Genomic DNA, 1,153,433 nt, shown 5'->3' with positions numbered 1-1,153,433 from the left:
CACAATCCCGAATTAAGTACAAGAAGACTGACACTTCCTACTGTCTACGTTTTGAACCATTCCTGTGACACTAGTTACAGGTTCCGATGCTTCACTTCAGGTTTACTGTATCGCTCTGACCTTATTGCCGATGAAACACAGAAATTGCATCGGAATTAAATACAAAAGGCACAATGCCGACTTAACTAAAAGAAGACTGACTCTTCCTACTGTCTACGTTTTGACCTTTCCTGTGACACTACTTATAGATTCCGATGCTTCACTTCAGGTTTACTGTATCCCTCTAACCTTCTTATTGCCGATGAAACACAGAAATTGCATCGTAATTAAATACAAAAGACACAATGCCAACTTAAGTACAAGAAGACTGAATCTTCTTACTGTCTATGTTTTGAACCATTCCTGCGACACTAATTATAGATTCCGATGCTTCACTCCAGGTTTACTGTATCCCTTGGACCTTCTTATTGACGATGAAACACAGAAATTGCATCGGAATTAAATGCAAAGGGCACAATCCCGAATTAAGTACAAGAAGACTGACACTTCCTACTGTCTACGTTTTGAACCATTCCTGTGACACTAGTTACAGATTCCGATGCTTCACTTCAGGTTTACTGTATCGCTCTGACCTTATTGCCGATGAAACACAGAAAATGCATCGGAATTAAATACAAAAGGCACAATGCCGACTTAACTAAAAGAAGACTGACTCTTCCTACTGTCTACGTTTTGACCATTCCTGTGACACTACTTATAGATTCCGATGCTTCACTTCAGGTTTACTGTATCCCTCTGACCTTCTTATTGACGATGAAACACAGAAATTGCATCGGAATTAATTACAAAAGACACAATGCCGACTTAAGTACAAGAAGACTGACTCTTCTTAATGTCTATGTTTTGAACCATTCCATTGACACTAGTTATAGATTCCGATGCTTCACTCCAGGTTTACTGTATCCCTCTGACCTTCTTATTGACGATGAAACATAGAAATTGCATCGGAATTAGATACAAAACTCACAATGCCGACTTAAATACAAGAAGACTGACTCTTCTTACTGACTATGTTTTGAACCATTCCATTGACACTAGTTATAGATTCCGATGCTTCACTCCAGGTTTACTTTATCCCTTGAACATTGTTATTGACGAAGAAACATAGAAATTGCATCGGAATTAAATACGAAAGGCAAAATTCCGACTTAAGTACAAGAAGACTGACTCATTTTACTGACTATGATTTGAACCATTCCAGTGACACTCGTTATAGACTCGGATGCTTCACTTCAGGTTTACTGTATCCCTCTGACCTTCTTATTGACGATGAAACATAGAAATTGCATCGGAATTAAATAGAAAAGGCACAATGCCGACTTAAGTACAAGACGACTGACTTTTCTTACTGTCTATGTTTTGAACCATTCCTGTGACACTAGTTATAGATTCCGATGCTTCACTCCAGGTTTAGTGTATCCCTTGGGTCTTGTTATTGACGATGAAACACAGAAATTGCATCGGAATTAAATAGAAAAGGCACAATGCCGACATAAGTCATAGAAAACAGACTATTCTTACTGACTATGTTTGAACCATTCCTGTGACACTAGTTATAGATTCCGATGATTCACTTCAGGTTTACTGTATCCCTTGTACGTTCTTATTGACGATCGAACACAGAAATTGCATCGGAATTAAATACAAAAGCAAAATGCCGACTTAAGTACACGAAGACTGATTCTTCTTACTGACTATGTTTTGAACCATTCCTGTGACACTAGTTATAGATTCCGATGCTTCTCTTGAGGTTTACTGTATCCCTTGGACCTTCCTATTGACGATGAAACACAGAAATTGCATCGGAATTAAATACAAAAGGCACAATGCCGACTTAAGTACAAGAAGACTGACTCATCTTACTGTCTATGTTTTTAACCATTCCTGCGACACTAGTTATAGATTCCGATGCATCACTCCAGGATTACTGTATCCCTTGGACCTTCTTATTGACGATGAAACACAGAAATTGCATCGGAATTAAACACAAAAGGCACAATGCCGACTTAATTACAAAAAGACTGACTCTTCTTACTGACTATGTTTTGAACCATTCCTGTGACACTAGTTATAGATTCCGATGCTCACTTCAGGTTTACTGTATCCCTCTGACCATGTTTTTGACGAAGAAACACAGAAATTGCATCGGAACTAAATACGAAAGGCAAAATGCCGACTTAAGTACAAGAAGACTGACTCTTTTTACTGACTATGTTTGAACCATTCCTGTGACACTCGTTATAGACTCGGATGTTTCACTTCAGGTTAACTGTATCGCTCAGACCTTCTTATTGACGATGAAACACAGAAATTGCATCGGAATTAAATAGAAAAGGCACAATGCCGACTTAAGTACAAGACGACTGACTTTTCATACTGTCTATGTTTTGAACCATTCCTGTGACACTAGTTATAGATTCCGATGCTTCACTTGAGGTTTACTGTATCCCTTGGACCTTCTTATTGACAATGAAACAAAGAAATTGCATCGGAATTAAATACAAAAGGCCCAATTTCAGCCTAAGTACAAGAAGACTGACTCTTCTTACTGTCTATGATTTGAACCATTCCTGTGACACAAGTTATTGATACCGATGCTTCACTCCAGGTTTACTTTATCCCTTGGACCTTGTTATTGACGATGAAACACAGAAATTCCATCGGAATTAAATAGAAAATGCACAATGCCGACTTACGGACAAGAAGACTGACTCTTCTTACTGACTATTGAAGTGGACTGACAAGGCAGCCAGTCCACAGTGACGGGTAGCCGATAGAAAGGCACGCGTACACACTCACGCCGACGGGCGTCAATTCTGGATCAGGATAACTATTGAATGGTAGCAAGAAAAGTACGTAGCTGCTTTATACTTAACTTTATTATTTGATGACTACAGCATTCTTCTTGAGACATTTATACTATAACTCTCAAAGTAGGTAAGGCTAATGGCGCCTTGCTAGGTCGTAGCCATGGACTTAGCAGAAGGCTATTCTAACTGGCTCTCGGCAAATGAGAGGAAGGCTTCGTCCGTATGGTCGCTAGCAATCTCCTCGTACAACTGGGGCGAGTGCTATATCGTCTCTCGAGACCTGCCTTGTGGTGGCGCTAGCTCTGCGATCACACAGTGGCGACATGCGGGTCCGACATGTACTAAATGGACCGCGGCCGATTTAAGCTACCACCTAGCAAGTGTGGTGTCTGGCGGTGACACCACAACTATGTTTTGAACCATTCCTGTGACACTAGCTATAGATTCCGATGATTCACTGCAGGTTTATCTGTTTCCCTTGGTCCTTCTTATTGACGATGAAACACAGAAATAGCATCGGAATTAAATACAAAAGGCAATATGCGACGTAAGTACAAGAAAACTGACTCTTCCTACTGTCTATGTTTTGAACCATTCCTGTGACAGTAGTTTTGGATTCCGATGATTCACTTCAGGTTTACTGTATTCCTCTGACCTTCTTATTGACGATGAAACACAGAAATTGCATCGGAATTAAATACAAAAGGCACAATGCCGACATAACTACAAGAAGACTTACTCTTCTTACTGACAATGTTTTGAACCATTCTTGTGACACTAGTTATAGATTCCGATGCTTCACTCCAGGTTTACTGTATCCCTTGGACCTTCTTATTGACGATGAAACACAGAAATTGCATCGGAATTAAATGCAAAAGGCACAATCCCGAATTAAGTACAAGAAGACTGACACTTCCTACTGTCTACGTTTTGAACCATTCCTGTGACACTAGTTACAGATTCCGATGCATCACTTCAGGTTTACTGTATCGCTCTGACCTTATTGCCGATGAAACACAGAAATTGCATCGGAATTAAATACAAAAGGCACAATGCCGACTTAACTAAAAGAAGACTGACTCTTCCTACTGTCTACGTTTTGACCTTTCCTGTGACACTACTTATAGATTCCGATGCTTCACTTCAGGTTTACTGTATCCCTCTAACCTTCTTATTGCCGATGAAACACAGAAATTGCATCGTAATTAAATACAAAAGACACAATGCCAACTTAAGTACAAGAAGACTGAATCTTCTTACTGTCTATGTTTTGAACCATTCCTGCGACACTAATTATAGATTCCGATGCTTCACTCCAGGTTTACTGTATCCCTTGGACCTTCTTATTGACGATGAAACACAGAAATTGCATCGGAATTAAATGCAAAAGGCACAATCCCGAATTAAGTACAAGAAGACTGACACTTCCTACTGTCTACGTTTTGAACCATTCCTGTGACACTAGTTACAGATTCCGATGCTTCACTTCAGGTTTACTGTATCGCTCTGACCTTATTGCCGATGAAACACAGAAATTGCATCGGAATTAAATACAAAAGGCACAATGCCGACTTAACTAAAAGAAGACTGACTCTTCCTACTGTCTACGTTTTGACCATTCCTGTGACACTACTTATAGATTCCGATGCTTCACTTCAGGTTTACTGTATCCCTCTGACCTTCTTATTGACGATGAAACACAGAAATTGCATCGGAATTAATTACAAATGACACAATGCCGACTTAAGTACAAGAAGACTGACTCTTCTTAATGTCTATGTTTTGAACCATTCCATTGACACTAGTTATAGATTCCGATGCTTCACTCCAGGTTTACTGTATCCCTTGGACCTTCTTATTGACGATGAGACATAGAAATTGCATCGGAATTTAATAGAAAAGGCTCAATGCCGACTTAAGTACAAGAAGACTGACTCTTCTTACTGCCTATGTTTTGAACCATTCCTGTGATACTAGTTACAGATTCCGATGCTTCACTTCAGGTTTACTGTATACCTTGGACCTTCTTATTGACGATGAAACACAGAAATTGCATCGGAATTAAATACAAAAGGCACAATGCCGACTTAAGGACAAGAAGATTGACTCTTCTTACTGACTATGATTTGAACCATTCCTGTGACACTAGTTATAGATTCCGATGCTTTACTTCAGGTTTACTGTATCTCTCTGACCTTCTTATTGACGATGAAACACAGAAGTTGCATCGGAATTAAATACAAAAGGCACAATGCCGACTTAAGTACAAGAAGACTGACTCTTCCTACTGTCTATGTTTTGAAGCATTTCTGTGACACTAGATATAGATTCCGATGCTTCACTTCAGGTTTACTGCATACCTTGGACCTTCTTATTGACGATGAAACACAGAAATTGCATCGGAATTAAATACAAAAGGCACATTGCTGACTTAAGTACAAGAAGACTGACTCTTCTTACTGCCAATGTTTTGAACCATTACTGCGACACTAGTTATAGATTCCGATGCTTCACTCCAGGTTTAGTGTATCTCTTGGACCTTCCTATTGACGATGAGACACAGAAATTCTATCGGAATTAAATACAAAAGGCACAATTCCGACTTAAGTACAAGAAGACTGACTCTTCTTACTGACTATGTTTTGAAACATTCCTATGACACTTGTTATAGATTCCCATGCTTCACTTCAGGTTTACTGTATCCTTCTGACATTCTCATTGACGATGAAACATAGAAATTGCATCGGAATTAGATACAAAAGGCACAATGCCGACTTAAATACAAGAAGACTGACTCTTCTTACTGACTATGTTTTGAACCATTCCATTGACACTAGTTATAGATTCCGATGCTTCACTCCAGGTTTACTGTATCCCTTGGACCTTGTTATTGACGATGAAACATAGAAATTTCATCGGAACTAAATACAAAAGGCACAATGCCGACTTAAGTACAAGAAGACTGACTCTTCTTACTGACTATGTTTTGAACCATTCCTGTGACACTAGTTATAGATTCCGATGCTTCACTTCAGGTTTACTGTATACCTTGGACCTTCTTATTTACGATGAAACACAGAAATCTAATCGGAATTAAATAGAAAATGCACAATGCCGACTGAAGGGCAAGAAGACTGACTCTTCTTACTGTCTATGTTTTGAACCATTCCTGTGACACTAGTTTTGGATTCGGATAATTCACTCCTGGTTTACTGTATCCCTCTGACTTCTTATTGACGATGAATCACAGAAATTGCATCGGAACTAAATACAAAAGGCACAATGCCGACTTAAGTACAAGAAGACTGACTCTTCCTACTGTCTATGTTTTGAACCATTCCTGTGACACTAGTTATAGATTCCGATGCTTCACTTCAGGTTTACTGTATCCCACTGACCTCATTGCCGATGAAACACAGAAATTGCATCGGATTTAACTACAAAAGCCACAATGCCGACCTAAGTACAAGATGACTGACTCCTCTTACTGACTATGCTTTGAACCATTCCTGTGACACTAGTTATAGATTCCGATGCTTCACTTCAGGTTTACTGCTTCCCTTGGACCTTCTTATTGACGATGAAACACAGAAATTGCATCGGAATTAAATAAAAAAGGCACAATGATGAACTTAAGCACTAGAAGACTGACTCTTCCTACTGTCTATGTGTTGAACCATTTCTGTGACACTAGTTATAGAGTCCGATGCTTAACTTCAGGTTTACTGTATCCCTTGGAACTTCTTATTGACGATGAATCTCAGAAATTGCATCGGAATTAAATACAAATGGCACAATCCCGACTTAAGTACAAGAAGACCGACTCTTCTTACTGTCTATGTTTTGAACCAATCCAGTGACACTAGATATAGATTCCGATGCTTCACTTTAGGTTTACTGTATCCGTTGGACCTTCTTATTGACGATGATACAGAGAAATTGCATCGGAATTAAATACAAAAGGCACAATGCCGACTCAAGTACAAGTAGACTGATTCTTCTTACTGCCTATGTTTTGAACCTTTACTGTGACACTAGTTATAGATTCCGATGCTTCACTCCAGGTTTACTGTATCCCTTGGACATTCCTATTGACGATGAGACACAGAAATTCTATCGGAATTAAATACAAAAGGCACAATGCCGACTTAAGGACAAGAAGACTGACTCTTCTTACTGACTATGTTTTGAAACATTCCTGTGACAATTCTTGTAGATTCCCATGCTTCACTTCAGGTTTACTCTATCCCTCTGACATTCGTATTGACGATGAAACATAGAAATTGCATCAGAATTAGATACAAGAGGCGCAATGCCGACTTAAATAGAAGAAGACTGACTCTTCTTACTGACTATGTTTTGAAACATTCCTGTGACACTTGTTATAGATTCCCATGCTTCACTTGAGGTTTACTGTATCCCTCTGACATTCTTATTGACGATGAAACATAGAAATTGCATCGGAATTAAATGCAAAAGGCACAATCCCGAATTAAGTACAAGAAGACTGACACTTCCTACTGTCTACGTTTTGAACCATTCCTGTGACACTAGTTACAGGTTCCGATGCTTCACTTCAGGTTTACTGTATCGCTCTGACCTTATTGCCGATGAAACACAGAAATTGCATCGGAATTAAATACAAAAGGCACAATGCCGACTTAACTAAAAGAAGACTGACTCTTCCTACTGTCTACGTTTTGACCTTTCCTGTGACACTACTTATAGATTCCGATGCTTCACTTCAGGTTTACTGTATCCCTCTAACCTTCTTATTGCCGATGAAACACAGAAATTGCATCGTAATTAAATACAAAAGACACAATGCCAACTTAAGTACAAGAAGACTGAATCTTCTTACTGTCTATGTTTTGAACCATTCCTGCGACACTAATTATAGATTCCGATGCTTCACTCCAGGTTTACTGTATCCCTTGGACCTTCTTATTGACGATGAAACACAGAAATTGCATCGGAATTAAATGCAAAGGGCACAATCCCGAATTAAGTACAAGAAGACTGACACTTCCTACTGTCTACGTTTTGAACCATTCCTGTGACACTAGTTACAGATTCCGATGCTTCACTTCAGGTTTACTGTATCGCTCTGACCTTATTGCCGATGAAACACAGAAAATGCATCGGAATTAAATACAAAAGGCACAATGCCGACTTAACTAAAAGAAGACTGACTCTTCCTACTGTCTACGTTTTGACCATTCCTGTGACACTACTTATAGATTCCGATGCTTCACTTCAGGTTTACTGTATCCCTCTGACCTTCTTATTGACGATGAAACACAGAAATTGCATCGGAATTAATTACAAAAGACACAATGCCGACTTAAGTACAAGAAGACTGACTCTTCTTAATGTCTATGTTTTGAACCATTCCATTGACACTAGTTATAGATTCCGATGCTTCACTCCAGGTTTACTGTATCCCTCTGACCTTCTTATTGACGATGAAACATAGAAATTGCATCGGAATTAGATACAAAACTCACAATGCCGACTTAAATACAAGAAGACTGACTCTTCTTACTGACTATGTTTTGAACCATTCCATTGACACTAGTTATAGATTCCGATGCTTCACTCCAGGTTTACTTTATCCCTTGAACATTGTTATTGACGAAGAAACATAGAAATTGCATCGGAATTAAATACGAAAGGCAAAATTCCGACTTAAGTACAAGAAGACTGACTCATTTTACTGACTATGATTTGAACCATTCCAGTGACACTCGTTATAGACTCGGATGCTTCACTTCAGGTTTACTGTATCCCTCTGACCTTCTTATTGACGATGAAACATAGAAATTGCATCGGAATTAAATAGAAAAGGCACAATGCCGACTTAAGTACAAGACGACTGACTTTTCTTACTGTCTATGTTTTGAACCATTCCTGTGACACTAGTTATAGATTCCGATGCTTCACTCCAGGTTTAGTGTATCCCTTGGGTCTTGTTATTGACGATGAAACACAGAAATTGCATCGGAATTAAATAGAAAAGGCACAATGCCGACATAAGTCATAGAAAACAGACTATTCTTACTGACTATGTTTGAACCATTCCTGTGACACTAGTTATAGATTCCGATGATTCACTTCAGGTTTACTGTATCCCTTGTACGTTCTTATTGACGATCGAACACAGAAATTGCATCGGAATTAAATACAAAAGCAAAATGCCGACTTAAGTACACGAAGACTGATTCTTCTTACTGACTATGTTTTGAACCATTCCTGTGACACTAGTTATAGATTCCGATGCTTCTCTTGAGGTTTACTGTATCCCTTGGACCTTCCTATTGACGATGAAACACAGAAATTGCATCGGAATTAAATACAAAAGGCACAATGCCGACTTAAGTACAAGAAGACTGACTCATCTTACTGTCTATGTTTTTAACCATTCCTGCGACACTAGTTATAGATTCCGATGCTTCACTCCAGGATTACTGTATCCCTTGGACCTTCTTATTGACGATGAAACACAGAAATTGCATCGGAATTAAACACAAAAGGCACAATGCCGACTTAATTACAAAAAGACTGACTCTTCTTACTGACTATGTTTTGAACCATTCCTGTGACACTAGTTATAGATTCCGATGCTCACTTCAGGTTTACTGTATCCCTCTGACCATGTTTTTGACGAAGAAACACAGAAATTGCATCGGAACTAAATACGAAAGGCAAAATGCCGACTTAAGTACAAGAAGACTGACTCTTTTTACTGACTATGTTTGAACCATTCCTGTGACACTCGTTATAGACTCGGATGTTTCACTTCAGGTTAACTGTATCGCTCAGACCTTCTTATTGACGATGAAACACAGAAATTGCATCGGAATTAAATAGAAAAGGCACAATGCCGACTTAAGTACAAGACGACTGACTTTTCATACTGTCTATGTTTTGAACCATTCCTGTGACACTAGTTATAGATTCCGATGCTTCACTTGAGGTTTACTGTATCCCTTGGACCTTCTTATTGACAATGAAACAAAGAAATTGCATCGGAATTAAATACAAAAGGCCCAATTTCAGCCTAAGTACAAGAAGACTGACTCTTCTTACTGTCTATGATTTGAACCATTCCTGTGACACAAGTTATTGATACCGATGCTTCACTCCAGGTTTACTTTATCCCTTGGACCTTGTTATTGACGATGAAACACAGAAATTCCATCGGAATTAAATAGAAAATGCACAATGCCGACTTACGGACAAGAAGACTGACTCTTCTTACTGACTATTGAAGTGGACTGACAAGGCAGCCAGTCCACAGTGACGGGTAGCCGATAGAAAGGCACGCGTACACACTCACGCCGACGGGCGTCAATTCTGGATCAGGATAACTATTGAATGGTAGCAAGAAAAGTACGTAGCTGCTTTATACTTAACTTTATTATTTGATGACTACAGCATTCTTCTTGAGACATTTATACTATAACTCTCAAAGTAGGTAAGGCTAATGGCGCCTTGCTAGGTCGTAGCCATGGACTTAGCAGAAGGCTATTCTAACTGGCTCTCGGCAAATGAGAGGAAGGCTTCGTCCGTATGGTCGCTAGCAATCTCCTCGTACAACTGGGGCGAGTGCTATATCGTCTCTCGAGACCTGCCTTGTGGTGGCGCTAGCTCTGCGATCACACAGTGGCGACATGCGGGTCCGACATGTACTAAATGGACCGCGGCCGATTTAAGCTACCACCTAGCAAGTGTGGTGTCTGGCGGTGACACCACAACTATGTTTTGAACCATTCCTGTGACACTAGCTATAGATTCCGATGATTCACTGCAGGTTTATCTGTTTCCCTTGGTCCTTCTTATTGACGATGAAACACAGAAATAGCATCGGAATTAAATACAAAAGGCAATATGCGACGTAAGTACAAGAAAACTGACTCTTCCTACTGTCTATGTTTTGAACCATTCCTGTGACAGTAGTTTTGGATTCCGATGATTCACTTCAGGTTTACTGTATTCCTCTGACCTTCTTATTGACGATGAAACACAGAAATTGCATCGGAATTAAATACAAAAGGCACAATGCCGACATAACTACAAGAAGACTTACTCTTCTTACTGACAATGTTTTGAACCATTCTTGTGACACTAGTTATAGATTCCGATGCTTCACTCCAGGTTTACTGTATCCCTTGGACCTTCTTATTGACGATGAAACACAGAAATTGCATCGGAATTAAATGCAAAAGGCACAATCCCGAATTAAGTACAAGAAGACTGACACTTCCTACTGTCTACGTTTTGAACCATTCCTGTGACACTAGTTACAGATTCCGATGCATCACTTCAGGTTTACTGTATCGCTCTGACCTTATTGCCGATGAAACACAGAAATTGCATCGGAATTAAATACAAAAGGCACAATGCCGACTTAACTAAAAGAAGACTGACTCTTCCTACTGTCTACGTTTTGACCTTTCCTGTGACACTACTTATAGATTCCGATGCTTCACTTCAGGTTTACTGTATCCCTCTAACCTTCTTATTGCCGATGAAACACAGAAATTGCATCGTAATTAAATACAAAAGACACAATGCCAACTTAAGTACAAGAAGACTGAATCTTCTTACTGTCTATGTTTTGAACCATTCCTGCGACACTAATTATAGATTCCGATGCTTCACTCCAGGTTTACTGTATCCCTTGGACCTTCTTATTGACGATGAAACACAGAAATTGCATCGGAATTAAATGCAAAAGGCACAATCCCGAATTAAGTACAAGAAGACTGACACTTCCTACTGTCTACGTTTTGAACCATTCCTGTGACACTAGTTACAGATTCCGATGCTTCACTTCAGGTTTACTGTATCGCTCTGACCTTATTGCCGATGAAACACAGAAATTGCATCGGAATTAAATACAAAAGGCACAATGCCGACTTAACTAAAAGAAGACTGACTCTTCCTACTGTCTACGTTTTGACCATTCCTGTGACACTACTTATAGATTCCGATGCTTCACTTCAGGTTTACTGTATCCCTCTGACCTTCTTATTGACGATGAAACACAGAAATTGCATCGGAATTAATTACAAATGACACAATGCCGACTTAAGTACAAGAAGACTGACTCTTCTTAATGTCTATGTTTTGAACCATTCCATTGACACTAGTTATAGATTCCGATGCTTCACTCCAGGTTTACTGTATCCCTTGGACCTTCTTATTGACGATGAGACATAGAAATTGCATCGGAATTTAATAGAAAAGGCTCAATGCCGACTTAAGTACAAGAAGACTGACTCTTCTTACTGCCTATGTTTTGAACCATTCCTGTGATACTAGTTACAGATTCCGATGCTTCACTTCAGGTTTACTGTATACCTTGGACCTTCTTATTGACGATGAAACACAGAAATTGCATCGGAATTAAATACAAAAGGCACAATGCCGACTTAAGGACAAGAAGATTGACTCTTCTTACTGACTATGATTTGAACCATTCCTGTGACACTAGTTATAGATTCCGATGCTTTACTTCAGGTTTACTGTATCTCTCTGACCTTCTTATTGACGATGAAACACAGAAGTTGCATCGGAATTAAATACAAAAGGCACAATGCCGACTTAAGTACAAGAAGACTGACTCTTCCTACTGTCTATGTTTTGAAGCATTTCTGTGACACTAGATATAGATTCCGATGCTTCACTTCAGGTTTACTGCATACCTTGGACCTTCTTATTGACGATGAAACACAGAAATTGCATCGGAATTAAATACAAAAGGCACATTGCTGACTTAAGTACAAGAAGACTGACTCTTCTTACTGCCAATGTTTTGAACCATTACTGCGACACTAGTTATAGATTCCGATGCTTCACTCCAGGTTTAGTGTATCTCTTGGACCTTCCTATTGACGATGAGACACAGAAATTCTATCGGAATTAAATACAAAAGGCACAATTCCGACTTAAGTACAAGAAGACTGACTCTTCTTACTGACTATGTTTTGAAACATTCCTATGACACTTGTTATAGATTCCCATGCTTCACTTCAGGTTTACTGTATCCTTCTGACATTCTCATTGACGATGAAACATAGAAATTGCATCGGAATTAGATACAAAAGGCACAATGCCGACTTAAATACAAGAAGACTGACTCTTCTTACTGACTATGTTTTGAACCATTCCATTGACACTAGTTATAGATTCCGATGCTTCACTCCAGGTTTACTGTATCCCTTGGACCTTGTTATTGACGATGAAACATAGAAATTTCATCGGAACTAAATACAAAAGGCACAATGCCGACTTAAGTACAAGAAGACTGACTCTTCTTACTGACTATGTTTTGAACCATTCCTGTGACACTAGTTATAGATTCCGATGCTTCACTTCAGGTTTACTGTATACCTTGGACCTTCTTATTTACGATGAAACACAGAAATCTAATCGGAATTAAATAGAAAATGCACAATGCCGACTGAAGGGCAAGAAGACTGACTCTTCTTACTGTCTATGTTTTGAACCATTCCTGTGACACTAGTTTTGGATTCGGATAATTCACTCCTGGTTTACTGTATCCCTCTGACTTCTTATTGACGATGAATCACAGAAATTGCATCGGAACTAAATACAAAAGGCACAATGCCGACTTAAGTACAAGAAGACTGACTCTTCCTACTGTCTATGTTTTGAACCATTCCTGTGACACTAGTTATAGATTCCGATGCTTCACTTCAGGTTTACTGTATCCCACTGACCTCATTGCCGATGAAACACAGAAATTGCATCGGATTTACCTACAAAAGCCACAATGCCGACCTAAGTACAAGATGACTGACTCCTCTTACTGACTATGCTTTGAACCATTCCTGTGACACTAGTTATAGATTCCGATGCTTCACTTCAGGTTTACTGCTTCCCTTGGACCTTCTTATTGACGATGAAACACAGAAATTGCATCGGAATTAAATAAAAAAGGCACAATGATGAACTTAAGCACTAGAAGACTGACTCTTCCTACTGTCTATGTTTTGAACCATTTCTGTGACACTAGTTATAGAGTCCGATGCTTAACTTCAGGTTTACTGTATCCCTTGGAACTTCTTATTGACGATGAATCTCAGAAATTGCATCGGAATTAAATACAAATGGCACAATCCCGACTTAAGTACAAGAAGACCGACTCTTCTTACTGTCTATGTTTTGAACCAATCCAGTGACACTAGATATAGATTCCGATGCTTCACTTTAGGTTTACTGTATCCGTTGGACCTTCTTATTGACGATGATACAGAGAAATTGCATCGGAATTAAATACAAAAGGCACAATGCCGACTCAAGTACAAGTAGACTGATTCTTCTTACTGCCTATGTTTTGAACCTTTACTGTGACACTAGTTATAGATTCCGATGCATCACTCCAGGTTTACTGTATCCCTTGGACATTCCTATTGACGATGAGACACAGAAATTCTATCGGAATTAAATACAAAAGGCACAATGCCGACTTAAGGACAAGAAGACTGACTCTTCTTACTGACTATGTTTTGAAACATTCCTGTGACAATTCTTGTAGATTCCCATGCTTCACTTCAGGTTTACTCTATCCCTCTGACATTCGTATTGACGATGAAACATAGAAATTGCATCAGAATTAGATACAAGAGGCGCAATGCCGACTTAAATAGAAGAAGACTGACTCTTCTTACTGACTATGTTTTGAAACATTCCTGTGACACTTGTTATAGATTCCCATGCTTCACTTGAGGTTTACTGTATCCCTCTGACATTCTTATTGACGATGAAACATAGAAATTGCATCGGAATTAGATACAAAAGGCACAATGCCGACTTAAATACAAGAAGACTGACTCTTCTTACTGACTATGTTTTGAACCATTCCATTGACACTAGTTATAGATTCCGATGCTTCACTCCAGGTTTACTTTATCCCTTGAACATTGTTATTGACGAAGAAACATAGAAATTTCATCGGAACTAAATACAAAAGGCACAATGCCGACTTAAGTACAAGAAGACTGACTCTTCTTACTGACTATGTTTTGAACCATTCCTGTGACACTAGTTATAGATTCCGATGCTTCACTTCAGGTTTACTGTATACTTTGGACCTTCTTATTGACGATGAAACACAGAAATCTAATCGGAATTAAATACAAAATGCACATTGCCGACTGATGGACAAGAAGACTGATTCTTCTAACTGTCTATGTTTTGAACCATTCCTGTGATACTAGTTTTGGATTCGGATGCTTCACTCCAGGTTTACTGTATCCCTCTGAACTTCTTATTGACGACGAATCACAGAAATTGCATCGGAACTAAATACAAAAGGCACAATGCCGACTTAAGTACAAGAAGACTGACTCTTCCTACTGTCTATGTTTTGAACCATTCCTGTGACACTAGTTATAGATTCCGATGCTTCACTTCAGGTTTACTGTATCCCACTGACCTTATTGCCGATGAATCACAGAAATTGCATCGGAATTAAGTACAAAAGGCACAATGCCAACTTAAGGACAAGAAGATTGACTCTTCTTACTGACTATGATTTGAACCATTCCTGTGACACTAGTTACAGATTCCGATGCTTCACTTCAGGTTTACTGTATCTCTCTGACCTTCTTATTGACGATGAAACACAGAAATTGCATCGGATTTAAATACAAAAGCCACAATGCCGACTTAAGTACAAGAAGACTGACTCCTCTTACTGACTATGCTTTGAACCATTCCTGTGACACTAGTTATAGATTCCGATGCTTCACTTCAGGTTTACTGCTTCCCTTGGACCTTCTTATTGACGATGAAACACAGAAATTGCATCGGAATTAAATAAAAAAAGCACAATGCCGACTTAAGCACTAGAAGACTGACTCTTCCTACTGTCTATGTTTTGAACCATTTCTGTGACACTAGTTATAGAGTCCGATGCTTAACTCCAGGTTTACTGTATCCCTTGGAACTTCTTATTGACGATGAATCTCAGAAATTGCATCGGAATTAAATACAAAAGGCACAATGCCGACTTAAGTACAAGAAGACCGACTCTTCTTACTGTCTATGTTTTGAACCAATCCAGTGACACTAGATATAGATTCCGATGCTTCACTTCAGGTTTACTGTATCCGTTAGACCTTATTATTGACGATGAAACAGAGAAATTGCATCGGAATTAAATACAAAAGGCACAATGCCGACTCAAGTACAAGTAGACTGACTCTTCTTACTGCCTATGTTTTGAACCATTACTGTGACACTAGTTATAGATTCCGATGCTTCACTCCAGGTTTACTGTATCCCTTGGACCTTCCTATTGGCGATGAGACACAGAAATTCTATCGGAATTAAATACAAAAGGCACAATGCCGACTTAAGGACAAGAAGACTGACTCTTCTTACTGACTATGTTTTGAAACATTCCTGTGACACTTCTTATAGATTCCCATGCTTCACTTCAGGTTTACTGTATCCCTCTGACATTCTTATTGACGATGAAACATAGAAATTGCATCGGAATTAGATACAAGAGGCACAATGCCGACTTAAATAGAAGAAGACTGACTCTTCTTACTGACTATGTTTTGAAACATTCCTGACACACTTCTTATAGATTCCCACGCTTCACTTCAGGTTTACTGTATCCCTCTGACATTCTTATTGACGATGAAACATAGAAATTGCATCGGAATTAGATACAAAAGGCACAATGCCGACTTAAATAGAAGAAGACTGACTCTTCTTACTGACTATGTTTTGAACCATTCCTGTGACACTAGTTATAGATTCCAATGCTTCACTTCAGGTTTACTGTATCCCTTGGACCTTCTTATTGACGATTAAACTCAGAAATTGCATCAGAGTTTATTACAAAAGGCAAAATGCCGACTTAAGTACACGAAGACTGACACTTCTTAATGTCTATACTTTGAACCATTCCTGTGACACTAGTTATAGATTCCGATGATACACTCCAGGTTTACTGTATCCCTTGGACCATCTTATTGACGATGAAACACACAAATGGCATCGGAATTAAATACAAAAGGCACAATGCCGACTTAAGGACAAGAAGACTGACTATTCTTACGGACTTTTTTTTGAACTATTCCTGTGACACAAGTTATAGATTCCGATGCTACACTCCAGGTTTACTGTATCCCTTGGACCATCTTATTGACGATGAAACACACAAATTGCATCGGAATGAAATACAAAAGGCACAATGCCGACTTAAGGACAAGAAGACTGACTCTTCTTACTGACTTTGTTTTGAACCATTCCTGTGACACTAGTTATAGATTCCGATGCTTCACTTCAGGTTTATAGTATCCCTCTGACCTTCTTATTGACGATGAAACACAGAAATTGCATCGAATAAAATAGAAAAGGCACAATGTCGACTTAAGTACAAGGAGATTGACTCTTCTTACTGTCTATGTTTTGAACCATTCCTGTGACACTAGTTATAGATTCCGATGCTTCACTCCAGGATTACTGTATCCCTTGGACCTTCTTTTTGACGATGAAACACAGAAATTGCATCGGAATTAAATAGAAAAGGCACAATGCCGACTTAAGTACAAGAAGACTGACTCTTCCTACTGTCTATGTTTTGAACCATTCCTGTGACACTAGTTTTGGATTCCGATGCTTCACTTCAGCTTTACTGTATACCTCTGACCTTCGTATTGACGATGAAACACAGAAATTGCATCGGAATTAAATACAAAATGCACAATGCCGACTTAAGTACAAGACGACTGACTCTTCCTACTGTCTATGTTTTGAACCATTCCTGTGACACTAGTTTTGGATTCCGATGCTTCACTTCAGCTTTACTGTATACCTCTGAAATTCGTATTGACGATGAAACACAGAAATTGCATCCGAATTAAATACAAAATGCACAATGCCGACTTAAGTACAAGAAGACTGACTCTTCCTACTGTCTTTGTTTTGAACTATTCCTGTGACACAAGTTATAGATTCCGATGCTTCACTCCAGGTTTACTGTATCCCTAGGGGCCTTCTTATTGACGATGAAACACAGAAATTGCATCGGAATTAAATACAAAAGGCACAATGCCGACTTAGTACAAGAAGACTGACTCTTCTTACTGACTATGTTTTGAACAATTCCTGTGACACTAGTTATAGATTCCGATGCTTCACTTTAGGTTTACTGTATCCCTTGGACCATCTTATTGACGATGAAACACAGAAATTGTATCGTAATTAATAGAAAAGGCACAATGCCGTCTTAAGTACAAGAAGACTGACTCTTCTTACTGTCTATGTTTTGAACCATTCCTGTGACACTAGTTATAGATTCCGATGCTTCATTCCAGGTTTACTGTATCCCTAGGGGCCTTCTTATTGACGATGAAACACAGAAATTGCATCGGAATTAAATACAAAAGGCACAATGCCGACTGAGTACAAGAAGACTGACCGTTCATACTGTCTATGTTTTGAATCATTCCTGTGACACTAGTTATAGATTCCGATGCTTCACTTCAGGTTTACTGTATCCCTTGGACCTTCTTATTGACGAGGAAACACAGAAATTGCATCGGAATTAAATACAAAACGAAGAATACCGACTTAAGTACATGAAGACTGACTCTTCTTACTGTCTATGTTTTGAACCATTCCTGTGACACTAGTAATAGTTTCCGATGCTTCACTTCAGGTTTACTGTATCCCTTGGACCTTCTTATTGACGATGAAACACAGAAATTGCATCGGAATTAAATACAAAAGGCACAATGCCGACTTAAGGACAAGAAGACTGACTCTTCCTACTGTCAATGTTTTGAACCATTCCTGAGACCCTAGTTATAGATTCCGATGCTTCACTTCAGGTTTACTTTATCCCTCTTTTCTTCTCCTTGACGATGAAACACAGAAATTGCATCGGAAATTAATACAAAAGGCACAATGCCGACTTAAGTACAAGAAGACTGACTCTTCTTACTGTCTATGTTTTGAACCGTTCCTGTGACACTAGTTATAGATTCCGATGCTTCACTTCAGGTTTACTGTATCCCTTGGACCTTCTTATTGACGATGAAACACAGAAATTGCATCGGAATTAAATACAAAAGGCACAATGCCGACTTAAGTACAAGAAGACTGACTCTTCTTACTGTCTATGTTTTGAACCGTTCCAGTGACACTAGTTATAGATTCCGATGCTTCACTTCAGGTTTACTGTATCCCTTGGACCTTCTAATTGACGATGAAACACAGATATTGCATCGGTATTAAACACAAAAGGCACAAAGCCGACTTAAGTTCAAAAAGACTGACTCTTCTTACTGACTATGTTTTGAACCATCCCTGTGACACTAGTTATACATTCCGATGATTCACTTCTGGTTTACTGTATCCCTTGGACCTTCTTATTGACGATGAAACACAGAAATTACATCGGAATTAAATACAAAGTCACAATGCCGACACAAGGACAAGAAGACTGATTCTTCTTACTGACTTTGTTTTGAACCATTCCTGTGACACTAGTTATAGATTCCGATTCTTCAATTCAAGTTCACTGTATCTCTTGGATCTTCTTATTGACGATGAAACAAAAAAATAGCATCGGAACTAAATACAAAAGGCACAATGCCGACTTAAGTACCTGAAGACCGACTCTCCCTACTGACTATGTCTTGAACCATTCGTGTGACACTAGTTATAGATTCCGATGCTTCACTTGAGGTTTACTGTATCCCTCTTTTCTTCTCTTTCACGATGCAACACAGAAATTGCATCTGAAATTAATACAAAAGTCACAATGCCGACTTAAGTACAAGAAGACTGCCTCTTCTTACTGACTATGTTTTGAACCATTCCTGTGACACTAGTTATAGATTCCGATGCTTCACACCAGGTTTACTGTATCCCTAGGGGCCTTCTTATTGACGATGAAACACAGAAATTGCATTGGAATTAAATACAAAGGGCACAATTCCGACTTAGTACAAGAAGACTGCCTCTTCTTACTGACTATGTTTTGAACCATTCCTGTGACACTAGTTATAGATTCCGATGCATCACTCCAGGATTACTGTATCCCTTGCACCTTCTTATTGACGATGAAACACAGAAATTGCATCGGAATTAAATAGAAAAGGCACAATGCCGACTTAAGTACAAGAAAACTGACTCTTTCTACTGTCTAAGTTTTGAACCATTCCTGTGATACTAGTTTTGGATTCCGATGCTTCACTTCAGCTTTACTGTAAACCTCTGACCTTCGTATTGACGATGAAACACAGAAATTGCATCGGAATTAAATACAAAGTGCACAATGCCGACTTAAGTACAAGAAGACTGACTCTTCCTACTGTCTATGTTTTGAACCATTCCTGTGACACTAGTTTTGGATTCCGATGCTTCACTTCAGCTTTACTGTATACCTCTGACCTTCGTATTGACGATGAAACACAGAAATTGCATCGGAATTAAATACAAAATGCACAATGCCGACTTAAGTACAAGAAGACTGACTCTTCCTACTGTCTTTGTTTTGAACCATTCCTGTGACACTAGTTATAGATTCCGATGCTTCACTTTAGGTTTACTGTATCCCTTGGACCATCTTATTGACGATGAAACACAGAAATTGCATCGTAATTAATAGAAAAGGCACAATGCCGACTTAATTACAAGAAGACTGACTCTTCTTACTGTCTATGTTTTGAACCATTCCTGTGACACTAGTTATAGATTCCGATGCTTCACTTCAGGTTTACTGTATCCCTTGGACCTTCTTATTGACGATGAAACACAGAAATTGCATCGGAATTAAATACAAAATGCAGAATACCGACTTAAGTACAAGAAGACTGACTCTTCTCACTGTCTATGTTTTGAACCATTCCTGTGACACTAGTAATAGTTTCCGATGCTTCACTTCCGGTTTACTGTATCCCTTGGACCTTCTTATTGACGATGAAACACAGAAATTGCATCGGAATTAAATAGAAAGTCACAATGCCGACATAAGGACAAGAAGACTGATTCTTCTTACTGACTTTGTTTTGAACCATTCCTGTGACACTAGTTATAGATTCCGATTCTTCACATCAAGTTCACTGTATCTCTGGGATCTTCTTATTGACGATGAAACCCAGAAATAGCATCGGCATTAAATACAAAAGGCACAATGCCGACTTAAGTACATGAAGACCGACTCTCCCTACTGACTATGATTTGAACCATTCGTGTGACACTAGTTATAGATTCCGATGCTTCACTTGAGGTTTACTGTATCCCTCTTTTCTTCTCTTTGACGATGAAACACAGAAATTGCATCGGAAATTAATACAAAAGGCACAATGCCGACTTAAGTACAAGAAGACTGCCTCTTCTTACTGACTATGTTTTGAACCATTCCTGTGACACTAGTTATAGATTCCGATGCTTCACTCCAGGTTTACTGCATCCCTAGGGGCCTTCTTATTGACAATGAAACACAGAAATTGCATCGGAATTAAATACAAAAGGCACAATGCCGACTGAGTACAAGAAGACTGACTCTTCTTACTGACTATGTTTTGAACCATTCCTGTGACACTAGTTATAGATTCCGATGCTTCACTTTAGGTTTACTGTATCCCTTGGACCATCTTATTGACGATGAAACACAGAAATTGCATCGTAATTAAATAGAAAAGGCACAATGCCGACTTAAGTACAAGAAGACTGACTCTTCTTACTGTTTATGTTTTGAACCATTCCTGTGACACTAGTTATAGATTCCGATGCTTCACTTCAGGTTTACTGTATCCCTTGGACCTTCTTATTGACGATGAAACACAGAAATTGCGTCGGAATTAAATACAAAATGCAGAATACCGACTTAAGTACATGAAGACTGACTCTTCTTACTGTCTATGTTTTGAACCATTCCTGTGACACTAGTAATAGTTTCCGATGCTTCACTTCAGGTTTACTGTATCCCTTGGACCTTCTTATTGACGATGAAACACAGAAATTGCATCGGAATTAAATACGAAAGGCACAATGCCGACTTAAGTACAAGAAGACTGACTCTTCCTACTGTCAATGTTTGAACCATTCCTGTGACCCTAGTTATAGATTCCGATGCTTCACTTCAGGTTTACTGCATCTCTCTTTTTTTCTCCTTGACGATGAAACACAGAAATTGCATCGGAAATTAATACAAAAGGCACAAAGCCGACTTAAGTAAAAGAAGACTGACTCTTCTTACTGTCTATGTTTTGAACCGGTCCTGTGACACTAGTTATAGATTCCGATGCTTCACTTCAGGTTTACTGTATCCCTTGGACCTTCTAATTGACGATGAAACACAGAAATTGCATCGGAATTAAACACAAAAGGCACAAAGCCGACTTAAGTTCAAAAAGACTGACTCTTGCTACTGACTATGTTTTGAACCATTCCTGTGACACTAGTTATAGATTCCGATGCTTCACTACAGGTTTACTGTATCCCTCTGACCTTCTAATTGACGATGAAACACACAAATTGCATCGGAATTGAATACAAAAGGCACAATGAAGACTTAAGTACAAGAAGACTGACTCTTCTTACTGACTATGTTTTGAACCATTCCTGTGACACTTGTTATACATTCCGATAATTCACTTCTGGTTTACTATATCCCTTGGACCTTCTTATTGACGATGAAACACAGAAATTGCATCGGAATTAAATACAAAAGGCAAAATGCCGACTTAAGTACACGAAGACTGACTCTTCTTACTGTCTATGTTCTGAACCATTCCTGTGACACTAGTTATAGATTCCGATGCTACACTCCCGGTTTACTGTATCTCTTGGACCTTCTTATTGACGATGAAACACAGAAATTGCATCGGAATTAAATACAAAGTCACAATGCCGACATAAGGACAAGAAGACTGATTCTTCTTACTGACTTTGTTTTGAACCATTCCTGTGACACTAGTTACAGATTCCGATTCTTCAATTCAAGTTCACTGTATCTGTTGGATCTTCTTATTGACGATGAAACAAAAAAATAGCATCGGAATTAAATACAAAATGCACAATGCCGACTTAAGTACCTGAAGACCGACTCTCCCTACTGACTATGTTTTGAACCATTCGTGTGACACTAGTTATAGATTCCGATGCTTCACTTGAGGTTTACTGTATCCCTCTTTTCTTCTCTTTGACGATGAAACACAGATATTGCATCTGAAATTAATACAAAAGGCACAATGCCGACTCAAGTACAAGAAGACTGCCTCTTCTTACTGACTATGTTTTGAACCATTCCTGTGACACTAGTTATAGATTCCGATGCTTCACTCCAGGTTTACTGTATCCCTAGGGGCCTTCTTATTGACGATGAAACACAGAAATTGCATCGGAATTAAATACAAAGGGCACAATGCCGACTTAGTACAGGAAGACTGACTCTTCTTACAGACTATGTTTTGAACCATTCCTGTGACACTAGTTATAGATTCCGATGATTCTCTTCAGGTTTACTGTATCCCTTGGACCATCTTATTGACGATGAAACACAGAAATTGCATCGGAATGAAATAGAAAAGGCACAATGCCGATTTAAGTACAAGAAGACTGACTCTTCTTACTGCCTATGTTTTGAACCATTACTGTGACACTAGTTATAGATTCCGATGCTTCACTCCAGGTTTACTGTATCCCTTGGACATTCCTATTGACGATGAGACACAGAAATTCTATCGGAATTAAATACAAAAGGCACAATGCCGACTTAAGTACAAGAAGACTGACTCTTCTTACTGACTATGCTTTGAAACATTCCTGTGACAATTCTTGTAGATTCCCATGCTTCACTTCAGGTTTACTGTATCCCTCTGACATTCTTATTGACGATGAAACATAGAAATTGCATCGGAATTAGATACAAGAGGCGCAATGCCGACTTAAATAGAAGAAGACTGACTCTTCTTATTGACTATGCTTTGAAACATTCCTGTGACACTTCTTATAGATTCCCATGCTTCACTTCAGGTTTACTGTATCCCTCTGACATTCTTATTGACGATGAAACATAGAAAGTGCATCGGAATTAGATACAAGAGGCACAATGCCGACTTAAATAGAAGAAGACTGACTCTTCTTACTGACTATGATTTGAAACATTCCTGTGACACTTCTTATAGATACCCATGCTTCACATCAGGTTTACTGTATCCCTCTGACCTTCTTATTGACGATGAAACACAGAAATTGCATCGGAATTAAATACAAAAGGCACAATGCCGACTTAAGTACAAGAAGACTGACTCTTCTTAATGTCTATGTTTTGAACCATTCCATTGACACTAGTTATAGATTCCGATGCTTCACTCCAGGTTTACTGTATCCCTTGGACCTTGTTATTAACGATGAGACATAGAAATTGCATCGGAATTAAATAGAAAAGGCTCAATGCCGACTTAAGTACAAGAAGACTGACTCCTCTTACTGCCTATGTTTTGAAACATTCCTGTGACACTAGTTATAGATTCCGATGCTTCACCTCAGGTTTACTGAATCCCTTGGACCTTCTTATTGACGATGAAACACAGGAATTGCATCGGAATTAAATATAAAAGGCACAATGCCGACTTAAGTACAAGAAGACTGACTCTTCATACTGTCTATGTTTTGAACCATTCCTGTGACACTAGTTATAGATTCCGATGCTTTACTTCAGGTTTACTGTATCTCTCTGACCTTCTTATTGACGATGAAACACAGAAATTGCATCGGAATTAAATACAAAAGGCACAATGCCGACTTAAGTACAAGAAGACTGACTCTTCCTACTGTCTATGTTTTGAAGCATTTCTGTGACACTAGATATAGATTCCGATGCTTCACTTCAGGTTTACTGTATACCTTGGACCTTCTTATTGACGATGAAACACAGAAATTGCATCGGAATTAAATACAAAAGGCACAATGCCGACTTAAGTACAAGAAGACTGACTCTTCTTACTGCCTATGTTTTGAACCATTACTGCGACACTAGTTATAGATTCCGATGCTTCACTCCAGGTTTAGTGTATCCCTTGGACCTTCCTATTGACGATGAGACACAGAAATTCTATCGGAATTAAATACAAAAGGCACAATTCCGACTTAAGGACAAGAAGACTGACTCTTCTTACTGACTATGTTTTGAAACATTCCTATGACACTTGTTATAGATTCCCATGCTTCACTTCAGGTTTACTGTATCCCTCTGACCTTCTTATTGACGATGAAACATAGAAATTGCATCGGAATTAGATACAAAAGGCACAATGCCGACTTAAATACAAGAAGACTGACTCTTCTTACTGACTATGTTTTGAACCATTCCATTGACACTAGTTATAGATTCCGATGCTTCACTCCAGGTTTACTTTATCCCTTGAACATTGTTATTGACGATGAAACATAGAAATTTCATCGGAACTAAATACAAAAGGCACAATGCCGACTTAAGTACAAGAAGACTGACTCTACTTACTGACTATGTTTTGAACCATTCCTGTGACACTAGTTACAGATTCCGATGCATCACTTCAGGTTTACTGTATACCTTGGACCTTCTTATTGACGATGAAACACAGAAATCTAATCGGAATTAAATACAAAATGCACAATGCCGACTGAAGGACAAGAAGACTGATTCTTCTTACTGTCTATGTTTTGAACCATTCCTGTGACACTAGTTTTGGATTCGGATTCTTCACTCCAGGTTTACTGTATCCCTCTAAACTTCTTATTGACGATGAATCACAGAAATTGCATCGGAACTAAATACAAAAGGCACAATGCCGACTTAAGTACAAGAAGACTGACTCTTCCTACTGTCTATGTTTTGAACCATTCCTGTGACACTAGTTATAGATTCCGATGCTTCACTTCAGGTTTACTGTATCCCACTGACCTTATTGCCGATGAATCACAGAAATTGCATCGGAATTAAATACAAAAGGCACAATGCCAACTTAAGGACAAGAAGATTGACTCTTCTTACTGACTATGATTTGAACCATACCTGTGACACTAGTTACAGATTCCGATGCTTCACTTCAGGTTTACTGTATCTCTCTGACCTTCTTATTGACGATGAAACACAGAAATTGCATCGGATTTAAATACAAAAGCCACAATGCCGACTTAAGTACAAGAAGACTGACTCCTCTTACTGACTATGCTTTGAACCATTCCTGTGACACTAGTTATAGATTCCGATGCTTCACTTCAGGTTTACTGCTTCCCTTGGACCTTCTTATTGACGATGAAACACAGAAATTGCATCGGAATTAAATAAAAAAAGCACAATGCCGACTTAAGCACTAGAAGACTGACTCTTCCTACTGTCTATGTTTTGAACCATTTCTGTGACACTAGTTATAGAGTCCGATGCTTAACTTCAGGTTTACTGTATCCCTTGGAACTTCTTATTGACGATGAATCTCAGAAATTGCATCGGAATTAAATACAAAAGGCACGATGCCGACTTAAGTACAAGAAGACCGACTCTTCTTACTGTCTATGTTTTGAACCACTCCAGTGACACTAGATATAGATTCCGATGCTTCACTTCAGGTTTACTGTATCCGTTGGACCTTCTTATTGGCGATGAAACAGAGAAATTGCAACGGAATTAAATACAAAAGGCACAATGCCGACTCAAGTACAAGTAGACTGACTCTTCTTACTGCCTATGTTTTGAACCATTACTGTGACACTAGTTATAGATTCCGATGCTTCACTCCAGGTTTACTGTATCCCTTGGACCTTCCTATTGACGATGAGACACAGAAATTCTATCGGAATTAAATACAAAAGGCACAATGCCGACTTAAGGACAAGAAGACTGACTCTTCTTACTGACTATGTTTTGAAACATTCCTGTGACACTTCTTATAGATTCCCATGCTTCACTTCAGGTTTACTGTATCCCTCTGACATTCTTATTGACGATGAAACATAGAAATTGCATCGGAATTAGATACAAGAGGCACAATGCCGACTTAAATAGAAGAAGACTGACTCTTCTTACTGACTATGTTTTGAAACATTCCTGTGACACTTCTTATAGATTCCCATGCTTCACTTCAGGTTTACTGTATCCCTCTGACATTCTTATTGACAATGAAACATAGAAATTGCATCGGAATTAGATACAAAAGGCACAATGCCGACTTAAATAGAAGAAGACTGACTCTTCTTACTGACTATGTTTTGAACCATTCCTGTGACACTAGTTATAGATTCCAATGCTTCACTTCAGGTTTACTGTATCCCTTGGACCTTCTTATTGACGATTAAACTCAGTAATTGCATCGGAGTTTATTACAAAAGGCAAAATGCCGACTTAAGTACAAGAAGACTGACTATTCTTACGGACTTTTTTTTGAACTATTCCTGTGACACAAGTTATAGATTCCGATGCTACACTCCAGGTTTACTGTATCCCTTGGACCATCTTATTGACGATGAAACACACAAATTGCATCGGAATTAAATACAAAAGGCACAATGCCGACTTAAGGACAAGAAGACTGACTCTTCTTACTGACTTTGTTTTGAACCATTCCTGTGACACTAGTTATAGATTCCGATGCTTCAGTTCAGGTTTATTGTATCCCTCTGACCTTCTTATTGACGATGAAACACAGAAATTGCATCGGAATTAAATAGAAAAGGCACAATGTCGACTTAACTACAAGAAGATTGACTCTTCTTACTGTCTATGTTTTGAACCATTCCTGTGACACTAGTTATAGATTCCGATGCTTCACTCCAGGATTACTGTATCCCTTGGACCTTCTTATTGACGATGAAACACAGAAATTGCATCGGAATTAAATAGAAAAGGCACAATGCCCACTTAAGTACAAGAAGACTGACTCTTCCTACTGTCTATGTTTTGAACCATTCCTGTGACACTAGTTTTGGATTCCGATGCTTCACTTCAGCTTTACTGTATACCTCTGACCTTCGTACTGACGATGAAACACAGAAATTGCATCGGAATTAAATACAAAATGCACAATGCCGACTTAAGTACAAGAAGACTGACTCTTCCTACTGTCTATGTTTTGAACCATTCCTCTGACACTAGTTTTGGATTCCGATGCTTCACTTCAGCTTTACTGTATACCTCTGACATTCGTATTGACGATGAAACACAGAAATTGCATCGGAATTAAATACAAAATGCACAATGCCGACTTAAGTACAAGAAGACTGACTCTTCCTACTGTCTTTGTTTTGAACCATTCCTGTGACACTAGTTATAGATTCCGATGCTTCACTCCAGGTTTACTGTATCCCTAGGGGCCTTCTTACTGACGATGAAACACAGAAATTGCATCGGAATTGAATACAAAAGGCACAATGCCGACTTAGTACAAGAAGACTGACTCTTCTTACTGTCTTTGTTTTGAACCAATCCTGTGACACTATTTATAGATTCCGATGCTTCACTTTAGGTTTTCTGTATCCCTTGGACCATCTTATTGACGATGAAACACAGAAATTGCATCGTAATTAATAGAAAAGGCACAATGCCGACTTAAGTACAAGAAGACTGTCTCTTCTTTCTGTCTATGTTTTGAACCATTCCTGTGACACTAGTTATAGATTCCGATGCTTCACTTCAGGTTTACTGTATCCCTTGGACCTTCTTATTGACGATGAAACACAGAAATTGCATCGGAATTAAATACAAAATGCAGAATACCGACTTAAGTACAAGAAGACTGACTCTTCTTACTGTCTATCTTTTGAACGGTCCCTGTGACACTAGTTATAGATTCCGATGTTTCACTCCAGGTTCACTGTATCCCTTGGACGTTCTTATTGACGATGAAACAAAGAAATTGCATCGGAATTAAATACAAAAGGCACAATGCCGACTTAAGTACATGAAGACCGACTCTCCCTACTGACTATGATTTGAACCATTCGTGTGACACTATTTATAGATTCCGATGCTTCACTTGAGGTTTTCTGTATCCCTCTATTCTTCTCTTTGACGATGAAACACAGAAATTGCATCGGAATTAAATACAAAAAGCACAATGCCGACTTAAGTACAAGAAGACTGCCTCTTCTTACTGACTATGTTTTGAACCATTCCTGTGGCACTAGTTATAGATTCCGATGCTTCACTCCAGGTTTACTGTATCCCTAGGGGCCTTCTTATTGACGATGAAACACAGAAATTGCATCGGAATTAAATAGAAAAGGCACAATGCCGACTGAGTACAAGAAGACTGACCGTTCTTACTGTCTATGTTTTGAACCATTCCTGTGACACTAGTTATAGATTCCGATGCTTCACTTCAGGTTTACTGTATCCCTTGGACCTTCTTATTGACGATGAAACACAGAAATTGCATCGGAATTAAATACAAAACGCAGAATACCGACTTAAGTACATGAAGACTGACTCTTCTTACTGTCTATGTTTTGAACCATTCCTGTGACACTAGTAATAGTTTCCGATGCTTCACTTCAGGATTACTGTATCCCTTGGACCTTCTTATTGACGATGAAACACAGAAATTGCATCGGAATTACATACAAAAGGCACAATGCCGACTTAAGTACAAGAAGACTGACTCCTCCTACTGTCAATGTTTTGAACCATTCCTGTGACCCTAGTTATAGATTCCAATGCTTCACTTCAGGTTTACTGTATCCCTCATTTCTTCTCCTTGACGATGAAACACAGAAATTGCATCGGAAATTAATACAAAAGGCACAATGAAGATTTAAGTACAAGAAGACTGACTCTTCTTACTGACTATGTTTTGAACCATCCCTGTGACACTAGTTATACATTCCGATGATTCACTTCTGGTTTACTGTATCCCTTGGACCTTCTTATTGACGATGAAACACAGAAATTGCATCGGAATTAAATACAAAGTCACAATGCCGACATAAGGACAAGAAGACTGATTCTTCTTACTGACTTTGTTTTGAACCTTTCCTGTGACACTAGTTATAGATTCCGATTCTTCAATTCAAGTTTACTGTATCTCTTGGATCTTCTTATTGACGATGAAACAAAAAAATAGCATCGGAATTAAATACAAAAGGCACAATGCCGACTTAAGTACCTGAAGATCGACTCTCCCTACTGACTATGTTTTGAACCATTCGTGTGACACTAGTTATAGATTCCGATGCTTCACTTGAGGTTTACTGTATCCCTCTTTTCTTCTCTTTGACGATGAGACACAGAAATTGCATCAGAAATTAATACAAAAGGCACAATGCCGACTTAAGTACAAGAAGACTGCCTCTTCTTACTGACTATGTTTTGAACCATTCCTGTGACACTAGTTATAGATTCCGATGCTTCACTCCAGGTTTACTGTATCCCTTGGACCATGTTATTGACGATGAAACACAGAAATTGCATCGGAATGAAATAGAAAAGGCACAATGCCGATTTAAGTACAAGAAGACTGACTCTTCTTACTGCCTATGTTTTGAACCATTACTGTGACACTAGTTATAGATTCCGATGCTTCACTCCAGGTTTACTGTATCCCTTGGACATTCCTATTGACGATGAGACACAGAAATTCTATCGGAATTAAATACAAAAGGCACAATGCCGACTTAAGGTCAAGAAGACTGACTCTTCTTACTGACTATGTTTTGAAACATTCCTGTGACAATTCTTGTAGATTCCCATGCTTCACTTCAGGTTTACTGTATCCCTCTGACATTCTTATTGACGATGAAACATAGAAATTGCATCGGAATTAGATACAAGAGGCGCAATGCCGACTTAAATAGAAGAAGACTGACTCTTCTTATTGACTATGCTTTGAAACATTCCTGTGACACTTCTTATAGATTCCCATGCTTCACTTCAGGTTTACTGTATCCCTCTGACATTCTTATTGACGATGAAACATAGAAATTGCATCGGAATTAGATACAAGAGGCACAATGCCGACTTAAATAGAAGAAGACTGACTCTTCTTACTGACTATGATTTGAAACATTCCTGTGACACTTCTTATAGATACCCATGCTTCACATCAGGTTTACTGTATCCCTCTGACCTTCTTATTGACGATGAAACACAGAAATTGCATCGGAATTAATTACAAAAGACACAATGCCGACTTAAGTACAAGATGACTGACTCTTCTTAATGTCTATGTTTTGAACCATTCCATTGACACTAGTTATAGATTCCGATGCTTCACTCCAGGTTTACTGTATCCCTTGGACCTTGTTATTAACGATGAGACATAGAAATTGCATCGGAATTAAATAGAAAAGGCTCAATGCCGACTTAAGTACAAGAAGACTGACTCTTCTTACTGATTATGTTTTGAAACATTCCTGTGACACTAGTTATAGATTCCGATGCTTCACCTCAGGTTTACTGAATCCCTTGGACCTTCTTATTGACGATGAAACACAGGAATTGCATCGGAATTAAATATAAAAGGCACAATGCCTACTTAAGTACAAGAAGACTGACTCTTCATACTGTCTATGTTTTGATCCATTCCTGGGACACTAGTTATAGATTCCGATGCTTTACTTCAGGTATACTGTATCTCTCTGACCTTCTTATTGACGATGAAACACAGAAATTGCATCGGAATTAAATACAAAAGGCACAATGCCGACTTAAGTACAAGAAGACTGACTCTTCTTACTGACTATGTTTTGAACCATTCCTGTGACACTAGTTATAGATTCCAATGCTTCACTTCAGGTTTACTGTATCCCTTGGACCTTCTTATTGACGATTAAACTCAGTAATTGCATCGGAGTTTATTACAAAAGGCAAAATGCCGACTTAAGTACACGAAGACTGACACTTCTTAATGTCTATACTTTGAACCATTCCTGTGACACTAGTTATAGATTCCGATGATACACTCCAGGTTTAATGTATCCCTTGGACCATCTTATTGACGATGAAACACTCAAATGGCATCGGAATTAAATACAAAAGGCACAATGCCGACTTAAGGACAAGAAGACTGACTATTCTTACGGACTTTTTTTTGAACTATTCCTGTGACACAAGTTATAGATTCCGATGCTACACTCCAGGTTTACTGTATCCCTTGGACCATCTTATTGACGATGAAACACACAAATTGCATCGGAATTAAATACAAAAGGCACAATGCCGACTTAAGGACAAGAAGACTGACTCTTCTTACTGACTTTGTTTTGAACCATTCCTGTGACACTAGTTATAGATTCCGATGCTTCAGTTCAGGTTTATTGTATCCCTCTGACCTTCTTATTGACGATGAAACACAGAAATTGCATCGGAATTAAATAGAAAAGGCACAATGTCGACTTAAGTACAAGAAGATTGACTCTTCTTACTGTCTATGTTTTGAACCATTCCTGTGACACTAGTTATAGATTCCGATGCTTCACTCCAGGAGTACTGTATCCCTTGGACCTTCTTATTGACGATGAAACACAGAAATTGCATCGGAATTAAATAGAAAAGGCACAATGCCCACTTAAGTACAAGAAGACTGACTCTTCCTACTGTCTATGTTTTGAACCTTTCCTGTGACACTAGTTTTGGATTCCGATGCTTCACTTCAGCTTTACTGTATACCTCTGACCTTCGTATTGACGATGAAACACAGAAATTGCATCGGAATTAAATACAAAATGCACAATGCCGACTTAAGTACAAGAAGACTGACTCTTCCTACTGTCTATGTTTTGAACCATTCCTCTGACACTAGTTTTGGATTCCGATGCTTCACTTCAGCTTTACTGTATACCTCTGACCTTCGTATTGACGATGAAACACAGAAATTGCATCGGAATTAAATACAAATGCACAATGCCGACTTAAGTACAAGAAGACTGACTCTTCCTACTGTCTTTGTTTTGAACCATTCCTGTGACACTAGTTACAGATTCCGATGCTTCACTCCAGGTTTACTGTATCCCTAGGGGCCTTCTTATTGACGATGAAACACAGAAATTGCATCGGAATTAAATACAAAAGGCACAATGCCGACTTAGTACAAGAAGACTGACTCTTCTTACTGACGATGTTTTGAACAATTCCTGTGACACTAGTTATAGATTCCGATGCTTCACTTTAGGTTTACTGTATCCCTTGGACCATCTTATTGACGATGAAACACAGAAATTGCATCGTAATTAATAGAAAAGGCACAATGCCGACTTAAGTACAAGAAGACTGACTCTTCTTACTGTCTATGTTTTGAACCATTCCTGTGACACTAGTTATAGATTCCGATGCTTCACTTCAGGTTTACTGTATCCCTTGGACCTTCTTATTGACGATGAAACACAGAAATTGCATCGGAATTAAATACAAAATGCAGAATACCGACTTAAGTGCAAGAAGACTGACTCTTCTTACTCTCTATCTTTTGAACGGTCCCTGTGACACTAGTTATAGATTCCGATGTTTCACTCCAGGTTTACTGTATCCCTTGGACCTTCTTATTGACGATGAAACAAAGAAATTGCATCGGAATTAAATACAAAAGGCACAATGCCGACTTAAGTACATGAAGACCGACTCTCCCTACTGACTAAGATTTGAACCATTCGTGTGACACTAGTTATAGATTCCGATGCTTCACTTGAGGTTTTCTGTATCCCTCTATTCTTCTCTTTGACGATGAAACACAGAAATTGCATCGGAATTAAACACAAAAGGCACAAAGCCGACTTAAGTTCAAAAAGACTGACTCTTGTTACTGACTATGTTTTGAACCATTCCTGTGACACTAGTTATAGATTCCGATGCTTCACTACAGGTTTACTGTATCCCTCTGACCTTCTAATTGACGATGAAACACACAAATTGCATCGGAATTGAATACAAAAGGCACAATGAAGACTTAAGTACAAGAAGACTGACTCTTCTTACTGACTATGTTTTGAACCATTCCTGTGACACTAGTTATACATTCCGATAATTCACTTCTGGTTTACTGTATCCCTTGGACCTTCTTATTGACGATGAAACACAGAAATTGCATCGGAATTAAATACAAAAGGCAAAATGCCGACTTAAGTACACGAAGACTGACTCTTCTTACTGTCTAAGTTCTGAACCATTCCTGTGACACTAGTTATAGATTCCGATGCTACACTCCAGGTTTACTGTATCTCTTGGACCTTCTTATTGACGATGAAACACAGAAATTGCATCGGAATTAAATACAAAGTCACAATGCCGACATAAGGACAAGAAGACAGATTCTTCTTACTGACTTTGTTTTGAACCCTTCCTGTGACACTAGTTACAGATTCCGATTCTTCAATTCAAGTTCACTGTATCTCTTGGATCTTCTTATTGACGATGAAACAAAAAAATAGCATCGGAATTAAATACAAAAGACACAATGCCGACTTAAGTACCTGAAGACCGACTCTCCCTACTGACTATGTTTTGAACCATTCGTGTGACACTAGTTATAGATTCCGATGCTTCACTTGAGGTTTACTGTATCCCTCTTTTCTTCTCATTGACGATGAAACACAGAAATTGCATCTGAAATTAATACAAAAGGCACAATGCCGACTCAAGTACAAGAAGACTGCCTCTTCTTACTGACTATGTTTTGAACCATTCCTGTGACACTAGTTATAGATTCCGATGCTTCACTCCAGGTTTACTGTATCCCTAGGGGCCTTCTAATTGACGATGAAACACAGAAATTGCATCGGAATTAAATACAAAGGGCACAATGCCGACTTAGTACAGGAAGACTGACTCTTCTTACAGACTATGTTTTGAACCATTCCTGTGACACTAGTTATAGATTCCGATGATTCTCTTCAGGTTTACTGTATCCCTTGGACCATCTTATTGACGATGAAACACAGAAATTGCATCGGAATTAAATAGAAAAGGCACAATGCCGACTTAAGTACAAGAAGACTGACTCTTCTTACTGTCTGTCTTTTGAACCATTCGTGTGACACTAGTTATAGATTCCGATTCTTCACTTGAGGTTTACTGTATCCCTTGGACCTTCTTATTGACGATGAAACACAGAAATTGCATCGGAATTAAATACAAATGCACTATGCCGACCTAAGTTCAAGAAGACTGACTCTTCCTACTGTCTATGTTTTGAACCATTCCTGTGACACTAGTTTTGGATTCCGATGCTTCACTTCAGGTTTACTGTATCCCTCTGACCTTCGTATTGACGATGAAACACAGATATTGCATCGGAATTAAATACTAAATGCACTATGCCGACCTAAGTTGAAGAAGACTGACTCTTCTTACTGACTATGTTTTGAACCATTCCTGTGACACAAGTTATAGATTCCGATGCTATACTCCAGGTTTACTGTATCCCTTGGACCATCTTATTGACGATGAAACACACAAATTGCATCGGAATTAAATACAAAAGGCACAATGCCGACTTAAGGACAATAAGACTGACTCTTCTTACTGACTTTGTTTTGAACCATTCCTGTGACACTAGTTATAGATTCCGATGCTTCACTTCAGGTTTATTGTATCCCTCTGACCTTCTTATTGACGATGAAACACAGAAATTGCATCAGAATTAAATAGAAAAGGCACAATGTCGACTTAAGTACAAGAAGATTGACTCTTCTTACTGTCTATGTTTTGAACCATTCCTGTGACACTAGTTATAGATTCCGATGCTTCACTCCAGGTTTACTGTATCCCTTGGACCTTCTTATTGACGATTAAACACAGAAATTGCATCGGAATGAAATAGAAAAGGCACAATGCCGACTTAGGTACAAGAAGACTGACTCTTCTTACTGACTATGTTTTGAACCATTCCTGTGACACTAGTTATAGATTCCGATGCTTCACTTCCCGTTTACTGTATACCTTAGACCTTCTTATTGGCGATGAAACACAGAAATTGCATCGGAAATTAATACAAAAGGCACAATGCCGACTTAAGTACAAGAAGACTGACTCTTCTTACTGTCTATGTTTTGAACCGTTCCTGTGACACTAGTTATAGATTCCGATGCTTCACTTCAGGATTACTGTATCGCTTGGACCTTCTAATTGAAGATGAAACACAGAAATTGCATCGGAATTAAACACAAAAGGCACAAAGCCGACTTAAGTTCAAAAAGACTGACTCTTGTTACTGACTATGTTTTGAACCATTCCTGTGACACTAGTTATACATTCCGATGATTCACTTCTGGTTTACTGTATCCCTTGGACCTTCTTATTGACGATGAAACACAGAAATTGCATCGGAATTAAATACAAAAGGCAAAATGCCGACTTAAGTACACGAAGACTGACTCTTTTTACTGTCTATGTTCTGAACCATTCCTGTGACACTAGTTATAGATTCCGATGCTAAACTCCAGGTTTACTGTATCTCTTGGACCTTCTTATTGACGATGAAACACAGAAATTGCATCGGAATTAAATACAAAGTCACAATGCCGACATAAGGACAAGAAGACTGATTCTTCTTACTGACTTTGTTTTGAACCATTCCTGTGACACTAGTTATAGATTCCGATTCTTCACTTCAAGTTCACTGTATCTCTTGGATCTTGTTATTGACGATGAAACACAGAAATAGCATCGGAATTAAATACAAAAGGCACAATGCCGACTTAAGTACATGAAGACCGACTCTCACTACTGACTCTGTTTTGAACCATTCGTGTGACACTAGTTATAGATTGCGATGCATCACTCCAGGTTTACTGTATCCCTAGGGGCCTTCTTATTGACGATGAAACACAGAAATTGCATCGGAATTAAATACAAAAGGCACAATGCCGACTTAAGTACAAGAAGACTGACTCTTCTTACTGTCTGTCTTTTGAACCATTCGTGTGACACTAGTTATAGATTCCGATTCTTCACTTGAGGTTTACTGTATCCCTTGGACCTTCTTATTGACGATGAAACACAGAAATTGCATCGGAATTAAATACAAATGCACTATGCCGACCTAACTTCAAGAAGACTGACTCTTCCTACTGTCTATGTTTTGAACCATTCCTGTGACACTAGTTTTGGATTCCGATGCTTCACTTCAGGTTTACTGTATCCCTCTGACCTTCGTATTGACGATGAAACACAGATATTGCATCGGAATTAAATACTAAATGCACAATGCCGACTTAAGTACAAGAAGACTGACTCTACCTACTGTCTATGTTTTGAACCATTCCTGTGACACTAGTTATAGATTCCGATGCTTCTCCTCAGGTTTACTGTATCCCTTGGACCATCTTATTGACGATGACACACAGAAATTGCATCGGAATTAAATAGAAAAGGCACAATGCCGACTTAAGTACAAGAAGACTGGCTCTTCTTACTGTCTATGTTTTGAACCATTCCTGTGACACTAGTTATAGATTCCGATGATTTACTACAGGTTTACTGTATCCCTCTGACCTTCTAATTGACGATGGAACACACAAATTGCATCGGAATTGAATACAAAAGGCACAATGCCGACTTAAGTACAAGAAAACAGACTCTTCATACTGACTATGTCTTGAACCATTCCTGTGACACTAGTTATAGATTCCGCTGCTACACTCCTGGTTTACTGTATCTCTTGGACCTTCTTATTGACGATGAAACACAGAAATTGCATCGGTATTAAATACAAAAGGCACAATGCCAACATAACGACAAGAAGACTGATTCTTCTTACTGACTTTGTTTTGAACCATTCCTGTGACACTAGTTATAGATTCCGATGTTTCACTTCAGGTTTACTGTATCCCTTGGACCTTCTTGTTGACGATGAAACACAGAAATTGCATCGGAATGAAATACAAAAGGCACAATGCCGACTTAAGTACTAGATGACTGACTCTTCCTACAGTCTATGTTTTAAACCATTCCTGTGACACTAGCTATAGATTCCGATGCTTCACTTCAAATTCACTGTATCTCTTGGATCTTCTTATTGACGATGAAACACAGAAATTGCATCGGAATTAAATACAAAAGGCACAATGCCGACTTAAGTACAAGAAGACGGACTCTTAATAATGTCTATGTTTTGAACCATTCCTGTGACACTAGTTATAGATTCCGATGCTTTACTTCAGGTTTACTGTATCCCACTGACCTTATAGCAGATGAAACACAGAAATTGCATCGGAATTAAATACAAAAGGCACAATGCCGACTTAAGTACAAGTAGACTGACTCTTCCTACTGTCTATGTTTTGAACCATTTCTGTGACACTAGTTATAGAGTCAGATGGTTCACTTCAGGTATACTGTATCCCTTCGACCTTCTTATTGACTTTGAATCTCAGAAATTGCATCGGAAATAAATACAAAAGGCACAATGCCAACATAAGGACAAGAAGACTGATTCTTCTTACTGACTGTGCTTTGAACCATTCCTGTGACACTAGTTATTGATTCCGATGCTTCACGTCAAGTTCACTGTATCTCTTGGATCTTCGTATTGACGATGAAACACAGAAATTGCATCGGAATTAAATACAAAATGCAGAATATCGACTTAAGTACAAGAAGACTGACTCTTCTTACTCTCTATGTTTTGAACCATTCCTGTGACACTAGTAATAGTTTCCGATGCTTCACTTCAGGTTTACTGTATCCCTTGGACCTTCGTAATGACGATGAAACACAGAAATGGCATCGGAATTAAATACAAAAGGCACAATGCCGACTTAAGTACAACAAGACTGACTCTTCCTACTGTCAATGCTTTGAACCATTCCTGTGACCCTAGTTATAGATTCCGATGCTTCACTTTAGGTTTACTGTATCCCCCTTTTCTTCTCCTTGACGATGAAACACAGAAATTGCATCGGAATTAAATACAAAAGGTACAATGCCGACATAAGGACAAGAAGGCTGACTCTTCTTACTGACTATGTTTTGAACTATTCCTGTGACACTAGCTATAGATTCCGATGCTTCACTTCAGGTTTACTGTATCCCTCTGACCTTCTTATTGACGATGAAACACAGAAATTGCATCGGAATTAAATACAAAAGGCACAACGCCGACTTAAGTACAAGAAGACTGACACTTCTTACTGTCTATGTTTTGAACCATTCCATTGACTCTAGTTATAGATTCCGATGCTTCACTCCAGGTTTACTGTATCCCTTGGACCTTGTTATTGACGATAAAACATTGAAATTTCATCGGAATTAAATAGAAAAGGCACAATGCCAACTTAAGTATAAGAAGACTGACACTTCTTACTGCCTATGATTTGAACCATTCCTGTGACACTAGTTATAGATTCCGATGCTTCACCTCAGGTTTACTGTATCCCTTGGACCTTCTTATTGACAATGAAACACAGATATTGCATCGGAATTAAACAGAAAAGGCACAATGCCGACGTAAGTACAAGAAGACTGACTCATCTTACTGTCTATGTTTTGAACCATTCCTGTGACACTAGTTATAGATTCCGATGCTTCACTCCAGGTTTACTGTATCCCTTGGACCTTCGTATTGACGATGAAACACAGAAATTGCATCGGAAATTAATAGAAATGGCACAATGCCGACTTAAGTACAAGAAGACTGACTCTACCTACTGTCTATGTTTTGAACCATTACTGTGACACTTGTTATAGATTCCGATGCTTCACTCCAGATTTACTGTATCCCTAGGGGCATTCTTATTGACGATGAAACACATAAATTGCATCGGAATTAAATACAAAAGGCACAATGCCGACTTAGTACAAGAAGACTGACTCTTCTTACTGACTATGTTTTGAACCATTCCTGTGACACTAGTTATAGATTCCGATGCTTCACTCCAGGTTTACTGTATCCCTTGGACCTTCTTATTGACGATGAAACACAGATATTGCATCGGAATTAAATAGAAATGGCACAATGCCGACGTAAGTACAAGAAGACTGACTCATCTTACTGTCTATGTTTTGAACCATTCCTGTGACACTAGTTATAGATTCCGATGCTTCACTCCAGGTTTACTGTATCCCTTGGACCTTCTTATTGACGATGACACACAGAAATTGCATCGGAATTAAATAGAAGTGGCACAATGCCGACTTAAGTACTAGAAGACTGACTCTTCTTACTGACTATGTTTTGAACCATTCCTGTGACACTAGTTATAGATTCCGATGCTTCACTTCAGGTTTACTGGATACCTTGGACCTTCTTATTGACGATGAAACACAGAAATTGCATCGGAATTACATACAAAATGCACAATGCCGAATTAAGGACAAGAAGATTGACTCTTCTTACTGTCTGTGTTTTGAACCAATCCTGTGACACTAGTTTTGGATTCCGATGCTTCACTCAAGGTTTACTGTATCCCTCTGACATTCTTATTGACGATGAAACACAGGAATTGCATCGAAATTAAATACAAAACGCACAATGCCGACTTAAGTACAAGAAGACAGACTCTTCCTAATGTCTATGTTCTGAACCATTCCTGTGACACTAGTTATAGGTTCCGATGCTTTACTTCAGGTTTACTGTATCCCTTGGACCTTCTTATTGACGATGAATCTCAGAAATTTCATCGGAAATAAATACAAAAGGCACAATGCCAACATAAGGACAAGAAGACTGATTCTTCTTACTGACTTTGCTTTGAACCATTCCTGTGACACTAGTTATAGATTCCGATGCTTCACGTCAAGTTCACTGTATCTCTTGGATCATCGTATTGACGATGAAACACAGAAATTGCATCGGAATTAAATACAAAAGGCGCAATGCCGACTTAAGTACATGAAGACCGACTCTCGCTACTGACTATGTTTTGAACCATTCGTGTGACACTAGTTATAGATTCCGATGCTTCACTTGAGGTTTACTGTATCCCTTGGACCTCTTATAGACGATGAAACACAGCAATTGCATCGGAATTAAATACAAAAGGCACAATGCCGACTTTAGTACAAGAAGACGGACTCTTCCTACTGTCTATGTTTTGACCCATTCCTGTGACACTAGTTATAGATTCCGATGCTTTACTTCAGGTTTACATTATCCCACTGACTTTATAGCCGATCAAACACAGAAATTGCATCGGAATTAAATACAAAAGGCACAATGCCGACTTAAGTACAAGTAGACAGAGTCTTCCTACTGTCTATGTTTTGAACCATTTCTGTGACACTAGTTATAGAGTCCGATGCTTCACTTCAGGTTTACTGTATCCCTTGGACCTTGTTATTGCCGATGAATCTCAGAAACTGCAACGGAAATAAATACAAAAGGCACAATGCCGACTTAAGTACAAGAAGACTGACTCTTCTTACTGTCTATGATTTGAACCATTCCAGTGACACTAGATATAGGTTCCGATGCTTCACTTCAGGTTTACTGTATCCCTTGGACCTTCTTATTGACGATGAAACACAGAAATTGCATCGCAATTAAATACAAAAGGCACAATGCCGACTTAAGTACAAGAAGACTGACTCTTCTTACTGCCTATGTTTTGAACCATTACTGTGACACTAGTTACAGATTCCGATGCTTCACTCCAGGTTTACTGTATCTCTTGGACCTTCTTATTGACGATGAGACACAGAAATTCTATCGGAATTAAATACAAAAGGCACAATGCCGACTTAAGGACAAGAGGACTGACTCTTCTTACTGACTATGTTTGAAACATTCCTGTGACACTTGTTATAGATTCCGATGCTTCACTTCAGGTTTACTGTATCCCTCTGACATTCTTATTGACGATGAAACACACAAATTGCATCGGAATTAAATACAAAAAGCACAAGGATGACTTAAGGACAAGAAGACTGACTCTTCTTAGTGACTTTGTTTTGAACCATTCCTGTGACACTAGTTATAGATTCCGATGCTTCACTTTAGGTTTATTGTATCCCTCTGACCTTCTTATTGACGATGAAACACAGAAATTGCATGGGAATTACATACAAAATGCACAATGCCGACTTCAGTACAAGAAGACTGACTCTTCCTACTGTCTATGTTTTGAACCATTCCTGTGACACTAGTTATAGATTCCGATGCTTCACTTCAGGTTTACTGTATACCTTGGACCTTCTTATTGACGATGAAACACAGAAATTGTATCGGAATTAAATACAAAAGACACTATGCCGACTTAAGTACAAGAAGACTGACTCTTCCTACTGTCTATGTTTTGAACCATTCCTGTGACACTAGTTTTGGATTCCGATGCTTCACGTCAGCTCTACTGTATACCTCTGACCTTCGTATTGACGATGAAAAACAGAAATTGCATCGGAATTAAATACATAATGCACAATGCCGACTTAAGTACATGAAGACTGACTCTTCCTACTGTCTTTGTTTTGAACCATTCCTGTGACACTAGTTATAGATTCCGATGCTTCACTCCCGGTTTACTGTATCCCTAGGGGCCTTCTTATTGACGATGAAACACAGAAATTGGATCGGAATTAAATACAAAAGGCACAATGCCGACTTAGTACAACAAGACTGACTCTTCTTCCTGGCTATGTTATGAACCATTCCTGTGACACTAGTTATAGATTCCGATGCTTCACTTTAGGTTTACTGTATCCCTTGGACCATCTTATTGACGATGAAACACAGAAATTGCATCGTAATTAAATAGAAAAGGCACAATGCCGACTTAAGTACAAGAAGACTGACTCTTCTTACAGTCTATGTTTTGAACCATTCCTGTGACACTAGTTATAGATTCCGATGCTTCACTTCAGGTTTACTGTATCCCTTGGACCTTCTTATTGACGATGAAACACAGAAATTGCATCGGAATTAAATACAAAATGCAGAATACCGACTTAAGTACAAGAAGACTGACTCTTCTTTCTGTCTATGTTTTGAACCATTCCTGTGACACTAGTAATAGTTTCCGATGCTTCACTTCAGGTTTACTGTATCCCTTGGACCTTCTTATTGACGATGAAACACAGAAATGGCATCGGAATTAAATACAAAAGGCACAATGCCGACTTAAGTACAAGAAGACTGACTCTTCCTACTGTCAATGTTTTGAACCATTCCTGTGACCCTAGTTATAGATTCCGATGCTTCACTTCAGGTTTACTGTATCCCTCTGACCTTCTTATTGACGATGAAACACAGAAATTGCATCGGAATTAAACACAAAAGGCACAAAGCCGACTTAAGTTCAAAAAGACTGACTCTTGTTACTGACTATGTTTTGAACCATTCCTGTGACACTAGTTATAGATTCCGATGCTTCACTACAGGTTTACTGTATCCCTCTGACCTTCTAATTGACGATGAAACACGCAAATTGCATCGGAATTGAATACAAAAGGCACAATGCGGACTTAAGTACAAGAAGACTGACTCTTCTTACTGACTATGTTTTGAACCATTCCTGTGACACTAGTTATACATTCCGATGATTCACTTCTGGTTTACTGTATCCCTTGGACCTTCTTATTGACGATGAAACACAGAAATTGCATCGGAATTAAATACAAAAGGCAAAATGCCGACTTAAGTACACGAAGACTGACTCTTCTTACTGTCTATGTTCTGAACCATTCCTGTGACACTAGTTATAGATTCCGATGCTACACTCCAGGTTTACTGTATCTCTTGGACCTTCTTATTGACGATGAAACACAGAAATTGCATCGGAATTAAATACAAAAGGCACAATGCCGACTTAAGTACAAGAAGACTGACTCTTCTTACTGTCTGTCTTTTGAACCATTCGTGTGACACTAGTTATAGATTCCGATGCTTCACTTGAGGTTTACTGTATCCCTTGGACCTTCTTATTGACGATGAAACACAGAAATTGCATCGGAATTAAATACAAAATGCACTATGCCGACCTAAGTTCAAGAAGACTGACTCTTCCTACTGTCTATGTTTTGAACCATTCCTGTGACACTAGTTTTAGATTCCGATGCTTCACTTCAGGTTTACTGTATCCCTCTGACCTTCGTATTGACGATGAAACACAGATATTGCATCGGAATTAAATACAAAATGCACAATGCCGACTTAAGTACAAGAAGACTCACTCTACCTACTGTCTATGTTTTGAACCTTTACTGTGACACTTGTTATAGATTCCGATGCTTCACTCCAGGTTTACTGTATCCCTAGGGGCCTTCTTATTGACGATGAAACACATAAATTGCATCGGAATTAAATACAAAAGGCACAATGCCGACTTAGTACAAGAAGACTGACTCTTCTTACTGACGATGTTTTGAACCATTCCTGTGACACTAGTTATAGATTCCGATGCTTCTCCTCAGGTTTACTGTATCCCTTGGACCATCTTATTGACGATGAAACACAGAAATTGCATCGGAATTAAATAGAAAAGGCACAATGCCGACTTAAGTACCAGAAGACTGGCTCCTCTTACTGTCTATGTTTTAAACCATTCCTGTGACACTAGTTATAGATTCCGATGCTTTACTACAGGTTTACTGTATCCCTCTGACCTTCTAATTGACGATGGAACACACAAATTGCATCGGAATTGAATACAAAAGGCACAATGCCGACTTAAGTACAAGAAAACAGACTCTTCATACTGACTATGTTTTAAACCATTCCTGTGACACTAGTTATAGATTCCGATGCTACACTCCTGGTTTACTGTATCTCTTGGACCTTCTTATTGACGATGAAACACAGAAATTGCATCGGAATTAAATACAAAAGGCACAATGCCAACATAACGACAAGAAGGCTGTATCTTCTTACTGACTTTGTTTTGAACCATTCCTGGGCCACTAGTTATAGATTCCGATGTTTCACTTCAGGTTTACTGTATCCCTTGGACCTTCTTGTTGACGATGAAACACAGAAATTGCATCGGAATGAAATACAAAAGGCACAATGCCGACTTAAGTACAAGATGACTGACTCTTCCTACAGTCTATGTTTTGAACCATTCCTGTGACACTAGCTATAGATTCCGATGCTTCACTTCAAGTTCACTGTATCTCTTGGATCTTCTTATTGACGATGAAACACAGAAATTGCATCGGAATTAAATACAAAAGGCACAATGCCGACTTAAGTACATGAAGACCGACTCTCCTTACTGACTATGTTTTGAACCATTCGTGCGACACTAGTTATAGATTCCGATGCTTCACTTGAGGTTTACTGTATCCCTTGGACCTTCTTATTGACGATGAAACACAGAAATTGCATCGGAATTAAATACAAAAGGCACAATGCCGACTTAAGTACAGGAAGACTGACTCTTCTTTTTGTCTATGTTTTGAACCATTCCTGCGACACTAGTTATAGATTCCGATGCTTCACTCCAGGTTTACTGTATCCCTTGGACCTTCTTATTGACGATGAAACACAGATATTGCATCGGAATTAAATAGAAAAGGCACAATGCCGACGTAAGTACAAGAAGACTGACTCATCTTACTGTCTATGTTTTGAACTAATCCTGTGACACTAGTTATAGATTCCGATGCTTCACTCCAGGTTTACTGTATCCCTTGGACCTTCTTATTGACGATGAAACACAGAAATTGCATCGGAATTAAATAGAAGTTGCACAATGCCGACTTAAGTACTAGAAGACTGACTCTTCTTACTGACTATGTTTTGAACCATTCCTGTGACACTAGTTATAGATTCCGATGCTTCACTTCAGGTTTACTGTATACCTTGGACCTTCTTATTGACGATGAAACACAGAAATTGCATCGGAATTAAATACTAAATGCACAAAGCCGACTTAAGTACAAGTAGACTGACTCTTCCTACTGTCTATGTTTTGAACCATTTCTGTGACACTAGTTATAGAGTCAGATGCTTCACTTCAGGTTTACTGTATCCCTTGGACCTTCTTATTGACGATGAATCTCAGAAATTGCATCGGAAATAAATACAAAAGGCACAATGCCAACATAAGGACAAGAAGACTGATTCTTCTTACTGACTTTGCTTTGAACCATTCCTGTGACACTAGTTATAGATTCCGATGCTTCACGTCAAGTTCACTGTATCTCTTGGAACTTCGTATTGACGATGAAACACAGAAATTGCATCGGAATTAAATACAAAAGGCACAATGTCGACTTAAGTACATGAAGAACGACTCTCCCTACTGACTATGTTTTGAACCATTCGTGTGACACTAGTTATAGATTCCGATGCTTCACTTGAGGTTTACTGTATCCCTTGGACCTTCTTATAGACGATGAAACACAGAAATTGCATCGGAATTAAATACAAAAGGCACAATGCCGACTTAAGTACAGAAAGACTGACTCTTCTTACTGTCTAGGTTTTGAACCATTCCTGCGACACTAGTTATAGATTCCGATGCTTCAATCCAGGTTTACGGTATCCCTTGGACCTTCTTATTAACGATGAAACACAGAAATTGCATCGGAATTAAATACAAAAGGTACAATGCCGACTTAAGTACAAGAAGACTGACTCTTCTTACTGTCTGTCTTTTGAACCATTCGTGTGACACTAGTTATAGATTCCGATGCTTCACTTGAGGTTTACTGTATCCCTTGGACCTTCTTATTGACGATGAAACACAGAAATTGCATCGGAATTAAATACAAAATGCACTATGCCGACCTAAGTTCAAGAAGACTGACTCTTCCTACTGTCTATGTTTTGAACCATTCCTGTGACACTAGTTTTAGATTCCGATGCTTCACTTCAGGTTTACTGTATCCCTCTGACCTTCGTATTGACGATGAAACACAGATATTGCATCGGAATTAAATACAAAATGCACAATGCCGACTTAAGTACAAGAAGACTCACTCTACCTACTGTCTATGTTTTGAACCTTTACTGTGACACTTGTTATAGATTCCGATGCTTCACTCCAGGTTTACTGTATCCCTAGGGGCCTTCTTATTGACGATGAAACACATAAATTGCATCGGAATTAAATACAAAAGGCACAATGCCGACTTAGTACAAGAAGACTGACTCTTCTTACTGACGATGTTTTGAACCATTCCTATGACACTAGTTATAGATGCCGATGCTTCTCCTCAGGTTTACTGTATCCCTTGGACCATCTTATTGACGATGAAACACAGAAATTGCATCGGAATTAAATAGAAAAGGCACAATGCCGACTTAAGTACCAGAAGACTGGCTCCTCTTACTGTCTATGTTTTAAACCATTCCTGTGACACTAGTTATAGATTCCGATGCTTTACTACAGGTTTACTGTATCCCTCTGACCTTCTAATTGACGATGGAACACACAAATTGCATCGGAATTGAATACAAAAGGCACAATGCCGACTTAAGTACAAGAAAACAGACTCTTCATACTGACTATGTTTTAAACCATTCCTGTGACACTAGTTATAGATTCCGATGCTACACTCCTGGTTTACTGTATCTCTTGGACCTTCTTATTGACGATGAAACACAGAAATTGCATCGGAATTAAATACAAAAGGCACAATGCCAACATAACGACAAGAAGGCTGTATCTTCTTACTGACTTTGTTTTAAACAATTCCTGGGCCACTAGTTATAGATTCCGATGTTTCACTTCAGGTTTACTGTATCCCTTACACCTTCTTGTTGACGATGAAACACAGAAATTGCATCGGAATGAAATACAAAAGGCACAATGCCGACTTAAGTACAAGATGACTGACTCTTCCTACAGTCTATGTTTTGAACCATTCCTGTGACACTAGCTATAGATTCCGATGCTTCACTTCAAGTTCACTGTATCTCTTGGATCTTCTTATTGACGATGAAACACAGAAATTGCATCGGAATTAAATACAAAAGGCACAATGCCGACTTAAGTACATGAAGACCGACTCTCCTTACTGACTATGTTTTGAACCATTCGTGCGACACTAGTTATAGATTCCGATGCTTCACTTGAGGTTTACTGTATCCCTTGGACCTTCTTATTGACGATGAAACACAGAAATTGCATCGGAATTAAATACAAAAGGCACAATGCCGACTTAAGTACAGGAAGACTGACTCTTCTTTTTGTCTATGTTTTGAACCATTCCTGCGACACTAGTTATAGATTCCGATGCTTCACTCCAGGTTTACTGTATCCCTTGGACCTTCTTATTGACGATGAAACACAGATATTGCATCGGAATTAAATAGAAAAGGCACAATGCCGACGTAAGTACAAGAAGACTGACTCATCTTACTGTCTATGTTTTGAACTAATCCTGTGACACTAGTTATAGATTCCGATGCTTCACTCCAGGTTTACTGTATCCCTTGGACCTTCTTATTGACGATGAAACACAGAAATTGCATCGGAATTAAATAGAAGTGGCACAATGCCGACTTAAGTACTAGAAGACTGACTCTTCTTACTGACTATGTTTTGAACCATTCCTGTGACACTAGTTATAGATTCCGATGCTTCACTTCAGGTTTACTGTATACCTTGGACCTTCTTATTGACGATGAAACACGGAAATTGCATCGGAATTAAATACTAAATGCACAAAGCCGACTTAAGTACAAGTAGACTGACTCTTCCTACTGTCTATGTTTTGAACCATTTCTGTGACACTAGTTATAGAGTCAGATGCTTCACTTCAGGTTTACTGTATCCCTTGGACCTTCTTATTGACGATGAATCTCAGAAATTGCATCGGAAATAAATACAAAAGGCACAATGCCAACATAAGGACAAGAAGACTGATTCTTCTTACTGACTTTGCTTTGAACCATTCCTGTGACACTAGTTATAGATTCCGATGCTTCACGTCAAGTTCACTGTATCTCTTGGATCTTCGTATTGACGATGAAACACAGAAATTGCATCGGAATTAAATACAAAAGGCACAATGTCGACTTAAGTACATGAAGAACGACTCTCCCTACTGACTATGTTTTGAACCATTCGTGTGACACTAGTTATAGATTCCGATGCTTCACTTGAGGTTTACTGTATCCCTTGGACCTTCTTATAGACGATGAAACACAGAAATTGCATCGGAATTAAATACAAAAGGCACAATGCCGACTTAAGTACAGAAAGACTGACTCTTCTTACTGTCTAGGTTTTGAACCATTCCTGCGACACTAGTTATAGATTCCGATGCTTCAATCCAGGTTTACGGTATCCCTTGGACCTTCTTATTAACGATGAAACACAGAAATTGCATCGGAATTAAATACAAAAGGTACAATGCCGACATAAGGACAAGAAGGCTGACTCTTCTTACTGACTATGTTTTGAACCATTCCTGTGACACTAGCTATAGATTCCGATGCTTCACTTCAGGTATACTGTAACCCTCTGACCTTCTTATTGACGATGAAACACAGAAATTGCATCGGAATTAAATACAAAAGGCACAATGCCGACTTAAGTACAAGAAGACTGACACTTCTTACTGTCTATGTTTTGAACCATTCCATTAACACTAGTTATAGATTCCGATGCTTCACTCCAGGTTTACTGTATCCCTTGGACCTTGTTATTGACGATGAAACATAGAAATATAATCGGAATTAAATAGAAAAGGCACAATGCCAACTTAAGTATAAGAAGACTGACTCTTCTTACTGCCTATGATTTGAACCATTCCTGTGACACTAGTTATAGATTCCGATGCTTCACCTCAGCTTTACTGTATCCCTTGGACCTTCTTATTGACAATGAAACACAGATATTGCATCGGAATTAAACAGAAAAGGCACAATGCCGACGTAAGTACAAGAAGACTGACTCATCTTACTGTCTATGTTTTGAACCATTCCTGTGACACTAGTTATAGATTCCGATGCTTCACTCCAGGTTTACTGTATCCCTTGGACCTTCGTATTGACGATGAAACACAGAAATTGCATCGGAAATTAATAGAAATGGCACAATGCCGACTTAAGTACAAGAAGACTGACTCTTCTTACTGACTATGTTTTGAATCATTCCTGTGACACTAGTTTTGGATTCCGAAGCTTCACTCAAGGTTTACTGTATCCCTCTGACCTTCTTATTGACGATGAAACACAGAAATTGCATCGGAATTAAATACAAAAGGCACAATGCCGACTTTAGTACAAGAAGACGGACTCTTCCTACTGTCTATGTTTTAACCCATTCCTCTGACACTAGTTATAGATTCCGATGCTTTACTTCAGGTTTACATTATCCCACTGACCTTATAGCCGATCAAACACAGAAATTGCATCGGAATTAAATACAAAAGGCACAATGCCGACTTAAGTACAAGAAGACTGACTCTTCTTACTGCCTATGTTTTGAACCATTACTGTGACACTAGTTATAGATTCCGATGCTTCACTCCAGGTTTACTGTATCTCTTGGACCTTCTTATTGACGATGAGACACAGAAATTCTATCGGAATTAAATACAAAAGGCACAATGCCGACTTAAGGACAAGAGGACTGACTCTTCTTACTGACTATGTTTGAAACATTCCATTGACACTTGTTATAGATTCCGATGCTTCACTTCAGGTTTACTGTATCCCTCTGACATTCTTATTGACGATGAAACACACAAATGGCATCGGAATTAAATACAAAAGGCACAAGGCCGACTTAAGGACAAGAAGACTGACTCTTCTTACTGACTTTGTTTTGAACCATTCCTGTGACACTAGTTATAGATTCCGATGCTTCACTTCAGGTTTATTGTATGCCTCTGACCTTCTTATTGACGATGAAACACAGAAATAGCATGGGAATTACATACAAAATGCACAATGCCGACTTCAGTACAAGAAGACTGACTCTTCCTACTGTCTATGTTTTGAACCATTCCTGTGACACTAGTTATAGATTCCGATGCTTCACTTCAGGTTTAGTGTATACCTTGGACCTTCTTATTGACGATGAAACACAGAAATTGCATCGGAATTAAATACAAAAGGCACTATGCCGACCTAAGCACAAGAAGACTGGCTCTACCTACTGTCTATGTTTTGAACCATTCCTGTGACACTAGTTTTGGATTCCGGTGCTTCACTTCAGGTTTACTGTATCCCTCTGACCTTCGTATTGACGATGAAACACTGAAATTGTATCGGAATTAAATACAAAATGCACTATGCCGACATAAGGACAAGAAGACTGATTCTTCTTACTGACTTTGTTTGAACCATTCCTGTGACACTAGTTATAGATTCCGATGCTTCACTTCAGGTTTACTATATCCCTTGGACCTTCTTATTGACGATGAAACACAGAAATTGCATCGGAATTAAATACAAAAGGCACAATGCCGACATAAGTACAAGAAGACTGACTCTTCCTACTGTCAATGTTTTGAACCATTTCTGTGACCCTAGTTATAGATTCCGATGCTTCACTTCAAGTTTACTGTATCCCTCTTTTCTTCTTATTGACGATGAAACACAGAAATTGCATCGGAAATTAATACAAAAGGCACAATGCCGATTTAAGTACAAGAAGACTGACTCTTCTTACTGCTTATGTTTTGAACCGTTCCTGTGACACTAGTTATAGATTCCGATGCTTCACCTCAGATTTACTGGATCCCTTGGACCTTCTTATTGACGATGAAACACGGAAATTGCATCGGAATTAAATACAAAAGGCACAATGCCGACTTAAGTACAAGAAGACTGACTCTTCCTACTGTCAATGTTTTGAACCAATTCTGTGACCCTAGTTATAGATTCCGATGCTTCACTTCAAGTTTACTGTATCCCTCTTTTCTTCTTATTGACGATGAAACACAGAAATTGCATCGGAAATTAATACAAAAGGCACAATGCCGATTTAAGTACAAGAAGACTGACTCTTCTTACTGCCTATGTTTTGAACCGTTCCTGTGACACTAGTTATAGATTCCGATGTTCACTCCAGGTTTACTGTAATCCCTTGGACCTTCTTATTGACGATGAAACACAGATTTTGTATCGGAATAAAATAGAAATGGCACAATGTCGACTTAAGGACAAGAAGACTGACTCTTGTTACTGACAATGCTTCGCACCATTCCTGTGACACTAGTTATAGATTCCGATGCTTCTTTCCAGGTTCACTGTATCCCACTGACCTTCTTATTGACGATGTATCTCAGAAATTGCATCGGAATTAAATACAAAAGGCACAATGCCGACTTAAGGACAAGAAAACTGACTCTTCTTACTGACTATGCTTTGCACCATTCCTGTGACACTAGTTATAGATTCCAATGCTTCACTTCAGGTTTACTGTATCCCTCTGACCTTCTTATTGACGATGAAACACAGAAATTGCATCGGAATTAAATACAAAAGACACAATGCCGACTTAAGTACAAGAAGACTGACTCTTCTTACTGCCTATGATTTGAACCATTACTGTGACACTAGTTATAGATTCCGATGATTCACTCCAGGTTTACTGTATCCCTTGGACCTTCTTATTGACGATGAGAAACAGAAATTCTATCGGAATTAAATACAAAAGGCACAATGCCGACTTAAGTACAAGAAGACTGACTCTTCTCACTGACTATGTTTTGAAACATTCCTGTGACACTTGTTATAGATTCCGATGCTTCTCTTCAGGTTTACTGTATCCCTCTGACATTCTTATTGGCGATGAAACACAGAAATTGCATCGGAATTAGATACAAGAGGCACAATGCCGACTTAAGTACAAGAAGACTGACTCTTCTTACTGACTATGTTTTTAACCATTCCTGTGACACTAGTTATAGAGTCAGATGCTTCACTTCAGGTTTACTGTATCCCTTGGAACTTCTTATTGACAATGAATCTCAGAAATTGCATCGGAAATAAATACAAAAGGCACAATGCCAACATAAGGACAAGAAGACTGATTCTTCTTACTGACTTTGCTTTGAACCATTCCTGTGACACTAGTTATAGATTCCGATGCTTCACGTCTAGTTCACTGTATCTCTTGGATCTTCGTATTGACGATGAAACACAGAAATTGCATCGGAATTAAATACAAAAGGCACAATGTCGACTTAAGTACATGAAGACCGACTCTCCCTACTAACTATGTTTTGAACCATTACCGTGACACTAGTTATAGAGTCAGATGCTTCACTTCAGGTTTACTGTATCCCTTGGACATTCTTATTGTCGATGAATCTCAGAAATTGCATCGGAAATAAATACAAAAGGCACAATGCCAACATAAGGACAAGAAGACTGATTCTTCTTACTGACTTTGCTTTGAACCATTCCTGTGACACTAGTTATAGATTCCGATGCTTCACGTCAAGTTCACTGTATCTCTTGGATCTTCGTATTGACGATGAAACACAGAAATTGCATCGGAATTAAATACAAAAGGCACAATGTCGACTTAAGTACATGAAGACCGACTCTCCCTACTGACTATGTTTTGAACCATTCGTGTGACACTAGTTATAGATTCCGATGCTTCACTCCAGGTTTACGGTATCCCTTGGACCTTCTTATTAACGATGAAACACAGAAATTGCATCGGAATTAAATACAAATGGTACAATGCCGACATAAGGACAAGAAGGCTGACTCTTCTTACTGACTATGTTTTGAACCATTCCTGTGACACTAGCTATAGATTCCGATGCTTCACTTCAGGTTTACTGTATCCCTCTGACCTTCTTATTGACGATGAAACACAGAAATTGCATCGGAATTAAATACAAAAGGCACAATGCCGACTTAAGTACAAGAAGACTGACACTTCTTACTGTCTATGTTTTGAACCATTCCATTGACACTAGTTATAGATTCCGATGCTTCACTCCAGGTTTACTGTATCCCTTGGACCTTGTTATTGACGATGAAACATAGAAATTTCATCGGAATTAAATAGAAAAGGCACAATGCCAACTTAAGTATAAGAAGACTGACTCTTCTTACTGCCTATGATTTGAACCGTTCCTGTGACACTGGTTATATATTCCGATGCTTCACCTCAGCTTTACTGTATCCCTTGGACCTTCTTATTGACAATGAAACACAGATATTGCATCGGAATTAAACAGAAAAGGCACAATGCCGACGTAAGTACAAGAAGACTGACTCATCTTACTGTCTATGTTTTGAACCATTCCTGTGACACTAGTTATAGATTCCGATGCTTCACTCCAGGTTTACTGTATCCCTTGGACCTTCGTATTGACGATGAAACACAGAAATTGCATCGGAAATTAATAGAAATGGCACAATGCCGACTTAAGTACAAGAAGACTGACTCTTCTTACTGACTATGTTTTGAATCATTCCTGTGACACTAGTTTTGGATTCCGATGCTTCACTCAAGGTTTACTGTATCCCTCTGACCTTCTTATTGACGATGAAACACAGAAATTGCATCAAAATTAAATACAAAAGGCACAATGCCGACTTTAGTACAAGAAGACGGACTCTTCCTACTGTCTATGTTTTAACCCATTCCTCTGACACTAGTTATAGATTCCGATGCTTTACTTCAGGTTTACGTTATCCCACTGACCTTATAGCCGATCAAACACAGAAATTGCATTGGAATTAAATACAAAAGGCACAATGCCGACTTAAGTACAAGTAGACAGAGTCTTCCTACTGTCTATGTTTTGAACCATTTCTGTGACACTAGTTATAGAGTCCGATGCTTCACTTCAGGTTTACTGTATCCCTTGGACCTTCTTATTGCCGATGAGTCTCAGAAACAGCAACGGAAATAAATACAAAAGGCACAATGCCGACTTAAGTACAAGAAGACTGACTCTTCTTACTGTCTATGTTTTGAACCATTCCAGTGACACTAGATATAGGTTCCGATGCTTCACTTCAGGTTTACTGTATCCCTTGGACCTTCTTATTGACGATGAAACACAGAAATTGCATCGGAATTAAATACAAAAGGCCCAATGCCGACTTATGTACAAGAAGACTGACTCTTCTTACTGCCTATGTTTTGAACCATTACTGTGACACTAGTTATAGATTCCGATGCTTCACTCCAGGTTTACTGTATCTCTTGGACCTTCTTATTGACGATGAGACACAGAAATTCTATCGGAATTAAATACAAAAGGCACAATGCCGACTTAAGGACAAGAGGACTGACTCTTCTTACTGACTATGTTTGAAACATTGCATTGACACTTGTTATAGATTCCGATGCTTCACTTCAGGTTTACTGTATCCCTCTGACATTCTTATTGACGATGAAACACACAAATTGCATCGGAATTAAATACAAAAGGCACAAGGCCGACTTAAGGACAAGAAGACTGACTCTTCTTACTGACTTTGTTTTGAACCATTCCTGTGACACTAGTTATAGATTCCGATGCTTCACTTCAGGTTTATTGTATGCCTCTGACCCTCTTATTGACGATGAAACACAGAAATTGCATGGGAATTACATACAAAATGCACAATGCCGACTTCAGTACAAGAAGACTGACTCTTCCTACTGTCTATGTTTTGAACCATTCCTGTGACACTAGTTATAGATTCCGATGCTTCACTTCAGGTTTAGTGTATACCTTGGACCTTCTTATTGACGATGAAACACAGAAATTGCATCGGAATTTAATACAAAAGGCACTATGCCGACCTAAGCACAAGAAGACTGACTCTACCTACTGTCTATGTTTTGAACCATTCCTGTGACACTAGTTTTGGATTCCGGTGCTTCACTTCAGGTTTACTGTATCCCTCTGACCTTCGTATTGACGATGAAACACTGAAATTGTATCGGAATTAAATACAAAATGCACTATGCCGACATAAGGACAAGAAGACTGATTCTTCTTACTGACTTTGTTTGAACCATTCCTGTGACACTAGTTATAGATTCCGATGCTTCACTTCAGGTTTACTATATCCCTTTGACCTTCTTATTGACGATGAAACACAGAAATTGCATCGGAATTAAATACAAAAGGCACAATGCCGACTTAAGTACAAGAAGACTGACTCTTCCTACTGTCAATGTTATGAACCATTTCTGTGACCCTAGTTATAGATTCCGATGCTTCACTTCAAGTTTACTGTATCCCTCTTTTCTTCTTATTGACGATGAAACACAGAAATTGCATCGGAAATTAATACAAGAGGCACAATGCCGAATTAAGTACAAGAAGACTGACTCTTCTTACTGCCTATGTTTTGAACCGTTCCTGTGACACTAGTTATAGATTCCGATGCTTCACCTCAGATTTACTGGATCCCTTGGACCTTCTTATTGACGATGAAACACGGAAATTGCATCGGAATTAAATACAAAAGGCACAATGCCGACTTAAGTACAAGAAGACTGACTCTTCCTACTGTCAATGTTTTGAACCATTTCTGTGACCCTAGTTATAGATTCCGATGCTTCACTTCAAGTTTACTGTATCCCTCTCTTCTTCTTATTGACGATGAAACACAGAAATTGCATCGGAAATTAATACAAAAGGCACAATGCCGATTTAAGTACAAGAAGACTGACTCTTCTCACTGACTATGTTTTGAAACATTCCTGTGACACTTGTTATAGAGTCAGATGCTTCACTTCAGGTTTACTGTATCCCTTGGACCTTCTTATAGACGATGAAACACAGAAATTGCATCGGAGTTAAATACAAAAGGCACAATGCCGACTTAAGTACAGAAAGACTGACTCTTCTTACTGTCTAGGTTTTGAACCATTCCAGTGACACTAGATATAGGTTCCGATGCTTCACTTCAGGTTTACTGTATCCCTTGGACCTTCTTATTAACGATGAAACACAGAAATTGCATCGGAATTAAATACAAAAGGTACAATGCCGACATAAGGACAAGAAGGCTGACTCTTCTTACTGACTATGTTTTGAACCATTCCTGTGACACTAGCTATAGATTCCGATGCTTCACTTCAGGATTACTGTATCCCTCTGACCTTCTTATTGACGATGAAACACAGAAATTGCATCGGAATTAAATACAAAAGGCACAATGCCGACTTAAGTACAAGAAGACTGACACTTCTTACTGTCTATGTTTTGAACCATTCGATTGACACTAGTTATAGATTCCGATGCTTCACTCCAGGTTTACTGTATCCCTTGGACCTTGTTATTGACGATGAAACATACAAATTTCATCGGAATTAAATAGAAAAGGCACAATGCCAACTTAAGTATAAGAAGACTGACTCTTCTTACTGCCTATGATTTGAACCATTCCTGTGACACTAGTTATAGATTCCGATGCTTCACCTCAGCTTTACTGTATCCCTTAGACCTTCTTATTGACAATGAAACACAGATATTGCATCGGAATTAAACAGAAAAGGCACAATGCCGACGTAAGTACAAGAAGACTGACTCATCTTACTGTCTATGTTTTGAACCATTCCTGTGACACTAGTTATAGATTCCGATGCTTCACTCCAGGTTTACTGTATCCCTTGGACCTTCGTATTGACGATGAAACACAGAAATTGCATCGGAAATTAATAGAAATGGCACAATGCCGACTTAAGTACAAGAAGACTGACTCTTCTTACTGATTATGTTTTGAATCATTCCTGTGACACTAGTTTTGGATTCCGATGCTTCACTCAAGGTTTACTGTATCTCTTGGACCTTCTTATTGACGATGAGACACAGAAATTCTATCGGAATTAAATACAAAAGGCACAATGCCGACTTAAGGACAAGAGGACTGACTCTTCTTACTGACTATGTTTGAAACATTCCATTGACACTTGTTATAGATTCCGATGCTTCACTTCAGGTTTACTGTATCCCTCTGACATTCTTATTGACGATGAAACACACAAATTGCATCGGAATTAAATACAAAAGGCACAAGGCCGACTTAAGGACAAGAAGACTGACTCTTCTTACTGACTTTGTTTTGAACCATTCCTGTGACACTAGTTATAGATTCCGATGCTTCACTTCAGGTTTATTGTATGCCTCTGACCTTCTTATTGACGATGAAACACAGAAATTGCATGGGAATTACATACAAAATGCACAATGCCGACTTCAGTACAAGAAGACTGACTCTTCCTACTGTCTATGTTTTGAACCATTCCTGTGACACTAGTTATAGATTCCGATGCTTCACTTCAGGTTTAGTGTATACCTTGGACCTTCTTATTGACGATGAAACACAGAAATTGCATCGGAATTAAATACAAAAGGCACTATGCCGACCTAAGCACAAGAAGACTGACTCTACCTACTGTCTATGTTTTGAACCATTCCTGTGACACTAGTTTTGGATTCCGGTGCTTCACTTCAGGTTTACTGTATCCTTCTGACCTTCGTATTGACGATGAAACACTGAAATTGTATCGGAATTAAATACAAAATGCACTATGCCGACATAAGGACAAGAAGACTGATTCTTCTTACTGACTTTGTTTGAACCATTCCTGTGACACTAGTTATAGATTCCGATGCTTCACTTCAGGTTTACTATATCCCTTTGACCTTCTTATTGACGATGAAACAGAGAAATTGCATCGGAATTAAGTACAAAAGGCACAATGCCGACTTAAGTACAAGAAGACTGACTCTTCCTACTGTCAATGTTTTGAACCATTTCTGTGACCCTAGTTATAGATTCCGATGCTTCACTTCAAGTTTACTGTATCCCTCTTTTCTTCTGATTGACGATGAAACACAGAAATTGCATCGGAAATTAATACAAAAGGCTCAATGCCGATTTAAGTACAAGAAGACTGACTCTTCTTACTGCCTATGTTTTGAACCGTTCCTGTGACACTAGTTATAGATTCCGATGCTTCACCTCAGATTTACTGGATCCCTTGGACCTTCTTATTGACGATGAAACACGGAAATTGCATCGGAATTAAATACAAAAGGCACAATGCCGACTTAAGTACAAGAAGACTGACTCTTCCTACTGTCAATGTTTTGAACCATTTCTGTGACCCTAGTTATAGATTCCGATGCTTCACTTCAAGTTTACTGTATCCCTCTTTTCTTCTTATTGACGATGAAACACAGAAATTGCATCGGAAATTAATACAAAAGGCACAATGCCGATTTAAGTACAAGAAGACTGACTCTTCTTACTGCCTATGTTTTGAACCGTTCCTGTGACACTAGTTATAGATTCCGATGTTCACTCCAGGTTTACTGTAATCCCTTGGACCTTCTTATTGACGATGAAACACAGAAATTGTATCGGAATAAAATAGAAATGGCACAATGCCGACTTAAGGACAAGAAGACTGATTCTTGTTACTGACAATGCTTCGCACCATTCCTGTGACACTAGTTATAGATTCCGATGCTTCTTTCCAGGTTCACTGTATAGCACTGACCTTCTTATTGACGATGTATCTCAGAAATTGCATCGGAATTAAATACAAAAGGCACAATGATGACTTAAGGACAAGAAGACTGACTCTTCTTACTGACTATGCTTTGCACCATTCCTGTGACACTAGTTATAGATTCCAATGCTTCACTTCAGGTTTACTGTATCCCTCTCACCTTCTTATTGACGATGAAACACAGAAATTGCATCGGAATTAAATACAAAAGACACAATGCCGACTTAAGTACAAGAAGACTGACTCTTCTTACTGCCTATGTTTTGAACCATTACTGTGACACTAGTTATAGATTCCGATGATTCACTCCAGGTTTACTGTATCCCTTGGACCTTCTTATTGACGATGAGAAACAGAAATTCTATCGGAATTAAATACAAAAGGCACAATGCCGACTTAAGTACAAGAAGACTGACTCTTCTCACTGACTATGTTTTGAAACATTCCTGTGACACTTGTTATAGATTCCGATGCTTCACTTCAGGTTTACTGTATCCCTCTGACATTCTTATTGGCGATGAAACACAGAAATTGCATCGGAATTAGATACAAGAGGCACAATGCCGACTTAAGTACAAGAAGACTGACTCTTCTTACTGACTATGTTTTTAACCATTCCTGTGACACTAGTTATAGATTCCGATGCTTCACTTCAGGTTTACTGTATCCCTTGGAACTTCTTATTGACGATTAAACTCTGAAATTGCATTGGAGCTTATTACAAAAGGCAAAATGCCGACTTAAGTACACGAAGACTGACTCTTCGTACTGTCTATGTTTTGAACCGTTCCTGTGACACTAGTTATAGATTCCAATGCTACACTCCAGGTTTACTGTATCCCTTGGACCTTGTTATTGACGTTGATACACAGAAATTGCATCGGAATTAAATACAAAGGCACAATGCCGACTTAAGTACAAGAAGACTGACTCTTCTTACTGACTATGTTTTGAACCATTACCGTGACACTAGTTATAGATTCCGATGCTTCACTCCAGGTTTACTGTATCATTTGGACCTTCTTATTGACGATGAAACACAGAAATTGCATCGGAATTAAATACAAAACTCACAATGCCGACTTAAGTACATGAAGACCGACTCTTCCTACTGACTATGTTTTGTACCATTCCTGTGACACTAGTTATAGATTCCGAAGCTTCACTTGAGGTTCACTGTATCCCTTGGACCTACGTATTGACATTGAAACACAGAAATTGGTTCTGAATTAAATACAAAAGGCACAATGCCGACTTAAGTACATGAAGACCGACTCTTCCTACTGACTATGTTTTGAACCATTCCATTGACACTAGTTATAGATTCCTTTGCTTCACTCAAGGTTTACTGTATCCCTTGGACCTTGTTATTGGCGATGAAACACAGAAATTGCATCGGAATTAAATAGAAATGGCACAATGCCGACTTAAGTACCAGAAGATTGACTCTTCTTACTCTCTATGCTTTGAACCATTCCTGTGACACTCGTTATAGATTCCGATGCTACACTCCAGGTTTACTGTATCCCTTGGACCTTCTTATTAACGATGAAACACAGAAATTGCATCGGAATTAAATACAAAGAGCACAATGCCGACTTAAGGACAAGAAGACTGACTCTTCTTACTGACTATGTTTCGAACCATTCCTGTGACACTAGCTATAGATTCCGATGCTTCACTTCAGGTTTACTGTATCCCTCTGACTTTCTTATTGACGATGAAACACAGAAATGGCATCGGAATTAAATACAAAAGGCACAATGCCGACTTAAGTACAAGAAGACTGACTCTTCTTACTGTCTATGTTTTGAACCATTCCATTAACACTAGTTATAGATTCCGATGCTTCACTCCAGGTTTACTGTATCATTTGGACCTTCTTATTGACGATGAAACACAGAAATTTCATCGGAATTAAATACAAAAGGCAAAATGCCAACTTAAGGACAAGAAGATTGACTCTTCTTACTGACTTTGTTTTGAACCATTCCTGTGACAGTAGTTATAGATTCCGATGCTTCACTTCAGTTTTACTGCATCCCTTGGACCTTCTTATTGACGATGAAACACAGAAATTGCATCGGAATTAAATACAAAAGGCACAATAACGACTTAAGTACAAGAAGACTAACTCTTCGTACTGTCTATGTTTTGAACCATTCCTGTGACACTGGTTATAGATTCCGATGCTTCACTTCAGGTTTACTGTATCCCTTGGACCTTCTTATTGACGATGAATCACAGAAATTGCATCGGAATTAAATACAAAAGGCACAATGCGGACTGAAGAACATGAAGACCGACTCTTCCTACTGTATATGTTTTGTACCATTCCTGTGACACTAGTTATAGATTCCGATGCTTCACTTGAGGTTTACTGTATCCCTTGGACCTTCTTATTGACGATGAAACACAGAAATTGCATCGGAATTAAATACAAAAGGCACAATGCCGACTTAAGTACAAGAAGACTGCTCTTCTTACTGTCCATGTTTTGAACCATTCCTGTGACACTAGCTATAGATTCCGATGCTTCACTTCAGGTTTACTGTATCCCTTGGATCTTCTTATTGACGATGAAACACAGAAATTGCATCGGAATTAAATACAAAAGGCCAAATGCCGACTTAAGTACAAGAAGACTGTCTCTTCTTAGTGACTTTATTTTGAACCATTAGTGTGACACTAGTTATAGATTCCGATGCTTCACTTCAGGTTTACTGTATCCCTTGGACCTTCTTATTGACGATGAAACACAGAAATTGCATCGGAATTAAAAACAAAAGGCACAATGCCGACTTAAGTACAAGAAGACTGACTCTTCCTACTGTCTATGTTTTGAACCATTCCTGTGACACTAGTTATATATTCCGATGTTTCACTTCAGGTTTAATGTATCCCTTGGACCTTCTTATTGACGATGAAGCACAGAAATTGCATCGGAATTAAATACAAAAGGCACAATGCCAACTTAAGTACATGAAGACCGACTCTTCCTACATACTAATGTTTTGAACCATTCCTATGACACTAGTTATGGATTCCGATGCTTCACTCCAGGTTTACTGTATCCCTAGGACCTTCTTATTGACGATGAAACACAGAAATTGCATCGGAATTAAATAGAAAAGGCACAATACCGACTCAAGAACAAGAAGACTGACTCTTCTTACTGACTATGTTTTGAACCATTCCTGTGACACTAGCTATAGATTCCGATGCTTCACTTCAGGTTTACTGTATACCTCTGACTTTCTTATTAACGATGAAACACAGAAATGGCATCGGAATTAAATACAAAAGGCACAATGCCTACTTAAGTACAAGAAGACTGACCCTTCTTACTGTCTATGTTTTGAACCATTCCATTAACACTAGTTATAGATTCCGATGCTTCACTCCAGGTTTACTGTATCCCTTTGACCTTGTTATTGACGATGAAACATAGAAATTGCATCGGAATGAAATACAAAAGGCACAATGCCGACATAAGGACAAGATGATTGACTCTTCTTACTGACTTTGTTTTGAACCATTCCTGTGACAGTAGTTATAGATTCCGATGCTTCACTTCAGTTTTATTGTATCCCTTGGACCTTCTTATTGACGATGAAACACAGAAATTGCATCGGAATTAAATACAAAAGGCACAATAACGACTTAAGTACAAGAAGACTGCCTCTTCCTACAGTCTATGTTTTGAACCATTCCTATGACACTCGTTATAGATTCTGATGCTTCACTTCAGGTTTACTGTATCCCTTGGACCTTCTTATTGACGTTGAAACACATAAATTGCATCGGAATTAAATACAAAAGGCACAATGCCAACTTAAGTACATGAAGACCGACTCTTCCTACTGACTATGTTTTGAACCATTCCTGTGACACTAGTTATAGATTCCGATGCTTCACTTGAGGTTTACTGTATCCCTTGGACCTTGTTATTGGCAATGAAACACAGAAATTGCATCGGAATTAATTACAAAAGCACAATGCCGACTTAAGTACATGAAGACCAACTCTTCCTACTGACTATGTTTTGAACCATTCCTGTGACACTAGTTATAGATTTCGATGCATCACTTGAGGTTTACTGTATCCCTTGGACCTTGTTATTGACGATAAAACACAGAAATTGCATCGAAATTAAGTACAAAAGGCACAATGCCGACTTCAGGACAAGATGACTTTCTCTTCTTACTGACTATGTTTTGAACCATTCCTGTGACACTAGTTATAGATTCCGATGCTTCACTTGAGGTTTACTGTATCCCTTGGACCTTCTTGTTGACGATGAAACACAGAAATTGCATCGGAATTAAGTACAAATGGCACAATGCCGACTTAAGGACAAGAAGACTGACTCTTCTTACTGACTATGTTTTGTACCATTCCTGTGACACTAGCTATAGATTCCGATGATTAACTTCAGGTTTACTGTATCCCTCTAACTCTCTTATTGACGATGAGACACAGAAATGGAATCGGAATTAAATACAAAAGGCACAATGCCGACTTAAGTACAAGAAGACTGACTCTTCTTACTGTCAATGTTTTGAACCATTCCATTGACACTAGTTATAGATTCCGATGCCGCACTCCAGGTTTACTGTATCCCTTGGACCTTGTTATTGACGAAGAAACACAGAAATTGCATCGGAATTAAATAGAAAAGGCACAATGCCGACTTAAGTACAAGAAGACTGACTCTTCTTACTGACTATGTTTTGAACCATTCCTGTGACACTGGTTATAGATTCTGATGCTTTACGTCAGATTTACTGTATCCCTTGGACCTTCTTATTGACGATGAAACACTGAAATTGCTTCGGAATTAAATACAAAAGGCAAAATGCCGACTTAAGTACAAGAAGACTGACTCTTCTTACTGACTATGTTATGAACCATTCCTGTGACACTAGTTATAGATTCCTATGCTTCACTTCAGGTTTAATGTATACCTTGTACCTTCTTATTGACGATGAAACACAGAATTTGAATCGGAATTAAATACAAAAGGCACAATGCCGACTTACGTACAAGAAGACTGACTCTTCCTACAGTCTATGATTTGAACCATTCCTGTGACACTAGTTTTGGATTCAGATGCTTCATTTCAAATTTACTGTATCCCTCTGACCTTCTTATTGAAGATGAAACACAGATAATGCATAGGAATTAAATACAAAAGCACAATGCCGGCTTAAGTACAAGAAGACTGACTCTTCCTACAGTCTATATTTTGAACCATTCCACTGACACTAGTTATAGATTCCGATGCTTCACTTCTGGTTTACTGTATCCCTCTGACCTTATTGGCGATGAAACACAGAAATTGCTTCGGAATTAAATACAAAAGGCACAATGCCGACTTAAGGACAAGAAGACTGACTCTTCTTACTGACTATGTTTTGAACCATTGCTGCGACACTAGTTATTGATTCCGATGCTTCTCCTCAGGTTTACTGTATCCCTCTGACCTCCTTATTGACGATGAAATACAGAAATTGCATCGGAATTAAATACAAAAGCCACAATGCCGACTTAAGTATAAGAAGACTGACTCTTCCTACTGTCTATGTTTTGAAACATTCCTGTGACACTAGTTATAGATTCCGATGCTTCACTTCAGGTTTACTGTTTCCCTTGGACCTTCTTATTGACGATGCAACACAGAAATTGCATCGGAATTAAATACAAAAGGCACAATACCGACCTAAGTACAAGAAGACTGACTCTTCCTACTGTCTATGTTTTGAACCATTTCTGTGACACTAGTTATAGAGTCCGATGCTTCACTTCAGGTTTACTGTATCCCTTGGACCTTCTTTTACACAATGAATCACAGAAATTGCATCGGAATTAAACACAAATGGCACAATGCCAACTTCAGTAAAAGAAGACTGACTCTTCTTACTGTCTATATTTTGAACCATTCCAGTGACACTAGTTATAGATTCCGATGCTTCCTTTCAGGTTTACTGTATCCCTTGGACCTCCTTATTGACGATGAAACACAGAAATTGCATCGGAAATAAATACAAATGGCACAATGCCGACTTAAGTACAAGAAGACTGACCCTTCTTACAGTCTATGTTTTGAATCATTACTGTGAATCTAGTTATTGTTTCCGATGCTTCACTTCAGGTTTATTGTATCCCTTGGACCTTCTTATTGACGATGAAACACAGAAATAGCATCGGAATTAAATACAAAAGGCATAATGCCGACTTAAGTACAAGAAGACTGACTCTTCTTACTGCCTATGTTTTGAACCGTTCCTGTGACACTAGTTATAGATTCCGACGCTTCACTTCAGGTTTACTGTATCCCTCTGATCTTCTTATTGACGATGAAACACAGAAATTGCTTCGGAATTAAATACGAAAGGCATAATGCCGACTTAAGTACAAGAAGACTGACTCTTCTTACTGACTATGTTTTGAACCATTCCTGTGACACTAGTTATAGATTCAGATGCTTCACTTCAGGTTTACTGTATCCCTCTGACCTTCTTATTGACGATGAAACACAGAAATAGCATCGGAATAAAATGGAAAAGGCACAATGCCGACTTAAGTACAAGAAGACTGACTCTTTTTACTGTCTATGTTTTGAACCAATCCTGTGACACTAGTTGTAGATTCCGATGCTCACTTCAGGTTTACTGTATCCCTCTGACCATCTTATAGTCGATGAAACACAGAAATTGCATCGGAATTAAATACAAAATGCACAATGACGACTTAAGTACAAGAAGACTGACTCTACCTACTGTCTATGTTTTGAACCATTCCTGTGACACTAGTTATAGATTCCGATGCTTCACTTCAGGTTTACTGTATCTCTCTGACCGTCTTATTGACGATGAAACACAGAAATTGCATCGGAATTAAATACGAAAGGCATAATGCCGACTTAAGTACAAGAAGACTGACTCTTCTTACTGACTATGTTTTGAACCATTCCTGTGACACTAGTTATAGATTCAGATGCTTCACTTCAGGTTTACTGTATCCCTCTGACCTTCTTATTGACGATGAAACACAGAAATAGCATCGGAATAAAATGGAAAAGGCACAATGCCGACTTAAGTACAAGAAGACTGACTCTTTTTACTGTCTATGTTTTGAACCAATCCTGTGACACTAGTTGTAGATTCCGATGCTCACTTCAGGTTTACTGTATCCCTCTGACCATCTTATAGTCGATGAAACACAGAAATTGCATCGGAATTAAATACAAAATGCACAATGACGACTTAAGTACAAGAAGACTGACTCTACCTACTGTCTATGTTTTGAACCATTCCTGTGACACTAGTTATAGATTCCGATGCTTCACTTCAGGTTTACTGTATCTCTCTGACCGTCTTATTGACGATGAAACACAGAAATTGCATCGGAATTAAATACGAAAGGCATAATGCCGACTTAAGTACAAGAAGACTGACTCTTCTTACTGACTATGTTTTGAACCATTCCTGTGACACTAGTTATAGATTCAGATGCTTCACTTCAGGTTTATTGTATCCCTCTGACCTTCTTATTGACGATGAAACACAGAAATAGCATCGGAATAAAATGGAAAAGGCACAATGCCGACTTAAGTACAAGAAGACTGACTCTTTTTACTGTCTATGTTTTGAACCAATCCTGTGACACTAGTTGTAGATTCCGATGCTTACTTCAGGTTTACTGTATCCCTCTGACCATCTTATAGTCGATGAAACACAGAAATTGCATCGGAATTAAATACAAAATGCACAATGACGACTTAAGTACAAGAAGACTGACTCTACCTACTGTCTATGTTTTGAACCATTCCTGTGACACTAGTTATAGATTCCGATGCTTCACTTGAAGTTTACTGTATCCCTTGGACCTTCATATTGACGATGAAACACAGAAATTGCATCGGAATTAAATACAAAAGGCAAAATGCCGACATAAGTACACGAACACTGACTCTTTATACTGTCTATGTTTTGAACCATTCCTGTGACACTAGTTATAGATTCAGATGCTTCACTAAAGGTTTATCGTAACCCTCTGACCTTCTTATTGACGATGAAACACAGAAATTGCATCGGAATTATATACAAAAGGCACAATGTCCACTTAAGTACAAGAAGACTGACTCTTCTTACTGACTATGTTTTAAACCATTCCTGTAACACTAGCTTTAGATTCCGATGCTTCACTTCAGGTTTACTGTATCCCTCTGACTATCTTATTGACGATGAAACACAGAAATGGCATCGGAATTATATACAAAAGGCACAATGCCGACTTAAGTACAGGAAGACTGACTCTTCTTACTGTCTATGATTTGAACCATTCCTTTGACACTAGTTATAGATTCCGATGCTTCACTCCAGATTTACTGTATCCCTTGGACCTTGATATTGGCGATGAAACACAGAAATTGCATCGGAATTAAATAGAAAAGGAACAATGCCGACTTAAGTTCAAGAAGACTGACTCTTCCTACTGTCTATGTTTGAATCATTCCTGTGACACTAGTTATAGATGCCGATGCTTCACTTCAGGTTTACTGTATCCCTTGGACCTTCTTATTGACGATGAAACACAGGAATTGCATCGGAATTAAATAGAAAAGGCACAATACCGACTTAAGTACAAGATGACTGACTCTTCTTACTGACTATGTTATGAACCATTCCTGAGACACTAGTTATAGATTCCGATGCTTCACTTCAGGTTTACTGTATACCTTTGACCTTCTTATGGACGATGAAACACAGAAATTGAATCGGAATTAAATACAAAAGGCACTATGCCGACTTACGTACAAGAAGTCTGACTCTTCCTACTGTCTATGATTTGAACCATTCCTGTGACACTAGTTTTGGATTCCGATGCTTCACTTCAGATTCACTGTATCCCTCTGACCTTCTTATTGAAGATGAAACACAGAAATTGTATAGGAATTAAATACAAAAGCAAAATGCCGACTTAAGTACAAGAAGACTGACTCTTCCTACTGTCTATGTTTTGAACCATTCCTGTGACACTAGTTGTAGATTCCGATGCTTCACTTCAGGTTTACTGTATCCCTCTGACCTTATTGCCGATGAAACACTGAAATTGCATCGGAATTAAATACAAAAGGCACAATGCCGACTTAAAGACAAGAAGACTGACTCTTCTAACTGAATATGTTATGAACCATTACTGTGACACTAGTTATAGATTCCGATGCTTCACTTCAGGTTTACTGTATCCCTCTGACTATCTTATTGACGATGAAACACAGAAATGGCATCGGAATTAAATACAAAAGGCACAATGACGACTTAATTACAAGAAGACTGACTCTTCTTACTGTCTATGATTTTAACCATTCCATTGACACTAGTTATAAATTCCGGTGCTTCACTCCAGGTTTACTGTATCCCTTGGACCTTCTTGTTGACGATGAAACACAGAAATTGCATCGGAATTAAATACAAAAGGCACAATGCCGACTTAAGTACAAGAACACTGACTCTTCCTATTGTCTATGTTTTGAACCATTCCTGTGACACTAGTTATAGATTCCGATGCTTTACTTCAGGTTTACTGTATCCCTTGTACCTTCTTATTGACGATGAAACATAGAAATTGCATCGGAATCAATTCCAAAAGGCACAATGGCGACTTAAGTACATGAAGACCGACTCATCTTATTGACAATGATACGAACGATTCCTGTGATACTAGTTATAGATTCCGTTGCTTCACTTCAGGTTTACTGTATCCCTTGGTCATTCTTATTTACGATGAAACACAGAAATTGCATCGGAATTAAATACAAAGGCACAATGCCGACTTAAGTACAAGAAGACTGACTCTTCTTACTGTCTATGTTTTGAACCATTCCTGTGACACTAGTTATAGATTCCGATGCTTCACTCCAGGTTGACTATATGCCTTGGACCTTCTTATTGACGATGAAATACAGAAATTGCATCGGAATTAAATACAAAAGGCACAATGCCGACTTAAGGACAAGAAGACTGACTCTTCTTACTGACTATGTTTTGAACAAGTCCTGTGACACTAGTTATAGATTCCGATGCTTCACTTCAGGTTAACTGTATCCCTCTGACCTTCTTATTGACTATGAAACTCAGAAATAGCATCGCAATTAAATACAAAATGCACAATGCCGACTTAAGTACAAGAAGACTGACTCTTCTTACTAAGTATGTTTTGAACCATTCCTGTGAAAGTAGTTATAGATTCCAATGCTTCACTTCAGGTTTACTGTATCCCTCTGACCTTCTTATTGACGATGAAACTCAGAAATTGCATCGGGATTAAATTCGAAAGGCACAATGCCGACTTAAGTACAAGAAGACTGACTCTCCTTACAGATTATAGTTTGAACCATTCCTGTGACACTAGTTATAGATTCCGATGCTTCCCTTCAGGTTTACAGTATCCCTCTGACCTTCTTATTGACGATGAAACACAGAAATTGCATCGGAATTAAATTCGAAAGGCACAATGCCGACTTAAGTACAAGAAGACTGACTCTTCTTACTGACAATGTTTTGAACAATTCCTCTGACACTAGTTATAGATTCCGAAGCTTCACTTCAGGTTTACTGTATCCCTCTGACCTTCTTATTGACGATGAAACTCAGAAATAGCGTCGGAATTAAATACAAAAGGCACAATGCCGACTTAAGTACACGAAGACTGACTCTTCTTACTGAGTATGTTTTGAACCATTCCTGTGAAAGTAGTTATAGATTCCGATGCTTCACCGCAGGTTTACTGTATCCCTCTGACCTTCTTATTCACGATGAAACACAGAAATTGCATCGGAATTATTTAGAAAAGGCACAATGCCGACTTAAGTACAGGAAGACTGACTCTTCTTACTGTCTATGTTTTGAACCATTCCTGTGACACTAGTTATAGATTCCGATGCTTCACTCCAGGTTTAGCGTATCCCTTGGACCTTCTTATTGACGATGAAACACAGAAATTGCATCGGAATTAAATAGAAAAGGCACAATGCCGACTTGAGTACAAGAAGACTGACTCTTCTTACTGATTATAGTTTGAACCATTCCTGTGACACTAGTTATAGATTCCGATGCTTTACTTCAGGTTTACTGTATACCTTGGACCTTCTTATTGATGATAAAACACAGAAATTGCATCGGAATTAAATACAAAAGGCACAATTGCGTCTTAAGGAAAAGAAGACTGACCCTTCTTACTGACTTTATTTTGAACCATTCCTGTGTCACTAATTATAGATTCCGATGCTTCACTTCAGGTTTACTGTATCCCTCTGACCTTCTTATTGACGATGAAACACAGAAATTGCATCGGAATTAAAAACAAAAGCCACAATGCCGACTTAAGTACAAGAAGACTGACTCTTCGTATTGTCTATGTTTTGAACCATTCCTGTGACACTAGTTATAGATTCCGATGCTTCTCTTCAGGTTTACTATTTCCCTTGGACCTTTTATTGACGATGAATCACAGAAATTGCATCGGAATTAAATACAGAAGACAAATGCCGACTTAAGTACAAGAAGACTGACTCTTCTTACTGTCTATGCTTTGAACCATTACTGTGACACTAGTTATAGATTCCGGAGCTTCACTCCAGGTTTAGCGTATCCCTTGGACCTTCTTATTGACGATGAAACACAGGAATTGCATCGGAATTAAATAGAAAAGGCAGAATGTCGACTTAAGTACTAGAAAACTGACTCTTCTTACTGTCTATGCTTTGAACCATTCCTGTGACACTAGTTACAGATTCCGATGCTTCACTCCAGGTTTACTGTATCCCTTGGACCATATTATTGACGATGAAACACAGAAATAGCATCGGAATTAAATAGAAAAGGCACAATACCGACTTAAGTACAAGATGACTGACTCTTCTTACTGACTATGTTATGAACCATTCCTGAGACACTAGTTATAGATTCCGATGCTTCACTTCAGGTTTATTGTATACATTTGACCTTCTTATTGACGATGAAACACAGAAATTGAATCGGAATTAAATACAAAAGGCACTATGCCGACTTACGTACAAGAAGACTGACTCTTCCTACTGTCTCTGATTTGAACCATTCCTGTGACACTAGTTTTGGATTCCGATGCTTCACTTCAGATTCACTGTATCCCTCTGACCTTCTTATTGAAGATGAAACACAGAAATTGTATAGGAATTAAATACAAAAGCACAATGCCGACTTAAGTACAAGAAGACTGACTCTTCCTACTGTCTATGTTTTGAACCATTCCTGTGGCACTAGTTGTAGATTCCGATGCTTCACTTCAGGTTTACTGTATCCCTCTGACCTTATTGCCGATGAAACACAGAAATTGCATCGGAATTAAATACAAAGGGCACAATGCCGACTTAAAGACAAGAAGACTGACCCTTCTTACTGACTATATTTTGAACCATTGCTGTGACACTAGTTATAGATTCCGATGCTTCTCTTCAGGTTTACTGTATCCCTCTGACCTCCTTATTGACGACGAAACACAGAAATTGCATCGGAATTAAATACAAAAGGCACAATACCGAACTAAGTATAAGAAGACTGACTCTTCCTACAGTCTATGTTTTCAACCATTTCTGTGACACTATTTATAGAGTCCGATGCTTCACTTCAGGTTTACTGTATCCCTTGGACCTTCTTTTACACGATGAATCACAGAAATTGCATCGGAATTAAATACAAAAGGCACAATGCCGACTTAAGTACAAGAAGACTGATTCTTCCTACTGTCTATATTTTGAACCATTCCAGTGACACTAGTTATAGATTCCGTTGCCTCACTTCAGGTTTACTGTATCCCTTGGACCTTCGTATTGACGATGAAACACAGAAATCGAATCGGAATTAAATACAAAAGGCACAATGCCGACTTAAGTACGAGAAGACTGACTCTTCTTACTGACTATGCTTTGAACCATTCCTGTGACACTAGTTATACATTCCGATGCTTCACTTCAGGTTTACTGTATCCCTCTGACCTTCTTATTGACGATGAAACACAGAAATGGCATCGGAATAAAATGGAAAAGGCACAATGCCGACTTAAGTACAAGAAGACTGACTCTTCTAACTGACTATGTTATGAACCATTACTGTGACACTAGTTATAGATTCCGATGCTTCGCTTCAGGTTTACTGTATTCCTTGGACCTTCCTATTGACGATGAAACACAGAAAATGTATCGGAATTAAATACAAAAGGCAAAATGCCGACTTAAGTACACGCAGACTGACTCTTTATACTGTCTATGCTTAGAACCATTCCTGTGACACTAGTTATAGATTCAGATGCTTCACTTCAGGTTTACTGTATCCCTCTGACTATCTTATTGACGATGAAACACAGAAATGGCATCGGAATTAAATACAAAAGGCACAATGCCGACTTAATTACAAGAAGACTGACTCTCCTTACTGACTATGTTTTGAACCATTCCTGTAACACTAGCTATAGATTCCGATGCTTCACTTCAGGTTTACTGTATCCCTCTGACTATCTTATTGACGAAGAAACACAGAAATGGCATCGGAATTAAATACAAAAGGCACAATGCCGACTTAATTACAAGAAGACTGACTCTTCTTACTGTCTATGATTTTAACCATTCCATTGACACTAGTTATAAATTCCGGTGCTTCACTCCAGGTTTACTGTATCCCTTGGACCTTCTTGTTGACGATGAAACACAGAAATTGCATCGGAATTAAATACAAAAGGCACAATGCCGACTTAAGTACAAGAACACTGACTCTTCTTACTGTCTATGTTTTGAACCAATCCAGTGCCACTAGTTATAGATTCCGATGCTTCACTTCAGGATTACTGTATCCCTTGGACCTTCTTGTTGACGATGAAACACAGAAATTGCATCGGAATTAAATACAAAAGGCACAATGCCGACTTAAGTACAAGAACACTGACTCTTCCTATTGTCTATGTTTTGAACCATTCCTGTGACACTAGTTATAGATTCCGATGCTTTACTTCAGGTTTACTGTATCCCTTGTACCTTCTTATTGACGATGAAACATAGAAATTGCATCGGAATCAATTCCAAAAGGCACAATGGCGACTTAAGTACATGAAGACAGACTCATCTTACTGACAATGATACGAACGATTCCTGTGATACTAGTTATAGATTCCGTTGCTTCACTTCAGGTTTACTGTATCCCTTGGTCATTCTTATTTACGATGAAACACAGAATTTGCATCGGAATTAAATACAAAGGCACAATGCCGACTTAAGTACAAGAAGACTGACTCTTCTTACTGTCTATATTTTGAACCATTCCTGTGACACTAGTTATAGATTCCGATGCTTCACTCCAGGTTGTCTATATGCCTTGGACCTTCTTATTGACGATGAAATACAGAAATTGCATCGGAATTAAATACAAAAGGCACAATGCCGACTTAAGGACAAGAAGACTGACTCTTCTTACTGACTATGTTTTGAACAAGTCCTGTGACACTAGTTATAGATTCCGATGCTTCACTTCAGGTTAACTGTATCCCTCTGACCTTCTTATTGACGATGAAACTCAGAAATAGCATCGCAATTAAGTACAAAATGCACAATGCCGACTTAAGTACAAGAAGACTGACTCTTCTTACTGAGTATGTTTTGAACCATTCCTGTGACACTAGTTATAGATTCCGATGCTTCACCGCAGGTTTACTGTATCCCTCTGACCTTCTTATTCACGATGAAACACAGAAATTGCATCGGAATTAAATAGAAAAGGCACAATGCCGACGTAAGTACAGGAAGACTGACTCTTCTTACTGAGTATCCCATTCCTGTGACACTAGTTATAGATTCCAATGCTTCGCCGCAGGCTTACTGTATCCCTCTGACCTTCGTATTCACGATGAAACACAGAAATTGCATCGGAATTAAATAGAAAAGGCACAATGCCGACTTACGTACAGGAAGACTGACTCTTCTTACAGATTATAGTTTGAACCATTCCTGTGACACTAGTTATAGATTCCGATGCTTCCCTTCAGGTTTACAGTATCCCTCTGACCTTCTTATTGACGATGAAACACAGAAATTGCATCGGAATTAAATTCGAAAGGCACAATGCCGACTTAAGTACAAGAAGACTGACTCCTCTTACTGACAATGTTTGAACAATTCCTCTGACACTAGTTATAGATTCCGATGCTTCACTTCAGGTTTACTGTATCCCTCTGACCTTCTTATTGACGATGAAACTCAGAAATAGCATCGGAATTAAATACAAAAGGCACAATGCCGACTTAAGTACACGAAGACTGACTCTTCTTACTGAGTATGTTTTGAACCATTCCTGTGAAAGTAGTTATAGATTCCGATGCTTCACCGCAGGTTTACTGTATCCCTCTGACCTTCTTATTCACGATGAAACACAGAAATTGCATCGGAATTAATTAGAAAAGGCACAATGCCGACTTAAGTACAGGAAGACTGACTCTTCTTACTGTCTATGTTTTGAACCATTCCTGTGACACTAGTTATAGATTCCGATGCTTCACTCCAGGTTTAGCGTATCCCTTGGACCTTCTTATTGACGATGAAACACAGAAATTGCATCGGAATTAAATAGAAAAGGCACAATGCCGACTTGAGTACAAGAAGACTGACTCTTCTTACTGATTATAGTTTGAACCATTCCCGTGAGACTAGTTATAGATTCCGGAGCTTCACTCCAGGTTTACTGTATCCCTTGGACCTTCTAATTGACGATGAAACACAGTAATTGCATCCGAATTAAATACAAAAGGCACAATGCCGACTTAAGTACAAGAAGTCTGACTCTTCTTACTGTCTATGTTTTGAACCATTACTGTGACTCTTGTTATAGATTCCGATGCTTCACTCCAGGTTTACCGTATCCCTTGGCCCTTGTTATTGACGATGAAACACAGAAATTGGATCGGAATTAAATACGAAAGGCACAAAGCCGACTTAAGTACAAGAAGACTGACTCTTCTTACTGACTATGTTTTGAACCATTCCTGTGACACTAGTTATAGATTCCGATGCTTCACTTCAGGTCTACTGTATCCCTCTGACCTTCTTACTGACGATGAGACACAGAAATAGCATCGGAATAAAATAGAAAAGGCAGAATGCCGACTTAAGTACAAGAAGACTGACGCTTCTTACTGTCTATGTTTTGAACCAATCCTGTGACACTAGTTGTAGATTCCGATGCTTCACTTCAGGTTTACTGTATCCCTTGGACCTTCTTATTGACGATGAAACACAGAAACTGCATCGGAATTAAAAACAAAGGCACAATGCCAACTTAAGTACAAGAACACTGACTCTTCCTACTGTCTATGTTTTGAACCATTCCTGTGACACTAGTTATAGATTCCGATGCATCACTTCAGGTTTACTGTATCCCTTGAACCTTCTTATTGACGATGAAACACAGAAATTGCATCGGAATTAATTAGAAAAGGCACAGTGCCAACTTAAGTACATTAAGACCGACTCTTTTTATTGACAATGATTTGAACCAATCCTGTGACACTAGTTATAGATTCCGATGCTTCACTTCAGGTTTACTGTATTCCTTGGACATTCTTATTGACGATGAAACCCAGAAATTGCATCGGAATTAAATACAAAAGGCACAATGCCGACTTAAGTACAAGAGGACTGACTCTTCTTACTGACTATGTTTTGAACCATTCCTGTGACACTAGTTATAGATTCCGATGCTTCACGTCAGGTTTACTGTATCCCTTGGACCTTCTTATTGACGATGAAACACAGAAATTGCATCGGAATTAAATACAAAAGGCAAAAAGCCGACTTAAGTACACAAAGACTGACTATTCTTACTCTCTATGTTGTGAACCATTCCTGTGACACTAATTACAGATTCCGATGCTACACTCCAGGTTTACTGTATTCCTTGGTCCTTGTTATTGACGATGAAACACAGAAATTGCATCGGAATTAAATACAAAAGGCACAATGCCGACTTAAGGACAAGATGACTGACTCTTCTTACTGACTTTGCTTTGAACCATTAGTGTGACACTAGTTTTAGATTCCGATGCTTCACTCCAGGTTTCCTGTATCCCTTGGACCTTGTTATTGGCGATGAAACACAGAAATTACATGGGAACTAAATATAACAGGCACAATGCCGACTTAAGTACAAGAAGACTGACTCTTCTCACTGACTATGTTATGAACCATTCCTGTGACACTAGTTATAGATTCCGATGCTTCACTTTAGGTTTACTGTATCCGTAGGACCTTCCTATTGACGATGAAACACAGATATTGCATCGGAATTAATTACAAAACGCAAAATGCCGACTTAAGTACACAAAGACTGACTCTTCTTCCTGTCTATGTTTTGAACCATTCCTGTGACACTAGTTATAGATTGAGATGCTTCACTTCAGGTTTATTGTATCCCTCTGACCTTCTTATTGACGATGAAACACAGAAATTGCATCGGAATTAAATGGAAAAGGCACAATGTCCACTTAAGTACAAGAATACTGACTCTTCTTACTGTCTATGTTTTGAACCATTCCTGTGACACTAGTGATAGATTCCGATGCTTCACTCCGGGTTTAGTGTATCCCTTGGACCTTCTTAATGACGATGAAACACAGATATTGCATCGGAATTAAATAGAAATGGCACAATGCCGACTTACGTTCAAGAAGACTGACTCTTCCTACTGTCTATGTTTTGAACCATTCCTGTGACACTAGTTTTGGATTCCGATGCTTCACTTCAGGTTTACTGTATCCCTCTGATCTTCTTATTGACGATGAAACACAGAAATTGCATCGGAATTAAATACAAAAGGCACAATGCCGACTTAAGTACAAGAAGACTGACTCTTCTTACTGTCTATGTTTTGAACCATTCCTGTGACACTATTTATAGATTCCGATGCTTCATTCCAGGTTTACTGTATCAATTGGACCTTCGTATTGACGGTGAAACACAGAAATTGCATCGGAATTAAATACGAAAGGCACAATGCCGACTTAGAGACAAGAAGACTGACTCTTCTTACTGACTATGTTTTGAACCATTCCTGTTACACTAGCTATAGATTCCGATGCTTCACTTCAGGTTTACTGTATCCCTTGGACCTTGTTATTGGCGATGAAACACAGAAATTGCATCGGAATTAAAAAGAAAAGGCAAAATGCCGACTTAAGTTCAAGAAGACTGACTCTTCTTACTGACTATGTTTTGAACCATTCCTGTGACACTAGTTATAGATTCCGATGCCTCACTTCAGGTTTACTGTATCCCTTGGACTTTCTTATTGACGATGAAACACAGAAATTGCATCGGAATTAAATACAAAAGGCACAATGCCGACTTAAGTACAAGAACACTGACTCTTCCTACTACCTATGTTTGGAACCATTCCTGTGACACTAGTTATACACTCCTGGAAATTGAAATAAGGACACCGTGAATTCATTGTCTCAGGAAGGGGAAACTTTATTGACACATTCCTGGGGTCAGATACATCACATGATCACACTGACAGAACCACAAGCACATAGACACAGGCAACAGAGCATGCACAATGTCGGCACTAGTACAGTGTATATCCACTTTTCGCAGCAATGCAGGCAGCTATTCTCCCATGGAGACGATCGTAGAGATGCTGGATGTAGTCCTGTGGTACGGCTTGCCATGCCATTTCCACCTGGCGCCTCAGTTGGACCAGCGTTCGTGCTGGACGTGCAGACCGCGTGAGACGACGCTTAATCCAGTCCCAAACATGCTCAATGGGGGACAGATCCGGAGATCTTGCTGGCCAGGGTAGTTGACTTACACCTTGTAGAGCACGTTGGGTGGCACCGGATTCATGCGGACGTGCATTGTCCTGTTGGAACAGCAAGTTCCCTTGCCGGTCTAGGAATGGTAGAACAATGGGTTCGATGACGGTTTGGATGTACCGTGCACTATTCAGTGTCCCCTCGACGATCACCAGTGGTGTACAGCCATTGAAGGAGATCGCTCCCCACACCATGATGCCAGGTGTTGGCCGTGTGTGTCTCGGTCGTCTGCAGTCCTGATTGTGGCGCCCACCTGCACGGCGCCAAACACGCATACGTCCATCATTGGCACCAAGGCAGAAGCGACTCTCATCGCTGAAGACGACACGTCTCCATTCGTCCCTCCATTCACGCCTGTCGCGACACCACTGGAGGCGGGCTGCACGATGTTGGGGCGTGAGCGGAAGACGGCCTAACGGTGTGTGGGACCGTAGCCCAGCTTCATGGAGACGGTTGCGAATGGTCCTCGCCAATACCCCTGGAGCAACAGTGTCCCTAATTTGCTGGGAAGTGGCGGTGCGGTCCCCTATGGCACTGCGTAGGATCCTACGGTCTTGGCGTGCATCCGTGCGTCGCTGCGGTCCGGTCCCAGGTCGACGGGCACGTGCACCTTCCGCCGACCACTGGCGACAACATCGATGTACTATGGAGACCTCACGCCCGACGTGTTGAGCAATTCGGCGGTACGTCCACCCGGCCTCCCGCATGCCCACTATACGCCCCCTCTCAAAGTCCGTCAACTGCACATACGGTTCACGTCCACGCTCTCGCGGCAGGCTACCAGTGTTAAAGACTGCGATGGAGCTCCGTATGCCACGGCAACCTGGCTGACACTGTCGGCGGCGGTGCACAAATGCTGCGCAGCTAGCGCCATTCGACGGCCAACACCTCGGTTCCTGGTGTGTCCGCTGTGCCGTGCGTGTGATCATTGCTTGAACAGCCCTCTCGCAGTGTCCGGAGCAAGTATGGTGGGTCTGACACACCGGTGTCAATGTGTTCTGTTTTCCATTTCCAGGAGTGTAGATTCCGACGCTTCACTTCAGGTTTACTGTGTCCCTTGTACCTTCTTATTGACGATGAAACACAGAAATTGCATCGGAATTAAATACAAAAGGCACAATGCCGACTTGAGTACAAGAAGACTGACTCTTCTTACTGATTATAGTTTGAACCATTCCTGTGACACTAGTTATAGATTCCAATGCTTTACTTCAGGTTTACTGTATACCTTGGACCTTCTTATTGATGATAAAACACAGAAATTGCATCGGAATTAAATACAAAAGGCACTATGCCGTCTTAAGGATAAGAAGACTGACTCTTCTTACTGACTTTGTTTTGAACCATTCCTGAGACACTAATTATAGATTCCGATGCTTCACTTCAGGTTTACTGTTTCCCTTGGACTTTCTTATTGACGATGAATCACAGAAATTGCATCTAAATTAAATACAAAAGGCACAATGCCGACTTAAGTACCAGAGGACTGACTCTTCTTACTGACTATGTTTTGAACCATTCCTGTGACACTAGTTATAGATTCCGATGCTTCACGTCAGGTTTACTGTATCCCTTGGACGTTCTTATAGACGATGAAGCACAGAAATTGCATCGGAATTAAATACAAATGGCAAAATGCCGACTTAAGTACACGAAGACTGACTCTTCTTACTCTCTATGTTTTGAACCATTCCTGTGACACTAATTACAGATTCCGATGCTACACTCCAGGTTTACTGTAATCCTTGGTCCTTCTTATTGACGATGAAACACAGAAATTTCATCGGAATTAAATACAAAAGGCACAATGACGACTTAAGGACAAGAAGACTGACTCTTCTTAGTGACTTTGATTTGAACCATTAGTGTGACACTAGTTATAGATTCCGATGCTTCACTCCAGGTTTCCTGTATCCCTTGGACCTTGTCATTGGCGATGAAACACAGAAATTGCATAGGAATTAAATAGAAAAGGCACAACGCCGACTTAAGTACAAGAAGACTGACTCTTTTCACTGACTATGTCATTAACCATTCCTGTGACACTAGTTATAGATTCCGATGCTTCACTTCAGGTTTACTGTATCCCTTGGACCATCCTATTGACGATGAAACACAGATATTGCATCGGAATTAATTGCAAAACGCAAAATGACGACTTAAGTACACGAACACTGACTCTTCTTCCTGTCTATGTTTTGAACCATTCCTGTGACACTAGTTATAGATTCAGATGCTTCACTTCAGGTTTATCGTATCCCTCTGACCTTCTTATTGACGATGAAACACAGAAATTGCATCGGAATTAAATAGAAAAGGCACAATGTCCACTTAAGTACAAGAAGACTGACTCTTCTTACTGTGTATGTTTTGAACCATTCCTGTGACACTAGTGATAGATTCCGATGCTTCACTCCGGGTTTAGTGTATCCCTTGGACCTTCTTAATGACGATGAAACACAGATATTGCATCGGAATTAAATAGAAATGGCACAATGCCGACTTAAGTACACGAAGACTGACTCTTCTTACTGACTATGTTTTGAACCATTCCTGTGACACTAGTTATAGATTCCGATGCTTCACTTCAGGCTTGGTGTATACCTTGGACCTTCTTATTGACGATGAAACACAGAAATATCATCGGAATTAAATACAAAAGGCACAATGCCGACTTACGTACAGGAAGACTGACTCTTCCTATTGTCTATGTTTTGAACCATTCCTGTGACACTAGTTTTGGATTCCGATGCTTCACTTCAGGTTTACTGTATCCCTCTGACCTTCTTATTGACGATGAAACACAGAAATTGCATGGGAATTAAATACAAAAGCCACAATGCCGACTTAAGTACAAGAAGACTGACTCTTCTTACTGTCTATGTTTTGAACCATTCCTGTGACACTATTTATAGATTCCGATGCTTCATTCCAGGTTTACTGTATCACTTGGACCTTCTTATTGACGGTGAAACACAGAAATTGCATCGGAATTAAATACGAAAGGCACAATGCCGACTTAAGTACAAGAAGACTGACTCTTCTTACTGACTATGTTTTGACTTATTCCTGTGACACTAGTTATAGATTCCGATGCCTCACTTTAGGTTTACTGTATCCCTTGGACCTTCTTATTGACGATGAAACACAGAAATTTCGTCGGAATTAAATACAAAAGGCACAATGCCGACTTAAGTACAAGAAGACTGACTCTTCTTACTGTCTATGTTTTGAACCAATCCTGTGCCACTAGTTGTAGATTCCGATGCTTCACTTCAGGTTTACTGTATCCCTTGGACCTTCTTATTGGCGATGAAACACAGAAATTGCATCGGAATTAAATACAAAAGGCACAATGCCGACTTAAGTACAAGAACACTGACTCTTCCTACTACCTATGTTTGGAACCATTCCTGTGACACTAGTTATACACTCCTGGAAATTGAAATAAGGACACCGTGAATTCATTGTCTCAGGAAGGGGAAACTTTATTGACACATTCCTGGGGTCAGATACATCACATGATCACACTGACAGAACCACAGGCACATAGACACAGGCAACAGAGCATGCACAATGTCGGCACTAGTACAGTGTATATCCACCTTTCGCAGCAATGCAGGCTGCTATTCTCCCATGGAGACGATCGTAGAGATGCTGGCTGTAGTCCTGTGGTACGGCTTGCCATGCCATTTCCACCTGGCGCCTCAGTTGGACCAGCGTTCGTGCTGGACGTGCAGACCGCGTGAGACGACGCTTAATCTAGTCCCAAACATGCTCAATGGGGGACAGATCCGGAGATCTTGCTGGCCAGGGTAGTTGACTTACACCTTCTAGAGCACGTTGGGTGGCACCGGATTCATGCGGACGTGCATTGTCCTGTTGGAACAGCAAGTTCCCTTGCCGGTCTAGGAATGGTAGAACAATGGGTTCGATGACGGTTTGGATGTACCGTGCACTATTCAGTGTCCCCTCGACGATCACCAGTGGTGTACGGCCAGTGTAGGAGATCGCTCCCCACACCATGATGCCGGGTGTTGGCCGTGTGTGTCTCGGTCGTCTGCAGTCCTGATTGTGGCGCCCACCTGCACGGCGCCAAACACGCATACGTCCATCATTGGCACCAAGGCAGAAGCGACTCTCATCGCTGAAGACGACACGTCTCCATTCGTCCCTCCATTCACGCCTGTCGCGACACCACTGGAGGCGGGCTGCACGATCATGGGGCGTGAGCGGGAGACGGCCTAACGGTGTGTGGGACCGTAGCCCAGCTTCATGGAGATGGTTGCGAATGGTCCTCGCCAATACCCCAGGAGCAACCGTGTCCTTAATTTGCTGGGAAGTGGCGGTGCGGTCCCCTACGGCACTGCGTAGGATCCTACGGTCTTGGTGTGCATCCGTGCGTCGCTGCGGTCCGGTCGCAGGTCGACGGGCATGTGCACCTTCCGCCGACCACTGGCGACAACATCGATGTACTGTGGATACCTCACGCCCGACGTGTTGAGAAATTCGGTGGTACGTCCACCCGGCCTCCCGCATGCCCACTATACGCCCTCGCTCAAATTCCGTCAACTGCACATACGGTTCACGTCCACGCTGTCGCGGCAGGCTACCAGTGTTAAAGACTGCGATGGAGCTCCGTATGCCACGGCAAACTGGCTGACACTGACGGCGGCGGTGCACAAATGCTGCGCAGCTAGCGCCATTCGACGGCCAACACCGCGGTTCCTGGTGTGTCCGCTGTGCCGTGCGTGTGATCATTGCTTGAACAGCCCTCTCGCAGTGTCCGGAGCAAGTATGGTGGGTCTGACACACCGGTGTCAATGTGTTCTGTTTTCCATTTCCAGGAGTGTAGATTCCGACGCTTCACTTCAGGTTTACTGTATCCCTTGTACCTTCTTATTGACGATGAAACACAGAAATTGCATCGGAATTAAATACAAAAGGCACAATGCCGACTTGAGTACAAGAAGACTGACTCTTCTTACTGATTATAGTTTGAACCATTCCTGTGACACTAGTTATAGATTCCGATGCTTTACTTCAGGTTTACTGTATACCTTGGACCTTCTTATTGATGATAAAACACAGAAATTGCATCGGAATTAAATACAAAAGACACAATGCCGTCTTAAGGACAAGAAGACTGACTCTTCTTACTGACTATGCTTTGAACCATTCTTGTGACACTAGTTATAGATTCCGATGCTTCCCTTCAGCATTACTGTATCCCTCTGACCTTCTTATTGACGATGAAACACAGAAAAAGCATCGGAATTAAATACAAAAGGCACAATGCCGACTTAAGTACAAGAAGTCTGACTCTTCTTACTGTCTATGATTTGAACCATTTCTGTGACTCTTGTTATAGATTCCGATGCTTCACTCCAGGTTTACCGTATCCCTTGTACCTTCTTATTGACGATGAAACACAGAAATTGCATCTAAATTAAATAGAAAAGGCACAATGCCAACTTAAGTACATTAAGACCGACTCTTTTTATTGACAATGATTGGAACCATTCCTGTGACACTAGTTATAGATTCCGATGCTTCACTTCAGGTTTACTGTATCCCTTGGACATTCTTATTGACGATGAAACACAGAAATTGCATCGAAATTAAATACAAAAGGCACAATGCCGACTTAAGTACAAGAGGACTGACTCTTCTTACTGACTATGTTTGAACCATTCCTGTGACACTAGTTATAGATTCCGATGCTTCACGTCAGGTTTACTGTATCCCTTGGACCATCTTATTGACGATGAAACACAGAAATTGCATCGGAATTAAATACAAAAGGCAAAATGCCGACTTAAGTACACGAAGACTGACTCTTCTTACTCTCTATGTTTTGAACCATTCCTGTGACACTAATTACAGATTCCTATGCTACACTCCAGGTTTACTGTATTCCTTGGTCCTTCTTATTGACGATGAAACACAGAAATTGCATCGGAATTAAACACAAAAGGCACAATGCCGACTTAAGTACATAAAGACCGACTCTTCTTATTGACAATGATTTGAACGATTCCTGTGATACTAGTTATAGATTCCGATTCTTCACTTCAGGTTTACTGTATCCCTTGGACATTCTTATTGACGATGAAACACAGAAATTGCATCGGAATTAAATACAAAAGGCACAATGCCGATTTAAGTACAACAAAACTGACTCTTCTTACTGTCTATGTTTTGAACCATTCCTGTGACACTAGTTATAGATTCCGATGCTTCACTCCAGGTTGACTATATCCCTTGGACCTTCTTATTGACGATGAAACACAGAAATTGCATCGGAGTTAAATACAAAAGGCACAATGCCGACTTAAGGACAAGATGACTGACTCTTCTTACTGACTATGTTTGAACGATTCCTGTGACACTAGTTAGAGATTCCGATGCTTCACTTCAGGTTTACTGTATCCCTCTGACCTTCTTATTGACGATGAAACTCAGAAATAGCATTGGAATTAAATACAAAAGGCACAATGCCGACTTAAGTACATAAAGACCGACTCTTCTTATTGACAATGATTTGAACGATTCCTGTGATACTAGTTATAGATTCCGATGCTTCACTTCAGGTTTACTATATCCCTTGGACATTCTTATTGACGATGAAACACAGAAATTGCATCGGAATTAAATACAAAAGGCACAATGCCGACTTAAGTACAAGAAGACTGACTCTTCTTACTGTCTATGTTTTGAACCATTCCTGTGACACTAGTTATAGATTCCGATGCTTCGATGCTTCACTCCAGGTTGACTATATCCCTTGGACCTTCTTATTGACGATGAAACACAGAAATTGCATCGGAGTTAAATACAAAAGGCACAATGCCGACTTAAGTACAAGAAGACCGACTCTTCTTACTGTCTATGTTTGAACCAATCCTATGACACTAGTTATAGATTCCGATGCTTCACTCCAGGTTTACTGTATCCCTTGGACCTTCTTATTGACGATGAAACACAGAAATTGCATCGGAATTGAATAGAAAAGGCACAATGCCGACTTGAGTACAAGAAGACTGACTCTTCTTACTGATTATAGTTTGAACCATTTCTGTGACACTAGTTATAGATTCCGATGCTTTACTTCAGGTTTACTGTATACCTTGGACCTTCTTATTGACGATGAAACACAGAAATTGCATCGGAATTAAATACAAAAGCACAATGCCGACTTAAGTACAAGAAGACTGACTCTTTGTACAGTCTATGTTTTGAACCATTCCTGTGTCACTAGTTGTGGTTTCCGATGCTTCACTTCAGGTTTACTGTATGCCTCTGACCTTCTTATTGACGATGAAACACAGAAATTGCTTCGGAATTAAATACAAAAGGCAAAATGCCGACTTAAGTACATGGAGACTGTCTCTTCTTACTGTCTGTGCTTTGAACCATTCCTCTGACACTAGTTATAGATTCCGATGCTACACTCCAGGTTTATTGTATCCCTTGGAACTTCTTATTGACGATGAAAGACAGAAATTGCATCGGAATTAAATACAAAAGCCACAATGCCGACTTAAGTACAAGAAGACTGACTCTTCGTACTGTCTATGTTTTGAACCATTCCTGTGACACTAGTTATAGATTCCGATGCTTCACTTCAGGTTTACTGTTTCCCTTGGACCTTCTTATTGACGATGAATCACAGAAATTGCATCGGAATTAAATACAAAAGACACAATGCCGACTTAAGTACAAGAAGACTGACTCTTCTTGCTGTATATGCTGTGAACCATTACTGTGACACTAGTTATAGATTCCGGTGCTTCACTGCAGCTTTACTGTATCCCTTGGACCTTCTTATTGACGATGAAACACAGAAATTGCATCGGAATTAAATACAAAAGGCACAATGCCGACTTAAGGACAAGAAGACTGACTCTTCTTACTGATTATGTTTTGAACCATTCCTGTGACACTAGTTATAGATTACGATGCTTCACTTCAGGTTTACAGTGTCCCTCTGACATTCTTATTGACGATAAAACACAGAAATTGCATCGGAATTAAATACAAAAGGCACAATGCCGACTTAAGGACAAGATGACTGACTCTTCTTACTGATTATGTTTTGAACGATTCCTGTGACACTAGTTATAGATTCCGATGCTTCACTTCAGGTTTACTATATCCCTTGGACATTCTTAATGACGATGAAACACAGAAATTGCATCGGAATTAAATACAAAAGGCACAATGCCGACTTAAGTACAAGAAGACTGACTCTTCTTACTGTCTATGTTTTGAACCATTCCTGTGACACTAGTTATAGATTCCGATGCTTCGATGCTTCACTCCAGGTTGACTATATCCCTTGGACCTTCTTATTGACGATGAAACACAGAAATTGCATCGGAGTTAAATACAAAAGGCACAATGCCGACTTAAGTACAAGAAGACCGACTCTTCTTACTGTCTATGTTTGAACCAATCATATGACACTAGTTATAGATTCCGATGCTTCACGCCAGGTTTACTGTATCCCTTGGACCTTCTTATTGACGATGAAACACAGAAATTGCATCGGAATTGAATAGAAAAGGCACAATGCCGACTTAAGGACAAGATGACTGACTCTTCCTATTGTCTATGTTTGGAACCATTCCTGTGTCACTAGTTGTGGTTTCCCATGCTTCACTTCAGGTTTACTGTATCCCTCTGACCTTCTTATTGACGATGAAACACAGAAATTGCTTCGGAATTAAATACAAAAGGCACAATGCCGACTTAAGGACAAGAACACTGACTCTTCTTACTGACTTTTTTTTGAACCATTCCTGTGACACTAATTATAGATTCCAATGCTTTACTTCAGGTTTACTGTATCCCTATGACCTTCTTGTTGACGATGAAACACAGAAATTGCATCGGAATTAAATACAGAAGCCACAATGCCGACTTAAGTACAAGAAGACTGACACTTCGTACTGTCTATGTTTTGAACCATTCCAGTGACACTAGATATAGATTCCGATGCTACACTTCAGGTTTACTGTTTCCCTTGGACCTTCTTATTGATGATGAATCACAGAAATTGCATCGGATTAAATACAAAAGACACAATGCCGACTTAAGTACAAGAAGACTGACTCTTCTTGCTGTATATGCTTTGAACTATTACTGTGACACTAGTTATAGATTCCGGTGCTTCACTCCAGCTTTACTGTATCCCGTGGACCTTCTTATTGATGATGAATCACAGAAATTGCATCGGATTAAATACAAAAGACACAATGCCGACTTAAGTACAAGAAGACTGACTCTTCTTGCTGTATATGCTTTGAACCATTACTGTGACACTAGTTATAGATTCCGATGCTTCACTTCAGGTTTACTGTTTCCCTTGGACCTTCTTATTGACGATGAATCACAGAACTTGCATCGGAATTAAATACAAAAGACACAATGCCGACATAAGTACAAGAAGACTGACTCTTCTTACTGTCTATGCTTTGAACCGTTACTGTGACACTAGTTATAGTTTCCGGTGCTTCAATCAAGGTTTAGTGTATCCCTTGGACCTTCTTATTGACGATGAAACACAGATATTGCATCGGAATTAAATACAAAAGGCACAATGCCGACTTAACTACAAGAAGACTGACTCATCTTACTGTCTATGTATGAACCATTCCTGTGACACTAGTTATAGATTCCGATGCATCAAATCAGGTTTACTGTACCCCTCTGACCTTCTTATTGACGGTGAAACACAGAAATTGCATCGGAATTAAATACGAAAGGCACAATGCCGACTTAAGTACAAGAAGACGGACACTTATTACTGACTATGTTTCGAACCATTCCTGTGACACTAGTTATAGATTCCGATGCTTCACTTCAGGTTTACTGTATCCTTCTGACCTTCTTATTGACGATGAAACACAGAAATTGCATCGGAATTAAATAGAAAAGGCACAATGCCGACTTAAGTACAAGAAGACTGACCCTTCTCACTGTCTATGTTTTGAACCAATCCTGTGACACTAGTTGTAGATTCCGATGCTTCACTTCAGGTTTACTGTATCCCTTGAACCTTCTTATTGACGATGAAACACAGAAATTGCATCGGAATTAAATAGAAAATGCACAATGCCGACTTAAGTACAAGAACACTGACTCTTCCTACTGTCTATGTTTTGAACCATTCCTGTGACACTAGTTATAGATTACGACGCTTCACTTCAGGTTTACTGTATCCCTTGTACCTTCTTATTGACGATGAAACACAGAAATTGCATCGGAATTACATACAAAATTCACAATGCCGACTTAAGTACAAGAAGACTGACTCTTCTTACTGTCTATGTTTGAACCATTCCTGTGACACTATTTATAGATTCCGATGCTTCATTCCAGGTTTACTGTATCATTTGGACCTTCTTGTTGACGGTGAAACACAGAAATTGCATCGGAATGAAATACGAAAGGCACAATGCCGACTTAGAGACAAGAAGACTGACTCTTCTTACTAATTATGTTTTGAACCCTTCCTGTGACACTAGCTATAGATTCCGATGCTTCACTTCAGGTTTACTGCATCCCTCTGACTTTCTTATTGACGATGAAACACAGAAATGGCATCGGAATGAAATACAAAAGGCACAATGCCGACTTAAGTACAAGAAGACTGACTCTTCTTACAGTCTATGATTTGAACCATTCCATTGACACTAGTTATAGATGCCGATGCTTTACTCCAGGTTTACTGTATCCCTTGGACCTTGTTATTGGCGATGAAACACAGAAGTTGCGTCGGAATTAAATAGAAAAGGCACAATGCCGACTTAAGTTCAAGAAGACTGACTCTTCTTACTGACTATGTTTTGAACCATTCCTGTGACACTAGTTATAGATTCCGATGCTTCACTTCAGGTTTACTGTATCCCTTGGACCATCCTATTGACGATGAAACACAGAAATTGCATCGGAATAGAATACCAAAGGCACAATGCGGACTTAAGTACAAGAAGACTGACTCTTCTTACTGACTATGTTGTGAACCATTCCTGTGACACTAGTTATAGATTCCGATGCCTCACTTCCGGTTTACTGTATCCCTCTGACCTTCTTATTGACTATGAAACACAGAAATTGCATCGGAATTAAATACAAAAGGCACAATGCCGACTTAAGTACAAGAAGACTGACTCTTCTTACTGTCTATGTTTTGAACCAATCCTGTGCCACTAGTTGTAGATTCCGATGCTTCACTTCAGGATTACTGTATCCCTTGGTCCTTCTTATTGACGATGAAACACAGAAATGGCATCGGATTTAAATACAAAAGGCACAATGCCGACTTAAGTACAAGAAGACTGACTCTTCTTACAGTCTATGATTTGAACCATTCCATTGACACTAGTTATAGATGCTGATGCTTCACTCCAGGTTTACTGTGTCCCTTGGACCTTGTTATTGGCGATGAAACACAGAAATTGCATCGGAATTAAATAGAAAAGGCACAATGCCGACTTAAGTTCAAGAAGACTGACTCTTCTTACTGACTATGTTTTGAACCATTCCTGTGACACTAGTTATAGATTCCGATGCTTCATTTCAGGTTTACTGTATCCCTTGGACCTTCCTATTGACGATGAAACACAGAAATTGCATCGGAATTAAATACGAATGGCACAATGCCGACTTAAGTACAAGAAGACTGACTCTTCTTACTGACTATGTTTTGACTTATTCCTGTGACACTAGTTATAGATTCCGATGCCTCACTTTAGGTTTACTGTATCCCTTGGACCTTCTTATTGACGATGAAACACAGAAATTTCGTCGGAATTAAATACAAAAGGCACAATGCCGACTTAAGTACAAGAAGACTGACTCTTCTTACTGTCTATGTTTTGAACCAATCCTGTGCCACTAGTTGTAGATTCCGATGCTTCACTTCAGGTTTACTGTATCCCTTGGACCTTCTTATTGGCGATGAAACACAGAAATTGCATCGGAATTAAATACAAAAGGCACAATGCCGACTTAAGTACAAGAACACTGACTCTTCCTACTACCTATGTTTGGAACCATTCCTGTGACACTAGTTATACACTCCTGGAAATTGAAATAAGGACACCGTGAATTCATTGTCTCAGGAAGGGGAAACTTTATTGACACATTCCTGGGGTCAGATACATCACATGATCACACTGACAGAACCACAGGCACATAGACACAGGCAACAGAGCATGCACAATGTCGGCACTAGTACAGTGTATATCCACCTTTCGCAGCAATGCAGGCTGCTATTCTCCCATGGAGACGATCGTAGAGATGCTGGCTGTAGTCCTGTGGTACGGCTTGCCATGCCATTTCCACCTGGCGCCTCAGTTGGACCAGCGTTCGTGCTGGACGTGCAGACCGCGTGAGACGACGCTTAATCTAGTCCCAAACATGCTCAATGGGGGACAGATCCGGAGATCTTGCTGGCCAGGGTAGTTGACTTACACCTTCTAGAGCACGTTGGGTGGCACCGGATTCATGCGGACGTGCATTGTCCTGTTGGAACAGCAAGTTCCCTTGCCGGTCTAGGAATGGTAGAACAATGGGTTCGATGACGGTTTGGATGTACCGTGCACTATTCAGTGTCCCCTCGACGATCACCAGTGGTGTACGGCCAGTGTAGGAGATCGCTCCCCACACCATGATGCCGGGTGTTGGCCGTGTGTGTCTCGGTCGTCTGCAGTCCTGATTGTGGCGCCCACCTGCACGGCGCCAAACACGCATACGTCCATCATTGGCACCAAGGCAGAAGCGACTCTCATCGCTGAAGACGACACGTCTCCATTCGTCCCTCCATTCACGCCTGTCGCGACACCACTGGAGGCGGGCTGCACGATCATGGGGCGTGAGCGGGAGACGGCCTAACGGTGTGTGGGACCGTAGCCCAGCTTCATGGAGATGGTTGCGAATGGTCCTCGCCAATACCCCAGGAGCAACCGTGTCCTTAATTTGCTGGGAAGTGGCGGTGCGGTCCCCTACGGCACTGCGTAGGATCCTACGGTCTTGGTGTGCATCCGTGCGTCGCTGCGGTCCGGTCGCAGGTCGACGGGCATGTGCACCTTCCGCCGACCACTGGCGACAACATCGATGTACTGTGGATACCTCACGCCCGACGTGTTGAGAAATTCGGTGGTACGTCCACCCGGCCTCCCGCATGCCCACTATACGCCCTCGCTCAAATTCCGTCAACTGCACATACGGTTCACGTCCACGCTGTCGCGGCAGGCTACCAGTGTTAAAGACTGCGATGGAGCTCCGTATGCCACGGCAAACTGGCTGACACTGACGGCGGCGGTGCACAAATGCTGCGCAGCTAGCGCCATTCGACGGCCAACACCGCGGTTCCTGGTGTGTCCGCTGTGCCGTGCGTGTGATCATTGCTTGAACAGCCCTCTCGCAGTGTCCGGAGCAAGTATGGTGGGTCTGACACACCGGTGTCAATGTGTTCTGTTTTCCATTTCCAGGAGTGTAGATTCCGACGCTTCACTTCAGGTTTACTGTATCCCTTGTACCTTCTTATTGACGATGAAACACAGAAATTGCATCGGAATTAAATACAAAAGGCACAATGCCGACTTGAGTACAAGAAGACTGACTCTTCTTACTGATTATAGTTTGAACCATTCCTGTGACACTAGTTATAGATTCCGATGCTTTACTTCAGGTTTACTGTATACCTTGGACCTTCTTATTGATGATAAAACACAGAAATTGCATCGGAATTAAATACAAAAGACACAATGCCGTCTTAAGGACAAGAAGACTGACTCTTCTTACTGACTATGCTTTGAACCATTCTTGTGACACTAGTTATAGATTCCGATGCTTCCCTTCAGCATTACTGTATCCCTCTGACCTTCTTATTGACGATGAAACACAGAAAAAGCATCGGAATTAAATACAAAAGGCACAATGCCGACTTAAGTACAAGAAGTCTGACTCTTCTTACTGTCTATGATTTGAACCATTTCTGTGACTCTTGTTATAGATTCCGATGCTTCACTCCAGGTTTACCGTATCCCTTGTACCTTCTTATTGACGATGAAACACAGAAATTGCATCTAAATTAAATAGAAAAGGCACAATGCCAACTTAAGTACATTAAGACCGACTCTTTTTATTGACAATGATTGGAACCATTCCTGTGACACTAGTTATAGATTCCGATGCTTCACTTCAGGTTTACTGTATCCCTTGGACATTCTTATTGACGATGAAACACAGAAATTGCATCGAAATTAAATACAAAAGGCACAATGCCGACTTAAGTACAAGAGGACTGACTCTTCTTACTGACTATGTTTGAACCATTCCTGTGACACTAGTTATAGATTCCGATGCTTCACGTCAGGTTTACTGTATCCCTTGGACCATCTTATTGACGATGAAACACAGAAATTGCATCGGAATTAAATACAAAAGGCAAAATGCCGACTTAAGTACACGAAGACTGACTCTTCTTACTCTCTATGTTTTGAACCATTCCTGTGACACTAATTACAGATTCCTATGCTACACTCCAGGTTTACTGTATTCCTTGGTCCTTCTTATTGACGATGAAACACAGAAATTGCATCGGAATTAAACACAAAAGGCACAATGCCGACTTAAGTACATGAAGACCGACTCTTCTTATTGACAATGATTTGAACGATTCCTGTGATACTAGTTATAGATTCCGATTCTTCACTTCAGGTTTACTGTATCCCTTGGACATTCTTATTGACGATGAAACACAGAAATTGCATCGGAATTAAATACAAAAGGCACAATGCCGATTTAAGTACAACAAAACTGACTCTTCTTACTGTCTATGTTTTGAACCATTCCTGTGACACTAGTTATAGATTCCGATGCTTCACTCCAGGTTGACTATATCCCTTGGACCTTCTTATTGACGATGAAACACAGAAATTGCATCGGAGTTAAATACAAAAGGCACAATGCCGACTTAAGGACAAGATGACTGACTCTTCTTACTGACTATGTTTGAACGATTCCTGTGACACTAGTTAGAGATTCCGATGCTTCACTTCAGGTTTACTGTATCCCTCTGACCTTCTTATTGACGATGAAACTCAGAAATAGCATTGGAATTAAATACAAAAGGCACAATGCCGACTTAAGTACATAAAGACCGACTCTTCTTATTGACAATGATTTGAACGATTCCTGTGATACTAGTTATAGATTCCGATGCTTCACTTCAGGTTTACTATATCCCTTGGACATTCTTATTGACGATGAAACACAGAAATTGCATCGGAATTAAATACAAAAGGCACAATGCCGACTTAAGTACAAGAAGACTGACTCTTCTTACTGTCTATGTTTTGAACCATTCCTGTGACACTAGTTATAGATTCCGATGCTTCGATGCTTCACTCCAGGTTGACTATATCCCTTGGACCTTCTTATTGACGATGAAACACAGAAATTGCATCGGAGTTAAATACAAAAGGCACAATGCCGACTTAAGTACAAGAAGACCGACTCTTCTTACTGTCTATGTTTGAACCAATCCTATGACACTAGTTATAGATTCCGATGCTTCACTCCAGGTTTACTGTATCCCTTGGACCTTCTTATTGACGATGAAACACAGAAATTGCATCGGAATTGAATAGAAAAGGCACAATGCCGACTTGAGTACAAGAAGACTGACTCTTCTTACTGATTATAGTTTGAACCATTTCTGTGACACTAGTTATAGATTCCGATGCTTTACTTCAGGTTTACTGTATACCTTGGACCTTCTTATTGACGATGAAACACAGAAATTGCATCGGAATTAAATACAAAAGCACAATGCCGACTTAAGTACAAGAAGACTGACTCTTTGTACAGTCTATGTTTTGAACCATTCCTGTGTCACTAGTTGTGGTTTCCGATGCTTCACTTCAGGTTTACTGTATGCCTCTGACCTTCTTATTGACGATGAAACACAGAAATTGCTTCGGAATTAAATACAAAAGGCAAAATGCCGACTTAAGTACATGGAGACTGTCTCTTCTTACTGTCTGTGCTTTGAACCATTCCTCTGACACTAGTTATAGATTCCGATGCTACACTCCAGGTTTATTGTATCCCTTGGAACTTCTTATTGACGATGAAAGACAGAAATTGCATCGGAATTAAATACAAAAGCCACAATGCCGACTTAAGTACAAGAAGACTGACTCTTCGTACTGTCTATGTTTTGAACCATTCCTGTGACACTAGTTATAGATTCCGATGCTTCACTTCAGGTTTACTGTTTCCCTTGGACCTTCTTATTGACGATGAATCACAGAAATTGCATCGGAATTAAATACAAAAGACACAATGCCGACTTAAGTACAAGAAGACTGACTCTTCTTGCTGTATATGCTGTGAACCATTACTGTGACACTAGTTATAGATTCCGGTGCTTCACTGCAGCTTTACTGTATCCCTTGGACCTTCTTATTGACGATGAAACACAGAAATTGCATCGGAATTAAATACAAAAGGCACAATGCCGACTTAAGGACAAGAAGACTGACTCTTCTTACTGATTATGTTTTGAACCATTCCTGTGACACTAGTTATAGATTACGATGCTTCACTTCAGGTTTACAGTGTCCCTCTGACATTCTTATTGACGATAAAACACAGAAATTGCATCGGAATTAAATACAAAAGGCACAATGCCGACTTAAGGACAAGATGACTGACTCTTCTTACTGATTATGTTTTGAACGATTCCTGTGACACTAGTTATAGATTCCGATGCTTCACTTCAGGTTTACTATATCCCTTGGACATTCTTAATGACGATGAAACACAGAAATTGCATCGGAATTAAATACAAAAGGCACAATGCCGACTTAAGTACAAGAAGACTGACTCTTCTTACTGTCTATGTTTTGAACCATTCCTGTGACACTAGTTATAGATTCCGATGCTTCGATGCTTCACTCCAGGTTGACTATATCCCTTGGACCTTCTTATTGACGATGAAACACAGAAATTGCATCGGAGTTAAATACAAAAGGCACAATGCCGACTTAAGTACAAGAAGACCGACTCTTCTTACTGTCTATGTTTGAACCAATCATATGACACTAGTTATAGATTCCGATGCTTCACGCCAGGTTTACTGTATCCCTTGGACCTTCTTATTGACGATGAAACACAGAAATTGCATCGGAATTGAATAGAAAAGGCACAATGCCGACTTAAGGACAAGATGACTGACTCTTCCTATTGTCTATGTTTGGAACCATTCCTGTGTCACTAGTTGTGGTTTCCCATGCTTCACTTCAGGTTTACTGTATCCCTCTGACCTTCTTATTGACGATGAAACACAGAAATTGCTTCGGAATTAAATACAAAAGGCACAATGCCGACTTAAGGACAAGAACACTGACTCTTCTTACTGACTTTTTTTTGAACCATTCCTGTGACACTAATTATAGATTCCAATGCTTTACTTCAGGTTTACTGTATCCCTATGACCTTCTTGTTGACGATGAAACACAGAAATTGCATCGGAATTAAATACAGAAGCCACAATGCCGACTTAAGTACAAGAAGACTGACACTTCGTACTGTCTATGTTTTGAACCATTCCAGTGACACTAGATATAGATTCCGATGCTACACTTCAGGTTTACTGTTTCCCTTGGACCTTCTTATTGATGATGAATCACAGAAATTGCATCGGATTAAATACAAAAGACACAATGCCGACTTAAGTACAAGAAGACTGACTCTTCTTGCTGTATATGCTTTGAACTATTACTGTGACACTAGTTATAGATTCCGGTGCTTCACTCCAGCTTTACTGTATCCCGTGGACCTTCTTATTGATGATGAATCACAGAAATTGCATCGGATTAAATACAAAAGACACAATGCCGACTTAAGTACAAGAAGACTGACTCTTCTTGCTGTATATGCTTTGAACCATTACTGTGACACTAGTTATAGATTCCGATGCTTCACTTCAGGTTTACTGTTTCCCTTGGACCTTCTTATTGACGATGAATCACAGAACTTGCATCGGAATTAAATACAAAAGACACAATGCCGACATAAGTACAAGAAGACTGACTCTTCTTACTGTCTATGCTTTGAACCGTTACTGTGACACTAGTTATAGTTTCCGGTGCTTCAATCAAGGTTTAGTGTATCCCTTGGACCTTCTTATTGACGATGAAACACAGATATTGCATCGGAATTAAATACAAAAGGCACAATGCCGACTTAACTACAAGAAGACTGACTCATCTTACTGTCTATGTATGAACCATTCCTGTGACACTAGTTATAGATTCCGATGCATCAAATCAGGTTTACTGTACCCCTCTGACCTTCTTATTGACGGTGAAACACAGAAATTGCATCGGAATTAAATACGAAAGGCACAATGCCGACTTAAGTACAAGAAGACGGACACTTATTACTGACTATGTTTCGAACCATTCCTGTGACACTAGTTATAGATTCCGATGCTTCACTTCAGGTTTACTGTATCCTTCTGACCTTCTTATTGACGATGAAACACAGAAATTGCATCGGAATTAAATAGAAAAGGCACAATGCCGACTTAAGTACAAGAAGACTGACCCTTCTCACTGTCTATGTTTTGAACCAATCCTGTGACACTAGTTGTAGATTCCGATGCTTCACTTCAGGTTTACTGTATCCCTTGAACCTTCTTATTGACGATGAAACACAGAAATTGCATCGGAATTAAATAGAAAATGCACAATGCCGACTTAAGTACAAGAACACTGACTCTTCCTACTGTCTATGTTTTGAACCATTCCTGTGACACTAGTTATAGATTACGACGCTTCACTTCAGGTTTACTGTATCCCTTGTACCTTCTTATTGACGATGAAACACAGAAATTGCATCGGAATTACATACAAAATTCACAATGCCGACTTAAGTACAAGAAGACTGACTCTTCTTACTGTCTATGTTTGAACCATTCCTGTGACACTATTTATAGATTCCGATGCTTCATTCCAGGTTTACTGTATCATTTGGACCTTCTTGTTGACGGTGAAACACAGAAATTGCATCGGAATGAAATACGAAAGGCACAATGCCGACTTAGAGACAAGAAGACTGACTCTTCTTACTAATTATGTTTTGAACCCTTCCTGTGACACTAGCTATAGATTCCGATGCTTCACTTCAGGTTTACTGCATCCCTCTGACTTTCTTATTGACGATGAAACACAGAAATGGCATCGGAATGAAATACAAAAGGCACAATGCCGACTTAAGTACAAGAAGACTGACTCTTCTTACAGTCTATGATTTGAACCATTCCATTGACACTAGTTATAGATGCCGATGCTTTACTCCAGGTTTACTGTATCCCTTGGACCTTGTTATTGGCGATGAAACACAGAAGTTGCGTCGGAATTAAATAGAAAAGGCACAATGCCGACTTAAGTTCAAGAAGACTGACTCTTCTTACTGACTATGTTTTGAACCATTCCTGTGACACTAGTTATAGATTCCGATGCTTCACTTCAGGTTTACTGTATCCCTTGGACCATCCTATTGACGATGAAACACAGAAATTGCATCGGAATAGAATACCAAAGGCACAATGCGGACTTAAGTACAAGAAGACTGACTCTTCTTACTGACTATGTTGTGAACCATTCCTGTGACACTAGTTATAGATTCCGATGCCTCACTTCCGGTTTACTGTATCCCTCTGACCTTCTTATTGACTATGAAACACAGAAATTGCATCGGAATTAAATACAAAAGGCACAATGCCGACTTAAGTACAAGAAGACTGACTCTTCTTACTGTCTATGTTTTGAACCAATCCTGTGCCACTAGTTGTAGATTCCGATGCTTCACTTCAGGATTACTGTATCCCTTGGTCCTTCTTATTGACGATGAAACACAGAAATTGCATCGGAATTAAATACAAAAGGCAAAATGCCGACTTAAGTACAAGAACACTAACTCTTCCTACTATCTATGTTTTGAACCATTCCTGTGACACTAGTTATACACTCCTGGAAATTGAAATAAGGACACCGTGAATTCATTGTCTCAGGAAGGGGAAACTTTATTGACACATTCCTGGGGTCAGATACATCACATGATCACACTGACAGAACCACAGGCACATAGACACAGGCGACAGAGCATGCACAATGTCGGCACTAGTACAGTGTATATCCACCTTTCGCAGCAATGCAGGCTGCTATTCTCCCATGGAGACGATCGTAGAGATGCTGGATGTAGTCCTGTGGAACGGCTTGCCATGCCATTTCCACCTGGCGCCTCAGTTGGACCAGCGTTCGTGCTGGACGTGCAGACCGCGTGAGACGACGCTTCATCCAGTCCCAAAGATGCTCAATGGGGGACAGATCCGGAGATCTTGCTGGCCAGGGTAGTTGACTTACACCTTCTAGAGCACGTTGGGTGGCACCGGATTCATGCGGACATGCATTGTCCTGTTGGAACAGCAAGTTCCCTTGCCGGTCTAGGAATGGTAGAACAATGGGTTCGCTGACGGTTTGGATGTACCGTGCACTATTCAGTGTCCCCTCGACGATCACCAGTGGTGTACGGCCAGTGTAGGAAATCGCTCCCCACACCATGATGCCGGGTGTTGGCCGTGTGTGTCTCGGTCGTCTGCAGTCCTGATTGTGGCGCCCACCTGCACGGCGCCAAACACGCAATACGTCCATCATTGGCACCAAGGCAGAAGCGACTCTCATCGCTGAAGACGACACGTCTCCATTCGTCCCTCCATTCACGCCTGTCGCGACACCACTGGAGGCGGGCTGCACGATGTTGGGGCGTGAGCGGAAGACGGCCTAACGGTGTGTGGGACCGTAGCCCAGCTTCATGGAGACGGTTGCGAATGGTCCTCGCCAATACCCCAGGAGCAACAGTGTCCCTAATTTGCTGGGAAGTGGCGGTGCAGTCCCCAACGGCACTGCGTAGGATCCTACGGTCTTGGTGTGCATCCGTGCGTCGCTGCGGTCCGGTCCCAAGTCGACGGGCACGTGCACCTTCCGCCGACCACTGGCGACAACATCGATGTACTGTGGAGACCTCACGCCCGACGTGTTGAGCAATACGGCGGTACGTCCACCCGGCCTCCCGCATGCCCACTATACGCCCTCGCTCAAAGTCCGTCAACTGCACATACGGTTCACGTCCACGCTGTCGCGGCAGGCTACCAGTGTTAAAGACTGCGATGGAGCTCCGTATGCCACGGCAAACTGGCTGACACTGACGGCGGCGGTGCACAAATGCTGCGCAGCTAGCGCCATTCGACGGCCAACACCGAGGTTCCTGGTGTGTCCGCTGTGCCGTGCGTGTGATCATTGCTTGAACAGCCCTCTCGCCGTGTCCGGAGCAATTATGGTGGGTCTGACACACCGGTGTCAATGTGTACTGTTTTCCATTTCCAGGAGTGTAGATTCCGACGTTTCACTTCAGATTTCACTGTATCCCTTGTACCTTCTTATTGACGATGAAACACAGAAATTGCATCGGAATTAAACACAAAAGGCACAATGCCGACTTAAGTACATGAAGACCGACTCTTCTTATTGACAATGATTTGAACGATTCCTGTGATACTAGTTATAGATTCCGATGCTTCACTTCAGCTTTACTGTATCCCTAGAACATTCTTATTGACGATGAAACACAGAAATTGCATCGGAATTAAATACAAAAGGCACAATGCCGACTTAAGTACAAGAAGACTGACTCTTCTTACTGTCTATGTTTTGAACCATTCCTGTGACACTAGTTATAGATTCCGATGCTTCACTTCAGGTTTACTGTATCCCTCTGACCTTCTTATTGACGATGAAACTCAGAAATAGCATCGGAATTAAATACAAAAGGCACAATGCCGACTTAAGTACAAGAAGACCGACTCTTCTTACTGTCTATGTTTGAACCATTCCTGTGACACTAGTTATAGATTCCGATGCTTCACTCCAGGTTTACTGTATCCCTTGGACCTTCTTATTGACGATGAAACACAGAAATTGCATCGGAATTGAATAGAAAAGGCACAATGCCGACTTGAGTACAAGAAGACTGACTCTTCGTACTGTCTATGTTTTGAACCATTCCTGTGACACTAGTTATAGATTCCGATGCTTCACTTCAGGTTTACTGTTTCCCTTGGACCTTCTTATTGACGATGAATCACAGAAATTGCATCGGAATTAAATATAAAAGACACAATTCCGACTTAAGTACAAGAAGACTGACTCTTCTTGCTGTATATGCTTTGAACCATTACTGTGATACTAGTTATAGATTCCGGTGCTTCACTGCAGCTTTACTGTATCCCTTGGACCTTCTTATTGACGATGAAACACAGAAATTGCATCGGAATTAAATACAAGAGGCACAATGCCGACTTAAGGACAAGAAGACTGACTCTTCTTACTGATTATGTTTTGAACCATTCCTGTGACACTAGTTATAGATTCCGATGCTTCACTTCAGGTTTACAGTGTCCCTCTGACATTCTTATTGACGATGAAACACAGAAATTGCATCGGAATTAAATACAAAAGGCACAATGCCGACTTAAGGACAAGATGACTGACTCTTCTTACTGACTATGTTTTGAACGATTCCTGTGACACTAGTTATAGATTCCGATGCTTCACTTCAGGTTTACTGTATCCCTCTGACCTTCTTATTGACGATGAAACTCAGAAATAGCATCGGAATGAAATACAAAAGGCACAATGCCGACTTAAGTACAAGAAGACCGACTCTTCTTGCTGTCTATGCTCTGAACCATTCCTGTGACACTAGTTATAGATTCCGATGCTTCACTCCAGCTTTACTGTATCCCTTGGACCTTCTTATTGACGACGAAACACAGAAATTGCATCGGAATTGAGTAGAAAAGGCACAATGCCGACTTGAGTACAAGAAGACTGACTCTTCTTACTGATTATAGTTTGAACCATTCCTGTGACACTAGTTATAGATTCCGATGCTTTACTTCAGGTTTACTGTATACCTTGGACCTTCTTATTGGCGATGAAACACAGAAATTGCATCGGAATTAAATGCAAAAGGCACAATGCCGACTTAAGTACAAGAAGACTGACTCTTCCTACTGTCTATGTTTTGAACCATTCCTGTGTCACTAGTTATGGATTCCGATGCTTCACTTCAGGTTTACAGTATCCCTCTGACATTCTTATTGACGATGAAACACATAAATTGCATCGTAATTCAATACAAATGGCACAATGCCGACTTAAGTACAAGAAGACTGACTCTTCGTACTACCTATGTTTAGAACTATTCCTGTAACACTAGTTATAGATTCCGATGCTTCACTTTAGGTTTACTGTTTCCCTTGGACCATCTTATTGACGATGAATCACAGAACTTGCATCGCAATTAAATACAAAAGACACAATGCCGACATAAGTACAAGAAGACTGACTCTTCTTACTGTCTATGCTTTGAACCATTACTGTGACACTAGTTATAGATTCCGGTGCTTCAATCCAGGTTTACTGTATCCCTTGGACCTTCTTATTGACGATGAAACACAGAGATTGCATCGGAATTAAATACAAAAGGCACAATGCCGACTTAACTACAAGAAGACTGACTCATCTTACTGTCTATGTTTGAACCATTCCTGTGACACTAGTTATAGATTCCGATGCTTCACATCAGGTTTACTGTACCCCTCTGACCTTTTTATTGACGGTGAAACACAGAAATTGCATCGGAATTAAATACGAAAGGCAAAATGCCGACTTAAGTACAAGAAGACGGACACTTATTACTGACTATGTTTCGAATCATTCCTGTGACACTAGTTATAGATTCCGATGCTTCACTTCAGGTTTACTGTATCCTTCTGACCTTCTTATTGACGATGAAACACAGAAATTGCATCGGAATTAAATTGAAAAGGCACAATGCCGACTTAAGTACAAGAAGACTGACCCTTCTCACTGTCTATGTTTTAAACCAATCCTGTGACTCTAGTTGTAGATTTCGATGCTTCACTTCAGGTTTACTGTATCCCTTGAACCTTCTTATTGACGATGAAACACAGAAATAGCATCGGAATTAAATAGAAAAGGCACAATGCCGACTTAAGTACAAGAACACTGACTCTTCCTACTGTCTATGTTTTGAACCATTCCTGTGACACTAGTTATAGATTACGACGCTTCACTTCAGGTTTACTGCTTCCCTTGTACCTTCTTATTGACGATGAAACACAGAAATTGCATCGGAATTAAATACAAAAGGCACAATGCCGACTTAAGTACATGAAGACCGACTCTTCTTATTGACAATGATTTGAACTATTCCTGCGACACTAGTTATAGATTCCGATGCTTCACTTCAGGTTATATGTATCCCTTGGACATTCTTATTGACAATGAAACACAGAAATTGAATCGGAATTAAATACAAAAGGCACAATGACGACTTAAGTACATGAAGACTGATTCTTCCTACTGTTTATGTTTTGAACCATTCCTGTGACAATAGTTATAGATTCCGATGCTTCACTTTAGGTTTACTGTTTCCCTTGGTCCTTCTTATTGACGATGAATCACAGAACTTGCATCGGAATTAAATACAAAAGACACAATGCCGACAAAAGTACAAGAAGACTGACTCTTCTTACTGTCTATGCTTTGAACCATTACTGTGACACTAGTTATAGATTCCGGTGCTTCAATCCAGGTTTACTGTATCCCTTGGACCTTCTTATTGACGATGAAACACAGAGATTGCATCGGAATTAAATACAAAAGGCACAATGCCGACTTAACTACAAGAAGACTGACTCATCTTACTGTCTATGTTTGAACCATTCCTGTGACACTAGTTATAGATTCCGATGCTTCACATCAGGTTTACTGTACCCCTCTGACCTTTTCATTGACGGTGAAACACAGAAATTGCATCGGAATTAAATACGAAAGGCACAATGCCGACTTAAGTACAAGAAGACGGACACTTACTACTGACTATGTTTCGAATCATTCCTGTGACACTAGTTATAGATTACGACGCTTCACTTCAGGTTTACTGTATCCCTTGTACCTTCTTATTGACGATGAAACACAGAAATTGCATCGGAATTAAATACAAAAGGCACAATGCCAACATAAGACAAGAAGACTGACTCTTCTTACTGACTATGTTTTGAACCATTCCTGTGACACTAGTTATAGATTCCGATGCTTCACTCCAGCATTACTGTATCCCTTGGTCCTTGTTATTGACGATGAAACACAGAAATTGCATCGGAATTAAATAGAAAAGGCACAATGCCGACTTAAGTACAAGAAGACTAACTCTTCTTACTGACTATGGTTTGCACCATTCCTGTGACACTAGTTATAGATTCCGATGCATCTCTTCAGGTTTACTGTATCCCTTGGACCTTCTTATTGACGATGAAACACAGAAATTGCATCGTAATTATATACAAAAGGATAAATGCAGACTTAAGTACACGAAGACTGACTCTTCTTACTGTCTATGCTTTGAACCATTCCTGTGACACTAGTTATAGATTCCGATGCTACACTCCAGGATTATTGTATCCCTTGGATCTTCTTATTGACGATGAAACACAGATAATGCATCGGAATTAAATACAAATGCCACCATGCCGACTTAAGGACAAGAAGACTGACTCTTTTTACTGCTTTTGTTTTGAACCATTCCTGTGACATTAATTATAGATTCCGATGCTTCACTTCAGGTTTATTGTATCCCTCTGACCTTCTTATTGACGATGGAACACAGAAATTGCATCGGAATTAAATACAAAAGACACAATGCCGACTTAAGTACAAGAAGACTGACTCTTCTTACTGTCTATGCTTTGAACCATTACTGTGACACTAGTTATAGATTCCGATGCTTCACTTCAAGTTTACAGTATCCCTCTGACCTTATTATTGACGATGAAACGCAGAAATTGCATCGGAATTAAATACAAAAGGCACAATGCCGACATAAGTACAAGAAGACTGACTCTTCTTACTGTCTATGTTTGAACCATTCCTGTGACACTAGTTATTGATTCCGATGCTTCACTTCAGTTTTACTGTATCCCTCTGACCTTCTTATTGACGGTGAAACACAGAAATTGCATCGGAATTAAATACGAAAGGCACAATGCCGACTTAAGTTCAAGAAGGCAGACTCTTCTTACTGTCTATGCTTTGAACCAATCCTGTGACACTAGTTGTAGATTCCGATGCCTCACTTCAGGTTTACTGTATCCCTTGGACCTTCTTATTGACGATGAAACACAGTAATTGCATCGGAATTAAATACCAAAGGCACAATGCCGACTTAAGTACAAGAACACTGACTCTTCCTACTGGCTATGATTTCAAACATTCCTGTGACACTAGTTATAGATTACGACGCTTCACTTCAGGTTTACAGTATCCCTTTTACCTCGTTATTGACGATGAAACACAGAAATTGCATCGGAATTAAATACAAAAGGCACAATGCCGACTTAAGTACATGAAGACAGACTCTTCTTATTGACATTGATTTGAACCATTCCTGTGACACTAGTTATAGATTCCGATGCTTCACTTAAAGGTTAACTGTATCCCCTGGACCTTCTTATAGACGATGAAACACAGAAATTGCACCGGAATTAAATAGAAAAGGCACAATGCCGACTTAATTACAAGAAGACTGACTCTTCTTACTGACTATGATTTCAACCATTCCTGTGACACAAGTTATAGATTCCTAAGCTTCACTTCTGGTTTACTGTATCCCTCTGACCTTCTTATTGACGTTGAAACACAGAAATTCCTTTGGTATTAAATAGAAAAGGCACAATGTCGACTTAACTACAAGAAGACTGACTCTTCTTACTGTCTGTGTTTTGAACCATTCTTGTGACACTAGTTACAGATTCCGATGCTTTACTCCACGTTTTCTGTATCCCTTGGACCTTCTTATTTACGATGAAACACAGAAATTGCATCGGAATTAAATAGAAAAGGCACAATGCCGACTTAAGTACAAGAAGACTGACTTTTCCAACTGTCTATGTTTTTAACCATTCCTGTGACACAAGTTTTGGATTCCGAGGCTTTACTTCAGGTTTTCCGTATCCCTCTGACCTATGTATTGACGATGAAACACAGAAATTGCATCGGAATTAAATATAAAAGGCACAATGCCGACTTAAGGACAAGAAGACTGACTCTTCTTACTGACTATGCTTTAAACCATTCCTGTGACACTAGTTATAGATTCCGATGCTTCACTTCAGGTTTACTGTAGCCCTCTGACCTTCTTATTGACGATGAAAAACAAAAATTGCATCGGAATTAAATACAAAAGGCACAATGCAGACTTAAGTACAAGAAGACTAACTATTCTTCCTGTCTATGCTTTGAACCATTTCTGTGACACTAGTTATAGATTCTGATGCTTCACACCAGGTTTACTGTATCCCTTGGACCTTCTTATTGACGATGAAACACAGAAACTCCATCGGAATTAAATACGAAAGGCACAATGCCGACTAAAGTACAAAAAGACTGACTCATCTTACTGACTATGTTTTGAACCATTCCTGTGACACTAGTTATAGATTCCGATGATTCACTTCAGGTTTACTGTATCCCTCTGACCTTCTCATTGACGATGAAACTCAGAAATTGCATCGGAATGAAATACAAAAGGCACAATGACGACTTAAGTACAAGAAGACTGACTCTTCTTACTGACTATGTTTTGAACCATTCCTGTGACACTAGTTAAAGATTCCGATGCTTCACTTCAGGTTTACTGTATCCTTGTGACCTTCCTATTGACGATGAAACACAGAGATTGCATCGGAATTAAATACAAAAGGCACAATGCCGACATAAGTACAAGAAGACTGACTCTTCTTACTGTCTATGTTTGAACCATTCCTGTGACACTAGTTACAGATTCCGATGCTTCACTTCAGTTTTACTGTATCCCTCTGAACTTCTTATTAACGGTGAAACACAGAAATTGCATCGGAATTAAATACGAAAGGCACAATGCCGACTTAAGTACAAGAAGACTGACTCTTCTTACTGTCTATGCTTTGAACCAATCCTGTGACACTAGTTATAGATTCCGATGCTTCACTCCAGCATTACTGTAACCCTTGGGCCTTGTTATTGACGATGAAACACAGAAATTCCATCGGAATTAAATAGAAAAGGCACAATGCCGACTTAAGTACAAGAAGACTGACTCTTCTTACTGAGTATGCTTTGAACCATTCCTGTGACACTAGTTATAGATTCCGATGCTTCACTTCAGGTTTACTGTATCCCTTGGACCTTCTTATTGACGATGAAACACAGGAATTGCGTCGGAATTAAATACAAAAGGCACAATGCCGACTTAAGTACAAGATCACTGACTCTTCCTACTGTCTATGATTTCAAACATTCCTGTGACACTAGTTATAGATTACGACGCTTCACTTCAGGTTTACAGTATCCCTTTTACCTTGTTATTGACGATGAAACACAGAAATTGCATCGGAATTAAATACAAAAGGCACAATGCCGACTTAAGTACATGAAGACAGACTCTTCTTATTGACATTGATTTGAACCATTCCTGTGATACTAGTTATAGATTCCGATGCTTCACTTCAGGTTAACTGTATCCCCTGGACCTTCTTATAGACGATGAAACACAGAAATTGCATCGGAATTAAATACAAAAGGCACAATGCCGAGTTAAGGACAAGAAGACAGACTCTTCTTACTGACTATGTTTTGAACCATTCCTGTGACACCAGTTATAGATTCCGATGCTTCACTTCCGGTTTACTGTATCCCTCTGACTTTCTTATTGACGAAGAAACTCAGAAATAGCATCGGAATTAAATTCAAAAGGCAATATGCCGACTTAAGTACAAGAAGACCGACTCTTCTTACTGTCTATGTTTTGAACCATTCCTGTGACACTAGTTATAGATTCCGATGCTTCACTCCAGCATTACTGTAACCCTTGGGCCTTGTTATTGACGATGAAACACAGAAATTCCATCGGAATTAAATAGAAAAGGCACAATGCCGACTTATGTACAAGAAGACTGACTCTTCTTACTGAGTATGCTTTGAACCATTCCTGTGACACTAGTTATAGATTCCGATGCTTCACTTCAGGTTTACTGTATCCCTTGGACCTTCTTATTGACGATGAAACACAGGAATTGCGTCGTAATTAAATACAAAAGGATAAATGCCGACTTAAGTACACGAAGACTGACTCTTCTTACAGTCTATGCTTTGAACCATTCCTGTGACACTAGTTATAGATTCCGATGCTACACTCCAGGTTTATTGTATCCCTTGGACCTTCTTATTGACGATGAATCACAGAAATTGCATCCGAATTAAATACAAATTGCACAATGCCGACTTAAGGACAAGAAGACTGTCTCTTCTTACTGCCTTTGCTTTGAACCATTCCTGTGACACTAATTATAGATTCCGATGCTTCACTTCAGGTTTACTTTATCCCTTGGACCTTCTTATTGACGATGAAACACAGAAATTGCTTTGGTATTAAATAGAAAAGGCACAATGTCGACTTAACTACAAGAAGACTGACTCTTCTTACTGTCTGTGTTTTGAACCATTCTTGTGACACTAGTTACAGATTCCGATGCTTTACTCCAGGTTTACTGTATCCCTTGGACCTTCTTATCTACGATGAAACGCAGAAATTGCATCGGAATTAAATAGAAAAGGCACAATGCCGACTTAAGTACAATAAGACTGACTTTTCCAACTGTCTATGTTTTGAACCATTCCTGTGACATAAGTTTTGGATTCCGAGGCTTTACTTCAGGTTTTCTGTATCCCTCTGACCTATGTATTGACGATGAAACACAGAAATTGCATCGGAATTAAATACAAAAGGCACAATGCCGACTTAAGGACAAGAAGACTGACTCTTCTTACTGACTATGCTTTAAACCATTCCTGTGACACTAGTTATAGATTCCGATGCTTCACTTCAGGTTTACTGTATCCCTCTGACCTTCTTATTGACGATGAAAAACAAAAATTGCATCGGAATTAAATACAAAAGGCACAATGCAGACTTAAGTACAAGAAGACTATCTATTCTTCCTGTCTATGCTTTGAACCATTACTGTGACACTAGTTATAGATTCTGATGCTTCACTCCAGGTTTACTGTATCCCTTTGACCTTCTCATTGACGATGAAACTCAGAAATTGCATCGGAATTAAATACAAAAGGCACAATGCCGACTTAAGGACAAGAAGACTGACTCTTCTTACTGACTATGCTTTAAACCATTCCTGTGACACTAGTTATAGATACCGATGCTTCACATCAGCTTTACTGTATCCCTCTGACCTTCTTATTGACGATGAAAAACAAAAATTGCATCGGAATTAAATAGAAAAGGCACAATGCCGACTTAAGTACAAAAAGACTGACTCATCTTACTGACTATGTTTTGAACCATTCCTGTGACACTAGTTATAGATTCCGATGATTCACTTCAGGTTTACTGTATCCCTTTGACCTTCTCATTGACGATGAAACTCAGAAATTGCATCGGAATTAAATACAAAAGGCACAATGCCGACTTAAGGACAAGAAGACTGACTCTTCTTACTGACTATGCTTTAAACCATTCCTGTGACACTAGTTATAGATTCCGATGCTTCACATCAGCTTTACTGTATCCCTCTGACCTTCTTATTGACGATGAAAAACAAAAATTGCATCGGAATTAAATACAAAAGGCACAATGCAGACTTAAGTACAAGATGACTAACTATTCTTCCTGTCTATGCTTTGAACCATTACTGTGACACTAGTTATAGATTCTGATGCTTCACTCCAGGTTTACTGTATCCCTTGGACCTTCTTATTGACGATGAAACACAGAAATTCCATCGGAATTAAATACGAAAGGCACAATGCCGACTTAAGTACAAAAAGACTGACTCATCTTACTGACTATGTTTTGAACCATTCCTGTGACACTAGTTAAAGATTCCGATGCTTCACTTCAGGTTTACTGAATCCTTGTGACCTTCCTATTGACAATGAAACACAGAGATTGCATCGGAACTAATTAGAAAAGGCACAATGCCGACTTAAGTACAAGAAGACTGCCTCTTCCTACTGTCTATGTTTTGAACCATTCCTGTGTCACTAGTTGTGGATTCCGATGCTTCACTTCAGGTTTACTGTATCCCTCTGACCTTCTTATTGACGATGAAACACAGAAATTGCATCGGAAATAAATGCAAAAGGCACAATGCCAACATAAGACAAGAAGACTGACTCTTCTTACTGACTATGTTTTGAACCATTCCTGTGACACTAGTTATAGATTCCGATGCTTCACTCCAGCACTACTGTATCCCTTGGTCCTTGTTATTGACGATGAAACTCAGAAATTGCATCGAAATTAAATAGAAAAGGCACAATGCCGACTTAAGTACAAGAAGACTGACTCTTCTTACTGACTATGGTTTGCACCATTCCTGTGACACTAGTTATAGATTCCGATGCATCTCTTCAGGTTTACTGTATCCCTTGGACCTTCGTATTGACGATGAAACACAGAAATTGCATCGTAATTGTATACAAAGGGATAAATGCAGACTTAAGTACACGAAGACTGACTCTTCTTACTGTCTATGCTTCGAACCATTCCTGTGACACTAGTTATAGATTCCGATGCTACACTCCAGGATTATTGTATCCCTTGGATCTTCTTATTGACGATGAAACACAGAAAATGCATCGGAATTAAATACAAAAGGCACAATGCCGACTTAAGGACAAGAAGACTGACTCTTCTTACTGCTTTTGTTTTGAACCATTCCTGTGACATTAATTATAGATTCCGATGCTTCACTTCAGGTTTATTGTATCCCTCTGACCTTCTTATTGACGAAGAAACTCAGAAATAGCATCAGAATTAAATTCAAAAGGCAATATGCCGAGTTAAGTACAAGAAGACCGACTCTTCTTACTGTCTATGTTTTGAACCATTCCTGTGACACTAGTTATAGATTCCGATGCTTCACTCCAGCATTCCTGTAACCCTTGGGCCTTGTTATTGACGATGAAACACAGAAATTCCATCGGAATTAAATAGAAAAGGCACAATGCCGACTTAAGTACAAGAAGACTGACTCTTCTTACTGAGTATGCTTTGAACCATTCCTGTGACACTAGTTATAGATTCCGATGCTTCACTTCAGGTTTACTGTATCCCTTGGACCTTCTTATTGACGATGAAACACAGAAATTGCATCGGAATTAAATACAAAAGGCACAATGCCGACATAAGTACAAGAAGACTGACTCTTCTTACTGTCTATGTTTAAACCATTCCTGTGACACTAGTTATAGATTCCGATGCTTCACTTCAGTTTTACTGTATCCCTCTGACCTTCTTATTGACGGTGAAACACAGAAATTGCATCGGAATTAAATACGAAAGGCACAATGCCGACTTAAGTACAAGAAGACTGACTCTTCTTACTGTCTATGCTTTGAACCAATCCTGTGACACTAGTTGTAGATTCCGACGCTTCACTTCAGGTTTACTGTACCCCTTGGACCTTCTTATTGACGATGAAACACAGTAATTGCTTCGGAATTAAATACAAAAGGCACAATGCCGACTTAAGTACAAGAACACTGACTCTTCCTACTGTCTATGATTTCAAACATTCCTGTGACACTAGTTATAGATTACGACGCTTCACTTCAGGTTTACAGTATCCCTTTTACCTTGTTATTGACGATGAAACACAGAAATTGCATCGGAATTAAATGCAAAAGGCACAATGCCGACTTAAGTACATGAAGACAGACTCTTCTTATTGACATTGATTTGAACCATTCCTGTGACACTAGTTATAGATTCCGATGTTTCACTTCAGGTTAACTGTATCCCCTGGACCTTCTTATAGACGATGAAACACAGAAATTGCATCGGAATTAAATACAAAAGGCACGATGCCGAGTTAAGGACAAGAAGACAGACTCTTCTTACTGACTATGTTTTGAACCATTCCTGTGACACCAGTTATAGATTCCGATGCTTCACTTCCGGTTTACTGTATCCCTCTGACTTTCTTATTGACGAAGAAACTCAGAAATAGCATCAGAATTAAATTCAAAAGGCAATATGCCGAGTTAAGTACAAGAAGACCGACTCTTCTTACTGTCTATGTTTTGAACCATTCCTGTGACACTAGTTATAGATTCCGATGCTTCACTCCAGCATTCCTGTAACCCTTGGGCCTTGTTATTGACGATGAAACACAGAAATTCCATCGGAATTAAATAGAAAAGGCACAATGCCGACTTAAGTACAAGAAGACTGACTCTTCTTACTGAGTATGCTTTGAACCATTCCTGTGACACTAGTTATAGATTCCGATGCTTCACTTCAGGTTTACTGTATCCCTTGGACCTTCTTATTGACGATGAAACACAGGAATTGCGTCGTAATTAAATACAAAAGGATAAATGCCGACTTAAGTACACGAAGACTGACTCTTCTTACAGTCTATGCTTTGAACCATTCCTGTGACACTAGTTATAGATTCCGATGCTACACTCCAGGTTTATTGTATCCCTTGGACCTTCTTATTGACGATGAAACACAGAAATTGCATCGGAATTAAATACAAATGGCACAATGCCGACTTAAGGACAAGAAGACTGTCTCTTCTTACTGCCTTTGCTTTGAACCATTCCTGTGACACTAATTATAGATTCCGATGCTTCACTTCACGTTTACTTTATCCCTTGGACCTTCTTATTGACGATGAAACACAGAAATTGCACCGGAATTAAATAGAAAAGGCACAATGCCGACTTAATTACAAGAAGACTCTCTCTTCTTACTGACTATGATTTCAACCATTCCTGTGACTCAAGTTATAGATTCCTATGCTTCACTTCTGGTTTACTGTATCCCTCTGACCTTCTTATTGACGATGAAACACAGAAATTGCTTTGGTATTAAATAGAAAAGGCACAATTTCGACTTAACTGCAAGAAGACTGACTCTTCTTACTGTCTGTGTTTTGAACCATTCTTGTGACACTAGTTACAGATTCCGATGCTATGCTCCAGGTTTACTGTATCCCTTGGACCTTCTTATTTACGATGAAACACAGAAATTGCATCGGAATTAAATAGAAAAGGCACAATGCCGACTTAAGTACAAGAAGACTGACTTTTCCAACTGTCTATGCTTTGAACCATTCCTGTGACACAAGTTTTGGATTCCGAGGCTTTACTTCAGGTTTTCTGTATCCCTCTGACCTATGTATTGACGATGAAACACAGAAATTGCATCGGAATTAAATACAAAAGGCACAATGCCGACTTAAGGACAAGAAGACTGACTCTTCTAACTGACTATGCTTTAAACCATTCCTGTGACACTAGTTATAGATTCCGATGCTTCACTTCAGGTTTACTGTATCCCTCTGACCTTCTTATTGACGATGAAAAACAAAAATTGCATCAGAATTAAATAGAAAAGGCACAATGCAGACTTAAGTACAAGAAGACTAACTATTCTTCCTGTCTATGCTTTGAACCATTACTGTGACACTAGTTGTAGATTCTGATGCTTCACTCCTGGTTTACTGTATCCCTTGGACCTTCTTATTGACGATGAAACACAGAAACTCCATCGGAATTAAATACGAAAGGCACAATGCCGACTTAAGTACAAAAAGACTGACTCATCTTACTGACTATGTTTTGAACCATTCCTGTGACACTAGTTATAGATTCCGATGATTCACTTCAGGTTTACTGTATCCCTCTGACCTTCTCATTGACGATGAAACTCAGAAATTGCATCGGAATGAAATACTAAAGGCACAATGACGACTTAAGTACAAGAAGACTGACTCTTCTTACTGACTATGATTTGAACCATTCCTGTGACACTAGTTAAAGATTCCGATGCTTCACTTCAGGTTTACTGTATCCTTGTGACCTTCCTATTGACGATGAGACACAGAGATTGCATCGGAACTAATTAGAAAAGGCACAATGCCGACTTAAGTACAAGAAGACAGCCTCTTCCTACTGTCTATGTTTTGAACCATTCCTGTGTCACTAGTTGTGGATTCCGATGCTTCACTTCAGGTTTACTGTATCCCTCTGACCTTCTTATTGACGATGAAACACAGAAATTGCATCGGAAATAAATACAAAAGCCACAATGCCGACGTAAGTACAAGAAGACTGACTCTTCGTACTGTCTACGTTTTGAACCATTCCTGTGACACTAGTTATAGATTCCGATGCTTCACTTCAGGTTTACTGTTTCACTTGGACCTTCTTATTGACGATGAATCACAGTACTTGCATCGGAATTAAATACAAGAGGCACAATGCCGACTTAAGTACAAGAACACTGACCCTTCCTACTGTCAATGATTTCAAACATTCCTGTGACACTAGTTATAGATTACGACGCTTCACTTCAGGTTTACTGTATCCCTTTTACCTTGTTATTGAGGATGAAACACAGAAATTGCATCGGAATTAAATACAAAAGGCACAATGCCGACTTAAGTACATGAAGACCGACTGTTCTTATTGACAATGATTTGAACCATTCCTGTGACACTAGTTATAGATTCCGATGCTTCACTTCAGGTTAACTGTGTCCCCTGGACCTTCTTATAGACGATGAAACACAGAAATTGCTTCGGAATTAAATACAAAAAGCAATATGCCGACTTAAGTACAAGAAGACCGACTTTTCTTACTGTCTATGTTTTGAACCATTCCTGTGACACTAGTTGTAGATTCCGATGCCACACTCCAGGTTTATTGTATCCCTTGGACCTTCTTATTGTCGATGAAACACAGAAATTGCATCGGAATTAAATACAAAAGGCGCAATGCCGAATTAAGTACAAGAAGACTGACTCTTCTTACTGTCTATGATTTGAACCATTCCTGTGACACTAGTTACAGATTCCGATGCTACTCTCCAGGTTTACTTTATCCCTTGGACCTTCTTATTGACGATGAAACACAGCAATTGCACCGGAATAAAATAGAAAAGGCACAATGCCGACTTAATTACAAGAAGACTGACTCTTCTTACTGACTATGATTTCAACCATTCCTGTGACACTATTTATAGATTCCGATGCTTCACTTCAGGTTTATTGTATCCCTCTGACCTTCTTATTGACGATGAATCACAGAACTTGCATCGGAATTAAATACAAAAGACACAATGCCGACTTAAGTACAAGAAGACTGACTCTTCTTACTGTCTATGCTTTGAACCATTACTGTGACACTAGTTATAGATTCCGGTGCTTCACTCCAGGCTTACTGTGTCCCTTGGACCTTCTTATTGACGATGAAACACAGAAATTGCATCGGAATTAAATACAAAAGGCACAATGCCGACTTAAGGACAAGAAGACTGACTGTTCCTACTGTCTATGATTTCGAACATTCCTGTGACACTAGTTATAGATTACGACGCTTCACTTCAGTTTTACTGTATCCCTCTGACCTTCTTATTGACGGTGAAACACAGAAATTGCATCATAATTAAATACGAAAGGCACAATGCCGACTTAAGTACAAGAGACTGACTCTTCTTACTGCCTATGTTTTGAACGAATCCTGTGACACTAGTTGTAGATTCCGATGCTTCACTTCAGGTTTACTGTATCCCTTGGACCTTCTTATAGACGATGTAACACAGAAATTGCATCGGAATTAAATACAAAAGGCACAATGCCGACTTAAGTACAAGAACACTGACTCTTCCTACTGTCTATGATTTCGAACATTCCTGTGACACTAGTTATAGATTACGACGCTTCACTTCAGGTTTACTGTATCCCTTTTACCTTGTTATTGACGATGAAACATAGAAATTGCATCGGAATTAAATACAAAAGGCACAATGCCGACTTAAGTACATGAAGACCGACTGTTCTTATTGACAATGATTTGAACCATTCCTGTGACACTAGTTATAGATTCCGATGCTTCACTTCAGATTTACAGAATCCCTCTGAACTTCTTATTGACGATGAAACACAGAAATTGCATCGGAATTAAATACAAAAGCACAATGCCGACTTAAGTACAAGAAGACTGACTCTTCTTACTGTCTATGTTTGAACCATTCCTGTGACACTAGTTATAGATTCCGATGCTTCACTTCAGTTTTACTGTATCCCTCTGACCTTCTTATTGACGGTGAAACACAGAAATTGCATCATAATTAAATACGAAAGGCACAATGCCGACTTAAGTACAAGAGACTGACTCTTCTTACTGTCTATGTTTTGAACGAATCCTGTGACACTAGTTGTAGATTCCGATGCTTCACTTCAGGTTTACTGTATCCCTTGGACCTTCTTATAGACGATGTAACACAGAAATTGCATCGGAATTAAATACAAAAGGCACAATGCCGACTTAAGTACAAGAACACTGACTCTTCCTACTGTCTATGATTTCAAACATTCCTGTGACACTAGTTATAGATTACGACGCTTCACTTCAGGTTTACTGTATCCCTTTTACCTTGTTATTGACGATGAAACACAGAAATTGCATCGGAATTAAATACAAAAGGCACAATGCCGACTTAAGTACATGAAGACCGACTGTTCTTATTGACAATGATTTGAACCATTCCTGTGACACTAGTTATAGATTCCGATGCTTCACTTCAGGTTAACTGTATCCCCTGGACCTTCTTATAGACGATGAAACACAGAAATTGCATCGGAATTAAATACAAAAGGCGCAATGCCGACTTAAGGACAAGAAGACAGACTCTTCTTACTGACTATGTTTTGAACCATAACTGTGACACCAGTTATAGATTCCGATGCTTCACTTCCGGTTTACTGTAACCCTCTGACTTTCTTATTGACGAAGAAACTCAGAAATAGCATCGGAATTAAATTCAAAAGGCAATATGCCGACTTAAGTACAAGAAGACCGACTCTTCTTACTGTCTATGTTTTGAACCGTTCCTGTGACACTAGGTATAGATTCCGATGCTTCACTCCAGCATTACTGTAACACTTGGACCTTGTTATTGACTATGAAACACGGAAATTGCATCGGAATTAAATAGAAAAGGCACAATGCCGACTTAAGTACAAGAAGACCGACTCTTCTTACTGAGTATGCTTTGAACCATTCCTGTGACACTAGTTATAGATTCCGATGATTCACTTCCGGTTTACTGTATGCCTTGGACCTTCTTATTGACGATGAAACACAGGAATTGCATCGTAATTAAATACAAAAGGATAAATGCCGACTTAAGTACACGAAGACTGACTCTTCTTACAGTCTATGCTTTGAACCATTCCTGTGACACTAGTTGTAGATTCCGATGCCACACTCCAGGTTTATTGTATCCCTTGAACCTTCTTATTGACGATGAAACACAGAAATTGCATCGGAATTAAATACAAAAGGCACAATGCCGACTTAAGGACAAGAAGACTGTCTCTTCTTACTGACTTTGAATTGAACCATTCCTGTGACACTAATTATAGATTCCGATGCTTCACTTCAGGTTTATTGTATCCCTCTGACCTTCTTATTGACGATGGAACACAGACATTGCATCGGAATTAAATAGAAAAGGCACAATGTCGACTTAAGTACATAAAGATTGACTCTTCTTACTGTCTATGTTTTGAACCATTCTTGTGACACTAGTTATAGCTTCCGATGCTTCACTCCAGGTTTACTGTATCCCTTGGACCTTCTTACTGACGATGAAACACAGAAATTGCATCGGAATTAAATAGAAAAGGCGCAATGCCGAATTAAGTACAAGAAGACTGACTCTTCTTACTGTCTATGATTTGAACCATTCCTGTGACACTAGTTACAGATTCCGATGCTACTCTCCAGGTTTACTTTATCCCTTGGACCTTCTTATTGACGATGAAACACAGCATTTGCACCGGAATTAAATAGAAAAGGCACAATGCCGACTTAATTACAAGAAGACTGACTCTTCTTACTGACTATGATTTCAACCATTCCTGTGACACTAATTATAGATTCCGATGCTTCACTTCAGGTTTATTGTATCCCTCTGACCTTCTTATTGACGATGAATCACAGAACTTGCATCGGAATTAAATACATAAGACACAATGCCGACTTAAGTACAAGAAGACTGACTCTTCTTACTGTCTATGCTTTGAACCATTACTGTGACACTAGTTATAGATTCCGGTGCTTCACTCCAGGTTTACTGTGTCCCTTGGACCTTCTTATTAACGATGAAACACAGAAATTTTATCGGAATTAAATACAAAAGGCACAATGCCGACTTAAGGACAAGAAGACTGACTCTTCTTACTGACTATGTTTTGAACCATTCCTGTGACACTAGTTATAGATTTCGATGCTTCACTTCAGGTTTACAGAGTCCCTCTGACCTTCTTATTGACGATGAAACACAGAAATTGCATCGGAATTAAATACAAAAGGCACAATGCCGACTTAAGTACAAGAAGACTGACTCTTCTTACTGTCTATGTTTGAACCATTCCTGTGACACTAGTTATAGATTCCGATGCTTCACTTCAGTTTTACTGTATCCCTCTGACCTTCTTATTGACGGTGAAACACAGAAATTGCATCGGAATTAAATACGAAAGGCACAATGCCGACTTAAGTACAAGAGACTGACTCTTCTTACTGTCTATGTTTTGAACGAATCCTGTGACACTAGTTGTAGATTCCGATGCTTCACTTCAGGTTAACTGTAACCCCTGGACCTTCTTATAGACGATGAAACACAGAAATTGCATCGGAATTAAATACTAAAGGCACAATGCCGACTTAAGGACAAGAAGACAGACTCTTCTTAATGACTATGTTTTGAACCATTCCTGTGACACCAGTTATAGATTCCGATGCTTCACTTCCGGTTTACTGTACCCCTCTGACTTTCTTATTGACGAAAAAATTCAGAAATAGCATCGGAATTAAATTCAAAAGGCAATATGCCGACTTAAGTACAAGAAGACCGACTCTTCTTACTGTCTATGTTTTGAACCATTCCTGTGACACTAGTTATAGATTCCGATGCTTCACTCCAGCATTACTGTAACCCTTGGACCTTCTTATTGACGATGAAACACGGAAATTGCATCGGAATTAAATAGAAAAGGCACAATGCCGACTTAAGTACAAGAAGACTGACTCTTCTTACTGAGTATGCTTTGAACCATTCCTGTGACACTAGTTATAGATTCCGATGCTTCACTTCAGGTTTACTGTATCCCTTGGACCTTCTTATTGACGATGAAACACAGGAATTGCATCGTAATTAAGTACAAAAGGATAAATGCCGACTTAAGTACACGAAGACTGACTCTTCTTACAGTCTATGCTTTGAACCATTCCTGTGACACTAGTTATAGATTCCGATGCTACACTCCAGGTTTATTGTATCCCTTGGACCTTCTTATTGACGATGAAACACAGAAATTGCATCGGAATTAAATAGAAAAAGCGCAATGCCGAATTAAGTACAAGAAGACCCACTCTTCTTATTGGCAATGATCTGAACCATTCCTGTGACAATAGTTATAGTTTCCAATGCTTCACTTCAGGTTTACTGTATCCCTTGGACATTCTTATTGACGATGAAACACAGAAATTGCATCGAAATAAAATACAAAAGGCACAATGCCGACTTAAGTGCAAGAAGACTGACTCTTCTTACTGTCTATGATTTGAACCATTCCTGTGACACTAGTTATAGATTCCGATGCTACTCTCCAGGTTTACTTTATCCCTTGGACCTTCTTATTGACGATGAAACACAGCAATTGCACCGGAATTAAATAGAAAAGGCACAATGCCGACTTAATTACAAGAAGACTGACTCTTCTTACTGACTATGATTTCAACCATTCCTGTGACACAAGTGATAGATTCCTATGCTTCAATTCTGGTTTACTGTAACTCTCTGACCTTCTTATTGACGATGAAACACAGAAATTGCTTTGGTATTAAGTAGAAAAGGCACAATGTCGACTTAAGTACAAGAAGACTGCCTCTTCTTACTGACTATGTTTTGAACCATTCCTGTGACACAAGTTTTGGATTCCGAGGCTTCACTTCAGGTTTTCTGTATCCCTCTGACCTACGTATTGACGATGAAACACAGAAATTGCATCGGAATTAAATACAAAAGGCACAATGCCGACTTAAGGACAAGAAGACTGACTCTTTTTACTGAAAATGCTTTGAACCATTCCTGTGACACTAGTAATAGATTCCGATGCTTCACTTCAGGTTTACTGTATCCCTCTGACATTCTTATTGACGATGAAAAACAAAAATTGCATCGGAATAAAATACAAAAGGCACAATGCAGACTTAAGTACAAGAAGACTGACTATTCTTACTGTCTATGCTTTGAACTATTACTGTGATACTAGTTATAGATTCTGATGCTTCACTCCAGGTTTACTGTATCCCTTGGACCATCTTATTGACGATGAAACACAGAAATTCCATCGGAATTAAATACGAAAGGCACAATGCCGACTTAAGTACAAAAAGACTGACTCTTCTTACTGACTATGTTTAGAACCACTCCTGTGACACTAGTTATAGATTCCGATGCTTCACTTCAGGTTTAATGTATCCCTCTGACCTTCTTATTGACGATGAAACACAGAAATTGCATCGAAATTAAATACAAAAGGCACAATGCCGACTTAAGTACAAGAAGACTGCCTCTTCTTACTGACTATGTTTTGAACCATTCCTGTGACACTAGTTATAGATTCCGATGATTCACGTCAGGTTTACTGTATCCCTCTGACCTTCTCATTGACGATGAGACACAGAAATTGCATCGGAATTAAATACAAAAGGCACAATGCCAACTTAAGTACAAGAACACTGGCTCTTCCTACTGTCTATGTTTTGAACCATTCCTGTGACACTAGTGATAGATTCCGATGCTTCACTTCAAGTTCACTGTATCCCTTGTACCTTCTTATTGACGATGAAACACAGAAATTGCATCGGAATTAAATACAAAATGCACAATGGCGACTTAAGTACATGATGACCGACTCTTCTTATTGACAATGATTTGAACCATTCCTGTGACACTAGTTATAGTTTCCGATGCTTCACTTCAGGTTCACTGTATCCCTAGGACATTCTTATAGACGATGAAACACAGAAATTGCATCGGAATTAAATACAAAAGGCACAATGCCGACTTAAGTACAAGAAGACTGACTCTTCCTACTGTCTATGTTTTGAACCATTCCATTGACACTAGTTAATGATTCCGATGCTTCACTCCAGGTTAAGTGTATCCCTTGGACCTTCTTATTGACGATGAAACACAGAAATTGCATCGGAATGAAATAGAAAATGCACAATGCCGACGTAAGTACAAGAAGACTGACTCTTCTTACTGACTATGTTTTGAACCATTCCTGTGACCCTAGTTATAGATTCCGATGCTTCACTTCAGGTTTACTGTATCCCTTGGACCTTCTTATTGACGCTGAAACACAGAAATTGCATCGGAATTAAATATAAAAGGCAATATGATGACTTAAGTACACGAAGACTGACTCTTCTTACTGTCTATGTTTTGAACCATTCCTGTGACACTTGTTATAGATTCCGATGCTACACTCCAGGTTTACTGTATCCCTTGGACAATCTTATTGACGATGAAACACAGAAATTGCATCTGAATTACATACAAAAGGCACAATGCCGACTTAAGTACAAGAAGACTGACTCTTCGTACTGTCTATGTTTTGAACCATTCCTGTGCCACTAGTTGTAGATTCCGATGCTTCACTTCAGGTTTACTGAATCCCTCTGACGTTCTTATTGCCGATGAAACACAGAAATTTCATCGGAATTAAATACAAAAGGAACAATGCCGACTTAAGCACAAGAAGACTGACTCTTCCTACTGTCTATGTTTTGAAGCATTCCTGTGACACTAGTTATAGATTCCGATGCTTCACTTCAGGTTTAGTGTATCCCTCTGACCTTATTGCCGATGAAACACAGAAATTGCATCGGAATTAATTACAAAAGGAACAATGCCGACTTAAGGACAAGAGGACTAACTCATACTGCTGTCTATGTTTTGAACCATTCCTGTGACACTAGTTATAGATTCTGATGCTTCACTTCAGGTTTACTGTATCCCTCTGACCTTATTGCCGATGAAACACAAAATTGCATCGGAATTAAATACAAAAGGCGCAATGCAGGCTTAGGGACAAGAAGACCGGCTCTTCTTACTGACTATGTTTTGAACCATTCCTGTGAAACTAGTTACGGATTCCGATGCTTCACTTCAGGTTTACTGTATCCCTATGACCTTCTTATTGACGATGAATCACAGAAATTGCATCGGAATTAAATACAAATGCCACAATGCCGACTTAAGTACAGGAATACTGACTGTTCTTACTGTCTATGTTTTGAACCACTCCTGTTGCACTAGTTATAGATTCCGATGCTTCACTTCAGGTTTACTGTTTCCCTTGGACCTTCTAATTGACGATGAAACACAGAAATTGTATCGGAATTAAATACAAAAGGCACAACGCCGACATAAGTACTAGAAGACTGAATCTTCCTACTGTCTATGTTTTGAACCGTTTCTACGACACTAGTTATAGAGTCCGATGCTTCACTTCAGGTTTACTGTATCCCTTGGCCCTTCTTATTGACGATGAATCACAGAAATGGCATCGGAATTAAATACAAAAGGCACAATGCCGACTTAAGTACAAGAAGACTGACACTTCTTACTGTCTATATTTTGAACCATTCCAGTGACACTAGTTATAGATTTCGATGCTTCACTTCAGGTTTACTGTATCCCTCTGACCTTCTTATTGATGATGAAACACAGAAATTGCATCGGAATTAAATACGAAAGGCACAATGCCGACTTAAGTACAAGAAGACTGACTCTTCTTACTGGCTATGTTTTGAACCATTCCTGTGACAGTAGTTATAGAGTCCGATGCTTCACTTCAGGTTTACTGTATCCCTTGGACCTTCTTATTGACGATGAAACACAGAAATTGCATCGGAATTAAATAGAAAAGGCACAATGCCGACTGAAGTACAAGAAAAATGACTCTTCTTACTGGCTATGTTTTGAACCATTCCTGTGACACTAGTTATAGACTCCGATGCTTGACTTCAGTTTTACTGTATCCCTTGGACCTTCTTATTGACGATGAAACACAGAAATTGCATCGGAATGAAATACAAAAGGCACAATGCCGACTTAAGTACAAGGGCCTGACTCTTCTTACTGTCTGTGATTGAACCACTCCTGTGACACTAGCTATAGATTCCGATGCTTCACTTCAGGTGTACTGTGTCCCTTGGACTTTCTTATTGACGATGAAACACAGGAATTGCATCGGAATTAAGTACAATAGGCACAATGCCGACTTAAGTACAAGAAGACTGACTCTTCCTACTGTCTATGTTTTGAACCGTTTCTGCGATACTAGTTATAGAGTCCGATGCTTCACTTCAGGTTTACTGTATCCCTTGACCCTTCTTATTGACGATGAAACACAGAAATTGCATCGGAATTAAATACAAAAGGCACAATGCCGACTTAAGTACATGAAGACTGACTCTTCTTACTGTCTATGTTTTGAACCATTTCTGTGACACTAGTTATAGATTCCGATGCTTCACTCCAGGTTTACTGTATCCCTTGGACCTTCTTAGTGACGATGAAACACAGAAATTGCATCGGAATTAAATACAAAAGGCACAATGCCGACTAAAGTACAAAAAGACTGACTCTTCTTACTGATTATAGTTTGAACCATTCCTGTGACACTAGTTATAGATTCCGATGCTTTACTTCAGGTTTACTGTATATCTTGGACCTTCTTATTGACAATGAAACACAGAAATTGCATCGGAATTAAATACAAGACGCACATAGCCGACTTAAGAACAAGAAGACTGACTCTTCGTACTGTCTATGCTTTGAACCATTCCTGTGACACTAGTTGTGGATTCCGATGCTTCACTTCAGGTTTACTGTATCCCTCTGACGTTGTTATTGACGATGAAACACAGAAATTTCATCGGAATTATATACAAAAGGAACAATGCCAACTTAAGTACAAGAAGACTGACTCTTCCTACTGTCTATGTTTAGAACCATTCCTGTGACACTAGTTATAGATTCCGATGCTTCACTTCAGGTTTACTGTATCCCTCAGACCTTATTGCCGATGAAACACAGAAATTGCATCGGAATTAATTACAAAAGTCACAATGCTGACTTAAGGACAAGAGGACTGACTCTTCTTACTGACTATGTTTTGAACCATACCTGTGAAACTAGTTATAGATTCCGATGCTTCACTTCTGGTTTACTGTATCCCTCTGACCTTCTTATTGACGACACAGAAATTGCATCGGAATTAAATACAAAAGCCACAATGCCGACTTAAGTACAAGAAGACTGACTGTTCTTACTGTCTATGTTTTGAACCATTCCTGTTGCACTAGTTATAGATTCCGATGCTTCACTTCAGGTTTACTGTATCGCTTGGACCTTCTTATTGAAGATTAAACACAGAAATTGCAACGGAATTAAACACACAAGTCACAATGCCGACTTAAGTACAAGAAGACTGACTCATCCTGCTGTCTATGTTTTGAACCATTCCTGTGACGCTAGTTATAGATTCCGATGCTTCACTTCAGGTTTACTGTATCCCTCTGACCTTATTGCCGATGAAACACAAAATTGCATCGGAATTAAATCAAAAGGCTTAATGCCGACTTAAGTACAAGAAGACTGATTCTTCTTACTGTCTATGTTTTGGACCATTCCTGTTGCACTAGTTATAGATTCCGATGCTTCACTTCAGGTTCACTGTTTCCCTTGGACCTTCTAATTGACGATGAAACACAGAAATTGCATCGGAATTAAATACAAAAGGCACAATGCCGACTTAAGTACAAGAAGACTGACTCTTCCTACTGTCTATGTCTTGAACCGTTTCTGCAGCACTAGTGTTAGAGTCCGATGCTTCACTTCAGGTTTACTGTCTCCCTTGGCCCTTCTTATTGACGATGAATCACAGAAATTGCATCGGAATTAAATACAAAAGGCAGAATGCCGACTTAAGTACAAGAAGACTGACTCATCTTACTGTCTATACTTTGAACCATTCCAGTGACACTAGTTATAGATTCCGATGACTCACTTCAGGCTTACTGTATCCCTTGGACCTTATTATTGACACTGAAACACAGAAATTGCATCGGAATTAAATAGAAAAGGCTCAATGCCGACTTACGTACAAGAAGACTGAATCTTCTTACTGTCTATGTTTTGAACCATTCCTGTGACACTAGTTATAGATTCCGATGCTTCACTTCAGGTTTACTGTATCCCTCTGACCTTCTTATTGACGATGAAACACAGTAATTGCATCGGAATTAAACACAAAAGGCAAAATGCAGACTTAAGTACAAGAAGACTGACTCTTCTTACTGTCTATATTTGAACCATTCCTGTGACACTAGTTATAGATTCCAAAGCTTCACTTCAGGTTTACTGTATCTCTCTGACCATCTTATTGACGATGAAACACAGAAATTGCATCGGAATTATATACGAAAGGCACAATGCCGACTTAAGTACTAGAAGACTGACTCTTCTTAACGACTATGTTTTGAACCATTTATGTGACACTAGTTATAGAGTCCGATGCTTCACTTCAGGTTTAATGTATCGCTTGGACCTTCTTATTGAAGATTAAACACAGAAATTGCAACGGAATTAAACACACAAGGCACAATGCCGACTTAAGTACAAGAAGACTGACTCATCCTGCTGTCTATGTTTTGAACCATTCCTGTGACACTAGTTATAGATTCTAATGCTTCACTTCAGGTTTACTGTATCCCTCTGACCTTATTGCCGATGAAACACAAAATTGCATCGGAATTAAATCAAAAGGCTTAATGCCGACTTAAGTACAAGAAGACTGACTCTTCTTACTGTCTATGTTTTGAACCATTTCTGTGACACTAGTTATAGAGTCCGATGCTTCACTTCAGGTTTACTGTATCCCTCTGACCTTATTGCCGATGAAACACAAAATTGCATCGGAATTAAATCAAAAGGCTTAATGCCGACTTAAGTACAAGAAGACTGACTCTTCTTTCTGTCTATACTTTGAACCATTCCAGTGACACTAGTTATAGATTCCGATGACTCACTTCAGGTTTACTGTATCCCTTGGACCTTCTTATTGACGATGAAACACAGAAATTGCATCGAAATTAAATAAAAAAGGCACAATGCCGACTTAAGTACAAGAAGACTGACTCATCTTACTGTCTATGTTTTGAACCATTCCTGTGACACTAGTTATAGATTCCGCTACTTCACTTCAGGTTTACTGTATCCCTCTGACCTTCTTATTGACGATGAAACACAGAAATTGCATCTGAATTAAATACAAAAGCCACAATGCCGACTTAAGTACAAGAAGACTGAATCTTCTTACTGTCTATGATTTGAACCATTCCTGTGACACTAGTTATGGATTCCGATGCTTCACTTCAGGTTTACTGTATCCCTCTGACCTTCTTATTGACGATGAAACACAGAAATTGCATCGGAATTAAATTCGAAAGGCACAATGCCGACTTAAGTGAATAAGACTGACTCTTCTTACTGTCTATGATTTGAACCATTCTCTGTGACACTAGTTATAGATTCCGATGCTGCACTCCAGGTTTACTGTATCCCTTGGACCTTCTTAGTGACGATGAAACACAGAAATTGCATCGGAATTAAATACAAAAGGCACAATGCCGACTTAAGTACAAGAAGACTGACTCTTCTTACTGTCTATGTTTTGAACCATTCCTGTGACACTAGTTATAGATTCCGAAACTTCACTTCAGGTTTACTGTATCCCTCTGACCTTCTTGTTGGCGATGAAACACAGAAATTGCATCTGAATTAAATACAAACGGCACAATGCCGACTTAAATACAAGAAGACTGACTCTTCTTACTGTCTATGATTTGAACCATTCCTGTGGCACTAGTTATAGATTCCGATGCTTCACTTCAGGTTTACTGTATCCCTCTGACCTTCTTATTGACGATGAAACACAGAAATTGCATCGGAATTAAATACGAAAGGCACAATGCCGACTTAAGTACAAGAAGACTTACTCTTCTTACTGTCTATGTTTTGTACCATACTCTGCGACACTAGTTATAGATTCCGATGCTTCACTCCAGGTTTACTGCATCCCTTGGACCTTCTTATTGACGATGAATCACAGAAATTGCATCGGAATTAAACAGAAAAGGCACAATGCCGAATTAAGTACAAGAAGACCAACTCTTCTTACTGGCTATGTTTTGAACCATTCCTCTGACACTAGTTGTAGACTCCGATGCTTCACTTCAGGTTTATTGTATCCCTTGGACCTTCTTATTGACGATGAAACACAGAAATTGCATCGGAATTAAATACAAAAGGCACAATACCGACTTAAGTACAAGAAGACTGACTCTTCTTACTGTCTATGTTTTGAACCATTCCTGTGATACTAGTTATATATTCCGATGCTTCACTTTAGGTTACTGTATCCCTTGGTCCTTCTTATTGACGATGAAACACAGAAATTTCGTCGGAATTAAATACAAAAGGCACAATGCCGACTTAAGTACAAGAAGACTGACTCTTCCTACTGTCTATGTTTTGAACTATTGCTGTGACACTAGTTATAGAGTCCAATGCTTCACTTCAGGTTTACTGTATCGCTTGGACCTTCTTATTGAAGATTAAACACAGAAATTGCAACGGAATTAAACACACAAGTCACAATGCCGACTTAAGTACAAGAAGACTGACTCATCCTGCTGTCTATGTTTTGAACCATTCCTGTGACGCTAGTTATAGATTCCGATGCTTCACTTCAGGTTTACTGTATCCCTCTGACCTTATTGCCGATGAAACACAAAATTGCATCGGAATTAAATCAAAAGGCTTAATGCCGACTTAAGTACAAGAAGACTGATTCTTCTTACTGTCTATGTTTTGAACCATTCCTGTTGCACTAGTTATAGATTCCGATGCTTCACTTCAGGTTTACTGTTTCCCTTGGACCTTCTAATTGACGATGCAACACAGAAATTGCATCGGAATTAAATACAAAAGGCACAATGACGACTTAAGTACAAGAAGACTGACTCTTCCTACTGTCTATGTTTTGAACCGTTTCTGCGACACTAGTGCTAGAGTCCGATGGTTCACTTCAGGTTTACTGTATCCCTTGGCCCTTCTTATTGACGATGAATCACAGAAATTGCATCGGAATTAAATACAAAAGGCAGAATGCCGACTTAAGTACAAGAAGACTGACTCACCTTACTGTCTATACTTTGAACCATTCCAGTGACACTAGTTATAGATTCCGATGACTCACTTCAGGTTTACTGTATCCCTTGGACCTTCTTATTGACGATGAAACACAGAAATTGCATCGGAATTAAATACAAAAGGCAAAATGCAGACTTAAGTACAAGAAGACTGACTCTTCTTACTGTCTATATTTGAACCATTCCTGTGACACTAGTTATAGATTCCGATTCTTCACTTCAGGTTTACTGTATCCCTCTGACCTTATTGCCGATGAAACACAAAATTGCATCGGAATTAAATCAAAAGGCTTAATGCCGACTTAAGTACAAGAAGACTGACTCTTCTTACTGTCTATGTTTTGAACCATTTCTGTGACACTAGTTATAGAGTCCGATGCTTCACTTCAGGTTTACTGTATCCCTCTGACCTTATTGCCGATGAAACACAAAATTGCATCGGAATTAAATCAAAAGGCTTAATGCCGACTTAAGTACAAGAAGACTGACTCTTCTTTCTGTCTATACTTTGAACCATTCCAGTGACACTAGTTATAGATTCCGATGACTCACTTCAGGTTTACTGTATCCCTTGGACCTTCTTATTGACGATGAAACACAGAAATTGCATCGGAATTAAATAGAAAAGGCACAATGCCGACTTAAGTACAAGAAGACTGACTCATCTTACTGTCTATGTTTTGAACCATTCCTGTGACACTAGTTATAGATTCCGCTACTTCACTTCAGGTTTACTGTATCCCTCTGACCTTCTTATTGACGATGAAACACAGAAATTGCATCTGAATTAAATACAAAAGCCACAATGCCGACTTAAGTACAAGAAGACTGAATCTTCTTACTGTCTATGATTTGAACCATTCCTGTGACACTAGTTATGGATTCCGATGCTTCACTTCAGGTTTACTGTATCCCTCTGACCTTCTTATTGACGATGAAACACAGAAATTGCATCGGAATTAAATTCGAAAGGCACAATGCCGACTTAAGTGAATAAGACTGACTCTTCTTACTGTCTATGATTTGAACCATTCTCTGTGACACTAGTTATAGATTCCGATGCTTCACTCCAGGTTTACTGTATCCCTTGGACCTTCTTAGTGACGATGAAACACAGAAATTGCATCGGAATTAAATACAAAAGGCACAATGCCGACTTAAGTACAAGAAGACTGACTCTTCTTACTGTCTATGTTTTGAACCATTCCTGTGACACTAGTTATAGATTCCGAAACTTCACTTCAGGTTTACTGTATCCCTCTGACCTTCTTGTTGACGATGAAACACAGAAATTGCATCTGAATTAAATACAAACGGCACAATGCCGACTTAAGTACAAGAAGACTGACTCTTCTTACTGTCTATGATTTGAACCATTCCTATGGCACTAGTTATAGATTCCGATGCTTCACTTCAGGTTTACTGTATCCCTCTGACCTTCTTATTGACGATGAAACACAGAAATTGCATCGGAATTAAATACGAAAGGCACAATGCCGACTTAAGTACAAGAAGACTGACTCTTCTTACTGTCTATGTTTTGTACCATACTCTGCGACACTAGTTATAGATTCCGATGCTTCACTCCAGGTTTACTGCATCCCTTGGACCTTCTTATTGACGATGAATCACAGAAATTGCATCGGAATTAAATAGAAAAGGCACAATGCCGAATTAAGTACAAGAAGACCAACTCTTCTTACTGGCTATGTTTTGAACCATTCCTCTGACACTAGTTGTAGACTCCGATGCTTCACTTCAGATTTATTGTATCCCTTGGACCTTCTAATTGACGATGAAACACAGAAATTGCATCGGAATTAAATACAAAAGGCACAATACCGACTTAAGTACAAGAAGACTGACTCTTCTTACTGTCTATGTTTTGAACCATTCCTGTGACACTAGTTATATATTCCGATGCTTCACTTTAGGTTACTGTATCCCTTGGTCCTTCTTATTGACGATGAAACACAGAAATTTCGTCGGAATTAAATACAAAAGGCACAATGCCGACTTAAGTACAAGAAGACTGACTCTTCCTACTGTCTATGTTTTGAACTATTGCTGTGACACTAGTTATAGAGTCCAATGCTTCACTTCAGGTTTATTGTATCCCTTGGACCTTCTTATTGACGATGAAACACAGAAATTGCTTCGGATTAAATACAAAACGCACAATGCCGACTTAAGTACAAGAAGACTGACTCTTCTTACTGTCTCTGTTTTGAACCATTACTTTGACAATAGTTTTAGATTCCGATGCTTCACTTCAGGTTTACTGTATCCCTTGGACCTTCTTATTGACGATGAAACACAGAAATTTCATCGGAATTAAATACAAAAAGACACAATGCTGACTTAAGTACAAGAAGACTGACTCTTCTTACTGTCTATGTTTTGAACCAATCCTGTGACACTAGTTATAGATTCCGATGTTTCACTTCAGGTTTACTGTATCCCTTCGGTCCTTCTTATTGACGATGAAACACAGAAATTGCATCGGAATTAAGTAGAAAAGGCTCAATGCCGACTTAAGGACAAGATGACTGACTCTCCTTACTGACTATGTTTTGAACCATTCCTGTAACACTAGTTATAGATTCCAATGCTTCACTTCAGGTTTACTGTATCCCTCTGACCTTCTTATTGACGATGAAACACAGAAATTGCATCGGAATTAATTACAAAAGCCTCTATGCCGACCTAAGTACAAGAGGACTGACTCTTCTTACTGACTATGTTTTGAACCATTCCTGTGACACTAGTTATAGATTCCGATGCTTCACTTCAGGTTTACTGTATCCCTCTGACCATGTTATTGACGATGAAACACAGAAATTGCATCGGAATTAAATAGGAAATGCACAATGCCGACTTAAGTACAAGAAGACTGACTCTTCTAACTGTCTATGTTTTGAACCATTCCTGCGACACTACTTATAGATTCCGATGCTTGACTTCAGTTTAACTGTATCCCTTGGACCTTCTTATTCACGATGAAACACAGAAATTGCATCGGAATTAATTACAAAAGGCACAATGCCGACTTAAGTACAAGGGACTGACTCTTCTTACTGTGTATGTATGAACCACTTCTGTGACACTAGTTATAGATTCCGATGCTTCACTTCAGGTGTACTGTATCCCTTGGACCTTCTTATTGACGATGAAACACAGAAATTGCATCGGAATTAAATACAAAAGGCACAATGCCGACTTAAGTATAAGAAGACTGACTCTTCTTACTCTCTATGCTTTGAACCAATCCTGTGACACTAGTTATAGATTCAGATGCATCACTTCATGTTTACAACATCCCTTGGACCTTCTTATTGACGATGAAACACAGAAATTGCCTCGGAATTAAATACAAAAGGCACAATGCCGACATAAGTACAAGAGACTAACTCTGCTTACTGACTACGCTTTGAACCATTCCTGTGACACTACTTATAGATTCCGATGCTTCACTCAGGTTTACTGTATCCCTTGGACCTTCGTATTGACGATGAAACACAGAAATTGCATCGGAATTAAATACAAAAGGCACAATGCCGACTTAAGTACATAAAGACCGACTCTTCTTACTGTCTATGATTTGAACTATTCTCTGTGACACTAGTTATAGATTCCGATGTTGCACTCCAGGTTTACTGTATCCCTTGGACCTTCTTATTGACGATGAAACACAGAAATTGCATCTGAATTAAATAAAAAAGGCACAATGCCGACTTAAGTGCAAGAAGACTGACTCTTCTCACTGGCTATGTTTTGAACCATTTCTGTGACACTAGTTACAGATTCCGATGCTTCTCTTCAGGTTTACTGTATCCCTCTGACCTACTTATTGACGATGAAACACAGAAATTGCATCGGAATTAAATACAAATGGCACAATGCCGACTTAGGTACAAGAAGACTGACTCTTCCTACTATCTATGTTTTGAACCATTCCTTTGACACTAGTTATAGATTCCGATGCTTCACTTCAGGTTTACTGTATCCCTTCGGTCCTTCTTATAGACGATGAAACACAGAATTTCATCGGAATTAAATACAAAAGGCACAATGCCGACTTAAGTACAAAAAGACTGACTCTTCTTACTGTCTATGTTTTGAACCATTCCTGTAACACTAGTTATAGATTCCGATGCAGCACTTCAGGTTTACTGTATCCCTCTGACCTTCTTATTGACGATGAAACAGAGATATTGCTTCGGAATTAAATACAATAGGCACTATGCCGACTTAAGTACAAGAAGACTGACTCTGCTTACTGACTATGTTTTGAACCATTCCAGTGACACTAGTTACAGATTCCGATGCTTCACTTCAGGTTTACTGTATCCCTCTGACCTTCTTATTGACGATGAAGCACAGAAATTGCATCGGAATTAAATAGAAAAGGCACTATGCCGACTTAAGTACAGGAACACTGACTCTTCTTACTGGCTATGTTTTGAACCATTCCTGCGACACTAGTTATAGATTCCGATGCTTGACTTCAGGTTAACTGTATCCCTTGGACCTTCTTATTGACGATGAAACACAGAAATTGCAACGGAATTAAATACACAAGGCACAATGCCGACTTAAGTACAAGAAGACTGACTCTTCCTGCTGGCTATGTTTTGAACCATTTCTGTGACACTTGTTTTGGTTTCCGATGCTTCACTTCAGGTTTACTGTATCCCTCTGACCTTCTTATTGACGATGAAACAAAGATATTGCTTCGGAATTAAATACAAAAGGCACTATGCCGACTTAAGTACAAGAAGACTGACTCTGCTTACTGTCTATGTTTTGAACCATTCCTGCGACACTAGTTATGGATTCCGATGCTTGACTTCAGTTTTACTGTATACCTTGGACCTTCTTATTGACGATGAAACACAGAAATTTCATCGGAATTAAATACAAAACGCACAATGCCGACTTAAGTACAGGAGACGGACTCTTCTTACTGTCTATGTTTTGAACCATTCCTGTGACACTAGTTATAGATTCCGATGTTTCACTTCCGGTTTACTGTATCCCTTGGACCTTCTTATTGACGAAGAAACACAGAAATTGCATCGGAATTAAATACAAAAATTCACTATGCCGACTTAAGTAAAAGAAGACTGACTCTACTTACTGACTATGTTTTGAACCATTCCTGTGACACTAGTTATAGATTCCGATGCTTCACTTCAGGTTTACTGTATCCCTCTGACCTTCTTATTGACGATGAATTACAGAAATTGCATCGGAATTAAATTGAAAATGCACATTGCCGACTTAAGTACAAGAACACTGACTCCTCTTACTGTCTATGTTTTGAACCATTCCTGCGACACTCGTTATAGATTCCGATGCTTGACTTCAGTTTCACGGTATCCTTTGGACCTTCTTATTCACGATGAAACACAGAAATTGCATCGGAATTAAATACAAAAGGCACAATGCCGACATAAGTACTATAGACTGACTCTTCTTACTGTCTATGTTTTGAACCAATCCTGTGACACTAGTTATAGATTCCGATGCATCACTTCAGGTTTACTGTATTCCTTGCACCTTCTAATTGACGATGAAACACAGAAATTGCATCGGAAATAAATACAAAAGGCACAATGCCGACTTAAGTACAAGAAGACTGACTCTTCTTACTGTCTATGTTTTGAACCAATCCTGTGACACTAGTTATAGAATCCGATGCTTCACTTCTAGTTTACTGTATACCTTGGACCTTCTTATTGACGATGAAACTCAGAAATTGCTTCGGAATAAAATACAAAAGGCACAATGCCGACTTAAGTACAAGAAGACCGACTCTTCTTACTGTCTATATTTTGAACCATTCCAGTGACACTAGTTATAGATTCCGATGCTTCACTTCAGGTTTACTGTATCCCTGTGACCTTCTTATTGACGATGAAACACAAAAATTGAATCGGAATTAAATACAAAAGGCACAATGCCGACTTAAGTACAAAAAGACTGACTCTTCTTACTGTCTATGTTTTGAACCATTCCTGTAACACTAGTTATAGATTCCGATGCATCACTTCAGGTTTACTGTATCCCTCTGACCTTCTTATTGACGATGAAACAGAGATATTGCTTCGGAATTAAATACAATAGGCACTATGCCGACTTAAGTACAAGAAGACTGACTCTGCTTACTGACTATGTTTTGAACCATTCCTGTGACACTAGTTATAGATTCCGATGCTTCACTTCAGGTTTACTGTATCCCTCTGACCTTCTTATTGACGATGAAGCACAGAAATTGCATCGGAATTAAATAGAAAAGGCACTATGCCGACTTAAGTACAGGAACACTGACTCTTCTTACTGGCTATGTTTTGAACCATTCCTGCGACACTACTTATAGATTCCGATGCTTGACTTCAGGTTTACTGTATCCCTTGGACCTTCTTATTGACGATGAAACACAGAAATTGCAACGGAATTAAATACACAAGGCACAATGCCGACTTAAGTACAAGAAGACTGACTCTTCCTGCTGGCAATGTTTTGAACCATTTCTGTGACACTTGTTTTGGTTTCCGATGCTTCACTTCAGGTTTACTGTATCCCTCTGACCTTCTTATTGACGATGAAACACAGAAATTGCATAGGAATTAAATACAAAAGGCACAATGCCGACTTAAGTACAAGAAGACTGACTCTTCCTACTATCTATGTTTTGAACCAATCCTGTGACACTAGTTATAGATTCCGATGCTTCACTTCAGGTTTACTGTTCCCTCTGACCTTCTTATTGACGATGAAACAAAGATATTGTTTCGGAATTAAATACAAAAGGCACTATGCCGACTTAAGTACAAGAAGACTGACTCTGCTTACTGTCTATGTTTTGAACCATTCCTGCGACACTAGTTATGGATTCCGATGCTTGACTTCAGTTTTACTGTATCCCTTGGACCTTCTTATTGACGATGAAACACAGAAATTTCATCGGAATTAAATACAAAACGCACAATGCCGACTTAAGTACAGGAGACGGACTCTTCTTACTGTCTATGTTTTAAACCATTCCTGTGACACTAGTTATAGATTCCGATGTTTCACTTCCGGTTTACTGTATCCCTTGGACCTTCTTATTGACGAAGAAACACAGAAATTGCATCGGAATTAAATACAAAAATTCACTATGCCGACTTAAGTAAAAGAAGACTGACTCTACTTGCTGACTATGTTTTGAACCATTCCTGTGACACTAGTTATAGATTCCGATGCTTCACTTCAGGTTTACTGTATCCCTCTGACCTTCTTATTGACGATGAATTACAGAAATTGCATCGGAATTAAATTGAAAATCCACATTGCCGACTTAAGTACAAGAACACTGACTCCTCTGACTGTCTATGTTTTGAACCATTCCTGCGACACTCGTTATAGATTCCGATGCTTGACTTCAGTTTCACGGTATCCTTTGGACCTTCTTATTCACGATGAAACACAGAAATTGCATCGGAATTAAATACAAAAGGCACAATGCCGACATAAGTACTACAGACTGACTCTTCTTACTGTCTATGTTTTGAACCAATCCTGTGACACTAGTTATAGATTCCGATGCATCACTTCAGGTTTACTGTATTCCTTGCACCTTCTAATTGACGATGAAACACAGAAATTGCATCGGAAATAAATACAAAAGGCACAATGCCGACTTAAGTACAAGAAGACTGACTCTTCTTACTGTCTATGTTTTGAACCAATCCTGTGACACTAGTTATAGATTCCGATGCTTCACTTCTAGTTTACTGTATACCTTGGACCTTCTTATTGACGATGAAACTCAGAAATTGCTTCGGAATAAAATACAAAAGGCACAATGCCGACTTAAGTACAAGAAGACCGACTCTTCTTACTGTCTATATTTTGAACCATTCCAGTGACACTAGTTATAGATTCCGATGCTTCACTTCAGGTTTACTGTATCCCTCTGACCTTCTTATTGTTGATGAAACACAGAAATTGCATCGGAATTAAATACGAAAGGCACAATGCCGACTTAAGTATAAGAAGACCGACTCATCTTACTGGCTATGGTTTGAACCATTCCTGTGACACTAGTTATAGATACCGATGAGTCACTTCAGGTTTACTGTATCCCTTGGGCCTTCTTATTGACGATGAAACACAGAAATTGCATCGGAATTAAATACAAAAGGCACAATACCGACTTAAGTACAAGAAGACTGACTCTTCTTACTGTCTATGTTTTCAACCATTCCTGTGACACTAGTTATATATTCCGATGCTTCTCTTTAGGTTACTGTATCCCTTGGACCTAGTTATTATTGACGATGAAACACAGAAATTTCGTCGGAATTAAATACAAAAGGCACAATGCCGACTTAAGGACAAAAAGACAGACTCTCCTTACTGACTATGTTTTGAACCATTCCTGTAACACTAGTTATAGTATCCGATGCTTCACTTCAGGTTTACTACATCCCTCTGACCTTCTTATTGACGATGAAACACAGAAATGGCATCGGAATTAAATACAAAAGTCTCTATGCCGACTTAAGTACAAGAAGACTGACTCTTCTTACTGACTATGTTTTGAGCCATTCCTGTGACACTAGTTATAGATTCCGATGCTTCACTTCAGGTTACTGTATCCCTTGGACCTTCTTATTGACGATGAAACACAGAAATTGCATCGGAATTAAATACAAAAGTCACGATGCCGACTAAAGTACAAGAAAAGTGACTCTTCTTTCTGATTACAGTTTGAACCATTCCTGTGACACTAGTTATAGATTCCGATGCTTTACTCCAGGTTTACTGTATATCTTGGACCTTCTTATTGACGATGAAACACAGAAATTGCATCGGAATTAAATACAAAAGGAACAATGCCAACTTAAGTACAAGAAGACTGACTCTTCCTACTGTCTATGTTTTGAACCATTCCTGTGACACTAGTTATAGATTCCGATGCTTCACTTCAGGTTTACTGTATCCCTCTGACCATCTTATTGACGATGAAACACAGAAATTGCATCGGAATTAAATACGAAAGGAACAATGCCGACTTAAGTACAAGAAGACTGACTCTTCTTACTGACTATGTTTTGTACCATTTCTGTGACACTGGTTATAGAGTCCGATGCTTCACTTCAGGTTTACTGTACCGTTTGGACCTTCTTATTGAAGATTAAACACAGAAATTGCAACGGAATTAAACACACAAGGCACAATGCCGACTTAAGTACAAGAAGACTGACTCATCCTGCTGTCTATGTTTTGAACCATTCCTGTGACACTAGTTATAGATTCCGATGCTTCACTTCAGGTTTACTGTATCCTTCTGACCTTATTGCCGATGAAACACAAAATTGCATCGGAATTAAATAGAAAAGGCACAATGCCGACTTAAGTACAAGAAGACTGACTCTTCTTACTGCCTATACTTTGAACCATTCAAGTGACACTACTTATAGATTCCGAAGACTCAATACAGGTTTACTGTATCCCTTGGACCTTCTTATTGACGATGAAACACAGAAATTGCATCGGAATTAAATAGAAAAGGCACAATGCCGACTTAAGTACAAGAAGACTGACTCTTCCTACTGCCTATGTTTTGAACCACTCCTGTGACACTAGTTATTGATTCCGATGCTTCACTTCAGGTTTACTGTATCCCTTGGACCTTCTTATTGACGATGAAACACAGAAATTGCATCGGAATTAAATACAAAAGGCACAATGCCGACTTAAGTACAAGAAGACTGACTCTTCCTACTGTCTATGATTTGAACCGTCTCTGCGACACTAGTTATAGAGTCCGATGCTTCACTTCAGGTTTACTGTATCCCTTGGCCCTTCTTATTGGCGATGAATCACAGAAATTGCATCGGAATTAAATACAAAATGCACAATGCCGACTTAAGTACAAGAAGACTGACTCTTCTTACTGTCTATACTTTGAACCATTCCAGTGACACTAGTTATAGATTCCGATGACTCACTTCAGGTTTACTGTTTTCCTTGGACCTTCTTATTGACGATGAAACACAGAAATTGCATCGCAATTAAATAGAAAAGGCACAATGCCGACTTAAGTACAAGAAGACTGACTCTTCTTACTGTCTATGTTTTGAACCATTCCTGTGACACTAGTTATAGATTCCGATGCTTCACTTCAGGTTTACTGTATCCCTCTGACCTTCTTATTGACGATGAAACACAGAAATTGCATCGGAATTAAATACAAAAGGCACAATGCCGACTTAAGTACAAGAAGCCTGACTCTTCTTACTGTCTATATTTGAACCATTCCTGTGACACTAGTTACAGATTCCGATGCTTCACTTCAGGTTTACTGTATCCCTCTGACCATCTTATTGACGATGAAACACAGAAATTGCATCGGAATTAAATACGAAAGGCACAATGCCGACTTAATTACAAGAAGACTGACTCTTCTTACTGACTATGTTTTGAACCATTTCTGTGACACTAGTTATAGAGTCCGATGCTTCACTTCAGGTTTACTGTATCGCTTGGACCTTCTTATTGAAGATTAAACACAGAAATTGCAACGGAATTAAACACACAAGGCACAATGCCGACTTAAGTACAAGAAGACTGACTCATCCTGCTGTCTATGTTTTGAACCATTCCTGTGACACTAGTTATAGATTCCGATGCTTCACTTCAGGTTTACTGTATCCCTCTGACCTTCTTATTGACGATGAAACACAGAAATTGCATCGGAATTAATTACGAAAGGCACAATGCCGACTTAAGTACAAGAAGACTGACTCTTCTTACTGTCTATGTTTTGAAACATTCTCTGTGACACTAGTTATAGATTCCGATGCTTCGCTCCAGGTTTACTGCATCCATTGGACGTTCTTATTGACGATGAAACACAGAAATTGCATCGGAATTAAATAGAAAAGGCACAATGCCGGCTTAAGTACAAGAAGACCGACCCTTCTTACTGGCTATGTTTTGAACCATTCCTGTGACACTAGTTGTAGACTCCGATGCTTCACTTCAGGTTTATTGTATCCCTTGGACCTTCTTATTGACGATGAAACACAGAAATTTCGTCGGAATTAAATACAAAAGGAACAATGCCAACTTAAGTACAAGAAGACAGACTCTTCCTACTGTCTATGTTTTGAACCATTCCTGTGACACTAGTTATAGATTACGATGCTTCACTTCAGGTTTACTGTATCCCTCAGACCTTATAGCCGATGAAACACAGAAATAGCATCGGGATTAATTACAAAAGTCACAATGCCGACTTAAGGACAAGAGGACTGACTCTTCTTACTGACTATGTTTTGAACCATTCCTGTGAAACTAGTTATAGATTCCGATGCTTCACTTCAGGTTTACTGTATCCCTCTGACCTTCTTATTGACGATGAAACAATGATATTGCATCGGAATTAAATACAAAAGCCACATTGCCGACTTAAGTACAAGAAGACTGACTGTTCTTACTGTCTATGTTTGAACCATTCCTGTTGCACTAGTTATAGATTCCGATGCTTCACTTCAGGTTTACTGATTCCCTTGGACCTTCTAATTGACGATGAAACACAGAAATTGCATCGGAATTAAATACAAAAGGCACAATGCCGACTTAAGTACAAGAAGACTGACTCTTCCTACTGTCTATGATTTGAACCGTCTCTGCGACACTAGTTATAGAGTCCGATGCTTCACTTCAGGTTTACTGTATCCCTTGGCCCTTCTTATTGGCGATGAATCACAGAAATTGCATCGGAATTAAATACAAAATGCACAATGCCGACTTAAGTACAAGAAGACTGACTCTTCTTACTGTCTATACTTTGAACCATTGCAGTGACACTAGTTATAGATTCCGATGACTCACTTCAGGTTTACTGTTTTCCTTGGACCTTCTTATTGACGATGAAACACAGAAATTGCATCGCAATTAAATAGAAAAGGCACAATGCCGACTTAAGTACAAGAAGACTGACTCTTCTTACTGTCTATGTTTTGAACCATTCCTGTGACACTAGTTATAGATTCCGATGCTTCACTTCAGGTTTACTGTATCCCTCTGACCTTCTTATTGACGATGAAACACAGAAATTGCATCGGAATTAAATACAAAAGGCACAATGCCGACTTAAGTACAAGAAGCCTGACTATTCTGACTGTCTATATTTGAACCATTCCTGTGACACTAGTTATAGATTCCGATGCTTCACTTCAGGTTTACTGTATCCCTCTGACCATCTTATTGACGATGAAACACAGAAATTGCATCGGAATTAAATACGAAAGGCACAATGCCGACTTAATTACAAGAAGACTGACTCTTCTTACTGACTATGTTTTGAACCATTTCTGTGACACTAGTTATAGAGTCCGATGCTTCACTTCAGGTTTACTGTATCGCTTGGACCTTCTTATTGAAGATTAAACACAGAAATTGCAACGGAATTAAACACACAAGGCACAATGCCGACATAAGTACAAGAAGACTGACTCATCCTGCTGTCTATGTTTTGAACCATTCCTGTGACACTTGTTTTGGTTTCCGATGCTTCACTTCAGGTTTACTGTATCCTTCTGACCTCCTTATTGACGATGAAACACAGATATTGCATTGGAATTAAATAGAAAAGGCACAATTCCGACTTAAGTACAGGAACACTGACTCTTCTTACTGTCTATGTTTTGAACCATTCCTGCGACACTAGTTATAGATTCCGATGCTTGACTTCAGTTTTACTGTATCCCTTGGACCTTCTTATTGACGATGAAACACAGAAATTTCATCGGAATTAAATACAAAACGCACAATGCCGACTTAAGTACAAGAGACTGACTCATCTTACTGTCTATGTTTTGAACCATTCCTGCGACACTAGTTATAGATTCCGATGCTTGAATTCAGGTTTACTGTATCCCTTGGACCTTCTTATTCACGATGAAACACAGAAATTTCGTCGGAATTAAATACAAAAGGCACTATGCCGACTTAAGTACAAGAAGACTGACTCTGCTTACTGACTATGTTTCGAACCATTCCTGTGACACTAGTTATAGGTTCTGATGCTTCACTTCAGGTTTACTGTATCCCTCTGACCTTCTTATTGACGATGAAACACAGAAATTGCATCGGAATTAAATAGAAAAGGCACAATGCCGACTTAAGTACAAGAACACTGACTCCTCTTACTGTCTATGTTTTGAACCATTCCTGCGACACTCGTTATAGATTCCGATGCTTGACTTCAGTTTCACGGTATCCTTTGGACCTTCTTATTCACGATGAAACACAGAAATTGCATCGGAATTAAATACAAAAGGCACAATGCCGACTTAAGTACAAGAAGACTGACTCTTCTTACTGTCTATGTTTTAAAACAATCCTGTGACACTAGTTATAGATTCCGATGCTTCACTTCTAGTTTACTGTATACCTTGGACCTTCTTATTGACGATGAAACTCAGAAATTGCTTCGGAATTAAATACAAAAGGCACAATGCCGACTTAAGTACAAAAAGACTGACTCTTCTTACTGACTATTATTTGAACCATTCCTGTGACACTAGTTATAGATTCCGATGCTGCACTCCAGGTTTACTGTATTCCTCGGACCTTCTTATTGACGATGAAACACAGAAATTCACCGGAATAAAATACAAAGGGCACAATGCCGACTTAAGTACAAGAAGACTGACTCTTCTTACTGTCTATGTTTTGAACCATTCCTATGACACTAGTTTTAGATTCCGATGCTTCATTTCAGGTTTACTGTATGCATTGGACAATCTTATTGACGATGAAACACAGAAATTGCATCGGAATTAAATACAAAAGGCACAATGTGGACTTAAGTACATGAAAACTGACTCTTCTTACTGACTATGTTTTGAACCATCCCTGTGACACTAGTTATGGATTCCGATGCTTCACTTGAGGTTTACTGTATCCCTCTGACCTTCTTATTGATGATGAAACACAGAAATTGCACCGGAATTAAATACAAAAGGCACATTACCGACTTAAGTACAAGAAGACTGACTCTTCTTACTGTCTATGATTTGAACCATTCCGTTGACACTACTTATAGATTCCGATGCTTCACTCCAGGTTTACTGTATCCCATGGACCTTCTTATTGACGATGAAACTCTGAAATTGCATCGAAATCAAATACAAAAGGCACAATGCCGACTTAAGTACAAGAAGACTCTCAGTTCTTACTGTCTATATTTTGAACCATTCCAGTGACACTAGTTATAGATTCCGATGCTTCACTTCAGGTTTACTGTATGCATTGGCCAATCTTATTGACGATGAAACACAGAAATTGCATCGGAATTAAATACAAAAGGCACAATGTGGACTTAAGTACATGAAAACTGACTCTTCTTACTGACTATGTTTTGAACCATCCCTGTGACACTAGTTATGGATTCCGATGCTTCACTTCAGGTTTACTGTATCCCTCTGACCTTCTTATTGACGATGAAGCACAGAATTTGCATCGGAATTAAATAGAAAAGGCACAATGCCGACTTAAGTACAGGAACACTGACTGTTCTTACTGTCTATGTTTTGAACAATTCCTGCGACACTAGTTATAGATTCCGATGCTTGACTTCAGTTTTACTGTTTCCCTTGGACCTTCTTATTGACGATGAAACACAGAAATTGCATCGGAATTAAATACAAAAGGCACAATGCCGACTGAAGTACAAGAAGAGTGACTCTTCTAACAGATTATAGTTTGAACCATTCCTGTGACACTAGTTATAGATTCCGATGCTTTACTGCAGGTTTACTGTATATCTTGGACCTTCTTATTGACGATGAAACACAGAAATTGCATCGGAATTAAATACAAAAGGAAAAATGCCAACTTAAGTACAAGAAGACTGACTCTTCCTACTGTCTATGTTTTGAACCATTCCTGTGACACTAGTTATAGATTCCGATGCTTCACTTCAGGTTTACTGTATCCCTCAGACCTTAATGCCGATGAAACACAGAAATAGCATCGGAATTAATTACAAAAGTCACTATGCCGACTTAAGGACAAGAGGACTGACTCTTCTTACTGACTATGTTTTGAACCATTCCTGTGAAACTAGTTATAGATTCCGATGCTTCACTTCAGGCTTACTGTATCCCTCTGACCTTTTAATTGACGATGAAACACAGATATTGCATCGGAATTAAATACAAAAGCCACATTGCCGACTTAAGTACAAGAAGACTGACTGTTCATACTGTCTATGTTTGAACCATTCCTGTTGCACTAGTTATGGATTCCGATGCTTCACTTCAGGTTTGCTGTTTCCCTTGGACCTTCTAATTGACGATGAAACACAGAAATTGCATCGGAATTAAATACAAAAGGCAAAATGCCGACTTAAGTACAAGAAGACCTACTCTTCCTACTGTCTATGATTTGAACCGTTTCTGCGACACTAGTTATAGAGTCCGATGCTTCACTTCAGGTTTACTGTATCCCTTGGCCCTTCTTATTGGCGATGAATCACAGAAATTGCATCGGAATTAAATACAAAAGGCACAATGCCGACTTCAGTACAAGAAGACTGACTCTTCTTACTGTCTATACTTTGAACCATTCCAGTGACACTAGTTATAGATTCCGATGACTCACTTCAGTTTTACTGTATCCCTTGGACCTTCTTATTCACGATGAAACACAGAAATTGCATCGGAATTAAATAGAAAAGGCACAATGCCGACTTAAGTACAAGAAGACTGACTCTTCTTACTGTCTATGTTTTGAACCATTCCTGTGACACTAGTTATAGAGTCCGATGCTTCACTTCAGGTTTACTGTACCCATCTGAACTTCTTATTGACGATGAAACACAGAAATTGCATCTGAATTAAATACAAAAGGCACAATGCCGACTTAAGTACAAGTAGACTGACTCTTCTTACTGTCTATGTTTTGAACCATTCCTGTGACACTAGTTATAGATTCCGATGCTTCACTTCAGGTTTACTGTATCCCTCTGACCTTCTTATTGACGATGAAACACAGAAATTGCATCGGAATTAATTACGAAAGGCACAATGCCGACTTAAGTACAAGAAGACTGACTCTTCTTACTGTCTATGTTTTGAACCATTCTCTGTGACACTAGTTATAGATTCCGATGCTTCAATCCAGGTTTACTGCATCCCTTGGACGTTCTTATTGACGATGAAACACAGAAATTGCATCGGAATTAAATAGAAAAGGCACAATGCCGGCTTAAGTACAAGAAGACCGACCCTTCTTACTGGCTATGTTTTCAACCATTCCTGTGACACTAGTTGTAGACTCCGATGCTTCACTTCAGGTTTATTGTTTCCCTTGGACCTTCTTATTGACGATGAAACACAAAAATTGCATCGGAATTAAATACAAAAGGCACAATACCGACTTAAGTACAAGAAGACTGACTCTTCTTACTGTCTATGTTTTGAACCATTCCTGTGACACTAGTTATATATTCCGATGCTTCACTTTAGGTTACTGTATCCCTTGGACCTTCTTATTCACGATGAAACACAGAAATTTCGTCGGAATTAAATAGAAAAGGCACAATGCCGACTTAAGTACAAGAAGACTGACTCTTCCTACAGTCTATGCTTTGAACTATTCCTGTGACATTAGTTATAGAGTCCGATGCTTCACTTCAGGTTTATTGTATCCCTTGGACCTTCTTATTGACGATGAAACACAGAAATTGTATCGGAATTAAATACAAAAGGCACAATACCGCCTTAAGTACATGAAGACTGACTCTTCTTACTGTCTATGTTTTGAACCATTCCTGTGACACTAGTTATATATTCCGATGCTTCACTTTAGGTAACTGTATCCCTTGGACCTTCTTATTGACGATGAAACACAGAAATTTCGTCGGAATTAAATACAAAAGGCACAATGCCGACTTAAGTACAAGAAGACTGACTCGTTTTTACTGTATGGTTTGAACTATTCCTGTGACACTAGTTATAGAGTCCGATGCTTCACTTCAGGTTTATTGTATCCCTTGGACCTTCTTATTGACGATGAAACACAGAAATTGCTTCGGAATTAAATACAAAACGCACAATGCCGACTGAAGGACAAGAAGACTGATTCTCCTTACTGACTATGATATGAACCATTCCTGTAACACTAGTTATACAATCCGATGCTTCACTTCAGGTTTACTGCATCCCTCTGACCTTCTTATTGACGATGAAACACAGACATTGCATCGGAATTATATAGAAAATGCACAATGCCGATTTAAGTACAATAAGACTGACTCTTCTTACTGTCTATGTTTTGAACCATTCCTGCGACACTAGTTATAGATTCTGATGCTTGATTTCAGTTTTACTGTATCCCTTGGACCTTCTTATTCACGATGAAACACAGAAATTGCATCGGAAATAAATACAAAAGGTACAATGCCGACTAAAGTACAAGAAGAGTGACTCCTCTTACTGATTATAGTTTGAACCATTCCTGTGACACTAGTTATAGATTCCGATGCTTTACTGCAGGTTTACTGTATATCTTGGACCTTCTTATTGACGATGAAGCACAGAAATTGCATCGGAATTAAATACAAAAGGAAAAATGCCAACTTAAGTACAAGAAGACTGACTCTTCCTACTGTCTATGTTTTGAACCATTCCTGTGACACTAGTTATAGATTCCGATGCTTCACTTCAGGTTTACTGTATCCCTCAGACCTTATTGCCGATGAAACACAGAAATAGCATCGGAATTAATTACAAAAGTCACTATGCCGACTTAAGGACAAGAGGACTGACTCTTCTTACTGACTATGATTTGAACCATTCCTGTGAAACTAGTTATAGATTCCGATGCTTCACTTCAGGTTTACTGTATCCCTCTGACCTTTTAATTGACGATGAAACACAGATATTGCATCGGAATTAAATACAAAAGCCACATTGCCGACTTAAGTACAAGAAGACTGACTGTTCATACTGTCTATGTTTGAACCATTCCTGTTGCACTAGTTATAGATTCCGATGCTTCACTTCAGGTTTGCTGTTTCCCTTGGACCTTCTAATTGACGATGAAACACAGAAATTGCATCGGAATTAAATACAAAAGGCACAATGCCGACTTAAGTACAAGAAGACCTACTTTTCCTACTGTCTATGATTTGAACCGTTTCTGCGACACTAGTTATAGAGTCCGATGCTTCACTTCAGGTTTACTGTATCCCTTGTCCCTTCTTATTGGCGATGAATCACAGAAATTGCATCGGAATTAAATACAAAAGGCACAATGCCGACTTAAGTAGAAGAAGACTGTCTCTTCTTACTGTCTATACTTTGAACCATTCCAGTGACACTAGTTATAGATTCCGATGACTCACTTCAGGTTTCCTGTATCCCTTGGACCTTCTTCTTGACGATGAAACACAGAAATTGCATCGGAATTAATTACAAAAGTCACTATGCCGACTTAAGGACAAGAGGACTGACTCTTCTTACTGACTATGATTTGAACCATTCCTGTGAAACTAGTTATAGATTCCGATGCTTCACTTCAGGTTTACTGTAACCCTCTGACCTTTTAATTGACGATGAAACACAGATATTGCATCGGAATTAAATACAAAAGCCACATTGCCGACTTAAGTACAAGAAGACTGACTGTTCATACTGTCTATGTTTGAACCATTCCTGTTGCACTAGTTATAGATTCCGATGCTTCACTTCAGGTTTGCTGTTTCCCTTGGACCTTCTAATTGACGATGAAACACAGAAATTGCATCGGAATTAAATACAAAAGGCACAATGCCGACTTAAGTACAAGAAGACCTACTTTTCCTACTGTCTATGATTTGAACCGTTTCTGCGACACTAGTTATAGAGTCCGATGCTTCACTTCAGGTTTACTGTATCCCTTGGCCCTTCTTATTGGCGATGAATCACAGAAATTGCATCGGAATTAAATACAAAAGGCACAATGCCGACTTAAGTAGAAGAAGACTGACTCTTCTTACTGTCTATACTTTGAACCATTCCAGTGACACTAGTTATAGATTCCGATGACTCACTTCAGGTTTCCTGTATCCCTTGGACCTTCTTCTTGACGATGAAACACAAAAATTGCATCGGAATTAAATAGAAAAGGCACAATGCCGACTTAAGTACAAGAAGACTGACTCTTCTTACTGTCTATGTTTTGAACCATTCCTGTGACACTAGTTATAGATTCCGATGCTTCACTTCAGGTTTACTGTATCCCTCTGACCTTCTTATTGACGATGAAACACAGAAATTGCATCGTAATTAAATACAAAAGCCACAATGCCGACTTAAGTACAAGAAGACTGACTCTTCTTACTGTCAATATTTGAACCATTCCTGTGACACTAGTCATAGATTCCGATGCTTCACTTCAGGTTTACTGTATCCCTCTGACCATCTTATTGACGATGAAACACAGAAATTGCATCGGAATTAAATACGAAAGGCACAATGCCGACTTAAGTACAAGAAGACTGACTCTTCTTACTTACTATGTTTTGAACCATTTCTGTGACACTAGTTATAGAGTCCGATGCTTCACTTTACGTTTACTGTATCGCTTGGACCTTCTTATTGAAGATTAAACACAGAAATTGCAACGGAATTAAATACACAAGGCACAATGCCGACTTAAGTACAAGAAGACTGACTCATCCTGCTGTCTGTATTTTGAACCATTCCTGTGACACTAGTTATAGATTCCGATGCTTCACTTCAGGTTTACTGTATCCCTCTGACCTTATTGCCGATGAAACACAAAATTGCATCGGAATTAAATAGAAAAGGCACAATGCCGTCTTAAGTACAAGAAGACTGACTCTTCTTACTGTCTATACTTTGAACCATTCCAGAGACACTAGTTATAGATTCCGATGCTTCACTTCAGGTTTACTGTATCCCTCTGACCTTCTTATTGACGATGAAACACAGAAATTACATCTGAATTAAATACAAAAGGCACAATGCCGACTTAAGTACAAGAAGACTGACTCTTCTTACTGTCTATGTTTTGAACCATTCCTGTGACACTAGTTATAGATACCGATGCTTCACTTCAGGTTTACTGTATCCCTCTGACCTTCTTATTGACGATGAAACACAGAAATTACATCTGAATTAAATACAAAAGGCACAATGCCGACTTAAGTACAAGAAGACTGACTCCTCTTACTATCTATGCTTTGAACCATTCCTGTGACACTAGTTATAGATACCGATGCTTCACTTCAGGTTTACTGTATCCCTCTGACCTTCTTATTGACGATGAAACACAGAAATTGCATCGGAATTAATTACGAAAGGCACAATGCCGACTTAAGTACAAGAAGACTGACTCTTCTTACGGTCTATGCTTTGAACCATTCTCTGTGACACTAGTTATAGATTCCGATGCTTCACTCCAGGTTTACTGCATCCCTTGGACCTTCTTATTGACGATGAAACACAGAAATTGCATCGGAATTAAATAGAAAAGACACAATGCTGACTTAAGTACAAGAAGACTGACTCTTCTTACTGTCTATGTTTTGAACCAATCCTGTGACACTAGTTATAGATTCCGATGCTTCACTTCAGGTTTACTGTATCCCTTCGGTCCTCCTTATTCACGATGAAACACAGAAATTTCGTCGGAATTAAATACAAAAGGCACAATGCCGACTTAAGTACAAGAAGACTGACTCTTCCTACAGTCTATGTTTTGAACTGTTCCTGTGACACTAGTTATAGAGTCCGATGCTTCACTTCAGGTTTATTGTATCCTTTGGACCTTCTTATTCACGATGAAACACAGAAATTGCATCGGAATTAAATACAAAAGGCACAATGTGGACTTAAGTACATGAAAACTGACTCTGCTTACTGACTATGTTTTCAACCATTCCTGTGACACTAGTTATAGATTCTGATGCTTCACTTCAGGTTTACTGTATCCCTTGGACCCTCCTATCGACGATGAAACACAGAAATTGCATCGGAATTAAATACAAAAGGCACAATGCCGACTTAAGTACAAGAAGATTGACTCTTCCTACTGACTATGCTTTGAACCATCCCTGTGACACTAGTTATAGTCTCCAATGATTCACTTCAGGTTTACTGCATCCCTCTGACCATCTTATTGACGATGAAACACAGAAATTGCATCGGAAATAAATACAAAAGGCACAATGCCGACTTAAGTACAAGAAGACTCACTCTTCTTACTGTCTTTGTTTTGAACCATTCCTGTGACACTAGTTATAGATTCCGATGCTTCACTTCAGTTTTACTGTATCCCTTGGACCTTCTTATTGACGATGAAACACAGAAATTTCATCGGAATTAAATACAAAAGGTACAATGCCGACTTAAGTACAAGAGACTGACTCTTTTTACTGTCTATGTTTTGAACCATTCCTGTGACACTAGTTATAGATTCCGATTCTTCACTTCAGGTTTACTGTATCCCTTGGACCCTCTTATTGACGATGAAACACAGAAATTGCATCGGAATTAAATACAAAATTCACTATGCCGACTTAAGTAAAGGAAGACTGACTCTTCTTACTGACTATGTTTTGAACCATTCATGTGACACTAGTTATAGATTCCGATGCTTCACTTCAGGTTTACTGTATCCCTCTGACCTTATTGCCGATGAAACACAAAATTGCATCGGAATTAAATAGAAAAGGCACAATGCCGACTTAAGTACAAGAAGACTGACTCCTCTTACTGTCTATGCTTTGAACCATTCCTGCGACACTCGTTATAGATTCCGATGCTTGACTTCAGTTTCACGGTATCCTTTGGACCTTCTTATCGACGATGAAACACAGAAATTGCATCGGAATTAAATAAAAAAGGCACAATGCCGACATAAGTACTACAGACTGACTCTTAATACTGTCTATGTTTTGAACCATTCCTGTGACACTAGTTATAGATTCTGATGCTTCACTTCAGGTTTATTGTATCCCTTTTACCTTCTTATTGACGGTGAAACACAGATGTTGCATCGGAATTAAATACAAAAGGCACAATGCCGACTTAAGTACAAGAAGACTGTCTCTTCTTACTGTCTATGTTTTGAACCATTCCTGTGACACTAGTTATAGATTCCGATGCTTCACTTCAGGTTTACTGTATCCCTTGGACCCTCTTACTGACGATGAAAGACAGAAATAGCATCGGAATTAAATACAAAAGGCACAATGCCGACTTAAGGACAAGAAGACTGACTCTTCTTACTGTCTATGTTTTGAACCATTCCATTGACACTAGTTATAGATTCCGATGCTTCACTCCAGGTTTACTGTATCCCTTGGACCTTCTTATTGACGATGAAACACAGAATTTGCATCGGAATTAAATACAAAAGGCACAATGCCGACTCAAGTACAAGAAGACTGACTCTTCTTACTGTCTACGTTTTGAACCATTCCTGTGACACTAGTTATTGATTCCGATGCTTCACTTCAGGTTTACTCTATCCCTCTGACGTTCTTATTGACGATGAAACACAGAAATTGCATCGGAATAAATACAAAAGGTGCAATGCCGACTTAAGTACAGGAAGACTGTATCTTCTTACTGTCTATGATTTCAACCATTCCTGTGACACTAGTTAGCGATTCCGATGCTTCACTTCAGGTTTACAGTATCATTTGGACCTTCTTATTGACGATCGAACACAGAAATTACATCGGAATTAAATACAAAAGGCACAATGCCGACTTAAGTACAAAAAGACTGACTGTTCTTACTGACTATCTTTTGAACTATTCCTGTGACACTAGTTATAGATTCCGATGCTTCACTTCAGGTTTTCTGTATCCCTCTGACCTTCTTATTGATGATGAAACACAGAAATTGCACCGGAATTAAATAGAAAAGGCACAATGCCGACTTAAGTACAAGAAGACTGACTCTTCTTACTGTCTATGTTTTGAACCATTACTGTGACACTAGTTATAGAATCCGATGCTTGCCTTCAGGTTTACTGTATCCCTTGGACCTTCCTATTGACGATGAAACACAGAAATTGCATCGGAATTTAATACAAAAGGCACAATGCCGACTCAAGCACAAGAAGACTGACTCTTCTTACTGACTATGCTTTGAACCATTCCTGTGACACTAGTTATAGATTCCGATGCTTCACTTCAGGTTTACTGTTCCCTCTGACCTTCTCATTGAGGATGAAACACAGAAATTGCATCGGAATTTAATACAAAATGCACATTGCCGACTTAAGTACAAAAAGACTGACTCCCCTTACTGTCTATGTTTGAACCATTCCTGTGACACTAGTTATAGATTCCGATGCTTCACTTCAGGTTTTACTGTATCCCTTCGGTCCTTCTTATAGACGATGAAACACAGAATTTCATCGGAATTAAATACAAAAGGCACAATGCCGACTCAAGTACAAAAAGACTGACTCTTCTTACTGTCAATGTTTAAACCATTCCTGTAACACTAGTTATAGATTCCGATGCTTCACTTCAGGTTTACTGTATCCCACTGACCTTCTTATTGACGATGAAACACAGATATTGCTTCGGAATTAAATACAAAAGGCACTATGCCGACTTAAGTATAAGAAGACTGACTCTGCTAACTGACTATGTTTTGAACCATTCCTGTGACACTAGTTATAGATTCCGATGCTTCACTTCAGGTTTACTGTATCCCTCTGACCTTCTTATTGACGATGAAATACAGAATTTGCATCGGAATTAAATAGAAAAGGCACAATTCCGACTTAAGGACAAGAAGACTGACTCTTCTTAATGTCTATGTTTTGAACCATTTCATTGACACTAGTTATAGATTCCGATGCTTCACTCCAGGTTTACTGTATCTCTTGGACCTTCTTATTGACGATGAAACACAGAAATTGCATCGGAATTTAATACAAAAGGCACAATGCCGACTCAAGTACAAGAAGACTGACTCTTCTTACTGTCTATGTTTTGAACCATTCCTGTGACACTAGTTATAGATTCCGATGCTGCACTTAAGGTATACTGTATCCCGCTGACCTTCTTATTGACGATGAAACACAGAAATTCACCGGAATAAAATAAAAAAGGCACAATGCCGACTTAAGTACAAGAAGACTGACTCTTCTTACTGTCTATGTTTTGAACCATTCCTGTGACACTAGTTATAGATTCCGATGTTACACTCCAGGTTTACTGTATCCCTTGGAACTTCTTATTGACGATGAAACACAGAAATCGCATCTGAATTAAATAAAAAATGCACAATTCCGACTTAAGTGCAAGAAGACTGACTCTTCTTGCTGGCTATGTTTTGAACCATTTCTGTGACACTTGTTATAGATTCCGATGCTTCACTTCAGGTTTACTGTATCCCTTGGACCTTCTTATTGACGATGAAACACAGAAATTGCTACGGAATTAAATACACAAGGCACAATGCCGACTTAAGTACAAGAAGACTGACTCTTCCTGCTTACTATGTTTTGAACCATTCCTGTGACACTTGTTTTGGTTTCAGATGCTTCACTTCAGGTTTACTGTATCCCTCTGACCTTCTTATTGACGATGAAACACAGAAATTGCATCGGAATTAAATACAAAAGGCACAATGCCGACTTAAGTATAAGAAGACTGACTCTTCCTACTGTCTATGTTTTGAACCATTCCTGTGACACTAGTTATAGATTCCGATGCTTCACTTCAGGTTTACTGTATCCCTTCGGTCCTTCTTATAGACGATGAAACACAGAATTTCATCGGAATTAAATACAAAAGGCACAATGCCGACTTAAGTACAAAAAGACTGACTCTTCTTACTGTCTATGTTTTGAACCATTCCTGTGACACTAGTTATAGATTCCGATGCTTCACTTCATGTTTACTGTATCCCTCTGACCTTCTTATTGACGATGGTACACAGATATTGCTTCGGAATTAAATAGAAAATGCACAATGCCGACTTAAGTACAAGAAGACTGACTCTGCTTACTGACTATGTTTTGAACCATTCCTGTGACACTAGTTATAGATACCGATGCTTCACTTCAGGTTTACTGTATCCCTCTGACCTTCTTATTGACGATGAAACACAGATATTGCATCGAAATTAAATAGAACAGGCTCAATGCCGACTTAAGTACAGGAACACTGACTCTTCTTACTGTCTATGTTTTGAACCATTCCTGTGACACTAGTTATAGATTCCGATGCTTCACTTCAGGTTTACTGTATGCATTGGACCCTCTTATTGACGATGAAACACAGAAATTGCATCGGAATTAAATACAAAAGGCACAATGTGGACTTAAGTGCATGAAATCTGACTCTGCTTACTGACTATGTTTTGAACCATTCCTGTGACACTAGTTATAGATTCCGATGCTTCACTTCAGGTTTACTGTATCCCTTGGACCCTCCTATCGACGATGAAACACAGAAATTGCATCGGAATTAAATACAAAAGGCACAATGCCGACTTAAGTACAAGAAGATTGACTCATCCTACTGACTATGCTTTGAACCATCCCTGTGACACTAGTTATAGACTCCGATGATTCACTTCAGGTTTACTGTATCCCTCTGACCATCTTATTGACGATGAAACACAGAAATTGCATCGGAAATAAATACAAAAGGCACAATGCCGACTTAAGTACAAGAAGACTCACACTTCTTACTGTCTTTGTTTTGAACCAATCCTGTGACACTAGTTATAGATTCCGATGCTTCACTTCAGGTTTACTGTATCCCTTTCGGTCCTTCTTATAGACGATGAAACACAGAATTTCATCGGAATTAAATACAAAATGCACAATGACGACTTAAGTACAAAAAGATAGATTCTGCTTCTGTCTATGTTTTGAACCATTCCCGTAACACTAGTTATAGATTCCGATGCTTCACTTCAGGTTTACTGTATCCCTCTGACCTTCTTATTGACGATGAAACAGAGATATTTCTTCGGAATTAAATACAAAAGGCACTATGCCGACTTAAGTACAAGAAGAATGACTCTGCTTAGTGACTATGCTTTGAACCATTCCTGTGACACTAGTTATAGATTCCGATGCTTCACTTCAGGTTTACTGTATCCCTCTGACCTTCTTATTGACGATGAAACACAGAAATTGCATCGGAATTAAATAGAAAAGGCACAATGCCGACTTAAGTACAGGAACACTGACTCTTCTTACTCTCTATGTTTTGAACCATTCCTGCGACACTAGTTATAGATTCCGATGCTTGACTTCAGTTTTACTGTATCCCTTGGACCTTCTTATTGACGATGAAACACAGAAATTTCAACGGAATTAAATACAAAAGGCACTATGCCGACTTAAGTACAAGAGACTGACTCTTCCTACTGTCTATGTTTTGAAGCATTCCTGTGACACTAGTTATAGATTCCGATTCTTCACTTCAGGTTTACTGTATCCCTTGGACCTTCTTATTGACGATGAAAAAAAGAAATTGCATCGGAATTAAATACAAAATTCTCTATGCCGACTTAAGTAAAGGAAGACTGACTCTTCTTACTGACTATGTTTTGAACTATTCCTGTGACACTAGTTATAGATTCCGATTCTTCACTTCAGGTTTACTGTATCCCTCTGACCTTCTTATTGACGATGAAACACAGAAATTGCATCGGAATTAAATAGAAAAGGCACAATGCCGACTTAAGTACAAGAACACTGACTCCTCTTACTGTCTATGTTTTGAACCATTCCCGCGACACTCGTTATAGATTCCGATGCTTGACTTCAGTTTCACGGTATCCTTTGGACCTTCTTATTGACGATGAAACACAGAAATTGCATCGGCATTAAATACAAAAGGCACAATGCCGACATAAGTACTACAAACTGACTCTTCTTACTGTCTATGCTTTGAACCAGTCCTGTGACACTAGTTATAGATTCCGATGCTTCACTTCAGGTTTACTGTATTCCTTGCACCTTCTTATTGACGATGAAACAAAGAAATTGCATCGGAAATAAATACAAAAGGCACAATGCCGACTTAAGTACAAGAAGACTGACTCTTCTTACTGTCTATGTTTTGAACCAATCCTTTGACACTAGTTCTAGATTCCGATGCTTCACTTCATGTTTACTGTATCCCTTGGACCTTCTTATTGACGATGAAACACAGAAATTGCATCGGAATTAAATAGAAAAGGCACAATGCCGACTTAAGTACAAGAACACTGACTCCTCTTACTGTCTATGTTTTGAACCATTCCTGCGACACTCGTTATAGATTCCGATGCTTGACTTCAGTTTCACGGTATTCTTTGGACCTTCTTATTGACGATGAAACACAGAAATTGCATCGGAATTAAATACAAAAGGCACAAGGCCGACATAAGTACTACAGACTGACTCTTATTACTGTCTATGTTTTGAAACATTCCTGTGACACTAGTTATAGATTCCGATGCTTCACTTCAGGTTTACTGTATTCCTTGCACCTTCTTATTGACGATGAAACACAGAAATTGCATCGGAAATAAATACAAAAGGCACAATGCCGACTTAAGTACAAGAAGACTGACTCTTTTTACTGTCTATGTTTTGAACCAATCCTGTGACACTAGTAATAGATTCCGATGCTTCACTTCATGTTTACTGCATCCCTTGGACCTTCGTATTGACGATGAAACTCAGAAATTGCATTGGAATTAAATACAAAAGGCACAATGCCGACTTAAGTACAAAAAGTCTGACTCTTCTTACTGACTATGTTTTGGACCATTCCTGTGACACTAGTTATAGATTCCGATGCTGCACTTAAGGTTTACTGTATCCCTCTGACCTTCTTATTGACGATGAAACACAGAAATTGCATCGGAATTAAATACGAAAGGCACAATGCCGACTTAAGTATAAGAAGACTGACTCTTCCTACTGTCTATGTTTTGAACCATTCCTGTGACACTAGTTATAAATTCCGATGCTTCACTTCAGGTTTACTGTATCCCTTCGGTCCTTCTTATAGACGATGAAACACAGAATTTCATCGGAATTAAATACAAAAGGCACAATGCCGACTTAAGTACAAAAAGACTGACTCTTCTTACTGTCTATGTTTTGAACCATTCCTGTGACACTAGTTATAGATTCCGATGCTTCACTTCAGGTTTACTGTATCCCTCTGACCTTCTTATTGACGATGAAACACAGATATTGCTTCGGAATTAAATAGAAAATGCACAATGCCGACTTAAGTACAAGAAGACTGACTCTGCTTACTGACCATGTTTTGAACCATTCCTGTGACACTAGTTATAGATACCGATGCTTCACTTCAGGTTTACTGTATCCCTCTGACCTTCTTATTGACGATGAAACACAGAAATTGCATCGAACTTAAATAGAACAGGCACAATGCCGACTGAAGTACAGGAACACTGACTCTTCTTACTGTCTATGTTTTGAACCATTCCTGTGACACTAGTTATAGATTCCGATGCTTCACTTCAGGTTTACTGTATGCATTGGACCCTCTTATTGACGATGAAACACAGAAATTGCATGGGAATTAAATACAAAAGGCACAATGTGGACTTAAGTACATGAAATCTGACTCTGCTTACTGACTATGTTTTGAACCATTCCTGTGACACTAGTTATAGATTCCGATGCTTCACTTCAGGTTTACTGTATCCCTTGGACCCTCCAATCGACGATGAAACACAGAAATTGCATCGGAATTAAATACAATAGGCACAATGCCGACTTAAGTACAAGAAGATTGACTCTTCCTACTGACTATGCTTTGAACCATCCCTGTGACACTAGTTATAGACTCCAATGATTCACTTCAGGTTTACTGTATCCCTCTGACCATCTTATTGACGATGAAACACAGAAATTGCATCGGAAATAAATACAAAAGGCACAATGCCGACTTAAGTACAAGAAGACTCACTCTTCTTACTGTCTTTGTTTTGAACCAATCCTGTGACACTAGTTATAGATTCCGATGGTTCACTTCAGGTTTACTGTATCCCTTCGGTCCTTCTTATAGACGATGAAACACAGAATTTCATCGGAATTAAATACAAAAGGCACAATGACGACTTAAGTACAAAAAGATAGACTCTTCTTACTGTCTATGTTGTGAACCATTCCCGTAACACTAGTTATAGATTCCGATGCTTCACTTCTGGTTTACTGTATCCCTCTGACCTTCTTATTGACGATGAAACAGAGATATTGCTTCGGAATTAAATACAAAAGGCACTATGCCGACTTAAGTACAAGAAGACTGACTCTGCTTACTGACTATGTTTTGAACCATTCCTGTGACACTAGTTATAGATTCCGATGCTTCACTTCAATTTTACTGTATCCCTCTGACCTTCTTATTGACGATGAAACACAGAAATTGCATCGGAATTAAATAGAAAAGGCACAATGCCGACTTACGTACAGGAACACTGACTCTTCTTACTCTCTATGTTTCGAACCATTCCTGCGACACTAGTTAAAGATTCCGATGCTTGACTTCAGTTTTACTGTATCCCTTGGACCTTCTTATTGACGATGAAACACAGAAATTTCATCGGAATTAAATACAAAAGGCACAATGCCGACTTAAGTACAAGAGACTGACTCTTCCTACTGTCTATGTTTTGAAGCATTCCTGTGACACTAGTTATAGATTCCGATTCTTCACTTCAGGTTTAATGTATCCCTTGGACCTTCTTATTGACGATGAAACAAAGAAATTGCATCGGAATTAAATACAAAATTCTCTATGCCGACTTAAGTAAAGGAAGACTGACTCTTCTTACTGACTATGTTTTGACTATTCCTGTGACACTAGTTATAGATTCCGATTCTTCACTTCAGGTTTACTGTATTCCTTGCACCTTCTTATTGACGATGAAACACAGAAATTGCATCGGAAATAAATACAAAAGGTACAATGCCGACTTAAGTACAAGAAGACTGACTCTTCTTACTGTCTATGTTTTGAACCAATCCTTTGACACTAGTTATAGATTCCGATGCTTCACTTCATGTTTACTGTATCCCTTGGACCTTCTTATTGACGATGAAACTCAGAAATTGCATCGGAATGAAATACAAAAGGCACAATACCGACTTAAGTACAAAAAGACTGACTCTTCTTACTGACTATGTTTTGAACCATTCCTGTGACACTAGTTCTGATTCCGATGCTGCACTTAAGGTTTACTGTGTCCCTCTGACCTTCTTATTGACGACGAAACACAGAAATTGCATCGGAATTAAATACAAAATTCACTATGCCGACATAAGTAAAGGAAGACTGACTCTTCTTACTGACTATGTTTCGAACCATTCCTGTGACACTAGTTATAGATTCCGATGCTTCACTTCAGGTTTACTGTATCCCTCTGACCTTCTTATTGACGATGAAACACAGAAATTGCATCGGAATTAAATAGAAAAGGCACAATGCCGACTTAAGTACAAGAACACTGACTCCTCTTACTGTCTATGTTTTGAACCATTCCTGCGACACTCGTTATAGATTCCGATGCTTGACTTCAGTTTCACGGTATTCTTTGGACCTTCTTATTGACGATGAAACACAGAAATTGCATCGGAATTAAATACAAAAGGCACAAGGCCGACATAAGTACTACAGACTGACTCTTATTACTGTCTATGTTTTGAAACATTCCTGTGACACTAGTTATAGATTCCGATGCTACACTTCAGGTTTACTGTATTCCTTGCACCTTCATATTGACGATGAAACACAGAAATTGCATCGGAAATAAATACAAAAGGCACAATGCCGACTTAAGTACAAGAAGACTGACTCTTTTTACTGTCTATGTTTTGAACCAATCCTGTGGCACTAGTAATAGATTCCGATGCTTCACTTCATGTTTACTGCATCCCTTGGACCTTCTTATTGACGATGAAACTCAGAAATTGCATTGGAATTAAATACAAAAGGCACAATGCCGACTTAAGTACAAAAAGTCTGACTCTTCTTACTGACTATGTTTTGGACCATTCCTGTGACACTAGTTATAGATTCCGATGCTGCACTTAAGGTTTACTGTATCCCTCTGACCTTCTTATTGACGATGAAACACAGAAATTGCATCGGAATTAAATACGAAAGGCACAATGCCGACTTAAGTATAAGAAGACTGACTCTTCCTACTGTCTATGTTTTGAACCATTCCTGTGACACTAGTTATAAATTCCGATGCTTCACTTCAGGTTTACTGTATCCCTTCGGTCCTTCTTATAGACGATGAAACACAGAATTTCATCGGAATTAAATACAAAAGGCACAATGCCGACTTAAGTACAAAAAGACTGACTCTTCTTACTGTCTATGTTTTGAACCATTCCTGTGACACTAGTTATAGATTCCGATGCTTCACTTCAGGTTTACTGTATCCCTCTGACCTTCTTATTGACGATGAAACACAGATATTGCTCCGGAATTAAATAGAAAATGCACAATGCCGACTTAAGTACAAGAAGACTGACTCTGCTTACTGACTATGTTTTGAACCATTCCTGTGACACTAGTTATAGATACCGATGCTTCACTTCAGGTTTACTGTATCCCTCTGACCTTCTTATTGACGATGAAACACAGAAATTGCATCGAAATTAAATAGAACAGGCACAATGCCGACTTAAGTACAGGAACACTGACTCTTCTTACTGTCTATGTTTTGAACCATTCCTGTGACACTAGTTATAGATTCCGATGCTTCACTTCAGGTTTACTGTATGCATTGGACCCTCTTATTGACGATGAAACACAGAAATTGCATCGGAATTAAATACAAAAGGCACAATGTGGACTTAAGTACATGAAATCTGACTCTGCTTACTGACTATGTTTTGAACCATTCCTGTGACACTAGTTATAGATTCCGATGCTTCACTTCAGGTTTACTGTATCCCTTGGACCCTCCAATCGACGATGAAACACAGAAATTGCATCGGAATTAAATACAATAGGCACAATGCCGACTTAAGTACAAGAAGATTGACTCTTCCTACTGACTATGCTTTGAACCATCCCTGTGACACTAGTTATAGACTCCAATGATTCACTTCAGGTTTACTGTATCCCTCTGACCATCTTATTGACGATGAAACACAGAAATTGCATCGGAAATAAATACAAAAGGCACAATGCCGACTTAAGTACAAGAAGACTCACTCTTCTTACTGTCTTTGTTTTGAACCAATCCTGTGACACTAGTTATAGATTCCGATGGTTCACTTCAGGTTTACTGTATCCCTTCGGTCCTTCTTATAGACGATGAAACACAGAATTTCATCGGAATTAAATACAAAAGGCACAATGACGACTTAAGTACAAAAAGATAGACTCTTCTTACTGTCTATGTTGTGAACCATTCCCGTAACACTAGTTATAGATTCCGATGCTTCACTTCAGGTTTACTGTATCCCTCTGACCTTCTTATTGACGATGAAACAGAGATATTGCTTCGGAATTAAATACAAAAGGCACTATGCCGTCTTAAGTACAAGAAGACTGACTCTGCTTACTGACTATGTTTTGAACCATTCCTGTGACACTAGTTATAGATTCCGATGCTTCACTTCAATTTTACTGTATCCCTCTGACCTTCTTATTGACGATGAAACACAGAAATTGCATCGGAATTAAATAGAAAAGGCACAATGCCGACTTACGTACAGGAACACTGACTCTTCTTACTCTCTATGTTTCGAACCATTCCTGCGACACTAGTTAAAGATTCCGATGCTTGACTTCAGTTTTACTGTATCCCTTGGACCTTCTTATTGACGATGAAACACAGAAATTTCATCGGAATTAAATACAAAAGGCACAATGCCGACTTAAGTACAAGAGACTGACTCTTCCTACTGTCTATGTTTTGAAGCATTCCTGTGACACTAGTTATAGATTCCGATTCTTCACTTCAGGTTTAATGTATCCCTTGGACCTTCTTATTGACGATGAAACAAAGAAATTGCATCGGAATTAAATACAAAATTCTCTATGCCGACTTAAGTAAAGGAAGACTGACTCTTCTTACTGACTATGTTTTGACTATTCCTGTGACACTAGTTATAGATTCCGATTCTTCACTTCAGGTTTACTGTATTCCTTGCACCTTCTTATTGACGATGAAACACAGAAATTGCATCGGAAATAAATACAAAAGGCACAATGCCGACTTAAGTACAAGAAGACTGACTCTTCTTACTGTCTATGTTTTGAACCAATCCTTTGACACTAGTTATAGATTCCGATGCTTCACTTCATGTTTACTGTATCCCTTGGACCTTCTTATTGACGATGAAACTCAGAAATTGCATCGGAATGAAATACAAAAGGCACAATACCGACTTAAGTACAAAAAGACTGACTCTTCTTACTGACTATGTTTTGAACCATTCCTGTGACACTAGTTATAGATTCCGATGCTGCACTTAAGGTTTACTGTGTCCCTCTGACCTTCTTATTGACGATGAAACACAGAATTTCACCGGAATAAAATACAAAAGGCACAATGCCGACTTAAGTACAAGAAGACTGACTCTTCTTACTGTCTATGTTTTGAACCATTCCTGTGACACTAGTTATAGATTCCGATGCTTCACTTCATGTTTACTGTATCCCTTGGACCATCTTATTGACGATGAAACAGAGATATAGCTTCGGAATTAAATACAAAAGGCACTATGCCGACTTAAGTACAAGAAGACTGACTCTGCTTACTGACTATGTTTTGGACCATTCCTGTGACACTAGTTATAGATTCCGATGCTTCACTTCAGGGTTACTGTATCCCTCTGACCTTCGTATTGACGATGAAACACAGAAATTGCATCGGAATTAAATAGAAAAGGCACAATGCCGACTTAAGTACAGGAACACTGACTCTTCTTACTGTCTATGTTTTGAACCATTCCTGCGACACTAGAGATAGATTCCGATGCTTGACTTCAGTTTTACTGTATCCCTTGGACCTTCATATTGACGATGAAACACAGAAATTTCATCGGCATTAAATACAAAAGGCACAATGCCGACTTAAGTACAAGAGACTGACTCTTTTTACTGTCTATGATTTGAACCATTCCTGTGACACTAGTTATAGATTCCGATTCTTCACTTCAGGTTTACTGTATCCCTTGGACCTTCTTATTGACGATGAAACAAAGAAATTGCATCGGAATTAAATACAAAATTCACTATGCCGACTTAAGTAAAGGAAGACTGACTCTTCTTACTGACTATGCTTTGAACCATTCCTGTGACACTAGTTATAGATTCCGATGCTTCACTTCAGGTTTACTGTATCCCTCTGACCTTCTTATTGACGATGAAACACAGAAATTGCATCGGAATTAAATAGAAAAGGCACAATGCCGACTTAAGTACAAGAACACTGACTCCTCTTACAGACTATGTTTTGAACCATTCCTGCGACACTCGTTATAGATTCCGATGCTTGACTTCAGTTTCACGGTATTCTTTGGACCTTCGTATTGACGATGAAACACAGAAATTGCATCGGAATTATATACAAAAGGCACAAGGCCGACATAAGTACTACAGACTGACTCTTATTACTGTCTATGTTTTGAACCATTCCTGTGACACTAGTTATAGACTCCGATGCTTCACTTCAGGTTTACTGTACTCCTTGCACCTTCTTATTGACGATGAAACACAGAAATTGCATCGGAAATAAATACAAAAGGCACAATGCCGACTTAAGTACAAGAAGACTGACTCTTCTTACTGTCTATGCTTTGAACCAATCCTGTGACACTAGTAATAGATTCCGATGCTTCACTTCATGTTTACTGCATCCCTTGGACCTTCTTATTGACGATGAAACTCAGAATTGCATTGGAATTAAATACAAAAGGCACAATGCCGACTTAAGTAGAAAAAGTCTGACTCTTCTTACTGACTATGTTTTGGACCATTCCTGTGACACTAGTTATAGATTCCGATGCTGCACTTAAGGTTTACTGTATCCCTCTGACCTTCTTATTGACGATGAAACACAGACATTCACCGGAATAAAATACAAAATGCACAAAGCCGACTTAAGTACAAGAAGACTGACTCTTCTTACTGTCTATGATTTGAACCATTCCTGTGACACTAGTTATAGATTCCGATGCTTCACTTCAGGTTTACTGTATGCATTGGACCCTCTTATTGACGATGAAACAGAAATTGCATCGGAATTAAATACAAAAGGCACAATGTGGACTTAAGTACATGAAAACTGACTCTGCTTACTGACTATGTTTTGAACCATTCCTGTGACACTAGTTATAGGTTCCGATGCTTCACTTCAGGTTTACTGTATCCCTTGGACCCTCCTATCGACGATGAAACACAGAAATTGCATCGGAATTAAATACAAAAGGCACAATGCCGACTTAAGTACAAGAAGATTGACTCTTCCTACTGACTATGCTTTGAACCATCCCTGTGACACTAGTTATAGACTCCGATGATTCACTTCAGGTTTACTGTATCCCTCTGACCATCTTATTGACGATGAAACACAGAAATTGCATCGGAAATAAATACAAAAGGCACAATGCCGACTTAAGTACAAGAAGACTCACTCTTCTTACTGTCATTGTTTTGAACCAATCCTGTGACACTAGTAATAGATTCCGATGCTTCACTTCAGGTTTACTGTATCCATTCGGTCCTTCTTATAGACGATGAAACACAGAATTTCTTCGGAATTAAATACAAAAGGCACAATGACGACTTAAGTACAAAAAGATAGACTCTTCTTACTGTCTATGTTTTGAACCATTCCCGTAACACTAGTTATAGATTCCGATGCTTCACTTCAGGTTTACTGTATCCCTCTGACCTTCTTATTGACGATGAAACAGAGATATTGCTTCGGAATTAAATACAAAAGGCACTATGGCGACTTAAGTACAAGAAGACTGACTCTGCTTACTGACTATGCTTTGAACCATTCCTGTGACACTAGTTATAGATTCCGATGCTTCACTTCAGGTTTACTGTATCCCTCTGACCTTCTTATTGACGATGAAACACAGACATTGCATCGGAATTAAGTAGAAAAGGCACAATGCCGACTTAAGTACAGGAACACTGACTCTTCTTACTGTCTATGTTTTGAACCATTCCTGCGACACTAGTTATAGATTCCGATGCTTGACTTCAGTTTTACTGTATCCCTTGGACCTTCTTATTGACGATGAAACACAGAAATTTCATCGGAATTAAATAGAAAAGGCACAACGCCGACTTAAGTACAAGAGACTGACTCTTCCTACTGTCTATGTTTTGAACCATTCCTGTGACACTAGTTATAGATTCCGATTCTTCACTTCAGGTTTACTGTATCCCTTGGACCTACTTATTTACGATGAAACAAAGAAATTGCATCGGAATTAGATACAAAATTCACTATGCCGACTTAAGTAAAGGAAGACTGACTCTTCTTACTGACTATGTTTTGAACCATTCCTGTGACACTAGTTATAGATTCCGATATTTGACTTCAGTTTCACGGTATCCTTTGGACCTTCTTATTGACGATGAAACACAGAAATTGCATCGGCATTAAATACAAAAGGCACAATGCCGACATAAGTACTACAAGCTGACTCTTCTTACTGTCTATGCTTTGAACCATTCCTGTGACACTAGTTATAGATTCCGATGCTTCACTTCATGTTTACTGTATCCCTTGGACCTTCTTATTGACGATGAAACTCAGAAATTGCATCGGAACTAAATACAAAAGGCACAATGCCGACTTAAGTACAAGAAGACTGACTCCTCTTACTGTCTATGTTTTGAACCATTCCTGTGACACTAGTTATAGATTCCGATGCTTGACTTCAGTTTTACTGTATCCCTTGGACCTTCTTATTGACGATGAAACACAGAAATTTCATCGGAATTAAATACAAAAGGCACAATGCCGACTTAAGTACAAGAGACTGACTCTTTTTACTGTCTATGTTTTGAACCATTCCTGTGACACTAGTTATCGATTCCGATTCTTCACTTCAGGTTTACTGTATCCCTTGGACCTTCTTATTGACGATGAAACACAGAAATTGCATCGGAATTAAATACAAAATTCACTATGCTGACTGAAGTTAAGGAAGACTGACTCTTCTTACTGACTATGTTTTGAACCATTCCTGTGACACTAGTTATAGATTCCGATGCTTCACTTCAGGTTTACTGTATCCCTCTGACCTTATTGCCGATGAAACACAAAATTGCATCGGAATTAAATAGAAAAGGCACAATGCCGACTTAAGTACAAGAAGACTGACTCCTCTTACTGTCTATGCTTTGAACCATTCCTGCGACACTCGTTATAGATTCCGATGCTTGACTTCAGTTTCACGGTATCCTTTGGACCTTCTTATTTACGATGAAACACAGAAATTGCATCGGAAATAAATACAAAAGGCACAATGCCGATTTAAGTACAAGAAGACTGACTCTTCTTACTGTCTATGTTTTGAACCATTCCTGTGACACTAGTTATAGATTCCGATGCTTCACTTCAGGTTTACTGTATGCATTGGACCCTCTTATTGACGATGAAACACAGAAATTGCATCGGAATTAAATACAAAAGGCACAATGTGGACTTAAGTACATGAAAACTGACTCTGCTTACTGACTATGCTTTGAACCATTCCTGTGACACTAGTTATAGATTCCGATGCCTCACTTCAGGTTTACTGTATCCCTTGGACCCTCCTATCGACGATGAAACACAGAAATTGCATCGGAATTAAATACAATAGGCACAATGCCGACTTAAGTACAAGAAGATTGACTCTTCCTACTGACTATGTTTGAACCATCCCTGTGACACTAGTTATAGACTCCGATGATTCACTTCAGGTTTACTGTATCCCTCTGACCATCTTATTGATGACGAAACACAGAAATTGCATCGGAAATAAATACAAAAGGCACAATGCCGAATTAAGTACAAGAAGACTGACTCTTCTTACTGTCTTTGTTTTGAACCAATCCTGTGACACTAGTTATAGATTCCGATGCTTCACTTCAGGTTTACTGTATCCCTTCGGTCCTTCTTATAGACGATGAAACACAGAATTTCATCGGAATTAAATACAAAAGGCACCATGACGACTTAAGTACAAAAAGACTGACTCTTCTTACTGTCTATGTTTTGAACCATTCCTGTAACACTAGTTAAAGATTCCGATGCTTCACTTCGGGTTTACTGTATCCCTCTGACCTTCTTATTGACGATGAAACAGAGATATTGCTTCGGAATTAAATACAAAAGGCACTATGCCGACTTAAGTACAAGAAGACTGACTCTGCTTACTGACTATGTTTTGAACCATTCCTGTGACACTAGTTATAGATTCCGATGCTTCACTTCAGGTTTACTGTATCCCTCTGACCTTCTTATTGACGATGAAACACAGAAATTGCATCGGAATTGAATACAAAAGGCACAATGCCGACATACGTACATGAAGACTGACGCTTCTTACTGTTTATATTTTGAACCATTCCTCTGACACTAGCTATAGATTCCGATGCTACACTCCAGGTTTACTGTATCCCTTGGACCTTCTTATTGACGATGAAACACAGAAATTGCATCGGCATTAAATACAAAAGGCACAATGCCGACATAAGTACTACAAAACTGACTCTTCTTACTGTCTATGCTTTGAACCATTCCTGTGACACTAATTATAGATTCCGATGCTTCACTTCAGGTTTACTGTATTCCTTGCACCTTCTTATTGACGATGAATCACAGAAATTGCATCGGAAATAAATACAAAAGGCACAATGCCGACTTAAGTACAAGAAGACTGACTCTTCTTACTGTCTATGTTTTGAACCAATCCTTTGACACTAGTTATAGATTCCGATGCTTCACTTCATGTTTACTGTATCCCTTGGACCTTCTTATTGACGATGAAACTCAGAAATAGCATCGGAATTAAATACAAAAAGCACAATGCCGACTTAAGTACAAAAAGGCTGACTCTTCTTACTGACTATGTTTTGAACCATTCCTGTGACACTAGTTATAGATTCCGATGCTGCACTTAAGGTTTACTGTATCCCTCTGACCTTCTTATTGACGATGAAACACAGAAATTCACCGGAATAAAATACAAAAGCCACAATGCCGACTTAAGTACAAGAAGACTGACTCCTCTTACTGTCTATGTTTTGAACCATTCCTGTGACACTAGTTATGGATTCCGATGCTTCACTTCAGGTTTACTGTATGCATTGGACCGTCTTATTGACGATGAAACACAGAAATTGCATCGGAATTAAATACAAAGGGCACAATGTGGACTTAAGTACATGAAAACTGACTCTGCTTACTGACTATGTTTTGAACCATTCCTGTGACACTAGTTATAGATTCCGATGCTTCACTTCAGGTTTACTGTATCCCTCTGACCTTCTTATTGACGATGAAACAGAGATATTGCTTCGGAATTAAATACAAAAGGCACTATGCCGACTTAAGTACAAGAAGACTGACTCTGCTTACTGACTATGTTTTGAACCATTCCTGTGACACTAGTTATAGATTCCGATGCTTCACTTCAGGTTTACTGTATCCCTCTGACCTTCTTATTGACGATGAAACACAGAAATTGCATCGGAATTAAATAGAAAAGGCACAATGCCGACTTAAGTACAGGAACACTGACTCTTGTTACTGTCTATGTTTTGAACCATTCCTGCGACACTAGATATTGATTCCGATGCTTGACTTCAGTTTTACTGTATCCCTTGGACCTTCTTATTGACGATGAAACACAGAAATTGCATCGGAATTAAATACAAAATTCACTATGCCGACTTAAGTAAAGGAAGACTGACTCTTCTTACTGACTATGTTTTGAACCATTCCTGTGACACTAGTTATAGATTCCGATGCTTCACTTCAGGTTTACTGTATCCCTCTGACCTTCTTATTGACGATGAAACACAGAAATTGCATCGGAATAAAATAGAAAAGGCACAATGCCGACTTAAGTACAAGAACACTGACTCCTCTTACTGTCTATGTTTTGAACCATTCCTGCGACACTGGTTATACATTCCGATGCTTGACTTCAGTTTCACGGTATTCTTTAGACCTTCTTATTGACGATGAAACACAGAAATTGCATCGGAATTAAATACAAAAGGCACAATGCCGACATAAGTACTACAGACTGACTCTTATTACTGTCTATGTTTTGAATCATTCCTGTGACACTAGTTATAGATTCCGATGCTTCACTTCAGGTTTACTGTATTCCTTGCACCTTCTTATTGACGATGAAACACAGAAATTGCATCGGAAATAAATACAAAAGGCACAATGCCGTCTTAAGTACAAGAAGACTGACTCTTCTTACTGTCTATGTTTTGAACCAATCCTGTGACACTAGTAATAGATTCCGATGCTTCACTTCATGTTTACTGCATCCCTTGGATCTTCTTATTGACGAGAAACTCAGAAATTGCATTGGAATTAAATACAAAAGGCACAATGCCGACTTAAGTACAAAAAGACTGACTCTTCTTACTGACTATGTTTTGGACCATTCCTGTGACACTAGTTATAGATTCCGATGCTGCACTTAAGGTTTACTGTATCCCTCTGACCTTCTTATTGACGATGAAACACCGAAATTCACCGGAATAAAATACAAAAGGCACAATGCCGACTTAAGTACAAGAAGACTTACTCTTCTTACTGTCTATGTTTTGAACCATTCCTGTGACACTAGTTATAGATTCCGATGCTTCACTTCAGGTTTACTGTATGCATTGGACCCTCTTATTGACGATGAAACACAGAAATTGCATCTGAATTAAATACAAAAGGCACAGTGTGGACTTAAGTACATGAAAACTGACTCTGCTTACTGACTATGTTTTGAACCATTCCTGTGACACTAGTTATAGATTCCGATGCTTCACTTCAGGTTTACTGTATCCCTTGGACCCTCCTATCGACGATGAAACACAGAAATTGTATCGGAATTAAATACAAAAGGCACAATGCCGACTTAAGTACAAGAAGATTGACTCTTCCTACTGACTATGCTTTGAACCATCCCTGTGACACTAGTTATAGACTCCGATGATTCACTTCAGGTTTACTGTATCCCTCTGACCATCTTATTGACGATGAAACACAGAATTTGCATCGGAAATAAATACAAAAGGCACAATGCCGACTTAAGTACAAGAAGACTCACTCTTCTTACTGTCTTTGTTTTGAACCTATCCTGTGACACTAGTTATAGATTCCGATGCTTCACTTCAGGTTTACTGTATCCCTTCGGTCCTTCTTATAGACGATGAAACACAGAATTTCATCGGAATTAAATACAAAAGGCACAATGACGACTTAAGTACAAAAAGATAGACTCTTCTTACTGTCTATGTTTTGAACCATTCCCGTAACACTAGTTATAGATTCCGATGCTTCACTTCAGGTTTACTGTATCCCTCTGACCTTCTTATTGACGATGAAACACAGAAATTGCATCGGAATTAAATAGAAACGGCACAATGCCGACTTAAGTACAGGAACACTGACTCTTCTTACTGTCTATGTTTTGAACCATTCCTGCGACACAAGTTATGGATTCCGATGCTTGACTTCAGTTTTACTGTATCCCTTGGACCTTCTTATTGACGATGAAACACAGAAATTTCATCGGAATTAAATACAAAAGGCACAATGCCGCCTTAAGTACAAGAGACTGACACTTTTTACTGTCTATGTTTTCAACCATTCCTGTGACACTAGTTATAGATTCCGATTCTTCACTTCAGGTTTACTGTATCCCTTGGACCTTCTTATTGACGATGAAACACAGAAATTGCATCGGAATTAAATACAAAATTCACTATTCCGACTTAAGTTAAGGAAGACTGACTCTTCTTACTGACTATGTTTTGAACCATTCCTGTGACACTAGTTATAGATTCCGATGCTTCACTTCAGGTTTACTGTTTCCCTCTGACCTTATTGCCGATGAAACACAAAATTGCATCGGAATTAAATAGAAAAGGCACAATGCCGACTTAAGTACAAGAAGACCGACTCCTCTTACTGTCTATGCTTTGAACCATTCCTGCGACACTCGTTATAGATTCCGATGCTTGACTTCAGTTTCACGGTATCCTTTGGACCTTCTTATTGACGATGAAACACAGAAATTGCATCGGAATTAAATACAAACGGCACAATGCCGACATAAGTACTACAGACTGACAATTTTTACTGTCTATGTTTTGAACCATTCCTGTGACACTAGTTATAGATTCCGATGCTTCACTTCAGGTTTACTGTATTCCTTGCACCTTCTTATTGACGATGAAACACAGAAATTGCATCGGAAATAAATACAAAAGGCACAATGCCGACTTAAGTACAAGAAGACTGACTCTCCTTACTGTCTATGTTTTGAACCAATCCTGTGACACTAGTAATAGATTCCGATGCTTTAACTCATGTTTACTGTATCCCTTGGACCTTCTTATTGACGATGAAACTCAGAAATTGCAACGGAATGAAATACAAAAGGCACAATGCCGACTTAAGTACAAAAAGACTGACTCTTCTTACTGACTATGTTTTGAACCATTCCTGTGACACTAGTTATAGATTCCGATGCTGCACTTAAGGTTTACTGTATCCCTCTGACCTTCTTATTGACGATGAAACACAGAAATTCACCGGAATAAAATACAAAAGGCACAATGCCGACTTAAGTACAAGAAGACTGACTCTTCTTACTGTCTATGTTTTGAACCATTCCTGTGACACTAGTTATAGATTCCGATGCTTCACTTCAGGTTTACTGTATCCCTTGGACCCTCCTATCGACGATGAAACACAGAAATTGCATCGGAATTAAATACAATAGGCACAATGCCGACTTAAGTACAAGAAGATTGACTCTTCCTACTGACTATGTTGGAACCATCCCTGTGACACTAGTTATAGACTCCGATGATTCACTTCAGGTTTACTGTAACCCGCTGACCATCTTATTGATGATGAAACACAGAAATTGCATCGGAAATAAATACAAAAGGCACAATGCCGACTTAAGTACAAGAAGACTGACTCTTCTTACTGTCTTTGTTTTGAACCAATCCTGTGACACTAGTTGTAGATTCCGATGCTTCACTTCAGGTTTACTGTATCCCTTCGGTCCTTCTTATAGACGAAGAAACACAGAATTTCATCGGAATTAAATACAAAAGGCACAATGACGACTTAAGTACAAAAAGACTGACTCTTCTTACTGTCTATGTTTTGAACCATTCCTGTAACACTAGTTATAGATTCCGATGCTTCACTTCGGGTTTACTGTATCCCTCTGACCTTCTTATTGACGATGAAACAGAGATATTGCTTCGGAATTAAATACAAAAGGCACTATGCCGACTTAAGTACAAGAAGACTGACTCTGCTTACTGACTATGTTTTGAACCATTCCTGTGACACTAGTTATAGATTCCGATGCTTCACTTCAGGTTTACTGTATCCCTCTGACCTTCTTATTGACGATGAAACACAGAAATTGCATCGGAATTGAATACAAAAGGCACAATGCCGACTTACGTACATGAAGACTGACGCTTTTTTCTGTTTATGTTTTCAACCATTCCTCTGACACTAGCTATAGATCCCGATGCTACACTCCAGGTTTACTGTATCCCTTGGACCTTCTTATTGACGATGAAACACAGAAATTGCATCGGAATTAAATACTAAAGGCAAAATACCGACTTAAGGACAAGAAGACTGACTCTTCTTACTGCCTATGTTTATAACCTTTTCTGTGACACTAGTTATAGATTCCGATGCTTCACTTCAGGTTTACTGTATGCCTTGGACCCTCTTACTGACGATGAAAGACAGAAATTGCATCGGAATTAAATACAAAAGGCACAATGACGACTTAAGGACAAGAAGACTGACTCTTCTTACTGTCTATGTTTTGAACCATTCCATTGACACTAGTTATAGATTCCGATGCTTCACTCCAGGTTTACTGTATCCCTTGGACCTTCTTATTGACGATGAAACACAGAATTTGCATCGGAATTTAATACAAAAGGCACAATGCCGACTCAAGTACAAGAAGACTGACTCTTCTTACTGTCTACGTTTTGAATCATTACTGTGACACTAGTTATTGATTCCGATGCTTCACTTCAGGTTTACTCTATCCCTCTGACGTTCTTATTGACGATGAAACACAGAAATTGCACCGGAATTAAATAGAAAAGGCACAATGCCGACTTATGTACAAGAAGACTGACTCTTCTTACTGTCTATGTTTTGAACCATTACTGTGACACTAGTTATAGAATCCGATGCTTGACTTCAGGTTTACTGTATCCCTTGGACCTTCCTATTGACGATGAACAACAGAAATTGCATCGGAATTTAATACAAAAGGCACAATGCCGACTCAAGTAAAAGAAGACTGACCCTTCTTACTGACTATGCTTTGAACCATTCCTGTGACACTAGCAATAGATTCCGAGGCTTCACTTCAGGTTTACTGTTCCCTCTGACCTTCTCATTGAGGATGAAACACAGAAATTGCATCGGAATTTAATACAAAATGCACATTGCCGACTTAAGTACAAAAAGACTGACTCCCCTTACTGTCTATGTTTGAACCATTCCTGTGACACTAGTTATAGATTCCGATGCTTCACTTCAGGTTTACTGTATCCTTTGTACCTTCTTATTGACGATGAAACACAGAAATTGCATCGGAATTAAATAGAAGAGGCACAATGCTGACTTAGGTACACGAAGACTGACTCTTCTTACAGACTATGATTTGAACCATTCGTGTGTCACTAGTTATAGATTCCGATGCTTCACTTCAGGTTTACTGTATCCCTTGAACCTTCGTATTGACGATGAAACACAGAAATTGCATCGGAATTAAATACAAAAGGCACAATGCCGACTTAAGTTCATAAAGACCGATTCTTCTTACTGTCTATGTTTTGAACCATTCTCTGTGACACTAGTTATAGATTCCGATGTTACACTCCAGGTTTACTGTATCCCTTGGACCTTCTTATTGACGATGAAACACAGAAATTGCATCTGAATTAAATAAAAAATGCACAATGCCGACTTAAGTGCAAGAAGACTGACTCTTCTTACTGGCTATGATTATAACCTTTTCTGTGACACTAGTTATAGATTCCGATGCTTCACTTCAGGTTTACTGTATCCCTTGGACCTTCTTATTGACGATGAAACACAGAAATTGCATCGGAATTAAATATAAAATGCACAATGCCGACTTAAGTACAAGAAGACTGACTCTTCCTGCTGGCTATGTTTTGAACCATTCCTGTGACACTTGTTTTGGTTTCCGATGCTTCACTTCAGGTTTACTGTATCCCTCTGACCTTCTTATTGACGATGAAACACAGAAATTGCATCGGAAGTAAATAAAAAAGGCACAATGCCGACTTATGTACAAGAAGACTGACTCTTCCTACTATCTATGTTTTGAACCATTCCTGTGACACTAGTTATAGATTCCGATGCTTCACTTCAGGTTTACTGTATCCCTTCGGTCCTTCTTATCGACGATGAAACACAGAATTTCATCGGAATTAAATACAAAATTCACAATGCCGACTTAAGTACAAAAAGACTGACTCTTCTTACTGTCAATGTTTAAACCATTCCTGTAACACTAGTTATAGATTCCGATGCTTCACTTCAGGTTTACTGTATCCCACTGACCTTCTTATTGACGATGAAACACAGATATTGCTTCGGAATTAAATACAAAAGGCACAATGCCGACTTAAGTATAAGAAGACTGACTCTGCTTACTGACTATGTTTTGAACCATTCCTGTGACACTAGTTATAGATTCCGATGCTTCACTTCAGGTTTACAGTATCATTTGGACCTTCTTATTGACGATGAAACACAGAAATTACATCGGAATTAAATACAAAAGGCACAATGCCGACTTAAGTACAAAAAGACTGACTGTTCTTCCTGAATATCTTTTGAACTATTCCTGTGACACTAGTTATAGATTCCGATGCTTCACTTCAGGTTTTCTGTATCCCTCTGACTTTCTTATTGTCGATGAAACACATAAATTGCACCGGAATTAAATAGAAAAGGCACAATACAGACTTAAGTACAAGAAGACTGACTCTTCTTACTGTCTATGTTTTGAACCATTCCTGTGACACTAGTTATAGAATCCGATGCTTGACTTCAGGTTTACTGTATTCCTTGGACCTTCCTATTGACAATGAAACACAGTAATTGCACCGGAATTAAATAGAAAAGGCACAATGCCGACTTAAGTACAGGAACACTGACTCTTCTTACTGTCTATGTTTTAACCATTCCTGCGACACTAGTTATAGATTCCGATGCTTGCTTCAGTTTTGCTGTACCCCTTGGACCTTCTTATTGACGATGAAACACAGAAATTTCATCGGAATTAAATATAAAAGGCACAATGCCGACTTAAGTACAAGAGACTGACTCTTCTTACTGTCTATGTTTGGAACAATTCCTGTGACACTAGTTATAGATTCCGATGCTTCACTTCAGGTTTACTGTATCCCTTGGACCTTCTTATTGACGATGAAACACAGAAATTGCATCGGAATTAAATACAAAATTCACTATGCCGACTTAAGTAAAAGAAGACTGACTCTTCTTAGTGACTATGTTTTGAACCAATCATGTGACACTAGTTATAGATTCCGTTGCTTCACTTCAGGTTTACTGTATCCCTCTGACCTTCTTATTGACGATGAAATACAGAAATTGCATCGGAATTAAATAGAAAAGGCACAATGCCGACTTAAGTACAAGAACACTGACTCCTCTTACTGTCTATGTTTTGAACCATTCCTGCGACACTCGTTATAGATTCCGATGCTTGACTTCAGTTTCACGGTATCCTTTGGACCTTCTTATTGACGATGAAACACAGAAATTGCATCGGAATTAAATATAAAAGGCACAATGCCGACTTAAGTACAACAGACTGACTCTTCTTACTGTCTATGTTTTGAACCATTCCTGTGACACTAGTTATAGATTCCGATGCTTCACTTCAGGTTTACTGTATCCCTTGGACCTTCTTATTGACGATGAAACACAGAAATTGCAATGGAATTAAGTACACAAGGCACAATGCCGACTTAAGTACAAGAAGACTGACTCTTCCTGCTGGCTATGTTTTGAACCTTTCCTGTGACACTTGTTTTGGTTTCCGATGCTTCACGTCAGGTTTACTGTATCCCTCTGACCTTCTTATTGACGATGAAACACAGAAATTGCATCGGAAGTAAATAGAAAAGGCACAATGCCGACTTAAGTACAAGATGACTGACTCTTCCTACTATCTATGTTTTGAACCATTCCTGTGACACTAGTTATAGATTCCGATGCTTGACTTCAGGTTTACTGTATCCCTTGGACCTTCTTATTGACGATGAAACACAGAAATTGCAACGGAATTAAATACACAAGGCACAATGCCGACTTAAGTACAAGAAGACTGACACTTCCTGCTGGCTATGTTTTGAACCATTCCTGTGACACTTGTTTTGGATTCCGATGCTTCACTTCAGGTTTACTATTTCCCTCTGACCTTCTTATTGACGATGAAACACAGAAATTGCATCGGATTTAAATATAAAAGGCACAATGCCGACTTAAGTACAAGACGACTGTCTCTTCTTACTGTCTATGTTTTGAACCAATCCTGTGACACTAGTTATAGATTCCGATGCTTAACTTCAGGTTTACTGTATCTCTTGGCCCTCTTACTGACGATGAAAGACAGAAATTGCATCGGAATTAAATACAAAAGGCACAATGCCGACTTAAGTACAAAAAGACTGACTGTTCTTCCTGAATATCTTTTGAACTATTCCTGTGACACTAGTTATAGATTCCGATGCTTCACTTCAGGTTTTCTGTATCCCTCTGACTTTCTTATTGTCGATGAAACACAGAAATTGCACCGGTATTAAATAGAAAAGGCACAATACAGACTTAAGTACAAGAAGACTGACTCTTCTTACTGTCTATGTTTTGAACCATTCCTGTGACACTAGTTATAGAATCCGATGCTTGATTTCAGGTTTACTGTATCCCTTGGACCTTCCTATTGACAATGAAACACAGTAATTGCATCGGAATTTAATACAAAAGGCACAATACCGACTCAAGTACAAGAAGACTGACTCTTCTTACTGACTATGCTTTGAACCATTCCTGTGACACTAGTTTTAGATTCCGGTGCTTCACTTCAGGTTTACTGTATCCCTTGTACCTTCTTATTGACGATGAAACACAGAAATTGCATAGCAATTAAATAGAAAAGGCACAATGCCGACTTAAGTACACGAAGACTGACTCTTCTTACTGACTATGTTTTGAACCATTCCTGTGACACTAGTTATAGATTCCGATGCTTCACTACAGGTTTACCGTATCCCTCTGACCTTCTTATTGACGATGAAGCAGAGATATTGCTTCGGAATTAAATACAAAAGGCACTATGCCGACTTCAGTACAAGAAGACTGACTCTGCTTACTGACTATGTTTTGAACCATTCCTGTGACACTAGTTATAGATTCCGATGCTTCACTTCAGGTTTACTGTATCCCTCTGACCCTCTTATTGACGATGAAACACAGAAATGGCATCGGAATTAAATAGAAAAGGCACAATGCCGACTTAAGTACAGGAACACTGACTCTTCTTACTGTCTATGTTTTGAACCATTCCTGCGACACTAGTTATAGATTCCGATGCTTGACTTCAGTTTCACGGTATCCTTTGGACCTTCTTATTAACGATGAAACACAGAAATTGCATCGGAATTAAATATAAAAGGCCCAATGCCGACTTAAGTACAACAGACTGATTCTTCTTACTGTCTATGTTTTGAACCATTCCTGTGACACTAGTTATTGATTCCGATGCTTCACTTCAGGTTTACTGTATTCCTTTCACCTTCTTATTGACGATGAAACACAGAAATTGCATCGTAAATAAATACAAAAGGCACAATGCCGACTTAAGTACAAGAAGACTGACTCTTCTTACTGTCTATGTTTTGAACCAATCCTGTGACACTAGTTATAGATTCCGGTGCTACACTTCATGTTTACTGTATCCCTTAGACCTTCTTATTGACGATGAAACTCAGAAATTGCATCGGAATTAAATACAAAAGGCACAATGCCGACTTAAGTACAAAAAGACTGACTCTTCTTACTGACTATGTTTTGAACCATTCCTGTGACACTAGTTATAGATTCCGATGCTGCACTTCAGGTTTACTGTATCCCTCTGAACTTCTTATTGACGATGAAACACAGAAATTCACCGGAATAAAATACAGAAGGCACAATGCCGACTTAAGTACAAGAAGACTGACTCTCCTTACTGTCTATGTTTTGAACCATTCCTGTGACACTAGTTATAGATTCCAATGCTTCACTTCAGGTTTACTGTATGCATTGGACCCTCTTATTGACGATGAAACACAGAAATTGCATCGGAATTAAATAGAAAAGGCACAATGTGGACTTAAATACATGAAAACTGACTCTTCTTACTGACTATGTTTTGAACCATTCCTGTGACACTAGTTATAGATTCCGATGCTGCACTTCAGGTTTACTGTATCCCTCTGACCTTCTTATTGACGATGAAACACAGAAATTCACCGGAATAAAATACAAAAGACACAATGCCGACTTAAGTACAAGAAGATTGACTCTTCCTACTGACTATGCTTTGAACCATCCCTGTGACACTAGTTATAGACTCTGATGATTCACTTCAGGTTTACTGTATCCCTCTGACCTTCTTATTGATGATGAAACACAGAAATTGCACTGGAATTAAATACAAAAGGCACAATGCCGACTTAAGCACAAGAAGACTGACTCTTCTTACTGTCTATGATTTGAACCATTCCGTTGACACTAGTTATAGATTCCGATGCTTCACTCCAGGTTTACTGCATCCCTTGGTCCTTCTTATTGACGATGAACCTCTGAAATTGCATCGGAATCAAATAGAAAAGGCACAATGGCGACTTAAGTACAAGAAGACTAACTCTTCTTACTGACTATGTTTTGAACCATTCCTGTGACACTAGTTATAGATTCCGATGCTTCACTTCAGGTTTACTGTGTCTATTGGACATTCGTATTGACGATGAAACACAGAAATTGCATCGGAATTAAATACAAAAGGCACAATGCCGACTTAAGGACAAGAAGCTTGACTCTTCTTACTGACTATGTTTTGAACCATACCTGTGACACTAGTCATAGATTCTGATGCTTCACTTCAGGTTTACTGTATCCCTTTTACCTTCTTATTGACGATGAAACACAGAAGTTGCATTTGAATTAAATACAAAAGGCACAATGCCGACTTAAGTACAAGAAGACTGTCTCTTCTTACTGTCTATGTTTTGAACCATTCCTGTGACACTAGTTATAGATTCCGATGCTTCACTTCAGGTTTACTGTATCCCTAGGACCCTCTTACTGACGATGAAAGACAGAAATTGCATCGGAATTAAATACAAAAGGCACAATGCCGGCTTAAGGACAAGAAGACTGACTCTTCTTACTGTCTATGTTTTGAAACATTCCATTGACACTAGTTATAGATTCCGATGCTTCACTCCAGGTTTACTGTATCCCTTGGACTTTCTTATTGACGATGAAACACAGATATTGCATCGGAATTTAATACAAAAGGCACAATGCCGACTCAAGTACAAGAAGACCGACTCTTCTTTCTGTCTATGTTTTGAACCATTCCTGTGACACTAGTTATTGATTCCGATGCTTCACTTCAGGTTTACTCTATCCCTCTGACGTTCTTATTGACGATGAAAGACAGAAATTGCATCGGAATAAATACAAAAGGCACAATGCCGACTTAAGTACAGGAAGACTGTATCTTCTTACTGTCTATGTTTTCAACCATTCCTGTGACACTAGTTAGCGATTCCGATGCTTCACTTCAGGTTTACAGTATCATGTGGACCTTCTTATTGACGATGAAACACAGAAATTACATCGGAATTAAATACAAAAGGCACAATGCCGACTTAAGTACAAAAAGACTGACTGTTCTTACTGACTATCTTTTGAACTATTCCTGAGACACTAGGTATAGATTCCGATGCTTCACTTCAGGTTTACTGTTCCCTCTGACCTTCTTATTGACTGTGAAACACAGAAATTGCATCGGAATTTAATACAAAATGCACATTGCCGACTTAAGTACAAGAAGACTGACTCCTCTTACTGTCTATGTTTGAACCATTCCTGTGACACTAGTTATAGATTCCGATGCTTCACTTCAGGTTTACTGTATCAATTGTACCTTCTTATTGACGATGAAACACAGAAATTGCATCGCAATTAAATAGAACAGGCACAATGCCGACTTAAGTACACGAAGACGGACTCTTCTTACTGACTATGTTTTGAACCATTCCTGTGACACTAGTTACAGATTCCGATGCTTCACTTCAGGTTTACTGTATCCCTCTGACCTTCTTATTGACGATGAAACAAAGATATTGCTTAGGAATTAAATACAAAAGGCACTATGCCGACTTAAGTACAAGAAGACTAACTCTGCTTGCTGACTATGTTTTGAACCATTCCTGTGACACTAGATATAGATTCTAATGCTTCACTTCAGGTTTACTGTATCCCTCTGACCTTCTTATTGACGATGAAACACAGAAATTGCATCGGAATTAAATAGAAAAGGGAGAATGCCGACTTAAGTACAGGAACACTGACTCTTCTTACTGTCTATGTTTTGAACCATTCCTGCGACACTAGTTATAGATTCCGATGCTTGACTTCAGGTTTACTGTATCCCTTGGACCTTCTTATTGACGATGAAACACAGAAATTGCAACGGAATTAAATACACAAGGCACAATGCCGACTTAAGTACAAGAAGACTGACTCTTCCTGCTGGCTATGTTTTGAACCATTCCTGTGACACTTGTTTTTGTTTCCGATGCTTCACTTCAGGTTTACTGCATCCCTCTGACCTTCTTATTGACGATGAAACACAGAAATTGCATCGGAATTAAATACAAAAGGCACAATGCCGACTTAAGTACAAGAAGACTGACTCTTCCTACTATCTATGTTTTGAACCAATCCTGTGACACTAGTTATAGATTCCGATGCTTCACTTCAGGTTTACTGTATCCCTTCGGTCCTTCTTATAGACGATGAAACACCGAATTTCATCGGAAATAAATACAAAAGGCACAATGCCGACTTAAGTACAAAAAGACTGACTCCTCTTACTGTCTATGTTTTGAACCATTCCTGTAACACTAGTTATAGATTCCGATGCTTCACATCAGGTTTACCGTATCCCTCTGACATTCTTATTGACGATGAAACACAGAAATTGCATCGGAATTAAATAGAAAAGGCACAATGCCGACTTAAGTACTGGAACACTGACTCTTCTTACTGTCTATGTTTTGAACCATTCCTGCGACACTAGTTATAGATTCCGATGCTTGACTTCAGTTTTACTGTATCCCTTGGACCTTCTTATTGACGATGAAACACAGAAATTTCATCGGAATTAAATATAAAAGGCACAATGCCGACTTAAGTACAAGAGACTGACTCTTCTTACTGTCTATGTTTTGAACCATTCCTGTGACACTAGTTATAGATTCCGATGCTTCACTTCAGGTTTACTGTATCCCTTGGACCTTCTTATTGACGATGAAACACAGAAATTGCATCGGAATTAAATACAAAATTCACTATGCCGACTTAAGTAAAAGAAGACTGACTCTTCTTACTGTCTATGTTTTGAACCAATCCTGTGACACTAGTTATAGATTCCGATGCTTCACTACATGTTTACTGTATCCCTTAGACGTTCTTATTGACGATGTAACTCAGAAATTGCATCGGAATTAAATACAAAAGGCACAATGCCGACTTAAGTACAAAAAGACTGACTGTTCTTACTGACTATCTTTTGAACTATTCCAGTGACACAAGTTATAGATTCCGATGCTTCACTTCAGGTTTTCTGTATCCCTCTGACCTTCTTATTGACGATGAAACACCGAAATTGCACCGGAATTAAATAGAAAAGGCACAATGCCGACTTAAGTACAAGAAGACTGACTCTTATTACTGACTGTTTTGAACCATTCCTGTGACACTAGTTATAGATTCCGATGCTTCACTTCCGGTTTACTGTATTCCTCTTACCTTCTTATTGATGATGAAACACAGAAATTGCACCGGAATTAAATACTAAAAGCACAATGCCGACTTAAGGACAAGAAGACTGACTCTTCTTACTGACTATGTTTTGAACCATTCCTGTGACACTAGTTATAGATTCTGATGCTTCACTTCAGATTTACTGTATCCCTTTTACCTTCTTATTGACGATGAAACACAGAAGTTGCATCGGAATTAAATACAAAAGGCACAATGCCGACTTAAGTACAAGAAGACTGTCTCTTCTTACTGTCTATGTTTTGAACCATTCCTGTGACACTAGTTATAGATTCCGATACTTCACTTCAGGTTTACTGTATCCCTTGCACCCTCTTACTGACGATGAAAGACAGAAATTGCATCGGAATTAAATACAAAAGGCACAATGCCGACTTAAGGACAAGAAGACTGACTCTTCTTACTGTCTATGTTTTGAAACATTCCATTGACACTAGTTATAGATTCCGATGCTTCACTCCAGGTGTACTGCATCCCTTGGACCTTTTTATTGACGATGAAACACAGAAATTGCATCGGAATTTAATACAAAAGGCACAATGCCGACTTAAGTACAGGAAGACTGTATCTTCTTACTGTCTATGTTTGAACCATTCCTGTGACACTAGTTATAGATTCCGATGCTTCACTTCAGGGTCACTGAAACCCTTTGACCTTCTAATTGACGATGAAATACAGAAATTGCATCGGAATTAAATACAAAAGGCACAATGACGACTTAAGTACAAGAAGACTGTATCTTCTTACTGTCTATGTTTTGAACCATTCCTGTGACACTAGTTATAGATTCCGATGCTTCACTCGAGGTTTACTGTATCCCTTGGACCTTCTCATTGACGATGAAACACAGATATTGCATCGGAATTAAATACAAAAGGCACAATGCCGACTTCAGTACAAGAAGACTGTATCTTCTTACTGTCTATGTTTTAAACCATTCCTGTGACACTAGTTATAGATTCTGATGCTTCACTCTAGGTTTACTGTATCCCTTGGACCTTCTCATTGACGATGAAACACAGAAATTGCATCGGAATTAAGTACAAAAGGCAGAATGCCGACTTAAGGACAAGAAGACTGACTCTTCTTACTGACTATGTTTCGAACCATTCCTGTGACACTAGTTATAGATTCTGATGCTTCACTTCAGGTTTACTGTATCCCTTTTACCTTCTTATTGACGATGAAACACAGAAGTTGCATCGGAATTAAATACAAAAGGCACAATGCCGACTTAAGTACAAGAAGACTGTCTCTTCTTACTGTCTAAGTTTTGAACCATTCCTGTGACACTAGTTATAGATTCCGATGCTTCACTCCAGGTTTACTGTATCCCTTGGACCTTCTTATTGACGATGAAACACAGAAATTGCATCGGAATTTAATACAAAAGGCACAATGCCGACTCAAGTACAAGAAGACTGACTCTTCTTACTGTCTATGTTTTGAACCATTCCTGTGACACTAGTTATTGATTCCGATGCTTCACTTCAGGTTTACTCTATCCCTCTGACGTTCTTATTGACGATGAAACACAGAAATTGCATCGGAATAAATACAAAAGGCACAATGCCGACTTAAGTACAGGAAGACTGTATCTTCTTACTGTCTATGTTTTGAACCATTCCTGTGACACTAGTTATAGATTCCGATGCTTCACTTCAGGGTCACTGAATCCCTGTGACCTTCTAATTGACGATGAAATACAGAAATTGCATCGGAATTAAATACAAAAGGCACAATGCCGACTTAAGTACAAGAAGACTGTATCTTCTTACTGACTATGTTTTGAACCATTCCTGTGACACTAGTTAGCGATTCCGATGCTTCACTTCAGGTTTACAGTATCATTTGGACCTTCTTATTGACGATGAAACACAGAAATTACATCGGAATTAAATACAAAAGGCACAATGCCGACTTAAGTACAAAGAGACTGACTGTTCTTACTGACTATCTTTTGAACTATTCCTGTGACACTAGTTACAGATTCCGATGCTTCACTTCAGGTTTTCTGTATCCCTCTGACCTTCTTATTGACGATGAAACACAGAAATTGCACCGGAATTAAATAGAAAAGGCACAATGCCGACTTAAGTACAAAAAGACTGACTCTTCTTACTGTCTATGTTTTGAACCATTCCTGTGACACTAGTTATGGAATACGATGCTTGACTTCAGGTTTACTGTATCCCTTGGACCTTCCTATTGACGATGAAACACAGATATTGCATCGGAATTTAATACAAAAGGCACAATGCCGACTCAATTACAAGAAGACTGACTCTTCTTACTGTCTATGTTTTGAACCATTCCTGTGACACTAGTTATAGATTCCGATGCTTCACTTCAGGGTCACTGAATCCCTTTGACCTTCTAATTGACGATGAAATACAGAAATTGCATCGGAATTAAATACAAAAGGCACAATGCCGACTTAAGTACAAGAAGACTGTATTTTCTTACTGTGTATGTTTTGAACCATTCCTGTGACACTAGTTATAGATTCCGATGATTCACTCCAGGTTTACTGTATCCCTTGGACCTTCTCATTGACGATGAAACACAGAAATTGCATCGGAATTAAATACAAAGGCACAATGCCGACTTAAGGACAAGAAGACTGACTCTTCTTACTGACTATGTTTTGAACCATTCATGTGACACTAGTTATAAATTCCGATGCTTCACTTCAGGTTTACTGTATCCCTTGGACCTTCTTATTGACGGTGAAACACAGAAATTGCATCGGAATGAAATACAAAAGGCACAATGCCGACTTAAGTACTTGAAGACCGACTCTTCTTACTGACTATGTTTTTAACCATTCCTGTGACACTAGTTATAGATTCCGATGCTTCACTTCAGGTGTCCTGTATCCCTTGGACCTTCTTACTAACGATGAAACACAGAAATTGCATCGGAATTAAATACAAAAGGCACAATGCCGACTTAAGTACTGTCTATGTTTTGAACCATTCCTGTGACAGTAGTTATAGTTTCCGATGCTTCACTCGAGGTTTACTGTATCCCTTGGACCTTCTTATTGACGATGAAACACAGAAATTGCATCGGAATTAAATACAAAAGGCACAAGGCTGACTTAAGGACAAGAAGACTGAATTGTCCTTAATGACTACTACATCTACATCTACATTGATACTCCGCAAGCCACCCAACGGTGTGTGGCGGAGGGCACTTTACGTGCCACTGTCATTACCTCCCTTTCCTGTTCCAATCGCGTATGGTTCGCGGGAAGAACGACTGTCTGAAAGCCTCCGTGCGCGCTCTAATCTCTCTAATTTTACATTCGTGATCTCCTCGGGAGGTATAAGTAGGGGGAAGCAATATATTCGATACCTCATCCAGAAACGCACCCTCTCGAAACCTGGCGAGCAAGCTACACCGCGATGCAGAGCGCCTCTCTTGCAAAGTCTGCCACTTGAGTTTATTAAACATCTCCGTAACGCTATCACGGTTACCAAATAACCCGGTGACGAAACGCGCCGCTCTTCTTTGGATCTTCTCTATCTCCTCCGTCAACCCGACCTGGTACGGATCCCACACTGATGAGCAATACTCAAGTATAGGTCGAACGAGTGTTTTGTAAGCCACCTCCTTTGTTGATGGACTACATTTTCTAAGCACTCTCCCAATGAATCTCAACCTGGTACCCGCCTTACCAACAATTAATATTATATGATCATTCCACTTCAAATCGTTCCGTACGCATACTCCCAGATATTTTACAGAAGTAACTGCTACCAGTGTTTGTTCCGCTATCATATAATCATACAATAAAGGGTCCTTCTTTCTATGTATTCGCAATACATTACATTTGTCTATGTTAAGGGTCAGTTGCCACTCCCTGCACCAAGTGCCTATCCGCTGCAGATCTTCCTGTATTTCGCTACAATTTTCTAATGCAGCAACTTCTCTGTATACTACAGCATCATCCGCGAAAAGCCGCATGGAACTTCCGACACTATCTACTAAGTCATTTATATATATTGTGAAAAGCAATGGTGCCATAACACTCCCCTGTGGCACGCCAGAGGTTACTTTAACGTCTGTAGACGTCTCTCCATTGATAACAACATGCTGTGTTCTGTTTGCTAAAAACTCTTCAATCCAGCCACACAGCTGGTCTGATATTCCGTAGGCTCTTACTTTGTTTATCAGGCGACAGTGCGGAACTGTATCGAACGCCTTCCGGAAGTCAAGAAAAATAGCATCTACCTGGGAGCCTGTATCTACTATTTTCTGGGTCTCATGAACAAATAAGGCGAGTTGGGTCTCACACGATCGCTGTTTCCGGAATCCATGTTGATTCCTACATAGTAGATTCTGGGTTTCCAGAAATGACATGATACGCGAGCAAAAAACATGTTCTAAAATTCTACAAGAGATCGACGTAAGAGATATAGGTCTATAGTTTTGCGCATCTGCTCGACGACCCTTCTTGAAGACTGGGACTATCTGTGGTCTTTTCCAATCATTTGGAACCCTCCGTTCCTCTAGAGACTTGCGGTTCACGGCTGTTAGAAGGGCGGCAAGTTCTTTCGCATACTCTGTGTAGAATCGAATTGGTATCCCGTCAGGTCCAGTGGACTTTCCTCTATTGAGTGATTCCAGTTGCTTTTCTATTCCTTGGACTCTTATTTCGATGTCAGCCATTTTTTCGTTTGTGCGAGGACTTAGAGAAGGAACTGCAGTGCGGTCTTCCTCTGTGAATCAGATTTGGAAAAAGGTGTTTAGTATTTCAGCTTTACGCGTGTCATCCTCTGTTTCAATGCCATCATCATCCCGGAGTGTCTGGATATGCTGTTTCGAGCCACTTACTGATTTAACGTAAGACCAGAACTTCCTAGGATTTTCTATCAAGTCGGTACATAGGATTTTACTTTCGAATTCAATGAACGCTTCACGCATAGCCCTCCTTACGCTAACTTTAACATCGTTTAGCTTCTGTTTGTCTGAGAGGTTTTGGCTGCATTTAAACTTGGAGTGGAGCTCTCTTAGCTTTCGCAGTAGTTTCCTAACTTTGTTGTTGTACCACGGTGGGTTTTTCCCGTCCCTCACAGTTTTACTCGGCACGTACCTGTCTAAAACGCATTTTACGATTGCCTTGAACTTTTTCCATAAACACTCAACATTGTCAGTGTCGGAACAGAAATTTTCGTTTTGATCTGTTAGGTAGTCTGAAATCTGCCTTCTATTACTCTTGCTAAACAGATAAACTTTCCTCCCTTTTTTTATATTCCTATTAACTTCCATATTCAGGGATGCTGCAACGGCCTTATGATCACTGATTCCCTGTTCTGTACATACGGAGTCGAAAAGTTCGGGTCTGTTTGTTATCAGTAGGTCCAAGATGTTATCTCCACGAGTCGGTTCTCTGTTTAATTGCTCGAGGTAATTTTCGGATAGTGCACTCAGTATAATGTCACTCGATGCTCTGTCCCTACCACCCGACCTAAGCATCTGAGTGTCCCAGTCTATATCTGGTAAATTGAAATCTCCACCTAAGACTATAACATGCTGAGAAAATGTATGTGAAATGTATTCCAAATTTTCTCTCAGTTGTTCTGCCACTAATGCTGCTGAGTCGGGAGGTCGGTAAAAGGAGCCAATTATTAACCTAGTTCGGTTGTTTAGTGTAACCTCCACCCATAATAATTCACAGGAACTATCCACTTCTACTTCACTACAGGATAAACTACTACTAACAGCGACGAACACTCCACCACCGGTTGCATGCAATCTATCCTTTCTAAACACCGTCTGTACCTTTGTAAAAATTTCGGCAGAATTTATCTCTGGCTTAAGCCAGCTTTCTGTACCTATAACGATTTCAGCTTCGGTGCTTTCTATCAGCGCTTGAAGTTCCGGTACTTTACCAACGCAGCTTCGACAGTTGACAATTACAATACCGATTGCTGCTTGGTCCCCGCATGTCCTGACTTTGCCCCACACCCGTTGAGGCTGTTGCCCTTTCTGTACTTGCCCAAGGCCATCTAACCTAAGAAACCGCCCAGCCCACGCCACACAACCCCTGCTACCCGTGTAGCCGCTTGTTGCGTGTAGTGGACTCCTGACCTATCCAGCGGAACCCCACCACCCTATGGCGCAAGTCGAGGAATCTCCAGCCCACACGGTCGCAGAACCGTCTCAGCCTCTGATTCAGACCCTCCACTCGGCTCTGTACCAAAGGTCCGCAGTCAGTCCTGTCGACGATGCTGCAGATGGTGAGCTCTGCTTTCATCCCGCTAGCGAGACTGGCAGTCTTCACCAAATCAGATAGCCGCCGGAAGCCAGAGAGGATTTCCTCCGATCCATAGCGACACACATCATTGGTGCCGACATGAGCGACCACCCGCAGATGGGTGCACCCTGTACCCTTCATGGCATCCGGAAGGACCCTTTCCACATCTGGAATGACTCCCACCGGTATGCACACGGAGTGCACATTGGTTTTCTTCCCCTCTCTTGCTGCCATTTCCCTAAGGGGCCCCATTACGCGCCTGACGTTGGAGCTCCCAACTACCAGTAAGCCCACCCTCTGCGACTGCCCGGATCTTGCAGACTGAGGGGCAACCTCTGGAACAGGACAAGCAGCCATGTCAGGCCGAAGATCAGTATCAGCCTGAGACAGAGCCTGAAACCGGTTCGTCAGACAAACTGGAGAGGCTTTCCGTTCAGCCCTCCGGAATGTCTTTCGCCTCCCGCCACACCTTGAGACGACCTCCCACTCTACCACAGGTGAGGGATCACCCTCAATGTGGGCAGTATCCCGGGCAACCACAGTCGTAGTCCGATCAGGGGATGCGTGGGACGAGCTGGCCGTCCCCGACAAACCCCCATCCGGAACCCCACAGTGATGCCCATTGGCAACAGCCTCAAGCTGTGTGACCGAAGCCAACACTGCCTGAAGCTGGGAGCGAAAGGATGCCAACTCAGCCTGCATCCGAACACAGCAGTTGCAGTCCCTATCCATGCTAAAAACTACTTTGCAAAGAACGTCTGAACTAATCGACAGAGACCGCAAACAAATCGACAATATTTAAACGGTTATTAAAATACAAGACTGCCTAGTAAATGCAGTAATGCTGCTACTTGCGCACTGCTGACACTGCTCGGCGGCGGAAGGAGACTACGCGAATTTACACTATTCAGGTACTAAAACGCGATGCTACAACTCTCAAATACTATAATACGCCCGAAATTTATGAATGAAACAATGCAAGAACCAAAAACACGCAAAGAAATTAAGAATTAAACTATGTAACAAATGAGTGAGCTAGGAGTATACGACTTGCTGCTGCAGCTGCTTATCCAACGGCGGCAGGGAGCACACTGACTGCGACCAACCGACACTGGCCGTTCAAAACAAAACAGTAGACAAACGACTACGCGAATTTACACTATTCAGGTACTAAAACGCGATGCTACAACTCTCAAATACTATAATACGCCCGAAACGTATGAATGAAACAATGCAATAACCAAAAACACGCAAAGAAATTAAGAATTAAACTATGTAACAAATGAGTGAGCTAGGAGTATACGACTTGCTGCTGCAGCTGCTTATCCAACGGCGGCAGGGAGCATACTATGACTATGTTTTGAACCATTCCAATGACACTAGTTATAGGTTCCGATGCTTCACTCCAGGTTTACTGTATCCCTTGGACCTTCTTATTGACGATGAAACACTGAAATTTCATCGGAATTAAATAGAAAAGGCACAATGCCGACTTAAGTACAAGAAGACTGACTCTTCTTACTGACTATGCTTTGAACCATTCCTGTGACACTAGTTATACATTCCGATGCTTCACTCCAGATTTACTGTATCCCTTGGACCATCTTATTGACGATGAAACTCTGAAATTGCATCGGAATTAAATAGAAAAGGCACAATGCCGACTTTAGTACAAGTGGACTCACTCTTCTTACTGACTATGTTTTGAACCATTCCTGTAACACTAGTTATAGATTAGGATGCTTCACTTCAGGTTTACTGTATCTATTGGATCTTCTTATTGACGATGAAACACAGAAATAGCATCGGAATTAAATACAAAAGGCACAATGCCGACTTAAGTACATGAAGACAGACTCTTCTTACTGACAATGTTTTGAACCATTCCTGTGACACTAGTTATTGATTCCGATGCTTCACTTCAGGTTTACTGATCTCTTGGACCTTCTTATTGACGATGAAACACAGAAATTGCATCGGAAATAAATACAAATGGCACAATGCCGACATAAGTACAAGAAGACTGTATCTTCTTACTGTCTATGTTTTGAACCATTCCTGTGACACTAGTTATAGATTCCGATGCTACACTTCAGGTTTACTGTATCCCTTGGACCCTCTTATTGACGATAAAAGCACAGAAATTGCATCGGAATTAAATACAAAAGGCACAATGCCGACTTAAGGACAAGAAGACTGAATCTTCTTACTGACTATGCTTTGAACCATTCCTGTGACAATAGTTAAAGATTCCGATGCTTCACTTCAGGTATACTGTATCCCTCTGACCTTCTTATTGACGATGAAAAACAGAAATTGCACCGGAATTAAATACAAAATGCACAATGCCGACTTATGTACAAGAAGACTGACTCTTCTTACTGTCTATGTTTTGAACCATTCCATTGACACTAGTAATAGATTCCGATGCTTCACTCCAGGTTTACTGTATCCCTTGGACCTTCTTATTGACGATGAAACAGTGAAATTGCATCGGATTTAAATACAAAAGCCAAATTCCGACTTAAGTACAAGAAGACTGACTCTTCCTACTGTCTATGTTTTGAACCATTCCTGTGACACTAGTTATAGATTCCGATGCTTCACTCCAGGTTTACTGTATCCCTTGGACCTTCTTATTGACGATGAAACACAGGAGTGAATTAAACACAAAAGGCACAAAGCCGACTTAAGTACTGTCTATGTTTTGAACCATTCCTGTGGCACTAGTTATAGATTCCGATGCTTCACTCCAGGTTTACTGTATCCCGTGGACCTCCTTATTGACGATGAAACACTGAAATAGCATCGGAATTAAATAGAAAAGGCACAATGCCGACTTAAGTACAAGAAGACTGACTCTTCTTACTGACTATGGTTTGAACCATTCCTGTGACACAAGTTATAGGTTCCGATGCTGCACTCAAGGTTTACTGTAACCCTTGGACCATCTTATTGACGATGAAACTCTGAAATTGCATCGGAATGAAATAGAAAAGGCACAATGCCGACTTTAGTACAAGACAACTGACTCTTCTTACTGACTATGTTTTGAACCATTCCTGTGACACTATTTATAGATTCCGATGCTTCACTTCAGGTTTACTGTATCCCTCTTACCTTCTTATTGACGATGAAACACATAAATTGCATCGGAATTAAATACAAATGGCACAATGCCGACTTAAGTACAAGAAGACTGACTCTTCTTACTGACTATGTTTTGAACCATTCCTGTGACTATAGTTATAGATTCCGATGCTTCACTCCAGGTTTACTGAATCCCTTGGACCTTGTTATTGACGATGAAACACTGGAATTGCATAGGAATTAAATACAAAAGCCAAATTCCGACTTAAGTACAAGAAGACTAACTCTTCGTACTGTCTATGTTTTGAACCATTCCTGTGACACTAGTTATAGATTCCAATGCTTCACTTCAGGTTTACTGTATCCCTCTGACCTTATTGACGATGAAACACAGAAATTGCATCGGAATTAAATACAAAAGGCACAATGCCGACTTAAGTACAAGAAGACTGACTCTTCTTACTGTCTATGTTTTGAAACATTCATGTGACACTAGTTATAGATTCCGATGCGTCACTCCAGGTTTACTGTATCCCTTGGACTTTCCATTGACGATGAAACACAGAAATTGCATCGGAATTAAATACAAAAGGCACAATGCCGACTTAAGGACAAGAAGACTGACTCTTCTTAATGACTATGTTTTGAACCATTCCTGTGACACTAGTTATAGATTCCGATGATTCACTTCAGTTTTACTGTATCCATCTGACCTTCTTATTGACGATGAAACACAGAATATGCACCGGAACTAAATACAAAACGCACAATGCCGACTTAAGTACATGAAGACCGACACTTCTTACTGACTATGTTTCGAACCATTCCTGTGACACTATTTATAGATTCCGATGCTTCACTTCAGGTTTACTGTATCTCTTGGATCTTCTTATTGACGATGAAACACAATAATTGCATCGGAATTAAATACAAAATTCACAATGCCGACTTAAGTACAAGAAGACTGTATCTTCTTACTGTCTATGTTTTGAACCATTCATGTGACACTAGTCATAGATTCCGATGCTTCACACCAGGTTTACTGTATCCCTTGGACCTTCTTGTTGACGATGAAACACAGAAATTGCATCGGAATTAAATTCAAAGGCACAATGCCGACTTAAGGAGAAGAAGACTGACTCTTCTTACTGACTATGCTCTGAACCATTCCTGTGACACTAGTTATAGATTCCGATGCTTCACTCCAGGTGTACTGTATCCCTTGGACCCTCTTATTGACGATGAAACATAGAAATTGCATCGGAATTAAATACAAAAGGCACAATGCCGATGTTAAGTACATATAGACTGACTCATCTTACTGACTATGTTTTGAACCATTCCTGTGATACTAGTTATAGATTCCGATGCTTCACTTCAGGTTTACTGTATCCGTTGGACCTTCTTATTGACGATGAAACACAGAAATGGCATCGGAATTAAATACAAAAGGCACAATGCCGACTTAAGTACATGAAGACCGACTCTTCTTACTGACTATGTTTTATACCATTCCTGTGACACTAGTTATAGATTTCGATGCTTCACTTCAGGTTTCCTGTATCCCTTGGACCTGCTTATTGACGATGAAACACAGAAATTGCATTGGAATTAAATATAAAAGGGACAATGGCGACTTAAGTACGTTCTATGTTTTGAACCATTCCTGTGACACTAGTTATAGATTCCGATGCTTCACTCCAGGTTTACTGTATCCCTTGGACCATCGTATTGACGATGAAACTCTGAAATTGCATCGGAATTAAATAGAAAAGGCACAATGGCGACTTAAGTACAAGAGGACTGACTCTTCTTACTGACTATGTTTTTAACCATTCCTGTGACACTAGTTATAGATTGCGATGCTTCACTTCAGGTTTACTGTATCTATTGGACCTTCTTATTGACGATGAAACACAGAAATTGCATCGGAATTAAATACAAAAGGCACAATGCCGACTTAAGTACATGAAGACTGACTCTTCTTACAGACTATGTTTTGAACCATTCCTGTGACACTAGTTATAGATTTCGATGCTTCACTTCAGGTTTACTGTATCCCTCTGACCTTCTTATTGACGATGAAACACAGAAGTTGCACCGGAATTAAATGGCAAAGACACAATGCCGACTTAAGTACAAGAAGACTGACACTTTTTACTGTCTATGTTTTGAACCATTCCTGTGACACTAGTTATAGATTCCGATGTTTCACTTCAGGTTTACTGTATCCCTCTGACCTTATTGACGATGAAACACAGAAATTGCATCGGAATGAAATACAAAAGGCACAATACCGGCTTAAGTACAAGAAGACTGCCTCTTCTTACTGTCTATGATTTGAACCATTCCTGTGACACTAGTTATAGATTCCGATGCTTCACTTCAGGTTTACTGTATCATTTGGACCTTCGTATTGACGATGAGACACAGAAATTACATCGGAATTAAATACAAAAGTCACAATGCCGACTTAAGTACCAAAAGACTGACTCTTCATACTGTTTATGTTTTGAACCATTCCTGTGACACTAGTTATAGATTCCGATGCTTCACTTCAGGTTTACTGTATCCCTTGGACCTTCTTATTGACGAAGAAACACAGAAATTGCATCTGAATTAAATACAAAAGGCACAATGGCAACTTAAGTACAAGAAGACTGCATCTTCTTACTGTCTATGTTTTGAACCATTCCTGTGACACTAGTTATAGATTCCGATGCTTCACTCCAGGTTTACTGTATCCCTTGGACCTTCTTATTGACGATGAAACACAGAAATCGCATAGGAATTAAATACAAAAGGCACAATGCCGACTTAAGGCCAATAAGACTGACTCTTCTTACTGACTATAATTTGAACCATTCCTGTGAGACTAGTTACAGATTCGGATGCTTCACTTCAGGTTTACTGTATCCCTCTGACCTTCTTATTGACGATCAAACACAGAAATCGTATCGGAATTAAATAGAAAAAGCACAATGCCGACTTACGTACAAGAAGACTGACTCTTCTTACTGTCTATGATTTGAACCACTCCTGTGACACTAGTTATAGATTCCGATGCTTGACTTCAGGTTTACTGTATCCCTCTGACTTTCTTATTGACGATGAAACACAGAAATGGCCTCGGAATTAAATACAAAAGGCACAATGCCGACTTAAGTACAAGAAGAGTGACTCTTCTTACTGACTATGTTTTGAACCATTTCTGTGACACTAGTTATAGATTCCGATGCTTCACTTCAGCTTTACTGTATCCCTTGGACCTTCTTATTACCGATGAAACACAGAAATTGCATCGGAATTAAATACAAAAGGCACAATGCCGACATACGTACAAGAAGAATGTATCGTCTTACTGTCTATGTTTTGAACCAGTCCTGTGACACTAGTTATAGATTCCGATGCTTCACTCCAGGTTTAATGTATCCCTTGGACCTTCTTATTGACGATGATACACAGAAATTGCATCGGAAATAATTTCAAAAGGCACAAAGCCGACTTAAGGACAAGATGACTGACTCTTCTTCCTGACTATGTTTTAAACCATTCCTGTGACACTAGTCATAGATTCCGATGCTTCACTTCAGGTTTACAGTACCCCTCTGACCTTCCTATTGACGATGAAACACAGAAATTGCACCGGAATTAAATACAAAAGGCACAATGCCGACTTAAGTACAAGAAGACTGACTCTTCTTACTATCTTTGTTTTGAACCATACCACTGACAGAAGTTATAGATTCCGATGCTTCACTCCAGGTTTACTGAATCCCTTGGACCTTCTTATTGACGAAGAAACACTGAAATTGCATCGGAATTAAATACAGAAGGCAAAATGCCGACTTAAGTACAAGAAGACTCACTCTTCCTACTGTCTATGTTTTGAACCATTCCTGTGACACTAGTTATAGATTCCGATGCTTCACTTCAGGTTTACTGTATCCCTCTGACCTTATTGACGATGACACACAGAAATTGCATCGGAATTAAATACGAAAGGCACAATACCGACTTAAGTACAAGAAGACTAACTCTTCTTACTGTCTATGTTTTGAACCATTCCTGTGACACTAGTTATAGATTCCGATGCTTCACTTCAAGTTTACTGTATCCCTCTTACCTTCTTATTGACGATGAAACACAGAAATTGCATCGGAATTAAATTCAAATGGCAAAATGCCGACTTAAGTACAAGAAGACAAACTCTTCCTACTGACTATGCTTTGAAACATTCCTGTGACACTAGTTATAGATTCCGATGCTTCACTTCAGGTTTACTGTATCCCTCTGACCTTATTGACGATGAAACACAGAAATTGCATCGGAATTAAATACAAAAGGCACAATGCCGACTTAAGTACAAGAAGACTGACTCTTCTTACTGACTATGTTATGAACCATTCCTGTGACAATAGTTATAGATTCCGAAGCTTCACTTCAGGTTTACTGTATCCCTCTGACCTTCTTATTGACAATGAAACACAGAAATTGCATCGGAATTAAATACAAAAGGCAAAATGCCGACTTAAGTACAAGAAGACTCACTCTTCCTACTGTCTATGTTTTGAACCATTCCTGTGACACTAGTTATAGATTCCGATGCTTCACTTCAAGTTTACTGTATCCCTCTTATCTTCTTATTGACGATGAAACACAGAAATTGCATCGCAATTAAATACAAATGGCAAAATGCCGACTTAAGTACAAGAAGACTGATTCTTCCTACTGTCTATGTTTTGAACCATTCCTGTGACACTAGTTATAGATTACGATGCTTCACTTCAGGTTTACTGTATCCCTCTGACCTTATTGACGATGAAACACAGAAATTGCATCGGAATGAAATACAAAAGGCACAATACCGGCTTAAGTACAAGAAGACTGCCTCTTCTTTCTGTCTATGTTATGAACCATTCCTGTGACAATAGTTATAGATTCCGATGCTTCACTCCAGGTTTACTGTATCCCTTGGACCTTCTTATTCACGATGAAACACTGAAATTGCATCGGAATTAAATACAAAAGGCAAAATGCCGACTTAAGTACAAGAAGACTCACTCTTCCTACTGTCTATGTTTTGAACCATTCCTGTGACACTAGTTATAGATTCCGATGCTTCACTTCAGGTTTACTGTATCCCTCTGACCTTATTGACGATGACACACAGAAATTGCATCGGAATTAAATACAAAAGGCACAATACCGACTTAAGTACAAGAAGACTAACTCTTCTTACTGTCTATGTTTTGAACCATTCCTGTGACACTAGTTATAGATTCCGATGCTTCACTTCAAGTTTACTGTATCCCTCTTATCTTCTTATTGACGATGAAACACAGAAATTGCATCGGAATTAAATACAAATGGCAAAATGCCGACTTAAGTACAAGAAGACTGATTCTTCCTACTGTCTATGTTTTGAACCATTCCTGTGATACTAGTTATAGATTACGATGCTTCACTTCAGGTTTACTGTATCCCTCTGACCTTATTGACGATGAAACACAGAAATTGCATCGGAATGAAATACAAAAGGCACAATACCGGCTTAAGTACAAGAAGACTGCCTCTTCTTTCTGTCTATGATTTGAACCACTCCTGTGACACTAGTTATAGATTCCGATGCTTCACTTCAGGTTTACTGTATCATTTGGACCTTCTTATTGACAATGAAACACAGAAACAACATCGGAATTAAATACAAAAGTCACAATGCCGACTTAAGTACCAAAAGACTGACTCTTCTTACTGTTTATGATTTGAACCATTCCTGTGACACTAGTTATAGATTCCGATGCTTCACTCCAGGTTACTGTATCCATTGGACCTTCTTATTGACGATGAAACACAGAAATTGCATCTGAATTAAATACAAAAGGCACAATGCCAACTTAAGTACAAGAAGACTGCATCTTCTTACTGTCTATGTTTTGAACCATTCCTGTGACACTAGTTATAGATTCCGATGCTTCACTCCAGGTTTACTGTATCCCTTGGACCTTCTTATTGACGATGAAACATAGAAATCGCATAGGAATTAAATACAAAAGGCACAATGCCGACTTAAGGCCAATAAGAGTGACTCTTCTTACTGACTATGCTTTGAACCATTCCTGTGACACTAGTTACAGATTCGGATGCTTCACTTCAGGTTTACTGTATCCCTCTGACCTTCTTATAGACGATCAAACACAGAAATCGCATCGGAATTAAATAGAAAAGGCACAATGGCGACTTAAGTACAAGAAGACTGACTCTTCTTACTGTCTATGTTTTGAACCATTCCTGTGACACTAGTTATAGATTCCGATGCTTGACTTCAGGTTTACTGTATCCCTCTGACTTTCTTATTGACGATGAAACACAGAAATGGCCTCGGAATTGCATACAAAAGGTACAATGCCGACTTAAGTACAAGAAGAATGACTCTTCTTACTGACTATGTTTTGAACCATTTCTGTGACACTAGTTATAGATTCCGATGCTTCACTTCAGCTTTACTGTATCCCTTGGACCTTCTTAATAACGATGAAACACAGAAATTGCATCGGAATTAAATACAAAAGGCACAATGCCGACATAAGTACAAGAAGATTGTATCGTCTTACTGTCTATGTTTTGAACCATTCCTGTGACACTAGTTATAGATTCTGATGCTTCACTCCAGGTTTACTGTATCCCTTGGACCTTCTTATTGACGATTATACACAGAAATTGCATCGGAAATAAATTCAAAAGGCACAAAGCCGACATAAGGACAAGAAGACTGACTCTTCTTCCTGACTATGTTTTAAACCATTCCTGTGACACTAGTCATAGATTCCGATGCTTCACTTCAGGTTTACAGTACCCCTCTGACCTTCTTATTGACGATGAAACACAGAAATTGCACCGGAATTAAATACAAAAGGCACAATGCCGACTTATATACAAGAAGACTGACTCTTCTTACTATCTACGTTTTGAACCATTCCACTGACACAAGTTATAGATTCCGATGCTTCACTCCAGGTTTACTGAATCCCTTGGACCTTCTTATTGACGATGAAACACTGAAATTGCATCGGAATTAAATACAAAAGGCAAAATGCCGACTTAAGTACAAGAAGACTCACTCTTCCTACTGTCTCTGTTTTGAACCATTCCTGTGACACTAGTTATAGATTCCGATGCTTCACTTCAGGTTTACTGTATCCCTCTGACCTTATTGACGATGACACACAGAAATTGCATCGGAATTAAATACAAAAGGCACAATACCGACTTAAGTACAAGAAGACTAACTCTTCTTACTGTCTATGTTTTGATCCATTCCTGTGACACTAGTTATAGATTCCGATGCTTCACTTCAAGTTTACTGTATCCCTCTTACCTTCTTATTGACGATGAAACACAGAAATTGCATCGGAATTAAATACAAATGGCACAATGCCGAATTAAGTATAAGAAGACTGTATCCTCTTACTGTCTATGTTTTGAACCATTCCTGTGACACTAATTATAGATTCCGATGCTTCACTTCAGGTTTTCTGTATCCCTTGGACCCACTTATTGACGATGAAACACAGAAATTGCATCGGAATTAAATACAAAAGGCACAATGCCGACTTAAGTACAAGAAGACTGACTCTTCTTACTGACTATGTTATCAACCATTCCTGTGACAATAGTTATAGATTCCGAAGCTTCACGTCAGGTTTACTGTATCCCTCTGACCTTCTTATTGACGATGAAACACAGAAATTGCACCGGAATTAAATTTAAAAGGCACAATGCCGACTTATGTACAAGAAGACTGACTCTTCTTACTGTGTATGTTTTGAACCATTCCATTGACACTAGTTATAGATTCCGATGCTTCACTCCTGGTTTACTGTATCCCTTGGACCTTCTTATTGACGATGAAACACTGAAATTGCATCGGAATTAAATACAAAAGGCAAAATGCTGACTTAAGTACAAGAAGACTGACTCTTCCTACTGTCTATTTTTGAACCATTCCTGTGACACTAGTTATAGATTCCGATGCTTCACTTCAGGTTTACTGTATCCCTCTGACCTTATTGACGATGAAACACAGAAAATCTGTCGGAATTAAATTCAAAAGGCACAATACCGACTTAAGTACAACAAGACTGACTCTTCTTACTGTCTATGATTTGTACCATTCCTGTGACACTAGTTAGCGATTCCGATGCTTCACTTCAGGTTTACTGAATCATTTGGACCTTCTTATTGACGATGAAACACAGAAATTGCACCGGAATTAAGTACAAAAGGCACAATGCCGACTTAAGTACAAATAGACTGACTCTTCTTACTGACTAAGTTTTGAACCATTCCTGTGACACTAGTTATAGATTCCGATGCTTCACTTCAGGTTTCCTATATCCCTTGGACCTTCTTATTGACGATGAAACACAGAAATTGCATCGGAATTAAATACAAAAGACACAATGCCGACTTAAGTACTGTGTATGTTTGAACCATTACTGCGACACTAGTTATAGATTTCGATGCTTCACTCCAGGTTTACTGTATCCCTTGTACCTTCTTATTGACGATGAAACACAGAAATTCAATCGGAATTAAATACAAAAGGCACAACGCCGACTTAAGGACAAGAAGACTGACTCTTCTTACTCACTATGATTTGAACCATTCCAGTGACACTAGTTATAGATTCCGATGCTTCCCTTCAGGTTTACTGTATCCCTCTGACCTTCCTGTTGGCGATGAAACACAGAAATTGCACCGGAATTAAATACAAAAATCACAATGCCGACATAAGTACAAGATGACTGACTCTTCTTACTGTCTAAGTTTTGAACCTTTCCATTGACACTAGTTATAGATTCCGATGCTTCACTTCAGGTTTCCTATATCCCTTGGACCTTCTTATTGACGATGAAACACAGAAATTGCATCGGAATTAAATACAAAAGACACAATGCCGACTTAAGTACTGTGTATGTTTGAACCATTACTGCGACACTAGTTATAGATTTCGATGCTTCACTCCAGGTTTACTGTATCCCTTGGACCTTCTTATTGAATGTGAAACACAGAAATTGCATCGGAAATAAATTCAAAAGGCACAATGCCGGCTTAAGGACAAGAAGACTGACTCTTCTTACTGATTATGTTTTGAACCATCCCTGTGACACTAGTTATAGATTCCGATGCTTCACTTCAGGTTTACTGTATCCCTCTGACCTTCTTATTGACGATTAAACACAGAAATTGCACCGGAATTAAATACAAAAGGCACAATGCCGACTTAGGTACAAGAAGACTTACTCTTCTTACTATCTATGATTTGAGCTATTCCACTTACACTAGTTATAGATTCTGATGCTTCACTCCAGGTTTACTGTATCCCTCTGACCTTCTTAATGACGATGAAACACAGAAATTGCACCGGAATTAAAGAGAAAAGGCACAATGCCGACTTAAGTACAAGAAGAGTGACACTTCTTACTGTCTATTATTTGAACCATTCCTGTGACACTAGTTATAGATTCCGATGCTTCACTTCAGGTTTACTGTATCCCTTGGACCTTCTTATTGACGATGAAACACAGAAATTGCATCGGAATTAAATACAAAAGGCACAATGCCAACTTAAGTACAAGAAGACTGCATCTTCTTACTGTCTATGTTTTGAACCATTCCTGTGACACTAGTTATAGATTCCGATGCTTCACTCCAGGCTTACTGTATCCCTTGGACCTTCTTATTAACGATGAAACATAGAAATCGCATAGGAATTAAATACAAAAGGCACAATGCCGACTGAAGGCCAATAAGACTGACTCTTCTTACTGACTATGTTTTGAACCATTCCTGTGACACTAGTTACAGATTCGGATGCTTCACTTCAGGTTTACTGTATCCCTCTGACCTTCTTATAGACGATCAAACACAGAAATCGCATCGGAATTAAATAGAAAAAGCACAATGGCGACTTAAGTACAAGAAGACTGACTCTTCTTACTGTCTATGTTTTGAACCATTCCTGTGACACTAGTTATAGATTCCGATGCTTGACTTCAGGTTTACTGTATCCCTCTGACTTTCTTATTGACGATGAAACACAGAAATGGCCTCGGAATTACATACAAAAGGCACAATGCCGACTTAAGTACAAGAAGAGTGACTCTTCTTACTGACTATGTTTTGAACCATTTCTGTGACACTAGTTATAGATTCCGATGCTTCACTTCAGCTTTACTGTATCCCTTGGACCTTCTTATTAACGATGAAACACAGAAATTGCATCGGAATTAAATACAAAAGGCACAATGCCGACATAAGTACAAGAAGACGGTTTCGTCTTACTGTCTATGTTTTGAACCATTCCTGTGACACTAGTTATAGATTCCGATGCTTCACTCCAGGTTTACTGTATCCCTTGGACCTTCTTATTGACGATGATACACAGAAATTGCATCTGAAATAACTTCAAAAGGCACAAAGCCGACTTAAGGACAAGAAGACTGACTCTTCTTCCTGACTATGTTTTAAACCATTCCTGTGACACTAGTCATAGATTCCGATGCTTCACTTCAGGTTTACAGTACCCCTCTGACCTTCTTATTGACGATGAAACACAGAAATTGCACCGGAATTAAATACAAAAGGCACAATGCCGACTTAAGTACAAGAAGACTGACTCTTCTTACTATCTATGTTTTGAACCATTCCACTGACACAAGTTATAGATTCCGATGCTTCACTCCAGGTTTACTGTATCGAATGGACCTTCTTATTGACGATGAAACACTGAAATTGCATCGGAATTAAATACAAAAGGCAAAATGCCGACTTAAGTACAAGAAGACTCACTCTTCCTACTGTCTATGTTTTGAACCATTCCTGTGACACTAGTTATAGATTCCGATGCTTCACTTCAGGTTTACTGTATCCCTCTGACCTTATTGACGATGACACACAGAAATTGCATCGGAATTAAATACAAAAGGCACAATACCGACTTAAGTACAAGAAGACTAACTCTTCTTACTGTCTATGTTTTGAACCATTCCTGTGACACTAGTTATAGATTCCGATGCTTCACTTCAAGTTTACTGTATCCCTCTTACCTTCTTATTGACGATGAAACACAGAAATTGCATCGGAATTAAATACTAATAGCAAAATGCCGACTTAAGTACAAGAAGACTGACTCTTCCTACCGTCTATGTTTTGAACCATTCCTGTGACACTAGTTATAGATTACGATGCTTCACTTCAGGTTTACTGTATCCCTCTGACCTTATTGACGATGAAACACAGAAATTGCATCGGAATGAAATACAAAAGGCACAATACCGGCTTAAGTACAAGAAGACTGCCTCTTCTTACTGTCTATGTTTTGAACCATTCCTGTGACACTAGTTATAGATTCCGATGCTTCACTTCAGGTTTACTGTATCATTTGGACCTTCTTATTGACGATGAAACACAGAAATTACATCGGAATTAAATACAAAAGTCACAATGCCGACTTAAGTACCAAAAGACTGACTCTTCTTACTGTTTATGTTTTGAACCATTCCTGTGACACTAGTTATAGATTCCGATGCTTCACTTCAGGTTTACTGTATCCCTTGGACCTTCTTATTGACGATGAAACGCAGAAATTGCATCTGAATTAAATACAAAAGGCACAATGCCAACTTAAGTACAAGAAGACTGCATCTTCTTACTGTCTATGTTTTGAACCTTCCTGTGACACTAGTTATAGATTCCGATGCTTCACTCCAGGTTTACTGTATCCCTTGGACCTTCTTATTGACGATGAAACATAGAAATTGCATCGGAAATAAATTCAAAAGGCACAAAGCCGACTTAAGGACAAGAAGACTGACTCTTCTTCCCGACTATGTTCTAAACCATTCCTGTGACACTAGTCATAGATTCCGATGCTTCACTTCAGGTTTACAGTACCCCTCTGACCTTCTTATTGACGATGAAACACAGAAATTGCACCGGAATTAAATACAAAAGGCACAATGCCGACTTAAGTACAAGAAGACTTACTCTTCTTACTATCTATGTTATGAACCATTCCACTGACACAAGTTATAGATTCCGATGCTTCACTCCAGGTTTACTGAATCCCTTGGACCTTCTTATTGTCGATGAAACACTGAAATTGCATCGGAATTAAATACAAAAGGCAAAATGCCGACTTAAGTACAAGAAGACTCACTCTTCCTACTGTCTATGTTTTGAACCATTCCTGTGACACTAGTTATAGATTCCGATGCTTCACTTCAGGTTTACTGTATCCCTCTGACCTTATTGACGATGACACACAGAAATTGCATCGGAATTAAATACAAAAGTCATAATACCGACTTAAGTACAAGAAGACTAACTCTTCTTACTGTCTATGTTTTGAACCATTCCTGTGACACTAGTTATAGATTCCGATGCTTCACTTCAAGTTTACTGTATCCCTCATACCTTCTTATTGACGATGAAACACAGAAATTGCATCGGAATTAAATACAAATGGCACAATGCCGACTTAAGTATAAGAAGACTGTGTCCTCTTACTGTCTATGTTTTCAACCATTCCTGTGACACTAACTATAGATTCCGATGCTTCACTTCAGGTTTTCTGTATCCCTTGGACCCACTTATTGACGATGAAACACAGAAATTGCATCGGAATTAAATACAAAAGGCACAATGCCGACATAAGTACAAGATGACTGACTCTTCTTACTGACTATGTTATGAACCATTCCTGTGACGATAGTTATAGATTCCGAAGCTTCACGTCAGGTTTACTGTATCCCTCTGACCTTCTTATTGACAATGAAACACAGAAATTGCACCGGAATTAAATTTAAAAGGCACAATGCCGACTTATGTACAAGAAGACTGACTCTTCGTACTGTCTATGTTTTGAACCATTCCATTGACACTAGTTATAGATTCCGATGCTTCACTTCAGGTTTTCTGTATCCCTTGGACCCACTTATTGACGATGAAACACAGAAATTGCATCGGAATTAAATACAAAAGGCACAAGGCCGACTTAAGGACAAGAAGACTGACTCTTCTTACTCACTATGTTTTGAACCATTCCAGTGACACTAGTTATAGATTCCGATGCTTCCCTTCAGGTTTACTGTATCCCTCTGACCTTCCTGTTGGCGATGAAACACAGAAATTGCACCGGAATTAAATACAAAAGGCACAATGCCGACATAAGTACAAGATGACTGACTCTTCTTACTGTCGAAGCTTTGAACCTTTCCATTGACACTAGTTATAGATTCCGATGCTTCACTCCAGGTTTACTGAATCCCTTGGATCTTCTTATTGATGATGAAACACTGAAATTGCATCGGAATTAAATAGAAAAGGCACAATGCCGACTTAAGTACAAGAAGACGGACTCTTCTTATTGACTATGTTTTGAACCATTCCTGTGACACTAGTTATAGATTCCAATGCTTCACTTCAGGTTTACTTTATCACTTGGACCTTCTTATTAACGATGAAACACAGAAATTGCATCGGAATTAAATACAAAAGGCACAATGCCGACTTAAGTACATGAAAACTGACTCTTCTTACTGACTATGTTTTGAACCATTCCTGTGACACTAGTTATAGATTCCGATGCTTCACTTCAGCTCTACTGTATCCCTTGGACCTTCTTATTAACAATGAAACACAGAAATTGCTTTGGAATTAAATACAAAAGGCACAATGCCGACTTAAGTACTGTCTATGATTTGATCCATTCCTGTGACACTAGTTATAGATTCCGATGCTTCACTCCAGGTTTACTGAATACCTTGGACCTTCTTATTGAATGTGAAACACAGAAATTGCATCGGAAATAAATTCAAAAGGCACAATGCCGGCTTAAGGACAAGAAGACTGTCTCTTCTTACTGACTATGTTTTGAACCATCCCTGTGACACTAGTTATAGATTCCGATGCTTCACTTCAGGTTTACTGTATCCCTCTGACCTTCTTATTGACGATGAAACACAGAAATTGCACCGGAATTAAATACAAAAGGCACAATGCCGACTTAAGTACAAGAAGACTTACTCTTCTTACTATCTATGATTTGAACTATTCCACTTACACTAGTTATAGATTCTGATGCTTCACTCCAGGTTTACTGTATCCCTCTGACCTTCTTAATGACGATGAAACACAGAAATTGCACCGGAATTAAAGAGAAAAGGCACAATGCCGACTTAAGTACAAGAAGAGTGACACTTCTTACTGTCTATTATTTGAACCATTCCTGTGACACTAGTTATAGATTCCGATGTTTCACTTCAGCTTTACTGTATCCCTTGGACCTTCTTATTAACGATGACACACAGAAATTGCATCGGAATTAAATACAAAAGGCACAATGCCGACATAAGTACAAGAAGACTGTATCGTCTTACTGTCTATGTTTTGAACTATTCCTGTGACGCTAGTTATAGATTCCAATGCTTCACTCCAGGTTTACTGTATCCCTTGGACCTTCTTATTGACGATGATACACAGAAATTGCATCTGAAATAAATTCAAAAGGCACAAAGCCGACTTAAGGACAAGAAGACTGACTCTTCTTCCTGACTATGTTTTGAACCATTCCTGTGACACTAGTTATAGATTCCGATGCTTCACTTCAAGTTTACTGTATCCCTCTTACCTTCTTATTGACGATGAAACACAGAAATTGCATCGGAATTAAATACAAATAGCAAAATGCCGTCTTAAGTACAAGAAGACTGACTCTTCCAACTGTCTATGTTTTGAACCATTCCTGTGACACTAGTTATAGATTACGATGCTTCACTTCAGGTTTACTGTATCCCTCTGACCTTATTGACGATGAAACACAGAAATTGCATCGGAATGAAATACAAAAGGCACAATACCGGCTTAAGTACAAGAAGACTGCCTCTTCTTACTGTCTATGATTTGAACTATTCCTGTGACACTAGTTATAGATTCCGATGCTACACTTCAGGTTTACTGTATCATTTGGACCTTCTTATTGACGATGAAACACAGAAATTACATCGGAATTAAATACAAAAGTCACAATGCCGACTTAATTACCAAAAGACTGACTCTTCTTACTGTTTATGTTTTGAACCATTCCTGTGACACTAGTTATAGATTCCGATGCTTCACTTCAGGTTTACTGTATCCCTTGGACCTTCTTATTGACGATGAAACACAGAAATTGCATCTGAATTAAATACAAAAGGCACAATGCCAACTTAAGTACAAGAAGACTGCATTTTCTTACTGTCTATGTTTTGAACCATTCCTGTGACACTAGTTATAGATTCCGATGCTTCACTCCAGGTTTACTGTATCCCTTGGACCTTCTTATAGGCGATCAAACACAGAAATCGCATCGGAATTAAATAGAAAAAGCACAATGGCGACTTAAGTACAAGAAGACTGACTATTCTTACTGTCTATGCTTTGAACCATTCCTGTGACACTAGTTATAGAATCCGATGCTTGACTTCAGGTTTACTGAATACCTTGGACCTTCTTATTGAATGTGAAACACAGAAATTGCATCGGAAATAAATTCAAAAGGCACAATGCCGGCTTAAGGACAAGAAGACTGTCTCTTCTTACTGACTATGTTTTGAACCATCCCTGTGACACTAGTTATAGATTCCGATGCTTCACTTCAGGTTTACTGTATCCCTCTGACCTTCTTATTGACGATGAAACACAGAAATTGCACCGGAATTAAATACAAAAGGCACAATGCCGACTTAAGTACAAGAAGACTTACTCTTCTTACTATCTATGATTTGAACTATTCCACTTACACTAGTTATAGATTCTGATGCTTCACTCCAGGTTTACTGTATCCCTCTGACCTTCTTAATGACGATGAAACACAGAAATTGCACCGGAATTAAAGAGAAAAGGCACAATGCCGACTTAAGTACAAGAAGAGTGACACTTCTTACTGTCTATTATTTGAACCATTCCTGTGACACTAGTTATAGATTCCGATGTTTCACTTCAGCTTTACTGTATCCCTTGGACCTTCTTATTAACGATGACACACAGAAATTGCATCGGAATTAAATACAAAAGGCACAATGCCGACATAAGTACAAGAAGACTGTATCGTCTTACTGTCTATGTTTTGAACTATTCCTGTGACGCTAGTTATAGATTCCAATGCTTCACTCCAGGTTTACTGTATCCCTTGGACCTTCTTATTGACGATGATACACAGAAATTGCATCGGAAATAAATTCAAAAGGCACTAGCCGACTTAAGGACAAGAAGACTGACTCTTCTTCCTGACTATGCTTTACACCATTCCTGTGACACTAGTCATAGATTCCGATGCTTCACTTCAGGTTTACAGTACCCCTCTGACCTTCTTATTGACGATGAAACACAGAAATAGCACCGGAATTAAATACAAAAGGCACAATGCCGACTTAAGTACAAGAAGACTTACTCTTCTTACTATCTATGTTTTGAACCATTCCACTGACACAAGTTATAGATTCCGATGCTTCACTCCAGGTTTACTGAATCCCTTGGACCCTCTTATTGACGATGAAACACTGAAATTGCATCGGAATTAAATACAAAAGGCAAAATGCCGACTTAAGTACAAGAAGACTCACTCTTCCTACTGTCTATGTTTTGAACCATTACTGTGACACTAGTTATAGATTCCGATGCTTCACTTCAGGTTTACTGTATCCCTCTGACCTTATTGACGATGGCACACAGAAATTGCATCGGAATTAAATACAAAAGGCATAATACCGACTTAAGTACAAGAAAACTAACTCTTCTTACTGTCTATGTTTTGAACCATTCCTGTGACACTAGTTATAGATTCCGATGCTTCACTTCAAGTTTACTGTATCCCTCTTACCTTCTTATTGACGATGAAACACAGAAATTGCATCGGAATTAAATACATATGGCACAATGCCGACTTAGGTATAAGAAGACTGTATCCTCTTACTGTCTATGTTTTGAACCATTCCTGTGACACTAACTATAGATTCCGATGCTTCACTTCAGGTTTTCTGTATCCCTTGGACCCACTTATTGACGATGAAACACAGAAATTGCATCGGAATTAAATACAAAAATCACAATGCCCACTTAAGTACAAGATGACTGACTCTTCTTACTGACTATGTTATGAACCATTCCTGTGACAATAGTTATAGATTCCGATGCTTCACTTCAGGTTTACTGTATCCCTTGGACCTTCTTATTGACGATGAAACACAGAAATTGCATCGGAATTAAATACAAAAGGCACAATGCCAACTTAAGTACAAGAAGACTGCATCTTCTTACTGTCTATGTTTTGAACCATTCCTGTGACACTAGTTATAGATTCCGATGCTTCACTCCAGGCTTACTGTATCCCTTGGACCTTCTTATTGACGATGAAACATAGAAATCGCATAGGAATTAAATACAAAAGGCACAATGCCGACTTAAGGCCAATAAGACTGACTCTTCTTACTGACTATGTTTTGAACCATTCCTGTGACACTAGTTACAGATACGGATGCTTCACTCAGGTTTACTGTATCCCTCTGACCTTCTTATAGACGATCAAACACAGAAATCGCATCGGAATTAAATAGAAAAAGCACAATGGCGACTTAAGTACAAGAAGACTGACTCATCTTACTGTCTATGTTTTGAACCATTCCTGTGACACTAGTTATAGATTCCGATGCTTGACTTCAGGTTTACTGTATCCCTCTGACTTTCTTATTGACGATGAAACACAGAAATGGCCTCGGAATTACATACAAAAGGCACAATGCCGACTTAAGTACAAGAAGAGTGACTCTTCTTACTGACTATGTTTTGAACCATTTCTGTGACACTAGTTATAGATTCCGATGCTTCACTTCAGCTTTACTGTATCCCTTGGACCTTCTTATTAACGATGAAACACAGAAATTGCATCGGAATTAAATACAAAAGGCACAATGCCGACATAAGTACAAGAAGACTGTATCGTCTTACTGTCTATGTTTTGAACCATTCCTGTGACGCTAGTTATAGATTCCGATGCTTCACTCCAGGTTTACTGTATCCCTTGGACCTTCTTATTGACGATGATACACAGAAATTGCATCTGAAATAAATTCAAAAGGCACAAAGCCGACTTAAGGACAAGAAGACTGACTCTTCTTCCTGACTATGTTTTGAACCATTCCTGTGACACTAGTTATAGATTCCGATGCTTCACTTCAGGTTTACTGTATCCCTCTGACGTTATTGACGATGACACACAGAAATTGCATCGGAATTAATTACAAAAGGCACAATACCGACTTAAGTACAAGAAGACTAACTCTTCTTACTGTCTATGTTTTGAACCATTCCTGTGACACTAGTTATAGATTCCGATGCTTCACTTCAAGTTTACTGTATCCCTCTTACCTTCTTATTGACGATGAAACACAGAAATTGCATCGGAATTAAATACAAATAGCAAAATGCCGACTTAAGTACAAGAAGACTGACTCTTCCTACTGTCTATGTTTTGAACCATTCCTGTGACACTAGTTATAGATTACGATGCTTCACTTCAGGTTTACTGTATCCCTCTGACCTTATTGACGATGAAACACAGAAATTGCATCGGAATGAAATACAAAAGGCACAATACCGGCTTAAGTACAAGAAGACTGCCTCTTCTTACTGTCTATGATTTCAACCATTCCTGTGACACTAGTTATAGATTCCGATGCTTCACTTCAGGTTTACTGTATCATTTGGACCTTCTTATTGACGAAGAAACACAGAAATTACATCGGAATTAAATACAAAAGTCACAATGCCGACTTAATTACCAAAAGACTGACTCTTCTTACTGTTTATGTTTTGAACCATTCCTGTGACACTAGTTATAGATTCCGATGCTTCACTTCAGGTTTACTGTATCCCTTGGACCTTCTTATTGACGATAAAACACAGAAATTGCATCTGAATTAAATACAAAAGGCACAATGCCAACTTAAGTACAAGAAGACTGCATTTTCTTACTGTCTATGTTTTGAACCATTCCTGTGACACTAGTTATAGATTCCGATGCTTCACTCCAGGTTTACTGTATCCCTTGGACCTTCTTATTGACGATGAAACATAGAAATCGTATAGGAATTAAATACAAAAGGCACAATGCCGACTTAAGGCCAATAAGACTGACTCTTCTTACTGACTATGTTTTGAACCATTCCTGTGACACTAGTTACAGATTCGGATGCTTCACTTCAGGTTTACTGTATCCCTCTGACCTTCTTATAGGCGATCAAACACAGAAATCGCATCGGAATTAAATAGAAAAAGCACAATGGCGACTTAAGTACAAGAAGACTGACTATTCTTACTGTCTATGCTTTGAACCATTCCTGTAACACTAGTTATAGAATCCGATGCTTGACTTCAGGTTTACTGTATCCCTCTGACTTTCTTATTGACGATGAAACACAGAAATGGCCTCGGAATTACATACAAAAGGCTCAATGCCGACATAAGTACAAGAAGACTGTATCGTCTTACTGTCTATGTTTTGAACCATTCCTGTGACACTAGTTATAGATTCCGATGCTTCACTCCAGGTTTACTGTATCCCTTGGACCTTCTTATTGACGATGATACACAGAAATTGCATCGGAAATAAATTCAAAAGGCAATAGCCGACTTAAGGACAAGAAGACTGACTCTTCTTCCTGACTATGTTTTACACCATTCCTGTGACACTAGTCATAGATTCCGATGCTTCACTTCAGGTTTACAGTACCCCTCTGACCTTCTTATTGACGATGAAACACAGAAATAGCACCGGAATTAAATACAAAAGGCACAATGCCGACTTAAGTACAAGAAGACTTACTCTTCTTACTATCTATGTTTTGAACCATTCCACTGACACAAGTTATAGATTCCGATGCTTCACTCCAGGTTTACTGAATCGCTTGGACCCTCTTATTGACGATGAAACACTGAAATTGCATCGGAATTAAATACAAAAGGCAAAATGCCGACTTAAGTACAAGAAGACTCACTCTTCCTACTGTCTATGTTTTGAACCATTCCTGTGACACTAGTTATAGATTCCGATGCTTCACTTCAGGTTTACTGTATCCCTCTGACCTTATTGACGATGACACACAGAAATTGCATCGGAATTAAATACAAAAGGCATAATACCGACTTAAGTACAAGAAGACTAACTCTTCTTACTGTCTATGTTTTGAACCATTCCTGTGACACTAGTTATAGATTCCGATGCTTCACTTCAAGTTTACTGTATCCCTCTTACCTTCTTATTGACGATGAAACACAGAAATTGCATCGGAATTAAATACAAATGGCACAATGCCGACTTAAGTATAAGAAGACTGTATCCTCTTACTGTCTATGTTTTGAACCATTCCTGTGACACTAACTATAGATTCCGATGCTTCACTTCAGGTTTTCTGTATCCCTTGGACCCACTTATTGACGATGAAACACAGAAATTGCATCGGAATTAAATACAAAAGGCACAATGCCGACTTAAGTACAAGATGACTGACTCTTCTTACTGACTATGTTATGAACCATTCCTGTGACAATAGTTATAGATTCCGAAGCTTCACGTCAGGTTTACTGTATCCCTCTGACCTTCTTATTGACAATGAAACACAGAAATTGCACCGGAATTAAATTTAAAAGGCACAATGCCGACTTATGTACAAGAAGACTGACTCTTCTTACTGTCTATGTTTTGAACCATTCCATTGACACTAGTTATAGATTCCGATGCTTCACTCCAGGTTTACTGTATCCCTTGGACCTTCTTATTGACGATGAAACACTGAAATTGCATCGGAATTAAATACAAAAGGCAAAATGCCGACTTAAGTACAAGAAGACTGACTCTTCCTACTGTCTATGTTTATAACTAGTGTCACAGGAATGGTTCAGATTCCGATGCTTCACTTCAGGTTTACTGTATCCCTCTGACCTTATTGACGATGAAACACAGAAAATCTGTCGGAATTAAATTCAAAAGGCACAATACCGACTTAAGTACAACAAGACTGACTCTTCTTACTGTCTATGATTTGTACCATTCCTGTGACACTAGTTAGCGATTCCGATGCTTCACTTCAGGTTTACTGAATCATTTGGACCTTCTTATTGACGATGAAACACAGAAATTGCACCGGAATTAAGTACAAAAGGCACAATGCCGACTTAAGTACAAAAAGACTGACTCTTCTTACTGACTAAGTTTTGAACCATTCCTGTGACACTAGTTATAGATTTCGATGCTTCACTTCAGGTTTACTGTATACCTCTGACCTTCTTGTTGACGATGATACACAGACATTGCATCGGAATTAAATACAAAATTCACAATGCCGACTTAAGTACAAGAGGACTGTATTTTCTTACTGTCTATATTTTGAACCATTCATGTGACACTAGTTATAGATTCCGATGCTTCACTTCAGGTTTACTGTATCCCTTGGACCTTCTTATTGACGATGAAACACAGAAATTGCATCGGAATTAAATACAAAATTCACAATGCCGACTTAAGTACAAGAGGACTGTATCTTCTTACTGTCTATATTTTGAACCATTCATGTGACACTAGTTATAGATTCCGATGCTTCACTTCAGGTTTACTGTATACCTCTGACCTTCTTGTTGACGATGAAACACAGACACTGCACCGGAATTAAATACAAAAGGCACAATGCCGACTTAAATACAAGAAGACTGACTCTTCTTACTGTCTATGTTTTGAACCATTCCATTGACACTAGTTGTAGATTCCGATGCTTCACTCCAGGTTTACTGAATCCCTTGGACCTTCTTATTGACGATGAAACACAGAAATTGCATCGGAATTAAATTCAGATGACACAATGCCGACTTAAGTACATGAAGACCGACTCTTCTTACTGACTATGTTTTGAACCATTCCTGTGACACTAGTTATAGATTCCGATGCTTCACTTCAGGTTTCCTGTATCCCTTGGACCTTCTTATTGACGATGAATCACAGAAATTGCATCGGAATTAAATACAAAAGACACAATGCCGACTTAAGTACTGTGTATGATTTGAACCATTCCTGCGACACTAGTTATAGATTTCGATGCTTCACTCCAGGTTTACTGTATCCCTTGTACCTTCTTATTGACGATGAAACACAGAAATTCAATCGGAATTAAATACAAAAGGCACAAGGCCGACTTAAGGACAAGAAGACTGAATCTTCTTACTGATTATGTTTTGAACCAATCCAGTGACACTAGTTATAGATTCCGATGCTTCCCTTCAGGTTTACTGTATCCCTCTGACCTTCCTGTTGGCGATGAAACACAGAAATTGCACCGGAATTAAATACAAAAGGCACAATGCCGACATAAGTACAAGATGACTGACTCTTCTTACTGTCTAAGTTTTGAACCTTTCCATTGACACTAGTTATAGATTCCGATGCTTCACTCCAGGTTTACTGAATCCCTTGGATCTTCTTATTGATGATGAAACACTGAAATTGCATCGGAATTAAATAGAAAAGGCACAATGCCGACTTAAGTACAAGAAGACGGACTCTTCTTACTGACTATGTTTTGAACCATTCCTGTGACACTAGTTATAGATTCCAATGCTTCACTTCAGGTTTACTTTATCCCTTGGACCTTCTAATTGACGATGAAACACAGAAATTGCATCGGAATTAAATACAAAAGGCACAATGCCGACTTAAGTACTGTCTATGATTTGAACCATTCCTGTGACACTAGTTATAGATTCCGATGCTTCACTCCAGGTTTACTGTATCCCTTGGACCTTCTTATTGACAATGAAACACAGAAATTGCATCGGAAATAAATTCAAAAGGCACAATGCCGGCTTAAGGACAAGAAGACTGACTCTTCTTACTGACTATGTTTTGAACCATCCCTGTGACACTAGTTATAGATTCCGATGCTTCACTTCAGGTTTACTGTATCCCTTGGACCTTCTAATTGACAATGAAACACTGAAATTGCACCGGAATTAAATGCAAGAGGCAAAATGCCGACTTAAGTACAAGAAGACTGACTCTTCCTACAGTCTATGTTTTGAACCATTCCTGTGACACTAGGGTATAGATTCCGATGCTTCAATTCATGTTTACTGTATCTCTCTGACCTTCTTACTGACGATGAAACACAGAAATTGCACCGCAATTAATTACAAACGGCAAACTGCCGACTTAAGTACAAGAAGACTGACTCTTCCTACTGTCTATGTTCTGAACCATTCCTGTGACACTAGTTATAGATTCCGATGCTTCACTTCAGGTTTACTGTATCCCTCTGACCTTATTGACGATGAAACACAGAAATTGCATCGGAATGAAATACAAAAGGCACAATACCGACTTAAGTACAAGAAGACTGACTCTTCTTACTGTCTATGATTTGAACCATTCCTGTGACACTAGTTATAGATTCCGATGCTTCACTTCAGGTTTACTGTATCATTTGGACCTTCTTATTGACGATGAAATTCAGAAATAACATCTGAATTAAATACAAAAGTCACAATGCCGACATAAGTACCAAAAGTCTGACTCTTCTTACTGTTTATGTTTTGAACCATTCCTGTGACACTAGTTATAGATTCCGATGCTTCATTTCAGGTTTACTGTATCTCTTGGACCTTCTTAGTGACGATGAAACACAGAAACTGCATCGGAATTAAATACAAAAGGCACAATGCCAACTTAAGTACCAGAAGACTGCATCTTCTTACTGTCTATGTTTTGAACCATTCCTGTGACACTAGTTATAGTTTCCGATGCTTCACTCCAGGTTTACTGTATCCCTTGGACCTTCTTATTGACGATGAAACACAGAAATTGCATAGGAATTAAATACAAAAGGCACAATGCCGACTTAAGGACAAGAAGACTAACTCTTCTTACCGACTATGTTTTGAACCATTCCTGTGACACTAGTTATAGATTCCGATGCTTCACTTCAGGTTTACTGTATCCCTTGGACCTTCTTATTGTCGATGAAACACAGAAATTGCATCGGAATTAACTACAAAGGGCACAATGCCAACTTAAGTACAAGAAGACTGTATCTTCTTACTGTCTATGTTTTGAACCATTCCTGTGACACTAGTTATAGTTTCCGATGCTTCACTCCAGGTTTACTGTATCCCTTGGACCTTCTTATTGACGATGAAACACAGAAATTGCATAGGAATTAAATACAAAATGCACAATGCCGACTTAAGTACAAGAAGACTGACTCTTTTTACTGTCTATGTTTTGAACCAATCCTGTGACAGTAGTTATAGATTCCGATGCTTCACTTCAGGTGTACTGTATCTCTGATACCTTCTTATTGACGATGACACACAGAAATTGCATCGGAATTAAATACAAATGGCACAATGCCGACTTAAGTACAAGAAGACAGAGACTTCCTACTGTCAATGTTTTGAACCATTCCTGTGACACTAGTTATAGTTTCCGATGCTTCACTCCAGGTTTACTGTATCCCTTGGACCTTCGTATTGACGATGAAACACAGAAATTGCACCGGAAATAAAGACAAAAGGGACAATGCCGACTTAAGTACAAGAAGACTGCCTCTTCTTACTGTCTATGCTTTGAACCATTTCATTGACACTAGTTATAGATTACGATGCTTCACTCCATGTTTACTGTATCCCTAGGACCTTCTTATTGACGATGAAACACTGAAGTTGCATCGGAATTAAATAGAAAAGGCACAATGCGACTTAAGTACAAGAAGACTGACTCTTCTTACTGACTATGTTTTGAACCATTCCTGTGTCACTAGTAATAGATTCCGGTACTTCACTTCAGGTTTACTGTATCCCTTGGACCTTCTTATTCACGATTAAACACAGAAATTGCATCGGAATTAAATACAAAAGGCACAAAGCCGGCTTACGTACATGAAGACTGACTCTTCTTACTGACTATATTTTGAACCATTCCTGTGACACTAGTTACAGATTCCGATGCTTCACTCCAGGTTTACTGTATCCCTTGGACCCTCTTATTGACGATGAAACACAGAAATTGCATCGGAATTAAATACAAAAGGCTCAATGGCGACTTAAGGACAAGAAGACTGACTCTTCTTACTGACTATGTTTAGAACCATTCCTGTGACACTAGTTATTGATTCCGAAGCTTCACTTCAGGGTTATGTATCCATGTGACCTTCTTATTGACGATGAAACACAGAATTTGCACCGGAATTAAATACAAAACGCACAATGCCGACTTAAGTACAAGAAGACTGACTCTACTTACTGTCTATGGTTTGAACCATTCCATTGACACTAGCTATAGTTTCCGATGCTTCACTCCAGGTTTACTGTATCCCTTGGACCTTCTTATTGACGATGAAACACAGAAATTGCATCCGAATTAAATACAAAAGGCACAATGCCGACTTAAGTACATGAAGACTGACTCTTCTTACTGACTATATTATGAACCATTGCTGTGACACTAGTTATAGATTCCGATGCTTCACCTCAGGTTTACTGTATCCCTTGAGCCTTCTTATTGACGATGAAACACAGAAATTGCATCGGAATTAAATACAAAAGGCGCAATGCCGACTTAAGTACATGAAGACTGACTCTTCTTACTGTCTATGTTTTGAATCATTCCTGTGACACTAGTTATAGATTCCGATGCTACACTCCAGGTTTACAGTATCCCTTGGTCCCTCTTATTGACGATGAAACACAGAAATTGCATCGGAATTAAATACAAAAGGCTCCATGCCGACTTAAGGACAAGAAGACTGACTCTTTCTTACTGACTATGTTGTGAACCATTCCTGTGACACTAGTTACACATTCGGATGCTTCACTTCAGGTTCACTGTACCCCTCTGACCTTCTTATAGACGATCAAAAACAGAAATCGCATCGGAATTAAATAGTAAGAGCACAATGCCGACGTAAGTACAAGAAGACTGACTCTTCTTACTGTCTATGTTTTGAACGATTCCTGTGACACTAGTTATAGATTCCGATGCTTGACTTCAGGTTTACTGTATCCCTTGGACCTTCTTATTGTCGATGAAACACAGAAATTGCATCGGAATTAACTACAAAGGGCACAATGCCAACTTAAGTACAAGAACACTGTATCTTCTTACTGTCTATGTTTTGAACCATTCCTGTGACACTAGTTATAGTTTCCGATGCTTCACTCCAGGTTTACTGTATCCCTTGGACCTTCTTATTGACGATGAAACACAGAAATTGCATAGGAATTAAATACAAAATGCACAATGAGGACTTAAGTACAAGAAGACTGACTCTTTTTACTGTCTATGTTTTGAACCAATCCTGTGACAGTAGTTATAGATTCCGATGCTTCACTTCAGGTGTACTGTATCTCTGATACCTTCTTATTGACGATGACACACAGAACTTGCATCGGAATTAAATACAAATGGCACAATGCCGACTTAAGTACAAGAAGACAGACTCTTCCTACTGTCAATGTTTTGAACCATTCCTGTGACACTAGTTATAGTTTCCGATGCTTCACTCCAGGTTTACTGTATCCCTTGGACCTTCGTATTGACGATGAAACACAGAAATTGCATTGGAATTAAATACAAAAGGCACAAAGCCGACTTAAGAACAAGAAGACTGACTCTTCGTACTGACTATGTTTTGAACCATTCCTGTGACAGTAGTTATAGATTCCGACGCTTCACTTCAGGTTTACTGTATCCCTCTGACCTTCTTATTGACGATGAAACACAGAAATTGCACCGGAAATAAAGACAAAAGGGACAATGCCGACTTAAGTACAAGAAGACTGACTCTTCTTACTGTCTATGTTTTGAACCATTCCATTGACACTAGTTATAGATTACGATGCTTCACTCCATGTTTACTGTATCCCTAGGACCTTCTTATTGACGATGAAACACTGAAGTTGCATCGGAATTAAATAGAAAAGGCACAATGCCGACTTAAGTACATGAAGACTGACTCTTCTTACTGACTATATTTTGAACCATTCCTGTGACACTAGTTACAGATTCCGATGCTTCACTCCAGGTTTACTGTATCCCTTGGAACCTCTTATTGACGATGAAACACAGAACTTGCATCGGAATTAAATACAAAAGGCTCAATGGCGACTTAAGGACAAGAAGACTGACTCTTCTTACTGACTATGTTTAGAACCATTCCTGTGACACTAGTTATTGATTCCGAAGCTTCACTTCAGGGTTACTGTATCCATGTGACCTTCTTATTGACGATGAAACACAGAATTTGCACCGGAATTAAATACAAAAGGCACAATGCCGACTAAAGTACAAGAAGACTGACTCTTCTTACTGTCTATGCTATGAACCATTCCATTGACACTAGTTATAGTTTCCGATGCTTCACTCCAGGTTTACTGTATCCCTTGGACCTTCTTATTGACGATGAAACACAGAAATTGCATCCGAATTAAATACAAAAGGCACAATGCCGACTTAAGTACATGAAGACTGACTCTTCTTACTGACTATATTATGAACCATTGCTGTGACACTAGTTATAGATTCCGATGCTTCACCTCAGGTTTACTGTATCCCTTGAGCCTTCTTATTGTCGATGAAATGCAGAAATTGCATCGGAATTAAATACAAAAGGCACAATGCCGACTTAAGTACATGAAGACTGACTCTTCTTACTGTCTATGTTTTGAATCATTCCTGTGACACTAGTTATAGATTCCGAAGCTACATTCCAGGTTTACTGTATCCCTTGGTCCGTCTTATTGACGATGAAACACAGAAATTGCATCGGAATTAAATACAAAAGGCTCAATGCCGACTTAAGGACAAGAAGACTGTATCTTCTTACTGTCTTTGATTTGAACCATTCCTGTGACACTAGTTATAGATTCCAATGCTTCACTCCAGGTTTACTGTATCCCTTGGACCTTCGTATTGACGATGAAACACAGAAATTGCAACGGAATTAAATACAAAAGGCTCAATGCCGACTTAAGGACAAGAAGACTGTATCTTCTTACTATCAATGTTTTGAACCATTCCACTGACACTAGTTATAGATTCCGATGCTTCACTCCAGGTTTACTGTATCCCTTGGACCTTCTTATTGACGATGAAACACAGTAATCGCAACGGAATTAAATACAAATGGCAAAATGCCGACTTAAGTACAAGAAGACTGACTCTTCCTACTGTCTATGTTTTGAACCATTCCTGTGACACTAGGTATAGATTGCGATGCTTCATTTCAGGTATACTGTACCCCTCTGACCTTCTTATTGACGATAAAACACAGAAATTGCACCGGAAGTAAATACAAAAGGCACAGTGCCGTCTTAAGTACAAGAAGACTGACTCTTCTTACTGTCTATGTTTTGAACCATTCCATTGACACTACTTATAGATTCCGATGCTTCACTCCAGGTTTACTGTATCCCTTGGACCTTCTTATTGACGATGAAACACTGAAGTTGCATAGGAACATTGACACTATTTATAGATTCCGATGCTTCACTCCAGGTTTACTGTATCCCTTGGACCTTCCTATTGACGATGAAACACTGAAGTTGCATAGGAATTAAATACAAAAGGCATAATACCGACTTAAGTACAAGAAGAGTGACTCTTCTTATTGACTATTTTTTGAACCATTTCTGTGACACTAGTTATGGATTCGGATGCATCACTTCAGGGTTACTGTATTCCACTGACCTTCTTATTGACGATGAAACACAGAAATTGCATCGGAATTAAATACAAGAGGCACAATGCCGACTTAGGCACAAGAAATCTGACTCTTACTGTCTATGTTTGGAACCATTCCTGTGACACTAATTAAAGATTCCGATGCGTCACTTCAGGTTTACTGTATCCCTTGGTCCGTCTTATTGACGATGAAACACAGAAATTGCATCGGAATTAACTACAAAAGGCACAATGCCAACTTAAGTACAAGAAGACTGTACTTCTTACTGTCATTGTTTTGAAGCATTGCTGTGACACTAGTTATAAATTCCGATGCTTCACTCCAGGTTTACTGTATCCCTTGGACCTTCTTATTGACGACGAAACACAGAAATTGCATAGGAATTAAATACGAATGGCACAATGCCGACTTAAGGACAAGAAGACTGACTCTTCTTACTGACTATGTTTTGAACCATTGCTGTGACACTAGTTATAGATTCCGATGCTTCACTTCAGGTTTACTGTATCCCTCTGATCTTCTTATTGACGATGAAACACAGAAATTGCATCGGAATTAAATACAAATGGCACAATGCCGACTTAAGTACAAGAAGACAGACTCTTCTTACTGTCTATGTTTTGAACCATTCCTGTGACACTAGTTATAGATTCCGATGCTTCACTCCAGGTTTACTGTATCCCTTGGACCTTCGTATTAACGATGAAACACAGAAATTGCATCGGAATTATAGACAAAAGGCACAAGGCCGACTTAAGGACAAGAAGACTGACTTTTCGTACTGACTATGTTTTGAACCATTCCTGTGACACTAGTTATAGATTCCGATGCTTCACTTCAGGTTTACTGTATCCCTCTGACCTTCTTATTGACGATGAAACACAGAAATTGCACCGGAATTAAATACAAAAGGCACAATGCCGACTTAAGGACAAGAAGACTGACTCTTCTTACTGACTATGTTTTGAACCATTAATGTGACACTAGTTATAGATTTCGATGCTTCACTTCAGGTTTACTGTATCCATCTGAACTTCTTATTGACGATGAAACACAGAAATTGCACCGGAATTAAATACAAAAGGCACAATGCCGACTTACGTACATGAAGACCGTCTCTTCTTACTGACTATGTTTTGAACCATTACTGTGACACTAGTTATAGATTCCGATGCTTCACTTCAGGTTTACTGTATTCCTCTGACCTTCTTATTGACGATGAAACACAGAAATTGCATCGGAATTGAATACAAAAGGCACAATGCCGACTTAAATACAAGAAGACTGACTCTTCTTACTGTCTATGTTTAGAACCATTCCTGTGACAGGAGTTATAGATTCCGATGCTTCACTTCAGGTTTACTGTATCCATTGGACCTTCTTATTGACGATGAAACACAGATATTGCATCCGAATTAAATACAAATGGCACAATGCTGACTTAAGTACAAGAAGACAGACTCTTCCTACTGTCTATGTTTTGAGCCATTGATGTGACACTAGTTATAGATTCCGATGCTTCACTCCAGGTTTACTGTATCCTTTGGACCTTCGTATTGACGATGACACACAGAAATTGCACCGGAATTAAATACAAAAGGCACAATGCCGACTTAAGTACATGAAGACCGTCTCTTCTTACTGACTATGCTTTGAACCATTCCTGTGACACTAGTTATAGATTCCGATGCTTCCCTTCAGGTTTACTGTTTCATTTGGACCTTCTTATTGACGATGAAACACAAAAATTACATCGGATATAAATACAAAAGGCACAATGCCAACTTAAGTATAAAAAGACTGACTCTTCTTACTGTCTATGATTTGAACCATTCCTGTGACACTAGTTAAATATTCCGATGCGTCACTTCACGTTTACTGTATCCCTTGGACCATCTTATTGACGATGAAACACAGAAATTGCATCGGAATTAACTACAAAAGGCACAATGCCAACTTAAGTACAAGATGACTGTATCTTCTTACTGTCAGTGTTTTGAACCATTCCTGTGACACTAGCTATAGATTCCGATGTTTCACTCCAGGTTTACTGTATCCCTTGGACCTTCTTATTGACGATGAAACACAGAAATTGCATAGGAATTAAATACGAAAGGCACAATGCCGACTTAAGGAAAAGAAGACCCACTCTTCTTACTGACTATGATTTGAACCATTCCTGTGACACTAGTTATAGATTCCGATGCTTCACTTCAGGTTTACTGTATCCATCTGACCTTCGTATTGACGATGAAACACAGAAATAGCACCGGAATTAAATACAAAAGGCACAATGCCGACTTAAGTACATGAAGAACGACGCTTCTTACTGACTATGTTTTGAACCATTCCTGTGACACTAGTTATAGATTCCGATGCTTCACTTCAGCTTTACTGTATCCCTCTGACCTTCTTATTGACGATGAAACACAGAAATTGCATCGGAGTTAAATACAAAAGGCACAATGCCGACTTAAGTACATGAAGACTGACTCTTCTTACTGTCTATGTTTTGAACCATTCCTGTGACAGTAGTTATAGATTCCGATGCTTCACTTCAGGTTTACTGTATCCCTGGGACCTTCTTATTGACGATGAAACACAGAAATTGCATCGGAATTAAATACAAATGGCTCAATGCCGACTTAAGTACAAGAAGACAGACTCTTCTTACTGTCTATCTTTTGAACCATTCCTGTGACACTAGTTATAGATACCGATGCTTCACTCCAGGTTTACTGTATCCCTTGGACCTTCGTATTAACGATGCAACACAGAAATTGCATCGGAATTATATACAAAAGGCACAAGGCCGACTTAAGGACAAGAAGCCTGACTTTTCGTACTGACTATGTTTTGAATTATTCCTGTGACACTAGTTATAGATTCCGATGCTTCACTTCAGGTTTACTGTATCCCTCTGACCTTCTTATTGACTATGAAACACAGAAATTGCACCAGAATTAAATACAAAAGGCACAATGCCGACTTAAGTACAAGAAGACTGACTCTTCTTACTGTCTGTGTTTTGAACCATTCCATTGACACTAGTTATAGATTCCGATGCTTCACTCCAGGTTTACAGTATCGCTTGGACCTTCTTATTGTTGATGAAACACTGAAGTTGCATCGGAATTAAATAGAAAAGGCACAATGCGACTTAAGTATAAGAAGACTGACTCTTCTTACTGTCTATGATTTGAACCATTCCTGTGGCAGTAGTTATAGATTCCGATGCTTCACTTCAGGTTTACTGTATCCCTGGGACCATCTTATTGACGATGAAACACAGAAATTGCATCGGAATTAAATACAAATGGCACAATGCCGACTTAAGTACAAGAAGACAGACTCTTCCTACTGTCTATGTTTTGAACCATTCCTGTGACACTAATTATAGAATCCGATGCTTCACTCCATGTTTACTGTATCCCTTGGACGTTCGTATTGACGATGAAACACATCAATTGCATCGGAATTATATACAAAAGGCACAAGGCCGACTTAAGTACAAGAAGACTGTATCTTCTTACTGTCATTGTTTTGAACCATTTCTGTGACACTAGTTATAGATTCCGATGCTTCACTCCACGTTTACTGTATCCCTTGGACCTTCTTATTGACGACGAAACACAGAAATTGCATAGGAATTAAATACGAAAGGCACAATTCCGACTTAAGGACAAGAAGACTGACTCTTCTTACTGACTATGTTTTGAACCATTCCTGTGACACTAGTTATAGATTCCGATGCTTCACTTCACGTTTACTGTATCCATCTGACCATCGTATTGACAATGAAACACAGAAATTGCACCGGAATTAAATACAAAAGGCACAATGCCGACTTAAGAACATGAAGACCGACTCTTCTTACTGCCTATCTTTTGAACCATTCCTGTGACTCTAGTTATAGATTCCGATGCTTCACTTCAGGTTTACTCTATCCCTCTGATCTTCTTATTGACGATGAAACACAGAAATTGCATCGGAATTAAATACAAAAGGCACAATGCCGACTTAAGTACAAGAAGACTGACTCTTCTTACTGTCTATGTTTTGAACCATTCCTGTGACAGTAGTTATAGATTCCGATGCTTCACTTCAGGTTTACTGTATGCCTGGGACCTTCTTATTGACGATGAAACACAGAAATTGCATCGGAATTAAATACAAAAGGCACAAGGCCGACTTAAGGACAAGAAGACTGACTTTTCGTACTGACTATGTTTTGAACCATTCCTGTGACACTAGTTATAGATTCCGATGCTTCACTTCAGGTTTACTGTATCCCTCTGACCTTCTTATTGACGATGAAACACAGAAATTGCACCGGAATTAAATACAAAAGGCACAATGCCGACTTAAGTACAAGAAGACTGACTATTCTTACTGTCTATGTTTTGAACCATTCCATTGACACTAGTTATAGATTCCGATGCTTCACTCAAGGTTAACTGTATCGCTTGGACCTTCTTATTGTTGATGAAACACTGAAGTTGCATCGGAATTAAATAGAAAAGGCACAATGCGACTTAAGTACCAGAAGACTGACTCTTCTTACTGTCTTTGATTTGAACCATTCCTGTGAAAGTAGTTATAGATTCCGATGCTTCACTTCAGGTTTACTGTATCCCTGGGACCTTCTTATTGACGATGAAACACAGAAATTGCATCGGAATTAAATACAAATGGCACAATGCCGACTTATGTACAAGAAGACCGACTCTTCCTACTGTCTATGTTTTGAACCATTCCTGTGACACTAATTATAGATTCCGATGCTTCACTCCAGGTTTACTGTATCCCTTGGACCTTCGTATTGACGATGAAACACATCAATTGCATCGGAATTATATACAAAAGGCACAAGGCCGACTTAAGTACAAGAAGACTGACTTTTCGTACTGACTATGTGTTGAACCATTCCTGTGACACTACTTATAGATTCCGATGCTTCACTTCAGGTTTACTGTATCCCTCTGACCTTCTTATTGACGATGAAACACAGAAATTGCACCGGAAGTAAATACAAAAGGCACAGTGCCGTCTTAAGTACAAGAAGACTGACTCTTCTTACTGTCTATGTTTTGAACCAATCCATTGACACTACTTATAGATTCCGATGCTTCACTCCAGGTTTACTGTATCCCTTGGACCTTCTTATTGACGATGAAACACTGAAGTTGCATAGGAACATTGACACTATTTATAGATTCCGATGCTTCACTCCAGGTTTACTGTATCCCTTGGACCTTCCTATTGACGATGAAACACTGAAGTTGCATAGGAATTAAATACAACAGGCGTAATGCCGACTTAAGTACAAGAAGAGTGACTCTTCTTATTGACTATTTTTTGAACCATTTCTGTGACACTAGTTATGGATTCCGATGCTTCACTTCAGGGTTACTGTATCCCTCTGACCTTCTTATTGACGATGAAACACAGCAATTGCATCGGAATTAAATAGAAGAGGCACAATGCCGACTTAGGTACAAGAAATCTGACTCTTACTGTCTATGTTTGGAATCATTCCTGTGACACTAGTTAAAGATTCCGATGCGTCACTTCAGGTTTACTGTATCCCTTGGACCATCTTATTGACGATGAAATACAGAAATTGCATCGGAATTAACTACAAAAGGCACAATGCCAAATTAAGTACAAGAAGACTGTATCTTCTTACTGTCATTGTTTTGAACCATTCCTGTGACACTAGTTATAGATTCCGATGCTTCACTCCAGGTTTACTGTATCCCTTGGACCTTCTTATTGACGACGAAACACAGAAATTGCATAGGAATTAAATACGAAAGGCACAATGCCGACTTAAGGACAAGAAGAATGACTCTTCTTTCTGACTATGTTTTGAACCATTCCTGTGACACTAGTTATAGATTCCGATGCTTCACTTCAGGTTTACTGTATCCATCTGACCATCTCATTGACAATGAAACACAGAAATTGCACCGGAATTAAATACAAAAGGCACAATGCCGACTTAAGGACATGAAGACCGACTCTTCTTACTGCCAATGTTTTGAACCATTCCCGTGACACTAGTTTTAGATTCCGATGCTTCACTTCAGGTTTACTGTATCCCTCTGATCTTCTTATTGACGATGAAACACAGAAATTGCATCGGAATTAAATACAAAAGGCACAATGCCGACTTAAGTACAAGAAGACTGACTCTTCTTACTGTCTATGTTTTGAACCATTCCTGTGACAGTAGTTATAGATTCCGATGCTTCACTTCAGGTTTACTGTATGCCTGGGACCTTCTTATTGACGATGAAACACAGAAATTGCATCGGAATTAAATACAAAAGGCACAATGCCGACTTAAGTACAGGAAGACAGACTCTTCCTACTGACTATGTTTTGAACCATTCCTGTGACACTAGTTATAGATTCCGATGCTTCACTCCAGGTTTACTGTATCCCTGGGACCTTCTTATTGACGATGAAACACAGAAATTGCATCGGAATTAAATACAAATGGCACAATGCCGACTTAAGTACAAGAAGACAGACTCTTCTTACTGTCTATGTTTTGAACCATTCCTGTGACACTAGTTATAGATTCCGATGCTTCACTCCAGGTTTACTGTATCCCTTGGACCTTCGTATTAACGATGAAACACAGAAATTGCATCGGAATTATAGACAAAAAGCACAAGGCCGACTTAAGGACAAGAAGACTGACTCTTCGTACTGACATTGTTTTGAACCATTCCTGTGACACTAGTTATAGATTCCGATGCTTCACATCAGGTTTACTGTATCATTTGGACCTTCGTATTGACGATGAAACACAGAAATTACATCGGAATTAAATACAAAAGGCACAACGCCAACTTAAGTACTAAAAGACTGACTCTTATTACTGTTTATGCTTTGAACCATTCCAGTGACACTAGTTATAGATTCCGATGCCTCACTTCAGGTTTACTGTATCCCTCTGACCTTCTTATTGACGATCAAATACAGAAATTGCATCGGAATTAAATAGAAAAAGCACAATGCCGACTTAAGTACAAGAAGACTGACTCTTCTTACTGTCTATGTTTTGAACCATTCCTGTGACACTAGTTATAGATTCCGATGCTTGACTTCAGGTTTACTGTATCCCTCTGACTTTCTTGTTGACGATGAAACACAGAAATGGCATCGGAATTAAATACAAAAAGCATAATGCCGACTTAAGTACAAGAAGAGTGACTCTTCTTATTGACTATTTTTTGAACCATTTCTGTGACACTAGTTATGGATTCCGATGCTTCATTTCAGGGTTACTGTATCCCTCTGACCTTCTTATTGACGATTAAACTCAGAAATTGCATCGGAATTAAACACAAGAGGCACAATGCCAACTTAGGTACAAGAAGACTGACTCTTACTGCCTATGTTTTGAACCATTCCTGTGACACTAGTTAAAGATTCCGATGCTTCACTCCAGGTTTACTGTATCCCTTGGACCTTCGTATTGACGATGAAACACATCAATTGCATCGGAATTATATACAAAAGGCACAAGGCCGACTTAAGTACAAGAAGACTGACTTTTCGTACTGACTATGTGTTGAACCATTCCTGTGACAGTAGTTATAGATTCCGATGCTTCACTTCAGGTTTACTGTATGCCTGGGACCTTCTTATTGACGATGAAACACAGAAATTGCATCGGAATTAAATACAAAAGGCACAATGCCGACTTAAGTACAGGAAGACAGACTCTTCATACTGTCTATGTTTTGAACCATTCCTGTGACACTAGTTATAGATTCCGATGCTTCACTCCAGGTTTACTGTATCCCTGGGACCTTCTTATTGACGATGAAACACAGAAATTGCATCGGAATTAAATACAAATGGCACAATGCCGACTTAAGTACAAGAAGACAGACTCTTCTTACTGTCTATGTTTTGAACCATTCCTGTGACACTAGTTATAGATTCCGATGCTTCACTCCAGGTTTACTGTATCCCTTGGACCTTCGTATTAACGATGAAACACAGAAATTGCATCGGAATTATAGACAAAAGGCACAAGGCCGACTTAAGGACAAGAAGACAGACTTTTCGTACTGACTATGTTTTGAACCATTCCTGTGACACTAGTTATAGATTCCGATGCTTCACTTCAGGTTTACTGTATCCCTCTGACCTTCTTATTGACGATGAAACACAGAAATTGCACCGGAATTAAATACAAAAGGCACAATGCCGACTTAAGTACAAGAAGACTGACTATTCTTACTGTCTATGTTTTGAACCATTCCATTGACACTAGTTATAGATTCCGATGCTTCACTCAAGGTTAACTGTATCGCTTGGACCTTCTTATTGTTGATGAAACACTGAAGTTGCATCGGAATTAAATAGAAAAGGCACAATGCGACTTAAGTACAAGAAGACTGACTCTTCTTACTGTCTATGATTTGAACCATTCCTGTGAAAGTAGTTATAGATTCCGATGCTTCACTTCAGGTTTACTGTATCCCTGGGACCTTCTTATTGACGATGAAACACAGAAATTGCATCGGAATTAAATACAAATGGCACAATGCCGACTTAAGTACAAGAAGCCCGCCTCTTCCTACTGTCTATGTTTTGAACCATTCCTGTGACACTAATTATAGATTCCGATGCTTCACTCCAGGTTTACTGTATCCCTTGGACATTCGTATTGACGATGAAACACATCAATTGCATCGGAATTATATACAAAAGGCACAAGGCCGACTTAAGTACAAGAAGACTGACTTTTCGTACTGACTATGTGTTGAACCATTCCTGTGACACTACTTATAGATTCCGATGCTTCGCTTCAGGTTTACTGTATCCCTGGGACCTTCTTATTGACGATGAAACACAGAAATTGCATCGGAATAAAATACAAATGGCACAATGCCGACTTAAGTACAAGTTGACCGACTCTTCCTACTGTCTATGTCTTGAACCATTCCTGTGACACTAATTATAGATTCCGATGCTTCACTCCAGGTTTACTGTATCCCTTGGACCTTCGTATTGACGATGAAACACATCAATTGCATCGGAATTATATACAAAAGGCACAAGGCCGACTTAAGTACAAGAAGACTGACTTTTCGTACTGACTATGTGTTGAACCATTCCTGTGACACTACTTATAGATTCCGATGCTTCACTTCAGGTTTACTGTATCCCTCTGACCTTCTTATTGACGATGAAACACAGAAATTGCACCGGAAGTAAATACATAAGGCACAGTGCCGTCTTAAGTACAAGAAGACTGACTCTTCTTACTGTCTATGTTTTGAACCAATCCATTGACACTACTTATAGATTCCGATGCTTCACTCCAGGTTTACTGTATCCCTTGGACCTTCTTATTGACGATGAAACACTGAAGTTGCATAGGAACATTGACACTATTTATAGATTCCGATGCTTCACTCCAGGTTTACTGTATCCCTTGGACCTTCCTATTGACGATGAAACACTGAAGTTGCATAGGAATTAAATACAACAGGCATAATGCCGACTTAAGTACAAGAAGAGTGACACTTCTTATTGACTATTTTTTGAACCATTTCTGTGACACTAGTTATGGATTCCGATGCTTCACTTCAGGGTTACTGTATCCCTCTGACCTTCTTATTGACGATGAAACACAGAAATTGCATCGGAATTAAATAGAAGAGGCACAATGCCGACTTAGGTACAAGAAATCTGACTCTTACTGTCTATGTTTGGAATCATTCCTGTGACACTAGTTAAAGATTCCGATGCGTCACTTCAGGTTTACTGTATCCCTTGGACCATCTTATTGACGATGAAATACAGAAATTGCATCGGAATTAACTACAAAAGGCACAATACCAACTTAAGTACAAGAAGACTGCATCTTCTTACTGTCATTGTTTTGAACCATTCCTGTGACACTAGTTATAGATTCCGATGCTTCACTCCAGGTTTACTGTATCCCTTGGACCTTCTTATTGACGACGAAACACAGAAATTGCATAGGAATTAAATACGAAAGGCACAATGCCGACTTAAGGACAAGAAGAATGACTCTTCTTTCTGACTATGTTTTGAACCATTCCTGTGACACTAGTTATAGATTCCGATGCTTCACTTCAGATTTACTGTATCCATCTGACCATCTCATTGACAATGAAACACAGAAATTGCACCGGAATTAAATACAAAAGGCACAATGCCGACTTAAGAACATGAAGACCGACTCTTCTTACTGCCAATGTTATGAACCATTCCTGTGACACTAGTTTTAGATTCCGATGCTTCACTTCAGGTTTACTGTATCCCTCTGATCTTCTTATTGACGATGAAACACAGAAATTGCATCGGAATTAAGTACAGAAGGCACAATGCCGACTTAAGTACAAGAAGACTGACTCTTCTTACTGTCTATGTTTTGAACCATTCCTGTGACACTAGTTATAGATTCCGATGCTTCACTCCAGGTTTACTGTATCCCTGGGACCTTCTTATTGACGATGAAACACAGAAATTGCATCGGAATTAAATACAAATGGCACAATGCCGACTTAAGTACAAGAAGACAGACTCTTCTTACTGTCTATGTTTTGAACCATTCCTGTGACACTAGTTATAGATTCCGATGCTTCACTCCAGGTTTACTGTATCCCTTGGACTTTCGTATTAACGATGAAACACAGAAATTGCATCGGAATTATAGACAAAAGGCACAAGGCCGACTTAAGGACAAGAAGACTGACTCTTCGTACTGACATTGTTTTGAACCATTCCTGTGACACTAGTTATAGATTCCGATGCTTCACATCAGGTTTACTGTATCATTTGGACCTTCTTATTGACGATGAAACACAGAAATTACATCGGAATTAAATACAAAAGGCACAATGCCAACTTAAGTACTAAAAGACTGACTCTTATTATTGTTTATGCTTTGAACCATTCCTGTGACACTAGTTAAAGATTCCGATGCTTGACTTCAGGTTTACTGTATCCCTCTGACTTTCTTGTTGACGATGAAACACAGAAATGGCATCGGAATTAAATACAAAAAGCATAATGCCGACTTAAGTACAAGAAGAGTGACTCTTCTTATTGACTATTTTTTGAACCATTTCTGTGACACTAGTTATGGATTCCGATGCTTCACTTCAGGGTTACTGTATCCCTCTGACCTTCTTATTGACGATTAAACTCAGAAATTGCATCGGAATTAAATACAAGAGGCACAATGCCAACTTAGGTACAAGAAGACTGACTCTTACTGTCTATGTTTTGAACCATTCCTGTGACACTAGTTAAAGATTCCGATGCGTCACTTCACGTTTACAGTATCCCTTGGACCTTCTTATTGACGACGAAACACAGAAATTGCATAGGAATTAAATACGAAAGGCACAATGTGACTTAAGGACAAGAGGACTGACTCTTCTTACTGACTATGTTTTGAACCATTCCTGTGACACTAGTTATAGATTCCGATGCTTCACTTCAGGTTTACTGTATCTATCTGACCATCTTATTGACGATAAAACACAGAAATTGAACCGGAATTAAATACAAAAGGCACAATGCCGACTTAAGGACATGAAGACCGACTCTTCTTACTGACTATGTTTTGAACCATTCCTGTGACACTAGTTATAGATTCCGATGCTTCACTTCAGGTTTACTGTATCCCTCTGACCTTCGTATTAAAGATGAAACACAGAAATTGCATCTGAATTATATACAAAAGACACAAGGCCGACGTAAGGACAAGAAGACTGACTTTTCGTACTGACTATGTTTTGAACCATTCCTGTGACACTAGTTATAGATTCCGATGCTTCACTTCAGGTTTACTGTATTCCTGGGACCTTCTTATTGACGATGAAACACAGAAATTGCATCGGAATTAAATATAAATGGCACAATGCCGACTTAAGTACAAGGAGACAGACTCTTCCTACTGTCTATGCTTTTGAACCATTCCTGTGACACTAGTTATAGATTCCGATACTTCACTCCAGGTTTACTGTATCCCTTGGACCTTCGTATTGACGATGAAACACAGAAATTGCATCGGAATTATATACAAAAGGCACAAGGCCGACTTAAGGACAAGAAGACTGACTTTTCGTACTGACTATGTGTTGAACCATTCCTGTGATACTAGTTATAGATTCCGATGCTTCACTTCAGGTTTACTGTATCCCTCTGACCTTCTTATTGACGATGAAACACAGAAATTGCACCGGAAGTAAATACAAAAGGCACAATGCCGACATAAGTACAAGAAGACTGACTCTTCTTGCTGTCTATGTTTTGAACCATTACATTGACACTGGTTATAGATTCCGATGCTTCACTCCAGGTTTACTGTTTCCTTTGGACCTTGTTATTGACGATGAAACACTGAAGTTGCATCGGAATTAAATAGAAAATGCACAATGCGATTTAAGTACACGATGACTGACTCTTCTTACTGACTATGTTTTGAACCATTCCTGTGACACTAGTTATAGATTCCGATGCTTCACTTCAGGTTTACTGTATCCCTTGGACCTTCTTATTGACGATGAAACACAGAAATTGCATTGGAATTAAATACAAAAGGCACAATGCCAACGTAAGTACAAGAAGACTGTATCTTCTTACTGACTATGCTTGGAACCATTCCTCTGACGCTAGTTATAGATTCCGAAGCTTCACTTCAGGTTTACTGTATCCCTCTGGCCTTCTTATTGACGAAGAAACACAGAAATTGCATAGGAATTAAATAGAAAAGGCACAATGCCGACTTAAGTACAAGAAGACTGACTCTTCATACTATCTATGTTTGGAACCATTCCTGTGACACTAGTTATTGATTCCGATGCTTGACTTCAGCTTTACTGTAACCTTCTGACTTTATTATTGTCGATGAAACATAGAAATGGCATCGGAATTAAATACAAAAGTCACAATGCCGACTTAAGTACAAGAAGTGTGACTCTTCTTACTGACTATGATTTGAACCATTTCTGTGACACTACTTATAGATTCCGATGTTTTACTTCAGGGCTACTGTATCCCTCTGACCTTCTTATTGACGATGGAACACAGAAATTGCATCGGAATTAGATACAAGAGGCACAATGCCGACTTAGGTACAAGAAGACTGACTCTTCTTACTGTCTATGATTTGAACCATTCTTGTGAAACTAGTTATAGATTCCGATGCTTCACTTCAGGTTTACTGTATCCCTTGGACCTTCTTAGTGACGATGAAAAACAGAAATTGCATCGGAATTAAATACAAAAGGCACAATGCCGACTTAAGTACAAGAAGACTGTATCTTCTTACTGTCTATGTTTTGAACCATTCCAGTGACATTAGTTAGAGATTCCGATGCTTCACTCCAGGTTTACTGTATCCCTTGGCCTTCTTATAGACGATGAGACACAGAAATTGCATAGGAATTGAATACAAAAGGCACAATGCCGACTTAAGGACAAGAAGACTGACTCTTCTTACTGACTATGATTTGAACCATTCCTGTGACACTAGTTATAGATTCCGAAGCTTCACTTCAGGTTTACTGTAACCATCTGACTTTCTTATTGACGATGAAACACAGAAATTGCACCGGTATTAAATACAAAAGGCACAATTCCGACTTAAGTACATGAAGACCGTCTCTTCTTACTGACTATGATTTGAACCATTCCTGTGACACTAGTTATAGATTCCGATGCTTCACTTCAGGTTTACAGTATCCCTCTGACCTTCTTATTGACGATGAAACACAGAAATTGCATCGGAATTAAATACAAAAGGCACAATGCCGACTTAAGTACAAGAAGACTGACTCTTCTTACTGTCTATGTTTTGAACCATTCCTGTGACAGTAGTTATAGATGCCGATGTTTCACTTCAGGTTTACTGTATCCCTTGGACCTTCTTATTGACGATGAAACACAGATATTGCATCGGAATTAAATACAAATGGCACAATGCCGACTTAAGTACAACAAGACAGACTCTTCCTACTGTCTATGTTTTGAACCAATCCTGTGACACTAGTTATATATTCCGATGCTTCACTTCAGGTTTACTGTATCCATCTGACCTTCTTATTGACGATGAAACACAGAAATTGCACCGGAATTAAATACAAAAGGCACAATGTCGACTTAAGTACATGAAGACCGACTCTTCTTACTGACAATGTTTGAAGCATTCCTGTGACACTAGTTATAGATTCTGATGCTTCACTTCATGTTTACTGTATGCCTGTGACTTCTTATTGACGATAAAACACAGAAATTGCATCGGTTTTTAATACAAAAGGCACAATGCCGACTTAAGTACAAGAAGACTGACTCTTCTTACTGTCTATGTTTTGAACCATTCCTGTGACACTAGTTATAGATTCCGATGCTTCACTTCAGTTTTACTGTATCCCTTGGACCTTCTTATTGACGATGAAACACAGAAATTGCATCGGAATTAAATACAAAAGGCACAATGCCGACTTAAGTACATGAAGACTGACTCTTCTTACTGTCTATGATTCGAACCATTCCTGTGACACTAGTTATAGATTCCGATGCTTCCCTCCAGGTTTTCTGTATCCCTTGGACCTTCTTATTGACAATGAAACACAGAAATTGCATCGGAAATAAATTCAAAAAGCACAAAGCCGAGTTAAGGACAAGAAGACTGACTCTTCTTACCGACTATGTTTTGAACCATTCCTGTGACACTAGTTATAGATTCCGATTCTTCACTTCAGGTTTACTGTATCCCTCTGACCTTCTTATTGACGATGAAACACAGAAATTGAATCGGAATTAAATACAAATGTCACAATGCCGACTTAAGTACAAGAAGACAGACTCTTCCTACTGTCTATGTTTTGAACCATTCCTGTGACACTAGTTATAGATTCCGATGCTTCACTCCAGGTATACTGTATCCCTTGGACCTTCGTATTGACGATGAAACACAGAAATTGCATCGGAATTATATACAAAAGGCACAAGGCCGACTTAAGGAAAAGAAGACTGACTTTTCGTACTGACTATGTTTTGATCCATTCCTGTGACACTAGTTACAGATTCCGATGCTTCACTTCAGGTTTACTGTATCCCTCGGACCTTCTTATTGACGATGAAACACAGAAATTGCACCGGAATTAAATAAAAAAGGCACAATGCCGACTTAAGTACAAGAAGACTGACTCTTCTTACTGTCTATGTGTTGAACCATTCCATTGACACTAGTTATAGATTCCGATGCTTCACTCCAGGTTTACTGTATCCCTTGGACCTTCTTATTGACGATGAAACACTCAAGTTGCATCGGAATTAAATAGAAATGGCACAATGCGACTTAAGTACAAGAAGACTGACTCTTCTTACTGTCTATGTTTTGAACCATTCCTGTGACAGTAGTTATAGATGCCGATGTTTCACTTCAGGTTTACTGTATCCCTTGGACCTTCGTATTGACGATGAAACACAGATATTGCATCGGAATTAAATACAAATGGCACAATGCCGACTTAAGTACAAGAAGACAGACTCTTCCTACTGTCTATGTTTTGAACCATTGCTGTGACACTAGTTATAGATTCCGATGCTTCACTCCAGGTTTACTGTATCCCTTGGACCTTCTTATTGACGATGACACACAGAAATTGCATCGGAATTAACTACAAAAGGCACAATGCAAACTTAAGTACAAGAAGACTGTATATTGTTACTGTCAATGTTTTGAACCGTTCCTGTGACACTAGTTATAGATTCCGATGCTTCACTCCAGGTTACTGTATCCATTGGACCTTCTTATTGACGATGAAACACAGAAATTGCATAGGAATTAAATACAAAAGACACAATGCCGACTTAAGGACAAGAAGACTGACTCTACTTACTGACTATGTTTTGAACCATTCCAGTGACACTAGTTATAGATTCCGATGCTTCACTTCAGGTTTACTGTATCCATCTGACCTTCTTATTGACGATGAAACACAGAAATTGCACCGGAATTAAATACAAAAGGCACACTGTCGACTTAAGTACATGAAGACCGACTCTTCTTACTGAATATGTTTGAACCATTCCTGTGACACTAGTTACAGATTCTGATGCTTCACTTCAGGTTTACTGTATCCCTCTGACCTTCTTATTGACGATAAAACACAGAAATTGCATCGGAATTTAATACAAAAGGCACAATGCCGACTTAAGTACAAGAAGACTGACTCTTCTTACTGTCTATATTTTGAACCATTCCTGTGACACTAGTTATAGATTCCGATGCTTCACTTCAGGTTTACTGTATCCCTTGGACCTTCTTATTGACGATGAAACACAGAAATTGCATCGGAATTAAATACAAAATGCACAATGCCGACTTAAGTACATGAAGACTGACACTTCTTACTGTCTGCGTTTTGAACCATTCCTGTGACACTAGTTATAGATTCCGATGCTTCACTCCAGGTTTACTGTATCCCTTGGACCATCTTATTGACGATTAAACACAGAAATTGCATCGGAAATAAATTCAAAAGGCACAAAGCCGAGTTAAGGACAAGAAGACTGACTCTTCTTACTGACTATGTTTTGAACCATTCCTGTGACACTAGTTATAGATTCTGATGCTTCACTTCAGGTTTACTGTATCCCTGGGACCTTCTTATTGACGATGAAACACAGAAATTGCATCGGAATTAAATACAAATGTCACAATGCCGACTTAAGTACAAGAAGACAGACTCTTCCTACTGTCTATGTTTTGAACCATTCCTGTGACACTAGTTATAGATTCCGATGCTTCACTCCAGGTATACTGTTTTACTTGGACCTTCGTATTGACGATGAAACACAGAAATTGCATCGGAATTATATACAAAAGGCACAAGGCCGACTTAAGGAAACGAAGACTGACTTTTCGTACTGACTATGTTTTGAACCATTCCTGTGACACTAGTTATAGATTCCGATGCTTCACTTCAGGTTTACTGTATCCCTCTGACCTTCTTATTGACGATGAAAGACAGAAATTGCACCGGAATTAAATACAAAAGGCACAATGCCGACTTAAGTACAAGAAGACTGACTCTTCTAACTGTCTATGTTTTGAACCATTCCTGTGACACTAGTTATAGATTCCGATGCTTCACTTCAGGTTTACTGTATCCCTTAGACCTTCTTATTAACGATGAAACACAGAAATTGCATCGGAATTAAATACAAAAGGCACAATGCCGACTTAAGTACATGAAGACTGACTCTTCTTACTGTCTATGATTCGAACCATTCCTGTGACACTAGTTATAGATTCCGATGCTTCACTCCAGGTGTACTGTATCCCTTGGACCTTCTTATTGACGATGAAACACAGAAATTGCATCGGAAATAAATGCAAAAGGCATAAAGCCGAGTTAAGGACAAGAAGACTGACTCTTCTTACTGACTATGTTTTGAACCATTCCTGTGACACTAGTTATAGATTCCGATGCTTCACTTCAGGTTTACTGTATCCCTCTGACCTTCTTACTGACGATGAAACACAGAAATTGCACCGGAATTAAATACAAAAGGCACAATGCCGACTTCAGTACAACAAGACTGACTCTTCTAACTGTCTATGTTTTGAACCATTCCTGTGACGGTAGTTATAGATTCCGATGCTTCACTTCAGGTTTACTGTATCCCTGGGACCTTCTTATTGACGATGAAACACAGAAATTGAATCGGAATTAAATACAAATGTCACAATGCCGACTTAAGTACAAGAAGACAGACTCTTCCTACTGTCTATGTTTTGAACCATTCCTGTGACACTAGTTATAGATTCCGATGCTTCACTCCAGGTATACTGTATCCGTTGGACCTTCGTATTGACGATGAAACACAGAAATTGCATCGGAATTATATACAAAAGGCACAAGGCCGACTTAAGGAAAAGAAGACTGACTTTTCGTACTGACTATGTTTTGATCCATTCCTGTGACACTAGTTACAGATTCCGATGCTTCACTTCAGGTTTACTGTATCCCTCTGACCTTCTTATTGACGATGAAACACAGAAATTGCACCGGAATTAAATAAAAAAGGCACAATGCCGACTTAAGTACAAGAAGACTGACTCTTCTTACTGTCTATGTGTTGAACCATTCCATTGACACTAGTTATAGATTCCGATGCTTCACTCCAGGTTTACTGTATCCCTTGGACCTTCTTATTGACGATGAAACACTGAAGTTGCATCGGAATTAAATAGAAATGGCACAATGCGACTTAAGTACAAGAAGACTGACTCTTCTTACTGTCTATGTTTTGAACCATTCCTGTGACAGTAGTTATAGATGCCGATGTTTCACTTCAGGTTTACTGTATCCCTTGGCCTTCTTATAGACGATGAAACACAGAAATTGCATAGGAATTGAATACAAAAGGCACAATGCCGACTTAAGGACAAGAAGACTGACTCTTCTTACTGACTATGATTTGAAACATTCCTGTGACACTAGTTATAGATTCCGAAGCTTCACTTCAGGTTCACTGTAACCATCTGACTTTCTTATTGACGATGAAACACAGAAATTGCACCGGTATTAAATACAAAAGGCACAATTCCGACTTAAGTACATGAAGACCGTCTCTTCTTACTGACTATGATTTGAACCATTCCTGTGACACTAGTTATAGATTCCGATGCTTCACTTCAGGTTTACAGTATCCCTCTGACCTTCTTATTGACGATGAAACACAGAAATTGCATCGGAATTAAATACAAAAGGCACAATGCCGACTTAAGTACAAGAAGACTGACTCTTCTTACTGTCTATGTTTTGAACCATTCCTGTGACAGTAGTTATAGATGCCGATGTTTCACTTCAGGTTTACTGTATCCCTTGGACCTTCTTATTGACGATGAAACACAGATATTGCATCGGAATTAAATACAAATGGCACAATGCCGACCTAAGTACAACAAGACAGACTCTTCCTACTGTCTATGTTTTGAACCATTCCTGTGACACTAGTTATAGATTCCGATGCTTCACTTCAGGTTTACTGTATCCATCTGACCTTCTTATTGACGATGAAACACAGAAATTGCACCGGAATTAAATACAAAAGGCACAATGTCGACTTAAGTACATGAAGACCGACTCTTCTTACTGACAATGTTTGAAGCATTCCTGTGACACTAGTTATAGATTCTGATGCTTCACTTCATGTTTACTGTATGCCTGTGACTTCTTATTGACGATAAAACACAGAAATTGCATCGGTTTTTAATACAAAAGGCACAATGCCGACTTAAGTACAAGAAGACTGACTCTTCTTACTGTCTATGTTTTGAACCATTCCTGTGACACTAGTTATAGATTCCGATGCTTCACTTCAGTTTTACTGTATCCCTTGGACCTTCTTATTGACGATGAAACACAGAAATTGCATCGGAATTAAATACAAAAGGCACAATGCCGACTTAAGTACATGAAGACTGACTCTTCTTACTGTCTATGATTCGAACCATTCCTGTGACACTAGTTATAGATTCCGATGCTTCACTCCAGGTTTTCTGTATCCCTTGGACCTTCTTATTGACGATGAAACACAGAAATTGCATCGGAAATAAATTCAAAAAGCACAAAGCCGAGTTAAGGACAAGAAGACTGACTCTTCTTACCGACTATGTTTTGAATCATTCCTGTGACACTAGTTATAGATTCCGATTCTTCACTTCAGGTTTACTGTATCCCTCTGACCTTCTTACTGACGATGAAACACAGAAATTGCACCGGAATTAAATACAAAAGGCACAATGCCGACTTCAGTACAACAAGACTGACTCTTCTAACTGTCTATGTTTTGAACCATTCCTGTGACAGTAGTTATAGATTCCGATGCTTCACTTCAGGTTTACTGTATCCCTGGGACCTTCTTATTGACGATGAAACACAGAAATTGAATCGGAATTAAATACAAATGTCACAATGCCGACTTAAGTACAAGAAGACAGACTCTTCCTACTGTCTATGTTTTGAACCATTCCTGTGACACTAGTTATAGATTCCGATGCTTCACTCCAGGTATACTTTATCCGTTGGACCTTCGTATTGACGATGAAACACAGAAATTGCATCGGAATTATATACAAAAGGCACAAGGCCGACTTAAGGAAAAGAAGACTGACTTTTCGTACTGACTATGTTTTGATCCATTCCTGTGACACTAGTTACAGATTCCGATGCTTCACTTCAGGTTTACTGTATCCCTCTGACCTTCTTATTGACGATGAAACACAGAAATTGCACCGGAATTAAATAAAAAAGGCACAATGCCGACTTAAGTACAAGAAGACTGACTCTTCTTACTGTCTATGTGTTGAACCATTCCATTGACACTAGTTATAGATTCCGATGCTTCACTCCAGGTTTACTGTATCCCTTGGACCTTCTTATTGACGATGAAACACTCAAGTTGCATCGGAATTAAATAGAAATGGCACAATGCGACTTAAGTACAAGAAGACTGACTCTTCTTACTGTCTATGTTTTGAACCATTCCTGTGACAGTAGTTATAGATGCCGATGTTTCACTTCAGGTTTACTGTATCCCTTGGCCTTCTTATAGACGATGAAACACAGAAATTGCATAGGAATTGAATACAAAAGGCACAATGCCGACTTAAGGACAAGAAGACTGACTCTTCTTACTGACTATGATTTGAACCATTCCTGTGACACTAGTTATAGATTCCGAAGCTTCACTTCAGGTTTACTGTAACCATCTGACTTTCTTATTGACGATGAAACACAGAAATTGCACCGGTATTAAATACAAAAGGCACAATTCCGACTTAAGTACATGAAGACCGTCTCTTCTTACTGACTATGATTTGAACCATTCCTGTGACACTAGTTATATATTCCGATGCTTCACTTCAGGTTTACAGTATTCCTCTGACCTTCTTATTGACGATGAAACACAGAAATTGCATCGGAATTAAATACAAAAGGCACAATGCCGACTTAAGTACAAGAAGACTGACTCTTCTTACTGTCTATGTTTTGAACCATTCCTGTGACAGTAGTTATAGATGCCGATGTTTCACTTCAGGTTTACTGTATCCCTTGGACCTTCTTATTGACGATGAAACACAGATATTGCATCGGAATTAAATACAAATGGCACAATGCCGACTTAAGTACAACAAGACAGACTCTTCCTACTGTCTATGTTTTGAACCATTCCTGTGACACTAGTTATAGATTCCGATGCTTCACTTCAGGTTTACTGTATCCATCTGACCTTCTTATTGACGATGAAACACAGAAATTGCACCGGAATTAAATACAAAAGGCACAATGTCGACTTAAGTACATGAAGACCGACTCTTCTTACTGACAATGTTTGAAGCATTCCTGTGACACTAGTTATAGATTCTGATGCTTCACTTCATGTTTACTGTATGCCTGTGACTTCTTATTGACGATAAAACACAGAAATTGCATCGGTTTTTAATACAAAAGGCACAATGCCGACTTAAGTACAAGAAGACAGACTCTTCTTACTGTCTATGTTTTGAACCATTGCTGTGACACTAGTTATAGATTCCGATGCTTCACTCCAGGTTTACTGTATCCCTTGGACCTTCTTATTGACGATGAAACACAGAAATTGCATCGGAATTAACTACAAAAGGCACAATGCAAACTTAAGTACAAGAAGACTGTATATTGTTTCTGTCAATGTTTTGAACCGTTCCTGTGACACTAGTTATAGATTCCGATGCTTCACTCCAGGTTACTGTATCCATTGGACCTTCTTATTGACGATGAAACACAGAAATTGCATAGGAATTAAATACAAAAGACACAATGCCGACTTAAGGACAAGAAGACTGACTCTACTTACTGACTATGTTTTGAACCATTCCTGTGACACTAGTTATAGATTCCGATGCTTCACTTCAGGTTTACTGTATCCATCTGACCTTCTTATTGACGATGAAACACAGAAATTGCACCGGAATTAAATACAAAAGGCACACTGTCGACTTAAGTACATGAAGACCGACTCTTCTTACTGAATATGTTTGAACCATTCCTGTGACACTAGTTACAGATTCTGATGCTTCACTTCAGGTTTACTGTATCCCTCTGACCTTCTTATTGACGATAAAACACAGAAATTGCATCGGAATTTAATACAAAAGGCACAATGCCGACTTAAGTACAAGAAGACTGACTCTTCTTACTGTCTATATTTTGAACCATTCCTGTGACACTAGTTATAGATTCCGATGCTTCACTTCAGGTTTACTGTATCCCTTGGACCTTCTTATTGACGATGAAACACAGAAATTGCATCGGAATTAAATACAAAATGCACAATGCCGACTTAAGTACATGAAGACTGACACGTCTTACTGTCTGCGTTTTGAACCATTCCTGTGACACTAGTTATAGATTCCGATGCTTCACTCCAGGTTTACTGTATCCCTTGGACAATCTTATTGACGATTAAACACAGAAATTGCATCGGAAATAAATTCAAAAGGCACAAAGCCGAGTTAAGGACAAGAAGACTGACTCTTCTTACTGACTATGTTTTGAACCATTCCTGTGACACTAGTTATAGATTCTGATGCTTCACTTCAGGTTTACTGTATCCCTGGGATCTTCTTATTGACGATGAAACACAGAAATTGCATCGGAATTAAATACAAATGTCACAATGCCGACTTAAGTACAAGAAGACAGACTCTTCCTACTGTCTATGTTTTGAACCATTCCTGTGACACTAGTTATAGATTCCGATGCTTCACTCCAGGTATACTGTTTCCCTTGGACCTTCGTATTGACGATGAAACACAGAAATTGCATCGGAATTATATACAAAAGGCACAAGGCCGACTTAAGGAAACAAAGACTGACTTTTCGTACTGACTATGTTTTGAACCATTCCTGTGACACTAGTTATAGATTCCGATGCTTCACTTCAGGTTTACTGTATCCCTCTGACCTTCTTACTGACGATGAAACACAGAAATTGCACCGGAATTAAATAAAAAAGGCACAATGCCGACTTAAGTACAAGAAGACTGACTCTTCTTACTGTCTATGTGTTGAACCATTCCATTGACACTAGTTATAGATTCCGATGCTTCACTCCAGGTTTACTGTATCCCTTGGACCTTCTTATTGACGATGAAACACTGAAGTTGCATCGGAATTAAATAGAAATGGCACAATGCGACTTAAGTACAAGAAGACTGACTCTTCTTACTGTCTATGTTTTGAACCATTCCTGTGACAGTAGTTATAGATGCCGATGTTTCACTTCAGGTTTACTGTATCCCTTGGACCTTCTTATTGACGATGAAACACAGATATTGCATCGGAATTAAATACAAATGGCACAATGCCGACTTAAGTACTAGAAGACAGACTCTTCCTACTGTCTATGTTTTGAACCATTCCTGTGACACTAGTTATAGATTCCGATGCTTCACTTCAGGTTTACTGTATCCATCTGACCTTCTTATTGACGATGAAACACAGAAATTGCACCGGAATTAAATACAAAAGGCACAATGTCGACTTAAGTACATGAAGACCGACTCTTCTTACTGACTATATTTGAACCATTCCTGTGACACTAGTTACAGATTCTGATGCTTCACTTCAGGTTTACTGTATCCCTCTGACCTTCTTATTGACGATAAAACACAGAAATTGCATCGGAATTTAATACAAAAGGCACAATGCCGACTTAAGTACAAGAAGACTGACTCTTCTTACTGTCTATATTTTGAACCATTCCTGTGACACTAGTTATAGATTCCGATGCTTCACTCCAGGTTTACTGTATCCCTTGGACCTTCTTATTGACGATGAAACACAGAAATTGCATCGGAAATAAATTCAAAAGGCACAAAGCCGAGTTAAGGACAAGAAGACTGACTCTTCTTACTGACTATGTTTTGAACCATTCCTGTGACACTAGTTATAGATTCCGATGCTTCACTTCAGGTTTACTGTATCCCTGGGACCTTCTTATTGACGATGAAACACAGAAATTGCATCGGAATTAATTACAAATGTCACAACGCCGACTTAAGTACAAGAAGACAGACTCTTCCTACTGTCTATGTTTTGAACCATTCCTGTGACACTAGTTATAGATTCCGATGCTTCACTCCAGGTATACTGTATCCCTTGGACCTTCGTATTGACGATGAAACACAGAAATTGCATCGGAATTATATACAAAAGGCACAAGGCCGACTTAAGGAAAAGAAGACTGACTTTTCGTACTGACTATGTTTTGATCCATTCCTGTGACACTAGTTATAGATTCCGATGCTTCACTTCAGGTTTACTGTATCCCTCTGACCTTCTTATTGACGATGAAACACAGAAATTGCACCGGAATTAAATACAAAAGGCACAATGCCGTCTTAAGTACAAGAAGACAGACTCTTCCTACTGTCTATGTTTTGAACCGTTCCATTGACACTAGTTATAGATTCCGATGCTTCACTCCAGGTTTACTGTTTTCCTTTGACCTTCTTATTGACGATGAAACACGGAAATTGCATTGGAATTAAATACAAAAGGCACAATGCCAACGTAAGTACAAGAAGACTGTATCTTCTTACTGTCTATGTTTTGAACCATTCCTGTGACACTAGTTATAGATTCCGATGCTTCACTCCAGGTTTACTGTATCCCTTGGACCTTCTTTTTGACGATCAAACACAGAAATTGCATAGGAATTAAATACAAAAGGCACAATGCCGACTTAAGGACAAGAAGACTGACTCTTCTTACTGACTATGCTTCGAACCATTCCTCTGACACTAGTTATAGATTCCGAAGCTTCACTTCAGGTTTACTGTATCCCTCTGACCTTCTTATTGACGATGAAACACAGATATTGCATCGGAATTAAATACAAATGGCACAATGCCGACTTAAGTACAAGAAGACTGACTCTTCTTACTGTCTATGTGTTGAACCATTCCATTGACACTAGTTATTGATTCCGATGCTTCACTCCAGGTTTACTGTATCCCTTGGACCTTCTTATTGACGATGAAACACTGAAGTTGCATCGGAATTAAATAGAAATGGCACAATGCGACTTAAGTACAAGAAGACTGACTCTTCTTACTGTCTATGTTTTGAACCATTCCTGTGACAGTAGTTATAGATGCCGATGTTTCACTTCAGGTTTACTGTATCCCTTGGACCTTCTTATTGACGATGAAACACAGATATTGCATCGGAATTAAATACAAATGGCACAATGCCGACTTAAGTACTAGAAGACAGACTCTTCCTACTGTCTATGTTTTGAACCATTCCTGTGAAACTAGTTATAGATTCCGATGCTTCACTTCAGGTTTACTGTATCCATCTGACCTTCTTATTGACGATGAAACACAGAAATTGCACCGGAATTAAATACAAAAGGCACAATGTCGACTTAAGTACATGAAGACCGACTCTTCTTACTGACTATGTTTGAACCATTCCTGTGACACTAGTTACAGATTCTGATGCTTCACTTCAGGTTTACTCTATCCCTCTGACCTTCTTATTGACGATAAAACACAGAAATTGCATCGGAATTAAATACAAAAGGCACAATGCAGACTTAAGTACATGAAGACTGACTCTTCTTACTGTCTGTGTTTTGAACCATTCCTGTGACACTAGTTATAGATTCCGATGCTTCACTCCAGGTTTACTAAATCCCTTGGACCTTCTTATTGACGATGAAACACAGAAATTGCATCGGAAATAAATTCAAAAGGCACAAAGCCGAGTTAAGGACAAGAAGACTGACTCTTCTTACTGACTATGATTTGAACCATTCCTGTGACACTAGTTATAGATTCCGATGCTTCACTTCAGGTTTACTGTATCCCGGGGACCTTCTTATTGACGATGAAACACAGAAATTGCATCGGAATTAAATACAAATGTCACAATGCCGACTTAAGTACAAGAAGACTGACTCTTCTTACTGTCTATATTTTGAACCATTCCTGTGACACTAGTTATAGATTCCGATGCTTCACTTCAGGTTTACTGTATCCCTTGGACCTTCTTATTGACGATGAAACACAGAAATTGCATCGGAATTAAATACAAAAGGCACAATGCAGACTTAAGTACATGAAGACTGACTCTTCTTACTGTCTGTGTTTTGAACCATTCCTGTGACACTAGTTATAGATTCCGATGCTTCACTCCAGGTTTACTGAATCCCTTGGACCTTCTTATTGACGATGAAACACAGAAATTGCATCGGAAATAAATTCAAAAGGCACAAAGCCGAGTTAAGGACAAGAAGACTGACTCTTCTTACTGACTATGTTTTGAACCATTCCTGTGACACTAGTTATAGATTCCGATGCTTCACTTCAGGTTTACTGTATCCCGGGGACCTTCTTATTGACGATGAAACACAGAAATTGCATCGGAATTAAATACAAATGTCACAATGCCGACTTAAGTACAAGAAGACAGACTCTTCTTACTGTCTATGTTTTGAACCATTCCTGTGACACTAGTTATAGATTCCGATGCATCACTCCAGGTATACTGTATCCCTTGGACCTTCGTATTGACGATGAAACACAGAAATTGCATCGGAATTATATACAAAAGGCACAAGGCCGACTTAAGGAAAAGAAGACTGACTTTTCGTACTGACTATGTTTTGAACCATTCCTGTGACACTAGTTATAGATTCCGATGCTTCACTTCAGCTTTACTGTATCCCTCTGACCTTCTTATTGACGATGAAACACAGAAATTGCATCGGAAATAAATTCAAAAGGCACAAAGCCGAGTTAAGGACAAGAAGACTGACTCTTCTAACTGACTATGTTTTGAACCATTCCTGTGACACTAGTTATAGATTCCGATGCTTCACTTCAGGTTTACTGTATCCCGGGGACCTTCTTATTGACGATGAAACACAGAAATTGCATCGGAATTAAATACAAATGTCACAATGCCGACTTAAGTACAAGAAGACAGACTCTTCCTACTGTCTATATTTTGAACCATTCCTGTGACACTAGTTATAGATTCCGATGCATCACTCCAGGTATACTGTATCCCTTGGACCTTCGTATTGACGATGAAACACAGAAATTGCATCGGAATTATATACAAAAGGCACAAGGCCGACTTAAGGAAAAGAAGACTGACTTTTCGTACTGACTATGTTTTGAACCATTCCTGTGACACTAGTTATAGATTCCGATGCTTCACTTCAGGTTTACTGTATCCCTCTGACCTTCTTATTGACGATGAAACACAGAAATTGCACCGGAATTAAATACAAAAGGCACAATGCCGACTTAAGTACAAGAAGACTGACTCTTCTTACAGTCTATGTTTTGAACCATTCCTGTGACACTAGTTATAGATTCCGATGCTTCACTTCAGGTTTACTGTATCCCTTGGACCTTCTTATTGACGATGAAACACAGAAATTGCATCGGAATTTAATACAAAAGGCACAATGCCGACTTAAGTACATGAAGACTGACTCTTCTTACTGTCTATGATTCGAACCATTCCTGTGACACTAGTTATAGATTCCGATGCTTCACTCCAGGTTTACTGTATCCCTTGGACCTTCTTATTGACGATGAAACACAGAAATTGCATCGGAAATAAATTCAAAAGGCACAAAGCCGAGTTAAGGACAAGAAGACTGACTCTTCTTACTGACTATGTTTTGAACCATTCCTGTGACACTAGTTATATATTCCGATGCTTCACTTCAGGTTTACTGTATCCCTCTGACCTTCTTACTGACGATGAAACACAGAAATTGCACCGGAATTAAATACAAAAGGCACAATGCCGACTTCAGTACAACAAGACTGACTCTTCTAACTGTCTATGCTTTGAACCATTCCTGTGACAGTAGTTATAGATTCCGATGCTTCACTTAAGGTTTACTGTATCCCTGGGACCTTCTTATTGACGATGAAACACAGAAATTGAATCGGAATTAAATACAAATGTCACAATGCCGACTTAAGTACAAGAAGACAGACTCTTCCTACTGTCTATGTTTTGAACCATTCCTGTGACACTAGTTATAGATTCCGATGCTTCACTCCAGGTATACTGTATCCCTTGGACCTTCGTATTGACGATGAAACACAGAAATTGCATCGGAATTATATACAAAATGCACAAGGCCGACTTAAGGAAAAGAAGACTGACTTTTCGTACTGACTATGTTTTGATCCATTCCTGTGACGCTAGTTACTGATTCCGATGCTTCACTTCAGGTTTACTGTATCCCTCTGACCTTCTTATTGACGATGAAACACAGAAATTGCACCGGAATTAAATAAAAAAGGCACAATGCCGACTTAAGTACAAGAAGACTGACTCTTCTTACTGTCTATGTGTTGAACCATTCCATTGACAGTAGTTATAGATTCCGATGCTTCACTCCAGGTTTACTGTATCCCTTGGACCTTCTTATTGACGATGAAACACTGAAGTTGCATCGGAATTAAATAGAAATGGCACAATGCGACTTAAGTACAAGAAGACTGACTCTTCTTGCTGTCTATGTTTTGAACCATTCCTGTGACAGTAGTTATAGATGCCGATGTTTCACTTCAGGTTTACTGTATCCCTTGGACCTTCTTATTGACGATGAAACACAGATATTGCATCGGAATTAAATACAAATGGCACAATGCCGACTTAAGTACAAGAAGACAGACTCTTCCTACTGTCTATGTTTTGAACCATTCCTGTGACACTAGTTATAGATTCCGATGCTTCACTCCAGGTTTACTGTATCCCTTGGACCTTCTTATTGACGATGAAACACAGAAATTGCATCGGAATTAACTACAAAAGGCACAATGCAACTTAAGTACAAGAAGAATGTATCTTCTTACTGTCAATGTTTTGAACCGTTCCTGTGACACTAGTTATAGATTCCGATGCTTCACTCCAGGTTACTGTATCCCTTGGACCTTCTTATTGACGATGAAACACAGAAATTGCATAGGAATTAAATACAGAAGACACAATGCCGACTTAAGGACAAGAAGACTGACTCTACTTACTGACTATGTTTTGAACCATTCCTGTGACACTAGTTATAGATTCCGATGCTTCGCTTCAGGTTTACTGTATCCATCTGACCTTCTTATTGACGATGAAACACAGAAATTACACCGGAATTAAATACAAAAGGCACAATGTCGACTTAAGTACATGAAGACCGACTCTTCTTACTGACTATGTTTGAACCATTCCTGTGACACTAGTTACAGATTCTGATGCTTCACTTCAAGTTTACTGTATCCCTCTGACCTTCTTATTGACGATAAAACACAGAAATTGCATCGGAATTTAATACAAAAGGCACAATGCCGACTTAAGTACAAGAAGACTGACTCTTCTTACTGTCTATATTTTGAACCATTCCTGTGACACTAGTTATAGATTCCGATGCTTCACTTCAGGTTTACTGTATCCATTGGACCTTCTTATTGACGATGAAACACAGAAATTGCATCGGAATTAAATACAAAAGGCACAATGCCGACTTAAGTACATGAAGACTGACTCTTCTTACTGTCTGTGTTTTGAACCATTCCTGTGACACTAGTTATAGATTCCGATGCTTCACTTCAGGTTTACTGTATCCCTGGGACCTTCTTATTGACGATGAAACACAGAAATTGCATCGGAATTAAATACAAATGCCACAATGCCGACTTAAGTACAAGAAGACAGACTCTTCCTACTGTCTATGTTTTGAACCATTCCTGTGACACTAGTTATAGATTCCGATGCTTCACTCCAGGTATACTGTATCCCTTGGACCTTCGTATTGACGATGAAACACAGAAATTGCATCGGAATTATATACAAAAGGCACAAGGCCGACTTAAGGAAAAGAAGAGTGACTTTTCGTACTGACTATGTTTTGAACCATTCCTGTGACACTAGTTATAGATTCCGATGCTTCACTTCAGGTTTACTGTATCCCTCTGACCTTCTTATTGACGATGAAACACAGAAATTGCACCGGAATTAAATACATAAGGCACAATGCCGTCTTAAGTACAAGAAGACTGACTCTTCTTACTGTCTATGTTTTGAACCGTTCCATTGACACTAGTTGTAGATTCCGATGCTTCACTCCAGGTTTACTGTATCCCTTGGACCTTCTTATTGACGATGAAACACGGATATTGCATTGGAATTAAATACAAAAGGCACAATGCCAACGTAAGTACAAGAAGACTGTATCTTCTTACTGTCTATGTTTTGAACCATTCCTGTGACACTAGTTATATATTCCGATGCTTCAATCCAGGTTTACTGTATCCCTTGGACCTTCTTTTTGACGATGAAACACAGAAATTGCATAGGAATTAAATACAAAATGCACAATGCCGGCTTAAGGACAAGAAGACTGACTCTTCTTACTGACTATGCTTCGAACCATTCCTCTGACACTAGTTATAGATTCCGAAGCTTCACTTCAGGTTTACCGTATCCCTCTGACCTTCTTATTGACGAAGAAATACAGAAATTGCATAGGAACTAAATAGAAAAGGCACAATGCCGACTTAAGTACAAGGAGATTGACTCTTCTTACTGTCTATGTTTTGAACCATTCCTGTGACACTAATTATAGATTCCGATGCTTGACTTCAGGTTTACTGTATCCCTCTGACTTTCTTATTGACGATGAAACTCTGCAATGGCATCGGAATTAAATACAAAAGGCACAATGCCGACTTAAGTACAAGAAGAGTGACTTTTCTTACTGACTATTTTTTGAACCATTCCTGTGACACTAGTTATAGATTCCGATGCTTCACTTCAGGTTTACTGTATCCCTTGGACCTTCTTATTGACGATGAAACACAGAAATTGCATCGGAATTTAATACAAAAGGCACAATGCCGACTTAAGTACATGAAGACTGACTCTTCTTACTGTCTATGATTCGAACCATTCCTGTGACACTAGTTATAGATTCCGATGCTTCACTCCAGGTTTACTGTATCCCTTGGACCTTCTTATTGACGATGAAACACAGAAATTGCATCGGAAATAAATTCAAAAGGCACAAAGCCGAGTTAAGGACAAGAAGACTGACTCTTCTTACTGACTATGTTTTGAACCATTCCTGTGACACTAGTTATATATTCCGATGCTTCACATCAGGTTTACTGTATCCCTCTGACCTTCTTACTGACGATGAAACACAGAAATTGCACCGGAATTAAATACAAAAGGCACAATGCCGACTTCAGTACAACAAGACTGACTCTTCTAACTGTCTATGCTTTGAACCATTCCTGTGACAGTAGTTATAGATTCCGATGCTTCACTTAAGGTTTACTGTATCCCTGGGACCTTCTTATTGACGATGAAACACAGAAATTGAATCGGAATTAAATACAAATGTCACAATGCCGACTTAAGTACAAGAAGACTGACTCTTCCTACTGTCTATGTTTTGAACCATTCCTGTGACACTAGTTATAGATTCCGATGCTTCACTCCAGGTATACTGTATCCCTTGGACCTTCGTATTGACGATGAAACACAGAAATTGCATCGGAATTATATACAAAATGCACAAGGCCGACTTAAGGAAAAGAAGACTGACTTTTCGTACTGACTATGTTTTGATCCATTCCTGTGACGCTAGTTACTGATTCCGATGCTTCACTTCAGGTTTACTGTATCCCTCTGACCTTCTTATTGACGATGAAACACAGAAATTGCACCGGAATTAAATAAAAAAGGCACAATGCCGACTTAAGTACAAGAAGACTGACTCTTCTTACTGTCTATGTGTTGAACCATTCCATTGACAGTAGTTATAGATTCCGATGCTTCACTCCAGGTTTACTGTATCCCTTGGACCTTCTTATTGACGATGAAACACTGAAGTTGCATCGGAATTAAATAGAAATGGCACAATGCGACTTAAGTACAAGAAGACTGACTCTTCTTGCTGTCTATGTTTTGAACCATTCCTGTGACAGTAGTTATAGATGCCGATGTTTCACTTCAGGTTTACTGTATCCCTTGGACCTTCTTATTGACGATGAAACACAGATATTGCATCGGAATTAAATACAAATGGCACAATGCCGACTTAAGTACAAGAAGACAGACTCTTCCTACTGTCTATGTTTTGAACCATTCCTGTGACACTAGTTATAGATTCCGATGCTTCACTCCAGGTTTACTGTATCCCTTGGACCTTCTTATTGACGATGAAACACAGAAATTGCATCGGAATTAACTACAAAAGGCACAATGCAACTTAAGTACAAGAAGAATGTATCTTCTTACTGTCAATGTTTTGAACCGTTCCTGTGACACTAGTTATAGATTCCGATGCTTCACTCCAGGTTACTGTATCCCTTGGACCTTCTTATTGACGATGAAACACAGAAATTGCATAGGAATTAAATACAGAAGACACAATGCCGACTTAAGGACAAGAAGACTGACTCTACTTACTGACTATGTTTTGAACCATTCCTGTGACACTAGTTATAGATTCCGATGCTTCGCTTCAGGTTTACTGTATCCATCTGACCTTCTTATTGACGATGAAACACAGAAATTACACCGGAATTAAATACAAAAGGCACAATGTCGACTTAAGTACATGAAGACCGACTCTTCTTACTGACTATGTTTGAACCATTCCTGTGACACTAGTTACAGATTCTGATGCTTCACTTCAAGTTTACTGTATCCCTCTGACCTTCTTATTGACGATAAAACACAGAAATTGCATCGGAATTTAATACAAAAGGCACAATGCCGACTTAAGTACAAGAAGACTGACTCTTCTTACTGTCTATATTTTGAACCATTCCTGTGACACTAGTTATAGATTCCGATGCTTCACTTCAGGTTTACTGTATCCATTGGACCTTCTTATTGACGATGAAACACAGAAATTGCATCGGAATTAAATACAAAAGGCACAATGCCGACTTAAGTACATGAAGACTGACTCTTCTTACTGTCTGTGTTTTGAACCATTCCTGTGACACTAGTTATAGATTCCGATGCTTCACTTCAGGTTTACTGTATCCCTGGGACCTTCTTATTGACGATGAAACACAGAAATTGCATCGGAATTAAATACAAATGCCACAATGCCGACTTAAGTACAAGAAGACAGACTCTTCCTACTGTCTATGTTTTGAACCATTCCTGTGACACTAGTTATAGATTCCGATGCTTCACTCCAGGTATACTGTATCCCTTGGACCTTCGTATTGACGATGAAACACAGAAATTGCATCGGAATTATATACAAAAGGCACAAGGCCGACTTAAGGAAAAGAAGAGTGACTTTTCGTACTGACTATGTTTTGAACCATTCCTGTGACACTAGTTATAGATTCCGATGCTTCACTTCAGGTTTACTGTATCCCTCTGACCTTCTTATTGACGATGAAACACAGAAATTGCACCGGAATTAAATACATAAGGCACAATGCCGTCTTAAGTACAAGAAGACTGACTCTTCTTACTGTCTATGTTTTGAACCGTTCCATTGACACTAGTTGTAGATTCCGATGCTTCACTCCAGGTTTACTGTATCCCTTGGACCTTCTTATTGACGATGAAACACGGATATTGCATTGGAATTAAATACAAAAGGCACAATGCCAACGTAAGTACAAGAAGACTGTATCTTCTTACTGTCTATGTTTTGAACCATTCCTGTGACACTAGTTATATATTCCGATGCTTCAATCCAGGTTTACTGTATCCCTTGGACCTTCTTTTTGACGATGAAACACAGAAATTGCATAGGAATTAAATACAAAATGCACAATGCCGGCTTAAGGACAAGAAGACTGACTCTTCTTACTGACTATGCTTCGAACCATTCCTCTGACACTAGTTATAGATTCCGAAGCTTCACTTCAGGTTTACCGTATCCCTCTGACCTTCTTATTGACGAAGAAATACAGAAATTGCATAGGAACTAAATAGAAAAGGCACAATGCCGACTTAAGTACAAGGAGATTGACTCTTCTTACTGTCTATGTTTTGAACCATTCCTGTGACACTAATTATAGATTCCGATGCTTGACTTCAGGTTTACTGTATCCCTCTGACTTTCTTATTGACGATGAAACTCTGCAATGGCATCGGAATTAAATACAAAAGGCACAATGCCGACTTAAGTACAAGAAGAGTGACTTTTCTTACTGACTATTTTTTGAACCATTCCTGTGACACTAGTTATAGATTCCGATGCTTCACTTCAGGTTTACTGTATCCCTTGGACCTTCTTATTGACGATGAAACACAGAAATTGCATCGGAATTTAATACAAAAGGCACAATGCCGACTTAAGTACATGAAGACTGACTCTTCTTACTGTCTATGATTCGAACCATTCCTGTGACACTAGTTATAGATTCCGATGCTTCACTCCAGGTTTACTGTATCCCTTGGACCTTCTTATTGACGATGAAACACAGAAATTGCATCGGAAATAAATTCAAAAGGCACAAAGCCGAGTTAAGGACAAGAAGACTGACTCTTCTTACTGACTATGTTTTGAACCATTCCTGTGACACTAGTTATATATTCCGATGCTTCACATCAGGTTTACTGTATCCCTCTGACCTTCTTACTGACGATGAAACACAGAAATTGCACCGGAATTAAATACAAAAGGCACAATGCCGACTTCAGTACAACAAGACTGACTCTTCTAACTGTCTATGCTTTGAACCATTCCTGTGACAGTAGTTATAGATTCCGATGCTTCACTTAAGGTTTACTGTATCCCTGGGACCTTCTTATTGACGATGAAACACAGAAATTGAATCGGAATTAAATACAAATGTCACAATGCCGACTTAAGTACAAGAAGACTGACTCTTCCTACTGTCTATGTTTTGAACCATTCCTGTGACACTAGTTATAGATTCCGATGCTTCACTCCAGGTATACTGTATCCCTTGGACCTTCGTATTGACGATGAAACACAGAAATTGCATCGGAATTATATACAAAATGCACAAGGCCGACTTAAGGAAAAGAAGACTGACTTTTCGTACTGACTATGTTTTGATCCATTCCTGTGACGCTAGTTACTGATTCCGATGCTTCACTTCAGGTTTACTGTATCCCTCTGACCTTCTTATTGACGATGAAACACAGAAATTGCACCGGAATTAAATAAAAAAGGCACAATGCCGACTTAAGTACAAGAAGACTGACTCTTCTTACTGTCTATGTGTTGAACCATTCCATTGACAGTAGTTATAGATTCCGATGCTTCACTCCAGGTTTACTGTATCCCTTGGACCTTCTTATTGACGATGAAACACTGAAGTTGCATCGGAATTAAATAGAAATGGCACAATGCGACTTAAGTACAAGAAGACTGACTCTTCTTACTGTCTATGTTTTGAACCATTCCTGTGACAGTAGTTATAGATGCCGATGTTTCACTTCAGGTTTACTGTATCCCTTGGACCTTCTTATTGACGATGAAACACAGATATTGCATCGGAATTAAATACAAATGGCACAATGCCGACTTAAGTACAAGAAGACAGACTCTTCCTACTGTCTATGTTTTGAACCATTCCTGTGACACTAGTTATAGATTCCGATGCTTCACTCCAGGTTTACTGTATCCCTTGGACCTTCTTATTGACGATGAAACACAGAAATTGCATCGGCATTAACTACAAAAGGCACAATGCAAACTTAAGTACAAGAAGAATGTATCTTCTTACTGTCAATGTTTTGAACCGTTCCTGTGACACTAGTTATAGATTCCGATGCTTCACTCCAGGTTACTGTATCCCTTGGACCTTCTTATTTACGATGAAACACAGAAATTGCATAGGAATTAAATACAAAAGACACAATGCCGACTTAAGGACAAGAAGACTGACTCTACTTACTGACTATGTTTTGAACCATTCCTGTGACACTAGTTATAGATTCCGATGCTTCGCTTCAGGTTTACTGTATCCATCTGACCTTCTTATTGACGATGAAACACAGAAATTACACCGGAATTAAATACAAAAGGCACAATGTCGACTTAAGTACATGAAGACCGACTCTTCTTACTGACTATGTTTGAACCATTCCTGTGACACTAGTTACAGATTCTGATGCTTCACTTCAAGTTTACTGTATCCCTCTGACCTTCTTATTGACGATATAACACAGAAATTGCATCGGAATTTAATACAAAAGGCACAATGCCGACTTAAGTACAAGAAGACTGACTCTTCTTACTGTCTATATTTTGAACCATTCCTGTGACACTAGTTATAGATTCCGATGCTTCACTTCAGGTTTACTGTATCCATTGGACCTTCTTATTGACGATGAAACACAGAAATTGCATCGGAATTAAATACAAAAGGCACAATGCCGACTTAAGTACATGAAGACTGACTCTTCTTACTGTCTGTGTTTTGAACCATTCCTGTGACACTAGTTATAGATTCCGATGCTTCACTTCAGGTTTACTGTATCCCTGGGACCTTCTTATTGACGATGAAACACAGAAATTGCATCGGAATTAATTACAAATGTCACAACGCCGACTTAAGTACAAGAAGACAGACTCTTCCTACTGTCTATGTTTTGAACCATTCCTGTGACACTAGTTATAGATTCCGATGCTTCACTCCAGGTATACTGTATCCCTTGGACCTTCGTATTGACGATGAAACACAGAAATTGCATCGGAATTATATACAAAAGGCACAAGGCCGACTTAAGGAAAAGAAGACTGACTTTTCGTACTGACTATGTTTTGAACCATTCCTGTGACACTAGTTATAGATTCCGATGCTTCACTTCAGGTTTACTGTATCCCTCTGACCTTCTTATTGACGATGAAACACAGAAATTGCACCGGAATTAAATACAAAAGGCACAATGCCGTCTTAAGTACAAGAAGACAGACTCTTCCTACTGTCTATGTTTTGAACCGTTCCATTGACACTAGTTATAGATTCCGATGCTTCACTCCAGGTTTACTGTTTTCCTTTGACCTTCTTATTGACGATGAAACACGGAAATTGCATTGGAATTAAATACAAAAGGCACAATGCCAACGTAAGTACAAGAAGACTGTATCTTCTTACTGTCTATGTTTTGAACCATTCCTGTGACACTAGTTATAGATTCCGATGCTTCACTCCAGGTTTACTGTATCCCTTGGACCTTCTTTTTGACGATCAAACACAGAAATTGAATAGGAATTAAATACAAAAGGCACAATGCCGACTTAAGGACAAGAAGACTGACTCTTCTTACTGACTATGCTTCGAACCATTCCTCTGACACTAGTTATAGATTCCGAAGCTTCACTTCAGGTTTACTGTATCCCTCTGACCTTCTTATTGACGATGAAACACAGATATTGCATCGGAATTAAATACAAATGGCACAATGCCGACTTAAGTACAAGAAGACTGACTCTTCTTACTGTCTATGTGTTGAACCATTCCATTGACACTAGTTATAGATTCCGATGCTTCACTCCAGGTTTACTGCATCCCTTGGACCTTCTTATTGACGATGAAACACTGAAGTTGCATCGGAATTAAATAGAAATGGCACAATGCGACTTAAGTACAAGAAGACTGACTCTTCTTACTGTCTATGTTTTGAACCATTCCTGTGACAGTAGTTATAGATGCCGATGTTTCACTTCAGGTTTACTGTATCCCTTGGACCTTCTTATTGACGATGAAACACAGATATTGCATCGGAATTAAATACAAATGGCACAATGCCGACTTAAGTACTAGAAGACAGACTCTTCCTACCGTCCATGTTTTGAACCATTCCTGTGAAACTAGTTATAGATTCCGATGCTTCACTTCAGGTTTACTGTATCCATCTGACCTTCTTATTGACGATGAAACACAGAAATTGCACCGGAATTAAATACAAAAGGCACAATGTCGACTTAAGTACATGAAGACCGTCTCTTCTTACTGACTATGTTTGAACCATTCCTGTGACACTAGTTACAGATTCTGATGCTTCACTTCAGGTTTACTCTATCCCTCTGACCTTCTTATTGACGATAAAACACAGAAATTGCATCGGAATTAAATACAAAAGGCACAATGCAGACTTAAGTACATGAAGACTGACTCTTCTTACTGTCTGTGTTTTGAACCATTCCTGTGACACTAGTTATAGATTCCGATGCTTCACTCCAGGTTTACTAAATCCCTTGGACCTTCTTATTGACGATGAAACACAGAAATTGCATCGGAAATAAATTCAAAAGGCACAAAGCCGAGTTAAGGACAAGAAGACTGACTCTTCTTACTGACAATGTTTTGAACCATTCCTGTGACACTAGTTATAGATTCCGATGCTTCACTTCAGGTTTACTGTATCCCGGGGACCTTCTTATTGACGATGAAACACAGAAATTGCATCGGAATTAAATACAAATGTCGCAATGCCGACTTAAGTACAAGAAGACTGACTCTTCTTACTGTCTATATTTTGAACCATTCCTGTGACACTAGTTATAGATTCCGATGCTTCACTTCAGGTTTACTGTATCCCTTGGACCTTCTTATTGACGATGAAACACAGAAATTGCATCGGAATTAAATACAAAAGGCACAATGCAGACTTAAGTACATGAAGACTGACTCTTCTTACTGTCTGTGTTTTGAACCATTCCTGTGACACTAGTTATAGATTCCGATGCTTCACTCCAGGTTTACTGAATCCCTTGGACCTTCTTATTGACGATGAATCACAGAAATTGCACCGGAAATAAATTCAAAAGGCACAAAGCCGAGTTAAGGACAAGAAGACTGACTCTTCTTACTGACTATGTTTTGAACCATTCCTGTGACACTAGTTATAGATTCCGATGCTTCACTTCAGGTTTACTGTATCCCGGGGACCTTCTTATTGACGATGAAACACAGAAATTGCATCGGAATTAAATACAAATGTCACAATGCCGACTTAAGTACAAGAAGACAGACTCTTCTTACTGTCTATGTTTTGAACCATTCCTGTGACACTAGTTATAGATTCCGATGCATCACTCCAGGTATACTGTATCCCTTGGACCTTCGTATTGACGATGAAACACAGAAATTGCATCGGAATTATATACAAAAGGCACAAGGCCGACTTAAGGAAAAGAAGACTGACTTTTCGTACTGACTATGTTTTGAACCATTCCTGTGACACTAGTTATAGATTCCGATGCTTCACTTCAGCTTTACTGTATCCCTCTGACCTTCTTATTGACGATGAAACACAGAAATTGCATCGGAAATAAATTCAAAAGGCACAAAGCCGAGTTAAGGACAAGAAGACTGACTCTTCTAACTGACTATGTTTTGAACCATTCCTGTGACACTAGTTATAGATTCCGATGCTTCACTTCAGGTTTACTGTATCCCGGGGACCTTCTTATTGACGATGAAACACAGAAATTGCATCGGAATTAAATACAAATGTCACAATGCCGACTTAAGTACAAGAAGACAGACTCTTCCTACTGTCTATGTTTTGAACCATTCCTGTGACACTAGTTATAGATTCCGATGCATCACTCCAGGTATACTGTATCCCTTGGACCTTCGTATTGACGACGAAACACAGAAATTGCATCGGAATTATATACAAAAGGCACAAGGCCGACTTAAGGAAAAGAAGACTGACTTTTCGTACTGACTATGTTTTGAACCATTCCTGTGACACTAGTTATAGATTCCGATGCTTCACTTCAGGTTTACTGTATCCCTCTGACCTTCTTATTGACGATGAAACACAGAAATTGCACCGGAATTAAATACAAAAGGCACAATGCCGACTTAAGTACAAGAAGACTGACTCTTCTTACAGTCTATGTTTTGAACCATTCCTGTGACACTAGTTATAGATTCCGATGCTTCACTTCAGGTTTACTGTATCCCTTGGACCTTCTTATTGACGATGAAACACAGAAATTGCATCGGAATTTAATACAAAAGGCACAATGCCGACTTAAGTACATGAAGACTGACTCTTCTTACTGTCTATGATTCGAACCATTCCTGTGACACTAGTTATAGATTCCGATGCTTCACTCCAGGTTTACTGTATCCCTTGGACCTTCTTATTGACGATGAAACACAGAAATTGCATCGGAAATAAATTCAAAAGGCACAAAGCCGAGTTAAGGACAAGAAGACTGACTCTTCTTACTGACTATGTTTTGAACCATTCCTGTGACACTAGTTATATATTCCGATGCATCACTTCAGGTTTACTGTATCCCTCTGACCTTCTTACTGACGATGAAACACAGAAATTGCACCGGAATTAAATACAAAAGGCACAATGCCGACTTCAGTACAACAAGACTGACTCTTCTAACTGTCTATGCTTTGAACCATTCCTGTGACAGTAGTTATAGATTCCGATGCTTCACTTAAGGTTTACTGTATCCCTGGGACCTTCTTATTGACGATGAAACACAGAAATTGAATCGGAATTAAATACAAATGTCACAATGCCGACTTAAGTACAAGAAGACAGACTCTTCCTACTGTCTATGTTTTGAACCATTCCTGTGACACTAGTTATAGATTCCGATGCTTCACTCCAGGTATACTGTATCCCTTGGACCTTCGTATTGACGATGAAACACAGAAATTGCATCGGAATTATATACAAAATGCACAAGGCCGACTTAAGGAAAAGAAGACTGACTTTTCGTACTGACTATGTTTTGATCCATTCCTGTGACGCTAGTTACTGATTCCGATGCTTCACTTCAGGTTTACTGTATCCCTCTGACCTTCTTATTGACGATGAAACACAGAAATTGCACCGGAATTAAATAAAAAAGGCACAATGCCGACTTAAGTACAAGAAGACTGACTCTTCTTACTGTCTATGTGTTGAACCATTCCATTGACAGTAGTTATAGATTCCGATGCTTCACTCCAGGTTTACTGTATCCCTTGGACCTTCTTATTGACGATGAAACACTGAAGTTGCATCGGAATTAAATAGAAATGGCACAATGCGACTTAAGTACAAGAAGACTGACTCTTCTTACTGTCTATGTTTTGAACCATTCCTGTGACAGTAGTTATAGATGCCGATGTTTCACTTCAGGTTTACTGTATCCCTTGGACCTTCTTATTGACGATGAAACACAGATATTGCATCGGAATTAAATACAAATGGCACAATGCCGACTTAAGTACAAGAAGACAGACTCTTCCTACTGTCTATGTTTTGAACCATTCCTGTGACACTAGTTATAGATTCCGATGCTTCACTCCAGGTTTACTGTATCCCTTGGACCTTCTTATTGACGATGAAACACAGAAATTGCATCGGAATTAACTACAAAAGGCACAATGCAAACTTAAGTACAAGAAGAATGTATCTTCTTACTGTCAATGTTTTGAACCGTTCCTGTGACACTAGTTATAGATTCCGATGCTTCACTCCAGGTTACTGTATCCCTTGGACCTTCTTATTGACGATGAAACACAGAAATTGCATAGGAATTAAATACAAAAGACACAATGCCGACTTAAGGACAAGAAGACTGACTCTACTTACTGACTATGTTTTGAACCATTCCTGTGACACTAGTTATAGATTCCGATGCTTCGCTTCAGGTTTACTGTATCCATCTGACCTTCTTATTGACGATGAAACACAGAAATTACACCGGAATTAAATACAAAAGGCACAATGTTGACTTAAGTACATGAAGACCGACTCTTCTTACTGACTATGTTTGAACCATTCCTGTGACACTAGTTACAGATTCTGATGCTTCACTTCAAGTTTACTGTATCCCTCTGACCTTCTTATTGACGATAAAACACAGAAATTGCATCGGAATTTAATACAAAAGGCACAATGCCGACTTAAGTACAAGAAGACTGACTCTTCTTACTGTCTATATTTTGAACCATTCCTGTGACACTAGTTATAGATTCCGATGCTTCACTTCAGGTTTACTGTATCCATTGGACCTTCTTATTGACGATGAAACACAGAAATTGCATCGGAATTAAATACAAAAGGCACAATGCCGACTTAAGTACATGAAGACTGACTCTTCTTACTGTCTGTCTTTTGAACCATTCCTGTGACACTAGTTATAGATTCCGATGCTTCACTTCAGGTTTACTGTATCCCTGGGACCTTCTTATTGACGATGAAACACAGAAATTGCATCGGAATTAAATACAAATGCCACAATGCCGACTTAAGTACAAGAAGACAGACTCTTCCTACTGTCTATGTTTTGAACCATTCCTGTGACACTAGTTATAGATTCCGATGCTTCACTCCAGGTATACTGTATCCCTTGGACCTTCGTATTGACGATGAAACACAGAAATTGCATCGGAATTATATACAAAAGGCACAAGGCCGACTTAAGGAAAAGAAGACTGACTTTTCGTACTGACTATGTTTTGAACCATTCCTGTGACACTAGTTATAGATTCCGATGCCTCACTTCAGGTTTACTGTATCCCTCTGACCTTCTTATTGACGATGAAACACAGAAATTGCACCGGAATTAAATACATAAGGCACAATGCCGTCTTAAGTACAAGAAGACTGACTCTTCTTACTGTCTATGTTTTGAACCGTTCCATTGACACTAGTTGTAGATTCCGATGCTTCACTCCAGGTTTACTGTATCCCTTGGACCTTCTTATTGACGATGAAACACGGATATTGCATTGGAATTAAATACAAAAGGCACAATGCCAACGTAAGTACAAGAAGACTGTATCTTCTAACTGTCTATGTTTTGAACCATTCCTGTGACACTAGTTATATATTCCGATGCTTCAATCCAGGTTTACTGTATCCCTTGGACCTTCTTTTTGACGATGAAACACAGAAATTGCATAGGAATTAAATACAAAATGCACAATGCCGACTTAAGGACAAGAAGACTGACTCTTCTTACTGACTATGCTTCGAACCATTCCTCTGACACTAGTTATAGATTCCGAAGCTTCACTTCAGGTTTACCGTATCCCTCTGACCTTCTTATTGACGAAGAAATACAGAAATTGCATAGGAATTAAATAGAAAAGGCACAATGCCGACTTAAGTACAAGGAGATTGACTCTTCTTACTGTCTATGTTTTGAACCATTCCTGTGACACTAATTATAGATTCCGATGCTTGACTTCAGGTTTACTGTATCCCTCTGACTTTCTTATTGACGATGAAACTCTGCAATGGCATCGGAATTAAATACAAAAGGCACAATGCCGACTTAAGTACAAGAAGAGTGACTTTTCTTACTGACTATTTTTTGAACCATTCCTGTGACACTAGTTATAGATTCCGATGCTTCACTTCAGGTTTACTGTATCCCTTGGACCTTCTTATTGACGATGAAACACAGAAATTGCATCGGAATTTAATACAAAAGGCACAATGCCGACTTAAGTACATGAAGACTGACTCTTCTTACTGTCTATGATTCGAACCATTCCTGTGACACTAGTTATAGATTCCGATGCTTCACTCCAGGTTTACTGTATCCCTTGGACCTTCTTATTGACGATGAAACACAGAAATTGCATCGGAAATAAATTCAAAAGGCACAAAGCCGAGTTAAGGACAAGAAGACTGACTCTTCTTACTGACTATGTTTTGAACCATTCCTGTGACACTAGTTATATATTCCGATGCTTCACTTCAGGTTTACTGTATCCCTCTGACCTTCTTACTGACGATGAAACACAGAAATTGCACCGGAATTGAATACAAAAGGCACAATGCCGACTTCAGTACAACAAGACTGACTCTTCTAACTGTCTATGCTTTGAACCATTCCTGTGACAGTAGTTATAGATTCCGATGCTTCACTTAAGGTTTACTGTATCCCTGGGACCTTCTTATTGACGATGAAACACAGAAATTGAATCGGAATTAAATACAAATGTCACAATGCCGACTTAAGTACAAGAAGACAGACTCTTCCTACTGTCTATGTTTTGAACCATTCCTGTGACACTAGTTATAGATTCCGATGCTTCACTCCAGGTATACTGTATCCCTTGGACCTTCGTATTGACGATGAAACACAGAAATTGCATCGGAATTATATACAAAATGCACAAGGCCGACTTAAGGAAAAGAAGACTGACTTTTCGTACTGACTATGTTTTGATCCATTCCTGTGACGCTAGTTACTGATTCCGATGCTTCACTTCAGGTTTACTGTATCCCTCTGACCTTCTTATTGACGATGAAACACAGATATTGCACCGGAATTAAATAAAAAAGGCACAATGCCGACTTAAGTACAAGAAGACTGACTCTTCTTACTGTCTATGTGTTGAACCATTCCATTGACAGTAGTTATAGATTCCGATGCTTCACTCCAGGTTTACTGTATCCCTTGGACCTCCTTATTGACGATGAAACACTGAAGTTGCATCGGAATTAAATAGAAATGGCACAATGCGACTTAAGTACAAGAAGACTGACTCTTCTTACTGTCTATGTTTTGAACCATTCCTGTGACAGTAGTTATAGATGCCGATGTTTCACTTCAGGTTTACTGTATCCCTTGGACCTTCTTATTGACGATGAAACACAGATATTGCATCGGAATTAAATACAAATGGCACAATGCCGACTTAAGTACAAGAAGACAGACTCTTCCTACTGTCTATGTTTTGAACCATTCCTGTGACACTAGTTATAGATTCCGATGCTTCACTCCAGGTTTACTGTATCCCTTGGACCTTCTTATTGACGATGAAACACAGAAATTGCATCGGAATTAACTACAAAAGGCACAATGCAAACTTAAGTACAAGAAGAATGTATCTTCTTACTGTCAATGTTTTGAACCGTTCCTGTGACACTAGTTATAGATTCCGATGCTTCACTCCAGGTTACTGTATCCCTTGGACCTTCTTATTGACGATGAAACACAGAAATTGCATAGGAATTAAATACAAAAGACACAATGCCGACTTAAGGACAAGAAGACTGACTCTACTTACTGACTATGTTTTGAACCATTCCTGTGACACTAGTTATAGATTCCGATGCTTCGCTTCAGGTTTACTGTATCCATCTGACCTTCTTATTGACGATGAAACACAGAAATTACACCGGAATTAAATACAAAAGGCACAATGTCGACTTAAGTACATGAAGACCGACTCTTCTTACTGACTATGTTTGAACCATTCCTGTGACACTAGTTACAGATTCTGATGCTTCACTTCAAGTTTACTGTATCCCTCTGACCTTCTTATTGACGATAAAACACAGAAATTGCATCGGAATTTAATACAAAAGGCACAATGCCGACTTAAGTACAAGAAGACTGACTCTTCTTACTGTCTATATTTTGAACCATTCCTGTGACACTAGTTATAGTTTCCGATGCTTCACTTCAGGTTTACTGTATCCATTGGACCTTCTTATTGACGATGAAACACAGAAATTGCATCGGAATTAAATACAAAAGGCACAATGCCGACTTAAGTACATGAAGACTGACTCTTCTTACTGTCTGTGTTTTGAACCATTCCTATGACACTAGTTATAGATTCCGATGCTTCACTTCAGGTTTACTGTATCCCTGGGACCTTCTTATTGACGATGAAACACAGAAATTGCATCGGAATTAAATACAAATGCCACAATGCCGACTTAAGTACAAGAAGACAGACTCTTCCTACTGTCTATGTTTTGAACCATTCCTGTGACACTAGTTATAGATTCCGATGCTTCACTCCAGGTATACTGTATCCCTTGGACCTTCGTATTGACGATGAAACACAGAAATTGCATCGGAATTATATACAAAAGGCACAAGGCCGACTTAAGGAAAAGAAGACTGACTTTTCGTACTGACTATGTTTTGAACCATTCCTGTGACACTAGTTATAGATTCCGATGCTTCACTTCAGGTTTACTGTATCCCTCTGACCTTCTTATTGACGATGAAACACAGAAATTGCACCGGAATTAAATACATAAGGCACAATGCCGTCTTAAGTACAAGAAGACTGACTCTTCTTACTGTCTATGTTTTGAACCGTTCCATTGACACTAGTTGTAGATTCCGATGCTTCACTCCAGGTTTACTGTATCCCTTGGACCTTCTTATTGACGATGAAACACGGATATTGCATTGGAATTAAATACAAAAGGCACAATGCCAACGTAAGTACAAGAAGACTGTATCTTCTTACTGTCTATGTTTTGAACCATTCCTGTGACACTAGTTATATATTCCGATGCTTCAATCCAGGTTTACTGTATCCCTTGGACCTTCTTTTTGACGATGAAACACAGAAATTGCATAGGAATTAAATACAAAATGCACAATGCCGACTTAAGGACAAGAAGACTGACTCTTCTTACTGACTATGCTTCGAACCATTCCTCTGACACTAGTTATAGATTCCGAAGCTTCACTTCAGGTTTACCGTATCCCTCTGACCTTCTTATTGACGAAGAAATACAGAAATAGCATAGGAATTAAATAGAAAAGGCACAATGCCGACTTAAGTACAAGGAGATTGACTCTTCTTACTGTCTATGTTTTGAACCATTCCTGTGTCACAAATTATAGATTCCGATGCTTGACTTCAGGTTTACTGTATCCCTCTGACTTTCTTATTGACGATGAAACTCTGCAATGGCATCGGAATTAAATACAAAAGGCACAATGCCGACTTAAGTACAAGAAGAGTGACTTTTCTTACTGACTATTTTTTGAACCATTTCTGTGACACTAGTTATAGATTGCGATGCTTCACTTCAGGGTTACTGTATCCCTTGGACCTTCTTATTGACGATGAAACGCAGAAATTGCATTGGAATTAACTACAAAAGGCACAATGCCAACTTAAGTACAAGAAGACTGTATCTTCTTACTGTCAATGTTTTGAACCATTCCTGTGTAGTTATAGATTCCGATGCTTCACTCCAGGTTTACTGTATCCCTTGGACCTTCGTATTGACGATGAAACACAGAAATTGCATAGGAATTAAATACAAAAGACACAATGCCGACTTAAAGACAAGAAGACTGACTCTACTTACTGACTATGATATGAACCATTCCTGTGACACTAGTTATAGATTCCGATGCATCACTTCAGGTTTACTGTATCCATCTGACCTTCTTATTGACGATGAAACACAGAAATTGCACCGGAATTAAATACAAAAGGCACAATGTCGACTTAAGTACATGAAGACCGACTCTTCTTACTGACTATGTTTTGAACCATTCCTGTGACACTAGTTATAGATTCCGATGTTTCACTCCAGGTTTACTGTATCCCTAGGACCTTCTTATTGACGATAAAACACAGATATTGCATCGGAAATAAATTCAAAAGGCACAAAGCCGAGTTAAGGACATGAAGACTGACTCTTCTTACTGACTATGCTTTGAACCATTCCTGTGACACTAGTTATAGATTCCGATGCTTCACTTCAGGTTTACTGTATCCCTCTTACCTTCTTATTGACGATGAAACACAGAAATTGCACCGGAATTAAATACAAAAGGCACAATGCCGACTTAAGTACAAGAAGACTGACTCTTCTTACTGTCTATGTTTTGAACTATTCCTGTGACTGTAGTTATAGATTCCGATGCTTCACTTCAGGTTTACTGTATCCCTGGGACCATCTTATTGACGATGAAACACAGAAATTGCATCGGAATTAAATACAAACGGCACAATGCCGACTCAAGTTTAAGAAGACAGACTCTTCTTACTGTCTATGTTTTGATCCATTCCATTCACACTAGTTATAGATTCCCATGCTTCACTCCAGGTTTACTGTATCCCTTGGACCTTCTTTTTGACGATGAAACACAGAAATTGCATAGGAATTAAATACAAAAGGCACAATGCCGACTTAAGGAGAAGAAGACTGACTCTTCTTACTGACTATGCTTCGAACCATTCCTCTGACACTAGTTATAGATTCCGAAGCTTCATTTCAGGTTTACTGTATCCCTCTGACCTTCTTATTGACGAAGAAATACAGAAATTGCATAGGAATTAAATAGAAAAGGCACAATGCCGACTTAAGTACAAGAAGATTGACTCTTCCTACTGTCTATGTTTTGAACTATTCCTGTGACACTAGTTATAGATTCCGATGCTTGACTTCAGGTTTACTGTATCCCTCTGACCTTCTTATTGACGATGAAACACAGAAATTGCACCGGAATTAAATACAAAAGGCACAATGTCAACTTAAGTACATGAAGACCGACTCTTCTTACTGACTATGTTTTGAACCATTCCTGTGACACTAGTTATAGATTCTGATGCTTCACTTCAGGTTTACTGCTTCCCTCTGACCTTCTTATTGACGACAAAACACAGAAATTGCATCGGAATTTAATACAAAAGGCACAATGCCGACTTAAGTACAAGAAGACTGACTCTTCTTACTGTATATGTTTTGAACCATTCCTGTGACAGTAGTTATAGATTCCGATGCTTCACTTCAGGTTTACTGTATCCCTGGGACCTTCTTATTGACGATGAAACAGAGAAATTGCATCGGAACTAAATACAAATGGCACAATGCCGACTTAAGTACAAGAAGACAGTCTCTTCCTACTGTCTATGTTTTGAACCATTCCTGTGACACTAGTTACAGATTCTGATGCTTCACTCCAGGTTTATTGTATCCCTTGGACCTTCGTATTGACGAAGAAACACAGAAATTGCATCGGAATCATATACATAAGGCACAAGGCCGACTTTAGGACAAGAAGACTGACTTTTCTTACTGACTTTGTTTTGAACCATTCCTGTGACACTAGTTATTGATTCCGACGCTTCACTTCAGGTTTACTGTATACCTTGGACCTTCTTGTTGACGATGAAACACTGAAATTGCATCGGAATTAAATACAAAAGGCACAATGTTGACTTAAGTACATGAAGACTGACTGTTCTTACTGATTATACTTTGAACCATTCCTGTGACACTAGTTATAGATTCCGATGCTTCACTTCAGGTTTACTGTATCCCACTGACCTTCTTATTGACGATGAAACACAGAAATTGCACCGGAATTAAATACAAAAGGCAAAATGCCGACTTAATTACAAGAAGACTGACTCTTCTTACTATCTATGTTTTGAACCAATCCACTGACACTTGTTATAGATTCCGATGCTACACTCCAGGTTTACTGTATCCGTTGGACCTTCTTATCGACGATGAAACACTGAAATTGCAACGGAATTAAATACAAAAGGCAAAATGCCGACTTAAGTACAAGAAGACTGACTCTTTCTACTGTCTATGATTTGAGCCATTCCTGTGACACTAGTTATAGATTCCGATGCTTCACTTCAGGTTTACTGTATCCCTCTGACCTTCTTATTGGCGATGAAACACAGAAATTGCACCGGAAGTAAATACAAATGGCAAAATGCCGACTTAAGGTCAAGAAGACTGACTCTTCCTACTGTCTATGTTTTGAACCATTCCTGTGACACTAGTTATAGATTCCGATGCTTCACTTCAGGTTTACTGTACCCCTCTGACCTTATTGACGATGAAGCACAGAAATTGCATAGCAATTAAATACAAAAGGCACAATACGGACTTAAGTACAAGAAGACTGACTCATCTTACTGTCTATGTTTTGAACCATTCCTGTGACACTAGTTATAGATTCCGATGCTTCACTTCAGGTTTACTGTATCCCTTGGACCTTCTTATTGACGATGAAACACAGAAATTGCATCGGAATTAAATACAAATGACACAGTGCCGACTTAAGTACAAGAAGACAGACCCTTCCTACTGCCTATGTTTTGAACCATTCCTGTGACACTAGTTACAGATTCCGATGCTTCACTCCAGGTTTACTGTATCCCTTAGACCTTCTTATTGACGATGAAATACTGAAGTTGCACTGGAATGAAATAGAAAAGGCACAATGCGACTTAAGTACATGAAGACTGACTGTTCTTACTGACTATGTTTTGAACCATTCCTGTGACACTAGTTATAGATTCCGATGCTTCACTTCAGGTTTACTGTATCCCTTGGACCTTTCGTATTGACGATGAAACATAGAAATTACATCGGAATTAAATACAAAAGGCACAATGCCGACTTAAGTACAAAAAGACTGACTCTTCTTACTGACTATGTTTTGAACCATTCCTGTGACACTAGTTATAGATTCCGATGCTTCACTTCAGGTTTACTGTATCCCTCTGACCTTCTTATTGACGATGAAACACAGAAATTCCATCAGAATGTAATACAAAAAGCACAATGCCGACTCAAGTACAAGAAGACTGACTCTTCTTACTGTCTATGATTTGAACCATTCCTGTGACACTAGTTATAGATACCGATGCTTGACTTCAGGTTTACTGTATCCCTCTGACTCTCTTATTGACGATGAAACACAGAAATGGCATCGGAATTAAATACAAAAGGCACAATGCCGCAAAAAGTACAAGAAGAGTGACTCTCCTTACTGACTATGTTTTGAACCATTTCTGTGACACTAGTTATAGATTCCGATGCTTCACTTCTGGGTTACTGTATCCCTCTGACCTTCTTATTGACGATGAAACACAGAAATTGCATCGGAATTAAATACAAAAGGCACACTGAAAACTTAAGTACAAGAAGACTGTATCTTCTTACCGTCCATGATTTGAACAATTCCTGTGACACTAGTTATAGATTCCGATGCTTCACTCCAGATTTACTGTATCCCTTGGACCTTCTTATTGACGATGAAACACAGATATTACATAGGAATTAAATTCAAAAGGCACAATGCCGACTTAAGGACAAGATGACTGACTCTTCTTACTGACTATGCTTAGAACCATTCCTCTGACACTAGTTATAGATTCCAAAGCTTCACTTCAGGTTTACTGTATCCCTCTGACCTTCGTATTGACGAAGAAACACAGAAATTGCATAGGAATCAAATAGAAAAGTCACAATGCCGACTTAAGGTCAAGAAGACTGACTGTTCTTACTGTCTATGTTTTGAACCATTCCTGTGACACTAGTTATAGATTCCGATGCATCACTTCAGGATTACTGTATCCCTTGGACCTTCTTATTGACGATGAAACACAGAAATATCATCGGAATTAACTACAAAAGGCACAATGCCAACTTAAGTACAAGAAGACTGTATCTTCTTACTGTCAATGTTTTGAAACATTCCTGTGACACTAGTTACAGATTTCGATGCTTCACTCCACGTTTACTGTATCCCTTGGACCTTCTTATTGACGATGAAACACAGAAATTGCATAGGAATTAAATACAAAAGACACAATGCCGACTTAAGGACAAGAAGACTGACTCTACTTACTGACAATGCTTTGAACCATTCCTGTGACACTAGTTATAGATTCCGATGCTTCACTCAAGGTTTACTGTATCCATCTGACCTTCTTATTGACGATGAAACACAGAAATTGCACCGGAATTAAATACAAAAGGCACAATGTCGACTTAAGTACACGAAGACTGACTTTTCTTACTGTCTATGCTTTGAACCATTCCTGTGACACTAGTTACAGATTCCGATGCTTCACTCCAGGTTTACTGTATCCCTTGGATCTTCGTATTGACGAAGAAACACAGAAATTGCATCGGAACTATATAGAAAAGGCACAAGGCCGACTTTAGGACAAGAAGACTGTCTTTTCGTTCTGACTATGTTTTGAACCATTCCTGTGACACTAGTTATTGATTCCGATTATTCACTTCAGGTTTACTGTATCTCTCTGACCTTCTTATTGTTGATGAAACACAGAAATTGCACCGGAATTAAATACAAAAGGCACAATGCTGACGTAAGTACAAGAAGACTGACTCTTCTTACTGTCTATGTTTTGAACCATTCCATTGACACTAGTTATAGATTCCGATGCTTCACTCCAGGTTATTGTATCCCTTGGACCTTCTTATTGACGATGAAACACTAATGATGCATCGGAATTAAATAGAAATGGCACAATGCGACTTAAGAACAAGAAGACTGACTCTTCATACTGACTATGACTTGAACCATTCCTGTGACACTAGTTATAGATTCCGATGCTTCACTTCAGGTTTACTGTATGCCTTGGACCTTCATATTGACGATGAAACACAAAAATTGCATTGGAATTAAGTACAAAAGGCACAATGCCAACGTAAGTACAACAGGCCTGTATCTTCTTACTGTCTATGTTTTGAACCATTCCTGTGACACTAGTTATAGATTCCGATGCTTCACTCCAGGTTTACTGTATCCCTTGGACCTTCTTATTGACGATGAAACACAGAAATTGCATAGGTATTAAATACAAAAGGCACAATGCCGACTTAAGGACAAGATGACTGACTCTTCTTACTGAATATGCTTCGAACCATTCCTCTGACACTAGTTATAGATTCCGAAGCTTCACTTCAGGTTTACTGTATCCCTCTGACCTTCATGTTGACGAAGAAACACAGAAATTGCATAGGAATCAAATAGAAAAGTCACAATGCCGACTTAAGTATAAGAAGACTGACTGTTCTTACTGTCTTCGTTTTGAACCATTCCTGTGACACTAGTTATGGATTCCGATGCTTCACTTCAGGTTAACTGTATCCCTCTGACCTTCTTATTGACGATGAAACACAGAAATTGCATCGGAATTAAATACAAGAGGCACAATGCCGACTTAGGTACAAGAAGAATGACTCTTACTGTCTATGTTTTGAACCATTCCTGTTACACTAGTTATAGATTCCGATGCATCACTTCAGGATTACTGTATCCCTTGGACGTTCTTATTGACGATGAAACACAGAAATTGCATCGGAATTAACTACAAAAGGCACAATGCCAACTTAAGTACAAGAAGACTTTATCTTCTTACTGTCAATGTTTTGAAACATTCCTGTGACACTAGTTACAGATTCCGATGCTTCACTTCAGGTTTACAGTATCATTTGGACCTTCTTATTGACGATGAAACACAGAAATTGCATAGGAATTAAATACAAAAGACACAATGCCGACTTAAGGACAAGAAGACTGGCTCTACTTACTGACTATGCTTTGAACCATTCCTGTGACACTAGTTATAGATTCCGATGCTTCACTCAAGGTTTACTGTATCCATCTGACCTTCTTATTGACTATGAAACACAGAAATTGCACCGGAATTAAATACAAAAGGCACAATGTCGACTTAAGTACATGAAGACCGACTCTTCTTACTGACTATGTTTTGAACCATTCCTGTGACACTAGTTATAGATTCTGATGCTTCACTTCAGGTTTACTGTATCCCTCTGAACTTCATATTGACGATAAAACACAGAAATTGCATCGGAATTTAATACAAAAGGCACAATGCCGACTTACGTACACGAAGACTGACTCTTCTTACTGTCTATGTTTTGAACCATTCCTGTGGCAGTAGTTATAGATTCCGATGCTTCACTTCAGGTTTACTGTATCCCTGGGACCTTCTTATTGACGATGAAGCAGAGGTATTGCATCGGAATTAAATACAAATGGCACAATGCCGACTTAAGTACAAGAAGACAGACTCTTCCTACTGTCTATCTTTTGAACCGTTCCTGTGACACTAGTTACAGATTCCGATGCTTCACTCCAGGTTTACTGTATCTCTCTGACCTTCTTATTGTTGATGAAACACAGAAATTGCACCGGAATTAAATACAAAAGGCACAATGCCGACTTAAGGACAAGAAGACTGACTCCTCTTCCTGACTATGTTTTGAACCATTCCTGTGACACTAGTTATAGATTCCGATGCTTCACTTCAGGTTTACTGTATCCCTCTGACCTTCTTATTGACAATGAAACACAGAAATTGCACCGGAATTATATACAAAAGGCACAATGCCGACTTAAGTTCAAGAAGACTGACTCTTCTTACTATCTATGCTTTGAACCATTCCACTGACACTAGTTATAGATTCCGATGCTTCACTCCAGGTTTACTGTATCCGTTGGACCTTCTTATTGACGATGAAACAAAGAAATTGCACCGGAATTAAATACAAAAGGCACAATGCCGTCTTAAGTACATGAAGACCGACTCTTCTTACTGACTATGTTTTGAACCATTTCTGTGACACTAGTTATAGATTCCGATGCTTCACTTCAAGTTTACTGTATCCTTCTGACCTTCTTATTGACGATGAAACACAGAAATTGCATCGGAATTAAATACAAAAGGCACAATGTCGACTTAAGTAAAAGAAGACTGACTCTTCTTACTCTCTATGCTTTGAACCATTCCAGTGACAGTAGTTATAGATTCCGATGCTTCACTTCAGGTTTACTGTATCCCTTGGACCATCTTATTGACGATAAAACACAGAAATTGCATCGTAATTAAATACAATTGGCACAATGCCGTCTTAAGTACAAGAAGACAGACACTTCCTACTGTCTATGTTTTGAACCATTCCTGTGACACTAGTTATAGATTACGATGCTTCACTCCAGGATTACTGTATCCCTTGGACCTTCGTATTGACGATGAAACACAGAAATTGCATCGGAATTAAATACAAAAGGCACAAGGCCGACTTAAGTACAAGAAAACTGACTCTTCTTACTGACTATGTTTTGAACCATTTCTGCGACTCTAGTTATAGATTCCGATGCTTCACTTCAGGGTTACTGTATCCCTCTGATCATCTTATTGACGATGAAACACTTAAGTTGCATCGGAATTAAATAGAAAAGGCATAATGCAACTTATGTACAAGAAAACTGACGCTTCTTACTGACTATGTTTTGAACCATTCCTGTGACACTAGTTTTAGATTCCGATGCTTCACTTCAGGTTTACTGTATCCCTTGGACCCTCTTATTGACGATGAAGCACAGAAATTGCATCTGTATTAAATACAAAATGTACAATGTCGTCTTAAGTACATGAAGACTGACTCTTCTTCCTGACTATGTTATGAACCATTCCTGTGACACTAGTTATAGACTCCGATGCTTCACTCCAGGTTTTCTGTATCCCTTGGACCTTCGTATTGACGATGAGACACAGAAATTGCATCGGAATTAAATAGAAAAGGCACAATGCCGCCTTAAGTACTAAAAGACTGACTCTTCTTACTGACTATGTTTGAACCATTCCTGTGACACTAGTTATAGTCTCCGATGCTTCACTTCAGGTTTACTGTATCCCTCTGACCTTCTTATTGACGATGAAACACAGAAATTGCATCTGAATTAAATAGAAAAATTACAATGCCGACTTAAGTACAAGAATACTGACTCTTCTTACTGTCTATGTTTTGAACCATCCCTGTGACAATAGTTGTAGATTCCGATGCTTGACTTCAGGTTTACTGTATCCCTTGGACCTTCTTATTGACGATGAAACACAGAAATTGCATCGGAATTTAATACAAAAAGCACAATGCCGACTCAAGTACAAGAAGACTGACTCTTATTACTGTCTATGCTTTGAACCATTCCTGTGACACTAGTTATAGATTCCGATGCTTCACTTCAGGTTGACTGTATCCCTCTGACCTTCTTATTGACGATGAAACACAGAAATTGCATCGGAATTAAATACAAAAGGCACAATGCCGACTTAAGTACAAGAAGACTGACTCTTCTTACTGACTATGTTTTGAACCATTTCTGTGACACTAGTAATAGATTCCGATGCTTCACTTCAGGGTTACTGTATCCCTCTGATCATCTTATTGACGATGAAACACAGAAATTGCATCGGAATTAAATACTAAAGGCACAATGCCGACTTAAGTACAAAAGGACGGTATCTTCTTACTGTCTATGTTTTGAACCATTCCTGTGACACTAGTTATAGATACCGATGCTTCACTCCAAGTTTACTGTATCCCTTGGACCTTCTTATTGACGATGAAACACAGAAATTGCATCGGAATTTAATACGAAAGGCACAATGCCGACTTAAGGACAAGAAGACTGACTCTTCTTACTGACTATGTTTTGAACCATTCCTGTGACACTAGTTATAGATTCCGATGCATCACTTCAGGATTACTGTATCCCTATGCCCTTCTTATTGACGATAAAACACAGAAATTGCACCGGAATTAAATACAAAAGGCACAATGCCGACTTAAGTACAAGAAGACTGACTCTTCTTACTGATAATGTTTTCAACCATTCCTGTGACACTAGTTATTGATTCCGATGCTTCACTTCAGGTTTACTGTATCCCTTTGACCTCCTTATTGACGATGAAACACAGAAATTGCATCGGAATTAAATACAAAAGGCACAATGCCGACAGGTACATGAAGACCGGCTCTTCTTACTGACTATGTTTGAACCATTCCTGTGACACTAGTTATAGATTCCGATGCTTCACTTCAGGTTTACTGTTTCCCTTGGACCTTCTTAATGACGATGAAACACAGAAATTGCATCGGAATTAAATACAAAAGGCACAATGCCGACTTAAGTGCTGTCTATGTTTTAAACCATTCCTGTGACACTAGTTATAGATTCCGATTCTTCACTCCAGGTTTACTCTATCCCTTGGACCTTCTTATTGACGATGAATCGCAGAAATTGCATCGGAATTAAATACAAAAGGTACAAGGCTGACTTAGGGTCTAGAAGACTGACTCTTCTTACTGACTATGTTTTGAACCATTCCTGTGACACTTGTTATGAATTCCGATGCTTCACTTCAGGTTTACTGTATCCCTTGGACCTTCTTATTGTCTATGAAACACAGAAATTGCATCGCAATTAAATACAAAAGGCACAAAGCCGACTTAAGTACAAGAAGACTGGCTCTTCTTACTGACTATGTTTTGAACCATTCCTGTGACACTAGTTATAGATTCCGATGCTTCACTTCAGGTTTATTGTATCCCTCTGACCTTCATATTGACGATGAAACACAGAAATTGCATCGGAAAAAAATACAAAAGGCACAATGGCGACTAAAGTACAAGACGACTGACTCTTCCTACTGTCTATGTTTCGGACCATACCTGTGACACTAGTTATAGAATCTGATGCTTCACTTCAGGTTTACTGTATCCCTCTGACTATATGGACAATGAAACACAGAATATGCATCGGAATGAAATACAAAAGGCACAATACCGACTTAAGTACAAGAAGATAGACTCTTCTTACTGTCTATGTTTTGATCCATTCCTGTGACACAAGTTATAGATTCCGATGCTTCACTTCAGGTTTACTGTATCATTTGGACCTTCTGATTGACGATGAAGCACAGAAATTACATCGGAATTAAATACAAAAGGCACAATGCCGACATAGGTACATGAAGACCGACTCTTCTTTCTGGCTATGAACCATTCCTGTGACACTAGTTTTAGATTCCGATGCTTCACTTCAGGATTACTGTTTCCCTTGGACCTTCTTATTGACGATGAAACACAGAAATTGCATCGGAATTAAATACAAAAGGCACAATGCCGAGTTAAGTACTGTCTATGCTTTGAACCATTCCTGTGACACTAGTTATAGAATCCGATGCTTCACTTGAGGTTTATTGTATCCCTCTGACCTTCTTATTTACGATGAAACACAGAAATTGCACCGGAATAAAATACAAAAGGCACAATGACGACTTAAGGACAAGAAGACTGACTCTTCTTACTGCCTATGTTTTGAACCATTCCATTGACACTAGTTATAGATTCCGATGCTTCACTCCAGGTTTACTGTATCCCTCGGACCTTCTTATTGACGATGAAACACAGAAATTCCATCGGAATTAAATACAAAATGCACAATGCCAACTTAAGTACATGAAGACTGATTCTTCTTACTGACTATGTTTTGAACCATTCCTGTGATACTAGTTATAGATTCCGATGCTTCACTTCAGGTTTACTGTATCCCTTGGACCTTATTATTGACGATGACACACAAAATTGCATCGGAATTAAATACAAAAGGCACAATGCCGACTTAAGTAGATGAAGACTGACTCTTCTTTCTGACTATGATTTGAACGATTCCTGTGACACTAGTTATAGATTCCGATGCTACACTCCAGGTTTACTGTATCCCTTGGACCTTCTTATTGACGATGAAACACAGTAATTTCATCGGAATTAAATACAAAAGGCACAATGCCGACTTACGGACAAGAAGACTGACCCTTCATTCTGACTATGCTTTGAACCATTCCTGTGACACTAGTTATAGATTCCGATGCTTCACTTCAGGTTTACTATATCCCTCTGACCTTCGTATAGCCGATGAAACACAGAAATAGCATCGGAATTAAATACAAAAGGCACAATGCCAACTTAACGACAAGATGACTGACTCTTCTTACTGACTATGTTTTGAACCATTCCTGTGACACTAGTTATAGATTCCGATGCTTCACTTTAGGTTTACTGTATCCCTCTGACCTTCTTATTGACGATGAAACCCAGAAATTGCACCGGAATTGAATACAAAAGGCACAATGCTGACTTAACAACAAGAAGACTGACTCTCCTTACTGACTATGCTTTGAACCATTCCATTGACACTAGTTATAGATTCCGCTGCTTCACTTCATGTTTTCTGTATCATTTGGACCTTCTTATTGACGATGAAACACAGAAATTACATCGGAATTAAAAAGAAAAGGCACAATGCCGACTTAAGTACAAGAAGACTCACTCTTCTTACTGACAATGTTTTGAACCATTTCTGTGACACTAGTTATTGATTCCGATGCTTCACTTCATGGTTACTACATCCCTCTGACCTTATTCACTATGAGACACAGAAATTGCAATCGGAATTAAATACAAAAGGCACAATGCTGACTTAATGACAAGAAGACTGACTCTTCTTACTGAGTGTGTTTTCAACCATTCCTGTGACACTAGTTATAGATTCCGATGCTTCACTTCAAGTTTAGTGTATCCCTCTGACCTTCTCATTGACGATGAAACACAGAAATTGCACCGGAATTAAATACAAAAGGCACAATGCCGACTTAAGTACATGAAGACCGACTCTTCTTACTGACTATGTTTTGAACCATTCCTGTGACACAAGTTATAGATTCCGATGCTTCACTTCAGGTTTACTGTATCCCTTGGACCTGCTTATGACGATGAAACACAGTAATTGCATCGGAATTAAATACAACAGGTACAATGCCGACTTAAGTACAAGAAGACTGTATCTTCTTACTATCTATCCTTTGAACCATTCCTGTGACACTTGTTATAGATTCCAATGCTTCACTCAAGGTTTACTGTATCCCTTGGCCCTTCTTATTGACGATGAAACACAGATATTGCATCTGAATTAAATACAAAAGTACAATGCCGCCTTAAGGACAAGAATACTGACTGTTCTTACTGACTATGCTTTGAACCATTCCTGTGACACTAGTTATAGATTCCGAAGCATCAATTCAGGTTTACTGTATCCCTCTGACCTTCTTATTGACGATGAAACACTGAAATTGCACCGGAATTACATACAAAAGGCACAATGCCTACTTAAGTACAAGAAGACTGACTCTTCTTACTGTCTATGTTTTGAACCATTCCATTGACACTAGTTATAGATTCCGATGCTTCACTTCAGGTTTACTGTATCCCTTGGACCTTCTTATTGACGATGAAACACAGAAATTGCATCGGATTAAATACAAAAGACACAATGCCGAATTAAGTACTTGACGACTGACTCTACTTACTGACTATGTTATGAACCATTCCTGTGACACTAGTTATAGATTCCGATGCTTCAGTTCAGGTTTACTGTATCCCTTGGACCATCTTATTGACGATGATACACAGATATTGCATCGGAATTATATACAAAAGGCACAATGCCGTCTTAGGTACATGATGACTGACTCTTCTTACTTTCTATGTTTTGAACCATTCCTGTGACACTAGTTATAGATTCCGATGCTACATTCCAGGTTTACTGTATCCCTTGGACCTTCTTATTAACGATGAAACACAGAAATTGCATCGTAATTAAATACAAAAGGCACAATGCCGACTTAAGGACAAGAAGACTGACCCTTCTTTCTGACTATGTTTTGAACCATTCCTGTGACACTAGTTATAGATTCCGATGCTTCACTTCAGGTTTACTGTATCCCTCTGACCTTCTTATTGACATTGAAGCACATAAATTGCTTCGGAATTAAATACAAAAGGCACAATGCCGACTTAAGTACAAGAAGACTGTATCTTCTTACTGTCTATGTTTTGAACCAGTCCTGTGACACTAGTTATTGATTCCGATGCTTCACTCCAGGTTTACTGTATCCCTTGGACCTTCTTATTGACGATGAAACACAGAAATAGCATCGTAATTAAATACAAAAGGCACAATGCCGACTTAAGGACAAGAAGACTGACTCTTCTTACTGACTATGTTTTGAGCCATTCCTGTGACACTAGTTATAGATTCCGATGATTCACTTTAGGTTTACTGTATCCTTCTGAGCTTCTTATTCACGATGAAACACAGAAATTGCACCGGAATTAAATACAAAAGGCACAATGCCGACTTAAGTACAAGAAGACTGACTCATCTTACTGTCTATGTTTGAACCATTCCATTGACAGTAGTTATAGATTCCGATGCTTCACTTCAGGTTTACTGTATCATTTGGACCTTCTTATTGACGATGAAACACAGAAATTACATCGGAATTAAATAGAAAAGGCACAGTGCCGACTTAAGTACATGAAGACCGACTCTTCTTACTGACTATGTTTTGAACCATTCCTGTGACACTAGTTATAGATTCCGATGCTTCACTTCAGGTTTACTGTATCCCTTGGACCTTCTTATTGACGATGAAACACCGAAATTGCAATGGAATTAAATACAAAAGGCTCAATGCCGACTTAAGTACAAGAAGACTGACTCTTCCTACTGTCTATGCTTTGAAAAATTCCTGTGACACTAATTTTGGATTCCGATGCTTTACTTCAGGTTTACTGTATCCCTCTGACCTTATTGACGATGAAACACAGAAATTGCATCGGAATTAAATACAAAAGGCACAATACCAACTTAAGTACAAGAATACTGACTCTTCTTACTGTCTATGGTTTGAACCATTCCTGTGACACTAGTTATAGATTCCGATTCTTCACTTCAGGTTTACTGTATCATTTGGACCATCTTATTGACGATGAAACACAGAAATTACATCGGAAATAAATATAAAAGGCACAATGCCGACTTAAGTACAAAAAAGTGACTCTTCTTACTGACTATGTTTTGAACCATTCCTGTGACACTAGTAATAGATTCCGATGCTTCACTTTAGGTTTACTGTATCCCTTGGACATTCGTATTGACGATGAAACACAGAAATTGCATCGGAATTAAATACAAAAGGCACAATGCCGACTTAAGCACAAGAAGACTGACCCTCCTTACTGACTATGTTTTGATCCATTCCTGTGACACTTGCTATAGATTCCGATGCTTCACTTCAGGTTTACTGTATCCCTCTGACCTTCTTATTGACGATGAAGCACAGAAATTGCATCGGATTTAAATACAAAAGGCACAATGCCGACTTAAGTACAAGAAGACTGTATCTTCTTACTGTCTATGTTTTAAACCATTCCTGTGACACTAGTTATTGATTCCGATGCTTCACTCTAGGTTTACTGTATCCCTTAGACCTTCTTATTGACGGTGAAACACAGAAATAGCATCGGAATTAAATACAAAAGGCACAATGCCGCCTTAAGGACAAGAAGTCTGACTTTTGTTACTGACTATGTTTTGAACCATTCCTGTGACATTAGTTATGAATTCCGATGCTTCACTTCAGGTTTACAGTATCCCTTGGACCTTCTTATTGACGATGAAACACAGAAATTGCATCGGATTTAAATACAAAAGGCAAAATGCCGACTTAAGTACAAGAAGACTGACTCTTCTTACTGACTATATTATGAACCATTCCTGTGACACTAGTTATAGATTCCGATGCTTCACTTCAGGTTTACTGCATCCCTCTGACCTTCTGATTGACGATGAAACACAGAAATTACTCCGGAATTAAATACAAAAGGCACAATGCCGACTTAAGTACATGAAGACCGACTCTTCTTACTGACTATGTTTTGAACCATTCCTGTGACACTAGTTATAGATTCCGATGCTTCACTTCAGGTTTACTGTATCCCTTGAACCTTCTTATTGACGATGAAACACAGAAATTGCATCGGAATTAAATACAAAAGGTACAATGCCGACTTAAGTACAAGAAGACTGTATCATCTTACTGTCTATGATTTGAACAGTTCCTGTGACACTTGTTATAGATTCCCATGCTTCACTCCAGGTTTACTGTATCCCTTGGACATTCTTATTGACGATGAAACACAGATATTGCATCGGAATTAAATACAAAAGTACAATGCCGCCTTAAGGACAAGAAGACTGACTGCTCTTACTGACTATGTTTTGAACCATTGCTGTGACACTAGTTATAGATTCCGATGCATCACTTCAGGTTCACTGTATCCCTCTGACCTTCTTATTGACGATGAAACACAGAAATTGCAAAGGAATTAAATACAAAAGGCACAATGGCTACTTAAGTACAAGAAGACTGACTCTTCTTACTGTCTATGTTTTGAACCATTCCATTGACACTAGTTATAGATTCCGATGCTTCAGTTCAGGTTTACTGTATCCCTTGGATCATCTTATTGACGATGAAACACAGAAATTGCATCGGAATTATATACAAAAGGCACAATGCCGACTTAGGTACATGAAGACTGACTCTTCTTACTTTCTATGCTTTAAACCATTCCTGTGACACTAGTTATAGATTCCGATGCTACACTCCAGGTTTACTGTATCCCTTGGACCTTCTTATTGACGATGAAACACAGAAATTGCATCGGAATTAAATACAAAAGGCACAATGCCGAGTTAAGGACAAGAAGACTGACCCTTCTTTCAGACTATGTTTTGAACCATTCCTGTGACACTAGTTATAGATTCCGATGCTTCACTTCAGGTTTACTGTATCCCTTGGACCTTCTTATTGACGATGTAACACAGAAATTGCATCGAATTAAATACAAAAGACACAATGCCGACTTAAGTACTTGAAGACTGACTCTTCTTACTGACTATGTTTTGAACCATTCCTGTGACACTAGTTATAGATTCCGATGCTTCAGTTCAGGTTTACTGTATCCCTTGGATCATCTTATTGACGATGAAACACAGAAATTGCATCGGAATTATATCCAAAAGGCACAATGCCGACTTAGGTACATGAAGACTGACTCTTCTTACTTTCTATGTTTTGAACCATTCCTGTGACACTAGTTATAGATTCCGATGCTACACTCCAGGTTTAGTGTATCCCTCTGACCTTCTTATTGACAATGAAGCACAGAAATTGCATCGGAATTGAATACAAAAGGCACAATGCCGACTTAAGTACAAGAAGACCTTATCTTCTTACTGTCTATGGTTTGAACCATTCCTGTGACACGAGTTATTGATTCCGATGCTTCACTCCAGGTTTACTGTATTCCTTGGACCTTGATATTGACGATGAAACAAAGAAATAGCATCGGAATTAAATACAAAAGGCACAATGCCGAATTAAGGACAAGAAGACTGACTCTTCTTACTGACTATGTTTTGAACCATTCCTGTGACACTAGTTATAGATTCCGATGCTTCACTTTAGGTTTACTGTATCCCTCTGAGCTTCATATTGACAATGAAACACAGAAATTGCACCGGAATTAAATACAAAAGGCACAATGCCGACTTAAGTACAAGAAGACTGACTCTTCTTACTGCCTATGTTTTGAACCATTCCATTGACAGTAGTTATAGATTCCGATTCTTCACTTCATGTTTACTGTATGATCTGGACCTTCTTATTGACGATGAAACACAGAAATTACATCGGAATTAAATAGAAAAGGCACAATGCCGACTTAAGTACAAAAAGACTGACTCTTGTTACTGACTATGCTTTGAACCATTCCTGTGACACTAGTTATACATTCTGATGTTTCACTTCAGGTTTACTGTATCCCTCTGACCTTCTTATTGACGATGAAACACAGAAATTGCTCCGGAATTAAGTACAAAAGGCACAATGCCTACTTAAGTACTAGAAGACTGATTCTTCTTACTGTCTATGTTTTGAACCATTCCATTGACACTAGTTATAGATTCCGATGCTTCACTTCAGGTTTACTGTATCCCTTGGACCTTCTTATTGACGATGAAACACAGAAATTATATCTGATTAAATACAAAGGCACAATGCCGACTTAATTACTTGTAGACTGACTCTTCTTACTGACTATGTTATGAACCATTCCTGTGACACTAGTTATAGGTTCCGATGCTTCACTTCAGGTTTACTGTATACCTCTGACCTTCTTATTGACGATGAAACACAGAAATTGCATCGGAATTTAATACAAAAGGCACAATGCCGACTCAAGTACAAGAAGACTGACTCTTCTTCCAGTCTATGATTTGAACCATTCCTGTGACACTAGTTATAGATTCCGATGCTTCACTTCAGGTTTACTGTATCCCTCTGACCTTCTTATTGACAATGAAACACAGAAATTGCATCGGAATTAAATACAAAAGGCACAATGCCGACTTAAGTACAAGAAGACTGACTCTTCCTTCTAACTATGTTTTGAACCATTTCTGTGACACTTGTTATAGATTCCTATGCTTCACCAGGGTTACTGTATCCCTGTGACCTTCTTATTCGCGATGAAACACAGAAATTGCTTCGGAATTAAATACAAATGGCACGTTGCCCACTTAAGGACAAGAAGACTGACTCTTCTTACTGACTATGTTTGAACCATTCCTGTGACACTAGTTATAGATTCCGATGCTTCACTTCAGGTTTACTGTATGCCTCTGACCTTCTTATTGACGATGAAACACAGAAATTGCACCGGGATTAAATACAAAAGGCACAATGCCGACTTAAGTACATGAAGACCGACTCTTCTTAGTGACTATGTTTTGAACCATTCCTGTGACACTAGTTATAGACTCCGATGCTTCACTTCAGGTTTACTGGATCGCTTGGACCTCCTTATTGACGATGAAACACAGAAATTGCATCGGAATTAAATACAAAAGGCACAATGCCGACATAAGTACAAGAAGACTGTATCATCTTACTGTCTATGTTTTGAACCATTCCTGTCACACTAGTTATAGATTCCGATACTTCACTCCAGGTTTTACTGTATCCCTTGGAACTTCTTATTGACGATGAAACACAGATATTGCATCGGAATTAAATACAACAGGCACAATGCCGCCTTAAGGACAAGAAGTCTGACTCTTCTTACTGACTATGTTTTGAACCATTCCTGTGACACTAGTTATGAATTCCGATGCTTCACTTCAGGTTTACAGTATCCCTTGGACCTTCTTATTGACGATAAAACACAGAAATTGCATCGGAATTAAATACAAAAGGCACAATGCCGACTTAAGCACAAGAAGACTGACCCTCCTTACTGACTATGTTTTGATCCATTCCTGTGACACTTGCTATAGATTCCGATGCTTCACTTCAGGTTTACTGTATCCCTCTGACCTTCTTATTGACGATGAAGCACAGAAATTGCATCGGATTTAAATACAAAAGGCACAATGCCGACTTCAGTACAAGAAGACTGTATCTTCTTACTGTCTATGTTTAAACCATTCCTGTGACACTAGTTATTGATTCCGATGCTTCACTCTAGGTTTACTGTATCCCTTAGACCTTCTTATTGACGGTGAAACACAGAAATAGCATCGGAATTAAATACAAAAGTCACAATGCCGCCTTAAGAACAAGAAGTCTGACTTTTGTTACTGACTATGTTTTGAACCATTCCTGTGACATTAGTTATGAATTCCGATGCTTCACTTCAGGTTTACAGTATCCCTTGGACCTTCTTATTGACGATGAAACACAGAAATTGCATCGGATTTAAATACAAAAGGCAAAATGCCGACTTAAGTACAAGAAGACTGACTCTTCTTACTGACTATATTATGAACCATTCCTGTGACACTAGTTATAGATTCCGATGCTTCACTTCAGGTTTACTGTATCCCTCTGACCTTCTGATTGACGATGAAACACAGAAATTACTCCGGAATTAAATACAAAAGGCACAATGCCGACTTAAGTACATGAAGACCGACTCTTCTTACTGACTATGTTTTGAACCATTCCTGTGACACTAGTTATAGATTCCGATGCTTCACTTCAGGTTTACTGTATCCCTTGAACCTTCTTATTGACGATGAAACACAGAAATTGCATGGGAATTAAATACAAAAGGTACAATGCCGACTTAAGTACAAGAAGACTGTATCATCTTACTGTCTATGATTTGAACAATTCCTGTGACACTTGTTATAGATTCCGATGCTTCACTCCAGGTTTACTGTATCCCTTGGACATTCTTATTGACGATGAAACACAGATATTGCATCGGAATTAAATACAAAAGTACAATGCCGCCTTAAGGACAAGAAGACTGACTGCTCTTACTGACTATGTTTTGAACCATTCCTGTGACACTAGTTATAGATTCCGATGCATCACTTCAGGTTCACTGTATCCCTCTGACTTTCTTATTGACGATGAAACACAGAAATTGCAAAGGAATTAAATACAAAAGGCACAATGGCTACGTAAGTACAAGAAGACTGACTCTACTTACTGTCTATGTTTTGAACCATTCCATTGACACTAGTTATAGATTCCGATGCTTCAGTTCAGGTTTACTGTATCCCTTGGATCATCTTATTGACGATGAAACACAGAAATTGCATCGGAATTATATACAAAAGGCACAATGCCGACTTAGGTACATGAAGACTGACTCTTCTTACTTTCTATGCTTTAAACCATTCCTGTGACACTAGTTATAGATTCCGATGCTACACTCCAGGTTTACTGTATCCCTTGGACCTTCTTATTGACGATGAAACACAGAAATTGCATCGGAATTAAATACAAAAGGCACAATGCCGAGTTAAGGACAAGAAGACTGACCCTTCTTTCAGACTATGTTTTGAACCATTCCTGTGACACTAGTTATAGATTCCGATGCTTCACTTCAGGTTTACTGTATCCCTTGGACCTTCTTATTGACGATGTAACACAGAAATTGCATCGAATTAAATACAAAAGACACAATGCCGACTTAAGTACTTGAAGACTGACTCTTCTTACTGACTATGTTTTGAACCATTCCTGTGACACTAGTTATAGATTCCGATGCTTCAGTTCAGGTTTACTGTATCCCTTGGATCATCTTATTGACGATGAAACACAGAAATTGCATCGGAATTATATCCAAAAGGCACAATGCCGACTTAGGTACATGAAGACTGACTCTTCTTACTTTCTATGTTTTGAACCATTCCTGTGACACTAGTTATAGATTCCGATGCTACACTCCAGGTTTAGTGTATCCCTCTGACCTTCTTATTGACAATGAAGCACAGAAATTGCATCGGAATTGAATACAAAAGGCACAATGCCGACTTAAGTACAAGAAGACCTTATCTTCTTACTGTCTATGGTTTGAACCATTCCTGTGACACGAGTTATTGATTCCGATGCTTCACTCCAGGTTTACTGTATTCCTTGGACCTTGATATTGACGATGAAACAAAGAAATAGCATCGGAATTAAATACAAAAGGCACAATGCCGAATTAAGGACAAGAAGACTGACTCTTCTTACTGACTATGTTTTGAACCATTCCTGTGACACTAGTTATAGATTCCGATGCTTCACTTTAGGTTTACTGTATCCCTCTGAGCTTCATATTGACAATGAAACACAGAAATTGCACCGGAATTAAATACAAAAGGCACAATGCCGACTTAAGTACAAGAAGACTGACTCTTCTTACTGCCTATGTTTTGAACCATTCCATTGACAGTAGTTATAGATTCCGATTCTTCACTTCATGTTTACTGTATGATCTGGACCTTCTTATTGACGATGAAACACAGAAATTACATCGGAATTAAATAGAAAAGGCACAATGCCGACTTAAGTACAAAAAGACTGACTCTTGTTACTGACTATGCTTTGAACCATTCCTGTGACACTAGTTATACATTCTGATGTTTCACTTCAGGTTTACTGTATCCCTCTGACCTTCTTATTGACGATGAAACACAGAAATTGCTCCGGAATTAAGTACAAAAGGCACAATGCCTACTTAAGTACTAGAAGACTGATTCTTCTTACTGTCTATGTTTTGAACCATTCCATTGACACTAGTTATAGATTCCGATGCTTCACTTCAGGTTTACTGTATCCCTTGGACCTTCTTATTGACGATGAAACACAGAAATTATATCTGATTAAATACAAAGGCACAATGCCGACTTAATTACTTGTAGACTGACTCTTCTTACTGACTATGTTATGAACCATTCCTGTGACACTAGTTATAGGTTCCGATGCTTCACTTCAGGTTTACTGTATACCTCTGACCTTCTTATTGACGATGAAACACAGAAATTGCATCGGAATTTAATACAAAAGGCACAATGCCGACTCAAGTACAAGAAGACTGACTCTTCTTCCAGTCTATGATTTGAACCATTCCTGTGACACTAGTTATAGATTCCGATGCTTCACTTCAGGTTTACTGTATCCCTCTGACCTTCTTATTGACAATGAAACACAGAAATTGCATCGGAATTAAATACAAAAGGCACAATGCCGACTTAAGTACAAGAAGACTGACTCTTCCTTCTAACTATGTTTTGAACCATTTCTGTGACACTTGTTATAGATTCCTATGCTTCACCAGGGTTACTGTATCCCTGTGACCTTCTTATTCGCGATGAAACACAGAAATTGCTTCGGAATTAAATACAAATGGCACGTTGCCCACTTAAGGACAAGAAGACTGACTCTTCTTACTGACTATGTTTGAACCATTCCTGTGACACTAGTTATAGATTCCGATGCTTCACTTCAGGTTTACTGTATGCCTCTGACCTTCTTATTGACGATGAAACACAGAAATTGCACCGGGATTAAATACAAAAGGCACAATGCCGACTTAAGTACATGAAGACCGACTCTTCTTAGTGACTATGTTTTGAACCATTCCTGTGACACTAGTTATAGACTCCGATGCTTCACTTCAGGTTTACTGGATCGCTTGGACCTCCTTATTGACGATGAAACACAGAAATTGCATCGGAATTAAATACAAAAGGCACAATGCCGACATAAGTACAAGAAGACTGTATCATCTTACTGTCTATGTTTTGAACCATTCCTGTCACACTAGTTATAGATTCCGATACTTCACTCCAGGTTTTACTGTATCCCTTGGAACTTCTTATTGACGATGAAACACAGATATTGCATCGGAATTAAATACAACAGGCACAATGCCGCCTTAAGGACAAGAAGTCTGACTCTTCTTACTGACTATGTTTTGAACCATTCCTGTGACACTAGTTATGAATTCCGATGCTTCACTTCAGGTTTACAGTATCCCTTGGACCTTCTTATTGACGATAAAACACAGAAATTGCATCGGAATTAAATACAAAAGGCACAATGCCGACTTAAGCACAAGAAGACTGACCCTCCTTACTGACTATGTTTTGATCCATTCCTGTGACACTTGCTATAGATTCCGATGCTTCACTTCAGGTTTACTGTATCCCTCTGACCTTCTTATTGACGATGAAGCACAGAAATTGCATCGGATTTAAATACAAAAGGCACAATGCCGACTTCAGTACAAGAAGACTGTATCTTCTTACTGTCTATGTTTAAACCATTCCTGTGACACTAGTTATTGATTCCGATGCTTCACTCTAGGTTTACTGTATCCCTTAGACCTTCTTATTGACGGTGAAACACAGAAATAGCATCGGAATTAAATACAAAAGTCACAATGCCGCCTTAAGAACAAGAAGTCTGACTTTTGTTACTGACTATGTTTTGAACCATTCCTGTGACATTAGTTATGAATTCCGATGCTTCACTTCAGGTTTACAGTATCCCTTGGACCTTCTTATTGACGATGAAACACAGAAATTGCATCGGATTTAAATACAAAAGGCAAAATGCCGACTTAAGTACAAGAAGACTGACTCTTCTTACTGACTATATTATGAACCATTCCTGTGACACTAGTTATAGATTCCGATGCTTCACTTCAGGTTTACTGTATCCCTCTGACCTTCTGATTGACGATGAAACACAGAAATTACTCCGGAATTAAATACAAAAGGCACAATGCCGACTTAAGTACATGAAGACCGACTCTTCTTACTGACTATGTTTTGAACCATTCCTGTGACACTAGTTATAGATTCCGATGCTTCACTTCAGGTTTACTGTATCCCTTGAACCTTCTTATTGACGATGAAACACAGAAATTGCATGGGAATTAAATACAAAAGGTACAATGCCGACTTAAGTACAAGAAGACTGTATCATCTTACTGTCTATGATTTGAACAATTCCTGTGACACTTGTTATAGATTCCGATGCTTCACTCCAGGTTTACTGTATCCCTTGGACATTCTTATTGACGATGAAACACAGATATTGCATCGGAATTAAATACAAAAGTACAATGCCGCCTTAAGGACAAGAAGACTGACTGCTCTTACTGACTATGTTTTGAACCATTCCTGTGACACTAGTTATAGATTCCGATGCATCACTTCAGGTTCACTGTATCCCTCTGACTTTCTTATTGACGATGAAACACAGAAATTGCAAAGGAATTAAATACAAAAGGCACAATGGCTACGTAAGTACAAGAAGACTGACTCTACTTACTGTCTATGTTTTGAACCATTCCATTGACACTAGTTATAGATTCCGATGCTTCAGTTCAGGTTTACTGTATCCCTTGGATCATCTTATTGACGATGAAACACAGAAATTGCATCGGAATTATATACAAAAGGCACAATGCCGACTTAGGTACATGAAGACTGACTCTTCTTACTTTCTATGCTTTAAACCATTCCTGTGACACTAGTTATAGATTCCGATGCTACACTCCAGGTTTACTGTATCCCTTGGACCTTCTTATTGACGATGAAACACAGAAATTGCATCGGAATTAAATACAAAAGGCACAATGCCGAGTTAAGGACAAGAAGACTGACCCTTCTTTCAGACTATGTTTTGAACCATTCCTGTGACACTAGTTATAGATTCCGATGCTTCACTTCAGGTTTACTGTATCCCTTGGACCTTCTTATTGACGATGTAACACAGAAATTGCATCGAATTAAATACAAAAGACACAATGCCGACTTAAGTACTTGAAGACTGACTCTTCTTACTGACTATGTTTTGAACCATTCCTGTGACACTAGTTATAGATTCCGATGCTTCAGTTCAGGTTTACTGTATTCCTTGGATCATCTTATTGACGATGAAACACAGAAATTGCATCGGAATTATATCCAAAAGGCACAATGCCGACTTAGGTACATGAAGACTGACTCTTCTTACTTTCTATGTTTTGAACCATTCCTGTGACACTAGTTATAGATTCCGATGCTACACTCCAGGTTTAGTGTATCCCTCTGACCTTCTTAATGACAATGAAGCACAGAAATTGCATCGGAATTGAATACAAAAGGCACAATGCCGACTTAAGTACAAGAAGACCTTATCTTCTTACTGTCTATGTTTTGAATCATTCCTGTGACACTAGTTATTGATTCCGATGCTTCACTCCAGGTTTACTGTATTCCTTGGACCTTGATATTGACGATGAAACACAGAAATAGCATCGGAATTAAATACAAAAGGCACAATGCCGAATTAAGGACAAGAAGACTGACTCTTCTTACTGACTATGTTTTGAACCATTCCTGTGACACTAGTTATAGATTCCGAAGCTTCACTTTAGGTTTACTGTATCCCTCTGAGCTTCATATTGACGATGAAACACAGAAATTGCACCGGAATTAAATACAAAAGGCACAATGCCGACTTAAGTACAAGAAGACTGACTCTTCTTACTGTCTATGTTTTGAACCATTCCATTGACAGTAGTTATAGATTCCGATTCTTCACTTCATGTTTACTGTATGATTTGGACCTTCTTATTGACGATGAAACACAGAAATTACATCGGAATTAAATAGAAAAGGCACAATGCCGACTTAAGTACAAAAAGACTGACTCTTGTTACTGACTATGCTTTGAACCATTCCTGTGATACTAGTTATACATTCTGATGTTTCACTTCAGGTTTACTGTATCCCTCTGACCTTCTTATTGACGATGAAACACAGAAATTGCTCCGGAATTAAGTACAAAAGGCACAATGCCTACTTAAGTACAAGAAGACTGATTCTTCTTACTGTCTATGTTTTGAACCATTCCATTGACACTAGTTATAGATTCCGATGCTTCACTTCAGGTTTACTGTATCCCTTGGACCTTCTTATTGACGATGAAACACAGAAATTGCATCGGAATTTAATACAAAAGGCACAATGCCGACTCAAGTACAAGAAGACTGACTCTTCTTCCAGTCTATGATTTGAACCATTCCTGTGACACTAGTTATAGATTCCGATGCTTCACTTCAGGTTTACTGTATCCCTCTGACCTTCTTATTGACGATGAAACACAGAAATTGCATCGGAATTAAATACAAAAGGCACAATGCCGACTTAAGTACAAGAAGACTGACTCTTCCTTCTAACTATGTTTTGAACCATTTCTGTGACACTTGTTATAGATTCCTATGCTTCACCAGGGTTACTGTATCCCTGTGACCTTCTTATTCGCGATGAAACACAGAAATTGCTTCGGAATTAAATACAAATGGCACGTTGCCCACTTAAGGACAAGAAGACTGACTCTTCTTACTGACTATGTTTGAACCATTCCTGTGACACTAGTTATAGATTCCGATGCTTCACTTCAGGTTTACTGTATGCCTCTGACCTTCTTATTGACGATGAAACACAGAAATTGCACCGGGATTAAATACAAAAGGCACAATGCCGACTTAAGTACATGAAGACCGACTCTTCTTAGTGACTATGTTTTGAACCATTCCTGTGACACTAGTTATAGACTCCGATGCTTCACTTCAGGTTTACTGGATCGCTTGGACCTCCTTATTGACGATGAAACACAGAAATTGCATCGGAATTAAATACAAAAGGCACAATGCCGACATAAGTACAAGAAGACTGTATCATCTTACTGTCTATGTTTTGAACCATTCCTGTCACACTAGTTATAGATTCCGATACTTCACTCCAGGTTTTACTGTATCCCTTGGACCTTCTTATTGACGATGAAACACAGATATTGCATCGGAATTAAATACAACAGGCACAATGCCGCCTTAAGGACAAGAAGTCTGACTCTTCTTACTGACTATGTTTTGAACCATTCCTGTGACACTAGTTATGAATTCCGATGCTTCACTTCAGGTTTACAGTATCCCTTGGACCTTCTTATTGACGATAAAACACAGAAATTGCATCGGAATTAAATACAAAAGGCACAATGCCGACTTAAGCACAAGTAGACTGACCCTCCTTACTGACTATGTTTTGATCCATTCCTGTGACACTTGCTATAGATTCCGATGCTTCACTTCAGGTTTACTGTATCCCTCTGACCTTCTTATTGACGATGAAGCACAGAAATTGCATCGGATTTAAATACAAAAGGCACAATGCCGACTTAAGTACAAGAAGACTGTATCTTCTTACTGTCTATGTTTAAACCATTCCTGTGACACTAGTTATTGATTCCGATGCTTCACTCTAGGTTTACTGTATCCCTTAGACCTTCTTATTGACGGTGAAACACAGAAATAGCATCGGAATTAAATACAAAAGGCACAATGCCGCCTTAAGGACAAGAAGTCTGACTTTTGTTACTGACTATGTTTTGAACCATTCCTGTGACATTAGTTATGAATTCCGATGCTTCACTTCAGGTTTACAGTATCCCTTGGACCTTCTTATTGACGATGAAACACAGAAATTGCATCGGATTTAAATACAAAAGGCAAAATGCCGACTTAAGTACAAGAAGACTGACTCTTCTTACTGACTATATTATGAACCATTCCTGTGACACTAGTTATAGATTCCGATGCTTCACTTCAGGTTTACTGTATCCCTCTGACCTTCTGATTGACGATGAAACACAGAAATTACTCCGGAATTAAATACAAAAGGCACAATGCCGACTTAAGTACATGAAGACCGACTCTTCTTACTGACTATGTTTTGAACCATTCCTGTGACACTAGTTATAGATTCCGATGCTTCACTTCAGGTTTACTGTATCCCTTGAACCTTCTTATTGACGATGAAACTCAGAAATTGCATCGGAATTAAATACAAAAGGTACAATGCCGACTTAAGTACAAGAAGACTGTATCATCTTACTGTCTATGATTTGAACAATTCCTGTGACACTTGTTATAGATTCCGATGCTTCACTCCAGGTTTACTGTATCCCTTGGACATTCTTATTGACGATGAAACACAGATATTGCAACGGAATTAAATACAAAAGTACAATGCCGCCTTAAGGACAAGAAGACTGACTCTTCTTACTGACTATGTTTTGAACCGTTCCTGTGACACTAGTTATAGATTCCGATGCTTCAGTTCAGGTTTACTGTATCCCTTGGATCATCTTATTGACGATGAAACACAGAAATTGCATCGGAATTATATCCAAAAGGCACAATGCCGACTTAGGTACATGAAGACTGACTCTTCTTACTTTCTATGTTTTGAACCATTCCTGTGACACTAGTTATAGATTCCGATGCTACACTCCAGGTTTAGTGTATCCCTCTGACCTTCTTAATGACAATGAAGCACAGAAATTGCATCGGAATTGAATACAAAAGGCACAATGCCGACTTAAGTACAAGAAGACCTTATCTTCTTACTGTCTATGTTTTGAATCATTCCTGTGACACTAGTTATTGATTCTGATGCTTCACTCCAGGTTTACTGTATTCCTTGGACCTTGATATTGACGATGAAACACAGAAATAGCATCGGAATTAAATACAAAAGGCACAATGCCGAATTAAGGACAAGAAGACTGACTCTTCTTACTGACTATGTTTTGAACCATTCCTGTGACACTAGTTATAGATTCCGATGCTTCACTTTAGGTTCACTGTATCCCTCTGAGCTTCATATTGACGATGAAACACAGAAATTGCACCGGAATTAAATACAAAAGGCACAATGCCGACTTAAGTACAAGAAGACTGACTCTTCTTACTGTCTATGTTTTGAACCATTCCATTGACAGTAGTTATAGATTCCGATTCTTCACTTCATGTTTACTGTATGATTTGGACCTTCTTATTGACGATGAAACACAGAAATTACATCGGAATTAAATAGAAAAGGCACAATGCCGACTTAAGTACAAAAAGACTGACTCTTGTTACTGACTATGCTTTGAACCATTCCTGTGATACTAGTTATACATTCTGATGTTTCACTTCAGGTTTACTGTATCCCTCTGACCTTCTTATTGACGATGAAACACAGAAATTGCTCCGGAATTTAGTACAAAAGGCACAATGCCTACTTAAGTACAAGAAGACTGATTCTTCTTACTGTCTATGTTTTGAACCATTCCATTGACACTAGTTATAGATTCCGATGCTTCACTTCAGGTTTACTGTATCCCTTGGACCTTCTTATTGACGATGAAACACAGAAATTATATCGGATTAAATACAAAGGGCACAATGCCGACTTAATTACTTGTAGACTGACTCTTCTTACTGACTATGTTATGAACCATTCCTGTGACACTAGTTATAGGTTCCGATGCTTCACTTCAGGTTTACTGTATACCTCTGACCTTCTTATTGACGATGAAACACAGAAATTGCATCGGAATTTAATACAAAAGGCACAATGCCGACTCAAGTACAAGAAGACTGACTCTTCTTCCAGTCTATGATTTGAACCATTCCTGTGACACTAGTTATTGATTCCGATGCTTCACTTCAGGTTTACTGTATCCCTCTGACCTTCTTATTGACGATGAAACACAGAAATTGCATCGGAATTAAATACAAAAGGCACAATGCCGACTTAAGTACAAGAAGACTGACTCTTCCTTCTAACTATGTTTTGAACCATTTCTGTGACACTTGTTATAGATTCCTATGCTTCACCAGGGTTACTGTATCCCTGTGACCTTCTTATTCGCGATGAAACACAGAAATTGCATCGGAATTAAATACAAATGGCACGTTGCCCACTTAAGGACAAGAAGACTGACTCTTCTTACTGACTATGTTTGAACCATTCCTGTGACACTAGTTATAGATTCCGATGCTTCACTTCAGGTTTACTGTATGCCTCTGACCTTCTTATTGACGATGAAACACAGAAATTGCACCGGGATTAAATACAAAAGGCACAATGCCGACTTAAGTACATGAAGACCGACTCTTCTTAGTGACTATGTTTTGAACCATTCCTGTGACACTAGTTATAGACTCCGATGCTTCACTTCAGGTTTACTGGATCGCTTGGACCTCCTTATTGACGATGAAACACAGAAATTGCATCGGAATTAAATACAAATGCACAATGCCGACATAAGTACAAGAAGACTGTATCATCTTACTGTCTATGTTTTGAACCATTCCTGTCACACTAGTTATAGATTCCGATACTTCACTCCAGGTTTTACTGTATCCCTTGGACCTTCTTATTGACGATGAAACACAGATATTGCATCGGAATTAAATACAACAGGCACAATGCCGCCTTAAGGACAAGAAGTCTGACTCTTCTTACTGACTATGTTTTGAACCATTCCTGTGACACTAGTTATGAATTCCGATGCTTCACTTCAGGTTTACAGTATCCCTTGGACCTTCTTATTGACGATAAAACACAGAAATTGCATCGGAATTATATACAAAAGGCACAATGCCGACTTAAGTACAAGAAGACTGACTCTTCTTACTGACTATGTTATGAACCATTCCTGTTACACTAGTTATAGATTCCGATGCTTCACTCCAGGTTTAGTGTACCCCTTGGACCTTCTTATTGACGATGAAACACAGAAATTGCATCGGAATTAAATAGAAAAGGCACAATGCCGACTTAAGTACAAGAAGACTGACTCTTCTTACTGACTATGTTTTGAATTATTCCTGTGATACTAGTTACAGATTCCGATGCTTCACTTCAGGTTTACTGTATCCCTTGGACCTTCTTATTGACGATGAAACACCGAAATTGCATCGGAATTAAATACAAAAGGCTCAATGCCGACTTAAGTACAAGGAGACTGACTCTTCCTACTGTCTATGTTTTGAACCATTCCTGTGACACTAATTTTGGATTCCGATGCTTCACTTCAGGTTTACTGTATCATTTGGACCTTCTTATTGACGATGAAACACAGAAATTACATCGGAAATAAATATAATAGGCACAATGCCGACATAAGTACAAAAAGACTGACTCTTCTTACTGACTATGTTTGGAACCATTCCTGTGACACTAGTTATAGATTCCGTTGCTTCACTTCAGGTTTAGTGTATCCCTTGGTCCTTATTATTGACGATGAAACACAGAAATTGCATCGGAATTAAATACAAAAGGCAAAATGCCGACAAAGGTACATGAAGACCGACTCTTCTTTCTGACTATGAACCATTCCTGTGACACTAGTTATAGATTCCGATGCTTCACTTCAGGATTACTGTTTCCCTTGGACCTCCTTATTGACGATGAAACACAGAAATTGCATCGGAATTAAATACAAAAGGCACAATGCCGACTTAAGTACTGTCTATGCTTTGAACCATTCCTGTGACACTAGTTATAGAATCCGATGCTTCACTTGAGGTTTATTGTATCCCTCTGACCTTCTAATTTACGATGAAACACAGAAATTGCACCGGAATAAAATACAAAAGGCACAATGACGACTTAAGGACAAGAAGACTGACTCTTCTTACTGCCTATGTTTTGAACCATTCCATTGACACTAGTGATAGATTCCGATGCTTCACTCCAGGTTTACTGTATCCCTCGGACCTTCTTATTGTCGATGAAACACAGAAATTCCATCGGAATTAAATACAAAAGGCACAATGCCAACTTAAGTACATGAAGACTGATTCTTCTTACTGACTATGTTTTGAACCATTCCTGTGATACTAGTTATAGATTCCGATGCTTCACTTCAGGTTTACTGTATCCCTTGGACCTTATTATTGACGATGACACACAAAATTGCATCGGAATTAAATACAAAAGGCACAATGCCGACTTAAGTAGATGAAGACTGACTCTTCTTACTGACTATGATTTGAACGATTCTTGTGACACTAGTTATAGATTCCGATGCTACACTCGAGGTTTACTGTATCCCTTGGACCTTCTTATTGACGATGAAACACAGTAATTTCATCGGAATTAAATACAAAAGGCACAATGCCGACTTACGGACAAGAAGACTGACCCTTCATTCTGACTATGCTTTGAACCATTCCTGTGACACTAGTTATAGATTCCGAAGCTTCACTTCAGGTTTACTATATCCCTCTGACCTTCGTATAGACGATGAAACACAGAAATAGCATCGGAATTAGATACAAAAGGCACAATGCCAACTTATCGACAAGATGACTGACTCTTCTTCTTGACTATGTTTTGAACCATTCCTGTGACACTAGTTATAGATTCCGATGCTTCACTTCAGGTTTAGTGTATCCCTCTGACCTTCTTATTGACGATGAAACACAGAAATTGCACCGGAATTAAATACAAAAGGCACAATGCCGACTTAAGTACATGAAGACCGACTCTTCTTACTGACTATGTTTTGAACCATTCCTGTGACACTAGTTATAGATTCCGATGCTTCACTCCAGGTTTACTGTATCCCTTGGGCCTTTTATTGACGATGAAACACAGATATTGCATCTGAATTAAATACAAAAGTACAATGACGCCTTAAGGACGAGAAGACTGACTGTTCTTACTGACTATGCTTTGAACCATTCCTGTGACACTAGTTATAGATTCCGAAGCATCAATTCAGGTTTACTGTATCCCTCTGACCTTCTTATTGACGATGAAACATTGAAATTGCACCGGAATTACATACAAAAGGCACAATGCCTACTTAAGTACAAGAAGACTGACTCTTCTTACTGTCTATGTTTTGAACCATTCCATTGACACTAGTTATAGATTCCGATGCTTCACTTCAGGTTTACTGTATCCCTTGGACCTTCTTATTGACGATGAAACACAGTAATTGCATCGGAATTAAATACAACAGGTACAATGCCGAATTAAGTACAAGAAGACTGTATCTTCTTACTATCTATGATTTGAACCATTCCTGTGACACTTGTTATAGATTCCAATGCTTCACTCCAGGTTTACTGTATCCCTTGGACCTTCTTATTGACGATGAAACACAGATATTGCATCTGAATTAAATACAAAAGTACAATGCCGCCTTAAGGACCAGAAGACTGACTGTTCTTACTGACTATGCTTTGAACCATTCCTGTGACACTAGTTATAGATTCCGAAGCATCAATTCAGGTTTACTGTATCCCTCTGACCTTCTTATTGAGGATGAAACATTGAAATTGCACCGGAATTACATACAAAAGGCACAATGCCTACTTAAGTACAAGAAGACTGACTCTTCTTACTGTCTATGTTTTGAACCATTCCATTGACACTAGTTATAGATTCCGATGCTTCACTTCAGGTTTACTGTATCCCTTGGACCTTCTTATTGACGATGAAACACAGAAATTGCATCGGATTAAATACAAAAGACACAATGCCGAATTAAGTACTTGAAGACTGACTCTACTTACTGACTATGTTATGAACTATTCCTGTGACACTAGTTATAGATTCCGATGCTTCAGTTCAGGTTTACTGTATCCCTTGGACCATCTTATTGACGATGATACTCAGATATTGCATCGGAATTATATACAAAAGGCACAATGCCGACTTAGGTACATGATAACTGACTCTTCTTACTTTCTATGTTTTGAACCATTCCTGTGACACTAGTTATAGATTCCGATGCTACACTCCAGGTTTACTGTATCCCTTGGACCTTCTTATTAACGATGAAACACAGAAATTGCATCGTAATTAGATACAAAAGGCACAATGCCGACTTAAGGACAAGAAGACTGACCCTTCTTTCTGACTATGTTTTGAACCATTCCTGTGACACTAGTTATAGATTCCGATGCTTCACTTCAGGTTTACTGTATCCCTCTGACCTTCTTATTGACATTGAAGCACAGAAATTGCTTCGGAATTAAATACAAAAGGCACAATGCCGACTTAAGTACAAGAAGACTGTATCTTCTTACTGTCTATGTTTTGAACCAGTCCTGTGACACTAGTTATTGATTCCGATGCTTCACTCCAGGTTTACTGTATCCCTTGGACCTTCGTATTGACGATGAAACACAGAAATAGCATCGGAATTAAATACAAAAGGCACAATGCCGACTTAAGGACAAGAAGACTGACTCTTCTTACTGACTATGTTTTGAACCATTCCTGTGACACTAGTTATAGATTCCGATGATTAACTTTAGGTTTACTGTATCCTTCTGAGCTTCTTGTTAACGATGAAACACAGAAATTGCACCGGAATTAAATACAAAAGGCACAATGCCGACTTAAGTACAAGAAGACTGACTCTTCTTACTCTCTATGTTTGAACCACTCCATTGACAGTAGTTATAGATTCCGATGCTTCACTTCAGTTTTACTGTATCATTTAGACCTTCTTATTGACGATGAAACACAGAAATTACATCGGAATTAAATAGAAAAGGCACAATGCCGACTTAAGTACATGAAGACCGACTCTTCTTACTGACTATGTTTTGAACCATTCCTGTGACACTAGTTATAGATTCCGATGCTTCACTTCAGGTTTACTGTATCCCTTGGACCTTCGTATTGACGATGAAACACAGAAATTGCATCGGAATTAAATACAAAAGGTACAATGCCGACTTAAATACAAGAAGACTGTATCTTCTTACTGTCTATGTTTTGTACCATTCCTGTGACACTAGTTATAGATTCCGACGCTTCACGCCAGGTTTACTGTATCCCTTGGACCTTTTTATTGGCGATGAAACACAGAAATTGCATCGGAATTAAATACAAAAGGTACAATGCCGCCTTAAGGACAAGAAGACTGACTCTTCTTACTGACTGTGCTTTGAACCATTCCTGTGACACTAGTTATACATTCCGATGCTTCACTTCAGGTTTACTGTATCCCTCTGACCTTCTTATTGACGATGAAACACAGAAATTGCACCGGAATTAAATACAAAAGGCACAATGCCTACTTAAGTACAAGAAGACTGACTCTTCTTACTGTCTATTTTTTGAACCATTCCATTGACACTAGTTATAGATTCCGATGCTTCACTTCAGGTTTACTGTATCCCTTGGACCTACTTATTGACGAGGAAACACCGAAATTGCATCGGAATTAAATACAAAAGGCTCAATGCCGACTTAAGTACAAGAAGACTGACTCTTCCTACTGTCTATGTTTTGAAAAATTCCTGTGGCACTAATTTTGGATTCCGATGCTTCACTTCAGGTTTACTGTATCCCTCTGACCTTCTTATTGACGATGAAACACAGAAATTGCACGGAATTAAATACAAAAGGCACAATGCCGACTTAAGTACAAGAAGACTGACTCTTCCTACTGTCTATGTTTTGAAGCATTCCTGTGACACAAGTTATAGATTCCGATGCTTCACTTCAGGTTTACTGTATCCCTCTGACCTTATTGACGATGAAACACACAAATTGCATCGGAATTAAATACAAAAGGCACAATACCGACTTAAGTACAAGAATACTGACTCTTCTTACTGTCTATGGTTTGAACCATTCCTGTGACACTAGTTATAGATTCCGATTCTTCACTTCAGGTTTACTGTATCATTTGGACCATCTTATTGACGATGAAACACAGAAATTACATCGGAAATAAATATAAAAGGCACAATGCCGACTTAAGTACAAAAAACTGACTCTTCTTACTGACTATGTTTTGAACCATTCCTGTGACACTAGTTATAGATTCCGATGCTTCACTTTAGGTTTACTGTATCCCTTGGACCTTCTTATTGACGATGAAACACAGAAATTGCATCGGAATTAAATACAAAAGGCACAATGCCGACTTAAGCACAAGAAGACTGACCCTCCTTACTGACTATGTTTTGAACCATTCCTGTGACACTAGTTATAGATTCCGATGCTTCACTTCAGGTTTACTGTATCCCTCTGACCTTCTTATTGACGATGAAGCACAGAAATTGCATCGGATTTAAATACATAAGGCACAATGCCGACTTAAGTACAAGAAGACTGTATCTTCTTACTGTCTATGTTTTGAACCATTCCTGTGACACTAGTTATTGATTCCGATGCTTCACTCTAGGTTTACTGTATCCCTTAGACCTTCTTATTTACGGTGAAACACAGAAATAGCATCGGAATTAAATACAAAAGGCACAATGCCGCCTTAAGGACAAGAAGTCTGACTTTTCTTACTCACTATGTTTTGAACCATTCCTGTGACATTAGTTATGAATTCCGATGCTTCACTTCAGGTTTACAGTATCCCTTGGACCTTCGTATTGACGATGAAACACAGAAATTGCATCGGAATTAAATACAAAAGGCAAAATGCCGACTTAAGTACAAGAAGACTGACTCTTCTTGCTGACTATATTATGAACCATTCCTGTGACACTAGTTATAGATTCCGATGCTTCACTTCAGGTTTACTGTATCCCTCTGACCTTCTGATTGACGATGAAACACAGAAATTGCACCGGAATTAAATACAAAAGGCACAATGCCGACTTAAGTACATGAAGACCGACTCTTCTTACTGACTATGTTTTGAATCATTCCTGTGACACTAGTTATAGATTCCGATGCTTCACTTCAGGTTTACTGTATCCCTTGGACCTTCTTATTGACGATGAAACACAGAAATTGCATCGGAATTAAATACAAAAGGTACAATGCCGACTTAAGTACAAGAAGACTGTATCATCTTACTGTCTATGATTTGAACCATTCCTGTGACACTTGTTATAGATTCCGATGCTTCACTCCAGGTTTACTGTATCCCTTGGACATTCTTATTGACGATGAAACACAGATATTGCATCGGAATTAAATACAAAAGTACAATGCCGCCTTAAGGACATGAAGACTGACTGTTCTTACTGACTATGTTTTGAACCATTCCTGTGACACTAGTTATAGATTCCGATGCATCACTTCAGGTTCACTGTATCCCTCTGACCTTCTTATGGACGATGAAACACAGAAATTGCAAAGGAATTAAATACAAAAGGCACAATGGCTACTTAAGTACAAGAAGACTGACTCTTCTTACTGTCTATGCTTTGAACCATTCCATTGACACTAGTTATAGATTCCGATGCTTCAGTTCAGGTTTACTGTATCCCTTGGATCATCTTATTGACGATGAAACAAAGAAATTGCATCGGAATTATATACAAAAGGCACAATGCCGACGTAGGTACATGAAGACTGACTCTTCTTACTTTCTATGCTTTGAACCATTCCTGTGACACTAGTTATAGATTCCGATGCTACACTCCAGGTTTACTGTATCCCTTGGACCTTCTTATTGACGATGAAACACAGAAATTGCATCGGAATTAAATACAAAAGGCACAATGCCGAGTTAAGGACAAGAAGACTGACCCTTCTTTCAGACTATGTTTTGAACCATTCCTGTGACACTAGTTATAGATTCCGATGCTTCACTTCAGGTTTACTGTATCCCTTGGACCTTCTTAATGACGATGAAACACAGAAATTGCATCGGAATTATATACAAAAGGCACAATGCCGACTTAGGTACATGAAGACTGACTCTTCTTACTTTCTATGCTTTGAACCATTCCTGTGACACTAGTTATAGATTCCGATGCTACACTCCAGGTTTATTGTATCCCTCTGACCTTCTTATTGACAATGAAGCACAGAAATTGCATCGGAATTGAATACAAAAGGCACAATGCCGACTTAAGTACAAGAAGACCTTATCTTCTTACTGTCTATGTTTTGAACCATTCCTGTGACACTAGTTATTGATTCCGATGCTTCACTCTAGGTTTACTGTATCCCTTAGACCTTCTTATTGACGGTGAAACACAGAAATAGCATCGGAATTAAATACAAAATGCACAATGCCGCCTTAAGGACAAGAAGTCTGACTTTTCTTACTGACTATGTTTTGAACCATTCCTGTGACATTAGTTATGAATTCCGATGCTTCACTTCAGGTTTACAGTATCCCTTGGACCTTCTTATTGACGATGAAACACAGAAATTGCATCGGAATTAAATACAAAAGGCAAAATGCCGACTTAAGTACAAGAAGACTGACTCTTCTTGCTGACTATATTATGAACCATTCCTGTGACACTAGTTATAGATTCCGATGCTTCACTTCAGGTTTACTGTATCCCTCTGACCTTCTGATTGACGATGAAACACAGAAATTGCACCGGAATTAAATACAAAAGGCACAATGCCGACTTAAGTACATGAAGACCGACTCTTCTTACTGACTATGTTTGAACCATTCCTGTGACACTAGTTATAGATTCCGATGCTTCACTTCAGGTTTACTGTATCCCTTGGACCTTCTTATTGACGATGAAACACAGAAATTGCATCGGAATTAAATACAAAAGGTACAATGCCGACTTAAGTACAAGAAGACTGTATCATCTTACTGTCTATGATTTGAACCATTCCTGTGACACTTGTTATAGATTCCGATGCTTCACTCCAGGTTTACTGTATCCCTTGGACATTCTTATTGACGATGAAACACAGATATTGCTTCGGAATTAAATACAAAAGGCACAATGCCGACTTAAGGACAAGAAGACTGACTCTTCTTACTGACTATGTTTTGAACCATTCCTGTGACACTAGTTATAGATTCCGATGCTTCACTTTAGGTTTACTGTATCCCTCTGAGCTTCATATTGACGATGAAACACAGAAATGGCACCGGAATTAAATACAAAAGGCACAATGCCGACTTAAGTACAAGAAGACTGACTCTTCTTACTGTCTATGTTTTGAACCATTCCATTGACAGTAGTTATAGACTCCGATTCTTCACTTCATGTTTACTGTATGATTTGGACCTTCTTATTGACGATGAAACACAGAAATTACATCGGAATTAATTAGAAAAGGCACAATGCCGACTTAAGTACAAAAAGACTGACTCTTGTTACTGACTATGCTTTGAACCATTCCTGTGACACTAGTTATACATTCTGATGTTTCACTTCAGGTTTACTGTATCCCTCTGACCTTCTTATTGACGATGAAACACAGAAATTGCTCCGGAATTAAGTACAAAAGGCACAATGCCTACTTAAGTACAAGAAGACTGATTCTTCTTACTGTCTATGTTTTGAACCATTCCATTGACACTAGTTATAGATTCCGATGCTTCACTTCAGGTTTACTGTATCCCTTGGACCTTCTTATTGTCGATGAAACACAGAAATTATATCGGATTAAATACAAAAGGCACAATACCGACTTAATTACTTGTAGACTGACTCTTCTAACTGACTATGTTATGAACCATTCCTGTGACACTAGTTATAGATTCCGATGCTTCACTTCAGGTTTACTGTATACCTCTGACCTTCTTATTGACGATGAAATACAGAAATTGCATCGGAATTTAATACAAAAGGCACAATGCCGACTCAAGTACAAGAAGACTGACTCTTCTTCCAGTCTATGATTTGAACCATTCCTGTGACACTAGTTATAGATTCCGATGCTTCACTTCAGGTTTACTGTATCCCTCTGACCTTCTTATTGACGATGAAACACAGAAATTGCATCGGAATTAAATACAAAAGGCACAATGCCGACTTAAGTACAAGAAGACTGACTCTTCCTTCTAACTATGTTTTGAACCATTTCTGTGACACTAGTTATAGTTTCCTATGCTTCACCAGTGTTACTGTATCCCTGTGACCTTCTTATTCGCGATGAAACACAGAAATTGCATCGGAATTAAATACAAAAGGCACGTTGCCCACATAAGGACAAGAAGACTGACTCTTCTTACTGACTATGTTTGAACCATTCCTGTGACACTAGTTAAGGATTCCGATGCTTCACGTCAGGTTTACTGTATGCCTCTGACCTTCTTAATGACGATGAAACACAGAAATTGCACCGGGATTAATTATAACAGGCACAATGCCAACTTAAGTACATGAAGACCGACTCTTCTTAGTGACTATGTTTTGAACCATTCCTGTGACACTAGTTATAGACTCCGATGCTTCACTTCAGGTTTACTGGATCGCTTGGACCTCCTTATTGACGATGAAACACAGAAATTGCATCGGAATTAAATACAAAACTCACAATGCCGACATAAGTACAAGAAGACTGTATCATCTTACTGTCTATGTTTTGAACCATTCCTGTCACACTAGTTATAGATTCCGATACTTCACTCCAGGTTTTACTGTATCCCTTGGACCTTCTTATTGACGATGAAACACAGATATTGCATCGGAATTAAATACAAAAGGCACAATGCCGCCTTAAGGACAAGAAGTCTGACTCTTCTTACTGACTATGTTTTGAACCATTCCTGTGACACTAGTTATGAATTCCGATGCTTCACTTCAGGTTTACAGTATCCCTTGGACCTTCTTATTGACGATAAAACACAGAAATTGCATCGGAATTATATACTAAAGGCACAATGCCGACTTAAGTACAAGAAGACTGACTCTTCTTACTGACTATGCTATGAACCATTCCTGTTACACTAGTTATAGATTCCGATGCTTCACTCCAGGTTTAGTGTACCCCTTTGACCTTCTTATTGACGATGAAACACAGAAATTGCATCGGAATTAAATAGAAAAGGCACAATGCCGACTTAAGTACAAGAAGACTGACTCTTCTTACTGACTATGTTTTGAATTATTCCTGTGATACTAGTTACTGATTCCGATGCTTCACTTCAGGTTTACTGTATCCCTTGGACCTTCTTATTGACGATGAAACACCGAAATTGCATCGGAATTAAATACAAAAGGCTCAATGCCGACTTAAGTACAAGAAGACTCACTCTTCCTACTGTCTATGTTTTGAACCATTCCTGTGACACTAATTTTGGATTCCGATGCTTCACTTCAGGTTTACTGTATCATTTGGACCTTCTTATTGACGATGAAACACAGAAATTACATCGGAAATAAATATAAAAGGCACAATGCCCACATAAGTACAAAAAGACTGACTCTTCTTACTGACTATGTTTGGAACCATTCCTGTGACACTTGTTATAGATTCCGTTGCTTCACTTCAGGTTTAGTGTATCCCTTGGTCCTTATTATTTGACGATGAAACACAGAAATTGCATCGGAATTAAATACAAAAGGCAAAATGCCGACATAGGTACATGAAGACCGACTCTTCTTTCTGACTATGAACCATTCCTGTGACACTAGTTACAGATTCCGATGCTTCACTTCAGGATTACTGTTTCCCTTGGATCTTCTTATTGACGATGAAACACAGAAATTGCATCGGAATTAAATACAAAAGGCACAATGCCGACTTAAGTACTGTCTTTGCTTTGAACCATTCCTGTGACACTAGTTATAGAATCCGATGCTTCACTTGGGGTTTATTGTATCCCTCTGACCTTCTTATTTACGATGAAACACAGAAATTGCACCGGAATAAAATACAAAAGGCACAATGACGACTTAAGGACAAGAAGACTGACTCTTCTTACTGCCTATGTTTTGAACCATTCCATTGACACTAGTTATTGATTCCGATGCTTCACTCCAGGTTTACTGTATCCCTCGGACCTTCTTATTGTCGATGAAACACAGAAATTCCATCGGAATTAAATACAAAAGGCACAATGCCAACTTAAGTACATGAAGACTGATTCTTCTTACTGACTATGTTTTGAACCATTCCTGTGATACTAGTTATAGATTCCGATGCTTCACTTCAGGTTTACTGTATCCCTTGGACCTTATTATTGACGATGACACACAAAATTGCATCGGAATTAAATACAAAAGGCACAATGCCGACTTAAGTAGATGAAGACTGACTCTTCTTACTGACTATGATTTGAACGATTCTTGTGACACTAGTTATAGATTCCGATGCTACACTTCAGGTTTACTGTATCCCTTGGACCGTCTCATTGACGATGAAACACAGTAATTTCATCGGAATTAAATACAAAAGGCACAATGCCGACTTACGGACAAGAAGACTGACCCTTCATTCTGACTATGCTTTGAACCATTCCTGTGACACTAGTTATAGATTCCGATGCTTCACTTCAGGTTTACTATATCCCTCTGACCTTCGTATAGACGATGAAACACAGAAATAGCATCGGAATTAAATACAAAAGCCTCAATGCCAACTTAACGACAAGATGACTGACTCTTCTTACTGACTATGTTTTGAACCATTCCTGTGACACTAGTTATAGATTCCGATGCTTCACTTCAAGTTTAGTGTATCCCTCTGACCTTCTTATTAACGATGAAACACAGAAATTGCACCGGAATTAAATACAAAAGGCACAATGCCGACTTAAGTACATGAAGACCGACTCTTCTTACTGACTATGTTTTGAACCATTCCTGTGACACTAGTTATAGATTCCGATGCTTCACTTCAGGTTTACTGTATCCCTTGGACCTTGTTATTTACGATGAAACACAGTAATTGCATCGGAATTAAATACAACAGGTACAATGCCGACTTAAGTACAAGAAGACTGTATCTTCTTACTATCTATGCTTTGAACCATTCCTGTGACACTTGTTATAGATTCCAATGCTTCACTCCAGGTTTACTGTATCCCTTGGACCTTCTTATTGACGATGAAACACAGATATTGCATCTGAATTAAATACAAAAGTACAATGCCGCCTTAAGGACAAGAAGACTGACTGTTCTTACTGACTATGCTTTGAACCATTCCTGTGACACTAGTTATAGATTCCGAAGCATCAATTCAGGTTTACTGTATCCCTCTGACCTTCTTATTGACGATGAAACACTGAAATTGCACCGGAATTACATACAAAAGGCACAATGCCTACTTAAGTACAAGAAGACTGACTCTTCTTACTGTCTATGTTTTGAACCATTCCATTGACACTAGTTATAGATTCCGATGCTTCACTTCAGGTTACTGTATCCCTTGGACCTTCTTATTGACGATGAAACACAGAAATTGCATCGGATTAAATACACAAGACACAATGCCGAATTAAGTACTTGAAGACTGACTCTACTTACTGACTATGTTATGAACCATTCCTGTGACACTAGTTATAGATTCCGATGCTTCAGTTCAGGTTTACTGTATCCCTTGGACCATCTTATTGACGATGATACACAGATATTGCATCGGAATTATATACAAAAGGCACAATGCCGACTTAGGTACATGAAGACTGACTCTTCTTACTTTCTATGTTTTGAACCATTCCTGTGACACTAGTTATACATTCCGATGCTACACTCCAGGTTTACTGTATCCCTTGGACCTTCTTATTAACGATGAAACACAGAAATTGCATCGTAATTAAATACAAAAGGCACAATGCCGACTTAAGGACAAGAAGACTGACCCTTCGTTCTGACTATGTTTTGAACCATTCCTGTGACACTAGTTATAGATTCCGATGCTTCACTTCAGGTTTACTGTATCCCTCTGACCTTCTTATTGACATTGAAACACAGAAATTGCTTCGGAATTAAATACAAAAGGCACAATGCCGACTTAAGTACAAGAAGACTGTATCTTCTTACTGTCTATGTTTTGAACCAGTCCTGTGACACTAGTTATTGATTCCGATGCTTCACTCCAGGTTTACTGTATCCCTTGGACCTTCTTATTACGATGAAACACAGAAATAGCATCGGAATTAAATACAAAAGGCACAATGCCGACTTAAGGACAAGAAGACTGACTCTTCTTACTGACTATGTTTTGAACCATTCCTGTGACACTAGTTATAGATTCCGATGATTCACTTTAGGTTTACTGTATCCTTCTGAGCTTCTTATTAACGATGAAACACAGAAATTGCACCGGAATTAAATACAAAAGGCACAATGCCGACTTAAGTACAAGAAGACTGACTCTTCTTACTCTCTATGTTTGAACCATTCCATTGACAGTAGTTATACATTCCGATGCTTCACTTCAGTTTTACTGTATCATTTGGAGCTTCTTATTGACGATGAAACACAGAAATTACATCGGAATTAAATAGAAAAGGCACAATGCCGACTTAAGTACATGAAGACCGACTCTTCTTACTGACTATGTTTTGAACCATTCCTGTGACACTAGTTATAAATTCCGATGCTTCACTTCAGGTTTACTGTAACCCTTGGACCTTCGTATTGATGATGAAACACAGAAATTGCATCGGAATTAAATACAAAACGTACAATGCCGACTTAAAGACAAGAAGACTGTATCTTCTTACTGTCTATGTTTTGTACCATTCCTGTGACACTAGTTATAGATTCCGACGCTTCACGCCAGGTTTACTGTTTCCCTTAGACCTTTTTATTGACGATGAAACACAAAAATTGCATCGGAATTAAATACAAAAGGTACAATGCCGCCTTAAGGACAAGAAGACTGACTCTTCTTACTGACTGTGCTTTGAACCATTCCTGTGACACTAGTTATACATTCCGATGCTTCACTTCAGGTTTACTGTATCCCTCTGACCTTCTTATTGACGATGAAACACAGAAATTGCACCGGAATTAAATACAAAAACACAATGCCTACTTAAGTACAAGAAGACTGACTTTTCTTACTGTCTATTTTTTGAACCACTCCATTGACACTAGTTATAGATTCCGATGCTTCACTTCAGGTTTACTGTATCCCTTGGACCTACTTATTGACGATGAAACACCGAAATTGCATCGGAATTAAATACAATAGGTTCAATGCCGACTTAAGTACAAGAAGACTGACTCTTCCTACTGTCTATGTTTTGAAAAATTCCTGTGACACTAATTTTGGATGCCGATGCTTCACTTCAGGTTTACTGTATCCCTCTGACCTTCTTATTGACGATGAAACACAGAATTTGCACGGAATTAAATACAAAAGGCACAATGCCGACTTAAGTACAAGAAGACTGACTCTTCCTACTGTCTATGTTTTGAAGCATTCCTGTGACACAAGTTATAGATTCCGATGCTTCACTTCAGGTTTACTGTATCCCTCTGACCTTATTGACGATGAAACACAGAAATTGCATTGGAATTAAATACAAAAGGCACAATACCGACTTAAGTACAAGAATACTGACTCTTCTTACTGTCTATGGTTTGAACCATTCCTGTGACACTAGTTATAAATTCCGATTCTTCACTTCAGGTTTACTGTGTCATTTGGACCATCTTATTGACGATGAAACACAGAAATTACATCGGAAATAAATATAAAAGGCACAATGCCGACTTAAGTACAAAAAACTGACTCTTCTTACTGACTATGTTTTGAACCATTCCTGTGACACTAGTTATAGATTCCGATGCTTCACTTTAGGTTTACTGTATCCCTTGGACCTTCTTATTGACGATGAAACACAGAAATTGCATCGGAATTAAATACAAAAGTCACAATGCCGACTTAAGCACAAGAAGACTGACCCTCCTTACTGACTATGTTTTGAACCATTCCTGTGACACTAGTTATAGATTCCGATGCTTCACTTCAGGTTTACTGTATCGCTCTGACCTTCTTATTGACGATGAAGCACAGAAATTGCATCGGATTTAAATACAAAAGGCACAATGCCGACTTAAGTACAAGAAGACTGTATCTTCTTACTGTCTATGTTTGAACCATTCCTGTGACACTAGTTATTGATTCCGATGCTTCACTCTAGGTTTACTGTATCCCTTAGACCTTCTTATTGACGGTGAAACACAGAAATAGCATCGGAATTAGATACAAAAGGCACAATGCCGCCTTAAGGAAAAGAAGTCTGACCTTTCTTACTGACTATGTTTTGAACCATTCCTGTGACATTAGTTATGAATTCCGACGCTTCACTTCAGGTTTACAGTATCCCTTGGACCTTCTTATTGACGATGAAACACAGAAATTGCATCGGAATTAAATACAAAAGGCAAAATGCCGACTTAAGTACAAGAAGACTGACTCTTCTTACTGACTATATTATGAACCATTCCTGTGACACTAGTTATAGATTCCGATGCTTCACTTCAGGTTTACTGTATCCCTCTGACCTTCTGATTGACGATCAAACACAGAAATTGCACCGGAATTAAATACAAAAGGCACAATGCCGACTTAAGTACATGAAGACTGACTCTTCTTACTGACTATGTTTTGAACCATTCCTGTGACACTAGTTATAGATTCCGATGCTTCACTTCAGGTTTACTGTATCCCTTGGACCTTCTTATTGACGATGAAACACAGAAATTGCATCGGAATTAAATACAAAAGGTACAATGCCGACTTAAGTACAAGAAGACTGTATCATCTTACTGTCTATGCATTGAACCATTCCTGTGACACTTGTTATAGATTCCGATGCTTCACTCCAGGTTTACTGTATCCCTTTTACATTCTTATTGACGATGAAACACAGATATTGCATCGGAATTAAATACAAAAGTACAATGCCGCCTTAAGGACATGAAGACTGACTGTTATTACTGACTATGTTTTGAACCATTCCTGTGACACTAGTTATAGATTCCGATGCATCACTTCAGGTTCACTGTATCCCGCTGACCTTCTTATTGACGATGAAACACAGAAATTGCAAAGGAATTAAATACAAAAGGCACAATGCCTACTTAAGTACAAGAAGACTGACTCTTCTTACTGTCTATGTTTTGAACCATTCCATTGACACTAGTTATAGATTCCGATGCTTCAGTTCAGGTTTACTGTATCCCTTGGATCATCTTATTGACGATGAAACACAGAAATTGCATCGGAATTATATACAAAAGGCACAATGCCGACTTAGGTACATGAAGACTGACTCTTCTTACTTTCTATGCTTTGAACCATTCCTGTGACACTAGTTATAGATTCCGATGCTACACTCCAGGTTTACTGTATCCCTTGGACCTTCTTATTGACGATGAAACACAGAAATTGCATCGGAATTAAATACAAAAGGCACAATGCCGAGTTAAGGACAAGAAGACTGACCCTTCTTTCAGACTATGTTTTGAACCATTCCTGTGACACTAGTTATAGATTCCGATGCTTCACTTCAGGTTTACTGTATCCCTTGGACCTTCTTATTGACGATGTAACACAGAAATTGCATCGAATTAAATACAAAAGACACAATGCCGACTTAAGTACTTGAAGACTGACTCTTCTTACTGACTATGTTTTGAACCATTCCTGTGACACTAGTTATAGATTCCGATGCTTCAGTTCAGGTTTACTGTATCCCTTGGATCATCTTATTGACGATGAAACACAGAAATTGCATCGGAATTATATACAAAAGGCACAATGCCGACTTAGGTACATGAAGACTGACTCTTCTTACTTTCTATGTTTTGAACCATTCCTGTGACACTAGTTATAGATTCCGATGCTACACTCCAGGTTTAGTGTATCCCTCTGACCTTCTTATTGACAATGAAGCACAGAAATTGCATCGGAATTAAATACAAAAAACACAATGCCGGCTTAAGTACAAGAAGACCTTATCTTCTTACTGTCTATGTTTTGAACCATTCCTGTGACACTAGTTATTGATTCCGATGCTTCACTCCAGGTTTACTGTATCCCTTGGACCTTGTTATTGACGATGAAACACAGAAATAGCATCGGAATTAAATACAAAAGGCACAATGCCGACTTAAGGACAAGAAGACTGACTCTTCTTACTGACTATGTTTTGAACCATTCCTGTGACACTAGTTACAGATTCCGATGCTTCACTTTAGGTTTACTGTATCCCTCTGAGCTTCATATTGACGATGAAACACAGAAATTGCACCGGAATTAAATACAAAAGGCACAATGCCGACTTAAGTACAAGAAGACTGACTCTTCTTACTGTCTATGTTTTGAACCATTCCATTGACAGTAGTTATAGATTCCGATTCTTCACTTCATGTTTACTGTATGATTTGGACCTTCTTATTGACGATGAAACACAGAAATTACATCGGAATTAAATAGAAAAGGCACAATGCCGACTTAAGTACAAAGAGACTGACTCTTGTTACTGACTATGCTTTGAACCATTCCTGTGACACTAGTTAAACATTCTGATGTTTCACTTCAGGTTTACTGTATCCCTCTGACCTTCTTATTGACGATGAAACACAGAAATTGCTCCGGAATTAAGTACAAAAGGCACAATGCCTACTTAAGTACAAGAAGACTGATTCTTCTTACTGTCTATGTTTTGAACCATTCCATTGACACTAGTTATAGATTCCGATGCTTCACTTCAGGTTTACTGTATCCCTTGGACCTTCTTATTGACGATGAAACACAGAAATTATATCGGATTAAATACAAAAGGCACAATGCCGACTTAATTACTTGAAGACTGACTCTCCTTACTGACTATGTTATGAACCATTCCTGTGACACTAGTTATAGATTCCGATGCTTCACTTCAGGTTTACTGTATACCTCTGACCTTCTTATTGACGATGAAACACAGAAATTGCATCGGAATTTAATACAAAAGGCACAATGCCGACTCAAGTACAAGAAGACTGACTCTTCTTCCAGTCTATGATTTGAACCATTCCTGTGACACTAGTTATAGATTCCGATGCTTCACTTCAGGTTTACTGTATCCCCCTGACCTTCTTATTGACGATGAAACACAGAAATTGCATCGGAATTAAATACAAAAGGCACAATGCCGACTTAAGTACAAGAAGACTGACTCTTCCTTCTAACTATGTTTTGAACCATTTCTGTGACACTAGTTATAGATTCCTATGCTTCACCAGGATTACTGTATCCCTGTGACCTTCTTATTCGCGATGAAACACAGAAATTGCATCGGAATTAAATACAAAAGGCACAGTGCCCACTTAAGGACAAGAAGACTGACTCTTCTTACTGACTATGTTTGAACCATTCCTGTGACACTAGTTATAGATTCCGATGCTTCACTTCAGGTTTACTGTATGCCTCTGACCTTCTTATTGACGATGAAGCACAGAAATTGCACCGGGATTAAATACAAAAGGCACAATGCCGACTTAAGTACATGAAGACCGACTCTTCTTAGTGACTATGTTTTGAACCATTCCTGTGACACTAGTTATAGACTCCGATGCTTCACTTTAGGTTTACTGGATCGCTTGGACCTCCTTATTGAAGATGAAACACAGAAATTGCATCGGAATAAAATACAAAAGGCACAATGCCGACATAAGTACAAGAAGATTGTATCTTCTTACTGTCTATGTTTTGAACCATTCCTGTCACACTAGTTATAGATTCCGATACTTCACTCCAGGTTTTACTGTATCCCTTGGACCTTCTTATTGACGATGAAACACAGATATTGCATCGGAATTAAATACAAAAGGCACAGTGCCGCCTTAAGGACAAGAAGTCTGACTCTTCTTACTGACTATGTTTTGAACCATTCCTGTGACACTAGTTATGAATTCCGATGCTTCACTTCAGGTTTACAGTATCCCTTGGACCTTCTTATTGACGATAAAACACAGAAATTGCATCGGAATTATATACAAAAGGCACAATGCCGACTTAAGTACAAGAAGACTGACTCTTCTTACTGACTATGCTATGAACCATTCCTGTTACACTAGTTATAGATTCCGATGCTTCACTCCAGGTTTAGTGTACCCCTTGGACCTTCTTTTTGACGATGAAACACAGAAATTACATCGGAAATAAATATAAAAGGCACAATGCCGACTTAAGTACAAAAAGACTGACTCTTCTTACTGACTATGTTTGGAACCATTCCTGTGACACTAGTTATAGATTCCGTTGCTTCACTTCAGGTTTACTGTATCCCTTGGTCCTTATTATTGACGATGAAACACAGAAATTGCATAGGAATTAAATACAAAAGGCACAATGCCGACTTAAGGACAAGAAGACTGACCCTTCTTTCTGACTATGTTTGGACCATTCCTGTGACACTAGTTATAGATTCCGATGCTTCACTTCAGGTTTACTGTATCCCTCTGACCTTCTTATGGACGATGAAGCACAGCTATTGCATCGGAATTAAATACAAAAGGCACAATGCCGACTTAAGTACAAGTAGACTGACTCTTCTTACTGTCTACGTTTTGAACCATTCCATTGACAGTAGTTATAGATTCCGATGCTTCACTCCAGGTTTACTGTATCCCTTGGACCTTCTTATTGACGATGAAACAACGAAATTGCATCGGAATTAAATACAAAAGGTACAATGCCGCCTTAAGGACAAGAAGACTGACTCTTCTTACTGACTATGTTTGAACCATTCCTGTGACACTAGTTATACATTCCGATGCTTCACTTCAGGTTTACAGTATCCCTTGGACTTTCTTATTGACGATGAAACACAGAAATTGCATCGGAATTAAATACAAAAGGCACAATGCCGACTTAAGTACAAGAAAACATACTCTTCTTACTGACTATGTTATCAACCATTCCTGTTACACTAGTTATAGATTCCGATGCTTCACTTCAGGTTTAGTGTACCCCTTGGACCTTCTTATTGACGATGAAACACAGAAATTGCATCCGAATTAATTACAAAAGGCACAATGCCGACTTAAGTACAAGAGGATTGACACTCTAAGTTTCTATTATTTGAACTCTCCTGTGAGTCCAGTTTTAGATTCCGATGCTTCACTTCAGGTTTACTGTATCCCTTGGACCTTCTTATTGACGATGAAACACAGAAATTGCATCCAAATTTAATACAAAAGAAACAATGCCGACTTAAGTACAAGAGGACTGACACTCTAACTTTCTATGATTTGAACCTCTCCTGTGAGTCCAGTTTTGGATTCCGATGCTTCACTTCAGGTTTACTGTATACCTTGGACCTTCTAATTGACGATGAAACACAAAAATTGCATCCGAATTTAATACAAATTGCACAATGCCGACTTAAGTACAAGATTACTGACACTCCGACTTTCTATGATTTGAAAATCTCCTGTGTGTCCAGTTTTAGATTCCGATGCTTCACTTCAGGTTTACTGTATCCCTTGGACCTTCTTATTGACGATGAAACACAGAAATTGCATCTGAATTTAATACAAAAGGCACAATGCCGACTTAAGTACAAGAGGACTGACACTCTAACTTTCTATGATTTGAACCTCTCCTGTGAGTCCGGTTTTAGATTCCGATGCTTCACTTCAGGTTTACTGTATCCCTTGGTCCTTCTTAGTGACGATGAAACACATAAATTGCATCCGAATTGAATACAAAAGGCACAATGCCTACTTAAGTACAAGAGGACTAACACTCCGACTTTCTATGATTTGAAAATCTCCTGTGAGTCATGTTTTAGAGTCCGATGCTCCACTTTAGGTTTACTGTTTCCCTTGGACCTTCTTATTGACAATGAAACACATAAATTGCATCCGAATTTAATACAAAAGGCACAATGCCGACTTAAGTACAAGAGGATTGACATACTAACTTTCTATTATTTGAACCTCTCCTGTGAGTCCAATTTTAGATTCCGATGCTTCACTTCAGGTTTACTGTATCCCTTGGACCTTCTTATTGACGATGAAACACAGAAATTGCATTCGAATTTAATACAAAAGGCACAAAGCCGACTTAAGTACAAGAGGACTGACACCCTAAATTTCTATGGTTTGAACCTCTCCTGTGAGTCCAGTTTTAGATTCCGATACTTCACTTCAGGTTTACTGTCTCCCTTGGACCTTCTTATTGACGATGAAACACAGAAATCGCATCCGAATTTAATACAAAACGCACAATGCCGACTTAAGTACAAGAGGACTGACACTCTAACTTTCTATTATTTGAACCTCTCCTGTGAGTCCAGTTTTAGATTCCGATGCTTCACTTCAGGTTTACTGTATCCCTTGGACCTTCTTATTGACGATGAAACACAGAAATTGCATCTGAATTTAATACAAAAGAAACAATGCCGACTTAACTACAAGAGGACTGACACTCTAACTTTCTATGATTTGAACCTCTCCTGTGAGTCCAGTTTTGGATTCCGATGCTTCACTTCAGGTTTACTGTATACCTTGGACCTTCTAATTGACGATGAAACACAAAAATTGCATCCGAATTTAATACAAATTGCACAATGCCGACTTAAGTACAAGATTACTGACACTCCGACTTTCTATGATTTTAAAATCTCCTGTGTGTCCAGTTTTAGATTCCGATGCTTCACTTCAGGTTTACTGTATCACTTGGACCTTCTTATTGACGATGAAACACAGAAATTGCATCTGAATTTAATACAAAAGGCACTATGCCGACTTAAGTACAAGAGGACTGACACTCTAACTTTCTATGATTTGAACCTCTCCTGTGAGTCCGGTTTTAGATTCCGATGCTTCACTTCACGTTTACTGTATCCCTTGGTCCTTCTTAGTGACGATGAAACACATAAATTGCATCCGAATTGAATACAAAAGGCACAATGCCTACTTAAGTACAAGAGGACTGACACTCCGACTTTCTATGATTTGAAAATCTCCTGTGAGTCATGTTTTAGAGTCCGATGCTTCACTTTAGGTTTACTGTTTCCCTTGGACCTTCTTATTGACAATGAAACACATAAATTGCATCCGAATTTAATACAAAAGGCACAATGCCGACTTAAGTACAAGAGGATTGACATACTAACTTTCTATTATTTGAACCTCTCCTGTGAGTCCAGTTTTAGATTCCGATGCTTCACTTCAGGTTTACTGTATCCCTTGGACCTTCTTATTGACGATGAAACACAGAAATTGCATCCGAATTTAATACAAAACGCACAATGCCGACTGAAGTACAAGAGGATTGACACTCTAACTTTCTATTATTTGAACCTCTCCTGTGAGTCCAGTTTTAGATTCCGATGCTTCACTTCAGGTTTACTGTATACCTTGGACCTTCTAATTGACGATGAAACACAAATATTGCATCCGAATTTAATACAAAAGGCACAATGCCGACTTAAGTACAAGAGGATTGACATACTAACTTTCTATTATTTGAACCTCTCCTGTGAGTCCAATTTTAGATTCCGATGCTTCACTTCAGGTTTACTGTATCCCTTGGACCTTCTTATTGACGATGAAACACAGAAATTGCATACGAATTTAATACAAATTGCACAATGCCGACTTAAGTACAAGAGGGCTGACACTCTAAGTTTCTATGATTTGAACCACTCCTGTGAGTCCAGATTTAGATTCCGATGCTTCACTTCAGGTTTTTTGTATCCCTTGGTCCTTCTTATTGACGATGAAACACAGCAATTGCATCCGATTGAATACAAAAGGCACAATGCCGACTTAAGTACAAGAGGACTGACACTCCGGCTTTCTATGATTTGAAAATCTCCCGTGAGTCCAGTTTTTGATTCTGATGCTTCACTTCAGGTTTACTGTTTTTCTTGGACCTTCTTATTGACAATGAAACACATAAATTGCATCCGAATTTAATACAATAGGCACAATGCCGACTTAAGTACAAGAAGATTGACACTCTAACTTTCTATGATTTGAACCTCTCCTGTGAGTCCGGTTTTAGATTCCGATGCTTCACTTCAGGTTTACTGTTTCCCTTGGACCATCTTATTGACGATGAAACACAGAAATTGCATCTGATTTTAATACAAAAGAAACAATGCCGACTTAAGTACAAGAGGACTGACACTCTAACTTTCTATGAATTGAACCTATCCTGTGAGTCCGGTTTTAGATTCCGATGCTTCACTTCAGGTTTACTGTATCCCTTGGTCCTTCTTAGTGACGATGAAACACATAAATTGCATCCGAATTGAATACAAAAGGCACAATGCCTACTTAAGTACAAGAGGACTGACACTCCGACTTTCTATGATTTGAAAATCTCCTGTGAGTACAGTTTTAGAGTCCGATGCTTAACTTTAGGTTTGCTGTTTCCCTTGGACTTTCTTATTGACAATGAAACACATAAATTGCATCCGAATTTAATACAAAAGGCACAATACCGACTTAAGTACAAGAGGATTGACATACTAACTTCCTATTATTTGAACCACTCCTGTGAGTCCAGTTTTAGATTCCGATGCTTCACTTCATATTTACTGTATCCCTTGGACCTTCTTATTGACGATGAAACACAGAAATTGCATCCGAATTTAATACAAAAGGCACAATGCCGACTTAAGTACAAGAGGACTGACACCCTAAATTTCTATGGTTTGAACCTCTCCTGTGAGTCCATTTTTTGATTCCGATACTTCACTTCTGGTTTACTGTCTCCCTTGGACCTTCTTATTGACGATGAAACATATAAATTGCATCCGAATTTAATACAAAAGGCACAATGCCGACTTAAGTACAAGAGGACTGACACTCTAACTTTCTATGATTTGAACCTCTCCTGTGAGTCCAGTTTTGGATTCCGATGCTTCACTTCAGGTTTACTGTATACCTTGGACCTTCTAATTGACGATGAAACACAAAAATTGCATCCGAATTTAATACAAATTGCACAATGCCGACTTAAGTACATGATTACTGACACTCCGACTTTCTATGATTTGAAAATCTCCTATGAGTCCAGTTTTAGATTCCGATGCTTCACTTCAGGTTTACTGTTTCCCTTGGACCTTCTTATTGACAATGAAATACATAAATTGCATCCGAATTTAAAACAAAAGGCACAATGCCGAGTTAAGTACAAGAGGATTGACACTCTAACTTTCTATGGTTTGAACCTCTCCTGTGAGTCCAGTTTTAGATTCCGATGCTTCACTTCAGGTTTACAGTATCCCTTGGACCTTCTTATTGACGACGAAACACAGAAATTGCATCCGTATTTAATACAAAGGGCACAATGCGGACTTAAGTACCAGAGGACTGACACTTTAACTTTCTATGATTTGAACCTCTCCTGTGAGTCCAGTTTTAGATTCCGATGCTTCACTTCAGGTTTACTGTAACCCTTGGACCTTCTTATTGACGATGAAACACAGAAATTGCATCCGAATTAATTACAAAAGGCACAGTGCCGACTTAAGTACAAGAGGATTGACACTCTAAGTTTCTATTATTTGAACTCTCCTGTGAGTCCAGTTTTAGATTCCGATGCTTCACTTCAGGTTTACTGTATCCCTTGGACCTTCTTATTGACGATGAAACACAGAAATTGCATCTGAATTTAATACAAAAGGAACAATGCCGACTTAAGTACAAGAGGACTGACACTCTAACTTTCTATGATTTGAACCTCTCCTGTGAGTCCAGTTTTGGATTCCGATGTTTCACTTCAGGTTTACTGTATACCTTGGACCTTCTAATTGACGATGAAACACAAAAATTGCATCCGAATTTAATACAAATTGCACAATGCCGACTTAAGTACAAGATTACTGACACTCCGACTTTCTATGATTTGAAAATCTCCTGTGTGTCCAGTTTTAGATTCCGATGCTTCACTTCAGGTTTACTGTTTCCCTTGGACCTTCTTATTGGCAATGAAATACATAAATTGCATCCGAATTTAAAACAAAAGGCACAATGCCGAGTTAAGTACAAGAGGATTGACACTCTAACTTTCTATGGTTTGAACCTCTCCTGTGAGTCCAGTTTTAGATTCCGATGCTTCACTTCAGGTTTACAGTATCCCTTGGACCTTCTTATTGACGATGAAACACAGAAATTCCATCCGTATTTAATACAAAAGGCACAATGCCGACTTAAGTACAAGAGGACTGACACTCCGACTTTCTATGATTTGAAAATCTGCTGTGAGTCTAGTTTTAGATTCCGATGCTTCACTTCAGGTTTACTGTATCCCTTGGACCTTCTTATTGACAATGAAATACATAAATTGCATCCGAATTTAAAACAAAAGGCACAATGCCGACTTAAGTACAAGAGGATTGACACTCTAACTTTCTATGATTTGAACCTCTCCTGTGAGTCCAGTTTTAGATTCCGATGCTTCACTTCAGGTTTACCGTATCCCTTGGACTTTCTTATTGACGATGAAACACAGAAATTGCATCCGAATTTAATACAAAAGGCACAATGCCGACTTAAGTACCAGAGGACTGACACTTTAACTTTCTATGATTTGAACCTCTTCTGTGAGTCCAGTTTTAGATTCCGATACTTCACTTCAGGTTTACTGTATCCCTTGGACCTTCCTATTGACGATGAAACACAGAAATTGCATCCGAATTTAATAGAAAAGGCACAATGCCGACTTAAGTACAAGCGGATTGACACTCTAACTTTCTATGATTTGAACCTCTCCTGTGAGTCCAGTTTTAGATTCCGATGCTTCACTTCAGGTTTACTGTATCCGTTGGACCTTCTTATTGACGGTGAAACACAGAAATTGCATCCGAATTTAATACAAAAGGCACAATGCCGACTTAAGTGCAAGAGGACTGACACTCTAACTTTCTATGATTTGAACCTCTCCTGTATGTACAGTTTTAGATTCCGATGCTTCACTTCAGGTTTACTGTTTCCCTTGGACTTTCTTATTGACGATGAAACACAGAAATAGCATGCGAATTTAATACAAAAGGCACAATGCCGACATAAGTACAAGAGGACTGACACTCTAACTTTCTATGATTTGAACCTCTCCTGTGAGTCCAGTTTTAGATTCCGATGCTTCACTTCAGGTTTACTGTATCCCTTGGACCTTCCTATTGACGATGAAACACAGAAATTGCATCCGAATGTGATACAAAAGGCACAATGACGACTTAAGTGCAAAAGGACTGACACTCTATCGTTCTATGATTTGAACCTCTCCTGTGAGTTCAGTTTTAGATTCCGATGCTTCACTTCAGGTTTACTGTTTCCCTTGGACCTTCTTATTGACGATGAAACACAGAAATAGCATCCGAAATTCATACAAAAGGCACAATGGCGACTTAAGTACTAGAGGACAGACACTGTAACTTTCTATTATTTGAACCTCTCCTGTGAGTCTGGTTTTAGATCCCGAAGCTTCACTTCAGGTTTACTGTATACCTTGGCCTTCTTATTGACAATGAAACACAGTAATTGCATCCGATTTTAATAAAAAAGGCACAATTCCGACTTAAGTACAAGAGGATTGACACTCTAACTTTCTATGATTTGAACCTCTCCTGTGAGTCCAGTTTTAGATTCCGATGCTTCACTTCAGGTTTACAGTATCCCTTGGACCTTCTTATTGACGATGAAACACAGAAATTGCATCCGAATTTGATACAAAAGGCACAATGCCGACTTAAGTACAAGAGGATTGACACTCTAAGTTTCTATGATTTGAACCTCTCCTGTGAGTCCAGTTTTAGATTCCGATGCTTCACTTCAGGTTTACTGTATGCCTTGGACCTTCTTATTGACGATGAAACACAGAAATTGCATCCGAATTGAATACAAAAGGCACAATGCCGACTTAAGTACAAGAGGACTGACACTCCGACTTTCTATGATTTGAAAATCTCCTGTGAGTCTAGTTTTAGATTCCGATGCTTCACTTCAGGTTTACTGTATCCCTTGGACCTTCTTATTGACAATGAATTACATAAATTCCATCCGAATTTAAAACAAAAGGCACAAAATCCGACTTAAGTACAAGAGGATTGACACTCTAACTTTCTATGATTTGAACCTCTCCTGTGAGTCCAGTTTTAGATTCCGATGCTTCACTTCAGGTTTACAGTATCCCTTGGACCTTCTTATTGACGATGAAACACAGAATTAGTATCCGATTTTAAAACAAAAGGCACAATGCCGACTTAAGTACAACAGGATTGACACTCTAACTTTCAATGATTTGATCCTACCCTGCGAGTCCAGTTTTAGATTCCGATGCTTCACTTCAGGTTTTCTGTATCCCTTGGAGCATCTTATTGACGATGAAACACAGAAATTACATCCGAATTTAATACAAAAGGCTCAATGCCGATTTTAGTGCAAGAGGACTGACACTCTAACTTTCTATGGATTGAACCTCTCCGGTGAGTCCAGTTTTAGATTCCGATGCCTCACTTCAGGTTTACTGTTTCCTATGGACCTTCTTATTGACGTTGAAACACAGAAATTGCATCCGCATTTAATACAAAAGGCACAATGCCGACTTAAGTACAAGAGGACTGACACTCCTACTTTCTATGATTTGAAAATCTCCTGTGAGTCTAGTTTTAGATTCCGATGCTTCACTTCAGGTTTACTGTATCTCTTGGACCTTCTTATTGACAATGAAATACATAAATTGCATCCGAATTTAAAACAAAAGGCACAAAATCCGACTTAAGTACAAGAGGATTGACACTCTAACTTTCTATGATTTGAACCTCTCCTGTGAGTCCGGTTTTAGGTTCCGATGCTTCACTTTAGGTTTACTGTTTCCCTTGGACCTTCTTATTGACGATGAAACACAGAAATTGCATCTGAATTTAATACAAAAGAAACAATGCCGACTTAATTGCAAGAGGACTGACACTCTAACTTTCTATGATTTGAACCTCTCCTGTGAGTCCGGTTTTAGATTCCGATGCTTCACTTCAGGTTTACTGTATCCCTTGGACCTTCTTATTGACGATGAAACACAGAAATTGCATTCGAATTTAATACAAAAGGCACAATGCCGACTTAAGTACAAGAGGACTGACACTCCTACTTTCTATGATTTGAAAATCTCCTGTGAGTCTAGTTTTAGATTCCGATGCTTCACTTCCGGTTTACTGTATCCCTTGGACCTTCTTATTGACAATGAATTACATAAATTGCATCCGAATTTAAAACAAAAGGCACAATGCCGATTTAAGTACAAGAGGATTGACACTCTAACTTTCTATGATTTGAACCTCTCCTGTGAGTCCAGTTTTAGATTCTGATGCTTCACTTCAGGTTTACTGTATCCCTTGGACTTTCTTATTGACGATGAAACACAGAAATTGCATCCGAATTTAATACAAAAGGCACAATGCCGACTTAAGTACAAGAGGACTGACACCCTAAATTTCTATGGTTTGAACCTCTCCTGTGAGTCCAGTTTTAGATTCCGATACTTCACTTCAGGTTTACTGTCTCCCTTGGACCTTCTTATTGACGATGAAACATAGAAATTGCATCCGAATTTAATACAAAAGGCACAATGCCGACTTAAGTACAAGAGGACTGACACTCCAACTTTCTATGATTTGAACCTCTCCTGAGAGTCCAGTTTTAGATTCCGATGCTTCACTTCAGTTTTACTGTATCCCTTGGACCTTGTAATTGACGATGAAACACAAAAATTGCATCCGAATTTAATACAAATTGCACAATGCCGACTTAAGTACAAGATTACTGGCACTCCGACTTTCTATGATTTGAAAATCTCCTGTGAGTCCAGTTTTAGATTCCGATGCTTCACTTCAGGTTTACTCTTTCCCTTGGACCTTCTTATTGACAATGAAATACATATATTGCTTCCGAATTTAAAATAAAAGGCACAATGCCGACTTAAGTACAAGAGGATTGACACTCTAACTTTCTATGGTTTGAACCTCTCCTGTGAGCCCAGTTTTAGATTCCGATGCTTCACTTCAGGTTTACAGTATCCCTTGGACCTTCTTATTGACGATGAAACACAGAAATTGCATCAGAATTTAATACAAAAGGCACAATGCCGACTTAAGTACCAGAGGACTGACACTTTAACTTTCTATGATTTGAACCTCTCCTGTGAGTCCAGTTTTAGATTCCGATGCTTCACTTCAGGTTTACTGTATCCCTTGGACCTTCTTATTGACGATGAAACACAGAAATTGCATCGGAATTTAATACAAAAGGCACAATACCGACTTAAGTACAAGAGGATTGACACTCTAAGTTTCTATGATTTGAACCTCTCCTGTGAGTCCAGTTTAAGATTCCGATGCTTCACTTCAGGTTTACTGTATCCCTTGGACCTTCTTATTGACGATGAAACACAGAAATTGCATTCGAATTTAATACAAAAGGCACAATGCCGACTTAAGTACAAGAGGACTGACACTCCTACTTTCTATGATTTGAAAATCTCCTGTGAGTCTAGTTTTAGATTCCGATGCTTCACTTCCGGTTTACTGTATCCCTTGGACCTTCTTATTGACAATGAATTACATAAATTGCATCCGAATTTAAAACAAAAGGCACAATGCCGATTTAAGTACAAGAGGATTGACACTCTAACTTTCTATGATTTGAACCTCTCCTGTGAGTCCAGTTTTAGATTCTGATGCTTCACTTCAGGTTTACAGTATCCCTTGGACCTTCTTATTGACGATGAAACACAGAAATTGCATCCGAATTTAATACAAAAGGCACAACGCCGACTTAAGTACCAGAGGACTGACACTTTACCTTTCTATGATTTGAACCTCTTCTGTGAGTCCAGTTTTAGATTCCGATGCTTCACTTCAGGTTTACTGTATCCCTTGGACCTTCTTATTGACGATGAAACACAGAAATTGCATCCGAATTTAATACAAAAGGCACAATGCCGACTTAAGTACAAGAGGATTGACACTCTAACTTTCTATGATTTGAACCTCTCCTGTGAGTCCAGTTTTAGATTCCGATGCTTCACTTCAGTTTTACTGTATCCCTTGGACCTTCTTATTGACGATGAAACACAGAAATTGCATCCGAATTTAATACAAAAGGCACAATGTCGACTTAAGTGCAAGAGGACTGACACTCTAACTTTCTGTGATTTGAACCTCTCCTGTATGTACAGTTTTAGATTCCGAGGCTTCACTTCAGGTTTACTGTTTCCCTTGGACTTTCTTATTGACGATGAAACACAGAAATAGCATGCGAATTTAATACAAAAGGCACAATGCCGACTTAAGTACAAGAGGACTGACACTCTAACTTTCTATGATTTGAACCTCTCCTGTGAGTCCAGTTTTAGATTCCGATGCTTCACTTCAGGTTTACTGTATCCCTTGGACCTTCCTATTGACGATGAAACACAGAAATTGCATCCGAATTTAATACAAAAGGCACAATGCCGACTTAAGTACAAGAGGACTGACACTCCGACTTTCTATGATTTGAAAATCTCCTGTGAGTCTAGTTTTAGATTCCGATGCTTCACTTCAGGTTTACTGTATCCCTTGTACCTTCTTATTGACAATGAAATACATAAATTGCATCCGAATTTAAAACAAAAGGCACAATGCCGACTTAAGTACAAGAGGGTTGACACTCTAACTTTCTATGATTTGAACCGCTCCTGTGAGTCCAGTTTTAGATTCCGATGCTTCACTTCAGGTTTACAGTATCCCTTGGACCTTCTTATTGACGATGAAACACAGAAATTGCATCCGAATTTAATACAAAAGGCACAAAACGGCTTAAGTACAAGAGGACTGACACTCTCACTTTCTACGATTTGAACCTCTCCTGTGAGTCCAGTTTTAGTTTCCGATCATTCACTTCGAGTTTACTGTATACCTTGCACCTTTTTATTGACTATGAAACACAGAAATTGCAACGGAATTTAATACAAAAGGCACAATGCCGACTTAAATACAATAGGACTGACACTCTCACTTTCTACGATTTCAAACTCTCCTGTGAGTCCAGTTTTAGGTTCCGATGCTTCACTTCAGGTTTACAGTATCCCTTGGACCTTCTTATTGACGATGAAACACAGAAATTGCATCAGAATTTAATACAAAAGGCACAATGCCGACTTAAGTACCAGAGGACTGACACTTTAACTTTCTATGATTTGAACCTCTCCTGTGAGTCCAGTTTTAGATTCCGATGCTTCACTTCAGGTTTACTGTATCCCTTGGACCTTCTTATTGACGATGAAACACAGAAATTGCATCCGAATTTAATACAAAAGGCACAATACCGACTTAAGTACAAGAGGATTGACACTCTAAGTTTCTATGATTTGAACCTCTCCTGTGAGTCCAGTTTTAGATTCCGATGCTTCACTTCAGGTTTACTGTATCCCTTGGACCTTCTTATTGACGATGAAACACAGAAATTGCATCCGAATTTAATAAAAAAGGCACAATGCCGACTTAAGTACAAGAGGACTGACACTCCGACTTTCTATGATTTGAAAACCTCCTGTGAGTCTAGTTTTAGATTCCGATGCTTCACTTCCGGTTTACTGTATCCCTTGGACCTTCTTATTGACAATGAATTACATAAATTGCATCCGAATTTAAAACAAAAGGCACAATGCCGACTTAAGTACAAGAGGATTGACACTCTAACTTTCTATGATTTGAACCTCTCCTGTGAGTCCAGTTTTAGATTCCGATGCTTCACTTCAGGTTTACAGTATCCCTTGGACCTTCTTATTGACGATGAAACACAGAAATTGCATCCGAATTTAATACAAAAGGCACAATGCCGACTTAAGTACCAGAGGACTGACACTTTACCTTTCTATGATTTGAACCTCTTCTGTGAGTCCAGTTTTAGATTCCGATGCTTCACTTCAGGTTTACTATATCCCTTGGACCTTCTTATTGACGATGAAACACAGAAATTGCAACCGAATTTAATACAAAAGGCACAATGCCGACTTAAGTACAAGAGGATTGACACTCTAACTTTCTATGATTTGAACCTCTCCTGTGAGTCCAGTTTTGGATTCCGATGCTTCACTTCAGTTTTACTGTATCCCTTGGACCTTCTTATTGACGTTGAAACACAGAAATTGCATCCGAATTTAATACAAAAGGCACAATGTCGACTTAAGTGCAAGAGGACTGACACTCTAACTTTCTATGATTTGAACCTCTCCTGTATGTACAGTTTTAGATTCCGAGGCTTCACTTCAGGTTTACTGTTTCCCTTGGACTTTCTTATTGACGATGAAACACAGAAATAGCATGCGAATTTAATACAAAAGGCACAATGCCGACTTAAGTACAAGAGGACTGACACTCTAACTTTCTATGATTTGAACCTCTCCTGTGAGTCCAGTTTTAGATTCCGATGCTTCACTTCAGGTTTAGTGTATCCCTTGGACCTTCCTATTGACGATGAAACACAGAAATTGCATCCGAATTTAATACAAAAGGCACAATGCCGACTTAAGTACAAGAGGACTGACACTCCGACTTTCTATGATTTGAAAATCTCCTGTGAGTCTAGTTTTAGATTCCGATGCTTCACTTCAGGTTTACTGTATCCCTTGGACCTTCTTATTGACAATGAAATACATAAATTGCATCCGAATTTAAAACAAAAGGCACAATGCCGACTTAAGTACAAGAGGATTGACACTCTAACTTTCTATGATTTGAACCTCTCCTGTGAGTCCAGTTTTAGATTCCGATGCTTCACTTCAGGTTTACAGTATCCCTTGGACCTTCTTATTGACGATGAAACACAGAAATTGCATCCGAATTTAATACAAAAGGCACAAAACGACTTAAGTACAAGAGGACAGACACTCTCACTCTCTATGATTTGAACCTCTCCTGTGAGTCCAGTTTAGGTTCCGATGCTTCACTTCAGGTTTACTGTATACCTTGGACCTTCTTATTGAGGATGAAACACAGTAATTGCATCCGAATTTAATACAAAAAGCACAATGCCGACTTAAGTACAAGCGGACTGACACTCTCACTTTCTACGATTTGAACCTCTCCTGTGAGTCCAGTTTTAGGTTCCGATGCTTCACTTCAAGTTAACTGCATACCTTGAACCTTCTTATTGACGATGAAACACAGAAATTGCATCCGAATTTAATACAAAAGGCACAATGCCGACTTAAGTACACGAGGACTGACACTCTCACTTTCTACGATTTGAATTTCTCCTGTGAGTCCAGTATTAGAGTCCGCTGCTTCACTTCAGGTTCACTGTATACCTTGCACCTGCTTATTGACGATGAAACACAGAAATTGCATCCGAGTTTAATACAAAAGGAACAATGCCCACTTAAGTACAAGAGGACTGACACTCTCACTTTCTACGATTTGAACCTCTCCTGTGAGTCCAGTTTTAGATTCCGATGCTTCACGTCAAGATTACTGTATACCTTGCACCTTCTTATTGACGACCAAACACATAAATTGCATCCGAATTTAATACAAAATGCACAAGGCCGACTTAAGTAGAAGAGGACTGACTCTCTAACTTTCTATGCTTTGAACCTCTCCTGTGAGCCTAGTGTTAGATTCCGATGCTTCACTTCAGGTTTACTGTATCCATTGGACTTTCTTATTTACGATAAAACACAGAAATTGCATCCAAATTTAATACAAAAGGCACAATGCCAACTTAAGTACAAGAGAACTGACACTCTAACTTTCTATGATTTGAACCTCTCCTGTGAGTCCAGTTTTAGATTCCGATGCTTCACTTCAGGATTACTGTATACCTTGCACCTTCTTATTGACGATGAAACACAGAAATTGCATCGGAATTTAATACAAAAGGCACAATGCCGACTTAAGTAAAAGAGCACTAACACTCTCTCTTTCTATGATTTGAACCTCTCCTGTGAGTCCAGTTTTAGATTCTGATGCTTCACTTCAGGTTTACTGTATGCCTTGGACCTTCTTCTTGACGATGAAACACAGATATTGCATCCGAATTTGATACATAAGGCACAATGCCGACCTAAGTAAAAGAGGACTGACACTCTGACTTTCTATGATTTGAACCTCTCCTGTGAGTCCAGTTTTAGATTCCGATGCTTCACTTCAGGTTTACTGTATACCTTGCACCTTCTTATTGTCGATGAAACACAGAAATTGCATCCGAAATTAATACAAAAGGCACAATGCCGACTTAAGTACACGAGGACTGACACTCTCACTTTCTACGATTTAAACCTCTCCTGTGAGTCCAGTATTAGAGTCCGATGCTTCACTTCCGGTTTACTGTATACCTTGCACCTTCTTATTGACGATGAAACACAGAAATTGCATCTGAATTGAATATAAAAAGCACAATGCCGAGTTAAGTACAAGAGGACTGACACTCTCACTTTCTACGATTTGAACCTCTCCTGTGAGTCCAGTTTTAGATTCCGATGCTTCACTTCGAGTTTACTGTATACCTTGCACCTTCTTATTGACGATCAAACACAGAAATTGCATCGGAATTTAATACAAAAGGCACATTGCCGACTTAAGTACAAGAGGCCTGACACTCTCACTTCCTACGATTTGAACCTCTCCTGTGAGTCCCGTTTTAGATTCCGATGCTTCACTTCAGGATTACTGTATACCTTGCACCTTCTTATTGACGACGAAACACATAAATTGCATCCGAATTTAATACAAAAGGCACAATGCCGACTTAAGTACACGAGGACTGACAGTCTCACTTTCTACGATTTGAACCTCTCCTGTGAGTCCAGTATTAGAGTCCGATGCTTCTCTTCAGTTTTACTGTATACCTTGCACCTTCTTATTGACGATGAAACACAAAAATTGCATCCGAATTGAATACAAAAGGCACAATGCCGACTTAAGTACAAGAGGACTGACACTCTCACTTTCTACGATTTGAACCTCTCCTGTGAGTCCAGTTTTAGATTCCGATGCTTCACTTCAGGTTTACTGTATACCTTGCACCTTCTTATTGTCGATGAAACACAGAAATTGCATCCGAAATTAATACAAAAGGCACAATGCCGACTTATGTACACGAGGACTGACACTCTCACTTTCTACGATTTAAACCTCTCCTGTGAGTCCAGTATTAGAGTCCGATGCTTCACTTCCGGTTTACTGTATACCTTGCACCTTCTTATTGACGATGAAACACAGAAATTGCATCAGAATTGAATATAAAAAGCACAATGCCGAGTTAAGTACAAGAGGACTGACACTCTCACTTTCTACGATTTGAACCTCTCCTGTGAGTCCACTTTTAGATTCCGATGCTTCACTTCGAGTTTACTGTATACCTTGCACCTTCTTATTGACGATCAAACACAGAAATTGCATCGGATTTTAATACAAAAGGCACATTGCCGACTTAAGTACAAGAGGACTGTCACTCTCACTTCCTACGATTTGAACCTCTCCTGTGGGTCCAGTTTTAGATTCCGATGCTTCACTTCAGGATTACTGTATACCTTGCACCTTCTTATTGACGATCAAACACAGAAATTGCATCGGAATTTATTACAATAGGCACAATGCCGACTTAAATACAAGAGGACTGACACTCTCACTTTCTACGATTTGAACCTCTCCTGTGAGTCCAATTTTAGGTTCTGATGCTTCACTTCAAGTTTACTGTATACCTTGCACCTTCTTATTGACGATGAAGCTCAGAAATTGCATCTCAATTTAATACAAATGGCACAGTGCCGACTTAAGTACAAGAGGACTGACACTCTCACTCTCTATGATTTTAACCTCTCCTGTGAGTCCACTTTTAGATTCCGAAGCTCCACTTCTGGTTTACTGTATACCTTGCACCTTCTTATTGACGATGAAACACAGAAATTGCATCCGAATTTAATACAAAAGGCACATTGACGACTTATGTACAAGAGGAGTGACACACTGACTTTCTACGTTTTGAACCTCTCCTGTGAGTCCAGTTTTAGATTCCGATGCCTCACGGCAAGATTACTGTATACCTTGCACCTTCTTATTGACGATGAAACACAGAAAATGCATCCGAATTTAATACAAAATGCACAATGCCGACTTAAGTAGAAGAGGACTGACACTCTAACTTTCTATGATTTGAACCTCTCCTGTGAGTCCAGTGTTAGATTCCGATGCTTCACTTCAGGCTTACTCTATCCCTTGGACTTCCTTATTGACGATAAAACACAGAAGTTGCATCCAAATTTAATACAAAAGGCACAATGCCAACTTAAGTACAAGAGGACTGACACTCTAACTTTCTATGATTTGAACCTCTCCTGTGAGTCCAGTTTTAGATTCCGATGCTTCACTTCATGATTACTGTGTACCTTGCACCTTCTTATTGACGATGAAACACAGAAATTGCATCCGAATTTAATACAAATGGCACAATGCCGACTTAAGTAAAAGAGGACTGCCACTCTCACTTTCTATGATTTGATCCTCTCCTATGAGTCCAGTTTTAGATTCCGATGCTTCACGTCAGGTCTACTATATACCTTGGATTCTCGTATTGATGATGAAACACAGAAACTGCATAGGATTTCAATGCAAAAGTAACAATGCCGACTTAAGTACTCGTGGACTGACACTCACTCTTTCTATGATTTGAACCCCTCCTGTGAGTCCAGTTTTAGATTCCGATGCTTCACTTCAGGTTTACTGTATCCCTTGGACATTCTTATTTACGATGAAACACAGAGTTTGCTTACGAATTTAATACAAAATGCACAATGCCGACTTAAGTACAAGAAGACTGACACTCTCACTTTCTACGATTTGAACATCCCCTGTGAGGCCAGTTTTAGATTCGGATGCTTCAATTCAGGTTTACTGTATCCCTTGGAACTTCTTATTGACGATGTAACACAGAAATTGCATCCGAATTTAGTACAAAAGGCACAATGCCGACTTAAGTACAAGAGGACTGACACTCCAACTTTCTATGATTTGAACCTCTCCTGTGAGTCCAGTTGTAGATTCCGATGCTTCTCTTCAGGTTTACTGTATACCTTGCTCCTTCGTATTGACGATGAAACACAGATATTGCATCCGAATTTAATACAAAAGGCACAATGCCGACCAAAGTAAAAGAGGACTGACACCATCACTTTCTATGATTTGAACCTCTCCTGTGAGTCCAGTTTTAGATTCCGATGCTTCACTTCAGGTTATTGTATCCCTTGGACCTTCTTATTGACGATGAAACACAGAAATTGCATCCGAATTTAATACAAAAGGCACAATGCCGACATAAGTAAAAGAGGAATGGCACTCTCACTTTCTATGATTTGAACCTCTCCTGTGAGTCCAGTTTAAGATTCCGATGCTTCACTTCAGATTTACTCCATACTTTTGACCTTCTTATTGACGATGAAACACAGAGTTTGCATCCGAATTTAATACATAAGCACAATGCCGACTTAAGTACAGGAGGACTGACACTCTAACTTTCTAAGATTTGAACCTCTCCTGTGACTCCAGTTTTAGATTCCGATGCTTCACTTCAGGTTTACTGTATCCTTGCAACTTCTTATTGACGATGAAACACAGATATTGCATCCGAATTTAATACAATAGGCACAATGCCGACTTAAGTAAAAGAGGACTGACACTCTCACCTTCTGTCATTTGAACCTCTCCTGTGAGTCCAGTTTTAGATTCCGATGCTTCACTTCGGGTTTACTGTATGCCTTGGACCTTCTTATTGACGATGAGACACAGAAATTGCATCTGAATTTAATACAAAAGGCACAATGCCGACTTAAGTACAAGAGGACCGACACTCTAACTGTCTATGTTTTGAACCGCTCCTGTGAATCCAGTTTTAGATTCCGATGCTTCACTTCAGGTTTACTGAATCCCTTGGACCTTCTTATTTACGATGAAACACAGGGTAGGCATCCGAATGTAATACAAAAGGCACAAATCCGACTTCAGTACAAGATTACTGACACTCTCACTTTCTATGATTTGAACCTCTCCTGTGAGACCAGTTTTGGATTCTAATGCTTCACTTCAGGTTTACTGTATACCTTGGACCCTCTTATTTACGATGAAACAAAGAAATTGCTTCCGAATTTAATAGAAAAGGCACAATGCCGACCTAAGTAAAAGAGGACTGACACTCTCCCTTTCTATGATTTGAACCTCTCCTGTGAGTCCAGTTTTAGATTCCGATGTTTCACTTCAGGTTTACTGTATACCTTGCACCTTCTTATTGACGATGAAACACAGAAGTTGTATCGGAATTAAATTCAAAAGGCACAATGCCGACTTAAACACAAAAGTACTGGCACTCTCATTTTCTATGATTTGAACCTCTCCTGTGAATCCAGTATTAGAGTCCGATGCTTCACTTCAGGTTCACTGTATACCTTGCACCTTCTTATTGACGATGAAACACAGAAATTGCATCCGAATTGAATATAAAAGGCACAATGCCGACTTAAGTACAAGAGGACTGACACTCTCACTTTCTATGATTTGAACCTCTCCTGTGAGACCAGTTTTAAATTCCGATGCATCACTTCAGGTTTACTGTATTCCTTGGACCTTCATATTAACGATGAAACACAGAAATTGCATCCGAATTTAATACAAAAGGCACAATGCCGACTTAAGTACACGAGGACTGACACTCTCACTTTCTACGATTTGAACCTGTCCTGTGAGTCCAGTATTAGAGTCCGATGCTTCACTTCAGGTTCACTGTATACCTTGCACCTTTTTATTGACGATGAAACACAGAAATTGCATCCGAATTGAATATAAAAGGCACAATGCCGACCTAAGTAAAAGAGGACTGACACTCTCACTTTCTATGATTTGAACCTCTCCTGTGAGTCCAGTTTTAGATTCCGATACTTCACTTCAGATTTACTGTATCCCTTGGACCTTCGTATTGACGATGAAACACAGAAATTGCATCCGAATTTAATACAAAAGGCACAATGCCGACTTAAGTGAATGAGGACGGACAATCTCTCTTTTGTATGATTTGAGCCTATCCTGTGAGTCCAGTTTTTGATTCCGATGCTTCACTTCAGGTTTACTGTATACCTTGGACCTTCATATTGACACTGAAACACAGAAATTGCATCCGAATTTAATACAAAAGGCACAATGCCGATTTCAGTACTAGAGGACTGACACTCTCACTTTCTATGATTTGAACCTCTCCTGTGAGTCCAGTTTTAGATTCCGATGCATCACTTCAGGTTTACTGTATTCCTTGGACCTTCTTATTGACGATGAAACACAGAAATTGCATCCGAATTTAATACAAAAGGCACAATGCCGACTTAAGTACACGAGGACTGACAATCTCACTTTTTACGATTTGAACCTCTCCTGTGAATCCAGTTTTAGATTCCGATGCTTCACTTCAGGTTTACTGTATCCCTTGGACCTTCTTAATTACGATGAAACACAGAGTTTGCATCCGAATTTAATACAAAATGCACAATGCCGACTTAAGTACAACAGGATTGACACTCTAACTTTCAATGATTTGATCCTACCCTGCGAGTCCAGTTTTAGATTCCGATGCTTCACTTCAGGTTTTCTGTATCCCTTGGAGCATCTTATTGACGATGAAACACAGAAATTGCATCCGAATTTAATACAAAAGGCTCAATGCCGATTTTAGTGCAAGAGGACTGACACTCTAACTTTCTATGGATTGAACCTCTCCGGTGAGTCCAGTTTTAGATTCCGATGCCTCACTTCAGGTTTACTGTTTCCTATGGACCTTCTTATTGACGTTGAAACACAGAAATTGCATCCGCATTTAATACAAAAGGCACAATGCCGACTTAAGTACAAGAGGACTGACACTCTAACTTTCTATGATTTGAACCTCTCCTGTGAGTCCAGTTTTAGATTCCGATGCTTCACTTCAGGTTTACTGTATCCCTTGGACCTTCTTAATTACGATGAAACACAGAGTTTGCATCCGAATTTAATACAAAATGCACAATGCCGACTTAAGTACAAGAGGACTGACACTCTCACTTTCTATGATTTGAACCTCTCCTGTGAGACCAGTTTTAAATTCCGATGCATCACTTCAGGTTTACTGTATTCCTTGGACCTTCATATTAACGATGAAACACAGAAATTGCATCCGAATTTAATACAAAAGGCACAATGCCGACTTAAGTACACGAGGACTGACACTCTCACTTTCTACGATTTGAACCTGTCCTGTGAGTCCAGTATTAGAGTCCGATGCTTCACTTCAGGTTCACTGTATACCTTGCACCTTCTTATTGACGATGAAACACAGAAATTGCATCCGAATTGAATATAAAAGGCACAATGCCGACTTAAGTACAAGAGGACTGACACTCTCACTTTGTACGATTTGAACCTCTCCTGTGAGTCCAGTTTTAGATTCCGATGTTTCACTTCAGGTTTACTGTATCACTTGGACCTTCATATTGACGATGAAACTCCGAAATTGCATCCGAATTTGATACAAAAGGCACAATGCCGACATAAGTAAAAGTGGGCTGACACTCTAACTTTCTGTGATTTGAACCTCTCCTGTGAGTCCAGTTTTAGATTCCGATACTTCACTTCAGGTTTACTGTATCCCTTGGAACTTCTTATTGACGATGAAACACAGAAATTGCATCTGAATTCATTAAAAAAGGCTCAATGCCGACTTAAGTAAAAGAGGACTGACACTCTCACTTTCTGTGATTTTAATCTCTCCTGTGAGTCCAGTTTTAGATTCCGATGCTTCACTTCAGGTTTACTGAATCCCTTGGACCTTCTTATTTACGATGAAACACAGGGTAGGCATCCGAATGTAATACAAAAGGCACAATTCCGACTTCGGTACAAGAGGACTGACACTCTCACTTTCTATGATTTGAACCTCTCCTGTGAGACCAGTTTTGGATTCTAATGCTTCACTTCAGGATTACTGTATACCTTGGACCCTCTTATTGACGATGAAACAAAGAAATTGCTTCCGAATTTAATACAAAAGGCACAATGCCGACCTAAGTACAAGAGGACAGACACTCTCACATTCTATGATTTGAACCTCTCCTGTGAGACCAGTTTTAGATTCTGATGCTTCACTTCAGGTTCACTGTATACCTTGTACCCTCTTATTGACGATGAAACACAGAAATTGCATCCGAATTTAATACAAATGGCACAATGCCGACTTAAGTACAAGAGGACTGACACTCTCACTTTCTATGATTTGAACCTCTCCTGTGAGACCAGTTTTAAATTCCGATGCATCACTTCAGGTTTACTGTATTCCTTGGACCTTCATATTAACGATGAAACACAGAAATTGCATCCGAATTTAATACAAAAGGCACAATGCCGACTTAAGTACACGAGGACTGACACTCTCACTTTCTACGATTTGAACCTGTCCTGTGAGTCCAGTATTAGAGTCCGATGCTTCACTTCAGGTTCACTGTATACCTTGCACCTTTTTATTGACGATGAAACACAGAAATTGCATCCGAATTGAATATAAAAGGCACAATGCCGACCTAAGTAAAAGAGGGCTGACACTCTCACTTTCTATGATTTGAACCTCTCCTGTGAGTCCAGTTTTAGATTCCGATACTTCACTTCAGGTTTACTGTATCCCTTGGACCTTCGTATTGACGATGAAACACAGAAATTGCATCCGAATTTAATACAAAAGGCACAATGCCGACTTAAGTGAATGAGGACGGACAATCTCTCTTTTGTATGATTTGAACCTCTCCTGTGAGTCCAGTTTTTGATTCCGATGCTTCACTTCAGGTTTACTGTATACCTTGGACCTTCATATTGACACTGAAACACAGAAATTGCATCCGAATTTAATACAAAAGGCACAATGCCGACTTCAGTACTAGAGGACTGACACTCTCACTTTCTATGATTTGAACCTCTCCTGTGAGTCCAGTTTTAGATTCCGATGCATCACTTCAGGTTTACTGTATTCCTTGGACCTTCTTATTGACGATGAAACACAGAAATTGCATCCGAATTTAATACAAAAGGCACAATGCCGACTTAAGTACACGAGGACTGACAATCTCACTTTTTACGATTTGAACCTCTCCTGTGAATCCAGTATTAGAGTCCGATGCTTCACTTCAGGTTCACTGTATACCTTGCACCTTCTTATTGACGATGAAACACAGAAATTGCATCCGAATTGAATATAAATGGCACAATGCCGACTTAAGTACAAGAGGACTGACACTCTCCCTTTCTACGATTTGAACCTCTCCTGTGAGTCCAGTTTTAGATTCCGATGTTTCACTTCAGTTTTACTGTATCACTTGGACCTTCATACTGACGATGAAACACCGAAATTGTATCCGAATTTACTACAAAAGGCACAATGCCGACATAAGTAAAAGTGGGCTGACACTCTAACTTTCTATGATTTGAACCGCTCCTGTGAGTCCAGTTTTAGATTCCGATGCTTCACTTCAGGTTTACTGTATCCCTTGGACATTCTTAATTACGATGAAACACAGAGTTTGCATCCGAATTTAATACAAAATGCACAATGCCGACTTAAGTACAAGAGGACTGACACTCTCACTTTCTATGATTTGAACCTCTCCTGTGAGACCAGTTTTAAATTCCGATGCATCACTTCAGGTTTACTGTATTCCTTGGACCTTCATATTAACGATGAAACACAGAAATTGCATCCGAATTTAATACAAAAGGCACAATGCCGACTTAAGTACACGAGGACTGACACTCTCACTTTCTACGATTTGAACCTGTCCTGTGAGTCCAGTATTAGAGTCCGATGCTTCACTTCAGGTTCACTGTATACCTTGCACCTTCTTATTGACGATGAAACACAGAAATTGCATCCGAATTGAATATAAAAGGCACAATGCCGACTTAAGTACAAGAGGACTGACACTCTCACTTTGTACGATTTGAACCTCTCCTGTGAGTCCAGTTTTAGATTCCGATGTTTCACTTCAGGTTTACTGTATCACTTGGACCTTCATATTGACGATGAAACTCCGAAATTGCATCCGAATTTGATACAAAAGGCACAATGCCGACATAAGTAAAAGTGGGCTGACACTCTAACTTTCTGTGATTTGAACCTCTCCTGTGAGTCCAGTTTTAGATTCCGATACTTCACTTCAGGTTTACTGTATCCCTTGGAACTTCTTATTGACGATGAAACACAGAAATAGCATCTGAATTCATTAAAAAAGGCTCAATGCCGACTTAAGTAAAAGAGGACTGACACTCTCACTTTCTGTGATTTTAATCTCTCCTGTGAGTCCAGTTTTAGATTCCGATGCTTCACTTCAGGTTTACTGAATCCCTTGGACCTTCTTATTTACGATGAAACACAGGGTAGGCATCCGAATGTAATACAAAAGGCACAATTCCGACTTCGGTACAAGAGGACTGACACTCTCACTTTCTATGATTTGAACCTCTCCTGTGAGACCAGTTTTGGATTCTAATGCTTTACTTCAGGATTACTGTATACCTTGGACCCTCTTATTGACGATGAAACAAAGAAATTGCTTCCGAATTTAATACAAAAGGCACAATGCCGACCTAAGTACAAGAGGACAGACACTCTCACATTCTATGATTTGAACCTCTCCTGTGAGACCAGTTTTAGATTCTGATGCTTCACTTCAGGTTCACTGTATACCTTGTACCCTCTTATTGACGATGAAACACAGAAATTGCATCCGAATTTAATACAAATGGCACAATGCCGACTTAAGTACAAGAGGACTGACACTCTCACTTTCTATGATTTGATCCTCTCCTGTGAGACCAGTTTTAAATTCCGATGCATCACTTCAGGTTTACTGTATTCCTTGGACCTTCTTATTGACGATGAAACACAGAAATTGCATCCGAATTTAATACAAAAGGCACAATGCCGACTTAAGTACACGAGGACTGACACTCTCACTTTCTGTCATTTGAACCTCTCCTGTGAGTCCAGTTTTAGATTCCGATGTTTCACTTCAGGTTTACTGTATACCTTGCACCTTCTTATTGACGATGAAACACAGAAATTGTATCGGAATTAAATTCAAAAGGCACAATGCCGACTTAAGTACAAAAGTACTGGCACTCTCACTTTCTATGATTTGAAAGTCTCCTGTGAGTCCAGTTATAGATTCTGATGCTTCACTTCAGGTTTACTGTATACCTTGGACCTTCTTATTGACGATGAAACACAGATATTGCATCGGAATTTAGTACAAAAGGCACAATGCCGACTTAAGTATAAGAGGACTGACACTCTCACTTTCTATGATTTGAACCTCACCTGTGAGTCCAGTTTTAGATTCCGATACTTCACTTCAGGTTTACAGTATCCCTTGGACCTTCTTATTGACGATGAAACACAGAAATTGCATCAGAATTTAATACAAAAGGCACAATGCCGACTTAAGTACCAGAGGACTGACACTTTAACTTTCTATGATTTGAACCTCTCCTGTGAGTCCAGTTTTAGATTCCGATGCTTCACTTCAGGTTTACTGTATCCCTTGGACCTTCTTATTGACGTTGAAACACAGAAATTGCATCCGAATTTAATACAAAAGGCACAATACCGACTTAAGTACAAGAGGATTGACACTCTAGGTTTCTATGATTTGAACCTCTCCTGTGAGTCCAGTTTTAGATTCCGATGCTTCACTTCAGGTTTACTGTATCCCTTGGACCTTCTTATTGACGATGAAACACAGAAATTGCATCCGAATATAATAAAAAAGGCACAATGCCGACTTAAGTACAAGAGGACTGACACTCCGACTTTCTATGATTTGAAAATCTCCTGTGAGTCTAGTTTTAGATTCCGATGCTTCACTTCCGGTTTACTGTATCCCTTGGACCTTCTTATTGACAATGAATTACATAAATTGCATCCGAATCTAAAACAAAAGGCACAATGCCGACTTAAGTACAAGAGGATTGACACTCTAACTTTCTATGATTTGAACCTCTCCTGTGAGTCCAGTTTTAGATTCCGATGCTTCACTTCAGGTTTACAGTATCCCTTGGACCTTCTTATTGACGATGAAACACAGAAATTGCATCCGAATTTAATACAAAAGGCACAATGCCGACTTAAGTACCAGAGGACTGACACTTTACCTTTCTATGATTTGAACCTCTTCTGTGAGTCCAGTTTTAGATTCCGATGCTTCACTTCAGGTTTACTGTATCCCTTGGACCTTCTTATTGACGATGAAACACAGAAATTGCATCCGAATTTAATACAAAAGGCACAATGCCGACTTAAGTACAAGAGGATTGACACTCTAACTTTCTATGATTTGAACCTCTCCTGTGAGTCCAGTTTATGATTCCGATGCTTCACTTCAGTTTTACTGTATCCCTTGGACCTTCTTATTGACGATGAAACACAGAAATTGCATCCGAATTTAATACAAAAGGCACAATGTCGACTTAAGTGCAAGAGGACTGACACTCTAACTTTCTATGATTTGAACCTCTCCTGTATGTACAGTTTTAGATTCCGAGGCTTCACTTCAGGTTTACTGTTTCCCTTGGACTTTCTTATTGACGATGAAACACAGAAATACCATGCGAATTTAATACAAAAGGCACAATGCCGACTTAAGTACAAGAGGACTGACACTCTAACTTTCTATGATTTGAACCTCTCCTGTGAGTCCAGTTTTAGATTCCGATGCTTCACTTCAGGTTTAGTGTATCCCTTGGACCTTCCTATTGACGATGAAACACAGAAATTGCATCCGAATTTAATACAAAAGGCACAATGCCGACTTAAGTACAAGAGGACTGACACTCCGACTTTCTATGATTTGAAAATCTCCTGTGAGTCTAGTTTTAGATTCCGATGCTTCACTTCAGGTTTACTGTATCCCTTGGACCTTCTTATTGACAATGAAATACATAAATTGCATCCGAAATTAAAACAAAAGGCACCATGCCGACTTAAGTACAAGAGGATTGACACTCTAACTTTCTATGATTTGAACCTCTCCTGTGAGTCCAGTTTTAGATTCCGATGCTTCACTTCAGGTTTACAGTATCCCTTGGACCTTCTTATTGACGATGAAACACAGAAATTGCATCCGAATTTAATACAAAAGGCACAAAACGACTTAAGTACAAGAGGACTGACACTCTCACTCTCTACGATTTGAACCTCTCCTGTGAGTCCAGTTTAGGTTCCGATGCTTCACTTTAGGTTTACTGTATACCTTGGACCTTCCTATTGACGATGAAACACAGAAATTGCATCCGAATTTAATACAAAAGGCACAATGCCGACTTAAGTACACGAGGACTGACACTCTCACTTTCTACGATTTGAATTTCTCCTGTGAGTCCAGTATTAGAGTCCGCTGCTTCGCTTCAGGTTCACTGTATACCTTGCACCTGCTTATTGACGATGAAACACAGAAATTGCATCCGAGTTTAATACAAAAGGAACAATGCCCACTTAAGTACAAGAGGACTGACACTCTCACTTTCTACGATTTGAACCTCTCCTGTGAGTCCAGTTTTAGATTCCGATGCTTCACGTCAAGATTACTGTATACCTTGCACCTTCTTATTGACGACCAAACACATAAATTGCATCCGAATTTAATACAAAAGGCACAATGCCGACTTAAGTACACGAGGACTGACAGTCTCACTTTCTACGATTTGAACCTCTCCTGTGAGTCCAGTATTAGAGTCCGATGCTTCTCTTCAGTTTTACTGTATACCTTGCACCTTCTTATTGACGACGAAACACAGAAATTGCATCCGAATTTAATACAAAATGCACAAGGCCGACTTAAGTAGAAGAGGACTGACTCTCTAACTTTCTATGCTTTGAACCTCTCCTGTGAGCCTAGTGTTAGATTCCGATGCTTCACTTCAGGTTTACTGTATCCATTGGACTTTCTTATTTACGATAAAACACAGAAATTGCATCCAAATTTAATACAAAAGGCACAATGCCAACTTAAGTACAAGAGAACTGACACTCTAACTTTCTATGATTTGAACCTCTCCTGTGAGTCCAGTTTTAGATTCCGATGCTTCACTTCAGGATTACTGTATACCTTGCACCTTCTTATTGACGATGAAACACAGAAATTGCATCCGAATTTAATACAAAAGGCACAATGCCGACTTAAGTAAAAGAGCACTAACACTCTCTCTTTCTATGATTTGAACCTCTCCTGTGAGTCCAGTTTTAGATTCTGATGCTTCACTTCAGGTTTACTGTATGCCTTGGACCTTCTTCTTGACGATGAAACACAGAAATTGCATCCGAATTTGATACATAAGGCACAATGCCGACCTAAGTAAAAGAGGACTGACACTCTGACTTTCTATGATTTGAACCTCTCCTGTGAGTCCAGTTTTAGATTCCGATGCTTCACTTCAGGTTTACTGTATGCCTTGCACCTTCTTATTGTCGATGAAACACAGAAATTGCATCCGAAATTAATACAAAAGGCACAATGCCGACTTATGTACACGAGGACTGACACTCTCACTTTCTACGATTTAAACCTCTCCTGTGAGTCCAGTATTAGAGTCCGATGCTTCACTTCCGGTTTACTGTATACCTTGCACCTTCTTATTGACGATGAAACACAGAAATTGCATCAGAATTGAATATAAAAAGCACAATGCCGAGTTAAGTACAAGAGGACTGACACTCTCACTTTCTACGATTTGAACCTCTCCTGTGAGTCCAGTTTTAGATTCCGATGCTTCACTTCGAGTTTACTGTATACCTTGCACCTTCTTATTGACGATCAAACACAGAAATTGCATCGGAATTTAATACAAAAGGCACATTGCCGACTTAAGTACAAGAGGACTGACACTCTCACTTCCTACGATTTGAACCTCTCCTGTGAGTCCAGTTTTAGATTCCGATGCTTCACTTCAGGATTACTGTATACCTTGCACCTTCTTATTGACGATCAAACACAGAAATTGCATCGTAATTTATTACAATAGGCACAATGCCGACTTAAATACAAGAGGACTGACACTCTCACTTTCTACGATTTGAACCTCTCCTGTGAGTCCAATTTTAGGTTCTGATGCTTCACTTCAAGTTTACTGTATACCTTGCACCTTCTTATTGACGATGAAGCTCAGAAATTGCATCTCAATTTAATACAAATGGCACAGTGCCGACTTAAGTACAAGAGGACTGACACTCTCACTCTCTATGATTTTAACCTCTCCTGTGAGTCCACTTTTAGATTCCGAAGCTCCACTTCTGGTTTACTGTATACCTTGCACCTTCTTATTGACGATGAAACACAGAAATTGCATCCGAATACAATACAAAAGGCACATTGACGACTTATGTACAAGAGGAGTGACATACTGACTTTCTACGTTTTGAACCTCTCCTGTGAGTCCAGTTTTAGATTCCGATGCCTCACGGCAAGATTACTGTATACCTTGCACCTTCTTATTGACGATGAAACACAGAAAATGCATCCGAATTTAATACAAAATGCACAATGCCGACTTAAGTAGAAGAGGACTGACACTCTAACTTTCTATGATTTGAACCTCTCCTGTGAGTCCAGTGTTAGATTCCGATGCTTCACTTCAGGCTTACTCTATCCCTTGGACTTTCTTATTGACGATAAAACACAGAAGTTGCATCCAAATTTAATACAAAAGGCACAATGCCAACTTAAGTACAAGAGGACTGACACTCTAACTTTCTATGATTTGAACCTCTCCTGTGAGTCCAGTTTTAGATTCCGATGCTTCACTTCATGATTACTGTATACCTTGCACCTTCTTATTGACGATGAAACACAGAAATTGCATCCGAATTTAATACAAATGGCACAATGCCGACTTAAGTAAAAGAGGACTGCCACTCTCACTTTCAATGATTTGATCCTCTCCTATGAGTCCAGTTTTAGATTCCGATGCTTCACGTCAGGTCTACTATATACCTTGGATTCTCGTATTGATGATGAAACACAGAAACTGCATCCGATTTCAATGCAAAAGTAACAATGCCGACTTAAGCACTCGTGGACTGACACTCACTCTTTCTATGATTTGAACCCCTCCTGTGAGTCCAGTTTTAGATTCCGATGCTTCACTTCAGGTTTACTGTATCCCTTGGACATTCTTATTTACGATGAAACACAGAGTTTGCTTACGAATTTAATACAAAATGCACAATGCCGACTTAAGTACAAGAAGACTGACACTCTCACTTTCTACGATTTGAACATCCCCTGTGAGGCCAGTTTTAGATTCGGATGCTTCAATTCAGGTTTACTGTATCCCTTGGAACTTCTTATTGACGATGTAACACAGAAATTGCATCCGAATTTAGTACAAAAGGCACAATGCCGACTTAAGTACAAGAGGACTGACACTCCAACTTTCTATGATTTGAACCTCTCCTGTGAGTCCAGTAGTAGATTCCGATGCTTCTCTTCAGGTTTACTGTATACCTTGCTCCTTCGTATTGACGATGAAACACAGATATTGCATCCGAATTTAATACAAAAGGCACAATGCCGACCAAAGTAAAAGAGAACTGACACCATCACTTTCTATGATTTGAACCTCTCCTGTGAGTCCAGTTTTAGATTCCGATGCTTCACTTCAGGTTTACTGTATCCCTTGGACCTTCTTATTTACGATGAAACACAGAGTTTGCATCCGAATTTAATACAAAATGCACAATGCCGACTTAAGTACAAGAGGACTGACACTCTCACTTTCTATGATTTGAACCTCTCCTGTGAGACCAGTTTTAAATTCCGATGCATCACTTCAGGTTTACTGTATTCCTTGGACCTTCATATTAACGATGAAACACAGAAATTGCATCCGAATTTAATACAAAAGGCACAATGCCGACTTAAGTACACGAGGACTGACACTCTCACTTTCTACGATTTGAACCTCTCCTGTGAGTCCAGTATTAGAGTCCGATGCTTCACTTCAGGTTCACTGTATACCTTGCACCTTCTTATTGACGATGAAACACAGAAATTGCATCCGAATTGAATATAAAAGGCACAATGCAGACTTAAGTACAAGAGGACTGACACTCTCACTTTGTACGATTTGAACCTCTCCTGTGAGTCCAGTTTTAGATTCCGATACTTCACTTCAGGTTTACTGTATCCCTTGGAACTTCTTATTGACGATGAAACACAGAAATTGCATCTGAATTCATTAAAAAAGGCTCAATGCCGACTTAAGTAAAAGAGGACTGACACTCTCACTTTCTGTGATTTTAATCTCTCCTGTGAGTCCAGTTTTAGATTCCGATGCTTCACTTCAGGTTTACTGAATCCCTTGGACCTTCTTATTTACGATGAAACACAGGGTAGGCATCCGAATGTAATACAAAAGGCACAATTCCGACTTCGGTACAAGAGGACTGACACTCTCACTTTCTATGATTTGAACCTCTCCTGTGAGACCAGTTTTGGATTCTAATGCTTCACTTCAGGTTTACTGTATACCTTGGACCCTCTTATTGACGATGAAACAAAGAAATTGCTTCCGAATTTAATACAAAAGGCACAATGCCGACCTAAGTACAAGAGGACAGACACTCTCACATTCTATGATTTGAACCTCTCCTGTGAGACCAGTTTTAGATTCTGATGCTTCACTTCAGGTTCACTGTATACCTTGTACCCTCTTATTGACGATGAAACACAGAAATTGCATCCGAATTTAATACAAATGGCACAATGCCGACTTAAGTACAAGAGGACTGACACTCTCACTTTCTATGATTTGATCCTCTCCTGTGAGACCAGTTTTAAATTCCGATGCATCACTTCAGGTTTACTGTATTCCTTGGACCTTCTTATTGACGATGAAACACAGAAATTGCATCCGAATTTAATACAAAAGGCACAATGCCGACTTAAGTACACGAGGACTGACACTCTCACTTTCTGTCATTTGAACCTCTCCTGTGAGTCCAGTTTTAGATTCCGATGTTTCACTTCAGGTTTACTGTATACCTTGCACCTTCTTATTGACGATGAAACACAGAAATTGTATCGGAATTAAATTCAAAAGGCACAATGCCGACTTAAGTACAAAAGTACTGGCACTCTCACTTTCTATGATTTGAAAGTCTCCTGTGAGTCCAGTTATAGATTCTGATGCTTCACTTCAGGTTTACTGTATACCTTGGACCTTCTTATTGACGATGAAACACAGATATTGCATCGGAATTTAGTACAAAAGGCACAATGCCGACTTAAGTATAAGAGGACTGACACTCTCACTTTCTATGATTTGAACCTCTCCTGTGAGTCCAGTTTTAGATTCCGATACTTCACTTCAGGTTTACTGTATCCCTCGGACCTTCGTATTGACGATGAAACACAAAAATTGCATCCGAATTTAATACAAAAGGCACAATGCCGACTTAAGTGAATGAGGATGGACTATCTCTCTTTTGTATGATTTGAACCTCTCCTGTGAGTCCAGTTTTTGATTCCGATGCTTCACTTCAGGTTTACTGTATACCTTGGACCTTCATATTGACACTGAAACACAGAAATTGCATCCGAATTTAATACAAAAGGCACAATGCCGACTTCAGTACTAGAGGACTGACACTCTCACTTTCTATGATTTGAACCTCTCCTGTGAGTCCAGTTTTAGATTCCGATGCTTCAATTGAGGTTTACTGTATCCCTTGGACCTTCTTGTTTACGATGAAACACAGAGTTTGCATCCGAATTTAATACAAAATGCACAATGCCGACTTAAGTACAAGAGGACTGACACTCTCACTTTCTACGATTTGAACCTCTCCTGTGAGTCCAGTTTTAGATTCCGATGTTTCACTTCAGGTTTACTGTATCACTTGGACCTTCATATTGACGATGAAACACCGAAATTGCATCCGAATTTAATACAAAAGGCACAATGCCGACATAAGTAAAAGTGGGCTGACGCTCTAACTTTCTATGATTTGAACCTCTCCTGTGAGTCCAGTTTTAGATTCCGATGCTTCACTTCAGGTTTACTGTATCCCTTGGACCTTCTTATTTACGATGAAACACAGAGTTTGCATCCGAATTTAATACAAAATGCACAATGCCGACTTAAGTACAAGAGGACTGACACTCTCACTTTCTACGATTAGAACCTCTCCTGTGAGTCCAGTATTAGAGTCCGATGCTTCACTTCAGGTTCACTGTATACCTTGCACCCTCTTATTGACGATGAAACACAGAAATTGCATCCGAATTTAATACAAATAGCACAATGCCGACTTAAGTACAAGAGGACTGACACTCTCACTTTCTATGATTTGATCCTCTCCTGTGAGACCAGTTTTAAATTCCGATGCATCACTTCAGGTTTACTGTATTCCTTGGACCTTCTTATTGACGATGAAACCCAGAAATTGCATCCGAATTTAATACAAAAGGCACAATGCCGACTTAAGTACACGAGGACTGACACTCTCGCTTTCTACGATTAGAACCTCTCCTGTGAGTCCAGTATTAGAGTCCGATGCTTCACTTCAGGTTCACTGTATACCTTGCACCTTCTTATTGACGATGAAACACAGAAATTGCATCCGAATTGAATATAAAAGGCACAATGCCGACTTAAGTACAAGAGGACTGACACTCTCACTTTCTACGATTTGAACCTCTCCTGTGAGTCCAGTTTTAGATTCCGATGTTTGACTTCAGGTTTACTGTATCACTTGGACCTTCATATTGACGATGAAACACCGAAATTGCATCCGAATTTAATACAAAAGGCACAATGCCGACATAAGTAAAAGTGGGCTGACACTCTAACTTTCTATGATTTGAACCTCTCCTTTGAGTCCAGTTTTAGATCCCGATGCTTCACTTCAGGTTTACTGTATCCCTTGGACCTTCTTATTTACGATGAAACACAGAGTTTGCATCCGAATTTAATACAAAATGCACAATGCCGACTTAAGTACAAGAGGACTGACACTCTCATTTTCTATGATTTGAACCTCTCCTGTGAGTACAGTTTTAAATTCCGATGCATCACTTCAGGTTTACTGTATTCCTTGGACCTTCTTATTGACGATGAAACACAGAAATTGCATCCGAATTTAATACAAAAGGCACAATGCCGACTTAAGTACACGAGGACTGACACTCTCACTTTCTACGATTTGAACCTCTCCTGTGAGTCCAGTTTTAGATTCCGATGTTTCACTTCATGTTTACTGTATCACTTGGACCTTCATATTGACGATGAAACACCGAAATTGCATCCGAATTTAATACAAAAGGCACAATGCCGACATAAGTAAAAGTGGGCTGACACTCTAACTTTCTATGATTTGAACCTCTCCTGTGAGTCCAGTTTTAGATTCCGATGCTTCACTTCAGGTTTACTGTATCCCTTGGAACTTCTTATTGACGATGAAACACAGAAATTGTATCTGAATTCAATAAAAAAGGCTCAATGCCGACTTAAGTAAAAGAGGACTGACACTCTCACTTTCTGTGATTTTAATCTCTCCTGTGAGTCCAGTTTCAGATTCCGATGCTTCACTTCAGGTTTACTGTATGCCTTGGACCTTCTTATTGACGATGAGACACAGAAATTGCATCTGAATTTAATACAAAGGCACAATGCCGACTTAAGTACAAGAGGACCGACACTGTGTCAATTTTTTGAACCTCTCCTGTGAGTCCAGTTTTACATTCCGATGCTTCACTTAAGGTTTACTGAATACCTTTGACCTTCTTATTTACGATGAAACACAGAGTTTGCATCCGAATTTAATACAAAAGGCACAATGCCGACTTAAGTACAAGAGGACTGTCACTCTCACATTCTATTATTTGAACCTCTCCTGTGAGACCAGTTTTAGATTCTGATGCTTCACTTCAGGTTCACTGTATACCTTGTACCCTCTTATTGACGATGAAACACAGAAATTGCATCCGAATTTAATACAAATGGCACAATGCCGACTTAAGTACAAGAGTACTGACACTCTCGCTTTCTATGATTTGAAACTCTCCTGTGATTCCAGCTTTAGATTCCGATGCTTCACTTCAGGTTTACTGTATACCTTGGACCTTCTTATTGACGATGAAACACAGAAATTGCATCGGAATTTAGCACAAAAGGCACAATGCCGGCTTAAGTACAAGAGGACTGACACTCTCACTTTCTATGATTTGAACCTCTCCTGTGAGTCCAGTTTTAGATTCCGATACATCACTTCAGGTTTACTGTACCCCTTGGACATTCTTATTGACGATGAAACACAGAAATTGCATCCGAATTTAATACAAATGGCACAATGCCGACTTTAGTAAAAGAGGACTGACACTCTCACTTTCTATGATTTGAACTTCTCCTGTGAGTCCTGTTTTAGATTCTGATGCGTCACTTCAGGTTTACCGTATAGCTTGCACCTTATTATTGACGTTGAAACACAGAAATTGCTTCGGAATTTAATACAAAAGGCACAATGCCGACTTAAGTAAAAGAGGACTGACACTCTCACTTTCTATGATTTGAACTTCTCCTGTGAGTCCTGTTTTAGATTCTGATGCGTCACTTCAGGTTTACCGTATAGCTTGCACCTTATTATTGACGTTGAAACATTGAAATTGCTTCGGAATTTAATACAAAAGGCACAATGCCGACTTAAGTAAAAGAGGACTGAGACTCTCACTTTCTATGGTTAGTACCTCTCCTGTGAGTCCAGTTTTAGATTCCGATGCTTCACTTCAGGTTTACTGTATCCTCTGGACCTTCTTAATGACAATGAAACACAGAGTTTGCATCCGAAATTACTACTAAATGCACAATGCCGACTTAAGTACAATGGACTGACACTCTAAAATTCTACGATTTGAACCTCTCCTGTGAGTCCAGTTTTAGATTCCGATGGTTCACTTCTGGTTTACTGTATCCCTTGGACCTTCTTATTGACGATGGAACACAGAAATTGTATCCGAATTTAATACAAAAGCTCAATGCCGGCTTAAGTAAAAGAGGACTCACACTCACACTTTCTGTGATTTGAACCATTCCTGTGAGTCCAATTTTAGATTCCGATGCTTCACTTCAGGTTTACTGTATGCCTTGGACCTTCTTATTGACGATGATACACAGAAATCGCATCTGAATTTAATACAAATGGCACAATACTGACTTAAGTACAAGAGGACCGACACTCTAACTGCCTATGTTTTGAACCTCTCCTGTGAGACCAGTTTTAGATTCCGATGCTTCTCTTCAGGTTTACTGAATCCCTTGGACCTTCTTATTTACGACGAAACACAGAGTTTGCATCCGAATGTAATACAAAAGGCACAATGCCGACTTAAGTACAAGAGGACTGACACTCTCACTTTCTATGATTTGAACCTCTCCTGTGAGATCAGTTTTAGATTCCGATGCTTCACTTCAGGTTTACTGTATACCTTGGACCCTCTTATTGACGATGAAAGACAGAAATTGCATCCGAATTTAATACAAAAGGGCCAATGCCGACTTAAGTAACAGAGGACTGACACTGTCAGTTTCTATGATTTGAACCTCTCCTGTTAGTCCAGTTTTAGATTCCGATGCTTCACTTCAGGTTTACTGTATACCTTGCAATTTCTTATTGACGATGAAACACAGAAATTGCATTGGAATTAAATTCAGAATGCACAATACCGACTTAAGTACAAGAGTACTGACACTCTCACTTTCTGTGATTTGAAACTCTCCTGTGAGTCCAGTTTTAGATTCTGATGCTTCACTTCAGGTTTACTGTATACCTTGGACCTTCTTATTCACGATGAAACACAGAAATTGCATCCGAATTTACTACAAAAGGCACAATGCCGACTTAAGTACAAGAGGACTCTCACTCTCACTTTCTATGATTTGAACCTCTCCTGTGAGTCCAGTTTTAGATTCCGATACTTCACTTCAGGTTTACTGTATCCCTTGGACCTTCTTATTGACAATGAAACACAGAAATTGCATCCGAATTTAATACAAATGGCACAATGCCGACTTAAGTAAAAGAGGACTGACACTCTCACTTTCTATGATTTGGACTTCTCCTGTGAGTCCAGTTTTAGATTCCGATGCGTCACTTCAAATTTACCGTATAGCTTGCACCTTATTATTGACGATGAAACACAGAGATATGCATCGGAATTTAATACAAAAGGCACAATGCCTACTTACGTACAAGAGGACCGACAATCTAACTGTCTATGTTTTGAACCTCACCTGTAAGTCCAGTTTTAGATTCCGATGCTTCTCTTCAGGTTTACTGTATCCCTTGGACCTTCTTATTTACAATGAAACACAGAGTTCGCATCCGAATTTAATACAAAAGGCACAATGCCGACTTAAGTACAAGAGGATTGACACTCTAATTTTCTATGATTTGAATCTCTCCTGTGAGTCCAGTTTTAGATTCCGATGCTTCACTTCAGGTTTACTGTATCCCTTGGACCTTCTTATTGACGATGAAACTCAGAAATTGCATCCGAATTTAATACAAAAGGCACAATGCCGACTTAAGTACAAGAAGATTGACACTCTAACTTTCTATGATTTGAACTTCTCCTGTGCGTCCAGTTTTAGATTCCGATGCTTCACTTCAGGTTTACAGATTCCCTTGGACCTTCATACTGACGATGAAACACAGAAATAGCATTCGAATTTAATACAAAAGCACAATGCCGACTTAAGTACAAGAGGACTGACACTCTAAATTTCTATGATTTGAACCTCTCCTGTGGGTCCAGTTTTAGATTCCGATGCTTCACTTCAGGTTCACTGTATGCCTTGGACCTTCTCATTGACGATGAAACACAGAAATTGCATCCGATTTAAATAAAAAAGGCACAATGCCGACTTAAGTACAAGAAGTTTGACACTCTAAGTTTCTATGATTTGAACTTCTCCTGTGAGTCCAGCTTTAGATTCCGATGCTTCACTTCAGGTTTACTGTATTTGTTGGTCCTTCTTATTGACGATGAAACACAGCAATTGCATCCGAATTGTATACAAAAGGCACAATGCCGACTTAAGTACAAGAGGACTGACACTCCGACTTTCTATGATTTGAAAATCTCCTGTGAGTCCAGTTTTAGATTCCGATGCTTCACTTCAGGTTTACTGTATCCCTTGGACATTCTTATTTACGGTGAAACACAGAGTTTGCTTACGAATTTAATACAAAATGCACAATGCCGACTTAAGTACAAGAAGACTGACTATCTCACTTTCTACGATTTGAACCTCTACTGTGAGACCAGTTTTAGATTCGGATGCTTCAATTCAGGTTTACTGTATCCCTTGGAACTTATTATTGACGATGTAACACAGAAATGGCATCGGAATTTAGTACAAAAGGCACAATGCCGACTTAAGTACAAGAGGACTGACACTCCAACTTTCTATGATTTGAACCTCTCCTGTGAGTCCAGTTTTAGATTCCGATGCTTCTCTTCAAGTTTACTGTATACCTTGCACCTTCGTATTGACGATGAAACACAGATATTGCATCCGAATTTAATACAAAAGGCACAATGCCGACAAAAGTAAAAGAGGACTGACACTCTCACTTTCTATGATTTGAACCTCTCCTGTGAGTCCAGTTTTAGATTCCGATGCTTCACTTCAGGTTATTGTATCCCTAGGACCTTCTTATTGACGTTGAAACACAGAAATTGCATCCGAATTTAATACAAAAGGCACAATGCAGACATAAGTAAAAGAGGAATGGCACTCTCACTTTCTATGATTTGAACCTCTCCTGTGAGTCCAGTTTAAGATTCCGATGCTTCACTGTAGATTTACTCCATACCTTTGACCTTCTTATTGACGATGAAACACAGAGTTTGCATCCGAATTTAATGCATAAGCACAATGCCGACTTAAGTACAGGAGGACTGACACTCTAACTTTCTATGATTTGAACCTCTCCTGTGAGTCCAGTTTTAGATTCCGATGCTTCACTTCAGGTTTACTGTATCCTTGGACCTTCTTATTGACGATGAGACACAGAAATTGCATCTGAATTTAATACAAAAGGCACAATGCCGACTTAAGTACAAGAGGACCGACACTCTAACTGTCTACGTTTTGAACCGCTCCTGTGAGTCCAGTTTTAGATTCCGATGCTTCACTTCAGGTTTACTGTATCCCTTGGACTTTCTTATTGACGATGAAACACAGAGTTTGCATCCGAATTTAATACAAATATCACAATGCCGACTTAAGTACAAGAGGACTGACACTATAACTTTCTATGATTTGAATCTCTCCTGTGAGTCCAGTTTTAGATTCCGATGCTTCACTTCAGGTTTACTGTATCCCTTGGGCCGTGTTATTGAAGATGAAACACAGAAATTGCAACGGAATGAAATTCAAAAGGCACAATTCCGACCTAAGTAGAAGAGGACTGACACTCTCAGTTTCTATGATTTGAACACCTCCTGTGAGTCCAGTTTTAGATTCCGATGCTTCACTTCAGGTTTACTGGATACCTTGGACCTTCTTATTTACGATGTGACACAGAAATTGCATCCCAATTTAATACAAATGGCACAATACCGACTTAAGTACAAGAGGACTGACACTCTCACTTTCTATGATTCGAACCACTCCTGTGATGTCAGTTTTAGATTCCGATGCTTCACATCAGGGTTACTGTATCCCTTGGACCTTCTTATTGACGAAAAAACACAGAAATTGCATCCGAATTTAATACAAAAGGCACAATACCGACTTAAGTACAAGAGGAGTGACACTCTAACTTTCGTTGATTTGAACCTCTCCTGTGAGTCCAGTTTTAGATTCCGATGTTTCACTTCAGGTTTAGTGTATCCCTAGGACCTTCTTATTGATTATGAGACACAGGAATTGCATCCGAATTTAATACAAATGGCACAATGCCGACTTAAGTACAAGAGGACTGACACTCTCACTTTCTATGATTTTAACCTCTCCTGTGAGTCGAGTTTTAAATTCCGATGCTTCACTTCAGGTTTACTGTATCCCTTGGACCTTCTTATTGACGATGAAACACCGAAATTTGCATCCGAATTTAATACAAATGGCACAATGCCGTCTTAAGTAAAAGAGGACTGCCACTCTAACATTCTATGATTTGAACCTCTCCTGCGAGTCGAGTTTTAGATTCCGATGTTTCACTTAATGTTTACTGTATCCCTTGGACCTTCTTATTGACGATGAAACATAGAAATGGCATCCGAATTTAATCCAAAATTCACAATACCGACTGAAGTACAAGAGGAGTGACACTCTAACTTTCTATGATTTGAATCTCTCCTGTGGGTCCAGTTTTAGATTCCGATGCTTTACTTCAGGTTTACTGTATCCCTTGGACGTTCTTATTGACGATGAAACACGTAAATGGCATCGGAATTAAATTAAAAAGGCACAATGCCGACCTAAGTAGAAGAGGACTAACACTCTCACTTTCTATGATTTGAACCTCTCCTGTAAGTCCAGTTTTAGATTCCGATGCTACACTTCAGGTTTACTGTATACCTTGCACCTTCTTATTGACGATGAAACACAGAAAATGCATCCGAATTTAATACAAACGGCACTATGCCGACTTAAGTACAATAGGGCTGACACTCTGACTTTCTATGATTCGAACCTCTCCTGTGAGGTCAGTTTTCGATTCCGATGCTTCACTTCAGGTTTACCGTATCCCTTGGACCTTCTTATTGACGATAAAACACAGTAATCGCATCGGAATTAAATTCAAAATGTACAATGCCGATCTAAGTAGAAGAGGACTGACACTCTCACTCTCTATGATTTGAACCTCTCCTGTGAGTACAGTTTTAGATTCCGATGCTTCGCTTCAGGTTTAATGTATCCCTTTGACCTTCATATTGACGATGAAACACAGAGTTTGCATCCGAATTTAATACAAAAATCACTATGCCGACTTAAGTACAAGAGGACTGACACTATAACTTTCTATGATTTGAATCTCTCCTGTGAGTCCAGTTTGCGATTCCGAAGCTTCACTTCAGGTTTACTGTATCCCTTGGACCTTCTTATTGACGATGAAACACAGAAATAGCATCCGAATTTAATACAAATGGCACAATGTCGACTTAAGTACAAGAGGACTGACATTCTCACTTTCTATGGTTTGAACCTCTCCTGTGAGTCCAGTTTTAGATTCCGATCCTTCACTTCAGGTTTACTGTATCCCTCGGACCTTCTTATTGACGATGAAACACAGAAATTGCATCGGAATTAAATTCAAAACGCAATATCCCGACATAAGTAAAAGAGGACTGACACTCTCACTTTCTATGATTTGAACCTCTCCTGTGAGTCCAGTTTTAAATTCCGATGCTTCACTTCAGGTTTACCGTATCCCTTGGACCTTCTTGTTGACGATGAAACACAGAAATTGCATCCGAATTTAATACAAATGGCACAATGCCGACTTAAGTACAATAGGACTGACACTCTCACTTTCTATGATTTGAACCTCTCCTGTAAAGTCAGTTTTAGATTCCGATGCTTCACTTCAGGTTTACTGTATCCCTTGGACCGTCTTATTGACGATAAAATACAAAACTGCATCGGAATTTAATACAAAACGCACAATACCGACTTGAGTACAAGAGGAGTGACACTCTATCTTTCTATGATTTGAACCTCTCCTGTGAGTCCAGTTTTAGATTCCGATGCTTCACTTCAGGTTTACTGTATACCTTGGACCTTCTTATTGACGATGAAACACAGAAATTGCATCCGAATTTAATACAAAACTCACAATACCGACTTAAGTACAAGAGGAGTGTCACTCTAACTTTCTATGGTTTGAACCTCTCCTGTGAGTCTAGTTTTAGATTCCGATGCTTCACTTCAGATTTACTGTATCCCTTGGACCTTCTTATTGACGATGAAACACAGAAATTGCATCGGAATTAAATTCAAAACGCAATATCCCGACATAAGTAAAAGAGGACTGACACTCTCAATTTCTATGATTTGAACCTCTCCTGTGAGTCCAGTTTTAAATTCCGATGCTTCACTTCAGGTTTACTGTATCTCTTGGACCTTCTTATTGACGATGAAACACAGAAATTGCATCCGAATTTAATACAAATGGCACAATGTCGACTTAAGAACAAGAGGACTGACATTCTCACTTTCTATGGTTTGAACCTCTCCTGTGAGTCCAGTTTTAGATTCCGATGCTTCACTTCAGGTTTACTGTATCCCTTGGACCTTCTATATGACGATGAAACACAGAGTTTGCATCCGAATTTAATACAAAAGGTACAATGCCGACTTAAGTGCAAGAGGACTGACACTCTAACATCCTATGGTTTGAACCTCTCCTGTGAGTCCAGTTTTAGATTCCTTTGCTTCATTTTAGGTTACCGTATACCTTGGACCATCTTATTGACGATGAAACACAGAAATTACATCCGAATTTAATACAAAAATATCAATGGAGCCTTAAGTACAAGAGGACTGACACTCTCACATTCTATGATTTGGACATCTCCTGTGAGTCCAGTTTTAAATTCCGATGCTTCACTTCAGGTTTACTGTATCCCTTGGACCTTCTTATTGACGATGAAACACTGAAATTGCATCGGAATTAAATTCAAAAAACACAATGCCGACTTAAGTGAAAGAGGACTGACACTCTCACTTTCTTTGTTTTGAACCTCTCCTGTGAGTCCAGTTTTAGATTCCGATGCTTCAATTCTGGTTTACTGTATCCCTTGGACCTTCTTATTGACGATGCAACACAGAAATTGCATCGTAATTAAATTCAAAACGCACAATGCCAACTTAAGTACAAGAGGACTGACACTCTAACTTTCTATGATTTGAACCTCTCCAGTGAGTCCAGTTTTAGATTCCGATGCTTCACTTCAGGTTTACTGTTTCCGTTGGACCTTCTTATTGACGATGAAACACAGAAATTGCATCCGAATTTAATACAAATGGCACAATGCCGACTTAAGTACAATGGGACTGACACTCTCACTTTCTATGATTTGAACCTCTCCTGTGACGTCAGATTTAGATTCCGATGCTTCACTTCAGGTTTACTGTATACCTTGAACGTTCTTATTAACGATGAAAAACAGAAATTGCATCGGAATTAAATTCAAAAGGCACAATTCCGACTTAAGTACAAGAGGACTGACACTCTCACTTTCTATGATTTGAACCTCTCCTGTGAGTCCAGTTTTAGATTCCGATGCTTCACTTCAGGTTTACTGTATCCCTTGGACCTTCGTATTGACGATGAAACACAGAAATTGCATCCGAATTTAATACAAAAATCACAATGGCGACTTAAGTACAAGAGGACTGACACTCTCACTTTCTATGATTGGAACCTCTCCTGTGAGGTCAGATTTAGATTCCGATGCTTCACTTCAGGTTTACTGTATCCCTTGGACCTTCTTGTTGACGATAAAACACTGAAATCGCATTAGAAATTAATACAAATAGCACAATGTCGTCTTAAGTAAATGAGGACTGACGCTCTAACATTCTGTGATTGAACCTCTCCTGCGAGTCCAGTTTTAGATTCCGATGCTTCACTTAAGGTTTACTGAATACCTTGGACCTTCTTATTGACGATGAAACACAGAAAATGCATCCGAATGTAATACAAATGGCACAATACTGACTTAAGTACAAGAGGACTGACACTCTCACTTTCTATGATTCGAACCACTCCTGTGACGTCAGTTTTAGATTCCGATGCTTCACTTCAGGGTTACTGTATCCCTTGGACCTTCTTATTGACGATAAAACACAGAAATTGCATCCGAATTTAATTCAAAAGGCACAATACCGACTTAAGTACAAGAGGAGAGACACTCTAACTTTCGTTGATTTGAACCTCTCCTGTGAGTCCAGTTTTAGATTCCGATGTTTCACTTCAGGTTTAGTGTATCCCTTGGACCTTCTTATTGATTATGAGACACAGGAATTGCATCCGAATTTAGTACAAATGGCACAATGCCGACTTAAGTACAAGAGGACTGACACTCTCACTTTCTATTATTTTAACCTCTCCTGTGAGTCCAGTTTTAAATTCCGATGCTTCACTTCAGGTTTACTGTATCCCTTGGACCTTCTTATTGACGATGATACACAGAAATTTGCATCCGAATTTAATACAAATGGCACAATGCCGTCTTAAGTAAAAGAGGACTGCCACTCTAACATTCTATGATTTGAACCTCTCCTGCGAGTCCAGTTTTAGTTTCCGATGCTTCACTTAAGGTTTACTGTATCCCTTGGACCTTCTTATTGACGATGAAACACAGAAATTGCATCCGAATTTAATCCAAAATTCACAATACCGACTTAAGTACAAGAGGAGTGACACTCTAACTTTCTATGATTTGAATCTCTCCTGTGGGTCCAGTTTTAGATTCCGATGCTTTACTTCAGGTTTACTGTATCAATTGGGCGTTCTTATTGACGATGAAACACGTGAATTGCATCGGAATTAAATTAAAAAGGCACAATGCCGACCTAAGCAGAAGAGGACTAACACTCTCACTTTCTATGATTTGAACCTCTCCTGTAACTCCAGTTTTAGATTCCGATGCAACACTTCAGGTTTACTGTATACCTTGCACCTTCTTATTGACGATGAAACACAGAAAATGCATCCGAATTTAATACAAACGTCACAATGAAGACTTAAGTACAATAGGGCTGACACTCTCACTTTCTATGATTCGAACCTCTCCTGTGAGGTCAGTTTTAGATTCCGATGCTTCACTTCAGGTTTACCGTATCCCTTGGACCTTCTTATTGACGATAAAACACAGTAATCGCATCGGAATTAAATTCAAAATGTACAATGCCGATCTAAGTAGAAGAGGACTGACACTCTCACTCTCTATGATTTGAACCTCTCCTGTGAGTACAGTTTCAGATTCCGATGCCTCGCTTCAGGTTTAATGTATCCCTTGGACCTTCTTATTGACGATAAAACAAAGAGTTTGCATCCGAATTTAATACAAAAATCACTATGCCGACTTAAGTACAAGAGGACTGACACTATAACTTTCTATGATTTGAATCTCTCCTGTGAGTCCAGTTTTAGATTCCGATGCCTCACTTCAGGTTTACTGTATCCCTTGGGCCTTCTTATTGAAGATGAAACACAGAAATTGCATCGGAATGAAATTCAAAGGGCACAATTCCGACCTAAGTAGAAGAGGACTGACACTCTCACTTTCTATGATTTGAACCTCTCCTGTGAGTCCAGTTTTAGATTCCGATGTTTCACTTCAGGTTTAGTGTATCCCTTGGACCTTCTTATTGATTATGAGACACAGGAATTGCATCCGAATTTAATACAAATGGCACTTTGCCGACTTAAGTACAAGAGGACTGACACTCTCACTTTCTATGATTTGAACCTCTCCTGTGAGTCCACTTTTAGATTCCGATGCTTCACTTCAGGTTTACTGTATCATTTGGACCTTCTTATTGAAGATAAAACACAGAAATTGCATCCGAATTTAATACAAAAGGCACAATACTGACTTAAGTACAAGAGGAGTGACACTCTAACTTTCTATGATTTGAACCTATCCTGTGACTCCAGTTTTAGATTCCGATGTTTCACTTCAGGTTTAGTGTATCCCTTGGACCTTCTTATTGATTATGAGACACAGGAATTGGATCCGAATTTAATACAAATGGCACAATGCCGACTTAAGTACAAGAGGACTGACACTGTCACTTTCTATGATTTGAACCTTTCCGGTGAGTCCAGTTTTAAATTCCGATGCTTCACTTCAGGTTTACTGTATACCTTGCACCTTCTTATTGACGATGAAACATAGAAATAGCCTCGGAATTTAATACAAATGGCACAATGCCGACTTAAGTACAAGAGGACAGACACTCTCACTTTCTATGATTTGAACCTCTCCTGTGAGTCCAGTTTTAGATTCCAATGCTCCACTTCAGGTTTACTGTATACCTTGCACCTTCTGATTGACGCTGAAACACGGAAATTGCATCGGAATTTAATACAAAAGGCACAATGCCGACTTAAGTAAAAGAGGACAGACAGTCTAACTTTCTATGATTTGAACCTCTCCTGTGAGTCCAGTTTTAGATTCTGATGCTTCACTTCAGGTTTACTGTATCCCTTGGACCTTCTTATTGACGATGAAACACAGAAATTTGCATCCGAATTTAATACAAATGGCACAATGCCGTCTTAAGTAAAAGAGGACTGCCACTCTAACATTCTATGATTTGAATCTCTCCTGTGAGTCCAGTTTGCGATTCCGATGCTTCACTTCAGGTTTACTGTATCCCTTGGACCTTCTTTTTGACGATGATACACAGAAATTGCATCCGAATTTAATACAAATGCACAATGCCGACTTAAGTACAATAGGACTGACACTCTCACTTTCTATGATTTGAACCTCTCCTGTAAAGTCAGTTTTAGATTCGGATACTTCACTTCAGGTTTACTGTATCCCTTGGACCTTCTTATTGACGATAAAATACAAAACTGCATCGGAATTTAATACAAAACGCACAATACCGACTTAAGTACAAGAGGAGTTACACTCTTACTTTCTATGATTTGAACCTCTCCTGTGAGTCCAGTTTTAGATTCCGATGTTTCACTTCAGGTTTAGTGTATCCCTTGGACCTTCTTATTGACTATGAAACACAGGAATTGCATCCGAATTTAATACAAATGGCACAATGCCGACTTAAGTACAAGAGGACTGACACTCTCACTTTCTATGATTTGAACCTCTCCTGTGAGTCCAGTTTAGGATTCCGCTGCTTCACTTCAGGTCTACTGTATCCCTTGGACCTTCTTATTGACGATGAAACACAGAAATAGCATCCGAATTTAATACAAATGGCACAATGTCGACTTAAGTACAAGAGGAGTGACACTCTAACTTTCTATGATTTGAACCTCACCTGTGAGTCCAGTTTTAGATTCCGTTGCTTCACTTCAGGTTTACTGTATATGTTGGACCTTCTTATTGACGATGAAACACAGAAATTGCATCCGAATTTAATACAAAACTCACAATACCGACTTAAGTACAAGAGGAGTGTCACTCTAACTTTCTATGATTTGAATCCCTCCTGTGAGTCCAGTTTTAGATTCCGATGCTTCACTTCAGGTTTACTGTATCCCTTGGACGTTCTTATTGACGATGAAACACAGAACTTGCATCGGAATTAAATTCAAAAGTCACAATGCAGACCTAAGTACAAGAGGACTAACATTCTCACTTTCTATGATTTGAACCTCTCCTGTGAGTCCAGTTTCAAATTCCGATGCTTCACTTCAGGTTTACTGTATCCCTTGGACCTTCTTATTGACGATGAAACACAGAAATTGCATCCGAATTTAATACAAATGGCACAATGCCGACTTAAGTACAATAGGACTGACACTCTCACTTTCTATGATTTGAACCTCTCCTGTGAAGTCAGTTTTAGATTCCGATGCTTCACTTCAGGTTTACTGTATCCCTTGGACCTTCTTATTGACGATAAAATACAAAACTGCATCGGAATTTAATACAAAACGCACAATACCGACTTGAGTACAAGAGGAGTGACACTCTATCTTTCTATGATTTGAACCTCTCCTGTGAGTCCAGTTTTAGATTCCGATGCTTCACTTCAGGTTTACTGTATACCTTGGACATTCTTATTGACGATGAAACACAGAAATTGCATCCGAATTTAATACAAAACTCACAATACCGACTTAAGTACAAGAGGAGTGTCACTCTAACTTTCTATGATTTGAATGTCTCCTGTGAGTCCAGTTTTAGATTCCGATGCTTCACTTCAGGTTTACTGTATACCTTGAACCTTCTTATTGACGATGAAACACAGAAATTGCATCGTAATTAAATTCAAAACGCACAATGCCGACTTAAGTACAAGAGGACTGACACTCTAACTTTCTATGATTTGAACCTCTCGAGTGAGTCCAGTTTAGGATTCCGCTGCTTCACTTCAGGTTTACTGTATCCCTTGGACCTTCTTATTGACGATGAAACACAGAAATAGCATCCGAATTTAATACAAATGGCACAATGTCGACTTAAGTACAGGAGGAGTGACACTCTAACTTTCTATGATTTGAACCTCACCTGTGAGTCCAGTTTTAGATTCCGATGCTTCACTTCAGGTATACTGTATCCCTTGGACGTTCTTATTGACGATGAAACACAGAAATTGCATCGGAATTAAATTCAAAAGTCACAATGCAGACCTAAGTAGAAGAGGACTGACACTCTCACTTTCTATGATTTGAACCTCTCCTGTGAGTCCAGTTTTAGATTCCGATGCTTCACTTCAGGTTTACTGTATCCCTTGGACCTTCTAATTGACGATGAAACACAGAGTTTGCATCCGAATTTAATACAAAAGGTACAATGCCGACTTAAGTGCAAGAGGACTGAAACTCTAACATTCTATGATTTGAACCTCTCCTGTGAGTCCAGTTTTAGATTCCTTTGCTTCAGTTCAGGTTACTGTATACCTTGGACCATTTATTGACGATGAAACACAGAAATTACATCCGAATTTAATACAAAAATCACAATGGAGCCTTAAGTACAAGAGGACTGACACTCCCACTTTCTATGATTTGAACATCTCCTGTGAGTCCAGTTTTAGATTCCGATGGTTCACTTCTGGTTTACTGTATCCCTTGGACCTTCTTATTGACGATGAAACACTGAAATTGCATCGGAATTAAATTCAAAAAACACAATGCCGACTTAAGTGAAAGAGGACTGACACTCTCACTTTCCGTGTTTTGAACCTCTCCTGTGAGTCCAGTTTTAGATTCCGTTGCTGCACTTCTGGTTTACTGTATCCCTTGGACCTTCTTATTGACGATGAAACACAGAAATTGCATCGTAATTAAATTCAAAACGCACAATGCCGACTTAAGTACAAGAGGACTGACACTCTAACTTTCTATGATTTGAACCTCTCGAGTGAGTCCAGTTTAGGATTCCGCTGCTTCACTTCAGGTTTACTGTATCCCTTGGACCTTCTTATTGACGATGAAACACAGAAATAGCATCCGAATTTAATACAAATGGCACAATGTCGACTTAAGTACAGGAGGAGTGACACTCTAACTTTCTATGATTTGAACCTCACCTGTGAGTCCAGTTTTAGATTCCGATGCTTCACTTCAGGTATACTGTATCCCTTGGACGTTCTTATTGACGATGAAACACAGAAATTGCATCGGAATTTAATTCAAAAGTCACAATGCAGACCTAAGTAGAAGAGGACTAACACTCTCACTTTCTATGATTTGAACCTCTCCTGTGAGTCCAGTTTTAGATTCCGATGCTTCATTTCAGGTCTACTGTATTTCTTGGACCATCTTATTGACGATGAAACACAGAAATTGCATCGGAATTAAATTCAAAACGCAATATCCCGACATAAGTAAAAGAGGACTGACACTCTCACTTTCTATGATTTGAACCTCTCCTGTGAGTCCAGTTTCAAATTCCGATGCTTCACTTCAGGTTTACTGTATCCCTTGGACCTTCTTATTTACGATGAAACACAGAAATTGCATCCGAATTTAATACAAATGGCACAATGCCGACTTAAGTACAATAGGACTGACACTCTCACTTTCTATGATTTGAACCTCTCCTGTGAAGTCAGTTTTAGATTCCGATGCTTCACTTCAGGTTTACTGTATCCCTTGGACCGTCTTATTGACGATAAAATACAAAACTGCATCGGAATTTAATACAAAACGCACAATACCGACTTGAGTACAAGAGGAGTGACACTCTATCTTTCTATGATTTGAACCTCTCCTGTGAGTCCAGTTTTAGATTCCGATGCTTCACTTCAGGTTTACTGTATACCTTGGACCTTCTTATTGACGATGAAACACAGAAATTGCATCCGAATTTAATACAAATGGCACAATGCCGACTTAAGTACAATAGGACTGACACTCTCACTTTCTATGATTTGAACCTCTCCTGTGAGGTCAGATTTAGATTCCGATGCTTCACTTCAGGTTTACTCTATACCTTGAACCTTCTTATTGACGATGAAAATCAGATATTGCACGGAATTAAATTCAAAAGGCACAATTCCGACCTAAGTACAAGAGGACTGACACTCTCACTTTCTATGATTTGAACCTCCCCTGTGAGTCCAGTTTTAGATTCCGATGCTTCACTTGAGGTTTACTGTATCCCTTGGACCTTCGTATTGACGATGAAACACAGAAATTGCATCCGAATTTAATACAAAAATCACAATGGCGACTTAAGTACAAGAGGACTGACACTCTCACTTTCTATGATTCGAACCTCTCCTGTGAGGTCAGATTCAGATTCCGATGCTTCACTTCAGGTTTACTGTATCGCTTGGACCTTCTTGTTGACGATAAAACACTGAAATCGCATTAGAAATTAATACACATAGCACAATGCCGTCTTAAGTAAAAGAGGACTGACGCTCTAACATTCTGTGATTGAACCTCTCCTGCGAGTCCAGTTTTAGATTCCGATGCTTCACTTAAGGTATACTGAATCCCTTGGACCTTCTTATTGACGATGAAAGACAGAAATTGCATCCGAATTTAATACAAAAGGCACAATGCCGACTTAAGTACAAGAGGACTTACATTCTAACTTTCTATGATTTGAACCTCTCCTGTGAGTCCAGTTTTAGATTCCGATGCTTCACTTCAGGTTTACAGTACCCCTTGGACTTTCTTATTGACGATGAAACACAGAAATTGCATCCGAATTTAATACAAATGGCACAATACCGACTTGAGTACAAGAGGATGGACACTCTAACTTTCTATGATTTGAACCTCTCCTATGAGTCCAGTTTTAGACTCCGATGCTTCACTTCAGGTTTACTGTATACCTTGGGCCTTCTTATTGACGATGAAACACAGAAATTGCATCCGAATTTAATACAAAACTCACAATACCGACTTAAGTACAAGAGGAGTGACACTCTAACTTTCTATGATTATAATCACTCCTGTGACTCCAGGTTTAGATTACGATGCTTCACTTCAGGTTTACTGTATCCCTTGGACGTTCTTATAGATGATGAAACACAGAAATTGCATCGGAAATAAATTCAAAAGGCACAATGACGACCTAAGTAGAAGAGGACTAACACTCTCACTTCCTGTGATTTGAACCTCTCCTGTAAGTCCAGTTTTAGATTCCGATGCTTCACTTCAGGTTTACAGTATACCTTGCACCTACTTATTGACGATGAAACACAGAAATTGCATCGGAATTAAATTCAAAAGGCTCAATGCCGATTTAAGTACTAGAGGACTGACACTCTCACTTTCTATGATTTGAACCTCTCCTGTGAGTCCAGTTTTAGATTCTGATGCTTCACTTCAGGTTTACTGTATCCCTTGGACCTTCTAATTGACGATGAAACACAGAGTTTGCATCCGAATTTAATACAAAAGGTACAATGCCGACTTAAGTGCAAGAGGACTGGCACTCTAACTTTCTATGATTTGAACCTCTCCTCTGAGTCCAGTTTTAGATTCCTTTGCTTCACTTCAGAATACTGTATACCTTGGACCTTCTTATTGACGATGAAACACAGAAATTACATCCGAATTTTATACAAAAATCACAATGGCGACTTAAGTACAAGAGGACTGACACTCTCACTTTCAATGATTTAAACATCTCCTGTGAGTCCAGTTTTAGATTCCGATGCTTCACTTCAGGTTTACTGTATCTCTTGGACCTTCTTATTGACGATGAAACACAGAAATTGCATCGGAATTAAATTCAAAACACACAATGCCGACTTAAGTAAAAGAGGACTGACACTCTCACTTTCTTTGTTTTGAACCTCTCCTGTGAGTCCAGTTTTAGATTCCGATGTTTCACTTTAGGTTTACTGTATCCCTTGGACCTTCGTATTGACGATGAAAAACAGAAATTGCATCGGAATTAAATTCAAAAGGCACCATTCCGACTTAAGTACAAGAGGACTGACACTCTCAGTTTCTATGATTTGAACCTCTCCTGTGAGTCCAGTTTTAGATTCCGATGCTTCACTTCAGGTTTACTGTATCCCTTGGACCTTCTAATTGACGATGAAACACAGAGTTTGCATCCGAATTTAATACAAAAGGTACAATGCCGACTTAAGTACAAGAGGACTGACACTCTATCTTTCTATGATTTGAACCTCTCCACTGAGTCCAGTTTTAGATTCCGATGTATCACTTCAGGTTTAGTGTATCCCTTGGACCTTCTTATTGATTATGAGACACAGGAATTGGATCCGAATTTAATACAAATGGCACAATGCCGACTTAAGTACAAGAGGACTGACACTCTCACTTTCTATGATTTGAACCTCTCCTGTGAGTCCAGTTTTAGATTCCAATGCTCCACTTCAGGTTTACTGTATACCTTGCACTTTCTGATTGACGATGACACATGGAAATTGCATCGGAATTTAATACAAAAGGCACAATGCCGACTTAAGTAAAAGAGGACAGACAGTCTAACTTTCTGTGATTTGAACCTCTCCTGTAAGTCCAGTTTTAGATTCCGATGCTTCACTTCAGGTTTACAGTATACCTTGCACCTTCTTATTGACGATGAAACACAGAAATTGCATCGGAATTAAATTCAAAAGGCTCAATGCCGACTTAAGTACTAGAGGACTGACACTCTCACTTTCTATGATTTGAACCTCTCCTGTGAGTCCAGTTTTAGATTCTGATGCTTCACTTCAGATTTACTGTATCCCTTGGACCTTCTAATTGACGATGAAACACAGAGTTTGCATCCGAATTTAATACAAAAGGTACAATGCCGACTTAAGTGCAAGAGGACTGACACTCTAACTTTCTATGATTTGAACCTCTCCTATGAGTCCAGTTTTAGATTCCGATGCTTCACTTCAGGTGTACTGTATACCTTGGGCCTTCTTATTGACGATGAAACACAGAAATTGCATCCGAATTTAATACAAAACTCACAATACCGACTTAAGTACAAGAGGAGTGACACTCTAACTTTCTATGATTATAATCACTCCTGTGACTCCAGTTTTAGATTACGATGCTTCACTTCAGGTTTACTGTATCCCTTGGACGTTCTTATAGATGATGAAACACAGAAATTGCATCGGAAATAAATTCAAAAGGCACAATGACGACCTAAGTAGAAGAGGACTAACACTCTCACTTCCTATGATTTGAACCTCTCCTGTAAGTCCAGTTTTAGATTCCGATGCTTCCCTTCAGGTTTACAGTATACCTTGCACCTTCTTATTGACGATGAAACACAGAAATTGCATCGGAATTAAATTCAAAAGGCTCAATGCCGACTTAAGTACTAGAGGACTGACACTCTCACTTTCTATGATTTGAACCTCTCCTGTGAGTCCAGTTTTAGATTCTGATGCTTCACTTCAGGTTTACTGTATCCCTTTGACCTTCTAATTGACGATGAAACACAGAGTTTGCATCCGAATTTAATACAAAAGGTACAATGCCGACTTAAGTGCAAGAGGACTGGCACTCTAACTTTCTATGATTTGAACCTCTCCTCTGAGTCCAGTTTTAGATTCCTTTGCTTCACTTCAGAATACTGTATACCTTGGACCTTCTTATTGACGATGAAACACAGAAATTACATCCGAATTTTATACAAAAATCACAATGGCGACTTAAGTACAAGAGGACTGACACTCTCACTTTCAATGATTTGAACATCTCCTGTGAGTCCAGTTTTAGATTCCGATGCTTCACTTCAGGTTTACTGTATCTCTTGGACCTTCTTATTGACGATGAAACACAGAAATTGCATCGGAATTAAATTCAAAACACACAATGCCGACTTAAGTAAAAGAGGACTGACACTCTCACTTTCTTTGTTTTGAACCTCTCCTGTGAGTCCAGTTTTAGATTCCGATGTTTCACTTCAGGTTTACTGTATCCCTTGGACCTTCTTATTGACGATGAAAAACAGAAATTGCATCGGAATTAACTTCAAAAGGCACCATTCCGACTTAAGTACAAGAGGACTGACACTCTCAGTTTCTATGATTTGAACCTCTCCTGTGAGTCCAGTTTTAGATTCCGATGCTTCACTTCAGGTTTACTGTATCCCTTGGACCTTCTTATAGACGATGAAACATAGAAATTGCATCGGAATAAATTCAAACCGCACAATAACGACTTAAGTAAAAGAGGACTGACAATCTCACTTTCTATGATTTGAACCTCTCCTGTGAGTCCAGTTTTAGATTCCGATGTTTCACTTCAGGTTTAGTGTATCCCTTGGACCTTCTTATTGATTATGAGACAGAGGAATTGGATCCGAATTTAATACAAATGGCACAATGCCGACTTCAGTACAAGAGGACTGACACTCTCACTTTCTATGATTTGAACCTCATCTGTGAGTCCAGTTTTAGATTCCAATGCTCCACTTCAGGTTTACTGTATACCTTGCACTTTCTGATTGACGATGAAACACGGAAATTGCATCGGAATTTAATACAAAAGGCACAATGCCGACTTAAGTAAAAGAGGACAGACAGTCTAACTTTCTATGATTTGAACCTCTCCTGTGAGTCCAGTTTTCGATTCTGATGCTTCACTTCAGGTTTACTGTATAACTTGGACCTTCTTATTGACGATGAAACACAGAAATTTGCATCCGAATTTAATACAAATGGCACAATGCCGTCTTAAGTAAAAGAGGACTGCCACTCTAACATTCTATGAATTGAATCTCTCCTGTGAGTCCAGTTTGCGATTCCGATGCTTCACCTCAGGTTTACTGTATCCCTTGGACCTTCTTATTGACGATGATACACAGAAATTGCATCCGAATTTAATACAAATGCACAATGCCGACTTCAGTACAATAGGACTGACACTCTCACTTTCTATGATTTGAACCTCTCGTGTAAAGTCAGTTTTAGATTCCGATGCTTCACTTCAGGTTCACTGTATCCCTTGGACCTTCTTATTGACGATAAAATACAAAACTGCATCGGAATTTAATACAAAACGAACAATACCGACTTAAGTACAAGAGGAGTTACACTCTTACTTTCTATGATTTGAACCTCTCCTGTGAGTCCAGTTTTAGATTCCGATGTTTCACTTCAGGTTTAGTGTATCCCTTGGACATTCTTATTGACTATGAAACACAGGAATTGCATCCGAATTTAATACAAATGGCACAATGCCGACTTAAGTACAAGAGGACTGACATTCTCACTTTCTATGATTTGAACCTCTCCTGTGAGTCCAGTTTAGGATTCCGCTGCTTCACTTCAGGTTTACTGTATCCCTTGGACCTTCTTATTGACGATGAAACACAGAAATAGCATCCGAATTTAATACAAATGGCACAATGTCGACTTAAGTACAAGAGGAGTGACACTCTAACTTTCTATGATTTGAACCTCACCTGTGAGTCCAGTTTTAGATTCCGATGCTTCACTTCAGGTTTACTGTATACCTTGGACCTTCTTATTGACGATGAAATACAGAAATTGCATCCGAATTTAATACAAAACTCACAATACCGACTTAAGTACAAGAGGAGTGTCACTCTAACTTTCCATGATTTGAATCCCTCCTGTGAGTCCAGTTTTAGATTCCGATGCTTCACTTCAGGTTTACTGTATCCCTTGGACGTTCTTATTGACGATGAAATACAGAAATTGCATCGGAATTAAATTCAAAAGGCACAATGCCGACCTAAGTAGAAGAGGACTAACACTCTCACTTTCTATGATTTGAACCTCTCCTGTGAGTCCAGTTTTAGATTCCGATGCTTCACTTCAGGTCTACTGTATTTCTTGGACCTTCTTATTGACGATGAAACACAGAAATTGCATCGGAATTAAATTCAAAACGCAATATCCCGACATAAGTAAAAGAGGACTGACACTCTCACTTTCTATGATTTGAACCTCTCCTGTGAGTCCAGTTTTAGATTCCGATGCTTCACTTCAGGTTTACTGTATACCTTGGACCTTCTTATTGACGATGAAACACAGAAATTGCATCCGAATTTAATACAAATGGCACAATGCCGACTTAAGTACAATAGGACTGACACTCTCACTTTCTATGATTTGAACCTCTCCTGTGAAGTCAGTTTTAGATTCCGATGCTTCACTTCAGGTTTACTGTATCCCTTGGAACTTCTTATTGACGATAAAATACAAAACTGCATCGGAATTTAATACAAAACGCACAATACCGACTTGAGTACAAGAGGAGTGACACTCTATCTTTCTATGATTTGAACCTCTCCTGTGAGTCCAGTTTTTGATTCCGATGCTTCACTTCAGGTTTACTGTATACCTTGGATCTTCTTATTGACGATGAAACACAGAAATTGCATCCGAATTTAATACAAAACTCACAATACCGACTTTAGTACAAGAGGAGTGTCACTCTAACTTTCTATGATTTAAATCTCTCCTGTGAGTCCAGTTTTAGATTCCGATGCTTCACTTCAGGTTTACTGTATCCCTTGGACGTTCTTATTGACGATGAAACACAGAAATTGCATCGGAATTAAATTCAAAAGGCACAATGCCGACCTAAGTAGAAGAGGACTAACACTCTCACTTTCTATGATTTGAACCTCTCCTGTGAGTCCAGTTTTAGATTTCGATGCTTCACTTCTGGTTTACTGTATCCCTTGGACCTTCTTATTGACGATGAAACACAGAAATTGCATCGTAATTAAATTCAAATCGCACAATGCCGACTTAAGTACAAGAGGACTGACACTCTAACTTTCTATGATTTGAACCTCTCGAGCGAGTCCAGTTTTAGATTCCGATGCTTCACTTCAGGTTTACTGTTTCCGTTGGACCTTCTTATTGACGATGAAACACAGAAATTGCATCCGAATTTAATACAAATGGCACAATGCCGACTTAAGTACAATAGGACTGACACTCTCACTTTCTATGATTTGAACCTCTCCTGTGAGGTCAGATTTAGATTCCGATGCTTCACTTCAGGTTTACTGTATACCTTGAACCTTCTTATTGACGATGAAAAACAGAAATTGCATTGCAATTAAATTCAAAAGGCACAATTCCGACCTAAGTACAAGAGGACTGACACTCTCACTTTCTATGATTTGACCCTCTCCTGTGAGTCCAGTTTTAGATTCCGATGCTTCACTTGAGGTTTACTGTATCCCTTGGACCTTCGTATTGACGATGGAACACAGAAATTGCATCCGAATTTAATACAAAAATCACAATGGCGACTTAAGTACAAGAGGACTGACACTCTCACTTTCTACGATGCGAACCTCTCCTGTGAGGTCAGATTCAGATTCCGATGCTTCACTTCAGGTTTACTGTATCGCTTGGACCTTCTTGTTGACGATAAAACACTGAAATCGCATTAGAAATTAATACAAATAGCACAATGCCGTCTTAAGTAAAAGAGGACTGAAGCTCTAACATTCTGTGATTGAACCTCTCCTGCGAGTCCAGTTTTAGATTCCGATGCTTCACTTAAGGAATACTTAATCCCTTGGACCTTCTTATTGACGATGAAAGACAGAAATTGCATCCGAATTTAATACAAAAGGCACAATGCCGTTTTAAGTACAAGAGGACTTACATTCTAAGTTTCTATGATTTGAACCTCTCCTGTGAGTCCAGTTTCAAATTCCGATGCTTCACTTCAGGTTTACAGTACCACTTGGACTTTCTTATTGACGATGAAACACAGAAATTGCATCCGAATTTAATACCAATGGCACAATACCGACTTGAGTACAAGAGGAGTGACACTCTAACTTTCTATGATTTGAACCTCTCCTGTGAGTCCAGTTTTAGATTCCGATGCCTCACTTCAGGTTTACTGTATACCTTGGGCCTTGTTATTGACGATGAAACACAGAAATTGCATCCGAATTTAATACAAAACTCACAATACCGACTTAAGTACAAGAGGAGTGACACTCTAACTTTCTATGATTATAATCACTCCTGTGACTCCAGTTTTAGATTACGAGGCTTCACTTCAGGTTTACTGTATCCCTTGGACGTTCTTATAGACGATGAAACACAGAAATTGCATCGGAATTAAATTCAAAACACACAATGCCGACTTAAGTAAAAGAGGACTGACACTCTCACTTTCTTTGTTTTGAACCTCTCCTGTGAGTCCAGTTTTAGATTCCGATGTTTCACTTCAGGTTTACTGTATCCCTTGGACATTCTTATTGACGATGAAAAACAGAAATTGCATCGGAATTAAATTCAAAAGGCACCATTCCGACTTAAGTACAAGAGGACTGACAATCTCAGTTTCTATGATTTGAACCTCTCCTGTGAGTCCAGTTTTAGATTCCGATGCTTCACTTCCGGTTTACTGTATCCCTTGGACCTTCTAATTGACGATGAAACACAGAGTTTGCATCCGAATTTAATACAAAAGGTACAATGCCGACTTAAGTACAAGAGGACTGACACTCTAACTTTCTATGATTTGAACCTCTCCTGTGAGTCCAGTTTTAGATTCCGATGCTTCACTTCAGGTTTACTCTATCCCTTGGACCTTCGTATTGACGATGAACCACAGAAATTGCATCCGAATTTAATACAAAAATCACAATGGCGACTTAAGTACAAGAGGACTGACACTCTCACTTTCTATGATTTGGACATCTCCCGTGAGTCCAGTTTTAGATTCCGATGATTCACTTCAGGTTTACTGTATCCTTTGGACCTTCTTATTGACGATGAAACACAGAAATTGCATCCGAAATTAATACAAAAGTCACAATGGTGACTTAATTACAAGAGGACTGACACTCTCACTTTGTATGATTTGAACCTCTGCTGTGAGTCCAGTTTAGATTCTGATGCTTCACCTCAGGTTTACTGTATCTGTTGGACTTTCTTATTGACGATGAAACACAGAAATTGCATCCGAATTTAATACAAATGGCACAATGCCGACATAAGTACAATAGGACAGACACTCTCACTTTCTATGATTTGAACCTCTCCTGTGAAGTCAGTTTTAGATTCCGATGCTTCACTTCAGGTTTACTGTATCCCTTGGACCTTCTTATTGACGATGAAACACAGAGTTTGCATCCGAATTTAATACAAAATGCACAATGCCGACTTAAGTACAAGAGGACTGACACTCTAACTGCCTATGATTTGAGCCTATACAGTGAGTCTAGTTTTAGATTTCGATGCTTCACCTCAGATTTACTGTATCCCTTGGACCTTCTTATTGACGATGAAACACAGAAATTGCATCCGAATTTAATACAAAAGGCACAATGGCGACTTAAGTACAAGGGGACTGACACTCTCACTTTCTATGATTTGCACCTATCCTGTGAGTCCAGTTTTAGATTCCAATGCTTCACTTCAGGTTTACTGTATCCCTTGGACCTTCTTATTGACGATGATTCACAGAAATTACATCCGAATTTAATACAAATGGCACAATGCCGACTTAAGTACAAGAGCACTGATACTCTCACTTTCCATGATTCGAACTACTCCTGTGAGGTCAGATTCAGATTCCGATGCTTCACTTCATGTTTACTGTATACCTTGAACCTTCTTATTGACGATGAAAAACAGAAATTGCATCGGAATTAAATTCAAAAGGCACAATTCCGACTTAAGTACAAGAGGACTGACACTCTCACTTTCTATGATTTGAACCTCTCCTGTGAGTCAAGTTTTAGATTCCGATGCTTCACTTCAGGTTTACTGTATCCCTTGGACCTTCTAATTGACGATGAAACACAGAGTTTGCATCCGCATTTAATACAAAAGGTACAATGCCGACTTAAGTAGAAGAGGACTGACACTCTAACTTTCTATGATATGAACCTCTCCTGTGAGTCCAGTTTTAGATTCCGATGCTTCACTTCAGGTTTACTGTATCCCTTGGACCTTCGTATTGACGATGAAACACAGAAATTGCATCCGAATTCAATACAAAAATCACAATGGCGACTTAAGTACAAGAGGACTGACACTCTCACTTTCTATGATTCGAACCTCTCCTGTGAGGTCAGATTTAGATTCCGATGCTTCACTTCAGGTTTACTGTATCCCTTGGACCTTCATGTTGACGATAAAACACTGAAATCGCATTAGAAATTAATACAAATAGCACAATGCCGTCTTAAGTAAAAGAGGACTGACGCTCTAACATTCTGTGATTGAACCTCTCCTGCGAGTCCAGTTTTAGATTCCGATGCTTCACTTAAGGTTTACTGTATCCCTTGGACATTCTTATTGACGATGAAAGACAGAAATTGCATCCGAATTTAATACAAAAGGCACAATGCCGACTTACGTACAAGAGGACTTACATTCTAACTTTCTATGATTTGAACCTCTCCTTTGAGTCCAGTTTTAGATTCCGATGCTTCACTTCAGGTTTACTGCACCCCTTGGACTTTCTTATTGACGATGATACACAGAAATTGCATCCGAATTTAATACAAATGGCACAATACCGACTTGAGTACAAGAGGAGTGACACTCTAACTTCCTGTGATTTGAACCTCTCCTGTGAGTCCAGTTTTAGATTCCGATGCTTCACTTCAGGTTTACTGTATACCTTGGGCCTTCTTATTGACGATGAAACACAGAAATTGCATCCGAATTTAATACAAAACTCACAATATCGACTTAAGTACAAGAGGAGTGACACTCTAACTTTCTATGATTTTAATCACTCCTGTGACTCCAGTTTTAGATTCCGATGCTTCACTTCAGGTTTACTGTATCCCTTGGACGTTCTTATAGACGATGAAACACAGTAATTGCATCGGAATTTAATTCAAAAGGCACAATGACGTCCTAAGTAGAAGAGGACTAACACTCTCACTTTCTATGATTTGAACCTCTCCTGTAAGTCCACTTTTAGATTCCGATGCTTCACTTCAGGTTTACTGTATACCTTGCACCTTCTTATTGACGACGAAACACAGAAATTGCATCGGAATTAAATTCAAAATGCTCAATGCCGACTTAAGTACTAGAGGACTGACACTCTCACTTTCTATGATTTGAACCTCTCCTGTGAGTCCAGTTTTAGACTCCGATGCTTCACTTCTGGTTTACTGTATCCCTTGGACCTTCTAATTGACGATGAAACACAGAGTTTGCATCCGAATTTAATACAAAAGGTACAATGCCGACCTAAGTGCAAGAGGACTGACACTCTCACTTTCAATGATTTGAACATCTCCTGTGAGTCCAGTTTTAGATTCCGATGCTTCACTTCAGGTTTACTGTATCCCTTGGACGTTCTTATTGACGATGAAAAACAGAAATTGCATCGGAATTAAATTCAAAAGGCACAATGCCGACTTAAGTACAAGAGGACTGACACTCTAACATTCTATGATTTGAACCACTCATGTAAGTCCAGTTTTAGATTCCGATGCTTCACTTCAGGTTTACTGTATCCCTTGGACCTTCGAATTGACGATGAAACACAGAAATTGCATCCGAATTAAATACAAAAATCACAATGGCGACTTAAGTACAAGAGGACTGACACTCTCACTTTCTATGATTTGAACATCTCCTGTGAGTCCAGTTTTAGATTCCGATGCTTCACTTCAGGTTTACTGTTTCCCTTGGACCTTCTTATAGACGATGAAACATAAAAATTGCATCGGAATTAAATTCAAACCGCACAATATCGACTTAAGTAAAAGAGGACTGACACTCTCACTTTCTATGATTTGAAACTCTGCTGTGGGTCCATTATTAGTTTCCGATGCTTCACTTCGGGTTTACTGTATCCCTTGGACCTTCTTATTGACGATGAAACACATAAATTGCATCGGAATTAAATTCAAAAGGCACAATGCCGACTTAAGTACAAGAGGACTGAAACTCTAACTTTCTATGATTTGAACCACTCATGTATGTCCAGTTTTTGATTCCGATGCTTCACTTCAGGTTTACTGTATCCCTTGGACCTTTGTATTGACGATCAAACACAGAGTTTGCACCCGAATTTAATACAAATGGCACAATGCCGACTTAAGTACTAGAGGACTGACATTCTAACTTTCTTTGATTTGAACCTCTCCCGTGAGTCCAGTTTTAGATTCCGATGCTTCACTTCAGGTTTACTGTATCCTTTGGACCTTCTTATTGACGAAGTAACACAGAAATTGCATCCAAAATTAATACAAAAGTCACAATGGGGACTTAATTACAAGAGGACTGACACTTTCATTTTGTATGAGTTGAACCTCTCCTGTGAGTCCAGTTTTAGATTCCGATGCTTCACCTCAGGTTTACTGTATCTGTTGGACCTTCTTATTGACGATGAAACACAGAAAATGCATCCGAATTTAATACAAATGGCACAATGCCGACTTAAGTACAAGAGGACTGACACTCTCACTCTCTATGATTCGAACGTCTCCTGTGAGGTCAGATTTAGATTCCGATGCTTCACTTCATGGTTACTGTATCCCTTGGACCTTCTTGTTGACGATAAAACTCAGAAATCGCATCCGAAATTAATACAAATAGCACAATGCCGTCTTAAGTAAAAGAGGACTGACGCTCTAACATTCTGTGATTTGAACCTCTTCTGCGAGTCCAGTTTTAGATTCCGATGCTTCACTGAAGATTTGCTGTATACCTTGGACCTTCTTATTGACGATGAAACACAGAAATTGCATCCTAATTTAATACAAAAGGCACATTATCGACTTAAGTACAAGCGGAGTGACACTCTAACTTTCTATGATTTGAATCTCTCCTGTGAGTCCAGTTTTAGATTCCGATGCTTCACTTCAGGTTTACTGTATCCCTTGGACGTTCTTATTGACGCTGAAACACAGAAATTGCTTCGGAATTAAATTAAAAAGGCACAGTGCCGACCTAAGTAGATGACGACTAACACTCGCACATTCTATGATTTGAACCTCTCCTGTGAGTCCAGTTTTACATTCCGATGCTTCACTTTAGGTTTACAGTATACCTTGCACCTTCTTATTGACGATTAAACACAGAAATTGCATGGGAATTAAATTCAAAAGGCACAATGCCGACTTAAGTACAAGAGGACTGACACTCTCACTTTCTATGATTTGAACCTCTCCTGTGAGTCCAGTTTTACATTCCGATGCTTCACTTCAGGTTTACTGTATCCCTTGGACCTTCTTATTGACGATGAAAAACAGATATTGCATCCCAATTTAATACAAAAGGTACAATGCCGACTTAAGTACAAGAGGCCTGACACTCTAACTTTCTATGATTTGCACCTTTCCTGTGAGTCCAGTTTTAGATTCCGATGCTTCACTTCAGGTTTACTGTATCCCTTGGACCTTCTTATTGACGATGAAACACAGAAATTGAATCCGAATTTAATACAAAAATCACAATGGCGACTTTAGTAGAAGAGGACCGACAATCTCACCTTCTATGATTTGAACATCTCCTGTGAGTCCAGTTTTAGATTCCGATGCTTCACTTCAGGTTTACTGTATCCCTTGGACCTTCTTATAGAAGATGAAACACAGATATTGCATCGGAATCAAATTAAAACGCACAATGCCGACTTAAGTAAAAGAGGACTGACACTCTCACTTTCTATGATTTGAACCTCTCCTGTGAGTCCAGTTTTAGATTCCGATGCTTCACTTCAGGTTTACTGTATCCCATGGACCTTCTTTTTGACAATGAACCACAGAAATAGCACCGGAATTAAATTCAAAAGGCACAATGCCGACTTAAGTACAAGAGGACTGACACTCTAAGTTTCTATGATTTGTACGTCTCCTGAGAGTATAATTTTAGATTCCGATGCTTCACTTCAGGTTTACTGTAACCCTTGGACCTTCTTATTGACGATGAAACACAGAGTTTGCATCCGAATTTAATACAAAAGGCACAATGCCGACTTAAGTACAAGAGGACTGACACTCTAACTTTCTATGATTTGAACCTCTCCTTTGAGTCCAGTTTTAGATTCCGATGCTTTACTTCAGGTTTGCTGTATCCCTTGGACCTTCTTATTGACGATTAAACACAGAAATTGCATCCGAAATTAATACAAAAGTCACAATGGTGACTTAATTACAAGAGGACTGACACTCTCACTATCTATGATTTGAACCTCTCCTGTGAGTCCAGTTTTAGATTCCGATGCTTCACCTCAGGTTTACTGTATCCCTTGGACATTCTTATTGACGATGAAACACAGAAATTGCATCCGAATTTAATACAAATGGCACAATGCCGACTTAAGTACAAGAGGACTGACTCACTTTCTATGATTCGAACCTCTCCTGTGAGTCTAGTTTTAGATTCCGATGCTTCACTTCAGGTTTACTGTATATCTTGGACATTCTTATTGACGATGAAACACAGAAATTGCATCGGAATTAAATTCAAAAGGCACAGTGCCGACCTAAGTAGAAGAGGACTAACACTCTCACTTTCTATGATTTGAACCTCTCCTGTGAGTCCAGTTTTAGATTCCGATGCTTCACTTCAGATTTACTGTATACCTTGCAGCTTCTTATTGACGACCAAACACAGAAATTGAATCGGAATTAAATTCAAAAGGCACAATGCCGACTTAAGTACAAGAGGACTGACACTCTCACTTTCTATGATTTGCACCTCTCCTGTGAGTCCAGATTTAGATTCCGATGCTTCACTTCAGGTTTACTGTATCCCTTGGAACTTCTTATTGACGATGAAACACAGAAATTGCATCCGAATTTAATACAAAAATCACAATTGCGGCTTAAGTACAAGAGGACTGACACTCTCACTTACTATGATTTGAACATCTCCTGTGAGTCTACTTCGAGATTCCGATGCTTCACTTCAGGTTTAGTTTATCCCTTGGACCTTCTTATTGACGATGAAACACAGATATTGCATCGGAATTAAATTTAACACGCACAATGCCGACTTAAGTAAAAGATGACTGACACTCTCACTTTCTATGATTTGAATCTCTCCCGTGAGTCCAGTTTTAGATTCCGATGCTTCACTTCAGGTTTACTGTATCCCTTGGACCTTCTTATTGACAATGAAACACAGAAATAGCATCGGAATTGAATTCAAAAAGCACAATGCCGACTAAGTACAAGAGGATTGACACTCTAACTTTCTATGATTTGAACCTCCCCTGTGGGTCCAGTTTTAGATTCCAATGCTTTACTTCAGGTTTACTGTATCCCTTGGACCTTCTTATTGACGATGAAAACAGAAATTGCATCCGAATTTAATACAAAAGGCACAATGGCGACTTAAGTACAAGAGGACTGACACTCTCACTTTCTATGATTTGAACCTCTCCTGTGAGTTCAGTTTTAGATTCCGATGCCTCACTTCAGGTTTACTATATCCATTGGACCTTCTTATTGACGACGAAACACAGAAATTGCATCCGAATATAATACAAAAGGCACAATGGCGACTTAAGTACAAGAGGACTGACACTCTCACTTTCAATGATTTGAACCTCCCCTGTGTGTTCAGTTTTAGATTCCGATGCTTCACTTCAGGTTTACTGTATACCTTGCAGCTTCTTATTGACGATGAAACACAGAAATTGAATCGGAATTAATTTCAAAATGCACAATGCCGTCTTAAGTACAAGAGGACTGACACTCTCACTTTCTATGATTTGAACCTCTCCTGTGAGTCCAGTTTTACATTACGATGCTTCACTTCAGGTTTACTGTATACCTTGGACCTTCTAATTGACGATGAAACACAGAGTTTGCATCCGAATTTAATACAAAAGGTACAATGCCGACTTAAGTACAAGAGGACTGACACTCTAACTTTCTATGATTTGCACCTCTCCTGTGAGTCCAGTTTTAGATTCCGATGCTTCACTTCAGGTTTACTGTATCCCTTGGACCTTCTTATTGACGATGAAACACAGAGTTTGCATCCGGATTTAATACAAAAGGCACAATGACGCCTTAAGTACAAGAGGACTGACACTCTAACTTTCTATGATTTGAACCTCTCCTGTGAGTCCAGTTTTAGATTCCGATGCTTTACTTCAGGTTTACTGTATCCCTTGGACCTTCTTATTGACGATGAAAACAGAAATTGCATCCGAATTTAATACAAAAGGCACAATGCCGACTTAAGTACAAGAGGACTGACACTCTCACTTTCTATGATTTGAACCTCTCCTGTGAGTTCAGTTTTAGTTTCCGATGCTTCACTTCAGGTTTACTATATCCCTTGGACCTTCTTATTGACGACGAAACACAGAAATTGCATCCGAATATAATACAAAAGGCACAATGGCGACTTAAGTACAAGAGGACTGACACTCTCACTTTCAATGATTTGAACCTCCCCTGTGAGTTCAGTTTTAGATTCCGATGCTTCACTTCGGGTTTACTGTATACCTTGCAGCTTCTTATTGACGATGAAACACAGAAATTGAATCGGAATTAAATTCAAAATGCACAATGCCGTCTTAAATACAAGAGGACTGACACTCCCACTTTCTATGATTTGCACCTCTCCTGTGAGTCCAGTTTTAGATTCCGATGATTCACTTCAGGTTTACTGTATCCCTTGGACCTTCTTATTGACGATGAAACACAGAAACTGCATCCGAATTTAATACAAAAATCACAATGGCGGCCTAAGTACAAGAGGACTGACACTCTGACTTTCTATGATTTGAACATCTCCTGTGAGTCCAGTACTAGATTCCGATGCTTCACTTCAGGTTTACTTTATCCCTTGGACCGTCTTATTGACGATGAAACACAGGTATTGCATCGGAATTAAATTTAAAACGCACAATGCCGACTTAAGTAAAAGAGGGCTGACACTCTCACTTTCTATGATTTGAATCCCTCCTGTGAGTCCAGTTTTAGATTCCGATGCTTCACTTCAGGTTTACTGTATCCCTTGGACCTTCTTATTGACAATGAAACACAGTAATAGCATCGTAATTAAATTCAAAAGGCACAATGCCGACTTAAGTACAAGAGGACTGACACTCTAACATTCTATGACTTGAACCTCTCCTGTGAGTCCAGTTTTAGATTCCGATGCTTTACTTCAGGTTTACTGTATCCCTTGGACCTTCTTATTGACGATGAAAACAGAAATTGCATCCGAATTTAATACAAAAGGCACAATGGCGACTTAAGTACAAGAGGACTGACACTCTCACTTTCTATGATTTGAACCTCCCCTGTGAGTTCAGTTTTAGATTCCGATGGTTCACTTCAGGTTTACTATATCCCTTGGACCTTCTTATTGACGACGAAACACAGAAATTGCATCCGAATTTAATACAAATGGCACAATGCCGACTTAAGTACAAGAGGACTGACACTCTCACTCTCTATGATTCGAACGTCTCCTGTGAGGTCAGATTTAGATTCCGATGCTTCACTTCAGGTTTACTGTATCCCTTGGACCTTCTTATTGACGATGAAACACAGAAATTGAATCGGAATTAAATTCAAAAGGCACAATGCCGTCTTAAGTACAAGAGGACTGACACTCTCACTTTCTATGATTTGAACCACTCATGTAAGTCCAGTTTTTGATTCTGATGCTTCACTTCAGGTTTACTGTATCCCTAGGACCTTTGTATTGACGATCAAACACAGAGTTTGCACCCGAATTTAATACAAATGGCACAATGCCGACTTAAGTACTAGAGGACTGACATTCTAACTTTCTTTGATTTGAACCTCTCCCGTGAGTCCAGTTTTAGATTCCGATGCTTCACTTCAGGTTTACTATATCCTTTGGACCTTCTTATTGACGAAGTAACACAGAAATTGCATCCAAAATTAATACAAAAGTCACAATGGGGACTTAATTACAAGAGGACTGACACTCTCACTTTGTATGAGTTGAACCTCTCCTGTGAGTCCAGTTTTAGATTCCGATGCTTCACCTCAGGTTTACTGTATCTGTTGGACCTTCTTATTGACGATGAAACACAGAAATTGCATCCGAATTTAATACAAATGGCACAATGCCGACTTAAGTACAAGAGGACTGACACTCTCACTCTCTATGATTCGAACGTCTCCTGTGAGGTCAGATTTAGATTCCGAAGCTTCACTTCATGGTTACTGTATCCCTTGGACCTTCTTGTTGACGATAAAACTCAGAAATCGCATCCGAAATTAATACAAATAGCACAATGCCGTCTTAAGTAAAAGAGGACTGACGCTCTAACATTCTGTGATTTGAACCTCTTCTGCGAGTCCAGTTTTAGATTCCGATGCTTCACTGAAGATTTGCTGTATACCTTGGACCTTCTTATTGACGATGAAACACAGAAAATGCATCCTAATTTAATACAAAAGGCACATTACCGACTTAAGTACAAGCGGAGTGACACTCTAACTTTCTATGATTTGAATCTCTCCTGTGAGTCCAGTTTTAGATTCCGATGCTTCACTTCAGGTTTACTGTATCCCTTGGACGTTCTTATTGACGCTGAAACACAGAAATTGCTTCGGAATTAAATTAAAAAGGCACAGTGCCGACCTAAGTAGAAGACGACTAACACTCGCACATTCTATGATTTGAACCTCTCCTGTGAGTCTAGTTTTAAATTCCGATGCTTCACTTTAGGGTTACAGTATACCTTGCACCTTCTTATTGACGATTAAACACAGAAATTGCATGGGAATTAAATTCAAAAGGCACAATGCCGACTTAAGTACAGGAGGACTGACACTCTCACTTTCTATGATTTGAACCTCTCCTGTGAGTCCAGTTTTACATTCCGATGCTTCACTTCAGGTTTACTGTATCCCTTGGACCTTCTTATTGACGATGAAACACAGATATTGCATCCGAATTTAATACAAAAGGTACAATGCCGACTTAAGTACAAGAGGCCTGACACTCTAACTTTCTATGATTTGCACCTTTCCTGTGAGTCCAGTTTTAGATTCCGATGCTTCACTTCAGGTTTACTGTATCCCTTGGACCTTCTTATTGACGATGAAACACAGAAATTGAATCCGAATTTAGTACAAAAATCACAATGGCGACTTTAGTAGAAGAGGACCGACAATCTCACTTTCTATGATTTGAACATCTCCTGTGAGTCCAGTTTTAGATTCCGATGCTTCACTTCAGGTTTACTGTATCCCTTGGACCTTCTTATAGAAGATGAAACACAGATATTGCATCGGAATCAAATTAAAACGCACAATGCCGACTTAAGTAAAAGAGGACTGACACTCTCACTTTCTATGATTCGAACCTCTCCTGTGAGTCTAGTTTTAGATTCCGATGCTTCACTTCAGGTTTACTGTATATCTTGGACGTTCTTATTGACGATGAAACACAGAAATTGCATCGGAATTAAATTCAAAAGGCACAGTGCCGACCTAAGTAGAAGAGGACTAACACTCTCACTTTCTATGATTTGAACCTCTCCTGTGAGTCCAGTTTTAGATTCCGATGCTTCACTTCAGATTTACTGTTTACCTTGCAGCTTCTTATTGACGACCAAACACAGAAATTGAATCGGAATTAAATTCAAAAGGCACAATGCCGACTTAAGTACAAGAGGACCGACACTCTCACTTTCTATGATTTGCACCTCTCCTGTGAGTCCAGATTTAGATTCCGATGCTTCACTTCAGGTTTACTGTATCCCTTGGAACTTCTTATTGACGATGAAACACAGAAATTGCATCCGAATTTAATACAAAAATCACAATTGCGGCTTAAGTACAAGAGGACTGACACTCTCACTTACTATGATTTGAACATCTCCTGTGAGTCCACTTCGAGATTCCGATGCTTCACTTCAGGTTTAGTTTATCCCTTGGACCTTCTTATTGACGATGAAACACAGATTTTGCATCGGAATTAAATTTAAAACGCACAATGCCGACTTAAGTAAAAGATGACTGACACTCTCACTTTCTATGATTTGAATCTCTCCCGTGAGTCCAGTTTTAGATTCCGATGCTTCACTTCAGGTTTACTGTATCCCTTGGACCTTCTTATTGACAATGAAACACAGAAATATCATCGGAATTGAATTCAAAAAGCACAATGCCGACTAAGTACAAGAGGACTGACACTCTAACTTTCTATGATTTGAACCTCTCCTGTGAGTCCAGTTTTAGATTCCGATGCTTTACTTCAGGTTTACTGTATCCCTTGGACCTTCTTATTGACGATGAAAGAAGAAATTGCATCCGAATTTAATACAAAAGGCACAATGGCGACTTAAGTACAAGAGGACTGACACTCTTACTTTCTATGATTTGAACCTCTCCTGTGAGTTCAGTTTTAGATTCCGATGCTTCACTTCAGGTTTACTATATCCGTTGGACCTTCTTATTGACGACGAAACACAGAAATTGCATCCGAATATAATACAAAAGGCACAATGGCGACTTAAGTACAAGAGGACTGACACTCTCACTTTCAATGATTTGAACCTCCCCTGTGTGTTCAGATTTAGATTCCGATGACTCACTTCAGGTTTGCTGTATACCTTGCAGCTTCTTATTGACGATGAAACACAGAAATTGAATCGGAATTAATTTCAAAATGCACAATGCCGTCTTAAGTACAAGAGGACTGACACTCTCACTTTCTATGATTTGAACCTCTCCTGTGAGTCCAGTTTTACATTACGATGCTTCACTTCAGGTTTACTGTATACCTTGGACCTTCTAATTGACGATGAAACACAGAGTTTGCATCCGAATTTAATACAAAAGGTACAATGCCGACTTAAGTACAAGAGGACTGACACTCTAACTTTCTATGATTTGCACCTCTCCTGTGAGTCCAGTTTTAGATTCCGATGCTTCACTTCAGGTTTACTGTATCCCTTGGACCTTCTTATTGACAATGAAACACAGAAATAGCATCGGAATTTAATTCAAAAAGCACAATGACGCCTTAAGTACAAGAGGACTGACACTGTAACTTTCTATGATTTGAACCTCTCCTGTGAGTCCAGTTTTAGATTCCGATGCTTTACTTCAGGTTTACTGTATCCCTTGGACCTTCTTATTGACGATGAAAACAGAAATTGCATCCGAATTTAATACAAAAGGCACAATGGCGACTTAAGTACAAGAGGACTGACACTCTCACTTTCTATGATTTGAACCTCTCCTGTGAGTTCAGTTTTAGTTTCCGATGCTTCACTTCAGGTTTACTATATCCCTTGGACCTTCTTATTGACGACGAAACACAGAAATTGCATCCGAATATAATACAAAAGGCACAATGGCGACTTAAGTACAAGAGGACTGACACTCTCACTTTCAATGATTTGAACCTCCCCTGTGAGTTCAGTTTTAGATTCCGATGCTTCACTTCAGGTTTACTGTATACCTTGCAGCTTCTTATTGACGATGAAACACAGAAATTGAATCGGAATTAAATTCAAAATGCACAATGCCGTCTTAAATACAACAGGACTGACACTCCCACTTTCTATGATTTGAACCTCTCCTGTGAGTCCAGTTTTACATTACGATGCTTCACTTCAGGTTTACTGTATACCTTGGACCTTCTAATTGACGATGAAACACAGAGTTTGCATCCGAATTTAATACAAAAGGTACAATGCCGACTTAAGTACAAGAGGACTGACACTCTAACTTTCTATGATTTGCACCTCTCCTGTGAGTCCAGTTTTAGATTCCGATGATTCACTTCAGGTTTACTGTATCCCTTGGACCTTCTTATTGACGATGAAACACAGAAACTGCATCCGAATTTAATACAAAAATCACAATGGCGGCCTAAGTACAAGAGGACTGACACTCTTACTTTCTATGATTTGAACATCTCCTGTGAGTCCAGTACTAGATTCCGATGCTTCACTTCAGGTTTACTTTATCCCTTGGACCTTCTTATTGACGATGAAACACAGGTATTGCATCGGAATTAAATTTAAAACGCACAATGCCGACTTAAGTAAAAGAGGGCTGACACTCTCACTTTCTATGATTTGAATCCCTCCTGTGAGTCCAGTTTTAGATTCCGATGCTTCACTTCAGGTTTACTGTATCCCTTGGACCTTCTTATTGACAATGAAACACAGAAATAGCATCGTAATTAAATTCAAAAGGCACAATGCCGACTTAAGTACAAGAGGACTGACACTCTAACTTTTTATGATTTGAACCACTCCTGTGAGTCCAGTTATAGATTCCAATGCTTCACTTCAGGTTTACTGTATCCCTTGAACCTTCTTATTGACGATGAAAACAGAAATTGCATCCGAATTTAATACAAAAGGCACAATGGCGACTTAAGTACAAGAGGACTGACACTCTAACTTTCTATGATTTGAACCTCTCCTGTGAGTCAAGTTTCAGATTCCGATGCTTCACTTCAGGTTTACTGTATCCCTTGGACCTCCTTATTGACGATGAAACACAGAAATTGCATCCGAATTTAATACAAAAGGCACAATGGCGACTTAAATGCAAGGGGACTGACACTCTCACTTTCTATGATTTGAACCTATCCTGTGAGTCCAGTTTTAGATTCCGATGCTTCACTTCAGGTTTACTGTATCCCTTGGACCTTCTTATTGACGATGAAACACAGATATTGCATCCGAATTTAATACAAATGGCACAATGCCGACTTAAGTACAAGGGCACTGACACTCTCACTTTCCATGATTCGGACTTCTCCTGTGAGGTCTGATTTAGATTCAGATGCTTCACTTCAGGTTTACTGTATACCTTGCACCTTCTTATTGACGATGAAACACAGAAATTCCATCGTAATTAAATTCAAAAGGCACAATGCCGTCTTAAGTACAAGAGGACTGTCACTCTCACTTTCTATGATTTGAACCTCTCCTGTGAGTCCAGTTTTACATTCCGATGCTTCACTTCAGGTTTACTGTATCCCTTGGACCTTCTAATTGACGATGAAACACAGAGTTTGCATCCGAATTTAATACAAAAGGTACAATGCCGACTTAAGTACAAGAGGACTGACACTCTAACTTTCTATGATTTGCACCTCTCCTGTGAGTCCAGTTTTAGATTCCGATGCTTCACTTCAGGTTTACTGTATCCCTTGGACCTTCTTATTGACAATGAAACACAGAAACTGCATCCAAATTTAATACAAAAGTCACAATGGCGGCCTAAGTACAAGAGGACTGACACTCTCACTTTCTATGATTTGAACATCTCCTGTGAGTCCAGTTCTAGATTCCGATGCTTCACTTCAGATTTACTTTATCCCTTCGACCTTCTTATTGACGATGAAACACAGATATTGCATCGGAATTAAATTTAAAACGCACAATGCCGACTTAAGTAAAAGAGGACTGACACTCTCACTTTCTATGATTTGAATCCCTCCTGTGAGTCCAGTCTTAGATTCCGATGCTTCACTTCAGGTTTACTGTATCCCTTGGACCTTCTTATTGACAATGAAACACGGAAATAGCATCGTAATTAAATTCAAAAGGCACAATGCCGACTTAAGTACAAGAGGACTGACACTCTAACTTTTTATGATTTGAACCACTCCTGTGAGTCCAGTTATAAATTCCGATGCTTCACTTCAGGTTTACTGTATCCCTTGGACCTTCTTATTGACGATGAAACACAGAGTTTGCATCCGGATTTAATACAAAAGGCACAATGCCGACTTAAGTACAAGAGGACTGACACTCTAACTTTCTATGATTTGAACCTCTCCTGTGAGTCCAGTTTTAGATTCCGATGCTTTACTTCAGGTTTACTGTATCCCTTGGACCTTCTTATTGACGATGACAACAGAAATTGCATCCGAATTTAATTCAAAAGGCACAATGGCGACTTAAGTACAAGAGGACTGACACTCTCACTTTCTATGATTTGAACCTCCCCTGTGAGTTCAGTTTTAGATTCCGATGCTTCACTTCAGGTTTACTATATCCCTTGGACCTTCTTATTGACGACGAAACACAGAAATTGCATCCGAATTTAATACAAATGGCACAATGCCGACTTAAGTACAAGAGGACTGACACTCTCACTTTCTATGATTTGAACATCTCCTGTGAGTCCAATTCTAGATTCCGATGTTTCACTTCAGGTTTACTTTATCCCTTGGACCTTCTTATTGACGATGAAACACAGATATTGCATCGGAATTAAATTAAAAACGCACAATGCCGACTTAAGTAAAAGAGGACTGACACTCTCACTTTCTATGATTAGAATCCCTCCTGTGAGTCCAGTTTTAGATTCCGATGCTTCACTTCAGGTTTACTGTATCCCTTGGACCTTCTTATTGACAATGAAACACAGAAATAGCATCGTAATTAAATTCAAAAGGCACAATGCCGACTTAAGTACACGAGGACTGACACTCTAACTTTGTATGATTTGAACCACTCCTGTGAGTCCAGTTATAGATTCCGATGCTTCACTTCAGGTTTACTGTATCCCTTGGACCTTCTTATTGACGATGAAACACAGAGTTTGCATCCGGATTTAATACAAAAGGCACAATGCCGACTTAAGTACAAGAGGACTGACACTCTAACTTTTTATGATTTGAACCACTCCTGTGAGTCCAGTTATAGATTCCGATGCTTCACTTCAGGTTTACTGTATCCCTTGGACCTTCTTATTGATGATGAAACACAGAGTTTGCATCCGGATTTAATACAAAAGGCACAATGGCGGCCTAAGTACAAGAGGACTGACACTCTCACTTTCTATGATTTGAACATCTCCTGTGAGTCCAGTTCTAGATTCCGATGCTTCACTTCAGGTTTACTTTATCCCTTCGACCTTCTTATTGACGATGAAACACAGATATTGCATCGGAATTAAATTTAAAACGCACAATGCCGACTTAAGTAAAAGAGGACTGACACTCTCACTTTCTATGATTTGAATCCCTCCTGTGAGTCCAGTCTTAGATTCCGATGCTTCACTTCAGGTTTACTGTATCCCTTGGACCTTCTTATTGACAATGAAACACGGAAATAGCATCGTAATTAAATTCAAAAGGCACAATGCCGACTTAAGTACAAGAGGACTGACACTCTAACTTTTTATGATTTGAACCACTCCTGTGAGTCCAGTTATAGATTCCGATGCTTCACTTCAGGTTTACTGTATCCCTTGGACCTTCTTATTGACGATGAAACACAGAGTTTGCATCCGGATTTAATACAAAAGGCACAATGCCGACTTAAGTACAAGAGGACTGACACTCTAACTTTCTATGATTTGAACCTCTCCTGTGAGTCCAGTTTTAGATTCCGATGCTTTACTTCAGGTTTACTGTATCCCTTGGACCTTCTTATTGACGATGATAACAGAAATTGCATCCGAATTTAATTCAAAAGGCACAATGGCGACTTAAGTACAAGAGGACTGACACTCTCACTTTCTATGATTTGAACCTCCCCTGTGAGTTCAGTTTTAGATTCCGATGCTTCACTTCAGGTTTACTATATCCCTTGGACCTTCTTATTGACGACGAAACACAGAAATTGCATCCGAATTTAATACAAATGGCACAATGCCGACTTAAGTACAAGAGGACTGACACTCTCACTTTCTATGATTTGAACATCTCCTGTGAGTCCAATTCTAGATTCCGATGTTTCACTTCAGGTTTACTTTATCCCTTGGACCTTCTTATTGACGATGAAACACAGATATTGCATCGGAATTAAATTAAAAACGCACAATGCCGACTTAAGTAAAAGAGGACTGACACTCTCACTTTCTATGATTTGAATCCCTCCTGTGAGTCCAGTCTTAGATTCCGATGCTTCACTTCAGGTTTACTGTATCCCTTGTACCTTCTTATTGACAATGAAACACGGAAATAGCATCGTAATTAAATTCAAAAGGCACAATGCCGACTTAAGTACAAGAGGACTGACACTCTAACTTTTTATGATTTGAACCACTCCTGTGAGTCCAGTTATAGATTCCGATGCTTCACTTCAGGTTTACTGTATCCCTTGGACCTTCTTATTGATGATGAAACACAGAGTTTGCATCCGGATTTAATACAAAAGGCACAATGGCGGCCTAAGTACAAGAGGACTGACACTCTCACTTTCTATGATTTGAACATCTCCTGTGAGTCCAGTTCTAGATTCCGATGCTTCACTTCAGGTTTACTTTATCCCTTCGACCTTCGTATTGACGATGAAACACAGATATTGCATCGGAATTAAATTTAAAACGCACAATGCCGACTTAAGTAAAAGAGGACTGACACTCTCACTTTCTATGATTTGAATCCCTCCTGTGAGTCCAGTCTTAGATTCCGATGCTTCACTTCAGGTTTACTGTATCCCTTGGACCTTCTTATTGACAATGAAACACGGAAATAGCATCGTAATTAAATTCAAAAGGCACAATGCCGACTTAAGTACAAGAGGACTGACACTCTAACTTTTTATGATTTGAACCACTCCTGTGAGTCCAGTTATAGATTCCGATGCTTCACTTCAGGTTTACTGTATCCCTTGGACCTTCTTATTGACGATGAAACACAGAGTTTGCATCCGGATTTAATACAAAAGGCACAATGCCGACTTAAGTACAAGAGGACTGACACTCTAACTTTCTATGATTTGAACCTCTCCTGTGAGTCCAGTTTTAGATTCCGATGCTTTACTTCAGGTTTACTGTATCCCTTGGACCTTCTTATTGACGATGATAACAGAAATTGCATCCGAATTTAATTCAAAAGGCACAATGGCGACTTAAGTACAAGAGGACTGACACTCTCACTTTCTATGATTTGAACCTCCCCTGTGAGTTCAGTTTTAGATTCCGATGCTTCACTTCAGGTTTACTATATCCCTTGGACCTTCTTATTGACGACGAAACACAGAAATTGCATCCGAATTTAATACAAATGGCACAATGCCGACTTAAGTACAAGAGGACTGACATTCTCACTTTCTATGATTTGAACATCTCCTGTGAGTCCAATTCTAGATTCCGATGTTTCACTTCAGGTTTACTTTATCCCTTGGACCTTCTTATTGACGATGAAACACAGATATTGCATCGGAATTAAATTAAAAACGCACAATGCCGACTTAAGTAAAAGAGGACTGACACTCTCACTTTCTATGATTTGAATCCCTCCTGTGAGTCCAGTTTTAGATTCCGATGCTTCACTTCAGGTTTACTATATCCGTTGGACATTCTTATTGACGACGAAACACAGAAATTGCATCCGAATTTAATACAAATGGCACAATGCCGACTTAAGTACAAGGGGACTGACACTCTCACTTTCTATGATTTGAACCTCTCCTGTGAGTCCAGTTTTAGATTCCGATGCTTCACTTCAGGTTTACTGTATACCTTGCAGCTTCTTATTGATGATGAAACACAGAAATTGAATCGGAATTAAATTCAAAAGGCACAATGCCGTCTTAAGTACAAGAGGACTGACACTCTCACTTTCTATGATTTGATTCTCTCCTGGGAGTCCAGTTTTACATTCCGATGCTTCACTTCAGGTTTACTGTATCCCTTGGACCTTCTTATTGACAATGAAACACAGAAATAGCATCGTAATTAAGTTCAAAAGGCACAATGCCGACTTAAGTACAAGAGGACTGACACTCAAACTTTTTATGATTTGAACCACTCCTGTGAGTCCAGTTATAGATTCCGATGCTTCACTTCAGGTTTACTGTATCCCTTGGACCTTCTTATTGACGATGATAACAGAAATTGCATCCGAATTTAATTCAAAAGGCACAATGGCGACTTAAGTACAAGAGGACTGACACTCTCACTTTCTATGATTTGAACCTCTCCGGTGAGTAAAATTCTAGATTCCGATGTTTCACTTCAGGTTTACTTTATCCCTTGGACCTTCTTATTGACGATGAAACACAGATATTGCATCGGAATTAAATTAAAAACGCACAATGCCGCCTTAAGTAAAAGAGGACTGACACTCTCACTTTCTATGATTTGAATCCCTCCTGTGAGTCCAGTTTTAGATTCCGATGCTTCACTTCAGGTTTACTGTATCCCTTGGACCTTCTTATTGACAATGAAACACAGAGATAGCATCGTAATTAAATTCAAAAGGCACAATGCCGACTTAAGTACACGAGGACAGACACTCTAACTTTGTATGATTTGAACCACTCCTTTGAGTCCACTTATAGATTCCGATGCTTCACTTCAGGTTTACTGTATCCCTTGGACCTTCTTATTGACGATGAAACACAGAGTTTGCATCCGGATTTAATACAAAAGGCACAATGCCGACTTAAGTACAAGAGGACTGACACTCTAACTTTCTATGAATTGAACCTCTCCTGTGAGTCCAGTTTTAGATTCCGATGCTTTACTTCAGGTTTACTGTATCCCTTGGACCCTCTTATTGACGATGAAACACAGAAACTGCATCCAAATTTAATACAAAAGTCACAATGGCGGCCTAAGTACAAGAGGACTGACACTCTCACTTTCTATGATTTGAACATCTCCTGTGAGTCCAGTTCTAGATTCCGATGCTTCACTTCAGGTTTACTTTATCCCTTCGACCTTCTTATTGACGATGAAACACAGATATTGCATCGGAATTAAATTTAAAACGCACAATGCCGACTTAAGTAAAAGAGGACTGACACTCTCACTTTCTATGATTTGAATCCCTCCTGTGAGTCCAGTCTTAGATTCCGATGCTTCACTTCAGGTTTACTGTATCCCTTGGACCTTCTTATTGACAATGAAACACGGAAATAGCATCGTAATTAAATTCAAAATGCACAATGCCGACTTAAGTACAAGAGGACTGACACTCTAACTTTTTATGATTTGAAGCACTCCTGTGAGTCCAGTTATAGATTCCGATGCTTCACTTCAGGTTTACTGTATCCCTTGTACCTTCTTATTGACGATGAAACACAGAGTTTGCATCCGGATTTAATACAAAAGGCACAATGCCGACTTAAGTACAAGAGGACTGACACTCTAACTTTCTATGATTTGAACCTCTCCTGTGAGTCCAGTTTTAAATTCCGATGCTTTACTTCAGGTTTACTGTATCCCTTGGACCTTCTTATTGACGGTGATTACAGAAATTGCATCCGAATTTAATTCAAAAGGCACAATGGCGACTTAAGTACAAGAGGACTGACACTCTCACTTTCTATGATTTGAACCTCCCCTGTGAGTTCAGTTTTAGATTCCGATGCTTCACTTCAGGTTTACTATATCCCTTGGACCTTCTTATTGACGACGAAACACAGAAATTGCATCCAAATTTAATACAAATGGCACAATGCCGACTTAAGTACAAGAGGACTGACACTCTCACTTTCTATGATTTGAACATCTCCTGTGAGTCCAATTCTAGATTCCGATGTTTCACTTCAGGTTTACTTTATCCCTTGGACCTTCTTATTGACGATGAAACACAGATATTGCATCGGAATTAAATTAAAAACGCACAATGCCGACTTAAGTAAAAGAGGACTGACACTCTCACTTTCTATGATTTGAATCCCTCCTGTGAGTCCAGTTTTAGATTCCGATGCTTCACTTCAGGTTTACTGTATCCCTTGGACCTTCTTATTGACAATGAAACACAGAAATAGCATCGTAATTAAATTCAAAAGGCACAATGCCGACTTAAGTACACGAGGACTGACACTCTAACTTTGTATGATTTGAACCACTCCTGTGAGTCCAGTTATAGATTCCGATGCTTCACTTCGGGTTTACTGTATCCCTTGGACCTTCTTATTGACGATGAAACACAGAGTTTGCATCCGGATTTAATACAAAAGGCACAATGCCGACTTAAGTACAAGAGGACTGACACTCTAACTTTCTATGATTTGAACCTCTCCTGTGAGTCCAGTTTTAGATTCCGATGCTTTACTTCAGGTTTACTGTATCCCTTGGACCTTCTTATTGACGATGAAAACAGAAATTGCATCCGAATTTAATACAAAAGGCACAATGGCGACTTAAGTACAAGAGGACTGACACTCTCACTTTCTATGATTTGAACCTCCCCTGTGAGTTCAGTTTTAGATTCCGATGCTTCAATTCAGGTTTACTATATCCCTTGGACCTTCTTATTGACGACGAAACACAGAAATTGCATCCGAATTTAATACAAATGGCACAATGCCGACTTAAGTACAAGAGGACTGACACTCTCACTTTCTATGATTTGAACCTCTCCTGTGAGTCCAGTTTTAGATTCCGATGCTTCACTTCAGGTTTACTGTATACCTTGCAGCTTCTTATTGATGATGAAACACAGAAATTGAATCGGAATTAAATTCAAAAGGCACAATGCCGTCTTAAGTACAAAAGGACTGACACTCTCACTTTCTATGATTTGATTCTCTCCTGGGAGTCCAGTTTTACATTCCGATGCTTCACTTCAGGTTTACTGTATCCCTTGGACCTTCTTATTGACAATGAAACACAGAAATAGGATCGTAATTAAGTTCAAAAGGCACAATGCCGACTTAAGTACAAGAGGACTGACACTCTAACTTTTTATGATTTGAACCACTCCTGTGAGTCCAGTTATAGATTCCGATGCTTCACTTCAGGTTTACTGTATCCCTTGGACCTTCTTATTGACGACGAGACACAGAGTTTGCATCCGGATTTAATACAAAAGGCACAATGCCGACTGAAGTACAAGAGGACTGACACTCTAACTTTCTATGATTTGAACCTCTCCTGTGAGTCCAGTTTTAGATTCCGATGCTTTACTTCAGGTTTACTGTATCCCTTGGCCCTTCTTATTGACGATGAAAACAGAAATTGCATCCGAATTTAATACAAAAGGCACAATGGCGAATTAAGTACAAGAGGACTGACACTCTCACTTTCTATGATTTGAACCTCCCCTGTGAGTTCAGTTTTAGATTCCGATGCTTCACTTCAGGTTTACTATATCCCTTGGACCTTCTTATTGACGACGAAACACAGAAATTGCATCCGAATTTAATACAAATGGCACAATGCTGACTTAAGTACAAGAGGACTGACACTCTCACTTTCTATGATTTGAACCTCTCCTGTGACTCCAGTTTTAGATTCCGATGCTTCACTTCAGGTTTACTGTATACCTTGCAGCTTCTTATTGATGATGAAACACAGAAATTGAATCGGAATTAAATTCAAAAGGCACAATGCCGTCTTAAGTACAAGAGGACTGACACCCTCACTTTCTATGATTTGCACCTCTCCTGTGAGTCCAGTTTTAGATTCCGATGCTTCACTTCAGGTTTACTGTATCCCTTGGACCTTCTTATTGACGATGAAACACAGAAACTGCATCCGAATTTAATACAAAAATCACAATGGCGGCCTAAGTACAAGAGGACTGACACTCTCACTTTCTATGATTTGAACATCTCCTGTGAGTCCGGTTCTAGATTCCGATGCTTCACTTCAGGTTTACTTTATCCCTTGGACCTTCTTATTGACGATGAAACACAGATATTGCATCGGAATTAAATTTAAAACGCACAATGCCGACTTAAGTAAAAGAGGACTGACACTCTCACTTTCTATGATTTGAATCCCTCCTGTGAGTCCAGTTTTAGATTCCGATGCTTCACTTCAGGTTTACTTTATCCCTTGGACCTTCTTATTGACAATGAAACACAGAAATAGCATCGTAATTAAATTCAAAAGGCACAATAGCGACTTCAGTACAAGAGGACTGACACTCTAACTTTTAATGATTTGAACCACTCCTGTGAGTCCAGTTATAGATTCCGATGCTTCACTTCAGGTTTACTGTATCTCTTGGACCTTCTTATTGACGATGAAACACAGAGTTTGCATCCGGATTTAATACATAAGGCACAATGCCGACTTAAGTACAAGAGGACTGACACTCTAACTTTCTATGATTTGAACCTCTCCTGTGAGTCCAGTTTTAGATTCCGATGCTTTACGTCAGGTTTACTGTATCCCTTGGACCTTCTTATTGACGACGAAAACAGAAATTGCATCCGAATATAATACAAAAAGCACAATGGCGACTTAAGTACAAGTGGACTGACACTCTAACTTTCTATGATTTGAACCTCTCCTGTGAGTCAAGTTTCAGATTCCGATGCTTCACTTCAGTTTTACTGTATCCCCTGGACCTCCTTATTGACGATGAAACACAGAAATTGCATCCGAATTTAATACAAAAGGCACAATGGCGACTTAAATGGAAGGGGACTGACACTCTCACTTTATATGATTTGAACCTATCCTGTGAGTCCAGTTTTAGATTCCGATGCTTCACTTCAGGTTTACTGTATCCCTTGAACCTTCTTATTGACGATGAAACACACATATTGCATCCGAATTTAATACAAATGGCACAATGCCGACTTAAGTACAAGGGCACTGACACTCTCACTTTCCATGATTCGGACTTCTCCTGTGTGGTATGATTTAGATTCAGATGCTTCACTTCAGGTTTACTGTATACCTTGCACCTTCTTATTGACGATGAAACACAGAAATTTCATCGGAATTAAATTCAAAAAGCACAATGCCGTCTTAAGTACAAGAATACTGACACTCTAACTTTCTATGATTTGCACCTCTCCTGTGAGTCCAGTTTTAGATTAAGATGTTTCACTTCAGGTGTACTGTATCCCTTGGACCTTCTAATTGACGATGAAACACAGAGTTTGCGTCCGAATTTAATACAAAAGGTACAATGCCGACTTAAGTACAAGAGGACTGACACTCTAACTTTCAATGATTTGCAACTCTCCTGTGACTCCAGTTTTAGTTTCCGATGCTTCACTTCTGGTTTACTGTATCCCTTGGACCTTCTTATTGACGATGAAACACAGAAATTGCATCCGAATTTAATACAAAAATCACAATGGCGGCCTAAGTACAAGAGGACTGACACTCTCACTTTCTATGATTTGAACATCTCCTGTGAGTCCAGTTCTAGATTCCGATGCTTCACTTCAGGTTTACTGTATCCCTTGGACCTTCTTATTGACAATGAAACACAGAAATAGCATCGTAAATAAATTCAAAAGGCACAATGCCGTCTTAAGTACAAGAGGACTGACACTCTCACTTTCTATGATTTGAACCTCTCCTGTGAGTCCAGTTTTACATTCCGATGCTTCACTTCAGGTTTACTGTATCCCTTGGACCTTCTAATTGACGATGAAACACAGAGTTTGCATCCGAATTTAATACAAAAGGTACAATGCCGACTTAAGTACAAGAGGACTGACACTCTAACTTTCTATGATTTCCACCTCTCCTGTGAGTCCAGTTTTAGATTCCGATGCTTCACTTCAGGTTTACTGTATCCCTTGGACCTTCTTATTGACGATGAAACACAGAAACTGCATCCGAATTTAATACAAAAGTCACAATGGCGGCCTAAGTACAAGAGGACTGACACTCTCACTTTCTATGATTTGATTCTCTCCTGGGAGTCCAGTTTTACATTCCGATGCTTCAATTCAGGTTTACTATATCCCTTGGACCTTCTTATTGACAATGAAACACAGAAATAGCATCGTAATTAAGTTCAAAAGGCACAATGCCGACTTAAGTACAAGAGGACTGACACTCTAACTTTTTATGATTTGAACCACTCCTGTGAGTCCAGTTATAGATTCCGATGCTTCACTTCAGGTTTACTGTATCCCTTGGACCTTCTTATTGACGATGAAACACAGAGTTTGCATCCGGATTTAATACAAAAGGCACAATGCCGACTGAAGTACAAGAGGACTGACACTCTAACTTTCTATGATTTGAACCTCTCCTGTGAGTCCAGTTTTAGATTCCGATGCTTTACTTCAGGTTTACTGTATCCCTTGGCCCTTCTTATTGACGATGAAAACAGAAATTGCATCCGAATTTAATACAAAAGGCACAATGGCGAATTAAGTACAAGAGGACTGACACTCTCACTTTCTATGATTTGAACCTCCCCTGTGAGTTCAGTTTTAGATTCCGATGCTTCACTTCAGGTTTACTATATCCCTTGGACCTTCTTATTGACGACGAAACACAGAAATTGCATCCGAATTTAATACAAATGGCACAATGCTGACTTAAGTACAAGAGGACTGACACTCTCACTTTCTATGATTTGAACCTCTCCTGTGACTCCAGTTTTAGATTCCGATGCTTCACTTCAGGTTTACTGTATACCTCTCAGCTTCTTATTGATGATGAAACACAGAAATTGAATCGTAATTAAATTCAAAAGGCACAATGCCGTCTTAAGTACAAGAGGACTGACACCCTCACTTTCTATGATTTGCACCTCTCCTGTGAGTCCAGTTTTAGATTCCGATGCTTCACTTCAGGTTTACTGTATCCCTTGGACCTTCTTATTGACGATGAAACACAGAAACTGCATCCGAATTTAATACAAAAATCACAATGGCGGCCTAAGTACAAGAGGACTGACACTCTCACTTTCTATGATTTGAACATCTCCTGTGAGTCCGGTTCTAGATTCCGATGCTTCACTTCAGGTTTACTTTATCCCTTGGACCTTCTTATTGACGATGAAACACAGATATTGCATCGGAATTAAATTTAAAACGCACAATGCCGACTTAAGTAAAAGAGGACTGACACTCTCACTTTCTATGATTTTAATCCCTCCTGTGAGTCCAGTTTTAGATTCCGATGCTTCACTTCAGGTTTACTGTATCCCTTGGACCTTCTTATTGACAATGAAACACAGAAATAGCATCGTAATTAAATTCAAAAGGCACAATAGCGACTTCAGTACAAGAGGACTGACACTCTAACTTTTAATGATTTGAACCACTCCTGTGAGTCCAGTTATAGATTCCGATGCTTCACTTCAGGTTTACTGTATCTCTTGGACCTTCTTATTGACGATGAAACACAGAGTTTGCATCCGGATTTAATACATAAGGCACAATGCCGACTTAAGTACAAGAGGACTAACACTCTAACTTTCTATGATTTGAACCTCTCCTGTGAGTCCAGTTTTAGATTCCGATGCTTTACGTCAGGTTTACTGTATCCCTTGGACCTTCTTATTGACGACGAAAACAGAAATTGCATCCGAATTTAATACAAAAAGCACAATGGCGACTTAAGTACAAGTGGACTGACACTCTAACTTTCTATGATTTGAACCTCTCCTGTGAGTCAAGTTTCAGATTCCGATGCTTCACTTCAGTTTTACTGTATCCCCTGGACCTCCTTATTGACGATGAAACACAGAAATTGCATCCGAATTTAATACAAAAGGCACAATGGCGACTTAAATGGAAGGGGACTGACACTCTCACTTTATATGATTTGAACCTATCCTGTGAGTCCAGTTTTAGATTCCGATGCTTCACTTCAGGTTTACTGTATCCCTTGAACCTTCTTATTGACGATGAAACACACATATTGCATCCGAATTTAATACAAATGGCACAATGCCGACTTAAGTACAAGGGCACTGACACTCTCACTTTCCATGATTCGGACTTCTCCTGTGAGGACTGATTTAGATTCAGATGCTTCACTTCAGGTTTACTGTATACCTTGCACCTTCTTATTGACGATGAAACACAGAAATTCCATCGGAATTAAATTCAAAAAGCACAATGCCGTCTTAAGTACAAGAATACTGACACTCTAACTTTCTATGATTTGCACCTCTCCTGTGAGTCCAGTTTTAGATTCCGATGTTTCACTTCAGGTTTACTGTATCCCTTGGACCTTCTAATTGACGATGAAACACAGAGTTTGCGTCCGAATTTAATACAAAAGGTACAATGCCGACTTAAGTACAAGAGGACTGACACTCTAACTTTCAATGATTTGCAACTCTCCTGTGAGTCCAGTTTTAGATTCCGATGCTTCACTTCTGGTTTACTGTATCCCTTGGACCTTCTTATTGACGATGAAACACAGAAATTGCATCCGAATTTAATACAAAAATCACAATGGCGGCCTAAGTACAAGAGGACTGACACTCTCACTTTCTATGATTTGAACATCTCCTGTGAGTCCAGTTCTAGATTCCGATGCTTCACTTCAGGTTTACTTTATCCCTTGGACCTTCCTATTGACGATGAAAGACAGATATTGCATCGGAATTAAATTTAAAACGCACAATGCCGACTTAAGTAAAAGAGGACTGACACTCTCACTTTCTATGATTTGAATCTCTCCTGTGAGTCCAGTTTTAGATTCCGATGCTTCACTTCAGGTTTACTGTATCCCTTGGACCTTCTTATTGACAATGAAACACAGAAATAGCATCGTAATTAAATTCAAAAGGCACAATGCCGTCTTAAGTACAAGAGGACTGACACTCTCACTTTCTATGATTTCCACCTCTCCTGTGAGTCCAGTTTTAGATTCCGATGCTTCACTTCAGGTTTACTGTATCCCTTGGACCTTCTTATTGACGATGAAACACAGAAACTGCATCCGAATTTAATACAAAAGTCACAATGGCGGCCTAAGTACAAGAGGACTGACACTCTCACTTTCTATGATTTGAACATCTCCTGTGAGTCCAGTTCTAGATTCCGATGCTTCACTTCAGGTTTACTTTATCCCTTCGACCTTCTTATTGACGATGAAACACAGATATTGCATCGGAATTACATTTAAAACGCACAATGCCGACTTAAGTAAAAGAGGACTGACACTCTCACTTTCTATGATTTGAATCCCTCCTGTGAGTCCAGTCTTAGATTCCGACGCTTCACTTCAGGTTTACTGTATCCCTTGGACCTTCTTATTGACAATGAAACACAGAAATAGCATCGTAATTAAATTCAAACGGCACAATGCCGACTTAAGTACAAGAGGACTGACACTCTAACTTTTTATGATTTGAACCACTCCTGTGAGTCCACTTATAGATTCCGATGCTTCACTTCAGGTTTACTGTATCCCTTGGACCTTCTTATTGACGATGAAACACAGAGTTTGCATCCGGATTTAATACAAAAGGCACAATGCCGACTTAAGTACAAGAGGACTGACACTCTAACTTTCTATGATTTGAACCTCTCCTGTGAGTTAAGTTTTAGATTCCGATGCTTTACTTCAGGTTTACTGTATCCCTTGGACCTTCTTATTGACGATGAAAACCGAAATTGCATCCGAATTTAATACATAAGGCACAATGGCGACTTAAGTACAAGAGGACTGACACTCTCACTTTCTATGATTTGAACCTCCCCTGTGAGTTCAGTTTTAGATTCCGATGCTTCACTTCAGGTTTACTATATCCCTTGGACCTTCTTATTGACGACGAAACACAGAAATTGCATCCGAATTTAATACAAATGGCACAATGCCAACTTAAGTACAAGAGGACTGACACTCTCACTTTCTATGATTTGAACCTCTCCTGTGAGTCCAGTTTTAGATTCCGATGCTTCACTTCAGATTTACTGTATACCTTTGCTTCTTCTTATTGACGATGAAACACAGAAATTGAATCGGAATTAAATTCAAAAGGCACAATGCCGTCTTAAGTACAAGAGGACTGACACTCTCACTTTCTATGATTTGAACCTCTCCTGTGAGTCCAGTTTTACATTCCGATGCTTCACTTCAGGTTTACTGTATCCCTTGGACCTTCTAATTGACGATGAAACACAGAGTTTGCATCCGAATTTAATACAAAAGGTACAATGCCGACTTAAGTACAAGAGGACAGACACTCTAACTTTCTATGATATGCACCTCTCCTGTGAGTCCAGTTTTAGATTACGATGCTTCACTTCAGGTTTACTGTATCCCTTGGACCTTGTTATTGACGATGAAACACAGAAACTGCATCCGAATTTAATACAAAAATCACAATGGCGGCCTAAGTACAAGAGGACTGACACTCTCACTTTCTATGATTTGAACATCTCCTGAGAGTCCAATTCTAGATTCCGATGCTTCACTTCAGGTTTACCTTATCCCTTGAACCTTCTTATTGACGATGAAACACAGATATTGCATCGGAATTAAATTTAAAACGCACAGTGCCGACTTAAGTAAAAGAGGACTGACACTCTCACTTTCTATGATTTGAATCCCTCCTGTGAGTCCAGTTTTAGATTCCGATGCTTCACTTCAGGTTTACTGTATCCCTTGGACCTTCTTATTGACAATGAAACACAGAAATAGCATCGTAATTAAATTCAAAAGGCACAATGCCGACTTAAGTACAAGAGGACTGACACTCTAACTTTTTATGATTTGAACCACTCCTGTGAGTCCAGTTATAGATTCCGATGCTTCACTTCAGGTTTACTGTATCCCTTGGACCTTCTTATTGACGATGAAACACAGAGTTTGCGTCCGAATTTAATACAAAAGGTACAATGCCGACTCAAGTACAAGAGGACTGACACTCTAACTTTCAATGATTTGCAACTCTCCTGTGACTCCAGTTTTAGATTCCGATGCTTCACTTCTGGTTTACTGTATCCCTTGGACCTTCTTATTGACGATGAAACACAGAAATTGCATCCGAATTTAATACAAAAATCACAATGGCGGCCTAAGTACAAGAGGACTGACACTCTCACTTTCTATGATTTGAACATCTCCTGTGAGTCCAGTTCTAGATTCCGATGCTTCACTTCAGGTTTACTTTATCCCTTGGACCTTCCTATTGACGATGAAAGACAGATATTGCATCGGAATTAAATTTAAAACGCACAATGCCGACTTAAGTAAAAGAGGACTGACACTCTCACTTTCTATGATTTGAATCTCTCCTGTGAGTCCAGTTTTAGATTCCGATGCTTCACTTCAGGTTTACTGTATCCCTTGGACCTTCTTATTGACAATGAAACACAGAAATAGCATCGTAAATAAATTCAAAAGGCACAATGCCGTCTTAAGTACAAGAGGACTGACACTCTCACTTTCTATGATTTGAACCTCTCCTGTGAGTCCAGTTTTACATCCCGATGCTTCACTTCAGGTTTACTGTATCCCTTGGACCTTCTAATTGACGATGAAACACAGAGTTTGCATCCGAATTTAATACAAAAGGTACAATGCCGACTTAAGTACAAGAGGACTGACACTCTAACTTTCTATGATTTCCACCTCTCCTGTGAGTCCAGTTTTAGATTCCGATGCTTCACTTCAGGTTTACTGTATCCCTTGGACCTTCTTATTGACGATGAAACACAGAAACTGCATCCGAATTTAATACAAAAGTCACAATGGCGGCCTAAGTACAAGAGGACTGACACTCTCACTTTCTATGATTTGATTCTCTCCTGGGAGTCCAGTTTTACATTCCGATGCTTCACTTCAGGTTTACTGTATCCCTTGGACCTTCTTATTGACAATGAAACACAGAAATAGCATCGTAATTAAGTTCAAAAGGCACAATGCCGACTTAAGTACAAGAGGACTGACACTCTAACTTTTTATGATTTGAACCACTCCTGTGAGTCCAGTTATAGATTCCGATGCTTCACTTCAGGTTTACTGTATCCCTTGGACCTTCTTATTGACGATGAAACACAGAGTTTGCATCCGGATTTAATACAAAAGGCACAATGCCGACTGAAGTACAAGAGGACTAACACTCTAACTTTCTATGATTTGATCCTCTCCTGTGAGTCCAGTTTTAGATTCCGATGCTTTACGTCAGGTTTACTGTATCCCTTGGACCTTCTTATTGACGACGAAAACAGAAATTGCATCCGAATTTAATACAAAAAGCACAATGGCGACTTAAGTACAAGTGGACTGACACTCTAACTTTCTATGATTTGAACCTCTCCTGTGAGTCAAGTTTCAGATTCCGATGCTTCACTTCAGTTTTACTGTATCCCCTGGACCTCCTTATTGACGATGAAACACAGAAATTGCATCCGAATTTAATACAAAAGGCACAATGGCGACTTAAATGGAAGGGGACTGACACTCTCACTTTATATGATTTGAACCTATCCTGTGAGTCCAGTTTTAGATTCCGATGCTTCACTTCAGGTTTACTGTATCCCTTGAACCTTCTTATTGACGATGAAACACACATATTGCATCCGAATTTAATACAAATGGCACAATGCCGACTTAAGTACAGGGCACTGACACTCTCACTTTCCATGATTCGGACTTCTCCTGTGAGGACTGATTTAGATTCAGATGCTTCACTTCAGGTTCACTGTATACCTTGCACCTTCTTATTGACGATGAAACACAGAAATTCCATCGGAATTAAATTCAAAAAGCACAATGCCGTCTTAAGTACAAGAATACTGAAACTCTAACTTTCTATGATTTGCACCTCTCCTGTGAGTCCAGTTTTAGATTCCGATGTTTCACTTCAGGTTTACTGTATCCCTTGGTACTTCTAATTGACGATGAAACACAGAGTTTGCGTCCGAATTTAATACAAAAGGTACAATGCCGACTTAAGTACAAGAGGACTGACACTCTAACTTTCAATGATTTGCAACTCTCCTGTGAGTCCAGTTTTAGATTCCGATGCTTCACTTCTGGTTTACTGTATCCCTTGGACCTTCTTATTGACGATGAAACACAGAAATTGCATCCGAATTTAATACAAAAATCACAATGGCGGCCTAAGTACAAGAGGACTGACACTCTCACTTTCTATGATTTGAACATCTCCTGTGAGTCCAGTTCTAGATTCCGATGCTTCACTTCAGGTTTACTTTATCCCTTGGACCTTCCTATTGACGATGAAAGACAGATATTGCATCGGAATTAAATTTAAAACGCACAATGCCGACTTAAGTAAAAGAGGACTGACACTCTCACTTTCTATGATTTGAATCTCTCCTGTGAGTCCAGTTTTAGATTCCGATGCTTCACTTCAGGTTTACTGTATCCCTTGGACCTTCTTATTGACAATGAAACACAGAAATAGCATCGTAATTAAATTCAAAAGGCACAATGCCGTCTTAAGTACAAGAGGACTGACACTCTCACTTTCTATGATTTCCACCTCTCCTGTGAGTCCAGTTTTAGATTCCGATGCTTCACTTCAGGTTTACTGTATCCCTTGGACCTTCTTATTGACGATGAAACACAGAAACTGCATCCGAATTTAATACAAAAGTCACAATGGCGGCCTAAGTACAAGAGGACTGACACTCTCACTTTCTATGATTTGAACATCTCCTGTGAGTCCAGTTCTAGATTCCGATGCTTCACTTCAGGTTTACTTTATCCCTTCGACCTTCTTATTGACGATGAAACACAGATATTGCATCGGAATTAAATTTAAAACGCACAATGCCGACTTAAGTAAAAGAGGACTGACACTCTCACTTTCTATGATTTGAATCCCTCCTGTGAGTCCAGTCTTAGATTCCGACGCTTCACTTCAGGTTTACTGTATCCCTTGGACCTTCTTATTGACAATGAAACACAGAAATAGCATCGTAATTAAATTCAAACGGCACAATGCCGACTTAAGTACAAGAGGACTGACACTCTAACTTTTTATGATTTGAACCACTCCTGTGAGTCCACTTATAGATTCCGATGCTTCACTTCAGGTTTACTGTATCCCTTGGACCTTCTTATTGACGATGAAACACAGAGTTTGCATCCGGATTTAATACAAAAGGCACAATGCCGACTTAAGTACAAGAGGACTGACACTCTAACTTTCTATGATTTGAACCTCTCCTGTGAGTTAAGTTTTAGATTCCGATGCTTTACTTCAGGTTTACTGTATCCCTTGGACCTTCTTATTGACGATGAAAACAGAAATTGCATCCGAATTTAATACATAAGGCACAATGGCGACTTAAGTACAAGAGGACTGACACTCTCACTTTCTATGATTTGAACCTCCCCTGTGAGTTCAGTTTTAGATTCCGATGCTTCACTTCAGGTTTACTATATCCCTTGGACCTTCTTATTGACGACGAAACACAGAAATTGCATCCGAATTTAATACAAATGGCACAATGCCAACTTAAGTACAAGAGGACTGACACTCTCACTTTCTATGATTTGAACCTCTACTGTGAGTCCAGTTTTACATTCCGATGCTTCACTTCAGGTTTACTGTATCCCTTAAACCTTCTAATTGACGATGAAACACAGAGTTTGCATCCGAATTTAATACAAAAGGTACAATGCCGACTTAAGTACAAGAGGACAGACACTCTAACTTTCTATGATATGCACCTCTCCTGTGAGTCCAGTTTTAGATTACGATGCTTCACTTCAGGTTTACTGTATCCCTTGGACCTTGTTATTGACGATGAAACACAGAAACTGCATCCGAATTTAATACAAAAATCACAATGGCGGCCTAAGTACAAGAGGACTGACACTCTCACTTTCTATGATTTGAACATCTCCTGAGAGTCCAATTCTAGATTCCGATGCTTCACTTCAGGTTTACCTTATCCCTTGGACCTTCTTATTGACGATGAAACACAGATATTGCATCGGAATTAAATTTAAAACGCACAATGCCGACTTAAGTAAAAGAGGACTGACACTCTCACTTTCTATGATTTGAATCCCTCCTGTGAGTCCAGTTTTAGATTCCGATGCTTCACTTCAGGTTTACTGTATCCCTTGGACCTTCTTATTGACAATGAAACACAGAAATAGCATCGTAATTAAATTCAAAAGGCACAATGCCGACTTAAGTACAAGAGGACTGACACTCTAACTTTTTATGATTTGAACCACTCCTGTGAGTCCAGTTATAGATTCCGATGCTTCACTTCAGGTTTACTGTATCCCTTGGACCTTCTTATTGACGATGAAACACAGAGTTTGCGTCCGAATTTAATACAAAAGGTACAATGCCGACTGAAGTACAAGAGGACTGACACTCTAACTTTCAATGATTTGCAACTCTCCTGTGACTCCAGTTTTAGATTCCGATGCTTCACTTCTGGTTTACTGTATCCCTTGGACCTTCTTATTGACGATGAAACACAGAAATTGCATCCGAATTTAATACAAAAATCACAATGGCGGCCTAAGTACAAGAGGACTGACACTCTCACTTTCTATGATTTGAACATCTCCTGTGAGTCCAGTTCTAGATTCCGATGCTTCACTTCAGGTTTACTTTATCCCTTGGACCTTCCTATTGACGATGAAAGACAGATATTGCATCGGAATTAAATTTAAAACGCACAATGCCGACTTAAGTAAAAGAGGACTGACACTCTCACTTTCTATGATTTGAATCTCTCCTGTGAGTCCAGTTTTAGATTCCGATGCTTCACTTCAGGTTTACTGTATCCCTTGGACCTTCTTATTGACAATGAAACACAGAAATAGCATCGTAAATAAATTCAAAAGGCACAATGCCGTCTTAAGTACAAGAGGACTGACACTCTCACTTTCTATGATTTGAACCTCTCCTGTGAGTCCAGTTTTACATCCCGATGCTTCACTTCAGGTTTACTGTATCCCTTGGACCTTCTAATTGACGATGAAACACAGAGTTTGCATCCGAATTTAATACAAAAGGTACAATGCCGACTTAAGTACAAGAGGACTGAAACTCTAACTTTCTATGATTTCCACCTCTCCTGTGAGTCCAGTTTTAGATTCCGATGCTTCACTTCAGGTTTACTGTATCCCTTGGACCTTCTTATTGACGATGAAACACAGAAACTGCATCCGAATTTAATACAAAAGTCACAATGGCGGCCTAAGTACAAGAGGACTGACACTCTCACTTTCTATGATTTGATTCTCTCCTGGGAGTCCAGGTTTACATTCCGATGCTTCACTTCAGGTTTACTGTATCCCTTGGACCTTCTTATTGACAATGAAACACAGAAATAGCATCGTAATTAAGTTCAAAAGGCACAATGCCGACTTAAGTACAAGAGGACTGACACTCTAACTTTTTATGATTTGAACCACTCCTTTGAGTCCAGTTATAGATTCCGATGCTTCACTTCAGGTTTACTGTATCCCTTGGACCTTCTTATTGACGATGAAACACAGAGTTTGCATCCGGATTTAATACAAAAGGCACAATGCCGACTGAAGTACAAGAGGACTGACACTCTAACTTTCTATGATTTGAACCTCTCCTGTGAGTCCAGTTTTAGATTCCGATGCTTTACTTCAGGTTTACTGTATCCCTTGGCCCTTCTTATTGACGATGAAAACAGAAATTGCATCCGAATTTAATACAAAAGGCACAATGGCGAATTAAGTACAAGAGGACTGACACTCTCACTTTCTATGATTTGAACCTCCCCTGTGAGTTCAGTTTTAGATTCCGATGCTTCACTTCAGGTTTACTATATCCCTTGGACCTTCTTATTGACGACGAAACACAGAAATTGCATCCGAATTTAATACAAATGGCACAATGCTGACTTAAGTACAAGAGGACTGACACTCTCACTTTCTATGATTTGAACCTCTCCTGTGACTCCAGTTTTAGATTCCGATGCTTCACTTCAGGTTTACTGTATACCTTGCAGCTTCTTATTGATGATGAAACACAGAAATTGAATCGGAATTAAATTCAAAAGGCACAATGCCGTCTTAAGTACAAGAGGACTGACACCCTCACTTTCTATGATTTGCACCTCTCCTGTGAGTCCAGTTTTAGATTCCGATGCTTCACTTCAGGTTTACTGTATCCCTTGGACCTTCTTATTGACGATGAAACACAGAAACTGCATCCGAATTTAATACAAAAATCACAATGGCGGCCTAAGTACAAGAGGACTGACACTCTCACTTTCTATGATTTGAACATCTCCTGTGAGTCCGGTTCTAGATTCCGATGCTTCACTTCAGGTTTACTTTATCCCTTGGACCTTCTTATTGACGATGAAACACAGATATTGCATCGGAATTAAATTTAAAACGCACAATGCCGACTTAAGTAAAAGAGGACTGACACTCTCACTTTCTATGATTTGAATCCCTCCAGTGAGTCCAGTTTTAGATTCCGATGCTTCACTTCAGGTTTACTGTATCCCTTGGACCTTCTTATTGACAATGAAACACAGAAATAGCATCGTAATTAAATTCAAAAGGCACAATAGCGACTTCAGTACAAGAGGACTGACACTCTAACTTTTAATGATTTGAACCACTCCTGTGAGTCCAGTTATAGATTCCGATGCTTCACTTCAGGTTTACTGTATCTCTTGGACCTTCTTATTGACGATGAAACACAGAGTTTGCATCCGGATTTAATACATAAGGCACAATGCCGACTTAAGTACAAGAGGACTAACACTCTAACTTTCTATGATTTGAACCTCTCCTGTGAGTCCAGTTTTAGATTCCGATGCTTTACGTCAGGTTTACTGTATCCCTTGGACCTTCTTATTGACGACGAAAACAGAAACTGCATCCGAATTTAATACAAAAAGCACAATGGCGACTTAAGTACAAGTGGACTGACACTCTAACTTTCTATGATTTGAACCTCTCCTGTGAGTCAAGTTTCAGATTCCGATGCTTCACTTCAGTTTTACTGTATCCCCTGGACCTCCTTATTGACGATGAAACACAGAAATTGCATCCGAATTTAATACAAAAGGCACAATGGCGACTTAAATGGAAGGGGACTGACACTCTCACTTTTTATGATTTGAACCTATCCTGTGAGTCCAGTTTTAGATTCCGATGCTTCACTTCAGGTTTACTGTATCCCTTGAACCTTCTTATTGACGATGAAACACACATATTGCATCCGAATTTAATACAAATGGCACAATGCCGACTTAAGTACAAGGGCACTGACACTCTCACTTTCCATGATTCGGACTTCTCCTGTGAGGTCTGATTTAGATTCAGATGCTTCACTTCAGGTTTACTGTATACCTTGCACCTTCTTATTGACGATGAAACACAGAAATTCCATCGGAATTAAATTCAAAAAGCACAATGCCGTCTTAAGTACAAGAATACTGACACTCTAACTTTCTATGATTTGCACCTCTCCTGTGAGTCCAGTTTTAGATTCCGATGTTTCACTTCAGGTTTACTGTATCCCTTGGACCTTCTAATTGACGATGAAACACAGAGTTTGCGTCCGAATTTAATACAAAAGGTACAATGCCGACTTAAGTACAAGAGGACTGACACTCTAACTTTCAATGATTTGCAACTCTCCTGTGAGTCCAGTTTTAGATTCCGATGCTTCACTTCTGGTTTACTGTATCCCTTGGACCTTCTTATTGACGATGAAACACAGAAATTGCATCCGAATTTAATACAAAAATCACAATGGCGGCCTAAGTACAAGAGGACTGACACTCTCACTTTCTATGATTTGAACATCTCCTGTGAGTCCAGTTCTAGATTCCGATGCTTCACTTCAGGTTTACTTTATCCCTTGGACCTTCCTATTGACGATGAAAGACAGATATTGCATCGGAATTAAATTTAAAACGCACAATGCCGACTTAAGTAAAAGAGGACTGACACTCTCACTTTCTATGATTTGAATCTCTCCTGTGAGTCCAGTTTTAGATTCCGATGCTTCACTTCAGGTTTACTGTATCCCTTGGACCTTCTTATTGACAATGAAACACAGAAATAGCATCGTAATTAAATTCAAAAGGCACAATGCCGTCTTAAGTACAAGAGGACTGACACTCTCACTTTCTATGATTTGAACCTCTCCTGTGAGTCCAGTTTTACATTCCGATGCTTCACTTCAGGTTTACTGTATCCCTTGGACCTTCTAATTGACGATGAAACACAGAGTTTGCATCCGAATTTAATACAAAAGGTACAATGCCGACTTAAGTACAAGAGGACTGACACTCTAACTTTCTATGATTTCCACCTCTCCTGTGAGTCCAGTTTTAGATTCCGATGCTTCACTTCAGGTTTACTGTATCCCTTGGACCTTCTTATTGACGATGAAACACAGAAACTGCATCCGAATTTAATACAAAAGTCACAATGGCGGCCTAAGTACAAGAGGACTGACACTCTCACTTTCTATGATTTGAACATCTCCTGTGAGTCCAGTTCTAGATTCCGATGCTTCACTTCAGGTTTACTTTATCCCTTCGACCTTCTTATTGACGATGAAACACAGATATTGCATCGGAATTAAATTTAAAACGCACAATGCCGACTTAAGTAAAAGAGGACTGACACTCTCACTTTCTATGGTTTGAATCCCTCCTGTGAGTCCAGTCTTAGATTCCGACGCTTCACTTCAGGTTTACTGTATCCCTTGGACCTTCTTATTGACAATGAAACACAGAAATAGCATCGTAATTAAATTCAAAAGGCACAATGCCGACTTAAGTACAAGAGGACTGACACTCTAACTTTTTATGATTTGAACCACTCCTGTGAGTCCACTTATAGATTCCGATGCTTCACTTCAGGTTTACTGTATCCCTTGGACCTTCTTATTGACGATGAAACACAGAGTTTGCATCCGGATTTAATACAAAAGGCACAATGCCGACTTAAGTACAAGAGGACTGACACTCTAACTTTCTATGATTTGAACCTCTCCTGTGAGTTAAGTTTTAGATTCCGATGCTTTACTTCAGGTTTACTGTATCCCTTGGACCTTCTTATTGACGATGAAAACAGAAATTGCATCCGAATTTAATACATAAGGCACAATGGCGACTTAAGTACAAGAGGACTGACACTCTCACTTTCTATGATTTGAACCTCCCCTGTGAGTTCAGTTTTAGATTCCGATGCTTCACTTCAGGTTTACTATATCCCTTGGACCTTCTTATTGACGACGAAACACAGAAATTGCATCCGAATTTAATACAAATGGCACAATGCCAACTTAAGTACAAGAGGACTGACACTCTCTCTTTCTATGATTTGAACCTCTCCTGTGAGTCCAGTTTTAGATTCCGATGCTTCACTTCAGATTTACTGTATACCTTGCGGCTTCTTATTGACGATGAAACACAGAAATTGAATCGGAATTAAATTCAAAAGGCACAATGCCGTCTTAAGTACAAGAGGACTGAAACTCTCACTTTCTATGATTTGAACCTCTCCTGTGAGTCCAGTTTTACATTCCGATGCTTCACTTCAGGTTTACTGTATCCCTTGGACCTTCTAATTGACGATGAAACACAGAGTTTGCATCCGAATTTAATACAAAAGGTACAATGCCGACTTAAGTACAAGAGGACAGACACTCTAACTTTCTATGATATGCACCTCTCCTGTGAGTCCAGTTTTAGATTACGATGCTTCACTTCATGTTTACTGTATCCCTTGGACCTTGTTATTGACGATGAAACACAGAAACTGCATCCGAATTTAATACAAAAATCACAATGGCGGCCTAAGTACAAGAGGACTGACACTCTGACTTTCTATGATTTGAACATCTCCTGAGAGTCCAATTCTAGATTCCGATGCTTCACTTCAGGTTTACCTTATCCCTTGGACCTTCTTATTGACGATGAAACACAGATATTGCATCGGAATTAAATTTAAAACGCACAATGCCGACTTAAGTAAAAGAGGACTGACACTCTCACTTTCTATGATTTGAATCCCTCCTGTGAGTCCAGTTTTAGATTCCGATGCTTCACTTCATGTTTACTGTATCCCTTGGACCTTCTTATTGACAATGAAACACAGAAATAGCATCGTAATTAAATTCAAAAGGCACAATGCCCACTTAAGTACAAGAGGACTGACACTCTAACTTTTTATGATTTGAACCACTCCTGTGAGTCCAGTTATAGATTCCGATGCTTCACTTCAGGTTTACTGTATCCCTTGGACCTTCTTATTGACGATGAAACACAGAGTTTGCGTCCGAATTTAATACAAAAGGTACAATGCCGACTTAAGTACAAGAGAACTGACACTCTAACTTTCAATGATTTGCAACTCTCCTGTGACTCCAGTTTTAGATTCCGATGCTTCACTTCTGGTTTACTGTATCCCTTGGACCTTCTTATTGACGATGAAACACAGAAATTGCATCCGAATTTAATACAAAAATCACAATGGCGGCCTAAGTACAAGAGGACTGACACTCTCACTTTCTATGATTTGAACATCTCCTGTGAGTCCAGTTCTAGATTCCGATGCTTCACTTCAGGTTTACTTTATCCCTTGGACCTTCCTATTGACGATGAAAGACAGATATTGCATCGGAATTAAATTTAAAACGCACAATGCCGACTTAAGTAAAAGAGGACTGACACTCTCACTTTCTATGATTTGAATCTCTCCTGTGAGTCCAGTTTTAGATTCCGATGCTTCACTTCAGGTTTACTGTATCCCTTGGACCTTCTTATTGACAATGAAACACAGAAATAGCATCGTAATTAAATTCAAAAGGCACAATGCCGTCTTAAGTACAAGAGGACTGACACTCTCACTTTCTATGATTTGAACCTCTCCTGTGAGTCCAGTTTTACATCCCGATGCTTCACTTCAGGTTTACTGTATCCCTTGGACCTTCTAATTGACGATGAAACACAGAGTTTGCATCCGAATTTAATACAAAAGGTACAATGCCGACTTAAGTACAAGAGGACTGACACTCTAACTTTCTATGATTTCCACCTCTCCTGTGAGTCCAGTTTTAGATTCCGATGCTTCACTTCAGGTTTACTGTATCCCTTGGACCTTCTTATTGACGATGAGACACAGAAACTGCATCCGAATTTAATACAAAAGTCACAATGGCGGCCTGAGTACAAGAGGACTGACACTCTCACTTTCTATGATTTGATTCTCTCCTGGGAGTCCAGTTTTACATTCCGATGCTTCACTTCAGGTTTACTGTATCCCTTGGACCTTCTTATTGACAATGAAACACAGAAATAGCATCGTAATTAAGTTCAAAAGGCACAATGCCGACTTAAGTACAAGAGGACTGACACTCTAACTTTTTATGATTTGAACCACTCCTGTGAGTCCAGTTATAGATTCCGATGCTTCACTTCAGGTTTACTGTATCCCTTGGACCTTCTTATTGACGATGAAACACAGAGTTTGCATCCGGATTTAATACAAAAGGCACAATGCCGACTGAAGTACAAGAGGACTGACACTCTAACTTTCTATGATTTGAACCTCTCCTGTGAGTCGAGTTTTAGATTCCGATGCTTTACTTCAGGTTTACTGTATCCCTTGGCCCTTCTTATTGACGATGAAAACAGAAATTGCATCTGAATTTAATACAAAAGGCACAATGGCGAATTAAGTACAAGAGGACTGACACTCTCACTTTCTATGATTTGAACCTCCCCTGTGAGTTCAGTTTTAGATTCCGATGCTTCACTTCAGGTTTACTATATCCCTTGGACCTTCTTATTGACGACGAAACACAGAAATTGCATCCGAATTTAATACAAATGGCACAATGCTGACTTAAGTACAAGAGGACTGACACTCTCACTTTCTATGATTTGAACCTCTCCTGTGACTCCAGTTTTAGATTCCGATGCTTCACTTCAGGTTTACTGTATACCTTGCAGCTTCTTATTGATGATGAAACACAGAAATTGAATCGGAATTAAATTCAAAAGGCACAATGCCGTCTTAAGTACAAGAGGACTGACACCCTCACTTTCTATGATTTGCACCTCTCCTGTGAGTCCAGTTTTAGATTCCGATGCTTCACTTCAGGTTTACTGTATCCCTTGGACCTTCTTATTGACGATGAAACACAGAAACTGCATCCGAATTTAATACAAAAATCACAATGGCGGCCTAAGTACAAGAGGACTGACACTCTCACTTTCTATGATTTGAACATCTCCTGTGAGTCCGGTTCTAGATTCCGATGCTTCACTTCAGGTTTACTTTATCCCTTGGACCTTCTTATTGACGATGAAACACAGATATTGCATCGGAATTAAATTTAAAACGCACAATGCCGACTTAAGTAAAAGAGGACTGACACTCTCACTTTCTATGATTTGAATCCCTCCTGTGAGTCCAGTTTTAGATTCCGATGCTTCACTTCAGGTTTACTGTATTCCTTGGACCTTCTTATTGACAATGAAACACAGAAATAGCATCGTAATTAAATTCAAAAGGCACAATAGCGACTTCAGTACAAGAGGACTGACACTCTAACTTTTAATGATTTGAACCACTCCTGTGAGTCCAGTTATAGATTCCGATGCTTCACTTCAGGTTTACTGTATCTCTTGGACCTTCTTATTGACGATGAAACACAGAGTTTGCATCCGGATTTAATACATAAGGCACAATGCCGACTTAAGTACAAGAGGACTAACACTCTAACTTTCTATGATTTGAACCTCTAGTGTGAGTCCAGTTTTAGATTCCGATGCTTTACGTCAGGTTTACTGTATCCCTTGGACCTTCTTATTGACGACGAAAACAGAAATTGCATCCGAATTTAATACAAAAAGCACAATGGCGACTTAAGTACAAGTGGACTGACACTCTAACTTTCTATGATTTGAACCTCTCCTGTGAGTCAAGTTTCAGATTCCGATGCTTCACTTCAGTTTTACTGTATCCCCTGGACCTCCTTATTGACGATGAAACACAGAAATTGCATCCGAATTTAATACAAAAGGCACAATGGCGACTTAAATGGAAGGGGACTGACACTCTCACTTTATATGATTTGAACCTATCCTGTGAGTCCAGTTTTAGATTCCGATGCTTCACTTCAGGTTTACTGTATCCCTTGAACCTTCTTATTGACGATGAAACACACATATTGCATCCGAATTTAATACAAATGGCACAATGCCGACTTAAGTACAAGGGCACTGACACTCTCACTTTCCATGATTCGGACTTCTCCTGTGAGGTCTGATTTAGATTCAGATGCTTCACTTCAGGTTTACTGTATACCTTGCACCTTCTTATTGACGATGAAACACAGAAATTCCATCGGAATTAAATTCAAAAAGCACAATGCCGTCTTAAGTACAAGAATACTGACACTCTAACTTTCTATGATTTGCACCTCTCCTGTGAGTCCAGTTTTAGATTCCGATGTTTCACTTCAGGTTTACTGTATCCCTTGGACCTTCTAATTGACGATGAAACACAGAGTTTGCGTCCGAATTTAATACAAAAGGTACAATGCCGACTTAAGTACAAGAGGACTGACACTCTAACTTTCAATGATTTGCAACTCTCCTGTGAGTCCAGTTTTAGATTCCGATGCTTCACTTCTGGTTTACTGTATCCCTTGGACCTTCTTATTGACGATGAAACACAGAAATTGCATCCGAATTTAATACAAAAATCACAACGGCGGCCTAAGTACAAGAGGACTGACACTCTCACTTTCTATGATTTGAACATCTCCTGTGAGTCCAGTTCTAGATTCCGATGCTTCACTTCAGGTTTACTTTATCCCTTCGACCTTCCTATTGACGATGAAAGACAGATATTGCATCGGAATTAAATTTAAAACGCACAATGCCGACTTAAGTAAAAGAGGACTGACACTCTCACTTTCTATGATTTGAATCTCTCCTGTGAGTCCAGTTTTAGATTCCGATGCTTCACTTCAGGTTTACTGTATCCCTTGGACCTTCTTATTGACAATGAAACACAGAAATAGCATCGTAATTAAATTCAAAAGGTACAATGCCGACTTAAGTAAAAGAGGACTGACACTCTCACTTTCTATGATTTGAATCTCTCCTGTGAGTCCAGTTTTAGATTCCGATGCTTCACTTCAGGTTTACTGTATCCCTTGGACCTTCTTATTGACAATGAAACACAGAAATAGCATCGTAATTAAATTCAAAAGGCACAATGCCGTCTTAAGTACAAGAGGACTGACACTCTCACTTTCTATGATTTGAACCTCTCCTGTGAGTCCAGTTTTACATCCCGATGCTTCACTTCAGGTTTACTGTATCCCTTGGACCTTCTAATTGACGATGAAACACAGAGTTTGCATCCGAATTTAATACAAAAGGTACAATGCCGACTTAAGTACAAGAGGACTGACACTCTAACTTTCTATGATTTCCACCTCTCCTGTGAGTCCAGTTTTAGATTCCGATGCTTCACTTCAGGTTTACTGTATCCCTTGGACCTTCTTATTGACGATGAAACACAGAAACTGCATCCGAATTTAATACAAAAGTCACAATGGCGGCCTAAGTACAAGAGGACTGACACTCTCACTTTCTATGATTTGATTCTCTCCTGGGAGTCCAGTTTTACATTCCGATGCTTCACTTCAGGTTTACTGTATCCCTTGGACCTTCTTATTGACAATGAAACACAGAAATAGCATCGTAATTAAGTTCAAAAAGCACAATGCCGACTTAAGTACAAGAGGACTGACACTCTAACTTTTTATGATTTGAACCACTCCTGTGAGTCCAGTTATAGATTCCGATGCTTCACTTCAGGTTTACTGTATCCCTTGGACCTTCTTATTGACGATGAAACACAGAGTTTGCATCCGGATTTAATACAAAAGGCACAATGCCGACTGAAGTACAAGAGGACTGACACTCTAACTTTCTATGATTTGAACCTCTCCTGTGAGTCCAGTTTTAGATTCCGATGCTTTACTTCAGGTTTACTGTATCCCTTGGCCCTTCTTATTGACGATGAAAACAGAAATTGCATCCGAATTTAATACAAAAGGCACAATGGCGAATTAAGTACAAGAGGACTGACACTCTCACTTTCTATGATTTGAACCTCCCCTGTGAGTTCAGTTTTAGATTCCGATGCTTCACTTCAGGTTTACTATATCCCTTGGACCTTCTTATTGACGACGAAACACAGAAATTGCATCCGAATTTAATACAAATGGCACAATGCTGACTTAAGTACAAGAGGACTGACACTCTCACTTTCTATGATTTGAACCTCTCCTGTGACTCCAGTTTTAGATTCCGATGCTTCACTTCAGGTTTACTGTATACCTTGCAGCTTCTTATTGATGATGAAACACAGAAATTGAATCGGAATTAAATTCAAAAGGCACAATGCCGTCTTAAGTACAAGAGGACTGACACCCTCACTTTCTATGATTTGCACCTCTCCTGTGAGTCCAGTTTTAGATTCCGATGCTTCACTTCAGGTTTACTGTATCCCTTGGACCTTCTTATTGACGATGAAACACAGAAACTGCATCCGAATTTAATACAAAAATCACAATGGCGGCCTAAGTACAAGAGGACTGACACTCTCACTTTCTATGATTTGAACATCTCCTGTGAGTCCGGTTCTAGATTCCGATGCTTCACTTCAGGTTTACTTTATCCCTTGGACCTTCTTATTGACGATGAAACACAGATATTGCATCGGAATTAAATTTAAAACGCACAATGCCGACTTAAGTAAAAGAGGACTGACACTCTCACTTTCTATGATTTGAATCCCTCCTGTGAGTCCAGTTTTAGATTCCGATGCTTCACTTCAGGTTTACTGTATCCCTTGGACCTTCTTATTGACAATGAAACACAGAAATAGCATCGTAATTAAATTCAAAAGGCACAATAGCGACTTCAGTACAAGAGGACTGACACTCTAACTTTTAATGATTTGAACCACTCCTGTGAGTCCAGTTATAGATTCCGATGCTTCACTTCAGGTTTACTGTATCTCTTGGACCTTCTTATTGACGATGAAACACAGAGTTTGCATCCGGATTTAATACATAAGGCACAATGCCGACCTAAGTACAAGAGGACTAACACTCTAACTTTCTATGATTTGAACCTCTCCTGTGAGTCCAGTTTTAGATTCCGATGCTTTACGTCAGGTTTACTGTATCCCTTGGACCTTCTTATTGACGACGAAAACAGAAATTGCATCCGAATTTAATACAAAAAGCACAATGGCGACTTAAGTACAAGTGGACTGACACTCTAACTTTCTATGATTTGAACCTCTCCTGTGAGTCAAGTTTCAGATTCCGATGCTTCACTTCAGTTTTACTGTATCCCCTGGACCTCCTTATTGACGATGAAACACAGAAATTGCATCCGAATTTAATACAAAAGGCACAATGGCGACTTAAATGGAAGGGGACAGACACTCTCACTTTATATGATTTGAACCTATCCTGTGAGTCCAGTTTTAGATTCCGATGCTTCACTTCAGGTTTACTGTATCCCTTGAACCTTCTTATTGACGATGAAACACACATATTGCATCCGAATTTAATACAAATGGCACAATGCCGACTTAAGTACAAGGGCACTGACACGCTCACTTTCCATGATTCGGACTTCTCCTGTGAGGTCTGATTTAGATTCAGATGCTTCACTTCAGGTTTACTGTATACCTTGCACCTTCTTATTGACGATGAAACACAGAAATTCCATCGGAATTAAATTCAAAAAGCACAATGCCGTCTTAAGTACAAGAATACTGACACTCTAACTTTCTATGATTAGCACCTCTCCTGTGAGTCCAGTTTTAGATTCCGATGTTTCACTTCAGGTTTACTGTATCCCTTGGACCTTCTAATTGACGATGAAACACAGAGTTTGCGTCCGAATTTAATACAAAAGGTACAATGCCGACTTAAGTACAAGAGGACTGACACTCTAACTTTCAATGATTTGCAACTCTCCTGTGAGTCCTGTTTTAGATTCCGATGCTTCACTTCTGGTTTACTGTATCCCTTGGACCTTCTTATTGACGATGAAACACAGAAATTGCATCCGAATTTAATACAAAAATCACAATGGCGGCCTAAGTACAAGAGGACTGACACTCTCACTTTCTATGATTTGAACATCTCCTGTGAGTCCAGTTCTAGATTCCGATGCTTCACTTCAGGTTTACTTTATCCCTTGGACCTTCCTATTGACGATGAAAGACAGATATTGCATCGGAATTAAATTTAAAACGCACAATGCCGACTTAAGTAAAAGAGGACTGACACTCTGACTTTCTATGATTTGAATCTCTCCTGTGAGTCCAGTTTTAGATTCCGATGCTTCACTTCAGGTTTACTGTATCCCTTGGACCTTCTTATTGACAATGAAACACAGAAATAGCATCGTAATTAAATTCAAAAGGCACAATGCCGTCTTAAGTACAAGAGGACTGACACTCTCACTTTCTATGATTTGAACCTCTCCTGTGAGTCCAGTTTTACACTCCGATGCTTCACTTCAGGTTTACTGTATCCCTTGGACCTTCTAATTGACGATGAAACACAGAGTTTGCATCCGAATTTAATACAAAAGGTACAATGCCGACTTAAGTACAAGAGGACTGACACTCTAACTTACTATGATTTCCACCTCTCCTGTGAGTCCAGTTTTAGATTCCGATGCTTCACTTCAGGTTTACTGTATCCCTTGGACCTTCTTATTGACGATGAAACACAGAAACTGCATCCGAATTTAATACAAAAGTCACAATGGCGGCCTAAGTACAAGAGGACTGACACTCTCACTTTCTATGATTTGAACATCTCCTGTGAGTCCAGTTCTAGATTCCGATGCTTCACTTCAGGTTTACTTTATCCCTTCGACCTTCTTATTGACGATGAAACACAGATATTGCATCGGAATTAAATTTAAAACGCACAATGCCGACTTAAGTAAAAGAGGACTGACACTCTCATTTTCTATGATTTGAATCCCTCCTGTGACTCCAGTCTTAGATTCCGACGCTTCACTTCAGGTTTACTGTATCCCTTGGACCTTCTTATTGACAATGAAACACAGAAATAGCATCGTAATTAAATTCAAAAGGCACAATGCCGACTTAAGTACAAGAGGACTGACACTCTAACTTTTTATGATTTGAACCACTCCTGTGAGTCCACTTATAGATTCCGATGCTTCACTTCAGGTTTACTGTATCCCTTGGACCTTCTTATTGACGATGAAACACAGAGTTTGCATCCGGATTTAATACAAAAGGCACAATGCCGACTTAAGTACAAGAGGACTGACACTCTAACTTTCTATGATTTGAACCTCTCCTGTGAGTTAAGTTTTAGATTCCGATGCTTTACTTCAGGTTTACTGTATCCCTTGGACCTTCTTATTGACGATGAAAACAGAAATTGCATCCGAATTTAATACATAAGGCACAATGGCGACTTAAGTACAAGAGGACTGACACTCTCACTTTCTATGATTTGAACCTCCCCTGTCAGTTCAGTTTTAGATTCCGATGCTTCACTTCAGGTTTACTATATCCCTTGGACCTTCTTATTGACGACGAAACACAGAAATTGCATCCGAATTTAATACAAATGGCACAATGCCAACTTAAGTACAAGAGGACTGACACTCTCACTTTCTATGATTTGAACCTCTCCTGTGAGTCCAGTTTTAGATTCCGATGCTTCACTTCAGATTTACTGTATACCTTGCGGCTTCTTATTGACGATGAAACACAGAAATTGAATCGGAATTAAATTCAAAACGCACAATGCCGTCTTAAGTACAAGAGGACTGACACTCTCACTTTCTATGATTTGAACCGCTCCTGTGAGTCCAGTTTTACATTCCGATGCTTCACTTCAGGTTTACTGTATCCCTTGGACCTTCTAATTGACGATGAAACACAGAGTTTGCATCCGAATTTAATACAAAAGGTACAATGCCGACTTAAGTACAAGAGGACAGACACTCTAACTTTCTATGATATGCACCTCTCCTGTGAGTCCAGTTTTAGATTACGATGCTTCACTTCATGTTTACTGTATCCCTTGGACCTTGTTATTGACGATGAAACACAGAAACTGCATCCGAATTTAATACAAAAATCACAATGGCGGCCTAAGTACAAGAGGACTGACACTCTCACTTTCTATGATTTGAACATCTCCTGAGAGTCCAATTCTAGATTCCGATGCTTCACTTCAGGTTTACCTTATCCCTTGGACCTTCTTACTGACGATGAAACACAGATATTGCATCGGAATTAAATTTAAAACGCACAATGCCGACTTAAGTAAAAGAGGACTGACACTCTCACTTTCTATGATTTGAATCCCTCCTGTGAGTCCAGTTTTAGATTCCGATGCTTCACTTCAGGTTTACTGTATCCCTTGGACCTTCTTATTGACAATGAAACACAGAAATAGCATCGTAATTAAATTCAAAAGGCACAATGCCGACTTAAGTACAAGAGGACTGACACTCTAACTTTTTATGATTTGAACCACTCCTGTGAGTCCAGTTATAGATTCCGATGCTTCACTTCAGGTTTACTGTATCCCTTGGACCTTCTTATTGACGATGAAACACAGAGTTTGCATCCGGATTTAATACAAAAGGCACAATGCCGACTTAAGTACAAGAGGACTGACACTCTAACTTTCTATGATTTGAACCTCTCCTGTGAGTCCAGTTTTAGATTCCGATGCTTTACTTCAGGTTTACTGTATCCCTTGGACCTTCTTATTGACGATGAAAACAGAAATTGCATCCGAATTTAATACAAAAATCACAATGGCGGCCTAAGTACAAGAGGACTGACACTCTCACTTTCTATGATTTGAACATCTCCTGTGAGTCCAGTTCTACATTCCGATGCTTCACTTCAGGTTTACTTTATCCCTTGGACCTTCTTATTGACGATGAAACACAGATATTGCATCGGAATTAAATTTAAAACGCACAATGCCGACTTAAGTAAAAGAGGACTGACACTCTCACTTTCTATGATTTGAATCCCTCCTGTGAGTCCAGTTTTAGATTCCGATGCTTCACTTCAGGTTTACTGTATCCCTTGGACCTTCTTATTGACAATGAAACACAGAAATAGCATCGTAATTAAATTCAAAAGGCACAATGCCGACTTAAGTACAAGAGGACTGACACTCTAACTTTTTATGATTTGAACCACTCCTGTGAGTCCAGTTTTAGATTCCGATGCTTTACTTCAAGTTTACTGTATCTCTTGGACCTTCTTATTGACAATGAAACCAGAAATTGCATCCGAATTTAATACAAAAGGCACAATGGCGACTTAAGTACAAGAGGACTGACACTCTAACGTTCTATGATTTGAACCTCTCCTGTGAGTCAAATTTCAGATTCCGATGCTTCACTTCAGGTTTACTGTATTCCTTGGACCTCCTTATTGACGATGAAACACAGAAATTGCATCCGAATTTAATACAAAAGGCACAATGGCGACTTAAATGCAAGGGGACTGACACTCTCACTTTCTATGATTTGAACCTATCCTGTGAGTCCAGTTTTAGATTCCGATGCTTCACTTCAGGTTTACTGTATCCCTTGGACCTTCTTATTGACGATGAAACACAGATATTGCATCCGAATTTAATACAAATGGCACAATGCCGACTTAAGTACAAGGGCACTGACACTCTCACTTTCCATGATTCGAACTTCTCCTGTGAGGTCAGATTTAGATTCCGATGCTTCACTTCAGGTTTACTGTATACCTTGCACCTTCTTATTGACGATGAAACACAGAAATTCCATAGGAATTAAATTCAAAAAGCACAATGCCGTCTTAAGTACAAGAATTATGACACACTAACTTTCTATGATTTGCACCTCTCCTGTGAGTCCAGTTTTAGATTCCGATGTTTCACTTCAGGTTTACTGTATCCCTTGGACCTTCTTATTGACGATGAAATACAGAAATAGCATCCGAATTTAATACAAAAATCACAATGGCGGCTTAAGTACAAGAGGACTGACCCTCTCACTTTCTATGATTTGAACATCTCCTGTGAGTCCAGTTTTAGATTCCGATGCTTCACTTCAGGTTTACTTTATCCCTTGGACCTTCTTATTGACGATGAAACACAGATATTGCATCGGAATTAAATTTAAAACGCACAATGCCGACTTAAGTAAAAGAGGACTGACACTCTCACTTTCGATGATTTGAATCCCTCCTGTGAGTCCAGTTTTGGATTCTGATGCTTCACTTCAGGTTTACTGTATCCCTTGGACCTTCTTCTTGACAATGGAACACAGAAATAGCATCGGAATTAATTTCAAAAGGACAATGCCGACTTAAGTACAAGAGGACTGACACTCTAACTTTTTATGATTTGAACCTCTCTGTGAGTCCAGTTTTAGATTCCGATGCTTCACTTCAGGTTTACTGTATCCCTTGGACCTTCTTATTGACGATGAAACACAGAGTTTGCATCTGGATTTAATACAAAAGGCACAATGCCGACTTAAGTACAAGAGGACTGACACTCTAACTTCCTATGATTGGAACTTCTCCTGTGAGTCCAGTTTTAGATTCCGATGCTTTACTTCAGGTTTACTGTATCCCTTGGACCTTCTTATTGACGATGAAAACAGAAATTGCATCCGAATTTAATACAAAAGGCACAATGGCGACTTAAGTACAAGAGGACTGACACTCTCACTTTCTATGATTTGAACCTCCCCTGTGAGTCCGGTTTTAGATTCCGATGCTTCACTTCAGGTTTAATGTATCCCTTGGACCTTCTTATTGACGACGAAACACAGAAATTGCATCCGAATTTAATACAAATGGCACAATGCCGACTTAAGTACAAGAGGACTGACACTCTCACTTTCTATGATCCGAACCTCTCCTGTGAGGTCAGATTTAGATTCCGATGCTTCACTTCAGGTTTACTGTATACCTTGCACCTTCTTATTGACGATGAAACACAGAAATTCCATCGGAATTAAATTTAAAAGGCACAATGCCGTCTTAAGTACAAGAATACTGACACTCTAACTTTCTATGATTTGCACCTCTCCTGTGAGTCCAGTTTTAGATTCCGATGTTTCACTTCAGGTCAACTGTATCCCTTGGACCTTCTTATTGACGATGAAACACAGAAATAGCATCCGAATGTAATACAAAAATCACAATGGCGGCTTCAGTACAAGAGGACTGACCCTCTCACTTTCTATGATTTGAACATCTCCTGTGAGTCCAGTTTTAGATTCCGATGCTTCACTTCAGGTTTACTTTATCCCCTGGACCTTCTTATTGACGATGAAACACAGATATAGCATCGGAATTAAATTTAAAACGCACAATGCCGACTTAAGTAAAAGAGGACTGACACTCTCACTTTCGATGATTTGAATCCCTCCTGTGAGTCCAGTTTTAGAGTCCGATGCTTCACTTCAGGTTTACTGTATCCCTTGGACCTTCTTCTTGACAATGGAACACAGAAATAGCATCGGAATTAATTTCAAAGGCACAATGCCGACTTAAGTACAAGAGGACTGACACTCTAACTTTTTATGATTTGAACCTCTCTGTGAGTCCAGTTTTAGATTCCGATGCTTCACTTCAGGTTTACTGTATCCCTTGGACCTTCTTATTGACGATGAAACACAGAGTTTGCATCTGGATTTAATACAAAAGGCACAATGCCGACTTAAGTACAAGAGGACTGACACTCTAACTTCCTATGATTGGAACTTCTCCTGTGAGTCCAGTTTTAGATTCCGATGCTTTACTTCAGGTTTACTGTATCCCTTGGACCTTCTTATTGACGATGAAAACAGAAATTGCATCCGAATTTAATACAAAAGGCACAATGGCGACTTAAGTACAAGAGGACTGACACTCTCACTTTCTATGATTTGAACCTCCCCTGTGAGTCCGGTTTTAGATTCCGATGCTTCACTTCAGGTTTATTGTATCCCTTGGACCTTCTTATTGACGACGAAACACAGAAATTGCATCCGAATTTAATACAAATGGCACAATGCCGACTTAAGTACAAGAGGACTGACACTCTCACTTTCTATGATCCGAACCTCTCCTGTGAGGTCAGATTTAGATTCCGATGCTTCACTTCAGGTTTACTGTATACCTTGCACCTTCTTAATGACGATGAAACACAGAAATTCCATCGGAATTAAATTTAAAAGGCACAATGCCGTCTTAAGTACAAGAATACTGACACTCTAACTTTCTATGATTTGCACCTCTCCTGTGAGTCCAGTTTTAGATTCCGATGTTTCACTTCAGGTCAACTGTATCCCTTGGACCTTCTTATTGACGATGAAACACAGAAATAGCATCCGAATGTAATACAAAAATCACAATGGCGGCTTCAGTACAAGAGGACTGACCCTCTCACTTTCTATGATTTGAACATCTCCTGTGAGTCCAGTTTTAGATTCCGATGCTTCACTTCAGGTTTACTTTATCCCCTGGACCTTCTTATTGACGATGAAACACAGATATAGCATCGGAATTAAATTTAAAACGCACAATGCCGACTTAAGTAAAAGAGGACTGACACTCTCACTTTCTATGATTTGAATCTCTCCTGTGAGTCCAGTTTTAGATTCCGATGCTTCACTTCAGGTTTACTGTATCCCTTGGACCTTCTTCTTGACAATGGAACACAGAAATAGCATCGGAATTAATTTCAAAAGGCACAATGCCGACTTAAGTACAAGAGGACTGACACTCTAACTTTTTATGATTTGAACCTCTCCTGTGAGTCCAGTTTTAGATTCCGATGCTTCACCTCAGGTTTACTGTATCCCTTGGACCTTCTTATTGACGATGAAACACAGAGTTTGCATCTGGATTTAATACAAAAGGCACAATGCCGACTTAAGTACAAGAGGACTGACACTCTAACTTCCTATGATTGGAACCTCTCCTGTGAGTCCAGTTTTAGATTACGGTGCTTTACTTAAGGTTTACTGTATCCCTTGGACCTTCTTATTGACGATGAAAACAGAAATTGCATCCGAATTTAATACAAAAGGCACAATGGCGACTTAAGTACAAGAGGACTGACACTCTCACTTTCTATGATTTGAACCTCCCCTGTGAGTCCAGTTTTAGATTCCGATGCTTCACTTCAGGTTTATTGTATGCCTTGGACCTTCTTATTGACGACGAAACACAGAAATTGCATCAGAATTTAATACAAATGGCACAATGCCGACTTAAGTACAAGAGGACTGACACTCTCACTTTCTATGATTCGAACCTCTCCTGTGAGGTCAGATTTAGATTCCGATGCTTCACTTCAGGTTTACAGTTTACATTGCACCTTCTTATTGACGATGAAACACAGAAATTGCATCGGAATTAAATTCAAAAGGCACAATGCCGTCTTAAGTACAGTAATACTGACACTCTAACTTTCTATGATTTGCACCTCTCCTGTGAGTCCAGTTTTAGATTCCGATGCTTCACTTCAGGTTTACTGTATCCCTTGGACCTTCTTATTGACGATGAAACACAGAAATTGCATCGGAATTAAATTCAAAACGCACAATGCCGACTTAAGCAAAAGAGGACTGACACTGTCACTTTCTTTGCTTTGAACCTCTCCTGTGAGTTCAGTTTTAGATTCCGATGCTTCACTTCAGGTTTACTGTATCCCTTGGACCTTCGTATTGACGATGAAACACAGAAATTGCATCAGAATTATATTCAAAAGGCACAATGCCGACTTAAGTACAAGAAGACTGACACTCTAACTTTCTATGAATTGAACTTCGAAAGTGAGTCCAGTTTTAGATTCCGATGCTTCACTTCAGGTTTACTGTAACCCTTGGACCTTCATATTGACGATGAAACACAGAAATTGCATCCGAAATTAATACAAAAGTCACAATGGTGACTTAAGTACAAGAGGACTGACACTCTAACTTTTTATGATTTGAACCACTCCTGTGAGTCCAGTTATAGATTCCGATGCTTCACTTCAGGTTTACTGTATCCCTTGGACCTTCTTATTGACAATGAATCACAGAAATAGCATCGTAATTAAATTCAAAAGGCACAATGCCGACATAAGTACAAGAGGACTGACACTCTAACTTTTTATGATTTGAACCACTCCTGTGAGTCCAATTATAGATTGCGACGCTTCACTTCAGGTTTACTGTATCCCTTAAACCTTCTTATTGACGATGAAACACAGAGTTTGCATCCGAAATTAATACAAAAGTCACAATGGTGACTAAAGTACAAGAGGACTGACACTCTCAATTTCGAACGTTTGAATCTCGCCTGTGAGTCCAGTTTTAGATTCCGATGCTTCACTTCAGGTTTACTGTATCCCTTGGCCCTTCTTATTGACGATGAAACACAGAAATTGCATCCGAATTTAATACAAAAGGTACAATGCCGACTTAAGTACAAGAGGACTGACGCTCTAACATTCTGTGATTTGAACCTCTCCTGCGAGTCCAGTTCTGGATACCGATGCTTCACTTAAGGTTTACTGTATCCCTTGGATGTTCTTATTGACGATGAAACCCAGAAATTGCTTCGGAATTAAATTCAAAAGGCACAGTGCCGACCTAAGTAGAAGACGACTAACACTCTCACATTCTATGATTTGAACCTCTCCTGTGAGTCCAGTTTTAGATTCCGATTCTTCACTTCAGGGTTACTGTATACCTTGCACTTTCGTATTGACGATTAAACACAGAAATTGCATCGGAATTATATTCAAAAGGCACAATGCCGACTTAAGTACAAGGGGCCTGACACTCTCACTTTCTATGATTTGAACCTCTCCTGTGAGTCCAGTTTTACATTCCGATGCTTCACTTCAGGTTTACTGTATCCTTGGCCCTTCTTATTGACAATGAAACACAGAAATTGCATCCGAATTTAATACAAAAGGTACAATGCCGACTTAAGTACAAGAGGACTGACACTCTAACTTTCTATGATTTGCACCTCTCCTGTGAGTCCAGTTTTAGATTCCGATGCTTCACTTCAGATTTACTGTATCCCTTGGACCTTCGTATTGACGATGAAACACAGAAATTGCATCCGAATTTAATACAAAAATCACAATGGCGACTTTAGTACGAGAAGACCGACAATCTCACTTTCTATGATTTGAACATCTCCTGTGAGTCCAGTTTTAGATTCCGATGCTTCACTTCAGGTTAACTGTATCCCTTGGACCTTCTTATAGACGATGAAACACAGATATTGCATCGGAATTAAATTGAAAACGCACAATGCCGGCTTAAGTAAAAGAGGACTGACACTCTCACTTTCTATGATTTGAACCTCTCTTGTGAGTCCCGTTTTAGATTCCGATGCTTCACTTCAGGTTTACTGTATCCCTTGGACCTTCTTATTGACAATGAACCACAGAAATAGCACCGGAATAAAATTCAAAAGGCACAATGCCGACATAAGTACAAGAGGACTGACACTCTAACTTTCTATGATTTGTACCTCTCCTGTGAGTTCAGTTTTAGATTCCGATGCTTCACTTCAGGTTTACCGTATCCCTTGGACCTTATTATTGACGATGGAACACAGGGTTGTCATCCGAATTTAATACAAAAGGCAGAATGACGACTTAAGTACAAGAGGACTGACACTCTAACTTTCTATGATTTGAAACTCTCCTGTGAGTCCAGTTTTAGATTCCGATGCTTCACCTCAGGTTTACTGTATCCCTTGGACCTTCTTATTGATGATGGAACACAGTAATTGCATCCGAATTTAATACAAATGGCACAATGCCGACTTAAGTACAAGAGGACTGACACTCTCACTTTCTATGATTCGAACCTGTCCTGTGAGTCCACTTTTAGGTTCCGATGCTTCACTTCAGGTTTACTGTATCCCTTGGACGATCTTATTGACGATGAAACACAGAAATTGCATCGGAATTAAATTCAAAAGGCACAATGCCGACCTAAGTAGAAGAGGACTAACACTCTCACTTTCTATGATTTGAACCTCTCCTGTGAGTCCAGTTTTAGATTCCGATGCTTCACCTCAGGTTTACTGTATCCCTTGGACCTTCTTATTGACGTCGAAACACAGAAATTGCATTCGAATTTAATACAAATGGCACAATGCCGACTTAAGTACAAGAGGACTGACACTCTCACTTTCTATGATTCGAACCTCTCCTGTGAGGTCAGATTTAGATTCCGATGCTTCACTTCAGGTTTACCGTATACATTGCACCTTCTTATTGACGATGAAACACAGAAATTGCATCGGAATTAAATTCAAAAGGCACAATGCCGTCTTAAGTACAATAATACTGACACTCTAACTTTCTATGATTTGCACCTCTCCTGTGAGTGCAGTTTTAGATTCCGATGCTTCACTTCAGGTTTACTGTATCCCTTGGACCTTCTTATTGACGATGATACACAGAAATTGCATCGGAATTAAATTCAAAACGCACAATGTCGACTTAAGCAAAAGAGGACTGACACTCTCACTTTCTTTGCTTTGAACCTCTCCTGTGAGTTCAGTTTTAGATTCCAATGCTTCACTTCAGGTTTACTGTATCCCTTGGACATTCTTATTGACGATGAAACACAGAAATTGCATCAGAATTAAATTCAAAAGGCACAATGCCGACTTAAGTACAAGAAGACTGACACTCTAACTTTCTATGATTTGAACTTCTCCAGTGAGTCCAGTTTTAGATTCCGATGCTTCACTTCAGTTTTACTGTTTCCCTTGGACCTTCTTATTGACAATGAAACACAGAGTTTGCATCCGAATTTAATACAAAAGGCACAATTCCGACTTAAGTACAAGAGAACTGACACTCTCACTTTCTATGATTTGAACCTCTCCTGTGAGTCCAGTTTTAGATTCCGATGCTTCACCTCAGGTTTACTGTATCTGTTGGACCTTCTTACTGACGATGAAACACAACAATTGCATCCAAATTTAATACAAAAGGCACAATGCTGACTTAATTACAAGAGGACTGACACTCTAACTTTCTATGATTTGAACCTCTCCTGTGAGTCCAGTTTTAGATTCCGATGCTTCACTTCAGGTTTACTGTATCCCTTGGACCATCTTGTTGACGATAAAACACAGAAATCGCATCCGAAATTAATACAAATAGCACAATGCCGTCTTAAGTGAAAGAGGACTGACGCTCTAACATTCTGTGATTTGAACCTCTCCTGCGAGTCCAGTTTTGGATTCCGATGCTTCACTTAAGGTTTACTGTATCCCTTGGATGTTCTTATTGACGATGAAACCCAGAAATTGCTTCGGAATTAAATTCAAAAGGCACAGTGCCGACCTAAGTAGAAGACGACTAACACTCTCACTTTCTATGATTTGAACCTCTCCTGTGAGTCCAGTTTTAGATTCCGATGCTTCACTTCAGGGTTACTGTATACCTTGCACCTTCTTATTGACGATTGAACACAGAAATTGCATCGGAATTAAATTCAAAAATCACAATGCCGACTTAAGTACAAGAGGCCTGACACTCTCACTTTCTATGATTTGAACCTCTCCTCTGAGTCCAGTTTTACATTCCGATGCTTCACTTCAGGTTTACTGTATCCCTTGGCCCTTCTTATTGACGATGAAACACAGATATTGCATCCGATTTTAATACAAAAGGTACAATGCCGACTTAAGTACAAGAGGACTGACACTCTAACTTTTATGATTTGCACCTCTCCTGTGAGTCCAGTTTTAGATTCCGATGCTTCACATCAGATTTACTGTATCCCTTGGAACTTCTTATTGACGATGAAACACAGAAATTGCATCCGAATTTAATACAAAAATCACAATGGCGACTTTAGTACGAGAGGACCGACAATCTCACTTTCTATGATTTGAACATCTCCTGTGAGTCCAGTTTTAGATTCCGATGCATCACTTCAGGTTTACTGTATCCCTTGGACCTTCTTATAGACGATGAAACACAGATATTGCATCGGAATCAAATTGAAAACGCACAATGCCGACTTAAGTAAAAGAGGACTGACACTCTCACTTTCTATGATTTGAACCTCTCCTGTGAGTCCCGTTTTAGATTCCGATGCTTCACTTCAGGTTTACTGTATCCCTTGGACCTTCTTATTGACAATGAACCACAGAAATAGCACCGGAATTAGGTTCAAAAGGCACAATGCCGACATAAGTACAAGAGGACTGACACTCTAACTTTCTATGATTTGTACCTCTCCTGTGAGTTCAGTTTCAGATTCCGTTGCTTCACTTCAGGTTTACCGTAGCCCTTGGACCTTATTATTGACGATGGAACACAGAGTTGTCATCCGAATTTAATACAAAAGGCAGAATGACGACTTAAGTACAAGAGGACTGACACTCTAACTTTCTATGATTTGAAACTCTCCTGCGAGTCCAGTTTTAGATTCCGATGCTTTACTTCAGGTTTACTGTATCGCTTGGACCTTCTTATTGACGATGAAACAAAGAAATTGCATCCGAAATTAATACAAAAGTCACAATGGTGACTTAAGTACAAGAGGACTGTCACTCTCACTTTCTATGATTTGAACCTCTCCTGTGAGTCCAGTTTTAGATTCCGATGCTTCACCTCAGGTTTACTGTATCCCTTGGACCTTCTTATTGTCGATGGTACACAGAAATTGCATCCGAATTTAATACAAATGGCACAATGCCGACTTAAGTACAAGAGGACTGACACTCTCACTTTCTATGATTCGAACCTCTCCTGTGAGTCCACTTTTAGATTCCGATGCTTCACTTCAGGTTTACTGTATCCCTTGGACGTTCTTATTGACGATGAAACACAGAAATTGCAACGGAATTAAATTCAAAAATCACAATGGCGACTTTAGTACAAGAGGACCGACAATCTCACTTTCTATGATTTGAACATCTCCTGTGAGTCCAGTTTTAGATTCCGATGCTTCACTTCAGGTTTACTGTATCCCTTGGACGTTCGTATTGACGATGAAACACAGAAATTGCATCAGAAATAAATTCGAAAGGCACAATGCCGACTTAAGTACAAGAGTACTGACACTCTAACTTTCTATGATTTGAACTACTCCAGTGAGTCCAGTTTTAGATTCCGATGCTTCACTTCAGTTTTACTGTTTCCCTTGGACCTTCTTATTGACGATGAAACATAGAATTTGCATCCGAATTTAATACAAAAGGCACAATGCTGACTTAAGTACAAGAGGACTGACACTCTCACTTTCAATGATTTGAACCTCTCCTGTGAGTCCAGTTTTAGATTCCGTTGCTTTACTTCAGGTTTACTGTATACCTTGCACCTTCTTATTGACGATGAAACACAGAAATTGCATCGGATTTAAATTCAAAAGGCACAATGCCGTCGTAAGTACAAGAATACTGTTATTCTAACTTTCTATGATTTGCACCTCTCCTGTGAGTCCAGTTTTAGATTCCGATGCTTCACTTCAGATTTCCTGTATCCCTTGGACCTTCTTATTGACGATGAAACACAGAAATTGCAACCGAATTTAATACAAAAGGCACAATGGCGACTTAAGTACAAGGGGACTGACACTCTCACTTTCTATGATTTGAACCTATCCTGTGAGTCCAGTTTTAGATTCCGATGCTTCACTTCAGGTTTACTGTATCCCTTGGACCTTCTTATTGACGATGAAACACAGAAATTGAATCCGAATTTAATATAAATGGCACAATGCCGACTTAAGTACAAGGGCACTGACACTCTCACTTTCCATGATTCGAACTTCTCCTGTGAGGTTAGATTTAGATTCTGATGCTTTACTTCAGTTTTACTGTATACCTTGCACCTTCTTATTGACGATGAAACACAGAAATTGCATCCGAATTTAATACAAAAGGTACAATGCCGACTTAAGTACAAGAGGACTGACACTCTAACTTTCTATGATTTGAACCTATCCTCTGAGTCCAGTTTTAGATTCTGATGCTTCACTTCAGGTTTACTGTATCCCTTGGACCTTCTTATTGACGATGAAACACAGAAATTGCATCCGAATTTAATACAAAAATCACAATGGCGACTTAAGTGCAAGAGGACTGACACTCTCACTTTCTATGATTTGAACCTCTCCTGTGAGTCCAGTTTTAGATTCCGATGCTTCACCTCAGGTTTACTGTATCTCTTGGACCTTCTTATTGACGATGAAACACAGAAATTGCATCCGAATTTAATACAAATGGCACAATGCCGACTTAAGTACAAGAGGACTGACACTCTCACATTCTATGATTCGAACCTCTCCTGTGAGGTCAGATTTAGATTCCGATGCCTCACTTCAGGTTTACTGTATCCCTTGGACTTTCTTGTTGACGATAAAACACAGAAATCGCATCCGAAATTAATACAAATGGCACAATGCCGTCTTAAGTAAAAGAGGAGTGGCACTCTAACTTTCTATGATTTGAATCTCTCCTGTGAGTCCATTTTTAGATACCGATGCTTCACTTCAGGTTTACTGTATCCCTTGGACGTTCTTATTGACGATGAAACACAGAAATTGCATCGGAATTAAATTCAAAACCCACAGTGCCGACCTAAGTAGAAGACGACTAACACTCTCACTTTCTATGATTTGAACCAGTCCTGTGAGTCCAGTTTTAGATTCCGATGCTTCACTTCAGGTTTACTGTATCCATTGGACCTTCTTAATGACGATGAAACACAGAAATTGCATCCGAATTTAATACAAAAATCACAATAGCGACTTTAGTACAAAAGGACAGACAATCTCACTTTCTATGATTTGAACATCTCCTGTGAGTCCAGTTTTAGATTCCGATGCTTCACTTCAGGTTTACTGTATCCCTTGGACCTTCTTATTGACGATGAAACACAGAGTTTGCATCCGAATTTAATACAAAAGGCACAATGCTGACTTAAGTACAAGAGGACTGACACTCTTACTTTCAATGATTTGAACCTCTCCTGTGAGTCCAGTTTTAGATTCCGTTGCTTTACTTCAGGTTTACTGTATACCTTGCACCTTCTTATTGACGATGAAACATAGAAATTGCATCGGATTTAAAATCAAAAGGCACAATGCCGTCTTAAGTACAAGAGGAGTGACCCTCTCACTTTCTATGATTTGAACATCTCCTGTGAGTCCAGTTTTAGATTCTGATGCTTCACTTCAGGTTTACTGTATCCCTTGGACCTTCTTATTGACGATGAAATACAGAAATTGCATCGGAATTAAATTCAAAACGCACGATGCCGACTTAAGCAAAAGAGGACTTACACTCTCACTTTCCAGGATTTGAACCTCTCCTGTGAGTCCAGTTTTAGATTCCGATGCTTCACTTCAGGTTTACTGTATCCCTTGGACCTTCTAATTGACGATGAAACACAGAGTTTGCATCCGAATTTAATACAAATGGCACAATGCCGACTTAAGTACAAGAGCACTGACACTCTCACTTTCCATGATTCGAACTTCTCCTGTGAGGTCAGATTTAGATTCCGATGCTTCACTTCAGGTTTACTGTATACCTTGCACCTTCTTATTGACGATGAAACACAGAAATTGCATCGGAATTAAATGCAAAAGGCACAATTCCGACTTAAGTACAAGAGGACTGACACTCTAACTTTCTATGATTTGAACCTCTCCTGTGAGTCCAGTTTTAGATTCCGATGCTTTACTTCAGGTTTACTGTATCCCTTGGACCTTCTTATTGACGATGACACACAGAAATTGCATCCGAATTTAATACAAAAGGCACAATGGCGACTTAAGTACAAGAGGACTGACACTCTCACTTTCTATGATTTGAACCTCTTCTGTGAGTCCAGTTTTAGATTCCGATGCTTCACTTCAGGTTTACTGTATCCCTTGGACGTTCTTATTGACGATGAAACACAGAAATTGCATCCGAAAGTAATACAAAAGTCACAATGGTGACTTAAGTACAAGAGGAGTGACACTCTCACTTTCTATGATTAGAACCTCTCCTGTGAGTCCAGTTTTAGATTCCGATGCTTCACCTCAGGTTTACTGTATCCCTTGGACCTTCTTATTGACGATGAAACACAGAATTTGCATCCGAAGATAATACAAATGGCACAATGCCGACTTAAGTACAAGAGGACTGACACTCTCACTTTCTATGATTTGAACCTCTCCTGTGACTCCAGTTTTAGATTCCGATGCTTCACTTCAGGTTTACTGTGTCTCTTTGACGTTCTTATTGACGATGAAACACAGAAATTGCATCGGAACTAAATTCAAAAGGCACAGTGCCGACCTAAGTAGAAGAGCACTAACACTCTCACTTTCTATGATTTGAACCTCTCCTGTGAGTCCAGTTTTAGATTCCGATGCTTCACTTCAGGTTTACTGTATACCTTGCAGCTTCTAATTGACGATGAAACACAGAAATTGCATCGGAATTAAATTTAAAACGCACAATGCCGACTTAAGTAAAAGAGGACTGACACTCTCACTTTCTATGATTTGAACCTCTCCTGTGAGGTCAGATTTAGATTCCGATGCTTCACTTCAGGTTTACTGTATCCCTTGGACCTTCTAATTGACGATGAATCACAGAGTTTGCATCCGAATTTAATACAAAAGGTACAATGCCGACTTAAGTACAAGAGGACTGACACTCTAACTTTCTATGATTTGCACATCTCCTGTGAGTCCAGTTTTAGACTCCGATGCTTCACTTCAGGTTTACTGTATCCCATGGACCTTCTTATTGACGATGAAACACAGAGTTTGCATCTGAATTTAATACAAAAGGCACAATGCCGACTTAAGTACAAGAGGACTGACACTCTAACTTTCTATGATTTGAACCTCTCCTGTGAGTCCAGTTTTAGATTCCGATGCTTCACATCAGGTTCACTGTATCCCTTGGACATTCTTATTGACGATGAAACACAGATATTGCATCGGAATTAAATTTAAAACGCACAATGCCGACTTAAGTAAAAGAGGACTGACACTCTCACTTTCTATGATTAGAACCTCTCCTGTGAGGTCAGATTTAGATTCCGATGCTTCACTTCAGGTTTACTGTATCCCTTGGACCTTCTTATTGACAATGAAACACAGAAATAGCATCGGAATTAAATTCAAAAGGCACAATGCCCACTTAAGTACAAGAGGACTGACACTCTAACATTCTATGATTTGAACCTCTCCTGTGAGTCCAGTTTTAGATTCCGATGCTTCACTTCAGGTTTACTGTATCCCTTGGACCTTCTTATTGACGATGAGACACAGAGTTTGCATCCGAATTTAATACAAAAGGCACAATGCCGACTTAAGTACAAGAGGACTGACACTCTAACATTCTATGATTTGAACCTCTCCTGTGAGTCCAGTTTTTGATTCCGATGCTTTACTTCAGGTTTACTGTATCCCTTGGACCTTCTTATTGACGATGACACACAGAAATTGCATCCGAATTTAATACAAAACGCACAATGGTGACGTAAGTACAAGAGGAGTGACACTCTCACTTTCTATGATTTGAACCTCTCCTGTGAGTCCAGTTTTATATTCCGATGCTTCACTTCAGGTTTACTGTATCCCTAGGACCTTCTTATTGAGATGAAACACAGAAATTGCATCCGAAATTAATACAAAAGTCACAATGGTGACTTATGTACAAGAGGACTGACACTCTCACTTTATATGATTTGAACCTCTCCTCAGAGTCCAGTTTTAGATTCCGATGCTTCACCTCAGGTTTATTGTGTCCCTTGGACCTTCTTATTGACGATGAAACACAGAAATTGCATCCGAATTAAATACAAACGGCGCAATGCCGACTTAAGTACAAGAGGACTGACAGTCTCACTTTCTATGATTCGAACCTCTCCTGTGAGTCTAGCTTTAGATTCCGATGCTTCACTTCGGGTTTACTGTATTCCTTAGACCTTCTAATTGACGATGAAACACAGAGTTTGCATCCGAACTTAATACAAAAGGTACAATGCCGATTTAAGTACAAGAGGAATGGCACTCCAACTTTCTATGATTTGCACCTCTCCTGTGCGTCCAGTTTTAGATTCCGATGCTTCACTTCAGGTTGACTGTATCCCTTGGACCCTCTTATTGACGATGAAACAAAGAAATTGCATCCGAATTTAATACAAAAATCACAATGGCGGCTTAAGTACAAGAGGACTGACACTCTAACTTTCTATGATTTGAACCTCTCCTGTGAGTCCAGTTTTAGATTCCGATGCTTTACTTCAGGTTTACTGTATCCCTTGGACCTTCTTATTGACGATGACACACAGAAATTGCATCCGAATTTAATACAAAAGGCTCAATAGCGACTTAAGTACAAGAGGACTGACACTCTCACTTTCTATGATTTGAACCTCTCCTGTGAGTCCAGTGTTAGATTCCGATGCTTCACTTCAGGTTTACTGTATCCCTTGGACTTTCTTATTGACGATGAAACACAGAAATTGCATCCGAAATTAATACAAAAGTCACAATGGTGACTTTAGTACAAGAGGACGGACACTCTCACTTTATATGATTTGATCCTCTCCTCTGAGTCCAGTTTTAGATTCCGATGCTTCACCTAAGGTTTACTGTATCCCTTGGACCTTCTTATTGACGATGAAACACAGAAATTGCATCCGAATTTAATACAAATTGCGCAATGCCGACTTAAGTACAAGAGGACTGACACTCTCACTTTCTATGACCGAACCTCTCCTGTCCGTCCAGTTTTAGAATCCGATGCTTCACTTCAGGTTTACTGTCTCCCTTGGACGTTCTTATTGACGATGAAACATAGAAATAGCATCGGAATTAAATTCAAAAGGCACAGTGCCGACCAAAGTAGAAGAGGACTAACACTCTCACTTTCTATGATTTGAACCTCTCCTGTGAGTAAAGTTTTGGATTCCGAAGCTTTACTTCAGATTTACTGTACACCTTGCAGCTTCTTATTGACGATGAAACACAGAAATTGCATCGGATTTAAATTCAAAAGGCACAATGCCGACTTAAGTACAAGAGGACTGACACTCTCACTTTCTATGATTTGAACCTCTCCTGTGAGTCCAGTTTTACATTCCGATACTTCACTTCAGGTTTACTGTATCCCTTGGACCTTCTAATTGACGATGAAACACAGAGTTTGCGTACGAATTTAGTACAAAAGTACAATGCCGACTTAAGTACAAGAGGACTGACACTCTAACTTTCTATGATTTGCACCTCTCCTGTTAGTCCAGTTTTAGATTCCGATGCTTCACTTCAGGTTTACTGTATCCCTTGGACCTTCTTATTGACGATGAAACACAGAAATTGCATCCGAATCTAATGCAAAAATCACAATAGCGACTTAAGTACAAAAGGTCTGACACTCTCAATTTCTTTGATTTGAAAATCTCCTGTGAGTCCAGTTTTAGATTCCGATGCTTCACTTCAGGTTTACTGTATCCCTTGGACCTTCTTATTGACGATGAAACACAGAAATTGCATCGGAATTAAATTCAAAACGCACAATGCCGACTTAAGCAAAATAGGACTGACACTCTCACTTTCTATGATTTGAACCTCTCCTGTGAGTCCAGTTTTACATTCCGATGCTTCACTTCAGGTTTACTGTATCCCTTGGACCTTCTTATTGACGATGAAACACAGAAATTGCATCGGAATAAAATTCAAAAGGCACAATGCCGACTTAAGTACAAGAGGACTGACACTCTAATTTTCTATGATTTGAACCTCTCCTGTGAGTCCAGTTTTAGATTCCGATGCTTCACCTCAGGTTTACTGTATCCCTTGGACCTTCTTATTGACGATGAAACACAGATAATGCATCGTATTTAAATTTAAAACGCACAATGCCGACTTAAGTAAAAGGGGACTGACACTCGCACTATCTATGATTTGCATCTCTCCTGTGAGCCCAGTTTTAGATTCCGATGCTTCACTTCAGGTTTACTGTATCCCTTGGACCTCCTTGTTGACGATAAAACACAGAAATCGCATCCGAATTTAATACAAAGGGCACAATGCCGTCTTAAGTAAAAGAGGACTGACACTCTAACATTCTGTGATTTGAACCTCTCCGGCGAATCCCGTTTTAGATTCCGATGCTTCATTTCAGGTTTACTGTATACCTTGCACCTTCTTATTGACGATGAAACACAGAAATTGCATCGGAATTAAATTTAAAACGCACAATGCCGACTTAAGTAAAAGAGGACTGACACTCTCACTTTCTATGATTTGAACCTCTCCTGTGAGGTCAAATTTAGATTCCGATGCTTCACTTCAGGTTTACTGTATCCCTTGGACCTTCTTATTGACAATGAAACACAGAAATAGCAACGGAATTAAATTCAAAAGGCACAATGCCGACTTAAGTACAAGAGGACTGACACTCTAACTTTCTATGATTTGAACCTCTCCTGTGAGTCCAGTTTTAGATTCCGATGCTTCACTTCAGGTTTACTGTATCCCTTGGACCTTCTTATTGAAGATGAAACACAGAAATTGCATCCGAAATTAATACAAAAGTCACAATGGTGATTTAAGTACAAGAGGACTGACACTCACACTTTATATGATTAGAACCTCTCCTCTGGGTCCAGTTTTAGATTCCGATGCTTCACCTCAGGTTTACTGTATCCCTTGGACCTTCTTATTGACGATGAAACACAGAAATTGCATCCGAATTTAATACAAATGGCGCAATGCCGACTTAAGTACAAGAGGACTGACACTCTCACTTTCTATGATCGAAACTCTCCTGTGAGTCCACTTTTAGATTCAGATGCTTCACTTCAGGTTTACTGTTTCCCTTGGACGTTCTTATTGACGATGAAACACAGAAATTGCATCGGAATTAAATTCAAAAGGCACAGTGCCGACCAAAGTAGAAGAGGACTGACACTCTCACTTTCTATGATTTGACCCTCTCCTGTGAGTCCAGTTTTGGATTCCGAAGCTTTACTTCAGATTTACTGTATACCTTGCAGCTTCTTATTGACGATGAAACACAGAAATTGCATCGGAATTAAATTCAAAAGGCACAATGCCGACTTAAGTACAAGAGGACTGACACTCTCACTTTCTATGATTTGAACCTCTCCTGTGAGTCCAGTTTTACATTCCGATGCTTCACTTCAGGTTTACTGCATCCCTTGGACCTTCTAATTGACGATGAAACACAGAGTTTGCACCCGAATTTAATACAAAAGTACAATGCCGACTTAAGTACAAGAGGACTGACACTCTAACTTTCTATGATTTGCACCTCTCCTGTTAGTCCAGTTTTAGATTCCGATGCTTCACTTCATGTTTACTGTATCCCTTGGACCTTCTTATTGACGATGAAACACAGAAATTGCATCCGAATCTAATGCAAAAATCACAATAGCGACTTAAGTACAAAAGGACTGACACTCTCAATTGCTATGATTTGAACATCTCCTGTGAGTCCAGTTTTAGATTCCGATGCTTCACTTCAGGTTTACTGTATCCCTTGGACCTTCTTATTGACGATGAAACACAGAAATTGCATCGGAATTAAATTCAAAATGCACAATGCCGACTTAAGCAAAATAGGACTGACACTCTCACTTTCTATGATTTGAACCTCTCCTGTGAGTCCAGTTTTAGATTCCGATGCTTCACTTCAGGTTTACTGTATCCCTTGGACCTTCTTATTGACGATGAAACACAGAGTTTGCATCCGAATTTAATACAAAAGGCACAATACTGACTTAAGTACAAGAGGACTGACACTCTAACTTTCTATGATTTGAACCTCACCTGTGAGTCCAGTTTTGGATTCCGATGCTTCACTTCAGGTTTACTGTATCCCTTGGACCTTCTTATTGACGATGAAACACAGAAATTGCATCCGAATTTAATACAAAAGGCACAATGGCGACTTAAGTACAAGAGGACTGACACTCTCACTTTCTATGATTTGAACCTCTCCTGTGAGTCCAGTTTTAGATTCCGATGCTTCACTTCAGGTTTACTGTATCCCTTGGACCTTCTTATTGACGATGAAACACAGAAATTGCATCCGAATTTAATACAAATGGCACAATGTCGACTTAAGTACAAGAGGACTGACACTCTCACTTTCTATGATTTGAACCTCTCCTGTGAGTCCACTTTTAGATTCCGATGCTTCACTTCATGTTTGCTGTATACCTTGCACCTTCTTATTGACGATGAAACACAGAAATTGCATCCGAATTTAATGCAAAAGGCACAATGCCGACTTAAGAAAAAGAGGACTGACATTCTAACTTTCTATGATTTGAACCTCTCCTGTGAGTCCAGTTTTAGATTCCGATGCTTCACTTCAGGTTTACTGTGTCCCTTGGACCTTCTTATTGACAATGAAATACAGAATAAGCATCTGAATTAAATTCAAAAGGCACAATGCCGACTTAAGTACAAGAGGACTGACATTCTAACTTTCTATGATTTGAACCTCTCCTAAGAGTCCAGTTTTAAATTCTGATCCTTCACTTAAGGTTTACTGTATCCCTTGGACCTTCTTATTGACGATGAAACACAGAGTTTGCATGCGAATTTAATACAAAGGGCACAATGCCGACTTAAGTACAAGAGGACAGACACTCTAACTTTCTATGATTTGAACATCTCCTGTGAGTCCAGTTTTAGATTCCGATGCTTCACTTCAGGTTTACTGTATCCCTTGGACCTTCTTATTGACGATGAAACACAGAAATTGCATCCGAATTTAATACAAAAGGCACAATGGCGGCTTAAGTACAAGAGGACTGACACTTTCACTTTCTATGATTTGAACCTCTCCTGTGACTCCAGTTTTAGATTCCGATGCTTCACTTCAAGTTTACTGTATCCCTTGGACCTTCTTATTGACGATGAAACACAGAAATTGCATCCGAATTTAAAACAAATGGCACAATGCCGACTTAAGTACAAGAGGACTGACACTCTCACTCTCTATGATTCGAACCTCTCCTGTGAGGTTAGATTTAGATTCCGATGCTTCACCTCAGGTTTACTGTATCCCTTGGACCTTCTTATTGACGATGAAACACAGAAATTGCATCGGAATGAAATTCAAAAGGCACAATGCCGTCTTAAGTACAAGAGGACTGACACTCTCACTTTCTATGATTTGAAACTCTCGTGTGAGTCCAGTTTAAGATTCCGATGCTTCACTTTAGGTTTACTGTATCGCTCGGACCTTCTTATTGACGATGAAACACAGAAATTGCATCCGAATTTAATACAAAAATCACAATGGCGTCTTAAGTACAAGAGGACTGACACTTTTACTTTCTATGATTTGAACCTCTCCTGTGAGTCCAGTTTTAGATTCCTATGCTTCACATCAGGTTTACTGTATCCCTTGGACATACTTATTGACGATGAAACACAGAAATTGCATCCGAATTTAATGCAAATGGCACAATGCCGACTTAAGTACAAGAGGGCTGACACTCTCACTTTCTATTATTCGAACCTCTCCTGTGAGGTCAGATTTAGATTCCGATGCTTCACTTCAGGTTTACTGTATCTCTTGGACCTTCTTATTGACGATAAAACACGGAAATCGCATCCGAATTTAATACAAATGGCACAATGCCGACTTAAGTACAAGAGGACTGACACTCTCACTTTCTATGATTTGAACCTCTCCTGTGAGTCCAGTTTTTGATTCCGATGCTTCACTTCAGGTTTACTGTATCCCTCCGACCTTCTTATTGACGATGAAACACAGAAATTGCATCCGAATTTAATACAAAAGGCACAATGGCGTCTCAAGTACAAGAGGACTGACACTTTTACTTTCTATGATTTGAACCTCTCCTGTGAGTCCAGTTTTAGATTCCGATGCTTCACCTCAGGTTTACTGTATCCCTTGGACATTCTTATTGACGATGAAACACAGAAATTGCATCCGAATTTAATACAAATGGCATAATGCCGACTTAAGTACAAGAGGGCTGACACTCTCACTTTCTATGATTCGAACCTCTCCTGTGAGGTCAGATTTAGATTCCGATGCTTCACTTCAGGTTTACTGTATCTCTTGGACCTTCTTATTGACGATAAAACACGGAAATCTCATCCGAATTTAATACAAATGGCACAATGCCGACTTAAGTACAAGAAGACTGACACTCTCTCTTTCTATGATTTGAACCTCTCCTGTGAGACCGGTTTTAAATTCCGATGCTTCACTTCAGGTTTACTGTATACCTTGCACCTTCTTATTGACGATGAAACATAGAAATTGCATCGGAGTTTAATACAAAAGGCACAATGCCGACTTAAGTAAAAGAGGACTGACACTCTAACTTTCTATGATTTGAAACCCTCCTGTGAGTCCAGTTTTAGATTCCGATGCTTCACTTCAGGTTTACTGTATCCCTTGGACCTTCTTGTTGACGATGAAACACAGAAATTGCATCCGAATGTAATACAAATGGCACAATGTCGACTTAACTACAAGAGGACTGACACTCTCTCTTTCTATGATTTGAACCTCTCCTGTGAGTCCAGTTTTAGATTCCGAAGCTTCACTTCAGCTTTACTGTATCCCTTGGACCTTCTTATTGACGATGAAACACAGAAATTGCATCCGAATTTCATACAAAAGGCACAATGGCGGCTTAAGTACAAGAGGACTGACACTTTCACTTTCTATGATTTGAACCTCTCCTGTGAGTCCAGTTTTAGATTCCGATGCTTCACTTCAGGTTTACTGTATCCCTTGGACCTTCTTATTGACGATGAAACACAGAAATTGCATCCGAATTTAAAACAAATGGCACAATACCGACTTAAGTACAAGAGGACTGACACTCTCACTCTCTATGATTCGAACCTCTCCTGTGAGGTTAGATTTAGATTCCGATGCTTCACTTCGGGTTTACTGTATACCTTGCACCTTCTTATTGACGATGAAACACAGAAATTGCATCGGAATTAAATTCAAAAGGCACAATACCGTCTTAAGTACAAGAGGACTGACACTCTCACTTTCTATGATTTGAACCTCTCCTGAGAGTCCAGTTTTAGATTCCGATGCTTCACTTCAGGTTTACTGTAAACCTTGCTCCTTCTTATTTACGTTGAAACACAGAAATTCCATCCGAATTTAATACAAAAGGCACAATGCCGACTTAAGTACAAGAGGACTGACAGTCTAACTTTCTATGATTTGAACCTCCACTGTGAGTCCAGTTTTAGATTCCGATGCTTCACGTCAGGTTTACTGTATACCTTTGACCTTCTTAATGACGATGATGCACAGAAATTTCATCCGAATTTAATACAAATGGCACAATGCCGACTTAAGTACAAGAGGACTGACACACTCACTTTCTATGATTTGAACCTCTCCTGTGAGTCCAATTTTAGATTCCGATGCTTCACTTCAGGTCTACTGTATACCTTGCACCTTCTGATTGACGATGAAACACAGAAATTGCATCCGAATTTAATACAAATGCCACATTGCCGACATAAGTAAAAGAGAACTGACACTCTAACTTTCTATGATTTGAACCTCTCCTGTGAGTCCAGTTTTAGATTCTGATGCTTCACTTGAGGTTTACTGTATCCCTTGGACCTTCTTATTGACGATGAAACACAGAAATTGCATCGGAATTTAATACAAAAGGCAAAATGCCGACTTAAGTAAAAGAGGACTGACACTCTGACATTATATGATTTGAACCTCTCCTGCGAGTCCAGTTTTAGATTCCGATGCTTCACTTAATGTTTACTGTATACCTTGGACCTTCTTATTGGTGAAGAAACACAGAAATTGCATCCGAATTTAATACAAAAGGCACAATACCGACTTAAGTACAAGAGGAGTGACACTCTAACTTTCTATGATTTGAATCTCTCCTGTGAGTCCAGTTTTTGATTTCGATGCTTCACTTCAGGTTTACTGTATACCTTGGACCTTCTTATTGACGATGAAACACAGAAATTGGATCCGAATTTAATACAAAAATCACAATGGCGACTAAAGTACAAGAGGACTGACACTCTCACTCTCTATGATTTGAACCTCTCCTGTGAGTCCAGTTTTTGATTCCGATGCTTCACTTCAGGTTTACTGTAACCCTTATACCTTCTAATTGCCGATGAAACACAGAAATTGCATCCGAATTTAATACAAATGCCACAATGCCGACTTAAGTACAAGAGGACTGACACTCTCACTTTCTAAGATTTGAACCTCTCCAGTGAGTCCAGTTTTAGATTCCGATGCTTCACTTCAGGTTTACTGTATCCCTCGGACCTTCTTATTGACGATGAAACACAGAAATTGCATCCGAATTTAATACAAAAATCACAATGGCGTCTTAAGTACAAGAGGACTGACACTTTTACTTTCTATGATTTGAACCTCTCCTGTGAGTCCAGTTTTAGATTCCGATGCTTCACCTCAGGTTTACTGTATCCCTTGGACATTCTTATTGACGATGAAACACAGAAATTGCATCCGAATTTAATACAAATGGCACAATGCCGACTTAAGTACAAGAGGGCTGACACTCCACTTTCTATTATTCGAACCTCTCCTGTGAGGTCAGATTTAGATTCCGATGCTTCACTTCAGGTTTACTGTATACCTTGCACCTTCTTATTGACGATGAAACACAGAAATTGCATCGGAATTAAATTCAAAAGGCACAATGCCGTCTTAAGTACAAGAGGACTGACACTCTCACTTTCTATGATTTGAACCTCTCCTGTGAGTCCAGTTTTTGATTCCGATGCTTCACTTCAGGTTTACTGTATCCCTCCGACCTTCTTATTGACGATGAAACACAGAAATTGCATCCGAATTTAATACAAAAGGCACAATGGCGTCTCAAGTACAAGAGGACTGACACTTTTACTTTCTATGATTTGAACCTCTCCTGTGAGTCCAGTTTTAGATTTCGATGCTTCACCTCAGGTTTACTGTATCCCTTGGACATTCTTATTGACGATGAAACACAGAAATTGCATCCGAATTTAATACAAATGGCACAATGCCGACTTAAGTACAAGAGGGCTGACACTCTCACTTTCTATGATTCGAACCTCTCCTGTGAGGTCAGATTTAGATTCCGATGCTTCACTTCAGGTTTACTGTATCTCTTGGACCTTCTTATTGACGATAAAATACGGAAATCGCATCCGAATTTAATACAAATGGCACAATGCCGACTTAAGTACAAGAAGACTGACACTCTCACTTTCTATGATTTGAACCTCTCCTGTGAGACCGGTTTTAAATTCCGATGCTTCACTTCAGGTTTACTGTATACCTTGCACCTTCTTATTGACGATGAAACATAGAAATTGCATCGGAATTTAATACAAAAGGCACAATGCCGACTTAAGTAAAAGAGGACTGACACTCTAACTCTCTATGATTTGAAACCCTCCTGTGAGTCCAGTTTTAGATTCCGATGCTTCACTTCAGGTTTACTGTATCCCTTGGACCTTCTTGTTGACGATGAAACACAGAAATTGCATCCGAATGTAATACAAATGGCACAATGTCGACTTAACTACAAGAGGACTGACACTCTCTCTTTCTATGATTTGAACCTCTCCTGTGAGTCCAGTTTTAGATTCCGATGCTTCACTTCAGGTCTACTGTATACCTTGCACCTTCTTATTGACGATGAAACACAGAAATTGCATCCGAATTTAATACAAAAGCCACAATGCCGACTTAAGTACAAGAGGACTGACACTCTCACTTTCTATGATTTGAACCTCTCCAGCGAGTCCAGTTTTAGATTCCGATGCTTCACTTAATGTGTACTGTATACCTTGGACCTTCTTATTGGTGATGAAACACAGAAATTGCATCCGAATTTAATACAAAAGGCACAATACCGACTTAAGTACAAGAGGAGTGACACTCTAACCTTCTATGATTTGAATCTCTCCTGTGAGTCCATTTTTTGATTCCGATGCTTCACTTCAGGTTTACTGTATACCTTGCACCTTCTTATTGACGATGAAACACAGAGATTGGATCCGAATTTAATACAAAAGCCACAATGCCGACTTAAGCAAAATAGGACTGACACTCTCACTTTCTATGATTTGAACCTCTCCTGTGAGTCCAGTTTTAGATTCCGATGCTTCACTTCAGGTTTACTGTATCCCTTGGACCTTCTTATTGACGATGAAACACAGAGTTTGCATCCGAATTTAATACAAAAGGCACAATACTGACTTAAGTACAAGAGGACTGACACTCTAACTTTCTATAATTTGAACCTCACCTGTGAGTCCAGTTTTGGATTCCGATGCTTCACTTCAGGTTTACTGTATCCCTTGGACCTTCTTATTGACGATGAAACACAGAAATTGCATCCGACTTTAATACAAAAGGCACAATGGCGACTTAAGTACAAGAGGACTGACACTCTCACTTTCTATGATTTGAACCTCTCCTGTGAGTCCAGTTTTAGATTCCGATGCTTCACTTCAGGTTTATTGTATCCCTTGGACCTTCTTATTGACGATGAAACACAGAAATTGCATCCGAATTTAATACAAATGGCACAATGTCGACTTAAGTACAAGAGGACTGACACTCTCACTTTCTATGATTTGAACCTCTCCTGTGAGTCCAGTTTTAGATTCCGATGCTTCACTTCATGTTTGCTGTATACCTTGCACCTTCTTATTGACGATGAAACACAGAAATTGCATCCGAATTTAATGCAAAAGGCACAATGCCGACTTAAGTAAAAGAGGACTGACATTCTAACTTTCTATGATTTGAACCTCTCCTGTGAGTCCAGTTTTAGATTCCGATGCTTCACTTCAGGTTTACTGTGGCCCTTGGACCTTCTTATTGACAATGAAATACAGAATAAGCATCTGAATTAAATTCAAAAGGCACAATGCCGACTTAAGTACATGAGGACTGACATTCTAACTTTCTATGATTTGAACCTCTCCTAATAGTCCAGTTTTATATTCTGATCCTTCACTTAAGGTTTACTGTATCCCTTGGACCTTCTTATTGACGATGAAACACAGAGTTTGCATGCGAATTTAATACAAAGGGCACAATGCCGACTTAAGTACAAGAGGACTGACACTCTAACTTTCTATGATTTGAACATCTCCTGTGAGTCCAGTTTTAGATTCCGATGCTTCACTTCAGGTTTACTGTATCCCTTGGACCTTCTTATTGACGATGAAACACAGAAATTGCATCCGAATTTAATACAAAAGGCACAATGGCGGCTTAAGTACAAGAGGACTGACTCTTTCACTTTCTATGATGTGAACCTCTCCTGTGACTCCAGTTTTAGATTCCGATGCTTCACTTCAAGTTTACTGTATCCCTTGGACCTTCTTATTGACGATGAAACACAGAAATTGCATCCGAATTTAAAACAAATGGCACAATGCCGACTTAAGTACAAGAGGACTGACACTCTCACTCTCTATGATTCGAACCTCTCCTGTGAGGTTAGATTTAGATTCCGATGCTTCACTTCAGGTTTACTGTATACCTTGCACCTTCTTATTGACGATGAAACACAGAAATTGCACCGGAATGAAATTCAAAAGGCACAATGCCGTCTTAAGTACAAGAGGACTGACACTCTCACTTTCTATGATTTGAAACTCTCCTGTGAGTCCAGTATCAGATTCCGATGCTTCACTTCAGGTTTACTGTATCCCTCGGACCTTCTTATTGACGATGAAACACAGAAATTGCATCCGAATTTAATACAAAAATCACAATGGCGTCTTAAGTACAAGAGGAATGACACTTTTACTTTCTATGATTTGAACCTCTCCTGTGAGTCCAGTTTTAGATTCCGATGCTTCACCTCAGGTTTACTGTATCCCTTGGACATCCTTATTGACGATGAAACACAGAAATAGCATCCGAATTTAATACAAATGGCACAATGCCGACTTAAGTACAAGAGGGCTGACACTCTCACTTTCTATTATTGGAACCTCTCCTGTGAGGTCAGATTTAGATTCCGATGCTTCACTTCAGGTTTACTGTATACCTTGCACCTTCTTATTGACGATGAAACACAGAAATTGCATCGGAATTAAATTCAAAAGGCACAATGCCGTCTTAAGTACAAGAGGACTGACACTCTCACTTTCTATGATTTGAACCTCTCCTGTGAGTCCAGTTTTTGATTCCGATGCTTCACTTCAGGTTTACTGTATCCCTCCGACCTTCTTATTGACGATGAAACACAGAAATTGCATCCGAATTTAATACAAAAGGCACAATGGCGTCTCAAGTACAAGAGGACTGACACTTTTACTTTCTATGATTTGAACCTCTCCTGTGAGTCCAGTTTTAGATTCCGATGCTTCACCTCAGGTTTGCTGTATCCCTTGGACATTCTTATTGACGATGAAACACAGAAATTGCATCCGAATTTAATACAAATGGCACAATGCCGACTTAAGTACAAGAGGGCTGACACTCTCACTTTCTATGATTCGAACCTCTCCTGTGAGGTCAGATTTAGATTCCGATGCTTCACTTCAGGTTTACTGTATCTCTTGGACCTTCTTATTGACGATAAAACACGGAAATCGCATCCGAATTTAATACAAATGGCACAATGCCGACTTAAGTACAAGAAGACTGACACTCTCACTTTCTATGATTTGAACCTCTCCTGTGAGACCGGTTTTAAATTCCGATGCTTCAGTTCAGGTTTACTGTATACCTTGCACCTTCTTATTGACGATGAAACATAGAAATTGCATCGGAATTTAATACAAAAGGCACAATGCCGACTTAAGTACAAGAGGACTGACACTCTCACTTTCTATGATTTGAACCTCTCCAGCGAGTCCAGTTTTAGATTCCGATGCTTCACTTAATGTGTACTGTATACCTTGGACCTTCTTATTGGTGATGAAACACAGAAATTGCATCCGAATTTAATACAAAAGGCACAATACCGACTTAAGTACAAGAGGAGTGACACTCTAACCTTCTATGATTTGAATCTCTCCTGTGAGTCCATTTTTTGATTCCGATGCTTCACTTCAGGTTTACTGTATACCTTGCACCTTCTTATTGACGATGAAACACAGAGATTGGATCCGAATTTAATACAAAAGCCACAATGCCGACTTAAGCAAAATAGGACTGACACTCTCACTTTCTATGATTTGAACCTCTCCTGTGAGTCCAGTTTTAGATTCCGATGCTTCACTTCAGGTTTACTGTATCCCTTGGACCTTCTTATTGACGATGAAACACAGAGTTTGCATCCGAATTTAATACAAAAGGCACAATACTGACTTAAGTACAAGAGGACTGACACTCTAACTTTCTATAATTTGAACCTCACCTGTGAGTCCAGTTTTGGATTCCGATGCTTCACTTCAGGTTTACTGTATCCCTTGGACCTTCTTATTGACGATGAAACACAGAAATTGCATCCGACTTTAATACAAAAGGCACAATGGCGACTTAAGTACAAGAGGACTGACACTCTCACTTTCTATGATTTGAACCTCTCCTGTGAGTCCAGTTTTAGATTCCGATGCTTCACTTCAGGTTTATTGTATCCTTTGGACCTTCTTATTGACGATGAAACACAGAAATTGCATCCGAATTTAATACAAATGGCACAATGTCGACTTAAGTACAAGAGGACTGACACTCTCACTTTCTATGATTTGAACCTCTCCTGTGAGTCCAGTTTTAGATTCCGATGCTTCACTTCATGTTTGCTGTATACCTTGCACCTTCTTATTGACGATGAAACACAGAAATTGCATCCGAATTTAATGCAAAAGGCACAATGCCGACTTAAGTAAAAGAGGACTGACATTCTAACTTTCTATGATTTGAACCTCTCCTGTGAGTCCAGTTTTAGATTCCGATGCTTCACTTCAGGTTTACTGTGGCCCTTGGACCTTCTTATTGACAATGAAATACAGAATAAGCATCTGAATTAAATTCAAAAGGCACAATGCCGACTTAAGTACATGAGGACTGACATTCTAACTTTCTATGATTTGAACCTCTCCTAATAGTCCAGTTTTATATTCTGATCCTTCACTTAAGGTTTACTGTATCCCTTGGACCTTCTTATTGACGATGAAACACAGAGTTTGCATGCGAATTTAATACAAAGGGCACAATGCCGACTTAAGTACAAGAGGACTGACACTCTAACTTTCTATGATTTGAACATCTCCTGTGAGTCCAGTTTTAGATTCCGATGCTTCACTTCAGGTTTACTGTATCCCTTGGACCTTCTTATTGACGATGAAACACAGAAATTGCATCCGAATTTAATACAAAAGGCACAATGGCGGCTTAAGTACAAGAGGACTGACTCTTTCACTTTCTATGATGTGAACCTCTCCTGTGACTCCAGTTTTAGATTCCGATGCTTCACTTCAAGTTTACTGTATCCCTTGGACCTTCTTATTGACGATGAAACACAGAAATTGCATCCGAATTTAAAACAAATGGCACAATGCCGACTTAAGTACAAGAGGACTGACACTCTCACTCTCTATGATTCGAACCTCTCCTGTATCGTTAGATTTAGATTCCGATGCTTCACTTCAGGTTTACTGTATACCTTGCACCTTCTTATTGACGATGAAACACAGAAATTGCACCGGAATGAAATTCAAAAGGCACAATGCCGTCTTAAGTACAAGAGGACTGACACTCTCACTTTCTATGATTTGAAACTCTCCTGTGAGTCCAGTTTCAGATTCCGATGCTTCACTTCAGGTTTACTGTATCCCTCGGACCTTCTTATTGACGATGAAACACAGAAATTGCATCCGAATTTAATACAAAAATCACAATGGCGTCTTAAGTACAAGAGGAATGACACTTTTACTTTCTATGATTTGAACCTCTCCTGTGAGTCCAGTTTTAGATTCCGATGCTTCACCTCAGGTTTACTGTATCCCTTGGACATTCTTATTGACGATGAAACACAGAAATTGCATCCGAATTTAATACAAATGGCACAATGCCGACTTAAGTACAAGAGGGCTGACACTCTCACTTTCTATTATTCGAACCTCTCCTGTGAGGTCAGATTTAGATTCCGATGCTTCACTTCAGGTTTACTGTATACCTTGCACCTTCTTATTGACGATGAAACACAGAAATTGCATCGGAATTAAATTCAAAAGGCACAATGCCGTCTTAAGTACAAGAGGACTGACACTCTCACTTTCTATGATTTGAACCTCTCCTGTGAGTCCAGTTTTTGATTCCGATGCTTCACTTCAGGTTTACTGTATCCCTCCGACCTTCTTATTGACGATGAAACACAGAAATTGCATCCGAATTTAATACAAAAGGCACAATGGCGTCTCAAGTACAAGAGGACTGACACTTTTACTTTCTATGATTTGAACCTCTCCTGTGAGACCGGTTTTAAATTCCGATGCTTCAGTTCAGGTTTACTGTATACCTTGCACCTTCTTATTGACGATGAAACATAGAAATTGCATCGGAATTTAATACAAAAGGCACAATGCCGACTTAAGTACAAGAGGACTGACACTCTCACTTTCTATGATTTGAACCTCTCCAGCGAGTCCAGTTTTAGATTCCGATGCTTCACTTAATGTGTACTGTATACCTTGGACCTTCTTATTGGTGATGAAACACAGAAATTGCATCCGAATTTAATACAAAAGGCACAATACCGACTTAAGTACAAGAGGAGTGACACTCTAACCTTCTATGATTTGAATCTCTCCTGTGAGTCCATTTTTTGATTCCGATGCTTCACTTCAGGTTTACTGTATACCTTGCACCTTCTTATTGACGATGAAACACAGAGATTGGATCCGAATTTAATACAAAAGCCACAATGCCGACTTAAGCAAAATAGGACTGACACTCTCACTTTCTATGATTTGAACCTCTCCTGTGAGTCCAGTTTTAGATTCCGATGCTTCACTTCAGGTTTACTGTATCCCTTGGACCTTCTTATTGACGATGAAACACAGAGTTTGCATCCGAATTTAATACAAAAGGCACAATACTGACTTAAGTACAAGAGGACTGACACTCTAACTTTCTATAATTTGAACCTCACCTGTGAGTCCAGTTTTGGATTCCGATGCTTCACTTCAGGTTTACTGTATCCCTTGGACCTTCTTATTGACGATGAAACACAGAAATTGCATCCGACTTTAATACAAAAGGCACAATGGCGACTTAAGTACAAGAGGACTGACACTCTCACTTTCTATGATTTGAACCTCTCCTGTGAGTCCAGTTTTAGATTCCGATGCTTCACTTCAGGTTTATTGTATCCCTTGGACCTTCTTATTGACGATGAAACACAGAAATTGCATCCGAATTTAATACAAATGGCACAATGTCGACTTAAGTACAAGAGGACTGACACTCTCACTTTCTATGATTTGAACCTCTCCTGTGAGTCCAGTTTTAGATTCCGATGCTTCACTTCATGTTTGCTGTATACCTTGCACCTTCTTATTGACGATGAAACACAGAAATTGCATCCGAATTTAATGCAAAAGGCACAATGCCGACTTAAGTAAAAGAGGACTGACATTCTAACTTTCTATGATTTGAACCTCTCCTGTGAGTCCAGTTTTAGATTCCGATGCTTCACTTCAGGTTTACTGTGGCCCTTGGACCTTCTTATTGACAATGAAATACAGAATAAGCATCTGAATTAAATTCAAAAGGCACAATGCCGACTTAAGTACATGAGGACTGACATTCTAACTTTCTATGATTTGAACCTCTCCTAATAGTCCAGTTTTATATTCTGATCCTTCACTTAAGGTTTACTGTATCCCTTGGACCTTCTTATTGACGATGAAACACAGAGTTTGCATGCGAATTTAATACAAAGGGCACAATGCCGACTTAAGTACAAGAGGACTGACACTCTAACTTTCTATGATTTGAACATCTCCTGTGAGTCCAGTTTTAGATTCCGATGCTTCACTTCAGGTTTACTGTATCCCTTGGACCTTCTTATTGACGATGAAACACAGAAATTGCATCCGAATTTAATACAAAAGGCACAATGGCGGCTTAAGTACAAGAGGACTGACTCTTTCACTTTCTATGATGTGAACCTCTCCTGTGACTCCAGTTTTAGATTCCGATGCTTCACTTCAAGTTTACTGTATCCCTTGGACCTTCTTATTGACGATGAAACACAGAAATTGCATCCGAATTTAAAACAAATGGCACAATGCCGACTTAAGTACAAGAGGACTGACACTCTCACTCTCTATGATTCGAACCTCTCCTGTGAGGTTAGATTTAGATTCCGATGCTTCACTTCAGGTTTACTGTATACCTTGCACCTTCTTATTGACGATGAAACACAGAAATTGCACCGGAATGAAATTCAAAAGGCACAATGCCGTCTTAAGTACAAGAGGACTGACACTCTCACTTTCTATGATTTGAAACTCTCCTGTGAGTCCAGTTTCAGATTCCGATGCTTCACTTCAGGTTTACTGTACCCCTCGGACCTTCTTATTGACGATGAAACACAGAAATTGCATCCGAATTTAATACAAAAATCACAATGGCGTCTTAAGTACAAGAGGAATGACACTTTTACTTTCTATGATTTGAACCTCTCCTGTGAGTCCAGTTTTAGATTCCGATGCTTCACCTCAGGTTTACTGTATCCCTTGGACATTCTTATTGACGATGAAACACAGAAATTGCATCCGAATTTAATACAAATGGCACAATGCCGACTTAAGTACAAGAGGGCTGACACTCTCACTTTCTATTATTCGAACCTCTCCTGTGAGGTCAGATTTAGATTCCGATGCTTCACTTCAGGTTTACTGTATACCTTGCACCTTCTTATTGACGATGAAACACAGAAATTGCATCGGAATTAAATTCAAAAGGCACAATGCCGTCTTAAGTACAAGAGGACTGACACTCTCACTTTCTATGATTTGAACCTCTCCTGTGAGTCCAGTTTTTGATTCCGATGCTTCACTTCAGGTTTACTGTATCCCTCCGACCTTCTTATTGACGATGAAACACAGAAATTGCATCCGAATTTAATACAAAAGGCACAATGGCGTCTCAAGTACAAGAGGACTGACACTTTTACTTTCTATGATTTGAACCTCTCCTGTGAGTCCAGTTTTAGATTCCGATGCTTCACCTCAGGTTTGCTGTATCCCTTGGACATTCTTATTGACGATGAAACACAGAAATTGCATCCGAATTTAATACAAATGGCACAATGCCGACTTAAGTACAAGAGGGCTGACACTCTCACTTTCTATGATTCGAACCTCTCCTGTGAGGTCAGATTTAGATTCCGATGCTTCACTTCAGGTTTACTGTATCTCTTGGACCTTCTTATTGACGATAAAACACGGAAATCGCATCCGAATTTAATACAAATGGCACAATGCCGACTTAAGTACAAGAAGACTGACACTCTCACTTTCTATGATTTGAACCTCTCCTGTGAGACCGGTTTTAAATTCCGATGCTTCAGTTCAGGTTTACTGTATACCTTGCACCTTCTTATTGACGATGAAACATAGAAATTGCATCGGAATTTAATACAAAAGGCACAATGCCGACTTAAGTAAAAGAGTACTGACACTCTAACTCTCTATGATTTGAAACCCTCCTGTGAGTCCAGTTTTAGATTCCGATGCTTCACTTCAGGTTTACTGTATCCCTTGGACCTTCTTGTTGACGATGAAACACAGAAATTGCATCCGAATGTAATACAAATGGCACAATGTCGACTTAACTACAAGAGGACTGACACTCTCTCTTTCTATGATTTGAACCTCTCCTGTGAGTCCAGTTTTAGATTCCGATGCTTCACTTCAGGTCTACTGTATACCTTGCACCTTCTGATTGACGATGAAACACAGAAATTGCATCGGAATTTAATACAAAAGGCACAATGCCGACTTAAGTAAAAGAGAACTGACACTCTAACTTTCTATGATTTGAACCTCTCCTGTGAGTCCAGTTTTAGATTCTGATGCTTCACTTGAGGTTTACTGTATCCCTTGGACCTTCTTATTGACGATGAAACACAGAAATTGCATCGGAATTTAATACAAAAGGCCAAATGCCGACTTAAGTAAAAGAGGACTGACACTCTGACATTATATGATTTGAACCTCTCCTGCGAGTCCAGTTTTAGATTCCGATGCTTCACTTAATGTTTACTGTATACCTTGGACCTTCTTATTGGTGAAGAAACAGAAATTGCATCCGAATTTAATACAAAAGGCACAATACCGACTTCAGTACAAGAGGAGTGACACTCTAACTTTCTATGATTTGAATCTCTCCTGTGAGCCCAGTTTTTGATTCCGATGCTTCACTTCAGGTTTACTGTATACCTTGGACCTTCTTATTGACGATGAAACACAGAAATTGAATCCGAATTTAATACAAAAATCACAATGGCGACTAAAGTACAAGAGGACTGACACTCTCACTCTCTATGATTTGAACCTCTCCTGTGAGTCCAGTTTTTCATTCCGATGCTTCACTTCAGGTTTACTGTAACCCTTGGACCTTCTAATTGCCGATGAAACACAGAAATTGCATCCAAATTTAATACAAATGCCACAATGCCGACTTAAGTACAAGAGGACTGACACTCTCACTTTCTAAGATTTGAACCTCTCCAGTGAGTCCAGTTTTAGATTCCGATGCTTCACTTCAGGTTTACTGTATCCCTTGGACCTTCTTATTGACGATGAAACACAGAAATTGCATCCGAATTTAATACAAAAGCCACAATGCCGACTTAAGTACAAGAGGACTGACACTCTCACTTTCTATGATTTGAACCTCTCCTGCGAGTCCAGTTTTAGATTCCGTTGCTTCACTTAATGTGTACTGTATACCTTGGACCTTCTTATTGGTGATGAATCACAGAAATTGCATCCGAATTTAATACAAAAGGCACAATACCGACTTAAGTACAAGAGGACTGACACTCTCACTCTCTATGATTTGAACCTCTCCTGTGAGTCTAGTTTTTGATTCCGATGCTTCACTTCAGATTTACTGTAACCCTTGGACCTTCTTATTGACAATGATGCACAGAACTAGCATCCGAATTTAATACAAATGCCACAATGCCGACTTAAGTTCAAGAGGACTGACACTCTCACCTTCTATGATTTGAACCTCTCCAGTGAGTCCAGTTTTAGATTCCGATGCTTCTCTTCAGGTTTACTGTATACCTTGCACCTTCTCATTGACGATGGAACACAGAAATTGGATCTGAATTCAACACAAAAGGCACAATGCCGACTTAAGTACAAGATTACTGACATTCTAACTTTCTATGTTTTGAACCTCTCCTGTGTGTCCAGTTTTAGATTCCGATGCTTCACTTCAGGTTTACTGTATACCTTGCACCTTCTTATAGACGATGAAACACAGAGTTGGCATCCGAATTTAATACAAAAGGCACAATGCCGACTTAAATACAAGAGGACCAACACTCTAACTTTCTATGATTTGAACCTCTCCTGTGAGTCCAGTTTTGGTTTCCGATGCTTCACTTCAGGTTTCCTGTAATCCTTGGACCTTCTTATTGACGATGTAACACAGAATATTGCATCCGAATTTAATCCAAAAGCCACAATGCCGACTTAAGTACAAGAGGACTGACTCTCTCACTTTCAATGATTTGAACCTCTCCTGCGAGTCCAGTTTTAGATTCCGATGCTTCACTTAATGTGTACTGTATACCTTGGACCTTCTTATTGGTGATGAAACACAGAAATTGCATCCGAATTTAATACAAAAGGCACAATACCGACTTAAGTACAAGAGGAGTGACACTCTAACTTTCTATGATTTGAATCTCTCCTGTGAGTCCAGTTTTTGATTCCGATGCTTCACTTCAGGTTTACTGTATCCCTTGGACCTTCTTATTGACGATGAAACACAGAAATTGGATCCGAATTTAATACAAAAATCACAATGGCGACTAAAGTACAAGAGGACTGACACTCTCACTCTCTATGATTTGAACCTCTCCTGTGAGTCCAGTTTTTGATTCCGATGCTTCACTTCAGATTTACTGTAACCCTTGGACCTTCTTATTGACGATGAAACACAGAAATTGCATCCGAATTTAATACAAATGCACAATGCCGACTTAAGTACAAGAGGACTGACACTCTCACTTTCTAAGATTTGAACCTCTCCAGTGAGTCCAGTTTTAGATTCCGATGCTTCTCTTCAGGTTTACTGTATTCCTTGTACCTTCTCATTGACGATGGAACACAGAAATTGGATCCGAATTAAACACAAAAGGCACAATGCCGACTTAAGTACAAGAGGACTGACATTCTAACTTTCTATGATTTGAACCTCTCCTGTGAGTCCACTTTTAGATTCCGATGCTTCACTTCAGGTTTACTGTATCCCTTGGACCTTCTTATTGACGATGAAACACAGAAATTGCATCCGAATTTAATACAAATGGCACAATGTCGACTTAAGTACAAGAGGACTGACACTCTAACTTTCTATGATTTGAAACTCTCCTGTGAGTCCAGTTTTAGATTCCGATGATTTACTTAAGGTTTACTGTATCCCTTGGACCTTCTTATTGACGATGAAACACAGAAATTGCATCCGAATTTAATACAACAGGCACAATACCGAATTAGGTACAAGAGGAGAGATACTCTAACTTTCTATGATTTGAATCTCTCCTGTGAGTCCAGTTTTAGATTCCGATGCTTCACTTCAGTTTTACTGTATCCTTTGGACCTTCTTATTGACGATGAAACACAGAAATTGCGTCGGAATTAAATTCAAAATTCACAATGATGACTTAAGTACAAGAGGACTGACACTCTAACTTTCTATGATTTGAACTTCTTCTGTGAGTCCAGTTTTAGATTCCGATGCTTCACTTCAGGTTTACTGTATCCCTTGGCCCTTCTTATTGAGATGAAACACAGAGTTTGCATCCGAAATTAATACAAAAGGCACAATGCCGACTTAAGTACAAGAGGACTTACACTCTAACTTTCTATGATTTGAAACTCCCCTGTGAGTCCAGTTTTAGATTCCGATGATTTACTTAAGGTTTACTGTATCCCTTGGACCTTCTTATTGGTGATGAAACACAGAAATTGGATCCGAATTTAATACAAAAATCACAATGGCGACTAAAGTACAAGAGGACTGACACTCTCACTCTCTATGATTTGAACCTCTCCTGTGAGTCCAGTTTTTGATTCCGATGCTTCACTTCAGACTTACTTTAACCCTTGGACCATCTTATTGACGATGAAACACAGAATTTGCATCCGAATTTAATACAAATGCCACAATGCCGACTTAAGTACAAGAGGACTGACACTCTCACTTTCTAAGATTTGAACCTCTCCAGTGAGTCCAGTTTTTGATTCCCATGCTTCTCTTCAGGTTTAATGTATTCCTTGTACCTTCTCATTGACGATGGAACACAGAAATTGGATCCGAATTAAACACAAAAGGCACAATGCCGACTTAAGTACAAGAGGACTGACACTCTAACTTTCTATGATTTGAACCTTTCCTGTGAGTCAAGTTTTTGATTCCGATGCTTCACTTCAGGTTTACTGTACCCCTTGGACCTTCTTATTGACGATGAAACCCAGAAATTGCACCCGAATTTAATACAAACGGCACCATGCCGACATAAGTACAAGAGGACTGACACTCTAACTTTCTATGATTTGAACCTCTGCTGCGAGGCCAGTTTTAGATTCCGATGCTTCACTTCAGGTTTACTGTATCCCTTGGACCTTCTTATTGACGATGAAACACAGAAATTGCATCCGAATTTAATACAAATGGCACAACGTCGACTTAAGTACAGGAGGACTGACAGTCTCACTATCTATGATTTGAACCTCTCCTGTGAGTCCAGTCTTAGATTACGATGCTTCACTCCAGGTTTACTGTATACCTTGGACCTTCTTATTGACGATGAAACACAGAAATTGCATCTGAATTAAATTCAAAAATCACAATGTCGACTTAAGTACAAGATGACTGACACTCTAACTTTCTATGATTTGAACTTCTTCTGTGAGTCCAGTTTTAGATTCCGATGCTTCACTTCAGGTATACTGTATCCCTTGCACCTTCTTATTGACGATGAAACACAGAGTTTGCATCCGAAATTAATACAAAAGGCACAAATCCGACTTAAGTACAAGAGGACTGACACTCTAACTTTCTATGATTTGAACCGCTCCTGTGAGTCTAGTTTTAGATTCCGATGATTTACTTAAAGTTTACTGTATCCCTTGGACTTTCTTATTGACGATGAAACACAGAAATTGCATCCGAATTTAATACAAAAGGCACATTACCGAATTAGGTACAAGAGGAGAGACACTCTAACCTTCTATGATTTGAATCTCTCCTGTGAGTCCAGTTTTAGATTCCGATGCTTCACTTCAGTTTTACTGTATCCTTTGGACCTTCTTATTGACGATGAAACACAGAAATTGCATCGGAATAAAATTCAAAAGGCACAATGCCGACCTATGTAGAAGAGAACTGACACTCTCACTTTCTATGATTTGAACCTCTCCAGTGAGTCCAGTTTTAGATTCCGATGCTTCACTTCAGGTTTACTGCATACCTTGCACCTTCTTATTGACGCTAAAACACAGAGTTTTCATCCGAATTTAATACAAAAGGCACAATGCCGACTTAAATACAAGAGGACTGACACTCTCACTTTCTATGATTAGAACCTCTCCTGTAAGTCCTGTTTTAGATTCCGATGCTTCACTTCAGGTTTACTGTATCCCTTGGACCTTCTTATTGACAATGAAACAAAGAAATAGCATCGGAATTAAATTGAAAAGTCACAATGCCGACTTAAGTAAAAGTGGACTGACACTCTAACTTTCTATGATTTGAACCTCTGCTGTGAGGCCAGTTTTAGATTCCGATGCTTCACTTCAGGTTTACTGCATACCTTGCACCTTCTTATTGACGATGAAACACAGAAATTGCATCCGAATTTAATACAAATGGCACAATGTCGACTTAAGTACAAGAGGACTGACACTCTCACTTTCTATGATTTGAACCTCTCCTGTGAGTCCAGTTTTAGATTCCGATGCTTCACTTCAGGTTTACTGTATACCTTGCTCCTTCTTATTGACGATGAAACACAGAGTTTGCATCCGAATTTAATACAAAAGGCACAATGCCGACTTAAATACAAGAGGACTGACACTCTAACGTTCTATGATTTGAACATCTCCTGTGAGTCCACTTTTGGATTCCGATGCTTCACTTCAGGTTTCCTGTATCTCTTGGCCCTTCTTATTGACGATGTAACACAGAAATTGCATCCGAATTTAATACAAAAGCCACAATGCCGACTTAAGTACAAGAGGACAGACACTCTCACATTCTATGATTTGAACCTCTCCTGCGAGTCCAGTTTTAGATTCCGATGCTTCACTTAATGTGTACTGTATACCTTGGACCTTCTTATTGGTGTTGAAACACAGAAATTGCATCCGAATTTAATACAAAAGGCACAATACCGACTGAAGTACAAGAGGAGTGACACTCTAACTTTCTATGATTTGAATCTCTCCTGTGAGTCCAGTTTTTGATTCCGATTCTTCCCTTCAGGTTTACTGTATCCCTTGGACCTTCTTATTGACGATGAAACACAGAAATTGGATCCGAATTTAATACAAAAATCACAATGGCGACTAAAGTACAAGAGGACTGACACTCTCACTCACTATGATTTGAACCTCTCCTGTGAGTCCAGTTTTTGATTCCGATGCTTCATTTCAGATTTACTGTAACCCTTGGACCTTCTTATTGACGATGAAACACAGAAATTGCATCCGAATTTAATACAAATGCCGCAATGCCGACTTAAATACAAGAGGACTGACACTCTCACTTTCTATGATTTGAACCTCTCCAGTGAGTCCAGTTTTACATTCCGATGCTTCTCTTCAGGTTTACTGTATACCTTGCACCTTCTTATTGACGATGAAATACAGAGTTTGCATCCGAATTTAATACAAAAGGCACAATGCCGACTTAAATACAAGAGGACCAACACTCTAACTTACTATGATTTGAACCTCTCCTGTGAGTCCAGTTTTGGCTGCCGATGCTTCACTTCAGGTTTACTGTATCCCTTGGGCCTTCTTATTGACGATGTAACACAGAAATTGCATCCGAATTTAATACAAATGCCACAATGCCGAATGAAGTACAAGAGGACTGACACTCTCACTTTCTATGATTTGAACCTCTCCAGTGAGTCCAGTTTTAGATTCCGATACTTCTCTTCAGGTTTACTGTATACCTTGCACCTTCTTATTGACGATGAAACCCAGAAATTACATCCGAATTCAATACAAAAGGCACAATGCCGACTTAAGTACAAGAGGACTGACATTCTAACTTTCTATGATTTGAACCTCTCCTGTGAGTCCAGTTTTAAATTCCAATGCTTCACTTCAGGTTTGTTGTATCCCTTGGACCTTCTTATTGACGATGAAACACATAAATTGCATCCAAATTTAATACAAATGCCATAATGCCGACTTAAGTACAAGAGGACTGACACTCTAACTTTCTATGATTTGAACCTTTCCTGTGAGTCAAGTTTTTGATTCCGATGCTTCACTTCAGGTTTACTGTACCCCTTGGACCTTCTTATTGACGATGAAACCCAGAAATTGCACCCGAATTTAATACAAATGGCACCATGCCGACTTAAGTACAAGAGGACTGACACTCTCACTTTCTATGATTTGAACCTCTCCTGTGAGTCCAGTTTTAGATTCCGATGCTTCACTTCAGGTTTACTGTATCCCTTGGACCTTCTTTATGACGATGAAACGCAGAAATTGCATCGGAATTAAATTCAAAACGCACAATGCCGACTTAAGTAAAAGAGGACTGACACTCTCACTTTCTATGATTTGAACATCTCCTGTGAGTCCAGTCTTAGATTACGATGCATCACTCCAGGTTTACTGTATACCTTGGACCTTCTTATTGACGATGAAACACAGAAATTGCATCTGAATTAAATTCAAAAATCACAATGTCGACTTAAGTACAAGATGACTGACACTTTAACTTTCTATGATTTGAACTTCTTCTGTGGGTCCAGTTTTACATTCCGATGCTTCACTTCAGGTTTACTGTATCCCTTGCACCTTCTTATTGACGATGAAACACTGAGTTTGCATCCGAAATTAATACAAAAGGCACAATGCCGACTTAAGTACAAGAGGACTGACACTCTAACTTTGTATGATTTGAACCGCTCCTGTGAGTCCAGTTTTAGATTCCGATGATTTACTTAAAGTTTACTGTATCCCTTGGACCTTCTTATTGACGATGAAACACAGAAATTGCATCCTAATTTAATACAAAAGGCACAATACCGAATTAGGTACAAGAGGAGAGACACTCTAACTTTCTACGATTTGAATCTCTCCTGTGAGTCCAGTTTTAGATTCCGATGCTTCACTTCAGTTTTACTGTATCCTTTGGACCTTCTTATTGACGATGAAACACAGAAATTGCATCGGAATTAAATTCAAAAGGCAAAATGCCGACCTATGTAGAAGAGAACTGACACTCTCACTTTCTATGATTTGAACCTCTCCAGTGAGCCCAGTTTTAGATTCCGATGCTTCACTTCAGGTTTACTGTATACCTTGCACCTTCTTATTGACGATGAAACACAGAGTTTGCATCCGAATTTAATACAAAAGGCACAATGCCGACTAAAATACAAGAATACTGACACTCTAACTTTCTATGATTAGAACCTCTCCTGTGAGTCCAGTTTTAGATTCCGGTGCTTCACTTCAGGTTTACTGTATCCCTTGGACCTTCTTATTGACAATGAAACAGAGAAATAGTATCGGAATTAAATTCAAAAGGCACAATGCCGACTTAAGTAAAAGTGGACTGACACTCTAACTTTCTATGATTTGAACCTCTGCTGTGAGGCCAGTTTTAGATTCCGATGCTTCACTTCAGGTTTACTGTATCCCTTGGACCTTCTTATTGACGATGAAACACAGAAATTGCATCCGAATTTAATACAAATGGCACAATGTCGACTTAAGTACAAGAGGACTGACAGTCTCACTTTCTATGATTTGAACCTCTCCTGTGAGTCCAGTTTTAGATTCCGATGCTTCCCTTCAGGTTTACTGTATACCTTGCACCTTCTTATTGACGATGAAACACAGAGTTTGCATCCGAATTTAATACAAAAGGCGCAATGCCGACTTAAATACAAGAGGACTGACACTCTAACTTTCTATGATTTGAACATCTCCTGTGAGTCCAGTTTTGGATTCCGATGCTTCACTTCAGGTTTTCTGTATCCCTTGGACCTTCTTATTGACGATGTAACACAGAAATTGCATCCGAATTTAATACAAAAGCCACAATGCCGACTTAAGTACAAGAGGACTGACACTCTCAATTTCTATGATTTGAACCTCTCCTGCGAGTCCAGTTTTAGATTCCAATGCTTCACTTAATGTGTACTGTATTCCTTGGACCTTATTATTGGTGATGAAACACAGAAATTGCATCCGAATTTAATACAAAAGGCACAATACCGACTTAAGTACAAGAGGAGTGACACTCTAACTTTCTATGATTTGAATCTCTCCTGTGAGTCCAGTTTTTGATTCCGATGCTTCACTTCAGGTTTACTGTATCCCTTTGGACCTTATTAGTTGACGATGAAACACAGAAATTGCATCCGAATTTAATACAAATGCCACAATGCCGCCTTAAGTACAAGAGGACTTACACTCTCACTTTCTATGATTTGAACCTCTCCTGTGAGTCCAGTTTTAGATTCCGATGCTTCACTTCAGGTTTACTGTATCCCTTGGACCTTCTTATTGACGATGAAACACAGAAATTGCATCGGAATTAAATTCAAAACGCACAATGCCGACTTAAGTAAAAGAGGACTGACACTCTCACTTTCTATGATTTGAACCTCTCCTGTGAGTCCAGTCTTAGATTACGATGCTTCACTCCAGGTTTACTTTATACCTTGGACCTTCTTATTGACGATGAAACACAGAAATTGCATCTGAATTAAATTCAAAAATCACAATGTTGACTTAAGTACAAGATGACTGACACTCTAACTTTCTATGATTTGAACTTCTTCTGGGGGTCCAGTTTTAGATTCCGATGCTTCACTTCAGGTATACTGTATCCCTTGCACCTTCTTATTGACGATGAAACACAGAGTTTGCATCCGAAATTAATACAAAAGGCACAATGCCGACTTAAGTACAAGAGGACTGACACTCTAACTTTCTATGATTTGAACCGCTCCTGTGAGTCCAGTTTTAGATTCCGATGATTTACTTAAAGTTTACTGTATCCCTTGGAATTTCTTATTGACGATGAAACACAGAAATTGCATCCGAATTTAATACAAAAGGCACATTACCGAATTAGGTACAAGAGGAGAGACACTCTAACCTTCTATGATTTGAATCTCTCCTGTGAGTCCAGATTTAGATTCCGATTCTTCACTTCAGTTTTACTGTATCCTTTGGACCTTCTTATTGACGATGAAACACAGAAATTGCATCGGAATAAAATTCAAAAGGCACAATGCCGACCTATGTAGAAGAGAACTGACACTCTCACTTTCTATGATTTGAACCTCTCCAGTGAGTCCAGTTTTAGATTCCGATGCTTCACTTCAGGTTTACTGTATACCTTGCACCTTCTTATTGACGATGAAACACAGAGTTTGCATCCGAATTTAATACAAAAGGCACAATGCCGACTTAAATACAAGAGGACTGACACTCTCACTTTCTATGATTAGAACCTCTCCTGTAAGTCCTGTTTTAGATACCGATGCTTCACTTCAGGTTTACTGTATCCCTTGGACCTTCTTATTGACAATGAAACAAAGAAATAGCATCGGAATTAAATTCAAAAGTCACAATGCCGACTTAAGTAAAAGTGGACTGACACTCTAACTTTCTATGATTTGAACCTCTGCTGTGAGGCCAGTTTTAGATTCCGATGCTTCACTTCAGGTTTACTGTATCCCTTGGACCTTCTTATTGACGATGAAACACAGAAATTGCATCCGAATTTAATACAAATGGCACAATGTCGACTTAAGTACAAGAGGACTGACACTCTCACTTTCTATGATTTGAACCTCTCCTGTGAGTCCAGTTTTAGATTCCGATGCTTCACTTCAGTTTTACTGTATACCTTGCTCCTTCTTATTGACGATGAAACACAGAGTTTGCATCCGAATTTAATACAAAAGGCACAATGCCGACTTAAGTTCAAGAGGACTGACACTCTAACGTTCTATGATTTGAACATCTCCTGTGAGTCCACTATTGGATTCCGATGCTTCACCTCAGGTTTCCTGTATCCCTTGGACCTTCTTATTGAAGATGTAACACAGAAATTGCATCCGAATTTAATACAAATGCCACAATGCCGACTTAAATACAAGAGGACTGACACTCTCACTTTCTATGATTTGAACCTCTCCAGTGAGTCCAGTTTTACATTCCGATGCTTCTCTTCAGGATTACTGTATACCTTGCACCTTCTCATTGACGATGAAACACAGAAATTGGATCCGAATTCAATACAAAAGGCACAATGCCGACTTAAGTACAAGAGGAATGACATTCTAACTATCTATGATTTGAACCTCTCCTGTGAGTCCAGTTTTAGATTCCGATGCTTCACTTCAGGTTTACTGTATTCCTTGGACCTTCTTATTTACGATGAAACACAGAAATTGCATACGAATTTAATACAAATGGCACAATGTCGACTTAAGTACAAGAGGACTGACACTCTAACTTTCTATGATTTGAAACTCTCCTGTGAGTCCAGTCTTAGATTCCGATGATTTACTTAAGGTTTACTGTATCCCTTGGACCTTCTTATTGACGATGAAACACAGAAATTACATCCGAATTTAATACAAAAGGCACAATACCGAATTAGGTATAAGAGGAGAGACACTCTAACTTTCTATGATTTGAATCTCTCCTGTGAGTCCAGTTTTAGATTCCGATGCTTCACTTCAGTTTTACTGTATCCTTTGGACCTTCTTATTGAAGATGAAACACAGAAATTGCATCGGAATTAAATTCAAAAGGCACAATGCCGACCTAAGTAGAAGAGAACTGACACTCTCACTTTCTATGATTTGAACCTCTCCTGTGAGTCCAGTTTTAGATTCCGATGCTTCACTTCAGGTTTACTGTACCCCTTGGACCTTCTTATTGACGATGAAACCCAGAAATTGCACCCAAATTTAATACAAGTGGCACCATGCCGACTTAAGTACAAGAGGACTGACACTCTCACTTTCTATGATTTGAACCTCTCCTGTGAGTCCAGTTTTAGATTCCGATGCTTCACTTCAGGTTTACTGTATCCCTTGGACCTTCTTTATGACGATGAAACGCAGAAATTGCATCGGAATTAAATTCAAAACGCACAATGCCGACTTAAGTAAAAGAGGACTGACACTCTCACTTTCTATGATTTGAACATCTCCTGTGAGTCCAGTCTTAGATTACGATGCATCACTCCAGGTTTACTGTATACCTTGGACCTTCTTATTGACGATGAAACACAGAAATTGCATCTGAATTAAATTCAAAAATCACAATGTCGACTTAAGTACAAGATGACTGACACTTTAACTTTCTATGATTTGAACTTCTTCTGTGAGTCCAGTTTTACATTCCGATGCTTCACTTCAGGTTTACTGTATCCCTTGCACCTTCTTATTGACGATGAAACACAGAGTTTGCATCCGAAATTAATACAAAAGGCACAATGCCGACTTAAGTACAAGAGGACTGACACTCTAACTTTCTATGATTTGAACCGCTCCTGTGAGTCCAGTTTTAGATTCCGATGATTTACTTAAAGTTTACTGTATCCCTTGGACCTTCTTATTGACGATGAAACACAGAAATTGCATCCTAATTTAATACAAAAGGCACAATACCGAATTAGGTACAAGAGGAGAGACACTCTAACTTTCTATGATTTGAATCTCTCCTGTGAGTCCAGTTTTAGATTCCGATGCTTCACTTCAGTTTTACTGTATCCTTTGGACCTTCTTATTGACGATGAAACACAGAAATTGCATCGGAATTAAATTCAAAAGGCACAATGCCGACCTATGTAGAAGAGAACTGACACTCTCACTTTCTATGATTTGAACCTCTCCAGTGAGCCCAGTTTTAGATTCCGATGCTTCACTTCAGGTTTACTGTATACCTTGCACCTTCTTATTGACGATGAAACACAGAGTTTGCATCCGAATTTAATACAAAAGGCACAATGCCGACTAAAATACAAGAATACTGACACTCTAACTTTCTATGATTAGAACCTCTCCTGTGAGTCCAGTTTTAGATTCCGATGCTTCACTTCAGGTTTACTGTATCCCTTGGACCTTCTTATTGACAATGAAACAGAGAAATAGTATCGGAATTAAATTCAAAAGGCACAATGCCGACTTAAGTAAAAGTGGACTGACACTCTAACTTTCTATGATTTGAACCTCTGCTGTGAGGCCAGTTTTAGATTCCGATGCTTCACTTCAGGTTTACTGTATCCCTTGGACCTTCTTATTGACGATGAAACACAGAAATTGCATCAGAATTTAATACAAATGGCACAATGTCGACTTAAGTACAAGAGGACTGACAGTCTCACTTTCTATGATTTGAACCTCTCCTGTGAGTCCAGTTTTAGATTCCGATGCTTCCCTTCAGGTTTACTGTATACCTTGCACCTTCTTATTGACGATGAAACACAGAGTTTGCATCCGAATTTAATACAAAAGGCGCAATGCCGACTTAAATACAAGAGGACTGACACTCTAACTTTCTATGATTTGAACATCTCCTGTGAGTCCAGTTTTGGATTCCGATGCTTCACTTCAGGTTTTCTGTATCCCTTGGACCTTCTTATTGACGATGTAACACAGAAATTGCATCCGAATTTAATACAAAAGCCACAATGCCGACTTAAGTACAAGAGGACTGACACTCTCAATTTCTATGATTTGAACCTCTCCTGCGAGTCCAGTTTTAGATTCCAATGCTTCACTTAATGTGTACTGTATACCTTGGACCTTATTATTGGTGATGAAACACAGAAATTGCATCCGAATTTAATACAAAAGGCACAATACCGACTTAAGTACAAGAGGAGTGACACTCTAACTTTCTATGATTTGAATCTCTCCTGTGAGTCCAGTTTTTGATTCCGATGCTTCACTTCAGGTTTACTGTATCCCTTTGGACCTTATTAGTTGACGATGAAACACAGAAATTGCATCCGAATTTAATACAAATGCCACAATGCCGACTTAAGTACAAGAGGACTTACACTCTCACTTTCTATGATTTGAACCTCTCCTGTGAGTCCAGTTTTAGATTCCGATGCTTCACTTCAGGTTTACTGTATCCCTTGGACGTTCTTATTGACGATGAAACACAGAAATTGCATCGGAATTAAATTCAAAACGCACAATGCCGACTTAAGTAAAAGAGGACTGACACTCTCACTTTCTATGATTTGAACCTCTCCTGTGAGTCCAGTCTTAGATTACGATGCTTCACTCCAGGTTTACTTTATACCTTGGACCTTCTTATTGACGATGAAACACAGAAATTGCATCTGAATTAAATTCAAAAATCACAATGTTGACTTAAGTACAAGATGACTGACACTCTAACTTTCTATGATTTGAACTTCTTCTGTGGGTCCAGTTTTAGATTCCGATGCTTCACTTCAGGTATACTGTATCCCTTGCACCTTCTTATTGACGATGAAACACAGAGTTTGCATCCGAAATTAATACAAAAGGCACAATGCCGACTTAAGTACAAGAGGACTGACACTCTAACTTTCTATGATTTGAACCGCTCCTGTGAGTCCAGTTTTAGATTCCGATGATTTACTTAAAGTTTACTATATCCCTTGGAATTTCTTATTGACGATGAAACACAGAAATTGCATCCGAATTTAATACAAAAGGCACATTACCGATTTAGGTACAAGAGGAGAGACACTCTAACCTTCTATGATTTGAATCTCTCCTGTGAGTCCAGTTTTAGATTCCGATTCTTCACTTCAGTTTTACTGTATCCTTTGGACCTTCTTATTGACGATGAAACACAGAAATTGCATCGGAATAAAATTCAAAAGGCATAATGCCGACCTATGTAGAAGAGAACTGACACTCTCACTTTCTATGATTTGAACCTCTCCAGTGAGTCCAGTTTTAGATTCCGATGCTTCACTTCAGGTTTACTGTATACCTTGCACCTTCTTATTGACGATGAAACACAGAGTTTGCATCCGAATTTAATACGAAAGGCACAATGCCGACTTAAATACAAGAGGACTGACACTCTCACTTTCTATGATTAGAACCTCTCCTGTAAGTCCTGTTTTAGATACCGATGCTTCACTTCAGGTTTACTGTATCCCTTGGACCTTCTTATTGACAATGAAACAAAGAAATAGCATCGGAATTAAATTCAAAAGTCACAATGCCGACTTAAGTAAAAGTGGACTGACACTCTAACTTTCTATGATTTGAACCTCTGCTGTGAGGCCAGTTTTAGATTCCGATGCTTCACTTCAGGTTTACTGTATCCCTTGGACCTTCTTATTGACGATGAAACACAGAAATTGCATCCGAATTTAATACAAATGGCACAATGTCGACTTAAGTACAAGAGGACTGACACTCTCACTTTCTATGATTTGAACCTCTCCTGTGAGTCCAGTTTTAGATTCCGATGCTTCACTTCAGGTTTACTGTATACCTTGCTCCTTCTTATTGACGATGAAACACAGAGTTTGCATCCGAATTTAATACAAAAGGCACAATGCCGACTTCAGTACAAGAGGACTGACACTCTAACGTTCTATGATTTGAACATCTCCTGTGAGTCCACTATTGGATTCCGATGCTTCACTTCAGGTTTCCTGTATCCCTTGGACCTTCTTATTGACGATGTAACACAGAAATTGCATCCGAATTTAATACAAATGCCACAATGCCGACTTAAATACAAGAGGACTGACACTCTCACTTTCTATGATTTGAACCTCTCCAGTGAGTCCAGTTTTACATTCCGATGCTTCTCTTCAGGTTTACTGTATACCTTGCACCTTCTCATTGACGATGAAACACAGAAATTGGATCCGAATTCAATACAAAAGGCACAATGCCGACTTAAGTACAAGAGGAATGACATTCTAACTTTCTATGATTTGAACCTCTCCTGTGAGTCCAGTTTTAGATTCCGATGCTTCACTTCAGGTTTACTGTATCCCTTGGACCTTCTTATTGACGATGAAACACAGAAATTGCATACGAATTTAATACAAATGGCACAATGTCGACTTAAGTACAAGAGGACTGACACTCTAACTTTCTATGATTTGAAACTCTCCTGTGAGTCCAGTTTTAGATTCCGATGATTTACTTAAGGTTTACTGTATCCCTTGGACCTTCTTATTGACGATGAAACACAGAAATTGCATCCGAATTTAATACAAAAGGCACAATACCGAATTAGGTATAAGAGGAGAGACACTCTAAATTTCTATGATTTGAATCTCTCCTGTGAGTCCAGTTTTAGATTCCGATGCTTCACTTCAGTTTTACTGTATCCTTTGGACCTTCTTATTGAAGATGAAACACAGAAATTGCATCGGAATTAAATTCAAAAGGCACAATGCCGACCTAAGTAGAAGAGAACTGACACTCTCACTTTCTATGATTTGAACCTCTCCTGTGAGTCCAGTTTTAGATTCCGATGCTTCACTTCAGGTTTACTGTATCCCTTGGACGTTCTTATTGACAATGAAACACAGAAATAGCATCGGAATTAAATCCAAAAGCACAATGCCGACTTAAGTAAAAGAGGACTGACACTCTAACTTTCTATGAATTGAAACTCTCCTGAGAGTCCAGTTTTAGATTCCGATGATTCACTTCAGGTTTACTGTATCCCTTGGACCTTCTTATTGACGATGAAACACAGAAATTGCATCCGAATTTAATACAAATGGCACCATGTCGACTTATGTACAAGAGGACTGACACTCTCACTTTCTACGATTTGAACCTCTCCTGTGAATCCAGTTTTAGATTCCGATGCTTCACTTCAGGTTTACTGTATACCTTGCACCTTCTTATTGACGATGAAATACAGAGTTTGCATCCGAATTTAATACAAAAGGCACAATGCCGACTTAAATACAAGAGGACTAACACTCTAACTTTCTATGATTTGAACCTCTCCTGTGAGTCCAGTTTTGGCTTACGATGCTTCACTTCAGGTTTACTGTATCCCTTGGACCTTCTTATTGACGATGTAATACAGAAATTGCAGCCGAATTTAATACAAATGCCACAATGCCGACTTAAGTGCAAGAGGACTGACACTCTCACTTTCTATGATTTGAACCTGTCCAGTGAGTCCAGTTTTAGATTCCGATGCTTCTCTTCAGGTTTACTGTATACCTTGCACCTTCTTATTGACGATGAAACACAGAAATTGCATACGAATTCAATACAAAATGCACAATGCCGACTTAAGTACAAGAGGACTGACATTCTAAATTTCTATGATTTGAACCTCTCCTATGAGTCCAGTTTTAGAGTCCGATGCTTCACTTCAGGTTTACTGTATCCCTTGGACCTTCTTATTGACGATGACACACAGAAATTGCACCCGAATTTTTATACAAAAGGCACAATACCGAATCAAGTACAAGAGGAGTGACACTCTAACTTTCTATGATTTCAACCTCTCCTGTGAGTCCAGTTTTAAATTCCGATGCTTCACTTCAGGTATATTGTATCCCTTGGACCTTCTTATTGACGATGAAACACAGAAATTGCATCTGAATTAAATTCAAAAATCACAATGTCGACTTAAGTACAAGATGACTGACACTCTAACTTTCTATGATTTGAACTTCTTCTGTGAGTCCAGTTTTAGATTCCGATGCTTCACCTCAGGTTTACTGTATCCCTTGCACCTTCTTATTGACGATGAAACACAGAGTTTGCATCCGAAATTAATACAAAAGGCACAATGCCGACTTAAGTACAAGAGGACTGACACTCTAACTTTCTATGATTTGAACCGCTCCTGTGAGTCCAGTTTTAGATTCCGATGATTTACTTAAAGTTTTCTGTATCCCTTGGACTTTCTTATTGACGATGAAACACAGAAATTGCATCCGAATTTAATACAAAAGGCACAATACCGAATTAGGTACAAGAGGAGAGACACTCTAACTTTCTATGATTTGAATCTCTCCTGTGAGTCCAGTTTTAGATTCCGATGCTTCACTTCAGTTTTACTGTATCCTTTGGACCTTCTTATTGACGATGAAACACATAAATTGCATCCGAATTTAATACAAATGGCACAATGTCGACTTAAGTACAAGAGGACTGACACTCTCACTTTCTATGATTTGAACCTCTCCTGTGAGTCCAGTTTTAGATTCCGATGCTTCACTTCAGGTTTACTGTATACCTTGCACCTTCTTATTAACGATGAAACACAGAGTTTGCATCCGAATGTAATACAAAAGGCACAATGCCGACTTAAATACAAGAGGACTGACACTCTAACTTTCTATGATTAGAACCTCTCCTGTGAGTCCAGTTTTAGATTCCGATGCTTCACTTCAGGATTACTGTATCCCTTGGACCTTCTTATTGACAATGAAACAGAGAAATAGCATCGGAATTAAATTCAAAATTCACAATGCCGACTTAAGTAAAAGTGGACTGACACTCTAACTTTCTATGATTTGAACCTCTGCTGTGAGGCCAGTTTTAGATTCCGATGCTTCACTTCAGGTTTACTGTATCCCTTGGACCTTCTTATTGACGATGTAACACAGAAATTGCATCCGAATTTAATACAAAAGCCACAATGCCGACTTAAGTACAAGAGGACTGACACTCTCACTTTCTATGATTTGAACCTCTCCTGCGAGTCCAGTTTTAGATTCCGATGCTTCACTTAATGTGTACTGTATACCTTGGACCTTCTTATTGGTGATGAAACACAGAAATTGCATCCGAATTTAATACAAAAGCCACAATACCGAGTTAAGTACAAGAGGAGTGACACTCTAACTTTCTATGATTTGAATCTCTCCTGTGAGTCCAGTTTTTGATTCCGATGCTTCACTTCAGGTTTACTGTATCCCTTGGACCTTCTTATTGACGATGAAACACAGAAATTGCATCCGAATTTAATACAAATGCCACAATGCCGACTTAAGTACAAGAGGACTGACACTCTCACTTTCTATGATTTGAACCTCTCCTGTGAGTCCAGTTTTAGATTCCGATGCTTCACTTAATGTGTACTGTATACCTTGGACCTTCTTATTGGTGATGAAACACAGAAATTGCATCCGAATTTAATACAAAAGGCACAATACCGACTTAAGTACAAGAGGAATGACACTCTAACTTTCTATGATTTGAATCTCTCCTGTGAGTCCAGTTTTTGATTCCGATTCTTCACTTCAGTTTTACTGTATCCCTTGGACCTTTTTATTGACGATGAAACACAGAAATTGGATCCGAATTTAATACAAAAATCACAATGGCGACTAAAGTACAAGAGGACTGACACTCTCACTCACTATGATTTGAACCTCTCCTGTGAGTCCAGTTTTTGATTCCGATGCTTCATTTCATATTTACTGTAACCCTTGGACCTTCTTATTGGCGATGAAACACAGAAATTGTATCCGAATTTAATACAAATGCCACAATGCCGACTTAAGTACTAGAGGACTGACACTCTCACTCTCTATGATTTGAACTTCTCCAGTGAGTCCAGTTTTACATTCCGATGCTTCTCTTCAGGTTTACTGTATACCTTGCACCTTCTCCTTGACGATGAAACACAGAAATTGGATCCGAATTCAACACAAAAGGCACAATGCCGACTTAAGTACAAGAGGACTGACATTCTAACTTTCTATGATTTGAACCTCTCCTGTGAGTCCAGTTTTAGATTCCGATGCTTCACTTCAGGTTTACTGTATCCCTTGGACCTTCTTATTGACGATGAAACACAGAAATTGCATCCGAATTTAATACAAATGGCACAATGTCGACTTAAGTACAAGAGGACTGACACTCTAACTTTCTATGATTTGAAACTCTCCTGTGAGTCCAGTTTTAGATTCCGATGGTTTAGTTAAGGTTTACTGTATCCCTTGGACCTTCTTATTGACGATGAAACACAGAAATTGGATCCGAATTTAATACAAAAGGCACACTACCAAATTAGGTACAAGAGGAGAGAAACTCTAACTTTCTATGATTTGAATCTCTCCTGTGAGTCCAGTTTTAGATTCCGATGCTTCACTTCAGTTTTACTGTATCCTTTGGACCTTCTTATTGAAGATGAATCACAGAAATTGCATCGGAATTAAATTCAAAAGGCACAATGCCGACCTAAGTAGAAGAGAACTGACACTCTCACTTTCTATGATTTGAATCTCTCCTGTGAGTCCAGTTTTAGATTCCGATGCTTCACTTCAGGTTTACTGTATCCCTTGGACCTTCTTATTGACAATGAAACACAGAAATATCATCGGAATTAAATTCAAAAGGCACAATGCCGACTTAAGTAAAAGAGGACTGACACTCTAACTTTCTATGATTTGAAACTCTCCTGAGAGTCCAGTTTTAGATTCCGATGATTCACTTCAGGTTTACTGTATCCCTTGGACCTTCTTATTGACGATGAAACACATAGATTGCATCCCAATTTAATACAAATGGCACAACGTCGACTTAAGTACAAGAGGACTGACACTCTAACTTTCTATGATTTGAACCTCTCCTGTGAGTCCAGTTTTAGATTCCGATGCTTCACTTCAGGTTTACTGTATACCTTGCACCTTCTTATTGACGATGAAACACAGAGTTTGCATCCGAATTTAATACAAAAGGCACAATGCCGACTTAAATACAAGAGGACTGACACTCTAACTTTCTATGATTAGAACCTCTCCTGTGAGTCCAGTTTTAGATTCCGATGCTTCACTTCAGGATTACTGTATCCCTTGGACCTTCTTATTGACAATGAAACAGAGAAATAGCATCGGAATTAAATTCAAAATTCACAATGCCGACTTAAGTAAAAGTGGACTGACACTCTAACTTTCTATGATTTGAACCTCTGCTGTGAGGCCAGTTTTAGATTCCGATGCTTCACTTCAGGTTTACTGTATCCCTTGGACCTTCTTATTGACGATGTAACACAGAAATTGCATCCGAATTTAATACAAAAGCCACAATGCCGACTTAAGTACAAGAGGACTGACACTCTCACTTTCTATGATTTGAACCTCTCCTGCGAGTCCAGTTTTAGATTCCGATGCTTCACTTAATGTGTACTGTATACCTTGGACCTTCTTATTGGTGATGAAACACAGAAATTGCATCCGAATTTAATACAAAAGCCACAATACCGAGTTAAGTACAAGAGGAGTGACACTCTAACTTTCTATGATTTGAATCTCTCCTGTGAGTCCAGTTTTTGATTCCGATGCTTCACTTCAGGTTTACTGTATCCCTTGGACCTTCTTATTGACGATGAAACACAGAAATTGCATCCGAATTTAATACAAATGCCACAATGCCGACTTAAGTACAAGAGGACTGACACTCTCACTTTCTATGATTTGAACCTCTCCTGTGAGTCCAGTTCTAGATTCCGATGCTTCACTTAATGTGTACTGTATACCTTGGACCTTCTTATTGGTGATAAAACCCAGAAATTGCATCCGAATTTAATACAAAAGGCACAATACCGACTTAAGTACAAGAGGAGTGACACTCTAACTTTCTATGATTTGAATCTCTCCTGTGAGTCCAGTTTTTGATTCCGATTCTTCACTTCAGTTTTACTGTATCCCTTGGACCTTTTTATTGACGATGAAACACAGAAATTGGATCCGAATTCAACACAAAAGGCACAATGCCGACTTAAGTACAAGAGGACTGACATTCTAACTTTCTATGATTTGAACCTCTCCTGTGAGTCCAGTTTTAGATTCCGATGCTTCACTTCAGGTTTACTGTATCCCTTGGACCTTCTTATTGACGATGAAACACAGAAATTGCATCCGAATTTAATACAAATGGCACAATGTCGACTTAAGTACAAGAGGACTGACACTCTAACTTTCTATGATTTGAAACTCTCCTGTGAGTCCAGTTTTAGATTCCGATGGTTTAGTTAAGGTTTACTGTATCCCTTGGACCTTCTTATTGACGATGAAACACAGAAATTGGATCCGAATTTAATACAAAAGGCACAATACCGAATTAGGTACAAGAGGAGAGAAACTCTAACTTTCTATGATTTGAATCTCTCCTGTGAGTCCAGTTTTAGATTCCGATGCTTCACTTCAGTTTTACTGTATCCTTTGGACCTTCTTATTGAAGATGAATCACAGAAATTGCATCGGAATTAAATTCAAAAGGCACAATGCCGACCTAAGTAGAAGAGAACTGACACTCTCACTTTCTATGATTTGAATCTCTCCTGTGAGTCCAGTTTTAGATTCCGATGCTTCACTTCAGGTTTACTGTATCCCTTGGACCTTCTTATTGACAATGAAACACAGAAATATCATCGGAATTAAATTCAAAAGGCACAATGCCGACTTAAGTAAAAGAGGACTGACACTCTAACTTTCTATGATTTGAAACTCTCCTGAGAGTCCAGTTTTAGATTCCGATGATTCACTTCAGGTTTACTGTATCCCTTGGACCTTCTTATTGACGATGAAACACAGAAATTGCGTCCGAATTTAATACAAATGGCACAAATTCGACTTAAGTACAAGAGGACTGACACTCTCACTTTCTATGTTTTGAACCTCTCCTGTGAGTCCAGTTTTAGATTCCGATGCTTCACTTCAGGTTTACTGTATACCTTGCACCTTCTTATTGACGATGAAATACAGAGTTTGCATCCGAATTTAATACAAAAGGCACAATGCCGACTTAAATACAAGAGGACTAACACTCTAACTTTCTATGATTTGAACCTCTCCTGTGAGTCCAGTTTTGGCTTACGATGCTTCACTTCAGGTTTACTGTATCCCATGGACCTTCTTATTGACGATGTAACACAGAAATTGCAGCCGAATTTAATACAAATGCCACAATGCCGACTTAAGTACAAGAGGACTGACACTCTCACTTTCTATGATTTGAACCTCTCCAGTGAGTCCAGTTTTAGATTCCGATGCTTCTCTTCAGGTTTACTGTATACCTTTCACCTTCTTTTTGACGATGAAACACAGAAATTGCATCCGAATTCAATCCAAAAGGCACAATGCCGACTTAAGTACAAGAGGACTGACATTCTAACTTTCTATGATTTGAACCTCTCCTATGAGTCCAGTTTTAGAGTCCGATGCTTCACTTCAGGTTTACTGTATCCCTTGGACCTTCTTATTGACGATGACACACAGAAATTGCACCCGAATTTAATACAAAAGGCACAATACCGAATCAAGTACAAGAGGAGTGACACTCTAACTTTCTATGATTTGAACCTCTCCTGTGAGTCCAGTTTTAAATTCCGATGCTTCACTTCAGGTTTATTGTATCCCTTGGACCTTCGTATTGACGATGAAACACATAAATTGCATCCAAATTTAATACAAATGCCACAATGCCGACTTAAGTACAAGAGGACTGACACTCTCACTTTCTATGATTTGAACCTTTCCTGTGAGTCAAGTTTTTGATTCCGATGCTTCACTTCAGGTTTACTGTACCCCTTGGACCTTCTTATTGACGATGAAACCCAGAAATTGCACCCGAATTTAATACAAATGGCACAATGCCGACTTAAGTACAAGAGGACTGACACTCTCACTTTCTATGATTTGAACCTCTCCTGTGAGTCCAGTTTTAGATTCCGATGCTTCACTTCAGGTTTACTGTATCCCTTGGACCTTCTTATTGACAATGAAACACAGAAATTGCATCGGAATTAAATTCAAAACGCACAATGCCGACTTAAGTAAAAGAGGACTGACACTCTCACTTTCTATGATTTGATCCTCTCCTGTGAGTCCAGTCTTAGATTACGATGCTTCACTCCAGGTTTACTGTATACCTTGGACCTTCTTATTGACGATGAAACACAGAAATTTCATCTGAATTAAATTCAAAAATCACAATGTCGACTTAAGTACAAGATGACTGACACTCTAACTTTCTATGATTTGAACTTCTTCTGTGAGTCCAGTTTTAGATTCCGATGCTTCACTTCAGGTATACTGTATCCCTTGCACCTTCTTATTGACGATGAAACACAGAGTTTGCATCCGAAATTAATACAAAAGGCACAATGCCGACTTAAGTACAAGAGGACTGACACTCTAACTTTCTATGTTTTGAACCGCTCCTGTGAGTCCAGTTTTAGATTCCGATGATTTACTTAAAGATTACTGTATACCTTGGACTTACTTATTGACGATGAAACACAGAAATTGCATCCGAATTTAATACAAAAGGCACAATACCGAATTAGGTACAAGAGGAGAGACACTCTAACTTTCTATGATATGAATCTCTCCTGTGAGTCCAGTTTTAGATTCTGATGCTTCACTTCAGTTTTACTGTATCCTTTGGACCTTCTTATTGACGATGAAACACAGAAATTGCAACGCAATTAAATTCAAAAGGCACAATGCCGACCTATGTAGAAGAGAACTGACACTCTCACTTTCTATGATTTGAACCTCTCCAGTGAGTCCAGTTTTAGATTCCGATGCTTCACTTCAGGTTTACTGTATACCTTGCACCTTCTTATTGACGATGAAACACAGAGTTTGCATCCGAATTTAATACAAAAGGCACAATGCCGACTTAAATACAAGAGGACTGACACTCTAACTTTCTAAGATTAGAACCTCTCCTGTGAGTCCTGTTTTAGATTCCGATGCATCACTTCAGGTTTACTGTATCCCTTGGACCATCTTATTGACAATGAAACAGAGAAATAGCATCGGAATTAAATTCAAAAGGCACAATGCCGACTTAAGTAAAAGTGGACTGACACTCTAACTTTCTATGATTTGAACCTCTGCTGTGAGGCCAGTTTTAGATTCCGATGCTTCACTTCAGGTATACTGTATCCCTTAGACCTTCTTATTGACGATGAAACACAGAAATTGCATCCGAATTTAATACAAATGGCACAATGCCGACTTAAGTACAAGAGGACTGACACTCTCACTTTCTATGATTTGAACCTCTCCTGCGAGTCCAGTTTTAGATTCCGATGCTTCACTTAATGTCTACTGTATACCTTGGACCTTCTTATTGACGATGAAACACAGAGTTTGCATCCGAATTTAATACAAAAGGCACAATGCCGACTTAAATACAAGAGGACCGACACTCTAACTTTCTATGATTTGAACATCTCCTGTGAGTCCAGTTTTTGATTCCGATGCTTCACTTCAGGTTTACTGTATCCCTTGGACCTTCTTATTGACGATGAAACACAGAAATTGGATCCGAATTTAATACAAAAATCACTATGGCGACTAAAGTACAAGAGGACTGGCACTCTCACTCTCTATGATTTGAACCTCTCCTGTGAATCCACTTTTGGATTCCGATGCTTCATTTCAGATTTACTGTAACCCTTGGACCTTCTTATTGACGATGAAACACACAAATTGCATCCGAATTTAATACAAATGCCACAATGCCGACTTAAGTACAAGAGGACTGACACTCTAACTTTCTATGATTTGAACCTCTCCTGTGAGTCCAGTTTTAAATTCCGATGCTTCACTTCAGGTTTATTGTATCCCTTGGACCTTCGTATTGACGATGAAACACATAAATTGCATCCAAATTTAATACAAATGCCACAATGCCGACTTAAGTACAAGAGGACTGACACTCTCACTTTCTATGATTTGAACCTTTCCTGTGAGTCAAGTTTTTGATTCCGATGCTTCACTTGAGGTTTACTGTACCCCTTGGACCTTCTTATTGACGATGAAACCCAGAAATTGCACCCGAATTTAATACAAATGGCACAATGCCGACTTAAGTACAAGAGGACTGACACTCTCACTTTCTATGATTTGAACCTCTCCTGTGAGTCCAGTTTTAGATTCCGATGCTTCACTTCAGGTTTACTGTATCCCTTGGACATTCTTATTGACAATGAAACACAGAAATTGCATCGGAATTAAATTCAAAACGCACAATGCTGACTTAAGTAAAAGAGGACTGACACTCTCACTTTCTATGATTTGATCCTCTCCTGTGAGTCCAGTCTTAGATTACGATGCTTCACTCCAGGTTTACTGTATACCTTGGACCTTCTTATTGACGATGAAACACAGAAATTTCATCTGAATTAAATTCAAAAATCACAATGTCGACTTAAGTACAAGATGACTGACACTCTAACTTTCTATGATTTGAACTTCTTCTGTGAGTCCAGTTTTAGATTTTGATGCTTCACTTCAGGTATACTGTATCCCTTGCACCTTCTTATTGACGATGAAACACAGAGTTTGCATCCGAAATTAATACAAAAGGCACAATGCCGACTTAAGTACAAGAGGACTGACACTCTAACTTTCTATGTTTTGAACCGCTCCTGTGAGTCCAGTTTTAGATTCCGATGATTTACTTAAAGATTACTGTATACCTTGGACTTACTTATTGACGATGAAACACAGAAATTGCATCCGAATTTAATACAAAAGGCACAATACCGAATTAGGTACAAGAGGAGAGACACTCTAACTTTCTATGATATGAATCTCTCCTGTGAGTCCAGTTTTAGATTCTGATGCTTCACTTCAGTTTTACTGTATCCTTTGGACCTTCTTATTGACGATGAAACACAGAAATTGCATCGCAATTAAATTCAAAAGGCACAATGCCGACCTATGTAGAAGAGAACTGACACTCTCACTTTCTATGATTTGAACTTCTCCAGTGAGTCCAGTTTTAGATTCCGATGCTTCACTTCAGGTTTACTGTATACCTTGCACCTTCTTATTGACGATGAAACACAGAGTTTGCATCCGAATTTAATACAAAAGGCACAATGCCGACTTAAATACAAGAGGACTGACACTCTAACTTTCTATGATTAGAACCTCTCCTGTGAGTCCTGTTTTAGATTCCGATGCATCACTTCAGGTTTACTGTATCCCTTGGACCATCTTATTGACAATGAAACAGAGAAATAGCATCGGAATTAAATTCAAAAGGCACAATGCCGACTTAAGTAAAAGTGGACTGACACTCTAATTTTCTATGATTTGAACCTCAGCTGTGAGGCCAGTTTTAGATTCCGATGATTCACTTCAGGTTTACTGTATCCCTTAGACCTTCTTATTGACGATGAAACACAGAAATTGCATCCGAATTTAATACAAATGGCACAATGTCGACTTAAGTACAAGAGGACTGACACTCTCACTTTCTATGATTTGAACCTCTCCTGTGAGTTCAGTTTTAGATTCCGATCCTTCACTTCAGGTTTACTGTATACCTTGCACCTTCTTATTGACGATGTAACACAGAAATTGCATCCGAATTTAATACAAAAGCCACAATGCCGACTTAAGTACAAGAGGACAGACACTCTCACTTTCTATGATTAGAACCTCTCCTGCGAGTCCAGTTTTAGATTCCGATGCTTCACTTAATGTCTACTGTATACCTTGGACCTTCTTATTGGTGATGAAACACAGAAATTGCATCCGAATTTAATACAAAAGGCACAATACCGACTTAAGTACAAGAGGAGTGACACTCTAACTTTCTATGATTTGAATCTCTCCTGTGAGTCCAGTTTTTGATTCCGATGCTTCACTTCAGGTTTACTGTATCCCTGGGACCTTCTTATTGACGATGAAACACAGAAATTGCATCCGAATTTAATACAAATGCCACAATGCCGACCTAAGTACAAGAGGACTGACACTCTCACTTTCTATGATTTGAACCTCTCCTGTGAGTCCAGTTTTAGATTCCGATGCTTCACTTCAGGTTTACTGTATCCCTTGGACCTTCTTGTTGACGATGAAACACAGAAATTGCATCGGAAATAAATTCAAAACGCACAATGCCGACTTAAGTAAAAGAGGACTGACACTCTCACTTTCTATGATTTGAACCTCTCCTGTGAGTCCAGTCTTAGATTACGATGCTTCACTCCAGGTTTACTGTACACCTTGGACCTTCTTATTGACGATAAAACACAGAAATTGCATCTGAATTAAATTCAAAAATCACAATACCGACTTAAGTACAAGATGACTGACACTCTAACTTTCTATGATTTGAACTTCTTCTGTGAGTCCAGTTTTAGATTCCGATGCTTCACTTCAGGTAAACTGTATCCCTTGCACCTTCTTATTGACGATGAAACACAGAGTTTGCATCCGAAATTAATACAAAAGGCAAAATGCCGACTTAAGTACAAGAGGACTGACACTCTAACTTTCTATGATTTGAACCGCTCCTGTGAGTCCAGTTTTAGATTCCGATGATTTACTTAAAGTTTACTGTATCCCTTGGACTTTCTTATTGACGATGAAACAAAGAAATTGCATCCGAATTTAATACAAAAGGCACAATACCGAATTAGGTGCAAGAGGAGAGACACTCTAAATTTCTATGATTTGAATCTCTCCTGTGAGTCCAGTTTTAGATTCCGATGCTTCACTTCAGTTTTACTGTATCCTTTGGACCTTCTTATTGACGATGAAACACAGAAATTGCATCGGAATTAAATTCAAAAGGCACAATGCCGAGCTATGTGGAAGAGAACTGACACTCTCACTTTCTATGATTTGAACCTCTCCAGTGAGTCCACTTTTAGATTCCGATGCTTCACTTCAGGTTTACTGTATACCTTGCACCTTCTCATTGACGATGAAACACAGAGTTTGCATCCGAATTTAATACAAAAGGCACAATGCCGACTTAAATACAAGAGGACTGACACTCTAACTTTCTATTATTAGAACCTCTCCTGTGAGTCCTGTTTTAGATTCCGATGCTTCACTTCAGGTTTACTGTATCCCTTGGACCTTCTTATTGACAATGAAACACAGAAATAGCATCGGAATGAAATTCAAAAGTCACAATGCCGACTTAAGTAAAAGAGGACTGACACTCTCACTTTATATGATTTGAACCTCTCCTGTGAGTCCAGTTTTAGATTCCGATGCTTCACTTCAGGTTTACTGTATACCTTGGACCTTCTTATTGACGATGAAACACAGAGTTTGCATCCGAATTTAATACAAAAGGCACAATGCCGACTTAAATACAAGAGGACCGACACTCTAACTTTCTATGATTTGAACATCTCCTGTGAGTCCAGTTTTTGATTCCGATGCTTCACTTCAGGTTTACTGTATCCCTTGGACCTTCTTATTGACGATGACACACAGAAATTGGATCCGAATTTAATACAAAAATCACAATGGCGACTAAAGTACAAGAGGACTGACACTCTCACTCTCTATGATTTGAACCTCTCCTGTGAATCCAGTTTTTGATTCCGATGCTTCATTTCAGATTTACTGTAACCCTTGGACCTTCTTATTGACGATGAAACACAGAAATTGCATCCGAATTTAATACAAATGCCACAATGCCGACTTAAGTACAAGAGGACTGACACTCTCACTTTCTATGATTTGAACCTCTCCAGTGAGTCCAGTTTTACATTCCGATGCTTCTCTTCAGGTTCACTGTATACCTTGCACCTTCTCATTGACGATGAAACACAGAAATTGGATCCGAATTCAACACAAAAGGCACAATGCCGACTTAAGTACAAGAGGACTGACATTCTTACTATCTATGATTTGAACCTCTCCTGTGAGTCCAGTTTTAGATTCCGATGCTTCACTTCAGGTTTACTGTATCCCTTGGACCTTCTTATTGACGATGAAACACAGAAATTGCATCCGAATTTAATACAAATGGCACAATGTCGACTTAAGTACAAGAGGACTGACAATCTAACTTTCTATGATTTGAAACACTCCTGTGAGTCCAGTTTTAGATTCCGATGATTTACTTAAGGTTTACTGTATCCCTTGGAACTTCTTATTGACGATGAAACACAGAAATTGCATCCGAATTTAATACAAAAGGCACAATACCGAATTAGGTACAAGAGGAAAGACACTCTAACTTTCTGTGATTTGAATCTCTCCTGTGAGTCCAGTTTTAGATTCCGATGCTTCACTTCAGTTTTACTGTATCCTTTGGACCTTCTTATTGAAGATGAAACACAGAAATTGCATCGGAATTAAATTCAAAAGGCACAATGCCGACCTAAGTAGAAGAGAACTGACACTCTCACTTTCTATGATTTGAACCTCTCCTGTGAGTCCAGTTTTAGATTCCGATTTTTCACTTCAGGTTTACTGTATCCCTTGGACCTTCTTATTGACAATGAAACACAGAAATAGCATCGGAATTAAATTCAAAAGGCACAATGCCGACTTAAGTAAAAGAGGGCTGACACTCTAACTTTCTATGATATGAAACTCTCCTGTGAGTCCAGTTTTAGATTCCGATGATTCACTTCAGGTTTACTGTATCCCTTGGACCTTCTTATTGACGACGAAACACAGAAATTGCATCCGAGTTTAATACAAATGGCACAATGTCGACTTAAGTACAAGAGGACTGACACTCACACTTTCTATGATTTGAACCTCTCCTGTGAGTCCAGTTTTAGATTCCGATGCTTCACTTCAGGTTTACTGTATCCCTTGGACCTTCTTATTGACGATGTAACACAGAATTTGCACCCGAATTTAATACAAAAGGCACAATACCGAATCAAGTACAAGAGGAGTGACACTCTAACTTTCTATGATTTGAACCTCTCCTGTGAGTCCAGTTTTAAATTCCGATGCTTCACTTCAGGTTTACTGTATCCCTTCGACTTTCTTATTGACGATGAAACACAGATATTGCATCCGAATTTAATACAAAAGGCACAATACCGAATTAGGTACAAGAGGAGAGACACTCTCACTTTCTATGATTTGAATCTCTCCTGTGAGTCCAGTTTTAGATTCCGATGCTTCACTTCAGTTTTACTGTATCCTTTGGACCTTCTTATTGACGATGAAACACAGAAATTGCATCGCAATTAAATTCAAAAGGCACAATGAAGACTTAAGTAAAAGTGGACTGACACTCTAACTTTCTACGATTTGAACCTCTCCTGTGAGTCCAGTTTTAGATTCCGATGCTTCACTTCAGGTTTACTGTATCCCTTGGACCTTCATATTGACGATGAAACACAGATATTGCATCCGAATTTAATACAAATGGCACAATGGCGACTTAAGTACAAGAGGACTGATACTCTCACTTTCTATGATTTGAACCTCTCCTGTGAGTCCAGTTTTAGATTCCGATGCTTCACTTCAGGTTTACTGTATACATTGCGCCTTCTTATTGACGATGAAACACAGAAATTGCATCCGAATTTAATACAAAAGGCACAATGCCGACTTAAGTACAAGAGGACTGACATTCTAACCTTTATATGATTTGAACCTCTCCTGTGAGCCCAGTTTTAGATTCCCGATGCGTCACTTCAGGTTTACTGTATCCCTTGGACCTTCTAATTGACGATGAAACACAGAGTTTGCATCCGAATGTAACACCAAAAGTACAATAACGACTAAAGTACAAGAGGACAGACACTCTCACTTTCTATGATTCGAACCCTCTCTGTGACGCCAGATATAGATTCCGATGCTTCACTTCAGGTTTACTGTATACCTTGCGCCTTCTTATTGACGATGAAACACAGAAATTGCCTCCGAATTTAATACAAAAGGCACAATGCCGACTTAAGTACTAGAGGACTGACATTCTAACTTTCTATGATTTGAACCTCTCCTGTGAGCCCAGTTTTAGATTCCGATGCGTCACTTCAGGTTTACTGCATCCCTTGGACCTTCTTATTGACAATGAAACACAGAAATAGCATAGGAATTAAATTCAAAAGGCCAATGCCGACTTGGGTACAAGAGGACTGACACTCTAACTTTCTATGATTTGAACCTCTCCTGTGAGTCCAGTTTTAGGTTCCGATGATTTACTTAAAGTTTACTGTATCCCTTGGACTTTCTTATTGACGATGAAACACAGAAATTGCATCCGAATTTAATACAAAAGGCACAATACCGAATTAGGTACAAGAGGAGAGACACTCTAAATTTCTATGATTTGAACCGCTCCTCTGAGTCCAGTTTTAGATTCCGATGATTTACTTAACGTTTACTGTATCCCTTGGACTTTCTTATTGACGATGAAACACAGAAATTGCATCCGAACTTAATACAAAAGGCACAATACCGAATTAGGTACAAGAGGAGAGACACTCTAAATTTCTATGATTTGAATCTCTCCTGTGAGTCCAGTTTTAGATTCCGATGCTTCACTTCAGTTTTACTGTATCCTTTGGACCTTCTTATTGACGATGAAACACAGAAATTGCATCGAAATTAAATTCAAAAGGCACAATGCCGACCTATGTGGAAGAGAACTGACACTCTCACTTTCTATGATTTGAACCTCTCCAGTGAGTCCACTTTTAGTTTCCGATGCTTCACTTCAGGTTTACTGTATACCTTGCACCTTCTCATTGACGATGAAACACAGAGTTTGCATCCGAATTTAATACAAAAGGCACAATGCCGACTTAAATACAAGAGGACTGACACTCTAACTTTCTATTATTAGAACCTCTCCTGTGAGTCCTGTTTTAGATTCCGATGTTTCACTTCAGGTTTACTGTATCCCTTGGACCTTCTTATTGACAATGAAACACAGAAATAGCATCGGAATGAAATTCAAAAGTCACAATGCCGACTTAAGTAAAAGTGGACTGACACTCTCACTTTATATGATTTGAACCTCTCCTGTGAGTCCAGTTTTAGATTCCGATGCTTCACTTCAGGTTTACTGTATACCTTGGACCTTCTTATTGACGATGAAACACAGAGTTTGCATCCGAATTTAATACAAAAGGCAAAATGCAGACTTAAATACAAGAGGACCGACACTCTAACTTTCTATGATTTGAACATCTCCTGTGAGTCCAGTTTTTGATTCCGATGCTTCACTTCAGATTTACTGTAACCCTTGGACCTTCTTATTGACGATGAAACACAGAAATTGCATCCGAATTTAATACAAATGCCACAATGCCGACGTAAGTACAAGAGGACTGACACTCTCACTTTCTATGATTTGAACCTCTCCAGTGAGTCCAGTTTTACATTCCGATGCTTCTCTTCAGGTTCACTGTATACCTTGCACCTTCTCATTGACGATGAAACACAGAAATTGGATCCGAATTCAACACAAAAGGCACAATGCCGACTTAAGTACAAGAGGACTGACATTCTTACTATCTATGATTTGAACCTCTCCTGTGAGTCCAGTTTTAGATTCCGATGCTTCACTTCAGGTTTACTGTATCCCTTGGACCTTCTTATTGACGATGAAACACAGAAATTGCATCCGAATTTAATACAAATGGCACAATGTCGACTTAAGTACAAGAGGACTGACAAATCTAACTTTCTATGATTTGAAACTCTCCTGTGAGTCCAGTTTTAGATTCCGATGATTTACTTAAGGTTTACTGTATCCCTTGGAACTTCTTATTGTCGATGAAACACAGAAATTGCATCCGAAATTAATACAAAAGGCACAATACCGAATTAGGTACAAGAGGAAAGACACTCTAACTTTCTGTGATTTGAATCTCTCCTGTGAGTCCAGTTTTAGATTCCGATGCTTCACTTCAGTTTTACTGTATCCTTTGGACCTTCTTATTGAAGATGAAACACAGAAATTGCATCGGAATTAAATTCAAAAGGCACAATGCCGACCTAAGTAGAAGAGAACTGACACTCTCACTTTCTATGATTTGAACCTCTCCTGTGAGTCCAGTTTTAGATTCCGATGCTTCACTTCAGGTTTACTGTATCCCTTGGACCTTCTTATTGACAATGAAACACAGAAATAGCATCGGAATTAAATTCAAAAGGCACAATGCCGACTTAAGTAAAAGAGGGCTGACACTCTAACTTTCTATGATTTGAAACTCTCCTGTGAGTCCAGTTTTAGATTCCGATGATTCACTTCAGGTTTACTGTATCCCTTGGACCTTCTTATTGACGACGAAACACAGAAATTGCATCCGAGTTTAATACAAATGGCACAATGTCGACTTAAGTACAAGAGGACTGACACTCTCACTTTCTATGATTTGAACCTCTCCTGTGAGTCCAGTTTTAGATTCCGATGCTTCACTTCAGGTTTACTGTATACCTTGCACCTTCTAATTGACGATGAAATACAGAGTTTCCATCCGAATTTAATACAATAGGCACCATGCCGACTTAAATACAAGAGGACTAACACTCTAACTTTCTATGATTTGAACCTCTCCTGTGAGTCAAGTTTTGGCTTCCGATGCTTCACTTCAGGTTTACTGTATCCCTTGGACCTTCTTATTGACGATGTAACACAGAATTTGCACCCGACTTTAATACAAAAGGCACAATACCGAATCAAGTACAAGAGGAGTGACACTCTAACTTTCTATGATTTGAACCTCTCCTGTGAGTCCAGTTTTAAATTCCGATGCTTCACTTCAGGTTTACTGTATCCCTTCGACTTTCTTATTGACGATGAAACACAGAAATTGCACCCGAATTTAATACAAAAGGCACAATACCGAATCAAGTACAAGAGGAGTGACACTCTCACTTTATATGATTTGAACCTCTCCTGTGAGTCCAGTTTTAGATTCCGATGCTTCACTTCAGGTTTACTGTATCCCTTGGACCTTCTTATTGACGATGAAACACAGAAATCGCATCCGAATTAAATACAAAAGGCACACTGGCGACTTAAGTACAAGAGGACTGACACTCTCACTTGCTATGATTTGAACCTCTCCGGTGAGTCCAGTTTTAGATTCCGATGCTTCACTTCAGGTTTGCAGTATACCTTGCACCTTCTTATTGACGATGAAACACAGAAATTGCATCCGAATGTAATACAAAGGCACAATGCCGACATAAGTACAAGAGGAATGACATTCTAACTTTCTATGATTAGAACCTCTCCTGTGAGTCCACTTTTAGATTCTGATGCTTCACTTCAGGTTTACTGTATCCCTTGGATCTTCTTATTGACAATGAAACACAGAAATAGCATCGGAATTTAATTCAAAAGGCACAATGCCGACTTAAGTAAAAGAGGACTGACACTCTCACTTTCTATGATTTGAACCTCTCCTGTGAGTCCAGTTTTAGATTCCGATGCTTCACTTCAGGTTTACTGTATCCCTTGGACCTTCATATTGACGATGAAACACAGATATTGCATCCGAATTTAATACAAATGGCACAATGGCGACTTAAGTACAAGAGGACTGACACTCTCACTTTCTATGATTTGAACCTCTCCTGTGAGTCCAGTTTTAGATTCCGATGCTTCACTTCAGGTTTACTGTATACATTGCGCCTTCTTATTGACGATGAAACACAGAAATTGCATCTGAATGTAATACAAAAGGCACAATGCCGACTTAAGTACAAGAGGACTGACATTCTAACTTTATATGATTTGAACCTCTCTGTGAGCCCAGTTTTAGGTTCCGATGCTTCACTTCAGGTTTACTGTATCCCTTGGACTTTCTTATTGACGATGAAACACAGAAATTGCATCCGAATTTAATACAAAGGCACAATGGCGACATAAGTACAAGAGGACTGACACTCTCACTTTCTATGATTTGAACCTCTCCTGTGAGTCCAGTTTTAGATTCCGATGCGTCCACTTCAGGTTTACTGTATCCCTTGGACCTTCTAATTGACGATGAAACACAGAGTTTGCATCCGAATTTAACACCAAAATTACATTATCGACTTAAGTACAAGAGGACAGACACTCTCACTTTCTATGATTCGAACCTCTCCTGTGAGGCCAGATTTAGATTCCGATGCTTCACTTCAGGTTTACTGTATACCTTGCGCCTTCTTATTGACGATGAAACACAGAAATTGCCTCCGAATTTAATACAAAAGCACAATGCCGACTTAAGTACAAGAGGACTGACATTCTAACTTTCTATGATTTGAACCTCTCCTGTGAGCCCAGTTTTAGATTCCGATGCGTCACTTCAGGTTTACTGTATCCCTTGGACCTTCTTATTAACAATGAAACACAGAAATAGCATCGGAATTAAATTCAAAAGGCAATGCCGACTTGGGTACAAGAGGACTGACACTCTAACTTTCTATGATTTGAACCTCTCCTGTGAGTCCAGTTTTAGGTTCCGATGCTTCACTTCAGGTTTACTGTATCCCTTGGACCTTCTTATTGACGATGAAACACAGAAATTGCATCCGAATTTAATACAAAAGGCACAATGGCGACATAAGTACAAGAGGACTGACACTCTCACTTTCTATCATTTGAACCTCTCCTGTGAGTCCAGTTTTAGATTCCGATGCTTCACTTCAGGTTTACAGTGTCCTTTGGACCTTCATATTGACGATGAAACACAGAGATTGCATCCGAATTTAATACAAATGGCACAATGCCATCTTAAGTACAAGAGGACAGACACTCTCACTTTCTATGATTCGAACCTCTCCTGTGAGGTCAGATTTAGATTCCGATGCATCACTCCAGGTTTACTGTAAGCCTTGCACCTTCTTATTGTAGATGAAACACAGAATTTGCATCGGAATTAAATTCAAAAGGCACAATGCCGTCTTAAGTACAAGAGGACTGACACTCTCACTTTCAATGATTTGACCCTCTCCTGTGAGTCCAGTTTTAGATTCCGATGCTTCACTTCAGGTTTACTGTATCCCTTGGACCTTCTAATTGACGATGAAACACAGCGTTTGCATCCGAATTTAACACCAAAAGTACAATAACGACTTAAGTACAAGAGGACAGACACTCTCACTAACTATGATTCGAACCTCTCCTGTGAGGCCAGATTTAGATTCCGATGCTTCACTCCAGGTTTACTGTACACCTTGCACCTTCTTATTGACGTTTAAACACAGAAATTGCATCGGATTTAAATTCAAAACGCACAATGCCGACTTAAGTAGAAGAGGACTGACACTCTCACTTTCTATGATTTGAACCTCTTGTGTGAGTCCAGTTTTAGATTCCGATACTTCACTTCAGGTTTAGTGTATCCCTTGGACCTTCTTATTGACGATGAAACACAGAAATTGCATCGGAATTAAATTCAAAAGGCACAATGCCGGCTTAAGTACAAGAGGACTGGCAATCTAACTTTCTATGATTTGAACCACTCCTGTGAGTCCGGTTTTAGATTCCGATGCATCACTTCAGGTTTTCTGTATCCCTTGGACCTTCTTATTGACGATGAAACACAGAGTTTGCATCCGAATTTAATACAAAAGGCACAATGCCGACTTAAGTACAAGAGGACCGACACTCTAACTTTCTGTGATTTGAACCAGTCCTGTGAGTCCAGTTTTGGATTCCGATGCTTCACTTCAGGTTTACTGTATCCCTTGGACCTTCTTATTGACGATGAAACACAGAAATTGCATCCGAATTTAATACAAAAGGCACAATGGCGACTTTAGTACAACAGGACTGACACTCTCACTTTCTATGATTTGAACCTCTCCTGTGAGTCCAGTTTTAGATTCCGATGCTTCCCCTCAGGTTTACTGCATCCCTTGGACCTTCTGATTGAAGATGAAACACAGATATTGCATCGGAATTAAATTCAAAAGGCACAATGCCGACCTAAGTAGAAGAGAACTGACACTCTAACTTTCTATGATTTGAACCTCTTCTGTGAGTCCAGTTTTAGATTCCGATGCTTCACTTCAGGTTTACAGTATCCCTTGGACCTTCTTATTGACGATGAAACACAGAAATTGCATCCGAATTTAATACAAATGGCACAATGCCGACTGAAGTACAAGAGGACAGACACTCTCACTTTCTATGATTCGAACCTCTCCTGTGAGGTCAGACTTAGATTCCGATGCTTCACTCCAGGTTTACTGTACACCTTGCACCTTCTCATTGATGATGAAACACAGAATTTGCATCGGATTTAAATTCAAAACGCACAATGCCGACTTAAGTAGAAGAGGACTGACACTCTCACTTTCTATGATTTGAACCTCTCCTGTGAGTCAAGTTTTAGATTCTGATGCTTCACTTCAGGTTTACTGTATCCCTTGGACCTTCTTATTGACGATGAAACACAGAAATTGCATCGGAATTAAATTCAAAAGGCACAATGCCGGCCTAAGTACAAGAAGACTGACAATCTAACTTTCTATGATTTGAACCTCTCCTGTGAGTCCAGTTTTAGATTCCGATGCTTCCCCTCAGGTTTACTGCATCCCTTGGACCTTCTTATTGACGATGAAACACAGTAATTGCATCCGAATTTAATACAAATGGCACAATGCCGACTTAAGTACAAGAGGACAGACACTCTCACTTTCTATGATTCGAACCTCTCCTGTGAGGTCAGATTTAGATTCCGATGCTTCACTCCAGGTTTACTGTACACCTTGCACCTTCTTATTGATGATGAAACACAGAAATTGCATCGGAATTAAATTCAAAAGGCACAATGCCGTCTTAAGTACAAGAGGACTGACACTCTCACTTTCTATGATTTAACCCTCTCCTGTGAGTCCAGTTTTGGATTCCGATGCTTCACTTCAGGTTTACTGTATCCCTTGGACCTCCTAATTGACGATGAAACACAGAGTTTGCATCCGAATTTAACACAAAAGGTACAATACCGACTTAAGTACAAGAGGACAGACACTCTCACTTTCTATGATTCGAACCTCTCCTGTGAGGTCAGATTTAGTTTCCGATGCTTCACTCCAGGTTTACTGTACACCTTGCACCTTCTTATTGACGATGAAACACAGAAATTTAATCGGATTTAAATTCAAAACAAACAATGCCGTCTTAAGTAGAAGAGAACTGACACTCTCACTTTCTATGATTTGAACCTCTCCTGTGAGTCCAGTAATTGATTCCGATGCTTCACTTCACGTTTCCTGTATCCCTTGGACCTTCTTATTGACGATGAAACACAGAAATTGCATCGGAATTAATTTCAAAAGGCACAATGCCGGCCTAAGTACAAGAGGACTGACACTCTCACTTTCTATGATTTGAACCTCTCCTGTGAGTCCAGTTTTAGATTCCGATGCATTACTTCAGGTTTACTGTATCCCTTGGACCTTCTTATTGACGATGAAACACAGAGTTTGCATCCGAATTTAATACAAAAGGCACAATGCCGACTTAAATACAACAGGACAGACACTCTAACTTTCTATGATTTGATCCTGTCCTGTGAGTCCAGTTTTGGATTCCGTTGCTTCACTTCAGGTTTACTGTATCCCTAGGACCTTCTTATTGACGATGAAACACAGAAATTGCATCCGAATTTAATACAAAAGGCACAATGGCGACTTAAGTACAAGAGGACTGACACTCTCACTTTCTATGATTTGAACCTCTCCTGTGAGTCCAGTTTTAGATTCCGATGCTTCCCCTCAGGTTTACTGCATCCCTTGGACCTTCTTATTGACGATGAAACACATAAATTGCATCCGAATTTAATACAAATGGCGCAATGCCGACTTAAGTACAAGAGGGCTGACACTCTCACTTTCTATGATTCGAACCTCTCCTGTGAGGTCAGATTTAGATTCCGATGCTTCACTTCAGGTTTACTGTATCCCTTGGACCTTCTTATTGACGATGAAACACAGAAATTGCATCGGAATTAAATTCAAAAGGCACAATGCCGACTTAAGTAGAAGAGGACTGACACTCTCACTTTCTATGATTTGAACCTCTCCTGTGAGTCCAGTTTTAGATTCCGATACTTCACTTCAGGTTTACTGTATCCCTTGGACCTTCTTATTGACGATGAAACACAGAAATTTCATCGGAATTAAATTCAAAAGGCACAATGCTGGCTTAAGTACAAGAGGACTGACAATCTAACTTTCTATGATTTGAACCTCTCCTGTGAGTCCGGTTTTCGATTCCGATGCATCACTTCAGGTTTACTGTATCCCTTGGTCCTTCTTATTGACGATGAAACACAGAGTTTGCATCCGAATATAATACAAAAGGCACAATGCCGACTTAAGTACAAGAGGACAGACACTCTAACTTTCTATGATTTGAACCAGTCCTGTGAGTCCAGTTTTGGATTCCGCTGCTTCACTTCAGGTTTACTGTATCCCTTGGACCTTCTTATTGACGATGAAACACAGAAATTGCATCCGAATTTAATACAAAAGGCACAATGGCGACTTAAGTACAAGAGGACTGACACTCTCACTTTCTATGATTTGAACCTCTCCTGTGAGTCCAGTTTTAGATTCCGATGCTTCCCCTCAGGTTTACTGCATCCCTTGGACTTTCTTATTGACGATGAAACACAGAAATTGCATCCGAATTTAATACAAATGGCGCAATGCCGACTTAAGTACAAGAGGGCTGACACTCTCACTTTCTATGATTCGAACCTCTTCTGTGAGGTCAGATTTAGATTCCGATGCTTCACTTCAGGTTTACTGTATACCTTGGACCTTCTTATTGACGATGAAACACAGAAATTGCATCGGAATTAAATTCAAAAGGCACAATGCCGACCTAAGTAGAAGAGGACTGACACTCTCCCTTTCTATGATTTGAACCTCTTCTGTGAGTCCAGTTTTAGATTCCGATGCTTCACTTCAGGTTTACAGTATCCCTTGGACCTTCTTATTGACGATGAAACACAGAAATTGCATCCGAATTTAATACAAATGGCACAATGCCGACTTAAGTACAAGAGGACAGACACTCTCACTTACTATGATTCGAACCTCTCCTGTGAGGTCAGACTTAGATTCCGATGCTTCACTCCAGGTTTACTGTACACCTTGCACCTTCTCATTGATGAAGAAACACAGAAATTGCATCGGATTTAAATTCAAATCGCACAATGCCGACTTAAGTAGAAGAGGACTGACACTCTCACATTCTATGATTTGAACCTCTCCTGTGAGTCCAGTTTTAGATTCCGATGATTTACTTAAAGTTTACTGTATCCCTAGGACTTTCTTATTGACGATGAAACACAGAAATTGCATCCGAACTTAATACAAAAGGCACAATACCGAATTAGGTACAAGAGGAGAGACACTCTAACTTTCTATGATTTGAATCTCTCCTGTGAGTCCAGTTTTAGATTCCGATGCTTCACTTCAGTTTTACTGTATCCTTTGGACCATCTTATTGACGATGAAACACAGAAATAGCATCGGAATTAAATTCATAAGGCACAATGCCGACCTATGTAGAAGAGAACTGACACTCTCACTTTCTATGATTTGAACCTCTCCAGTGAGTCCAGTTTTAGATTCCGATGCTTCACTTCAGGTTTACTGTATACCTTGCACCTTCTTATTGAAGATGAAACACAGAGTTTGCATCCGAATTTAATACAAAAGGCACAATGCCGACTTAAATACAAGAGGACTGACACTCTAACTTTCTATGATTAGAACCTCTCCTGTGAGTATTGTTTTAGATTCCGATGCTTCACTTCAGGTTTACTGTATCCCTTGGACCTTCTTATTGACAATGAAACACAGAAATAGCATCGGAATTAAATTCAAAAGACACAATGCCGACTTAAGTAAAAGTGGACTGACACACTAACTTTTTATGATTTTAACCTCTACTGTGAGGCCAGTTTAAGATTCCGATGCTTCACTTCAGGTTTACTGTATCCCTTGGACCTTCTTATTGACGATGAAACACAGAAATTGCATCCGAATTTAATACAAATGGCACAATGTCGACTTAAGTACAAGAGGTCTGACACTCTCACTTTCTATGATTTGAACCTCTCCTGTGAGTCCGGTTTTCGATTCCGATGCATCACTTCAGGTTTACTGTATCCCTTGGTCCTTCTTATTGACGATGAAACACAGAGTTTGCATCCGAATATAATACAAAAGGCACAATGCCGACTTAAGTACAAGAGGACAGACACTCTAACTTTCTATGATTTGAACCAGTCCTGTGAGTCCAGTTTTGGATTCCGATGCTTCACTTCAGGTTTACTGTATCCCTTGGACCTTCTTATTGACGATGAAACACAGAAATTGCATCCGAATTTAATACAAAAGGCACAATGGCGACTTAAGTACAAGAGGACTGACACTCTCACTTTCTATGATTTGAACCTCTCCTGTGAGTCCAGTTTTAGATTCCGATGCTTCCCCTCAGGTTTACTGCATCCCTTGGACTTTCTTATTGACGATGAAACACAGAAATTGCATCCGAATTTAATACAAATGGCGCAATGCCGACTTAAGTACAAGAGGGCTGACACTCTCACTTTCTATGATTCGAACCTCTTCTGTGAGGTCAGATTTAGATTCCGATGCTTCACTTCAGGTTTACTGTATACCTTGGACCTTCTTATTGACGATGAAACACAGAAATTGCATCGGAATTAAATACAAAAGGCACAATGCCGACTTAAGTACAAGAGGACAGACACTCTAACTTTCTATGATTTGAACCTGTCCTGTGAGTCCAGTTTTGGATTCCGATGCTTCACTTCAGGTTTACTGTATCCCTTGGACCTTCTTATTGACGATGAAACACAGAAATTGCATCCGAATTTAATACAAAAGGCACAATGCCGACTTAAGTACAAGAGGACAGACACTCTAACTTTCTATGATTTGAACCTGTCCTGTGAGTCCAGTTTTGGATTCCGATGCTTCACTTCAGGTTTACTGTATCCCTTGGACCTTCTTATTGACGATGAAACACAGAAATTGCATCCGAATTTAATACAAAAGGCACAATGCCGACTTAAGTACAAGAGGACAGACACTCTAACTTCCTATGATTTGAACCTGTCCTGTGAGTCCAGTTTTGGATTCCGATGCTTCACTTCAGGTTTACTGTATCCCTTGGACCTTCTTATTGACGATGAAACACAGAAATTGCATCCGAATTTAATACAAAAGGCACAATGACGACTTAAGTACAAGAGGACTGACACTCTCACTTTCTATGATTTGAACCTCTCCTGTGAGTCCAGTTTTAGATTCCGATGCTTCCCCTCAGGTTTACTGCATCCCTTGGACCTTCTTATTGACGATGAAACACAGAAATTGCATCCGAATTTAATACAAATGGCGCAATGCCGACTTAAGTACAAGAGGGCTGACACTCTCACTTTCTATGATTCGAACCTCTCCTGTGAGGTCAGATTTAGATTCCGATGCTTCACTTCAGGTTTACTGTATCCCTCGGACCTTCTTATTGACGATGAAACACAGAAATTGCATCGGAATTAAATTCAAAAGGCACAATGCCGACCTAAGTAGAAGAGAACTGACACTCTCACTTTCTATGATTTGAACCTCTCCTGTGAGTCCAGTTTTAGATTCCGATGCTTCACTTCAGGTTTAGAGTATCCCTTGCACCTTCTTATTGACGATGAAACACAGAAATTGCATCCGAATTTAATACAAATGGCACAATGCCGACTTAAGTACAAGAGGACAGACACTCTCACTTTCTATGATTCGAACCTCTCCTGTGAGGTCAGATTTAGATTCCGATGCTTCACTCCAGGTTTACTGTACACCTTGCACCTTTTTATTGATGATGAAACACAGAAATTGCATCGGAATTAAATTCAAAAGGCACAATGCCGTCTTAAGTACAAGAGGACTGACTCTCTCACTTTCTATGATTTGACACTCTCCTGTGAGTCCAGTTTTAGATTCCGATGCTTCACTTCAGGTTTACTGTATCCCTTGGACCTTCTTATTGACGATGAAACACAGAGTTTGCATCCGAATTTAACACAAAAGGTACAATACCGACTTACGTACAAGAGGACAGACACTCTCACTTTCTATGATTCGAACCTCTCCTGTGAGGTCAGATTTAGATTCCGATGCTTCACTCCAGGTTTACTGTACACCTTGCACCTTCTTATTGACGATGAAACACAGAAATTGCATCGGATTTAAATTCAAAACGCACAATGCCGACTTAAGTAGAAGAGGACTGACACTCTCACTATCTATGATTTGAACCTCTCCTGTGAGTCCAGTTTTAGATTCCGATGCTCCACTTCAGGTTTACTGTAACCCTTGGACCTTCTTATTGACGATGAAACACAGAGTTTGCATCCGAATTTAATACAAAAGGCACAATGCCGACTTAAGTACAACAGGACAGACACTCTAACTTTCTATGATTTGAACCTGTCCTGTGAGTCCAGTTTTGGATTCCGATGCTTCACTTCAGGTTTACTGTATCCCTTGGTCCTTCTTATTGACGATGAAACACAGAAATTGCATCCGAATTTAATACAAAAGGCACAATGGCGACTTACGTACAAGAGGACTGACACTCTCACTTTCTATGATTTGAACCTCTCCTGTGACTCCAGTTTTAGATTCCGATGCTTCCCCTCAGGTTTTCTGCATCCCTTGGACCTTCTTATTGACGATGAAACACAGAAATTGCATCCGAATTTAATACAAATGGCACAATGTCGACTTAAGTACAAGAGGACTGACACTCTCACTTTCTATGATTTGAACCTCTCCTGTGAGTCCAGTTTTAGATTCCGATGCATCACTTCAGGTTTACTGTATACCTTGCACCTTCTTATAGACGATGAAATACAGAGTTTGCATCCGAATTTAATACAAAAGGCACAATGCCGACTTAAATACAAGAGGACTAACACTCTAACATTCTATGATTTGAACCTCTCCTGTGAGTCCAGTTTTGGATTCCGATGCTTCACTTCAGGTTTACTGTATACCTTGGACCTTGTTATTGACGATGTAACAAAGAAATTGCATCCGAATTTAATACAAGTGCCACAATGCCGACTTAAGTACAAGAGGACGGACACTCTCACTTTCTATGATTTGAACCTCTCCAGTGAGTCCAGTTTTAGATTCCGATGCTTCTCTTCAGTTTTACTGTATACCTTGCACCTTCTTATTGACGATGAAACACAGAAATTGCATCCGAATTCAATACAAAAGGCACAATGCCGACTTAAGTACAAGAGGACTGACATTCTAACTTTCTATGATTTGAACCTCTCCTGTGAGTCCAGTTTTAGAGTCCGATGCTTCACTTCAGGTTTACTGTATCCCTTGGACCTTCTTATTGACGATGACACACAGAAATTGCACCCGAATTTAATACAAAAGGCACAATACCAAATCAAGTACAAGAAGAGTGACACTCTAACTTTCTATGATTTGAACCTCTCCTGTGAGTCCAGTTTTAGATTCCGATGCTTCACTTCAGGTTTATTGTATCCCTTGGCCCTTCTTATTGACGATGAAACACATAAATTGCATCCAAATTTAATACAAATGCGACAACGCCGACTTAAGTACATGAGGACTGACACTCTCACTTTCTATGATTCTAACCTTTCCTGCGAGTCAAGTTTCTGATTCCGATGCTTCACTTCAGGTTTACTGTACCCCTTGGACCTTCTTATTGACGATGAAACCCAGAAATTGCACCCGAATTTAATACAAATGGCACAATGTCGACTTAAGTACAAGTGGACTGACACTCTCACTTTCTATGATTTGAACCTCTCCTGTGAGTCCAGTTTTAGATTCCGATGCTTCACTTCAGGTTTACTGTATCCCTTGGACCTTCTTATTGACGATAAAACACAGAAATTGCATCGGAATTAAACTCAAAACGCACAATGCCGACTTAAGTAAAAGAGGACTGACACTCTCACTTTCTATGATTTGAACCTCTCCTGTGAGTCCAGTCTTAGTTTACGATGCTTCACTCCATGTTTACTGTATACCTTGGACCTTCTTATTGACGATGAAACACAGAAATTGCATCTGAATTAAATTCACAAATCACAATGTCGCCTGAAGTACAAGATGACTGACACTCTAACTTTCTATGATTTGAACTCCTTCTGTGAGTCCAGTTTTAGATTCCGATGCTTCACTTCAGGTTTACTGTATTCCTTGCACCTTCTTATTGACGATGAAACACAGAGTTTGCATCCGAAATTAATACAAAGGCACAATGCCGACTTTAGTACAAGAGGACTGACACTCTAACTTTCTATGATTAGAACCTCTCCTGTGAGGCCTGTTTTAGATTCCGATGCTTCACTTCAGGTTTACTGTATCCCTTGGACCTTCTTATTGACAATGAAACACAGAAATAGCATCGGAATTAAATTCAAAAAGCACAATGCCGACTTAAGTAAAAGTGGACTGACACTCTAACTTTCTGTGATTTGAACCTCTACTGTGAGGCCAGTTTAAGATTCCGATGCTTCACTTCAGGTTTACTGTATCCCTTGGACCTTTTTAATGATGATGAATCACAGAAATTGCATCCGAATTAAATACAAATGGCACAATGTCGACTTAAGTACAAGAGGACTGACACTCTCACTTTCTATGATTTGAACTCCTTCTGTGAGTCCAGTTTTAGATTCCGATGCTTCACTTCAGGTTTACTGTATACCTTCCACCTTCTTATTGACGATGAAACACAGAAATTGCACCCGAATGTAATACAAAAGGCACAATGCCGACTTAAGTACAAGTGGAATGACATTCTAACTTTCTATGATTAGAACCTCTCCTATGAGTCCACTTTTAGATTCCGATGCTTCACTTCAGGTTTACTGTATCCCTTGGACCTTCTTATTGACAATGAAATACAGAAATAGCATCGGAATTAAATTCAAAAGGCACAATGCCGACTTAAGTAAAAGAGGACTGACACTCTCACTTTCTATGATTTGAACCTCTCCTGTGAGTCCAGTTTTAGATTCCGATGCTTCACTTCAGGTTTACTGTATCCCTTGGACCTTCTTATTGACGATGAAACACAGATATTGCATCCGAATTTAATACAAATGGCACAATGTCGACTTAAGTACAAGAGGACTGACACTGTCACTTTCTATGATTTGAACCTCTCCTGTGAGTCCAGTTTTAGATTCCGATGCTTCACTTCAGGTTTACTGTATACCTTGCGCCTTCTTAATGACGATGAAACACAGAAATTGCATCCGAATTTAATACAAAAGGCACAATGCCGACTTAAGTACAAGAGGACTGACATTCTAACTATCTATGATTTGAACCTCTCATGTGAGCCCAGTTTTAGATTCCGATGCGTCACTTCAGGTTTACTGTATCCCTTGGACCTTCTTATAGACAATGAAACACAGAAATAGCATCGGAATTAAATTCAAAAGGCACAATGCCGACTTGGGTATAAGAGGACTGACACTCTAACTTTCTATGATTTGCACCTCTCCTGTGAGTCCAGTTTTAGATTTCGATGCTTCACTTCAGGTTTACAGTATCCCTTGGACCTTCTTATTGACGATGAAACACAGAGATAGCATCCGAATTTAATACAAAAGGCACAATGGCGACTTAAGTACAAGAGGACTGACACTCTGTCTTTCTATCATTTGAACCTCTCCTGTGAGTCCAGTTTTAGATTCCGATGCTTCACTTCAGGTTTTCAGTATCCCTTGGACCTTCTTATTGACGATGAAACACAGAAATAGCATCCGAATTTAATACAAATGGCATAATGCCGACTTAAGTACAAGAGGACAGACACTCTCACTTTCTACGATTCGAACCTCTCCTGTGAGGTCAGATTTAGATTCCGATGCTTCACTCCAGGTTTACTGTACACCTTGCACCTTCTTATTGATGATGAAACACAGAAATTGCATCGGAACTAAATTCAGAATGCACAATGCCGTCTTAAGTACAAGAGGACTGACACTCTCACTTTCTATGATTTGACCCTCTCCTGTGAGTCCAGTTTTAGATTCCGATGCTTCACTTCAGGTTTACTGTATCCCTTGGACCTTCTAATTGACGATGAAACACAGAGTTTGCATCCGAATTAAACACAAAAGGTACAATACCGACTTAAGTACAAGAGGACAGACACTCTCACTTTCTATGATTCGAACTTCTCCTGTGAGGTCAGATTTAGATTCCGATGCTTCACTCCAGGTTTACTGTACACCTTGCACCTTCTTATTGACGATGAAACACAGAAATTGGATCGGATTTAAATTCAAAACGCACAATGCCGACTTAAGTAGAAGAGGACTGACACTCTCACTTTCTATGATTTGAACCTGTCCTGTGAGTCCAGTTTTGGATTCCGATGCTTCACTTCAGGTTTACTGTATCCCTTGGACCTTCTTATTGACGATGAAACACACAAATTGCATCCGAATTTAATACAAAAGGCACAATGGCGACTTAAGTACAAGAGGTCTGACACTCTCACTTTCTATGATTTGAACCTCTCCTGTGAGTCCAGTTTTAGATTCCGATGCATCCCCTCAGGTTTACTGCATCCCTTGGACCTTCTTATTGACGATGAAACACAGAGTTTGCATCCGAATTTAATACAAAAGGCACAATGCCGACTTAAGTTCAAGACGACTGACACTCTAACTTTCTATGATTTGAACCTCTCCTGTGAGTCCAGTTTTAGATTCCGAAGCTTTACTTAAGGTTTACTGTATCCCTTGGACCTTCTTATTGATGATGAAACACGGAAATTACATCCGAATTTAATACAAAAGGGACAATACCGACTTAAGTACAAGATGAGTGACACTCTAGTTTTCTATGATTGGAATCTCTCCTGTGAGTTCAGTTTTAGATTCCGATGCTTCACTTCAGGTTTACTGTATCCTTTGGACCTTCTTATTGACGATGAAACACAGAAATTGCATCGGAATTAAATTCAAAATGCACAATAACGACTTAACTACATGAGGACAGTCACTCTCACATTCTATGATTTGAACCTCTCCTATGAGTCCAATTTTAGATCCCGATGCTTCTCTTCAGGTTTACTGTATCCCTTGGACCTTTTTATTGACGATGAAACACAGAGTTTGCATCCAAATTTAATAAAAAAGGTACATTGCCGACTTAAGTACAAGGGGACTGACGCTCTTACTTTCTATGATTTGAACCTCTCCTGTGAGTCCAGTTTTAGATTCTGATGTTTCACTTCAGGTTTACTGTACTCCTTGGACCGTCTTATTGACTATGAAACACAGGAATTGCATCCGAATTTAATACAAATGGCACAATGCCAACTTAAGTACAAAAGGACTGACACTCTCTCTTTCTATGATTTGAACCTCTCCTGTGAGTCTGGTTTTAAATTCCGATGCTTCACTTCAGGTTTACTGTATACCTTGCACCTTCTTATTGACGATGAAACATAGAAATTGCATCCTAATTTAATGCAAAATCCACAATGCCGACTTAAATAAAGGAGGAATAACACTCTAACATTCTATGATTTGAACCTGTCCTGTGAGTCCAGTTCTAGATTCCGATGCTTCACTGCAGGTTTACTGTATCCCTTGGACCTTCTTATTGACGAAGATAACACAGAAATTGCATCCGAATTTAATACAAATGGCACAATGTCGACTTAAGTACAAGAGGACTGACACTCTCACTTTCTATGATTTGAACCTCTCCTGTGAGTCCAGTTTTAGATTCCGATGCTTCCCTTCAGGTTTTCAGTATACCGTGCACCTTCTTATTGACGATGAAACACAGAAATTACATCCGAATTTAATACAAAAGGCACAATGCCGACTTAAGTAAAAGAGGACTGACACTCTAACTTTCTATGAGTTGAACCTCTCCTGTGAGTCCAGTTTTAGATTCCGATGCTTCACTTCAGGTTTACTGTATCCCTTGGACCTTCTTATTGACGATGAAATACAGAAATTGCATCCGAATTTAATACAAAAGGCACTATGCCTACTTAAGTAAAAGAGGACTGACACTCTAACATTCTATGATTTGAACCACTCCTGTGAGACCAGTTTTAGATTCCGATGCTTCACTTCAGGTTTACTGTATCCCTTGGACCTTCTTATTGACAATGAAACACAGAAATTGCATCCGAATTTAATACAAAAGGCACAATACCGACTCAAGTACATGAGGAGTGACACTCTCACTTTCTATGATTTGAACCTCTCCTGTGAGTCCAGTTTTAGATTTCGATGCTTCGCTTCAGTTTTACTGTATCCCTTGGACCTTCTTATTGACGATGAAACACAGAAATTACATCCTAATTTTATACAAAAGGTACAAAGCCGACTTAAGTACAAGAGGACATACACTCTTACTTTCTATGATTTGAACCTCTTCTGTGAGTCCAGTTTGAGATTCCGATGTTTCACTTCAGGTTTACTGTATTCCTTGGACCATCTTATTGACTATGAAACACAGGAATTGCATCCGAATTTAATACAAATGGCACAATGCCAACTTAAGTACAAGAGGACTGACACTCTCTCTTTCTATGATTTGAACCTCTCCTGTGAGTCCGGTTTTAAATTCCGATGCTTCACTTCAGGTTTACTGTATACCTTGCACCTTCTTATTGACGATGAAACATAGAAATTGCATCGGAATTTAATGCAAAAGCCACAATGCCGACTTAATTAAAAGAATACTAACACTCTAACTTTCTATGATTTGAACCTCTCATGTGAGTCCAGTTTTAGATTCCGATGCTTCACTTCAGGTTTACTGTATCCCTTGGACCTTCTTACTGACGATGAAACACAGAAATTGCATCCGAATTTAATACAAATGGCACAATGTCGACTTAAGTACAAGAGGACTGACACTCTCACTTTCTATGATTTGAACCTCTCCTGTGAGTCCAGTTTTAGATTCCGATGCTTCACTTCAGATTTACAGTATACCTTGCACCTTCTTATTGACTATGAAACACAGAAATTGCATCCGAATTTAATACAAAAGGCACAATGCCGACTTAAGTACAAGAGGACTGACATTATAACTTTCTGTGATTTGTACCTCTCCTGTGAGTCCAGTTTTAGTTTCCGATGCTTCACTTAAGGTTTACTGTATCCCTTGGACCTTCTTATTGACGATGAAACACAGAAATTGCATCTGAATTTAATACAAAAGGCACAATACCGACTCAAGTACCAGAGGAGTGACACTCTAATTTTCAATGATTTGAATCTCTCCTGTGAGTCCAGTTTTAGACTCCAATGCTTCACTTCAGGTTTACTGTATCCCTTGGACCTTCTTATTCACGATGAAAAACAGAAATTGCATCGGAATTAAATTCAAAAGGCACAATGCCGACCTAAGTAGAAGAGGACTGACACCCTCACTTTCTATGATTTGAACCTCTCCTGTGTGTCCAGTTTTAGATTCTGATGCTTCACTTCAGGTTTACAGTATACCTTGCACCGTCTTATTGACGATGAAACACAGAAATTGCATCAGAATTAAATACAAATGCACAATGCCAACTTAAGTACAAGAGGACTGACATTCTAACTTTCTATGATTTGAACCTCTCCTGTGAGTCCAGTTTTAGTTTCCGATGCTTCACTTCAGGTTTATTGTATACCTTGCTCCTTCTTATTGACGATGAGACACAGAAATTGCATCCGAATTTAATACAAAAGGCACAATGGCGACTTAAGTACAAGACTACTGACACTCTCAATTTCTATGATGTGAACCTCTCCTGTGAGTCCAGTTTCAGATTCCGATGCTTCACTTCAGGTTTACTGCATACCTTGCACCATCTTATTGACGATGAAACAAAGAAATTGCATCGGAATTAAATTCAAAATGCACAATACCGACTTAAGTGCATGAGGAATGACACTCTCACTTTCTGTGATTTGAACCTCTCCTATGAGTCCAGTTTTAGATCCCGATGCTTCACTTCAGGTTTACTGTATCCCTTGGACCTTTTTATTGACGAAGAAACACAGAGTTTGCATCCAAATTTAATACAAAAGATACAATGCCGACTTAAGTACAAGAAAACATACACTTTTACTTTCTATGATTTGAACCTCTCCTGTGAGTCCAGTTTTAGATTCCGATGTTTCACTTCAGGTTTACTGTATTCCTTGGACCATCTTATTGACTATGAAACACAGGAATTGCATCCGAATTTAATACAAATGGCACAATGCCAACTTAAGGACTAGAGGACTGACACTCTCTCTTTCTATGATCTGAACCTCTCCTGTGAGTCCGGTTTTAAATTCCGATGCTTCACTTCAGGTTTACTGTATACCTTGCACGTTCTTATTGACGATGAAACATAGAAATTGCTTCGGAATTTAATGCAAAAGCCACAATGCTGACTTAAATAAAAGAGGACTAACACTCTAACTTTCTATGATTTGAACCTCTCATGTGAGTCCAGTTTTAGATTCCGATGCTTCACTTCAGGTTTACTGTATCCCATGGACCTTCTTATTGACGATGAAACACAGAAATTGCATCCGAATTTAATACAAATGCACAATGTCGACTTAAGTATAAGAGGACTGACACTCTCACTTTCTATGATTTGAACCTCTCCTGTGAGTCCAGTTTTAGATTCCGATGCTTCACTTCAGGTTTACAGTATACCTTGCACCTTCTTATTGACGATGAAACACAGAAATTGCATCCGAATATAATACAAAAGGCACAATGCCGACATAAGTACAAGAGGACTGACATTCTAACTTTCTATGATTTGAACCTCTCCTGTGAGTCCAGTTTTAGTTTCCGATGCTTGACTTCAGGTTTACTGTATCCCTTGGACCTTCTTATTGACGATGAAACACAGAAATTGCATCGGAATTTAATACAAAAGGCACAATGCCGACTTAAGTAAAAGAGGACTGACACTCTAACATTCTATGATTTGAACCTCTCCTGCGAGTCCAGTTTTAGATTCCGATGCTTCACTTAAGGTTTACTGTATCCCTTGGACCTTCTTATTGACGATGAAACACAGAAATTGCATCCGAATTTAATACAAAAGGCACAATACCGACTCTAGTACCAGAGGAGTGACACTCTAATTTTCAATGATTTGAATCTCTCCTGTGAGTCGAGTTTTAGACTCCGATGCTTCACTTAAGGTTTACTGTATCCCTTGGACCTTCTTATTGACGATGAAACACAGAAATTGCATCGGAATTAAATTCAAAAGGCATAATGCCGACCTAAGTAGTAGAGGACTGACACTCTCACTATCTATGATTTGAACCTCTCCTGTGAGTCCAGTTTTACATTCTGATGCTTCACTTCAGGTTTACAGTATACCTTGCACCTTCTTATTGACGATGAAACACAGAAATTGCATCCGAATTTAATACAAAAGGCACAATGCCGACTTAAGTACAAGAGGACTGAAATTCTAATTTTCTATGATTTGAACCTCTCCTGTGAGTCCAGTTTTAGTTTCCGATGCTTCACTTCAGGTTTACTGTATCCCTGGGACCTTCTTATTGACGATGAAACACAGAAATTGCATCCGAATTTAATACAAAAGGCACAATGCCGACTTAAGTAAAAGAGGACTGACACTCTAACCTTCTATGATTTGAACCTCTCATGTGAGTCCAGTTTTAGATTCCGATGCTTCACTTCAGGTTTACAGTATACCTTGCACCATCTTATTGACGATGAATCACAGAAATTGCATCCGAATTTAATACAAAAATCACACTGCCGACTTAAGTACAAGAGGACTGACATTCTAACTTTCTGTGATTTGAACCTCTCCTGTGAGTCCAGTTTTAGTTTCCGATGCTTCACTTCAGGTTTACTGTATCCCTTGGACCTTCTTATTGACGATGAAACACAGAAATTGCATCCGAATTTAATACAAAAGGCACAATGCCGACTTAAATACAAGAGGACTGACACTCTAACATTCTATGATTTGAACTTCTCCTGCGAGTCCAGTCTTAGATTCCGATTCTTCACTTAAGGTTTACTGTATCCTTTGCACCTTCTCTTTGACGATGAAAAGCAGAAAATGCATCGGAATTAAATTCAAAAGGCACAATGCCGACCTAAGTAGAAGTGGACTGAATCTCTCATTTTCTATGATTTGAACCTCTCCTGTGGGTCCAGTTTTAGATTCCGATGTTTCACTTCAGGTTTACTGTATACCTTGCACCTTCTTACTGACGATGAAACACAGAAATTGCATCGGAAATAAATTCAAAAGACACAATGCCGACTTAAGTACAAGAGGACTGACACTCTCACTTTCTATGATGTGAACCTCTCCTGTGAGTCCAGTTTTAGATTCCGATGCTTCCCTTCAGGTTTACAGTATACCGTGCACCTTCTTATTGACGATGAAACACAGAAATTACATCCGAATTTAATACAAAAGGCACAATGCCGACTTAAGTAAAAGAGGACTGACACTCTAACATTCTATGATTTGAACCACTCCTGTGAGACCAGTTTTAGATTCCGATGCTTCACTTCAGGTTTACTGTATCCCTTGGACCTTCTTATTGACAATGAAACACAGAAATTGCATCCGAATTTAATACAAAAGGCACATTGGCGACTTAAGTACAAGTCTACTGACACTCTCAGTTTCTATGATGTGAACCTCTCCTGTGAGTCCAGTTTCAGATTCCGATGCTGGACTTCAGGTTTACAGTATACCTTGCACATTCTCATTGACGATGAAACACAGAAATTGCATCCGTATTTAATACAAAAGGCACAAAGCCGACTTAAGTACAAGAGGAATGACATTCTAACATTCTATGATTTGAACCTCTCCTGTGAGTCCAGTTTTAGTTTCCGATGCTTCACTTCAGGTTTACTGTATCCCTGGGACCTTCTTATTGACGATGAAACACAGAAATTGCATCCGAATTTAATACAAAAGGCACAATGCCGACTTAAGTAAAAGAGGACTGACACTCTAACATTCTATGATTTGAACCTCTCATGTGAGTCCAGTTTTAGATTCCGATGCTTCACTTCAGGTTTACTGTATCCCTTGGACCTACTTATTGACGATGAAACACAGAAATTGCATCCGAATTTAATACAAATGGCACAATGTCGACTTAAGTACAAGAGGACTGACACTCTCACTTTCTATGATTTGAACCTCTCCTGTGAGTCCAGTTTTAGATTCCGATGTTTCACTTCAGGTTTACAGTATACCTGCACCTTCTTATTGACGATGAAACACAGAAATTGCATGCGAATGTAATACAAAAAGCACAATGCCGACTTAAGTACAAGAGGACTGACATTCTAACTTTCTATGATTTGAACCTCTCCTGTGAGTCCAGTTTTAGTTTCCGATGCTTCACTTCAGGTTTACTGTATCCCTTGGACCTTCTTATTGACGATGAAACACAGAAATTGCATCCGAATTTAATACAAAAGGCACAATGCGGACTTAAGTAAAAGAGGACTGACACTCTAACATTTTATGATTTGAACCTCTCCTGTGAGTCCAGTTTTAGATTCCGATGCTTCACTTCAGGTTTACAGTATACCTTGCACTTTCTTATTGACGATGAAACACAGAAATTGTATCCGAATTTAATACAAAAGGCACAATGCCGACTTAAGTACAAGAGGACTGACATTCTAACTTACTATGATTTGAACCTCTCCTGTGAGTCCAGTTTTAGTTTCCGATGCTTCACTTCAGATTTACTGTATCCCTTGGACCTTCTTATTGACGATGAAACACAGAAATTGCATCCAAATTTAATACAAAAGGCACAATGCCGACTTAAGTAAAAGAGGACTGACACTCTAACATTCTATGATTTGAACCTATCCTGCGAGTCCAGTTTTAGATTCCGATGCTTCACTTAAGGTTTACTGTATCCCTTGGACTTTCTTATTGACGATGAAACACAGAAATTGCATCCGAATTTAATACAAAAGGCACAATACCGACTCAAGTACCAGAGGAGTGACACTCTAATTTTCAACGATTTGAATCTCTCCTGTGAGTCCAGTTTTAGACTCCGATGCTTCACTTCAGGTTTACTGTATCCCTTGGACCTTCTTATTGACGATGAAACACAGATATTGCATCGGAATTAAATTCCAAAGACACAATGCCGACCTAAGTAGAAGATGACTGACACTCTCACTTTCTATGATTTGAACCTCTCCTGTGAGTCCAGTTTTAGATTCTGATGCTTCACTTCAGGTTTACAGTTTACCGTGCACCTTCTTATTGACGATGAAACACAGAAATTGCATCCGAATTTAATACAAAAGGCACAATGCCGACTTAAGTACAAGAGGACTGACATTCTAACTTTCTATGATTTGAACCTCTCCTGTGAGTCCAGTTTTAGTTTCCGATGCTTCACTTCAGGTTTACTGCACCCCTGGGACCTTCTTATTGACGATGAAACACACAAATTGCATCCGAATTTAATACAAAAGGCACAATGCCGACTTAAGTAAAAGAGGACTGACACACTAACATTCTATGATTTGAACCTCTCATGTGAGTCCAGTTTTAGATTCCGATGCTTCACTTCAGGTTTATTGTATCCCTTGGACCTACTTATTGACGATGAAACACAGAAATTGCATCCGAATTTAATACAAATGGCACAATGTCGACTTAAGTACAAGAGGACTGACATTCTAACTTTTTGTGATTTGAAACTCTCCTGTGAGTCCAGTTTTAGTTTCCGATGCTTCACTTCAGGTTTACTGTATCCCTTGGACCTTCTTATTGACGATGAAACACAGAAATTGCATCCGAATTTAATACAAAAGGCACAATGCCGACTCAAGTAAAAGAGGACTGAGACTCTAACATTCTATGTTTTGAACTACTCCTGCGAGTCCAGTCTTAGATTCCGATGCTTCACTTAAGGTTTACTGTATCCTTTGCACCTTCTTTTTGACGATGAAACGCAGAAAATGCATCGGAATTAAATTCAAAAGGCACAATGCCGACCTAAGTAGAAGGGACTTACACTCTCATTTTCTATGATTTGAACCTCTCCTGTGAGTCCAGTTTTAGATTCCGATGTTTCACTTGAGGTTTACTGTATACCTTGCACCTTCTTATTGACGATGAAACACAGAAATTGCATCGGAAATAAATTCAAAAGACACAATGCCGACTTAAGTACAAGAGGACTGACACTCTCACTTTCTGTGATGTGAACCTCTCCTGTGAGTCCAGTTTTAGATTCCGATGCTTCACTTCAGGTTTACTGTATCCCTTGGACCTGCTTATTGACGATGAAACACAAAAATTGCATCCGAATTTAATACAAAAGGCACAATGCCGACTTAAGTAAAAGAGGACTGACACTCTAACATTCTATGATTTGAACCTCTCCTGTGAGTCCAGTTTTAGATACCGATGCTTCACTTCAGGTTTACAGTATACCTTGCACCTTCTTATTGACGATGAAACACAGAAATTGCATCCGAATTTAATACGAAAGGCACAATGCCGACTTAAGTACAAGAGGACTGACATTCTAACATTCTATGATTTGAACCTCTCCTGTGAGTCCAGTTTTAGTTTCCGATGCTTCACTTAAGGTTTACTGTATCCCTTGGACCTTCTTATTGACGATGAAACACAGAAATTGCATCCGAATTTAATACAAAAGGCACAATACCGACCCAAGTACCAGAGGAGTGACACTCTAATTTTCAATGATTTGAATCTCTCCTGTGAGTCCAGTTTTAGACTCCGATGCTTCACTTCAGGTTTACTGTATCCCTTGGACCTTCTTATTGACGATGAAACACAGAAATTGCATCGGAATTAAATTCAAAAGTCACAATGCCGACCTAAGTAGAAGAGGACAGACACTCGCACTTTCTATGATTTGAACCTCTCCTGTGAGTCCAGTTTTAGATTCTGATGCTTCACTTCAGGGTTACAGTATACCTTGCACCTTCTTATTGACGATGAAACACAGAAATTGCATCCGAATTTAATACAAAAGGCACAATGCCGACATAAGTACAAGAGGACTGACATTCTAACTTTCTATGATTTGAACCTCTCCTGTGAGACAAGTTTTAGTTTCCGATGCTTCACTTCAGGTTTACTGTATCCATGGGACCTTCTTATTGACGATGAAACACAGAAATTGCATCCGAATTAAATGCAAAAGGCACAATGCCGACTTAAGTAAAAGAGGACTGACACTCTAACATCTATGATTTGAACCTCCCATGTGAGTCCAGTTTTAGTTTCCGATGCTTCACTTCAGGTTTACTGTATCCCTTGGACCTTCTTATTGACGATGAAACACAGAAATTGCATCCGAATTTAATACAAAAGGCACAATGCCGACTCAAGTAAAAGAGGACTGACACTCTAACATTCTATGATTTGAACTTCTCCTGCGAGTCCAGTCTTAGATTCCGATGCTTCACTTAAGGTTTACTGTATCCTTTGCACCTTCTTTTTGACGATGAAAAGCAGAAAATGCATCGGAATTACATTCAAAAGGCACAATGCCGACCTAAGTAGAAGTGGACTAGCACTCTCATTTTCTATGATTTGAACCTCTCCTGTGAGTCCAGTTTTAGATTCCGATGTTTCACATCAGGTTTACTGTATACCTTGCACCTTCTTATTGACGATGAAACACAGAAATTGCATCGGAAAAAAATTCAAAAGACACAATGCCGACTTAAGTACAAGAGGACTGACACTCTCACTTTCTATGATGTGAACTTCTCCTGTGAGTCCAGTTTTAGATTCCGATGCTTCACTTCAGGTTTACTGTATCCCTTGGACCTGCTTATTGACGATGAAACACAGAGTTTGCATCCGAATTTAATACAAGAGGTACAATTGCGACTTAAGTACAAGAGGACTGACCCTCTAACTTTCTATGATTTGAACCTCTCCTGTGAGACCAGTTTTAGATTCCGATGCTTCACTTCAGGTTTACTGTATACCTTGCTCCTTCTTATTGACGATGAGACACAGAAATTGCAACCGAATTTAATACAAAAGGCACAATGCCGACATAAGTACAAGAGGACTGACATTCTAACTTTCTATGATTTGAACCTCTCATGTGAATCCAATTTAGGATTCCGATGCTTCACTTCAGGTTTACTGTATCCCTTGGACGTTGTTATTGACGATGAAACACAGAAATTGCTCCCCAATTTCATACAAAAGCACAATACCGACTCAAGTACAACAGGAGTGACACTCTAACTTTCTATGATTTGAACCTCTCCTGTGAGTCCAGTTTTAGATTCCGATGCTTCACTTCAGGTTTATTGTATCCCTTGGACCTTCTTATTGACGATGAAACACAGAAATTGCATCCGAATTTAATTCAAAAATCACAATGCCGACTTAAGTACAAAAGGACTGACACTCTAACTTTCTATGATTTGAACCTTTCCTGTAAGTCCAGTTTTAGATTCCGAAGCTTCACTTCAGGTTTACTGTATCCCTTGGACCTTCTTATTGACGATGAAACACAGAAATTGTATCCGAATTCATTACAAAAGGCACATTGGCGACTTAAGTACAAGTCTACTGACACTCTCAATTTCTATGATGTGAACCTCTCCTGTGAGTCCAGTTTCAGATTCCGATGCTTCACTTCAGGTTTACAGTATACCTTGCACATTCTTATTGACGATGAAACATAGAAATTGCATCCGTATTTAATACAAAAGGCACAATGCCGACTTAAGTACAAGAGGACTGACATTCTAACTTTCTATGATTTGAACCTCTCCTGTGAGTCCAGTTTTAGTTACCGATGCTTCACTTCAGGTTTACTGTATCCCTGGGTACTTCTTATTGACGATGAAACACAGAAATTGCATCCGAAATTAATACAAAAGGCACAATGCCGACTTAAGTAAAAGAGGACTGACACTCTAACATTCTATGATTTGAACCTGTCATGTGAGTCCAGTTTTAGATTCCGATGCTTCACTTCAGGTTTACTGTATCCCTTGGACCTACTTATTGACGATGAAACACAGAAATTGCATCCGAATTTAATACAAATGGCACAATGTCGACTTAAGTACAAGAGGACTGACACTCTCACTTTCTATGATTTGAACCTCTCCTGTGAGTCCAGGTTTAGATTCCGATGCTTCACTTCAGGTTTACAGTATACCTTGCACCTTCTTATTGACGATGAAACACAGAAATTGCATCCGAATGTAATACAAAAGGCACAATGCCGACTTAAGTACAAGAGGACTGACATTCTAACTTTCTATGATTTGAACCTCTCCTGTGAGTCCAGTTTTAGTTTCCGATGCTTCACTTCAGGTTTACTGTATCCCTGGGACCTTCTTATTGACGATGAAACACAGAAATTGCATCCGAATTTAATACAAAAGGCACAATGCCGACTTAAGTAAAAGAGGACTGACACTCTAACATTTTACGATTTGAACCTCTCCTGTGAGTCCAGTTTTAGATTCCGATGCTCTACTTCAGGTTTACAGTATACCTTGCTCCTTCTTATTGGCGATGAAACACAGAAATTGCATCCGAATTTAATACAAAAGGCACAATGCCGACTTAAGTACAAGAGGACTGAAATTCTAACTTTCTATGATTTGAACCTCTCCTGTGAGTCCAGTTTTAGTTTCCGATGCTTCACTTCAGGTTTACTGTATCCCTTGGACCTTCATATTGACGATGAAACACAGAAATTGCATCCGAATTTAATACAAAAGGCACAATGCCGACTTAAGTAAAAGAGGACTGACACTCTAAAATTCTATGATTTGAACCTCTCCTGCGAGTCCAGTTTTAGACTCCGATGCTTCACTTCAGGTTTACTGTATCCCTTGGACCTTCTTATTGACGATGAAACACAGAACTTGCATCGGAATTAAATTCCAAAGGCACAATGCCGACTTAAGTAAAAGAGGACTGACACTCTAACATTCTATGATTTGAACCTCTCCTGTGAGTCCAGTTTTAGATTCCGATGCTTCACTTCAGGTTTACAGTATACCTTGCACCTTCTTATTGACGATGAAACACAGAAATTGCATCCGAATTTAATACAAAAGGCACAATACCGACTCAAGTACCAGAGGAGTGACACTCTAATTTTCAATGATTTGAATCTCTCCTGTGAGTCCAGTTTTAGACTCCGATGCTTCACTTCAGGTTTTCTGTTTCCCTTGGACCTTCTTGTTGACGATGAAACACAGAAATTGCATCGGAATTAAATTCAAAAGGCACAATGCCGACCTAAGTAGAAAAGGACTGACACTCTCACTTTCTATGATTTGAACCTCTCCTGTGAGTCCAGTTTTAGATTCTGATGCTTCACTTCAGGTTTACAGTATACCTTGCACCTTCTTATTGACGATGAAACACTGAAATTGCATCCGAATTTAATACAAAAGGCACAATGCCGACTTAAGTACAAGAGGACTGACATTCTAACTTTCTATGATTTGAACCTCTCCTGTGAGACCAGTTTTAGTTTCCGATGATTCACTTCAGGTTTACTGTATCCCTGGGACCTTCTTATTGACGATGAAACACAGAAATTGCATCCGAATTTAATGCAAAAGGCACAATGCCGACTTAAGTAAAAGAGGACAAACACACTAACATTCTATGATTTGAACCTCCCATGTGAGTCCAGTTTTAGATTCCGATGCTTCACTTCAGGTTTACTGTATCCCTTGGACCTTCTTATTGACGATGAAACACAGAAATTGCATCCGAATTTAATACAAATGGCACAATGTCGACTTAAGTACAAGAGGACTGACACTCTCACTTTCTATGATTTGAACCTCTCCTGTGAGTCCAGTTTTAGATTCCGATGCTTCACTTCAGGTTTACAGTATACCTTGCACCTCCTTATTGACGATGAATCACAGAAATTGCATCCGAATTTAATACAAAAATCACAATGCCGACTTAGGTACAAGAGGACTGACATTCTAACTTTCTGTGATTTGAACCTCTCCTGTGAGTCCAGTTTTAGTTTCCGATACTTCACTTCAGGTTTACTGTATCCCTTGGACCTTCTTATTGACGATGAAAAACAGAAATTGCATCCGAATTTAATACAAAAGGCACAATGCCGACTCAAGTAAAAGAGGACTGACACTCTAACATTCAATGATTTGAACTTCTCCTGCGAGTCCAGTCTTAGATTCCGATGCTTCACTTAAGGTTTACTGTATCCTTTGCACCTTCTTTTTGACGATGAAACGCAGAAAATGCATCGGAATTAAAGTAAAAAGGCACAATTCCGACCTAAGTAGAAGTGGACTGACACTTTCATTTTCTATGATTTGAACCTCTCCTGTGAGTCCAGTTTTAGATTCCGATGCTTCACTTCAGGTTTACTGTATACCTTGCACCTTCTTATTGACGATGAAACACAGAAATTGCATCGCAAAAAAATTCAAAAGACACAATGCCGACTTATGTACAAGAGGACTGACACTCTCACTTTCTATGATGTGAACCTCTCCTGTGAGTCCAGTTTTAGAATCCGATGCTTCACGTCAGGTTTACTGTATCCCTTGGACCGGCTTATTGACGATGAAACACAGAGTTTGCATCCGAATTTAATACAAAAGGTACAATGGCGACGTAAGTACAAGAGGACTGACACTCTAACTTTCTATGAATAGAACCTCTCCTGTGAGACCAGTTTTAGATTCCGATGCTTCACTTCAGGTTTACTGTATACCTTGCTCCTTCTTATTGACGATGAGACACAGAAATTGCATCCGAATTTAATACAAAAGGCACAATGCCGACTTAAGTACAAGTGGACTGACGTTCTAACTTTCTATGATTTGAACCTCTCATGTGAATCCAATTTTAGATTCCGATGCTTCACTTCAGGTTTACTGTATCCCTTGGACATTCTTATTGACGATGAAACGCAGAAATTGCTCCCCAATTTAATACAAAAGCACAATACCGACTCAAGTACAACAGGAGTGACACTCTAACATTCTATGATTTGAACCTCTCCTGTGAGTCCAGTTTTAGATTCCGATGCTTCACTTCAGGTTTACTGTATCCCTTCGACCTTCTTATTGACGATGAAACACAGAAATTGCATCCGAATTAAATTCAAAAATCACAATGCCGACTTAAGTACAAAAGGACTGACACTCTAACTTTCTATGATTTGAACTTTTCCTGTGAGTCCAGTTTTAGATTCCGAAGCTTCACTTCAGGTTTACTGTATCCCTTGGACCTTCTTATTGACGATGAAACACAGAAATTGCATCCGTATGTAATACAAAAGGCACAATGGCGACTTAAGTACAAGTCTACTGACACTCTCAATTTCTATGATGTGAACCTCTCCTGTGAGTCCAGTTTCAGAATCCGATGCTTCACTTCAGGTTTACTGCATACCTTGCACCATGTTATTGACGATGAAACACAGAAACTGCATCGGAATTAAATTCAAAATGCACAATACCGACTTAAGTACAAGAGGACTGACACTCTCACTTTCTGTGATTTGAACCTCTCCTAAGAATCCAGTTTTAGATCCCGATGCATCACTTCAGGTTTACTGTATCCCTTGGACCTTTTTATTGACGATGATACACTGAGTTTGCATCCAAATTTAATACATAAGGTACAATGCCGACTTAAGTACAAGAGGACATACACTCTTACTTTCTATGATTTGAACCTCTCCTGTGAGTCCAGTTTTAGATTCCGATGTTTCACTTCAGGTTTATTGTATTCCTTGGACCATCTTATTGACTATGAAACACAGGAATTGCATCCGAATTTAATACAAATGGATTATTTGCCAACTTAAGTACAAGAGGACTGACACTCTCTCTTTCTATGATTTGAACCTCTCCTGTGAGTATGGTTTTAAATTCCGATGCTTCACTTAAGGTTTGCTGTATCCCTTGGACCTTCTTATTGACGATGAAACACAGAAATGGCATCCGAATTTAATACAAAAGGCACAATACCGACTTAAGTACAAGAGGCCTGACACCCTCACTTCCTATGATTTGAACCTCTCCTGTGAGTCCAGTTTTACATTCCGATGCTTTACTTCAGGTTTACTGTATCGCTTGGGCCTTCTTATTGATGATGAAACACAGAAATTGCATCCGAATTTAATACAAATGCTACAATGCCGACTCAAGTACAAGAGTACTGACACTCTCACTTTCTATGATTTGAACCTCTCCTGTGAGTCCAGTTTTAGTGTCCGATGCTTCACTTCAGGTTTACTGTATCCCTTGCACCTTCTTATTGACGATGAAACACAGAAATTACATCCGAATTTAATACAAAAGGCACAATGCCGACTTAAGTACAAGAGGACTGACATTCTAACTTTCTATGATTTGAACCTCTCCCTTGAGTCCAGTTTTAGTTTCCGATGCTTCACTTCAGGTTTACTGTATCCCTGGGACCTTCTTATTGACGATGAAACACTGAAATTGCATCCGAATTTAATACAAAAGGCACAATGCCGACTTAAGTAAAAGAGGACTGACACTCTAACATTCTATGATTTGAACCTCTCATGTGAGTCCAGTTTTAGATTCCGATGCTTCACTTCAGGTTTACTGTATCCCTTGGACCTACTTATTGACGATGAAATACAGAAATTGCATCCGAAATTAATACAAATGGCACAATGTCGACTTAAGTACAAGAGGACTGACACTCTCACTTTCTATGATTTGAACCTCTCCTGTGAGTCCAGTTTTTGATTCCGATGCTTCACTTCAGGTTTACAGTATTCCTTGCACCTTCTAACTGACGATGAATCACAGAAATTGCATCCGAATGTAATACAAAAGGCACAATGCAGACTTAAGTACAAGAGGACTGACATTCTAACTTTCTAAGATTTGAACCTCTCCTGTGAGTCCAGTTTTAGTTTCCGATGCTTCACTTCAGGTTTACTGTATCCCTTGGACCTTCTTATTGACGATGAAACACAGAAATTGCATCCGAATTTAATACAAAAGGCACAATGCCGACTTAAGTACAAGAGGACTGACATTCTAACTTTCTATGATTTGAACCTCTCCTGTGAGTCCAGTTTTAGTTTCCGATGCTTCACTTCAGGTTTACTGTATACCTTGCTCCTTCTTATTGACGATGAGCCACAGAATTTGCATCCGAATTTAATACAAAAGGCACAATGCCGACTTAAGTACAAGAGGACTGACATTCTAACTTTCTATGATTTGAACCTCTCATGTGTATCCAATTTTAGATTCCGATGCTTCACTTCAGGTTTACTGTATCCCTTGGACATTCTTATTGACGATGAAACGCAGAAATTGCTCCCCAATTTAATACAAAAGCACAATACCGACTCAGGTACAACAGGAGTGACACTCTAACATTCTATGATTTGAACCTCTCCTGTGAGTCCAGTTTTAGATTCGATGCTTCACTTCAGGTTTATTGTATCCCTTGGACCTTCTTATTGACGATGAAACACAGAAATTGCATCCGAATTAAATTCAAAAATCACAATGCCGACTTAAGTACAAAAGGACTGACACTCTAACTTTCTATGATTTGAACTTTTCCTGTGAGTCCAGTTTTAGATTCTGAAGCTTCACTTCAGGTTTACTGTATCCCTTGGACCTTCTTATTGACGATGAAACACAGAAATTGCATCCAAATTTAATACAAAAGGTGCAATGCCGACTTAAGTACAAGAGGACATACACTCTTACTTTCTATGATTTGAACCTCTCCTGTGAGTCCAGTTTTAGATTCCGATGTTTCACTTCAGGTTTATTGTATTCCTTGGACCATCTTATTGACTATGAAACACAGGAATTGCATCCGAATTTAATACAAATGGATTATTTGCCAACTTAAGTACAAGAGGACTGACACTCTCTCTTTCTATGATTTGAACCTCTCCTGTGAGTCCGGTTTTAAATTCCGATGCTTCACTTCACGTTTACTGTATACCTTGCACCTTCTTATTGACGACGAAACATTGAAATTGCATCGGAATTTAATGCAAAAGCCACAATACCGACTTAAATAAAAGAGGACTAACACTCTAACTTTCTATGACTTGAAACTCTCATGTGAGTCCAGTTTTAGATTCCGATGCTTCACTTCAGGTTTACTGTATCCCTTGGACCTGCTTATTGACGATGAAACACAGAAATTGCATCCGAATTTAATACAAATGGCACAATGTCGACTTAAGTACAAGAGGACTGACACTCTCACTTTCTATGATTTTAACCACTCCTGTGAGTCCAGTTTTAGATACTGATGCTTCACTTCAGGTTTACAGTATACCTTGCACCTTCTTATTGACGATGAAACACAGAAATTGCATCCGAATTTAATACAAAAGGCACAATGCCGACTTAAGTACAAGAGGACTGACATTCTAAATTTCTATGATTTGAACCTCTCCTGTGAGTCCAGTTTTAGTTTCCGATGCTTCACTTCAGGTTTACTGTATACCTGGGACCTTCTTATTGACGATGAAACACAGAAATTGCATCCGAATTTAATACAAAAGGCACAATGCCGACTTAAGTAAAAGAGGACTGACACTCTAACATTCTATGATTTGAACCTCTCATGTGAGTCCAGTTTTAGATTCCGATGCTTCACTTCAAGTTTACTGTATCCCTTGGACCTACTTATTGACGATGAAACACAGAAATTGCATCCGAATTTAATACAAATGGCACAATGTCGACTTAAGTACAAGAGGACTGACACTCTCACTTTCTATGATTTGAACCTCTCCTGTGAGTCCAGTTTTAGATTCCGATGCTTCACTTCAGGTTTACAGTATTCCTTGCACCTTCTAATTGACGATGAAACACAGAAATTGCATCCGAATGTAATACAAAAGGCACAATGCCGACTTAAGTACAAGAGGACTGACATTCTAACTTTCTATGATTTGAACCTCTCCTGTGAGTCCAGTTTTAGTTTCCGATGCTTGACTTCAGGTTTACTGTATCCCTTGGACCTTCTTATTGACGATGAAACACAGAAATTGCATCCGAATTTAATACAAAAGGCACAATGCCGACTAAACTAAAAGAGGACTGACACTCTAACATTCTATGATTTGAACCTCTCCTGTGAGTCCAGTTTTAGATTCCGATGCTTCACTTCAGGTTTACTGTATACCTTGCTCCTTCTTATTGACGATGAGACACAGAAATTGCATCCGAATTTAATACAAAAGGCACAATGCCGACTTAAGTACAAGAGGACTGACATACTAACTTTCTATGATTTGAACCTCTCATGTGAATCCAATTTTAGATTCCATTGCTTCACTTCAGGTTTACTGTATCCCTTGGACCTTCTTATTGACGATGAAACACAGAAATTGCATCCGAATTTAATACAAAAGGCACAATGCCGACTTAAGTAAAAGAGGACTGACACTCTAACATTCTATGATTTGAACCTCTCGAGTGAGTCCAGTTTTAGATTCCGATGCTTCACTTCAGGTTTACTGTATCCCTTGGACCTACTTATTGACGATGAAACACAGAAATTGCATCCGAATTTAATACAAATGGCACAATGTCGACTTAAGTACAAGAGGACTGACACTCTCACTTTCTATGATTTGAACCTCTCCTGTGAGTCCAGTTTTAGATTCCCATGCTTCACTTCAGGTTTACAGTATTCCTTGCACCTTCTAATTGACGATGAAACACAGAAATTGCATCCGAATGTAATACAAAAGGCACAATGCCGACTTAAGTACAAGAGGACTGACATTCTAACTTTCTATGATTTGAACCTCTCCTGTGAGTCCAGTTTTAGTTTCCGATGCTTCACTTCAGGTTTACTGTATCCCTTGGACCTTCTTATTGACGATGAAACACAGAAATTGCATCCGAATTTAATACAAAAGGCACAATGCCGACTAAACTAAAAGAGGACTGACACTCTAACATTCTATGATTTGAACCTCTCCTGTGAGTCCAGTTTTAGATTCCGATGCTTCACTTCAGGTTTATTGTATCCCTTGGACCTTCTTATTGACGATGAAACACAGAAATTGCATCCGAATTAAATTCAAAAATCACAATGCCGACTTAAGTACAAAAGGACTGACACTCTAATTTTCTGTGATTTGAACTTTTCCTGTGAGTCCAGTTTTAGATTCCGAAGCTTCACTTCAGGTTTACTGTATCCCTTGGACCTTCTTATTGACGATTAAACACAGAAATTGCATCCGAATGTAATACAAAAGGCACAATGGCGACTTAAGTACAAGTCTACTGACACTCTCAATTTCTATGATGTGAACCTCTACTGTGAGTCCAGTTTCAGAATCCGATGCTTCACTTCAGGTTTACTGCATACCTTGCACCATGTTATTGACGATGAAACACAGAAATTGCATCGGAATTAAATTCAAAATGCACAATACCGACTTAAGTACAAGAGGACTGACACTCTCACTTTCTGTGATTTGAACCTCTCCTATGAATCCAGTTTTAGATCCCGATGCATCACTTCAGGTTTACTGTATCCCAAGGACCTTTTTATTGACGATGATACACAGAGTTTGCATCCAAATTTAATACAAAAGGTACAATGCCGACTTAAGTACAAGAGGACATACACTCTTACTTTCTATGATTTGAACCTCTCCTGTGAGTCCAGTTTTAGATTCCGATGTTTCACTTCAGGTTTATTGTATTCCTTGGACAATCTTATTGACTATGAAACACAGGAATTGCATACGAATTTAATACAAATGGATTATTTGCCAACTTAAGTACAAGAGGACTGACACTCTCTCTTTCTATGATTTGAACCTCTCCTGTGAGTCCGGTTTTAAATTCCGATACTTCACTTCATGTTTACTGTATACCTTGCACCTTCTTATTGACGACGAAACATAGAAATTGCATCGGAATTTAATGCAAAAGCCACAATACCGACTTAAATAAAAGAGGACTAACAGTCTAACTTTCTATGACTTGAAACTCTCATGTGAGTCCAGTTTTAGATTCCGATGCTTCACTTCAGGTTTACTGTATCCCTTGGACCTTCTTATTGACGATGAAACACAGAAATTGCATTCGAATTTAATACAAATGGCACAATGTCGACTTAAGTACAAGAGGACTGACATTCTCACTTTCTGTGATTTGAACCTCTCCTGTGAGTCCAGTTTTAGATTACGATGCTTCACTTCAGGTTTACAGTATACCTTGCACCTTCTTATTGACGATGAAACACAGAAATTGCATCCGAATTTAACACAAGAGGCACAATGCCGACTTAAGTACAAGAGGACTGACATTCTAACTTTCTATGATTTGAACCTCTCCTGTGAGTCCAGTTTTAGTTTCCGATGCTTCACTTCAGGTTTACTGTATCCCTTGGACCTTCTTATTGACGATGAAACACAGAAATTGCATCCGAATTTAATACAAAAGGCTCAATGCCGACTTAAGTAAAAGAGGACTGACACTCTAACATTCTATGCTTTGAACCTCTCCTGCGAGTCCAGTTTTAGATTCCGATGCTTCACTTAAGGTTTACTGTATCCCTTGGACCTTCTTATTGACGATGAAACACAGAAATTGCATCGGAATTAAATTCAAAAGGCACAATGCCGACCTAAGTAGAAGAGGACTGACACTCTCACTTTCTATGATTTGAACCTCTCCTGTGAGTCCAGTTTTAGATTCCGATGCTTCACTTCAGGTTTACAGTATTCCTTGCACCTTCTAATTGACGATGAAACACAGAAATTGCATCCGAATGTAATACAAAAGGCACAATGCCGACTTAAGTACAAGAGGACTGACATTCTAACTTTCTATGATTTGAACCTCTCCTGTGAGTCCAGTTTTAGTTTCCGATGGTTCACTTCAGGTTTACTGTATCGCTTGGACCTTCTTATTGACGACGAAACAAAGAAATTGCATCCGAATTTAATACAAAAGGCACAACGCCGACTAAACTAAAAGAGGACTGACACTCTAACATTCTATGATTTGAACCTCTCCTGTGAGTCCAGTTTTAGATTCCGATGCTTCACTTCAGGTTTACAGTATACCTTGCACCTTCTTATTGACGATGAAACACAGAAATTGCATCCGAATTTAATACAAAAGGCACAATGCCGACTTAAGTACAAGAGGACTGACATTCTAACATTCTATGATTTGAACCTCTCCTGTGAGTCCAGTTTTAGTTTCCGATGCTTCACTTCAGGTTTACTGTATCCCTTGGACCTTCTTATTGACGATGAAACACAGAAATTGCATCTGAATTTAATACAAAAGGCACAATGCCGACTTAAGTAAAAGAGGACTGACACTCTAACATTCTATGATTTGAACCTCTCCTGCGAGTGCAGTTTTAGATTCCGATGCTTCACTTAAGGTTTACTGTATCCCTTGGAATTTCTTATTGACGATGAAACACAGAAATTGCATCCGAATTTAATACAAAAGGCACAATACCGACTCAAGTACCAGAGGAGTGACACTCTAATTTTCAATGATTTGAATCTCACCTGTGAGTCCAGTTTTAGACTCCGATGCTTCACTTCAGGTTTACTGTATCCCTTGGACATTCTTATTGACAATGAAACACAGAAATTGCTCCCCAATTTAATACAAAAGCACAATACCGACTCAAGTACAACAGGAGTGACACTCTAACTTTCTATGATTTGAACCTCTCCTGTGAGTCCAGTTTTAGATTCTGATGCTTCACTTCAGGTTTACAGTATATCTTGCACCTTCTTATTGACGATGAAACACAGAAATTGCATCCGAATTTAATACAAAAGGCACAATGCCGACTTAAGTACAAGAGGACTGACATTCTAACTTTCTATGATTTAACCTCTCCTGTGAGTCCAGTTTTAGTTTCCGATGCTTCCCTTCAGGTTTACTGTATCCCTGGGACCTTCTTATTGACGATGAAAGACAGAAATTGCATCCGAATTTAATACAAAAGGCACAATGCCGACTTAAGTAAGAGAGGACTGACACTCTAACATTCTATGATTTGAACCAATCATGTGAGTCCAGTTTTAGATTCCGATGCTTCACTTCAGGTTTACTGTATCCCTTGGACCTACTTATTGACGATGAAACACAGGATTTGCATCCGAATTTAATACAAATGGCACAATGCCGACATAAGTACAAGAGGACGGACATTCTAACTTTCTATGATTTGAACCTCTCATGTGAATCCAATTTTAGATTCCGATGCTTCACTTCAGGTTTACTGTATCCCTTGGACATTCTTATTGACAATGAAACACAGAATATGCTCCCCAATTTAATACAAAAGCACAATACCGACTCAAGTACAACAGGAGTGACACTCTAACTTTCTATGATTTGAACCTCTCCTGTGAGTCCAGTTTTAGATTCCGATGCTTCACTTCAGGTTTATTGTATCCCTTGGACCTTCTTATTGACGATGAAACACAGAAATTGCATCCGAATTAAATTCAAAAATCACAATGCCGACTTAAGTACAAAAGGACTGACACTCTAACTTTCTATGATTTGAACCTCTCCTGTGAGTCCAGTTTTAGATTCCGAAGCTTCACTTCAGGTTTACTGTATCCCTTGGACCTTCTTATTGACGATGAAACATAGAAATTGCATCCGAATTTAATACAAAAGGCACAATGGCGACTTAAGTACAAGACTACTGTCACTCTCAATTTCTATGATGTAAACCTCTCCTGTGAGTCCAGTTTCAGATTCCGATGCTTCACTTCAGGTTTACTGCATACCTTGCACCATCTTATTGACGATGAAACACATAAATTGCATCGGAATTAAATTCAAAATGCACAATACCGACTTAAGTACAAGAGGACTGACACTCTCACTTTCTGTGATTTAAACCTCTCCTATGAGTCCACTTTTAGATCCCGATGCTTCACTTCAGGTTTACTGTATACCTTGGACCTTTTTATTGACGATGAAACACAGAGTTTGCATCCAAATTTAATACAAAAGGTACAATGCCGACTTAAGTACAAAAGGACATACACTCTTACTTTCTATGTTTGAACCTCTCCTGTGAGTCCGGTTTTAGATTCCGATGTTTCACTTCAGGTTTACGGTATTCCTTGGACCATCTTATTGACTATGAAACACAGGAATTGCATCCGAATTTAATACAAATGGCAAAATGCCAACTTAAGTACAAGAGGACTGGCACTCTCTCTTTCTATGATTTGAACCTCTCCTGTGAGTCCGGTTTTAAATTCCGATGCTTCACTTCAGGTTTACTGTATACCTTGCACCTTCTTATTGACGATGAAACATAGAAATTGCATCGGAATTTAATGCAAAAGCCACAATGCCGACTTAAATAAAAGATGACTAACACTGTAACTTTCTATGATTTGAACCTCTCATGTGAGTCCAGTTTTAGATTGCGATGCTTCACTTCAGGTTTACAGTATACCTTGCACCTTCTTATTGACGACGAAACGCAGAAATTGCATCCGAATTTAATACAAAAGGCACAATGCCGACTTAAGTACAAGAGGACTGACATTCTAACTTTCTATGATTTGAACCCCTCCTGTGAGTCCAGTTTTAGTTTCCGATGCTTCACTTCAGGTTATACTGTATCCCTTGGACCTTCTTATTGACGATGAAACACAGAAATTGCATCCGAATTTAATACAAAAGGCACAATGCCGACTTAAGTAAAAGAGGACTGACACTCTAACATTCTATGTTTTGAACCTCTCCTGCGAGTCCAGTTTTAGATTCCGATGCTTCACTTAAGGTTTACTGTATCCCTTGGACCCAGTTTTAGTTTCCGATACTTCACTTCAGGTTTACTATATCCCTGGGACCTTCTTATTGACGATGAAACACAGAAATTGCACCCGAATTTAATACAAAAGGCACAATGCCGACTTAAGTAAAACAGGACTGACACTCTAACATTCTATGATTTGAACCTCTCCTGCGAGTCCAGTTTTAGATTCCAATGCTTCACTTAAGGTTTACTGTATCCCTTGGACCTTCTTATTGACGATGAAACACAGAAATTGCATCCGAATTTAATACAAAAGGCACAATACCGACTGAAGTACAAGAGGAGTGCACTGTAACTTTCTATGATTTGAATCTCTCCTGTGAGTCCAGTTTCAGATTCCGATGCTTCACATCAGGTTTACTGTATCCTTTGCACCTTCTTTTTGACGATGAAACACAGAAAATGCGTCGGAATTAAATTCAAAAGGCACAATGCCGACCTAAGTAGAAGTGGACTGACACTCTCATTTTCTATAATTTGAACCTCTTCTGTGAGTCCAGTTTTAGATTCCGATGTTTCACTTCAGATTTACTGTATACGTTGCACCTTCTTATTGACGACGAAACACAGAAATTGCATCGGAAATAAATTCAAAAGACACAATGCCGACTTAAGTACAAGAGGACTGACACTCTCACTTTCTATGATGTGAACCTCTCCAGTGAGTCCAGTTTTAGATTCCGATGCTTCACTTCAGGTTTACTGTATCCCTTGGACCTTCTTATTGACGATGAAACACAGAAATTGCATCCCAATTTAATACAAATGCCACAATGCCGACATAAGTACAAGAGGACGAACACTCTCACTGTCTATGATTTGAACCTTTCCTGTGAGTCCAGTTTTCGATTCCGATGCTTCACTTCAGGTTTACTGTATCCCTTGGACCTTCTTATTGCCGATGAAACACTGAAATCCCACCCGAATTTAATACAAATGACACAATGCTGACTTAAGTACAAGATGACTGACACTCTCACTTTCTATGATTTGAACCTCTCCTAAGAGTCCAGTTTTAGATTCCGATGCTTCACTTCAGGTATACTGTATCCCTTGGACCTTCTTATTGAAGATGAAACACAGATATTGCATCCGAATTTAATTCAAAAGGCACAATGCCGACATAAGTACAAGAGGAGTGACACCCTAACTTTCTATGATTTGAACCTCTCCTGTGAGTCCAGTTTTAGATTCTGATGCTTCACTTCAGGTTTACTGTATCCCTTGGATTTTCTTATTGACGATGAAACACAAAAATTGCATCCGAATGTAATACAAATGGCGTAATACCAACTTAAGTACAAGAGGAGTGACACCCTAACTTTCTATGATTTGAACCTCTCCAGTGAGTCCAGTTTTAGATTCTGATGCTTCACTTCAGGTTTACTGTATACCTTGCACCTTCTGATTGACGATGAAACACAGAAATTGCATCGGAATTTAATACAAAAGGCACAATGCCGACCTAAGTAAAAGAGTACTGACACTCTAACTTTCTATGATTTGAACCTCTCCAGTGAGTCCAGTTTTAGATTCCGATGCTTCACTTAAGGTTTACTGTATCCCTTGGACCTTCTTATTGACGATGAAAGACAGAAATTGCATCCGAATTTAATACAAAAGGCACAATACCGACTTAAGTACAAGAGGAGTGACATTTTAACTTTCTATGATTTGAATCTCTCCTGTGAGTCCACTTTTAAATTTCGATGCTGCACTTCATGTTTACTGTATCCCTTGGACCTACTTATTGACGAAGAAACACAGAAATTGCATCGGAATTTAATTCAAAAGGCACAATGCCGACCTAAGTAGAAGAGGACTTACACTCTCACTTTCTATGATTTGAACCTCTCCTCTGAGTCCAGTTTCAGATTCCGATGCGTCACTTTAGGGTTACTGTATACCTTGCACCTTCTTATTGACGATGAAACACAGAAAATGCATCGGAATTAAATTCAAAAGGCACAATGCCGACTTAAGTACAAGAGGACTGACACTCTCACTTTCTATGATTTGAACCTCTCCTGTGAGACCAGTTTTAGATTCCGATGCTTAACTTCACGTTTACTGTATCCCTTGGACATTTTTATTGACGATGAAACACAGAGTTTGCATCCGAATTTATTACAAAAGGTACAATGCCAACTTAAGTACAAAAGGACTGACACTCTAACTTTCTATGATTAGAATCTCTCCTGTGAGTCCGGTTTAAGATTCCGATGCTTCACTTCAGGTTTACTGTATCCCGTGGACCTTCTTATTGACGATAAAACACATACATTGCGTCCGAATTTAATACAAAAGGCACAATACCGACATAAGTACAAGAGGTGCGACACTCTAACATTCTATGATTTGAAGCTCTCCTGTGTGCCCAGTTTTAGATTCCGATGTTTCACTTCAGGTTTACTTATCCCTTGGACCTTCTTATTGACTATGAAACTCAGGAATTGCATCCGAATTTAATACAAATGGCACAATGCCGACTTAAGTACAAGAGGACTGACACTGTCACTTTCTATGATTTGAACTTTTCCTGTGAGTCCAGTTTTAGATTCCGATGCTTCACTTCTGGTTTACTGTGTCCCTTGGACCTTCTTATTGACGATGAAACACAGAAATTGCACCCGAATTTAATACAAATGGCACAATGCCGACTTATGTACAAGAGGACTGACTCTCTCACTTTCTATGCTTTGAACCTCTCCTGTGAGTCCAGTTTTAGATTCCGATGCTTCACTTCATGTTTACTGTATCCCTTGGACCTTCTTATTGACGATGAAACAGAGAGTTTGCATCGGAATTTAATACAAAAGGCACAATGCCGACTTAAGTACAAGAGGACTGACACTCTAAATTTCTATGATTTGAACCCCTCCTGTGAGTCCAGTTTTAGATTCCGATGCTTCACTTCACGTTCACTGTATCCCTGGGACCTTCTTATTGACGATGAAACACAGAAATTGGATCCGAATTTAATCCAAAAGGCACAATGGCGACTTAAGTACAAGAGGACTGACACTCTCACTTTCAACGATTTGAACCTCTCCTGTGAGACCAGTTTTAGATTCCGATGCTTCACTTCAGCTTCACTGTATACCTTGCAACTTCTTATTGACGATGAAACACAGATATTGCATCGGAATTAAATTCAAAAGGCACAATGATGACTTAAGTACAAGAGGACTGACACTCTAATTTTCTATGATTTGAACCTCTCCTGTGAGTCCAGTTTTAGATTCCGATGCTTCACTTCAGTTTTACTGTATACCTTGCACCTTCCGATTGACGATGAAACACAGAAATTGCATCGGAATTTAATACAAAATGCACAATGCCGACCTAAGTAAAAGAGGACTGACACTATAACTTTCTATGATTTGAACCTCTCCAGTGAGTCCAGTTTCAGATTCCGATGCTTCACTTAAGGTTTACTGTATCCCTTGGACCTTCTTATTGACGATGAAACACTAACATTGCACCTGAATTTAATACAAATGGCACAATGCCGACTTAAGTACAAGAGGACTGACACTTTCACTTTCTATGATTTGAACCTCTCCTGTGTGTCCAGTTTTAGATTCCGATGCTTCACTTTAGGTTTACTGTATATCCTGCACCTTCTTATTGATGATGAAACACAGAAATTGCATCGTAATTAAATTCAAAAGGCACAATGCCGACTTAAGTACAACAGGACTGACACTCTCACTTTCTATGATTTGAACCTCTCCTGTGAGTCCAGTTTTAGATTCCGATGCTTCACTTCAGGTTTACTGTATCCCTTGGACCTTCTTATTAACGATGAGACACAGAGTTTGCATCCGAATTTAATACAAAAGGTACAATGCCGACTTAAGTACAAGAGGACTGACACACTAACTTTCTATGATTGGAACCTCTCCTGTGAGTCCAGTTTAAGAATCCGATGCTTCACTTCAGGTATACTGTATCTCTTGGACCTTCTTATTGACGATGAAACACAGAAATTGCTTCCGAATTTAATACAAAAATCACAATGGCGACTTAAGTACAAGAGGACTGACACTCTCACTTTCTACGATTTGAACCTCTCCTGTGAGTCCAGTGTTAGATTCCGATGCTTCACTTCAGGTTACTGTATCCCTTGGACCTTCTTATTGACGATGAAACACAGAAATTGCATCCGAATTTAATACAAATGCCACAATGCCGACTTAAGTACAAGAGGACTGACACTCTAACTTTCTATGATTTGAACCTCTCATGTGAGTCTAGTTTTAGATTTCGATGCTTCACTTTAGGTTTACTGTATACCTTGCACCTTCTTATTGACGATGAAACACAGAAATTGCACCCGAATGTAATACAAAAGGCACAATGCCGACTTAAGTACAACAGGACTGACATTCTAACTTTCTGTGATTTGAACCTCTCCTGTGAGTCCAGTTTTAGATTCCGGTGCTTCACTTCAGATTTTCTGTATACCTTGCACCTTCCGATTGACGATGAAACACAGAAATTGCATCGGAATTTAATACAAAATGCACAATGCCGACCTAAGTAAAAGAGGACTGACACTATAACTTTCTATGATTTGAACCTCTCCAGTGAGTCCAGTTTCAGATTCCGATGCTTCACTTAAGGTTTACAGTATCCCTTGGACCTTCTTATTGACGATGAAACACTAACATTGCACCTGAATTTAATACAAATGGCACAATGCCGACTTAAGTACAAGAGGACTGACACTTTCACTTTCTATGATTTGAACCTGTCCTGTGAGTCCAGTTTTAGATTCCGATGCTCCACTTCAGGTCTAATGTATCCCTTGGGCCTTCGTATTGACGATGAAACACAGAAATTGCATCGGAATTAAATTCGAAACTCACAATGCCGACTTAAGTAAAAGATGACTGACACTCTCACTTTCTATGATTTGAACCTCTCCTGTGAGTCTAGTTTTAGATTCCGATGCTTCACTTCAGGTTTACTGCATCACTTAGACCTTCTTATTGACGATGAAACACAGAAATTGCATCGGAACTAAATTCAAAAATCACAATGCCGACTTATGTACAAGAGGACTGACACTATAACTTTCTATGAATTGCACCTCTCCTGTGAGTCCAGTTTTAGAATCCGATGCTCCACTTCAGGTTTACTGTATCCCTTGGACCTTCTTATTGACTATGAAACACAGAGTTTGCATCCGAATTTAATACAAAAGGCACAATGCCGACTTAAGTACAAGAGTAATGACACTCTAACTTTCTATGATTTGAACCCCTCCTGTGAGTCCAGTTTTAGATTCCGATGCTTCACTTCAGGTTTACTGTATCCCTTGGACCTTCTTATTGACGATGAGACACAGAAATTGGATCCAAATTTAATACAAAAGGCACAATGGCGACTTAAGTACAAGAGGACTGACACTCTCACTTTCAATGATTTGATCCTCTCCTGTGAGTCCAATTTCAGATTCCGATGCTTCACTTCAGGTTTACTGTATACCTTGCACCTTGTTATTGACGATGAAACACAGAAATAGCATCGGAATTAAATTCAAAAGGCACAATGCCGACTTAAGTACAAGAGGACTGACACTCTCACTTTCTATAAATTTGAACCTCTCCTGGGAGTCCAGTTTTAGATTCCGATGCTTCACTTCAGCTTTACTGTATACCTTGCAACTTCTTATTGACGATGAAACACAGATATTGCATCGGAATTAAATTCAAATGGCACAATGCCGACTTAAGTACAAGAGGACTGACACTCTAATTTCCTATGATTTGAACCTCTCCTGTGAGTCCAGTTTTAGATTCCGATGCTTGACTTCAGGTTTACTGTATCCCTTGGACATTCTTATTGACGATGAAACACAGACGTTGCATCCGAATTCAATACAAAAATCACAACGGCGACTTAAGTACAGAAGGACTGACACTCTCACTTTCTATGATTTGAACCTCTCCTGTGAGTCCAGTTTTAGATTCCGATGCTTCACTTTAGGTTTACTGTATACCTTGCACCTTCTTACTGACGATGAAACACAGAAATTGCAACCGAATTTAATACAAAAAGCACAATGCCGACTTAAGTACAAGAGGACTGACATTCTAACTTTCTATGATTTGAACCTCTCCTGTGAGTCCAGTTATAGATACCGATGCTTCACTTCAGTTTTACTGTATACCTTGCACTTCTGATTGACGATGAAACACAGAAATTGCATCGGAATTTAATACAAAATGCACAATGCCGACCTAAGTAAAAGAGGACTGACACTATAACTTTCTATGATTTGAACCTCTCCAGTGAGTCCAGTTTTAGATTCCGGTGCTTCACTTAAGGATTACTGTATCCCTTGGACCTTCTTATTGACGAAGAAACACAGAAATTGCATCCGAATTTAATACAAAAGGCACAATACCGACTTAAGTACAAGAGGAGTGACACTTTAAGTTTCTATGATATGAATCTCTCCTGTGAGTCCAGTTTCAGATTCCGATGCATTACTTCATGTTTACTGTATCCCTTGGACCTACTTATTGTCGATGAAACACAGAAATTGCATCGGAATTTAATTCAAAAGGCACAATGCCGACCTAAGTAGAAGAGGACTGACACTATCACTTTCTATTATTTGAACCTCTCCTGTGAGTCCAGTTTTAGATTCCGATGCTTCACTTCAGGTTTACTGTATCCCTTGGACCTTCTTATTGACGATGAAACACAGAAATTCACCCGAATTTAATACAAAAGGCACAATACAGACTCAAGTACAAGAGGAGTGACACTCTAACTTTATAAGATTTGAACGTCTCCTGTGAGTCCAGTTTTAGATTCCGATGCTTCACTTCAGGTTTACTGTATCCCTTGGACCTTCTTATTGACGATGAAACACAGAAATTGCATCCGAATTTAATACAAATGCCACAATGCCGACTTAAGTACAAGAGGACTGACACCCCCACTTTCTATGATTTGAACATTTCCTGTGAGTCCAGTTTTAGATTCCGATGCTTCACTTCAGGTTTACTGTATCCCTTGGACCTTCTTATTGACGATGAAACACTAACATTGCACCTGAATTTAATACAAATAGCACAATGCCGACTTAAGCACAAGAGGACTGACACTTTCACTTTCTATGATTTCAACCTCTCCTGTGAGTCCAGTTTTAGATTCCGATGCCCCACTTCAGGTCTACTGTATCCCTTGGACCTTCGTATTGACGATGAAACACAGAGATTGCATCGGGATTAAATTCGAAACTCACAATGCCGACTTAAGTAAAAGAGGACTGACACTCTCACTTTCTATGATTTGAAACTCTCCTGTGAGTCTAGTTTTAGAATCCGATGCTTCACTTCAGGTTTACTGTATCACTTAGACCTTCTTATTGACAATGAAACACAGAAATTGCATCGGAACTAAATTCAGATATCACAATGCCGACTTAAGTACAAGAGGACTGACACTCTCACTTTCTATGATTTGAACCTCTCCTGTGAGTCCAGTTTTAGATTCCGATGCTTCACTTCAGGTTTACTGTATCCCTTGGACCTTCTTATTAACGATGAAACACAGAGTTTGCATCCGAATTTAATACAAAAGGTACAATGCCGTCTTAAGTACAAGAGGACTGACACACTAACTTTCTATGATTTGAACCTCTCCTGTGAGTCCAGTTTAAGAATCCGATGCTTCACTTCAGGTATCCTGTATCCCTTGGACCTTCTTATTGACGATGAAACACAGAAATTGCTTCGGAATTTAATACAAAAATCACAATGGCGACTTAAGTACAAGAGGACTGACACTCTCACTTTCTATGATTTGAACCTCTCCAGTGAGTCCAGTTTTAGATTCTGATGCTTCACTTCAGGTTTACTGTATCCCTTGGACCTTCTTATTGACGATGAAGCACAGAAATTGCATCCGAATTTAATACAAATGGCACAATGCCGACTTAAGTACAAGAGGACAGACACTCTCACTTTCTATGATTCGAACCTCTCCTGTGAGGTCAGATTTTGATTCCGATGCTTCACTCCAGGTTTACTGTATCCCTTGGACCTTCTTATTGACGATGAAACACAGAAATTGCATCCGAATTCAATACAAAAATCACAATGGCGACTTAAGTACAAGAGGACTGAGTATCTCACTTTCTATGATTTGAACATCTCCTGTGAGTCCAGTTTTAGATTCCGATGCTTCACTTCAGGTTTACTGTATCCCTTGGACCTTCTTATTGACGATGAAACACAGAAATTGCATCGGATTTAAATTCAAAACGCACAATGCCGACTTAAGTAAAAGAGGACTGACACTCTCACTTTCTATGATTTGAACCTCTCCGTTGAGTCCAGTTTTAGATTCCGATGCTTCACTTCAGGTTTACTGTATCCCTTGAACCTTCTTATTGACGATGAAACACAGAAATTTGAACGGAATTAAATTCCAAAGGCACAATGCCGACTCAAGTACAAGAGGACTGACGCACTAACTTTCTATGATTTGAACCTCTCCTGTGAGTCCAGTTTAAGAATCCGATGCTTCACTTCAGGTATACTGTATCCCTTGGACCTTCTTGTTGACGATGAAGCACAGAAATTGTTTCCGAATTTAATACAAAAATCACAATGGCGACTTAAGTACAAGAGGACTGACACTCTCACTTTCTATGATTTGAACCTCTCCAGTGAGTCCAGTTTTAGATTCTGATGCTTCACTTCAGGTTTACTGTATCCCTTGGACCTTCTTATTGACGATGAAACACAGAGTTTGCATCCGAATTTAATACAAACGGTACAATTCCGACTTAAGTAAAAAGAGGACTGACACACTAACTGTCTATGATTTGAACCTCTCCTGTGAGTCCAGTTTAAGAATCCGATGCTTCACTTCAGGTTTACTGTATCCCTTGGACCTTCTTATTGACGATGAAACACAGAAATTGCACCCGAATTTAATACAAATGGCACAATGCTGACATAAGTACAAGAGGACTGACACTCTCACTATCTATGATTTGAACCTCTCCTGTGAGTCCAGTTTTAGATTCCGATGCTGCACTTCAGGTTTACTGTATCCCTTGGACCTTCTTATTGACGATGAAACACAGAGTTTGCATCCGAATTTAATACAAAAGGCACAATGCCGACTTAAGTACAAGAGTAATGACACTCTAACTTTCTATGATTTGAACCCCTCCTGTGAGTCCAGTTTTAGATTCCGATGCTTCACTTCAGGTTTACTGTATCCCTTGGACCTTCTTATTGACGATGAGACATAGAAATTGGATCCGAATTTAATACAAAAGGCACAATGGCGACTTAAGTACAAGAGGACTGACACTCTCACTTTCAATGATTTGATCCACTCCTGTGAGTCCAGTTTCAGATTCCGATGCTTCACTTCAGGTTTACTGTATACCTTGCACCTTGTTATTGACGATGAAACACAGAAATTGCATCGGAATTAAATTCAAAAGGCACAATGCCGACTTAAGTACAAGAGGACTGACACTCTCACTTTCTATTATTTGAACCTCTCCTGGGAGTCGAGTTTTAGATTCCGATGCTTCACTTCAGGTTTACTGTATCCCTTGGACCTTCTTATTGACGATGAAACACAGAAATTGCATCGGAATTAAATTCGAAACTCACAATGCCGACTTAAGTACAAGAGGACTGACACTCTAACTATCTATAATTTGAACCTCTCCTGTGAGTCCAGTTCTAGATTCCGATGCTCACTTCAGATTACTGTATCCCTTGGACCTTCTTATTGAAGATGAAACACAGAAATTGCACCCGAATTTAATACAAAAGGCACAATACAGACTCAAGTACAAGAGGAGTGACACTCTAACTTTATAAGATTTGAACGTCTCCTGTGAGTCCAGTTTTAGATTCCGATGCTTCACTTCAGGATTACTATATCCCTTGGACCTTCTTATTCACGATGAAACACAGAAATTGCATCCGAATTTAATACAAATGCAACAATGCCGACTTAAGTACAAGAGGACTGACTCCCCCTCTTTCTATGATTTGAACATTTCCTGTGAGTCCAGTTTTAGATTCCGATGCTTCACTTCAGGTTTACTGTATCCCTTGGACCTTCTTATTGACGATGAAACACTAACATTGCACCTGAATTTAATTCAAATGGCACAATGCCGACTTAAGTACAAGAGGACTGACACTTTCACTTTCTATGATTTGAACCTCTCCTGTGAGTCCAGTTTTAGATTCCGATGCTCCACTTCAGGTCTACTGTATCCCTTGGACCTTCGTATTGACGATGAAACACAGAGATTGCATCGGGATTAAATTCGAAACTCACAATGCCGACTTAAGTAAAAGAGGACTGACACTCTCACTTTCTATGATTTGAACCTCTCCTGTGAGTCTAGTTTTAGGTTCCGATGCTTCACTTCAGGTTTACTGTATCACTTAGACCTTCTTATTGACGATGAAACACAGAAACTGCATCGGAACTAAATTCAGAAATCACAATGCCGACTTAAGTACAAGAGGACTGACACTATAACTTTCTGTGATTTGAACCTCTCCTGTGAGTCCAGTTTAAGAATCCGATGCTTCACTTCAGGTATACTGTATCCCTTGGACCTTCTTATTGACGATGAAACACAGAAATTGCTTCCGAATTTAATACAAAAATCACAATGGCGACTTAAGTACAAGAGGACTGACACTCTCACTTTCTATGATTTGAACCTCTCCAGTGAGTCCAGTTTTAGATTCTGATGCTTCACTTCAGGTATACTGTATCCCTTGGACATTCTTATTGACGATGAAACACAGAGTTTGCATCCGAATTTAATACAAAAGGTACAATGCCGACTTAAGTAAAAAGAGAACTGACACACTAACTTTCTATGATTTGAACCTCTCCTGTGAGTCCAGTTTAAGAATCCGATGCTTCACTTCAGGTTTACTGTATCCCTTGGACCTTCTTATTGACGATGAAACACAGAAATTGCACCCGAATTTAATACAAAAGGCACAATGCCGACTTAGGTACAAGAGGATTGACACTCTAACTTTCTATGATTTGAACCTCTCCTGTGTGTCCAGTTTTAGATATCGACGCTTCACTTCAGGTTTACTGTATACCCTGCACCTTCTTATTGACGATGAAACACAGAAATTGCATCGGTATTAAATTCAAAAGGCACAATGCCGACTTAAGTACAAGAGGACGGACACTCTCACTTTCTATGATTTGAACCTCTCCTGTGAGTCCAGTTTTAGATTCCGATGCTTCACTTCAGGTTTACTGTATCCCTTGGACCTTCTTATTAACGATGAAACACAGAGTTTGCATCCGAATTTAATACATAAGGTACAATGCCGACTTAAGTACAAGAGGACTGACACACTAACTATCTATGATTTGAACCTCTCCTGTGAGTGCAGTTTATGAATCCGATGCTTCACTTCAGGTATACTGTATCCCTTGGACCTTCTTATTGACGATGAAACACAGAAATTGCTTCCGAATTTAATACAAAAATCACAATGGCGACTTAAGTACAAGAGGACTGACACTCTCACTTTCTATGATTTGAACCTCTCCAGTGAGTCCAGTTTTAGATTCTGATGCTTCACTTCAGGTTTACTGTATCCATTGGACATTCTTATTGACGATGAAACACAGAGTTTGCATCCGAATTTAATACAAAAGGTACAATGCCGACTTAAGTAAAAAGAGGACTGACACACTAACTTTCTATGATTTGAACCTCTCCTGTGAGTCCAGTTTAAGAATCCGATGCTTCACTTCAGGTTTACTGTATGCCTTGGACCTTCTTATTGACGATGAAACACAGAAATTGCATCCGAATTTAATACAAATGGCACAATGCTGACTTAAGTACAAGAGGACTGACACTCTCACTATCCATGATTTGAACCTCTCCTGTGAGTCCAGTTTTAGATTCCGATGCTGCACTTCAGGTTTACTGTATCCCTTGGACCTTCTTATTGACGATGAGACACAGAAATTGGATCCGAATTTAATACAAAAGGCACAATGGCGACTTAAGTACAAGAGGACTGACACTCTCACTTTCAATGATTTGATCCTCTCCTGTGAGTCCAGTTTCAGATTCCGATGCTTCACTTCAGGTTTACTGTATACCTTGCACCTTGTTATTGACGATGAAACACAGAAATTGCATCGGAATTAAATTCAAAAGGCACAATGCGGACTTAAGTACAAGAGGACTGACACTCTCACTTTCTATTATTTGAACCTCTCCTGGGCGTCCAGTTTTAGATTCCGATGCTTCACTTCAGGTTTACTGTATCCCTTGGACCTACTTATTGACGATGAAACACAGAAATTGCATCGGAATTAAATTCGAAACTCACAATGCCGACTTAAGTAAAAGAGGACTGACACTCGCAATTTCTATGATTTGAACCTCTCCTGTGAGTCCATTTTTAGATTCCGATGCTTCACTTCAGGCTTGCTGTATCCCTTGGACCTTCTTATTGACGATGAAACAAAGAAATTGCATCGGAATTAAATTCGAAACTCACAATGCCGACTTAAGCAAAAGAGGACTGACACTCTCGCTTTCTATGATTTGAACCACTCCTGTGAGCCCAGCTTTAGATTCCGATGCTTAACTTCAGGTTTACTGTATCCCTTAGTCCTACTTATTGACAATGAAACACAGAAATTGCATCGGAATTAAATTCAAAACTCACAATGCCGACTTAAATACAAGAGGACTGACACTATAACATTCTATGATTTGAATCTCTCCTGTGAGTCCAGTTTTAGATTCCGATGCTTCACTTCAGGTTTACTGTATCCCTTGGACCTTCTTACTGACGATGAAACACAGAGTTTGCATCCGAATTTAATACAAAAGGCACAATGCCGACTTAAGTACAAGAGGACTGACACTCTAACTTTCTAAGATTTGAAACTCTCCTGTGAGTCCAGTTTTATATTCCGATGCTTCACTTCAGGTTTACAGTATACCCTGCACCTTCTTATTGACGATGAAAGACAGAAATTGCATCGGAATTAAATTCAAAATGCACAATGCCGACTTAAGTACAAGAGGACTGACACTCTCACTTTCTATGATTTGAACCTCTCCTGTGAATCCAGTTTAAGATTCCGATGCTTCACTTTAGGTTTACTGTATCCCTTGGACCTTCTTATTGGCGATGAAACACAGAGTTTGCATCCGAATTTAATACAAAAGGTACAATGCCGACTGAAGTACAAGAGGACTGACACACTAACTTTCTATGATTTGAACCTCTCCTGTGACTCCAGTTTAAGAATCCGATGCCTCACTTCAGGTTCACTGTATCCCTTGGACCTTCTTATTGACGATGAAACACAGAAATTGCTTCCGAATTTAATACAAAAATCACAATGACGACTTAAGTACTAGAGGACTGACACTCTCACTTTCTATGATTTGAACCTCTCCTGTGAGTCCAGTTTTAGGTTCTGATGCTTCACTTTAGGTTTACTGTATCCCTTTGGACCTTCTTATTGACGATGAAACACAGAGTTTGCATCCGAATTTAATACAAAAGGTACTATGCCGACTTAAGTACAAGAGGACTGACACACTAACTTTCTATGATATGAACCTCTCCTGTGAGTCCAGTTTAAGAATCCGATGCTTCACTTCAGGTTTACTGTATCCCTTGGACCTTCTTATTGACGATGAAACACAGAAATTCACCCGAGTTTAATACAAATGCCGCAATGCCGACTTAATTACAAGAGGGCTGACACTCTCACTTTCCATGATTTGAACCTCTCCTGTGAGTCCAGTTTTAGATTCCGATGCTTCACTTCAGGTTTACTGTATACCTTGCACCTTCTTATTGACGATGAAACACAGAAATTGCATCCAAATTTGATACAAATGCCACAATGCCGACTTAAGTACAAGAGGACTGACACCCCCACTTTCTATGATTTGAACATTTCCTGTGAGTCCAGTTTTAGATTCCGATGCTTCACTTCAGGTTTACTGTATCCCTTGGACCTTCTTATTGACGATGAAACACTAACATTGCACCTGAATTTAATACAAATGGCACAATGCCAACTTAAGTACAAGAGGACTGACACTTTCACTTTCTATGATTTGAACCTCTCCTGTGAGTCCAGTTTTAGATTCCGATGCTCCGCTTCAGGTCTAGTGTATCCCTTGGATTTTCGTATTGACGATGAAACACAGAAATTGCATCGGAATTAAATTCGAAACTCACAATGCCGACTTAAGTAAAAGATGACTGACACTCTCACTTTCTATGATTTGAACCTCTCCTGTGAGTATAGTTTTAGATTCCGATGCTTCACTTCAGGTTTACTGTATCACTTAGACCTTCTTATTGACGATGAAACACAGAAATTGCATCGGAATTAAACTCAAAAATCACAATGCCGTTTTAAGTACAAGAGGACTGACACTATAACTTTCTATGATTTGAACCTCTCCTGTGACTCCAGTTTTAGATTCCGATGCATCACTTCAGGTTTACTGTATCCCTTGGACCTTCTTATTGACGATGAAACACAGAGTTTGCATCCGAATTTAATACAAAAGGCACAATGCCGACTTAAGTACAAGAGGATTGACACTCTAACTTACTATGATTTGAACCTCTCCTGTGTGTCCAGTTTTAGATTTCGATGCTTCACTTCAGGTTTACTGTATACCCTGCACCTACTTATTGACAATGAAACACAGAAATTGCATCGGAATTAAATTCAAAAGGCACAATGCCGACTTAAGTACAAGAGGACTGACACTCTCACTTTCTATGATTTGAACCTCTCCTGTGAGTCCAGTTTTAGATTCCGATGCTTCACTTCAGGTTTACTGTATCCCTTGGACCTTCTTATTAACGATGAAACACAGAGTTTGCATCCGAATTTAATACAAAAGGTACAATGCCGACTTAAGTACAAGAGGACTGACACACTAACTTTCTACGATTTGAGCCTCTCCTGTGAGTCCAGTTTAAGAATCCGATGCTTCACTTCAGGTATACTGTATCCCTTGGACCTTCTTATTGACGATGAAACACAGAAATTGCATCCGAATTTAATACAAATGGCACAATGCCGACTTAAGTACAAGAGGACTGACACTCTCACTTTCTATGATTTGAACCTCTCCTGTGAGTCCAGTTTTAGATTCCGATGCTTCACTTCAGGTTTACTGTATCCCTTGGACCTTCTTATTAACGATGAAACACAGAGTTTGCATCCGAATTTAATACATAAGGTACAATGCCGACTTAAGTACAAGAGGACTGACACACTAACTTTCTATGAATTGAACCTCTCCTGTGAGTCCAGTTTAAGAATCCGATGCTTCACTTCAGGTATACTGTATCCCTTGGACCTTCTTATTGACGATGAAACACAGAAATTGCTTCCGAATTTAATACAAAAATCGCAATGGCGACTTACGTACAAGAGGACTGACACTCTCACTTTCTATGATTTGAACCTCTCCAGTGAGTCCAGTTTTAGATTCTGATGCTTCACTTCAGGTTTACTGTATCCCTTGGACATTCTTATTGACGATGAAACACAGAGTTTGCATCCGAATTTAATACAAAAGGTACAATGCCGACTTAAGTAAAAAGAGGACTGACACACTAACTTTCTATGATTTGAACCTCTCCTGTGAGTCCAGTTTAAGAATCCGATGCTTCACTTCAGGTTTACTGTATGCCTTGGACCTTCTTATTGACGATGAAACACAGAAATTGCATCCGAATTTAATACAAATGGCACAATGCTGACTTAAGTACAAGAGGACTGACACTCTCACTATCTATGATTTGAACCTCTCCTGTGAGTCCAGTTTTAGATTCCGATGCTGCACTTCAGGTTTACTGTATCCCTTGGACCTTCTTATTGACGATGAAACACAGAGTTTGCATCCGAATTTAATACAAAAGGCACAATGCCGACTTAAGTACAAGAGTAATGACACTCTAACTTTCTATGATTTGAACCCCTCCTGTGAGTCCAGTTTTAGAATCCGATGCTTCACTTCAGGTTTACTGTATCCCTTGGACCTTCTTATTGACGATGAGACACAGAAATTGGATCCGAATTTAATACAAAAGGCACAATGGCGACTTAAGTACAAGAGGACTGACACTCTCACTTTCAATGATTTGATCCTCTCCTGTGAGTCCAGTTTCAGATTCCGATGCTTCACTTCAGGTTTACTGTATACCTTGCACCTTGTTATTGACGATGAAACACAGAAATTGCATCGGAATTAAATTCAAAAGGCACAATGCGGACTTAAGTACAAGAGGACTGACACTCTCACTTTCTATTATTTGAACCTCTCCTGGGAGTCCAGTTTTAGATTCCGATGCTTCACTTCAGGTTTACTGTATCCCTTGGACCTACTTATTGACGATGAAACACAGAAATTGCATCGGAATTAAATTCGAAACTCACAATGCCGACTTAAGTAAAAGAGGACTGACACTCGCACTTTCTATGATTTGAACCTTTCCTGTGAGTCCAGTTTTAGATTCCGATGCTTCACTTCAGGTTTGCTGTATCCCTTGGACCTTCTTATTGACGATGAAACAAAGAAATTGGATCTGACTTAAATTCGAAACTCACAATGCCGACTTAAGCAAAAGAGGACTGACACTCTCGCTTTCTATGATTTGAACCACTCCTTTGAGCCCAGCTTTAGATTCCGATGCTTAACTTCAGGTTTACTGTATCACTTAGACCTACTTATTGACAATGAAACACAGAAATTGCATCGGAATTAAATTCAAAACTCACAATGCCGACTTAAGTACAAGCGGACTGACACTATAACTTTCTATGATTTGAACCTTTCCTGTGAGTCCAGTTTTAGATTCCGATGCTTCACTTCAGGTTTACTGTATCCCTTGGACCTTCTTACTGACGATGAAACACAGAGTTTGCATCCGAATTTAATACAAAAGGCACAATGCCGACTTAAGTACAAGAGGACTGACAGTCTAACTTTCTAAGATTTGAACCTCTCCTGTGAGTCCAGTTTTATATTCCGATGCTTCACTTCAGGTTTACAGTATACCCTGCACCTTCTTATTGACGATGAAAGACAGAAATTGCATCGGAATTAAATTCAAAAGGTACAATGCCGACTTAAGTACAAGAGGACTGACACTCTCACTTTCTATGATTAGAACCTCTCCTGTGAATCCAGTTTAAGATTCCGATGCTTCACTTTAGGTTTACTGTATCCCTTGGACCTTCTTATTGGCGATGAAACACAGAGTTTGCATCCGAATTGAATGCAAAAGGTACAATGCCGACTGAAGTACAAGAGGACTGACACACTAACTTTCTATGATTTGAACCTCTCCTGTGACTCCAGTTTAAGAATCCGATGCTTCACTTCAGGTATACTGTAATCCCCCAGACCTTCTTATTGACGATGAAACACAGAAATTGCTTCCGAATTTAATACAAAAATCAAAATGGCGACTCAAGTACAAGAGGACTGACACTCTCACTTTCTATGATTTGAACCTCTCCTGTGAGTCCAGTTTTAGATTCTGATGCTTCACTTCAGGTTTACTGTATCCCTTGGTCCTTCTTATTGACGATGAAACACAGAGTTTGCATCCGAATTTAATACAAAATGTACAATGCCGACTTAAGTACAAGAGGACTGACACACTAACTTTCTATGATTTGAACCGGTCCTGTGAGTCCAGTTTAAGAATCCGATGCTTCACTTCAGGTTTACTGTAACCCTTGGACCTTCTTATTGACGATGAAACACAGAAATTGCACCCGAATTTAATACAAATGGCACAATGCAGACTTAAGTACAAGAGGACTGACACTCTCACTTTCTATGATTTGAACCTCTCCTGTGAGTCCAGTTTTAGATTCCGATGCTCCACTTCAGGTTTACTGTATCCCTTGGACCTTCTTATTGACGATGAGACGCAGAAATTGGATCCGAAGTTAATACAAAAGGCACAATGGCGACTTAAGTAGAAGAGGACTGACACTCTCACTTTCAATGATTTGATCCTCTCCTGTGAGTCCAGTTTCAGATTCCGATGCTTCACTTCAGGTTTACTGTATACCTTGCACCTTGTTATTGACGATGAAACACAGAAATTGCATCGGAATTAAATTCAAAAGGCACAATGCCGACTTAAGTTCAAGAGGACTGACACTCTCAATTTCTATTATTTGAACCTCTCCTGGGGGTCCAGTTTTAGATTCAGATGCTACACTTCAGGTTTACTGTATCCCTTGGACCTTCATATTGACGATGAAACACAAAAATTGCATCGGAATTAAATTCGAAACTCACAATGCCGACTTAAGTAAAAGAGGACTGACACCCGCACTTTCTATGATTTGAACCTCTCCTGTGAGTCCAGTTTTAAATTCCGATGCTTCACTTCAGGTTTGCTGTATCCCTAGGACCTTCTTATTGACGATGAAACAAAGAAATTGCATCGGAATTAAATTCGAAACTCACAATGCCGACTTAAGCAAAAGAGGACTGACACTATAACTTTCTATGATTTGAACCACTCCTGTGAGTCCAGTTTTAGATTCCGATGCTTCACTTCAGGTTTACTGTATCCCTTGGACCTTCTTACTGACGATGAAACACAGAGTTTGCATCCGAATATAGTACAAAAGGCACAATGCCGACTTAAGTACAAGAGGACTGACTCTCTAACTTTCTATGATTTGAACCTCTCCTGTGAGTCCAGTTTTAGATTCCGATGCTTCACTTCAGGTTTACTGTATACCCTGCACCTTCTTATTGACGATGAAAGACAGAAATTGCATCGGAATTAAATTCAGAGAGCACAATGCCGACTTAAGTACAAGAGGACTGACACCCCCACTTTCTATGATGTGAACATTTCCTGTGAGTCCAGTTTTAGATTCCGATGCTTCACTTCAGGTTTACTGTATCCCTTGGACCTTCTTATTGACGATGAAACACTAACATTGCACCTGAATTTAATACAAATGGCACAATGCCAACTTAAGTTCAAGAGGACTGACACTTTCACTTTCTATGATTTCAGCCTCTCCTGTGAGTCCAGTTTTAGATTCCGATGCTCCACTTCAGGTCTAGTGTATCCCTTGGACCTTCGTATTGACGATGAAACACAGAAATTGCATCGGAATTAAATTCGAAACTCACAATGCCGACTTAAGTAATAGAGGGCTGACACTCTCACTTTCTATGATTTGAACCTCTCCTGTGAGTCTAGTTTTAGATTCCGATGCTTCACTTCAGGTTTACTGTATCACTTAGACCTTCTAATTGACGATGAAACACAGAAATGGCATCGGAATTAAATTCAAAAATCACAATGCCGACTTAAGTACAAGAGGACTGACACTATAACTTTCTATGATTTGAACCTCTCCTGTGAGTCCAGTTTTAGATTCCGATGCATTACGTCAGGTTTACTGTATCCCTTGGACCTTCTTATTGACTATGAAACACAGAGTTTGCATCCGAATTTAATACAAAAGGAACAATGCCGACTTAAGTACAAGAGGACTGACACTCTAAGTTTCTATGATTTGAACCTCAACTGTGTGTCCAGTTTTAGATTCCGATGCTTCACTTCAGGTTTACTGTATACCCTGCACCTTCTTATTGACGTTGAAACACAGAAATTGCATCGGAATTAAATTCAGAAGGCACAATGCCGACTTAAGTACAAGAGGACTGACACTCTCACTTTCTATGATTTGAACCTCGCCTGTGAGTCCAGTTTTAGATTCCGATGCTTCACTTCAGGTTTACTGTATCCCTTGGACCTTCTTATTAACGATGAAACACAGAGTTTGCATCCGAATTTAATACAAAAGGTACAATGCAGACTTAAGTACAAGAGGACTGACACACTAACTTTCTATGATTTGAACCTCTGTTGTGAGTCCAGTTTAAGAATCCGATGCTTCACTTCAGGTATACTGTATCCCTTGGACCTTCTTATTGACGATGAAACACAGAAATTGATTCCAAATTTAATACAAAAATCACAATGGCGACTTAAGTACAAGAAGACTGACACTCTCACTTTCTATGATTTGAACCTCTCCTGTTAGTCCAGTTTTAGATTTTGATGCTTCACTTCAGGTTTACTGTATCCCTTGGAGCTTCTTATTGACGATGAAACACAGACTTTGCATCCGAATTTAATACAAAATGTACAATGCCGACTTAAGTACAAGAGGACTGACACACTAACTTTCTATGATTTGAACCGGTCCTGTGAGTCCAGTTTAAGAATCCGATGCTTCGCTTCAGGTTTACTGTATCCCTTGGACCGTCTTATTGACGATCAAACACAGAAATTGCACCCGAATTTAATACAAATGGCACAATGCAGACTTAAGTACAAGAGGACTGACACTCTCACTCTCTATGATTTGAACCTCTCCTGTGAGTGCAGTTTTAGATTCCGATGCTCCACTTCAGGTTTACTGTATCCCTTAGACCTTCTTATTGACAATGAAACACAGAGTTTGCATCCGAATTTAATACAAAAGGCACAATGCCGACTTAAGTACAAGAGTAATGACACTCTAACTTTCTATGATTTGAACCCCTCCTGTGAGTCCAGTTTTAGATTCCGATGCTTCACTTCAGGTTTACTGTATCCCTTGGACCTTCTTATTGACGATGAGACGCAGAAATTGGATCCGAATTTAATACAAAAGGCACAATGGCGACTTAAGTAGAAGAGGACTGACACTCTCACTTTCAATGATTTGTTCCTCTCCTGTGAGTCCAGTTTCAGATTCCGATGCTTCACTTCAGGTTTACTGTATACCTTGCACCTTGTTATTGACGATGAAACACAGAAATTGCATCGGAATTAAATTCAAAAGGCACAATGCCGACTTTAGTTCAAGAGGACTGACACTCTCAATTTCTATTATTTGAACCTCTCCTGGGAGTCCAGTTTTAGATTCCGATGCTTCACTTCAGGTTTACTGTATACCCTGCACCTTCTTATTGACGATGAAAGACAGAAATTGCATCGGAATTAAATTCAAAGAGCACAATGCCGACTTAAGTACAAGAGGACTGACACTCTCACTTTCTATGATTTGAACCTCTCCTGTGAATCCAGTTTTAGATTCCGATGCTTCACTTCAGGTTTACTGTATCCCTTGGACCTTCTTACTGACGATGAAACACAGAGTTTGCATCCGAATATAGTACAAAAGGCACAATGCCGACTTAAGTACAAGAGGACTGACTCTCTAACTTTCTATGATTTGAACCTCTCCTGTGAGTCCAGTTTTAGATTCCGATGCTTCACTTCAGGTTTACTGTATACCCTGCACCTTCTTATTGACGATGAAAGACAGAAATTGCATCGGAATTAAATTCAAAGAGCACAATGCCGACTTAAGTACAAGAGGACTGACACTCTCACTTTCTATGATTTGAACCTCTCCTGTGAATCCAGTTTTAGATTCCGATGCTTCACTTTAGGTTTACTGTATCCCTTGGACCTTCTTATTGGCGATGAAACACAGAGTTTGAATCCGAATATAATACAAAAGGTACAATGCCGACTTAAGTACAAGAGGACTGACACACAAACTTTCTATGATTTGAACCTCTCCTGTGACTCCAGTTTAAGAATCCGATGCCTCACTTCAGGTTTACTGTATCCCTTGGACCTTCTTATTGACGATCAAACACAGAAATTACTTCCGAATTTAATACAAAAATCACAATGACGACTTAAGTACAAGAGGACTGACACTCTCACTTTCAATGATTTGAACCTCTCCTGTGAGTCCAGTTTTAGATTCCGATGCTTCACTTCAGGTTTACTGTATACCTTGCACCTTCTTATTGACGATGAAACACAGAAATTACATCCAAATTTAATACAAATGCCACAATGCCGACTTAAGTACAAGAGGACTGACACCCCCACTTTCTATGATGTGAACATTTCCTGTGAGTCCAGTTTTAGATTCCGATGCTTCACTTCAGGTTTACTGTATCCCTTGGACCTTCTTATTGACGATGAAACACTAACATTGCACCTGAATTTAATACAAATGGCACAATGCCAACTTAAGTACAAGAGGACTAACACTTTCACTTTCTATGATTTGAGCCACTCCTGTGAGTCCAGTTTTAGATTCCGATGCTCCACTTCAGGTCTAGTGTATCCCTTGGACCTTCGTATTGACGATGAAACACAGAAATTGCATCAGAATTAAATTCGAAACTCACAATGCCGACTTAAGTAAAAGAGGACTGACACTCTCACTTTCTATGATTTGAACCTCTCCTGTGAGTCTAGTTTTAGATTCCGATGCTTCACTTCAGGTTTACTGTATCATTTAGACCTTCTTATTGACGATGAAACACAGAAATTGCATCGGAATTAAATTCAAAAATCACAATGCCGACTTAAGTACAAGAGGACTGACACTATAACTTTCTATGATTTGAACCTCTCCTGTGAGTCCAGTTTTAGATTCCGATGCATTACTTCAGGTTTACTGTATCCCTTGGACCTTCTTATTGACGATGAAACACAGAGTTTGCATCCGAATTTAATACAAAAGGAACAATGCCGTCTCAAGTACAAGAGGACTGACACTCTAACTTTCTATGATTTGAACCTCAACTGTGTGTCCAGTTTTAGATTCCGATGCTTCACTTCAGGTTTACTGTATACCCTGCACCTTCTTATTGACGATGAAACACAGAAATTGCATCGAAATTAAATTCAAAAGGCACAATGCCGACTTAAGTACAAGAGGACTGACACTCTCACTTTCTATGATTTGAACCTCGCCTGTGAGTCCAGTTTTAGATTCCGATGCTTCACTTCAGGTTTACTGTATCCCTTGGACCTTCTTATTAACGATGAAACACAGAATTTGCATCCGAATTTAATACAAAAGGTACAATGCAGACTTAAGTACAAGAGGACTGACACACTAACTTTCTATGATTTGAACCTCTGTTGTGAGTCCAGTTTAAGAATCCGATGCTTCACTTCAGATATACTGTATCCCTAGGACCTTCTTATTGACGATGAAACACAGAAATTGATTCCAAATTTAATACAAAAATCACAATGGCGACTTAAGTACAAGAGGACTGACACTCTCACTTTCTGTCATTTGAACCTCTCCTGTGAGTCCAGTTTTAGATTCTGATGCTTCACTTCAGGTTTACTGTATCCCTTGGACCTTCTTATTGACGATGAAACACAGAGTTTGCATCCGAATTTAATACAAAAGGTACAATGCCGACTTAAGTACAAGAAGACTGACACACTAACTTTCTATGATTCGAACCTCTCCTGTGAGTCCTGTTTAAGAATCCGATGCTTCACTTCAGGTTTACTGTATCCCTTGGACCTTCTTATTGACGATGAAACACAGAAATTGCATCCGAATTTAATACAAATGGCACAATGCCGACTTAAGTACAAGAGGACTGACACTCTCACTATCTATGATTTGAATCTCTCCTGTGAGTCCAGTTTTAGATTCCGATGCTCCACTTAAGGTTTACTGTATCCCTTGGACCTTCTTTTTGACGATGAAACACAGAGTTTGCATCCGAATTTAATACAAAAGGCACAATGCAGACTTAAGTACAAGAGTAATGACACTCTAACTTTCTATGATTTGAACCCATCCTGTGAGTCCAGTTTTAGATTCCGATGCTTCACTTCAGGTTTACTGTATCCCTTGGACCTTCTTATTGACGATGAGACACAGAAATTGGATCCGAATTTAATACAAAAGGCACAATGGCGACTTAAGTACAAGAGGACTGACACTCTCACTTTCAATGATTTGATCCTCTCCTGTGAGTCCAGTTTCAGATTCCGATGCTTCACTTCAGGTTTACTGTATACCTTGCACCTTGTTATTGACGATGAAACACAGAAATTGCATCGGAATTAAATTCAAAATTCACAATGCCGACTTAAGTACAAGAGGACTGACACTCTCACTTTCTATGATTTGAACCTCTCCTGGGAGTCCAGTTTTAGATTCCGATGCTTCACTTCAGGTTTACTGTATCCCTTGGACCTTCTTATTGACGATGAAACACAGAAATTGCATCGGAATTAATTTCGAAACTCACAATGCCGACTTAGGTATAAGAGGACTGACACTCGCACTTTCTATGATTTGAACCTCTCCTGTGAGTCCAGTTTTAGATTCCGATGCTTCACTTCAGGTTTGCTGTATCCCTTGGACCTTCTTATTGACGATGAAACAAAGAAATTGCATCGGAATTAAATTCTAAACTCACAATGCCGACTTAAGCAAAAGATGACTGACACTCTCACTTTCTATGATTTGAACCACTCCTGTGAGCCCAGTTTTAGATTCTGATGCTTAACTTCAGGTTTACAGTATCACTTAGTCCTACTTATTGACAATGAAACACAGAAATTGCATCGGAATTAAATTCAAAAATCACAATGCCGACTTAAGTACAAGAGGACTGACACTATAACTTTCTATGATTTGAACCTCTCCTGTGAGTCCAGTTTTAGATTCCGATGCTTCACTTCAGGTTTACTGTATCCCTTGGACCTTCTTATTGACGATGAAACACAGAGTTTGCATTCGAATTTAATACAAAAGGCACAATGCCGACTTAACTACAAGAGGACTGACACTCCAACGTTCTATAATTTGAACCTCTCCTGTGAGTCCAGGTATAGATTCCGATGCTTCACTTCAGGATTACTGTATACCCTGCACCTTCTTATCGACGATGAAAGACAGAAATTGCATCGGAATTAAATTCAAAAGGCACAATGCCGACTTAAGTAAAAGAGGACTCACACTCTAACTTTCTATGATTTGAACCTCTCCTACAAGTCCAGTTTTAGATTCCGATGCTTCACTTCAGGTTTACTGTATACCTTGGATCTTCTTATTGACGATAAAACACAGAAATTGCATCCGAATTTAATACAAAAGGCACAATGCCGACTTAAGTACAAGAGTAATGACACTCTAACTTTCTATGATTTGAACCTCTCCTGTGAGTCCAGTTTCAGATTCCTATGCTTCACTTCAGGTTTACTGTATACCTTGCACCTTGTTATTGACGATGAAACACAGAAATTGCATCGGAATTAAATTCAAAAGGCACAATGCCGACTTAAGTACAAGAGGACTGACACTCACACTTTCAATGATATGAACCTCTCCTGGGAGTCCAGTTTCAGATTCCGATGCTTCACTTCAGGTTTACTGTATCCCTTGGACCTTCTTATTCACGATGAAACAATGATATTGCATCGGAATTAAATTCTAAACTCACAATGCCGACTTAAGCAAAAGAGGACTGACACTCTCACTTTCTATGATTTGAACCACTCCTGTGAGCCTAGTTTTAGATTCCGATGCTTAACTTCAGGTTTACAGTATCACTTAGACCTACTTATTGACAATGAAACACAGAAATTGCATCGGAATTAAATTCAAAAATCACAATGCCGACTTAAGTACAAGAGGACTGACACTCTCACTTTCTATGATTTGAACCTCTCCTGTGAGTCCAGTTTTAGATTCTGATGCTTCACTTCAGGTTTACTGTATCCCTTGGACCTTCTTATTGACGATGAAACACAGAGTTTGCATCCGAATTTAATACAAAAGGTACAATGCCGACTTAAGTACAAGAGGACTGACACACTAACTTTCTATGATTTGAACCTCTCCTGTGAGTCCAGTTTAAGAATCCGATGCTTCACTTCAGGTTTACTGTATCCCTTGGACCTTCTTGTTGACGAAGAAACACAGAAATTGCATCCGAATTTAATACAAATGGCACAATGCCGACTTAAGTACAAGAGGACTGACACTCTCACTATCTATGATTTGAACCTCTCCTGTGAGTCCAGTTTTAGATTCCGATGCTTCACTTCAGGTTTACTGTATCCCTTGGACCTTCTTATTGACGATGAGACACAGAAATTGGATCCGAATTTAATACAAAAGGCACAATGGCGACTTAAGTACAAGAGGACTGACACTCTCACTTTCAATGATTTGATCCTATCCTGTGAGTCCAGTTTCAGATTCCGATGCTTCACTTCAGGTTTACTGTATCCCTTGGACCTTCTTATTGACGATGAAACACAGAAATTGCATCGGAATTAAATTCAAAAGGCACAATGCCGACTTAAGTACAAGAGGACTGACACTCTCACTTTCTATGATTTGAACCTCTCCTGGGAGTCCAGTTTTAGATTCCGATGCTTCACTTCAGGTTTACTGTATCCCTTGGACCTTCTTATTGACGATGAAACACAGAAATTGCATCGGAATTAATTTCGAAACTCACAATGCCGACTTAAGTATAAGAGGACTGACACTCGCACTTTCTATGATTTGAACCTCTCCTATGAGTCCAGTTTTAGATTCCGATGCTTCACTTCAGGTTTGCTGTATCCCTTGGACCTTCTTATTGACGATGAAACAAAGAAATTGCATCGGAATTAAATTCTAAACTCACAATGCCGACTTAAGCAAAAGATGACTGACACTCTCACTTTCTATGATTTGAACCACTCCTGTGAGCCCAGTTTTAGATTCTGATGCTTAACTTCAGGTTTACTGTATCACTTAGAACTACTTATTGACAATGAAACACAGAAATTGCATCGGAATTAAATTCAAAAATCACAATGCCGACTTAAGTACAAGAGGACTGACACTATAACTTTCTATGATTTGAATCTCTCCTGTGAGTCCAGTTTTAGATTCCGATGCTTCACTTCAGGTTTACTGTATCCCTTGGACCTTCTTATTGACGATGAAACACAGAGTTTGCATCCGAATTTAATACAAAAGGCACAATGCCGACTTAACTACAAGAGGACTGACACTCTAACTTTCTATAATTTGAACCTCTCCTGTGAGTCCAGGTATAGATTCCGATGCTTCACTTCAGGTTTACTGTATACCCTTCACCTTCTTATCGACGATGAAAGACAGAAATTGCATCGGAATTAAATTCAAAAGGCACAATGCCGACTTAAGTACAAGAGGACTGACACACTCACTTTCTATGATTTCAACCTCCTCTGTGAATCCAGTTTTAGATTCCGATGCTTCACTTTAGGTTTACTGTATCTCTTGGACCTTCTTATTGGCGATGAAACACAGAGTTTGCATCCGAATTTAATACAAAAGGTACAATGCCGACTTAAGTACAAGAGGACTGACACACTAACTTTCTATGATTTGAACCTCTCCTGTGAGTCCAGTTTAAGAATCCGATGCCTCACTTCAGGTTTACTGTATCCCTTGGACCTTCTTATAGACGATGAAACACAGAAATTGCTTCCGAATTTAATACACAAATCACAATGACGACTTAAGTACAAGAGGACTGACACTCTCACTTTCTATGATTTGAAACTCTCCTGTGAGTCCAGTTTTAGATTCTGATGCTTCACTTCAGGTTTACTGTATCCCTTGGACCTTCTTATTGACGATGAAACACAGAGTTTGTATCCGAATTTAATACAAAAGGTACAATGCCGACTTAAGTACAAGAGGACTGACACACTAACTTTCTATGATTTGAACCTCTCCTGTGAGTCCAGTTTAAGAATCCGATGCTTCACTTCAGGTTTACTGTATCCCTTGCACCTTCTTAATGACGATGAAACACAGAAATTGCATCCGAATTTAATACAAAAGGCACAATGGCGACTTAAGGACAAGAGGACTGACACTCTCTCTTTCTATGATTTGAACCTCTCCTGTGAGTCCAGTTTTAGATTCTGATGCTTCACTTCAGATTTACTGTATCCCTTGGACCTTCTTATTGACGATGAAACACAGAAATTTCATCCGAATTTAATACAAAAGTCACAATGCCGACTTAAGTAAAAGAGGACTGACACTCTAACTTTCTATGATTTGAACCTCTCCTACAAGTCCAGTTTTAGATTCCGATGCTTCACTTCAGGTTTACTGTATACCTTGGACCTTCTTATTGACGATAAAGTACAGAAATTCCATCCGAATTTAATACAAAAGGCACAATACCGACATAAGTACAAGAGGAGTGACACTCTAACTTTCTATGATTTGAATCTCTCCTGTGAGTCCAGTTTTAGATTCCGATGTTTCACTTCAGGTTTACTGTATCCCTTGGACCTTCTTATTGACTAGGAAACACAGGAATTGCATCCGAATTTAATACAAAAGGCACAATTCCGACTTAAGTACAAGAGTAATGACACTCTAACTTTCTATGATTTGAACCCCTCCTGTGAGTCCAGTTTTAGATTCCGATGCTTCACTTCAGGTTTACTGTATCCCTTGGACCTTCTTATTGACGATGAGACACAGAAATTGGATCCGAATTTAATACAAAAGGCACAATGCCGACTTAGGTACAAGAGGACTGACACTCTCACTTTCAATGATTTGAAGCTCTCCTGGGAGTCCAGTTTCAGATTCCGATGCTTCACTTCAGGTTTACTGTATCCCTTGGACCTTCTTATTGACGATGAAACACAGAAATTGCATCGGAATTAATTTCGAAACTCACAATGCCGACTTAAGTAAAAGAGGACTGACACTCGCACTTTCTATGATTTGAACCTCTCCTGTGAGTCCAGTTTTAGATTCCGATGCTTCACTTAAGGTTTGCTGTATCCCTTGGACCTTCTTATTGACGATGAAACAATGAAATTGCATCGGAATTAAATTCTAAACTCACAATGCCGACTTAAGCAAAAGAGGACTGACACTCTTATTTTCTATGATTTGAATAACTCCTGTGAGCCCAGTTTTAGATTCCGATGCTTAACTTCAGGTTTACAGTATCACTTAGACCTACTTATTGACAATGAAACACAGAAATTGCATCGGAATTAAATTCAAAAATCACAATGCCGGCTTAAGTACAAGAGGACTGACACTATAACTTTCTATGATTTGAACCTCTCCTGTGAATCCAGTTTTAGATTCCGATGCTTCACTTTAGGTTTACTGTATCCCTTGGACCTTCTTATTGGCGATGAAACACAGAGTTTGCATCCGAACTTAATACAAAAGGTACAATGCCGACTTAGTACAAGAGGACTGACACACTAACTTTCTATGATTTGAACCTCTCCTGTGAGTCCAGTTTAAGAATCCGATGCCTCACTTGAGGTTTACTGTATCCCTTGGACCTTCTTATTGACGATGAAACACAGAAATTGCTTCCCAATTTCATACAAAAATCACAATGACGACTTAAGTACAAGAGGACTGACACTCTAACTTTCTATGATTTGAACCTCTCCTACAAGTCCAGTTTTAGATTCCGATGCTTTACTTCAGGTTTCCTGTATCCCTTGGACCTTCTTATTGACGATAAAACACAGAAATTGCATCCGAATTTAATACAAAAGGCACAATACCGACATAAGTACAAGAGGAGTGACACTCTAACTTTCTATGATTTGAATCTCTCCTGTGAGTCCAGTTTTAGATTCCGATGTTTCACTTGAGGTTTACTGTATTCCTTGGACCTTCTTATTGACTATGAAACACAGGAATTGCATCCGAATTTAATACAAATAGCACAATGCCGACTTAAGTACAAGAGGACTGACACTCTCTCTTTCTATGATTTGAAGCTCCCCTGTGAGTCCGGTTTTACATTCCGATGCTTCACTCCAGGTTTACTGTATACCTTGCACCTTCTTATTGACGATGAAACATAGAAATTACATCGGAATTTAATACAAAAGGCACAATGCCAACTTAAGTAAAAGAGGACAAACACTCTAACTCTCTATGATTTGAACCTCTCCTGTGAGTCTAGTTTTAGATTCTGATGCTTCACTTCAGGTTTACTTTATCCCTTGGACCTTCTTATCGACGATGAAACACAGAAATTGCATCCGAATTTAATACAAATGCCACTTTGCCGACTTAAGTACAAGAGGACTGACACTGTCACTTTCTACGATTTGAACCTTTCCTGTGAGTCCAGTTTTAGATTCTGATGCTTCACTTCAGGTTTACTGTATCCCTTGGACCTTCTTATTGACGATGAAACACAGAAAATGCACCCGAATTTAATACAAATGGCACAATACCGACTTAAGTACAAGAGGACTGACACCCTCACTATGTATGATTTGAACCCCTCCTTTGCGTCCAGTTTAAGATTCCGATGCTTCACTTCAGGTTTACTGTATCCCTTGGACCTTCTTATTGACGATGAAACACTGAAATTGGATCCGAATTTAATACAAAAATCACAATGGCGACTTAAGTACAAGAGGACTGACACTCTCACTTTCTATGATTTGAACCTCTCCTGTGAGTCCAGTTTTAGATTCTGATGCTTCACTTCAGGTTTACTGTATCCCTTGGACCTTCTTATTGACGATGAAACACAGAGTTTGCATCCGAATTTAATACAAAAGGTACAATGCCGACTTAAGTACAAGAGGACTGACACACTAACTTTCTATGATTTGAACCTCTCCTGTGAGTCCAGTATTAGATTCTGATGCTTCACTTCAGGTTTACTGTATCCCTTGGACCTTCTTATAGGCGATGAAACACAGAAATTTCATCCGAATTTAATACAAAAGGCACAATGCCGACTTAAGTAAAAGAAGACTGACTTTCTAACTTTCTATGATTTGAACCTCTCCTGCAAGTCCAGTTTTAGATTCCAATGCTTCACTTCAGGTTTACTGTATACCTTGGATCTTCTTATTGACGATAAAACACAGAAATTGCATCCGAATTTAATACAAAAGGCACAATACCGACTTAAGTACAAGAGGAGTGACACTCTAACTTTCTATGATTTGAACCTCTTGTGTGAGTCCAGTTTTAGATTCTGATGCTTCACTTCAGGTTTACTGTATCCCTTGGACCTTCTTATTGACGATGAAACACAGAGTTTGCATCCGAATTTAATACAAAAGGCACAATGGCGACTTAAGTACAAGAGGACTGACACTCTCTCTTTCTATGATTTGAACCTCTCCTGTGAGTCCACTTTTAGATTCTGATGCTTCACTTCAGGTTTACTGTATCCCTTGGACCTTCTTATTGACGATGAAACACAGAAATTTCATCCGAATTTAATACAAAAGTCACAATGCCGACTTAAGTAAAAGAGGACTGACACTCTAACTTTCTATGATTTGAACCTCTCCTACAAGTCCAGTTTTAGATTCCGATGCTTCACTTCAGGTTTACTGTATACCTTGGACCTTCTTATTGACGATAAAACACAGAAATTGCATCCGAATTTAATACAAATGGCACAATACCGACATAAGTACAAGAGGAGTGACACTCTAACTTTCTATGATTTGAATCTCTCCTGTGAGTCCAGTTTTAGATTCCGATGTTTCACTTCACGTTTACTGTATCCCTTGGACCTTCTTATTGACTAGGAAACACAGGAATTGCATCCGAATTTAATACAAATAGCACAATGCCGACTTTAGTACAAGAGGACTGACACTCTCTCTTTCTATGATTTGAACATCCCCTGTGAGTCCGGTTTTAAATTCCGATGCTTCACTCCAGGTTTACGGTATACCTTGCACCTTCTTATTGACGATGAAACTTAGAAATTGCATCGGAATTTAATACAAAAGGCACAATGCCGACTTAAGTAAAAGAGGACAAACACTCTAACTTTCTATGATTTGAACCTCTCCTGTGAGTCTAGTTTTAGATTCTGATGCTTCACTTCAGGTTTACTGTATCCCTTGGACCTTCTTATCGACGATGAAACACAGTAATTGCATCCGAATTTAATACAAAAGGCACAATGCCGACTTAAGTACAAGAGGACTGACACTCTAACTTTCTATGATTTGATCCTCTCCTGTGAGTCCAGTTTCAGATTCCGATGCTTCACTTCAGGTTTACTGTATACCTTGCACCTTGTTATTGACGATGAAACACAGAAATTGCATCGGAATTAAATTCAAAAGGCACAATGCCGACTTAAGTACAAGAGGACTGACACTCTCACTTTCTATGATTTGAACCTCTCCTGGGAGTCCAGTTTCAGATTCCGATGCTTCACTTCAGGTTTACTGTATCCCTTGGACCTTCTTATTGACGATGAAACACAGAAATTGCATCGGAATTAATTTCGAAACCCCAATGCCGACTTAAGTAAAAGAGGACTGACACTCGCACTTTCTATGATTTGAACCTCTCCTGTGAATCCAGATTTAGATTCCGATGCTTCACTTCAGGTTTACTGTATCCCTTGGACATTCTTATTGACGATGAAACACAGAAATTGCATCCGAATTTAATACAAATGGCACAATACCGACATAAGTACAAGAGGAGTGACACTCTAACTTTCTATGATTTGAATCTCTCCTGTGAGTCCAGTTTTAGATTCCGATGTTTCACTTCACGTTTACTGTATCCCTTGGACCTTCTTATTGACTAGGAAACACAGGAATTGCATCCGAATTTAATACAAATAGCACAATGCCGACTTTAGTACAAGAGGACTGACACTCTCTCTTTCTATGATTTGAACATCCCCTGTGAGTCCGGTTTTAAATTCCGATGCTTCACTCCAGGTTTACGGTATACCTTGCACCTTCTTATTGACGATGAAACTTAGAAATTGCATCGGAATTTAATACAAAAGGCACAATGCCGACTTAAGTAAAAGAGGACAAACACTCTAACTTTCTATGATTTGAACCTCTCCTGTGAGTCTAGTTTTAGATTCTGATGCTTCACTTCAGGTTTACTGTATCCCTTGGACCTTCTTATCGACGATGAAACACAGTAATTGCATCCGAATTTAATACAAAAGGCACAATGCCGACTTAAGTACAAGAGGACTGACACTCTAACTTTCTATGATTTGATCCTCTCCTGTGAGTCCAGTTTCAGATTCCGATGCTTCACTTCAGGTTTACTGTATACCTTGCACCTTGTTATTGACGATGAAACACAGAAATTGCATCGGAATTAAATTCAAAAGGCACAATGCCGACTTAAGTACAAGAGGACTGACACTCTCACTTTCTATGATTTGAACCTCTCCTGGGAGTCCAGTTTCAGATTCCGATGCTTCACTTCAGGTTTACTGTATCCCTTGGACCTTCTTATTGACGATGAAACACAGAAATTGCATCGGAATTAATTTCGAAACCCCAATGCCGACTTAAGTAAAAGAGGACTGACACTCGCACTTTCTATGATTTGAACCTCTCCTGTGAATCCAGATTTAGATTCCGATGCTTCACTTCAGGTTTACTGTATCCCTTGGACATTCTTATTGACGATGAAACACAGAGTTTTCATCCGAATTTAATACAAAAGGCACAATGCCGACTTAACTACAAGAGGACTGACACTCTAACTTTCTATGATTTGAACCTCTCCTGTGAGTCCAGTTTTAGATTCCGAAGCTTCACTTCAGGTTTACTGTATTCCCTGCACCTTCTTATCGACGATGAAAGACAGAAATTGCATCGGAATTAAATTCAAAAGGCACAATGCCGACTTAAGTACAAGAGGACAGACACTCTCACTTTCAATGATTTGAACCTCTCCTGTGAATCCAGTTTTAGATTCCGATGCTTCACTTTAGGTTTACTGTATCCCTTGGACCTTCTTATTGGCGATGAATCACAGAGTTTGCATCCGAACTTAATACAAAAGGTACAATGCCGACTTAGTACAAGAGGACTGACACACTGACTTTCTAAGATTTTAACCTCTCCTGTGAGTCCAGTTTAAGAATCCGATGCCTCACTTCAGGTTTACTGTATCCCTTGGACGTTCTTATTGACGATGAAACACAGAAATTGCTTCCGAATTTAATACAAAAATCACAATGACGACTTAAGTACAAGAGGACTGGCACTCTAACTTTCTATGATTTGAACCTCTCCTACAAGTCCAGTTTTAGATTCCGATGCTTCACTTCAGGTTTACTGTATACCTTGGACCTTCTTATTGACGATGAAACACAGAAATTGCATCCGAATTTAATACAAAAGGCACAATACCGACATAAGTACAAGAGGAGTGACACTCTATCTTTCTATGATTTGAATCTCTCCTGTGAGTCCAGTTTTAGATTCCGATGTTTCACTTCAGGTTTACTGTATTCCCTGGACCTTCTTAGTGACTAAGAAACACAGGAATTGCATCCGAATTTAATACAAATAGCACAAGGCCGACTTAAGTACAAGAGGACTGACACTCTCTCTTTCTATGATTTGAAGCTCCCCTGTGAGTCCGGTTTTACACTCCGATGCTTCACTCCAGGTTTACTGTATACCTTGCACCTTCTTATTGACGATGAAACATAGAAAGTGCATCGGAATTTAATACAAAAGGCACAATGCCGACTTAAGTAAAAGAGGACAAACACTCTAACTTTCTATGATTTGAACCTCTCCTGTGAGTCTAGTTTTAGATTCTGATGCTTCACTTCAGGTTTACTGTATCCCTTGGACCTTCTTATCGACGATGAAACACAGAAATTGCATCCGAATTTATTACAAAAGGCACAATGCCGACTTAAGTACAAGAGGACTGACACTCTAACTTTCTATGATTTGAACCTCTCCCGTGAGTCCAGTTTTAGATTCCGATGCTTCACTTCAGGTTTACTATATCCATTGGACCTTCTTATTGACGATGAAACACAGAAATTGCATCCGAATTTAATACAAATGCCACATTGCCGACATAAGTACAAGAGGACTGACACTGTCACTTTCTACGATTTGAACCTTTCCTGTGAGTCCAGTTTTAGATTCTGATGCTTCACTTCAGGTTTACTGTATCCCTTGGACCTTCTTATTGACGATGAAACACAGAAAATGCACCCGAATTTAATACAAACGGCACAATACCGACTTAAGTACAAGAGGACTGACACTCTCACTATCTATGATTTGAACTCCTCCTTTGCGTCCAGTTTAAGATTCCGATGCTTCACTTCAGGTTTACTGTATCCCTTGGACCTTCTTATTGACGATGAAACACAGAAATTGGATCCGAATTTAATACAAAAGGCACAATGGCGACTTAAGTACAAGAGGACTGACACTCTCACTTTCAATGATTTGAACCTTTCCTGTGAATCTAGTTTCAGATTCCGATGCTTCACTTCAGGTTTATTGTATACTTTGCAACTTCTTATTGACGATGAAACACAGAAATTGCATCGGAATTAAATTCAAAAGCCACAATGCCGACGTAAGTAGAAGAGGACTGACTCTCTCACTTTCTATGATTTGAACCTCTCCTGTTAGTCCAGTTTTAGATTCCGAAGCTTCACTTCAGGTTTACTGTATCCCTTGGACCTTCTCATTGACGATGAAACACAGAAATTGCATCCGAATTTAATACAAAAATCACAATGGCGACTTAAGTACAAGAGGACTGACACTCTCACTTTCTATGATTTGAACCTCTCCTGTGAGTCCAGTTTTAGATTCTGATGCTTCACTTCAGGTTTACTGTATCCCTTGGACCTTCTTATTGACGATGAAACACAGAGTTTGCATCCGAATTTAATACAAAAGTACAATGCCGACTTAAGTACAAGAGGACTGACACACTAACTTTCTATGATTTGACCCTCTCCTGTGAGTCCAGTATTAGATTCTGATGCTTCACTTCAGGTTTACTGTATCCCTTGGACCTTCTTATAGACGATGAAACACAGAAATTTCATCCGAATTTAATACAAAAGGCACAATGCCGACTTAAGGAAAAGAGGACTGACTTTCTAACTTTCTATGATTTGAACCTCTCCTGCAAGTCCAGTTTTAGATTCCGATGCTTCACTTCAGGTTTACTGTATACCTTGGATCTTCTTATTGACGATTAAAAACACAGAAATTGCATCCGAATTTAATACAAAAGGCACAATACCGACTTAAGTACAAGAGGAGTGACACTCTAAATTTCTATGATTTGAATCTCTCCTGTGAGTCCAGTTTCAGATTCCGATGTTTCACTTCAGGTTTACTGTATCCCTTGGACCTTCTTATTGACTATGAAACACAGGAATTGCATCCGATTTTAATACAAATAGCACAATGCCGACTTAAGTACAAGAGGACTGACACTCTCTCTTTCTATGATTTGAAGCTCTCCTGTGAGTCCGGTTTTAAATTCCGATGCTTCACTCCAGGTTTACTGTATACCTTGCACCTTCTTATTGACGACGAAAAATAGGAATTGCATCGGAATTTAATACAAAAGGCACAATGCCGACATAAGTACAAGAGGACTGACACTCTCACTTTCAATGATTTGAACCTTTCCTGTGAGTCCAGTTTCAGATTCCGATGCTTCACTTCAGGTTCACTGTATACCTTGCACCTTCTTATTGACGATGAAACACAGAAATTGCATCGGAATTAAATTGAAAAGGCACAATGCCGCCTTAAATACAAGGGGACTTACACTCTCATTTTCTATGATTTGAACCTCTCCTGTGAGTCCAGTTTAGCTTCACTTCAGGTTTACTGTATACCTTGCACCTTCTTATTGACGATGAAACACAGAAATTGCATCGGAATTAAATTCAAAAGGCACAATGCCGCCTTAAATACAAGGGGACTTACACTCTCATTTTCTATGATTTGAACCTCTCCTGTGAGTCCAGTTTAAGATTCCGAAGCTTCACTTCAGGTTTACTGTATCCCTTGGACCTTCTTATTGACGATGAAACACAGTGTTTGCATCCGAATTTAATACAAAAGGTTCAATGCCGACTTAAGTACAAGAGGACTGACACTCCAACATTCTATGTTTTCAAACTCTCCTGTGAGTCCAGTTTTAGATTCCGATGCTTCACTTCAGGTTTACTGTATCCCTTGGACCTTCTTATTGACGATGAAACACACAAATTGCATCCGATTTTAATACAAAAATCACAATAGCGACTTAAGTACAAGAGGACTGACACTCTCACTTTCTATGATTTGAAACTCTTCTGTGAGTCCAGTGTTAGATTCCGATGCATCACTTCAGGTTTACTGTATCCCTTGGACCTTCTTATTGACGATGAAACACAGAAATTGCATCCGAATTTAATATAAATGCCACAATGCCGACTTAAGTACAAGAGGACTGACACTCTCACTTTCTATGATTTGAACCTCTCCTGTGGGGTCCAGTTTTAGATTCCGATGCTTCACTTCAGGTTTACTGTATCCCTTGGACTTTCTTATTGATGATGAAACACAGATATTGCATCCGAATGTAATACAAATGGCACAATACCGACTTAAGTACAAGAGGACTGACACTCTCACTTTCTATGATTTGAACCTCTCCTGTGAGTCTAGTTTTAGATTCCGATGCTTCACTTCAGGTTTCCTGTATCCATTGGACCTTCTTATTGACGATGAAACAAAGAAATTGCATCGGAATTAAATTCGAAACTCACAATGCCGACTTAAGTAAAAGAGGACTGACACTCTCACTTTCTATGATTTGAACCACACCTGTGAGCCCAGTTTTAGTTTCTGATTCTTAACTTCAGGTTTACTGTATCACTTAGACCTACTTATAGACAACGAAACACAGAAATTGCATCGGAATTAAATTCAAAAATCACAATGCCGACTTAAGTACAAGAGGACTGACACTATAACTTTCTATGATTTGAACCTCTCCTGTGAGTCCAGTTTTAGATTCCGATGCTTCACTTCAGGTTTACTGTATCCCTTGGACCTTCTTATTGACGATGAAACACAGAGTTTGCATCCGAATTTAATACAAAAGGCACAATGCCGACTTAAGTACAAGAGGACTGACACTCTAACTTTCTATGATTTGAACCTCTCCTGTGAGACCAGTTTTAGATTCCGATGCTTCACTTCAGGTTTACTGTATACCCTGCACCTTCTTATTGACGATGAAAGACAGAAATTGCATCCGAATTTAATACAAAAGGTACAATGCCGACTTAAGTACAAGAGGACTAACACACTAACTTTCTATGTTTTGAACCTCTGCTGTGAGTCCAGTTTAAGAATCCGATGCTTCACTTCAGGTTTACTGTATCCCGTGGACCTTCTTAATGACGATGAAACACAGAAATTGCATCCGAATTTAATACAAAAGGCACAATGGCGACTTAAGTACAAGAGGACTGACACTCTCTCTTTCTATGATTTCAACCTCTCCTGTGAGTCCAGTTTTAGATTCTGATGATCCACTTCAGGTTTACTGTATCCCTTGGACCTCCTTATTGACGATGAAACACAGAAATTTCATCCGAATTTAATACAAAAAGCACAATGCCGACTTAAGTAAAAGAGGACTGACACTCTAACTTTCTATGATTTGAACCTCTCCTACAAGTCCAGTATTAGATTCCGATGCTTCACTTCAGGTTTACTGTATACCTTGGACCTTCTTATTGACGATGAAACACAGAAATTGCATCCGAATTTAATACAAATGCCACATTGCCGACATAAGTACAAGAGGACTGACACTGTCACTTTCTACGATTTGAACCTTTCCTGTGAGTCCAGTTTTAGATTCTGATGCTTCACTTCAGGTTTACTGTATCCCTTGGACCTTCTTATTGACGATGAAACACAGAAAATGCACCCGAATTTAATACAAACGTCACAATACCGACTTAAGTACAAGAGGACTGACACTCTCACTATCTATGATTTGAACTCCTCCTTTGCGTCCAGTTTAAGATTCCGATGCTTCACTTCAGGTTTACTGTATCCCTTGGACCTTCTTATTGACGATGAAACACAGAAATTGGATCCGAATTTAATACAAAAGGCACAATGGCGACTTAAGTACAAGAGGACTGACACTCTCACTTTCAATGATTTGAACCTTTCCTGTGAATCTAGTTTCAGATTCCGATGCTTCACTTCAGGTTTATTGTATACTTTGCAACTTCTTATTGACGATGAAACACAGAAATTGCATCGGAATTAAATTCAAAAGCCACAATGCCGACTTAAGTACAAGAGGACTGACTCTCTCACTTTCTATGATTTGAACCTCTCCTGTTAGTCCAGTTTTAGATTCCGAAGCTTCACTTCAGGTTTACTGTATCCCTTGGACCTTCTCATTGACGATGAAGCACAGAAATTGCATCCGAATTTAATACAAAAATCACAATGGCGACTTAAGTACAAGAGGACTGACACTCTCACTTTCTATGATTTGAACCTCTCCTGTGAGTCCAGTTTTAGATTCTGATGCTTCACTTCAGGTTTACTGTATCCCTTGGACCTTCTTATTGACGATGAAACACAGAGTTTGCATCCGAATTTAATACAAAAGTACAATGCCGACTTAAGTACTAGAGGACTGACACACTAACTTTCTATGATTTGAACCTCTCCTGTGAGTCCAGTATTAGATTCAGATGCTTCACTTCAGGTTTACTGTATCCCTTGGACCTTCTTATAGACGATGAAACACAGAAATTTCATCCGAATTTAATACAAAAGGCACAATGCCGACTTAAGGAAAAGAGGACTGACTTTCTAACTTTCTATGATTTGAACCTCTCCTGCAAGTCCAGTTTTAGATTCCGATGCTTCACTTCAGGTTTACTGTATACCTTGGATCTTCTTATTGACGATAAAACACAGAAATTGCATCCGAATTTAATACAAAAGGCACAATACCGACTTAAGTACAAGAGGAGTGACACTCTAAATTTCTATGATTTGAATCTCTCCTGTGAGTCCAGTTTCAGATTCCGATGTTTCACTTCAGGTTTACTGTATCCCTTGGACCTTCTTATTGACTATGAAACACAGGAATTGCATCCGATTTTAATACAAATAGCACAATGCCGACTTAAGTACAAGAGGACTGACACTCTCTCTTTCTATGATTTGAAGCTCTCCTGTGAGTCCGGTTTTAAATTCCGATGCTTCACTCCAGGTTTACTGTATACCTTGCACCTTCTTATTGACGACGAAAAATAGGAATTGCATCGGAATTTAATACAAAAGGCACAATGCCGACATAAGTACAAGAGGACTGACACTCTCACTTTCAATGATTTGAACCTTTCCTGTGAGTCCAGTTTCAGATTCCGATGCTTCACTTCAGGTTTACTGTATACCTTGCACCTTCTTATTGACGATGAAACACAGAAATTGCATCGGAATTAAATTCAAAAGGCACAATGCCGCCTTAAATACAAGGGGACTTACACTCTCATTTTCTATGATTTGAACCTCTCCTGTGAGTCCAGTTTAAGATTCCGAAGCTTCACTTCAGGTTCACTGTATCCCTTGGACCTTCTTATTGACGATGAAACACAGTGTTTGCATCCGAATTTAATACAAAAGGTTCAATGCCGACTTAAGTACAAGAGGACTGACACTCCAACATTCTATGATTTGAAACTCTCCTGTGAGTCCAGTTTTAGATTCCGATGCTTCACTTCAGGTTTACTGTATCCCTTGGACCTTCTTATTGACGATGAAACACACAAATTGCATCCGATTTTAATACAAAAATCACAATAGCGACTTAAGTACAAGAGGACTGACACTCTCACTTTCTATGATTTGAAACTCTTCTGTGAGTCCAGTGTTAGATTCCGATGCATCACTTCAGGTTTACTGTATCCCTTGGACCTTCTTATTGACGATGAAACACAGAAATTGCATCCGAATTTAATATAAATGCCACAATGCCGACTTAAGTACAAGAGGACTGACACTCTCACTTTCTATGATTTGAACCTCTCCTGTGAGTCCAGTTTTAGATTCCGATGCTTCACTTTAGGTTTACTGTATACCTTGCACCTTCTTATTGACGATGAAACACAGAAATTGCATCCGAATTTAATACAAAAGGCACAATGCCAACTTAAGTACAAGAGGACTGACATTCCAACTTTCTATGATTTGAACCTATCCTGTGAGTCCAGTTTTAGATTCCGATGCCTCACTTCGGGTTTACTGTATCCCTTGGACTTTCTTATTGACGATGAAACACAGAAATTGCATCCGAATGTAATACAAATGGCACAATACCGACTTAAGTACAAGAGGAGTGACACTCTAACTTTCTATGATTTGAACCTATCCTGTGAGTCCAGTTTTAGATTCCGATGCTTCACTTCAGGTTTACTGTATCCCTTGGACATTCTTATTGATGATGAAACACAGAAATTGCATCCGAATGTAATACAAATGGCACAATACCGACTTAAGTACAAGACGACTGACACTCTCACTTTCTATGATTTGAACCTCTCCTGTGAGTCTAGTTTTAGATTCCGATGCTTCACTTCAGGTTTCCTGTATCCATTGGACCTTCTTATTGACGATGAAACAAAGAAATTGCATCGGAATTAAATTCGAAACTCACAATGCCGACTTAAGTAAAAGAGGACTGACACTCTAACTTTCTATGATTTGAACCACACCTGTAAGCCCAGTTTTAGTTTCTGATTCTTAACTTCAGGTTTACTGTATCACTTAGACCTACTTATAGACAACGAAACACAGAAATTGCATAGGAATTAAATTCAAAAATCACAATGCCGACTTAAGTACAAGAGGACTGACACTATAACTTTCTATGATTTGAACCTCTCCCGTGAGTCCAGTTTTAGATTCCGATGCTTCACTTCAGGTTTACTGTATACCCTGCACCTTCTTATTGACGATGAAAGACAGAAATTGCATCCGAATTTAATACAAAAGGTACAATGCCGACTTAAGTACAAGAGGACTGACACACTAACTTTCTATGTTTTGAACCTCTGCTGTGAGTCCAGTTTAAGAATCCGATGCTTCACTTCAGGTTTACTGTATCCCGTGGACCTTCTTAATGACGATGAAACACAGAAATTGCATCCGAATTTAATACAAAAGGCACAATGGCGACTTAAGTACAAGAGGACTGACACTCTCTCTTTCTATGATTTGAACCTCTCCTGTGAGTCCAGTCTTAGATTCTGATGATCCACTTCAGGTTTACTGTATCCCTTGGACCTCCTTATTGACGATGAAACACAGAAATTTCATCCGAATTTAATACAAAAAGCACAATGCCGACTTAAGTAAAAGAGGACTGACACTCTAACTTTCTATGATTTGAACCTCTCCTACAAGTCCAGTTTTAGATTCCGATGCTTCACTTCAGGTTTACTGTATACCTTGGACCTTCTTATTGAAGATAAAACACAGAAATTGCATCCGAACTTAATACAAAAGACACAATTCCGACTTAAGTACAAGAGGAGTGACACTCTAACTTTCTATGATTTGAACCTCTCCTGTGAGTCCGGTTTTAAGTTCCGATGCTTCACTCCAGGTTTACTGTATACCTTGCAACTTCTTATTGACGATGAAACATTGGAATTGCATCGGAATTTAATACAAAAGGCACAATGCCGACGTAAGTACAACAGGACTGACACTCTCACTTTCAATGATTTGAACCTTTCCTGTGAGTCCAGTTTCAGATTCCGATGCTTCACTTCAGGTTTCCTGTATACCTTGCACCTTCTTATTGACGATGAAAAACAGAAATTGCATCGGAATTAAATTCAAAAGGCACAATGCCGACTTAAGTACAAGGGGACTGACACTCTCACTTTCTATGATTAGAACCTCTCCTGTGAGTCCAGTTTTAGTTTCCGAAGCTTCACTTCAGGTTTACTGTATCCCTTGGACCTTCTTATTGACGATGAAACACAGTGTTTGCATCCGAATTTAATACAAAAGGTTCAATGCCGACTTAAGTACAAGAGGGCTGACACTCCTACATTCTATGATTTGAAACTCTTCTGTGAGTCCAGTTTTAGATTCCGATGCTTCACTACAGGTTTACTGTATCCCTTGGACCTTCTTATTGACGATGAAACACAGAAATTGCATCCGAATTTAATAGAAAAGGCACAATGCCAACTTAAGTACAAGAGGACTGACACTCTAACTTTCTATGATTTGAACTTCTCCCGTGAGTCCAGTTTTAGATTCCGATGCTTCACTTCAGGTTTACTATATCCCTTGGACCTTCTTATTGACGATGAAACACAGAAATTGCATACGAATTTAATACAAAAGGCACAACGCCAACTTAAGTACAAGAGGACTGACACTCTAAATTTCTATGATTTGAACCTCTCCCGTGAGACCAGTTTTAGATTCCGATGCTTCACTTCAGGTTTACTATATCCATTGGACCTTCTTATTGACGATGAAACACAGAAATTGCATCCGAATTTAATACAAATGCCACATTGCCGACTTAAGTACAAGAGGACTGACACTGTCACTTTCTATGATTTGAACCTTTCTTGAGAGTCCAGTTTTAGATTCTGATGCTTCACTTCAGGTTTACTGTATCCCTTGGACCTTCTTATTGACGATGAAACACAGAAAATGCACCCGAATTTAATACAAATGGCACAATACCGACTTAAGTACAAGAGGACTGCCACTCTCACTATCTATGATTTGAACCCCTCCTGTGCGTCCAGTTTTAGATTCCGAATCTTCACTTCAGGTTTACTGTATCCCTTAGACCTTCTTATTGAGGATGAAACACAGAAATTGGATCCGAATTTAATACAAATGGCACAATGGCGACTTAAGTACAAGAGGACTGACACTCTCACTTTCTATGATTTGAACCTTTCATGTGAGTCTAGTTTCAGATTCCCATGCTTCACTTCAGGTTTACTGTATACCTTGCTCCTTCTTATTAACGATGAAACACAGAAATTGCATCGGAATTAAATTCAAAAGGCACAATGCCGACTTAAGTAAAAGAGGACTGACACTCTCACTTTCTATGATTTGAAACTCTCCTGTGAGTCCAGTTTTAGATTCCGAAGCTTCACTTCAGGTTTACTGTATCCCTTGGACCTTCTTATTGACGATGAAACACAGTGTTTGCATCCGAATTTAACACAAAAGGTTCAATGCCGACTTAAGTACAAGAGGACTGACACTGTAACTTTCTATGATTTGAACCTCTCCTGTGAGTCCAGTTTTAGATTCCGATGCTTCACTACAGGTTTACTGTATCCCTTGGACCTTCTTATTGACGATGAAACACAGAAATTGCATCCGAATTTAATACAATAATCACAATGGCGACTTAAGTACAAGAGGAGTGACACTCTAACTTTCTATGATTTCAATCTCTCCTGTGAGTCCAGTTTTAGATTCCGATGTTCACTTCAGGTTTACTGTATCCCTTGGACCTTCTTATTGACTATGAAACACAGGAATTGCATCCGAATTTAATACAAATAGCACAATGCCGACTTAAGTACAAGAGGACTGACACTCTCTCTTTCTATTATTTGAACCTCTCCTGTGAGTCCGGTTTTAAATTCCGATGCTTCACTCCAGGTTTACTGTATACCTTGCACCTTCTTATTGACGATGAAACACAGAAATTGCATCCGAATTTAATACAAATGCCACATTGCCGACTTAAGTACAAGAGGACTGACACTGTCACTTTCTATGATTTGAACCTTTCCTGAGAGTCCAGTTTTAGATTCTGATGCTTCACTTCAGGTTTACTGTATCCCTTGGACCTTCTTATTGACGATGAAACACAGAAAATGCACCCGAATTTAATACAAACGGCACAATACCGACTTAAGTACAAGAGGACTGACACTCTCACTATTTATGATTTGAACCCCTCCTGTGCGTCCAGTTTTAGATTCCGATGCTTCACTTCAGGTTTACTGTATCCCTTGGACCTTCTTATTGAGGATGAAACACAGAAATTGGATCCGAATTTAATACAAATGGCACAATGGCGACTTAAGTACAAGAGGACTGACACTCTCACTTTCTACGATTTGAACCTTTCATGTGAGTCTAGTTTCAGATTCCGATGCTTCACTTCAGGTTTACTGTATACCTTGCTCCTTCTTATTAACGATGAAACACAGAAATTGCATCGTAATTAAATTCAAAAGGCACAATGCCGACTTAAGTACAAGAGGACTGACACTCTCACTTTCTATGATTTGAAACTCTCCTGTGAGTCCAGTTTTAGATTCCGAAGCTTCACTTCAGGTTTACTGTATCCCTTGGACCTTCTTATTGACGATGAAACACAGTGTTTGCATCCGAATTCAACACAAAAGGTTCAATGCCGACTTAAGTACAAGGGGACTGACACTGTAACTTTCTATGATTTGAACCTCTCCTGTGAGTCCAGATTTAGATTCCGATGCTTCACTACAGGTTTACTGTATCCCTTGGGCCTTCTTATTGACGATGAAACACAGAAATTGCATCCGAATTTAATACAAAAATCACAATGGCGACTTAAGTACAAGAGGAGTGACACTCTAACTTTCTATGATTTGAATCTCTCCTGTGAGTCCAGTTTTAGATTCCGATGTTCACTTCAGGTTTACTGTATCCCTTGGACCTTCTTATTGACTATGAAACACAGGAATTGCATCCGAATTTAATACAAATAGCACAATGCCGACTTAAGTACAAGAGGACTGACACTCTCTCTTTCTATTATTTGAACCTCTCCTGTGAGTCCGGTTTTAAATTCCGATGCTTCACTCCAGGTTTACTGTATACCTTGCACCTTCTTATTGACGATGAAACAGAGGAATTGCATCGGATTTTAATACAAAAGGCACAATGCCAACATAAGTACAAGAGGACTGATACTCTCACTTTCAATGATTTGAACCTTTCCTGTGAGTCCAGTTTCAGATTCCGATGCTTCACTTCAGGTTTACTGTATACCTTGCTCCTTCTTATTGACGATGAAACACAGAAATTGCATCGGAATTAAATTCAAAAGGCACAATGCCGACTTAAGCAAAAGAGGACTGACTTTCTAACTTTCTATGATTTGAACCTCTCCTGCAAGTCCAGTTTTAGATACCGATGCTTCACTTCAGGTTTACTGTATACCTTGCACCTTCTTATTGACGATGAAACACAGAAATTGCATCGGAATTAAATTCAAAAGGCACAATGCCGACTTAAGTACAAGGGGACTGACACTCTCACTTTCTATGATTTGAACCTCTCCTGTGAGTCCAGTTTTAGATTCCGAAGCTTCACTTCAGGTTTACTGTATCCCTTGGACCTTCTTATTGACGATGAAACTCAGTGTTTGCATCCGAATTTAATACAAAAGTTTCAATGCCGACTTAAGTACAAGAGGGCTGACATCCCACATTCTATGATTTGAAACTCTCCTGAGAGTCCAGTTTTAGATTCCGATGCTTCACTTCAGGTTTACTGTATCCCTTGGACCTTCTTATTGACGATGAAACACAGAAATTGCATCCGAAATTAATACAAAAGGCACAATGCCGACTTAAGTACAAGAGGACTGAGATTCTAACTTTCTATGATTTGAACCTATCCTGTGAGTCCAGTTTTAGATTCCGATGCTTCACTTCAGGTTTACTGTATACCTTGCACCTTCTTATTGACGATGAAACACAGAAATTGCATCGGAATTAAATTCAAAAGGCACAATGCCGACTTAAGTACAAGGGGACTGACACTCTCACTTTCAATGATTTGAACCTTTCCTGTGAGTCCAGTTTCAGATTCCGATGCTTCACTTCAAGTTTACTGTATACCTTGCTCCTTCTTATTGACGATGAAACACAGAAATTGCATCCGAATTTAATACAAAAATCACAATGGCGACTTAAGTACAAGAGGACTGACACTCTCAATTTCTATGATTTGAACCTCTCCTGTGAGTCCAGTTTTAGATTCCGATGCTTCACTTCAGGTTTACTGTATCCCTTGGACCTTCTTATTGACGATGAAACACAGAAATTGCATCCGAAATTAATACAGAAGGCACAATGCCGACTTAAGTACAAGAGGACTGAGATTCTAACTTTCTATGATTTGAACCTATCCTGTGAGTCCAGTTTTAGATTCCGATGCTTCACTTCAGGTTAACTGTATCCCTTGGACTTTCTTATTGACGATATAACACAGAAATTGTATCCGAATGTAATACAAATGGCACAATACCGACTTAAGTACAAGAGGAGTGACACTCTAACTTTCTATGGTTTGAACCTATCCTGTGAGTCCAGTTTTAGATTCAGATGCTTCACTTCAGGTTTACTGTATCCCTTGGACTTTCTTATTGACGATGAAACACAGATATTGCATCCGAATGTAATACAAATGGCACAATACCGACTTAAGTACAAGAGGACTGACACTCTCACTTTCTATGATTTGAACCTCTCCTGTGAGTCCAGTTTTAGATTCCGATGCTTCACTTCAGGTTTACTGTATCTCTTGGACCTTCTTATTGACGATGAAACACAGAAATTGCATCCGAATTTAATACAAAAGGCACAATAGCGGCTTATGTACAAGAGGAGTGACACTTTAACATTCTATGATTTGAATCTCTCCTGTGAGTCCAGTTTTAGATTCCGATGCTTCACTTCATGTTTACTGTATCTCTTGGACCTACTTATTGACGATGAAACACAGAAATTGCATCGGAATTTAATTCAAAAGGCACAATGCCGACCTAAGTACAAGAGGACTGACACTCTCTCTTTCTATTATTTGAACCTCTCCTGTGAGTCCGGTTTTAAATTCCGATGCTTCACTCCAGGTTTACTGTATACCTTGCACCTTCTTATTGACGATGAAACAGAGGAATTGCATCGGAATTTAATACAAAAGGCACAATGCCAACGTAAGTACAAGAGGACTGACACTCTCACTTTCAATGATTTGAACCTTTCCTGTGAGTCCAGTTTCAGATTCCGATGCTTCACTTCAGGTTTACTGTATACCTTGCACCTTCTTATTGACGATGAAACACAGAAATTGCATCGGAATTAAATTCAAAAGGCACAATGCCGACTTAAGTACAAGGGGACTGACACTTTCACTTTCTATGATTTGAACCTCTCCTGTGAGTCCAGTTTTAGATTCCGAAGCTTCACTTCAGGTTTACTGTATCCCTTGGACCTTCTTATTGACGATGAAACACAGTGTTTGCATCCGAATTTAATACAAAAGTTTCAATGCCGACTTAAGTACAAGAGGGCTGACACTCCAACATTCTATGATTTGAAACTCTCCTGAGAGTCCAGTTTTAGATTCCGATGCTTCACTACAGGTTTACTGTATCCCTTGGACCTTCTTATTGACGATGAAACACAAAAATTGCATCCGAATTTAATACAAAAATCACAATGGCGACTTAAGTACAAGAGGACTGACACTCTCAATTTCTATGATTTGAAACTCTTCTCTGAGTCCAGTGTTAGATTCCGATGCATCACTTCAGGTTTACTGTATCCCTTGGTTCTTCTTATTGACGATGAAACACAGAAATTGCATCCGAATTTAATACAAATGTCACAATGCCGACTTAAGTACAAGAGGACTGACACTCTCACTTTCTAGGATTTGAACCTCTCCTGTGAGTCCAGTTTTAGATTGCGATGCTTCACTTTAGGTTTACTGTATACCTTGCACCTTCGTATTGACGATGAAACACAGAAATTGCATCGGAATTAAATTCAAATGGCACAATGCCGACTTAAGTACAAGAGGACTGACACTCTCACTTTCTATGATTTGAACCTCTCCTGTAAGTCCAGTTTTAGATTCCGAAGCTTCACTTCAGGTTTACTGTATCCCTTGGACCTTCTTATTGACGATGAAACACAGTGTTTGCATCCGAATTTAATACAAATGGTTCAATGCCGACTTAAGTACAAGTGGAGAGACACTCTAACTTTCTATGATTTGAACCTCTCCTGTGAGTCCAGTTTTAGATTCCGATGCTTCACTACAGGTTTACTGTATCCCTTGGACCTTCTTATTTACGATGAAACACAGAAATTGCATCCGAATTTAATACAAAATTCACAATGGCGACTTAAGTACAAGAGGACTGACATTCTAATTTTCTATGATTTGAACCTCTCCTGTGAGTCTAGTTTTAGATTCCGATGCTTCACTTCAGGTTTACTGTATCCCTTGGACCTTCATATTGACGATGAAACACAGTAATTGCATCCGAATTTAATACAAAAGGCACAATGGCGACTTAAGTACAAGAGGACTGACACACTCTCTTTTTTATGATTTGAACCTCTCCTGTGAGTCCAGTTTTAGATTCTGATGCTTCACTTCAGGTTTACTGTATCCCTTGGACCTTCTTATTGACGATGAAACACAGAAATTTCATCCGAATTTAATGCAAACGGCACAATGCCGACTTAAGTAAAAGAGGACTCACACTCTTTCTATGACTTGAACCTCTCCTGTGAGTCCAGGTTTAGATTCCGATGCTTCACTTCAGGTTTACTGTATCCCTTGGACCTTCTTATTGACGATAAAACACTGAAATTGCACCCGAAGTTAATACAAATGGCACAATGCCGACTGAAGTACAAGAGGACTGACACTCTCACTTTCAATGATTTAAACCTCTCCTGTGAGTCCAGTTTTTGTTTCCGACTCTTCACTTCAAGTTTACTGTATCCCTTTGACCTTCTTATTGACGATGAAACACACAAATTGCATCGGAATTAAATTCAAAAGGCACAATGCCGACTTAAGTAAAAGAGGACTGACACTCTCACTTTCTATGATTCGAACCTCTCCTGTGAGTCCAGTTTTAGATTCCGATGCTTCACTTCAGGTTTACTGTATCCCTTGGACCTTCTAATTGACGGGAAACACAGAAATTGCACCCGAATTTAATACAAATGGCACAATGGCGACTTAAGTACTAGAGGACTGACACTCTCACATTCTATGATTTGAACCCCTCCTGTGAGTCCAGTTTTAGATTCCGATGCTTCACTTCAGGTTTATGTATCCCTTGGACCTTCTTATTGAGGATGAAACACAGAAATTGGATCCGAATTTAATACAAATGCCACAATGCCGACTTAAGTACAAGAGGCCTGACACCCTCACTTTCTACGATTTGAACCTTTCATGTGAGTCTAGTTTCAGACTCCGATGCTTCACTTCAGGTTTACTGTATACCTTGCTCCTTCTTATTAACGATGAAACACAGATATTGCATCGGAATTAAATTCAAAAGCCACAATGCCGACTTAAGTACAAGAGGACTGACACACTCACTTTCTATGATTTGAAACTCTCCTGTGAGTCCAGTTTTAGATTCTGAAGCTTCACTTCAGGTTTACTGTATCCCTTGGACCTTCTTATTGACGATGAAACACAGTGTTTGCATCCGAATTTAACACAAAAGGTTCAATGCCGACTTAAGTACAAGAGGACTGACACTGTAACTTTCTATGATTTGAACCTCTCCTGTGAGTCCAGTTTTAGATTCCGATGCTTCACTACAGGTTTACTGTATCCCTTGGATCTTCTTGTTGACGATGAAACACAGAAATTGCATCCGAATTTAATACAAAAATCACAATGGCGACATAAGTACAAGAGGAGTGACACTCTAACTTTCTATGATTTGAATCTCTCCTGTGAGTCCAGTTTTAGATTCCGATGTTCACTTCAGGTTTACTGTATCCCTTGGACCTTCTTATTGACTATGAAACACAGGAATTGCATCCGAATTTAATACAAATAGCACAATGCCGACTTAAGTACAAGAGGACTGACACTCTCTCTTTCTATTATTTGAACCTCTCCTGTGAGTCCGGTTTTAAATTCCGATGCTTCACTCCAGGTTTACTGTATACCTTGCACCTTCTTATTGACGATGAAACAGAGGAATTGCATCGGATTTTAATACAAAAGGCACAATGCCAACATAAGTACAAGAGGACTGACACTCTCACTTTCAATGATTTGAACCTTTCCTGTGAGTCCAGTTTCAGATTCCGATGCTTCACTTCAGGTTTACTGTATACTTTACTCCTTCTTATTGACGATGAAACACAGAAATTGCATCGGAATTAAATTCAAAAGGCACAATGCCGACTTAAGTAAAAGAGGACTGACTTTCTAACTTTCTATGATTTGAACCTCTCATGCAAGTCCAGTTTTAGATTCCGATGCTTCACTTCAGGTTTACTGTATACCTTGCACCTTCTTATTGACGATGAAACACAGAAATTGCATCGGAATTAAATTCAAAAGGCACAATGCCGACTTAAGTACAAGGGGACTGACACTCTCACTTTCTATGATTTGAACCTCTCCTGTGAGTCCAGTTTTAGATTCCGAAGCTTCACTTCAGGTTTACTGTATCCCTTGGACCTTCTTATTGACGATGAAACACAGTGTTTGCATCCGAATTTAATACAAAAGTTTCAATGCCGACTTAAGTACAAGAGGGCTGACACTCCAACATTCTATGATTTGAAACTCTCCTGAGAGTCCAGTTTTAGATTCCGATGCTTCACTACAGGTTTACTGTATCCCTTGGACCTTCTTATTGACGATGAAACACAGAAATTGCATCCGAATTTAATACAAAAATCACAATGGCGACTTAAGTACAAGAGGACTGACACTCTCAATTTCTATGATTTGAAACTCTTCTCTGAGTCCAGTGTTAGATTCCGATGCATCACTTCAGGTTTACTGTATCCCTTGGTCCATCTTATTGACGATGAAACACAGAAATTGCATCCGAATTTAATACAAATGTCACAATGCCGACTTAAGTACAAGAGGACTGACACTCTCACTTTCTAGGATTTGAACCTCTCCTGTGAGTCCAGTTTTAGATTCCGATGCTTCACTTTAGGTTTACTGTATTCCTTGCACCTTCGTATTGATGATGAAACACAGAAATTGCATCCGAAATTAATACAAAAGGCACAATGCCGACTTAAGTACAAGAGGACTGAGATTTCAACTTTCTATGATTTGAACCTATCCTGTGAGTCCAGTTTTAGATTCCGATGCTTCACTTCAGGTTAACTGTATCCCTTGGACTTTCTTATTGACGATATAACACAGAAATTGTATCCGAATGTAATACAAATGGCACAATACCGACTTAAGTACAAGAGGAGTGACACTCTAACTTTCTATGATTTGAACCTATCCTGTGAGTCCAGTTTTAGATTCAGATGCTTCACTTCAGGTTTACTGTATCCCTTGGACTTTCTTATTGACGATGAAACACAGATATTGCATCCGAATGTAATACAAATGGCACAATACCGACTTAAGTACAAGAGGACTGACACTCTCACTTTCTATGATTTAAACCTCTCCTGTGAGTCCAGTTTTAGATTCCGATGCTTCACTTCAGGTTTACTGTATCTCTTGGACCTTCTTATTGACGATGAAACACAGAAATTGCATCCGAATTTAATACAAAAGGCACAATAGCGGCTTATGTACAAGAGGAGTGACACTTTAACATTCTATGTTTTGAATCTCTCCTGTGAGTCCAGTTTTAGATTCCGATGCTTCACTTCAAGTTTACTGTATCTCTTGGTCCTACTTATTGACGATGAAACACAGAAATTGCATCGGAATTTAATTCAAAAGGCACAATGCCGACCTAAGTACAAGAGGACTGACACTCTCTCTTTCTATTATTTGAACCTCTCCTGTGAGTCCGGTTTTAAATTCCGATGCTTCACTCCAGGTTTACTGTATACCTTGCACCTTCTTATTGACGATGAAACAGAGGAATTGCATCGGAATTTAATACAAAAGGCACAATGCCAACGTAAGTACAAGAGGACTGACACTCTCACTTTCAATGATTTGAACCTTTCCTGTGAGTCCAGTTTCAGATTCCGATGCTTCACTTCAGGTTTACTGTATACCTTGCACCTTCTTATTGACGATGAAACACAGAAATTGCATCGGAATTAAATTCACAAGGCACAATGCCGACTTAAGTACAAGGGGACTGACACTTTCACTTTCTATGATTTGAACCTCTCCTGTGAGTCCAGTTTTTGATTCCGAAGCTTCACTTCAGGTTTACTGTATCCCTTGGACCTTCTTATTGACGATGAAACACAGTGTTTGCATCCGAATTTAATACAAAAGGTACAATGCCGACTTAAGTACAAGAGGGCTGACACTCCAACATTCTATGATTTGAAACTCTCCTGAGAGTCCAGTTTTAGATTCCGATGCTTCACTACAGGTTTACTGTATCCCTTGGCCTTCTTATTGACGATGAAACACAAAAATTGCATCCGAATTTAATACAAAAATCACAATGGCGACTTAAGTACAAGAGGACTGACACTCTCAATTTCTATGATTTGAAACTCTTCTCTGAGTCCAGTGTTAGATTCCGATGCATCACTTCAGGTTTACTGTATCCCTTGGTTCTTCTTATTGACGATGAAACACAGAAATTGCATCCGAATTTAATACAAATGTCACAATGCCGACTTAAGTACAAGAGGACTGACACTCTCACTTTCTAGGATTTGAACCTCTCCTGTGAGTCCAGTTTTAGATTGCGATGCTTCACTTTAGTTTTACTGTATACCTTGCACCTTCGTATTGACGATGAAACACAGAAATTGCATCAGAATTTAATACAAAAGGCACAATGCCGACTTAAGTACAAGAGGACTGACACTCTCACTTTCTATGATTTGAACCTCTCCTGTGAGTCCAGTTTTAGATTCCGATGCTTCACTTCAGGTTTACTGTATCCCTTGGACCTTCTTATTGACGATGAAACACAGAAATTGCATCCGAATTTAATACAAAAGGCACAATACCGACTTATGTACAAGAGGAGTGACACTTTAACATTCTATGATTTGAATCTCTCTTGTGAGTCCAGTTTTAGATTCCGATGCTTCACTTCATGTTTACTGTATCTCTTGGACCTACTTATTGACGATGAAACACAGAAATTGCATCGGAATTTAATTCAAAAGGCACAATGCCGACCTAAGTAGAAGAGGACTGACACTCTCACTTTCTAGTATTTGTACCTCTCCTGTGAGTCCAGTTTTAGATTCCGATGCTTCACTTCAGGTTTACTGTATACCTTGCACCTTCTTATTGACGATGAAACACAGAAATTACATAGGAATTAAATTCAAAAGGCACAATGCCGACTTAAGTACAAGAGGACTGACACTCTCACTTTCTATGATTTGAACCTCTCCTGTGAGTTCAGTTTTAGATTCCGATGCTTCACTTCAGGTTTGCTGTATCCCTTGGACCTTCTTACTGACGATGAAACACAGAGTTTACATACGAATTAAATACAAAAGGTACAATGCCGACTTAAGTACAAGTGGACTGACACACAAACTTTCTATGATTTGAACCTCTCCTGTGAGTCCAGTTTAAGAATCCGATGCTTCACGTCAGATTTACTGTATCCTTGGACCTTCTTATTGACGATGAAGCACAGTAATTGCATCCGAATTTAATACAAAAGGCACAATGGCGACTTAAGTACAAGAGGACTGACACACTCTCTTTCTATGATTTGAACCTCTTGTGTGAGTCCAGTTTTAGATTCTGATGCTTCACTTCAGGTTTACTGTATCCCTTGGACCTTCTTATTGACGATGAAACACAGAAATTTAATCCGAATTTAATACAAATGTCACAATGCCGACTTAAGTAAAAGAGGACCGACACTCAAACTTTCTATGATTTGAACCTCTCCTGCAAGTCCAGTTTTAGATTCCGATGCTTCACTTCAGGTTTACTGTATACCTTGGACCTTCTTATTGACGATAAAACACAGAAATTGCGTCCGAATTTAATACAAAAGGCACAATACCGACTTAAGTACAAGAGGAGTGACACTCTAACTTTCTATGATTTGAATCTCTAATGTGAGTCCAGTTTCAGATTCCGATGTTTCACTTCAGGTTTCCTGTATCCCTTGGACATTCTTATTGACTATGAAACACAGGAATTGGATCCGAATGTAATACAAATGGCACAATGCCGACTTAAGTACAAGAGGACTGACACTCTCTCTTTCTATGATTTGAACCTCTCCTGTGAGTCCGGGTTTAATTTCCGATGCTTCACTCCAGGTTTACTGTATACCTTGCTCCTTCTTATTGACGATGAAACATGGAAATTGCATCGGAATTTAATACAAAAGGCACAATGCCGACTTAAGTAAAAGAGGACAAAAACTCTAACTTTCTATGATTTGAACCTCTCCTGCAAGTCCAGTTTTAGATTCCGATGCTTCACTTCAGGTTTACTGTATACCTTGGACCGTCTTATTGACGATAAAACACAGAAATTGCATCCGAATTTAATACAAAAGGCACAATACCGACTTAAGTACAAGACGAGTGACACTCTAACTTTCTATGATTTGAATCTCTCCTGTGAGTCCAGTTTTAGATTCCGATGTTTCACTTCAGGTTTCCTGTATCCCTTGGACCTTCTTATTGACTATGAAACACAGGAATTGCATCCGAATTTAATACAAATGGTACAATGCCGACTTAAGTACATGAGGACTGACACTCTCTCTTTCTATGATTTGAACCTCTCCTGTGAGTCCGGTTTTAATTTCCGATGCTTCACTCCAGGTTTACTGTATACCTTGCACCTTCTTATTGACGATGAAACATAGAAATTGCATCGGAATTTAATACAAAAGGCACAATGCCGACTTAAGTAAAAGAGGACAAACACTCTAACTTTCTATGATTTGAACCTCTCCCGTGAGTCCAGTTTTAGATTCCGATGCTTCACTTCAGGTTTACTATATCCCTTGGACCTTCTTATTGACGATGAAACACAGAAATTGCATCCGAATTTAATACAAATGCCACAATGCCGACTTAAGTACAAGAGGACTGACACTGTCACATTCTATGATTTGAACCTTTCCTGTGAGTCCAGTTTTAGATTCCGATGCTTCACTTCAGGTTTACTGTATCCCATGGGCTTCTTACTGACGATGAAACGCAGAAATTGCACCCGAATTTAATACAAATGGCACAATACCGACTTAAGTACAAGAGGACTGACACTCTCACTTTCAATGATTTGAACCTCTCCTGTGAGTCCAGTTTCAGATTCCGATGCTTCACTTCAGGTTTACTGTATACCTTGCAAATTCTTATTGACGATGAAACACAGAAATTGCATCGGAATTAAATTCAAAAGGCACAATGCCGACTTAAGTACAAGAGGACTGACACACTCTCTTTCTATGATTTGAACCTCTCCTGTGAGTCCAGTTTTAGATTCTGATGCTTCACTTCAGGTTTACTGTATCACTTGGACCTTCTTATTGAGGATGAAACACAGTGTATGCATCCGAATTTAATACAAAAGGCACAATGGCGACTTAAGTACAAGAGGACTGACACTCTCACTTTCAATGATTTGAACCTCTCCTGTGAGTCCAGTTTCAGATTCCGATGCTTCACTTCAGGTTTACTGTATACCTTGCAAATTCTTATTGACGATGAAACACAGAAATTGCATCGGAATTAAATTCAAATGGCACAATGCCGACTTAAGTACAAGAGGACTGACACTCTCACTTTCTATGATTTGAACCTCTCCTGTAAGTCCAGTTTTAGATTCCGAAGCTTCACTTCAGGTTTACTGTATCCCTTGGACCTTCTTATTGACGATGAAACACAGTGTTTCCATCCGAATTTAATACAAATGGTTCAATGCCGACTTAAGTACAAGAGGAGAGACACTCTAACTTTCTATGATTTGAACCTCTCCTGTGAGTCCAGTTTTAGATTCCGATGCTTCACTACAGGTTTACTGTATCCCTTGGACCTTCTTATTTACGATGAAACACAGAAATTGCATCCGAATTTAATACAAAATTCACAATGGCGACTTAAGTACAAGAGGACTGACATTCTAATTTTCTATGATTTGAACCTCTCCTGTGAGTCTAGTTTTAGATTCCGATGCTTCACTTCAGGTTTACTGTATCCCTTGGACCTTCATATTGACGATGAAACACAGTAATTGCATCCGAATTTAATACAAAAGGCACAATGGCGACTTAAGTACAAGAGGACTGACACACTCTCTTTTTTATGATTTGAACCTCTCCTGTGAGTCCAGTTTTAGATTCTGATGCTTCACTTCAGGTTTACTGTATCCCTTGGACCTTCTTATTGACGATGAAACACAGAAATTTCATCCGAATTTAATGCAAACGGCACAATGCCGACTTATGTAAAAGAGGACTGACACTCTTACTTTCTATGGGTTTGAACCTCTCCTTTGAGTCCAGTTTTAGATTCCGATGCTTCACTTCAGGTTTACTGTATACCTTGGACCTTCTTATTGACGATAAAACACAGAAATTGCATCCGAATTTAATACAAAAGGCACAATACCGACTTCAGTACAAGAGGAGTGACACTCTAACTTTCAATGATTTGAATCTCTCCTGTGAGTCCAGTTTTAGATTCCGATGTTTCACTTCAGGTTTCCTGTATCCCTTGGACCTTCTTATTGACTATGAAACACAGGAATTGCATCCGAATTTAATACAAATGTTACAATGCCGACGTAAGTACAAGAGGACTGACACTCTCTTATTCTATGATTTGAACCTCTCCTGGGAGTCCGGTTTTAATTTCCGATGCTTCACTCCAGGTTTACTGTATACCTTGCACCTTCTTATTGACGATGAAACATAGAAATTGCATCGGAATTTAATACAAAAGGCACAATGCCGGCTTAAGTAAAAGAGGACAAACACTCTAACTTTCTATGATTTGAACCTCTCGTGTGAGTCTAGTTTTGGATTCCGATGATTCACTTCAGGTTTACTGTATCCCTTGGACCTTCTTATTGACAATGAAACACAGAAATTGCATCCGAATTTAATACAAAAGGCACAATGCCGAATTAAGTACAAGAGGACTGACACTCTAACTTTCTATGATTTGAACCTCTCCCGTGAGTCCAGTTTTAATTCCGATGCTTCACTTCAGGTTTACTATATCCCTTGGACCTTCTTATTGACGATGAAACACAGAAATTGCACCCTAATTTAATACAAATGGCACAATACCGACTTAAGTACAAGAGGACTGACACTCTCGCTATCTATGATTTTAACCTCTAATGTGAGACCAGTTTTAGATTCCAATGCTTCACTTCAGGTTTACTGTATCACTTGGACCTTCTTATTGACGATGAAACACAGAGTTTGTACCCGAATTTAATAGAAAAGGCACAATGCCGACTTAAGTACAAGAGTAATGACACTCTAACTTTCTATGATTTGAACCTCTCCTGTGAGTCCAGTTTGAGATTCCGATGTTTCACTTCAGGTTTACTGTATCCCTTGGACCTTCTTATTGACGATGAAACACAGAAATTGGATCCGAATTTAATACAAAAGGCACAATGGCGACTTAAGTACAAGAGGACTGACACTCTCACTTTCAATGATTTGAACCTCTCCTGTGAGTCCAGTTTCAGATTCCGATGCTTCACTTCAGGTTTACTGTATACCTTGCAAATTCTTATTGACGATGAAACACAGAAATTGCATCGGAATTAAATTCAAAAGGCACAATGCCGACCTAAATACAAGAGGACTGACACACTCTCTTTCTATGATTTGAACCTCTCCTGTGAGTCCAGTTTTAGATTCTGATGCTTCACTTCAGGTTTACTGTATCCCTTGGACCTTCTTATTGACGATGAAACACAGAAATTTCATCCGAATTTAATACAAAAGGCACAATGACGACTTAAGTAAAAGAGGTCTGACACTCTAACTTTCTATGATTTGAACCTTTCCTGCAAGTCCAGTTTTAGATTCCAATGCTTCACTTCGGGTTTACTGTATCACTTGGACCTTCTTATTGACGATGAAACACAGAGTTTGTACCCGAATTTAATAGAAAAGGCACAATGCCGACTTAAGTACAAGAGTAATGACACTCTAACTTTCTATGATTTGAACCTCTCCTGTGAGTCCAGTTTGAGATTCCGATGTTTCACTTCAGGTTTACTGTATCCCTTGGACCTTCTTATTGACGATGAAACACAGAAATTGGATCCGAATTTAATACAAAAGGCACAATGGCGACTTAAGTACAAGCGCACTGACACTCTCCCTTTCAATGATTTGAACCTCTCCTGTGAGTTTAGTTTCAGATTCCGATGCTTCACTTCAGGTTTACTGTATACCTTTGACCATCTGATTGACGATGAAACACAGAAATTTTATCCAAATTTAATACAAATATCACAATGCCGTTTTAAGTACCAGAGGACTGACACTCTCACTTTCTATGATTTGAACCTCTCCTTTGAGTGCAGTTTTAGATTCCGATGCTTCACTTCAGGTTTACTGTATACCTTGCACCTTCTGATTGACGATGAAACACAGAAATTGGATCGGAATTTAATACAAAAGGCACAATGCCGACCTAAGTAAAAGAGGACTGACACTCTAACTTTCTATGATTTGAACCTGTCCAGTGAGTCCAGTTTTAGATTCCGATGCTTCACTTAAGGTTTACTGTATTCCTTGGACCTTCTTATTGACGATGAAACACAGAAACTGCATCCGAATTTAATACAAAAGGCACAATACCGACTTATGTACAAGAGGAGTGACACTTTAACTTTCTATGATTGAATCTCTCCTGTGAGTCCAGTTTTAGATTCCGAGCTTCACTTCATGTTTATTGTATCCCTTGGACCTACTTATTGACGATGAAACACAGAAATTGCATCGGAATTTAATTCAAAAGGCACAATGCCGACCTAAGTAGAAGAGGACTGACACTCTCACTTTCTATTATTTGAACCCCTCCTGTGTGTCCAGTTTTAGATTGCGATAGTTCACTTCAGGTTTACTGTATACCTTGCACCTTCTTATTGACGATGAAACACAGAAATTGCATCAGAATTAAATTCAAAAGGCACAATGCCGACTTAAGTACAAGAGGACTGACACTCTCACTTTCTATGATTTGAAACTCTCCTGTGAGTCCAGTTTTAGATTCCGATGCTTCACTTCAGGTTTGCTGTATCCCTTGGACCTTCTTACTGACGATGAAACACAGTGTTTGCATCCGAATGTAATGCAAAAGGTACAATGCCGACTTAAGTACAAGAGGACTGACACTCTAAATTTCTATGCTTTGAACCTGTCCTGTGAGTGCAGATTAAGATTCCGATGCTTCACTTCAGGTTTACTGTATCCCTTGGACCTTCTTATTGAAGATGAAACACAGAAATTGCATCCGAATTTAATCCAAAAATCACAATGGCGACTTAAGTACAAGAGGACCGACACTCTCACTTTCTATGATTTGAACCTCTCCTGTGAGTCCAGTTTTAGATTCCGATGCTTCACTTCAGGTTTACTGAATCCCTTGGACCATCTTATTGACGATGAAACACTGCAATTGCATCGGAATTAAATTCGAAACTCACAATGCCGACTTAAGTAAAATAGGACTGACACTCTCACTTTCTATGATTTGAACCTCTCCTGTGAGTCCAGTTTTAGGTTCCGATGCTTCACTTCAGGTTTACTGTATCCCTTGGACCTTCTTATTGACGATGAAACACAGAAATTGCATCCGAATATAATACAAGAGGCACAATGGCGACTTAAGTACAAGAGGACTGACACTCTCTCCTATGATTTGAACCTCTCCCGTGAGTCCAGTTTTAATTCCGATGCTTCACTTCAGGTTTACTATATCCCTTGGACCTTCTTATTGACGATGAAACACAGAGTTTGCACCCGAATTTAATACAAAAGGCACAATGCCGACTTAAGTACAAGAGTAATGACACTCTAACTTTCTATGATTTGAACCTCTCCTGTGAGTCCAGTTTGAGATTCCGATGTTTCACTTCAGGTTTACTGTATCCCTTGGACCTTCTTATTGACGATGAAACACAGAAATTGGATCCGAATTTAATACAAAAGGCACAATGGCGACTTAAGTACAAGAGGACTGACACTCTCACTTCCAATGATTTGAACCTCTCCTGTGAGTCCAGTTTCAGATTCCGATGCTTCACTTCAGGTTTACTGTATACCTTGCAAATTCTTATTGACGATGAAACACAGAAATTGCATCGGAATTAAATTCAAAAGCCACAATGCCGACTTAAGTACAAGAGGACTGACACACTCTCTTTCTATGATTTGAACCTCTCCTGTGAGTCCAGTTTTAGATTCTGATGCTTCACTTCAGGTTTACTGTATCCCTTGGACCTTCTTATTGACGATGAAACACAGAAATTTCATCCGAATTTAATACAAAAGGCACAATGACGACTTAAGTAAAAGAGGTCTGACACTCTAACTTTCTATGATTTGAACCTTTCCTGCAAGTCCAGTTTTAGATTCCGATTCTTCACTTCAGGTTTACTGTATACCTTGGACCTCCTTATTGAAGTTAAAACACAGAAATTGCATCCGAATTTAATACAAAAGGCACAATACCGACTTAGGTACAAGAGGAGTGACACTCTAACTTTCTATGATTTGAATCTCACCTGTGAGTCCAGTTTTAGATTCCGATGTTTCACTTCAGGTTTCCTGTATCCCTTGGACTTTCTTATTGACGATGAAACACAGAAATTGCATCCGAATTTAATACAAAAGGCACAATGCCGACTTAAGTACAAGAGGACTGACACTCTAACTTTCTATGATTTGAACCTCTCCCGTGAGTCCAGTTTTAATTCCGATGCTTCACTTCAGGTTTACTATATCCCTTGGACCTTCTTATTGACGATGAAACACAGAAATTGCACCCTAATTTAATACAAGTGGCACAATACCGACTTAAGTACAAGAGGACTGACACTCTCGCTATCTATGATTTTAACCTCTAATGTGAGACCAGTTTTAGATTCCAATGCTTCACTTCAGGTTTACTGTATCACTTGGACCTTCTCATTGACGATGAAACACAGAGTTTGCATCCGAATTTAATACAGAAGGCACAATGCCGACTTAAGTACAAGAGTAATGACACTCTAACTTTCTATGATTTGAACCCCTCCTGTGAGTCCAGTTTTAGATTCCGATGCTTCACTTCAGGTTTACTGTATCCCTTGGAACTTCTTATTGACGATGAAACACAAAAATTGGATCCGAATTTAATACAAAAGGCACAATGGCGACTTAAGTACAAGCGCACTGACACTCTCCCTTTCAATGATTTGAACCTCTCCTGTGAGTTTAGTTTCAGATTCCGATGCTTCACTTCAGGTTTACTGTATACCTTTGACCATCTGATTGACGATGAAACACAGAAATTTTATCCAAATTTAATACAAATATCACAATGCCGTTTTAAGTACAAGAGGACTGACACTCTCACTTTCTATGATTTGAACCTCTCCTTTGAGTGCAGTTTTAGATTCCGATGCTTCACTTCAGGTTTACTGTACACCTTGCACCTTCTGATTGACGATGAAACACAGAAATTGGATCGGAATTTAATACAAAAGGCACAATGCCGACCTAAGTAAAAGAGGACTGACACTCTAAGTTTCTATGATTTGAACCTGTCCAGTGAGTCCAGTTTTAGATTCCGATGCTTCACTTAAGGTTTACTGTATCCCTTGGACCTTCTTATTGACGATGAAACACAGAAATTGCATCCGAATTTAATACAAAAGGCACAATACCGACTTATGTACAAGAGGAGTGACACTTTAACTTTCTATGATTGAATCTCTCCTGTGAGTCCAGTTTTAGATTCCGAGCTTCACTTCATGTTTACTGTATCCCTTGGACCTACTTATTGACGATGAAACACAGAAATTGCATCGGAATTTAATTCAAAAGGCACAATGCCGACCTAAGTAGAAGAGGACTGACACTCTCACTTTCTATTATTTGAACCCCTCCTGTGTGTCCAGTTTTAGATTCCGATAGTTCACTTCAGGTTTACTGTATACCTTGCACCTTCTTATTGACGATGAAACACAGAAATTGCATCAGAATTAAATTCAAAAGGCACAATGGCGACTTAAGTACAAGAGGACTGACACTCTCTCCTATGATTTGAACCTCTCTTGTGAGTCCAGTTTCAGATTCCGGTGCTTCACTTTAGGTTTACTGTATACCTTGCTCCTTCTGATTGACGATGAAACACAGAAATGGCATCGGAATTTAATACAAAAGGCACAATGCCGACTTAAGTAAAAGAGGACTGACACTCCAACTTTCTATGATTTGAACCTCTCCTGTGAGTCCAGTTTTAGATTCTGATGCTTCACTTCAGGTTTACTGTATTCCTTGGACCTTCTTATAGACGATGAAACACAGATATTGCATCCGAAATTAATACAAAAGGCACAATGCCGACTTAAGTAAAAGTGGACTGACACTCTAACATTCTATGATTTAAACCTCTCCTGCAAGTCAAGTTTTAGATTCCGATGCTTCAGTTAAGGTTTACAGTATCCCTTGGACCTTCTTATTGACGATGAAACACAGAAATTGCATCCGAATTTAATAGAAAAGGCACAATACCGATTTAAGTACAAGAGGAGTGACACTCTAACTTTCTATGATTTGAATCTCTCCTGTGAGTACAGTTTTAGATTCCGATGCTTCACTTCAGGGTTACTGTCTCCCTTGGACCTTCTTATTGACGTTGAAACACAGAAATTGCATCGGAATTAAATTCAAAATGCACAATGCCGACCTAAGTAGAAGAGGACTGACACTCTCACTTTCTATGATTTGAACCTCTCCTGTGAGTACAGTTTTAGATTCCGATGTTTCACTTCAGGTTTGCTGTATCCCTTGGACCTTCTTATTGTCGATGAAACACAGAGTTTGCAACCGAATTTATTACAAAAGGTACAATGCCGACTTAAGTTCAAGAGGACAGACACTCTACCTTTCTATGATTTAAACCTCTCCTGTGAGCCCAGTTTATGATTCCGATGCTTCACTTCAGGTTTACTGTATCCCTTGGACCTTCTTATTGACGATGAAACACAGAAATTGCATCCGAATTTAATACAAAAATCACCATGGCGGCTTAAGTACAAGAGGACTGACACTCTCACTTTCAATGATTAGAACGTCTCCTGTGAGTGCAGTTTCAGATTCCGATGCTTCACTTCAGGTTTACTGTATCCCTACGACCTGCTTATTGACGATGAAACACAGAAATTGCATCCGAATTTAATACAAATGCCACAATGCCGACTAAAGTACAAGAGGACTGACACTCTCACTTTCTATGATTTGAACCTCTCCTGTGAGTCCAGTTTTAGGTTCCGATGCTTCACTTCAGGTTTACTGTATCCCTACGACCTGCATATTGACGATGAAACACAGAAATTGCATCCGAATTTAATACAAATGCCACAATGCCGACTTAAGTACAAGAGGACTGACACTCTCACTTTCTATGATTTGAACCCCTCCTGTGAGACCAGTTTTAGGTTCCGATGCTTCACTTCAGGTTTCCTGTATCCCTTGGAGCTTCTTATTGACGATGAAACACAGAAATTGCGTACGAATATAATACAGGAGGCACAATGGCGACTTAAGTACAAGAGGACTGACACTCTCTCCTACTATGATTTGAACCTCTCTTGTGAGTCCAGTTTCAGATTCCGGTACTTCACTTTAGGTTTACTGTATACCTTGCACCTTCTGATTGACGATGAAACATAGAAATTGCATCGGAATTTAATACAAAAGGCACAATGCCGACTTAAGTAAAAGAGGACTGACACTCTAACTTTCTATGATTTCAACCTCTGCTGTGAGTCCAGTTTTAGATTCTGATGCTTCACTACAGGTTTACTGTATCCCTTGGACATTCTTATTGACGATGAAACACAGAAATTTCATCGGAATTAAATTCAAAATGCACAATGCCGACCTAAGTAGAAGAGGACTGACACTCTCACTTTCTATGATTTGAACCTCTCCTGTGAGTCCGGTTTTAGATTCCGATGCTTCACTTCAGGTTTACTGTATACCTTGCACCTTCTTATTGACGATGAAACACAGAAATTGCATCGGAATTAAATTCAAAAGGCACAATGCCGACTTAAGTAAAGAGGACTGACACTCTCACTTTCTATGATCTGAACCTCTCCTGTGAGTCCAGTTTTAGATTCCGATGTTTCACTTCAGGTTTGCTGTATCCCTTGGACCTTCTAATTGACGATGAAACACAGAGTTTGCAACCGAATTTAATACAAAAGGTACAATGCCGACTTAAGTACAAGAGGAGAGACACTCTAACTTTCTATGATTTAAACCTCTCCTGTGAGTCCAGTTTAAGATTCCGATGCTTCACTTCAGGTTTACTGTATCCCTTGGACCTTCTTATTGACGATGAAACACAGAAATTGCATCCGAAGTTAATACAAAAATCACAATGGCGGCTTAAGTACAAGAGGACTGACACTCTCACTTTCTATGATTTGAACCTCTCCTGTGAGTCCAGTTTTAGATTCCGATGCTTCACTTCAGGTTTACTGTATCCCTACGACCTGCTTATTGACGATGAAACACAGAAATTGCATCCGAATTTAATACAAATGCCACAATGCCGACTTATGTACAAGAGGACTGACACTCTCATTTTCTATGATTTGAACCTCTCCTGTGAGTCCAGATTTAGATTCCGATGTTTCACTTCGGTTTACTGTATACCTTGCACCTTCTTATTGACGATGAAACACAGAAATTGCATCCGAATTTAATACAAAAAGCACAATGCCGACTAAAGTACAAGAGAACAGACACTCTAACTTTCTATGATTTGAACCTCTCCTGTGAGTCCAGTTTAAGATTCCGATGCTTCACTTCAGGTTTACTGTATCCCTTGGACCTTCTTATTGACGATGAAACACAGAAATTGCATCCGAATTTAATACAAAAATCACAATGGCGGCTTAAGTACAAGAGGACTGACACTCTCACTTTCTATGACTTGAACCTCTCCTGTTAGTCCAGGTTTAGATTCCGATGCTTCACTTCAGGTTTACTGTATCCCTTGGACCTTCTTATTGACGATAAAACACTGAAATTGCACCCGAAGTTAATACAAATGGCACAATGCCGACTGAAGTACAAGAGGACTGACACTCTCACTTTCAATGATTTAAACCTCTCCTGTGAGTCCAGTTTTAGTTTCCGACTCTTCACTTCAAGTTTACTGTATCCCTTTGACCTTCTTATTGACGATGAAACACACAAATTGCATCGGAACTAAATTCAAAAGGCACAATGCCGACTTAAGTAAAAGAGGACTGACACTCTCACTTTCTATGATTCGAACCTCTCCTGTGAGTCCAGTTTTAGATTCCGATGCTTCACTTTAGGTTTACTGTATCCCTTGGACCTTCTTATTGACGAGAAACACAGAAATTGCACCCGAATTTAATACAAATGGCACAATGGCGACTTAAGTACAAGAGGACTGACACTCTCACTTTCTATGATTTGAACCTCTCCTGTGAGTCCAGTTTTAGATTCCGATGCTTCACTTCAGGTTTATGTATCCCTTGGACCTTCTTATTGACGATGAAACACTGAAATTGCATCCGAATTTAATACAAATGCCACAATGCCGACTTAAGTACAAGAGGCCTGACACCCTCACTTCCTATGATTTGAACCTCTCCTGTGAGTCCAGTTTTAGATTCCGATGCTTTACTTCAGGTTTACTGTATCGCTTGGGCCTTCTTATTGATGATGAAACACACAAATTCCATCCGAATTTAATACAAATGCTACAATGCCGACTCAAGTACAAGAGTACTGACACTCTCACTTTCTATGATTTGAACCTCTCCTGTGAGTCCAGTTTTAGTTTCCGATGCTTCACTTCAGGTTTACTGTATCCCTTGCACCTTCTTATTGACGATGAAACACAGAAATTGAATCGGAATTTAATACAAAAGGCACAATGCCGTCTTAAGTACAGGAGGACTGACATTCTAACTTTCTATTATTTGACCTCTCCTGTGAGTCCAGTTTTAGATTCCGATGCTTCACTTGAGGTTACTGTATCGCTTGGACCACCTTATTGACGATGAAACACAGAAATTGCACCCGAATTTCAACAAAATGCACAATACCGACTCAAGTACAAGAGGAGTGGCACTCTAACCTTCTATGATTTGAATCTCTCCTGTGAGTCCAGTTTTTGATTCCGATGTTTCACTTCAGGTTTACTGGATCCCTTGGACCATCTTATTGATGATGAAGTACAGAAATTGCACCCGAATTTAATACAAATGGCACAATGCCGACTTAAGTACAAGAGGACTGACACTCTAACTTTCTATGATTGGAACCTCTCCTGTGAGTCCAGTTTTAGATTCCGATGCTTAATTTCAGGTTTACTGTATCCCTTGTACCTTCTTATTGACGATGAAACACAGAAATTGCATCGGAATTAATTTCAAAACGCACAATGCCGACTTAAGTACAAGAGGACTGACACTCTAACTTTCTATGATTTGAACCTCTCCTGTGAGTCCAGTTTTAGATTCCGATGCTTCTCTTCAGGTTTACTGTATCCCTTGGACCTTCTTATTGACAATGAAACACAGAAATTGCATCCGAATTTAATACAAATGGCACAATACCAACTTGGTACAAGAGGAGTGACACTCTAACTCTCCATGATTTGAACTTCTCCTGTGAGTCCAGTTTTAGATTCTGATGCTTCACTTCAGGTTTACTGTATCCCTTAAACCCTCTTATTAACGAAGAATCACAGAAATTGAATCCGAAATTAATACAAAAGGTACAAAGCCGACTTAAGTACAAGAGGACAGACACTCTCACTTTCTGTGATTGGAACCTCTCCTGTGAGTCCAGTTTTAGATTCCGATGCTTCACTTCAGGTTTACTGTATCCCTTGGACCTTCTTATTGAAGATGAAACACAGAAATTGCATCCGAATTTAATACAAATGGCACAATGCCGACTTAAGTACAAGAGGACTGACACTCTCACATCCTCTGATTTGAACCTCTCCTGTGAGTCCAGTTTTAGATTCCGATGCTTCACTTCAGGTTTACTGTATCCCTTGGACCTTCTTATTGAAGATGAAACACAGAAATTGCATCCGAATTTAATACAAATGGCACAATGCCGACTTAAGTAAAAGAGGACTGACATTCTAACTTTCTGTGATTTGAACTCTCCTGTGAGTCCAGTTTTAGATTGCGATGCTTCACTTTAGGTTCACTGTATCCCATGGACCTTCTTATTGACGATGAAACACAGAAATTGCACGCGAATTTAATACAAAAGGCACAATACCGACTCAAGTACAAGATGAGTGACACTCTACCTTTCTATGATTTGAATCTCTCTTGTGAGTCCAGTTTTTGATTCCGATGCTTCACTTCAAGTTTACTGTATCCCTTGGACCTTCTTATTGATGATGAAACACAGAAATTGCACCCCAATTTAATACAAATATCACAATGCCAACTTAAGTACAAGAGGACTGACACTCTCACTTTATATGATTTGAACCTCTCCTGTGGGTCCAGTTTTAGATTCCGATGCTTCACTTCAGGTTTACTGTATCCCTTGGACCTTCTTATTGACGATGAAACACAGAAATTGCATCGGAATTAAATTAAAAACGCACAATGCCGACTTAAGTAAAAGAGGACTGACACTCTAAGTTTCTATGTATTGAACCTCTCCTGTGAGTCCAGTTTTAGATTCCGATGCTTAACTTCAGGTTTACTGGATCCCTTGGACCTTCTTATTGACGGTGAAACACAGAAATTGAATCTGAATTAAATTCAAAAATCACAATGCCGACTTAAGTACAAGAGGACTGACACTCTAACATTCTATGATTTGATCCTCTCCTGTGAGTCCAGTTTTAGATTCCGATGCTTCGCATCAAGTATACTGTATCCCTTGGACCTTCTTATTGAAGATGAAACACAGAGTATGCATCCGAATTTAATACAAAAGGCACAATGCCGACTGAAGGACAGGAGGACTGACATTATAATTTTCTATGATTTGAACCTCTCCTGTGAGTCCAGTTTTAGATTCCGATGCTTCACTTCAGGTTTACTGTAACCCTTGGACCTTCTTATTGACGATGAAACACAGATACTGCATCCGAATTTAATACAAAAAGCACAATGGCGACTCAAGTACACGAGGACTGACACTCTCACTTTCTATGATTTGAACCTTTCCTGTGAGTCCAGTTTCAGATTCCGATGCTTCACTTCAGGTTTACTGTATCCCTTGGACCTTCTTATTGACGATGAAACACAGAAATTGCATCGGAATTAAATTAAAAACGCACAATGCCGACTTAAGTAAAAGAGGACTGACACTCTAAGTTTCTATGTATTGAACCTCTCCTGTGAGTCCAGTTTTAGATTCCGATGCTTAACTTCAGGTTTACTGGATCCCTTGGACCTTCTTATTGACGGTGAAACACAGAAATTGAATCTGAATTAAATTCAAAAATCACAATGCCGACTTAAGTACAAGAGGACCGACACTCTAACATTCTATGATTTGATCCTCTCCTGTGAGTCCAGTTTTAGATTCCGATGCTTCGCATCAAGTTTACTGTATCCCTTGGACTTTCGTATTGAAAATGAGACACAGAAATTGCATCCGAATTTAATACAAATGGCACAATGCCGACTTAAGTACAAAAGGACTGACACTCTCACTTTATATGATTTGAACCTCTCCTGTGAGTCCAGTTTTAGATTCCGATGCTTCACTTCAGGTTTACTGTATCCCTTGGACGTTCTTATTGACGATGAAACACAGAAATTGCATCCGAATTTAATACAAATGTCACAATGCCGACTTAAGTACAAGAGGACCGACACTCTCACTTTCTATGATCTGAAACTCTCCTGTGAGTCCAGTTTTAGATTCCGATGCTTCACTTCAGGTTTACTGTATCCCTTGGCCCTTCTTATTGACGATGAATCACAGAAATTGCATCGGAATTAAATTGAAAAGGCACAATGCCGACTTAAGTAAAAGAGGACTGACACTCTCATTTTCTATGATTTGAACCTCTCCTGTGAGTCCAGTTTTAGATTCCGAAGCTTCGCTTCAGGTTTACTGTATCCCTTGGACCATCTTATTGACGATGAAACACAGAAATTGCATCGGAATTAAATTCAAAAGGCACAATGCCGACTTAAGTACAACAGGACTGACACTCAAACTTTCTATGATTTGAACCTCTCCTGTGAGTCCGGTTTTAGGTTCCGATGCTTCACTTCAGGTATACTGTATCCCTTCGACCTTCTTATTGACGATGAAACACAGAGTTTGCATCCGAATATAATATAAAAGGCACAATGCCGACTTAAGTACAAGAGGACTGACACTCTAACTTTCTATGATTTGAACTCTCCTGTGAGTCCAGTTTTAGATTCCGATGCTTCACTTTAGGTTCACTGTATCCCTTGGACGTTCTTATTGTCGATAAAACACAGAAATTGCACCCGAATTTCAACAAAAGGCACAATACCGACTCAAGTACAAGAGGAGTGACACTCTAACTTTCTATGATTTGAATCTCTCCTGTGAGTCCAGTTTTTGATTCCGATGCTTCACTTCAGGTTTACTGTATCCCTTGGACCTTCTTATTGATGATGAAACACAGAAATTGCACCCGAATTTAATACAAATGGCACAATGCCGACTTAAGTACAAGAGGACTGACACTCTCACTTTCTATGATTTGAACCTCTCCTGTGAGTCCAGTTTTAGATTCCGATGCTTCACTTCAGGTTTCTGTATCCCTTGGACCTTCTTATTGACGATGAAACACAGAAATTGCATCGGAATTAAATTCAAACGCACAGTGCCGAATAAAGTAAAAGAGCACTGATACTCTCACTGTCTATGATTTGACCTTTTCCTGTGAGTCCAGTTTTAGATTCCGATGCTTCACTTCAGGTATACGCATTCCCTTGGACCTTCTTATTGACAATGAAACACAGAAATTGCATGCGAATTTAATACAAATGCCACAATGCCGACTTAAGTACAAGAGGACTGACACTTTCACTTTCTGTGATTTGAACCTTTCCTGTGAGTCCAGTTTTTGATTCTGATGCTTCACTTCAGGTTAACTGTATACCTTGTACCTTCTTATTGACGATGAAACACACAAATTGCATCGGAATTAAATTCAAAAGGCACAATGCCGACTTAAGTAAAAGAGGACTGACACTCTCACTTTCTATGATTCGAACCTCTCCTGTGAGTCCAGTTTTAGATTCAGATGCTTCACTTCAGGTTTACTGTATCCCTTGGACCTTCTTATTGACGAGAAACACAGAAATTGCACCCGAATTTAATACAAATGGCACAATGCCGACTTAAGTACAAGAGGACTGACACTCTCACTTTCTATGATTTGAACCTCTCCTGTGAGTCCAGTTTTAGATTCCGATGCTTCACTTCAGGTTTCTGTATCCCTTGGACCTTCTTATTGACGATGAAACACTGAAATTGCATCCGAATTTAATACAAATGCCACAATGCCGACTTAAGTACAAGAGGCCTGACACCCTAACTTCCTATGATTTGAACCTCTCCTGTGAGTCCAGTTTTCGATTCCGATGCTTTACTTCAGGTTTACTGTATCGCTTGGGCCTTCTTATTGATGATGAAACACAGAAATTGCATCCGAATTTAATACAAATGCTACAATGCCGACTCAAGTACAAGAGTACTGACACTCTCACTTTCTATGATTTGAACCTCTCCTGTGAGTCCAGTTTTAGTTTCCGATGCTTCACTTCAGGTTTACTGTATCCCTTGCACCTTCTTATTGACGATGAAACACAGAAACTGAATCCGAATTTAATACAAAAGGCACAATGCCGTCTTAAGTACAAGAGGACTGACATTCTAACTTTCTATTATTTGAACTCTCCTGTGAGTCCAGTTTTAGATTCCGATGCTTCACTTTAGGTTCACTGTATCCCTTGGACCACCTTATTGACGATGAAACACAGAAATTACACCCGAATTTCAACAAAAGGCACAATACCGACTCAAGTACAAGAGGAGTGGCACTCTAACTTTCTATGATTTGAATCTCTCCTGTGAGTCCAGTTTTTGATTCCGCTGCTTCACTTCGGGTTTACTGTATCCCTTGGACCTTCTTATTGATGATGAAGTACAGAAATTGCACCCGAATTTAATACAAATGGCACAATGCCGACTTAAGTACAAGAGGACTGACACTGTAACTTTCTATGATTTGAACCTCTCCTGTGAGTCCAGTTTTAGATTCCGATGCTTAACTTCAGGTTTACTGTATCCCCTGGACCTTCTTATTGACGATGAAACACAGAAATTGCATCGGAATTAAATTCAAAAATCACTATGCCGACTTAAGTACAAGAGGACTGACGCTCTAACATTCTATGATTTGATCCTCGCCTGTGAGTCCAGTTTTAGATTCCGATGCTTCACTTCAGGTTTACTGTATCCCTTGGACCTTCTTATTGAAGATGAAACACAGAGTATGCATCCGAATTTAATACAAAAGGCACAATGCCGACTTAAGTACAAGAGGACTGACACTCTAACTTTCTATGATTTGAACCTCTCCTGTGAGTCCAGTTTTAGATTCTGATGCTTCACTTCACGTTTACTGTATCCCTTGGACCTTCTTATTGACGATGAAACACAGATACTGCATCCGAATTTAATACAAAAGGCATAATGGCGACTTAAGTACAAGAGGACTGACACTCTCACTTTCTATGATTTGAACCTTTCCCGTGAGTCGAGTTTCAGATTCCGATGCTTCACTTCAGGTTAACTGTATACCTTGTACCTTCTTATTGACGATGAAACACAGAAATTGCATCGGAATTAATTTCAAAATTCACAATGCCGACTTAAGTACAAGAGGACTGACACTCAAACTTTCTATGATTTGAACCTCTCCTGTGAGTCCAGTTTTAGATTCTGATGCTTCTCTTCAGGTTTACTGTATACCTTGCACCATCTTATTGACGATGAAACACAGAAATTGAATCCGAATTTAATACAAAAGGCATAATGCCGACTTAAGTAAAAGAGGACTGACATTCTAACTTTCTATGATTTGAACTCTCCTGTGAGTCCAGTTTTAGATTGCGATGCTTCACTTTAGGCTCACTGTATCCCATGGACCTTCTTATTGACGATGAAACACAGAAATTGCACGCGAATTTAATAGAAAAGGCACAATACCGACTCAAGTACAAGAGGAGTGACACTCTACCTTTCCATTATTTGAATCTCTCTTGTGAGTCCAGTTTTTGATTCCGATGCTTCACTTCAGGTTTACTGTATCCCTTGCACCTTCTTATTGACGATGAAACACAGAAACTGAATCCGAATTTAATACAAAAGGCACAATGCCGACTTAAGTAAAAGAGGACTGACACTCTAAGTTTCTATGATTTGAACCTCTCCTGTGAGTCCAGTTTTAGATTCCGATGCTTAACTTCAGGTTTACTGGATCCCTTGGACCTTCTTATTGACGATGAAACGCAGAAATTGCATCTGAATTAAATTCAAAAATCACAATGCCGACTTAAGTACAAGAGGACTGACACTCTAACATTCTATGATTTGATCCTCTCCTGTGAGTCCAGTTTTAGATTCCGATGCTACACTTCAAGTATACTGTATCCCTTGGACCTTCTCATTGAAGATGAAACACAGAGTATGCATCCGAATTTAATACAAAAGGCACAATGCCGACTTAAGGACAAGAGGACTGACATTATAATTTTCTATGATTTGAACCTCTCCTGTGAGTCCAGTTTTAGATTCCGATGCTTCACTTCAGGTTTACTGTAACCCTTGGACCTTCTTATTGACGATGAAACACAGATACTGCTTCCGAATTTAATACAAAAAGCACAATGGCGACTCAAGTACAAGAGGACTGACACTCTCACTTTCTATGATTTGAACCTTTCCTGTGAGTCCAGTTTTAGATTCCGATGATTCACTTCAGGTTTACTGTATCCCTTGGCCCTTCTTATTGACGATGAATCACAGAAATTGCATCGGAATTAAATTGAAAAGGCACAATGCTGACTTAAGTAAAAGAGGACTGACACTCTCATTTTCTATGATTTGAACCTCTCCTGTGAGTCCAGTTTTAGATTCAGATGCTTCACTTCAGGTTTACTGTATCCCTTGGACCTTCTTATTGACGAGAAACACAGAAATTGCACCCGAATTTAATACAAATGGCACAATGCCGACTTAAGTACAAGAGGACTGACACTCTCACTTTCTATGATTTGAACCTCTCCTGTGAGTCCAGTTTCAGATTCCGATGCTTCACTTCAGGTTTCTGTATCCCTTGGACCTTCTTATTGACGATGAAACACTGAAATTGCATCCGAATTTAATACAAATGCCACAATGCCGACTTAAGTACAAAAGGCCTGACACCCTCACTTCCTATGATTTGAACCTCTCCTGTGAGTCCAGTTTTAGATTCCGATGCTTTACTTCAGGTTTACTGTATCGCTTGGGCCTTCTTATTGATGATGAAACACAGAAATTGCATCCGAATTTAATACAAATGCTACAATGCCGACTCAAGTACAAGAGTACTGACACTCTCACTTTCTATGATTTGAACCTCTCCTGTGAGTCCGGTTTTAGATTCCGATGCTTCACTTCAGGTTTACTGTATCCCTTCGACCTTCTTATTGACGATGAAACACAGAGTTTGCATCCGAATTTAATATAAAAGGCACAATGCCGACTTAAGTACAAGAGGACTGACACTCTAACTTTCTATGATTTGAACTCTCCTGTGAGTCCAGTTTTAGATTCCGATGCTTCACTTTAGGTTCACTGTATCCCTTGGACGTTCTTATTGACGATAAAACACAGAAATTGCACCCGAATTTCAACAAAAGGCACAATACCGGCTCAAGTACAAGAGGAGTGACACTCTAACTTTCTATGATTTGAATCTCTCCTGTGAGTCCAGTTTTTGATTCCGATGCTTCACTTCAGGTTTACTGTATCCCTTGGACCTTCTTATTGATGATGAAACACAGAAATTGTACCCGAATTTAATACAAATGGCACAATGCCGACTTAAGTACCAGAGGACTGACACTCTCACTTTCTATGATTTGAACCTCTCCTGTGAGTCCAGTTTTAGATTCCGATGCTTCACTTCGGGTTTCTGTATCCCTTGGACCTTCTTATTGACGATGAAACACAGAAATTGCATCGGAATTAAATTCAAACGCACAATGCCGACTAAAGTAAAAGAGCACTGATACTCTCACTGTCTATGATTTGAACTTTTCCTGTGAGTCCAGTTTTAGATACCGATACTTCACTTCAGGTATACTCACTCCCTTGGACCTTCTTATTGACAATGAAACACAGAAATTGCATCCGAATTTAATACAAATGCCACAATGCCTACTTAAGTACAAGAGGACTGTCACTTTCACTTTCTGTGATTTGAACCTTTCCTGTGAGTCCAGTTTTAGATTCTGATGCTTCACTTCAGGTAAACTGTATACCTTTTACCTTCTTATTAACGATGAAACACAGAAATTACATCGGAATTAATTTCAAATGGCACAATGCCGACTTAAGTACAAGAGGACTGACACTCTAACTCTCTATGAGTTGAACCCCTCCTGTGAGTCCAGTTTTAGATTCTGATGCTTCACTTCAGGTTTACTGTATGCCTTAAACCTTCTTATTAACGAAGAATCACAGAAATTGCATCCATATTTAATACAAAAGGCACAAAGCCGACTTAAGTACAACAGGACTGACACTCTCACTTTCTATGATTGGAACCTCTCCTGTGAGTCCAGTTTTAGATTCCGATGCTTCACTTCAGGTTTACTGTGTCCCTTGGACGTTCTTATTGACGATGAAACACAGAAATTGCATCCGAATTTAATACAAATGGCACAATGCCGACTTAAGTACAAGAGGACCGACACTCTCACTTTCTATGATTTGAACCTCTCCTGTGAGTCCAGTTTTAGATTCCGATGCTTCACTTCAGGTTTACTGTATCCCTTGGACCATCTTATTGACGATGAAACACAGAAATTGCATCCGAATTTAATGCAAAAAGCACAATGGCGGCTTAAGTACAAGAGGACTGACACTCTCACTTTCTATGATTTGAACCTCTCGTGTGTGTCCAGTTTTAGATTCCGATGCTTCTCTTCAGGTTTCCTGTATACCTTGCACCTTCTTATTGACGATGAAACACAGAAGTTGCATCGGAATTAAATTCAAAAGGCACCACGCCGACTCAAGTACAAGAGGACTGACACTCTAACTTCCTATGATTTGAACCTCTACTGCGAGTCCAGTTTTAGATTCCGATGCTTCACTTCAGGTTTACTGTATCCCTTCGACCTTCTTATTGACGATGAAACACAGAGTTTGCATCAGAATTTAATACAAAAGGCACAATGCCGACATAAGTACAAGAGGACTGACACTCTAACTGTCTATGATTTGAACCTCTCTTGTGAGTCCAGTTTTAGATTCCGATGCTTCACTTCAGGTTCACTGTATCCCTTGGACCTTCTTATAGACGATGAAACACAGAAATTGAATCCGAACTTAATACAAATGGACCAATGCCGACTTAAGTACAAGAGGACCGACACTCTCATTTTCTCTGATTTGAACCTCTCCTGCAAGTCCAGTTTTAGATTCCGATGCTTCACTACAGGTTTGCTGTATCCCTTGGACCTTCTTATTGACGATAAAACACAGAAATTGCATCGGAATTAAATTCAAAAGGCACAATGCCGACTTAAGTAAAAGAGGACTGACACTCTCACTTTCTATGATTTAGATATCTCCTGTGAGTCCAGTTTTAGAGTCCGATGCTTCACTTCAGGTTAACTGTATCCCTTGGACCTTCTTATTGACGATGAAACACAGAAATTGCATCCGAATTTAATACAAATGGCACAATGCCGACTTAAGTACAAGAGGACTGACACTCTCACTTTCTCTGATTTGAACCTCTCCTGCGAGTCCAGTTTTAGATTCCGATGCTTCACTTCAGGTTTGATGTATCCCTTGGACCTTCTTATTGACGATGAAACACAGAAATTGCATCGAAATTAAATTCAAAATGCACAATGCCGACTTAAGTAAAAGGGGACTGACACTCTCACTTTCTATGATTAAAATCTCTCCTGTGAGTCCAGTTTCAGATTCCGATGCTTCACGTCAGGTTTACTGTATCCCTTGGACCTTCTAACTGACGATGAAACCCAGAAATTGCATCCGAATTTAATACAAAAGGCACAAAACCGACATAAGTACAAGAGGAGTGACACTCTATCTATGTTTTGAAACTCTACTGTGAGTCCAGTTTTAGATTCCGATGCTTCACTTCAGGTTTACTGTATCCCCTGGACCTTCTTATTGACAATGAAACACAGAAAAAGCATCGGGAATTAAATTCAAAAGGCACAATGCCGACTTAAGTACAAGAGGACTGACATTCTAACTTTCTATGATTTGAACCTCTCCTAAGAGTCCAGTTTTAGATTCCGATGCTTCACTTAAGGTTTACTGTATCCCTTGGACCTTCTTATTGACGATGAAACACAGAGTTGGCATTCGAATTTAATACAAAGGGCACAATGACGACTTAAGTACAAGAGGACTGACACTCTAACTTTCTATGATATGAACCTCTCCTGTGAGTCCACTTTTAGATTCCGATGCTTCACTTCAGGTTTACTGTATCCCTTGGACCTTCTTATTGACGATGAAACACAGAAATCGCATCCGAATTTAATTCAAAAGGCAGAATGGTGGCTTAAGTACAAGAGGACTGACACTTTCACTATCTATGATTTGAACCTTTCCTTTGAGTCCAGTTTTAGATTCCGATGCTTCACTTCAGGTTTACTGTATCCCTAGGACCTTCCTATTGACGATGAAACACAGGAATTGCACCCGAATTTAATACAAATGGCACAATGCCGACTTAAGTACAAGAGGACTGACACTCTCACTTTCTATGATTTGAACCTCTCCTGTTAGTCCAGTTTTAGAATCCGATGCTTGACTTCAGGTTTACTGTATCCCTTGGACCTTCTTATTGACGATGAAACACAGATATGCATCGGATTTAAATTCAAAACGCACAATGCCGACTTAAGTAAAAGAGGACTAACACTCTCACTTTCTATGATTTTAACCTCTCCTGTGAGTCCAGTTTTAACTTCTGATGCTTCACTTAAGGTTTACTGTATCCCTTGGACCTTCTTATTGACGAACAATCACAGAAATTGCATCCGATTTTAATACAAAAGTCACAATGCCGACTTAAGTACAAGAGGACTAAAACTCTCATTTTTTATGATTGGAACCTCTCCTGTGAGTCCAGTTTAAGATTCCGATGCTTCACTTCAGGTTTACTGTATACCTTGCACCTTCTTATTGACGATGAAACATAGAAATTGCATCAAAATTTAATACAAAAGGCACAATGATGACTTAAGTAAAAGAGGACTGACACTCTAACTTTCTGTGAATTGAACCTCTCCTGTGAGTTCAGTTTTAGATTCCGATGCTTCACTTCAGGTTTACTGTATCCCTTCGACCTTCTTATTGACGATGAAACACAGAGTTTGCATCAGAATTTAATACAAAAGGCACAATGCCGACATAAGTACAAGAGGACTGACACTCTAACTTTCTATGATTCGAACCTCTCCTTTGAGTCCAGTTTTAGATTCCGATGCTTCACTTCAGGTTCACTGTATCCCTTGGACCTTCTTATAGACGATGAAACACAGAAATTCCATCCGAACTTAATACAAATGGACCAATGCCGACTTAAGTACAAGAGGACCGACACTCTCATTTTCTCTGATTTGAACCTCTCCTGCAAGTACAGTTTTAGATTCCGATGCTTCACTACAGGTTTGCTGTATCCCTTGGACCTTCTTATTGACGATGAAACACAGAAATTGCATCGGAATTAAATTCAAAAGGCACAATGCCGACTTAAGTAAAAGAGGACTGACACTCTCACTTTCTATGATTTAGATATCTCCTGTGAGTCCAGTTTTAGATTCCGATGCTTCACTTCAGGTTAACTGTATCCCTTGGACCTTCTTATTGACGATGAAACACAGAAATTGCATCCGAATTTAATACAAATGGCACAATGCCGACTTAAGTACAAGAGGACTGACACTCTCACTTTCTCTGATTTGAACCTCTCCTGCGAGTCCAGTTTTAGATTCCGATGCTTCACTTCAGGTTTGATGTATCCCTTGGACCTTCTTATTGACGATGAAACACAGAAATTGCATCGGAATTAAATTCAAAATGCACAATGCCGACTTAAGTAAAAGAGGACTGACACTCTCACTTTCTATGATTAAAATCTCTCCTGTGAGTCCAGTTTCAGATTCCGATGCTTCACGTCAGGTTTACTGTATCCCTTGGACCTTCTAACTGACGATGAAACCCAGAAATTGCATCCGAATTTAATACAAAAGGCACAAAACCGACATAAGTACAAGAGGAGTGACACTCTATCTATGTTTTGAACCTCTACTGTGAGTCCAGTTTTAGATTCCGATGCTTCACTTAAGGTTTACTGTATCCCTTGGACCTTCTTATTGACGATGAAACACAGAGTTGGCATTCGAATCTAATACAAAGGGCACAATGACGACTTAAGTACAAGAGGACTGACACTCTAACTTTCTATGATATGAACCTCTCTTGTGAGTCCCCTTTTAGATTCCGATGCTTCACTTCAGGTTTACTGTATCCCTTGGACCTTCTTATTGACGATGAAACACAGAAATCGCATCCGAATTTAATTCAAAAGGCAGAATGGTGGCTTAAGTACAAGAGGACTGACACTTTCACTTTCTATGATTTGAACCTTTCCTTTGAGTCCAGTTTTAGATTCCGATGCTTCACTTCAGGTTTACTGTATCCCTAGGACCTTCCTATTGACGATGAAACACAGGAATTGCGCCCGAATTTAATACAAATGGCACAATGCCGACTTAAGTACAAGAGGACTGACACTCTCACTTTCTATGATTTGAACCTCTCCTGTTAGTCCAGTTTTAGAATCCGATGCTTGACTTCAGGTTTACTGTATCCCTTGGACCTTCTTATTGACGATGAAACACAGATAATGCATCCGAACTTAATACAAATGGCACAATGCCGACTCAAGTACAAGAGGACCGACACTCTCACTTTCTCTGATTTGAACCTCTCCTGCGAGTCCAGTTTCAGATTCCGAAGCTTCACTTCAGGTTTGCTGTATCCCTTGGACCTTCTTATTGACGATGAAACACATAAATTGCATCGGAATTAAATTCAAAAGGCACAATGCCGACTTAAGTAAAAGAGGACTGACACTCTCACTTTCTATGATTTAGATATCTCCTGTGAGTCCAGTTTTAGATTCAGATGCTTCACTTCAGGTTTACTGTATCCCTTGGACCATCTTATTGACGATGAAACACAGAAATTGCATCCGAATTTAATACAAATGGCACAATGCCGACTTAAGTACAAGAGGACTGACACTCTCACTTTCTCTGATTTGAACCTCTCCTGCGAGTCCAGTTTTAGATTCCGATGCTTCACTTCAGGTTTGCTGTATCCCTTGGATTTTCTTATTGACGATGAAACACAGAAATTGCATCGGAATTAAATTCAAAATGCACAATGCCGACTTATGTAAAAGAAGACTGACACTCTCACTTTCTATGATTGAAATCTCTCCTGTGAGTCCAGTTTCAGATTCCGATGCTTCACTTCAGGTTTACTGTATCCCTTGGACCTTCTTATTGACGATGAAGCACAGAAATTGCATCCGAATGTAATACAAAAGGCACAATGCCGACTTAAGTAAAAGAGGACTGACACTCTCACTTTCTATGATTTAGATATCTCCTGTGAGTCCAGTTTTAGATTCCGATGCTTCACTTCAGGTTAACTGTATCCCTTGGACCTTCTTATTGACGATGAAACACAGAAATTGCATCCGAATTTAATACAAATGGCACAATGCCGACTTAAGTACAAGAGGACTGACACTCTCACTTTCTCTGATTTGAACCTGTCCTGCGAATCCAGTTTTAGATTCCGATGCTTCACTTCAGGTTTGATGTATCCCTTGGCCCTTCTTATTGACGATGAAACACAGAAATTGCATCGGAATTAAATTCAAAATGCACAATGCCGACTTAAGTAAAAGAGGACTGACACTCTCACTTTCTATGATTAAAATCTCTCCTGTGAGTCCAGTTTCAGATTCCGATACTTCACGTCAGGTTTACTGTATCCCCTGGACCTTCTAACTGACGATGAAACCCAGAAATTGCATCCGAATTTAATACAAAAGGCACAAAACCGACATAAGTACAAGAGGAGTGACTATCTATGTTTTGAACCTCTACTGTGAGTCCAGTTTTAGATTCCGATGCTTCACTTCAGGTTTACTGTATCCCTTGGACCTTCTTATTGACGATGAAACACAGAGTTGGCATTCGAATTTTATACAAAGGGCACAATGACGACTTAAGTACAAGAGGACTGACACTCTAACTTTCTATGATATGAACCTCTCCTGTGAGGCCACTTTTAGATTCCGATGCTTCACTTCAGGTTTACTGTATCCCTTGGACCTTCTTATTGACGATGAAACACAGAAATCGCATCCGAATTTAATTCAAAAGGCAGAATGGTGGCTTAAGTACAAGAGGACTGACACTTTCACTTCCTATGATTCGAACCTCTCCTGTGAGTCCAGTTTTAGATTCCGATGCTTCACTTCAGGTTCACTGTATCCCTTGGACCTTCTTATAGACGATGAAACACAGAAATTGCATCCGAACTTATTACAAATGGCACAATGCCGACTCAAGTACAAGAGGACCGACACTCTCACTTTCTCTGATTTGAACCTCTCCTGCGAGTCCAGTTTTAGATTCCGATGCTTCACTTCAGGTTTGCTGTATCCCTTGGATTTTCTTATTGACGATGAAACACAGAAATTGCATCGGAATTAAATTCAAAATGCACAATGCCGACTTATGTAAAAGAAGACTGACACTCTCACTTTCTATGATTGAAATCTCTCCTGTGAGTCCAGTTTCAGATTCCGATGCTTCACTTCAGGTTTACTGTATCCCTTGGACCTTCTTATTGACGATGAAGCACAGAAATTGCATCCGAATTTAATACAAATGCCACAATGCTGACTTAAGTGCAAGAGGACTGACACTCTCACTTTCTATGATTTGAACCTTTCCTGTGAGTCCAGTTTTAGATTCCGATGCTTCACTTCAGGTTTACTGTATCCCTTGGACCTTCTTATTGACGATGACACACAGAAATTGCACCCGAATTAAATACAAATGGCACAATGCCGACTTAAGTGCGAGAGGACTGACACCCTCACTTTCTATGATTTGAACCTCTCCTGTGAGTCCGATTTTAGATTCCGATGCTTCACTTCAGGTTTACTGTATACCTTGCACCTTCTTATTGACGATGAAACATAGAAATTGCATCGGAATTTAATACAAAAGGCAAAATGTTGAGTTAAGTAAAAGACGACCGACACGCTAACTTTCTATGTTTTGAATCTCTCCTGTGAGTCCAGTTTTAGATTCCGATGCTTCTCTTCAGGTTTACTGTATCCCTTGGACCTTCTAACTGACGATGAAACACAGAAATTGCATCCGAATTTAATACAAAAGGCACAATACCGACTTAAGTACACGAGGAGTGACACTCTATCTATGTTTTGAACCTCTCCTGTGAGTCCAGTTTTAGATTCCGATGCTTCACTTCAGGTTTACTGTATCCCCTTGACCTTCTTATTGACAATGAAGCACAGAAAAAGCATCGGGAATTCAATTCAAAAGGCACAAGGCCGACTTAAGTACAAGAGGACTGACATTCTAACTTTCTATGATTTGAACCTCTCCTAAGAGTCCAGTTTTAGATTCCGATGCTTCAATTAAGGTTTACTGTATCCCTTGGACCTTCTTATTGACGATGAAACACAGAGTTTGCATTCGAATTTAATACAAAGGGCACAATGCCGACTTAAGTACAAGAGGACTGACGCTCTAACTTTCTATGATATGAACTTCTCCTGTGAGTCCAGTTTTAGATTCCGATGCTTCACTTCAGGTTTACTGTATCCCTAGGACCTTCCTATTGACGATGAAACACAGAAATTGCACCCGAATTTAATACAAATGGCACAATGCCGACTTAAGTACAATAGGACTGACACACTCACTTTCTATGATTTGAACCTCTCCTGTTAGTCCAGTTTCAGATTCCGATGCTTGACTTCGGGTTTACTGTATCCCTTGGACCTTCCTATTGACGATGAAAAACAGATATTGCATCGGAATTAAATTCAAAACGCACAATGCCGACTTAAGTAAAAGAGGACTAACACTCTCACTTTCTATGATTTTAACCTCTCCTGTGAGTCAAGTTTTAACTTCTGATGCTTCACTTCAGGTTTACTGTATCCCTTGGACCTTCTTATTGACGAAGAATCACAGAAATTGCATCCGATTTTAATACAAAAGTCACAATGCCGACTTAAGTACAAGAGGACTGATACTCTAACTTTGTATGATTTGAACCTCTCCTGTGAGTCCAGTTTTAGATTCCGATGCTTCACTTCAGGTTTACCATATCACTTGGACCTTCTTATTGACGAGGAAGCACAGAAATAGCATCCGAATGTAATACAAAAGGCACAATACCGACTTAAGTACAAGAGGAGAGACACTCTAACTCACTATGATTTGAACCTCCCCTGTGAGTCCAGTTTTAGATTCTGAAGCTTCACTTCAGGTTTACTGTATCCCTTGGACCTTCTTCTTGACGAAGAATCACAGAAATTGCATCCTATTTTAATACAAAAGTCACAATGCCGACTTAACTACAAGAGGACTGACACTCATTTTTTATGATTGGAACCTCTCCTGTGAGTCCAGTTTTAGATTCCGATGCTTCACATCCGGTTTACTGTATCCCTTGGACCTTCTTATTGACGATGAAACACAGAAATTGCATCCGAATTTAATACAAATGGCACAATGCCGACTTAAGTAAAAGAGGACTGACACTCTCACTTTCTATGATTGAAGTCTCTCCTGTGAGTCCAGTTTCAGATTCCGATGCTTCACTTCAGGTTTACTGTATCCCTTGGACCTTCTTATTGACGATGAAGCACAGAAATTGCATCCGAATTTAATACAAATGCCACAATGCTGACTTAAGAACAAGAGGACTGACACTCTAACTTTCTATGAATTGAACCTCTCCTGTGAGTTCAGTTTTAGATTCCGATGCTTCACTTCAGGTTTACTGTATCCCTTCGACCTTCTTATTGACGATGAAACACAGAGTTTGCATCAGAATTTAATACAAAAGGCACAATGCCGACTTAAGTAATAGAGGACTGACACTCTCACTTTCTATGATTTAGATATCTCCCGTGAGTCCAGTTTTAGATTCAGATGCTTCACTTCAGGTTTACTGTATCCCTTGAACCATCTTATTGACGATGAAACACAGAAATTGCATCCGAATTTAATACAAATGGCACAATGCCGACTTAAGTACAAGAGGACTGACACTCTCACTTTCTCTGATTTGAACCTCTCCTGCGAGTCCAGTTTTAGATTCCGATGCTTCACTTCAGGTTTGCTGTATACCTTGCACCTTCTTATTGACGATGAAACACAGAAATTGCATCGGAATTAAATTAAAAAGGCACAATGCCGACTTAAGTAAAAGAGGAGTGACACTCTCACTTTCTATGATTTAGATATCTCCTGTGAGTCCAGTTTTAGATTCCGATGCTTCACTTCCGGTTTACTGTATCCCTTGCACCTTCTTATTGACGATGAAACACAGAAATTGCATCCGAATTTAATACAAATGGCACAATGCCGACTTAAGTACAAGAGGACTGACACTCTCACTTTCTCTGATTTGAACCTCTCCTGCGAGTCCAGTTTTAGATTCCGATGCTTCACTTCAGGTTTGCTGTATCCCTTGGACCTTCTTATTGACGATGAAACACAGAAATTGCATCGGAATTAAATTCAAAATGCACAATGCCGACTTAAGTAAAAGAGGACTGACACTCTCACTTTCTATGATTGAAGTCTCTCCTGTGAGTCCAGTTTCAGATTCCGATGCTTCACTTCAGGTTTCCTGTATCCCTTGGACCTTCTTATTGACGATGAAGCACAGAAATTGCATCCGAATTTAATACAAATGCCACAATGCTGACTTAAGTACAAGAGGACTGACACTCTAACTTTCTATGAATTGAACCTCTCCTGTGAGTTCAGTTTTAGATTCCGATGCTTCACTTCAGGTTTACTGTATCCCTTCGACCTTCTTATTGACGATGAAACACAGAGTTTGCATCAGAATTTAATACAAAAGGCACAATGCCGACATAAGTACAAGAGGACTGACACTCTAACTTTCTATGATTCGAACCTCTCCTGTGAGTCCAGTTTTAGATTCCGATGCTTCACTTCAGGTTCACTGTATCCCTTGGACCTTCTTATAGACGATGAAACACAGAAATTGCATCCGAACTTAATACAAATGGCACAATGCCGACTCAAGTACAAGAGGACCGACACTCTCACTTTCTCTGATTTGAACCTCTCCTGCGAGTCCAGTTTTAGATTCCGATGCTTCACTTCAGGTTTGCTGTATCCCTTGGACCTTCTTATTGACGATGAAACACATAAATTGCATCGGAATTAAGTTCAAAAGGCACAATGCCGACTTAAGTAATAGAGGACTGACACTCTCACTTTCTATGATTTAGATATCTCCTGTGAGTCCAGTTTTAGATTCAGATGCTTCACTTCAGGTTTACTGTATCCCTTGAACCATCTTATTGACGATGAAACACAGAAATTGCATCCGAATTTAATACAAATGGCACAATGCCGACTTAAGTACAAGAGGACTGACACTCTCACTGTCTCTGATTTGAACCTCTCCTGCGAGTCCAGTTTTAGATTCCGATGCTTCACTTCAGGTTTGCTGTATCCCTTGGATTTTCTTATTGACGATGAAACACAGAAATCGCATCGGAATTAAATTCAAAATGCACAATGCCGACTTATGTAAAAGAAGACTGACACTCTCACTTTCTATGATTGAAATCTCTCCTGTGAGTCCAGTTTCAGATTCCGATGCTTCACTTCAGGTTTACTGTATCCCTTGGACCTTCTTATTGACGATGAAGCACAGAAATTGCATCCGAATTTAATACAAATGCCACGATGCTGACTTAAGTGCAAGAGGACTGACACTCTCACTTTCTATGATTTGAACCATTCCTGTGAGTCCAGTTTTAGATTCCGATGCTTCACTTCAGGTTTACTGTATCCCTTGGACCTTCTTATAGACGATGACACACAGAAATTGCACCCGAATTAATTACAAATGGCACAATGCCGACTTAAGTACGAGAGGACTGACACCCTCACTTTCTATGATTTGAACCTCTCCTGTGAGTCCGATTTTAGATTCCGATGCTTCACTTAAGGTTTACTGTATACCTTGCACCTTCTTATTGACGATGAAACATAGAAATTGCATCGGAATTTAATACAAAAGGCAAAATGCTGAGTTAAGTAAAAGACGACCGACACGCTAACTTTCTATGTTTTGAAGCTCTTCTGTGAGTCCAGTTTTAGATTCCGATGCTTCTCTTCAGGTTTACTGTATCCCTTGGACCTTCTAACTGACGATGAAACACAGAAATTGCATCCGAATTTAATACAAAAGGCACAATACCGACTTAAGTACAAGAGGAGTGACACTCTATCTATGTTTTGAACCTCTCCTGTGAGTCCAGTTTTAGATTCCGATGCTTCACTTCAGGTTTACTGTATCCCCTGGACCTTCTTATTGACAATGAAACACAGAAAAAGCATCGGGAATTAAATTCAAAAGGCACCAGGCCGACTTAAGTACAAGAGGACTGACATTCTAACTTTCTATGATTTGAACCTCTCCTAAGAGTCCAGTTTTAGATTCCGATGCTTCACTTAAGGTTTACTGTATCCCTTGGACCTTCTTATTGACGATGAAACACAGAGTTTGCATTCGAATTTAATACAAAGGGCACAATGCCGACTTAAGTACAAGAGGATTGACGCTCTAACTTTCTATGATATGAACCTCTCCTGTGAGTCCAGTTTTAGATTCCGATGCTTCACTTCAGGTTTACTGTATCCCTTGGACCTTCTTATTGACAATGAAACACAGAAATTGCATCCGAATTTAATTCAAAAGGCACAATGGCGGCTTAAGTACAAGAGGACTGACACTTTCACTTTCTATGATTTGAACCTTTCCTGTGAGTCCAGTTTTAGATTCCGATGCTTCACTTCAGGTTTACTGTATCCCTAGGACCTTCCTATTGACGATGAAACACTGAAATTGCACCCGAATTTAATACAAATGGCACAATGCCGACTTAAGTACAATAGGACTGACACACTCACTTTCTATGATTTGAACCTCTCCTGTTAGTCCAGTTTTAGATTCCGATGCTTGACTTCGGGTTTACTGTATCCCTTGGACCTTCTTATTCACGATGAAAAACAGATATTGCATCGGAATTAAATTCAAAACGCACAATGCCGACTTAAGTAAAAGAGGACTAACACTCTCACTTTCTATGATTTTAACCTCTCGTGTGAGTCCAGTATTAACATCGGAAGCTTCACTTCAGGTTTACTGTATCCCTTGGACCTTCTTATTGACGAAGAATCACAGAAATTGCATCCGATTTTAATAAAAAAGTCACAATGCCGACTTAAGTACAAGAGGACTGATACTCTAACTTTGTATGATTTGAACCTCTCCTGTGAGTCCAGTTTTAGATTCCGATGCTTCACTTCAGGTTTACTATATAACTTGGACCTTCTTATTGACGAGGAAGCACAGAAATAGCATCCGAATGTAATACAAAAGGCACAATACCGACTTAAGTACAAGAGGAGAGACACTCTAACTCACTATGATTTGAACCTCCCCTGTGAGTCCAGTTTAAATTCTGAAGCTTCACTTCAGGTTTACTGTATCCCTTGGACCTTCTTCTTGACGAAGAATCACAGAAATTGCATCCTATTTTAATACAAAAGTCACAATGCCGACTTAACTACAAGAGGACTGACACTCATTTTTTATGATTGGAACCTCTCCTGTGAGTCCAGTTTTAGATTCCGATGCTTCACTTCAGGTTTACTGTATCCCTTGGACCTTCTTAATGACGATGAAACACAGAAATTGCATCCGAATTTATTACAAATAGCACAATGCCGACTTAAGTACAAGAGGATTGACACTCTCACTTTCTATGATTTGAACCTCACCTGTGAGTCCGGTTTTAGATTCCGATGCTTCACTTCAGGTTTACTGTATACCTTGCACCTTCTTATTGACGATGAAACACAGAAATTGCATCGGAATTAAATTCAAAAGGCACAATGCCGACTTAAGTAAAAGAGGACTGACACTCTCACTTTCTAAGATTGAAGTCTCTCCTGTGAGTCCAGTTTCAGATTCCGATGCTTCACTTCAGGTTTACTGTATCCCTTGGACCTTCTTATTGACGATGAAGCACAGAAATTGCATCCGAATTTAATACAAATGCCACAATGCTGACTTAAGTACAAGAGGACTGACACTCTCACTTTCTATGATTTGAACCTTTCCTGTGAGTCCAGTTTTAGATTCCGATGCTTCACTTCAGGTTTACTGTATCCCTTGGACCTTCTTATTGACGATGACACACAGAAATTGCCCACGGATTAAATACAAATGGCACAATGCCAACTTAAGTACAAGAGGACCGACACCCTCACTTTCTATGATTTGAATCTCTCCTGTGAGTCCGGTTTTAGATTCCGATGCTTCACTTCATGTTTACTGTATACCTTGCACCTTCATATTGACGATGAAACATAGAAATTGCATCGGAATTTAATACAAAAGGCAAAATGCTGACTTAAGTAAAAGAGGACCGACACGCTAACTTTCTATGTTTTGAACCTCTCCTGTGAGTCCAGTTTTAGATTCCGATGCTTCTCTTCAGGTTCACTGTATCCCTTGGACCTTCTAACCGACGATGAAACACAGAAATTGCATCCGAATTTAATACAAAAGGCACAATACCGACTTAAGTACAAGAGGAGTGACACTCTATCTATGTTTTGAACCTCTCCTGTGAGTCCAGTTTTAGATTCCGATGCTTCACTTCAGGTTTACTGTATCCCCTGGACCTTCGTATTGACAATGAAACACAGAAAAAGCATCAGGAATTAAATTCAAAAGGCACAATGCCGACTTAAGTACAAGAGGACTGACATTCTAACTTTCTATGATTTGAACCTCTCCTAAGAGTCCAGTTTCAGATTCCGATGCTTCAATTAAGGTTTACTGTATCCCTTGGACCTTCTTATTGACGATGAAACACAGAGTTTGCATTCGAATTTAATACAAAGGGCACAATGCCGACTTAAGTACAAGAGGACTGACACTCTAACTTTCTATGATATGACCCTCTCCTGTGAGTCCAGTTTTAGATTCCGATGCTTAACTTCGGGTTTACTGTATCCCTTGGACCTTCTTATTGACGATGAAACACAGAAATTGCATCCGAATTTAATTCAAAAGTCACAATGGCGGCTTAAGTACAAGAGGACTGACACTTTCACTTTCTATGATTTGAACCTTTCCTGTGATTCCAGTTTTAGATTCCGATGCTTCACTTCAGGTTTACTGTATCCCTAGGACCTTCCTATTGACGATGAAACACAGAAATTGCTCCCGAATTTAATACAAATGGCACAATGCCGACTTAAGTACACGAGGACTGACACTCTCACTTTCTATGATTTGAACCTCTCCTGTTAGTCCAGTTTTAGATTCCGATGCTTGACTTCGGGTTTACTGTATCCCTTGGACCTTCTTATTGACGAGGAAGCACAGAAATAGCATCCGAATGTAATACAAAAGGCACAATACCGACTTAAGTACAAGAGGAGAGACACTCTAACTCACTATAATTTGAACCTCCCCTGTGAGTCCAGTTTTAGAATCTGATGCTTCACTTCAGGTTTACTGTATCCCTTGGACCTTCTTCTTGACGAAGAATCACAGAAATTGCATCCTATTTTAATACAAAAGTCACAATGCCGACTTAAGTACAAGAGGACTGACACTCATTTTTTATAATTGGAACCTCTCCTGTGAGTCCACTTTTAGATTCCGATGCTTCACTTCAGGTTTACTGTATCCCTTGGACCTTCTTATTGAAGATGAAACACAGAAAGTGCATCCGAATTTAATACAAATGGCAAAATGCCGACTTAAGTACAAGAGGATTGACACTCTCACTTTCTATGATTTGAACCTCACCTGTGAGTCCATTTTTCGATTCCGATGCTTCACTTCAGGTTTACTGTATCCCTTGGACCTTCTTATTGACGATGAAACACAGAAATTGCATCCGAATTTAATACAAATAGCACAATGCCGACTTAAGTACAAGAGGATTGACACTCCCACTTTCTATGATTTGAACCTCACCTGTGAGTCCGGTTTTAGATTCCGATGCTTCACTTCAGGTTTACTGTATACCTTGCACCTTCTTATTGACGATGAAACACCGAAATTGCATCGGAATTAAATTAAAAAGGCACAATGCCGACTTAAGTAAAAGAAGACTGACACTCTCACTTTCTGTGATTTAGATATCTCCTGTGAGTCCAGTTTTAGATTCCGATGCTTCACTTCAGGTTTACTGTATCCCTTGGACCTTTGTATTGACAATGAAACACAGAAAAAGCATCAGGAATTAAATTCAAAAGGCACAATGCCGACTTAAGTACAAGAGGACTGACATTCTAACTTTCTATGATTTGAACCTCTCCTAAGAGTCCAGTTTTAGATTCCGATGCTTCACTTAAGGTTTACTGTATCACTTGGATCTTCTTATTGACGATGAAACACAGAGTTTGCATTCGAATTTATTACAAAGGGCACAATGCCGACTTAAGTACAAGAGGACTGACACTTTAACTTTCTATGATATGAACCTCTCCTGTGAGTCCAGTTTTAGATTCTGATGCTTCACTTCAGGTTTACTGTATCCCTTGGACCTTCTTATTGACGATGAAACACAGAAATTGCATCCGAATTTAATTCAAAAGGCACAATGGCGGCTTAAGTACAAGAGGACTGACACTTTCACTTTCTATGATTTGAACCTTTCCTGTGAGTCCAGTTTTAGATTCCGATGCTTCACTTCAGGTTTACTGTATCCCTAGGACCTTCCTATTGACGATGAAACACAGAAATTGCACCCGAATTTAATACAAATGGCACAATGCCGACTAAAGTACAAGAGGACTGACACTCTCACTTTCTATGATTTGAACCTCTCCTGTTAGTCCAGTTCTAGATTCCGATGCTTGACTTCAGGTTTACTGTATCCCTTGGACCTTCTTATTGACGATGAAACACAGATATTGCATCGGAATTAAATTCAAAACGCACAATGCCGACTTAAGTAAAAGAGGACTAACACTCTCACTTTCTATGATTTTAACCTCTCCTGTGAGTCCAGTTTTAACTTCTGATGCTTCACTTCAGGTTTACTGTATCCCTTGGACTTTCTTATTGACGAAGAATCACAGAAATTGCATCCGATTTTAATACAAAAGTAACAATGCCGACTTAAGTACAAGAGGACTGATACTCTAACTTTGTATGATTTGAACCTCTCCTGTGAGTCCAGTTTTAGATTCCGATGCTTCACTTCAGGTTTACTATATCCCTTGGACCTTCTTATTGACGAGGAAGCACAGAAATAGCATCCGAATGTAATACAAAAGGCACAATACCGACTTAAGTACAAGAGGAGAGACACTCTAACTCACTATGATTTGAACCTCCCCTGTGAGTCCAGTTTTAGATTCCGATGCTTCACTTCAGGTTTGCTGTATCCCTTGGACCTTCTTATTGACGATGAAACACAGAAATTGCATCGGAAATAAATTCAAAATGCACAATGCCAACTTAAGTAAAAGAGGACTGACACTCTCACTTTCTATGATTGAAATCTCTCCTGTGAGTCCAGTTTCAGATTCCGATGCTTCACTTCAGTTTTACTGTATCCCTTGGACCTTCTTATTGACGATGAAGCACAGAAATTGCATCCGAATTTAATACAAATGCCACAATGCTGACTTAAGTACCAGAGGACTGACACTCTCACTTTCTATGATTTGAAACTTTCCTGTGAGTCCAGTTTTAGATTCCGATGCTTCACTTCAGGTTTACTGTATCCCTTGGACCTTCTTATTGACGATGACACACAGAAATTGCACCCGAATTAAATACAAATGGCACAATGCCGACTTAAGTACAAGAGGACTGACACCCTCACTTTCTATGATTTGAACCTCTCCTGTAAGTCCGGTTTTAGATTCCGATGCTTCGCTTCAGGTTTACTGTATACCTTGCACCTTCTTATTGACGATGAAACATAGAAATTGCATCGGAATTTAATACAAATGGCAAAATGCTGACTTAAGTAAAAGAGGAGTGACACTCTATCTATGTTTTGAACCTCTCATGTGAGTCCAGTTTTAGATTCCGATGCTTCACTTCAGGTTTACTGTATCCCCTGGACCATCTTATTGACAATGAAACACAGAAAAAGCATCAGGAATTAAATTCAAAAGCCACAATGCCGACTTAAGTACAAGAGGACTGACATTCTAACTTTCTATGATTTGAACCTGTCCTAATAGTCTAGTTTTAGATTCCGATGCTTCACTTAAGGTTTACTGTATCCCTTGGACCTTCTTATTGACGATGAAACACAGAGTTTGCATTCGAATTTAATACAAAGGGCACAATGCCGACTTAAGTACAAGAAGGACTGACACTCTAACTTTCTATGATATGAACTTCTCCTGTGAGTCCAGTTTTAGATTCCGATGCTTCACTTCAGGTTTACTGTATCCCTTGGACCTTCTTATTGACGATGAAACACAGAAATTGCATCCGAATGTAATTCAAAAGGCACAATGGCGGCTTAAGTACATGAGGACTGACACTTTCACTTTCTATGATTTGAACCTTTCCTGTGAGTCCAGTTTTAGATTCCGATGCTTCACTTCAGGTTTACTGTATCCCTAGGACCTTCCTATTGACGATGAATCACAGAAATTGCACCCGAAATTAATACAAATGGCACAATGCCGACTTAAGTACAAGAGGACTGACACTCTCACTTTCTATGATTTGAACCTCTCCTGTTAGTCCAGTTTTAGATTCCGATGCTTGACTTCAGGTTTACTGTATCCCTTGGACCTTCTTATTGACGATGAAACACAGATATTGCATCGGAATTAAATTCAAAACGCACAATGCCGACTTAAGTAAAAGAGGACTGACACCCTCACTTTCTATGATTTGAACCTCTCCTGTGAGTCCGAATTTAGATTCCGATGCTTCACTTCAGGTTTACTGTATACCTTGCACCTTCTTATTGACGATGAAACATAGAAATTGCATCGGAATTTAATACAAAAGGCAAAATGCTGACTTAAGTAAAAGACGACCGACACGCTAACTTTCTATGTTTTGAATCTCTCCTGTGAGTCCAGTTTTAGATTCCGATGCTTCTCTTCAGGTTTACTGTATCCCTTGGACCTTCTAACTGACGATGAAACACAGAAATTGCATCCGAATTTAATACAAAAGGCACAATACCGACTTAAGTACAAGAGGAGTGACACTCTATCTATGATTTCAACCTCTCCTGTGAGTCCAGTTTTAGATTCCGATGCTTCACTTCAGGTTTACTGTATCCCCTGGACCCTCTTATTGACAATGAAACACAGAAAAAGCATCGGGAATTAAATTCAAAAGGCACAATGCTGACTTAAGTACAAGAGGACTGACATTCTAACTTTCTATGATTTGAACCTCTCCTAAGAGTCCAGTTTTAGATTCCGATGCTTCACTTAAGGTTTACTGTATCCCTTGGACCTTCTTATTGACGATGAAACACAGAGTTTGCATTCGAATTTAATACAAAGGGCACAATGCCGACTTAAGTACAAGAGGACTGACGCTCTAACTTTCTATGATATGAACCTCTCCAATGAGTCCAGTTTTAGATTCCGATGCTTCACTTCTGGTTTACTGCATCCCTTGGACCTTCTTATTGACGATGAAACACAGAAATTGCATCCGAATTTAATTCAAAAGGCACAATGGCGGCTTAAGTACAAGAGGACTGACACTTTCACTTTCTATGATTTGAACCTTTCCTGTGAGTCCCGTTTTAGATTCCGATGCTTCACTTCAGGTTTACTGTATCCCTAGGACCTTCCTATTGACGATGAAACACAGAAATTGCACCCCAATTTAATACAAATGGCACAATGCCGACTTAAGTACAAGAGGACTGACACTCTCACTTTCTATGATTTGAACCTCTCCTGTTAGTCCAGTTTTCGATTCCGATGCTTGACTTCGGGTTTACTGTATCCCTTGGACCTTCTTATTGACGATGAAAAACAGATATTGGATCGGAGTTAAATTCAAAACGCACAATGCCGACTTAAGTAAAAGAGGACTAACACTCTCACTTTCTATGATTTGAACCTCTCCTGTGAGTCCGAATTTAGATTCCGATGCTTCACTTCAGGTTTACTGTATACCTTGCACCTTCTTATTGACGATGAAACATAGAAATTGCATCGGAATTTAATACAAAAGGCAAAATGCTGACTTAAGTAAAAGACGACCGACACGCTAACTTTCTATGTTTTGAATCTCTCCTGTGAGTCCAGTTTTAGATTCCGATGCTTCTCTTCAGGTTTACTGTATCCCTTGGACCTTCTAACTGACGATGAAACACAGAAATTGCATCCGAATTTAATACAAAAGGCACAATACCGACTTAAGTACAAGAGGAGTGACACTCTATCTATGATTTCAACTTCTCCTGTGAGTCCAGTTTTAGATTCCGATGCTTCACTTCAGGTTTACTGTATCCCCTGGACCCTCTTATTGACAATGAAACACAGAAAAAGCATCGGGAATTAAATTCAAAAGGCACAATGCTGACTTAAGTACAAGAGGACTGACATTCTAACTTTCTATGATTTGAACCTCTCCTAAGAGTCCAGTTTTAGATTCCGATGCTTCACTTAAGGTTTACTGTATCCCTTGGACCTTCTTATTGACGATGAAACACAGAGTTTGCATTCGAATTTAATACAAAGGGCACAATGCCGACTTAAGTACAAGAGGACTGACGCTCTAACTTTCTATGATATGAACCTCTCCAATGAGTCCAGTTTTAGATTCCGATGCTTCACTTCTGGTTTACTGCATCCCTTGGACCTTCTTATTGACGATGAAACACAGAAATTGCATCCGAATTTAATTCAAAAGGCACAATGGCGGCTTAAGTACAAGAGGACTGACACTTTCACTTTCTATGATTTGAACCTTTCCTGTGAGTCCCGTTTTAGATTCCGATGCTTCACTTCAGGTTTACTGTATCCCTAGGACCTTCCTATTGACGATGAAACACAGAAATTGCACCCCAATTTAATACAAATGGCACAATGCCGACTTAAGTACAAGAGGACTGACACTCTCACTTTCTATGATTTGAACCTCTCCTGTTAGTCCAGTTTTCGATTCCGATGTTTGACTTCGGGTTTACTGTATCCCTTGGACCTTCTTATTGACGATGAAAAACAGATATTGGATCGGAGTTAAATTCAAAACGCACAATGCCGACTTAAGTAAAAGAGGACTAACACTCTCACTTTCTATGATTTTAACCTCTCCTGTGAGTCCAGTTTTAACTTCTGATGCTTCACTTCAGGTTTACTGTATCCCTTGGACCTTCTTATTGACGAAGAATCACAGAAATTGCATCCGATTTTAATACAAAAGTCACAATGCCGACTTAAGTACAAGAGGACTGATACTCTAAATTTGTATGATTTGAACCTCTCCTGTGAGTCCAGTTTTAGATTCCGATGCTTCACTTCAGGTTTACTATATCCCTTGGACCTTCTTATTGACGAGGAAGCACTGAAATAGCATCCGAATGTAATACAAAAGGCACAATACCGACTTAAGTACAAGAGGAGAGACACTCTAACTCACTATGATTTGAACCTCCCCTGTGAGTCCAGTTTTAGATTCTGATGCTTCACTTCAGGTTTACTGTATCCCTTGGACCTTCTTCTTGACGAAGAATCACAGAAATTGCATCCTATTTTAATACAAAAGTCACAATGCCGACTTAAGTACAAGAGGACTGACACTCATTTCTTATGATTGGAACCTCTCCTGTGAGTCCAGTTTTAGATACCGATGCTTCACTTCAGGTTTACTGCATCCCTTGGACCTTCTTCTTGAAGATGAATCACAGAAAGTGCATCCGAATTTAATACAAATGGCACAATGCCGACTTAAGTACAAGAGGACTGACACTCTCACTTTCTATGATTTGAACCTCTACTGTGAGTCCATTTTTACATTACGATGCTTCACTTCAGGTTTACTGTATCCCTTGGACCTTCTTATTGACGATGAAACACAGAAATTGCATCCGAATTTAATACAAATAGCACAATGCCGACTTAAGTACAAGAGGATTGACACTCTCACTTTCTATGATTTGAACCTCACCTGTGAGTCCGGTTTTAGATTTCGATGCTTCAGTTCAGGTTTACTGTATACCTTGCACCTTCTTATTGACGATGAAACACAGAAATTGCATCGGAATTAAATTAAAAAGGCACAATGCCGACTAAGGTAAAAGAGGACTGACACTATCACTTTCTATGATTTAGATATCTCCTGTGAGTCCAGTTTTAGATTCTGATGCTTCACTTCAGGTTTACTGTATCCCTTGGACCTTCTTATTGACGATGAAACACAGAAATTGCATCCGAATTTAGTACAGAAGGCACATTACCGACTTAAGTACAAGAGGAGTGACACTCTATCTATGTTTTGAACCTCACCTGTGAGCCCGGTTTTAGATTCCGATGCTTCACTTCAGGTTTACTGTATACCTTGCACCTTCTTATTGACGATGAAACACAGAAATTGCATCGGAATTAAATTAAAAAGGCACAATGCCGACTTAAGTAAAAGAGGACTGACACTCTCACTTTCTATGATTTAGATATCTCCTGTGAGTCCAGTTTTAGATTCCGATGCTTCACTTCAGGTTTACTGTATCCCTTGGACCTTCTTATTGACAATGAAACACAGATATTGCATCCGAATTTAATACAAATGGCACAATGCCGACTTAAGTACAAGAGGACTGACACTCTCACTTTCTCTGATTTGAACCTCTCCTGCGAGTCCAGTTTTAGATTCCGATGCTTCACTTCAGGTTTGCTGTATCCCTTGGACCTTCTTATTGACGATGAAACACAGAAATTGCATCGGAATTAAATTCAAAATGCACAATGCCGACTTAAGTAAAAGAGGACTGACACTCTCACTTTCTATGATTGAAGTCTCTCCTGTGAGTCCAGTTTCTGTTTCCGATGCTTCACTTCAGGTTTACTGTATCCCTTGGACCTTGTTATTGACGATGAAGCACAGAAATTGCATCCGAATTTAATACAAATGCCACGTAGCTGACTTCAGTACAAGAGGACTGACACTCTCACTTTCTATGATTATAACCTTTCCTGTGAGTCCAGTTTTAGAATCCGATGCGTCACTTCAGGTTTACTGTATCCCTTGGACCTTCTTATTGACGATGACACACAGAAATTGCACCCGAATTAAATACAAATGGCACAATGCCGACTTAAGTACAAGAGGACTGACACCCTCACTGTCTATGATTTGAATCTCTCCTGTGAGTCCGGTTTTAGATTCCGATGCTTCACTTCAGGTTTACTGTATACCTTGCACCTTCTTATTGACGATGAAACATAGAAATTGGATCGGAATTTAATACAAAAGGCAAAATGCTGACTTAAGCAAAAGAGGACCGACACGCTAACTTTCTATGTTTTGAACGTCTCCTGTGAGTCCAGTTTTAGATTCCGATGCTTCTCTTCAGGTTTACTGTATCCCTTGGACCTTCTAACTGACGATGAAACACAGAAATTGCATCCGAATTTAATACAAAAGGCACAATACCGACTTAAGTACAAGAGGAGTGACACTCTATCTATGTTTTGAACCTCTCCTGTGAGTCCAGTTTTAGATTCCGATGCTTCACTTCAGGTTTACTGTATCCCCTGGACCTTCGTATTGACAATGAAACACAGAAAAAGCATCAGGAATTAAATTCAAAAGGCACAATGCCGACTTAAGTACAAGAGGACTGACATTCTAACTTTCTATGATTTGAACCTCTCCTAAGAGTCCAGTTTTAGATTCCGATGCTTCACTTAAGGTTTACTGTATCCCTTAGATCTTCTTATTGACGATGAAACACAGAGTTTGCATTCGAATTTAATACAAAGGGCACAATGCCGACTTAAGTACAAGAGGACTGACACTCTAACTTTCTATGATATGAACCTCTCCTGTGAGTCCAGTTTTAGATTCCGATGCTTCACTTCAGGTTTACTGTATCCCTTGGACCTTCTTATTGGCGATGAAACACAGAAATTGCATCCGAATTTAATTCAAAAGGCACAATGGCGGCTTAATTACAAGAGGACTAACACTTTCACTTTCTATGAATTGAACCTTTCCTGTGAGTCCAGTTTTAGATTCCGATGCTTCACTTCAGGTTTACTGTATCCCTAGGACCTTCCTATTGACGATGAAACACAGAAATTGCACCCCAATTTAATACAAATGGCACAATGCCGACTTAAGTACAAGAGGACTGACACTCTCACTTTCTATGATTTGAACCTCTCCTGTTAGTCCAGTTTTAGATTCCGATGCTTGACTTCAGGTTTACTGTGTCCTTTGGACCTTCTTATTGACGATGAAACACAGATATTGCATCGGAATTAAATTCAAAACGCACAATGCCGACTTAAGTAAAAGAGGACTAACACTCTCACTTTCTATGATTTTAACCTCTCCTGTGAGTCCAGTTTTAACTTCTGATGCTTCACTTCCGGTTTACTGTATCCCTTGGACCTTCTTATTGACGAAGAATCACAGAAATTGCATCCGATTTTAATACAAAAGTCACAATGCCGACTTAAGTACAAGAGGACTGATACTCTAACTTTGAATGATTTGAACCTCTCCTAAGAGTCCAGTTTTAGATTCCGATGCTTCACTTCAGGTTTACTATATCCCTTGGACCATCTTATTGACGAGGAAGCACAGAAATAGCATCCGAATGTAATACAAAAGGCACAATACCGACTTCAGTACAAGAGGAGAGACACTCTAACTCACTATGATTTGAACCTTCCCTGTGAGTCCAGTTTTAGATTCCGATGCTTCACTTCAGGTTTGCTGTATCCCTTGGACCTTCTTATTGACGATGAAACACAGAAATTGCACCGGAATTAAATTCAAAATGCACAATGCCGACTTAAGTAAAAGAGGACTGACACTCTCACTTTCTATGATTGAAATCTCTCCTGTGAGTCCAGTTTCAGATTCCGATGCTTCACTTCAGTTTTACTGTATCCCTTGGACCTTCTTATTGACGATGAAGCACAGAAATTGCATCCGAATTTAATACAAATGGCACAATGCCGACTTAAGTACAAGAGGACTGACACTCTCACTTTCTATGATTTCAACCTCTCCTGTTAGTCCAGTTTTAGATTCCGATGCTTGACTTCAGGTTTACTGTGTCCCTTGGACCTTCTTATTGACAATGAAACACAGATATTGCATCGGAATTAAATTCAAAACGCACAATGCCGACTTAAGTAAAAGAGGACTAACACTCTCACTTTCTATGATTTTAACCTCTCCTGTGAGTCCCGTTTTAACTTCTGATGCTTCACTTCAGGTTTACTGTATCACTTGGACCTTCTTATTGACGAAGAATCACAGAAATTGCATCCGATTTTAATACAAAAGTCACAAAGCCGACTTAAGTACAAGAGGACTGATACTCTAACTTTGTATGATTTGAACCTCTCCTGTGAGTCCAGTTTTAGATTCCGATTCTTCACTTCAGGTTTACTATATCCCTTGGACCTTCTTATTGACGAGGAAGCACAGAAATAGCATCCGAATGTAATACAAAAGGCACAATACCGACTTAAGTACAAGAGGAGAGACACTCTAACTCACTATGATTTGAACCTCCCCTGTGAGTCCAGTTTTAGATTCTGATGCTTCACTTTAGGTTTACTGTATCCCTTGGACCTTCTTATAGACCAAGAATCACAGAAATTGCATCCTATTTTAATACAAAAGTCACAATGCCGACTTAAGTACAAGAGGACTGACACTCTCATTTTTTATGATTGGCACCTCTCCTGTGAGTCCAGTTTTAGATTCCGATGCTTCACTTCAGGTTTACTGTAACCCCTGGACCTTCTTATTGAAGATGAAACACAGAAAGTGCATCCGAATTTAATACAAATGGCACAATACCGACTTAAGTACAAGAGGACTGACACTCTCACTTTCTATGATTTGAACCTCTACTGTGAGTCCATTTTTCGATTCCGATGCTTCACTTCAGGTTTACTGTATCCCTTGGACCTTCTTATTGACGATGAAACACAGAAATTGCTTCCGAATTTAATACAAATAGCACAATGCCGACTTAAGTACAAGAGGATTTACACTCTCACTTTCTATGATTTGAACCTCACCTGTGAGTCCGGTTTTAGATTCCGATGCTTCACTTCAGGTTTACTGTATCCCTAGGACCTTCCTATTGACGATGAAACACAGAAATTGCACCCCAATTTAATACAAATGGCACAATGCCGACTTAAGTACAAGAGGACTGACACTCTCACTTTCTATGATTTGAACCTCTCCTGTTAGTCCAGTTTTATTTTCCGATGCTTGACTTCAGGTTTACTGTGTCCCTTGGACCTTCTTATTGACGATGAAACACAGATATTGCATCGGAATTAAATTCAAAACGCACAATGCCGACTTAAGTAAAAGAGGACTAACACTCTCACTTTCTATGATTTTAACCTCTCCTGTGAGTCCAGTTTTAACTTCTGATGCTTCACTTCAGGTTTACTGTATCCCTTGGACCTTCTTATTGACGAAGAATCACAGAAATTGCATCCGATTTTAATACAAAAGTCACAATGCCGACTTAAGTACAAGAGGACTGATACTCTAACTTTGAATGATTTGAACCTCTCCTAAGAGTCCAGTTTTAGATTCCGATGCTTCACTTCAGGTTTACTATATCCCTTGGACCATCTTGTTGACGAGGAAGCACAGAAATAGCATCCGAATGTAATACAAAAGGCACAATACCGACTTCAGTACAAGAGGAGAGACACTCTAACTCACTATGATTTGAACCTTCCCTGTGAGTCCAGTTTTAGATTCCGATGCTTCACTTCAGGTTTGCTGTATCCCTTGGACCTTCTTATTGACGATGAAACACAGAAATTGCACCGGAATTAAATTCAAAATGCACAATGCCGACTTAAGTAAAAGAGGACTGACACTCTCACTTTCTATGATTGAAATCTCTCCTGTGAGTCCAGTTTCAGATTCCGATGCTTCACTTCAGTTTTACTGTATCCCTTGGACCTTCTTATTGACGATGAAGCACAGAAATTGCATCCGAATTTAATACAAATGCCACAATGCTGACTTAAGTACAAGAGGACTGACACTCTCACTTTCTATGATTTGAACCTCTCCTGTTAGTCCAGTTTTACATTCCGATGCTTGACTTCAGGTTTGCTGTGTCCCTTGGACCTTCTTATTGACGATGAAACACAGATATTGCATCGGAATTAAATTCAAAAGGCACAATGGCGGCTTAAGTACAAGAGGACTGACACTTTCACTTTCTATGATTTGAACCTTTCCTGTGAGTCCAGTTTTAGATTCCGATGCTTCACTTCAGGTTTACTGTATCCCTAGGACCTTCCTATTGACGATGAAACACAGAAATTGCACCCCAATTTAATACAAATGGCACAATGCCGACTTAAGTACAAGAGGACTGACACTCTCACTTTCTATGATTTCAACCTCTCCTGTTAGTCCAGTTTTAGATTCCGATGCTTGACTTCAGGTTTACTGTGTCCCTTGGACCTTCTTATTGACGATGAAACACAGATATTGCATCGGAATTAAATTCAAAACGCACAATGCCGACTTAAGTAAAAGAGGACTAACACTCTCACTTTCTATGATTTTAACCTCTCCTGTGAGTCCCGTTTTAACTTCTGATGCTTCACTTCAGGTTTACTGTATCACTTGGACCTTCTTATTGACGAAGAATCACAGAAATTGCATCCGATTTTAATACAAAAGTCACAAAGCCGACTTAAGTACAAGAGGACTGATACTCTAACTTTGTATGATTTGAACCTCTCCTGTGAGTCCAGTTTTAGATTCCGATGCTTCACTTCAGGTTTACTATATCCCTTGGACCTTCTTATTGACGAGGAAGCACAGAAATAGCATCCGAATGTAATACAAAAGGCACAATACCGACTTAAGTACAAGAGGAGAGACACTCTAACTCACTATGATTTGAACCTCCCCTGTGAGTCCAGTTTTAGATTCTGATGCTTCACTTTAGGTTTACTGTATCCCTTGGACCTTCTTATAGAAATTGCATCCTATTTTAATACAAAAGTCACAATGCCGACTTAAGTACAAGAGGACTGACACTCTCATTTTTTATGATTGGCACCTCTCCTGTGAGTCCAGTTTTAGATTCCGATGCTTCACTTCAGGTTTACTGTAACCCCTGGACCTTCTTATTGAAGATGAAACACAGAAAGTGCATCCGAATTTAATACAAATGGCACAATACCGACTTAAGTACAAGAGGACTGACACTCTCACTTTCTATGATTTGAACCTCTCCTGTTAGTCCAGTTTTAGATTCCGATGCTTGACTTCAGGTTTACTGTGTCCCTTGGACCTTCTTATTGACGATGAAACACATATATTGCATCGGAATTAAATTCAAAACGCACAATGCCGACTTAAGTAAAAGAGGACTAACACTCTCACTTTCTATGATTTTAACCTCTCCTGTGAGTCCAGTTTTAACTTCTGATGCTTCACTTCAGGTTTACTGTATCCCTTGGACCTTCTTATTGACGAAGAATCACAGAAATTGCATCCGATTTTAATACAAAAGTCACAATGCCGACTTAAGTACAAGAGGACTGATACTCTAACTTTGAATGATTTGTACCTCTCCTAAGGGAACAGTTTTAGATTCCGATGCTTCACTTCAGGTTTACTATATCCCTTGGACCTTCTTATTGACGAGGAAGCACAGAAATAGCATCCGAATGTAATACAAAAGGCACAATACCGACTTAAGTACAAGAGGAGAGACACTCTAACTCACTATGATTTGAACCTTCCCTGTGAGTCCAGTTTTAGATTCCGATGCTTCACTTCAGGTTTGCTGCATCCCTTGGACCTTCTTATTGACGATGGAACACAGAAATTGCATCGGAATTAAATTCAAAATGCACAATGCCGACTTAAGTAAAAGAGGACTGACACTCTCACTTTCTATGATTGAAATCTCTCCTGTGAGTCCAGTTTCAGATTCCGATGCTTCACTTCAGTTTTACTGTATCCCTTGGACCTTCTTATTGACGATGAAGCACAGAAATTCCATCCGAATTTAATACAAATGCCACAATGCTGACTTAAGTACAAGAGGACTGACACTCTCACTTTCTATGATTTGAACCTCTCCTGTTAGTCCAGTTTTACATTCCGATGCTTGACTTCAGGTTTACTGTGTCCCTTGGACCTTCTTATTGACGATGAAACACAGATATTGCATCGGAATTAAATTCAAAAGGCACAATGGCGGCTTAAGTACAAGAGGACTGACACTTTCACTTTCTATGATTTGAACCTTTCCTGTGAGTCCAGTTTTAGATTCCGATGCTTCACTTCAGGTTTACTGTATCCCTAGGACCTTCCTATTGACGATGAAACACAAAAATTGCACCCCAATTTAATACAAATGGCACAATGCCGACTTAAGTACAAGAGGACTGACACTCTCACTTTCTATGATTTGAACCTCTCCTGTTAGTCCAGTTTTAGATTCCGATGCTTGACTTCAGGCTTACTGTGTCCCTTGGACCTTCTCATTGACGATGAAACACAGATATTGCATCGGAATTAAATTCAAAACGCACAATGCCGACTTAAGAAAAGAGGACTAACACTCTCACTTTCTATGATTTTAACCTCTCCTGTGAGTCCAGTTTTAACTTCTGATGCTTCACTTCAGGTTTACTGTATCCCTTGGACCTTCTTATTGACGAAGAATCACAGAAATTGCATCCAATTTTAATACAAAAGTCACAATGCCGACTTAAGTACAAGAGGACTGATACTCTAACTTTGAATGATTTGAACCTCTCCTAAGAGTCCAATTTTAGATTCCGATGCTTCACTTCAGGTTTACTATATCCCTTGGACCTTCTTATTGACGAGGAAGCACAGAAATAGCATCCGAATGTAATACAAAAGGCACAATACCGACTTAAGTACAAGAGGAGAGACACTCTAACTCACTATGATTTGAACCTTCCCTGTGAGTCCAGTTTTAGATTCCGATGCTTCACTTCAGGTTTGCTGTATCCCTTGGACCTTCTTATTGACGATGAAACACAGAAATTGCATCGGAATTAAATTCAAAATGCACAATGCCGACTTAAGTAAAAGAGGACTGACACTCTCACTTTCTATGATTGAAATCTCTCCTGTGAGTCCAGTTTCAGATTCCGATGCTTCACTTCAGTTTTACTGTATCCCTTGGACCTTCTTATTGACGATGAAGCACAGAAATTGCATCCGAATTTAATACAAATGCCACAATGCTGACTTAAGTACAAGAAGACTGACACTCTCACTTTCTATAATTTGAACCTTTCCTGTGAGTCCAGTTTTAGATTCCGATGCTTCACTTCAGTTTTACTGTATCCCTTGGACCTTCTTATTGACGATGAAGCACAGAAATTGCATCCGAATTTAATACAAATGCCACAATGCTGACTTAAGTACAAGAGGACTGACACTCTCACTTTCTATGATTTGAACCTCTCCTGTTAGTCCAGTTTTACATTCCGATGCTTGACTTCAGGTTTACTGTGTCCCTTGGACCTTCTTATTGACGATGAAACACAGATATTGCATCGGAATTAAATTCAAAAGGCACAATGGCGGCTTAAGTACAAGAGTACTGACACTTTCACTTTCTATGATATGAACCTTTCCTGTGAGTCCAGTTTTAGATTCCGATGCTTCACTTCAGGTTTACTGTATCCCTTGGACCTTCCTATTGACGATGAAACACAGAAATTGCACCCCAATTTAATACAAATGGCACAATGCCGACTTAAGTACAAGAGGACTGACACTCTCACTTTCTATGATTTGAACCTCTCCTGTTAGTCCAGTTTTAGATTCCGATGCTTGACTTCAGTTTTACTGTGTCCCTTGGACCTTCTCATTGACGATGAAACACAGATATTGCATCGGAATTAAATTCAAAACGCACAATGCCGACTTAAGTAAAAGAGGACTAACACTCTCACTTTCTATGATTTTAACCTCTCCTGTGAGTCCAGTTTTAACTTCTGATGCTTCACTTCAGGTTTACTGTATCCCTTGGACCTTCTTATTGACGAAGAATCACAGAAATTGCATCCGATTTTAATACAAAAGTCACAATGCCGACTTAAGTACAAGAGGACTGATACTCTAACTTTGAATGATTTGAACCTCTCCTAAGAGTCCAGTTTTAGATTCCGATGCTTCACTTCAGGTTTACTATATCCCTTGGACCTTCTTATTGACGAGGAAGCACAGAAATAGCATCCGAATGTAATACAAAAGGCACAATACCGACTTTAGTACAAGAGGAGAGACACTCTAACTCACTATGATTTGAACCTTCCCTGTGAGTCCAGTTTTAGATTCCGATGCTTCACTTCAGGTTTGCTGTATCCCTTGGACCTTCTTATTGACGATGAAACACAGAAATTGCATCGGAATTAAATTCAAAATGCACAATGCCGACTTAAGTAAAAGAGGACTGACACTCTCACTTTCTATGATTGAAATCTCTCCTGTGAGTCCAGTTTCAGATTCCGATGCTTCACTTCAGTTTTACTGTATCCCTTGGACCTTCTTATTGACGATGTAGCACAGAAATTGCATCCGAATTTAATACAAATGCCACAATGCTGACTTAAGTACAAGAGGACTGACACTCTCACTTTCTATAATTTGAACCTTTCCTGTGAGTCCAGTTTTAGATTCCGATGCTTCACTTCAGTTTTACTGTATCCCTTGGACCTTCTTATTGACGATGAAGAACAGAAATTGCATCCGAATTTTATACAAATGGCACAATGCCGACTTAAGTACAGGAGGACTGACACCCTCACTTTCTATGATTTGAACCTCTCCTGTGAGTCCGGTTTTAGATTCCGATGCTTCACTTCAGGTTTACTGTATACCTTGCACCTTCTTATTGACGATGAAACATAGAAATTGCATCGGAATTTAATACAAAATGCAAAATGCTGACTTAAGTAAAAGAGGACCGACACGCTAACTTTCTATGTTTTGAACCTCTCCTGTGAGTCCTGTTTTAGTTTCCGATGCTTCTCTTCAGGTTTACTGTATCCCTTGGACCTTATAACTGACGATGAAACACAGAAATTGCATCCGAATTTAATACAAAAGGCACAATACCGACTAAGTACAAGAGGAGTGACACTCTCTCTATGTTTTGAACCTCTCCTGTGAGTCCAGTTTTAGATTCCGATGCTTCACTTCAGGTTTACTGTATCCCCTGGACCTTCTTATTGACAATGAAACACAGAAAAAGCATCAGGAATTACATTCAAAAGCCACAATGCCGACTTAAGCACAAGAGGACTGACATTCTAATTTTCTATGATTTGAACCTCTCCTAAGAGTCCAGTTTTAGATTGCGATGCTTCACTTAAGGTTTACTGTATCCCTTGGACCTTCTTATTGACGATGAAACACAGAGTTTGCATTCGAATTTAATACAAAGGGCACAATGCCGACTTAAGTACAAGAGGACTGACACTCTAACTTTCTATAATATGAACTTCTCCTGTGAGTCCAGTTTTAGATTCCGATGCTTCACTTCAGGTTTACTGTTTCCCTTGGACCTTCTTAGTGACGATGAAACACAGAAATTGCATCCGAATTTAATTCAAAAGGCACAATGGCGGCTTAAGTAAAGAGGACTGACACTTTCACTTTCTATGATTTGAACCTATCCTGTGAGTCCAGTTTTAGATTACGATGCTTAACTTCAGGTTTACTGTATTCCTAGGACCTTCCTATTGACGATGAATCACAGATATTGCACCCGAATTTAATACAAATGGCACAATGCCGACTTAAGTACAAGAGGACTAACACTCTCACTTTCTATGATTTGAACCTCTCCTGTTAGTTCAGTTTTAGATTCCGATGCTTGACTTCAGGTTTACTGTATCCCTTGGACCTTCTTATTGACGATGAAACACAGATATTGCATCGGAATTAAATTCAAAACGCACAATGCCGACTTAAGTAAAAGAGGACTAACACTCTCACTTTCTATGATTTTAACCTCTCCTGTGAGTCCAGTTTTAGATTCCGATGCTTCACTTCAGGTTTACTATTTCCCTTGGACCTTCTTATTGACGAGGAAGCACTGAAATAGCATCCGAATGTAATACAAAAGGCACAATACCGACTTAAGTACAAGAGGAGAGACACTCTAACTCACTATGATTTGAACCTCCCCTGTGAGTCCAGTTTTAGATTCTGATGCTTCACTTTAGGTTTACTGTATCCCTTGGACCTTCTTATAGACCAAGAATCACAGAAATTGCATCCTATTTTAATACAAAAGTCACAATGCCGACTTAAGTACAAGAGGACTGACACTCTCACTTTCTATGATTTGAACCTCTACTGTGAGTCCATTTTTCGATTCCGATGCTTCACTTCAGGTTTACTGTATCCCTTGGACCTTCTTATTGACGATGAAACACAGAAATTGCATCCGAATTTAATACAAATAGCACAATGCCGACATAAGTAAAAGAGGACTGACACTCCAAATTTCGATGAATTGAACCTCTCCAGTGAGTCCAGTTTTAGATTCCGATGCTTCACTTCAGGTTTACTGTATCCCTTGGACCTTCTTATTGACGATGAAACACAGAAATTGCATCCGAATTTAATACAAAAGGCACAATACCGACTTAAGTACAAGAGGAGTGACACTATATCTATGATTTGAATCTCTCCTGTGAGTCCAGTTTTAGATTCCGATGCTTCACTTCAGGTTCACTGTATCCCTTGGACCTTCTTATTGACGATGAAACACAGAAACTGCATCCGAATTTAATACAGATGGCACAATGCCGACTTAAGTACAAGAGGACCGACACTCTCACTTTCTATGATTTGAACCTCTCCCGTGAGTACAGTTTTAGATTCCGATACTTCACTTTAGGTTTACCCTATCCCTTGGACCTTCTTATGGATGATGAAACACAGAAATTCCATCAGAATTAAATTCAAAAGGCACAATGCTGACTTAAGTAAAAGTGGACTGACACTCTCACTCTCTATGATTTGAACCTCTCCTGTGAGTCCAGTTTTAGATTCCGATGCTTCGCTTAAGGTTTACTGTATCCCTTGGACCATCTTATTGACGATGAAACACAGAAATTGCATCGGAATTAAATTCAAAAGGCACAATGCCGACTTAAGTACAAGAGGACTGACACTCAAACTTTTTATGATTTGAACCTCTCCTGTGATTCCAGTTTTAGATTCCGATGCTTCACTTCAGGTTTACTGTATCCCTTGGACCTTCTTATTGACGATGAAACACAGAGTTTGCATCCGAATTTAATACAAAAGGCACAATTCCGACTTAAGTACAAGAGGACTGACACTCTAACTTTCTATGAATGGAACCTCTCCTGTGAGTCCAGTTTTAGATTCCGATGCTTCACTTCAGGTTTACTGTATCACTTGGACCTTCTTATTGACGATGAAACACAGAAATTGCATCCGAATTTAATACAAAAGGCACAATACCGACTTAAGTACGAGTGACACTATATCTATGATTTGAATATCTCCTGTGTGTCCAGGTTTAGATTCCGATGATTCACTTCAGGTTTACTGTATCCCTTGGACCTTCTTATTGACGATGAAGCACAGAAATTGCATCCGAATTTAATACAAATGCCACAATGCTGACTTAAGTACAAGAGGACTGACACTCTCACTTTCTATGATTTGAACCTTTCCTGTGAGTCCAGTTTTAGATTCCGATGCTTCACTTCAGGTTTACTGTATCCCTAGGACCTTCCTATTGACGATGAAACACAGAAATTGCACCCGAATTTAATACAAATGGCACAATGCCGACTTAAGTACAAGAGGACTGACACTCTCACTTTCTATGATTTGAACCTCTCCTGTTAGTCCAGTTTTAGATTCCGATGCTTGACTTCAGGTTTACTGTATCCCTTGGACCTTCTTATTGACGATGAAACACAGATATTGCATCAGAATTAAATTCAAAACGCACAATGCCGACTTAAGTAAAAGAGGACTAACACTCTCACTTTCTATGATTTTAACCTCTCCTGTGAGTCCAGTTTTAACTTCTGATGCTTCACTTCAGGTTTACTGTATGCCTTGGACCTTCTTATTGACGAAGAATCACAGAAATTGCATCCGATTTTAATACAAAGGTCAGAATGCCGACTTAAGTACAAGAGGACTGATACTCTAACTTTGTATGATTTGAACCTCTCCTGTGAGTCCAGTTTTAGATTCCGATGCTTCACTTCAGGTTTACTAAATCCCTTGGACCTTCTTATTGACGAGGAAGCACAGAATTAGCATCCGAATGTAATACAAAAGGCACAATACCGACTTAAGTACATGAGGAGAGACACTCTAACTCACTATGATTTGAACCTCCCCTGTGAGTATAGTTTTAGATTCCGATGCTTCCCTTCAGGTTTGCTGTACCCATTGGACCTTCTTATTGACGATGAAACACAGAAATTGCATCGGAATTAAATTCAAAATGCACAATACCGACTTAAGTAAAAGAGGACTGACACTCTCACTTTCTATGATTGAAATCTCTCCTGTGAGTCCAGTTTCAGATTCCGATGCTTCACTTCAGGTTTACTGTATCCCTTGGACCTTCTTATTGACGATGAAGCACAGAAATTGCATCCGAATTTAATACAAATGCCACAATGCTGACTTAAGTACAAGAGGACTGACACTCTCACTTTCTATGATTTGAACCTTTCCTGTGAGTCCAGTTTTAGATTCCGATGCTTCACTTCAGGTTTACTGTATCCCTTGGACCTTCTTATTGACGATGACACACAGATATTGCACCCGAATTAAATACAAATGGCACAATGCCGACTTAAGTACAAGAGGACTGACACCCTCACTTTCTATGATTTGAACCTCTCCTGTGAGTCCGGTTTTCGATTCCGATGCTTCACTTCATGTTTACTGTATACCTTGCACCTTCTTATTGACGATGAAACATAGAAATTGCATCGGAATTTAATACAAAAGGCAAAATGCTGACTTAAGTAAAAGAGGACCGACACGCTAACTTTCTATGTTTAGAACCTCACCTGTGAGTCCAGTTTTAGATTCCGATGCTTCTCTTCAGGTTTACTGTATCCCTTGGACCTTCTAACTGACGATGAAATACAGAAATTGCATCCGAATTTAATACAAAAGGCACAATACCGACTTAAGTACAAGATGAGTGACACTCTATCTATGTTTTGAACCTCTCCTGTGAGTCCAGTTTTAGATTCCGATGCTTCACTTCAGGTTTACTGTATCCCCTGGACCTTCTTATTGACAATGAAACACAGAAAAAGCATCAGGAATTAAATTCAAAAGGCACAATGCCGACTTAAGTACAAGAGGACTGACATTCTAACTTTCTATGATTTGAACCTCTCCTAAGAGTCCAGTTTTAGATTCCGATGCTTCACTTAAGGTTTACTGTATCCCTTGGACCTTCTTATTGACGATGAAACACAGAGTTTGCATTCGAATTTAATACAAAGGGCACAATGCCGACTTAAGTACAAGAGGACTGACACACTAACTTTCTATGATATGAACTTCTCCTGTGAGTCCAGTTATAGATTCCGATGCTTCACTTCAGGTTTACTGTATCCCTTGGACCTTCTTATTGACGATGAAACACAGAAATTGCATCCGCATTTAATTCAAAAGGCACAATGGCGGCTTAAGTACAAGAGGACAGACACTTTCGCTTTCTATGATTTGAACCTTTCCTGTGAGTCCAGTTTTAGATTCCGATGCTTCACTTCAGGTTTACTGTATACCTAGGACCTTCCTATTGACGATGAATCACTGAAATTGCACCCGAATTTACTACAAATGGCACAATGCCGACTTAAGTACAAGAGGACTGACACTCTCACTTTCTATGATTTGAACCTCTCCTGTTAGTTCAGTTTTAGATTCCGATGCTTGACTTCAGGTTTACTGTATCCCTTGGACCTTCTTATTGACGACGAAACACAGATATTGCATCGGAATTAAATTCAAAACGCACAATGCCGACTTAAGTAAAAGAGGACTAACCCTCTCACTTTCTATGATTTTAACCTCTCCTGTGAGTCCCGTTTAAACTTCTGATGCTTCACTTCAGGTTTACTGTATCCCTTGGACCTTCTTATTGACGAAGAATCACAGAAATTGCATCCGATTTTAATACAAAAGTCACAATGCCGACTTAAGTACAAGAGGACTGGTACTCTAACTTTGTATGATTTGAACCTCTCCTGTGAGTCCAGTTTTAGATTCCGATGTTTCACTTCAGGTTTACTATATCCCTTGGACCTTCTTATTGACGAGGAAGCACAGAAATAGCATCCGAATGTAATAAAAAAGGCACAATACCGACTTAAGTACAAGAGGAGAGACACTCTAACTCACTATGATTTGAACCTCCCCTGTGAGTCCAGTTTTAGATTCTGATGCTTCACTTTAGGTTTACTGTATCCCTTGGACCTTCTTATAGACCAAGAATCACAGAAATTGCATCCTATTTTAATACAAAAGTCACAATGCCGACTTAAGTACAAGAGGACTGACACTCTCATTTTTTATGATTGGCACCTCTCCTGTGAGTCCAGTTTTAGATTCCGATGCTTCACTTCATGTTTACTGTAACCCCTGGACCTTCTTATTGAAGATGAAACACAGAAAGTGCATCCGAATTTCATACAAATGGCACAATGCCGACTTAAGTACAAGAGGACTGACACTCTCACTTTCTATGATTTGAACCTCTACTGTGAGTCCATTTTTCGATTCCGATGCTTCTCTTCAGGTTTACTGTATCCCTTGGACCTTCTTATTGACGATGAAACACAGAAATTGCATCCGAATTTAATACAAATAGCACAATGCCGACTTAAGTACAAGAGGATTGACACTCTCACTTTCTATGATTTGAACCTCACCTGTGAGTCCGGTTTTAGATTCCGATGCTTCACTTCAGGTTTACTGTATACCTTGCACCTTCTTATTGACGATGAAACATAGAAATTGCATCGGAATTTAATACAAAAGGCACAATGATGACTTAAGTAAAAGAGGACTGACACTCCAACTTTCTATGAATTGAACCTCTCCTGTGAGTCCAGTTTTAGATTCCGATGCTTCAGTTCAGGTTTACTGTATCCCTTGGACCTTCTTATTGACGATGATACACAGAAATTGCATCCGAATTTAATACAAAAGGCACAATACCGACTTAAGTACAAGAGGAGTGACACTATATCTATGATTTGAATCTCTCCTGTGAGTCCAGTTTTAGATTCCGATGCTTCACTTCAGGTTCACTGTATCCCTTGGACCTTCTTATTGACGATGAAACACAGAAACTGCATCCGAATTTAATACAGATGGCACAATGCCGACTTAAGTACAAGAGGACCGACACTCTCACTTTCTATGATTTGAACCTCTCCCGTGAGTACTGTTTTAGATACCGATACTTCACTTTAGGTTTACCATATCCCTTGGACCTTCTTATGGAGGATGAAACACAGAAATTGCATCAGAATTAAATTCAAAAGGCACAATGCTGACTTAAGTAAAAGAGGACTAACACTCTCACTTTCTATGATTTTAACCTCTCCTGTGAGTCCAGTTTTAACTTCTGATGCTTCACTTCAGGGTTACTGTATGCCTTGGACCTTCTTATTGACGAAGAATCACAGAAATTGCATCCGATTTTAATACAAAGGTCAGAATGCCGACTTAAGTACAAGAGGACTGATACTCTAACTTTATATGATTTAAACCTCTCCTGTGAGTCCAGTTTTAGATTCCGATACTTCACTTCAGGTTTACTATATCCCTTGGACCTTCTTATTGACGAGGAAGCACAGAAATAGCATCCGAATGTAATACAAAAGGCACAATACCGACTTAAGTACAAGAGGAGAGACACTCTAACTCACTATGGTTTGAACCTCCCCTGTGAGTCTAGTTTTAGATTCCGATGCCTCCCTTCAGGTTTGCTGTACCCCTTGGACCTTCTTATTGACGATGAAACACAGAAATTGCATCGGAATTAAATTCAAAATGCACAATGCCGACTTAAGTAAAAGAGGACTGACACTCTCACTTTCTATGATTGAAATCTCTCCTGTGAGTCCAGTTTCAGATTCCGATGCTTCACTTCAGGTTTACTGTATCCCTTGGACCTTCTTATTGACGATGAAGCACAGAAATTGCATCCGAATTTAATACAAATGCCACAATGCTGACTTAAGTACAAGAGGACTGACACTCTCACTTTCTATGATTTGAACCTTTCCTGTGAGTCCAGTTTTAGATTCCGATGCTTCACTTCAGGTTTACTGTATCCCTTGGACCTTCTTATTGACGATGACACACAGAAATTGCACCCGAATTAAATACAAATGGCACAATGCCGACTTAAGTACAAGAGGACTGACACCCTCACTTTCTATGATTTGAACCTCTCCTTTGAGTCCGGTTTTCGATACCGATGCTTCACTTCATGTTTACTGTATACCTTGCACCTTCTTATTGACGATGAAACATAGAAATTGCATTGGAATTTAATACAAAAGGCAAAATGCTGACTTAAGTAAAAGAGGACCGACACGCTAACTTTCTATGTTTAGAACCTCACCTGTGAGTCCAGTTTTAGATTCCGATGCTTCTCTTCAGGTTTACTGTATCCCTTGGACCTTCTAACTGACGATGAAACAGAAATTGCATCCGAATTTAATACAAAAGGCACAATACCGACTTAAGTACAAGATGAGTGACACTCTATCTATGTTTTGAACCTCTCCTGTGAGTCCAGTTTTAGATTCCGATGCTTCACTTCAGGTTTACTGTATCCCCTGGACCTTCTTATTGACAATGAAACACAGAAAAAGCATCAGGAATTAAATTCAAAAGGCACAATGCCGACTTAAGTACAAGAGGACTGACATTCTAACTTTCTATGATTTGAACCTCTCCTAAGAGTCCAGTTTTAGATTCCGATGCTTCACTTAAGGTTTACTGTATCCCTTGGACCTTCTTATTGAAGATGAAACACAGAGTATGCATCCGAATTTACTACAAATGGCACAATGCCGACTTGAGTACAAGAGGACTGACACTCTCACTTTCTATGATTTGAACCTCTCCTGTTAGTCCAGTTTTAGATTCCGATGCTTGACTTCAGGTTTACTGTATCCCTTGGACCTTCTTATTTACGAGGAAGCACAGAAATAGCATCCGAATGTAATACAAAAGGCACAATACCGACTTAAGTACAAGAGGAGAGACACTCTAACTCACTATGATTTGAACCTCCCCTGTGAGTCCAGTTTTAGATTCTGATGCTTCACTTCAGGTTTACTGTATCCCTTGGACCTTCTTATTGACGAAGAATCACAGAAATTGCATCCTATTTTTATACAAAAGTCACAATGCCGACTTAAGTACAAGAGGACTGACACTCTCATTTGTTATGATTGGCACCTTTCCTGTGAGTCCAGTTTTAGATTCCGATGCTTCACTTCAGGTTTACGGTAACCCCTGGACCTTCTTATTGAAGATGAAACACAGAAAGTGCATCCGAATTTAATACAAATGGCACAATGCCGACTTAAGTACAAGAGGACTGACACTCTCACTTTCTATGATTTGAACCTCTACTGTGAGTACATTTTTAGATTCCGATGCTTCACTTCAGGTTTACTGTATCCCTTGGACTTTCTTATTGACGATGAAACACAGAAATTGCATCCGAATTTAATACAAATAGCACAATGCCGACTTAAGTACAAGAGGATTGACACTCTCACTTTCTATGATTTGAACCTCACCTGTGAGTCCGGTTTTAGATTCCGATGCTTCACTTCAGGTTTACTGTATACCTAGCACCTTCTTATTGACGATGAAACATAGAAATTGCATCGGAATTTAATACAAAAGGCACAATGATGACTTAAGTAAAAGAGGACCGGCACGCTAACTTTCTATGTTTAGAACCTCACCTGTGAGTCCAGTTTTAGATTCCGATGCTTCTCTTCAGGTTTACTGTATCCCTTGGACCTTCTAACTGACGATGAAATACAGAAATTGCATCCGAATTTAATACAAAAGGCACAATACCGACTTAAGTACAAGATGAGTGACACTCTATCTATGTTTTGAACCTCTCCTGTGAGTCCAGTTTTAGATTCCGATGCTTCACTTCAGGTTTACTGTATCCCCTGGACCTTCTTATTGACAATGAAACACAGAAAAAGCATCAGGAATTAAATTCAAAAGGCACAATGCCGACTTAAGTACAAGAGGACTGACATTCTAACTTTCTATGATTTGAACCTCTCCTAAGAGTCCAGTTTTAGATTCCGATGCTTCACTTAAGGTTTACTGTATCCCTTGGACCTTCTTATTGACGATGAAACACAGAGTTTGCATTCGAATTTAATACAAAGGGCACAATGCCGACTTAAGTACAAGAGGACTGACACACTAACTTTCTATGATATGAACTTCTCCTGTGAGTCCAGTTATAGATTCCGATGCTTCACTTCAGGTTTACTGTATCCCTTGGACCTTCTTATTGACGATGAAACACAGAAATTGCATCCGCATTTAATTCAAAAGGCACAATGGCGGCTTAAGTACAAGAGGACAGACACTTTCGCTTTCTATGATTTGAACCTTTCCTGTGAGTCCAGTTTTAGATTCCGATGCTTCACTTCAGGTTTACTGTATACCTAGGACCTTCCTATTGACGATGAATCACTGAAATTGCACCCGAATTTACTACAAATGGCACAATGCCGACTTAAGTACAAGAGGACTGACACTCTCACTTTCTATGATTTGAACCTCTCCTGTTAGTTCAGTTTTAGATTCCGATGCTTGACTTCAGGTTTACTGTATCCCTTGGACCTTCTTATTGACGACGAAACACAGATATTGCATCGGAATTAAATTCAAAACGCACAATGCCGACTTAAGTAAAAGAGGACTAACCCTCTCACTTTCTATGATTTTAACCTCTCCTGTGAGTCCCGTTTAAACTTCTGATGCTTCACTTCAGGTTTACTGTATCCCTTGGACCTTCTTATTGACGAAGAATCACAGAAATTGCATCCGATTTTAATACAAAAGTCACAATGCCGACTTAAGTACAAGAGGACTGGTACTCTAACTTTGTATGATTTGAACCTCTCCTGTGAGTCCAGTTTTAGATTCCGATGTTTCACTTCAGGTTTACTATATCCCTTGGACCTTCTTATTGACGAGGAAGCACAGAAATAGCATCCGAATGTAATAAAAAAGGCACAATACCGACTTAAGTACAAGAGGAGAGACACTCTAACTCACTATGATTTGAACCTCCCCTGTGAGTCCAGTTTTAGATTCTGATGCTTCACTTTAGGTTTACTGTATCCCTTGGACCTTCTTATAGACCAAGAATCACAGAAATTGCATCCTATTTTAATACAAAAGTCACAATGCCGACTTAAGTACAAGAGGACTGACACTCTCATTTTTTATGATTGGCACCTCTCCTGTGAGTCCAGTTTTAGATTCCGATGCTTCACTTCATGTTTACTGTAACCCCTGGACCTTCTTATTGAAGATGAAACACAGAAAGTGCATCCGAATTTCATACAAATGGCACAATGCCGACTTAAGTACAAGAGGACTGACACTCTCACTTTCTATGATTTGAACCTCTACTGTGAGTCCATTTTTCGATTCCGATGCTTCTCTTCAGGTTTACTGTATCCCTTGGACCTTCTTATTGACGATGAAACACAGAAATTGCATCCGAATTTAATACAAATAGCACAATGCCGACTTAAGTACAAGAGGATTGACACTCTCACTTTCTATGATTTGAACCTCACCTGTGAGTCCGGTTTTAGATTCCGATGCTTCACTTCAGGTTTACTGTATACCTTGCACCTTCTTATTGACGATGAAACATAGAAATTGCATCGGAATTTAATACAAAAGGCACAATGATGACTTAAGTAAAAGAGGACTGACACTCCAACTTTCTATGAATTGAACCTCTCCTGTGAGTCCAGTTTTAGATTCCGATGCTTCAGTTCAGGTTTACTGTATCCCTTGGACCTTCTTATTGACGATGATACACAGAAATTGCATCCGAATTTAATACAAAAGGCACAATACCGACTTAAGTACAAGAGGAGTGACACTATATCTATGATTTGAATCTCTCCTGTGAGTCCAGTTTTAGATTCCGATGCTTCACTTCAGGTTCACTGTATCCCTTGGACCTTCTTATTGACGATGAAACACAGAAACTGCATCCGAATTTAATACAGATGGCACAATGCCGACTTAAGTACAAGAGGACCGACACTCTCACTTTCTATGATTTGAACCTCTCCCGTGAGTACTGTTTTAGATACCGATACTTCACTTTAGGTTTACCATATCCCTTGGACCTTCTTATGGAGGATGAAACACAGAAATTGCATCAGAATTAAATTCAAAAGGCACAATGCTGACTTAAGTAAAAGAGGACTAACACTCTCACTTTCTATGATTTTAACCTCTCCTGTGAGTCCAGTTTTAACTTCTGATGCTTCACTTCAGGGTTACTGTATGCCTTGGACCTTCTTATTGACGAAGAATCACAGAAATTGCATCCGATTTTAATACAAAGGTCAGAATGCCGACTTAAGTACAAGAGGACTGATACTCTAACTTTATATGATTTAAACCTCTCCTGTGAGTCCAGTTTTAGATTCCGATACTTCACTTCAGGTTTACTATATCCCTTGGACCTTCTTATTGACGAGGAAGCACAGAAATAGCATCCGAATGTAATACAAAAGGCACAATACCGACTTAAGTACAAGAGGAGAGACACTCTAACTCACTATGGTTTGAACCTCCCCTGTGAGTCTAGTTTTAGATTCCGATGCCTCCCTTCAGGTTTGCTGTACCCCTTGGACCTTCTTATTGACGATGAAACACAGAAATTGCATCGGAATTAAATTCAAAATGCACAATGCCGACTTAAGTAAAAGAGGACTGACACTCTCACTTTCTATGATTGAAATCTCTCCTGTGAGTCCAGTTTTAGATTCCGATGCTTCACTTCAGGTTTACTGTATCCCTTGGACCTTCTTATTGACGATGACACACAGAAATTGCACCCGAATTAAATACAAATGGCACAATGCCGACTTAAGTACAAGAGGACTGACACCCTCACTTTCTATGATTTGAACCTCTCCTTTGAGTCCGGTTTTCGATTCCGATGCTTCACTTCATGTTTACTGTATACCTTGCACCTTCTTATTGACGATGAAACATAGAAATTGCATTGGAATTTAATACAAAAGGCAAAATGCTGACTTAAGTAAAAGAGGACCGACACGCTAACTTTCTATGTTTAGAACCTCACCTGTGAGTCCAGTTTTAGATTCCGATGCTTCTCTTCAGGTTTACTGTATCCCTTGGACCTTCTAACTGACGATGAAACAGAAATTGCATCCGAATTTAATACAAAAGGCACAATACCGACTTAAGTACAAGATGAGTGACACTCTATCTATGTTTTGAACCTCTCCTGTGAGTCCAGTTTTAGATTCCGATGCTTCACTTCAGGTTTACTGTATCCCCTGGACCTTCTTATTGACAATGAAACACAGAAAAAGCATCAGGAATTAAATTCAAAAGGCACAATGCCGACTTAAGTACAAGAGGACTGACATTCTAACTTTCTATGATTTGAACCTCTCCTAAGAGTCCAGTTTTAGATTCCGATGCTTCACTTAAGGTTTACTGTATCCCTTGGACCTTCTTATTGAAGATGAAACACAGAGTATGCATCCGAATTTACTACAAATGGCACAATGCCGACTTGAGTACAAGAGGACTGACACTCTCACTTTCTATGATTTGAACCTCTCCTGTTAGTCCAGTTTTAGATTCCGATGCTTGACTTCAGGTTTACTGTATCCCTTGGACCTTCTTATTTACGAGGAAGCACAGAAATAGCATCCGAATGTAATACAAAAGGCACAATACCGACTTAACTACAAGAGGAGAGACACTCTAACTCACTATGATTTGAACCTCCCCTGTGAGTCCAGTTTTAGATTCTGATGCTTCACTTCAGGTTTACTGTATCCCTTGGACCTTCTTATTGACGAAGAATCACAGAAATTGCATCCTATTTTTATACAAAAGTCACAATGCCGACTTAAGTACAAGAGGACTGACACTCTCATTTGTTATGATTGGCACCTTTCCTGTGAGTCCAGTTTTAGATTCCGATGCTTCACTTCAGGTTTACGGTAACCCCTGGACCTTCTTATTGAAGATGAAACACAGAAAGTGCATCCGAATTTAATACAAATGGCACAATGCCGACTTAAGTACAAGAGGACTGACACTCTCACTTTCTATGATTTGAACCTCTACTGTGAGTACATTTTTAGATTCCGATGCTTCACTTCAGGTTTACTGTATCCCTTGGACCTTCTTATTGACGATGAAACACAGAAATTGCATCCGAATTTAATACAAATAGCACAATGCCGACTTAAGTACAAGAGGATTGACACTCTCACTTTCTATGATTTGAACCTCACCTGTGAGTCCGGTTTTAGATTCCGATGCTTCACTTCAGGTTTACTGTATACCTAGCACCTTCTTATTGACGATGAAACATAGAAATTGCATCGGAATTTAATACAAAAGGCACAATGATGACTTAAGTAAAAGAGGACCGACACGCTAACTTTCTATGTTTAGAACCTCACCTGTGAGTCCAGTTTTAGATTCCGATGCTTCTCTTCAGGTTTACTGTATCCCTTGGACCTTCTAACTGACGATGAAATACAGAAATTGCATCCGAATTTAATACAAAAGGCACAATACCGACTTAAGTACAAGATGAGTGACACTCTATCTATGTTTTGAACCTCTCCTGTGAGTCCAGTTTTAGATTCCGATGCTTCACTTCAGGTTTACTGTATCCCCTGGACCTTCTTATTGACAATGAAACACAGAAAAAGCATCAGGAATTAAATTCAAAAGGCACAATGCCGACTTAAGTACAAGAGGACTGACATTCTAACTTTCTATGATTTGAACCTCTCCTAAGAGTCCAGTTTTAGATTCCGATGCTTCACTTAAGGTTTACTGTATCCCTTGGACCTTCTTATTGACGATGAAACACAGAGTTTGCATTCGAATTTAATACAAAGGGCACAATGCCGACTTAAGTACAAGAGGACTGACACACTAACTTTCTATGATATGAACTTCTCCTGTGAGTCCAGTTATAGATTCCGATGCTTCACTTCAGGTTTACTGTATCCCTTGGACCTTCTTATTGACGATGAAACACAGAAATTGCATCCGCATTTAATTCAAAAGGCACAATGGCGGCTTAAGTACAAGAGGACAGACACTTTCGCTTTCTATGATTTGAACCTTTCCTGTGAGTCCAGTTTTAGATTCCGATGCTTCACTTCAGGTTTACTGTATACCTAGGACCTTCCTATTGACGATGAATCACTGAAATTGCACCCGAATTTACTACAAATGGCACAATGCCGACTTAAGTACAAGAGGACTGACACTCTCACTTTCTATGATTTGAACCTCTCCTGTTAGTTCAGTTTTAGATTCCGATGCTTGACTTCAGGTTTACTGTATCCCTTGGACCTTCTTATTGACGACGAAACACAGATATTGCATCGGAATTAAATTCAAAACGCACAATGCCGACTTAAGTAAAAGAGGACTAACCCTCTCACTTTCTATGATTTTAACCTCTCCTGTGAGTCCCGTTTAAACTTCTGATGCTTCACTTCAGGTTTACTGTATCCCTTGGACCTTCTTATTGACGAAGAATCACAGAAATTGCATCCGATTTTAATACAAAAGTCACAATGCCGACTTAAGTACAAGAGGACTGATACTCTAACTTTGTATGATTTGAACCTCTCCTGTGAGTCCAGTTTTAGATTCCGATGTTTCACTTCAGGTTTACTATATCCCTTGGACCTTCTTATTGACGAGGAAGCACAGAAATAGCATCCGAATGTAATAAAAAAGGCACAATACCGACTTAAGTACAAGAGGGGAGACACTCTAACTCACTATGATTTGAACCTCCCCTGTGAGTCCAGTTTTAGATTCTGATGCTTCACTTTAGGTTTACTGTATCCCTTGGACCTTCTTATAGACCAAGAATCACAGAAATTGCATCCTATTTTAATACAAAAGTCACAATGCCGACTTAAGTACAAGAGGACTGACACTCTCATTTTTTATGATTGGCACCTCTCCTGTGAGTCCAGTTTTAGATTCCGATGCTTCACTTCATGTTTACTGTAACCCCTGGACCTTCTTATTGAAGATGAAACACAGAAAGTGCATCCGAATTTCATACAAATGGCACAATGCCGACTTAAGTACAAGAGGACTGACACTCTCACTTTCTATGATTTGAACCTCTACTGTGAGTCCATTTTTCGATTCCGATGCTTCTCTTCAGGTTTACTGTATCCCTTGGACCTTCTTATTGACGATGAAACACAGAAATTGCATCCGAATTTAATACAAATAGCACAATGCCGACTTAAGTACAAGAGGATTGACACTCTCACTTTCTATGATTTGAACCTCACCTGTGAGTCCGGTTTTAGATTCCGATGCTTCACTTCAGGTTTACTGTATACCTTGCACCTTCTTATTGACGATGAAACATAGAAATTGCATCGGAATTTAATACAAAAGGCACAATGATGACTTAAGTAAAAGAGGACTGACACTCCAACTTTCTATGAATTGAACCTCTCCTGTGAGTCCAGTTTTAGATTCCGATGCTTCAGTTCAGGTTTACTGTATCCCTTGGACCTTCTTATTGACGATGATACACAGAAATTGCATCCGAATTTAATACAAAAGGCACAATACCGACTTAAGTACAAGAGGAGTGACACTATATCTATGATTTGAATCTCTCCTGTGAGTCCAGTTTTAGATTCCGATGCTTCACTTCAGGTTCACTGTATCCCTTGGACCTTCTTATTGACGATGAAACACAGAAACTGCATCCGAATTTAATACAGATGGCACAATGCCGACTTAAGTACAAGAGGACCGACACTCTCACTTTCTATGATTTGAACCTCTCCCGTGAGTACTGTTTTAGATACCGATACTTCACTTTAGGTTTACCATATCCCTTGGACCTTCTTATGGAGGATGAAACACAGAAATTGCATCAGAATTAAATTCAAAAGGCACAATGCTGACTTAAGTAAAAGAGGACTAACACTCTCACTTTCTATGATTTTAACCTCTCCTGTGAGTCCAGTTTTAACTTCTGATGCTTCACTTCAGGGTTACTGTATGCCTTGGACCTTCTTATTGACGAAGAATCACAGAAATTGCATCCGATTTTAATACAAAGGTCAGAATGCCGACTTAAGTACAAGAGGACTGATACTCTAACTTTATATGATTTAAACCTCTCCTGTGAGTCCAGTTTTAGATTCCGATACTTCACTTCAGGTTTACTATATCCCTTGGACCTTCTTATTGACGAGGAAGCACAGAAATAGCATCCGAATGTAATACAAAAGGCACAATACCGACTTAAGTACAAGAGGAGAGACACTCTAACTCACTATGGTTTGAACCTCCCCTGTGAGTCTAGTTTTAGATTCCGATGCCTCCCTTCAGGTTTGCTGTACCCCTTGGACCTTCTTATTGACGATGAAACACAGAAATTGCATCGGAACTAAATTCAAAATGCACAATGCCGACTTAAGTAAAAGAGGACTGACACTCTCACTTTCTATGATTGAAATCTCTCCTGTGAGTCCAGTTTCAGATTCCGATGCTTCACTTCAGGTTTACTGTATCCCTTGGACCTTCTTATTGACGATGAAGCACAGAAATTGCATCCGAATTTAATACAAATGCCACAATGCTGACTTAAGTACAAGAGGACTGACACTCTCACTTTCTATGATTTGAACCTTTCCTGTGAGTCCAGTTTTAGATTCCGATGCTTCACTTCAGGTTTACTGTATCCCTTGGACCTTCTTATTGACGATGACACACAGAAATTGCACCTGAATTAAATACAAATGGCACAATGCCGACTTAAGTACAAGAGGACTGACACCCTCACTTTCTATGATTTGAACCTCTCCTTTGAGTCCGGTTTTCGATTCCGATGCTTCACTTCATGTTTACTGTATACCTTGCACCTTCTTATTGACGATGAAACATAGAAATTGCATTGGAATTTAATACAAAAGGCAAAATGCTGACTTAAGTAAAAGAGGACCGACACGCTAACTTTCTATGTTTAGAACCTCACCTGTGAGTCCAGTTTTAGATTCCGATGCTTCTCTTCAGGTTTACTGTATCCCTTGGACCTTCTAACTGACGATGAAACAGAAATTGCATCCGAATTTAATACAAAAGGCACAATACCGACTTAAGTACAAGATGAGTGACACTCTATCTATGTTTTGAACCTCTCCTGTGAGTCCAGTTTTAGATTCCGATGCTTCACTTCAGGTTTACTGTATCCCCTGGACCTTCTTATTGACAATGAAACACAGAAAAAGCATCAGGAATTAAATTCAAAAGGCACAATGCCGACTTAAGTACAAGAGGACTGACATTCTAACTTTCTATGATTTGAACCTCTCCTAAGAGTCCAGTTTTAGATTCCGATGCTTCACTTAAAGTTTACTGTATCCCTTGGACCTTCTTATTGAAGATGAAACACAGAGTATGCATCCGAATTTACTACAAATGGCACAATGCCGACTTGAGTACAAGAGGACTGACACTCTCACTTTCTATGATTTGAACCTCTCCTGTTAGTCCAGTTTTAGATTCCGATGCTTGACTTCAGGTTTACTGTATCCCTTGGACCTTCTTATTTACGAGGAAGCACAGAAATAGCATCCGAATGTAATACAAAAGGCACAATACCGACTTAAGTACAAGAGGAGAGACACTCTAACTCACTATGATTTGAACCTCCCCTGTGAGTCCAGTTTTAGATTCTGATGCTTCACTTCAGGTTTGCTGTATCCCTTGGACCTTCTTATTGACGAAGAATCACAGAAATTGCATCCTATTTTTATACAAAAGTCACAATGCCGACTTAAGTACAAGAGGACTGACACTCTCATTTGTTATGATTGGCACCTTTCCTGTGAGTCCAGTTTTAGATTCCGATGCTTCACTTCAGGTTTACGGTAACCCCTGGACCTTCTTATTGAAGATGAAACACAGAAAGTGCATCCGAATTTAATACAAATGGCACAATGCCGACTTAAGTACAAGAGGACTGACACTCTCACTTTCTATGATTTGAACCTCTACTGTGAGTACATTTTTAGATTCCGATGCTTCACTTCAGGTTTACTGTATCCCTTGGACCTTCTTATTGACGATGAAACACAGAAATTGCATCCGAATTTAATACAAATAGCACAATGCCGACTTAAGTACAAGAGGATTGACACTCTCACTTTCTATGATTTGAACCTCACCTGTGAGTCCGGTTTTAGATTCCGATGCTTCACTTCAGGTTTACTGTATACCTAGCACCTTCTTATTGACGATGAAACATAGAAATTGCATCGGAATTTAATACAGAAGGCACAATGATGACTTTAGTAAAAGTGGACTGACACTCTCACTCTCTATGATTTGAACCTCTCCTGTGGGTCCAGTTTTAGAATCCGATGCTTCGCTTAAGGTTAACTGTATCCCTTAGACTTTCTTATTGACGATGAAACACAGAGTTTGCATCCGAATTTAATACAAAAGGCACAATTCCGACTTAAGTACAAGAGGACTGACACATTAACTTTCTATGATTGGAAGCTCTCCTGTGAGTCCAGTTTTAGATTCCGATGCTTCACTTCAGGTTTACTGTATCCTGTGGACCTTCTTATTGAAGATGAAACACAGAAAGTGCATCCGAATATAATACAAATGGCACAATGCCGACTTAAGTACAAGAGGACTGACACTCTCACTTTCTATGATTTGAACCTCTCCTGTGAGTCCATTTTTAGATTCCGATGCTTCACTTCAGGATTACTGTATCCCTTGGACCTTCTTATTGATGATGAAACACAGGAATTGGATCCGAATTTAATACAAATGGCACAATGCCGATTTAAGTACAAGAGGACTGACACTCTCACTTTCTATGATTTGAACCTCTCCTGTGAGTCCGGTTTTAGATTCCGATGCTTCACTTCAGGTTTACTGTATGCCTTGCACTTTCTTATTGACGATGAAACATAGAAATTGCATCCGAATTTAATACAAAAGCACATTGATGACTTAAGTAAAAGAGGACTGACACTCTAACTTTCTATTATTTGAGCCTCTCCTGTGAGTCCAGTTTTAGTTTCCGATGCTTCACTTCAGGTTTACTGTATCCCTTGGACCTTCTTATTGACGATGAAACACAGAAATTGCATCCGAATTTAATACAAAAGGCACAATACCGACTTAAGTACAAGGGGAGTGACACTATATCTATGATTTGAATATCTCCTGTGTGTCCAGGTTTAGATTCCGATGATTCACTTCAGGTTTACTGTATCCCTTGGACCTTCTTATTGACGATGAAACACAGAAATTGCATCCGAATTTAATACAGTTTGCACAATGCCGACTTAAGTACAAGAGGACCGACACTCTCACTTTCTATGATTTGAACCTCTCCTGTGAGTACAGTTTTAAATTCCGATACTTCACTTCAGGTTTACTGTATCCCTTGGACCTTCTTATTGACGATGAAACACAGAAATTGCATCAGAATTAAATTCAAAAGGCACAATGCCGACTTAAGTAAAAGTGGACTGACACTCTCACTCTCTATGATTTGAACCTCTCCTGTGAGTCCAGTTTTAGATTCCGATGCTATACTTCAGGTTTACTGTAACCCTTGGACCTTCTTATTGACGATGAAACACAGAAATTGCATCCGAATTTAGTACAAACGGCCCAATGGCGACTAAAGTACCAGAGGACTGACACTCTCACTTTCTACATTTGAACCTCTCCTGTGAGCCCAGTTTTAGATTCCGGTGCTTCACTTCAGGTTTACTGTATACCTTGCACTTTCGTATTGAAGATGAAACACAGAAGTTGCATCGGAATTAAATTCAAAATGCACCAAGCCGACTTAAGTACAAGAGGAGTGACACTCTAACTTTCTATTTTTTGAACCTCTCCTGTGAGTCCAGTTTTAGATTCCGATGCTTCACTTCAGGTTTACTGTATCCCTTGGACCTTCTAATTGACAATGAAACACAGAGTTTGCATCCGAATTTAATACAAAATCCACAATGCCGACTTACGTGCAAGAGGACTGACACTCTAACTTTCTATGATTTGAACCTCTCCTGTGAGTCTAGTTTTAGATTCCGATGCTTCACTTCAGGTTTACTGTATCCCTGGGACCTTCGCATTGAAGATGAAACACAGAAATTGCATCCGAATTTAATACAAATGGCACAATGCCGACTTAAGTACAAGAGGACTGACTCACTCACTTTCTATGATTAGAACCTCTCCTGTGAGTCCAGTTTTAGATTCCGATGCTTCACTTCAGGTTTACTGTATCCCTTGGACCTTCTTATTGACGATGACACACAGAAATTGCACCCGAATTAAATACAAATGGCACAATGCCGACTTAAGTACAAGAGGACTGACACCCTCACTTTCTATGATTTGAACCTCTCCTGTGAGTCCGGTTTTAGATTCCGATGCTTCTCTTCAGGTTTACTGTATCCCTTGGACCTTCTAACTGACGATGAAACACAGAAATTGCATCCGAATTTAATACAAAAGGCACAATACCGACTTAAGTACAAGAGGAGTGACACCCTATCTATGTTTTGAACCTCTCCTGTGAGTCCAGTTTTAGATTCCGATGCTTCACTTCAGGTTTACTGTATCCCCTGGACCTTCTTATTGACAATGAAACACAGAAAAAGCATCAGGAATTAAATTCAAAAGGCACAATGGCGACTTAAGTACAAGAGGACTGACATTCTAACTTTCTATGATTTGAACCTCTCCTAAGAGTCCAGTTTTAGATTCCGATGCTTCACTTAAGGTTTACTGTATCCCTTGGACCTTCTTATTGACGATGAAACACAGAGTTTGCATTCGAATTTAATACAAAGGGCACAATGCCGACTTAAGTACAAGAGGACTGACACTCTAACTTTCTATGATATGAACTTCTCTTGTGAGTCCAGTTTTAGATTCCGATGCTTCACTTCAGGTTTACTGTATCCCTTTGACCTTCTTATTGACAATGAAACACAGAAATTGCGTCCGAATTTAATTCAAAAGGCACAATGGCGGCTTAAGTACAAGAGGACTGACACTTTCACTTTCTATGATTTGAACCTTTCCTGTGAGTCCAGTTTTAGATTCCGATGCTTCACTTCAGGTTTACTGTATCCCTAGGACCTTCCTATTGACGATGAAACACAGAAATTGCACCCGAATTTAATACAAATGGCACAATGCCGACTTAAGTACAAGAGGACTGACACTCTCACTTTCTATGATTTGAACCTCTCCTGTTAGTCCAGTTTTAGATTCCGATGCTTGACTTCAGGTTTACTGTATCCCTTGGACCTTCTTATTGACGATGAAACACAGATATTGCATCGGAATTAAATTCAAAACGCACAATGCCGACATAAGTAAAAGAGGACTAACACTCTCACTTTCTATGATTTTAACCTCTCCTGTGAGTCCCGTTTTAACTTCTGATGCTTCACTTCAGGTTTACTGTATCCCTTGGACCTTCTTATTGACGAAGAATCACAGAAATTGCATCCGATTTTAATACAAAAGTCACAATGCCGACTTAAGTACAAGAGGACTGATACTCTAACTTTGTATGATTGGAACCTCTCCTGTGAGTCCAGTTTTAGATTCCGATGCTTCACTTCAGGTTTACTGTATCCCCTGGACCTTCTTATTGAAGATGAAACACAGAAATTGCATCCGAATTTTATACAGATGGCACAATGCCGACTTAAGTACAAGAGGACCGACACTCTCACTTTCTATGATTTGAACCTCTCCTGTGAGTACAGTTTTAAATTCCGATACTTCACTTCAGGTTTACTGTATCCCTTGGACCTTCGTATTGACGATGAAACACAGAAATTGCATCAAAATTAAATTCAAAAGGCACAATGCCGACTTAAGTAAAAGTGGACTGACACTCTCACTCTCTATGATTTGAACCTCTCCTGTGAGTCCAGTTTTAGATTCCGATGCTATACTTCAGGTTTACTGTAACCCTAGGACCTTCTTATTGACGATGAAACACAGAAATTGCATCCGAATTTAGTACAAACGGCCCAATGGCGACTGAAGTACAAGAGGACTGACACTCTCACTTTCTACATTTGAACCTCTCCTGTGAGCCCAGTTTTTAATTCCGGTGCTTCACTTCAGGTTTACTGTATACCTTGGACCTTCTTATTGACGATGAAACACAGAAGTTGCATCGGAATTAAATTCAAAATGCACCAAGCCGACTTAAGTACAAGAGGACTGACACTGTAACATTCTTTTTTTGAACCTCTCCTGTGAGTCCAGTTTCAGATTCCGATGCTTCACTTCAGGTTTACTGTATTTCTTGGACCTTCTAATTGACAATGAAACACAGAGTTTGCATCCGACTTTAATACAAAAGGCACAAGCCGACTTACGTGCAAGAGGACTGACACTCTAACTTTCTATGATTTGAAGCTCTCCTGTGAGTCTAGTTTTAGATTCCGATGCTTCACTTCAGGTTTACTGTATCCCTTGGACCTTCGTATTGAAGATGAAACACAGAAATTGCATCCGAATTTAATACAAATGGCACAATGCCGACTTAAGTACAAGAGGACTGACTCTCTCACTTTCTATGATTAGAACCTCTCCTGTGAGTCCAGTTTTAGATTCCGATGCTTCACTTCAGGTTTACTGTATCCCTTGGACCTTCTTATTGACGATGACACACAGAAATTGCACCCGAATTAAATACAAATGGCACAATGCCGACATAAGTACAAGAGGACTGACACCCTCACTTTCTATGATTTGAACCTCTCCTGTGAGTCCGGTTTTAGATTCCGATGCTTCTCTTCAGGTTTACTGTATCCCTTGGACCTTCTAACTGACGATGAAACACAGAAATTGCATCCGAATTTAATACAAAAGGCACAATACCGACTTAAGTACAAGCGGAGTGACACTCTATCTACACTCCTGGAAATGGAAAATAGAACACATTGACACCGGTGTGTCAGACCCACCATACTTGCTCCGGACACTGCGAGAGGGCTGTACAAGCAATGATCACACGCACGGCACAGCGGACACACCAGGAACCGCGGTGTTGGCCGTCGAATGGCGCTAGCTGCGCAGCATTTGTGCACCGCCGCCGTCAGTGTCAGCCAGTTTGCCGTGGCATACGGAGCTCCATCGCAGTCTCTAACACTGGTAGCATGCCGCGACAGCGTGGACGTGAACCGTATGTGCAGTTGACGGACTTTGAGCGAGGGCGTATAGTGGGCATGCGGGAGGCCGGGTGGACGTACCGCCGAATTGCTCAACACGTGGGGCGTGAGGTCTCCACAGTACATCGATGTTGTCGCCAGTGGTCGGCGGAAGGTGCACGTGCCCGTCGACCTGGGACCGGACCGCAGCGACGCACGGATGCACGCCAAGACCGTAGGATCCTACGCAGTGCCGTAGGGGACCGTACCGCCACTTCCCAGCAAATTAGGGACACTGTTGCTCCTGGGGTATCGGCGAGGACCATTCGCAACCGTCTCCATGAAGCTGGACTACGGTCCCGCACACCGTTAGGCCGTCTTCCGCTCACGCCCCAACATCGTGCAGCCCGCCTCCAGTGGTGTCGCGACAGGCGTGAATGGAGGGACGAATGGAGACGTGTCGTCTTCAGCGATGAGAGTCGCTTCTGCCTTGGTGCCAATGATGGTCGTATGCGTGTTTGGCGCCGTGCAGGTGAGCGCCACAATCAGGACTGCATACGACCGAGGCACACAGGGCCAACACCCGGCATCATGGTGTGGGGAGCGATCTCCTACACTGGCCGTACACCACTGGTGATGGTCGAGGGGACACTGAATAGTGCACGGTACATCCAAACCGTCATCGAACCCATCGTTCTACCATTCCTAGACCGGCAAGGGAACTTGCTGTTCCAACAGGACAATGCACGTCCGCATGTATCCCGTGCCACCCAACGTGCTCTAGAAGGTGTAAGTCAACTACCCTGGCCAGCAAGATCTCCGGATCTGTCCCCCATTGAGCATGTTTGGGACTGGATGAAGCGTGGTCTCACGCGGTCTGCACGTCCAGCACGAACGCTGGTCCAACTGAGGCGCCAGGTGGAAATGGCATGGCAAGCCGTTCCACAGGACTACATCCAGCATCTCTACGATCGTCTCCATGGGAGAATAGCAGCCTGCATTGCTGCGAAAGGTGGATATACACTGTACTAGTGCCGACATTGTGCATGCTCTGTTGCCTGTGTCTATGTGCCTGTGGTTCTGTCAATGTGATCATGTGATGTATCTGACCCCAGGAATGTGTCAATAAAGTTTCCCCTTCTTGGGACAATGAATTCACTGTGTTCTTATTTCAATTTCCAGGAGTGTATGTTTTGAACCTCTCCTGTGAGTCCAGTTTTAGATTCCGATGCTTCACTCCAGGTTTACTGTATCCCCTGGACCTTCTTATTGACAATGAAACACAGAAAAAGCATCAGGAATTAAATTAAAAAGGCACAATGCCGACTTAAGTACAAGAGGACTGACATTCTAACTTTCTATGATTTGAACCTCTCCTAAGAGTCCAGTTTTAGATTCCGATGCTTCACTTAAGGTTTACTGTATCCCTTGGACTTTCTTATTGACGATGAAACAAATAGTTTGCATTCGAATTTAATACAAAGGGCACAATGCCGACTTAAGTACAAGAGGACTGACACTCTAACTTTCTATGATATGAACTTCTCCTGTGAGTCCAGTTTTAGATTACGATGCTTCACTTCAGGTTTACTGTATCCCCTGGAACTTCTTATTGAAGATGAAACACAGAAAGTGCATCCGAATTTAATACAAATGGCACAATGTCGACTTAAGTACAAGAGGACTGACACTCTCACTTTCTATGATTTGAACCTCTACTTTGAATCCATTTTTAGATTCCGATGCTTCACTTCAGGTTTACTGTATCCCTTGGACCTTCTTATTGACGATGAAACACAGAAATTGCATCCGAATTTAATACAAATAGCACAATGCCGACTTAAGTACAAGAGGATTGACACTCTCACTTTCTATGATTTGAACCTCAGCTGTGAGTCCGGTTTTAGATTCCTATGCTTCACTTCAGGTTTACTGTATACCTTGCACCTTCTTATTGACGATGAAACATAGAAATTGCATCGGAATTTAATACAAAAGGCACAATGATGACTTAAGTAAAAGAGGACTGACACTCTAACTTTCTATGAATTGAACCTCTCCTGTGAGTCCAGTTTTAGATTCCGATGCTTCACTTCAGGTTTACTGTGTCCCTTGGACCTTCTAATTGACGATGAAACACAGAAATTGCTTCCGAATTGAATACAAAAGGCACAATACCGACTTAAGTACAAGAGGAGTGACACTATATCTATAATTTGAATCTCTCCTGTGAGTCCAGTTTTAGATTCCGATGCTTCACTTCAGGTTCACTGTATCCCTTGGACCTTCTTATTGACGATGAAACACAGAAATTGCATCCGAATTTAATACAGATGGCACAATGTCGACTTAAGTACAAGAGGACTGACACTCTCACTTTCTATGATTTGAACCTCTCCTGTGAGTACAGTTTTAGATTCCGATACTTCACTTTAGGTTTACCGTATCCCTTGGACCTTCTTATTGAGGATGAAACACAGAAATTGCATCAGAATTAAATTCAAAAGGCACAATGCTGACTTAAGTAAAAGTGGACTGACACTCTCACTCTCTTTGATTTGAACCTCTCCTGTGAGTCCAGTTTTAGATTCCGATGCTTCGCTTAAGGTTTACTGTATCCCTCGGACCATCTTATTGACGATGAAACACAGAAATTGCATCGGAATTAAATTCAAAAGGCACAATGACGACTTAAGTACAAGAGGACTGACACTCAAACTTTTTATGATTTGAACCTCTCCTGTGATTCCAGTTTTAGATTCCGATGCTTCACTTCAGGATTACTGTATCCCTTGGACCTTCTTATTGACGATGAAACACAGGAATTGGATCCGAATTTAATACAAATGGCACAATGCCGATTTAAGTACAAGAGGACTGACACTCTCACTTTCTATGATTTGAACCTCTCCTGTGAGTCCAGTTTTAGATTCCGATGCTATACTTCAGGTTTAGTGTATCCCTTGGACATTCTTGTTGACGATGAAACACAGAAATTGCATCCGAATTTAATAGAAAAGGCACAATGGCGAATTAAGTACAAGAGGACTGAGACTCTCACTTACTATGATTTGAACCTCTCCTGTGAGTCCAGTTTCAGATTCCGATGCTTCACTTCAGGTTTACTGTATCCCTTGGACCTTCTTATTGACGATGAAACACAGAAATTGCATCCGAATTTAATACAAAAAGCACAATACCGACTTAAGTACAAGAGGAGTGACACTATATCTATGATTTGAATATCTCCTGTGTGTCCAGTTTTAGAATCCGATGCTTCACTTCAGGTTTACTGTATCCCTTGGACCTTCTTAGTGACGATGAAACACAGAAATTGCATCCGAATTTAATACAGATGGCACAATGCCGACTTAAGTACAAGAGGACCGACACTCTCACTTTCTATGATTTGAACCTCTCCTGTGAGTCCAGTTTTAGATTCCGAGGCTTCACCTCAAGTTTACTGTATCCCTTGGACCTTCTTATTGACGATGAAACAAAGAAATTGCATCCGAATTCAATACAAATGGCACAATTGCGACTTAAGTACAAGAGGACTGACACTCTCACTTTCTATGATTGGAACCTCTCCTGTGATTCCAGTTTTGATTCCGATACTTCACTTCAGGTTTACTGTATCCCTTGGACCTTCTTATTGACAATGAAACACAGAAATTGCATCAGATTTAAATTCAAAAGGCACAATGCCGACTTAAGTAAAAGTGGACTGACACTCTCACTCTCTATGATTTGAACCTCTCTGTGAGTCCAGTTTTAGATTCCGATGCTATACTTCAGGTTTACTGTAACACTTGGACCTTCTTATTGACGATGAAACACAGAAATTGCATCCGAATTTAATACAAACGGCACAATGGCGACTAAAGTACAAGAGGACTGACACTCTCACTTTCTACATTTGAACCTCTCCTGTGAGCCCAGTTTTAGATTCCGATGCTTCACTTCAGGTTTACTGTATCCCTTGGACCTTCTAATTGACGATGAAACACAGAGTTTGCATCCGAATTTAATACAAAAGGCACAATGCCGACTTACGTGCAAGAGGACTGACACTCTCACTTTCTATGATTTGAACCTCCCCTGTGAGTTCAGTTTTAGATTCCGATGCTTCACTTCAGGTTTACTATATCCCTTGGACCTTCTTATTGACGACGAAACACAGAAATTGCATCCGAATTTAATACAAATGGCACATTGCCGACTTAAGTACAAGAGGACTGTCACTCTTACTCTCTATGATTCGAACCTCTCCTGTGAGGTCAGTTTTAGATTCGGATGCTTCACTTCAGGTTAACTGTATCCCTTGGACCTTCTTATTGACGAAAAAACACAGAAATTGCATCCGTATTTAATACAAATGGCACAATACCTACTTAAGTACAAGAGGAAAGACACTCTAACTTTCTGTGTTTTGAACCTCTCCTGTGAGTCCAGTTTTAGATTCCGATGCTATACTTCAGGTTTAGTGTATCCCTTGGACATTCTTGTTGACGATGAAACACAGAAATTGCATCCGAATTTAATAGAAAAGGCACAATGGCGAATTAAGTACAAGAGGACTGAGACTCTCACTTACTATGATTTGAACCTCTCCTGTGAGTCCAGTTTCAGATTCCGATGCTTCACTTCAGGTTTACTGTATACCTTGTACCTTCTTATTGACGATGAAACACAGAAGTTGCATCGAAATTAAATTCAAAAGGCACCACGCCGACATAAGTACAAGAGGACTGAAACTCTAACTTTCTATTATTTGAACCTCTCCTGTGAGTCCAGTTTTAGATTCCGATGCTTCACTTCAGGTTTACTGTATCCCTTGGACATTTTATTGACGATGAAGCACAGAAATTGCATCCGAATTTAATCCAAAAGGCAAAATACCGACTTAAGTACAAGAGGAGTGACACTCTAACTTTCTATGATTTGAACCTCTCCTGTGAGTCCAGTTTTAGATTCCGATGCGTTACTTCAGGTTTACTGTATCCCTTGGACCTTCTTATTGACGATGAAACACAGAAATTGCATCCGAATTTAATACAAAAGGCACAATGGCGACTTAAGTACAAGAGGACTGACACTCTCACTCTCTATGATTTGAACCTCTCCTGTGAGTCCCGTCTTAGATTCCGATGCTTCGCTTAAGGTTTACTGTATCCCTTGGACCATCTTATTGACGATGATACACAGAAATTGCATCGGAATTAAATTCAAAAGGCACAATGCCGACTTAAGTACAAGAGGACTGACACTCAAACTTTCTATGATTTGAACCTCTCCTGTGATTCCAGTTTTAGATTCCGATGCTTCACTTCAGGTTTACTGTATCCCTTGGACCTTCTTATTGACGATGAAACACAGAGTTTGCATCCGAATTTAATACAAAAGGCACAATGCGGACTTAAGTACAAGAGGACTACCACTCTAACTTTCTATGGTTTGAACCTCTCCTCTGAGTCCACTTTTAGATTCCGATGCTTCACTTCAGGTTTACTGTATCCCTTATACCTTCTTATTGACGATGAAACACAGAAATTGCATCCGAATTTAATACAAAAGGCACAATGGCGACTTAAGTACACGAGGACTGACACTCTCACATTCTATGATTTGAACCACTCCTGTGGGTCCAGTTTTAGAGTCCGATGCTTCACTTCAGGTTTACTGTATACCCTGCACCTTCTTATTGACGATGAAACACAGAAGTTGCATGGGAATTAAATTCAAAAGGCACCACGCCGGCTTAAGTACAAGAGGACTGACACTCTAACGTTCTATGATTTGAACCTCTCCTGTGAGTCCAGTTTTAGATTCCGATGCTTCACTTCAGGTTTACTGAATCCCTTGGACCTTATTATTGACGATGAAACACAGGGTTTGCATCCGAATTTAATACAAAAGGCACAATGCCAACTTAAGTGCAAGAGGACTGACACTCTCACTTTCTATGATTTGAACCTTTCCAGTGAGTTCAGTTTTAGATTCCGATGCTTCACTTCAGGTTTCCTGTATCCCTTGGACCTTCTTGTTGACGATGAAACACAGAAATAGCATCGGAATTAAATTCAAAACGCACAATGCCGACTTAAGTAAAAGAGGACTGACACTCTCGCTTTCTATGATTTTAACCTCTCCTGTGAGTCCAGTTTTAACTTCTGATGCTTCACGTCAGGTTTACTGTATCCCTAGGACCTTCTTATTGACGAAGAATCACAGAAATTGCATCCGATTTTAATACAAAAGTCACAATGCCGACTTAAGTACAAGGGGACTGATACTCTATCTTTCTATGATTTAAAACTTTCCTGTGAGTCCAGTTTCAGATTCCGATGCCTCACTTCAGGTTTACTGTATCCTTTGGACCTTCTTATTGACGATGAAACACAGATATTGCATCCGAATTTAAATCAAAGGCACAATGGCGACTTAAGTATAAGAGGACTGACACTCTCACTTTCTATGATTTGAAACTCTCCTGTGATTCCAAATTCAGATTCCGATGCTTCACTTCAGGTTTACTGTATACCTTGCACCTTCTTATTGACAATGAAACACAGAAATTGCATCGGAATTAAGTTCAAAACGCACAATGCCGACTTAAGTACAAGAGGACTGATACTTCAACTTTCTATGATTTGAACCTCTCCTGTGGGTCCAGTTTTAGAATCCGATGCTTCTCTTCAGGTTTACTGTATCCCTTGGACCTTCTTATTGACGATGAAACACAGAAATTGCATCTGAATTTTATACAAATGCCACAATGCCGACTTAAGTACGAGAGGACTGACACTCTCAGTTTCTATGATTTGAACCTTTCCAGTGAGTTCAGTTTTAGATTCCGATGCTTCACTTCAGGTTTACTGTATTCCTTGGACCTTCTTATTGACGATGAACCACAGAAATTGCACCCGAATTTAATACAAATGGCACAATGCCGACTTAAGTACAAGAGGACCGACACTCTCACTTTCTATGATTTGAACCTCTCCTGTGAGTACAGTTTTAAATTCCGATACTTCACTTCAGGTTTACTGTATCCCTTGGACCTTCTTATTGACAATGAAACACAGAAATTGCATCAGATTTAAATTCAAAAGGCACAATGCCGATTTAAGTACAAGAGGACTGACACTCTCACTTTCTATGATTTGAACCTCTCCTGTGAGTCCGGTTTTAGATTCCGATGCTTCACTTCATGTTTACTGTATACCTTGCACCTTCTTATTGACGATGAAACATAGAAATTGCATCCGAATTTAATACAAAAGCACAATGATGACTTAAGTAAAAGAGGACTGACACTCTAACTTTCTATTATTTGAACCTCTCCTGTGAGTCCAGTTTTAGATTCCGATGCTTCACTTCAGGTTTACTGTATCCCTTGGACCTTCTTATTGACGATGAAACACAGAAATTGCATCCGAATTTAATACAAAAAGCACAATACCGACTTAAGTACAAGAGGAGTGACACTATATCTATGATTTGAATATCTCCTGTGTGTCCAGTTTTAGAATCCGATGCTTCACTTCAGGTTTACTGTATCCCTTGGACCTTCTTAGTGACGATGAAACACAGAAATTGCATCCGAATTTAATACAGATGGCACAATGCCGACTTAAGTACAAGAGGACCGACACTCTCACTTTCTATGATTTGAACCTCTCCTGTGAGTACAGTTTTAAATTCCGATACTTCACTTCAGGTTTACTGTATCCCTTGGACCTTCTTATTGACAATGAAACACAGAAATTGCATCAGATTTAAATTCAAAAGGCACAATGCCGACTTAAGTAAAAGTGGACTGACACTCTCACTCTCTATGATTTGAACCTCTCTGTGAGTCCAGTTTTAGATTCCGATGCTATACTTCAGGTTTACTGTAACACTTGGACCTTCTTATTGACGATGAAACACAGAAATTGCATCCGAATTTAATACAAACGGCACAATGGCGACTAAAGTACAAGAGGACTGACACTCTCACTTTCTACATTTGAACCTCTCCTGTGAGCCCAGTTTTAGATTCCGATGCTTCACTTCAGGTTTACTGTATCCCTTGGACCTTCTAATTGACGATGAAACACAGAGTTTGCATCCGAATTTAATACAAAAGGCACAATGCCGACTTACGTGCAAGAGGACTGACACTCTCACTTTCTATGATTTGAACCTCCCCTGTGAGTTCAGTTTTAGATTCCGATGCTTCACTTCAGGTTTACTATATCCCTTGGACCTTCTTATTGACGACGAAACACAGAAATTGCATCCGAATTTAATACAAATGGCACATTGCCGACTTAAGTACAAGAGGACTGTCACTCATACTCTCTATGATTCGAACCTCTCCTGTGAGGTCAGTTTTAGATTCGGATGCTTCACTTCAGGTTAACTGTATCCCTTGGACCTTCTTATTGACGAAAAAACACAGAAATTGCATCCGTATTTAATACAAATGGCACAATACCTACTTAAGTACAAGAGGAAAGACACTCTAACTTTCTGTGTTTTGAACCTCTCCTGTGAGTCCAGTTTTAGATTCCGATGTTTCTCTTCAAGTTTACTGTATCCCTTGGACCTTCTTATTGACTATGAACCACAGGAATTGCATCCGAATTTAATACAAATAGCACAATGCCGACTTAAGTACAAGAGGTCTGACACTCTCACTTTCTATGATTTGAACCTCTCCTGTGAGTCCAGTTTTAGATTCCGATGCTATACTTCAGGTTTAGTGTATCCCTTGGACATTCTTGTTGACGATGAAACACAGAAATTGCATCCGAATTTAATAGAAAAGGCACAATGGCGAATTAAGTACAAGAGGACTGAGACTCTCACTTACTATGATTTGAACCTCTCCTGTGAGTCCAGTTTCAGATTCCGATGCTTCACTTCAGGTTTACTGTATACCTTGTACCTTCTTATTGACGATGAAACACAGAAGTTGCATCGAAATTAAATTCAAAAGGCACCACGCCGACATAAGTACAAGAGGACTGAAACTCTAACTTTCTATTATTTGAACCTCTCCTGTGAGTCCAGTTTTAGATTCCGATGCTTCACTTCAGGTTTACTGTATCCCTTGGACATTTTATTGACGATGAAGCACAGAAATTGCATCCGAATTTAATCCAAAAGGCAAAATACCGACTTAAGTACAAGAGGAGTGACACTCTAACTTTCTATGATTTGAACCTCTCCTGTGAGTCCAGTTTTAGATTCCGATGCGTTACTTCAGGTTTACTGTATCCCTTGGACCTTCTTATTGACGATGAAACACAGAAATTGCATCCGAATTTAATACAAAAGGCACAATGGCGACTTAAGTACAAGAGGACTGACACTCTCACTCTCTATGATTTGAACCTCTCCTGTGAGTCCCGTCTTAGATTCCGATGCTTCGCTTAAGGTTTACTGTATCCCTTGGACCATCTTATTGACGATGATACACAGAAATTGCATCGGAATTAAATTCAAAAGGCACAATGCCGACTTAAGTACAAGAGGACTGACACTCAAACTTTCTATGATTTGAACCTCTCCTGTGATTCCAGTTTTAGATTCCGATGCTTCACTTCAGGTTTACTGTATCCCTTGGACCTTCTTATTGACGATGAAACACAGAGTTTGCATCCGAATTTAATACAAAAGGCACAATGCGGACTTAAGTACAAGAGGACTACCACTCTAACTTTCTATGGTTTGAACCTCTCCTCTGAGTCCACTTTTAGATTCCGATGCTTCACTTCAGGTTTACTGTATCCCTTATACCTTCTTATTGACGATGAAACACAGAAATTGCATCCGAATTTAATACAAAAGGCACAATGGCGACTTAAGTACACGAGGACTGACACTCTCACTTTCTATGATTTGAACCACTCCTGTGAGTCCAGTTTTAGAGTCCGATGCTTCACTTCAGGTTTACTGTATACCCTGCACCTTCTTATTGACGATGAAACACAGAAGTTGCATGGGAATTAAATTCAAAAGGCACCACGCCGGCTTAAGTACAAGAGGACTGACACTCTAACGTTCTATGATTTGAACCTCTCCTGTGAGTCCAGTTTTAGATTCCGATGCTTCACTTCAGGTTTACTGAATCCCTTGGACCTTATTATTGACGATGAAACACAGGGTTTGCATCCGAATTTAATACAAAAGGCACAATGCCAACTTAAGTGCAAGAGGACTGACACTCTCACTTTCTATGATTTGAACCTTTCCAGTGAGTTCAGTTTTAGATTCCGATGCTTCACTTCAGGTTTCCTGTATCCCTTGGACCTTCTTGTTGACGATGAAACACAGAAATAGCATCGGAATTAAATTCAAAACGCACAATGCCGACTTAAGTAAAAGAGGACTGACACTCTCGCTTTCTATGATTTTAACCTCTCCTGTGAGTCCAGTTTTAACTTCTGATGCTTCACGTCAGGTTTACTGTATCCCTAGGACCTTCTTATTGACGAAGAATCACAGAAATTGCATCCGATTTTAATACAAAAGTCACAATGCCGACTTAAGTACAAGGGGACTGATACTCTATCTTTCTATGATTTAAACCTTTCCTGTGAGTCCAGTTTCAGATTCCGATGCCTCACTTCAGGTTTACTGTATCCTTTGGACCTTCTTATTGACGATGAAACACAGATATTGCATCCGAATTTAAATCAAAGGCACAATGGCGACTTAAGTACAAGAGGACTGACACTCTCACTTTCTATGATTTGAAACTCTCCTGTGATTCCAAATTCAGATTCCGATGCTTCACTTCAGGTTTACTGTATACCTTGCACCTTCTTATTGACAATGAAACACAGAAATTGCATCGGAATTAAGTTCAAAACGCACAATGCCGACTTAAGTACAAGAGGACTGATACTTCAACTTTCTATGATTTGAACCTCTCCTGTGGGTCCAGTTTTAGAATCCGATGCTTCTCTACAGGTTTACTGTATCCCTTGGACCTTCTTATTGACGATGAAACACAGAAATTGCATCTGAATTTTATACAAATGCCACAATGCCGACTTAAGTACGAGAGGACTGACACTCTCAGTTTCTATGATTTGAACCTTTCCAGTGAGTTCAGTTTTAGATTCCGATGCTTCACTTCAGGTTTACTGTATTCCTTGGACCTTCTTATTGACGATGAACCACAGAAATTGCACCCGAATTTAATACAAATGGCACAATGCCGACTTAAGTACAAGAGGACTGACACTCTAACTTTCTATGATTTGAACCTCTCCTGTTAGTCCAGTTTTAGAATCCGATGCTTCACTTCAGGTTTACTGTATCCCTTGGACCTTCTTATTGACGATGAAACACAGAAATTGCATCGGAATTAAATTCAATACACACAATGCCGACTTAAGTAAAAGAGGACAGACACTCTCGCATTCTATGATTTTAACCTCTCCTGTGAGTCCAGTTTTAATTTCTGATGCTTCACTTCAGGTTTACTGTATCCCTTGGACCTTCTTATTGACGAAGAATCACAGAAATTGCATCCGATTTTAATGCAAAAGTCACAATGCCGACTTAAGTACAAGTGGACTGACACTCTCACTTTCTATGATTGGAACCTCTCCTGTGAGTCCAGTTTTAGATTCCGATGCGTTACTTCAGGTTTACTGTATCCCTTGGACCTTCTTATTGACGATGAAACACAGAAATTGCATCCGAATTTAATACAAAAGGCACAATGGCGACTTAAGTACAAGAGGACTGACACTCTCACTCTCTATGATTTGAACCTCTCCTGTGAGTCCCGTCTTAGATTCCGATGCTTCGCTTAAGGTTTACTGTATCCCTTGGACCATCTTATTGACGATGATACACAGAAATTGCATCGGAATTAAATTCAAAAGGCACAATGCCGACTTAAGTACAAGAGGACTGACACTCAAACTTTCTATGATTTGAACCTCTCCTGTGATTCCAGTTTTAGATTCCGATGCTTCACTTCAGGTTTACTGTATCCCTTGGACCTTCTTATTGACGATGAAACACAGAGTTTGCATCCGAATTTAATACAAAAGGCACAATGCGGACTTAAGTACAAGAGGACTACCACTCTAACTTTCTATGGTTTGAACCTCTCCTCTGAGTCCACTTTTAGATCCCGATGCTTCACTTCAGGTTTACTGTATCCCTTATACCTTCTTATTGACGATGAAACACAGAAATTGCATCCGAATTTAATACAAAAGGCACAATGGCGACTTAAGTACACGAGGACTGACACTCTCACTTTCTATGATTTGAACCACTCCTGTGAGTCCAGTTTTAGAGTCCGATGCTTCACTTCAGGTTTACTGTATACCCTGCACCTTCTTATTGACGATGAAACACAGAAGTTGCATGGGAATTAAATTCAAAAGGCACCACGCCGGCTTAAGTACAAGAGGACTGACACTCTAACGTTCTATGATTTGAACCTCTCCTGTGAGTCCAGTTTTAGATTCCGATGCTTCACTTCAGGTTTACTGAATCCCTTGGACCTTATTATTGACGATGAAACACAGGGTTTGCATCCGAATTTAATACAAAAGGCACAATGCCAACTTAAGTGCAAGAGGACTGACACTCTCACTTTCTATGATTTGAACCTTTCCAGTGAGTTCAGTTTTAGATTCCGATGCTTCACTTCAGGTTTCCTGTATCCCTTGGACCTTCTTGTTGACGATGAAACACAGAAATAGCATCGGAATTAAATTCAAAACGCACAATGCCGACTTAAGTAAAAGAGGACTGACACTCTCGCTTTCTATGATTTTAACCTCTCCTGTGAGTCCAGTTTTAACTTCTGATGCTTCACGTCAGGTTTACTGTATCCCTAGGACCTTCTTATTGACGAAGAATCACAGAAATTGCATCCGATTTTAATACAAAAGTCACAATGCCGACTTAAGTACAAGGGGACTGATACTCTATCTTTCTATGATTTAAACCTTTCCTGTGAGTCCAGTTTCAGATTCCGATGCCTCACTTCAGGTTTACTGTATCCTTTGGACCTTCTTATTGACGATGAAACACAGATATTGCATCCGAATTTAAATCAAAGGCACAATGGCGACTTAAGTACAAGAGGACTGACACTCTCACTTTCTATGATTTGAAACTCTCCTGTGATTCCAAATTCAGATTCCGATGCTTCACTTCAGGTTTACTGTATACCTTGCCCTTCTTATTGACAATGAAACACAGAAATTGCATCGGAATTAAGTTCAAAACGCACAATGCCGACTTAAGTACAAGAGGACTGATACTTCAACTTTCTATGATTTGAACCTCTCCTGTGGGTCCAGTTTTAGAATCCGATGCTTCTCTTCAGGTTTACTGTATCCCTTGGACCTTCTTATTGACGATGAAACACAGAAATTGCATCTGAATTTTATACAAATGCCACAATGCCGACTTAAGTACGAGAGGACTGACACTCTCAGTTTCTATGATTTGAACCTTTCCAGTGAGTTCAGTTTTAGATTCCGATGCTTCACTTCAGGTTTACTGTATTCCTTGGACCTTCTTATTGACGATGAACCACAGAAATTGCACCCGAATTTAATACAAATGGCACAATGCCGACTTAAGTACAAGAGGACTGACACTCTAACTTTCTATGATTTGAACCTCTCCTGTTAGTCCAGTTTTAGAATCCGATGCTTCACTTCAGGTTTACTGTATCCCTTGGACCTTCTTATTGACGATGAAACACAGAAATTGCATCGGAATTAAATTCAAAACACACAATGCCGACTTAAGTAAAAGAGGACAGACACTCTCGCATTCTATGATTTTAACCTCTCCTGTGAGTCCAGTTTTAATTTCTGATGCTTCACTTCAGGTTTACTGTATCCCTTGGACCTTCTTATTGATGAAGAATCACCCCAAAATTGCATCCGATTTTAATGCAAAAGTCACAATGCCGACTTAAGTACAAGTGGACTGACACTCTCACTTTCTATGATTGGAACCTCTCCTGTGAGTCCAGTTTTAGATTCCGATGCTTCACTTCAGGTTTTCTGCATCCGTTGGACCTTCTTATTGACGATGAAACACCGAAATAGCATCCGAATTTAATACAAATGGCACAATGCCGACTTAAGTACAAGAGGACTGACACTCTTACTTTCTATGATTCGAACCTCTCCTGTGAGGTCAGTTTTAGATTCGGATGCTTCACTTCAGGCAAACTATATTCCTTGGACCTTGTTATTGACGAAAAAACACAGAAATTGCATCCGTATTTAATACAAGTGGCACAATAGCGACTTAAGTACAAGAGGAGTGACACTCTAACTTTCTTTGATTTGAACCTCTCCTGTGAGTCCAGTTTTAGATTTCGATGTTTCACTTCAGGTTTACTGTATCCCTTTGGACCTTCTTATTGACTATGAATCACAGAAATTGCATCCGAATTTAATACAAATAGCACAATGCCGACTTAAGTACAAGAGGACTGACACTCTCAATTTCTATGATTTGAACCTCTCCTGTGAGTCCAGTTTTAGATTCCGATTCTTCACCTCATGTTTACTGTATCCCTTGGACCTTCTTATTGACAATGAAACACAGAAATTGCATCCGAATTTAATACAAAAGGCACAATACCGACTTAAGTACAAGAGGACTGACACTCTAACTATCCATGATTTGAATCTCTCCTGTGAGTCCAGTTTTAGGTTCCGATGCTTCACTTCAGGTTTACTGTATCCCTTGGACCTTCTTATTGACGGTGAAACACAGAAATTGCATCCGAATTTAATACAAATGGCACAATGGCGACTTAAGTACAAGAGGACTGACACCCTAACTATCTATGATTTGAATCTCTCCTGTGAACCAGTTTTAGGTTCCGATGCTTCACTTCAGGTTTACTGTATCCTTAGGACCTTGTTATTGACGATGAAACACAGAAAGTGCATCCGAATTTAATTCAAAAGGCAGATTACCGCCTTAAGTATCAGAGGAGTGACACTATATCTATGATTTGAATCTCTCCTGTGAGTCCAGTTTTAGATTCCGATTCTTCACTTCAGGTTTACTGTATCCCTTGGACCTTCTTATTGACGATGAAACACAGAAATTGCATCCGAATGTAATACACATGGCACAATGCCGACTTAAGTACAAGAGGACAACACTCTCACTTTCTATGATTTGAACCTCTCCTGTGAGTCCAGTCTTAGATTCCGATGTTTCACTTTAGGTTTACTGTATCCCTTGGACCTTCTTATTGACTATGAATCACAGGAATTGCATCCGAATTTAATACAAATGGCACAATGCCGACTTAAGTACAAGAGGACTAACACTCTCACATTCTATGATTTGAACCTCTCCTGTGAGTCCAGTTTTAGATTCCGATTCCTCACTTCAGGTTTACTGTATCCTTTGGACCTTCTCATTGACGATGAAACACAGAAATTGCATCCGGATTTAATACAAAAGGCACAATACCCACTTAAGTACAAGAGGACTGATACTCTAACTATCTATGATTTGAATCACTCCTGTGAGTCCAGTTTTAGGTTCCGATGCTTCACTTCAGGTTTACTGTACACCTAGCACCTTCTTATTGACGATGAAACACAGAAATTGCATCCGAATTTAATACAAACGGCACAATGCTGACTTAAGTACAAAAGGACTGACACTCTCACTTTCTATGATTTGAACCTCTACTGTGAGTCTAGTTTTAGATTCCGATGCTTCACTTCAGGTTTACTGTATCCCTTGGTTCTTCTTATTGACGATGATACACAGAGTTTGCATCCGAATTTAATACAAAAGGCACAATGCCGACTTAAGTACAAGAGGACTGACACTCTCACTTTCTATGATTTGAACCTCTCCTGTGAGTCCAGTTTTGTATTCCGATGCTTCACTTCAGGTTTACTGTATCCCTTGGACCTACTTATTGACGATGAAACCCAGAAATTGCATCCGGAATTAATACAAATATCACAATGCCGACTTAAGTACAAGAGGACTGAAACTCTCACTTTCTATGATTTGAACCTCTCCTGTGAGTCCAGTTTTAGATTCCGATGCGTCGCTTAAGGTTTACTGTATCGCTTGGACCTTCTTATTGACGATTAAACACAAAAATTGCATCCGAATTTAATTCAAAAGGCAGATTACCGACTCAAGTATCAGAGGAGTGACACTATATCTATGATTTGAATCTCTCCTGTGAGTCCAGTTTTAGATTCCGATTCTTCACTTCAGGTTTACTGTATCCCTTGGACCTTCTTATTGACGGTGAAACACAGAAATTGCATCCGAATTTAATACAAATGGCACAATGGCGACTTAAGTACAAGAGGACTGACACCCTAACTATCTATGATTTGAATCTCTCCTGTGAGTCCAGTTTTAGGTTCCGATGCTTCACTTCAGGTTTACTGTATCCCTTGGACCTTCTTATTGACGGTGAAACACAGAAATTGCATCCGAATTTAATACAAATGGCACAATGGCGACTTAAGTACAAGAGCACTGACACCCTAACTATCTATGATTTGAATCTCTCCTGTGAACCAGTTTTAGGTTCCGATGCTTTACTTCAGGTTTACTGTTTCCTTAGGACCTTGTTATTGACGATGAATCACAGAAAGTGCATCCGAATTTAATATAAATGGCACAATGCCGACTTAAGTACAAGAGGACTGACACTCTCACTTTCTATGATTTGAACCTCTCCTGTTAGTCCAGTTTTAGATTCCGATGCGTCGCTTAAGGTTTACTGTATCCCTTGGACCTTCTTATTGACGATTAAACACAAAAATTGCATCCGAATTTAATTCAAAAGGCAGATTACCGACTTAAGTATCAGAGGAGTGACACTATATCTATGTTTTGAATCTCTCCTGTGGGTCCAGTTTTAGATTCCGATTCTTCACTTCAGGTTTACTGTATCCCTTGGACCTTCTTATTGACGATGAAACACAGAAATTGCATCCGAATGTAATACACATGGCACAATGCCGACTTAAGTACAAGAGGACAACACTCTCACTTTCTATGATTTGAACCTCTCCTGTGAGTCCAGTTTTAGGTTCGGATGCTTCACTTCAGGTTAACTGTATTCCTTGGACCTTCTTATTGACGAAAAAACACAGAAATTGCATCCGTATTTAATACAAGTGGCACAATAGCGACTTAAATACAAGAGGAGTGACACTCTAACTTTCTATGATTTGAACCTCTCCTGTGAGTCCAGTCTTAGATTCCGATGTTTCACTTTAGGTTTACTGTATCCCTTGGACCTTCTTATTGACTATGAATCACAGGAATTGCATCCGAATTTAATACAAATGGCACAATGCCGACTTAAGTACAAGAGGACTGACACTCTCACATTCTATGATTTGAGCCTCTCCTGTGAGTCCAGTTTGAGATTCCGATTCCTCACTTCAGGTTTACTGTATCCTTTGGACCTTCTCATTGACGATGAAACACATAAATTGCATCCGGATTTAATACAAAAGGCACAATACCCACTTAAGTACAAGAGGACTGACACTCTAACTATCTATGATTTGAATCTCTTCTGTGAGTCCAGTTTTAGGTTCCGATGCTTCACTTCAGGTTTACTGTATACCTTGCACCTTCGTATTGACGATGAAACACAGAAGTTGCATCGGAATTAAATTCAAAAGGCACCACGCCGACATAAGTACAAGAGGACTGACACTCTAACTTTCTATGACTTGAACCTCTCCTGTGAGTCCAGTTTTGGATTATGATGCTTCACTTCAGGTTTACTGTATCCCATGGACCTTATTATTGACGATGAAACACAGTAATTGCATCCGAATTTAATCCAAAAGGCACAATACCGACTTAAGTACAAGAGGACTGACACTCTAACTATCTATGATTTGAATCTCTCCTGTGAGTCCAGTTTTAGGTTCCGATGCTTCACTTCAGGTTTACTGTATTCCTTGGACCTTCTTATTGACGAAGAAACACTGAAATTGCATCCGAATTTAATCCAAAAGGCACAATATCGACTTAAGTACAAGAGGAGTGACACTCTCACTTTCTATGATTTAAACCTCTCCTGTGAGTCCAGTTTTACATTCCGATGGTTCACTTCAGGCTTACTGTATACCTTGCACATTCTTATTGACGATGAAACACAGAAGTTGCATGGGAATTAAATTAAAAAAGGACCACGCCGACTTAAGTACAAGAGGACTGACACTCTAACTTTCTATGATTTGAACCTCTCCTGTAAGTCCAGTTTTAGATTCCGATGATTCTCTTCAGGTTTACTGTATCCCTTGGACCTTCTTATTGACGATGAAACACAGGGTTTGCATCCGAATTTAATACAAAAGGCACAATGCCGACTTAAGTGCAAGAGGACTGACACTCTAACTTTCTATGATATGAACCTCTCCTGTGAGTCCAGTTATAGATTCCGATGCTTCACTTCAGGTTTACTGTATCCCTTGGACCTTCTTATTGACGATGAAACACAGGGTTTGCATCCGAATTTAATACAAAAGGCACAATGCCGACTTAAGTGCAAGAGGACTGACACTCTAACTTTCTATGGTTTGAACCTCTCCTGTGAGTCCAGTTTTAGATTCCGATGCTTCACTTCAGGTTTACTGTATCCCTTGGACCTTCTTATTGAGGATGAAACACAGAAATTGCATCCGAATTCAATACAAATGGCACAATGCCGACTTAAGTACAAGAGGACCGACACTCTCACTTTCTATGATTTGAACCTCTCCTACGAGTCCAGTTTTAGATTCCGATGCTTCACTTGAGGTTTGCTGTATCCCTTGGACCTTCTTATTGACGATGAAACACAGAAATTGCATCGGAATTAAATTCAAAAGGCACAATGCCGACTTAAGTACATGAGGACTGACTCTCAAACTTTCTATGATGTGAACCTCTCCTGTGAGTCCAGTTTTCGATTCCGATGCTTCACTTCAAGTTTACTGTATCCCTTGGACCTTCTTATTGACGATGAAACACAGAGTTTGCATCCGAATTTATTACAAAAGGCACAATGCCGACTTAAGTACAAGAGGACTACCACTCTAAACTTCTATGATTTGAACCTGTCCTGTGAGTCCACTTTTATATTCCGATGCTTCACTTCAGGTTTACAGTATCCCTTGGACCTTCTTATTGACGATGAAACACAGAAATTGCATCCGAATTTATTACAAAAGGCACAATGGCGACTTAAGTCCTAGAGGACTGACACTCTCACTTTCTATGATTTGAACCTCTCCTGTGTGTCCAGTTTTAGATTCCGATGCTTCACGTCAGGTTTACTGTATACCTTGGACCTTCTTATTGACGATGAAACACAGAAGTTGCATCGGAATTAAATTCAAAAGGCACCTCGCCGACTTAAGTACAAGAGGACAGACACTCTAACTTTCAATGATTTGAACCTCTCCTGTGAGTTCAGTTTCAGATTCCGATGCTTCACTTCAGGTTTACTGTATCCCTTGGACCTTTTTATTGACGATGAAACACAGAAATTGCATCCGAATTTAATACAAAAGGCACAATACCGACTTAAGTACAAGAGGAGTGACACTCTAACTCTCTATGATTTGAACCTCTCCTGTGAGTCCAGTTTTAGATTCTGATGCTTCACTTCAGGTTTACTGTACACCTAGCACCTTCTTATTGACGATGAAACACAGAAATTGCATCCGAATTTAATACAAACGGCACAATGCCGACTTAAGTACAAGAGGACTGACACTCTCACTTTCTATGATTTGAACCTCTACTGTGAGTCTAGTTTTAGATTCCGATGCTTCACTTCAGGTTTACTGTATCCCTTGGTTCTTCTTATTGACGATGAAACACAGAGTTTGCATCCGAATTTAATACAAAAGGCACAATGCCGACTTAAGTACAAGAGGACTGACACTCTCACTTTCTATGATTTGAACCTCTCCTGTGAGTCCAGTTTCGTATTCCGATGCTTCACTTCAGGTTTACTGTATCCCTTGGACCTACTTATTGACGATGAAACACAGAAATTGCATCCGGAATTAATACAAATATCACAATGCCGACTTAAGTACAAGAGGACTGACACTCTCACTTTCTTCGATTTGTACCTCTCCTGTGAGTCCAGTTTTAGATTCCGATGCTTCACTTCAGGTTTACTGTATCCCTTGGGCCTTCTAATTCACGATGAAACACAGAAATTGAATCGCAATTAAATTGAAAAGGCACAATGCCGTCTTAAGTGAAAGAGGACTGACACTCTCACTTTCTATAATTTGAACATCTCCTTTGAGTCCAGTTGTAGATTCCGATGCTTCACTTCAGGTTTACAGTATACCTTCCACCCTCTTATTGACGATGAAACACAGAAATTGCATCGGAATTAAATTCAAAATGCACAATGCCGACTTAATTACAAGATGACTGACACTCTCACTTTCTATGATTGGAACCTCTCCTGTGAGGCCAGTTTTAGATTCCGATGCTTCACTTCAGGTTTACTGTATCCCTTGGACCTTCTTATTGACGATGAAACACAGAAATTGCATCCGAATTTAATACAAAATGCACAATGCCGTCTTAAGTAAAAGAGGACTGACACTCTCAATTTCTATTATTTGAACCTCTCCTGTGGGTCCAGTTTTAGATTCCGTTGCTTCACTTCAGGTTTACTGTATCCCTTAGACCTTCTTATTGACAATGAAACACAGAAATTGCATCCGAATTTAATACAAATGGCACAATGCTGGCTTGAGTACAAGAGGACTGACACTCTCACTTTCTATGATTTGAACCTCTCCTGTGAGTCCAGTTTTAGATTCCGATTCTTCACTTCATGTTTACTGTATCCCTTGGACCTACTTAATGACAATGAAACACAGAAATTGCATCCGAATTTAATACAAATGGCACAATACCGACTTAAGTACAAGAGGACTGACACTCTAACTATCTATGATTTGAATCTCTCCTGTGAGTCCAGTTTTAGGTTCCGATGCTTCACTTCAGGTTTACTGTATCCCTTGGACCTTCTTATTGACGTTGAAACACAGAAATTGCATCCGAATTTAATACAAAGGCACAATGGCGACTTAAGTACAAGAGGACTGACACCCTAACTATCTATGATTTAAATCTCTCCTGTGAACCAGTTTTAGGTTCCGATGCTTCACTTCAGGTTTACTGTATCCTTAGGACCTTGTTATTGACGATGAAACACAGAAAGTGCATCGGAATTTAATACAAATGGCACAATGCCGACTTAAGTACAAGAGGACTGACACTCTCACTTTCTATGATTTGAACCTTTCCTGTGAGTCCAGTTTTAGATTCCGATTCTTCACTTCATGTTTACTGTATCCCTTGGACCTTCTTATTGACAATGAAACACAGAAATTGCATCCGAATTTAATACAAAAGGCACAATACCGACTTAAGTACAAGAGGACTGACACTCTAACTATCTATGATTTGAATCTCTCCTGTGAGTCCAGTTTTAGATTCCGATGCTTCACTTCAGGTTTACTGTATCCCTTGGACCTTCTTATTGACGGTGAAACACAGAAATTGCATCCCAATTTAATACAAATGGCACAATGGCGACTTAAGTACAAGAGGACTGACACCCTAACTATCTATGATTTGAATCTCTCCTGTGAACCAGTTTTAGGTTCCGATGCTTCACTTCAGGTTTACTGTTTCCATAGGACCTTGTTATTGTCGATGAAACACAGAAAGTGCATCCGAATTTAATACAAATGGCACAATGCCGACTTAAGTACAAGAGGACTGACACTCTCACATTCTATGATTTGAACCTCTCCTGTGAGTCCAGTTTTAGATTCCGATGCGTCGCTTAAGGTTTACTGTATCCCTTCGACCTTCTTATTGACGATTAAACACAAAAATTGCATCCGAATTTAATTCAAAAGGCAGATTACCGACTTAAGTATCAGAGGAGTGACACTATATCTATGATTTGAATCTCTCCTGTGAGTCCAGTTTTAGATTCCGATTCTTCACTTCAGGTTTACTGTATCCCTTGGACCTTCTTATTGACGATGAAACACAGAAATTGCATCCGAATGTAATACACATGGCACAATGCCGACTTAAGTACAAGAGGACAACACTCTCACTTTCTATGATTTGAACCTCTCCTGTGAGTCCAGTTTTAGATTCGGATGCTTCACTTCAGGTTAACTGTATCCCTTGGACCTTCTTATTGACGAAAAAACACAGAAATTGCATCCGTATTTAATACAAGTGGCACAATAGCGACTTAAATACAAGAGGAGTGACACTCTAACTTTCTATGATTTGAACCTCTCCGGTGAGTCGAGTTTTAGATTCCGATGTTTCACTTTAGGTTTACTGTATCCCTTGGACCTTCTTATTAACTATGAATCACAGGAATTGCATCCGAATTTAATACAAATGGCACAATGCCGAATTAAGTACAAGAGGACTGACACTCTCACATTCTATGATTTGAACCTCTCCTGTGAGTCCAGGTTTAGATTCCGATTCCTCACTTCAGGTTTACTGTATCCTTTGGACCTTCTCATTGACGATGAAACACAGAAATTGCATCCGGATTTAATACAAAAGGCACAATACCCACTTAAGTACAAGAGGACTGACACTCTAACTATCTATGATTTGAATCTCTCCTGTGAGTCCAGTTTTAGGTTCCGATGCTTCACTTCAGGTTTACTGTACCTTGCACCTTCTTATTGACGATGAAACACAGAAGTTGCATCGGAATTGAATTCAAAAGGCACCACGCCGACATAAGTACAAGAGGACTGACACACTAACTTTCTATGACTTGAACTTCTCCTGTGAGTCCAGTTTTGAATTATGATGCTTCACTTCAGGTTTACTGTACCCCTTGGACCTTTTTATTGACGATGAAACACAGTAATTGCATCCGAATTTAATCCAAAAGGCACAATACCGACTTAAGTACAAGAGGACTGACACTCTAACTATCTATGATTTGATTCTCTCCTGTGAGTCCAGTTTTAGGTTCCGATGCTTCACTTCAGGTTTACTGTATCGTTTGGACCTTCTTATTGACGATTAAACACTGAAATTGCATCCGAATTTAATCCAAAAGGCACAATATCGACTTAAGTACAAGAGGAGTGACACTCTCACTTTCTATGATTTGAACCTCTCCTGTGAGTCCAGTTTTACATTCCGATGCTTCAGTTCAGGTTTACTGTATACCTTGCACCTTCTTATTGACGATGAAACACAGAAGTTGCATGGGAATTAAATTAAAAAAGGACCACTCCGACTTAAGTACAAGAGGACAGACACTCTAACTTTCTATGATTTGAACCTCTCCTGTATGTCCAGTTTTAGATTCCGATGATTCTCTTCAGGTTTACTGTATCCCTTGGACCTTCTTATTGACGATGAAACACAGGGTTTGCATCCGAATTTAATACAAGAGGCACAATGCCGACTTAAGTGCAAGAGGACTGACACTCTAACTATCTATGATTTGAACCTCTCCTGTGAGTCCAGTTTTAGATTCCGATGCTTCACTTCAGGTTTACTGTATCCCTTGGACCTTCTTATTGACGATGAAACACAGAAATTGCATCCGAATTTAATACAAATGCCACAATGCCGACTTAAGTACAAGAGGAGTGACTCTCTCACTCTCTATGATTCGAACCTCTCCTGTGAGGTCAGTATTAGATTCGGATGCTTCACTTCTGGTTTACTGTATCCCTTGGACCTTCTTATTGACGAAAAAACACAGAACTTGCATCCGTATTTAATACAAATGGTACAATAACGACTTAAGTACAAGAGGAGTGACACTCTAACTTTCTATGGTTTGAACCTCTCCTGTGAGTCCAGTTTTAGATTCCGATGCTTCACTTCAGGTTTACTGTATCCCTTGGACCTTCTTATTGAGGATGAAACACAGAAATTGCATCCGAATTTAATTCAAATTGCACAATGCCGACTTAAGTACAAGAGGACCGACAGTCTCACTTTCTATGATTTGAACCTCTCCTACGAGTCTAGTTTTAGATTCCGATGCTTCACTTGAGGTTTGCTGTATCCCTTGGACCTTCTTATTGACATTGAAACACAGAAATTGCATCGGAATTAAATTCAAAAGGCACAATGCCGACTTAAGTACATGAGGACTGACTCTCAAACTTTCTATGATGTGAACCTCTCCTGTGAGTCCAGTTTTCGATTCCGATGCTTCACTTCAAGTTTACTGTATCCCTTGGACCTTCTTATTGACGATGAAACACAGAGTTTGCATCCAAATTTATTACAAATGGCACAATGCCGACTTATGTACAAGAGGACTACCACTCTAAACTTCTATGATTTGAACCCGTCCTGTGAGTCCACTTTTAGATTCCGATGCTTCACTTCAGGTTTACAGTATCCCTTGGACCTTCTTATTGACGATGAAACACAGAAATTGCATCCGAATTTAATACAAAAGGCACAATGGCGACTTAAGTACTAGAGGACTGACACTCTCACTTTCTATGATTTGAACCTCTCCTGTGTGTCCAGTTTTAGATTCCGATGCTTCACTTCAGGTTTACTGTATACCTTGGACATTCTTATTGACGATGAAACACAGAAGTTGCATCGGAATTAAATTCAAAAGGCACCTCGCCGACTTAAGTACAAGAGGACTGACACTCTAACTTTCAATGATTTGAACCTCTCCTGTGAGTTCAGTTTCAGATTCCGATGCTTCACTTCAGGTTTACTGTATCCCTTGGACCTTTTAATTGACGATGAATCACAGAAATTGCATCCGAATTTTATACAAAAGGCACAATACCGACTTAAGTACAAGAGGAGTGACACTCTAACTCTCTATGATTTGAACCTCTCCTGTGAGTCCAGTTTTAGATTCTGATGCTTCACTTCAGGTTTACTGCATTCCTTAGACCTTCTTATTGACGATGAAACACAGAAATTGCATCCGAATTTAATACAAAAGGCACAATGCCAACTTAAGAACAAGAGGACTGACACTCTCACTTTCTATGATTTGAACCTCTCCTACGAGTCCAGTTTTAGATTCCGATGCTTCACTTCAGGTTTACTGTATCCCTTGGTTCTTCTTATTGACGAAGAAACACAGAGTTTGCATCCGCATTTAATACAAATGGCACAATGCCGACTTAAGTACAAGAGGACTGACACTCTCACTTTCTATGATTTGAACCTCTCCTGTGAGTCCAGTTTTGTATTCCGATGCTTCACTTCAGGTTTACTGTATCCCTTGGACCTACTTATTGACGATGAAACACAGAAATTGCATCCGGAATTAATACAAATATCACAATGCCGACTTAAGTACAAGAGGACTGACACTCTCACTTTCTATGATTTGAACCTCTCCTGTGAGTCAAGTTTTAGATTCCGATGCTTCACTTCAGGATTACTGTACACCTTGGGCCTTCTAATTCACGATGAAACACAGAAATTGAATCGCAATTAAATTGAAAAGGCACAATGCCGACTTAAGTGAAAGAGGACTGACACTCTCACTTTCTATAATTTGAACATCTCCTTTGAGTCCAGTTGTAGATTCCGATGCTTCACTTCAGGTCTACAGTATACCTTCCACCCTCTTATTGACGATGAAACACAGAAATTGCATCGGAATTAAATTCAAAATGCACAATGCCGACTTAATTACAAGATGACTGACCCTCTCACTTTCTATGATTTGAACCTCTCCTGTGAGGCCAGTTTTAGATTCCGATGCTTCACTTCAGGTTTACTGTATCCCTTGTACCTTCTTATTGACGATGAAACACAGAAATTGCATCCGAATTTAATACAAAATGCACAATGCCGTCTTAAGTAAAAGAGGACTGACACTCTCACTTTCTATTATTTGAACCTCTCCTGTGGGTCCAGTTTTAGATTCCGATGCTTCACTTCAGGTTTACTGTATCCCTTAGACCTTCTTATTGACGATGAAACACAGAAATTGCATCCGAATTTAATACAAATGGCACAATGCTGGCTTAAGTACAAGAGGACTGACACTCTCACTTTCTATGATTTGAACCTCTCCTGTGAGTCCAGTTTTAGATTCCGATGCTTCACTTCAGGTTTACTGTATACCTTGCACCTCCTTATTGACGATGAAACACAGAAATTGCATCGGAAAGAAATTCGAAAGGCACAATGCCGACTTAAGTACAAGAGGACTGACGCTCTAACTTTCTATGATTGGAACCTCTCCTGTGAGTCCAGTTTAAGATTCCGATGCCTCACTTCAGGCTTACTGTATCCCTTGGTTCTTCTTATTGACGATGAAACACAGAGTTTGCATCCGAATTTAATACAAAAGGCACAATGCCGACTTAAGTACAAGAGGACTGACACTCTCACTTTCTATGATTTGTACCTCTCCTGTGAGTTCAGTTTTAGATTCCGATGCTGCACTTCAGGTTTACTGTATACCTTGCACCTTCTTATTGACGATGAAACACTGAGTTTGCACCCGAATTTAATACAAAAGGCACAATGCCGACTTACGTACAAGAGGACTGACACTCTAACTTTCTATGGTTTGAACCTCTCCTGTGAGTCCTGTTTTAGATTCCGATGCTTCACCTCAGGTTAGTGTATCTCTTGGACCTTCTTATGGACGATGAAACACAGAAATTGCATCCGAATTTAATACAAATGGCACAATGCCGGCTTAAGTACAAGAGGACTGACACTCTCACTTTCTATGATTCGAACCTCTCCTGTGCGGTCAGATTTAGATTCCGATGCCTCACTTCAGGTTTACTGTATCCCTTGGACCTTCTTGATGACGATAAAACACAGAAATCGCATCCGAATTTAATTCAAATGGCACAATGCCGTCTTAAGTAAAAGAGGACTGACACTCTAACATTCTAATATTTGAACCTCTCCTGCGAGTCCAGCATTAGATTCCGATGCTTCACTTAAGGTTTACTGTATCCCTTGGACCTTCTTACTGCCGATGAAACACAGAAATTGCATCCGAATTTAATACAAAAGGCACATTACCGACATAAGTACAAGAGTTGTGACACTCTAACTTTCTATGTATTGAATCTCTCTTGTGAGTCCAGTTTTAGATCCGATGCTTCACTTCAGGTTTAATGTATCCCTTGGACGTTCTTATTGACGATGAAACAAAGAAATTGCATCGGAATTAAATTCAAAAGGCACGGTGCCGACCTAAGTAGAAGACGACTAACACTCTCACTTTCTATGATTTGAACCTCTCCTGTGAGTCCAGTTTTAGTTTCCGATGCTTCACTTTAGGTTTACTGTATCCCTTGGACCTTCGTATTGACGATGAAACACAGATATTGCATCGGAAATAAATTTAATACGCACAATGCCGACTTAAGTAAAAGAGGACTGACACTCTCACTTTCTATGATTTGAACCTCTCCTGTGAGTCCAGTTTTACATTCAGATCCTTCACTTCAGGTTTCCTGTATCCCTTGGACCTTCTAATTGACGATGAAACACAGAGTTTGCATCCGAATTTACTACAAAAGGCCACAATGCCGACTTAAGTACAAGAGGACTACCACTCTAAACTTCTATGATTTGAACCTGTCCTGTGAGTCCACTTTTAGATTCCGATGCTTCACTTCAGGTTTACAGTATCCCTTGGACCTTCTTATTGACGATGAAACACAGAAATTGCATCCGAAGTTAATACAAAAGGCACAATGGCGACTTAAGTACTAGAGGACTTACATCCTCACTTTCTATGATTTGAACCTCTCCTGTGTGTCCAGTTTTAGATTCCGATGCTTCACTTCAGGTTTACTGTATACCTTGGACCTTCTTATTGACGATGAAACACAGAAGTTGCATCGGAATTAAATTCAAAAGGCAACTCGCCGACTTAAGTACAAGAGGACTGACACTCTAACTTTCAATGATTTGAACCTTTCCTGTGAGTTCAGTTTCAGATTCCGATGCTTCACTTCAGGTTTACTGTATCCCTTGGACCTTTTTATTGACGATGAAACACAGAAATTGCATCCGAATTTAAACAAAAGGCACAATACCGACTTAAGTACAAGAGGAGTGACACTCTAACTCTCTATGATTTGAACCTCTCCTGTGAGTCCAGTTTTAGATTCTGATGCTTCACTTCAGGTTTACTGCATTCCTTGGACCTTCTTATTGACGACGAAACACAGAAATTGCATCCGAATTTAATACAAAAGGCACAATGCCAACTTAAGAACAAGAGGACTAACACTCTCACTTTCTATGATTTGAACCTCTCCTGTGAGTCCAGTTTTAGATTCCGATGCTTCACTTCAGGTTTACTGAACACCTAGCACCTTCTTATTGACGATGAAACACAGAAATTGCATCCGAATTTAATACAAACGGCACAATGCCGACTTAAGTACAAGGGGACTGACACTCTCTCTTTCTATGATTTGAACCTCTACTGTGAGTCTAGTTTTAGATTCCGATGCTTCACTTCAGGTTTACTGTATCCCTTGGTTCTTCTTATTGACGATGAAACACAGAGTTTGCATCCGAATTTAATACAAAAGGCACAATGCCGACTTAAGTACAAGAGGACTGACACTCTCACTTTCTATGATTTGAACCTCTCCTGTGAGTCCAGTTTTGTATTCCGATGCTTCACTTCAGGTTTACTGTATCCCTTGGACCTACTTATTGACGATGAAACACAGAAATTGCATCCGGAATTAATACAAATATCACAATGCCGACTTAAGTACAAGAGGACTGACACTCTCACTTTCTATGATTTGAACCTCTCCTGTGAGTCCAGTTTTAGATTCCGATGCTTCACTTCAGGTTTACTGTATCCCTTGGGCCTTCTAATTCACGATGAAACACAGAAATTGAATCGCAATTAAATTGAAAAGGCACAATGCCGACTTAAGTGAAAGAGGACTGACACTCTCACTTTCTATAATTTGAACATCTCCTTTGAGTCCAGTTGTAGATTCCGATGCTTCACTTCAGGTTTATAGTATACCTTCCACCCTCTTATTGACGATGAAACACAGAAATTGCATCGGAATTAAATTCAAAATGCACAATGCCGACTTAAATACAAGATGACTGACACTCTCACTTTCTATGATTTGAACCCCTTCTGTGAGGCCAGTTTTAGATTCCGATGCTTCACTTCAGGTTTAATGTATCCCTTGGACCTTCTTATTGACGATGAAACACAGAAATTGCATCCGAATTTAATACAAAATGCACAATGCCGTCTTAAGTAAAAGAGGACTGACACTCTCACTTTCTATTATTTGAACCTCTCCTGTGGGTCCAGTTTTAGATTCCGATGCTTCACTTCAGGTTTACTGTATCCCTTAGACCTTCTTATTGACGATGAAACACAGAAATTGCATCCGAATTTAATACAAATGGCACAATGCTGGCTTAAGTACAAGAGGACTGACACTCTCACTTTCTATGATTTGAACCTCTCCTGTGAGTCTAGTTTTAGATTCTGATGCTTCACTTCATGTTTACTGTATCCCTTGAGACATTCTTATCGGCGATGAAACACAGAAATTGCATCCGCATTTAATACAAATGGCACATTGCCGACTTAAGTACAAGAGCACTAACACTCTCACTTTCTATGATTTGTACCTCTCCTGTGAGTTCAGTTTTAGATTCCGATGCTTCACTTCAGGTTTACTGTATACCTTGCACCTTCTTATTGACGATGAAACACTGAGTTTGCACCCGAATTTAATACAAAAGGCACAATGCCGACTTACGTACAAGAGGACTGACACTCTAACTTTCTATGGTTTGAACCTCTCCTGTGAGTCCAGTTTTAGATTCCGATGCTTCACCTCAGGTTTACTGTATCTCTTGGACCTTCTTATGGACGATGAAACACAGAAATTGCATACGAATTTAATACAAATGGCACAATGCCGGCTTAAGTACAAGAGGTCTGACACTCTCACTTTCTATGATTCGAACCTCTCCTGTGCGGTCAGATTTAGATTCCGATGCCTCACTTCAGGTTTACTGTATCCCTTGGACCTTCTTGTTGACGATAAAACACAGAAATCGCATCCGAATTTAATTCAAATGGCACAATGCCGTCTTAAGTAAAAGAGGACTGACACTCTAACATTCTAATATTTGAACCTCTCCTGCGAGTCCAGCATTAGATTCCGATGCTTCACTTAAGGTTTACTGTATCCCATGGACCTTCTTACTGCCGATGAAACACAGAAATTGCATCTGAATTTAATACAAAAGGCACATTACCGACATAAGTACACGAGGAGTGACACTCTAACTTTCTATGAATTGAATCTCTCTTGTGAGTCCAGTTTTAGATCCGATGCTTCACTTCAGGTTTACTGTATCCCTTGGACGTTCTTATTGACGATGAAACAAAAAAATTGCATCGGAATTAAATTCAAAAGGCACGGTGCCGACCTAAGTAGAAGACGACTAACACTCTCACTTTCTATGATTTGAACCTCTCCTGTGAGTCCAGTTTTAGTTTCCGATTTTTCACTTTAGGTTTACTGTATCCCTTGGACCTTCGTATTGACGATGAGACACAGATATTGCATCGGAAATAAATTTAAAACGCACACTGCCGACTTAAGTAAAAGAGGACTGACACTCTCACTTTCTATGATTTGCACATCTCCTGTGAGTCCAGTTTTAGATTCCGATGCTTCACTTCAGGTTTACTGTATCCCTTGGACCTTCTTATTGACGATGAAACACAGAAATTGCATCCGAATTTAATACAAAAATCGCAAAGGCCACTATAGTACAAGAGGACCGACAATCTGACTTTCAATGATTTGAACGTCTCCTGTGAGTCCAGTTTTAGATTCCGATGCTTCACTTCAGGTTTACTGTATCCCTTGGACCTTCGTATTGACGATGAAACACAGATATTGCATCGGAAGTAAATTTAAAACGCACAATGCCGACTTAAGTAAAAGAGGACTGCCACTCTCTCTTTCTATGATTTTAACCTCTCCTGTGAGTCCAGTTTTAGATTCCGATGCTTCACTTCAGGTTTACTGTATCCCTTGGGCCTTCTAATTGACGATGAAACACAGAGTTTGCATCCGAATTTAATACAATATGTACAATGCCGACTTAAGTACAAGAGGACTGACACTCTAACTTTTTATGATTTACACCCCTCCTGTGAGACCAGTTTTAGATTCCGATGCTTCACTTCAGGTTTGCTGTATACCTTGGCCCTTCTTATTGACGATGAAACACAGTCATTGCATCCTAATTTAATACAAAAATCACAATGGCACCTTTAGTACAAGAGGAAAAACAATCTCACTTTCTATGATTTGAACATCTCCTGTGAGTCCAGTTTTAGATTCCGATGCTTCACTTCAGATAACTGTATCCCTTGGACCTTCTTATTGACGATGAAACACAGAAATTGCATCCGAAATTAATACAAAAGTCACAATGGTGACTTAAGTACAAGAGGACTGACACTCTCACTTTCTATGATCTGAACGTCTCCTTTGAGTCCAGTTTTAGATTCCGATGCTTCACCTCAGGTTTACTGTATCCCTTGGACCTTCTTATTGATGATGAAACACAGAAATTGCATCCGAATTTAATACAAATGGCACAATGCCGACTTAAGTACAAGAGGACTGACACTCTCACTTTCTATGATTTGAATCTCTCCTGTGAGTCCAGATTTAGGTTCCGATGCTTCACTTCAGGTTTACTGTATCCCTTGGACCTTCTTATTGACAATGAAACACAGAAATAGCATCGGATTTAAATTCAAAAGGCACAATGCCGACTTAAGTACAAGAGGACTGCTACTCTAACTTTTTATGATTTGAACCTCTCCTGTGAGTCCAGTTTTAGAATCTGATGCTTCACTTCAGGATTACTGTATCCCTTGGACCTTCTTATTGACGATGAAACACAGAGTTTGCATCCGAATCTAATAGAAAAGGCACAATGCCGACTTAAGTACAAGAGGACTGACACTCTAACTTTCTATGATTTGAACCTCTCCTGTGAGTCCAGTTTTAGATTCCGATGCTTTACTACAGGTTTACTGTATCCCTTGGACATTCTTATTGACGATGAAAACAGAAATTGCATTCGAATTTAATACCCAAATCACAATGGCGACTTAGGTACAAGAGGACTGACTCTCTCACTTTCTATGATTTCAACATCTCCTGTGAGTCCAGTTTTAGATTCCGATGCTTCACTTCTGTTTTACTGTATCCCTTGGACCTTCTTATTGACGATGAAACACACAAATTGCATCGGAATTAAATTCAAAACGCACAATGCCGACTTAAGCAAAAGAGGACTGACACTCTCACTTTCTATGATTTGCACCTCTCCTGTGAGTCCACATTTAGATTCCGATGCTTCACTTCAGGTTTACTGTATCCCTTGGACCTTCTTATTGACGATGAAACACAGAGTTTGCATCCGAATTTAATACAAAAGGCACAATGCCGACTTAAGTACAAGAGGACTGACACTCTAACTTTCTATGATTTGAACATCTCCTGTGAGTCCAGTGTTGGATTCCGATGCTTCACTTCAGGTTTACTGTATCCCTTGACCTTCTTATTGACGACGAAACACAGAGTTTGCATCCCAATTTAATACAAAAGGCACAATGCTGACTTAAGTACAAGAGGACTGACACTCTAACTTTCTATGATTTGAACCTCTCCTGTGAGTCCAGTTTTAGTTTCCGATTCTTCACTTTAGGTTTACTGTATCCCTTGGACCTTCGTATTGACGATGAAACACAGATATTGCATCGGAAATAAATTTAAAACGCACAATGCCGACTTAAGTAAAAGAGGACTGACACTCTCACTTTCTATGATTTGCACATCTCCTGTGAGTCCAGTTTTAGATTCCGATGCTTCACTTCAGGTTTACTGTATCCCTTGGACCTTCTTATTGACGATGAAACACAGAAATTGCATCCGAATTTAATACAAAAATCGCAAAGGCCACTATAGTACAAGAGGACCGACAATCTGACTTTCAATGATTTGAACGTCTCCTGTGAGTCCAGTTTTAGATTCCGATGCTTCACTTCAGGTTTACTGTATCCCTTGGACCTTCGTATTGACGATGAAACACAGATATTGCATCGGAAGTAAATTTAAAACGCACAATGCCGACTTAAGTAAAAGAGGACTGCCACTCTCTCTTTCTATGATTTTAACCTCTCCTGTGAGTCCAGTTTTAGATTCCGATGCTTCACTTCAGGTTTACTGTATCCCTTGGGCCTTCTAATTGACGATGAAACACAGAGTTTGCATCCGAATTTAATACAAAATGTACAATGCCGACTTAAGTACAAGAGGACTGACACTCTAACTTTCTATGATTTACACCCCTCCTGTGAGACCAGTTTTAGATTCCGATGCTTCACTTCAGGTTAGCTGTATACCTTGGCCCTTCTTATTGACGATGAAACACAGACATTGCATCCTAATTTAATACAAAAATCACAATGGCCCCTTTAGTACAAGAGGACCAACAATCTCACTTTCTATGATTTGAACATCTCCTGTGAGTCCAGTTTTAGATTCCGATGCTTCACTTCAGATAACTGTATCCCTTGGACCTTCTTATTGACGATGAAACACAGAAATTGCATCCGAAATTAATACAAAAGTCACAATGGTGACTTAAGTACAAGAGGAATGACACTCTCACTTTCTATGATTTGAACCTCTCCTTTGAGTCCAGTTTTAGATTCCGATGCTTCACCTCAGGTTTACTGTATCCCTTGGACCTTCTTATTGATGATGAAACACAGAAATTGCATCCGAATTTAATACAAATGGCACAATGCCGACTCAAGTACAAGAGGACTGACACTCTCACTTTCTATGATTTGAATCTCTCCTGTGAGTCCAGATTTAGGTTCCGATGCTTCACTTCAGGTTTACTGTATCCCTTGGACCTTCTTATTGACAATGAAACACAGAAATAGCATCGGATTTAAATTCAAAAGGCACAATGCCGACTTAAGTACAAGAGGACTGCTACTCTAACTTTTTATGATTTGAACCTCTCCTGTGAGTCCAGTTTTAGATTCTGATGCTTCACTTCAGGATTACTGTATCCCTTGGACCTTCTTATTGACGATGAAACACAGAGTTTGCATCCGAATCTAATAGAAAAGGCACAATGCCGACTTAAGTACAAGAGGACTGACACTCTAACTTTCTATGATTTGAACCTCTCCAGTGAGTCCAGTTTTAGATTCCGATGCTTTACTACAGGTTTACTGTATCCCTTGGACATTCTTATTGACGATGAAAACAGAAATTGCATTCGAATTTAATACCTAAATCACAATGGCGACTTAGGTACAAGAGGACTGACTCTCTCACTTTCTATGATTTCAACATCTCCTGTGAGTCCAGTTTTAGATTCCGATGCTTCACTTCTGTTTTACTGTATCCCTTGGACCTTCTTATTGACGATGAAACACACAAATTGCATCGGAATTAAATTCAAAACGCACAATGCCGACTTAAGCAAAAGAGGACTGACACTCTCACTTTCTATGATTTGCACCTCTCCTGTGAGTCCACATTTAGATTCCGATGCTTCACTTCAGGTTTACTGTATCCCTTGGACCTTCTTATTGACGATGAAACACAGAGTTTGCATCCGAATTTAATACAAAAGGCACAATGCCGACTTAAGTACAAGAGGACTGACACTCTAACTTTCTATGATTTGAACCTCTCCTGTGAGTCCAGTGTTGGATTCCGATGCTTCACTTCAGGTTTACTGTATCCCTTGACCTTCTTATTGACGACGAAACACAGAGTTTGCATCCCAATTTAATACAAAAGGCACAATGCTGACTTAAGTACAAGAGGACTGACACTCTAACTTTCTATGATTTGAACCTCTCCTGTGAGTCCAGTTTTGGATTCCGATGCTTCACTTCAGGTTTACTGTATCCCTTGGACGTTCTTATTGACGATGAAACAAAAAAATTGCATCGGAATCAAATTCAAAAGGCACGGTGCCGACCTAAGTAGAAGACGACTAACACTCTCACTTTCTATGATTTGAACCTCTCCTGTGAGTCCAGTTTTAGTTTCCGATTCTTCACTTTAGGTTTACTGTATCCCTTGGACCTTCGTATTGACGATGAAACACAGATATTGCATCGGAAATAAATTTAAAACGCACAATGCCGACTTAAGTAAAAGAGGACTGACACTCTCACTTTCTATGATTTGCACATCTCCTGTGAGTCCAGTTTTAGATTCCGATGCTTCACTTCAGGTTTACTGTATCCCTTGGACCTTCTTATTGACGATGAAACACAGAAATTGCATCCGAATTTAATACAAAAATCGCAAAGGCCACTATAGTACAAGAGGACCGACAATCTGACTTTCAATGATTTGAACGTCTCCTGTGAGTCCAGTTTTAGATTCCGATGCTTCACTTCAGGTTTACTGTATCCCTTGGACCTTCGTATTGACGATGAAACACAGATATTGCATCGGAAGTAAATTTAAAACGCACAATGCCGACTTAAGTAAAAGAGGACTGCCACTCTCTCTTTCTATGATTTTAACCTCTCCTGTGAGTCCAGTTTTAGATTCCGATGCTTCACTTCAGGTTTACTGTATCCCTTGGGCCTTCTAATTGACGATGAAACACAGAGTTTGCATCCGAATTTAATACAAAATGTACAATGCCGACTTAAGTACAAGAGGACTGACACTCTAACTTTCTATGATTTACACCCCTCCTGTGAGACCAGTTTTAGATTCCGATGCTTCACTTCAGGTTTGCTGTATACCTTGGCCCTTCTTATTGACGATGAAACACAGACATTGCATCCTAATTTAATACAAAAATCACAATGGCCCCTTTAGTACAAGAGGACCAACAATCTCACTTTCTATGATTTGAACATCTCCTGTGAGCCCAGTTTTAGATTCCGATGCTTCACTTCAGATAACTGTATCCCTTGGACCTTCTTATTGACGATGAAACACAGAAATTGCATCCGAAATTAATACAAAAGTCACAATGGTGACTTAAGTACAAGAGGACTGACACTCTCACTTTCTATGATTTGAACCTCTCCTTTGAGTCCAGTTTTAGATTCCGATGCTTCACCTCAGGTTTACTGTATCCCTTGGACCTTCTTATTGATGATGAAACACAGAAATTGCATCCGAATTTAATACAAATGGCACAATGCCGACTTAAGTACAAGAGGACTGACACTCTCACTTTCTATGATTTGAATCTCTCCTGTGAGTCCAGATTTAGGTTCCGATGCTTCACTTCAGGTTTACTGTATCCCTTGGACCTTCTTATTGACAATGAAACACAGAAATAGCATCGGATTTAAATTCAAAAGGCACAATGCCGACTTAAGTACAAGAGGACTGCTACTCTAACTTTTTATGATTTGAACCTCTCCTGTGAGTCCAGTTTTAGATTCTGATGCTTCACTTCAGGATTACTGTATCCCTTGGACCTTCTTATTGACGATGAAACACAGAGTTTGCATCCGAATCTAATAGAAAAGGCACAATGCCGACTTAAGTACAAGAGGACTGACACTCTAACTTTCTATGATTTGAACCTCTCCTGTGAGTCCAGTTTTAGATTCCGATGCTTTACTACAGGTTTACTGTATCCCTTGGACATTCTTATTGACGATGAAAACAGAAATTGCATTCGAATTTAATACCTAAATCACAATGGCGACTTAGGTACAAGAGGACTGACTCTCTCACTTTCTATGATTTCAACATCTCCTGTGAGTCCAGTTTTAGATTCCGATGCTTCACTTCTGTTTTACTGTATCCCTTGGACCTTCTTATTGACGATGAAACACACAAATTGCATCGGAATTAAATTCAAAACGCACAATGCCGACTTAAGCAAAAGAGGACTGACACTCTCACTTTCTATGATTTGCACCTCTCCTGTGAGTCCACATTTAGATTCCGATGCTTCACTTCAGGTTTACTGTATCCCTTGGACCTTCTTATTGACGATGAAACACAGAGTTTGCATCCGAATTTAATACAAAAGGCACAATGCCGACTTAAGTACAAGAGGACTGACACTCTAACTTTCTATGATTTGAACCTCTCCTGTGAGTCCAGTGTTGGATTCCGATGCTTCACTTCAGGTTTACTGTATCCCTTGACCTTCTTATTGACGACGAAACACAGAGTTTGCATCCCAATTTAATACAAAAGGCACAATGCTGACTTAAGTACAAGAGGACTGACACTCTAACTTTCTATGATTTGAACCTCTCCTGTGAGTCCAGTTTTGGATTCCGATGCTTCACTTCAGGTTTACTGTATCCCTTGGACGTTCTTATTGACGATGAAACAAAAAAATTGCATCGGAATCAAATTCAAAAGGCACGGTGCCGACCTAAGTAGAAGACGACTAACACTCTCACTTTCTATGATTTGAACCTCTCCTGTGAGTCCAGTTTTAGTTTCCGATTCTTCACTTTAGGTTTACTGTATCCCTTGGACCTTCGTATTGACGATGAAACACAGATATTGCATCGGAAATAAATTTAAAACGCACAATGCCGACTTAAGTAAAAGAGGACTGACACTCTCACTTTCTATGATTTGCACATCTCCTGTGAGTCCAGTGTTGGATTCCGATGCTTCACTTCAGGTTTACTGTATCCCTTGGACCTTCTTATTGACGATGAAACACAGAAATTGCATCCGAATTTAATACAAAAGGCACAATGGCGACTTAAGTACAAGAGGACTGACACTCTCACTTTCTATGATTTGAACCTCTAATGTGAGTCCAGTTTTAGATTCCGATGCTTCACTTCAGGTTTACTGTATCTTTTGGACCTTCTTATTGACGATGAAACACAGAAATTGCATCCGAATTTATTACAAATGGCACAATGTCGACTTAAGTACAAGAGGACTGACACTCTCACATTCTATGATTTGAACCTCTCCTGTGTGTCCAGTTTTAGATTACGATGCTTCACTTCAGGTTTACCGTATACCTTGCACCTTCTTATTGACGATGAAACACAGAAATTGCATCCGAATTTAATACACAAGGCACAATGCCGACTTAAGTGCAAGAGGACTGACATTTTAACTTTCTATGATTTGAACCTCTCCTGTGAGTACAGTTTTACATTCCGATGCTGCACTTCAGGTTTACTATATCCCTTGGACTTTCTTATTGACAATGAAACACAGAAAAAGCATCGGAATAAAATTCAAAAGGCACAATGCCGACTTAAGTAGAGGAGAACTGACACACTAATTTTCTATGATTTGAACCTCTCCTGTGAGTCCAGTTTTAGATTCGGATGCTTCACTTCAGGTTTACTGTATCCCTTGGGACCTTCTTATTGACGATGAAACACAGAAATTGCATCCGAATTTAATACAAATGGCACAATGCTGACTTAAGTACAAGAGCACTGACACTCTCACTTTCCATGATTCGAACTTCTCCTGTGAGGTCAGATTTAGATTCCGACGCTTCACTTCAGGTTTACTGTATACCTTGCACCTTCTTATTGACGATGAAACACAGAATTTGCATCGGAATTAAATTCAAAAGGCACAATTACGTCTTAAGTACAAGAGGACTGACACTCTCACTTTCTCTGATTTGAACCTCTCCTGTGAGTCCAGTTTTAGATTCCAATGCTTCACTTCAGGTTTACTGTATCCCTTGGACATTCTAATTGACGATGAAACACAGAGTTTGCATCCGAATGTAATACAAAAGGTACAATGCCGACTTACGTACAAGAGGACTGACACTCTAACTTTCTATGATTTGAACCTCTCCAGTGAGTCCAGTTTTAGATTCCGATGCCTCACGGCAGGTTTACTGTATCCCTTGGACCTTCTTATTGACGATGAAACACAGAAATTGCATCCGAATTCAACACAAAAATCACAATGTCGACTTAAGTACAAGAGGAGTGTCACTCTCATTTACTATGATTTGAACATCTCCTGTGAGTCCAGTTTCAGATTCCGATGCTTCACTTCAGATTTACTGTATCCCTTGGACCTTCTTATTGACGACGAAACACAGAGTTTGCATCCGAATTTAATACAAAAGGCACAATGCTGACTTAAGTACAAAAGGACTGACACTCTAACTTTCTATGATTTGAACCTCTCCTGTGAGTCCAGTTTTGGATTCCGATGCTTCACTTCAGGTTTACTGTATCCCTTGGACCTTCTTATTGACGATGAAACACAGAAATTCCATCCGAATTTAATACAAAAGGCACAATGGCGACTTAAGTACTGTCGGACTGACACTCTAACTTTCTATAATTTGAACCTCTCCTGTGAGTCCAGATTTAGATTCCGATGCTTCACTTCAGGTCTACTGTATCCCTTGGACCTTCTTATTGACGATGAAACACAGAAATTGCATCCGAATTTAATACAAATAGCACAATGCCGACTTAAATACAAGAGCACTGACACTCTCACTTTCCATGATTCGAACTTCTCCTGTGAGGTCAGATTTAGATTCCGATGCTTCACTTCAGGTTTACCGTATACCTTGCACCTTCTTATTGACGATGAAACACAGAAATTGCATCGGAATTATATTCAAAAGGCACAATTCCGACTTAAGTACAAGAGGACTGACACTCTCACTTTCTATGATTTGAACCTCTCCTGTGAGTCCAGTTTTAGATTCCGATGCATCACTTCAGGTTTACTGTATCCCTTCGACCTTCTTATTGACGATGAAACACAGAAATTGCATTTGAATTTAATACCAAAATCACAATGGCGACTTAATTACAAGAATACTGACTCTCTTACTTTCTATGATTTGAACATCTCCTGTGAGTCTAGTTTTAGATTCCGATGCTTCACTTCAGGGTTACTGTATCCCTTGGACCTTCTTATTGACGATGAAACACACAAATTGCATCGGAATTAAATTCAAAACGCACAATGCCGACTTAAGCAAAAGAGGACTGAGACTCTCACTTTCTATGATTTGAACCTCTCCTGTGAGTCCAGATTTAGATTCCGATGCTTCACTTCAGGTTTACTGTATCCCTTGGACCTTCTTATTGACGATGAAACACAGAAAATGCATCGGAATTAAATTCAAAAGGCACAATTCCGACTTAAGTACAAGAGGACTGACACTCTCACTTTCTATGATTTGAACCTCTCCTGTTAGTCCAGTTTTAGATTCCGATGCTTCACTTCAGGTTTACTGTATCCCTTGGACCTTCTTATTGACGACGAAACACAGAGTTTGCAACCGAATTTAATACAAAAGGCACAATGCCGACTTCAGTACAAGAGGACTGACACTCTAACTTTCTATGATTTGAACCTCTCCTGTGAGTCCAGTTTTAGATTCCGATGCTTCACTTCAGGTTTACTGTATCCCTTGGACCTTCTTATTGACGATGAAACACAGAAATTGCATCCGAATTTAATACAAAAGGCACAATGGCGACTTAAGTACAAGAGGACTGACACTCTAATTTTCTATGATTTGAACCTCTCTTGTGAGTCCAGTTTTAGATTCCGATGCTTCACTTCAGGTTTACTGTATCCCTTGGACCTTCTTATTGACGATGAAACACAGAAATTGCATCCGAATTTAATACAAATGGCACAATGCCGACACAAATACAAGAGGACTGACACTCTAACTTTCTATGATTTGAACCTCTCCTGTGAGTCCAGTTTTAGATTCCAATTTTTCACTTCAGGTTTACTGTATCCCTTGGACCTTCTTATTGACGACGAAACACAGAGTTTGCATCCGAATTTAATACAAAAGGCACAATGCCGACTTAAGTACAAGAGGACTGACACACTAACTTTCTATGATTTGAATCTCTCCTGTGAGTCCAGATTTAGGTTCCGATGCTTCACTTCAGGTTTACTGTATCCCTTGGACCTTCTTATTGACAATGAAACACAGAAATAGCATCGGATTTAAATTCAATAGGCACAATGCCGACTTAAGTACAAGAGGACTGCTACTCTAACTTTTTATGATTTGGACCTCTCCTGTGAGTCCAGTTTTAGATTCTGATGCTTCAATTCAGGATTACTGTATCCCTTGGACCTTCTTATTGACGATGAAACACAGAGTTTGCATCCGAATCTAATAGAAAAGGCACAATGCCGACTTAAGTACAAGAGGACTGACACTCTAACTTTCTATGATTTGAACCTCTCCTGTGAGTCCAGTTTTAGATTCCGATGCTTTACTACAGGTTTACTGTATCCCTTGGACATTCTTATTGACGATGAAAACAGAAATTGCATTCGAATTTAATACCTAAATCACAATGGCGACTTAGGTACAAGAGGACTGACTCTCTCACTTTCTATGATTTCAACATCTCCTGTGAGTCCAGTTTTAGATTCCGATGCTTCACTTCTGTTTTACTGTATCCCTTGGACCTTCTTATTGACGATGAAACACACAAATTGCATCGGAATTAAATTCAAAACGCACAATGCCGACTTAAGCAAAAGAGGACTGACACTCTCACTTTCTATGATTTGCACCTCTCCTGTGAGTCCACATTTAGATTCCGATGCTTCACTTCAGGTTTACTGTATCCCTTGGACCTTCTTATTGACGATGAAACACAGAGTTTGCTTCCGAATTTAATACAAAAGGCACAATGCCGACTTAAGTACAAGATCACTGACACTCTAACTTTCTATGATTTGAACCTCTCCTGTGAGTCCAGTGTTGGATTCCGATGCTTCACTTCAGGTTTACTGTATCCCTTGACCTTCTTATTGACGACGAAACACAGAGTTTGCATCCCAATTTAATACAAAAGGCACAATGCTGACTTAAGTACAAGAGGACTGACACTCTAACTTTCTATGATTTGAACCTCTCCTGTGAGTCCAGTTTTGGATTCCGATGCTTCACTTCAGGTTTACTGTATCCCTTGAACCATCTTATTGACGATGAAACACAGAAATTGCATCCGAATTTAATACAAAAGGCACAATGGCGACTTAAGTACAAGAGGACTGACACTCTAACTTTCTATGATTTGAACCTCTCCTGTGAGTCCAGTTTTAGATTCCGATGCTTCACTTCAGGTTTACTGTATCCCTTGGACCTTCTTATTGACGACGAAACACAGAGTTTGCATCCGAATTTAATACAAATGGCACAATGCCGACATAAGTACAAGAGGACTGACACTCTAACTTTCTATGATTTGAACCTCTCCTGTAAGTCCAGTGTTGGATTCCGATGCTTCACTTCAGGTTTACTGTATCCCTTGGACCTTCTTATTGACGATGAAACACAGAAATTGCATCCGAATTTAATACAAAAGGCACAATGGCGACTTAAGTACAAGAGGACTGACACTCTCACTTTCTATGATTTGAACCTCTCCTGTGAGTCCAGTTTTAGATTCCGATGCTTCACTTCAGGTTTACTGTATCTTTTGGACCTTATTATTGACGATGAAACACAGAAATTGCATCCGAATTTAATACAAATGGCACAATGCCGACTTAAGTACAAGAGGACTGACACTCTAACTTTCTATAATTTGAACATCTCCTGTGAGTCCAGATTTAGATTCCGATGCTTCACTTCAGGTTTACTGTATCCCTTGGACCTTCTTATTGACGATGAAACACAGAAATTGCATCCGAATTTAATACAAATGGCACAATGCCGACTTAAATACAAGAGCACTGACACTCTCACTTTCCATGATTCGAACTTCTCCTGTGGGGTCAGATTAGATTCCGATGCTTCACTTCAGGTTTACCGTATACCTTGCACCTTCGTATTGACGATGAAACACAGAAATTGCATCGGAATTTGTATTCAAAAGGCACAATTCCGACTTAAGTACAAGAGGACTGACACTCTCACTTTCTATGATTTGAACCTCTCCTGTGAGTCCAGTTTTAGATTCCGATGCATCACTTCTGGTTTACTGTATCCCTTCGACCTTCTTATTGACGATGAAACACAGAAATTGCATTTGAATTTAATACCAAAATCACAATGGCGACTTAAGTACAAGAATACTGACTCTCTTACTTTCTATGATTTGAACATCTCCTGTGAGTCCAGTTTTAGATTCCGATGCTTCACTTCAGGGTTACTGTATCCCTTGGACCTTCTTATTGACGATGAAACACACAAATTGCATCGGAATTAAATTCAAAACGCACAATGCCGACTTAAGCAAAAGAGGACTGACACTCTCACTTTCTATGATTTGAACCTCTCCTGTGAGTCCAGATTTAGATTCCGATGCTTCACTTCAGGTTTACTGTATCCCTTGGACCTTCTTATTGACGATGAAACACAGAAAATGCATCGGAATTAAATTCAAAAGGCACAATTCCGACTTAAGTACAAGAGGACTGACACTCTCACTTTCTATGATTTGAACCTCTCCTGTGAGTCCAGTTTTAGATTCCGATGCTTCACTTCAGGTTTACTGTATCCCTTGGACCTTCTTATTGACGACGAAACACAGAGTTTGCAACCAAATTTAATACAAAAGGCACAATGCCGACTTCAGTACAAGAGGACTGACACTCTAACTTTCTATGATTTGAACCTCTCCTGTGAGTCCAGTTTTAGATTCCGATGCTTCACTTCAGGTTTACTGTATCCCTTGGACCTTCTTATTGACGATGAAACACAGAAATTGCATCCGAATTTAATACAAAAGGCACAATGGCGACTTAAGTACAAGAGGACTGACACTCTAACTTTCTATGATTTGAACCTCTCTTGTGAGTCCAGTTTTAGATTCCGATGCTTCACTTCAGGTTTACTGTATCCCTTGGACCTTCTTATTGACGATGAAACACAGAAATTGCATCCGAATTTAATACAAAAGGCACAATGCCGACTTAAGTACTAGAGGACTGACACACTAACTTTCTATGATTTGAATCTCTCCTGTGAGTCCAGATTTAGGTTCCGATGCTTCACTTCAGGTTTACTGTATCCCTTGGACCTTCTTATTGACAATGAAACACAGAAATAGCATCGGATTTAAATTCAAAAGGCACAATGCCGACTTAAGTACAAGAGGACTGCTACTCTAACTTTTTATGATTTGAACCTCTCCTGTGAGTCCAGTTTTAGATACTGATGCTTCAATTCAGGATTACTGTATCCCTTGGACCTTCTTATTGACGATGAAACACAGAGTTTGCATCCGAATTTAATACAAAAGGCACAATGCCGACTTAAGTACTAGAGGACTGACACACTAACTTTCTATGATTTGAATCTCTCCTGTGAGTCCAGATTTAGGTTCCGATGCTTCACTTCAGGTTTACTGTATCCCTTGGACCTTCTTATTGACAATGAAACACAGAAATAGCATCGGATTTAAATTCAAAAGGCACAATGCCGACTTAAGTACAAGAGGACTGCTACTCTAACTTTTTATGATTTGAACCTCTCCTGTGAGTCCAGTTTTAGATACTGATGCTTCAATTCAGGATTACTGTATCCCTTGGACCTTCTTATTGACGATGAAACACAGAGTTTGCTTCCGAATTTAATACAAAAGGCACAATGCCGACTTAAGTACAAGATCACTGACACTCTAACTTTCTATGATTTGAACCTCTCCTGTGAGTCCAGTGTTGGATTCCGATGCTTCACTTCAGGTTTACTGTATCCCTTGACCTTCTTATTGACGACGAAACACAGAGTTTGCATCCCAATTTAATACAAAAGGCACAATGCTGACTTAAGTACAAGAGGACTGACACTCTAACTTTCTATGATTTGAACCTCTCCTGTGAGTCCAGTTTTGGATTCCGATGCTTCACTTCAGGTTTACTGTATCCCTTGAACCATCTTATTGACGATGAAACACAGAAATTGCATCCGAATTTAATACAAAACGCACAATGGCGACTTAAGTACAAGAGGACTGACACTCTAACTTTCTATGATTTGAACCTCTCCTGTGAGTCCAGTTTTAGATTCCGATGCTTCACTTCAGGTTTACTGTATCCCTTGGACCTTCTTATTGACGACGAAACACAGAGTTTGCATCCGAATTTAATACAAATGGCACAATGCCGACTTAAGTACAAGAGGACTGACACTCTAACTTTCTATGATTTGAACCTCTCCTGTAAGTCCAGTGTTGGATTCCGATGCTTCACTTCAGGTTTACTGTATCCCTTGGACCTTCTTATTGACGATGAAACACAGAAATTGCATCCGAATTTAATACAAAAGGCACAATGGCGACTTAAGTACAAGAGGACTGACACTCTCACTTTCTATGATTTGAACCTCTCCTGTGAGTCCAGTTTTAGATTCCGATGCTTCACTTCAGGTTTACTGTATCTTTTGGAGCTTATTATTGACGATGAAACACAGAAATTGCATCCGAATTTAATACAAATGGCACAATGCCGACTTAAGTACAAGAGGACTGACACTCTAACTTTCTATAATTTGAACCTCTCCTGTGAGTCCAGATTTAGATTCCGATGCTTCACTTCAGGTTTACTGTATCCCTTGGACCTTCTTATTGACGATGAAACACAGAAATTGCATCCGAATTTAATACAAATGGCACAATGCCGACTTAAATACAAGAGCACTGACACTCTCACTTTCCATGATTCGAACTTCTCCTGTGGGGTCAGATTTAGATTCCGATGCTTCACTTCAGGTTTACCGTATACCTTGCACCTTCGTATTGACGATGAAACACAGAAATTGCATCGGAATTGTATTCAAAAGGCACAATTCCGACTTAAGTACAAGAGGACTGACACTCTCACTTTCTATGATTTGAACCTCTCCTGTGAGTCCAGTTTTAGATTCCGATGCATCACTTCTGGTTTACTGTATCCCTTCGACCTTCTTATTGACGATGAAACACAGAAATTGCATTTGAATTTAATACCAAAATCACAATGGCGACTTAAGTACAAGAATACTGACTCTCTTACTTTCTATGATTTGAACATCTCCTGTGAGTCCAGTTTTAGATTCCGATGCTTCACTTCAGGGTTACTGTATCCCTTGGACCTTCTTATTGACGATGAAACACACAAATTGCATCGGAATTAAATTCAAAACGCACAATGCCGACTTAAGCAAAAGAGGACTGACACTCTCACTTTCTATGATTTGAACCTCTCCTGTGAGTCCAGATTTAGATTCCGATGCTTCACTTCAGGTTTACTGTATCCCTTGGACCTTCTTATTGACGATGAAACACAGAAAATGCATCGGAATTAAATTCAAAAGGCACAATTCCGACTTAAGTACAAGAGGACTGACACTCTCACTTTCTATGATTTGAACCTCTCCTGTGAGTCCAGTTTTAGATTCCGATGCTTCACTTCAGGTTTACTGTATCCCTTGGACCTTCTTATTGACGACGAAACACAGAGTTTGCAACCAAATTTAATACAAAAGGCACAATGCCGACTTCAGTACAAGAGGACTGACACTCTAACTTTCTATGATTTGAACCTCTCCTGTGAGTCCAGTTTTAGATTCCGATGCTTCACTTCAGGTTTACTGTATCCCTTGGACCTTCTTATTGACGATGAAACACAGAAATTGCATCCGAATTTAATACAAAAGGCACAATGGCGACTTAAGTACAAGAGGACTGACACTCTAACTTTCTATGATTTGAACCTCTCTTGTGAGTCCAGTTCTAGATTCCGATGCTTCACTTCAGGTTTACTGTATCCCTTGGACCTTCTTATTGACGATGAAACACAGAAATTGCATCCGAATTTAATACAAAAGGCACAATGCCGACTTAAGTACTAGAGGACTGACACACTAACTTTCTATGATTTGAATCTCTCCTGTGAGTCCAGATTTAGGTTCCGATGCTTCACTTCAGGTTTACTGTATCCCTTGGACCTTCTTATTGACAATGAAACACAGAAATAGCATCGGATTTAAATTCAAAAGGCACAATGCCGACTTAAGTACAAGAGGACTGCTACTCTAACTTTTTATGATTTGAACCTCTCCTGTGAGTCCAGTTTTAGATACTGATGCTTCAATTCAGGATTACTGTATCCCTTGGACCTTCTTATTGACGATGAAACACAGAGTTTGCATCCGAATCTAATAGAAAAGGCACAATGCCGACTTAAGTACAAGAGGACTGACACTCTAACTTTCTATGATTTGAACCTCTCCTGTGAGTCCAGTTTTAGATTCCGATGCTTTACTACAGGTTTACTGTATCCCTTGGACATTCTTATTGACGATGAAAACAGAAATTGCATTCGAATTTAATACCTAAATCACAATGGCGACTTAGGTACAAGAGGACTGACTCTCTCACTTTCTATGATTTCAACATCTCCTGTGAGTCCAGTTTTAGATTCCGATGCTTCACTTCTGTTTTACTGTATCCCTTGGACCTTCTTATTGACGATGAAACACACAAATTGCATCGGAATTAAATTCAAAACGCACAATGCCGACTTAAGCAAAAGAGGACTGACACTCTCACTTTCTATGATTTGCACCTCTCCTGTGAGTCCACATTTAGATTCCGATGCTTCACTTCAGGTTTACTGTATCCCTTGGACCTTCTTATTGACGATGAAACACAGAGTTTGCATCCGAATTTAATACAAAAGGCACAATGCCGACTTAAGTACAAGAGGACTGACACTCTAACTTTCTATGATTTGAACCTCTCCTGTGAGTCCAGTGTTGGATTCCGATGCTTCACTTCAGGTTTACTGTATCCCTTGGACCTTCTTATTGACGATGAAACACACAAATTGCATCGGAATTAAATTCAAAACGCACAATGCCGACTTAAGCAAAAGAGGACTGACACTCTCACTTTCTATGATTTGCACCTCTCCTGTGAGTCCACATTTAGATTCCGATGCTTCACTTCAGGTTTACTGTATCCCTTGGACCTTCTTATTGACGATGAAACACAGAGTTTGCATCCGAATTTAATACAAAAGGCACAATGCCGACTTAAGTACAAGAGGACTGACACTCTAACTTTCTATGATTTGAACCTCTCCTGTGAGTCCAGTGTTGGATTCCGATGCTTCACTTCAGGTTTACTGTATCCCTTGACCTTCTTATTGACGACGAAACACAGAGTTTGCATCCCAATTTAATACAAAAGGCACAATGCTGACTTAAGTACAAGAGGACTGACACTCTAACTTTCTATGATTTGAACCTCTCCTGTGAGTCCAGTTTTGGATTCCGATGCTTCACTTCAGGTTTACTGTATCCCTTGCACCATCTTATTGACGATGAAACACAGAAATTGCATCTGAATTTAATACAAAAGGCACAATGGCGACTTAAGTACAAGAGGACTGACACTCTAACTTTCTATGATTTGAACCTCTCCTGTGAGTCCAGTTTTAGATTCCGATGCTTCACTTCAGGTTTACTGTATCCCTTGGACCTTCTTATTGACGACGAAACACAGAGTTTGCATCCGAATTTAATACAAATGGCACAATGCCGACTTAAGTACAAGAGGACTGACACTCTAACTTTCTATGATTTGAACCTCTCCTGTGAGTCCAGTGTTGGATTCCGATGCTTCACTTCAGGTTTACTGTATCCCTTGGACCTTCTTATTGACGATGAAACACAGAAATTGCATCCGAATTTAATACAAAAGGCACAATGGCGACTTAAGTACAAGAGGACTGACTCTCTCACTTTCTATGATTTGAACCTCTCCTGTGAGTCCAGTTTTAGATTCCGATGCTTCACTTCAGGTTTACTGTATCTTTTGGACCTTCTTATTGACGATGAAACACAGAAATTGCATCCGAATTTATTACAAATGGCACAATGTCGACTTAAGTACAAGAGGACTGACACTCTCACTTTCTATGATTTGAACCTCTCCTGTGTGTCCAGTTTTAGATTACGATGCTTCACTTCAGGTTTACCGTATACCTTGCACCTTCTTATTGACGATGAAACACAGAAATTGCATCCGAATTTAATACACAAGGCACAATGCCGACTTAAGTGCAAGAGGACTGACATTTTAACTTTCTATGATTTGAACCTCTCCTGTGAGTACAGTTTTACATTCCGATGCTGCACTTCAGGTTTACTATATCCCTTGGACTTTCTTATTGACAATGAAACACAGAAAAAGCATCGGAATAATATTCAAAAGGCACAATGGCGACTTAAGTACAGGAGAACTGACACACTAATTTTCTACGATTTGAACCTCTCCTGTGAGTCCAGTTTTAGATTCGGATGCTTCACTTCAGGTTTACTGTATCCCTTGGACCTTCTTATTGACGATGAAACACAGAAATTGCATCCGAATTTAATACAAATGGCACAATGCTGACTTAAGTACAAGAGCACTGACACTCTCACTTTCCATGATTCGAACTTCTCCTGTGAGGTCAGATTTAGATTCCGACGCTTCACTTCAGGTTTTCTGTATACCTTGCACCTTCTTATTGACGATGAAACACAGAATTTGCATCGGAATTAAATTCAAAAGGCACAATTACGTCTTAAGTACAAGAGGACTGACACTCTCACTTTCTCTGATTTGAACCACTCCTGTGAGTCCAGTTTTAGATTCCAATGCTTCACTTCAGGTTTACTGTATCCCTTGGACCTTCTAATTGACGATGAAACACAGAGTTTGCATCCGAATGTAATACAAAAGGTACAATGCCGACTTACGTACAAGAGGACTGACACTCTAACTTTCTATGATTTGAACCTCTCCAGTGAGTCCAGTTTTAGATTCCGATGCCTCACGGCAGGTTTACTGTATCCCTTGGACCTTCTTATTGACGATGAAACACAGAAATTGCATCCGAATTTAATACAAAAATCACAATGGCGACTTAAGTACAAGAGGAGTGACACTCTCATTTTCTATGATTTGAACATCTCCTGTGAGTCCAGTTTCAGATTCCGATGCTTCACTTCAGATTTACTGTATCCCTTGGACCTTCTTATTGACGACGAAACACAGAGTTTGCATCCGAATTTAATACAAAAGGCACAATGCCGACTTAAGTACAAAAGGACTGACACTCTAACTTTCTATGATTTGAACCTCTCCTGTGAGTCCAGTTTTGGATTCCGATGCTTCACTTCAGGTTTACTGTATCCCTTGGACCTTCTTATTGACGATGAAACACAGAAATTCCATCCGAATTTAATACAAAAGGCACAATGGCGACTTAAGTACTGTAGGACTGACACTCTAACTTTCTATAATTTGAACCTCTCCTGTGAGTCCAGATTTAGATTCCGATGCTTCACTTCAGGTTTACTGTATCCCTTGGACCTTCTTATTGACGATGAAACACAGAAATTGCATCCGAATTTAATACAAATGGCACAATGCCGACTTAAATACAAGAGCACTGACACTCTCACTTTCCATGATTCGAACTTCTCCTGTGAGGTCAGATTTAGATTCCGATGCTTCACTTCAGGTTTACCGTATACCTTGCACCTTCTTATTGACGATGAAACACAGCAATTGCATCGGAATTATATTCAAAATTCACAATTCCGACTTAAGTACAAGAGGACTGACACTCTCACTTTCTATGATTTGAACCTCTCCTGTGAGTCCAGTTTTAGATTCCGATGCATCACTTCAGGTTTACTGTATCCCTTCGACCTTCTTATTGACGATGAAACACAGAAATTGCATTTGAATTTAATACCAAAATCACAATGGCGACTTAAGTACAAGAATACAGACTCTCTTACTTTCTATGATTTGAACATCTCCTGTGAGTCCAGTTTTAGATTCCGATGCTTCACTTCAGGGTTACTGTATCCCTTGGACCTTCTTATTGACGATGAAACACAGAAAATGCATCGGAATTAAATTCAAAAGGCACAATTCCGACTTAAGTACAAGAGGACTGACACTCTCACTTTCTATGATTTGAACCTCTCCTGTGAGTCCAGTTTTAGATTCCGATGCTTCACTTCAGGTTTACTGTATCCCTTGGACCTTCTTATTGACGACGAAACACAGAGTTTGCAACCGAATTTAATACAAAAGGCACAATGCCGACTTCAGTACAAGAGGACTGACACTCTAACTTTCTATGATTTGAACCTCTCCTGTGAGTCCAGTTTTAGATTCCGATGCTTCACTTCAGGTTTACTGTATCCCTTGGACCTTCTTATTGACGATGAAACACAGAAATTGCATCCGAATTTAATACAAAAGGCACAATGGCGACTTAAGTACAAGAGGACTGACACTCTAACTTTCTATGATTTGAACCTCTCCTGTGAGTCCAGTTTTGGATTCCGATGCTTCACTTCAGGTTTACTGTATCCCTTGGACCTTCTTATTGACGATGAAACACAGAAATTGCATCCGAATTTAATACAAATGGCACAATGCCGACTTAAATACAAGAGGACTGACACTCTAACTTTCTATGATTTGAACCTCTCCTGTGAGTCCAGTTTTAGATTCCAATTTTTCACTTCAGGTTTACTGTATCCCTTGGACCTTCTTATTGACGACGAAACACAGAGTTTGCATCCGAATTTAATACAAAAGGCACAATGCCGACTTAAGTACAAGAGGACTGACACACTAACTTTCTATGATTTGAACCTCTCCTGTGAGTCCAGTGTTGGATTCCGATGCTTCACTTCAGGTTTACTGTATCCCTTGGACCTTCTTATTGACGATGAAACACAGAAATTGCATCCGAATTTAGTACAAAAGGCACAATGGAGACTTAAGTACAAGAGGACTGACACTCTCACTTTCTATGATTTGAACCTCTCCTGTGAGTCCAGTTTTAGATTCCGATGCTTCACTTCAGGTTTACTGTATCCCTTGGACCTTCTTATTGACGATGAAACACAGAAATTGCATCCGAATTTATTACAAATGGCACAATGTCGACTTAAGTACTAGAGGACTGAGACTCTCACATTCTATGATTTGAACCTCTCCTGTGAGTCCAGTTTCAGATTCTGATGCTTCACTTCAGATTTCCTGTATCCCTTGGACCTTCTTATTGACGATGAAACACAGAAATTGCATCCGAATTGAATACAAAAGGCACAATGGCGACTTAAGTATTGGAGGACTGACACTCTAACTTTCTATGATTTGAACCTCTCCTGTGCGTCCAGTTTTAGATTCCGATTGTTCACTTCAGGTTTACTGTATCCCTTGGACCTTCTTATTGACGATGAAACACAGAAATTGCATCCGAATTTAATACAAATGGCACAATGCCGACTTAAATACAAGAGCACTGACACTCTCACTTTCCATGATTCGAACTTCTCCTGTGAGGTCAGATTTAGATTCCGATGCTTCACTTCAGGTTTACTGTATACCTTGCACCTTCTTATTGACGATGAAACACAGAAATTGCATCGGAATTAAAATCAAAAGGCACAATGCCGTCTTAAGTACAAGAGGACTGACACTCTCACTTTCTATGATTTGAACCTCTCCTGTGAGTACAGTTTCAGTTTCCGATGCTTCACTTCAGGTTTACTGTATCCCTTGGACCTTCTAATTGACGATGAAACACAGAGTTTGCATCCGAATTTAATACAAAAGGTACAATGCCGACGTAAGTACAAGAGGACTGACACTCTAACTTTCTATGATTTGAACCTCTCCTGTGAGTCCAGTTTTAGATTCCGATGCTTCACTTCAGGTTTACTGTATCCCTTGGACCTTCTTATTGACGACGAAACACAGAGTTTGCATCCGAATTTAATACAAAAGGCACAATGCCAACTTAAGTACAAGAGGACTGACACTCAAACTTTCTATGATTTGCACCTCTCCTGTGAGTCCAGTTTTGGATTCCGATGCTTCACTTCAGGTTTACTGTATCCCTTGGACCTTCTTATTGACGATGAAACACAGAAATTGCATCCGAATTTAATACAAATGGCACAATGCCGACTAAAGTACAAGAGCACTAACACTCTCACTTACCATGATTCGAACTTCTCCTGTGAGGTCAGATTTAGATTCCGATGCTTCACTTCAGGTTTGCTGTATACCTTGCACCTTCTTATTGACGATGAAACACAGAAATTGCATCGGAATTAAATTCAAAAGGCACAATTCCGACTTAAGTACAAGAGGACAGACACTCTCACTTTCTCTGATTTGAACCTCTCCTGTGAGTCCAGTTTTCGATTCCGATACTTCACTTCCGGTTTACTGTATACCTTGCACCTTCTTATTGACGATGAAACACAGATATTGCATCGGAATTAAATTCAAAAGGCACAATGCCGACTTAAGTACAAGAGGACTGACACTCTCAGTTTCTATGATTTGAACCCCTCCTGTGAGTCCAGTTTTAGATTCCGATGCTTCACTTGAGGTTTACTGTATCCCTTGGACCTTCTAATTGACGATGAAACACAGAGTTTGCATCCGAATTTAATACAAAAGGTACAATGCCGACTTAAGTACAAGAGGACTGACACTCTAACTTACTATGATTTGAACCTCTCCTGTTAGTCCAGTTTTAGATTCCGATGCTTCACTTCAGGTTTACTGTATCACTTGGACCTTCTTATTGACGATGAAACACAGAAATTGCATCCGAATTTAATACAAAAGGCACAATGGCGACTTAAGTACAATAGGACTGACACTCTCACTTTCTATGATTTGAACCTCTCCTGTTAGTCCAGTTTTAGATTCCGATGCTTCACTTCAGGTTTACTGTATCCCTTGGACCTTCTTATTGACGATGAAACACAGAAATTGCATCCGAATTTAATGCAAATGGCACAATGTCGACTTAAGTACAAGAGGACTGACACTCTCACTTTCTATGATTTGAATCTCTCCTGTGAGTCTAGTTCTAGATTCCGATGCTTCACTTCAGGTTTACTGTATCCCTTGGACCTTCTTATTGACGATGAAACATAGAAATTGCAACCGAAATTAATACAAAAGTCACAATGGTGACTTAAGTACAAGACGACTGACACTCTCACTTTCTTTGATTTGAACATCTCCTGTGAGTCCAGTTTCAGATTCCGATGCTTCACTTCAGGTTTTCTGTATCCCTTGGACGTTCTTATTGACGATGAAACACAGAAATTGCATCGGAATTAAATTCAAAAGGCACAGTGCCGACCTAAGTAGAAGACGACTAACACTCTCATTTTCTATGATTTGAACCTATCCTGTGAGTCCAGTTTTAGATTCCGATGCTTCACTTCAGGTTTACTGTATACCTTGCACCTTCTTATTGACGATGAAACACAGAAATTGCATCGGAATTAAATTCAAAAGGCACAATTCCGACTTAAGTACAAGAGGACAGACACTCTCACTTTCTATGATTTGAACCTCTCCTGTGAGTCCAGTTTTAGATTCCGATGCTTCACTTCAGGTTTTCTGTATCCCTTGGACCTTCTAATTGACAATGAAACACAGAGTTTGCATCCGAATTTAATACAAAAGGTACAATGCCGACGTAAGTACAAGAGGACTGACACTCTCACTTTCTATGATTCGAACCTCTCCTGTGAGTCCAGTTTTAGATTCCGATGCTTCACTTCAGGTTTACTGTATCCCTTGGACCTTCTTATTGACGATGAAACACAGAAATTGCATGCGAATTTAACACAAAAATCACAATGGCGGCTTAAGTACAAGAGGATTGACACTCTCACTTTCTATGATTTGAACATCTCCTGTGATTCCAGTTCTAGATTCCGATGCTTCACTTCAGGTTTACTGTTTCCCTTGGACGTTCTTACTGACGATGAAACACAGAAATTGCATCGGAATTAAATTCAAAAGGCACAGTGGAGACCTAAGTAGAAGAGGACTAACACTCTCACTTTCTATGATTTGAACCTATCCTGTGAGTCCAGTTTTAGATTCCGATGCTTCACTTCAGGTTTACTGTATACCTTGCAGCTTCTTATTGACGATGAAACACAGAAATTGCATCGGAATTAAATTCAAAAGGCACAATGCCGACTTGAGTACAAGAGGACTGACACTCCCACTTTCTATGATTTGAACCTCTCCTGTGAGTCCAGTTTTACATTCCGATGCTTCACTTCAGGTTTACTGTATCCCTTGGACCTTCTTATTGACGATGAAACACAGATATTGCATCCGTATTTAATACAAAAATCACAATGCCGATTTAAGTACAAGAGGACTGACACTTTAACTTTCTCTGATTTGAACCTCTCCTGTGAGTCCAGTTTTAGATTCCGATGCTTTACTTCAGGTTTACTGTTTCCCTTGGACGTTCTTACTGACGATGAAACACAGAAATTGCATCGGAATTAAATTCAAAAGGCACAGTGGAGACCTAAGTAGAAGAGGACTAACACTCTCACTTTCTATGATTTGAACCTATCCTGTGAGTCCAGTTTTAGATTCCGATGCTTCACTTCAGGTTTACTGTATACCTTGCAGCTTCTTATTGACGATGAAACACAGAAAATGCATCCGAATTAAATTCAAAAGGCACAATGCCGTCTTAAGTACAAGAGGACTGACACTCTCACTTTCTATGATTTGAACCTCTCCTGTGATTCCAGTTTTAGATTCCGATACTTCACTTCAGGTTTACTGTATCCCTTGGACCTTCAAATTGACGATGAAACAAACAGTTTGCATCCGAATTTAATACAAAAAGCACAATGCCGACTTAAGTACAAGAGGACTGACACTCTCACTTTCTATGATTTGAATCTCTCCTGTGAGTCTAGTTCTAGATTCCGATGCTTCACTTCAGGTTTACTGTATCCCTTGGACCTTCTTATTGACGATGAAACATAGAAATTGCAACCGAAATTAATACAAAAGTCACAATGGTGACTTAAGTACAAGACGACTGACACTCTCACTTTCTTTGATTTGAACATCTCCTGTGAGTCCAGTTTCAGATTCCGATGCTTCACTTCAGGTTTTCTGTATTCCTTGGACGTTCTTATTGACGATGAAACACAGAAATTGCATCGGAATTAAATTCAAAAGGCACAGTGCCGACCTAAGTAGAAGACGACTAACACTCTCATTTTCTATGATTTGAACCTATCCTGTGAGTCCAGTTTTAGATTCCGATGCTTCACTTCAGGTTTACTGTATACCTTGCACCTTCTTATTGACGATGAAACACAGAAATTGCATCGGAATTAAATTCAAAAGGCACAATTCCGACTTAAGTACAAGAGGACAGACACTCTCACTTTCTATGATTTGAACCTCTCCTGTGAGTCCAGTTTTAGATTCCGATGCTTCACTTCAGGTTTTCTGTATCCCTTGGACCTTCTAATTGACAATGAAACACAGAGTTTGCATCCGAATTTAATACAAAAGGTACAATGCCGACGTAAGTACAAGAGGACTGACACTCTCACTTTCTATGATTCGAACCTCTCCTGTGAGTCCAGTTTTAGATTCCGATGCTTCACTTCAGGTTTACTGTATCCCTTGGACCTTCTTATTGACGATGAAACACAGAAATTGCATGCGAATTTAATACAAAAATCACAATGGCGGCTTAAGTACAAGAGGATTGACACTCTCACTTTCTATGATTTGAACATCTCCTGTGATTCCAGTTCTAGATTCCGATGCTTCACTTCAGGTTTACTGTTTCCCTTGGACGTTCTTACTGACGATGAAACACAGAAATTGCATCGGAATTAAATTCAAAAGGCACAGTGGAGACCTAAGTTGAAGAGGACTAACACTCTCACTTTCTATGATTTGAACCTATCCTGTGAGTCCAGTTTTAGATTCCGATGCTTCACTTCAGGTTTACTGTATACCTTGCAGCTTCTTATTGACGATGAAACACAGAAATTGCATCGGAATTAAATTCAAAAGGCACAATGCCGACTTGAGTACAAGAGGACTGACACTCCCACTTTCTATGATTTGAACCTCTCCTGTGAGTCCAGTTTTACATTCCGATGCTTCACTTCAGGTTTACTGTATCCCTTGGACCTTCTTATTGACGATGAAACACAGATATTGCATCCGTATTTAATACAAAAATCACAATGGCGGCTTAAGTACAAGAGGACTGACACTCTCACTTTCTATGATTTGAACATCTCCTGTGAGTCCAGTTCTAGATTTCGATGCTTCACTTCAGGTTTACTGTATCCCTTGGACCTTCTTATTGACGATGAAACACAGATATAGCATCGGAATTAAATTTGAAACGCACAATGCCGACTTAAGTAAAAGAGGACTGACACTCTCACTTTCTATGATTTGAATCTCTCCTGTGAGTCCAGTTTTAGATTCCGATGCTTCACTTCAGATTTACTGTATCCCTTGGACCTTCTTATTGACGATGAAGCCCAGAGTTTGCATCCGAATTTAATACAAAAATCACAATGCCGATTTAAGTACAAGAGGACTGACACTTTAACTTTCTATGATTTGAACCTCTCCTGTGAGTCCAGTTTTAGATTCCGATGCTTTACTTCAGGTTTACTGTTTCCCTTGGACGTTCTTACTGACGATGAAACACAGAAATTGCATCGGAATTAAATTCAAAAGGCACAGTGGAGACCTAAGTAGAAGAGGACTAACACTCTCACTTTCTATGATTTGAACCTATCCTGTGAGTCCAGTTTTAGATTCCGATGCTTCACTTCAGGTTTACTGTATACCTTGCAGCTTCTTATTGACGATGAAACACAGAAAATGCATCCGAATTAAATTCAAAAGGCACAATGCCGTCTTAAGTACAAGAGGACTGACACTCTCACTTTCTATGATTTGAACCTCTCCTGTGATTCCAGTTTTAGATTCCGATACTTCACTTCAGGTTTACTGTATCCCTTGGACCTTCAAATTGACGATGAAACAAACAGTTTGCATCCGAATTTAATACAAAAGGCACAATGCCGACTTAAGTACAAGAGGACTGACACTCTAACTTTCTTTGAGTTGAACCTCTCCTGTGCGTCCACTTTTAGATTCCGATGCTTCACTTCAGGTTTACTGTATCCCTTGGACCTTCTTATTGACGATGAAACACAGAAACCGCATCCGAATTTAATACAAAAATCACAATGGCGACTTAAGTACAAGAAGACTGACACTCTCACTTTCTATGATTTGAGCATCTCCTGTGGGTCCAGTTTTAGATTCCGATGCTTCACTTCAGGTTTACTGTATCCCTTGGACCTTCTTATTGACGATGAAACACAGAGTTTGCATCCGAATTTAATACAAAAGGCACAATGCCGACTTAAGTACAAGAGGACTGACACTCTAACTTTCTATGATTTGAACTTCTCCTGTGAGTCCATTTTTAGATTCCGATGCTTCACTTCAGGTTTACTGTATCCCTTGGACCTTCTTATTGACGATGAGACACAGCAATTGCATCCGAATTAAACACAAAAATCACAATGGCCACTATAGTACAAGAGGGCCGACAGTTTCACTTTCTATTATTTGAACATCTCCTGTGTGTCCAGTTTTAGATTCCGATGCTTCCCTTCAGGTTTACTGTATCCCTTGCACCTTCTTATTGACGATGAAACACAGAAATTGCATCCGAAATTAATACAAAAGTCACAACGGTGACTTAAGTACAAGAGGACTGACACTCTCACTTTCTATGATTTGAACCTCTCCTGTGAATCCAGTTTTAGATTCCGATGCTTCACCTCAGGTTTACTGTATCCCTTGGACATTCTTATTGACGATGAAAACAGAAATTGCATCCGAATTTAATACAAATGGTACAATGCTGACTTAAGTACTTGAGGACTGACACTCTCACCTTCTATGATTTGAATCTCTCCTGTGAGTCCAGTTTTAGGTTCCGATGCTTCACTTCAGGTTTACTGTATCCCTTGGACCTACTTATTGACAATGAAACACAGAAATAGCATCGGAATTAAATTCAAAAGGCACAATGCCGACTTAAGTACAAGAGGACTGCAACTCTAACTTTTTATGATTTGAACCTCTCCTGTGAGTCCAATTTTATATTACGATGCTTCACTTCAGGTTTACTGTATCCCTTGGACCTTCTTATTGACGATGAAATCAGAAATTGCATCCGAATTTAATACAAAAGGCACAATGGCGACTTAAGTACAAGAGGACTGACACTCTCACTTTCTACGATTTGAACCTCCCCTGTGAGTCCAGTTTTAGATTCCGATGCTTCACTTCAGGTTTACTGTATCCCTTGGACCTTCTTATTGACGACGAAACAAAGAAATTGCATCCGAATTCAATACAAGTGGCACAATTGCGACTCAAGTACAAGAGGACTGACACTCTCACTTTCTATGATACGAACCTCTCCTGTGAGGTCAGATTTAGATTCCGATGCTTCACTTTAGGTTTACTGTTTCCCTTGGACCTTCTTATTGACGACGAAACAAAGAAATTGCATCCGAATTTAATACAAAAGGCACAATGGCGACTTAAGTACAAGAGGATTGACACTCTCACTTTCTACGATTTGAACCTCCCCTGTGAGTCCAGTTTTAGATTCCGATGCTTCACTTTAGGTTTACTGTATACCTTCGACCTTCTTATTTACGATGAAACACAGAAATTGCATACGAATTTAATACCAAAATCACAATGGCGACTAAAGTACAAGAGGACTGACTCTCTCACTTTCTATGATTTGAACATCTCCTGTGAGTCCAGTTTTAGATTCCGATGCTTCACTTCAGGTTTACTGTATCCCTTGGACCTTCTTATTGACGATGAAACACAGAAATTGCTTCGGAATTAAATTCAAAACGCACAATGCCGACTTAAGTAAAAGAGGACTGACACTCTCACTTTCTATGATTTGAACCTCTCCTGTGAGGTCAGATTTAGATTCCGATGCTTCACTTCAGGTTTACTGTATCCCTTGGACCTTCTTATTGACGATGAAACACAGAAATTGCATCCGAATTTAATGCAAATGGCACAATGTCGACTTAAGTAAAAGAGGACTGACACTCTCACTTTCTATGATTTGAAACTCTCCTGTGAGTCCAGTTTTTCATTCCGATGCTTCACTTCAGGTTTGCTGTATACCTTGCACCTTCTTATTGACGATGAAACATAGAAATTGCATCCGAACTTAATACAAAAGGCACAATGCCGACTTAAGTACAAGAGGACTGACATTCTAACTATCAATGATTTGAACCTCTCCTGTGAGTCCAGTTTTAGATTCCGATGCTTCACTTCAGGTTTACTGTATCCCTTGGACCTTCTTATTGACAATGAAACACAGAAAAAACATCGGAATTAAATTCAAAAGTCACAATGCCGACTTAAGTACAAGAGGACTGACATTCTAACTTTCTATGATTTGAACCTCTCCTAAGAGACCAGTTTTAGATTCTGATGCTTCACTTAAGTTTTACTGTATCCCTTGGACCTTCTTATTGACGATGAAACACAGAGTTTGCATTCGAATGTAATACAAAGGGCACAATGCCGTCTTAAGTACAAGAGGACTGACACTCTAACTTTCTATGATTTGAACCTCTCCTGTGAGTCCAGTTTTAGATTCCGATGCTTCACTTCAGGTTTACTGTATCCCTTCGACCTTCTTATTGACGATGAGACACAGAAATTGCATCCGAATTTAATACAAAAATCACAATGGCCACTTTAGTACAAGAGGACGGACAATCTCACTTTCTATGATTTGAACATCTTCTGTGAGTCCAGTTTTAGATTCCGATGCCTCACTTCCGGTTTACTGTATCCCTTGGACCTTCTTATTGACGATGAAACATAGAAATTGCATCCGAAATTAATACAAAAGTTACATTGGTGACTTAGGTACAAGAGGACTGACACTCTCACTTTGTATGATTTGAACCTCTCCTGTGAGTCCAGTTTTAGATTCCGATGCTTCACCTCAGGAATACTGTATCCCTTGGACCTTCTTATTGACGATGAAACACAGAAATTGCATCCGAATTTAATACAAATGGCACAATGCCGACTTAAGTACAAGAGGACTGACACTCTCACTTTCTATGATTTGAATCTCTCCTGTGAGTCCAGTTTTAGGTTCCGATGCTTCACTTCAGGTTTACTGTATCCCTTGGACCTTCTTATTGACAATGAAACACAGAAATAGCATCGGAATTTAATACAAAAGGCACAATGCCGACTTAAGTACAAGAGAACTGACATTCTAACTTTCTATGATTATCCTCTCCTGTGAGTCCAGTTTTAGATTCCGATGTTTTACTTCAGGTTTACTGTATCCCTTGGACCTTCATACTGACGATGAAAACAGAAATTGCTTCCGAATTTAATACAAAAGGCACAATGGCGACTTAAGTACAAGAGGACTGACACTCTCACTTTCTATGATTTGAACCTCCCCTGTGAGTCCAGTTTTAGATTCCGATGCTTCACTTCAGGTTTACTGTATCCCTTGGACCTTCTTATTGACGACGAAACACAGAAATTGCATCCGAATTCAATACAAATGGCTCAATTGCGACTTAAGTACAAGGGGACTGACTCTCTCATTTTCTTTGATTTGAACCTCTACTGTGAGTCCAGTTTTAGATTCCGGTGCATCACCTCAGGTTTACTGTATCCCTTGGACCTTCTTATTGACGATGAAACACAGAAATTTCATCCGAATTTAATACAAATGGCACAATGCCGACTTAAGTACAAGAGGACTGACACTCTCACTTTCTATGATTTGAATCTCTCCTGTGAGTCCAGTTTTAGGTTCCGATGTTTCACTTCAGGTTTACTGTATCCCTTGGACCTTCTTATTGGCGATGAAACACAGAAATTGCATCAGACATTAATACAAAAGTCACAATGGTGACTTAAGTACAAGAGGACTGACACTCTCACTTTGTATGATTTGAACCTCTCCTGTGAGTCCAGTTTTAGATTCCGATGCTTCACTTCAGGTTTACTGTATCCCTTGGACCTTCTAATTGACGATGAAACACAGAGTTTGCATCCAAATTTAATACAAAAGGTACAATACCGACGTAAGTACAAGAGGACTGACACTCTAAGTTTCTATGATTTGAACCTCTCCTGTGAGTCCAGTTTTAGATTCCGATGCTTCACTTTAGGTTTACTGTATACCTTCGACCTTCTTATTTACGATGAAACACAGAAATTGCATCCGAATTTAATACCAAAATCACAATGGCGACTTAAGTACAAGAGGACTGACTCTCTCACTTTCTATGATTTGAACCTCTCCTGTGAGTCCAGTTTTAGATTCCGATGCTTCACTTCAGGTTTACTGTATCCCTTGGACCTTCTTATTGACGATGAAACACAGAAATTGCTTCGGAATTAAATTCAAAACGCACAATGCCGACTTAAGTAAAAGAGGACTGACACTCTCACTTTCTATGATTTGAACATATCCTGTGAGGTCAGATTTAGATTCCGATGCTTCACTTCAGGTTTACTGTATCCCTTGGACCTTCTTATTGACGATGAAACACAGAAATTGCATCCGAATTTAATGCAAATGGCACAATGGCGACTTAAGTACAAGAGGACTGACACTCTCACTTTCTACGATTTGAACCTCCCCTGTGAGTCCAGTTTTAGATTCCGATGCTTCACTTCAGGTTTACTGTATCCCTTGGACCTTCTTATTGACGACGAAACAAAGAAATTGCATCCGAATTCAATACAAGTGGCACAATTGCGACTCAAGTACAAGAGGACTGACACTCTCACTTTCTATGATACGAACCTCTCCTGTGAGGTCAGATTTAGATTCCGATGCTTCACTTTAGGTTTACTGTTTCCCTTGGACCTTCTTATTGACGACGAAACAAAGAAATTGCATCCGAATTTAATACAAAAGGCACAATGGCGACTTAAGTACAAGAGGATTGACACTCTCACTTTCTACGATTTGAACCTCCCCTGTGAGTCCAGTTTTAGATTCCGATGCTTCACTTTAGGTTTACTGTATACCTTCGACCTTCTTATTTACGATGAAACACAGAAATTGCATACGAATTTAATACCAAAATCACAATGGCGACTAAAGTACAAGAGGACTGACTCTCTCACTTTCTATGATTTGAACATCTCCTGTGAGTCCAGTTTTAGATTCCGATGCTTCACTTCAGGTTTACTGTATCCCTTGGACCTTCTTATTGACGATGAAACACAGAAATTGCTTCGGAATTAAATTCAAAACGCACAATGCCGACTTAAGTAAAAGAGGACTGACACTCTCACTTTCTATGATTTGAACCTCTCCTGTGAGGTCAGATTTAGATTCCGATGCTTCACTTCAGGTTTACTGTATCCCTTGGACCTTCTTATTGACGATGAAACACAGAAATTGCATCCGAATTTAATGCAAATGGCACAATGTCGACTTAAGTAAAAGAGGACTGACACTCTCACTTTCTATGATTTGAAACTCTCCTGTGAGTCCAGTTTTTCATTCCGATGCTTCACTTCAGGTTTGCTGTATACCTTGCACCTTCTTATTGACGATGAAACATAGAAATTGCATCCGAACTTAATACAAAAGGCACAATGCCGACTTAAGTACAAGAGGACTGACATTCTAACTATCAATGATTTGAACCTCTCCTGTGAGTCCAGTTTTAGATTCCGATGCTTCACTTCAGGTTTACTGTATCCCTTGGACCTTCTTATTGACAATGAAACACAGAAAAAACATCGGAATTAAATTCAAAAGTCACAATGCCGACTTAAGTACAAGAGGACTGACATTCTAACTTTCTATGATTTGAACCTCTCCTAAGAGACCAGTTTTAGATTCTGATGCTTCACTTAAGTTTTACTGTATCCCTTGGACCTTCTTATTGACGATGAAACACAGAGTTTGCATTCGAATGTAATACAAAGGGCACAATGCCGTCTTAAGTACAAGAGGACTGACACTCTAACTTTCTATGATTTGAACCTCTCCTGTGAGTCCAGTTTTAGATTCCGATGCTTCACTTCAGGTTTACTGTATCCCTTCGACCTTCTTATTGACGATGAGACACAGAAATTGCATCCGAATTTAATACAAAAATCACAATGGCCACTTTAGTACAAGAGGACGGACAATCTCACTTTCTATGATTTGAACATCTTCTGTGAGTCCAGTTTTAGATTCCGATGCCTCACTTCCGGTTTACTGTATCCCTTGGACCTTCTTATTGACGATGAAACACAGAAATTGCATCCGAAATTAATACAAAAGTTACATTGGTGACTTAGGTACAAGAGGACTGACACTCTCACTTTGTATGATTTGAACCTCTCCTGTGAGTCCAGTTTTAGATTCCGATGCTTCACCTCAGGATTACTGTATCCCTTGGACCTTCTTATTGACGATGAAACACAGAAATTGCATCCGAATTTAATACAAATGGCACAATGCCGACTTAAGTACAAGAGGACTGACACTCTCACTTTCTATGATTTGAATCTCTCCTGTGAGTCCAGTTTTAGGTTCCGATGCTTCACTTCAGGTTTACTGTATCCCTTGGACCTTCTTATTGACAATGAAACACAGAAATAGCATCGGAATTTAATACAAAAGGCACAATGCCGACTTAAGTACAAGAGAACTGACATTCTAACTTTCTATGATTATCCTCTCCTGTGAGTCCAGTTTTAGATTCCGATGTTTTACTTCAGGTTTACTGTATCCCTTGGACCTTCATACTGACGATGAAAACAGAAATTGCTTCCGAATTTAATACAAAAGGCACAATGGCGAATTAAGTACAAGAGGACTGACACTCTCACTTTCTATGATTTGAACCTCCCCTGTGAGTCCAGTTTTAGATTCCGATGCTTCACTTCAGGTTTACTGTATCCCTTGGACCTTCTTATTGACGACGAAACACAGAAATTGCATCCGAATTCAATACAAATGGCTCAATTGCGACTTAAGTACAAGAGGACTGACTCTCTCATTTTCTTTGATTTGAACCTCTACTGTGAGTCCAGTTTTAGATTCCGGTGCATCACCTCAGGTTTACTGTATCCCTTGGACCTTCTTATTGACGATGAAACACAGAAATTTCATCCGAATTTAATACAAATGGCACAATGCCGACTTAAGTACAAGAGGACTGACACTCTCACTTTCTATGATTTGAATCTCTCCTGTGAGTCCAGTTTTAGGTTCCGATGTTTCACTTCAGGTTTACTGTATCCCTTGGACCTTCTTATTGGCGATGAAACACAGAAATTGCATCAGACATTAATACAAAAGTCACAATGGTGACTTAAGTACAAGAGGACTGACACTCTCACTTTGTATGATTTGAACCTCTCCTGTGAGTCCAGTTTTAGATTCCGATGCTTCACTTCAGGTTTACTGTATCCCTTGGACCTTCTAATTGACGATGAAACACAGAGTTTGCATCCAAATTTAATACAAAAGGTACAATACCGACGTAAGTACAAGAGGACTGACACTCTAAGTTTCTATGATTTGAACCTCTCCTGTGAGTCCAGTTTTAGATTCCGATGCTTCACTTTAGGTTTACTGTATACCTTCGACCTTCTTATTTACGATGAAACACAGAAATTGCATCCGAATTTAATACCAAAATCACAATGGCGACTTAAGTACAAGAGGACTGACTCTCTCACTTTCTATGATTTGAACATCTCCTGTGAGTCCAGTTTTAGATTCCGATGCTTCACTTCAGGTTTACTGTATCCCTTGGACCTTCTTATTGACGATGAAACACAGAAATTGCTTCGGAATTAAATTCAAAACGCACAATGCCGACTTAAGTAAAAGAGGACTGACACTCTCACTTTCTATGATTTGAAACTCTCCTGTGAGTCCAGTTTTTCATTCCGATGCTTCACTTCAGGTTTGCTGTATACCTTGCACCTTCTTATTGACGATGAAACATAGAAATTGCATCCGAACTTAATACAAAAGGCACAATGCCGACTTAAGTACAAGAGGACTGACATTCTAACTATCAATGATTTGAACCTCTCCTGTGAGTCCAGTTTTAGATTCCGATGCTTCACTTCAGGTTTACTGTATCCCTTGGACCTTCTTATTGACAATGAAACACAGAAAAAACATCGGAATTAAATTCAAAAGTCACAATGCCGACTTAAGTACAAGAGGACTGACATTCTAACTTTCTATGATTTGAACCTCTCCTAAGAGACCAGTTTTAGATTCTGATGCTTCACTTAAGTTTTACTGTATCCCTTGGACCTTCTTATTGACGATGAAACACAGAGTTTGCATTCGAATGTAATACAAAGGGCACAATGCCGTCTTAAGTACAAGAGGACTGACACTCTAACTTTCTATGATTTGAACCTCTCCTGTGAGTCCAGTTTTAGATTCCGATGCTTCACTTCAGGTTTACTGTATCCCTTCGACCTTCTTATTGACGATGAGACACAGAAATTGCATCCGAATTTAATACAAAAATCACAATGGCCACTTTAGTACAAGAGGACGGACAATCTCACTTTCTATGATTTGAACATCTTCTGTGAGTCCAGTTTTAGATTCCGATGCCTCACTTCCGGTTTACTGTATCCCTTGGACCTTCTTATTGACGATGAAACACAGAAATTGCATCCTAAATTAATACAAAAGTTACATTGGTGACTTAGGTACAAGAGGACTGACACTCTCACTTTGTATGATTTGAACCTCTCCTGTGAGTCCAGTTTTAGATTCCGATGCTTCACCTCAGGATTACTGTATCCCTTGGACCTTCTTATTGACGATGAAACACAGAAATTGCATCCGAATTTAATACAAATGGCACAATGCCGACTTAAGTACAAGAGGACTGACACTCTCACTTTCTATGATTTGAATCTCTCCTGTGAGTCCAGTTTTAGGTTCCGATGCTTCACTTCAGGTTTACTGTATCCCTTGGACCTTCTTATTGACAATGAAACACAGAAATAGCATCGGAATTTAATACAAAAGGCACAATGCCGACTTAAGTACAAGAGAACTGACATTCTAACTTTCTATGATTATCCTCTCCTGTGAGTCCAGTTTTAGATTCCGATGTTTTACTTCAGGTTTACTGTATCCCTTGGACCTTCATACTGACGATGAAAACAGAAATTGCTTCCGAATTTAATACAAAAGGCACAATGGCGACTTAAGTACAAGAGGACTGACACTCTCACTTTCTATGATTTGAACCTCCCCTGTGAGTCCAGTTTTAGATTCCGATGCTTCACTTCAGGTTTACTGTATCCCTTGGACCTTCTTATTGACGACGAAACACAGAAATTGCATCCGAATTCAATACAAATGGCTCAATTGCGACTTAAGTACAAGAGGACTGACTCTCTCATTTTCTTTGATTTGAACCTCTACTGTGAGTCCAGTTTTAGATTCCGGTGCATCACCTCAGGTTTACTGTATCCCATGGACCTTCTTATTGACGATGAAACACAGAAATTTCATCCGAATTTAATACAAATGGCACAATGCCGACTTAAGTACAAGAGGACTGACACTCTCACTTTCTATGATTTGAATCTCTCCTGTGAGTCCAGTTTTAGGTTCCGATGTTTCACTTCAGGTTTACTGTATCCCTTGGACCTTCTTATTGGCGATGAAACACAGAAATTGCATCAGACATTAATACAAAAGTCACAATGGTGACTTAAGTACAGGAGGACTGACACTCTCACTTTGTATGATTTGAACCTCTCCTGTGAGTCCAGTTTTAGATTCCGATGCTTCACTTCAGGTTTACTGTATCCCTTGGACCTTCTAATTGACGATGAAACACAGAGTTTGCATCCAAATTTAATACAAAAGGTACAATACCGACGTAAGTACAAGAGGACTGACACTCTAAGTTTCTATGATTTGAACCTCTCCTGTGAGTCCAGTTTTAGATTCCGATGCTTCACTTTAGGTTTACTGTATACCTTCGACCTTCTTATTTACGATGAAACACAGAAATTGCATCCGAATTTAATACCAAAATCACAATGGCGACTTAAGTACAAGAGGACTGACTCTCTCACTTTCTATGATTTGAACATCTCCTGTGAGTCCAGTTTTAGATTCCGATGCTTCACTTCAGGTTTACTGTATCCCTTGGACCTTCTTATTGACGATGAAACACAGAAATTGCTTCGGAATTAAATTCAAAACGCACAATGCCGACTTAAGTAAAAGAGGACTGACACTCTCACTTTCTATGATTTGAACATATCCTGTGAGGTCAGATTTAGATTCCGATGCTTCACTTCAGGTTTACTGTATCCCTTGGACCTTCTTATTGACGATGAAACACAGAAATTGCATCCGAATTTAATGCAAATTTCACAATGTCGACTTAAGTAAAAGAGGACTGACACTCTCACTTTCTATGATTTGAAACTCTCCTGTGAGTCCAGTTTTTCATTCCGATGCTTCACTTCAGGTTTGCTGTATACCTTGCACCTTCTTATTGACGATGAAACATAGAAATTGCATCCGAACTTAATACAAAAGGCACAATGCCGACTTAAGTACAAGAGGACTGACATTCTAACTATCAATGATTTGAACCTCTCCTGTGAGTCCAGTTTTAGATTCCGATGCTTCACTTCAGGTTTACTGTATCCCTTGGACCTTCTTATTGACAATGAAACACAGAAAAAGCATCGGAATTAAATTCAAAAGTCACAATATCGACTTAAGTACAAGAAGACTGACATTCTAACTTTCTATGATTTGAACCTCTCCTAAGAGACCAGTTTTAGATTCTGATGCTTCACTTAAGTTTTACTGTATCCCTTGGACCTTCTTATTGACGATGAAACACAGAGTTTGCATTCGAATGTAATACAAAGGGCACAATGCCGTCTTAAGTACAAGAGGACTGACACTCTAACTTTCTATGATTTGAACCTCTCCTGTGAGTCCAGTTTTAGATTCTGATGCTTCACTTCAGGTTTACTGTATCCCTTCGACCTTCTTATTGACGATGAGACACAGAAATTGCATCCGAATTTAATACAAAAATCACAATGGCCACTTTAGTACAAGAGGACGGACAATCTCACTTTCTATGATTTGAACATCTTCTGTGAGTCCAGTTTTAGATTCCGATGCCTCACTTCCGGTTTACTGTATCCCTTGGACCTTCTTATTGACGATGAAACACAGAAATTGCATCCGAAATTAATACAAAAGTTACATTGGTGACTTAGGTACAAGAGGACTGACACTCTCACTTTGTATGATTTGAACCTCTCCTGTGAGTCCAGTTTTAGATTCCGATGCTTCACCTCAGGATTACTGTATCCCTTGGACCTTCTTATTGACGATGAAACACAGAAATTGCATCCGAATTTAATACAAATGGCACAATGCCGACTTAAGTACAAGAGGACTGACACTCTCACTTTCTATGATTTGAATCTCTCCTGTGAGTCCAGTTTTAGGTTCCGATGCTTCACTTCAGGTTTACTGTATCCCTTGGACCTTCTTATTGACAATGAAACACAGAAATAGCATCGGAATTTAATACAAAAGGCACAATGCCGACTTAAGTACAAGAGAACTGACATTCTAACTTTCTATGATTTGATCCTCTCCTGTGAGTCCAGTTTTAGATTCCGATGTTTTACTTCAGGTTTACTGTATCCCTTGGACCTTCATACTGACGATGAAAACAGAAATTGCTTCCGAATTTAATACAAAAGGCACAATGGCGACTTAAGTACAAGAGGACTGACACTCTCACTTTCTATGATTTGAACCTCCCCTGTGAGTCCAGTTTTAGATTCCGATGCTTCACTTCAGGTTTACTGTATCCCTTGGACCTTCTTATTGACGACGAAACACAGAAATTGCATCCGAATTCAATACAAATGGCTCAATTGCGACTTAAGTACAAGAGGACTGACTCTCTCATTTATTTGATTTGAACCTCTACTGTGAGTCCAGTTTTAGATTCCGGTGCATCACCTCAGGTTTACTGTATCCCTTGGACCATCTTATTGACGATGAAACACAGAAATTTCATCCGAATTTAATACAAATGGCACAATGCCGACTTAAGTACAAGAGGACTGACACTCTCACTTTCTATGATTTGAATCTCTCCTGTGAGTCCAGTTTTAGGTTCCGATGTTTCACTTCAGGTTTACTGTATCCCTTGGACATTCTTATTGGCGATGAAACACAGAAATTGCATCAGACATTAATACAAAAGTCACAATGGTGACTTAAGTACAAGAGGACTGACACTCTCACTCACTATGATTTGAACCTCTCCTGTGAGTCCAGTTTTAGATTCCGATGCTTCACCTCAGGTTTACTGTATCCCTTGGACCTTCTTATTGACGATGAGACACAGAAATTACATCCGAATTTAATACAAAAATCACAATGGCCACTTCAGTACAAGAGGACCGACAATCTCACTTTCTATGATTTGAACATCTCCTGTGAGTCCAGTTTTAGATTCCGATGCTTCACTTCAGGTTTACTGTATCCCTTGGACCTTCTTATTGGCGATGAAACACAGAAATTGCATCAGACATTAATACAAAAGTCACAATGGTGACATAAGTACAAGAGGACTGACACTCTCACTCTCTATGATTTGAACCTCTCCTGTGAGTCCAGTTTTAGATTCCGAGGCTTCACCTCAAGTTTACTGTATCCCTTGGACCTTCTTATTGACGATGAAACAAAGAAATTGCATCCGAATTCAATACAAATGGCACAATTGCGACCTAAGTACAAGAGGACTGACACTCTCACTTTCTATGATTCGAACCTCTCCTGTGAGGTCAGATTTAGATTCCGATGCTTCACTTCAGGTTTACTGTATACCTTGCACCTTCTTATTGACGATGAAACACAGAAATTGCATCGGAATTAAATTCAAAAGGCACAATGCCGTCTTAAGTACAAGAGGACTGACACTCTCACTTTCTATGATTTGAACCTCTCCTGTGAGTCCAGCTTTAGATTCCGATGCTTCTCTTCAGGTTTACTGCATCCCTTGGACCTTCTAATTGACGATGAAACACAGAGTTTGCATCCGAATTTAATACAAAAGGTACAATACCGACGTAAGTACAAGAGGACTGACACTCTAACTTTCTATGATTTGAACCTCTCCTGTGAGTCCAGTTTTAGATTCCGATGGTTTACTTCAGGTTTACTGTATCCCTTGGACCTTCTTATTGATGATGAAAACAGAATTTGCATCCGAATTTAATACAAAAGGCACAATGGCGACTTAAGTACAAGAGGACTGACACTCTCACTTTCTATGATTTGAACCTCCCCTGTGAGTCCAGTATAAGATTCCGATGCTTCACTTCAGGTTTACTGTATCAATTGGACCTTCTTATTGACAACGAAACACAGAAATTGCATCCGAATTCAATACAAATCGCACAATTGCGACTTAAGTACGAGAGGACTGACACTCTCACTTTCTATGATTCGAACCTCTCCTGTGAGGTCACATTTAGATTCCGATGCTTCACTTCAGGTTTACTGTATCCCTTGGACCTTCTTATTGACGATGAAATACAGAAATTGCATCGGAATTTAATACAAATGGCACAATGCCGACTTAAGTACAAAAGGACTGACACTCTCACTTTCTATGATTTGAATCTCTCCTGTGAGTCCAATTTTATGTTCCGATGCTTCACTTCAGGTTTACCGTATCCCTTGGACCTTCTTATTGACAATGAAACACAGAAATAGCATCGGAATTAAATTCAAAAGGCACAATGCCGACTTGAGTACAAGAGGACTGCTACTCTAACTTTTTATGATTTGAACCTCTCCTGTGAGTCCAGTTTTAGATTCCGATTCTTCACTTCAAGTTTACTGTATCCCTTGGACCTTCTTATTGACGATGAAACACAGAGTTTGCATCCGAATTTAATACAAAAGGCACAATGCGGACTTAAGTACAAGAGGACTGACACTCTAACTTTCTATGATTTGAACCTCTCCTGTGAGTCCAGTTTTAGATTCCGATGGTTTACTTCAGGTTTACTGTATCCCTTGGACCTTCTTATTGATGATGAAAACAGAAATTGCATTCGAATTTAATACAAAAGGCACAATGGCGACTTAAGTACAAGAGGACTGACACTCTCACTTTCTATGATTTGAACCTCCCCTGTGAGTCCAGTATAAGATTCCGATGCTTCACTTCAGGTTTACTGTATCCCTTGGACCTTCTTAATGACAACGAAACACAGAAATTGCATCCGAATTCAATACAAATCGCACAATTGCGACTTAAGTACGAGAGGACTGACACTCTCACTTTCTATGATTCGAACCTCTCCTGTGAGGTCACATTTAGATTCCGATGCTTCACTTCAGGTTTACTGTATACCTTGCACCTTCTTATTGACGATGAATCACAGAAATTGCATCGGAATTAAATTCAAAAGGCACAATGCCGTCTTAAGTACAAGAGGACTGACACTCTCACTTTCTATGATTTGAACCTCCCCTGTGAGTCCAGCTTTAGATTCCGATGCTTCACTTCAGGTTTACTGCATCCCTTGGACCTTCTAATTGACGATGAAACACAGAGTTTGTATCCGAGTTTAATACAAAAGGTACAATACCGACGTAAGTACAAGAGGACTGACCCTCTAACTTTCTATGATTTGAACCTCTCCTGTGAGTCCAGTTTTAGATTCCGATGCTTCACTTCAGATTTACTGTATCCCTTCGACCTTCTTATTGACGATGAAACACAGAAATTGCATCCGAATTTAATACCAAAATCACAATGGCGACTTAAGTACAAGAGGACTGACTCTCTCACTTTCTATGATTTGAACATCTCCTGTGAGTCCAGTTTTAGATTCCGATGCTTCACTTCAGGTTTACTGTATCCCTTGGACCTTCTTATTGACGATGAAACACAGAAATTGCATCCGAATTTAAAGCAAATGGCACAATGTCGACTTAAGTAAAAGAGGACTGACACTCTCACTTTCTATGATTTGAAACTCTCCTGTGAGTCCAGTTTTTGATTCCGATGCTTCACTTCAGGTTTGCTGTATACCTTGCACCTTCTTATTCACGATGAAACATAGAAATTGCATCCGAATTTTTATACAAAAGGCACAATGCCGACTTAAGTACAAGAGGACTGACATTCTAACTATCTATGATTTGAACCTCTCCTGTGAGTCCAGTTTTAGATTCCGATGCTTCACTTGAGGTTTACTGTATCCCTTGGACCTTCTCATTGACAATGAAACACAGAAAAAGCGTCGGAATTAAATTCAAAAGGCACAATGCCGACTTAAGTACAAGAGGACTGACACTCTAACTTTCTATGATTTGAACCTCTCCTGTGAGTCCAGTTTTAGATTCCGATGGTTTACTTCAGGTTTACTGTATCCCTTGGACCTTCTAATTGATGATGAAAACAGAAATTGCACCCGAATTTAATACAAAAGGCACAATGGCGACTTAAGTACAAGAGGACTGACACTCTCACTTTCTATGATTTGAACCTCCCCTGTGAGTCCAGTTTTAGATTCCGATGCTTCACTTCAGTTTAACTGTATCCCTTGGACCTTATTATTGACGACGAAACACAGAAATTGCATCCGAATTCAATACAAATGGCACAATTGCGACTTGAGTACAAGAGGACTGACACTCTCACTTTCTATGATTCGAACCTCTCCTGTGAGGTCAGATTTAGATTCCGATGCTTCACTTCAGGTTTACTGTATACCTTGCACCTTCTTATTGACGATGAAACACAGAAATTGCATCGGAATTAAATTCAAAAGGCACAATGCCGTCTTAAGTACAAGAGGACTGACACTCTCAGTTTCTATGATTTGAACCTCTCCTGTGAGTCCAGTTTTAGATTCCGATGCTTCACTTCAGGTTTACTGCATCCCTTGGACCTTCTAATTGACGATGAAACACAGAGTTTGCATCCGAATTTAATACAAAAGGTACAATACCGACGTAAGTTCAAGAGGACTGACACTCTAACTTTCTATGACTTGAACCTCTCCTGTGAGTCCAGTTTTAGATTCCGATGCTTCACTTCATGTTTACTGTATCCCTTCGACCTTCTTATTGACGATGAAACACAGAAATTGCATCCGAATTTAATACCAAAATCACAATGGCGACTTAAGTACAAGAGGACTGACTCTCACACTTTCTATGATTTGAACATCTCCTGTGAGTCCAGTTTTAGATTCCGATGCTTCACTTCAGGTTTACTGTATCCCTTGGACCTTCTTATTGACAATGAAACATAGAAAAAGCAACCGAATTTAATACAAAAGGCACAATGGCGACTTAAGTACAAGAGGACTGACACTCCAACTTTCTATGATTTCAACCTCTCCTGTGAGTCAAGTTTTAGATTCCGATGCTTCACTTCAGGTTTACTGCATCCCTTGGACCTTCTAATTGACGATGAAACACAGAGTTTGCATCCGAGTTTAATGCAAAAGCTACAATACCGACGTAAGTACAAGTGGACTGACACTCTAACTTTCTATGATTTGAACCTCTCGTGTGAGTCCAGTTTTAGATTCCGATGCTTCACTTCAGGTTTACTGTATCCCTTCGACCTTCTTATTGACGATGAAACACAGAAAATGCATCCGAATTTAATACCAAAATCACAATGGCGACTTAAGTACAAGACGACTGACTCTCTCACTTTCTATGATTTGAACATCTATTGCGAGTCCAGTTTTAGATTCCGATGCTTCACTTCAGGTTTACTGTATCCCTTGGACCTTCTTAATGATGATGAAACACAGAAATTGCATCGGAATTAAATTCAAAACGCAGAATGCCGACTTAAGCAAAAGAGGACTGACAATCTCACTTTCTATGATTTGAACCTATCCTGTGAGTCCAGTTTTAGATTCCGATGCTTCACTTCAGGTTTACTGTATCCCTGGGACCTTCTTATTGACCATGAAACACAGAGTTTGCATCCGAATTTAATACAAAAGGCACAATACCGACTTAAGTTCAAGAGGACTGACACTCTAACTTTCTATGATTTGAACCTCACCTGTGAGTCCAGTTTTGGATTCCGATGCTTCACTTCAGGTTTACTGTATCCCTTGGACCTTCTTATTGACGATGAAACACAGAAATTGCATCCGAATTTAATGCAAATGGCACAATGTCGACTTAAGTAAAAGAGGACTGACACTCTCACTTTCTATGATTTGAAACTCTCCTGTGAGTCCAGTTTTTGATTCCGATGCTTCACTTCAGGTTTGCTGTATACCTTGCACCTTCTTATTGACGATGAAACATAGAAATTGCATCCGAATTTTTATACAAAAGGCACAATGCCGACTTAAGTACAAGAGGACTGACATTCTAATTATCTATGATTTGAACCTCTCCTGTGAGTCCAGTTTTAGATTCCGAAGCTTCACTTCAGGTTTACTGTATCCCTTGGACCTTCTTATTGACAATGAAACACAGAAAAAGCATCGGAATTAAATTCAAAAGGCACAATGCCGACTTAAGTACAAGAGGACTGACACTCTAACTTTCTATGATTTGAACCTCTGCTGTGAGTCAAGTTTTAGATTCCGATGGTTTACTTCAGGTTTACTGTATCCCTTGGACCTTCTTATTGATGATGAAAACAGAAATTAAACCCGAATTTAATACAAAAGGCACAATGGCGACTTAAGTACAAGAGGACTGACACTCTCACTTTCTATGATTTGAACCTCCCCTGTGAGTCCAGTTTTAGATTCCGATGCTTCACTTCAGGTTTACTGTATCCCTTGGACCTTATTATTGACGACGAAACACAGAAATTGCATCCGAATTCAATACTAATGGCACAATTGCGACTTGAGTACAAGAGGACTGACACTCTCACTTCCTATGATTCGAACCTCTCCTGTGAGGTCAGATTTAGATTCCGATGCTTCACTTCAGGTTTACTGTATACCTTGCAAATTCTTATTGACGATGAAACACAGAAATTGCATCGGAATTAAATTCAAAAGGCACAATGCCGTCTTAAGTACAAGAGGACTGACACTCTCACTTTCTATGATTTGAACCTCTCCTGTGAGTCCAGTTTTAGATTCCGATGCTTCACTTCAGGTTTACTGCATCCCTTGGACCTTCTAATTGACGATGAAACACAGAGTTTGCATCCGAATTTAATACAAAAAGAACAATACCGACGTAAGTTCAAGAGGACTGACACTTTAACTTTCTATGACTTGAACCTCTCCTGTGAGTCCAGTTTTAGATTCCGATGCTTCACTTCAGGTTTACTGTATCCCTTCGACCTTCTTATTGACGATGAAACACAGAAATTGCATCCGAATTTAATACCAAAATCACAATGGCGACTTAAGTACAAGAGGACTGACTCTCTCACTTTCTATGATTTGAACAACTCCTGTGCGTCCAGTTTTAGATTCCGATGCTTCACTTCAGGTTTACTGTATCCCTTGGACCTTCTTATTGTCGATGAAACACAGAAATTGCATCGGAATTAAATTCAAAACGCACAATGCCGACTTAAGCAAAAAAGGGCTGACACTCTCACATTCTATGATTTGAACCTCTCCTGAGAGTCCAGTTTTAGATTCCGATGCTTCACTTCAGGTTTACTGTATCCCTGGGACCTTCTTATTGACGATGAAAAGCAGAAATTGCAACCGAGTTTAATGCAAATTGCACAACGTCGACATAAGTAAAAGAGGACTGACACTCTCACTTTCTATGATTTGAACCTCACCTGTGAGTCCAGTTTTGGATTCCGATGCTTCACTTCAGGTTTACTGTATCCCTTGGACCTTCTTATTGACGATGAAACACAGAAATTGCATCCGAATTTAGTACAAAAGGCACAATGCCGACTTAAGTAGAAGAGGACTGACATTCTAACTATCTATGATTTGAACCTCTCCTGTGAGTCCAGTTTTAGATTCCGATGCTTCACTTCAGGTTTACTGTATCCTTGGACCTTCTTATTGACAATGAAACACAGAAAAAGCATCGGTATTAAATTCAAAAGGCACAATGCCCACTTAAGTACAAGAGGACTGACATTCTAACTTTCTATGATTTGAACCTCTCCTTAGAGACCAGTTTTAGATTCTGATGCTTCACTTAAGGTTTACTGTATCCCTTGGACCTTCTTATTGACGATGAAACACAGAGTTTGCATTCGAATATAATACAAAGGGCACAATGCCGTCTTAAGTACAATAGGACTGACACTCTAACTTTCTATGATTTGAACCTCTCCTGTGAGTCCAGTTTTAGATTCCGATGCTTCACTTCAGGTTTACTGTATCCCTTGGACCTTCTTATTGACGATGAGACACAGAAATTGCATCCGAATTTAATACAAAAATCACAATGGCCTCTTTAGTACAAGAGGACCGACAATCTCACTTTCTATGATTTGAACATCTCCAGTGAGTCCAGTTTTAGATTCCGATGCTTCACTTCAGATTTACTGTATCCCTTGGACCTTCTTATTGACGATGAAACACAGAAATTGCATCCGAATTTAATACAAATGGCACAATGGCGACTAAAGTACAAGAGGACTGACACTCTCACTTTCAATGATTTGAATCTCTCCTGTGAGTCCAGTTTTAGGTTCCGATGATTCACTTCAGGTTTACTGTATCCCTCGGACCTTCTTATTGACAATGAAACACAGAAATAGCATCGGAATCTAATACAAAAGGCACAATGCCGACTCAAGTACAAGAGGACTGACACTCTAACTTTCTATGATTTGATCCTCTCCTGTGTGTCCAGTTTTGGATTCCGATGTTTTACTTCAGGTTTACTGTATCCCTTGGACCTTCTTATTGACGATGAAAACAGAAATTGCATCCGAATTTAATACAAAAGGCACAATGGCGACTTAAGTACAAGAGGACTGACACTTTCACTTTCTATGATTTGAACCTCCCCTGTGAGTCCAGTTTTAGATTCCGATGCTTCACTTCAGGTTTACTGTATCCCTTGGACCTTCTTATTGGCGACGAAACACAGAAATTGCATCCGAATTCAATACAAATGGCACAATTGCGACTTAAGTACAAGAGGACTGACACTGTCACTTTCTATGATTCGAACCTCTCCTGTGAGGTCAGATTTAGATTCCGATGCTTCACTTCAAGTTTACTGTATACCTTGCCCCTTCTTATTGACGATGAAACACAGAAATTGCATCGGAATTAAATTCAAAAGGCACAATGCCGTCTTAAGTACAAGAGGACTGACACTCTCACTTTCTATGATTTGAACCTCTCCTGTGAGTCCAGTTTTAGATTCCGATGTTTCACTTCAGGTTTACTGTATCCCTTGGCCTTCTAACTGACGATGAAACACAGAGTTTGCATCCGAATTTAATACAAAAGGTACAATACCGACGTAAGTACAAGAGGACTGACACTCTAACTTTCTATGAATTGAACCTCTCTTGTGAGTCCAGTTTAAGATTCCGATGTTTCACTTCAGGTTTACTGTATCCCTTCGACCTTCTTATTGACGATGAAACACAGAAATTGCATCCGAATTTAATACCAAAATCACAATGGCGACTTAAGTACAAGAGGACTGACTCTCTCACTTTCTATGATTTGAACATCTCCTGTGAGTCCAGTTTTAGATTCCGAATCTTCACTTCAGGTTTACTGTATCCCTTGGACCTTCTTATTGACGATGAAACACAGGAATTGCATCGGAATTAAATACAAAACGCACAATGCCGACTTAAGCAAAAGAGGACTGACACTCTCACTTTCTATGATTTGAACCTCTCCTGTGAGTCCAGTTTTAGGATCCGATGCTTCACTTCAGGTTTACTGTATCCCTTGGACATTCTTATTGACGATGAAACACAGTAATTGCATCGGAATTAAATTCAAATGGCACAATGGCGACTTAAGTACAAGAGGACTGACACTCTAACTTTCTATGATCTGAACCTCTCCTGTGAGTCCAGTTTTAGATTCCGATGCCTCACTTCAGGTTTACTGTATCCCTTGGACCTTCTTATTGACGACGAAACACAGAGTTTGCATCCGAATTTAATACAAAAGGCACAATGCCGACTTAAGTACAAGAGGACTGACACTCTAACTTTCTATGATTTGAAACTCTAATGTGAGTCCAGTTTTTGATTCCGATGCTTCACTTCAGGTTTGCTGTATACCTTGCACCTTCTTATTGACGATGAAACATAGAAATTGCATCCGAATTTAATACAAAAGGCACAATGACGACTTAAGTAGAAGAGGACTGACATTCTAACTATCTATGATTTGAACCTCTCCTGTGAGTCCAGTTTTAGATTCCGATGCTTCACTTCAGGTTTACTGTATCCCTTGGACCTTCTTATTGACAATGAAACACAGAAAAAGCATCGGTATTAAATTCAAAAGGCACAATGCCCACTTAAGTACAAGAGGACTGACATTCTAACTTTCTATGATTTGAACCTCTCCTAAGAGACCAGTTTTAGATTCTGATGCTTCACTTAAGGTTTACTGTATCCCTTGGACCTTCTTATTGACGATGAAACACAGAGTTTGCATTCGAATATAATACAAAGGGCACAATGCCGTCTTAAGTACAAGAGGACTGACACTCTAACTTTCTATGATTTGAACCTCTTCTGTGAGTCCAGTTTTAGATTCCGATGCTTCACTTCAGGTTTACTGTATCCCTTGGACCTTCTTATTGACGATGAGACACAGAAATTGCATCCGAATTTAATACAAAAATCACAATGGCCTCTTTAGTACAAGAGGACCGACAATCTCACTTTCTATGATTTGAACATCTCCAGTGAGTCCAGTTTTAGATTCCGATGCTTCACTTCAGATTTACTGTATCCCTTGGACCTTCTTATTGACGATGAAACACAGAAATTGCATCCGAAATTAATACAAAAGTCACAATGGTGACTTAAGTACAAGAGGACTGACACTCTCACTTTCTATAATATGAACATCTCCTGTGAGTCCAGTTTTTGATTCCGATGCTTCACCTCAGGTTTACTGTATCCCTTGGACCTTCTTATTGACGATGAAACACAGAAATTGCATCCGAATTTAATACAAATGGCACAATGGCGACTTAAGTACAAGAGGACTGACACTCTCACTTTCTATGATTTGAATCTCTCCTGTGAGTCCAGTTTTAGGTTCCGATGCTTCACTTCAGGTTTACTGTATCCCTTGGACCTTCTTATTGACAATGAAACACAGAAATAGCATCGGAATCTAATACAAAAGGCACAATGCCGACTCAAGTACAAGAGGACTGACAGTCTAACTTTCTATGATTTGATCCTCTCCTGTGTGTCCAGTTTTGGATTCCGATGTTTTACTTCAGGTTTACTGTATCCCTTGGACCTTCTTATTGACGATGAAAACAGAAATTGCATCCGAATTTAATACAAAAGGCACAATGGCGACTTAAGTACAAGAGGACTGACACTTTCACTTTCTATGATTTGAACCTCCCCTGTGAGTCCAGTTTTAGATTCCGATGTTTCACTTCAGGTTTACTGTATCCCTTGGCCTTCTAACTGACGATGAAACACAGAGTTTGCATCCAAATTTAATACAAAAGGTACAATACCGACATAAGTACAAGAGGACTGACACTCTAACATTCTATGAATTGAACCTCTCTTGTGAGTCCAGTTTAAGATTCCGATGCTTCACTTCAGGTTTACTGTATCCCTTCGACCTTCTTATTGACGATGAAACACAGAAATTGCATCCGAATTTAATACCAAAATCACAATGGCGACTTAAGTACAAGAGGACTGACTCTCTCACTTTCTATGATTTGAACATCTCCTGTGAGTCCAGTTTTAGATTCCGAATCTTCACTTCAGGTTTACTGTATCCCTTGGACCTTCTTATTGACGATGAAACACAGGAAGTGCATCGGAATTAAATACAAAACGCACAATGCCGACTTAAACAAAAGAGGACTGACACTCTCACTTTCTATGATTTGAACCCCTCCTGTGAGTCCAGTTTTAGGATCCGATGCTTCACTTCAGGTTTACTGTATCCCTTGGACATTCTTGTTGACGATGAAACACAGAAATTGCATCGGAATTAAATTCAAATGGCACAATGCCGACTTAAGTACAAGAGGACTGACACTCTAACTTTCTATGATCTGAACCTCTCCTGTGAGTCCAGTTTTAGATTCCGATGCCTCACTTCAGGTTTACTGTATCCCTTGGACCTTCTTATTGACGACGAAACACAGAGTTTGCATCCGAATTTAATACAAAAGGCACAATGCCGACTTAAGTACAAGAGGACTGACACTCTAACTTTCTATGATTTGAAACTCTCCTGTGAGTCCAGTGTTGGATTCCGATGCTTCACTTCAGGTTTACTGTATCCCTTGGACCTTCTTATTGACGATGAAACACAGAAATTGCATCCGAATTTAATACAAAAGGCACAATGGCGACTCAAGTACAAGAGGACTGACACTCTCACTCTCTATGACTTGAACCTCTCCTGTGAGTCCAGTTTTAGATTCCAATGCTTCACTTCAGGTTTACTGAATCCCTTGGACCTTCTTATTGACGATGAAACACAGAAATTGCATCCGAATTTAATACGAAAGGCACAATGTCGACATAAGTACAAGAGGACTGACACTCTCACTTTCTATGATTTGAACCTCTCCTGTCAGTCTAGTTTTAGATTCCGATGCTTCACTTCAGGTTTACTGTTTACCTTGCACCTTCTTATTGACGATGAAACGCAGAAATTGCATCCGAATTTAATACACAAGGCATAATGCCGACTTACGTACAAGTGGACTGACACTCTAACTTTCTATGATTTGAACCTCTCCAGTGAGTCCAGTTTTAGATGCCGATGCCTCACGTCAGGTTTACTGTATCCCTTGGACCTTCTTATTGACGATGAGACACAGAAATTGCATCCGAATTTAATACAAAAATCACAATGGCGACTTAAGTACAAGCGGACTGACACTCTCACTTTCTATGATTTGAACATCTCCTGTGAGTCCAGTATCAGATTCCTATGCTTCACTTCAGATTTACTGTATCCCTTGGACCTTCATATTGACAATGAAACACAGAAATTGCATCGGAATTAATTTCAAATGGCACAATGCCGACTTAAGGACAAGAGGACTGACACTCTTACTTTCTATGATTTGAACCTCTCCTGTGAGTCCAGTTTTAGATTCCGTTGCTTGACTTCAGGTTTACTGTATTCCTGGGACCTTCTTATTGACGACGAAACACAGAGTTTGCATCCGAATTTAATACAAAAGGCACAATGCCGACTTAAGTACAAGAGGACTGACACTCTAACTTTCTATGATTTGAACCTCTCCTGTGAGTCCAGTTTTGGATTCCGATGCTTCACTTCAGGTTTCTGTATCCCATGGACCATCTTATTGACGATGAAACACAGAAATTGCATCCGAATTTTATACAAAAGGCACAATGGCGACTTAAGTACAAGAGGACTGACGCTCTAACTTTCTATGATTTGAACCTCTCCTATGAGTCCAGTTTTAGATTCCGATGCTTCACTGCAGGTTTACTGTATCCCTTGGACCTTCTTATTGACGATGAAACACAGAAATTGCATCCGAATTTAATACAAATGGCACAATGCCGACTTAAATACAAGAGCACTGACACTCTCACTTTCCATGATTCGAACTTCTCCTGTGAGGTCAGATTTAGATTCCGATGCTTCACTTCAGGTTTACTGTATACCTTGCGCCTTCTTATTGACGATGAAACAAAGAAATTGCATCGGAATTAAATTCAAAAGGCACAATTCCGACTTAAGTACAAGAGGACTGACACTCTCACTTTCTCTGATTTGAACCTCTCCTGTGAGTCCAGTTTTAGATTCCGATGCTTCACTTCAGGTTTACTGTATCCCTTGGACCTTCTAATTGACGATGAAACACAGAGTTTGCATCCGAATTTAATACAAAAGGTACAATGCCGACTTAAGTACAAGAGGACTGACACTCTCACTTTCTGTGATTTGAACCTCTCCTGTGAGTCCAGTTTTAGATTCCGATGCTTCACTTCAGGTTTACTGTATACCTTGCACCTTCTTATTGACGATGAAACAAAGAATTTGCATCGGAATTAAATTTAAAAGGCACAATTCCGACTTAAGTACAAGAGGACTGACACTCTCACTTTCTCTGATTTGAACCTCTCCTGTGAGTCCAGTTTTAGATTCCGATGCTTCACTTCAGGTTTACTGTATCCCTTGGACCTTCTAATTGACGATGAAACACAGAGTTTGCATCCGAATTTAATACAAAAGGTACAATGCCGACTTAAGTACAAGAGGACTGACACTCTAACTTTCTATGATTTGAACCTCTCCAGTGAGTCCAGTTTTAGATTCCGATGCCTCACTTCAGGTTTACTGTATCCCTGGGACCTTCTTATTGACGATGAAACACAGAGTTTGCATCCGAATTTAATACAAAAGGCACAATACCGACTTAAGTACAAGAGGACTGACACTCTAACTTTCTATGATTTGAACCTCACCTGTGAGTCCAGTTTTGGATTCCGATGCTTCACTTCAGGTTTACTGTATCCCTTGGACCTTCTTATTGACGATGAAACACAGAAATTGCATCCGAATTTAATGCAAATGGCACAATGTCGACTTAAGTAAAAGAGGACTGACACTCTCACTTTCTATGATTTGAAACTCTCCTGTGAGTCCAGTTTTTGATTCCGATGCTTCACTTCAGGTTTGCTGTATACCTTGCACCTTCTTATTGACGATGAAACATAGAAATTGCATCCGAATTTCTATACAAAAGGCACAATGCCGACTTAAGTACAAGAGGACTGACATTCTAACTATCTATGATTTGAACCTCTCCTGTGAGTCCAGTTTTAGATTCCGATGCTTCACTTCAGGTTTACTGTATCCCTTGGACCTTCTTATTGACGACGAAACACAGAAATTGCATCCGAATTCAATACAAATGGCACAATTGCGACTTGAGTACAAGAGGACTGACACTCCTACTTCCTATGATTCGAACCTCTCCTGTGAGGTCAGATTTAGATTCCGATGCTTCACTTTAGGTTTACTGTATACCTTGCACCTTCTTATTGACGATGAAACACAGAAATTGCATCGGAATTAAATTCAAAAGGCACAATGCCGTCTTAAGTACAAGAGGACTGACACTCTCACTTTCTATGATTTGAACCTCTCCTGTGAGTCCAGTTTTAGATTCCAATGCTTCACTTCAGGTTTACTGCATCCCTTGGTCCTTCTAATTGACGATGAAACACAGAGTTTGCATCCGAATTTAATACAAAAGGTACAATACCGACGTAAGTTCAAGAGGACTGACACTTTAACTTTCTATGACTTGAACCTCTCCTGTGAGTCCAGTTTTGGATTCCGATGCTTCACTTCAGGTATACTGTATCCCTTCGACCTTCTTATTGACGATGAAACACAGAAATTGCATCCGAATTTAATACCAAAATGACAATGGCGACTTAAGTACAAGAGGACTGACTCTCTCACTTTCTATGATTTGAACAACTCCTGTGTGTCCAGTTTTAGATTCCGATGCTTCACTTCAGGTTTACTGTATCCCTTGGTCCTTCTTATTGTCGATGAAACACAGAAATTGCATCGGAATTAAATTCAAAACGCACAATGCCGACTTAAGCAAAAAAGGGCTGACACTCTCACATTCTATGATTTGAACCTCTCCTGAGAGTCCAGTTTTAGATTCCGATGCTTCACTTCAGGTTTACTGTATCCCTGGGACCTTCTTATTGACGATGAAAAGCAGAAATTGCAACCGAGTTTAATGCAAATTGCACAACGTCGACTTAAGTAAAAGAGGACTGACACTCTCACTTTCTATGATTTGAACCTCACCTGTGAGTCCAGTTTTGGATTCCGATGCTTCACTTCAGGTTTACTGTATCCCTTGGACCTTCTTATTGACGATGAAACACAGAAATTGCATCCGAATTTAGTACAAAAGGCACAATGGCGACTTAAGTACAAAAGGACTGACACTCTCGCTTTCTATGATTTGAACCTCCCCTGTGAGTCCAGTTTTAGATTCCGATGCTTCACATCAGGTTTACTGTATCCCTTGGACCTTCTTATTGACGATGAAAAGCAGAAATTGCAACCGAGTTTAATGCAAATTGCACAACGTCGACTTAAGTAAAAGAGGACTGACACTCTCACTTTCTATGATTTGAAACTCTCCTGTGAGTCCAGTTTTTGATTCCGATGCTTCACTTCAGGTTTGCTGTATACCTTGCACCTTCTTATTGACGATGAAACATAGAAATTGCATCCGAATTTAATACAAAAGGCACAATGCCGACTTAAGTAGAAGAGGACTGACATTCTAACTATCTATGATTTGAACCTCTCCTGTGAGTCCAGTTTTAGATTCCGATGCTTCACTTCAGGTTTACTGTATCCCTTGGACCTTCTTATTGACAATGAAACACAGATAAAGCATCGGTATTAAATTCAAAAGGCACAATGCCCACTTAAGTACAAGAGGACTGACATTCTAACTTTCTATGATTTGAACCCCTCCTAAGAGACCACTTTTAGATTCTGATGCTTCACTTAAGGTTTACTGTATCCCTTGGACCTTCTTATTGACGATGAAACACAGAGTTTGCATTCGAATATAATACAAAGGGCACAATGCCGTCTTAAGTACAAGAGGACTGACACTCTAACTTTCTATGATTTGAACCTCTCCTGTGAGTCAAGTTTTAGATTCCGATGCTTCACTTCAGGTTTACTGTATCCCTTGGACCTTCTTATTGACGATGAGACACAGAAATTGCATCCGAATTTAATACAAAAATCACAATGGCCTCTTTAGTACAAGAGGACCGACAATCTCACTTTCTATGATTTGAACATCTCCAGTGAGTCCAGTTTTAGATTCCGATGCTTCACTTCAGATTTACTGTATCCCTTGGACCTTCTTATTGACGATGAAACACAGAAATTGCATCCGAAATTAATACAAAAGTCACAATGGTGACTTAAGTACAAGAGGACTGACACTCTCACTTTCTATAATATGAACATCTCCTGTGAGTCCAGTTTTTGATTCCGATGCTTCACCTCAGGGTTACTGTATCCCTTGGACCTTCTTATTGACGATGAAACACAGAAATTGCATCCGAATTTAATACAAAAGGCACAATGGCTACTTAAGTACAAGAGGACTGACACTTTCACTTTCTATGATTTGAAACTCCCCTGTGAGTCCAGTTTTAGATTCCGATGCTCCACTTCAGGTTTACTGTATCCCTTGGACTTTCTTATTGGCGACGAAACACAGAAATTGCATCCGAATTCAATACAAATGGCACAATTGCGACTTAAGTACAAGAGGACTGATACTGTCACATTCTATGATTCGAACCTCTCCTGTGAGGTCAGATTTAGATTCCGATGCTTCACTTCAAGTTTACTGTATACCTTGCCCCTTCTTATTGACGATGAAACACAGAAATTGCATCGGAATTAAATTCAAAAGGCACAATGCCGTCTTAAGTACAAGAGGACTGACACTCTCACTTTCTATGATTTGAACCTCTCCTGTGAGTCCAGTTTTAGATTCCGATGTTTCACTTCAGGTTTACTGTATCCCTTGGCCTTCTAACTGACGATGAAACACAGAGTTTGCATCCGAATTTAATACAAAAGGTACAATACCGACGTAAGTACAAGAGGACTGACACTCTAACTTTCTATGAATTGAACCTCTCTTGTGAGTCCAGTTTAAGATTCCGATGCTTCACTTCAGGTTTACTGTATCCCTTCGACCTTCTTATCGACGATGAAACACAGAGTTTGCAACCGAATTTAATACAAAAGGTACAATGCCGACTTACGTACAAGAGGACTGACACTCTAACTTTCTATGATTTGAACCTCTCCAGTGAGTCCAGTTTTAGATTCCGATGCCTCACGTCAGGTTTACTGTATCCCTTGGACCTTCTTATTGACGATGAGACACAGAAATTGCATCCGAATTTAATACAAAAATCACAATGGCGACTTAAGTACAAGCGGACTGACACTCTCACTTTCTATGATTTGAACATCTCCTGTGAGTCCAGTATCAGATTCCTATGCTTCACTTCAGATTTACTGTATCCCTTGGACCTTCATATTGACGATGAAACACAGAAATTGCATCGGAATTAATTTCAAATGGCACAATGCCGACTTAAGGACAAGAGGACTGACGCTCTTACTTTCTATGATTTGAACCTCTCCTGTGAGTCCAGTTTTAGATTCCGTTGCTTCACTTCAGGTTTACTGTATCCCTTGGACCTTCTTATTGACGACGAAACACAGAGTTTGCATCCGAATTTAATACAAAAGGCACAATGCCGACTTAAGTACAAGAGGACTGACACTCTAACTTTCTATGATTTGAACCTCTCCTGTGAGTCCAGTTTTGGATTCCGATGCTTCACTTCAGGTTTCTGTATCCCTTGGACCATCTTATTAACGATGAAACACAGAAATTGCATCCGAATTTTATACAAAAGGCACAATGGCGACTTAAGTACAAGAGGACTGACACTCTAACTTTCTATGATTTGAACCTCTCCTGTGAGTCCAGTTTTAGATTCCGATGCTTCACTGCAGGTTTACTGTATCCCTTGGACCTTCTTATTGACGATGAAACACAGAAATTGCATCCGAATTTAATACAAATGGCACAATGCCGACTTAAATACAAGAGCACTGACACTCTCACTTTCCATGATTCGAACTTCTCCTGTGAGGTCAGATTTAGATTCCGATGCTTCACTTCAGGTTTACTGTATACCTTGCACCTTCTTATTGACGATGAAACAAAGAAATTGCATCCGAATTTAATACAAATGGCACAATTCCGACTTAAGTACAAGAGGACTGACACTCTCACTTTCTCTGATTTGAACCCTCCTGTGAGTCCAGTTTTAGATTCCGATGCTTCACTTCAGGTTTACTGTATCCCTTGGACTTTCTAATTGACGATGAAACACAGAGTTTGCATCCGAATTTAATACAAAAGTTACAATGCCGACTTAAGTACAAGAGGACTGACACTCTCACTTTCTCTGATTTGAACCTCTCCTGTGAGTCCAGTTTTAGATTCCGATGCTTCACTTCAGGTTTACTGTATACCTTGCACCTTCTTATTGACGATGAAACAAAGAAATTGCATCGGAATTAAATTTAAAAGGCACAATTCCGACTTAAGTACAAGAGGACTGACACTCTCACTTTCTCTGATTTGAACCTCTCCTGTGAGTCCAGTTTTAGATTCCAATGCTTCACTTCAGGTTTACTGTATCCCTTGGACCTTCTAATTGACGATGAAACACAGAGTTTGCATCCGAATTAATTACAAAAGGTACATTGTCGACTTAAGTACAAGAGGACTGACACTCTAACTTTCTATGATTTGAACCTCTCCAGTGAGTCCAGTTTTAGATTCCGATGCCTCACTTCAGGTTTACTGTATCCCTGGGACCTTCTTATTGACGATGAAACACAGAGTTTGCATCCGAATTTAATACAAAAGGCACAATACCGACTTAAGTACAAGAGGACTGACACTCTAACTTTCTATGATTTGAACCTCACCTGTGAGTCCAGTTTTGGATTCCGATGCTTCACTTCAGGTTTACTGTATCCCTTGGCCCTTCTTATTGACGATGAAACACAGAAATTGCATCCGAATTTACTGCAAATGGCACAATGTCGACTTAAGTAAAAGAGGACTGACACTCTCACTTTCTATGATTTGAAATTCTCCTGTGAGTCCAGTTTTTGATTCCGATGCTTCACTTCAGGTTTGCTGTATACCTTGCACCTTCTTATTGACGATGAAACATAGGAAATGCATCCGAATTTTTATACAAAAGGCACAATGCCGACTTAAGTACAAGAGGACTGACATTCTAACTATCTATGATTTGAACCTCTCCTGTGAGTCCAGTTTTAGATTCCGATGCTTCACTTCAGGTTTACTGTATCCCTTGGACCTTCTTATTGACAATGAAACACAGAAAAAGCATCGGAATTAAATTCAAAAGGCACAATGCCGACTTAAGTACAAGAGGACTGACACTCTAACTTCCTATGATTTGAACCTCTCCTGTGAGTCCAGTTTTAGATTCCGATGGTTTACTTCAGGTTTACTGTATCCCTTGGACCTTCTTATTGATGATGAAAACAGAAATTGAACCCGAATTTAATACAAAAGGCACAATGGCGACTTAAGTACAAGAGGACTGACACTCTCGCTTTCTATGATTTGAACCTCCCCTGTGAGTCCAGTTTTAGATTCCGATGCTTCACTTCAGGTTTACTGTATACCTTGCACCTTCTTATTGACGATGAAACACAGAAATTGCATCGGAATTAAATTCAAAAGGCACAATGCCGTCTTAAGTACAAGAGGACTGACACTCTCACTTTCTATGATTTGAACCTCTCCTGTGAGTCCAGTTTTAGATTCCGATGCTTCACTTCAGGTTTACTGTATCCCTTCGACCTTCTTATTGACGATGAAACACAGAAATTGCATCCGAATTTAATACAAATGGCACAATGGCGACTTAAGTACAAGAGGACTGACACTCTCACTTTCTATGATTTGAATCTCTCCTGTGAGTCCAGTTTTAGGTTCCGATGCTTCACTTCAGGTTTACTGTATCCCTTCGACCTTCTTATTGACGATGAAACAAAGAAATTGCATCCGAATTTAATACCAAAATCACAATGGCGACTTAAGTACAAGAGGACTGACTCTCTCACTTTCTATGATTTGAACAACTCCTGTGAGTCCAGTTTTAGATTCCGATGCTTCACTTCAGGTTTACTGTATCCCTTGGACCTTCTTATTGACGATGAAACACAGAAATTGCATCGGAATTAAATTCAAAACGCACAATGCCGACTTAAGCAAAAATGGGCTGACACTCTCACATTCTATGATTTGAACCTCTCCTGTGAGTCCAGTTTTAGATTCCGATGCTTCACTTCAGGTTTACTGTATCCCTGGGACCTTCTTATTGACGATGAAACACAGAGTTTGCATCCGAATTTAATACAAAAGGCACAATACCGACTTAAGTACAAGAGGACTGACACTCTAACTTTCTATGATTTGAACCTCACCTGTGAGTCCAGTTTTGGATTCCGATGCTTCACTTCAGGTTTACTGTATCCCTTGGACCTTCTTATTGACGATGAAACACAGAAATTGCATCCGAATTTAGTACAAAAGGCACAATGGCGACTTAAGTACAAAAGGACTGACACTCTCGCTTTCTATGATTTGAACTTTTCCTGTGAGTCCAGTTTTAGATTCCGATGCTTCACATCAGGTGTACTGTATCCCTTGGACCTTCTTATTGACGATGAAACGCAGAAATTGCATCCGAGTTTAATGCAAATTGCACAACGTCGACTTAAGTAAAAGAGGACTGACACTCTCACTTTCTATGATTTGAAACTCTCCTGTGAGTCCAGTTTTTGATTCCGATGCTTCACTTAAGGTTTGCTGTATACCTTGCACCTTCTTATTGACGATGAAACATAGAAATTGCATCCGAATTTAATACAAAAGGCACAATGCCGACTTAAGTACAAGAGGACTGACATTCTAACTATCTATGATTTGAACCTCTCCTGTGAGTCCAGTTTTAGATTCCGATGCTTCACTTCAGGTTTACTGTATCCCTTGGACCTTCTTATTGACAATGAAACACAGAAAAAGCATCGGTATTAAATTCAAAAGGCACAATGCCGACTTAAGTACAAGAGGACTGACATTCTAACTTTCTATGATTTGAACCTCTCCTAAGAGACCAGTTTTAGATTCTGATGCTTCACTTAAGGTTTACTGTATCCCTTGGACGTTCTTATTGACGATGAAACACAGAGTTTGCATTCGAATATAATACAAAGGGCACAATGCCGTCTTAAGTACAAGAGGACTGACACTCTAACTTTATATGATTTGAACCTCTCCTGTGAGTCCAGTTTTAGATTCCGATGCTTCACTTCAGGTTTACTGCATACCTTGGACCTTCTTATTGACGATGAGACACAGATATTGCATCCGAATTTAATACAAAAATCACAATGGCCTCTTTAGTACAAGAGGACCGACAATCTCACTTTCTATGATTTGAACATCTCCAGTGAATCCAGTTTTAGATTCCGATGCTTCACTTCAGGTTTACTGTATCCCTTGGACCTTCTTATTGACGATGAAACACAGAAATTGCATCCGAAATTAATACAAAAGTCACAATGGTGAGTTAAGTACAAGAGGACTGACACTCTCACTTTCTATAATATGAACAGCTCCTGTGAGTCCAGTTTTAGATTCCGATGCTTCACCTCAGGTTTACTGTATCCCTTGGACCTTCTTATTGACGATGAAACACAGAAATTGCATCCGAATTTAATACAAATGGCACAATGGCGACTTAAGAACAAGAGGACTGACACTCTCACTTTCTATGACTTGAATCTCTCCTGTGAGTCCAGTTTTAGGTTCCGATGCTTCACTTCAGGTTTACTGTATCCCTTGGACCTTCTTATTGACAATGAAACACAGAAATAGCATCGGAATTTAATACAAAAGGCACAATGCCGACTCAAGTACAAGAGGACTGACACTCTAACTTTCTATGATTTGATCCTCTCCTGTGTGTCCAGTTTTAGATTCCGATGTTTTACTTCAGGTTTACTGTATCCCTTGGACCTTCTTATTGACGATGAAAACAGAAATTGCATCCGAATTTAATACAAAAGGCACAATGGCGACTTAAGTACAAGAGGACTGACACTTTCTATGATTTGAACCTCCCCTGTGAGTCCAGTTTTAGATTCCGATGCTTCACTTCAGGTTTACTGTATCCCTTGGACCTTCTTATTGGCGACGAAACACAGAAATTGCATCCGAATTCAATCCAAATGACACAATTGCGACTTAAGTACAAGAGGACTGACACTGTCACTTTCTATGATTCGAACCTCTCCTGTGAGGTCAGATTTAGATTCCGATGCTTCACTTCAAGTTTACTGTATACCTTGCACCTTCTTATTGACGATGAAACACAGAAATTGCATCGGAATTAAATTCAAAAGGCACAATGCCGTCTTAAGTACAAGAGGACTGACACTCTCACTTTCTATGATTTGAACCTCTCCTGTGAGTCCAGTTTTAGGATCCGATGCTTCACTTCAGGTTTACTGTATCCCTTCGACCTTCGTATTGACGATGAAACACAGAAATTGCATCCGAATTTAATACCAAAATCACAATGGCGACTTAAGTACAAGAGGACTGACTCTCTCACTTTCTATGATTTGAACATCTCCTGTGAGTCCAGTTTTAGATTCCGAATCTTCACTTCAGGTTTACTGTATCCCTTGGACCTTCTTATTGACGATGAAACACAGAAATTGCATCGGAATTAAATACAAAACGCACAATGCCGACTTAAGCAAAAGAGGACTGACACTCTCACTTTCTATGATTTGAACCTCTCCTGTGAGTCCAGTTTTAGGATCCGATGCTTCACTTCAGGTTTACTGTATCCCTTGGACCTTCTTATTGACGATGAAACACAGAAATTGCATCGGAATTAAATTCAAATGGCACAATGCCGACTTAATTACAAGAGGACTGACACTCTAACTTTCTATGATCTGAACCTCTCCTGTGAGTCCAGTTTTAGATTCCGATGCTTCACTTCAGGTTTACTGTATCCCTTGGACCTTCTTATTGACGACGAAACACAGAGTTTGCATCCGAATTTAATACAAAAGGCACAATGAAGACTTAAGTACAAGAGGACTGACACTCTAACTTTCTATGATTTGAACCTCTCCTGTGAGTCCAGTGTTGGATTCCGATGCTTCACTTCAGGTTTACTGTATCCCTTGGACCTTCTTATTGACGATGAAACACAGAAATTGCATCCGAATTTAATACAAAAGGCACAATGGCGACTTAAGTACAAGAGGACTGACACTCTCACTTTCTATGACTTGAACCTCTCCTGTGAGTCCAGTTTTAGATTCCAATGCTTCACTTCAGGTTTACTGAATCCCTTGGACCTTCTTATTGACGATGAAACACAGAAATTGCATCCGAATTTAATACACAAGGCACAATGCCGACTTAAGTACAAGAGGCCTGACATTCTAACTTTCTATGATTAGAACCTCTCCTGTGAGTCCAGTTTTAGATTCCGATGCTACACTTCAAGTTTACTATATCCCTTGGACCTTCTTATTGACAATGAAACACAGAAAAAGCATCGGAATTAAATTCAAAAGGCACAATGCCGAGTTAAGTGCAGCAGAACTGACACTCAAACTTTCTATGATTTGAACCTCTCCTGTGAGTCCAGTTTTAGATTCCGATGTTTCTCTTCACGTTTACTGTATACCTTGCACCTTCTTATTGACGATGAAACACAGAAATTGCATCGGAATTAAATTCAAAAAGCACAATTCCGACTTAAGTACAAGAGGAATAACACTCTCACTTTCTCTGATTTGAACCTCTCCTGTGAGTCCAGTTTTAGATTCCGATGCTTCACTTCAGGTTTACTGTATCCCTTGGACCTTGTAATTGACGATGAAACACAGAGTTTGCAACCGAATTTAATACAAAAGGTACAATGCCGACTTACGTACAAGTGGACTGACACTCTAACTTTCTATGATTTGAACCTCTCCAGTGAGTCCAGTTTTAGATTCCGATGCCTCACGTCAGGTTTACTGTATCCCTTGGACCTTCTTATTGACGATGAGACACAGAAATTGCATCCGAATTTAATACAAAAATCACAATGGCGACTTAAGTACAAGCGGAATGACACTCTCACTTTCTTTGATTTGAACATCTCCTGTGAGTCCAGTATCAGATTCCTATGCTTCACTTCAGATTTACTGTATCCCTTGGACCTTCATATTGACGATGAAACACAGAAATTGCATCGGAAATAATTTCAAATGGCACAATGCCGACTTAAGTACAAGAGGACTGACACCCTTACTTTCTATGATTTGAACCTCTCCTGTGAGTCCAGTTTTAGATTCCGTTGCTTCACTTCAGGTTTACTGTATCCCTTGGACCTTCTTATTGACGACGAACCACAAAGTTTGCATCCGAATTTAATACAAAAGGCACAATGCCGACTTAAGTACAAGAGGACTGACACTCTAACTTTCTATGATTTGAACCTCTCCTGTGAGTCCAGTTTTGGATTCCGATGCTTCACTTCAGGTTTCTGTATCCCTTGGACCATCTTATTGACGATGAAACACAGAAATTGCATCCGAATTTTATACAAAAGGCCCAATGGCGACTTATGTACAAGAGGACTGACACTCTAACTTCCTATGATTTGAACCTCTCCTGTGAGTCCAGTTTTAGATTCCGATGCCTCACTGCAGGTTTACTGTATCCCTTGGACCTTCTTATTGACGATGAAACACAGAAATTGCATCCGAATTTAATACAAATGGCACAATGCCGACTTAAATACAAGAGCACTGACACTCTCACTTTCCATGATTCGAACTTCTCCTGTGAGGCAGATTTAGATTCCGATGCTTCACTTCAGGTTTACTGTATACCTTGCACCTTCTTATTGACGATGAAACAAAGAAATTGCATCGGAATTAAATTCAAAAGGCACAATTCCGACTTAAGTACAAGAGGACTGACACTCTCACTTTCTCTGATTTGAACCTCTCCTGTGAGTCCAGTTTTAGATTCCGATGCATCACTTCAGGTTTACTTTATCCCTTGGACCTTCTAATTGACGATGAAACACAGAGTTTGCATCCGAATTTAATACAAAAGGTACAATGCCGACTTAAGTACAAGAGGACTGACACTCTAACTTTCTATGATTTGAACCTCTCCAGTGAGTCCAGTTTTAGATTCCGATGCCTCACTTCAGGTTTACTGTATCCCTTGGACCTTCTTATTGACGATGAAACACAGAAATTGCATCCGAATTTAATACAAAAATCACAGTGGCGACTTAAGTACAAGAGGACTGACACTCTCACTTTCTATGATTTGAACCTCTCCTGTGTGGTCAGATTTAGATTCCGATGCTTCACTTCAGGTTTACTGTATACCTTGGACCTTCGTATTGACGATGAAAACAGAAATTGCATCCGAATTTAATACAAAAGGCACAATGGCGACTTAAGTACAAGAGGACCGACACTCTCACTTTCTATGATTTGAACCTCTCCTGTGAGACCAGTTTTAGTTCCCGATGCTTCACTTCAGGTTTACTGTATCCCTTGGACCTTTTAATTCACGATGAAACGCAGAGTTTGCATCCGAATTTTTAAACAAAAAGTACAATGCCGACGTAAGTACAAGAGGACTGACACTCTAACTTTCTATGAATTGAAGCTCTCCTGTGAGTCCAGTTTTAGATTCCGATGCTTCACTTCAGGTTTGCTGTATCCCTTGGACCTTCTTACTGACGACGAAACACAGAGTTTGCATCCGAATTTAATACAAAATGCACAATGCCGACTTAAGTACAAGAGGACTGACACTCTAACATTCTATGATTTGAACCTCTCCTGTGAGTCCAGTTTTGGTTTCCGATGCTTCACTTCAGGTTTACTGTATCCCTTGGACCTTCTTATTGACGATGAAACACAGAAATTGCATCCGAATTTAATAAAAAATGCACAATGGCGACTTAAGCACAAGAGGACTGACACTCTCACTTTCTATGATTTGAACCTCTCCTGTGAGTCCAGTTTTAGTTTCCGATGCTTCACTTCAGGTTTACTGTATCCCTTGGACCTTCTTATTGACGATGAAACACAGAAATTGCATCCGAATTTAATACAAATGGCCCAATTTCGACTTAAGTACAAGAGGACTGACACTCTCACTTTCTAAGATTTGAACCTCTCCTGTTGGTCCAGTTTTATATTCCGATGCTTCGCTTCAGGTTTACTGTATACATTGCACCTTCTTATTGACGATGAAACACAGATATTGCATCCGAATTTAATACACAAGGCAAAATGCCGACTTAAGTACAAGAGGACTGACATTCTAACTTTCTATGATTTGAACCTCTCCTGTGAGTCCAGTTTTAGATTCCGATGCTACACTTCAGGTTTACTATATCCCTTGGACCTTCTAATTGACGATGAAACACAGAGTTTTACATCCGAATTTAATACAAGAGGTTCAATGCCGACTTACGTACAAGAGGACTGACACTCTAACTTTCTATGATTTGAACCTCTCCAGTGAGTCCAGTTTTAGATTCCGATGCCTCACTTCAGGTTAACTGTATCCCTTGGACCTTCTTATTGACGATGAAACACAGAAATTGCATCCGAATTTAATACAAAAATCACAATGGCGACTTAAGTACAAGAGGACTGACACTCTCACTTTCTATGATTTGAACATCTCCTGTGAGTCCAGTTTCAGATTACGATGCTTCACTTCAGATTTACTGTATCCCTTGGACCTTCTTATTGACGATGAAACACAGAAATTGCATCGGAATTAAATTCAAATGGCACAATGCCGACTTAAGTACAAGAGGACTGACACTCTAACTTTCTATGATTAGAACCTCTCCTGTGAGTACAGTTTTAGATTCCGATGCTTCACTTCAGGTTTACTGTATCCCTTGGACATTCTTATTGACGACGAAACACAGAGTTTGTATCCTAATTTAATACAAAAGGCACAATGCCGACTTAAGTAAAAGAGGACTGACACTCTAATTTTCTATGATATGAATCTCTCCTGTGAGTCCAGTTTTGGATTCCGATGCCGACTTAAGTACAAGAGGACTGACACTCTAATTTTCTATGATTTGAACCTCTCCTGTGAGTCCAGTTTTGGATTCCGATGCTTCACTTCAGGTTTACTGTATCCCTTGGACCTTCTTATTGACGATGAAACACAGAAATTGCTTCCGAATTTAATACAAAAGGCACAATGGCGACTTAAGTACAAGAGGACTGACACTCTCATTTTCTATGATTTGAACCTCTCCTGTGAGTCCAGTTTTGGATTCCGATGCTTCACTTCAGGTTTACTGTATCCCTTGGACCTTCTTATTGACGATGAAACACAGAAATTGCATCCGAATTTAATACAAATGGCACAATGTCGACCTAAGTACAAGAGGACTGACACTCTCACTTTCTATGATTTGAACCTCTCCTGTGAGTCCAGTTTTAGATTCTGATGCTTCACTTCAGGTTTACTGTATCCCTTGGACCTTCTTATTGGCAAATAAACACAGAAAAAGCATCGGAATTAAATTCAAAAGGGATAATGCCGACTTAAGTACAAGAGGACTGACACTCTAACTTTCTATGATTTGAACCCCTCCTGTGAGTCCAGTTTTAGATTCCGATGCTTCACTTCAGGTTTACTGTATCCCTTGGACCTTCTTATTGACGATGAAACACAGAAATTGCATCCGAATTTAATACAAATGGCACAATGCCGACTTAAGTACAAGAGCACTGACACTCTCACTTTCCATGATTCGAACTTCTCCTGTGAGATCAGATTTAGATTCCAATGCTTCACTTCAGGTTTACTGTATACCTTGCACCTTCTTATTGACGATGAAACACAGAAATTGCATCGGAATTAAATTCAAAAGGTACAATTCCGACTTAAGTACAAGAGGACTGACACTCTCACTTTCTCTGATTTGAACCTCTCCTGTGAGTCCAGTTTTAGATTCCGATGCTTCACTTCAGGTTTACTGTATCCCTTGGACCTTCTAATTGACGATGAAACACAGAGTTTGCATCCGAATTTAATAGAAAAGGTACAATGCCGACTTAAGTACAAGAGAACTGACACTCTAACTTTCTATGATTTGAACCTTTCCAGTGAGTCCAGTTTTAGATTCCGATGCCTCACTTCAGGTTTACTGTATCCCTTGGACCTTCTTATTGACGATGAAACACAGAAATTGCATCCGAATTCAATACAAAAGGCACAATGGCGACTTAAGTACAATGGGACTGACACTCTCACTTTCTATGATTTGAACCTCTCCTGTGAGTCCAGTTTTAGATTCCGATGCTTCACTTCAGGTTAACTGTATCCCTTGGACCGTCTTATTGACGATGAAACACAGAAATTGCATCCGAATTTAATACAAATGGCACAATGTCGACTTAAGTACAAGAGGACTGACACTCTCACTTTCTATGATTTGAACCTCTCCTGTGAGTCTAGTTTTAGATTCCGATGCTTCATTTCAGGTTTACTGTATCCCCTGGACCTTCTTTTTGACGATGAAACACAGAAATTGCATCCGAAATTAATACAAATATTACAATGGTGACTTAAGTACAAGAAGACTGACACTCTCACTTTCTTTGATTTGAACATCTCCTGTGATTCCAGATTCAGATTCCGATGCTTCACTTCACGTTTACTGTATCCCTTGGACGTTCTTATTGACGATGAAACACAGAAATTGCATCGGTATTAAATTCAAAAGGCACAGTGCCGACTTAAGTACAAGAGGACTGACACTCTCACTTTCTATGATTTGAACCTCTCCTGTGAGTCCAGTTTTACATTCCGATGCTTCACTTCAGGGTTACTGTTTCCCTTGGACCTTCTAATTGACGATGAAACACTGAGTTTGCATCCGAATTTAATACAAAAGGTACAATGCCCTCTTAAGTACAAGAGGACTGACACTCTAACTTTCTATGATTTGCACCTCTCCTGTGAGTCCAGTTTTAGATTCCGATGCTTCACTTCAGGTTTACTGTATCCCTTGGACCTTCTTATTGACGATGAAACACAGAAATTGCATCCGAATTTAATACAAAAATCACAATGGCGACTTTAGTACAAGAGGACCGAAAATCTCAATTTCTATGATTTGAACATCTCCTGTGAGTCCAGTTTTAGATTCCGATGCTTCACTTCAGGTTTACTGTATCCCTTGGACTTTCTTATTGACGATGAAACACAGAAATTGCATCCGAATTTAATACAAAATGCACAATGGCGACTTAAGTACAAGAGGACTGACACTCTAACTTTCTATGATTTGAACCTGTCCTGTGAGTCCAGTTTTAGATTCCGATGCTTCACTGCAGGTTTACTGTATCCCTTCGACCTTCTTATTGACGATGAAACACAGAAATTGCATCCGAATTTAATACAAATGGCACAATGCCGACTTAAATACAAGAGCACTGACCCTCTCACTTTCCATGATTCGAACTTCTCCTGTGAGATCAGATTTAGATTCCGATGCTTCACTTCAGGTTTACTGTATACCTTGCACCTTCTTATTGACGATGAAACAAAGAAATTGCATCGGAATTAAATTTAAAAGGTACAATTCCGACTTAAGTACAAGAGGACTGACACTCTCACATTCTCTGATTTGAACCTCTAATGTGAGTCCCGTTTTAGATTCCGATGCTTCACTTCAGGTTTACTGTATCCCTTGGACCTTCTAATTGACGATGAAACACAGAGTTTGCATCCGAATTTAATACAAAAGGTACAATGCCGACTTAAGTACAAGAGGACTGACACTCTAACTTTCTATGGTTTGAACCTCTCCAGTGAGTCCAGTTTTAGATTCCGATGCCTTCCTTTCAGGTTTACTGTATCCCTTGGACCTTCTTATTGACGATGAAACACGGAAATTGCATCCGAATTTAATACAAAAATCACAATGGCGACTTAAGTACAAGAGGACTGACACTCTCACTTTATATGATTTGAAACTCTCCTGTGAGGTCAGATTTAGATTCCGATGCTTCACTTCAGGTTTACTGTATACCTTGGACCTTCTTATTGACGATGAAAACAGAAATTGCATCCGAATTTAATACAAAAGGCACAATGGCGACTTAAGTACAAGAGGACTGACACTCTCACTTTCAATGATTTGAACCTCCCCTGTGAGTCCAGTTTCAGATTCAGATGCTTCACTTCAGGTTTACTGTATCCCTTGGACCTTCTTATTGACGACGAAACACAGAAATTGCATCGGAATTAAATTCAAAAGGCACAATGCCGTCTTAAGTACAAGAGGACTGACACTCTCACTTTCTTTGATTTGAACATCTCCTGTGATTCCAGTTTCAGATTCCGATGCTTCACTTCACGTTTACTGTATCCCTTGGACGTTCTTATTGACGATGAAACACAGAAATTGCATCGGTATTAAATTCAAAAGGCACAGTGCCGACTTAAGTACAAGAGGACTGACACTCTCACTTTCTATGATTTGAACCTCTCCTGTGAGTCCAGTTTTACATTCCGATGCTTCACTTCAGGGTTACTGTATCCCTTGGACCTTCTAATTGACGATGAAACACTGAGTTTGCATCCGAATTTAATACAAAAGGTACAATGCCCTCTTAAGTACAAGAGGACTGACACTCTAACTTTCTATGATTTGCACCTCTCCTGTGAGTCCAGTTTTAGATTCCGATGCTTCACTTCAGGTTTACTGTATCCCTTGGACCTTCTTATTGACGATGAAACACAGAAATTGCATCCGAATTTAATACAAAAATCACAATGGCGACTTTAGTACAAGAGGACCGAAAATCTCAATTTCTATGATTTGAACATCTCCTGTGAGTCCAGTTTTAGATTCCGATGCTTCACTTCAGGTTTACTGTATCCCTTGGACTTTCTTATTGACGATGAAACACAGAAATTGCATCCGAATTTAATACAAAATGCACAATGGCGACTTAAGTACAAGAGGACTGACACTCTAACTTTCTATGATTTGAACCTGTCCTGTGAGTCCAGTTTTAGATTCCGATGCTTCACTGCAGGTTTACTGTATCCCTTCGACCTTCTTATTGACGATGAAACACAGAAATTGCATCCGAATTTAATACAAATGGCACAATGCCGACTTAAATACAAGAGCACTGACCCTCTCACTTTCCATGATTCGAACTTCTCCTGTGAGATCAGATTTAGATTCCGATGCTTCACTTCAGGTTTACTGTATACCTTGCACCTTCTTATTGACGATGAAACAAAGAAATTGCATCGGAATTAAATTTAAAAGGTACAATTCCGACTTAAGTACAAGAGGACTGACACTCTCACATTCTCTGATTTGAACCTCTCCTGTGAGTCCCGTTTTAGATTCCGATGCTTCACTTCAGGTTTACTGTATCCCTTGGACCTTCTAATTGACGATGAAACACAGAGTTTGCATCCGAATTTAATACAAAAGGTACAATGCCGACTTAAGTACAAGAGGACTGACACTCTAACTTTCTATGGTTTGAACCTCTCCAGTGAGTCCAGTTTTAGATTCCGATGCCTTCCTTTCAGGTTTACTGTATCCCTTGGACCTTCTTATTGACGATGAAACACGGAAATTGCATCCGAATTTAATACAAAAATCACAATGGCGACTTAAGTACAAGAGGACTGACACTCTCACTTTATATGATTTGAAACTCTCCTGTGAGGTCAGATTTAGATTCCGATGCTTCACTTCAGGTTTACTGTATACCTTGGACCTTCTTATTGACGATGAAAACAGAAATTGCATCCGAATTTAATACAAAAGGCACAATGGCGACTTAAGTACAAGAGGACTGACACTCTCACTTTCAATGATTTGAACCTCCCCTGTGAGTCCAGTTTCAGATTCAGATGCTTCACTTCAGGTTTACTGTATCCCTTGGACCTTCTTATTGACGACGAAACACAGAAATTGCATCGGAATTAAATTCAAAAGGCACAATGCCGTCTTAAGTACAAGAGGACTGACACTCTCACTTTCTATGATTTGAACCTCTCCTGTGAGTCCAGTTTTAGTTTCCGATGCTTCACTTCAGGTTTACTGTATCCCTTGGACCTTTTAATTGACGATGAAACCCAGAGTTTGCATCCGAATTTAATACAAAAGGTACAATGCCGACGTAAGTACAAGAGGACTGACACTCTAACTTTCCATGATTAGAACCTCTCCAGTGAGTCCAGTTTTAGATTCCGATGCTTCACTTCAGGTTTGCTGTATCCCTTGGACCTTCTTATTGACGACGAAACACAGAGTTTGCATCCGAATTTAATACAAAAAGCACAATGCCGACTTAAGTACAAGAGGACTGACACTCTAACTTTCTATGATTTGAACCCCACCTGTGAGTCCAGTTTTGGTTTCCGATGCTTCACTTCAGGTTTACTGTATTCCTTGGACCTTCTTATTGACGGTGAAACACAGGACTTGCATCCGATTTTAATACAAAAGGCACAATGGCGACTTAAGTACAAGAGGACTGACACTCTCACTTTCTATGATTTAAACCTCTCCAGTGAGTCCAGTTTTAGTTTCCGATGCTTCACTTCAGGTTTACTGTATCCCTTGGACCTTCTTATTGACGATGAAGCACCGAAATTGCATCCGAATTTAATACAAATGGCCCAATGTCGACTTAAGTACAAGAGGACTGACACTCTCACTTTCGATGATTTGAACCTCTCCTGTGAATCCAGTTTTAAATTCCGATGCTTCACTTCCGGTTTACTGTATACCTTGCACCTTCTTATTGACGATGAAACACAGATATTGCATCCGAATTTAATACACAAGGCAAAATACCGACTTAAGTACAAGAGGACTGACACTCTAACTTTCTATGATTTGAACCTCTCCTGTGAGTCCAGTTTTTGATTCCGATGCTTCAGTTCAGGTTTACTGTATCCCTTGGACCTTCTTATTGACGATGAAACACAGAAATTGCATCCGAATTTAATACAAATGGCACAATGCCGACTTAAGTACAAGAGCACTGACACTCTCACTTTCCATGATTCGAACTTCTCCTGTGAGGTCAGATTTAAATACCAATGCTTCACTTCAGGTTTACTGTATACCTTGCACCTTCTTATTGACGATGAAACACAGAAATTGCATCGGAATTAAATTCAAAATGCACAATTCCGACTTAAGTACAAGAGGACTGACACTCTCACTTACTCTGATTTGAACCTCTCCTGTGAGACTAGTTTTAGATTCCGATACTTCACTTCAGGTTTACTGTATCCCTTAGACCTTCTTATTGACGACGAAACACAGAAATTGCATCCGAATTGAATACAAATGGCACAATTGCGACTTATGTACAAGAGGACTGACACTCTCACTTTCTATGATTTGAACCTCTCCTGTGAGTCCAGTTTTAGATTCCGATGCTTCACTTCAGGTTTGCTGTATCCCTTGGACCTTCTTAATGACGACGAAACACAGAGTTTGCATCCGAATTTAATACAAAAAGCACAATGCCGACTTAAGTACAAGAGGACTGACACTCTAACTTTCCATGATTTGAACCTCACCTGTGAGTCCAGTTTTGGTTTCCGATGCTTCACTTCAGGTTTACTGTATCCCTTGGACCTTCTTCTTGACGATGAAACACAGAAATTGCATCCGAATTTAATACAAAAGGCACAATGGCGACTTAAGTACAAGAGGACTGACTCTCTCACTTTCTATGATTTGAACCTCTCTTGTGAGTCCAGTTTAGATTCCGATGCTTCACTTCAGGTTTGCTGTATCCCTTGGACCTTCTTATTGGCGACGAAACACAGAGTTTGCATCCGAATTTTATACAAAAATCACAATGGCGACTTAAGTACAAGAGGACTGACACTCTCACTTTCTATGATTTGAACCTCTCCTGTGAGGTCAGATTTAGATTCCGATGCTTCACTTCAGGTTTACTGTATACCTTGGACCTTCTTATTGACGATGAAAACAGAAATTGCAACCGAATTTAATACAAAAGGCACAATGGCGACTTAAGTACAACAGGTCTGACACTCTCACTTTCTATGATTTGAACCTCCCCTGTGAGTCCAGTTTTAGATTCCGATGCTTCACTTCCTGTTTACTGTATCCCTTGGACCTTCTTATTGACGACGAAACACAGAAATTGCATCCGAATTGAATGCAAATGGCACAATTGCGACTTATGTACAAGAGGACTGACTTTCTCACGTTCTATGATTCGAAACCCTCCTGTGAGGTCAGATTTAGATTCCGATGCTTCACTTCAGGTTTACTGTATACCTAGCACCTTCTTATTGACGATGAAACACAGAAATTGCATCGGAATTAAATTCAAAAGGCACAATGCCGTCTTAAGTACAAGATGACTGACACTCTCACTTTCTATGATGTAACCTCTCCTGTGAGTCCAGTTTTAGATTCCGATGCTACACTTCAGGTTTACTATATCCCTTGGACCTTCTAATTGACGATGAAACACAGAGTTTTACATCCGAATTTTATACAAGAGGTTCAATGCCGACTTACATACAAGAGGACTGACACTCTAACTTTCTATGATTTGAACCTCTCCAGTGAGTCCAGTTTTAGATTCCGATGCCTCACTTCAGGTTTACTGTATCCCTTGGACCTTTTTATTGACGATGAAACACAGAAATTGCATCCGAATTTAATACAAAAATCACAATGGCGACTTAAGTACAAGAGGACTGACACTCTCACTTTCTATGATTTGAACATCTCCTGTGAGTCCAGTTTCAGATTCCGATGCTTCACTTCAGATTTACTGTATCCCTTGGACCTTCTTATTGACGATGAAACACAGAAATTGCATCGGAATTAAATTCAAATGGCACAATGCCGACTTAAGTACAAGAGGACTGACACTCTCACTTTCTATGATTTGAACCTCTCCTGTGAGTCCAGTTTTAGATTCCGATGCTTCAGTTCAGGTTTACTGTATCCCTTGGACCTTCTTATTGACGATGAAACACAGAAATTGCATCCGAATTTAATACAAATGGCACAATGCCGACTTAAGTACAAGAGCACTGACACTCTCACTTTCCATGATTCGAACTTCTCCTGTGAGGTCAGATTTAGATACCGATGCTTCACTTCAGGTTTACTGTATACCTTGCACCTTCTTATTGACGATGAAACACAGAAATTGCATCGGAATTAAATTCAAAATGCACAATTCCGACTTAAGTACAAGAGGACTGACACTCTCACTTGCTCTGATTTGAACCTCTCCTGTGAGACCAGTTTTAGATTCCGATGCTTCACTTCAGGTTTACTGTATCCCTTGGACCTTCTTATTGACGACGAAACACAGAAATTGCACCCGAATTTAATACAAATGGCACAATTGCGACTTATGTACAAGAGGACTGACACTCTCACTTTCTATGATTTGAACCTCTCCTGTGAGTCCAGTTTTAGATTCCGATGCTTCACTTCAGGTTTGCTGTATCCCTTGGACCTTCTTATTGACGACGAAACACAGAGTTTGCATCCGAATTTAATACAAAAAGCACAATGCCGACTTAAGTACAAGAGGACTGACACTCTCACTTCCTATGATTTGAACCTCTCCTGTGAGTCCAGTTTAGATTCCGATGCTTCACTTCAGGTTTGCTGTATCCCTTGGACCTTCTTATTGGCGACGAAACACAGAGTTTGCATCCGAATTTCATACAAAAATCACAATGGCGACTTAAGTACAAGAGGACTGACACTCTCACTTTCTATGATTTGAACCTCTCCTGTGAGGTCAGATTTAGATTCCGATGCTTCACTTCAGGTTTACTGTATACCTTGGACCTTCTTATTGACGATGAAAACAGAAATTGCAACCGAATTTAATACAAAAGGCACAATGGCGACTTAAGTACAACAGGACTGACACTCTCACTTTCTATGATTTGAACCTCCCCTGTGAGTGCAGTTTTAGATTCCGATGCTTCACTTCAGGTTTACTGTATCCCTTGGACCTTCTTATTGACGACGAAACACAGAAATTGCATCCGAATTGAATGCAAATGGCACAATTGCGACTTATGTACAAGAGGACTGACACTCTCACTTTCTATGATTCGAAACCCTCCTGTGAGGTCAGATTTAGATTCCGATGCTTCACTTCAGGTTTACTGTATACCTTGCACCTTCTTATTGACGATGAAACACAGAAATTGCATCGGAATTAAATTCAAAAGGCACAATGCCGTCTTAAGTACAAGATGACTGACACTCTCACTTTCTATGATTTGAACCTCTCCTGTGAGTCCAGTTTTAGATTCCGATGCTACACTTCAGGTTTACTATATCCCTTGGACCTTCTAATTGACGATGAAACACAGAGTTTTACATCCGAATTTAATACAAGAGGTTCAATGCCGACTTACGTACAAGAGGACTGACACTCTAACTGTCTATGATTTGAACCTCTCCAGTGAGTCCAGTTTTAGATTCCGATGCCTCACTTCAGGTTTACTGTATCCCTTGGACCTTCTTATTGACGATGAAACACAGAAATTGCATCCGAATTTAATACAAAAATCACAATGGCGACTTAAGTACAAGAGGACTGACACTCTCACTTTCTATGATTTGAACATCTCCTGTGAGTCCAGTTTCAGATTCCGATGCTTCACTTCAGATTTACTGTATCCCTTGGACCTTCTTATTGACGATGAAACACAGAAATTGCATCGGAATTAAATTCAAATGGCACAATGCCGACTTAAGTACAAGAGGACTGACACTCTAACTTTCTATGATTAGAACCTCTCCTGTGAGTACAGTTTTAGATTCCGATGCTTCACTTCAGGTTTACTGTATCCCATGGACCTTCTTATTGACGAAGAAACACAGAGTTTGTATCCTAATTTAATACAAAAGGCACAATGCCGACTTAAGTACAAGAGGACTGACACTCTAACTTTCTATGATTTGAACCCCTCCTGTGAGTCCAGTTTTAGATTCCGATGCTTCACTTCAGGTTTACTGTATCCCTTGGACCTTCTTATTGACGATGAAACACAGAAATTGCATCCGAATTTAATACAAATGGCACAATGCCGACTTAAGTACAAGAGCACAGACACTGTCACTTTCCATGATTCGAACTTCTCCTGTGAGATCAGATTTAGATTCCGATGCTTCACTTCAGGTTTACTGTATACCTTGCACCTTCTTATTGACGATGAAACACAGAATTTGAATCGGAATTAAATTCAAAAGGTACAATTCCGACTTAAGTACAAGAGGACTGACACTCTCACTTTCTCTGATTTGAACCTCTCCTGTGAGTCCAGTTTTAGATTCCGATGCTTCACTTCAGGTTTACTGTATCCCTTGGACCTTCTAATTGACGATGAAACACAGAGTTTGCATCCGAATTTAATGGAAAAGGTACAATGCCGACTTAAGTACAAGAGGACTGACACTCTAACTTTCTATGATTTGAACCTCTCCAGTGAGTCCAGTTTTAGATTCCGATGCCTCACTTCAGGTTTACTGTATCCCATGGAACTTCTTATTGACGATGAAACACAGAAATTGCATCCGAATTCAATACAAAAGGCACAATGCCGACTTAAGTACAATGGGACTGACACTCTCACTTTCTATGATTTGAACCTCTCCTGTGAGTCCAGTTTTAGATTCCGATGCTTCACTTCAGGTTAACTGTATCCCTTGGACCGTCTTATTGACGATGAAACACAGAAATTGCATCCGAATTTAATACAAATGGCACAATGTCGACTTAAGTACAAGAGGACTGACACTCTCACTTTCTATGATTTGAACCTCTCCTGTGAGTCTAGTTTTAGATTCCGATGCTTCACTTCAGGTTTACTGTATCCCCTGGACCTTCTTTTTGACGATGAAACACAGAAATTGCATCCGAAATTAATACAAATATTACAATGGTGACTTAAGTACAAGAAGACTGACACTCTCACTTTCTTTGATTTGAACATCTCCTGTGATTCCAGTTTCAGATTCCGATGCTTCACTTCACGTTTACTGTATCCCTTGGACGTTCTTATTGACGATGAAACACAGAAATTGCATCGGTATTAAATTCAAAAGGCACAGTGCCGACTTAAGTACAAGAGGACTGACACTCTCACTTTCTATGATTTGAACCTCTCCTGTGAGTCCAGTTTTACATTCCGATGCCTCACTTCAGGGTTACTGTATCCCTTGGACCTTCTAATTGACGATGAAACACAGAGTTTGCATCCGAATTTAATACAAAAGGTACAATGCCCTCTTAAGTACAAGAGGACCGACACTCTAACTTTCTATGACTTGTACCTATCCTGTGAGTCCAGTTTTAGATTCCGATGCTTCACTTCAGGTTTACTGTATCCCTTCGACCTTCTTATTGACGATGAAACACAGAAATTGCATCCGAATTTAATACAAAAGGCACAATGGCGACTTAAGTACAAGAGGACTGACACTCTAACTTTCTATGATTTGAACCTCTCCTGTGAGTCCAGTTTTAGATTCCGATGCTTCACTGCAGGTTTACTGTATCCCTTGGACCTTCTTATTGACGATGAAACACAGAAATTGCATCCGAATTTAATACAAATGGCACAATGCCGACTTAAATACAAGAGCACTGACCCTCTCAGTTTCCATGATTCGAACTTCTCCTGTGAGATCAGATTTAGATTCCGATGCTTCACTTCAGGTTTACTGTATACCTTGCACCTTCTTATTGACGATGAAACAAAGAAATTGCATCGGAATTAAATTTAAAAGGTACAATTCCGACTTAAGTACAAGAGGACTGACACTCTCACATTCTCTGATTTGAACCTCTCCTGTGAGTCCAGTTTTAGATTCCGATGCTTCACTTCAGGTTTACTGTATACCTAGCACCTTCTTATTGACGATGAAACACAGAAATTGCATCGGAATTAAATTCAAAAGGCACAATGCCGTCTTAAGTACAAGATGACTGACACTCTCACTTTCTATGATGTAACCTCTCCTGTGAGTCCAGTTTTAGATTCCGATGCTATACTTCAGGTTTACTATATCCCTTGGACCTTCTAATTGACGATGAAACACAGAGTTTTACATCCGAATTTAATACAAGAGGTTCATGCCGACTTACGTACAAGAGGACTGACACTCTAACTTTCTATGATTTGAACCTCTCCAGTGAGTCCAGTTTTAGATTCCGATGCCTCACTTCAGGTTTACTGTATCCCTTGGACCTTTTTATTGACGATGAAACACAGAAATTGCATCCGAATTTAATACAAAAATCACAATGGCGACTTAAGTACAAGAGGACTGACACTCTCACTTTCTATGATTTGAACATCTCCTGTGAGTCCAGTTTCAGATTCCGATGCTTCACTTGAGATTTACTGTATCCCTTGGACCTTCTTATTGACGATGAAACACAGAAATTGCATCGGAATTAAATTCAAATGGCACAATGCCGACTTAAGTACAAGAGGACTGACATTCTCACTTTCTATGATTTGAACCTCTCCTGTGAGTCCAGTTTTAAATTCCGATGCTTCACTTCCGGTTTACTGTATACCTTGCACCTTCTTATTGACGATGAAACACAGAGTTTGCATCCGAATTTAATGGAAAAGGTACAATGCCGACTTAAGTACAAGAGGACTGACACTCTAACTTTCTATGATTTGAACCTCTCCAGTGAGTCCAGTTTTAGATTCCGATGCCTCACTTCAGGTTTACTGTATCCCATGGAACTTCTTATTGACGATGAAACACAGAAATTGCATCCGAATTCAATACAAAAGGCACAATGCCGACTTAAGTACAATGGGACTGACACTCTCACTTTCTATGATTTGAACCTCTCCTGTGAGTCCAGTTTTAGATTCCGATGCTTCACTTCAGGTTAACTGTATCCCTTGGACCGTCTTATTGACGATGAAACACAGAAATTGCATCCGAATTTAATACAAATGGCACAATGTCGACTTAAGTACAAGAGGACTGACACTCTCACTTTCTATGATTTGAACCTCTCCTGTGAGTCTAGTTTTAGATTCCGATGCTTCACTTCAGGTTTACTGTATCCCCTGGACCTTCTTTTTGACGATGAAACACAGAAATTGCATCCGAAATTAATACAAATATTACAATGGTGACTTAAGTACAAGAAGACTGACACTCTCACTTTCTTTGATTTGAACATCTCCTGTGATTCCAGTTTCAGATTCCGATGCTTCACTTCACGTTTACTGTATCCCTTGGACGTTCTTATTGACGATGAAACACAGAAATTGCATCGGTATTAAATTCAAAAGGCACAGTGCCGACTTAAGTACAAGAGGACTGACACTCTCACTTTCTATGATTTGAACCTCTCCTGTGAGTCCAGTTTTACATTCCGATGCCTCACTTCAGGGTTACTGTATCCCTTGGACCTTCTAATTGACGATGAAACACAGAGTTTGCATCCGAATTTAATACAAAAGGTACAATGCCCTCTTAAGTACAAGAGGACCGACACTCTAACTTTCTATGATTTGTACCTCTCCTGTGAGTCCAGTATTAGATTCCGATGCTTCACTTCAGGTTTACTGTATCCCTTCGACCTTCTTATTGACGATGAAACACAGAAATTGCATCCGAATTTAATACAAAAGGCACAATGGCGACTTAAGTACAAGAGGACTGACACTCTAACTTTCTATGATTTGAACCTCTCCTGTGAGTCCAGTTTTAGATTCCGATGCTTCACTGCAGGTTTACTGTATCCCTTGGACCTTCTTATTGACGATGAAACACAGAAATTGCATCCGAATTTAATACAAATGGCACAATGCCGACTTAAATACAAGAGCACTGACCCTCTCAGTTTCCATGATTCGAACTTCTCCTGTGAGATCAGATTTAGATTCCGATGCTTCACTTCAGGTTTACTGTATACCTTGCACCTTCTTATTGACGATGAAACAAAGAAATTGCATCGGAATTAAATTTAAAAGGTACAATTCCGACTTAAGTACAAGAGGACTGACACTCTCACATTCTCTGATTTGAACCTCTCCTGTGAGTCCAGTTTTAGATTCCGATGCTTCACTTCAGGTTTACTGTATACCTAGCACCTTCTTATTGACGATGAAACACAGAAATTGCATCGGAATTAAATTCAAAAGGCACAATGCCGTCTTAAGTACAAGATGACTGACACTCTCACTTTCTATGATGTAACCTCTCCTGTGAGTCCAGTTTTAGATTCCGATGCTATACTTCAGGTTTACTATATCCCTTGGACCTTCTAATTGACGATGAAACACAGAGTTTTACATCCGAATTTAATACAAGAGGTTCATGCCGACTTACGTACAAGAGGACTGACACTCTAACTTTCTATGATTTGAACCTCTCCAGTGAGTCCAGTTTTAGATTCCGATGCCTCACTTCAGGTTTACTGTATCCCTTGGACCTTTTTATTGACGATGAAACACAGAAATTGCATCCGAATTTAATACAAAAATCACAATGGCGACTTAAGTACAAGAGGACTGACACTCTCACTTTCTATGATTTGAACATCTCCTGTGAGTCCAGTTTCAGATTCCGATGCTTCACTTGAGATTTACTGTATCCCTTGGACCTTCTTATTGACGATGAAACACAGAAATTGCATCGGAATTAAATTCAAATGGCACAATGCCGACTTAAGTACAAGAGGACTGACATTCTCACTTTCTATGATTTGAACCTCTCCTGTGAGTCCAGTTTTAAATTCCGATGCTTCACTTCCGGTTTACTGTATACCTTGCACCTTCTTATTGACGATGAAACACAGATATTGCATCCGAATTTAATACACAAGGCAAAATACTGACTTAAGTACAAGAGGACTGACACTCTAACTTTCTATGATTTGAACCTCTCCTGTGAGTCCAGTTTTAGATTCCGATGCTTCAGTTCAGGTTTACTGTATCCCTTGGACCTTCTTATTGACGATGAAACACAGAAATTGCATCCGAATTTAATACAAATGGCACAATGCCGACTTAAGTACAAGAGCACTGACACTCTTTACTTTCCATGATTCGAACTTCTCCTGTGAGGTCAGATTTAGATACCGATGCTTCACTTCAGGTTTACTGTATACCTTGCACCTTCTTATTGACGATGAAACACAGAAATTGCATCGGAATTAAATTCAAAAGGCACAATTCCGACTTAAGTACAAGAGGACTGACACTCTCACTTGCTCTGATTTGAACCTCTCCTGTGAGACCAGTTTTAGATTCCGATGCTTCACTTCAGGTTTACTGTATCCCTTGGACCTTCTTATTGACGACGAAACACAGAAATTGCACCCGAATTTAATACAAATGGCACAATTGCGACTTATGTACAAGAGGACTGACACTCTCACTTTCTATGATTTGAACCTCTCCTGTGAGTCCAGTTTTAGATTCCGATGCTTCACTTCAGGTTTGCTGTATCCCTTGGACCTTCTTATTGACGACGAAACACAGAGTTTGCATCCGAATTTAATACAAAAAGCACAATGCCGACTTAAGTACAAGCGGACTGACACTCTAACTGTCTATGATTTGAACCTCACCTGTGAGTCCAGTTTAGGTTTCCGATGCTTCACTTCAGGTTTACTGTATCCCTTGGACTTTGTTATTGACGATGAAACACAGAAATTGCATCCGAATTTAATACAAAAGGCACAATGGCGACTTAAGTACAAGAGGACTGACACTCTCACTTTCTATGATTTGAACCTCTCCTGTGAGTCCAGTTTAGATTCCGATGCTTCGCTTCAGGTTTGCTGTATCCCTTGGACCTTCTTATTGGCGACGAAACACAGAGTTTGCATCCGAATTTCATACAAAAATCACAATGGCGACTTAAGTACAAGAGGACTGACACTCTCACTTTCTATGATTTGAACCTCTCCTGTGAGGTCAGATTTAGATTCCGATGCTTCACTTCAGGTTTACTGTATACCTTGGACCTTCTTATTGACGATGAAAACAGAAATTGCAACCGAATTTAATACAAAAGGCACAATGGCGACTTAAGTACAACAGGACTGACACTCTCACTTTCTATGATTTGAACCTCCCCTGTGAGTGCAGTTTTAGATTCCGATGCTTCACTTCAGGTTTACTGTATCCCTTGGACCTTCTTATTGACGACGAAACACTGAAATTGCATCCGAATTGAATGCAAATGGCACAATTGCGACTTATGTACAAGAGGACGGACACTCTCACTTTCTATGATTCGAAACCCTCCTGTGAGGTCAGATTTAGATTCCGATGCTTCACTTCAGGTTTACTGTATACCTTGCACCTTCTTATTGACGATGAAACACAGAAATTGCATCGGAATTAAATTCAAAAGGCACAATGCCGTCTTAAGTACAAGATGACTGACACTCTCACTTTCTATGATTTGAACCTCTCCTGTGAGTCCAGTTTTAGATTCCGATGCTACACTTCAGGTTTACTATGTCCCTTGGACCTTCTAATTGACGATGAAGCACAGAGTTTTACATCCGAATTTAATACAAGAGGTTCAATGCCGACTTACGTACAAGAGGACTGACACTCTAACTTTCTATGATTTGAACCTCTCCAGTGAGTCCAGTTTTAGATTCCGATGCCTCACTTCAGGTTTACTGTATCCCTTGGACCTTCTTATTGACGATGAAACACAGAAATTGCATCCGAATTTAATACAAAAATCACAATGGCGACTTAAGTACAAGAGGACTGACACTCTCACTTTCTATGATTTGAACATCTCCTGTGAGTCCAGTTTCAGATTCCGATGCTTCACTTCAGATTTACTGTATCCCTTGGACCTTCTTATTGACGATGAAACACAGAAATTGCATCGGAATTAAATTCAAATGGCACAATGCCGACTTAAGTACAAGAGGACTGGCACTCTAACTTTCTATGATTAGAACCTCTCCTGTGAGTACAGTTTTAGATTCCGATGCCTCACTTCAGGTTTACTGTATCCCATGGACCTTCTTATTGACGAAGAAACACAGAGTTTGTATCCTAATTTAATACAAAAGGCACAATGCCGACTTAAGTACAAGAGGACTGACACTCTAACTTTCTATGATTTGAACCCCTCCTTCGAGTCCAGTTTTAGATTCCGATGCTTCACTTCAGGTTTACTGTATCCCTTGGACCTTCTTATTGACGATGAAACACAGAAATTGCATCCGAATTTAATACAAATGGCACAATGCCGACTTAAGTACAAGAGCACTGACACTCTCACTTTCCATGATTCGAACTTCTCCTGTGAGATCAGATTTAGATTCCGATGCTTCACTTCAGGTTTACTGTATACCTTGCACCTTCTTATTGACGATGAAACACAGAAATTGCATCGGAATTAAATTCAAAAGGTACAATTCCGACTTAAGTACAAGAGGACTGACACTCTCACTTTCTCTGATTTGAACCTCTCCTGTGAGTCCAGTTTTAGATTCCGATGCTTCACTTCAGGTTTACTGTATCCCTTGGACCTTCTAATTGACGATGAAACACAGAGTTTGCATCCGAATTTAATAGAAAAGGTACAATGCCGACTTAAGTACAAGAGGACTGACACTCTAACTTTCTATGATTTGAACCTCTCCAGTGAGTCCAGTATTAGATTCCGATGCCTCACTTCAGGTTTACTGTATCCCATGGAACTTCTTATTGACGATGAAACACAGAAATTGCATCCGAATTCAATACAAAAGGCACAATGCCGACTTAAGTACAATGGGACTGACACTCTCACTTTCTATGATTTGAACCTCTCCTGTGAGTCCAGTTTTAGATTCCGATGCTTCACTTCAGGTTAACTGTATCCCTTGGACCGTCTTATTGACGATGAAACACAGAAATTGCATCCGAATTTAATACAAATGGCACAATGTCGACTTAAGTGCAAGAGGACTGACACTCTCACTTTCTATGATTTGAACCTCTCCTGTGAGTCTAGTTTTAGATTCCGATGCTTCACTTCAGGTTTACTGTATCCCCTGGACCTTCTTTTTGACGATGAAACACAGAAATTGCATCCGAAATTAATACAAATATTACAATGGTGACTTAAGTACAAGAAGACTGACACTCTCACTTTCTTTGATTTGAACATCTCCTGTGATTCCAGTTTCAGATTCCGATGCTTCACTTCACGTTTACTGTATCCCTTGGACGTTCTTATTGACGATGAAACACAGAAATTGCATCGGTATTAAATTCAAAAGGCACAGTGCCGACTTAAGTACAAGAGGACTGACACTCTCACTTTCTATGATTTGAACCTTTCCTGTGAGTCCAGTTTTACATTCCGATGCTTCACTTCAGGGTTACTGTATCCCTTGGACCTTCTAATTGACGATGAAACACAGAGTTTGCATCCGAATTTAATACAAAAGGTACAATGCCCTCTTAAGTACAAGAGGACCGACACTCTAACTTTCTATGATTTGCACCTCTCCTGTGAGTCCAGTTTTAGATTCCGATGCTTCACTTCAGGTTTACTGTATCCCTTGGACCTTCTTATTGACGATGAAACACAGAAATTGCATCCGAATTTAATACAAAAGGCACAATGGCGACTTAAGTACAAGAGGACTGACACTCTATCTTTCTATGATTTGAACCTCTCCTGTGAGTCCAGTTTTAGATTCCGATGCTTCACTGCAGGTTGACTGTATCCCTTGGACCTTCTTATTGACGATGAAACACAGAAATTGCATCCGAATTTAATACAAATGGCACAATGCCGACTTAAATACAAGAGCACTGACCCTCTCACTTTCCATGATTCGAACTTCTCCTGTGAGATCAGATTTAGATTCCGATGCTTCACTTCAGGTTTACTGTATACCTTGCACCTTCTTATTGACGATGAAACAAAGAAATTGCATCGGAATTAAATTTAAAAGGTACAATTCCGACTTAAGTACAAGAGGACTGACACTCTCACATTCTCTGATTTGAACCTCTCCTGTGAGTCCAGTTTTAGATTCCGATGCTTCACTTCAGGTTTACTGTATCCCTTGGACCTTCTAATTGACGATGAAACACAGAGTTTGCATCCGAATTTAATACAAAAGGTACAATGCAGACTTAAGTACAAGAGGACTGACACTCTAACTTTCTATGATTTGAACCTCTCCAGTGAGTCCAGTTTTAGATTCCGATGCCTTCCTTTCAGGTTTACTGTATCCCTTGGACCTTCTTATTGACGATGAAACACGGAAATTGCATCCGAATTTAATACAAAAATCACAATGGCGACTTAAGTACAAGAGGACTGACACTCTCACTTTATATGACTTGAAACTCTCCTGTGAGGTCAGATTTAGATTCCGATGCTTCACTTCAGGTTTACTGTATACCTTGGACCTTCGTATTGACGATGAAAACCGAAATTGCATCCGAATTTAATACAAAAGGCACAATGGCGACTTAAGTACAAGAGGACTGACACTCTCACTTTCTATGATTTGAACCTCCCCTGTGAGTCCAGTTTCAGATTCAGATGCTTCACTTCAGGTTTACTTTATACCTTGGACCTTCTTATTGACGACGAAACACAGAAATTGCATCGGAATTAAATTCAAAAGGCACAATGCCGTCTTAAGTACAAGAGGACTGACACTCTCACTTTCTATGATTTGAACCTCTCCTGTGAGTCCAGTTTTAGTTTCCGATGCTTCACTTCAGGTTTACTGTATCCCTTGGACCTTTTAATTGACGATGAAACACAGAGTTTGCATCCGAATTTAATACAAAAGGTACAATGCCGACGTAAGTACAAGAGGACTGACACTCTAACTTTCCATGATTAGAACCTCTCCTGTGAGTCCAGTTTTAGATTCCGATGCTTCACTTCAGGTTTGCTGTATCCCTTGGACCTTCTTATTGACGACGAAACACAGAGTTTGCATCCGAATTTAATACAAGAAGCGCAATGCCGACTTAAGTACAAGAGGACTGACACTCTAACTTTCTATGATTTGAACCCCACCTGTGAGTCCAGTTTTGGTTTCCGATGCTTCACTTCAGGTTTACTGTATTCCTTGGACCTTCTTATTGACGGTGAAACACAGAACTTGCATCCGATTTTAATACAAAAGGCACAATGGCGACTTAAGTACAAGAGGACTGTCACTCTCACTTTCTATGATTTGAACCTCTCCAGTGAGTCCAGTTTTAGTTTCCGATGCTTCACTTCAGGTTTACTGTATCCCTTGGACCTTCTTATTGACGATGAAACACAGAAATTGCATCCGAATTTAATACAAATGGCCCAATGTCGACTTAAGTACAAGAGGACTGACACTCTCACTTTCGATGATTTGAACCTCTCCTGTGAGTCCAGTTTTAAATTCCGATGCTTCACTTCCGGTTTACTGTATACCTTGCACCTTCTTATTGACGATGAAACACAGATATTGCATCCGAATTTAATACACAAGGCAAAATACCGACTTAAGTACAAGAGGACTGACATTCTAACTTTCTATGATTTGAACCTCTCCTGTGGGTCCAGTTTTAGATTCCGATGCCTCACTTCAGGTTTACTATATCCCTTGGACCTTCTTATTGACAATGAAACACAGAAAAAGTATCGGAATTAAATTCAAAAGGCACAATGCCGACTTAAGTACCGGAGAACTGACACTCTAACTTTCTATGATTTGTACCTCTCCTGTGAGTCCAGTTTTAGATTCCGATGCTTCAGTTCAGGTTTACTGTATCCCTTGGACCTTCTTATTGACGATGAAACACAGAAATTGCATCCGAATTTAATACAAATGGCACAATGCCGACTTAAGTACAAGAGCACTGACACTCTCACTTTCCATGATTCGAACTTCTCCTGTGAGGTCAGATTTAGATACCGATGCTTCACTTCAGGTTTACTGTATACCTTGCACCTTCTTATTGACGATGAAACACAGAAATTGCATCGGAATTAAATTCAAAAGGCACAAATCCGACTTAAGTACAAGAGGACTGACACTCTCACTTACTCTGATTTGAACCTCTCCTGTGAGACCAGTTTTAGATTCCGATGCTTCACTTCAGGTTTACTGTATACCTTGGACCTTCTTATTGACGACGAAACACAGAAATTGCATCCGAATTGAATACAAATGGCACAATTGCGACTTATGTACAAGAGGACTGACACTCTCACTTTCTATGATTTGAACCTCTCCTGTGAGCCCAGTTTTAGATTCCGATGCTTCACTTCAGGTTTGCTGTATCCCTTGGACCTTCTTATTGACGACGAAACACAGAGTTTGCATCCGAATGTAATAGAAAAAGCACAATGCCGACTTAAGTACAAGAGGACTGACACTCTAACTTTCTATGATTTGAACCTCACCTATGAGTCCAGTTTTGGTTTCCGATGCTTCACTTCAGGTTTACTGTATCCCTTGGACCTTCTTATTGACGATGAAACACAGAAATTGCATCCGAATTTAATACAAAAGGCACAATGGCGACTTAAGTACAAGAGGACTGACACTCTCACTTTCTATGATTTGAACCTCTCCTGTGAGTCCAGTTTAGATTCCGATGCTTCACTTCAGGTTTGCTGTATCCCTTGGACCTTCTTATTGACGACGAAACACAGAGTTTGCATCCGAATTTAATACAAAAATCACAATGGCGACTTAAGTACAAGAGGACTGACACTCTCACTTTCTATGATTTGAACCTCTCCTGTGAGGTCAGATTTAGATTCCGATGCTTCACTTCAGGTTTACTGTATACCTTGGACCTTCTTATTGACGATGAAAAGAGAAATTGCAACCGAATTTAATACAAAAGGCACAATGGCGACTTAAGTACAACAGGACTGACACTCTCACTTTCTATGATTTGAACCTCCCCTGTGAGTCCAGTTTTAGATTCCGATGCTTCACTTCAGGTTTACTGTATCCCTTGGACCTTCTTATTGACGACGAAACACAGAAATTGCATCCGAATTGAATGCAAATGGCACAATTGCGACTTATGTACAAGAGGACTGACACTCTCACTTTCTATGATTCGAAACCCTCGTGTGAGGTCAGATTTAGATTCCGATGCTTCACTTCAGGTTTACTGTATACCTTGCACCTTATTATTGACGATGAAACACAGAAATTGCATCGGAATTAAATTCAAAAGGCACAATGGCGTCTTAAGTACAAGATGACTGACACTCTCACTTTCTATGATTTGAACCTCTCCTGTGAGTCCAGTTTTAGTTTCCGATGCTTCACTTCAGGTTTACTGTATCCCTTGGACCTTTTAATTGACGATGAAACACAGAGTTGGCATCCGAATTTAATACAAAAGGTACAATGCCGACGTAAGTGCAAGAGGACTGACACTCTAACTTTCTATGATTTGAACCCCACCTGTGAGTCCAGTTTTGGTCTCCGATGCTTCACTTCAGGTTTACTGTATTCCTTGGACCTTCTTATTGACGGTGAAACACAGAACTTGCATCCGATTTTAATACAAAAGGCACAATGGCGACTTAAGTACAAGAGGACTGTCACTCTCACTTTCTATGATTTGAACCTCTCCAGTGAGTCCAGTTTTAGTTTCCGATGCTTCACTTCAGGTTTACTGTATCCCTTGGACCTTCTTATTGACGATGAAACACAGAAATTGCATCCGAATTTAATACAAATGGCCCAATGTCGACTTAAGTACAAGAGGACTGATACTCTCACTTTCGATGATTTGAACCTCTCCTGTGAGTCCAGTTTTAAATTCCGATGCTTCACTTCCGGTTTACTGTATACCTTGCACCTTCTTATTGACGATGAAACACAGATATTGCATCCTAATTTAATACACAAGGCAAAATACCGACTTAAGTACAAGAGGACTGACATTCTAACTTTCTATGATTTGAACCTCTCCTGTGGGTCCAGTTTTAGATTCCGATGCCTCACTTCAGGTTTACTATATCCCTTGGACCTTCTTATTGACAATGAAACACAGAAAAAGTATCTGAATTAAATTCAAAAAGCGCAATGCCGACTTAAGTACCGGAGAACTGACACTCTAACTTTCTATGATTTGAACCTCTCCTGTTAGTCCAGTTTTAGATTCCGATGCTTCAGTTCAGGTTTACTGTATCCCTTGGACCTTCTTATTGACGATGAAACACAGAAATTGCATCCGAATTTAATACAAATGGCACAATGCCGACTTAAGTACAAGAGCACTGACACTCTCACTTTCCATGATTCGAACTTCTCCTGTGAGGTCAGATTTAGATACCGATGCTTCACTTCAGGTTTACTGTATACCTTGCACCTTCTTATTGACGATGAAACACAGAAATTGCATCGGAATTAAATTCAAAAGGCACAATTCCGACTTAAGTACAAGAGGACTGACACTCTCACTTACTCTGATTTGAACCTCTCCTGTGAGACCAGTTTTAGATTCCGATGCTTCACTTCAGGTTTACTGTATACCTTGGACATTCTTATTGACGACGAAACACAGAAATTGCATCCGAATTGAATACAAATGGCACAATTGCGACTTATGTACAAGAGGACTGACACTCTCACTTTCTATGACTTGAACCTCTCCTGTGAGTCCAGTTTTAGATTCCGATGCTTCACTTCAGGTTTGCTGTATCCCTTGGACCTTCTTATTGACGACGAAACACAGAGTTTGCATCCGAATTTAATAGAAAAAGCACAATACCGACTTAAGTACAAGAGGACTGACACTCTAACTTTCTATGATTTGAACCTCACCTGTGAGTCCAGTTTTGGTTTCCGATGCTTCACTTCAGGTTTACTGTATCCCTTGGACCTTCTTATTGACGATGAAACACAGAAATTGCATCCGAATTTAATACAAAAGGCACAATGGCGACTTAAGTACAAGAGGACTGACACTCTCACTTTCTATGATTTGAACCTCTCCTGTGAGTCCAGTTTAGATTCCGATGCTTCACTTCAGGTTTGCTGTATCCCTTGGACCTTCTTATTGACGACGAAACACAGAGTTTGCATCCGAATTTAATACAAAAATCACAATGGCGACTTAAGTACAAGAGGACTGACACTCTCACTTTCTATGATTTGAACCTCTCCTGTGAGGTCAGATTTAGATTCCGATGCTTCACTTCAGGTTTACTGTATACCTTGGACCTTCTTATTGACGATGAAAACAGAAATTGCAACCGAATTTAATACAAAAGGCACAATGGCGACTTAAGTACAACAGGACTGACACTCTCACTTTCTATGATTTGAACCTCCCCTGTGAGTCCAGTTTTAGATTCCGATGCTTCACTTCGGGTTTACTGTATCCCTTGGACCTTCTTATTGACGACGAAACACAGAAATTGCATCCGAATTGAATGCAAATGGCACAATTGCGACTTATGTACAAGAGGACTGACACTCTCACTTTCTATGATTCGAAACCCTCGTGTGAGGTCAGATTTAGATTCCGATGCTTCACTTCAGGTTTACTGTATACCTTGCACCTTCTTATTGACGATGAAACACAGAAATTGCATCGGAATTAAATTCAAAAGGCACAATGGCGTCTTAAGTACAAGATGACTGACACTCTCACTTTCTATGATTTGAACCTCTCCTGTGAGTCCAGTTTTAGTTTCCGATGCTTCACTTCAGGTTTACTGTATCCCTTGGACCTTTTAATTAAAGATGAAACACAGAGTTTGCATCCGAATTTAATACAAAAGGTACAATGCCGACGTAACTGCAAGAGGACTGACACTCTAACTTTCAATGATTTGAACCTCAACTGTGAGTCCAGTTTTAGATTCCGATGATTCAATTCAGGTTTGCTGTATCCCTTGGACCTTCTTATTGACGACGAAACACAGAGTTTGCATCCGAATTTAATACAAAAAGCACAATGCCGACTTAAGTAAAAGAGGACTGACACTCTAACTTTCTATGATTTGAACCTCACCTGTGAGTCCAGTTTTGGTTTCCGATGCTTCACTTCAGGTTTACTGTATCCCTTGGACCTTCTTATTGACGATGAAACACAGATATTGCATACGAATTTAATACAAAAGGCATAATGTCGACTTAAGTACAAGAGGGCTGACACTCTCACTTTCTATGATTTGAACCTCTCCTGTGAGTCCAGTTTTAGTTTCCGATGCTTCACTTCAGGTTTACTGTATCCCTTGGACCTTCTTATTGACGATGAAAGACAGAAATTGCATCTGAATTTAATACAAATGGCCCAATGTCGACTTAAGTACAAGAGGACTGACACTATCACTTTCTATGATTTGAACCTCTCCTGTGAGTCCAGTTTTAGATTCCGATGCTTCACTTCAGGTTTACTGTATACCTTGCACCTTCTTATTGACGATGAAACACAGATATTGCATCCGAATTTAATACACAAGGCAAAATGCCGACTTAAGTACAAGAGGACTGACATTCTAACTTTGTATGATTTGAACCTCTCCTGCGAGTCCAGTTTTAGATTCCGATGCCTCACTTCAGGTTCACTATATCCCTTGGGCCTTCTTATTGACAATGAAACACAGAAAAAGCATCAGAATTAAATTCAAAAGGCAGAATTCCGACTTAAGTACAAGAGGACTGACACTCTCACTTTCTCTGATTTGAACCTCTCCTGTGAGTCCAGTTTTAGATTCCGATGCTTCACTTCAGGTTTACTGTATCCCTTCGACCTTCTAATTGACGATGAAACACAGAGTTTGCATCCGAATTTAATAGAAAAGGTACAATGCCGACTTAAGTACAAGAGGACTGACACTCTAACTTTCTATGATTTGAACCTCTCCAGTGAGTCCAGTTTTAGATTCCGATGCCTCACTTCAGAATTACTGTATCCCTTGGACCTTCTTATTGACGATGAAACGCAGAAATTGCATCCGAATTTAATACAAAAATCACAATGGCGACTTAACTACAAGAGGACTGACACTCTCACTTTCTATGAATTGAACATCTCCTGTGAGTCCAGTTTCAGATTCCGATGCTTCACTTCATATTTACTGTATCCCTTAGACCTTCTTATTGACGATGAAACACAGCAATAGCATCCGAATTTAATACAAAAGGCACAATGGCGTCTTAAGTACAATAGGACTGACACTTTCACTTTCTATGATTTGAACCTCTCCTGTGAGTCCTGTTTTAGATTCCGATGCTTCACTTCAGGTTTACTGTATCCCTTGGACCGTCTTATTGACGATGAAACACAGAAATTGCATCCGAATTTAATACAAATGGCACATTGTCGACTTAAGTACAAGAGGACTGACATTCTCACTTTCTATGATTTGAACCTCTCCTGTGAGTCTAGTTTTAGATTCCGATGCTTCAATTCAGGTTTACTGTATCCCTTGGACCTTCTTATTGACGATGAAACACAGAAATTGCATCCGAAATTAATACAAAAGTTACAATGGTGACTTAAGTACAAGAAGACTGACACTCTCACTTTCTTTGATTTGAACATCTCCTGTGAGTCCAGTAGTAGATTCCGATGCTTCACTTCAGGTTTACTGTATCCCTTGGACGTTCTTATTGACGATGAAACACAGGAATTGCATCGGAATTAAATTCAAAAGGCACAGTGCCGACCTAAGTAGAAAACGACTAACACTCTCACTTTCTATGATTTGAACCTATCCTGTGAGTCCAGTTTTAGATTCCGATGCTTCACTTCAGGTTTACTGTATACCTTGCACCTTCTTATTGACGATGAAACACAGAAATTGCATCGGAATTAAATTCAAAAGGCACAATGCCGACTTAAGTACAAGAGGACTGACACTCTCACTTTCTATGATTTGAACCTCTCCTGTGAGTCCAGTTTTACATTCCGATGCTTCACTTCAGGTTTACTGTATCCCTTGGACCTTCTAATTGACGATGAAACACAGAGTTTGCATCCGAATTTAATACAAAAGGAACAATGCCGACTTAAGTACAAGAGGACTGACACTCTAACTCTCTATGATATGCACCTCTCCTGTGAGTCCAGTTTTAGATTCCGATGCTTCACTTCAGGTTTACTGTATCCCTTGGACTTTCTTATTGACGAGGAAACACAGAAATTGCATCCGAATTTAATACAAAAATCACAATGGCGACTTTAGTACAAGCGGACCGACAATCTCGCTTTCTATGATTTGAACATCCCCTGTGAGTCCAGTTTTAGATTCCGATGCTTCACTTTAGGTTTACTGTATCCCTTGAACCTTCTTATTGACGATGAAATCAGATATTGCATCGGAATTAAATTTAAAACGCACAATGCCGACTTAAGTAAATGAGGACTGACACTCTCACTTTCTATAATTTGAACCTCTCCTGTGAGTTCAGTTATAGATTCCGATGCTTCACTTCAGGTTTACTGTATCACTTGGACCTTCGTATTGACGAAGAAACTCAGAGTTTGCATCCGAATTTAATACAAAAGGCACAATGCCGACTTAAGTACAAGAGGACTGACACTCTAACTTTCTATGATTTGAACCTCTCCTGTGAGACCAGTTTTAGATTCCGATGCTTCACTACAGGTTTACTGTATCCCTTGGACCTTCTTATTGACGATGAAACACAGAAATTGCATCCGAATTTAATACAAAAATCACAATGGCGACTTTAGTACAAGAGAACCGACAATATCACTTTCTATGGTTTGAACATCTCCTGTGAGTCCAGTTTTAGATTCCGATGCTTCACTTCAGGCTTACTGTATCCCTTGGACATTCTTATTGGCAATGAAAAACAGATATTGCATCGGAATTAAATTTAAAACGCACAATGCCGACTTAAGTAAAAGAGGACTGACACTCTCACTTTCTATGATTTGAACCTCTCCTGTGAGTCCAGTTTTAGAGTCCGATGCTTTACTTCAGGTTTACTGTATCCCTTCGACCTTCTTATTGACGATGACACACAGAAATTGCATCTGAATTTAATACAAAAGGCACAATGGCGACTTATGTACAAGAGGACTGACACTCTCACTTTCTATGATTTGAACCTCTCCTGTGAGTCCAGTTTCAGATTCCGATGCTTCACTTCAGGTTTACTGTATCCCTTGGACCTTCTTATTGACGATGAAACACAGAAATTGCATCCGAAATTTACACAAAAGTCACAATGGTGACTTAAGTACAAGAGGACTGACACTCTCACTTTCTATGATTTGAACCTCTCCTGTGAGTCCAGTTTCAGATTCCGATGCTTCACTTCAGGTTTACTGTATCCCTTGGACGTTCTTATTGACGATTACACACAGAAATTGCATCGGAATTAAATACAAAAGGCACAGTGCCGACCTAAGTAGAAGACGACTAACACTCTCACTTTCTATGATTTGAACCTCTCCTGTGAGTTCAGTTTTAGATTCCGATGCTTCACTTCAGGTTTACTGTATCCCTTGGACCTTCTTATTGACGAAGAAACACAGAGTTTGCATCCGAATTTAATACAAAAGGCACAATGCCGACTTAAGTACAAGAGGACTGACACTCTAACTTTCTATGATTTGAACCTCTCCTGTGAGTCCAGTTTTAGATTCCGATGTTTCACTTCAGGTGTACTGTATCCCTTGGACCTTCTTATTGACGATGAAACACAGAAATTGCATCCGAATTTAATACAAAAATCAAAATGGCGACTTTAGTACAAGAGGACCGACAATATCACTTTCTATGATTTGAAAATCTCCTGTGAGTCCAGTTTTAGATTCCGATGCTTCACTTCAGGTTTACTGTATCCCTTGGACATTCTTATTGACGATGAAAAACAGATATTTCATCGGAATTAAATTTAAAACGCACAGTGCCGACTTAAGTAAAAGAGGACTGACACTCTCACTTTCTATGATTTGAACCTCTCCTGCGAGTCCAGTTTTTGATTCCGATGCTTTACTTCAGGTTTACTGTAACCCTTCGACCTTCTTATTGACGATGACACACAGAAATTGCATCCGAATTTAATACAAAAGGCACAATGGCGACTTAAGTACAAGAGGACTGACACTCTCACTTTCTATGATTTGAACCTCACCTGTGAGTCCAGTTTTAGATTCCGATGCTTTACTTCAGGTTTACTGTATCCCTTCGACCTTCTTATTGACGATGACACACAGAAATTGCATCCGAGTTTAATACAAAAGGCACAATGGCGACTTAAGTACAAGAGGACTGACACTCACTTTTTATGATTTAAACCTATCCTGTGAGTCCAGTTTTAGATTCCGATGCTTCACTTCAGGTTTACTGTATCCCTTGGACCTTCTTTTTGACGATGAAACACAGAAATTGCATCCGAAATTAATACAAAAGTCACAAGGGTGACTTAAGTACAAGAGGACTGACTCTCTCACTTTCTATGATTTGAACCTCTCCTGTGAGTCCAGTTTCAGATTCCGATGCTTCACTTCAGATTTACTGTATCCCTTGGACCTTCTTATTGCCGATGAAACACAGAAATAGCTTCCGAATTTAATACAAAAGGCACAATGGCGACTTAAGTCCAATAGGACTGACACTCTCACTTTCTATGATTTGAACCTCTCCTGTGAGTCCAGTTTTAGATTCCGATGCTTCACTTCAGGTTTACTGTATCCCTTGGACCTTCTTATTGACGATGAAACACAGAAATTGCATCCGAATTTAATTCAAATGGCACAATGTCGACTTAAGTACAAGAGGACTGACACTCTCACTATCTATGATTTGAACCTCTCCTGGGAGTTCAGTTTTAGATTCCGATGCTTCACTTCAGGTTTACTGTATCCCTTGGACCTTCTTATTGACGAAGAAACACAGAGTTTGCATCCGAATTTAATACAAAAGGCACAATGCCGACTTAAGTACAAGAGCACTCACACTCTAACTTTCTATCATTTGAACCTCTCCTGTGAGTCCAGTTTTAGATTCCGATGCTTCACTTCAGGTTTACTGTATCCCTTGGACCTTCTTATTGACGATGAAACACAGAAATTGCATACGAATTTAATACAAAAATCACAATGGCGACTTTAGTACAAGAGGACCGACAATATCACTTTCTATGATTTGAACATCTCCTGTGAGTCCAGTTTTAGATTCCGATGCTTCACTTCAGGTTTGCTGTATCCCTTGGACATTCTTATTGACGATGAAAAACAGATATTGCAACGGAATTAAAATTAAATCGGACAATGCCGACTTAAGTAAAAGAGGACTGACACTGTCACTTTCTATGATTTCAACCTCTCCTGTGAGTCCAGTTTTACATTCCGATGCTTTACTTCAGGTTTACTGTATCCCTTCGACCTTCTTATTGACGATGACACACAGAAATTGCATCCGAATTTAATACAAAAGGCACAATGGCGACTTAAGTACAAGAGGACTGACACTCTCACTTTCTATGATTTGAACCTCTCCTGTGAGTCCAGTTTTTGATTCCGATGCTTCACTTCAGGTTTACTGTATCCCTTCGACCTTCTTATTGACGATGACACACAGAAATTGCATCCGATTTTAATACAAAAGGCACAATGGCGACGTAAGTACAAGAGGACTGACACTCTCACATTCTATGATTGAACCTCTCCTGTGAGTTCAGTTTTAGATTCCGATGCTTCACTTCAGGTTTACTGTATCCCTTGGACCTTCTTATTGGCGATGAAACACAGAAATTGCATCCGAAATTAATACAAAAGTCACAATGGTGACTTAAGTACAAGAGGACTGACACTCGCTCTTTCTATGATTTGAACCTCTCCTGTGAGTCCAGTTTCAGATTCCGATGCTTCACTTCAGGTTTACTGTATCCCTTGGACCTTATTATTGACGATGAAACACAGAAATTGCATCCGAAATTTACACAAAAGTCACAATGGTGACTTAAGTACAAGAGGACTGACACTCTCACTTTCTATGATTTGAACCTCTCCTGTGAGTCCAGTTTCAGATTCCGATGCTTCACTTCAGGTTTACTGTATCCCTTGGACGTTCTTATTGACGATTACACACAGAAATTGCATCGGAATTAAATTCAAAAGGCACAGTGCCGACCTAAGTAGAAGACGACTAACACTCTCACTTTGTATGATTTGAACCTCTCCTGTGAGTTCAGTTTTAGATTCCGATGCTTCACTTCAGGTTTACTGTATCCCTTGGACCTTCTTATTGACGAAGAAACACAGAGTTTACATCCGAATTTAATACAAAAGGCACAATGCCGACTTAAGTACAAGAGGACTGACACTCTAACTTTCTATGATTTGAACCTCTCCTGTGAGTCCAGTTTTAGATTCCGATGTTTCACTTCAGGTTTACTGTATCCCTTGGACCTTCTTATTGACGATGAAACACAGAAATTGCATCCGAATTTAATACAAAAATCACAATGGCGACTTTAGTACAAGAGGACCGACAATATCACTTTCTATGATTTGAAAATCTCCTGTGAGTCCAGTTTTAGATTCCGATGCTTCACTTCAGGTTTACTGTATCCCTTGGACATTCTTATTGACGATGAAAAACAGATATTTCATCGGAATTAAATTTAAAACGCACAGTGCCGACTTAAGTAAAAGAGGACTGACACTCTCACTTTCTATGATTTGAACCTCTCCTGCGAGTCCAGTTTTTGATTCCGATGCTTTACTTCAGGTTTACTGTAACCCTTCGACCTTCTTATTGACGATGACACACAGAAATTGCATCCGAATTTAATACAAAAGGCACAATGGCGACTTAAGTACAAGAGGACTGACACTCTCACTTTCTATGATTTGAACCTCACCTGTGAGTCCAGTTTTAGATTCCGATGCTTTACTTCAGGTTTACTGTATCCCTTCGACCTTCTTATTGACGATGACACACAGAAATTGCATCCGAGTTTAATAGAAAAGGCACAATGGCGACTTAAGTACAAGAGGACTGACACTCACTTTTTATGATTTAAACCTCTCCTGTGAGTCCAGTTTTAGATTCCGATGCTTCACTTCAGGTTTACTGTATCCCTTGGACCTTCTTTTTGACGATGAAACACAGAAATTGCATCCGAAATTAATACAAAAGTCACAATGGTGACATAAGTACAAGAGGACTGACTCTCTCACTTTCTATGATTTGAACCTCTCCTGTGAGTCCAGTTTCAGATTCCGATGCTTCACTTCAGATTTACTGTATCCCTTGGACCTTCTTATTGCCGATGAAACACAGAAATAGCTTCCGAATTTAATACAAAAGGCACAATGGCGACTTAAGTCCAATAGGACTGACACTCTCACTTTCTATGATTTGAACCTCTCCTGTGAGTCCAGTTTTAGATTCCGATGCTTCACTTCAGGTTTACTGTATCCCTTGGACCTTCTTATTGACGATGAAACACAGAAATTGCATCCGAATTTAATACAAATGGCACAATGTCGACTTAAGTACAAGAGGACTGACACTCTCACTATCTATGATTTGAACCTCTCCTGGGAGTTCAGTTTTAGATTCCGATGCTTCACTTCAGGTTTACTGTATCCCTTGGACCTTCTTATTGACGAAGAAACACAGAGTTTGCATCCGAATTTAATACAAAAGGCACAATGCCGACTTAAGTACAAGAGCACTCACACTCTAACTTTCTATCATTTGAACCTCTCCTGTGAGTCCAGTTTTAGATTCCGATGCTTCACTTCAGGTTTACTGTATCCCTTGGACCTTCTTATTGACGATGAAACACAGAAATTGCATACGAATTTAATACAAAAATCACAATGGCGACTTTAGTACAAGAGGACCGACAATATCACTTTCTATGATTTGAACATCTCCTGTGAGTCCAGTTTTAGATTCCGATGCTTCACTTCAGGTTTACTGTATCCCTACGACATTCTTATTGACGATGAAAAACAGATATTGCAACGGAATTAAAATTAAATCGCACAATGCCGACTTAAGTAAAAGAGGACTGACACTGTCACTTTCTATGATTTGAACCTCTCCTGTGAGTCCAGTTTTACATTCCGATGCTTTACTTCAGGTTTACTGTATCCCTTCGACCTTCTTATTGACGATGACACACAGAAATTGCATACGAATTTAATACAAAAGGCACAATGGCGACTTAAGTACGAGAGGACTGACACTCTCACTTTCTATGATTTGAACCTCTCCTGTGAGTCCAGTTTTTGATTCCGATGCTTCACTTCAGGTTTACTGTATCCCTTCGACCTTCTTATTGACGATGACACACAGAAATTGCATCCGAATTTAATACAAAAGGCACAATGGCGACGTAAGTACAAGAGGACTGACACTCTCACATTCTATGATTGAACCTCTCCTGTGAGTTCAGTTTTAGATTCCGATGCTTCACTTCAGGTTTACTGTATCCCTTGGACCTTCTTATTGACGATGAAACACAGAAATTGCATCCGAAATTAATACAAAAGTCACAATGGTGACTTAAGTACAAGAGGACTGACACTCGCTCTTTCTATGATTTGAACCTCTCCTGTGAGTCCAGTTTCAGATTCCGATGCTTCACTTCAGGTTTACTGTATCCCTTGGACGGTCTTATTGACGATGAAACACAGAAATTGCATCGTAATTAAATTCAAAAGGCACAGTGCCGACCTAAGTAGAAGACGACTAACACTCTCACTTTCTATGATGTGAACCTCTCCTGTGAGTTCAGTTTTAGATTCCGATGCTTCATTTCAGGTTTACTGTATCCCTTGGACCTTCTTTTTGACGAAGAAACACAGAGTTTGCATCCGAATTTAATACAAAAGGCACAATGCCGAATTAAGTACATGAGGACTGACAATCTAACTTTCTATGATTTGAACCCCTCCTGTGAGTCCAGTTTTAGATTCCGATGTTTCACTTCAGGATTACTGTATCCCTTGGACGTTCTTATTGACGATGAAACACAGAAATTGCATCAGAATTTAATACAAAAGGCACAATGGCGACTAAAGTACAAGAGGACAGACACTCTCACTTTCTATGATTTGAACCTCTCCTGTGAGTTCAGTTTTAGATTCCGATGCTTTACTTCAGGTTTACTGTATCCCTTCGACCTTCTTATTGACGATGACACACAGAAATTGCATCCGAATTTAATACAAAAGGCACAATGGCGACTTAAGTACAAGAGGACTGACACTCTCACTTTCTATGATTTGAACCTCTCCTGTGAGTCCAGCTTTAGATTCCGATGCTTTACTTCAGGTTAACTGTATCCCTTCGACCTTCTTATTGACGATGACACACAGAAATTGCATCCGAATTTAATACAAAAGGCACAATGGCGACTAAAGTACAAGAGAACTGACACTCTCACTTTCTATGATTTGAACCTCTCCTGTGAGTCCAGTTTTAGATTCCGATGCTTCACTTCAGGTTTACTGTATCCCTTGGACCTTCTTATTGACGATGAAACACAGAAATTGCATCCGAAATTAATACAAAAGTCACAATGGTGACTTAAGTACAAGAGGACTGACACTCTCACTTTCTATGATTTGAACCTCTCCTGTGAGTCCAGTTTCAGATTCCGATGCTTCACTTCAGGTTTACTGTACACCTTGCACCTTCTTATTGACGAAGAAACACAGATATTGCATCGGAATTAAATTCAAAAGGCACAATGCCGACTTAAGTACAAGAGGACTGACACTCTCACTTTCTATGATTTGAACCTCTCCTGTGAGTCCAGTTTTACATTCCGATGCTTTACTTCAGGTTTACTGTATCCCTTGGACCTTCTAATTGACGATGAAACACAGAGTTTGCATCCGAATTTAATACAAAAGGTACAATGCCGACTTAAGTACAAGAGGACTGACACTCTAACTTTCAATGATTTGCACCTCTCCTGTAAGTCCAGTTTTAGATTCCGATGCTTCACTTCAGGTTTACTGTATCCCTTGGACCTTCTTATTGACGATGAAACACAGAAATTGCATCCGAATTTAATACAAAAATCACAATTGCGACTTTAGTACAAGAGGACCGACAATCTCACTTTCTATGATTTGAACGCCCGCATCTCATGGTCGTGCGTTAGCGTTCTCGCTTACCATGCCCGGGTTCCGGGTTCGATTCACGGCGGGGTCAGGGATTTTCTCTGCCTCGTGATGGCTGGGTGTTGTGTGCTGTCCTTAGGTTAGTTCGGTTTAAGTAGTTCAAAGTTCTAGGGGACTGATGATCATAGATGTTAAGTCCCATAGTGCTCAGAGCCATTTGAACCATTTTAGCCATGAATTGAACATCTCCTGTGAGTCCAGTTTTAGATTCAGATGCTTCACTTCAGGTTTACTGTATCCCTTGGACCTTCTTATTGACGATGAAAAACAGATATTGCATCGGAATTAAATTTAAAACGCCCAATGCCGACTTAAGTAAAAGAGGACTGACACTCTAACTTTCTATGATTTGAACCTCTCCTGTGAGTTCAGTTTTAGATTCCGATGCTTCACTTCAGGTTTACTGTATCCCTTGGACCTTTCGTATTGACGAAGAAACACAGAGTTTGCATCCGAATTTAATACAAAAGGCACAATGCCGACTTAAGTACAAGAGGACTGACACTTTAACTTTCTATGATTTGAACCTCTCCTGTGAGTCCAGTTTTAGATTCCGATGTTTCACTTCAGGTTTACTGTATCCCTTGGACCTTCTTATTGACGATGAAACACAGAAATTGCATCCGAATTTAATACAAAAATCACAATGGCGACTTTAGTACAAGAGGACCGACAATATCACTTTCTATGATTTGAACATCTCCTGTGGCACAATGCCGACTTAAGTACATGAGGACTGACACTCTAACTTTCTATGATTTGAACCTCTCCTGTGAGTCCAGTTTTAGATTCCGATGTTTCACTTCAGGTTTACTGTATCCCTTGGACCTTCTTATTGACGATGAAACACAGAAATTGCATCCGAATTTAATACAAAAATCACAATAGCGACTTTTGTACAAGAGGACCGACAATATCACTTTCTATGATTTGAACATCTCCTGTGAGTCCAGTTTTAGATTCCGATGCTTCACTTCAGGATTACTGTATCCCTTGGACATTCTTATTGACGATGAAAAACAGATATTGCATCGGAATTAAATTTAAAACGCACAATGCCGACTTAAGTAAAAGAGGACTGACACTCTCACTTTCTATGATTTGAACCTCTCCTGTGAGTCCAGTTTTAGATTCCGATGCTTTACTTCAGTTTTACTGTATCCCTTCGACCTTCTTATTGACGATGACACACAGAAATTGCATCCGAATTTAATACAAAAGGCACAAAGGCGACTTAAGTACAAGAGGACTGACACTCTCACTTTCTATGATTTGAACCTCTCCTGTGAGTCCAGTTTTAGATTCCGATGCTTTACTTCAGGTTTACTGTATCCTTTCGACCTTCTTATTGACGATGACACACAGAAATTGCATCCGAATTTAATACAAAAGGCACAATGGCGACTTAAGTACAAGAGGACTGACACTCTCACTTTCTATGATTTGAACCTCTCCTGTGAATCCAGTTTTAGATTCCGATGCTTCAATTCCGGTTTACTGTATCCCTTGGACTTTCTTATTGACGATGAAACACAGAAATTGCATCCGAAATTAATACAAAAGTCACAATGGTGACTTAAGTACAAGAGGACTGACACTCTCACTTTCTATGATTTGAACCTCTCCTGTGAGTCCAGTTTCAGATTCCGATGCTTCACTTCAGGTTTCTGTATCCCTTGGACGTTCTTATTGACGATGAAACACAGAAATTGCATCGGAATTAAATTCAAAAGGCACAGTGCCGGCCTAAGAAGACGACTAACACTCTCACTTTCTATGATTTGAACCTATCCTGTGAATCCAGTTTTAGATTCCGATGCTCACTTCAGGTTTACTGTATACCTTGCACCTTCTTATTGACGATGAAACACAGAAATTGCATCGGAATTAAATTCAAAAGGCACAATGCCGACTTAAGTACAAGTGGACTGACACTCTCACTTTCTATGATTTGAACCTCTCCTGTGAGTCCAGTTTTACATCCCGATGCTTCACTTTAGGTGTACTGTATCCCTTGGACCTTCTAATTGACGATGAAAATCAGAGTTTGCATCCGAATTTAATACAAAAGGTACAATGCCGACTTAAGTACAAGTGGACTGACACTCTAACTTTCTATGATTTGCACCTCTCCTGTGAGTCCAGTTTTAGATTCCGATGCTTCACTTCAGGTTTACTGTATCCCTTGGACCTTCTTATTGACGATGAAACACAGAAATTGCATCCGAATTTAATACAAAAATCACAATTGCGACTTTAGTACAAGAGGACCGTAAATCTTACTTTCTATGATTTGAACGCCTGCATCTCGTGGTCGTGCGGTAGCGTTCTCGCTTACCATGCCCGGGTTCCCGGGTTCGATTCCCGGCGGGGCCAGGGATTTTCTCTGCCTCGTGATGGCTGGGTGTTGTGTGCTGTCCTTAGGTTAGTTCGGTTTAAGTAGTTCTAAGTTCTAGGGGACTGATGACCATAGATGTTTAGTCCCATAGTGCTCAGAGCCATTTGAACCATTTTAGCCATGATTTGAACATCTCCTGTGAGTCCAGTTTTAGATTCAGATGCTTCACTTCAGGTTTACTGTATCCCTTGGACCTTCTTATTGACGATGAAAAACAGATATTGCATCGGAATTAAATTTATAAAGCCCAAAGCCGACTTAAATAAAAGAGGACTGACACTCTCACTTTCTATGATTTGAACCTCTCCTGTGAGTCCAGTTTTAGATTCCGATGCTTCACTTCAGGTTTACTGTATCGCTTGGACCTTCTTATTGACGATGAAACACAGAAATTGCATCCGAATTAATTACAAAAATCACAATGGCGACTTTAGTACAAGAGGACCGACAATCTCACTTTCTATGATTTGAACATCTCCTGTGAGTCCAGTTTTAGATTCCGATGCTTCACTTCAGGTTTACTGTATCCCTTGGACCTTCTTATTGACGATGAAACACAGAAAATGCATCGGAATTAAATTTAAAACGCACAATGCCGACTTAAGTAAAAGAGGACAGACACTCTCACTATCTATGATTTGAAACTCTCCTGTGAGTCCAGTTTTGGATTTTGATGCTTCATTTCAGGTTTATTGTATCCCTTGGACCTTGTTATTGACAATGAAACACAGAAATAGCATCAGAATTAAATTCAAAAGGCACAATGCCGACTTAAGTACAATAGGACTGACACTCTAACTTTCTATGATTTCAACCTCTCCTGCGAGTCCAGTTTTAGATTCCGATGCTTCACTTCAGGTTTGCTGTATACCTTGCACCTTCTTATTGACGATGAAAGACAGAAATTGCATCGGAATTTAATACAAAAATCACAATGGCGACTTTAGTACAAGAGGACCGACAATATCACTTTCTATGATTTGAACATCTCCTGTGGCACAATGCCGACTTAAGTACATGAGGACTGACACTCTAACTTTCTATGATTTGAACCTCTCCTGTGAGTCCAGTTTTAGATTCCGATGTTTCACTTCAGGTTTACTGTATCCCTTGGACCTTCTTATTGACGATGAAACACAGAAATTGCATCCGAATTTAATACAAAAATCACAATAGCGACTTTTGTACAAGAGGACCGACAATATCACTTTCTATGATTTGAACATCTCCTGTGAGTCCAGTTTTAGATTCCGATGCTTCACTTCAGGATTACTGTATCCCTTGGACATTCTTATTGACGATGAAAAACAGATATTGCATCAGAATTAAATTTAAAACGCACAATGCCGACTTAAGTAAAAGAGGACTGACACTCTCACTTTCTATGATTTGAACCTCTCCTGTGAGTCCAGTTTTAGATTCCGATGCTTTACTTCAGGTTTCCTGTATCCCTTCGACCTTCTTATTGACGATGACACACAGAAATTGCATCCGAATTTAATACAAAAGGCACAAAGGCGACTTAAGTACAAGAGGACTGACACTCTCACTTTCTATGATTTGAACCTCTCCTGTGAGTCCAGTTTTAGATTCCGATGCTTTACTTCAGGTTTACTGTATCCTTTCGACCTTCTTATTGACGATGACACACAGAAATTGCATCCGAATTTAATACAAAAGGCACAATGGCGATTTAAGTACAAGAGGACTGACACTCTCACTTTCTATGATTTGAACCTCTCCTGTGAATCCAGTTTTAGATTCCGATGCTTCAATTCAGGTTTACTGTATCCCTTGGACCTTCTTATTGACGATGAAGCACAGAAATTGCATCCGAAATTAATACAAAAGTCACAATGGTGACTTAAGTACAAGAGGACTGACACTCTCACTTTCTATGATTTGAACCTCTCCTGTGAGTCCAGTTTCAGATTCCGATGCTTCACTTCAGGTTTCTGTATCCCTTGGACGTTCTTATTGACGATGAAACACAGAAATTGCATCGGAATTAAATTCAAAAGGCACAGTGCCGGCCTAAGAAGACGACTAACACTCTCACTTTCTATGATTTGAACCTATCCTGTGAAACCAGTTTTAGATTCCGATGCTCACTTCAGGTTTACTGTATACCTTGCACCTTCTTATTGACGATGAAACTCAGAAATTGCATCGGAATTAAATTCAAAAGGCACAATGCCGACTTAAGTACAAGAGGACTGACAATCTCACTTTCTATGATTTGAACCTCTCCTGTGAGTCCAGTTTTACATCCCGATGCTTCACTTTAGGTGTACTGTATCCCTTGGACCTTCTAATTGACGATGAAAATCAGAGTTTGCATCCGAATTTAATACAAAAGGTACAATGCCGACTTAAGTACAAGTGGACTGACACTCTAACTTTCTATGATTTGCACCTCTCCTGTGAGTCCAGTTTTAGATTCCGATGCTTCACTTCTGGTTTACTGTATCCCTTGGACCTTCTTATTGACGATGAAACACAGAAATTGCATCCGAATTTAATACAAAAATCACAATTGCGACTTTAGTACAAGAGGACCGTAAATCTTACTTTCTATGATTTGAACGCCTGCATCTCGTGGTCGTGCGGTAGCGTTCTCGCTTACCATGCCCGGGTTCCCGGGTTCGATTCCCGGCGGGGCCAGGGATTTTCTCTGCCTCGTGATGGCTGGGTGTTGTGTGCTGTCCTTAGGTTAGTTCGGTTTAAGTAGTTCTAAGTTCTAGGGGACTGATGACCATAGATGTTTAGTCCCATAGTGCTCAGAGCCATTTGAACCATTTTAGCCATGATTTGAACATCTCCTGTGAGTCCAGTTTTAGATTCAGATGCTTCACTTCAGGTTTACTGTAACCCTTGGACCTTCTTATTGACGATGAAAAACAGATATTGCATCGGAATTAAATTTAAAAAGCCCAAAGCCGACTTAAATAAAAGAGGACTGACACTCTCACATTCTATGATTTGAACCTCTCCTGTGAGTCCAGTTTTAGATTCCGATGCTTCACTTCAGGTTTACTGTATCGCTTGGACCTTCTTATTGACGATGAAACACAGAAATTGCATCCGAATTAATTACAAAAATCACAATGGCGACTTTAGTACAAGAGGACCGACAATCTCACTTTCTATGATTTGAACATCTCCTGTGAGTCCAGTTTTAGATTCCGATGCTTCACTTCAGGTTTACTGTATCCCTTGGACCTTCTTATTGACGATGAAACACAGAAAATGCATCGGAATTAAATTTAAAACGCACAATGCCGACTTAAGTAAAAGAGGACTGACACTCTCACTATCTATGATTTGAAACTCTCCTGTGAGTCCAGTTTTGGATTTTGATGCTTCATTTCAGGTTTATTGTATCCCTTGGACCTTCTTATTGACAATGAAACACAGAAATAGCATCAGAATTAAATTCAAAAGGCACAATGCCGACTTAAGTACAAGAGGACTGACACTCTAACTTTCTATGATTTGAACCTCTCCTGTGAGTCCAGTTTTAGATTTCGATGCTTCACTTCAGGTTTACTGTATCCCTTAGACCTTCTTATTGACGATAAAACACAGAATTTGCATCCGAATTTAATACAAAAGGCACACTGCCGACTTAAGTACAAGAGGACTGACACTTTAACTTTCTATGATTTCAACCTCTCCTGCGAGTCCAGTTTTAGATTCCGATGCTTCACTTCAGGTTTGCTGTATACCTTGCACCTTCTTATTGACGATGAAAGACAGAAATTGCATCGGAATTAAATTCAAAAGGCACAATGATAACTTAAGTACAAGTGGACTGACACTCTCACTTTCTATGATTTGAACCTCTCGTGTGAGTCCAGATTTAGATTCCGATGCTTTACTTCAGGTTTACTGTATCCCTTGGACCCTCTTATTGACGATGACACACAGAATTTGCATCCGAATTTAATACAAAAGGCACAATGGCGACTTAAATACAAGAGGACTGACACTCTCACTTTCTATGATTTGAATCTCTCCTGTGAGTCCAGTTTTAGATTCCGATGCTTCACTTCAGGTTTACTATATCCCTTGGACCTTCTTATTGACGATGAAAAACAGATATTGCATCGGAATTAAATTTAAAAAGCACAGTGCCGACTTAAGTAAAAGAGGACTGACACTCTCACTTTCTATGATTTGAACCTCTCCTGTGAGTTCAGTTTTAGATTCCGATGCTTCACTTCAGGTTTACTGTATCTCTTGGACCTTCTTATTGACGAAAAAACACAGAGTTTGCATCCGAATTTAATACAAAAGGCACAATGCCGACTTAAGTACAAGAGGATTGCCACTCTAACTTTCTATGATTTGAACCTTTCCTGTGAGTACAGTTTTAGATTCCGATGCTTCACTTCAGGTTTACTGTATTCCTTGGACCTTCTTATTGACGATGAAACACAGAAATTGCATCCGAATTTAATACAAAAATCACAATGGCGACTTTAGTACAAGAGGACCGACAATCTCACTTTCTATGATTTGAACATCTCCTGTGAGTCCAGTTTTAGATTCCGATGCTTCACTTCAGGTTTACTGTATCCCTTGGACCTTCTTATTGACGATGAAACACAGAAAATGCATCGGAATTAAATTTAAAACGCACAATGCCGACTTAAGTAAAAGAGGACTGACACTCTCACTATCTATGATTTGAACCTCTCCTGTGAGTCCAGTATTGGATTTTGATGCTTCATTTCAGGTTTATTGTATCCCTTGGACCTTCTTATTGACAACGAAACACAGAAATAGCATCGGAATTAAATTCAAAAGGCACAATGCCGACTTAAGTACAAGAGGACTGACACTCTAACTTTCTATGATTTGAACTTCTCCTGTGAGTCCAGTATTAGATTCCGATGCTTCACTTAAGTTTTACTGTATCCCTTAGACCTTCTTATTGACGATGAAACACAGAGTTTGCATCCGAATTTAATACAAAAGGCACAATGCCGACTTAAGTACAAGAGGACTGACACTTTAACTTTCTATGATTTCAACATCTCCTGCGAGTCCAGTTTTAGATTCCGATGCTTCACTTCAGGTTTACTGTATACCTTGCACCTTCTTATTGACGATGAAACACAGAAATTGCATCGGAATTAAATTCAAAAGGCACAATGCCGACTTAAGTACAAGTGGACTGACACTCTCACTTTCTACGATTTGAACCTCTCGTGTGAGTCCAGTTTTAGATTCCGATGCTTTACTTCAGGTTTACTGTATCCCTTGGAAATTCTTATTGACGATGACACAGAATTTGCATCCGAATTTAATACAAAAGGCACAATGGCGACTTAAGTACAAGAGGGCTGACACTCTCACTTTCTATGATTTGAATCTCACCTGTGAGTCCAGTTCTAGATTCCGATGCTTCACTTCAGGTTTACTGTATCCCTTGGACCTTCTTATTGACGATGAAAAACAGATATTGCATCGGAATTAATTTTAAAACGCACAATGCCGACTTAAGTAAATGAGGACTGACACCCTCACTTTCTATGATTTGAACCTCTCCTGTGAGTTCAGTTTTAGATTCCGATGCTTCACTTCAGGTTTACTGTATCCCTTGGACCTTCTTATTGACGAAGAAACACAGAGTTTGCATCCGAATTTAATACAAAAGGCACAATGCCGACTTAAGTACAAGAGGACTGACACTCTAACTTTCTATGATTTGAACCTCTCCTGAGAGTCCAGTTTTAGATTCTGATGCTTCACTTCAGGTTTACTGTATCCCTTGGACCTTCTTATTGACGATGAAACACAGAAATTGCATCCGAATTTAATACAAAAATCACAATGGCGACTTTAGTACAAGAGGACCGACAATCTCACTTTCTATGATTTGAACATCTCCTGTGAGTCCAGTTTTAGATTCCGATGCTTCACTTCAGGTTTACTGTATCCCTTCGACCTTCTTATTGACGATGAAACACAGAAAATGCATCGGAATTAAATTTAAAACGCACAATGCCGACTTAAGTAAAAGAGGACTAACACTCTCACTATCTATGATTTGAAACTCTCCTGTGAGTCCAGTTTTAGATTCCGATGCTTCATTTCAGGTTTACTGTATCCCTTGGACCTTCTTATTGACAATGAAACACAGAAATAGCATTGGAATTAAATTCAAAAGGCACAATGCCGACTTAAGTACAAGGGGACTGACACTCTAACTTTTTATGATTTGAACCTCTCCTGTGAGTCCAGTTTTAGATTCCGATGGTTCACTTCAGGTTTACTGTATCCCTTGGACCTTCTTATTTACGATGAAACACAGAAATTGCATCCGAATTTAATACAAAAATCACAATGGCGACTTTAGTACAAGAGGACCGACAATCTCACTTTCTATGATTTGAACATCTCCTGTGAGTCCAGTTTTAGATTCCGATGCTTCACTTCAGGTTCACTGTATCATTTGGACCTTCTTATTGACGATGAAACACAGATATTGCATCGTAATTAAATTTAAAACGCACAATGCCGACTTAAGTAAAAGAGGACTGACACTCTCACTTTCTATGATTTAAACCTCTCCTGAGAGGTCAGATTTAGATTCCGATGGTTCACTTCAGGTTTACTGTATCCCGTGGACCTTCTTATTGACAATGAAACACAGAAATAGCATCGGAATTAAAGTCAAAAGGCACAATGCCGACTTAAGTACAAGAGGACTGACACTCTAACTTTCTATGATTTGAACCTCTCCTGTGAGTCCAGTTTTAGATTCCGATGCTTCACTTCAGGATTACTGTATCCCTTAGACCTTCTTATTGACGATGAAACACAGAGTTTTCATCCGAATTTAATACAAAAGGCACAATGCCGACTTAAGTACAAGAGGACTGACACTTTAACTTTCTATGATTTCAACCTCTCGTGTGAGTCCAGTTTTAGATTCCGATGCTTTACTTCAGGTTTACTGTATACCTTGGACCTTCCTATTGACGATGACACACAGAATTTGCATCCGAATTTAATACAAAAGGCACAACGGCGACTTAAGTACAACAGGACTGACACTCTCACTTTCTATGAATTGAATCTCTCCTGTGAGACCAGTTTTCGATTCCGATGCTTCACTACAGGTTTACTGTATCCCTTGGACCTTCTTATTGACGATGAAACACAGAAATTGCATCCGAAATTAATACAAAAGTCACAATGGTGACTTAAGTACAAGAGGACTGACACTCTTTCTTTATATGATTTGAACCTCTCCTCTGAGTCCAGCTTTAGATTCCGATGCTTCACCTCAGGTTTACTGTATCCCTTAGACCTTCTTATTGACGATGAAACACAGAAATTGCATCCGAATTTAATACAAATGGCGCAATGCCGACTTAAGTACAAGAGGACTGACACTCTAACTTTCTATGATTTGAACCTCGCCTGTGAGTCCAGTTTCAGATTCCGATGCTATAGTTCAGGTTTACTGTATCCCTTGGACCTTCTTGTTGACGATGACACACAGAAATTGCATCCGAATTTAATACAAAAGGCACAATGGCGACTTAAGTACAAGAGGACTGACACTCTCACTTTCTATGATTTGAACCTCTCCTGTGAGTCCAGTTTTAGATTCCGATGCTTCACTTCAGGTTTACTGTATACCTTGGACCTTCTTATTGACGATGAAACACAGAAATTGCATCCGAAATTAATACAAAAGTCACAATGGTGACTTATGTGCAAGAGGACTGACACTCTCACTTTATATGATTTGAACATCTCCTCTGAGTCCAGTTTTAGATTCCGATGCTTCACCTCAGATTTACTGTATCCCTTGGACCTTCTTATAGACGATGAAACACAGAAATTGCACCGAATTTAATACAAATGGCGCAATGCCGACTTAAGTACAAGAGGACTGACACTCTCACTTTCTATGATTCGAACCTCTCCTGTGAGTCCAGTTTTAGATTCCGATGCTTCACATCAGGTTTACTGTATCCCTTGGACGTTCTTTTTGACGATGAAACACAGAAATTGCATCGGAATTAAATTCAAAAGGCACCACGCCGACTTAAGTAGAAGAGGACTGACACTCCCACTTTCTAAGATTTGCACCTCTCCTGTGAGTCCAGTTTTACATTCCGATGCTTCACTTCAGGTTTACTGTATCCCTTGGACCCTGTAATTGACGATGAAACACAGAGTTTGCATCCGAATTTAATACAAAAGGTACAATGCCGACTTAGGTACAAGAGGACTGACACTCTAACTTTCTATGATTTGCACCTCTCCTGTGAGTCCAGTTTTAGATTCCGATGCTTCACTTCAGGTTTACTCTATCCCTTGGACATTCTTATTGACAATGAAACACAGAAATAGCATCGGAATTAAATTCAAAAAGCGCAATGCCGACTTAAGTACAAGAGGACTGACACTCTAACTATTTATGATTTGAAACTCCCCTGTGAGTCCAGTTTTCGATTCTGATCCTTCACTTCAGGTGTACTGTATCCCTTGGACCTTCTTATTGACAATGAAGCACAGAGTTTGCATCCGAATTTAATACAAAAGGCACAATGCCGACTTAAGTACAAGAGGACTGACACTTTAACTTTCTATGATTTGAACCTCTCCTGTGAGTCCAGTTTTGGATTCCGATGCTTTACTTCAGGTTTACTGTATCCCTTGGACCTTCTTATTGACGATGAAAACAGAAATTGCATCCGAATTTAATACAAAAGGCACAATGGCGACTTAAGTACAAGAGGATTGACACTCTCACTTTCTATGATTTGAACCTCCACTGTGAGTCCAGTTTTAGATTCCGATGCTTCACTTCAGGTTTACTGTATCCCTTGGACCTTCTTATTGACGACGAAACACAGAAATTGCATCCGAATGTAATTCAAATGGCACAATGCCGACTTAAGTACAAGAGGACTGACACTCTCACTTTCTATGATTCGAACCTCTCCTGTGAGGTCAGATTTAGATTCCGATGCTTCACTTCAGGTTTACTGTATCCCTTGGACCTTCTTATTGACGATGACACACAGAATTTGCATCCGAATTTAATACAAAAGGCACAATGGCGACTTAAGTACAAGAGGACTGACACTCTCACTTTCTATGATTTGAATCTCTTCTGTGAGACCAGTTTTCGATTCCGATGCTTCACTTCAGGTTTACTGTATCCCTTGGACCTTCTTATTGACGATGAAACACAGAAATTGCATCCGAAATTAATACAAAAGTCACAATGGTGACTTAAGTACAAGAGGACTGACACTCTTTCTTTATATGATTCGAACCTCTCCTCTGAGTCCAGTTTTAGATTCCGATGCTTCACCTCAGGTTTACTGTATCCCTTAGACCTTCTTATTGACGATGAAACACAGAAATTGCATCCGAATTTAATACAAATGGCGCAATGCCGACTTAAGTACAAGAAGACTGACACTCTAACTTTCTATGATTTGAACCTCGCCTGTGAGTCCAGTTTCAGATTCCGATGCTTTAGTTCAGGTTTACTGTATCCCTTGGACCTTCTTATTGACGATGACACACAGAAATTGCATCCGAATTTAATACAAAAGGCACAATGGCGACTTAAGTACAAGAGGACTGACACTCTCACTTTCTATGATTTGAACCTCTCCTGTGAGTCCAGTTTTAGATTCCGATGCTTCACTTCAGGTTTACTGTATCCCTTGGACCTTCTTATTGACGATAAAACACAGAAATTGCATCCGAAATTAATACAAAAGTCACAATGGTGACTTATGTGCATGAGGACTGACACTCTCACTTTATAAGATTTGAACATCTCCTCTGAGTCCAGTTTTAGATTCCGATGCTTCACCTCAGATTTACTGTATCCCTTGGACCTTCTTATTGACGATGAAACACAGAAATTGCACCCGAATTTAATACAAATGGCGCATAGCCGACTTAAGTACAAGAGGACTGACACTCTCACTTTCTATGATTCGAACCTCTCCTGTGAGTCCAGTTTTAGATTCCGATGCTTCACATCAGGTTTACTGTATCCCTTGGACGTTCGTTTTGACGATGAAACACAGAAATTGCATCGGAATTAAATTCAAAAGGCACCACGCCGACTTAGGTAGAAGAGGACTGACACTCCCACTTTCTAAGATTTGCACCTCTCCTGTGAGTCCAGTTTTACATTCCGATGCTTCACTTCAGGTTTACTGTATCCCTTGGACCCTGTAATTGACGATGAAACACAGAGTTTGCATCCGAATTTAATACAAAAGGCACAATACCGACTTAAGTACATGAGGACTGACACTCTAACTTTCTATGACTTGAACCTCTCCTGTGAGTCCAGTTTTGGATTCCGATGCTTCACTTCAGGTTTACTGTAACCCTTGGACCTTCTTATTGACGATGAAACACAGAAATTGCATCCGAATTTAATACAAAAGGCACAATGGCGACTTAAGTACAAGAGGACTGACACTCTCACTTTCTATGATTTGAACCTCTCCTGAGAGTCCAGTTATAGATTCCGATGCTTCACTTCAGGTTTACTGTATCCCTTGGACCTTCTTATTGACGATGAAACACAGAAATTGTATCGGAATTAATTTCAAAAGGCACAATGCCGACTTAAGTACGAGAGGACTGACACTCTAACTTTCTATGATTTGAAGCTCTCCTGTGAGTCCAGTTTTAGATTCCGATGCTTCACTTCAGGTATACTGTATCCTTGAGACCTTCTTATTGACGATGAAACACAGAGTTTGCATCCGAATTTAATACAAAAGGCACAATACCGACTTAAGTACAAGAGGACTGACACTCTAACTTTCTATGATTTGAACCTCACCTGTGAGTCCGGTTTTGGATTCCGATGCTTCACTTCAGGTTTACTGTATCCCTTGGACCTTCTTATTGACGATGAAACACAGAAATTGCATCCGAATTTAGTACAAAAATCACAATGGCGACTTAAGTACGAAAGGACTGACACTCTCGCTTTCTTTGATTTGAACCTCTCCTGTGAGTCCAGTTTTAGTTTCCGATGCTTCACTTCAGGTTTACTGTATCCCTTGGACCTTCTTATTGACGATGAAACACAGAAATTGCATCCGAATTTAATACAAATGGCACAATGTCGACTTAAGTAAAAGAGGACTGACACTCTCACTTTCTATGATTTGAAACTCTCCTGTGAGTCCAGTTTTAGATTCCGATGCTTCACTTCAGGTTTGCTGTATACCTTGCACCTTCTTATTGACGATGAAACACAGAAATTGCATCCGAATTTGATACAAAAGGCACAATGCCGACTTAAGTACAAGCGGACTGACATTCTAACTTTCTATGATTTGAACCTCTCCTGTGAGTCCAGTTTTAGATTCCGATGCTTCACTTCAGGTTTACTGTATCCCTTGGACCTTCTTATTGACAATGAAACACAGGAAAAGCATCGGAATTAAATTCAAAAGGCACAATGCCGACTTAAGTACAAGAGGACTGACATTCTAACTTTCTATGATTTGAACCTCTCCTGTGAGTCTAGTTTTAGATTCCGATGCTTCACTTCGTGTTTACTGTATCCCTTGGACCTTCTTATTGACAATGAAACACAGAAAAAGCATCGGAATTAAATTCAAAAGGCACAATAACGACTTAAGTACAAGAGGACTGACATTCTAACTTTTTATGATTTGAACCTCTCCTAAGAGACCAGTTTTAGATTCTGATGCTTCACTTAAGGTTTACTGTATCCCTTGGACCTTCTTATTGACGATGAAACACAGAGTTTGCATTCGAATTTAATACAAAGGGCACAATGCCGTCTTAAGCACAAGAGGACTGACAGTCTAACTTTCTATGATTTGAACTTCTCCTGTGAGTCCAGTTTTAGATTCCGATGCTTCACTTCAGGTTTACTGTATCCCTTGGACCTTCTTATTGACGATGAAACACAGAAATTGCATCCGAATTTAATACAAATGGCACAATGCCGACATAAGTACAAGAGGACTGACACTCTCACTCTCTATGATTCGAACCTCTCCTGTGAGGTCAGATTTAGATTCCGATGCTTCACTTCAGGTTTACTGTATACCTTGCACCTTGTTATTGACGATGAAACACAGAAATTGCATCGGAATTAAATTCAAGATTCACAATGCCGTCTTAAGTACAAGAGGACTGACACCCTCACTTTCTATGATTTGAACCTCTCCTGTGAGTCCAGTTTTAGATTCCGATGCTTCACTTCAGGTTTACTGTATCCCTTGGACCTTCTTATTGACGATGAAACACAGAAATTGCATCCGAACTTAATACAAAAAGCACAATGGCGGCTTAAGTACAAGAGGACTGACACTTTCACTTTCTATGATTTGAACCTCTCCTGTGAGTCCAGTTTTAGATTCTGATGCTTCACTTCAGGTTTATTGTATCCCTTGGACCTTCTTATTGACGATGAAACACAGAAATTGCATCCGAATTTAATACAAATGGCACAATGCCGACATAAGTACAAGAGGACTGACACTCTCACTCTCTATGATTCGCACCTCTCCTGTAAGGTCAGATTTAGATTCCGATGCTTCACTTCAGGTTTACTGTATCCCTTGGACCTTCTTGTTGACGATAAAACACAGAGTTTGCATCCGAATTTAATACAAAAGGTAGAATCCCGCATTAAGTACAAGAGGACTGACACTCTAACTTTCTATGATTTGAACCTCTCCTGTGAGTCCAGTTTTAGGTTCCGATGCTTCACTTCAGGTTTACTGTATCCCTTGGACCTTCTTATTGACGATGAAACACAGAAATTGCATCCGAATTTAATACAAAAATCACAATGGCGACTTTAGTACAAGAGGACTGACAATCTCACTTTCTATGATTTGAACATCTCCTGTGAGTCCAGTTTTAGATTCCGATGCTTCACTTCAGGTTTACTGTATTGCTTGGATTTTTTATTGACGATGAAACACAGAAAATGCATCGGAATTAAATTTAAAACGTACAATGCCGACTTAAGTAAAAGAGGACTGACACTCTCACTATCTATGATTTGAAACTCTCCTGTGAGTCCAGTTTTAGATTCCGATGCTTCATTTCAGGTTTACTGTATCCCTTGGACCTTCTTATTGACAATGAAACACAGAAATAGCATCGGAATTAAATTTAAAAGGCACAATGCCGACTTAAGTACAAGAGGACTGACACTCTAACTTTCTATGATTTGAACCTCTCCTGTGAGTCCAGTTTTAGATTCCGATGCTTCACTTCAGGTTTACTGTATCCCTTGGACCTTCTTATTGACGATGAAACACAGAAATTGCATCCGAATTTAATACAAAAATCACAATGGCGACTTTAGTACAAGAGGACCGACAATCTCACTTTCGATGATTTGAACATCTCCTGTGAGTCCAGTTTTAGATTCCGATGCTTCACTTCAGGTTCACTGTATCTCTTGGACCTTCTTATTGACGATGAAACACAGATATTGCATCGTAATTAAATTTAAAACGCACAATGACGACTTAAGTAAAAGAGGACTGACACTCTCACTTTCTATGATTTAAACCTCTCCTGAGAGGTCAGATTTAGATTCCGATGCTTCACTTCAGGTTTACTGTATCCCGTGGACCTTCTTATTGACAATGAAACACAGAAATAGCATCGGAATTAAATTCAAAAGGCACAATGCCGACTTAAGTACAAGAGGACTAACACTCTAACTTTCTATGATTTGAATCTCTCCTGTGAGTCCAGTTTTAGATTCCGATGCTTCACTTCAGGTTTACTGTATCCCTTAGACCTTCTTATTGACGGTGAAACACAGAGTTTGCATCCGAATTTAATACAAAAGGCACAATGCCGACTTAAGTACAAGAGGACTGACACTTTAACTTTCTATGATTTCAACCTCTCCTGCGAGTCCAGTTTTAGATTCCGATGCTTCACTTCATGTTTACTGTATACCTGGCACCTTCTTATTGACGATGAAACACAAAATTTGCATCGGAATTAAATTCAAAAGGCACAATGCCGACTTAAGTACAAGGGGACTGACACTCTCACTTTCTATGATTTGAACCTCTCGTGTGAGTCCAGTTTTAGATTCCGATGCTTTACTTCAGGTTTACTGTATCCCTTGGACCTTCTTATTGACGATGACACACAGAATTTGCATCCGAATTTAATACAAAAGGCACAATGGCAACTTAAGTACATGAGGACTGACACTCTCACTTTCTATGATTTGAATCTCTCCTGTGAGTCCAGTTTTAGATTCCGATGCTTCACTTCAGGTTTACTGTATCCCTTGGACCTTCTTATTGACGATGAAACACAGAAATTGCATCCGAAATTAATACAAAAGTCACAATGGCGACTTAAGTACAAGAGGACTGACACTCTTTCTTTATATGATTTGAACCTCTCCTCTGAGTCCAGTTTTAGATTCCGATGCTTCACCTCAGGTTTACTGTATCCCTTGGACCTTCTTATTGACGATGAAACACAGAAATTGCATCCGAATTTAATACAAATGGCGCAATGCCGACTTATGTACAAGAGGACTGACACTCTCACTTTCTATGATTCGAACCTCTCCTGTGAGTCCAGTTTTGGATTCCGATGCTTCACTTCAGGTTTACTGTATCCCTTGGACCTTCTAATTGACGATGAAACACAGAGTTTGCATCCGAATTTAATACAAAAGGTACAAAGCCGACTTAAGTACAAGAGGACTGACACTCTAACTTTCTATGATTTGCACCTCTCCTGTGAGTCCAGTTTTAGATTCCGATGCTTCACTTCAGGTTTACTGTATCCCTTGGACTTTCTTGTTGACGATGAAACACAGAAATTGCATCCGAATTTAATTAAAAATTCACAATGGCGGCTTAAGTACAAGAGGACTGACACTCTCACTTTCTATGATTTGATCATCTCCTGTGAGTCCAGTTCTAGATTCCGATGCTTCACTTCAGGTTCACTGTATCCCTTGGACCTTCTTATTGACGATGAAACACAGATAATGCATCGGAAATAAATTTAAAACGCACAATGCCGACTTAAGTAAAAGAGGACTGACACTCTCACTATCTATGATTTGAATCTCTCCTGTGAGTCCAATTTTAGATTCCGATGCTTCACTTCAGGTTTACTGTATGCCTTGGACCTTCTTATTGACAATGAAACACAGAAATAGCATCGTAATTTAATTCAAAAGGCACAATGCCGACTTAAGTACAAGAGGACTGACACTCTAACTTTTTATGATTTGAACCTCTCCTGTGAGTCCAGTTTTAGATTCCGATGCTTCACTTCAGGTTTACAGTATCCCTTGGACCTTCTTATTGACGATGAAACACAGAAATTGCATCCGAAATTAATACAAAAGTCACAATGGTGACTTAAGTACAAGAGGACTGACACTCTCACTTTCTATGATTTGAACCTCTCCTGTGAGTCCAGTTGTAGATTCCGATGCTTCATCTCAGGTTATTGTATCTCTTGGACTTTCTTATTGACGATGAAACACAGAAATTGCATCCGAATTTAATACAAATGGCACAATGCAGACTTAAGTACAAGAGGGCTGACACTCTCACTTTCTATGATTCGAACCTCTCCTGTGAGGTCAGATTTAAGTTCCGATGCTTCACTTCAGGTTTACCGTATCCCTTGGACCTTCTTGTTGACGATAAAACACAGAAAACGCATCCGAAATTAGTACAAATGTCACAATGCCGTCTTAAGTAAAAGAGGACTGACACTCTAACTTTCTATGATTTGAACCTCTCCTGTGAGTCCAGTTTTATATTCCGATGCTTCACTTCAGGTTTACTGTATCCCTTGGACCTTCTTATTGACGATGAAACACAGAGTTTGCATCCCAATTTAATACAAAAGGCACAATGCCGACTTAAGTACAAGAGGACTGACACTCTAACTTTCTATGATTTGAACCTCACCTGTGAGTCCAGTTTCAGATTCCGATGCTTTAGTTCAGGTTTACCGTATCCCTTGGACCTTCTTATTGACGATGACACACAGAAATTGCATCCGAATTTAATACAAAAGGCACAATGGCGACTTAAGTACAAGAGGACAGACACTCTCACTTTCTGTGATTTGTACCTCTCCTGTGAGTCCAGTTTTGGATTCCGATGCTTGACTTCAGGTTTACTCTATCCCTTGGACCTTCTTATTGACGATGAAACACAGAAATTGCATCCGAAATTAATACAAAAGTCACAATGGTGACTTACGTGCATTAGGACTGACACTCTCACTTTCTATGATTCGAACCTTTCCTGTGAGTCCAGTTTTAGATTCCGATGCTTCACATCAGGTTTACTGTATCCCTTGGACGTTCTTATTGACGATGAAACACAGAAATTGCATCGGAATTAAATTCAAAAGGCACCACGCCGACTTAAGTACAAGAGGACTGACACTCTCACTTTCTAAGATTTGCACCTCTCCTGTGAGTCCAGTTTTACTTTCCGATGCTTCACTTCAGGTTTACTGTATCCCTTTGACCCTGTAATTGACGATGAAACACAGAGTTTGCATCCGAATTTTTATACAAAAGGTACAATGCCGACTTAGGTACAAGAGGACTGACACTCTAACTTTCTATGATTTGCACCTCTCCTGTGAGTCCAGTTTTAGATTCCGATGCTTCACTTCAGGTTTACTGTATCCCTTGGACCTTCTTATTGACGATGAAACACAGAAATTGCATCCGTATTTAATACAAAAATCACAATGGCGGCTTAAGTACAAGAGGACTGATCCTCTCACTTTCTATGATTTAAACATCTCCTGTGAGTCCGGTTCTAGATTCCGATGCTTCACTTCAGGTTTACTGTATCCCTTGGACCTTCGTATTGACGATGAAACACAGATATAGCATCGGAATTAAATTTGAAACGCACAATGCTGACTTAAGTAAAAGAGGACTGACACTCTCACTTTCTATGATTTGAATCTCTCCTGTGAGTCCAGTTTTAGATTCCGATGCTTCACTTCAGGTTTACTGTATCCCTTAGACATTCTTATTGACAATGAAACACAGAAATAGCATCGGAATTAAATTCAAAAGGCACAATGCCGACTTAAGTAAAAGAGGACTGACACTCTCACTTACTATGATTTGAAACTCTCCTGTGAGTCCAATTTTAGATGCCGATGCTTCACTTCAGGTTTACTGTATCCTTGAGACCTTCTTATTGACGATGAAACACGGAGCTTGCATCCGAATTTAATACAAAAGGCACAATACCGACTTAAGTACAAGAGGACTGACACTCTAACTTTCTATGATTTGAACCTCACCTGTGAGTCCAGTTTTGGACTCCGATGCTTCACTTCAGGTTTACTGTATCCCTTGGACCTTCTTATTGACGATGAAACACAGAAATTGCATCCGAATTTAGTACAAAAGTCACAATGGCGACTTAAGTACGAAAGGACTGACACTCTCGCTTTCATTGATTTGAACCTCTCCTGTGAGTCCAGTTTTAGTTTCCGATGCTTCACTTCAGGTTTACTGTATCCCTTGGACCTTCTTATTGACGATGAAACACAGAAATTGCATCCGAATTTAATACAAATGGCACAATGTCGACTTAAGTAAAAGAGGACTGAAACTCTCACTTTCTATGATTTGAAACTCTCCTGTGAGTCCAGTTTTAGATTCCGATGCTTCACTTCAGGTTTGCTGTATACCTTGCACCTTCTTATTGACGATGAATCACAGAAATTGCATCCGAATTTAATACAAAAGGCACAATGCCGACTTAAGTACAAGCGGACTGACATTCTAACTTTCTATGATTTGAACCTCTCCTGTGAGTCCAGTTTTAGATTCCGATGCTTCACTTCAGGTTTACTGTATCCCTTGGACCTTCTTATTGACAATGAAACACAGAAAAAGCATCGGAATTAAATTCAAAAGGCACAATGCCGACTTAAGTACAAGAGGACTGACATTCTCACTTTCTATGATTTGAACCTCTCCTGTGAGTCCAGTTTTAGATTCCGATGCTTCACTTCGTGTTTACTGTATCCCTTCGACCTTCTTATTGACAATCAAACACAGAAAAAGCATCGGAATTAAATTCAAAAGGCACAATGCCGACTTAAGTACAAGAAAACTGACATTCTAACTTTTTATGATTTGAACCTCTCCTAAGAGATCAGTTTTAGTTTCTGATGCTTCACTTAAGGTTTACTGTATCCCTTGGACCTTCTTATTGACGATGAAACACAGAGTTTGCATTCGAATTTAATACAAAGGGCACAATGCCGTCTTAAGTACAAGAGGACTGACAGTCTAACTTTCTATGATTTGAACTTCTCCTGTGAGTCCAGTTTTAGATTCCGATGCTTCACTTCAGGTTTACTGTATCCCTTGGACCTTCTTATTGACGATGAAACACAGAAATTGCATCCGAATTTAATACAAATGGCACAATGCCGACATAAGTACAAGAGGACTGACACTCTCACTCTCTATGATTCGAACCTCTCCTGTGAGGTCAGATTTAGATTCCGATGCTTCACTTCAGGTTTACTGTATACCTTGCACCTTGTTATTGACGATGAAACACAGAAATTGCATCGGAATTAAATTCAAGATTCACAATGCCGTCTTAAGTACAAGAGGACTGACACCCACACTTTCTATGATTTGAACCTCTCCTGTGAGTCCAGTTTTAGATTCCGATGCTTCACTTCAGGTTTACTGTATCCCTTGGACCTTCTTATTGACGATGAAACACAGAAATTGCATCCGAACTTAATACAAAAGGCACAATGGCAGCTTAAGTACAAGAGGACTGACACTTTCGCTTTCTATGATTTGAACCTCTCCTGTGAGTCCAGTTTTAGATTCCGATGCTTCACTTCAGGTTTATTGTATCCCTTGGACCTTCTTATTGACGATGAAACACAGAAATTGCATCCGAATTTAATACAAATGGCACAATGCCGACATAAGTACAAGAGGACTGACACTCTCACTCTCTATGATTCGAACCTCTCCTGTAAGGTCAGATTTAGATTCCGATGCTTCACTTCAGGTTTACTGTATACCTTGCACCTTGTTGTTGACGATGAAACACAGAAATTGCATCGGAATTAAATTCAAGAGGCATAATGCCGTCTTAAGTACAAGCGGAGTGACACCCTCACTTTCTATGATTTGAACCTCTCCTGTGAGTCCAGTTTTAGATTCCGATGCTTCACTTCAGGTTTACTGTATCCCTCGGACCTTCTAATTGACGATGAAACACAGAGTTTGCATCCGAATTTAATACAAAAGGTAGAATCCCGCATTAAGTACAAGAGGACTGACACTCTAACTTTCTATTATTTGAACCTCTCCTGTGAGTCCAGTTTTAGATTCCGATGCTTCACTTCAGGTTTACTGTATCCCTTGGACCTTCTTATTGACGATGAAACACAGAAATTGCATCCGAATTTAATACAAAAATCACAATGGCGACTTTAGTACAAGAGGACCGACAATCTCACTTTCTATGATTTGAACATCTCCTGTGAGTCCAGTTTTAGATTCCGATGCTTCACTTCAGGTTTACTGTATCCCTTGGACCTTTTTATTGACGATGAAACACAGAAAATGAATCGGAATTAAATTTAAAACGTACAATGCCGACTTAAGTAAAAGAGGACTGACACTCTCACTATCTATGATTTGAAACTCTCCTGTGAGTCCAGTTTTAGATTCCGATGCTTCATTTCAGGTTTACTGTATCCCTTGGACCTTCTTATTGACAATGAAACACAGAAATAGCATCGGAATTAAATTTAAAAGGCACAGTGCCGACTTAAGTACAAGAGGACTGACACTCTAACTTTCTATGATTTGAACCTCTCCTGTGAGTCCAGTTTTAGATTCCGATGCTTCACTTCAGGTTTACTGTATCCCTTGGACCTTCTTATTGACGATGAAACACAGAAATTGCATCCGAATTTAATACAAAAATCTCAATGGCGACTTTAGTACAAGAGGACCGGCAATCTCACTTTCGATGATTTGAACATCTCCTGTGAGTCCAGTTTTAGATTCCGATGCTTCACTTCAGGTTCACTGTATCTCTTGGACCTTCTTATTGACGATGAAACACAGATATTGCATCGTAATTAAATTTAAAACGCACAATGACGACTTAAGTAAAAGAGGACTGACACTCTCACTTTCTATGATTTAAACCTCTCCTGAGAGGTCAGATTTAGATTCCGATGCTTCACTTCAGGTTTACTGTATCCCGTGGACCTTCTTATTGACAATGAAACACAGAAATAGCATCGGAATTAAATTCAAAAGGCACAATGCCGACTTAAGTACAAGAGGACTGACACTCTAACTTTCTATGATTTGAATCTCTCCTGTGAGTCCAGTTTTAGATTCCGATGCTTCACTTCAGGTTTACTGTATCCCTTAGACCTTCTTATTGACGATGAAACACAGAGTTTGCATCCGAATTTAATACAAAAGGCACAATGCCGACTTAAGTACAAGAGGACTGACACTTTAACTTTCTATGATTTCAACCTCTCCTGCGAGTCCAGTTTTAGATTCCGATGCTTCACTTCATGTTTACTGTATACCTTGCACCTTCTTATTGACGATGAAACACAAAATTTGCATCGGAATTAAATTCAAAAGGCACAATGCCGACTTAAGTACAAGGGGACTGACACTCTCACTTTCTATGATTTGAACCTCTCGTGTGAGTCCAGTTTTAGATTCCGATGCTTTACTTCAGGTTTACTGCATCCCTTGTACCTTCTTATTGACGATGACACACAGAATTTGCATCCGAATTTAATACAAAAGGCACTATGGCGACTTAAGTACAAGAGGACTGACACTCTCACTTTCTATGATTTGAATCTCTCCTGTGAGTCCAGTTTTAGATTCCGATGCTTCACTTCAGGTTTACTGTATCCCTTGGACCTTCTTATTGACGATGAAACACAGAAATTGCATCCGAAATTAATACAAAAGTCACAATGGCGACATAAGTACAAGAGGACTGACACTCTTTCTTTATATGATTTGAACCTCTCCTCTGAGTCCAGTTTTAGATTCCGATGCTTCACCTCAGGTTTACTGTATCCCTTGGACCTTCTTATTGACGATGAAACACAGAAATTGCATCCGAATTTAATACAAATGGCGCAATGCCGACTTAAGTACAAGAGGACTGACACTCTCACTTTCTATGATTCGAACCTCTCCTGTGAGTCCAGTTTTGGATTCCGATGCTTCACTTCAGGTTTACTGTATCCCTTGGACCTTCTAATTGACGATGAAACACAGAGTTTGCATCCGAATTTAATACAAAAGGTACAATGCCGACTTAAGTACAAGAGGACTGACACTCTAACTTTCTATGATTTGCACCTCTCCTGTGAGTCCAGTTTTAGATTCTGATGCTTCACTTCAGGTTTACTGTATCCCTTGGACCTTCTTGTTGACGATGAAACACAGAAATTGCATCCGAATTTAATAAAAAAATCACAATGGCGGCTTAAGTACAAGAGGACTGACACTCTCACTTTCTATGATTTGATCATCTCCTGTGAGTCCAGTTCTAGACTCCGATGCTTCACTTCAGGTTCACTGTATCCCTTGGACCTTCTTATTGACGATGAAACACAGATAATGCATCGGAAATAAATTTAAAACGCACAATGCCGACTTAAGTAAAAGAGGACTGACACTCTCACTATCTATGATTTGAATCTCTCCTGTGAGTCCAGTTTTAGATTCCGATGCTTCACTTCAGGTTTACAGTATCCCTTGGACTTTCTTATTGACGATGAAACACAGAAATTGCATCCGAAATTAATACAAAAGTCACAATGGTGACTTAAGTACAAGAGGACTGACACTCTCACTTTCTATGATTTGAACCTCTCCTGTGAGTCCAGTTGTAGATTCCGATGCTTCATCTCAGGTTATTGTATCTCTTGGACTTTCTTATTGACGATGAAACACAGAAATTGCATCCGAATTTAATACAAATGGCACAATGCCGACTTAAGTACAAGAGGGCTGACACTCTCACTTTCTATGATTCGAACCTCTCCTGTGAGGTCAGATTTAAGTTCCGATGCTTCACTTCAGGTTTACTGTATCCCTTGGACCTTCTTGTTGACGATAAAACACAGAAATCGCATCCGAATTTAATACAAATGTCACAATGCCGTCTTAAGTAAAAGAGGACTGACACTCTAACTTTCTATGATTTGAACCTCTCCTGTGAGTCCAGTTTTATATTCCGATGCTTCACTTCAGGTTTACTGTATCCCTTGGACCTTCTAATTGACGATGAAACACAGAGTTTGCATCCCAATTTAATACAAAAGGCACAATGCCGACTTAAGTACAAGAGGACTGACACTCTAACTTTCTATGATTTGAACCTCACCTGTGAGTCCAGTTTCAGATTCCGATGCTTTAGTTCAGGTTTACTGTATCCCTTGGACCTTCTTATTGACGATGACACACAGAAATTGCATCCGAATTTAATACAAAAGGCACAATGGCGACTTAAGTACAAGAGGACAGACACTCTCACTTTCTATGATTTGTACCTCTCCTGTGAGTCCAGTTTTTTATTCCGATGTTTGACTTCAGGTTTACTCTATCCCTTGGACCTTCTTATTGACGATGAAACACAGAAATTGCATCCGAAATTAATACAAAAGTCACAATGGTGACTTACGTGCATTAGGACTGACACTCTCACTTTCTATGATTCGAACCTCTCCTGTGAGTCCAGTTTTAGATTCCGATGCTTCACATCAGGTTTACTGTATCCCTTGGACGTTCTTATTGACGATGAAACACAGAAATTGCATCGGAATTAAATTCAAAAGGCACCACGCCGACTTAAGTACAAGAGGACTGACACTCTCACTTTCTAAGATTTGCACCTCTCCTGTGAGTCCAGTTTTACTTTCCGATGCTTCACTTCAGGTTTACTGTATCCCTTTGACCCTGTAATTGACGATGAAACACAGAGTTTGCATCCGAATTTTTATACAAAAGGTACAATGCCGACTTAAGTACAAGAGGACTGACACTCTAACTTTCTATGATTTGCACCTCTCCTGTGAGTCCAGTTTTAGAGTCCGATGCTTCACTTCAGGTTTACTGTATCCCTTGGACCTTCTTATTGACGATGAAACACAGAAATTGCATCCGTATTTAATACAAAAATCACAATGGCGGCTTAAGTACAAGAGGACTGATACTCTCACTTTCTATGATTTGAACATCTCCTGTGAGTCCGGTTCTAGATTCCGATGCTTCACTTCAGGTTTACTGTATCCCTTGGACCTTCTTATTGACGATGAAACACAGATATAGCATCGGAATTAAATTTGAAACGCAAAATGCCGACTTAAGTAAAAGAGGACTGACACTCTCACTTTCTATGATTTGAATCTCTCCTGTGAGTCCAGTTTTAGATTCCGATGCTTCACTTCAGGTTTACTGTATCCCTTAGACATTCTTATTGACAATGAATTACAGAAATGGCATCGGAATTTATTCAAAGGCACAATGCCGACTTAAGTAAAAGAGGACTGACACTCTCACTTTCTATGATTTGAAACTCTCCTGTGAGTCCAGTTTTAGATTCCGATGCTTCACTTCAGGTTTACTGTATCCTTGAGACCTTCTTATTGACGATGAAACACAGAGTTTGCATCCGAATTTAATACAAAAGGCACAATACCGACTTAAGTACAAGAGGACTGACACTCTAACTTTCTATGATTTGAACCTCACCTGTGAGTCCAGTTTTGGATTCCGATGCTTCACTTCAGGTTTACTGTATCCCTTGGACCCTCTTATTGAAGATGAAACACAGAAATTGCATCCGAATTTAGTACAAAAGTCACAATGGCGACTTAAGTACGAAAGGACTGACACTCTCGCTTTCATTGATTTGAACCTCTCCTAAGAGACCAGTTTTAGATTCTGATGCTTCACTTAAGGTTTACTGTATCCCTTGGACCTTCTTATTGACGATGAAACACAGAGTTTGCATTCGAATTTAATACAAAGGGCACAATGCGGTCTTAAGTACAAGAGGACTGACAGTCTAACTTTCTATGATTTGAACTTCTCCTGTGAGTCCAGTTTTAGATTCCGATGCTTCAATTCAGGTTTACTGTATCCCTTGGACCTTCTTATTGACGATTAAACACAGAAATTGCATCCGAACTTAATACAAAAGGCACAATGGCGGCTTAAGTACAAGAGGACTGACACTTTCACTTTCTATGATTTGAACCTCTCCTGTGAGTCCAGTTTTAGATTCCGATGCTTCACTTCAGGTTTACTGTATCCTTTGGACCTTCTTATTGACGATGAAACACAGAAATTGCATCCGAATTTAATACAAATGGCACAATGCCGACATAAGTACAAGAGGACTGACACTCTCACTCTCTATCATTCGAACCTCTCCTGTGAGGTCAGATTTAGATTCCGATGCTTCACTTCAGGTTTACTGTATACCTTGCACCTTGTTATTGACGATGAAACACAGAAATTGCATCGGAATTAAATTCAAGATTCACAATGCCGTCTTAAGTACAAGAGGACTGACACCCTCACTTTCTATGATTTGAACCTCTCCTGTGAGTCCAGTTTTAGATTCCGATGCTTCACTTCAGGTTTACTGTATCCCTTGGACCTTCTTATTGACGATGAAACACAGAAATTGCATCCGAACTTAATACAAAAGGCACAATGGCGGCTTAAGTACAAGAGGACTGACACTTTCACTTTCTATGATTTGAACCTCTCCTGTGAGTCCAGTTTTAGATTCCGATGCTTCACTTCAGGTTTATTGTATCCCTTGGACCTTCTTATTGACGATGAAACACAGAAATTGCATCCGAATTTAATACAAATGGCACTATGCCGACATAAGTGCAAGAGGACTGACACTCTCACTCTCTATGATTCGAACCTATCCTGTGAGGTCAGATTTAGATTCCGATGCTTCACTTCAGGTTTACTGTATACCTTGCACCTTGTTATTGACGATGAAACACAGAACTTGCATCGGAATTAAATTCAAGAGGCACAATGCCGTCTTAAGTACAAGCGGACTGACACCCTCACTTTCTATGATTTGAACCTCTCCTGTGAGTCCAGTTTTAGATTCCGATGCTACACTTCAGGTTTACTGTATCCGTCGGACCTTCTAATTGACGATGAAACACAGAGTTTGCATCCGAATTTAATACAAAAGGTACAATACCGCATTAAGTACAAGAGGACTGACACTCTAACTTCCTATGATTTGAACCTCTCCTGTGAGTCCAGTTTTAGATTCCGATGCTTCACTTCAGGTTTACTGTATCCCTTGGACCTTCTTATTGACGATCAAACGCAGAAATTGCATCCGAATTTAATACAAAAATCACAATGGCGACTTTAGTACAAGAGGACCGACAATCTCACTTTCTATGATTTGAACATCTCCTGTGAGTCCAGTTTTAGATTCCGATGCTTCACTTCAGGTTTACTGTATCCCTTGGACCTTTTTATTGACGATGAAACACAGAAAATGCATCGGAATTAAATTTAAAACGTACAATGCCGACTTAAGTAAAAGGGGACTGACACTCTCACTATCTATGATTTGAAACTCTCCTGTGAGTCCAGTTTTAGATTCCGATCCTTCATTTCAGGTTTACTGTATCCCTTGGACCTTCTTATTGACAATGAAACACAGAAATAGCATCGGAATTAAATTAAAAAGGCACAATGCCGACTTAAGTACAAGAGGACTGACTCTCTAACTTTTTATGATTTGAACCTCTCCTGTGAGTCCAGTTTTTGATTCCGATACTTCACTTCATGTTTACTGTATACCTTGCAACTTCTTATAGACGATGAAACACAAAAATTGCATCGGAATTAAATTCAAAAGGCACAATGCCGACTTAAGTACAAGTGGACTGACACTCTCACTTTCTATGATTTGAACCTCTCGTGTGAGTCCAGTTTTAGATTCCGATGCTTTACTTCAGGTTTACTGTATCCATTGGACCTTCTTATTGACGATGACACACAGAATTTGCATCCGAATTTAATACAAAAGGCACAATGGCGACTTAAGTACAAGAGGACTGACACTCTCACTTTCTATGATTTGAATCTCTCCTGTGAGTCCACTTTTAGATTCCGATGCTTCACTTCAGGTTTACTGTATCCCTTGGACCTTCTTATTGACGATGAAACACAGAAATTGCATTCGAAATTAATACAAAAGTCACAATGGTGACTTAAGTACAAGAGGACTGACACTCTTTCTTTATATGATTTGAACCTCTCCTCTGAGTCCAGTTTTAGATTCCGATGCTTCACCTCAGGTTTACTGTATCCCTTGGACCTTCTTATTGACGATGAAACACAGAAATTGCATCCGAATTTAATACAAATGGCGCAATGTCGACTTAAGTACAAGAGGACTGACACTCTCACTTTCTATGATTCGAACCTCTTCTGTGAGTCCAGTTTTGGATTCCGATGCTTCACTTCAGGTTTACTGTATCCCTTGGACCTTCTAATTGACGATGAAACACAGAGTTTGCATCCGAATTTAATACAAAAGGTACATGCCGACTTAAGTACAAGAGGGCTGACACTCTCACTTTCTATGATTTGCACCTCTCCTGTGAGTCCAGTTTTAGATTCCGATGCTTCACTTCAGGTTTACTGTATCCCTTGCACCTTCTTGTTGACGATGAAACACAGAAATTGCATCCGAATTTAATAAAAAAATCACAATGGCGGCTTAAGTACAAGAGGACTGACACTCTCACATTCTATGATTTGATCATCTCCTGTGAGTCCAGTTCTAGATTCCGATGCTTCACTTCAGGTTCACTGTATCCCTTGGACCTTCTTATTGACGATGAAACACAGATAATGCATCGGAAATAAATTTAAAACGCACAATGCCGACTTAAGTAAAAGAGGACTGACACTCTCACTATCTATGATTTGAATCTCTCCTGTGAGTCCAGTTTTAGATTCCGATGCTTCACTTCAGGTTTACTGTATCCCTTGGACCTTCTTATTGACAATGAAACACAGAAATAGCATCGGAATTAAATTCAAAAGGCACAATGCCGACTTAAGTACAAGAGGACTGACACTCTCACTTTCTATGATTTGAACCTCTCGTGTGAGTCCAGTTTTAGATTCCGATGCTTTACTTCAGGTTTACTGTATCCCTTGGACCTTCTTATTGACGATGACACACAGAATTTGCATCCGAGTTTAATACAAAAGGCACAATGGCGACTTAAGTACAAGAGGACTGACACTCTCACTTTCTATGATTTGAATCTCTCCTGTGAGTCCAGTTTTAGATTCCGATGCTTCACTTCAGGTTTACTGTATCCCTTGGACCTTCTTATTGACGATGAAACACAGAAATTGCATTCGAAATTAATACAAAAGTCACAATGGTGACTTAAGTACAAGAGGACTGACACTCTTTCTTTATATGATTTGAACCTCTCCTCTGAGTCCAGTTTTAGATTCCGATGCTTCACCTCAGGTTTACTGTATCGCTTGGACCTTCTTATTGACGATGAAACACAGAAATTGCATCCGAATTTAATACAAATGGCGCAATGTCGACTTAAGTACAAGAGGACTGACACTCTCACTTTCTATGATTCGAACCTCTTCTGTGAGTCCAGTTTTGGATTCCGATGCTTCACTTCAGGTTTACTGTATCCCTTGGACCTTCTAATTGACGATGAAACACAGAGTTTGCATCTGAATTTAATACAAAAGGTACAATGCCGACTTAAGTACAAGAGGACTGACACTCTAACTTTCTATGATTTGCACCTCTCCTGTGAGTCCAGTTTTAGATTCCGATGCTTCACTTCAGGTTTACTGTATCCCTTGGACCTTCTTGTTGACGATGAAACACAGAAATTGCATCCGAATTTAATAAAAAAATCACAATGGCGGCTTAAGTACAAGAGGACTGACACTCTCACTTTCTATGATTTGATCATCTCCTGTGAGTCCAGTTCTAGATTCCGATGCTTCACTTCAGGTTCACTGTATCCCTTGGACCTTGTTATTGACGATGAAACACAGATAATGCATCGGAAATAAATTTAAAATGCACAATGCCGACTTAAGTAAAAGAGGACTGACACTCTCACTATCTATGATTTGAATCTCTCCTGTGAGTCCTGTTTTAGATTCCGATGCTTCACTTCAGGTTTACTGTATCCCTTGGACCTTCGTATTGACAATGAAACACAGAAATAGCATCGGAATTAAATTCAAAAGGCACAATGCCGACTTAAGAACAAGAGGGCTGACACTCTCACTTTCTATGATTCAAACCTCTCCTGTGAGGTCAGATTTAAGTTCCGATGCTTCACTTCAGGTTTACTGTATCCCTTGGACCTTCTTGTTGACGATAAAACACAAAAATCGCATCCGAATTTAATACAAATGTCACAATGCCGTCTTAAGTAAAAGAGGACTGACACTCTAACTTTCTATGATTTGAACCTCTCCTGTGAGTCCAGTTTTAGATTCCGATGCCTCACTTCATGTTCACTATATCCCGTGGGCCTTCTTATTGACAATGAAACACAGAAAAAGCATCGGAATTAAATTCAAAAGGCACAATGCCGACTTAAGTACCGGTGAACTGACACTCTAACTTTCTATGATTTGAACCTCTCCTGTGAGTCCAGTTTTAGATTCCGATGCTTCACTTCAGGTTTACTGTATCCCTTGGACCTTCTTATTGACGATGAAACACAGAGTTTGCATCCCAATTTAATACAAAAGGCACAATGCCGACTTAAGTACAAGAGGACTGACACTCTAACTTTCTATGATTTGAACCTCGCCTGTGAGTCCAGTTTCAGATTCCGATGCTTTAGTTCAGGATTACTGTATCCCTTGGACCTTCTTATTGACGATGACACACAGAAATTGCATCCGAATTTAATACAAAAGGCACAATGGCGACTTAAGTACAAGAGGACAGACACTCTCACTTTCTATGATTTGAACCTCTCCTGTGAGTCCAGTTTTAGATTCCGATCCTTGACTTCAGGTTTACTGTATCCCTTGGACCTTCTTATTGACGATGAAACACAGAAATTGCATCCGAAATTAATACAAAAGTCACAATGGTGACTTACGTGCATGAGGCCTGACCCTCTCACTTTCTATGATTCGAACCTCTCCTGTGAGTCCAGTTTTAGATTCCGATGCTTCACATCAGGTTTACTGTATCCCTTGGACGTTCTTATTGACGATGATACACAGAAATTGCATCGGAATTAAATTCAAAAGGCACCACGCCGACTTAAGTACAAGAGGACTGACACTCTCACTTTCTAAGATTTGCACCTCTCCTGTGAGTCCAGTTTTACATTCCGATGCTTCCCTTCAGGTTTACTGTATCCCTTGAACCCAGTAATTGACGATGAAACACAGAGTTTGCATCCGAATTTAATACAAATGTACAATGCCGACTTAGGTACAAGAGGACTGACACTCTAACTTTCTATGATTTGCACCTCTCCTGTGAGTCCAGTTTTAGATTCCGATGCTTCACTTCAGGTTTACTGTATCCCTTGGACCTTCTTATTGACGATGAAACACAGAAATTGCATCCGTATTTAATACAAAAATCACATTGGCGGCTTAAGTACAAGAGGACTGACACTCTCACTTTCTATGATTTGAACATCTCCTGTGAGTCCGGTTCTAGATTCCGATGCTTCACTTCAGGTTTACTGTATCCCTTGGACCTTCTTATTGACGATGAAACACAGATATAGCATCGGAATTAAATTTGAAACGCACAATGCCGACTTAAGTAAAAGAGGACTGACACTCTCACTTTCTATGATTTGAATCTCTCCTGTGAGTCTAGTTTTTGATTCCGATGCTTCACTTCAGGTTTACTGTATCCCTTAGACATTCTTATTGACAATGAAACACAGAAATAGCATCGGAATTAAATTCAAAAGGCACAATGCCGACTTAAGTACAAGAGGACTGACACTCTAACTTTTTATGATTTGAACCTCCCCTGAGAGTCCAGTTTTAGATTCCGATGCTTCACTTCAGGTGTACTGTATCCCTTGGACCTTCTTATTGACGATGAAACACAGAGTTTGCATCAGAATTTAATACAAAAGTACAATGCCGACTTAAGTACAAGAGGACTGACACTCTAACTTTCTATGAGTTGAACCTCTCCTGTGAGTCCAGTTTTAGATTCCGATGCTTCACTTCAGGTTTACTGTATCCCTTGGACCTTCTAATTGACGATGAAACACAGAGTTTGCATCAGAATTTAATACAAAAGGTACAATGCCGACTTAAGTACAAGAGGACTGACACTCTAACTTTCTATGATTTGCACCTCTCCTGTGAGTCCAGTTTTAGATTCCGATGCTTCACTTCAGGTTAACTGCATCCCTTGGACCTTCTTGTTGACGATGAAACACAGAAATTGCATCCGAATTTAATAAAAAAATCACAATAGCGGCTTAAGTACAAGAGGACTGACACTCTCACTTTCTATGATTTGATCATCTCCTGTGAGTCCAGTTCTAGATTCCGATGCTTCACTTCAGGTTCACTGTATCCCTTGGACCTTCTTATTGACGATGAAACACAGATAATGCATCGGAATGAAATTTAAAACGCACAATGCCGACTTAAGTAAAAGAGGACTGACACTCTCACTATCTATGATTTGAATCTCTCCTCTGAGTCCAGTTTTAGATTCCGATGCTTCACTTCAGGTTTACTGTATCCCTTGGACCTTCTTATTGACAATGAAACACAGAAATAGCATCGGAATTAAATTCAAAAGGCACAATGCCGACTTAAGTACAAGAGGACTGACACTCTAACTTTCTATTATTTGAACCTCGCCTGTGAGTCCAGTTTCAGACTCCGATGCTTTAGTTCAGGTTTACTGTATCCCTTGGACCTTCTTATTGACGATGACACGCAGAAATTGCATCCGAATTTAATACAAAAGGCACAATGGCAAATTAAGTACAAGAGGACTGACACTCTCACTTTCTATGATTTTAACCTCTCCTGTGAGTCCAGTTTTAGATTCCGATGCTTCACTTCAGGTTTACTGTATCCCTTGGACCTTCTTATTGACGATGAAACACAGAAATTGCATCCGAAATTAATACAAAAGTCACAATGGTGACTTATGTGCATGAGGACTGACACTCTCACTTTATATGATTTGAACATCTCCTCTGAGTCCAGTTTCAGATTCCGATGCTTCACCTCAGATTTACTGTATCCCTTGTACGTTCTTATTTACGATGAAACACAGAAATTGCATCGGAATTAAATTCAAAAGGCACCACGCCGACTTAAGTAGAAGAGGACTGACACTCTCACTTTCTAAGATTTGCACCGCTCCTGTGAGTCCAGTTTTACATTCCGATGCTTCACTTCAGGTTTACTGTATCCCTTGGACCCCGTAATTGACGATGAAACACAGAGTTTGCATCAGAATTTAATACAAAAGGTACAATGCCGATTTAAGTACAAGAGGACTGACACTCTCACTTTCTATGATTCGAACCTCTCCTGTGAGGTCAGATATAGATTCCGATGCTTCACTTTAGGTTTATTGTATACCTTGCACCTTCTTATTGACGATAAAACACAGAAAATGCATCGGAATTAAATTCAAAAGGCACAATGCCGTCTTAAGTACAAGAGGACTGACACTCTCACATTCTATGATTTGAACATCTCCTGTGAGTCCAGTTTTAGATTCCGATGCTCCACTTCAGGTTTACTGTATCCCTTGGACCTTCGTATTGACGATGAAACACAGAAATTGCATCGGAATTAAATTCAAAACGCACAATGCCGACTTAAGCAAAAGAGGACTGACACTCTCACTTTCTAGGATTTGAACCTCTCCTGTGAGTCCAGTTTTAGATTCCGATGCTTCACTTCAGGTTTACTGTATCCCTTGGACCTTCTTATTAACGACGAAACACATAAATTGCATCGGAATTAAATTCCAAAAGCACAATGCCGACTTAAGTACAAGAGGACTGACACTCTTACTTTCTATGATTTGAACCTCTCCTGTGAGTCCAGTTTTAGATTCCGATGCTTCACTTCAGGTTTACTGTATCCCTTGGACCTTCTTATTGACGATGAAACACAGAGTTTGCATCCGAATTTAATACAAAAGGCACAATACCGACTTAAGTACAAGAGGACTAACACTCTAACTTCCTATGACTTGAACCTCTCCTGTGAGTCCAGTTTTGGATTCCGATGCTTCACTTCAGGTTTACTGTATCCCTTGGACCTTCTTATTGACGATGAAACACAGAAATTGCATCCGAATTTAATACAAAAGGCACAATGGCGACTTAAGTACAAGAGGACTAACACTCTCACTTTCTATGATTTGAACCTCTATTGAGAGTCCAGTTATAGATTCCGATGCTTCACTTCAGGTTTACTGTATCCCTTGGACCTTCTTATTGACGATGAAACACAGAAATTGCATCCGAATTTAATACAAATGGCACAATGTCGACTTAAGTAATCGAGGACTGACACTCTCACTTTCTATGATTTGAAACTCTCCTGTGAGTCCAGTTTTAGATTCCGATGCTTCACTTCAGGTTTGCTGTATACCTTGCACCTTCTTATTGAAGATGAAACACAGAAATTGCATCCGAATATAATACAGAAGGCACAATGCCGACTTAAGTACAAGAGGACTGACATTCTAATTTTCTATGATTTGAACCTCACCTGTGAGTCTAGTTTTAGATTCCGATGCTTCACTTCAGGTTTACTGTATCCCTTGGACCTTCTTATTGACAATGAAACACAGAAAAAGCATCGGAATTAAATTCAAAATTCACAATGCTGACTTAAGTACAAGAGGACTGTCAATCTAACTTTCTATGATTTGAACCTCTCCTAAGAGACCAGTTTTAGATTCTGATGCTTCACTTAAGGTTTACTGTATCCCTTGGACCTTCTTATTGACGATGAAACACAGAAATTGCATCCGAAATTAATACAAAAGTCACAATGGTGACTTAAGTACAAGAGGACTGACACTCTCACTTTCTATGATTTGAACCTCTCCTTTGAGTCCAGTTTTAGATTCCGATGCTTCACTTCAGGTTTACTGTATCCCTTGGACCTTCTTATTGACGATGAAACACAGAAATTTGCATCCGAATTTAATACAAATGGCTAAATGCCGACTTAAGTACAAGAGGACTGACACTCTCACGTTTATGATTCGAACCTCTCCTGTGAGGTCTGATTTAGCTTCCGATGCTTCACTTCAGGTTTACTGTATCCCTCGGACCTTCTAATTGACGATGAAACACAGAGTTTGCATCCGAATTTAATACAAAAGGTACAATCCCGCATTAAGTACAAGAGGACTAACACTCTAACTTTCTATGATTTGAACCTCTCCTGTGAGTCCAGTTTTAAATTCCGATGCTTCACTTCAGGTTTACTGTATCCCTTGGACATTCTTATTGACGATGATACACAGAGTTTGCATCCGAATTTAATACAAAAGGCACAATGCCGACTTAAGTACAAGAGGACTGACACTCAAACTTTCTTTGATTTGAACCTCTCCTGTGAGTCCAGTTTTAGATTCCGATGCTTCACTTCAGGTTTACTGTATCCCTTGGACATTCTTATTGACGCTGAAACACAGAGTTTGCATCCGAATTTAATACAAAAGGCACAATGCCGACTTAAGTACAAGAGGACTGACACTCTAACTTTCTATGATGTGAAGCTCTCCTGTGAGCCCACTTTTGGATTCCGATGCTTCACTTCAGGTTTACTGTATCCCTTGGATCATCTTATTGACGATGAAACACAGAAATTGCATCCGAATTTAATACAAAAGGCACAATGGCGACTTAAGTACAAGAGGACTGACACTTTCACTTTCTATGATTTGAACCTCTCTTCTGAGTCCAGTTTTAGATTCCGATGCTTCACCTTAGGTTAACTTTATCCCTTCGACATTCTTATTGACGATGAAACACAGAAATTGCATCCAAATTTAATACAAATGGCACAATGCCGACTTAAGTACAAGAGGGCTGACACTCTCACTTTCTATGATTCGAACCTCTCCTGTGAGGTCAGATTTAGATTCCGATGCTTCACTTCAGGTTTACTGTGTCCCTTGGACCTTCTTATTGACGATAAAACACGGATATCGCATCCCAATTTAATACAAATGGCACAATGCCGACTTAAGTACAAGAGGACTGACACTCGCACTTTCTATGATTTGAACCTCTCCTGTGAGACCGGTTTTTGAATTCCGATGCTTCACTTCAGGATTACTGTATCCCTTGGACCTTCTTATTGACGATGAAACACAGATAATGCATCGGAATTAAATTTAAAACGCACAATGCCGTCTTAAGTAAAAGAGGACTGACACTCTCACTATCTATGATTTGAATCTCTCCTGTGAGTCCAGTTTTATATTCCGATGCTTCATTTCAGGTTTGCGGTATCCCTTGGACCTTCTTATTGACAATGAAACACAGAAATAGCATCGGAATTAAATTCAAAAGTCACAATGCCGACTTAAGTACAAGAGGACTGACACTCTAACTTTTTATGATTTGAACCTATCCTGTGAGTCCAGTTTTAGATGCCGATGCTTCACTTCAGGTTTACTGTATCAATTGGACCTTCTTATTGACGATGAAACACAGAAATTGCATCCGAAATTAATACAAAAGTCACAATGGTGACTTAAGTACAAGAGGACTGACACTCTCACTTTCTATGATTTGAACCTCTCCTGTGAGTCCAGTTTTAGATTCCGATGCTTCACTTCAGGTTTACTGTATCCCTTGGATCTTCTTATTGACAATGAAACATAGAAATTGCATCCGAATTTAATACAAATGGCACAATGCCGACTTAAGTACAAGAGGACTGACACTCTAAAGTTCTATGATTTGAACCTCTCCTGTGAGTCCAGTTTTAGATTCCGATGCTTCACTTCAGGTTTACTGTATCCCTTGGACATTCTTATTGACGCTGAAACACAGAGTTTGCATCCGAATTTAATACAAAAGGCACAATGCCGACTTAAGTACAAGAGGACTGACACTCTAACTTTCTATGATTTGAAGCTCTCCTGTGAGTCCACTTTTGGATTCCGATGCTTCACTTCAGGTTTACTGTATCCCTTGGACCATCTTATTGACGATGAAACACAGAAATTGCATCCGAATTTAATACAAAAGGCACAATGGCGACTTAAGTACAAGAGGACTGACACTTTCACTTTCTATGATTTGAACCTCTCCTCTGAGTCCAGTTTTAGATTCCGATGCTTTACCTCAGGTTAACTTTATCCCTTCGACATTCTTATTGACGATGAAACTCAGAAATTGCATCCAAATTTAATACAAATGGCACAATGCCGACTTAAGTACAAGAGGGCTGACACTCTCACTTTCTATGATTCGAACCTCTCCTGTGAGGTCAGATTTAGATTCCGATGCTTCACTTCAGGTTTACTGTGTCCCTTGGACCTTCTTATTGATGATAAAACACGGAAATCGCATCCGAATTTAATACAAATGGCACAATGCCGACTTAAGTACAAGAGGACTGACACTCGCACTTTCTATGATTTGAACCTCTCCTGTGAGACCGGTTTTTGAATTCCGATGCTTCACTTCAGGATTACTGTATCCCTTGGACCTTCTTATTGACGATGAAACACAGATAATGCATCGGAATTAAATTTAAAACGCACAATGCCGTCTTAAGTAAAAGAGGACTGACACTCTCACTATCTATGATCTGAATCTCTCCTGTGAGTCCAGTTTCATATTCCGATGCTTCATTTCAGGTTTGCGGTATCCCTTGGACCTTCTTATTGACAATGAAACACAGAAATAGCATCGGAATTAACTTCAAAAGTCACAATGCCGACTTAAGTACAAGAGGACTGACACTCTAACTTTTTATGATTTGAACCTATCCTGTGAGTCCAGTTTTAGATGCCGATGCTTCACTTCAGGTTTACTGTATCCCTTGGACCTTCTTATTGACGATGAAACACAGAAATTGCATCCGAAATTAATACAAAAGTCACAAAGGTGACTTAAGTACAAGAGGACTGACACTCTCACTTTCTATGATTTGAACCTCTCCTGTGAGTCCAGTTTTAGATTCCGATGCTTCACTTCAGGTTTACTGTATCCCTTGGACCTTCTTATTAACGATAAAACACAGAAATTGCATCAGAATTTAATACAAATGGCACAATGCCGACTTAAGTACAAGAGGACTGACACTCACACTTTTTATGATTCGAACCTCTCCAGTGAGGTCTGATTTAGATTCCGATGCTTCACTTCAGGTTTACTGTATCCCTTAGACCTTCTAATTGGCGATGAAACACAGAGTTTACATCCGAATTTAATACAAAAGGTACAATGCCGACTTAAGTACAAGAGGACTGACACTCTGAATTTCTATGATTTGCACCTCTCAAGTGAGTCCAGTTTTTGATTCCGATGCTTCATTTCAGGTTTACTGTATCCCTTGGACCTTCTTATTGACTATGAAACACAGAAATTGCATCCGAATTTAATACAAAAATCACAATGGCGACTTTAGTACAAGAGGACCGACAATCTCACTTTCTATGATTTGAACATCTCCTGTGAGTCCAGTTTTAGATTCCGATGCTTCACTTCAGGTTTACTGTATCCCTTAGACCTTCTTATTGACGATGAAACACAGAGTTTGCATCCGAATTTAATACAAAAGGCACAATGCCGACTTAAGTACAAGAGGACTGACACTCTAACTTTCTATGATTTGAACCTCTCCTGTGAGTCCAGTTTTAGATTCCGATGCTTCACTTCAGGTTTACTGTATCCCTTGGACATTCTTATTGACGATGAAACACAGAGTTTGCATCCGAATTTAATACAACAGGCACAATGCCGACTTAAGTACAAGAGGACTGACACTCTAACTTTCTATGATTTGAACCTCTCCTGTGAGTCCACTTTTGGATTCCGATGCTTCACTTCAGGTTTACTGTATCCCTTGGACCATCTTATTGACGATGAAACACAGAAATTGCATCCGAATTTAATACAAAAGGCACAATGGCGACTTAAGTACAAGAGGACTGACACTTTCACTTTCTATGATTTGAATCTCTCCTCTGAGTCCAGTTTTAGATTCCGATGCTTCACCTCAGGTTAACTTTATCCCTTCGACATTCTTATTGACGATGAAACACAGAAAGTGCATCCGAATTTAATACAAATGGCACAATGCCGATTTAAGTACAAGAGGGCTGACACTCTCACTTTCTATGATTCGAACCTCTCCTGTGAGGTCAGATTTAGATTCCGATGCTTCACTTCAGGCTTACTGTGTCCCTTGGACCTTCTTATTGACGATAAAACACGGAAATCGCATCCGAATTTAATACAAATGGCACAATGCCGACTTAAGTACAAGAGGACTGACACTCGCACTTTCTGTGATTTGAACCTCTCCTGTGAGACCGGTTTTAAATTCCGATGCTTCACTTCAGGATTACTGTATCCCTTGGATCTTCTTATTGACGATGAAACACAGATAATGCATCGGAATTAAATTTAAAACGCACAATGCCGTCTTAAGTAAAAGAGGACTGACACTCTCACTATCTATGATTTGAATCTCTCCTGTGAGTCCAGTTTTATATTCCGATGCTTCATTTCAGGTTTGCGGTATTCCTTGGACCTTCTTATTAACAATGAAACACAGAAATAGCATCGGAATTAAATTCAAAAGTCACAATGCCGACTTAAGTACAAGAGGACTGACACTCTAACTTTTTATGATTTGAACCTATCCTGTGAGTCCAGTTTTAGATGCCGATGCTTCACTTCAGGTTTACTGTATCCCTTGGACCTTCTAATTGACGATGAAACACAGAAATTGCACCTGAAATTAATACAAAAGTCACAATGGCGACTTAAGTACAAGAGGACTGACACTCTCACTTTCTATGATTTGAACCACTCTTGTGAGTCCAGTTTTAGATTCCGATGCTTCACTTCAGGTTTACTGTATCCCTTGGACCTTCTTATTAACGATGAAACACAGAAATTGCATCCGAATTTAATACAAATGGCACAATGCCGACTTAAGTACAAGAGGACTGACACTCACACTTTTTATGAATCGAACCTCTCCAGTGAGGTCTGATTTAGATTCCGATGCTTCACTTCAGGTTTACTGTATCCCTTGGACCTTCTAATTGACGATGAAACACAGAGTTTGCATCCGAATTTAATACAAAAGGTACAATGCCGACTTAAGTACAAGAGTACTGACACTCTAAATTTCTATGATTTGCACCTCTCAAGTGAGTCCAGTTTTAGATTCCGATGCTTCACTTCAGGTTTACTGTATCCCTTGGACCTTCTTACTGACTATGAAACACAGAAATTGCATCCGAATTTAATACAAAAATCACAATGGCGACTTTAGTACAAGAGGACCGACAATCTCACTTTCTATGATTTGAACATCTCCTGTGAGTCCAGTTTTAGATTCCGATGCTTCACTTCAGGTTTACTGTATCCCTTAGACCTTCTTATTGACGATGAAACACAGAGTTTGCATCCGAATTTAATACAAAAGGCACAATGCCGACTTAAGTACAAGAGGACTGACACTCTAACTTTCTATGATTTGAACCTATCCTGTGAGTCCAGTTTTAGATTCCGATGCTTCACTTCAGGTTTACTGTATCCCTTAGACCTTCTTATTGACGATGAAACACAGAGTTTGCATCCGAATTTAATACAAAAGGCACAATACCGACTTAAGTACAAGAGGACTGACACTCTAACTTTCTATGATTTGAACCTCTCCTGTGAGTCCAGTTTTAGATTCCGATGTCTTACTTCAGGTTTACTGTATCCCTTGGACCTTCTTATTCACGATGACACACAGAAATTGCATCCGAATTTAATACAAAAGGCACAATGCCGACTTAAGTACAAGAGGACTGACACTCTAACTTTTTATGATTTCAACCTCTCCTGTGAGTCCAGTTTTAGATTCCGATGCGTCACTTCAGGTTTACTGTATCCCTTGGACCTTCTTATTGACGATGAAACACAGAAATTGCATCCGAAATTAATACAAAAGTCACAATGGTGACTTAAGTACAAGAGGACTGACACTCTCACTTTCTATGATTTGAACCTCTCCTGTAAGTCCAGTTTTAGATTCCGATGCTTCACCTCAGGTTAACTGTATCTCTTGGACCTTCTTATTGACGATGAAACACAGAAATTGCATCCGAATTTAATACAAATGGCTCAATGCCGACTTAAGTACAAGAGGACTGACTCTCTCACTTTTTATGATTCGAACCTCTCCTGTGAGGTCTGATTTAGATTCCGATGCTTCACTTCAGGTTTACTGTATCCCTTGGACCTTCTTATTGACGATGAAACACAGAAATTGCATCCGAATTTAATACAAAAATCACAATGGCGACTTTAGTACAAGAGGACTGACAATCTCACTTTCTATGATTTGAACATCTCCTGTGAGTCCAGTTTTAGATTCCGATGCTTCACTTCAGGTTCACTGTATCCCTTGGACCTTCTTATTGACGATGAAACATAGATATTGTATCGGAATTAAATATAAAACGCACAATGACGACTTAAGTAAGAGAGGACTGACACTCTCACTTTCTATGATTTGAACCTCTCCTGTGAGGTCAGATTTAGATTCCGATGCTTCACTTCAGGTTTACTGTATCCCTTGGACCTTCTTATTGACAATGAAACACAGAAATAGCATCGGAATTAAATTCAAAAGGCACAATGCCGACTTAAGTACAAGAGGACTGACACTCTAACTTTCTATGATTTGAACCTATCCTGTGAGTCCAGTTTTAGATTCCGATGCTTCACTTCAGGTTTACTGTATCCCTTGGACCTTCTTATTGACGATGAAACACAAAAATTGCATCCGAATTTAATACAAAAATAACAATGGCGGCTTAAGTACAAGAGGACTGACACTCTCACTTTCTATGATTTGAACATCTCCTGTGAGTCCAGTTTTAGATTCCATTGCTTCACCTCAGATTTACTGTATCCCTTGGACCTTCTTATTGACGATGAAACACAGAAATTGAATCCGAATTTGATACAAATGGCGCAATGCCGACTTAAGTACAAGAGGACTGACACTCTCACTTTATATGATTCGAACCTCTCCTGTGAGTCCAGTTTTAGATTCCGATGCTTCACTTCAGGTTTACTGAATCCCTTGGACGTTCTTATTGACGATGAAACACAGAAATTGCATCGGAATTAAATTCAAAAGGAACAGTGCCGACCTAAGAAGAAGAGGACTAACACTCTCACTTTCTATGATTTGAACCTCTCCTGTGAGTCCAGTTTTCGATTCTGAAGCTTCACTTCAGGTTTACTGTATACCTTGCAGCTTCTTATTGACGATGAAACACAGAAATTGCATCGGAATTAAATTCAAAAGGCACAATGCCGACTTAAGTACAAGAGGACTGACACTCTCACTTTCTATGATTAGAACCTGTCTTGTGAGTCCAGTTTTACATTCGGATGCTTCACTTCAGGTTTACTGTATTCCTTGGACCTTATTATTCACAATGAAACACAGATATTGCATCCGAATTTAATACAAAAATCACAATGGCGGCTTTAGTACAAGAGGACTGACACTCTCACTTTCTATGATTTGAACATCTCCTGTGAGTCCAGTTCTAGATTCCGATGCTTCATTTCAGGTTTACTGTATCCCTTGGACCTTCTTATTGACGATGAAACACAGATATAGCATCGGAATTAAATTTAAAACGCTTAATGCCGACTTAAGTAAAAGGGGACTGACACTCTCACTTTCTATGATTTGAATCTCTCCTGTGAGTCCAGTTTTAGATTCCGATGCTTCACTTCAGGTTTACTGTATCCCTTGGACCTTCTTATTGACAATGAAACACAGAAATAGCATCGGATTTAAATTCAAAAGGCACAATGCCGACTTAAGTACAAGAGGACTGACACTCTAACTTTTTATGATTTGAACCTCTCCTGTGAGTCCGGTTTTAGATTCCGATGCTTCACTTCAGGTTAACTGTATCCCTTGCACCCTCTTATTGACGATGAAACACAGAGTTTGCATCCGAATTTAATACAAAAGGCACAATGCCGACTTAAGTTCAAGGGGACTGACACTTTAACTTACTATGATTTGAACCTCTCCTGTGAGTCCAGTTTTAGATTCCGATGCTTTACTTCAGGTTTACTGTATTCCTTGGACTTTCTTATTGACGATGAAAACGGAAATTGCATCCGAATTTAATACAAAAGGCTCAATGGCGACTTAAGTACAAGAGGACTAACACTCTCACTTTCTATGATTTGAAACTCCACTGTGAGTCCTGTTTTAGATTCCGATGCTTCACTTCAGGTTTACTGTATCCCTTGGACCTTCTTATTGACGACGAAACACAGAAATTGCATCCGAATTTAACTCAAATGGCACAATGCTGACTTAAGTACAAGAGGACTGACACACTCACTTTCTATGATTCGAACCTCTCCTGTGAGATCAGATTTAGATTCCGATGCTTCATTTCAGGTTTACTGCATACCTAGCACCTTCTTATTGACGATGAAACACAGAAAATGCATCGGAATTAAATTCAAAAGGCACAACGCCGTCTTAAGTACAAGAGGACTGACACTCTCACTTTCTAAGATTTGAACCTCTCCTGTGATTCCAGTTTCAGAGTCCGATGCTTCACTTCAGGTTTACTGTATCCCTTGGACCTTCTAATTGACGATGAAACACAGAAATTGCATCGGAATTAAATTCAAAGGGCACAATGCCGACTTAAGTACAAGAGGACTGACACTCTAACTTTCTATGATTTGAACCTGTCCTGTGAGTCCAGTTTTAGATTCCGATGCTTCACTTCAGGTTTACTGTATCCCTTGGACCTTCTTATTGACGATGAAACACAGAGTTTGCATCCGAATTTAATACAAAAGGCACAATACCGACTTAAGGACAAGAGGACTGACACTCTAACTTTCTATGATTTGAACCTCTCCTGTGAGTCCAGTTTTGGATTCCGATGCTTCACTTCAGGTTTACTGTATCCCTTGGACCTTCTTATTGACGATGAAACACAGAAATTGCATCCGAATTTAATACAAAAGGCACAAGGGCGACTTAAGTACAAGAGGACTGACACTCTCACTTTCTTTGATTTGAACCTCTCCTGTGAGTCCAGTTTTAGATTCCGATGCTTCACTTCAGGTCTACTGTATCTCTTGGACCTTCTTATTGACGATGAAACACAGAAATTGCATCGGAATTAAATTCAAAAGGCACAATGCCGACTTAAGTACAAGAGGACTGACACTCTAACTTTCTATGATTTGAACCTCTCCTGTGAGTCCAGTTTTAGATTCCGATGCTTCACTTCAGGTTTACTGTATCCCTTGGACCTTCTTATTGACGATGAAACACAGAGTTTGCATCCGAATTTAATACAAAAGGCACAATACCGACTTAAGTACAAGAGGACTGACACTCTAACTTTCTATGTTTTGAACCTCACCTGTGAGTCCAGTTTTGGATTCCGATGCTTCACTTCAGGTTTACTGTGTCCCTTGGACCTTCTTATTGACGATGAAACACAGAAATTGCATCCGAATTTAGTACAAAAAGCACAATGGCGACTTAAGTACAAGACGACTGACACTCTCACTTTCTATTATTTTAACCTCTCCTGTGAGTTCAGCTTTAGATTCCGATGCTTCACTTCAGGTTTACTGTATCCCTTGGACTTTCTTATTGACGATGAAACACAGAAATTGCATCCGAATTTAATACAAATGGCACAATGTCGACTTAAGTACAAGAGGACTGACACTCTCACTTTCTATGATTTGAACCTCTCCTGTGAGTATAGTTTTAGATTCCGATGCTTCACTTCAGGTTTGCTGTATACCTTGCACCTTCTTATTGACGACGAAACACAGAAATTGCATCCGAATTTAATACAAAAGGCACAATGCCGACTTAAGTACAAGAGGACTGACATTGTAACTTTCTATGATTTGTACCTCTCCTGTGAGTCCAGTTTTAGATTCCGATGCTTCACTTCAGGTTTACTGTATCCCTTGGACCTTCTTATTGACAATGAAACACAGAAAAAGCATCGGAATTAAATTCAAAAGGCACAATGCCGTCTTAAGTACAAGAGGACTGACACCCTCACTTTCTATGATCTGAACCTCTACTGTGGGTCCAGTTTTAGATTCCGATGCTTGACTTCAGGTTTACTGTATCCCTTCAACCTTCTTATTGACGATGAAACACAGAGTTTGCATCCGAAATTAATACAAACGGCACAATGCCGACTTAAGCACAAGAGGACTGACACTCTAACTTTCTATGATTTGAACCTCTCCTGTAAATCCAGTTTGGATTACGATGCTTCACTTCAGGTTTACTGTATCCCTTGGACCTTCTTATTGACGATGAAACACAGAAATTGCATCCGAAATTAATACAAAAGGCACAATGGCGACTTAAGTACAAGAGGACGGACACTTTCACTTTCTATGATTTGAACCTCTAGTGTGAGACCGGGTCTAAATTCCGATGCTTCACTTCAAGTTTACTGTATACCTTGCACCTTCTTATTGACGATGAAACATAGAGATTGCATCGGAATTTAATACAAAAGGCACAATGCAGACTTAAGTAAAAGAGGACTGATACTCTAACTTTCTATGATTTGAAACTCTCCTGTGAGTCCAGTTTTAGATTCCGATGCTTCTGTTCAGGTTTACTGTATCCCTTGGACCTTCTTATTGACGATGAACACAGAAATTGCATCCGAAATTAATACAAAAGGCACAATGTCGACTTAAGTACAAGAGGACTGACAGTCTCACATTCTATGATTTGAACCTCTCCTGTGAGTCCAGTTTTAGATTTCGATGCTTCACTTCATGTTTATTGTATCCCTTGGACCTTCTCATTGACGATGAAACACAGAAATTGCCTCCAAATTGAATACAAATGCCACAATGCCGACTTAAGTACAAGAGGACTGACACTCTCACTTTCTATGATTTGAACCTTTCCTGTGAGTCAAGTTTTTGATTCCGATGCTTCACTTCAGGTTTACTGTACCCCTAGGACCTTCTTATTGACGATGAAACACAGAAATTGCATCGGAATTAAATTCAAAACGCACAATGCCAACTTAAGTAAAAGAGGAATGACACTCTCACTTTCTATGATTTGAACCTCTCCTGTGAGTCCAGTCTTAGATTTCGATGCTTCACTCCAGGTTAACTGTATCCCTTGGACCTTCTTATTGACGATGAAACACAGAAATTGCATCGGAATTAAATTCAAAAATCACAATGCCGACTTAAGTACAAGAGGACTGACAGTCTAACTTACTATGATTTGAACTTCTTCTGTGAGTCCAGTTTTATATTTCGATGCTTCACATCAGGTTTACTGTATCCCTTGGACCTTCTTATTGACGATGAAACACAGAGTTTGCATCCGAAATAAATACAAAAGGCACAATGCCGTCTTAAGTACAAGAGGACTGACGCTCTAACTTTCTAAGATTTGAACCTCTCCTGTGAGTCCAGTTTTAGATTCCGATGATTTACATAAGGTATACTGTATCCCTTGGACCTTCTTATTGACGATGAAACACAGAAATTGCATCCAAATTTAATACAAAAGGCACAATACCGAATTAGGTACAAGAGGAGAGACACTATAACTTTCTATGATTTGAATCTCTCCTGTGAGTCCAGTTTTAGATTCCGATGCCTCACTTCAGTTTTACTGTATCGTTTGGACCTTCTTATTGACGATGAAACACAGACATTGCATCGGAATTAAATTCAAAAGGCACAATGCCGACCTAAGTAGAACAGAACTGACACTCTCACTTTCTATGATTTGAACCTCTCCTGTGAGTCCAGTTTTAGATTCCGATGCTTCACTTCAGATTTACTGTATCCCTTGGACCTTCTTATTGACGATGAAACACAGAAAATGCATCCGAATTTGATATAAATGCCACAATGCCGACATAAGTACAAGAGGACTGACACTCTCCCTTTCTATGATTTGAACCTTTCCTGTGAGTCCAGTTTTAGATTCGGATGCTACACTTAAGGGTTTACTGTATACCTTGCACCTTCTTATTGACGATGAAACACAGAAATTGCATCCGAATTTAATACAAAAGGCACAATGCCGACTTAAGTACAAGAGGACTGACATTGTAACTTTCTATGATTAGAACCTCTCCTGTGAGTCCTGTTTTAGATTCCGATGATTCACTTCAGGTTTACTGTATCCCTTGGACCTTCTTATTGACAATGGAACACAGAAATAGCGTCGGAATGAAATTCAAAAGGCACAATGCCGACTTAAGTAAAAGAGGACTGACACTCTAACTTTCTATGATTTGAACCTCTCGTGTGAGTCCAGCTTTAGATTCCGATGCTTCACTTCAGGTTTACTGTATCCCTTGGACCTTCTTATTGACGATGAAACACAAAAATTGCATCCGAATTTAATACAAATGGCACAATGTCGACTTAAGTACAAGAGCACTGACACTCTCACTTTCTATGATTTGAACCTTACCTGTGAGTCAAGTTTTTGATTCCGATGCTGACTTCAGGTTTACTGTATCCCTTCAACCTTCTTATTGACGATGAAACACAGAGTTTGCATCCGAAATTAATACAAACGGCACAATGCCGACTTAAGCACAAGAGGACTGACACTCTAACTTTCTATGATTTGAACCTCTCCTGTAAGTCCAGTTTGGATTACGATGCTTCACTTCAGGTTTACTGTATCCCTTGGACCTTCTTATTGACGATGAAACACAGAAATTGCATCCGACATTAATACAAAAGGCACAATGGCGACTTAAGTACAAGAGGACGGACACTTTCACTTTCTATGATTTGAACCTCTAGTGTGAGACCGGGTCTAAATTCCGATGCTTCACTTCAAGTTTACTGTATACCTTGCACCTTCTTATTGACGATGAAACATAGAGATTGCATCGGAATTTAATACAAAAGGCACAATGCAGACTTAAGTAAAAGAGGACTGATACTCTAACTTTCTATGATTTGAAACTCTCCTGTGAGTCCAGTTTTAGATTCCGATGCTTCTGTTCAGGTTTACTGTATCCCTTGGACCTTCTTATTGACGATGAACACAGAAATTGCATCCGAATGTAATACAAATGGCACAATGTCGACTTAAGTACAAGAGGACTGACAGTCTCACTTTCTATGATTTGAACCTCTCCTGTGAGTCCAGTTTTAGATTCCGATGCTTCACTTCATGTTTATTGTATCCCTTGGACCTTCTCATTGACGATGAAACACAGAAATTGCCTCCAAATTGAATACAAATGCCACAATGCCGACTTAAGTACAAGAGGACTGACACTCTCACTTTCTATGATTTGAACCTTTCCTGTGAGTCAAGTTTTTGATTCCGATGCTTCACTTCAGGTTTACTGTACCCCTAGGACCTTCTTATTGACGATGAAACCCAGAAATTGCACCCGAATTTAATACAAATGGCACAATGCCGACTTAAGTACAAGAGGACTGACACTCTCACTTTCTATGATTTGAACCTCTCCTGTTAGTCCAGTTTTAGATTCCGATGCTTCACTACAGGTTTACTGTATCCCTTGGACCTTCTTATTGACGATGAAACACAGAAATTGCATCGGAATTAAATTCAAAACGCACAATGCCAACTTAAGTAAAAGAGGAATGACACTCTCACTTTCTATGATTTGAACCTCTCCTGTGAGTCCAGTCTTAGATTTCGATGCTTCACTCCAGGTTAACTGTATCCCTTGGACCTTCTTATTGACGATGAAACACAGAAATTGCATCGGAATTAAATTCAAAAATCACAATGCCGACTTAAGTACAAGAGGACTGACACTCTAACTTACTATGATTTGAACTTCTTCTGTGAGTCCAGTTTTATATTTCGATGCTTCACATCAGGTTTACTGTATCCCTTGGACCTTCTTATTGACGATGAAACACAGAGTTTGCATCCGAAATAAATACAAAAGGCACAATGCCGTCTTAAGTACAAGAGGACTGACGCTCTAACTTTCTATGATTTGAACCTCTCCTGTGAGTCCAGTTTTAGATTCCGATGATTTACATAAGGTTTACTGTATCCCTTGGACCTTCTTATTGACGATGAAACACAGAAATTGCATCCAAATTTAATACAAAAGGCACAATACCGAATTAGGTACAAGAGGAGAGACACTATAACTTTCTATGATTTGAATCTCTCCTGTGAGTCCAGTTTTAGATTCCGATGCCTCACTTCAGTTTTACTGTATCGTTTGGACCTTCTTATTGACGATGAAACACAGACATTGCATCGGAATTAAATTCAAAAGGCACAATGCCGACCTAAGTAGAACAGAACTGACACTCTCACTTTCTATGATTTGAACCTCTCCTGTGAGTCCAGTTTTAGATTCCGATGCTTCACTTCAGATTTACTGTATCCCTTGGACCTTCTTATTGACGATGAAACACAGAAAATGCATCCGAATTTGATATAAATGCCACAATGCCGACATAAGTACAAGAGGACTGACACTCTCCCTTTCTATGATTTGAACCTTTCCTGTGAGTCCAGTTTTAGATTCGGATGCTACACTTAAGGGTTTACTGTATACCTTGCACCTTCTTATTGACGATGAAACACAGAAATTGCATCCGAATTTAATACAAAAGGCACAATGCCGACTTAAGTACAAGAGGACTGACATTGTAACTTTCTATGATTAGAACCTCTCCTGTGAGTCCTGTTTTAGATTCCGATGATTCACTTCAGGTTTACTGTATCCCTTGGACCTTCTTATTGACAATGGAACACAGAAATAGCATCGGAATGGAATTCAAAAGGCACAATGCCGACTTAAGTAAAAGAGGACTGACACTCTAACTTTCTATGATTTGAACCTCTCGTGTGAGTCCAGTTTTAGATTCCGATGCTTCACTTCAGGTTTACTGTATCCCTTGGACCTTCTTATTGACGATGAAACACAAAAATTGCATCCGAATTTAATACAAATGGCACAATGTCGACTTAAGTACAAGAGCACTGACACTCTCACTTTCTATGATTTGAACCTTACCTGTGAGTCAAGTTTTTGATTCCGATGCTGACTTCAGGTTTACTGTACCACCTGGACCTTCTTATTGACGATGAAACCCAGAAATTGCACCCGAATTTAATACAAATGGCACAATGCCGACTTAAGTACAAGAGGACTGACACTCTAACTTTCTATGATTTGAACCTCTCGTGTGAGTCCAGTCTTAGATTCCGATGCTTCACTCCAGGTTAACTGTATCTCTTGGACCTTCTTATTGACCATGAAACACAGAAATTGCATCGGAATTAAATTCAAAAATCACAAGGCCGACTTAAGTACAAGAGGACTGACACTCTAACTTTCTATGATTTGAACTTCTTCTGTGAGTCCAGTTTTAGATTTCAATGCTTCACATCAGGTTTACTGTATCCCTTGGACCTTCTTATTAAAGATGAAACACGGAGTTTGTATCCGAAATTAATACAAAAGGCACAATGCCGACTTAAGTACAAGAGAACTGACACTCTAACTTTCTATGATTTGAACCTCTCGTGTGAGTCCAGTTTTAGATTCCGATGATTTACTTACGGTTTACTGTATCCCTTGGACCTTCATATTGACGATGAAACACAGAAATTGCATCCGAATTTAATACAAAAGGAACAATACCGATTTAGGTACAAGAGGAGAGACACTCTAACTTTCTATGATTTGAATCTCTCCTGTGAGTCCAGTTTAAGATTCCGATGCTTCACTTCAGTTTTACTGTATCGTTTGGACCTTCTTATTGACGATGAAACATAGAAATTTCATCGGAATTAAATCCAAAAGGCACAATGCCGACCTAAGTAGAAGAGAACTGACACTCTCACTTTCTATGATTTGAACCTCTCCTGTGAGTCCAGTTTTAGATTCCGATGCTTCACTTCAGGTTTACTGTATACCTTGGACCTTCTTATTGACGAAGAAACACAGAAATTGCATCCGAATTTAATATAAATGGCACAATGTCCACTTAAGTACAAGAGCACTGACACTCTCACTTTCTATGATTTGAACCTCTCCAGTGAGTCCAGTTTTAGATTTCAATGCTTCACTTCAGATTTACTGTATCCCTTGGACCTTCTTATTGACGATGAAACACAGAAAATGCATCCGAATTTGATACAAATGCCACAATGCCGACATAAGTACAAGAGGACTGACACTCTCCCTTTCTATGATTTGAACCTTTCCTGTGAGTCCAATTTTAGATTCCGGTGCTTCACTTAAGGGTTTACTGTATCCTTTGGACCTTCTTATTGACGATGAAACACAGAAATTGCATCGGAATTAGATTCAAAAGGCACAATGCCGACCTAAGTAGAAAAGATCTGACACTCTCACTTTCTATGATTTGAACCTCTCCTGTGAGTCCAGTTTTAGATTCCGATGCTTCACTTCAGGTTTAATGTATCCCTTGGATCTTCTTATTGACGATGAAACACAGAAAATGCATCCGGATTTGATACAAATGCCACAATGCCGACATAAGTACAAGAGGACTGACACTCTCCTTTTCTATGATTTGAACCTTTCCTGTGAGTCCAGATTTAGATTCCGATGCTTCACTTCAGGTTTACTGTATACCTTGCACCTTCTTATTGACATTGAAACACAGAAATTGCATCCGAATTTAATACAAAAGGCACAATGCCGACTTAAGTACAAGAGGACAGACATTCTAACTTTCTATGATAAGAACCTCTCCTGTGAGTCCTGTTTTAGATTCCGATGCTTCACTTCAGGTTTACTGTATCCCTTGGACCTTCTCATTGACAATGAAACACAGAAATAGCAGCGGAATTAAATTCAAAAGGCACACTGCCGACTTAAGTGAAAGAGGACTGACACTCTAACTTTCTATGATTTTAACCTCTCCTGTGAGTCCAGTTTTAGATTCCGATGCTTCAATTCAGGTTTACTGTATACCTTGGACCTTCTTATTGACGAAGAAACACAGAAATTGCATCCGAATTTAATACAAATGGCACAATGTCCACTTAAGTACAAGAGCACTGACACTCTCACTTTCTATGATTTGAACCTCTCCAGTGAGTCCAGTTTTAGATTCCGATGCTTCTCTTCAGGTTTACTGTATACCTTGCACTTTCTTATTGACGATGAAACACGGAAATTGCACCCGAATTCAATACAAGAGGCACAATGCCGACTTAAGTACAAGAGGACTGACATTCTAACTTTCTATGATTTGAACCTCTCCTGCGAGTCCAGTTTTAGATTCCGATGCTTCACTTCAGGTTTAATGTATCCCTTGGATCTTCTTATTGACGATGAAACACAGAAAATGCATCCGGATTTGATACAAATGCCACAATGCCGACATAAGTACAAGAGGACTGACACTCTCCTTTTCTATGATTTGAACCTTTCCTGTGAGTCCAGATTTAGATTCCGATGCTTCACTTCAGGTTTACTGTATACCTTGCACCTTCTTATTGACGATGAAACACAGAAATTGCATCCCAATTTAATACAAAAGGCACAATGCCGACTTAAGTACAAGAGGACAGACATTCTAACTCTCTATGATAAGAACCTCTCCTGTGAGTCCTGTTTTAGATTCCGATGCTTCACTTCAGGTTTACTGTATCCCTTGGACCTTCTCATTGACAATGAAACACAGAAATAGCATCGGAATTAAATTCAAAAGGCACACTGCCGACTTAAGTGAAAGAGGACTGACACTCTAACTTTCTATGATTTTAACCTCTCCTGTGAGTCCAGTTTTAGATTCCGATGCTTCACTTCAGGTTTACTGTATGCCTTGGACCTTCTTATTGACGAAGAAACACAGAAATTGCATCCGAATTTAATACAAATGGCACAATGTCCACTTAAGTACAAGAGCACTGACACTCTCACTTTCTACGATTTGAACCTCTCCAGTGAGTCCAGTTTTATATTCCGATGCTTCTCTTCAGGTTTACTGTATACCTTGCACTTTCTTATTGACGATGAAACACGGAAATTGCACCCGAATTCAATACAAGAGGCACAATGCCGACTTAAGTACAAGAGGACTGACATTCTAACTTTCTATGATTTGAACCTCTCCTGCGAGTCCAGTTTTAGAGTCCGATGCTTCACTTGAGGTTTACTGTATCCCTTGGACCTTCTTATTGACGATGACACACAGAAATTGCACCCGAATTTAATACAAAAGGCACAATACCGACTCAAGTACAAGAGGAGTGATACTCTAACTTTCTATGATTTGAATCTCTCCTGTGAGTCCAGTTTTAGATTCCGATGCTTGACTTCAGGTTTATTGTATCCCTTGGATCTTCTTATTGACGATGAAACACAGAAAATGCATCCAAATTTAATACAAATGCCACAATGCCGACTTAAGTACAAGAGGACTGACTCTCTCACTTTCTATGATATGAACCTTTCCTGTGAGTCAAGTTTTTGATTCCGATGCTTCACTTCAGGTTTACTGTACCCCTTGGACCTTCTTATTGACGATGAAACCCAGAAATTGCACCCGAATTTAATACAAATGGCACAATGCCGGCTTAAGTACAAGAGGACTGACACTCTCACTTTCTATGATTTCAACCTCTCCTGTGAGTCCAGTTTTAGATTACTATGCTTCACTTCAGGTTTACTGTATCCCTTGGACCTTCTTATTGACGATGAAACACAGAAATTGCATCGGAATTTAATACAAAAGGCACAATACCGAATTAGGTACAAGAGGAGAGACACTCTAACTTTCTATGATTTGAATCTCTCCTGTGAGTCCAGTTTCAGATTCCGATGCTTCACTTAAGTTTTACTGTATCCTTTGGACCTTCTTATTGACGATGAAACACAGAAATTGCATCGGAATTAAATTGAAAAGGCACAATGCTGACCTAAGTAGAAAAGAACTGACACTCCCACATTCTATGATTTGAACCTCTCCTGTGAGTTCAGTTTTAGATTCCGATGCTTCACTTCAGGTTTAACGTATCCCTTGGAATTTCTTATTGACGATGAAACACAGAAATTGCATCGGAATTAGATTCAAAAGGCACAATGCCGACCTAAGTAGAAGAGATCTGACACTCTCACTTTCTATGATTTGAACCTCTCCTGTGATTCCAGTTTTAGATTCCGATGCTTCACTTCAGGTTTAATGTATCCCTTGTATCTTCTTATTGACGATGAAACACAGAAAATGCATCCGAATTTGATACAAATGCCACAATGCCGACATAAGTACAAGAGGACTGACACTCTCCTTTTCTATGATTTGAACCTTTCCTGTGAGTCCAGATTTAGATTCCGATGCTTCACTTCAGGTTTACTGTATACCTTGCACCTTCTTATTGACGATGAAACACAGAAATTGCATCGGAATTTAATACAAAAGGCACAATGCCGACTTAAGTACAAGAGGACAGACATTCTAACTTTCTATGATTAGAACCTCTCCTGTGAGTCCTGTTTTAGATTCCGATGCTTCACTTCAGGTTTACTGTATCCCTTGGACCTTCTCATTGACAATGAAACACAGAAATAGCATCGGAATTAAATTCAAAAGGCACACTGCCGACTTAAGTAAAAGAGGACTGACACTCTAACTTTCTATGATTTTAACCTCTCCTGTGAGTCCAGTTTTAAATTCCGATGCTTCACTTCAGGTTTACTGTATCCCTTGGACCTTCTTATTGACGAAGAAACACAGAAATTGCATCCGAATTTAATACAAATGGCACAATGTCGACTTAAGTACAAGAGGACTGACACTCTCACTTTCTATGATTTGAACCTCTCCAGTGAGTCCAGTTTTAGATTCCGATGCTTCTCTTCAGGTTTACTGTATACCTTGCACCTTCTTATTGACGATGAAACACAGAAATTGCACCCGAATTCAATACAACAGGCACAATGCCGACTTAAGTGCAAGAGGACTGACATTCTAACTTTCTATGATTTGAACCTCTCCTGTGAGTCCAGTTTTAGAGTCCGATGCTTCACTTCAGGTTTACTGTATCCCTTGGACCTTCTTATTGACGATGACACACAGAAATTGCACCCGAATTTAATACAAAAGGCACAATACCGACTCAAGTACAAGAGGAGTGACACTCTAACTTTCTATGATTTGAATCCCTCCTGTGAGTCCAGTTTTAGATTCCGATGCATCACTTCAGGTTTACTGTATCCCTTGGACCTTCTTATTGACAATGAAACAGAGAAATGGCATCGGAATTAAATTCAAAAGGCACAATGCCGACTTAAGTAAAAGAGGACTGACACTCTAACTTTCTATGATTTGAACCTCTCCTGTGAGTCCAGTTTTAGATTCCGATGCTTTACTTCAGGTTTACTGTATCCCTTGGAGCTTCTTATTGACGATGAAACACAGATATTGCATCCGAATTTAATACAAATGGCACAATGTCGACTTAAGTACAAGAGGACTGACACTCTCACTTTCTATGATTTGAACCTCTCCTGTGAATCCAGTTTTAGATTCCGATGCTTCACTTCAGGTTTACTGTGTACCTTGCGCCCTCTTATTGACGATGAAACACAGAAATTGCATCCGAATTTAATACAAAAGGTACAATGCCGACTTAAGTACAAGAGGAGTGACATTCTATCTTTCTATGATTTGAACCTCTCCTGTGGGTCCAGTTTTAGATTCCGATGCTTCACTTCAGGTTTACTGTACCCCTTGGATCTTCTTATTGACAATGAAACACAGAAATAGCATCGGAATTAAATTCAAAAGGCACAATGCCGACTTAGGTACAAGAGGACTGACACTCTAACTTTCTATGATTTGAACCTCTCGTGTGAGTCCAGTTTTAGATTCCGATGCTTCACTTCAGGTTTACAGTATCCCTTGCACCTTCTTATTGACGATGAAATACAGAAATTGCATCCGAATTTTATACAAATGTCACAATGCGGACTTAAGTACAAGAGGACAGACACTCTCACTTTCTATGATTCGAACCTCTCCTGTGAGGTCATATTTAGATTCCGATGCTTCACTCCAGGATTACTGTATACCGTGCACCTTCTTATTGATGATGAAACACAGAAATTGCATCGGAATTAAATACAATAGGCACAATGCCGACTTAAGTACAAGAGGACTGACATTCTAACTTTCTATGATTTGATCATCTTCTGTGAGTCCAGTTTTAGAGTCCGATGCTTCACTTCAGGTTTACTGTACCCCTTGCACCTTCTTATTGGCGATGACACACAGAAATTGCACCCGAATTTAATACAAAAGGCACAATACCGACTCAAGTACAAGAGGAGTGACACTCTAACTTTCTATGATTTGAACCTCTCCTGTGAGTCCAGTTTTAGATTACGATGCTTCACTTCAGGTTTACTGTATACCTTGCGCCTTCTTATTGACGATGAAACACAGAAATTGCATCCGAATTTAATACAAAAGGCACAATGCCGACTTAAGTACAAGAGGAGTGACATTCTAACTTTCTATGATTTGAACCTCTCCTGTGAGTCCAGTTTTAGATTCCGATGCTTCACTTCAGGTTTACTGTATCCCTTGGATCTTCTTATTGACAATGAAACACAGAAATAGCATCGGAATTAAATTCAAAAGGCTCAATGCCGACTTAGGTACAAGAGGACTGACAATCTAACTTTCTATGATTCGAACCTCTCGTGTGAGTCCAGCTTTAGATTCCGATGCTTCGCTCCAGGATTACTGTATACCTTGCACCTTCTTATTGATGATGAAACACAGAAATTGCATCGGAATTAAATTCAAAAGGCACAATGCCGTCTTAAGTACAAGAGGACTAACACTCTCACTTTCTATGATTTGAACCTCTCCTGTGAGTCCAGTTTTAGATTCCCATGCTTACCTTCAGGTTTACTGTATTCCTTTGACCTTCTAATTGATGATGAAACACAAAGTTTGCATCCGAATTTAAAACAAAAGGTACAATACCGCGTTAAGTACAAGAGGACTGACACTCTAACTTTCTATGATTTGAACCTCTCCTGTGAGTCCAGTTTTAGATTCCGATGCTTCACTTCAGGTTTACTGTATCCCTTGGACCTTCTTATTGACAATGGCACACAGAAATTGCTCCCGAATTTAATACAAAAGGCACAATACCGACTCAAGTAGAAGAGGAGTGACACTCTAACTTTCTATGATTTGAACCTCTCCTGTGAGTCCTGTTTTAGATTCCGATGCTTCACTTCAGGTTTACTGTATCCCTTGGACCTTCTCATTGACAATGAAACACAGAAATAGCATCGGAATTAAATTCAAAAGGCACACTGCCGACTTAAGTAAAAGAGGACTGACACTCTAACTTTCTATGATTTTAACCTCTCCTGTGAGTCCAGTTTTAGATTCCGATGCTTCACTTCAGGTTTACTGTATCCCTTGGACCTTCTTATTGACGAAGAAACACAGAAATTGCATCCGAATTTAATACAAATGGCACAATGTCGACTTAAGTGCAAGAGGACTGACACTCTCACTTTCTATGATTTGAACCTCTCCAGTGAGTCCAGTTTTAGATTCCGATGCTTCTCTTCAGGTTTACTGTATACCTTGCACCTTCTTATTGACGATGAAACACAGAAATTGCACCCGAATTCAATACAAGAGGCACAATGCCGACTTAAGTACAAGAGGACTGACATTCTAACTTTCTATGATTTGAACCTCTCCTGCGAGTCCAGTTTTAGAGTCCGATGCTTCACTTCAGGTTTACTGTATCCCTTTGACCTTCTTATTGACGATGACACACAGAAATTGCACCCGAATTTAATACAAAAGGCACAATACCGACTCAAGTACAAGAGGAGTAACACTCTAACTTTCTATGAATTGAATCTCTCCTGTGAGTCCAGTTTTAGATTCCGATGCTTGCCTACAGGTTTATTGTATCCCTTGGATCTTCTTATTGACGATGAAACACAGAAAATGCATCCAAATTTAATACAAATGCCACAATGCCGACTTAAGTACAAGAGGACTGATTGTCTCACTTTCTATGATATGAACCTTTCCTGTGAGTCAAGTTTTTGATTCCGATGCTTCACTTCAGGTTTACTGTACCCCTTGGACCTTCTTATTGACGATGAAACCCAGAAATTGCACCCGAATTTAATACAAATGGCACAATGCCGGCTTATGTACAAGAGGACTGACACTCTCACTTTCTATGATTTCAACCTCTCCTGTGGGTCCAGTTTTAGATTACGATGCTTCACTTCAGGTTTACTGTATCCCTTGGACCTTCTTATTGACGATGAAACACAGAAATGGCATCGGAATTTAATACAAAAGGCACAATACCGAATTAGGCACAAGAGGAGAGACACTCTAACTTTCTATGATTTGAATCTCTCCTGTGAGTCCAGTTTCAGATTCCGATGCTTCACTTATGTTTTACTGTATCCTTTGGACCTTCTTATTGACGATGAAACACAGAAATTGCATCGGAATTAAATTGAAAAGACACAATGCCGACCTAAGTAGAAAAGAACTGACACTCCCACATTCTATGATTTGAACCTCTCCTGTGAGTTCAGTTTTAGATTCCGATACTTCACTTCAGGTTTAATGTATCCCTTGGACTTTCTTATTGACGATGAAACACAGAAATTGCATCCGAATTTAATACAAAAGGCACAATGGCGACTTAAGTACAAGAGGACTGACACTCTCAATTTCTATGATTTGAACCTCTCCTGTGAGTCCAGTTTCACATTACGATGCTTCACTTCAGATTTACTGTATACCTTGCACGTTCTTATTGACGTTGAAACACAGAAATTGCATCCGAATGTAATACAAAAGGCACAATGCCGACTTAAGTACAAGAGGAATGACATTCTAACTTTCTATGATTAGAACCTCTCCTGTGTGTCCAGTTTTAGATTCCGATGCTTCACTTCAGGTTTACTGTATCCCTTCGACCTTCTTATTGACAATGAAACACAGAAATAGCATCGTAATTAAATTCAAAAGGCACAATGCCGACTTAAGTAAAAGAGGACTGACACTCTAACTTTCTATGATTTGAACCTCTCCTGTGAGTCCAGTTTTAGATTCCGATGCTTCTCTTCAGGTTTACTGTATACCTTGCACCTTCTTATTGACGATGAAACACAGAAATTGCACCCGAATTCAATACAAGAGGCACAATGCCGACTTAAGTACAAGAGGACTGACATTCTAACTTTCTATGATTTGAACCTCTCCTGTGAGACCGGTTTTAGATTCAGATGCTTCACTTCAGGTTTACTGTATCCCTTGGACCTTCTTATTGACGATGAATCACAGAGTTTGCATCCGAATTTAATACAAAAGGCACAATGCCGAATTAAGTACAAGCGGTCTGACACTCTAACTTTCTATGATTTGAAGCTCTCCTGTGAGTCCAGTTTTAGAGTCCGATGCTTCACTTCAGGTTTACTGTATCCCTTGCACCTTCTTATTGACGATGACACACAGAAATTGCACCCGAATTTAATACAAAAGGCACAATACCGACTCAAGTACAAGAGGAGTGACACTCTAACTTTCTATGATTTGAACCTCTCCTGTGAGTCCAGTTTTAGATTACGATGCTTCACTTCAGGTTTACTGTATACCTTGCGCCTTCTTATTGACGATGAAACACAGAAATTGCATCCGAATTTAATACAAAAGGCACAATGCCGAATTAAGTACGACAGGAGTGACATTCTAACTTTCAATGATTTGAACCTCTCCTGTGAGTCCAGTTTTAGATTCCGATGCTTCACTTCAGGTTTACTGTATCCCTTGGATCTTCTTATTGACAATGAAACACAGAAATAGCATCGGAATTAAATTCAAAAGTCTCAATGCCGACTTAGGTACAAGAGGACTGACACTCTAAATTTCTATGATTCGAACCTCTCGTGTGAGTCAAGTTTTAGATTCCGATGCTTCGCTCCAGGATTACTGTATACCTTGCACCTTCATATTGATGATGAAACACAGAAATTGCATCGGAATTAAATTCAAAAAGCACAATGCCGTCTTAAGTACAAGAGGAGTGACACTCTCACTTTCTATGATTTGAACCTCTCCTGTGAGTCCAGTTTTAGATTCCCATGCTTCACTGTAGGTTTACTGTATCCCTTGGACCTTCTAATTGATGATGAAACACAAAGTTTGCATCCGAATTTAATATAAGAGGTACAATACCGCGTTAAGTACAAGAGGACTGACACTCTTACTTTCTATGATTTGAACCTCTCCTGTGAGTCCAGTTTTAGATTCCGATGCTTCACTTCAGGTTTACTGTATCCCTTGGACCTTCTTATTGACAATGGCACACAGAAATTGCTCCCGAATTTAATACAAAAGGCACAATACCGATTCAAGTACAAGAGGAGTGACACTCTAACTTTCTAAGATTTGAACCTCTCCGGTGAGTCCAGTTTTAGATTCCGATGCTTGACTTCAGGTTTACTGTATCCCTTGGACATTCTTATTGACGATGAATCACAGAGTTTGCATCCGAATTTAATACAAAAGGCACAATGCCGACTTAAGTACAAGAGGACTGACATTCTAACTTTCTATGATTTGAACCTCTCCTGTGAGACCGGTTTTAGATTCAGATGCTTCACTTCAGGTTTACTGTATCCCTTGGACCTTCTTATTGACGATGAATCACAGAGTTTGCATCCGAATTTAATACAAAAGGCACAATGCCGACTTAAGTACAAGCGGACTGACACTCTAACTTTCTATGATTTGAAGCTCTCCTGTGAGTCTAGTTTTAGATTCCGATGCTTCACTTCAGGTTTATGTATCCCTTGGACCTTCTTATTGACGATGAAACGCAGAAAATGCATCCGAATTTGATACAAATGACACAATGCCGACATAAGTACAAGAGGACTGACACTCTCCCTTTCTATGATTTGAACCTTTTCTGTGAGTCCAGTTTTAGATTCCGATGCTTCACTTCAGGTTTTCTGTATACCTTGCACCTTCTTATTGACGATGAAACACAGAAATTGCATCCGAATTTAATACAAAAGGCACAATGCCGACTTAAGTGCAAGACGACAGACTTTCTAACTTTCTATGATTAGAACCTCTCCTGTGAGTCCTGTTTTAGATTCCGATGCTTCACTTCAGGTTTACTGTATCCCTTGGACCTTCTCACTGACAATGAAACACAGAAATAGCATCGGAATTATATTCAAAAGGCACAATGCCAACTTAAGTAAAAGAGGACTGACACTCTAACTTTCTATGATTTGAACCTCTCCTGTGAGTCCAGTTTTAGATTCCGATACTTCACTTCAGGTTTACTGTATACCTTGCGCCCTCTTATTGACGATGAAACACAGAAATTGCATCCGAATTTAATACAAAAGGTACAATGCCGACTTAAGTACAAGAGGAGTGACATTCTATCTTTCTATGATTTGAACCTCTCCTGTGAGTCCAGTTTTAGATTCCGATGCTTCACTTCAGGTTTACTGTACCCCTTGGATCTTCTTATTGACAATGAAACACAGAAATAGCATCGGAATTAAATTCAAAAGGCACAATGCCGACTTAGGTACAAGAGGACTGACACTCTAACTTTCTATGATTTGAACCTCTCGTGTGAGTCCAGTTTTAGATTCCGATGCTTCACTTCAGGTTTACAGTATCCCTTGGACCTTCTTATTGACGATGAAATACAGAAATTGCATCCGAATTTAATACAAATGTCACAATGCCGACTTAAGTACAAGAGGACAGACACTCTCACTTTCTATGATTCGAACCTCTCCTGTGAGGTCATATATAGATTCCGATGCTTCACTCCAGGATTACTGTATACCTTGCACCTTCTTATTGATGATGAAACACAGAAATTGCATCGGAATTAAATACAAAAGGCACAATGCCGACTTAAGTACAAGAGGACTGACAATCTAACTTTCTATGATTTGAACCTCTCCTGTGAGACCGGTTTTAGATTCCGATGCTTCACTTCAGGTTTACTGTATCCCTTGGACCTTCTTATTGACGATGAATCACAGAGTTTGCATCCGAAATTAATACAAAAGGCACAATGCCGACTTAAGTACAAGCGGACTGACACTCTAACTTTCTATGATTTGAAGCTCTCCTGTGAGTCCAGTTTTAGATTCCGATGCTTCACTTCAGGTTTAATGTATCCCTTGGACCTTCTTATTGACGAAGAAACACGGAAAATGCATCCGAATTTGATACAAATGCCACAATGCCGACATAATTACAAGAGGACTGACACTCTCCCTTTCTATGATTTGAACCTTTCCTATGAGTCCAGTTGTAGATTCCGATGCTTCACTTCAGGTTTTCTGTATACCTTGCACCTTCTTATTGACGATGAAACACAGAAATTGGACCCGAATTCAATACAAGAGGCACAATGCCGACTTAAGTACAAGAGGACTGACATTCTAACTTTCTATGATTTGAACATCTCCTGTGAGTCCAGTTTTAGAGTCCGATGCTTCACTTCAGGTTTACTGTACCCCTTGCACCATCTTATTGGCGATGACACACAGAAATTGCACCCGAATTTAATACAAAAGGCACAATACCGACTCAAGTACAAGAGGAGTGACACTCTAACTTTCCATGATTTGAACCACTCCTGTGAGTCCAGTTTTAGATTACGATGCTTCACTTCAGGTTTACTGTATACCTTGCGCCTTCTTATTGACGATGAAACACAGAAATTGCATCCGTATTTAATACAAAAGGCACAATGCCGACTTAAGTACAAGAGGAGTGACATTCTAACTTTCTATGATTTGAACCTCTCCTGTGAGTCCAGTTTTAGTTTCCGATGCTTCACTTCAGGTTTACTGTATCCCTTGGATCTTCTTATTGACAATGAAACACAGAAATAGCACCGGAATTAAATTCAAAAGGCTCAATGCCGACTTAGGTACAAGAGGACTGACAATCTAACTTTCTATGATTCGAACCTCTCGTGTGAGTCCAGTTTTAGATTCCGAAGCTTCGCTCCAGGATTACTGTATACCTTGCACCTTCTTATTGATGATGAAACACAGAAATTGCATCGGAATTAAATTCAAAAGGCACAATGCCGTCTTAAGTACAAGAGGACTAACACTCTCACTTTCTATGATTTGAACCTCTCCTGTGAGTCCAGTTTTAGATTCCCATGCTTCACTTCAGGTTTACTGTATCCCTTGGACATTCTAATTGATGATGAAACACAAAGTTTGCATCCGAATTTAATACAAAAGGTACAATACCGCGTTAAGTGCAAGAGGACTGACACTGTAACTTTCTATGATTTGAACCTCTCCTGTGAGTCAAGTTTTAGATTGCGTTGCTTCACTTCAGGTTTACTGTATCCCTTGGACCTTCTTATTGACAATGGCACACAGAAATTGCTCCCGAATTTAATACAAAAGGCACAATACCGACTCAAGTAGAAGAGGAGTGACACTCTAACTTTCTATGATTTGAACCTCTCCTGTGAGTCCTGTTTTAGATTCCGATGCTTCACTTCAGGTTTACTGTATCCCTTGGACCTTCTCATTGACAATGATACACAGAAATAGCATCGGATTTAAATTCAAAAGGCACACTGCCGACTTAAGTAAAAGAGCACTGACACTCTAACTTTCTATGATTTTAACCTCTCCTGTGAGTCCAGTTTTAGATTCCGATGCTTCACTTCAGGTTTACTGTATCCCTTGGACCTTCTTATTGACGAAGAAACACAGAAATTGCATCCGAATTTACTACAAATGGCACAATGTCGACTTAAGTACAAGAGGACTGACACTCTCACTTTCTATGATGTGAACCTCTCCAGTGAGTCCTGTTTTAGATTCCGATGCTTCTCTTCAGGTTTACTGTATACCTTGCACCTTCTTATTGACGATGAAACACAGAAATTGCACCCGAATTCAATACAAGAGGCACAATGCCGACTTAAGTACAAGAGGACTGACATTCTAACTTTCTATGATTTGAACCTCTCCTGCGAGTCCAGTTTTAGAGTCCGATGCTTCACTTCAGGTTTATGGTATCCCTTTGACCTTCTTATTGACGATGACACACAGAAATTGCACCCGAATTTAATACAAAAGGCACAATACCGACTCAAGTACAACAGGAGTAACACTCTAACTTTCTATGATTTGAATCTCTCCTGTGGGTCCAGTTTTAGATTCCGATGCTTGACTTCAGGTTTATTGTATCCCTTGGATCTTCTTATTGACGATGAAACACAGAAAATGCATCCAAATTTAATACAAATGCCACAATGCCGACTTAAGTGCAAGAGGACTGATTCTCTCACTTTCTATGATATGAACCTTTCCTGTGAGTCAAGTTTTTGATTCCGATGCTTCACTTCAGGTTTACTGTACCCCTTGGACCTTCTTATTGACGATGAAACCCAGAAATTGCACCCGAATTTAATACAAATGGCACAATGCCGGCTTAAGTACAAGAGGACTGACACTCTCACTTTCTATGATTTCAACCTCTCCTGTGAGTCCAGTTTTAGATTACGATGCTTCACTTCAGGTTTACTGTATCCCTTGGACCTTCTTATTGACGATGAAACACAGAAATTGCATCGGAATTTAATACAAAAGGCACAATACCGAATTAGGTACAAGAGGAGAGACACTCTAACTTTCTATGATTTGAATCTCTCCTGTGAGTCCAGTTTTAGATTCCGATGCTTCACTTATGTTTTACTGTATCCTTTGGACCTTCTTATTGACGATGAAACACAGAAATTGCATCGGAATTAAATTGAAAAGGCACAATGCCGACCTAAGTAGAAAAGAACTGACACTCCCACATTCTATGATTTGAACCTCTCCTGTGAGTTCAGTTTTAGATTCCGATGCTTCACTTCAGGTTTGGTGTATCCCTTGGACTTTCTTATTGACGATGAAACACAGAAATTGCATCCGAATTTAATAGATAAGGCACAATGGCGACTTAAGTACAAGAGGACTGACACTCTCACTTTCTATGATTTGAACCTCTCCTGTGAGTCCAGTTTTAGATTACGATGCTTCACTTCAGGTTTACTGTATACCTTGCACGTTCTTATTGATGATGAAACACAGAAATTGCATCCGAATGTAATACAAAAGGCACAATGCCGACTTAAGTACAAGAGGAATGACATTCTAACTTTCTATGATTAGAACCTCTCCTGTGTGTCCAGTTTTAGATTCCGATGCTTCACTTCAGGTTTACTGTATCCCTTGGACCTTCTTATTGACAATGAAACACAGAAATAGCATCGTAATTAAATTCAAAAGGCACAATGCCGACTTAAGTAAAAGAGGACTGACACTCTAACTTTCTATGATTTGAACCTCTCCTGTGAGTCCAGTTTTAGATTCCGATGCTTCTATCCAGGTTTACTGTATACCTTGCACCTTCTTATTGACGATGAAACACAGAAATTGCACCCGAATTCAATACAAGAGGCACAATGCCGCCTTAAGTACAAGAGGACTGACATTCTAACTTACTATGATTTGAACCTCTCCTGTGAGACCGATTTTAGATTCAGATGCTTCACTTCAGGTTTACTGTATCCCTTGGACCTTCTTATTGACGATGAATCACAGAGTTTGCATCCGACTTTAATGCAAAAGGCACAATGCCGACTTAAGTACAAGCGGACTGACACTCTAACTTTCTATGATTTGAAGCTCTCCTGTGAGTCCAGTTTTAGAGTCCGATGCTTCACTTCAGGTTTACTGTATCCCTTGCACCTTCTTATTGACGATGACACACAGAAATTGCACCCGAATTTAATACAAAAGGCACAATACCGACTCAAGTACAAGAGGAGTGACACTCTAACTTTCTATGATTTGAACCTCTCCTGTGAGTCCAGTTTTAGATTCCCATGCTTCACTGTAGGTTTACTGTATCCCTTGGACCTTCTAATTGATGATGAAGCACAAAGTTTGCATCCGAATTTAATACAAAAGGTACAATACCGCGTTAAGTACAAGAGGACTGACGCTCTAACTTTCTATGATTTGAACCTCTCCTGTGAGTCCAGTTTTAGATTCCGATGCTTCACTTCAGGTTTACTGTATCCCTTGGACCTTCTTATTGACAATGGCACACAGAAATTGCTCCCGAATTTAATACAAAAGGCACAATACCGACTCAAGTACAAGAGGAGTGACACTCTAACTTTCTATGATTTGAACCTCTCCGGTGAGTCCAGTTTTAGATTCCGATGCTTGAATTCAGGTTTACTGTATCCCTTGGATATTCTTATTGACGATGAATCACAGAGTTTGCATCCGAATTTAATACAAAAGGCACAATGCCGACATAAGTACAAGAGGACTGACAATCTAACTTTCTATGATTTGAACCTCTCCTGTGAGACCGGTTTTAGATTCAGATGCTTCACTTCAGGTTTACTGTATCCCTTGGACCTTCTTATTGACGATGAATCGCAGAGTTTGCATCCGAATTTAATACAAAAGGCACAATGCCGACTTAAGTACAAGCGGACTAACACTCTAACTTTCTATGATTTGAAGCTCTCCTGTGAGTCCAGTTTTAGATTCCGATGCTTCACTTCAGGTTTATGTACCCCTTGGACCTTCTTATTGACGATGAAACGCAGAAAATGCATCCGAATTTGATACAAATGCCACAATGCCGACATAAGTACAAGAGGACTGACACTCTCCTTTTCTATGATTTGAACCTTTTCTGTGAGTCCAGTTTTAGATTCCGATGCTTCACTTCAGGTTTTCTGTATACCTTGCACCTTCTTATTGACGATGAAACACAGAAATTGCATCCGAATTTAATACAAAAGGCACAATGCCGACTTAAGTGCAAGAGGACAGACTTTCTAACTTTCTATGATTAGAACCTCTCCTGTGAGTCCTGTTTTAGATTCCGATGCTTCACTTCAGGTTTACTGTATCCCTTGGACCTTCTCATTGACAATGAAACACAGAAATAGCATCGGAATTATATTCAAAAGGCACAATGCCAACTTAAGTACAAGCGGACTAACACTCTAACTTTCTATGATTTGAAGCTCTCCTGTGAGTCCAGTTTTAGATTCCGATGCTTCACTTCGGGTTTATGTACCCCTTGGACCTTCTTATTGACGATGAAACGCAGAAAATGCATCCGAATTTGATACAAATGCCACAATGCCGACATAAGTACAAGAGGACTGACACTCTCCTTTTCTATGATTTGAACCTTTTCTGTGAGTCCAGTTTTAGATTCCGATGCTTCTCTTCAGGTTTACTATATACCTTGCACCTTCTTATTGACGATGAAACACAGAAATTGCACCAGAATTCAATACAAGAGGCACCATGCCGACTTAAGTACAAGAGGACTGACATTCTAACTTTCTATGATTTGAACCTCTCCTGTGGGTCCCGTTTTAGAGTCCGATGCTTCACTTCAGGTTTACTGTATCCCTCGGACCTTCTTATTGACGATGACACACAGAAATTGCACCCGAATTTAATACAAAAGGCACAATGGCGACTTAAGTACAAGAGGACTGACACTCTCACTTTCTATGATTTGAACCTCTCCTGTGAGTCCAGTTTTAGATTACGATGCTTCACTTCAGGTTTACTGTATACCTTGCACGTTCTTATTGACGATGAAACAGAGAAATTGCATCCGAATGTAATACAAAAGGCACAATGCCGACTTAAGTACAAGAGGAATGACATTCTAACTTTCTATGATTAGAACCTCTCCTGTGTGTCCAGTTTTAGATTCCGATGCTTCACTTCAGGTTTACTGTATCCCTTGGACCTTCTTATTGACAATGAAACACAGAAATAGCATCGGAATTAAATTCAAAAGGCACAATGCCGACTTAAGTAAAAGAGGACTGACACTCTAACTTTCTATGATTTGAACCTCTCCTGTGAGTCCAGTTTTAGATTCCGATGCTTCTCTTCAGGTTTACTGTATACCTTGCACCTTCTTATTGACGATGAAACACAGAAATTGCACCCGAATGCAATACAAGAGGCACAATGCCGACTTAAGTACAAGAGGACTGACATTTTAACTTTCTATGATTTGAACCTCTCCTGTGAGTCCAGTTTTAGAGTCCGATGCTTCACTTCAGGTTTACTGTATCCCTTGGACCTTCTTATTGACGATGAAACACAGAGTTTGCATCCGAAATTAATACAAAAGGCACAATGCCGACTTAAGTACAAGAGGACTGACACTCTAACTTTCTATGATTTGAACTTCTTCTGTGAGACCAGTTTTAGATTCCGATGCTTCACTTCAGGTTTACAGTATCCCTTGGACCTTCTTATTGACGATGAAATACAAAAATTGCATCCGAATTTAATACAAATGTCACAATGCCGACTTAAGTACAACAGGACAGACACTCTCACTTTCTATGATTCGAACCTCTCCTGTGAGGTCATATTTAGATTCCGATGCTTCACTCCAGGATTACTGTATACCTTGCACCTTCTTATTGATGATGAAACACAGAAATTGCATCGGAATTAAATACAAAAGGCACAATGCCGACTTAAGTACTACAGGACTGACAATCTAACTTTCTATGATTTGAACCTCTCCTGTGAGACCGGTTTTAGATTCCGACGCTTCACTTCAGGTTTACTGTATCCCTTGGACCATCTTATTGTAGATGAATCACAGAGTATGCATCCGAAATTAATACAAAAGGCACAATGCCGACTTACGTACAAGCGGACTGACACTCTAACTTTCTATGATTTGAAGCTCTCCTGTGAGTCCAGTTTTAGATTCCGATGCTTCACTTCAGGTTTAATGTATCCCTTGGACCTTCTTATTGACGAAGAAACACAGAAAATGCATCCGAATTTGATACAAATGCCACAATGCCGACATAAGTACAAGAGGACTGACACTCTCCCTTTCTATGATTTGAACCTTTCCTGTGAGTCCAGTTGTAGATTCCGATGCTTCACTTCAGGTTTTCTGTATACCTTGCACCTTCTTATTGACGATGAAACACAGAAATTGCACCCGAATTCAATACAAGAGGCACAATGCCGACTTAAGTGCAAGAGGACTGACATTCTAACTTTCTATGATTTGAACATCTCCTGTGAGACCAGTTTTAGAGTCCGATGCTGCACTTCAGGTTTACTGTATCCCTTGCACCTTCTTATTGACGATGACACACAGAAATTGCACCCGAATTTAATACAAAAGGCACAATACCGACTCAAGTACAAGAGGAGTGACACTCTAACTTTCTATGATTTGAACCTCTCCTGTGAGTCCACTTTTAGATTACGATGCTTCACTTCAGGTTTACTGTATACCTTACGCCTTCTTATTGACGATGAAACACAGAAATTGCATCCGAATTTAATACAAAAGGCACAATGCCGACTTAAGTACAAGAGGAGTGACATTCTAACTTTCAATGATTTGAACCTCTCCTGTGAGTCCAGTTTTAGATTCCGATGCTTCACTTCAGGTTTACTGTATCCCTTGGATCTTCTTATTGACAATGAAACACAGAAATAGCATCGGAATTAAATTCAAAAAGCTCAATGCCGACTTAGGTACAAGAGGACTGACACTCTAACTTTCTATGATTCGAACCTCTCGTGTGAGTCCAGTTTTAGATTCCGATGCTTCGATCCAGGATTACTGTATCCCTTGGACCTTCTCATTGACAATGAAACACAGAAATAGCATCGGAATTAAATTCAAAAGGCACACTGCCGACTTAAGTAAAAGAGGACTGACACTCTCACTATCTATGATTTGAACCTCTCCTGTGAGTCCAGTTTTAGATTCCGATGCTTCACTTCAGGTTTACTGTATCCCTTGGACCTTCTTATTGACAATGGCACACAGAAATTGCTCCCGAATTTAATACAAAAGGCACAATACCGACTCAAGTAGAAGAGGAGTGACACTCTAACTTTCTATGATTTGAACCACTCCGGTGAGTCCAGTTTTAGATTCCGATGCTTGACTTCAGGTTTACTGTATCCCTTGGACATTCTTATTGACGATGAATCACAGAGTTTGCATCCGAATTTAATAGAAAAGGCACAATGCCGACTTAAGTACAGGAGGACTGACAATCTAACTTTCTATGATTTGAACCTCTCCTGTGAGACCGGTTTTAGATTCAGATGCTTCACTTCAGGTTTACTGTATCCCTTGGACCTTCTTATTTACGATGAAACACAGAGTTTGCATCTGAATTTAATACAAAAGGCACAATGCCGACTTAAGTACAAGTGGACTGACACTCTAACTTTCTATGATTTGAAGCTCTCCTGTGAGTCCAGTTTTAGATTCCGATGCTTCACTTCAGGTTTATGTATCCCTTGGACATTCTTATTGACGATGAAACGCAGAAAATGCATCCGAATTTGGTACAAATGCCACAATGCCGACATAAGTACAAGAGGACTGACACTCTCCCTTTCTATGATTTGAACCTTTTCTGTGAGTCCAGTTTTAGATTCCGATGCTTCACTTCAGGTTTTCTGTATACCTTGCACCTTCTTATTGACGATGAAACACAGAAATTGCATCCGAATTTAATACAAAAGGCACAATGCCGACTTAAGTGCAAGAGGACAGACTTTCTAACTTTCTATGATTAGAACCTCTCCTGTTAGTCCTGTTTTAGATTCCGATGCTTCACTTCAGGTTTACTGTATCCCTTGGACCTTCTCATTGACAATGAAACACAGAAATAGCATCGGAATTATATTCAAAAGGCACAATGCCAACTTAAGTAAAAGAGGACTGACACTCTAACTTTCTATGATTTGAACCTCTCCTGTGAGTCCAGTTTTAGATTCCGATACTTCACTTCAGGTTTACTGTATCCCTTGGACCTTCTTATTGACGATGAAACACAGATATTGCATCCGAATTTAATACAAATGGCACAATGTCGACTTAAGTACAAGAGGACTGACACTCTCACTTTCTATGATTTGAACCTCTCCAGTGAGTCCAGTTTTAGATTCCGATGCTTCTCTTCACGTTTACTGTATACCTTGCACCTTCTTATTGACGATGAAACACAGAAATTGCACCAGAATTCAATACAAGAGGCACAATGCCGACTTAAGTACAAGAGGACTGACATTCTAACTTTCTATGATTTGAACCTCTCCTGTGAGTCCAGTTTTAGAGTCCGATGCTTCACTTCAGGTTTACTGTATCCCTCGGACCTTCTTATTGACGATGACACACAGAAATTGCACCCGAATTTAATACAAAAGGCACAATGGCGACTTAAGTACAAGAGGACTGACACTCTCACTTTCTATGATTTGAACCTCTCCTGTGAGTCCAGTTTTAGATTACGATGCTTCACTTCAGGTTTACTGTATACCTTGCACGTTCTTATTGACGATGAAACACAGAAATTGCATCCGAATGTAATACAAAAGGCACAATGCCGACTTAAGCACAAGAGGAATGACATTCTAACTTTCTATGATTAGAACCTCTCCTGTGTGTCCAGTTTTAGATTCCGATACTTCACTTCAGGTTTATTGTATCCCTTGGACCTTCTTATTGACAATGAAACACAGAAATAGCATCGGAATTAAATTCAAAAGGCACAATGCCGACTTAAGTAAAAGAGGACTGACACTCTAACTTTCTATGATTTGAACCTCTCCTGTGAGTCCAGTTTTAGATTCCGATGCTTTACTTCAGGTTTACTGTATCCCTTGGAGCTTCTTATTGACGATGAAACACAGATATTGCATCCGAATTTAATACAAAAGGTACAATGCCGACTTAAGTACAAGAGGAGTGACATTCTAACTTTCTATGATTTGAACCTCTCCTGTGAGTCCAGTTTTAGATTCCGATGCTTCACTTCAGGTTTACTGTATCCCTTGGATCTTCTTATTGACAATGAAACACAGAAATAGCATCGGAATTAAATTCAAAAGGCACAATGCCGACTCAGGTACAAGAGGACTGACACTCTAACTTTCTATGATTTGAACCTCTCGTGTGAGTCCAGTTTTAGATTCCGATGCTTCACTTCAGGTTTACAGTATCCCTTGGACCTTCTTATTGCCGATGAAATACAGAAATTGCATCCGAATTAAATACAAATGTCACAATGCCGACTTAAGTACAAGAGGACAGACACTCTCACTTTCTATGATTCGAACCTCTCCTGTGAGGTCAGATTAAGATTCCGATGGTTCACTCCAGGATTACTGTATACCGTGCACCTTCTTATTGATGATGAAACACAGAAATTGCATCGGAATTAAATTCAAAAGGCACAATGCCGTCTTAAGTACAATAGGACTGACACTCTCACTTTCTATGATTTGAACCTCTCCTGTGAGTCCAGTTTTAGATTCCGATGCTTCACTTCAGGTTTACTGTATCCCTTGGACCTTCTAATTGATGATGAAACACAGAGTTTGCATCCGAATTTAATACAAAAGGTACAATACCGCGTTAAGTACAAGAGGACTGACACTCTAACTTTCTATGATTTGAACCTCTCCTGTGAGTCCAGTTTTAGAGTCCGATGCTTCACTTCAGGTTTACTGTATCCCTTGCACCTTCTTATTGACGATGACACACAGAAATTGCACCCGAATTTAATACAAAAGGCACAATGCCGACTTAAGTACAAGAGGAATGACATTCTAACTTTCTATGATTAGAACCTCTCTTGTGAGTCCAGTTTTAGATTCCGATGCTTCACTTCAGGTTTACTGTATCCCTTGGACCTTCTTATTGACAATGAAACACAGAAATTGCATCGGAATTAAATTCAAAAGGCACAATGCCGACTTAAGTAAAAGAGGACTGACACTCTAACTTTCTATGATTTGAAGCTCTCCTGTGAGTCCAGTTTTAGATTCCGATGCTTCACTTCAGGTTTAATGTATCCCTTGGACCCTCTTATTGACGAAGAAACACAGAAAATGCATCCGAATTTGATACAAATGCCACAATGCCGACATAAGTACAAGAGGACTGACACCCTCACTTTCTATGATTTGAACCTTTCCTGTGAGTCCAGTTTTAGATTCCGATGCTTCACTTCAGGTTTTCTGTATACCTTGCACCTTCTTATTGAGGATGAAACACAGAAATAGCATCGGAATTAAATTCAAAAGGCACAATGCCGACTTAAGTAAAAGAGGACTGACACTCTAACTTTCTATGATTTTAACCTCTCCTGTGAGTCCTGTTGTAGATTCCGATGCTTCATTTCAGGTTTACTGTATCCCTTGGACCTTCTCATTGACAATGACACACAGAAATAGCATCGGAATTAAATTCAAAAGGCACAATGCCGACTTATGTAAAAGAGGACTGACACTCTAACTTTCTATGATTTTAACCTCTCCTGTGAGTCCAGTTTTAGATTCCGATGCTTCACTTCAGGTTTACTGTATCCCTTGGACCTTCTTATTGACGAAGAAACACAGAAATTGCATCCGAATTTAATACAAATGGCACAATGTCGACTTAAGTACAAGAGGAGTGACACTCTAACTTTCTATGATTTGAATCTCTCCTGTGAGTCCAGTTTTAGATTCCGATGCTTGACTTCAGGTTTATTGTATCCCTTGGATCTTCTTATTGACGATGAAACACAGAAAATGCATCCAAATTTAATACAAATGCCACAATGCCGACTTAAGTACAAGAGGACTGACTCTCTCACTTTCTATGATATGAACAGTTCCTGTGAGTCAAGTTTTAGATTACGATGCTTCACTTCAGGTTTACTGTACCCCTTGGACCTTCTTATTGACGATGAAACCCAGAAATTGCACCCGAATTTAATACAAATGGCACAATGCCGACTTGAGTACAAGAGGACTGACACTCTCACTGTCTATGATTTCAACCTCTCCTGTGAGTCCAGTTTTAGATTACGATGCTTCACTTCAGGTTTACTGTATCCCTTGGACCTTCTTATTGACGATGAAACACAGAAATTGCATCGGAATTTAATACAAAAGGCACAATACCGAATTAGGTACAAGAGGAGAGACACTCTAACTTTCTATGATTTGAATCTCTCCTGTGAGTCCAGTTTCAGATTCCGATGCTTCACTTAACTTTTACTGTATCCTTTGGACCTTCTTATTGACGATGAAACACAGAAATTGCATTGGAATTAAATTGAAAAGGCACAATGCCGACCTAAGTAGAAAAGAACTGACACTCCCACATTCTATGATTTGAACCTCTCCTGTGAGTTCAGTTTTAGATTCCGATGCTTCACTTTAGGTTTAATGTATCCCTTAGACTTTCTTATTGACGATGAAACACAGAAATTGCATCCGAATTTAATACAAAAGGCACAATGGCGACTTAAGTACAAGAGGACTGACACTCTCACTTTCTATGATTTGAACCTCTCCTGTGAGTCCAGTTTTAGATTACGATGCTTCACTTCAGGTTTACTGTATACCTTGCACGTTCTTATTGACGATGAAACACCGCAATTGCATCCGAATGTAATACAAAATGCACAATGCCGACTTAAGTACAAGAGGAATGACATTCTAACTTTCTATGATTAGAACCTCTCCTGTGAGTCCAGTTTTAGATTCCGATGCTTCACTTCAGGTTTACTGTATCCCTTGGACCTTCTTATTGACAATGAAACAGAGAAATAGCATCGGAATTAAATTCAAAAGGCACAATGCCGACTTAAGTAAAAGAGGACTGACACTCTAACTTTCTATGATTTGAACCTCTCCTGTGAGTCCAGTTTTAGATTCCGATGCTTTACTTCAGGTTTACTGTATCCCTTGGAGCTACTTATTGACGATGAAACACAGATATTGCATCCGAATTTAATACAAATGGCACAATGTCGACTTAAGTACAAGAGGACTGACACTCTCACTTTCTATGATTTGAACCTCTCCTGTGAATCCAGTTTTAGATTCCGATGCTTCACTTCAGGTTTACTGTATACCTTGCGCCTTCTTATTGACGATGAAACACAGAAATTGCATCCGAATTTAATACAAAAGGTACAATGCAGACTTAAGTACAAGAGGAGTGACATTCTAACTTTCTATGATTTGAACCTCTCCTGTGAGTCCAGTTTTAGATTCCGATGCTTCACTTCAGGTTTACTGTATACCTTGCGCCTTCTTATTGACGATGAAACACAGAAATTGCATCCGAATTTAATACAAAAGGTACAATGCAGACTTAAGTACAAGAGGAGTGACATTCTAACTTTCTATGATTTGAACCTCTCCTGTGTGTCCAGTTTTAGATTCCGATGCTTCACTTCAGGTTTACTGTATCCCTTGGATCTTCTTATTGACAATGAATTACAGAAATAGCATCGGAATTAAATTCAAAATGCACAATGCCGACTTAGGTACAAGAGGACTGACACTCTAACTTTCTATGATTTGAACCTCTCGTGTGAGTCCAGTTTTAGATTTCGATGCTTCACTTCAGGTTTACAGTATCCCTTGGACCTTCTTATTGACGATGAAATACAGAAATTGCATCCGAAATTAATACAAATATCACAATGCCGACTTAAGTACAAGAGGAGAGACACTCTCACATTCTATGATTCGAACCTCCCCTGTGAGGTCAGATTTAGATTCCGATGCTTCACTCCAGGATTACTGTATACCTTGCACCTTCTTATTGATGATGAAACACAGAAATTGCATCGGAATTAAATTCAAAAGGCACAATGCCGTCTTAAGTACAAAAGGACTGACACTCTCACTTTCTATGATTTGAACCTCTCCTGTGAGTCCAGTTTTAGATTCCGATGCTTCACTTCAGGTTTACTGTATCCCTTGGACCTTCTAATTGATGATGAAACACAGAGTTTGCATCCGAATTTAATACAAAAGGTACAATACCGCGTTAAGTACAAGAGGACTGACACTCTAACTTTCTATGATTTGAACCTCTCCTGTGAGTCCAGTTTTAGATTCCGATGCTTCACTTCAGGTTTACTGTATCCCTTGGACCTTCTTATTGACGATGTCACACAGAAATTGCACCCGAATTTAATACAAAAGGCACAATACCGACTCAAGTAGAAGAGGAGTGACACTCAAACTTTCTATGATTTGAACCTCTCCGGTGAGTCCAGTTCTAGATTCCGATGCTTGACTTCAGGTTTACTGTATCCCTTGGATCTTCTTATTGACAATGAATTACAGAAATAGCATCGGAATTAAATTCAAAATGCACAATGCCGACTTAGGTACAAGAGGACTGACACTCTCACTATCTATGATTTGAACCTCTCCTGTGAGTCCAGTTTTAGATTCCCATGCTTCACTGTAGGTTTACTGTATCACTTGGACCTTCTAATTGATGATGAAACACAAAGTTTGCATCCGAATTTAATACAAAAGGTACAATACCGCGTTAAGTACAAGAGGACTGACACTCTAACTTTCTATGATTTGAACCTCTCCTGTGAGTCCAGTTTTAGATTCCGATGCTTCACTTCAGGTTTACTGTATCCCTTGGACCTTCTTATTGACAATGGCACACAGAAATTGCTCCCGAATTTAATACAAAAGGCACAATACCGACTCAAGTAGAAGAGGAGTGACACTCTAACTTTCTATGATTTGAACCACTCCGGTGAGTCTAGTTTTAGATTCCGATGCTTGACTTCAGGTTTACTGTATCCCTTGGACATTCTTATTGACGATGAATCACAGAGTTTGCATCCGAATTTAATAGAAAAGGCACAATGCCGACTTAAGTACAGGAGGACTGACAATCTAACTTTCTATGATTTGAACCTCTCCTGTGAGACCGGTTTTAGATTCAGATGCTTCACTTCAGGTTTACTGTATCCCTTGGACCTTCTTATTTACGATGAAACACAGAGTTTGCATCTGAATTTAATACAAAAGGCACAATGCCGACTTAAGTACAAGTGGACTGACACTCTAACTTTCTATGATTTGAAGCTCTCCTGTGAGTCCAGTTTTAGATTCCGATGCTTCACTTCAGGTTTATGTATCCCTTGGACATTCTTATTGACGATGAAACGCAGAAAATGCATCCGAATTTGGTACAAATGCCACAATGCCGACATAAGTACAAGAGGACTGACACTCTCCCTTTCTATGATTTGAACCTTTTCTGTGAGTCCAGTTTTAGATTCCGATGCTTCACTTCAGGTTTTCTGTATACCTTGCACCTTCTTATTGTCGATGAAACACAGAAATTGCATCCGAATTTAATACAAAAGGCACAATGCCGACTTAAGTGCAAGAGGACAGACTTTCTAGCTTTCTATGATTAGAACCTCTCCTGTGAGTCCTGTTTTAGATTCCGATGCTTCACTTCAGGTTTACTGTATCCCTTGGACCTTCTCATTGACAATGAAACACAGAAATAGCATCGGAATTATATTCAAAAGGCACAATGCCAACTTAAGTAAAAGAGGACTGACACTCTAACTTTCTATGATTTGAACCTCTCCTGTGAGTCCAGTTTTAGATTCCGATACTTCACTTCAGGTTTACTGTATCCCTTGGACCTTCTTATTGACGATGAAACACAGAAATTGCATCCGAATTTAATACAAATGGCACAATGTCGACTTAAGTACAAGAGGACTGACACTCTCACTTTCTATGATTTGAACCTCTCCAGTGAGTCCAGTTTTAGATTCCGATGCTTCTCTTCACGTTTACTGTATACCTTGCACCTTCTTATTGACGATGAAACACAGAAATTGCACCAGAATTCAATACAAGAGGCACAATGCCGACTTAAGTACAAGAGGACTGACATTCTAACTTTCTATGATTTGAACCTCTCCTGTGAGTCCAGTTTTAGAGTCCGATGCTTCACTTCAGGTTTACTGTATCCCTCGGACCTTCTTATTGACGATGACACACAGAAATTGCACCCGAATTTAATACAAAAGGCACAATGGCGACTTAAGTACAAGAGGACTGACACTCTCACTTTCTATGATTTGAACCTCTCCTGTGAGTCCAGTTTTAGATTACGATGCTTCACTTCAGGTTTACTGTATACCTTGCACGTTCTTATTGACGATGAAACACAGAAATTGCATCCGAATGTAATACAAAAGGCACAATGCCGACTTAAGTACAAGAGGAATGACATTCTAACTTTCTATGATTAGAACCTCTCCTGTGTGTCCAGTTTTAGATTCCGATACTTCACTTCAGGTTTATTGTATCCCTTGGACCTTCTTATTGAAAATGAAACACAGAAATAGCATCGGAATTAAATTCAAAAGGCACAATGCCGACTTAAGTAAAAGAGGACTGACACTCTAACTTTCTATGATTTGAACCTCTCCTGTGAGTCCAGTTTTAGATTCCGATGCTTTACTTCAGGTTTACTGTATCCCTTGGAGCTTCTTATTGACGATGAAACACAGATATTGCATCCGAATTTAATACAAAAGGTACAATGCCGACTTAAGTACAAGAGGAGTGACATTCTAACTTTCTATGATTTGAACCTCTCCTGTGAGTCCAGTTTTAGATTCCGATGCTTCACTTCAGGTTTACTGTATCCCTTGGATCTTCTTATTGACAATGAAACACAGAAATAGCATCGGAATTAAATTCAAAAGGCACAATGCCGATTCAGGTACAAGAGGACTGACACTCTAACTTTCTATGATTTGAACCTCTCGTGTGAGTCCAGTTTTAGATTCCGATGCTTCACTTCAGGTTTACAGTATCCCTTGGACCTTCTTATTGCCGATGAAATACAGAAATTGCATCCGAATTTAATACAAATGTCACAATGCCGACTTAAGTACAAGAGGACAGACACTCTCACTTTCTATGATTCGAACCTCTCCTGTGAGGTCAGATTAAGATTCCGATGGTTCACTCCAGGATTACTGTATACCGTGCACCTTCTTATTGATGATGAAACACAGAAATTGCATCGGAATTAAATTCAAAAGGCACAATGCCGTCTTAAGTACAATAGGACTGACACTCTCACTTTCTATGATTTGAACCTCTCCTGTGAGTCCAGTTTTAGATTCCGATGCTTCACTTCAGGTTTACTGTATCCCTTGGACCTTCTAATTGATGATGAAACACAGAGTTTGCATCCGAATTTAATACAAAAGGTACAATACCGCGGTAAGTACAAGAGGACTGACACTCTAACTTTCTATGATTTGAACCTCTCCTGTGAGTCCAGTTTTAGAGTCCGATGCTTCACTTCAGGTTTACTGTATCCCTTGCACCTTCTTATTGACGATGACACACAGAAATTGCACCCGAATTTAATACAAAAGGCACAATGCCGACTTAAGTACAAGAGGAATGACATTCTAACTTTCTATGATTAGAACCTCTCTTGTGAGTCCAGTTTTAGATTCCGATGCTTCACTTCAGGTTTACTGTATCCCTTGGACCTTCTTATTGACAATGAAACACAGAAATTGCATCGGAATTAAATTCAAAAGGCACAATGCCGACTTAAGTAAAAGAGGACTGACACTCTAACTTTCTATGATTTGAAGCTCTCCTGTGAGTCCAGTTTTAGATTCCGATGCTTCACTTCAGGTTTAATGTATCCCTTGGACCCTCTTATTGACGAAGAAACACAGAAAATGCATCCGAATTTGATACAAATGCCACAATGCCGACATAAGTACAAGAGGACTGACACCCTCACTTTCTATGATTTGAACCTTTCCTGTGAGTCCAGTTTTAGATTCCGATGCTTCACTTCAGGTTTTCTGTATACCTTGCACCTTCTTATTGAGGATGATACACAGAAATAGCATCGGAATTAAATTCAAAAGGCACAATGCCGACTTAAGTAAAAGAGGACTGACACTCTAACTTTCTATGATTTTAACCTCTCCTGTGAGTCCTGTTGTAGATTCCGATGCTTCATTTCAGGTTTACTGTATCCCTTGGACCTTCTCATTGACAATGAAACACAGAAATAGCATCGGAATTAAATTCAAAAGGCACAATGCCGACTTAAGTAAAAGAGGACTGACACTCTAACTTTCTATGATTTTAACCTCTCCTGTGAGTCCAGTTTTAGATTCCGATGCTTCACTTCAGGTTTACTGTATCCCTTGGACCTTCTTATTGACGAAGAAACACAGAAATTGCATCCGAATTTAATACAAATGGCACAATGTCGACTTAAGTACAAGAGGAGTGACACTCTAACTTTCTATGATTTGAATCTCTCCTGTGAGTCCAGTTTTAGATTCCGATGCTTGACTTCAGGTTTATTGTATCCCTTGGATCTTCTTATTGACGATGAAACACAGAAAATGCATCCAAATTTAATACAAATGCCACAATGCCGACTTAAGTACAAGAGGACTGACTCTCTCACTTTCTATGATATGAACCGTTCCTGTGAGTCAAGTTTTAGATTACGATGCTTCACTTCAGGTTTACTGTACCCCTTGGACCTTCTTATTGACGATGAAACCCAGAAATTGCACCCGAATTTAATACAAATGGCACAATGCCGACTTGAGTACAAGAGGACTGACACTCTCACTTTCTATGATTTCAAACTCTCCTGTGAGTCCAGTTTTAGATTACGATGCTTCACTTCAGGTTTACTGTATCCCTTGGACCTTCTTATTGACGATAAAACACAGAAATTGCATCGGAATTTAATACAAAAGGCACAATACCGAATTAGGTACAAGAGGAGAGACACTCTAACTTTCTATGATTTGAATCTCTCCTGTGAGTCCAGTTTCAGATTCCGATGCTTCACTTAACTTTTACTGTATCCTTTGGACCTTCTTATTGACGATGAAACACAGAAATTGCATTGGAATTAAATTGAAAAGGCACAATGCCGACCTAAGTAGAAAAGAACTGACACTCCCACATTCTATGATTTGAACCTCTCCTGTGAGTTCAGTTTTAGATTCCGATGCTTCACTGTAGGTTTAATGTATCCCTTAGACTTTCTTATTGACGATGAAACACAGAAATTGCATCCGAATTTAATACAAAAGGCACAATGGCGACTTAAGTACAAGAGGACTGACACTCTCACTTTCTATGATTTGAACCTCTCCTGTGAGTCCAGTTTTAGATTACGATGCTTCACTTCAGGTTTACTGTATACCTTGCACGTTCTTATTGACGATGAAACACCGCAATTGCATCCGAATGTAATACAAAATGCACAATGCCGACTTAAGTACAAGAGGAATGACATTCTAACTTTCTATGATTAGAACCTCTCCTGTGAGTCCAGTTTTAGATTCCGATGCTTCACTTCAGGTTTACTGTATCCCTTGGACCTTCTTATTGACAATGAAACAGAGAAATAGCATCGGAATTAAATTCAAAAGGCACAATGCCGACTTAAGTAAAAGAGGACTGACACTCTAACTTTCTATGATTTGAACCTCTCCTGTGAGTCCAGTTTTAGATTCCGATGCTTTACTTCAGGTTTACTGTATCCCTTGGAGCTACTTATTGACGATGAAACACAGATATTGCATCCGAATTTAATACAAATGGCACAATGTCGACTTAAGTACAAGAGGACTGACACTCTCACTTTCTATGATTTGAACCTCTCCTGTGAATCCAGTTTTAGATTCCGATGCTTCACTTCAGGTTTACTGTATACCTTGCGCCTTCTTATTGACGATGAAACACAGAAATTGCATCCGAATTTAATACAAAAGGTACAATGCAGACTTAAGTACAAGAGGAGTGACATTCTAACTTTCTATGATTTGAACCTCTCCTGTGTGTCCAGTTTTAGTTTCCGATGCTTCACTTCAGGTTTACTGTATCCCTTGGATCTTCTTATTGACAATGAATTACAGAAATAGCATCAGAATTAAATTCAAAATGCACAATGCCGACTTAGGTACAAGAGGACTGACACTCTAACTTTCTATGATTTGAACCTCTCGTGTGAGTCCAGTTTTAGATTTCGATGCTTCACTTCAGGTTTACAGTATCCCTTTGACCTTCTTATTGACGATGAAATACAGAAATTGCATCCGAAATTAATACAAATATCACAATGCCGACTTAAGTACAAGAGGACAGACACTCTCACTTTCTATGATTCGAACCTCCCCTGTGAGGTCAGATTTAGATTCCGATGCTTCACTCCAGGATTACTGTATACCTTGCACCTTCTTATTGATGATGAAACACAGAAATTGCATCGGAATTAAATTCAAAAGGCACAATGCCGTCTTAAGTAAAAAAGGACTGACACTCTCACTTTCTATGATTTGAACCTCTCCTGTGAGTCCAGTTTTAGATTCCGATGCTTCACTTCAGGTTTACTGTATCCCTTGGACCTTCTAATTGATGATGAAACACAGAGTTTGCATCCGAATTTAATACAAAAGGTACAATACCGCGTTAAGTACAAGAGGACTGACACTCTAACTTTCTATGATTTGAACCTCTCCTGTGAGTCCAGTTTTAGATTCCGATACTTCACTTCAGGTTTACTGTATCCCTTGGACCTTCTTATTGACGATGTCACACAGAAATTGCACCCGAATTTAATACAAAAGGCACAATACCGACTCAAGTAGAAGAGGAGTGACACTCAAACTTTCTGTGATTTGAACCTCTCCGGTGAGTCCAGTTCTAGATTCCGATGCTTGACTTCAGGTTTACTGTATCCCTTGGACCTTCTTATTGACGATGAATCACAGATGTTGCATCCGAATTTAATACAAAAGGCACAATGCCGACATAAGTACAAGAGGACTGACAATCTAACTTTCTATGATTTGAACCTCTCCTGTGAGACCGGTTTTAGATTCCGATGCTTCACTTCAGGTTTACTGTATCCCTTGGACCTTCTTATTGACGATGAATCACAGAGTTTGCATCCGAATTTAATACAAAAGGCACAATGCCGACTTAAGTACAAGCAGACTGACACTCTTACTTTCTATGATTTGAAGCTCTCCTGTGAGTCTAGTTTTAGATTCCGATGCTTCACTTCAGGTTTAATGTATCCCTTTGACCTTCTTATTGACGAAGAAACACAGAAAATGCATCCGAATTTGATACAAATGCCACAATGCCGACATAAGTACAAGAGGACTGACACTCTCCCTTTCTATGATTTGAACCTTTCCTGTGAGTCCAGTTTTAGATTCCGATGCTTCACTTCAGGTTTTCTGTATACCTTGCACCTTCTTATTGACGATGAAACACAGAAATTGCACCCGAATTCAATACAAGAGGCACAATGCCGACTTAAGTACAAGAGGACTGACATTCTAACTTTCTATGATTTGAACATCTCCTGTGAGTCCAATTTTAGAGTCCGATGCTTCACTTCAGGTTTACTGTATCCCTTGCACCTTCTTATTGACGATGACACACAGAAATTGCACCCGAATTTAATACAAAAGGCACAATACCGACTCAAGTACAAGAGGAGTGACACTCTAACTTTCTATGATTTGAACCTCTCCTGTGAGTCCAGTCTTAGATTACGATGCTTCACTTCAGGTTTACTGTATACCTTGCACGTTCTTATTGACGATGAAACACAGAAATTGCATCCGAATGTAATACAAAAGGCACAATGCCGACTTAAGTACAAGAGGAATGACATTCTAACTTTCTATGATTAGAACCTCTCTTGTGAGTCCAGTTTTAAATTCCGATGCTTCACTTCAGGTTTACTGTATCCCTTGGACCTTCTTATTGACAATGAAACACAGAAATAGCATCGGAATTAAATTCAAAAGGCACAATGCCGACTTAAGTAAAAGAGGACTGACACTCTAACTTTCTATGATTTGAACCTCTCCTGTGAGTCCAGTTTTAGATTCCGATGCTTCACTTCAGGTTTACTGTATCCCTTGGAGCTTCTTATTGACGATGAAACACAGATATAGCATCGGAATTAAATTTGAAACGCACAATGCCGACTTAAGTAAAAGAGGACTGACACTCTCACTTTCTATGATTTGAACCTCTCCTGTGAATCCAGTTTTAGATTCCGATGCTTCACTTCAGGTTTACCGTATACCTTGCACCTTCTTATTGACGATGAAACACAGAAATTGCATCCGAATTTAATACAAAAGGCACAATGCCGTCTTAAGTACAAGAGGAGTGACATTCTAACTTTCTATGATTTGAACCTCTCCTGTGAGTCCAGTTTTAGATTCCGATGCTTCACTTTAGGTTTACTGTATCCCTTGGATCTTCTTATTGACAATGAAACACAGAAATAGCATCGGAATTAAATTCAAAATGCACAATGCCGACTTAGGTACAAGAGGACTGACACTCTAACTTTCTATGATTTGAACCTCTCGTGTGAGTCCAGTTTTAGATTTCGATGCTTCACTTCAGGTTTACAGTATCCCTTGGACCTTCTTATTGACGATGAAACACAGAGTTTGCATCCGAATTTAATACAAAAGGTACAATACCGCGTTAAGTACAAGAGGACTGACACTCTAACTTTCTATGATTTGAAGCTCTCCTGTGAGTCCAGTTTTAGATTCCGATGCTTCACTTCAGGTTTACTGTATCCCTTGGACCTTCTTATTGACGAGGTCACACAGAAATTGCACTCGAATTTAATACAAAAGGCACAATACCGACTCAAGTAGAAGAGGAGTGACACTCTAACTTTCAATGATTTGAACCTCTCCGGTGAGTCCAGTTCTAGATTCCGATGCTTGACTTCAGGTTTACTGTATCCCTTGGACCTTCTTATTGACGATGAATCACAGAGTTTGCATCCGAATTTAATACAAAAGGCACAATGCCGACTTAAGTACAAGAGGACTGACAATCTAACTTTCTATGATTTGAACCTCTCCTGTGAGACCGGTTTTAGATTCCGATGCTTCACTTCAGGTTTACTGTATCCCTTGGACCTTCTTATTGACGATGAATCACAGAGTTTGCATCCGAATTTAATACAAAAGGCACAATGCCGACTTAAGTACAAGCAGACTGACACTCTTACTTTCTATGATTTGAAGCTCTCCTGTGAGTCCAGTTTTAGATTCCGATGCTTCACTTCAGGTTTAATGTATCCCTTGGACCTTCTTATTGACGAAGAAACACAGAAAATGCATCCGAATTTGATACAAATGCCACAACGCCGACATAAGTACAAGAGGACTGACACTCTCCCTTTCTATGATTTGAACCTTTCCTGTGAGTCCAGTTTTAGATTCCGATGCTTCACTTCAGGTTTTCTGTATACCTTGCACCTTTTTATTGACGATGAAACACAGAAATTGCACCCGAATTCAATACAAGAGGCACAATGCCGACTTAAGTACAAGAGGACTGACATTCTAACTTTCTATGATTTGAACATCTCCTGTGAGCCCAGTTTTAGAGTCCGATGCTTCACTTCAGGTTTACTGTATCCCTTGCACCTTCTTATTGACGATGACACACAGAAATTGCACCCGAATTTAATACAAAAGGCACAATACCGACTCAAGTACAAGAGGAGTGACACTCTAACTTTCTATGATTTGAACCTCTCCTGTGAGTCCAGTTTTAGATTACGATGCTTCACTTCAGGTTTACTGTATACCTTGCACGTTCTTATTGACGATGAAACACAGAAATTGCATCCGAATGTAATACAAAAGGCACAATGCCGACTTAAGTACAAGAGGAATGACATTCTAACTTTCTATGATTAGAACCTCTCTTGTGAGTCCAGTTTTGAATTACGATGCTTCACTTCAGGTTTACTGTATCCCTTGGACCTTCTTATTGACAATGAAACACAGAAATAGCATCGGAATTAAATTCAAAAGGCACAATGCCGACTTAAGTAAAAGAGAACTGACACTCTAACTTTCTATGATTTGAACCTCTCCTGTGAGTCCAGTTTTAGATTCCGATGCTTCACTTCAGGTTTACTGTATCCCTTGGAGCTTCTTATTGACGATGAAACACAGATATAGCATCGGAATTAAATTTGAAACGCACAATGCCGACTTAAGTAAAAGAGGACTGACACTCTCACTTTCTATGATTTGAACCTCTCCTGTGAATCCAGTTTTAGATTCCGATGCTTCACTTCAGGTTTACCGTATACCTTGCACCTTCTTATTGACGATGAAACACAGAAATTGCATCCGAATTTAATACAAAAGGCACAATGCCGTCTTAAGTACAAGAGGAGTGACATTCTAACTTTCTATGATTTGAACCTCTCCTGTGAGTCCAGTTTTAGATTCCGATGCTTCACTTTAGGTTTACTGCATCCCTTGGATCTTCTTATTGACAATGAAACACAGAAATAGCATCGGAATTAAATTCAAAAGGCACAATGCCGACTTAGGTACAAGAGGACTGACACTCTAACTTTCTATGATTCGAACCTCTCGTGTGAGTCCAGTTTTAGATTCCGATGCTTCACTCCAGGATTACTGTATACCTTGCACCTTCTTACTGATGATGAAACACAGAAATTGCATCGGAATTAAATTAAAAAGGCACAATGCCGTCTTAAGTACAAGAGGACTGACACTCTCACTTTCTATGATTTGAACCTCTCCTGTGAGTCCAGTTTTAGGTTACGATGCTTCACTTCAGGTTTACTGTATCCATTGGACCTTCTAATTGATGATGAAACAGAGAGTTTGCATCCGAATTTAATACAAAAGGTACAATACCGCTTTAAGTACAAGAGGACTGACACTCTAACTTTCTATGATTTGAACCTCTCCTGTGAGTCCAGTTTTAGATTCCGATGCTTCACTTCAGGTTTACTGTATCCCTTGGACCTTCTTATTGACAATGTCACACAGAAATTGCACCCGAATTTAATACAAAAGGCACAATACCGACTCAAGTAGAAGAGGAGTGACACTCTAACTTTCTATGATTTGAACCTCTCCGGTGAGTCCAGTTTTAGATTCCGATGCTTGGCTTCAGGTTTACTGTATTCCTTGGACCTTCTTATTGACGATGAATCACAGAGTTTGCATCCGAATTTAATACAATAGGCACAATGCTGACATAAGTACAAGAGGACTGACAATCTAACTTTCTATGATTTGAACCTCTCCTGTGAGACCGGTTTTAGATTCAGATGCTTCACTTCAGGTTTACTGTATTCCTTGGACCTTGTTATTGACGATGAATCACAGAGTTTGCATCCGAATTTAATACAAAAGGTACAATGCCGACTTAAGTACAAGCGGACTGACACTCTAACTTTCTATGATTTGAAGCTCTCCTGTGAGTCCAATTTTAGATTCCGATGCTTCACTTCAGGTTTAATGTATCCCTTGGACCTTCTTATTGACGATGAAACACAGAAAATGCATGCGAATTTGATACAAATGCCACTATGCCGACTTAAGTACAAGAGGACTGACACTCTCCCTTTCTATGATTTGAACCTTTTCTGTGAGTCCAGTTTTAGATTCCGATGCTTCACTTCAGGTTTTCTGTATACCTTGCACCTTCTTATTGACGATGAAACACAGAAATTGCATCCGAATTTAATACAAAAGGCACAATGCCGACTTAAGTGCAAGAGGACAGACTTTCTAACTTTCAATGATTAGAACCTCTCCTGTGAGTCCTGTTTTAGATTCCGATGCTTCACTTCAGGTTTACTGTATCCCTTGGACCTTCTCATTGACAATGAAACACAGAAATAGCATCGGAATTATATTCAAAAGGCACAATGCCAACTTAAGTAAAAGAGGACTGACACTCTAACTTTCTATGATTTGAACCTCTCCTGTGAGTCCAGTTTTAGATTCCGATGCTTCACTTCAGGTTTACTGTATCTCTTGGACCTTCTTATTGACGATGAAACACAGAAATTGTATCCGAATTTAATGCAAATGGCACAATGTCGACTTAAGTACAAGAGGACTGACACTCTCACTTTCTATGATTTGAACCTCTCCAGTGAGTCCAGTTTTAGATTCCGATGCTTCTCTTCAGGTTTACTGTATACCTTGCACCTTCTTATTGACGATGAAACACAGAAATTGCACCCAAATTCAATACAAGAGGCACAATGCCGACTTAAGTACAAGAGGACTGACATTCTAACTTTCTATGTTTTGAACCTCTCCTGTGAGTCCAGTTTTAGAGTCCGATGCTTCACTTCAGGTTTACTGTATCCCTTGGACCTTCTTATTGACGATGACACACAGAAATTGCATTCGAATTTAATACAAAAGGCACAATGGCGACTTAAGTACAAGAGGATTGACACTTTCACTTTCTATGATTTGAACCTCTCCTTTGAGTCCAGTTTTAGATTACGATGCTTCACTTCAGGTTTACTGTATACCTAACACGTTCTTATTGACGATGAAACACAGAAATTGCATCCGAATGTAATACAAAAAGTACAATGCCGACTTAAGTACAAGAGGAGTGACATTCTAACTTTCTATGATTTGAACCTCTCGTGTGAGTCCAGTTTTAGATTCCGATGCTTCACTTCAGGTTTACAGTATCCCTTGGACCTTCTTATTGCCGACGAAATACAGAAATTGCATCCGAATTTAATACAAATGTCACAATGCCGACTTAAGTACAAGTGGACAGACACTCTCACTTTCTATGATTCGAACCTCTCCTGTGAGTCCAGTTTTAGATTCCGATGCTTCACTTCAGGTTTACTGTATCCCTTGGACCTTCTTATTGACGATGAAACACAGATATTGCATCCGAATTTAATACAAATGGCACAATGTCGACTTAAGTACAAGAGGACTGACACACTCACTTTCTATGATTTGAACCTCTCCTGTGAATCCAGTTTTAGATTCCGATGCTTCACTTCAGGTTTACTGTATACCTTGCGCCTTCTTATTGATGATGAAACACAGAAATTGCATCCGAATTTAATACAAAAGGCACAATGCCGACTTAAGTACAAGAGGAGTGACATTCTAACTTTCTATGATTTGAACCTCTCCTGTGAGTCCAGTTTTAGATTCCGATGCTTCACTTCAGGTTTACTGTATTCCTTGGATCTTCTTATTGACAATGAAACACAGAAATAGCATCGGAATTAAATTCAAAAGGCACAATGCCGACTTAGGTACAAGAGGACTGACACTCTAACTTTCTATGATTCGAACCTCTCGTGTGAGTCCAGTTTTAGATTCCGATGCTTCACTCCAGGATTACTGTATACCTTGCACCTTCTTATTGATGATGAAACACAGAAATTGCATCGGAATTAAATTTAAAAGGCACAATGCCGTCTTAAGTACAAGAGGACTGACACTCTCACTTTCTATGATTTGAACCTCTCCTGTGAGTCCAGTTTTAGATTCCGATGCTTCACTTCAGGTTTACTGTATCCCTTGGACCTTCTAATTGATGATGAAACACAGAGTTTGCATCCGAATATAATACAAAAGGTACAATACCGCGTTAAGTACAAGAGGAGTGACACTCTAACTTTCTATGATTTGAACCTCTCCGGTGTGTCCAGTTTTAGATTCCGATGCTTGACTTCAGGTTTACTGTATTCCTTGGACCTTCTTATTGACGATGAATCACAGAGTTTGCATCCGAATTTAATACAATAGGCACAATGCCGACTTAAGTACAAGAGGACTGACAATCTAACTTTCTATGATTTGAACCTCTCCTGTGAGACCGGTTTTAGATTCAGATGCTTCACTTCAGGTTTACTGTATCCCTTGGACCTTCTTATTGACGATGAATCACAGAGTTTGCATCCGAATTTAATACAAAAGGTACAATGCCGACTTAAGTACAAACGGACTGACACTCTAACTTTCTATGATTTGAAGCTCTCCTGTGAGTCCAGTTTTAGATTCCGATGCTTCACTTCAGGTTTATTGTATCCCTTGGACCTTCTTATTGACGATGAAACACAGAAAATGCATCCGAATTTGATACAAATGCCACTATGCCGACTTAAGTACAAGAGGACTGACACTCTGCCTTTCTATGATTTGAACCATTTCTGTGAGTCCAGTTTTACATTCCGATGCTTCACTTCAGGTTTTCTGTATTCCTTGCACCTTCTTATTGACGATGAAACACAGAAATTGCATCCGAATTTAATACAAAAGGCACAATGCCGACTTAAGTGCAAGAGGACAGACTTTCTAACTTTCTATGATTAGAACCTCTCCTGTGAGTCCTGTTTTAGATTCCGATGCTTCACTTTAGGTTTACTGTATCCCTTGGACCTTCTCATTGACAATGAAACACAGAAATAGCATCGCAATTATATTCAAAAGGCACAATGCCAACTTAAGTAAAAGAGGACTGACACTCTAACTTTCTATGATTTGAACCTCTCCTGTGAGTCCAGTTTTAGATCCCGATGCTTCACTTCAGGTTTACTGTATCCCTTGGACCTTCTTATTGACGATGACACACAGAAATTGCACCCGAATTTAATACAAAAGGCACAATGGCGACTTAAGTACAAGAGGATTGACACTTTCACTTTCTATGATTTGAACCTCTCCTGTGAGTCCAGTTTTAGATTACGATGCTTCACTTCAGGTTTACTGTATACCTTGCACGTTCTTATTGACGATGAAACACAGAAATTGTATCCGAATTTAATGCAAATGGCACAATGTCGACTTAAGTACAAGAGGACTGACACTCTCACTTTCTATGATTTGAACCTCTCCAGTGAGTCCAGTTTTAGATTCCGATGCTTCTCTTCAGGTTTACTGTATACCTTGCACCTTCTTATTGACGATGAAACACAGAAATTGCACCCGAATTCAATACAAGAGGCATAATGCCGACTTAAGTACAAGAGGACTGACATTCTAACTTTCTATGTTTTGAACCTCTCCTGTGAGTCCAGTTTTAGAGTCCGATGCTTCACTTCAGGTTTACTGTATCCCTTGGACCTTCTTATTGACGATGACACACAGAAATTGCACCCGAATTTAATACAAAAGGCACAATGGCGACTTAAGTACAACAGGATTGACACTTTCACTTTCTATGATTTGAACCTCTCCTTTGAGTCCAGTTTTAGATTACGATGCTTCACTTCTGGTTTACTGTATACCTAACACGTTCTTATTGACGATGAAACACAGAAATTGCATCCGAATGTAATACAAAAAGTACAATGCCGACTTAAGTACAAGAGGAGTGACATTCTAACTTTCTATGATTTGAACCTCTCGTGTGAGTCCAGTTTTAGATTCCGATGCTTCACTTCAGGTTTACAGTATCCCTTGGACCTTCTTATTGCCGATGAAATACAGAAATTGCATCCGAATTTAATACAAATGGCACAATGTCGACTTAAGTTCAAGAGGACTGACACTCTCACTTTCTATGATTTGAACCTCTCCTGTGAATCCAGTTTTAGATTCCGATGCTTCACTTCAGGTTTACTGTATACCTTGCGCCTTCTTATTGATGATGAAACACAGAAATTGCATCCGAATTTAATACAAAAGGCACAATGCCGACTTAAGTACAAGAGGAGTGACATTCTAACTTTCTATGATTTGAACCTCTCCTGTGAGTCCAGTTTTAGATTCCGATGCTTCACTTCAGGTTTACTGTATTCCTTGGATCTTCTTATTGACAATGAAACACAGAAATAGCATCGGAATTAAATTCAAAAGGCACAATGCCGACTTAGGTACAAGAGGACTGACACTCTAACTTTCTATGATTCGAACCTCTCGTGTGAGTCCAGTTTTAGATTCCGATGCTTCACTCCAGGATTACTGTATACCTTGCACCTTCTTATTGATGATGAAACACAGAAATTGCATCGGAATTAAATTAAAAAGGCACAATGCCGTCTTAAGTACAAGAGGACTAACACTCTCACTTTCTATGATTTGAACCTCTCCTGTGAGTCCAGTTTTAGATTCCGATGCTTCACTTCAGGTTTACTGTATCCCTTGGACCTTCTAATTGATGATGAAACACAGAGTTTGCATCCGAATATAATACAAAAGGTACAATACCGCGTTAAGTACAAGAGGAGTGACACTCTAACTTTCTATGATTTGAACCTCTCCGGTGAGTCCAGTTTTAGATTCCGATGCTTGACTTCAGGTTTACTGTATTCCTTGGACCTTCTTATTGTCGATGAATCACAGAGTTTGCATCCGAATTTAATACAATAGGCACAATGCCGACTTAAGTACAAGAGGACTGACAATCTAACTTTCTATGATTTGAACCTCTCCTGTGTGACCGGTTTTAGATTCAGATGCTTCACTTCAGGTTTACTGTATCCCTTGGACCTTCTTATTGACGATGAATCACAGAGTTTGCATCCGAATTTAATACAAAAGGTACAATGCCGACTTAAGTACAAGCGGACTGACACTCTAACTTTCTATGATTTGAAGCTCTCCTGTGAGTCCAGTTTTAGATTCCGATGCTTCACTTCAGGTTTATTGTATCCCTTGGACATTCTTATTGACGATGAAACGCAGAAAATGCATCCAAATTTGATACAAATGCCACTATGCCGACTTAAGTACAAGAGGACTGACACTCTGCCTTTCTATGATTTGAACCTTTTCTGTGAGTCCAGTTTTACATTCCGATGCTTCACTTCAGGTTTTCTGTATACCTTGCACCTTCTTATTGACGATGAAACACAGAAATTGCATCCGAATTTAATACAAAAGGCACAATGCCGACTTAAGTGCAAGAGGACAGATTTTCTAACTTTCTATGATTAGAACCTCTCCTGTGAGTCCTGTTTTAGATTCCGATGCTTCACTTTAGGTTTACTGTATCCCTTGGACCTTCTCATTGACAATGAAACACAGAAATAGCATCGCAATTATATTCAAAAGGCACAATGCCAACTTAAGTAAAAGAGGACTGACACTCTAACTTTCTATGATTTGAACCTCTCCTGTGAGTCCAGTTTTAGATTCCGATGCTTCACTTCAGGTTTACTGTATCCCTTGGACCTTCTTATTGACGATGATACACAGAAATTGTATCCGAATTTAATGCAAGTGCCACAATGTCGACTTAAGTACAAGAGGACTGACACTCTCACTTTCTATGATTTGAACCTCTCCAGTGAGTCCAGTTTTAGATTCCGATGCTTCTCTTCAGGTTTACTGTATACCTTGCACCTTCTTATTGACGATGAAACACAGAAATTGCACCCGAATTCAATACAAGAGGCACAATGCCGACTTAAGTACAAGAGGACTGACATTCTAACTTTCTATGTTTTGAACCTCTCCTGTGAGTCCAGTTTTAGAGTCCGATGCTTCACTTCAGATTTACTGTATCCCTTGGAGCTTCTTATTGTCGATGAAACACAGATATTGCATCCGAATTTAATACAAATGGCACAATGTCGACTTAAGTACAAGAGGACTGACACTCTCACTTTCTATGATTTGAACCTCTCCTGTGAATCCAGTTTTAGATTCTGATGCTTCACTTCAGGATTACTGTATACCTTGCGCCGTCTTATTGACGATGAAACACAGAAATTGCATCCGAATTTAATACAAAAAGTACAATGCCGACTTAAGTACAAGAGGAGTGACATTCTAACTTTCTATGATTTGAACCTCTCCTGTGAGTCCAGTTTTAGATTCCGATGCTTCACTTCAGGTTTACTGTATCCCTTGGACCTTCTTATTGACAATGAAACACAGAAATAGCATCGGAATTAAATTCAAAAGGCACAATGCCGACTTAAGTGAAAGAGGACTGACACTCTAACTTTCTATGATTTGAACCTCTCCTGTGAGTCCAGTTTTAGATTCCGATGCTTCACTTCAGGTTTACTGTATCCCTTGGACCTTCTTATTGCCGATGAATTACAGAAATTACATCCGAATTTAATACAAATGTCACAATGCCGACTTAAGTACAAGAGGACAGACACTCTAACTGTCTATGATTCGAACCTCTCCTGTGAGGTCAGATTTAGATTCCGATGCTTCACTTCAGGTTTACAGTATCCCTTGGACCTTCTTATTGCCGATGAAATACAGAAATTGCATCCGAATTTAATACAAATGTCACAATGCCGACTTAAGTACAAGAGGACAGACACTCTCACTTTCTATGATTCGAACCTCTCCTGTGAGTCCAGTTTTAGATTCCGATGCTTCACTTCAGGTTTACTGTATCCCTTGGACCTTCTTATTGACGATGAAACACAGATATTGCATCCGAATTTAATACAAATGGCACAATGTCGACTTAAGTTCAAGAGGACTGACACTCTCACTTTCTATGATTTGAACCTCTCCTGTGAATCCAGTTTTAGATTCCGATGCTTCACTTCAGGTTTACTGTATACCTTGCGCCTTCTTATTGATGATGAAACACAGAAATTGCATCCGAATTTAATACAAAAGGCACAATGCCGACTTAAGTACAAGAGGAGTGACATTCTAACTTTCTATGATTTGAACCTCTCCTGTGAGTCCAGTTTTAGATTCCGATGCTTCACTTCAGGTTTACTGTATTCCTTGGATCTTCTTATTGACAATGAAACACAGAAATAGCATCGGAATTAAATTCAAAAGGCACAATGCCGACTTAGGTACAAGAGGACTGACACTCTAACTTTCTATGATTCGAACCTCTCGTGTGAGTCCAGTTTTAGATTCCGATGCTTCACTCCAGGATTACTGTATACCTTGCACCTTCTTATTGATGATGAAACACAGAAATTGCATCGGAATTAAATTAAAAAGGCACAATGCCGTCTTAAGTACAAGAGGACTAACACTCTCACTTTCTATGATTTGAACCTCTCCTGTGAGTCCAGTTTTAGATTCCGATGCTTCACTTCAGGTTTACTGTATCCCTTGGACCTTCTAATTGATGATGAAACACAGAGTTTGCATCCGAATATAATACAAAAGGTACAATACCGCGTTAAGTACAAGAGGAGTGACACTCTAACTTTCTATGATTTGAACCTCTCCGGTGAGTCCAGTTTTAGATTCCGATGCTTGACTTCAGGTTTACTGTATTCCTTGGACCTTCTTATTGTCGATGAATCACAGAGTTTGCATCCGAATTTAATACAATAGGCACAATGCCGACTTAAGTACAAGAGGACTGACAATCTAACTTTCTATGATTTGAACCTCTCCTGTGAGACCGGTTTTAGATTCAGATGCTTCACTTCAGGTTTACTGTATCCCTTGGACCTTCTTATTGACGATGAATCACAGAGTTTGCATCCGAATTTAATACAAAAGGTACAATGCCGACTTAAGTACAAGCGGACTGACACTCTAACTTTCTATGATTTGAAGCTCTCCTGTGAGTCCAGTTTTAGATTCCGATGCTTCACTTCAGGTTTATTGTATCCCTTGGACATTCTTATTGACGATGAAACGCAGAAAATGCATCCAAATTTGATACAAATGCCACTATGCCGACTTAAGTACAAGAGGACTGACACTCTGCCTTTCTATGATTTGAACCTTTTCTGTGAGTCCAGTTTTACATTCCGATGCTTCACTTCAGGTTTTCTGTATACCTTGCACCTTCTTATTGACGATGAAACACAGAAATTGCATCCGAATTTAATACAAAAGGCACAATGCCGACTTAAGTGCAAGAGGACAGATTTTCTAACTTTCTATGATTAGAACCTCTCCTGTGAGTCCTGTTTTAGATTCCGATGCTTCACTTTAGGTTTACTGTATCCCTTGGACCTTCTCATTGACAATGAAACACAGAAATAGCATCGCAATTATATTCAAAAGGCACAATGCCAACTTAAGTAAAAGAGGACTGACACTCTCACTTTCTATGATTTGAACCTCTCCAGTGAGTCCAGTTTTAGATTCCGATGCTTCTCTTCAGGTTTACTGTATACCTTGCACCTTCTTATTGACGATGAAACACAGAAATTGCACCCGAATTCAATACAAGAGGCACAATGCCGACTTAAGTACAAGAGGACTGACATTCTAACTTTCTATGTTTTGAACCTCTCCTGTGAGTCCAGTTTTAGAGTCCGATGCTTCACTTCAGATTTACTGTATCCCTTGGAGCTTCTTATTGTCGATGAAACACAGATATTGCATCCGAATTTAATACAAATGGCACAATGTCGACTTAAGTACAAGAGGACTGACACTCTCACTTTCTATGATTTGAACCTCTCCTGTGAATCCAGTTTTAGATTCTGATGCTTCACTTCAGGATTACTGTATACCTTGCGCCTTCTTATTGACGATGAAACACAGAAATTGCATCCGAATTTAATACAAAAAGTACAATGCCGACTTAAGTACAAGAGGAGTGACATTCTAACTTTCTATGATTTGAACCTCTCCTGTGAGTCCAGTTTTAGATTCCGATGCTTCACTTCAGGTTTACTGTATCCCTTGGACCTTCTTATTGACAATGAAACACAGAAATAGCATCGGAATTAAATTCAAAAGGCACAATGCCGACTTAAGTGAAAGAGGACTGACACTCTAACTTTCTATGATTTGAACCTCTCCTGTGAGTCCAGTTTTAGATTCCGATGCTTCACTTCAGGTTTACTGTATCCCTTGGACCTTCTTATTGCCGATGAATTACAGAAATTACATCCGAATTTAATACAAATGTCACAATGCCGACTTAAGTACAAGAGGACAGACACTCTAACTTTCTATGATTCGAACCTCTCCTGTGAGGTCAGATTTAGATTCCGATGCTTCACTCCAGGATTACTGTATACCTTGCACCTTCTTATTGATGATGAAACACAGAAATTGCATCGGAATTAAATTCAAAAGGCACAATGCCGTCTTAAGTACAAGAGGACTGACACTCTCACTTTCTATGATTTGAACCTCTCCTGTGAGTCCAGTTTTAGATTCCGATGCTTCACTTCAGGTTTACTGTATCCCTTGGACCTTCTTATTGACGATGAATCACAGAGTTTGCATCCGAATTTAATACAAAAGGCACAATGCCGACTTAAGTACAAGAGGACTGACAATCTAACTTTCTATGATTTGAACCTCTCCTGTGAGACCGGTTTTAGATTCCGATGCTTCACTTCAGGTTTACTGTATCCCTTGGACCTTCTTATTGACGATGAATCACAGAGTTTGCATCCGAATTTAATACAAAAGGCACAATGCCGACTTAAGTACAAGTGGACTGACACTCTAACTTTCTATGATTTGAAGCTCTCCTGTGAGTCCAGTTTTAGATGCCGATGCTTCACTTCAGGTTTAATGTATACCTTGGACCTTCTCATTGACTATGAAACACAGAAATAGCATCGGAATTAAATTCAAAAGGCACAATGCCGACTTAAGTAAAAGAGGACTGACACTCTAACTTTCTATGATTTGAACCACTCATGGGAGTCCAGTTTCAGATCCCGATGCTTCACTTCAGGTTTACTGTATCCCTTGGACCTTCTTATTGACGATGAAACACAGAAATTGCATCCGAATTTAATACAAATGGCACAATGTCGACTTATGTACAAGAGGACTGACACTCTCACTTTCTATGATTTGAACCTCTCCTGTGAGTCCAGTTTTAGATTCCGATGCTTCTCTTCAGGTTTACTGTATACCTTGCACCTTCTTATTGACGATGAAACACAGAAATTGCACCCGAATTCAATACAAGAGGCACAATGCCGACTTAAGTACAAGAGGACTGACATTCTAACTTTCTATGATTTGAACCTCTCCTGTGAGTCCAGTTTTAGATTACGATGCTTCACTTCAGGTTTACTGTATCCCTTGGACCTTCTTATTGACGATGAAACACAGATATTGCATCCGAATTTAATACAAATGGCACAATGTCGACTTAAGTACAAGAGGACTGACACTCTCACTTTCTATGATTTGAACCTCTCCTGTGAATCCAGTTTTAGATTCCGATGCTTCACTTCAGGTTTACTGTATACCTTGCGCCTTCTTATTGACGATGAAACACAGAAATTGCATCCGAATTTAATACAAAAGGCACAATGCCGACTTAAGTACAAGAGGAGTGACATTCTAACTTTCTATGATTTGAATCTCTCCTGTGAGTCCAGTTTTAGATTCCGATGCTTCACTTCAGGTTTACTGTATCCCTTGGATCTTCTTATTGACAATGAAACACAGATATAGCATCGGAATTAAATTCAAAAGGCACAATGCCGACTTAGGTACAAGAGTACTGACACTCTAACTTTCTATGATTCGAACCTCTCCTGTTTGTCCAGTTTTAGATTCCGATGCTTCACTCCAGGATTACTGTATACCTTGCTCCTTCTTATTGATGATGAAACACAAAAATTGCATCGGAATTAAATTCAAAAGGCACAATGCCGTCTTAAGTACAAGAGGACTGACACTCTCACTTTCTATGATTTGAACCTCTCCTGTGAGTCCAGTTTTAGATTCCGATGCTTCACTTCAGGTTTACTGTATCCCTTGGACCTTCTAATTGATGATGAAGCACAGAGTTTGCATCCGAATTTAATACAAAAGGTACAATACCGCGTTAAGTACAAGAGGACTGACACTCAAACTTTCTATGATTTGAACCTCTCCTGTGAGTCCAGTTTTAGATTCCGATGCTTCACTTCAGGTTTACTGTATCCCTTGGACCTTTTTATTGACAATGTCACACAGAAATTGCACCCAAATTTAATACAAAAGGCACAATACCGACTCAAGTAGAAGAGGAGTGACACTCTAACTTTTTATGATTTGAACCTCTCCGGTGAGTCCAGTTTTAGATTCCGATGCTTGACTTCAGGTTTACTGTATCCCTTGGACCTTCTTATTGACGATGAATCACAGAGTTTGCATCCGAATTTAATACAAAAGGCACAATACCGACTTAAGTACAAGAGGACTGACAATCTAACTTTCTATGATTTGAACCACTCCTCTGAGACCGGTTTTAGATTCAGATGCTTCACTTCAGGTTTACTGTATCCCTTGGACCTTCTTATTGACGATGAATCACAGAGTTTGCATCCGAATTTATTACAAAAGGCACAATGCCGACTTTAGTACAAGCGGACTGACACTCTAACTTTCTATGATTTGAAGCTCTCCTGTGAGTCCAGTTTTAGATTCCGATGCTTCACTTCAGGTTTATTGTATCCCTTGGACCTTCTTATTGACGATGAAACACAGAAAATGCATCCGAATTTGATACAAATGCCACAATGCCGACATAAGTACAAGAGGACTGACACTCTCCCTTTCGATGATTTGAACCTTTCCTGTGAGTCCAGTTTTAGATTCCGATGCTTCACTTCGGGTTTTCTGTATACCTTGCACCTTGTTATTGACGATGAAACACAGAAATTGCATCCGAATTTAATACAAAAGGAACAATGCCGACTTAAGTGCAAGAGGACAGACTTTCTAACTTTCTATGATTAGAACCTCTCCTGTAAGTCCTGTTTTAGATTCCGATGCTTCACTTCAGGTTTACTGTATCCCTTGGACCTTCTCATTGACAACGAAACACAGAAATAGCATCGGAATTATATTCAAAAGGCACAATGCCGACTTATGTAAAAGAGGACAGACACTCTAACTTTCTATGATTTGAACCTCTCCTGTGAGTCCAGTTTTAGATTCCGATGCTTCACTTCAGGTTTACTGTATCCCTTGGACCTTCTTATTGACAATGAAACACAGAAATAGCATCGGAATTAAATTCAAAAGGCACAATGCCGACTTAAGTAAAAGAGGACTGACACTCTAACTTTCTATGATTTGAACCTCTCCTGTGAGTCCAGTTTTAGATTCCGATGCTTCACTTCAGGTTTACTGTATCCCTTGGACGTTCTTATTGACGATGAAACACAGATATTGCATCCGAATTTAATACAAATGGCACAATGTCGACTTAAGTACAAGAGGACTAACACTCTCACTTTCTATGATTTGAACCTCTCCTGTGTATCCAGTTTTAGATTCCGATGCTTCACTTCAGGTTTACTGTATACCTTGCGCCTTCTTATTGACGATGAAACACAGAAATTGCATCCGAATTTAATACAAAAGGCACAATGCCGACTTAAGTACAAGAGGAGTGACATTCTAACTTTCTATGATTTGAACCTCTCCTGTGAGTCCAGTTTTAGATTCCGATGCTTCACTTCAAGTTTACTGCATGCCTTGGACCTTCTTACTGACGATGAAACACAGAAATTGCATCCGAATTTAATACAAAAATCACAATGGCGCCTTAAGTACAAGAGGACTGACAATCTCACTTTCTATGATTTGAACATCTCCTGTGAGTCCACTTTTAGATTCCGATGCTTCACTTCAGGTTTACTGTATCCCTTGGACCTTCTTATGGACGATGAAATACAGAAATTGCATCGGAATTAAATTCAAAAGGCACAATGCCGACTTAAGTACAAGAGGACTGACAATCTTACTTTCTATGATTTGAACCTCTCCTGTGAGTCCGGTTTTAGATTCCGATGCTTCACTTCCGGTTTACTGTATCCCTTGGACCTTCTTACTGACGATGAATCACAGAGTTGCATCCGAATTTGATACAAATGCCACAATGCCGACATAAGTACAAGAGGACTGACACTCTAACTTTCTATGATTTGAACGTCTCCTGTGAGTCCAGTTTTAGATTCCGATGCTTCACTTCAGGGTTACTGTATCGCTTGGACCTTCTTATTGACGATGAAACACAGAAATTGCATCCGAATTTAATACAAAAATCACAATGGCGCCTTAAGTACAAGAGGACTGACAATCTCACTTTCTATGATTTGAACATCTCCTGTGAGTCCAGTTTTAGATTCCGAAGCTTCACTTCAGGTTTACTGTATCGCTTGGACCTTCTTATTGACGATGAAACACAGAAATTGCATCGGAATTTAATACAAAAATCACAATGGCGCCTTAAGTACAAGAGGACTGACAATCTCACTTTCTATGATTTGAACATCTCCTGTGAGTCCAGTTTTAGATTCCGATGCTTCACTTCAGGTTTACTGTATCCCTTGGACCTTCTTATTGACGATGAATCACAGAGTTTGCATCCGAATTTATTACAAAAGGCACAATGCCGACTTTAGTATAAGCGGACTGACACTCTAACTTTCTATGATTTGAAGCTCTCCTGTGAGTCCAGTTTTAGATTCCGATGCTTCACTTCAGGTTTATTGTATCCCTTGGACCTTCTTATCGACGATGAAACACAGAAAATGCATCCGAATTTGATACAAATGCCACAATGCCGACATAAGTACAAGAGGACTGACACTCTCCCTTTCTATGATTGGAACCTTTCCTGTGAGTCCAGTTTTAGATTCCGATGCTTCACTTCGGGTTTTCTGTATACCTTGCACCTTGTTATTGACGATGAAACACAGAAATTGCATCCGAATTTAATACAAAAGGAACAATGCCGACTTAAGTGCAAGAGGACAGACTTTCTAACTTTCTATGATTAGAACCTCTCCTGTAAGTCCTGTTTTAGATTCCGATGCTTCACTTCAGGTTTACTGTATCCCTTGGACCTTCTCATTGACAACGAAACACAGAAATAGCATCGGAATTATATTCAAAAGGCACAATGCCGACTTATGTAAAAGAGGACAGACACTCTAACTTTCTATGATTTGAACCTCTCCTGTGAGTCCAGTTTTAGATTCCGATGCTTCACTTCAGGTTTACTGTATCCCTTGGACCTTCTTATTGACAATGAAACACAGAAATAGCATCGGAATTAAATTCAAAAGGCACAATGCCGACTTAAGTAAAAGAGGACTGACACTCTAACTTTCTATGATTTGAACCTCTCCTGTGAGTCCAGTTTTAGATTCCGATGCTTCACTTCAGGTTTACTGTATCCCTTGGACGTTCTTATTGACGATGAAACACAGATATTGCATCCGAATTTAATACAAATGGCACAATGTCGACTTAAGTACAAGAGGACTAACACTCTCACTTTCTATGATTTGAACCTCTCCTGTGTATCCAGTTTTAGATTCCGATGCTTCACTTCAGGTTTACTGTATACCTTGCGCCTTCTTATTGACGATGAAACACAGAAATTGCATCCGAATTTAATACAAAAGGCACAATGCCGACTTAAGTACAAGAGGAGTGACATTCTAACTTTCTATGATTTGAACCTCTCCTGTGAGTCCAGTTTTAGATTCCGATGCTTCACTTCAAGTTTACTGCATGCCTTGGACCTTCTTACTGACGATGAAACACAGAAATTGCATCCGAATTTAATACAAAAATCACAATGGCGCCTTAAGTACAAGAGGACTGACAATCTCACTTTCTATGATTTGAACATCTCCTGTGAGTCCACTTTTAGATTCCGATGCTTCACTTCAGGTTTACTGTATCCCTTGGACCTTCTTATGGACGATGAAATACAGAAATTGCATCGGAATTAAATTCAAAAGGCACAATGCCGACTTAAGTACAAGAGGACTGACAATCTTACTTTCTATGATTTGAACCTCTCCTGTGAGTCCGGTTTTAGATTCCGATGCTTCACTTCCGGTTTACTGTATCCCTTGGACCTTCTTACTGACGATGAATCACAGAGTTGCATCCGAATTTGATACAAATGCCACAATGCCGACATAAGTACAAGAGGACTGACACTCTAACTTTCTATGATTTGAACGTCTCCTGTGAGTCCAGTTTTAGATTCCGATGCTTCACTTCAGGGTTACTGTATCGCTTGGACCTTCTTATTGACGATGAAACACAGAAATTGCATCCGAATTTAATACAAAAATCACAATGGCGCCTTAAGTACAAGAGGACTGACAATCTCACTTTCTATGATTTGAACATCTCCTGTGAGTCCAGTTTTAGATTCCGAAGCTTCACTTCAGGTTTACTGTATCGCTTGGACCTTCTTATTGACGATGAAACACAGAAATTGCATCGGAATTTAATACAAAAATCACAATGGCGCCTTAAGTACAAGAGGACTGACAATCTCACTTTCTATGATTTGAACATCTCCTGTGAGTCCAGTTTTAGATTCCGATGCTTCACTTCAGGTTTACTGTATCCCTTGGACCTTCTTATTGACGATGAATCACAGAGTTTGCATCCGAATTTATTACAAAAGGCACAATGCCGACTTTAGTACAAGCGGACTGACACTCTAACTTTCTATGATTTGAAGCTCTCCTGTGAGTCCAGTTTTAGATTCCGATGCTTCACTTCAGGTTTATTGTATCCCTTGGACCTTCTTATCGACGATGAAACACAGAAAATGCATCCGAATTTGATACAAATGCCACAATGCCGACATAAGTACAAGAGGACTGACACTCTCCCTTTCTATGATTTGAACCTTTCCTGTGAGTCCAGTTTTAGATTCCGATGCTTCACTTCGGGTTTTCTGTATACCTTGCACCTTGTTATTGACGATGAAACACAGAAATTGCATCCGAATTTAATACAAAAGGAACAATGCCGACTTAAGTGCAAGAGGACAGACTTTCTAACTTTCTATGATTAGAACCTCTCCTGTAAGTCCTGTTTTAGATTCCGATGCTTCACTTCAGGTTCACTGTATCCCTTGGACCTTCTCATTGACAACGAAACACAGAAATAGCATCGGAATTATATTCAAAAGGCACAATGCCGACTTATGTAAAAGAGGACAGACACTCTAACTTTCTATGATTTGAACCTCTCCTGTGAGTCCAGTTTTAGATTCCGATGCTTCACTTCAGGTTTACTGTATCCCTTGGACCTTCTTATTGACAATGAAACACAGAAATAGCATCGGAATTAAATTCAAAAGGCACAATGCCGACTTAAGTAAAAGAGGACTGACACTCTAACTTTCTATGATTTGAACCTCTCCTGTGAGTCCAGTTTTAGATTCCGATGCTTCACTTCAGGTTTACTGTATCCCTTGGACGTTCTTATTGACGATGAAACACAGATATTGCATCCGAATTTAATACAAATGGCACAATGTCGACTTAAGTACAAGAGGACTAACACTCTCACTTTCTATGATTTGAACCTCTCCTGTGTATCCAGTTTTAGATTCCGATGCTTCACTTCAGGTTTACTGTATACCTTGCGCCTTCTTATTGACGATGAAACACAGAAATTGCATCCGAATTTAATACAAAAGGCACAATGCCGACTTAAGTACAAGAGGAGTGACATTCTAACTTTCTATGATTTGAACCTCTCCTGTGAGTCCAGTTTTAGATTCCGATGCTTCACTTCAAGTTTACTGCATGCCTTGGACCTTCTTACTGACGATGAAACACAGAAATTGCATCCGAATTTAATACAAAAATCACAATGGCGCCTTAAGTACAAGAGGACTGACAATCTCACTTTCTATGATTTGAACATCTCCTGTGAGTCCACTTTTAGATTCCGATGCTTCACTTCAGGTTTACTGTATCCCTTGGACCTTCTTATGGACGATGAAATACAGAAATTGCATCGGAATTAAATTCAAAAGGCACAATGCCGACTTAAGTACAAGAGGACTGACAATCTTACTTTCTATGATTTGAACATCTCCTGTGAGTCCGGTTTTAGATTCCGATGCTTCACTTCCGGTTTACTGTATCCCTTGGACCTTCTTACTGACGATGAATCACAGAGTTGCATCCGAATTTGATACAAATGCCACAATGCCGACATAAGTACAAGAGGACTGACACTCTCCCTTTCTATGATTTGAACCTTTCCTGTGAGTCCAGTTTTAGATTCCGATGCTTCACTTCAGGTTTACTGTATCCCTTGGACCTTCTCATTGACAATGAAATACAGAAATATCATCGGAATTATATTCAAAAGGCACAATGCCGACTTAAGTAAAAGAGGACTGACGCTCTAACTTTCTATGATTTGAACCTCTCCTGTGAGTCCAGTTTTAGATTCCGATGCTTCACTTCAGGTTTACTGTATCCCTTGGACCTTCTAATTGATGATGAGACACAGACTTTGCATCCGAATTTAATACAAATGGCACAATACTGCGTTAAGTACAAGAGGACTGACACTCTAACTTTCTATGATTTGAACCTCTCCTGTGAGTCCAGTTTTAGATTCCGATGCTTCACTTCAGGTTTACTGTATCCCTTGGACCTTCTTATTGACGATGAAACACAGAAATTGCATCCGAATTTAATACAAAAATCACAATGGCGCCTTAAGTACAAGGGGACTGACAATCTCACATTCTATGATTTGAACATCTCCTGTGAGTCCAGTTTTAGATTCCGATGCTTCACTTCAGGTTTACTGTATCCCTTGGACCTTATTATGGACGATGAAACACAGAAATTGCATCGGAATTAAATTCAAAAGGCACAATGCCGACTTAAGTACAAGACAACTGACAATCTAACTTTCTATGATTTGAACCTCACCTGTGAGTCCGGTTTTAGATTCCGATGATTCACTTCAGGTTTACTGTATCCCTTGGACCTTCTTACTGATGATGAATCACAGAGTTTGCATCCGAATTTGATACAAATGCCACAATGCCGACATAAGTACAAGAGGACTGACACTCTCCATTTCTATGATTTGAACCTTTCCTGCAAGTCCAGTTTTAGATTCCGATGCTTCCCTTCAGGTTTACTGTATACCTTGCACCTTCTTGTTGACGATGAAACACAGAAATTGCATCCGAATTTAATACAAAAGGCACAATGCCGACTTAAGTACAAGAGGACAGACATTCTAACTTTCTATGATTAGAACCTCTCCTGTGAGTCCTGTTTTAGATTCCGATGCCTAACTTCAGGTTTACTGTATCCCTTGGACCTTCTCATTGACAATGAAACACAGAAATAGCATCGGAATTATATTAAAAAGGCACAATGCCGACTTAAGTAAAAGAGGACTGACACTCTTACTTTCTATGATTTGAACCTCTTCTGTGAGTCCAGTTTTCGATTACGATGCTTCACTTCAGGTTTACTGTATCCCTTGGACCCTCTTATTGACGATGAAACACAGAAATTGCATCCGAATTTAATACAAAAGGCACAATGGCGACTTAAGTACAAGAGGACTGACCTCTCACTTTCTATGATTTGAACCTCTCCTGTGAGTCCAGTTTTAGATTACGATGCTTCACTTCAGGTTTACTGTATACCTTGCACGTTCTTATTGACGATGAAACAGAGAAATTGCATCCGAATGTAATACAAAAGGCACAATGCCGACTTAAGTACAAGAGGAATGACATTCTAACTTTCTATGATTAGAACCTCTCCTGTGAATCCAGTTTTAGATTCCGATGCTTCACTTCAGGTTTATTGTATCCCTTGGACCTTCTAATTGACGATGAAACTCAGAAATTGCATCCAAATTTAATACAAATGCCACAATGCCGACTTAAGTACTAGAGGACTGACACTCTCACTTTCTATGATTTGAACCTCTCCTGTGAGTCAAGTTTTTGATTCCGATGCTTCACTTCAGGTTTACTGTACCCCTTAGACCTTCTTATTGACGATGAAACACAGAAAATGCATCGGAATTTAATACAAAAGGCACAATACCGAATTAGGTACAAGAGGAGAGACACTCTAACTTTCCATGATTTGAATCTCTCCTGTGAGTCCAGTTTCAGATTCCGATGCTTCACTTAATTTTTACTGTATCCTTTGGACCTTCTTATTGACGATGAAACACAGAAATTGCATCGGAATTAAATTGAAAAGGCACAATGCCGACCTAAGTAGAAAAGAACTGACACTCTCACATTCTATGATTTGAACCTCTCCTGTGGCTTCAGTTTTAGATTCCGATGCTTCACTTCAGGTTTAATGTATCCCTTGGACCTTCTTATTGACGATGAATCACAGAAAATGCATCCGAATTTGATACAAATGCCACAATGCCGACATAAGTACAAGAGGACTGACACTCTCTCTTTCTATGATTTGAACCTTTCCTGTGAGTCCAGTTTTAGATTCCGATGCTTCACTACAGGTTTACTGTATACCTAGCACCTTCTTATAGACGATGAAACACAGAAATTGCATCCGAATTTAATACAAAAGGCACAACGCCGACTTAAGTACAAGAGGAGTGACATTCCAACTTTCTATGATTTGAACCTCTCCTGTGAGTCCAGTTTTAGATTCCGATGCTTCACTTCAGGTTTACTGTATCCCTTGGACCTTCTTATTGACGATGAAACACAGAAATTGCATCCGAATTTAATACAAATGGCACAATGTCGACTTAAGTACAAGAGGACTGACACTCTAACTTTCTATGATTTCAACATTTCCTGTGAGTCCAGTTTTGGATTCCGATGCTTCACTTGAGGTTTACTGTATACCTTGGACCTACTTAATGACGATGAAACACAGAAATTGCATCCGAATTTATACCAAAAGGCACAATGGCGACTTAAGTACAAGAGGACTGACACTCTCACTTTCTATGATTTGAACCTCTCCTGTGAGTCCAGTTGTAGATTACGATGCTTCACTTCAGGTTTACTGTATACCTTGCACGTTCTTATTGACGATGAAACACAGAAATTGCATCCGAATTTAATACAAAAGGCACAATGCCGACTTAAGTACAAGAGGAGTGACATTCTAACTTTCTATGATTTGAACCTCTCCGGTGAGTCCAGTTTTAGATTCCGATGCTTGACTTCAGGTTTACTGTATCCCTTGGACCTTCTTATTGACGATGAATCACAGAGTTTGCATCCGAATTTAATACAAAAGGCACAATACCGACTTAAGTACAAGAGGACTGACAATCTAACTTTCTATGATTTGAACCACTCCTCTGAGACCGGTTTTAGATTCAGATGCTTCACTTCAGGTTTACTGTATCCCTTGGACCTTCTTATTGACGATGAATCACAGAGTTTGCATCCGAATTTATTACAAAAGGCACAATGCCGACTTTAGTACAAGCGGACTGACACTCTAACTTTCTATGATTTGAAGCTCTCCTGTGAGTCCAGTTTTAGATTCCGATGCTTCACTTCAGGTTTATTGTATCCCTTGGACCTTCTTATTGACGATGAAACACAGAAAATGCATCCGAATTTGATACAAATGCCACAATGCCGACATAAGTACAAGAGGACTGACACTCTCCCTTTCTATGATTTGAACCTTTCCTGTGAGTCCAGTTTTAGATTCCGATGCTTCACTTCGGGTTTTCTGTATACCTTGCACCTTGTTATTGACGATGAAACACAGAAATTGCATCCGAATTTAATACAAAAGGAACAATGCCGACTTAAGTGCAAGAGGACAGACTTTCTAACTTTCTATGATTAGAACCTCTCCTGTAAGTCCTGTTTTAGATTCCGATGCTTCACTTCAGGTTTACTGTATCCCTTGGACCTTCTCATTGACAACGAAACACAGAAATAGCATCGGAATTATATTCAAAAGGCACAATGCCGACTTATGTAAAAGAGGACAGACACTCTAACTTTCTATGATTTGAACCTCTCCTGTGAGTCCAGTTTTAGATTCCGATGCTTCACTTCAGGTTTACTGTATCCCTTGGACCTTCTTATTGACAATGAAACACAGAAATAGCATCGGAATTAAATTCAAAAGGCACAATGCCGACTTAAGTAAAAGAGGACTGACACTCTAACTTTCTATGATTTGAACCTCTCCTGTGAGTCCAGTTTTAGATTCCGATGCTTCACTTCAGGTTTACTGTATCCCTTGGACGTTCTTATTGACGATGAAACACAGATATTGCATCCGAATTTAATACAAATGGCACAATGTCGACTTAAGTACAAGAGGACTAACACTCTCACTTTCTATGATTTGAACCTCTCCTGTGTATCCAGTTTTAGATTCCGATGCTTCACTTCAGGTTTACTGTATACCTTGCGCCTTCTTATTGACGATGAAACACAGAAATTGCATCCGAATTTAATACAAAAGGCACAATGCCGACTTAAGTACAAGAGGAGTGACATTCTAACTTTCTATGATTTGAACCTCTCCTGTGAGTCCAGTTTTAGATTCCGATGCTTCACTTCAAGTTTACTGCATGCCTTGGACCTTCTTACTGACGATGAAACACAGAAATTGCATCCGAATTTAATACAAAAATCACAATGGCGCCTTAAGTACAAGTGGACTGACAATCTCACTTTCTATGATTTGAACATCTCCTGTGAGTCCACTTTTAGATTCCGATGCTTCACTTCAGGTTTACTGTATCCCTTGGACCTTCTTATGGACGATGAAATACAGAAATTGCATCGGAATTAAATTCAAAAGGCACAATGCCGACTTAAGTACAAGAGGACTGACAATCTTACTTTCTATGATTTGAACCTCTCCTGTGAGTCCGGTTTTAGATTCCGATGCTTCACTTCCGGTTTACTGTATCCCTTGGACCTTCTTACTGACGATGAATCACAGAGTTGCATCCGAATTTGATACAAATGCCACAATGCCGACATAAGTACAAGAGGACTGACACTCTAACTTTCTATGATTTGAACGTCTCCTGTGAGTCCAGTTTTAGATTCCGATGCTTCACTTCAGGGTTACTGTATCGCTTGGACCTTCTTATTGACGATGAAACACAGAAATTGCATCCGAATTTAATACAAAAATCACAATGGCGCCTTAAGTACAAGAGGACTGACAATCTCACTTTCTATGATTTGAACATCTCCTGTGAGTCCAGTTTTAGATTCCGAAGCTTCACTTCAGGTTTACTGTATCGCTTGGACCTTCTTATTGACGATTAAAACACAGAAATTGCATCGGAATTTAATACAAAAATCACAATGGCGCCTTAAGTACAAGAGGACTGACAATCTCACTTTCTATGATTTGAACATCTCCTGTGAGTCCAGTTTTAGATTCCGATGCTTCACTTCAGGTTTACTGTATCCCTTGGACCTTCTTATTGACGATGAATCACAGAGTTTGCATCCGAATTTAGTACAAAAGGCACAAAGCCGACTTAAGTACAAGCGGACTGACACTCTAACTTTCTATGATTAGAAGCTCTCCTGTGAGTCCAGTTTTAGATTCCGATGCTTCACTTCAGGTTTAATGTATCCCTTGGACCTTCTTATTGACAATGAAACACAGAAAATGCATCCGAATTTGTTTCAAATGCCACAATGCCGACATAAGTACAAGAGGACTGACACTCTCCCTTTCTATGATTTGAACCTTTCCTGTGAGTCCAGTTTTAGATTCCGATGCTTCACTTCAGGTTTACTGTATCCCAAGACCTTCTCATTGACAATGAAATACAGAAATATCATCGGAATTATATTCAAAAGGCACAATGCCGACTTAAGTAAAAGAGGACTGACGCTCTAACTTTCTATGATTTGAACCTCTCCTGTGAGTCCAGTTTTAGATTCCGATGCTTCACTTCAGGTTTACTGTATCCCTTGGACCTTCTAATTGATGATGAGACACAGACTTTGCATCCGAATTTAATACAAATGGCACAATACTGCGTTAAGTACAAGAGGACTGACACTCTAACTTTCTATGATTTGAACCTCTCCTGTGAGTCCAGTTTTAGATTCCGATGCTTCACTTCAGGTTTACTGTATCCCTTGGACCTTCTTATTGACGATGAAACACAGAAATTGCATCCGAATTTAATACAAAAATCACAATGGCGCCTTAAGTACAAGAGGACTGACAATCTCACATTCTATGATTTGAACATCTCCTGTGAGTCCAGTTTTAGATTCCGATGCTTCACTTCAGGTTTACTGTATCCCTTGGACCTTCTTGTTGACGATGAAACACAGAAATTGCATCCGAATTTAATACAAAAGGCACAATGCCGACTTAAGTACAAGAGGACAGACATTCTAACTTTCTATGATTAGAACCTCTCCTGTGAGTCCTGTTTTAGATTCCGATGCCTAACTTCAGGTTTACTGTATCCCTTGGACCTTCTCATTGACAATGAAACACAGAAATAGCATCGGAATTATATTAAAAAGGCACAATGCCGACTTAAGTAAAAGAGGACTGACACTCTTACTTTCTATGATTTGAACCTCTTCTGTGAGTCCAGTTTTCGATTACGATGCTTCACTTCAGGTTTACTGTATCCCTTGGACCCTCTTATTGACGATGAAACACAGAAATTGCATCCGAATTTAATACAAAAGGCACAATGGCGACTTAAGTACAAGAGGACTGACCTCTCACTTTCTATGATTTGAACCTCTCCTGTGAGTCCAGTTTTAGATTACGATGCTTCACTTCAGGTTTACTGTATACCTAGCACCTTCTTATAGACGATGAAACACAGAAATTGCATCCGAATTTAATACAAAAGGCACAACGCCGACTTAAGTACAAGAGGAGTGACATTCCAACTTTCTATGATTTGAACCTCTCCTGTGAGTCCAGTTTTAGATTCCGATGCTTCACTTCAGGTTTACTGTATCCCTTGGACCTTCTTATTGACGATGAAACACAGAAATTGCATCCGAATTTAATACAAATGGCACAATGTCGACTTAAGTACAAGAGGACTGACACTCTAACTTTCTATGATTTCAACATTTCCTGTGAGTCCAGTTTTGGATTCCGATGCTTCACTTCAGGTTTACTGTATACCTTGGACCTACTTAATGACGATGAAACACAGAAATTGCATCCGAATTTATACCAAAAGGCACAATGGCGACTTAAGTACAAGAGGACTGACACTCTCACTTTCTATGATTTGAACCTCTCCTGTGAGTCCAGTTGTAGATTACGATGCTTCACTTCAGGTTTACTGTATACCTTGCACGTTCTTATTGACGATGAAACACAGAAATTGCATCCGAATTTAATACAAAAGGCACAATGCCGACTTAAGTACAAGAGGAGTGACATTCTAACTTTCTATGATTTGAACCTCTCCTGTGAGTCCAGTTTTAGATTCCGATGCTTCACTTCAGGTTTACTGTATCCCTTGGATCTTCATATTGACAATGAAACACAGAAATAGCATCGGAATTAAATTCAAAACGCACAATGCCGACTTAGGTACAAGAGGACTGACACTCTAACTTTCTATGATTCTAACCTCTCGTGTGAGTCCAGTTTTAGATTCCGATGCTTCACTCCTGGATTACTGTATACCCTGCACCTTCTTATTGATGATGAAACACAGAAATTGCATCGGAATTAAATTCAAAAGGCACAATGCCGTCTTTAGTACAAGAGGACTGACACTCTCACTTTCTATGATTTGAACCTCTCCTGTGAGTCCAGTTTTAGATTCCGATGCATCACTTCAGGTTTACTGTATCCCTTGGACCTTCTAATTGATGATGAAACACAGAGTTTGCATCCGAATTTAATACAAAAGGTACAATACCGCGTTAAGTACAAGAGGACTGACACTCTAACTTTCTATGATTTGAACCTCTCCTATGAGTCCAGTTTTAGATTCCGATGCTTCACTTCAGGTTTACTGTATCCCTTGGACCTTCTTATTGACGATGAAACACAGAAATTGCATCCGAATTTAATACAAAAATCACAATGGCGACTTAAGTACAGGAGGACTGACATTCTCACTTTCTATGATTTGAACATCTCCTGTGAGTCCAGTTTTAGATTCCGATGCTTCACTTCAGGTTTACTGTATCCCTTGGACCTTGTTATGGACGATGAAACACAGAAATTGCATCGGAATTAAATACAAAAATCACAATGCCGACTTAAGTACAAGAGGACTGACAATCTAACTTTCTATGATTTGAACCTCTCCTGTGAGTCCGGATTTAGATTCCGATGCTTCACTTCAGGTTTATTGTATCCCTTGGACCTTCTTACTGACGATGAATCACAGAGTTTGCATCCGAATTTAATACAAAAGGCACAATGCCGACTTAAGTACAAGAGGACTGACACACTAGCTTTCTATGATTTGAACCACACCTGTGAGTCCAGATTAAGATTCCGATGCTTCACTTCAGGTTTAATGTATCCCTAGGACCTTCTTATTGACGATGAAACACAGAAAATGCATCCGAATTTGATACAAATGCCACAATGCCGACATAAGTACAAGAGGACTGACACTCTCCATTTCTATGATTTGAACCTTTCCTGTGAGTCCAGTATTAGATTCCGATGCTTCGCTTCAGGTTTACTGTATACCTTGCACCTTCTTATTGACGATGAAACACAGAAATTGCATCCGAATTTAATACAAAAGGCACAATGCCGACTTAAGTACAAGAGAACAGACATTCTAACTTTCTATGATTAGAACTTCTTCTGTGAGTCCTGTTTTAGATTCCGATGCATCACTTCAGGTTTACTGTATCCCTTGGACCTTCTCATTGACAATGAAACACAGAAATAGCATCGGAATTATATTCAAAAGGCACAATGCCGACTTAAGTAAAAGAGGACTGACACTCTAACTTTCTATGATTTGAACCTCTCCTGTGAGTCCAGTTTTAGATTCCGATTGTTCACTTCAGGTTTACTGTATCCCTTGGACCTTCTTATTGACGATGAAACACAGAAATTGCATCCGAATATAATACAAATGGCACAATGCCGACTTAAATACAAGAGCACTGACACTCTCACTTTCCATGATTCGAACTTCTCCTGTGAGGTCAGATTTAGATTCCGATGCTTCACTTCAGGTTTACTGTATACCTTGCACCTTCTTATTGACGATGAAACACAGAAATTGCATCGGAATTAAATTCGAAAGGCACAATTCCGACTTAAGTACAAGAGGACTGACACTCTCACTTTCTCTGATTTGAACCTCTCCTGTGAGTCCAGTTTTAGATTCCGATGCTTCACTTCAGGTTTACTGTATCCCTTGGACCTTCTAATTGACGATGAAACACAGAGTTTGAATCCGAATTTAATACAAAGGTACAATGCCGACTTAAGTACAAGAGGACTGACACCCTAACTTTCTATGATTTGAGTCTCTCCTGTGAGTCCAGTTTCAGATTCCGATGTTTCACTTAAGTTTTACTGTATCCTTTGGACCTTCTTATTGACGATGAAACACAGAAATTGCATCGGAATTAAATTGAAAAGGCACAATGCCGACCTAAGTAGAAAAGAACTGACACTCTCACATTCTATGATTTGAACCTCTCCTGTGAGTCCAGTTTTAGAGTCCGATGCTTCACTTCAGGTTTACTGTATCCCTTGGATCTTCATATTGACAATGAAACACAGAAATAGCATCGGAATTAAATTCAAAAGGCACAATGCCGACTTAGGTACAAGAGGACTGACTTTCTAACTTTCTATGATTCGAACCTATCGTGTGAGTCCAGTTTTAGATTCGGATGTGTCACTCCAGGATTACTGTATACCCTGCACTTTCTAATTGATGATGAATCACAGAAATTGCATCGGAATTAAATTCAAAAGGCACAATGCCGTCTTAAGTACAAGAGGACTGACACTCTCACTTTCTATGATTTGAACCCCTCCTGTGAGTCCAGTTTTAGATTCCGATGCTTCACTTCAGGTTTACTGTATCCCTTGGACCTTCTAATTGATGATGAAACACAGAGTTTGCATCCGAATTTAATACAAAAGGTACAATACCGCGTTAAGTACAAGAGGACCGACACTCTAACTTTCTATGGTTTGAACCTCTCCTGTGAGTCCAGTTTTAGATTCCGATGCTTCACTTCAGGTTTACTGTATCCCTTGGACCTTCTTATTGACGATGAATTACAGAAATTGCATCCGAATTTAATACAAAAATCACAATGGCGGCTTAAGTACAAGAGGACAGACAATCTCACTTTCTATGATTTGAACATCTCCTGTGAGTCCAGTTTTAGATTCCGATGCTTCACTTCAGGTTTACTGTATCCCTTGGACCTTCTTACTGACGATGAATCACAGAGTTTGCATCCGAATTTAATACAAAAGGCACAATGCCGACTTAAGTACAAGAGGACTGACACACTAACTTTCTATGATTTGAACCTCTCCTGTGAGTCCAGTTTCAGATTCCGATGCTTCACTTCAGGTTTAATGTATCCCTTGGACCTTCTTATTGACGATGAAACACAGAAAATGCATCCGAATTTGATACAAATACCACAATGCCGACATAAGTACAAGAGGACTGACACTCTCCATTTCTATGATTTGAACCTTTCCTGTGAGTCAATTTTTAGATTCCGATGCTTCACTTCAGGTTTACTGTATACCTTGCATCTTCTTATTGACAATGAAACACAGAAATTGCATCCGAATTTAATACAAAAGGCACAATGCCGACTTAAGTACAAGAGGACAGACATTCTAACTTTCTATGATTAGAACCTCTCCTGTGTGTCCTATTTTAGATTCCGATGCTTCACTTCAGGTTTATTGTATCCCTTGGACCTTCTTATTGACGATGAAACACAGAAAATGCATCGGATTTTAATACAAAAGGCACAATACCGAATTAGGTACAAGAGGTGAGACACTCTAACTTTCTATGATTTGAATCTCTCCTGTGAGTCCAGTTTCAGATTCCGATGCTTCACTTAAGTTTTACTGTATCCTTTGAACCTTCTTATTGACGATGAAACACAGAAATTGCATCGGAATTAAATTGAATAGGCACAATGCCGACCTAAGTAGAAAAGAACTGCCACTCTCACATTCTATGATTTGAACCTCTCCTGTGACTTCAGTTTTAGATTCCGATGCTTCACTTCAGGTTTAATGTATCCCTTGGACCTTCTTATTGACGATGAAACACAGAAAATGCATCCGAATTTAATACAAATGGCACAATGTCGACTTAAGTACAAGAGGACTGACACTCTCTCTTTCTAAGATTTGAACCTCTCCTGTGAGTCCAGTTTCAGATTCCGATGCTTCACTTCAGGTTTACTGTATCCCTTGGACCTTCTTATTGACGATGAAACACAGAGTTTGCATCCGAATTTAATACAAGTGGCACAATGCCGACTTAAATACAAGAGGACTGACACTCTAACTTTCTATGATTTGAACCTCTCCTGTGAGTCCAGTTTTGGATTCCGATGCTTCACTTCAGGTTTACTGTATCCCTTGGACCTTCTTATTGACGATGAAACACAGAAATTGCATCCGAATTTAATACAAAAGGCACAATGGCGACTTAAGTACAAGAGGACTGACACTCTCACTTTCTATGATTTGAACCTCTCCTGTGAGTCCAGTTGTAGATTACGATGCTTCACTTAAGGTTTACTGTATACCTTGCACGTTCTTATTGACGATGAAACACAGAAATTGCATCCGAATGTAATACAAAGGGCACAATGCCGACTTAAGTACAAGAGGACTGACATTCTAACTTTCTATGATTAGAACCTCTCCTGTGTGTCCTATTTTAGATTCCGATGCTTCACTTCAGGTTTATTGTATCCCTTGGACCTTCTTATTGACAATGAAACACAGAAATAGCATCGGAATTAAATTCAAAAGGCACAATGCCGACTTAAGTAAAAGAGGACTGACACTCTAACTTTCTATGATTTGAACCTCTCCTGTGAGTCCAGTTTTAGATTCCGATGCTTCACTTCAGGTTTACTGTATCCCTTGGACCTTCTTATTGACGATGAACACAGATATTGCATCCGAATTTAATACAAATGGCACAATGTCGACTTAAGTACAAGAGGACTGACACTCTCATTTTCTATGATTTGAACCTCTCCTGTGAATCCAGTTTTAGATTCCGATGCTTCACTTCAGGTTTACTGTATACCTTGCGCCTTCTTATTGACGATGAAACACAAAAATTGCATCCGAATTTAATACAAAAGGCACAATGCCGACTTAAGTACAAGAGGAGTGACATTCTAACTTTCTATGATTTGAACCTCTCCTGTGAGTCCAGTTTTAGATTCCGATGCTTCACTTCAGGTTTACTGTATCCCTTGGATCTTCATATTGACAATGATACACAGAAATAGCATCGGAATTAAATTCAAAAGGCACAATGCCGACTTAGGTACAAGAGGACTGACACTCTAACTTTCTATGATTTGAACCTCTCGTGTGAGTCCAGTTTTAGATTCCGATGCTTCACTTCAGGTTAACAGTATCCCTTGGACCTTCTTATTGACGATGAAACACAGAAATTGCATCCGAATTTAATACAAATAGCACAATGCCGACTTAAGTACAAGAGGACAGATACTCTCATTTTCTATGATTCGAACCTCTCCTTTGAGGTCAGATTTAGATTCCGATGCTTCACTCCAGGATTACTGTATACCTTGCTCCTTCTTATTGATGATGAAACACAGAAATTGCATCGGAATTAAATTCCAAAGGCACAATGCCGTCTTACGTACAAGAGGACTGACACTCTCACTTTCTATGATTTGAACCTCTCCTGTGAGTCCAGTTTTAGATTCCGATGCTTCACTTCAGGTTTTTTCTGTATCCCTTGCACCTTCTAATTGATGATGAAACACAGAGTTTGCATCCGAATTTAAAACAAAAGGTACAATACCGACTTAAGTACAAGAGGACTGACACTCTAACTTTCTATGATTTGAACCTCTCCTGTGAGTCTAGTTTTAGATTCCGATGCTCCACTTCAGGTTTACTGTATCCCTTGGACCTTCTTATTGACGATGAAACACAGAAATTGCATCGGAATTAAATTGAATAGACACAATGCCAACCTAAGTAGAAAAGAACTGACACTCTAACTTTCTATGATTTGAACCTCTCCTGTGAGTCCAGTTTTACATTCCGATGCTTCACTTCAGGTTTACTGTATCCCTTGCAGTTTCTAATTGATGATGAAATACAGAGTTTGCATCCGAATTTAATACAAAAGGTACAATACCGACTTAAGTACAAGAGGATTGACACTCTAACTTTCTATGATTTGAACCTCTACTGTGAGTCTAGTTTTAGATTCCGATGCTTCACTTCAGGTTTACTGTATCCCTTGGACCTTCTTATTGACGATGAAACACAGAAATTGCATCCGAATTTAATACAAAAGGCACAATGCCGACTTAAGTACAAGAGGAGTGACATTCTAACTTTCTATGATTTGAACCTCTCCTTTGAGTCCAGTTTTAGATTCCGATGCTTCACTTCAGGTTTACTGTATAACTTGGATCTTCATATTGACAATGAAACACAGAAATAGCATCGGAATTAAATTCAAAAGGCACAATGCCGACTTAGGTACAAGAGGACTGACACTCTAATTTTCTATGATTTGAACCTCTCGTGTGAGTCCAGTTTTAGATTCCGATGCTTCACTTCAGGTTAACAGTATCCCTTGGACCTTCTTATTGACGATGAAACACAGAAATTGCATCCGAATTTAATACAAATGGCACAATGCCGACTTAAGTACAAGAGGACAGACACTCTCATTTTCTATGATTCGAACCTCTCCTTTGAGGTCAGATTTAGATTCCGATGCTTCACTCCAGGATTTCTGTATACCTTTCACCTTCTTATTGATGATGAAACACAGAAATTGCATCGGAATTAAATTCCAAAGGCACAATACCGTCTTAAGTACAAGAAGACTGACACTCTCACTTTCTATGATTTGAACCTCTCCTGTGAGCCCAGTTTTAGATTCCGATGCTTCACTTCAGGTTTACTGTATCCCTTGCACCTTCTAATTGATGATGAAACACAGAGTTTGCATCCGAATTTAATACAAAAGGTACAATACCGACTTAAGTAAAAGAGGACTGACACTCTAACTTTCTATGATTTGAACCTCTCCTGTGAGTCTAGTTTTAGATTCCGATGCTTCACTTCAGGTTTACTGTATCATTTGGACCTTCTTATTGACGATGAAACACAGAAATTGCATCCGAATTTAATACAAAAATCACAATGGCGACTTAAGTACAAGAGAACTGACAATCTCACTTTCTATGATATGAACCTGTCCTGTGAGTCCAGTTTTGGATTCCGATGCTTCACTTCAGGTTTACTGTATCCCTTGGACCTTCTTATTGACGATGAAACACAAAAATTGCATCTGAATTTAATACAAAATGCACAATGGCGACTTATGTGTAAGAGGACTGACACTCTCACTTTGTATGATTTGAACCTCTCCTGTGAGTCCAGTTTTAGATGCCGATGCTTCCCCTCAGGTTTACTGCATCCCTTGGACCTTCTTATTGACGATGAAACACAGAAATTGCATCCGAATTTAATACAAATGGCACAACGCCGCCTTAAGTACAAGAGGGCTGACACTCTCACTTTCTATGATTCGAACCTTTCCTGTGAGTCAAGTTTTTGATTCCGATGCTTCACTTCAGGTTTACTGTACCCCTTGGACCTTCTTATTGACGATGAAACCCAGAAATTGCACCCGAATTTAATACAAATGGCAAAATGCCGACTTAAGTACAAGAGGACAGACACTCTCACTTTCTACGATTTCAACCTCTCCTGTGAGTCCAGTTTTAGATTATGATGCTTCACTTCAGGTTTACTGTATCCCTTGGACCTTCTTATTGACGATGAAACACAGAAAATGCATCGGATTTTAATACAAAAGGCACAATACCGAATTAGGTACAAAAGGAGAGACACTCTAACTTTCTATGATTTGAATCTCCCCTGTGAGTCCAGATTCAGATTCTGATGCTTCACTTAAGTTTTACTGTATCCTTTGGACCTTCTTATTGACGATGAAACACAGAAATTGCATCGGAATTAAATTGAATAAGCACAATGCCGACCTAAGTAGAAAAGAACTGACACTCTCACATTCTATGATTTGAACCTCTCCTGTGACTTCAGTTTTAGATTCCGATGCTTCACTTCAGGTTTACTGTATCCCTTAGACCTTCTGATTGACGATGAAACACAGAGTTTGCATCCGAATTTAATACAAGTGGCACAATGCCGACTTAAGTACAAGAGGACTGACACTCTAACTTTCTATGATTGGAACCTCTCCTGTGAGTCCAGTTTTGGATTCCGATGCTTCACTTCAGGTTTACTGTATCCCTTGGACCTTCTTATTGACGATGAAACACAGAAATTGCATCCGAATGTAATACAAAGGGCACAATGCCGACTTAAGTTCAAGAGGACTGACATTCTAACTTTCTATGATTAGAACCTCTCCTGTGTGTCCTGTTTTAGATTCCGATGCTTCACTTCAGGTTTACTGTATCCCTTGGACCTTCTTATTGACAATGAAACACAGAAATAGCATCGGAATTAAATTCAAAAGGCACAATGCCGACTTAAGTAAAAGAGGACTGACACTCTAACTTTCTATGATTTGAACCTCTCCTGTGAGTCCAGTTTTAGATTCCGATGCTTCACTTCAGGTTTACTGTATCCCTTGGACCTTCTTATTGACGATGAAACACAGATATTGCATCCGAATTTAATACAAATGGCACAATGTCGACTTAAGTACAAGAGGACTGACACTCTCACTTTCTATGATTTGAACCTCTCCTATGAATCCAGTTTTAGATTCCGATGCTTCACTTCAGGTTTACTGTATACCTTGAGCCTTCTTATTGACGATGAAACACAGAAATTGCATCCGAATTTAATACAAAAGGCACAATGCCGACTTAAGTACAAGAGGAGTGACATTCTAACTTTCTATGATTTGAACCTCTCCTGTGAGTCCAGTTTTAGATTCCGATGCTTCATTTCAGGTTTACTGTATCCCTTGGATCTTCTTATTGACAATGAAACACAGAAATAGCATCGGAATTAAATTCAAAAGGCACAATGCCGACTTAGGTACAAGAGGACTGACACTCTAACTTTCTATGATTTGAACCTCTCGTGTGAGTCCAGTTTTAGATTCCGATGCTTCACTTCAGGTTAACAGTATCCCTTGATCCTTCTATTTGACGATGAAACACAGAAATTGCATCCGAATTTAATACAAATGGCACAATGCCGACTTAAGTACAAGAGGACAGACACTCTCATTTTCTATGATTCGAACCTCTTCTTTGAGGTCAGATTTAGATTCCGATGCTTCGCTCCAGGATTACTGTATACCTTGCACCCTCTTATTGATGATGAAACACAGAAATTGCATCGGAATTAAATTCCAAAGGCACAATGCCGTCTTAAGTACAAGAGGACTGACACTCTCACTTTCTATGATTTGAACCTCTCCTGTGAGTCCAGTTTTAGATTCCGATGCTTCACTTCAGGTTTACTGTATCCCTTGCACCTTCTAATTGATGATGAAACACAGAGTTTGCATCCGAATTTAATACAAAAGGTACAATACCGACTTAAGTACAAGAGGACTGACACTCTAACTTTCTATGATTTGAACCTCTCCTGTGAGTCTAGTTTTAGATTCCGAAGCTTCACTTCAGGTTTACTGTATCCCTTGGACCTTCTTATTGACGATGAAACACAGAAATTGCATCCGAATTTAATACAAAAATCACAATGGCGACTTAAGTACAAGAGAACTGACAATCTCACTTTCTATGATTTGAACATCTCCTGTGAGTCCAGTTTTAGATTCCGATGCTTCACTTCAGGTTTACTGTATCCCTTGGACCTTCTTATTGACGATGAAACACAGAAATTGCATCGGATTTAAATTCAAAACGCACAATGCCGACTTAAGTTAAAGAGGACTGACACTCTCACTTTCTATGATTTGAACCTCTCCTGTGAGTCCAGTTTTAGATTCCGATGCTTCACTTCAGGTTTACTGTATTCCTTGGACCTTCTTATGGACGATGAAACACAGAAATTGCATCGGAATTAAATTCAAAAGGCACAATGCCGACTTAAGTACAAGAGGACTGACAATCTAACTTTCTATGATTTAAACTCTCCTGTGAGTCCGGTTTTAGATTCCGATGCTTCACTTCAGGTTTACTGTATCCCTTGGACCTTCTTATTGACGATGAAACACAGAGATTGCATCCGAATTTAATACAAAAGGCACAATGCCGACTTAAGTACAAGAGGACTGACACACTAACTTTCTATGATATGAACCTGTCCTGTGAGTCCAGTTTTGGATTCCGTTGCTTCACTTCAGGTTTACTGTATCCCTTGGACCTTCTTATTGACAATGAAACACAAACATTGCATTCGAATTTAATACAAAATGCACAATGGCGACTTAAGTGTAAGAGGACTGACACTCTCACTTTCTATGATTTGAACCTCTCCTGTGAGTCCAGTTTTAGATGCCGATGCTTCCCCTCAGGTTTACTGCATCCCTTGGACCTTCTTATTGACGATGAAACACAGAAATTGCATCCGAATTTAATACAAATGGCACAACGCCGCCTTAAGTACAAGAGGGCTGACACTCTCACTTTCTATGATTCGAACCTCTCCTGTGAGGAAAGCTTTAGATTCCGATGCTTCACTTCCGGTTTACTGTATCCCTTGGACCTTCTTATTGACGATAAAACACAGAAATCGCATCCGTTTTTAATACAAATTTCACAATGCCGACTTAAGTACAAGAGGACTGACACTCTCACTTTCTATGATTGGAACCTCTGTTGTGAGACCGGTTTTAAATTCCGATGCTTCAATTCAGGTTTACTGTATGCCTTGCGCTTTCTTATTGACGATGAAACATAGAAATTGCATCGGAATTTAATACAAAAGGCACAATGCCGACTTAAGTAAAAGACGACTGACACTCTAACTTTCTATGATTTGAACCTCTCCTGTGACTCCAGTTTTAGATTCCGATGCTTCACTTCTGGTTTACTGTATCCCTTTGACCTTCTTATTGACGATGAAACACAGAAATTGCATCCGAATTTAATACAAATGGCACAATGTCGACTTAAGTACAAGAGGACTGACACTCTCACTTTCTATGATTTGAACCTCTCCTGTGAGTCCAGTTTTAGATTCCGATGTTTCACTTCTGGTTTACTGTATACCTTGCACCTTCTGATTGACGATGAAACACCGAAATTGCATCGGAATTTAATACAAAAGGCACAATGCCGACTTGAGTAAATGAGGACTGACACTCAAACTTTCTATGATTTGAACCTCTCCTGTGAGTCCAGTTTTAGATTCTGAAGCTTCACTTCAGGTTTACTGTATCCCTTGGACCTTCTTATTGACGATGAAACACAGAAATTGCATCGGAATTTAATACAAAAGGCACAATGCCGACTTAAGTAAAAGAGGACTGACACTCTGACATTCTATGATTTGAACCTCTCCTGCGAGTCCAGTTTTTGATTCCGATGCTTCACTTAATGTTTACTGTATGCCATGGACCTTCTTATTGATGATGAAACACAGAAATTGCATACAAATTTAATACAAAAGGCACAATACCGACTTAAGTACAAGAGGAGTGACATTCTAACTTTCTATGATTTGAACCTCTCCTGTGAGTCCAGTTTTAGATTCCGATGCTTCACTTCAGGTTTACTGCATCCCTTGCATCTTCATATTGACAATGAAACACAGAAATAGCATCGGAATTAAATTCAAAAGGCACAATGCCGACTTAGGTACAAGAGGACTGACACTCTAACTTTCTATGATTTGAACCTCTCGTGTGAGTCCAGTTTTAGATTCCGATGCTTCACTTCAAGTTTACAGTATCCCTTGTACCTTCTTGTTGACGATGAAACACAGAAATTGCATCCGAATTTAATACAAATGGCACAATGCCGACTTAAGTACAAGAGGACAGACACTCTCACTTTCTATGATTCGAACCTCTCCTTTGAGGTCAGATTTAGATTCCGATGCTTCACTCCAGGATTACTGTATACCTTGCACCTTCTTATTGATGATGAAACACAGAAATTGCATCGGAATTAAATTGAAAAGGCACAATGCCGTCTTAAGTACAAGAGGACTGACACTCTCACTTTCTATGATTTGAACCTCTCCTGTGAGTCCAGTTTTAGAATCCGATGCTTCACTTCAGGTTTACTGTATCCCTTGCACCTTCTAATTGATGATGAAACACAGAGTTTGCATCCGAATTTAATACAAAAGGTACAATACCGACTTAAGTACAAGAGGACTGACACTCTAACTTTCTATGATTTGAAACTCTCCTGTGAGTCTAGTTTTAGATTCCGATGCTTCACTTCAGGTTTACTGTATCCCTTGGACCTTCTTATTAACGATGAAACACAGAAATTGCATCCGAATTTAATACAAAAATCACAATGGCGACTTAAGTACAAGAGGACTGACAATCTCACTTTCTATGATTTAAACATCTCCTGTGAGTCCAGTTTTATATTCCGATGCTTCACTTCAGGTTTACTGTATCCCTTGGACCTTCTTATTGACGATGAAACACAGAAATTGCATCGGATTTAAATTCAAAACGCACAGTGCCGACTTAAGTTAAAGAGGACTGACACTCTCACTTTCTATAATTTGAACCTCTCCTGTGTGTCCAGTTTTAGATTCCGATGCTTCACTTCAGGTTTACTGTATCCCTTGGACCTTCTTATGGACGATGAAACACAGAAATTGCATCGGAATTCAATTCAAAAGGCACAATGCCGACTTAAGTACAAGAGCACTGACAATCTAACTTTCTATGATTTGAACCTCTCCTGTGAGTCCGGTTTTAGATTCCGATGCTTCACTTCAGGTGTACTGTATCCCTTGGACCTTCTTATTGACGATGAAACACAGAGTTTGCATCCGAATTTAATACAAAAGGCACAATGCCGACTTAAGTACAAGAGGACTGACACACTAACTTTCTATAATATGAACCTGTCCTGTGAGTCCAGTTTTGGATTCCGATGCTTCACTTCAGGTTTACTGTATCCCTTGGACCTTCTTATTGACGATGAAACACAAAAATTGCATCCGAATTTAATACAAAATGCACAATGGCGACTTAAGTATAAGAGGACTGACACTCTCACTTTCTATGATTTGAACCTCTCCTGTGAGTGCAGTTTCAGATTCCGATGCTTCCCCTCAGGTTTACTGCATCCCTTGAACCTTCTTATTGACGATGAAACACAGAAATTGCATCCGAATTTTATACAAATGGCACAATGTCGCCTTAAGTACAAGAGGGCTGACACTCTCACTTTCTATGATTCGAACCTCTCCTGTGAGGAAAGCTTTAGATTCCGATGCTTCACTTCAGGTTTACTGCATCCCTTGAACCTTCTTATTGACGATGAAACACAGAAATTGCATCCGAATTTGATACAAATGGCACAATGTCGACTTAAGTACAAGGGGACTGACGCTCTCACTTTCTATGATTTGAACCTCTCCTGTGAGTCCAGTTTTAGATTCCGATGCTTCACATCTGGTTTACTGTATACCTTGCACCTTCTGATTGACGATGAAACACCGAAATTGCATCGGAATATAATACAAAAGGCACAATGCCGACTGAAGTAAATGAGGACTGACACTCTAACTTTCTATGATTTGAACCTCTCCTGTGAGTCCAGGTTTAGATTGTGATGCTTCACTTCCGGTTTACTGTATCTCTTGGACCTTCTTAATGACGATGAAACACAGAAATTGCATCGGAATCTAATACAAAAGTCACAATGCCGACTTAAGTAAAAGAGGACTCACACTCTGACATTCTATGATTTGAACCTCTCCTGCGAGTCCAGTTTTTGATTCCGATGCTTCACTTAATGTTTACTGTATCCCTTGGACTTTCTTATTGATGATGAAACACAGAAATTGCATACGAATTTAATACAAAAGGCACAATACCGACTTAAGTACAAGAGGAGTGACACTCTAACTTTCTATGATTTGAATCTCACCTGTGAGTCCAGTTTTTGATTCCGATGCTTCACTTCAGGTTTACTGTATCCTATGGACTTTCTTATTGACGATGAAACACAGAAATTGCATCGGAACTAAATTCAAAAGGCACAATGCCGACCTAAGTAGAAGACGACTGACACTCTCACTTTCTATGATTTGAACCTCTCCTGTGAGTCCAGTTTTAGATTCCGAAGCTTCACTCCAGGTTTACTGTATCCCTTGGACCTTCTTATTGACGATGAAACACAGAAATTGCATCCGAATTTAATACAAGTGACACAATGTCGACTTAAGTACAAGAGGACTGAAACTCTCTCTTTCTATGATTTGAACCTCTCCTGTGAGTCCAGTTCTAGATTCCGATGCTTCACTTCAGGTTTACTGTATACCTTGCACCTTTTTATTGACGATGAAACACAGAGTTTGCATCCGAATTTAATACAAGTGGCACAATGCCGACTTAAATAGAAGAGGACTGACACTCTAACTTTCTATGATTTGAACCTCTCCTGTGAGTCCAGTTTTGGATTCCGATGTTTCACTTCAGGTTTACTGTATCCCTTGGACCTTGTTATTGACGATGAAACACAGAAATTGCATCCGAATTTAATACAAAAGGCACAATGGCAACTTAAGTACAAGAGGACTGACACTCTCACTTTCTATGATTTGAACCTCTCCTGTGAGTCCAGTTGTAGATTACGATGCTTCACTTAAGGTTTACTGTATACCTTGCACGTTCTTATTGACGATGAAACACAGGAATTGCATCCGAATGTAATACAAAAGGCACATTGCCGACTTAAGTACAAGAGGAATGACATTCTAACTTTCTATGATTAGAACCTCTCCTGTGAGTCCAGTTTTAGATTCCGATGCTTCACTTCAGGTTTACTGTATCCCTTGGACCTTCTTATTGACAATGAAACACAGAAATAGCATCGGAATTAAATTCAAAAGGCACAATGCCGACTTAAGTAAAACAGGACTGACACTCTAACTTTCTATGATTTGAACCTCTCCTGTGAGTCCAGTTTTAGATTCCGATGCTTCACTTCAGGTTTACTGTATCCCTTGGACCTTCTTATTGACGATGAAACACAGATATTGCATCCGAATTTAATACAAATGGCACAATGTCGACTTAAGTACAAGAGGACTGACACTCTCACTTCCAATGATTTGAACCTCTATTGTGAATACAGTTTTAGATTCCGATGCTTCACTTCAGGTTTACTGTATACCTTGCGCCTTCTTATTGACGATGAAACACAGAAATTGCATCCGAATTTAATACAAAAGGCACAATGCCGACTTAAGTACAAGAGGAGTGACATTCTAACTTTCTATGATTTGAACCTCTCCTGTGAGTCCAGTTTTAGATTCCGATGCCTCACTTCAGGTTTACTGTATCCCTTGGATCTTCTTATTGACAATGAAACACAGAAATAGCATCGGAATTAAATTCAAAAGGCACAATGCCGACTTATGTACAAGAGGACTGACACTCTAACTTTCTATGATTTGAACCTCTCGTGGAGTCCAGTTTTAGATTCAGATGCTTCACTTAAGGTTTACAGTCTCCCTTGGACCTTCTTATTGACGATGAAACACAGAAATTGCATCCGAATTTAATACAAATGGCACAATGCCGACTTAAGTACAAGAGGACAGACACTCTCACTTTCTATGATTCGAACCTCTCCTTTGAGGTCAGATTTAGATTCCGATGCTTCACTCCAGGATTACTGTATACCTTGCACCTTCTTATTGGTGATGAGACACAGAAATTGCTTCGGAATTATATTCAAAAGGCACAATGCCGTCTTAAGTACAAGAGGACTGCCACTCTCACTTTCTATGATTTGAACCTCTCCTGTGAGTCCAGTTTTAGATTCCGATGCTTCACTTGAGGTTTACTGTATCCCTTGGACCTTCTAACTGATGATGAAACACAGAGTTTGCATCCGAATTTAATACAAAAGGTACAATACCGACTTAAGTACAAGAGGACTGACACTCTAACTTTCTATGATTTGAATCTCTCCTGTGAGTCCAGTTTTAGATTCCGATGCTTCACTTCAGGTTTACTGTATCGCTTAGACCTTCTTATTGACGATGAAACACAGAAATTGCATCCGAATTTAATACAAAAATCACAATGGCGACTTAAGTACAAGGGGACTGAAAACCTCACTTTCTATGATTTGAACATCTCCTGTGAGTCCAGTTTTAGATTCCGATGCTTCACTTCAGGTTTACTGTATCCCTTGGACCTTCTTATTGACGATGAAACACAGAAATTGCATCGGATTTAAATTCAAAACGCACAATGCCGACTTAAGTTAAAGAGGACTGACACTCTCACTTTCTATGATTTGAACCTCTCCTGTGAGTCCAGTTTTAGATTCCGATGCTTCACTTCAGGTTTACTGTATCACTTGGACCTTCTAATGGACGATGAAACACAGGAATTGCATCGGAATTAAATTCAAAAGGCACAATGCCGACTTAAGTACAAGAGGACTGACAATCTAACTTTCTATGAATTGAACCCCTCCTGTGAGTCCGGTTTCAGATTCCGATGCTTCAATTCAGGTTTACTGTATCCGTTGGACCTTCTTATTGACGATGGAACACAGAGTTTGCATCCGAATTTAATACAAAAGGCACAATGCCGACTTAAGGACAAGAGGACTGACACACTAACTTTCTATGATTTGAACCTGTCCTGTGAGTCCAGTTTTGGATTCCGATGCTTCACTTAAGGTATACTGTATCCCTTGGACCTTCTTATTGACGATTAAACATAGAAATTGCATCCGAATTTAATACAAAATGCACAATGGCGACTTAAGTATAAGAGGACTGACACTCTCACTTTCTATGATTTGAACCTCTCCTGTGAGTCCAGTTTTAGATTCCGATGCTTCCCCTCAGGTTTACTGCATCCCTTGGACCTCCTTATTGACGATGAAACACAGAAATTGCATCCGAATTTAATACAAATGGCACAATGCCGACTTAAGTACAAGAGGGCTGACACTTTCACTTTCTATGATTCGAACCTCTCCTGTGAGGAAAGATTTAGATTCCGATGCTTCACTTCAGGTTTACTGTATCCCTTGGACCTTTTTATTCACGATGAAACACAGAAATTGCATCCGAAATTAATACAAATGGCACAATGTCGACTTAAGTACAAGAGGAATGACACTTTCACTTTCTATGATTTGAACCTCTCCTGTGAGTCCAGTTTTAGACTCCGATGCTTCACTTCTGGTTTACTGTATACCTTGCACCTTCTTATTGACGATGAAACACAAAAATGGCATCCGAATTTAATACAAAAGGCACAATGCCGACTTAAGTACAAGAGGACTGACATTCTAACTTTCAATGATTTGAACCTCTCCTGTGAGTCCAGTTTTAGATTCCGATGCTTCACTTCAGGTTTACTATATCCCTTGCACCTTCTGATTGACGATGAAACACAGAAATAGCATCGGAATTTAATACAAAAGGCACAATGCCGACTTAAGTAAATGAGGACTGACGCACTAACATTCTATGATTTGAACCTCTCCTGTGAGTCCAGTTTTAGATTCTGATGCTTCACTTCAGGTTTACTGTATCCCTTGGACCTTCTTATTGACGATGAAACACAGAAATAGCATCGGAATTTAATACAAAAGGCACAATGCCGACTTAAGTAAATGAGGACTGACGCACTAACATTCTATGATTTGAACCTCTCCTGTGAGTCCAGTTTTAGATTCTGATGCTTCACTTCAGGTTTACTGTATCCCTTGGACCTTCTTATTGACGATGAAACACAGAAATTGCATCCGAATTTAATACAAATTCCACAATGCCGACTTAAGTACAAGAGGACTGACACTCTCACTTTCTATTATTTGAACCTTTCCTGTGAGTCCAGTTTTTGATTCCGATGCTTCACTTCAGGATTACTGTATCCCTGGGACCTTCTTATTGACGATGAAACACAGAAAATGCATCCGAATTTGATACAAATGCCACAATGCCGACATAAGTACAAGGGGACTGACACTCTCCCTTTCTATGATTTGAACCTTTCCTGTGAGTCCAGTTTTAGATTCCGATGCTTCACTTCAGGTTTACTGTACACCTTGCACCTTCTTATTGACGATGAAACACAGAAATTGCATCCGAATTTAATACAGAAGGCACAATGCCGACTTAAGTGCAAGAGGACTGACATTCTAACTTTCTATGATTAGAACCTCTCCTGTGAGTCCTGTCTTAGATTCCGATGCTTCACCTCAGATACACTGTATCCCTTGGAACTTCTTATTGACAATGAAACACAGAAATAGCTTCGGAATTAAATTCGAAATGCACAATGCCGAATTAAGTAAAAGAGGACTGACACTCTAAATTTCTATGATTTGAACCTCTCTTGTGAGTCCAGTTTTAGATTCCAATGCATCACTTCAGGTTTACTGTATCCCTCGGACCTTCTTATTGACGATGAAACACAGAAATTGCATCCGAATTTAATACAAATGGCACAATGTCGACTTAAGTACAAGAGGACTGACACTCTCACTTTCTATGATTTGAACCTCTCCTGTGAGTCCAGTTTTAGATTCCGATGCTTCACTTCAGGTTTACTGTATCCCTTGGACCTTCTTATTGACGATGAAACACAGAAATTGCATCCGAATTTAATACAAAAGGCACAATGGAGACTTAAGTACAAGAGGACTGACACTCTCACTTTCTATGATTTGAACCTCTCCTGTGAGTCCAGTTTTAGATTCCGATGCTTCACTTCAGGTTTACTGTATACCTTGCACGTTCATATTGATGATGAAACACAGAAATTACATCCGAATGTATTACAAAAGGCACAATGCCGACTTAAGTACAAGAGGAATGACATTCTAACTTTCTATGATAAGAACCTCTCCTGTGAGTCCAGTTTTAGATTCCAATGCTTCACTTCAGTTCTTCTGTATCCCTTGGACCTTCTTATTGACAATGAAACACAGAAATAGCATCGGAATTAAATTCAAAGGCACAATGCCGACTTAACTAAAAGGGGACTGACACTCTAACTTTCTATGATTTGAACCTCTCCTGTGAGTCCAGTTTTAGATTCCGATGCTTCACTTCAGGTTTACTGTATCCTTTGGACCTTCTTATTGACGATGAAACACAGAAATTGCATCCGAATTTAATACAAATGGCACAATGCCGACTTAAGTACAAGAGGGCTGACACTCTCACTTTCTACGATTCGAACCTCTCCTGTGAGGAAGAATTTAGATTCCGATGCTTCACTTCAGGTTTACTGTATCCCTTGGACCTTCTTATTGACGATGAAACACAGAAATTGCATCCGAATTTAATACAAATGGCACAATGTCGACTTAAGTACAAGAGGACCGACACTCTCACTTTCTATGATTTGAACCTCTCCTGTGAGTCCAGTTTTAGATTCCGATGCTTCACTTCTGGTTTACTGTATACCTTGCACCTTCTTATTGACGATGAAACACAGAAATTGCATCCGAATTTAATACAAAAGGCACAATGCCGACTTAAGTACAAGAGGACTGACATTCTAACTTTAAATGATTTGAACCTCTCCTGTGAGTCCAGTTTTAGATTCCGATACTTCACTTTAGGTTTACTGTATACCTTGCACCTTCTGATTGACGATGAAACACAGAAATTGCATCGGAATTTAATACAAAAGGCACAATGCCGACTTAAGTAAATGAGGACCGACACTCTAACTTTCTATGATTTGAACCTCTCCTGTGAGTCCAGTTTTAGATTCTGATGCTTCACTTCAGGTTTACTGTAGCCCTTGGACCTTCTTATTGACGATGAAACACAGAAATTGCATCGGAATTTAATACAAAATGCACAATGCCGACTTAAGTAAAAGAAGACTGACACTCTGACATTCTATGATTTGAACTTCTCCTGTGGGTCCAGTTTTAGATTCCGATGCTTCACTTAATGTTTACTGCATCCCTTGGACCTTCTAATTGATGATGAAACACAGAGTATGCATCCGAATTTAATACAAAAGGCACAATGCCGACTTCAGTAAAAGAGGACTGACAATCTCACTTTCTATGATTTGAACATCTCCTGTGAGTCCAGTTTTAGATTCCGATGCTTCACTTCAGGTTTACTGTATCCCTTGGACCTCTTATTGACGACGAAACACAGAAATTGCATCGGATTTAAATTCAAAACGCACAATGCCGACTTAAGTTATAGAGGACTGACACTCTCACTTTCTATGATTTGAACCTCTTCTGTGAGTCCAGTTTTAGATTCCGATGCTTCACTTCAGGTTTACTGTATCACTTGGACCTTCTAATGGACGATGAAACACAGGAATTGCATCGGAATTAAATTCAAAAGGCACAATGCCGACTTAAGTACAAGAGGACTGACAATCTAACTTTCTATGATTTGAACCTCTCCTGTGAGTCCGGTTTTAGATTCCGATGCTTCACTTCAGGCTTACTGTATCCGTTGGACCTTCTTATTGACGATGAAACACAGAGTTTGCATCCGAATTTAATACAAAAGGCACAATGCCGACTTAAGGACAAGAGGACTGACACACTAACTTTCTATGATTTGAACCTGTCCTGTGAGTCCAGTTTTGGATTCCGATGCTTCACTTCAGGTATACTGTATCCCTTGGACCTTCTTATTGACAATGAAACATAGAAATTGCATCCGAATTTAATACAAAATGCACAATGGCGACTTAAGTATAAGAGGACTGACACTCTCACTTTCTATGATTTGAACCTCTCCTGTGAGTCCAGTTTTAGATTCCGATGCTTCCCCTCAGGTTTACTGCATCCCTTGGACCTCCTTATTGACGATGAAACACAGAAATTGCATCCGAATTAAATACAAATGGCACAATGAAGACTTAAGTACAAGAGGGCTGACACGCTCACTTTCTATGATTCGAACCTCTCCTGTGAGGAAAGATTTAGATTCCGATGCTTCACTTCAGGTTTACTGTATCCCTTGGACCTTTTTATTGACGATGAAACACAGAAATTGCATCCGAATTTAATACAAATGGCACAATGTCGACTTAGGTACAAGAGGAATGACACTCTCACTTTCTATGATTTGAATCTCTCCTGTGAGTCCAGTTTTAGATTCCGATGCTTCACTTCTGGTTTACTGTATACCTTGCACCTTCTTATTGACGATGAAACACAGAAATTGCATCCGAATTTAATACAAAAGGCACAATGCCGACTTAAGTACAAGAGGACTGACATTCTAACTTTCAATGATTTGAACCTCTCCTGTGAGTCCAGATTTAGATTCCGATGCTTCACTTCAGGTTTACTGTATCCCTTGGACCTTCTTATTGACGATGAAACACAGAAATTGCATCGGAATTTAATACAGAAGGCACAATGCCGACTTAAGTAAAAGAAGACTGACACTCTGACATTCTATGATTTGAACCTCTAATGCTAGTCCAGATTTAGATTCCGATGCTTCACTTAATGTTTACTGTATCCCTTGGACCTTCTTATTGACGATGAAACACAGAAATTGCATCCGAATTTAATACAAAAGGCACAATACCGACTTAAGTACAAGACGAGTGACACTCTAACTTTCTATGATTTGAATCTCACCTGTGAGTCCAGTTTTTGATTCCGATGCTTCACTTCAGGTTTACTGTATCCTTTGGACCTTCTTATTGACGATGAAACACAGAAATTGCATCGGAATTAAATTCAAAAGGCACAATGTCGACCTAAGTAGAAGAGGACTGACACTCTCACTTTCTATGATTTGAACCTCTCCTATGAGTCCAGTTTTAGATTCCGAAGCTTCACTTCAGGTTCACTGTATACCTTGCACCTTTTTATTGACGATGAAACACAGAAATTGCATCCGAATTTAATACAAAAGGCACAATGCCGACTTCAGTAAAAGAGGACTGACATTCTAACTTTCTATGATTTGAACCTCTCCTGTGAGTCCAGTTTTAGATTCCGATGCATCACTTCAGGTTTATTGAATCCCTTGCACATTCTTATTGACGATGAAACACAGAAATTGCATCCGAATTTAATACAAATTCCACAATGCCGACTTAAGTACAAGAGGACTGACACTCTCACTTTCTATTATTTGAAACTTTCCTGTGAGTCCAGTTTTTGATTCCGATGCTTCACTTCAGGTTTACTGTATCCCTTGGACCTTCTTATTGACGATGAAACACAGAAAATGCATCCGAATTTGATACAAATGCCACAATGCCGACATAAGTACAAGAGGACTGACACTCTCCCTTTCTATGATTTGAACCTTTCCTGTGAGTCCAGTTTTAGATTCCGATGCTTCACTTCAGGTTTACTGTACACCTTGCACCTTCTTATTGACGATGAAACACAGAAATTGCATCCGAATTTAATACAAAAGGCACAATGCCGACTTAAGTACAAGAGGACTGACATTCTAACTTTCTATGATTAGAACCTCTCCTGTGAGTCCTGTTTTAGATTCCGATGCTTCACCTCAGGTATACTGTATCCCTTGGAACTTCTTATTGACAATGAAACACAGAAATAGCATCGGAATTAAATTCGAAAGGCACAATGCCGAATTAAGTAAAAGAGGACTGACACTCTAACTTTCTATGATTTGAACCTCTCCTGTGAGTCCAGTTTTAGATTCCAATGCATCACTTCAGGTTTACTGTATCCCTCGGACCTTCTTATTGACGATGAAACATAGAAATTGCATCCGAATTTAATACAAATGGCACAATGTCGACTTAAGAACAAGAGGACTGACACTCTCACTTTCTATGATTTGAACCTCTCGTGTGAGTCCAGTTTTAGATTCAGATGCTTCACTTCAGGTTTACTGTATCCCTTGGACCTTCTTATTGACGATGAAACACAGAAATTGCATCCGAATTTAATACAAAAGGCACAATGGCGACTTAAGTACAAGAGGACTGAAACTCTCACTTTCTATGATTTGAACCTCTCCTGTGAGTCCAGTTTTAGATTCCAATGCATCACTTCAGGTTTACTGTATCCTTTGGACCTTCTTATTGACGATGAAACACAGAAATTGCATCCGAATTTAATACAAATGGCACAATGCCGACTTAAGTACAAGACGGCTGACACTCTCACTTTCTACGATTCGAACCTCTCCTGTGAGGAAAGATTTAGATTCCGATGCTTCACTTCAGGTTTACTGTATCCCTTGGACCTTCTTATTGACGAGGAAACACAGAAATTGCATCCGAATTTAATACAAATGGCACAATGTCGACTTAAGTACAAGAGGACCGACACTCTCACTTTCTATGATTTGAACCTCTCCTGTGAGTCCAGTTTTAGATTCCGATGCTTCACTTCTGGTTTACTGTATACCTTGCACCTTCTTATTGACGATGAAACACAGAAATTGCATCCGAAATTAATACAAAAGGCACAATGCCGACTCAAGTACAAGAGGACTGACATTCTCACTTTAAATGATTTGAACCTCTCCTGTGAGTCCAGTTTTAGATTCCGATGCTTCACTTCAGGTTTACTATATCCCTTGCACCTTCTGATTGACGATGAAACACAGAAATTGCATCGGAATTTAATACAAAAGGCACAATGCCGACTTAAGTAAATGAGGACTGACGCACTAACATTCTATGATTTGAACCTCTCCTGTGAGTCCAGTTTTAGATTCTGATGCTTCACTTCAGGTTTACTGTATCCCTTGGACCTTCTTATTGACGCAGAAACACAGAAATTGCATCGGAATTTTATACAGAAGGCACAATGCCGACCTAAGTAAAAGAAGACTGACACTCTGACATTCTATGATTTGAACCTCTAATGCTAGTCCAGTTTTAGATTCCGATGCTTCACTTAATGTTTACTGTATCCCTTGGACCTTCATATTGACGATGACACACAGAAATTGCATCCGAATTTAATACAAAAGGCACAATACCGACTTAAGTACAAGACGAGTGACACTCTAACTTTCTATGATTTGAATCTCACCTGTGAGTCCAGTTTTTGATTCCGATGCTTCACTTCAGGTTTACTGTATCCTTTGGACCTTCTTATTGACGATGATACACAGAAATTGCATCGGAATTAAATTCAAAAGCCACAATGTCGACCTAAGTAGAAGAGGACTGACACTCTCACTTTCTATGATTTGAACCTCTCCTATGAGTCCAGTTTTAGATTCCGAAGCTTCACTTCAGGTTCACTGTATACCTTGCACCTTTTTATTGACGATGAAACACAGAAATTGCATCCGAATTTAATACAAAAGGCACAATGCCGACTTCAGTAAAAGAGGACTGACATTCTAACTTTCTATGATTTGAACCTCTCCTGTGAGTCCAGTTTTAGATTCCGATGCATCACTTCAGGTTTATTGTATCCCTTGCACATTCTTATTAACGATGAAACACATAAATTGCATCCGAATTTAATACAAATTCCACAATGCCGACTTAAGTACAAGAGGACTGACACTCTCACTTTCTATTATTTGAACCTTTCCTGTGAGTCCAGTTTTTGATTCCGATGCTTCATTTCAGGTTTACTGTATCCCTTGGACCTTCTTATTGACGATGAAACACAGAAAATGCATCCGAATTTGATACAAATGCCACAATGCCGACATAAGTACAAGAGGACTGACACTCTCCCTTTCTATGATTTGAACCTTTCCTGTGAGTCCAGTTTTAGATTCCGATGCTTCACTTCAGGTTTACTGTACACCTTGCACCTTCTTATTGACGATGAAGCACAGAAATTGCATCCGAATTTAATACAAAAGGCACAATGCCGACTTAAGTACAAGAGGACTGACATTCTAACTTTCTATGATTAGAACCTCTCCTGTGAGTCCTGTTTTAGATTCCGATGCTTCACCTCAGGTACACTGTATCCCTTGGAACTTCTTATTGACAATGAAACACAGAAATAGCATCGGAATTAAATTCGAAATGCACAATGCCGAATTAAGTAAAAGAGGACTGACACTCTAAATTTCTATGATTTGAACCTCTCCTGTGAGTCCAGTTTTAGATTCCAATGCATCACTTCAGGTTTACTGTATCCCTCGGACCTTCTTATTGACGATGAAACACAGAAATTGCATCCGAATTTAATACAAATGGCACAATGTCGACTTAAGTACAAGAGGACTGACACTCTCACTTTCTATGAATTGAACCTCTCCTGTGAGTCCAGTTTTAGATTCTGATGCTTCACTTCAGGTTTACTGTATCCCTTGGACCTTCTTATTGACGATGAAACACAGATATTGCATCCGAATTTAATACAAAAGGCACAATGGCGACTTAAGTACAAGAGGACTGACACTCTCACTTTCTATGATTTGAACCTCTCCTGTGAGTCCAGTTTTAGATTCCGATGGTTCACGTCAGGTTTACTGTATACCTTGCACGTTCATATTGATGATGAAACACAGAAATTACATCCGAATGTATTACAAAAGGCACAATGCCGACTTAAGTACAAGAGGAATGACATTCTAACTTTCTATGATAAGAACCTCTCCTGTGAGTCCAGTTTTAGATTCCAATGCTTCACTTCAGTTCTACTGTATCCCTTGGACCTTCTTATTGACAATGAAACACAGAAATAGCATCGGAATTAAATGCAAAGGCACAATGCCGACTTAAGTAAAAGGGGACTGACACTCTAACTTTCTATGATTTGAACCTCTCCTGTGAGTCCAGTTTTAGATTCCGATGCTTCACTTCAGGTTTACTGTATCCTTTGGACCTTCTTATTGACGATGAAACACAGAAATTGCATCCGAATTTAATACAAATGGCACAATGCCGACTTAAGTACAAGAGGGCTGACACTCTCATTTTCTACGATTCGAACCTCTCCTGTGAGGAAAGATTTAGATTCCGATGCTTCACTTCAGGTTTACTGTATCCCTTGGACCTTCTTATTGACGATGAAACACAGAAATTGCATCCGAATTTAATACAAATGGCACAATGACGACTTAAGTACAAGAGGACCGACACTCTCACTTTCTATGTTTTGAACCTCTCCTGTGAGTCCAGTTTTAGATTCCGATGCTTCACTTCTGGTTTACTGTATACCTTGCACCTTCTTATTGACGATGAAACACAGAAATTGCATCCGAATTTAATACAAAAGGCACAATGCCGACTTAAGTACAAGAGGACTGACATTCTAACTTTAAATGATTTGAACCTCTCCTGTGAGTCCAGTTTTAGATTCCGATACTTCACTTTAGGTTTACTGTATACCTTGCACCTTCTGATTGACGATGAAACACAGAAATTGCATCGGAATTTAATACAAAAGGCACAATGCCGACTTAAGTAAATGAGGACTGACACTCTAACCTTCTATGATTTGAACCTCTCCTGTGAGTCCAGTTTTAGATTCTGATGCTTCACTTCAGGTTTACTGTAACCCTTGGACCTTCTTATTGACGATGAAACACAGAAATTGCATCGGAATTTAATACAAAATGCACAATGCCGACTTAAGTAAAAGAAGACTGACACTCTGACATTCTATGATTTGAACCTCTCCTGTGAGTCCAGTTTTAGATTCCGATGCTTCACTTAATGTTTACTGTATCCCTTGGACCTTATTATTGACGATGAAACACAGAAATTGCATCCGAATTTAATACAAAAGGCACAATACCGACTTAAGTACAAGAGGAGTGACACTCTAACTTTCTATGATTTGAATCTCACCTGTGAGTCCAGTTTTTGATTCCGACGCTTCACTTCAGGTTTACTGTATCCTTTGGACCTTCTTATTGACGATGAAACACAGAAATTGCATCGGAATTAAATTCAAAAGGCACAATGCCGACCTAAGTAGAAGAGGACTGACACGCTCACTTTCTATGATTTGAACCTCTCCTATGAGTCCAGTTTTAGATTCCGAAGCTTCACTTCAGGTTCACTGTATACCTTGCACCTTTTTATTGACGATGAAACACAGAAATTGCATCCGAATTTAATACAAATAGCACAATGCCGACTTAAGTACAAGAGGACAGACACTCTCACTTTCTATGATTCGAACCTCTCCTTTGAGGTCAGATTTAGATTCCGATGCTTCACTCCAGGATTACTGTATACCTTGCACCTTCTTATTGATGATGAGACACAGAAATTGCATCGGAATTATATTCAAAAGGCACAATGCCGTCTTAAGTACAAGAGGACTGCCACTCTCACTTTCTATGATTTGAACCTCTCCTGTGAGTCCAGTTTTAGATTCCGATGCTTCACTTGAGGTTTACTGTATCCCTTGGACCTTCTAATTGATGATGAAACACAGAGTTTGCATCCGAATTTAATACAAAAGGTACAATACCGACTTAAGTACAAGAGGACTGACACTCTAACTTTCTATGATTTGAATCTCTCCTGTGAGTCCAGTTTTAGATTCCGATGCTTCACTTCAGGTTTACTGTATCCCTTAGACCTTCTTATTGACGATGAAACACAGAAATTGCATCCGAATTTAATACAAAAATCACAATGGCGACTTAAGTACAAGAGGACTGACAATCTCACTTTCTATGATTTGAACATCTCCTGTGAGTCCAGTTTTAGATTCCGATGCTTCACTTCAGGTTTACTGTATCCCTTGGACCTCTTATTGACGATGAAACACAGAAATTGCATCGGATTTAAATTCAAAACGCACAATGCCGACTTAAGTTAAAGAGGACTGACACTCTCACTTTCTATGATTTGAACCTCTTCTGTGAGTCCAGTTTTAGATTCCGATGCTTCACTTCAGGTTTACTGTATCACTTGGACCTTCTAATGGACGATGAAACACAGGAATTGCATCGGAATTAAATTCAAAAGGCACAATGCCGACTTAAGTACAAGAGAACTGACAATCTAACTTTCTATGATTTGAACCTCTCCTGTGAGTCCGGTCTTAGATTCCGATGCTTCACTTCAGGTTTACTGTATCCGTTGGACCTTCTTATTGACGATGAAACACAGAGTTTGCATCCGAATTTAATACAAAAGGCACAATGCCGACTTAAGGACAAGAGGACTGACACACTAACTTTCTATGATTTGAACCTGTCCTGTGAGTACAGTTTTGGATTCCGATGCTTCACTTCAGGTATACTGTATCCCTTGGACGTTCTTATTGACAATGAGACATAGAAATTGCATCCGAATTTAATACAAAATGCACAATGGCGACTTAAGTATAAGAGGACTGACACTCTCACTTTCTATGATTTGAACCTCTCCTGTGAGTCCAGTTTTAGATTCCGACGCTTCCCCTCAGGTTTACTGCATTCCTTGGACCTCCTTATTGACGATGAAACACAGAAATTGCATCCGAATTTAATACAAAAGGCACAATGCCGACTTAAGTACAAGAGGACTGACATTCTAACTTTCAATGATTTGAACCTCTCCTGTGAGTCCAGTTTTAGATTCCGATGCTTCACTTCAGGTTTACTATATACCTTGCACCTTCTGATTGACGATGAAACACAGAAATTGCATCGGAATTTAATACAAAAGGCACAATGCCGACTTAAGTAAATGAGGACTGACGCACTAACATTCTATGATTTGAACCTCTCCTGTGAGTCCAGTTTTAGATTCTGATGCTTCACTTCAGGTTTACTGTATCCCTTGGACCTTCTTATTGACGATGAAACACAGAAATTGCATCGGAATTTAATACAGAAGGCACAATGCCGACTTAAGTAAAAGAAGACTGACACTCTGACATTCTATGATTTGAACCTCTAATGCTAGTCCAGTTTTAGATTCCGATGCTTCACTTAATGATTACTGTATCCCTTGGACCTTCTTATTGACGATGAAACACAGAAATTGCATCCGAATTTAATACAAAAGGCACAATACCGACTTAAGTACAAGACGAGTGACACTCTAACTTTCTATGATTTGAATCTCACCTGTGAGTCCAGTTTTTGATTCCGATGCTTCACTTCAGGTTTACTGTATCCTTTGGACCTTCTTATTGACGATGAAACACAGAAATTGCATCGGAATTAAATTCAAAAGGCACAATGTCGACCTAAGTAGAGGAGGACTGACACTCTCACTTTCTATGATTTGAACCCCTCCTATGAGTCCAGTTTTAGATTCCGAAGCTTCACTTCAGGTTCACTGTATACCTTGCACCTTTTTATTGACGATGAAACACAGAAATTGCAGCCGAATTCAATACAAATTAAACAATGCCGACTTAAGTACAAGAGGACTGACACTCTCACTTTCTATTATTTGAACCTTTCCTGTGAGTCCAGTTTTTGATTCCGATGCTTCACTTCAGGTTTACTGTATCTCTTGGACCTTCTTATTGACGATGAAACACAGAAAATGCATCCGAATTTGATACAAATGCCACAATGCCGACATAAGTACAAGAGGACTGACACTCTCCCTTTCTATGATTTGAACCTTGCCTGTGAGTCCAGTTTTAGATTCCGATGCTTCACTTCAGGTTTACTGTACACCTTGCACCTTCTTATTGACGATCAAACACAGAAATTGCATCCGAATTTAATACAAAAGGCACAATGCCGACTTAAGTACAAGAGGACTGACATTCTAACTTTCTATGATTAGAACCTCTCCTGTGAGTCCTGTTTTAGATTCCGATGCTTCACCTCAGGTACACTGTATCCCTTGGAACTTCTTATTGACAATGAAACACAGAAATAGCATCGGAATTAAATTCGAAAGGCACAATGCCGAATTAAGTAAAAGAGGACTGACACTCTAACTTTCTATGATTTGAACCTCTACTGTGAGTCCAGTTTTAGATTCCAATGCATCACTTCAGGTTTACTGTATCCCTCGGACCTTCTTATTGACGATGAAACATAGAAATTGCATCCGAATTTAATACAAATGGCACAATGTCGACTTAAGTACAAGAGGACTGACACTCTCACTTTCTATGATTTGAACCTCTCCTGTGAGTCCAGTTTTAGATTCCGATGCTTCACTTCAGGTTTACTGTATCCCTTGGACCTTCTTATTGACGATGAAACACAGAAATTGCATCCGAATTTAATACAAAAGGCACAATGGCGACTTAAGTACAAGAGGACTGACACTCTCACTTTCTATGATTTGAACCTCTCCTGTGAGTCCAGTTTTAGATTCCAATGCATCACTTCAGGTTTACTGTATCCTTTGGACCTTCTTATTGACGATGAAACACAGATATTGCATCCGAATTTAATACAAATGGCACAATGCCGACTTAAGTACATGAGGGCTGACACTCTCACTTTCTACGATTCGAACCTCTCCTGTGAGGAAAGATTTAGATTCCGATGCTTCACTTCAGGTTTACTGTATCCCTTGGACCTTCTTATTGACGAGGAAACACAGAAATTGCATCCGAATTTAATACAAATGGCACAATGTCGACTTAAGTACAAGAGGACCGACACTCTCACTTTCTATGATTTGAACCTCTCCTGTGAGTCCAGTTTTAGATTCCGATGCTTCACTTCTGGTTTACTGTATACCTTGCACCTTCTTATTGACGATGAAACACAGAAATTGCATCCGAAATTAATACAAAAGGCACAATGCCGACTTAAGTACAAGAGGACTGACATTCTCACTTTAAATGATTTGAACCTCTCCTGTGAGTCCAGTTTTAGATTCCGATGCTTCACTTTAGGTTTACTGTATACCTTGCACCTTCTGATTGACGATGAAACACAGAAATTGCATCGGAATTTAATACAAAAGGCACAATGCCGACTTAAGTAAATGAGGACTGACACTCTAACTTTCTATGATTTGAACCTCTCCTGTGAGTCCAGTTTTAGATTCTGATGCTTCACTTCAGGTTTACTGTAACCCTTGGACCTTCTTATTGACGATGAAACACAGAAATTGCATCGGAATTTAATACAAAATGCACAATGCCGACTTAAGTAAAAGAAGACTGACACTCTGACATTCTATGATTTGAACCTCTCCTGTGAGTCCAGTTTTAGATTCCGATGCTTCACTTCAGGTTTACTGTATCCCTTGGACCTTCTTATTGACGATGAAACACAGAAATTGCATCCGAATTTAATACAAAAGGCACAATGGCGACTTAAGTACAAGAGGACTGACACTCTCACTTTCTATGATTTGAACCTCTCCTGTGAGTCCAGTTTTAGATTCCAATGCATCACTTCAGGTTTACTGTATCCTTTGGACCTTCTTATTGACGATGAAACACAGATATTGCATCCGAATTTAATACAAATGGCACAATGCCGACTTAAGTGCAAGAGGGCTGACACTCTAACTTTCTACGATTCGAACCTCTCCTGTGAGGAAAGATTTAGATTCCGATGCTTCACTTCAGGTTTACTGTATCCCTTGGACTTTCTTATTGACGAGGAAACACAGAAATTGCATCCGAATTTAATACAAATGGCACAATGTCGACTTAAGTACAAGAGGACCGACACTCTCACTTTCTATGATTTGAACCTCTCCTGTGAGTCCAGTTTTAGATTCCGATGCTTCACTTCTGGTTTACTGTATACCTTGCACCTTCTTATTGACGATGAAACACAGAAATTGCATCCGAAATTAATACAAAAGGCACAATGCCGACTTAAGTACAAGAGGACTGACATTCTCACTTTAAATGATTTGAACCTCTCCTGTGAGTCCAGTTTTAGATTCCGATGCTTCACTTTAGGTTTACTGTATACCTTGCACCTTCTGATTGACGATGAAACACAGAAATTGCATCGGAATTTAATACAAAAGGCACAATGCCGACTTAAGTAAATGAGGACTGACACTCTAACTTTCTATGATTTGAACCTCTCCTGTGAGTCCAGTTTTAGATTCTGATGCTTCACTTCAGGTTTACTGTAATCCTTGGACCTTCTTATTGACGATGAAACACAGAAATTGCATCGGAATTTAATACAAAATGCACAATGCCGACTTAAGTAAAAGAAGACTGACACTCTGACATTCTATGATTTGAACCTCTCCTGTGAGTCCAGTTTTAGATTCCGATGCTTCACTTAATGTTTACTGTATCCCTTGGACCTACTTATTGACGATGAAACACAGAAATTGCATCCGAATTTAATACAAAAGGCACAATACCGACTTAAGTACAAGAGGAGTGACACTCTAACTTTCTATGATTTGAATCTCACCTGTGAGTCCAGTTTTTGATTCCGACGCTTCACTTCAGGTTTACTGTATCCTTTGGACCTTCTTATTGACGATGAAACACAGAAATTGCATCGGAATTAAATTCAAAAGGCACAATGCCTACCTAAGTAGAAGAGGGCTGACACTCTCACTTTCTATGATTTGAACCTCTCCTATGAGTCCAGTTTTAGATTCCGAAGCTTCACTTCAGGTTCACTGTATACCTTGCACCTTTTTATTGACGATGAAACACAGAAATTGCATCCGAATTTAATACAAAAGGCACAATGCCGACTTCAGTAAAAGAGGACTGACACGCTAACTTTCTATGATTTGAACCTCTCCTGTGGGTATAGTTTTAGATTCCGATGCATCACTTCAGGTTTATTGTATCCCTTGGACATTCTTATTGACGATGAAACACAGAAATTGCATCCTAATTTAATACAAATTCCACAATGCCGACTTATGTACAAGAGGACTGACATTCTAACTTTCTATGACTAGAACCTCTCCTGTGAGTCCTGTTTTAGATTCCGATGCTCCACTTCAGGTTTACTGTATCCCTTGGACCTTCTTACTGACGATGAAACACAGAAAATGCATCCGAATTTGATACAAATGCCACAATGCCGACATAAGTACAAGAGGACTGACACTCTCCCTTTCTATGATTTGAACCTTTCCTGTGAGTCCAGTTTTAGATTCCGATGCTTCACTTCAGGTTTACTGTATACCTTGCACGTTCATATTGACGATGAAACACAGAAATTACATCCGAATGTAATACAAAAGGCACAATGCCGACTTAAGTACAAGAGGAATGACATTCTAACTTTCTATGATAAGAACCTCTCCTGTGAGCCCAGTTTTAGATTCCAATGCTTCACTTCAGTTCTACTGTATCCCTTGGACCTTCTTATTGACACTGAAACACAGAAATAGCATCGGAATTAAATTCAAAGGCACAATGCCGACTTAAGTAAAAGGGGACTGACACTCTAACTTTCTATGATTTGAACCTCTCCTGTGAGTCCAGTTTTAGATTCCGATGCTTCACTTCAGGTTTACTGTATCCTTTGGACCTTCTTATTGACGATGAAACACAGAAATTGCATCCGAATTTAATACAAATGGCACAATGCCGACTTAAGTAAATGAGGACTGACACTCTAACTTTCTATGATTTGAACCTCTCCTGTGAGTCCAGTTTTAGATTCTGATGCTTCACTTCAGGTTTACTGTATCCCTTGGACCTTCTTATTGACGATGAAACACAGAAATTGCATCGGAATTTAATACAAAAAGCTCAATGCCGACTTAAGTAAAGGAAGACTGACACTCTGACATTCTATGATTTGAACCTCTCCTGTGAGTCCAGTTTTAGATTCCGATGCTTCACTTAATGTTTACTGTATCCCTTGGACCTTCTTATTGACGATGAAACACAGAAATTGCATCCGAATTTATTACAAAAGGCACAATACCGACTTAAGTACAAGAGGAGTGACACTCTAATTTTCTATGATTTGAATCTCACGTGTGAGTCCAGTTTTTGATTCCGATGCTTCACTTCAGGTTTACTGTATCCTTTGGACCTTCTTATTGACGATGAAACACAGAAATTGCATCGGAATTAAATTCAAAAGGCACAATGCCGATCTAAGTAGAAGAGGACTGACACTCTCACTTTCTGTGATTTGAACCTCTCCTATGAGTCCAGTTTTAGATTACGAAGCTTCACTTCAGCTTCACTGTATACCTTGCACCTTCTTATTGACGATGAAACACAGAAATTGCATCCGAATTTAATACAAAAGGCACAATGCCGACTTAAGTACAAGAGGACTGACATTCTAACTTTAAATGATTTGAACCTCTCCTGTGAGTCCAGTTTTAGATTCCGGTGCTTCACTTCAGGTTTACTGTATACCTTGCACCTTCTGATTGACGATGAAACACAGAAATTGCATCGGAATTTAATACAAAAGGCACAATGCCGACTTAAGTAAATGAGGACTGACACTCTAACTTTCTATGATTTGAACCTCTCCTGTGAGTCCAGTTTTAGATTCTGATGCTTCACTTCAGGTTTACTGTATCCCTTGGACCTTCTTATTGACGATGAAACACAGAAATTGCATCGTAATTTAATACAAAAAGCTCAATGCCGACTTAAGTAAAAGAACACTGACACTCTGACATTCTATGATTTGAACCTCTCCTGTGAGTCCAGTTTTAGATTCCGATGCTTCACTTAATGATTACTGTATCCCTTGGACCTTCTTATTGACGATGAAACACAGAAATTGCATCCGAATTTATTACAAAAGGCACAATACCGACTTAAGTACAAGAGGAGTGACACTCTAATTTTCTATGATTTGAATCTCACCTGTGAGTCCAGTTTTTGATTCCGATGCTTCACTTCAGGTTTACTGTATCCTTTGGACCTTCTTATTGACGATGAAACACAGAAATTGCATCGGAATTAAATTCAAAAGGCACAATGCCAACCTAAGTAGAAGAGGACTGACACTCTCACTTTCTGTGATTTGAACCTCTCCTATGAGTCCAGTTTTAGATTACGAAGCTTCACTTCAGGTTCACTGTATACCTTGCACCTTTTTATTGACGATGAAACACAGAAATTGCATCGGAATTAAATTCAAAAGGCACAATGCCGACCTAAGTAGAAGAGGACTGACACTCTCACTTTCTGTGATTTGAACCTCTCCTATGAGTCCAGTTTTAGATTACGAAGCTTCACTTCAGGTTCACTGTAAACCTTGCACCTTCTTATTGACGATGAAACACAGAAATTGCATCCGAATTTAATACAAAAGGCACAATGCCGACTTAAGTACAAGAGGACTGACATTCTAACTTTAAATGATTTGATCCTCTCCTGTGAGTCCAGTTTTAGATTCCGATGCTTCACTTCAGGTTTACTGTATACCTTGCACCTTCTGATTGACGATGAAACGCAGAATTTGCATCGGAATTTAATACAAAACGCACAATGCCGACTTAAGTAAATGAGGACTGACACTCTAACTTTCTATGATTTGAACCTCTCCTGTGAGTCCAGTTTTAGATTCTGATGCTTCACTTCAGGTTTACTGTATCCCTTGGACCTTCTTATTGACGATGAAACACAGAAATTGCATCCGAATTTAATACAAAAGGCACAATGCCGACTTAAGTACTAGAGGACTGACATTCTAACTTTAAATGATTTGAACCTCTCCTGTGAGTCCAGTTTTAGATTCCGATGCTTCACTTCAGGTTTACTGTATACCTTGCACCTTCTGATTGACGATGAAACACAGAAATTGCATCGGAATTTAATACAAAAGGCACAATGCCGACTTAAGTAAATGAGGACTGACACTCTAACTTTCTATGATTTGAACCTCTCCTGTGAGTCCAGTTTTAGATTCTGATGCTTCACTTCAGGTTTACTGTATCCCTTGGACCTTCTTATTGGCGATGAAACACAGAAATTGCATCGGAATTTAATACAAAAAGCTCAATGCCGACTTAAGTAAAAGAAGACTGACACTCTGACATTCTATGATTTGAACCTCTCCTGTGAGTCCAGTTTTAGATTCCGATGCTTCACTTAATGTTTACTGTATCCCTTGGACCTTCTTATTGACGATGAAACACAGAAATTGTATCCGAATTTATTACAAAAGGCACAATACCGACTTAAGTACAAGAGGAGTGACACTCTAATTTTCTATGGTTTGAATCTCACCTGTGAGTCCAGTTTTTGATTCCGATGCTTCACTTCAGGTTTACTGTATCCTTTGGACCTTCTTATTGACGATGAAACACAGAAATTGCAACGGAATTAAATTCAAAAGGCACAATGCCGACCTAAGTAGAAGAGGACTGACACTCTCACTTTCTGTGATTTGAACCTCTCCTATGAGTCCAGTTTTAGATTACGAAGCTTCACTTCAGGTTCACTGTATACCTTGCACCTTTTTATTGACGATGAAACACAGAAATTGCATCCGAATTTAATACAAAAGGCACAATGCCGACATCAGTAAAAGAGGACTGACACTCTCTCTTTCTATGATTTGAACCTCTCCTGTGAGTCCAGTTTTAGATTCCAATGCATCACTTCAGGTTTACTGTATCCTTTGGACCTTCTTATTGACGATGAAACACAGATATTGCATCCGAATTTAATACAAATGGCACAATGCCGACTTAAGTGCAAGAGGGCTGACACTCTAACTTTCTACGATTCGAACCTCTCCTGTGAGGAAAGATTTAGATTCCGATGCTTCACTTCAGGTTTACTGTATCCCTTGGACTTTCTTATTGACGAGGAAACACAGAAATTGCATCCGAATTTAATACAAATGGCACAATGTCGACTTAAGTACAAGAGGACCGACACTCTCACTTTCTATGATTTGAACCTCTCCTGTGAGTCCAGTTTTAGATTCCGATGCTTCACTTCTGGTTTACTGTATACCTTGCACCTTCTTATTGACGATGAAACACAGAAATTGCATCCGAAATTAATACAAAAGGCACAATGCCGACTTAAGTACAAGAGGACTGACATTCTCACTTTAAATGATTTGAACCTCTCCTGTGAGTCCAGTTTTAGATTCCGATGCTTCACTTTAGGTTTACTGTATACCTTGCACCTTCTGATTGACGATGAAACACAGAAATTGCATCGGAATTTAATACAAAAGGCACAATGCCGACTTAAGTAAATGAGGACTGACACTCTAACTTTCTATGATTTGAACCTCTCCTGTGAGTCCAGTTTTAGATTCCGATGCTTCACTTAATGTTTACTGTATCCCTTGGACCTACTTATTGACGATGAAACACAGAAATTGCATCCGAATTTAATACAAAAGGCACAATACCGACTTAAGTACAAGAGGAGTGACACTCTAACTTTCTATGATTTGAATCTCACCTGTGAGTCCAGTTTTTGATTCCGACGCTTCACTTCAGGTTTACTGTATCCTTTGGACCTTCTTATTGACGATGAAACACAGAAATTGCATCGGAATTAAATTCAAAAGGCACAATGCCTACCTAAGTAGAAGAGGGCTGACACTCTCACTTTCTATGATTTGAACCTCTCCTATGAGTCCAGTTTTAGATTCCGAAGCTTCACTTCAGGTTCACTGTATACCTTGCACCTTTTTATTGACGATGAAACACAGAAATTGCATCCGAATTTAATACAAAAGGCACAATGCCGACTTCAGTAAAAGAGGACTGACACGCTAACTTTCTATGATTTGAACCTCTCCTGTGGGTATAGTTTTAGATTCCGATGCATCACTTCAGGTTTATTGTATCCCTTGGACATTCTTATTGACGATGAAACACAGAAATTGCATCCTAATTTAATACAAATTCCACAATGCCGACTTATGTACAAGAGGACTGACATTCTAACTTTCTATGACTAGAACCTCTCCTGTGAGTCCTGTTTTAGATTCCGATGCTCCACTTCAGGTTTACTGTATCCCTTGGACCTTCTTACTGACGATGAAACACAGAAAATGCATCCGAATTTGATACAAATGCCACAATGCCGACATAAGTACAAGAGGACTGACACTCTCCCTTTCTATGATTTGAACCTTTCCTGTGAGTCCAGTTTTAGATTCCGATGCTTCACTTCAGGTTTACTGTATACCTTGCACGTTCATATTGACGATGAAACACAGAAATTACATCCGAATGTAATACAAAAGGCACAATGCCGACTTAAGTACAAGAGGAATGACATTCTAACTTTCTATGATAAGAACCTCTCCTGTGAGCCCAGTTTTAGATTCCAATGCTTCACTTCAGTTCTACTGTATCCCTTGGACCTTCTTATTGACACTGAAACACAGAAATAGCATCGGAATTAAATTCAAAGGCACAATGCCGACTTAAGTAAAAGGGGACTGACACTCTAACTTTCTATGATTTGAACCTCTCCTGTGAGTCCAGTTTTAGATTCCGATGCTTCACTTCAGGTTTACTGTATCCTTTGGACCTTCTTATTGACGATGAAACACAGAAATTGCATCCGAATTTAATACAAATGGCACAATGCCGACTTAAGTAAATGAGGACTGACACTCTAACTTTCTATGATTTGAACCTCTCCTGTGAGTCCAGTTTTAGATTCTGATGCTTCACTTCAGGTTTACTGTATCCCTTGGACCTTCTTATTGACGATGAAACACAGAAATTGCATCGGAATTTAATACAAAAAGCTCAATGCCGACTTAAGTAAAGGAAGACTGACACTCTGACATTCTATGATTTGAACCTCTCCTGTGAGTCCAGTTTTAGATTCCGATGCTTCACTTAATGTTTACTGTATCCCTTGGACCTTCTTATTGACGATGAAACACAGAAATTGCATCCGAATTTATTACAAAAGGCACAATACCGACTTAAGTACAAGAGGAGTGACACTCTAATTTTCTATGATTTGAATCTCACGTGTGAGTCCAGTTTTTGATTCCGATGCTTCACTTCAGGTTTACTGTATCCTTTGGACCTTCTTATTGACGATGAAACACAGAAATTGCATCGGAATTAAATTCAAAAGGCACAATGCCGATCTAAGTAGAAGAGGACTGACACTCTCACTTTCTGTGATTTGAACCTCTCCTATGAGTCCAGTTTTAGATTACGAAGCTTCACTTCAGCTTCACTGTATACCTTGCACCTTCTTATTGACGATGAAACACAGAAATTGCATCCGAATTTAATACAAAAGGCACAATGCCGACTTAAGTACAAGAGGACTGACATTCTAACTTTAAATGATTTGAACCTCTCCTGTGAGTCCAGTTTTAGATTCCGGTGCTTCACTTCAGGTTTACTGTATACCTTGCACCTTCTGATTGACGATGAAACACAGAAATTGCATCGGAATTTAATACAAAAGGCACAATGCCGACTTAAGTAAATGAGGACTGACACTCTAACTTTCTATGATTTGAACCTCTCCTGTGAGTCCAGTTTTAGATTCTGATGCTTCACTTCAGGTTTACTGTATCCCTTGGACCTTCTTATTGACGATGAAACACAGAAATTGCATCGTAATTTAATACAAAAAGCTCAATGCCGACTTAAGTAAAAGAACACTGACACTCTGACATTCTATGATTTGAACCTCTCCTGTGAGTCCAGTTTTAGATTCCGATGCTTCACTTAATGATTACTGTATCCCTTGGACCTTCTTATTGACGATGAAACACAGAAATTGCATCCGAATTTATTACAAAAGGCACAATACCGACTTAAGTACAAGAGGAGTGACACTCTAATTTTCTATGATTTGAATCTCACCTGTGAGTCCAGTTTTTGATTCCGATGCTTCACTTCAGGTTTACTGTATCCTTTGGACCTTCTTATTGACGATGAAACACAGAAATTGCATCGGAATTAAATTCAAAAGGCACAATGCCAACCTAAGTAGAAGAGGACTGACACTCTCACTTTCTGTGATTTGAACCTCTCCTATGAGTCCAGTTTTAGATTACGAAGCTTCACTTCAGGTTCACTGTATACCTTGCACCTTTTTATTGACGATGAAACACAGAAATTGCATCGGAATTAAATTCAAAAGGCACAATGCCGACCTAAGTAGAAGAGGACTGACACTCTCACTTTCTGTGATTTGAACCTCTCCTATGAGTCCAGTTTTAGATTACGAAGCTTCACTTCAGGTTCACTGTAAACCTTGCACCTTCTTATTGACGATGAAACACAGAAATTGCATCCGAATTTAATACAAAAGGCACAATGCCGACTTAAGTACAAGAGGACTGACATTCTAACTTTAAATGATTTGATCCTCTCCTGTGAGTCCAGTTTTAGATTCCGATGCTTCACTTCAGGTTTACTGTATACCTTGCACCTTCTGATTGACGATGAAACGCAGAATTTGCATCGGAATTTAATACAAAACGCACAATGCCGACTTAAGTAAATGAGGACTGACACTCTAACTTTCTATGATTTGAACCTCTCCTGTGAGTCCAGTTTTAGATTCTGATGCTTCACTTCAGGTTTACTGTATCCCTTGGACCTTCTTATTGACGATGAAACACAGAAATTGCATCCGAATTTAATACAAAAGGCACAATGCCGACTTAAGTACTAGAGGACTGACATTCTAACTTTAAATGATTTGAACCTCTCCTGTGAGTCCAGTTTTAGATTCCGATGCTTCACTTCAGGTTTACTGTATACCTTGCACCTTCTGATTGACGATGAAACACAGAAATTGCATCGGAATTTAATACAAAAGGCACAATGCCGACTTAAGTAAATGAGGACTGACACTCTAACTTTCTATGATTTGAACCTCTCCTGTGAGTCCAGTTTTAGATTCTGATGCTTCACTTCAGGTTTACTGTATCCCTTGGACCTTCTTATTGGCGATGAAACACAGAAATTGCATCGGAATTTAATACAAAAAGCTCAATGCCGACTTAAGTAAAAGAAGACTGACACTCTGACATTCTATGAATTGAACCTCTCCTGTGAGTCCAGTTTTAGATTCCGATGCTTCACTTAATGTTTACTGTATCCCTTGGACCTTCTTATTGACGATGAAACACAGAAATTGTATCCGAATTTATTACAAAAGGCACAATACCGACTTAAGTACAAGAGGAGTGACACTCTAATTTTCTATGGTTTGAATCTCACCTGTGAGTCCAGTTTTTGATTCCGATGCTTCACTTCAGGTTTACTGTATCCTTTGGACCTTCTTATTGACGATGAAACACAGAAATTGCAACGGAATTAAATTCAAAAGGCACAATGCCGACCTAAGTAGAAGAGGACTGACACTCTCACTTTCTGTGATTTGAACCTCTCCTATGAGTCCAGTTTTAGATTACGAAGCTTCACTTCAGGTTCACTGTATACCTTGCACCTTTTTATTGACGATGAAACACAGAAATTGCATCCGAATTTAATACAAAAGGCACAATGCCGACATCAGTAAAAGAGGACTGACACTCTCTCTTTCTATGATTTGAACCTCTCCTGTGAGTCCAGCTTTAGATTCCGATGCTTCACTTCAGGTTTACTGTATACCTTGCGCCTTCTTATTGACGATGAAACACAGAAATTGCATCCGCATTTAATACAAAAGACACAATGCCGACTTAAGTACAAGAGGACTGACATTCTAACTTTCTATGATTAGAACCTCTCCTGTGAGTCCTGTTTTAGATTCCGATGCTTCACCTCAGGTTTACTGTATCCCTTGGACCTTCTTATTGAAAATGAAACACAGAAATAGCATCGGAATCAAATTCGAAAGGCACAATGCCGACTTAATTAAAAGAGGACTGACACTCTAACTTTCTATGATTTGAACCTCTCCTGTGAGTCCAGTTTTAGATTCCGATGCTTCACTTCAGGTTTACTGTATCCCTCGGACCTTCTTATTGACGATGAAACACAGAAATTGCATCCGAATTTAATACAAATGGCACAATGTCGACTTAAGTACAAGAGAACTGACACTCTCACTTTCTATGATTTGAACCTCTCCTGTGAGTCCAGTTTTAGATTCCGATGCTTCACTTCAGGTCTACTGTATACCTTGCACCTTCTTAATGACGATGAAACACAGAGTTTGCACCCGAATTTAATACAAAAGGCACAATGCCGATTTAAATACAAGAGGACTGACACTCTAACTTTCTATGATTTAACCTCTCCTGTGAGTCCAGTTTTGGATTCCGATTCTTCACTTCAGGTTTACTGTATCCCTTGGACCTTCTTATTGACGATGAAACACAGAAATTGCATCCGAATTTAATACAAAAGGCACAATGGCGACTTAAGTACAAGAGGACTTACACTCTCACTTTCTATGATTTGAACCTCTCCTGTGAGTCCAGTTTTGGATTCCAGTGCTTCACTTCAGGTTAACTGTATACCTTGCACGTTCATATTGACGATGAAACACAGAAATTACATCCGAATGTAATACAAACGGCACAATGCCGACTTAAGTACAAGAGGAATGACATTCTAACTTTCTATGATTAGAACCTCTCCTGTGAGTATAGTTTTAGATTCCAATGCTTCACTTCAGTTCTACTGTATCCCTTGGACCTTCTTATTGACAATGAAACACAGAAATAGCATCGGAATTAAATTCAAAGGCACAATGCCGAATTAAGTAAAAGGGGACTGACACTCTAACTTTCTATGATTTGAACCTCTCCTGTGAGTCCAGTTTTAGATTCCGATGCTTCACTTCAGGTTTACTGTATCCTTTGGACCTTCTTATTGACGATGAAACACAGATATTGCATCCGAATTTAATACAAACGGCACAATGTCGACTTAAGTACAAGATTACTGACACTCTCACTTTCTATGATTTGAACCTCTCCTGTGAGTCCAGCTTTAGATTCCGATGCTTCACTTCAGGTTTACTGTTTACCTTGCGCCTTCTTATTGACGATGAAACACAGAAATTGCATCCGAATTTAATACAAAAGGCACAATGCCGACTTAAGTACAAGAGGACTGACAATCTAACTTTCTATGATTTGAACCTCTCCTGTGAGTCCAGTTTTAGATTCCAATGTTCGACTTCAGGTTTACTGTATACCTCGCACCTTCTGATGAAACACGATGAAACACAGAAATTGCATCCGAATTTAATGCAAGGCACAATGCCGACTTAAGTACAAAAGGACTGACACTCTCACTTTCTATGATTGGAACCTCTCCTGTGAGACCGGTTTTAAATTCCGATGCTTCAATTCAGGTTTACTGTACACCTTGGGCTTTCTTATTGACGATGAAACATAGAAATTGCATCGGAATTTAATACAAAAGGCACAATGCCGACTTAAGTAAAAGGGACTGACACTCTAACTTTCTATGAATTGAACCTTTCCTGTGAGTCCAGTTATAGATTCCGATGCTTCACTTCAGATTTACTGTATACCTTGCACCTTCTGATTGACGATGAAACACAGAAATTGCATCGGAAAATAATACAAAAGGCACAAAGCCGACTTAAGTAAATGAGGACTGACACTCTAACTTTCTATGATTTCAACCTCTCCTGTGAGTCCAGTTTTAGATTCTGACGCTTCACTTCAGGTTTACTGTATCCCTTGGACCTTCTTATTGACGATGAAACACAGAAATTGCATCGGAATTTAATACAAAAGGTACAATGACAACTTATGTAAAAGAGGACTGACACTCTGACATTCTATGTTTTGAACCTCTCCTGCGAGTCCAGTTTTAGATTCCGATGCTTCACTTAATGTTTACTGTATCCCTTGGACCTTCTTATTGACGATGAAACACAGAAATTGCATCCGAATTTAATACAAAAGGCACAATGCCGACCTAAGTAGAAGAGGACTGACACTCTCACTTTCTATGATTTGAACCTCTCCTATTAGTCCAGTTATAGATTCCGATGCTTCACTTCAGGTTCACTGTATACCTTGCACCTTTTTATTGACGATGAAACACAGAAATTGCATCCGAATTTAATACAAAAGGCACAATGCCGACTTCAGTAAAAGAGGACTGACACTCTAATTTTCTATGATTTGAACCTCTCCTGTGAGTCCAGTTTTAGATTCTGATGCTTCACTTCAGGTTTACTGTATCCCTTGGACCTTCTTATTGACGATGAAACACAGAAATTGCATCGGAATTTAATACAAAAAGCTCAATGCCGACTTAAGTAAAAGAAGACTGACACTCTGACATTCTATGATTTGAACCTCTCCTGTGAGTCCAGTTTTAGATTCCGATGCTTCACTTAATGTTTACTGTATCCCTTGGACCTTCTTATTGACGATGAAACACAGAAATTGCATCCGAATTTATTACAAAAGGCACAATACCGACTTAAGTACAAGAGGAGTGACACTCTAATTTTCTATGATTTGAACCTCTCCTGTGAGTCCAGCTTTAGATTCCGATGCTTCACTTCAGGTTTACTGTATACCTTGCGCCTTCTTATTGACGATGAAACACAGAAATTGCATCCGCACTTAATACAAAAGACACAATGCCGACTTAAGTACAAGAGGACTGACATTCTAACTTTCTATGATTTGAACCTCGCCTGTGAGTCCAGTTTTAGATTCCGATGCTTCACTTCAGGTTTACTGTATCCCTCGGACCTTCTTATTGACGATGAAACACAGAAATTGCATCCGAATTTAATACAAATGGCACAATGTCGACTTAAGTACAAGAGAACTGACACTCTCACTTTCTATGATTTGAACCTCTCCTGTGAGTCCAGTTTTAGATTCCGATGCTTCACTTCAGGTTTACTGTATACCTTGCACCTTCTTAATGACGATGAAACACAGAGTTTGCACCCGAATTTAATACAAAAGGCACAATGCCGATTTAAATACAAGAGGACTGACACTCTAACTTTCTATGATTTGAACCTCTCCTGTGAGTCCAGTTTTGGATTCCGATTCTTCACTTCAGGTTTACTGTATCCCTTGGACCTTCTTATTGACGATGAAACACAGAAATTGCATCCGAATTTAATACAAAAGGCACAATGGCGACTTAAGTACAAGAGGACTTACACTCTCACTTTCTATGATTTGAACCTCTCCTGTGAGTCCAGTTTTGGATTCCAGTGCTTCACTTCAGGTTAACTGTATACCTTGCACGTTCATATTGACGATGAAACACAGAAATTACATCCGAATGTAATACAAACGGCACAATGCCGACTTAAGTACAAGAGGAATGACATTCTAACTTTCTATGATTAGAACCTCTCCTGTGAGTATAGTTTTAGATTCCAATGCTTCACTTCAGTTCTACTGTATCCCTTGGACCTTCTTATTGACAATGAAACACAGAAATAGCATCGGAATTAAATTCAAAGGCACAATGCCGACTTAAGTAAAAGGGGACTGACACTCTAACTTTCTATGATTTGAACCTCTCCTGTGAGTCCAGTTTTAGATTCCGATGCTTCACTTCAGGTTTACTGTATCCTTTGGACCTTCTTATTGACGATGAAACACAGATATTGCATCCGAATTTAATACAAACGGCACAATGTCGACTTAAGTACAAGAGGACTGACACTCTCACTTTCTATGATTTGAACCTCTCCTGTGAGTCCAGCTTTAGATTCCGATGCTTCACTTCAGGTTTACTGTATACCTTGCGCCTTCTTATTGACGATGAAACACAGAAATTGCATCCGAATTTAATAAAAAAGGCACAATGCCGACTTAAGTACAAGAGGACTGACAATCTAACTTTCTATGATTTGAACCTCTCCTGTGAGTCCAGTTTTAGATTCCAATGTTCGACTTCAGGTTTACTGTATACCTTGCACCTTCTGATGAAACACGATGAAACACAGAAATTGCATCCGAATTTAATGCAAGGCACAATGCCGACTTAAGTACAAAAGGACTGACACTCTCACTTTCTATGATTGGAACCTCTCCTGTGAGACCGGTTTTAAATTCCGATGCTTCAATTCAGGTTTACTGTACACCTTGGGCTTTCTTATTGACGATGAAACATAGAAATTGCATCGGAATTTAATACAAAAGGCACAATGCCGACTTAAGTAAAAGGGACTGACACTCTAACTTTCTATGAATTGAACCTTTCCTGTGAGTCCAGTTATAGATTATTATGCTTCACTTCAGATTTACTGTATACCTTGCACCTTCTGATTGACGATGAAACACAGAAATTGCATCGGAAAATAATACAACAGGCACGAAGCCGACTTAAGTAAATGAGGACTGACACTCTAACTTTCTATGATTTCAACCTCTCCGGTGAGTCCAGTTTTAGATTCTGACGCTTCACTTCAGGTTTACTGTATCCCTTGGACCTTCTTATTGACGATGAAACACAGAAATTGCATCGGAATTTAATACAAAAGGTACAATGTCAACTTATGTAAAAGAGGACTGACACTCTGACATTCTATGCTTTGAACCTCTCCTGCGAGTCCAGTTTTAGATTCCGATGCTTCACTTAATGTTTACTGTATCCCTTGGACCTTCTTATTGACGATGAAACACAGAAATTGCATCCGAATTTAATACAAAAGGCACAATGCCGACCTAAGTAGAAGAGGACTGACACTCTCACTTTCTATGATTTGAACCTCTCCTATTAGTCCAGTTATAGATTCCGATGCTTCACTTCAGGTTCACTGTATACCTTGCACCTTTTTATTGACGATGAAACACAGAAATTGCATCCGAATTTAATACAAAAGGCACAATGCTGACTTCAGTAAAAGAGGACTGACACTCTAACTTTCTATGATTTGAACCTCTCCTGTGAGTCCAGTTTTAGATTCCGATGCATCACTTCAGGTTTATTGTATCCCTTGGACCTTCTTATTGACGATGAAACACAGAAAATGCATCCGAATTTGATACAAATGCCACAATGCCAACATAAGTACAAGAGGACTGACACTCTCCCTTTCTATGATTTGAACCTTTCCTGTGAGTCCAGTTTTAGATTCCGATGCTTCACTTCAGGTTTACTGTATACCTTACACCTTCTTATTGACGATGAAACACAGAAATAGCATCGGAATTAAATTCAAAGGCACAATGCCGACTTAAGTAAAAGGGAACTGACACTCTAACCATTCTATGATTAGAACCTCTCCTGTGAGTCCAGTTTTAGATTCCGATGCTTCACTTCAGGTTTACTGTATTCTTTGGACCTTCTTATTGACGATGAAACACAGATATTGCATCCGAATTTAATACAAATGGCACAATGTCGACATAAGTACAAGAGGACTGACACTCTCACTTTCTATGATTACACCTCTCCTGTGAGTCCAGCTTTAGATTCCGATGCTTCACTTCAGGTTTACTGTATACCTTGCGCCTTCTTATTGACGATGAAACACAGAAATTGCATCCGAATTTAATACAAAAGGCACAATGCCGACTTAAGTACAAGAGGACTGACATTTTAACTTTCTATGATTTGAACCTCTCCTGTGAGTCCAGTTTTAGATTCCGATGCTTCACTTCAGGTTTACTGTATCCCTTGGATCTTCTTATTGACAATGAAACACAGAAATTGCATCCGAATTTAATACAAACGGCACAATGCCGACTTAAGTACAAGAGGACTGACACTCTCACTTTCTATGATTAGAACCTCTCCTGTGAGTCCTGTTTTAGATTCCGATGCATCACTTCAGGTTTACTGTATCCCTTGGACCTTCTTATGGACAATGAAACACAGAAATAGCATCGGAATTAAATTCGAAAGGCACAATGCCGACTTAAGTAAAAGAGGACTGAAACTCTAACTTTCTATGATTTGAACCTCTCCTGTGAGTCCAGTTTTAGATTCCGATGCTTCACTTCAGATTTACTGTATACCTTGCACCTTCTGATTGACGATGAAACACAGAAATTGCATCGGAATTTAATACAAAAGGCACAATGCCGACTTAAGTACAAGAGGACTGACGCTCTCACTTTCTATGATTACACCTCTCCTGTGAGTCCAGCTTTAGATTCCGATGCTTCACTTCAGGATTACTGTATACCTTGCGCCTTCTTATTGACGATGAAACACAGAAATTGCATCCGAATTTAATACAAAAGGCACAATGCCGACTTAAGTACAAGAGGACTGACATTCTAACTTTCTATGATTTGAACCTCTGCTGTGAGTCCAGTTTTAGATTCCGATGCTTCACTTCAGGTTTACTGTATGCCTTGGATCTTCTTATTGACAATGAAACACAGAAATTGCATCCGAATTTAATACAAATGGCACAATGCCGACTTAAGTACAAGAGGACTGACACTCTCACTTTCTATGATTAGACCCTCTCCTGTGAGTCCTGTTTTAGATTCCGATGCTTCACTTCAGGTTTACTGTATCCCTTGGACCTTCTTATGGACAATGAAACACAGAAATAGCATCGGAATTAAATTCGAAAGGCACAATGCCGACTTAAGTAAAAGAGGACTGACACTCTAACTTTCTATGATTTGAACCTCTCCTGTGAGTCCAGTTTTAGATTCCGATGCTTCACTTCAGGTTTACTGTATACCTTGCACCTTCTGATTGACGATGAAACACAGAAATTGCATCCGAATTTAGTGCAAAAGGCACAATGCCGATTTAAGTACAGGATGACTGACACTCTCACTTTCTATGATTGGAACCTCTCCTGTGAGACCGGTTTTAAATTCCGATGCTTCAATTCAGGTTTACTGTATACCTTGCGCTTTCTTATTGACGATGAAACATAGAAATTGCATCGGAATTTAATACAAAAGGCACAATGCCGACTTAAGTAAAAGAGGACTGACACTCTAACTTTCTACGATTTGAACCTCTCCTGTGAGTCCAGTTTTAGATTCCGATGCTTCACTTCAGGTTTACTGTATCCCTTGGACCTTCTTATTGACGATGAAACACAGAAATTGCATCCGAATTTAATACAAATGGCGCAATATCGACTTCAGTACAAGAGGACTGACACTCCCACTTTCTATGATTTGAACCTCTCCTGTGAGTCCAGTTTTAGATTCCGATGCTTCACTTCTGGTTTACTGTATACCTTGCACCTTCTTATTGACGATGAAACACAGAAACTGCATCCGAATTTAATACAAAAGGCACAATGCCGACTTAAGTACAAGAGGACTGACATTCTAACTTTCTATGATTTGAACCTCTCCTGTGAGTCCAGTTTTAGATTCCGATGCTTCACTTCAGATTTACTGTATACCTTGCACCTTCTGATTGACGATGAAACACAGAAATTGCATCGGAATTTAATACAAAAGGCACAATGCCGACTTAAGTAAATGAGGACAGACACTCTAATTTTCTATGATTTCAACCTCACCTGTGAGTCCAGTTTTAGATTCTGATGCTTGACTTCAGGTTTACTGTATCCCTTGGACCTTCTTATTGACGATGAAACACAGAAATTGCATCGGAATTTAATACAAAAGGCACAATGCCGACTTAAGTATAAGAGGACTGACACTCTGACATTCTATGATTTGAACCTCTCCTGCGAGTCCAGTTTTAGATTCCGATGCTTCACTTAATGTTTACTGTATCCCTTGGACCTTCTTATTAACGATGAAACACAGAAATTGCATCCGAATTTAATACAAATGGCACAATGCCGACTTAAGTACAAGAGGGCTGACACTCTCACTTTCTATGATTTGAACCTCTCCTGTGAGTCCAGTTTTAGATTCCGATGCTTCACTTCTGGTTTACTGTATACCTTGCACCTTCTTATTGACGATGAAACACAGAAATTGCATCCGAATTTAATACAAAAGGCACAATGCCGACTTAAGTACAAGAGGATTGACATTCTAACTTTAAATGATTTGAACCTCTCCTGTGAGTCCAGTTTTAGATTCCGATGCTTCACTTCAGGTTTACTGTATACCTTGCACCTTCTGATTGACGATGAAACACAGAAATTGCATCGGAATTTAATACAAAAGGCACAATGCCGACTTAAGTAAATGAGGACTGACACTCTAACTTTCTATGATTTGAACCTCTCCTGTGAGTCCAGTTTTAGATTCTGATGCTTCACTTCAGGTTTACTGTATCCCTTGGACCTTCTTATTGACGATGAAACACAGAAATTGCATCGGAATTTAATACAAAAAGCTCTATGCCGACTTAAGTAAAAGAAGACTGACACTCTGACATTCTATGATTTGAACCTCTCCTGTGAGTCCAGTTTTAGATTCCGATGCTTCACTTAATGTTTACTGTATCCCTTGGACCTTCTTATTGACGATGAAACACAGAAATTGCATCCGAATTTATTACAAAAGGCACAATACCGACCTAAGTACAAGAGGAGTGACACTCTAATTTTCTATGATTTGAATCTCACCTGTAAGTCCAGTTTTTGATTCCGATGCTTCACTTCAGGTTTACTGTATCCTTTGGACCTTCTTATTGACGATGAAACACAGAAATTGCATCGGAATTAAATTCAAAAGGCACAATGCCGACCTAAGTAGAAGAGGACTGACACTCTCACTTTCTGTGATTTGAACCTCTCCTATGAGTCCAGTTTTAGATTACGAAGCTTCACTTCAGGTTCACTGTATACCTTGCACCTTTTTATTGACGATGAAACACAGAAATTGCATCCGAATTTAATACAAAAGGCACAATGCCGACATCAGTAAAAGAGGACTGACACTCTCCCTTTCTATGATTTGAACCTCACCTGTGAGTCCAGCTTTAGATTCCGATGCTTCACTTCAGGTTTACTGTATACCTTGCGCCTTCTTATTGACGATGAAACACAGAAATTGCATCCGCATTTAATACAAAAGACACAATGCCGACTTAAGTACAAGAGGACTGACATTCTAACTTTCTATGATTAGAACCTCTCCTGTGAGTCCTGTTTTAGATTCCGATGCTTCACCTCAGGTTTACTGTATCCCTTGGGCCTTCTTATTGAAAATGAAACACAGAAATAGCATCGGAATCAAATTCGAAAGGCACAATGCCGACTTAATTAAAAGAGGACTGACACTCTAACTTTCTATGATTTGAACCTCTCCTGTGAGTCCAGTTTTAGATTCCGATGCTTCACTTCAGGTTTACTGTATCCCTCGGACCTTCTTATTGACGATGAAACACAGAAATTGCATCCGAATTTAATACAAATGGCACAATGTCGACATAAGTACAAGAGAACTGACACTCTCACTTTCTATGATTTGAACCTCTCCTGTGAGTCCAGTTTTTGATTCCGATGCTTCACTTCAGGTTTACTGTATACCTTGCACCATCTTATTGACGATGAAACACAGAGTGTGCACCCGAATTTAATACAAAAGGCACAATGCCGATTTAAATACAAGAGGACTGACACTCTCACTTTCTATGATTTGAACCTCTCCTGTGAGTCCAGCTTTAGATTCCGATGCTTCACTTCAGGTTTACTGTATACCTTGCGCCTTCTTATTGCCGATGAAACACAGTAATTGCATCCGAATTTAATACAAAAGGCACAATGCCGACTTAAGTACAAGAGGACTGACAATCTAACTTTCTATGATTTGAACCTCTCCTGTGAGTCCAGTTTTAGATTCCAATGTTCGACTTCAGGTTTACTGTATACCTTGCACCTTCTGATGAAACACGATGAAACACAGAAATTGCATCCGAATTTAATGCAAAAGGCACAATGCCGACTTAAGTACAAAAGGACTGACACTCTCACTTTCTATGATTGGAACCTCTCCTGTGAGACCGGTTTTAAATTCCGATGCTTCAATTCAGGTTTACTGTACACCTTGGGCTTTCTTATTGACGATGAAACATAGAAATTGCATCGGAATTTAATACAAAAAGCACAATGCCGACTTAAGTAAAAGGGACTGACACTCTAACTTTCTATGAAATGAACCTTTCCTGTGAGTCCAGTTTTAGATTCCGATGCTTCACTTCAGATTTACTGTATACCTTGCACCTTCTGATTGACGATGAAACACAGAAATTGCATCGGAAATTAATACAAAAGGCACAAAGCCGACTTAAGTAAATGACGACTGACACTCTGACATTCTGTGATTTGAACCTCTCCTGCGAGTCCAGTTTTAGATTCTGATGCTTCACTTAATGTTTACAGTATCCCTTGGACCTTCTTATTGACGATGAAACACAGAAATTGCATCCGAATGTAATACAAAAGGCACAATAACGACTTAAGTACAAGAGGAGTGACACTCTAACTTTCTATGATTTGAATCTCTCCTGTGAGTCCAATTTTTGATTCCGATGTTTCACTTCAGGTTTACTGTATCCTTTGGACCTTATTGACGATGAAGCACAGAAATTGCATCGGAATTAAATTCAAAAGGCACAATGCCGACCTAAGTAGAAGAGGACTGACACTCTCACTTTCTATGATTTGAACCTCTCCTATGAGTCCAGTTATAGATTCCGATGCATCACTTCAGGTTTATTATATCCCTTGGACATTCTTATTGACGGTGAAACACGGAAATTGCATCCGAATTTAATACAAATGCCACAATGCCGACTTAAGTACAAGAGGACTGACACTCTAAATTTCTATGATTTGAACCATTCCTGTGAGTCCAGTTTTTGATTCCGATGCTTCACTTCAGGTTTACTGTATCCCTTGGACCTTCTTATTGATGATGAAACACAGAAAATGCATCCGAATTTGATACAAATGCCACAATGCCGACATAAGTACAAGAGGACTGACACTCTCCCTTTCTATGATTTGAACCTTTCCTGTGAGTCCAGTTTTAGATTCCGATGCATCACTTCAGGTTTACTGTATACCTTACACCTTCTTATTGACGATGAAACACAGAAATAGCATCGGAATTAAATTCAAAGGCACAATGCCGACTTAAGTAAAAGAGGACTGACACTCTAACTTTCTATGATTTGAACCTCTCCTGTGAGTCCAGTTTTAGATTCTGATGCTTGACTTCAGGTTTACTGTATCCCTTGGACCTCCTTCTTGACGATGAAACACAGAAATTGCATCGGAATTTAATACAAAAGGCACAATGCCGACTTAAGTAAAAGAGGACTGACACTCTGACATTCTATGATTTGAACCTCTCCTGCGAGTCCAGTTTTAGATTTCGGTGCTTCACTTAATGTTTACTGTATCCCTTGGACCTTCTTATTAACGATGAAACACAGAAATTGCATCCGAATTTAATACAAATGGCACAATGCCGACTTAAGTACAAGAGGGCTGACACTCTCACTTTCTATGCTTTGAACCTCTCCTGTGAGTCCAGTTTTAGATTCCGATGCTTCACTTCTGGTTTACTGTATACCTTGCACCTTCTTATTGACGATGAAACACAGAGTGTGCACCCGAATTTAATACAAAAGGCACAATGCCGATTTAAATACAAGAGGACTGACACTCTCACTTTCTATGATTTGAACCTCTCCTGTGAGTCCAGCTTTAGATTCCGATGCTTCACTTCAGGTTTACTGTATACCTTGCGCCTTCTTATTGACGATGAAACACAGTAATTGCATCCGAATTTAATTCAAAAGGCACAATGCCGACTTAATTACAAGAGGACTGACAATCTAACTTTCTATGATTTGAACCTCTCCTGTGAGTCCAGTTTTAGATTCCAATGTTCGACTTCAGGTTTACTGTATACCTTGCACCTTCTGATGAAACACGATGAAACACAGAAATTGCATCCGAATTTAATGCAAAAGGCACAATGCCGACTTAAGTACAAAAGGACTGACACTCTCACTTTCTATGATTGGAACCTCTCCTGTGAGACCGGTTTTAAATTCCGATGCTTCAATTCAGGTTTACTGTACACCTTGGGCTTTCTTATTGACGATGAAACATAGAAATTGCATCGGAATTTAATACAAAAAGCACAATGCCGACTTAAGTAAAAGGGACTGACACTCTAACTTTCTATGAAATGAACCTTTCCTGTGAGTCCAGTTTCAGATTCCGATGCTTCACTTCAGATTTACTGTATACCTTGCACCTTCTGATTGACGATGAAACACAGAAATTGCATCGGAAATTAATACAAAAGGCACAAAGCCGACTTAAGTAAATGAGGACTGACACTCTAACTTTCTATGATTTCAACCTCTCCTGTGAGTCCAGTTTTAGATTCTGATGCTTCACTTCAGGTTTACTGTATCCCTTGGACCTTCTTATTGACGATGAAACACAGAAATTGCATCGGAATTTAATACAAAAGGTACAATGTTAACTTAAGTAAAAGAGGACTGACACTCTGACATTCTATGATTTGAACCTCTCCTGCGAGTCCAGTTTTAGATTCCGATGCTTCACTTAATGTTTACTGTATCCCTTGGACCTTCTTATTGACGATGAAACACAGAAATTGCATCCGAATTTAATACAAAAGGCACAATAACGACTTAAGTACAAGAGGAGTGACACTCTAACTTTCTATGATTTGAATCTCTCCTGTGAGTCCAATTTTTGATTCCGATGTTTCACTTCAGGTTTACTGTATCCTTTGGACCTTCTTATTGACGATGAAACACAGAAATTGCATCGGAATTAAATTCAAAAGGCACAATGCCGACCTAAGTAGAAGAGGACTGACACTCTCACTTTCTATGATTTGAACCTCTCCTATGAGTCCAGTTATAGATTCCGATGCTTCACTTCAGGTTCACTGTATACCTTGCACCTTTTTATTGACGATGAAACACAGAAATTGCATCCGAATTTAATACAAAAGGCACAATGCCGACTTCAGTAAAAGAGGACTGACACTCTAACTTTCCATGATTTGAACCTCTCCTGTGAGTCAAGTTTTAGATTCCGATGCATCACTTCAGGTTTATTATATCCCTTGGACAATCTTATTGACGATGAAACACAGAAATTGCATCCGAATTTAATACAAATGCCACAATGCCGACTTAAGTACAAGAGGACTGACACTCTAAATTTCTATGATTTGAACCTTTCCTGTGAGTCCAGTTTTTGATTCCGATGCTTCACTTCAGGTTTACTGTATCCCTTGGACCTTCTTATTGATGATGAAACACAGAAAATGCATCCGAATTTGATACAAATGCCACAATGCCGACATAAGTACAAGAGGACTGACACTCTCCCTTTCTATGATTTGAACCTTTCCTGTGAGTCCAGTTTTAGATACCGATGCTTCACTTCAGGTTTACTGTATACCTTACACCTTCTTATTGACGATGAAAAACAGAAATAGCATCGGAATTAAATTCAAAGGCACAATGCCGACTTAAGTAAAAGAGGACTGACACTCTAACTTTCTATGATTTGAACCTCTCCTGTGAGTCCAGTTTTAGATTCCGATGCTTCACTTCAGATTTACTGTATAACTTGCACCTTCTGATTGACGATGAAACACAGAAATTGCATCGGAATTTAATACAAATGGCACAATGCCGACTTAAGTAAATGAGGACAGACACTCTAATTTTCTATGATTTCAACCTCTCCTGTGAGTCCAGTTTTACATTCTGATGCTTGACTTCAGGTTTACTGTATCCCTTGGACCTTCTTATTGACGATGAAATACAGAAATTGCACCGGAATTTATTACAAAAGGCACAATGCCGACTTAAGTAAAAGAGGACTGACACTCTGACATTCTATGATTTGAACCACTCCTGCGAGTCCAGTTTTAGATTCCGATGCTTCACTTAATGTTTACTGTATCCCTTGGACCTTCTTATTAACGATGAAACACAGAAATTGCATCCGAATTTAATACAAATGGCACAATGCCGACTTAAGTACAAGAGGGCTGACACTCTCACTTTCTATGATTTGAACCTCTCCTGTGAGTCCAGTTTTAGATTCCGATGCTTCACTTCTGGTTTACTGTATACCTTGCACCTTCTTATTGACGATGAAACACAGAAATTGCATCCGAATTTAATACAAAAGGCACAATGCCGACTTAAGTACAAGAGGACTGACATTCTAACTTTAAATGATTTGAACCTCTCCTGTGAGTCCAGTTTTAGATTCCGATGCTTCACTTCAGGTTTACTGTATACCTTGCACCTTCTGATTGACGATGAAACACAGAAATTGCATCGGAATTTAATACAAAAGGCACAATGCCGACTTAAGTAAATGAGGACTGACACTCTAACTTTCTATGATTTGAACCTCTCCTGTGAGTCCAGTTTTAGATTCTGATGCTTCACTTCAGGTTTACTGTATCCCTTGGACCTTCTTATTGACGATGAAACACAGAAATTGCATCGGAATTTAATACAAAAAGCTCAATGCCGACTTAAGTAAAAGAAGACTGACACTCTGACATTCTATGATTTGAACCTCTCCTGTGAGTCCAGTTTTAGATTCCGATGCTTCACTTAATGTTTACTGTATCCCTTGGACCTTCTTATTGACGATGAAACACAGAAATTGCATGCGAATTTATTACAAAAGGCACAGTACCGACTTAAGTACAAGAGGAGTGACACTCTAACTTTCTATGATTTGAATCTCACCTGTGAGTCCAGTTTTTGATTCCGATGCTTCACTTCAGGTTTACTGTATCCTTTGGACCTTCTTATTGACGATGAAACACAGAAATTGCATCGGAATTAAATTCAAAAGGCACAATGCCGACCTAAGTAGAAGAGGACTGACACTCTCACTTTCTGTGATTTGAACCTCTCCTATGAGTCCAGTTTTAGATTACGAAGCTTCACTTCAGGTTCACTGTATACCTTGCACCTTTTTATTGACGATGAAACACAGAAATTGCATCCGAATTTAATACAAAAGGCACAATGCCGACATCAGTACAAGAGAACTGACACTCTCACTTTCTATGATTTGAACCTCTCCTGCGAGTCCAGTTTTAGATTCCGATGCTTCACTTCAGGTTTACTGTATACCTTGCACCTTCTTATTGACGATGAAACACAGAGTTTGCACCCGAATTTAATACAAAAGGCACAATGCCGATTTAAATACAAGAGGACTGACACTCTCACTTTCTATGATTTGAACCTCTCCTGTGAGTCCAGCTTTGGATTCCGATGCTTCACTTCAGGTTTACTGTATACCTTGCGCCTTCTTATTGACGATGAAACACAGTAATTGCATCCGAATTTAATACAAAAGGCACAATGCCGACTTAAGTACAAGAGGACTGACAATCTAACTTACTATGATTTGAACCTCTCCTGTGAGTCCAGTTTTAGATTCCAATGTTCGACTTCAGGTTTACTGTATACCTTGCACCTTCTGATGAAACACGATGAAACACAGAAATTGCATCCGAATTTAATGCAAAAGGCACAATGCCGACTTAAGTACAAAAGGACTGACACTCTCACTTTCTATGATTGGAACCTCTCCTGTGAGACCGGTTTTAAATTCCGATGCTTCAATTCAGGTTTACTGTACACCTTGGGCTTTCTTATTGACGATGAAACATAGAAATTGCATCGGAATTTAATACAAAAAGCACAATGCCGACTTAAGTAAAAGGGACTGACACTCTAACTTTCTATGAAATGAACCTTTCCTGTGAGTCCAGTTTTAGATTCCGATGCTTCACTTCAGATTTACCGTATACCTTGCACCTTCTGATTGACGATGAAACACAGAAATTGCATCGGAAATTAATACAAAAGGAGCAAAGCCGACTTAAGTAAATGAGGACTGACATTCTAACTGTCTATGATATCAACCTCGCCTGTGAGTCCAGTTTTAGATTCTGATGCTTCACTTCAGGTTTACTGTATCCCTTGGACCTTCTTATTGACGATGAAACACAGAAATTGCATCGGAATTTAATACAAAAGGTACAATGTCAACTTAAGTAAAAGAGGACTGACACTCTCACGTTCTATGATTTGAACCTCTCCTGCGAGTCCAGTTTTAGATTCCGATGCTTCACTTAATGTTTACTGTATCCCTTGGACCTTCTTATTGACGATGAAACACAGAAATTGCATCCGAATTTAATACAAAAGGCACAATAACGACTTAAGTACAAGAGGAGTGACACTCTAACTTTCTATGATTTGAATCTCTCCTGTGAGTCCAATTTTTGATTCCGATGTTTCACTTCAGGTTTACTGTATCCTTTGGACCTTCTTATTGACGATGAAACACAGAAATTGCATCGGAATTAAATTCAAAAGGCACAATGCCGACCTAAGTAGAAGAGGACTGACACTCTCACTTTCTATGATTTGAACCTCTCCTATGAGTCCAGTTATAGATTCCGATGCTTCACTTCAGGTTCACTGTATACCTTGCACCTTTTTATTGACGATGAAACACAGAAATTGCATCCGAATTTAATACAAAAGGCACAATGCCGACTTCAGTAAAAGAGGACTGACACTCTAACTTTCTACGATTTGAACCTCCCCTGTGAGTCAAGTTTTAGATTCCGATGCATCACTTCAGGTTTATTATATCCCTTGGACATTCTTATTGACGATGAATACAGAAATTGCATCCGAATTTAATACAAATGCCACAATGCCGACTTAAGTACAAGAGGACTGACACTCTAAATTTCTATGATTTGAACCTTTCCTGTGAGTCCAGTTTTTGATTCCGATGCTTCACTTCAGGTTTACTGTATCCTTTGGACCTTCTTATTGATGATGAAACACAGAAAATGCATCCGAATTTGATACAAATGCCACAATGCCGACATAAGTACAAGAGGACTGACACTCTCCCTTTCTATGATTTGAACCTTCCCTGTGAGTCCAGTTTTAGATTCCGATGCTTCACTTCAGGTTTACTGTATACCTTACACCTTCTTATTGACGATGAAACACAGAAATAGCATCGGATTTAAATTCAAAGGCACAATGCCGACTTAAGTAAAAGGGGACTGACACTCTAACCATTCTATGATTAGAACCTCTCCTGTGAGTCCAGTTTTAGATTCCGATGCTTCACTTCAGGTTTACTGTATCCTTTGGACCTTCTTATTGACGATGAAACACAGATATTGCATCCGAATTTAATACAAATGGCACAAAGTCGACATAAGTACAAGAGGACTGACACTCTCACTTTCTATGATTACACCTCTCCTGTGAGTCCAGCTTTAGATTCCGATGCATCACTTCAGGTTTACTGTATACCTTGCACCTTCTGATTGACGATGAAACACAGAAATTGCTTCCGAATTTAGTGCAAAAGGCACAATGCCGATTTAAGTACAGGATGACTGACACTCTCACTTTCTATGATTGGAACCTCTCCTGTGAGACCGGTTTTAAATTCCGATGCTTCAATTCAGGTTTACTGTATACCTTGCGCTTTCTTATTGACGATGAAACATAGAAATTGCATCGGAATTTAATACAAAAGGCACAATGCCGACTTAAGTACAAGAGGACTGACATTCTAACTTTCTATGATTTGAACCTCTCCTGTGAGTCCAGTTTTAGATTCGGATGCTTCACTTCAGGTTTACTGTATGCCTTGGATCTTCTTATTGACAATGAAACACAGAAATTGCATCCGAATTTAATACAAATGGCACAATGCCGACTTAAGTACAAGAGGACTGACACTCTCACTTTCTATGATTAGAACCTCTCCTGTGAGTCCTGTTTTAGATTCCGATGCTACACTTCAGGTTTACTGTATCCCTTGGACCTTCTTATGGACAATGAAACACAGAAATAGCAACGGAATTAAATTCGAAAGGCACAATGCCGACTTAAGTAAAAGAGGACTGACACTCTCCCTTTCTATGATTTGAACCTTTCCTGTGAGTCCAGTTTTAGATACCGATGCTTCACTTCAGGTTTACTGTATACCTTACACCTTCTTATTGACGATGAAAAACAGAAATAGCATCGGAATTAAATTCAAAGGCACAATGCCGACTTAAGTAAAAGAGGACTGACACTCTAACTTTCTATGATTTGAACCTCTCCTGTGAGTCCAGTTTTAGATTCCGATGCTTCACTTCAGATTTACTGTATAACTTGCACCTTCTGATTGACGATGAAACACAGAAATTGCATCGGAATTTAATACAAATGGCACAATGCCGACTTAAGTAAATGAGGACAGACACTCTAATTTTCTATGATTTCAACCTCTCCTGTGAGTCCAGTTTTAGATTCTGATGCTTGACTTCAGGTTTACTGTATCCCTTGGACCTTCTTATTGACGATGAAATACAGAAATTGCACCGGAATTTATTACAAAAGGCACAATGCCGACTTAAGTAAAAGAGGACTGACACTCTGACATTCTATGATTTGAACCACTCCTGCGAGTCCAGTTTTAGATTCCGATGCTTCACTTAATGTTTACTGTATCCCTTGGACCTTCTTATTAACGATGAAACACAGAAATTGCATCCGAATTTAATACAAATGGCACAATGCCGACTTAAGTACAAGAGGGCTGACACTCTCACTTTCTATGATTTGAACCTCTCCTGTGAGTCCAGTTTTAGATTCCGATGCTTCACTTCTGGTTTACTGTCTACCTTGCACCTTCTTATTGACGATGAAACACAGAAATTGCATCCGAATTTAATACAAAAGGCACAATGCCGACTTAAGTACAAGAGGACTGACATTCTAACTTTAAATGATTTGAACCTCTCCTGTGAGTCCAGTTTTAGATTCCGATGCTTCACTTCAGGTTTACTGTATACCTTGCACCTTCTGATTGACGATGAAACACAGAAATTGCATCGGAATTTAATACAAAAGGCACAATGCCGACTTAAGTAAATGAGGACTGACACTCTAACTTTCTATGATTTGAACCTCTCCTGTGAGTCCAGTTTTAGATTCTGATGCTTCACTTCAGGTTTACTGTATCCCTTGGACCTTCTTATTGACGATGAAACACAGAAATTGCATCGGAATTTAATACAAAAAGCTCAATGCCGACTTAAGTAAAAGAAGACTGACACTCTGACATTCTATGATTTGAACCTCTCCTGTGAGTCCAGTTTTAGATTCCGATGCTTCACTTAATGTTTACTGTATCCCTTGGACCTTCTTATTGACGATGAAACACAGAAATTGCATGCGAATTTATTACAAAAGGCACAGTACCGACTTAAGTACAAGAGGAGTGACACTCTAACTTTCTATGATTTGAATCTCACCTGTGAGTCCAGTTTTTGATTCCGATGCTTCACTTCAGGTTTACTGTATCCTTTGGACCTTCTTATTGACGATGAAACACAGAAATTGCATCGGAATTAAATTCAAAAGGCACAATGCCGACCTAAGTAGAAGAGGACTGACACTCTCACTTTCTGTGATTTGAACCTCTCCTATGAGTCCAGTTTTAGATTACGAAGCTTCACTTCAGGTTCACTGTATACCTTGCACCTTTTTATTGACGATGAAACACAGAAATTGCATCCGAATTTAATACAAAAGGCACAATGCCGACATCAGTACAAGAGAACTGACACTCTCACTTTCTATGATTTGAACCTCTCCTGCGAGTCCAGTTTTAGATTCCGATGCTTCACTTCAGGTTTACTGTATACCTTGCACCTTCTTATTGACGATGAAACACAGAGTTTGCACCCGAATTTAATACAAAAGGCACAATGCCGATTTAAATACAAGAGGACTGACACTCTCACTTTCTATGATTTGAACCTCTCCTGTGAGTCCAGCTTTGGATTCCGATGCTTCACTTCAGGTTTACTGTATACCTTGCGCCTTCTTATTGACGATGAAACACAGTAATTGCATCCGAATTTAATACAAAAGGCACAATGCCGACTTAAGTACAAGAGGACTGACAATCTAACTTACTATGATTTGAACCTCTCCTGTGAGTCCAGTTTTAGATTCCAATGTTCGACTTCAGGTTTACTGTATACCTTGCACCTTCTGATGAAACACGATGAAACACAGAAATTGCATCCGAATTTAATGCAAAAGGCACAATGCCGACTTAAGTACAAAAGGACTGACACTCTCACTTTCTATGATTGGAACCTCTCCTGTGAGACCGGTTTTAAATTCCGATGCTTCAATTCAGGTTTACTGTACACCTTGGGCTTTCTTATTGACGATGAAACATAGAAATTGCATCGGAATTTAATACAAAAAGCACAATGCCGACTTAAGTAAAAGGGACTGACACTCTAACTTTCTATGAAATGAACCTTTCCTGTGAGTACAGTTTTAGATTCCGATGCTTCACTTCAGATTTACCGTATACCTTGCACCTTCTGATTGACGATGAAACACAGAAATTGCATCGGAAATTAATACAAAAGGAGCAAAGCCGACTTAAGTAAATGAGGACTGACATTCTAACTGTCTATGATATCAACCTCGCCTGTGAGTCCAGTTTTAGATTCTGATGCTTCACTTCAGGTTTACTGTATCCCTTGGACCTTCTTATTGACGATGAAACACAGAAATTGCATCGGAATTTAATACAAAAGGTACAATGTCAACTTAAGTAAAAGAGGACTGACACTCTCACGTTCTATGATTTGAACCTCTCCTGCGAGTCCAGTTTTAGATTCCGATGCTTCACTTAATGTTTACTGTATCCCTTGGACCTTCTTATTGACGATGAAACACAGAAATTGCATCCGAATTTAATACAAAAGGCACAATAACGACTTAAGTACAAGAGGAGTGACACTCTAACTTTCTATGATTTGAATCTCTCCTGTGAGTCCAATTTTTGATTCCGATGTTTCACTTCAGGTTTACTGTATCCTTTGGACCTTCTTATTGACGATGAAACACAGAAATTGCATCGGAATTAAATTCAAAAGGCACAATGCCGACCTAAGTAGAAGAGGACTGACACTCTCACTTTCTATGATTTGAACCTCTCCTATGAGTCCAGTTATAGATTCCGATGCTTCACTTCAGGTTCACTGTATACCTTGCACCTTTTTATTGACGATGAAACACAGAAATTGCATCCGAATTTAATACAAAAGGCACAATGCCGACTTCAGTAAAAGAGGACTGACACTCTAACTTTCTACGATTTGAACCTCCCCTGTGAGTCAAGTTTTAGATTCCGATGCATCACTTCAGGTTTATTATATCCCTTGGACATTCTTATTGACGATGAATACAGAAATTGCATCCGAATTTAATACAAATGCCACAATGCCGACTTAAGTACAAGAGGACTGACACTCTAAATTTCTATGATTTGAACCTTTCCTGTGAGTCCAGTTTTTGATTCCGATGCTTCACTTCAGGTTTACTGTATCCTTTGGACCTTCTTATTGATGATGAAACACAGAAAATGCATCCGAATTTGATACAAATGCCACAATGCCGACATAAGTACAAGAGGACTGACACTCTCCCTTTCTATGATTTGAACCTTCCCTGTGAGTCCAGTTTTAGATTCCGATGCTTCACTTCAGGTTTACTGTATACCTTACACCTTCTTATTGACGATGAAACACAGAAATAGCATCGGATTTAAATTCAAAGGCACAATGCCGACTTAAGTAAAAGGGGACTGACACTCTAACCATTCTATGATTAGAACCTCTCCTGTGAGTCCAGTTTTAGATTCCGATGCTTCACTTCAGGTTTACTGTATCCTTTGGACCTTCTTATTGACGATGAAACACAGATATTGCATCCGAATTTAATACAAATGGCACAAAGTCGACATAAGTACAAGAGGACTGACACTCTCACTTTCTATGATTACACCTCTCCTGTGAGTCCAGCTTTAGATTCCGATGCATCACTTCAGGTTTACTGTATACCTTGCACCTTCTGATTGACGATGAAACACAGAAATTGCTTCCGAATTTAGTGCAAAAGGCACAATGCCGATTTAAGTACAGGATGACTGACACTCTCACTTTCTATGATTGGAACCTCTCCTGTGAGACCGGTTTTAAATTCCGATGCTTCAATTCAGGTTTACTGTATACCTTGCGCTTTCTTATTGACGATGAAACATAGAAATTGCATCGGAATTTAATACAAAAGGCACAATGCCGACTTAAGTACAAGAGGACTGACATTCTAACTTTCTATGATTTGAACCTCTCCTGTGAGTCCAGTTTTAGATTCGGATGCTTCACTTCAGGTTTACTGTATGCCTTGGATCTTCTTATTGACAATGAAACACAGAAATTGCATCCGAATTTAATACAAATGGCACAATGCCGACTTAAGTACAAGAGGACTGACACTCTCACTTTCTATGATTAGAACCTCTCCTGTGAGTCCTGTTTTAGATTCCGATGCTACACTTCAGGTTTACTGTATCCCTTGGACCTTCTTATGGACAATGAAACACAGAAATAGCAACGGAATTAAATTCGAAAGGCACAATGCCGACTTAAGTAAAAGAGGACTGACACTCTAACTTTCTATGATTTGAACCTCTCCTGTGAGTCCAGTTTTAGATTCCGATGCTTCACTTCAGGTTTACTGTATACCTTGCACCTTCTGATTGACGATGAAACACAGAAATTGCTTCCGAATTTAGTGCAAAAGGCACAATGCCGATTTAAGTACAGGATGACTGACACTCTCACTTTCTATGATTGGAACCTCTCCTGTGAGACCGGTTTTAAATTCCGATGCTTCAATTCAGGTTTACTGTATACCTTGCGCTTTCTTATTGACGATGAAACATAGAAATTGCATCGGAATTTAATACAAAAGGCACAATGCCGACTTAAGTAAAAGAGGACTGACACTCTAACTTTCTACGATTTGAACCTCTCCTGTGAGTCCAGTTTTGGATTCCGATGCTTCACTTCAGGTTTACTGTATCCCTTGGACCTTCTTATTGACGATGAAACACAGAAATTGCATCCGAATTTAATACAAATGGCGCAATGTCGACTTCAGTACAAGAGGACTGACACTCCCACTCTCTATGATTTGAACCTCTCCTGTGAGTCCAGTTTTAGATTCCGATGCTTCACTTCTGGTTTACTGTATACCTTGCACCTTCTTATTGACGATGAAACACAGAAATTGCATCCGAATTTAATACAAAAGGCACAATGCCGACTTAAGTACAAGAGGACTGACATTCTAACTTTGTATGATTTGAACCTCTCCTGTGAGTCCAGTTTTAGATTCCGATGCTTCACTTCAGATTTACTGTATACCTTGCGCCTTCTGATTGACGATGAAACACAGAAATTGCATCGGAATTTAATACAAAAGGCACAATGCCGACTTAAGTAAATGAGGACAGACACTCTAATTTTCTATGATTTCAAACTCTCCTGTGAGTCCAGATTTAGATTCTGATGCTTGACTTCAGGTTTACTGTATCCCTTGGACCTTCTTATTGACGATGAAACACAGAAATTGCATCGGAATTTAATACAAAACTCACAATGCCGACTTAAGTAAAAGATGACTGACACTCTGACATTCTATGATTTGAACCTCTCCTGCGAGTCCAGTTTTAGATTCCGATGCTTCACTTAATGTTTACTGTATCCCTTGGACCTTCTTATTAACGATGAAACACAGAAATTGCATCCGAATTTAATTCAAAAGGCACAATACCGACTTAAGTACAAGATGATTGACACTCTAACTTTCTATGATTTGAATCTTTCTGTGAGTCCAGTTTTTGATTCCGATGCTTCACTTCAGGTTTACTGTATCCTTTGGACCTTCTTATTGACGATGAAACACAGAAATTGCATCGGAATTTAATACAAAAGGCACAATGTCGACTTAAGTACAAGAGGACTGACACTCTCACTTTCTATGATTAGAACCTCTCCTGTGAGTCCTGTTTTAGATTCCGATGCTTCACTTCAGGTTTACTGTATACCTTACACCTTCTTATTGACGATGAAACACAGAAATAGCATCGGAATTAAATTCAAAGGCACAATGCCGACTTAAGTAAAAGGGGACTGACACTCTAACCATTCTATGATTAGAACCTCTCCTGTGAGTCCAGTTTTAGATTCCGATGCTTCACTTCAGGTTTACTGTATCCTTTGGACCTTCTTATTGGCGATGAAACACAGATATTGCATCCGAATTTAATACAAATGGAACAATGTCGACATAAGTACAAGAGGACTGACACTCTCACTTTCTATGATTACACCTCTCCTGTGAGTCCAGCTTTAGATTCCGATGCTTCACTTCAGGTTTACTGTATACCTTGCGCCTTCTTATTGAAGATGAAACACAGAAATTGCATCCGAATTTAATACAAAAGGCACAATGCCGACTTAAGTACAAGAGGACTGACATTTTAACTTTCTATGATTTGAACCTCTCCTGTGAGTCCAGTTTTAGATTCCGATGCTTCACTTCAGGTTTACTGTATCCCTTGGATCTTCTTATTGACAATGAAACACAGAAATTGCATCCGAATTTAATACAAATGGCACAATGCCGACTTAAGTACAAGAGGACAGACACTCTCACTTTCTATGATTAGAACCTCTCCTGTGAGTCCTGTTTTAGATTCCGATGCTTCACTTCAGGTTTTCTGTATCCCTTGGACCTTCTTATGGACAATGAAACACAGAAATAGCATCGGAATTAAATTCGAAAGGCACAATGCCGACTTAAGTAAAAGAGGACTGACACTCTAACTTTCTATGATTTGAACCTCTCCTGTGAGTCCAGTTTTAGATTCCGATGCTTCACTTCAGATTTACTGTATACCTTGCACCTTCTGATTGACGATGAAACTCAGAAATTGCATCGGAATTTAATACAAAAATCATAATGCCGACTTAAGTACAAGAGGACTGACACTCTCACTTTCTATGATTACACCTCTCCTGTGAGTCCAGCTTTAGATTCCGATGCTTCACTTCAGGATTACTGTATACCTTGCGCCTCCTTATTGACGATGAAACACAGAAATTGCATCCGAATTTAATACAAAAGGCACAATGCCGACTTAAGTACAAGAGGACTGACATTCTAACTTTCTATGATTTGAACCTCTCCTGTGAGTCCAGTTTTAGATTCCGATGCTTCACTTCAGGTTTACTGTATGCCTTGGATCTTCTTATTGACAATGAAACACAGAAATTGCATCCGAATTTAATACAAATGGCACAATGCCGACTTAAGTACAGGATGACTGACACTCTCACTTTCTATGATTGGAACCTCTCCTGTGAGACCGGTTTTAAATTCCGATGCATCAATTCAGGTTTACTGTATACCTTGCGTTTTCTTATTGACGATGAAACATAGAAATTGCATCGGAATTTAATACAAAAGGCACAATGCCGACTTAAGTAAAAGAGGACTGACACTCTAACTTTCTACGATTTGAACCTCTCCTGTGAGTCCAGTTTTAGATTCCGATGCTTCACTTCAGGTTTACTGTATCCCTTGGACCTTCTTATAGACGATGAAACACAGAAATTGCATCCGAGTTTAATACAAATGGCGCAATGTCGACTTCAGTACAAGAGGACTGACACTCCCACTTTCTATGATTTGAACCTCTCCTGTGAGTCCAGTTTTAGATTCCGATGCTTCACTTCAGATTTACTGTATACCTTGCACCTTCTGATTGACGATGAAACACAGAAATTGCTTCGGAATTTAATACAAAAGGCACAATGCCGACTTAAGTAAATGAGGACAGACACTCTAATTTTCTATGATTTCAACCTCTCCTGTGAGTCCAGTTTTAGATTCTGATGCTTGACTCCAGGTTTACTGTATCCCTTGGACCTTCTTATTGACGATGAAACACAGAAATTGCATCGGAATTTAATACAAAAGGCACAATGCCGACTTAAGTAAAAGAGGACTGACACTCTGACATTCTATGATTTGAACCTCTCCTGCGAGTCCAGTTTTAGATTCCGATGCTTCACTTAATGTTTACTGTATCCCTTGGACCTTCTTATTAACGATGAAACACAGAAATTGCATCCAAATTTAATTCAAAAGGCACAATACCGACTTAAGTACAAGAGGATTGACACTCTAACTTTCTATGATTTGAATCTCTCCTGTGAGTCCAGTTTTTGATTCCGATGCTTCACTTCAGGTTTACTGTATCCTTTGGACCTTCCTATTGACGATGAAACACAGAAATTGCATCGGAATTAAATTCAAAAGGCACAATGCCGACCTAAGCAGAAGAGGACTGACACTCTCACTTTCTATGATTTGAACCTCTCCTATGAGTCCAGTTTTAGATTCCGATGCTTCACTTCAGGTTCACTGTATACCTTGCACCTTTTTATTGACGATGAAACACAGAAATTGCATCCGAATTTAATACAAAAGGCACAATGCCGACTTCAGTAAAAGAGGACTGACACTCTAACTTTCTATGATTAGAACCTCTCCTGTGAGTCCTGTTTTAGATTCCGATGCTTCACTTCAGGTTTACTGTATCCCTTGGACATTCTTATTGACAATGAAACACAGAAATAGCATCGGAATTAAATTCGATAGGCACAATGCCGACTTAAGTAAAAGTGGACTGACACTCTAACTCCCTATGATTTGAACCTCTCCTGTGAGTCCACTTTTAGATTCCGATGCTTCAATTCAGGTTTACTGTATCCCTTGGACCTTCTTATTGACGATGAAACACAGAAATTGCATCCGAATTTAATACAAATGGCACAATGTCGACTTAAGTACAAGAGGACTGACACTCTCACTTTCTATGATTTGAACCTCTCCTGTGAGTCCAGTTTTAGATTCCGATGTTTCACTTCAGGTTTACTGTATACCTTGCACCTTCTTATTGACGATGAAACACAGAGTTTGCACCCGAATTTAATACAAAAGGCACAATGCCGATTTAAATACAAGAGGACTGACACTCTAACTTTCTATGATTTGAACCTCTCCTGTGAGTCCAGTTTTGGATTCCGATTCTTCACTTCAGGTTTACTGTATCCCTTGGACCTTCTTATTGACGATGAAACACTGAAATTGCATCCGAATTTAATACAAAAGGCACAATGGCGACTTAAGTACAAGAGTACTGACACTCTCACTTCCTATGATTTGAACCTCTCCTGTGAGTCCAGTTTTAGATTCCGATGCTTCACTTCAGGTTTACTGTATACCTTGCACGTTCTTATTGACGATGAAACACAGAAATTGCATCGGAATTTAATACAAAAGGCACAATGCCGACTTAAGTAAATGAGGACAGACACTCTAATTTTCTATGATTTCAAACTCTCCTGTGAGTCCAGATTTAGATTCTGATGCTTGACTTCAGGTTTACTGTATCCCTTGGACCTTCTTATTGACGATGAAACACAGAAATTGCATCGGAATTTAATACAAAACTCACAATGCCGACTTAAGTAAAAGATGACTGACACTCTGACATTCTATGATTTGAACCTCTCCTGCGAGTCCAGTTTTAGATTCCGATGCTTCACTTAATGTTTACTGTATCCCTTGGACCTTCTTATTAACGATGAAACACAGAAATTGCATCCGAATTTAATTCAAAAGGCACAATACCGACTTAAGTACAAGATGATTGACACTCTAACTTTCTATGATTTGAATCTTTCTGTGAGTCCAGTTTTTGATTCCGATGCTTCACTTCAGGTTTACTGTATCCTTTGGACCTTCTTATTGACGATGAAACACAGAAATTGCATCGGAATTTAATACAAAAGGCACAATGTCGACTTAAGTACAAGAGGACTGACACTCTCACTTTCTATGATTAGAACCTCTCCTGTGAGTCCTGTTTTAGATTCCGATGCTTCACTTCAGGTTTACTGTATACCTTACACCTTCTTATTGACGATGAAACACAGAAATAGCATCGGAATTAAATTCAAAGGCACAATGCCGACTTAAGTAAAAGGGGACTGACACTCTAACCATTCTATGATTAGAACCTCTCCTGTGAGTCCAGTTTTAGATTCCGATGCTTCACTTCAGGTTTACTGTATCCTTTGGACCTTCTTATTGGCGATGAAACACAGATATTGCATCCGAATTTAATACAAATGGAACAGTGTCGACATAAGTACAAGAGGACTGACACTCTCACTTTCTATGATTACACCTCTCCTGTGAGTCCAGCTTTAGATTCCGATGCTTCACTTCAGGTTTACTGTATACCTTGCGCCTTCTTATTGAAGATGAAACACAGAAATTGCATCCGAATTTAATACAAAAGGCACAATGCCGACTTAAGTACAAGAGGACTGACATTTTAACTTTCTATGATTTGAACCTCTCCTGTGAGTCCAGTTTTAGATTCCGATGCTTCACTTCAGGTTTACTGTATCCCTTGGATCTTCTCATTGACAATGAAACACAGAAATTGCATCCGAATTTAATACAAATGGCACAATGCCGACTTAAGTACAAGAGGACAGACACTCTCACTTTCTATGATTAGAACCTCTCCTGTGAGTCCTGTTTTAGATTCCGATGCTTCACTTCAGGTTTTCTGTATCCCTTGGACCTTCTTATGGACAATGAAACACAGAAATAGCATCGGAATTAAATTCGAAAGGCACAATGCCGACTTAAGTAAAAGAGGACTGACACTCTAACTTTCTATGATTTGAACCTCTCCTGTGAGTCCAGTTTTAGATTCCGATGCTTCACTTCAGATTTACTGTATACCTTGCACCTTCTGATTGACGATGAAACTCAGAAATTGCATCGGAATTTAATACAAAAATCATAATGCCGACTTAAGTACAAGAGGACTGACACTCTCACTTTCTATGATTACACCTCTCCTGTGAGTCCAGCTTTAGATTCCGATGCTTCACTTCAGGATTACTGTATACCTTGCGCCTTCTTATTGACGATGAAACACAGAAATTGCATCCGAATTTAATACAAAAGGCACAATGCCGACTTAAGTACAAGAGGACTGACATTCTAACTTTCTATGATTTGAACCTCTCCTGTGAGTCCAGTTTTAGATTCCGATGCTTCACTTCAGGTTTACTGTATGCCTTGGATCTTCTTATTGACAATGAAACACAGAAATTGCATCCGAATTTAATACAAATGGCACAATGCCGACTTAAGTACAAGAGGACTGACACTCTCACTTTCTATGATTTGAACCTCTCCTGTGAGTCCTGTTTTAGATTCCGATGCTTCACTTCAGGTTTACTGTATCCCTTGGACCTTCTTATGGACAATGAAACACAGAAATAGCATCGGAATTAAATTCGAAAGGCACAATGCCGACTTAAGTAAAAGAGGACTGACACTCTAACTTTCTATGATTTGAACCTCTCCTGTGAGTCCAGTTTTAGATTCCGATGCTTCACTTCAGGTTTACTGTATACCTTGCACCTTCTGATTGACGATGAAACACAGAAATTGCATCCGAATTTAGTGCAAAAGGCACAATGCCGATTTAAGTACAGGATGACTGACACTCTCACTTTCTATGATTGGAACCTCTCCTGTGAGACCGGTTTTAAATTCCGATGCATCAATTCAGGTTTACTGTATACCTTGCGTTTTCTTATTGACGATGAAACATAGAAATTGCATCGGAATTTAATACAAAAGGCACAATGCCGACTTAAGTAAAAGAGGACTGACACTCTAACTTTCTACGATTTGAACCTCTCCTGTGAGTCCAGTTTTAGATTCCGATGCTTCACTTCAGGTTTACTGTATCCCTTGGACCTTCTTATAGACGATGAAACACAGAAATTGCATCCGAGTTTAATACAAATGGCGCAATGTCGACTTCAGTACAAGAGGACTGACACTCCCACTTTCTATGATTTGAACCTCTCCTGTGAGTCCAGTTTTAGATTCCGATGCTTCACTTCAGATTTACTGTATACCTTGCACCTTCTGATTGACGATGAAACACAGAAATTGCTTCGGAATTTAATACAAAAGGCACAATGCCGACTTAAGTAAATGAGGACAGACACTCTAATTTTCTATGATTTCAACCTCTCCTGTGAGTCCAGTTTTAGATTCTGATGCTTGACTTCAGGTTTACTGTATCCCTTGGACCTTCTTATTGACGATGAAACACAGAAATTGCATCGGAATTTAATACAAAAGGCACAATGCCGACTTAAGTAAAAGAGGACTGACACTCTGACATTCTATGATTTGAACCTCTCCTGCGAGTCCAGTTTTAGATTCCGATGCTTCACTTAATGTTTACTGTATCCCTTGGACCTTCTTATTAACGATGAAACACAGAAATTGCATCCGAATTTAATTCAAAAGGCACAATACCGACTTAAGTACAAGAGGATTGACACTCTAACTTTCTATGATTTGAATCTCTCCTGTGAGTCCAGTTTTTGATTCCGATGCTTCACTTCAGGTTTACTGTATCCTTTGGACCTTCTTATTGACGATGAAACACAGAAATTGCATCGGAATTAAATTCAAAAGGCACAATGCCGACCTAAGCAGAAGAGGACTGACACTCTCACTTTCTATGATTTGAACCTCTCCTATGAGTCCAGTTTTAGATTCCGATGCTTCACTTCAGGTTCACTGTATACCTTGCACCTTTTTATTGACGATGAAACACAGAAATTGCATCCGAATTTAATACAAAAGGCACAATGCCGACTTCAGTAAAAGAGGACTGACACTCTAACTTTCTATGATTAGAACCTCTCCTGTGAGTCCTGTTTTAGATTCCGATGCTTCACTTCAGGTTTACTGTATCCCTTGGACATTCTTATTGACAATGAAACACAGAAATAGCATCGGAATTAAATTCGATAGGCACAATGCCGACTTAAGTAAAAGTGGACTGACACTCTAACTCCCTATGATTTGAACCTCTCCTGTGAGTCCACTTTTAGATTCCGATGCTTCAATTCAGGTTTACTGTATCCCTTGGACCTTCTTATTGACGATGAAACACAGAAATTGCATCCGAATTTAATACAAATGGCACAATGTCGACTTAAGTACAAGAGGACTGACACTCTCACTTTCTATGATTTGAACCTCTCCTGTGAGTCCAGTTTTAGATTCCGATGTTTCACTTCAGGTTTACTGTATACCTTGCACCTTCTTATTGACGATGAAACACAGAGTTTGCACCCGAATTTAATACAAAAGGCACAATGCCGATTTAAATACAAGAGGACTGACACTCTAACTTTCTATGATTTGAACCTCTCCTGTGAGTCCAGTTTTGGATTCCGATTCTTCACTTCAGGTTTACTGTATCCCTTGGACCTTCTTATTGACGATGAAACACTGAAATTGCATCCGAATTTAATACAAAAGGCACAATGGCGACTTAAGTACAAGAGTACTGACACTCTCACTTCCTATGATTTGAACCTCTCCTGTGAGTCCAGTTTTAGATTCCGATGCTTCACTTCAGGTTTACTGTATACCTTGCACGTTCTTATTGACGATGAAACACAGAAATTGCATCCGAATGTAATACAAAAGGCACAATGCCGACTTAAGTACAAGAGGAATGACAATCTAACTTTCTATGATTAGAACCTCTCCTGTGAGTCCAGCTTTAGATTCCGATGCTTCACTTCAGGTTTACTGTATACCTTGCGCCTTTTTATTGACGATGAAACACAGAAATTGCATCCGAATTTAATACAAAAGGCACAATGCCGACTTCAGTAAAAGAGGACTGACACTCTAACTTTCTATGATTAGAACCTCTCCTGTGAGTCCTGTTTTAGATTCCGATGCTTCACTTCAGGTTTACTGTATCCCTTGGACATTCTTATTGACAATGAAACACAGAAATAGCATCGGAATTAAATTCGATAGGCACAATGCCGACTTAAGTAAAAGTGGACTGACACTCTAACTCCCTATGATTTGAACCTCTCCTGTGAGTCCACTTTTAGATTCCGATGCTTCACTTCAGGTTTACTGTATGCCTTGGATCTTCTTATTGACAATGAAACACAGAAATAGCATCGGAATTAAATTCAAAGGCACAATGCCGACTTAAGTAAAAGGGGACTGACACTCTAACTTTCTATGATTTGAACCTCTCCTGTGAGTCCAGTTTTAGATTCCGATGCTTCACTTCAGGTTTACTGTATCCTTTGGACCTTCTTATTGACGATGAAACACAGATATTGCATCCGAATTTAATACAAATGGCACAATGTCGACTTAAGTGCAAGAGGACTGACACTCTCACTTTCTATGATTTGAACCTCTCCTGTGAGTCCAGCTTTAGATTCCGATGCTTCACTTCAGGTTTACTGTATACCTTGCGCCTTCTTATTGACGATGAATCACAGAAATTGCATCCGAATTCAATACAAAAGGTACAATGCCGACATAAGTACAAGAGGACTGACATTCTAACTTTCTATGATTTGAACCTCTCCTGTGAGTCCAGTTTTAGATTCCGATGCTTCACTTCAGGTTTACTGTATCCCTTGGATCTTCTTATTGACAATTAAACACAGAAATTGCATCCGAATTTAATACAAATGCCACAAAGCCGACTTAAGTACAAGAGGACTGACAATCTCAGTTTCTATGATTAGAACCTCTCCTGTGAGTCCTGTTTTAGATTCCGATGCTTCACTTCAGGTTTACTGTATCCCTTGGACTTTCTTATTGACAATGAAACACAGAAATAGCATCGGAATTAAATTCGAAAGGCACAATGCCGTCTTAAGTAAAAGAGGACTGACACTCTCACTTTCTATGATTGGAACCTCTCCTGTGAGACCGGTTTTAAATTCTGATGCTTCAATTCAGGTTTACTGTATACCTTGCGCTTTCATATTGACGATGAAACATAGAAATTGCATCGTAATTTAATACAAAAGGCACAATGCCGACTTAAGTAAAAGAGGACTGACACTCTAACTTTCTATGATTTGAACCTCTCCTGTGAGTCCGGTTTTAGATTCCGATGCTTCACTTCAGGTTTACTGTATCCCTTGGACTTTCTTATTGACGATGAAACACAGAAATTGCATCCGAATTTAATACAAATGGCACAATATCGACTTAAGTACAAGAGGACTGACACTCTCACTTTCTATGATTTGAACCTCACCTGTGAGTCCAGTTTTAGATTCCGATGCTTCACTCTGGTTTACTGTATACCTTGCACCTTCTTATTGACCATGAAACACAGAAATTGCATCCGAATTTAATACAAAAGGCACAATGCCAACTTAAGTAAATGAGGACTGACACTCTAACTTTCTATGATTTCAACCTCTCCTGTGAGTCCAGTTTCAGATTCTGATGCTTCACTTCAGGTTTACTGTATCCCTTGGACCTTCTTATTGACGATGAAACACAGAAATTGCATCGGAATTTAATACAAAAGGCACAATGCCGACTTAAGTAAAAGAGGACTGACACTCTGACATTCTATGATTTGAACCTCTCCTGCGAGACCAGTTTTAGATTCCGATGCTTCACTTAATGTTTACTGTATCCCTCGGACATTCTTATTGACGATGAAACATAGAAATTGCATCCGAATTTAATACAAAAGGCACAATACCGACTTAAGTACATGAGGAGTGACACTCTAACTTTCTATGATTTGAATCTCTCCTGTGAGTCCAGTTTTTTAATTCCGATGCTTCACTTCAGGTTTACTGTATCCTTTGGACCTTCTTATTGACGATGAAACACAGAAATTGCATCAGAATTAAATTCAAAAGGCACAATGCCGACCTAAGTAGAAGAGGACTGACACTCTCACTTTCTATGATTTGAACCTCTCCTATGAGTCCAGTTTTAGATTGCGATGCTTCACTTCAGGTTCACTGTATACCTTGCACCTTTTTATTGACGATGAAACACAGAAATTGCATCCGAATTTAATACAAAAGGCACAATGCCGACTTCAGTAAAAGAGGACTCACACTCTAACTTTCTATGATTTGACCCTCTCCTGTGAGTCCAGATTTAGATTCCGATGCATCACTTCAGGTTTACTGTATGCCTTGGATCTTCTTATTGACAATGAAACACAGAAATTGCATCCGAATTTATTACAAATGGCACAATGCCGACTTAAGTACAAGAGGACTGACACTCTCACTTTCTATGATTTGAACCTCTCCTGTGAGTCCAGTTTTTGATTCCGATGCTTCACTTCAGGTTTACTGTATACCTTGCACCTTCTGATTGACGATGAAACACAGAAATTGCATCCGAATTTAGTGCAAAAGGCACAATGCCGATTTAAGTACAGGATGACTGACACTCTCACTTTCTATGATTGGAACCTCTCCTGTGAGACCGGTTTTAAATTCCGATGCATCAATTCAGGTTTACTGTATACCTTGCGTTTTCTTATTGACGATGAAACATAGAAATTGCATCGGAATTTAATACAAAAGGCACAATGCCGACTTAAGTAAAAGAGGACTGACACTCTAACTTTCTACGATTTGAACCTCTCCTGTGAGTCCAGTTTTAGATTCCGATGCTTCACTTCAGGTTTACTGTATCCCTTGGACCTTCTTATAGACGATGAAACACAGAAATTGCATCCGAGTTTAATACAAATGGCGCAATGTCGACTTCAGTACAAGAGGACTGACACTCCCACTTTCTATGATTTGAACCTCTCCTGTGAGTCCAGTTTTAGATTCCGATGCTTCACTTCTGGTTTACTGTATACCTTGCACCTTCTTATTGACGATGAAACACAGAAATTGCATCCGAATTTAATACAAAAGGCACAATGCCGACTTAAGTACAAGAGGACTGACATTCTAACTTTCTATGATTTGAACCTCTCCTGTGAGTCCAGTTTTAGATTCCGATGCTTCACTTCAGATTTACTGTATACCTTGCACCTTCTGATTGACGATGAAACACAGAAATTGCATCGGAATTTAATACAAAACGCACAATGCCGACTTAAGTAAATGAGGACAGACACTCTAATTTTCTATGATTTCAACCTCTCCTGTGAGTCCAGTTTTAGATTCTGATGCTTGACTTCAGGTTTACTGTATCCCTTGGACCTTCTTATTGACGATGAAACACAGAAATTGCATCGGAATTTAATACAAAAGGCACAATGCCGACTTAAGTAAAAGAGGACTGACACACTGACATTCTATGATTTGAACCTCTCCTGCGAGTCCAGTTTTAGATTCCGATGCTTCACTTAATGTTTACTGTATCCCTTGGACCTTCTTATTAACGATGAAACACAGAAATTGCATCCGAATTTAATTCAAAAGGCACAATACCGACTTAAGTACAAGAGGATTGACACTCTAACTTTCTATGATTTGAATCTCTCCTGTGAGTCCAGTTTTTGATTCCGATGCTTCACTTCAGGTTTACTGTATCCTTTGGACCTTCTTATTGACGATGAAACACAGAAATTGCATCGGAATTAAATTCAAAAGGCACAATGCCGACCTAAGCAGAAGAGGACTGACACTCTCACTTTCTATGATTTGAACCTCTCCTATGAGTCCAGTTTTAGATTCCGATGCTTCACTTCAGGTTCACTGTATACCTTGCACCTTTTTATTGACGATGAAACACAGAAATTGCATCCGAATTTAATACAAAAGGCACAATGCCGACTTCAGTAAAAGAGGACTGACACTCTAACTTTCTATGATTAGAACCTCTCCTGTGAGTCCTGTTTTAGATTCCGATGCTTCACTTCAGGTTTACTGTATCCCTTGGACATTCTTATTGACAATGAAACACAGAAATAGCATCGGAATTAAATTCGATAGGCACAATGCCGACTTAAGTAAAAGTGGACTGACACTCTAACTCTCTATGATTTGAACCTCTCCTGTGAGTCCACTTTTAGATTCCGATGCTTCACTTCAGGTTTACTGTATCCCTTGGACCTTCTTATTGACGATGAAACACAGAAATTGCATCCGAATTTAATACAAATGGCACAATGTCGACTTAAGTACAAGAGGACTGACACTCTCACTTTCTATGATTTGAACCTCTCCTGTGAGTCCAGTTTTAGATTCCGATGTTTCACTTCAGGTTTACTGTATACCTTGCACCTTCTTATTGACGATGAAACACAGAGTTTGCACCCGAATTTAATACAAAAGGCACAATGCCGATTTAAATACAAGAGGACTGACACTCTAACTTTCTATGATTTGAACCTCTCCTGTGAGTCCAGTTTTGGATTCCGATTCTTCACTTCAGGTTTACTGTATCCCTTGGACCTTCTTATTGACGATGAAACACTGAAATTGCATCCGAATTTAATACAAAAGGCACAATGGCGACTTAAGTACAAGAGTACTGACACTCTCACTTCCTATGATTTGAACCTCTCCTGTGAGTCCAGTTTTAGATTCCGATGCTTCACTTCAGGTTTACTGTATACCTTGCACGTTCTTATTGACGATGAAACACAGAAATTGCATCCGAATGTAATACAAAAGGCACAATGCCGACTTAAGTACAAGAGGAATGACAATCTAACTTTCTATGATTAGAACCTCTCCTGTGAGACCAGTTTTAGATTCCGATGCTTCACTTCAGGTTTACTGTATGCCTTGGACCTTCTTATTGACAATGAAACACAGAAATAGCATCGGAATTAAATTCAAAGGCACAATGCCGACTTAAGTAAAAGGGGACTGACACTCTAACTTTCTATGATTTGAACCTCTCCTGTGAGTCCAGTTTTAGATTCCGATGCTTCACTTCAGGTTTACTGTATCCTTTGGACCTTCTTATTGACGATGAAACACAGATATTGCATCCGAATTTAATACAAATGGCACAATGTCGACTTAAGTGCAAGAGGACTGACACTCTCACTTTCTATGATTTGAACCTCTCCTGTGAGTCCAGCTTTAGATTCCGATGCTTCACTTCAGGTTTACTGTATACCTTGCGCCTTCTTGTTGACGATGAATCACAGAAATTGCATCCGAATTCAATACAAAAGGTACAATGCCGACATAAGTACAAGAGGACTGACGTTCTAACTTCCTATGATTTGAACCTCTCCTGTGGGTCCAGTTTTAGATTCCGATGCTTCACTTCAGGTTTACTGTATCCCTTGGATCTTCTTATTGACAATTAAACACAGAAATTGCATCCGAATTTAATACAAATGCCACAAAGCCGACTTAAGTACAAGAGGACTGAAAATCTCAGTTTCTATGATTAGAACCTCTCCTGTGAGTCCTGTTTTAGATTCCGATGCTTCACTTCAGGTTTACTGTATCCCTTGGACTTTCTTATTGACAATGAAACACAGAAATAGCATCGGAATTAAATTCGAAAGGCACAATGCCGTCTTAAGTAAAAGAGGACTGACACTCTCACTTTCTATGATTGGAACCTCTCCTGTGAGACCGGTTTTAAATTCTGATGCTTCAATTCAGGTTTACTGTATACCTTGCGCTTTCATATTGACGATGAAACATAGAAATTGCATCGTAATTTATTACAAAAAGCACAATGCCGACTTAAGTAAAAGAGGACTGACACTCTAACTTTCTATGATTTTAACCTCTCCTGTGAGTCCGGTTTTAGATTCCGATGCTTCACTTCAGGCTTACTGTATCCCTTGGACCTTCTTATTGACGATGAAACACAGAAATTGCATCCGAATTTAATACAAATGGCACAATATCGACTTAAGTACAAGAGGACTGACACTCTCACTTTCTATGATTTGAACCTCTCCTGTGAGTCCAGTTTTAGATTCCGATGCTTCACTCTGGTTTACTGTATACCTTGCACCTTCTTATTGACCATGAAACACAGAAATTGCATCCGAATTTAATACAAAAGGCACAATGCCGACTTAAGTACAAGATTACTGACATTCTAACTTTCTATCATTTGAACCTCTCCTGTGAGTCCAGTTTTAAATTCCGATGCTTCACTTCAGATTTACTGTATACCTTGCACCTTCTGATTGACGATGAAACACAGAAATTGCATCGGAATATAATACAAAAGGCACAATGCCAACTTAAGTAAATGAGGACTGACACTCTAACTTTCTATGATTTCAACCTCTCCTGTGAGTCCAGTTTCAGATTCTGATGCTTCACTTCAGGTTTACTGTATCCCTTGGACCTTCTTATTGACGATGAAACACAGAAATTGCATCGGAATTTAATACAAAAGGCACAATGCCGACTTAAGTAAAAGAGGACTGACACTCTGACATTCTATGATTTGAACCTCTCCTGCGAGACCAGTTTTAGATTCCGATGCTTCACTTAATGTTTACTGTATCCCTCGGACATTCTTATTGACGATGAAACATAGAAATTGCATCCGAATTTAATACAAAAGGCACAATACCGACATAAGTACATGAGGAGTGACACTCTAACTTTCTATGATTTGAATCTCTCCTGTGAGTCCAGTTTTTTAATTCCGATGCTTCACTTCAGGTTTACTGTATCCTTTGGACCTTCTTATTGACGATGAAACACAGAAATTGCATCAGAATTAAATTCAAAAGGCACAATGCCGACCTAAGTAGAAGAGGACTGATACTCTCACTTTCTATGATTTGAACCTCTCCTATGAGTCCAGTTTTAGATTGCGATGCTTCACTTCAGGTTCACTGTATACCTTGCACCTTTTTATTGACGATGAAACACAGAAATTGCATCCGAATTTAATACAAAAGGCACAATGCCGACTTCAGTAAAAGAGGACTCACACTCTAACTTTCTATGATTTGACCCTCTCCTGTGAGTCCAAATTTAGATTCCGATGCATCACTTCAGGTTTATTGTATCCCATGGACATTCTTATTGACGATGAAACACAGAAATTGCATCCGTATTTAATACAAATGCCTCAATGCCGACTTAAGTACAAGAGGACTGACACTCTCACTTTCTATGATTTGAACCTTTCCTGTGAGTCCAGTTTTTTATTCCGATGCTTCACTTTGGGTTTACTGTATCCCTTGGACCTTCTTATTGACGATGAAACACAGAAAATGCTTCCGAATTTCATACAAATGCCACAATGCCGACATAAGTACAAGAGGACCGACACTCTCCCTTTCTATGATTTGAACCTTTCCAGTGAGTCCAGTTTTAGATTCCGATGCTTCACTTCGGGTTTACTGAATCCCTCGGACATTCTTATTGACGATGAAACACAAAAATTGCACCCGAATTTAATACAAAAGGCACAATGCCGATTTAAATACAAGAGGACTGACACTCTAACTTTCTATGATTTGAACCTCTCCTGTGAGTCCAGTTTTGGATTCCGATGCTTCACTTCAGGTTTACTGTATCCCTTGGACCTTCTAATTGACGATGAAACACAGAAATTGCATCCGAATTTAATACAAAAGGCACAATGGCGACTTAAGTACAAGAGGACTGACACTCTCACTTTCTATGATTTGAACCTCTCCTGTGAGTCCAGTTTTAGATTCCGATGCTTCACTTCAGGTTTACTGTATCCTTTGGACCTTCTTATTGACGATGAAACACAGATATTGCATTCGAATTTACTACAAGTGGCACAATGTCGACTTAAGTACAAGAGGACTGACACTCTCACTTTCTATGATTTGAACCTCTCCTGTGAGTCCAGCTTTTGATTCCGATGCTTCACTTCAGGTTTACTGTATACCTTGCGCCTTCTTATTGACGATGAAACACAGAAATTGCATCCGAATTTAATACAAAAGTCACAATGCCGACTTAAGTACAAGAGGACTGACGTTCTAACTTTCTATGATTTGAACCTCTCCTGTGAGTCCGGTTTTAGATTCCGACGCTTTACTTCAGGTTTACTGTATCACTTGGATCTTCTTATTGACAATGAACCACAGAAATAGCATCGGAATTAAATTCAAAAGGCACAATGCCGACTTAGGTACAAGAGGACTGACACTCTAACTTTCTATGATTTGAACCTCTCGTGTGAGTCCAGTTTTAGATTCCGATGCTTCACTTCAGGTTTACAGTATTCCGTGGACCTTCTAATTGACAATGAAATACAGAAATTGCATCCGAATTTAATACAAATGGCACAATGCCGACTTAAGTACAAGAGGACAGACACTCTCACTTTCTATGATTCGAACCTCTCCTGTGAGGTCAGATTTAGATTCCGATGCTTCACTCCAGGTTTACTGTATACCTTGCACCTTCTTATTGATGATGAAACACAGAAATTGCATCGGAATTAAATTCAAAAGGCACAATGCCGTCTTAAGTACAAGAGGACTGACACTCTCACTTTCTATGATTTGAACCTGTCCTGTGAGTCCAGATTTAGATTCCGATGCTTCACTTCAGGTTTACTGTATCCCTTGGACCTTCTAATTGATGATGAAACACAGAGTTTGCATCCGAATTTAATACAAAAGGTACAATACCGACTTATGTACAAGAGGACTGACACTCTAACTTTCTATGATTTGAACCTTTCCTGTGAGTCCAGTTTTAGATTCCGATGCTTCACTTCAGGTTTACTGTATCCCTTCGACCTTATTATTGACGATGAAACACAGAAATTGCATCCGAATTTAATACAAAAGGCACAATTCCGACTTAAGTACAAGAGGACTGACATTCTAACTTTCTATGATTTGAACCTCTCCTGTGAGTCCAGTTTTAGATTCCGATGCTTCACTTCAGGTTTACTGTATACCTTGCACCTTCTGATTGACGATGAAACACAGAAATTGCATCGGAATTTAATACAAAAGGCACAATGCCGACTTAAGTAAATGGGGACTGACACTCTTTCTATGATTTGAACCTCTCGTGTGAATCCAGTTTTTGATTCAGATGCTTCACTTAATGTTTACTGTATCCCTTGGACCTTCTTATTGTCGATGAAACACAGAAATTGCATCCGAATATAATACAAAAGGCACAATACCGACTTAAGTATAAGAGGAGTGACACTCTCACTTTCTATGATTTGAACCTCTCGTGTGGGTCCGGTTTTAGATTCCGATGCTTCACTTCAGGTTTACTGTATCCCTTGGACCTTCTTATTGACGATGGAACACAGAGTTTGCATCCGAATTTAATACAAAATGCACAATGCCGACTTAAGTACAAGAGGACTGACACACTAACTTTCTATGATTTGAACCTGTCCTGTGAGTCCAGTTTGGGATTCCGATGCTTCACTTCAGGTATACTGTATCCCTTGGACCTTCTTATTGACAATGAAACACAGAAATTGCATCCGAATTTAATACAAAAGGCACAATGGTGACTTAAGTACAAGAGGACTGACACTCTCACTTTCTATGATTTGAACCTCTCCTGTGAGTCCAGTTTTAGATTCCGATGCATCCCCTCAGGTTTACTGCATCCCTTGGACCTTCTTATTGACGATGAAACACAGAAATTGCATCCGAATTTAATACAAATGGCACAATGCCGACTTAAGTACAAGAGGGCTGACACTCTCACTTTCTATGATTCGAACCTCTCCTGTGAGGAAAGATTTAGATTCCGATGCTTCACTTCAGGTTTACTGTATCCCTTGGACCTTCTTATTGTCGATAAAACACAGAAATCGCATCCGTATTTAATACAAATGGCACATTGCCGACTTAAGTACAAGAGGACTGACACTCTCACTTTCTATGATTTGAACCTCTCCTGTGAGACCGGTTTTAAATTCCGATGCTTCAATTCAGGTTTACTGTATACCTTGCGCTTTCTTATTGACGATGAAACATAGAAATTGCATCGGAATTTAATACAAAAGGCACAATGCCGACTTAAGTAGAAGAGGACTGACACTCTAACCTTCTATGATTTGAACCTCTCCTGTGAGTCCAGTTTTAGATTCCGATGCTTCACTTCAGGTTTACTGTATCCCTTGGACCATCTTATTGACGATGAAACACAGAATTTGCATCCGAATTTAATACAAATGGCACAATGTCGACTTAAGTACAAGAGGACTGACACTCTCACTTTCTATGATTTGAACCTCTCCTTTGAGTCCAGTTTTAGATTCTGATGCTTCACTTCTGGTTTACTGTATACCTTGCACCTTCTTATTGACGATGAAACACAGAAATTGCATCCGAATTTAATACAAAAGGCACAATGCCGACTTAAGTACAAGAGGACTGACATTCTAACTTTCTATGATTTGAACCTCTCCTGTGAGTCCAGTTTTAGATTCCGATGCATCACATCAGGTTTATTGTATCCCTTGGACATTCTTATTGACGATGAAACAAAGAAATTGCATCCGAATTTAATACAAATGCCACAATGCCGACTTAAGTACAAGAGGACTGACACTCTCACTTTCTATGATTTGAACCTTTCCTGTGAGTCCAGTTTTTGATTCCGATGCTTCACTTCAGGTTTACTGTATCCCTTGGACCTTCTTATTGACGATGAAACACAGAAATTGCATCCGAATTTAATACAAAAGGCACAATACCGACTTAAGTACAAGAGGAGTGACACTCTCACTTTTATGATTTGAACCTCTCCTGTGAGTCCAGTTTTAGATTCCGATGCTTCACTTCAGGTTTACTGTATCCCTTGGACCTTCTTATGACTATGAAACACACAAATTGCATCGGAATTAAATTTAAAAGGCACGATGCCGACTTAAGTACAAGAGGACTGACAATCTAACTTTCTATGATTTGAACTTCTCCTGTGAGTCCGGTTTTAGATTACGATGCTTCACTTCAGGTTTACTGTATCCCTTGGACCTTCTTATTGACGATGAAACACAGAGTTTGCATCCGAATTTAATACAAAAGGCACAATGGCGACTTAAGTACAAGAGGACTGACACACTCACTTTCTAAGATTTGAACCTCTCCTGTGAGTCCAGTTTTAGATTCCGATGCTTCTCCTCAGGTTTACTGCATCCCTTGGACCTTATTATTGACGATGAAACACAGAAATTGCATCCGAATTTAATACAAATGGCACAATGCCGACTTAAGTACAAGAGGGCTGACACTCTCACTTTCTATGATTCGAACCTCTCCTGTGAGTCCAGATTTAGATTCCGATGCTTCACTTCATGTTTACTGTATCCCTTGGACCTTCTTATTGACGATAAAACACAAAAATCGCTTCCGTATTTAATACAAATGGCACAATGCCGACTTAAGTACAAGGGGACTGACACTCTCACTTTCTATGATTTGAACCTCTCCTGTGAGACCGGTTTTAAATTCTGATGCTTCAATTCAGGTTTACTGTATACCTTGCGCTTTCTTATTGACGATGAAATATAGAAATTGCATCGGAATTTAATACAAATGGCACAATGTCGACTTAAGTACAAGAGGACTGACACTCTCACTTTCTATGATTTGAACCTCTCCTGTGAGTCCAGTTTTAGTTTCCGATGCTTCACTTCTGGTTTACTGTATACCTTGCACCTTCGTATAGACGATGAAACACAGAAATTGCATCCGAATTTAATACAAAAGGGGCAATGCCGACTTAAGTACAAGAGGACTGACATTCTAACTTTCTATGATTTGAACCCCCCCCATGAACCATGGACCTTGCCGTTGGTGGGGAGGCTTGCGTGCCTCAGCGATACAGATAGCCGTACCGTAGGTGCAACCACAACGGAAGGGTATCTGTTGAGAGGCCAGACAAACGTGTGGTTCCTGAAGAGGGGCAGCAGCCTTTTCAGTAGTTGCAAGGGCAACAGTCTGGATGATTGACTGATCTGGCCTTGTAACAATAACCAAAACGGCCTTGCTGTGCTGGTACTGCGAACGGCTGAAAGCAAGGGGAAACTACAGCCGTAATTTTTCCCGAGGGCATGCAGCTTTACTGTATGATTACATGGTGATGGCGTCCTCTTGGGTAAAATATTCCGGAGGTAAAATAGTCCCCCTTTCGGATCTCCGGGCGGGGACTACTCAAGAGGATGTCGTTATCAGGAGAAAGAAAACTGGCATTCTACGGATCGGAGCGTGGAATGTCAGATCCCTTAATCGGGCAGGTAGGTTAGAAAATTTAAAAAGGGAAATGGATAGGTTGAAGTTAGATATAGTGGGAATTAGTGAAGTTCGGTGGCAGGAGGAACAAGACTTCTGGTCAGGTGACTACAGGGTTATAAACACAAAATGAAATAGGGGGAATGCAGGAGTAGGTTTAATAACGAATAGGAAAATAGGAATGCGGGTAAGCTACTACAAACAGCATAGATACGGAGCCCACACCTACTACAGTAGTACAAGTTTATATGCCAACTAGCTCTGCAGATGACGAAGAAATTGAAGAAATGTATGATGAAATAAAAGAAATTATTCAGATTGTGAAGGGAGACGAAAATTTAATAGTCATGGGTGACTGGAATTCGAGTGTAGGAACGGGAGAGAAGGAAACATAGTAGGTGAATATGGATTGGGGGACAGAAATGAAAGAGGAAGCCGCCTGGTAGAATTTTGCACAGAGCACAACATAATCATAACTAACACTTGGTTTAAGAATCATGAAAGAAGGTTGTATACATGGAAGAACCCTGGAGATACTAAAAGGTATCAGATAGATTATATAATGGTAAGACAGAGATTTAGGAACCAGGTTTTAAATTGTAAGACATTTCCAGGGGCAGATGTGGACTCTGACCACAATCTATTGGTTATGACCTGTAGATTAAAACTGAAGAAACTGCAAAAAGGTGGGAATTTAAGGAGATGGGACCTGGATAAACTAAAAGAACCAGAGGTTGTACAGAGATTCAGGGAGAGCATAAGGGAGCAATTGACAGGAATGGGGGAAATAAATACAGTAGAAGAAGAATGGGTAGCTTTGAGGGATGAAGTAGTGAAGGCAGCAGAGGATCAAGTAGGTAAAAAGACGAGGGCTAGTAGAAATCCTTGGGTAACAGAAGAAATATTGAATTTAATTGATGAAAATAGAAAATATAAAAATTCAGTAAGTGAAACAGGCAAAAAGGAATACAAACGTCTCAAAAATGAGATCGACAGGAAGTGCAAAATGGCTAAGCAGGGATGGCTAGAGGACAAATGTAAGGATATAGAGGCCTATCTCACTAGGGGTAAGATAGATACCGCCTACAGGAAAATTAAAGAGACCTTTGGAGATAAGAGAACGACTTGTATGAATATCAAGAGCTCAGATGGAAACCCAGTGCTAAGCAAAGAAGGGAAAGCAGAAAGGTGGAAGGAGTATATAGAGGGTCTATACAAGGGCGATGTACTTGAGGACAATATTATGGAAATGGAAGAGGATGTAGATGAAGATGAAATGGGAGATACGATACTGCGTGAAGAGTTTGACAGAGCACTGAAAGACCTGAGTCGAAACAAGGCCCCCGGAGTAGACAATATTCCATTGGAACTACTGACGGCCGTGGGAGAGCCAGTCCTGACAAAACTCTACCATCTGGTGAGCAAGATGTATGAAACAGGCGAAATACCCTCAGACTTCAAGAAGAATATAATAATTCCAATCCCAAAGAAAGCAGGTGTTGACAGATGTGAAAATTACCGAACTATCAGCTTAATAAGTCACAGCTGCAAAATACTAACACGAATTCTTTACAGACGAATGGAAAAACTAGTAGAAGCCAACCTCGGGGAAGATCAGTTTGGATTCCGTAGAAACACTGGAACACGTGAGGCAATACTGACCTTACGACTTATCTTAGAAGAAAGATTAAGGAAAGGCAAACCTACGTTTCTAGCATTTGTAGACTTAGAGAAAGCTTTTGACAATGTTGACTGGAATACTCTCTTTCAAATTCTAAAGGTGGCAGGGGTAAAATACAGGGAGCGAAAGGCTATTTACAATTTGTACAGAAACCAGATGGCAGTTATAAGAGTCGAGGGACATGAAAGGAAAGCAGTGGTTGGGAAGGGAGTAAGACAGGGTTGTAGCCTCTCCCCGATGTTGTTCAATCTGTATATTGAGCAAGCAGTAAAGGAAACAAAAGAAAAATTCGGAGTAGGTATTAAAATTCATGGAGAAGAAATAAAAACTTTGAGGTTCGCCGATGACATTGTAATTCTGTCAGAGACAGCAAAGGACTTGGAAGAGCAGTTGAATGGAATGGACAGTGTCTTGAAAGGAGGATATAAGATGAACATCAACAAAAGCAAAACAAGGATAATGGAATGTAGTCTAATTAAGTCGGGTGATGCTGAGGGAATTAGATTAGGAAATGAGGCACTTAAAGTAGTAAAGGAGTTTTGCTATTTGGGGAGCAAAATAACTAATGATGGTCGAAGTAGAGAGGATATAAAATGTAGACTGGCAATGGCAAGAAAAGCGTTTCTGAAGAAGAGAAATTTGTTAACATCCAGTATTGATTTAAGTGTCAGGAAGTCATTTCTGAAAGTATTCGTATGGAGTGTATCCATGTATGGAAGTGAAACATGGACGATAAATAGTTTAGACAAGAAGAGAATAGAAGCTTTCGAAATGTGGTGCTACAGAAGAATGCTGAAGATTAGATGGGTAGATCATGTAACTAATGAGGAAGTATTGAATAGGATTGGGGAGAAGAGAAGTTTGTGGCACAACTTGACCAGAAGAAGGGATCGGTTGGTAGGGCATGTTCTGAGGCATCAAGGGATCACCAATTTAGTATTGGAGGGCAGCGTTGAGGGTAAAAATCGTAGAGGGAGACCACGAGATGAATACACTAAGCAGATTCAGAAGGATGTAGGTTGCAGTAGGTACTGGGAGATGAAAAAGCTTGCACAGGATAGAAAAGCATGGAGAGCTGCATCAAACCAGTCTCAGGACTGAAGACCACAACAACAACAACAACAATGATTTGAACCGCTCCTGTGAGTCCAGTTTTAGATTCCGATGCTTCACTTCAGGTTTACTGTATACCTTGCACCGTCTGATTGACGATGAAACACAGAAATTGCATCGGAATTTAATACAAAAGGCACAATGCCGACTTAAGTAAATGAGGACTGACACACTAACTTTCTATGATTTGAACCTCTCCTGTGAGTCCAGTTTTTGATTCCAATGCTTCACTTCAGGTTTACTGTATCCCTTGGACCTTCTTATTGACGATGAAACACAGAATTTGCATCGGAATTAAATTCAAAACGCACAATGCCGACTTAAGTAAAAGAGGACTGACACTCTCATTTTCTATGATTTGAACCTCTCCTGTGAGTCCAGTCTTAGATTCCAATGCTTCATTCCAGGTTTACTGTATCCCTTGGACCTTCTTATTAACGATGAAACACAGAAATTGCATCGGAATTAAATTCAAAAATCACAATGCAGAGTTAAGTACAAGAGGAATGACACTCTAACTTTCTATGATTTGAACCTCTCCTGTGAGTCCAGTTTTAGATTCCAATGCTTCACTTCAGGCTTACTGTATCCCTTGGACCATCTTACTGACGATGAAACACAGAGTTTGCATCCGAAATTAATACATCAGGCACAATGCCGACTTAAGTACAAGAGGACTGACACTCTAACTTTCTATGAGTTGAACCTCTCCTGTGAGTCCCGTTTTAGATTCCGATGCTTTACTTAATGTTTACTGTATCCCTCGGACCTTCTTATTGATGATGAAACACAGAAATTGCATCCGAATTTAATACAAAAGGCACAATACCGACTTAAGTACAAGAGGAGTGACATTCTAGCTTTCTATGATTTGAATCTCTCCTGTGAGTTCAGTTTTAGATTCCGATGCTTCACTGCAGGTTTACTGTATCCTTTGGACCATCTTATTGACGATGAAACACAGAAATTGCATCGGAATTAAATTCCAAAGGCACAATGCCGACCTAAGTAGAAGAGGACTGACACTCTCACTTTCTATGATTTGAACCTCTCCTGTGAGTCCAGTATTGGATTCCGATGCTTCACTTCATTTTTACTGTATCCCTTGGACCTTCTTATTGACGATGAAACACAGAAATTGGACCCGAATTTAATACAAATGGCACAATGCCGACTTAAGTACAAGAGGACTGACACTCTCACTTTCTATGATTTGAACCTCTCCTGTGAGTCCAGTTTCAGATTCCGATGCATCACTTCAGGTTTACTGTATCCCTTGGACATTCTAATTGACGATGAAACACAGAGTTTGCATCCGAATTTAATACAAAAGTCACAATGCCGACTTAAGTCTAAAAGGACTGACACTCTAACTTTCTATGATTTGAACCTCTCCTGTGAGTCCAGTTTTAAGTTCCGAAGCTTCACTTCAGGTTTACTGTATCCCTTGGACCTTCGTATTGACGATGAAACACAGAAATTGCATCCGAATTTAATACAAAAGGCACAATGGCGACTTAAGTACAAGACTACTGACACTCTCACTTTCTATGATGTGAACCGCTCCTGTGAGTCCAGTTTCAGATTCCGATGCTTCACTTCAGGTTTACTGCATACCTTGTACCTTCTTATTGACGATGAAACACAGAAATTGCATCGGAATTAAATTCAAAGTGCACAATACCGACGTAACTACAAGAGGACTGACACTCTCACTTTCTATGATATGAACCTCTCCTATGAGTCCAGTTTTAGATCCCGATGCTTCACTTCAGTTTTACTGTATCCCTTGGACCTTTTTATTGACGATGAAACACAGAGTTTGCATCCAATTTAAATACAAAAGATACAATGCCGACTTAAGTACAAGAGGACTGACACTCTTACTTTCTATGATTTGAACCTCTTCTGTGAGTCCAGTTTTAGATTCCAATGTTTCACTTCAGGTTTACTATATTCCTTGGACCTTCTTATTGACTATGAAACACAGGAATTGCATCCGAATTAAATACAAATGGCACAATGCCAACTTATGTACAAGAGGACTGACACTCTCTCTTTCTATGATTTGAACCTCTCCTGTGAGTCCGGTTTTAAATTCCGATGCTTCACTTCAGGTTTACTGTACAGCTTGCACCTTCTTATTGACGATGAAACATAGAAATTGCATCGGAATTTAATGCAAAAGCGACAATGCCGACTTAAATAAAAGAGGACTAACACTGTAACTTTCTATGATTTGAACCTCTCCTGTGAGTCCAGTTTTAGATTCCGATGCTTTATTTCAGGTTTACCGTATCCCTTGGACCTTCTTATTGACGATGAAACATAGAAATTGCATCCGAATTTAATACAAATGGCACAATGTCGACTTAAGTACAAGAGGACAGACACTCTCACTTTCTATGATTTGAACCTCTCCTGTGAGTCCAGTTTTAGATTCCGATGCTTCACTTCAGGTTTACAGTATACCTTGCACCCTCTTATTGACGATGAAACAAAGAAATTGCATCCGAATTTAATACAAAAGGCACAATGCCGACTTAAGTACAAGAGGACTGAGACTCTAACTTTCTATGATTTGAAACTCTCCTGTGAGTCCAGTTTTAGATTCCGATGCTTCACTTCAGGTTTACTGTATCCCTTGGACCTTCTTATTGACGATGAAACACAGAAATTGCACCCGAATTTAATACAAATGGCACAATGCCGACTTAAGTACAAGAGGACTGACACTCTAACTTTCTATGATTTGAACCTCTCCTGTGAGTCCAGTTTCAGATTCCGATGCATCACTTCAGCTTTACTGTATCCCTTGGACCTTCTAATTGACGATGAAACACAGAGTTGGCATCCGAATTTAATACAAAAGTCACAATGCCGACTTAAGTACAAAAGGACTGACACTCTAACTTTCTATGATTTGAACCTCTCCTGTGAGTCCAGTTTGAGATTCCGAAGCTTCACTTCAGGTTTACTGTATCCCTTGGACCTTCTTATTGACGATGAAACACAGAAATTCCACCCGAATTTAATACAAATGGCACAATGGCGACTTAAGTACAAGACTAGTGACACTCTCACTTTCTATGATGTGAACCTCTCCTGTGAGTCCAGTTTCAGATTCCGATACTTCACTTCAGGTTTACTGCATACCCTGCACCTTCTTATTGACTATGAAACACAGAAATTGCATCGGAATTAAATTCAAAATGCACATTACCGACTTAACTACAAGAGGACTGCCACTCTCACTTTCTATGATTTGAACCTCTCCTATGAGTCCAGTTTTAGATCCCGATGCTTCACTTCAGGTTTACTGTATCCCTTGGTAGTTTTTATTGACGATGAAACACAGAGTTTGCATCCGAATTCAATACAAAAGGTACAATGCCGACTTAAGTACAAGAGGACTGACACTCTTACTTTCTATGAATTGAACCTCTCCTGTGAGTCCAGTTTTAGATTCCGATGTTTCACTTCAGGTTTACTGTATTCCTTGGACCTTCTTATTGACTATGAAACACAGGAATTGCATCCGAATTTAATACAAATGGGACAATGCCAACTTAAGTACAAGAGGACTGACACTCTCTCTTTCTATGATTTGAACCTCTCCTCTGAGTCCGGTTTTAAATTCCGATGCTTCACTTCAGATTTACTGTATACCTTGCACCTTCTTATTGACAATGAAACATAGAAATTGCATCGGAATTTAATGCAAAAGCCACAATGCCGACTTAAATAATAGAGGACTAACACTCTAACTTTCTATGATTTGAACCTCTCCTGTGAGTCCAGTTTTAGATTCCAATGCTTCACTTCAGGTTTATTGTATCCCTTGGACCTTCTTATTGACTATGAAACACAGGAATTGCATCCGAATTTAATACAAATGGCACAATGTCAACTTAAGTACAAGAGGACTGACACTCTCTCTTTCTACGATTTGAACCTCTCCTGTGAGTCCAGTTTTAGATTCCGATGCTTCACTTCAGATTTACAGTATACCTTGCACCTTCTTATTGACGATGAAACACAGAAATTGCATCCGAATTTAATACAAAAGGCACAATGCCGACTTAAGTAAATGAGGACTGACACACTAACTTTCTATGATTTGGACCTCTCCTGTGAGTCCAGTTTTTGATTCCAATGCTTCACTTCAGGTTTACTGTATCCCTGGGACCTTCTTATTGACGATGAAACACAGAATTTGCATCGGAATTAAATTCAAAACGCACAATGATGACTTAAGTAAAAGAGGACTGACACTCTCATTTTCTATGATTTGAACCTCTCCTGTGAGTCCAGTTTTAGAATCCGATGCTTCACTTCAGGTTTACTGTATCCCTTGGACCTTCTTATTGACGATGAAACACAGAAATTGCATCCGAATTTAATTCAAAAGGCACAATGCCGACTTAAGTAAAAGAGGACTGACACTCTAACATTCTATGATTTGAACCTCTCCTGCGAGTGCAGTTTTAGATTCCGATGCTTCACTTCAGTTTTACTGTATCCCTTGGACCTTCTTATTGACGATGAAACACAGAAATTTCATCCGAATTTAATACAAATGCAACAATGCCGACTTAAGTACAAGAGGACTGACATTCTAACTTTCTATGATTTGAACCTCTCCTGTGAGTCCAGTTTCAGATTCCGATGCATCACTTCAGGTTTACTGTATCCCTTGGACCTTCTAATTGACGATGAAACACAGAGTTTGCATCCATATATAATACAAAAGGTACAATGCTGACTTAAGTACAAGAGGAATGACACTCTTACTTTCTATGATTTGAAGCTCTCCTGTGAGTCCGGTTTTAGATTCCGATGTTTCACTTCAGGTTTACTGTATTCCTTGGACCTTCTTATTGACTATGAAACACAGGAATTGCATCCGAATTTAATACAAATGGCACAATGCCGACTTAAGTACAAGAGGACTGACACTCTCACTTTCTATGATTTGAACCTCTCCTGTGAGTCCAGTTTTAGATTCCGATGCTTCACTTCATTTTTACAGTATACCTTGCAAGTTCTTATTGACGATGAAACACAGAAATTGCATCCGAATTTAATACAAAAGGCACAATGCCGACTTAAGTACAAGAGGACTGACATTCTAACTTTCTATGATTTGAACCTCTCCTGTGAGTCCAGTTTTAGTTTCCGATGCTTCACTTCAGGTTTACTGTATCCCTTGGACCTTCTTATTGACGATGAAACACAGAAATTGCATCCGAATTTAATAAAAAACGCACAATGCCGACTTAAGTAAAAGAGGACTGACACTCTAACATTCTATGATTTGAATCTCTCCTGCGAGTCCAGTTTTAGATTCCGATGCTTCACTTAACGTTTACTGTATCCCTTGGACCTTCTTATTGACGATGAAACACAGAAATTGCATCTGAATTTAATACAAAAGGCACAATACCACCTCAAGTACAAGAGAAGTGACACTCTAATTTTCAATGATTTGAATCTCTCCTGTGAGTCCAGTTTTAGACTCCGATGCTTCACTTCAGGTTTACTGTATCCCTTGGACCTTCTTATTGACGATGAAACACAGAAATTGCATCTGAATTTAATACAAAAGGCACAATGCCGACTTATGTACAAGAGGACTGACGTTCTAACTTTCTATGATTAGAACCTCTCCTGTGAGTCCAGTTTTAGATTCCGATGCTTTACTTCAGGTTAACTGTATCCCTTGGATCTTCTTATTGACAATGAAACACAGAAATAGCATCGGAATTAAATTCAAAAGGCACAATGCCGACTTAGGTACAAGAGGACTGACACTCTAACTTTCTATGATTTGAACCTCTCGTGTGAGTCCAGTTTTAGATTCCGATGCTTCACTTCAGGTTTACAGTATTCCGTGGACCTTCTTATTGACGATGAAACACAGAAATTGCATCCGAATTTAATACAAATGGCACAATGCCGACTTAAGTACAAGAGGACAGACACTCTCACTTTCTATGATTCGAACCTCTCCTGTGAGGTCAGATTTAGATTCCGATGCTTCACTCCAGGTTTACTGTATACCTTGCACCTTCTTATTGATGATGAAACACAGAAATTGCATCGGAATTAAATTCAAAAGGCACAATGCCGTCTTAAGTACAAGAGGAGTGACACTCTCACTTTCTATGATTTGAACCTCTCCTGTGAGTCCAGATTTAGATTCCGATGCTTCACTCCAGGTTTACTGTATACCTTGCACCTTCTTATTGATGATGAAACACAGAAATTGCATCGGAATTAAATTCAAAAGGCACAATGCCGTCTTAAGTACAAGAGGACTGACAATCTAACTTTCTATGATTTGAACCTCTCCTGTGAGTCCGGTTTTAGATTCCGATGCTTCACTTCAGGTTTACTGTATCCCTTGGACCTTCTTATTGACGATGAAACACAGAGTTTGCATCCGAATTTAATACAAAAGGCATAACGCCGACTGAAGTACAAGAGGACTGACACACTAACTTTCTATGATTTGAACCTGTCCTGTGAGTCCAGTTTTGGATTCCGATGCTTCACTTCAGGTTTACTGTATCCCTTGGACCTTCTCATTGACGATAAAACACAGAAATCGCATCCGTATTTAATACAAATGGCAAAATGCCGACGTAAGTACAAGAAGACTGACACTCTCACTTTCTATGATTTGAATCACTCCTGTGAGACCGGTTTTAAATTCCGAAGCTTCATTTCAGGTTTACTGTATACCTTGCGCTTTCTTATTGACGATGAAACATAGAAATTGCATCGGAATTTAATACAAAAGGCACAATGCCGACTTAAGTAAATGAGGACTGACACTCTTTCTATGATTTGAACCTCTCCTGTGAGTCCAGTTTTTGATTCCGATGCTTCACTTAATGTTTACTGTATCCCTTGGACCTTCTTATTGTCGATGAAACACAGAAATTGCATCCGAATATAATACAAAAGGCACAATACCGACTTAAGTACAAGAGGAGTGACACTCTCACTTTCTATGATTTGAACCTCTCCTGTGAGTCCAGTTTTAGATTCCGATGCTTCACTTCAGTTTTACTGTATCCCTTGGACCTTCTTATTGACGATGAAACACAGAAATTTCATCCGAATTTAATACAAATGCAACATTGCCGACTTAAGTACAAGAGGACTGACATTCTAACTTTCTATGATTTGAACCTCTCCTGTGAGTCCAGTTTCAGATTCCGATGCATCACTTCAGGTTTACTGTATCCCTTGGACCTTCTAATTGACGATGAAACACAGAGTTTGCATCCATATATAATACAAAAGGTACAATGCTGACTTAAGTACAAGAGGAATGACACTCTTACTTTCTATGATTTGAAGCTCTCCAGTGAGTCCGGTTTTAGATTCCGATGTTTCACTTCAGGTTTACTGTATTCCTTGGACCATCTTATTGACTATGAAACACAGGAATTGCATCCGAATTTAATACAAATGGCACAATGCCGACTTAAGTACAAGAGGACTGACACTCTCACTTTCTATGATTTGAACCTCTCCTGTGAGTCCAGTTTTAGATTCCGATGCTTCACTTCATTTTTACAGTATACCTTGCAAGTTCTTATTGACGATGAAACACAGAAATTGCATCCGAATTTAATACAAAAGGCACAATGCCGACTTAAGTACAAGAGGACTGACATTCTAACTTTCTATGATTTGAACCTCTCCTGTGAGTCCAGTTTTAGTTTCCGATGCTTCACTTCAGGTATACTGTATATCTTGGACCATCTTATTGACGATGAAACACAGAAATTGCATCCGAATTTAATAAAAAAGGCACAATGCCGACTTAAGTAAAAGAGGACTGACACTCTAACATTCTATGATTTGAATCTCTCCTGCGAGTCCAGTTTTAGATTCCGATGCTTCACTTACCGTTTACTGTATCCCTTGGACCTTCTTATTGACGATGAAACACAGAAATTGCATCTGATTTTAATACAAAAGGCACAATACCACCTCAAGTACAAGAGGAGTGATACTCTAATTTTCAATGATTTGAATCTCTCCTGTGAGTCCAGTTTTAGACTCCGATGCTTCACTTCAGGTTTACTGTATCCCTTGGACCCTCTTATTGACAATGAAACACAGAAATTGCATCTGAATTTAATACAAAAGGCATAATGCCGACTTATGTACAAGAGGACTGACGTTCTAACTTTCTATGATTAGAACCTCTCCTATGAGTCCAGTTTTAGATTCCGATGCTTTACTTCAGGTTAACTGTATCCCTTGGATCTTCTTATTGACAATGAAACACAGAAGTAGCATCGGAATTAAATTCAAAAGGCACAATGCCGACTTAGGTACAAGAGGACTGACACTCTAACTTTCTATGATTTGAACCTCTCGTGTGAGTCCAGTTTTAGATTCCGATGCTTCACTTCAGGTTTACAGTATTCCGTGGACCTTCTTATTGACGATGAAACACAGAAATTGCATCCGAATTTAATACAAATGGCACAATGCCGACTTAAGTACAAGAGGACAGACACTCTCACTTTCTATGATTCGAACCTCTCCTGTGAGGTCAGATTTAGATTCCGATGCTTCACTCCAGGTTTACTGTATACCTTGCACCTTCTTATTGATGATGAAACACAGAAATTGCATCGGAAATAAATTCAAAAGGCACAATGCCGTCTTAAGTACAAGAGGACTGACACTCTCACTTTCTATGATTTGAACCTCTCCTGTGAGTCCAGATTTAGAATCCGATGCTTCACTTCAGGTTTACTGTATCCCTTCGACCTTCTAATTGATGATGAAACACAGAGTTTGCATCCGAATTTAATACAAAAGGTGCAATACCGTCTTAAGTACAAGATGACTGACACTCTAACTTTTCATGATTTGAACCTCTCCTGTCAGTCCAGTTTTCGATTCCGATGCTTCACTTCAGGTTTACTGTATCCCTTGGACCTTCTTATTGACGATGAAACACAGAAATTGCATCGGATTTAAATTCAAAACGCACAATGCCGACTTAAGTAAAAGAGGAGTGACACTCTCACTTTCTATGATTTGAACCTCTCCTGTGAGTCCAGATTTAGATTCCGATGCTTCACTCCAGGTTTACTGTATACCTTGCACCTTCTTATTGATGATGAAACACAGAAATTGCATCGGAATTAAATTCAAAAGGCACAATGCCGTCTTAAGTACAAGAGGACTGACAATCTAACTTTCTATGATTTGAACCTCTCCTGTGAGTCCGGTTTTAGATTCCGATGCTTCACTTCAGGTTTACTGTATCCCTAGGACCTTCTTATTGACGATGAAACACAGAGTTTGCATCCGAATTTAATACAAAAGGCATAACGCCGACTTAAGTACAAGAGGACTGACACACTAACTTTCTATGATTTGAACCTGTCCTGTGAGTCCAGTTTTGGATTCCGATGCTTCACTTCAGGTTTACTGTATCCCTTGGACCTTCTCATTGACGATAAAACACAGAAATCGCATCCGTATTTAATACAAATGGCACAATGCCGACGTAAGTACAAGAGGACTGACACTCTCACTTTCTATGATTTGAATCACTCCTGTGAGACCGGTTTTAAATTCCGAAGCTTCATTTCAGGTTTACTGTATACCTTGCGCTTTCTTATTGACGATGAAACATAGAAATTGCATCGGAATTTAATACAAAAGGCACAATGCCGACTTAAGTAAAAGAGGACTGACACTCTAACTTTCTATGATTTGAACCTCTCCTGTGAGTCCAGTTTTAGATTCCGATGCTTCACTTCAGGTTTACTGTATCACTTCGACCTTATTATTGACGATGAAACACAGAAATTGCATCCGAATTTAATACAAATGGCACAATGTCGACTTAAGTACAAGAGGACTGACACTCTCACTTTCTATGATTTGAACCTCTCCTGTGAGTCCAGTTCTAGATTCCGATGCTTCACTTCTGGTTTACTGTATACCTTGCACCTTCATTTTGATGATGAAACACAGAAATTGCATCCGAATTTAATACAAAAGGCACAATGCCGACTTAAGTACAAGAGGACTGACATTCTAACTTTCTGTGATTTGAACCTATCCTGTGAGTCCAGTTTTAGATTCCGATGCTTCACTTCAGGTTTGCTGTATACCTTGCACCTTCTGATTGACGATGAAACACAGAAATTGCATCGGAATTTAATACAAAAGGCACAATGCCGACTTAAGTAAATGAGGACTGACACTCTTTCTATGATTTGAACCTCTCCTGTGAGTCCAGTTTTTGATTCCGATGCTTCACTTAATGTTTACTGTATCCCTTGGACCTTCTTATTGTCGATGAAACACAGAAATTGCATCCGAATATAATACAAAAGGCACAATACCGACTTAAGTACATAAGGAGTGACACTCTCACTTTCTATGATTTGAACCTCTCGTGTGAGTCCAGTTTTTGATTCCGATGCTTCACTTCAGGTTTACTGTACCCCTTGGACCTTCTTATTGACGATGAAACACACAAATTGAATCGGAATTAAATTCAAAAGGCACAATGACGACTTAAGTACAAGAGGACTGACAATCTAACTTTCTATGATTTGAACCTCTCCTGTAAGTCCGGTTTTAGATTCCGATGCTTCACTTCAGGTTTACTGTATCCCTTGGACCTTCTTATAGACGATGGAACACAGAGTTTGCATCCGAATTTAATACAAAATGCACAATGCCGACTTAAGTACAAGAGGACTGACACACTAACTTCCTATGATTTGAACCTGTCCTGTGAGTCCAGTTTTGGATTCCGATGCTTCACTTCAGGTATACTGTATCCCTTGGACCTTCTTATTGACGATAAAACACAGAAATCGCATCCGTATTTAATACAAATGGCACAATGCCGACTTAAGTACAAGAGGACTGATACTCTCACTTTCTATGATTTGAACCTCTCCTGTGAGACCGGTTTTAAATTCCGATGCTTCAATTCAGGTTTACTGTATACCTTGCGCTTTCTTATTGACGATGAAACCAAGAAATTGCATCGGAATTTAATACAAAAGGCACAATGCCGACTTAAGTAGAAGAGGACTGACACTCTAACCTTCTATGATTTGAACCACTCCTGTGAGTCCAGTTTTAGATTCCGTTGCTTCACTTCAGGTTTACTGTATCCCTTGGACCTTCTTATTGACGATGAAACACAGAATTTGCATCCGAATTTAATACAAATGGCACAATGTCGACTTAAGTACAAGAGGACTGACACTCTCACTTTCTATGATTTGAACCTCTCCTTTAAGTCCAGTTTTAGATTCTGATGCTTCACTTCTGGTTTACTGTATACCTTGCATCTTCTTATTGACGATGAAACACAGAAATTGCATCCGAATTTAATACAAAAGGCACAATGCCGACTTAAGTACAAGAGGACTGACATTCTAACTTTCTATGATTTGAACCTCTCCTGTGAATCCAGTTTTAGATTCCGATGAATCACTTCAGGTTTATTGTATCCCTTGGACATTCTTATTGACGATGAAACACAGAATTTGCATCCGAATTTAATACAAATGGCACAATGTCGACTTAAGTACAAGAGGAGTGACACTCTCACTTTTATGATTTGAACCTCTCCTGTGAGTCCAGTTTTAGATTCCGATGCTTCACTTCAGGTTTACTGTATCCCTTGGACCTTCTTATTGACGATGAAACACACAAATTGCATCGGAATTAAATTTAAAAGGCACAATGCCGACTTAAGTACAAGAGGACTGACAATCTAACTTTCTATGATTTGAACCTCTCCTTTGAGTCCAGTTTTAGATTCCGATGCTTCACTTCTGGTTTACTGTATACCTTGCACCTTCTTATTGACGATGAAACACAGAAATTGCATCCGAATTTAATACAAAAGGGGCAATGCCGACTTAAGTACAAGAGGACTGACACTCTAACTTTCTATGATTTGAACCTCTCCTGTGAGTCCAGTTTTAGATTCCGATGCTTCACTTCAGGTTTACTGTATACCTTGCACCGTCTGATTGACGATGAAACACAGAAATTGCATCGGAATTTAATACAAAAGGCACAATGCCGACTTAAGTAAATGAGGACTGACACACTAACTTTCTATGATTTGAACCTCTCCTGTGAGTCCAGTTTTTGATTCCAATGCTTCACTTCAGGTTTACTGTATCCCTTGGACATTCTTATTGACGATGAAACACAGAATTTGCATCGGAATTAAATTCAAAACGCACAATGCCGACTTAAGTAAAAGAGGACTGACACTCTCATTTTCTATGATTTGAACCTCTCCTGTGAGTCCAGTCTTAGATTCCAATGCTTCATTCCAGGTTTACTGTATCCCTTGGACCTTCTTATTAACGATAAACACAGAAATTGCATCGGAATTTAATTCAAAAATCACAATGCAGAGTTAAGTACAAGAGGAATGACACTCTAAGTTTCTATGATTTGAACCTCCCCTGTGAGTCCAGTTTTAGATTCCAATGCTTCACTTCAGGCTTACTGTATCCCTTGGATCATCTTATTGACGATGAAACACAGAGTTTGCATCCGAAATTAATACAAAAGGCACAATGCCGACTTAAGTACAAGAGGACTGACACTCTAACTTTCTATGAGTTGAACCTCTCCTGTGAGTCCAGTTTTAGATTCCGATGCTTTACTTAATGTTTACTGTATCCCTCGGACCTTCTTATTGATGATGAAACACAGAAATTGCATCCGAATTTAATACAAAAGGCACAATACCGACTTAAGTACAAGAGGAGTGACATTCTAGCTTTCTATGATTTGAATCTCTCCTGTGAGTTCAGTTTTAGATTCCGATGCTTCACTTCAGGTTTACTGTATCCTTTGGACCTTCTTATTGACGATGAAACACAGAAATTGCATCGGAATTAAATTCCAAAGGCACAATGCCGACCTAAGTAGAAGAGGACTGACACTCTCACTTTCTATGATTTGAACCTCTCCTGTGAGTCCAGTATTGGATTCCGATGCTTCACTTCATTTTTACTGTATCCCTTGGACCTTCTTATTGACGATGAAACACAGAAATTGCGCCCGAATTTAATACAAATGGCACAATGCCGACTTAAGTCTAAAAGGACTGACACTCTAACTTTCTATGATTTGAACATCTCCTGTGAGTCCAGTTTTAAGTTCCGAAGCTTCACTTCAGGTTTACTGTATCCCTTGGACCTTCTTATTGACGATGAAACACAGAAATTGCATCCTAATTTAATACAAAAGGCACAATGGCGACTTAAGTACAAGACTACTGACACTCTCACTTTCTATGATGTGAACCTCTCCTGTGAGTCCAGTTTCAGATTCCGATGCTTCACTTCAGGTTTACTGCATACCTTGTACCTTCTTATTGACGATGAAACACAGAAATTGCATCGGAATTAAATTCAAAGTGCACAATACCGACGTAACTACAAGAGGACTGACACTCTCACTTTCTATGATTTGAACATCTCCTATGAGTCCAGTTTTAGATCACGATGCTTCACTTCAGGTTTACTGTATCCCTTGGACCTTTTTATTGACGATGAAACACAGAGTTTGCATCCAAATTTAATACAAAGGTTACAATGCCGACTTAAGTACAAGAGGACTGACACTCTTACTTTCTATGATTTGAACCTCTTCTGTGAGTCCAGTTTTAGATTCCAATGTTTCACTTCAGGTTTACTATATTCCTTGGACCTTCTTATTGACTATGAAACACAGGAATTGCATCCGAATCAAATACAAATGGCACAATGCCAACTTATGTACAAGAGGACTGACACTCTCTCTTTCTATGATTTGAACCTCTCCTGTGAGTCCGGTTTTAAATTCCGATGCTTCACTTCAGGTTTACTGTATAGCTTGCACCTTCTTATTGACGATGAAACATAGAAATTGCATCGGAATTTAATGCAAAAGCCACAATGCCGACTTAAATAAAAGAGGACTAACACTGTAACTTTCTATGATTTGAACCTCTCCTGTGAGTCCAGTTTTAGATTCCGATGCTTTATTTCAGGTTTACCGTATCCCTTGGACCTTCTTATTGACGATGAAACACAGAAATTGCATCCGAATTTAATACAAATGGCACAATGTCGACTTAAGTACAAGAGGACTGACACTCTCACTTTCTATGATTTGAACCTCTCCTGTGAGTCCAGTTTTAGATTCCGATGCTTCACTTCAGGTTTACAGTATACCTTGCACCCTCTTATTGACGATGAAACACAGAAATTGCATCCGAATTTAATACAAAAGGCACAATGCCGACTTAAGTACAAGAGGACTGAGATTCTAACTTTCTATGATTTGAAACTCTCCTGTGAGTCCAGTTTGAGATTCCGAAGCTTCACTTCAGGTTTACTGTATCCCTTGGACCTTCTTATTGACGATGAAACACAGAAATTCCATCCGAATTTAATACAAAAGACACAATGGCGACTTAAGTACAAGACTAGTGACACTCTCACTTTCTATGATGTGAACCTCTCCTGTGAGTCCAGTTTCAGATTCCGATACTTCACTTCAGGTTTACTGCTTACCTTGCACCTTCTTATTGACTATGAAACACAGAAATTGCATCGGAATTCAATTCAAAATGCACAATACCGACTTAACTACAAGAGGACTGCCACTCTCACTTTCTATGATTTGAACCTCTCCTATGAGTACAGTTTTAGATCCCGATGCTTCACTTCAGGTTTACTGTATCCCATGGACCTTTTTATTGACGATGAAACACAGAGTTTGCATCCGAATTTAATACAAAAGGTACAATGCCGACTTAAGTACAAGAGGACTGACACTCTTACTTTCTATGAATTGAACCTCTCCTGTGAGTCCAGTTTTAGATTCCGATGTTTCACTTCAGGTTCACTGTATTCCTTGGACCTTCTTATTGACTATGAAACACAGGAAATGCATCCGAATTTAATACAAATGGCACAATGCCAACTTAAGTACAAGAGGACTGACTCTCTTTCTATTATTTGAACCTCTCCTGTGAGTCCACTTTTAAATTCCGATGCTTCACTTCAGGTTTACTGTATACCTTCCACCTTCTTATTGACAATGAAACATAGAAATTGCATCGGAATTTAATGCAAAAGCCACAATGCCGACTTAAATAAAAGAGGACTAACACTCTAACTTTCTATGATTTGAACCTCTCCTGTGAGTCCAGTTTTAGATTCCAATGCTTCACTTCAGGTTTATTGTATCCCTTGGACCTTCTTATTGACGATGAAACACAGAAATTGCATCCGAATTTAATACAAATGCCACAATGTCGACGTATGTACAAGAGGACTAACACTCTCACTTTCTATGATTTGAACCTCTCCTGTGAGTCCAGTTTTAGATTCCGATGCTTCACTTCAGATTTACAGTATACCTTGCACCTTCTTATTGACGATGAAACACAGAAATTGCATCCGAATTTAATACAAAAGGCACAATGCCGACTTAAGTACAAGAGGACTGACATTCTAACTTTCTATGATTTGAACCTCTGCAGTGAGTCCAGTTTTAAATTCCGATGCTTCACTTCAGGTTTACTGTATCCCTTGGACCTTCTTATTGACGATGAAACACAGAAATTGCAACCGAATTTAATTCAAAAGGCACAATGCCGACTTAAGTAAAAGAGGACTGACACTCTAACATTCTATGATTTGAACCTCTCCTGCGAGTGCAGTTTTAGATTCCGATGCTTCACTTAAGGTTTACTGTATCCCTTGGACCTTCTTATTGACGATGAAACACAGAAATTGCATCCGAATTTAATACAAAAGGCACAATACCGACTAAAGTACAAGAGGAGAGACACTATAACTTTCTATGATTTGAATCTCTCCTGTGAGTCTAGTTTTAGACTCCGATGCTTCACTTCAGGGTTACTGTATCCCTTGGACCTTCTTAATGACGATGAAACACAGAAATTGCATCGGGATTAAACTCAAAAGGCACAATGCCGACGTAAGTAGAAAAGGACTGACACTCTCACTTTCTATGATTTGAACCTCTCCTGTGAGTCCAGTTTTAGATTCCGATGCTTCACTTCAGGTTTACTGTATACCTTGCACCTTCTTATTGACGATGAAACACAGAAATTGCATCGGAATTAAATTCAAAAGGCACAATGCCGACTTAAGTACAAGAGGACTGACACTCTCACTTTCTTTGATTTGAACCTCTCCTGTGAGTCCAGTTTTAGATTCCGATGCTTCTCTTCAGGTTTACTGTATCCCTTGGACCTTCTTATTGACGATGAAACACAGAGTTTGCATCCGAATTAAATACAAAAGGTACAATGCCGACTTAAGTACAAAAGGACTGACACTCTAACTTTCTATGATATGAACGTCTCCTGTGAGTCCAGTTTAAGATTCCGATGCTTCACTTCAGGTTTACTGTATCCCTTGGATCATCTTATTGACGATGAAACACAGAAATTGCATCCGAATTTAATACAAAAATCACAATGGCGACTTAAGTACAAGAGGACTGACACTCTCACTTTCTATGATTTGAACCTCTCCTGTGAGTCCAGTTTTAGATTCCGATGCTTCACTTCAGTTTTACTGTATCCCTTGGACCTTCTTATTGACGATGAAACACAGAAATTTCATCCGAATTTAATACAAATGCAACAATGCCGACTTAAGTACAAGAGGACTGACATTCTAACTTTCTATGATTTGAACCTCTCCTGTGAGTCCAGTTTCAGATTCCGATGCATCACTTCAGGTTTACTGTATCCCTTGGACCTTCTAATTGACGATGAAACACAGAGTTTGCATCCATATATAATACAAAAGGTACAATGCTGACTTAAGTACAAGAGGAATGACACTCTTACTTTCTATGATTTGAAGCTCTCCTGTGAGTCGGGTTTTAGATTCCGATGTTTCACTTCAGGTTTACTGTATTCCTTGGACCTTATTATTGACTATGATCCACAGGAATTGCATCCGAATTTAATACACATGGCACAATGTCGACTTAAGTACAAGAGGACTGACACTCTCACTTTCTATGATTTGAACCTCTCCTGTGAGTCCAGTTTTAGATTCCGATGCTTCACTTCATTTTTACAGTATACCTTGCAAGTTCTTATTGACGATGAAACACAGAAATTGCATCCGAATTTAATACAAAAGGCACAATGCCGACTTAAGTACAAGAGGACTGACATTCTAACTTTCTATGATTTGAACCTCTCCTGTGAGTCCAGTTTTAGTTTCCGATGCTTCACTTCAGGTTTACTGTATCCCTTGGACCTTCTTATCGACGATGAAACACAGAAATTGCATCCGAATTTAATACAAAAGGCACAATGCCGACTTAAGTAAAAGAGGACTGACACTCTAACATTCTATGATTTGAATCACTCCTGCGAGTCCAGTTTTAGATTCCGATGCTTCACTTAAGGTTTACTGTATCCCTTGGACCTTCTTATTGACGATGAAACACAGATATTGCATCTGAATTTAATACAAAAGGCACAATACCGACTCAAGTACAAGAGGAGTGACACTCTAATTTTCAATGATTTGAATCTCTCCTGTGAGTCCAGTTTTAGACTCCGATGCTTCACTTCAGGTTTACTGTATCCCTTGGACCTTCTTATTGACGATGAAACACAGAAATTGCATCGGAATTAAATTCAAAAGGCACAATGCCGACCTAAGTAGAAGAGGACTGACACTCTCACTTTCTATGATTTGAACCTTTCCTGTGAGTCCAGTTTTAGATTCCGATGCTTCACTTCAGGTTTACTGTATACCTTGCACCTTCTTATTGACGATGAAACACAGAAATTGCATCCGAATTTAATACAAAAGGAACAATGCCGACTTAAGTACAAGAGGACTGACACTCTCTTTTTCTATGATTTGAACCTCTCCTGTGAGTCCAGTTTTAGATTCCGATGCTTCACTTCAGTTTTACTGTATCCCTTGGACCTTCTTATTGACGATGAAACACAGAAATTTCATCCGAATTTAATACAAATACCACAATGCCGACTTAAGTACAAGAGGCTTGGCACTCTAACTTTCCATGATTTGAACCTCTCCTGTGAGTCCAGTCTCAGATTCCGATGCTTCACTCCAGGTTTACTGTATCCCTGGGACCTTCTTATTGACGATGAAACACAGAAACTGCATCCGAATTAAATTCAAAAATCACAATGCCGACTTAAGTACAAGAGGACTGACACTCTGACTTTCTATGATTTAAACCTCTCCTGTGAGTCCAGTTTTAGATTCTGATGCTTCACTTCAGGTTTACTGTATCCCATGGACCTTCTTATTGACGATGAAACACAGAAATTCCATCCTAATTAAATTCAAATTCCACAATGCCGGCTTAAGTACAAGAGGACTGACACTCTCATTTTCTATGATTTGAACCTCTCCTGTGAGTCCAGTTTTAGATTCCGATGCTTAACTTCAGGTTTACTGTATACCTTGCTCCTTCTTATTGACGATGAGACACAGAAATGGCATCCGAATTTAATACAAAAGACACAATGCCGACTTAAGTACAAGAGGACTGACTTTCTAACTTTCTATGATTTGAACCTCTCCTGCGTATCCAGTTTTAGATTCCGATGCTTCACTTCAGGTTTACTGTATCCCTTGGAAATTCTTATTGACGATGAAATACAGAAATTGCTCCCCAATTTAATACAAAAGCACAATACCGACTCAAGTACAAGAGGAGTGACACTCTAACTTTCTATGATTTGAACCTCTCCTGTGAGTCCAGTTTTAGATTCCGATGCTTCACTTCAGGTTTATTGTATCCCTTGGACCTTCTTATTGACGATGAAACACAGAAATTGCATCCGAATTTAACACAAATGCCACAATGCCGACATAAGTACAAGAGGACGGACACTCTCACTTTCTATGATTTGAACCATTCCTGTGAGTCCAGTTTTAGTTTCCGACGCTTCACTTCAGGTTTACTGTATCCCTTGGACCTTTTTATTGACGATGAAACAAAGAAATTGCATCGGAATTAAATTCAAAACGCACAATGCCGACTTAAGTAAAAGAGGACTGACACTCTCACTTTCTATGATTTGAACCTCTCCTGTGAGTCCAGTTTCAGATTCCGATGCTCCAATCCAGGTTTACTGTATCCCTTGGACCTTCTTATTGACGATGAAACACAGAAATTGCATCGGAATTAAATTCAAAAATCACAATGACGACTTAAGTACAAGAGGACTGACACTCTAACTTTCTATGATTTGAACCTCTCCTGTGAGTCCAGTTTTAGATTTCGATGCTTCACTTCAGGTTTACTGTATCCCTTGGACCTTCTTATTGACGATGAAACAGAGTTTGCATACGAATAAAATATAAAAGGCACAATGCCGACTTAAGTACAAGAGGACTGACACTCTAACTTCCTATGATTTGAACCTCTCCTGTAAGTCCAGTTTTAGATTCCGATGCTTCACTTCAGATTTACTGTATCCCTTGGACCTTCTTATTGACGATGAAACACAGATATTTCATCCTAATTAAATACAAATGCCACAATGCCGACTTAAGTACAAGAGGACTGACACTCTCATTTTCTACGATTTGAACCACTCCTGTGAGTCCAGTTTTAGATTCCAATGCTTCACTTCATATTTTACTGAATACCTTGCTCCTTCTTATTGACGATGAAACACAGAAATTGCACCCGAATTTAATACAAATGACACAATGCCGACTTAAGTACAAGAGGACTGACACTCTAACTTTCTATGATTTGAATCTCTCCTGTGAGTCCAGTTTCAGATTCCGATGCTTCACTTCAGGCTTACTGTACCCCTTCGACATTCTTATTGACGCTGAAACACTGAAATTGCTCCGCAATTTAATACAAAAGCACAATACCGACTCAAGTACAAGAGGAGTGACACTCTCACTTTCTGTGATTTGAACCTTTCCTGTGAGTCCAGTTTTAGATTCCGATGCTTCACTTCAGGTTTACTGTATCCCTTGGACCTTCTTATTGACGATGAAACATAGAAATTGCACCCGAATTTAATACAAATGACACAATGCCGACTTAAGTACAAGAGGACTGACACTCTCACTTTCTATGATTTGAACCTCTCCTGTGAGTCCAGTTTTAGATTCCGATGCTTCACTTCAGGTTTACTGTATCCCTTGGACCTTCTTATTGACGATGAAAAACAGAAGTTGCATCCGAATTTAATACAAAAGGCAAAATACCGACTTAAGTACAAGAGGGGTGACACTCTAACATTCTATGATTTGAATCTCTCCTGTGAGTCCAGTTTCAGATTCCGATGCTTCACTTCAGGTTTACTGTATCCTTTGCACCTTCTTATTGACGATGAAACACAGAAATTGCATCGGAATTAAATTCAAAAATCACAATGACGAATAAAGTACAAGAGGACTGACACTCTAACTTTCTGTGATTTGAACCTCTCCTGTGAGTCCAGTTTTAGATTCCGATGCTTCACTTCAGGTTTACTGTATCCCTTGGACCTTCTTATTGACGATGAAACACAGAGTTTGCATCCGAATTTAATATAAAAGGCACAATGCCGACTTAAGTACAAGAGGAATGACACTCTAACTTTCTATGATTTCAACCTCTCCTGTGAGTCCAGTTTTAGATTCCGATGCTTCACTTCAGGTTTACTGTATCCCTTGGACCTTCTTATTGACGATGAAAAACAGAAGTTGCATCCGAATTTAATACAAAAGGCAAAATACCGACTTAAGTACAAGAGGAGTGACACTCTAACATTCTATGATTTGAATCTCTCCTGTGAGTCCAGTTTCAGATTCCCATGCTTCACTTCAGGTTTACTGTATCCTTTGCACCTTCTTATTGACGATGAAACACAGAAAATGCATCGGAATTAAATACAAAAGGCACAATGCCGACCTAAGTGGAAGTGGACTATTACTCTCATTTTCTATGATTTGAACCTCTCCTGTGAGTCCAGTTTTAGATTCCGATGCTTCACATCAGGTTTACTGTATACCTTGCACCTTTTTATTGACGATGAAACACAGAAATTGCATCGGAAATAAATTCAAAAGACACAATGCCGACTTAGGTACAAGAGGACTGACACTCTCAGTTTCTATGATGTGAACCTCTCCTGTGAGTCCAGTTTTAGATTCCGATGCTTCACTTCAGCTTTACTGTATCCCTTGGACCTGCTTATTGACGATGAAACACAGAGTTTGCATCCGAATTTAATACAAAATGTACAATGCCGACTTAAGTACAAGAGGACTGACACTCTAACTTTCTATGATTTGAACCTCTCCTGTGAGTCCAGTTTAAGCTTCCGATGCATCACTTCAGGTATACTGTATCCCTTGGACCTTCTTATTGACGATGAAACACAGAAATTGCATCCGAATTTAATACAAAAATCACAATGGCGACTAAAGTACAAGAGTACTGACACTCTCACTTTCTATGAATTGAACCTCTCCTGTGAGTCCAGTTTTAGATTCTGATGCTTCACTTCAGGTTTACTGTATCCCATGGACCTTCTTATTGACGATGAAACACAGAAATTCCATCCTAATTAAATACAAATGCCACAATGCCGGCTTAAGTACAAGAGGACTGACACTCTCATTTTCTATGATTTGAACCTCTCCTGTGAGTCCAGTTTTAGATTCCGATGCTTAACTTCAGGTTTACTGTATACCTTGCTCCTTCTTATTGACGATGAGACACAGAAATTGCATCCGAATTTAATGCAAAAGGCACAATGGCGACATAAGTAAAAGAGGACTGACACTCTCACTTTCTATGACTTGAACCTCTCCTGTGAGTCCAATTTTAGATTCCGATGCTTCACTTCAGGTTTACTGTATCCCTTGGACCTTCTTATTGACGATGAAACACAGAAATTGCATCTGAATTAATTTCAAAAATCACAATGCCGACTTAAGTACAAGAGGACTGACACTCTAACATTCTACGATTTTATCCTCTCCTGTGAGTCCAGTTTTAAGATTCCGATGCTTCACTTCAAGTTTACTGTATCCCTTGGACGTTCTTATTGAAGATGAAACACAGAAATTGCATCGGAATTAAATTCATAACGCACAATGCCCACTTAAGTAGAAGAGGACTGACACTCTCACTTTCTATGATTTGAACCTCTCCTGTGAGTCCAGTTTTAGATTCCGATGGTTAACTTCAGGTTTACTGTATACCTTGCTCCTTCTTATTGACGATGAGACACAGAAATTGCATCCGAATTTAATGCAAAAGGCACAATGCCGACATAAGTAAAAGAGGACTGACACTCTCACTTTCTATGACTTGAACCTCTCCTGTGAGTCCAATTTTAGATTCCGATGCTTCACTTCAGGTTTACTGTATCCCTTGGACCTTCTTATTGACGTTGAAACACAGAAATTGCATCGGAATTAAATTCAAAAATCACAATGCCAACGTAAGTACAAGAGGACTGACACTCTAACTTTCTATGATTTGAACCTCTCCTGTGAGTCCAGTTTTAGAATCCGATGCTTCACTTCAGGTTTACTGTATCCCTTGGACCTTCTTATTGACTATGAAACACAGAGTTTGCATCCAAATTTAATATAAAAGGCACAATGCCGACTTAAGTACAAGAGGACTGACACTCTAACTTTCTATGATTTGAACCTCTCCTGTGAGTTCAGTTTTAGATTCCGATGCTTCACTTCAGGTTTACTGTATCCCTTGCACCTTCTTATTGACGATGAAACACAGAAATTGCATCCGAATTTAATACAAAAATCACAATGGCGACTAAAGTACAAGAGTACTGACACTCTCACTTTCTATGATTTGAACCTCTCCTGTGAGTCCAGTTTTAGATTCCGATGCTTCACTTCAGGTTTACTGTATCCCTTGGACCTTCTTATTGACGATGAAACACAGATATTTCATCCTAATTAAATACAAATGCCACAATGCCGACTTAAGTACAAGAGGACTGACACTCTCATTTTCTATGATTTGAACCTCTCCTGTGAGTCCAGTTTTAGATTCCGATGCTTCACTTCAGGTTTCCTGAATACCTTGCTCCTTCTTATTGACGATGAAACACAGAAATTGCATCCGAATTTAATACAAATGGCACAATACCAACTTGGTACAAGAGGAGTGACACTCTAGCTCTCTATGATTTGAACCTCTCCTGTGAGTCCAGTTTTAGATTCTGATGCTTCACTTCAGGTCTACTGTATCCCTTAAACATTCTTATTGACGATGAAACACAGAAATTGAATCCGAATTTAGTACAAAAGGCACAATGCTGACTTAAGTACAAGAGGACTGACATTCTAACTTTCTATGATTTGAAACTCTCCTGTGAGTCCAGTTTTAGATTCCGATGCTTCACTTTAGGTTCACTGTATCCCTTGGACCTTCTTATTGACGATGAAACACAGAAATTGCACCCGAATTAAATACGAAAGGCACAATACCGACTCAAGTACAAGAGGAGTGACACTCTAACTTTCTATGATGTAAACCTCTCCTGTGAGTCCAGTTTTAGATTCCGATGCTTAACTTCAGGTTTACTGTATCCCTTGGACCTTCTTATTGACGATCAAACACAGAAATTGCATCTGAATTAAATTCAAAAATCATAATGCCGACTTAAGTACAAGAGGACTGACACCCTAACATTCTATGATTTGATCCACTCCTGTGAGTCCAGTTTTAGATTCCGATGCTTCACTTCAAGTTTACTGTATCCCTTGGACCTTCGTATTGAAGATGAAACACAGAGTTTGCATCCAAATTTAATACAAAAGGCACAATGCTGACTTAAGTAAAAGAGGACTGACACTCTAACTTTCTATGATTTGAACCTCTCCTGTGAGTCCCGTTTTAGATTCCGATGCTTCACTTCAGGTTTACTGTATCCCTTGGACCTTCTTATTGACGATGAAACACATAAATTGCATCCGAATTTAATTAAAAAGGCACAATACCGACTTAAGTACAAGAGGAGTGACACTCTAAATATCTATGATTTGAATCTCTCCTGTGAGTCCACTTTTAGATTCCGATGCTTCACTTCAGGTTTACTGTATCCCTTGGACCTTCTTATTGACGATGAAACACAGAAATTGCACCCGAATTTAATACAAATGACACAATGCCGACTTAAGTACAAGAGCATTGACACTCTCACTTTCTATGATTTGAACCTCTCCTGTGGGCCCAATTTTAGAGTCCGATGCTTCACTTCAGGTTTAATGAATACCTTGCTCCTTGTTACTGACGATGAAACACAGGAATTGCATCCGAAATTAAAACAAAGGGCACAATGCCGACTTAAGTACAAGAGGACTGACATTCTAACTTTCTATGATTTGAACGTCTCCTGTGAATCCAGTTTTAGATTCCGATGCTTCACTTCAGGATTACTGTACCCCTTGGACATTCTTGTTGACGATGAAACACAGAAATTGCTCCCCAATTTAATGCAAAAGCACAATACCGACTCAAGTACAAGAGGAGTGACACTCTCACTTTCTATGATTTGAACCTTTCCTGTGAGTCCAGTTTTAGATTCCGATGCTTCACTTCAGGTTTACTGTATCCCTTGTACCTTCTTATAGACGATGAAACACAGAAATTGCACCCGAATTTAATACAAATGACACAATGCCGACTTAAGTACAAGAGGACTGACACCCTCACTTTCTATGATTTCAACCTCTCCTAAGAGTCCAGTTTTAGATTCCGATGCTTCACTTCAGGTTTACTGTATCCCTTGGACCTTCTTATTGAAGATGAAACACAGAAATTGCATCGCAATTAAATTCAAAACGCACAATGCCGACCTAAGTAAAAGAAGGCTGACACTCTCACTTTCTATGATTTCAACCTCTCCTGTGAGTCCAGTTTAAGATTCCGATGCTTTACTTCAGGTTTACTGTATCGCTTGGACCTTCTTATTGACGATGAAACACAGAAATTGCATCCGAATTTAATACAAATGCTACAATGCCGACTCAACTACAAGAGTACTGACACTCTCACTTTCTATGATTTGAACCTCTCCTGTGAGTCTAGTTTTACTTTCCGATGCTTCACTTCAGGTTTACTGTATACCTTGCACCTTCTTTTGCCGATGAAACACAGAAAATGAATCCGAATTTAATACAAAAATCACAATGGCGACTAACGTACAAGAGTACTGACACTCTCACTTTCTATCATTTGAACCTCTCCTGTGAGTCCAGTTTTAGATTCCGATGCTTAACTTCAGGTTTACTGTATCCCTTGGACCTTCTTATTGACGATGAAACACAGAGTTTGCATCCAAATTTAATATAAAAGGCACAATGCCGACTTAAGTACAAGAGGACTGACACTCTAACTTTCTATGATTTGAACCTCTCCTGTGAGTCCAGTTTTAGATTCCGATGCTTCACTTCAGGTTTACTGTATCCCTTGCACCTTCTTATTGACGATGAAACACAGAAATTGCATTGGAATTTAATACAAAAATCACAATGGCGACTAAAGTACAAGAGTACTGACACTCTCACTTTCTATGATTTGAACCTCTCCTGTGAGTCCAGTTTTAGATTCCGATGCTACACTTCAGGTTTACTGAATACCTTGCTCCTTCTTATTGACGATGAAACACAGAAATTGCATCCGAATTTAATACAAATGGCACAATACCAACTTGGTACAAGAGGAGTGACACTCTAACTCTCTATGATTTGAACCTCTCTTGTGAGTCCAGTTTTAGATTCTGATGCTTCACTTCAGGTCTACTGTATCCCTTGGACTTCTTATTGACGATGAAACACATAAATTGCATCCGAATTTAATAAAAAAGGCACAATACCGACTTAAGTACAAGAGGAGTGACACTCTAACTATCTATGATTTGAATCTCTCCTGTGAGTCCACTTTTAGATTCCGATGCTTCACTTCAGGTTTACTGTATCCCTTGGACCTTCTTATTGACGATGAAACACAGAAATTGCACCCGAATTTAATACAAATGACACAATGCCGACTTAAGTACAAGAGCATTGGCACTCTCACTTTCTATGATTTGAACCTCTCCTGTGGGCCCAGTTTTAGAGTCCGATGCTTCACTTCAGGTTTACTGAATACCTTGCTTCTTCTTATTGACGATGAAACACAGCAATTGCATCCGAAATTAATACAAAGGGCACATTGCCGACTTATGTACAAGAGGACTGACATTCTAACTTTCTATGATTTGAACCTCTCCTGTGAATCCAGTTTTAGATTCCGATGCTTCACTTGAGGATTACTGTACCCCTTGGACATTCTTATTGACGATGAAACACAGAAATTGCTTCCCAATTTAATGCAAAAGCACAATACCGACTCAAGTACAAGAGGAGTGACACTCTCACTTTCTATGATTTGAACCTTTCCTGTGAGTCCAGTTTTAGATTCCGATGCTTCACTTCAGGTTTACTGTATCCCTTGTACCTTCTTATTGACGATGAAACACAGAAATTGCACCCGAATTTAATACAAATGACACAATGCCGACTTAAGTACAAGAGGACTGACACTCTCACATTCTATGATTTGAACCTCTCCTAAGAGTCCAGTTTTAGATTCCGATGCTTCACTTCAGTTTTACTGTATCCCTTGGACCTTCTTATTGAAGATGAAACACAGAAATTGCATCGCAATTAAATTCAAAACGCACAATGCCGACCTAAGTAAAAGAAGGCTGACACTCTCACTTTCTATGATTTCAACCTCTCCTGTGAGTCCAGTTTAAGATTCCGATGCTTTACTTCAGGTTTACTGTATCGCTTGGACCTTCTTATTGACGATGAAACACAGAAATTGCATCCGAATTTAATACAAATGCTACAATGCCGACTCAACTACAAGAGTACTGACACTCTCACTTTCTATGATTTGAACCTCTCCTGTGAGTCTAGTTTTACTTTCCGATGCTTCAGTTCAGGTTTACTGTATACCTTGCACCTTCTTATTGACGATGAAACACAGAAATTGAATCCGAATTTAATACAAAAATCACAATGGCGACTAAAGTACAAGAGTACTGACACTCTCACTTTCTATGATTTGAACGTCTCCTGTGAGTCCAGTTTTAGATTCCGATGCTTCACTTCAGGTTTACTGTATCCCTTGGACCTTCTTATTGACGATGAAACACAGATATTTCATCCTAATTAAATACAAATGCCACAATGCCGACTTAAGTACAAGAGGACTGACACTCTCATTTTCCATGATTTGAACCTCTCCTGTGAGTCCAGTTTTAGATTCCGATGCTACACTTCAGGTTTACTGAATACCTTGCTCCTTCTTATTGACGATGAAACACAGAAATTGCATCCGAATTTAATACAAATGGCACAATACCAACTTGGTACAAGAGGAGTGACACTCTAACTCTCTATGATTTGAACCTCTCTTGTGAGTCCAGTTTTAGATTCTGATGCTTCACTTCAGGTCTACTGTATCCCTTAAACCTTCTTATTGACGATGAAACACAGAAATTGAATCCGAATTTAGTACAAAAGGCACAATGCCGACTTAAGTACAAGAGGACTGACATTCTAACTTTCTATGATTTGAAACTCTCCTGTGAGTCCAGCTTTAGATTCCGAAGCTTCACTTTAGGTTCACTGTATCCCTTGGACCTTCTTATTGACGATGAAACACAGATATTGCACCCGAATGTAATACAAAAGGCACAATACCGACTCAAGTACAAGAGGAGTGACACTCTAACTTTCTATGATGTGAATCTCTCCTGTGAGTACAGTTTTTGATTCCGATGCTTCACTTCAGGTTTACTGTATCCCTTGGACCTTCTTATTGACGATGAAACACATAAATTGCATCCGAATTTAATAAAAAAGGCACAATACCGACTTAAGTACAAGAGGAGTGACACTCTAACTATCTATGATTTGAATCTCTCCTGTGAGTCCAGTTTTAGAGTCCGATGCTTCACTTCAGGTTTACTGAATACCTTGCTCCTTCTTATTGACGATGAAACACAGCAATTGCATCCGAATTCAATACAAAGGGCACAATGCCGACTTAAGTACAAGAGGACTGACATTCTAACTTTCTATGATTTGAACCTCTCCTGTGAATCCAGTTTTAGATTCCGATGCTTCACTTCAGGTTTACTGTACCCCTTGGACATTCGTATTGACGATGAAACACAGAAATTGCTCCCCAATTTAATACAAAAGCACAATACCGACTCAAGTACAAGTGGAGTGACACTCTCACCTTCTATGATTTGAACCTTTCCTGTGAGTCCAGTTTTAGATTCCGATGCTTCACTTCAGGTTTACTGTATCCCTTGGACCTTCTTATTGACGATGAAACACAGAAATTGCACCCGAATTTAATACAAATGACACAATGCTGACTTAAGTACAAGAGGACTGACACTCTCACTTTCTATGATTTGAACCTCTCCTAAGAGTCCAGTTTTAGATTCCGATGCTTCACTTCAGGTTTACTGTATCCTTTGGACCTTCTTATTGAAGGTGAAACACAGAAATTGCATCGGAATTAAATTCAAAACGCACAATGCCGACTTAAGTAAAAGAAGGCTGACACTCTCACTTTCTATGATTTGAACCTCTCCTGTGAGTCCAGTTTAAGATTCCGATGCTTTACTTCAGGTTTACTGTATCGCTTGGACCTTCTTATTGACGATGAAACACAGAAATTGCATCCGAATTTAATACAAATGCTACAATGCCGACTCAAGTACAAGAGTACTGACACTCTCACTTTCTATGATTTGAACCTCTCCTGTGAGTCTAGTTTTACTTTCCGATGCTTCACTTCAGGTTTACTGTATACCTTGCACCTTCTTATTGACGACGAAACACAGAAATTGAATCCGAATTTAATACAAAAGGCACAATGCCGACTTAAGTACAAGAGGACTGACTTTCTAACTTTCTATGATTTGAAACTCTCCTGTGAGTCCAGTTTTAGGTTCCGATGCTTCACTTCAGGTTTACTGTATCCCTTGGACCTTCTTATTGACGATGAAACACAGAAATTGCATTGGAATTAAATTCAAAACGCACAATGCCGGCTTAAGTTAAAGAAGGCTGACACTCTCACTTTCTATGATTTGAACCTCTCCTGTGAGTCCAGTTTAAGATTCCGATGCTTTACTTCAGGTTTACTGTATCGCTTGGACCTTCTTATTGACGATGAAACACAGAAATTGAATCCGAATTTAATACAAAAGGCACAATGCCGACTTAAGTACAAGAGGACTGACATTCTAACTTTCTATGATTTGAAACTCTCCTGTGAGTCCAATTTTAGATTCCGAAGCTTCACTTTAGGTTCACTGTATCACTTGGACCTTCTTATTGACGATGAAACACAGAAATTGCACCCGAATTTAATACAAAATTCACAATACCGACTCAAGTACAAGAAGAGTGACACTCTAACTTTCTATGATTTGAATCTCTCCTGTGAGTACAGTTTTTGATTCCGATGCTTCACTTCAGGTTTACTGTATCCCTTGGACCTTCTTATTGATGATGAAACACAGAAATTGCCCCCGAATTTAATACAAATGGCACAATGCCGACTTAAGTACAAGAGGACTGACACTCTCACTTTCTATGATTTGAACCTCTCCTGTGAGTCCAGTTTCAGATTCCGATGCTTCACTTCAGGTTTGCTGTATCCCTTGGACCTTCTTATTGACGATGAAACACATAAATTGCATCCGAATTTAATAAAAAAGGCACAATACCGACTTATGTACAAGAGGAGTGACACTCTAACTATCTATGATTTGAATCTCTCCTGTGAGTCCACTTTTAGATTCCGATGCTTCACTTCAGGTTTACTGTATCTCTTGGACCTTCTTATTGACGATGAAACACAGAAATTGCACCCGAATTTAATACAAATGACACAATGCCGACTTAAGTACAAGAGGACTGACACTCTCACTTTCTATGATTTGAACCTCTCCTGTGAGTCCAGTTTTAGAGTCCGATGATTCACTTCAGGTTTACTGAATACCTTGCTCCTTCTTATTGACGATGAAACACAGCAATTGCATCCGAATTTAATACAAAGGGCACAATGCCGGCTTAAGTACAAGAGGACTGCTATTCTAACGTTCTATGATTTGAACCTCTCCTGTGAATCCAGTTTTAGATTCCGATGCTTCACTTCTGGTTTACTGTACCCTTTGGACATTCTTATTGACGATGAGACACAGAAATTGCTCCCCACTTTATTACAAAAGCACAATACCGACTCAAGTACAAGAGGAGTGACACTCTCACTTTCTATGATTTGAACCTCTCCTGTGAGTCCAGTTTTAGAGTCCGATGCTTCTCTTCAGGTTTACTGTATGCCTTGTACCTTCTTATTGACGATGAAACACAGAAATTGCACCCGAATTTAATACAAATGACACAATGCTGACTTAATACAAGAGGACTGACACTCTCACTTTCTATGATTTGAACCTCTCCTGTGAGTCCAGTTTTAGATTCCGATGCTTCACTTCAGGTTTACTGTATCCCTTGGACCTTCTTATTGACGATGAAACACAGAAATTGAATCCGAATTTAATACAAAAGGCACAATGCCGACTTAAGTACAAGAGGACTGACATTCTAACTTTCTATGATTTGAAACTTTCCTGTGAGTCCAGTTTTAGATTCCGAAGCTTCACTTTAGGTTCACTGTATCCCTTGGACCTTCTTATTGACGATGAAACACAGAAATTGCACCCGAATTTAATACAAAAGGCACAATGCCGACTTAAGTACAAGAGGACTGACACTCTCACTTTCTATGATTTGAACCCCTCCTGTGAGTCCAGTTTTAGGTTCCGATGCTTCACTTCAGGTTTACTGTATCCATTGGACCTTCTTATTGACGATGAAACACAGAAATTGAATCCGAATTTAATACAAAAGGCACAATGCCGACTTAAGTACAAGAGGACTGACATTCTAACTTTCTATGATTTGAAACTCTCCTGTGAGTCCAGTTTTAGATTCCGAAGCTTCACTTTAGGTTCACTGTATCCCTTGGACCTTCTTATTGACGATGAAACACAGAAATTGCACCCGAATTTAATACAAAAGGCACAATACCGACTCAAGTACAAGAGGAGTGACACTCTAACTTTCTATGATTTGAATCTCTCCTGTGAGTACAGTTTTTGATTCCGATGCTTCACTTTAGGTTTACTGTATCCCTTGGACCTTCTTATTGATGATGAAACACAGAAATTGCCCCCGAATTTAATACAAATGGCACAATGCCGACTTAAGTACAAGAGGACTGACACTCTCACTTTCTATGATTTGAACCTCTCCTGTGAGTCCAGTTTTAGATTCCGATGCTTCACTTCAGGTTTGCTGTATCCCTTGGACCTTCTTATTGACGATGAAACACATAAATTGCATTCGAATTTAATACAAAAGGCACAATACCGACTTAAGTACAAGAGGAGTGACACTCTAACTATCTATGATTTGAATCTCTCTTGTGAGTCCACTTTTAGATTCCGATGCTTCACTTCAGGTTTACTGTATCCCTTGGACCTTCTTATTGACGATGAAACACAGAAATTGCACCCGAATTTAATACAAATGACACAATGCCGACTTCAGTACAAGAGGACTGACACTCTCACTTTCTATGATTTGAACCTCTCCTGTGAGTCCAGTTTTAGAGTCCGATGCTTCACTTCAGGTTTACTGAATACCTTGCTCCTTCTTATTGACGATGAAACACAGCAATTGCATCCGAATTTAATACAAAGGGCACAATGCCGGCTGAAGTGCAAGAGGACTGACATTCTAACGTTCTATGATTTGAACCTCTCCTGTGAATCCAGTTTTAGATTCCGATGCTTCACTTCAGGTTTACTGTACCCTTTGGACATTCTTATTGACGATGAGACACAGAAATTGCTCCCCACTTTAATACAAAAGCACAATACCGACTCAAGTACAAGAGGAGTGACACTCTCACTTTCTATGATTTGAACCTCTCCTGTGAGTCCAGTTTTAGAGTCCGATGCTTCACTTCAGGTTTACTGTATCCCTTGTACCTTCTTATTGACGATGAAACACAGAAATTGCACCCGAATTTAATACAAATGACACAATGCTGACTTAATACAAGAGGACTGACACTCTCACTTTCTATGATTTGAACCTCTCCTGTGAGTCCAGTTTTAGATTCCGATGCTTCACTTCAGGTTTACTGTATCCCTTGGACCTTCTTATTGACGATGAAACACAGAAATTGAATCCGAATTTAATACAAAAGGCACAATGCCGACTTAAGTACAAGAGGACTGACATTCTAACTTTCTATGATTTGAAACTCTCCTGTGAGTCCAGTTTTAGATTCCGAAGCTTCACTTTAGGTTCACTGTATCCCTTGGACCTTCTTATTGACGATGAAACACAGAAATTGCACCCGAATTTAATACAAAAGGCACAATGCCGACTTAAGTACAAGAGGACTGACACTCTCACTGTCTATGATTTGAACCTCTCCTGTGAGTCCAGTTTTAGGTTCCGATGCTTCACTTCAGGTTTACTGTATCCCTTGGACCTTCTTATTGACGATGAAACACAGAAATTGCATCGGAATTAAATTCAAAACGCACAATGCCGGCTTAAGTAAAAGAAGGCTGACACTCTCACTTTCTATGATTTGAACCTCTCCTGTGAGTCCAGTTTAAGATTCCGATGCTTTACTTCAGGTTTACTGTATCGCTTGGACCTTCTTATTGACGATGAAACACAGAAATTGAATCCGAATTTAATACAAAAGGCACAATGCCGACTTAAGTACAAGAGGACTGACATTCTAACTTTCTATGATTTGAAACTCTCCTGTGAGTCCAGTTTTAGATTCCGAAGCTTCACTTTAGGTTCACTGTATCCCTTGGACCTTCTTATTGACGATGAAACACAGAAATTGCACCCGAATTTAATACAAAAGGCACAATACCGACTCAAGTACAAGAGGAGTGACACTCTAACTTTCTATGATTTGAATCTCTCCTGTGAGTACAGTTTTTGATTCCGATGCTTCACTTCAGGTTTACTGTATCCCTTGGACCTTCTTATTGATGATGAAACACAGAAATTGCCCCCGAATTTAATACAAATGGCACAATGCCGACTTAAGTACAAGAGGACTGACACTCTCACTTTCTATGATTTGAACCTCTCCTGTGAGTCCAGTTTTAGAGTCCGATGCTTCACTTCAGGTTTACTGAATACCTTGCTCCTTCTTATTGACGATGAAACACAGCAATTGCATCCGAATTTAATACAAAGGGCACAATGCCGGCTTAAGTACAAGACGACTGACATTCTAACGTTCTATGATTTGAACCTCTCCTATGAATCCAGTTTTAGATTCCGATGCTTCACTTCAGGTTTACTGTACCCTTTGGACATTCTTATTGACGATGAAACACAGAAATTGCTCCCCACTTTAATACAAAAGCACAATACCGACTCAAGTACAAGAGGAGTGACACTCTCACTTTCTATGATTTGAACCTCTCCTGTGAGTCCAGTTTTAGAGTCCGATGCTTCACTTCAGGTTTGCTGTATCCCTTGTACCTTCTTATTGACGATGAAACACAGAAATTGCACCCGAATTTAATACAAATGACACAATGCCGACTTAATACAAGAGGACTGACACTCTCACTTTCTATGATTTGAACCACTCCTGTGAGTCCAGTTTTAGATTCCGATGCTTCACTTCAGGTTTACTGTATCCCTTGGACTTTCTTATTGACGATGGAACACAGAAATTAAATCCGAATTTAATACAAAAGGCACAATGCCGACTTAAGTACAAGAGGACTGACATTCTAACTTTCTATGATTTGAAACTCTCCTGTGAGTCCAGTTTTAGATTCCGAAGCTTCACTTTAGGTTCACTGTATCCCTTGGACCTTCTTATTGACGATGAAACACAGAAATTGCACCCGAATTTAATACAAAAGGCACAATGCCGACTTAAGTACAAGAGGACTGACACTCTCACTTTCTATGATTTGAACCTCTCCTGTGAGTCCAGTTTTAGGTTCCGATGCTTCACTTCAGGTTTACTGTATCCCTTGGACCTTCTTATTGACGATGAAACACAGAAATTGCATCGGAATTAAATTCAAAACGCACAATGCCGGCTTAAGTAAAAGAAGGCTGACACTCTCACTTTCTATGATTTGAACCTCTCCTGTGAGTCCAGTTTAAGATTCCGATGCCTTACTTCAGGTTTACTGTATCGCTTGGACCTTCTTATTGACGATGAAACACAGAAATTGAATCCGAATTTAATACAAAAGGCACAATGCCGACTTAAGTACAAGAGGACTGACATTCTAACTTTCTATGATTTGAAACTCTCCTGTGAGTCCAGTTTTAGATTCCGAAGCTTCACTTTAGGTTCACTGTATCCCTTGGACCTTCTTATTGACGATGAAACACAGAAATTGCACCCGAATTTAATACAAAAGGCACAATACCGACTCAAGTACAAGAGGAGTGACACTCTAACTTTCTATGATTTGAATCTCTCCTGTGAGTACAGTTTTTGATTCCGATGCTTCACTTCAGGTTTACTGTATCCCTTGGACATTCTTATTGATGATGAAACACAGAAATTGCCCCCGAATTTAATACAAATGGCACAATGCCGACTTAAGTACAAGAGGACTGACACTCTCACTTTCTATGATTTGAACCTCTCCTGTGAGTCCAGTTTTAGATTCCGATGCTTCACTTCAGGTTTGCTGTATCCCTTGACCTTCTTATTGACGATGAAACACAGATATTGCACCCGAATTTAATACAAAAGGCACAATACCGACTCAAGTACAAGAGGAGTGACACTCTAACTTTCTATGATGTGAATCTCTCCTGTGAGTACAGTTTTTGATTCCGATGCTTCACTTCAGGTTTACTGTATCCCTTGGACCTTCTTATTGACGATGAAACACATAAATTGCATCCGAATTTAATAAAAAAGGCACAATACCGACTTAAGTACAAGAGGAGTGACACTCTAACTATCTATGATTTGAATCTCTCCTGTGAGTCCAGTTTTAGAGTCCGATGCTTCACTTCAGGTTTACTGAATGCCTTGCTCCTTCTTATTGACGATGAAACACAGCAATTGCATCCGAATTTAATACAAAGGGCACAATGCCGACTTAAGTACAAGAGGACTGACATTCTAACTTTCTATGATTTGAACCTCTCCTGTGAATCCAGTTTTAGATTCCGATGCTTCACTTCAGGTTTACTGTACCCCTTGGACATTCTTATTGACGATGAAACACAGAAATTGCTCCCCAATTTAATACAAAAGCACAATACCGACTCAAGTACAAGAGGAGTGACACTCTCACTTTCTATGATTTGAACCTTTCCTGTGAGTCCAGTTTTAGATTCCGATGCTTCACTTCAGGTTTACTGTATCCCTTGGACCTTCTTATTGACGATGAAACACAGAAATTGCACCCGAATTTAATACAAATGACACAATGCTGACTTAAGTACAAGAGGACTGACAATCTCACTTTCTATGATTTGAACCTCTCCTAAGAGTCCAGTTTTAGATTCCGATGCTTCACTTCAGGTTTACTGTATCCTTTGGACCTTCTTATTGAAGGTGAAACACAGAAATTGCATCGGAATTAAATTCAAAACGCACAATGCCGACTTAAGTAAAAGAAGGCTGACACTCTCACTTTCTATGATTTGAACCTCTCCTGTGAGTCCAGTTGAAGATTCCGATGCTTTACTTCAGGTTTACTGTATCGCTTGGACCTTCTTATTGACGATGAAACACAGAAATTGCATCCGAATTTAATACAAATGCTACAATGCCGACTCAAGTACAAGAGTACTGACACTCTCACTTTCTATGATTTGAACCTCTCCTGTGAGTCTAGTTTTACTTTCCGATGCTTCACTTCAGGTTTACTGTATACCTTGCACCTTCTTATTGACGACGAAACACAGAAATTGAATCCGAATTTAATACAAAAGGCACAATGCCGACTTAAGTACAAGAGGACTGACTTTCTAACTTTCTATGATTTGAAACTCTCCTGTGAGTCCAGTTTTAGGTTCCGATGCTACTTTTCAGGTTTACTGTATCCCTTGGACCTTCTTATTGACGATGAAACACAGAAATTGCATCGGAATTAAATTTAAAACGCACAATGCCGGCTTAAGTTAAAGAAGGCTGACACTCTCACTTTCTATGATTTGAACCTCTCCTGTGAGTCCAGTTTAAGATTCCGATGCTTTACTTCAGGTTTACTGTATCGCTTGGACCTTCTTATTGACGATGAAACACAGAAATTGAATCCGAATTTAATACAAAAGGCACAATGCCGACTTAAGTACAAGAGGACTGACATTCTAACTTTCTATGATTTGAAACTCTCCTGTGAGTCCAGTTTTAGATTCCGATGTTTCACTTTAGGTTCACTGTATCCCTTGGACCTTCTTATTGACGATGAAACACAGAAATTGCACCCGAATTTAATACAAAAGGCACAATACCGACTCAAGTACAAGAGGAGTGACACTCTAACTTTCTATGATTTGAATCTCTCCTGTGAGTACAGTTTTTGATTCCGATGCTTCACTTCAGGTTTACTGTATCCCTTGGACTTTCTTATTGATGATGAAACACAGAAATTGCCCCCGAATTTAATACAAATGGCACAATGCCGACTTAAGTACAAGAGGACTGACACTCTCACTTTCTATGATTTGAACCTCTCCTGTGAGTCCAGTTTCAGATTCCGATGCTTCACTTCAGGTTTGCTGTATCCCTTGGACCTTCTTATTGACGATGAAACACATAAATTGCATCCGAATTTAATAAAAAAGGCACAATACCGACTTATGTACAAGAGGAGTGACACTCTAACTATCTATGATTTGAATCTCTCCTGTGAGTCCCATTTTAGATTCCGATGCTTCACTTCAGGTTTACTGTATTTCTTGGACCTTCTTATTGACGATGAAACACAGAAATTGCACCCGAATTTAATACAAATGACACAATGCCGACTTAAGTACAAGAGGACTGACACTCTCACTTTCTATGATTTGAACCTCTCCTGTGAGTCCAGTTTTAGAGTCCGATGCTTCACTTCAGGTTTACTGAATACCTTGCTCCTTCTTATTGACGATGAAACACAGCAATTGCATCCGAATTTAATACAAAGGGCACAATGCCGGCTTAAGTACAAGAGGACTGACATTCTAACGTTCTATGATTTGAACCTCTCCTATGAATCCAGTTTTAGATTCCGATGCTTCACTTCAGGTTTACTGTACCCTTTGGACATTCTTACTGACGATGAAACACAGAAATTGCTCCCCACTTTAATACAAAAGCACAATACCGACTCAAGTACAAGAATAGTGACACTCTCACTTTCTATGATTTGAACCTCTCCTGTGAGTCCAGTTTTAGAGTCCGATGCTTCACTTCAGGTTTACTGTATCCCTTGTACCTTCTTATTGACGATGAAACACAGAAATTGCACCCGAATTTAATACAAATGACACAATGCCGACTTCATACAAGAGGACTGACACTCTCACTTTCTATGATTTGAACCACTCCTGTGAGTCCAGTTTTAGATTCCGATGCTTCACTTCAGGTTTACTGTATCCCTTGGACTTTCTTATTGACGATGGAACACAGAAATTGAATCCGAATTTAATACAAAAGGCACAATGCCGACTTAAGTACAAGAGGACTGACATTCTAACTTTCTATGATTTGAAACTCTCCTGTGAGTCCAGTTTTAGATTCCGAAGCTTCACTTTAGGTTCACTGTATCCCTTGGACCTTCTTATTGACGATGAAACACAGAAATTGCACCCGAATTTAATACAAAAGGCACAATGCCGACTTAAGTACAAGAGAACTGACACTCTCACTTTCTATGATTTGAACCTCTCCTGTGAGTCCAGTTTTAGGTTCCGATGCTTCACTTCAGGTTTACTGTATCCCTTGGACCTTCTTATTGACGATGAAACACAGAAATTGCATCGGAATTAAATTCAAAACGCACAATGCCGGCTTAAGTAAAAGAAGGCTGACACTCTCACTTTCTATGATTTGAACCTCTCCTGTGAGTCCAGTTTAAGATTCCGATGCCTTACTTCAGGTTTACTGTATCGCTTGGACCTTCTTATTGACGATGAAACACAGAAATTGAATCCGAATTTAATACAAAAGGCACAATGCCGACTTAAGTACAAGAGGACTGACATTCTAACTTTCTATGATTTGAAACTCTCCTGTGAGTCCAGTTTTAGATTCCGAAGCTTCACTTTAGGTTCACTGTATCCCTTGGACCTTCTTATTGACGATGAAACACAGAAATTGCACCCGAATTTAATACAAAAGGCACAATACCGACTCAAGTACAAGAGGAGTGACACTCTAACTTTCTATGATTTGAATCTCTCCTGTGAGTACAGTTTTTGATTCCGATGCTTCACTTCAGGTTTACTGTATCCCATGGACCTTCTTATTGATGATGAAACACAGAAATTGCCCCCGAATTTAATACAAATGGCACAATGCCGACTTAAGTACAAGAGGACTGACACTCTCACTTTCTATGATTTGAACCTCTCCTGTGAGTCCAGTTTTAGATTCCGATGCTTCACTTCAGGTTTGCTGTATCCCTTGGACCTTCTTATTGACGATGAAACACAGATATTGCACCCGAATTTAATACAAAAGGCACAATACCGACTCAAGTACAAGAGGAGTGACACTCTAACTTTCTATGATGTGAATCTCTCCTGTGAGTACAGTTTTTGATTCCGATGCTTCACTTCAGGTTTACTGTATCCCTTGGACCTTCTTATTGACGATGAAACACATAAATTGCATCCGAATTTAATAAAAAAGGCACAATACCGACTTAAGTACAAGAGGAGTGACACTCTAACTATCTATGATTTGAATCTCTCCTGTGAGTCCAGTTTTAGAGTCCGATGCTTCACTTCAGGTTTACTGAATACCTTGCTCCTTCTTATTGACGATGAAACACAGCAATTGCATCCGAATTTAATACAAAGGGCACAATGCCGACTTAAGTACAAGAGGACTGACATTCTAACTTTCTATGATTTGAACCTCTCCTGTGAATCCAGTTTTAGATTCCGATGCTTCACTTCAGGTTTACTGTACCCCTTGGACATTCTTATTGACGATGAAACACAGAAATTGCTCCCCAATTTAATACAAAAGCACAATACCGACTCAAGTACAAGAGGAGTGACACTCTCACTTTCTATGATTTGAACCTTTCCTGTGAGTCCAGTTTTAGATTCCGATGCTTCACTTCAGGTTTACTGTATCCCTTGGACCTTCTTATTGACGATGAAACACAGAAATTGCACCCGAATTTAATACAAATGACACAATGCTGACTTAAGTACAAGAGGACTGACACTCTCACTTTCTATGATTTGAACCTCTCCTAAGAGTCCAGTTTTAGATTCCGATGCTTCACTTCAGGTTTACTGTATCCTTTGGACCTTCTTATTGAAGGTGAAACACAGAAATTGCATCGGAATTAAATTCAAAACGCACAATGCCGACTTAAGTAAAAGAAGGCTGACACTCTCACTTTCTATGATTTGAACCTCTCCTGTGAGTCCAGTTTAAGATTCCGATGCTTTACTTCAGGTTTACTGTATCGCTTGGACCTTCTTATTGACGATGAAACACAGAAATTGCATCCGAATTTAATACAAATGCTACAATGCCGACTCAAGTACAAGAGTACTGACACTCTCACTTTCTATGATTTGAACCTCTCCTGTGAGTCTAGTTTTACTTTCCGATGCTTCACTTCAGGTTTACTGTATACCTTGCACCTTCTTATTGACAACGAAACACAGAAATTGAATCCGAATTTAATACAAAAGGCACAATGCCGACTTAAGTACAAGAGGACTGACTTTCTAACTTTCTATGATTTGAAACTCTCCTGTGAGTCCAGTTTTAGGTTCCGATGCTACTTTTCAGGTTTACTGTATCCCTTGGACCTTCTTATTGACGATGAAACACAGAAATTGCATCGGAATTAAATTCAAAACGCACAATGCCGGCTTAAGTTAAAGAAGGCTGACACTCTCACTTTCTATGATTTGAACCTCTCCTGTGAGTCCAGTTTAAGATTCCGATGCTTTACTTCAGGTTTACTGTATCGCTTGGACCTTCTTATTGACGATGAAACACAGAAATTGCATCCGAATTTAATACAAAAGGCACAATGCCGACTTAAGTACAAGAGGACTGACATTCTAACTTTCTATGATTTGAAACTCTCCTGTGAGTCCAGTTTTAGATTCCGAAGCTTCACTTTAGGTTCACTGTATCCCTTGGACCTTCTTATTGATGATGAAACACCGAAATTGCACCCGAATTTAATACAAAAGGCACAATACCGACTCAAGTACAAGAGGAGTGACACTCTAACTTTCTATGATTTGAATCTCTCCTGTGAGTACAGTTTTTGATTCCGATGCTTCACTTCAGGTTTACTGTATCCCTTGGACCTTCTTATTGATGATGAAACACAGAAATTGCCCCCGAATTTAATACAAATGGCACAATGCCGACTTAAGTACAAGAAGACTGACACTCTCACTTTCTATGATTTGAACCTCTCCTGTGAGTCCAGTTTCAGATTCCGATGCTTCACTTCAGGTTTGCTGTATCCCTTGGACCTTCTTATTGACGATGAAACACATAAATTGCATCCGAATTTAATAAAAAAGGCACAATACCGACTTATGTACAAGAGGAGTGACACTCTAACTATCTATGATTTGAATCTCTCCTGTGAGTCCACTTTTAGATTCCGATGCTTCACTTCAGGTTTACTGTATCCCTTGGACCTTCTTATTGACGATGAAACACAGAAATTGCACCCGAATTTAATACAAATGACACAATGCCGACTTAAGTACAAGAGGACTGACACTCTCACTTTCTATGATTTGAACCTCTCCTGTGAGTCCAGTTTTAGAGTCCGACGCTTCACTTCAGGTTTACTGAATACCTTGCTCCCTCTTATTGACGATGAAACACAGCAATTGCATCCGAATTTAATACAAAGGGCACAATGCCGGCTTAAGTACAAGAGGACTGCTATTCTAACGTTCTATGATTTGAACCTCTCCTGTGAATCCAGTTTTAGATTCCGATGCTTCACTTCTGGTTTACTGTACCCTTTGGACATTCTTATTGACGATGAGACACAGAAATTGCTCCCCACTTTAATACAAAAGCACAATACCGACTCAAGTACAAGAGGAGTGACACTCTCACTTTCTATGATTTGAACCTCTCCTGTGAGTCCAGTTTTAGAGTCCGATGCTTCACTTCAGGTTTACTGTATCCCTTGTACCTTCTTATTGACGATGAAACACAGAAATTACACCCGAATTTAATACAAATGACACAATGCTGACTTAATACAAGAGGACTGACACTCTCACTTTCTATGATTTGAGCCTCTCCTGTGAGTCCAGTTTTAGATTCCGATGCTTCACTTCAGGTTTACTGTATCCCTTGGACCTTCTTATTGACGATGAAACACAGAAATTGAATCCGAATTTAATACAAAAGGCACAATGCCGACTTAAGTACAAGAGGACTGACATTCTAACTTTCTATGATTTGAAACTCTCCTGTGAGTCCAGTTTTAGATTCCGAAGCTTCACTTTAGGTTCACTGTATCCCTTAGACCTTCTTATTGACGATGAAACACAGAAATTGCACCCGAATTTAATACAAAAGGCACAATGCCGACTTAAGTACAAGAGGACTGACACTCTCACTTTCTATGATTTGAACCTCTCCTGTGAGTCCAGTTTTAGGTTTCACTGCTTCACTTCAGGTTTACTGTATCCATTGGACCTTCTTATTGACGATGAAACACAGAAATTGAATCCGAATTTAATACAAAAGGCACAATGCCGACTTAAGTACAAGAGGACTGACATTCTAACTTTCTATGATTTGAAACTCTCCTGTGAGTCCAGTTTTAGATTCCGAAGCTTCACTTTAGGTTCACTGTATCCCTTGGACCTTCTTATTGACGATGAAACACAGAAATTGCACCCGAATTTAATACAAAAGGCACAATACCGACTCAAGTACAAGAGGAGTGACACTCTAACTTTCTATGATTTGAATCTCTCCTGTGAGTACAGTTTTTGATTCCGATGCTTCACTTCAGGTTTACTGTATCCCTTGGACCTTCTTATTGATGATGAAACACAGAAATTGAACCCCGAATTTAATACAAATGGCCCAATGCCGACTTAAGTACAAGAGGACTGACACTCTCACTTTCTATGATTTGAACCTCTCCTGTGAGTCCAGTTTTAGATTCCGATGCTTCACTTCAGGTTTGCTGTATCCCTTGGACCTTCTTATTGACGATGAAACACATAAATTGCATTCGAATTTAATACAAAAGGCACAATACCGACTTAAGTACAAGAGGAGTGACACTCTAACTATCTATGATTTGAATCTCTCCTGTGAGTCCACTTTTAGATTCCGATGCTTCACTTCAGGTTTACTGTATCCCTTGGACCTTCTTATTGACGATGAAACACAGAAATTGCACCCGAATTTAATACAAATGACACAATGCCGACTTAAGTACAAGAGGACTGACACTCTCACTTTCTATGATTTGAACCTCTCCTGTGAGTCCAGTTTTAGAGTCCGATGCTTCACTTCAGGTTTACTGAATACCTTGCTCCTTCTTATTGACGATGAAACACAGCAATTGCATCCGAATTTAATACAAAGGGCACAATGCCGGCTTAAGTACAAGAGGACTGACATTCTAACGTTCTATGATTTGAACCTCTCCTGTGAATCCAGTTTTAGATTCCGATGCTTCACTTCAGGTTTACTGTACCCTTTGGACATTCTTATTGACGATGAGACACAGAAATTGCTCCCCACTTTAATACAAAAGCACAATACCGACTCAAGTACAAGAGGAGTGACACTCTCACTTTCTATGATTTGAACCTCTCCTGTGAGTCCAGTTTTAGAGTCCGATGCTTCACTTCAGGTTTACTGTATCCCTTGTACCTTCTTATTGACGATGAAACACAGAAATTGCACCCGAATGTAATACAAATGACACAATGCTGACTTAATACAAGAGGACTGACACTCTCACTTTCTATGATTTGAACCTCTCCTGTGAGTCCAGTTTTAGATTCCGATGTTCACTTTAGGTTTACTGTATCCCTTGGACCTTCTTATTGACGATGAAACACAGAAATTGAATCCGAATTTAATACAAAAGGCACAATGCCGACTTAAGTACAAGAGGACTGACATTCTAACTTTCTATGATTTGAAACTCTCCTGTGAGTCCAGTTTTAGATTCCTAAGCTTCACTTTAGGTTCACTGTATCCCTTGGACCTTCTTATTGACGATGAAACACAGAAATTGCACCCGAATTTAATACAAAAGGCACAATGCCGACTTAAGTACAAGAGGACTGACACTCTCACTGTCTATGATTTGAACCTCTCCTGTGAGTCCAGTTTTAGGTTCCGATGCTTCACTTCAGGTTTACTGTATCCCTTGGACCTTCTTATTGACGATGAAACACAGAAATTGCATCGGAATTAAATTCAAAACGCACAATGCCGGCTTAAGTAAAAGAAGGCTGACACTCTCACTTTCTATGATTTGAACCTCTCCTGTGAGTCCAGTTTAAGATTCCGATGCTTTACTTCAGGTTTACTGTATCGCTTGGACCTTCTTATTGACGATGAAACACAGAAATTGAATCCGAATTTAATACAAAAGGCACAATGCCGACTTAAGTACAAGAGGACTGACATTCTAACTTTCTATGATTTGAAACTCTCCTGTGAGTCCAGTTTTAGATTCCGAAGCTTCACTTTAGGTTCACTGTATCCCTTGGACCTTCTTATTGACGATGAAACACAGAAATTGCACCCGAATTTAATACAAAAGGCACAATACCGACTCAAGTACAAGAGGAGTGACACTCTAACTTTCTATGATTTGAATCTCTCCTGTGAGTACAGTTTTTGATTCCGATGCTTCACTTCAGGTTTACTGTATCCCTTGGACCTTCTTATTGATGATGAAACACAGAAATTGCCCCCGAATTTAATACAAATGGCACAATGCCGACTTAAGTACAAGAGGACTGACACTCTCACTTTCTATGATTTGAACCTCTCCTGTGAGTCCAGTTTTAGAGTCCGATGCTTCACTTCAGGTTTACTGAATACCTTGCTCCTTCTTATTGACGATGAAACACAGCAATTGCATCCGAATTTAATACAAAGGGCACAATGCCGGCTTAAGTACAAGAGGACTGACATTCTAACGTTCTATGATTTGAACCTCTCCTATGAATCCAGTTTTAGATTCCGATGCTTCACTTCAGGTTTACTGTACCCTTTGGACATTCTTATTGACGATGAAACACAGAAATTGCTCCCCACTTTAATACAAAAGCACAATACCGACTCAAGTACAAGAGGAGTGACACTCTCACTTTCTATGATTTGAACCTCTCCTGTGAGTCCAGTTTTAGAGTCCGATGCTTCACTTCAGGTTTACTGTATCCCTTGTACCTTCTTATTGACGATGAAACACAGAAATTGCACCCGAATTTAATACAAATGACACAATGCCGACTTAATACAAGAGGACTGACACTCTCACTTTCTATGATTTGAACCACTCCTGTGAGTCCAGTTTTAGATTCCGATGCTTCACTTCAGGTTTACTGTATCCCTTGGACTTTCTTATTGACGATGGAACACAGAAATTAAATCCGAATTTAATACAAAAGGCACAATGCCGACTTAAGTACAAGAGGACTGACATTCTAACTTTCTATGATTTGAAACTCTCCTGTGAGTCCAGTTTTAGATTCCGAAGCTTCACTTTAGGTTCACTGTATCCCTTGGACCTTCTTATTGACGATGAAACACAGAAATTGCACCCGAATTTAATACAAAAGGCACAATGCCGACTTAAGTACAAGAGGACTGACACTCTCACTTTCTATGATTTGAACCTCTCCTGTGAGTCCAGTTTTAGGTTCCGATGCTTCACTTCAGGTTTACTGTATCCCTTGGACCTTCTTATTGACGATGAAACACAGAAATTGCATCGGAATTAAATTCAAAACGCACAATGCCGGCTTAAGTAAAAGAAGGCTGACACTCTCACTTTCTATGATTTGAACCTCTCCTGTGAGTCCAGTTTAAGATTCCGATGCCTTACTTCAGGTTTACTGTATCGCTTGGACCTTCTTATTGACGATGAAACACAGAAATTGAATCCGCATTTAATACAAAAGGCACAATGCCGACTTAAGTACAAGAGGACTGACATTCTAACTTTCTATGATTTGAAACTCTCCTGTGAGTCCAGTTTTAGATTCCGAAGCTTCACTTTAGGTTCACTGTATCCCTTGGACCTTCTTATTGACGATGAAACACAGAAATTGCACCCGAATTTAATACAAAAGGCACAATACCGACTCAAGTACAAGAGGAGTGACACTCTAACTTTCTATGATTTGAATCTCTCCTGTGAGTACAGTTTTTGATTCCGATGCTTCACTTCAGGTTTACTGTATCCCTTGGACCTTCTTATTGATGATGAAACACAGAAATTGCCCCCGAATTTAATACAAATGGCACAATGCCGACTTAAGTACAAGAGGACTGACACTCTCACTTTCTATGATTTGAACCTCTCCTGTGAGTCCAGTTTTAGATTCCGATGCTTCACTTCAGGTTTGCTGTATCCCTTGGACCTTCTTATTGACGATGAAACACAGATATTGCACCCGAATTTAATACAAAAGGCACAATACCGACTCAAGTACAAGAGGAGTGACACTCTAACTTTCTATGATGTGAATCTCTCCTGTGAGTACAGTTTTTGATTCCGATGCTTCACTTCAGGTTTACTGTATCCCTTGGACCTTCTTATTGACGATGAAACACATAAATTGCATCCGAATTTAATAAAAAAGGCACAATACCGACTTAAGTACAAGAGGAGTGACACTCTAACTATCTATGATTTGAATCTCTCCTGTGAGTCCAGTTTTAGAGTCCGATGCTTCACTTCAGGTTTACTGAATACCTTGCTCCTTCTTATTGACGATGAAACACAGCAATTGCATCCGAATTTAATACAAAGGGCACAATGCCGGCTTAAGTACAAGAGGACTGACATTCTAACTTTCTATGATTTGAACCTCTCCTGTGAATCCAGTTTTAGATTCCGATGCTTCACTTCAGGTTTACTGTACCCCTTGGACATTCTTATTGACGATGAAACACAGAAATTGCTCCCCAATTTAATACAAAAGCACAATACCGACTCAAGTACAAGAGGAGTGACACTCTCACTTTCTATGATTTGAACCTTTCCTGTGAGTCCAGTTTTAGATTCCGATGCTTCACTTCAGGTTTACTGTATCCCTTGGACCTTCTTATTGACGATGAAACACAGAAATTGCACCCGAATTTAATACAAATGACACAATGCTGACTTAAGTACAAGAGGACTGACACTCTCACTTTCTATGATTTGAACCTCTCCTAAGAGTCCAGTTTTAGATTCCGATGCTTCACTTCCGGTTTACTGTATCCTTTGGACCTTCTTATTGAAGGTGAAACACAGAAATTGCATCGGAATTAAATTCAAAACGCACAATGCCGACTTAAGTAAAAGAAGGCTGACACTCTCACTTTCTATGATTTGAACCTCTCCTGTGAGTCCAGTTTAAGATTCCGATGCTTTACTTCAGGTTTACTGTATCGCTTGGACCTTCTTATTGACGATGAAACACAGAAATTGCATCCGAATTTAATACAAATGCTACAATGCCGACTCAAGTACAAGAGTACTGACACTCTCACTTTCTATGATTTGAACCTCTCCTGTGAGTCTAGTTTTACTTTCCGATGCTTCACTTCAGGTTTACTGTATACCTTGCACCTTCTTATTGACGACGAAACACAGAAATTGAATCCGAATTTAATACAAAAGGCACAATGCCGACTTAAGTACAAGAGGACTGACTTTCTAACTTTCTATGATTTGAAACTCTCCTGTGAGTCCAGTTTTAGGTTCCGATGCTACTTTTCAGGTTTACTGTATCCCTTGGACCTTCTTATTGACGATGAAACACAGAAATTGCATCGGAATTTAATACAAATGACACAATGCTGACTTAAGTACAAGAGGACTGACACTCTCACTTTCTATGATTTGAACCTCTCCTAAGAGTCCAGTTTTCGATTCCGATGCTTCACTTCAGGTTTACTGTATCCTTTGGACCTTCTTATTGAAGGTGAAACACAGAAATTGCATCGGAATTAAATTCAAAACGCACAATGCCGACTTAAGTAAAAGAAGGCTGACACTCTCACTTTCTATGATTTGAACCTCTCCTGTGAGTCCAGTTTAAGATTCCGATGCTTTACTTCAGGTTTACTGTATCGCTTGGACCTTCTTATTGACGATGAAACACAGAAATTGAATCCGAATTTAATACAAAAGGCACAATGCCGACTTAAGTACAAGAGGACTGACATTCTAACTTTCTATGATTTGAAACTCTCCTGTGAGTCCAGTTTTAGATTCCGAAGTTTCACTTTAGGTTCACTGTATCCCTTGGACCTTCTTATTGACGATGAAACACAGAAATTGCACCCGAATTTAATACAAAAGGCACAATACCGACTCAAGTACAAGAGGAGTGACACTCTAACTTTCTATGATTTGAATCTCTCCTGTGAGTACAGTTTTTGATTCCGATGCTTCACTTCAGGTTTACTGTATCCCTTGGACCTTCTTATTGATGATGAAACACAGAAATTGCCCCCGAATTTAATACAAATGGCACAATGCCGACTTAAGTACAAGAGGACTGACACTCTCACTTTCTATGATTTGAACCTCTCCTGTGAGTCCAGCTTCAGATTCCGATGCTTCACTTCAGGTTTGCTGTATCCCTTGGACCTTCTTATTGACGATGAAACACATAAATTGCATCCGAATTTAATAAAAAAGGCACAATACCGACTTATGTACAAGAGGAGTGACACTCTAACTATCTATGATTTGAATCTCTCCTGTGAGTCCACTTTTAGATTCCGATGCTTCACTTCAGGTTTACTGTATCCCTTGGACCTTCTTATTGACGATGAAACACAGAAATTGCACCCGAATTTAATACAAATGACACAATGCCGACTTAAGTACAAGAGGACTGACACTCTCACTTTCTATGATTTGAACCTCTCCTGTGAGTCCAGTTTTAGAGTCCGATGCTTCACTTCAGGTTTACTGAATACCTTGCTCCTTCTTATTGACGATGAAACACAGCAATTGCATCCGAATTTAATACAAAGGGCACAATGCCGGCTTAAGTACAAGAGGACTGACATTCTAACGTTCTATGATTTGAACCTCTCCTATGAATCCAGTTTTAGATTCCGATGCTTCACTTCAGGTTTACTGTACCCTTTGGACATTCTTATTGACGATGAAACACAGAAATTGCTCCCCACTTTAATACAAAAGCACAACACCGACTCAAGTACAAGAGGAGTGACACTCTCACTTTCTATGATTTGAACCTCTCCTGTGAGTCCAGTTTTAGAGTCCGATGCTTCACTTCAGGTTTACTGTATCCCTTGTACCTTCTTATTGACGATGAAACACAGAAATTGCACCCGAATTTAATACAAATGACACAATGCCGACTTAATACAAGAGGACTGACACTCTCACTTTCTATGATTTGAACCACTCCTGTGAGTCCAGTTTTAGATTCCGATGCTTCACTTCAGGTTTACTGTATCCCTTGGACTTTCTTATTGACGATGGAACACAGAAATTGAATCCGAATTTAATACAAAAGGCACATTGCCGACTTAAGTACAAGAGGACTGACATTCTAACTTTCTATGATTTGAAACTCTCCTGTGAGTCCAGTTTTAGATTCCGAAGCTTCACTTTAGGTTCACTGTATCCCTTGGACCTTCTTATTGACGATGAAACACAGAAATTGCACCCGAATTTAATACAAAAGGCACAATGCCGACTGAAGTACAAGAGGAGTGACACTCTCACTTTCTATGATTTGAACCTCTCCTGTGAGTCCAGTTTTAGGTTCCGATGCTTCACTTCAGGTTTACTGTATCCCTTGGACCTTATTATTGACGATGAAACACAGAAATTGCATCGGAATTAAATTCAAAACGCACAATGCCGGCTTAAGTAAAAGAAGGCTGACACTCTCACTTTCTATGATTTGAACCTCTCCTGTGAGTCCAGTTTAAGATTCCGATGCCTTACTTCAGGTTTACTGTATCGCTTGGACCTTCTTATTGACGATGAAACACAGAAATTGAATCCGAATTTAATACAAAAGGCACAATGCCGACTTAAGTACAAGAGGACTGACATTCTAACTTTCTATGATTTGAAACTCTCCTGTGAGTCCAGTTTTAGATTCCGAAGCTTCACTTTAGGTTCACTGTATCCCTTGGACCTTCTTATTGACGATGAAACACAGAAATTGCACCCGAATTTAATACAAAAGGCACAATACCGACTCAAGTACAAGAGGAGTGACACTCTAACTTTCTATGATTTGAATCTCTCCTGTGAGTACAGTTTTTGATTCCGATGCTTCACTTCAGGTTTACTGTATCCCATGGACCTTCTTATTGATGATGAAACACAGAAATTGCCCCCGAATTTAATACAAATGGCACAATGCCGACTTAAGTACAAGAGGACTGACACTCTCACTTTCTATGATTTGAACCTCTCCTGTGAGTCCAGTTTTAGATTCCGATGCTTCACTTCAGGTTTGCTGTATCCCTTGGACCTTCTTATTGACGATGAAACACAGATATTGCACCCGAATTTAATACAAAAGGCACAATACCGACTCAAGTACAAGAGGAGTGACACTCTAACTTTCTATGATGTGAATCTCTCCTGTGAGTACAGTTTTTGATTCCGATGCTTCACTTCAGGTTTACTGTATCCCTTGGACCTTCTTATTGACGATGAAACACATAAATTGCATCCGAATTTAATAAAAAAGGCACAATACCGACTTAAGTACAAGAGGAGTGACACTCTAACTATCTATGATTTGAATCTCTCCTGTGAGTCCAGTTTTAGAGTCCGATGCTTCACTTCAGGTTTACTGAATACCTTGCTCCTTCTTATTGACGATGAAACACAGCAATTGCATCCGAATTTAATACAAAGGGCACAATGCCGACTTAAGTACAAGAGGACTGACATTCTAACTTTCTATGATTTGAACCTCTCCTGTGAATCCAGTTTTAGATTCCGATGCTTCACTTCAGGTTTACTGTACCCCTTGGACATTCTTATTGACGATGAAACACAGAAATTGCTCCCCAATTTAATACAAAAGCACAATACCGACTCAAGTACAAGAGGAGTGACACTCTCACTTTCTATGATTTGAACCTTTCCTGTGAGTCCAGTTTTAGATTCCGATGCTTCACTTCAGGTTTACTGTATCCCTTGGACCTTCTTATTGACGATGAAACACAGAAATTGCACCCGAATTTAATACAAATGACACAATGCTGACTTAAGTACAAGAGGACTGACACTCTCACTTTCTATGATTTGAACCTCTCCTAAGAGTCCAGTTTTAGATTCCGATGCTTCACTTCAGGTTTACTGTATCCTTTGGACCTTCTTATTGAAGGTGAAACACAGAAATTGCATCGGAATTAAATTCAAAACGCACAATGCCGTTTTAAGTAAAAGAAGGCTGACACTCTCACTTTCTATGATTTGAACCTCTCCTGTGAGTCCAGTTTAAGATTCCGATGCTTTACTTCAGGTTTACTGTATCGCTTGGACCTTCTTATTGACGATGAAACACAGAAATTGCATCCGAATTTAATACAAATGCTACAATGCCGACTCAAGTACAAGAGTACTGACACTCTCACTTTCTATGATTTGAACCTCTCCTGTGAGTCTAGTTTTACTTTCCGATGCTTCACTTCAGGTTTACTGTATACCTTGCACCTTCTTATTGACGACGAAACACAGAAATTGAATCCGAATTTAATACAAAAGGCACAATGCCGACTTAAGTACAAGAGGACTGACTTTCTAACTTTCTATGATTTGAAACTCTCCTGTGAGTCCAGTTTTAGGTTCCGATGCTACTTTTCAGGTTTACTGTATCCCTTGGACCTTCTTATTGACGATGAAACACAGAAATTGCATCGGAATTAAATTCAAAACGCAAAATGCCGGCTTAAGTTAAAGAAGGCTGACACTCTCACTTTCTATGATTTGAACCTCTCCTGTGAGTCCAGTTTAAGATTCCGATGCTTCACTTCAGGTTTACTGTATCGCTTGGACCTTCTTATTGACGATGAAACACAGAAATTGCATCCGAATTTAATACAAAAGGCACAATGCCGACTTAAGTACAAGAGGACTGACATTCTAACTTTCTATGATTTGAAACTCTCCTGTGAGTCCAGTTTTAGATTCCGAAGCTTCACTTTAGGTTCACTGTATCCCTTGGACCTTCTTATTGATGATGAAACACAGAAATTGCACCCGAATTTAATACAAAAGGCACAATACCGACTCAAGTACAAGAGGAGTGACACTCTAACTTTCTATGATTTGAATCTCTCCTGTGAGTACAGTTTTTGATTCCGATGCTTCACTTCAGGTTTACTGTATCCCTTGGACCTTCTTATTGATGATGAAACACAGAAATTGCCCCCGAATTTAATACAAATGGCACAATGCCGACTTAAGTACAAGAGGACTGACACTCTCACTTTCTATGATTTGAACCTCTCCTGTGAGTCCAGTTTCAGATTCCGATGCTTCACTTCAGGTTTGCTGTATCCCTTGGACCTTCTTATTGACGATGAAACACATAAATTGCATCCGAATTTAATAAAAAAGGCACAATACCGACTTATGTACAAGAGGAGTGACACTCTAACTATCTATGATTTGAATCTCTCCTGTGAGTCCACTTTTAGATTCCGATGCTTCACTTCAGGTTTACTGTATCCCTTGGACCTTCTTATTGACGATGAAACACAGAAATTGCACCCGAATTTAATACAAATGACACAATGCCGACTTAAGTACAAGAGGACTGACACTCTCACTTTCTATGATTTGAACCTCTCCTGTGAGTCCAGTTTTAGAGTCCGATGCTTCACTTCAGGTTTACTGAATACCTTGCTCCTTCTTATTGACGATGAAACACAGCAATTGCATCCGAATTTAATACAAAGGGCACAATGCCGGCTTAAGTACAAGAGGACTGCTATTCTAACGTTCTATGATTTGAACCTCTCCTGTGAATCCAGTTTTAGATTCCGATGCTTCACTTCTGGTTTACTGTACCCTTTGGACATTCTTATTGACGATGAGACACAGAAATTGCTCCCCACTTTAATACAAAAGCACAATACCGACTCAAGTACAAGAGGAGTGACACTCTCACTTTCTATGATTTGAACCTCTCCTGTGAGTCCAGTTTTAGAGTCCGATGCTTCACTTCAGGTTTACTGTATCCCTTGTACCTTCTTATTGACGATGAAACACAGAAATTGCACCCGAATTTAATACAAATGACACAATGCTGACTTAATACAAGAGGACTGACACTCTCACTTTCTATGATTTGAACCTCTCCTGTGAGTCCAGTTTTACATTCCGATGCTTCACTTCAGGTTTACTGTATCCCTTGGACCTTCTTATTGACGATGAAACACAGAAATTGAATCCGAATTTAATACAAAAGGCACAATGCCGACTTAAGTACAAGAGGACTGACATTCTAACTTTCTATGATTTGAAACTCTCCTGTGAGTCCAGTTTTAGATTCCGAAGCTTCACTTTAGGTTCACTGTATCCCTTGGACCTTCTTATTGACGATGAAACACAGAAATTGCACCCGAATTTAATACAAAAGGCACAATGCCGACTTAAGTACAAGAGGACTGACACTCTCACTTTCTATGATTTGAACCTCTCCTGTGAGTCCAGTTTTAGGTTCCGATGCTTCACTTCAGGTTTACTGTATCCATTGGACCTTCTTATTGACGATGAAACACAGAAATTGAATCCGAATTTAATACAAAAGGCACAATGCCGACTTAAGTACAAGAGGACTGACATTCTAACTTTCTATGATTTGAAACTCTCCTGTGAGTCCAGTTTTAGATTCCGAAGCTTCACTTTAGGTTCACTGTATCCTTTGGACCTTCTTATTGAAGGTGAAACACAGAAATTGCATCGGAATTAAATTCAAAACGCACAATGCCGTTTTAAGTAAAAGAAGGCTGACACTCTCACTTTCTATGATTTGAACCTCTCCTGTGAGTCCAGTTTAAGATTCCGATGCTTTACTTCAGGTTTACTGTATCGCTTGGACCTTCTTATTGACGATGAAACACAGAATTTGCATCCGAATTTAATACAAATGCTACAATGCCGACTCAAGTACAAGAGTACTGACACTCTCACTTTCTATGATTTGAACCTCTCCTGTGAGTCTAGTTTTACTTTCCGATGCTTCACTTCAGGTTTACTGTATACCTTGCACCTTCTTATTGACGACGAAACACAGAAATTGAATCCGAATTTAATACAAAAGGCACAATGCCGACTTAAGTACAAGAGGACTGACTTTCTAACTTTCTATGATTTGAAACTCTCCTGTGAGTCCAGTTTTAGGTTCCGATGCTACTTTTCAGGTTTACTGTATCCCTTGGACCTTCTTATTGACGATGAAACACAGAAATTGCATCGGAATTAAATTCAAAACGCAAAATGCCGGCTTAAGTTAAAGAAGGCTGACACTCTCACTTTCTATGATTTGAACCTCTGCTGTGAGTCCAGTTTAAGATTCCGATGCTTTACTTCAGGTTTACTGTATCGCTTGGACCTTCTTATTGACGATGAAACACAGAAATTGCATCCGAATTTAATACAAAAGGCACAATGCCGACTTAAGTACAAGAGGACTGACATTCTAACTTTCTATGATTTGAAACTCTCCTGTGAGTCCAGTTTTAGATTCCGAAGCTTCACTTTAGGTTCACTGTATCCCTTGGACCTTCTTATTGATGATGAAACACAGAAATTGCACCCGAATTTAATACAAAAGGCACAATACCGACTCAAGTACAAGAGGAGTGACACTCTAACTTTCTATGATTTGAATCTCTCCTGTGAGTACAGTTTTTGATTCCGATGCTTCACTTCAGGTTTACTGTATCCCTTGGACCTTCTTATTGATGATGAAACACAGAAATTGCCCCCGAATTTAATACAAATGGCACAATGCCGACTTAAGTACAAGAGGACTGACACTCTCACTTTCTATGATTTGAACCTCTCCTGTGAGTCCAGTTTCAGATTCCGATGCTTCACTTCAGGTTTGCTGTATCCCTTGGACCTTCTTATTGACGATGAAACACATAAATTGCATCCGAATTTAATAAAAAAGGCACAATACCGACTTATGTACAAGAGGAGTGACACTCTAACTATCTATGATTTGAATCTCTCCTGTGAGTCCACTTTTAGATTCCGATGCTTCACTTCAGGTTTACTGTATCCCTTGGACCTTCTTATTGACGATGAAACACAGAAATTGCACCCGAATTTAATACAAATGACACAATGCCGACTTAAGTACAAGAGGACTGACACTCTCACTTTCTATGATTTGAACCTCTCCTGTGAGTCCAGTTTTAGAGTCCGATGCTTCACTTCAGGTTTACTGAATACCTTGCTCCTTCTTATTGACGATGAAACACAGCAATTGCATCCGAATTTAATACAAAGGGCACAATGCCGGCTTAAGTACAAGAGGACTGCTATTCTAACGTTCTATGATTTGAACCTCTCCTGTGAATCCAGTTTTAGATTCCGATGCTTCACTTCTGGTTTACTGTACCCTTTGGACATTCTTATTGACGATGAGACACAGAAATTGCTCCCCACTTTAATACAAAAGCACAATACCGACTCAAGTACAAGAGGAGTGACACTCTCACTTTCTATGATTTGAACCTCTCCTGTGAGTCCAGTTTTAGAGTCCGATGCTTCACTTCAGGTTTGCTGTATCCCTTGTACCTTCTTATTGACGATGAAACACAGAAATTGCACCCGAATTTAATACAAATGACACAATGCTGACTTAATACAAGAGGACTGACACTCTCACTTTCTATGATTTGAACCTCTCCTGTGAGTCCAGTTTTACATTCCGATGCTTCACTTCAGGTTTACTGTATCCCTTGGACCTTCTTATTGACGATGAAACACAGAAATTGAATCCGAATTTAATACAAAAGGCACAATGCCGACTTAAGTACAAGAGGACTGACATTCTAACTTTCTATGATTTGAAACTCTCCTGTGAGTCCAGTTTTAGATTCCGAAGCTTCACTTTAGGTTCACTGTATCCCTTGGACCTTCTTATTGACGATGAAACACAGAAATTGCACCCGAATTTAATACAAAAGGCACAATGCCGACTTAAGTACAAGAGGACTGACACTCTCACTTTCTATGATTTGAACCTCTCCTGTGAGTCCAGTTTTAGGTTCCGATGCTTCACTTCAGGTTTACTGTATCCATTGGACCTTCTTATTGACGATGAAACACAGAAATTGAATCCGAATTTAATACAAAAGGCACAATGCCGACTTAAGTACAAGAGGACTGACATTCTAACTTTCTATGATTTGAAACTCTCCTGTGAGTCCAGTTTTAGATTCCGAAGCTTCACTTTAGGTTCACTGTATCCCTTGGACCTTCTTATTGACGATGAAACACAGAAATTGCACCCGAATTTAATACAAAAGGCACAATACCGACTCAAGTACAAGAGGAGTGACACTCTAACTTTCTATGATTTGAATCTCTCCTGTGAGTACAGTTTTTGATTCCGATGCTTCACTTCAGGTTTACTGTATCCCTTGGACCTTCTTATTGATGATGAAACACAGAAATTGCCCCCGAATTTAATACAAATGGCACAATGCCGACTTAAGTACAAGAGGACTGACACTCTCACTTTCTATGATTTGAAACTCTCCTGTGAGTCCAGTTTTAGGTTCCGATGCTACTTTTCAGGTTTACTGTATCCCTTGGACCTTCTTATTGACGATGAAACACAGAAATTGCATCGGAATTAAATTCAAAACGCAAAATGCCGGCTTAAGTTAAAGAAGGCTGACACTCTCACTTTCTATGATTTGAACCTCTGCTGTGAGTCCAGTTTAAGATTCCGATGCTTTACTTCAGGTTTACTGTATCGCTTGGACCTTCTTATTGACGATGAAACACAGAAATTGCATCCGAATTTAATACAAAAGGCACAATGCCGACTTAAGTACAAGAGGACTGACATTCTAACTTTCTATGATTTGAAACTCTCCTGTGAGTCCAGTTTTAGATTCCGAAGCTTCACTTTAGGTTCACTGTATCCCTTGGACCTTCTTATTGATGATGAAACACAGAAATTGCACCCGAATTTAATACAAAAGGCACAATACCGACTCAAGTACAAGAGGAGTGACACTCTAACTTTCTATGATTTGAATCTCTCCTGTGAGTACAGTTTTTGATTCCGATGCTTCACTTCAGGTTTACTGTATCCCTTGGACCTTCTTATTGATGATGAAACACAGAAATTGCCCCCGAATTTAATACAAATGGCACAATGCCGACTTAAGTACAAGAGGACTGACACTCTCACTTTCTATGATTTGAACCTCTCCTGTGAGTCCAGTTTCAGATTCCGATGCTTCACTTCAGGTTTGCTGTATCCCTTGGACCTTCTTATTGACGATGAAACACATAAATTGCATCCGAATTTAATAAAAAAGGCACAATACCGACTTATGTACAAGAGGAGTGACACTCTAACTATCTATGATTTGAATCTCTCCTGTGAGTCCACTTTTAGATTCCGATGCTTCACTTCAGGTTTACTGTATCCCTTGGACCTTCTTATTGACGATGAAACACAGAAATTGCACCCGAATTTAATACAAATGACACAATGCCGACTTAAGTACAAGAGGACTGACACTCTCACTTTCTATGATTTGAACCTCTCCTGTGAGTCCAGTTTTAGAGTCCGATGCTTCACTTCAGGTTTACTGAATACCTTGCTCCTTCTTATTGACGATGAAACACAGCAATTGCATCCGAATTTAATACAAAGGGCACAATGCCGGCTTAAGTACAAGAGGACTGCTATTCTAACGTTCTATGATTTGAACCTCTCCTGTGAATCCAGTTTTAGATTCCGATGCTTCACTTCTGGTTTACTGTACCCTTTGGACATTCTTATTGACGATGAGACACAGAAATTGCTCCCCACTTTAATACAAAAGCACAATACCGACTCAAGTACAAGAGGAGTGACACTCTCACTTTCTATGATTTGAACCTCTCCTGTGAGTCCAGTTTTAGAGTCCGATGCTTCACTTCAGGTTTGCTGTATCCCTTGTACCTTCTTATTGACGATGAAACACAGAAATTGCACCCGAATTTAATACAAATGACACAATGCTGACTTAATACAAGAGGACTGACACTCTCACTTTCTATGATTTGAACCTCTCCTGTGAGTCCAGTTTTACATTCCGATGCTTCACTTCAGGTTTACTGTATCCCTTGGACCTTCTTATTGACGATGAAACACAGAAATTGAATCCGAATTTAATACAAAAGGCACAATGCCGACTTAAGTACAAGAGGACTGACATTCTAACTTTCTATGATTTGAAACTCTCCTGTGAGTCCAGTTTTAGATTCCGAAGCTTCACTTTAGGTTCACTGTATCCCTTGGACCTTCTTATTGACGATGAAACACAGAAATTGCACCCGAATTTAATACAAAAGGCACAATGCCGACTTAAGTACAAGAGGACTGACACTCTCACTTTCTATGATTTGAACCTCTCCTGTGAGTCCAGTTTTAGGTTCCGATGCTTCACTTCAGGTTTACTGTATCCATTGGACCTTCTTATTGACGATGAAACACAGAAATTGAATCCGAATTTAATACAAAAGGCACAATGCCGACTTAAGTACAAGAGGACTGACATTCTAACTTTCTATGATTTGAAACTCTCCTGTGAGTCCAGTTTTAGATTCCGAAGCTTCACTTTAGGTTCACTGTATCCCTTGGACCTTCTTATTGACGATGAAACACAGAAATTGCACCCGAATTTAATACAAAAGGCACAATACCGACTCAAGTACAAGAGGAGTGACACTCTAACTTTCTATGATTTGAACCTCTCCTGTGAGTCTAGTTTTACTTTCCGATGCTTCACTTCAGGTTTACTGTATACCTTGCACCTTCTTATTGACGACGAAACACAGAAATTGAATCCGAATTTAATACAAAAGGCACAATGCCGACTTAAGTACAAGAGGACTGACTTTCTAACTTTCTATGATTTGAAACTCTCCTGTGAGTCCAGTTTTAGGTTCCGATGCTACTTTTCAGGTTTACTGTATCCCTTGGACCTTCTTATTGACGATGAAACACAGAAATTGCATCGGAATTAAATTCAAAACGCAAAATGCCGGCTTAAGTTAAAGAAGGCTGACACTCTCACTTTCTATGATTTGAACCTCTGCTGTGAGTCCAGTTTAAGATTCCGATGCTTTACTTCAGGTTTACTGTATCGCTTGGACCTTCTTATTGACGATGAAACACAGAAATTGCATCCGAATTTAATACAAAAGGCACAATGCCGACTTAAGTACAAGAGGACTGACATTCTAACTTTCTATGATTTGAAACTCTCCTGTGAGTCCAGTTTTAGATTCCGAAGCTTCACTTTAGGTTCACTGTATCCCTTGGACCTTCTTATTGATGATGAAACACAGAAATTGCACCCGAATTTAATACAAAAGGCACAATACCGACTCAAGTACAAGAGGAGTGACACTCTAACTTTCTATGATTTGAATCTCTCCTGTGAGTACAGTTTTTGATTCCGATGCTTCACTTCAGGTTTACTGTATCCCTTGGACCTTCTTATTGATGATGAAACACAGAAATTGCCCCCGAATTTAATACAAATGGCACAATGCCGACTTAAGTACAAGAGGACTGACACTCTCACTTTCTATGATTTGAACCTCTCCTGTGAGTCCAGTTTCAGATTCCGATGCTTCACTTCAGGTTTGCTGTATCCCTTGGACCTTCTTATTGACGATGAAACACATAAATTGCATCCGAATTTAATAAAAAAGGCACAATACCGACTTATGTACAAGAGGAGTGACACTCTAACTATCTATGATTTGAATCTCTCCTGTGAGTCCACTTTTAGATTCCGATGCTTCACTTCAGGTTTACTGTATCCCTTGGACCTTCTTATTGACGATGAAACACAGAAATTGCACCCGAATTTAATACAAATGACACAATGCCGACTTAAGTACAAGAGGACTGACACTCTCACTTTCTATGATTTGAACCTCTCCTGTGAGTCCAGTTTTAGAGTCCGATGCTTCACTTCAGGTTTACTGAATACCTTGCTCCTTCTTATTGACGATGAAACACAGCAATTGCATCCGAATTTAATACAAAGGGCACAATGCCGGCTTAAGTACAAGAGGACTGCTATTCTAACGTTCTATGATTTGAACCTCTCCTGTGAATCCAGTTTTAGATTCCGATGCTTCACTTCTGGTTTACTGTACCCTTTGGACATTCTTATTGACGATGAGACACAGAAATTGCTCCCCACTTTAATACAAAAGCACAATACCGACTCAAGTACAAGAGGAGTGACACTCTCACTTTCTATGATTTGAACCTCTCCTGTGAGTCCAGTTTTAGAGTCCGATGCTTCACTTCAGGTTTGCTGTATCCCTTGTACCTTCTTATTGACGATGAAACACAGAAATTGCACCCGAATTTAATACAAATGACACAATGCTGACTTAATACAAGAGGACTGACACTCTCACTTTCTATGATTTGAACCTCTCCTGTGAGTCCAGTTTTACATTCCGATGCTTCACTTCAGGTTTACTGTATCCCTTGGACCTTCTTATTGACGATGAAACACAGAAATTGAATCCGAATTTAATACAAAAGGCACAATGCCGACTTAAGTACAAGAGGACTGACATTCTAACTTTCTATGATTTGAAACTCTCCTGTGAGTCCAGTTTTAGATTCCGAAGCTTCACTTTAGGTTCACTGTATCCCTTGGACCTTCTTATTGACGATGAAACACAGAAATTGCACCCGAATTTAATACAAAAGGCACAATGCCGACTTAAGTACAAGAGGACTGACACTCTCACTTTCTATGATTTGAACCTCTCCTGTGAGTCCAGTTTTAGGTTCCGATGCTTCACTTCAGGTTTACTGTATCCATTGGACCTTCTTATTGACGATGAAACACAGAAATTGAATCCGAATTTAATACAAAAGGCACAATGCCGACTTAAGTACAAGAGGACTGACATTCTAACTTTCTATGATTTGAAACTCTCCTGTGAGTCCAGTTTTAGATTCCGAAGCTTCACTTTAGGTTCACTGTATCCCTTGGACCTTCTTATTGACGATGAAACACAGAAATTGCACCCGAATTTAATACAAAAGGCACAATACCGACTCAAGTACAAGAGGAGTGACACTCTAACTTTCTATGATTTGAATCTCTCCTGTGAGTACAGTTTTTGATTCCGATGCTTCACTTCAGGTTTACTGTATCCCTTGGACCTTCTTATTGATGATGAAACACAGAAATTGCCCCCGAATTTAATACAAATGGCACAATGCCGACTTAAGTACAAGAGGACTGACACTCTCACTTTCTATGATTTGAACCTCTCCTGTGAGTCCAGTTTTAGATTCCGATGCTTCACTTCAGGTTTGCTGTATCCCTTGGACCTTCTTATTGACGATGAAACACATAAATTGCATTCGAATTTAATACAAAAGGCACAATACCGACTTAAGTACAAGAGGAGTGACACTCTAACTATCTATGATTTGAATCTCTCCTGTGAGTCCACTTTTAGATTCCGATGCTTCACTTCAGGTTTACTGTATCCCTTGGACCTTCTTATTGACGATGAAACACAGAAATTGCACCCGAATTTAATACAAATGACACAATGCCGACTTAAGTACAAGAGGACTGACACTCTCACTTTCTATGATTTGAACCTCTCCTGTGAGTCCAGTTTTAGAGTCCGATGCTTCACTTCAGGTTTACTGAATACCTTGCTCCTTCTTATTGACGATGAAACACAGCAATTGCATCCGAATTTAATACAAAGGGCACAATGCCGGCTTAAGTACAAGAGGACTGACATTCTAACGTTCAATGATTTGAACCTCTCCTGTGAATCCAGTTTTAGATTCCGATGCTTCACTTCAGGTTTACTGTACCCTTTGGACATTCTTATTGACGATGAGACACAGAAATTGCTCCCCACTTTAATACAAAAGCACAATACCGACTCAAGTACAAGAGGAGTGACACTCTCACTTTCTATGATTTGAACCTCTCCTGTGAGTCCAGTTTTAGAGTCCGATGCTTCACTTCAGGTTTACTGTATCCCTTGTACCTTCTTATTGACGATGAAACACAGAAATTGCACCCGAATTTAATACAAATGACACAATGCTGACTTAATACAAGAGGACTGACACTCTCACTTTCTATGATTTGAACCTCTCCTGTGAGTCCAGTTTTAGATTCCGATGCTTCACTTCAGGTTTACTGTATCCCTTGGACCTTCTTATTGACGATGAAACACAGAAATTGAATCCGAATTTAATACAAAAGGCACAATGCCGACTTAAGTACAAGAGGACTGACATTCTAACTTTCTATGATTTGAAACTCTCCTGTGAGTCCAGTTTTAGATTCCGAAGCTTCACTTTAGGTTCACTGTATACCTTGGACCTTCTTATTGACGATGAAACACAGAAATTGCACCCGAATTTAATACAAAAGGCACAATGCCGACTTAAGTACAAGAGGACTGACACTCTCACTGTCTATGATTTGAAACTCTCCTGTGAGTCCAGTTTTAGGTTCCGATGCTTCACTTCAGGTTTACTGTATCCCTTGGACCTTCTTATTGACGATGAAACACAGAAATTGCATCGGAATTAAATTCAAAACGCACAATGCCGGCTTAAGTAAAAGAAGGCTGACACTCTCACTTTCTATGATTTGAACCTCTCCTGTGAGTCCAGTTTAAGATTCCGATGCTTTACTTCAGGTTTACTGTATCGCTTGGACCTTCTTATTGACGATGAAACACAGAAATTGAATCCGAATTTAATACAAAAGGCACAATGCCGACTTAAGTACAAGAGGACTGACATTCTAACTTTCTATGATTTGAACCTCTCCTGTGAGTCCAGTTTTAGATTCCGAAGCTTCACTTTAGGTTCACTGTATCCCTTGGACCTTCTTATTGACGATGAAACACAGAAATTGCACCCGAATTTAATACAAAAGGCACAATACCGACTCAAGTACAAGAGGAGTGACACTCTAACTTTCTATGATTTGAATCTCTCCTGTGAGTACAGTTTTTGATTCCGATGCTTCACTTCAGGTTTACTGTATCCCTTGGACCTTCTTATTGATGATGAAACACAGAAATTGCCCCCGAATTTAATACAAATGGCACAATGCCGACTTAAGTACAAGAGGACTGACACTCTCACTTTCTATGATTTGAACCTCTCCTGTGAGTCCAGTTTTAGAGTCTGATGCTTCACTTCAGGTTTACTGTATCCCTTGTACCTTCTTATTGACGATGAAACACAGAAATTGCACCCGAATTTAATACAAATGACACAATGCCGACTTAATACAAGAGGACTGACACTCTCACTTTCTATGATTTGAAGCACTCCTGTGAGTCCAGTTTTAGATTCCGATGCTTCACTTCAGGTTTACTGTATCCCTTGGACTTTCTTATTGACGATGGAACACAGAAATTGAATCCGAATTTAATACAAAAGGCACAATGCCGACTTAAGTACAAGAGGACTGACATTCTAACTTTCTATGATTTGAAACTCTCCTGTGAGTCCAGTTTTAGATTCCGAAGCTTCACTTTAGGTTCACTGTATCCCTTGGACCTTCTTATTGACGATGAAACACAGAAATTGCACCCGAATTTAATACAAAAGGCACAATGCCGACTTAAGTACAAGAGGACTGACACTCTCACTTTCTATGATTTGAACCTCTCCTGTGAGTCCAGTTTTAGGTTCCGATGCTTCACTTCAGGTTTACTGTATCCCTTGGACCTACTTATTGACGATGAAACACAGAAATTGCATCGGAATTAAATTCAAAACGCACAATGCCGGCTTAAGTAAAAGAAGGCTGACACTCTCACTTTCTATGATTTGAACCTCTCCTGTGAGTCCAGTTTAAGATTCCGATGCCTTACTTCAGGTTTACTGTATCGCTTGGACCTTCTTATTGACGATGAAACACAGAAATTGAATCCGAATTTAATACAAAAGGCACAATGCCGACTTAAGTACAAGAGGACTGACATTCTAACTTTCTATGATTTGAAACTCTCCTGTGAGTCCAGTTTTAGATTCCGAAGCTTCACTTTAGGTTCACTGTATCCCTTGGACCTTCTTATTGACGATGAAACACAGAAATTGCACCCGAATTTAATACAAAAGGCACAATACCGACTCAAGTACAAGAGGAGTGACACTCTAACTTTCTATGATTTGAATCTCTCCTGTGAGTACAGTTTTTGATTCCGATGCTTCACTTCAGGTTTACTGTATCCCTTGGACCTTCTTATTGATGATGAAACACAGAAATTGCCCCCGAATTTAATACAAATGGCACAATGCCGACTTAAGTACAAGAGGACTGACACTCTCACTTTCTATGATTTGAACCTCTCCTGTGAGTCCAGTTTTAGATTCCGATGCTTCACTTCAGGTTTGCTGTATCCCTTGGACCTTCTTATTGACGATGAAACACAGATATTGCACCCGAATTTAATACAAAAGGCACAATACCGACTCAAGTACAAGAGGAGTGACACTCTAACTTTCTATGATGTGAATCTCTCCTGTGAGTACAGTTTTTGATTCCGATGCTTCACTTCAGGTTTACTGTATCCCTTGGACCTTCTTATTGACGATGAAACACATAAATTGCATCCGAATTTAATAAAAAAGGCACAATACCGACTTAAGTACAAGAGGAGTGACACTCTAACTATCTATGATTTGAATCTCTCCTGTGAGTCCAGTTTTAGAGTCCGATGCTTCACTTCAGGTTTACTGAATACCTTGCTCCTTCTTATTGACGATGAAACACAGCAATTGCATCCGAATTTAATACAAAGGGCACAATGCCGACTTAAGTACAAGAGGACTGACATTCTAACTTTCTATGATTTGAACCTCTCCTGTGAATCCAGTTTTAGATTCCGATGCTTCACTTCAGGTTTACTGTACCCCTTGGACATTCTTATTGACGATGAAACACAGAAATTGCATCCGAATTTAATACAAATGCTACAATGCCGACTCAAGTACAAGAGTACTGACACTCTCACTTTCTATGATTTGAACCTCTCCTGTGAGTCTAGTTTTACTTTCCGATGCTTCACTTCAGGTTTACTGTATACCTTGCACCTTCTTATTGACGACGAAACACAGAAATTGAATCCGAATTTAATACAAAAGGCACAATGCCGACTTAAGTACAAGAGGACTGACTTTCTAACTTTCTATGATTTGAAACTCTCCTGTGAGTCCAGTTTTAGGTTCCGATGCTACTTTTCAGGTTTACTGTATCCCTTGGACCTTCTTATTGACGATGAAACACAGAAATTGCATCGGAATTAAATTCAAAACGCACAATGCCGGCTTAAGTTAAAGAAGGCTGACACTCTCACTTTCTATGATTTGAACCTCTCCTGTGAGTCCAGTTTAAGATTCCGATGCTTTACTTCAGGTTTACTGTATCGCTTGGACCTTCTTATTGACGATGAAACACAGAAATTGAATCCGAATTTAATACAAAAGGCACAATGCCGACTTAAGTACAAGAGGACTGACATTCTAACTTTCTATGATTTGAAACTCTCCTGTGAGTCCAGTTTTAGATTCCGAAGCTTCACTTTAGGTTCACTGTATCCCTTGGACCTTCTTATTGACGATGAAACACAGAAATTGCACCCGAATTTAATACAAAAGGCACAATACCGACTCAAGTACAAGAGGAGTGACACTCTAACTTTCTATGATTTGAATCTCTCCTGTGAGTACAGTTTTTGATTCCGATGCTTCACTTCAGGTTTACTGTATCCCTTGGACCTTCTTATTGATGATGAAACACAGAAATTGCCCCCGAATTTAATACAAATGGCACAATGCCGACTTAAGTACAAGAGGACTGACACTCTCACTTTCTATGATTTGAACCTCTCCTGTGAGTCCAGTTTCAGATTCCGATGCTTCACTTCAGGTTTGCTGTATCCCTTGGACCTTCTTATTGACGATGAAACACATAAATTGCATCCGAATTTAATAAAAAAGGCACAATACCGACTTATGTACAAGAGGAGTGACACTCTAACTATCTATGATTTGAATCTCTCCTGTGAGTCCACTTTTAGATTCCGATGCTTCACTTCAGGTTTACTGTATCCCTTGGACCTTCTTATTGACGATGAAACACAGAAATTGCACCCGAATTTAATACAAATGACACAATGCCGACTTAAGTACAAGAGGACTGACACTCTCACTTTCTATGATTTGAACCTCTCCTGTGAGTCCAGTTTTAGAGTCCGGTGCTTCACTTCAGGTTTACTGAATACCTTGCTCCTTCTTATTGACGATGAAACACAGCAATTGCATCCGAATTTAATACAAAGGGCACAATGCCGGCTTAAGTACAAGAGGACTGACATTCTAACGTTCTATGATTTGAACCTCTCCTATGAATCCAGTTTTAGATTCCGATGCTTCACTTCAGGTTTACTGTACCCTTTGGACATTCTTATTGACGATGAAACACAGAAATTGCTCCCCACTTTAATACAAAAGCACAATACCGACTCAAGTACAAGAGGAGTGACACTCTCACTTTCTATGATTTGAACCTCTCCTGTGAGTCCAGTTTTAGAGTCCGATGCTTCACTTCAGGTTTACTGTATCCCTTGTACCTTCTTATTGACGATGAAACACAGAAATTGCACCCGAATTTAATACAAATGACACAATGCCGACTTAATACAAGAGGACTGACACTCTCACTTTCTATGATTTGAACCACTCCTGTGAGTCCAGTTTTAGATTCCGATGCTTCACTTCAGGTTTACTGTATCCCTTGGACTTTCTTATTGACGATGGAACACAGAAATTGAATCCGAATTTAATACAAAAGGCACAATGCCGACTTAAGTACAAGAGGACTGACATTCTAACTTTCTATGATTTGAAACTCTCCTGTGAGTCCAGTTTTAGATTCCGAAGCTTCACTTTAGGTTCACTGTATCCCTTGGACCTTCTTATTGACGATGAAACACAGAAATTGCACCAGAATTTAATACAAAAGGCACAATGCCGACTTAAGTACAAGAGGACTGACACTCTCACTTTCTATGATTTGAACCTCTCCTGTGAGTCCAGTTTTAGGTTCCGATGCTTCACTTCAGGTTTACTGTATCCCTTGGACCTTCTTATTGACGATGAAACACAGAAATTGCATCGGAATTAAATTCAAAACGCACAATGCCGGCTTAAGTAAAAGAAGGCTGACACTCTCACTTTCTATGATTTGAACCTCTCCTGTGAGTCCAGTTTAAGATTCCGATGCCTTACTTCAGGTTTACTGTATCGCTTGGACCTTCTTATTGACGATGAAACACAGAAATTGAATCCGAATTTAATACAAAAGGCACAATGCCGACTTAAGTACAAGAGGACTGACATTCTAACTTTCTATGATTTGAAACTCTCCTGTGAGTCCAGTTTTAGATTCCGAAGCTTCACTTTAGGTTCACTGTATCCCTTGGACCTTCTTATTGACGATGAAACACAGAAATTGCACCCGAATTTAATACAAAAGGCACAATACCGACTCAAGTACAAGAGGAGTGACACTCTAACTTTCTATGATTTGAATCTCTCCTGTGAGTACAGTTTTTGATTCCGATGCTTCACTTCAGGTTTACTGTATCCCTTGGACCTTCTTATTGATGATGAAACACAGAAATTGCCCCCGAATTTAATACAAATGGCACAATGCCGACTTAAGTACAAGAGGACTGACACTCTCACTTTCTATGATTTGAACCTCTCCTGTGAGTCCAGTTTTAGATTCCGATGCTTCACTTCAGGTTTGCTGTATCCCTTGGACCTTCTTATTGACGATGAAACACAGATATTGCACCCGAATTTAATACAAAAGGCACAATACCGACTCAAGTACAAGAGGAGTGACACTCTAACTTTCTATGATGTGAATCTCTCCTGTGAGTACAGTTTTTGATTCCGATGCTTCACTTCAGGTTTACTGTATCCCTTGGACCTTCTTATTGTCGATGAAACACATAAATTGCATCCGAATTTAATAAAAAAGGCACAATACCGACTTAAGTACAAGAGGAGTGACACTCTAACTATCTATGATTTGAATCTCTCCTGTGAGTCCAGTTTTAGAGTCCGATGCTTCACTTCAGGTTTACTGAATACCTTGCTCCTTCTTATTGACGATGAAACACAGCAATTGCATCCGAATTTAATACAAAGGGCACAATGCCGACTTAAGTACAAGAGGACTGACATTCTAACTTTCTATGATTTGAACCTCTCCTGTGAATCCAGTTTTAGATTCCGATGCTTCACTTCAGGTTTACTGTACCCCTTGGACATTCTTATTGACGATGAAACACAGAAATTGCTCCCCAATTTAATACAAAAGCACAATACCGACTCAAGTACAAGAGGAGTGACACTCTCACTTTCTATGATTTGAACCTTTCCTGTGAGTCCAGTTTTAGATTCCGATGCTTCACTTCAGGTTTACTGTATCCCTTGGACCTTCTTATTGACGATGAAACACAGAAATTGCACCCGAATTTAATACAAATGACACAATGCTGACTTAAGTACAAGGGGACTGACACTCTCACTTTCTATGATTTGAACCTCTCCTAAGAGTCCAGTTTTAGATTCCGATGCTTCACTTCAGGTTTACTGTATCCTTTGGACCTTCTTATTGAAGGTGAAACACAGAAATTGCATCGGAATTAAATTCAAAACGCACAATGCCGACTTAAGTAAAACAAGGCTGACACTCTCACTTTCTATGATTTGAACCTCTCCTGTGAGTCCAGTTTAAGATTCCGATGCTTTACTTCAGGTTTACTGTATCGCTTGGACCTTCTTATTGACGATGAAACACAGACATTGCATCCGAATTTAATACAAATGCTACAATGCCGACTCAAGTACAAGAGTACTGACACTCTCACTTTCTATGATTTGAACCTCTCCTGTGAGTCTAGTTTTACTTTCCGATGCTTCACTTCAGGTTTACTGTATACCTTGCACCTTCTTATTGACGACGAAACACAGAAATTGAATCCGAATTTAATACAAAAGGCACAATGCCGACTTAAGTACAAGAGGACTGACTTTCTAACTTTCTATGATTTGAAACTCTCCTGTGAGTCCAGTTTTAGGTTCCGATGCTACTTTTCAGGTTTACTGTATCCCTTGGACCTTCTTATTGACGATGAAACACAGAAATTGCATCGGAATTAAATTCAAAACGCACAATGCCGGCTTAAGTTAAAGAAGGCTGACACTCTCACTTTCTATGATTTGAACCTCTCCTGTGAGTCCAGTTTAAGATTCCGATGCTTTACTTCAGGTTTACTGTATCGCTTGGACCTTCTTATTGACGATGAAACACAGAAATTGCATCCGAATTTAATACAAAAGGCACAATGCCGACTTAAGTACAAGAGGACTGACATTCTAACTTTCTATGATTTGAAACTCTCCTGTGAGTCCAGTTTTAGATTCCGAAGCTTCACTTTAGGTTCACTGTATCCCTTGGACCTTCTTATTGACGATGAAACACAGAAATTGCACCCGAATTTAATACAAAAGGCACAATACCGACTCAAGTACAAGAGGAGTGACACTCTAACTTTCTATGATTTGAATCTCTCCTGTGAGTACAGTTTTTGATTCCGATGCTTCAATTCAGGTTTACTGTATCCCTTGGACCTTCTTATTGATGATGAAACACAGAAATTGCCCCCGAATTTAATACAAATGGCACAATGCCGACTTAAGTACAAGAGGACTGACACTCTCACTTTCTATGATTTGAACCTCTCCTGTGAGTCCAGTTTCAGATTCCGATGCTTCACTTCAGGTTTGCTGTATCCCTTGGACCTTCTTATTGACGATGAAACACATAAATTGCATCCGAATTTAATAAAAAAGGCACAATACCGACTTATGTACAAGAGGAGTGACACTCTAACTATCTATGATTTGAATCTCTCCTGTGAGTCCACTTTTAGATTCCGATGCTTCACTTCAGGTTTACTGTATCCCTTGGACCTTCTTATTGACGATGAAACACAGAAATTGCACCCGAATTTAATACAAATGACACAATGCCGACTTAAGTACAAGAGGACTGACACTCTCACTTTCTATGATTTGAACCTCTCCTGTGAGTCCAGTTTTAGAGTCCGATGCTTCACTTCAGGTTTACTGAATACCTTGCTCCTTCTTATTGACGATGAAACACAGCAATTGCATCCGAATTTAATACAAAGGGCACAATGCCGGCTTAAGTATAAGAGGACTGCTATTCTAACGTTCTATGATTTGAACCTCTCCTGTGAATCCAGTTTTAGATTCCGATGCTTCACTTCTGGTTTACTGTACCCTTTGGACATTCTTATTGACGATGAGACACAGAAATTGCTCCCCACTTTAATACAAAAGCACAATACCGACTCAAGTACAAGAGGAGTGACACTCTCACTTTCTATGATTTGAACCTCTCCTGTGAGTCCAGTTTTAGAGTCCGATGCTTCACTTCAGGTTTACTGTATCCCTTGTGCCTTCTTATTGACGATGAAACACAGAAATTGCACCCGAATTTAATACAAATGACACAATGCTGACTTAATACAAGAGGACTGACACTCTCACTTTCTATGATTTGAACCTCTCCTGTGAGTCCAGTTTTAGATTCCGATGCTTCACTTCAGGTTTACTGTATCCCTTGGACCTTCTTATTGACGATGAAACACAGAAATTGAATCCGAATTTAATACAAAAGGCACAATGCCGACTTAAGTACAAGAGGACTGACATTCTAACTTTCTATGATTTGAAACTCTCCTGTGAGTCCAGTTTTAGATTCCGAAGCTTCACTTTAGGTTCACTGTATCCCTTGGACCTTCTTATTGACGATGAAACACAGAAATTGCACCCGAATTTAATACAAAAGGCACAATGCCGACTTAAGTACAAGAGGACTGACACTCTCACTTTCTATGATTTGAACCTCTCCTGTGAGTCCAGTTTTAGGTTCCGATGCTTCACTTCAGGTTTACTGTATCCATTGGACCTTCTTATTGACGATGAAACACAGAAATTGAATCCGAATTTATAACAAAAGGCACAATGCCGACTTAAGTACAAGAGGACTGACACTCTCACTTTCTATGATTTGAATCTCTCCTGTGAGTCCAGTTTTAGATTCCGATGCTTCACTTCAGGTTTGCTGTATCCCTTGGACCTTCTTATTGACGATGAAACACATAAATTGCATTCGAATTTAATACAAAAGGCACAATACCGACTTAAGTACAAGAGGAGTGACACTCTAACTATCTATGATTTGAATCTCTCCTGTGAGTCCACTTTTAGATTCCGATGCTTCACTTCAGGTTTACTGTATCCCTTGGACCTTCTTATTGACGATGAAACACAGAAATTGCACCCGAATTTAATACAAATGACACAATGCCGACTTAAGTACAAGAGGACTGACACTCTCACTTTCTATGATTTGAACCTCTCCTGTGAGTCCAGTTTTAGAGTCCGATGCTTCACTTCAGGTTTACTGTACCCTTTGGACATTCTTATTGACGATGAAACACAGAAATTGCTCCCCACTTTAATACAAAAGCACAATACCGACTCAAGTACAAGAGGAGTGACACTCTCACTTTCTATGATTTGAACCTCTCCTGTGAGTCCAGTTTTAGAGTCCGATGCTTCACTTCAGGTTTACTGAATACCTTGCTCCTTCTTATTGACGATGAAACACAGCAATTGCATCCGAATTTAATACAAAGGGCACAATGCCGGCTTAAGTACAAGAGGACTGACATTCTAACGTTCTATGATTTGAACCTCTCCTATGAATCCAGTTTTAGATTCCGATGCTTCACTTCAGGTTTACTGTACCCTTTGGACATTCTTATTGACGATGAAACACAGAAATTGCTCCCCACTTTATTACAAAAGCACAATACCGACTCAAGTACAAGAGGAGTGACACTCTCACTTTCTATGATTTGAACCTCTCCTGTGAGTCCAGTTTTAGAGTCCGATGCTTCACTTCAGGTTTACTGTATCCCTTGTACCTTCTTATTGACGATGAAACACAGAAATTGCACCCGAATTTAATACAAATGACACAATGCCGACTTAATACAAGAGGACTGACACTCTCACTTTCTATGATTTGAACCTCTCCTGTGAGTCCAGTTTTAGGTTCCGATGCTTCACTTCAGGTTTACTGTATCCCTTGGACCTTCTTATTGACGATGAAACACAGAAATTGCATCGGAATTAAATTCAAAACGCACAATGCCGGCTTAAGTAAAAGAAGGCTGACACTCTCACTTTCTATGATTTGAACCTCTCCTGTGAGTCCAGTTTAAGATTCCGATGCCTTACTTCAGGTTTACTGTATCGCTTGGACCTTCTTATTGACGATGAAACACAGAAATTGAATCCGAATTTAATACAAAAGGCACAATGCCGACTTAAGTACAAGAGGACTGACATTCTAACTTTCTATGATTTGAAACTCTCCTGTGAGTCCAGTTTTAGATTCCGAAGCTTCACTTTAGGTTCACTGTATCCCTTGGACCTTCTTATTGACGATGAAACACAGAAATTGCACCCGAATTTAATACAAAAGGCACAATACCGACTCAAGTACAAGAGGAGTGACACTCTAACTTTCTATGATTTGAATCTCTCCTGTGAGTACAGTTTTTGATTCCGATGCTTCACTTCAGGTTTACTGTATCCCTTGGACCTTCTTATTGATGATGAAACACAGAAATTGCCCCCGAATTTAATACAAATGGCACAATGCCGACTTAAGTACAAGAGGACTGACACTCTCACTTTCTATGATTTGAACCTCTCCTGTGAGTCCAGTTTCAGATTCCGATGCTTCACTTCAGGTTTGCTGTATCCCTTGGACCTTCTTATTGACGATGAAACACAGATATTGCACCCGAATTTAATACAAAAGGCACAATACCGACTCAAGTACAAGAGGAGTGACACTCTAACTTTCTATGATGTGAATCTCTCCTGTGAGTACAGTTTTTGATTCCGATGCTTCACTTCAGGTTTACTGTATCCCTTGGACCTTCTTATTGACGATGAAACACATAAATTGCATCCGAATTTAATAAAAAAGGCACAATACCGACTTAAGTACAAGAGGAGTGACACTCTAACTATCTATGATTTGAATCTCTCCTGTGAGTCCAGTTTTAGAGTCCGATGCTTCACTTCAGGTTTACTGAATACCTTGCTCCTTCTTATTGACGATGAAACACAGCAATTGCATCCGAATTTAATACAAAGGGCACAATGCCGACTTAAGTACAAGAGGACTGACATTCTAACTTTCTATGATTTGAACCTCTCCTGTGAATCCAGTTTTAGATTCCGATGCTTCACTTCAGGTTTACTGTACCCCTTGGACATTCTTATTGACGATGAAACACAGAAATTGCTCCCCAATTTAATACAAAAGCACAATACCGACTCAAGTACAAGAGGAGTGACACTCTCACTTTCTATGATTTGAACCTTTCCTGTGAGTCCAGTTTTAGATTCCGATGCTTCACTTCAGGTTTACTGTATCCCTTGGACCTTCTTATTGACGATGAAACACAGAAATTGCACCCGAATTTAATACAAATGACACAATGCTGACTTAAGTACAAGAGGACTGACACTCTCACTTTCTATGATTTGAACCTCTCCTAAGAGTCCAGTTTTAGATTCCGATGCTTCACTTCAGGTTTACTGTATCCTTTGGACCTTCTTACTGAAGGTGAAACACAGAAATTGCATCGGAATTAAATTCAAAACGCACAATGCCGACTTAAGTAAAAGAAGGCTGACACTCTCACTTTCTATGATTTGAACCTCTCCTGTGAGTCCAGTTTAAGATTCCGATGCTTTACTTCAGGTTTACTGTATCGCTTGGACCTTCTCATTGACGATGAAACACAGACATTGCATCCGAATTTAATACAAATGCTACAATGCCGACTCAAGTACAAGAGTACTGACACTCTCACTTTCTATGATTTGAACCTCTCCTGTGAGTCTAGTTTTACTTTCCGATGCTTCACTTCAGGTTTAATGTATACCTTGCACCTTCTTATTGACGACGAAACACAGAAATTGAATCCGAATTTAATACAAAAGGCACAATGCCGACTTAAGTACAAGAGGACTGACTTTCTAACTTTCTATGATTTGAAACTCTCCTGTGAGTCCAGTTTTAGGTTCCGATGCTACTTTTGAGGTTTACTGTATCCCTTGGACCTTCTTATTGACGATGAAACACAGAAATTGCAACGGAATTAAATTCAAAACGCACAATGCCGGCTTAAGTTAAAGAAGGCTGACACTCTCACTTTCTATGATTTGAACCTCTCCTGTGAGTCCAGTTTAAGATTCCGATGCTTTACTTCAGGTTTACTGTATCGCTTGGACCTTCTTATTGACGATGAAACACAGAAATTGCATCCGAATTTAATACAAAAGGCACAATGCCGACTTAAGTACAAGAGGACTGACATTCTAACTTTCTATGATTTGAAACTCTCCTGTGAGTCCAGTTTTAGATTCCGAAGCTTCACTTTAGGTTCACTGTATCCCTTGGACCTTCTTATTGACGATGAAACACAGAAATTGCACCCGAATTTAATACAAAAGGCACAATACCGACTCAAGTACAAGAGGAGTGACACTCTAACTTTCTATGATTTGAATCTCTCCTGTGAGTACAGTTTTTGATTCCGATGCTTCACTTCAGGTTTACTGTATCCCTTGGACCTTCTTATTGATGATGAAACACAGAAATTGCCCCCGAATTTAATACAAATGGCACAATGCCGACTTAAGTACAAGAGGACTGACACTCTCACTTTCTATGATTTGAACCTCTCCTGTGAGTCCAGTTTCAGATTCCGATGCTTCACTTCAGGTTTGCTGTATCCCTTGGACCTTCTTATTGACGATGAAACACATAAATTGCATCCGAATTTAATAAAAAAGGCACAATACCGACTTATGTACAAGAGGAGTGACACTCTAACTATCTATGATTTGAATCTCTCCTGTGAGTCCACTTTTAGATTCCGATGCTTCACTTCAGGTTTACTGTATCCCTTGGACCTTCTTATTGACGATGAAACACAGAAATTGCACCCGAATTTAATACAAATGACACAATGCCGACTTAAGTACAAGAGGACTGACACTCTCACTTTCTATGATTTGAACCTCTCCTGTGAGTCCAGTTTTAGAGTCCGATGCTTCACTTCAGGTTTACTGAATACCTTGCTCCTTCTTATTGACGATGAAACACAGCAATTGCATCCGAATTTAGTACAAAGGGCACAATGCCGGCTTAAGTACAAGAGGACTGCTATTCTAACGTTCTATGATTTGAACCTCTCCCGTGAATCCAGTTTTAGATTCCGATGCTTCACTTCTGGTTTACTGTACCCTTTGGACATTCTTATTGACGATGAGACACAGAAATTGCTCCCCACTTTAATACAAAAGCACAATACCGACTCAAGAACAAGAGGAGTGACACTCTCACTTTCTATGATTTGAACCTCTCCTGTGAGTCCAGTTTTAGAGTCCGATGCTTCACTTCAGGTTTACTGTATCCCTTGTACCTTCTTATTGACGATGAAACACAGAAATTGCACCCGAATTTAATACAAATGACACAATGCTGACTTAATACAAGAGGACTGACACTCTCACTTTCTATGATTTGAACCTCTCCTGTGAGTCCAGTTTTAGATTCCGATGCTTCACTTCAGGTTTACTGTATCCCTTGGACCTTCTTATTGACGATGAAACACAGAAATTGAATCCGAATTTAATACAAAAGGCACAATGCCGACTTAAGTACAAGAGGACTGACATTCTAACTTTCTATGATTTGAAACTCTCCTGTGAGTCCAGTTTTAGATTCCGAAGCTTCACTTTAGGTTCACTGTATCCCTTGGACCTTCTTATTGACGATGAAACACAGAAATTGCACCCGAATTTAATACAAAAGGCACAATGCCGACTTAAGTACAAGAGGACTGACACTCTCACTTTCTATGATTTGAACCTCTCCTGTGAGTCCAGTTTTAGGTTCCGATGCTTCACTTCAGGTTTACTGTATCCATTGGACCTTCTTATTGACGATGAAACACAGAAATTGAATCCGAATTTAATACAAAAGGCACAATGCCGACTTAAGTACAAGAGGACTGACACTCTCACTTTCTATGATTTGAACCTCTCCTGTGAGTCCAGTTTTAGATTCCGATGCTTCACTTCAGGTTTGCTGTATCCCTTGGACCTTCTTATTGACGATGAAACACATAAATTGCATTCGAATTTAATACAAAAGGCACAATACCGACTTAAGTACAAGAGGAGTGACACTCTAACTATCTATGATTTGAATCTCTCCTGTGAGTCCACTTTTAGATTCCGATGCTTCACTTCAGGTTTACTGTATCCCTTGGACCTTCTTATTGACGATGAAACACAGAAATTGCACCCGAATTTAATACAAATGACACAATGCCGACTTAAGTACAAGAGGACTGACACTCTCACTTTCTATGATTTGAACCTCTCCTGTGAGTCCAGTTTTAGAGTCCGATGCTTCACTTCAGGTTTACTGAATACCTTGCTCCTTCTTATTGACGATGAAACACAGCAATTGCATCCGAATTTAATACAAAGGGCACAATGCCGGCTTAAGTACAAGAGGACTGACATTCTAACGTTCTATGATTTGAACCTCTCCTGTGAATCCAGTTTTAGATTCCGATGCTTCACTTCAGGTTTACTGTACCCTTTGGACATTCTTATTGACGATGAGACACAGAAATTGCTCCCCACTTTAATACAAAAGCACAATACCGACTCAAGTACAAGAGGAGTGACACTCTCACTTTCTATGATTTGAACCTCTCCTGTGAGTCCAGTTTTAGAGTCCGATGCTTCACTTCAGGTTTACTGTATCCCTTGTACCTTCTTATTGACGATGAAACACAGAAATTGCACCCGAATTTAATACAAATGACACAATGCTGACTTAATACAAGAGGACTGACACTCTCACTTTCTATGATTTGAACCTCTCCTGTGAGTCCAGTTTTAGATTCCGATGCTTCACTTCAGGTTTACTGTATCCCTTGGACCTTCTTATTGACGATGAAACACAGAAATTGAATCCGAAATTAATACAAAAGGCACAATGCCGACTTAAGTACAAGAGGACTGACATTCTAACTTTCTATCATTTGAAACTCTCCTGTGAGTCCAGTTTTAGATTCCGAAGCTTCACTTTAGGTTCACTGTATCCCTTGGACCTTCTTATTGACGATGAAACACAGAAATTGCACCCGAATTTAATACAAAAGGCACAATGCCGACTTAAGTACAAGAGGACTGACACTCTCACTGTCTATGATTTGAACCTCTCCTGTGAGTCCAGTTTTAGGTTCCGATGCTTCACTTCAGGTTTACTGTATCCCTTGGACCTTCTTATTGACGATGAAACACAGAAATTGCATCGGAATTAAATTCAAAACGCACAATGCCGGCTTAAGTAAAAGAAGGCTGACACTCTCACTTTCTATGATTTGAACCTCTCCTGTGAGTCCAGTTTAAGATTCCGATGCTTTACTTCAGGTTTACTGTATCGCTTGGACCTTCTTATTGACGATGAAACACAGAAATTGAATCCGAATTTAATACAAAAGGCACAATGCCGACTTAAGTACAAGAGGACTGACATTCTAACTTTCTATGATTTGAAACTCTCCTGTGAGTCCAGTTTTAGATTCCGAAGCTTCACTTTAGGTTCACTGTATCCCTTGGACCTTCTTATTGACGATGAAACACAGAAATTGCACCCGAATTTAATACAAAAGGCACAATGCCGACTTAAGTACAAGAGGACTGACACTCTCACTTTCTATGATTTGAACCACTCCTGTGAGTCCAGTTTTAGATTCCGATGCTTCACTTCAGGTTTACTGTATCCCTTGGACTTTCTTATTGACGATGGAACACAGAAATTGAATCCGAATTTAATACAAAAGGCACAATGCCGACTTAGGTACAAGAGGACTGACATTCTAACTTTCTATGATTTGAAACTCTCCTGTGAGTCCAGTTTTAGATTCCGAAGCTTCACTTTAGGTTCACTGTATCCCTTGGACCTTCTTATTGACGATGAAACACAGAAATTGCACCCGAATTTAATACAAAAGGCACAATGCCGACTTAAGTACAAGAGGACTGACACTCTCACTTTCTATGATTTGAACCTCTCCTGTGAGTCCAGTTTTAGGTTCCGATGCTTCACTTCAGGTTTACTGTATCCCTTGGACCTTCTTATTGACGATGAAACACAGAAATTGCATCGGAATTAAATTCAAAACGCACAATGCCGGCTTAAGTAAAAGAAGGCTGACACTCTCACTTTCTATGATTTGAACCTCTCCTGTGAGTCCAGTTTAAGATTCCGATGCCTTACGTCAGGTTTACTGTATCGCTTGGACCTTGTTATTGACGATGAAACACAGAAATTGAATCCGAATTTAATACAAAAGGCACAATGCCGACTTAAGTACAAGAGGACTGACATTCTAACTTTCTATGATTTGAAACTCTCCTGTGAGTCCAGTTTTAGATTCAGAAGCTTCACTTAGGTTCACTGTATCCCTTGGACCTTCTTATTGACGATGAAACGCAGAAATTGCACCCGAATGTAATACAAAAGGCACGATACCGACTCAAGTACAAGAGGAGTGACACTCTAACTTTCTATGATTTGAATCTCTCCTGTGAGTACAGTTTTTGATTCCGATGCTTCACTTCAGTTTTACTGTATCCCTTGGACCTTCTTATTGATGATGAAACACAGAAATTGCCCCCGAATTTAATACAAATGGCACAATGATGACTTAAGTACAAGAGGACTGACACTCTCACTTTCTATGATTTGAACCTCTCCTGTGAGTCCAGTTTTAGATTCCGATGCTTCACTTCAGGTTTGCTGTATCCCTTGGACCTTCTTATTGACGATGAAACACATAAATTGCATTCGAATTTAATACAAAAGGCACAATACCGACTTAAGTACAAGAGGAGTGACACTCTAACTATCTACGATTTGAATCTCTCCTGTGAGTCCACTTTTAGATTCCGATGCTTCACTTCAGGTTTACTGTATCCCTTGGACCTTCTTATTGACGATGAAACACAGAAATTGCACCCGAATTTAATACAAATGACACAATGCCGACTTAAGTACAAGAGGACTGACACTCTCACTTTCTATGATTTGAACCTCTCCTGTGAGTCCAGTTTTAGAGTCCGATGCTTCACTTCAGGTTTACTGAATACCTTGCTCCTTCTTATTGACGATGAAACACAGCAATTGCATCCGAATTTAATACAAAGGGCACAATGCCGGCTTAAGTACACGAGGACTGACATTCTAACGTTCTATGATTTGAACCTCTCCTGTGAATCCAGTTTTAGATTCCGATGCTTCACTTCAGGTTTACTGTACCCTTTGGACATTCTTATTGACGATGAGACACAGAAATTGCTCCCCACTTTAATACAAAAGCACAATACCGACTCAAGTACAAGAGGAGTGACACTCTCACTTTCTATGATTTGAACCTCTCCTGTGAGTCCAGTTTTAGAGTCCGATGCTTCACTTCAGGTTTACTGTATCCCTTGTACCTTCTTATTGACGATGAAACACAGAAATTGCACCCGAATTTAATACAAATGACACAATGCTGACTTAATACAAGAGGACTGACACTCTCACTTTCTATGATTTGAACCTCTCCTGTGAGTCCAGTTTTAGATTCCGATGCTTCACTTCAGGTTTACTGTATCCCTTGGACCCTCTTATTGACGATGAAACACAGAAATTGAATCCGAATTTAATACAAAAGGCACAATGCCGACTTAAGTACAAGAGGACTGACATTCTAACTTTCTATGATTTGAAACTCTCCTGTGAGTCCAGTTTTAGATTCCGAAGCTTCACTTTAGGTTCACTGTATCCCTTGGACCTTCTTATTGACGATGAAACACAGAAATTGCACCCGAATTTAATACAAAAGGCACAATGCCGACTTAAGTACAAGAGGACTGACACTCTCACTTTCTATGATTTGAACCTCTCCTGTGATTCCAGTTTTAGGTTCCGATGCTTCACTTCAGGTTTACTGTATCCCTTGGACCTTCTTATTGACGATGAAACACAGAAATTGCATCGGAATTAAATTCAAAACGCACAATGCTGGCTTAAGTAAAAGAAGGCTGACACTCTCACTTTCTATGATTTGAACCTCTCCAGTGAGTCCAGTTTAAGATTCCGATGCTTTACTTCAGGTTTACTGTATCGCTTGGACCTTCTTATTGACGATGAAACACAGAAATTGAATCCGAATTTAATACAAAAGGCACAATGCCGACTTAAGTACAAGAGGACTGACATTCTAACTTTCTATGATTTGAAACTCTCCTGTGAGTCCAGTTTTAGATTCCGAAGCTTCACTTTAGGTTCACTGTATCCCTTGGACATTCTTATTGACGATGAAACACAGAAATTGCTCCCCACTTTAATACAAAAGCACAATACCGACTCAAGTACAAGAGGAGTGACACTCTCACTTTCTATGATTTGAACCTCTCCTGTGAGTCCAGTTTTAGAGTCCGATGCTTCACTTCAGGTTTACTGTATCCCTTGTACCTTCTTATTGACGATGAAACACAGAAATTGCACCCGAATTTAATACAAATGACACAATGCCGACTTAATACAAGAGGACTGACACTCTCACTTTCTATGATTTGAACCTCTCCTGTGAGTCCAGTTTTAGATTCCGATGCTTCACTTCAGGTTTACTGTATCCCTTGGACTTTCTTATTGACGATGAAACACAGAAATTGAATCCGAATTTAATACAAAAGGCACAATGCCGACTTAAGCACAAGAGGACTGACATTCTAACTTTCTATGATTTGAAACTCTCCTGTGAGTCCAGTTTTAGATTCCGAAGCTTCACTTTAGGTTCACTGTATCCCTTGGACCTTCTTATTGACGATGAAACACAGAAATTGCACCCGAATTTAATACAAAAGGCACAATGCCGACTTAAGTACAAGAGGACTGACACTCTCACTTTCTATGATTTGAACCTCTCCTGTGAGTCCAGTTTTAGGTTCCGATGCTTCACTTCAGGTTTACTGTATCCCTTGGACCTTCTTATTGACAATGAAACACAGAAATTGCATCGGAATTAAATTCAAAACGCACAATGCCGGCTTAAGTAAAAGAAGGCTGACACTCTCACTTTCTATGATTTGAACCTCTCCTGTGAGTCCAGTTTAAGATTCCGATGCTTTACTTCAGGTTTACTGTATCGCTTGGACATTCTTATTACGATGAAACACAGAAATTGAATCCGAATTTAATACAAAAGGCACAATGCCGACTTAAGTACAAGAGGACTGACATTCTAACTTTCTATGATTTGAAACTCTCCTGTGAGTCCAGTTTTAGATTCCGAAGCTTCACTTTAGGTTCACTGTATCCCTTGGACCTTCTTATTGACGATGAAACACAGAAATTGCACCCGAATTTAATACAAAAGGCACAATACCGACTCAAGTACAAGAGGAGTGACACTCTAACTTTCTATGATTTGAATCTCTCCTGTGAGTTCAGTTTTTGATTCCGATGCTTCACTTCAGGTTTACTGTATCCCTTGGACCTTCTTATTGATGATGAAACACAGAAATTGCTCCCGAATTTAATACAAATGGCACAATGCCGACTTAAGTACAAGAGGACTGAAACTCTCACTTTCTATGATTTGAACCTCTCCTGTGAGTCCAGTTTTAGATTCCGATGCTTCACTTCAGGTTTGCTGTATTCCTTGGACCTTCTTATTGACGATGAAACACAGAAATTGCATCGGAATTAAATTCAAAACGTACAATGCCGACTTAAGTAAAAGAGGACTGACACTAACTTTCTATGATCTGAACCTCTCCTGTGAGTCCAGTTTTAGATTCCGATGCTTAACTTCAGGTTTACTGTATCCCTTGGGCCTTCTTATTGACGATGAAACACAGAAATTGATCTGAATTAAATTCAAAAATCACAATGCCGACTTAAGTACAAGAGGACTGACACTCTAACATTCTATGATTTGATCCACTCCTGTGAGTCCAGTTTTAGATTCCGATGCTTCACTTCCAGTTTACTGTATCCCTTGGACCTTCTTATTGAAGATGAAACACAGAGTTTGCATCCAAATTTAATACAAAAGGCACAATGCTGACTTAAGTAAAAGAGGACTGACACTCTAACTTTCTATGATTTGAACCTCTCCTGTGAGTCCAGTTTTAGATTCCGATGCTTCACTTCAGGTTTACTGTATCCCTTGGACCTTCTTATTGACGATGAAACACATAAATTGCATCCGAATTTAATAAAAAAGGCACAATACCGACTTAAGTACAAGAGGAGTGACACTCTAACTATCTATGATTTGAATCTCTCCTGTGAGTCCAGTTTTAGATTCCGATGCTTCACTTTAGGTTTACTGTATCCCTTGGACGTTCTTATTGGCGATGAAACACAGAAATTGCATCCGAATTTAATACAAATGACACAATGCCGACTTAAGTACAAGAGGACTGACACTCTCACTTTCTATGATTTGAACCTCTCTTGTGAGTCCAGTTTTAGAGTCCGATGCTTCACTTCAGGTTTACTGAATACCTTGCTCCTTCTTATTGACGATGAAACACAGCAATTGCATCCGAATTTAATACAAAGGGCACAATGCCGGCTTAAGTACACGAGGACTGACATTCTAACGTTCTATGATTTGAACCTCTCCTGTGAATCCAGTTTTAGATTCCGATGCTTCACTTCAGGTTTACTGTACCCTTTGGACATTCTTATTGACGATGAGACACAGAAATTGCTCCCCACTTTAATACAAAAGCACAATACCGACTCAAGTACAAGAGGAGTGACACTCTCACTTTCTATGATTTGAACCTCTCCTGTGAGTCCAGTTTTAGAGTCCGATGCTTCACTTCAGGTTTACTGTATCCCTTGTACCTTCTTATTGACGATGAAACACAGAAATTGCACCCGAATTTAATACAAATGACACAATGCTGACTTAATACAAGAGGACTGACACTCTCACTTTCTATGATTTGAACCTCTCCTGTGAGTCCAGTTTTAGATTCCGATGCTTCACTTCAGGTTTACTGTATCCCCTGGACCCTCTTATTGACGATGAAACACAGAAATTGAATCCGAATTTAATACAAAAGGCACAATGCCGACTTAAGTACAAGAGGACTGACATTCTAACTTTCTATGATTTGAAACTCTCCTGTGAGTCCAGTTTTAGATTCCGAAGCTACACTTTAGGTTCACTGTATCCCTTGGACCTTCTTATTGACGATGAAACACAGAAATTGCACCCGAATTTAATACAAAAGGCACAATGCTGACTTAAGTAAAAGAGGACTGACACTCTCATTTTCTATGATTTGAACCTCTATTGTGCGTCCAGTTTTAGATTCCGATGCTTCGCTTCAGGTTTACTGTATCGCTTGGACAATCTTATTGACGATGAAACACAGAAATTGCATCGGAATTAAATTCAAAAGGCACAATGCCGACTTAAGTAAAAGAGGACTCTCACTTTCTATGATTTAGATATCTCCTGTGAGTCCAGTTTTAGATTCCGATGCCTCACTTCAGGTTTACTGTATCCCTTGGACCTTCTTATTGACGATGAAACACAGAAATGCATCCGAATTTAATACAAATGGCACAATGCCGACTTAAGTAAATGAGGACTGACACTCTCACTTTCTCTGATTTGAACCTCTCCTGCGAATCCAGTTTTAGATTCCGATGCTTCACTGCAGGTTTGCTGTATCCCTTGGACCTTCTTATTGACGATGAAAAACAGATATTGCATCGGAATTAAATTCAAAATGCACAATGCCGACTTAAGTAAAAGAGGACTGACACTCCCACTTTCTATGAATTAAATCTCTCCTGTGAGTCCAGTTTTAGATTCCGATGCTTCACTTCAGGTTTACTGTATCCCTCGGACCTTCTTATTGACGATGAAACACAGAAATTGCATCCGAATTTAATACAAATGCCACAATGCAGACTTAAGTACAAGAGGACTGACACTCTCACTTTCTACGATTTGTACCTTTCCTGTGAATCCAGTTTTAGATTCCGATGCTTCACGTAGGGTTTACTGTATCCCTTGGACCTTCTTATTGACGAAGAAACACAGAAATTGCACCCGAATTTAATACAAATGGCACAATGCCGACTTAAGTACAAGAGGACTGACACTCCCACTTTCTATGATTTGAACCTCTCCTGTCAGTCCAGTTTTAGATACCGATGCTTCACTTCAGGTTAACTGTATCCCTTGGACCTTCTTATTGACGATGAAACACAGAAATTGCATCGGAATTAAATTCAAAACGCACAATGCTGCTTAAGTAAAAGTGGACTGACACTCTCACTTTCTATGATTTGAACTTCTCCTGTGAGTCCAGTTTTAGATTCCGATGCTCAACTTCCTTTTTTCTGTATCCCTTGCACCTTCTAACTGACGATGATACACAGAAATTGCATCGGAATTAAATTCAAAACTCACAATGCCGACTTAAGTACAAGAGGACTGACACTCTAACTTTCTATGATTTGAAACTCTCCCGTGAGTCCAGTTTCAGATTCCGATGCTTCACTTCAGGTTTACTGTATCCCTTGGACTTTCGTATTGACGATGAAACACAGAAATTGCATCGGAATTAAATTCAAATCGCACAATGCTGCTTAAGTAAAAGTGGACTGACACTCTCACTTTCTATGATTTGAACTTCTCCTGTGAGTCCAGTTGTAGATTCCGATGCTTAACTTCAGGTTTACTGTATCCCTTGGACCTTCTTATTGACGATCAAACACAGAAATTGCTCCCCAATTAAATACAAAAGCACAATACCGACTCAAGTACAAGAGGAGTCACACTCTAATTTTCTATGATTTGAACCTCTCCTGTGAGTCCAGTTTTAGATTCCGATGCTTCACTTCAGGTTTACTGTATCCCATGGACGTTCTTATTGACGATGAAACACAGAAATTCCATCGTAATTAAATACAAATGCCACAATGCCGACTTAAGTACAAGAGGACTGACACTCTCATTTTCTATGATTTGAACCTCTCCTGTGAGTCCAGTGTTAGATTCCGATGCTTCACTTCAGGTTTACTGTATACCTTGCTCCTTCTTATTGACGATGAGACACAGAAATTGCATCCGAATTTAATACAAAAAGCACAATGCCGACTTAAGTACAAGAGGACTGACATTCTAACTTTCTATGATTTGAACCTCTCCTGTGAATCCAGTTTTAGATTCCGATGCTTCACTTCAGGTTTACTGTATCCCTTGGACCTTCTTATTGAAGATGAAACACAGAAATTGCATCGCAATTAAATTCAAAACGCACAATGTCGACTTAAGTAAAAGAGGACTGACACTCTCACTTTCTATGATTTGAACCTCTCCTGTGAGTCCTGTTTCAGATTCCGATGCTTCACTCCAGGTTTAATGTATCCCTTGGACATTCTTATTGACGATGAAACCCAGAAATTGCATCGGAATTAAAATCAAAAATCATAATGCCGTCTTAAGTACAAGAGGACTGACACTCTAACTTTCTATGATTTGAACCTCTCCTGTGAGTCTAGTTTTAGATCCCGATGCTTCACTTCAGGCTTACTGTATCCCTTGGACCGTCTTATTGACAATGAAACACAGAGTTTGCGTCAGAATTTAATATAAAATGCACAATGCCGACTTAAGGACAAGAGGACTGACACTCTAACTTTCTATGATTTGAACCTCTCCTGTGAGTCCAGTTTTAGATTCCGATGCTTAACTTCAGGTTTACTGTATCCCTTGGACCTTCGTAATGACGATGAATCACAAAAATTGCATCCGAATTTAATACAAAAGGCACAATGCCGACTTAAGTACAAGAGGACTTACATTCTAACTGTCTATGATTTGAACCTCTCCTGTGAATCCAGTTTTAGATTCCGATGTTTCACTTCAGGTTTACTGTATCCCTTGGACCTTCTTATTGAAGATGAAACACAGAAATTGCATCGCAATTAAATTCAAAACGCACAATGCCGACTTAAGTAAAAGAGGACTGACACTAACTTTCTATGATCTGAACCACTCCTGTGAGTCCAGTTTTAGATTCCGATGCTTAACTTCAGGTTTACTGTATCCCTTGGACCTTCTTATTGACGATGAAACACAGAAATTGATCTGAATTAAATTCAAAAATCACAATGCCGACTTAAGTACAAGAGGACTGACACTCTACCATTCTATGATTTGATCCACTCCTGTGAGTCCAGTTTTAGATTCCGATGCTTCACTTCCAGTTTACTGTATCCCTTGGACCTTCTTATTGAAGATGAAACACAGAGTTTGCATCCAAATTTAATACAAAAGGCACAATGCTGACTTAAGTAAAAGAGGACTGACACTCTAACTTTCTATGATTTGAACCTCTCCTGTGAGTCCAGTTTTAGATTCCGATGCTTCACTTCAGGTTTACTGTATCCCTTGGACCTTCTTATTGACGATGAAACACATAACTTGCATCCGAATTTAATAAAAAAGGCACAATACCGACTTAAGTACAAGAGGAGTGACACTCTAACTATCTATGATTTGAATCTCTCCTGTGAGTCCAGTTTTAGATTCCGATGCTTCACTTTAGGTTTACTGTATCCCTTGGACGTTCTTATTGGCGATGAAACACAGAAATTGCATCCGAATTTAATACAAACGCACAATGCCGACTTAAGTACAAGAGGACCCACACTCCCACTTTAGATGTTTTGAACCTCTCCTGTGAGTCCAGTTTTAGATTCCGATGCTTCACTTCAGGTTTACTGTATCCCTTGGACCTTCGTAATGACGATGAATCACAGAAATTGCATCGGAATTAAATTGAAAAGGCACAATGCCGACTTAAGTAAAAGAAGACTGACACTCTCATTCTCTATGATTTGAACCTCTATTGTGAGTCCAGTTTTAGATTCCGATGCTTCGCTTCAGGTTTACTGTATCCCTTGGACCTTCGTAATGACGATGAATCACAGAAATTGCATCGGAATTAAATTGAAAAGGCACAATGCCGACTTAAGTAAAAGAGGACTGACACTCTCATTTTCTATGATTTGAACCTCTATTGTGAGTCCGATGCTTCGCTTCAGGTTTACTGTATCGCTTGGACCATCTTATTGACGATGAAACACAGAAATTGCATCGGAATTAAATTCAAATGGCACAATGCCGATTTCAGTAAAAGAGGACTCTCACTTTCTATGATTTAGATATCTCCTGTGAGTCCAGTTTTAGATTCCGATGCCTCACTTCAGCTTTACTGTATCCCTTGGACCTTCGTAATGACGATGAATCACAGAAATTGCATCGGAATTAAATTGAAAATTCACAATGCCGACTTAAGTAAAAGAGGACTGACACTCTCATTTTCTATGATTTGAACCTCTATTGTGAGTCCGATGCTTCGCTTCAGGTTTACTGTATCGCTTGGACCATCTTATTGACGATGAAACACAGAAATTGAATCCGAATTTAATACAAAAGGCACAATGCCAACTTAAGTACAAGAGGACTGACATTCTAACTTTCTATGATTTGAAACTCTCCTGTGAGTCCAGTTTTAGATTCCGAAGCTTCACTTTAGGTTCACTGTATCCCTTGGACCTTCTTATTGACGATGAAACACAGAAATTGCACCCGAATTTAATACAAAAGGCACAATACCGACTCAAGTAGAAGAGGAGTGACACTCTAACTCTCTAAGATTTGAATCTCGCCTGTGAGTACAGTTTTTGATTCCGATGCTTCACTTCAGGTTTACTGTATCCCTTGGACCTTCTTATTGATGATGAAACACAGAAATTGCACCCGAATTTAATACAAATGGCACAATGCCGACTTAAGTACAAGAGGACTGACACTCTCACTTCCTATGATTTGAACCTCTCCTGTGAGTCCAGTTTTAGATTCCGATGCTTCACTTCAGGTTTGCTGTATCCCTTGGACCTTCTTATTGACGATGAAACACAGAAATTGCATCGGAATTAAATTCGAAACGCACAATGCCGACTTAAGTAAAAGAGGACTGACACTAACTTTCTATGATCTGAACCACTCCTGTGAGTCCAGTTTTAGATTCCGATGCTTAACTTCAGGTTTACTGTATCTCTTGGACCTTCTTATTGACGATGAAACACAGAAATTGATCTGAATTAAATTCAAAATTCACAATGCCGACTTAAGTACAAGAGGATTGACACTCTAACATTCTATGATTTGATCCACTGATGTGAGTCCAGTTTTAGATTCCGATGCTTCACTTCCAGTTTACTGTATCCCTTGGACCTTCTTATTGAAGATGAAACACAGAGTTTGCATCCAAATTTAATACAAAAGGCACAATGCTGACTTAAGTAAAAGAGGACTGACACTCTAACTTTCTATGATTTGAACCTCTCCTGTGAGTCCAGTTTTAGATTCCGATGCTTCACCTCAGGTTTACTGTATCCCTTGGACCTTCTTATTGACGATGAAACACATAAATTGCATCCGAATTTAATAAAAAAGGCACAATACCGACTTAAGTACAAGAGGAGTGACACTCTAACTATCTATGATTTGAATCTCTCCTGTGAGTCCAGTTTTAGATTCCGATGCTTCACTTTAGGTTTACTGTATCCCTTGGACGTTCTTATTGGCGATGAAACACAGAAATTGCATCCGAATTTAATACAAACGGCACAACGCCGACTTAAGTACAAGAGGACCCACACTCCCACTTTAGATGTTTTGAACCTCTCCTGTGAGTCCAGTTTTAGATTCCGATGCTTCACTTCAGGTTTAGTGTATCCCTTGGACCTTCGTAATGACGATGAATCACAGAAATTGCATCGGCATTAAATTGAAAAGGCACAATGCCGACTAAAGTAAAAGAGGACTGACACTCTCATTTTCTATGATTTGAACCTCTATTGTGAGTCCAGTTTTAGATTCCGATGCTTCGCTTCAGGTTTACTGTATCGCTTGGACCATCTTATTGACGATGAAACACAGAAATTGCATCGGAATTAAATTCAAAAGGCACAATGCCGACTTAAGTAAAAGAGGACTCTCACTTTCTATGATTTAGATATCTCCTGTGAGTCCAGTTTTAGATTCCGATGCCTCACTTCAGGTTTACTGTATCCCTTGGACCTTCTTATTGACGATGAAACACAGAAATGCATCCGAATTTAATACAAATGGCACAATGCCGACTTAAGTAAAAGAGGACTGACACTCTCACTTTATCTGATTTTAACCTCTCCTGCGAATCTAGTTTTAGATTCCGATGCTTCACTGCAGGTTTGCTGTATCCCTTGGACCTTCTTGTTGACGATGAAAAACAGATATTGCATCGGAATTAAATTCAAAATGCACAATGCCGACTTAAGTAAAAGAGGACTGACACTCCCACTTTCTATGATTTAAATCTCTCCTGTGAGTCCAGTTTTAGATTCCGATGCTTCACTTCAGGTTTACTGTATCCCTCGGACCTTCTTATTGACGATGAAACACAGAAATTGATCCGAATTTAATACAAATGCCACAATGCAGACTTAAGTACAAGAGGACTGACACTCTCACTTTCTACGATTTGTACCTTTCCTGTGAATCCAGTTTTAGATTCCGATGCTTCACGTCAGGTTTACTGTATCCCTTGGACCTTCTTATTGACGAAGAAACACAGAAATTGCACCCGAATTTAATACAAATGGCACAGTGCCGACTTAAGTACAAGAGGACTGACGCTCCCACTTTCTATGATTTGAACCTCTCCTGTCAGTCCAGTTTTAGATACCGATGCTTCACTTCAGGTTAACTGTATCCCTTGGACCTTCTTATTGACGATGAAACACAGAAATTGCATCGGAATTAAATTCAAAACGCACAATGCTGCTTAAGTAAACGTGGATTGACACTCTCACTTTCTATGATTTGAACTTCTCCTGTGAGTCCAGTTTTAGATTCCGATGCTCAACTTCAGGTTTACTGTATCCCTTGGACCTTCTTATTGACGATGAAACACAGAAATTGATCTGAATTAAATTCAAAAATCACAATGCCGACTTAAGTACAAGAGGACTGACACTCTAACATTCTATGATTTGATCCACTCCTGTGAGTCCAGTTTTAGATTCCGATGCTTCACTTCCAGTTTACTGTATCCCTTGGACCTTCTTATTGAAGATGAAACACAGAGTTTGCATCCAAATTTAATACAAAAGGCACAATGCTGACTTAAGTAAAAGAGGACTGACACTCTAACTTTCTATGATTTGAACCTCTCCTGTGAGTCCAGTTTTAGATTCCGATGCTTCACTTCAGGTTCACTGTATCCCTTGGACCTTCTTATTGACGATGAAACACATAAATTGCATCCGAATTTAATAAAAAAGGCACAATACCGACTTAAGTACAAGAGGAGTGACACTCTAACTATCTATGATTTGAATCTCTCCTGTGAGTCCAGTTTTAGATTCCGATGCTTCACTTTAGGTTTACTGTATCCCTTGGACGTTCTTATTGGCGATGAAACACAGAAATTGCATCCGAATTTAATACAAACGGCACAATGCCGACTTAAGTACAAGAGGACCCACACTCCCACTTTATATGATTTGAACCTCTCCTGTGAGTCCAGTTTTAGATTCCGATGCTTCACTTCAGGTTTACTGTATCCCTTGGACCTTCGTAATGACGATGAATCACAGAAATTGCATCGGAATTAAATTGAAAAGGCACAATGCCGACTAAAGTAAAAGAGGACTGACACTCTCATTTTCTATGATTTGAACCTCTATTGTGAGTCCAGTTTTAGATTCCGATGCTTCGCTTCAGGTTTACTGTATCGCTTGGACCATCTTATTGACGATGAAACACAGAAATTGCTCCCCAATTAAATACAATAGCACAATACCGACTCAAGTACAAGAGGAGTCACACTCTAATTTTCTATGATTTGAACCTCACCTGAGAGTCCTGTTTTAGATTCCGATGCTTCACTTCAGGTTTACTGTATCCCTTGGACCTTCTTATTGAAGATGAAACACAGAAATTGCATCGCAATTAAATTCAAAACGCACAATGCCGACTTAAGTAAAAGAGGACTGACACTCTCACTTTCTATGATTTGAACGTCTCCTGTGAGTCCAGTTTTAGATTCCGATGCTCAACTTCCTGTTTTCTGTATCCCTTGCACCTTCTAACTGACGATGATACACAGAAATTGCATCGGAATTAAATTCAAAACTCACAATGCCGTCTTAAGTACAAGAGGACTGACACTCTAACTTTCTATGATTTGAAACTCTCCCGTGAGTCCAGTTTCAGATTCCGATGCTTCACTTCAGGTTTACTGTATCCCTTGGACTTTCTTATTGACGATGAAACACAGAAATTGCATCGGAATTAAATTGAAAAGGCACAATGCCGACTAAAGTAAAAGAGGACTGACACTCTCATTTTCTATGATTTGAACCTCTATTGTGAGTCCAGTTTTAGATTCCGATGCTTCGCTTCAGGTTTACTGTATCGCTTGGACCATCTTATTGACGATGAAACACAGAAATTGCATCGGAATTAAATTCAAAAGGCACAATGCCGACTTAAGTAAAAGAGGACTCTCACTTTCTATGATTTAGATATCTCCTGTGAGTCCAGTTTTAGATTCCGATGCCTCACTTCAGGTTTACTGTATCCCTTGGACCTTCTTATTGACGATGAAACACAGAAATGCATCCGAATTTAATACAAATGGCACAATGCCGACTTAAGTAAAAGAGGACTGACACTCTCACTTTCTCTGATTTGAACCTCTCCTGCGAATCCAGTTTTAGATTCCGATGCTTCACTGCAGGTTTGCTGTATCCCTTGGACCTTCTTATTGACGATGAAAAACAGATATTGCATCGGAATTAAATTCAAAATGCACAATGCCGACTTAAGTAAAAGAGGACTGACACTCCCACTTTCTATGAATTAAATCTCTCCTGTGAGTCCAGTTTTAGATTCCGATGCTTCACTCCAGGTTTACTGTATCCCTCGGACCTTCTTATTGACGATGAAACACAGAAATTGCATCCGAATTTAATACAAATGCCACAATGCAGACTTAAGTACAAGAGGACTGACACTCTCACTTTCTACGATTTGTACCTTTCCTGTGAATCCAGTTTTAGATTCCGATGCTTCACGTAGGGTTTACTGTATCCCTTGGACCTTCTTATTGACGAAGAAACACAGAAATTGCACCCGAATTTAATACAAATGGCACAATGCCGACTTAAGTACAAGAGGACTGACACTCCCACTTTCTATGATTTGAACCTCTCCTGTCAGTCCAGTTTTAGATACCGATGCTTCACTTCAGGTTAACTGTATCCCTTGGACCTTCTTATTGACGATGAAACACAGAAATTGCATCGGAATTAAATTCAAAACGCACAATGCTGCTTAAGTAAAAGTGGACTGACACTCTCACTTTCTATGATTTGAACGTCTCCTGTGAGTCCAGTTTTAGATTCCGATGCTCAACTTCCTGTTTTCTGTATCCCTTGCACCTTCTAACTGACGATGATACACAGAAATTGCATCGGAATTAAATTCAAAACTCACAATGCCGTCTTAAGTACAAGAGGACTGACACTCTAACTTTCTATGATTTGAAACTCTCCCGTGAGTCCAGTTTCAGATTCCGATGCTTCACTTCAGGTTTACTGTATCCCTTGGACTTTCTTATTGACGATGAAACACAGAAATTGCATCGGAATTAAATTCAAATCGCACAATGCTGCTTAAGTAAAAGTGGACTGACACTCTCACTTTCTATGATTTGAACTTCTCCTGTGAGTCCAGTTGTAGATTCCGATGCTTAACTTCAGGTTTACTGTATCCCTTGGACCTTCTTATTGACGATCAAACACAGAAATTGCTCCCCAATTAAATACAATAGCACAATACCGACTCAAGTACAAGAGGAGTCACACTCTAATTTTCTATGATTTGAACCTCACCTGAGAGTCCTGTTTTAGATTCCGATGCTTCACTTCAGGTTTACTGTATCCCTTGGACCTTCTTATTGAAGATGAAACACAGAAATTGCATCGCAATTAAATTCAAAACGCACAATGCCGACTTAAGTAAAAGAGGACTGACACTCTCACTTTCTATGATTTGAACCTCTCCTGTGAGTCCTGTTTCAGATTCCGATGCTTCACTCCAGGTTTAATGTATCCCTTGGACCTTCTTATTGAAGATGAAACACAGAAATTGCATCGCAATTAAATTCAAAACGCACAATGCCGACTTAAGTAAAAGAGGACTGACACTCTCACTTTCTATGATTTGAACCTCTCCTGTGAGTCCAGTTTTAGATTCCGATGCTTAACTTCAGGTTTACTGTATCCCTTGGACCTTCGTAATGACGATGAATCACAGAAATTGCATCCGAATTTAATACAAAAGGCACAACGCCGACTTAAGTACAAGAGGACTTACATTCTAACTTTCTATGATTTGAACCTCTCCTGTGAATCCAGTTTTAGATTCCGATGTTTCACTTCAGGTTTACTGTATCCCTTGGACCTTCTTATTGAAGATGAAACACAGAAATTGCATCGCAATTAAATTCAAAACGCACAATGCCGACTTAAGTAAAAGAGGACTGACACTAACTTTCTATGATCTGAACCACTCCTGTGAGTCCAGTTTTAGATTCCGATGCTTAACTTCAGGTTTACTGTATCCCTTGGACCTTCTTATTGACGATGAAACACAGAAATTGATCTGAATTAAATTCAAAAATCACAATGCCGACTTAAGTACAAGAGGACTGACACTCTACCAATCTATGATTTGATCCACTCCTGTGAGTCCAGTTTTAGATTCCGATGCTTCACTTCCAGTTTACTGTATCCCTTGGACCTTCTTATTGAAGATGAAACACAGAGTTTGCATCCAAATTTAATACAAAAGGCACAATGCTGACTTAAGTAAAAGAGGACTGACACTCTAACTTTCTATGATTTGAACCTCTCCTGTGAGTCCAGTTTTAGATTCCGATGCTTCACTTCAGGTTTACTGTATCCCTTGGACCTTCTTATTGACGATGAAACACATAACTTGCATCCGAATTTAATAAAAAAGGCACAATACCGACTTAAGTACAAGAGGAGTGACACTCTAACTATCTATGATTTGAATCTCTCCTGTGAGTCCAGTTTTAGATTCCGATGCTTCACTTTAGGTTTACTGTATCCCTTGGACGTTCTTATTGGCGATGAAACACAGAAATTGCATCCGAATTTAATACAAACGGCACAATGCCGACTTAAGTACAAGAGGACCCACACTCCCACTTTAGATGATTTGAACCTCTCCTGTGAGTCCAGTATTAGATTCCGATGCTTCACTTCAGGTTTACTGTATCCCTTGGACCTTCGTAATGACGATGAATCACAGAAATTGCATCGGAATTAAATTGAAAAGGCACAATGCCGACTAAAGTAAAAGAGGACAGACACTCTCATTTTCTATGATTTGAACCTCTATTGTGAGTCCAGTTTTAGATTCCGATGCTTCGCTTCAGGTTTACTGTATCGCTTGGACCATCTTATTGACGATGAAACACAGAAATTGCATCGGAATTAAATTCAAAAGGCACAATGCCGACTTAAGTAAAAGAGGACTCTCACTTTCTATGATTTAGATATCTCCTGTGAGTCCAGTTTTAGATTCCGATGCCTTACTTCAGGTTTACTGTATCCCTTGGACCTTCTTATTGACGATGAAACACAGAAATGCATCCGAATTTAATACAAATGGCACAATGCCGACTTAAGTAAAAGAGGACTGACACTCTCACTTTCTCTGATTTGAACCTCTCCTGCGAATCCAGTTTTAGATTCCGATGCTTCACTGCAGGTTTGCTGTATCCCTTGGACCTTCTTATTGACGATGAAAAACAGATATTGCATCGGAATTAAATTCAAAATGCACAATGCCGACTTAAGTAAAAGAGGACTGACACTCCCACTTTCTATGAATTAAATCTCTCCTGTGAGTCCAGTTTTAGATTCCGATGCTTCACTTCAGGTTTACTGTATCCCTCGGACCTTCTTATTGACGATGAAACACAGAAATTGCATCCGAATTTAATACAAATGCCACAATGCAGACTTAAGTACAAGAGGACTGACACTCTCACTTTCTACGATTTGTACCTTTCCTGTGAATCCAGTTTTAGATTCCGATGCTTCACGTAGGGTTTACTGTATCCCTTGGACCTTCTTATTGACGAAGAAACACAGAAATTGCACCCGAATTTAATACAAATGGCACAATGCCGACTTAAGTACAAGAGGACTGACACTCCCACTTTCTATGATTTGAACCTCTCCTGTCAGTCCAGTTTCAGATACCGATGCTTCACTTCAGGTTAACTGTATCCCTTGGACCTTCTTATTGACGATGAAACACAGAAATTGCATCGGAATTAAATTCAAAACGCACAATGCTGCTTAAGTAAAAGTGGACTGACACTCTCACTTTCTATGATTTGAACTGTTCCTGTGAGTCCAGTTGTAGATTCCGATGCTTAACTTCAGGTTTACTGTATCCCTTGGACCTTCTTATTGACGATCAAACACAGAAATTGCTCACCAATTAAATACAAAAGCACAATACCGACTCAAGTACAAGAGGAGTCACACTCTAATTTTCTATGATTTGAACTTCTCCTGTGAGTCCAGTTTTAGATTCCGATGCTTCACTTCAGGTTTACTGTATCCCATGGACGTTCTTATTGACGATGAAACACAGAAATTCCATCGTAATTAAATACAAATGCCACAATGCCGACTTAAGTACAAGAGGACTGACACTCTCATTTTCTATGATTTGAACCTCTCCTGTGAGTCCAGTGTTAGATTCCGATGCTTCACTTCAGGTTTACTGTATACCTTGCTCCTTCTTATTGACGATGAGACACAGAAATTGCATCCGAATTTAATACAAAAGGCACAATGCCGACTTAAGTACAAGAGGACTGACATTCTAACTTTCTATGATTTGAACCTCTCCTGTGAATCCAGTTTTAGATTCCGATGCTTCACTTCAGGTTTACTGTATCCCTCGGACCTTCTTATTGACGATGAAACACAGAAATTGCACCCGAACTTAATACATATGACACAATGCCGACTTAAGTACAAGAGGACTGACACTCTGACTTTCTATGATTTGAACCTCACCTGAGAGTCCTGTTTTAGATTCCGATGCTTCACTTCAGGTTTACTGTATCCCTTGGACCTTCTTATTGAAGATGAAACACAGAAATTGCATCGCAATTAAATTCAAAACGCACCATGCCGACTTAAGTAAAAGAGGACTGACACTCTCACTTTCTATGATTTGAACCTCTCCTGTGAGTCCTGTTTCAGATTCCGATGCTTCACTCCAGGTTTAATGTATCCCTTGGACATTCTTATTGACGATGAAACCCAGAAATTGCATCGGAATTAAATTCAAAAATCACAATGCCGTCTTAAGTACAAGAGGACTGACACTCTAACTTTCTATGATTTGAACCTCTCCTGTGAGTCTAGTTTTAGATTCCGATGCTTCACTTCAGGCTTACTGTATCCCTTGGACCGTCTTATTGACAATGAAACACAGAGTTTGCATCAGAATTTAATATAAAATGCACAATGCCGACTTAAGGACAAGAGGACTGACACTCTAACTTTCTATGATTTGAACCTCTCCTGTGAGTCCAGTTTTAGATTCCGATGCTTAACTTCAGGTTTACTGTATCCCTTGGACCTTCGAAATGACGATGAATCACAGAAATTGCATCCGAATTTAATACAAAAGGCACAATGCCGACTTAAGTACAAGAGGACTTACATTCTAACTTTCTATGATTTGAACCTCTCCTGTGAATCCAGTTGTAGATTCCGATGTTTCACTTCAGGTTTACTGTATCCCTTGGACCTTCTTATTGAAGATGAAACACAGAAATTGCATCGCAATTAAATTCAAAACGCACAATGCCGACTTAAGTAAAAGAGGACTGACATTAACTTTCTATGATCTGAACCACTCCTGTGAGTCCAGTTTTAGATTCCGATGCTTAACTTCAGGTTTACTGTATCCCTTGGACCTTCTTATTGACGATGAAACACAGAAATTGATCTGAATTAAATTCAAAAATCACAATGCCGACTTAAGTACAAGAGGACTGACACTCTACCATTCTATGATTTGATCCACTCCTGTGAGTCCAGTTTTAGATTCCGATGCTTCACTTCCAGTTTACTGTATCCCTTGGACCTTCTTATTGAAGATGAAACACAGAGTTTGCATCCAAATTTAATACAAAATGCACAATGCTGACTTAAGTAAAAGAGGACTGACACTCTAACTTTCTATGATTTGAACCTCTCCTGTGAGTCCAGTTTTAGATTCCGATGCTTCACTTCAGGTTTACTGTATCCCTTGGACCTTCTTATTGACGATGAAACACATAACTTGCATCCGAATTTAATAAAAAAGGCACAATACCGACTTAAGTACAAGAGGAGTGACACTCTAACTATCTATGATTTGAATCTCTCCTGTGAGTCCAGTTTTAGATTCCGATGCTTCACTTTAGGTTTACTGTATCCCTTGGACGTTCTTATTGGCGATGAAACACAGAAATTGCATCCGAATTTAATACAAACGCACAATGCCGACTTAAGTACAAGAGGACCCACACTCCCACTTTAGATGTTTTGAACCTCTCCTGTGAGTCCAGTTTTAGATTCCGATGCTTCACTTCAGGTTTACTGTATCCCTTGGACCTTCGTAATGACGATGAATCACAGAAATTGCATCGGAATTAAATTGAAAAGGCACAATGCCGACTTAAGTAAAAGAAGACTGACACTCTCATTTTCTATGATTTGAACCTCTATTGTGAGTCCAGTTTTAGATTCCGATGCTTCGCTTCAGGTTTACTGTATCGCTTGGACCATCTTATTGACGATGAAACACAGAAATTGCATCGGAATTAAATTCAAATGGCACAATGCCGATTTAAGTAAAAGAGGACTCTCACTTTCTATGATTTAGATATCTCCTGTGAGTCCAGTTTTAGATTCCGATGCCTCGCTTCAGCTTTACTGTATCCCTTGGACCTTCGTAATGACGATGAATCACAGAAATTGCATCGGAATTAAATTGAAGAGGCACAATGCCGACTTAAGTAAAAGAGGACTGACACTCTCATTTTCTATGATTTGAACCTCTATTGTGAGTCCGATGCTTCGCTTCAGGTTTACTGTATCGCTTGGACCATCTTATTGACGATGAAACACAGAAATTGAATCCGAATTTAATACAAAAGGCACAATGCCGACTTAAGTACAAGAGGACTGACATTCTAACTTTCTATGATTTAAAACTCTCCTGTGAGTCCAGTTTTAGATTCCGAAGCTTCACTTTAGGTTCACTGTATCCCTTGGACCTTCTTATTGACGATGAAACACTGAAATTGCACCCGAATTTAATACAAAAGGCACAATGCCGACTTAAGTACAAGAGGACTGACATTCTCACTTTCTATGATTTGAACCTCTCCTGTGAGTCCAGTTTTAGGTTCCGATGCTTCACTTCAGGTTTACTGTATCCCTTGGACCTTCTTATTGACGATGAAACACAGAAATTGAATCCGAATTTAATACAAAAGGCACAATGCCGACTTAAGTACAAGAGGACTGACATTCTAACTTTCTATGATTTGAAACTCTCCTGTGAGTCCAGTTTTAGATTCCGAAGCTTCACTTTAGGTTCACTGTATCCCTTGGACCTTCTTATTGACGATGAAACACAGAAATTGCACCCGAATTTAATACAAATGGCACAATACCGACTCAAGTACAAGAGGAGTGACACTCTAACTCTCTATGATTTGAATCTCGCCTGTGAGTACAGTTTTTGATTCCGATGCTTCACTTCAGGTTTACTGTATCCCTTGGACCTTCTTATTGATGATGAAACACAGAAATTGCACCCGAATTTAATACAAATGGCACAATGCCGACTTAAGTACAAGAGGACTGACACTCTCACTTCCTATGATTTGAACCTCTCCTGTGAGTCCAGTTTTAGATTCCGATGCTTCACTTTAGGTTTGCTGTATCCCTTGGACCTTCTTATTGACGATGAAACACAGAAATTGCATCGGAATTAAATTCAAAACGCACAATGCTGCTTAAGTAAAAGTGGACTGACACTCTCACTTTCTATGATTTGAACTTCTCCTGTGAGTCCAGTTGTAGATTCCGATGCTTAACTTCAGGTTTACTGTATCCCTTGGACCTTCTTATTGACGATCAAACACAGAAATTGCTCCCCAATTAAATACAAAAGCACAATACCGACTCAAGTACAAGAGGAGTCACACTCTAATTTTCTATGATTTGAACTTCTCCTGTGAGTCCAGTTTTAGATTCCGATGCTTCACTTCAGGTTTACTGTATCCCATGGACGTTCTTATTGACGATGAAACACAGAAATTCCATCGTAATTAAATACAAATGCCACAATGCCGACTTAAGTACAAGAGGACTGACACTCTCATTTTCTATGATTTGAACCTCTCCTGTGAGTCCAGTGTTAGATTCCGATGCTTCACTTCAGGTTTACTGTATACCTTGCTCCTTCTTATTGACGATGAGACACAGAAATTGCATCCGAATTTAATACAAAAGGCACAATGCCGACTTAAGTACAAGAGGACTGACATTCTAACTTTCTATGATTTGAACCTCTCCTGTGAATCCAGTTTTAGATTCCGATGCTTCACTTCAGGTTTACTGTATCCCTTGGACCTTCTTATTGACGATGAAACACAGAAATTGCACCCGAACTTAATACATATGACACAATGCCGTCTTAAGTACAAGAGGACTGACACTCTGACTTTCTATGATTTGAACCTCACCTGAGAGTCCTGTTTTAGATTCCGATGCTTCACTTCAGGTTTACTGTATCCCTTGGACCTTCTTATTGAAGATGAAACACAGAAATTGCATCGCAATTAAATTCAAAACGCACAATGCCGACTTAAGTAAAAGAGGACTGACACTCTCACTTTCTATGATTTGAACCTCTCCTGTGAGTCCTGTTTCAGATTCCGATGCTTCACTCCAGGTTTAATGTATCCCTTGGACATTCTTATTGACGATGAAACCCAGAAATTGCATCGGAATTAAATTCAAAAATCACAATGCCGTCTTAAGTACAAGAGGACTGACACTCTAACTTTCTATGATTTGAACCTCTCCTGTGAGTCTAGTTTTAGATTCCGATGCTTCACTTCAGGCTTACTGTATCCCTTGGACCGTCTTATTGACAATGAAACACAGAGTTTGCATCAGAATTTAATATAAAATGCACAATGCCGACTTAAGGACAAGAGGACTGACACTCTAACTTTCTATGATTTGAACCTCTCCTGTGAGTCCAGTTTTAGATTCCGATGCTTAACTTCAGGTTTACTGTATCCCTTGGACCTTCGTAATGACGATGAATCACAGAAATTGCATCCGAATTTAATACAAAAGGCACAATGCCGACTTAAGTACAAGAGGACTTACATTCTAACTTTCTATGATTTGAACCTCTCCTGTGAATCCAGTTGTAGATTCCGATGTTTCACTTCAGGTTTACTGTATCCCTTGGACCTTCTTATTGAAGATGAAACACAGAAATTGCATCGCAATTAAATTCAAAACGCACAATGCCGACTTAAGTAAAAGAGGACTGACATTAACTTTCTATGATCTGAACCACTCCTGTGAGTCCAGTTTTAGATTCCGATGCTTAACTTCAGGTTTACTGTATCCCTTGGACCTTCTTATTGACGATGAAACACAGAAATTGATCTGAATTAAATTCAAAAATCACAATGCCGACTTAAGTACAAGAGGACTGACACTCTACCATTCTATGATTTGATCCACTCCTGTGAGTCCAGTTTTAGATTCCGATGCTTCACTTCCAGTTTACTGTATCCCTTGGACCTTCTTATTGAAGATGAAACACAGAGTTTGCATCCAAATTTAATACAAAATGCACAATGCTGACTTAAGTAAAAGAGGACTGACACTCTAACTTTCTATGATTTGAACCTCTCCTGTGAGTCCAGTTTTAGATTCCGATGCTTCACTTCAGGTTTACTGTATCCCTTGGACCTTCTTATTGACGATGAAACACATAACTTGCATCCGAATTTAATAAAAAAGGCACAATACCGACTTAAGTACAAGAGGAGTGACACTCTAACTATCTATGATTTGAATCTCTCCTGTGAGTCCAGTTTTAGATTCCGATGCTTCACTTTAGGTTTACTGTATCCCTTGGACGTTCTTATTGGCGATGAAACACAGAAATTGCATCCGAATTTAATACAAACGCACAATGCCGACTTAAGTACAAGAGGACCCACACTCCCACTTTAGATGTTTTGAACCTCTCCTGTGAGTCCAGTTTTAGATTCCGATGCTTCACTTCAGGTTTACTGTATCCCTTGGACCTTCGTAATGACGATGAATCACAGAAATTGCATCGGAATTAAATTGAAAAGGCACAATGCCGACTTAAGTAAAAGAAGACTGACACTCTCATTTTCTATGATTTGAACCTCTATTGTAAGTCCAGTTTTAGATTCCGATGCTTTGCTTCAGGTTTACTGTATCGCTTGGACCATCTTATTGACGATGAAACACAGAAATTGCATCGGAATTAAATTCAAATGGCACAATGCCGATTTAAGTAAAAGAGGACTCTCACTTTCTATGATTTAGATATCTCCTGTGAGTCCAGTTTTAGATTCCGATGCCTCACTTCAGCTTTACTGTATCCCTTGGACCTTCGTAATGACGATGAATCACAGAAATTGCATCGGAATTAAATTGAAAAGGCACAATGCCGACTTAAGTAAAAGAGGACTGACACTCTCATTTTCTATGATTTGAACCTCTATTGTGAGTCCGATGCTTCGCTTCAGGTTTACTGTATCGCTTGGACCATCTTATTGGCGATGAAACACAGAAATTGAATCCGAATTTAATACAAAAGGCACAATGCCGACTTAAGTACAAGAGGACTGACATTCTAACTTTCTATGATTTGAAACTCTCCTGTGAGTCCAGTTTTAGATTCCGAAGCTTCACTTTAGGTTCACTGTATCCCTTGGACCTTCTTATTGACGATGAAACACTGAAATTGCACCCGAATTTAATACAAAAGGCACAATGCCGACTTAAGTACAAGAGGACTGACACTCTCACTTTCTATGATTTGAACCTCTCCTGTGAGTCCAGTTTTAGGTTCCGATGCTTCACTTCAGGTTTACTGTATCCCTTGGACCTTCTTATTGACGATGAAACACAGAAATTGAATCCGAATTTAATACAAAAGGCACAATGCCGACTTAAGTACAAGAGGACTGACATTCTAACTTTCTATGATTTGAAACTCTCCTGTGAGTCCAGTTTTAGATTCCGAAGCTTCACTTTAGGTTCACTGTATCCCTTGGACCTTCTTATTGACGATGAAACACAGAAATTGCACCCGAATTTAATACAAATGGCACAATACCGACTCAAGTACAAGAGGAGTGACACTCTAACTCTCTATGATTTGAATCTCGCCTGTGAGTACAGTTTTTGATTCCGATGCTTCACTTCAGGTTTACTGTATCCCTTGGACCTTCTTATTGATGATGAAACACAGAAATTGCACCCGAATTTAATACAAATGGCACAATGCCGACTTAAGTACAAGAGGACTGACACTCTCACTTCCTATGATTTGAACCTCTCCTGTGAGTCCAGTTTTAGATTCCGATGCTTCACTTTAGGTTTGCTGTATCCCTTGGACCTTCTTATTGACGATGAAACACAGAAATTGCATCGGAATTAAATTCAAAACGCACAATGCCGACTTAAGTAAAAGAGGACTGACACTAAATTTCTATGATCTGAACCTCTCCTGTGAGTCCAGTTTTAGATTCCGATGCTTAACTTCAGGTTTACTGTATCCCTTGGACCTTCATATTGACGATGAAACACAGAAATTGATCTGAATTAAATTCAAAAATCACAATGCCGACTTAAGTACAAGAGGACTGACACTCTAACATTCTATGATTTGATCCACTCCTGTGAGTCCAGTTTTAGATTCCGATGCTTCACTTCCAGTTTACTGTATCCCTGGGACCTTCTTATTGAAGATGAAACACAGAGTTTGCATCCAAATTTAATACAAAAGGCACAATGCTGACTTAAGTAAAAGAGGACTGACACTCTAACTTTCTATGATTTGAACCTCTCCTGAGAGTCCAGTTTTAGATTCCGATGCTTCACTTCAGGTTTACTGTATCCCTTGGACCTTCTTATTGACGATGAAACACATAAATTGCATCCGAATATAATAAAAAAGGCACAATACCGACTTAAGTACAAGAGGAGTGACACTCTAACTATCTATGATTTGAATCTCTCCTGTGAGTCCAGTTTTAGATTCCGATGCTTCACTTTAGGTTTACTGTATCCCTTGGACGTTCTTATTGGCGATGAAACACAGAAATTGCATCCGAATTTAATACAAACGGCACAATGCCGACTTAAGTACAAGAGGACCCACACTCCCACTTTAGATGTTTTGAACCTCTCCTGTGAGTCCAGTTTTAGATTCCGATGCTTCACTTCAGGTTTAGTGTATCCCTTGGACCTTCGTAATGACGATGAATCACAGAAATTGCATCGGAATTAATTTGAAAAGGCACAATGCCGACTAAAGTAAAAGAGGACTGACACTCTCATTTTCTATGATTTGAACCTGTATTGTGAGTCCAGTTTTAGATTCCGATGCTTCGCTTCAGGTTTACTGTATCGCTTGGACCATCTTATTGACGATGAAACACAGAAATTGCATCGGAATTAAATTCAAAAGGCACAATGCCGACTTAAGTAAAAGAGGACTCTCACTTTCTATGATTTAGATATCTCCTGTGAGTCCAGTTTTAGATTCCGATGCCTCACTTCAGGTTTACTGTATCCCTTGGACCTTCTTATTGACGATGAAACACAGAAATGCATCCGAATTTAATACAAATGGCACAATGCCGACTTAAGTAAAAGAGGACTGACACTCTCACTTTCTCTGATTTGAACCTCTCCTGCGAATCCAGTTTTAGATTCCGATGCTTCACTGCAGGTTTGCTGTATCCCTTGGACCTTCTTGTTGACGATGAAAAACAGATATTGCATCGGAATTAAATTCAAAATGCACAATGCCCACTTAAGTAAAAGAGGACTGACACTCCCACTTTCTATGATTTAAATCTCTCCTGTGAGTCCAGTTTTAGATTCCGATGCTTCACTTCAGGTTTACTGTATCCCTCGGACCTTCTTATTGACGATGAAACACTGAAATTGATCCGAATTTAATACAAATGCCACAATGCAGACTTAAGTACAAGAGGACTGACACTCTCACTTTCTACGATTTGTACCTTTCCTGTGAATCCAGTTTTAGATTCCGATGCTTCACGTCAGGTTTACTGTATCCCTTGGACCTTCTTATTGCCGAAGAAACACAGAAATTGCACCCGAATTTAATACAAATGGCACAATGCCGACTTAAGTACAAGAGGACTGACGCTCCCACTTTCTATGATTTGAACCTCTCCTGTCAGTCCAGTTTTAGATACCGATGCTTCACTTCAGGTTAACTGTATCCCTTGGACCTTCTTATTGACGATGAAACACAGAATTTGCATCGGAATTAAATTCAAAACGCACAATGCTGCTTAAGTAAAAGTGGACTGACACTCTCACTTTCTATGATTTGAACTTCTCCTGTGAGTCCAGTTTTAGATTCCGATGCTCAACTTCCTGTTTTCTGTATCCCTTGGACCTTCTAATTGACGATGATACACAGAAATTGCATCGGAATTAAATTCAAAACTCACAATGCCGACTTAAGTACAAGAGTACTGACACTCTCACTTTCTATGAATTGAACCTCTCCTGTGAGTCCAGTTTTAGATTCCGATGCTTCACTTCAGGTTTTCTGTATCCCATGGACGTTCTTATTGACGATGAAACACAGAAATTCCATCCTAATTAAATACAAATGTCACAATGCCGACTTAAGTACAAGAGGACTGACACTCTCATTTTCTATGATTTGAACCTCTCCTGTGAGTCCAGTGTTAGATTCCGATGCTTCACTTCAGGTTTACTGTATACCTTGCTCCTTCTTATTGACGATGAGACACAGAAATTGCATCCGAATTTAATACAAAAGGCACAATGCCGACTTAAGTACAAGAGGACTGACATTCTAACTTTCTATGATTTGAACCTCTCCTGTGAATCCAGTTTTAGATTCCGATGCTTCACTTCAGGTTTACTGTATCCCTTGGACATTCTTATTGACGATGAAACACAGAAATTGCTCCCCAATTAAATACAAAAGCACAATACCGACTCAAGTACAAGAGGAGTCACATTCTAATTTTCTATGATTTGAACCTCTCCTGTGAGTCCAGTTTTAGATTCCGATGCTTCACTTCAGGTTTACTGTATCCCATGGACGTTCTTATTGACGATGAAACACAGAAATTCCATCGTAATTAAATACAAATGCCACAATGCCGACTTAAGTACAAGAGGACTGACACTCTCATTTTCTATGATTTGAACCTCTCCTGTGAGTCCAGTTTTAGATTCCGATGCTTCACTTCACGTTTACTGTATACCTTGCTCCTTCTTATTGACGATGAGACACAGAAATTGCATCCGAATTTCATACAAAAGGCACAATGCCGACTTAAGTACAAGAGGACCTACATTCTAACTTTCTATGATTTGAACCTCTCCTGTGAATCCAGTTTTAGATTCCGATGTTTCACTTCAGGTTTACTGTATCCCTTGGACCTTCTTATTGACGATGAAATACAGAAATTGCACCCGAATTTAATACAAATGACACAATGCCGACTTAAGTACAAGAGGACTGACACTCTGACTTTCTATGATTTGAACCTCACCTGAGAGTCCTGTTTTAGATTCCGATGCTTCACTTCAGGTTTACTGTATCCCTTGGACCTTCTTATTGAAGATGAAACACAGAAATTGCATCGCAATTAAATTCAAAACGCACAATGCCGACTTAAGTAAAAGAGGACTGACACTCTCACTTTCTATGATTTGAACCTCTCCTGTGGGTCCTGTTTCAGATTCCGATGCTTCACTCCAGGTTTAATGTATCCCTTGGACATTCTTATTGACGATGAAACCCAGAAATTGCATCGGAATTAAATTCAAAAATCACAATGCCGTCTTAAGTACAAGAGGACTGACACTCTAACTTTCTATGATTTGAACCTCTCCTGTGAGTCTAGTTTTAGATTCCGATGCTTCACTTCAGGCTTACTGCATCCCTTGGACCGTCTTATTGACAATGAAACACAGAGTTTGCATCAGAATTTAATATAAAATGCACAATGCCGACTTAAGGAAAAGAGGACTGACACTCTAACTTTCTATGATTTGAACCTCTCCTGTGAGTCCAGTTTTAGATTCCGATGCTTCACTTCAGGTTTACTGTATCCCTTGGACCCTCTTATTGAAGATGAAACACAGAAATTGCATCCGAATTTAATATAAAAATCACAATGGCGACTAGAGTACAAGAGTACTGACACTCTCACTTCCTATAATTTGAACCTCTCCTGTGAGTCAAGTTTAAGATTCCGATGCTTTACTTCAGGTTTACTGTATCGCTTGGACATTCTTATTAACGATGAAACACAGAGATTGCATCCGAATTTAATACAAATGCTACAATGCCGACTCAAGTACAATAGTACTGACACTCTCACTTTCTATGATTTGAACCTCTCCTGTGAGTCCAATTTTAGTTTCCGATGCATCACTTCAGGTTTACTGTATACCTTGCACCTTCTTATTGACGATGAAACACAGAAATTTAATCCGAATTTAATACAAAAGGCACAATGCCGACTTAAGTACAAGAGGAGTGACACTCTAACTTACTATGATTTGAATCTCTCCTGTGAGTACAGTTTTTGATTCCGATGCTTCACTTCAGTTTTACTGTATCCCTTGGACCTTCATATTGACGATGAAACACAGAAATTACATCTGAATGTAATACAAAAAGCACAATGGCGGCTTAAGTACAAGAGGACTGACACTCTCACTTTCTATGACTTGATCCTCTCCTGTGAGTCCAGTTTTAGATTCCGATGCTTAACTTCAGGTTTACTGTATACCTTGCACCTTCTTATTGTCGATGATACACTGAAGTTGCATCGGAATTATATTCAAAAGGCACCACGCCGACTTAAGTACAAGAGGACTGACACTCTGACTTCCTATGATTTGAACCTCTCTTGCGAGTCCAGTTTTAGATTCCGATGCTTCACTTCAGATTTAGTGTATCCCTTCGACCTTCTTATTGACGATGAAACACAGAGTTTGCATCAGAATTTAATACAAAAGGCACAATGCCGACTTAAGTACAAGAAGACTGACACTCTAACTTTCCATGATTTGAACCTCTCCGGTGAGTCCAGTTTTAGATTCCGATGCTTCACTTCAGGTTCACTGTATCCCTTGGACCTTCTTATTGACGATGAAACACAGAAATTGCATCCGAACTTAATACAAATGGCACAATGCCGACTTAAGTACAAGAGGACCGACACTCTCACTTTCTCTGATTTGAACCTCTCCTGCGAGTCCAGTTTTAGATTCCGATGCTTCACTTCAGGTTTGCTGTATCCCTTGGACCTTCTTATTGAAGATGAAATACAGAAATTGCATCGCAATTAAATTCAAAACGCACAATGCCGACTTAAGTAAAAGAGGACTGACACTCTCACTTTCTATGATTTGAACCTCTCCTGTGAGTCCAGTTTTTGATTCCGATGCTTCACCTCAGGTTTACTGTATCTGTTGGACCTTCTTATTGACGATGAAACACAGAAATTGCATCCAAATTTAATACAAATGTCACAATGCCGACTTAAGTACAAGAGGACTGACACTCTCACTTTCTCTGATTTTAACCTCTCCTGCGAGTACAGTTTTAGATTCCGATGCTTCACTTCAGGTCTGCTGTATCCCTTGGACCTTCTTATTGACGATGAAACACAGAAATTGCATCTGAATTAAATTCAAAAATCACAATGCCGACTTAAGTACAAGAGGACTGACACTCTAACATTCTATGATTTGATCCTCTCCTGTGAGTCCAGTTTTAGATTCCGATGCTTCACTTCAAGTTTACTGTATCCCTTGGACCTTCTTATTGAAGATGAAACACAGAGTTTGCATCCGAATTAAATACAAATGGCACAATGCCGACTTAAGTACAAGAGGACCGACACTCTCACTTTCTATGTTTTGAACCACTCCTGTGAGTCCAGTTTTAGATTACGATGCTTCACTTCAGGTTTACTGTATCCCTAGGACCTTCTTAGTGAGGATGAATCACAGAAATTACATCGGAATTAAATTGAAACGGCACAATGCCGACTTAAGTAAAAGAGGACTGACACTCTCAGTTTCTATGATTTGAACCTCTCCTGTGAGTCCAGTTTTAGATTTCGATGCTTCGCTTCAGGATTACTGTATCCCTTGGACCATCTTATTGACGATGAAACACAGAAATTGCATCGGAATTAAATTCATAAGGCACAATGCCGACTTAAGTACAACATGACTGACACTCAAACTTTCTATGATTTGAACTTCTCCTCTGAGTCCGGTTTTAGATTCCGATGCTTCACTTCAGGTTTACTGTATCTTTTCGACCTTCTTATTGACGATGAAACACAGAGTTTGCATCAGAATTTAATACAAAACGCACAATGCCGACTTAAGTACGAGAAGACTGACACTCTAACTTTCTATGATTTGAACCTCTCCTGTGAGTCCAGTTTTAGATTCCGATGCTTCACTTCAGGTTTACTGTATCCCTTGGACCTTCTTATTGACGATGAAACGCAGATATTGCATCCGAATTTTATACAAATGCCATAATGCAGACATAAGTACCAGAGGACTGACACTCTCACTTTCTATGATTTGAACTTATCCTGTGAGTCCAGTTTTAGATTCCGATGCTTCACTTCAGGTTTACTGTATCCCTTGGACCTTCTTATTGACGATGAAACACAGAAATTGCACCCGAATTTAATACAAATGCTACAATGCCGACTCAAGTACAATAGTACTGACACTCTCACTTTCTATGATTTGAACCTCTCCTGTGAGTCCAATTTTAGTTCCCGATGCTTCACTTCAGGTTTACTGTATACCTTGCACCTTCTTATTGACGATGAAACACAGAAATTTAATCCGAATTTAATACAAAAGGCACAATGCCGACTTAAGTACAAGAGGAGTGACACTCTAACTTACTATGATTTGAATTTCTCCTGTGAGTACAGTTTTTGATTCCGATGGTTAACTTCAGTTTTACTGTATCCCTTGGACCTTCTTATTGATGATGAAACACAGAAATTGCACCCGAATTTAATACAAATGGCACAATGCCGACTTAAGTACAAGAGGACTGACACTCTCACTTTCTATGATTTAACCCTCCTGTGAGTCTGTAACACTACCGCCCTGCTCGGACGTAGGTTAGCTCTATAAAGCCTGTACTGTAATAAGTTCACGGGCTTCACCTTATAAACAAGGATTTTTAGTACATTAGTTGACCGCGTGTACCTAATCGAAGCAAAATCGGACTTATCTTCAGTCAATAACTACAGTGACGCATCAAGCAAATGTACAGTATAATTATTCTTTCGCGTGGACAAGAAGTACACACAGTAGATGCTACCTATAACTAACAATTCGGTCGCCAGCCTACTTAGGCAATTAGTGAGTTTTTTCCTTGTACAAGTGGGTGCATGTACAAGCATAGTAACACGTAGTAACGATACGGTATATGGCAAAGTTTGGAATCCGAAAATTCCACTGAACTAAAGTTTGCTCTTTTTGTACTAATTTGGACGAACTACATTTACACAACACCACACAGTAATGATTACTACTAACTACATTTTTGTATGTTGAGCAGACTGACATCGGGCATAGATTACCCTATAATTAGCAGTTTTGAAAGCACATATACAATGTTACTATTAAAGATGGAAAAACACTAATACACTTAGGTATAATATAGAATTTAGCTTTACTGGTCAAATCTGAGCAGTACACATCAAGGTTTTAACGAATTGATAAGAGAAAAAAAGGGGGGGGGCCCTGAAACTGTTATAGTGGTTATACTGAAACTGTTAAGTACTGAAGGCAAATTAACACACAAAATTTATCAATCTCTGGATAACTACTCTTTTGTCTTACTTATGAATAATTTAACTGTCATTATTTCTGTTTCAAATTAATTAAATAACATCGCTAACTCAATTCAAAAAAAAAACTCTTTTGGTCTTTACCAATATTTGCAACAACATACAGAACTATAGATTCCTTTATGGCATAGATTACTCTGCTGATAATTTTCATCAACACAAACATTAAACTTTCTATTTAGGATACTCGGATTGCACAATACGAGGTAAGGATCCTGTCTAGGTCAGTGATCAGGATAAGTCATGGCTAAAGCAATTCTGGTAAAAGTCACGTTATTATTGAACCATTAGAAACAGTTTCGACACTGGTCCACACAGATACACTTCTAAAGATGAAATAAATGTTTGACCTGTGCAAGTCGGTGCGGCGGATGGCGGGCAGCGAGATAGCGGGCAGCACGGCACACATACAAGCACGGCTAAGGCTCACACAACATCGGCACTTTCCATCTTCTTAGCGTCGTAATTTTTCCAATTTTGTGCCTCAGAATATAGCCATGCCAAGTAGTCGTCGGAATCGGTTCATCCGAGGCTCAATGGAATCCACTTTTCCTGGGTAGCCTCCTCGGTACAGTACGTGTACTTCCGACTGTTGCTCGCCTCCGACTGTGTTACTGAGCCCGTTGTGCAGAACCGCGCTAGTGTGCGTTTTCCCGCCTCGCCTGCCTCCACCTTTTCCCGCTCCCCTACAGGTAGGGTATTCACCACAGGTTTTCTACTACACATATCCTAACGCATTACCTACGTATGGACCAAGTGTATAAATTACAATTTTCACATCTTACAATAGTTTTAACACTAAATACACTTCCCTTTGATTACCACATTATTTGAAATCTAACAGAAATAATAATATTCGTTTCAAAAGTTACACACAGTTTCTTTAACATGACACGAAAAGAATCGAAAAAGAAATTCAACACATTGCTATTATTAATTTATCTAAATTCATAAAGAAAAAATTTATTATACGTGTAATTGTCGTTACACATGCCCCTGTTTCCAGAAAATTTTCTTAAGTCTAAATTTTATGGGAACACTAATAAATCTTACAATTATACAGTGGTTCCGAGTCTTTACTTAATTGTTCAAAAAGATTTACACTACATATTTCCTTTTGCTCACTGTATATAGGTTTACACTTTTTTAATACTTCTAGAATAATTACTTGTCATTTACTCAAGTGCCTTTTGCACAGTCCAACTTCCCATCATAACCTCACTAAAATAGCAATTTACTCATTTTTTCTGAATTTCTCAAAGAAATAATTTAAAATTCTGGAATACAAACATTTAACTACAAAAACAATTGCATATTTTGTATACACTATAAAATAATTTATCGCTGCATGCTTTGAATAGCAATCCATTTTCTTACTCACTAAACAAAACACACACACGTATATTCAGAAAATTAACTACACATATTTGCTGCCTATTATGCTGATTTGGGCAGTCCTTTTCACTTCATATGGTGACATCTCCTGGATCACATTTACAATTTTCCATCGATTATTTATCTGCCCTCATTGGTATTTGGCAGTCCTTCATATTATGGTTCATACACTGCCCATTTTCATTTTGACAGTCCCATCTTTTATCTGACTGATAGCATTTATCCTTTCTTTTCAGTCCTTTTCTCCATACATTTTTACAGTTACAGTACAATTGGTAATCTGAAACTCACATAACTACATTAGCACACTTTCAAGGGTATACAGACATTTACAAAGATTAGATACATTTAGAATAATTTGGGTTCAGCATAAGATACAGCACATTTACTTGTTCCTAGGTACATACAATTTTAGGTCCACAATATTTCTTACGCCTAAAGGTCTTTTGGATTTTGGGTAGATCAGGTAGTAAGCATTGTCGTGTGGAATATTCTGTATTACATATGGTCCATTATAAATATACTTAAATTTTGAAATTTCATGGTTTAGTTCACTAGACTTTTCGTGGGTTTTTAAAAGAACATAATCTCCAATTTTAAATTTTGAAACTTTTAAATTTTTATTGTGTCTTTTAGATCTAGATTCAGCTTTTTGCTTTGCCCTTTTTATCACCAATTCTTTCTTTTGATCCAATCCCAAACTTGTACAAGGTGGAAACTCTAGTTTTTCTTCAATTAAACTTTTACTACTTCTGCCTAACAAAATTTCTTCCGGTGGAAATCCTGTAGTTTCATGATGTAATGTGTTCATGACATTCTCAAAATCCAATATAAATCTGCCCCAGGCTCTATGATTGTGACTGCAGTATGTTCTACACAATCTCCCTATTTCTCGCATGTACCTTTCAACCGGGTTGCTAGCAGGATGATAAGCTGAGATATATTTAATCTCCACACCATTTCTCTCCATTCCTTCTTTCCAAATTTTGGATATGAACTGGGGTCCATTGTCAGATAGTACAGCTTTGGGCTTCCCGATGGTCCTAAAGTATTCGACCATCCTATTAAATACAGCTTTTGCTGTTGCTTTTTTCAAGGGGTATAATTTCACAAATTTTGAAAATACTTCCAATATCATCAAAATATACGCACAGTTTCCCGAAGTCTTTGGGAGGGGACCATATAAATCTACTGATAATAAGTCTAGGGTGTCTTCAGGCAACGTACTTTGCATTGGTCCCTTACTAGTTTTGTTCGGCACTTTGGCTTTTTGACAGACATCACATGACTTAATTCGTTCCTTTATCTTCTTACTTATACTACCAGTAATCACTACTACATTATTCAATTTATCCAAACATTTCTTTGGCCCACTATGGCCCAATGCTAAATGAAAATAATCTATGACCTCGGTATCAAACTGGTGTGGCCAACATACTCTCCATTCCTCAGTGGCTAAATCTTTCCTCCTATATAAAATGCCTTTATAAATTTTGTAATATTTCTTAATTTGAGGATACTGTACACTGCCAAAATTTACCTTCACTGATTTCCAGGTTGAATCCTCATTCTGATGGTATCTCATATTTTTACATATCTGCTCAATTTTCCTCTTTCCTGAAACCTCTTTCATATACCTTATCTGAAAAGTACCCTCTTCCCCATTTTCATTTGGCACTTCACTCATACCATTAGGCAATCGAGATAAAGCATCTGCCACATAATTCTCAGTACCTTTAACATAGTAAATATCGTAATCAAATTGTTGTAGGTACAAAGCCCAACGAGTCAGCCTACCATTAAGTAAACGGCAATCTTTAAGAAAAGTTAAAGCTTTGTGGTCAGTATGTATGATGAGCTTATGGCCCCACAGGTAATTTCTAAATTTCTTTAGCCCCCATATAATGGCTAAAGCTTCCTTTTCCGAAATAGTGTAGTTCCTCTCGTATTTTGTTAGAGTTCTACTTGCAAATGCGATAGTCCTGTGTTCGATTTCTTTGTCATTACAGATTTCTTGGAAAACTTCTATACCAATTCCATAAGCGCTGCTGTCAGTACTCATATGGAAAGGTTCTGATAGTATGGGGTGATGCAAAATATTGTCATTCAAAAGTTCGTTCTTCAATTTTTCAAAATCTCTCATGCACCCTTCAGTCCACACAAAAGCACTATTTTTCTTAAGTAAATTATTCAGATGAGGACTATTAAAAACTTGCCCCTTGACGAACTTTCTATAAAACCCACATAAACCTAAAAAGGCTTTCAACTGTTTTCTATTTCTAGGAGCCGGACATCCTGATATTGCACTTAACTTTTCTGGATCCTTGCCAATGCCGCTTGTGGTAATAATGTGCCCCAGAAACTTTATTTCCGATTTCACAAATTCACATTTCTTCCACTTAAGTGTCATGCCCCCTGCTTGTAGAGCAACAAAAACTTTCCGCAACAACTCGCAATGCTCTTGCCATGCTTCTGTAGCAATCAGTAAATCGTCTACATAAATGGTTAGCCGGGAACTCAGTTCTCTCCCTAACACAAAGTCCAGTGCCCTAATAAATACTGCCACAGAAGTGCTAAGCCCAAACGGCACTACTTTATACTGATAGCATTTCCCGGCGAATAGAAAAGCGGTATATTTACGGGATTCTTTACTTAATGGGATTTGCCAGTATCCGGCTGTCATATCCAGACTGGTTAAATACTTCACGTTATAAAATTTTTGGAGCATTTCGTCCAGATTTTCAGGTCTGTCTATTTCCTTCTTTACAATTTTGTTCAAAGTCCTGGCGTCGATAACTACTCTCACTCCCCCATCCCTTTTGTTCACTATGATAAGGGGACTATTATACTCGCTACTACTTCGTTCAATTACCCCCCACTCTATCATTTTATCTATTTCCACTTGAACAGCCTGCCTCTTTGATATGGGTATCGAAAACGGTCTTACGAAAAAAGGTTTATGCTCTATGGTCTCAATCTGGTATTCAAAATTCTTAACTAGGCCAGGTTTGTCCGAAAATACGGGGCGGTTACTATCTAAAATTTCTCTGAGACCCAGTATCAAGAAGTACTTGCAATTCCACGTTATAAATTTCAATTGGTATTATAGTTTGTTTAACCGTCGAATGTTTTTCGTTAGCGTGGTCTTCCTTGAGCAAATCCGGGTCGACAATAACATCGTCTCAAGATAGGCTTTTAACATTCACTTCACATATATCTGGCGGTTTCTTGGGTTCCGGAAGTTCAAAGTTATCAATTACCCGAACTCTTCGCGAAATAAACCCTGAGTCGTCCGGTGGCTCTTTCTTTCTTTGTTCGGTCTCAACGTCTGGATTTTGCTTTGAAGATTCTTCCTCATTAGGTACAATGCCACAATTAACTGCATCCCTATAATTTTCACTGATTTTCTCATACCCTCTTTCAGTAAAAGTATATTCATTTTCCTTTACACCTGAAAATTCATCTTCACTAGAGTCATTACTACTCTCTTCCTCAACATCAGATTCACTTAAGCACGCTACTTTTGCACAATAGGGAGAGTTAGTACATTCATTTTCGTCTGTATTTACGTATCTATCATCATCTGAACTATCGTCGGAATCCGACCATTCCGGATCGCTTTCAGGTTCTAACATAAAAGCTTTTCTGAGACAGGCACTAAGTTCTTCCTCTGTATTGTCGTCAGGCTTAGATTTTAATTCAATCTCCTCTTTTGGCAAAACGGCCTCATCCTCAGCTTTATTCACATCCACTGTGACTTCATATTTGGTGTAATCCTCGTGGACTTTAATTACTTTCAGGTAATCATCTACCCCTTCTCCACGGTGCCTCTCGGTAGCAGCTTGTACTATTGGCGGACTGTTAGCAGAAGTTATTTCTTCATCAATGCGGAGGATTTCATCCTCCAAATCCTTCCTATCATTAACCTTCATCCTATTGGCAGCACGCGTACTTTGCGCGGCGCTATTTATTCTCCCCTCTTCAAATTTGGGCCACGTCACTTTATGGACGTCCCTACTATCTCTCTTTCCACCAACTAATTTCTTCGCCTCATACTCCTTCTTAAAATCCTCCCACTCACATTTCTTTAGGCCCTTGTACAGATCATCGATCTGCACACGCCAATCAGTTACTTCTGCTAGTTCATCCTCGCCTTTTATCTCATTGCAAACACTGCTAACCGCACCTCTCTGTGTATTTACAGTTTCAATTATTGTTTCCTTTGCCACGGAATTATCACTCGTAAAATTTTCTTTAGCTCTGACGGCTATGTTCGTATCTACTGCTGCCGTATTGCTAGCGGCTTCTTTCCGAACAGATGTTCGGCTAGGCTGGGCCGTTGCCCCCTGATGCTCCACTCGCCTGTTAACATGTAGCGCTCTGTGCGGCAGCGATGATTCATTCTGGCTCGCACCTGACGCTTGTTTCGCCACAACACGTCGCGGCGTTCCACGCTCGTCCCTAGCCTGTCTTATTACATTACGGTCGGTCCGGTATCTTTTCTTGAATCGGGGCCGGTATATATTGTCCGCTTCCGTTTGGCCCGCAACGTTCGCGGAAATTAGTTTCCCGCGTCGTTATTATTTTGCGCGGTATACCCTCTACCGCGACCTGGATTATTTCCTCTACCTCTTCCTCTGCCTCTTCCTCTCTGTATTACATTGACGCGAAATCCATCGCCGCCATTTCGTTCGTCATTGTGTCGGTTATTACGGTTACCAAAACTTTGATAATTGGCACGACTTTCGCGCCAATGATCTTCGTCTTCGACTCTTTCGAGAAATGCTTGGAAGCTGCGATGATTGCTTCCTACACACCTTTTTGAATCCTCCGGAAGCTTTTTATATAGCTCCCAGATAATTTCCGAATCTGATCTTCTACCTCTTAGGTGTGTCAATTTCCGGTACCAATACTCACAGAAATCTTTCAAAGAATTTCTGCCCCGGTTATCATGCTGTTTGGCCATGATAAACTCGCGCCATAAATGGTCCTGCTTTTGTTCAGACCAATATTCTTCCGTAAATCTTTGCCTGAATTCTTCGAAAGTCATTCGTTCGGTATTTAAATTTATTCCCCAGCGCTTAGCGTCACCTGCTAAGGCGCTAATTACTACGTTTATCTTTTCCTGATCAGACAAGTGCTCAGGAAATACTCTCTCGCAATTTTTGATAAAATCTAACGGATGCCACCCGTTATGTTTCTTGGCCGGATCGAAGCGTTCCTCGCCTTCTAACAGCTTCGTAATTGGTGTGCCATTACAGACAACACCAGGCCTATCTTTAATTTTGCTCTCCAGATCGAAAATTTTGCCCTGAATTTTCGTAGTATTTTGTTCACAATTGTGAACACATCCGGTTACTTTTTTACTTAAATCACTTTCAGTGTCTGAAACTACCTTTTTCAATTGCGATATCCCGTGTTGACATTCGTTTACGATCTCAGTTTTAAGACCGAAAACTTTTTCGTCTACCTTAGTTTCAACCAAAGGTTCTACTTTCTCTTGGATGTTGAGAATTTCAACATCAAATCTACTATTAATGTTTCCAATTTCCTCCTGCATAGTATCCACATTTTTGTTAATGGTATCAATTACAAATTTCAGAGTATTTACCACAGAACTTAAATTACCCACTTTTTGTTCTACCTGTTCTATCTGTTTACTAATTTTAATTCCCTGTCCTTCCACCTGTGCTTTAATTTGATCCACCTGTGTTTTGAGTTGCTCGTTAACGTGTGTTTTGAGCTGTTCATTCTGCGTTTTGAGCTGCTGATCAACATGTGTTTTAAGCTGATTAACCTGATTGCCGACTTGATTTTGAAGTTGCTCATTCTGTCCTGCAATTTGTTTGGTTAATTGTTCAAATAAGTCGTTCATACTTAAAATTTTTATACTGTTTTGTTCTACAGGATCGATGTGTTCCGATTCTACTTCAGAAGTTTCTTTCGGTTCTTTCTTTATCTGTGGTGAATCAAATATGTCAGTGGATTCGTTCACATACCCACTATCATCTACAAAGTCACCCTCTGCTTCCTGTTTTGTCCCTTGTTGTGTTCGAGGCGATCTCAACCTTTCAATCTGTTCATTGACATGTTCGTGGTATTGTATGTACGCCAACTGTCTTTCGCTAACGCCATCTGTTATCTGGCCGCGTAAACTCCGGCTACTGCCAGCCGCATTCTCCATTTCACTTGGCGCATCTACCCTGCCTACGTTCCTGTCCATATTGAATGCCAACTATACCACACTATTATACTTGACTCACACTGCAGTTTATTTTGCTAAACTTTATTGCAATTCGTGCCACTGAACATCCACTGTTCGGTATTTACATTAATTTGTAACCGACAACAGATGGATGTCCTGTCACCGGGAAGCCACTTGTAACACTACCGCCCTGCTCGGACGTAGGTTAGCTCTATAAAGCCTGTACTGTAATAAGTTCACGGGCTTCACCTTATAAACAAGGATTTTTAGTACATTAGTTGACCGCGTGTACCTAATCGAAGCAAAATCGGACTTATCTTCAGTCAATAACTACAGTGACGCATCAAGCAAATGTACAGTATAATTATTCTTTCGCGTGGACAAGAAGTACACACAGTAGATGCTACCTATAACTAACAATTCGGTCGCCAGCCTACTTAGGCAATTAGTGAGTTTTTTCCTTGTACAAGTGGGTGCATGTACAAGCATAGTAACACGTAGTAACGATACGGTATATGGCAAAGTTTGGAATCCGAAAATTCCACTGAACTAAAGTTTGCTCTTTTTGTACTAATTTGGACGAACTACATTTACACAACACCACACAGTAATGATTACTACTAACTACATTTTTGTATGTTGAGCAGACTGACATCGGGCATAGATTACCCTATAATTAGCAGTTTTGAAAGCACATATACAATGTTACTATTAAAGATGGAAAAACACTAATACACTTAGGTATAATATAGAATTTAGCTTTACTGGTCAAATCTGAGCAGTACACATCAAGGTTTTAACGAATTGATAAGAGAAAAAAAGGGGGGGGGGGGCCCTGAAACTGTTATAGTGGTTATACTGAAACTGTTAAGTACTGAAGGCAAATTAACACACAAAATTTATCAATCTCTGGATAACTACTCTTTTGTCTTACTTATGAATAATTTAACTGTCATTATTTCTGTTTCAAATTAATTAAATAACATCGCTAACTCAATTCAAAAAAAAACTCTTTTGGTCTTTACCAATATTTGCAACAACATACAGAACTATAGATTCCTTTATGGCATAGATTACTCTGCTGATAATTTTCATCAACACAAACATTAAACTTTCTATTTAGGATACTCGGATTGCACAATACGAGGTAAGGATCCTGTCTAGGTCAGTGATCAGGATAAGTCATGGCTAAAGCAATTCTGGTAAAAGTCACGTTATTATTGAACCATTAGAAACAGTTTCGACACTGGTCCACACAGATACACTTCTAAAGATGAAATAAATGTTTGACCTGTGCAAGTCGGTGCGGCGGATGGCGGGCAGCGAGATAGCGGGCAGCACGGCACACATACAAGCACGGCTAAGGCTCACACAACATCGGCACTTTCCATCTTCTTAGCGTCGTAATTTCTCCAATTTTGTGCCTCAGAATATAGCCATGCCAAGTAGTCGTCGGAATCGGTTCATCCGAGGCTCAATGGAATCCACTTTTCCTGGGTAGCCTCCTCGGTACAGTACGTGTACTTCCGACTGTTGCTCGCCTCCGACTGTGTTACTGAGCCCGTTGTGCAGAACCGCGCTAGTGTGCGTTTTCCCGCCTCGCCTGCCTCCACCTTTTCCCGCTCCCCTACAGGTAGGGTATTCACCACAGGTTTTCTACTACACATATCCTAACGCATTACCTACGTATGGACCAAGTGTATAAATTACAATTTTCACATCTTACAATAGTTTTAACACTAAATACACTTCCCTTTGATTACCACATTATTTGAAATCTAACAGAAATAATAATATTCGTTTCAAAAGTTACACACAGTTTCTTTAACATGACACGAAAAGAATCGAAAAAGAAATTCAACACATTGCTATTATTAATTTATCTAAATTCATAAAGAAAAAATTTATTATACGTGTAATTGTCGTTACAAGTCCAGTTTTAGATTCCGATGCTTCACTTCAGGTTTACTGTATCCCTTCGACCTTCTTATTGACGATGAAACACAGAGTTTGCATCCGAATTTAATACAAAAGGCACAATGCCGACTTAAGTACAAGAGGACTGACATTCTAACTTTCTATGATTTGAACCTCTCCTGTGAGTCCAGTTTTAGATTCCGATGCTTCACTTCAGGTTTACTGTATCCCTTGGACCTTCATATTGACGATGAAACACAGAAATTGCATCTGAATGTAATACAAAAAGCACAATGGCGGCTTAAGTACAAGAGGACTGACACTCTCACTTTCTATGATTTGATCCTCTCCTGTGAGTCCAGTTTTAGATTCCGATGCTTAACTTCAGGTTTACTGTATACCTTGCACCTTCTTATTGTCGATGATACACAGAAGTTGCATCGGAATTAAATTCAAAAGGCACCACGCCGACTTAAGTACAAGAGGACTGACACTCTGACTTCCTACGATTTGAACCTCTCCTGCGAGTCCAGTTTTAGATTCCGATGCTTCACTTCAGATTTAGTGTATCCCTTCGACCTTCTTATTGACGATGAAACACAGAGTTTGCATCAGAATTTAATACAAAAGGCACAATGCCGACTTAAGTACAAGAAGACTGACACTCTAACTTTCCATGATTTGAACCTCTCCGGTGAGTCCAGTTTTAGATTCCGATGCTTCACTTCAGGTTCACTGTATCCCTTGCACCTTCTTATTGACGATGAAACACAGAAATTGCATTCGAACTTAATACAAATGGCACAATGCCGACTTAAGTACAAGAGGACCGACACTCTCACTTTCTCTGATTTGAACCTCTCCTGCGAGTCCAGTTTTAGATTCCGATGCTTCACTTCAGGTTTGCTGTATCCCTTGGACCTTCTTATTGAAGATGAAACACAGAAATTGCATCGCAATTAAATTCAAAACGCACAATGCCGACTTAAGTAAAAGAGGACTGACACTCTCACTTTCTATGATTTGAACCTCTCCTGTGAGTCCAGTTTTAGATTCCGATGCTTCACCTCAGGTTTACTGTATCTGTTGGACCTTCTTATTGACGATGAAACACAGAAATTGCATCCAAATTTAATACAAATGTCACAATGCCGACTTAAGTACAAGAGGACTGACACTCTCACTTTCTCTGATTTTAACCTCTCCTGCGAGTACAGTTTTAGATTCGGATGCTTCACTTCAGGTCTGCTGTATCCCTTGGACCTTCTTATTGACGATGAAACACAGAAATTGCATCGGAATTAAATTCAAAATGCACAATGCCGACTTAAGTAAAAGAGGACTGACACTCTCACTTTCTATGATTTAAATCTCTCCTGTGAGTCCAGTTTTCGATTCTGATGCTTCACTTTAGGTTTACTGTATCCCTTGTACCTTCTTATTGACGATGAAACACAGAAATTGCATCTGAATTAAATTCAAAAATCACAATGCCGACTTAAGTACAAGAGGACTGACACTCTAACATTCTATGATTTGATCCTCTCCTGTGAGTCCAGTTTTAGATTCCGATGCTTCACTTCAAGTTTACTGTATCCCTTGGACCTTCTTATTGAAGATGAAACACAGAGTTTGCATCCGAATTTAATACAAATGGCACAATGCCGACTTAAGTACAAGAGGACCGACACTCTCACTTTCTATGTTTTGAACCACTCCTGTGAGTCCAGTTTTAGATTACGATGCTTCACTTCAGGTTTACTGTATCCCTAGGACCTTCTTAGTGAGGATGAATCACAGAAATTACATCGGAATTAAATTGAAACGGCACAATGCCGACTTAAGTAAAAGAGGACTGACACTCTCAGTTTTATGATTTGAACCTCTCCTGTGAGTCCAGTTTTAGATTTCGATGCTTCGCTTCAGGATTACTGTATCCCTTGGACCATCTTATTGACGATGAAACACAGAAATTGCATCGGAATTAAATTCATAAGGCACAATGCCGACTTAAGTACAACATGACTGACACTCAAACTTTCTATGATTTGAACTTCTCCTCTGAGTCCGGTTTTAGATTCCGATGCTTCACTTCAGGTTTACTGTATCCCTTCAACCTTCTTATTGACGATGAAACACAGAGTTTGCATCAGAATTTAATACAAAAGGCACAATGCCGACTTAAGTACAAGAAGACTGACACTCTAACTTTCTATGATTTGAACCTCTCCTGTGAGTCCAGTTTTAGATTCCGATGCTTCACTTCAGGTTTACTGTATCCCTTGGACCTTCTTATTGACGATGAAACGCAGATATTGCATCCGAATTTAATACAAATGCCATAATGTAGACTTAAGTACCAGAGGACTGACACTCTCACTTTCTATGATTTGAACTTTTCCTGTGAGTCCAATTTTAGATTCCGATGCTTCACTTCAGGTTTACTGTATCCCTTGGACCTTCTTATTGACGATGAAACACAGAAATTGCACCCGAATTTAATACAAATGGCACAATGCCGACTTAAGTACAAGAGGACTGACACTCCCACTTTCTATGATTTGAACCTAACCTGTCAGTCCAGTTTTTGATTCCGATGCTTCACTTCAGGTTAACTGTATCCCTTGGACCTTCTTATTGACGATGAAACACAGAAATTGCATCGGAATTACATTCAAAACGCACAATGCTTCTTACGTAAAAGTGGACTGACACTCTCACTCTATGATTTGAACTTCTCCTGTGAGTCCAGTTTTAGATTCCGATGCTTAACTTCAGGTTTACTGTATCCCTTGGACCTTCTTATTGACGATGAAACACAGAAATTGCATCGGAATTAAATTCAAAAATCACAATGGCGACTTAAGTACAAGAGGACTGACACTCTAACTTTCTATGATATGAACCTCTCCCGTGAGTCCAGTTTTAGATTCCGATGCTTCACTTCAGGTTTACTGTATCCCTTGGACCTTCTTATTGACGATGAAACACAGATATTGCATCCGAATTTAATACAAAGGCACAAAGGTGACTTAAGTACAAGAGGACTGACACTCTCACTTTCTATGATTTGAACCTCTCCTGTGAGTCCAGTTTCAGATTCCGATGCTTCACTCCAGGTTTACTGTATACCTTGCACCTTCTTATTGACGATGAAACACAGAGATTGCATCGGAATTAAGTTCAAAATGCACAATGCCGACTTAAGTACAAGAGGACTGACACTCTAACTTTCTATGATTTGAACCTCTCCTGTGAGTCCAGTTTTAGATTCCGATGCTTCACTTTATGTTTACTGTATTCCTTGGACCTTCTTATTGACGATGAAACATAGAAATAGCATCCGAATTTAATACAAATGGCACAATGCCGACATAAGTAAAAGAAGACTGACACTCTAAATTTCTATGATTTGAACCTCTCCTATGAGTCCAGTTTTAGATTCCGATGCTTCACTTCAGGTTTACTGTAACCCTTCGACCTTCTTATTGACGATGAAACACAGAAATTGCATCCGAATTTAATACAAATGTCACAATGAAGACTTAAGTACAAGAGGACTGACACTCTCACTTTCTCTGATTTTAACCTCTCCTGCGAGTACAGTTTTAGATTCCGATGCTTCACTTCAGGTTTGCTGTATCCCTTGGACCTTCTTATTGACGATGAAACACAGAAATTGCATCGGAATTAAATTCAAAATGCACAATGCCGACTTAAGTAAAGGAGGACTGACACTCTCAGTTTCTATGATTTAAATCTCTCCTGTGAGTCCAGTTTTTGATTCTGATGCTTCACTTCAGGTTTACTGTATCCCTTGGACCTTCTTATTGACGATGAAACACAGAAATTGCATCCGAATTTACTAGAAATGCCACAATGCAGACTTAAGTACCAGAGGACTGACACTCTCACTTTCTATGATTTGAACCTGTCCTGTCAGTCCAGTTTTAGATTCCGATGCTTCACTTCAGGTTTACTGTATCTGTTGGACCTTCCTATTGACGATGAAACACAGAAATTGCATCTGAATTTAATACAAATGTCACAATGCCGACTTAAGTAGAAGAGGACTGACACTCTCACTTTCTCTGATTTTAACCTCTCCTGGGAGTACAGTTTTAGATTCCGATGCTTCACTTCAGGTCTGCTGTATCCCTTGGACCTTCTTATTGACGATGAAACACAGAAATTGCATCGGAGTTAAATTCAAAATGCACAATGCCGACTTAAGTAAATGAGGACTGACACTCTAACTTTCTATGATTTGAACCTCTCCCGTGTGTCCAGTTTTAGATTCCGATGCTTCACTTCAGGTTTACTGTATCCCTTGGACCTTCTTATTGACGATGAAACACAGAAATTGCATCCGAATTTAATACAAAGGCACAACGGCGACTTAAGTGCAAGAGGACTGACACTCTCACTTTCTATGATTTGAACCTCTCCTGTGAGTCCAGTTTTAGATTCCGATGCTTAACTTCAGGTTTACTGTATCCCTTGGACCTTCTTAGTGAGGATGAATCACAGAAATTACATCGGAATTAAATTGAAAAGGCACAGTGCCGACTTAAGTAAAAGAGGACTGACACTCCCATTTTCTATGATTTGAACTTCTCCTGTGAGTCCAGTTTTAGATTCCGATGCTTCGCTTCAGGTTTACTGTATCCCTTGGACCATCTTATTGACGATGAAACACAGAAATTGCATCGGAATTAAATTCATAAGGCACAATGCCGACTTAAGTACAACATGACTGACACTCAAACTTTCTATGATTTGAACTTCTCCTCTGAGTCCGGTTTTAGATTCCGATGCTTCACTTCAGGTTTACTGTATCCCTTCGACCTTTTTATTGACGATGAAACACAGAGTTGGCATCCGAATTTAATACAAAAGGCACAATGCCGAGTTAAGTACAAGGGGACTGACACTAACTTTCTATGATTTGAACCTCTCCTGTGAGTCAAGTTTTAGATTCCGATGCTTCACTTCAGGTTTACTGTGTCCCTTGGACCTTCATATAGACGATGAAACACAGAAATTGCATCCGAATGTAATACAAAAAGCACAATGGCGGCTTAAGTACAAGAGGACTGACACTGTCACTTTCTATGATTTGAACCTCTCCTGTGAGTCCAGTTTTAGATTCCGATGCTTCACTTCAGGTTCACTGTATCCCTTGGACCTTCTTATTGACGATGAAACACAGAAATTGCATCCGAACTTAATACAAATGGCACAATGCCGACTTAAGTACAAGAGGACCGACACTCTCACTTTCTCTGATTTGAACCTCTCCTGCGAGTCCAGTTTTAGATTCCGATGCTTCACTTCAGGTTTGCTTTATCCCTTGGACCTTCTTATTGAAGATGAAACACAGAAATTGCATCGCAATTAAATTCAAAACGCACAATGCCGACTTAAGTAAAAGAGGACTGACACTCTCACTTTCTATGATTTGAACCTCTCCTGTGAGTCCAGTTTTAGATTCCGATGCTTCACCTCAGGTTTACTGTATCTGTTGGTCCTTCTTATTGACGATGAAACACAGAAATTGCATCCGAATTTAATAAAAATGCCACAATGCAGACTTAAGTACCAGAGGACTGACACTCTCACTTTCTATGATTTGAAACTTTCCTCTGACTCCAGTTTTAAATTCCGATGCTTCACTACAGGTTTACTGTATCCCTTGGACCTTCTTATTGACGATGAAACACAGAAATTGCACCCGAATTTAATACAAATGGCACAATGCCGACTTAAGTACAAGAGGACTGACACTCCCACTTTCTATGATTTGAACCTGTCCTGTCAGTCCAGTTTTAGATTCCGATGCTTCACTTCAGGTTAACTGTATCCCTTGGACCTTCTTATTGACGTTGAAACACAGAAATTGCATCGGAATTAAATTCAAAACTCACAATGCTTCTTAAGTAAAAGTGGACTGACACTCTCACTTTCTATGATTTGAACTTCTCCTGTGAGTCCAGTTTTAGATTCCGATGCCTAACTTCAGGTTTACTGTATCCCTTGGACCTTCTTATTGACGATGAAACACAGAAATTGCATCGGAATTAAATTCAGAAATCACAATGCCGACTTAAGTACAAGGGGCCTGAAACTCTAACTTTCTATGATTTGAACCTCTCCCGTGAGTCCAGTAATAGATTCCGATGCTTCACTTCAGGTTTACTGTATCCCTTGGACCTTCTTATTCACGATGAAACACAGATATTGCATCCGAATTTAATACAAAGGCACAATGGCGACTTAAGTACAAGAGGACTGACACTCTCACTTTCTATGATTTGAACCTCTCCTGTGAGTCCAGTTTCTGATTCCGATGCTTCACTTTAGGTTTACTGTATACCTTGCACCTTCTTATTGACGATGAAACACAGAGATTGCATCGGAATTAAGTTCAAAATGCACTATGCCGACTTAAGTACAAGAGGACTGACACTCTAACATTCTATGATTTGAACCTCTCCTGTGAGTCCAGTCTTAGATTCCGATGCTTCACTTTATGTTTACTGTATCCCTTGGACCTTCTTATTGACGATGAAACATAGAAATTGCTTCCGAATTTAATACAAATGGCACAATGCCGACATAAGTAAAAGAAGACTGACACTCTAAATTTCTATGATTTGAACCTCTCCTATGAGTCCAGTTTTAGATTCCGATGCTTCACTTCAGGTTTACTGTATCCCTTCGACCTACTTATTGACGATGAAACACAGAAATTGCATCCGAATTTAATACAAATGTCACAATGCCGACTTAAGTACAATAGGACTGACACTCTCAGTTTCTCTGATTTTAACCTCTCCTGCGAGTACAGTTTTAGATTCCGATGCTTCACTTCAGGTTTGCTGTATCCCTTGGACCTTCTTATTGACGATGAAACACAGAAAATGCATCGGAATTAAATTCAAAATGCACAATGCCGACTTAAGTAAAGGAGGACTGACACTCTCACTTTCTATGATTTAAATCTCTCCTGTGAGTCCAGTTTTAGATTCTGATGCTTCACTTCAGGTTTACTGTATCCCTTGGACCTTCTTATTGACGATGAAACACAGAAATTGCATCCGAATTTAATACAAATGCCACAATGCTGACTTAAGTACCAGAGGACTGACACTCTCACTTTCTATGATTTGAACCTTTCCTGTGAGTCCGGTTTTAGATTCCGATGCTGCACTTCAGGTTTACTGTATCCCTTGGACCTTCTTATTGACGATGAAACACAGAAATTCCACCCGAATTTAATACAAATGGCACAATGCCGACTTAAGTACAAGAGGACTGACACACTCACTTTCTATGATTTGAACCAGTCCTCTCAGTCCAGTTTTAGATTCCGATGCTTCACTTCAGGTTAACTGTATCCCTTGGACCTTCTTATTGACGATGAAACACAGAAATTGCATCGCAATTAAATTCAAAACGCACAATGAGTTCTTAAGTAAAAGTGGACTGACACTCTCACTTTCTATGATTTGAAAATCTCCTTTGAGTCCAGTTTTAGATTCCGATGCTTAACTTCAGGTTTACTGTATCCCTTGGACCTTCTTATTGACGATGAAACACAGAAATTGCATCGGAATTAAATTCAAAAATCACAATGCCGACTTAAGTACAAGAGGACTGACACTCAAACTTTCTATGAGTTGAACCTCTCCCGTGAGTCCAGTTTTAGATTCCGATGCTTCACTTCAGGTTTACTGTATCCCTTGGTCCTTCTTATTGACGATGAAACACAGATATTGCATCCGAATTTAATACAGAGGCACAATGGCGACTTAAGTACAAGAGGACTGACACTCTCACTTTCTATGATTTGAACCTCTCCTGTGAGTCCAGTATCAGATTCCGATGTTTCACTTCAGGTTTACTGTATACCTTGCACATTCTTATTGACGATGAAACACAGAGATTGCATCGGAATTAAGTTCAAAATGCACAATGCCGACTTAAGTACAAGAGGACTGACACTCTAACTTTCTATGATTTGAACCTCTCCTGTGAGTCCAGTTTTAGATTCCGATGCTTCACTTTATGTTTACTGTATTCCTTGGACCTTCTTATTGACGATGAAACATAGAAATTGCATCCGAATTTAATACAAATGGCACAATGCCGACATAAGTAAAAGAAGACTGACACTCTAAATTTCTATGGTTTGAACCTCTCCTGTGAGTCCAGTTTTAGATTCCGATGCTTCACTTCAGGTTTACTGTATCCCTTGGACCTTCTTATTGACGATGAAACACAGATATTGCATCCGAATTTAATACAAAGGCACAATGGCGACTTAAGTACAAGAGGACTGACACTCTCACTTTCTATGATTTTAACCTCTCCTGTGAGTCCAGTTTCAGATTCCGATGCTTCACTTCAGGTTTACTGTATACCTTGCACCTTCTTATTGACGATGAAACTCAGAGATTGCATCGGAATTAAGTTCAAAATGCACAATGCCGACATAAGTACAAGAGGACTGACACTCTAACTTTCTATGATTTGAACCTCTCCTGTGAGTCCAGTCTTAGTTTCCGAAGCTTCACTTTATGTTTACTGTATCCCTTGGACCTTCTTATTGACGATGAAACATAGAAATTGCATCCGAATTTAATACAAATGGCACAATGCCGACATATCTAAAAGAAGACTGACACTCTAAATTTCTATGATTTGAGCCTCTCCTATGAGTCCAGTTTTAGATTCCGATGCTTCACTTCAGGTTTACTGTATCCCTTCGACCTACTTATTGACGATGAAACACAGAAATTGCATCCGAATTTAATACAAATGTCACAATGCCGACTAAAGTACAAGAGGACTGACACTCTCACTTTCTCTGATTTTAACCTCTCCTGCGAGTACAGTTTTAGATTCCGATGCTTCACTTCAGGTTTGCTGTATCCCTTGGATATTCTTATTGACGATGAAACACAGAAATTGCATCGGAATTAAATTCAAAATGCACAATGCCGACTTAAGTAAAGGAGGACTGACACTCTCACTTTCTATCATTTAAATCTCTCCTGTGAGTCCAGTTTTAGATTCTGATGCTTCACTTCAAGTTTACTGTATCCCTTGGACCTTCTTATTGACGATGAAACACAGATATTGCATCCGAATTAAATACAGAGGCACAATGGCGACTTAAGTACAAGAGGACTGACACTCTCACTTTCTATGATTTGAACCTCTCCTGTGAGTCCAGTATCAGATTCCGATGTTTCACTTCAGGTTTACTGTATACCTTGCACCTTCTTATTGACGATGAAACACAGAGATTGCATCGGAATTTAGTTCAAAATGCACAATGCCGACTTAAGTACAAGAGGACTGACACTCTAACTTTCTATGATTTGAACCTCTCCTGTGAGTCCAGTTTTAGATTGCGATGCTTCACTTCAGGTTTACTGTATCCCTTGGACCTTCTTATTGACGATGAAACACAGAAATTGCACCCGAATTTAATACAAATGGCACAATGCGGACTTAAGTACAAGAGGACTGACACTCTCACTTTCTATGATTTGAACCTGTCCTGTCAGTCCAGTTTTAGATTCCGATGCTTCACTTCAGGTTAACTGTACACCCTTGGACCTTCTTATTGACGATGAAACACAGAAATTGTATCGCAATTAAATTCAAAACGCACCATGCTTCTTAAGTAAAAGTGGACTGACACTCTCACTTTCTATGATTTGAACTTCTCCTGTGAGTCCAGTTTTAGATTCCGATGCTTAACTTTAGGTTTACTGTATTCCTTGGACCTTCTTATTGACGATGAAACACAGATATTGCATCCGAATTTAATACAAAGGCACAATGGCGACTTTAGTACAAGAGGACTGACACTCTCACTTTCTATGATTTGAACTTCTGCTGTGAGTCCAGTTTCAGATTCCGATGCTTCACTTCGGTTTACTGTATACCTTGCACCTTCTTATTGACGATGAAACACAGAGATTGCATCGGAATTAAGTTCAAAATGCACAATGCCGACTTAAGTACAAGAGGACTGACACTCTAACTTTCTATGATTTGAACCTCTCCTGTGAGTCCAGTTTTAAACTCCGATGCTTCACTTTATGTTTACTGTATCCCTTGGACCTTCTTATTGACGATGAAACAAAGAAATTGCATCCGAATTTAATACAAATGGCACAATGCCGACATAAGTAAAAGAAGACTGACACTCTAAATTTCTATGATTTGAACCTCTCCTATGAGTCCAGTTTTAGATTGCGATGCTTCACTTCAGGTTTACTGTATCCCTTGGACCTTCTTATTGACGATGAAACACAGAAATTGCATCCGAATTTAATACAAAAGGCACAATACCGACTTAAGTACAAGAGGAGTGACACTCTAACTTTCTATGATTTGAACCTCTCCTGTGAGTCCAGTTTTAGATTCGGATGTTTCACTTCAGGTATACTGTATCCCTTGGACCTTCGTATTGACTTTGAATCACAGGAATTGCATCCGAATTTAATACAAATGGCACAATGCCGACTTAAGTACAAGAGGACTGACACTCTCACTTTCTATGATTTGAACCTCTCCTGTGAGTCCGGTTTTAGATTCCGATGCTTCACTTCAGGTTAACTGTATCCCTTGGACCTTCTTATTGACGATGAAACACAGAAATTGCATCGGAATGAAATTCAAAACTTACAATGCTGCTTAAGTAAAAGTGGAGTGACACTCTCACTTTCTATGATTTGAACTTCTCCTGTGAGTCCAGTTTTAGATTCCGATGCTTAACTTCAGGTTTACTGTATCCCTTGGACCTTCTTATTGACGATGAAACACAGAAATTGCATCCGAATTTAATACAAAAGGCACAATACGGACTTAAGTACAAGAGTAGTGACACTCTAACTTTCTATGATTTGAACCTCTCCTGTGAGTCCAGTTTTAGATTCGGATGTTTCACTTCAGGTTTACTGTATCCCTTGGACCTTCGTTTTGACTTTGAATCACAGGAATTGCATCCGAATTTAATACAAATGGCACAATGCCGACTTAAGTACAAGAGGACTGACACTCTCACTTTCTATGATTTGAACCTCTCCTGTGAGTCCGGTTTTAGATTCCGATGCTTCACTTCAGGTTTACTGTTTACCTTGCACCTTCTTATTGACGATGAAACATAGAAATTGCTTCTGAATTTAATACAAAAGGCACAATGCTGACTTAAGTAAAAGAGGACCGGTACTCTAACTTTCTATGTTTGAACCTCTCCTGTGAGTCCAGTTTTAGATTCCGATGCTTCTCTTCAGGTTTACTGTATCCCTTGGACCTTCTAACTGACGATGAAGCACAGAAATTGCATCCGAATTTAATACAAAAGACACAATACCGACTTAAGTACAAGAGGAGTGACACTCTAACTATCTATGATTTGAACCTCTCCTGTGAGTCCAGTTTAAGATTCCGATGTTTCACTTCAGGTTTACTGTATACCTTGCACCTTCTTATTGACGATGAAACACAGAGATTGCATCGGAATTAAGTTCAAAATGCACAATGCCGACTTAAGTAAAAGAGGACTGACACTCTCACTTTCTATGATTGGAACCTCTCCTGTGAGTCCAGTTTTAGATTCCGATGCTTCACGTCAGGTTTACTGTATCCCTTGGACCTTCTTACTGATGATGAAACACAGAAAGTGTATCCGAATTTAATGCAAATGGCACAATGCCGCTTTAAGTACAAGAGGACTGACACTCTAACTTTCTATGATTTGAATCTCTCCTGTGAGTCCAGTTTTAGATTCCGATGCTTCACTTCAGGTTTACTGTATCCCTTGGACCTTCTTATTGACGATGAAACACAGAAATTGCATTCGAATTTAATACAAAAGGCACAATACCGACTTAAGTACAAGAGGAGTGACACTATATCTATGAATTGAATCTCTCCTGTGAGTCCAGTTTTAGATTCCGATGCTTCACTTCAGGTTTACTGTATCCCTTGGACCTTCTTATTGACGATGAAACACAGAAATTGCATCCGAATTTAATACAAACGGCACAATGGCGACTAATGTACAAGAGGACTGACACTCTCACTTTCTATGATTTGAATCTCTCCTGTGAGCCCAGTTTTAGATTCTGGTGCTTCACTTCAGGTTTACTGTATACCTTGCACCTTCTTATTGACGATGAAACAAAGAAGTTGCGTCGGAATTAAATTCAAAAGGCACCACGCCGACTTAAGTACAAGAGGACTGACACTCTAACTTTCTATGTTATGAACCTCTCCTGTGAGTCCGGTTTTAGATTCCGATGCTTCACTTCAGGTTTACTGTTTACCTTGCACCTTCTTATTGACGATGAAACATAGAAATTGCATCGGAATTTAATACAAAAGGCACAATGCTGACTTAAGTAAAAGAGGATCGGCACTCTAACTTTCTATGTTTGAACCTCTCCTGTGAGTCCAGTTTTAGATTCCGATGCTTCTCTTCACGTTTACTGTGTCCCTTGGACCTTCTAACTGACGATGAAGCACAGAAATTGCATCCGAATTTAATGCAAAAGGCACAATACCGACTTAAGTACAAGAGGAGTGACACTCTAAATATCTATGATTTGAACCTCACCTGTGAGTCCAGTTTTAGATTCCGATGCTTCACTTCAGGTTTACTGTATCCCTTGGACCTTCTTATTGACAATGAAACACAGAAAAAGAATCGGGAATTAAATTCAAAAGGCACAATGCCGACTTAAGTACAAGAGGACTGACATTCTAACTTTCTATGATTTGAACCGCTCCTAAGAGTCCAGTTTTAGATTCCGATGCTTCACTTAAGATTTACTGTATCCCTTGGACTTTCCTATTGACGATGAAACACAGAGTTTGCATTCGAATTTAATACAAAGGGCACAATGCCGACTTAAGTACAAGGGGACTGACACTCTAACTTTCTAAGATTTGAACCTCTCCTGTGAGTCCCGTTTTAGATTCCGATGCTCCACTTAAGGTTTACTGTATCCCTTGGACCTTCTTATTGACGATGACACACAGAAATTGCATCCGAATTTAATAGAAAAGGCACAATGGCGGCTTAAGTACAAGAGGACTGACACTTTCACTTTCTATGATTTGAAGATTTCCTGTGAGTCCAGTTTTAGATTCTGATGCTTCACTTCAGGTTTAATGTATCCCTATGACCTTCTTATTGACGATGAAACACAGAAATTGCACCCGAATTTAATACAAATGGCACAATGCCGACTTAAGTACAAGAGGACAGACACTCTAATTTTCTATGATTTGAACCTCTCCTGTGAGTCCAGTTTCAGATTCCGATGTTTCACTTCAGGTTTACTGTATACCTTGCACCTTCTTATTGACGATGAAACACAGAGATTGCATCGGAATTAAGTTCAAAATGCACAATGCCGACTTAAGTACAAGAGGGTTGACACTCTAACTTTCTATGATTTGAACCTCTCCTGTGAGTCCGGTTTTAGATTCCGATGCTTCACGTCAGGTTTACTGTATCCCTTGGACCTTCTTATTGAAGATGAAACACAGATATTGCATCGGAATTAAATTCAAAACGCACAATGCCGTCTTAAGAAAAAGAGGACTAACACTCTCACTTTCTATGATTTTAACCTCTCCTGTGAGTCTAGTTTTAACTTCTGATGCTTCACTTCAGGTTTACTGTATCCCTTGGACCTTCTTATTGACGCAGAATCACAGAAATTGCATCCGATTTTAATACAAAAATCACAATGCCGACTTAAGTACAAGAGGACTATTACTCTAACTTTCTATGATTTGAACCTCTCCTGTGAGTCCAGTGTTAGATTCCGATGCTTCACTTCAGGTTTACCGTATCCCTTGGACATTCTTATTGACGAGGAAGCACAGAAATAGCATCCGAATGTAATACAAAAGGCACAATACCGACTTAAGTACAAGAGGAGAGACACTCTAACTCTCTATGATTTGAACCTCCCCTGTGAGTCCAGTTTTAGATTCTGATGCTTCACTCCAGGTTTACTGTATCCCTTGGACCTTCTTATTGACGATGAAACACAGAGTTTGCATTCGAATTTAATACAAAGGGCACAATGCCGACTTAAGTACAAGAGTACTGACACTCTAACTTTCTATGATTTGAACCTCTCCTGTGAGTCCAGTTTTAGATTCCGATGCTTCACTTCAGGTTTACTGTATCCCTTGGACCTTCTTATTGACGATGACACACAGAAATTGCATCCGAAATTAATACAAAAGGCACAATGGTGGCTTAAGTACAAGAGGACTGACACTTTCACTTTCTATGATTTGAAGATTTCCTGTGAGTCCAGTTTTAGATTCCGATACTTCACTTCAGGTTTACTGTATCCCTTGGACATTCTTATTGACGATGAAACACAGAAATTGCACCAGAATTTAATACAAAGGGCACAATGCCGACTTAAGTACAAGAGGACTGACACTCTAACTTTCTATGATTTGAACCTCTCCTGTGAGTCCAGTTTCAGATTCCGATGTTTCACTTCAGGTTTACTGTATACCTTGCACCTTCTTATTGACGATGAAACACAGAGATTGCATCGGAATTAAGTTCAAAATGCACAATGCCGACTTAAGTACAAGAGGTCTGACACTCTAAGTTTCTATGATTTGAACCTCTCCTGTGAGTCCAGTTTTAGATTCCGATGCTTCACGTCAGGTTTACTGTATGCCTTGGACCTTCTTATTGAAGATGAAACACAGATATTGCATAGGATTTAAATTCAAAACGCACAATGCCGACTTAAGTAAAGGAGGACTAACACTCTCACTTTCTATGATTTTAACCTCTCCTGTGAGTCTAGTTTTAACTTCTGATGCTTCACTTCAGGTTTACTGTATCCCTTGGACCTTCTTATTGACGCAGAATCACAGAAATTGCATCCGATTTTAATACAAAAATCACATGCCGACTTTAGTACAAGAGGACTGACACTCTCACTTTCTATGATTGGAACCTCTCCTGCGAGTCCAGTTTTAGATTCCGATGCTTCACGTCAGGTTTACTGTATCCCTTGGACCTTCTTATTGAAGATGAAACACAGAAAGTGCATCCGATTTTAATGCAAATGGCACAATGCCGCTTTAAGTACAAGAGGACTGACACTCTAAATTTCTATGATTTGAATCTCACCTGTGAGTCCAGTTTTAGATTCCGATGCTTCACTTCAGGTTTACTGTATCCCTTGGACCTTCTTATTGACGATGAAACACAGAAATTGCATCCGAATTTAATACAAAAGGCACAATACCGACTTAAGTACAAGAGGAGTGACACTATATCTATGATTTGAATCTCTCCTGTGAGTCCAGTTTTAGATTCCGATGCTTCACTTCAGGTATACTGTATCCCTTGGACCTTCTTAATGATGATGAAACACAGAAATTGCATCCGAATTTAATACAAACGGCACAATGGCGACTAAAGTACAAGAGGACTGACACTCTAACTTTCTATGATTTGAATCTCTTCTGTGAGCCCAGTTTTAGATTCTGGTGCTTCACTTCAGGTTTACTGTATACCTTGCACCTTCTTATTGACGATGAAACACAGAAGTTGCATCGGAATTAAATTCAAAAGCACCACGCCGACTTAAGTACAAGAGGACTGACACTCTAACTTTCTACGTTTTGAACCTCTCCTGTGAGTCCAGTTTTAGATTCTGATGCTTCACTTCAGGTTTACTGTATCCCTTGGACCTTCTTATTGACGATGAAACACAGATATTGCATCCGAATTTAATATAAAGGCACAATGGCGACTTAAGTACAAGAGGACTGACACTCTCACTTGCTATGATTTGAACCTCTCCCGTGAGTCCAGTTTCAGATTCCGATGCTTCACTTCAGGTTTACTGTATACCTTGCACCTTCTTATTGACGATGAAACACAGAGATTGCATCGGAATTAAGTTCACAATGCACAATGCAGACTGAAGTACAAGAGGACCGACACTCTAACTTTCTATGATTTGAACCTCCCCTGTGAGTCCAGTTTTAGATTCCGATCCTTCACTTTATGTTTACTGTATCCTTTGGACCTTCTTATTGACGATGAAACATAGAAATTGCATCCGAATTTAATACAAATGGCACAATGCCGACATAAGTAAAAGAAGACTGACACTCTAAATTTGTATGATGTGAACCTCTCCTATGAGTCCAGTTTTAGATTCCGATGCTTCACTTCAGGTTTACTGTATCCCTTGGACCTTCTTATTGACGATGAAACACAGAAATTGGATCCGAATTTAATACAAAAGGCACAATGGCGACTTAAGTACAAGAGGACTGACACTCTCACTTGCTATGATTTGAACCTCTCCTGTGAGTCCAGTTTCAGATTCCGATGCTTCACTTCAGGTTTACTGTTTACCTTGCACCTTCTTATTGACGATGAAACATAGAAATTGCATCGGAATTTAATACAAAAGGCACAATGCTGACTTAAGTAAAAGAGGACCGGCACTCTAACTTTCTATGTTTGAACCTCTCCTGTGAGTCCAGTTTTAGATTCCGATGCTTCACTTCAGGTTTACTGTATCCCTTGGACCTTCTTATTGACAATGAAACACAGAAAAAGCATCGGGAATTAAATTCAAAAAGCACAATGCCGACTTAAGAACAAGAGGACTGACATTCTAACTTTCTATGATTTGAACCTCTCCTAAGAGTCCAGTTTTAGATTCCGATGCTTCACTTAAAGTTTACTGTATCCCTTGGACCTTCTTATTGACGATGAAACACAGAGTTTGCATTCGAATTTAATACAATGGGCACAATGACGACTTAAGTACAAGAGGACTGACACTCTAACTTTCTATGATTTGAACCTCTCCTGTGAGTCCAGTTTTAGATTCCGATGCTTCACTTCAGGTTTACTGTATCCCTTGGACCTTCTTATTGACGATGAAACACAGAAATTGCATCCGAATTTAATACAAAAGGCACAATGGCGACTTAAGTACAAGAGGACTGACACTTTCACTTTCTATGATTTGAAGATTTCCTGTGAGTCCAGTTTTAGATTCCGATGCTTCACTTCAGGTTTACTGTATCCCTTGGACCTTCTTATTGACGATGAAACACAGAAATTGCACCCGAATTTAATACAAATGGCACAATGCCGACTTAAGTACAAGAGGACTGACACTCTCACTTTCTATGATTTGAACCTCTCCTGTTAGTCCAGTTTTAAAATCCGATGCTTCACTTCAGGTTTACTGTATCCCTTGGACCTTCTTATTGAAGATGATACACAGATATTGCATCGGAATTAAATTCAAAACGCACAATACCGACTTAAGTAAAAGAGGACTAACACTCTCTCTTTCTATGATTTTAACCTCTCCTGTGAGTCTAGTTTTAGATTCCGATGCTTCACTTCAGGTTTACTGTATTCCGTGGACCTTCTTATTGAAGATGAAACACAGAAATTGGTTCCGAATTTAATACAAATGGCACAAAGCCGACTTACGTGCACGAGGACTGACACTCTAACTTTCTATGATTTGAACCTCTCCTGTGAGTCCAGTTTTAGATTCCGATCCTTCACTTCAGGTTTACTGTATCCCTTGGACCATCTTATTGACGATGAAACACAGAAATTGCATCCGAATTTAATACAAATGGCACAATGCCGACATAAGTACAAGAGGTCTGACACTCTCACTCTATATTTTTTGAACCTCTCCTGTGAGTCCAGTTTTAGATTCCGATGCTATACTTCAGGTTTACTGTATCCCTTGGACCTTCTTATTTACGATGAAACACAGAAATTGCATCCGAATTTAATACAAAAGGCACAATGGCGACTTAAGTACAAGAGGACTGAGACTCTCACTTTCTATGATTTGAACCTCTCCTGTGAGTCCAGTCTCAGATTCCGATGCTTCACTTCAGGTTTACTGTATACCTTGCACCTTCTTATTGACGATGAAACACAGAAGTTGCATCGGAATTAAATTCAAAAAGCACCACGCCGACATAAGTACAAGAAGACTGACACGCTAACTTTCTATGATTTGAACGTCTCTTCTGAGTCCAGTTTTAGATTCCGATGCTTCACTTCAGGTTAACTGTATCCCTTGGACCTTCTTATTGACGATGAAACACAGAAATTGCATCGCAATTAAATTCAAAACGCACCATGCTTCTTAAGTAAAAGTGGACTGACACTCTCACTTTCTATGATTTGAACTTCTCCTGTGAGTCCAGTTTTAGATTCCGATGCTTAACTTTAGGTTTACTGTATTCCTTGGACCTTCTTATTGACGATGAAACACAGATATTGCATCCGAATTTAATACAAAGGCACAATGGCGACTTTAGTACAAGAGGACTGACACTCTCACTTTCTATGATTTGAACTTCTGCTGTGAGTCCAGTTTCAGATTCCGATGCTTCACTTCAGGTTTACTGTATACCTTGCACCTTCTTATTGACGATGAAACACAGAGATTGCATCGGAATTAAGTTCAAAATGCACATTGCCGACTTAAGTACAAGAGGACTGACACTCTAACTTTCTATGATTTGAACCTCTCCTGTGAGTCCAGTTTTAAACTCCGATGCTTCACTTTATGTTTACTGTATCACTTGGACCTTCTTATTGACGATGAAACATAGAAATTGCATCCGAATTTAATACAAACGGCACAATGCCGACATAAGTAAAAGAAGACTGACACTCTAAATTTCTATGATTTGAACCTCTCCTATGAGTCCAGTTTTAGATTGCGATGCTTCACTTCAGGTTTACTGTATCCCTTGGACCTTCTTATTGACGATGAAACACAGAAATTGCATCCGAATTTAATACAAAAGGCACAATACCGACTTAACTACAAGAGGAGTGACACTCTAACTTTCTATGATTTGAACCTCTCCTGTGAGTCCAGTTTTAGATTCGGATGTTTCACTTCAGGTTTACTGTATCCCTTGGACCTTCGTATTGACTTTGAATCACAGGAATTGCATCCGAATTTAATACAAATGGCACAATGCCGACTTAAGTACAAGAGGACTGACACTCTCACTTTCTATGATTTGAACCTCTCCTGTGAGTCCGGTTTTAGATTCCGATGCTTCACTTCAGGTTAACTGTATCCCTTGGACCTTCTTATTGACGATGAAACACAGAAATTGCATCGGAATGAAATTCAAAACGCACAATGCTGCTTAAGTAAAAGTGGAGTGACACTCTCACTTTCTATGATTTGAACTTCTCCTGTGAGTCCAGTTTTAGATTCCGATGCTTAACTTCAGGTTTACTGTCTCCCTTGGACCTTCTTATTGACGATGAAACACAGAAATTGCATCCGAATTTAATACAAAAGGCACAATACCGACTTAAGTACAAGAGTAGTGACACTCTAACTTGCTATGATTTGAACCTCTCCTGTGAGTCCAGTTTTAGATTCGGATGTTTCACTTCAGGTTTACTGTATCCCTTGGACCTTCGTTTTGACTTTGAATCACAGGAATTGCATCCGAATTTAATACAAATGGCACAATGCCGACTTAAGTACAAGAGGACTGACACTCTCACTTTCTATGATTTGAACCTCTCCTGTGAGTCCGGTTTTAGATTCCGATGCTTCACTTCAGGTTTACTGTTTACCTTGCACCTTCTTATTGACGATGAAACATAGAAATTGCATCGGAATTTAATACAAAAGGCACAATGCTGACTTAAGTAAAAGAGGATCGGCACTCTAACTTTCTATGTTTGAACCTCTCCTGTGAGTCCAGTTTTAGATTCCGATGCTTCTCTTCACGTTTACTGTATCCCTTGGACCTTCTAACTGACGATGAAGCACAGAAATTGCATCCGAATTTAATACAAAAGGCACAATACCGACTTAAGTACAAGAGGAGTGACACTATATCTATGAATTGAATCTCTCCTGTGAGTCCAGTTTTAGATTCCGATGCTTCACTTCAGGTTTACTGTATCCCTTGGACCTTCTTATTGACGATGAAACACAGAAATTGCATCCGAATTTAATACAAACGGCACAATGGCGACTAATGTACAAGAGGACTGACACTCTCACTTTCTATGATTTGAATCTCTCCTGTGAGCCCAGTTTTAGATTCTGGTGCTTCACTTCAGGTTTACTGTATACCTTGCACCTTCTTATTGACGATGAAACAAAGAAGTTGCGTCGGAATTAAATTCAAAAGGCACCACGCCGACTTAAGTACAAGAGGACTGACACTCTAACTTTCTATGTTATGAACCTCTCCTGTGAGTCCGGTTTTAGATTCCGATGCTTCACTTCAGGTTTACTGTTTACCTTGCACCTTCTTATTGACGATGAAACATAGAAATTGCATCGGAATTTAATACAAAAGGCACAATGCTGACTTAAGTAAAAGAGGATCGGCACTCTAACTTTCTATGTTTGAACCTCTCCTGTGAGTCCAGTTTTAGATTCCGATGCTTCTCTTCACGTTTACTGTATCCCTTGGACCTTCTAACTGACGATGAAGCACAGAAATTGCATCCGAATTTAATGCAAAAGGCACAATACCGACTTAAGTACAAGAGGAGTGACACTCTAAATATCTATGATTTGAACCTCTCCTGTGAGTCCAGTTTTAGATTCCGATGCTTCACTTCAGGTTTACTGTATCCCTTGGACCTTCTTATTGATAATGAAACACAGAAAAAGCATCGGGAATTAAATTCAAAAGGCACAATGCCGACTTAAGTACAAGATTACTGACATTCTAACTTTCTATGATTTGAACCGCTCCTAAGAGTAAAGTTTTAGATTCCGATGCTTCACTTAAGATTTACTGTATCCCTTGGACTTTCTTATTGACGATGAAACACAGAGTTTGCATTCGAATTTAATACAAATGGCACAATGCCGACTTAAGTACAAGAGGACAGACACTCTAATTTTCTATGATTTGAACCTCTCCTGTGAGTCCAGTTTCAGATTCCGATGTTTCACTTCAGGTTTACTGTATACCTTGCACCTTCTTATTGACGATGAAACACAGAGATTGCATCGGAATTAAGTTCAAAATGCACAATGCCGACTTAAGTACAAGAGGACTGACACTCTAACTTTCTATGATTTGAACCTCTCCTGTGAGTCCGGTTTTAGATTCCGATGCTTCACGTCAGGTTTAATGTATCCCTTGGACCTTCTTATTGAAGATGAAACACAGATATTGCATCGGAATTAAATTCAAAACGCACAATGCCGTCTTAAGAAAAAGAGGACTAACACTCTCACTGTCTATGATTTTAACCTCTCCTGTGAGTCTAGTTTTAACTTCTGATGCTTCACTTCAGGTTTACTGTATCCCTTGGACCTTCTTATTGACGCAGAATCACAGAAATTGCATCCGATTTTAATACAAAAATCACAATGCCGACTTAAGTACAAGAGGACTATTACTCTAACTTTCTATGATTTGAACCTCTCCTGTGGGTCCAGTGTTAGATTCCGATGCTTCACTTCAGGTTTACCGTATCCCTTGGACCTTCTTATTGACGAGGAAGCACAGAAATAGCATCCGAATGTAATACAAAAGGCACAATACCGACTTAAGTACAAGAGGAGAGACACTCTAACTCTCTATGATTTGAACCTCCCCTGTGAGTCCAGTTTTAGATTCTGATGCTTCACTCCAGGTTTACTGTATCCCTTGGACCTTCTTATTGACGATGAAACACAGAGTTTGCATTCGAATTTAATACAAAGGGCACAATGCCGACTTAAGTACAAGAGTACTGACACTCTAACTTTCTATGATTTGAACCTCTCCTGTGAGTCCAGTTTTAGATTCCGATGCTTCACTTCAGGTTTACTGTATCCCTTGGACCTTCTTATTGACGATGACACACAGAAATTGCATCCGAAATTAATACAAAAGGCACAATGGTGGCTTAAGTACAAGAGGACTGACACTTTCACTTTCTATGATTTGAAGATTTCCTGTGAGTCCAGTTTTAGATTCCGATACTTCACTTCAGGTTTACTGTATCCCTTGGACCTTCTTATTGACGATGACACACAGAAATTGCACCAGAATTTAATACAAAGGGCACAATGCCGACTTAAGTACAAGAGGACTGACACTCTAACTTTCTATGATTTGAACCTCTCCTGTGAGTCCAGTTTCAGATTCCGATGTTTCACTTCAGGTTTACTGTATACCTTGCACCTTCTTATTGACGATGAAACACAGAGATTGCATCGGAATTAAGTTCAAAATGCACAATGCCGACTTAAGTACAAGAGGTCTGACACTCTAAGTTTCTATGATTTGAACCTCTCCTGTGAGTCCAGTTTTAGATTCCGATGCTTCACGTCAGGTTTACTGTATGCCTTGGACCTTCTTATTGAAGATGAAACACAGATATTGCATAGGATTTAAATTCAAAACGCACAATGCCGACTTAAGTAAAAGAGGACTAACACTCTCACTTTCTATGATTTTAACCTCTCCTGTGTGTCTAGTTTTAACTTCTGATGCTTCACTTCAGGTTTACTGTATCCCTTGGACCTTCTTATTGACGCAGAATCACAGAAATTGCATCCGATTTTAATACAAAAATCACATGCCGACTTTAGTACAAGAGGACTGATACTCTCACTTTCTATGATTGGAACCTCTCCTGCGAGTCCAGTTTTAGATTCCGATGCTTCACGTCAGGTTTACTGTATCCCTTGGACCTTCTTATTGAAGATGAAACACAGAATGTGCATCCGAATTTAATGCAAATGGCACAATGCCGCTTTAAGTACAAGAGGACTGACACTCTAAATTTCTATGATTTGAATCTCACCTGTGAGTCCAGTTTTAGATTCCGATGCTTCACTTCAGGTTTACTGTATCCCTTGGACCTTCTTATTGACGATGAAACACAGAAATTGCATCCGAATTTAATACAAAAGGCACAATACCGACTTAAGTACAAGAGGAGTGACACTATATCTATGATTTGAATCTCTCCTGTGAGTCCAGTTTTAGATTCCGATGCTTCACTTCTGGTATACTGTATCTCTTGGACCTTCTTAATGATGATGAAACACAGAAATTGCATCCGAATTTAATACAAACGGCACAATGGCGACTAAAGTACAAGAGGACTGACACTCTAACTTTCTATGATTTGAATCTCTTCTGTGAGCCCAGTTTTAGATTCTGGTGCTTCACTTCAGGTTTACTGTATACCTTGCACCTTCTTATTGACGATGAAACACAGAAGTTGCATCGGAATTAAATTCAAAAGCACCACGCCGACTTAAGTACAAGAGGACTGACACACTAACTTTCTACGTTTTGAACCTCTCCTGTGAGTCCAGTTTTAGATTCTGATGCTTCACTTCAGGTTTACTGTATCCCTTGGACCTTCTTATTGACGATGAAACACAGATATTGCATCCGAATTTAATATAAAGGCTCAATGGCGACTTAAGTACAAGAGGACTGACACTCTCAATTGCTATGATTTGAACCTCTCCCGTGAGTCCACTTTCAGATTCCGATGCTTCACTTCAGGTTTACTGTATCCCTTGGACCTTCTTATTGACAATGAAACACAGAAAAAGCATCGGGAATTAAATTCAAAAAGCACAATGCCGACTTAAGAACAAGAGGACTGACATTCTAACTTTCTATGATTTGAACCTCTCCTAAGAGTCCAGTTTTAGATTCCGATGCTTCACTTAAAGTTTACTGTATCCCTTGGACCTTCTTATTGACGGTGAAACACAGAGTTTGCATTCGAATTTAATACAATGGGCACAATGACGACTTAAGTACAAGAGGACTGACACTCTAACTTTCTATGATTTGAACCTCTCCTGTGAGTCCAGTTTTAGATTCCGATGCTTCACTTCAGGTTTACTGTATCCCTTGGACCTTCTTATTGACGATGAAACACAGAAATTGCATCCGAATTTAATACAAAAGGCACAATGGCGACTTAAGTACAAGAGGACTGACACTTTCACTTTCTATGATTTGAAGATTTCCTGTGAGTCCAGTTTTAGATTCCGATGCTTCACTTCAGGTTTACTGTATCCCTTGGACCTTCTTATTGACGATGAAACACAGAAATTGCACCCGAATTTAATACAAATGGCACAATGCCGACTTAAGTACAAGAGGACTGACATTCTCACTTTCTATGATTTGAACCTCTCCTGTTAGTCCAGTTTTAAATTCCGATGCTTCACTTCAGGTTTACTGTATCCCTTGGACCTTCTTATTGAAGATGATACACAGATATTGCATCGGAATTAAATTCAAAACGCACAATACCGACTTAAGTAAAAGAGGACTAACACTCTCTCTTTCTATGATTTTAACCTCTCCTGTGAGTCTAGTTTTAGATTCCGATGCTTCACTTCAGGTTTACTGTATTCCGTGGACCTTCTTATTGAAGATGAAACACAGAAATTGGTTCCGAATTTAATACAAATGGCACAAAGCCGACTTACGTGCACGAGGACTGACACTCTAACTTTCTATGATTTGAACCTCTCCTGTGAGTCCAGTTTTAGATTCCGATCCTTCACTTCAGGTTTACTGTATCCCTTGGACCATCTTATTGACGATGAAACACAGAAATTGCATCCGAATTTAATACAAATGGCACAATGCCGACATAAGTACAAGAGGTCTGACACTCTCACTTTCTATTTTTTGAACCTCTCCTGTGAGTCCAGTTTTAGATTCCGATGCTATACTTCAGGTTTACTGTATCCCTTGGACCTTCTTATTTACGATGAAACACAGAAATTGCATCCGAATTTAATACAAAAGGCACAATGGAGACTTAAGTACAAGAGGACTGAGACTCTCACTTTCTATGATTTGAACCTCTCCTGTGAGTCCAGTCTCAGATTCCGATGCTTCACTTCAGGTTTACTGTATACCTTGCACCTTCTTATTGACGATGAAACACAGAAGTTGCATCGGAATTAAATTCAAAAAGCACCACGCCGACATAAGTACAAGAGGACTGACACGCTAACTTTCTATGATTTGAACGTCTCTTCTGAGTCCAGTTTTAGATTCCGATGCTTCACTTCAGGTTTACTGTATCCCTTGGACCTTCTGATTGACGATGAAACACAGAGTTTGCATCCGAATTTAATACCAAAGGCACAATTCCGACTTAAGTACAAAAGGACTGACGCTCTAACTTTCTATGATTTGAACCTCTCCTGTGAGTCCAGTTTCAGATTCCGATGCTTCACTTCAGGTTTACTGTATACCATGCACCTTCTTATTGACAATGAAACACAGAAATAGCATCCGAATGTAATACAAAAGGCACAATCCCGACTTAAGTACAAGAGGAGAGACACTCTAACTCTCTATGATTTGAACCTCCCCTGTGAGTCCAGTTTTAGATTCTGATGCTTCACTTCAGTTTTGCTGTATCCCTTGGACCTTCTTATTGACGAAGAATCACAGAAATTGCATCCGATTTTAATACAAAAGTCACAATGCCGACTTAAGTACAAGAGGACTGACACTCTCACTTTCTATGATTGGAACCTCTCCTGTGAGTCCAGTGTTAGATTCCGATGCTTCACTTCAGGTTTACTGTATCCCTTGGCCCTTCTTATTGACGATGAAACACAGAAATTGCATCCGAATTTAATACAAAAGGCATAATACCGACTTAAGTACAAGAGGAGTGACACTATATCTATGATTTGAATCTCTCCTGTGAGTCCATTTTTAGATTCCGATGCTTCACTTCAGGTTTACTGTATCCCTTGGAATTTCTTATTGACGATGGAACACAGAAATTGCATCCGAATTTAATACAGATGGCACAATGCCGAATTAAGTACAAGAGGACTGACACTCTCACTTTCTATGATTGGAACCTCTCTTGTGAGTCTAGTTTTAGATTCCGATGCTTCACGTCAGGTTTACTGTATCCCTTGGGCCTTCTTATTGAAGATGAAACACAGAAAGTGCATCCGAATTTAATGCAAATGGCACAATGCCGCTTTAAGTACAAGAGGACTGACACTCTAGCTTTCTATGATTTGAATCTCTCCTGCGAGTCCAGTTTTAGATTCCGATGCATCACTTAAGGTTTACTGTATCCCTTGGACCTTCTTATTGACGATGAATCACAGAAATTGCATCCGAATTTAATACAAAAGGCATAATACCGACTTAAGTACAAGAGGAGTGACACTATATCTATGATTTGAATCTCTCCTGTGAGTCCAGTTTTAGATTCCGATGCTTCACTTCAGGTTTACAGTATCCCTTGGACCTTCTTATTGACGATGAAACACAGAAATTGCATCCGAATTTAATACAAACGGCACAATGGCGACTAAAGTACAAGACGACTGACACTCTCACTTTCTATGATTTGAATCTCTCCTGTGAGCCCAGTTTTAGATTCTGGTGCTTCACTTCAGGTTTACTGTATGCCTTGCACCTTCTTATTGACGATGAAACACAGAAGTTGCATCGGAATTAAATTCAAACGGCACCACGCCGACTTAAGTACAAGAGGACTGACACTCTAACTTTCTATGTTTTGAACCTCTCCTGTGAGTCCAGTTTTAGATTCTGATGCTTCACTTCAGGTTTACTGTATCCCTTGGACCTTCTTATTGACGATGAAACACAGAGTTTGCATCCGAATTTAATACAAAAGGCACAATGCCGACTTACGTGCAAGAGGACTGACACTCTAACTTTCTATGATTTGAACCTCTCCTGTGAGTCTAGTTTTAGATTCCGATACTTCACTTCAGGTTTACTGTATTCCGTGGACCTTCTTATTGAAGATGAAACACAGAAATTGGATCCGAATTTAATACAAATGGCACAAAGCCGACTTACGTGCAAGAGGACTGACACTCTAACTTTCTATGATTTGAACCTCTCCTGTGAGTCCAGTTTTAGATTCCGATGCTTCACTTCAGGTTTACTGTATCCCTTGGACCATCTTATTGACGATGAAACACAGAAATTGCATCCGAATTTAATACTAATGGCACAATGCCGACTTAAGTACAAGAGGACTGACACTCTTACTCTCTATGATTCGAACCTCTCCTGTGAGGTCAGTTTTAGATTCGGATGCTTCACTTCAGGTTAACTGTATCCCTTGGACCTTCTTATTGACGAAAAAACACTGAAATTGTATCCGTATTTAATACAAATGGCACAATACCGACTTAAGTACAAGAGAACTGACACTCTAACTTTCTATGATTTGAACCTCTCCTGTGAGTCCAGTTTTAGATTCCGATGTTTTACTTCAGGTTTACTGTATCCCTTGGACCTTGTTATTGACTATGAATCACAGGAATTGCATCTGAATTTAATACAAATGGCACAATGCCGACTTAAGTACAAGAGGTCTGACACTCTCATTTTCTATTTTTTGAATCTCTCCTGTGAGTCCAGTTTTAGATTCCGATGCTATACTTCAGGTTTACTGTATCCCTTGGACCTTCGTATTGACGATGAAACACAGAAATTGCATCCGAATTTAATACAAAAGGCACAATGGCGACTTAAGTACAAGAGGACTGAGACTCTCACTTTCTATGATTTGAACCTCTCCTGTGAGTCCAGTCTCAGATTCCGATGCTTCACTTCAGGTTTACTGTATACCTTGCACCTTCTTATTGACGATGAAACACAGAAGTTGCATCGGAATTAAATTCAAAAAGCACCACGCCGACATAAGTACAAGAGGACTGACACTCTAACTTTCTATGATTTGAACGACTCTTCTGAGTCCAGTTTTAGATTCCGATGCTTCACTTCAGGTTTGCTGTATCCCTTGGACCTTCTTATTGACGATGAAACACAGAAATTGCATCGGAATTAAATTCAAAAGGCACAATGCGACTTAAGTACAAGAGGACTGACACTCAAACTTTCTATGATTTGAACCTCTCCTGTGATTCCAGTTTTAGAATCCGATGTTTCACTTCAGGTTAACTGTATCCCTTGGACCTTCTGATTGACGATGAAACACAGAGTTTGCATCCGAATTTAATACCAAAGGCACAATTCCGACTTAAGTACAAGAGGACTGACACTCTAACTTTCTATGATTTGAACCTCTCCTGTGAGTCCAGTTTCAGATTCCGATGCTTCACTTCAGGTTTACTGTATACCTTGCACCTTCTTATTGACAATGAAACACAGAAATAGCATCCGATTTTAATACAAAAGTCACAATGCCGACTTAAGTACAAGAGGACTGACACTCTCACTTTTTATGATTGGAACCTCTCCTGTGAGTCCAGTTTTAGATTCCGATGCTTCACTTCAGGTTTACTGTATCCCTTGGACCTTCTTATTGACGATGAAACACAGAAATTGCATCCGAATTTAATACAAAAGCACAATACAAACTTAAGTACAAGAGGAGTGACACTATATCTATGATTTGAATCTCTCCTGTGAGTCCAGTTTTAGATTCCGATGCTTCACTTCAGGTTTACTGTATCCCTTGGACCTTCTTATTGACGATGAAACACAGAAATTGCATCCGAATTTAATACAGATGGCACAATGCCGACATAACTACAAGAGGACCGACACTCTCACTTTCTATGATTTGAACCTCTCCTGTGATTACAGTTTTAGATTCCGATACTTCACTTCAGGTTTACTGTATCCCTTGGACCTTCTTATTGACGACGAAACACAGAAATTGCATCAGAATTAAATTCAAAAGGGACAATGCCGACTTCAGTAAAAGTGGACTGACACTCTCACTCTCTATGATTTGAACCTCTCCTGTGAGTCCAGTTTTAGATTCCGATGCTTCGCTTAAGGTTTACTGTATCCCTTGGACCATCTTATTGACGATGAAACACAGAAATTGCATCGGAATTAAATTCAAAAGGCACAATGCGACTTAAGTACAAGAGGACTGACACTCGAACTTTCTATGATTTGAACCTCTCCTGTGATTCCAGTTTTAGATTCCGATGTTTCACTTCAGGTTAACTGTATCCCTTGGACCTTCTGATTGACGATGAAACACAGAGTTTGCATCCGAATTTAATACCAAAGGCACAATTTCGATTTAAGTACAAGAGGACTGACACTCTAACTTTCCATGATTTGAACCTCTCCTGTGAGTACAGTTTTAGATTCCGATACTTCACTTCAGGTTTACTGTATTCCTTGGACCTTCTTATTGACTATGAAACACAGAAATTGCATCAGAATTTAATTCAAAAGGCACAATGCCGACTTAAGTAAAAGTGGACTGACACTCTCACTCTCTATGATTTGAACCTCTCCTGTGAGTCCAGTTTTAGATTCCGATGCTTTGCTTAAGGTTTACTGTATCCCTTGGACCATCTTATTGAAGATGAAACACAGAAATTGCATCGGAATTAAATTCAAAAGGCACAATGCCGACTTAAGTACAAGAAGACTGGCACTCTCAATTTCTATGATTTGAACCTCTCCTGTGATTCCAGTTTTAGATTCCGATGCTTCACTTCAGGTTTACTGTATCCCTTGGACCTTCTTATTGACGATGAAACACAGAAATTGCATCCGAATTTAATACCAAAGGCACAATTCCGACTTAAGTACAAGAGGGCTGACACTCTAACTTCCTATGATTTGAACCTCTCCTGTGAGTCCAGTTTTAGATTCCGATGCTATACTTCAGGTTTACTGTATTCCTTGGACCATCTTATAGACGATCAAACACAGAAATTGCGTCCGAATTTAATACAAATGGCACAAAGGCAACTAAAGTACAAGAGGACTGACACTCTCACTTTCTATGATTTGAACGTCTCCTGTGAGTCCTGTTTTAGATTCCGATGCTTTACTTTAGGTTTACTGTATCCCTTGGACCTTCTTATTGACGATGAATCACAGAAATTGCATCCGAATGTAATACAAAAGGCACAAAGGTGACTTAAGTACAAGAGGACTGACACTCTCACTTTCTATGATTTGAATCTCTCCTGCGAGTCCAGTTTTGGATTCGGATGTTTCACTTCAGGTTTACTGTATCCCTTGGACCTTCGTATTGACTTTGAATCACAGGAATTGCATCCGAATTTAATACAAATCGCACAATGCCGACTTAAGTACAAGAGGAGTGACACTCTCACTTTCTATGTTTTGAACCTCTCCTGTGAGTCCAGTTTTAGATTCCGATGCTTCTCTTCAGGTATACTGTATCCCTTGGACCTTCTAACTGACGATGAAACACAGAAATTGCATCCGAATTTAATACAAAAGGCACAATACCGACTTAAGTACAAGAGGAGTGACACTCTAACTATCTATGATTAGAATCTCTCCTGTGAGTCCAGTTTTAGATTCCGATGCTTCACTTCAGGTTTACTGTATACCTTGCACCTTCTTATTGACGATGAAACATAGAAATTGCATCGGAATTTAATACAAAACGCACAATGGCGACTTAAGTACAAGAGGAGTGACACTCTCACTTTCTATGTTTTGAACCTCTCCTGTGAGTCCAGTTTTAGATTCCGATGCTTCTCTTCAGGTATACTGTATCCCTTGGACCTTCTAACTGACGATGAAACACAGAAATTGCATCCGAATTTAATACAAAAGGCACAATACCGACTTAAGTACAAGAGGAGTGACACTCTAACTATCTATGATTAGAATCTCTCCTGTGAGTCCAGTTTTAGATTCCGATGCTTCACTTCAGGCATACTGTATCCCTTGGACCTTCTTATTGACAATGAAACACAGAAAAAGTATCGGGAATTAAATTCAAAAGGCACAATGCCGACTTAAGTACAAGAGGACAGACATCCTAACTTTCTATGATTAGAACCTCTCCTAGGAGACCAGTTTTAGATTCCGATGCTTCACTTCAGGTTTACTGTATCCCTTGGACCTTCTTATTGACGATGAAACACAGAAATTGCACCCGAATTTAATACAAATGGCACAATGCCGACTTAAGTACAAGAGGACTGACACTCAGACTTTCTATGATTTGAACCTCTCCTGTTAGTCCAGCTTTAGATTCCGATGCTTCACTTCAGGTTTACTGTATCCTTGGACCTTCTTATTGAAGATGAAACACAGATATTGCATCGGAATTAAATTCAAAACGCACAATGTCGACTTAAGTAAAAGAGGACTAACACTCTCACTTTCTATGATTTTAACCTCTCCTGTGAGTCCAGTTTTAACTTCTGATGCTTCACTTCAGGTTTACTGTATCCCTTGGACCTTCTTATTGACGAAGAATCAGAGAAATTGCATCCGATTTTAATACAAAAATCACAATGCCGACTTAAGTACAAGAGGACTGATACTCTAACTTTCTATGATTTGAACCTTTCCTGTGAGTCCAGTTTTAGAGACCGATGCTTCAATTCAGGTTTACTGTATCCCTTGGACCTTCTTATTGACGAGGAAACACAGAAATAGCATCCGAATGTAATACAAAAGGCACAATACCGACTTAAGTACAAGAGGAGAGACACTCTCACTTTCTATGATTGGAACCTCTCCTGTGTGTCCAGTTTTAGATTCCGATGCTTCACTTCAGGTTTACTGTATCCCTTGGAGCTTCTTATTGAAGATGAAACACAGAAATTGCATCCGAATGTAATACAAATGGCACAATGCCGACTTAAGTACAAGAGGACTGACACTCTAATTTTCTATGATTTGAACCTCTCCTGTGAGACCAGTTTTTGATTCCGATGCTTCACTTCAGGTTTACTGTATCCCTTGGACCTTCTTATTGACGATGAAACACAGAAGTTGCATCCGAATTTAATACAAAAGGCACAATACCGACTTAAGTACAAGAGGAGTGACACTATATCTATGATATCAATCTCTCCTGTGAGTCCAGTTTTAGATTCCGATGCTTCACTTCAGGTTTACTGTATCCCTTGGACCTTCTTATTGACGATGAAACACAGAAATTGCATCCGAATTTAATACAGATGGCACAATGCCGACTTAAGTACAAGAGGACCGACACTCTCACTTTCTATGATTTGAACCTCTCCTGTGAGTACAGTTTTAGATTCCGATACTTCACTTCAGGTTTACTGTATCCCTTGGACCTTCTTATTGACGATGAAACACAGAAATTGCATCAGAATTAAATTCAAAAAGCACAATGCCGACTTAAGTAAAAGTGGACTGACACTCTCACTCTCTATGATTTGAACCTCTCATGTGAGTCCAGTTTTAGATTCCGATGCTTCGCTTAAGGTTTACTGTATCCCTTGGACCATCTTATTGACGATGAAACACAGAAATTGCATCGGAAATAAATTCAAAAGGCACAATGCCGACTTAAGTACAAGAGGACTCACACTCAAACTTTCTATGATTTGAACCTCTCCTGTGATTCCAGTTTTAGATTCCGATGCTTCACTTCAGGTTTACTGTATCTCTTGGACCTTCTTATTGACGATGAAACATAGAAATTGCATCCGAATTTAATACAAAAGGCACAATACCGACTTAAGTACAAGAGGAGTGACACTATATCTATGATTTGAATCTCTCCTGTGAGTACAGTTTTAGATTCCGATACTTCACTTCAGGTTTACTGTATCCCTTGGACCTTCTTATTGACGATGAAACACAGAAATTGCATCAGAATTAAATTCAATAGGCACAATGCCGACTTAAGTAAAAGTGGACTGACACTCTCACTCTCTATGATTTGAACCTCTCCTGTGAGTCCAGTTTTAGATTCCGATGCTTCACTTCAGGTTTACTGTATCCCTTGGACCTTCTTATTGAAGATGAAAGACAGAAATTGTATCCGAATTTAATACAAATGGCACAATGCCGACTTAAGTACAAGAGGACTGACACTCTCACTTTCTATGATTTGAACCTCTCCTGTGAGTCCAGTTATAGATTCCGATGTTTCACTTCAGGTTTACTGTATCCCTTGGACCTTCTTATTGACGATTTAACACAGAAATTGCATCCGAATTTAATACAAAAGGCACAATACCGACTTAAGTACAAGAGGAGTGACACTATATCTATGATTTGAATCTCTCCTGTGAGTCCAGTTTTAGATTCCGATGCTTCACTTCAGGATTACTGTATCCCTTGGACCTTCTTATTGACGATGAAACACAGAAATTGCATCGGAATTAAATTCAAAACGCACAATGCTGCTTAAGTAAATGTGGACTGACTCTCTCACTTTCTGTGATTTGAACCTCTCCTGTGAGTCCAGTTTTAGATTCTGATGCTTAACTTCAGGTTTACTGTATCCCTTGAACCTTCTTATTGACAATGTAACACAGAAATTGCATTGGAATTAAATTCAAAAGGCACAATGCCGACTTAAGTAAAAGAGGACTGACACTCTCACTCTCTATGATTTGAACCTCTCCTGTGAGTCCAGTTTTAGATACCGATGATTCGCTTAAGGTTTACTGTATCCCTTGGACCATCTTATTGACGATGATACACAGAAATTGCATCGGAATTAAATTCAAAAGGCACAATGCCGTTTTAAGTACAAGAGGACTGACACTCAAACTTTCTATGATTTGAACCTCTCCTATGATTCCAGTTTTAGTTTCCGATGCTTCACTTCAGGTTTACTGTATCCCTTGGACCTTCTTATTGACGATGAAACACAGAAATTGCATCCGAATTTAGTACAAACGGCACAATGGCGACTAAAGTACAAGAGGACTGACACTCTCACTTTCTATGATTTTAAACTCTCCTGTGAGGCCAGTTTTAGATTCCGGTGCTTCACTTCAGGTTTACTGTATACCTTGCACCTTCTTATTGACGATGAAACACAGAAGTTGCATCGGAATTAAATTCAAAAGGCACCACGCCGACTTAAGTACAAGAGGACTGACACTCCAACTTTCTATGTTTTGAACCTCTCCTGTGAGTCCATTTTTAGAGTCCGATGCTTCACTTCAGGTTTGCTGTATCCCTTGGACCTTCTTATTGACGTTGAAACACAGAGTTTGCATCCGAATTTAATACCAAAGGCACAATTCCGACTTAAGTACAAGAGGACTGACACTCAAACTTTCTATGATTTGAACCTCTCCTGTGATTCCAGTTTTAGTTTCCGATGCTTCACTTCAGGTTTACTGTATCCCTTGGACCTTCTTATTGACGATGAAACACAGAAATTGCATCCGAATTTAGTACAAAAGGCACAATGGCGACTTAAGTACAAGAGGACTGACACTCTCACTTTCTATGATTTGAACTTCTCCCGTGAGTCCAGTTTTAGATTCCGATGCTTCACTTCAGATTTACTGTATCCCTTGGACCTTCTTATTGACGGTGAAACACAGAAATTTCATCCGAATTTAATACAAAAGGCACAATACCGACTTAAGTACAAGAGGAGTGACACTATATCTATGATTTGAATCTCTCCTGTGAGTCCAGTTGTAGATTCCGATGCTTCACTTCAGGTTTACTGTATCCCTTGGACCTTCTTATTGACGATGAAACACAGAAATTGCATCGGAATTTAATACAGATGGCACAATGCCGACTTAAGTACAAGAAGACCGACACTCTCACTTTCTATGATTTGAACCTCTCCTGTGAGTCCACTTTTAGATTCCGATACTTCACTTCAGGTTAACTGTATCCCTTGGACCTTCTTATTGACGATGAAACACAGAAATTGCATCGGAATCAAATTCAAAAGGCACAATGCCGACTTAAGTAAAAGAGGACTGACACTCTCACTCTCTATGATTTGAACCTCTCCTGTGAGTCCAGTTTTAGATTCTGATGCTTCGCATAAGGTTTACTGTATCCCTTGGACCATCGTATTGACGATGATACACAGAAATTGCATCGGAATTAAATTCAAATGGCACAATGCCGACTTAAGTACAAGAGGTCAGACACTCAAACTTTCTATGATTTGAACCTCTCCTGTGATTCAAGTTTTAGATTCCGATGCTTCACTTCAGGTTTACTGTATCCTTTGGACCATCTTATTGACGATGAAACACAGAGTTTGCATCCGAATTTAATACAGAAGGCACAATGCCGACTTACGTGCAAGAGGACTGACACTCTAACTTTCTATGATTTGAACCTCTCCTGTGGGTCTAGTTTTAGATTCCGATGCTTCACTTCAGGTTTATTGTATCCCTTGGACCTTCTTATTGAAGATGAAACACAGAAATTGCATCCGAATTTAATACAAATGGCACAATGCCAACTTAAGTACAAGAGGACTGGCACTCTCACTTTCTATGATTTGAACCTCTCCTGTGAGTCCAGTTTTAGATTCCAATGCTTCGCTTCAGGTTTACTGTATCCCTTGGACCTTCTTATTGACGATGAAACACAGAAGTTGCATCGGAAATAAATTCAAAAGGCACCACGCTGACTTAAGTACAAGAGGACTGACACTCTAACTTTCTATGTTTTGAACCTCTCCTGTGAGTCCATTTTTAGATTCCGATGCTTCACTTCAGGTTTGCTGTATCCTTAGCACCTTCTTATTGACGATGAAACACAGAGTTTGCATCCGAATTTAATACAAAAGGCACAATGCCGAGTTACGTGCAAGAGGACTGACACTCTAACTTTCTTTGATTGTAACCTCTCCTGTGAGTCCAGTTTTAGATTCCGATGCTTCACTTCAGGTTTACTGCATCCCTTGGACCTTCTTATTGACGATGAAACACAGGGTTTGCATCCGAATTTAATGCAAAAGGCACAATGCCGACTTAAGTGCAAGAGGACTGACACTCTCACTTTCTATGATTTGAACCTCTCCTGTCAGTCCAGTTTTAGATTCCGATGCTTCACTTCAGGTTTACTGTATCCCTTGGACCTTCTTATTGACGATGAAACACAGAAATTGCATTTGAATTTAATCCAAAAGGCACAATACCGAATTAAGTACAAGAGGACTGACACTCAAACTTTCTATGATTTGAACCTCTCCTGTGGGTCCAGTTTTCGATTCCGATGCTTCACTTCAGGTTTGCTGTATACCTTGGACTTTCTTATTAACGATGAAACACAGAAATTGCATCCGAATTTAATACAAATGACCCAATGCCGACTTTAGTACAAGAGGACCGACACTCTCACTTTCTATGATTTGAACATCTCCTGCGAGTCCAGTTTTAGATGCCGATGCTTCACTTCAGTTTACTGTATACCTTGCACCTTCTTATTGACGATGGAAACACAGAAGTTGCATCGGAAATAAATTCAAAAGGCACCACGCCGACATAAGTACAAGAGGACTGACACTCTAACTTTCTATGATTTGAACCTCTCCTGTGAGTCCAGTTTTAGATTCCGATGCTTCACTTCAGGTTTACTGTATGCCTTGGACCTTTTGATTGACGATGAAACACAGAAAATGCATCCGAATTTAATCCAAAAGGCACAATACCGACTTAAGTACAAGAGGAGTGACACTCTATCTTTCTATGATTTGAACCTCTCCTGTGAGTCCAGTTTTAGATTCCGATGCTTTACTTCAGGTTTACTGTGTCCCTTGGACCTTCTTATTGACGATGAAACACAGAAATTGCATCCGAATTTAATACAAAAGGCACAATGGTGACTTAAGTACAAGAGGACTGACACTCTCATTTTCTATGATTTGAACCTCTCCTGTTAGTCCAGTTTTAGATTCCGATGCTTCACTTCAGGTTTACTGTATACCTTGCATGTTCTTATCGACGATGAAACACAGAAGTTGCATGGGAATTATATTCAAAAGGAACCACGCCGAATTAAGTACAAGAGTACTGACACTCTAACTTTCTATGATTTGAACCTATCCTGTGAGTCCACTTTTAGATTGCGATGCTTCACTTAAGGTTTACTGTATCCCTTGGTCCTTCTTATTGACGATGAAACACAGGGTATGCATCCGAATTTAAGACAGAAGGCACAATGCCGACTTAAGTGCAAGAGGACTGACACTCTCACTTTCTATGATTTGAACATCTCCTGTCAGTCCAGTTTTAGATTCCGATGCTTTACTTCAGGTTTACTGTATCCCTTGGACCTTCGTATTGACGATGAAACACAGAAATTGCATCCGAATTTAATCCAAAAGGCACAATACCGACTTAAGTACAAGAGGACTGACACTCTAACTTTCTATGATTTGAACCTCTCCTGTGGGTCCAGTTTTCGATTCCGATGCTTCACTTCAGGTTAACTGTATGCCTTGGACCTTCTTATTGACGATGAAACACAGAGTTTGCATCCGAATTTAATACAAAAGGCACAATGCCGACTTAAGTACAAGAGGACTACCACTGTAACTTTCTATGATTTGAACCTCTCCTGTGAGTCCACTTTTAGATTCCGATGCTTCACTTCAGGTTTACTGTATCCCTTGGACCTTCTTATTGACGATGAAATACAGATATTGCATCCGAATTTAATACAAAAGGCACAATACCGACTTAAGTACAAGAGTACTGAGACTCTCACTTTCTATGATTTGAACCTCTCCTGTGAGTCCAGTTTCAAATTCCGATGCTTCACTTCAGGTTTACTGTATTCCTTGCACCTTCTTATTGACGATGAAACACAGAAGTTGCATCGGAATTAAATTCAAAAGGCACCACGCCGACATAAGTACAAGAGGACTGACACTCTAACTTTCTATGATTTGAACCTCTCCTGTGCGTCCAGTTTTAGATTCCGATGCTTCACTTCAGGTTTACTGTATGCCTTGGACCTTTTTATTGACGATGAAACACAGAAAATGCATCCAAATTTAATCCAAAAGGCACAATACCGACTTAAGTACAAGAGGACTGACAATCTCACTTTCTATGATTTGAACCTTTCCTGTGAGTCCAGTTTTAGATTCCGATGCTTCACTTCAGGTTTACTGTATCCCCTGGACCTTCTTATTGACGATGAAACACAGAAATTGCACCCGAATTTAATACAAATGGCACATTGCCGACTTAAGTACAAGAGGACTGACACTCTCACTTTCTATGATTTGAACCTCTCCTGTTAGTCCAGTTTTAGTTTCCGATGCTTCACTTCAGGTTTACTGTATCCCTTGGACCTTCTTATTGAAGATGAAAGACAGAAATTGTATCCGAATTTAATACAAATGGCACAATGCCGACTTAAGTACAAGAGGACTGATACTCTAACTTTCTATGATTTGAACCTCTCCTGTGAGTTCAGTTTAGGTTCCGATGCTTCACTTCAGGTTTACTGTATCCCTTGGACCTTCTTATTGACGAGGAAACACAGATATAACATCCGAATTTAATACAAAAGGCACAATACCGACTTAAGTACAAGAGGAGAGACACTCTAACTCTCTATGATTTGAACCTCTCCTGTGAGTCCAGTTTTTGATTCTGATGCTTCACTTCAGGTTTACTGTATCCCTTGGACCTTCTTATTGACGATGAATCACAGAAATTGCATCTGATTTTAATACAATAGTCACAATGCCGCCTTAAGTACAAGAGGACTAACACTCTCACTTTCTATGATTAGAACCTCTCCTGTGAGTCCAGTTTTAGAATCCGATGCTTCACTTCAGGTTTACTGTATCCCTTGGACCTTCTTATTGAAGATGAAACACAGAAAGTGCATCCGAATTTAATACAAATGGCACAATGCCGACTTAATTACAAGAGGACTGACACTCTCACTTTCCATGATTTGAACCTCTCCTGTGAGTCCGGTTTTAGATTCCGATGCTTCACTTCAGGTTTACTGTATATCTTGCACCTTCTTATTGACGATGAAACATAGAAATTGCATCGGAAGTTAATACAAAAGGCACAATGATGACTTAAGTAAAAGAGGACTGACACTCTAACTTTCTATGATTTGAACCTCTCCTGTGAGTCCAGTTTTAGATTCCGATGCTTCACTTCAGGTTTACTGTATCCCTTGGACCTTCTTATTGACGATGAAACACAGAGTTTGCATCCGAATTTAATACAAAAGGCACAATGCCGACTTAAGTACAAGAGGACTACCACTCTAACTTTCTATGATTTGAACCTCT

The sequence above is a fragment of the Schistocerca americana genome, chromosome 9 (genome assembly GCF_021461395.2).
Source record: "Schistocerca americana isolate TAMUIC-IGC-003095 chromosome 9, iqSchAmer2.1, whole genome shotgun sequence".
In the NCBI taxonomy this organism is placed as follows: Eukaryota; Metazoa; Arthropoda; class Insecta; order Orthoptera; family Acrididae; genus Schistocerca; species Schistocerca americana.
The sequence above is the reverse complement of the archived record's forward strand: the minus strand, read 5'-3'. Positions refer to the sequence as shown.